The sequence below is a fragment of the Nipponia nippon genome, unplaced genomic scaffold, assembly GCF_047370975.1.
Source record: "Nipponia nippon isolate SJK-2023a ecotype South Korea unplaced genomic scaffold, ASM4737097v1 scaffold_12, whole genome shotgun sequence".
Lineage (NCBI taxonomy): Eukaryota > Metazoa > Chordata > Aves > Pelecaniformes > Threskiornithidae > Nipponia > Nipponia nippon.
Genome location: NW_028262313.1, coordinates 6,650,638 through 7,754,814, shown reverse-complemented (window position 1 = coordinate 7,754,814; position 1,104,177 = coordinate 6,650,638). Strand labels below are relative to the sequence as shown.

The window sequence follows — 1,104,177 nt, the reverse complement described above, 5'->3', positions numbered from 1 at the left end:
ACCAGCATTAACAAATTACATTCCCACCCGATTCCAGTCAATTCCAGTGACTTTGGTGAAGTTGCAAATGAGACTGTTGCTACATGAGAACTGAACGTATTGGGCAAAATCGGTGGCACGCAGTCATAAGGCCACCTGTGCTGCAGGAAACCCACTGAACTAAATTAATTCAACATACTATGAAAGACACCAGCGATCATGTCTGGACAATGACTGGCAGCAGCTCACTCATGAGAGCCCCTACACTGAAACCGCACAAGCATTTGTCTTGCTCTATTGCAGTGGGGAGTTTCTGTCTGAAAGTAAAGCAAAATGTTTCGTAGAGCAGGGTGCCTGTTGGCACAGATGCAAGCACGCTGCATGGAGCAGCTAGTCTTCGTTTGGATTTAAAGGACTCTCAGAAGTGACTTATCAAACTTGGCTTTAGGGAAGATGCATTTGCTTGGAACTTCTGACTGACGCCATCGGATCCTTCAGATAGCACCATCTGGGGGTGCATTACCTAGGAGTAAGCGAAGCCCTTCACACCCAGCAAGTCTAAGCCAAACATGTCTCCGGGAGGTGTTAGCCTGATCACAGCCCCAGAGCCACACCGACCTGGTTACCAGACCTGGATTCCCAGGAGCGTGTGGTAACGCCCAACTTTCCCCCCATCCAGGGGTGGTTGGACTTGAGATTGCAACATCACGCGTTGTCGCAACAGCCCATGCCATTTAACCCCCAAGTTCTATTGCTTGAATTTGCATGACGTGATTGACTACCAAAAAAAAAAAAAAAGCACTTTCCAGAAAGATTTTTTTTCCATTTTGCTTAAACATCTCTTAAAAGGAGCCAAATCCAACTTCTACGGTGGCCAGTCAAGAATGGGACTAGCCCTGTAGTCTACCTTTCAACAGGCCACGCATGGTCAGTCCAAGCCCCGGCCCACACTGATCCATGCTAGAGTACTTTGCAGAATTTGGGCTTTAGTGGCAAGTCACGCTCTGAAACTATTAAATAAATAGCAAGTAAAAAGTGATGTTGATTCTTCTCTCATTTTACATGCAATGTACATATTCCCAGTTATTATTCTACCACAACATGTAGCACTTCTCACAGCCAAAGCTCTTATTTTATAAACAATGTAAAGTAAGGAGACGGTTACTTTTATAAGGGATCATAACACTAAGAATGCTTATGTAATAAATTGTCCCGTCAAAATGGAAAAAAACAAACATAAAATGAGGGTCTGTTCTGATTTCCTTTCATGCAAGTACAGATCAGATCACTCATCTTTGGGTAGAAGCCCCTTTACCCATGAAATGCTCTACTAAAACAGATATATATTCCTCCTCTTTGAAATATGTATGATTCAGGATCCAAACTGAGTAAATGCCTCTTGTGTTTAAAACACAGCTGTAGTTTAATGTCAATAGATCTACTTTCTACATCTAGCTATGACAGAAAAGTCACTTTATTTACTCCTGTATGAATAAAATATACGTCCACAGCTCACAAAGTCCAGCGAAGTTATTTCATCCCACATGCACAAGTGGTAAAATGCTGCACCTTTGCGGGGGCACATCACCCCTCCATCGCTTCTCAGTGCCTGCCACTCGATTCCATTTGCCCACATCACCAGTGACGTAGGTGTTTAGTCCAACAGGAATGACGCACTTGCTAGGAGCCAGCCAGCAACATCTCCTGCTTTGTTAGCTCTCAACGGTGCCAATGACATCATTAGGGAAGGCTGCTGCATGTAATTCAAACTCTATGGAAACACAACACAGACCCAGGACTTCGACCCTTTCCCATACATTGCTGCAGTTGCTACAATGAACTTATTGTGTAATTTGGAAAAAGTTACCGCAATGCCACAGAAACATATCCCTGAGCAATGTGGAAAGCTTCTAATATTAAAGCAGTCAACCTCACCCTTCTGTGTTGGAAAAATACCTGTAAAGCAAAACTAATTTGGAGCCAGAATGGTATTAGCTTAACTAAGTAGGTTAGGGTGAACTTTGAACAAGGCAGTGTTGCCAGTATTGATATGTATGTGATCTTGGACTTGTCAGCTTTTCATTAGATTTCTGTAAAATATGGCTGACTACAAAACAGGTTAAGTAAAAAGTGGTTTTGATCCCACAAATGAAAAGTAAGAATGCTTAGAGAGAGAAGCTATGGTTTTTTTTAACAACTATTCTGAGGCAGATAGAAGAAAGGCTGGAAAGAGACTTTTAGGTACCAAACAACCTTTTCCATTTAGGTTATTTATGTCAATCAATCCCTTCTTGCTGCCTTGTCATTTCTACATCATACAAAATTATATCAGTGAAATACTCCACACCTCAGCCATTTTCGTACCTGTTTCTTGTTTAGTGACTTTCTTGGTTTATAGATCAGTCTAAGAACTGACACTTAACAATCCTGTTTAGATAATCTGCTTCTAGATTTTTCTTCTTTTAACTGCCTCTAAAAATTAAACAGCTATTAAAATAGCTTATTTTTAAATCTCTCCTAACACAATAAGAATAATAATAGCATCTCACATTTTCCATAGTCAATAATCTGCCCCTCAAGTCAGGGGAAGCTGCTAAACTGGCTTAGCTCACTTCTGAGAAGCTGCATTTTAACACACAGATCATACAGCACTTCCATTTGAAGTGCTGCACTGCTGTGGACTTGACCAGCAGGTCACAACGTGCTTTGATTTGCAGTGCAGGCAAGGTGCTCACCTGCTTAATGTGGTTCAGAATAAGGAATGAGGTTTGGTAACAAAGCATTACCTCTCCTGGACCAAATAAAGTAGAACGACATGGACTGCATCGAATGAAAGAAAAAAAAAAAAAAGCTGCAGATGGCAGTGGGCATCTCTGATGTATTTCCATTCATTTACAAGAACACATGAAGTTCTGCTTCCTCACATGCAGAGAGAAGAGATGCATGAAGAGCTTCGCTAATTAAAGGCCCCTTTCAATACCTCTCCTTGGGCTTAGACACATCCCACTAAGGAAGAGTAATTTGAATTGTAGCTTCCCACTCTAAGCCTTTTGTTTCTCAGCTTGAACTGTTATTCTTCCCTAGTCATTCACCTTCATCCAGCCATGCCCCTTCATCCATCCGGCTGGAAATACCTGAGCAACCTTTTTGTTCTGGGCAGATGCATGGTTTTCTGTTGCAAGTTCAGAAATTACAGTTTATTTCACCTGCCTACTTCCATAAAAGATATTAAAAAACATTTTCAATGAAAAACAGAGGTTTCAGTCAACCTCTGCACCAAGAACTAACCCAGACTGTAACAACAATAGCCTGTAACAAATATTGATGCTTTGGGTGCAATACTTCCTGACAACATAGAAGAGACAGAATGCAACAACTACAGCAAGAAAGAAATCAAGGTCAGAATCCTAAACAGATGCTCAGATTTCCCCAATATGAGAGGTTCCACATCATCATTACTAACATTTTGGTGATGGCTGATAAGAGAAGTTTGTCAAATCTTATAACCAGGATAAATCTCTAACAAAAACATAGGTAGGCTAACACGCACTAAAGGAAAAGACAGAGAGAGATGTTTGCCTTATTTAGTAGGCTGCTAATCACATCTCTCATTACCATTATACCTTCAGATGTATCACCTTCCAGTAGCAGTTCTAAAAGGACAAAGTATCTTCACAGGCTAATATCTTTCCTGTATTGATCTCAAAAGCACTTAACAGAGCAGGTGGCACTAACTCGGGAATTACAGCTTTTCTAAGCTGAGAACTTCTACTGTAATACTTCAAAACAAATTGCATTTAATATTTTAGACTACAGCACTTAAAAAGACATAATGTAATACTACTTAGGGGGGCCCTCCCTACCCAAACTTTCTCACATGAAAAGGGCTAGTGTTTAGTGTTTTCAGTATGGTTCATCTGTCCTCACTATTCTAAGACTTTCCTTCTAAGTATGGTAGTTGAAATGAGTATTGGCTCCTCAGTTATATCTGAATTTTAGAATTTATTCTTTGGGTCTATTTAAGGAGATGTGTACACAAGATTCTTGTAATAGAAGCGTTGCCAGAGTTGTGCTAGAGCAGAAGTGCGTAGCTTTGGAAATTTTGGAGCCTTTTTCCCTCATTTAAACTGACTCATTCCCTCCTGTCCACAAATCCACTTAATTACAAGTAGATTCCCAGCTGGATGATAACGTAACAGATTCTCTTTTAGCCCAAGTCTTTAGAGCTCACTGTTACAGCAAAAGGAACCTCTGTAATCTACAGCACGGTGCACACCAAGTTGCTGTTTGTCTCTCTAATCTCTTCTGTAAAATCATCAGATTCTACATCTGGCTGGGATGAAGATCAACCTCTAGCCAGGCAGCAGTTGTTCTAAGCAGCAGAGTTAAAATGCCAAACTGCAATGCTCTTTTTGGACACGTTCACCTATCTTCCCGCATGGCCCCACTGCAGGACTGAATTCACCACGTAACCTACCTTTCCCCATCGTCGTCACCAGTTCTCAGGGGCTTCTTGTAACAAGGCAAAGTATTTTTTCCATACTTTATAGCTCCAAACACTCCATCAAATCACAAACAGAAATACACCTTTCAGACCTCTCTGCATTAACGGAATAACGCATAATTCTCTGCATTAATAAAAGCCTCCACTCTCCTTGCTGTCACAGCACACATATAAATGCGTACTGAAATCTGCTTTCTGCAACACCGAGAACCCTCCTGCGCTCCTCGGGGATGGCACTAGCACCCTCTGCTGTCACACAGCAGCACCAAAGCCAGCTGAAACCCCCGTCGCTGTACTGCGGGCAGGGAATGTCAGGGACAGCTTTCTAGACCCTCCACTAAAGATCCTGAGCCGTAAACCCTCACAATGACATTCTGCAATGAACTCTGCACTTCAAGACAGCTTATTTTCAGAGACAGTGACGTGTCTAGAAATAACCACCCAAAATGAGCTTATTATATTAGTTACTTGCACTGATAGAACACCTAAAAACTACACTAGGATGACAGGAAATCAAAGCCATGCTAACAGAGCTATCAACTTCTATAAATGCATCAATAAATCACTGATTTTTCAATGTTTGTCTTAAAACCCCACCCTCTAAACCCTTGTGATTAAATGAGACTCAGTTTTGATTCCTTCTCTACATGCTTTTTGTTCTCTTGGTTGCAGAGAGAAACTTGAAAACATTTCAGACATCCAGAAGGCAAGGAAATTTCAAATGTAACATCACGTGATTCTCATGTGGTTTTCTTCTTTTTGAAAGCAACCCCAAAGTATCTTACAGCAGCTGGCTAGCAATACCAAAACACATTCAAACAAGGCTTCCTGCGACCACAAGTGCTAGCCTTCAAGCCAACCCGGTACTGAAGGAACAATAACTCCAGAACAAAAGGAGAGCCATCAAGTCTCTGGTGATGTTTTACACTTTTAAATAGCCAGATTTAGAAAAGTTCATTAGTCAGATCAGCTGTGTTGATCAGTCCTAGGCCACACAAAATCATCTCAAAACAAGATCTATGCAGTGTATCAATACAGAGAGTCTATATTGACCAAAGACCTCTTTTTATTTTTTCCTTAATGAATGAGGGCCATCTATCATTCTTCTTTTCCCAGGAACTATATCATCATCACTGGCAACAGCATTTAATCATAAACCAAATACGGGAATGGAATACAAAAGGCTTTCCTTCAAGACAAGGATTACAAAAACATATATACATACCAAACATAAAAGACAGAAACAATATTAAGATCAAAAGCAAACACAGGGAGAGAGAGACTATAGTATCATTTGCAGTACTTTGGGTGAAAGATCACAATCCACACTAATAAAAAGAGAAGAGAGTTTGCTGTATACAGAAATGCACTTATTTTACACAGGCTCAGTAAGCTTGTGATGGGATGGCAGCTGTACAAAACTTTGGGAATCAAAGCTGGGTATGTTCATTTACATTACACTCAAAAGTTTCAGAGAAATACAAACATTACAGTTCTTGTAAAAGAAGATATGCTTCCTAAAATAGAGAAAAACAAGTAGTAAAATAGGTGTAGATTACCAAGCCAATGTGAAACTCTTACTCTTTCTCATGTTAGTACAAAATAAACAGTATCTATAGCTTCAGTGAGCCTACTTGGGTGAGTAAGTTTTCACCTATATAAAAAAAAAAATCACAGTCTAGCTCCTAATTAATACTGTTTTCAAATTGCAAGAGCTACATATTAAATTCAGGCCAAGACTGGAAGATTAAAGTCTTGCTTGAGCTGATCTGAAACCAAATTTTTTGTTTTGCAGTTAATCCTATCAGTAGATAATATTTTCCTTAAAAATACCTACCAACTTTCCAGCTAAAAACTGTCCATCTGCCAAGTCAGCCTTCAAATTTTGCACTGACTGTAAACAAAAACTACATAAATCTGCAATGCTGCAAAAACTGAAAAGGACCGGTGAGTGCCACTTAAGCCACTAACATCATTTTACAAAGCTGCTTTTTCAAATGATTGCTTCCTTCAAAGTCAATAGCAAAACTTCTGTCAACTTAAGTGACTGCAAGGCCAGGCCCTGAGAGAATAATCCTTTCCCAGCTGCACATTCTTAGACTGATGTTGAGTTACTGGTTAAAGACTGATGAGGCAAGGAGAAAAGGAGATGCCCCTTTTATCACTAATATTAAATACACCTGACTAAATACACATCCACATGAACATGGAAAGTAGAGGGGCATTTGTTGAAAACACGATGCCGCTTTCTAGGTAGCAAATAGTTCCCATTCCCAACACACTGTTTAAGAGAGACCACTGGCTGAGGAATCTCACAAAAAATAAATCGCTATTTGCATAATTAAAGAAAGGACCTTTTTTAGGACCTTTTTTTTTTTTTTTTAGAATGTTCAAATTATCCCAGATTTCCAAAGATGTAACCAAAAGCAGAGTATATGCTAGAGTGTGGTGGTTTTCTAGTGCATGGGAGAGAACAGAAGGTGTGTGGCTCTGGGCCATTCCAGCAGGCATCAATGAGCAAAGCACAAGACCCACAGCATTGTGACTTCAAACCACCCAAAAGCCAGAATTACTCCAACTCACAGTGCTGTTTAGATCCTATAGCTATCACAAACCAGATCCATTAACAATCGGAAGCAAAGTCAGACTGCTCATCCCAGAGCATTAGAGAAAGAAGCGTGATGACATCAATGCCCATGAGTCATGATGTATCAGTGCCCAGCATTATATCTATTTTATAGCATACATTAGTTTCTTAGCCAAAGCCACATTGCACAAAATACTGTATGGTCTGCAGAAACTTGAAAAACATATTTTGCAAGGAAAATGTTTCAAAAGCCTGAAGCATGTCTTCTTAGAACATCACTGTCAAGTGTGTAAGGATATAACAAATTGATCAAGTTTTCCTAGTATTTGGTAGTAGGAAATGCTCAGCTTCCTAATACTTCAAATTCAGCCTACGATGGCGTTTCTTCATTATGTATTTACATACAACAGTCTGATCAAAAGTTTTAAGGCTCTTATTTCTCAAAAAAATGGTCACAGTAAAGGAGTGATTAAATGGAGTTAACGCAGCTATTGGCAATACAAAGAAGGATGCGCTTGTCATTTGCTATTGTACAATCTGGGGCATTTCACTCCATGCTTTGGCTTTCTTCTTGGCCAGGGATAGCCACGGTGGTTCAGCAGGGCTGCATGGTGTCATTGGCAGGTTAGAGGAGTGTCTTACTTCCTTTTCAACAGCAGGAATCACAGATGCTTCCTCAGCAATAGGTCCAACTTTACCTGCCAACAACAAGATATCCATCACTTATCAGAAGGCTAGAGTTAAAAACTCAGTTTCTGCTAATGATATTTCCTTCTCTCTAAAGCAATTGTTTTACAGCCCAGGATGTTTGTGACTCAAAAATAAGTCAGAAGAATAACTGGGTATTGCTAGCGCTATCTGGTCCAGCTACACCAATAGCGAGGACTAGTTATTGCAATGGAAAAATTGATACTAGGCTGCAGTGAATAATCTGACCATAAAAGAATTTTCTCCTCGGTCCCAAGAGCGCGTGTCTAAGCCCTGATCAATGAAGAAGTTCTTCAAAATTCTTCAAGCATGTGGAGACTATAGCCTCAGGTATTTTTATAATTCATATTCTTGGCTAACTCATTTCTTAATCTTTTCAAACTCTTTATTTCCATGACAGTGCACAGCAAGGAGTTCCACAGGCTTATTCTGCTCTGTGAGCGCAAGAAAATCTAGGAAAAGACTCCTGAGTATGCAGGAAAATGGAAACAAAATATCTGCAGGGCAAGGATCACCCCAGGCTTGCTGTGGGGTTAAAAGTAACTGGTGTATGTTTTTCAACACTGAGAATTCTTATAAGATTTTTTTTCAGTATTCGCTGCCAGCACAAATATTGCTCCAGCAATATTATTAAATACTAGGTAGGGATCAAACCAGTGCTTTATGTTCTTAGACCTGTAAGCCAAGAAGGTGGGATTCTGGTGGGGCTAGCTGTTCCTCTTCATGCAGCCTAACACAAGCCTGTCATCCTCACAAAGGATGGAGGAATACAGATAACACTCCTTGTATGGCTTTAAGTTACTATTTAGAAAAGGCCTCCTCCATCCATCCTGTTTGAACATTTTCAACATTAATGTCTTCAGACCGACAGCCTGGAATGGGCTGAATGCAGCTCTGAACAGATGCAGGTCACACTTTTCGAGACATGGTTCACAAGTCTTTCAATATTGTGCTCCCTCCATCCATTTCAACCCAGGCAGTACTTCATTTCTGTGTGTAAGTCAAACTGAGAAAAGTGAAACTTTTTCTCATACTTGATTGGTCTGTGCATGGCATGTGGCAGGCACGATGAGGCTGCTGTGCTCCAGCACAAGGACAGAGACCACACGGGGACTTAAGCAATGTTAAGTACAAGAAGCTTGATCTTGCTTGCACTGAAATCAATGGAAAATGTCCATCAGCTCCATCAGTCACACTCCTGAGCAAAGCCAAAGAAGTTCCCTATCTCCACTCAGGAGGTCTCTGGTCTTTTAAAAATCCTGGCTCATTGGTCGTTCTTGCAGGAGGCAAGCTATGCTTAGGAATACTGGAGGAAGTATACTATCTATTAAAAACAGGCTGCAGCTCTACATACACTGCAAATTTTTCAGAAGTATCTAAGGCGATGTAGGAATTTAAGTGTTAGCGACATTTTGATTTTGGAAATGAATTTTCACATTTTGGGAGACTTCTTTCTTTGTAATAAGCAAAAGCGAGTCTAAAGCCCTTTGCATGCTCTCAACAGCACAAGGTAAAACAAAACCCAAAACCAGTGGCTCATGCCTATTTGAGGGACAAACCTCACCATGCTTTGGGTGAAGTGGGAGAGAGAAGAGGCAAGCTAACTGTTGGTCAACAGCCAGCTGAACATGAGCCGGCAGTGTGCCCAGGTGGCCAAGAGGGCCAATGGCATCCTGGCTTGTAACAGGAATAGTGTGGCCAGCAGGACCAGGGAGGTGATCGTCCCCCTGTACTCGGCACTGGTGAGGCCGCACCTTGAATCCTGTCTTCGGTGTTGGGCCCCACACTACAAGAAGGACATTGAGGTGCTGGAGCGTGTCCAGAGAAGGGCAACAAAGCTGGTGAAGGGTCTGGAGCACAAGGCTTATGAGGAGCGGCTGAGGGAGCTGGGGTTGTTTAGCCTGGAGAAGAGGAGGCTGAGGGGAGACCTTATCGCTCTCTACAACTACCTGAAAGGAGATTGTAGTGAGGTGGGGGTCGGTCTCGTCTCCCCAGTAACAAGTGATAGGACGAGAGGAAATGGCCTCAAGTTGCACCAGGAGAGGTTTAGAATGGATATTAGAAAAAATTCCTTCACCGAAAGGTTAGTCAGGCACTGGCACAGGCTGCCCAGGGAAGTGGTTGAGTCCCCATCCCTGGAGGTATTTAAAAGATGGGTAGATGTGGTGCTCAGGGACATGGTTTAGTGGTGGACTTGGCAGTGCTGGTTTAACAGTTGGACTCAACGATCTTAAAGGTCTTTTCCAACCTAAACAATTCTAAGATTCTATCATTCTAAGTAATCTTCCCTTGGTTATGACGTGGGCTGCTACGCAGCAGTAACAAAACAGTCACACTCAGTAAAGCAAGGATCTGATTTCTTGGAATTCTCTTCCAACTTAGCTGACCTTGAGCTGTCCTGGCTCTTGCTGTTGTGCGCAGGATGTATGCATTGCACAGAAAACCTCAACCATCCATCAAGAAAACTGCTAGCAGTTAACATAAGCCAAAAAGCATGATCCAAATTAATAACTCCTCTGGATATTAAACCTACATCCTTTCCACCACCAGCAACTTCAACTAGACAAATTGCTGGCTGTGCTAATGGGAACCAAATCAGAGGAGAGGAGAGTTTACATTTGGTATTCCCAATTTCCTACTCATGTGCTGACAGTGCTGAACATTTCCTAACAATAGAGCATGGTTTTCTGAGCAGTAGAGGAGTAGTGTTTTCCTTAAACATCAACACTGGTCAGAGCTCTTTGTGATATTCAAGGAGTGGAAGACTAGAATATGCCTATAAATGCTATCCCTGGAGAGGAGGAAACAGGCATTGGGTGTCAGGAAACTAGGTCAATCCTTGGGAAGAGGTGATGTGGAAAAACTTGTAATTCTGCTGCAAGGACCACAAGTGGTGTAAATTCTAGTAAACGAGTAGCAGAGTACTTTGTGGAGTTCTGAATTTCGACTGAAGCCTGCTGGGCTTCCAAGGTTTAGATGATTCAACACACAGAAATCCAGTCTGTGCCAGCCTTTCAAAGGAAAACCTTCTAATCTGAGCAAAAATCTTGGCCTGTTTACATTTCATCTCTCACTTTGCACCTAAAACCATAAGATAAAGCTGGCCTGTAACAGAATCCTTTTTAAAAACTATTGGATTTTCATCACACACACAGAGGCTGGCAACTGACGTCAGAGCCTCTGTGTTGCTGCGCATCCTCAGCTGGTCTGCTACCTGTAGTAAGGGAGAAAGCCTATTTTGTAGGACCTGTAGATTCAAAAACAAGTAACAGCTCTATAAACAACTACTACAGGGAGCATGCACAGAGGTACCCCCTAATACCTCTAATACAACAATTCTGGATGCTGGTGGATTATAAGGGGAAAGTGGACAGGGGCATGTGCTTTCTCTAGACAGTATCTCTTATTGACAGTGTCAGCAACAGGAACCTGGAACAGAAAAGCCACTGCTCTGATACAGTGGGGCATTTCTTATCTTTTTAGGCAGTGTCTGAAATCAATACCCTTCAGCTAGCACAAGATGCTTTTACAGCTGAAGAAGTGGCTTATCTATATCTAGCTGGAGCATGTCTCTGAGGTTTGGCACCACGCTGACTAAACAGGGAGGGATAAGCTGCAGCCCAGCAGTAGCCTTGGAAGAGGTAGGTGAGTCACGATGTCTGAGTCACGCTCTTACCCTGCGTCTTTCTTATAAAGAATCACAGCTAACAGGGCAGGAGAGGGGCCATCGAGCCTCTGTGTCCACCTGAGGGTGGAACTGACTCTACCTAAATTATTCTTGATGCATGTTTATCTGTTAAACACATCCAGCAATGGAAACTGCACAGACTGTAAGCAACCTATGCTATTCCGCACTTCACCACCCTTACTGTTAGAAAGTATTTCCTAATGTCTAAGCTAAACCTCCCCTGGTGCATTTTAAGCTGATATGGGGCATAAAGACTAGTCTTGTCCTCTGCAGCAAATTAAGTTGTCTTCTCTAGACTAAACAACTCTGCTCCCATCAGTATTTCCTGGCTCACTGGAGGTCTAGAAGACCTGACCTTTTTTGCTGCTCTCTTCTGGACACTCTCCAACTTCAACTACTGTTCTTCAGTACTGACCTTTGCCAGTAATAAATCACCGTATTGTTTACATGCCATTCCATGAACTGGCAGTGAAGATAAAAGTTCCTCACTTGCTTTCTCTGCTGAGTGAGCAATCCAACATGTTGACTTATATGCAAACTACAGTCTGAACAGGCCTTATATAAAGTGGGCTGATTATCAAAAAGGTAGCTATCTATCTCCCCCATTACCTGCCACCTACACCACTTACTGGTGTAAACTGCAGCCACTATGTAAAGATGTAAAGAAAAAGGATACCTGCTGCAGCAGACACACTGGTCTTCATTTGCGTTTTCTTGTCCTGAGAGCTCAAGCTTGAAGGCATATTATTCTTCAGTATGTTCTCATTAGCACGGATCCCTTGCTACAAAAGGAGGAGAGAAGAAAAGAATGCTACTAAGAAACCCGCTAGCCACTGGCACTCATAAAGCTTGCCCTGGCAACATCTCTAAACCTGACTGTGGAAATGCAACAAAGGCCAGACAAGGATGGTTGGAGATATCCTGTGGGAGGGAGGGAGAAGGCAAGAAGGAAGCTGCTACAAATACAGGGTTACTTCACATGCAGGAAAGTTATCCTCTCTCTCTTACGGATGGGGAATTGAAGAACTTGCACAACCTGCACAAGAAACTTGTGCAAGAGTCAGTGGAAAAGCCAAACTTTCAGTACACAGTCTCCAGAGCAGAGCAGTGAATGAGGTCTGTAGGTCACTAACAGTGAGGAAGCCAGTGCAACTCAAAGCAGCTCTTGGGCTACATAAATACATTCTGGGAAACAGGCAAGCTGTGAAAACGTTCAGGTTTGACTAGTGCAAAGGAACATATAGGAGGATCCAGCTCTGAAACTAATCACTGTGACAGTATAGTCACACGTGTTTGCTCACTTGCATCAGTTGTCTGTCTCAATACATTTTAGAGGCCAGTCCTGAAAATCTCTCTTTGAGTAGTGCTCACAACACGCCTCCCATGAAGATGATATTGAACAGTTTGCAAAAGTACTCAGGCAATCTGGTGAAGGATTCACACCCATGCAACATTATTTGGTACTCTACCTCCTCTTGATTCACTTTGGTCAAAGCTTTGTCTTCAGCTTTATGTTCTTTGGCAAGAGGGTGGTCCTGGAAACCCTTTTGTTTTAGTTTTGCCATGGAGATCCAAGCTGGTTCAGAGGAAGCAGTTTCCAAATGTCGAGAGGAGACTTTTTCTATGAAAGAAGCATGTTTGAAGTAAAGAAGGGATTTAGGTCAAGTCAGTCTAAACCTAGTGTTTTGTGTTTTAAATCCTTCAGCATCTGTAATACCCTTTGAACGCTGCGGAGATAAAATTACCTTCCGTGATTATTTTGTCCTTGGCAATAGCTCTTTTTCTGTTTATTCTGGAGTTTTTGACCTGACTCTGCTTCCGTTTAAGTCAATGGCAGAACTCCCACTAAGATCATTGTGAACCGGATTTTGCCTTTGAAACAACATCCTTACATTGCAGATTAAATGAGTATGATAACCATTATTTTTTCATGTCGGCAGTAAAACACTGACTGCCTTTTCACTTTTAAAATACTTTAAATGAAGTGATTGTAGAAAACAATAGAAAAAATAATCACACCTAATGCAACTCCTAGTTAACGTTTGAGCTGCTGCAGTCTGGAAAATTAGCTACAAATCAGCAGCAAGTTTTAAAAAGCCATATTAAAACTCCCAACTATATGCACACATAGGTCGTACCAGAAATGTTTCAGAGGCCCTTAAGCTATTACTCTCTTGTTATTCCTGCTGGAACACACCCTTCATTAAGATAAGCCAAGAATTCTCTTGACTCGCCAAATCATCAAGCCCATTAAATTACAGTGCTGATGAACTCAAAGCTGAATTTGGTCCTCATCAAGAGGATTTTTATCTTTTGTTTGCCACTCTGCCAAGGTTCTTACACGACCACTGTTTTCTGCAATGTTTGGATAAAAATACAGCATAAATACCTGAAAGTTTGTGACCATTTTGCTTCTTTGCCACTTCTTCTGATCTTGTCTTGGGAGGATTTTTGTCTTCTAGGAGATCTGTTTTTTTAACAAACGATTTTGTGCTGACAGGAAGGCCTGGAGGTGGCTTTCCAGTGCCCACCGATTTCTGATCCTCCTTGACTGAAGCAGAAGAAGCAGTGGGAACAGCTGAGGGGATCAGCTTTGGAGACTCAGCATGGCTTTCATTCTGGTATTTTAGTAAAGAAGATGTTCTCCTTAGTCTGATCCCAAATGGGTTTTCAACATTTTGTGCTTCATGGTCAGCCCACTCCATAGAAGAATACAAATGCAAATCACTGTCCTTACAATCTCCATCAAATCTATCCGAGTTGGTTTTTGCTGATTCCTGGATGACTGCATCAAAACGTGTGTGTTCTTTTGTCATTCCTTCAAATAATTCTGGTCTTATAGGGGACGTTGGGGAACTTCTGGTATAGGAATCTTCCTTTGAATTTGAACCCCCTGAGAGAGATCTTTGCCATGCGGGTGCAATGGTAAATCTGACTGGTTTAGCAGAAGCAGTCTTCAGTGGACTTTTCACATTTTCCTCTGAAGATCGACTGTCTTCTACTGTTTTTCTGTGAGAAGCTGTACTGCTTATCTGGTGCTCCTTACTGTCATCATCAGATGAGATATTACTCTTCAAGCCAGCCAAACTTGAAGAGGCAAGACATCCAATGGAAGGTTTTTCAGAAATGTGTGATTTGTTGGCCTGTTGACTGCCTTGGATACCCTTTGAAACACAAACAGTTTCTGCTTTAAAACATACTTCCAATTTACTGGGAGTTAGCATGCAACCTCCTTCCGAGACAGATGCAGCAGTGTCTGGGTTTTTTTCTGCATTGCCTTTGGACGACTGAAATTCCATTATTTCACAAGTTTCTTTGTCATTTCTTGTTACTGAACTGTTTTCAGGCTTCAAAACAGCCACTCTCTTGATGTCAGAAGACGACTCTGAATCGGCTACCGCAACCTGTGAAGTGCTTGGTGCAGTATGAGAGACAGCATGGTTGGAATGATTCGCAATAGTACCCAAGCAGGCTTCTACTTTGCCAATAAACAGTGGATCCCCCTTTCCCTGGTCTTTGATGTTTGGGTCCACAGAATTTACTGAGGACCTTTGTGCAACATCTGCCAATATATCTGTGCCCTCTGTTTCCACACCACTGCTAAATAAATCAGCTGCTAGTATGTCTGGAAACAGAACAGCTTCTCCTTCAGTTTGCTGCAATTTTGGAAGTGCAGATACTTCAGTATTGGTATTTTGCTGATGTAATTTCAATTCATCAACAGACTCATCTGAACAGTACGGCACTTTTGCACTGTGGTGTTCCTCCAGGTTCACTGGAGAAGGCTCAGGTCTCAGAAGGGGTGCAGCTGCTTTATAGCGATGGTCCATGTCTGGAAGGCATGCATCCTCTTGCAGCAAAGCACAAGAGTCTTCTGCCACAAGTGTGGAATCACGAGAGTCATGGGCAGCATCAGTGGGACTTTTTACACCTGGCATCTCCTTAGAATCGCTTCCCTTTGCACAATGTCCCACCTGGGCTGATAATCCTACATCAAACATACAAGAAGAGTGTGCACTTCAAGGTTACAATTCAAGCACCATCTGTATCAGTCATTCATTCCAGATAGTGCAGTCATTTAGCATGAGCTCCCCATGTCTGGCCACCATTGTCTGATAAATAAGGCTGTTAAAAGCACACTTCGAAATAGGCTGTCCAAGTGAGGAGACTAATAAAGTTTTTAGTTTGAACATACCTAATCCTGGGAATGACTGAAAGTTGTTGTTGTCTACTTAAGGTGTACCAAATCAGTTGCTGTTTCTTTTCTGTGCATACCCCTAGTTGCAAGACTACTAGCCAGATTTCCCTAGACATTTCTTCATGTGTATGCCCAGAAAGGCTGTCTAGAATGATCTGGTGGATTTTCTGTGTTTAAGCAGAACATCTCAGCATCAGGTAGCTCTGCCTCCTGCAGCTCCAGCAGGGCTGCTGAACATCTGGATAGCTTAGATGTGTCTGTACACACAGTAACTGATGTGTGACAGCATCAGGTCCCGAGTCTGCCCTGACAACAAAGTGCCAACACTCCCACTACACTGTAGCATTACCATCAGCCAGTGCACTTGTAATGCAATACTAAAGAGAAAAGTCTTTGGTGCCATTTTGGAGAAATTTAATTTGTTTTTACAATTTACAATTACAATTGTATTACCACTGGCAATTAGCTATTATTGAAATTATAAGGGAGGAGGTGGCAAAGGAAGATCTAGTAAACACAAGCCAATTGAAGTCACCTTACACACATAACAGATATAATGCTGAGATTAAGGTTTTTCTGAGTTTCAAGGAACTCGGATCCCCAGTGAATGAGATCTAGCCAACTGTGTAGCACAGGTACTTCTGAACATGGTACTTTCACTTCATGTATTTTTTTAATGCTGCCCTCAAAGTTCACCATTTCAGCACCACTGTGTTGAGCGGAGTACATGACTTTTTCCATCATAATACTTTAGCAGCCAGGATTGGTTTTATGATATAAAACCAAAAAATGCCTAGTTTGAAAGGACTTACAATTCAAATAGGTCCTGTCAGCCTTATGCAGAAGAGTTCAAGCACCCGAAGTAGCAATACGTAAGTCTGCATTACCTTCACAATTACTTTTATGCTGGTCACTCTCAAGTAATTCTGTTGAATTTTCCTTCTTTTCTGGAGTTGCAGGAAGACATGCTTCATTTTCCAGCTGCTCCACCTAATGAGGTGCAGTAAGATCTTTTAATTAAAGAATAATGCACAAAAATTCTATTTTATACACATGCATGTTTATGAATACTCAAAACATAGACACAAAACCCCCATCCTGTAATTTACCAACACTGTGGGTAATGTACTATTCCAATTAAGAACCTACAAATCATTCATGTTTAAAATGCCAAAGGCATCCCATTCATCTCTCTTGAACCTGAAACATTCCGGGATTGACATATTCTGAGTGAACACGTATGTTTTTAAGACATCACCAAAGCTACTTGGTGGCATAGAACAGACCAAGCCAGAGAGATTATCATCACTTCTGGTATCTCTGACTGACACTCCACAATTAGCTTTTCTCCTTCAGCACTGTCGTTGTACCAGCTGCGGCACAAAGAATATCCAGCAAAGATGCTGTAGGGCCCAAGTTGCCAAGAAAACCTCATCCTGTATTGCACTCATCCTGAATTTCTCCCCCTTCCCTTTCTCACGGCAGGGCACTTCTAACTCCAGGACAGATTTTCATGCATGATTCTCTGATGGAGAGGGGAACACGCAGCACAGAAGCATTATTCCTTATTTCTGCCGCACTCTGGCTCAACAGCCTTTTCTATCTGGTGAACTTCATCTTCACAATGTGTTTCCTAGAAGCCAGGATGAGAAGCATCTCATCCTAATTTCCCACATGCAGAGCCACGTTCCTTCCTGAAGTCCTTCAGTCTTTCCTTTGACATACAAAGAATTAAGTTAAAGTTAATGTGAAATTGTAGAAATAGACTTAGGCTTCTTTAAAACTGAAAACTAGCTTTTCAAACAAGAGGAATGTTTTTACAAATGAAGTGTAACCCGCAACTTTTTTGGCTAAATAGTGAAAAACTAAAGTTGCACTTTTCTTTGGCTCCCAAGATATTGAAGTTTTCTGACTATTTTTTGTTGGGTTGGTTGGTGGAAAATAGGTGGTTTCCCCTCTTCCAATGGAAGAACAAAAAAAGTAAAGGAATGTGGATAGGAAAGAAAAAAATGGAAAAAAATATTTAAAATAATAATTTAAAATTCATATCCATTTCCTTCTGCGCAGTGATTCCTTTCCAGAAAACACTTACCTGAGGGGTTTGCTGATTCTTGTTGGTAAAGCCTTTCTGTTTCCGGGGGTTTATGGCAATCCTGTGCCTGGCTGCTGAGGTGTCCAGGCAGCCGAGGGGACTGGCAGGGATGGTGAAGTCAACGGGAAGGAAGCTGCTGCCTCGTGAGCCAGGGGCCCCCAGAGCAGCAGAGGATGAAGGACTGGTGGGCCTGGAGGAAGCTCCAGAAGGTATCTGTACAACACAAACACGTCACTGTACATCTTGCTTGGCTTCCCCACATCTCTGAAACAATTCCTTTGCTAGCTCGTTCCATTTCAGAAGCCTGAAATGGCTGTATTTTTGCACATAAATCCTGACTTTAGAATGTGTGCCTAATGTCATCTCTGCATAGAGATTACTCAATTCTGTGTGTTCAGCTGTATGTTACACAAAAGTGAGAAATACCTGTCTCTCCCTCTCCCACAGTAAGAGCCTCTGCTGTCCCCTTCCCAGTTCTTATTTGAAAAACCATTTGCAATATATGTATGCACCAGCAGGAGACACTGGTGCAGTTTTTATAGCTGCCTTTTCATCCCAAGAATGTGACACATTGCAGGAATACATTATTAAAAAGCCATGAAAGTAGCATGGATACTTGCTCCTTGTTATCTCTATTTCTAAGAAAGTTACCATAGCCACTTTGCTCTTTTAATATCCACTCTCCCCGAAAAACCAAATGCTTCTCTCCAACAAGTATCCCAGAACCATCTTCCAGACAGTGATGTGGATCTCACCCTCACAGTAATGCTGCTCTGGGGAACTAAACAGCAGTAACCTTAGATTATGATATCAAAAAAAAGGGTTTACAGAAGTGTTTGTAGAGAAACCCCCAAACATGCAGTTTGACTGGTTTTGTTACCGTTTTGAAATGTAGACCAGCCTTTCTGGAACTTTTGCAAAATTTCATAGACATGCCAAACAAACTTCATTCAGTATAATGTACCTGCTATTTTGGCTTTGGCCATAAAGCTAGGTGAAACACTAACTGTGTTTGGCATTCAGATTTTAGTTTTGTTTAAGCTTATTATATAACACAGCATTTAAAACATGTATGCTGATGAAGTTTTAAAGGTAATGAGAGCATCTTCCCATCTGATCCTACAAAAATTGTCTAGGTACATTGCTTTGTGTTTAAGGTAGCTAAAATTAATTTCCTTATTCTCCATTAATTTTTTTTTAGTTCCTAGATCTGAAATAAACCACAACAGAATGTATTATGACAGATACAGACTCTTCTCATGAAAAATTTACACATTGTGAAAGAGAGGAAGAACAACACAGCTAGTAAATAAGCGAATTGTTGCTATAAGTCTACAAGAGTAATGATAAACCTGTTAAGGATCACTAGAACTTACAAAAATAGTACTCATTTCTACATACAAGTTCAATTGCCTTTCAATTATAAAATTACAGTTGTGCTTATTTAATATAAAAACAACTGAAGCTAGCATCTGAGCTACTGCTGTACATAAATGGCAAATTCCCTACTCTACTGAGGATTCAGGATATGTTTTTCTCTGAGCGCTGACTGACAGTTGGTATCTTCTCTCAAAGACAGGGGAGCAGACACAGGATTTCCACACCAGTGTTTAAGCGTAAGATAAATTTGGTGTTTGTTGGTTATTGCACAGTTACAGGGGCCTGCACAAGGAAAATGCTGCAGCTAGAAGGCCAATTTCCTAAAGAGTGTTTGTGCCAAAGCACTGTCCTCAGCCCCACAAGCTGAGACCCTGTTTTGCTTTTAATCAGTCCGGGGTGAAGATGCCAACAAGGAAGCTAGGTTTCCGTAAAGGCTATCTGGCAAAGGCAGGGTAACGCTGGTTAATGTCTCTGTGAAGTCACTTGCTGCTCACTCTGAGCGATAGCCTCACATTTAGCTTTAGTCAGAAAGTGGGTATTTATAGATGTAGAAAGCGCTGAGAAGTTACATGGGTGACACATGAGGGTTTCACACAGAGGTGACAGCAGCATGAAGCTCTTGGAAAATCCAGTGAAGCAGCACAGGGCAAAGAAATGAAGTAACTATCATCTGCAGCAAGATCGATACAATAGTAAAATGTAAACCACTATGCTGTGCGTAACTTCAGACTGCTTAGGATCAAATCCTCTTCTTCCTTACTAAATATACAGTTGTTAAATGGTATAACTGGTGTAGATTTCTTGGTGCTTTTCACAATTTTCCTCATCTTTCGGATAAGATTATTCAGTTTAACAACTTGTGTTCTGCTAGCTCAAATCCTGGTATTACATAAATAGTTTCAAAAGCTACTGAAAAAATTATGATTATTTAGGAAATGTTCTTTTATTTTAGATAATCATATTGGCAAGATTTCTGCTAAGCCAAACTGCTGACTAAGAAAAATATTTGGGTAAAGGAACATACACAGTACTGTAGAAAATCTAGCCAGCTTCCTAGTGAGTTGAGGAGAAAAAGGAAGAGCCTTTAAGCGGGGAATTCTGTGCAATATAGACGAGAGAAAAAAATTTCTCCTGTCTCTGTCTGTCTTTCTCACAGGAGATGAGGTTGTAAGACTGAAAGAGCTCAAAGACTTCAGAACTGGATAGAAAAGGGCTTCTTGCATTGTAAGGAAAAAACAGTATGCAGGCTTACAAAATGGAGCATTTTAGTCAAAACAGAAAACAGGAGATGAGTTAATAAAATGTACATTGAAGTAATGATAAAATATATACAAGAAGTTATTAAACATAGTGATAATCCAAGTTACCGAGATCACTTGGGCCTCTAGAGTTGTGTGACTAGTCAACTACTACGAGGGGGAGACATTGCTTTATCTTTCTATCCCTAAAGCAAAAGATCTAGGAATGACTGAGCAGGAGAGTGTCTGATCTCAACCACGGACAGGAAAGTTGAGCTGATCTTGCCCAAAGGTTGCTCTCTCCCTTTGAGAAGGCTGGCCAAAGAGAGAGCGAAAGGCAAAGCTTCCTTAGCAGCGGGGCTGGCACTAACTGTTTGACCCTCAAGATGTTGCCCTGGCTGCTTAAGGCCCTCTTCATCAGGAACGAATCTTCTAGGTACCCTGTTACCTCCCCTTTACTTGTGGTCTATTCTCAGTTTCACAAAGGGTTAGACTGTGTTCTCTCTGGTGAGCTTCTCTAACAGGGATTCTGCATGGAGGACTGCAAAGCTTGGGCTAAAATGGCCCGTACCTGTTCTGGAGCCATAAGTATTCCCCTTCTCAGCTAAATGGCAGATTACCCCTCACTCCAAGAAGGACATCAAGGTGCTGGAGCATGTCCAAAGAAGGGCAATGAAGCTGGTGAAGGGTCTGGAGCACAAGTCTGGTGAGGAGCGGCTGAGGGAGCTGGGGTTGTTTAGTCTGGAGAAGAGGAGGCTGAGGGGAGACCTTATTGCTCTCTACAACTACCTGAAAGGAGGCTGTAGTGAGGTGGGGGTCGGTCTCTTCTCCCAAGTAACAAGCGATAGGACGAGAGGAAACGGCCTCAAGCTGCGCCAGGGGAGGTTTACATTGGATATTAGGAAAAACTTCTTCACTGAAAGGGTAGTCAGGCACTGGAACAGGATGCCCAGGGAAGTAGCTGAGTCTCCATCCCTGGAGGTATTTAAAAGAAGGGCAGACGTGGTGCTCGAGGACATGGTTTAGTGGTGGACTTGGCAGTGCTAGGTTAACGGTTGGACTCGATGATCTTAAGGGTCTTTTCCAACCTTAATGATTCTATGGTTCTATGATTACATTGCTTATACAATTGCAAGGGCTATCCCACGAATCAAATCAGCCCTGTGGGAGTGGTGGCTGCCTTTGTCACTGGCATTTGAAGACCCCATTGGCATCACTGTGGTCTGACTGGTCTTTCAGACGTTATATTAATGCTGGAGAAAGGCAATATAAGCAAACCTTGCAGGTCTGCCTTGAAAGCATGAGATGGGCAGGAACTCAACTCGGCTTCAAGCAGCAGGGACAGTCAAGGTGAAGGTCCCCTAGGCTCCTCTCCAAAAATATGACCTCTGTAAATTGTTCAGAGCTGGTCAAGGAACAGACTGTGTTGGTCTGACAGCAGAACCTGCTGTTGCTGATGGTCACTTATGATCCAAAGAAAACTGCAAATGAACACAGACCTTTTCCTGTGGAATACCTGGCATCAGAAAGGGCTGATCCTGCAATTATTTCCTGTGATAAGAGAGATGCAGGGCACTGCTCACAAGCCACTGCTGATGGGCAGGTGTTATTAAGCTATTACTGCTGTTGTGTGTTGGGACTCTGGGACATGGAAGTAGAATTGAAGTGCTTTGCCTTGTCCAATTTTCTGTTGTGTAACTTTACAGATTCATACTGTGTCACAGAGCTGACTATGCTGTTCACACAAACCACTTAGCAGTAGATTTCTGCCTCTCTCTATTTGGTTCTTATTCAAAACTCTGTAAGAGGTACATTTTCAGTATCATTTGCATCACTCTGGACTGTTCACAAATTGTTTGCTACGATACATTGTACCCAGAATAGATTAAAAAAAAAGATTAAAAAAAAGAGATTATTTTACTGGCTCCATACAGGCACCACACATGCTGTCTCAGGAAAATTTATTAGGAGGAAAAGTAGCTATTTACCTGTTCATCTTCACTGTCTGTCCCACCTAAACTCAAAGAGCTATGACGCTGGACAGGGTTGGAAGACTGTGGGATAAAATAAGGAAAAGGGTAAGTCAAGGGAAGTATCACATTGAATTATCTGGGACTGGACATCCAGTGCTAATTATGAGAAAACACAAGAGGAAAGATAAAGGAAGGGTCACTGAGTCCCTGCCTCATGAAGTAGGTTTCATTTGTTCATTGGGGATCAAACATAAGGTAGGGGAGCTTTCTCCTGCTATGAGATATGCCATGAAGGTTGACCACATGAGGCAATACATTTTATAAAGTTATTTTGGCTTCTTGTTTTAAGATCTTCAAATTTACAAATGCTCACATGCTCACTCAAGTCCAAAATCATGCATCTGCTGTGAGAAGGCAATTCCTAAGAAAGAAGATAACCCAAACCCCCTCCGAGTCCCATCAGGACCTGTTCTCAGACTCAGGATTGTCACTTTCCCGTCAATTCAACTAATATTGCCCTGGTTTTGAACTATTTCATTCCAAAACCAGTAATTATTTAAGAATCTCTTGCAGTCCTCATTATTTTTGTTTTCCTCACTAGCTTTGAAACACCCCAAAACTCTTCCCCTTTCACAAGTGCAGGAAACTGCCAATCTCTCCAGCTCTTTGAAGCTGGAAGACATGGGAAGTTTGTTTGTGCAGTGTGAGTACATCCGCTTGTTCTCGGACTGGAAGTGGAACAGTCACAGTAACACAACACTCACCCGTGAATAATTCGCTTTTCATGCTCTCTGCCATACAGACCTGCCAGGAGAGACTGCCTTGCCCAAAGGCACGGAGAGTTGTCCTATCAACTGAATTTCTCTCCTCTTTCCCTAATGATACAGGTCACAACTGCCCCAGCACTGGTCTACATAAAAGCATAGAAAATTGTACTCAAAAGGGGTATCTGTAAGGCCATGTCCTAGGTATCCCTCACAGTGACAAGTCCACAATCTACCTAGGTAATTTGTTCTAGTTCTGATTGATCTGTACCATCAGATTCTACCACAAGCAAGCAAAAAGGTCCTCCCCTTCTCCAAGCAGATTTTATCTTTTCTGTACAGGTGGTCACTAAAGTGACGTAACAATTTTACCTTGCTTGGTGAATCTGTCAGAACTTCATGAAGGGTTGAAATTTCAGGAGGGCTTCTAGGTAAACCATCATCTTCAGAAACAGCACCTGCATCTTCCAGTTTCTTTCCAGTTATAACAAGAGGAGGCGATCCAAGTCTGATGTTCTGCTGCAACTGAAGCTGCAGTTGAAAAGAAATTTAGAATATAGACTTTCAATGGCATTATTTATAGGGGAAATTTTGGACACTTTTATCCCAGTTGCTCCCATTAGGCATGCAGAATCTCTTAGTTAACAGAAATACTCGAAGAAACAGACGATTTACAGAAAATAGCCATTAATAAAATTTTATTTAGTCACATTCATCAAGGACTCATCATTAGAACTGGCTTCGGTACAAAATTAAAATCAGCTTTGTTCAGTAAGTTACCAAAGACAGAAATTTCACCATTCCAGAAAATTTACAGCAGTTTAACTCACTAGAAATTTAAAACTTTAAAAATTCTAGATTTAAGTAATCTTTAAATAATTACATGTATCCGGATGTCCCAAATAGTCACACAAAATATTGTCAGTCAGCAGTTCCCAACCCCAAGTTTATGTGGTCAGCTTTCCTTCACAAAGCCCTTCCAAATATTGGGAGTTTGTTACCACCCTCTCCCGCACAAGTAGCTGAGTCCCACTTTTTATACAAAGACAATTTAATTCAATTTCTGGTCCACCCTAATGAATTGCTTGTTAATTTTCCCCAGCATCACATCCTGGTCCTGTCTACAGCAAGAAAGATAACAGCAGTCAGGAACAACTTTGTTTGTAAAGGAGTATGGGGATTCTTTTCCAAGTTTGCACAAAAGAATGCTCTGGTAGGCCCTGACCCTAGAAAAATAAAACAAAGTCTGCAACCTCACAAGCAGCCAGATGTTCCCTCAAACTAAAAAAGCTCAGATCTCAGGAAACACCATTACTAAAATTCTGGGCTTAAGTCTGTCAGCTATGTCAAAGCTGGAATAGAAACAAGGTCTGAACAGAAACTTTGTCCTTCAACTAAAAACGTCTCAACTGAGTATTCCCAAGATAAATATGCAGACCTGTTTTTTCTGTTTCTTTGCTTATTAAACCAGATTGGGAAATTCTAGGCCTAATTCTGTGCTCTTCTGCAAGCTGTGCATTCATTTATATCTCTGTAAAGTAGATCCAAATAGCTGCCATTCTTATTCAGCAAGATTCACTTGGAATGTAATTCCTATAGATCTAACAGCCACACAGGACAGCGCAATGTCACCCTTGAATTCACCAGTCCCCCAGTTCAAACAGCTTTCTTGCCCTTTTACCCACAACAATCAAAGAAGTATCGCCAATACGATTTGCAAAAGCAGGACTGATGACAAACTGCACAAAGATTGCAATACATGGGCAAAACAAGACATACAACATACCTGTGCACTTCATGGGAAGGAAAACACAGAAAGTCAATTTTGCTTTTGCCTCTTTTCACAACTTCCCGTCTTTGATTTATTAAATTTATTACATGCAGACAGCAAAGTGTTGTGGGGGAAACTCTGAATTTACAGTCTGTCTTCTACTGGTAGAAGTTAATTTACATTGCTAAGAAAATAACAGCTTTTATTAGTGCTTGGCTTTTATTCTGCTAAGAGTCAAGCTCACAGAAAAAGGCTGTCTTTTATGGCTATAAAAATGGTGCTGGCAGTATTACATTACCATGCAGGATGATGGATGGATGAAGAGAGGGCACAGTGGACTGGAGATAGCACGAAAAGAGCTTTTTTTCCCCAACAAAGTTCTGTCATGTGTAAACATGATTTCTCCTGCTACTCCTATTCTTATACAAAAGATACCCTGAATTGAAGCTTAGTCTATTTTGCAGTCTTTTGGAGGAACAAGTCCCTTTGTGCATCTTTTATTACTTAAGATGTGATGCAATTGTGTTTTGCAACATGAAGCTCACACTGAGCAAAGGAAGAATTTCAATGGCCTTTGGCTGCCTTATCAACAGTTTGTTTTCAGTCTCTGGAAAAATCTTAAACGTTTATCTCAGTGCTCTGAGCTGGGCAGTTATTTAAATGCAATTAATATAACCAAGAGTTGATAAGGGAGCTGTCAAGGAGGGTTCAGTATGTGCCTTGGAAGAAGGAAATGACCTAGCAGAATACAGTATCCTTTGCTGGCGGAGATAGGAAAAATAATGACATAAATAAAACTGTCACTAAGAGTGCCCTGACATATCCATCATCCCACACACTTACACAGCTGCTGGTGCTAGCATGTACAGTGAAAACATCACAGTCAGAATTGCCAAAAAGAATAACATATAAATAATATATAAAGAATAACAGTGTAAGGGACACACTACAGTAAAAATAAATGGCCTTAACCCAAAAGCAGTAGCTATGAAGTAAAGAACGGAAATCCCATTGGAAGAGGACACGCTCATTAAGGAAAGTTTCCAAGAGTCCATGAACTGGATTCATGTCAGTCGTACACTATGAGACCTGGGCAAGGCTGAAAGTACCAGGACTGCTGAAAGATGCAGCTTCCAAGACGCAGAACAGATCCAAAAGTAGTAAATCTGGCTTTGGACACTTTAGTCAACAAAGTCTTAAGGCACACAGCAGAGGAATCAAGCAACAGAGTTTCCTAGGAGACAGCTAATACAAAGCAGCACCATGAATGAGGGGAAGATGTTCTCACCTGCAAAGTTTTCACTCTTCCAGGCATATTTTCCTGGGACAACATGTCACCTGCCACATTTCCTGCTGCAGACTCAAAAATGAAGACACTGTCATGGGACAAGGCTTTGCTTCCCATGCTTCCTTTGGGCCTAGGAAGGAAGGAAGAGTGGTCAATGCACTGGGTACAGCCCTCCAACACTTCCCTGCACTACTTCACCAGGGCAGAGGGATCATAAAGAGGCCAGGGTGGGATGCATCTCACTTAACTTCAGATTTCTCCATGTTAGCTGTCTAAGGTAGTCACTGCTAGCTCCTTTTATACTCAGAAGGGAGGGAGAAACACTTTTTAGGATGCTGATCGAATGCAGGTGTCCCTTTTTAGATGTACTCAGCATCTGCATTGAACACACAGGGCAGTCTCTGGACTAGAGAGGGAGTCCAGGGTGATTAGGTCAGATGCTGAGATTTAGTTGGATGCATGCCACCCTGAGAGACGTCTACAGCGCAGAGAGGGGTGACAGGAGTCCCCTGCCCTCCTTTGGTGGGAATGTGCCTAGCATGAGACATTCAGGCTACAACCTTTGCAGCCTGGCGCGTGTCATACCTGCCAAAGATTGTGGATTATTTTTCCCCTTCTTACAAATGCTGGCAGAAAATGTAATTCCACTACATAACAAACTTGATTCAAATCCTGTCAGGTCCAGCAATAAAAACAGTTCTGTTCACCTGTATCATGAACATTGCCAGATCCCAAGCATATTAAAAAATGTAGATGGGACAAGTGTCCATGGCAACAGTTACAAATCACAGCCAAGTTAAAGTACCCAGGTAAGATATCCCTGCTCTGCTTCTGTGCTCACTGGGTGTTCAGCTGTTAACTGAGTTGTAATCGACTGAGATTGATTGGGGTTGGGCTATTAGGTTGTGCAGGGTGAATTTTGCACTTGGGTGGCACAACAAGGAAGGCTCCAAATCTTTTATTCACCAAGTTCCACCAGCATAGGCAGGCACTGTATGTACATTACTTTGTCCAAAAGCCCACAGGGATGGCCTCTACCAGGATTTCATTCTAGCACTTAACTGGAAAACAACAGAGAATACTCTCGTGCTGTTGGCTGCCAGCCTTGTAACCCACAAGTTACAAGGATTCCTTGGCTCAGCTGCCATGTAGGCAATGCTCATTGCCTCTGAAAGTTTGACTCTGGGTAACGGGGGAAGATTAGGAACAGAACCCTGACAAGAAAAATCCAGTAAGTCTAACACTCTTCTGCAAGAAAATAAAATAGAAGACGTCTCTGCTATTTGCCTAACCCCAGATTCCCTCTTTATTTAGAAGAAAGCCCTGAAAGACTGTGAACTTTCATAAAGTAAATACACCACACAAAAAATCTCAAACAAGTGACTCTCCTCCTGCCTCTCCCTTCTTTACATCTCTGGAGACAGCATCTCCTTTGTCTGCTTGACTAACCCTCCTGTTGCCCCAAAGGTGTAGTCAATCAGTATACAGTTACGGCGAGTCTCACAGTAGGGCAAAATAATTTTGCTCTATGTTTATGTTGTGTCGAAGACAATCTGAGCTCTTTCTCTCACAGCACAGTTCAGAGTTCATGCTTCCTCCCATTATATGTAATAGATAATGTCTGTGCTAGCTTATAGGACAGCAGTTCTACACACAAGTAAAGCACTTGCCTTATTTCATCATTAGAGTGAATGAAGCCATTCCATCTTTTTGTGTGTTTGATTTTAGAGTCCTTTTCAGCATGAAAGACACTCTATATGGGCAAGACATAATTTTACTGCCTTCAGAACGAGTGTCATGCAACTTTTACTGACTGTAATGTATATTCATTATTAGTTGGCATATTTTATTTACTGCAAAGAATGCACATGCATTAGGATGCATTAACCTTTTTAATGGGGGATCTCCTCACTTCCGTTACTTGGAATTCTTTAGCAATAAGAGCTGAGGTTTTCTTGTTCTTGAGACTGCCAGTACAAGATGTTTCTTTCTTTCTCTCTCTGCATATGTATCATATGTGTTTCCAAGAGAATTACGGTATTTTTTTCTGGCAGTCACAAAAAGAACATTGGATTAAATATAGAATTAACTGCAGCTTTAGTACAGATGAGTCTCTTATGTGCAAATATACATTCATGTGTAATTCCAGGCAGTGTATTTATATTTGCGCTGAAGCTAAAGATGCACTGTTAGCTAAACCCCCAGATGTTTTAGCCACTGTATCTCCACAGTGATTTCCCTATACAAATGCTCAATTCATTCATGTGTAGCAACGCTTGAGCTGCCATGACTGAGGAAATGATGGGACTCTACAGCCAGCAATAAAGCTGCTCCTAAACTCATCGTGGCCTGTGCTATCTTCTACTTCTTATTGCTGCAACCCCTCTCCTTTTATTAGTGTTTGAGGTAGGGGGAAGAAAGGTGACACAATTCCTTCAGGCAGCCACTCTCTCAAAAGCAACTGCAGCCTGCCAAAGGAGTGAGTGTTCATTACAAAGACCAGGACAATTTTACATATTGTCCCAGCAGTTTTTCCTGCTCAAAGCTTTTTAACTGGAGCAAGACTATTTGGGACCCGATTTTCCTCTATGTAAGGTCTTTTATCGTTTTGATGATACAGACAGGAAGTCGTCCACGGCACATGCTTTAACTTTGCCGTCAAGATTTTTCCATTTCCATTCAAAACTCATGTCTCTCGGAAGGTAAAGAGGCAGTGGCATATAATGCTCCCCTCCCCTTCACAGATGCCCAATCCCATTGCTTCCCGACAGCCCCTTGACATCTGGGCACATCCCCTTGGCTGTTATAAGAAGCATCTGGCACATCAGGGGGGTTTGGTCTCTGGTTAGTATTCAGAAAAGTTAAATTTTAAAAAGATTACATGGTTAAAAAAAAAAAAAAGAAGGAAAAAAAAGAAAACCAGTGCTTCTGCCTCAAGAACAAACAAACAGCACCATTGTTCTAGGATTGGTTTTGATACTCTGCATGCCAGAAATTGCAAAGCTCAGGGCCCTGCTATAAACCCTTCACAAGCTGTATTTCCACTGGCTTTCAGGATCAGGTTTTCCGAAGGATTATGTTGTTCAGTCTCTCTAGGTACTTACAAAGTGTGCTTATGCCATGCACTGTCTGGACATGATAGGGTTTTCAGGTAGCACAAACATATCTAATTTTTTTGGATAGTCCATCTAATCCTATCTCTAAAGGAAAAAACAGAAGGATTTTACTCACTTCCTGATCTCTGATCTTGCAAAACAGTTCATGATCACTGGAGGATAGCACTGAGGTAAAGAGCAATTGGACTTGAAGTACTTGGTTATGGGCAAGAGAAAGAGTTCGCACCCATACTGCCTCTGGAGCAGACAGCTGATTTTAAGACAGATCCCTCCTATGTGCTGATGGGGTAAGCTGAGTCACTCTAATTCCCCTTACCCCAGGGGGACTGGTGGTGTGGTCACTTACTCTGTTGCTGCTATGCTAACAAACAAAATAAAGAGATTGTTGTTTCATTCCCAGATCATTTCCATGATGCAGTTGCATAAACACAACAGAGAGAGCGGGGAAAGGTGGGGCAAGAAGGAACAAGCACCCATGAGAAAGTAACATCTATAAGCTGTTCCACCAGGAGAAATGTAGTGTCCAGCTCCACCAAATGCCTTATTTGATGATACAAAGCATTTGGCAGCAATGCCGATTTCAGCATGTCCCACTCCAGTCACCTATTCACACCCTCTGACAGTGTCACACCCCTCCAACGTCCCCTCCAACAAAACACTGCAAACCATAGGATGTGGCCGGTGTTTTGTCACACTTCGTCAATCTGCAGCTCCACAACCCGAGGCCTAGGGTAATCCAAAGAGAGGCCTGGCTGAGTAGCTAACAGGGGAGTGCAAGGATGATGGGGAGTTGGAAAAGAGCCAAATTATAGGTTGCCAGATTGTGAGAGACATAGCCACATTCAGTGGGTTGTCGCACCTGAGATTCAGTCAGAGACAAGCAATGGAAGTGCTGTGTAGCTTGATGGTCTAAGGTTATCAGTGAAGCAGTGTTAGCAGTGCAAGCTAATAGCTTGTATTACACTAACTGAAAAAAGGACAAGTTTTTGAACTAACATCATTCAGGGATCTGAGAATTGCTCCGGACACACCTTAAGGACTCACAAACCACACTCACATGCACAGCCCTTCAAGGGTAGCCGACACAAAACTAGAGGCCTCCAGTTGTTATCTATACCTAAATGGCTACATAAGAAAGTTAAGCAGCAATCTCATAGTGATAATACACCAAAAATACTTCTTTCCCTTTACCCCAGGCATGACGGAGGGCACCATTTATGCTAAAAACCAGCAACTCAACCTCACGTGTATTCTCCCTACTAGCACTACTCAATCATCATCCTCTTGTAAAGTTGCTGCTGATCAGACCTTCCAGGACAGATTTCAAACACTAAAACCAATCAAAACAATACGGGCTATCTGCAGTTTTAGACTGAGGTTGGATCACCCCTGCCCCTGGCTGCCCTCCCCCTCCTCTCCAGGCTGGCTTTTGAAGACTAGCAAAGAAAGAGGAAATTCCTGTAATTCCTTCATGAGCATTAGGGCTTGTTTTGCACAAACTTGGACAGAGGTTGCTCCTAAGGGGCCAACTCATGCTTTCATCCTCCTGCTGTGAGAGGTCCGCTTTTATTTATTTATTTTCCTTCCCCACCAGCTTACCCAGCCTCCTTCGGTGAATGAAGTGCAGTAGTGTCGAGCACAGAGATGCTGACATCGCTGCTGGACTGGCTAGGTTTTAAATTACTCTCCCCCCTGGGAGGTGGAGGCTCTTTCCTTTTCTTCTTGGCAAAGAAGTTCTTGAAAGTCTGAAATTTGGATTTTTTCTTTCCTGCAACATGAGAAAAATGAAAATTTATGGAAGTTGGAGGTGTTGCTTAGCTTGGAGAATGTTATCTCTTAAATTCTGGAAGAAGCCTCAAAGCTAGAACAGCCCATTCAGTTTTAGTCAGCTCCTCTGTAAATAATTCAGTGCTGGACTCCAGTGAAAGGTGAAGCTGCAGTTCTTACATTTGCTGCCTATAAAGCAGCACTGGCATTAAGCTGACAATAGTGGTGCCTACTTAGGTTCCAGTTTATGAAAAATACACCTTATATAGAGAATGTATCTACCTACAACTGAACAGTGGTCATGCCAATCGTACTTGATATATTTTCAATAAAAACATTGATGTTAATGTCTAACTCTTATTGTTCTTTACTTAGCTCAGTTTAGTTCTGCTTTCTCTTTACTCAGTGCTGTAAGGAGACAACACCTGAAGGATATTCAACATTTGGCAAAAAGACTGAAACTGGCAAAAGAATTTATAAACTCTAAAACCAAAATATCTGTTTCCACATTAAACCACTGCCCCAAAATAAAATCAACAACTCCTCCAAGGACAATGGAGAAAACTTAAATTAAGACACTGCCCTGCAGGACATGAAACCCCCAAACATAGCAGCCCTAAGAACACAATTAGAAAACTGTTAATCTGATTTCAGATTTTACATTGTCCAAATGAAAAGAAATACAAAAAGAACACAATAAACCATACAAAACACCACTGACTTCTCTCATTTTTAATAACTTAAGATACTTTAACATTCTTATTTATATTTTCTTTCAGCACACAAGTGCTGCATTTTGTCATTCACCCTTACACTGAGGGATCAGTTTGGAGTGGTTTGGACCAAACTATTGTACTAAGACCCCTGTGATTGACTTAAATACATATGCAGAGCAATAACATCACTGCATATCTGAGCCAAATTCATTGTTCAATTAATACTTTACAGCAGTTGGCATAATAAATGCCCACAGCTGGAGGATTCCTTCATAAGCAAGGCATTATTTCCACACAGCTATTGTCTTCCCCCAGCAATGATTTAGTCGGCAATGCTCTGTCTCAACGTGTGCCCTGTACGTGTAGGGATCTCTGCCAATGGGCCTTATCTGGGCTGAAACTGTGCCACCGCACATCTGCATCAGACAGTAACCACTTTGAGAAATAAACAATGATACTGAGATCTACTCACCCTGTCTCCTCCCTGCTCTCAAGACCAGTGCCAGCACCATGCATCAGGACATACAAGGATGCTGCTACACTGTCTGGCATGGTCGGACGGAACGGCTACCTCTCTGCAGAGCAGTAGCAGCCAGGGAAGACCTGCACATTGCTTTTCAAGTGACTTGGCCTGTCACTGAGACCAAATTATTGTTCAAAACATGTAGAGCAAAACTATATACGGAGTCCCACTCATCTGAATAATAATGGGATGTGGCGCTCCTATGGAGGATTTATCAGCGGAAGACCTTTCTATCTTCCACTGCTGCTTATCAGGCAGTAAGTGAATGAGATAGTCACAGAAAACATACAGGTTATATTGCCTGACCCAGAGCACAATGCTGACCGGAAAGGTTTTCGATTTGTTAAGACTCTCACGGGGCTCAATGAGTTTCATGCTGCACCCATAGCAAGAACTGGTAAGAGAAGACAGGTCACACAGCAACCACAAGACCATAGTGCCTCCCAAATAAAACAAGCGTGTTGGGTGTCCTTTAGAGAGTCTTTAGAAAGGCCTCCCTACCACTACTGCCATTCATATCAGCAACTAGACAACATATATGGCATTCTCCCAGGAAACTTGTCAAAGCTGAGTTGGTTTCTTTTAGATGAGCAAAACAAAAGATTAAAAAGTTTCATGAAAGCAGTGCCCCAAAATTACCAATTCAGCAATGTCTGCTAACACAGTCCAATGACTCAAAGAACAAAATGGCAGACTTTGCTATATGCAGAGAGCTCTGAAACTTAAAGGCAGCCTAAATGAAAAACAAGGACACTGTCATGTACACTGGTCAGCAGACAGTGGTATGGACAGAAAGCAAGTTTGATTCTAGTGCAAGTATTACTGATAAGCTTAAGTAGATGCTGGTATTTCCAGAGAACCAGGGGAATGTTTAAAATAAACAAAAAAAAAAACCCACAACACAATTACAACAAAAAAAGAAGTGCTCCTAAGGACACTTAAAAGAAACAGACATAAGCCCTACCACAAAGGATAACATTGCCAAGGTACTACTCCAAAGACTTGTCTAGATCAGAAGCAGTGTTAACTTTAGAATGGAGCCCATGGAAAGGATTTGCAAACACTGCCAATGAGTAAACCTCAGCTGGCACGGGACAACACTTGGGTATCATTGTGCAACGGAGAGTCCTCTGATGCAGGCACATCACTTACTTCGGTGCCTTCTCTAGCCTCTAATTTATCACTGATGTGCAGGGCACACCCCTCCAGCAATAATTCCTCTTCAGCCGCACTCTGCACAGCTGCATGCCTTCAGCTGTTTCAGATGAATGAGCAAACTTTCCCTGCAGTTCCAGAAGATGGGCACTTGCCATATTATTACACAAAATAAGATAAAATCACTACTAGACACTTAGTGCTGCACGCAGATGAAAACTGTGGGACTGCTCTATGTGAGAGCGTTTGGCAATAAAGACGCGGTTCAGAAAGACTGTGTTCATATTCGTTTCCTGCTGCGAACAGTTGCGCGCTGGTTTCCCACACCGTTAAAAGGATGCCACATTTAATTTAAAGGTGCCTACATTTCAGTGCACTGTGAAGTAGCCCCCACCATATCACTAAATTGGTAGAGTGCTCTATGATACTTGAACTAATAATATACAAGAGGATCTTATTACTTAAAATGGAAAAAATTCATTGCATAATGGAAGTCCAGTCAAAGCAAGAAGAGAAAATCCAAGCTCAGACAACTATGTCTATTTCCCCTTCACCCACTGATGAATAATGACTCATGATTTTTTAATTCCCACAGTTAACAATCTTCAATTTTATGGCATTAAAAATAAAAGATTAAATTTAAAGGCTACTGCCCTAAAAAGCAAAAGCCTTCCCAAAAATAAGTTGCTTATACTAACTATGATTTAGCCCACTATAACAGAAAAGGAGCAGGAGTAAGCATTTTGCTTTCTCTGTAAAGTTTATTCTCTATTTTTTACTGTTTGCGTACTGCCTGTTTCACTGTTTCTCCTGTGCACAGAGAGAATTAATGCATGTCTTTCTGCTCTTTGCATGGTTCTTCCCTGTAACAAGATAGAAGAGAAAAAGATGCTTTTTCCAGTGCCAAATTGAGACTGTAAAAAGCATAGGGAACATCTGATTTGGGAGCTCAATTATCATATTTAAATTAAACAGTTAATTTTGGGATCTTCTATGCTCTCTGACTTCCTAAGGTGCATTCGGGACACATTTTCCATTTTTTCCTCAAATCCAAGGACTGGATACTTTCACCAATAAAAACACATGATAAAAAAAACCCACAGACAAGATTCTCAGAAAATACCATGATTCTGGCTTCATTAAAAATACCTGATATTGCGAGAAAGGCAATTAAATCATGGAATTCAGTAAGGCTAACATTGGGTGCTGACAGTTTTTGGACAGTGACCTGGTTACTGCCATCAAGAATGAGCAGCATGCACTGGAAGCCCTCTACTAGTAGTCAGACAATAAGGTAAACCTCAATAAATTAATCTACTTGACTAGACTGTTTAAGCTGGGAATTTTAGCCTCCTGGAGCCTTTACATCACAAGCCTATTAAAGCTACGAAGAGGAAGAGGTGAGGCAATCCTACGTTACATGGGAAGTACACGAAAGATCCTAAAATGGCCTTACCCAGGTCCAGTTAAGTGCCTCTTGAATACTTCAGCAATAGCACAGCAGCCTTTCACTTTTTAAAATTTTGGTTCAGTTAGAGACAGAAATATTCCTGGTGGGTTTAGAGCCAAGACTTAAGACAGCAAGCCATCTCCTGCCTTCCCTGTCACCCGGGTCAGATTTTGATCCATTTTCTGAATATTCTAGTGAACCCGAGCACAAAATTTGCATGCATGGGTTTCACACAAGTTCACCAGTGTGCCATGGATAGCACTGGACTATGTGATAAACTAGATTATAAATTTAAGAAACCAGCCACTGCTGAGCATCCATCATTACACTTTCTTCACCCCTATCTACCTGCTATGTAGAGTTCAACTAACAGTCACTTTGCCATTTGCTTCTCTCTTCTACCAATATTTTGATGGTGGCAAATGTATTTCTAAAGGATAAAGCAAGACGACCTCTGAAACACAAACATTTAAGACGATTGCGAGACATTAGCCAAAGAAAAGAAAAAAAATCAAGTGATATGACAGCCACTTCTCCTGAAATGCCTCAGCCATGATGCTATTCTGCATATTCACCTATCTCCTCAAGAATAGCCTGAACACTGGCAAAGGCGATTTCCTTTAATTAAGACAACTCTTTGGCATAAGTAAGGTACTTTCCTTTCTTGCCTATTATTCCATTTCCTCAGGGCTGTTTGCATCAGCCCATGCCACTAGATTAAAGAAAAACCAACAAATGGTTGTCTGTGGCCAGAAGCAGAGAATGAGGCTGTAGTGGGGGTACTGATACAGCTCCCACAGACAGAGGCTGGCTAACAGGCTCAGCTCCCAGCTCTGTAGGATCCATTAAAGCAGGCACAGCAATCAAGCTCTAATGACCCGTTTTTGAAAATCCAAGCCAGAACTGGAAAAGAATATCCTCCATTAGGTTACGACCCTCGAGTACTGCACATTAAAAGATCCTTCCCGTAATACTGCCAGCTGACAAAACCACACAGTATTTTTTTTATGCTACAAAAACCAAAATAACACTGCAAAACAAGTCACTACAGACACCCCAACTTGAAGAAAATAAATCTTGACTTCCAAATCAGCTATACATTCAGCAAACAACTGCTTACCTGTGCACTCTTCAACCGTCTCTCCTGTTTCAGGTGACTGTGTGACCTCTGTTGGCCCCGTAGCCATGATATAGTCACTGAAATAGAGATGAAAGCATCAGTTAATTTTAGTCCACCTTCCCAGCAGAATATGGTGCCACCCAGCATGAAGAAAGAACATGGCTGGATCCTTTCTGAAACTGCATAACCCAAATGCTTATCACAAACATGGCTTGCACACTTTTTTGCACTTCAACCACGGAACTTTTCCTTGTTTTTTCCGTAACACTTATTTCTCCAGCCAAAACTAACAAACCAATCTAATTTCTTGCCAGTACCTCTTTCTTCTTAGGAAACCAGGATCAAAGTTTGCATTAATGAAAGATGTCATTAAACTTGCTCAGCAAAGATTGTAATGCTTCCCAGTCTCAGAATAATGAACCTTTATGATTGCTTTTTGCTAGAGAGCGACAGCTCCATACTACTGTAAAAAACACCTTAAGTAAGTGCTCTGCTGCCGAGGGTTCATGTATTACAGTGTCCTCACAGCAGGCACCAGGCTAATCTGTCAGCGTTATTAAAATTAGTTAAGCATCAGCACTGAAGCATCATCCTAGGCTATGCTACATTTGTGGAAGCCAATAGATCAAATTTATTTTGGATCCAGTGCAATCAGCTTTTAGCCACAAGCTTTGAAACCTTATCGCAAGCAGGGCTATTGATCAACCAAATTAGCTGATGGCATCATCTTCCTCCCTGATGAAAACAAAAGTTCAGCCTAGTTTTAAGATCATTCAACGTTAACTGGCTCCACTTTGTATTTTCCAAGACTCCTAAATGGGTGTCTGTCAGAGACAAAGGAATTAAGCAGCAGACCACAAGAGTTACAGTACAAATGTCAAGCAACAATGGAAATGTGACAGTTTAGCAGGGCAGCTCATAAATACTGTCCTTTGTTATGGAAGACATCTAGGTGATACATTTACATACTTAGCAGTTCCAATATGCTGTGTCAGGACTTAAAGAGTAAGAAATCTTTACAAACAAATGAAAATACCCAGAAGTAAATCCTGCTCCCTTTTCTGCATAGACCTCATCTAATAATTTTCCACCTCAAAGTGGTTTAACAATACTGCCAAGTGAAGTATCTCAACAGCAAGCAAGATTATGATTCTGTACTGATTTGGCCAATCAGTAAACTATTCTATTCCTTCTGTATCACTGACACATTCTGTAATCTGTCACGCCCAAAAGCACTGGGACTTTCCTATGAGCCCACATCCTCAAATAACCTTAAAAGATAAAGTGCACAAAATGGGGCAATGGGACTGTCAAAAAAAAAAAAAAAAAAAAAAAAAAAAAAAAGGAGCAGACCACGGAGGTGAAATAGGCAGGGCTCCCGCGAAAAAACAGACCGCGGCACAAGGTTTCCCTGTACTGGCCACACAGATATGCAAACTGCCATGCTGCTGAACTGTAGGTAGAAATGGAGGAGACAGACTGCGGTTTTCTTCTGTTTTATAACAGATCATCTGTGAGCAGTGAACACAGGAGCACGTTAACATGCTGTAGTTGCAAACAATCTCATCTCAACTTGCCAAAAACCAATGAAAAAGTTATTGCAGCGACCAGGACTGATTATACCTTTTGTAAATAAGATGCACTGAGGATGTTTTTGAAACAATTGTTAGACAATATTGAGAAGCAACAAAAAAATAAGACTTTTAAAATTTTCCCTTTTGGATGATCATAACCATTCAACCCTTTTTTCCCCATGTCTCAATTATCCATTAAAATGTCTGCATTTCCTGCATATTTTGATTAAAGTGGTCATCAGCAGACTTTCTCATAGACTCTTTCTCTGTATTAAAAAGAAATCCTGTTCCAATTTTCCCCCTCAACTTTATACACCATGCATGTTGATTATGTTAGATTTTTCTTGAGGGAAAGGGAAATACATTTGAAATAAAACATCAAGAAAGCACTCAACAAATTTACAAGGACAAACTGGCAAGTCCCCAGACTTGAGCTTATTTTCACAGACTGTGAATGGGCCTGACATTTGGCTCATTTAGACTTCTAACTTCTGCTTTGCCCACCTCAATAAAATCAAAGCAAGAGAAAATGCTGCTTTCAGATCCAGCTTTGTTTTCACCAGCTCTACATTTATTTAAATTACTCAGTCATCTCAGCTGCTCACTCAGAATCCTTCCAGCCTTTGGAGATATTTTGACTGCTGTGTTTATTACAACTGCAAGCATTTATTTCCAATTGGTATATCTTTTATACAAGTAGAACTATAATTGCAAAGCAGTTCAGCTCCGAGGCAGTCTCTTCACAGTCTAATCAGCCTCTGCATTAATTCAATTTTATAGCTGAGTTCTCTGGGGCATATGGAGGTCAAGTGTCAATTGCAAGGGCGCATCGGTTGTTTGCAAATGTGCCCCATTTAGGACCTAATGGTTTGGTGCCTTTGTATACATCATCACAGTATCATCTTTTTCCAGTGAACTGAACAGTGACTTGAGGTGAGGGAAACCATCACAGATTTTTCCAAGCTTTAAGTTAGCAAGTATTTAAATGACAAGAAAAAAAAATATATTTACAGCAATGTGTAAGTTCCACCATCAAAGCTTGGTGACATACCCGAAGGAAAGTCAGCAATCAGACGACACTTAGACTTCAAATTCTGGTGGCAGCGAGTTGTACTTTACAGAGAACAGCTAGCAAATGTTTTGAGCAACAAACCCTAGCCTGGAGATCAATGTAATGGAAAAAATGAGGACAAAACCCCATCAATACAAATACATGTGAGCGCACAGGCATTAACTGGTCGAACGTTCAGACATTCACCACTTCCAGGCCTTAACGACAGCTGACAGACGCAGTGCCAGCATGTATCAATACCGTGTACGTTCAGTTCAATCAGCTGTACTAACCATGTGCACCCTGTGAGCTTTCCCAGAGCATTACGCCATTAGAGACAAAGTTTTAAACAAATACTGTATGTGTATCGATTTTTAGCGATAAAAATACCAGGTTAAATAAATGGCCTTCTGAAGCAGTATTTCTGTTACTCTTCAGGCTAGGAGATGCTAGAGGATAGCTGGGAGAAGGAGCTCACAGAGGGACGGAGACTGTCTCCTCAGTGGGGGAGCAGTCAAGGCAGAGCAGCAGCAGATTGATAGCTATGGCTGGCCAAGGTAGTAGAGTTGTCAAGTCCCAGCTACTGTTTGCTTTCCACTAGAAGTGGAAGAGTGGGCACATTTCCCCAGCCTACAACTTTCTGATCATGTTCTTAATCCTCTCTCAAACAGCATTTGCAATCCCTGCATACTCACAGGCCTCCTGCTGCAGAGGTACGGCACAAACAAGATGCTGAGTCTCTGCTAGACACCTTAAAAGCCAGGCCTGGCCCTGCCCTGTGAGCCCACTGCAGCAATTCTTGTGTAAGGCCATGGAAAAGACTGAAAACTTACTGGGAGCAGCAGGAATTACTACATGGTGTTCACCTCTCCTTGCACAGGACGATGGGCTGGATTATTACACCTATGAATTAATGAATTACTTGCAAACAGTGAAGTGGCTTCCTATACAGATGCAATCACAGCAATAAACCTGACATTACTAGACCCTATTTGCATTGCCAGGGTGTATTTTAAAGCAATAAAACTCCTACAAAGTTGCAGGGCTTGCTTTACTTTCAAAGCAAGCAATGGGACCTAGTTAGCAATCATCACTACCCTTACCTGGTTTGATGACTGAGATCTAGGCTCCCTGCTATCCCATACAAAACTTCCATTAATAACCTTACTGTGCTGCATTCATTTGGAGCATTTCAACTCATTAAAGGAACTAATGAGTCTTAAGAGAAAAAAGAAATCTCCAGGAACAGGAAAAAAATCCTTGTCTCCCTTTTACAAACCGGGGAAACTGGACAGATATTTGGAGTGCTCTACGGGAGGGCAGTGATAGGGCAAAAGAAGTCCCAGGGCTGTATTCTGACCATTCCCTTTTCCCAGCTAAGTACATTACTGAATATGTACATCATGGGGTGGTGGGGTGGTGGAATGCTACAAGAAGAAAAGACAATTCCCTCTCACTGCTTGGTTTGTGTATTTAAGGACTCCTGGGAAGTTAACATTGTACAGGACTCAAGTTTTCTGCATTTAACAAAGGCCCAAGACAAACAGAAATGCTTTCTGCTCAGCCTCAGAAAAGGGACACAGCCTCCTTGCTGTCTCTCCGGCGGAGCAGAAGACATGGACACTGCACAGCAAGCAAGCTCCTACCCCACCTTTAGTGTTTCTTCAGCTTCAGCCCCATGTTTCTGTATAAGCATTCCAGAAGGCCTTATGACAGAGAGATCAAAGGAGATGCTGAACCCTGAACAGCCTCTTTCCTAACAAATAAATGCTCGAGGAAATAAAGACTCAAGAATACGAGGCACTGCATTCAGTTAGCATATTCATAGCCTATAGAAGACAGACAATGGCAAGCAGCCAAGAGAAAGAGGTGAAATTTTTGCCTGGAGCTTTTAAAGACCAATTTCCTTCAGGCTACAAAAATTATTTGAAATTGAGCTTATGCTGCAGATTTCAGGACACATGCTTTGCACAGCAAGATGGATCAGCGCAGGGAAACGCATGCCTCTCGTCTGGTCCTCTAGGCCACCACCCTGCAGCCAGCCTCCCCCCAGAACAAACATCAAGCTACTGCAGGACCTCAGAGAAAGCCCCTCTATTTCTCCTGAGCACCAAGTTTCAAAAAAACACAGAAAGCGGGATGCTTTAGTATTCAGATTACATTCTGCAGCAAAAGGTGACTGACAGGTTAAGTTTTTACTGTGTCTTATTAAAGCACATTAGAGGACTTTGTTCTGACAAAATGTGGCTGATTGCTTTCCTCTCTGGGAGCCCTACAAGCTAGCTATCAATGAACTAGTTAATCCAATGACAGTAAACGAAGTAAAGTTTACCCTCTGCAATTCCACAGAACAGGATTTTCAGAGTCAATCATAAAGCAACAGCAGAGCCAGCAAGATTTCTATTCAATTTTCACATCCCTTGAGCATATCAGAAACTCAACAAACAAAGCTCCCTTTGCTCTCCATGCAACGAGCTGAGCAAACTGCGCTTCAAGGTCCACGTTCAGGGAACGTGCTGAATAGCGTGGGATCCCACAAACAACTTTGCTGAAACAGGGTACAACCCAAAATGACAGCAGGAACTGGGATCTGACCTTGCACAGATGATCCCATTGTACTCTTCTAGAGTGTAGTGTTTCTAGGATGAAATTCCCAGGTTTATTTGCCAGCCCCTAGCTGGTACGTCCCTTGCCAGCTCATGACTGCTTTAGGCAGGCATAAGAGAATAGCACAAACAGCAGTTTACATTAGCGCCCTCACGACTGCCTCCACTGATAACAGTGAGGGAAGGAGTTTACAAAGTTAATGAATTAACTCTTGTAATTTTCATGGAAGAAAGGAGAGTTCAAGAAAGTGTAAGGTCCTTTTCCAAGGATCACAAATAATACAGCAATAGTAGCCAACAGAAAGTCTGGATAAGCAACTGGATAATATTTAATATCAATAAAATACTCTCCCCCAGGATCAAGTAGGGGGTCAGTATTCCCCATAGCAACAGACAACATTCAGCTCCTACCCTTGACAAGATATCCAGAGCAAACAACCATTCACGTAGAGATCTAGTCACAGCTTTCACATTTTACATTCAGACAACATCCCCTCACCACCCTCTGTCCCCACACCTTGGCTTCTCCACGAAGGCTTCCCAGAAGACAGGTCCCAATGTGCTGAACTCTTTTTACCTACAGTCTGCTCTGAGAAGCCTCTGTCTGACAGTGATTCTGAAGGATTTCTGCTATTCAGCAGTGCCTGAGGCATTATGTGCTGCCCTCCTAGTGAGTGTATGTGTAACACTAATGGAAAGCAGCTGGTGGGCTGAAGCCGACTTAAAAAAAAGTAACAGGAGGAAATGCCTTTCATACAGTCACACAGGCTCAGTCTGTAATTGTGTGAGAAGCCAGAAGGATAAGAAGGGGGAAGGGCAAATGAGACAAAAACATTCATAAGCTACTACAGAAAACAGTGGAAATGCACTCTGTTACCAGTCCAGGAACTGAGAGAGTACGTGCCTCGGTCCCCCGCGTCCTGCCCCATCTCCACAGACTCACACCCTCTCAGCAGTCACGCCATTCGCTAAATCATTGCAGAACGGTCTCCCTGCACATGGGGACACGACCGCAGCATACCTACACAGACCTGTGTTACCTTAAACCTGAGGCAGGTACCAGTAGCAGAGCAGCTGTTAGTTTGTACTCCGCTCTTGAGGCCAAACTGAGGTCCAAGCTACCGTAGCTTTGCAGCACTTGGCACCCACGCCAGATAGATTAACCTATTTTGGACATGCCTCTTCAGGCTGCCCTCGTACACCTAATTACCCTGCAATGCTTATTAGCATGACCTTGTGTAGTTGCTGTCAGTGCGAGGATCTCCACTGCAAATTTGTCTGTTCAGACAATAGAGCAAATATCTGTTTGCCAAAAGCCAAGTAAAATGTTTCTGAATAGCCCATCCCTGATAATAATTTATCACATAGTTTTTCCAGTGCATTTTCTGGTCTGCAGCAATCAGGAGAAATATGACAGAACTTTGCTCCAGTCAAGACTGGCGCTAACATAGTCATGATCTAAGCACACGCAAGAGCTCAGCCAGTATTTTGGGCCCAGACTGCCTCCATTTTAAAGGAATGTACATTAAATGACCCGGTTGAATTGCTCCATTTGGCATTAGCATAGGAATAAGTCAGTGCTTTTCCCATGTAGTAATTCTTTTTCTTTACACGACCACACTGGGGAAATTTCAGGAAACAGCTGGAATGAGGATCTTCTTCCACTCTTCCTAAAAAGAAGTAAAAGAAGCAGCAGAGTCATCCAGCAACCGTGCTAAGGAGCTAGTACATTGCCAGCAGCAGGAGACACTCTCAGATCTACTTGACATGGATACATTTGGAGTAGTTGGGAAGGAGGGGGAGCGTGCATTTAAAAATCAACAAGGATGTAACCAAAGGCTGCCTTTGCCGGTTAGGGAGCTACACCCAGTAAGCATTACTGCCTTTGGAAACACTTTCAAGAGCAAAGCAACAGGAAATGTCAAGCCACTATCACTAAATAGCAGACATGCCCCATGCTAGCAGAGCCAAGATGTCAGGGAGTCAAGTAGGGGAACAAAAGTAAAGCTTACGGTCTCTGCCTCTTCATGTGGCAAATTCAACAAATATGCGCGATCTTCCATCCCAGACCTGGGTGGTGGGCATATTTGGCCACTGTTTTCTAGCTTGTGTGCATGCTTTTTACCCCCTCTCCAAACTCCTAATTAATTTTGTTCCACCTGTGGCCTCCCAGCATAAAGTTAGATGGCTGATATCTGACTTGCGGTGTGCAGAGCCCTGGGAGCCCACGGGCTGCTTCATGGGCATCAGCAAAAGGTAGCTAAGGAAAGGAATTTATCGTCAGCTGGCTTCAACAAGCTCTACAGGGGCTTGAAAAACTGCATGTCTGAGAAAACTCCATGGAAATTGCCAATATCTGCAAACTGCAAAGGTGACAATTATTAGTTTAGACAGTAAAATCTTTGAGACAGAGCTCATCTTTTAAACATATCCTAGCAGACGGAGACTACTGGGCTGGGACTTGGGAGAATTGCCTGATTTTCCTGGCTCTGTCACTGGATAACAGGGCGAATTACTGGATTGCTGACAGCAGCTGCGTTATTTATCACTCAGCCTTGAGTTTGTTTACCTGTGGAATGGAGCTGGTCACACTGAACGCCTGGAAAGCTTAACCAGCCCTGTGGAGGAGCTAAGCACTGCCTCCACTAAGGGAGACCAGCATGCTGGAATCAGGCCATTTGACACTGCTATCAAGTGCTACCACTACACAAAAGATAACAAAACCCATGCAATTTCGCAAGAGTAGCCCGCATATCTGCCATGCCCTTGTATTTGAGTCTCACACTGATTTGCAAGATCTTATTCTCACAACATGTGAAGAATCATTACATCCTGGGCCTGAAAGGAAGAGTCTGGAGACATTTTTACCAAATTAAGCTGTCTAATATTGCAGGGGAAATGAGGCTGAAACAATAGCAAACTGAACGCCAGAACTGAAACATGGGACTTTAGGCTAAAGCTTTCCTTTTTTTAAGGTTTTTCCAAAACAGTCACTTATCCCTCAATTTGTGGGTTAAAGAGCAGCTTAAGCATGGGAAAAAATAAAAATAATCTTCAGACAGATGAAACTTCCCAGGACATATTTCTTCCAAGAGGAGATAATATAGATATTTAATGCCCAAGAATTCAAAGCGCACCAAAAAAAAGGAGAGGCTAACAGAAATTTCCAGGGTGAACTGTATTACAAATTTTCACTCTGAAGATCAAACTGTCATAAAAACAGTCTGCCATCTTTTGGCTATAAGCGAGCAAATAAAATGCAGGCTTTGTGGTCTCAGAGGCTGCCTTTGGCAGGAAGCTCAGGAGATCTCTCTTCATGTGAAGTCCCAAAATCTAGATAGGGCAACATCTACTGCCTGTACACACACAAAAATAAAAACAAGGCCGGCTCCCTCCTATGTTGAAACATACTGTGTCTGGCTGGCTAAACCCCCTGAGTTCCAACTGCCCGTGGGTATTTCTGGAATTCAGACCCCGTTTTGGCTGCTGACCAAGGAAGGCCTGGGGCGCTTGCAGAAGGAGCTCTTCTGGAGCTGTGTGGGGAGTTTGAGGGCCTCCTTTCTTTTGCTCTAAAGGAAACCTCCTGCTGTCCCTGCTCTTCTCTCTTGGCTGCTCTCTCTGGAGCCCCAAGGTAGGCAGCTTCTGCAGTACACTTGGTCTCAAAGCACATGGAGAACTGTTAGAGCCAAGGGAGATCATGCATGTGCTCAAAGCAGTCCCTGAGCCATTTCTGTCCCAAGGGCATCTCCTGACTTTTCTCTTTAGCATGAGCAACCACTAAAAAGGGATCCTACTTCTCCAGGATTCCAGACACAAATACCTCTCTAAAATAGGGTCATCTAAAATAAGATTATCTAAGCTAATCTTGTTTTGCACCAATGGAATATCAAGCTATATTCAACTGTGTTTTGAAGAAGGTGGTATGGTAGTATCAGGGAGCAGAGAGGGTACATGACAGTAGAAAAACCCAGGAGGGTGACACCAAGGACAACAAAGACTGCAAGATTGGGTACTGACAAGTAGGCAAGGGGAGGGAATCAGAAGGGGACAGGCATTCTGTAAGGTCTTCACAGGCCAAGGCTGCAAGAAAGGAAGCAATAAGACAATTTGCATTTTTTGAAGGAAAGCAATGAAATTTCAGCTTCTGGAACATTCTTTTCACTAAACGGAGATGATGGAAAGCAGTTTGACTGCTCGAGTGAACCAGCAAACAATTCCTCTGCACCTCTGTCAGATCTGTATTTTCCCTTGTACACAGACAGCTTGATGATTAACATGATGCCTGCATCATAATTCTGAGCTAGAGGATTCAAATACATCCCATTTGCATCCGAACTACTGTGTGGATCAGAACTCGCTGTTAGATGAGTGATACTTACAAGCCCTGGCAAAAGCACACAGTTACATATTTCTGAGAATGAATAAGCATAAATGAATTCATCATGAATAAAAGTCAAACATTTAGTTCACTAATTAGCACCAGATCCTTGAAACTCGGAGGCCAAAAGAAACAACCACCACAAAAATCTGAAGCTGGAATGCCGCCTTAGCTCCGGCTGGATGGTTAAAAAGCAAAATCAGGCAGCTTTGTCTGCACAGCCAAGTTACCCTGCTCTGACTGAGAGCGCTACAATCCCCTCCAACAGTCACAAAGACACCAGCATGCTACAGCATGGTGACACGATACAACAGAGCACAGCATACCTTGGTGCCTGTACACCTATATGAACGCAGCAGCACACACCGGTATAACGATACAGTTAAAAAAATGAATAATGATGCGCGTGGCCCAGGTCTCAGCTTTTTCATGTACATCGTGTTGGAAATGTTGAGCTATTAGCACAACCCTGACTGTTAATGCAGTGATGAACAGTGACAGCTCAGCATCTGCAAGCAAAATCAGACAGGATATTAACTGACTTTTTTTGTTGTTTTAACAGTGACTCCCACAATAGAGCCTTGGAGGGCCACTGCTATCTTGATACAAATAATTATTAATAATATAACAACAAGATGAAAAAAAATTTAAAAAGCCTGCAGTTAGTATTTTCTGTATTCAAAATACTGCTTAAAAGTCCTTGATCCATAATAGTTTTACCAGCCTTGAAACTCCAACAGATTTAATGCAGGACTATAAGCTTGGATCATGTTAGAGGAGAACACCTTGTGCTCAACTGTGTTCTTACAGCAGCAACCCTTAGGAGACATCTAGGTGCGGGGAAATCAACCTTGGAATTACCTTGGAGTTTTTTTCCTGTTTCCCCACAGACACTTATCTCAGATTTTCCCAAGTTTGGCTGGTAATCAGCTCTAGCTGCCCTACCCCGGCTCAGGCAGGTTATCTACTGGAAGTACAGCTTGGAACTACTACATTTTTGTCACACATATCTATAGCCAGATTTCAGCTTCTAAAGCCAATTGTAGGCTTTCACATCACAGCTATTAAACTTTCTAGACCTCTGTACAAGGAGGAAATGACAAATTAATCTCTCCAGTTGGCTGTAAGGGTACAAAGCTGGACACTTTGAGCAGCAGAAGTTTCTGTGTAAGAAGAGAACACAAGGCAAAATTATGACAAGATGTTTTCATGGCTCAGTCTGGCAAAATAATGTAGAGAAAAAAAGTGACAGCCAAATGGTGCAGAAGAGTGAGAATCACATTCAGCAGATTGTCCCAAACCAAGAAGCTTCTGCTCCAGTGCAAGAGAAGTAGGACAGGCAGCGTTAAAGGTGCACATCTGTCAAACACTCAGCACCTTGATGATAGGGAAAGGGCTGTTTTACTGAAACCAAACAAACGGGCATGCCTGCTTGGAATTCCTCTGCCTATAGCCAGCAAACGCACTGCATCACTGTGGCTGCTAAAACAAACACCATCCAGAGAGAAGCACGAACAGAACGACAACTGGGAGATGTGGCGTGACTCACTGGTGTATTAAGCCAGAACTGAACTTCTTGCACAGAGATGAGTCAAATGGAATAAATCAACAAAGAGAAATAGTTGATCTTTTTGTTAATAATACAGCATCATTGTACTAATTGTGCTCAACTGCCTGCAGTGCCATGGCTCTGCCACATCCTGACTGCTTTTGTTCACCCTCTCTACTATTACTGAGTGAGAAAACAGGACTTAAGCCCACACACATTTAATACCAGGCCTAGCATTGAACGATCCCTGTGGGCTGAAGACAAAATGCTCACAAATGTCCAAATACTCTGTATAATTGCCATGTACAAGAACACGCTCATAGGTTGTGCATTGAAAGATTCCTCTAAGAGACTTGCGATGCCCAGGGAGTCCTTTCACCTCAGCTCACCCTCTCTGACTTGGCCCCAGATGGGAGAGCTCTCCACTTCCCACAAAAGCACATCCCTTCTCCTCTTCAATGCTTTGCCTCTTGCACCCTCCGTAAGCCGTTTCTTGAAACCCGGTATTGTCACCCCTGTGCGGATCCAGGGATTGCCTCTGCACTGGTGAACTTGCTTTGCTGGGCAGGAACCACCTTTCATCCTCAGATGTTTTCATCTCAAAAAAAACACTGAAAAACTGCCGTTGTTGGGAAATACTGTGTTAAAGTGGTATACAATAGACAGGTAAACAACGTATTTCAGGATATCAAAGTGTTCATGAGAAGCATTTCACCTCACCAGAATTCATCGGCCCCACAGACAGACCCCCCCAGACCACCACGGGACCGTGGCACTAGCTCTGCCACAGCTCCCAGGCAGCACGCACCGACTCCAAAGCCGCGCGGCCTCCTGCCAGCCCCACTGAGCCTACGGACCGCTGCTGAGCTGAGCCCAGCCCAGGTATGCTGGGGGATGCCACGGGCAGGGATAGCCAGGGAACTCGGTGTCTCACTTTAAACAGCCTGTGAGTCCTGGAGAGATGCTCCATGTCTAAAATTGTGCCAAAGAGCAAAGCGTTGTGTACTGTGGACAGTCAGTAAACACAGCTACTTAGACCCCACGGCAATTATGTGCCTCCAAAAAGTGAGAGAGGCCACAGGAGGCGAATGAGCTGCTGACAGAGAAAAGCCAACAGTTTTAAACTGCCCCATTCCCCACAGTGCCAAGTTGCTACTTCAGTAGCAGTTGGTGGAGCTTTAAAGCACTTCCAATTCACTTGCTAGTGTCCAAGCTAAAACAGCAGCTGCTTGCTGTGGATGGGGAACCAAAGGCCCTAAGGACCCCACATCGATATAAAAGCTGTAAAAAGCATATTACGCACCAAGGATGAAGGGACTTCTGGCACTCCTTCCACTGTGCCCTATGAGCCTCTCCAACAAGAGGGCTTGGGGTGAGGGTGCAAGAAGCAGTGAACAGACATCTCAGCTTAGTTGGTTATCTATCAGGTGGACAGCACTATACCATCATGCAATAACCCCAGTAAACACCAAAATCTCTTCCTGACATCCATCTGAACAGGCAACAACGCAAGCTACAGCACCACAGCAACAGCACCTAATCCAGAAAACACGTTATTCAACTTCATGGCCATAACATCATTTTATATTTCCAATAATTTTCATCTCAAACAATCTAAAAATATACTGAAAGTTATACTGATGCATCCTTTGATCAACTTGCTTTACCCAAATGCTGAACTTGTTTGCAGAATAAGAGCACATATCAGCATTTTTTGACAATTTTAGACTGAAAGAAAAGAATACAATATCCCATTGGAAGTGCAGAGCTTGGCATAGCAGAAGACATTCAAACTGAAACATGTCCGTAATTCTGGGATTGCTTGTGAGAGGCACCATGAAATCCTGAGTGACCACATTAAGTACAGACCAGTTAAATACATTTCCTTATAGTCTGTTATAGAAACCAGTTCTGAGCTGGCATGCAAAGCCTTCAGCCAAATATTTTATATAGCTTCTAACACACTATATTTGTCTTTGGAAATTGGCAGTTTGCGTTGACCATCGGTGAACCTTACTATTCAAGCAACCACATTTTCAGCTCATAACTATGTATTTGACTAGTACCAAAACCTGAGACACATATGAAAAGATTTGTACACAGGCTTTAGAAACTTCATCATATCTGTCCAGATCTAATATTTTTTTCTGACACCGTAATAGGACCAAGCACAATGAAACTTTGCAACAAGGATGATGAGCTACAAACTTATTGGAAGAACAATTTAAGATTATTCAGGTTGCAGATGCTGGTTAAAGAGAAATATGAAAGCAATTTGCAACTTTTATTTCAGTGGATTGGGGCTATGACGATGAATTACCTGCATTAGGCTTTGGGCTTTTTTTTTTTAATGTGACATCTCATAAAAGAACAAAACAAAGCACAGGGACAGGACTCTATGCAGAAAGATCAGATTCGGCCATATATTTCCGCAGTGTACCAAGAGCCTTTGCTTCCCCTTGAAAAATGTGGGGGAGTAAACATGACAGCAGCACAGGAGAGCACTACCCAAAGCAGCTTTTGAAACAACTCAGCTGCTTTAGCTGGACCCAGCAGCTCAGAGCCCTGGGTGGACCCCTTTCCCACTGTCAGTGGCAGGTTTTCTGCTGCTTTTCCTAAATCCCTACCGGTACCCAAGCCAACTGTTTAAAACACAAAAGTAATTTCATTCCAAAATAGCTTTCATTCAGAAAGCAAACTAACTGCTTCAGGTCAAATGACCACATGGGGATTTGGGGAAGCTGTTCCAATAACCCATTTGTCCAGAAAGACAAAACGCTTCATGTCAAACTCCAAACAAATGTAATCCAAAATTAACCTCAGGCTAAAAACTTCACTGTTACTGCAATTGGTGTCTTAGACTCATTTTAACTGCCAATAATCACAGCCAAAGCATCATATAAAATTTGTAAAGACTGAAAAGTATTAGTAGTTGCACTTATCTACTTGGGAGCACATCACAGGGCTGAAATAACAGGTTGAGGAACATAATCTGTATATATGTCAAGTGTAGAGACCTAACTGAAGAGTAGCAAGAAAGAAGAATTTGTTGACAAAAAAAAACCACTCTGTTCCTCATAAATCAGGTGGAGATCCACCAGGAAAGAAGAGGTTGTATGCCACATGAAAGAAGCTTCACCTGCCCAGCCTTTATAGCCTCTCTCAGACTTCCAAGTTTGTTTTAACCGCATTAGATGCTGGAGGATTTGGGGGAAAAACAACTTAGCATAAATCAAATAATGTAAACTGATTTTTTTTTGTCAATTCAAGTGCCAATCCTCCTATCTTCATCAGGACTCACTCTTAGCCCTTTTGCTAGTTCTGATCGCATCCTCCCCCTTTGTCCAAGGCAGACTTACTTGCCAAATATTAATTCTCTCTCATAGACACTGTTACAAATTGCAAAGAAGGAAAAGAGTCAACATGGGATGGAAATGCTAACTGAAATCCAATAGGAATTGTTGCCTTTGAAAATGCACATTTCCACCAGAGTAATGTGAGACAAACTGATGGTATGAGGGATACAACCTTTAGGAGAGGGAGAAGGAGAATTGCCAGCTTCGCTTTTGAATTATTTTTTTCCCCTCTGCTAACTAGGACTTACCCACACATTTAATTATCAGCATTCACATCTTAAGCCTTCAAGATACAACTTTGCTTGCCTTTCACTGTGCATTTTCACTTTCTGGAATCCCATACTGTATGCAAGAATAGAGCCCTCTACAGTCTGCTGATGCAAAACATTATCGAAAACCACTCAGTTTTTGCAGCAGAAAATTTTGTTCCATTCCTTAGCAGAGAGAATGTCAAAGGAAAAACAGAATGTATCTTCATGGTGGTTTAAAGCACAAATATTAACATGCATTGTCCCATTCTCTTCTCCCTTTACAGTCTGCTCCAACAGAATATGTCAGTGAAGCAATAAAAAATATTTATTTTAAATACAACCAAATTTCTCAACAGGGAGTGATTACAGAAACAAACCTCAGGTTGCTTATACAAAACCTGAGCACATCAAGTTCTCAAAGAGCATTTACTGCCAGATTTCTAGCTGAACATTTTTTAAAAGCCAGTGTGCATTTCTGTATTTTTCATTTTTATGTGTTAATATATAAATAATATAGCTAATCAACAAGGAAGACATTATTTTTCCTCTTGCTATAATTAGACAGGAAAAGGTTCTTAATTCCTTTTTCAATATTTCATGTTTATACCTCTGAAGGAAAAAAACATGACCAATTTTCACCAATTTAGTATTTCAGCCAGGATTGATTGTTTGCATTTTGTACTCAGAATGGTACTTCAGTCTCAAGGCATGAGCATTTTGTTCAGTGCTGCTGCTGAAATACAACAAAGACAGAATTTCAAAGTACTCACTAGACTCAGCTCACTTTGGAAAGGTGGAGGGGAGGGCTCACCATGGCACTTACTTTTTACTTTTCAGGCAACCGTAGAATCCAGCCATGGTCCTTCCCGGGAGGCGTGTGTGCATTTAATTCATCCTCATGTGTGGATGCCAGCACAAAGATTCTGCAGCCTCGAATCCTACTTACCAAATGCCCACACACGCATGCAAGGAAGCCAGCATGCCGATGCGATTACTAGCCAGATAAAGTTCCTGATCTGAGGCCCTCAGACTCTGCTGAACTGGGTCCAAGGAGGGCTGTGCCTGTTCCATAAATGGTTATGAATTGTTAACTCCCCCTTTTCCTGCCTCCTTCCAGCTCTTGGTAAGCACAGCATCCTAAGTGTAAAATACCATATGGCATTTGATTCTGTCTCCCTGTGGGACTAATGAGAGGCTTGGTTGTAATTAGGATGTGAAGAAGCCCTGAGGAGATTAATTGTTATTGTTAGTTTTTAGACAGAGAAAGGCTACAGAAAATACTTGAAACATCTTTGAAATAACCACTAAAAACTGTAGTCATTCCCCAGCACATAAGGGGTGCACGGGACCTTCCAGAACAGGCATTATCCCTTCTCACTGTAAATCACAATCTATTCCAACAAGCTATTCTGCACATTAAGAGAAGAAAAACACATCCCTGCAATATTGCAAGGTCAGGCAAAAAGCTCTGGAATTTAAAGTAGCCAGCACACTCGTATGAGAAAAATACTGCCTGGTGATGCCCTCTGACAGTACACTTAGAGTTGTTACCCTACCACAACTAAGGAGGCCCTCGCTGGGTGTGGAAGGAGGAAAATGGCTATGGTTTAATGCTGGGGAACATAAACCTCAAGCAGCTTCGTTCATATGGGTGACCCAAGCCCTGGGGACAACATAGCTGCACACGTTTCTGACATTACATTGCATTAAATTCATATGGAAATGAATCTGCATCATGGCTGTTAATGACCTCTGTTGAGGTAAAAGCAGAGAGGTGAGGCAAGACATTGCTTCTGCTGCCCGCACACAACTAGGGAGTATCAGCAGCCTGTAACAGTGTTAGCCTGTTCCTGCAGTCGCATGTCTTGGTGAGAATCTCAGCTCTTGATTAAAAAAAAAGCATGCATATTTAAATGTAGTAAGTTCATAACTCTCATAATTGCAAAGGAAAGATTTACACTCATTCCTAAAAGATCAGAAGAAAACCACATTTACTTGTATTTCTCAGCTAGTACATAACATTTGAATAATTTGGGTCTGGCAAGCCAGTAAGAGGGAGTATTATATGAGTATTCCTGTATGAGTTCCTCTTAAAGGCATTGAGCAGCAAGACCCGATCTAAGGTGGAGAAGTTCTTCTGGAATACTAGGAAAAAAATATTTTATTTTAACACCTTTCCCATAAGAGAGATATGAAGTTTGAGAAATGCACCTCTGGTGAGGAGTCCCATAACTGACTCAGCTACAGCAGTTTCATAACGGTGCAGAACTTTGAAATCTATGAACGGACAACTCCACTTCTCTATTTTCTATAAAGCCCCCTACACAAAGGAAAGCCATGACACAAATAATAAATGACAGCAAGTGCAAGGGCCTTCACAAACAGGAATCAAATCGTATTTTAGTCTAGTTTTGCACTTAGCAGGGAAGAGAAAGCCTCTACAAGCAGCCAACTTCAATGCCATCCACAGAAGAACTTCAAATCAAACCTGACCTCAGGCAGATACACTTTCTCTCTCTTGGGAAAAGACAAAGCAGCAGAAATACAGTAACACTAGCTGAAGTTTTACCCAAATGAGTTTCACCGTCCTGAATTACTGCATTTGTCATGATGACTTCATGCTGAACTCCCAATCCTAACAGAAAAAGGCTAGCTAGAGAGCATTAGTCTCCACCCATCGGAGAAAGCCCACAGAAAAAAAAAAGTCAAAATCAAGGCTCCGGTTATTGGGTAACAACCACCAAGAAGGAATTCCTGGAGATTACTGGAGAAACCTTCTGACTGGATTAATGTACAAAACCTTGGACGTAGGACTGCGTCTGAAATCTGCCTGGCATTTAGTTCAGAAAATGCTGCCAACGGAAACATTTATAGAAAGAAATGAAGGAGACCTCATGAGAAATTCGCATTTGTATTTAAAAGCAAGAAAGATCAAATGGCCTTCCAGCAGGAAGGTCCAATCCCCAAAGCCAGTGGGAGGGTGTAATCCTGATGGCTTTGGAAGAATTTCATCACTTCAACTTGTGTAGAATATGGCCCACAAGCTTCAAAAGAACAGATATTTTGCTAACATGAAGCAGATTCCCTGTCTCCTAACCTCCTCAGATGGTTTGCCTTCAGAATATGTTTCCTTTCATTATTCTTTTTTCTTTCATGTATTTTTGTCTTGAAGTTACTTATGTGAACATGCAAATCTTCACCTGCTGGGTTCCATATAGGTCAAGCATAGTCCTGTTCCCAGGAACTGAGAGTTTAGCAACACACATTGAACCATCTAGAACCCCCCTTACTTTCCAAGAAGCACAGACTAGTAAACAGTCATTAAAAATAATTACCCCACCTCAGGATTTAGTCCCTTTTGATTCTTTATCTTCATATCAGTCTCCAAGCCACTTCATGGTAGCATTGAAGCTGGGTAAAAAACTGGCTGGATGGCCAGGCCCAAAGAGTGGTGGTGAATGGTGTTAAATCCAGCTGGCAGCTGGTCACAAGTGGTGTTCCCCAGGGCTCAGTACTGGGGCCAGTTCTGTTCAATATCTTTATCAAGGATCTGGACGAGGGGATCGAGTGCATCCTCAGTGAGTTTGCAGACAACACCAAGTTGGGTGGGAGTGTTGATCTGCTGGAGGGTAGGAAGGCCCTGCAGAGGGACCTGGACAGGCTGGATCGATGGGCCGAGGCCAAGTGCACGAGGTTCAACAAGGCTCAGTGCCGCGTCCTGCACTTGGGTCACAACAACCCCATGCAATGCTACAGGCTGGGGGAGGAGTGGCTGGAGAGCTGCCTGGTGGAAAAGGACCTGGGGGTGCTGGTCAACAGCTGGCTGAATACAAGCCGGCAGTGTGCTCAGGTGGCCAAGAAGGCCAACAGCATCCTGGCTTGTAACAGGAATAGTGTGGCCAGCAGGACCAGGGAGGTGATCGTCCCCCTGTACTCGGCACTGGTGAGGCCGCACCTCGAATCCCGTGTTCAGTGTTGGGCCCCTCACTACAAGGACATTGAAGTGCTGGAGCGTGTCCAGAGAAGGGCAACAAAGCTGGTGAAGGGTTTGGGGCAAAAGTCTTACGAGGAGCAGCTGAGGGAACTGGGGTGGTTTAGCCTGGAGAAGAGGAGGCTGAGGGGAAACCTTATCACTCTCTACAACTACCTGAAAGGAGGTTGTAATGAGGTGGGGGTCGGTCTCCTCCCAATAAGTGATAGGACAAGAGGAAATGGCCTCAAGTTGTGCCAGGGGAGGTTTAGATGGGATATTAGGAAAAATTTCTTCACTGAAAGGGTTGTCAAGCATTGAAACAGGCTGCCCAGGGAAGTGGTTGTGTCCCCATCCCTGGAGATATTTAAAAGATATATAAAAGAGATATATAAAAGATATTTAAAAGATGTGGTGCTTAGGGACATGGTTTAGTGGTGGACATGGCAGTGCTGGGTTAATGGTTGGACCTGATGATCTTAAAGGTCTTTTCCAACCTAAACGATTCTGTGATTCTATGATTCTATTTATTTTTCACTGCTCTGCCTCTTTATCACTAGCACAACTCCAAATGGCTACAGTGATCCAATGGCACTGAGCTTTTTGGGTACAGATCTGAAATCTTAGACGCTGATAAACATCATGGCTCTACGTCCGCAGGTAAATCAGTGCCAGTAAGCAGTTATGTACTGTACTGTACCCCAGGTCTGGCAGCCAGTTGCTGCACTGACATTAGCTCTTCACTTGTCAAGCGCTAAAGCGCATGGGCTGCTCTACTGCCAGTTGATTAATTAAAGCTGTTTTCAGCTTGGAAAGTAGATGAACACCAAATAACCACGGAATACAGACTTTGGCAAAGTAAAGATGGTTCTTTAAAGAGAGGGAAGACAGCAAGTTTGAACACCTGGAAGTTGAATCAGATCTGGATTTCCTCTAAAGTTTGTGGCTTGGCTTGATTGAAGTAGCCCAGTCTGGGCCCACTTTCATTTGAAAATTATGGCCTTCCCCATTGACTTCTTCAAGCTCACTGTCACTGCTTTCCCTCAACAGCCCAACATTGCACCACCCCCCTGTGATCACTGCACATCCAAATCCGCCTCGCTTCATCTTCCGAGTCTGCAGGCAGGACAAGCAGTCCAGGTGGCAAGGTGGCAAGCTGCCCTCCTGCACTGGTACCGGCAGCAACAAAGAGGTAGCAGCAGAGCTCCTGGCGCTTGGTAAACTCCCCAAGAAGTTTCTTAATGTCTCCAAAGGGAATGAGGGAGGCAAGTCTGAGCATGGCCCAGCAACCCAATCATTGAGAAATGCTTGCACCAAAATACAGCTCCTAAAATCAGTGAGTTATTTGTTTCACAGGCACTTTCACCTGTGTCACTACAAAAAAGGCCTCTTCAGCGTAAGTAACCAACAGCAATCAGTAATCCAATGGGAGAAACTCAATGTGAGCTAAAAAACTGGCACGTTTCCACAGTCACTTCCTACACATATACATGTACACAGGGTACATGCAGCAGAGGTGTTAGGAGCTACACACACAACCGGCAATTCAAAATATGTTCCGTGTCCGACAGATCTACTGCTTTTCTTGCAGCCTCTCGCAACTAGATCTCTAAGGGCTAACCGTGTCCACGGTGAACAATTCGCACTTCGGAAAACGTCCATTCAAAGCTGGCTTGCCTGCAATCAGGACACATACACAGTGCAAAGCAGCAGGGATGGACCAGATGTCACACAGTTAGGAAATCCCATGATTCACAAACTGTGTTTAAACATGGATGCTTGATTTTATATTTATTTCATTTATTTTCAGAAAGGAACAAAAGTTTCATGGGAATTTTTCACCGAACAAATGTAGGGGTAGGAGTAGAAATCCTACAGCAAACTGATAGACCGCAGCATTTCAGATTTCCTGTATCTCTTTGTGTCTCTGAACTGACTTCTTGTTGACAAGGCAGACTTTGGTCTCTCAGTTTTAGCCTCTACCAAAATCCAGTCTAATTCTCTCTCTCCTAGTCACTGTAACAAAGCCACATTTTGACTGCATTCCCCTGGTAAGTTTTGCTGTTGCAAAAACCACAGCGTCTATCGGGTGAGAATGCACTGAAGGAGGTTTGCAGCTCCCCCTATCACCATTGCGATGGGGTGAGCTGTCATATACTGATCTATATGCACTTGGATTTTATATAACGAAGATTCTGTGTATTTCTTACATGCATGTTGCATTTGTACCTAGCAACATTTTGCACTTTTCAGTTATTTTGCCTCTCTCCACCTTTCCCAGTTACTGTCACCCTGAGCACCACGTGCCCTCCTGCATCCCGTAACGCCGCTGAAGCTATGCAGCTGCACAGACCCTCCCCCCCTTTCGGGGCTGCATACCCTCAAACAACTGACATTTTCCATTCATTTGTTTAACTTTGAAAAAGCAACCCTGTCAGCGTCTGGACATCAAATGAGGTATTTGGGGCAAATCCAGCAGAATCCAAGTCTAGCTTCCAGTTCTCATGTATCTACCATTGAGCAATGAAGCCTAGGTTAATCGAGAACTTTCAGACTAGATTTTATGCTGCACTTGATCTTGCCCATGTATTTACAAACATGTGCTGTTCCAGCTGAATTGCATGTAAAGCACTCCTTCCATTAGAACCGGGAATAAACCCTGCACAGAAATCTAACCATAACATTGCAAGTCAGACTTCCCATACCACAATTCTCTCTGCATTTGGCATGTGGATTGTTTACCTGTGTGCTAACATAAATGTGTCTCTCAGGAAACGCTTTCCTGAAGCAGAAATGGATTCAGCTTTCTTACAAGTGAGATTCCCAAGCTGGCAAATGGGCCTGGCTTGGAAATTCTCAGCGAAAACCCTTCAATACTAAAGAAACAACTAAACATGCATCACTGTTAAAAGCTGCAGTATCAGAGCTTTAAACAAACAGGGTTGGAATCAAACACAGTACTCTGCAGAAAACAAAGAAGTGGAGATAAGAGGATTTTTGCCTTGCAGAGTTTATACATCCATCTGTGATTAATATTAGGAGTAAAATGAGGGTGAAAGCCTCTCTCTGAAACTGAAAGTAGAGTGTGTAGTCAGGGCCCTCTAACTATGCACCGTATCAGCTTTTTATTCATGCATATAAGCCTGAAGAATTTGCCACGATACTTGCTCTGGAGTCTAATTACTGTATGTTGCTCTAATTAAGTCTATTTTTACACTTTCTGTACAATGTGTGGGATTTGGGGGATTTTTGTTGTTGTTATTCCCTGTTAGAGGACTTCCTGCAAGCTCCTTCAATAAAAAGAGTATTTCAAAGAAAGCAGCAATACATATAATCTCTTTGATTCCAGTGTTTGGTAATTCTGAGTCTGAATTGTTTCTTGCAGTTTACCACAAACACACTGTCTTCACCTCTGAGGAAGGAGCGAAGATAAACTTCGGGATGGGGTATCCAGTGCATTACCGAATTCTAAAATTTTTCGACCAAAAAGATACTGGTATGCTAAATCTGTCCTTTGTGTCCCCACAGTCAGACGTGAACTCTTCCTGGATTATCTGGAGATGAAGGTCAGGCCATGTGCCATTCAAAAGGTAATTTCCCCTAGATTTGCAACCGGATCACAGATGTAACCTCAGACTTCAGTGTCAGAAAATATCAATTGCCAAACAAAAAATACAGATAAAGAGATAGAATTGTTTGTTCGACATTTTACAAATCTACAAGGATTGATTTGCATATAAATGTCATTTATTTACAGAGAAAGTAACAGCATCCCTGTATACACAGACAATATAGCCAGGATGAGCTGCCTCTCACACATCTGCTTTTTTCATCCAAGATCATAAATCTAAAATCTAAGATTTTAATGAGTCTGAATGAAAAGCAGATTATTTTTGACACAGTGGAAGAGCTTGGTATTTCCTGTGAAAATACTAGCACGGTCAATATTTTATACACTGGGAAACTGTGGTTCTTTTGTCTAAGGAGGGGTAGTGCAGAAGCTGAACAGAAGAGCTCTATTTCTACACATTCTGACTTAAGAAAATACCATGTTAAAAAAAATTACGTTCCAACAACACAACTTTTCCTTCTCAGTGTCCAGGCAGGCACCAATACACAAGACCATCTGGAAAGAAATGTGAGACCACAGTATGTAGCTACAGGCACATGGACCAGTGCCTAGTCTAGATGTCAAACATCAGAGGTAGTTACTGAGTCTAAACAAATATCCTGAGACGATGTGAATAACGAATTGAGATTTCTACACGCCATTCTTCCCAAATTCCCCTCTAGGGATAGATCCAGTCAATGTCCTTGCAACACTCTCGCCAAGCTCCCCTGGAGACAGATCAGATCGACATTGCCACTAATGCTTGTGCTGTGAATAGCAATCATGTTTAATGACTTCCCATGTATATTAGTTTTGCACTAATGTAGGCCCACGTCTTCCACAGAATTACTCCTGATTTGTTTGTACAGGTATAAGCAAGAGGAGAACCAGGGACTCGCACATCTGGAATAATATTCCTAAAACCATCAACATCCTGAATTTCAACTGCAACTGAAATAAAAATTCAAAAGCGAAGGTCATCTCTGATAGCATCTCACTGGCTGTCGGCTGAAGTAATAATACAGGAAATCACAGAAGTGCAGTTCTGGGGAAAGGCTGTCTGACTCCAGTGCCTGCAAACACAAGGCTAAAGATAAAGTGACCATTAACCTTCAGAGAAGGGCAGTGAGGTCCCAGAATGTCCTGCCTGCAGGCTTTATTGCTCCAAGGGGAAATGAACAGAAAAATAAAAGTCAAAACTGCATGCTCTTGACATTTAACTCAAATTAGTAGGCAATGGTAACATCTCGCTTTCTTCGTTAGCTTTCCTCTGTATAAAGGCACAAATACAGTACCTGGTTCATTCCACAAACTGCAAAGTAGGAAGTATTGAGTAATAATACATCTACTCCTACCACTTCACATCTGCAAGATTAATCACAAGCACCAGACCTGTGTCCCTCTGCACAGAATATAATATTACTCCATACTGCAAATACAGCTGGGAGACCTGAGGCAGAGTAATTCAGTGACTATTCCAAAAAACATAAACGGCAACTGAACCCGAAGTTCCTGGCGCCTGGAACTGTGTTTGAGAGTCTTTCCCCATCCTCCCTCGCTCAATAAGGACAACCAGAAAGACCCTGCAAGAATAGGCACCCTATAAATATCCAAGATAACTTTAAGTTCACTAGCCAGCCTTCAGCCGTGGGAACTCTTACAGGATCGCTGGCATCAAAACGCTGAGTTAAATTAGAAATCGATGACTGCACTACATGATTTGATCCAGCCTGTCCAGACTTTTAAAATCGTCACATAATAAAAAATACCTCATACTGAGCCAATTTCACCAGAACAGACCCATAGCACAGCAGAGTCCTTACACAACAGCCCAACGCATTACTCAGATTCAAGTTCTGGGAATCTTAAAATATCCCAGTGTGTTCCTAATTGTCTCTTAAATGCACTGGAGCCGTTCCCATCATAATGGGAAGGGAAGATATCTAATAAATATCCAGAGGCAGGAAATAAGCTAACTGCAGAAGAATTTTACCTAAAATTGTTGAATAAACTACTGTTCTGTGTCACTAAGTCACACAATCACACGGTTAAACTGTATCTCTGCTTGGTCGTTCCCATTTCAAACAGTGCAACCACAGAGCTGAGCATACATGTGAGTAACGCACTGAGCTGACGGGTCTATCTATTATCCCAGGATCAGCACTATCTGAAAAAGCTACAGTTAAGAGTCATGGCAAACTTACGTCCATTCCTTTAGTATCTTTCTGCTTTACCATGGGGATTAGGGGATACCCACAGCTTTCCTAGGATAAATGCCACTCTCAGCCTCACTACTCCTGCCCCTGTTGCTAGCCTTTAAATGGAACATGAGATCCACTGGTATTGGCTTCAGGTGTTGAATCCTTGCTACTAGGCGGTTCCTTCCATCTAGGTGGTTCCTTCCATCTAGGTAGTTTCCATACAGTGAAATACCAGCCGACGCTGCAGGTCCGAACAGGAAGAGGAGCAGTTGTCACCATGTGCCGTGTCACCTATCCCTTCTACAGGTTTTATCAGCACCTACACAAGAACACAAACTCAGACCCTCTCATGAAACAGCTCCTTTGGATATAACATAGAGGCTAATATAGCTGACACTGTCTGGCATGGTACTAATTGAGTCCTCAAGGGACTCTATATATTGCCTGGAGATAAGCTAGTGTGAAGTCTAAAGATTAGCTATGCTTGTTCTGCACTCAGAGAGGTCATGAAAATACCAAGCAAGCCCTCCATCTACAGAGGACTACTTATATGTAATGTGTATAAGACTAGACAGTATTTAAAAGCAACTAAAGGTTGATGAGCTGAGTTACAAGGTGGATTTGCACCACTTTCTTGATTACACAATACCTATACTGTAGTATTTTCTCACTGTGGATGAGATTTAATATTTCACAAAGGCAACTGTAACCAAGTACAAACACTAAATGCTAATAAGAGTTCTGGATTTTTTTCCTAGATTGTGCAGAGTTTTCTCACCATGAATTCATATGTAATTGCTAAATATAATGGGATGTTAGTAAAAAACATCCAAAGGAAATGCCATTGAATGTTGCAGGATAACCACTGGTTATCAGTAAAAATGGTATTAGTGATGATATGATCAAGTTTTTATTTTCATCAAAATCAGTTACAAAAACAGCAAATACGTTATCTCTGCAGAGTCCTATTCACGCTACAAATGTAACACCCCTTCCACCAACATGAAAAGCTGTTCAAAATCTGAAATATTTTTCCTTTGGAGGAACGAGGGGACATGATTGTGCTGATGTTGTGTAATGCACAGTAGAATAAAATTTAAGTCACGCCCTATGACTGTTTTTATCCCTCTTGTAACTGCAGAATGGAAAGCAGCAGCAATGGCCATAGTTTGAGGGCCAGTAGAGCAGAAGAAATGTGACCACCAGAATCAGAGCATGTAAATTGTTTGTATTCCTTTTTTTCCTCTAATCCAATCAACAAAAGTTGTGATGGTATTGTTTATAATATAGTTTCTTCAGACTCATCACAATAACAATGGCTGGTTTGCTCCTTTTTTTCCTCTTTCCTCTATTTAACATGATTTTATACTGCTTCACATTAAAAAGATAATATAAAACCTTTTGCATGGCCTAGAAGCTTGACAAACCAACTAAAGCAAGAACTTCTAAGATAAATGATAGTCTTTCCTTGACTCAGATTTCTTGCTTTAAGCTGATTTATTGTAAGAACCTTAACATTTTAATGTATTTTCTCATGTAGTAAGAGATCAATTTTAATTATTGCGGAACTTACAGCTTTAGGAGTTTAACTCTCATTAAATCCACTCTTCAGTCACCACAGTAGCAACAAAGAGATAATGTATGAAAGATAGATCCAAAAAAAAGAAAATAAGCATTAAAAAAATAAATGCTTAAAGAAGTACTTGCCAGTAGTTAACAACAGGTGTATAAACAGTCTAATGGTCCTCTGCTCACTGTATTGCTCTTGAACTCTTAAGAGCACACAAACACATTGCATTGTGGTTTTGAAATTCACTCTGATGTGGAATAGCTGCATGCTACGTCTCTTTCAAAAGACCAAAATCTTTAAAAATTTAAAGCTTTATGCATCTGTAAATAAGGTCTGACTTAATATACCTGCAAAGAAAGAATGAAGGATTCTGGAAAGAACTTTCATTAGTATTGTACACAAGGCAATTCTGAAATGGCATCTCCAGCTGCGTTTACTCTCCTAATGCACAGGAGGTTTTCTATGCCCCGTTCTCTGTAACACTGTGTTCACGTCTCCCTTTTTTTAAAATGAGATTTGAAGAGTCAATTATATAAATCCACAAGCTCCCTATGAGGTGTTAAATCATTGCTGGCAGACTCAAATATAACATATAGGTTGAAAAAGCAACAAAATCAAGCAAGCACTGTTCATACAGACTCCTCACTTTTCGCATGTTCCTGGGTAATTATACTGTGGGTCTACAGTTTAAATTTATAGAGAAACTCTTGGACCATTTCTCAAATGTCAAGTAAACCACACAGCCTACCTCCCCTGCTTTCTTTCCCTCACCCTTTCACTTCCTCCTACTAAGATAATTAAATGTACCATATAAAAAAAACAGAGGGTAAGTTCAGGAGAACTCAGAAATCCTGATGCTGCTTCGAAGGAAAATAGAATGAGAGAATGCATCTTCTCTAAACCTTGCCCCTCCTGTCATTACCAGTGTTTAGGAATATATGAGTAGTTTCTTGAACCATAGGGATACAATTTATCCTGACATTGCAAGGAAGAGCCTTAGACCCCTGTTATCTGGCTGCAGTCGAATGCAGCAAGTTAGCAACAGGCCTGGGAAAAGACGCTGGTTTGCCAGATACCATGATCCAGGGTGAGACAAATGTCCCCAGATCGCATGGTAAGGGCTGCAGCTCCAACTCTCCTAAGCTAAGCATCTTTAAAAAAAGGAAAAAAAGGGAAAAAAAAAAAAAAGTCTTGGCACTCGAAAGAGCAAAGACTGGCAAAGAACCAGCCAAATTACAGCAGCATTAACCCCTTACGTGTTGGCAGGTATCCTTCCCACTTAACCTAGTGGAAAACAAAAATGGTCTTGTAAACTGGGAGAAAGGAAAGGACACACTTGACTGCAAGCTACTGTAACATTTTCTGGCAAATTATGGCAATAATATTTAACAGACTTCTATGAATGATGGCAGCCTCTTCTTACTAGTAAATATCAATTAAATTTAAGAAATGCATGTTCAGCAGAAAGAAGAAAGGGCTGGAACAGAAGATGAAAAGCCAAAGAATGGCAGTGAAAGCAGGAGAGGCTGTATAACTCCTTGACATACCGTTTTGCTGAGGTTAGCTCTAGAGAGGGCGTCAAAGTTGTAAGCAAAATAAGTATGTGAACTAACCTCCATTTTCCCCCGCAGGCTTTTAAGCAGCAATTTAAAAAGATGCTGTGAAACAAGATCCTCATTACTTCCTAAAACTACAGTTTTAAGAGCTTAGAGCAGTGCAGCCACCCCAAATTCAGCATTCCTGAGTCAGCAAAACTATATGGTGGCTTAAACAAGAGGGTATATTGGAAATAGTATTTGGTACTCTCTTCGTTTTCAGTTTCTGAATCATTAAAGGTCCTGCTTTCAGGCTTTGTGGCTGAGTGTGTATTTTGGCAGTTTTGCCTGGTTTTGGTTGGTCAGAAGAACGTTCAGAGTCTTGCACGATCGCTTGGCTGTGCGAGCTGTGACCTGACGAGATCTCATGAGATTTATGGGGGGAGCTGCAATCGTCAGCAGGAGTGAGGGAGGAATAGTAGTTAAACCAATCCTTGTTAATAGCATCAGCTGCAAATCTCAGTGTCTGTTGCTCGCCAAAGAGCTGGTTTCAAGTTCTAACCTGTAGCACTCCTTCCGTTGCACATATAGGCTGTCAACCAAAGATACGGAGATAAACCTCTCCAGATGGAGAGAAATCTATTTAGCTTTATGCTTAAACTACACAACAGATTGACCTTAAACAGACAGAAGAATTGGGATAGAAACTCACCTGAGGGAACGATGAGGGGACAGGACTGCATTTCCACTAAAACCAATGTCAAGTAACAAAATCTCATGCAATGTGTTTGAATTCATTTAGAAGAAACTGATGAAATTCAAATGGCATCTATGCTTGTGGCATTGGCATTGCTTTTGAAAGCTATTTTAAACTTTAAGAGGATGTATATGTATCTGTGTACGCATGATTCAACATGATGCTGGTGGCATTCCAATAAAGTCAAGCCACCGATTCTTGAGCTTGGGCCATATCCAGAGCTCATTAAAATCAATGACAGTCTTTCCACCGAGTTCAGCTCTGCCTATCATAGCCTAGGCTTGCAGTCGGATGTACAACAGGCACCACAGTCACGCTGCTTTGTCCCGTTTGACTTACTGCACAGCTTGATCTTTATGTTACGTAACTGAAGATATTGAGACCAACCACACCACGTACACCGTCCACAGCAGAAACATAAGGATTACTGAAAATCCTCAGGAAACAAAAAATAAAATAAAACTAACTCCCCAGTTTGCTAAACCAATGTGTACTTTCTTTTCGTTTCTATAGAGAGAGCATTCATATAAATAAATAAGAATGAATCTCTAACACACTTCAACAGTATCAGATACAGTAAGCATTCTGGTCAAAGTTGTAGTGGATTTTAGCAGAGATTAAGCAGTAACGGTTAAAGGTGTGTTTGCTGGTATTAAACATATGAGACCCTCTCCCACATACACAAAGCATTGTTCACTGAGTGCTCGTTTTCACAGCTGTTCAAAATTGAGTAACGGCTTAGCCCTTCTCTTAATGCTTATGCATGATCCCAGTATTTGCACTTGCAGCTAGTGCTTTCTTGTGAAATATTCTACGTAACCATTGGACTCTAAATAAATGTATTTAGAATCTAAATAAATGAGCCTGTATTAAGCAGGTCTTTGGACCAAGTACAATTTCTCATTTCTTCTTTGACTGTCATACATCTTCTTCTGGTAAAAGAAAACATAGTTGTGCATTTGTCTGCAGCAAATTCTCTGACTGGTAAATTAAGACACATTTCAAGTGAAGACAAATATTAACTTTGAAACAGAAGACAATGCCAGTAAAACTTCTTAAGTTGTAAAACTTAACTTTTCCTGGTTTTAAGTCTGCGCTTACTGGCTCCCGGGAAGACTAAAAAGTCGTCTAAAAGGGGATCTACTTCCCAAATGTCTGAATACAGCCAAAAACCTGTGCTGTGGGTTCCAAAGGACAAAGAGTTTTGAGTCATCAAATCTGCACTGGGCATATCTCCATCTTTGTGGTCACAGGAATCTGTGAATTTAATTTTCAGAAAACTTCCATCAAATCTTTGACAGAAACACAAGCAAACAGCTTAAGTGGAAAAGTCTTCCAACTCACAATGATCTAAAAAAACGGAGGAGTTTACTTTTGGTTCATGTAACATCCAAGTCACTTGGTTTTGCATAGTAGAAAAAGCATTTACATCCATACATAATCGCACAAATCCATATATATACTAAACTTGAGTCAGTCATAAAGTCCAAGGTAAGAAGTGCTTTGCGCTTTCTTATACTACGGTGAGCAAGAACCAAGCCAACTTTGAATTTTGCAGATATGGACCCAAATTCTCTGTTGGGCTGGATAGTTCTGGAATCCTTGCAAACCTCACACCTCACCTGTGCAATAGGGCTGCATTTTTTTATGATTATGTAGGAGCTCAGTCTGGAGAAGTGTAACTGTGTTGATCTTGTGATAAGTTATCTACTGACATTCTTTAGAAACAGATTTCACAGCAATTTCACTAAGTCAATGTAACTTTTCGGGTGCAAAATTCTTCAGGATTTGGCCTGAAGCACTAACAATGTACTGCTCTGTACATTATATAGCTAGAAGTCCAAACTATAAACAACCAATTAACCAAACAGTGCAAAATGCAATTCCATGCCCATGAAATCACTGGATTAATTTTTCATTGTATTTGTTTTATAACAGCAAGACAAATATATATGTGCATTTCTCATAATGTATCTGCAAAGGTACTGGAGTCCTAATTACCATTTATTATATTGCGTGAGAGAAAAAGAAATAGAAAACTCATGTTCATTAAGCTGTTAATAAAAGAGAATTCCACCAAACTTAACTTGCCTTTCTGTTTTAAAGGTTCCTAACAGTATACTTCAAGTTACCTGTAACCTCCTTCAGTTTCCACCAAATATCAGCAGGACGACACAAAGTGTAAAAGATCTACAGTGAGCATAATCCCAAGCAGTTCAGAATATGTGTACAGGCTACCTGTTTCCAGTTCTCCAGTCTGCTGGAGAACCAGGTCTGAAATTAATAAACGCCCATCCAAATCTGCCTCGGACAAGCTCCGATGACTGTGTGGGTCTAGGCAGAGGAACCCACTCACAGAGAGATCTCTAGGATGTGGTGCAAGGACACGGCACAATGACTGGAAGGGGAAAAGGGCATTTCGAATGACATTTCCAAGAAAGCAGTTGGACTAGACTACGGAAAAGACTGGAGGTGGTTCGCTGGGGTTCTTGGATACCCTGTGCTCATACTCTACCTGCAGTTTATTACCTTGATGAAAGCACTTGCCCTTACATGAGCCACTCCTACTTGCACAAGGATAGTTACCAGGAAATTCATCAAAGTCGTTACGTGATTAAGGCTTTACTCCTGTATACAGTTGTTTGTAACATCAAGCTCTTAAACTATGGAACATATCAGCAAAATAATCATGAAAGAAATGACACAGTGGGTGTCTCTTCATTCTACTACAGGTTACGGATCCGATCTGCTCCCTTTACAAGACTTCACTACTTCTCTCACATCACCACTGCAAACTCGCTCTGAGATCACGTGGATTCTCCCAGTCCCCAACACCAGTGTCAAGACTTTGCATCTGGGAAACAGCCAACAATTCCACTAACGATGCGAGAGACAAAATAAAGTCCAGCTCGTATTAATAACCGTGACTACTCCAGCTAACTAACACAGGTTGAAAAAATTGTTTTAGGGCATAAAATGTAGAGACCTGACACCGAAAGACTGCAAGTCTGCAAGCCAGGGATGCCAGCTTAGCCCGACAGACCCTACACTCGCAGGAGGAGCAAGGGGACGCGAGCCAGCCGTGGGCGAACAGCGCGTCTGAACAAAGGGCGCACCACAGAAAGCCCACGCCGCTCGCGTACGCCGCGAAACACCCGGCAGCGTTACCCCGCCGCTGCCAAGCGCTGGGGCTTTCGCCTCTGCAGCGCCCGACCCGAGGAGCTCTCACCGGCACGGCCCCGCTGCGCCGCTGCCGAGGGGCAGGGAGGGCGGGAGCCCTCGCCCTGCCGGGGCAGCGGAGCCGCGGCCGTGCCCCCTCCCGGTTACCGCCTCCCCTCCCCGTCCCCCGCCGCTACTCACCGGCCGCCGCCCGAGCGCCTCGCGCCGCTCCGCACCCGCCGCCCCGGGGCGGCCCTGCCGCGCGCCCCGCCCGCCGCCACCGCCCAGCGGCACCCAGCGCGCGCCCCGGGCAGCGCCCGCCGGGCCCCGGGGCGCCTGCAACCGGTAGCAGGCCCCACCTCCCACGGCCCGAGCGGGCGGCGGCGGCGGGGGGGGCCCGGTCCCTGCTGGGAGCGGAGCGGCACATGCGGCCCGAAGGGGCGGGGAGCGGCGGCCGCGCTTCCCCTCCCCAGGCCGGGTCAGCCCGCTGGGTCCTCCGGCACCGCCGCTGCCCCTCAGACCGGGCCGCTCGCCCGGGGAAACCGCGTTAGATAAAATGGAGGGGGTTGGTACTGCAGCAGCTTTGGCTCGCTCTTCTGCCGTCACGGCGAGGGAAGGCTGTGCTACCCCCAAGGCTTCCCGGCCTTCCCCGCTGGTTTGGGGTCCGTGGACCCTTACAGACCCAGACCTGGGGGACCTGTAGCAATTCCACTGTGCGAGGCAAGCCCACGGCGTGGAGGGAGCGGGCAGTTCTGCGCCCCAGCTCCTGACACACCACCGCTTGGGAAAACGTCAGGCTCGATGGCCTGAGACCTCTGCATTCAGCACACTGCCTAGAGGATCTGGGGCACGGTGCAAGGCACCCTAGCACACATAATCTGCAGAACATCTCTCGGGCTGTGGGATGACTTCGAGGGTCTGAAAGATTTTCCCGTTGAGGACGCTGCATAACTACAACAGCTGGAAAGGCATCGGGCTGGGCAGTTACTGAAGCGCTTCCTTAACATGAGGAAAACTGGATTCCACTGGATCACTGCCTAGCAGTCTAACTCGGTGTCAAACCAAGCACGAGTGAACTATCTCCAACTGTTTAATAAAACCAAAAAAAAAACAAAGATAAAAGGAACCATTTGTGGAACAGACACAAATTTGGCTTGCACCTGGCAGTGTATCTAATCTAACTAGACACCTAGATGATTTTGGAAAAAAAGTGACATTCCTTCCACGTGTCTGTCTTCCTGCTGCTGCTTTCTTCTTTTTACTCAGTCACCCCCATCTTGTCTGTGCTGCTTTGGATCTGACCACCTAACTAAAGCAGATGAAAGAAAGGCAGCAAAAGCACCCTTTGCCATCAGCTAGGGGTGTTCGAAGCAGATTTCAGCTAAACTCAAACTGAGATGAGAATCCATGCATTGCATTTGTTGCATTTCTGCAACTAAAATGTTGCAAGGTTACACCTAGGAAACTCTACCATTCTAGTTTATTGATACCTCCCTTCTTCTAACCTTTGAATCTATTAACGTTGAAGTTGGTTGTCAGTTCACATCGAAACAGACTGATCTGCTGTGTAGCAGCACTCGCACTCCATCACGGTGGCAGAGAAATAACGGGCCCTACTTCAGGGATAGTGACACAGGTGAAGACAGCTCATGCGTTCCAAAATGCAGAGTGAATATCTGCAGTGTAAGTAAAACTTGGTCCTTGCGAAGAACCCATGCACACGCAATGGATACCATTTCCCTATCCGACACTAACAGAGCAGAGAGAACGTCTCCTACTCCCTCTAACAGTGCTGCTGATTTGACTCAATCTGTGAATGCACCAAATTTCCTTCACGTCATCCAGTTACCTTTGATACATAAAACCCTCCTGGCTCATCAGACCTGTAAGCAAACCCAGGGAGTTATTTTCAGGAAGTCTGTGATTTTATTTACTCTTTCCGTGTCAATCAGTATGCTTTCTAGGGACACTGAGACGGTTCCATTGCAAGAATCACATGCAGACTTATGTTCTCTTTTTCCCTTGCCTCTTCCAGAAGTATCTACAGCTTGTCCAGGTTGGTTTTGACATCTGCTGCCTTTCAAAAAAGGAGCCTATACTGAGAATTCACACACAGATTTTCATCTATAGTTAAAAGACACAACATCTCCAAAACTTCCTAGCGTAGCTGCTGTACATACTGACCAAGAAAGCATAGTCCTGGCAGCCTAAAAGACAAGCAAGCAAAGGGAATGGTGAGGCTGGGGCAGGGAAGATTTCAGTTGCAAGCTCACGTCAGCATGTTTCTGAGGAAAGCAATTCTCCAGCACGAGCAGTCTCTGCCTTTCCAAACCCCCTCTCTGACACATTTTCGAAAACTTGGTAAAAATTCCCATCTGGAGCTGCTTTATGCTGCAGATGTTTACACATATATCTCCAGGAATGACGGGATCTTGATAGCCTTCAGCACAGTGTCATCTCCACATCGCAAAGTTCTTTCTTCTAGCACTTAGCTGGATGAAGAACACAGCTAGAAAGTCAGAAGATGCAACTGAAAAATAAACAGAAATGTGACAGAGATGGAAATAAAAACTAAAAAAAAAAAGGAAGTCCAGCAGAAAGATGGTCTGTGCTTTTGATCTGAGGACTAGACATACTTCAGGGCATTCCTAGGTCAGGTGCCTGCTCTGCGCCTGGAACAGACCCACTCTAACAACAGCTTAATAACATGTCTGCTGCCAGCGTTAGGAGTACGCTTGACCTACTGGACCTCTGCAGTTTAGGGAGGGGTTCTGTTTTCTTGGCGTAAGTAGGCACGAATCAGTAAAAGAGTGAGATTACAGCTCCTCATCATCCCTTTCTTTTTCCTTGTTAGTAACTTAATTTATTACTGGGGGGAAGGAGGGAGAAGTAATACCCGTATTACACCAGCTGTGAGAAACAGGCAGGTATGATGGAGCTTGCCTATGTAAATTTATTGGAAGGTCTCACATAATATGTTGTCTCTCTCTAGAGGGCTTGAATTCCTTGTGTCCCTGTAAGGCACATTTAATCTTGCTTTTTAATTTCTTTACTTAGTTTCCTGAGAAGTCTACAGATTCCAAGAGGCCACTGGACCACAAGGCAAAAACTTCCCTCTATGGCTGCTACTCCATGTTACAAGCTGTTTGCAATGCAATCCTATGGCACTTCACCGAAGTCTCTCAGATTCTCAGGTGGGACTTAAATCAGACTTTAGGCTGGACAGTAAAGATCTAACTTGCCAGTGGTTTTATTTGTCACCAGTTCTCAGAAAGCTCAGAGACTAAGATACCTCATCTCTACGTCAGAAACCCTGGGTCCTTGCAGGTCAAATGAAAGCCAGCAGTAGTTCCAGGTGACCAGCAGCTCTGGGAATCTGCTCACAAGTAATGCAAATTAGGCAGCAGTATCTTTGCAAACTCCTGAAAACTTTCTTGCAGTCATAGTTTGAATTAAAATTGTCCGTTAGGTAAGTTAGGGAAAACAATTCCTGTGGAGGGCTTCCAAAGGAACAATGAGAGAATGTGAGGACCAAAACCAGCTTGGCAACAACGGTCCCCGTGTACTCGGCCAAGGTAAAGCGTATTATGGGGAACCTAGGCAAAACACACTTTGTTTAGAAGCATTAAATATGCTCTAAAAGATTCAATAAATCTACCAGACAAGTTCCAAAGTGGAAATAGAGCAGTAATAAAAATGCTGAGGTGTAGTAGAGCTAATTTTGCTTCATCTCTTACAGAGTTATGCTGGTTATCAAAAAAACGAGTAGGAATATTTTAAAACTGTTTGAACTACTCTGATTTGCAAGGATATGAAAGTTAGCTGAATTCCAATTGTTTTCTTCAATTAATAAGAAGAGAGCATTGTAATAGAATTGCTTTATCAACCCATCTCATAGATGCTGTTAACAGAACGGTTTCAAGGAGGAAGCTATTGTTGTCTATAGAATGGAGAGGAAAACCTGTGTGGGAGCAGAGCTAATGTCTGCGGTATTTAACTGGAGTTGGGGCCAACTCCATTCTGACTAGAACCTCAGTTCCATTTAAAGGAATTGCCAAGTAAGCTTGCTAGTCAGAAATGTATAGCAAAGGGTTAATGACTTTACATAATTCTGACTGATGTATCATAATCTTATTTATGCCCATTTATTTCTAAATAGCTGTTCTTATTTTTTTCTTAGGTAAGATGCATTCTGAGGCATACGAATATTTTTTGATATGCTGCAAGGTAAAAAAAAAAGAGCTTGAAGTTGGGCAACTGTAACTTGCAGTACCAGTGCTCGTGTGGCAGATAACTTGAGATTCTATCAATCTTGGCAATGTTTCCTGGCCCGTCTTTATCTAAGAATGAACTGTTCTTGGATGGTTTCTCCAGGATGGCAGGCATAAACAGAGCTTCTTTTTCCCTCCCTCCGGTGTCTGGTTCATGGTCAAATTCAGGGTTGGGGCTGTTTTGGAGTCTGGGTTTTTTCCTCTCTTGAACAAAATGTATTGTAAAAAACAAAAGAAAAATCTCCCTCCAAATTTCTGTTTTTTCTACATCTATTCCTCTAACATGCAATATCAACACGATGAAGTGTAATAGTGTCATGTCCACGCTGAGCAGAATTAACTGCCATCTAGGTAATACAGCTCCTAGTTTGAATAATTCTAAAGTTTCGGAGATTTATCTAGTATCCTAAGTAGGGTCAAAACCCAGACCTTACCAAATACAAATCGCGGTCATCAGGTCAATGAAACAATGAGTTTTTCAACTTGCACAGCAGGCAGAAGCAAAAGTCAGTGTATACCATGAAAGGACAGATCAAGGTCCAAGTGCTGATCAGCGAAACAAGGAGCTTCCCAAATCAGACAGCAGATGGAACCAAACACCCTACCTTCCAAGGGGCAACATGTTTAAATACCTTCATCCCCAGTGGCCCACGGAGTTAAAATTTTCCTAACACTGAGATTTAGAAAGTAAATTAAATGCACTGCTTTCAATTTTATTTAACTAAATGTTCAGTAAAAGCAGCCTTCATCCACTGAAGCAGTGATATGCATCACCTGCCAAGCTACAATGCAGGATCAAGGTTGCACAATTACTCACTTGTGTTGAGGGAACGATGATATTCTGACTGGGCATTGGTTTGTGTTCGTTTTGAAGGATGGCGAGGACACAATTTGCAGAGACAACTACTCAGACCCAAAACATCGCTTCTGCTTTCTCACACCTGATACCGAGGAGCAGGCGACACCAGTGGTACGTAGCTGTGTTCAGGACTCCAGTTGCTCCATGTGAACACCCTATCGAGTAGATACACCAAGCTAGTGCTTCCTTCATCCCAAGTTTTACTTCACCAAAATTTCCATTGAAAAGAAGCCTGAATAAAGAAGTCCATGCCTGGACACTTTTCTTTTTCGTGTTATAACAGTATCTTGCGGTTGCTGTTTCTGTGTTTTTTGGGGGCCAGGGGGTATTAACGGAATGGGAAAAGCCCGTAAGTCTGGTAATTTCTTCCCTTTTCTTCTCCTTTGAGTTTGGCACGATCGGAGTAAGGACTCCGAAAAGATACCGCCCCGTCAGGGAAGCGAAGATGCGGCCTCGGACAGGAGGAGCGAGGGCAGGGAAGGGCCGGCTGGCTCCCAGCAGGCCAGCGCGGCACCTCTGGCGCGGGTCTAAGGCAACGGCGAGGTTATTTTTGCCAAAATTTCTGTGAAACCGTGTGCCAACGGAGCCGCCGCTGCAGCGGCCTGACCTGACCTGCTGCCGCCTCGGCGGGGAATGGCGGCCGGCAGAGCCGTCCTCGCCTCAGCTGCGCGGCGTCCCTCGCCGGGCCGCGGGCTCTCCGTGCGGCGCTCGCCATCGCCTGGCTCACACCACCACCTACCGTCGCAGGCGGGTTAGGAGCCGGCCGCCGCCAAACTCCCTCAGTGAGGGCGGCAGCCGCGCCTCAGCTTCCCGCCCTCAGCCCCGCCCGCCCCTCCCTTCCTCCCGCCCGCCGGCCGCGTCCCGCCCCTCCGCGCGCCGAGGCGGGCCGGCTGCTGCTCCGCCTCCTCCTCCTCCTCCTCCTGCTCCCCGCCGCCGCCGCCGCGGCGCGCCTCAGAGCCCGCCGTGCTGGAGAGCAGCCCGGCCCGATGGCCCGCGGGGAAGCGGCGGTGGCCGGCGAGGAGGCGGCGGCGGCGGCCGAGGAGGGCGGCCTGCTGCTGGAGATCGTGAGCTCCCCGCTCAACCTGAGCCTGCTGGGCCTCTGCCTCTTCCTGCTCTACCAGATCCTGCGGGGCGAGCGGCCCGCGGCGCCGGCGGGCGAGGCGGACCCGCCGCCGCTGCCCAAGATGAAGCGCCGCGATTTCACGCTGGCGGAGCTGCGGCCCTACGACGGGGTGCGCGACCCCCGCATCCTCATGGCCATCAACGGCAAAGTCTTCGACGTGACCCGCGGCAGGAAGTTCTACGGGCCCGGTGAGGGCCGGGGCGGGCGGCGGGGCGGGCCCAGACCGGGAACCCGCGGCTCTTTGTGCCCGCGATCCGGCCGGGGCCGCTGGCCGGAGGGATCACGGGGGCCTCGGTGGCTCGGCCGCCGCTCGGGCAGGGCGGCCCGCACCGCCCTCCGCGGCCCCCGCTCGGGCGCCGGGCGGGGCGGGCGCGGTGCTGGCGGGGGGATCGGTTCCCTGTGGCGCGGGGATCGGCCTGCTCGGCGTTAGCGCCTAACCCGCCTCCCGGCCTGCGGGATGAACGCCCGGCCGAGCTGCCCGCGCCCTCTCGCCCCTGCTCACGTTCCGGAGATTTGGAAAGGATTCGGCTTAGAGCCGGGCAGGGTGCGCGCAGCTCAGCCTGTGAGAAGATGGCACAACCAGCCGCGCTGGGACACCGGCCTCCCCGCTGTTGCCTGGGCTCCAGAGTGGGCCTCGATGTTGTAAAAACTCCGGCTTTGGCAGCCTACGTTGGTTTGCTGTTCTCTTTATTTTCCCAGGGCAGGTTACACATACCCCAAGGCCCGTAAGGGGTTGTGCCGCTGCTGGGTTGGGCGGCTTCGTTGGCTGCGGGTGCCTTTGCCTGATGCCGGGCAGCAGAAGCGAAGTGTCCTCTCAGTGTTTACATTCCATTGCCAACTTTTAGTGGACATCACTCTATTGCATAATATTTATACTAAATACTTAGAAATTTAGATTAAACCAGCTACTATCAAGAGCGTAGGTGGTTCAGACGTCCAAAGACTGAATAAGCTATGCAGAGGCTTGTAGAGCAGCTAGTGATGAGGTGGTTGGGAGTATGTGCACCCCGGTGTAAGAGTTTAATCACCTCCACTAGGCCATGAGGTTTTATTTTTAACTGAGGCCTCCTGTTAAAAAACTTCACTGAGGCTTGCTAATTTGTACCAGGGTCCGTCTGGCATAACTACTCTTGAGCTGTCCAGACAGCTGGTAGCTGCAGTAGGGAGCTGCCAGTGCTCCTCAGAGACAAGGAGAATGGTGCAGGAGACACCACATCTTTGGAAGCATGATGAGATGATTACTTTTGGTCCAAACGTAGACTGTTGCTGAATGATGCTGGGCTGTAACTGTGCATTCTGCAGCAGTCAAGGGGATAACATACAGCTGAGTTCAGTGTGCAGTTTTGTATTTGTACAAACAAAAACCCATTTGACTTAAAGACCGTGCTTTGGATACTGCCTTCCTTGACAACAGCAAAAGCTGCCTGTTGTATCTAATTTGGTAATTGCTGAATGGTTCATCACAGTGTCTAGCTAGTTTGGTTTTCATTTTAATGGAAAAGTAAGATTCTTTTGATGAATTTAGGAAAAAGCTCACTCCAGGAGGTGTGGAAGATGGCATACTTTCTACAGTAACCAGAGTTCACATCTAACTTTAAGCTCCCTTAAGAAGAACTTTCAATGTCTAGTTGCAACATGTGATATCTCCATTTTCAGCTTGTCATGTAAGCAAGTTAATCATTAAGTTAGAAGTTTAGCAAGAGTCTGTCTTGATAAGATGTCTCTGATCTACTGTGAGTTGCATGTTTTGATCATTTGAGTTCATTTTGCATTTTGAAAGTTTGAATAGATGTTTCTTCCAAGCTGGTAATTTCTAGTATCTCCACCACATATTCCGTCAAGTCATCCTTTCAGCTCTTTACGTCAGGAGCATCTCTTAGAAAACTTCCATTTCACCTCAGACTTACAAATCCTTCCTCTGTTCCTCTTTCTGAGGATGTGCTTCCCAGTTTGTATGCTTATTCTTACCCTGTTTGTATGTTCCCTCCACCGTTTTGTGGTTCATTGTCCTGATGTTTGAGCAAATTCAGTATCTCTTCCCATGCTTTTGTTGCTTGTCCTCTTCCTCTGTTTTCCCTTATTACCAAGTAGAATAAAACTTAAAAACATTTCAGAAGTTTGAGGCACCTCTGACCCACAGGTCAGGGTAGGAACTCATCATCTGTTTCAGTCTGGGGACTCTGATCCATGAAGATCATACAGCATCCATTACGTCTGTGATAATGCTGCTTATGTTTTTATTTTAAAGACGGGCCGTATGGGATTTTTGCTGGAAGAGATGCATCCCGAGGTCTTGCCACTTTCTGCCTGGATAAGGAGGCTCTGAAGGATGACTATGATGACCTCTCTGATCTCAACGCTACGCAGCAAGAGTCCTTGAGGGACTGGGAGTCACAATTCACTTGTAAGCAATCTTAAACCTATTTACAAAGAAGTGGCTAACTAACTAGTGTGTAATAAGGGAAGCAATGGTTAAAAGGCTGTTACCAGCCAGAAGCATCAGTCTGGAAACTTACTTTGAGTTAATACCTGAGTTAATGAAGTATTACTAGAATTACTGTTACTCAAAAGAATTAAGAGAAATGTCAGGTTTTCTTTCTGTGTTCTCCCTCCCTCTGATCCTTACACAACAGTAGGAGAGATGGAAGCACTCTGTTATAGGATAAGATCTACAAGACCACCCAAAAAGTTGACAGATAAGAGCATGTTTTTGATACAGTTAAGACCCCATCTATAGAGGCAATTAGATTTTAATGTTCTGAAAAATGAAGCTTATGTCCCATTCAGCTTCTCAGAAATAAGAGTAACGTGAATTATTACTTCTTGGGTTTTTTGAGCTTTGAAGACTGTTTAAACTAGGCCTTTTCCCCTTGGAGCTCCTGATATAACTTTTTTTTACTCTAAATAAGTTATTCTGTGTGGCTTTATCAGATTCATGAACAAGTGTATCCAGCTGACTTTCTCCCCCAGAAGGTGATCAGGAATGGGCAAATTGCCACCTCTGTGCTTGCAAAGCAGCCTGGTCATTACTGTGCCAGTGATGGCCAGAGTGGCAGAGGAAAAAAGGCAATTTGCACGCTTGAGATGTTTGTTCTAAAATTAACAGGAGGAAGTCACTTTCATAGTTGCCTTGTTTTTCTATGCTTAGTATTAAAAGTTTAAAAAAGGCAATTCCAACTGTTTTGTGTCATGTGCCTCAACTTGCTGCTCAAAAAGGAGAATGTCAAACCACAGTTTTATAGAAATTGCTGTCTTGACCTTGTACCAGGGCATGCCCACTGGTATGATTTTTTTTCTCCTACTGTGTATCTTGTTGATGAAAAATAATTCCTCCATATCCCATGATGCCTTTTAGGCAAGTGAACACCAAAGAGAGTATTTCTACTCAGATAAGACAAAAATAAATGTATCAGTTGTTTGTCTTGATGTTTATATATATATATATATATATATATATATATATATATATAATGGAAATTGCATATACAAAGAAGTAGTATAGTGGAAATCAAATGGGTTCTGTTTTTAAATCTACTGTTCGATATTAAAGATTTACTATCACTAGCTGGAATGGAGCTTTCCTCCACATAATGTCATTAGAACGTCTCAGTCCTGACCTGATGTGCCCCTACTATTTTGGCGCTCTTCCTGTCTTAATCAAGGCTGTTAATCATGCCACACTGAATGGCTGTTTTATTGTGCTAACAAGTATGTCACAGAAACCAGAACTATGCTAACAAATATCTGACCTAAACTAGTGTTTAAATCTACCTTTTCAAGAGTTGGGCATCAGGACTGACGGTGAACTGCACTCTTTTTATTATTATGTTTCTAGTGAATTTGGCAATTAGTTGCTTTAAATTCTTATTAATTATAACAACAATGCTAGTCCAAAATACCTGTAGTCAGAGGCATCTTTTGCTTTGTTGAAGTTGACAGATGGGCAACATAGCATAGCTTTCAGTTCTTACATGTGTACAGTCGTGGCGTTTTTACATGTTCAAAAAGAGATACAAAATAAGACAGAGGCTTAGCTGCATAATCGGACAACAGATTAGTCTTTATCTTTGGGAGAAAGGATCTCTCTTCTGTCCTATTGGATATTTTCAACATATATTAAAAAAAATAAAACCCCTTGAACGCTGTGTACATGTGTGCACGTATGTATGTGCATGCGTGTATAATGCATAACGTAAACGTTCTAACAATGCCATTGGTTGAAAAACTAACTTTGACATTGGCAAGAAAAATAATCTAATCCAGGATTCTGTTTCTTTAGCTGGATGAGTCCCTCGGTTTACATGTGTCTTTACATTCACTCATCTTTTGGCTTAGGCAATAGAAGAGTTATAGTTACATTCACTTTGCATGTTTCTTACACTTCCTACAACATTAATAGTAGTTCAGGTAGTTGATTTCGGCTTTTCTCCTTCCCCCCAGTATTTGGAATAAGTTGCTTAGAGCTGCTTTGTTATAATATAGGCATTTTGTTAATTCAGGAAACAGACATAGGAGTTAAAAAAGGTACATCTTCAGGGCAGAATAATGACTTGGATTCTTTTTTTTTTTCCCCAGTTAAGTATCACTATGTTGGTAAGCTGCTGAAGGAAGGGGAGGAACCCACTGTATACTCTGATGAAGAAGAAAAAGGTGCCCAGGATGCAAAGAAAGACTAGAGAGTGCAGTGAGGAACCATCTATTTTTGAATCATCAAGGATCATTTGTAACATTCTGCTTCTGTTTTACAAGTTGCAACAGCAGCAATGCTTACAAAAGGTCCAAAGTTACAGTGAACTGTCTCTTTTCGAAGGTTTCCTTTTCAAATTCAGTGGTAAACTACTAAAGGTTTAAGACCCGTCTTCCTTTAAACCTGCGTAATCTGAACTGTGCACGAAAAATGTCTGTGCTAAAGTAAATTTTGGCAATAAAGGACTACTACTGTTTTTCTTCTGTCACCATTTAGTGCAGAGTAGGTTGAAATCCAGTTTTTCATTAACAGCCTAGCACTGTGGACACAAGCACAAGAGTAACTTCGCATATGCAACACAAATTCCACTAAATCTTGTTTTGTGTTAGCTTCTGCAGGATCTGGGCCTTGGGCTGTAATTCCTTTAGAGAAGGGACTATATTTTATTTGTCCATGAAGCATCATACTCATTTGTGGTGCAATGTAATTCAGTAGCATGTAAGGTAATTTGGCTTTTAAGGAGTTACGTAGTGGCTTACAGATGAAACACTAACTGCTTTAAAAAAAGGTAAGAATTTTGGGGAGGTTAAATCACTTTTAGATACTTACAAAATTAATAAGGACTGATGAATACTTGATGTATTCAGTCATGCATAATTATGCACGGATTAATATTCTTTGTTTACTTTTAAAGCACATCTGAAGCATTACAAAGGTTTAGATATTGAGTGTAACTAGGCATCCCTAAAAACCAGGTACACCATGAAGTGTGACTCGACCGGACTACTGTTCATTCACTTTTCCTCTTAGTAAAACTCTTCTGTGAATTTTAATGAAATGATATTAAACGGGGAAGATCGGCTGCTCTTGATTCCTAGGCCTAAAACAGACTTGCTCGTATGGCACGATTAACAAATGCTCTTGGTACACGCAGCTTTAACTAGCAGAAAAGTGTTAGTGGTCAATGATGTAACTTAGACAAGTTTCCTATACAAAAGAAAATAACGTGGTCTAAGCCGTTTCTGTGTTGAGGCCTTTGTTGCTTTGGAACGTTGCCATTAAAAGAAACGGCACAATCTCATGCGTAACCAGCAACGCTATACCTGGGGGACCTGAACTTTGAATTGCTTTTTACTTGTGTGCTCTCTTAGCTCCCATCTATGCTTAATTACTAGTTTTGTTCTGACTGTGTAATGTAGTCTCCTGCCAGAGGGGGCTGGGTAAACGGATTTGACCAAGGAAAAATGCGAATGCGCTCCTTCGTCATCCAAAATACTTCTGCAAAACTTCCTCAGAAATTCCAAGGAGAGAACGAATGATTTGCTGATCACTCGTAAACGTGTTTCTTGTCCAGGTGATTCTGCTTGGGTGCCTCCCTGGTACAGTTCCCTGTATTTAGTTTCTCTGGTTTGGCTGTTCAGCCGGCTTGTTTCAATTTGGCAACAGGACCAAAATGATGAACCGAGTCCTGAGTGGGCAGGCGTAAACAAGGCGAAATTGTTTGGAAGTAGAGTGCATTGCACAACAGCAGCTTTCATAAACAAAGTGACACGACACGTTAAAGTGCCTGAGCCCATCAGTGGCGAGAGCAAATGGCTTTCCCTCAGTCCTAACACCTTCATGGCATTTTCTTCTGGTGGCACTGGGCCTTCAAATGAAGAGTGCGGTTGTTTCAGCCAGACAGCTTGCGTAAAGTGGTACCGTGTGAACTACCTAATGAAGGTCTAGAGACAAATGTACATCTTGTCATGACCTTTGTGTTGCTATTTTATTTTTAGAGACATTTATACTCTTTGCAAACTACTACTAATGGTTTACCTCAAATCGGAAATGTGCTTTTATTTGTTTAAGGCAGAAAATAAAATACTCTTGCATAACAGTGGTGTTTGTTTTTATTTACTGCAGCTAAATGTGACATTTAATCCTCCCCCAATGTTTCAAGTCTTATATTGCCTTTCTCCAATATCTTGCATTATCCAACGCATAGATTGAGTACATGTTCTAGCTGAATGCCTGTAAATGCGGTTCTGTATTATAACTTCAACAGAATATTAAATAGAGAACACGTTCATGTTGTGTAATACGCTTTGCTGTTGCAAAAACAGAGTTAGGCATAAAAAGGCCCAGGTAATTGTTAACACGGAGCAAAAGCTGGAGCTTTGGAAGCCGGTCATGTAGCGGAACAAGGCGAGGCTGTAACCCGCCCTTCAGTGGACCCAACCATCTGACTCTTAGTTAGTCCACAACATATCCTGAGGAACTGAGCACTATTTTAAGTATTAATCTGTATGTTACAAAATGATGCATCACAAAGAATAATGATAATAAATAAAAACTACTCAGAAAACTGGCAGTAACACAAGGTAAAGCTGAATGTTAAGCATCCATGCCTCTCGGGAGGGAAGTACTACACTGTGGTAAGGCCACTACTTTTTCAGAGAAAACAAGGGAATTTATTGTGAAAGGGGAAGAAGTGAATCACAAAAGCAGCGGTTTCATGACGCAGCAGGCACAGATTTTATTTTCTTCTAAAGTGCTGGGGAAAATGGACTGGTTTTAGCTTCTTTTTTTACTTTGTTCATTGCAACCTGATCCCTTCCTTCACCAGCAACTGGCTGCAGTGACCAAGCCAAAAGAACCATGCCACGTAGCTTAACAGACTGTGCATCGACCGAGTAGGACACGGTGACCAACTAAGAGCAGAGAGGGACAGCAGTCTCCCTCATCTGAAGCATCCAAACACCCGTGACCGGTGTGTGCCACGAAGGCGTACGCAAGGAGCTCTGGGACAAATCAAAACAATCAAGTAGCATCTCATTTCCAACTAGTTCTGGCATGCTGTCAGCTGCTTTCTAAAATCCAGATATTCTTTTATCTGGACTCTACCTGCCCTTAATCATCTTTATTAGCTCTTACTTGTGCTGTTTCAGTTAAACAAAAAAAGTTCAGTAATGAATGCCTATGTCGTGAGTTATGTAAAGGGTTTTACAAAAGGTGAGGCAATTTCTGCACGCTGTCCGGAATCTTTGGATTAAGAAGAAAGGGCTTTATATCATAATTGCTGTATTCTATTTCAAGCAGATGGACTGATGTAATAACAGGCATCGTGTATTCCTGCTTTAAGAACCGCCTGTAGGACTTTTAACTTCAGCATTCAGCATGAGGTACAACCAACTGGCCACGTGTGTCTGACAACAAGCTTAGTTCAGAGCGCTCCCCTGAGAAGACTCCTGGTCTCACCAGCTCTATTAGGAGGCATTTTCATTAGTTCCGTACGACAAGTCAGACTTTTATTGCAAATCTTGCAATCTCAGGGCCCTACTTCATGCGTGTCAGAGTAAACAGTGTTTCCATAAAAAAAAAAAAACAAGCCAGCCCTTGAAACACCAGCGGCGTACAACAGCACACGCCAGGCTCAAACAGAACAGTGTGAAATTATGCCAGCAATATTATACATTTCCATTGCTGAACTATATAAATGCTGCTTTTAATGCATCTTTTCACCTATTAAATGTTCTAATTGTCTAAACGTTCTGTAACTTTCATACTTGAGATGCAACATCTATTCCTGTAACTATTGAAATTTAATCTACAAAGCTGTGTATTTAAAAAGTTTTAAAGCAAGCTGTTATATGTATCTTTAAATTAGCCTTCAGGATAATAAACAAAATTATACTGAACAGTCCAGCATATGAAAGGATGGGGCTCACATTAAGTGTGTCGATAGGAAAAGTAAATAATTAACACCTGAAAACAGGTTCTAAATAATGCCACCTGTAAACAAATAGGAAACCCAAAAGTTCTGTTTCAGTATGCAGATTACAACGGTGTCTCACATTTTGAAGTGCACACATATTTTATTTACGAACAATGTTTTACACTGAATGAGGACTTGGAGATAGAGGATTTGCTTTATCAATTTCAATCAGTATCAGGGAATGCAAGAAACGATTACAGAACCGGTGAATTTATTTGTTACTGAATATTGTGACAATATGTTGATAAGACACTGGAAATTTACACCAAAGGAAATCTTTAGCTCCTGCTCCCCCAGACTAACAAAAAGAAATACTTCCTCACCCGTCATTGAAAGGCCTGTCTCATGGGAAACGGGGACTTACGCACACAGAACTGTCTATAGATTGACAGAGTTTTGTCATCTTTAATCTGCAAATTTGCATAGAGAAAAAACAGCCTTGGTATGTCCTATCAGTGCAACTGAAACATTTTACACAGTCAACAAATACAACAGTTGATCCTCATTATAACTGTATAAAATACTAAAAGAGGCTTAAGAGGGGCATAAATGTTCTCCAAAATAGTCAGAAAATATTTACGTCAAGAAAATAAGTTTTTAGATAAAAGTAATAGATGAACAGTACTTTGAGTAGCAACCATTTGTCATTCATGACCCTGAAAAGGCACTCAACATCTGAACAGAGAAGACTGATAAAACCTGGCTTAGAAGCCTGCAGGAATCGCCAGTGTTGAACACTGGGAGAAAGCCTATCTACCATGAACAATTACAATTTTTTTATTACTATTTATTAGAACATTAGTTACAAACATGGGTAAGATTCTATGTAATGAAGGCAACATCATCACATTAACTTAGTATATTGACATGTAATAAATAAAGCGTACTAAAATGAAAGCTGAAATAATCAGTGTATTGAACTTAGAACTGGTCCTCTATATCTTGCTAAGGGACTTTGTCCAAAAGCAATTGTGGCTGTCTTCTAAATATAGCCAGCTGAATAAATATGGATATAACTCAAGCTCCTATACTGTGTTTTCACATTTTTACCTACATGCAGCACAAATCTGACAAAACTTGACAATTCCTCTGGAAATTATTTGTATGCAAACTCATACTAAATAGCTACCTCACTGCACGTGCCTTCAAAAGGGCACATTTTGAAATCTTGTGAACAAATTTTCAGCCTGCCTGTATATGGGGACTGTCAGCACGCTGACAAGCAATGCCCTTTCACTATCTAACATTCAGAGCTTTGCTAAAACAATCATTTGGATTCCTGGAAGCACTACATCTACCACAAGTTCAGTGAAATCCGTCCTCCCAAAGACCAGCAAGTTTTCAGAAACACCTCTAGACTTCTAAATAGAAAACAAGCATTTTTCCAGTGTGGGTTTTACAGAAGACAGGATTTTTTTCATATTTGGAAATCTATTACTTCCCACAATTGAGTATAAATGTCACCCACACCTTCCAGTCCCATCATTTTAACAATCTGATTGAGCAGGCACTTCATATGCTTGCTCTAGGATTTACATAGCTGTGTTTTTTCCAATGACTCGTTATTACTAAATACTGTAACTTTGATATTTACATAGTTCCCTACATTTAATCAGAATATAACACTCTGAGATCTCAATCTGTAATCTTTCAAATTCTTAGCAACTGGTCCACGAAAGTTTGTCTGGCCCTGGGAAAAGTTTTGGTCCTCTGTTATGCAAAAGGCAAACACAGCTTCTGGTTTTGCGGCTCACTACACCAGTTACATATTCTAACCGAAAGAATTACCTAAGCAAAAAAACCCCAGTGCTTCATATACCATTTAAGAGTCAAAGGGCTTTCTTCTCCCATTTCTATATAAAAAGAGCTATTACATAGTAGCTGTTTAGCATCCTCTTCTGGGCTCTGCTCCACAGAAAGTATCTGAGCAGGGGTTTGTCTGAATTAACTCAAGAGGAAATAGAGGGCATCCTCTGACATCTGCATCCATCTCTCTTCTCAACATTAATTTCCTCTCATCTCCTGTAGATAAGTATATGAAAAAGTTACTTGAAATGCGCTTGCTGGGGGGCAAGGAGGGAAAGGGTATGGGGAGGTAGCCGTAAGGTATCTGCCAACGAACGGAAAGCATAGTAAATTGTGAAAGGGCTGTGAGTAACAATAGCCAGAAACGGAGCAATCCTGTACGGAGATCAGATGACTACCTATATGTAAATTCACTAACTTCAGACAGTATTTCCCACCCAGATGTACGTGTCGAGTTGCCTAACAACGTTTTAGTTGTCTAAAGCATGTTGTTAGCATGCATGTTGTTATTCACAGAATAACCACCTATCTGCTAATGCCCATGACAGATAGTTTGCTATCCAATTAAGTAGGCAAACACTACTCTTCAACTGCAGCTGTGTGTAGTGTTTCTGAGCTAAACTGAACAAACCTTTAACTGCAGAGAAGTCGCATTATTTTTTACGCCACGTTTATACTCTTTAAAACTCTTTTTTAAAAACACTTACCGTTCATCGCCTTAAGAACTGTGGCAACTAACCTCACCTGCCAGAGACCTGTCAAATTCAGTCACCTTAGTTCTGGTGTCCCTCTTCCTCACCTGTCCGCTGGAGGGTCTCCTGAAGTGGCGAGCCATCATGAGGGGTAACATCTGATCCTGCCGTGGAGGTGTGAAGTGTCTTGAATTTCACTTTGTTGTGGAACATTTTCTTACATTTTCTTTGTATCTTTCTGAGCGACTCCAGCTGCATGCAACTGTCCGTCTCTGAAAAGCCACATTCATCAGATAAAAGATTAGAAGAAAGCTTTTTGCGCTTTTTCTTCATTTTGCAAGCATTTGTCTCCTCTTCCCCGGATCGTCTCTCACTTTTCTGTCCTTCATGTCTTAATTTACTACTGGACCTCTTACACGACTTTTTAAGCCTATGTTCACACTGCCTTGCCAAGCCCTCATGGACAGAATTAGAACAGAAGCTACATTTGCTGCTTTCCTTCTCTTGACCTTCCAGAGTTACATTTTTAAGGTAAACCAGTAATTTTTTTTCCCCAGCTCTTGCAGGCAAGCACCCTTTATTACAATTGCTGTAAATTTCTTCACACCTTCTTTCTGTTCCCTTCGCTGGGATGCTACGTGCCTCTCTAAAGTACTCGGAATCACTGATCTCTTCCAACAAATCCTTTAATCTGCAAGCAGATCTACATGTCTTGTATGGTACAGTACCTTCACTGCTACCACCTTCTTGTTTGAATTCCTTATCATGAGTAACAGCAGTGCAATCCAAAGAATGATTCAGTCCAGCATGTGGTAAGGTAGCAACAGTCAGTGAGTCATTCCTCTGCACTTGCAACTTTTTTGCAAACCTATCCCCACAGGCCTTGTTGTCTAACGCTCTGTCTGTTGACTTGAGTTCCCCAACAGTGATCACCAGTCCGTAATTGTCATCGCTACTACAGTTTCTCTGGTTGAGGTTTTGTAGAGGGCTCACTTCTCTGAAGTGCTGACCATGGTTGTTACTCAAGCTGATGCCAAGAACACTGTCATCATCAGATACCACCCTCTTCCACCAGCACTTGTTCACAGTGGGTTTTGGCTCTAAGCAAACACGCGCGTAGCGTGGTGTCTGATAGTAGTTTAGTAAATAATGGATGAATTCATCAGTCTCATAAACCTTTTGCTTTTTGCAACCATCTTCATCAGACGCTGTCCACGTGTGAACTATGTTCGATGTCGGGTAGCCCCTTCCATTGAGAGACTGGACGACCCTGCAGTCTTGCGTAACAGTAATCAGTAGAGACCCACGGCCAAAGGAGCTGCTTGCTTCTCTGCCAGGCAGTCCGTCAGAACTCCGGGCTGTCGAGGGATCGTTTAAAATCGTCCTGACTACATGACAAGTCGATGCATGGAAGTTACTCACATCTCCTTCCTCACTACATAAGCCGCTACCTTTTTGAGTTAACGGGCACTTAAACTCTTCCTTATGTTTCACCTCTTTGTGCGCGTGATAACGGGAGTTAATCAGTTCCTGATGTATGCCTTTTAATGCTGTTTCAGAAACGGAATTGTCCTTCCTTACACCCAATGAAGGATCCACTTTTTGACTTGCCAACTGTGCAAAATCCTTCAAATAAGAAAATCAGGAAAATGATTATGTACATTTATTGAGCACTATAAAGAGTGCTAAACTGCAAACTCATAAGCAAGCAGCCCCACAGTCAGAAGAATTTACAGGTGAGAGGTAAGTTTGGCTTAGTTCAGAGCTCGATCGTACAATCTCACTATTCCTAAGTTAGAACTACAGCTATTTCATCATCTCAGAAAGCTGCATTCTCAATTAAATAAGAAAGTGGTCCTTTCAGCCAATTCATCTATCTCACTGCAACTGCATAAGAAAATATTTATTCTTTGTTTGATCACAGCATCACAGCTAGTATTGCATGCAACAGTAAAATTACTACACTTTTGTAGATCGAACAGTTTATTTAGAATAAATTGCTTTGTTATACATTGTTTTAAATGGGTCCAAATACAACGAATCTAAAGCTTTCCAAGTGGTGAAACCAAGAAAATAGAAGTTTACTTAACACATCACCTTCATAACTCTCAGAAGGCCAGTGTCAGTTGTTATTAGGCCCTAAAAGTCAGGCAGAATGGCAAGGGTAGCCTCTGACTTCAACTCTTAGTAAATTATAGTCCTTTAGAAATCTTTAACATTAGGGACTGGGGAAAACATACACTTGCTAAAAGCTGCAAGCAAATTTTTACTTAGCTAATAGTGAAGACAAAGCCATGTTAGCACTCCTGAGAAATGAAAACCCTTGTTTTCATTTAAAACTTTTTTTAGCCCAAAGCACTAAAATAAACCTCCAAACATTAATCTGTGTGCAAAACATTCAAATTTTTATCACTCCTCTGCTGACTTTCTCAAGAGCTTAGCTGTATCAAACTGAAATAAAACTGATAGCTTAGTGTTGGCCACAGAAGAGAGGCTATTAGAAATGCAACGGGCACAATCCGTGTCAATTTAGTTCTGTCACTTGCAGACCTGAGACCAAAATGAGCAGAGATAGCATCATCTGCATGCCCGCCCCAAAACTCCTTGTTTGCACCGCTGGATCAAGTCTGACAGAGCTGATACAGCAGTTCCAGCCCTATTCTTACTCTGTAGTGACAAGGCCTTGAACAAGCATCTAAGGCAAAGTTTCTGGGTGGAAATGCACTATCTTTGCTCTCAGGGCAAGACTGAGAGCAGACTGTCATGAGACTTAGACCTCAGGCCTTCTCAGTGTTCAGTCAGTCCCAAGGCATTCTTCTGAATAGCATCAAGACATCAAATGTCTAGTGAATTATTCAAGCTCTAATAAATACCCTTCAAAATTTAAAATATGTTTTAAAATAGTCTTACTTTCACACGGTTTAACAGCACTGTAAGCAGTCTGACAGACTCCACTCTTCTCTGAGCTAGCAGGGATTTCCTTTCTTCCCATTCAGGCATATTCTCTGGCCACTGCTGTTCTTCAGGTGGTACCTTCTGCTGCTTTTGGGGATGTTTCTCATCTCCATCTATCTGCCTCTCTTCTCTCCTCTCGAGCTTAGCTTTCTTTTTTCTCTCTTGAACTTCTTTTCATCACCACGTCTTTTTCTAGGCAATTATCAATATGGGACAATTTAGATGACACTTGTTTTACATTTTGACTCCTGGGGAATTGGATGCGAGTCTTTGAAGTGCTAATAACAAGCAACCAGTTGCCAAGAATCCACACGTGCCTAACAAAAATCCTGTTTGTTAGAATAACATGTTTAAAAAAACATGGTACATAGATGACATGCATCCAACTGATGCATACATTTAGAAAGTTCTTTGTCTCTTCAAATGTTTTTTGTTCTAGGGTTTTCTTTCTAAGCACTGCCAAGACAGCAGATTCACATCATTGTCTCCAAGGACACAACTAGAGACGGATCATTTGGATCTAATTCTTCAGTTACCAAATCTCCCCTACAGATTAGCATGAGGGTCCCATTTAAGAGCTATTACAAGACTATTTCTGCTGTTCTAAAAATTAAAGTTGAAGCTGTGTGCTGGTTTTGGCTGGGGTACAGTTAACTTTCTTCACAGTAGCTGGTATGGGGCTGTGTTTTGGATTTGTGCTGGAAACAGCATTGATAACACAGGGATGGTTTCGTTACTGCTGAGCAGTGCTGACACAGAGTCAAGGCCTTTTCTGCTTCTCACCCCACCCCACCAGCGAGGAGGCTGGGGGGCACAAGGAGCTGGGAGGGGACACGGCTGGGACAGCTGACCCCAACTGACCAAAGGGATGTCCCACACCGTATGGCGTCATGCTCAGCATATAGAGCTGGGGGAAGAAGGAGGAAGGGGGGGATGTTCGGAGTGATGGCGTTTGTCTCCCCAAGTAACCGTTACACGTGATGGAGCCCTGCTTTCCTGGGGATGGCTGAACACCTGCCTGCCGATGGGAAGGAGTGAATGAATACCTTGCTTTGCTTTGCTTATGTGTGCGGCTTTTGCTTTACCTATTGAACTGTCTTTATCTCAACCCACGAGTGTTCTCACTTTTACCCTTACAACGAAGTGTTCACAAAAATAAGTGTTTAAAAAAATTTTTTTAAAGTATTTGAATATGAAGGTATTAACGATGGAAGCATAGCAATGTTTCCAGAGTCGCATTAGAGTTGCTATGCTCCGCAACTGGGAGGCACCTAGAAATGTACATCACATTAATTTTACTCCAAGGCATAAAGACATTAACTTGTGATGTTGCAGCACAGAGCAATGCAAAAAGCCCACATGCAGAATCTTAAGCCATCAAGCCTCAGAGCAATTTGAGAGCAATAGCTCTGATTTCACTCCAGGCCCACAGAATAATCCACTCTGAAAGGGACCTCAGGATGTCTCTAGTCCAACCTTTCTCATAACCCAGACCCCTCCATCTGATGCCTTACACAGAGAATTATCATGATGCTTTTCTTTCCAACAGTAACACATAAATTAAAAACTACATGGTATTGCTTCAAGTTCTCTGACTCCTCTTTCCTCAAAGCCTGGATTTTTACCGTAGTCACTGGTATGAGATAGCGTAACAAATCTCAAGAAAATGGGACATTCTCTAAAAATACACTCTCACCTTTCAACCCCCTGTCTTTTTTTCCCCCTTTTTCGAACGTGCTCCTGTTCTTGCAGCTTTAGTCTTTCCAGGCTTCTCTTTCTTATGGCTCCTCCACTAAAATGTCTGGTTGTATCAAAAGTCACCTGTCACAGAAGAAGCAGAATCAGACTTAGCAGTCCAGTTTGACGTGTATTTATACGAACGCAGACACCTTGCTGAGCAAATGAGAGACCCCACGTGACTACCAAATACTACTACACTGGTGAGAATGCCTCTCTCTACCCTGGCATATTAGAACATCTCTTCTGAAGTTCTCGCTGGGTTGTCAGTCAAGCTCAAACACCCCACTCCCAAGTGACTCGCCCTGCTGCGACATCAGGGGCTCACAATCTGACATCATACCTTTGGCCAAACCCGTTCCTGGCATGCTCTTCTGGGGACTCAAAGTTCAGTATGTTCAGCAGAGCATGCCTAGCTGCAGGATTCGTGAACTAGAGTTCAGCCACTCTCAGAGCAACACCTTTTGGATCAAATGCTTGCTTGCTTAAAAATTGATGAATGTTGTTAATGTGTGCTGCATTTAATCAGCTCCAAATGCCCAGATGTGAGCACATGAAAAGAAAACACTCAAGCAAATTGCATCATGCTCTATCTACACTGAAAAAATAAGTAATATGAAGCGTTATTTCCAGCACAGAGGTATATTTTAGGGTCACAGTTTAGAAATCACCTGCTGGGAAAAAATATCAAAACAGGGTACACCCTAGTAAGTACTTATGGAGATAAGCTATTAGGCTGCTGAAATTACGCTTACAGATTGCAAGTTTTCTTTTATAACGCCACACTAAGCATAGCACTTAAATGGATTCATCCCTCAACATACTTAAGTAAAAGAGTACAGAGGAGAGAAAGGGCACCCTTTACTAGCCAAGAATGACCTCAATTAGAGCAGCTGCTGCACCTACTTCATGCTTAACAATATGAAACCAAGTATTTTTCAAAGAGTCTCACCCGCTCCTGAGATCATCTCCCAGTTTCGGTGCCAACCACACTGAAAATATTTACAACTTTTACTTTACTCACACTAATTTTTCAGGAAATCAAAACAGTAAAATGCCATTGTTTGATTAAAGGACTTAAGTTCAGATACATGAACTTCATGTATCACTATCTCTATACTCAGTACAAACAGGATAATCATAAGTTTGTTTTTTTTCCCCCCTCACATGCTTAAGTGTCCAAAAAGTTTACAGAGAGGCTTCCATTGGTTAGCAAGGACTTCTCAGGCCTAACTTCAAGGAAGAAAGAACAGAAGCTGGCAAACCACCATCTGTGCCAGTTTCTTCCACAAAATCTCAGCAGCTAGTAACAAATAAAGTTTCGTATATTTTAATGCTGTCCATATGCTTTATTTTTCTTTTTAGCCACCATTTTAACATAAATACAGACTAAACCAAAGAGGGGAGGGAGAAGATACATATACACAGAGAACTGCCACATACACAGAGAGTGCCACATAAAAGCTTCCACTGAAGCAACATGAAAAAAGTCTGTAAGATGGTTGTCACAGGTTAAAAACTATACTGCCATTACTTGAGGAATGCCTGTTTGCCTTCAATCTAGGAATCTATAGGGGAAGACAAGTGCAGCGCAAGAAGCTGTCTGGTCAAAAGGGTGAGTATAATTTATTCAGAATGATGAAGAAATACATAGGTACTGAAGGAAAAGCTAGTCTAATTAAAAAAAAAAAAACAACCAACAAAAAACCCAGAAATCTCTGGAAGCAGCAGCTACAGCACAGACTGCAGCACTGAATCGCTTCTGTTAAGGAACTGCTGCCAAATGCACTCAGAATTAACCACAACTTTGTCAGGCAAGGCTGAATATCTCAGGATTAACCTCTGAATATGGCCGTGTATATCTAAAGACACACCTTCAGTATCTCATACAAGCAAAGCAGATACACCCAAAGTACTTACTACAAAACTGAAAAAGCGAGTAGTCTCTATAATCCTTTCTGCCTACAATGCATCAAGCTTCCTAAAGCTTCGAGCTTCCTAAAGCTATGATGTTAGTATCAACTACTTTTTCCATCACGCTAAGATTTGAGGTGCAGCGGGTTAAAACATCCAGGACACTGCTGTTGAAATCTGTAGAAACATGAAAGTCAAGCCTGAAGAAGAGCTGGTGTACCCAAAAGCTTGTTTCATTTTGCAAGTACATCTTCTATTAAACCAACTGATATTATCCTGCCCTTGCATATCTTTCTTCACTTATACCCTTACACCATCATGGCTGCAACCATATTCCTAGTCTTCCAATAAATCACCTAAATGTAAGCTCTGTGAAGAGATTTTTGGGCTGAGCAAGCTATAGTGGTTTACCAGCGCAGACCATTACCCTTGCTCCTCCCCGCTCTTCTTTGTAGCCAGGAGCTCTTCAAGCATCAGAAATGCATTTCTCATCACATAACTGTGTACAAAACACAGAATTATTTACTGGCTGATCCACTGGCTTGCTGCTCAGCAGCATGGCCTTTTGGAATCAACCTTGCCATACCAATAAGCTGATACCTTAACTTTAGGTTTTAACTGTTCCAACTGACAAATCACAAGGAATCTGACATTCAATCTCTTTACCAAATTATTTCCTGTTAGGCGTTCTGCCACGGTTATAACATCAGGAACACATCTGCCCTTGCACTAGTGTTTACTATCATAACTGCAGGCTGAACTGTCCTTTGCTACCTGCATGCCTTTCTTCTGTGATCACATGTTCCGATAACCCTGATAGATACTCAAAATAATAATAAAAAAAGACATTATTTAAATGTATAGAAAGGAACCAAGATACTGACCTGGGACTCTGTGATCAATTCCCAGCTCTACTGAGGAATTCCTGTGAAACCCAGTAACTTCCTATGTCTCAGGGGCCTAAAATAATACAGTATTTTAGAACAAATTCAAGCTGATCAGGACCACAACAGGCCGTCAGATCACTTACTCTGGCCTGTGCTAACTGTATTTGGCTGAAGCATCTCTTCCAGGAAGGCACCTGGCTCTGGTCTGAAAACACGATGATACGAAATCCTGCCACTTCCCACGGGCAGTTTGTTCCATTCCTTACTCATTCACCGTTTGAAATGGAAATCACTTCCAGATATTGATTTTTCTTAAGCCTTCCTCTACTAGATTCACATCCTTTTAGCGTCTAGGTGGTTTTGTAGGGTTTTTTGTTTTGTTTTTCTCTTACATGCTATAACCCAGGTGCCTCTCAGTCATCTTTCTTATATAAAATACATAGCTTGAGCTCTTTGAGAGCTCTCTCACAGTCCCTCATTGTGAGGTACTTTCTCCAGCCCCCGAGTAATTTTCATTGCAATATTTTAACACTCTCCAATGAAAAACATATGAATCCCAAACCCACACACAGTATTAATTTGGTCAGTGCCATACATAGTGAATTAACTCCTTTAAGCCTACTTTCTATCCCCGCTTAAACATACTCCCCACAACACTGCAGTGGAAACCCAAGCTGTTAGCAATGTACTACAAAAACCCTTTCATAGCCTTAAAGAAAACCACGAGGATAAGTCAGTAACTCTGAAATGATTTTTCTGAATAGCTGCACAATCCTTTTTACAGTGACTAAATTATCTTAGAACACCCCAAAACGTGTCACCCAACTTCATACTTTAAAAACAAAATTAGACTTTAGGGAAATATTAACAGCCTGGCAATCTCTAACCTGCAACACCCATACAGTCCATATGAGCAAAATGCAAGGAGTGAGAATAATTTGATCCAAAGGTGCCCCTCACATTTGCTCACAGCACCGCTAGCTCAAACAGCTCTTACCATCCCCAGTTTCCCAGCTGGTCACTCATGCCAGGCCCTGGGCCATCACAACTGTTTTTGAGACCATACCATCAACCGGGTCAGGAAAGAGATCTAGCTTGGAGGAAAAAAAAAAAAAGAATAATCGTATTTTGCCAGGTTACTTCTCAGACAGTTGGTTTCCCTGCCCTTATGCACAGCGCGGCCCCCGAGCAGTTCCACCAGCAGAGCCGACGGGGAGCTCGAGGCGGAGGAACTACCTGAATTCCGCAGAGGTGGGCATGCAAAAGCACCTACGAGCAAACGGCAATGGGGCAAGCCTATGCATTGACCCATAGAAGCAAAGAGTTTGTCACCCAGGGAAAAGCGTTTACTGGAGTCACTTGGAGAAGCATAAACAAGAGGTTTAAACAGCTTTTCAATGGACGGGACTAGTTTATTCAGCTTGCTCTGCGCAAAATTAACTGAAGAGCAGGGATGATCCGAAGTGCTGCTCCTCACGCAAATATGGCAATAAGAGGGGTGCTTTGAAGCCAACGCTGCCGGCGTCGCTGCTTCACGCTGCGCGTTCCGAGGTGGGGATAAAGAAAACGGCAAGCCAACCCCGTCCCCATGGGCGCAGCTGCCGTGAGGCCGCGGTCCCCTGCTCAGCGGGAAGGTGCCCGAGCTCCAGCGGCATCAGCAGGCACCGCCAGCCGCGTCACGGCACCGCCGGCCAAAAGGAGCCCGGCAGCCAGGGCCCAGCCGCCGCCAGCCCGGCGCCCACCCCCCGAGCGGCGGCTTCAGCGGGAACCGGGGGACGGAGGCAGCGGCGGGGCCCGACCCGCTCTCCCGCCCCGGATCAGGGAACCCACCCCCCCGGGCCCAGCGACCCGCGGCGCCCGCCGCCCAGCCCGGCTGAGGGGGCGAGGGGCTGACGCTCCTCCGGCCGAGCCCGCCGCCGCCGCACCGCAGCTGCCGGGAACCGCTCCACCCCCCGGTGCCCCGGCGGGCGCGGGCCAGGCCCGGCCGGCACGGAGGGGAGCGGCAGCCCTCCGGCCGCGGCCCCTTCCCCACACGGGCAGCGCCGCGGCCGCTCCCCGGCGCCGGAGCCCCCTGCGCCCTCCGCCAGCGGGGCGCCCGGCAGCCGCGGCTGCTTCCCCCGAAGGAGCGGGGCACCGAGCCCAGCCGCCCGCCCCGCCCCGGGAGCGCCTCCCGCAGCGGCGGACGCCCTCCGCCGGCAGCGCCCCGCTCCCACAGCGGGCCGCCTCCCCTTACCCCTCGGGCCGCCGCTGCAGCCGCCGGCCGCCCACGCTTCCGGGCGCCCTTCCCGCCGCCACCCGGGGCGGAGCGCGGCGCAGGCCGGGCAGCAGCGGGGGGACCCGCCTCTGGGGCGCGGCCCGGCACCGCCCGCTGCTCCCGGAGCCGGGCTGGCGGCGGCGGCCGGGCCCAGGTGCCCGCCTCGACCCCCGGCCGGGGGGCGCCGCAGCCACGGGGGCCATTTTGTGGCGGCCAGACCCCGGGGGAAGGGCGGCCCGCGGTGGCGCGGCTGTGAGGGGTTGGGGGATTTCAGGCGTGGGTTTGAGGAGCGATTCGCAGAGCGGGGCGTGGCGGAGCCTCGGGAGGTGCCCGCGGCTTCCCGCCCTGCGGAGCGGCCTCAGCTGTAGCTTGGGGATTCTCTCAGCTCTCTCGTCCCACACAGACTTGTGTGGGGAAACCCAGGTGTTGGCGAAAGATGTCTGATAGGGGAGGGACTGGGATGGGACCCCAAACCTGGAGAGGGTCGTCTAGATCCCCTTCTGAGGGGTCTGGTCTTGGGCAAACTAGGAAAAGCTGGGCACAAGGCGACGTTAGAAGCAGCCCGACACCCTTTTAAGGACCATGTGGAAGGAAAACGTGCTGTCAGCTCATCTGAGGAGTCCTGTGTATGCAACTATTTCGAAGCATGGAGACAGTACTACTTCAGGCGCTATGCTGAAGCTTCACAAGCGAGCAGACCTGCAGGAGGGGAAGAACTGAATTGATGGAGTTCTTGGAGCCATCTCTCAACCAGAACTGATTCAAAAAGTTCTCACCTTTGCACTTTCAGAAGAGGTCCATCCCCAGGACACGGTGTCTGTTATCGGTGCAGTAGCTGGAGGCAGCAAGCAGGGGAGGGACACTGCTTGGAAATTTGTAAGGGACAATTGGGAGGAACTTTATAATCGATACCAAGGTGGATTCTTAATATCTTGACAACTACACCAAATGGGTGAGCTGACACGAGCAGGACGCAGGAACAACCACAAAACCACGCGTGAAATGCAAAGAGTAAATTTATTTTTGTTACTTGCGGACTGGGGGATCCCCGACGCAGCAGCCGGGCAGAGGCACACAAGCGGGAACGCGGGCACCGCAGGGCTCAGTCCTTCCGTTATTTTCCCACAGTAGACACACTTTCAGTATCTCATATAAGCAAAGCGGATACATCCAAAGTACTTATAACAAAACTGGAAAAGTGAGTAGTCTCTAGAATCCTTTCTGCCCACCGTGCATGCAGATCGGAGCCCCAGGAGGTGCTGGCGGCTGTCCGGGCCGCGGCTTCCCGCCCGGTGGTGCCTGACTGCTGCTGGGTGTCTTCAGCCTGTGGTCATCGTGTATGTGCATTATATTAAAAAAAAGAGTTACTTCCTCAGCAGTTGCCTTGCTTAGGCGGTGTGAAGGCCTAGTTACAGGGGTGTGTTGCAATACTATGTTTTTCTTTGTCCTGTAACAAAGGTAGCTCACCCAGCACCGCTTCATCTGAGCGATATGTGTGTGAGGATTAATAGCAGCTTTCCTCTGTTTTTAGCTTGTATGTGTTTAACCAGTGGAAACACGGGGCCTGTGTCTCTTAGTACCGTACGGCAGTCAGATCCCCGCAGCGGAGCAGCTCCCACAGGTGTCAGCACCCTGCCAGCACGCTGTTGAAGGTACTGTCCACACTTTCCAGCACTTCGTTCTTCTTACTTTAAGGTCCCCACAGGAATTCAATTTAGGGCAGTCATTCACTCAAATACTCCCTCAGTTTTCAGTGGATTTTTGTCTCTTTTGGTCTTTCAAATACAACTGTAAAACATGGTACATTTTATAGCCTTTTCTCCCCCTTCTTAAGAACAGACACAATATTTCTTCCCTTGTGGTAGTACGGTTGTAACTGCAATGGTTGATGACCATAGGACATGCAGAAGGCTAGGGCTGCAGGCAGAGGTGTGCACGTCTTTTCTCACATGGTCTAATTGCTATGTATGCAACTGCAACCTGAGAACAACTCTTACGAGTATATTTAGTGTGGGAGTCTATTTCTGTTACAACTTTGTGTGCCAAAAAGCGTGTCTGCGTTTTCTCACTATACAGGTTGATACAATAACGATACCTTTACCTACAAATGTTTCTTGGGTCTCGTTGCCTTCTCCACAGTTGGTTCTCCTCGCGTTAGGAAGGTTTTCTAGGAGTCTATTATATGCTGACATTTGTTTGCATTTTTCTTTATCTTAAAAGATAAAATGGCGTTTTGATGGTACAAAAGGTTAAATATCAAAGATACTGTCTCTAAGTTACGTGATTTTTTTCCTTTCTACGTATATTTTTCCAAACCCAAACAGGCAAACTGAAATTTGAGATCAGTATGCAGCTGCAGGGTCATTATATTCATCTACTCCATACCTGCTGCTTTTCCAAAGATGCAATAAGTTGAGAAACTTCAATGTTTTAACTCATAAATAAAAAGTTTAATGTAGCCATACAAAGCTATTTCTTTCAAGATCTGAGAGTGGGGTACAGAAATAAGAGATAAGAAGATATACACCTACTAATTTAGGAGACAAGGCTGTTAATATTTTGGTTTTCCTGTTGTGAGAGGGATTATACAAAAAGTACATTTCCATTTTCTAATTTCATTGGCAATTATTTTGTAACAATGAAATGACAAACAATGAATAGAGTTTAAATTTTCTTTTATATTGAGCTCTATTAAACTCTGCCACAAATATCTATAATTTTCTTATCACCAGCGCAGTGGTTTTGAGGCTTTTGATTTCATTTTCTTAGGCTTGTGACTGGCATAAGAATTCTGTCTTCCTTTTTAAGCAGAACGCATTCCAACCCAACATTGTCACATCTTAGCACCTCTGCTACCAGAGATACTGACTCACACAAATAAGTAACAAATTCATACTATGCCTCCTGATTGCAGAAAAAACCCCAGTTTCTTACCTGTAACTAAGCAAATTATATGTAAATATAATCTATTTTATATTCAGGGAGCGAACTACTGGAAACTGTGGTCCTTTGCAATTGCAGAATATCCTGCCTACCAGGATCGCGCACGTTGCTGGAGCAGTATGGTGGGTTACTCTGTGCATAAACAGTAAGTTGTATTTCCTCTGGCAAAGGAGACGGGGAAAACTGGTGTTAAGGAAATCACTCCAGCAACAGTCTCATGTTGAGAAGAAGTGCCATGTCATATTAATTAAAAGTACCATATCCAAAACTGATAAAAGGATGATTCACTTTTACACAGTGAATAATAAAACTATGGAAATCATTGCTACAAAAAATAGGGGAGACTGAGCAGCTTGCTTCAGAAGTGGATTTGATGTTTCTAGAGGCAACAAGAAAATATGGAGTTGTTTTGCAGGTATGATTTTAAACCAGTATTAGCTGTCTTGTTTTATGCAAAAGACAAAATGTCTGAGACATTAGAAAGAGATCTTGAGTGGCATAATTTTCCCCCTTCTGCCTCTTGCAGAATAGTTACACTTTTCTCTGCAACCTGCAGTTTTCTAGGCTTTATCCCGTCTGTTACCTACCTAGATTGTGCAGACCCCAGATTTGCTCTACTTTTACAAAAACTTACTTCTTAAAACTGGACAGCAAGGAAAGGTGAAACCCTGCCTGCACAAGTCGTGTGATGTCTTTGAAAATCAGTTTAGGCAAAACTGGTGCAAAGGACTGTGTAGAGACAGCTCTTTTTTTTTTTTTCCTGGGTTTATTCTCATTTAGCTAAAGTAGATTTGAAGTAAATCAACTTTAATGCAGCAGAGCGTTCGCACAGAGATTGCAACATCCTAACCTACTACATTTCAAATGGGTTTGATTTATAGCCTGGCAACCAGTGCATGTAGACAAGCTTTCTCTGGGAGCGTCACGAATAGGCTAGGGAGGGAGATGGTTGGAAGAAGCTTCGGGAATGAAGCGTGTTTAAGTACGTGCAAGTAAGAATCTTGGCTATGGTGCTGGTTATGGCTTGGTAACGTCATTCCAGGAACTACGTCTGGATGTTACATACTGCTCAAGTAATTTAAAAGCGAAGATAACTTTCCATGTTGAGACTATATATCTCCCTACCTTTAGGTTGTACAGTCTATAGGAAAAATCAAACCTCCGTCTTGTATTTAATTTTGAAATAGAACACCGAGACCTCTTCCAAGAGACAGTAGGAAACTTGCATAGTTTTGTTTCATAAATAACAATGATACAACCTTGCTTGTTGCAGATGGCTGTCATTGCAGGTTTGACTCATGAAGCTAATTTGTGGACTGCTGAAACGTTCTTTCCCTAGATACTGATGTGATCAGTTACTGAGTGAGAAGCAGCTCACCTACACAACCACTTTCTAGCCAGAGACAACTGAATGATGGCTTGCATCGTTTGACGTTATCATAGGCAAATCTGCTAATTTTCACTATCGGTCATATGGCCAACCCAGCTGCTTGCTGGAGTGGCTTCTTCTCCCGCCACCAATGAAGGAATGGACCGAGAGCATGCTGTGCTCTAGGAGTCTCCAGCAGATGTCCTGGAAAGCTGCGGTAACTGAACACCTCAGAGCAGCGCTGAATTTAGAGCTTTTCTAACTTGTATGTGGGGATGGCACGGGCAGAAAAGTGGGTTCTTTGACAGCTTTGTTCATTCTCCCTCCCTGATCTCAGAAGTTTCCCGTGAGACTTTAAACATGTTCTTGTTAGGTACTGACGTGCCCGAGGAAGACAGTGTCAGGGTAGAATGGAATTTAGGAAATGACAGCAAGCTCCAACACTACCTTTACTGATAAAACCAGTGTGTGACAGATTTCAGTGTTGTGCCTGATTCTGACGTCAGCCACAGCTGTATTATCCTGAAGCAACTTATCGAGAGTGACCAAACTACTTGCAGAGTTAAAAAAAACCAAAACAACCACCAAAACCAATCCAGAACTTGATGTTTTCACTGCAAGGGTGTCTGAGGCAAATTTCAAAGATGGCATGATTTTTTAAAAGGTGTGTAGTAATACCGGATGATGTCAGTGTAGGAATGATTAAAGCATGAACTAGTAGCTACTTTAAAGACAGTGTACGTTGTTCTTTTTTAACTACAACTGTGCAAGACAAAGTATAAAGAAATACACAGCAGTCTTCTAGGAAAGAAAAGCTATGTTCAGAATAGTTCTTACAAAGGACTCGACTGCATAAAATGTATGTTCAATGAAATTCAGTCTCCAACTGTAAAAAAAATGTATTTTTGTATGAATAACGAAAGAAAATCAGTTCCCTCAGAGGATTCACTTGCTCTGGTTGTTTTTGCAGTGATAGCTTGTGAGATACAGGAAACTAAGTAGGACATAAACAATATGAACTTGATTGGGCTGGCAGAAATGGTGAAAAGAAGGTGCAATTTAAAGTATTCATTTTTAGTAATCTTAGATCCTGCTAGTGACATCCATTTTTTAATTTTTTTTTTTTTTAAATGACTGGTTTTGTTTTGGTGGGTCCCTTTACACAGGAGAAAAAATAATAACAGAGAAACTCACACCAACCACCATCTTCATAGAATCATAGAATACCAGGTTGGAAGGGACCTCAAGGATCATCTGGTCCAACCTTTCTCGGCAAAAGCACGGTCTAGACGAGATGGCCCAGCACCCTCTCCAGCCAAATCTTAAAGGTGTCCAATGTTGGGGAATCCACCACATCCCTGGGGAGATTATTCCAATGGCCGATGGTTCTCATTGTGAAAAATTTTCTTCTTTTGTCCAATCGGAATCTCCCCAGGAGTAACTTGTACCCATTACCCCTCTTTTCCATGTGACTCCTTGTAAAAAGGGAGTCTCCATCTTCTTTGTAGCCACCCTTTCCCTTCACTGGAACGTGGTGATCAGGTCTCCCCTAAGCCTTCTTTTCTCAAGGCTGAACAAACCCAGTTCCCTCAGCCTTTCCTCATACGGCAGGCGTCCTGGTCCTTTGCTCGTCTTTGTGGCCCTTCTCTGGGCCTTCTCCAGCCTGGCCGCATCTTTTTTTGCATAGCAGGGACCAAAACTGAACACCATATTCCAGGTGTGGCCTGACAAGCGCTGAGTAGAGTGGGATAATGACTTCTTTGTCTCTGCTGGTGATGCCCTTGTTGATGCAACCCAGCCTCCTCTTGCCTTGCCGCAGCAGCACGCTGTTTGCTCATATTGAGCTTGCTCTCCACCAGGACCCCCAGGTCCCTTTCCACAGAGCTGTTCCCCAGCCGGGTAGATCCCAGCCTGTGGACTATGTTTTCCCAGGTGCAAGACCTTACATTTGTCTTTGTCGAACTTTGTTGAAATTCTCCATGGATTAGATTGTGCTGTGGAAGGCTGAGGTCATCTGCTGATTCATTTTATCAGCCAGAACAAGTACGTAAAAACTCGACCAAAAATGAGTAATGGAAATGGGAAGACTGAATGGAAAAAAACCGTACTCAGGAAGAATCTTAAGCTGAGGTTTGCTGGGTGCAGACGAGCAAGAAAGGCAAACCCCTAGAAGAAATATCACCCTTTTGTGGTTAGCAGTCTTCCATTTCCAAGCGGTATTAATGTAGAGCAAGTTTATACCCATTTATTCTTCTTTCGAATTTTTCCTTTAAATAGTTGAGTTTTTTCTCCTGCTTGGTGATTAAACACCAAGGAAATACAACACCATAAATAGTTGAGTTCCTGGCAACTAGAGAGATGTCTTTTAGCCCTCTCATTGATTTGGGAATACTCTGTTGGATGATCAGCAGAGCATTCTTGCCAAAGGTGGGCTAAGGGGCTTCTTCTTACACTGTTTAGTTGGATGCACTGTAAAAAGGTACTGAATGTAGACTTAAGTAAGGTTTCAATTTGGGTTTTTTCTTTGGTTTTGTTGTTTAAACGTTTTGTTTGTTTTTTTTTTAATTAGCAGAAATGGAGCAGACATCCTGTTTTTGAGCAAATCACTGAATGCACCTGGGTCGCTGTTGAGAGGGCCTTTTTTTTTAATGCTACGTAGAATCACAGAGCGGTTTGGGTTGGAAGGGGACCTTAAAGATCATCTGGTTCCAGCCCCCCCACCACGGGCAGGGACACCTTCCACCAGACCAGGTTGCTCGCAGCCCCATCCAGCCTGGCCTTGAACACTTCCAGGGAGGGGGCATCCACAGCTTCCCTGGGCGACCTCTTCCAGTGCCTCACCACCCTCATAATAGCAAACGTAAATGCATATAAACATACAAACATAACTGCAAATAATGTCATGCAACGCGAATTTAAATGCAGGCAGGGGCAGGGAGCACTCTGCGTTCCCTGCCGTTCCGGCTGCCTCTCCGCAGACCCGTCGAGGCTCGCCGGCCTGCGGAGTCTGCAGGGGCACCGATGGCTGCAGGCCTCCCGGGTGCAAACCAGCCGGGCGCACGCAACGCGGAGCGCGGGCTGCCCCTCGCGGGGGCGTCGTGCGCCGAGGAGGCGCTGCCGGGCGGCCCCGGGCCCCGCCTGCCCGCCCCGCCCCGCCCCGCCCCGCCTGGAGGCAGCGCAGCCGGGGCGGGAGCGGGGCCGCCGGGGCGGGGCGGGGCGGGGCCGCCGGGGCGGGGCAGGGCGGGGCCCGCCTCGCAGCGCCCTCCGGCGGCCGAGGCCGTGGCGGTGCCGCCCCCCGCGTTGGCCGCGCCCCGCCGGGCCGGGCCGAGGGGCGCCGCCGCCGAGCCGAGCCGGGCCGGGCCGGGCCGGGCCGGGCCGGGCCGGGCCGGGCCGGGCCGCTGCGCTCCGCCGGTCGGGGCCATGGCCACCTGGCGGCGGGACGGCCGGGTGACCGCCCTGCAGCGGCTGGGCTGCGCCGGGCTGGCGGGCGCGCTGAGCCTCAGCCTGACGGCGCCGCTGGAGCTGCTGACGGTGCTGGCGCAGGTGGGCACCTGGCACTGCCGGCGGGGGCTGCGCGGCGCCGGGCGGAGCCTGTGCCGGGCCGAGGGGCTGCGGGCCCTCTGGAAGGGGAACCTCACCGCCTGCCTGCGCCTCTTCCCCTACAGCGCGCTGCAGCTCGCCGCCTCCCGCCGGTAAGCACCGGCCCCGGCCCCGGCCCCGGGCGGGACAGGGCTCCGCGGGGGGGGCCGCGCTGCCGCTCCCGCCGTTCGCGTCTGGTACAACAGAGGAGGGGATGGAGAGGGGAGAGCTTACTCCGTGGGGGCACTTCAGTGTCTCTGGCTAGCTGGTTGGGTCTCCCCTCGCCCCAGAGGCGCGTACGCTGGCCGGTAACTTCATTTATTTAGTTCATTCAGCGCGTAGCGACTCTTAGGGCCTGGTGGCGTGCCAGCAACTGCTTGTAAACTCACAGGCGTTCTTCAAATGATGGAGGTTGGTAGTCTGTTAAATCACTTCTGCTCAGCCAGATTCCTTTAGAAATGAAGTTACAGTGCTACCTACAAATGTCACTGTGACATCTGTTCTTTGCAACCCATTTATTTTATTCATTTATATGCTTTCCAGTATTTATATTGTCTCTATCAAAATAACAAAATCATGATTCAAATCTTTTACCCTATTAGGCAGCGGTCGTTATGCAAATTTGATCAGTTTTGAAGTCGATACGTGACATTATGTGTTTTAAGATCTTGTTTTCGATAATACACAGGCATTAAATTAAGGTAAACACTGGACGAACTGCAGCAGGATCAACGTGGAGCCGTGCTGGCTGGACTCTGCGCACCCACACTCCTTCCTAGGGTTCCCTTTTGCTGCCAGTATCTTTGAAAGGAGTGCCTGACTGTTGGCACGCACCAGCATGTTTTGCCTCTTTGAGGGTTGGGTTTCTTCTTCTTTTTTTTTTTTTTTTTTTTATTAAGGTCAGCAGTGTGCATGCTATGCGCTTGACATTTCCGCCAGCTGGGCGATGGAAGATGGGTTATTCCCGTTCGTGGGCCGTGCTGGGTGGGGAGAAGCATGGGCTCAGCCCGCGCTGGCCAATCCGGCCCGCTGCGGCTCTCGCCCGGGCTGACGCTGCACAGCCCGCTGGGGTTCGTCATTCGTCTGGCTGAGCAAGAGTCATCCTCCCGGCTCTGCCTGCGCCTCGCAGCAAACGATAGATGGAATCGGGCCGCTTTGTTGTGTCCTTCCGCTCGTAATGCACGCGGTGGTCAAACAAGGGGAGGGGTAGTGGCAGCGGGAAAGCAGAAACAGCGATCTAAATGTAATTTAGAGTTCCCAGAAGAGTCAATGTGTTACACCAGTATAAACCAGTTGATTCTGAGCAAAATAACTTCATTATTTGTTCAGCTTGAAGCGATGCGTTCCCTTTGCGAGGCTATAGTTTGTCTCTAGTTTGCACAGAGTGTTCTTTTGAATTACAAGTGAAAGTGGGCTACCAGGAAAGTAAATAAAAGCTGCCTACACATATTTGTTGATACATTATTTGAGGATTTTTTAATGTATTTTCTAGTGAAAGAACAGTGTATATAAAAGCAAGAAACACAAAAAGGGAAGTGTTACATGGTAACTTAAGTAAATAGTAATGCCAATTGCAGCAGGACCTGGGCTGAGCAGAGCCAGCAGCCCCAGGGCCGGCGGTGCAGGGGGAGCTGGCTGGGGAAGGGGGGTTAGCTGCCTCTGCACTCCCTCTGCGGTTACTGTGCACAGACTCCGTCTTTCCGTGGCAGTTTTAAATGTTATCTGGGTGGTGCCTAAAGACACCCCACCACCCTCCCCACGCATTCGTGCACGCACAGGAAAATCAGGCTGTGTTGCTTTAGGGACTGTGCAAGACACGTAGGAAACAAGGTTTATGCCCTTTCTCTTCTGCTTGGCTAGTCCTTCTGCTCTGGGCTCTCTCCAGGGCACGAGACAAGTAGATGCAGGGATCTGTCATGCGGCGGAAAATGCACGCTCATGTGAAAAAAACATCAGCTGACCAAGCAGTGACTTGTAAATCTTTGAAAATTATTTTTGTTCTGGACTCCTTTGTAGGGGTGCCCTGCGTACGTAGAAAAGTCCTTCTGTGCATCACAAGTGCGTGAGTTGTAGGTTAGCCTTTAAAACCCTGTGCTTCGATTTCAAAATTTCAGTTTTAGACTTAACCTCCTGAGCATAATAGTGGCTGGACATAAGCCTTCTCTAGAGGAGTATCCCTGTGGACCTTTCTGTCCCAGCACAAGCAACAGAGGAAGGTTCGGTTGTTCTCAGAAGGCCTGTGATGATGTTATCTACGCATTTCTTCTTACATGATAACTTTGACTGCGCGGTTGGACCCACGTCTCTAAGCGATGACTGATGATCAGAGAATTTCTTGCAGACATGTTTTAAGTCATGCTAATTTTCATCCTGTAGATGGAAATATAAATGAGGATTCTGTGGTCAAAAATTACTTTAAAAGTCTCTTGCAAAGCAAACAAGTAAATCATTTGAACTATTAGTCTGCGTATCTTTGAAGATTTTTTCATTGTTGAATTGGTGCTCTGGACCTCCAGCACGGTACTGCAAGTCAAGCTATGTGAGCTTAGTCTGTGCTGGGAACTGTGGTACAGGTAGAGCTATGCAAGCTGCCTCTAAAAAAAGCTCTTTCAGGTACTGGAAGTATTTTAGCTCAGTAACACTAAAATCAAAGCAAACTGCATTTGCAGAATTATATATTCCAGTCCCTGACTTAGTTGTTAACTGTAACTTTTGCATTCCTACACTTCTGTGCAGCATGGATTTACCCAAAATCTCTTTGGGCTCTTAGGCGTGTTTTTTGGACTCTGCTCATGTTTGCCTGTTCACATGTTGTGTTTCACAGAGGTTCTGATGCTTGTGTGGTGTTATATGTAGTAAGGTCTTGGGTGAAATACATGTTAAAGTTTCAACTCCTGCTGCTGAAGGAGCCCGTAGGCAGAAGAACAATTACATCGAGAATAATCTGCCTTAATTTTTCATGTGTTTTGTTCATACTGCCATAAATAGTACCTCTTCTATGTGTTTACTCTAGACTTGTTATACTTTTCACGGATGAGTTGGGTCATATTTCCCACTGGAGAGCCATCATGGCAGGAAGCCTGGCCGGCATGGTTGCGACCATCGTGACTTACCCCACTGACGTAATTAAAACACGGCTCATTGTGCAGAACCGACTGGAACCATCTTACGAAGGAATTCTCCATGCTTTTTACAAAATTTATCATCAAGAAGGACTCCTTGCACTCTACCGTGGCGTTTCACCAGCTATATTAGGTAAAATAATAATGGGAGAAAATCACCTCATTGCACATTGTTTATTGCAGCTATGTACTGTGTTTGTTTGCTCACTTGATTTCAAAAGCAAATAATAATGTTCTGTAGAAGGTATGTAGATTTACAGGGCACAACAATACTGATTACCTCTGCTGCAGTTTTATTGCTTCAAGTTATGACCGAGTGTGTAGCATTTTATGTATGGTTAAGAGTTCAACAAAATACTCTTTTCCTTCTTTTATAGATGATCTAGTTGTGCTTGGATGCAACATTTCCACGGTTTAACTCTTTTAAAAAAAAAAAAAAAATATATATACACACAGTGCTCCTAATTCCTATCTAGGCATGAGAGTGTCTCTGTAGCTGTTCAGTGAAACCAGTATGGGCAGTAATGTATAACCAGTGTGAAAAGTGAAGATTAGTGATATTCTCTCTTTACATGAAATGACTTTTTAATTACTTATTTACTCTCCATACCTTTTTAAAATGCCATTTAACTTTGAGTCCGCTTTTTTCACAATATGACATTATAAAAAATGCATCATAATAATAATGTGTAATCCCACTATAAAATTGATAAGAGCATGAAACAAGCAACAGAGGACAAAAGTATCCCCCATCAGCTTGACTGAAGAGGCAACTCTGTTTACCTGTACAACTGCTAGGGTTGGGTTGGACTGGAGAAAGAGCTTGTCACAAAAGAGAGAACCTGGAGAAAGAGCTGACCTGTCATGAGACTGAAGCAGTTAATAATTCTGACAACATGCACATTTGAATATGTAAATATATGCCCCTATCAGCACATCTAGATGCTACAATATGGGTGTTTGGTGGTAAGCCAGTGACTAAAAAGTAAAGTTCTTAAAAATATTGATCTGGTTTGAGCAATGCGAGGTGTAAACTGGCAGCGGCTCATCCCATCTTTCTAGGTTATGTGATGAGCAGCTCTGTTTTCTCAGTGTACAGTGTGTTGATATATACTTGTCTGGTTTGCTTTCTAGGTGCTATCCCATTTTCTGCGGGCTCATTCTTTGTTTACATCAATCTGGACAAAATCTGGCGAGAACCCATGGTTCATTTCACTCCTCTTCAGAACTTCATAAATGGCTGTGTAGCAGCTGGTGTGGCACAGACACTTTCTTTCCCCTTCGAGACTGTTAAGAGGAAGATGCAGGTACAGAGCATTTGTGTTACGAGTACTTTGTTAGAGGTGCTTGTTGCAGGAGCTTGGGACAAGACTAGCCAGATGATCATGAGTGCCACTTTATTTCTCTTACCAGTAGGCTACAGAGGCCTTGTTTGAGGTTGGTTGTTTTTTGGGGTGGGTTTTTTTTGGTTTTTGTTTTGTTGTGTTTTTTTAAGTCTGAAAACTATTGTTACAAGTGTGTTGTTACACTTTTAAAGTGGGTTTGAGTATTATTATGGGATATATGTATACTCTTAGACTCTGTGTCTTTAGCTTTATTTCTTTTCTTTTTCATAGCAATTCCAACAAATTCTCGCAGTTCAGAATTGGCAAACCTTCTGTCAAATACAGGCATTCAGTCCCCTTGGTGGTAGGCAGGATGAATGAGATCTACGTCATTTTTCGGAGCCTGTCTGTCTGCCATTTATGCCTGACCTGTGTACTAGCAACCACAAGAAACTTGCGCAGCAGGTATTAAGTCTGAAGGGTCAGAACTATCCTCATGAATATTTCTGACTCCTCTGGTTAACAAGCGACTTCCCAGTTGCTGCTGCTGCTGCTTTCCTGGAGCATCAGCAACACGAGAGTTACTATATCAAGTTACTATATCATTTTATATTATCGTGCTGATCCTTTCTCCTGAAAGTTTAGTAATAATGATTAAAAAAAAAACCAGCCACAAAACAAAACCACCACCACCCCACAGCTTCCATCTCACTGACATAGTTCATTTGATGATGTTGACTTTTCATTAGAACTTCATCAGCAGAGTGACAATGAATAGCTGTCATCATCTGGTGGCTCTCTGGCTGGGACATATGATTTTGTTCTTTCAGCCTGGTTCATGGGACTGCAGATTTATGGCAAGTTTTTGTCATCTTATGAAAAAAGCAGTCATTTGGTGTGGCAGCATTATATAGGTCCCAGTCCCCCTCATCAAGTGGTAGCCTGATTGGTAAGTCACAAGCTAGCAAAAGGTCAGTGAAACTGTGAATTCCCCTCTCCTGCTCCCCAGGTTCCCTTTTTCAGACAGGGCTGAGATCCAGTGGCACAGAAGCCTTCGTTGCCCTCTCTCCGTCTCGTAACAGAGGACCTCAGCAGAAGTAATGTCTTTTATTAGACCAGCTCACGTAGGTGATGTGTCCAGAAGTCAAGCTTTAAGCTGAGCCCTTTCATCAGGTATCTCAAAATGTCTCAGGTGAGAAGGAGATTCTGAGCATGAAAACTTGATCACTTTTTCCAGCTGTATCAGTGGGTCTAAGAAAAGCAATTACTCCTTACAAGTCCTCTTTTTCTTTATATCCTTAGGCTCACAGCTATACTGTTGCCCTAAAGAAAAAAGAAATTTACTGTGCTGTTTCCCTTTTAATATTTCTTTCGATATGTCAGTTACTTGAACATTCAGTTTTCGTAATCAGTTCAAAAGTAACTTTTAGTGGTAACTGGTGTGATGTTAAGTTCTGTGTCAAGCTTTGTCTTGACAGGCAAGTAGAGAAGTGGAACAGGCTCACCTTTCATTTTCCTGCCACTAGGCTGTACTCTTTCACCAAAGGAATGCTTAAAACATCTGATTGGCTCTTCTAGAAATAAGAAGGGAACTGGATTTATTGCCTAAATATGTAGGAAGTGGATATGCTAAAAATACTTTGGACGGAAAAAAGGGTCAACAACAGAGAGGTGTGTTTTTTCCTTATAGATGCATCGCAACAACTGAATAGTGATTTTCCAACCTTAGAGAAACACCTCCTGTTCAGAGAGAAGGCAAAGGTGTTTCAGAAGAAGTAGCTGCCTAGATGTGAAAACCTGTAATTTGTTTGGTACTGGAAATGGCATAAGTCACGGAGACTTGTCCAGAAAAGAGACCTGTTGAAAATTACATCCAAGCTGATACTAAGAGCTCACTGGAACTCATGTAAGGCCATCCAAGAAGTTTGTTTTTCACAGTTAGCACCAGGGTATGGTCCAGCTTTGCAGGGATCAACTCTGCTTTGTGCATACTTGCTGGCCTGTTCAGTTTGCAGGGTGGTGGTCAGAAGAGAGAAATGTCTAGGACAGCACCAGAAAAGGTATCATGCAAAGGGACCTAGAAACGGGTAGAATAAAGATAGGGCAAAAAAAGAGCTTCAAGACATTTCAGTGTTCTGTAGAAAACAGGGGAGCAGATACTCCTGATCCCAGTTCTTCTCAGACATCATATTCTGATCAGCCTCCAGGCAGTGATTCACCTTTCTAGCTGACAGAAAGAGGGGTGGACCAAAGCCTTCAGCTACCCCCGAGCCTGGTGTGAGTGCTCTGCAGTGCATGTAGGGGAATGCTGGCTTTGTTTTGAAGCAATGAACGCTGGTTTTGTGTACCAAGAGGAACCCAGCACATTGTGGAGGTCAGTATCAGATTCCTCTTCCTTCCCTTCTGTCCCACTGATCTGACAGATGAAGGTAGTATATTGCCAGAGAAGACTTTTCCGGTGAACCTGTTGGTGATGGGGAACCAGGGAGTTGTAAGGCAGTCTCAGGAGCTTCAAAAACTGGGAAACTAGGACACAAGGCTGCCTTCTCTGATTCTGGGATGGAATACCAGCCTGAGACCAGAACATCCAGTTCAGATCTTTACCTGGTATGCTAGGCGGTCTTGGAAGAGTTAGCTCCATCCATCTCCTCATCTAGACAATGCTTGTATTGTTTGCACAGACCAGAAAATGAATTCTGGTATGGGTGGAAGGATAAGGTGTTATTTTTAATCTTGGTTGTAATAATTTTCTTTCATCCTGTCTCATTTTACATAACTGAGTCCTACACTTCTGACGTTGGCAGTTTCCGTCACTGATGTGTGTGGGAGTAGGAGCTGGCTGTCAGCGAACAATTCTTCCTCTGTATTTTGGTGATGATTTATGATGTCAGATTTGCTCTGTAACCATGGCTTCTTCTCCCTCTGCTATTAGAATTATCTTTATCGCGTTTACTTTTTTTTTTTACAAAGATGCTGTTTTTGCTAAATATACTTGAATGTTTTTCTTAAAAGAAATGTTAATTAACATGAGTGAGTCTTACTGAATATGTGAGTCCTCTATGTTGTGCTTATCCTAATTTTATTCCTTTGTCTTCCTTTTTTCACTTTGCTCCTGATTGGCATGTTAGAGAATTAAGAGGTACTGTATGCATGTTTTGGCATGGAAATATGGCTTTTGTTGTGCATCTGTAGAAGGGGATTAGTGAAGGAGAGGGTTATTCAAAGGGATGTTCTATATCAACTGCTTTCCTGACTCACTCTTATGCTATGTCAGTTGCTGAACAAAAACTTACGAATCTTTATATCCTTCTGACCATTATTCTTGGCTTTCCTTCCTTACCTCACAATACCATGTTCTGTGTTAAATCCAGTATCTAAGCGATATTCAAGTACTGACTTTTACCTTGCAGACTTGCATACAAGAAGACTTTTTTTCTCTTTTTAATTTTTTTTCTTACCTTAAGCAGGGAAATACCTGCCTCTGAATGAGTCTGGGTCTAAGGGAAGCACTGGTAATATGTTTCCACTTCCCCACATCATCTTTTTGCCTGCGATGACCTTCATAAGCGCATATTGGACTGAGCTCTGGCATTTCAGTAAGAGAAGATGAATTTAGAGCTGTTATATGCCGTACAGAAGATTATTATTAGAATGACACCGATCCCAGGCTATATGTAGAACACATATCTACAAACACGCAAATGGTCGGTGCAAACCTAATACCCAAGTTTGGCGCTTCCCTCTGTGCACATGACCCTCAGAGGTAGGCTCAGATACCCCTGGCTGGCATTGCTCAGCCTTCACTCCAAATTGACCTTGACTTTGCTAGTATTGTTGGGCAAAATGCACAAAGATGGCCCTAAAGTTTCACAGATACTCCCATCGACTGCGCAGTTACTCCTCACCCGCTTACATGAACAAACTTTGCATGGTTTGCAGAAGCTCAGTCCTGTCCCCATATTTTGGTGGTATAATTTGTTTTAATTTCTGTGACTAAAACTTGTCTGAAACTCTCCTTCGCCAGTAAATGCTACTCAGGTATAGTTTTACTGTCAAACCCTTGTAATATAGAATAAGCCTGCTTTTAGTATACTGCGGGATTTGGCATATTTTTGATTTTGACTGTACAGCATCCTCAAGTTGTGAAGACGTCTCTCCAGGGAAAGCATTGTTCAGCAGTGATCTTTCTGTTTTAAAATCTGAGCTTTGAATTCCCTCCACTGCCACAAACAAACGGGCTCACTGTTCTTCGTTAGCGTAGACTGTTGCCATGCATCACCCAAGAAGTGGCCTCTTTTCAGTGACAAAAGTGAATCAGTTAGGCCTCGGCTGCCTATAAATCTGCAGTGTGATTTTTATTTTTATTTTTTTCCCCGGGGTGGGGGGATGTTTGGTTCTTTGGAACACAAGATGCTCTGCAGGTGTGAAATCTGTTGTAAACTATGTAAATGTAACCTGGAGAAAACTAAGCAGTCATTCCCTTTGTGAGGTAGCCTGTTTAAAGTAAATGCAATCTTGTGCCCTGTTGGCACGTTTCTAGTCTGAAGTCAGCTAAAGGAGATACTGAAGTCTCTCTTTAAAAGTAGTACTGTTATTTAAGTATTTATTTAAAAATAGTCCCCTAACTATGTTCTTTGCATAGGAAAAGTCAGTCTAGCAAGAAACCAGTGGCTGGGTTATAAACGAAGCTTTGAAAAATGGTACATGCTCATTAGAAAAGCACCTTCTCCTTGCTGAAATGAGGAAACGGTGCTCCTGCGTTGCTTAAACATGAGCAACTCGCAAAGAGTGCTCTGTCGTTGGAGATGGTCACTGGTGCTGGCGTGGCAGCCTCTGAAAGCTCTCAAGCTGTGGTCTCCCTGCTGTTTGTGAGATCTGTTTTCTTGTCAGCTGGGAATATGAAAGTCATTGGAGTCATGACCCGGTTTAAAAATAAGAAATCCTTTTTGGGTTATGTGGTTCACACGACATCTCAAAAGCATACGTGCTCTGAGACTTCGTGCAGGGAGACTCTTTAATAGTGAATGGCATGGGAGCCTGAGCCTTGAAAGTTTTCAGAGATGGAGCCATTTGATCACACAGAGTGGCAAATTCCATAGTGTGGAAGCAAATAAAGAGCAGCATTACTACTTTTAGTCTGATTTCCTGTGGAAGTAAGGTTTATATGTTTGCTAGCTGTCTGTCCTTGCTCCCAATAACTTTTGATCCTGCGGTCTAACTTCAACTAAACTTGACAAAGGAGCGGAGGTTTGAGAGGTATTAACTTTGTTCAAGTTTTGTGAAAACAAGTGCACAGATAGAGACGAAACTCCAAAAATATTTCACCAGAGGGGGAGGCTGCAGTGTGAATTCTTGCTTTTTTTCTCTCCATGAGCTCACGCTCCCCTTCTCCTTGCTGCTGGGGTTCAGGCATCAGCCAGGACCCCATGCCCTGGGTGGTACTTGAACTTGGGACCAGCCTGGCTCCTCTGGTTATTAGCAAATAGGTAATAGGCTTCAGATTCTGGTTTTGGTAAAATCCCTTCCTTCCTTCTCCTTTTTCCTATGTCTAAATGCTTTCAGCTACCAGCATTTTTTTTATTGTTTCGTTGATGTTGCTATAAAGATATTTTATACCGCTTTCTCTGAGGCTGTTACAGAATAGTGCCATACTGCTTTGGGAAGTACTTGGTCCAGTAAATGGTTGAGACAATGCCTGAAAAAAGCTACCGAGCGTAACATGGGCTTTGCCTTCTGTAACAGCCTAGATCAGCTTTCATGCATCTGAAGAAACCTCAGAAGCATTTCTCTTAGATCCCCAGACTTCCACAGGAGAGAATCATGAAAACTGTCTGCCTGTAAAGTTGAAACACTGAACAGTGCCAGTGGAAAAAGTGGATAAGAGGGAAAAGTCATAAATCAGGAATCAGAAGCAGGACTGGGCTGATCTAAGAGTCAGGTCTGCCTTGTGACAGCTCGTGCTATGTCTAGTGATCTTTAACCCTGTTCATCCAAGGAGCTGTGGTGTGGTAAGTATGTAATACTTGCTCTGAGGTGGATTACAGCAGTAGCTTAGCACTGCAGCACAGTGGTCTGCCGAAGAAAAGCAAGAAAACGCACAGTACCCATTTGAAATGCAGGAGGCCTGAGGGAGAGCAGAATGCAATTCTCTCTGAATGATTTTCCCAGACGCTGGAATGGCCGCCACGCTCCCCATCCTAGATTTGGTAGTGCCAGCTGAGCATGGCCGCCGGCCTCTTACAGCTCTGTGATCAGTGTGGTATGAGCGAGAGCTCTCAAATCTGCTTTGGGGCAAACCAGGTGGGTTAACTCAGCCCACCTTTTTAAGCTCACCCAGCTGACGGGGCCTGACACGGGTTAGGGTACGCTGCTGTGCGCACACAACTATTAAGGCCATAATTTTCAGCGGGGAGACAGTCATGTCTCCAGAGTGACAGCTGTCACTGTTACCCCTAACATGAGTACTTTTGCATCAGTTACACAGGAGAGCCTTGTATCCATTTGTCTGTGCTTAGAATGTCATGCCTGTGACATGTAAGGTGATCAATTATGCAAAATACTCTGTAAACAGGAGCTAAAACTTTATGGACACTTTCTTCTTTTATATCTGATTGATTTTGATTTGGTATAATTGCTTACCTCATTCGCATAAGGCCAGTGGAAATATGTCCTCTGTAAAGCCCCAATCCTGTAAAACATTAATTTTCTCCTCAGTTCCTACACAGCAGGAGATGCAGGAACTCGTGTTGCTGTTCACTGTGTGAAGCGTGGGACCAAGCTAGTCTGCCTAAGGGTTTGCACCATTAAATAAACTAGTGCTAATGTACATGAAAATGGTGCACCCATTTGTAAGGATGGAGCTGAACCATCATGAGGTATGCGGAAAACACCCAGAGGTGTCCATGCAAGGGGTTTGCATTGCCTTGAGAAAAAAAGACCTCTATATTCCATATCAAAGATTTCTTCATCCCGCAGGTGTTAAAAGCAGGGAAAGCTTAGGTTCCATAGCAAAGGGGAGATTCTGCTACAAACCATGATGCCTCAGGTTACAACGCAGCCCTGGCGATAATGTATTTAAAGCTAGGAGTCAAACTTTTGAGCAAGCAATAAACTGTTTTGCTCATTTGGTGCCATTGATCTCAGAAAGGCGAGATGATTTGGCCCCAGTTCAGGTTACAGAGGAAAGGACGACATGTTCCTAGAGTGCAGGGAGCTGGAGGTCAGCTGCTCTGCTGAGCTGCTCTGGAACCCATTGCCTCCTGATAGCTTGTCATCGTTTACCTTCCTACGTGCCTGAATACCTTTGGTGGACGTTAGCCAGGGACAAGTCAGCATTACCAAACCACTGACACAGAAAAGGCAATGACTGCCGAGTAAGGCTGTCCTCCAGGAGAAAGGTTTGATTAGCCCAAGAGAATGCATGCTTTTTTCCCCAGTATTAATACTTATTTACATTTTAATTCTTTCTTATTTGAGTGGAGTGAAATACTCTTTCAAGCATTCAGCCTTGCCTTGAGTGAAATTTCTGTTGACTGTAGTGGCATTAGCTTGAATGAAAAATGCAATCTTTGTCCTTCAGTTTCCTTTGAAATACAGTTACACTTGCCTGTTGCATGTGTCCTTATTAACCCAGACTGCAAAGACTTCTTATTTTAGCTTCCAGATTAAGAGCGTGAACTCTTGAGCTGTGTTGTAAAGTGCCTTCCTGTGCTTTTTTTTTTTTAATTGATCAGAAGTGTAGGACACCTGAATCTGTTGAAAATACATAAATAACAAGCAATTTTACTGTATCTACCATCAGGATAGCATACCACCTATGGCAGCTATTCAGTGTTAGTTGATCTTTCATACTCTGTGCCAACAGCACTGCATACTCAAATAAATAGCAAGTCTTTGTACCGACAAACTTTATGAACAGGGAAGGGGGGAAAAAAAGTACATGAATTGAGAGGGAAGTATTTCCAAATGTCTCTGATACATGTAAATTCAGATAGGTGCAACCCAAAATGTCCTAAAGTGCAAGCAGTAATTTTATATGTGCGCAGTTCTGGGCACAGGCTCAAGCGGCCTAGCCACCGCGCCTGCCATGTCCTGACCCGGTGGTCTCTGCTTGGTCCCTGTGTGGCTGCTGCGAGCCTTGGAAAGATTCAGGTGATCGATCTTTTGATGGGCACGGTTCCTACCGCCGCTGCGGTGAACATCACACTGGGGCTGGGGGAGGTCATTGAAGGGGAAACCTTTATAAGGGTCTGTGAAATTGGTTCCCGAAATGGGACTGTGTTGTTCGGGCAGTCACCTCGTGATGCAGGCAATGGGAGAGATGGTAGCTGAAGAGCCTTCAGGTAACTTTAACAATTAACTTTAACAATTGACTTGAGTTTTGTCATGACACTTCAACCTTATTTCAATATTTTGTTTATATAAAAAAACGTGAGTGCAGGTAGTTTGGGTTTTGTGTTTTTTTATACGTGTCTCTCTGTCTTGGGTTTAGATTGTTGAAATGAACAGAGTGCTAACTTTGGGGACGTATCACAGTGACTTAGTAGGCTTGGTGGCCTCTGGCTACTAAAAGACTGTGTCTCTGAGAGAGCAGATGGAGCCAATTCTGCATTTGATGTGCTTTAATCGTTTAGAGAACCCGTCACTCATCAGAGGTAAAAAGATCAGCAACTTAGCCCTGCTACTACTGTGACTAACAGCTTGGCACTCTGTTGTCGGCGCAGTGAGCTGTACTGTCTCTCCAGCCTTCTGCGGCAGCCGTCACGGGGGGAAGGAAGTCTTTGAAAATGTTCATAACAAACAGGTTTCCATGCAGCAGCCCGTCGTGTCAAGGGCTGTCAAACGAAAGGAATTCGAGCTGCTTTGAGGCGCATGGCGTGAAGCGTCTGTCATAAACCTGATCTTTCTGGTATGAGATTAGCTGTTTGATTTGTATGTCATAGTAGATTTCTGCAAAAAAAGGTAGAGAAACTAGTTTGGTCTGTTTGGTTACTTCCATTTTCTGGCTCTGGTGCCATAGGGCAGTTGCGGTGTTGTAGATGTGCTTAGATGACCCAGAATCACCCAAAACCCACAGCTATTTTTTTTCATAAAGAACAGTGCCAAATGAAACACTTCCCTAATTTTTTTCTTTTATTAATACATTTTAACTTTGTTTAGCTGTGTTCAAAAACACTGAAGTTTTAACTACACACTGATATAGTTTTTAGTTTTCCTTTTGCAGTAGGTGATTCTGAGATTCTGTGGACAATTATTTAAATACTGTGTCTAGGGTGCTAGAAACATACTGCTCCTGTAAAGCAGAAAGACTGGCAAAGCATACTTCACCCCACAGACTGAAATCTTGAAAATGGCTGTAAACGTGGTGAATGTTACTATAAATAATCTTTCAGTAAATCTCCTAGGAGGTCAATGTCTGGGGGCAAATTAGAAATCTGGGGGTTTGACTTACCTGTTCCTTTTTAACTGTCTTCTGGGTGTGTTTACTGTGTGCGGAATCTTATCGAAACCTGCAGTGTGCTTGTCTCCTGTCCTGGTGTTGTAGGCAGGAGTACTGTAATCAAAACCTGTTGATATGTGCCTTTGCAACGTATACAGTAACGAAGGGGATTAAACTCATGCAGTTAATTCTGGCAGGTCATGCCCTGCCTACCGCAAAGGGACTTAAAAAGGAAGGGAATCGCATGTTAACAGCATTCCTGCTTTCTTGAAGTGTTTTAGAAAGCTGTCCCACTTCACTGCTTGGCTGCCTATAACTTCCTTTACCAAAAAAGCTCGTGGAAACTGGCTGACAGTCCAGAAGGCAGAACAGCGTTTTAAGTCCAGCTCTCCTATGACTGCTGTTGTGTTTTTAAGGATACTTACATCATTTGGGTGATCTTCTAAGCATCCCTGGTGCTAATATCACCATTCTTAGTGGAACTGGTCCCTAAAGTCTCAGTTGCAGCACTCAGCATCTTCTACAGTACAGTCATGAGAGTCTTTGTGCAGGAGTTTCTCAAATACTGTGGATATGGTGGATAAAAAACAATAGCTAAATCCACAAATAAGGAAGAGAGAAATAACTTTTCAAGGCTTGAAAAGTTATTTCTCTCTTCCTTATTTGTGGATTTAGCTATTGTTTTTTAAACCCTTGCACCCCTTAAGTAACAGAGGCAAGCAGACAGCTGAGCTTCCTTGTAGGAAGTGAACATTAGTGAACATGTGGATGACACTGGGCTACCAGACTGGCTCTGTTACCTTGAACTACCTGCAAAGGCAGGGCTGGAAATACGGTAAAATCACAGCAGTCTGCTGCCTCTCCAAGCCCTAAACCAGGAGGCTGTGGGAGCTTGCACCACCGTTAGGAATTGTGGAAACAGCTGTAGCCCCGTGGAGTTAGCAAGGCCAAAGTAGACACAAAGGGGACGAGCAATTAGAACTGTTGAAATACTTTCTCCTGCACAAATGTGATCCCTCTCTTACAAATCAGGTACACTGTTGGAAGGTTCCAAGAGAAGCAAATACTTCTGTTCTCTCCTCCTTAACGTGTAAAAGATGGTGGATTAAATCCTCAGCCCTACTCTCGTCTGGGGTAAAAGAGCCAGGACATGATAAAGGGGATCCAGAAGATAACAAATCAGGATGTGGTGGAAGCCTGTTGCCTTCTTTCTCAGTGCAGACAGCTGCTTTCCCAAACTCACCTCCCCAAGCCCTGTCCAAAGGAAACTGTATGGTTTTACCTGTTACCTGCCATCAGAAGTATTTCACATGCATTTCGATCGTGCACAAAAAAGTGAGAAAAAAAATCATGATATATGATTTTTTTGTAGATAAAGAAGACTATGCAGTTCGTGTGCGGAGTGATTAGGGTTTTTTTGTTAGCTTCTAAATTTTAGCAGTAGACTTGCCAGTAATGCAAAGGGATGCAACAGCATTAAAACTATTTGATTAGCAACTTCTCTTATAATACCTGGAGCATGAGTTTTGATCTGTTTCCATTTCCAGCATCTAAGTTGCCAAGTATTTGAAATGCTATAGCTGAGGCATCTAGAAAATGTCATCACCACTTGTCGGTTTATGAGAGGCTTGTCATAGGCTTAGCAGCTCTGAGAAGCTGTAGGTTAGTCTGGCCAAGGAGGGAAAAAATGCTACACCACATGGTGTTTCAAATCAATGAGGGGATAATGCTATCCATATTCACCCATCAATTCACTGTACAAGTCCCGTTTTTATCAGACTTCTGCCCTGTGGTGATCAGCTTGCACACGCAAGTCATCAACCTGTGTCCTGGCATCCCCCCACGCTCCTGACCGAGAAGTATCTCTTGCCATGTGTTTGAGTGAACCCCTGATTTGCCGATGCACGATAAACCCACGGCTGCATGTGCACAGATGGATGAGGATGGGATTATTCAAGGTCAGGTTATCCTGTCTGTGCTAACGCAGTAGGAGATTAATGAAGGAAGGATTTTGCTGTTAAAAATGACTCACTACACTTCCTCCATGTGAACAGACACTGTCTGTACTGCAGTTGGAAATGTAGCTGCAGTCCAGCAGGATGCTCCCAAGCAACTTTAACCAGGCTGGATCAACTGACCATATAGCAGAGATAGGGGAGCGCCAACTGCTCGCCTACAGCCCTTGGTGAGCTTGTACAGCCTGGGCTGAAATCTCCGTTCTTCCGTTTCTGCTGTGCCGTTGCTGCTCAACCTGTAGTACAGTTCGCCCTTCTCGTTGCAGTGTGGACACAGCCTCTGCAGCCAGACTGAAGTTGGCGCGCTCTTCTTTTTGATCGGAATTACGGGACGGCAGTGTGTGATCTGAGGCCAGCCCCAAGCCTCCCTCTCATAGGTGCTCCACTGCCGGTGATGTGAAATACCTCTCCCCAGCCCCGTGCAGCTGGCAGGCGTGGGGCTGATGTGTTATGTGGCTCTGGTTCGGATGGTTTGTTTTCACAAGGGTGGGATTTATTTCTAGTGGTGACAAGGCACAAGAGGAAGTGCTGTGTGAAATTACTGCTCATTCTCTTTCTTACCTATCAGAGAGTGAATTGCCCCCCTTTTTAGTTTGTATTTCAAGGCAAAATAGCTGATTCTTTTGGGTTGATGGAAGAATCCAGATCAGTCTGTTGAAACCTGGCATTAAGTGTTCCTTATATACTAGAATGGAGAAAACAATTATCTTTAATTACTTTGGTTTTTCCTTTGCTTGTTCTAAATCTCCCTGGGTGTCTCTTGAGCAGGCACAGAGCCCTTGGCTTCCCCACTATGGAGCAGTGGATGTCCATTTCACTGGCATGGCTGACTGTTTCCGGCAAACTGTGAAGAGCAAAGGTGTGCTCGGTCTTTGGAGTGGACTCACACCCAGTCTGCTCAAGGTGAGGTTTTGCTTTCATCCCAATCAAAGACTATCTTGAAGTAATCAAGACATGCTTTTGGACATCTGGCATTACAAAGCTTATGACATGCCTCCATACTTATTAGCAGCTTATAGATTGTTGACAGAGTCCATGACAGAAGAGGTATCGCCTCAGGCAGGTTATAAACCAGCTTTGGAACTTGGTTTGGTCATATTTCCTCAAATGTAAGCTTGGCTTCTAGATGTCACTACTTTCAAGTTCGTTTGAATGTCCTTAGAGAAGGGAGTGCTGCTAACACACAAGCCAGGGTACGGATGGAGGAGTGCAAGTGATCCACTTATGCCAGCTAAACAAGTTCTACTTCTCAGCTGAGCTCCAGTAATTTGACATGTTGTACCAAGCTGTAAAGAAAACTGCGCTTGTGTAAGCCACTTCCCCAGAAGTCAAAAGGAGTACTTTCGACCAGCTATTTAATGCATGCGTATCAGTTACTACAGCCCTGGCTGAGCTGAAAGCATGAAATAAAACACAGTAGCTTAAACAGAAGGTAATTTAGTTTACATAAATACATTTTATAGTGCTGCGGTGAGGATTACCTACATGGAGTACTACAGGTCAGCTAATGAGTGGTAATTGAGTGACAATGTGATTAATTGCGATGGCCTGCCTGTGCCTGGCCCTACCTTGGCTGGCGTAAAGCCACATGGCACCAGCGCCACTGATTCTGCATGGGGCAAGAGAAGAAAATTGTTCAGTTGCTCTGCTGTATGTAGAATAAAACCTACATTTCCTACTGGGATTTGCTGCGGTTGCTCAGGATTTGCTTAGGTATTTGACGAGTTGTGATAATCTATAGGCTAGCACAGACCTTGTTCCTCACAATATTGTTACAATTAGTTATGTACCAATAATAAACTCCTACTTCTGGCATGCTGCAGGTGCCAGCCTAGTTTGAGGTGAGACTCTGATTTTGTACAAATGAGCACAGCTCTAGTAGCAGATCAGATCAGATTTGAAGTCCTAGAAGTTTCCTTTTTGAAAACATCTAAGCTAGGAATGCTGCTAGTGAGTTTAATACTGCTTTTTTATTTTATTTTGCCTTTTTTTTTATTTTATCAGATTGTCCCGTACTTCGGTGTTATGTTTTGCACCTTTGAATTCTGCAAGCGAGTCTGTCTGTACAGAAATGGTTATATTGAATCTCCTTTAAATTACAAGCTAACTCCTGGCGTGGACCAGAGTTTACAGCCACAAGAACTGAGAGAATTAAAGCTCCTCCGCAGGGAAAATTTTGAATCGAGGAAATCAGCTCTTGAAAACTGACATCAGAGTGTCCATTGCAGATATACACACTACATTGCTTGAGGAACTTTGCAGGAAAGGCATGCTGAACTACAGGTACCATGCTGAACTACAGGTACCAGCATCTCAGCGGATTGCATGGTTTTAGTACTGAGACACCAGTGCCAGGAATGAATGAATCTTGTATCTCATTTGCTGAATGGATATAAACAATATGAATAGCAAGCATATACTGAAGAGGAGAGATGCAACTATTGCAACTTGAAATTACATTATTCTAGGTGCTTTTCAATACCGAATAGCCATTTTGAGATAAAACCACTTGCGGAAAGGCAAGAGAACTGAGATAAGCATATAAATTGTATCTTCAAAAATATTAAGAAAATTCAAATGGATTTGTTTAAAGTAATCTGAGATACTGAGTCAGCCAAAAATTATAAACAGACTAGAATACATACAACATGCAAGAATGTCTACTGAAATCTTTTTTTTTTTCAGTGATACTGTGTGGACGTGACATTCTGCGGATGCAGAACGAGTCTCAGTTCAGTCACACTCCAAAATCCACTCTTCAGTTTTTGAGACTTACTTGAGAATAATAATTTTGTATGAGTCTTTGGCGTAAAGATGAAAATATGCTGCTGCAACTGTGCTTTTGCTAAGAGAGCATTGTAATGTGCAAAATGAACTGTAATACACTGGAATGACAATCTTGCCAACTTAAGTGCATACTAGAAAATCTTCCCCCCTTTCTCCTGTGTTGTTACTGCATGTACGTGAATTATTTCAGGCTTTGAAAAATAGTTATCCTGAAGTTCTCTAACTGAAATACTTCCTGAAAAATGCAGTTCTTAAATGTGTTAGATATTTCAGAGCCACTAGCCTTGTCATGTTGTTTTGGTATTCTTAAAACTCTATTTTTCTATTAAACTACTTTTTAGTTCCTGTGCACAGACCCAGGCCTACTGTGCTGCTCAGAACTTGCCAGCAGAATAGCACTGTGCACACAACCTGTGATTTTTCCACTTTAACTGCTGTGATCCAGGAGCCACAGATAGTTTCTGTAGATAGGAACCTTTCTGCAAGACCACTAGGTTCTTGCCAGTGCCAGTGCAACGGATAGAACTCTGACCAGTCTAGGGAGCTTTTGGACAATAAAAGATCATCTTGGTATTATACCTGAGGACCTGCGATATTGCTCTGGTTCCTTTGTAGAAGTACAGCCATGGAACAGCCCCATCCTAGTGCCTTCTGATAGAAAACCTCAAACCCCGTGTCCGCGTGGGAAGGCGGCTCTGCCCGCTGCAGCTTGTCCCACCGGCCTCGGGCTGGGGCAATGCGTGAATCACAGCAGCTCGGCAAGGCGTGTGCGCACCAGCTACGCTCCTGCCCTCGCCGCAGCAGCCTGGGCTTGGCACAGGATTTGCCTGCTGGTTTACACAGCTTTTTGTGTGTGTTTTTTGTACCGTTTATGTCCCTGCTGGGTGGAAATAAGTAAATCTCAGAAACTGCTTGGTTAGGCCAGGTCACAGCGGGATGAGGCAATGGCAGATCGATGGAGGAACAGTTTTTGCAGAGAGATTTGCAGAAAGATTTGGGATAATCGTAAGGCCTGCCTTGCACCTAGAACTCAACATTGACATGTCCTACAGCTGAGGTCTTGCAGTATCTCTCTTAATGGGCTGGTTCAGTTTTGCTGCAGTGGTGCTTCATACTGGTTTTCTTCTCAGAGAAGAAATGCAAGCATTGACAGCCAAAATTAAGATGGTAGAGAGCAGATCTGGTGGCTCGTGCATCACACTGATGCTGTAAGTGCTTTTGGCTCTCTAATCAACCTCCCTAGTGAACATGTTTCTCTGTGCCTCAGTTTCCCTATCTGCACAGTGCAGGTAATAATACTGAGACTTATTTGAGATGCATGAATAAGGAGCTGTGACTTGTGAGCGCGCTGGGGAGGAACGGATTTCTAACGAGTGCCCTTACCTTGTCCAGCATACCTGTATGTTTTTTACTAATGTTGTATTTCTAAATAGATTTTAAAGATTGAGTGGTGGATGCATATGAATGTGTCATCAGCTCTTCAAACCTGGTAAGAGTCAAGTGAGACAAAAAGTTACCTCTAACTTGTTTGCGATATGCTAATAACGGCTTTGTATTGTAAGGTACTCCTACGACCTATAAATCACTTACTAACCTTTTATCAACCAAGCCTCTACTTTGCGTAATCACATCTATGCATGAGAAATCCCCCAGAAGGTTAACACTAAAATATTGAAGACAGCACTGTGGTTTCAACAAAATATTGAAATATTCAGTATTTCAACAAAATATTGAAGAAGCAAAGTGCTTCAGCGGTGGATCACTAATGTATAAAATGGTGCATGGTCGTGAAGAACCAGTTAATAGCAAGGCTAAATCGCAGAGACAACTCTTAGGTAGGTGAACTGTAACTCAGGTGACGTTGGATGGGGCCACGCAGTGGAGGTGGTGGGTGGTACGTGGTGGGCCGTAGGTCTGTCCGAGCATCTCGTCGCAGCTGAGCCCAGCGGTGTGACTGGTGTAGGGACTCTGTAGGGTACCTGGGGCTCTGTGACTCCCGGGGCATCACGTAGGGGGGTAGTAATGTCTCTGAGCGGGGGTCCTAGCTGGGGTTCGGTGAGATGGGGTGGTCAGGCTGGATCCTAAACAGGCTCTGAGCCTCCCCCCGCCCCGCCCCATTCCTGCCTAAACCCCAGCCGTGCTCTGCCCTGCTGCCGTCCGTATTGCCTTCATGATGGCACCCGGCCGGGGCAGGGGGCAGCCCCGACCCTGTTCCCGCCGGCGCGGCGGGATGCTGGCGGGGTGCCCCCCATCCCGGGGATGCTGGCCGGACGCCGGGGATGCTGGCCGGACGCCGGGGATGCGGCGGTGTGTGCCCCCCGGGGGATGCCGGGCTGCGTGTGCCCCCCGGGGCCGCCGGTGGCCCGGGGCCGCCGGCCATGTGCCCCCCGCCGGCCGCCGCGGCGGCCCCGTCCCCCTGCGGCGGCCCCGTCCCCCTGCGGCGGCCACGCCCCCTCCCCCCGCAGCCAATGGGCGAGCGGGACGCGGCGGCGCGGCGCGCCCCCGCCCGCGTGCCCGCCCCGCCCCTATATAAGGCGGCCATTTCAGCCGCCCGCCCCGCCGCCCGCAGCGCCGCCTCCCGCCGCGCCTCGCCCGGCCGCGCCTCGCCTCCTGTCGCCTTCCCTCGCCTCGCCCGCCGCCGCCTCCCGCCATGACCGATGCGGCCGTGTCCTTCGTCAAGGATTTCCTCGCCGGCGGGGTGGCGGCCGCCATCTCCAAGACGGCGGTCGCCCCCATCGAGAGGGTCAAGCTGCTGCTGCAGGTGAGCGCCGGGGGCCGGGGCCGCCCCAAGGTCGCCGCAAGGAGATGGGGGGGGGGAGCGGCGGGCCCGGGGGGTCGCGGCGCTGACGGCGGCGTCTCGGCCCCCGCAGGTGCAGCACGCCAGCAAGCAGATCGCCGCCGACAAGCAGTACAAGGGCATCATCGACTGCGTGGTGCGCATCCCCCGCGAGCAGGGCGTCCTCTCCTTCTGGCGCGGCAACCTGGCCAATGTGATCCGCTACTTCCCCACCCAGGCCCTCAACTTCGCCTTCAAGGATAAGTACAAGCAGATCTTCCTGGGCGGCGTGGACAAGCGAACCCAGTTCTGGCGGTACTTCGCCGGTAACCTGGCGTCCGGGGGTGCCGCCGGCGCTACCTCCCTCTGCTTCGTCTACCCCCTTGACTTTGCCCGAACCCGCCTGGCAGCGGACGTGGGTAAAGCCGGGGCTGACCGGGAGTTCAGCGGGCTCGGTGACTGCCTGGTCAAAATCTTCCGGTCGGATGGCCTCAGGGGCCTGTACCAGGGCTTCAACGTCTCTGTCCAGGGCATCATCATCTACAGAGCCGCCTACTTTGGCATCTACGACACCGCGAAGGGTAGGTTGACCAAAATGGCGCTCAAAGGGAGATGCTGGGCCGCGGCAGGCCTGTAGTGCGTTTCGGCAGATGCTGGTGGCTCACCGGCCCTTCTCATCAAAACCTCTCTCCCGCAGGCATGCTTCCGGACCCAAAGAACACCCACATCGTTGTCAGCTGGATGATCGCTCAGACCGTCACTGCTGTCGCTGGTTTGACCTCCTACCCTTTTGATACGGTTCGTCGTCGCATGATGATGCAGTCTGGACGTAAAGGAAGTAAGTTTCTACCTCCTTGCGTGGGAAGTGTCGGGCATCCCTGAATCAACAGTTGGTGGTGGAGCTGAGGTGAAGGCAGAGTGGCTTGGCTTTCACCAAGCTGTGTAGATATCCTCACCTCTTGTAAGCAGCAGGGCGCGAGAGGGGCTGCAGGAGTGGATGTCAGGCGGAGGGCACAGACGGGTCACTCTCCGCAGCATGCCTGTAAGGTGGCATGCACAAATCGGGTATCTGTCAGCAGGGAGGAACAGCAGAACTTGCCCAAGGATGTTGCAAAGTAGTGTCTCTGGGCCAAGAAGAGATATCCCTGGTAGCAGGCACGGCCTGGCTGACTGTGCAATAGCTTTTGGGTCTGGAAGTGTTGGTGTCAAAGCAAACAGTAGCTGCCTTCTGCTCCAACCGGTCCTTCCAGTGCCTCCTAAGGGTAATGCTGCAGCAGCAGCAGCGTATCTCCTGGGCGGTCTTGTCCTCTGATGCACTAATACTGGAGAAAGTTAGTCAAGAAATGGGATGCGCTTGAGATTATGAAGCTGGGAGATACATTAGGCCATTTCGGGCCTGGATGTCGGGGGTCACATGCATCTGATTCCTAACGCTGTCTGTCTCCCACAGCTGACATAATGTACACCGGCACTATTGACTGCTGGCGGAAGATTGCTCGGGACGAGGGCTCCAAGGCATTTTTCAAAGGTGCATGGTCGAATGTACTCCGAGGAATGGGCGGTGCTTTTGTCTTAGTCCTGTATGATGAAATCAAGAAGTACACATAAGTTGTTTCCTGTTGTGAACTGGCATGTTGTTATATGTAGTCTATGACCGCTCATGGACTTGTTTGAAAACCGTCTAGTTACTCCACAGTGACGGCTGATGTTTATACAAGTTGGCATGGGGCAGGGGCGACTGCCTGCCCTGCCTTTATCAAGTCATTCCCCCTGATGGGACTTACCATGGTTTCTATTTCAGTCACTCCTGCTTAAAGAGTACAAAGAAATAAAAATCTGAAACCAGCTTTCCTCATCTCATGTTTGTTCTTGCAGCAGCTGGAGCATGAGGGGGGTGGGGTCTCTGCAGCGATTGTAGAGAAGGAGGAAGATGAACCCTCTCTGTCCTGCACGCCTTGCTACCTGCCAACTACCTGGGGCCTCCAGCAGGTAAACACAGTGCAGGCAGCCGAGGAAGCTGTGCAGCATTTCCTCCCCAGTGGAGGCCAGTGGTGTGGGCTGGAATGGGGACTGGAGCTCTGAAGGACTCCTGGCTCTGGCCTGTCTGCTTCCCGGAGCTGGCGAAATCTGGTTTTGAATGTGCCAAGTGCCTAAACCTTCTGCACAGCAGAGCCCTCCCCGGGAGGGAGGCTGGAGAGGTGTCTAAGGGGTATTTGCTGCTGTCCGGAGGAGCAGAGCTGGCATCATGTACTCTGGCTTAGAAACTGAGCTGCCTACTCAGGCATGTTAAAACCCAGCCAGAAAACGTAAGTGCAGTAATTGCTGCTCTTCTGTGGAGCCCCTGGCTGGCCTTGCCCTCGCATGAGGAGGTGTGCTGTGGGGATGTGGTAGCCAAGCAGAGACAGCTCCTGCGCTGGGCCTGTGCTTGCCAGGCAGGGAGCTGCATCCCCTGGCTCATCCCTTACCCTTGGAAGTTAAGCTTGTCCCAGCCCCAAATTCTGGGGCAAGGGGGAAATTCCTTTATGCTGCCAGGGCAATTTAGGGAAAACGCTGCAAGACTGGGCAATGCGTGTGGCTTGGCCTTTACCCAGACATCTCTGTGGGTCCGTGAGCCGCCCCAGTGAAGCTGCCTGGTTTCTGCCTAGGGAGCTGGGGCAATGAGTGGATGCTCTCCTGGTACTCTGCCCTTCAGATCAGCGAGTCTTTCCTCACTGCCCCCATGCCTTTGGTCCTTTCTGGCTGCCCAGGCCTGCTCAAAACAGTTGATCTCAATCACTGAAACCAATCTCAACCACTGTCCGAGGCAGATAAGCAAGCCCTTGCGTTGCAAAGGGTGGTAGTTGTTTTTATTGCTGAAATCTAAGTGGGGTAGCTGGGCATGAGAGCGCAGCACCGTCTGGCCACAGACGGCGTCGGCATGCTTGGGTCCCTGCAAGTGGGTGTGTGCATTCATGACGGGAGATGGTCTCATGCCATGCTGCTGAGCCAAGAGCCTTTGCTGGTGCTTTTCAGCTGCCCCTGGGCTCCTGCGGTGTGAGATCCCCCACTGCCTGCCATGGAAATGAAGTGGGCTGAAAGTTTCCCTGTGAGACACGCAGCGATGCCACAAGTGGTGGGCAGCATACTGGGGGCAGCCCACGGCAGCCTGGCAGGGGGCTGTGTCCCGGGTCAGCCTTACCAGGGAGCCCTGTCCTGCTGCACAAATGCAAGCTAACTAATTAAGGGCTCTCGGCTCTTACTGCCTCCTGCCACTAAGCTCTCCTGGATTTCAAGGGCTGTTGTGAAATGCTGTTGGTTGCTGAGCGTGGGGCATCCTTTCCTCTCCTTTCCTCCGCAGGGTATGCGTGGCTGGGCCTTTACACAGGGAGGTAAGTAAGTGCATCATTTCTTCTTCTGCATGGTGGTGGGTGAGCGAGGCGCTGTGCCGGGCTGTAAAGGAGCTGAGCTGGGGGACCCATAACTCCTTAGACCTACCGCATTTTGCACTGGGCTTGGGGTGCAGCTCTGGCGCCGAGTGAAATGGGTTGTAGCTACCCCCACTAGTTACTGCCTTTGGAACTCAGGAAACAAGCATGTTTCACGGCTTTTTTTAGCTTTGGTGGATGGGAGACACAGGGCAGAGCCCACAATGGATTTTCCCTGCGCTCCGCCACCAAGGAGCACAGGCCAGCAGCCCCCTCTGACCCGGGGACCCCTGGGGATTTAACCTCTCCCTCCTGGCAGCTCCCCTGGGAGCAGCTTTATCTGGGGAAGCAGGTTGGGGGGTTCAGCTGCTGGTTTTGCCTGCCACAGGAGCACGTTACAGAGCGATTGAGTGCTTTGTTCTTGCGGGGAAACTGAGGCACGGGAAAGGGACTGGAGCAAGGCAGCGAGCTGAGTGCAGTCCCTCCAACACAAGCGTTTTGTCCACTAGGCTGTGCTGCCCCAAGCACGGCAGGGACAGGGGTGGATTTTCCTTTTAAACACGATTCTCTTGTGAGGAGTACCGAACATCTTGTACGTCATGATTTCCACCACGGGAGCTGTGCCCAGCCCAGCGTATCGGCCCCTTTGCTGGCGGGGAAGGGTGGGCAAGCGCCTGTAATGCCGCTTTCATCTCGGCCTCTTGCCTGGCGGCCGTAAATCCCAGGCTTAGGAGCTGTTGACGCAGCACGGCTGCGCACGGGATCATATGAAACACTTGTCAGTGGCTGGGGCAGGTGGCGAGTGGTGCTGGATGTTTGGAATGGCTCGGTGCGTGCCAGCCCCACCGGGCTGGGCTGGCCGTGGTGCCAGGGGGGCTGCAAGATGGGGCTGCCCTTTCCCCCCGCCAGCTCTGCGGGGCTGGGACCTCGCCAGCTGGGCTGGAGGCTGAGGGGACCACCCTTCGGCTGGAGGTTTGGGTACCGGGCAAGGCGAGGCAGGGGCAGCCGCCCTCTTCCTACGGGGATTTGGGAGGCGCTAATGGCAGCAGAGAGGGTAGCAGGGCTCTGGGGCTCACTCCGGGCGGCAGGAGGGAGGTGTGATGGCTGAGCTTCCCTGCTCTCTCCTCTGCTGGAGATGGATGCAGGGCCAGTCAGTGAGCAGGGAGGACAGCAGTGTCCCCCAGCCACCATCTCACCCCACATCCAGGCTGAGCGGTGGAGACTGCAGGGCAGCATCATGGCACATTAAAATCCAGCCAGAGAATATAAGTGCAGGTAATTGCTGCTCTTCTGTAGAGCCCCAGGCTTGCTCTGCCTACATGAGGCCACATTCCTACCTCGTGTTTCCACCTTCACATCTCTGCCTTCAAAGTGCCGCTGAAGCCTGTCCTCCTCCAAGCCATGCCCAGTGCTTGGCGCAGCTCGGTGTAGGGTCTGAGCGTGGCAAAGCCAAGCCCCAGGGCCAAGACACCTCAGCTGGAGGAGGAGAAGCAGAAACTGTTTGTGTTGCATGGAGTTAACATGTTCCCAAGGAAATAAGGGCTCATCTGAAAGCTTTCTCCAGCGCGCACACTGCACCTCTTGCTGCAGGGGCTGGTGCCTTGATCTCGCCAGGCCTTGCAATGGCGAGCGTCCCACCTCAAGGACCTGACTCGCAAAAGGCCAGCACAGCGCCAGCTCTACCCTCCTGCCATCCCCTTCAGCAGTCGCTGGGCTGCCCAGGCTGTGTCTCTGGGCTCTGGATGGAGCCAGGAGTCCCTCTGCTCCCGTATCCTTGTCACCACGGGCCAGGCATGGCCCCAGTGTCCTCCCTGTGCTGCCTGCACTGCTCCGGCAGTGGCTGGCGCAGAGGGGCAGGGGAAAATGTGATGTTGTGGGTAGCACAGGGTAAAATCAGCTGTTCCCAGTGGGGTGAGTGTGTTGAAACCACCTGTGGGACTGATCCTGCTGCTGCCCAGCCACACGAGGTGTCCCTGTCAGCTGCCCAAAGCACATGGGTTGGGCTGCGAGGCAGGACCTAAAGCCAGCGTGCCTGCAGGGACACAGCCCCGTTTCTGCACACCCTGGCACTGTACTGAGCTGCTGGGGAGGGGGGACGGTTTCGGGCACTCTGAGCCCTCAGGAGCTGCCAAGACCCACACCAAGACCCACAGCATCAGGGAGGTTCTGGGGGGTGTTGTCCCACCGGGGGTTTGCTGGTTGTTGCTGTCTGATCCTCCTGGAGTTGACAGGAGTTACAGCCCCGGCTGCAGGGATGGGGCAGCGTTTCTCTGGCTGACAAGCCAGATTGGCCACTTGTGCCTTGAAATCCACCCAAAAAACCCCAGCATTCTGTGGCCAGCTAGGTTCATACGATCTCCCCAGCAGAGAGCTACAAGGCTTCCTCCCCCAGCCCTCAGAGCCCAGCTTTGCAGCCTTTTAAACAACCCCATAATTTTTATCTTTTTAAATGCCTGGATGTGGCAGTGCCCCATGGACCTCTGGGGCTCTTGAGGATAACACCAGCAAAAGCTGAGTCTAGTTTGATTTAGGCTGATCAGTCAGTGCTGTTCCCAAGCTGATCGCATTGTCATACACCAAAAAAAATCTAGCGTGCATTTATTAATATTCATTGCAATCGTCTAGGGAGTCAGAGCGAGCCATCTGTGTGCCAGTCTAGCGGGTGAAATAGCAGAAACACAGAGCACAGCCCAAGGAGAGCTGTTATAGCTGACCAGAAATATTTGCCTTCAGGTTTCGAGGCTGAGCTCTGCACGTGGCCCAGCCACCTGGTCACTGCCGGGCACCACAGTGCCATCGCCCCACAGGGATGCCTGTGGAACTGGGGAGCTGAGGGTGTCCCAGCTGGGGCTCGGCGCCGCCGCGTCCCACAGGCAGACCCTCCCTGTGGGGCGGTGGGCGCAGTGCCCCACAGCGCATCCCAGGGTGTGAGGCACCAGCCATGGGCGCAAAGCAAGGGAACCGTCGGCGCTTGCTCCCTTGAAGGCAGCTTTCTGCCCTGTGGGAACATCTTCCTTGTGCCATGTGCAGGGTTACGGGGCCGGGACAGCAAAGCCGGGCAGCTCCGCAGGGCTCCCCAAAACACCCTGCAACCCTGCCCTGGGAGACAGCCCTTACCAGGCTCCCAGGGCCCGGCTCCCTCTGAGCTATTAACCTGCCCGGAGCCCAGGCGGATAAATGCCAATAAAGCTGTATACCAGCTTCTGAACAAGCCTTGGTGTTATCCAGCACCCCGGAGCCGCTGCGATGGCACCAGCTGTGTGCAGGGAAGCAGGCGGGGAGGACCCCGCATTGCTCCCCAGGTACAGCTGCAATTAACGCCGACGAGGCTGCATGCACCATTCCTGCTGCTCTTCAGGGTTTACAAACTGCGTGGGTTTTTTTTACAGGTTACGAGGAACAAGGCAGCATTGCTACACGCGGAGCTATTCTAACATGGTAATTCAGACTAGATTCTTGCGAAGGCGCTTGGAAACTGGACTGGACTAAGCCATGAAACACACTAAGGTAAGTCTGGCCATGTGTGGCATTATTTTTGGAATAGATGCCCTCCTCCACTTTTATTTCACACGCTACTTTGCTTTGCCATACCTCTGCACGCGGACAAGCTCTTATGTACAATATAGTGCTCAGTTAAATAAACAAATCTATCACCTACCTATATTTAGATTTATAAAAACTAATGTTAGCTTTTATGGTAAGAGAAAATCTGACTTTTCTTTGGTCTGAACACTGCTGCAGATTACCCAGTTGCTACCATGGTGTGGGAAACCCTGCAGAATGGCTAGTTTTATCTATTATAATAGGACATTTAATCAAGCATTTGAACTAGGTGCCCCTGCTTCCTATTGCTATGGTCAGCTAACATCTTTTAATTCATTTAGATCTAGAAATTAAAAACCCAACTTGATTTAAATTGTTGTGAACTAGATCTAGTTAGGGTAAGAAATACACGCTTAATAATGTATTGGATCAGATTCTCTGTGTTGGAGTTGTTTCAGCCCTTAACTGCATAACTAGAGCCTATTAAAAGTGTCTTAGGGACTTCTAGCGTGACAAACTACATGCTCCTCTTTCTGACTGGGTCCGTGAGCAAGTCCTGAGCCGAACTAGGCAGATCTCTGATGACAAGAATGAAAAACACTGACTGAACGCGGGCTGCTCTTCTAAAAGCCAGAAAGGAGGAGTGCTTGTGCTGTGAACACTGCCTCAAGGCTGGAGGTACACAGCTGAGGAATCTGATGGCAGTTGGTAGCTGCTACTTTGGACAACTTGTGCTGAGCTGTGCCCTCCCCAAATTTCCTTTGTGCCTCTCCAAACCGTGAAGATGGTCCTAGGCCCACCTGGAAGCCCCTTCACAGCCCCCCGTCAGCTGAAGCCCTGCGTTTTGTCGCTCCCGACCTTAACCCTAACTGTAAATCACGCTATCCCTGAGCTGGCTTTTGTTCTGGGTGGCACTTGAAGCAGGAGCGTACTTCATCCTTTATGACAACTGGGGACTAAGAAGTCTGCATCCCAGCAGACCTCACACGGTTCAAAACCTATTTTCAAATTTCAAAGTCACTTCCTAATTTTTGTCGAGACCAGCCGGCGGTTATGCAGGGCTTGGGTGGCTCCCAGAGGAACCCTGAGGCCCTCGCCTGGCTGGACGGTGCTACCACACCTGGAAAAGGGGTTGGTGTAACAGTCGTACCCACTCATCCCTCCTGCCCTTCCCAAGCATTCCACACCACCTTATAATTCCTTAACGGAAGAGCCTCTGGACATAGGCTTCTGGAAACAGGCCTTCCATTAGCAGATGATCAGCAGGGAGCAAGACCAGCGCGGCTTGAGTTAACCCGCACACGCGCTCGCCCAGCCTGGCATTAAATTGGCACGCGACCGATGCATCCCAGCCTGCCCGCTCTGGAGCAGAGTTCGCTCCATCCCTTACTCCTCATGTTCCCAAAGAAAGGAAGGATGCATCCTTAGGCTAAGCAGACCTGAGTTTTCCCAGTCAGGGTTATAAAGCCAGATGGAAAAATCGTTATTGATTACAAGTTTTCCGTAATAATTGTGGGAGATGAAGCACCTTGTTCATTGCTCGCGTTATTTTACGATACGTGGTAGAGTAAGAACCCGCTAGGAAAAGTATCGTAGTTCAACTCCGTAACATGGTATTTAATCCCAAGTAGAGCAACAAAGACGTGGGCTATAGAGCACTGTTAGTACAGCACGCGAGAGACACAAAATGTTATTTCCCAAACAAGGTACTTTACACACCAATTCTTGATGTTGTCTTTATCCAAGTCCTTAGTGGTCAGTGCATTCAAAACAATTTTTCCTTCTCCTTCACATTTTACAACCCCAAATACTGATACTGTTTTGCAGAATGGGTTAGTTCAGATGTGCAGTTTAAATTCAATTATTCTACTTTCAGTGATCACCAACCCTATCAGTAGCTTCCAACTCTATATTTGTAGTCATCGGTGGTACAATACGCAAGCATTTTTTGTTTTCAGTAGTTTAAAACAGGGTTGGATTTCATGTTCTTGTATGGAGCAGTATCTGTTGGGACAGTGTTACTCTGTACAACCGTGGCTTTCCGATGTTCAACAGGAGCTGAGACTCAGCGCTGCAGCCGAGCCTGTGCCGGCTGCCGTTGACAGCCTGCCCGCTGGTCAGGGTGAGCAGCAGCACGATCCCCAAGCCTCGCATCTGAGTTGTTCCAGACTGTCGGAATGGCGTGTCTGCCAGGCTGCTGCACGTTTTAGACACATTTAAAATAACAAAATGAACAACAGGCAGAGAGCTTACTTTTGCAACGATTTCTTTGCTGTACAGGTGACCTATATTGTTCTAATACATTTATGGAAATCTTACACGTTTGAAAACTACCAAAATAAAAAGACAGGTATCTAAAGGTGCACCGAACTCAGGAAGGCACCTGGCGAAGACTTCCCCAAAGCAAATATTCTGGCTGGAACAGCTTGCTCATAACACTAGGTCTGTAGAGAACTGCAGTTTCAGCAAAGTCTCCAGTGCTGGTGGAGTTTTAAGTTGGTACCAGAGTATCACTTATGACAGAGACATATTCATCCTCCAAGATGGTTGCAGCACGTTGCCCTTGAACGTTGTCTGGTATTTCTGCTTTGTTGACAGATCTGCAACAGCTCCTGGCAGCTTTCTCCTGTCTCCGAATACCCAGCAGATGTGCAGCATTTCATTTGAACTGGTTATCAATCAGGGTTCCTTTCATCTTGGCTTTCTTGGCTTCCAGCTCAGCCTGATTAAGAAAATTAAGACAATGAAACAATGTCTGGACACGTTTCCCTTCAGTGCTCCAATGAGTTTTAGTCTTCTTGTCTGAACACTGCGAGCTTTTCCCACCAGGAGCAAGAGTAGCTCAAGTTCTTTGCTGACTCCCTCCTCCCCTGAGGTACAAAACGAGGACCGCCTTTAAAATTATAAAAAGCCCAAGACTAACTGCACAGGAGACAATTTCATACTTTCTGTCCTCAGTGGAAGCTGCACATTGCCCCTCCTCCTATCTGCTACTCTCCTGTCACAGCAGGTAAGATCAGCTGTGATGTTCTGGCCATTAATTCTTCAAGTGAACCCTTGTGGTAGCAGCTGAGCTGGCAGGTCCTCCACAAGGGCCTTAGCTTGCCCTGATGCCTCATGGCAAAGATGTCCTCTGCCAAGCAGGCTTGAGAGCACAGCATTAGGGGTGCTCTGGTTGGCAAAGCCATGGCCCGGTTTCCCCTTCCCTTGTTCCTTGTCCAACAGCGCACGGAAAGTCTCCCTGCAAAAGCTCTGCTGGCTGCTCTTCAGTTAGCTCTATAGGTAATTGCATAAGACTTTTACGTTCAGGAGGACTAGAAGAACACCTCTACAAAACCTGTAAAGGAAAAGTCATCCTCACAAAGCTACAAGTTACCTGTGACTGTACCAAGACCTCTCTATACTTGTAGTCTGATCCGCAAGATAGCTTTTGTGTACAAAGCCAACGGATCTCAGGGATTTGCGTTCAACGCCGAAGAAAACACTCACCAACTCCTGCAGCCTTCTTTTGCTCATGCCTTTGCGTTCCAGCTGTTTCTCAATCACTTTTGCATTCTGTGCATAGGAGTCTGCGATCTCCCTCTGAAACACATAGAACGTCACTTTGCAACAGCAACCCCCAAAGTAACAACACCTCATCCAAACGGGGAGACGATCGCTGGCTCTGAGCAGCGTCGGAGACAGCTGCTCAGTTCAGATGTGACTGCCACTAAGGGCAGACGAAACTCACTGCTTCAATCTCCTCCTCCTCTTCATCAATCGTAGAGACGGTGACAGAACTGAACTTGCCCATGTCTTTGGTCCGTTTGGTCATCATCACCTGGGTGAGAAGCAGAGTATTTTGTTAAACCTTGGCAACAGCTGTGCCACTAGGGATCACTTCCCCCTCCAAAGCTTTTAAGGCTTTTCATGCAAGTCATTAAGATTACCTGAACTCCGTGGGTGGCAAAGGAGAATTATTCCCAGTCATTTCTGGGCTTAGAGCTGTCATGATCAGAAGCAAACTCACTGACACATAATAGGTGAGCCAGATTTTGAGAATCACGGTGCAGACTACCAATCTGACCTACTTACAAGTGGAAACTTTCTGATAACTGAGCCTAAACATCAGGCACAGTCTAGATTTCCAAGTTTATTTTGTGTTCCTTTAGTGCTAGGAGTCCAAGCTGCAGTGACCTCTGTAAAGGAACACTTAAGGCAGACAGGGAGAAGACACCAAACTGAGTTACTGTTTAGAGGTCCTTTTCTTTCTTTTTTCTCCCCTCTGCCGCCGTCATGAAGTGATTTTACTCACCACACCTTTTTGAAAAGCAGAAATAGCTTTTTTACTTCTCTAAAGCCGATTACCTTTTTGGGAGGTTCTTGTTTCTGCGTATAGATGTTTGTTTTCCCAAAACCCTGGCCAAATTTCACCACGGCACCGTCGACAATGAACGTCACGGGGGCGTTTTTCTGCTGGTGTTGATAGAAGAGCAGCAGTCCGCACCTGGAAGCGGAAACGCGACGTAGCGGTGAGGACACCCGGAGCCTGGATTCCTACGGTTACCTCACAAAACGATTCCAAAAGTCGCTGAAGGGCCGCCGCGGTCACCCACTTGCCACACTTCTTCCTGAACTGCCGCTCTATGCCTTCTGGTCTGGGGGAGAGAGGGAGAGCTTGAGGGGAGCGCGCAGGCAGCGGGCACCGCTGCGGGGCTGACGGGCCCCCGCCGGGTGAGGCGGCGAGGCCCGGCCCGGGCCGCCCGCTCCCGGCGGGACGGGGCGGGCAGAGGCCGGGGCCCGGCCGCGTCCCACCTGCGGAGGAAAACGCTCTCCTCCTCCTCCGCGTTGCAGAACTTGTGGGCGTGCTTGGCGGCGTCCATCACCCGGGCTCGGTCCCGCGGCCGCATCGGGAGTTTCTCCAGCTGGCAGTCTGCGGGGCAGCGGCGGGGAGAGGCTGGCGGCGGGGCCGGGCCGGGCACCCGCCTCCCGCCGCCGCCCGGGCCCTCCGCGCCGCCGGGCCCGCGGCCCGTCCGCCCGCCCCTGCCCGCGGCTCACCCAGCACCAGCACCATCTGCCCGCACAGGCAGTAGTAGACGTGAAGCGGCTTCTCCCCATCGTCGTACTCCTCGCGGTCACGGGTGTCGGAGCAGACGACGGAGCGGGACACCACCTTCGGCATGGCGGCGGCGGGGCGCGGCCTCCTCCCCGCCGGCCCGGCCCCTCAGCAGCGCGGCCCCGCCCGCCGAGGTTCCTCAAGGAGCGGCCTCCATTTCCCCTCTCTCCGCTGGTTTTTTGGCCCGTTCTCCAGAGGCGATCGTTTCTCCTGAAGGGGGGAGCGGGGGCTGTTGGTGGGCACGGAGGGGCCACAGGCACCCCGCTCCCGAGCCCGGGCTAGCGCAGCGCGGTGGCGCGTGAAACGCAAATGACGACGGCCACGTTTAGGCCTGACGTCATTTCTCTTAACGAACAAGCTAGGCTGGACTGGGCACGGAGCTGCTCCCGAGCGTGGGGAACCGGGAACCGGTTACGCCGTTCCCCTTCCCAGGCGTTTTCAGGCGGCTCCGTCCAACTCTGGCCGTGCCTCCATCGCTCGCTAGCGAACGCGGATTGATTTCTTGCCATCAGGGATTTCTTGCGTCCCTAAAGGCAAAGCACTGAACAAAGTCTCTTCCTGACAAGCACCAAGAGCTCTCCCGTTTCTTACCGCGTAGGCTGGGTACGGGCAGGAAAGGTCAAGAACAGGAGATTTTCAGTGCGGCCGTGAAAGCGATGTTTTTATTATTTTCTTTCAGCTTCTGCGGGTCTTCCTCCCGCGTCTTTTTCCGAAGCCACCTCCCCACGTGGCTATGTGACATGAAGCTGCAAGCGAGGACAAGCCAGAAACACAGGGCCTGTCCAGGCTGCTCTAGACAACAGCAGAGAGGAATTCTTTACTCCCAAAGGCAAATTAAAAAAAGGTAGAAAAGATAAAGAAAAGATAGAAAAGAGGTTATTTTCCCTTGGAAAAAGCTCTCTGCGGAAGCAGAAAATGAAGGGTAGCAGGTTGTGCTGGTTCTGGCTGGGGTAGAGCTGGTTTTCTCCACAGTAGCTGGTACGGGGCTGTGTTTTGGATTTGTGCTGGAAGCGGTGTTGGTAACAGGGATGGTTTCGTTACTGCTGAGCAGTGCTGACACAGAGTCGAGGCCTTTTCGGGGGGCAGGCGACAGCCGGGACAGCTGACCCCAGGGATATCCCACACCGTATGATGTCATGCTCAGCAATATAAAGCTGGGGACATTCAGAGCGATGACGTTTGTCTTCCCAAGTAACCGTTACGCGTGATGGAGCCCTGCTTTCCTGGGGATGGCTGAACACCTGCCTGCCCATGGGAAGGAGGGAACGAATTCCTTGGTTTGCTTTGCTTGCGTGCGCGGCTTTTGCTTTCCCTATTAACCTGTCTTTACCTCAACCCACGAGTTTCTCGCTTTTACCCTTCCGGTTCTCCCCCCCGTCCCACCGGGAGCAGCGAGCGAGCCGCTGGGTTAAACCACGACACGGGCGAAGGGACAAGAAGCCTCCTGCCGGTACCGCGCGGCTCCCGGGCCGCGGCTCCCCGGGCCCGGCCCCGGCGCCGCCATTTCCGCGCCTGGGGGCGTGTCCACCCCGCCCCGCCCTCCCCGTGACGTCACACGCCACCCCCGCCGGCCGCAGCCGTTGGTACGGCCCCCTGCCGCAGGCACCGCCTCTCACCCCCGCGCCGCGGTGGTAGAGGCTGGGCCGGGGGCTCAGCGGCATCCGGCTCCGCCCCCCCCCCCGCGGCAGTTGGTACGTCCCGGGACCGCCCGGCGGCAGCGCAGGAGTCGGTGCGGCCCAGGGCCTCCCCCCGCGCCCGCCTCAGTGGTAGAGGCCGCGATCGCTCCTGTTCGTCAGCGCCGCCGTTGCCTCAGTTGGAGCCCGCTGCCGCCGCCGCCGTCCCTGGAGCCCCCTGCTCCCTCTGGCAGTGTATGAGTGATCTATAACCCGAGCCCGCCATGTCCACTCCGGCCCGTAGGCGCCTCATGCGGGACTTCAAGAGGTACCGAGGCCGCCGGCTGAGGGGAAAGGGGAGGGCGGGCGGGAGGAGGGCGAAGGGCCCGGCTCTACCGGGGGAGGAGGGGGGCAGCACAACATGGCGGCGGGGTAGGGCGCGCTCCGCTGATTGCGTACCGCCGGTCGGCGCTGCCTGCCTGCGGGTTACGCTGTTTGCGCAGCGGCGTGTAGCTACCTGCCTGGGTTACGCTGTTTGCGCAGGGACGGCCGCTGGCCCCGGCGGGGGGGGGGGGGGGCGGCGGGGCCGGCGCCTCAGCCCTCTCAGCCCTCCCTGTGCCCCGCAGGCTGCAGGAGGATCCCCCGGCCGGGGTGAGCGGGGCCCCCTCCGAGAACAACATCATGGTGTGGAACGCCGTCATCTTCGGGTGAGTCGGGCGGCGGCGGGGGGCCGGGGGCGGCAGGCCGCGGGGGCCGGTACCGCTCTGCCTCGGGGGGCGGCTGACCGCCTGCCCGCGGGGTAACGCTGTGCTCTGCTTTTCCCTCCTCTAGGCCCGAGGGGACCCCTTTCGAGGACGGTAAGTGCGGCTACGTGCGGGCCTGGTGTTTGGCTTTCTGGGGGTAAACTGCTGCAGGTTGACACGGCCTTGGTGTGTCACCGCCGTGGACTTTGCAACAGGTGTGGGCCTGGGGATGGAGAAGGGGCATGGGCGCACGTTCACTTGACCACGCGTCCCTGTGCTGCATCCAGGGCTTATGTAAATATATATATATATTTTTTTTTTATTCTACTCCAAGAAAGTGTTGTAGATTTAGATTGCTAGGTTGATTTACAGAAACATACAAATTAACTTGTAGGGGCTAGCTTGTAATTGCTAAATCTGACTATCCTAAGCCTAATTTAACGTACCATTTTAAGGAACTCCAGGCTTTTCTGTTGAACGCTGGATCACGTTTTTAGGGACACTCATATTTGGAGAACTGTCGAAAACCTGGTATAGAACCATTGTAATTTGTTTTGAGTACTGGTTTTTCTGATGCTGGAAGTGTTTTGCGAGTAGGTCCCAACGTGAGTCAGCTGAAGCAGGGAATGGGCTGAATGTTTGAGGAAGTTCAGAACGGATCTTTTGTTTTCTTTTCTTGGCATCTACTTCACTCTGCTACAATCGGTACCATTCAGGGTTAAAGATTTGAAAGACTTTTTAACTTTAAAAGCTGACTAAATAGGTCCTTATATATTTGTGTCCTGGTAGCTTCTGTCTGGTCTTATTGTCTTTTATAGCTTTGCTGTATGAATACTTCAGCATCTTTGTGAAAACTTGTTAGACATGAAATAGTGTCTAACTGAAATCAGTGATGTTTTTTTTTTTTAAGATACTTTCAGTGCAGGCTATAATTAATCCTAGATCTCCATGACTCATGACAAAAGCATAGGAAGAATTCCTTAACTCTTATGTTGTTCTTGGCTAACTCCTTTGTCTCTGTTTATCCTTGGAGGTAGCACCTGTGGGCTTGCCTGTAAATTGCAGATTTTTTTTTTCTGTGAAGATTTTGAAGATTTTAAATATTTCAGGCCTAAGAAAACTCCAAAGACTCCAGTTACTTTTTTTAACGTAGTCGATCAGTTAGGAAACTTGCTATAGTAGCAAGAAGTAGCTTCAGAAGTCTGGTGTTTCGAACTTCAGTATTCTATAACATCGCATAATAGAGCAGGTAGACTAAATGTATTCTGTTATCTCATCTTGTAAACTTTAAAGAAGGGCTCCCTTAAACTTCTGTGAGGGTTGCTAGAGCTGCTTAGGTTCTTGGTGCGCCGCCACTAATAGTGTGATTCACTGTTTGGAGCAGAAAGCCGTCTCCTTGTAGTGCATTAAAATGCAGGTTGTTTCCATGTTCAGGCTCTTCCAGCTCAGTGTGGGGTTAACAGATGCTATAAGGGCTTTTTTCCATATATTTCCATGTAGTTGCAGAAGGTTGGAGACTGCTTTTGAGAGCCCTGACATACTGATTTTGTCTGTGCTTTCCACTGTGGCAGCATTGTGCCTTTATCTCGAATACTTAGGACATGTTGCACTCGCAGCAGTTCGAAGCTCAAACAGATGCTTGAGTCTGCTACTGCTGTCTTTCTGCTTTGGTTGATGTAATAATCTCGGTGTGTGATGGATTGCTCTTTTCATAGCAAAGTGTGTGTTTTCACAGTATGCGCTCAGGAAAATAGATATGTCTTGTGTTGCAGGATAAGCTTATCTCCTTTTCTCTGGGACATATCTTACATTGTGCTAGATAACAAAATACTAAGTGGTGCCTAGAGATACGGGTGCATTGGTGCCTCAGCTGTGCTTTTGCATTAAGTGAGTCGAGTAGCACAGCTCAGATAATGGTAGCACAGTTCAGATGCAGTTTAGGTTAATGTAGGTACAATTAAGGGATTTTTTTATTTAACAGTATTGAGCTGTTAGTTTGGGCTTGTTTTGTAACTGTGCAGGCCCTTGTGAGTCAAAGGTACACTGGAGCTCTGTAATCTTTCTTGTGAAGCCTTTGCAGGCCGGTGTTTTTCGGAAGTAGCTTTGTATTTTCGTTTTTAGGCCCTGTCACTTCCTGGTGACACTGTAAGACTTCAGATACCTCAGCTCTTCTGAAAGTAGCCTGTGAATTTTTTTTTTATTGTTGTTGAACTAGAGTTGTAATAATTTCAACATCGTGAGAATTACTGTTCTTTATCCTCATTCTGGTGAGGTCCTTCTCCAGTCTCAGCTTCTGAGGTTTCTTAGCTTTGTCTGAACTGGAAACCTGAAGTTCAAACACGTTTGTTTACTTGCTGTGCAGCATAATGCAGCTAACAACCCTGCCTCCCCTCCGCCCCCAGACTTCAGAGGGTGTTTTCACAACTCGGTGCGCAGGCTGACTCGGCCTCGGAGCAACTACTAATTTAGATCAGCAGCATAACTTCCATCCACTGGTTTAAGAGGATTCGATTGCAGGTGTCTGCAGGAGGACCCCAGGGATATTTATCCTGCCCTTCACCATATTTCTAAGACTCTATATGTGTGTGGCATCTAAAGTGGTAGTGCTGTCACAGTGATGGAAACCCGGGCTCTCCCAGGCCTTCAGACCTGTTTCTCTGAAACTAGATGATGATATTGTGGTTAGTGCAGGATTCCTGGCTTGGAGAGAGTTAAGGAACACAGCTATTGGAGTATCCTGTCTTGCTGTTATAGCGCAGGAGGCTTGAACAGAGAAAGCAAGGCATTTGCCTTCTGTATGGTTAGTCCCTTGCTTACGGAATATGGATTCTGCGTCCTTGTGTAGGAGAGGCAGAGATTGTCCTTGCTTTATGGGCAGTGGAATAGAGGGGGCTGCTCTTGCTCCTTGCAGTGAGGCGGGCCCGGCAGGGACATGGGTGCTGCTCTGGCAGGGGTTACTCGGACCAGTACGGGGTCATGGAGAAGCCTCTGTGTTAGCCGTCTGAGAGTCCCGCATCCCGAGGCAGGAGAAACAGATCAATAAGGTGAGTAAGTACAAGAGAGAAAAGAGAACGTTCTAAGATCAGTGATGATCCTAATATCAATAATGACAGTGAATATGATAATTTATGTTTTAAAATTGGCTGTCTAGGGCAAGTTGCAAGGAATACCAGTTGAAAGCTTTGAAATTAGTGACAGAAGAGACTGGACGCTGAAGGCCTCATTCCCAGCTGTGTGTTTCGTGATGCCTGTTTCACTTGTGTGGGCTTTTAGTGTGAGTGACCCTCGGACTTTGGTTCATCGAATCTCTGGATTTGTCCTTTAATAAAGCTCAGCAACGAGGTGTTGGGTACTGTGGAGCTCTTTCAAAGAGCCACTGCCACTCCGGGTCTTGACTTGGAAATGGAGTAGGTAGATAACTCCAGCTGGAAGCTGTCTAACTACTCACTCAGATTTGTGTTAAAGCAATGCTGTCCTGTCCCTGGTGGGACAGATAGCCTCCCCTTCTTTCAGTAGTTTTAAATGGATTCTAAGACCGACCTGCCCTTGTTACTGTATTTTGGCCATCTTATCTGTCCCCTCTGCTCCCACTTCAGTCAGTGTTCTAGAATAGCATTCATTTTCTCAAGTGTGCTTGTTGAACTTTACTGTTTGATGGTTTGTGCTGAGTTTCCAACCTACTGCTTGCTTAGTCACTCTTCCACAGAAGAAAGTGCCTGCTTCCTACCTCATAAGGAGACTACTGAGAATCAGAACTGGGGCAGGGAGAGCTGGGAATCTCTTTAGGATTTAGAATCAAATCTCTAAGCATTTGATTCTAAGGGGCCAATATTGCTTTGGACTGTCACCGTATAGGGAAGGAAATGTAGTCCTGAGCTGATGTTTGCAGCTGGTAGAAGTTGTTTGTAACTTTCTAGTGCTGGCTTTCAGGCTGATCTCAGATCTGGCTCTGTGCCTCTGGATTAGCTGGAGCAAAGCTTGAAAGCCCCACTGCAGACTTCCGTGAATTTGAACAATCTTAACTGTACTGCTCTTGTTCTTTGTTTTACAGTAAGATAGCATGCTGTTGGCTCTCTGCTCTTAGGCTGCTAATAAAAAACAAACATGTGAAAACTTATTTTTAGGATGTTGAGACTTCCCAGTGCTGTACAGAAAGCTCTGAAGCATCTGTACTCTGTCTTCGTATGCAAACTGGAACGTTAAAGCAATGACCTTCATTTCTTGCAACTCAATGTTATAGTTTATCTATCTCCTTATAAAGGAAGTAGTCCCTGGGAAATACTGCAGGTTCTTGCTGATCTGAAAAAAAGGAAAATGGGTTGAAAAATCTGTTTTCTGGCTACCAGTTGTTGGCAGATGTTTGCCAGCCAAACGAAGGAATACATTAATTATATTAGTGCTGGAAAGCTCCCTCACAGTAGGAAGCAAGGATGAGCTTTATATCTGAGCTCCTGAGATTTAATTTGGGCACTGAGTGTTGGGGGAGAACATGTCATTGATATGTAAGAATGCCTTTTCAAAAAAGGTAGTGTGTCTGCCCTGGCAGCTTGTAACAGCTCTTACTGCAAGGTGCGTTCCTTTTACAGGAGAGCTATATATTTGTATGAAGGTGCTTCAGATATTTCTCCCTGGGCATACCCGGGAACTTCATAAACTGCCTCCCGGATTGGTTGGTCTGAGGTGATAGCATGGTAAAGAGAAGCTTGCATGTTTTGAAGTGGAGTATGTCGAGCTCCTTAGTTACTGATCTGAATCACTAGCAGTGCTTTGTCCCTTGGACCCGTATTTATGCAGCTTAGTTGACAGACTTATTCTCAGATTGTCATAGCCTAAGGAGAAGGGCTGAAATAACTTATGTTGGTGCAGGCTGTTAAAACGATTGGATTGGGACTTAGCTACACAGTTTTCTGTTTCTGCTTAATCAGCCTTTCTCAAAGGAAGACTAGTTAGTGTGAAGTAAATGAACAGATTTTTATTTTGAAGTGAAGTGTCTGATTTGGATGCTGCTTTCAGTACTACTTTTCTGCAGTAAGACCTGATTACCTTACAGTTGTTGATAAAAATGTATTTTCTTGAAATTTAAACAGGAAATAAATAAGAAGGTCCTTGTCATGATAGCATATTCCAGCCTCTAGGACTTAAATCATGGGCTGTTACACAGATGGTTATACACCCACTTGTGTTGTTTTTACAGTGCGGCGGGATTAGGCTTTGTGGAAGAAAACCTCAAGGGCAGATTTATTTCCTTACACAAACCTTTTGACTGGGGTGGTGGTTTTGGCAATAAAAGTAAGTCACAGGAGATACTCTCATACCAGTACTGTCTGGGACTTCAGAGTTAATTATTAACTCCAAAGAGAGTAGAAGAATTGTCATAGGACCGAGCAATCCGTATTCCCTATCCGACATGCATGTCTGAGTACAATAGTATCGGTTTGTGCTTGTGGAGGGATGCTACTTATTCATCCCTTGTGTAAATTCATTCTGAATAAAGGTTACTTATCTCTTTCTCAACTCCAGGAACTTTCAAACTTACAATAGAATTCACAGAAGAATATCCAAATAAACCACCTACTGTTAGATTTGTCTCTAAAATGTTTCATCCAAATGGTAAGTACTTACACAATGTTTCTTCGTGTTTTTTTTTTTCTTTTTTTTAGTTATAGCTTGCTATAGTGCTGTAGAAAAAGGTCTGTTTATTATAAGAGTTTCCACTATCTAATAAGCTAGCAAGATTCCAGTGCGAATATGAATATGTGAGCAGTGCTCAGGCTTGAAATGAAAGGGGCAATAAAAGGTGCCTCTTGCCTTTCAGGTGTTACAGCACAGTTTTGATGAGATGCTCTTCTCTCTCAACTGCCTGTTGTTAAACCTTAAAGAAGAATATTTTGTACTTAAATAGCAGTGCCTTGGACTTTTCTCTAATGTATTGCATACATAGCATAATGGCACTGCTGAATGCAGTTGTCCCTCTTTGCTTTTCTTCCCCAAAATGCCTGTAAGAATGCTATACCTTGAAATGTAGTGCTAGTTTCTATAGCCAGTGATAGTAAGGTCATTTCATTCCTCCCCTTCCTTGGTAATTAAAGGTTGGAGATGTATTCCTTGCTTCCAAACAAATATTAGCTTTGTGAAGAAATACTGGAAACTTTCAAATGTAGCAAGTAAGCGTGTGTGGGTAAAGTGCATCGAGGGGAGGTTGTTCTAAAGCAGCTGTGAGAAAGGTGACTAGACACTGACTGTTGTAGCTACTTTCTGGGGAAACCTTATATGGAAGCAGCCTTTTGCTTGTGTTCTTTATTTGGTTCACTTGTGGGTAGCTTAAATTTTTTTGCCTTAAAATCTGTTCATGGTTTTCCGTAGTGATAGTTGCAATGTCACAGAGAAGCTTGATGTTGAAGAATAAGCAGGGGCTGAGTTTAAATACATCAGGCAGCTGTCGGTGACAAGCTTCACCTCTTCCCACCTACAGGCTTGTTTGCTGGATTTAAGTCTGTCAGACAGTATTGACTTTTGTAGTGTTTGTCAGTACGTAGGTTTTCGGGATCAGGCAACGCTAGGAAAAAACTGAGTAGCTGCACAACTTCTGTTTTAAGCCATTCTTCTTGAACCTTTTCTAGTCTATGCAGATGGTAGTATATGTCTGGATATTCTTCAGAATCGTTGGAGTCCCACTTACGATGTCTCCTCCATCTTAACATCCATACAGGTAAAAAGAACTCTGCATGAAAAGGCAGAATGAAATTAGGATGCTTTGACAAAAACAACTCAGGCAACCCTTTTTTCCCCCCCCCTCCTGAGAGCCAGTGTAGCAGCTATGCCTTGGTATTTGCTGAAGTGTGAACACCTCCCAGCCGTAAATTGACCAGGCAGTGACAGCAGGTGGTGGCTGAAGGGACCCATCCAGCAGTGGCACTCCTTGGCTATCAGTTAAACAGCCACCTGCACTGCTATGAGTAAAACTGATAGCAAAAGCTTCCAATAACTTACAACCGGAATAACGCAGTGCACCTCACCTGTATCTAGATGAACTCCTGCACTCCTATTAGTATGAGTAGCTCAAGGAATATGTTGGAAAACTATGCGTACTTTCAAGTGCCTAAGAATCTTTTTCTCTTTGCACAGTCTCTATTGGATGAGCCAAATCCTAACAGTCCAGCAAACAGCCAGGCAGCTCAGCTATACCAAGAGAATAAGCGGGAATATGAAAAACGGGTTTCTGCAATAGTAGAACAGAGCTGGCGTGACTGTTGACCCAGGATGATGCAAATGAACACTCTGTTGATGAGGAAAATAAACAAAGTGTCTCAGTCATCTTTTTCCTCCTAGCATTTACTTTGAAAGCAGAATAGCTGTTGTGCTGTTGCCACCCTCCCTTGCTGAAGCTTCTTCTCCTTGGACATCAGAAAGCACCCACTTTGAAGTCAAATGTTCTGTACTTGGGTTACTTGCAAAAGAGTTACTGATGCTGAATTCATTTTCTGTGGTCCCTCTCCAGTCTTAGGGCAGTATTGTGCATTTCTGTAGTGTACACTAAGCTTTTAATTGTAATTGTGTTATACACAGTGATGCTTATGTGTAGCTTGATAAAAGGGATGTTTATATACATACACATTTTTTAACTGATATTAACTAAAGTGCTGATCTGTCCAGGCTGGTCATTTACCTCTACTATTGGTTTAGACCCCACTGCATTTGTAAGTACTGAGTGAAGAAATAACCTCGTTTCCCTTTTGTATTGGTTTATCAAATCCCTTACTCATGGGGGAAAAAACCAACTCGTCAACTGATTCCAATTCAAATATTTAGTAAGACCGTGGAATGCTAGTTACTTCAGCACTTCACACGCAAGATTTATGTACAGATATACATAAATCACTACAGTTGTGGTACTTTGATCTTTGCTGAGGGTGAGAAACAACCCCCCCCCCTTTTTTTTTTTATTTTATTTTAAAGGACATGCCTACAGAGACTGCTTCAGTAGGTTTCTATAGTCCTGTCACTGAGGCATTACTGGACAAACCCAGGTAGAGCTGTGGTACTCTGAGCGAAAGACCTTCCACATTAAGGAAGAGGTAAAACCTGAAGTGCTCCAGCGGTGGAATTACTCTCCTTCAGTGTCTTTCTCCTGCCCCTTATCTTTAGCTGAGAAAGATAAGTTCTTTGGGATCCAACTTTGCCTTGTGGAAAGTTTGAATAAAGTACGGGGCAGGCACTTGAATCTCTGCAGTTTCTGTGCTTTGTAGAGTACTGTGTGGTTTGTGTGAGCTGCCGCCGCACGCTCGAGTTTGTTTCCCTTCAGTTTTATGAAAATATTTTTTTCAACTCTGGAGAAACATTTGTAAGTCCAGACTCACTTTTTTTGGTAAGGCTGAGTTTCTACATTTGGATACAGTACCTTAAGCAGCAGTGTGGGATGAAACCTACAGTTGTGTTGTCCACTGTTCCAGTGTCTTTTGTGTGCACATTGGTCTATTAGTTGAGAAGTTTAACTTTGCACAAGTAACCCATGTAAGAAACTGTACATTTTTCAAAAGTTGTAAATAAAGTGTAACCTTAGTGCTTATTGTATAAATAGGCAAGAGGTGTACAACTGTGGTTCTTTTAACTGGGATGCAAGGATTCTGGTGCGGGATCAAGCTCCAGGTAGACGCTTGCAGCAGGACTGTGAAACACTTCCGAACCTTTGGGGGGGTAGGTGCTGTGCCAGTTGTGGCACAGGGGTAATTAATAAATCTGTCCTTCCAGCCAGGAGGAGGTGTGAGGGGTGAAGGAGGGGAAACAGGCCAGGATCAATGGGAGAAACAGACACAAGTGTTGACAAAAACGGAGCCTAGGACCCTGAGTGAGTTACACAACTTAATGAATTGTTATTTTCCTCCTGTCTTCTGAGGGAGAGAACAGGATTTTAAATGACACGTAACAAAAGCTGGTACTGCTGCTGAGCTCTACAATTAAGATAGCAGCTGCCACGCTCTTTCAAAAAATTAAATGGGGTTTATACCTGCTGTGACAACAGCTCATGGCCCAAACAGGCCTTTTGTCTGACACGGAACAGCCTTCTACCATTGAAGTCCTGCTGAAGTGACACTGGCTTGTTTTCCTAAAGGACAGTGTCTTACTGTTAGAGACCAGTGGGGAAAAGAAAAAAAACAACCTAAAAAACCTCTGCCCGACCCCCTGCACTGACAGGGACGACTGATGCCAACCAGGAGCGTCCGAACCACTGCCCTGCACCAGCTGTAGCGATTTCTGCAAGCAGAACCCTTTCTGAATGGTCCGTGTCAGTCTAATGTCACAGAAGCTCTTCTATCAGTCCCACCCTGTTTCTATTTGTCTTGCTAGTCACTAAAAAAAAAAAAAGATGGAGTGGACTCTTAAGGCAGCCAGAAACAAGAGCTGCACAGAGATTAAAAAAAATAAATAAAAAATTACTCTCACCATCACACCCTCTGGGGTCAGGCCTTCAGCCACTCACCCACGCAGCAAAGGGGGGTGGCCGAGGGTCACAGCCCTGCCCAAGGCAGCGCCCTGCATGGACTCAGGCGAGACAGCCGCCCCTGCTGAGGTACCATCATGTTTAACCCCCAAAAGAGGGGTTTTTCACCCCAAATACCGCAGCGGTGCTCTTGCTGCCTTTATTGCCATCACCAAGCTTTGAAGACCTGCCGCATCGCCAAGTTATGGCGGGGGAGCCGCGCTCCGGCTTGCAGGAATATCATCTCCCTAGAAAGTACCAGGCTTCTTCCACTCCTACATCACCATCTGCTCGAGCCCAGCGTTCCTGAGAGCAGAATTCAGAAGCAGAGAGAGGGAATAACGCACACAAAAAAAAAAACCCCAAACAACAAAACCAACGTACTTTCAGAATTAACTGCCAGATTATTTTTGTACAAAGACAGCAGCAGCACATTTGTATTTCCGCAGTCCGAGCCGCCAGAAGCTGTCCTGCAGCCATCCAGCAGAGGAGGGAATGCTCGCGCTCGTCTTACCTGCCAGGGCAGCCTCTTCCCTGTCACGCTGCGGGGATGAAAACGCCTCTACCGGCACATCAGCGGGGTGTTCCGCTCCATCAGCAGAGGTCGGTCACCCTCTCCTCAGCGCTGAGAGTATTTAAAAAGAAAACAGAACAGGAGGCGGGAAAAAAGCTAGAGGATGATGTAAAGAGATGGTGAGGCAAATATAGGCAGCAGAAAAACAAAAGCGATAGCTGAGACACAAAGCAACAGGAGGACAGACAAGAAAATATTTCGTTAGGACTGGCTTTGTGCTAAAGAATCACCAGCGGGCCCTACTGGTGACAGAAAAACCCCAGCACCTCCAGGCACGTCTCACTCGTGGCTCTTCCGAGGTCAGTTCCTAACCTCCGTGTTTCCCAAGCACGAAGCCAGCGCTCTGCCGAGGCTCACAAAGCACGCGGTAATGGCACAGGCGGTGGTCGGGGCCTGCTTCCCCGGCAAGGAGAGGAGCGCTCCGGCCCCGGCAGCGCACACCCGTCCTGGAGCGACGCCACACTCACACCACACCGCAGCGCGACACCGGAACATTTACCTGTCACTCACCGTGACACACACAAGCACAGGTAACAGTAACGGAGCAGAGATATCATTAGGCACAGCTTTGATTTTGCTCAGGATTAAAGAGCTTAAAGTAAAAAAAAAAAAAAAAAAGTTATATAACAGCCCCCACAAGCTCCACGAGCATCTTGGAGCGTGGGCTCTGCGCTCACCTCCAGTTTTTATCTTTCACACTTCACCATGGTATTTGCACGTCAGGCAGCGCTCCGAGGTAAAAAATGCGCTGGAATTACCTCAGTCCGATACGCTGCCGATTAAGGTGCAGGCAGTCATTCTCGGTACGGGAGACTCAAGGTAGAAATCTATGAGTAAAACTGTACTCCTAAACTGGTTAAGAACATCTCCCTGCACACATACACAGCAGAGACAAGCCCTCGCTACATATATTTCTCAAGAATAAATGCAGTTTTCACACTTTTTTTTTTTATACAAAGTGTGACAAATCCTGTTTTTTTCCAGAAATAAAACTTTATTTTTATTGTCATTAATACCAACTTTACATACAGGTTTATTCCCCCAGACTGCATTTCCTTTGCTTTTTATTTTTTATTTTTTTTTTTAAAAAAAAAAGGCATTTTTTTTCCTTCCTTGGTCAAGAAGAATAAGGGAACTATAATTTTAAATGATGTCAAATTCCTTCTCGTTGGACATGTGGTTTTGCTATTACAAAACTATTAAAATGTGAAGGAACAAGTAATATCAAAGACACATACAGTAACAGCACTACTGCTTTTGGGCTGTGCTAATATACTTGAACAGAACTTGGTCAGTTCTAAACGTCTAACAACATCTTAGAAATTATATTAACGAAGTAGAAGACTTTTAACGTTAATATAACCCACAACAAGAAAAATGCAGCATCTTTCTTTAATCGAATACCTAGGAAGCTCAGTCTCTGGTAAAACGGGACGCCTAACCTCAGTTTGCCTGAGGCATAATAAGCTCGTAATGCCCAACCTGGCCTTCTTGCTTCAGCTGGTCTAGCAGATCCTCCTTGCGCCGCTTCCTGCTTACCACCAGGTACCTGTTGTGCCCCTGCCCGTGAGATTTACTTTTAAGACCATATTTTTGGGCGATCTGATGTATCTGCTTGCGCTCATCCATGGTCAGTTCTCTAGAGAAAGTCAAGTCAATGTGACTTTCGGAGCGTGCATAGTTTCGAATGATCTCTTCAATATCTCTTTTAGCGATTTTGTTCACCCTTTCTACGTCAAGCCCGAGTCCTTCCCTTTTAAACTGCTCCTTCACTGAAATAGGCTCTCTAATTCCTTCACCGTCTTTCCCTAGGCCGCCGCCCGTCCAGCCCATCTTTCTTAAAATTTGATTCCCGATGTTGTCTTCTTTGATCTTCTGTTTGAAAGCCTCTTCTGCTGATCGACCCCGAATCTCATTTCTGGAGATGACGTCTTCGACGGTGCCTTTCTTCAGGTTATTAACAACAGTTGGCTGAGTCTTTTTGAGGATTTTCACGGCTTCCTCTGCTGCCTCATGCTTGACAGATTTCTTCACTCCAACTGCTTCTGCGATGAATTCATCTTCAAGCAGCACCTTGCATTTCCATCGCATGCCAGTCATCCTTTCAAAGACATACTCCACCGTCATCTTGTTGAACTGGGCGGTGTCATTCAGCGTACACACCGGATTACTGGAGTTCTCATAAACCACGAGGTCCTTCAGGTCCTTCTTCCTTCCGGACCCCCGCGACGAGCAGCCCACTTTCTGAACCTGGGTCACTTTGATGGCCGCTATATTTGACTGCATCTTCTGCAGAATTTTCAATGCCTCCTCAGCCGCCGCGTGCTTGCTGGTCTTTTTAGTGCCAAATCCCTCGGCTAGGCAGTGATCTTGCAGATACACTTGACAACGCCACGAGCGGTTGGGCATTAATTCGTATTTATATTCAACAGACATTTTGTTATATGAGGCAGAATTGTTAAGTATTCCTATTGCGTCGCTGGCGTTCTCTGTGAGGACGAAACTAGTCCAGTGTTTGTTGGTATTAGTGGAACCTTTCGCGGACTCAGTACCAGGCTGCATCGGGACACAGTCCCTGTTGGCAACTACAAACTCCTCATGAGGTTTGAGAGCAGGAGGGAAATCTGGGCGACTGACGCCCGCCTCGCACACCACCAAGTCCTCGTGATACGTGTGCTTGAACTTCCGCTGAACAACCCTAACTTCCACAGACTTCTTCAGCAGCTTGACTGCCAGCTCCGCGGCTCGATCCCTGGATCCGTTTTTGCTGCCGGCATAACCGGTGGTCAGGTAGACGTTCTGACATCGCACTTCACAGGCGAAGCCATCTGTTAGGAGCTTCTTGCTCTTGGGGAGGTCAGCAGGGGCGATTTCTTTCAGAGGAACATAAATATATTCAGGATTTGTCTTGCATGCCTGAATTGAACGTGTCAAAAGATACGTATAGTTAATTTTATCAGTCCCAGTGTTTGCATCTGGGTTAGCAAGATTTTTCCAGACAGCTGCTGACAGTTTCTCGATAAAACTCTGCTTCAGCATTATAGCTGACGGAGGGAAAGTCTCTGATGCGGACTGGACAGTCGAAGGAGAAACGGGAACCTGCAACATGCTGCTTGTGGTAGAGTCCATACTATTCACAGCCGCCTTGGCTGCTGCTGCCTGGCCTGCAAAGCCAAACCCAGCCGAGTTGGAGAGCTGGGGATCCACCTCCCGTGCACTCGCAAAAGAATTTGCGCAGTTTTCGGCTGGCTGCGCTATGCTGTTTGTATTCGCCTCCTGGTTCACCTCCTGCATTTGGTTATCCAGAGAATCTTCCTTCTTGCCGTCCTTCTCAGCACTGGTGACAAAGTGTATGGGTTCAAAACGTGGTCGCACCCGGAACCTGGGGACCATCTTTTTGGGCGGCTCAGGAATCTCTTCCAGTTCTGGACCTACAGAGCAGAAGAAAACGACAAGATTACCAATGTGTGCTATGACAGGGAGACAATGTTTTCACAGAGTGATCTCCGGGAGGAGCCTGCAGGCTCCGAACACAGGATTCCCACTTCTTAGCCACAAACCAAAAGGTTTCCTTCTGAAGATATTCACAATTGATCAAATACGACCATTCATTCTTGCGCGGGTCACTACAGTGGTATTTCCAGCTGCACAACTACCACACAAAAACCTCTACGTATTTAGTTACGTGGGTTTTAGGTCTGAATCACTTGCTCTGCCCCTCAACATTGCCCACTGAACCCATCCAGTCATTGCTGAAGTTAATCCATTCAAAGCTACTAAAACAAGTAACAACGATGGCCAGTAAGACAGAACACCGGAGCGGGACCGGAGCCTCAGCTCTGACTGCCGCAGGGTTGCAGGATGATCTCAGATAAACTACTTCATCTTCAGGTCTTCTTATTTGCTGGAGGAACACAGTGATACTGAGCCCTCCTTTCCAAAACACCCAGCGCCGTTGATGACAGTGCAAACAGAAGCATATTTTCTGTAAATATAACTACCCTCGGCTGAAGGACACCAAACATGGAGAAATCTGCCCGAGCCTCAGGCGACAGCTGCAGTGGCTGGGGGAGCCCCATTACACGTTACTGGTAGACCTCTGGTTTCTTAACCAGAAGAAGTACAAATGAGGCAGAATGTCCTGATATGCACAGCTACTGCAGAAAAATGAGAATCAAACAGCTGATAAGCAAATACGTCACATCTAAAAGGTGGTTATACAAGACTTCTCCTGTGAAAGATTTAGCCCCCACACGCTGAAGTGGTACATGTGTGTAATTTCATCAGAGAAGCAAAAGACCGCCTTGGAACGGGCTGCCTAATCTGATGCCAGTGTGTGCAACCGTAATATAGGTCAGGCAACACATCTGTCTAGACGTCGCACTACCATAGCGTATTTATCATAGCCTAGTTCATTGCAGATGAAAAAACCCACTCTGCATACAGCATAAACAGGCCTTCATATTTAAAGCAGGTGACAAAGCTCTTACACATGCGTGAAATCCTTCGGTCGTCAGTTTTGATGAATTATGGCACGGTTTACGTTTCTTGCTCAGTTTGGTATTTTGATGATTGCGCTGCAGCAGCATCTAAAGGCTCTCACCAGCAGAGCAGCTCAGCTCCCTATGCTGTCTGTGTAATGTGCAATAGAGAACCCTTCCCTTCAGAGCTGCTGCCTGAGAGACAAACGAAACATGGGAGAAAAGCTGCCTTTTTCTCAGTTTCGCAGCTGGCCCATGGAAGCACAGAAAGATCGCTGGGTGGCAAAGTAAGGGAAGAAACTCTGGCAGAGCCAGGGATTATATCCAAGCCTAGAGGACTCCTGCACTGTCTGACCATTTACTGACAGACGCTGCCTCAGAAAGCAAGGGCTGCCTGCTCCCATCCACAGCCTGCACACGTGAACAATTCCCCTGTCCCTCCCTCTGGGAGAGGGCAGGGAGCTCTGAAGGTGCTGGGGAGGAGCCAGCGGATGGTGCCATTGAACTGCCAGCCCTCTCTGCCTGCTGCATTTCCTCCACTGGAAACGCTACAGCTGGAACATCGATCCCCGAGACCATGCGACTGGGCTGACACATGCAGGACACTTCCAGGCCCAGCAGGGAGGGGGAAAAAAAAATAAAAATTAAAAACCCACCACCCCGCAATGCTCCAGGCAGGCTGCAACTCACAATCAATAAGCTGAACTCCACACGTCCATGCACACGTACAAACCCTTCTCAGGCTGGAACATCACCCCTCACCACAGGGAAGAAGGGCAGACAGATACTTAATTACATAGATTCGATTCCCTAACACTGCCACCAGGGAAAATCACTTACCTGGTAATTTCAATGAAAAATGGTATTTTCTTAAGCAAAAAGAGAACTCTGCATGAATTACGTACGCCCCACAACACGGCAGCAGAGGGGAAACGGCTGCAGTCTAGCGGAGTACATCACGGTCACTTCTCTTCAGTTTGCCGTGCTGGCTCTCTCGGAGGTGGCCCCGTGGCACGTTGCTCTCCCCACGTTCCCACTAATGCCCACCAAACACCGACAGGGAGGGGTGTCTCCTTTGACACACAGGCAGATATACTCACTGTCAGATGGAGAGCGGTATCTTTTTAGCTTCCTGCTAGGGACCAACTCGTACGTCCTCATTTCTCCGATATCGATGCCTTCAGCCATCTTGAGAACCTTCTCCATGACCTGCAAGCCGTATCTGCGTGGATTCAACAGCAAACCACTTTAGAGCTGGTCCCACAGGGGCAACACACACACATGCACACGCAAGCTTTTATGATGCAAAACAAGAACTAAAGCTGCCTGAGACACAGTGCCTGGTGCGAGGGAGATGCTCCCCCTGATTCTGCTGGAGCATTTAACATGGGACCTGGCCACCGGCCTCGTGCCGTAGCTAGTTCAGTGCTGGCAGACCCAAGTGAACCCATTTGTGAATAACAAACTGTGCAGCCACCAAACTGATGGTGTTTTAAACTTAAATTTAAATACATTATCTGTCAAAATGTAACATTCGGCAGAGCCACTAGGAACGCTAAGGAACACAGGGGTGTGAAGGAGTCTCCGTGGGTATCGCGGCTTCAGTGAACTAAGCACAGGAGCGACTGGCTGGCACTGAAGTCTTGTCTGGGTCAGCAGCCACAGACCGTACGTCACCAATACCGACATCGCGGATGTCAGATGACAAAGCACTGCTCAGCCTTTATCGACCGCTCTTTAAAAAGCCATACTAGTTTCTAGCTTGGTAGCTGTAACTGATACATTTCAAGTCCCTGAGCCACGACAGAGGTGAGGTGGCTGTAACCAGCTCTGTGCAAAGCCTGGCCCTGCTGCAGCACGCTCGCAGTTCCACACAGGCAGGACGCACACTGTACAACCCCGTCCCCCTTGGCCTTACATTCCCGACCATCTAAGTTTTCCATTGCTCTGGGGATCTGTCACGTGCTTTCAAGCCATTTGCACGGCTGAAGCTGAACAAGAGAAAAACCCAAACCTTTCTAACCAAGGAGAACCTACAAACATGGCCTGAAACTAGCCTCTGACAGCTTCGCACTGTGGTCCAGAAAAGAAAAAAGGCAATCTCGCACCCGTTCCATGGTATGCTCGCCTTCAAAAGACAAAAAGCATCAGGTCACTGCCCACGGACAGGGAGCCCAAAACTCCCAACAGCAAGTGCCGCAACAACTTGCACCAGCTTTTAAATACTACTGTTCCAAGGGCTCTGGAAATCTACTCACTCTCCACTCAAGAAATGCCCTTACTTAGAGGGCCAGGTAGAAATTACCATTTCAATTACTGGGCGAGAACTCTGAACACACAGCGCTGCGGTCCCTGCTGCACCTGCAGGTACCCAGCACAGCTCAGCCCCCGGCAGAGAGGCAGTGGAACCGTGCACGGGAGGAAAACGCCAAGAGGGATCAAAGGGAGGTGGGCAGTGGTGATACCCCCATTCTCCCGCAGCCAGAAGGGAGAGGGGTGGGAATCTCTGTTCCTCCATCTGGCTTGCAGGGAGAAGAGTACACTGCCTGTGACCACAGAATCGTTTAGGTTGGAAAAGACCTTTAAGATCATCAAGTCCAATCATTAACCCAGCACTGCCAAGTCCACCACTAAACCATGTCCCTAAGCACCACATCTACCCATCTTTTGAATACCTCCAGGGATGGGGACTCAACCACTTCCCTGGGCAGCCTGTGCCAGTGCCTGACTAACCTTTCAGTGAAGAAGTTTTTCCTAATATCCAATCTAAACCTCCCCTGGCACAACTTGAGGCCGTTTCCTCTTGTCCTATCGCTTGTTACTTGGGAGAAGAGACCAACCCCCACCTCGCTACAACCTCCTTTCAGGCAGTTGTAGAGAGCGATAAGGTCTCCCCTCAGCCTCCTCTTCTCCAGGCTAAACAACCCCAGTTCCCTCAGCCGCTCCTCATCAGCCTTGTGCTCCAGACCCTTCACCAGCTTCGTTGCCCTTCTCTGGACACGCTCCAGCACTTCAATGTCCTTGTAGTGAGGGGCCCAACACTGAACACAGGATTCGAGGTGCGGCCTCACCAGTGCCGAGTACAGGGGGACGATCACCTCCCTGGTCCTGCTGGCCACACTATTCCTGTTACAAGCCAGGATGCTGTTGGCCTTCTTGGCCACCTGAGCACACTGCCGGCTCATGTTCAGTCAGCTGTTGACCAGCAACCCCAGGTCCTTTTCCACCAGGCAGCTCTCCAGCCACTCCTCCCCCAGCCTGTAGCGTTGCATGGGGTTGTTGTGACCCAAGTGCAGGACCCAGCACTGAGCCTTGTTGAACCTCATACACTTGGCCCCGGCCCATCGATCCAGCCTGTCCAGGTCCCTCTGCAGGGCCTTCCTACCCTCCAGCAGATCAACACTCCCACCCAACTTGGTGTTGTCTGCAAACTCACTGAGGGTGCACTCGATCCCCTCGTCCAGATCCTTGATAAAGATACTGAACAGAACTGGCCCCAGTACTGAGCCCTGGGGAACACCACTTGTGACCAGCTGCCAGCTGGATGGGAACATGAAGGACGATGCCCTTTAGATGTGACACGAGTGGGTCACTCTTCTTCACAAAGAATGGAGATATTTTGGGGCTCAGATTTCTGCCTGGGGGAAGATCAACCAGTCGCAACGTGTGTTTGTCTAACCTGGCCTTAGAAATCTCAACTTGTAGAGACTGCACGTGGAGGCAGAGGAATCCCATGCCTCCGATGCCTAACTAAAGTCTCCCTGGTGTGACTTAAATATGTTACCTCTTATCCTGATCCCAGTAGCTCTGGAGCACAATGCTTTCCTCCCTCCTCCCAGTTTGCAGCCACCTTTAACATATCTGAGAACACATGCATCTTCTGTCATCCATCCCTAAACTAAACGAATCCCGTTACTTAACTCCCTCCTCACAGACCAAGGTTTCTAAGCCTTCTGGACACTCTCCAGATCATCCCCCACCAGAACACTCCCTCAGGTGTCATCAGCAAAGGCTCTGATTTGTATTCACTCTGAGAAACAGATTGCCTTCAGCTAGCAAGTGATCAACGTTAAAAAAACCAAATCCCCCCCCCCAAAAAAAAACCAAAAGCAATGAACAAGCTTAAGAGAAAACAACAAAAATCCCCCAAACTTTGAAGTTATTCACTTGATACAGCAACAACAGCTCTTCCCGAGCAGCAAAAGGCAGTTCCAGAGAAAGCTGTGGGTCCCCTCCTTTCCCCAGACAACTCTAAGTAAAGCTGCCAATGGCTCTTCAACAGCGCAGCGTGTTGACCGTGCCTGTGCGGCGTGTTCACGCTCGTGCACAACACGAGCGTTGGGGAAACATCCTCACTGATCATGGCTCTGCACCACATCAGGCCTAAACCTATTGCTCACGTCTCCCCTGAGAGCTGCAGGTAGAGATGTTCATCAGGGAAAGCATGTGCGCTTACAGGCTTAAATTGCATAATTTTTTTAGGATTTTGGATCTTGCCACATAGTTCTTCACTTCTGTTATCAGCACCCTATAACGATATTATTGCATCGATTCCCAAAAGCACTATCACAAAGCAGGCCCTCCGTTAAGACAGCCCACAAACACATAACACGAGCTAATGGACCAAAGAGACTATGTCTTAAAAACATACGTTCAATTTTAACATACTACTCGAGCTTTAGAATTTGAAGCTGTTTTAAAACTCTGCTCAATTTTGGTGCTTGCAGAGCAGAACTGTTTAGTACTTGGACCAGAAAGAAATAAGAAAACACGCAGATCTACATTTAAAGATGTCAACTTGGCTCTGTACAAATGACACAAAATATTCCCCAACAAGGATAGCAACGTTAATAAAAGTCAAACTATATGCCCTTCAGCCTCTGCCACTGCACAATTTGCTGAAGCAAAGCAAATCGTTAAGCAGTTGCTTCTGTCTTTAAAGCCTTATGTCCAGTTAAAAATAATCACAACGTCGAAAGTGTCAGTCGGGAGGTGGGTGACGTTTCTGCAGATCTCCACAACCTCGCTAGTTACCGTACCGTAACAGCAACCCTGATGAAGGGAAACCTCGTCCATTCACCGGGCCTATTTCTCTCGGAAAAACGGAGCTTTAAGGGGGTGGGATAGGCAGCTTCATGCTCAGAGGGGTACTTTCTCCTCACTTAAATTACAAAGCACAATACCACATGCTTAACGACTCCTCCGGGGCGGGACATCAAGAACGACTTTCAAAACACGTACGCGCTTTTTCAGCAGCTCGCTCCCCTCCGCGTACAAACACGGGCACATCCGAGCGCGGGAAGCCGTCCGGGAGCCGGGGCTCCCTGCACCGGCCCCTTCCACCCCAGCTCTCCCGGGGTTACCGGTTCAAAGGCAGCTGCGGCCCAGATTCGGCCGAGCAGCAGCGGCCGCGGCGGGAGCCCCGGGGAGCGGCCGGAGGGAGCCGAGGCTCCTTCTCCCCGCCCGGCGGCGGCTTCAAACTTCCACCCCGGCTCCCGGCAGCCAGACCGGGCCGGCTCCGCGCTGCCTCGGCCGCCCCGAGGCCTCGGCAGGGCCCTCCCGAGGCCGGCTGACACGGCGGGACACCCAGGCCTGGCGGCGGGGCCCGCCACGGCCACCCCGGGCGGCCGCCTCAGGGCCCGGGCCCTCCCCGCAGCCCCGGGCCCGCCTCAAGCCCCCCCCCCCCCCGGTGCCGGGATGCCCCGGCGGGCCTCACCTGCAGCCCATGAAGACGTGGTTGGTCCAGAGGACGGAGAGCGAGAGGAGCTGGTCGATGGCGGCGCCGGGGTAGCCGTGGAGGTGGCGGAGGATGAAGCGGCGGCGCAGCCCCCATTGCCGCTCGGTCTCGTTGTACTGCCGCCACTGCTCCAGCACCGACTCGGGCACCGGCTCCGGCTCCGGCTCCGGCGGCGGCATGGCGGGCAGATCCTCCCTCGCCGAGGGGCCGTCCCCGCCGGTGGGCGCCGAGCCGGCGGGCACAGGCGCGCACACGGCGGCGGAAGCGGCCCGGGCGTGCCGGGGGGGAGCAGGCCCCACGTGCGGAGCAGGCCGCGGCTCGCTGCGGGCCGCCGGGGAGCGCCGGTACGGTACGGTACCGCAGGGTACGGCCCGGCCCCGGCCCCGGCCGCGCCGGTGTGGCGGGAGCTCGCCCCTCCCCTCCCCCCCCCCCCCCGCGCCGGTCTCTCCCGTCGCTCGCGCGGAACGGCCCGGCCGGCGCCGCGTCACGTGGCCGTCTCGTCACGAACACGCGAGACGCCGCGAGAAAGCGCCGCCACCGCCGGCCCGCCGCCTTTGCTCCCCAGCGCCCCCTGGCGGCCGCGGCGGCCGAGGCCCCCGGGAAGCCGCGGCGGGGCGGGGGGCACGGACGGGCACCGGGCTGCAGGCGCCCCGTCGGGGCGGCCGAGCCCCGCCTGCCCTCAGCCGGCGCCCCCCGCGCCCGCGGGACCGGCCCCGGGCGCGCCCCCGCGGCTCCTCCCCGGCGGGCGCCACGTTGGAGGAGCCGAGGCCTTTCCCCCCTCACCGAGGGCCCGGGGTCTCCCCGCGGGGCTCGCCCCAGGCCCAGCCTCCCCCGGCCGCTTGCTGAAAACAGGCAGCCTGAGGCTCGGTGCGGAGCCTCGTTGGCGGGCGGGCGGCCCTCGCCCCGGCCGGCGGAGCGGCGCCCGGAGGGGGAGACCGGCCGGCCGGCGGGGAGGCGGCTGCCCGGGGCGAGGACGGCCGCCCTCGGCGCTGCACACCCGGCCCCAGCGCCTCGGTTTCCCCTTCTCGGTGACCCCCGACGCTCTCCTGCCCCAGCAGCCCAGCGCCTGGCCGCCCTGAGCGGGCCTGGCCCTGTGCAGGTTCCTCAGCCCGGCCACGCCAGCGGCAAACACGACAGCAGACACGCAGGCTTTCGTATTTTTTATTTAAAATTTACATTAAAGTTAGAAAGGTATCAGGCTAAACAGCGCTGCTTCTCCAGCGTTCGTCGTGTAAATATACAACTCGGTGCAGTTCTGGCGCACTTCCATTTGTAAAAAGGAAACAAAAGCAGGAGCGGGGAAGAGAAGATGGCGGCTCGGCAAAGCAAAGCACGCGGCCAGCTCGGCAAAGCACGCGGCCAGCGGGCCGGGCAGGACGGGGGGCGAGGAGCCCCTGCGAGGGCTGGCCCCAGGCTCCGGCACGCTCTCAGGACGCTGCACCCTACTCGCGGGGGGCTGGATGGATCGCTCTCGTTACTGTACCAGCCGTCAGCATCGCCTCTCCCTCCCGACGCTGCTAACTTTTTTCTAACTTTAAAGAACAAGAGGAGGTTTAGTTAGGGAAAAAATAAAGTACCACTCGACCCACCAGCCGATGGAGCTTGTTTAATAAGGTGGTGAGACACAGGAAGACACCAATGAAAACACACAGTTCTTCTTACTTTATTTCTTTGTTAAAATTAAATATTTCGTGGCTGCCGACAGAGCAAATTGCACCATGTTTATATTTCCTTGGACTCCGAATGCACAGTTTCCAAAACCAATCAAACAACAGCATATTGAAAATATTCCTTAGGCTTCACACCTCATGGAAGCCCGTGACATTTATATTATTAAAGACAAAATTAGAAAAAAAAATACGCCCATAACAATGTTTGAAAATGTATTCGCTACATCGTTAGTCCGAACATCACATTTCTGTTGCTCTTCAAAATTCCAGGTAAACAATCAGTTCCCCCGTATTACCCTGTCTTGTCACACAAATTACAAGACGCTTCAATTTTAGATACCATGCAAGTCAGTAAAAGAGCTTCTTTCCAAGACACTAACACCGAAGATTTGCTCCCCCCTCCCCGGACATAAGACCCTTAAACTCTTCTAGAAGTGGCAGTCTTCTCCCTCAGACCCAGTGCAGCTGGCGAAGACAGATTAAAAAAAGCTACAGAGAGAGAAAAGGGGAAAAAAAAGAGAAAAAAACAGAAGATTAGCAAAAAAGAGAAAGACATTCAAAAAGCAGGAAAGAGATGCAACATGAAAACAGCTGACAGAGAGAGGGAACCTCCTTGGGGTACCTCAAGTACTTCAAGGGAATCACACAAGTAAAAACCTTTTTTCTTTGAAGTTTTTAAAAAGACTTTACGTGACTTTAAATAACATTCTAATAAGGCAAATGGGCAAGAACAGCCAGCGACCTGCAGTATGGTAAAAAAAAAGCCACATCAAATGGTTCTTTTAGCAGATAATCTAGAAATCATTGACAGACTGATAGTGACTGGCTTCGGGAGCAGGCCGACATTCAACAGTAAAGGAAGAAGTAAATACTCAACTTATTTTAACTTGTTTAAAAAAAAAAATAAAACCACAAAACAGTCAAAGACTTTTATGGGAAATAAAATTGTATTTATGGTGAAACAGAATACCTGAGAAAATGCATTGCAATCAAGAGTTTTATCTGCCTTGATTGCTGGAAACGGAGGCCAGACCATCGTTTGATCTGCGTTACTGCATGACACCTGCTGCTGCTGCGAGCAGCTAGCCAGACTAACACGTTGTGTGCAGAAACCGTTCGTGAGGCTTCAGCATCATCCAGACTGCCCTTCGAGTAAAATTCTCAGCAGCGGCTTGTGCTAAAACCAGCATTACCTATCACGGCTAGGTCTGAGGTGTGCTTATCTTCCAAAAACCCAGGATTTGCAGGGTTTTTGTTGAAACTGTTTGGCAGCACGCATCCTGATCTTTCAGCAGGGTCAGGACGTGCGGATTCACCCACACACAGAGAACTTAGCCTGCGCACAGTGCGACTGAAGGATCAGGGTCACGACAAGCAAGTCTGAAATGGAAGTGAGGATTACATGCTAGTCTTCAGGTAGCATGAATTAGCAAAAGAAAAAATAAAAGCAAATAAAAAAAAGACAGATGATGTCATGAAAATGACACCAAGTGTAAAGAGAAAAGAGGTTTTTATCTCTCTCAACTATGCGATAATTAAACTGAGGTGGTGGTGTCATTTTAACGTCACCAATAAATACATTTAAACTGCGTTGTTATTTTGCCAGCAAAAATAACTCACAAAACTTATTTCCACATCCCTTATTTATCTGGGTGGAGAGGGACCAGGAGAAAGGAGCATCCATTAATTGTAGGGAAAAAAAAATTGCAGGATTTAAAGTTGCAGCATCCAAAACCTTGTTAGGACTAATGTTACATTGTTTAATAAAAGCAGTAACCACCAGTACATAGTAAAGACAGAATCACAATGAGGATGTAGGAGAGAGCAAGGGTAACACCATGGAAAGGTCACAGCTGAAATGCTGTCACGTTTTATTAGACCCTCCGATTTACAAGTAAATGAAGGTCCATTCCAGCCCATTGTATTCAGGGGTAATTACTCAGTACAGAGCCATGGGTTACTGTAAAAGAAGGGCAAAGAAAACAAAAAACAAAAGTAGTAAATGTTAACCAGAATTCACTGTCTGATGAAGTCTTTATTTAAAAACAAAACTCATCCAGAAATACACAGAGAAGACACCTGCAGGCAAACCACAGTTGCACTTGGCCAGAGTGAACTCCTGGCCCCAGTGAGCAAAACGCGCTCCTCTTTAGTGCAAATCTTGCAGTAAAACAAGGCTTTTGCTGCATAGAAAATAGGAGAAGCAATCTGCCAGCATCTGTACACTTCTACAGATGCCAAATAAAAAAAATAAAGGTAATACTTTTTGCATTAAAACCAGAAATTGTTGGAATCACTGAGAAGAAAGTCAAAGAAACATCATCGTCTTTCTTCACAAACACTGATATGTGCAGCAAGGTGACCAGCCTTCCCTGAGATTGGATCCAGGATGTGCATCCAGGCCAGCACACTGAGAGGGAGACAAGGCAAGAGATCCTTCCTGACCCCTGCAGCATTCAGAGAACACTTAGTTGCAAACCATGGATCCAAGTTTGAGAATCCCCCAAGCCTGGGGACGAGAGGTTTGGACTCGGGCCCACGCCTGTGAGGATGTCAAGTTTTGCAAAAAGTCCTTTAAAATTATTTGAGGCACACACGGCAGCACGGGGGGGTAATGAGGGGTTAGATACAGCAAATTAAAAAGGGGAGAGGGCAGCCGGTCTCTTGAGACAGCACGTCCCACCCCACGGCAGCATCGGGTTGCATTCACAGCGGTCCCACGATGGGGACTAATGCGCACCACCAAGCAGCCGCGCTCTCTTACCATGCAGCCCTCGCACAAAATGGAGGGAGAGACTAAAAGCCGAGCAACTGAGAAGAGGGGCCGCTAGCCCTACGAGCGCTCGGCAGCCTGCTACTGCCCAAAGGGGAAGAGGGATCAGCAATGAGCATCTCTTGCCAGTTCCACGTAGGCTATTGCCGAGTTCTTCACGAGAACAACCATAACCCGGAACAGCCAAGGGTGCGGACTCTTGCTTAGAACAAAATGGTGAGCGCAGGAAGGGAGCAATGAGTAAAGGTGAGCAAACAGGCACAATGGCATAGCTGCGTGTTAACCGAATGTGGGGGCATTCGCTTCTGGTGTGAAGGGAAAGGTTCTACAGGAAACCCGAACTGAAAATGAAAGAAAAAGGCAGATTAATGGTTTTATGGATTAATGACAAAAACCAAAATAAGAATATAAATGTTTCCTAACACACCACAAAAAAGAAACGTTGCTAAGTGTTAATATGGTTTAATTTGATTACAAAACATGCTTTATGCGGACACACACATGCATACACGCACACACACTCAGCAGTGGGATGAATCGAATTTATTTTCTAAAACAATCCTTTCACAGTTTTGCAAGCTACAGGACTCATCAACTGTGACTTGTTTGTATCCTTCCAAAACAGTGGAGCCCTGCAACACTTTATGGATCAATATGGAGAGTATTTTTCTGAATTCTGAAAAAATACCATATATACATATTTAATTTAGCAAGGACAAATGCCCATTGAAAAAGGCACTGTCTGCATTTGTATAGTGGGAACAAAGAACTTCATTTGATTCAAAGCCAGCACACAACAGCGTACAGTTATGAGGACTGCCAAAAGCAATCCAAAACCAACAAAAATCAGTAATGTTCACTCTAACTGCACTTTAGCCGTGCTTTCGTACTCAGCACCAGAATAAACACTGTTATTCTTTCAGCTTATTTTTCCACATTCGCAGCCTGATAAGCAGAGAATTGTTCTTTTCATTGTTTTACAGTTACCGTTGGCAGCAGAGACATTCATTCAACCGGACAGCTCAAGACAACTGCAAGCTCCAGTTCGAGTCAGTGCAAGACCCTTCTGAAGCTCTTCTGTTAAGTGGAACGTCCCATTGAAATTAAATTCAAATGCCTCTCACTGACAGCGTAATGTTTACTTGCTTTTCCATTTCCCTTGGTGGAGCTAAGAGGGAAGGAATCCTGGAACCAGCTTTTCCCCTATTTAAGGGCAGACCGTACGTTAGTTTGGACTGTATCCTGGAGAGCATGTAAATCCTAGCTTTGTCTGCAGGGAAGGGTGGACTCGAGGCTGAGTTTTTAGGGTGTTTTATAGTTAAGTGCTGCTGTTCCAACAGGTCCCTTCTCCGAGAGACCTGCGCGCCCCAGCCTGGGGTGCTGTCACCCTCGCCTTGGATAATAAGTATTGCTGCTCTGTCAAGAAGCAAGACATTCCTGTGGGAGCTTTCTTTCTCCTCTCACCAGAGAATCAACAGCAAACTAAAAAGGCTCAATTAAACACACTCAACCTAGCTATAAGTAGACCACTGTCATTAGCAGTTTAATAACCCTAATGAGGATGCTGCTCTCCTCCAGGCAGGTAGATTTCTTACGCATCTTTGTTTGAATGAGCCTTCATTTTACAACAGATTCTGGCACTTCGCGCCGCAGACACTTGCTTATGGCCAGGTTTGTTAACCCTTTCAGGCAACCTTATCTGTTCCACGAGCCTGCCTATGGCTACGTGGCCACCTTACATCCCTGCTCACATGAAGGCAGACACTGGACAGAGTCACAGCAACTGGAGCAGAGCAGACTCACAGCATAACACCGACAGGGCTCTGCTCCGGTGGGAACTCTCCACGCCTTGGCAAAACTCCTCGGAAACTCGGATGCTGGCCTTATTCAGGGGCAAAGTGCTCTTGGCAGGCTTTCTGGACACATCTTCAATACAGTCCTCTTTTACCACTAGCCTTACCCAAACCATGGACACACTTGGCCTGGCTCCCAGGAGTGTGGGTCTCTGTCTGTCTGCTACAGCTGAACATCCAGTCCATGGGTGACCCATTTGACTGTTAAAAATGTCATAAAGTCTCTCAGTCTATCTTCCGAACCTTCATTATCTGCTACATGTTCAGTCCATCATTTCTTGTGGTTTTGGACAATCAACTATAATCAGTCAGTAAGTGAATACTGGTTTGGTTACTCGGCAGTAGCTTCTTTAATGTCCCCTCATACACACATACACACGCACTCATACACACACAGAGTTTGGTGATTCTCTGGTGCTTTGGGACAAAGGAAAGCTCTAGGTTTGGCAGAATTTACCGTCTGTTAGTATGTGAAGGGGGGGAGGGGGATAGAAAACTAGTCTTGCATCTACCTTCACCTGCACTGTAACCCCAAGTTAACAGTACAACTGGGAGGGGTGGGAGGGCAGGAGGAGAAAGGGAAAAGACATTTTCATGGCTAGCTGGGTTCTATCATCAGCACCACATCTCCATAGCAATTGTTGCCATAGTATCAACATGGCCCACATGATTAAAGAATATAATTTATTTCTAAGGGAGATGGAATAAAGAAAATGTAGCCAGAGAAGTGCTGGGAAGATTTAAAAATGAAGGGGACCTAATCCTTTTTTTTCTACGTTTCATGTCCTAATACTGAGTCTCCCTGCATTTTACTTTGCAGGATCTTTAAAGACAAACTTCATTGGATGCTTTTTCTACAACTGCCTATGTAGAGAGAGACTGGTAGAGCATGTAAGGGTGGCAGCAGAGGAAAATAGAGATAACACTTATAGGCTTCTGGACTTGCACAGGGTCTGCTTTTTTAGGAACTGTAACCGATCCCACTGTGAGGTCTATATTAGTTAATGACGCTTACCAGGACAATGTGCCTCATGCACCATGCAGCCAAACAGCAGCTAACTGTAAAACAGCATACATGTAAGAGCTAATAATGATGATAATGATGTAACAACAACAACAAAAAAGAAATCAAGTCATGATTAGTGCAAATTATAGAGCTTGGGTTTAGAAGAGTCACCTGTGAAAGAAAAAGGCTAGTGTACTGCCAGCCACTACTAAACAAGACACAATCAAGCTACAGCTTGTGAAATTCATGGATTGTTAGAGATATTTATGATCTAAATACTGTAATGAATTATTAAGAACAATTGGAGAAGTTACAGAGTAAAGAAAACAGCACCATTTCCAACACATCTATTTTCCTGGAGGAGAGAGAGGTCTCCTAATATCTTCCCGAGCCTTACTCAAGCACTGACCTATCGCTTTCATGGAGTTTTCTGCGCCTTTCTGTGTCCTTAACTGACAAGGATGGTACCAATGCTTTTCCATATGAATGTGTCTGGTGTCAAGGAGCTCTTCTGCAATCAGAACTGCTTCTAGGAACACGAGTGTGACTTGGGCCACAGCAACTAATTGCTCATACTACAGGGCATGTCGTCTCCCTTTTCTGCATTCCTGACCCTGACTGATCTCGGGGCTGAAGTCTGCAGTCCTCAGCGTGCAGATGTCTGAGGGCTCTAAGCATGAAAAAACTCAGTTGTGTATTCCTCACACAGTCCAGGCTGGGGAGAGAAGTCTGTCCCCAGTCAGTCTCAGGCTCCTCAGTATGAAAAGATATTAACACCCCCTGAAGGTAACTCAAAAGAGCAAATCAAAATACGCAGTGGAAAAAGAAACGGACAAGCGAGAAAAGGGCAGGAGCACTAATTGCTCATCGCAAAAGAATGTTGACACTGAAGCAGCTCCAGCTCAAAACTAAAAAGACTAAACCACGATCTGGTTCTGGTTATTGGGATTTTCCTCTCCTGTCTCATTTGATTCCAAGCTTAACAGTCAAGGGCTATTTCCCCTGACAAACAGTCCTGTCAGCTTTTTGTTCATGTTAACAGCACTTCTCCATGTACTTAAGACTGCATAGCACAGGCAAGACTTACTCTGGATTTGCCCCAGGGATGTGCAGAGAGGGGATTATGGCAGGGGTATAGAAACCAGACCCTTCTTTATCTGCATACCACTCTTTGTGCACACGCTAAGGTGGCACAGCACTCTGTTTTGGGAAACGTACCACAGTGAGAAGAAAAGCAACCGCTCATTGCTAGGTGAACCGGGAGGACAGTTTCAGCTGTACAGCTGGTTGCTCTTGAGCAACTGCAGAGCATTAGAAGCCTGGCACGGGCACCGCAGACGGCCCAGATCACAGGACCCTGACAAGGGGCTGAATCCTGTCTCACCAGTCCCTGGCATGGGGAACCCCTGCTAAAGCCATGCAGTATCTGTCACTGTTTCTGTCAGTCATTTAGGGCTGGAGAGAGTACTAGCACTAACAAGGAGCAATGACCTGTCCCTTCATTTTGCAGCCTTACATTTTGCAGATTCCAGAATTCAAGACTATTAGTCTCCCTGAATAATTTCCACAACCTAAACAAGTAAAACCCTGAGACAGGACAAGCTCCTCTCTGGGGGCAGCAGGACATCCCTGCTACCCACACCCTAGCCTTGGCAGGCAATATTGTTCCACTTCATTACAGGCACTGACACACCAAGGGAGGAGCAGGGAATCTTGGGGAATAAAACCAAGTTCGTCCTCTCCCATGCTGTCAGGAAGCAACGAGGGAGGTTAGCACTGCTCCCTGCTCTTCAGCATGACAGCTAAAGGTAAAATGCTTCCAGCAACTGCTCAGCCTTACTAGGGATTGAATCTGGCTGCAAACCTTCCCCTGATAAGGACTGGCTAGGTTGGGAGAGAGATATGAACGCTCAGAAAAACGGTAAAGGAGAACCATTACCAAACGCAAATACCACTGGGTATTGGCAACTTACTTTTTTCTTTCCTTATCTCTTTTAAGAGTTTGCGATCCTCCAGCCTGCTGAGCCTGAGATTGGAGCAATTCAGCTGCTGTCTTCCTTTGTTTAAATGCATTTACTTCATCATCCAGAGACTTCTTCTTATCCTCTAGCTTCTTTTTTTCATCCTGATGTAACTTCTTCAGGCGATCAAACTTTTCATGCAGCTAGAGGGAAAGGAGAGAGGTGAGCAGGACCCAGACTACCAGATATTATGTTCACAGGAAAAGAGGAAGATGGAAGGATCCCATGAGATCTGAGCCTGCAAGTCTCCATTGGTCTCTACATCACTTCTAGCTCCCTGAGCTGACACTGCGTAGGCAAAGGGCAGGGAACAGTCTCCTTCCGCAACAGCTTACAAACCAGGCAGTGTTCTAGTGATGCACCATTGCACAGACTAACAACAGAGGACTGGGAGAGTATAATCGTAAAAAAATTTTAATCCATATCTGGTGTCTCTGCCTTATTCCTCTTTAGAGGTCAGTAAATTAATGGACTTTTCACAACGCTAAGGAAGTTGTATGGGTATATTTTTGATATAACAAGCTTGCATCAGCGGCTGTTTCTCTCCTTGAATTTTGCCACACTGCAACTCTCCATCAGAATCAAGACTATGGCACTTTCATGGTGCAGTTGAGTTGTACACTACAAGCACTGTGATCTAGTTCTGTCCTACAGGATGAACACCTTAATGTCCCCATGACCCCCAGTTAAACTTTAGACTTCTTGATAAGAAAGTCCTAAACCACACTCTGCAGAAAGTGCTTTGGCAGCAGCAACCTACTTGAGAGTGGATCTATCACTCACAACCATGAAGAGACAAGTACTGCAGTCTTCACCTCTTTTTCAGCCTCCTTCAGCTCCGCTTCTTTTTCCTTGACCCTCTGGACAAACATCTGCCTCATCGCCTCTTCCTTTTTCTGCAGTTCCCCCAGAAACTCATTTCTTTTGGCTTCGTAAGTTTCTTGTAAGCTAAAAAGAAAGCAAAGTCCAGTGATACCACTTGGGACAAACTCTGCTTCCCCTGAGCCTCTGAACTCAGGCCCTCGCCATGAATATTGCTTGCTCACAGCACATTTGCCACTCACCCACCCATGTGTGCCCAAGGTCATCGTTATCCAACCATTTCTGGGATCTGTAAGCTGTTGCACTTTTCTGTATGTTGAATATTGGGCAACTCAAAGACACCAGCTGGCAACAAACACTAGTTCAGAGGGACACTGCTGTATCTCTGCAGCACAAATATTTCTACTCCTATACTTGCAGTTTCACAGTCAATCCTGCACGTGCTCTCTGTGTTTTCACCTCCTCTCACTCAGCCAACACCTTTGCTGAAGTCTGGATTTATCTGACCTGGCAGGTTTTCTTGCTGCATTGGTTCTTTACGTGCTCTCTCAAGGACACACACATACACACACGCACGCAGCGCATCCAACAATGCCTCTCTCGAGCTCTCCTGTCTCCTCCAGGGATCCCACCTGAAGGGTTTGCTGTCTGGATCGGTGTCCTTGAAACCCATCTCTTCCAGTTTACATCTCCGGTACAGCTCATAGTGGCGCGTGTGGGTCTGTTCGCGAAGGTCTTCCATGTTCACACGGATCAGCATCTCCCGCAGCTTCACAAAGTCGCAGTGAGCTTCATTCTCCACTGAAAGAAGATACAATAAGGAGTAAAATGGGGGCAGTAACAAAGGTCTCTTCCCACATTCCCCACCTGTCTACTCCTCCAACAGGTTTAACAGCCCTTCTGAGCAGAGAAAACTGTCACTATAGGCCTGATACACAGATTTAACAAAGGATAATCCTCAGAGACATACTGAAGTCCAGCAGGCCCTTGCTCCTCTTATGAGAGCCCACTGCCTCCTGGCAGAAGTGTCACCATTCACACCATGAAAATCCCGGGGCTCAACTCACCCTGTACTGTGCCCCAGGGGTACTGACGAGCCTTCATCATTTTGTTTCCTATTTTCAGCTCCTCCGTGCTCCCGATCACTGCAAATGGCAAGTGGCCCTGGAACACATTTAATGATACCCACGTTAGTCCCTCTCAGCTCTGTCTGACTTGCCAGCACACAGAGATTAGCACAGCCACTGAGCAAGACAGTCGTTATGCACACGCTAATCTCAGGGAGTCTAGTCACTGGCCACTAGCCCAAGACAGGGGGGAGAAGGGAGGGTCCTTTTTGGAAACCTTGTTAATGCTACCACTCTATATCCTCTACCTGGCTGATCCTCCCAGCCACAGGGTCTCAGGTGAGATGAGCCAGTGCAAGACTAGCATCATAATGACAGCTCGAACAACGTGCTGCGCGGCTCTGACTGCGGTGCTGTCCCAGGGACTTGCCGTGGCTGAGGAGAACATCTGCACAAGCACAGAAGCAATAAAAGAGGTCTTGGAGCCTTCTTGATTTTATTCCCCCACCACTCCCTCAGCTCACACCGGAGCACAAGACAACAAAACGTTATGATGTTGATACACAGCCACTGCTAGGTGGCTGCACAGCTAGACGACAAAGGAGGCCAAATCCAGGGATCACATCCGTGAGGAGGGATCCTGGGGACAGCAGAGCTGTGCCGCTAGCTCAACTGTGCCTTGGTACGCTCTTCAAGCCAAGACACACACTCCACAGAGTACAGTTGTTACAAGTACCTGAAGGTTGACTAAGAACAAGATGGATTTGCTTGTCTAAAACTCAGAAACAAATAATCGTCACTTCTTAGTAAAGAAGATACTTTTTGCCTTCTGCAGAGACACAAAGAGAATCACCCAGTGCAAGCTCAGCAGAGCTGGAACAGAAACACTCCCGACATCTCTAGGCTCAGAAGACCTCACCTTATACTTTCCTCATTCCCCAAACTCAGGCAGCCAAGCGAGCCCCCCAGACACTGCCATCGCACTTTGCTGCATTTATCTGTTGTGCAATACGTGAGATCCCTCCCCACCTCCACTTGCTCCTGGGAACTACACTGCATTCTGCCAAGCTGCAAAGAAGTCAAGTGCAAGGTTTCAGCACTTAAAAATAAAGTTGCCAGCTCCCTGCACCCACCCCTTCTGCTGAGTTTTGTGCAGTGACATTTGTTAGCTAGAGCTTTTAAAGGGCGCTGAGTTCTGGGCAATTAAAAGGGCCCCAGGAAGCCAATTATATGGAAGATCAGTGACTCTGGACTGATCTCAAGAGCAGGTAGTGAAGTTTTAATTCCACAGGTTATCTGAAAACTTGGACAAGTTCATGACAGCTGGTACAAGCAAAAGTTTTCAGAGATGATGTTTTCTGCTTTCAGAGTGTGGCTCATACAGTCAAACTGCAAATACAGCAGAACTGCCTGCAAGCACTCACAAAGATGGGCTCTTCGGCTTTTATTCCTCGGCCTCCCAGCTCTCACATGGGACAAACGCAGAGTAAGTGGGGCTGGTGGTCAGTCTGATGGGGCCGTCCTGGGCCACGCAGAGGCTCCCTGCCTCCTGGGTCACTCTCCATGACGAGTTACCTTTGCAATCGCATTGACGCGCCAGCGCCTGGAGGGACACAGGCCAGCACGGAGCTGTGCCTGCTCTGTGCAGGGTAAGTTCCCTGCAGGAGAGGCCAAGCAGCAGAAAAAGGAAAGTGGTCTCCCAGGTTGAAGGAATCTGATTTTCAGCAGGAGGCTGTCTAATCGCAAAGGGCAGGGGATACAAAACACTGGAGGGGAAGGAAATAAAGCTGTCTCAACAGCCTCCATACCGCAACATGTGGGAAACTCTCCTAGCCGGCTTTCAAGGGAATAATTTGCCGCCTCATTTCTACAAGCTGTAGTTTTTCCTGCCTTCAAGACAGACCACACACAAGCAGCAGTGCTATCCACAAACACTTCTGCACATGGGGTCAAGAAGAATTGTCAGTGGCCCCTGTGGAGCAGGTCTCCGCCTCTCCACTGGCTCCAAACAGGCCTTGCATGTCCCACGGCGTCCCGCTGTGCAGCCACTCTCAGGCAGTCTGGTGGGGGAGAGGGCAAGCAGGGACCCCAGGGCTAAGCAAGGGCCACACGCCACCTTTGGCTGCTCTGGGAGGAACTGGAGACATCACACCACGGGGACATGCTGGCTACTGCCAGGCACTGGGTGGGCTCTTCACCTACTGCAGGTTGGGCTCCATACCACGGGACATGCTGGAACCGGTCTGTACCTGTGTCCAACTGCTGGAAACTCTGAAATGCCCCAGGTACTAAACCCCACAAAGGCTACACCCTCCTCTGCAGGCCTGCACAGTGCTATTTCCAGAGGAAAAGCCATCACAGTTCTGTGACGCCTGAGGTTTCAGGCCAGCCGCTCCCCCTCCAGGACACAGGATCAGGTGAATGTTTGCTAGTGGCAATGTGCTCCCCACTGGTGACACTCTCCTCCACAGTCCACCGGAGCTGCCCGCTTCTCTTCCCATCTTGCCACTTCTGGGTGAGAGCTTCCAGACCTCCCTGTTGGCTTCTTCAGACTCTCCATGAGGAGCATCCCATGGTCGGCTTCTCCTACAGCTGTAAATGCTTTTTGTTTGCTTCATATTCAGATCTCTGGGAGAGTGAAGTAAGGGGATTTCCAAGGGACAAAGGAAGCGAGGGGAGCAAGAAGAGCAACCTGATATAGTGGCAGAAACACCATGCTATGGCCACACAGGCACGGCCTGAACCTCGGCCGTCCATGGGCCCAGTTACCCTCAACAGCAGAGTCGCTTCCTCCGCTGGTACCAACTGTTTGGCTGCTGTCTTTGCCAGGGAGAAAGTGCTGGTGATTTCCTTCTTCCACCAGCAAGGAAGTTCCAGCTCCCACCACGTGGGACAGCTCATGTAGCTACATGTGGTTTCATTTAACTAGCAGGTGCAGGGAGAATATTTTCTTCCGTAATTAGACTAATTCATTCAAAATGGAAAAGCCAATAGGGAGTTGAAAGGAGAGCTTGTTTTTCTTATTTGATTTAAGAATAAAATCCAGATGAGAAGAGACCTAAGGAATTTTGGACAGTGTTTTCTCCAAACTTGTAAATGTACGCTTGGTGAGATTCTCAAAAAGATCAAATCGATTTCAAAGAAAATCAGGCATCTTGTTCTGAAGATTTGTTTAATCTGATTACTTTCTAAATACTTCACTTGATACCTTTGTTCATGGTTAAATACTTTTGTTTCTGATCATGACAGCACAGATTTTAAATTCTTCAGTTAATCAACTCCTGCCAGATCAGGCAATATTTTCTCTGTTTAGTAAGCCAATTTGGAATGCAAAATACTCTGGAAAAAAACTTCCTAATGCATCCAGCACAAGGGGATATAATAAAGTAAAATGCATATGAAATAGTGAGTTTACATATTTTAAAGCCTAATTTTACTGCTCATGCAAAAGACAACTAATGCAGGTTATAAGCAAAACATTAAGTAATCAAAAGACTAGTCTCAATTTTCAAATTTTCAATCCTCTCAAAAAAAAAGTAACTGATCCAGAGAAGTTGCTGGTCAGCAAGAAGCACTACTAAAGCATGAAGACTGCATTTACAACCTTTCAAAGATGTAGATCTGTAACAGGCAAAGACAATGAAGCTTTCTGTAGAGAAGTACAAAAACAAAGCTTAAGGCAACTGATTTAAATCAAAGGTTCCCATTCCTCAATTTTCAACGTGACTAAAATTGACAACTTAAGTCACAAACCTAAATCAACCCATCCTGGCTCTTTTACTGGTCTCAGTCCCTCCACAAGCTCATCTCCTGACCTGAAGCATAAGCAGATTGGTCTTATGTTGCTAATAAAATCAGTCTTTGGATACAAGTTTTCCAGGTCTGCAAAACTGCCTTGATCAGATTCAGATTCTGGCCTGCTTAGCCCCCATAAACCTGGTAATTATGATTTATATCAATTTAATGGAGGATTTGAAGAGTTGACCTCTCTGTGCAGCGACTGACATAACCCAGAACATCTATGACCCAAGACAGCAATTCCCTCCCAGGAGACATGTAAATGGCTGAAAGGAAAGACGAGCAGAGGTTTACCTCCGCCCTCAGAAGGGCCAAGGGGAGAGGACTTCTCCCTTTGCCATCACACCTCTGGTTCCATGAGGATGGAGTGATGTTACATCTTCGTTTCCAGGAGTAACAGTAGTCCTGCACAGTGAGAGCGCTAAGCACTGAGAAAGATGCCATCACAAAACTACTCTGACCAGGAAACCACCACTGATAGCTCTACGGTAGGACAAACTTCATGTTTCTTTCAGGCCTCTCCACAACACTCTGCAACTATTAATACTAGATCAAGAGATGACACAAAAACACATCAGCTAGACCTGCACTTCATCAACAGCAGTTAAGCAAGCAACTTCCCCTACTTGCTTTCCTGTAAAAAGCCTTCTGGAAAATGGGAGCATGGTCAGGATGTGTTGCCAGAGGGGCCGAGGGACAGCTTGCTCCGTCTTCAGGGAGCCACAGACAGACACCCACGATGCCGGGAACACCAGAGCCAGAACGAGCACCTGCAGGCACCTCGAGACATCCTTGGCCCGATTTGTGTACTGTTTTTCACATGTTGCTGGTTAAGCTGTGTAACTCCTTGCCACAGGATCCTGGAAGTGCACTGGTAGCGGGGCATCAGGTGATGCGTGGGACAGAAATCTAGAGAAACCCTTGAGCTGAATGTGGTTAGAGGCTAGGGAAGTATTTGGAGGAAGTGAAGCACTGTACACATTCCCTCTCTTATATACTCCAAAAGTGACCAAAAGCAGACGTTTAGGGAAAAGAAGGGCCACTGGGCTGGATGGGCCTCTGCTCCCACCCTTGTGTTTTATTTCTCACATCAGCACTTTGATGTAGCTCAAGGGAAGCCGTTGCTCTAACCAGCCTCATTGCATCCCTGTGTGCATCTGTTTTGGCCAACAGCACCAGAGCCAAAAGGCCAAATCAGACCAAGGACCCAGCTAAGTAACGTGATCAATAATAAAACAGCAACTCTGCAGACAGGAGTCCCAGAGCCGGCCAGAAGAAGGGGCTCTGCTGCAAGGACAGCCACAGGGAAGAGGAGACACCCATGGAGGCAGGGCTTCGCAGGAAACACCAGCCCAGGAGAGCAAAACTGTTCGGTGCGAAAAATGCAGGGCGAGGAGCAGAGAGGTGCGTGTCTGCAGACAGCCTGCCCCTCACACCAGACGGATAATACCCATCTGATTAATTCATAACCCAGGACTGTCCTGCCCTGCACAGCCAGGCCTCACCATCTGTCCCATTTCCTACATGTCCCTCAACAGATATGCATTAGGACAAGAAAGGGGTTAAAAGACCATCTGTTTTCTGACTAAAAAAGTCCACCAGAGAGGCAGTAGCCTACCACAAGGCTCTGCTAGCCTAGAATGACACTACAAGGATGGGATCCCTGTGAAATCCTCTGATTTTGAGACACAAAATAGAAGGGAAAGTGGATTTAAGAAACACCCCAATAAGGGCCACCAACGCCTACAGTGACAGTGCTGTTCTGGGAGAGGAGGAAGCGCTGAGTCACTTACATTCATTGTCCCATTTATCTCCGCCACTGATTCATCATCTGTTGGGAACTGGTAGATCTGAACCCCGTTACTGACCAGTTCACTTGTGATTTTAATTTTAAATTTGGTCAGCTCACTCTTGGAAATGGCATCAGATTTGGCAATGATGGGAATGATGTTCACCTAGAAAGGAACAGAGCGGTAAGAAGTCCTCAGCTTTGCTCCAGGGAGTTTTTCCAAGTCTGCAATACAACTTACAAAAACTTAGAAGCGCTCAATAAATCTACAGGATTTATCTGCCAACCCCGTCACCTCCACTAGCATAAGGGCTATTCAAGGTGGGGAGATGTGCCCTGGAAAAGCAGCAGCCTTCCCGCCATGTGCACGGTGAACCTGCCCAGTAAGAGTTAAACGCGCCTACCTTGCTGTCAAGCTTCTTCATTGTTACCAAGTCCAGGGATTTCAGCGAGTGGCCTGTCGGAGCAATGAAGTACAAGCAAGCGTGGATCCGGGTGTCATGGTAATTGTGCAAGACCCTTTTTATCTTCAGTTCTTCTTGCAAGTAGGCTTCAAACTGAGCATCAATGAACTCAACGATGGGCTTATAGCTTTGGTGAAAGGAAAAAAAAAAAACGGTTATATATCTCGCAGTCAGAGAGGTAAACAGACAGTGCTCCTTTACTTGCCTTTAAGAAACAAGCTGCTTGTTAGGTTTCCCTTCCCAAAACCAATTCTCTCAATCTCCCTTCCTCCCCACCCGTAAGAAATTTAGAAGTTGCACTACTGACAAGGAGATGTGGTCCTACATCAGACTCTAGCAGCCTGTTTGACAAAACACAGCACTGGAGATTCAGCAGAGGACAGAAGACACACCATACTCTCCAGGGAAAGTGGACTCTCATACTTTGAAACGTGAGGGTGAGAGACTTTTAAAAGGAAGGATAACGTAGACTCATTTGCAGCAGTGTGTAACCCTTGCTTGCATTAAGGGAGCGAACAGCTTGCTGCTCGCACAGCCCCGAGTCCTGCAGGTGGAAGACACATCTCCGTTCAGCACTGCCTTTGCCCAGTGCTCTGGGGCAGGAAATCCCTGCAACTCCCTTGCAAGGCCATTTGAAATACAGAGCCTGTCAGACTCGCAATGTAAAGGACATCAGTGCATCTTAAACAAAACTAAAACGAAAATCTAACAGCAAATCCCATCTGCAATGTCTCTCTGAAGATGCACCTTGGAGACAGTCTGGTGGAATCGCACACCCCTTAACCGCCACGCTCCAGCCACGCTGGGATGTGAGCTGCCAGAGATACTTCCCCAGGGTATCTCACTGCACATTTATCGTGATTCCTTTGGCAACATGGAAGAGCCCTGCCAGAAGTGGCTGTTAAGCCAAGCGGTCACTAGACCATGCTAGTGGTTTGGTCAGCAGCTTGCGGTCAGCACAGCACAAGGCAACAAGCACAGATGCCCTGGAGCTCTTTGCTCTCCCCATCAGACGAATTTGGGCAGAAGGCTGCCAGCAGGGCAGATATTGCTCTGACAGCATGAAAAAAGCTGCTTTGATAGCTGGAGCAGTGCTGACACCCCACAGCCTCTGTCATCTCTTCTACCTGTCCCATCCCAAAGAAATTACAAGGACAGCCCAGAAGAAGGAAGGAGGAAAACCAACTAGGGCACAGGGAGAGACCCTGCGTGAGAAAACCAGGTCACGAGACAGCCTCTCTCCCCCTTCACTCACCTGTCCTCTTTGTTGATCTGATCCCCAAAGCCCACTGTGCTCACAATAGTCAGTTTGAGGTTGACGTTGCTCTCCTGCAGGTCGTAGGTATTGGATTTCAGCTGGACCCCGGGCTGTGAGTGAGATGCTGGATCACCTTCAAACTTGGTGTTGAAAAGTGTGTCCATGAGGGTGGACTTACCAAGGCCAGTTTCCCCTAGTGGAGAAAAAGAGAGCTGAAATGTTCTCTTGAATATTAATATGGCTTGGCCTTTCAGCTTCCAAATGTTAACAGGGATGAAATTGTAGCAGATAAAAGCAGATCTCATGCTCCAAAGGGATCGTCTGGCAAGCAGAAAGCCATGTACAATGGGAGGTCTGTATTCCGGGCAAATTACATTTCACGGTCTAATGGCCATTAATATCGTTAGAAAATAGAGATGAAAAGAAAGAGGTGAAAAGGCAATGGGGAAAGCATCATTCAGATCCTGCATAAACCCACAACTACACTACAGAAGATGCTGTTTTCATTAAAAGGTAGGAGGGGGAATAGGGCCCATTGCCATTTCCAAAAAAAAGATGCCCCAGATCAATATGCCTCTAATAAGCAGCCACTGAAATAGCCTCCCTCTGTGCAGAAACACTGAGAGTTGGTTCCAGTCCTACAGCAAGTTGTGCAGTTGGTTTCTTGTACCCACAACAGACTGAGCTGGGAGATCAGCCTTCTAGACTGGGAGGGGACATTTTCTGTAATATCTGGTTTCCGTACCTTAGGGGCTACAGAAGCTATACAAGACTCCAAAATCTGCTTCCAAAAGTTCTGCAGCATTGAACTGCTATTTGGATTCCATCTATCAACTGGGAACTATTTCCTCATCTGGAAGGAAGAGACAAATCCCAGAGGCCAGTCTTAAATTTGTTTTAGATACATCCCAGGAAGAACAAAACAAATCCTCTGTGCACTCATTCCACAGGGCAGCCTCCCTTACCACGCCCTGACAACGGAGCCAGCTTTCTGAGCTCAAAAGGATCTGACTTTGTGCTAAACCCACAAGCAGCCTGGTTTTCTGCCCTGCGAGGGCTGTTGTGTTTTGGGGAAACAGCGATTTCTGAGCTGCGCAGCTGGCTTTTGCTGAAGCATCAGGAGCTGGCCGAACCCCAGCCGCTGCGAAGGCTGCTCCTCCAGCCTGCTGCGGGACCACAGGGAGACCGTGTCTGACTGAAGCAGCCTTTCCCTGCCTCCCCAAGCCCTCAGCTCCCAACCAAGACAATTTCATCATTTTCCTACTTGCTCAGAAGAAAAGAGCTTATTTTTGTAGGCTTAGAGCTCTGCAACAGATCCAAACTTGCATGAAATGCCCAATTCAACAAGGGGAAACTCCTCCCCATCCTCCCCCGTCCAAATCTCTGAGCCTCACCCCTGCAAGCAGGCAAATTCCTCTCTCTTGGCCCCAGAAGGGACTTCTCTCACTCACGGCTGAAGTACATGACAGGCAGAGCAGGGCAAACATCCACTGCTCTGGGAACTGAGCAGGCTCTGATTGCCAGGATCATATATCAAGTATCTTTCCAGAGGCAGCAAGATTCATTAACGTTTGAAAGTCAATGTACACCTTGAGCTGCAGAGCTGCCTGGGAGCCAGCTAAGAGCTTGTGCTCCATCACCGATTGATGCCAGCTACAGCCAGAACAGCCACAAATCCAGGTGCTCTTCGCACCAATCTCGTTTGCCATCTGAAGGCAAGAGGGAGTCAGCACTGGGAGCTGGTGTTGCTGCAATCCCTTGTGCTACATTAATGCATCAGCCTTATCTACAACACATCAGCCGTATCTACAACACCACTGACCAGCAGGCACCAGCAGGAGGAAGGGAGGGGGACCAGCAAAGCACAAGGTTATCTCTGTCGCTGGAGGAACGAGCTGGACCATCCAGAAGACTCATGGCTGACCACAGCAAGCCTTTCATTGACCTGGAATCTCGTAGTCTGGGCTTTTTGGGTACCATTTGCCACAAATGAGGAGGAGGTGCACAAAGCAGAGCAGGCCAGAGCATCGCCACAGCTTGGATGGGGATTTTAAGAGTTAACAGCAGACAGCCTGCATGACCTGCCAGGCCTTTCTCAGGGATTCCAGGAAAACAGCAGCGTAAAAAAAGACAAAAATCTAAACAGCCTGAGAAGGCTGCAGCACTTCCAGAGCCCCTGCCAAGGGACGGGCGGGACAGAGCAGGGAGTTGGCTACTTGCTTGCGAATGCCAGGATCCCTGATGGGGCGTCTCAGGACAGGGAAGCTCGTCAGCCCCGGGGTGCCGGAGCATCGCCCACACACCAGGCTGCAAACCCGCTCCCGTGCTGCCGTCCCACACTCTCCTTCCCACAGCCTGGCAGGCCCCGGAGCAGGGTCGGATCCAGCAACCCATGCCCCAAGCCTCCAGGGCTGCTGGACAGGGTGACAGGGGAGCAGCAGCGGCAACCAAGGCAGGGAGCTGCTCTCTGCAGCGGATACACAAGGTTGCGTGTAAATCGCGCAGGCTTCCGGGCAGACAAAACCCCCTGTAAGCGACTTTTCATTTCTGCCTCCCACCTTCCACTGAAAAGTGTTCACATGAGGCCAAGACTATTGTTTAAATGCATCCTGAACCTGCTAATCATTGCCTACTTTAAATCAATCTAATGTGTTGTTTCCAGCAGGAGTGACTCTAACTGCCAGAGGGGCCAGGAGAAGCGTATAAGAGATGCAGGCAAATTTTTAAGACAGACCATGCTTTTATACTCCATCTCATGCGAGCTACACAGGGCCAGCAAAGGCAACTTTGAATTCACACACCAAGGTTTTCCTTTTGGAAGGGGAAGATCCGAACTGGTAAGGCATTTTTCCATAGGTGGGAGCTGCCCATCCAAAAACCTACAACTTTTGTGTTTAAAACACAAAACACCGAGCCACTAACACGGCATCTCAAACGTGAAGCCTGCACACCAGAAATGACATTCAGCCAGCAGATACACCCATCCCCACACGGTGTAACCCCACTGACACGGCACGGCGTTAAAGCCTGCCAGGGAAAAGGAGGATGGAGAAGAGAGGAACGACTGTCTCAGCTAAAAGAAACACAATATGTTAACACTGATGGAGTGACACGAGATGGTAAAAGATTGAAGATGTTAATAAAGTGCTTCACTGTGTTAAATATGACCAGAGCTACGGAGCAGTGCTACTCTGAAGGGCAAAATGACAGAAGGGAGGATTTCTGAACCTCCTAGGAGCTTCTGCCTTGCACAGAGGCAACTTTCTGCTGGCTGGAAGATGTAAGTGGTGCCAACCGCTTCTTATAAGGACAGGAGTCCAGATGGAACAGATGGTCTGATGAAAAGGACAAGTAGTCTGTGCTCATTCCAGCCGACAGCGCTGGAATCTTCTCCAAAAAGCAGAAACGATGAATGGGGATTAAAGGGAGGCAGAATTACCGTGGAAAAAGCAGCGGTGTATGCAAACCGAGTGAGAGGCGTCCTTGGCAGGGAGATTATTTCCTGATGTCAGGCTTATAGGCACACATGTGATTTGATCTCCAAAACTGTACTTAAGGATTACGCAACTCGGCAATGGTCTGCTCTCCCAAAGCAGGGCTGACGAAGCACTGTGGGGAGGACAGGGCAGGGAGGGTGACCTTTATTGTCAGAGTTCTGCACCAGGAAGCTCTGACAGCTACTGAAAAGCTGTCACATTGTACCTTTCATCATGGGATGGATTTTTGCCATTAAGCCTGACAATTTTCAGAGATGTGGAAAAAAAAATAAATGGCAAGAGACACCATACCAGTCAGGCTCTGGACACGCAGCAACACTACACCAGTGCCCAGAAGGCACCATCCATTCTTAACACCCAGCACCATCCATTCTTAACACCCGACAGCCTGCCAGGCTAGAGACACTGTGCCGGGCTCCCCGCACCTCCTCTCAGTCTCCTGAGACATGCTCCCTGCTCCAACTGCAGGTGTATGCGGTGTCTTTGGTGCTCGATGGAAATGGTTCATCAAATCCCTCATTGACAGAGCAGTGGCACCACTTGCAAAAACACAGCTGGGACAAGGGCCACTCTCCTCCCTTCAGTTACTCCATGGAGATCCTCTGCTCTGGGACCAGACTGTGCTCCCTGGGCAGGACGTCGCTCACACTCTGGGGCTCTCCAGCTGGTGACCAGGCGGAGCCCATCCCAAAAGACAGCAAGCACCAGCACTGCAAGGAGCGAGCGATCCTGCCATCAGTAGTGCAAAGCGACACGTCACGCTGTGCAGGCAAGCACCAGCACCAGCTATCCTGGGTGAGATGGAGACAAGGTGCAGTGAGAGGTGGAGGTGAGGTGCTACCATACTTGCCTCTGACACTGGCCAGCAGCTAAGGTGGAGGAACAGAAGAAGCTGCGCCCACAGCAAATGCTCCTTCCTTTGGGAAGCTCCCAGCTTCCCAAACCAAAACGGGTATCTTTGCACTGAATACACCTTCATGGCTTCTTCCTTCCACAGAAATTTTGGCACCCTAAGCACCCCGCAGCAGTAAGCTGAATTATACACCACAAAAGCTGTACTTCCTTTTTTGTGCCTGGCGATTTAATTTGCTTTTCCCTAGTACATGTTAAGTGAAACAACAAACAGCTTCTTGCTGGCCCCCTTCTCCATTCCACTCAGGATTTAAGAGGCCCCCGTCATATCATCCTCAACTGACTCTGTGGGAGGACAGAGGAGCCCTTGGAGTATTTCCCTCTTCAAAGACATGGAGCAGCTTTCATGAGAGTGCCCTTTCACGAGAGAGTAACACCTGTCCTTCACGAGATTAACAACCGTGGCTCCAGACATCAAATAATTCAATCTTAAAGAAAATGTATACGCATGCACAGCCCTTTCATGTGAAGAAATGGGAGCTAATCCAATGTAGCAGGTTTGTTGAGACAAGCCCTGAGGCCGCTCAGCCTGATAAGGCCATCTCTCACGGAGAGAGGAAAAAAATAGTTCTTTTTATCCGACAGTCGTGCAGCAACGCTGCACAATTCACCCATTGCAAGGCAAAGGCTGGGCTGCAGGGGCAAGAGGAGCAACACGGGCTCACAAAAGATACTGAAGCGCCTCAGAGGACTACCCAGCTCCCGGCCGCCGCCGGCCGCCCCGGGGGACTGGCGGTGAGGGGGTAGGAGAGGGCTGAGGAGACTGATAGCTTTTCGGTTGGAGAAACCCTGTTCTCTGCTCAGCTGGTTGCACCAGTGACCACAAAACCAACCATTGGGCAACTTCCAGGCGGTACAGCTCATCACCCCACGGAAAGCTGCCCACTGGAGAGCAGACGGCAGCTCTGCACGAGGAAACCTGTGCACATCCCTCCCTTCCCCAGCCAGTGAGAGCCCCTGCGTGCCAAGGGACTCGCTCATTTGGAGCAAGAGACCTCAAGCAGTTGTGGTACAGCCCCTGGGAAAAGAGAAGGTATTTCTGCCCCAAAATAGCCATTTCCCATTGCACTGAACAGGCTGCTTGGAACAAATCCCCTGCAAATCCTGGGAGAGAGGAAGGGGGAAACTCCTGCTTATACTGGCACACTAGTCTAATGCAACTATAATCCACCCTGGCCAAAACTGAGAAAATTTGCATTAAAAAATGTCAGCCTATTCTTCCTCTTTCTTTCCCCCATCTCACTGAGAAATACAGTCAGCACAGAAGGTCTCAGCCATTAAATACCTCTCCAGCCTTTGCACTGAACTAAGAGGCAACTAACGTTTTATCTCAGAAGCTTTAGTGAGAAAATGGTTGTGCTGAGGAATAAAACAGCAGAGAAACCATCCCCAACCCCCAACTTCTTAGGAGAGGTTTGCTCATTTACTCTATCTTTGGCTCTAGTCTCAAAGGGGAGACAGCTTTCAGCAGGAGAAGAGCTAAAAATTGCTCCACTCTGGATGTGCTGCTGAGAGTCATTTCTGAAGCTTTCCTTGGCTCCTCCACCGGGAGCTGGAGGAATCGGTGGCTCAGATCCAGTATGGCGCAGACCAAAATTGTCATTGGATTTTTCCTCCAACAGATGCCACACATAGCTGAAAAACGGGGGGCAATGAAGTGCCTTTCTATCGTGCCTAGTGGCCTATGGGATCAGTTCACCTGTTTGTTGTTTTGTTGGCTCCAATCCTCATTTGCTCCCTGTTCTTTCAATTTTTCACCCTAAACTCCTGCTGTACAAGTGAGACCCAACAGAATAAATGACAGGGGGACTCTGGGACTTTTTGTTTTCTTTCTCCTGGATGTTTACGAGTTCACCTTTGTTATCACAAGTTAACAGAGGCACCAGACAACTCTTAAAAGACATTTTAAAGCCTGACCTCCTCAACTCAAGATTTGCAGATCCTTTTCTAATGAAGCTTATTAAATTTTTCTACAAAGTTTCTTTATTTCAAGATTGACCATGTCTGTGTTATTACTATTCATAGCAGACTGACATTAATAACTAATGTACATTGATCTTGGCGAGTCCTTGTTATTCAGATCAACAAGCAATTAATGCATTCCATTTCTGTCCTGCAAAGAGGAAAGCAGAGGCGTTCAACTCCTCTCCACACACCAAAGTAAATGTATAACCACAGAAGGCATCCACTGCTGCACCTATAACTTGCAGAAAAAAACACAGCAGCTCGATAAATGCAAAAGGAAATACTATAAAACTTCAGTCTTTGGGACAAGAGTTTCACTAGGTCATATCACATTCACGTACTGTGGAAATCACCTAGCGACTCAGCCTGACAGTGACCTCCACTTGTCAGCAAAGTTTATCATCTCACAGGAATGCCATTGTCAGGGAAAGTTTTCTTCTCAGCTCCATTTAACAGGGCGCTGCTCCCCTTTCCTCACTCTCCTCCTCTTGTCTCAGACTTAACCCTGTCCTGGGCAAACACCAGGTCCATTCCATGAGTGGGTCTCTCACAGGAGAGGACAGACGACCTTTGTGTGGGTGCAGAGCTGACCACCAGCTGAGCCCCCAGGAGGTATCCACAGCTGCAGCTCTCCCCTCTGCCATGCCAGGCACTGCTGGGAGCATCTGCAGACAGGGCTTACTCTGAGCAGCCATGGCCACACAATAACCTCCTGCTCCCAAAGGCAGGGCACCGGCATCAGCAAACCAAACGAACTGTCCTATCAGACATTAATCATTAATTCCCTATTATTAATTTCCTTATCCACCTTACCACACTACCGTACCAAAGCCATACAAGATATTACTTCTGTTACCTGGGAGCGCCTCTGAGGAGGGACCATTTGGGATCCTAACCCTGGGGAAGACCTGTGAGACGGGCAGACAGTGCAAGACAGACACCAAGTCCTACTACAGCGCCAGGCCCCAGCTGAGATCCATACCACATGGCAGCCTGAATAATGGTCTGACCAGCTAAGGTTTGGCCAGATGCTATTTTAATCCAAGTATGCACAGAAGGGCAGAGGAAAAAAATAGCTTTTAGTGATTTAAGAGGATCATGACTGGTATTTTGTTAAAATAATAATTATAATAATAATTCAATACCTAACCAAACAAGACCACAGAACAAAGTTCTCTGGCATGAGTATATATTTTCTTTTAAAAACATTAAATTGAAACATACTAGGAAAATAAAGATCATAATAAAAGCCTGGGATTTTAGGCATTTTATTTCTGTGGTTCACTGCTTGGTAGACAGCCATACTGCATAACCTCAGCAGGGATTTCCCAGGGCACCAGTAAATCGTGTTACTGAAAATAGACAGAACAGTGGGGGAAATTTAAATCAAAGCTACCTTGTTAACTCTGTCACCTACAAGCTACATCCAGCTGCAGAGAAGCCCTTTTCAGCAAGAGAACTTCCCAAAATGGAAATACTCACCCACACACAGGATGTTGAAACAAAACCCATGATTAACTGACTTATTAACCAGCTGGTCAGGCAAACTGTCAAATCCTACGTGTCCGGAAAGCGGGACAGTGCGACAGCCTTCACCCTGAAATCCAATGAAATAATAGTTGCGTCATTTTCAAGCAAAATACACTTATTTGTATAAATCCTTAAGACCTCCCAAGTAGAATCAACTGCACAGACTGAGCAGAGATTTGCACGTATACTGTAAGTCGTATATCATACATTGTGTCAGCGTGCTTCCCTCTTCTCCAAAACAAATCCAGACGGCACAAACAGAACATTTCATTTGCCACACATTAGAAGGTAGCCCTGTCAGAAAAATATTCAACTGTGCAAAGCACATACCCAAACACAGCTGCTGAAATAAAGAGGCGGCAAAACATTTGTTTCTTGAGTAATTAGGTAGACATTCAAGTATCACCTTATACTGAAAACAAAAAGAATGCCCTGTGCAAAGGAATGTATTAATGATGCCTCCTCCTATAAGCCTATTACAATTCACATTAAGTGAATGAATGAAACTCACATGTAATTCACATTCACAGCTGCAATTACAGAAACTAGCTAGAAATAATTAGGAAAACTGTACCTACATCTAGTAATTGAACAACCCAAACACGCTGCCTCTGCAAAGCTCAAGTGCTGTAGCACAGAAACAGCAGAGAATACAGCCTTTGAGCTATCAAACACAGCAGTATCTTCCATGTTGTTGCAAAGATGAAAATCTCAGCCTGCAAGCAGGAGTCTGTCCAAATCTATAAAATGGCCATTAGCACCAGAAAATCAGGAATCATTGAAGGAAGCTGCAAGGAAGATGCTCGCATGGGCAAGTGGCCAGACCATGCAAGGTAGCAGATCTTCTCCAGCTCTGAGTGTTGCTACCCAACCTTCGGAGCCTATCTTTCAAAGGTAGGAATGCAACAGGAAAAAAAAGCTGAGAAAAGCTGTCCAGGACTGAGCTGCTCGTAACCACACAGCCTGGTCAGAAGGGAGCCTGCACGGGGGTTTGGGAGCGGAGGTACCCAAACCTGCCTGCTGGGGGGCATGGGCCGCTCCTCCCCGGCCACCCAAACGGCTTCATGAGAAGCTGCTCCCACACCCTGCTCTCTCCTGTGCCCGACACCACTAACCCAGTCTCCCCGGCCAGGTGTCCTCTGTCTGCCCTGCGAAGCAGAAGGGCCAAGCTCCAGCTGCTGCTCATGCTGTGCTGCGCACCCAGCACGGTCGCTTGGTTCTGGAGGGGGGTGCAGAAATTTTAACCTGGCCACGGCACACATGCCTATGTACGCCAAGGCACTCCGGGTTCCAAACCTGCACAGCAGACAGTAATAAACTGCACACAGAGGCTCAACCTCAGAAACGGCATCATGCAAAATGGAGAGTCAGTGCTAACACTGTGTATTTGTGTGTACTGGAAAGTTCCCCTCCTGCAGCCCCCCAGAAAGGTATTTCCCTCTCTGGAGCAAAGGCTTTTCTTAAGAATGTATTTTAGTGTCAAATACAGAAAATTCCCCTCTGGCCTTTCAGGGACATCATCAGTTTGCAAGAAATACTACAGCCAAAAGGCAACAGTTTATAGGGTGTAATTTCTAACTTATTCTTTCCGAATCATGCTTCCACATACCTTGAGAGACTGTTTATAGGGGCAGGCACACTGGTTTTCCCTCTTCTGTTAACGGTACTGGTATTTTAGGCTAGGAAAACATCCCCAAGGACTGCATTTACCACAGTAGCCTGTCAGAGTATGGTTACTTGCCTTGTTAATGTTTTGCTGGTGTGGGTTTTTTTTCCCAAATGTGAGGTTCCAAATACACTTCAGCCATTAACCATATTTACCACCCTGTGATGTGTAAATATGTTTCCCCTTAGCCATATTTTGTGTATTAGTCTGACTCTTCCTGCCAAGATGTTCACCAAATATGGTGCTTTATTAATGCCGGAGCACCTTGCCTCCAAACGACATGTTCATCAGGAAGGCACTGGAGTTCCCCAGCAGATTCTGTTTTTGCCTTCTGAGGATGCAGCTCCAAGGCCCAATAATTCTCAAACAACTAAAGCAGAAGAAAGGGAGACCGTCAGGCACGCAGATTTTGTGACGACACACCTAAACTCTCCTCAACTGCTTTCACCAAAACAAAAACCCAGCGCTGGGTATCTCATGGCAGTGTTTGATCTGCAGCAAGAGAGCACCATGGCCCCGGTGATGAACAGATGGGTGGACAGAGTCCGCAAAGGCGCGAGAGAGAACCACAGGCAGACTCCTCCTGGGGATGGAGAAATATCAAGTGTATTTTTAATACTCAGCCTGAAAACTGCACCGTTGGAAGACTGTTTGAACACTACTCTCCCCAGGAAGCGTGGGAGGGAGTGTAGGCTCTCATTAAGAACAAATTTTCTCCTCATCCCTAAATATAAGTGTGATCCAGATGGAACAAAATAAACGGTAGAAGTTAAGCCACTCTCAGCTGAGAGGAGGCATTTACTGTCGCACAGAATTCAGCCTGCAAGCCGTTTCCTGTAGCCTCTTTTTCTAGTCACCTGTGGTTTTATAATGCAGTTAAACCACACTTCACAGCTGCTACAGGCCAGGAAACAAGTCCTGCAAAATCTGACTTCCAGTCACAGCAGCTGAGCCTTCATCTTAAGTACACAGCCATGAGGTACATTGTGCTACTCTGGCTAAAATTCCAAAGCCTGCTTGGCCAAGGCATCGAGACGTGGTGGAAAAAAAAAAAAAACCAAACAGAAATAATGTTTTAAGGTCAGACTTGTTTTGACACACATCAGAAAGTTGTCAGCAATTACCGTATCTGCGGAGAGAAAAGAAACATTTTCTATCTGATCCACCAAGAAACAGTGCAAGTCACCAGTCTTCACACACCAAGTGGTGTCTCTGTATCCAGAATGCTGCTATATATAAACAGCATCATCATAAACAACATATGAACACAGCCATTAGTCATCCTGCCTGTACATTAAATGTACATTTAGATTACCTTGTTCAAAACTGAGGGAGAATATGTGAAGCTTATAACTTTTTGCTGAAAAAGCGTTCAAGAGCTATCTTCAGTTATTTATCTTCAAAAACAATCTTTCAGGTCAAATTTAAAACATATAAAGAGGTACCAACAAGGTAAGCACGGTTTAACTATTGTCCGTGTGAAGGCTTTTTCCACGAGCATCAGCATGCACTGGATGGCCAAGAGTCCTTCCGTACTCTCTATTTTAAAGTTAGCATCTTCTTGGAACCAAGACAAAGACAGGATCTCTGGGAAGCCAGTGTGAACACTGGCACCACACCAAGATACCAGATGCCTTTTTTTTCCCCATATACACAGAGTGACCCCCCTGGGATAGAATGGGCTGTTGTTGCTCAGGAGGAAGCAAAGTGTGTTTGCCACAAACAAGACTGAAAGAACAAAAAGAGCAACACGCTCTCTTGCTGCATTACCAGGCAGGGCTATTGCAGAGTGAAAGTAAGGAGTAGCCGCTTGGAGAGGTTATTCCGCCCCCCCCCCCTTTGGAGGATTTACAGACCTTTTGTTAGGGCTTCTCCATGCCACAGAAACCACCGCTACCAGCTCTAATTCTTACAGAGAACTATCAGTTATCTATGGAAAATACAACATTATAATAAACGACCCCAAGCCTGAAAGCACTGCACATTAAATATTAGTTTACATAAAACGGGCAAGATTTAGACTCCAGGTGTTTGAATCACTCCAGGGTCCTCGGAATGAAAAAAACAATTAGAGGAAAATCTTGCTGAATGTGCATCTCTGCCTTGATCTCCTTTACACGACAAGTAGGTACAGGGCTGTCAGCTCCCGACGTCCTTGGAGCCCCAACGGGCTGTTACTGCTTTGTGAAGATACAGCAGAGCATCCTCCCCGAGACACGCAATGGTGCTGCTCATTGCAAATGTCAACGCTCCATATTCAGGATGATTTCTGGTGGCCTGAACTAAAGGAACAATGAAAAAGGACACGATGGCAAAGGAAAAGCCTGCACTTGGCGATATTCAGGCAGAGCATGGCAAATAAAGAATGCTACAGCTCTGAACCCAAGGGACTCAGTGTCCAAACAAGGCCCGCACAACAAGAAAACGCTACCAAAGACTGCAGTACAATCCTTCTTCTGCATCTAATTGAAAAGAGTGTTTCTGTTTAGGACACTGACAGCTGATATTTAGTACTTCAGACACAATTTCCCACCTCTCCCCAGACGAGAATCACTTCAAATGCTGAGGCCTCGGAGACTCCCTTCGGAGGATTTCCAAACGGCTGGAACAAACACAACAGCACCATCCCTCAATGAAAACAAATCAAGCAACGCTCACAGAGCTCCACTACCGCTGCTGATGCTCACAGCAGCCACCCCCCTGCCCCTCTGCCACCCGGTAATGCTGAGACCCAGGGAGGGTTAACCCCTATACCTGAGATAACTCCTGCACAAGAAGTCAAGTGTCAAATCGCAAAGCAAGGCAGAACCTGAATTCAGGTTTCTGCACCACAGTTCTTCTCATCATCTTTAAGCCAGAACATCATCAGATCCCTTCTCATGACCTCGGCATTATGGCATCCATCTCCCCAGACTGCGTTTGGTTCTGATTAAACAGCAAATTTAGAGCAGCACTTGTACCAATTACTTCTTACTTGTACAAGTGTGTAATTCTCTTATGCAATGAGAGAACTATCCAGCAGACAGTATAAACATCCTCCATGAGATAAATGCAAAGCAGGAATGTAAAGCGTAGATAAAGACTTTGTATTTCTTTTCCTTGCTCGGCTGATAACAAATCATCAGGATGCATATAAAAGAAAAACAACAGAGAAGTGGGAGAGAAATAGTTCTGAATCAACCACCACGGAAAGCAAGAAACATCTCGCCAAAGCTCCTGACCATGGACCACCCTCTTCAGGCGCATTGCATCATTCAGCCATTCAACATTCACAAACGGTCAAGTGCTTCCGAAATCTCAAATTCTGACAGTTCTTAAGATTGCATTTCTTTATGCCCTTGCCAAAGGGCTGCAGAAACGCCACACTGTTTGGATACGTTCCCAGAAGAAGTCTCCTCCAGCAATCAAAAAAAAAATACAGATCTATATCAGCAGTCTTAATGATTTTTCTGACCTGTACTACAGAGGTTGACAGTTAGACAGTGCCTGGTAAGCCAGTCCTCGGCACCCGTCCTCCACCCACGGGGAGCAGGGCGGACACATCCCCTGTGGGTCTCGGCATTTAAAACCTGCCCCCTCCACGCCGGCAGAGGACAGGACAGGGGCCTCAGCTTTGCGGTGATGGGGCCGCCCTGCCTGCCCGGGGGGGAGGGGGTTTCACCGACCATCTCCACAATAAACACAGGTTTAGATCAAGGGTTTGCTGGGACAGAGGCAGGGTGGTGACCCCGACTCCCCCACGTACCCAGCCCCAGCTCTCACGTGTTCAACCTTGTCAGCACACATGGAGCAGTCCTCTGCATCACCAGGACGTTACGGCTGACTGCTCCATGAACCACGGCCACGACCGGATGCCCAAGACCTGGGCAAAGACATTTTCGATTTGCAGCACACTAATTTCATGTCCGTCTCACAGCTAGCTTTCCCTTTTGCCTCCAAAGAGAGGCTGTGCTGTATCACAATTCATTCCAGGCCACTAGCAGATGTCTGAAACTCCTGTACGTTAACTTAGGAAATCCTAACGCTCAATTTCTTTAAAAGACAGGGGAGCAAATGAGTCACTTTACATACCTTGGCAGTCACGTACAAGGCAATGGGTATGTCCAGGAGGAAATAACATCACAAACTGGCAAGGAATGGCTACATCTACCCGTTCAACAAGATCACATCCATGCTAAAACCTACTGCTTTGAAGACGAAACGGCAAGCGCTCATCTCAAGTATTATTTCTGTACTAACACACAGGCACGAAAGTTGGAAACCCATCAAATGACAGACAAAACGCTTCCGCATGCAAACGCGTTACAGATGCCTCCTTAGCATTTCTCTAACAAACGCAGAGGTGGCTCAACTCCCTCGGCTCCTCTTCTGGATAATTCTCCGCAAGCACACAGAGAGCTTTGCGCCGTGCTAGGGAGGCGGGCGAGCGGCGGTGGCGGCCGGTGTGCCCGCAGGCAGCCGGGGCCGATGCCGCGGGGGAACCCTCGGGGACAGAGCGCAGCGGGGATGCGGTGCCCGTGTCGGGCTCCTCCACGGCAGACGGTGCCGGACTGACGACCTTCCCTGCGTCGTGCAGTGTGACGGTTTCTTTGGGAGGGGAACAGCATCCCCGGAGAGACGAGGATGCCAAGGAGCGCTTCACCCATCACCGCACCCTGGCCTGGCGAGGGGCCCCCAGCCCAGGGTAAGGGTGCAGGATGAGGCCTCCCCAGCACGGCAGTCCGGCCAGCCCCGGGCCGCGCGGCGGGGCCTGGGGACGGAGGGGTCGGCAGGGCAGGACCCCCGGGCCCACCCCGCCGCGGGCAGCCCAAGGTCGCCGGGCCGGGCTGCCGCCCCGCCACCAGCGGGGGGGACCCCAAAGCTCCCCTCCCCCAGGTAACCCCGGCTCCCCTCAGAGCGGCCCCCACACCCCCATCCTCCGGGAGGCCGCCGCCGCCCCGGGGCCGACGGGAGGCCCCAGGCCGGTGCGCTCGCAGCCCGCGCCCCGCCCGGCGCACCCTGACCCGCTCCGCCCCGGCCCGACCCGCCCCGGCCCGCCGCCCCGGCCATGCCCGGCGCTCCCGCCCGCCGCCCCGTCTATGCCCGGCCCGCCCGAGGCCGGCGGCGGCGGCTCCCGGCGCCCGCTCCCACCTGCCGCGCCACCTCGGCCGCCGCCATCGCTGCGAGCCCGCCACAGGGCCCGCCCCGGCCGGGCGGGAGGCTCCGGGCGCGCCCACCGCCACGCCGTGCGGGGGGGGGCACTCGCCGCGCCCCCGGCCCCGGCCGCGCCCCGAGCCCCGTCGCCCCCGCCTCGCTCCGCCGCTCCCTCGCCCGTCCCGGTCCCGCCGGTCCCGCCGCCGGTCCCGCTCCGGGAGGCGCGGAGCTGCCAGTCCGTCCCCCCCCGCGGCCGCCCGCGATGGTGCAGCCCGGGCTGCGGGCGGGGCCGCGGCCACGGTGTGGCGGGCACGGCGCGCTGAGGGGCCCCCGGGCGGTGGCGACCGGCGCCCGGGCGCGGGAGCCCCTGAACAGCGGCTCCGCAGCCCCCAGACCCCTTGCCAGGCCCGGGGGGCCGCTGCCTGCACCCCGGCCCTGCCCGCCACCGCGGCCCCTGCCCGCTCCCAGCCCGGCGATGGGCTCCCCCGCACCGACTCCCCGGGCGGGCCCGGGGGGACCCAGCCCGGCTGCCCCGCGGCCCCTCCGCTAGGGCGGGCCGCTCCCCTGGCCGGGGCCAGGGCAGAGCCGTGCAGCACTGGGGCTGGGCCGGGGTTTGTGGTTTGGGTCTAAGGGCCCGAGGTCTCCCAGCCTCAGTAAATCACTTGCTATTTAAAATAAGATGTCTGTGCGCTTTGCGCGTTTTCCCCGGGGTCCGTCGGGACGGTTGGCGCTCGCCTAGGAACCGGATTGATGGCGGCTGTGCCGATTTCCCTCCCAGTGGCAGTGCAGCCCCTTCCCCGGCGCCTCTGGGCCCTGGGTGCCGGGGCTGGGTGAGCCCGTCCGCTGCTCCGAGGGGGCAGCTGGTGCCACGCGGGGGGCCCTTCACTTGCTGCCAGCACAAGCATCAAACAGGCTGAGAGAGAGGAAACTCAGTCCTTACCCAGAGCAAACAACTCTCCCAGCCCCTGGGACCCCCCCCAAGGTTGGCACCCCGGTTTTAGCCTGGTCAGAGCTTGCCAGTGCGACCAGTCCCTAACGCAGGCACGACCAGGGTGGCCCTAAACGGGTGCTTTGCTTTGCACCGTCGGTGCCCTCATTCCCCCAAAGCAGCACTTCGCTTCCTGCCTTGTTCTCCCCAGCTGCCACCCAACGAGTGCTTTACACCGCTCCCCAGGATCCCACGGCTGTGTGGGTCAAGCTCTCTTATCGCTCTCTACAACTACCCGAAAGGAGGTTGTAGCGAGGTGGGGGTCGGTCTCTTCTCCCAAGTAACAAGCCATAGGACGAGAGGAAACGGCCTCAAGCTGCGCCAGGGGAGGTTTACGTTGGATATTAGGAAAAACTTCTTCACCGAAAGGGTGGTCAGGCACTGGAACAGGCTGCCCAGGACAGTGGTTGACTCCCTATCCCTGGAAGTATTTAAAAGACGGGTAGATGTGGTACTTGAGGACATGGTTTAGTGGTGGACTTGGCAGTGATAGGTTAATGGTTGGACTCGATGATCTTAAAGGTCTTTTCCAACCTTAACGATTCTGTGATTCTATGATTCTCTCTGCCTCCCTGAGCCTGCAGAAGCCACCAACAGCCAGTGACAAAACCAGGCAGCGCCAGAAGGGGAGCAAGGGGACAATTATGTTTTCACCACCAGACAATTATGTTTTCACCACCAGGGATGATGCTGGCTCCCCACACATCCCAGAAAAACTGGTCCAAGTGGTTGGAGAAAGGCAAAGCTCCCTTGAGGGCTGATGACCAGCCTGGGGCAGGTCGGAGCAGGGATAAAGCTTAGGGAAGGCAAAGAAAAAGGGTTGAAGGGGCTGGCGTGGCTCTGAGCTGCCTGGCCAGCCGCAAAACCACCCAGTGACAGTTCAGCCATGCTGTGGGTGTCTGAGGAGTCACGGATAAGAAAGGCCTTGGGAGAAAGAGGATTGGGGGCTTTCAGGGCAGAGGAATTTGTCCTGATTCCTAACAAAATTAGGGTACAAACTGCTGGTGGCTGCAGCTGCCAACAACGCTGGGCATGGGGCCTTGCTGGAAAGTGAAACAGCAAGAGAGGAAGGCCAAAATGCTGCCGGGCTGAAACATTGGGTGGCAAGGGACCCAAAACACTGCCCCGGGCTGGGACTCCGTTACAGCACAGAGACCCACCAGCCACCGGGAAAGCGGCCCCTTAGGGCAATAACCTTGGCCCTCCTGGGCACAGCACCAAGGAGAAGCACTGCAATGGTGGGGGGCAACTGGGGGGGGCTGTAAGGCAGGGGCCTTAGCCAGGCACCTGGCGCCTGGGGTGCCGCTGGGGCCAGAGGTCCCCAGGACCAGCGTTATGTGTTTACGCACACCGACCACCGTAACAGGGTCCGACCCTAGGGTCCCACTGAGAATGCCAAGTCCGAGTGAAGGTTTCCCATTACTTCTTTGGTTACAGCTCGAGCTGGGTGCCTCTGGAGAGGGACCCCTACCCCAGTTCACGTACATATATATATTATACCCGTACCACCCGTCACCGATCCCCAAGTCTAGTCATTTAATTCTGGTCGGTGGTCTCTTGATTTCTTACTGGTTTTCACTGTTGCTGGGCTGGCCTTCTGAAGCGACTTCATTCTCCTGGAATTGTCTCCTTGGTCCTTATCTTCTTCGTTCCTCTCGTATCTGCTGAATTCAGTGAGTTCTTTGTTAGCAGCATTAGTTTTATCAGAACTTTACGTTCAGTCAGCTCTTGCGGCCTAAAGCTTCAAGTACTTTAGCTGCTAATGCTAGGCCGCTAACGCTAAACGAGACTATTCAGAGAGGATAAAGTGAATCACATTTCTTCTGTCACACCGGCATTGGGCTGCACAGGACCCCGCGCCTCCGCCTGCCCCACGGCCCCTGCCCGCCTGCTCGCTCTCCCTCCGTGCCTCCGCAGGCAAGCAGGACCCAGGGGGGCGGACGGCCCATGGCCACGGCCGTGCCCAGCACTGGCGGCAGCCACAGACGCAGCGTGACCAAAGGTCGCCTGCACCGCCCCGGCAGCGCGGCAGTGCCGCGGATCCGCCGCCATGCCCGCTGTGCCCTCCCGCCGTGCAGAGTCGGTTCCTCCTTTGCCTAACGCCGGGGCAGGAAGTGTGGGGTGAGAGCTGGGGAGCGCGAGCGGCGAGCTGTGCCCTGCTGGGGAGCGGGCTGCCGGCCGGCCCCGCGGGACGCACCGCCATGGCCCGGCGGGAGCAGGAACGGGAGCGGGAGCAGGGCTCGGCGGAGCAGAGGGTAGCTGGCATCGCCCGGATGTTCGCCCGCCGGGAAGCCACCCAGTCCCAAGCAGGGAGCCTAGCCCGCAGCTCCCATCTCTGGCCGGCCGCCATGGGGAGCAGGGAGCGCTTCCATCCGCTGCAGAAGATGGACACCAGCAGGAGCATCAGCCGGGGCAGCCAGGGCCCGGGGAGCTGGGGTAGGACTTCAGGCAGGCTGTCCATCAGCCCCGGCAGTACCCGGAGGAAGGAGCTGAAGGAAATCCTCCTGCAGAGCAATAGCCCTGGCAGTACCGCACGGTTTGCCGCTGCTCAGAAGACATCCAACAGTAGCCGCCTTCTTGCAGGGCCGCACCAAGAGCAGAAGCCCGAGCAGAGCCTTGAGGTGCTGTCCCTTGCCCTGGATCCCCTGGAGCACGAGTGGCTGCTGACGGTGGCCCAGGGCGACGCAGACAACATCGTCAGGCTGCTGGACCTGGATCCCAGCCTGCTGACCAGGAAAGACTTTGTGACGGGCTTCACCGCTCTCCACTGGCTTGCCAAGCATGGCCACCATGAGAACTTCATCCAGGTCATCTCCCACGCCCAGAAGAAGGGCTATCCCGTCGATGTGAACATCCCCACGTCCAGCGGTGGGCTCACCCCCTTGCACCTGGCCGCCCTGCAGGGACACGAGCTGCTCATCAAAGTGCTGGTGGGAGCTTACGGGGCGGACACCAGCCGCAGGGACCACAACGGGCGCAAGGCTTGGCAGTACCTGAAGGCAGACACCTCCAGGGAGCTAAAGGAGCTGGCGGGGGCCTTGGAGGAGGATTTGGTCCAGCTGCGCTCTCACAACACCAACAACAACTGTAAGTCATCCAGAGAGGCCAGGGCAGGGCGGGATTGCGTGGACTCCAGGGCTGAGGGGAAAGCCCAGCGCTCCTGGAGCCTGTCGACCCTCCGGGACTTTGTCAGACAGACTTTTGCTTTCTTCCAAGAGCGCTGAAGCTCCCCTGGCCCATTCACCTGCAAACCCGTGCTGAGTAGCAGCCGGAAGAGCCTGCAGGAAGCTGGGAACTTGGCAAGGGCCAGTGCTTGAAATCCCGACCCAGCGAGGATTACCCTGCACGGGGGCTCTGCGGCCACCCTGGGTCTTGCGTGGTCTTTTGGGGCTGTGCTGGTGTGAGCGTGTGTGGGGCAACCACGTCCATCGGGAGCACTGCCTGGGGACAGCCCTTCCAAAAAACCTGCCTGTCTCTGGAGGGGGTTTTGCCCCCTGCCCCTGCTGGTGGAGACTCCTTGCCACAGCCCAGCCAAGCCCCACGGCGGGGGCTCACGTGCCGGCCCTGCTGTGGGGAGCTGCTTCTCTGACACCCCGCGTGCCCATGGGGGGATGCGGACCCACCATGGGAGGTGGTGTCCCGTGCTGGGGGCCGGGGGTGGGTGTTTGGGCTGCCCGTCCCGGGCTGCCGGCAGACTTCGCGTGTGACTGTAGGTGGGTCCCGCAGCAACTCGGTGACTTGGTTCTCCCACCTGTAAAATGAGGCCATTGGCACTCTCCTGGCTCCCAGCAACGCTGTGAGGTTGGACTGGTCATGGTGCCTCGGGTGCCTGGATGGAGACACTGGCAGAATATAATTAAATATTTCACAACCATACTCTGAGATGCCAGAGGCCTGGGACTGGGCTGACGGTGGAGAAGCAGCTATGCCTTCACAAACAACGCCCCTCCAAACACTTTTTTATGTACGCTTCTCTGCCAGCAGGGAGAGTGGGTACAGACAAGCAGACCATGCCACCGAGCTGCAAACGCTTTCCAGCTCCCTGTGAGATCCCCGGATCTCTGCCACGTGCGCCTCCTCTGGGTTGCTGTTTGTTTATGACAGACAGAGCTGTTTCTCAGTAAAGTAAGAGCTGGAGTGCCTGGTTTGCCAGAGGCCGGGTCCAGAGAAGTCTTTCAAAGTGCAAGACAAGTGCCCCCAGCAGCCCTTCCCTGGGGACCCCTGTCCAGGGGAGCCTGAGACGCTCAGCCCCACTGGGGACAGGGGCCAGAGCAGAGGAGGCAGGAGGGATGCCCAGTGGAGTGGCATGCAGTGGCTCCCGTGGGGACCAGAGTCCAGGAGCAGCTCTGGAAAGATGATTCATTGCCCAAAACCATGGGAAAAGTATGAAGGCTGTGAGATTATCTTTGTTGCTACTGAGGTCATGCTCAAAAATGAAACGGAACACCCCTACAGCAGCATAACCCCACGTGTATGTACCGGTAACTGCATTAAAAGCACAAAGCCTCTGCTGGCCTGTTTGTGTTTTGTTCACCAAACGGAGCTCTGCCCAGCTGATTTCAACTTCCTTTTCACATTCTCGAAGGCCAGGACTGCTTCAAAATATCTTCAGAAAAACAACTGCCCCTTCCTCTTTTTCATCAGCACGAGACCATTTCCATCCCCTTAAATAGCAGTCCCATTTGAGAAGTGACACTCAGACAGCAACCGGGGAGTTTCTGTTCCCCATCGCGGACCGGCAGCCCTTGCGGAGACACCTCGCTTCGGAGGGGAGTCGCGATTCCTTTCCAGCTGCCTTTCCGTGGGTCTGCAGAGGTGACCGAGGGACTCGAGATGATCTCTGGCCTGGCTGCATGGGTGAATCTGCACCTTGATGCAGAAAGATACATGGGTTCCCTTGGGGGAACTTGAGCCTGTGGGTTTCACAGACCCTGAGCAAACCCTGTTTATACTCAGATTGTGCTCCGAAATGCTGCTCGGACACCGGAATAACCCAGTCTGCAGCGGACGATACATGGAAGAACAGTGTCCAGATGAGCGCATAGCGATCCAGTGACTGGATCGTGTCCAGTCCAGGTGACTGGCTGGACCCATAGATGTGTCTGTACATCTTTTTAATCATTGAGGTCAGTAGCGGAGACATATGAAACATACTGGGAATGGATTTAATGCCTGATCTACACCGTTTTTGTAATGCTTTAACTGTAATAGATTAAAGACTCTGGCAACATAGCTCCTTCCAGAACTTCTCTGGCCACATCCATGCCACGGGACAGCAGGCTGGCTTCTAACGAGGCTGGTCACACCAGCACAAACTCCTTGAAACGCGCTGATGTCAAAACACCTGCGATCTTTAGTTCTGGTAACCAAAGTGTGTTGATAAGACAGGTGGCTGTATGTCTGATGAAATATTTTTAGTCCTCCGTCACCCTTTCGCAGCAGCGTGCTGTTGGGGAGAGGGTGTGGGACTGCTCTTACATCCTCCTCTGAGTAAGGCACAGAGTAAACAGTGGAATTAGTGAGAATTTCCTTGAAGGAGCTGTTTCCTTGGCATTTGTACCTGCAGCTTAGTCACCAGGAAACCTGGATTTCCATGTTCCATTTGAAAGTAAAATTTAACTGGCAAATGCTACACTTAAATATGACAAAGTGATTTTTAGTACTTGCCTCCCCTTGACAGCTAACCAAAACCCCCTAAAGGCAGCTTTTTCCACCCATCTTTTGGTCGTGGGTTTGAAGCTGTATTCTGCTCTGAGGCAAATTAGGCAGGCACTCCAGAAGCAGCAAGACCAGAGCCCTGCTTCTCTGGGTGGTGTTACGACATGCTCATCAATGCCACCCCCTGCCCTGCCTGCCCTGCAAGGGTTCCTCTCCACAGAGCAAAAAAAGGATCTTCCTCAAACGGCAGTGCCCTTTCTGCTGCTGTACGCTGCGTTTGCCCCAACCACCACGCCGCTTCAGTGAACCCCCCGCTGTCCTGCGCCGGTCATTTTCATACCGACAGAGGGACAGGGGGTTTGGAAATACAGACACGTTTAAATAATATTCCTCAAGTATACAATCACCTCTAACTTTGCTTCTCACTCAGAAAACAAAAGTATATCCACCAAAATTAATGGACTAGAATATCCAAGTTATTTAGATTTTTTCTTTAAAGCTTCTGTTGATGTCTCGGTTACCGTGTGTTAGCCCAGTTCTGCAGAGATCCCTGATCCCCCCCCGCAGTTCTCGCAGGGAAAGATAGGGCAAAGAGAGCTGCCACGGGAAAAACAGAAATCAATCAAACCCAGAGGTGTTTGTACTGGTTAAGGTTCTGCAGAAGATTGATTTTAACCCCATTTTAATTTGTACCATATTTACTTTGTGCTATCCCTTAAGGTCCAATTGGAAAAGCAGATTCAGTCAAATGGAGAAAAATGTATTAATACAAGGGGTTATTTTCCAAAGCAGTTCCTTGGTAGAAGCTGCTTCCATCTAATAAAAATAGCACAGTAATGATAGTAATAGGGAGACTATCTAATAAATAGTAATAAATAGTTCAACCTATTGCTCAGGAAAGCTTTCCCACAAATGCCATGGAGGAAACTGTCTCTTTCCATTTCCTCAGTCCATAAAATTACTTTTTCCCTCCTCAGCCAGGTCCTCACAGACACAATTAAAGAGGAACTGTGCGAGCAGCTCTGCCTGCCAGCAGTGGTGACGGGGAGAGGCAAGGGGCGGTTCGCAGGGCCTCAAGGCTGATCTTTGATCCTCAGCAGTGCTGTTATTTCCTAAACACTTGCTTCAAAGAGAAGAGCACAGAAGAGATTTAAAAAACAGTGGGGCAAAAGCGTTTGCAGCACATGGGCCTCTGTTGAAACATCTCTGGCAATGCTGTTTGCTGCTTCGCTGTTGCAGTGACTTACTGCTTCCCCCGATAACGAAGTAGACTCCTACCAGACAGGAAAAGAAGGTAGAAGATACCTCTGAAGTGTCCCGAAGCTGGTAAAAATCCAGCCTTGCTCTCCTGTGCTCACAGAAACCTCCAGCACACCTTAGGAGGGAGACACTGTCACGAGCTTTGAGCAAGGCATGTGTTTGTTATGCATTTACACGTGCTTGGCATATGCTGCTGCCCAGCATTATTTGCTACGAATTGTAACGCAAAGGAGATAAATCTATTTACCTTCAACGTGAAAAGCAGCAACAGAGAAGGTGTGGCAGCCTGAAGCTTCCTCAGGAAGCTGCCACCCAGGAGTCGAGCCACTGCAGCAGGCTGAACCCAGAAAACAGCAGCAGAGCACTTCGCAGCCCTCAGCGTCAGGATGGGCTTTGCCGCAGCCGAGAACAGGCGCGCACCTTCGGTTACTTGCTGCTGACCAGAGCATCTCTCCCAGGTCGGCACTGCAGAAGGGAGCAGCAGCCACGCCGGGCTTACTGCTGACCCACAGCCGCCGCCTCCACATCCCTGCGGTAAATAGGTGGTGTTTCGCAGGCCCCAGCAGAGAATGCCGGTGTCGGGGAGCTGGAGCGCTGGCTACTCTGAGCAGTTTAATCCCTTCTTTCCCCTCTCCCCTTTTTTAAATAGCTAACTCTGAGCAACATCTTGTCTTACTACCCTTCTGCGGAGAATGTTTTAAATTAAGCTGCTCCTGTGGCTGGCATCAAGACCAACTTGATCAAGCCAACAGACAGCTCCAAACAAAACTCAGAAGGTTATGACACATTCTAGGGAACACGCAGGCATTATGTACTAGTCTATAGTATTGCATGTTGTAGGAGGTAAATCTATCCACTGCCCTTGCTGTATTCTTCCCTTTCCTCCTCCTTCCCTACCTCCCAAGTGAAACTTTCCTTCACCTGATTCTTCCGCTGCACCCACTCCCCAGCCAGGATCTTAACCCCAGGCTCCGAGGGCTGCCCTGCCCCACCTCCCACCCGGGAGCAGCGCCCAGCGCTGCAGGCGCAGGGGCCAGACACAAGCCGGGTACCGAGCTGCCGTCCTTGGCTGGCCGCAGGCGCGAGGCTCCCGCGGAGCCACCTGCAGCCTCGCCGGTACGCTGCTCAGGCGCGGGACAGGTCATCCTGGTATTCAAGTATTGATTACTCTCAGCTCCATGTTCTCACTCCTTGGGCAAGTATTTGTATAGTACTTCTGGGCATGTAACATTTCAGCATTTTGCCATCATTCGCACTGTTCAACACTTGCAGTTCAGCCATGCTCTGCCATTAATAAAAAAAAAGGTTATCTGAGCGACCAGCAGGCCTGCTTTACTACATGGTCTACCCTGGATGTTCAGAAGGGTCACGTGGGAGGTGATGGTGGAGACGAGGATCTGCAGCTGCGACAGAAGCCAGCCATAGGGAACACACCTGCACCCAATGTGTAAGCATAATGCAAGAGAGGGCGGTAACTGGAGGTGGACTTGGTTTAGCAAAAGGTTTTGTTAGCGCGCATCGCCCTCACCTACCGCAGCACACCTCGCACGGGAAGCGACCTTACCCAGAGGAGCATTTTCAGTGTGCTTTGCTTTCCAGCCCCATAAAATGCATCCAGCGGCTATGCAGACACAGCTTTAGCAAATTCTGACAATGCTGCTTACTTTTCATAGTAACATTCTATACATCTACCAGAAATGCAATCCAGAGTCTTCCCCGGGGTTAAGTAGTAGGACGCTGACACTCCAAACAGTTACTGTAGCCACAGTGGTCTATGGACCATAAAGTGAAGTCTGCCTTTTTCTAACCTGCCTCTAAAAGACTTTTTTAAAAACTATTTCAGTTTGTCTAATAAAAGATTTTCTTCAAATTAACTCCTCTAAAATCAGTTCTGATTTTTACCCCTTTTCTTTAAAAAACTGGTACGCTTTGCTCTCAAAGGTGTACAGTAAGTGCAAAGGAAGACACAGCCTACCCTACCTGAGAAGAGCTGGCAAGGTTTCCCACACTAAGTGAGATTATATTCGCAGTAATGTTAGTTTTTATTCTCTGTTACTATCCCACCACATATATATGAAATAATTTCAACCAAGTCATTCAGGTCCATATTTATTAGTAAGCCTGTACACTGTCAATACTCATGATGACGCCTGAAAGAAAGAACACTAATAGAACACAGCCTTCGTGTTTCAGATGCAAATTATTTCAAGATTTTCCCAGTTAACATCAATATCCCAGACTAGCTCACAAAAAGACCCAAAACATTGGGGACGGCAGTCCAACACGACAGAAGGAATCACTTGGTCGCCGAAGAGCGTACAGGGTCTATCAATCTGACGCAGAAAGACAAGTGTTTAATTAGAGTTCCCAGGAGACAGTCTCTCTTACAAGCCCAGTTTGGTCCTTCTCCAGTGTCTCCTTTTGGAGTTGTACCTAAGACAAAAGCAGTGTCAGTTAGCAAAGTGCACACACACATTTGAGGATCCAGGCGGACTGAAACCACCTTGAATTAGCTCAACAGTAAAGGACCAACATCTTTCTTGTGTGCTACAGTGGCAAGCTGCCAACAATAACCAGCTGTGTACTTACTTTTTAAAATTCCCACCTCTGTTTACTTTCTTCATTCACTAACCAACTAGCACTTTACTGCAACAGAATTTAAACCTCAAAGAGAGAGCCTGCAGAGAGATGCATCAGCACTGGCGTGTGAATATCCTACCTCCTCTTTCGGAGACAAGACCTGTGATCTTGTATTGATGGTCCAACGATAACAAAAACTACCTCTTACAGGTAGTTCATAGTCTAACACAAAAAGTTACCATTTTCATTCAAAGTATGAAAGCAGAGCAGCGTATGGAAAAGGTCCTCTTCCAGGACAGCATATTCATTTATGAGTATGTACTTGTACATGTTAAAAACAAATGGTTTCACCACTGTAGAGGTGAAACCAAAGACAGCGTTAACAGAGTTAATCTCAGCAGGAAAATGGCAGTACTCCCACAGAATGAAGCACTGTAATTGCAGCCTGCTTTAGCACATAGCTTGGATAAAACTGATGACCGAGGTACTGAAGCGCCACAAGACAAAAACTCATGATTTTGCCCCATGATGAAGTATTCCAAAGTATGGCAATATAGCTAAACCAGAACGCCGCTGTAAGTCGGTATCTGGAAGACAAGAGTAGTCTCGGGCACACAACACTGTTTTTTCCTAGAAAGAAACAAGCTAGGAGAAGTAACAGGAGCAGAACCTGGCCATTCTGTGCCATTTCGCTGCCTGAGGCAGCTGCTGCTACTGTCACTCTCCTCACTACTTAAGACAAAAAAAAACGATCTGGGAGAAAGAATCCTGTTCCCTTAAAAAGTCTAGACAAGGGAGTACGTGGCATAAAAAGCTAGCTGCACAGCGCAAGTGACCGAACTAGACTGGTTGAAGCTTTTAAACCAGAGGGCCCAGATATGCACCAGTTTCTGCATGCCTCACATTTACCTAGTATTCTACAGTACTCTCTTACTGCATTTTGCTAAATACAACGCTTGAAAACAAACACTATAGGCAAACAAAAAGGAACTGTTGCAAATGAATTCTGCAGTCATGCGCCAAGGATCTTACACTATCAATTTTATCTCCCATAGACCCAACAAGCCATTTGCTCCTTACGCACAATCTTCTGTGTCTCAGAACACCCATGCTCAGTAAGGTACTGTTCCTTGAAACGCAGGAACTCGGAGGGACAGCTATGAGAGAGGGCAAAGGTGTTGGGAAGGGGAATGTCGGAAGCACAGGGCTTACCAGGGTACAAATTCTAGAATAAATTATCCACACGCTTGCAGTTTCAACGTGCCATGACTGAGCACCTGTGGATACCTGCAGAGCACCGGAGCAATGTGAACTGCTACAGGAGGAAATGGCACGGAAGCCCCACACGGCCTCAGGAGAACACAGCGGGCTGACAGCGGAGTTGTGTGTCTGCACTAGCATACTTGTATGGTATTCACAGCCACAAAACTGCACTTTTGCTTGCATAAACGCTTTTACACAACCAGCTTCTGACTTCAGTCCGTACGACACAGGCAGCCCGGTGTACAGCCTCTGCGGCTGTAGGCTGCAGATCCTCAGAAAGCAACGGCCGATCTTATTACCTGATCTTATTGCCCGTTTTCATGCGAATCCATTGCGGGATAGGCCGGTTCTGCTTCTGCTTCTTCGCAAGGAAGCGTTTGATCTTGAACGTCTTGTGAGACGACTGGAAGAGAGAGCAGCCGTTAGTCCCGCACGGCAGCCCCGCACAGCCCCCGGCGGAGGGCAGCTCCGCCGGGCCCCGGCCGGCCCCACCGCAGGAGCTCAGCCGCGCCAGCGAGGGCGGGAAGCCCCGCAAAGCGAGGCACCGGCACCGCGCCCGCGGTGAGGCGGCCGGTGGGCCGCAAGGCCTCGGCGAGGCGGGGACGGCAAAGTTGCACCCGGGGCCCTCCCGCCCCGCCTCCCTGCCTGCCGGGACTCCCAAGCCAGCCCGCGGCGGCGAGAGGGCTCGGGGTATCGCGGCACGGCGGCGGATGGCGGCCGATGGTCTCACCATGGCGCGGAGCTGCCGGGCGTCCCGGCGATGGCGGCGGCGGAAGAGGCGGAAGGGAGGGGCGGGAAGCGGCGAGAGAGGGACGGGGAGAGGGCGCGAGCTCCGCGGGCACAGCGCCCCCTGGCGGCCCGGGGGACCCGCCCCGGCGCAGGCGCGGCTCAGTGAGGGACGGCGGCGGCACGAGTTTCTGCGAGTTTATTGGGTTTAGTACAAAATAGCTATGGCTAAAATTCGCTAGCTTAGGAGGAGCTGCTACTGGTGAAGTCTCTTTCTGGGCTGTAAAACAATACTTCAAGTTATGAGGGAAGATGAAGCAGTACCGAGAGGGCAGGAGTTAGGAAACATTTCACTCTAAAGAAGGGAGAACGCTGGAAAAGAACAGGATGCTCAAACCAGCCACATTTGATTAAAAATAAGCATTTCGATGTAGGTAGACTTTACATGAGAATTTGTCAAGGATTATTCCAATATTAAGCCAGCTTATTCATACACTCCAACTTAGTTACTTTATCCAGAGAACGACTGAAGAGGAAGGTCTCTCCCTCCCTAGCGCCATTCCTGCAATGCCGGATCTTCTCCTCCTCGCGTGCCAGAGGGCTCCTGTTCACTGCTGCCTCAACAACCCCAGCCTGCGTACCTGTCTTGGTGCTAGACTGACACAATTTCACTATCGCTGCCTCGGGCAGGGGCACCACACAGCACAGCAACACCTGCGTTGACTCCGGGCAACTTCACGCCTTGCTCTGCGTAAGCGCATCACACGCTGGCTCCGATCGCTTTACAGTAAAGCTCTGGCTTTCGATGCAGGTGTCATCTCCTCCTGTCCGCATGACTCATTTATCATCGTACTTAAGGCCATAAAGTCTTTCTACTTTGCAAAGATTCTCTTCTCGGTTGTAGTTAGACGCTGGGAAAATAAATTCAAATAACTGAAAATACAATGAGAACACATTTCAAATTCTGAATCTACAACTGAGGTTCTTTAACCAGAAACATCCAACAGCACAATGCCCCCTTTTCTTCCTTTGTTCCTTCTTCGCTTCGAAGGCACTTCTGGATTGCGTAGTACATGCTCTTTGGCTGCACAGACAGTCAGAACACATAAGGCTTGCACGCTAGTCACTCCTCTTCCTTCGCATTACTGGGCTCACTCTCTTGTTTCTTATCCGCTCCCTGATCTGTGGGCTTTGCAGCACTGTCTTCATACTGACACAATCTGCTTCGGCTTCGGGCTCCTGGCTGGTACAGCTGCATTGCTGGACGATCCTGAAATAAATCAAAACTATTTAGACTCTTTCATAGCCCCATGCTATCGTGGTTATTATGGCATCAGTGATACTAGAAATGGCTCAAATTCAAATTTTTCAGGGTGTTCTGAGTTAAATTATTCCACCATGGTGGCAACGTGAATTCAACTGTCTCAAATCGAGGTTGTCTCTGTTGTAAGGCAACATCCCTGTTCAAGTCACAAAGAACACTGCACATAGTTGAAGTTATCTGTAAAGAGCTTCCTCTTGAGACGAGTTCGGCTCACTCTCCCTCAGAACAGAGGCCAACTTCAAAGCTTCCTCAAAACCTTGAGTTTCATTTGTACCCGATAATGCCTTAAGTGACATGGAAAACTTGCATACTGGTGCTGCAAAACCAGATTTGCAGAGTATACAAAACTAAACTCAGGACTTTATTTCTTGAGTCTACAGGAGATCTTCTGTCACACTCTGCATGTAGCAGTCTTGTCCCTGTTTTGGAGGAACCTGTTCAATCCCTCTCCCACTTTGAGATGTATTTTCAGGCACGTACAGCATCAGCAGAGATACAGGTAGATCACTGATGCTCTACCGACACCTTAAAGGTACAGCCTATGGCATAAATCAGCAAATGAAAAGCGTCTTTACAATTTAGCCCGTGGTATCTTGGCTTAATTGCTATACAGTGACAAGAAATATCACAAGCAGTTTAGCAAAGTTTAGTGGACAAACGGGCAAGCTTCCTAGCAACGGCAGAGTTTGTTACCAGAACAGGGAGAAGTTTCAACAGAGAAACCACACGGTTCTTTCCTTAAAGTGCTTTTATCCTAAACCCCACAAACTTGTCCTATGAATCAACACATGAATTTAAAGAAATCCAGCACCTTGTTTCTGATACGATCCCTCTTAATTGTATCCTCTTTTTTATCGTCTTTGGTTACTTTCTCAGATTTGTCCGTGCTGCTGGTAAAGTCCATAAGATCACTTTTCTTTCCCTTTTCTCTGAGTAAGTCTCTCTCCTTTTTCACCTCTTCCTCTTTTCTTCTAAAAACCTTCTCTTTCTCAAAGCGCTCTTTCTGCCTCCGACGCTCCTCTTCTTGGCGTCTCAGTTTCTCCCTCTGTGCTCTCTCATATTCTCTGTCTCTTTCAAAATCTCTATCTCGGTCCCTGTAGTCCTTTACACACTCATCTTCTGATCTGTATGAAAACAAAACTGAAAATTAAGCTCACAAGATTCATCAAACAGAGCTGGGAGATCAATGTAATACTGGTGTAAATTTGCAACACGAAGAAGACAGACTGGCAGGTTCTAGGGAGCTTTCGGGAAGCTGTAATAACCTGAGTCACGCATGATAACCAGAGATGACACTGGCTGCTCGCGTTTCCTAGCCTGCTACTCACAGAGCTGGCTGAGTCTCCTCTGGCTTTGGAAAACACCTAAATTTCTCTCTCTCATCTCTATTTCTCACATGGCAGAACTGAACCTTGCCCAGACCACGGAGCTGTCGAGAATGACACTTTCCACTTTGACCTTTTACAAGACTTAAAGGGATCAGTAACCGGAGTACACATCTCCTCTTGCCATGGTTATAATTCTCTCATTGCAAGGACAGCGCTCACAGCCTGTTGCAGGTCACCTACACCTGGGCTTCTTTTGCGGAGTTCCTACAGTGAGTTGCAAAAATATTAAAATTTGTCCGCTAGTGAAGAATTGTCAGGTAATTCACACGGCTTTCTGTAATCACGGGGATGTGCGCTGCCACAGAGGACACATCCCATGCCTTGTACCAGAAAAATAACTTGAAAGGAACTTCAAAACATGGTCATGGCAGAGCTGCCTAAGCCTCAGTACGATCAGGAAACAAGGTATATATACATATATATATATTTATAGCAAGTACTAGAATACTTTTTTGCCTTCTCTTCTTTTGTCTCCCCATCAGATCGTTTGGCAGATGCACTACTCGCATTTTTTTCCTCCCTCAGAGTCTCTTTTTCCAGTTTCTTGGATTTTTCTTTTTTCTCCAAGTCTTTTTCATCTTTTTCAGGCTTCTTAAGTAGCTACAAAGAAAACAGAAGTCTCAACTAAAAAGCTCACTCTAGTACATATTGTCTGGCACAACACCGAAATTGCATCAAAGTAACCATAGTCCAGTAATAAACAAACATTAAAGTAGTGTTACTGCAAATCGTAGTATTTCTAAAAGCTGGAGTGTATGAGTAAGCATAATCCACACAGCAGACTAGGATTTTTCTCCTAAAACAGGCCATTTTAGAAAGCTTAAAAATAGTCTCCATTCCATAGTGAATTCACGATTCTGTTCACCACAGCATGTACAACAGTCACATGACAAAAGCTTGAAATATTACTAGGAAGCATTACAGTATGTAAACCTTTACAACGCCTAATATTACAAAAAAGTGGTAATTTACTAACATCAAACTCATGTGATTCTTCACACAATACTCAAAACACATTTTGAGAGACTGATATACAAATAATAGGGGAAAGGGAGTGTAACAGTTTATAATAAAGAACTGTTCTAGACCTTAATCTTTGGTTCTTCTTTTGATCTGTCTCTTTCTTTTTCTGGGCATCTGTCTACTTTCTTCAGTTTTTCTGCTTCTTTTCTCTTCCTTCTCTCCTCCTCTTTCCATTTTCTTCTTTCTTCTTCTCTTTGTCTTTTTCTTTCCAATTCTCTCCTCCTCCTCTCCTCTCTTTTTTCTTCTCTCAGTCTCTGCGTGTGTACAAGCAAAGAGAAATAGTGTAACTCCACACTAGAAAACACCCCTGTAAGCCCAACCAGATACGCTGCCACAAAGTAATAAAGTATTTCATCACCAAATAACTCGCCTCAAACCCCCCATTATAAAAGGGGAAAAAACAAAAGTCCTGCCATCTCTGTTGTTCTGTTGTGAACCTGAACATGTTACAGCAGCATTTCATTTTTTTTCCTCTCTCATAAGCCTTGATTTGTATTGTTTTTTAAAAAAAACCCAACCAACCAAACACACACAACACTAGCCTCAGCCTTTATCATTCTAATTTTAATTCAATCTGCCCCATCTGTGATTTTCCTCCATTGCTAAAGGCTAAAATGAGATTATGTGCTAGGGGAAAGATCATCTACAAGGACCTCAGCCATAACTGCATTACAAATGAAAGCATTAAAATGGAATCTGGTTTAGCAGTGCCACGGAGATGTTCAGCTCTGACCAGAATGCACATAAAGCACCACCATTCCTACGAAGGCCAGCATTCTAGTAGTTTAAAACATGTGAACCAGATGTTAACAAGGAAATTGGGTCAAAAGTTTCTTCTTCAAAAGAAAGGGCAGAAACATATCAATATACATATTGCAATATACACACCCATGCTTTAAATAAGCAAGTTGCAGTTGTAAGCAACAGAAGATTCTGGAGATAAGTCTTACCTGTTTATTTTTCAAGAAGTTCAATAAAGGAGTAGTCTTTTTAGCTACAGAATATATAAAAACAAACATAAACAATTTGCCTTATCCAATACTGCAATACCTACAACAAAACCCTATATGAAATGAAGAAGCTTTATGCATGGATTATCCAGCCTATCTCCTCTCACATACAGCAATACAGCAGTGAAACAAGTATCCCAATCCTATCCCTGAACAGTGGCAACTATTAGGATTCTATAAGCTTCTTCAGGACACTAATACGATATCCATTACACCTATCTGTAAAAGGATATTCAGTCTGCATTAGGCTTTTCCCAGATTCTCTCACTTTGAAAGAAACACCTGTAACATGCTTAAAAAGAGAGTCTTCTGGCCATGTTTGTGGTATTTTACCCAACTACAATATCTCTTAACTTGTGCCTGCACGGAACATCACTGCTCACAGCATTTTGCATTACACGTCACTGAATCTTGCTGAAACGCAGCCACTCTGCAGCCTGGTCTGGCTAACAAACATCTGACCAGCAGCTTAAAACAGGAAGGAAGGTTACCATATAAAACTTAAACCTAGACAAGAATTTAGAGCGTGGGAGCAAAATAAAATACACTGAATAACACTAGCCTAAAGGTGTAACAAATACCAAGCACACAAAAGAATTCAGTCTCCTCAAGGTTGAGAAATCACAGCTTCAAATTACACCATATACATTTCTTTCTTCTCTAGGAAAATGTAACTATAGTACATAGACTTCCATACCTATTAGCTCTTTGTTTCTTGCCTCTATTTCCTCCAACAAAGTTTCAGGAGTGGAGGTTAGTTTTTCATCATCTGCACTGTAACTTTCCAAAAACTTCTTGTACTCTGGATCTACAGGGAAAAAAAAAAAAAAAAAAAAAAAAAAAGATATATACTGTAGCATGAAAAGAACTTGCATTGCGCACTGCTGGAAGTCTGGGTTAGATTTGCATAAGTTGCATTGTTTATATGTCACCTTTTCATAAGCTGGCAGCTCTCAAATGAGCTGCTGCATTATGTTTTTCTAGGACAATCACATTTAATAGATTTGCAGCTGACAAAGCAGTGCTAATAAGCTTCACATATAATTACGCAAACATTCTATTGATAAACTCCAGTGTCACAGTAAAAACATTATATTCAAATTACTGGTAGGACTTTCAAGTCTACACATGCAAAACAAACTAGCTAGCTGTTTTACCATCTTCGATAGTTCCAGTTTTGGCATCCTTTTTCTTACTCTTCTTTTTTGCAGCTTTCTGGAAAGGTGCAAACTCAACTATGGCAGCATATTCCTGACCTGTTAAGACAAGAGGGAAAAATACATTAAAATAGAGACGTAACACATAAAATAGAGTATATTGTCCATGTCTAAAGCAGGAGGATAAGCCTCACAAGAAACATGCAATACTAGAAGAGACTACTTGGATAGCATTAAAAAATGCTTGTATTTTGAAAGCCATTTAATAAAAAAAAAAAAAAAACCACATTAGGGACGGCAGAATTCATGAACTAAACACTCTCACTATGTTAACAAGACAGTAAATTCACAGACTCACAACAAGAAGGAAATGCTAGATTTAAGGCTGCTCATAACTTGTCAGTTCAGCCACCTCAGCTACACCACACCACATAATATCCTCATCCTACAGACTATGCATTCATTGTGCAAGCAGAAGAGAGTATTTTAAGTTAATGCAACTGAGGCAAACCTCAATTTTTGGCAAAATACAATAGAAGGTAACATATTACAGGCAGGCTTCGAAGTTTTATCTTCTGACAAGAATGCTACGCTTATGGCTGCATAAATCCAAGAGCTCTTGGGTATGGCAAATACAGTACGCTGCTACACTGCAAGCCAGCTTATTTAAAAGATCTAGGTGCTATTAGAACCTTGTCATGCAACCCTCCTAAACAAGGAAGAATCTTGTAGACAGAGCTTTGTGTCACACAAAACACCTGGCTGGATGAAATGTAAAACATGCATACTTGAAACAAAGTTCAATGTGAAATCCTTGGCCTACCGAAGCTGACAGGAAGACTCTTGTTAAAGCTTTTGCTAAATATGTAAATTTAAAGGTCTATCAATGAGAGACTAGTAACTTTTAGCAGTACCCAATGTAAGCATTCTGAAAAGTGAAATTTAAAAACATGAGATGTACTGAATACCTAACATGTATTTAGAAAAAAGATAAGCCGTGACTAAATACTTGGATGCTTAACCAATGAATTAAACAAAGGATTTGTTTCCTACAGATTAACGTCTCCAGAGAGCAGTCACTTCCACAACTTTGACTGCAAGGAACAAGCTGTTCCTTTGACTGAATCAAGATGACTCACTCAGTTGCAAACTGGAACAAGTAAGAATCTGAATTAAAAACTGACCAAAAAATAAGCCATGCTGTTAGAAGTGTACAGAACAGGTGAGGGGAGTAGCAGAGGGTGGCACCATTGACCTCAGCTTCATTTAGTTTGGACAGCGACACCACTGACTCACTTTCACTTTTCAGACTTCATACTCAGGTATGACAACGCAAGCATTAACCTCAGTAACACGGCAACTGGGTTTAAGTTGATGCCACTACTGCCTTGATGCACACCTAACTGGGTTTTACACATAAAATACAAAATAGAAATGTATAAAATCAGTTTAGATTAGTTTCCACAAAGCACAAGACGTTTTCTTTATTCTTTGAAACAGCACGGTACTCACTTAAGGCACTAAAAACAAACCAACCCAAAGGGGCACGTTAGGCTGCTTGCACCCCTGCCTCTGAAGTTGAGCTAGCACACCGCGCACACGCGGGGGAAGGCGTCGACACCCAGCCGAGCGCCCTGCACTTGCCTTTATGATCGACAAAAACATAGCCGTCAAAGCGATCCCTGAAGAGGACTATGTCTTCCTGGTTCTTAAAGTTGATATAGGCCCTCGAGAACATGTACGGGTAGAGGCTGCGGGGAGACAAGAGCGAGAGGGCAGGGCTGACCGGGCGGCGGGGCCTCTGGGGGCCCGGCCGGCGGCGGTGGCGGCTCCCGGGAGCCACCCGGGCGGGGCGGGCGGCCCTACCTGGAGTCGTTGGCGAAGAACTCGAAGTAGTCGTGCTCGGGCAGGGGCTGGAGGTGCTCCTCCAGCTGCTCCTTCGTCAGGCTGGGCGGCAGCCGGCGGATCACCACCTGCGGCACGGCGGTCAGGGCGGTTAGTCACTCCTTGCCGCCGCCGCCGCCCCCCCCCCCCCGGGGCGGCCCCGGCCCTCCCCGCCGCGGCCGGCCCGTTACCGCGGGCAGGGGAGGGCCCGCGCCCAGCGGCGCGCAGGCCCCACCTTGCTGAGCGTCTCCTTCTTGTCCTTGGGCCGCTCCAGGCGGTCGAGCTCGGCGCCGCCGGCCCTGCCATCCGTGCCGGCGGCGGTCCCGGCGGCGGCGGTCCCCAGCAGGGCCCCCGGCGCGGCCGCGGGCCCCCGCCGCTCCTTGGGCCTGGCGTTTTCCTTGTCCTCCTTCATCCCGGGCCGCGGGACAGCGCCGCGCGCCCCCGCCCGCCCATTGGCCGCCGCGCCTCTCGCGCGACTGCGCCTTAAAGGGCCACGAACCGCGCCCTCGGCCGAGGCCTCCCCGCCCCGGCCCCGCCGGACTACGGCTCCCGGCAGGCCCCCGCTCTGCCGGACTACGGCTCCCGGCAGGCCCCCGGGGGGCGCCGGTCGCTCCCGCCCCCCTTCCGGGCCTGCCTCGGCAGTGACGGCGGGGCGCGGGGCAGGCCGGGAGTGCCCGCGGGGAGCCCGGGTCGGCGGAGCGCGGTACCGGCGAGATGTGGTACGAGATCCTGCCCGGCATGGCCATCATGGGCATCTGCCTCAGCATCCCCGGCCTCTCCACCGTCTACATGCACCGCTGGTGCAACGGCGGCAAGGTCAGCGCGGGGCGGGGACACCGGGCCGCCCCCCCCCCCCCCCCCCCCAACGGCGGCGGCCCGGGATGCCGGGGCTCCGCTTCCCCTCAGCTCTCTCCTTCCCCTGGGGTCCCTTCCCTCCCGGTACCGCCCTTCCCCTGGGATCCCTTCCCTCCCGGGGCCCCCCCTTTCCTCCCGGGACCGCCGTTCCTCCGGGATTCCTTCCTTCCCGGGACCCCCCCTTCCCTCTGAGACCCCTCCTTCCCCCGGGGTCCCTTCCTTCCCGAGGCCTCCCTTCCCTCCCGGGACCCCCCTTCCCATGGGAACCGTTCTCTCCCGGGACCCCTTCCGTCTGAGACCCCCCTCCTTCACTCCCGGGACCCCCCTTTCCCCGGGATTCCTTCCCCCGGGGCCCCCCTTCCTCCGGGATCCCCTCTTCCCTCTGAGATTCCCTCTTCCCTCCCGGGACCCCCTCCTTCCCCCGGGATCCCTTCCCTCCCGGGACCCCCCCCTTCCCCCGGGATCCCTTCCCTCCCGGAACCCCCCCTTCCCCCGGGATCCCTTCCCTCCCGGGACCCCCTCCTTCCCCCGGGATCCCTTCCCTCCCGGAACCCCCCCTTCCCCCGGGATCCCTTCCCTCCCGGGACCCCCCTTCCCCCGGGGGCCGTGACAGGCAGCCCGGTGCCTGCCCGCAGGAGAAGAGGATCGCCCGCTACCCCTACCAGTGGACCCTGATGGAAAGAGACCGGCGGGTGTCGGGCGTCAACAAGTACTACATCTCCAAGGCAGGTGCTGGGGGCGCCGGGCCGGTACCGCCGGGAGGGCTGCGGTGGGCACTGGTCGCTCCTGGGGCTGGCAGAGCTCGCTCTCTGCCTGCGGCTGGCCTTCCTGTGGGGCTGGGCATTTTAATTTTTTTTTTTTTTTAATTAAACTTTGCATCTTGCAAGTTAGCGATGAGAATGGTGCAGATACAGCTGTTGCTTTTTCTTTTTCAGGGTCTGGAGAACATAGACTAAGGTGGCAGCACGTTGAAGCATCCACGTATCTATATAAAATGATTTAGCTCTTTAATAAAGATAGACATGTATTCAACCCGTGTATCTGTGTTGCTGTGGTGGGTTGACCCTGGCTGGATACCAGGTGCCCACCAAAACCGCTCTATCACTGCCCTCCTCAGCTGGACAGGGGAGAGAAAATACAACGAAAGGCTCGTGGGTTGAGATAAGGACAGGGGGATCACTCAGCAGTTACCATCATGGGCAAAACAGACTCATCTTGGGGAAATTAGTTTAATTTATTACCAATCAAATCAGAGTAGGATAATGAGAAAATAAAAACTAGATCTTAAGCCACCTTCCCCCCACCCCTGCCTTCTTCCCGGGCTCAACTTCACTCCCGATTTCTCTACCTCCTCCCTTCCAGCAGCACAGGGGGACAAGGAGTGGGGGTTGCAGTTGAGAGGAAGAAAAGGAATGCCAAGAGAACTACCACACAATTACCCTTACGGATGCATCTGTAGCGATAAGTACTAGCAAAATGCAGAAAGGCAGCAGGACTGATGCTATTCTTGCACGCACTTCTGCTGACCTGGCGTTCCCTGCAGCAACCCCGCTGGCTGTGCAGCACTCTGCCTGAATAGCCGGTGTCACCTCCTGCAGCTTGCGATCCTTCCCTCCGGGCGCAGTAACATTCAGCAGTTTTAACTTACAATACAGCCAAAACCTGCTTCTGCTACGTCCTAAATCCGCTACAAACAACGACTCTTACTTGTCTGCTTGTTGACATATGGCAAATGGGAGAGTGAAACGCTGCTCTTGTGTCGTTATCGTTAACACCGATTCACCGTGAGGCACGGGGCGGGGAACAGCCACAAATAACCACAGAGTGGACAAGGTGCAGAGCCACGTAAGTCAGAGAAATTCAGAGAAAGTTACGCTTGCTCAGCTGGACAGAGCCTACCGCAAGAGCTGCCACACCAGCAGCAAAACACCCTTTTACTGCTCCGTAGCCAGCGAGAGCCGAGGATGCCCAGCAGCGCTAGAAGTTGTTTTCTGCTGACTTCAACCAAGTCTCTCTGCTTTGTGCGAGTGTCTCTGTAATATAATTCCCCCTATTTGCTTGTAGCCATATTGAGAAAGTAATAATATTGCAGAAAAAGAAAATACACTGGCGTAAACAGAATTCTTCTGGATTTACATCAGCATGAATAGCAGCAAGTTCAGACACAGAAATTTGCATCTGAATTCCTCTGGCCATTAGTTGGCTTGGGATGAAGCATTTCTGAGAGTCTATCAGTGGTCCTGAAGCCCAACTTGTAGCCTGTGTCACCGAGCAGGGACAGATACGCCTGACACTTCTCTGTGGCACTCTGTGTCCATGCTCGTGCTTCCTAGATGTGGTCAGCCTCAGGTTTGGCTCCTGTCTCAGTTTTCTGAAGGGCTGAAAAGAGCTTGGTAATCAATGAAATACCAGCCTAAAGCACTTTCCACCAGCTAGTCAGCTACAGCGCTGGCTGGAGAGACAGAACTGGCAAGTTGGCCAAACGTGGATTCAATATTATTCTTACCATTTACCCTCTTTTTATTCCATCCTCCAGGCCAGAACGGTGTCAGTTTAAGAGAAAAGTGGCTTAAGGACATCATTGAAAATAAAATAATGCTTGCGGAAAGAGTTACTTTCTAATGAACAGCTCCAATTCACCATCACCGACGCTCTGTTGGTATTTTATGGAGAATCAAATAAACACAGTGAAGAAAGAATGGCTCTTCCTTATTAGCATTTCTAGTTTGTGAATACATAAAAAGCATTAAATCTGTGCAAAATCAATTGCGGCCTGACCTGGCAGCTGGCTTTCCGTGACGGCCCCTTGCAGGACAGAACCAGGTGCCAGAGTGTAAAGGGGGAGGCAGCTGGCCTGGACTTGCTGTTTGCGAACACCAGCTCTGCAGAATTCCAGGGCAAATGGTATAGGACTTTTATTTTCTTTATACAAATGTACAAGAGATCTCTGCTGCCAAAACCACAACACAGAGATTTCGGGGAACAAAAAAACCCTCCAGAAAACACTTTGTTTTTAAAAGCACTTGAGAAAAAGGCGGCGAAGGGGGGTATGTTTGGAAACATGCAGTTGAATCGGAGATAACCAGCACAGAAGCACTACCCGGAGTAGGCCTCCGAGTACAGAGTTTAAAGAAAGCCATTTTAATATTGCTGAAACGGACCAAATTAAAATACCACAGGAGTTAAAATAAGGTTTTAATCTAGAACACTTCCATAGACAAAAAAAAATTTCAAATAAATTGAAAGATATATCCTTGTTACCACCTGTGTACATCCAGGGGTTCCAACCACTGCACCCCACTGCGCCGATACCTATGTATAACATAGGAGAAAGAAGCAAGCAACTTTGTTCTTCGCCACGGGCTTCGGTGGATTGAAGATCAGATCCCCCTACTACCATTACTGTTACTTTACACCCCAATTGCGATCTGCTTGCTTTAAAGTAACTGAAGCTAGTCTGTATTAAATTACAAACTCATTTCTATTTACAAGTCTAGTTTGAACCACAAACCAAACTCAACTGTTTTGAGAAAAAAAAATAAAAATCTAAAAGACTTATGAAAGAATACCTAAGTGGACAGTCCTAGATCTTAAAGAGGAACTTAGGAGTTCCTTCATTTTTGCTACTGTCACTAGTAGCTTGCTTCTGATGGCCAGTCTACTCTCATTAATCAAAATAAATGGAAAATCGCATTTATCAGCATCAGGTAAGAAATCCCTCCCACGGAATCCTCCTGCTTGTCCGATGCAAAGCGAGCACAGAACATTGCCACCTCTAATCCCCCCTGCCTGTTCCTGCCTTCCCTGCCTTGTAGCCTTTCACTTTACAGGGATTCTTTGTAGACGGTGAACAAATCATCCCAGAAAATCTGACAAAAGTAACTCTGTTTCCTTGATACAAGTAATCCACACCTGAGGCTTGGCCCTGCTGGGTGAAAGGCACTGCAGCACCTGCAGCTTTTTTCAAATCATGCCTGGAACAGGTTAGCTGCTGCTTGGTAGAGTCTACGGTGTACGGTTCAAATAGCAAACTATTTTTCTTCTTTGCCCTTAGTCTTTCTGTAGACCATCTCTCGAAAGCTCGCAAGGATCTTATTCTCTCGTTTCCTCCTCTCCTCCTGGTTGAAGGACGCCAGAGCTCTCTTCTCATCTGCGCTGTAAATCTGGTTCTCTTTACGCAGACGCACAGCTTCCATTCGGCGATGTCTGCAGGGGAGAACATTGTGTACATCAGCACGGGCAGAGGGATGTAATGCCCCGTCACGGCTTCCATCTAGCAACTGGCCTGAATGTTTTGAGGGGCTTATAAATAAAGACACCTACACTAGAGAATCCAAACTGCACACAAACCTTCCCAGGAAAGAGCGTGGCAGAGATAGAAACTGACTTCTGGGGGTGTCTGCTCTCAGGCAGTCAGCCGGAAGCCCCACCTACCCCCAGGGTGTCAGCGGGTGGCTCACCAGAATTTAAGTGAAATTTCTGTTGGACTCATAGAGGAAAAAAAAGTGCAGCCAACCTCTCACACTTCGATTTGTCTCCTGCTGAAGAGCCAGCACATCACCACTGCTGTCCAAACACACCAGCTTTGGGCCACCTGACACAAGTATCTCCTCATTTGAGATACAAGATAATTAGAAGTATATTACCTGGAAGGAATTTTTGCTCTTGAGGAGAAAGCGTCCTTAAAAAACTCACCATCTATCCATAGCAATAGGGAGTTTAGCATAGATTATTTCAAGCACACAGAGCACCTTCTCTTCCGTGCTTTCAACTAGAGCTTGGAAGCGGTCTTCCAACCAGCCAACAGAGGAAGCAGCTCTTGAAAGTGTCACTGAACCATAACCATCATCAAAACCATACCTGCTGCCACTCATGACATAACCAGAGCTCTCAAACGATGCGATCTCTTCACTGGTCAAGCCGATTTCACCTCTCCGGGGTATACGTTTTCCTGCTTTTACGTACTCTGCCATTGCTGCACCTTCACCGGGCAAGAGGGCATGTCCGTAGCTTAAAAAAAATAAATTAAAAAGTGGTGATTTCAATCAGTCTCAAACAGAGAGAGCCTGAGGTAAACATCCAGCTTCCCTGTTCACAACGTGCTACCGCTGCATTTTTAAGCACTTTCTTCTTCTTTCCCACATATTGGCCTGTTTCTTCCTTATGGCTAACACCAGCAACATCATCTTAAATTAGCAGTTGAATCCATTCTGATTAAACAGTAATGAAAACACTGTAAAGTCACAATACTGCAGAGCATTAGAATAAAGGCATTTTACAATTGATTTTCTAGGAATCAAGGCTAAAAAGCATGAACCAGACTTTTCTACCTCAATTCAGGCCAGGGTAAAGGCTAGCACCACTACCACTTCTGCCTGTGAGTTTCTGGCACAGCATTTCTCCCCAGTGCGTGCCATATTGTTATAACAATATTGTTATAACTTTTGAACAGTAACCTTCAGGCTTGATTTACTTGATTTGATCAAAGTACCGTTAAAGCTGGCTACTCACTTCAAAGGCCTGTCATCCTGAGACGCATGAGTTTTGGGAGCTTCTGGTCCAATCAGGCTATCAGCTTCTGTATTTTCTGCAACAATCAAGTAACGAGGAAGATTAATATTGTGTCCATTGTTCTTTCGTATCAGAACAGTTACGCAGGTCACCCACACCTAACAAAGAATTCACGAAAATGACACCAAGAACTTTCAATCCAAGTTTAAAGTCAGGTGAACCTACTTGATCTCTCAATCCAGAGATCTTCCCCTTGAAATGTTTCATCATCAGAATCTTCACTACTTGAATCACTGGATTCCTTCCTGCTCTTCTTATTTTTCTTTTTCTTATACTTCTTCCTGTGAGTCAAAGACAGGCACGCTATTTACCAAAATTTAAGATGAAAGAAAGTGCTTGGACTCATACTCAAGTCATTAGTTTCTCAAGGCAACTTCCACCTATGGGTAGACTGGCTGTCTGCATAAAGATTGTTGTTGTTTCATAAAAAACACCTTACAGCAAAACAAAGACGATACATACACGGTTACGCCTTTCACATAGTGTTAGAAAGCGGCTCCCTACGTTTGCAGCGAGTCCTCTACACTGCATGGTTCTGTAGATTTAAAGAAAATCCATCAAATTAAGGTTATTCGACAGCATTGATAGCCCTAATTACGAGAGCCTTCCTCACGACCTGCTAAGAAAGTGGTGCTGCCCTCTAGTCAAAAGCAGGTAGAATTACACACAACAACCTGGAAACTTACTTTCTGTTCTTCTTTTTCTTCTTCTTGCTTTTCTTTTTATCTTCACCTGAAAAAAGGAAAGTATATATATTATCAGAAAGAGATGATTAGCTATAACTAAGTAGTTTACTGCACTGTGAATAACTAACTGCCTCCACCAGAACACCTTAGTACACAGCTTCTCAGACGTGACTTGTTTAGGTACCAAACACCACTGAGGAAGCACGAGTAGAAAGCTACCTGCAGCGCTGTTCGCTACGAGAACGTATCGAACTGATCTGGCATGAGACGCCCAGTGGATACTTAATTCAGAAATCCCACTTCCTGAGGCCAGACTGCAAGCACTCAATGAAAAGGCACTGCAAACCCAGCAAGACAGTGAAAGGAAAGAATATCGGAGCGATGCTGCAGCTCTGTCATTTCAGAACACTGCAAATGTGCAACAAAAGCCAGCAGCACCGCTTTGCGCTCAGAGGAGCAGGAGAGCTCTCGCACCACGCACATTAGCCAAACCCTCTTTTCTTACCACTGGAGTCCTGCTCAGACTCCGACTCACTGTCGCTGTCCTCAGAATGTTTTCTGCGTTTTCTTTTAGATGCCTTCCGCTTTTTCTTCTTTCTTTTCTTCTTCTTTTTCTTTTTTTCCTCTAGAATGTTTTTAAAAGATAACATTAGAAAACAGACAACGATCATCTAGCTCCAAATGTATTCCCCGACCTTCCCAAAGCAATGCTCTCCTTTGAACTGGAGCGCACCGCACGCACTTCCACCTGGCAAAGTCAGTGAACCTCTTGCACGCAACAACAGCGGATTCTAGACTTCGGTAGCTTCCCATTTTCAAAACAAGCTGTGTAAGCAAAGCAAAATACCTTCTGAACTGGAATCTGAAGAACTACTCTTGGACTTCGCCTCTTCGTCTTCTACCGGTGTATGCTCATCGGAGCTGAATGCAAATAGAAGTTTGCTATTTAAAATCTATTTTGTAGAATTCAAGATCAAAGGCACACAGATGACCAAACACAGGCTTACAGATTTTGAGTCAATACCTGCAGTAAACTATTAAACAGCTAATTTGCAGCACGGGAACTGCTTTCAGAACCACAACACAAAGGTCACCTGAGCTACAACAAATCGTATCTTGCATAATCGGTATGTTGGAATTATTTGGGGGGGAAAAACAGAAAGAGTAAAGTAATAATCTTGTTGTATTCATTCAGAAATGAACAGGCACAACATGAATTGTGGCAAAGAGACTAGCATAGGGATAAGACATTTTTGTAAATTAAACGGACGTATCATCATGATCGTAGAAAATGGAAGGAAAGAAGAAGGAATATGCCTTACTCGGGGTCGGGAACCTTTGGTGACAGTCCCCAGACTTCAGGTGCCCCCAGTTCTCCAATTCTCTCTCTCTCATTGAGTCTCCTGTAACGGAAAACACCTTCAGTGAAGCCCGGTGTGCTACACCCAGCACGTAAACATTTCACCTCTGACATCTGTCACCATCGCCGGCAGCAGCGACAGTAAGGAGAAGAAACACGCAGCGGCCTGGGGGGCGGGAAGCGGACCTCGGTGTACGGCGGGGGACGGCCGGCGGCCGGCACCCCTCCAGCCGAGCCCCATCCCGCCCCGCCGGCCCCACGCCGCGCCCGCCGCACGGAGAGGCCGAAGGGGCTGAAGGCAGCGGGCAGCGCCGGCAGGCGGGGAGGGGGCCGTGCCGACACAGGCCCAGCCGGGCCCTCCCCGGGAACGGCAGCCCGGCCCCCCGCCCGGCCCTCCCCGGTTCCTCCGGGCGGAGGGGAGGAACCGGCCCAAGGCCCCGCGGCGAGCCCCGGGCAGGGGCGGCCCGGGGCGGGCACTCGCCTCTGCCGCAGGATCTCCTCCTTCTCCTTCTCGTAGTACTCGGGCCAGGCCTTGCCGTGGTGGTGCCCGTGGTGCGCGGCGGAGCGCGGCCCGCCGGGGGTGCGTTCGCGGGAGCGGGACCAGCTGCGGCTCCGCCGGTGGCTCGGACGCTTCAGGCCGTTGCGATCGCGGGAGCGGGAGCGCGACCTGCGGCCGCGGCGCTCGGGGCTGGCGGCCGACGGGCTGCGGGACCGGGACGCCGGCGCCATAGCGGCGGGGCGGCGCACGCGTCACTTCCGGGCGGCGCGCGGCTTCCGGCGCCCTCCCGCCCGGGCGGTGGCGGCGGCGGGGCGGAAGCGGGGCAGCCCCGCCCGCGGGGCGCAGCGCCCCACCCGCCCGTGCGGCAACACGGCGCCGCGGCGGCGTTCCCGGCGGCGGCGGTTCCCTTTGTGCGGCCGGGCGGCCCCGCGGCGGCCCCCGCGGCAGCATGGACCTGCGGGCAGCAGCGGTGCCAGGTAAGGCGGCGCGGAGGGCGGCGGCGGCGGCGCGGGGGGGGCCGCGCCCCGGGGGCGGGGGGCAGCGGCGGGCGGCGGCGCAGGCCCGTCCTCGCCCCGCTGGCACCGGCGGGGAGCCGGGCGCGGGGCCGCGGCCGGGAGCTGTCCAGGGCGGCCCGGGAGCACCACCGCCCGGCGGACAGCTCACGGCCGGGCCCGGCCCCCCGCCGCGGGGGAAGCGGGGAGTCTCCGGTACTCGTCCTCCCCCGGGGCCCGCGGGGCTCCCCCTTCCCGGCGTCCGCGGCCGGTGCGAAGCAGGGCAGCTCCCGGCCCGGCCTGCCGCGGCTCTGGCCGCCGGTCCCGGGGGCAGCACGTAAGGAGCAGCCGAAACGGCAGCGATCCGGGGAGAAAAAGGCACGGATCGCCCGTTACCGGGAGGCGCTCGCTCTCCTCCTGCCAGCGGCCTCCCCCTCGGGGCGCCAGGTCCGAGCACCTCGCAGCGCTGCTTCCTTAAGAGAAACCCCGGGTTTCTGCTCTGCCCCGGGACGTGCGGTGGAGCGCTGCTGGGCCCCGGCGGCAACGGGGCGTTTCGGGCGCTGCTCCGTCCCGGCAGGCCCGTGCTGGTTTATGCTGTCTAGAAAAGACGTCCGAGTGTGTCAGTCTCTTTATCACACATGAGCAACTATTTCAGTTCCCAAACCTCTCCTAAGCAGCATAAAAAAGAGAAATCTGTGAGAAGGAGGAAGCCTGTTTAAATTGTGTATTATCTTGGGCGCGTGTAACCACAGGCAGAACGGGGACGGAAAAGATGTTACCGGAGGTTTGCCTGTGTGTGTGGTGGTACCGTGCCCTGCGTCTGTCCAAGGACAGCCCGGCATCTCCCTGCTGTGGGGCTTTGTGAGTGTTTTGAACATCAGGGACTACTGCTTGCCTAATTAAAGTAGATAAGGCGTCTTTTAAAAGGCTGTTGTTTTGATCGGCGGTAGGGTCATTTGAATGAGACAGCTGGAAGCCTGCAGTGGCTGTATTTTTGCCAGCTGAATCCGTACTGCGTGAATTAAGGCTCAGTGACTTTGTCTCTCCGAGCTTCCAGTCTCAGGAAGAAGCTGAAGCCTGGGGTGATCCCGAGACTTAGCAGCCCGTACCCCCGCTCTCCTCACAGGCTGCCCCAGTTCGTTTACCCCTGTGGTGTGTGAAGCCAGATGTCCCCGCCAAGCCGTCCAGGCCACCATGTGTTCCTAGCACTGGTTACGTGAGGCCACATCACCAACCCATGAGAGAGATGGAAGCTGCTGGGCCAGACACCTAACGTAGGGACCCACCCGTGCGGCAAGTAAATGTACCCCTGAGGCCTCCACGAGGGCACGTGGCCCTCCCTGGCTTCTCCCCCGGGGTCCCCCACAGCCAGGGCTCGGGGCCAGCCCCGCAAAGGCGATGGAAGACCCTGAAATGTGGCCGGCAGCGGCGTGCTGTGCGCTGGAGCCTGGGTTTAGCGTGTGCGGATGCGGGTGGCCATGGGTGTGGTAGCCAGCCAGGGGGGTTCAGAGGCACCGAGCACTGCACTGCTCGGCACAGCTGGCCACCAGCCTTCGGCGGCGCTGAGGAAGCTCTCGTGATGAGGCCACTCGTGTCTGCACCCGAGGGTCTGTCTTGGTAAAAGGGTGACTAAAACATCCACCTCTCAGGAGCGCTCTGCACCTCTGTTACTTGAAGTCATTTGAAGCATTTTTATACACAGGTTATACAATGCACATATCTACAGTACGTAACAGCATCTACAACAACTACCAATGTCAATAAAAAGTACCACTGGACTTTAAATTCAGTTATATGAGGCTTAATATAATGGGATTGACAGGAAAAATACTTTCTGAGAATTCCTCGAAGCACGAACGGTCGAAATTAGTATTTTAGAGTCCTTCAGAAGAAGTGTGTCACGGATAGAGTGAGAGTGCGCTTCACTTGTAAGAGAGAAGCAAAAATATACTTTATTGATGTAAAACAGTGAGTTAACCAAGTTCAACGGTAAATGCGGCAGTGGTTTAACAAGGTTCGACGGCAAGGCACACTTGATTACTTACTGCAGAGGGGACAGGGTCAGACAACTGTCAGGGAGCCCCTCCCAGTGAGGGCTGAGGTTCAGAGAGGACCCCCTTGCGTTCTCAACTCCGGAACCCCCAGTCACGACCCCCACTGGTGGTTATGGCCTACGGGGAGGGGGTGGAGAGCACACTGCCATACTCCACTCGGTGACTCCAGTCAGTTCGTCTTCTGTCCTAGTTTTGGCTGGGATAGAGTTAATTTTCTTCCTGGCAGCGGGTATAGTGCTGCGTTTTGGATTTAGGATTAGAATAATGTTGATAAGACGCTGATGGTTTACTTGTTGCTAGGTAGTGCTTACACCAGTCAAGGACTTTTCAGCTTCCCACGCTCTGCCTGGTGCAGAAGAAGCTGGGAGGGGACACAGCCAGGACAGTGACCCAGGCTGGCCACAGGGCTATTCCATACCGTATGGCGTCATGCCCAGTATGGAAACTGGGGGGAGCGATCACTGCTTGGGGACAGACTGGGCATCAGTCAGTGGGTGGTGAGCAATTGCATCGTGCATCACTTGTTTTGAATATTCTTTTGTCATTGTTATTTTTTTTCTTCCTCTGCTGTCCCATTAAACTGTCTTTATCTCAACCCACAGGTTTTACTTTTTTTTTTTCCCCACTGGTGGCAGGGAGGGTGAGCGAGCAGCTGTGCGGTGCTTAGTTGCTGACTGGGGCTAAACCATGACACCTTCACAGAGTGATGGTACAGTCACCTCTTGCCTCTGTGCCATAAGTAACGTATTGATAGTTTGTGCGCTTATAGATCTATGGTAAGTAGACAGTGAAGCACTGCTATATGTTATGCATTAATTTGTATGTTTTGGGTGGTTGAAGTTGGGTTATTTGTTTTATCATGTACCAAACCTTTACATACAATAGAATTATAAGCAATAGACGTATTAAAGTTAGTAAAATCACAACTGGGTGAAGTATAAGATTAAACACTCACGTTGCTGCTGGTGACCATCCAAGAAGAGTTTCCCACCAATGGTGTTCTCCATCCTTCTTCACTCTTTCCAAGACACGGTGTCTCTCTTCTGTATCTTCTGTATGAATGGTGATTAGAGCTTTGTGTCTGTTGTTTCGAACACATTCTAGCAGTTGACACAGGTCATCGTGCTGTAGTAGTTTCTTCACCAATGTAAGATTCATTCTGATGGGGGCACACAATAAATCTTGACTCAATGTATAAGTAGATTGTAACAATTGATAAGACATAACAGGACCTGAATAACTAATGTCACATCCCACAACTTTAGCAAACTCAAATATTTGATTGCTTGCTTGTATCTACAGTAATGTCACCTAGAAATATAAAATCACACATCCTTTTCCAATTTATACAAGTACAGTTTCAGGGGCTTCATCGGGATGTATTTCAAAATGACAAACATTTTGTTCAGTGTCAAGACAAATGTCTTGGGCTTTGATGGTGTTACTCTCACAAATAAATCCCTGTTGTTCCCGTACAACGCACGCGTTAACGTCAACAGTTTGCCATTTGTTTCCGTTTCGTTGGGCCCGCACTCTGTTTTCTAATGGATAGAGTATAGTTCCATTGTGATTTAATCCCAACGCAACGCTTGGCTATATGCGGTGCGTACCGAAGCATTGCGTATTGTTAAGACAAAAGCTGTGGCCTTATTGTGGATGGGGTCCTAAGTGAAACCGACTAAATACCAGCAGGATTGGAATTTGGTTTCAAATTTGGTTGCATTATCCCAAATTACCTTTCGAATTTCAGCAGGTAAGGTGCTCTCTTCACCTTCTCTTATAATTGCTGCTACCATAGGTTGCATCCACAATTGAGCTTGGATACAACTAAGAGCTAGAGAAACGTTATTTTCAGCTGCACCAAGTGCATCCACAAGCAATTGCTGATCCCTTTCATTAATTCTTTCCCGCTGAGGCAGTATATCAGATAAGAGCCATTGGTTAGTTCCCAGTGCTAACAGAGAAGACCGCGATGGGCGTAAGCAGCATTGTTAGTGTTTGAGGTAGTAACATGAACACAGGATTTCTGTTTGTCATCCTGCGGGGTGCTGTAAGAGAAAATAGACTCGTTTCGGTAGGGAGAGCCCGAACAGGCTAGCCTGTTAAAAAGAAGGAAAAGTCCATCATGCACTAATTCTGTGTTCTGCACCACTGCTATCAGTAGTTTCCCAGACAAGTGGGCCACGAGGTTTAACTGAAGTCATAGGCAAAGGACCGATGGATGGTAAATTGACCATCACAGGCTGTCCTGGCTGTAACATTGTCTGATACTCTCTTTTCCTAGTAAGTGTAGCACTAAACTCTGTATTTACAAAGAATGCTTGGCTTACAGGGCTTCCAGTAGGCCCGTATCAATTATTTAATTGATGGAGTACTTTGGGAAGTCACGCATCCCATTGAGCCCCATGTGGTTTGAAATTCCTTTTCAATAAGCCATTAGCTCTCTCTACCATCCCATTTGATTGAGGTGGGTGTGGAATACTCATTTAATTCCCTCTCCTTTTGCCCAATCTTGCACTTCCTTATGCGAAAAATGTGAGCCATTATCACTTTGGGTATCATCAGGAGTAGGTAGATTTGAGAACCAAAACGATAGCCCTCGCACTGTATTTCGCCCATCGGCTTTCTAACACTTAGTCGCCCTAAACAAGCCAGGGACTACTTCCACTCCTGTGAGGATGTATCGATATTCCGTCAAGGATTTGAATGGTCCGATATAATCAATTAGCCATGTAGACCATAAAGTTTTCCCTTTGTTGATATGCAGAGGTGGTGCTTTAGCAGGATGATCCGCTGGTAATTTCAATCTACACTGGGGACGTTCTGTAAGAATAGTTTCACATGTTTTTCTGTCTGTAGGCCAGCCTTTACTCTGTGCAGCAAAGTGCTTCTTTACCTGTGTGGCCTAGGTTTTGATGTAACCATTCTCCCAATCAATACCATGCTGGATTTAAGGTGATTTTCCTAATTTTAGCTAGCTCATCTACCTTTCGATTCCACTTTGTGGCCGGTTGATTATCCTTAGCATGAGCTTTTACCCATCCCATCTGGAAAGGTGTTTTCCTGGCTGTATCTAGCAATAATTGCCAATCTTTGTTTCTCCAAACTGGGGATCTATTTACTTCCCAATTCAAGGTTTCCCACTGACAGAATCACTGTGTGGCACCAGCCCACACAGCATAAGAGTCTACATATATAATTTTTGCTCCATTTTGTGCTGCCAAAACAACTCCTTTTATTTCTCCTACTTGTGCACTGCCTTCACCTTCCTCTGTTACTTGTTTGCCGGTGATAATATCCGATGCAACGGCCTTATATTGCCATTAACCGTTTACCCTTTTTGCTGAAGCATGCGTAAACCACATGTTTTCTGTTGGTGTACCCTCAGTGAGGGGCGGTGCATCCAGAATGGCGAAGGTTTAAAAGGTTGTTGTAATGCTAAAGGGTCTGTGTTTATGGGCATCTGCAATTTGGAAACCTGAGTGTGTCCTTCAGTTAATTGCGTATTTTCTGCAACTCCTGTTAGGCAAGCATACTATTTTCTGATAGTGGGGTTTTGTGCAATTCCTTCTGGAGGAGGAGTCCCCTTTAGGATTGCTTCGAGTAAATTAAATGCTCCTCTAGTTCGCATAGGTTGTCCCCGATGTATTTTCTCAACTTGTTTAACTGCTTGGACTAAAGATAAAAGTCTCTTTTCCCAGAGTATCGTTGTTCTGTTTCTTTAAATGCAGTAGAGCCAAACAATAAAGGTCTTTTTGGTCCATCGGGGCCAGTTTGGAACAGGTTACGCTAAGTAGCGTGTTGGACGAAACCCCATCTGGCTATAATAGGGTTGCGGGGGTGTACTGGTCCCAGTGACTGATAGCTTTTTAATTCCTCAGTTAAGAGTTTTGCCTGCTTGTTTATGTTCTCATTTCCACTCCCAGGGTTTGCCTTTCCATGAGTATAATGGGCGGGAAATGATAGAAAATCCAGGTACATGCTTCCTCCAGTATCCTAAAGTTCCCATTAATTGTTGTAGCTCCTTCCTTGATTGGCACATTTGCAGCTCTTCGATTTTTCGTAAGCTATCTGGAGCAATCACTGCACTGCCTGCTATCCACCGAGCGCCTAAAAATTTTACTTCTTTACTTGGTCCCTAACGTTTTCCGGGTGGAATCTCAATTTCTGCTTTATTTAGGGCTTGCCATACTGCTGCTGCCGCTTCCCCCACCTTCTCAGGGGAAGTTCCTCCAATCAGAATATCATCTATGTACTGGTACAGTTTCACATCTTGGGAGAGTGAGACCGCCTGTAAAAGTTCAGCAAGTGCGGCATGACCAGTCGTGGGTGAATGTTTACACCCCTGTGGGAGTCTGTTAAAGGTATATTGTATTACCTCCCAAATGACGGCAAACTTCTCTTTACCCTCCTGCTTTAAGGGAACCACAGAGAACGTATCTTTTACACCTAACGCTGCCACCCATGGGTGTGCAGCTGCTTTGCAAAGTAGCTGTTAAGTTTGCAGTGTTCGGCACAGCAGCTGTTAGCTGGGCTCTATCGGCATTCGGGGGGGCCGATAATCGCCTGTTAAATGCCACCTCCCCTCTGGTTTCCAACCTGGCCAAACAAGATGAGTTACACGGGGAGTGGGTTCTGGGGATAATTCATTTCATTTTCTGGAGATGATGTCGTTTCTCCAAATCACCTATGACGTCAGAAATCCCATTTCGTGCCACAGCAGAAACCGGATATTGTGGCACGTTAGTGATTTTTGACACACGCTGCCATTCGGCAGCCGCCAGCTTCTTCCGTTTAGGACGCCGAAACCTAAAATATTTTCATGATAATCTTTAATTGCAAAGCGAGTAGTCGCCATGCGCTTCTCGCCCGGGAGCCATGAATTGGCCTCGCCAGTTCGGCAGCGACACTCGCTCCTCCGTTCACACCGGCACTCTTAACTCTTTGCCGCCTGGATCCCACGCCCAATTTACCAGCATCTTGTGTTAGCACTGAAATTTGTGCTCCCACATCTATTAAAAACTTCACCAATTGTTCCTGAGGACTGACTGCAATTAAAACGTATGGGCCATCATCACTGATAAGCCTCCACTTTCTCGACAGGCAGGCCCCATTGCATTCTGGATACTCCTCCTTTTTTGACTTCATGCCCTGCAATTCCTCTGTACGGGGAGGCAGGGGTTGTCTCCCTTTCTGGGGCCTAGCACAGGAGGAGCTGAAATAGGCTCCTTCTTTTCACCCTTATCTCGTTTCTGGAATGCTTCAATCAGACTCAAGATAACGCCAGCAGGCTGACCTTGAGCTAAGGACTAATGCATTCCTCATGTGCAGCTCTTCAACAGCTTCCCAGTTACGCCAATTGTCACCAGCCTGTTCTTCTGAGAAGCTGGGGCTCAGATTCACTCCATGCCTCCGTAAATAATCAGTGATGCTACCTGCCATCCTGCCGACTACGCCGATTTGTCACCCATAGAGTGAGAGTGCACTTCACTCGTAAGAGAGAAGCAAAAATATATTTTACTGATATAAAACAGTGAGTTAGCAAAGTTCAATGGTAAATACAGCAGTGGTTAAACATGGTTCGATGGCAAGGTACACTTAATTATTTACTGCATAGAGGACAGGGTCAGACAAAATGGTCAGAGAGCCCCTCCCAGTGAGGGCTGAGGTTCAGAGAGGACCCCCTGGCTTTCCAAAATCCTTCCCTTAGAGGAGTCTAGGTGCGGCTGGACCCAAACTTAGTCCTGGATTTGGTCAACAGTTTATGTCTAAAGGATTATACGTGCGCAGTCAATCCTTTATATCACTTAGCTAAAATTACAAAGTTTAGCACACTGTTAGTCACTTACCGAGGATCTGTTGCGGCAAGGAATCCCTCAGCCTCGAGGAGCAGCCTTGAGAGGTGTCCCTGCTCAAGGGGAGATCCCGGTGTGCAGCCCGCTGCTGTGCAGGAGAGCTCAGCGGGCCCCGGGCTGCCCGCTATTCATGCAGTAACATACAGGCATACTTGCATGCCAGCAAGATGCTTGGGTCACTGCTCCAGACAGTCCCTGGTGACTGTTTCCATCCATCCCCCAAAGCCCAGCACAAGCTGGCTGCAGCCATCACGATTCCCACTGGTGGTCCTGGCTTACGCAAGGGGGAGCACACCGCCACACAGGGGTGTTTTATTTGGAATTCCACAGTGGAATAATATTTCTGTCCCTAAAAGTAGTCTTAGCTAGGATAACTGTTGAATTTTGATTTTACTGAAGGCCCTAAGGGAAATTCACTGTCCTGTTTATCAAATTTAATTTATTGTAATGTAAAACACATTTTTTCATGACAGAGAACGCTTCTTTGTCTCTCAGATTTGTCAGGTCTTTAAAAGAATTTTCTGTTCCCACAAACTGTATTTTTAAAAAAGAAGAGAGCTCTTAAAATGGCTTAACTGAAAACTTGTTACTGAATTGCATATTTTTTTTGTCTTCTCACAAAAGCCTACACATCACTTCTTTACATTTGTAGTTCGTATTTTCAGAGCCTCCATCCCAGAGTTTTTTTGGATCACTTCTATGCATCAAAATAAAAGTTGCTGTTGTGTCTCTTACCTATTTTTTCAGTTCCAAGAACACCACATTTACTTTTATGTTCTGGATATTTCTTGTCAATGTCTTAGATAAAATGGTTCTTTTAATTTGTCACTATATAAGTTTTCATGTGAGTCAAATCACCGAACACTTTCTAGTCTTATCTAAAAATAAAAGAGGAGGAAAAAAAACCCCAAAACTAAAAGAGGTGCATGCTAGACAAAAAAATATTCACATTGGAATTCTGCATTCAGGTGCAGGAGGACTGAGTGGCAGCTTCAGTAAATTTTTTTAAGCTGGTCAGAGCATTAGCTCTGCCCTGACCATAGCAAGGTGAGTGGGATTCAGATTTCATATCTGATATAAGAAGTTGCCATAGAGAGAAGCATCTGCAAAAAGGTAAAAGTCAAGGAGATGGTGCAACTCTCGCAGCTCAACCAGCATCTTTTAAATTAGCCAGTAGTTCTGTGCCTAAGGGTAAGCAGTTCAAACCTGACTTTTGAGAACTCATGATGCTTCAGGAGCAGGGCTCCTTCCAAATCAGTGCTCAGCTTTATCTGTAAATTTTCCTGTTAGTTATTTAGAAATGAGATAGGCAATGAAGAGAAGAAAACTGCTTAAAGCTCAAGGATGAAAGGCTAAAAAATGGTTTAATTTGGACCATCAGGCATTTCTGGAGGAGAAAAAAAGAGCACTGGATTATACGTTAAAAATGAAAATGATTACAGTGTAATTTTCATTTAATATAACCTCCTATGTAAAAATGATTAAGAACGTATATAAAAGGAGAAAAATTAATTGAAGGGTTATCTGAGGAAGAAAAGCCTACCTTTTCCCTTGATTATTCTTTTCTATTATTCTTCTTCACTCAACTCTCTGGAAAAAGCTATAAATAAACAGAAACCAGCTTTGTAACATTTCAGATCTGAAGGCTCGCTTCAAAAAGCCACTTCTGCTACTGGCTGTACAAATGCAGGGAGCACGGCAGGTGATTTTCTTGCTAGCAGGGCTCATAAAGCTGGGCAGGACCATTTCGTTGCTGATACATGCAGTGAGGGATTGCAGTCGTTTGTGCCAGTGACCGTGGTCTGTTAATATTTTTGGTCAAACTTGATAGAGGGACATTTGTTCTTGGCAAAGTTTTTGAATCTTAAGAAAAATAAAAAACCCCCGTGGTTCCAGTCCACAAAATCCACAGAAAAAAAAAAAAAAAAAAGGAACAGATCAGTAACTGAAGATGGAAAATATCTTTTGTGATCTTGGTGCTCTTTGAGCGTTCATGAACAGTGACAGTTTCCAAGAGACCGCATTGTGGCTATGTCACTTTGATGACCACATGTCGAATGTGCCAAGAGCTGCATTTTTGTCAAACCACTTACATCTGTACAGCTCCTCGCGGAGCCTAACACGTGCCACTGTGGTGCCAAGAATACAAAATGAACGATCCTGCAGTGCGAGCGTGGGTGTTCAGGTTTAGGTTACAGGAGATTTCCTCGCTGTTGGGCGGAGGTGCCAGCTGCGTCAGCGGTTGGCAGAGCCGTGCCAGCCCGGTCTCTGCCCCTGGGAAGGAAGCGAGCCGCCGTGGGAAATAACCTGCTGCCATCACGTCTCCACAGCCTCATCCAACACGGTCAGGCATACGGCAGGCGTCGGGGGGTTACTGCCGGCTCCGCCTGGGGCAAGGAGAGCAGGATAGTTGGGAGCCAGGCAGGGATTGCCAAGGCGGAAGCGATGCCCGTGTGCTCGGCCTTCGGCTGCCCAAGGCCTCCGGTGGAGCAGGGCCGGGGACTGCCAAGGTGCCGAGCTCCCTCCCGGCAGCGGCCGGCACACGGGGCCTTGGCGCCTGTAACCGGCCTTGCGTGTACCTGAAGGCGCCGACACGAACGGGCGGGGGGTCGGGGACCCAGGCGGCGTCCGGGGGCTCCTGGGAGCCGCCAGCCACCTCAGCCCGCTACGCCGCTACCGCGGCCGAGGGGCTGCCGGCGCCACGGGGGAGGGCTGAGCGGGAGGCCGGGCCGGGGGAGCCGACGGCAGGCAGGAGCACGGCCCCGCCCGAGGCCCCCGCCTGAGGCGGCTGAAGGACCGCCCGCCCCGCCCCGCCCCGCCTCGCCGCCGGCCGACCGCGAGCGCGCCCGAAGGTTCCCGAGGCCGCTCGGGTCGGGGAGCCGAAGGGTGACGAGCGCGCTCGGGCGGAGCACGGCGGCCCGCAGGGGAGGGCAGCGCGGCGCAGCGCCCCCTGGCGGTCGCGCAGCGGGGGCGGTGCCCGAGCCCGAGAAGCGGCGGCGGCGGCGGCCGCCGGTGCCCGTTGTGCGGCGGAGGGCAGCGGGTGTTGGCGGCCGGAGCGCAGGTAACGCGGGCCCTCGCCTTCCTCCGCCGCGCCGCGGGCTGCCTTCCCCCTCCCGCCGCCGGCGGGGGCCGGCCCCGCTCGCCTCGCCTTGAGCAGGAAGCGGCGGCGGCGGGCACGGCCTGGCCTTGCGGAGGCGGCGGAGGGGGCCGCCCGTCATCTCCGGCTGCTGCCGGGCCGCTCCCCGGGGCCCGCCGCCTGTCAGCGCCGCCGCTCCGTCCTCGCCGAGGCGGGGCCGCCCGGCCGCTGTTGCTCCGCCCGGGGAGCCCGCGGCAGGGCCCGGCTGCCGCCCGCGAAACATCTCCCGCGACGGTGCCCTCCCCGCCGCGGCGGCGGCGGCGGCGTCGGCGTCGGCGTCGTCCCTGGCTCGAAACGCTCGTTTTCATGGTAAACTTCACCGGGGGGAAGCCGAGCGGTGGCCGCGGAGCAGAGCGAGGCGCGGTGCAGCCGCGGCTGGCGGCCCGCGGGCCGGGCGGGGGGTCCCGGCCTCCTCATCCCGTCCCGCCCTGCCCGCAGAGTGGGGGCTTGCAGCCTCTCCCTCGCCGCTCTTACATTTCCATGTTGTTCTCTTTTTCTTTTTTTTGCATCTCGTTGCGGGGTATCGAATCGGAAGTGCCGATCGATGGATTCGTTTGGCTTTACAGATATTGTTTGTTACCGTGCTGCCTCGGTGCCTGGGTTTCAAACACAAAGCAACCTTGCAAATATATGAGGTGAGGGGGAAAAAAAGTTTCTTTTTCCGGGCAAGAAAGTGAAGTATCAATAGCATTTTCATTAACCTCAGTTGACTGGTAATACACGGATGGACAGGTTTTGTTTTCGCCCATAAACAACCTGGATGTTACCGGGCTTTCTCATAACAATTCATGGAATATTTTCACAATTAAAAGAAATCTTTTGAGGGACCCAAATCGTACATCTTCTTGGTTTTCAAATTTACCTTATTTGCTGTTGAATCAGATAAGCAGTTGTTTCTCTGTCCCTCACCCTGTAAGAATAGAGGGTATATTCAGAATTACACAGCCCTTGTGTAGAAGGTGAGGGGACAAATAACAATAGGAAACAAATCTGCAAGACTGCTATAGCATATAAGCTTATGAATAGTATCTCAGATTTGTTTTTACAAAAGAAGGAATAAACAGTAAACGTGGGAACGTTGTCATGCAGTTAAAACCATAACTCTGTATTTTTACTAATTCGATGCATTTCACTTTCTCTTTGTAGGAATGGAGGGGAAAAAAGTGATTTCTGCAACAGACACGCAGTATTCTAGTGTGCTCCTTCAGTCTTTGAATGAACAGCGTGGCCACGGACTTTTTTGTGATGTTACTGTCATTGTAGAGGATCGGAAATTTCGAGCTCACAGAAACATCCTTTCAGCCTCAAGCACATATTTTCACCAGCTTTTCTCAGTGGCTGGGCAAGTGGTTGAACTGAGCTTTGTAAGAGCAGAAATTTTTGCAGAAATTCTTAACTATATTTATAGTTCCAAAATAATCAGCGTTCGATCTGATTTACTTGATGAACTGATTAAATCAGGGCAACAGCTAGGTGTTAAATTCATAGCTGATCTGGGCATACCTCCGTCTGAAGGAAAAAACATGCCAAGCAAGGTCAAAGACGGTGCTTCAGAAACTTCAGCTTCTACTCCAGGTCAAAAGGATGCTGAAACGCAAGTACCTGTAATAAGGCCGGAGAGTCAAGAGGTGATGGATGGGATGCCAGTTATAACACAGTCGTTCTCCTTACACGGCATAGAATATGAGACTACAAAAATTACAGTGAGTGATTCAGATGATGATGATGATGTAATTTTTTGCTCTGAGATTGTTCCTCCGAAAGAATGTACTAAAGATACAAATGCTGCAACCCAGAACCAGCCTTGCCCAAGTCCAGCTGGAGTTTCTGACCAAAAATCGTGTGGCAGCAGTGGCTCTCCCCATTTGACGAGCACCACAGCAGCTCAGAAACTCGCGTCCTCTGCCAGTCAGCTAAGCCCAAACAAAACACAATCAAGTGCCGAATCACTTGTCTCTGCAACACCGCAACATTTGACTCCTAATATCATTGTGTTAAATAAGCCTCTACTTAACTCGTCGCTCAGCGCCAGCTCCTCGCATCAAACACACGTGACCCCTAGAATTAATTTACTTGAGGAGAACCAGCAGCCATCTAATAATGGCGCCTTAACTGAAGTGGAAGCAACTGCTGTTGATGATGAAGAGGTTGTTGAAGATGATGTCGATATCATTAGCTCTTCTAGTCCTGGTTCAGTCAGCGGTAGCTCTTTGGTTCAGCAACCTTCTATACCCAAGGCAGCAACCACTGAAGGATCAGGTGTACAGAAAAAACAGGTTGTAACATTTTCACAAGAGCCATCTGCTAAACCCGGAGAATTTAAAATAAAAATCTCAGATGTCCTTACTGGAAACAACAAGGAATTTGGTTCAGGTATAGCATCAAAGCATGTGGCAGAAGGGCAGAAAATCATAACATTAGATACAGCAACTGAAATAGAAGGCCTGTCCACAGGCTGCAAGGTTTATGCAAATATCGGTGAGGATACATATGACATAGTCATTCCTGTAAAGGGTGATTCTGAGGAAGGCGAAGCCAAGCTTGACGAAACACCTAGAACATCTGGTGATGATTCTCCGAACAGGAAGCGCATGAAAGTAAAGCACGATGACCATTACGAGCTCATAGTGGATGGAAGAGTCTACTACATTTGCATTGTGTGTAAGAGATCGTACGCATGTCTGACGAGTTTACGGAGACATTTTAACGTTCATTCCTGGAAGAAGAAGTATCCGTGTCGATATTGTGACAAAGTTTTTCCTCTTGCAGAATACCGTACGAAGCATGAAATTCACCACACCGGTGAGCGAAGGTACCAGTGCTTGACGTGTGGCAAATCTTTCATCAACTACCAAATTACCATCTCCCACATAAGATCAGTTCACAGCCAAGACCCTTCTGGAGATACCAAGCTTTATCGGTTGCATCCTTGCAGGTCTTTGCAGATCAGACAGTATGCATACATTACTGATCACTCAAGCAGTATACCAGTAATAAACGAGGGTGGAATTGTTTATCGTGTTGGCACAGGGAAGGATGGCACTGAAGGAACAACATCTAACCCTCCAGCCAAACAAATTACCTGGGATGACATTTTCATTCCGCAGGGAAATGAAGCAATTTTTAAACAAAATCCATCAGAGGGAAGTACTGAATTTGAGTTTGTAATACCGGAATCTTACTGAAATGCATTAAATGCTGGAAGAAGGATTCGGTGCAGAAATATTGCAGCTGTTTTAAATGAATTGTTAAAATTGCTGTAAAATCAAAGTGAAAACAAGTTAACTTGTTCTACCAAGTCATCAAATGGTAGCACCTAGGTGGATCATTAGTAGCTGCAAGTGATTTGTGCAAGCGATTCATCTGAAAGTTTACTTGGATAGAGAATAAGACATTTCCAAGGAGCTGGCAGTGTTTTCTGGTATATTAGTTTTGATCAAAATGTGGGGATTTGTAGCTTGAAAAGGTACAATTTCTTCTGAAGAGCTAGAAATCTTTCTTCTAAAGGAATTGAGGTATTTCCTGTACCCATACTTACTATGTAAACCCTTTCTTTCATGTTAGCACTTTAATGCTGAATTGTGTTTAGACATTAACCAAGAAAACAGTAAGATTTTTCATCGTAGTCTCTTGAATATGGAACCATTTAAAAAAAAAAAAAATCCCACAACTCATATTTATTTTTGTGAACAATGCATTACTGGAGAGGTTCAAAATAACTGATCCAGTACTTTGGAGTAGTGTATTTTTGAACTAGCATCTTAGTTCTGTTTTTATAAGCACTATGAATCGTCTGTCTTCATGCAAATAGTCTTGCCAACAAGAGACACTCAGTTAGGGCTAACTTGAACAAACTTTATTTATACTTGGCAGTATGGTGAGCAGAGTATTCAGTGTCTGGACCATTATGTTTTACTCTTTTTGCAATGGGGGGGGGGGGAGGGCGTGGAACAAACCAAAACCCACAAAGCTCAATAGTGAAGAAGCTTAGAACACTTAGGAAGGAGATAATTTTGCCTTTTCAAGGCTTGAGGAATAACGTTTGGATTTCTTACTACTGGAAAAGATGGCAGTAGTTAGTTTGGAATAAAGTGCTGTTCCTTCTTTTGCTCTTCAAGAAGGGCTTCAGTCTGATATTTTTAAAAAAGTAATACTTATGATAAAGGGAACATTTTTTTTTTTTTAGCTGAAGGCTTTGAAATTTATGTCTCAAAACTATGAAATAATTGAAGTGCTGTATTGGTTTAGCACTGAGACTGCTGAGAATCTCATATGCCTCTGGCTAGATCTTTAAGTGAAACGGGGATTTGGATCCCCCCCCCATTTATAGGGTGTGGAAGCATGAGGACTAAACCAACAATCAAAAAATATCCTCCATCCACCATAATCCAAAGTATCATTTCTCTGCAGTTGCCTAGTTTTCATCTGTTTTCAGTTATGGGTTTATTGTATTGTCCTTTTTTGATCCTTGCAATTGGTACATGTTTTGGCACTTAGAAGAGAAATTAGATGTCCAACTGGAACAGGAAACAGTAGATCTGAGAAAAACAAACAGCTGTTTACTGGAGTCATAGTTTAGCATTTCAGATTTAGTGACTTGTTGAATTTTTGTAAATGGTAATATGAAAACTGCTCAAGTTCTAGAGATGACTGAGAAAGATTGTTGTGCATAGTACTACTTAGTTATCGTAACCTTTCATTGCTTAAATTACAGTTAAAGTTGTTTTTTTTTTCTTTTTCACGTTTTAAGTAAGCATCTTGATCCCATGACCTTCAAGGTTAAGGTTTTAGACATATAGTACTCTAGACAGAAAGCCATTTAAATGGTAAATGGTTCAAATACAACTTGAGCTATAAAAAAGGGTACCAGGAATCTATATAAGTAACGATGGGAGAAAGAGGAGGATTTGTTTACCTTATGCACATAATGCTCAGCACTTGTTTTGTAGGCCAAGAAGACGATATACATGGTTATTTTCAAATCATATTGCAGACCCCTTTGAATATAATGGGGTATGCTTTCAAATGTTACAGGTTGGATGTTATCTGAGATGGCATTTCAGCAGTCAAACATAATCCTCACAAGACATAGGTATGGATTGCCTGTATTAGCGCAGGTAGCTCTGCTGTAGCTGGCTGCGTGCTATATTGAGACTTCCTGAACTTTTTGGCAAGAAAAAGACAATGTTATTTTTGTTATTGACGTGACACATTTGGAATTAAGCATACATTGCAAAGTGTACATTCACTAATAATTAAACATAATGGCTATCAATATTTGCTGCTGATATATTTAAAACCTTAAATTAAACTGTGCCTATTAAAGGTCTCTTTATGGAGGAAAACTGGAAAACTAGGGCTTTGTAACTATTTTTGCTAGAAGACTCGTGCTTGCATGTGTCTCAGGGTCTTCAGTTTTCCTTGGAAGTGATTTTTGATATCCAAAGTCCAGAGGTCATGTAAAGCATTTTTTAATTTCACTTCCAGTATTTATTGGTTTGGAAACATGTTAAATCCATTGTTTTAAAACTTTTTATGGGGCCATGAGCTTTTATATTTAGATTTCTGGCTATTGCACTTATATTTGTTTTTTGTTTGTTTTTGTAAACACTTAGCTTCCAGTTTAACTTAATGAAAAACCTTATGTAAATATTAAGAAATTGGCTTTAGGGTCATGGAAGAAAAAGATTGAATCTGAAAAAGCATTTATATAAAAATGGAAAAATTTCAATAGAATATGGTAGCAAACCTCACAGTCACTTATGCGTATAAAAACATTAACGGATCTGCTGCAAAATATGATAATGGTGGGTGCATCCTCACTGTATGGTTTCTTTGGGGATTCATACCATAGCATTCCAGTATGTGAATTAAACCAATATTGACAATTGACTGCTTATTTATTTTGTACTGTTAAGGCATGCAGCTTATAAAAAGATGCAGAAGCTGACGACTATATACATTGGGGTTCTACAGCTATTGCCTAGGAACTGTTCTGTGTGAAACATTTATCGTTTTTGCCAGATCTGTAATGTATATAGTTGTACAGTCTTTCCTTAACATACTTTTTAAAGTTGTGTTCTACTTTTCATTAACCAATACTTGATATTAGTTCTTAGAGCTTTCTATGGCAAAAATAAAAAAATTTAATTCTGACGATGGGTGTAGCATGTTTCTTTTTAATGACAACTCAGCTTCTACAGTCTAACGTGTTAGATTACCAACAGTTTGTAGCTTCCTTTTCCAGGTCTTTGGGAACCTCCTGGGTGGGGGGGAGGTGTTGTTATTTGGGGCTTAGGTTTTTTCTGTGGTTTTTTGTTTGTTTGTTTTTTGGTTGAGCACTTTCCAAGAAAACAAATTAGCTGAAAAACTCCACTGTGTATTGTGAGCTGAATGTTGTGATACCTGCTTACACTCAGAATAGGCAGAGCTGCTGTGGAACAGCCTGTCCAGCTACTCCTGTCATTGCAAATGAGCTAGAAATCAAGAAAAGCACACATAGTGACCATTGCAATGCATTCCAGCTAACTCGGGGATAGGGCTCCTCTTCTTAACAGGTTGCTGACTAGTTATGATTTGGAGGAGTTAGATTGTTGGCGAACTGTGGCCACCATGGAGAAAATTAGTTACTTTATGTAGACTTCTTGTTACAGGTAAGGAATGCGATTTAGTAAGTAACATATCAAATCGCCTTTTAGATGCATTTATCTCCTTGGCATAGGGCTTCCACCTACTGCTGCTAACATCAAAGAGCAGCTGACATCACCAAGACAGAATTAAGCCCAAAGTAATGTAAGCATGAAAGTAAGTAAAGGAGACACTGACACTGCACTGGCTGGACTCTTCGCCTCTGTGTTAAGCAAAAAAAATCAGCAGTAATGACTTTACAGTGATTGCGGTCAGGGCACCCTCTTACGTGGGTAGGAGTACAGAATTACGAAGTGTGGGGGCATCTGGTGCTTTTAAAAACGGAACTTAAAGTTGCCTCTGGCTAATCGTGGTAGAAACTCCAGTTTCCAATATAGCAAATACAGGTTTGTTTTTTTTTTAATGCATGATGCTATTATACTGGAATTATACTAACATTAAAGATGGTTGTGAAACAGGAAAGTCGCTAAAATGTAAAATGCAATTTATAAATGTTTACAAAAGTCACACAATTTTATTTAACTTTGGTAAAGTAATAAAAGGGTACACATGAGTCACAATCTTGACATTCTCATAAGAAATGATGGGTACAGTGCAGAATGTTGCATTTACATTAAATGCTTAGTTTTACTCAAGCAGAAGGAAACAGGTAATTCAACAGAAAATCCCACTGGTAATTTTTTAAAAATGGACTTGTCCTTTTATAGTGAATTTAAAGCAGCAATGCAATTTTTGCTTAAATATTCCTTAGGAAAAAAATGAGAATTTGGATAGTTTCCTAAGTTTAGTATTTGTCAACTCAAAACCAATGACACACTCAGTTCCTAGGTGTTTCTCTGCCACTAAGTGTTGTTCCCCTCATGAGTTTCTTAGTCCCGTCCTGTAGGGTCCCCTAGTCCTTCTAGCCCTATTTAGTTGACAGGCACAAATGGTAGAGTATGTTTGTCAGAAGTGGGACAGGACTGTTAGCTTTTAGTTCAAAGACAGAAAAATAAAATGTTTTCTGATATTAAGTTAATGTGCCCTTCTGATTCTAGTTTTGTGGGGAGTTTTATCAGGAGAAGTGCTGTTTATTTTGAAATAACCCATGATCTCTTTATTAAGATTTAATTCAGGAAAATGTAATATAAAATGGATGATGCCCTAGTATATAAATTTATATTTCCACTACGCAAATTTATAGGAGCTGCACTTCAACAATCTGTAGTAAAACAAAATGTCACCAGGATATGTTCTGCATACACTACTGCTTTAAATCCCATGAACTGCGTTCCTTTCTCCAGCCATTTATTTTTCTTTGTTACTGGAGAAAAGTTACACTTGCTTCTGGATAACCAGTGTCATCCTCTAGCTTATTAATATACTGATTAGTATTTGACAGTGGAAATGATAAGGTTAACACACAGCCTAGCCTAAAGGCTTTGCAAATGCATAGGATTAAAAACAGCATTATAAAGTGTGGGTATACTTTGAAAAGTGAGATCAGAGACTCCAGTGTTTGTTTTCCATGTTGACAGTATTTTTTTTTTTTTTTTAGATTAAAAGTAGAGAGATGCTACAGTTTAAAATCCAGCTGGATTTTTTTCCCCTCTAGCACGCATTCCACTTTTAGATTCTGAAAGCCAGATTTAGCTTTTAGCTACCTTTTTATCTGCATCAGTTGAAAGTAAAGGTAGACAATTGAGGATTAGGGTCAACAATCTGATGCCAAAGAAATTAAATCTTTAGGAAATAAGGAGTAAAATGTCAATACCTTATTTTTATCCCTGAAGTAAGCAGTTGAGACGCTCAGGTTGAGCAGCTCAGATCTGAATGCTGTCATCTGAAATCACTTCTGGAGCAGAACCACACTTTACAGGACAGTGTGTCACGTAACAAAGCTGACCTCCTTTTGGTATGCAGGATGCATGCAAAATCTGTTGGAATCTAGATCAATCAGCACAGTCATCAGCTGAAGATTAAATGAAAGTCACAACAATAATTGCAAATTCCTATCAGTTTCATCCTATATTACAGGGTGTTGAATTGTATCCATGTGAGACTTACATCTTGGAGAACTAGTAGTGGATATTCCTTATGTGCAGCCCATAATACAGCTACTAAAACAGTGCTTATTCAGGGTGCTGATTCAGTCCATTAAAAAAGTTAAAAGTACAAGCTTAAAAAAAAAAAATAAATCACAACCAAATAGAAGGGGGGAAAAAAAAAATGTTTTCACTGCACTGTTTCAGTGACTTGTGGACAGTTCCCGATGCTCTTCATAGGAATACAAGAAAGATTTAGGCAGTGCAACCACCCAAACTGTGTGAGTTCAGCATTACTTACACAGAGAGAGACAACTCCATTTCACCTTCTATCTTAAGAAGCTTCCTGAAATAAAAATGGCTTGCCTATTAAAGCTTTTCCTCTCAAAAAAGCAATATTCCAATTGTTTTGCTAGACATACATGAAAATATCCTATGACGCTTTCTCTTTTCATTAGTGTTAAAGTTTGAGACGCTGTCACGGTTCCCCCCAAGATTTTTCCAGTGCATAGGCTGTAACCAACAAGTGATGTGAGCTAGCTTCTGTGGCCCCAAAAAATCCCAGCAACTGGAGCCCCAAGGCCAAACAAAACAAGCATCAAGTTGAGCTGTCTGCAAGCACCCACACCTTAAACAGGCTGATACTCTCCGGCAACTATCGATCTTGGCTACCCTTACTTCAGCTTGGCATAAGATGGAGTAAGGTAGACCAGAATCTATCATCTGTGTTGTATCGCTTTATTAAAAACCAAGGACTACATGAACCTTGCGGTAAAACAAGGAGGCTGGAATTTAGGCCACCCGCTAGTCCCCGACACTGCCAAACATCAGCAGTATGTCCCCTTCCTCGTACTCCATTGTTAGGCCTCTGCAATAAGTCTCGCAAGAAAGACCAGTCCAATCAAATATTTGTGTTTGCAATTATCTTCTGTATCTATCCTCCCGCTCCCTCCCACAGTAAAATATAAATACAAAATGTTCACAAATATTTCAATGGTAAATATTTTTTTCTTCCTTCCCACGTTCTTTACGGTGTGTAAGGTGGTGGCTTTTCAAAAGGTGGAAAATACGGTGGCGAGTAACGAGGCGGTGCATTAGAGGACCACATATAGCTGGGAGATGGCGACACTGACTGGGGGTCATCGGAGAGGCCAGAAGGAGTGGAGGCTGGAAACACGCTGGAATGCTGCAGGGAGACAGCAAGAAGGCTGTAATGTAAACACTTCTTAATGTAAAGGATCCTGGCAAAGCGATACTTCATTACCACGCAGTGCAAAATTAACATTTCAAGGCTCACTTCTGCAAAACGTATGTACATACAAATAAGTATTCAAATAACTTGTTCCATTCAAGGTAAGCACAGCCTGTAAGTAACAGTTTTGCATAATGAGACAACTCAGACCTAAAACTGAAGAAGGCATTAAAAAAAAAAGTTCTTTCTCATCACTTCTGTGTACCTGCTGCATTTCACAGAGGCTGGACAAGTGAAAACTGATGAATCTCTCTCAAATCTTGGGTTTCACACATCAGCCAGTAGCAACAACGAACAGGCTGCAGATAATTTCTTCTTTCACCACTTTTTCTCTTCATCACAAATAAAAAAAACCCAGAAATTAATGGTAACAAAATAATTTAACCCTTCAGTAAGTAAAAAGCTTGAAAAGGTGGCGAAACAAAATTTGTGCATGCCTGAAGATTAATTTCTGCTCTTCAAAATACCTTCGTTATCAAAAATACTTGAGGTCTAACGCCTCGTCATGGAGCGCTGGCGCTGTCAGAGACCTGCGCACAGGCTGCGTTCTGTCCAGAAACAGGCGCTCAGGCAGCACGCACCCCTTCACCACCCTGCAAATCCCGAATGTGCCCGGCTTAAGGTCCCAGCAGAGACAGAACCGCGAGGAGGATTTGCACTGTGCTGCAAGAGACCCGTGCCAGGGGCAGCGAGGCCGAGCTGTACGCAGCGGTGGCCATGGACAAGGTCGGAGGTGACCTTGTGATTTTACCTTGGTGGGATGACAGACTCTGCAGTAATAGCAGGTTGTTTTCAAACAGCATCTTTTTTGTGTCACTCCCCTAACACCAACCTGTGACGGTTTATTAAGCGGATGCATAGACCGTGAAAGCCCAGCCTGCTCACCAAGGACCTCACAGAAAGCCATACAAACCGTTCCCGTTTCAAACAACACAACAGCTCTTCCATCACGCCCCAGTTCACCTAAAGCCCAATGGGTGGGAGCCCCCGGACCGCAGACATTTGGCAGGGCACTGCCGCGGTGACACGGCACCGGCGCTCGTTAGCAAACGCAGCCCTGGGTTTTCACCATTACAAAGCGCCTGCGCCCGGCTGCCTCAGCCGCAGCCACGAGTCCTGGAGGAGAGCTGCCGTGGCTGCAGGCAGGCCTGGCTCGTGCCGACTGCAGGCAGCAGCCTGGCTTTGTTAATGAAGCTGACGGCTGGGAAGATGGCACTAACGCCTCTTTCAACAGGGGGTGAAAGGCAGAGAAGGCCACCGCTCGCCTATGTTCTCTCATCAGAGCCAAACATGGCTCAGGGCCTGCAGAAGTCAAAACGCTGCAGGATTGAGACTTTCTGACCCGATTGCCCCCAGCCAAGCACAGAGTGAGGAGCGGACACCAGCACTACTCCCACCAGGGTCCTTTCCCCCTGCCCGGTTCCAATCATGGCCCACTGCAAAGGCCTTCCTCACCACGACCAGCTGGCTGGAGCGTCATTAGCTACGGCACAAGTCGTGGCTGCTCCAACACCCATCGGCTTGTGCTCCTCCAAAAACCAGAGAGCTGGGTCTGCCGTTTTAGAGTTGTGTGCGAAAGCCAGCCTCTTGCAGGGGCACAGGCTTCCTTCGAAATTCTGGAACATTGGGTTTTTTTCATGTGAAAGATGTGTGGGATGAGTGGGAAGCACTGACTTGGCCAACTCTTGCACCAGAGGGAGCACAGCCTTCGAAAGGGATTTGAGAGGCAAGGCTGGGCTTGCTCTGTGTGCTGTAGGATAGCAGGGGAGATGGTGTCAGGATGGAACAGACACTGCTTGGGTCAGAGCAGGGCTCGAGAGAGTCTCCTCAGCTAATGCTTTCATGCAGGCCCTCAGGTTCCCTGGAAGATAAACAAGGCTCAGACTTGGAATTGCATTTGAAAGAGAGACTTGGGTATTTAAAATTTATATTACCTCAATATATGCCCAGCTTTTGTGCCGGCTCCTAAGCCAACACCTGTGCTCACAACAGTGAGACACAGAGGGACTTTAATCTGTCCAGCTGAGATATAAGCACTAGCAGAGCCCCAGCAGTACTTCTAGTTGAAAAGCAGGGCAAATCCACCTGTGCTGAGCTCTCTGCTGGTAGTGTGGCTGCAGTACAGACAAACCCCGAGTTAAACAGCGCTTGGTACCAGCCGAGTGGCTGCAAAGAGGACTTCGCAGCAGAGCTTGGTTTGGTATGCGCCGAGGTTGGCATTTTTGTAACTGTAAAAAGTTATACAACCATAGTGACTGTCCCGCGTTGCATTAATCTCAAAAATGAGTCACAAATCTGTATAAATATGTCCTAGAAATACTGATGTAAGTGTTCAAATATTTCTAGGAAGCCTGACAACAGTGTTGTCTAGTGGCACTAGCAGTAAAACCAGAAAGGTTTAGATTCATGTTACATCTAATGCATGGCTCTGATGGGGGAGATGGTGGCTATCACAGAGCACACCTCTTAGTTGATGTCCAAGACTTTGAGCTCTTGTTAATAAAAAAAGTCTCCAGCCCTGATGGTGGCAAAGGAAACGTATGATGTGTTAAGTTAACATCATCACTGCGGTAACATCCACCTGACAGAAGAGCTGAGGAGGAAATGTCCTCGTCTGCTTCAACAAGTGAAAGCTGATGTTGGCAGCAAGGTTCACATGAAATCACTGTTTCCAACAGCACAGCTCCATAACTCAGAAGAGGAAGGGATGCATTACAGCAGAGGTAATGTTGGCAGGGACCGTTCTTAGACCAGTGGAAGCATGTGGGGAAAAAAGCACAACAGAAGAGCTTTTCAGTCAGTATGTGTCTTCAGGAGCTCAAATAGCTTGTTTCCAAAAGCTCATCTGTTTCTCTCGGATGTAGCAGTTGGCCTAATAAAAACTAGCACCTGAACACCTCACTGTGCCTCTATCCTCAGAGCACTGCAGGTGCCAGAGGCAGTGCCTACTTTTAATGTGGCCTCTACCAGGGAACGACAGGGGAGGCAGGCAGCAGGTTCTGTTGCCTTCTCTTCAAGAACAGCTTTCAGGAAAACACTGCCTTAGTAAGAGAGAGCACTGCCAAGGACCAATGCCTGGTCAGAAAGATGTGGTATTCTCTGCCAGAACAGGAAAATTAAACTGTGTGAATGAAGGGAAGACAGCCCTCCAGGGTCCCACGGACCGGCTGGATTTAACCTTGCCACTAAACAAGAAAACATCCTGTAACGTTCCTTACCTGAAAGTCGTATGCAGAGTAGGGAGGCAGGTGAGGAGTGCTGTGGTAGTAGGTGTTGTAAGATGTCACTTGTGGCCTTGAGTAGTAGGACACCGAAGGGTGTGCGTTTTCAACCGTGCAGTTCAGAGTAGGGAGGGAAGGAGTCTGTTAAAACAAAAAGGAGAGAATCTCAGGCTGCTAACCAAGTCACAGAAAGCTGACAGCTGAATGAAAGCAGAAATTATTTAAAGGAGCACTGTGTGTCTTTAGAGCTCAACTCTGCCGAATTAGCAACTGGCAATCCGGTTCCCTCTTAGGCAGCCTGTGAGTCCCGAGGTCATTTCATTCCTCAGCCACCTATTGTTTCCTCTCAGATTCCACAGAACAAGCTGGCAACAGCCCAGTGCACACCAGCACTCAAACAAAACAACCGTTCAGATTGCATCTTCACAAGTAGGAGGAAGAATCCATTAATTTTGATTACTCCGTTATTCAGTGCATTTTGAGATCAGCATATTTCAACTCCTCTTGTACTGCTGTTCACAGACACTTGGATGCATCTTTTTTTGCAGAGGTTTACAGGCTGTCTGGTATGGATCGAATCTCAAAAAGCCATGATGCACAGCTGGGAATGTGTCTCCTGTTTTGTTTGGGAAGATCTTGGTGAGCCTGAAAAGAGCGTAAGGAAGTTCAGAGTTCTGAAATAAGGCACCCTTAGTGCAGGGCCCAAGATTTGTTTGTAAGAAAAACGTATTGCCAGGACAACAAATGGTCTTTTCTGAGTGCCTCATTTTGTATCACTCTGAATGAGTCACAAGAGACTGAAAAAAACCCCAAATTTATCTGTTGAATGTTCAGTTCTCCCCATTGGTTTGTCCTCTGCGGAACAAAACTGTATGGAAGGTAACAGGCAGCCTGGTCAAGCTGAGGGTATTTCAAAGCTCACATTGTCAGAACAGCATTTTTTTCATTATCTGAAGTTTGCAGTCTCTCAGCTAGTTTTGGTCCTCAGTTCCCCCTCTCAGATTCTGCACCATGAAGAAACTAGATGGAGAGTTTCAGCCTAACAGAGCTGCTTAAACAGTCTGTAAAGCTCAGAACTCTACTGCTGCTATAAAATCAACAATTCATGAGCAACCACCACACATTTCCTTGTAGAAGGTCAATGCTATGAAAAGGAAGATCATTTTTTAAGAAAGAGCTTATTTTTATTCATCCTGGTATTGCCAACACCTCCGAGAAGGTTCCTTTTGAAAATACAATCTCCCAATCCTGTTCATCTTTTCTATTTGCGTTCAGTGGTGACACCAGATCAGAAAGGTGAATCATTTCCACTTTCTCCTTACAGTTATTTCATGCTCTTCTTTCCAGCCTGATTGCAGTGATGCATAGATCATTTGCATTGGAATACCAATAGCTGTTTTCATGATTATCTTTAAAAGGCAATTTGCCCGATTTGTTTCATTTAATGCACAGAGAAATTGGTACCAACTTACCATGTCTTTAAAGCCTCCAAGTATCGCTGCTGTAATGATCCCTAGGAATAGCCCCACTATGTTCAGAATCGTCGCCGACCAAAGCAAGTGGTAAAGGTGGATGATGTCCTGGCAGCTGCTGACATCAATGTATTCATAGTAGCCTCCAGAAATCTCTACTCTGCTAGATTAGAAAAAAAAACCCAACAATAATGATTAAAAAATGCACCACACATCATAAAACCTAAGCACTTCTGCTAGACAGTAAAGTGCATTCTGCAATTTAATGATAGCCTGGACCTAACTACCAAGGGAGTGGGGATAAAGCCTGCGAGATCCTGTGCTTGTGGCATCTGAGATCTCCCTGCAGGACAACGGCAGAAGACAGCTTGATCTCTTGCGAAACAAACAAGTTCTGCAAGTCCTGCAAATACCCAAATAACCTTGAGTCTGAATCTTATTTCTATCATCTGAAATCTCCACAGAGATCCTGGAGGCTTCCCAAGGATAAACCGGTCTTGGAATTACACAGGGAAATCAGTCCGTGCCCCGAGGAGTGGCAGCTGCCCCTCAGGGCAGCACTGGCTGCTCCTCACAGCCCCAAGAGCAGCTGGGTGGGACGGCACAGGACAGCACAGCTGGCCTCCTGGCACCGCAGGGCTCGGCCACGAAGCACGTCCACCTCAGCTGCTCTGCTCCAGCTGCCTGCCCTTTGCAGCCCTACAGCGGCATGGGCTGGCAGGACTCCTGGGACCCTGGCAGAGAGAGGTCTTTCTGCTCACATTTTTAAGCTTTTCCACATGCAGAAAAGAGACGGAGAAAACGCGGTCGAATCCACTTAGGTCATTATTTTGGAAAGGGAAGAGCGGCTCCTGCAACATATGGGCTGGAGTCTCGCAGGCAGGATTCTTCAGTAATGACTTCTCTCTGACTGCCGCCTGGGGGAACAGGCTGGCCTTCGGCATAGCTTACCAGATGTAGTGGGCTACAGCAAATTCCCCTTAAGAAAACATATTTACTGGGAACAAACGATACTAAGGGCTTATGAATGACTTACCTCCTAGCTCACATATGGGGTTAGGCTCAAACTGCACAAGGGCTTTGAGGAAACGGGGAAGAACAGGCTCATATTTAAGGCCAAGAAGCAGGAGATCCAGGCTCAGCACCCCAGCAGACTCTGCAAGGCCTGCAGGAACCTGCCCCCTTTCACAAGAGCCACCCTCCTTCCCCTCATTACTCAATTTCAGTTTCTTCTTTTCCTTTTTTTCCATATCCTGTTGCAGCGGGCCACTGCAGAAAACATTGCAACAAGGAGACAGAGATTCCAAGCAGAATTGAGGCAGAGCGTAACCACAGGTTGTAAAAACCTGTATGTTAGCCTGCACGACCTCTGCATAACCTGAGCGCATACCATGACTGCCTTTAACGCTACAACCTGTATGTACTGTTTGCAAGAGCTCGTTCCTATGGAGATGTGTGAGAGTGTAAAGCTCTCAGCGAACCTTGGTGTACCACTGAGAACATTCAGCACTGTACAGATAAGTACAGCATGTACTTATCAATGGGAAGGGGCTCATCCGATGCTGCCACAGTCAGGGCTCCCAGTATCAGGAGGGATGCAAGATTGCTGTCATTTTTTTTATCATTTCCATCCTTTACATGATACGTGAGCTAACCAGCCTTGAGTGTCCGTGCCTTTCTTACTGAGATCCCAAAAGAACCAGCACCTCCCTCAGTGCAGAACACCTGTGTGGCACTAAGCAAGATTGAGATGGTAATGACTGATATCTCATATCAGAGAGGGGAAAATGGGTCAGAAGCAGGACCCTGAACCAGCCTGACTGGAGAAAAAACCAACCAAACAAACCAACCAACCAAACCATAAAAGTTACAAGTTTTTCTGTTCCAATCACTTCTCTGTGTATCGCTCTCTTCAGCTAGTAAAAAGGGATCGTGTTCTGTAAACTGTCAAAGGAAAGTGTGAGCTTCACCCTTCCGCAATGGCTTCCACAGAAACAAGGTCCTACAGAGACCAGGGATTCCCCTTCCCAGCATGCCGAACCACCCTCTCCCAGCAACAGCTTTTGATCTTCCTCCGCCACAGCCAATGATTTAAGTGGGGGCCAGCCCAACTAAGTACTGTGAGAAACGCTAAGCCTGAAACAGCCCCAGGCAAGAGCCAGCACTAAAAAAAAAAAAAAAAAAAAAAAAATCAATGTATTAATTGCTTGCTGACACACATTAGACACTCCAAATGATATAAGCAGCACATGCTGTAAATGAAGTTGGCTTAGGCACAGTAGCCAGATGTAATGATGGTGTGATCACTATGCAGTGGTGCTCGATTGGTAACCACCCTTCTGACTCATCTTTGCACAGAGCTGGTACACCTTCCAACCTCTTGTGATCATGAAAGATATTCAGCAGGCAGAGAGGATACTGATTTATGAAAACGCAGGTGGCACCAGCCTGTGAACTCTCCTCCCTGTTAGCAGGGTGGGGAATGAAACGGTGAGAAGGCAAGGAAGAAGAGTGTCCCAGTTTTTACATCTTCAATCTTCTAAAACAAAATAAAACCCAGCGAATAAGCAGTGCCAACAGAGAAGGAAGGTGTTAGGACAAGGGACACTCAATAGGGGAAAAACTGGGGAAGGCACCAAGCATGGAAGTAATGGAAACTCCCGCCCTGTTCATTTTTCCAGCCAGGCTGGCCCGGAGCATCCTCACCCGTAACTGGGATGGCTTTGGTGTATTTCATACACCCCTTTACTTGGTTACCTTTTGCCTGGGAGCCCCTGTGGCTAGCAACCACAGCTTAAGATCCCTTCCCACAACAGCTGTCATTAACCGATACTTTGCTCCTGCCCTATCCTGGCCCTTCAGATACCTGCAAACCAGCATGACCACTGCTCGCCCTTCCCACGGCCAGGAATGGTATTTTTAGCTTACTCACTTTCCACAGTTGTACAGGTCACAGCAGAAGCAGGTGTTGGTTTTTATTTTCGGCGTGCAGGGCGCACGGCGCTGTGGGTGACAGATTGCCTGTGTGAATCCAGAAAAAATACATAAAGCACGTAAGGACATAATCACCAAACAGTTTCTGCTGCTATTTGGCCTGCTCTACATGTACGTTTTGCGCTGATCTCCAGATTAGCCCCAGGCAGATTTTTCTTTCCTTATCTTGCAGCACAGCTTGTACAAAGTATGCAGTTATACTGGAATAAAGACGCACTAGACTAGAGCAGACCAGCGTTTCCTTCCACCATGGGGAAGTCATAGATAAGCACGAGCCTGCATAGGAAGAGGGTTGTGCAACTCTTGCAAGCAGCCAAGACCTTGCTGAACTAACACTCCTCACCACACAGCAACTTAGAGCAAAGAGTTGTCAATAGGATGATACAAACTGAGAGCAAGATTCCCATATTGGTGAATAACCGACTAAAGCAATTAATTGTCTGCCTGTGGGTAGTAACACCCAAGCTCACATGGACAGTCTTTGGGCTGAAAAGATAATGGACCCCACCAATGCCACTGGATAGTACTTACTTTGCACCTCAAGCAGGCTTTTTAATTTGGAATATAGTGGTTATTCAAAACTACTCGGGAACTTGTGAGGAAATCTCAGAGAGACTCTCAGTGCACAGCAAAGGCAGCTGAAGATGTCCACACACACTATCAGTATGTGGCAGGAACATCCATCCCCAACGGGCTTCTCTTTGGAGAAGACAACAGACAGCAGAGGTGCAGAGGCTGGTATATGTCGCTCGTATCCACCGAAACTACTGCTGTCTGAACTCTTAACCCACCACCCTGCTCTTGTAACAAATGCGCAGCTGAAGTTCTAGAGAAACTGCTGTCTTTTCCTCTCCCTCATCCCCTCCTCTCCACCTGCTCCTTCACTAACGTGGCAGTACCAAGCATGGAGGAATTCACTCCCTGAGTCCTCCCGGCACCCCGCTCCCACCCCAGGCCCAGCCTCCCACCCCCTCCTCGCTTCGCAGACCTCCAGTACACCGGAGCAGCAGCCTGGCAGCAGGTTCCTCCACCTGCACCATGAAGCCTGCCCCTTCACGGAGACAGCACAGTCGAACCCGCTCTTACCTCCGGTGGGGTCATACTCTTGGAGTAGTACTGACATCGTCCCGCGTACAGCGGCCTCAGGTCCTGCCGACGAAAAAGCACCAGGCTTAGCGTTGCAGCGAAATCAAAATCAGCTAGCTGCTCCGGGGAAAGGCGCCAGGCTTTAGAGAGACCTGCTCTCGCATCACCACCTCAATACAGTGGCTGTTCTGCAACATCCCCACCCACGGCAGCCCCCCACCTCAGCCCCCCTGAGCCCCAGGTGATGTTTAACCCCGGTCCTTGGAGGTTTGTATTTCTTGCAGGTAGCACGGGAGGAGCAGGCTCTTAAGCCAGGCTCCTTTGGGTGAGGGCGGCCACCCTGAACTGAATGATTCATTCCTCATCCCCCCAGACACATTGCACGGCTGCCTGATGTGTTTCCCAGGGTTCTTCATGCTGAATCATAACAATTTCTTATTAAATTGTTGGCAAATTTGTCTTTCTGGGCTCTTGAGTGACTTGTGGGAAAGCTCTGGAGGACTTCCAATGGCTCAGCCTGCAAACAACCTGCATTAACATCTCACTTCGGGGCAGCCTGGTCCCCAGGGCAAAACTCAGGGAAAGCAACGCTGGATGTGTATCCATTCCAGTGAGCCCTTCCCAGGAGCAGCTGGACTCGCTCTCTGGGCCTCGGATCCAAAGCTCGGGGTGGCAGGGCAGCGGCAGCAGCAGGCAATAGGGGGAACGCTATGTGCTAGCATGGCAGGAGCACGTCTCCAGCAAGATGACATTCTTGGACGGTTAGGGGGTGAAGCGAGGCCAAAAGCATGTCCGTTCATCAAGAGGCAGAAACCAGAGCTCTCGGCATCCCAACATTCTCAGCTCTGGCTGCCTCAGACACGCAGACATCCCCACGGCCGGCTGGGAGGAGGTGCCAGCTCACGCCATCACCCAGCCTGTGAGGTCGGCACCTAAAAATCACAGAGCACAGCTGTGGGGCTCCGACACACACGGCCAGGATCAGCAGTCGAAGGAGCTTCACCTTTTTATCAAAGCTAATGCTTCACATGCCCTCGCAAGGGGGCCAGAGATAGCCAAGACTCGCCGGCTGCATCCAGACAGAGACCTATCACGCAGCTGAGCGGAGCTGCCCTTTGCTCTGTCAGCAAATCCTGCCGTCCAGCCATCTTCCTCCCCTTGGAACGCTCAGGGGCAGGAAAGGGAAGCCGGCTTTACAAGGAGAACAACAACCCAGCTGACATGGGGAGTTTCCACTTCATGGACAATTCTGACATTCTGAAATCCCTGTCCATTCTGACCACAAATAAACCCCAAATCTGCCTTTTCAATCCCATTTTGCCAAAAGTTTCAAAAAAAGTCGTCAAACTGCGGAGTTGCAGGACAAAAACCTGTTTGCAGTTAAAAATTTCAATTAAAAAATTGAAATGGAATTCTATTTTTTCATTTCTATACTAATATCTGAAGCTTTTGCACATCCCACTGTACTAGAGTTTGGTCATGACAGCAGTAGCTCGTATTTTTTTAAGTCATTGACTGGAAACTGAGAACCTGCTGCAAGTGCTTCCTGTTGCTACTGTTAGCGCTTTAATGAGCTTCGGATCAAATTGCTTCATTCTACTACAACATCCAGTGGTTCAAACAGCATTAAGAACTACCTCTGCTAATATTTAAAATACAATAGATGTCACTGCTCATATATTGTCCCTCGGCAATAGCTGTAATTCACATCACACCTTATAGTTTTGAGACTCGGTAAACGCATGAAGCATACACAAAAAAACTAAAGCAAAGTTTTGAGATCTTAATGCTTGCTGCTCATTTCAAAATAGTTTTGCAAAACTGATACATTTTTCTAAAGTTTATGATTTAAAACAGCATTCACCACATGACATGTATTTACAGGGTTTGATGCGGCCTGATACAGGATTATGGACACCATCACTTGCTTTCCTAGAGTAAAAGCATTGCAGGACCTCTGTTTTCCTGGAAGCACTTACTATGTGTCTGGCAGCAAAAACACCGTCTACTATGGCACAGCAGAACGCAGCAATGACGCCAAAGCTGATGAAGACGATCGATGCAACCAGCTGAGAAAGGAAAACAAAGCAAAGTATCATCTGCCTCTCCACAACCAAGCGTTTTGTGCCCTCTCCACAAGGATACGTAAGCCACAGTCAATAAGCCCTCAAGCAATCAATGACCCAAACGTTTGCCCGGGCTGCACAGACTGGTCTCATTGAAGGCAATGGGATGCACGTCTCAAAGGAGAGCGTCTGCTCCTGCAAGGCGGCAGGAGTAGCAGCGTTGTGCCAGACTGGTTCTCTGGGGACTTGATACTGTAATGCAAGTTTTTCCATGACTCCAAAGTGCTAAACTTAGGCTGAGGATACACCTCCTCTTCTGGCTGCTGCTGTCCTTAACTCTTCCCGGGAGAGAAAGGAGGAGATTTCTTCTCTCCCCACCCTGGAGTGCTGTGGGGAGCTGCTCCTGTGAACACCTCCCTGTAAGGACACAGGAGACTGCTGTATGCAAACCTCTCTGGTGGGGCTGTGCCTTCAGGAAACAACACTTTCACGTGGGCATAAGCACAAAGCCACGAGACCCGAAGGCAGGTGACCAGCCTACGCCACGGGTGTTGTACACCCTCGCAGCAGCCTGGCTGCTCGGTGCCAGGTTGCGGCAAGCACAGCCCACGGGGCCTTCCCCTGGCTGCGGGGAGCTGCAAGGAGAGAGGTCTCCACCTTTGGCTCAAGGAGGGAAGTCAGACAGGTCTGATCCTCTCCCACTGGCCCCACCCTGCCCATTCTTAAAATTAGGGTGAAAGCATTCAGAAGTTAAACCAGCAATACTCAAACCCCAGCCCAGGTATGAGAAATAAAGACTCTACTCCCACTACGCCACTTTAACCACCACCTCTGCCAAAGTGCCAGTGCTCAGCTGCGGGAACCGCGCATGAGTGCCGACACAACCCCTCCTCGCTCCCGAGCAGCAGCTCAGCCGCTGCCAGCGGGCTCCAGACCAACTCATCACACACAGAGCTCCCAATACCGATCCCAATCCCCCTTGCCAATGCACATCGGGGATATCGACAGGGCTGTGGAAGGAGGGCAAGCACAGCATTCAAGCAGACAGGTTCACAAAGACGTAGCTTGGGGAACAGCAGTATTTCCATTTAAAGAACTGAAAGCTTTAGTGGGTTTTTCCCTGATGGTTTTCCACTCCAGCGATCACAGCCTTTAAGTGTCGGTTGCTGGCGGCTATTAAAAATTGCTTCTCCACAAGTACCAAGGTGACTCTGGTCATCAGGAGCTTTGAGCAATAGTAAAATTCACTAATACCACAAATAGAAAAATAACAGTTAGCTTGGCCAGCACTGACAGATATCCTGGGTCTCCTGGCACGAGGATGTTTGTTTTAAAGCTCCAGGTGCTAAGTTGGCTCGAAAACCTTGGTTCCTGCCACTGCACAAGGATCCAGTTCTCAGAAAGACAAGCCAAATCCCTTGACAAACACAAGCCAGAAGGATCCCATATGCATTTTTAAAGTATCTTGGGATTTTTATGTTAATCACACTATTTTTACCTGAACCTCCCTCAGTGAAAACAGACCTTCCTCCAGCAACATCCACGTGCAGACCAGGTCAGCTTGAGCAATGAGTGGAGGTGCAGGAGGGCTCACGTGGGACAGCCGAAATGGCCCCTGTACCATTGCTTACTTCAGTTCATTTCAAAATGAGAGAAAATGAAATCGTTTTCTAGATGAGGCAAGTATTCAAGGCGTACACTGTCCCACCGCAAATAGAAACTGCAGCAGCAGAGAGAGCAGGCTGTGAGATTAACCCAATGACCATACAAACCAGTCATGGTCACTAGTAACAAGCTGTTACTGGAATATTAGATGCTGTGCCACAAAGTACTTGCAGATGGCAGCAGGTGACAAGTTTTCCAGAATCAGGTCCCAGGCTGGGACCTTGTTTCTGTCAGCTGCAAACAGCAGCATTTCCTCCCCACTCAGACCCTCACCATCGCCACATCTGGACCACACCTCGCCCCAGCCATTACAGCAGCCACACTGTGTCACTGCCACCACCAGTGAAACCACACAAGGGGAGAAAGCACAGCTTCTTACAGTCTAGGTGGAAGAAATGGCTTTTTTGGCTTTGGTTATTCTGTAGCAAGTTTAGTTTTTCTCTGGACTGTCCTTTCTTTCACACATACACGAAAGAGGATGTTCTCCCTAATATCATGACCCTTGGAGATGGGAAGCAAGCCAAACACTAAATATATACAAATTAGGGTATTTATCGGTCACCCCTGCTTGCAGATAGGAGCTGCTAATGTGGTTACTTAAAATAATACAAGGTTAATAATGATACTTTCATAACAGCCCTAATAGGATATAAGGATCTGATGTTAGAAATGGGTTTGCTCGCTTTATGTACAGTTTTCTCTCCCTCAGCTGGAGAAAGAAAAGCCTGAAAACCAACCACTGAGAATTTATGATAAAGAAAATCAAACAGCAAATAAAACCATACAAATTCATTTTAACAATCCCACGGTTTTCAACTAATCTCATGAGCTGCCAGCAAGATTTTTGATTTGGGGTTGACAATACTGTTACTGTCGCACCCAGAAGTCCCTCTCAAGAGCCGTGTGATATCAGTGATTGGTCTTTGCTCGTTTAACTCCTGCCAAAGACAGCCACAATAAGCAGCATTCGGACAAGAAAATACAAACTGGGTTCGGATAGTGCAGGAACCATAAAGCAGGTGTGCTCTGGGCTGAGGTTCCCTTTAGGCCATGGCCTGGCGACACATGGGCTGTGAAGCTGTTGGTTATTACTCTTCCATGGCATGGATGACTGTCACAAAGCCACATGAAACGCTGACTCCTCACTTGGAAACTGCTGAGCGGGCAGCTCGGGTGTATGTCAGAGCCGCCCGCGGTGCTGGCAGGCAGGCAGCGCTGGCAGGCAGGCAGCGCTGGCAGGCAGGCGGGCAGCACCGCTGGCCCTCCCTGGGGGGACGAAAGCTCTCCCTTACTTTGACAAGCGGGAAGTGCAGGTGCACAGCGTGAAAGCCAAGACGCTCGGGTGGGAAAAATGAGAGAGGTCTATTCCTGTCGGCAGCCTGGAGAGAAGCGAGGAGTGCTGCTTCAGGTTAGCTCTCCCCATCAGCCACACTGGCTTGCGTGACTCCTCATGCTCCCCAGCCAGCTTATGGGCAGAAACACACACAAGAAGACAGCAGCAGAAGTTGCTTTTAGCTCTTCCTGCCATCACTGAGGAGCACCTGTGTAACAAGCAACACCAAAACTGCCTTTTAGCAAACTAGGACACTGAGGAAGTTCGCAGAAGATTAAAAAAAAAATAAAATCCTGCACTGCCAGTGGTATTATGGAAACATGGAATGGCCAAAGTTGCTACTGTAAAGTGCTCCTGGGCAAGGAGGAGATGTGACTAAAGCACAGGGACAATAAGTGACAGCTACTGCATGTCTTCTCTGCGGTTAGAGCAGAGACACACTAGCTGCCAACCGAGGCAGCAGTGACGCAATCCCTCCAAAGCTGGGTCATGAGTGCTTTTTAGGACACAAAACGATAGAGAGATGAAAAAAATAAACACGGGCTACCCAGGGCTCTTCAGAATAAACAAACAAGTCATGTCAGAGCCATGCTGTCACTCACGGGCACTCCTGTGAAAAACGCAGGACTGGCATAACATGGTATTGCTCAACCAAACCCTGACATGCTGCTAATGCATGATGAGCAAGAGGCTTGGAAACCCTGCTAGGACAGAAGGAACAGGACATGTTGCTCTTGCAGAGCCAGGGTGAGAACAGTAAAAAATATCCATTGGGAAACCCATCTCCCCTGCGCCCTGTCTGAGTGTGTGAAAGGCAGTTGTCCTCTCCTACAGGGTCTGCCTCACCCTCTCTCCCCTGCTCTGCAGGGAGCACGCCATTTGCAAAGCAAAGGGCAAGGCAGCCAAGCCCAGCCTCTGGATTAGGACAACCAGGAATTTCTCCCAACTCCCTCTGCAACTTGGCAAACGTGCCTTAGCCTTGGTCAGCAGCACACCCTGCTAATCTGATCCCTGAGCCCCCCTGCAGAGGCAGCTCCATCCCTGCAAAAGCAGGCAGCAGCGCTGGGCCAGCCGGGCAGGCTGCAGGTACAGCACGATCCCCCCTGGGCCCTGTGCAACCTCATACGAGGAAGGCTGGAGGGACCACGCTGCCAGAGCATGGGGCAACCTCCAGGGAGGGGGATTTGCAGCCGCTCTCCTGGGAGAGGCAAGTGGAGGCAGGAGGCAGGCATGCCCACAGGGTGCTCCAGGAGCTGGACTGTACCTCCCCACATGCTACCTCTAGCCAGCCACATGTGGCAAGCAGAGAAAACAGGCTAGGAAAGACTGAGCCCGACAGCGTGCCGGGACCACATCAGGTACCAACTTCTTTTGATCTCTCTCTAAATTCTAAATTCTCCCATAAGACTTCCCCCCACCCTAAGCCGTGTTACTGACACCTCCAAGCACTACAGCCCCTACCTTCAGGCACAGGCAGGAAGATGAGGGGTTTGTGAAACAGTGCCTGCAAGACATGTTTAGGGGCCATCAGAGACCCAGCCAAGTCCACACAAGTCTCCTGTGCGTGCCAAAGAGGGCAAATCTGGGCCAGGTCTGTCCCCACTGCACAGCGAGACCCCCTCCCACCCAGCACAAGCTCAGTTGTGATCGTATCAGCAGCACTGGACTCATCTGGTTTGTGCCATCTGCATGTTCACTGCCCACCTGCTCTCTTCTGAACGTTGCTCCCACGGGATGGGACACCAGAGACCTGCCTAGACAACGGCTGCCCAGCCCCAGCACGCAAAAGCCTCCTTGCAGCGCGAGGAGGGAGCCAGAGAGCGCTGTGGTCTGCACGTCTGATCCAGCCAGCGCCTTCTGTGCTTCTCAGGTCCCCAGCTGCTGCTTTACAGCATGCAAAGTTTCTTGGTTTTCCTTCCTACTCGAAGAGGTGTTTGGAAACAAGGACCAGCAACACGCATGTTAATCAGCAACACTGGAGAAGTTGGTTGCTCTTCAATTAGACCAGTCTTCATGCTTTTCGTCATGTCGATATCTCGAGTGACTTATTCTCTAGACATATCTAGCGCAGGGAGCTCTGAGCGCTTCTGTCCTCAGGAAGGACCTTCTGCTGGGCCCTCTAAGGGCTTTTACCTCCCGTCTCCAGGCTGGCTGTTACACCACCTGCTTGATCTTCTCTATCTTTTGCTTAGAATAGAAAGTGGCCAAAAGCAAGTTTTGCAGACCCCCCAAGCCTCTAAGAATTTATTTTAAAAGATTTAAAACAAATGTATTATGTTTATGTTATTTACCATATTATGCATCACATACTGTGACAGCTCAACAGAAAAAGCGCCGGGCATGAGTCTGTGAAGCACTGACCATCCTGAAAAGTCCAAATGCTCAATTTTCAAGCCCTTTAAAAAAATCCCACTGAGTTCAATGAGACTGTGTATAGTCACTTTGTGCTTCCTTCAGCATTTTTTTTTTTTTAATTTAAAAATATCAGGGTTAACAGCCTTGTTCTCCTGGGCTGCCAGAAACCATCTCTAGTTCTCAAGAGGTATGCAACACTACCCTGGAAGAGTTAGGAAAACCAATACTACTCTTTACATACAAAATTTGAGTTACTGCCATTTTTTTAAAAAAAGTTTTTATAATGAACTTACCATTTGCCTTTTGTTTTCTATCAAGTTTGATCCAATTATTCCAAGAAACGACCCAAAACCAAGCTGAAAAACAACATATTGTTAGCATTTAGATCAAGACGACATCCAACGTATCTCACATACAGACAGAACACAATTAAATCCAAAAGCAGCAAAAGAGCATACTGCGGATGCGTGAGCACTCTTCCTTCGATAAGGAATCAGTGGAGTCTCTCACTAGTAGGAACTACCAAGCGTATCCTGTATATGACACTAAAAGCGTGCGTAGAAACCAAAAGGATGAGTTCTGAATTGCATCCCCTCCCCAGTGATGCTGAGAAATGGCTGGTGGATGAGGATATGCATTGCTGTCTTGGAACAACCCTACAAACACTCAGGAGCCTCCAGATGCAAACCTAGCAGGACCACATCGCTAGCATCTGCAGAACCAGGCTTCTGTAACCTCACCAAGGGTGTGAACAATCACCTAAGCTTTCAACTCAGAGAGTTTCTTGATGTGAAGTATGAAGGGAGAATTATACTTGGGAAGATTTAGCAGTTTTCTGCCGCCTTCTACTCCTCCCTCATTTCCAGGGGTGAGGATGCATCAACCAGGGTCTTCTACCAGAAGAACTCAAGCCAGCCCAGCCAAGAGAACCAGCTACTCCAGCAAAAGCATCTTTTCTTGCTGCCATAACTGACAACACCGTTCTTATTTCAGCTCAGTGAAGTCAGCCAGGAGTGCAATTTCCCACCTCCTGTCTCCATAGCTTTAAGCCATTTAGCTACACTCAATAGAGTTTCTAGGACACAGCACACCTCCGCCAGGCCAGAAACAGGGACTTCAACCAGGAACCACGGACTGGGGGGTGAGATGCAGAAATACTTCTGTGTCACACCGAGAAAGGTCTTTGATCGGTGTAGAGCATATACAACTCCACTTCTATGGGTCGGCAAAATGCGAAATGCCGGAAAAGTCCTACAGTTGGACTGGTCATATTAAGCCAGTACAAATCCAGTCAATAGACTAGGGGGGCAGTGAAGGTCTGGCTGAGAATGCCAAATAACCGGCCAGCTCCTCAGGAAGCAGCATAAGGCACGAGACATGCTGCAGTGATTCAAGAATGAGTCAACTAACCTGGAATCGATATTTTAAGATCCAGGAATAGAAAACAAAGGTCTAATATATCCGATAGGAACAAGTAGAGGCACGTGCAGAGATTAGCAGACACAAACGTAATGAAAAGTTGGGCTTAAATCTTCCCCTGCTTAAGCCCAGTAACATTTGGTGCAGTGCCACGGGCAGCAAGGGCTGCTGGCTCAAACGGCAGGGATTAAAGCAGAGCAGCCGATCAGGCTGCTGCTTCCCGGCTGCCTGCCTTGCACTCCGAGTTCTCGGAGACCGTTGTCCCCACATCAGGGACTAACTACCATGGTGGGAAGCACAGCAACAAAGCCAGGTGCTGCTTAACACCAGGGCAGCAGGCAGGGCAGAGAGCCAGGGGTGCTACTGAACTGCCCCAAACTGATCTGCCAGCGCTTCTGGGCTCATTGTTTTGCTCAGCTTGGGCAAGCAACAACCCCCAGCTTCCCCAAGTAACAGGAGTTTTATAGCTCAACTCCAAGCCCAAAACCTGGGAGATCCAGGCATTAACAGTGACATAGGTCCAGGCATTATTTTCAGTCTGGTGATATTTTGCAGCAAGGAAGTTGTGAGGCAACACACGCCTAAGGCAAACGCTCAAGAAAAACATTTTGTGCCCTTTGAGCTTGATCCAACACGTTGAAGAGAAATGTCCACATGGTGTTTCAGAGCAGCCTCAAACCAAAAGGTGAAATACTTAAGCTAATTTAAGATAATTCAAAAAGAAGAAATTCGAGCAAGTCTGTACATCCAACAGGTGAAGACCAAATAAATCAGTGGATTCTCATTAATTATTGGGAATTCTCATTGCACTAATGGGAAAACCACTCATTCTACAGATGGGACAAAGAGATCTTAGTAATTTGCATCAATTGCATCACTTATTTGCTGGTGGATATGATCCCCTGGCATCTCTGTCTGAAAGTAGGACAGGACACAAAATTAATGTGATTTTCCAGAGTAAAGTCCCAAGCCAACGTGCTTGACAAGGAACCATTACAGAAGAGGTTTGCCAGTCAAAGCCTAAGAAAGGTCAGCCATTTACACAGATGCTAGAAGCTGGTATGACTTGGAGATCACACACATATCTCACAGAGCCTCACTTCCATAAGGGTACTTGCCCTCTGCACCTGATCGTTACTCTTGCCTGCTGAGCATCACTGTTACACTCTGGGCTTCCCAGGCCCAGGTCAGTCACCCCGCCACGGGTGAGGATATTTCCCACAGCGGCACAGCCAGGGTGTTCACAGATGTAGCTGCGAAGGTGTCAGTGGTCATGGAGGAGGGTGAAGGCAGCCTGGCTACAGGACATGTCATTGCACCCTCTGCTTCAGCTCCTCCAGTTGTGTCAATGAGGAACGGCACTGTCGGGGGGAAAAAAGCCCCAAAACCCCCAAAAAACCCAACCAAACAGAATCCCACTGATGCATATAAGGTCTCCAGTGTCCCGTTCTGTCCTTCCTTGCGAGCCTGGGAAGATAATCCCTCGCATCAGACAGCCACTGTGCATGTCTCCTTGCACAAGAGGTATTTGCACAAGACACACAAGTTAAAGGAGGAAAGAATGGTGCATTAGGCATGGCAGCGATGAGATATCTGATGTCCCATGAGATGGGGACGTCCATGGATCTGGTCCACACACAGAGAAGTCACCCAGCACGCGAAGAGACTGCTGGCTCTATCTCTTCCTTACCAATGCAGGGTTCTCAGGGTATGACTAATGGTGGTGCACAGAAACTCCTGATGGAGATGCACGCAGGTCTAACATTCGTGTGAAGTTCTGGATGACAAAACCTGCAAGGAGCTGCTTCTTCGGGGCTGTGGAAGCCACCTGCTCGGAGACAACTCACCGAGTACTCATGCACCACAGCAAGCCCTTTTTCCACAGTAAAGGGAGAAATCCCAGCTTGTTACGAAACATCGGCTATTTTAAGCACCTGCTGAAGCATCCAGCAGCACACCGAAATGTTTTTCTGTGCAGGGAGACAGGCGAGGTCATCACACATTTCCCCAGAGCAGATTAATGAACTGAGAGGAGGAATTTGGTGACAAACACAAACTGTAAGGGTGCCTCTGAATAAAATAACTCGGCGCCCTTCCCAAGTCCAGGAATTCATTAATTCCTTGAGTAGACTGAATCTTCCAAAAGCATAAGCGATGCTGACGTTCCCAGAGCATAAATAGCACGGGAGATGTCAAGGGGACATAAACAGGCTCTACCCATCTGCATCAGTCTGCAGGACCTGCTCCGAAGCACGAGGTTCAACTCAGGCTGACAGAACGTAGGCTAAGTGTGGAGAGTTTGAAGCCAGCCTGCCACCTTTCTCAACACCCTCCTTCTGTAGCTCTCTTTAAAAAAGATCAGGGCTAAATGCAGGAGTCACAAGCCAGAAAACCAATCCTAAACCAAAGAGGCCCAACACAGTCTGTAACAGTTCCACACTAATGGCTGTAAAGGGGCTTTCTTCAGTCATAGAAGAGCTTGTCCACAGAGAAATATAAACCTCCCTGAGATCAGCAATGTGTGGCAAATAAATCAAACTGCAACAAGGCAAGAATAAGTCTTCACCTGGTTATCCGGACTGGCTTTAAGCCTCCAACTTCGAGGCTCCAAACGTAAATGCACAGCGCTCCACAGCTGTTACACCAGGAGCCTCTAGCTGGGGGGCTGCAGCTACACTCAACCTGCTAAGACACCTAATTTGGCTGCAGCTCAGTCCTTTTTGTGCTTCTTTTTGAGCACGTCTCAGACACACACAGGAACAGAGCAGGACTTGCTTTCCAGCTTGTGTTGGACCTCTGCTCATGCTGGGAGGGGCATGATGTACTCGCCCCTTATGCTTCTGCAGGAGGTTACACATCTACTGGCAAGAAGGCTGGGCACCAGTGGTCTTCTCTAAATTAAGCCATTTGAACCTATAAGATTGTCCTTTCCCATTTTCATCTGTTGACAAGAAAAATGAAAAAATGGATGTGCTAGCTGCTTTGATGTGCATGCTCCCCTGGCAAGCTGCCACAGCTATTGCTGACGTGCTTCTCCTCATTCGGGGACTCCAAATCGTTAAACACTTCTGCAGGTGAACTTCATGACCATGAGTTCACGTGAACAGTATTTCAAGACCTGGTCTCTCTACTGTTCTTGGCACCTATGCTCCTTCTTTGCCTTACTTCTGCCCGGGGTTAATGTGATGTATGCAAACAAAGAAGTTCTAGGGTTGCTTTGACTGACATGAGACCTATTTATCTGTCTCACCGTTAGCTCAAAAGCATGTTATTACCTAAGCTCAGAGGAAGCTGTCACTTGGATGGGATTTTTGCATGGGAATGAGCAGCAGGTGCAAAATAATAATAAAACAAATAAATCAAATGGCAATGAAGTAGCTGAGCATAATATTCAGGACAAGATCACCCTTTATAACATTTGCAGCATTACAAGGGACTTTGTAGGCAATAATTTTTCTAGACCTACCTAGGAGTTCTATACTTACAATAACCCCTGGGTAATAACCTCCAACAGTCACATTTTGGGTTCTTGTTGTAGCAGCTAGGCCCACCGTTAGAATTAATACTGACACAATGAGGAGAGTCACAGTTACGTAGAGGGAATTTCTTTTTCTTCTATTGAACGACCCTAAAAACACACATACACAACAGAATATGCTGATTCCACCTGGGGACAGTCACGGTACCACAAATTTCTCCTCCCACCGCCAACCGCATTGTGGTGAATTTTCTCTCTTCTACCTTGAGAATATTTTTGGGTTTGGCTGTCACTTTTCACCTTCACTAACATGCTTTATCAAGCGTTACTAGGGCACCTGAATTCACATTTACTTATCTTATCATTGCCCTGACGTAGATGAAGAGAGCCTTAAGAACTGTAACTTTGCAAAGCTCATTTGGATACATCGGAGCCTCCCAGCCCCTCTGGCCTGGGGCAATTGAGCTAATAAGAAACATTACCATCAGGCATTTATATATTTTCTCATCTGTCTACTTACATCAAGCTAAATAACCACACTGTATGTCACTTGTTTTGAGGGGCGAAATCTTGGCTGTAATCATATCATAAGGCATCCACAATTTTCCATGTAAATGAGACATCACCAGTAACAGCCACTTCTCCTCCTGTAGTATCATCCTCTGCTTTCAGCAAGGACCAGGTATTTTTAGATGCTTGAATAATGAATTTGTGGATTAGTAAAACTCATCTACAGCTGCCTGATTATGTTTTTTTTTTCTTTTATATATTTATAGATCTCCCAAATGAGCACAAATATAAAATAGTGATTCCATCAGCCAAAAGGAAAGCTGGCTGCGACGTTAGGCTCAGCAACATCCTTAGGCGTGTTTGTTCAGCGTGTGCTCTGCCATCTTTACATCACTTTGTGGAACAATCCTTTTGATTATATTTCATACATTATGTAGACATAACCCAGCACCCGCGAGAGCGGCTGGTAGGATAACGGACCGTAACGGACCGTAACGGTCCCTTCCCGCGCTCCCTGGGGGCTGCTGGGGCCACCCCGAATCCCATCGCCGCAGCCTGGGGCTCTCCAATGCACCCTGGGTGCAGGCAAAGGTATTTCCCACCCCAGAGGCTCCCAAGTGACGGGCACGCTACCAGCACTTCTCAGAGTGTTTCAGAGAAGGGCAGGGACGTGTCCCAAGAGCAAGGACCTGCTTCCACCATCGTTGAGCATATTCCCTAAAGCAAACCATGCTGGGAACCCCCATCTGAAGTGTTCAGGGGCTCCCTGACAGCCTGTACGTGGCGAGATAAAACACCCGCAGAAAGGCCGGGAGGGAAGACTTGGCCAAGCCAAGCACAACCTCCTTGTCCAAATTCTCCAGAGGAGCACACCAGGCCTTGTTGGGCAACTTTCTGTCTTGAAGATGTACGCCCCAGGTGCCCACAGGCCCATCTTTAGGGTCTGCGCATATTTGCAGCACAACTAAAGAGATCTTTTCACCCTAACAGCTATACCCCTGCAGCCATATGGCTGCCGTGGGCACGGGGCTGGATCATTTCACCCACACCAGCCAGATGAGCTTGAAGTCACAGACAAGTCCTAAACTTGGGGCCTAAAAGCCCAACACAAGGAGATGAAAGGCAAGAGAGGTTTATAAACAAAAGCAACATCCTTTTTGACTGACCAGTGTCTCTGGAAGGAAAGCTCTCCACCCACAAACCTTCTGCTCATGTCCCAGAGCACAGCCATGACCACACCACTGGGACATCACCGGGTCTAAGAGCAAGGAGCCTGACAACTAGTTAGTCCTTAGCTAGAATAGCTAGACACTTACTAATTTCAAACAAAATAAAATTAAGTAACTGCTAGAGAACCCTAAGACCCAGGCTGGATCTTTTATCAGTGATCCTTAGTTCTTCATGCCATTTTTTACAGGATGGAGATAAAGGTACACAACTGTTTGCTGCAGGTTGCATTTGGGGTTAATCTTTTTATTCTCCTAAATCTGCCAAATAAGTTAATAATATAAAATCTAGACTTCTAAAGCATTCAAAATTCATCAAGATATTAGGCCATTCTGTATGTGTTGCCTCCCAAATGCTATAGTTTGTGCCACACTTCAGTTCCAATGTAATTATTTAAATGCAAGTGTCACATAAATGTATTAAAATTCCAAAGTACTGGGACCAAAGGTTTAGCTGAACAAAACTTCAGAAAGTGGAGAAAAAAATTGTTACTTCTTACATAGACTAGTTTGGAAAAGAGAGAAAGAATGAACCTGTCTTGCTTACACGTATGGTAGATTACCAAACTTCTGATTACTGCTACAGTTCAGCTGGCAAATGAGCAGAAGATACGTAAAACCAGCCATATGTTCCTTACACAGCTTAAACTCTACGTTTAGGCTGTGTGGGTGTGCAGATGTTTGCGTGCCACGCAAAACCACCCTGCGGAGCACGTCTGAGCGAGCGTCGTGGGTGCACGAGCAGGGCATTTACACACACAAACCGGTATTTCTGTGTTTTCATCAGAGATGCTTCAAGGAATTACAATGAAAACACCTGCAAAATGTGCTATTTCCCTCAAAACCGGAGTATTTTGTAATAGCATTTCTGCAGGAAAACACTCTAAAAGAAGCAGCTTGAAACACTGTTTATGGATTCTGAACTTGTTTCAGAACCACCATGTTTTCCACTCTTCTATTTCTACATCGTTTCCCAGCTCACAACTGGCACACACCAGCATGCAATACAGAACTGAAGCAAAAGGTTTCCAACTGGAAAATCTCTGAAAGCTTTTCAATATTCTTCATAGGATTAAAAAAAAAACAACAACAAAAAAAACCAAACAAAAACAACACAACAAACTCCCTCAAACCACAAAATGCTTTTATTCCAAGTCCTGACAAAACCAACCATAAACCTTTAACTTGATATTGGAGAGAGATGCGAATTGAAGAGCTAATGTGATCACCTCCACTTCAGCTCTGTACTGGGACACTAATTCCATTTTTTCTTTCTCTGAAAACACGTTTTGTTACGTGTATATCGATAAAGTGGTTTTGTACTTCTGTAAGGATGCCTGCAGCTGCTTCAGCATCCATAGACTCAGTATCTCCACCGATAGCTGCTGAAGGGCTGCCCTGGCCAAATCCTCTCTCTCAACATTAATTTTTGCTGAAAGTATTCCCCATTAGATCGTTTTCCTCTTTGCTACTGAGCTTGGTACAGCTTTACATACAGAAGTGGAGCTACGACAGCTTTGCTAGCTCTGCTTTCCAGAGACAGAAATAGCCTTTTATCTGCGATTTATCCAAATTAGATACCTCAAAACTTGCAGCGTTTACCTCAACGTGAGTACACAAGGTGGTCTGAAACACTGTGCTTAACTCTGTGAGGAAGATGTGAAGAAATTTATGCTATCTACAGTCTGGCTATTTCTTTTGCTAAAACGGTACTCAGAATGCGGACAGGCTTCAGAAAGATCATTTTTATTTTAAGGCTCAGAAACATCCTCTTATTATAGTTGCCATATGTAAGCCCACTCTAAAAACAAGGTTGTAGCAGGTTTTTCCAGATGACTTTAAAAGTTTGCAATAATACTTATCTTCGTACTGCCCCTGGTTTACTTTTTTCCCGATTATCAGGAGAAAATAGACAAGATGGCACAGAAACAGCACCGACTTCTCCATCTTGTTCTTTGCGGGGGGAGAAGCCACAAGCCAAGAACAAGCGCAAAGTAGTCCAGGGAAGCCAGCTTTAACTTTTACCCTAGGAGAAGCGGGGGCAAACGGCACCCAGCCCTCCTCCTTCCCAGCCCTTCTCCTTTTGCTCCGCTCCTCTGCTAGAACAGCCCCGGTGTGCGAGCCGTGACCCCCGCCGCGCTCTCGTTAAGGGCCCCGCCGGCGGGAGGGGGTCTGCGGGCGGCTCACCGGCTTGGATGGCTGGGGAAATTGCAATTAGCAGCCGGCGCGGAGCGCTGCAGGGGTTCTCTGACCTAACCGGGAGGGGAGGGAGCGTTGCGGGGGGGCGCGCTCCGGCCCGAAGGACGGGGGCTGCCCCCGCCCGGGCAGCGACCCGCCCCGGGGGGGCTCTGCCGCAGCCCCGCACCGGGCCCCGCGGGCGGGCGGACCGGGCCCCGCGGGCGGGCGGGCGGGCCGGGCCCTGCGGCCGGCACGGCGGCGGGGCGGGCGGGGGCGGGCGGGTCCGGCCCGGCCCTGGCGGCGGCGGGGTCCCACCGCCCAAAATGGCCGCGCGCCCCCGGCCCCCGCGCACCGCCCCGCATCCTCGCGGTCCGGCCGGGCCTCCCTCCCCCCGCTCCCCGCGGCACTTACCCACGGAGTCGGGCAGCGCCACGCCGCCCGGGCGCTGCTGAGTCAGGGACTGCCGCATGCTGCTGCCGCCGCCGCCGGCCCCCGCTCCCCGCCGCAGCCCGCCGGGCCACGGCGGCGGACAGAGCCCCGGCAGCGGCTCCGCCGCGCCTGCGCGCTGGGGCGGGAGCGGCGGCAGCTGCGGGGCCCGATCGCGCCGCACCGCGCCGCCCGCTGCCCCCGCCGGGGCCGGGGCCGGGGGCGGGTCCGCGGCGGCGCCTCCGGGCCTCAGCGGGAGGGGCTCGGGGCCGGGGCCGTGCCTTCCGAAATGGCTGCGTGCCCCCGGGCGTGCGGGGGTCTGGTACCGTGCCGCTGGGAACCAGCGGAGCGGCCGTGCCCTACGAGGGTTTTTGGGGAAGGATGGGATCCTGCCCCAGCTCCAGGGGGTTCCCGGCCGTGGACCCCCCGCACTCAGCAGCCGCCCGGCCGGAGGGGCTCAGCACCACCCTGGTGTTGGGTCTCCTCTGCCTCCTCCCCATCTTTCCCCCAGCCCCGTTGCACCCCAGCAGCTCCCACCCCACCTCCAGCCCGTTCTGTCCCTTGCCAAACGTCTCCTCTGTCCCCGCATCTCCCTCCTCCCTGCAGTGGTGCTGGTGGCACTCCCGGGTAGCCACCCGGCCACGGCCACTGGCCCATTTTTTTACTTCTCGGGGCTCCGAGATCTCTGCTCCAGTGGCGATGCCTGTTGCTGCCTGCGCCCCGTCCCACAGAGGCAGCACTCCCAGGAGACCCTGCAAGCTCCCTGCGTCTCCAGCCAAGGAGCCGGGGCAGGCCCTCAACCTCTGTTTTCCATATCGCGTCTGTAAAATGGGGATAAAAGCATCTTCCCAGCAGGCTTCATAATTGCTTGTAAATCACTTTAATGCCCTGGGCTGAGAGGTGCTAAGTGCAAATCATGTAATTATTTCAAGCCAAAGCATATTTCATCAAGTTAAAAGAAACTAATCCTATTTCTGCTTCAAAAAACCCCACACTTTTGTTGGATAAGAGCCTAATTACCAGCTTCTCCCAGGAGAAAAGAGAAAGAGTACACTGACAGCGGTGCAAGAGGCAAGTTACAAATGCCCAGATCAATTAATGGCAAAGAATGCATCACCTCCAGAGAAAACAGCGGTTATTTACCTCGGATGAACTAGATGAGCCCTGTGCTCACTGCCTGTGCCCCACCGGGCAGTGGGGCCGACACCGGCCCCCTCCTGCTCAGTCACCTCCACTCCGTGCCAGTGATGGAGGGGACGGGTCTCGGCTCCCTCCTCCGCTCCGTGCCAGGGCCGGGCTGTGCGGCAGCACAGCCGCTGTGATGGGGTGCCTGTGCCCCCAGGGAGCTGCTGGTTCTCCACAATTGCCCAGGCCAGGTTAAATCCCTGCGCCCCATCCCAGCTTCCGAGCTTCGGGCAGGCAACTCTTGGGCCCCGAGGCCCCAGCGCGGCCAGGGAGAGCCAGCTGTGAGCGTGGCTGCCCGCGCGCCCTCCTGCCGGCCTGGCTGCGGGCAGGCACCGGTGCCGAGCCAGCCCTGCCTGCGTACCTGGCAGCAGGCATGCGGCAGCCCCGGCCAACTCAGTGCAGACCAGGGCAGCTGCCAGACCTCTTTCTTTCCCGCTGTGCCCACTTATTAGCACAGCCGGTGAGTGGCTTTCGGCCATGCTCAGGAGAGGAAAGGGAGAAATGGTGCTTTCCCTGCTTGGATGGCATGATGCAGTCCTGCGGGACCCCAGAACGGACGTCCCTGTACCTCTGGGCAAAGCCCCAGCCTGGGGCAAGGCAGCCTTTCCCCACCATGGAACGGGGCCTGGCTCTGCCATGAAGGGAAGAGTCACCTGCCCCACTGGAAATGTGCTGAGGGAACGAGCTGGTGGATGATGCCGAGCTCCTGCTGGGACAGACAGTGTAAAACAAGCCCCACTGTTCCTCGGGAGCTGCATAGGGCATAGCCAGGGACAGACAGCCTTCGCACGCTGCCATCACACCACTGGAGTTGTTCCAGGTGCTGCCACATGTGCAGCAGCAGGCAGGGTTTAGCTGAGGCTGTCCTGACACCAGTGCCCCGTCCCCCCGCTGTCCCCCAGCACTCCCACCATGCCGGCCCCTCGCAGCAGCGGGACTCCAGCACGCTGCCCCCTCGCCTCTAATGCACCGTCTTGTACCCGTAATTCACTGATGGGGGAAAATCTGATACTCCCTGGCCCCGGTCTGCAGGGTGTCACAGCAAGGTGCCCCTCTGGATTTGTCTCGGTGGCTGTGGCCAGCTCTTACAGCTGAGTCGGGGAAGCCGATGCTGTGTGCTCCTAGCTGCTGTCTCAATTCGAAGGGATAAATATAGACCTGCCCCTCGCACTACCCCTTCATTGCAAAAGAAATTTTGCAAGCATTAAACACAGCCCTGCCATGACTGACAAGCACATATTGACGGACACATGTAGCCATCAAAAGCCCTAGTGATTTGCTAATGTTTATTAACAGCTACACGGTCGCCCCAGGGCGGAGAGCCCGGCTTCCCCATGTAGGGCGCTGGCTGGCATTGATGGGGGCTTGGGCGCGGGGCAGGATGCTGCGAGGGTGCTGCAAAGGGCACCAGATGCCAGGGGGCTGAGGACGGGATCCTGTTGCGTTGAGCTCACCCCTGTTAGGAAAGCAAGTTATTTTTTGATCCACTCCCGAACGCTGAAGTCCTGTGGGGTAGGGAGGGAAAGCAGCGTGGCTCCCCGCAGACAGGCACAGGTCTTGGTGCAGCCGCGCTCACTCAGCCTTTTTGGGGGGTGCCGGGGGGCTGAGGAGCTGCGCTGGGGAGGGGGCTGTGCCTGTGGGTCCCCGAGAGCCGGGGCGACGTGGCGCCCATGATGGGACTGGTGCTGCTGGGCTCAGCCCCGGGCTCCTGCAGTGCTAACGCTCACGTTTCTCTGCGTTTCCCACCCAGGGATGGATGGGAACGCCAGCGCCGGGGGCACGGAGGGCCAGCACAGGAGCCCCCACCAGAAGGCGGTGAGTCTTTTGGGGGCTGCTGGCCACCCTCTGAGAAGCGAGGCGGGGGCTGCTGCTAAGGACCTGCTTCATGGCTGATAAATATAGCTACTTTGCTTTAGGAAATGCTGCTTCGTCCTTTAGGCAAAGCATAAGCACTTTGCACTGAGAGGGGAAGGGGCAGCAGGGGCTCTGGCTGGTGGTCCTGGGCAGCGAGGGGGGCTAGGAGGGACGGGTCTGGGCAAGGGCCACCTTCTGCACACCTGGCTTTCAGCAGGAGGAACCCGCTGTTGAGAGCTGACCTGATCCAGGGTGTGGATGGGGAAAGCCCCCGGCCTCTCTCAAGGGCACCCACGACCATCAGCACAGTGTGATCCCACCAGGAATGAACCCCAGCTTTGCTTCGCCACCCAGAGTCACCCCAGCTGCCACTGTGGGCAGCAGCCTGGGGCTGTCCAGTGCCCCGACAGGTCCCACCATTGCTGTGCCCCCTCCCTGCCCTGGCACTCTCCTACTCCAGCTCCTGCTGCTCCTCCTGCCCCTTGTCCAGGTGCAAGGGACTGCTCTGAGACCATCTCTGGTCCTGGGCTGCAAAGATAAAACACCTGGGAGGTGTTGCAATCCAGACCTAACCTAACTCCCTAGCTCAGGGACCTGCAGCAGGGACCTGGCAGTGGGGTCATCCCGTCCTGTCCGGCTGCCCCCAGCCTTCCTGCACTGCCGTGGAGCCCCTGTGGCCTCTCCCAGCTGGCAGAATGGGATCCTTCACCGAGTGCAGGATACACAGCACGGAGTCAGGAGAGCCAGAAACTTTTCCCTCCTTGCAAAAGGCTTCTGCAGGGCAGAAGTGGAGTTCCCCGGGTGAGAGCCCATGGGGGGCCATCCCTGTGTCCCCTCGCAGCTCTAAGCATCCATCAGTAGCAGCTTCTGGGTGAGGGCTCTGCATACAGCCCACGCGCTGCCCTCATTGCCTCTGAGCTGCAGCTGGTATGAAATCCAAAGGGCTTTTCCCAAAGCAGCACTCAGCATCGGTGCAGAGTCCCTCCAAGCAGTCCCGCTACTCTGGCACTCTGAGAAAATGTTTCCAGAACAGCTGCCGGTAGCTCTTTTATTTAACAGGGAGGAGAGCGGGAGGAAGGAGAACTCCTCCTCCTCCTCTTCTTCCATCACTTGCTCCTCCGTGAGTGTCCTGGCAGCCGGCAGCCCCCATACCTCCTCTCCCATGTCCTTGCCGGCGACTCGTGCTGGGGCTGCTGCTTCCCTGCTCCGAAATCGTCTGGTTTCATCAGCCCTGCATGGTACAGGGCTGTGGCTGTGCAGGAGCTTGCTTAGGAAAGGCTCCAGCCCGGGGTGCGGGACCAGGGCCAAGCAATGCCTTCGCTGTACAGGCGGCCGTGGGCATTTTGCCGGCAGCAGCACTCTGACGCAGGCATGCCTCCAGAAGAGCCCCGCTGGGGCTTTAACCGGGTCCGATTGGGGCAATCAATGCAATGGTGATGGTTTACGGCTCCCTGGGTCTGGCCCAGGCTCTCCAAGGCATGAATTCGGTCTCTGGAGTCTGTACTCTCCCCTCATTCTCACTGTTTGCAGTGTGTCTGAGCAGAGTTTAATCCCCCCTGATTCAAAGGCATTTCCAAGCCGGACTTTCTGCCAAGCTGTCGGCCGCTTCCCAGCTCCGCCAGGGCGACCCACGGGGTGTGAATATCTTGCTTGTCGGCCCTGGCTCCAGCAGGTGCTCACAGCCAGCGGGTTTCCATGGCCCACAGCACAGACACGGGGTGATCATACCGGTGCAGCTGCTGCGGAGCCATGCTCTCAGTGGGCACAGCAGCCTCGGGGAGATGTGGCCGGGGTGGGCGATCGTGGCCCTGACCCATCCAGGAGCAGGTTTGCACTAAAGCACTGGGAGGCGATGATCCCATCCAGATCTCAGCATCACCCCTTCTCCCTGGCGGTACCTGGGCCAGCCCTGCCCCGAGCTCAAAGCGAGGTCTGCACCCTCTCCCACCTTGCTGCTTGCTTTTGGAGACGTAGAGCCTGCCCAGGTTCAAGGGGGGTTAGGGACGGCTGCCGTGTCTCGTCTCAAGTGACTCTTGGCCAGGTGCAGGTACAGAAAAATTGGTCTTCCCAAGCTCCAGACAAATGAGTTTTCACCACCAAGGCAAAAAGCAAACTCTTGCTGCCTGGGGAGATGCTTTTCCCTGAAACTTAGTGTAATTAAAAAATAACAATACAGGGATTTCTCCAAAGGCTAAACACTTGCTCACATGCCAAGAAAAACAAACTGGATGACCTCTTAAATAATGCCGCCTGCTGTCATCTGTGGTAACACAGAAAACATGCACTTGAGCTCAGAGACGTTGCAGAAGCGTGGGAACAGCCCCGACCCCCTCAGATCACAGATTTTCTTTGGTCATGTTCACGCAGGTGGAAAAAGATGAGTTTCTGTAAATGCCAGGACAAGGAGACAGTACCCGGTGTGACGGCAGTGACGTACGTGTCATGGAAAAATGGATGCTGGGATCTAAGTGATCTTAAGTCAGAACAGCCAAAACTGCGTCTCTTTAACTCAAGAGTGATGATGGGAAAATGGAAATTTGAAACATTTCCAGCTATTAAGTGCTTTTCCATTTATTTTTGGCCAATGAGATGTTCAGCTTGCGTGTGGGGGTTGTGTTCTGTAACTCTTCCAGGAAAATAAGCATGAGGAGAAGGTCCAGGATCCTGACAGAAGGGAGGACGAGACCAAGAGAGAGATGGGGAGCAAAACCTGGGCAGACCTGGCTGGGGAGATGAAGATGTTCCTGTGGAACCCGGAGGAGAGAACATGCCTGGGGAGAACGGCCAAGAGCTGGGGTAGGTCCTTGCTCAAGCCCCGCTTTCAGGGATCGTTGTCTTTTCTGCTTCATGACGGATGCACTTGCCTGCGAACGTCCTTGATACCTTGGACTGACACCCCCGTCCCACATTTTCAGGGTAGATGTTTCTAACCAGCGCAATAAAGAACTAGTGAGGAGGACAAGCAGAAAACCTTGGGAAAGTTACCTTTGGTCTGGATGTTAATGTTTACTGGAATGCGAAAGCAAAGATTTTGGGCTGCCCAGACCATGTACCGGGAAGAAATTAAGAGCCCAAGCAAGCACGGGGGCTGCAGGTGGCTCTGCTGCAGCCACGCACCCCTGCTGCCGCCAGCGACCCGGCTCCTGCCTGTATAAGCCAGGAGCCCATGGGGAGGTGGCTTTGGGGTCATCAGTGTTGGTGGGGGAAGAGCACCCGAGTCACGGGGCAGGCGTTTCGGGGAGGGTGCACACTGCAGGGCCGAGCAGCCCTCCTCGCCTGCGTGCACCCTGGCTCTGGGGCGGGAAGGGCTGGTCATCACCGTCACCCTGCAGCTTCACAGGACATGACATGGTACCCACAGCAAAGCCCACATGTGCTGTCGGGGCTGGTGGACTGGGATGTGCCAGTGAGGGTTTGGAGTGCTCTATTTTATCTGTATCCATATGGCCTTCAAAAATTATCGCTGAGCCTGGAGGTGCCCCGGGTGGTTAAGAGCAGCCCACAGCTGTGGGGCGAGCACTGCTGTAAGCTCAGTCCGAGACCAAGGTGCCACAGCACACGCGATGCTGTCCACTTTTGCAGCTCTGTTCTCCTGACAGCACATAGCTCCCGCAGCAGAGGGAAAATCCCCAGCCTTAGCCCAGCGTTATGTGCACATCCGCACCGGTGTAAGGCTGCGAATTATCGGGGGCTGCTGCTCAGCGTTTGCAGCCCTTGGCAGCTGGTACTGGCAGTGTGCTTGCAAGCCCCGCAGCCTGCCCGTGCCCCCACCAAGCGCTCTGGGTCTCCTGCAAAGCCTGTGGGGACAGCCAGGAGAAACAAAGGAAACTGTCCACGAGCACCAGAGGAGTCTGAAAACCTGCAAGCACGAGTCTGGGGCAGGCCTTGAAATCCACGTTTGCTCCCCCATGCCCTTTGCAGGCCACGGGCTGGATGGGAAGGCGCAGACTGGAGCGCAGGAGTGGTACAGGGGTGACAGTCCTTAGGGACGTGGGTTTGGGTTTCTGGAGGCTCAGCCAGGTGCTGAGAAAAGCGCTGTGAGAGGGCTTGCTCAGGCTGGTGTGCATGTGGCCCTGGCCTGCTACTGCTGGAAGTTATTTATTTACAGCCTCGGGGAGGGTGCAGTGTCCTTCTGTGCCCTGGGAGCATCGTGGTGTGCTGTGCAGCCCCGCTGCCCTATGGACACACATACCTGCGGCTGCACACGCGTGTGTGCTCACATGCGCATACAGGGGGGCAGGAAAGAGGCATTGAAGCTATTGTGAAAATCAAATTTTCTTTTAAAATGAGAGCATTTGGAGGTGAATGGAGCTGAACTTCCCTGCTCTCATCTCCTGGGTGAGGAGGATGGAGTTTGCCCAGCCAGGGGCTGCTTCCCCGCGCTGGCCCTGAAGGTGTTCCCCAGGGATGGGGGGGCTCAGGGGACTTGCGCGGCCAAAATGCAGGGAGCCGGCTGGCCACAGGGCCGGCACTGGAGGCCCCAGCCCCTGGGAAAGGCTGCACCCCCGGCTCTGCTGCTGACAACGCTTCCTGCTGCTTTGCAGGAAACCTGAGAACGGGAACGGCAGCAGCACCATGTCCCAACAAACATCGGCTCAGCACCCCAGTGGCAGCTCCAGCCCTGCCAGGCTGGTGCAGAGGCACCGTCCCAACATCCTTGTGGCAGGGCTAGACATTGTCCCTGCTGTGCCACCAGCAGCAGTGATGGTCCCATCCGCCCCATCTTGGCCCGCAGCAGGACACGGCCCCGCAGCGGTTCCCAGCACCGCGGCCCCGGCAGAAGCACGGCAGGAGCGCACATCTGCGTTCCCAGGGCTCTTTCCGAGCTGCCGGCATGTTTCTCCTGGGAAATGTTTGGGTTAAGGCTTCACTTTGCTTTCTGAGCTGCTGGGTTTTATTCATAGGCCATGGCCTCTTGAGACATCCTCAGCCATCAGCCTGGTCCAGAGGAAAAACAAACCCATTCCCTGGACGTCAGGGCTATGAAACAGCCAGCGGTGCCGCAGCCACCCAGCGATGCCGCTCGCTTCAGTCCCAGTGCTGGGGTCCCTCCCGCGCAGGCGACAGGAGTTGGGGCAGGGGCATCACCCCGCAGCCCCCGTCGGGAATTTGGACATGCTGAAGCCACTGGGTACCCTCGTGTGTTACCATGCCAAGACGGGGTGGGAAGGGCAAAAGCCAGGGTCGAGTCTGTCTGTCGGACAGAGCTGAGGCAGGTGGACACACGGACCTGGTCCTGACCCAGCTCTGTGAAGGGCCATGCAGCAAAAGGCATACAGAACCAAGCGGCAGCTGCCCCGGCCCCGGGGCTGGGCAGGGAGTGTGTCTGGCTGAGAGTCCTGCACCCAAAAATGCCAGGGTCTGTGTGCAGAGGAGGGCTGCAAGCTCCCACCTCCACAACGGACTCTGAGCTGCGGAGGACGCCATGCTGAGCACGGCTGTGCAGCCCTGCGGGACACAGCCCATGGGACGTGCTCTGGTTGCCTTAACAGCAACATCCCCTCCCTCTTTTGCAGGCTTGATCCTACTGTTTTACTTCATTTTCTACACATGCCTGGCGGGAATGTTTGCCTTTTGCATGTACGTGATGCTGCTCACGCTGAGCCCCTACACGCCCACGTACCGGGACCGTGTGTCTCCGCCAGGTACGTACCCCAGCCAGCCCGGCCTCGGCCGCCTCTGCTGGCACTTGCCCAGCAAAGCGCTACCGAAATGGCGCGGCAGGGACCTCGGGTAAAGCTCTGCTGGAGCTGTATGCTCCGATGGCCCACCAGCCCTCCATAACACGGGCTGTTATCACTTAACCTCAGGGCACTGACAGTGCTGCAGGTTCTCTGCAGAGGATCAGGCGTCTTAAATGGCCCCATGTGAAGCATTCATTCTAATTATACTAATTGTTATTCTAATTATGCTAACTATTATGCTATTATTTATTCTCAAGGTAAATGAGCACATTTGGGCATTTCATAGGTGATGCCCATTCATTTCAGTTGCTGCCCCTTTATACCTCATATCTTCAAAATAAAATGCAAATCAAGAGTAGCTTTTATGCATTATTATTTGGGGGAGTCCTGGCAAGATAATGTTCAAAAACTCCTTTCCCTATGACCGAAGCAGCATTTTCCCTGTGTTTTCGTGTCAGTGGGGAACACGAGGCCCCCTTGCCCTGCTCCCTGCCCGGAGCTGGCTGCGCGGCTGCGAGCATGGGGGACCCCTCAGCCTCTCCGTGCAACCCCAAGCCCATCTCTTCCCTGCAGCGCTGCTGAGGCCCTCCAGGTCTCCCATGTTTCCCGGGATATTTTGATGTGCATGGTGTTCTCTGGGTGTGAAATGGAGGTGAGGGATCAGCAGGTTGAGGAGAGAGTTTATTTGTGAGCTGGTGCTGCCGCTCTCGTGCCTGTGCCCAGCCCCAAGCCCAGTCGCGGTGCAGCCAGCCCCTGCAACACGCGCCCCAAGCCTGTGGCCAGTCCACCCATGTCTGCTCTAACAGGGTCCGTTTCCTTCTCCAGGAGTCATGATCAGACCGTACTTGAATGGGTTCACTATTGCCTTCAACGTCTCTCAGCCCAGCACGTGGCAACCCTACGTGGACAGCATGCACCACTTCCTAGCAGGTAAGCTCTCAGGCACCCCAGGAGTCATGCCCGCAAGTTGTTTGCATCCATGCGCACACGCACACAGTGCATGGGTGTCCTCCTGGGGTGCAGATCAGCTCTCAGCCTCTCACGACCCCCATCTAGAAAGGGAGGCTCATAAGGTGGTCACGGGAGCTTCTGTGGGAGGGAGCCTTGCCTTTCCAGGTGGGACTTTAACTCCCTTTGACGTGTGGATGTACTCTGAGAGCGTGGGTCTGTGCAGGTCTCAAGAAACGTTAACAAGTCTCTTCGTCCCCACCAGCTTATGACGACAAAGTTCAAGAGGAGAAAAATATCGAGTGTGTCTCAGGACAGTACTTCATCCAAGGAGGCAATGAAAGTGAGGAGAAGAAGGCCTGCCAGTTCAAGCGCTCACTGCTGCAGAACTGCTCTGGCATTCAGGACCCAACGTTTGGCTACTCTAAAGGCCAGCCCTGCATCCTGCTGAAGATGAACCGGGTACAGAGAAAGCCAGTCATCCTAATTGCTTCCTTCAGTGACCCCAGGGTGATAAAGACCATGCAGGGACTGAAACTCCTCCACTTCTCAGGCCCAGGGAAAAAGGGAACTAGAATCCCAAAACCTGCTGGCTCATACCCACTAGAAAACATGAAAAAGAGACACAACAAAACTTGCTCGATTTGATTTGCAGAGGCCTGAGTGCTTGGGGGGTCTTGTGCCAGGCCCCTGTGTGGGAGGAACTGAGCTTTAGGGCTACAGCTCAGACCCCACTCTCTTTATAATGGGAATTTTCATAGACTTGAGTTTATTTGAAATCTTCTCATCACATGGCGGCTCAATGCACGCTGCTGGGGAAATAACGGGGGGGTGGGGGGTGGTGTGAGCTGTGTGGGGAAGTGGCTGCATTGCTCCAGGGAGCCTGGGCTCTCGGGATGCTCTGCTCTGCCTCCGCTCTCAGGCACGGGCAAGCTGCACTGCACGGCGTGGCAGACCCCGCTTCTAGGGGCTCATAACTCCGGTCCTGAGCAACGTGACTGGCACGTAGAAGAGCTTAAGCCCTGGAGAAGGGAGGCAGCACACGCTTGGCACTGCATTTCATACAAGGATGGATGTCTTTTTTTTTTGCAGATCATAGGCTACCGCCCTGGTGCTGGGGTCCCCGTGAGCGTGGACTGCAAAGTGCAGGTACTGCTTTCATTCGTGCTCGGCAGTGTGGTGCGTAGAAGGCCAAATGCCTCCCTCTGATGGACCTCACCAATATCTGCCCTCATTTTAGCCCCAAACACTCACAGGATCCCGTGCTGCTGATGCCTCTGGGTGCAAGTGGGTGCTGGTCTGCTGAGGACAGAGGCTACCAGTCTCCTGCTTCCCACCCTGGCCCTCACCCTCTGAGTGCTGCCGGCTCCTGCCAGCCTCACTGGCAGCGCTCTGCTCAGCCCCTGAGGGCAGGCCCGCAGGGCTGGGTGCCGGGGTGCTAGCTAGAGCCTGGGGCTGGCGGGGAAAAGGCAGGAGCTGCTCACATCCATCCTCACCCGCTCCGCAGGACCCTCGGTCCTGGGGAGCACCCCGCAAGCCAACAGCAATAAGGTGAATGAAGAGGTCCCACCACCCCAGGTAGCAGCTGGATCATACCCTTAGGGAGCAATAAAGTGGTAGGCAAGCACAGGGATGGATCGACAGGCAGCAAATTCTGTAACCCTCGCTGGTGCCTTCATAGCAGAGTTATGCTCCGGCTCGCTGCAGCAGCAGCTGGCTCTCGCAGCAAACACGCTGCGTGCAGGCAGGCAGGTGCAGCTGAGCCCTGATGTGGATTTGCAAGAGATGTCTGTATTAAAGCTCCTTCACCTTACTCTGAAGGGACTGTATTTTGTGTCCCACGTGCTATGTGTGTACCTTTATTTTTTTTCCAATCACAGAAAGGCAATGAGAGCGATCTCGGATCAGTGGACTTCTACCCTGGAAACGGGACGTTTGATCTCATGTATTATCCCTACTACGGCAAGATCACTCACGTAAGGACGGACTCTGGCATCTTTGTTATGTCTCCTTCGGAAGGAGAGGGCAGGAGCTGCTGCACAGAGTACAGATGTGCTTGCTGGCTATTTTGGGCAGATGCAGGCAGGAGGGAGGCCGTGGGCACTGGGATTACAGTGCTCTATTTCTGTCTCCGGCAAACTGCGGGAAATCCTTGGGGACTCCGGTTCCCCCTTGCCAGCAATGGGAATGATTACATTTATCATCTGGAGGCTAAGACTGGCTTTGCTAACTCCCAGAGAAGGTCTCAACACCAGCATTTTCCCAGGGCGTTAGGGAAGTCAGGGGTTAGGTGACACAAGGGGAAAAGGATGGGGCTTCTGTCAAAGCTATGACAAAACCACTTCAGGCTGGGTGGCTCAAAACAGAGCACTCCAACACGGGTGGCTATTTCTGAACACGCTGGCCAGCACTGCTTTGATCTGGGCTGGGCTGTACAGCGTTAGGCGGTAACGCACCTCCACAACCAAAGCTGAAATGGAAGATGAGGCAGGCACTAGGCTGCTGCTGGCTGAGGATGAGTAACAGCCCCAGACGCCAGGTCTGCGTGTCCTTTGAGCACACAGACCTGGGGAACACCACGGATTTCTTATTACAAGCCAAAGGTTGGTTTTTAGAACAGCAGAAAATATTTGAGAGTCCCATCCCTGGTGTTACTTGTCCTGGCTAATCAACCCAGGAGGCACGGTGCAGTGCAAAGCTCCGATGTGACCCTGTCCCTCTGAGGCACAGGCACAGGAAGGCTCAGCTTCAGCATCCCAAGGGACTATGATGGACATCAGGCAAATGCACTCGGATGCCTTGGGAACTGTGAACCAATTACTAATGATTTTTACTGAACATGAAAGCACTGCTGGCTTTTCTGCTCCCCCAAAAATTACACCTAAATCTCCCTTCTTTTCAGGTCAACTATACGTCCCCACTGGTGGCTATGCACTTTACAGATGTGAAGAAGAATTATTTGGTCCCTATTCAGTGCAGTCTGAATGGGAAAGGTATCATCAACAACGTTAACAGCGACCGCTTCCTGGGCCGAATCATCTTCACGCTCAGCATCGGGAAGTAGCCACCGCAAACACTGGGCACTTAGGTTAAGTCAATCAGAGGCTTTTTCCTTTTTAAAGCAAAAAGCTAGCATTTTTTCTGCTAGGAAAAACAGGCACATGGAGATTTTTGTTAATTTATTTTTGTTCATAGTTAGGAAACAAATGAGATGCAATGGAGTGTGGAACCACATTTTTCATCATCTGATGCAAATCATTGTTAGTAAAAATTAAAAGTTATCTTCTGGGCAGAGAACCTGCAAAAGCATTTCAGTTTTGATTAAAAAAACCTCTGGTATCTGAACACTATTTTCATAAGGTCTTTTACAAGTGAGCCCTGTGGAATGCGTTTTTCCTGGCTTTAAATTTTAATCTTTACCATAGTTTTATGTGCATTTCTCAGGCAAAAACTATCAAGAGGGTAATTTATTAGCACTGTTCTTGTTAAAAAAATAAGCAGCAAAAATTCTGGACTATGCCTGCAATGACACAGTTAAAAAGGATCTTCAGCACCAGGAGCATCTTGACTGCAGCATTTTACACAGCTTGTTCAGCACACCCGAGCTGTTGGAGCAAAGGCCACGTAGAAAATCATTTGCCCTTGAACCTTTCCAACTGTTCCTTTCTGAAGTGGGAAGATTAATGTGTTTCTCCCTCCTCCTCCTCACTCCAGTACTTCTCTCTGCCCCGGGAACCCTCACCCAGTCCATCAGGCAGGGATGAGTGGAAGGAGCCCTCCCCTCCCCGTCATGGTTCGCGGGCTGACGGTGCCTCCTTCCCCTGTTCAGGCACAGAAGTGCCAGAGAAACGTGTTAGACCCCCCCCCCCCCCCAAATATTTCAGGCCTGTTCTTCCCTGTCCCAGGGAGGTCACAGCTACAGAAAACTGCAGGGAAACGCTTCGTCGTTTCATCACAAAGGGGTCAATGCTGGTCTTAGTGAAGTCATCAATTTATCATCCTCAAAGACCGACGAAGCACACTCGCCCTCGTCAGCGCGGCGTGCTGCCAACCTGAGCAACCCCTGCTGCGCAGGCAGCCTGGCCCTCCCGGGCCCCCGAGCGTCCAGCCTTCGCATTTGACAGAGATGAACTACGCTCTGCACGTTACCAGCTAGGAGAACACAGCAGGACAGGACACCTTAGGATAGTGTACTAGTTGGAAAGCACACTTACTAAAATTACTGACGGAACAAGAGCATTATGGTATGTTTGTCCTACATCCTAGTCCAGGTACTTCATCTGCCATCATTTCCTGATCTATATAAGTCTCTAAGAAGTAATTTTTTGTATTAAAAATAAAGCAACTACAGTAAAATTAACTCTATGGTACCATTCTTAAAACACTGGTGTAAGAGAGACAGTTTGTGACTTCAGCTCCCGGTGCTGGCCAGTTCGGGACTGTATTTCAAAGCAGCGTGTAATGTGATCCTTGAATTTTGAGCACTTGATTAACTTTCTAGGGCCAAAGAGTTCAGAAGTGCAGTACGATAAGACTCACTATACGCCAAGTATCACAACCAACCATCGGGCAAGAACTATTTATTAAGAACTGTTAAAAACCTGAACCAGAGGTAGTTTAGGAACTAATTTTGCTCAGATGTGGTTATTCATATGACACCGATCGAGCGAGGGCAACACAATGATTCTGCCTGCAGGACTTACCTGAAAGGGCACGTTCCGATCAACAGACACCAGCGTCTGCCGAGGAAGATGCTGCCGTGGCAGCGGCTCTTCCTTTGACATCAGAAATAAGTTAAACCCACAAATGCTTCCCCACCTGCGAATTGCTTTAAGTCTTTTAAAACATTTATATTTCTGTAGGATCCTGAAAGGAAACCAAACCCTTTGTGCTTCAGGCCATGAAATTAACAGCTCGCCAGCTAGCAACAGGACAAAACACTATTTATATCTATTCCCTACCTGCCTATTGGAAGGATTCATGAAGCAGCTGGTCCTTTAGCAGACGCTGACCCATGCTTTCATCCAATCAACAACAATCAACGAATTGGGATGTAAATGCGTGAACAGCTTAAAAGCAAAAGTTTCTGCTTCCCCACCAACATCCAGATGCAGGCATGCTGACAATCCCGTTGGAAAAGCTCTCAGAAATGGCATGCGTGTCTACTTACACTATAACAAAGTTTTATAAACACCGTAGTTAACTTTATTGTCCATACACATATTCTGCTTTCAGCATATTTGTACAGTCATTTCAAGATTTGGAGAATTGTATATACCACTCTTCATGCTACGCCAACCTTGAAGTGCTGGCTCAATTTTTGACTTCTATTGAAGCCCAAAATAATACTTTATATGTACATATAAAAATATATATATATATATGTGCATCTAGGAAATTGCCATATTTTACTAAAATAACCTAGCAGAAGTGATGCAAAATACTTTGATTTGCAATCCGAGCATGAAACCGTAGATGGAATCCATCTGCTGGCAGCAGAGAAGCAACACACTCTGACAAGCAGGTGTTACTCAGAAACTGCCGGTCTCCAAATAACTCGCCCTTTACCACTGCGGCAGGGAAATCAAGTATTGTGAGAGCAAAGGTACAGCACAAAAGACCAAGACAACCAAACCCAAAGCACACAGTCCAACTCAGCAGCGTCAAATCACATTCTTAAAAAAAGACAACTTGGTTCAAGAGCCCATTTGCGGTACAAAAATCAGTTTGGTCAGATTCAGGTAAAGCTTTTCTTTGGTCACAGCGAGGACAAGAATAATTGAACGTACAGGTATTTATCAAACATCAAAACTAACTCTTTAGAAATCTCCCTTCCCTGAATATATAGCTATTGAGAGTTACTTAAACATCAGCGTTGACTGTCTCCCCTGTGCATGTGAATTACTGAAGGTGCTTTTCCTACAACGTAGATACAGGCTCAATGCACAAAGAGATTAAATTTTGAAGTGGCTTTTGTAAACGCTTGCTGCAGAGGACAGAAACTTTGTGTGCCGTCAGTAGCTCTCTGCAGACGTGGCAGCTCTGCAGCTGTCCCACAGCTGGGAATCAGGGCTCACTAGCTGCAAAAGGCTTTTACCAAGATGGACCAAAGAGGCTGAAAGAGCAAGAGGCTTCTTTCATCCCATCAACATGAACCTGATGGGAATGAAGCAGAACACAACCACAAATGACTAGTTTCTATTTTGGTACAGTTTAGGTATGGAACATAGAATTGCAAAAGGTGTGGTGTTAATAACAAAGAGAGCATCTTCAAACAAGTCAGATACTCTTATTCCTTTGGAAGTCACTTTCTTTACTATATATATATATACATACATACATATATATATTAGTTTCTGCTTTATGATCAACATTTCTCATACTAGAAATTTTGTGCTCTTACACTATTCAAGATTTTTGAGAGAGCAATAATTAGGAGGTTAAAAGCAGATGAATCCTATCAAAACAGACTGTTTCTGTATCTTCACTTGCATTCCTAGATCACAGCTTTTCAGTGATCCCCTGGTAACCCATGAAAGCCATCTAAAGGAACTGCAGGAATCTCTGAACAATCTGTGTTCTTAGTCAGTCGTTGAGAGCTCTCAAAATACTCTCTTGAGCCTCACGCGGACCAGTGCTGAAACGCTGCGTATTTCTTTTATGTGCGCAGAATCAAAGCTGAGACAAAGTACAGCCAGTGAAATTCCAGCCTCCCGGCCTCATTTCACAATTGAGCTCAGAACAAAAAGGAAAACACAGTCAAACAAAACAGCACAGGACACATTTCCTTTAGCAGACTGTTGGCTTTCCTGAGTAGTTAAAGTTCTCCAGGACTGAGCCTTATCTTAGTGAATAAAGACATTAAAGACATCATGCCAGTGCAAAGCTATTTAACATACATTAGCCGTCAACTTCTCCATACTGATGTTGAACAAATTAATTTACTAGAAGAATCAGATGTTCTTCTCATATTATGTCAGTTTATTAGTGAGATCAGGTACTACCTTTACATTCAGAAGGAACAGGAAATTCAGACTGATTCACAAGAACAAGCTGCTAAGGAAAAAAGACAACAGCCATATGCCAAGTTCCCAAGAGAAGTCTGTTAAGAGCTTGGTATTCATTTTCCCACAGCATGTACAGTCCCTTTCGACATCGCATTCACACCTTTAATTACGGTTTTAGCTTTAGCATTATCTGAGATAAGCTGTACGCAACTAGAAATTTTCTTGTATAAAAAGATTAAACAACAGAAATGAAGTTTCACAGGTGTCTTCTTTACTCAAAATAATCATATTTCTCACGTGGACACGCATCAACCCTACTCAATTCTATGGTCCTCAGAACGCTCACTTTCTCCAAAATCACACAGTAGCTTTAAGTAATTCTGCAACTCATCTTCAGACTCATGGCACGTTATTCTGTCATGAAGCGGGCTTTTTAAAATTTTTTTTTAAATAAAGAAACTATGAATTCGTTTGTTTTTCTTCTTTTTAAAGGGGCAGATCAGGGAGTCTGGGAAAAGGAGAAGAGCAGGGAAGGTTGCAACAGAGACGGAATTAAGAGATTATACAGACTGATAGCCAGTACGACTTTTTCTTCTTCCAATGATATAAGATATAAAGACAAGAATGATAAGGAAGCCAAGCGCCATGCCCACTGCGATGGGAATAAGAAAGTTCAGGTCAGAATCAGCAAAGCATTCTTCGGCTGCAGAAAGAAGAAAAACAAAAAAGCAAGGGAGAATAAATTAGTAAAGGAAAACAAGCATTAGAAACCAAATAAAGCAAGGAGCAAACAGATGTTTTTGAGAACTTACACTGCATTACATACAATAACATACCTAAAGTAAAATCAGTATTAAGAATCAATAGAAAGATTGATTTCTTTAAACATATATACTACACGTCATTTGTTTCGGTAATATACTGCTTCCGATTTGAACATTTAATTTCATCTTCCTCTAGCGAGCAGTCCACTTAGACAGATTAGAAACGCGAGGACAAAACAGCAGTCTGAGCATGCATTGCTGATCACACCTCAGGGTTAACAAGCAACACAGCAACACCAAAAGACAGGCTGGTGTATTACTGCCTTGTCCAAGTGACTTCCCAAAGCCTCAAGTCACCAGCGCTTCTCTAGGTTCTAGACACGAAGAGAAATAACAGACGGCAAACCAAGTAACGAAGTAGAAACCTACTGAAAACTGCAAGAGACAGCCAGGACACACATGCTGAAAGCACTGAATGGAAAACACTGACAGACTCTTTGGGTGGGCAACTTTCTTTATTTTCAATCCAAATACAAGAACAGGGTTATCAGTTTAAGCTGAGAACTATGCAGACCGTACCGAAATCAACATAGGAGAAAAAAAAAAAAAAAAAAAAAAAAGAGACAGCTGTGATGCTACAGTGGTTTTTAATATACAGGTTGTAAAATACGTAACAAACTCCTTGCTGATACAAACACTCACGCAAGGATTAGCAAACAACAGTGGGAACTGATTTCAGACTCAGCGATACGCCTGAGAGACGGAGGCAGGGCTTGGCATTCTTCCCGTTCGTAAAGAGAGCAGAGCTCCACCTGCACGGTGCCAGGGTGAGATGGTTGGTAAGATACAATACCATGTCCGTGTACTGCTTCCAAAGTGTAAGGGTGCTCAACGTGCTTTTCATAAAGCAGAGCTCCTTTTAAAACTTCTTTGCTTGTGTTAATATTACAGCAAAGCGTCACACACACATGCAATGCTTTATCAAAAGTTCGCTGTTGTTTTAAGTGAATATTTAAACCATTTGAGCCCCTAACTGAATTAACCTTAGTTACGGGGTAAATTACTGTCTTGATTTAGCTCACTACAGTCCAGTACAGACTTGCCACTACCCTTTCACAAAAGGCTATCCAAAGCCTTTGGCTAAGAGGAAAGAAACCACCACATGGAGGTTCAGCACCTGAAAATACTGAACACTGACAATCTAAAAGCACCTACTGCCAAGTAGAGCAACACTTGGAAGGGAAAAAAAGAGGAAAGGAAATATGTACCTTATACAGCGAGCCATTTCAAAATGTTCTGGTATTTAAGCACCTTAAAAAGAGAACTGCATTTGATGTTTAGTCATCTTCGTTTACTGAAGATCAGCATACACAATTGAACTAGTACATGCTGGATAACGGGTCATTAGTACTAAACATGAATCAATTTGCTAAGGATGAAAAGTGCCCAGCAGGCAGCGACAGAATTTCCCCTTCTCTCTTCTTTAAAGGAAGGTGATCGCTGCAGTATGCATGACACTACAGCACTGTTACAAGGAATTCCCAGGATAAAAAGGATTTAAAGTTTCATACCAGGAATATTCCATCCTTTACCTCTCTCCAGTTTGCCACTATTGTTGGCACACCTCTCTCCGTGTATTGTTACTGTACAATCGTTAGAAGCAAGTTTCTTCAAATGCAGAACCTGGTAAACCATACACCACGGCAAGCAGACTCCACGTTCAGGCCAGGAGGAATAGCTTTTTCAACATACGTGGTCGAATGTGTCTCAATTCAAAATAATCAGAAATTTTGGCCCCCAAGATTTTTAGTCCCAGTATAAAATCTATCTTCCTTTTTAATTCCAATCATGAGATGCAACTGATAGCCCAAAATGTTGTGGTTTCATTGGCATATGCTACACAATAGAGAACGCTGTGGTAAATTTAAAAATAAAAAACAAAAGGCCTTCATTGGCTGGAAAAGCTTCTTTTGCGGACTACTAGCATGGCATCTTTAAGCTAAAATATCAGAAATCTCGGTATCTTAGAGCACAATTCTAATATTTAGTAAACTGTATATAAGGCACAGCCAATAGTAATCACAACAAACTGCAGTCTATGATAGATTATCCACATTAATATTCAACATCCACAAACACACACAAGTTAAATGCTGTTTCCACTGACTAGAACAAAACTATTTTTATTCACATAATGCCACTCCATGTCTTTAATATTCTGAAATTAAAAGTGTAGTATTTTGGAGGAACTGAAATTAATTCATCAGTTATGAACCAGAACATATCCTGCCTAAGTTGCTAGGTTCAAACAAACCATGACAACACATTCTGCATCATTTCTTAACCAGGTTTGTTTTTAGCAAACCCTGTTTGCCTGACTTGGCAAGCAAGCCATCTTTTGAGTTCAGATTTTTTTTTTTTTAAATAAAGTTAAGCTTTCCCATTTTAAAACTACTTGTATCCAGCATTACAGCATTTCTTGTAAACAACAAAGTAAGCCAGTAAGTACTAGGACAACTAATCCTCCCAAAGCTGCTCCTACTGTTATGGCTACAATGAAGTTGCCCAGCTCTGGGCTGGTCTTCAGCTAAATAGAACAAGGGAAAGTCTGAAAAAGAAATGCATTTAAATAGAAGTATTTAACACTATTATCTCCCTCTGATTATTTAAAACTGTTACACATCTCCCCAGAAGGATATCAGATGGTCATCCACAAACCCCACCTCCTCCCCCTCCCCAAAATACAATAGCAATAGTTCCCCTCCCCAAACATCGCAAGACTCGTAATTCCATGATATACTTTCTTGAAAAGCATGTATCTGCATATTACTGTAGATTTATCATTATTGTACACCACAAAGTCCAGTCTTCTGGTGTCTAAATATTCACTGCAAGTCTCCAGAAGAGACAGAATTACAGTAAAAATAATAATGCTCTGACAAAAAAAAAAAAGGCTTTACACTTATTACAGGACAGCAGTAACTCCTGCGCGTTCCAAGTTTTGTCACAGACTCTTGCAGACTGACTTGTACTGATAACTTGACAGCAATTTGATGCCTGCAGTCCCAGTGTAGTTTAAATTCACTTTGACCAATTTACATCCTTAGGAACCCCACTGTTAAGCTCTTTAACAAGAGCCTATTAAAATACTTGTGTTTTTCTTCACATTGAAAAAGCTTCAGCTGACTTCAACTTACGCTTCAGAAAAGTACTAATGTTATTTTGACTGTGTAGCAGATGAGAAGGTAGCTTTAACAATCATTATACAAGCAGCGCAGGCTAGAATGAAGAAGAAAGGGTATAGGATTAGACTGCACTTTTTCCTCTTGTCATATAACCATAGAATTCACAAGACAGGCTAGAAAGAGGTATGGTAACGGGAAGACTAGTGTCTCTCTTGATGCAGAAAAAAGTATACACTGGTACTGTTACCAGAAGAACTGGCAGCACAGACAGGATCAACACAGCTTCCACCTTAGAGGATGAAGCTACTAACCAATTCCCAGAAGGCTCCCTAATGCTTTCCCACTTTTGCTGAATGCAGAGGCCAACTTCATTTTCCAGGATGACTGCAAGAAGAAACTGAACTGTTCACAGCTGTACACCAATTTAAAGATGGCTAGCAAAATCAATCATAACGTCTTGTTTGGATGGAGTTACAATTGACAAAAAAGTTTACGAGCAAATTTCTAATGACGAACCAGACGTACAGTGTCTCAACTAGTTCCCAAGCTGTCTTCTGCTAGAGGATTGTACCCAAGCACACTTCAGAATGTGCTGCAAAACAAAGCGTTGAGACACAGACAACAAGGGACCTTCACCAGCTATGTAACAGAATCTCAGATATAGACTGATTGAAGTTGACCTTACTTATTTAGTTTATTTTCTTTAAAAAAAAGACAGTACAAGATGTCTGTTTTCAAATCAGTTAAAAAATGTGAACAAGTTTCCTTAAGAAATAGAACAATCTTTATTATTTAGAGCACATGTTGAACAGGTTGACAGTTCCCTATGAGTAATACATACAGGAAAACTAGTGGTTTTATAACAACAGGCAGTCAGGTGAAACTTAGATGTTTATTGAACCAGTTATCTGCACATCAGTCTAGGAGTACTTTAATCTCAGAGCCAATATACTTGCAAATGAAGATTAAGTTGCAGGTTTTTATCGTTGAATTTTGAGAGCAGTTTGCACTAATCTTCTGTATTGTCACATGGAAACCGCGCACAGTTCAAAAACTTGTGTGGTGAGATGAATACAGCTTGCTAACTACTCCTTAACCAAAATGCACATATAACTGGTGCCACTGAACATCAGTCACAAAACTGCTACAAATCTATATGAACTTCTGCATTTGAGGATATATTAATATGAAAGTCATTAGATCCACCTTTTTTTTTTTAATTAAAACGGAAAGTCTTGAAGCCTGTTTCAGGATTAAACTTATAGTAGTTCCCCACTTTCATTAAAATGAATTTCAGTAACTGATGCAAAATTCAAGCTGTAGACTACGAGCTAGAGTAAGCATTATCCACCCATACTTGCTTCCTTGGCTAGTGTCAAGAGTAAACTGTTTTTACAAAAAAATTACTGAAAGAAGTGTGTTTTATGATTTGTATACAAACATGCCACAGACAACTCTACAACCCTAGAAAACACTAATAAAACACTAAACCAGCTTTGATGCAGGCTGAACTCATTCTAAAGGGGGAGACGTTATGTTCATTAAATAACTAGTTTAGGCAGCTCATGTTATGACATATGCAAAAAAGCCACACTTATCTACAAGTCAAAAAGACTTTTTTTTTTTTTCCATGCAGTAAAAACTATGTATTACAGCACAAGGAGGCCAGAGAGAAGTTGTGCAGCAAGGGTTAGTCTCTACAGAGCTGCAGTTTAAGAACAGTCCAGTTGCACTGCATTTTTTAAGCTAGTTATTCTTTCCATACAGCAAGGAAAAACGGGTGTTGTGGGTCCATCTCAGACTTGTTTGGCTTTTGCATTCTTAACATTAATAAATGCTACAGAGCAAACAATCAAACACAAAGTACATTAAACATTCAGAATGCCAATGGCGAGAGAACCATTCAAGATGAAGATTTAAAGACAGCTCAAGCTGCAACAACAGATACTGGCTCATTAAATGAAAGCATCTTTAAACAATGGTCATTCAAAGCAACAAGACAGACCAGTTCTGTGCAGAGTATGATATAAAGTTAAGTGCACTTTAAAGTTCTGGAATATTTAGAAAGGTTATTCCCTTTAAACTGATGCCAGCAAAAAAGCTTGCATTAATTTAGCAGAACTCTGCCTCAGCTGAGTATTTCAGATGATTGCCAAGGTATAATAAGTGATGAAGAGTTCAGTGCCTAACAGTAATTTTTTTTTTTTTGAAAGCATTTGGAAATGGCACTGAAGTCTTCCTATATATCCACCATTTGGCAAGTATAGGTTACCCATTTTGTCTGTACAGCCAGGGTACAGGAATGATTCCTGAAACTACACCAAGGCAGGAGTAAACTACTCAAATTCCATCAAAGCCAAGTAATTTACTGCTGCCACTTCAAAAGATCACTTAATCACCAGCCTGAAGTTCAATTCTATGAAAAACAAAGTTGTTACTGGGCATCATACAATCCTTGTTAAATACTATACGAGTCAACATAGTGACTAACGCTGCCAGCTTAACCCACAATTATGACAACAACTAAGGAACGCAGAGGAGAGAAGCAAGTACAAGTTCTATGCTATTCTGGGAGTTGCCCAATGCACATCACTTTAGAATGTGTTCTTGTTTCAGGCTACAATTTGTAAAAAGCAGAAGTAAGTACTAAACACTTCAGGGTTTTTGCAAGATAAAATCCTTAGCCTAGCAATTCATCCAATATTTGACATCTTCAATACAGCTATGAAACCCACGTCGTCTTCTTAGAGCAGGAAAACTAAAAACGTAGTTCTGCTTCATCTGAGAAACATTCTCTTTGTTTCTCAACTCCAATTAGCTGTGGCTAGTAATTACTCCTAAGTTTTGGGTCTTTTTGGGACGTCAGAACTTGCACTTGCTTTGTTTAGAGTGAAATCAGAACAGGAATCACATTTAGATTCACAAAGTTTGATATCCCGCATAGCTTTTTCTTCTGCCAATTATGTAAGCAACCACTATAATGGCAATCAAGCCAGCAAGTGCAGCACCAACTACAATTGGGATTAGAATGCTGTCATCATCCAGCGAACACTCCTGGGCTGTAGATGAGAAAAAGGTTGCAACAAGGAATAAATAAAGACATAATACTTGCCAAGTGTGGTATAAAAATCTGTTTTCCTTAATATGAAGGTGTTCAAAAATCAAGTATTATTACATCTTTGAACTAAGAGAGAAAGAACTGCAGAGGTCTCATAGGTACATCTAGCATATATTAAGCATTATAATCACTTGGAACATTTGGTAAAACTATAGTAAGCTAACAGAAGTGCCCCGGTGTACAAGTTTTCACATGCACAAGATCTGTACTAGACAAAGGAGCAGCCATTCTTCTACTTTTAAGACATAACCAGGCTTATCTATTTCATGCTTAAGGCAAGTCTGGTGCTTTTACTCATTAAGAATGAAGTGACCTAGATTTGGTATCAAGAACCTATCAAGAACGGAGACATGTTATAGAGAGATGAAATAACTGCAACTAGGAGAAGGAAGCTAGCTGCAACTTGAACTACCGAGTGAAATGGGACCCTAACTCTTTAGAACGTGTCATGATAAATACTGTTTACCCTGCATTCATTTGGGGAGTTAACTTACCTCTGCCTAAAAAAAGAAGTTCAAAAATCTGCACCCAATCTACTTGTCTACTGATTAGTGTAGTCTAATAAGACTGTGCTGCAAGTATTATCATGAAGTACAAAGACCAGGTTACACTAAAGATTAAGAAAGAGGTCATTTAAGCCATTTCAGTTTTCCCCAGACAAGACCAGGATAATGCAGCAAACAAACGTTTTAGAATCCTTCTTTAGTTCTAGATATTCAAGACTGCTTCTGAAAGAAGCTCTGTCCGTTCATTTTTTCCCCCAGCACTCCTATTCCTTAGACTGACAGGTTAAAAGAAACAAAACACCTGACGGTATTACCAAAGTCCACTTCTGCTAAAGTTTTGTCCCATTTTCTTATATATTCGAGCTACAAAAAGCTGTATGTCAAGATGATGTCAGATAACTTCTAACCTACTCTGCAAGGCAATGCTTAAGTCCCTCTTCAGCATCTCTAGCTCCTTCAAGTCTTATGAAGGAGAACCAACATACCTAGCAGACATTTTTAAAGTGAGAACAAAGCTTTCCTTGAACTTGAGTGTCAGTCTCAGAACTCTTCATTCCACGTGTAAAGAAAAAAAAAAACAAAACAACAAAACAAGAGCTTCAAAAACGAAGTGCTTCTGCCCAATGCTGGTGCTTTTTAGCAAGTAAGAATTCTGCAAGCATTGCAAGAATGAACAAAAAAAGAACTCTTACCTGTAGAGAACTTATTTGCCTTCACAAGAAATGGCTGAATCCATAGATTAAAAGTATGCATTTGGAGATCTTCATTAATCTGAAGAGTCTGCTCTTTTCGGCACATATAAGAACTACCAAGGAAAGCATCCCACTCGCTGAAATTGTTGTTATCTGCATTTGAAATGACTAAACAAAGGGGGGAAAAAAATAAAGGAAATTTGCACTCCCACTTTAAATGCAAGAGAGTTGCTAATACAGTCCTAGGACTAAGGAGCTGAACCTAGAGGGACCAACTTTTCAACACTGACTACTGTGAAAAACAAGGTAGCCTGAAGTGCGACTGATCTGCTTAACCAAAAGCAGTCAGGCACTGAAGTTATTACAGTACTCAGCAGTAACCTATCCTCCATATAGACATGACATCAGGCTTTCCTTGTACCTCCACTCATCCCAGCATTGCAGAGTTGCGAGCGTTTTAGCTTTAGTGCCCTTTTAACTGCAGCAGCCGTGACAAGCAACTTTAAAAAACAAAACAAAGCATACTTTTGATTTGGAAAAAAGTATGCTTTAGGTTTTGAAGGACTGGTCTCTTTTCCCAGTGAGAGTTAAAGCAGAAGTGGTTGGAAGATACAGCAGCATCTTCAATCAAAGAAGACAACAGCTGGTTTAGGAAAAACAAAAAGCTTCAGAGTTGGTACAACTGTATTTCACACCTCAAATAATTATGTTACTGAAAACAGTTATAAAGAAGCCCTCTTAATTTATATACGTTTATCACAAAGTAAGAGACCCCATTAGCAGAAGTTTCAGGAAAAGACACTGATCGCATACTGCTGTTTAAAGTAACTCTTATAGCCATTTCTGCTTATTACTTTTGTTCCTACCACCTTAAAGACTTAAAGTAGGAAGTAACAGTAAGCATGAACAGCACTGGAAAAAAGTCAGAAGTATTTGATAAATACAGACATTGAATAAAAGCTTACACTTGCTTTAAGGCAGATACTACTTCTTACCAGAACCATTCAGCCGGTTGAGCAGTGTAACATTCACCTCTTTCAGATAAAATCTTTGTACGCTTGCACTGGTATTTTTCTGTTTAAGAAGCAAGAACCAACTGTCAGTGTGCAATTCTGCATTTTTAAGAACACACACTTTACAAACGCGAACACATTTACCGCGCTCTTTTCTACAACTTTAACCCAATTCTCCATTTGTCTTGAGGCAGTCAGCTAGCCAGTTCCACTTCCTATATGGGAACAGGCTACCACCAGCAAGTGACAGGAGGATTTTTACTATGAGTGATCATCATGCATGGAAACAGTTTAAAATAAAAGAAGTTACTCACGACAACAAATGTGAAACCAATCAATGTGCTATTTCCATCATTCAGTTTCAGAGTAGCTGTTGTGTTACCACATGCGCCATCTGCGGTAGTTGTCTTTGGATTAACGTTGATCAGAAGAGGCTGGAATACAGAGATACCATGTCACAGAGGTTCAGCTGCCATTAGAAATACATTGCTTCAGTCAGTAGTAGTCTTAGGCTAGAAGAGCTTGTCATGAACATGACAGCAGGAAGATTGAGCCTGGTTACTATCGAACCAAGGCTACTGCAGTTAAGTTTACACGCTGGTAATACTGAAGCAAACAAATTGCCCAGTGAAGTCTTATTTTGTTGACCCAACAAAAGAGGTTAGCTTTGGCTCCCTCTGTGGGGAAAGACAGTATCTGCAGGGACCAGCAGCCTTAAAAGCTAAGAAAGTTCCAGGCTTTTAATGACATTAGAGGTACTCCCAGTAACGAGTTATATTGAATCTACGTAAGGTTTTGAAGCTAGATATTATGTCACAAAACTATTCTGATGTCACAGAGGTGCTACGTACAATACTTAGAGGCAATTCTGGACAGCCAGCAGTGCACAAAGCAAATACCCTGCACTCTCATTTCATACCAAATAACTACAGCAACCTTTCTACTCTTCTAAAATAGAAGAGAAGCACCTTGTCTTGGGAAACATTCAGCTGCAGCCCCACAGTAGCCAGAAGACAAGTTTTATTTCCACTTTTAAGAGAATAGTTTCCTGTGTCTGGATTCTCCACAGGTTTGGGAGCAGTGGTTGGAGCAGGTGACAAGGTGGTGGTAGATGGAGTAGTTACATTGGCAATAGTAGGCGGAACAGTAGGTGCAGAAGTAGGTGTATCAGCACGACATCTAGACTCTGAAAAGAAATTTTAACCACCATTTCAGCGCTGAAATTTTATTAAAGTCTTATGCTTCAGAGGTCAGTTCAATACAGATACCAATTTCTCTGTTGAAATCTAGGCTCATGGGGAGTCTGCTCATCACCAAGTCAGAAGTCTCAAACTCAGCACTATGGCACGGTATTCCAAACAACTTACAGCTACTATTTGTTCTCAGAAATTCTGTAACGCCCACAGTTTGAAATCCATGTGGCATATGCAATACTACTTACCTCCGACATGGAAGCGAAACACACGGACAAAGACAGCTAAGTGATTATAAAAGTGTGATAGGTATTTGCTGTAGACAAAGTAAGCAACTCGATCAAGCTGAGTAGTTGAGCTATGAGATGAGACAACAGGCTCTGGACTATTTAAACGAAAAAGCAGAGGCTACCACTGAAAATGGAGGGCAGCCAGTTAAAAAACTTGAAGCTCAAATGTAGCAAGAGTAGTTCTGAAGTGATTATTTTTAATACTTGAATACACACTTTATTAGACTACCACCTTGGCATGGGAACAATCTACACTACTATATACTACTAAACCTGTTCGGCTCATCTATTTTCCAGGAACAAGGAAAGACGTACTGAAGGATGTTTACATGAATATTATTCAACACAGCGCATCTTAGAACTGGTGGATTTTTTATTATGGGACTTTGCTCCCTGCACTAAAGTACAACACAAAAACGCTCATTCACATACTGAAACGCTCACCTTTTTTACCGATTGTGCCATTCTGAACAAAAGCTTGCACAGTAACATTCCAGAAAATCTGTGTTACGTTTTCTGCTTCCAAAAAGTCAGTGTTATGACACACAAAGACGTTATTCAGTTGAACTGGACGCATAGTATCCTTTACAACAATAGTAACTGGTCCTACAAATAAGCACAAATATTTTAATGCCTTATGAACTACAACAACATTTATAGGTAGCATTAGGTTTTATATAATTCCATAAGACAAAGAATAAGAGAGAATTAATTAAGTTTAATGATCCTAACCTCTCTTCAATGTTTTACCTGTGCCCTGACCTGAAGAAATGCAGAGAAGTAACCAAGCTTCCAGAACAAGACAAGCCATTAGAAAGGTGAACCCTTTTACTTAAGATTTTATTTAAGGAAAAAAAATCCTATTAATAGTAGGTATTAGTACACAGAAAGCCTAACACTGTATTGCTTTGCTAGGCGGAAGGTCAAGCAGTGCACACTAAAATGAATCTTCCATATGCCTGTTGTCTACTAGCAGCACTTCGCTGATCAAGTCTGTTCAAACAGTTAACCTTCCCTTTCTGTTCCACTTAAAGGAATTATACATTCAGTGACACTAACTAGCCTGTATTTTTATCCAGCAGGCAGGTATGATGAACAATAGCTAGGCAGTATATGGCACAGAAGTCACCGGATACATTATTAGTCCTTCTAACTTTGAAAAAACCAACCAAGGTCAGGTACACGAGATGTGACACTTGTGGCCGAGACTGTTTTGTGAGTAGGATTCTGCACTGAACATTACCTTTTCTTTTTGCGTCAGGAAATACAGCAGTATCACTGGTGTTGTAGGTAAATGTGATGAAGTCCCCCCGGTAAGTTTCGTTGGTTTTTGTAAAGTTAATGCTCCAAGAGTGACCTTCTCCAAACTGCACTGCCAGAACTGCAGCTTGTGTGTCACTGCCACAGACACTTCCATTGTGTGTCACACTGGATGACAAATTCAAGGTTGCGTTTTTCTAGAAGAAAAGGGTAATTTTAAATGTTTTCACAGAGAGCAGTTCTTCCCCGTGACAAAGTTATAAACCTGCTGGAGTTAAATGAAGCCTTGCACAAGATTAGTGAGATTATTTTAGGTTATTCTACAAAATTATGAAGAAGGCTCCCTGACATCTGACCTAGAAAGGAGCCATATCAGATTCAAGTACAAAGGTAGAAATCTAACTTAGCTGTAAATCTTGACCGTGCTGAGCTGTGATTTACATTTACTATTTAGGCTAAGAACATGACTGCACTGATACACAAAAACCACCAAGTTTGACCAGTGTGCCATTTAAGTAAGTGTAATAGGGCACTTTCAGTTATTTGTATTATTGAGAACTTATGCTCTGTTTTAGAATGAGTATTTAGGAATACTCTTAACACCTGACTCAGTAAAAAAAAAAAAAAAAAACAAAAAACAACCAAGTAAAAACCAAACACCCTAGGAAAAAGAATGTACTTAAACTTTTACCCAGGACAAAATACAGTTCTCAGCAAAAGTTCCCTCCAAATACTTACATAATCACTACTGTTTGTTTCATATTTTATCAAGAATCTCATCATCCATTTTGCATACAGGCACGTAGCATTAGAATCATCCTTTACATCTACTTCCACTGCATAGGACTGGAAAAAACCTGTAAGATAGGATTATTACCTATTAAGACATTGCTTTTACTTCATTTTCTAGAACCACTTAAGAGGACAGCTCCTTACGAAGTAGTAAATTATTTCAGGACTGGATTCATTTTGCCAGACACTGAAGGAGTAGCTAGATTTCTAAGAAGTATTAAAACTAGGAAGCACGCCATGAAGTTATCAAAGCTAGACAAAAACTGAGAGCATTTTATAACCTATTTACCTGACAAAGACTAATAATCTAAACGAGCATTAGCCTTGTGGGGACAAGCTGAGCAAACTGAAGTGCATGAACACAGCACTTGAACAACATACTGCTTGTAGACCAGGGTTTTCCTATCACCTTATCGGTTTCATCGGTGGTTGACCTCTGAGAAATGAGATTGGGATGCCTTACGCTGTGTTTCCACAATTTCTGTCTCAAAAGAGACGGTTCTTAGATTCCCTTTAGATTTCCAGGGAACTTTTTGTCGTTGCTGGACTTTTCACCCTGTGAATCCCCGCAGACGCATCCCCCCACGGTCAGCGTGGCTTCGCCCTGCCGTGGCCGCTGACCCCCGGCTCTGAGCCGGCCGCTGGCGAGGCGGGCTGACAGGATCCACCCGCGCAGGCAGCCACGGGCCGGGAGCCTGCCCCAGCCGACGGGCCCCCAGGTCGAACACACGGGTTAGCCGCCCGGCTTCCACCCCGGCCTGGAAGGGCTCCGGCCGGGCCGGCGCCCCCCGCCGCCACCCCGGCGGCCCCAGCGACAGGGAGCCGCTAGGCCAGGGCGACGCGCCTCGGCCCCCCGCTCCCCTTCTGCGGGTAACAGCGCAGCGGGGAGGCAGCCCGGCACCGCCTCCGCTCCGGGGCCGAGTGCGGGGCCGCCCCGGGGAAGCCGCCGCCGGGCTGAGGAGGCCCCGGGCCTGCCAGGGCCGCGGCACCCCCCGCCGCTGCCCGACGCCGCGTCACGGGCGCGACGGGGCGGGGGGGAGCGGGACGCGCCCGCGGGGACACCTGCCCCCCCCCCCCCCGCCCCCCCCGCCGCCGGCAGGCCCGGCGCCCGCCCGCCGCCCCGCTCACCGGCGGTGCCGAGCAGCAGGAGGAAGAGGAGGCGGGAGGAGCAGCGCGGCTCCATGCTGGCGGCGGCGAGAGGCGGCGAGCGGGCGAGGCGAGCGGGCGCGATGCGAACCTCGCCACCGGTCATGTGAGGGGAGGGAGGGGCGGCGCCGCCCGCCCGCCGCCAATCGCCGCGCCGGGGCTCGATTCGATGGTTGGCGGACAGGACGCTCGCCGAGCGTCCTTTCGGGCGGGCGGTGCGGGTCCGCACCCTGCGCCTGCCCCGGCCTTGCGCGGCCGCGGTGGGCTCCTGCAGAAGGAGGCTACCAGCCCCTTTGGCCCTCGGCAGCTCTTGCTGTCTCCACTGGGGCCGCTGGAGGTGGAGAAGAGAAAGATGAGAGGAGATGCGCATTCAATGAAGCTTAATATAGAGGCTTTTACTGCAAAAAATAAAGAATTAAGATATTTTCCATGTTTTCAATAAATAAAAAGGGGGAGAAATGGGCTAAATTGACCTAAATATTTAAGTCGGTGGTGCAGTGCTGCACTGGGTGACCATGCAGGGCTGTGGGGGCTAGGCAGGCCTGCCTTGGGGAGAGGGCTCTGCTGTAGGGCCGGGGCACCCTGGGGTGGTCTGTGGGTGTCCCTGGGGGCTGACAGGGCTGGCATTGCTGCCCGTCCTCCAGGGATGCCACCCAGGGCCGACCAGGGATGGTGTCTGGCTCCCTGGGGGACTCTGCCTCCACCATGACTGGGCAGAAACTTTTCCAGTAATGGCCTCTGTAAAGCAGGGAGAGGGCTGGCAGCAGTGCCGAGGCTGGGACGCTTTGCTGTGTTTTTGCTGACGCCGAAATGCAAAACATGGGGCGGAAAGAAGTTGGGAGAAAGCAGCTGCCTGGTGCAAATGCGAGAGAAAAGAGCCAGCGGGGTGGAGGGGGGGAGAAGACAGGAGCAGACAAGAAACCTGGTGGATTTGAGACTGGAAGGAGGTATAAAATGTGATGGATGTTGGCTTGCAGCCTGGAGAGTATTGATCGGGGAAAAAAAAAAAAAAAAGGCTAGCTTGGCAAAGAAAGGGGAGATGGGGAAGAAGAGATTGAGGCTGGGAGACAGCAAGGAAAATGGCAGGCTGATGCTCAGCTGCCTGAGCAGGCAAGAGCTCTAGGCTCAGCGAGGAAGGGCCCTCTTGGAATAACGTATTCCTGGTTCTGATGCTGTGGGAGAACTGCAAATAGTATTTTGAATAATCAGGCACTAAGAGACATGCCCAGTCGTGGGGGAAGAAAATGAAAGCTCTTGAAGAAGACAATAAAACACATTGGCCTGATACAGTGAGACAGCGGGAGTATAGATGGTGTTGATAGGAAAGCTGTTATGAAGTCTTGAGGAAGTTGAAATAACGCAATTTGTGATTAAATGTCCGTTAAATACTCTCACTTGTATACTTGCAATACTGTACTTCTCCAGAGAGTATCACAAAAGCAAACCTGGCAAGTGAGGACCACCGCTGAAACCAGTGCATCGTACAAATGGGGGTTCCACACACACATGCTTGCGTGGTCAGACACGTTCACTGCTTCTTTGCATTTCTTTTTGTGCTTAATAACTGCACCTAGAGCTGACTTACCGTGCGTATCACATACTTGCACATGCATCTGTCTAAGCATCGTTCCATGTGAATATCAAAATTCATGTCATTTCAAAATACTTAGAATAATTTTTTATTTAGCCTTTGAGCTTAATGTACTGAAAACTTATCTGAAGAAATAAACTTTATGTTTAATAACTGAGCCAGCACTTGCTGTAGGCTGTGGGGGAGCGTCCGGTAACAGCAGCACTGACGAAACCACGAATTCTGAAAGCAGCAAGCCTTCTGTCTTTCTCAGCTCCACCGCAAAGAATGGCGCATTTCAGAGGCCAGGGAGAGTCCTGCTGCTGGGGCTTTTGCATTTCCTCAGGCTTCACCGTTTTAGTGCAAAGTCCTGTTTTTAAAAAGTGATCTCTTGGGGAGTTAGGAGCAATTACATGAAGAGGATTTCACTATTAGGAGAGAGACTTTGAATTAGGCTTTAATTAATTGGAGGAGGAGAAAATGGTTGTTATGTTCCAAGCAGTTTGTGTGGTGGAATGTCACCTTTTGTATCAGCTGGAACATTTATTTCAAGACATGTAGCTTTATGAATAAACATTGGTATGTTCAAACACCCCCTTGTTCTGAGTGAAGAATCCTGAATATTTTGACCTCTTGCTTGCACATAGGAAATAGACTGTAAAATGAGTAGATGTCTGCAGACATAAAAGGAAGACTGATTACCTTATTTCCTTTACGCCAATTTTGTGAAGCTTGACATGAAATCAAATGGTGGCTGTCATAACAAGCAAACCTCTGTTTGATCACACAGAATAAAAGTAGCAACTGGTGTGGGATTAAAAGAACAGTATAGTTTATATAATTTAGCATAGTGCAAAATACATTGTTTGGCACCAGAAATATCATCATTAATAGCAGAACACAGATTATTCTTTCTTTCTTTGCACCTGGTTGCTTTGCCCTCCCTGTATCTCCATCCCTGTATCTCCATCCCTGCATCTCCATCCCTGCCATATAACTGCCTTCCGTGGGCACTTTGGGATATTACATCGTTTTACTGTCATCTTAGCAGGCACACTTTTTATTCAGAGCCCTACTTCTTGCTTGCTGTATCAGTCAAGGTAAATGAGAGGACAGTTCCTCCCTCGGAGCTATGGAAAAACGAAGTATGGGCTAATCCTGCTTTCAGTTAAGTCAATGTGAAACTGGCTATAGGAGTAGCTTAATAGAAAGATGAAGTATGAATTCAGACCCTGTGAACTGGTGGTTTATTTTCATTACCACGGAATATCACAGAAGAGACTGATGTGTCTGTGGCGTGTGTATGTCAAGGCTGACCCTAGCGACAACGTGGGAAGCGACGAGGCAGCCCCGAAGGCTGCCCAAAGGGTTTCTGCCCTCGCGTGGAGTCCCTGGGGAGACCGAAGGATCAAATTCCACTTGCAGGGAGTTGGTACAGGCACCTCGCGTTCACCTACGGGATTAAGTTTGCCCAGCAAAGCCCACACGTTCCAGCCATCTGAATGTGTTAAAAGGTTGTTAAAAATGTGCTCTTGCATTAGCACAGGGATAGTCTCCTCTTGCCCAGCCAACTGACAGAAGCTTGGGTTTGGCACTATTCTCCCTAAAGAGAGAATTTTTGGGTAGTTCCCAAAGCCTGTCTCCTGTTTGTAGCTCTGGAGGGAGCAAAATGAAACTCTGGTCCTCTCTCATTTAACAAATCCTCCAGCTTTCCTTAGAAAAAAAAAATTAGTGGTTGGGATCAGATGTTGTCCGGTTCCTCTTGAATTCCATGGAAAGCTGCTATATTCAGTACTTGTAGGATTCAACCTCTAACAAATATCCACTGCATCTTATTTATCATGAGTAATTTTTTTGTTGATTGTGACAGTCTTAAAGAACGGTAAAATTTATGTGATAGTCAGACTTCAGTAACTGTCGTGGTTTCGGCTGGCATAGAGATAATTTTCTTCCTAGCAGCTGGTACAGTGCTGTGGTTTGGATTTAGGATGAGAACAATGTTGATAACCCACTGATGTTTTAGCTGTTGCTAAGCAGTGCTTACACTAAATCAAGGACTTTTCAGCTTCCCACGCTCTGCCAGGTGCACAAGAAGCTGGGAGGGGGCACAGCCAGGACAGCTGACCCAGACTGGCCACAGGGCTATTCCATACCACATCACGTTATGTATAGAAACTGGGGGCAGTTGGCCAGGGGGCAGTGACCGCTGCTCGGGGACGGGCTGGGCGCCAGTTGGCGGGTGGTGAGCAATTGCATCACTTGTTTTTCCTGGGTTTTGTTCCTCTTTTTTTTTATTGTTTTCCTTTTCACTATTATTTTTATTTTATTTTATTTTATTTCAATTATTAAACTGTTCTTATCTCAACCCACAAGTTTTCTCACTTTTGCCCTTCCGATTCTCTCCCCCATCCCACTGGGATGTGTGGGGCTTAGTTGCTGGCTGGGGTTAAACCATGACAGTAACAAAAGGTCAAACTCCTATGATCAGCTGTTTTCCTTTAATGATAGAAATGTGAATGACTGTTACCATGATGCAGAGAAAATGCCTTACCCTTTTGCTTACTAGAGAGAAATGATTTTGCATTTGACATGATTTTGGGAGCCACTGATGGATAGCAAGCTGATCCTGGTTTTCTAAGACATTGCTTATGTTTATTGCTGGATGTGAAAATGAAGACTGTAATGTTTCTGTACGGCATTAAATTTTTCTGCATGTTATACTTCGTCTGATGTCAGTAGTTTTAAGACAGTATTGACATGTACTGAGAACAAATATGCCAGACCTTATGATTTCTTTTTAGAGCTTTGGTTCATCAAGGAATATAAATTCATGCCTAATTTCAAATCTATAGGCTGTTCTCTGACTTGATTTACATCATATTCTTGATGTTCAGCATATGCTTAATCCTTTGCAAATCCTTTAGCAGTTTCAGCTGGTTAGTATATCTGTAATCAAACTTTTCTTAGCCCTGGGACTTGCAAAAATAGATGGACGTGCATGGATAGAAGCAAAGTGTCCGGTGTTTAATGAAGCACTGAGTAACTTAATGTTTCTGATCTGTGGTGGAGAAGAGTACAGCTTGTGATAAAAAGAAGAGATAATACCTAGAACATGCAGTAATCACTACTTTATTCTAATGTATTTCATTCTGTTAGATGTCTCTTTCAACAACAAGGCATTTTCTGTATTTTTTCCAGGGACAAGATTACAGCAGAACCAATTATTCCTTTCCAGGAGGCAGAGGAAAGATTTGGTACCATTTCATGTGGGAGGGATGGAAAGAGGAAGAGATTAATGCTGGCCAGAGAGGTCACAGATTCACTGGGCAGAGGGGAATGAACCACAGGGACCTTCTTGGGACTGTGCCAACAACTGTGGGAGTTACCGCTACTCACCAAAGTTTTCCTTCTCACGCTAGCCCCGGTTTGTAGCCTGGGGAATAAGGATTTGCTGGGATCCGGACGCCGTAATGAAGACCGTGCTTTGCCCAGCACAGCGTGACATCTGCAGTGCTTCAGCTGCGTGGGCTCACCTGCTCAGCGGCAGAAAAGGGGTGACTCCTGATAGCTCTGCTGTGCTAGCTCTGAAAAAATCACTTATTATCTAAAACGTGCGAAAGCTGTGGTTCACTATTGCTCCGAGCAGATGGCAGTGTTTCTGAGCTGTTGGGTTTCTGGAGGAGGTGGTGGTAGGAAACCAAACCATTAAATGCTGCTGCAGGAAAGTGCTGAGTCAAGACGGGGGCAATCGAGTGAAATGCCAAAAAAAGAAACCTTGGGGGGGAGGCGAAGAGATCAGAGAGCAGGTTGCAGCAGACAGCTGCAAAACTTCCTGCAAAAGCGCTCTGAAATCTCGTGTCCTGACACAGCTGGAAAAACACATTCCCAGCTTAGCAGGAAGAGGCGAAGGCAGAGGCGGCGGTATTTCGTCACGAGCCTCTTCTACAAACATAACTCAGATACAGGCGACTTGGTTCAATCCCACGCCGGCTGCCTGGGGAGGTGAGAGGAGGCAGGCGCTGGGCTTTGGCGTGGTGCTGGTAGAGCAGGTGCTCCTTCGCTGCCCCGCTGCAGGCATCCTCGGTGCTGCGGGATGCAGGGTGAGCTGGTGCCGTTGGTGCTGGGGTACCCTGTTGCGCTCCGAGGTGTTTCCAGCTGCGGCTGGATGGGACGTGTACTACAGCGCTCAGCAGCCGGGCTAAGGCGGCAGCAGATGAGATTTATGCATTTTGTGAGTCATGCCAAACTACTTCTAGATGTGGGTCTGTTTAACGTGAAAAAAACTTGTTTGACTGACAGCTCGACATATTCTTTGCACTTGTAACAGCAAAGTAGAAAAATGTCAATGCTCTCAATTTTGTGTTTTTATCGACATCCATCACTAACTTGCTGGAGATAGATCTTGTCAGCTTCAGAGCAGAAATTATTTTGTGAAAATGACTGGCTGTGCACATGAGGCACCTCCCACTTCCAAGTCTTATGAAAGATGTGTTGCCTGTAGCTTTTTCTGAGAAATTGAAAAGGAAGTTATGTCTAAAACATAGGGTTGGAAAGGCGACTCTGTATTATACAGTCATTTTCATATCTGGATGTTTTAACTGCAGGACATCAGTGCTACAGGATCCCTTGTGACCTAGAATAACATTACATCCCTTTTACAGAGAGCATCAGGGCAGATGATATATGTAATAATTATATATAATTCGCGTACGGTTTGCAGTTCTGACAGAGGTAGGAAATGAGGTCTGGCAAACCCTGAGCTAATGCCTGTTCACTGCATTGTCCTGAGCAACAAAACCCTTCCGGGGAATAATCTCTCTCCAGTTTGAGGTGGCGTGTCTGCTTTGTGCTTCTGCAGCCAGGATTTGAAGCAGCAGCTGCTGCTGTAGGAATAAAAAAGAAGAAACTGAAGGGATACACAGATGGTGCCAGTTCTGCAAGCAGCAGAATCGCAGCCCTTTGGTTGCAGAACCAGTTCTCCAGAGGAGTCAGCCTGACCTACTCCCTGGCCACAGCCTACAAGCAAGCTTTACCTGCACGGTGACAAGGTTCCAGCTCACCTCTGCAGAGGCTGTATTTTGTAATCTTCGTTCCCACCTCATGCCTGAAAGCTGTACCTCCTCCCCAGCACGCACCTGGCAGCGCTTGGTCTGCACAGTGTCTTGCCCAGCCTTTAGTGAAAATTAGCAGAGCAGCCTTGCGCTGAGCCTCACACTACCACCAACTGAAAGATTTTCTTGCTAGAGTTACGGGACTGCTTTTGAAAAAGGTACAGCAATATGCACTCGCAGCCCAGAAAGCCAACCGCATCCTGGGCTGCATCACAAGAAGCGTGGCCAGCAGCTCAAGAGAGGTGATTCTCCCCCTGTACTCTGCTCTTGTGAGACCCCACCTGGGGTACTGCATTCAGCCCTGGGGCCCCCAACATAAGAAGGACACGGACCTGTTGGAGTAGGTCCAGAGGAGGCCACGAAGATGATCAGTGGGCTGGAGCATCTCTGCTGTGAGGACAGTCTGAGAGAGCTGAGGTTGTTCAGCCTGGAGAAGAGGAGGCTTCAGGGAGACCTCATAGCAGCCTTCCAGTACCTGAAGGAGGCCTACAAGAAAGCTGGAGAGGGACTTTTTACAAGGGGTAATAGCTTTAAACTGAAAGAGGGTAGATTTAGATTAGATATAAGGAAGAAATTCTTCACCAGGAGGGTGGTGAGGCACTGGAACAGGTTGCCTAGAGAGGCTGTGGATGCCCCCTCCCTGGAAGTGTTCAAGGCCAGGCTGGATGGGGCTTTGAGCAACCTGGTCTGGTGGAAGGTGTCCCTGCCCATGGCAGGGGGGCTGGAACCAGATGATCTTTAAGGTCCCTTCCAACCCAAACCGCTCTGTGGTTCTATGATCCGTTTTTGACTGTGATAACAAATTGTTCTCAGATATAGTTCAAGCTTCAGAGACTATACAAGAGTAAAGCAGAACATGCATTGTGATAATTTCACATGAGGTTTTGTCTGGGAGGGAAAAAAAGCTACGTGTTAAGTGAACATCTTGCTAATAATCCAGCACTGATATTTCATGCTGTATTAAAACTACTTACCACTCCAAATGGTAAAAAGAAATCCATTCCCTATAATCTTAGATGCAATTTACTCGCACACTAGCCCCTCCCTATTTGCAAAGTCATAGTGACTAAGCTTTGCAAAGAAGCATTGCAGCCCTTGAGCCCTGCAATGGCCTGGGCATTATCAGAGTCCCACGCTTGGCCCTCCGTGTGCCTTAATTGCATAAAGCATCTAAATGTTGGATCTACTGGAACAGCAGTTACTGCAAGTTCCTTATTACTGAAAAAATCATTAGATGGAGCAGAACTTCTAGGCTTACACTTTTGTGAAAAGACAAAATTTTGTAGCAAAAGCAAGTTAAGATTACTTAGGCATTTTAAGACAGAAGTACCTAGTGACAGCCCTGTTTTCCTCCAGCTCTAAAACAGAGAGTTTTCGAGCTGACAAACAACTGATTGTTTTAAGGAGTAAGCTAAAGAACTATCACCAATGTTATAGAAGAATGTGTTTAACTGTATTCTTCTCTCTGAATAGTCTCGTTTAGTGTTAGCGGCCTAGCATTAGCAGCTAAAGTACCTGAAGCCTTAGGCCGCAAGAGCTGACCAAGCGTCAACTTTTGATAAAACTAACACTGCTAACAAAGAACTCACTGAATTCAGCAGATACGAGAGGAACGAAGAAGATAAGGACCAAGGAGACAATTCCAGGAGAATGAAGTCGCTTCAGAAGGCCAGCCCAGCAACAGTGAAAACCAGTAAGAAATCAAGAGACCACCGACCAGAATTAAATGACTAGACTTGGGGATCGGTGACGGGTGGTACGGGTATAATATATATATATGTACGTGAACTGGGGTAGGGGTCCCTCTCCAGAGGCACCCAGCTCGAGCTGTAACCAAAGAAGTAATTGGAAACCTTCACTCGGACTTGGCATTCTTAGTGGGACCCTAGGGTCGGACCCTGTTACGGTGGTCGGTGTGCGTAAATCCATAACAATCAATAAAAATTTAGTGTTTGCTGGATGTGAACTACTTTTCCTAAGCTTAAGAAAAGGTGTCTATCTACGGTGCTGCAATGTCTTACTGATTTTAGAAAATTAACTTTCAAAGTTACTTTTCTTCTTTCGTTTATATCCTAATGCTTATTTCCCATGAGCAGCAACAAGACAAGTTATAAGAGTCATTTTAAAGATGACCTTGTGTCAGGAAGGATTTAATTAACCAGAAGAAAAACCTGCTCTGTTGTAGGTTGATCAACATCCATTGCTCCTCTTCCCAGTTAACTCCATATTTCACAAGATACCCTCTGCACAAAGTCCAATGTCTCTCAAACCCTCAAGTAAGTTTTGAGGTGTTAATTTTCTAAATACACAGTATGTCCACAAGCCCTTGCCTCTTTAAGGAGGAGGGGGGGATATAAATCCAAAGCTACTGTCTGAAACTTGATTTGGCACCAGTTTATCTCAAAATCAGGAGAAAGTACAGTAACATATATCGCACTTCATACAGTAACAGAAATGAAAAGTATTTACTGCTCTCTGGTATTTTTGCCAGAGTAGAGATCTATCAATCTCCAATAATCCATCTGCTTCTGTAAGACTTTTATTTTTTTAAACAACAAAATTCTGTAGGATTGTGGAGAACATAGGAAGTAAGAAACATTCTCTTTAAGGAGAAATTGTTAGTGGAAAAACCACTCCACACATTTAGATGCCTCCAAGCTATAACAGAGAAAGAAGCACCTGAGCAGTGTTATTGGAAGACATTTGCCATACCTGTTTAAAACCACCACGCACTGGGAACGCTTTGGGATTACAGCAGCGCGGTGGCAGGTCAGCCTCCCTGCAGAGATCTGTTTGGAGGATCAGCGCTTGCTTTGCTACAGCCATCCCTGTTCCCAAACCACCCCTCCAGAGCTCGGAAAGTAAAATGAAACCACTCCGCCTCCCCTCTCCACCAAGTCCTCAAAGCACCCGCACCGGGAAAGGCCGGGCTGCAGATATTCCTGACAAATTCTGCTCAGATTTAGTCCAGAGGTTCCAAATGGCTGAAGAAACATTAAGAAACGGCCCAGTTGGCCATCATCAGTAACAAGCAAGCTCCCTCTCCAGCCCTGTCCTTTGTACTTTAGTAATTGTACCAGAGCCATTAAAAAAATTACTAACTGTACTGAGAGGTAAGGAATAATCGTACAGCAGGAGAGCAGCCTCCTCTACGAGCAACAAGCCACCACCTTTGGTATTTTTGTACCATTTCTGGCACTTCTACACATTCTAATCCTGATTCAGAGTTTGCGAGGATGCTTATTTCCTTCCCCTCCAATAACCTTGCAGAAGACTTATTTAAAAAAAATTCAGGAATGGAAGCCACTTAGAAAACTCAAGGGATTTTAATGACTGAATGAAGAAGGAACTACTTATTATATTTAAGTAGCAAACACGTATTTTGCTATCAAAGCACAAGCTAAAGAATTTGAAGAAGCCACAAACATTAGTAAGCCCAACATACAGAACTTTGAGTAAGAAGGCATTTTACACACAAGAGTTTATCAACACAAAACTGTTTAATATTTATTAAATGACACAAAATACCTAGATAACAGACTCACTCTCTGAAAGGACATGTATTTACATTATTTACCAACTTAAGAAAGACTCTCTGTACCCATATCAGACTTATGAAACATAAAAAAGGTTTTGCTGCTTTTTGCATCGAAGGATGCAACGGTGATACATGCCCTGTTTGCAAGTCTGCATAAACTGTTAACTTTTTGATGCAGTGAAAAAGCACAATTTTATATTCTGGTAGCCGAGTGAAGAGGCTTCTGAAAAGTAACAGGGTTAGTTTTTTTCCCCCACTCCAGACATACTCTGAAGAACTGTTATACAAAAAGTATATTACATTTTTGAATGCTGCTGTACTCTTACAATTTTAGTGTAACGTTTCAAATAAAATATTCTTCCTACTATATGAAATCACTAAAAAAGTGGTATTTGAACATTTCTTTAGATGCACTTTTCTTTTTTTAAAGAAAGCATTAGGGCAAATGATATGTCTAGGAAAAAAATGAAAGACTGACAAAAAAAAAAAGCAGAGACCAAAATATGAAGAACAGCTAAAGCAACTTAACAATTTGCTAGGGTTTGTTTTTTTTTTTTATTAACTATTTACTTTGGCACCTTTGTGTAAACTATAGAACAAAACGACGTTTACAACACATTTGCAATTACAGCATTTAAACAAAATGGTCACTTTTTAAACCAGCCAAGACAAAAAAATAGTCCATTTATGGGTATAAAGATTAAAAAACCTAAAATATATATTTCTAAGAATAAACTGCAATTTCTTATGAACAAGGTGCTATAAACTGCATGCAAGAGTCAAGATTAAAAATGTGTGGCCAAACAGACAAGCTGTGTTATAGCCAGATGAGTTGTGGTCCAAGCCCACTTTAATTTTTTTTCTTACAGAGATATATATGGCTCAATAGGCAGGCACATGATCCCAGCAAGAAGTTGCAGAGTTGTACGGCTGGACAATAAATCTTGGCTGCAGCTTTCTCATTAACCAGGAATGAGCAAGACCTTAGCAGAAGAGATGAACAAGTTCTTGGGGAAAACCCATGAAGATACAAGGCGCCTTCCACCCTCCCCTCTCTCACCCCCTCTCTCGGCCTAGCCAGGGTTCTCAAAGTCCATTCTTTGGGTTGCTTTAACTAGATTGCCACTTAGGGTCTGCCTCAGATCGTGGAAGTCCAATGAGATTTGAGGACATTTTCTATATAATATTTCTGCATTTAAGTTACTGAAATGGATGGGATAAAAATTAAATAAGCCTTCAGACCTTTCCAGTTAGTCTGACTGAATGCAACACACCTGTCTAACGAGGGAGGATTTTACCAGAACAGGTATTTCAAACATGTAGTGGTGTTAGATTTATATGCTACAACAGACTGAATGGAACCAGTTCCATACTGATACTTATCATCTCCTGTCTCCCAAAGAGTTAGGTTTTTATGCTCCTTCTCCAAAACACCTTTTTAAAAAGGAATCTTTTATTGGCTAAAGATACAAAACACATACAAGAAAAAGGAACATTGAATGCAAAATACAGAAGTTTTTTGGGGGGGCATTCTTTCCTCCCCAGTGGATCTCTATTTGAACTAATAATTAAAGATTTGCAGGAGCAGTCTTCAAGTTTCTTACCAGATAACTCTACTGTTAGTATTTTTCTTACAGAGGCAAGGGTGGTCCTGGATGTCTACCAGTGGTTATGCTGCAATAGTGTCAAAGGATAAGGCAGATTTTCTGCAGATCACAAAGAGCTGTATGACAGTTAGTAGAGGGTGACAGCAAATAATTTAGTAGAAGAAAAAAACATCTGCTTCATCTGTCAGCTGAGGACTGCATATAAAAGAGCCTGAGAGAAAACACAGCTGGAGAAAATACAGAATTAAACAGTAGATCAAAAAAGCAATAAAGGATGGGATGTGTCAGATACAAAATACACACACGTACACACACTCTCACTGTCTCGCACATGCACACCCCTGAATGTGGGATCACAGTGATAAGTTATAGATCATAGAGAGCCAAGTTACACACTGCCATTAAAAAAAAAAGTAACATCTTGCTTTCAAGAAATATCTGGTATTCCCCAGGACTATCAGTGCCTGAAAGAGGATGAGGTTTTTCATTGTGCTCTGCAACACAGCTGATGGTAGGTCTAAAGCCTGGCTGGGTAAGGAAGAACTGTTATGTGGAGGAGTTACCTTTTCTGCTGACACTTTGTTTACCATATATTCCTGGCACATGCTGCTATAGCAATAAAAAAATGCATTTTGTTGAAACAAAGCTCTACATTCAAGTGACTTATTCTCCCATGTCTTATAAAGATGCAAAGAATGCTCTCTGGTCATCTAAGAAAATATATTTTAGATGCCTTGTAGCAATACTTAACTTTCTATATGAGAGGTAGGCTTCTGGGTTCTAGGAGGCCTGCCACATCTAGGGCTGAGTTCTTAAAGCTTTAAGTTAAAGCAATCCAAAGCAGGGCAGTCTTAGAAGAGATGCCCTGTCTAAACCTTGAGGTTAGTTCAAGTTTAGAATGTTGCAAAGCAAAACAAGTATTAAAATCCATTTGTAATTTTTGTTCTTACAGCTTTACCACAAGAACAGTGTGGCTTTTCATAGATATCTGTAAATAGATTCTCTTGCTAGAGTATTGCTGCCAAGAGGTGAAGGCCTCCTACCCACGACTAGTAAAAACTGTCACTTTTTCCATTATGGCTGTTTTATGCTTATTACTCCCAAAGGTGAACACTAAGTCTTATAGGCAAGCCATATAAATCTAATCCGAACTTGTTTTGTTGTAGCAGTTATTTAAGAATGGTGTTTGTATATACAGTATACATGCCCACACTGCAAACTTTATACATCATTTTATATTGGTACCATTTTGTCTTAATTGCAACCAAGGATATTTTCCATTATATCAGCAATAAGCATAGCTTGGCTTATTCCCCATTTTCCCTCCCTCAAGGGAAAAATCCAAGTGTGGGCATCAACCAAACCAATGGTATGTTACTAACTGAAACGCATTCTGTACAGTAAATTAAAAGTTTGCATGCAGTTTAAGCATTTTAAAGGCTATTTTCTTATATTAATTAACCTTCTGTTTCCATTTAAAGGTGTGAAAGACATCTGTCATATATCAAGGGACTCCTCTTCAGACCCAGAGACAAATGGAATCACAAAGACCAGGTACTTTCTTTCAGCTTTCTGCACATCTTACTAAATAACATGCAAAGAGTTCAACAGCATTCTTCTTAAAATGTAAATAGTACTCTTTAAATGGGCATGTTAACCACTGAAAGAAGTCCACTCTACTATACTTTTCCATTACACTGCTTTCATTCAATCATCGGTAGTATAAAAAGTCAATTAACGGGATCAACAGGCTAGTTTATCCACTGGCAACTCTGTATGACACCAAGTGTGCAGAAAAACAAAGGCCAACATATGTTTATGCAATATAGTTGTACTGATTCGGGTTTTCTTTATCTCTTTCCATGTAGTCCCTGTCAATTAAGGATTCTATTCTCTTCTTAAGGTCAGCAGGCTGTAAAATAAAGCAGATGTCAGCATTATTACTTTGCAGTCAATGTTTCTCGGTTCTTTCTTTCTACTTAAGGCAAATATTCATACTGTTTAAGATGGCCGAGGAAACAGAAATCACAGTTAAAAAAAAAAATCCCTTAAAGCATCAAAGCTTCTAAAGTCTGCAATGTATAATTGACTGAAGAGAAAGTTACAAAATAGGCTTGTCACTTGCAGCTAAGCATAGACTTTTTACAGCAGGGAAAGATATTTGCTGCTGTTTAAACTGAACTCTAAAGAACTGCAATTCACATATTACGTACCAAAGCATTTCTATTTCTGACTTTTACCTGGTAAAAGATGGTACAAGTTTCATTTTATCTTGATGCAAGCGAGTTTTGCAACAGTTTGGGTGCCCTATGATTTTGCTGGGTGGACTTCATATGCCTCATAATAGAGAGTGAGGAAAAGCACTTAAATCATCTGTTATAACCCTGCAAAGCCCAACTGGAGTTTATGCAATACTTACAGGCCTGCCTGCAGGAACTTAACGTGGTAACAAAACAGAATAAGATGGCAGTACCTTTTATTTTACATTTCCATTGACAAAAACCACTGTATATTTGCATTCAAATAGATGCATCGCTGTCTATTTGAAAATCCATTTCCATTAGTACACAATAAGTAAGCTATTCATTTTATATTGCAACTATGGGCTTCTTTAGCTTTGAGACATTCACCAATATCTAATTTTTATTCCATGTATATATATATATATACACACACACATATACACACACATGTATTAACCAATATAATCTGTCTGGAAAAAACACTGTACATTTGTTGGTTACTAATTTATTAAAAACGATCAACCAAATTAAGGATCAAAACCAATTCTACATTACATATCTGAAAAATTTTCCCCTCATCCCCAAGAACGCATTGCCAGAACACTTAAATGCAAGAAGAACAGCGTACAAGGAGAGCCAGCTTCACAGTTACTGCTAACAGATGCTGGTTCTGAAAGCCTTTAGTAATAGCTTTTATTAACTTACTAAAAGCTTTAGGTAATATTCAGATAAATGAATGCAATTGGCACTTTAAAAATTCCTGAGAGTGAGTATTTGTCCTTCCCAATAGCAAAAAAATGGATGTTTTAGACAGAAGCACTCTGAGGACAGGCCAGGGAATATGAAAAGAAGTAATAAAATCTTAGAAGAAGAAAAATCAGTACTACACCTTTACTGGGAATTTAAGCTGGTTGTAGACCTCTGATACAAGCAGGTTATGACTCAGTGTCTTGCGCATCTTCATGATTCGTACAATTGCAGCGTCAATCTGGTATTGCCGGTCCTGGAATACTCTCTCTGTAGTGCTTGCCTGTTCCTCTACCTGAAGGATCCATTTAGAGAAGTTTTAAAAAGAACACTAGAAAACAATTCTTCTTTGTATCTCTAAGACAATTCTCAGTGTGAGACAGTAAAATGTCTGTTGTCAAATATCTGACATAAACCCTTTACAAATGTGAAGACCGATTATTAAAAAACACTTGTAAAAGTAATTAAAATCTTTGCACAGATTTTACACTGGATGGCTGTCAGGGAAAATTCACTGTGAACTTGCTTCTATGTTCACAAACCATTCAGTAAAACTTCAGGGAATGATCAAGGGCAAGAAGAATGTTCACTAATTGGAAGTTTTTTCCTAACCAACCTTATTTAGAGACATCTAGCACCACTAGTGTCTAAGTTAGTATGAAAGCACACATTTAAGTCTGCACTGTTAGGTATGTGCTATCATTCAAATTATACATGTAGCTTTTACAAAGATATCAGTACATACGTTACAACCAAGAGGAAAAAAGCTTGTAAATGGGCAGGCAACAAGATACTTAACCCAAGGATCTAGACCCCAGAGGATTAAAAAGAATATACCGTTTCTTTCATCTGAATTTGGTTGATCTTTATCCTGAAGAGCTTATGTCTGAAATCATCATTACATGTGAATTTATCACCATCTTCCACATCTTTGCCTTTGGGGCTTTTAGTCAGTACTCTGGCTTTGCCACAAGCCAGAGACTGAAGTGTCCTTCTCAGCTCTCCGTCCTCTAAAGCAGAAACAAGTTGTTTAGGTTTTTTTTAGTAAGAACACTCGGAAGTAGTCAGCTGTTTTCAATACCAACCTATCCCAGTGGCTTGCTTTATCTCCTCTAAACTGAATTCCTCTCCTTCATTAAACATGAGCAACACCAGTGTCTGGAACAAGGAGACCTGAAGTTCTTTTTTGCCCTGTCACAAGAGAAATTAACAGACATCACTAGGCTGGTTTTATTTTTTTGGGGGGGTGGGGGGGGAGGAGGAATAAGTCACTCTTGTATGTCAATTATTTCACTTGAAGGATGTAATTGTTATTTTATTCGTTTGGGAATATGAAAGAATAAAAAGTTACTGGTCACCTTGTGTTTGCTATGAAATGCAGAACAAACTAGAGGTCAGAAGGCTAGACTATTATATCCAGTGACAAAACTCACCCAAGATACGCATCAACTTACTCAAGACAAATCTCGAAGCACTGAGTGCTTAAAATTACAATTTGAAAGATCTTTAAGTCAAAGTGTAACACAAACATTAGTTTAAGAAACACAGTATTAAGAACTACAGGATCTTTGAAATAACCAAGTTTGATAATACTTGTTTTGCCATTAACGTTTTTCTGAAAAATAGAACTGGTAAGCATTCCTATTCCAAGAGACTTTTTCTTGAAATCTGTTTGTGCCTATGAAGAAATACTGAAGGGGAGTAAGTGGAAGCCCTTTAACAACAGTTGTGTTCTTCTACCATCCAAAACTTTTATTTCAGTAGTGAAAAGCTTACTGTAAAGATGCTTAGTGCTGTCAGATGAAGTAAGGTCATCTATGGAACACAGGCCCCCCCCCCCCCCCCCCGCGTATAAAAATTAGTGCCATTTTTAATATGGAACTAAACCCACTGGATATTTTCCCCAAGCAGTAACCAGCAACTTTTTTTTTCCACCGATACAGAAAACAGATGCATCTTCTTAGACCTCAATAGATCTATTTCAGAAACTACCAACTCCAGAAATAATAGCAAGAGGTTAAAAGTAATTGCAAAAACAGTGCTAAGTTTTCCATCACAGTACAAAAAAGCTTCCCGATATATCTCTAAGGTACAACCCAGACTTGGAATCAGCAAAGCAACAGGAATAAGAGGAACAATACACTCACCTCTTTAAATTCTGCTTTTAGTACACAGTGTCCTAGTGTTGACTGCCACTGAAGTTTCCTACCACTGTGTTTTCCTAAATAAAAGGTCTTGAAAATCTCCTGCAGTTTTACCATCTAAAAAGAAATGAAACCCAAAACAGTAAAACACAATTTCTACTTTAAAAACATCCTTCCCTCCTCCACAGTCAAATAAGCCTTAAATAAAGACTTAGAAAGATTAAAGGAACTGCAAGAAAAGAAAACAAACTTTATTTAAAAAAAACCCAAACACTTCTGCATTTCTTTCTAGAGATTATATGCATATTTAAAACCAAGTTGCAGTTGATCTCATGAAGCATTACTGATACTTGGTATGATACATCTATATTCATTACCTCCGGGGGCAAATGGACCTCCATAGGCACGTAGGTTGGCCAATAACCCATAGTCAGAATATTCACTGTTAGTTCAATGTTGCCAGGTACATTCTGATTTTGCATATACTGCAGAAAGAAACAAAGGAAACTGAAATAAAGCAATGTTTATTAAACACATTTCAGGTAGAACTGAAAAGTTAGTTAGAACAGGCATTATGAGAGCACAGAAAGATGACCTTATGATGTCTTTGCTGTATAAATGGCAAGTTACATACAAGAAAATTAGGATAAGAAAAAGCACTTTTCAGAAGTTCTAAAGGCACTTTCATACAGGAAGAAAATGGCAGAAGTGTTTTAGCAGGCTGATGTGAAGGTGTACCTAATTATGTGTGAATGGAGGAAAGAATGTTAAAATTAGCTTGTAATCAAAACATTACAGAAGCACCAGAACTAATGGGCAAAAATTTACAAGCCAGTCCATCAGAATATAGCAGTGTTAAAAATGTTTTAGAACTGGTGTTAAAATGTTTTATAAGTTTACAATTCTTCTTTTATTACTGTGTGTGTGTGTTTTTTTTTTTTTAAGCTGCTGCTTCTTTCAGGTTTTTTTGCTTTGTTGTTCAGGAAAAGCATTAATAAATCCAGTAAAATTTTCAAAAGCACAGACAGCACAGAATTAAGAAATAGATTCCAACTGATTTTCAGTAGAGACTGTTTTCCCAGTTGGGCTTTTGTCCACTCCTTTTGAAAGCAATCACCTACAAAGTCCTTTTCTCTGTAGTGAAAGAACATTACAGACAACTGGAATAATTCAAACGGAGTTCAACTCAATTACAATAGAAATGTTCACAACTGAAGACATCCTGCACCCTCTCATTAGGCTTTCTGAGAAAAACTCATTCAAAAAGCAAGTAAATGATGGAGCCAGGGCAGGCTTTCCCACCGTACCTGTTTAAATTGTATCATTATGTCTTTTGAAAGCTCCATATCTTTAAACATTCCTTCAAGTTTGCTGGTGAAAGCAGCTCCACATTCTATAAAAGAGGAAATGTAAATCTTAAAAATTAAGCTTGTTTATTTTCAACACCATAGAGTAGTTATTCTTAAGTATCAGAATGTACTTCGAAGCAAGACGACCTATTTCAGCATATGTTCTTACATAAAGACCTGGATTCTAATTAAGATACAGGATAAAGTTATAAACAAGAAGGGGGAGAATGTTTTAATGTGGCAGCTGTTTTGCAAGCCAGTTGTTTTTCCACGTGGACATGACTGTTCATCCTAGGACTCCACTGGCAACCTGTCACTCAGATGACAATTCTAATCTCTATCAGCTGCCTACCAAACTGTCTCTTGATGATAAAATAAGATCAAGTTCTAAATATCTTACTCTTACCACCCAAAGACTCCATCCTATGAAACAATGAAGACCAGACTAGAAGACTGCTAGCTGGCAGCTTCATGTTTCAGACCTTATATGGAGTGAATAACAAGCAGAAGTCATCCTCAAGTTCTCTGAGCACATCACTGATTTATTCAGCAGGGCACCTCAATTCTATCCTGCCAGCCAAGATACACCATGCACTTTAAGCTCCTGGTTTTTGGATATTGCTGCTATAATTACAAAACTAAAAGCAAATGAGTCTCTTCAAAACCCACCAGTCTTTCAAGACTTGCACACGGGGGTTTTGCCCTCAGGTAAAGGGGAAATACAAACAGCACTTCTGGGAAGGCATGTTAAACCAACTTATTTTTAAAAGAAAGCAAGCCAATAGATAGACAGACAGATATTTACCATGTTTGAGTTTGGAAAGCATAGATTTTTCAGCATCTACTGATGCACTCTTCCCAACTAATAGTCTCTTTGCTAGATCTTTTTTATAAAAGGCCTCAAAGACATCTTTTCCTGTAAGAGATGAGATTTGACAGTGATCACAAATCATTGTTTGTTTTAAACAAGCATTACCTACAAGAGGCCCAATTCAAAGCTCAGTAAAGCTAATAAGATCCTTCACATTAAGATTTCCACAGATTTTGAGTCAGGTTTTGTTGTTGGCATTTTAACATGCAAACTAGTTAAACAGCACTACACCAGCAAACTGCATCTACAGAGCACGCACACTTGAAAACGCAGACAGACTGCAAAAATTATTTCAAAGTACCTTTACGTTACTGATTAAACAACTGCATCTCGACAAAAAACCCGACACTTACCATATATGAATCTAAATATGATCATAATTTTATCCAGCATTTTTTCAAGTTCTTCATCAGTAGCTTCTTTGTTGCCTGCACGAAGCTTTGAATCTACATATTTAGCTAAAAGAACATTAAGGAATAAAAAGTTTAGCATATGCTTAGTATTACAATGAAACAACAATTTTAATTTTTTTTTTTTTAATCGAATATTGTGACGTTTTTGGAAACGTAAAGGATCCTGAAATTATCTTCAAATCAGTTTCATCACAGCTGGCTTGATATATTTTCAAAGAGGCTATGAAGTTATAAAAACATTATAGCCTAATCTCCTTTTCCAGATAAGCAATTACTGCATCTTAACTTTATTAGCATACATAATGTTAAAAAAAGATTTCTGCATATGTAAAAAATTCTGGTCCATATTATGAACTCAAAGTAAAAAGTCACTATTGCTTTAGATTGACATGGCTATAACAGAAGCAAAAAGATCAGAAGAAAAATATGTAAACCAGTTATTTACATGTGTTGACTATGCTGCTGAATTTCTCTAGCAGATTACTGTTTGTTTTAATTTCAAATGGTTTGGTAAGCACATTACAGTTAGTGAATTAATTTAAAAAAAGGGGGGTAGAAGGCATTACTCCACAAGCCTAACAGCACAACAGATTGCAAAGCAGGTATTATTCACTGTGTGGGGAAATGATTAAGGTATTCAGAAGTGCAGAGAGCCAGGCTTGTAATGCACAAATCTGTAAACAACATTCTTTGCAAACTAGAGAGGCTCTGTCCCCACATCACGAGAGGTACAGTGCATCCTCATCTCTCTTCACTTTTATATATTAAAATATAGATATCTATGTAGAGCCCCTAATAGCTCTGTGCACGTGTGTTGTTGGCACAGTTATGTAAGCTTTTGAAGTCAAATTATTAGTGGTATTCTCACATCTGGACACCAGTCAATTGCTGGAATGCCTAAGTTCTAATGTTGTTCACTTTTCTATAGCCTAGCCAGTGAACTGATGAACAGAGCTTGTTCTTAATTTTTAATGCTATACTACCAAATAATTCACTTGCATAGTAAGGCACAGTAGATCCCCAGTTTAACAACGTATTGTGCATAATAATGCCTTTTAACACACAGTTCCATCATATCCCATCTGTAAGCTGCATCAGCAACTCCCTCTTGTCCCCCACCCAAATTCTCACATGGGAAGAAACTGAAGAAAAAATACCTATGAGTTCAGCTGGCTTATTTGGTCTTTTGTTAATGAATGTTTCAAAGGCTTCTTTCATGGCATTTACAAACTTCTCATTCTTGAGAAAGCAAACATCAATAATATGGTCAACTTTGTCTTTAAAATCAAGTAGTTCTTGGACCATGGTTTTGTCTTTTTCTGGATTAATTACTATGGTGCTACCAAATGCCTGCAAAATAAAACATATCTTTCAATAAGCCTGAATAATGAATTTAAATGACAAGACTTCTAAAAGCCTAAGTTATCTTTGTAATGTCTTGTTTCTGGTATTCATATTAGTTCCACTAACACAATAGAATTAATAGCATTATGAACTGTTTACTATATAATAATTCCCAGACCTTGTATGTTGATTTAAAACCAGTCTATGAATAAGTGAACAGATTCAGAACTTTTGTCTGAAGAAATAAACTTAAGCATGACAAAATTAACGCACCCTTTTTAAACATCTATACCCTCCGGTTTTACACAAGTATAGCTCCCACTAAACTCAATTTTATTTAACAGTACTCCTATACCATTATGAAGCCTTCCTTCACAACAACCATACTTTCTATAACAAAATTTTCACTGAGTAATAAGATGAAACATGGTAAGTGATATTCAAGTGCTTTTTGAACTTCAATTGGTTGGTAACTTAAGTTATCACTCATTCTGACAAGAAGTTTTCGCAGGGGGAAGACAGAAACATTGTCATTACCACATGTCTATTGGAGAAATATAGCTGTCACCCGGAACTAACTATAAGCAAGATTATTATTATTAAAAGCCAAATTTATTTGGAGTTTAATAATTCAATGGAACGTTCAATATTTGCTTCAATAGGGCTAGAACAGTGACTGTACTTTTCCTAGTACAGTTTCAAAAGCTGCCCATTAAATATATGCTTATAAGCAAGTAGTCTTTACTTCTTAGAAAAATGCAATAGTTTATAGAGATGACTCAAATATCTGTGTATAAACCCCATCGATACAAGAGCGGTATCTGTTCCAGAGTTCTAGAAACAGTACCTTTATGTACTCAATCCAGTGTTGCAAGAGAACCTGTACTCCGCCTCTCACACGACTGAACAACTGATACAGAAGAGACAGGTCTTGAATTCGGTTTTCATCGAGAAGGTGGTTTAAACCTGCAAATGAGAGAATTTCAATAGAAATTAAAACCAGAGTAATCCAAAGAAAGCGCAGCATATTATTACAGTAAGGGACCTCTTCAAAGCCAGTATTTTTTATCAAGCAATTAGTGGTAGTGGGTTTTTTTTTTTAAGCCACCTAATTTAACACTGAAACACAGAATGGCTACCTAAACTGGCTCAAACCTTAAAAACCTTGTTATTGCAATGGCTATCTTAGGCTACATGTGCTTTACATAACATACTTATCACAACACCTTGCTTACTTCTGCTTTACTATTCCCTAAAGATTTGAAAAGTTTACACTTTGCTGATCTGCAGGAAAGGCTCCTTGGCAAGACAGAGCTCTGAGTCTCAATTCCAGCTGTAAAATAAATTTTACAGACGTTTGAAGGCAAGCAGCTTCAAGAAATATCTTCACCTTTCACTTTTTAACTTTTTGGCAGAGAAGGCCTGATGCTCCACAGCAAGGTTCTAAGAAAGTAGATGGGTAAATATTGCAAACTTGATACTCCTCTCAGCAGAGTTTGTTCCAGATGTGCAGGAAGATGCTCACATACCAGTTTCATCCAGAACCTGGCTAGTAAGGACTTGGTTACTTTCTTTTATTATTCAGCTCTTGCTGCACCCATATCTATTTCCAGACTATCCCTCAGAGCAACAGAGGGCCACTTGACACCACAGAGACTATTGCAGAACTGAGGCAATGTACTTCATTACTCAAATTGTACTAAATTTTTAAAACAAGCTGCTTTTTGTGAGCAGCGAGTAATCAGTATTTCCCCTTTCTGGTACAGCCATAATTTGAAGGCTACTCCTTTACCTCTGAGTCTTCAAAATGCTATTTAGTACACTGAACTCAAGAGTCCCCTATTCTAGTTTTCCTTTTGCTTTGGTGTGCATCTGAAGACAGCATTGCGTCTCCTTACCCCTGACAAGGAGAATGGTATTTGCCCTCTTGCAAAATGGTCAATGCTCTACCATGAACTGAGTAGCAAAGGGCGTTAAAGAATGAGGTAGCTTGTGTCCTCCCCCAGCACCTGAATCTGTCACTTTCTTTTTCAGCACAGGAATTGAAAGCCCCGAAGCAGTAATCAGAAACATTTCTATAAAGAAGAAAGTTTACCTTTCTGAAGAATGGCTGTTAAATGTTCACCTAGAAGTTGCTTTTCTACAGTAGCAATTAGTGGCTTCCTATAGAAAAAACGTTTAGAATTACTTTTCCTTTTTCCATTATTGACAGTTTTAAATCCTTTTTTTGAGATTATGTTAACTACACTTGCCATTGGGAGTGCTCTAATTATCCGTGGCCAAGGACCTAAAATGATTATACACATATTTATCCTTTTGCCTCCCCAGCAAGCAATCTTTTTTTCTGTTTGCTGACTGAGGATTTAATTCACACAATAAGCCTGTTGTACGTGACCTCTATGCAGCCAGACAATGATTCCATCAGTGAAGAAACTGGGCAAAAGTTTGTCAAACAATATACCTTCTCTTGCTTTGGGGGAGGAGAGACAAACCAAGGAGAAGAAAAAACACATCTCACAAGTTGAGAGGTATTAAAACAAAATAGGGAGTTGGCCACTAATAATGGTGTGGAAGAAGGAAGCCACTAAACAAGCTAAATGTTTTTAACAGCTGAAGGAGGAAGGAAATAAAAAAAATGTATGATGGTAGCAATAAAACACCTTCCCCTCAGAGAGATCCTCTGTACTTGCTCTTTAAGAAGTTGCTGCCACTTGCTTAAGAGTTTTGTTATATTAGTGACCTACATTTTCTCTCAGACATGACAGCTGTGGCTTTATGTTAGGAGAACATTTCTCCTGTTCTACCAGTCATGACCTCCACTTGATAGTATTTGAGGAAATCCTGCCTCTAAGTAGAAAGGACTGAAGAGTGACATTAGTCAATCATCTCCCAGACTCCATAAAGAATATGCAAGTATTTTAATGTAAATATTCAGAGCCTTTAGCTTAAGAATCTTCTATCCTGGGTCCTATCTTTTTTCAGATAGGACGACAGCTGATTAATTGCATTTCAGCAAGAAAGAGACATTTAGACTGGGGGTAGCAGCCTATTTTTCTCTGACCAAATGCCAACAACGTTTATGTCAAAATAACTAGTGGCTTAAAAGAAAAGGATATTAGCTGTGTGAGCCAAGACAGTGCTTCATTGTAAACAAAGAATTGTGGGAAGTAAGAAGCATTTGATGGTCAGTCAATAACTGAAATAAATTGTAGCTATTAGATAGCCCTCAACAGAAGAAGAGCCAAACAGCTAACAATACCAAGCAAAGAGAGATTGCACTTACTGCGTGCTCTGATCTAAATAAGTGATTATCCTGTCTGCTTCTTCTTCCAAGCGCTTGTTGACATGGTGAAGATATTCTGGAACCTGAAAATGCCAGAGTAGTTTTGTATGTTTTAAAAAAATCAAGAGGAAAAAAAAAAGACAATACTGGTCTGACAGCAGCAGCAGCTCCAGTTTTAAGCAGAAAACGTTAGCACTGTGACTGAAGGCAACTGCATGTGAATTTGCTTTTTCAGAGTACTATAAAACAAAGGCCACATTATTGCCTTGTACACTGGCTAAGGCAGCAGAATAGCTCCTGACAAATGCTTTGTCATCATTAGGTGTAACAAATACTGTTAAACATTCAAAATACCTCTCGTTCCTGCATAAGCCTCTGTCCCTCTGCTGCATACAGGCGGTTAGTCTCTTCCAAGAATCTATGCTCGAAAGAGTCTTGATAAATCTAGGGAAACAACACAATAGCAGTCCAGGGTAAAGCTTAGTGATCACTAAATAAGAATCTGAGCTGTTTATTGGTTTAAAGGTTAAACAAGTTCACTCACCTGCAAGTCAGAAAGCATGCTTAGAAGGCTTCGCAGTAAACTTCTATCAATAGCCTCACCATTTCTTTCCCTCTCAATCAGCAGAAGAATGCCATCAATAGTTTTGTTCTGAACCTTCTGATCACTGATTATATGAGTTCTAAACAATTCTAGCCCCATATCCCTGAAAAGAAAATAAAGACTGTTCAATAAACTGCGTAAGAATCAACCCCAAATATTCTCTATTAATAAAATTTGATCTAGATCAAAGAGAGGCCAATAAATACTAGCATTCTTTAAATTCCTCACTCCTCTGCCCCCAAATCGCTCAAGATGAACAAACACATAAACACTAAAATAAACCATGACAAACCATCAACAGTAAGCTGCAGATTTTAAAGACCAAAGCACATATTTTTTCCCAAATAACCACCTAACTTTTGCAGCATCTTTATTTTCCACTTGGTTGGCAGGATGATAGAAACTGAATGAACAGCAGCCTTCACGAGAAAAGGATAATGTCATCCTGTGTCCCAATTCCACGGTTAAGCTGTTGGACAGTATTCTTTTTTTGTCCATCACTTTCTAATCTCTGATTCTTAGGCAGAGCTTAGAAGAACTCAGTGATGTGAAAGACAAGGATCTCTGCTTTGGCCAGTTAAAACCTTCCACGAATTTGAAAACTGTGGGTCTAGACACTTTTAGGAAAAGCCAGGACCTCCATCCACCGCTCCTTCAAAGTAATTCAGGTAGTGCCGAAGGCACTGTAGGGCATTTGCAAATTATTAAAATATTGGGGGAGAGTGGGGGTGTTGAAGTCCAAAAGAGAATAACTTGCTTTTATTTTAGGTAACTCTTTCCTTCAAAAATACTTACAGAACTTTGAACACTATGCAATGTTAAAGCCAGTAACTGGGCAGCCCAAACCCTTGCGCTTCAGTTGTTGAGCAGGCCCTTTCCTTTTAGTGTGCAAACCAGAGTCTGAGATCGACTTAGCTGAAATTTGCTATCACAGCTATTCTAGAAGAATCCTGTAATTCATGGCAAGCAAATTAAAAGTGAAATCTCCCTTTGCAACAAGCATGTATGCATTCACCATCTAATTTACAGGTCACTACAAAGTTTGTGTTAAAACCCCTGAAAATCAGCAAGATGTATGTGATAATTTAAGTATACTCCCCAATAATTTTATTCTTTGTGCCCTTACCAAATAGACGGCAGCATTGAATTCTGAAGTACATAAGTTCGATCCAAGAACAAAAAGATGCTTCTAATCATAATCTGTTATGAGAAAGAATAAAAAAGCCACAATCATTTTACTCTTGAAATTGAAGAGCAACACAAATTCTGTTCAGCAACAAAAAAAAATCCCACTGACAGGTTTCAGGTAGTGCTTTCTTAGACAGTGTTGATTTGTTTAAAATATTCTGCCAATCTGAGTGAGATGATCAATGTGACATTTAGCATCTTTCTGTATAAAAGAATAGGGACTTTCATAATACGTATAAAAGAAGAAAGGTTTGCATAGAAACAACAGTTAGGAGTTGGGTGTGTTTGTGGGGGTGTGTGTGTGTCGAAGATCAGACCAATGTGTCAAGAGACACACTACAGACAAGTATTTTCAAGACTAGATTTCTAACAAACTAGATACAGCTGTATGTCACAAAGAAGCCTTATATAAATTTAAGACAATATTTCAGGAGCACAGTGCGTTTGTAAAGGAACAAAGTTAAGCAAAACACAGGCTGACTAGGCAACTGGTTTTCTTTAAAAAGATAAAAAACTTACCATTTGTCTGCAGTGATCTTGCCAACATTTGTCTATTTTCTTTAGAAAAAGGACACTATCCAATGAATCCATGAAGAAATCATTAAGAAAATTATGATTAATAGGTAGCGTTAGCAATGAAATGAACGAACATTACTATTTTTTTTTAAAGACACTTAACAGAGCACAACAAACTCGCCTACTCCCCAAAAGAACCAGTTAACTTCTTGCAACTTACTTATTTTTAAATGAGGATCCTTGTGTTAATAATGAGAAATCAAAATTATCTGAATGATTTTTTAAAAAAAGTATCTAAATACTTTTGAATGTTTTGTCCAATCTCCCATCCCTGGGGATCAGAACAAACATACATATCCCCACACCTCAAAAACAAATGATCCACAATACATGTAAGAGCCCACCACTACACAGCTACTTTAATTTCAGCTCATCTTAAGAGAGAACCTTACAAGAGAAATTTTTTCTTGAAATTTAACTTGTATTCAGTTTACTGCATAGTTCTGGTACTAATTAATATCCACTTAACAGGATCTTGATCTGATGCAACTCAAAACTTTTGAAAATAAAACATTTTGATCCTCTGAACCACTAACATTGTATGCTGCCAGACCACTAGCACTTTTCAAAAAGAAAACAAGAACTACTTGTTGGAAGACTTTTCTGTTTACCTGAGCACGGCAAGATCAGCACATCAAAAAGCCTGAAGTGATATAGCCAATAAAGCCTTTTTAAGCCTTGCTGTAAGTCTAATATGAGCTTTTGTAAGACGCCAAAGTGCTTCACAAATACCAATGAAACTTTCTCACAAACTTTTCAAATGGTTACAGACATAAAAGAACTGTAGTGTTCTCTGAGGTCCCACAAAAAAAAAAAAAAAAAAGACCCAATGATGCAAAAACTAGGAATTCAGATTACCACGGCCTACTGTCATGAACTAAAGAAATCCATCACCACACACTGGCAGGTAAAAACGTTTTGGCTTGTCAACAGCTAAAAAAAGGATATTCTCTGAATTGGTGAATTTGTGCTTTAATGTGGTCTTCACAGATCTGTCTCAATTGTTTGTACAAGTTTGCAGAAATCTTGTAGGAGCAGAGATTTTCAACAGCCTGAAGCAAAGAGAAACAGATACTAAGAAATCTGTTTATATTCTTATATGTGGTTTTACAACGAAAGGTGGCGGGGAACCCAAAACCAACCATGGAATTCTTCTGCTTCTCACTCAAAAATCTACCATCTCTTAATTGTAACATAGTTAATAGCTGCATGCAAAACACCAGCGAGAGACATGGCACTATAATGGTAGTAAGAGACAAAGGCAGGCCATGCCCTGAACTGCTTACGGTTTATTAATTTCAGTTGGAGTACCGGTATCTCATAAGGAACTGCAGGACTTGCATCTCTGAGAACAAGGATGTTAGTTTAATATGTTCCAGCAGCTTGCTGGGTTTCATACTTCAAAGCAGACACTTAAGGTCTAACTTTATTAACTGCTGCGCTCTGCAAGTCACACTGATATTAGTAGAAGAAGCAGTCCTTCCCTTGATTAAGCTTCCCTCATCCCCAAAAGTACATACATATACCTATTTTTTATATACATATCTCTCCATCCATCAACCCCTTGCCTGAATAGGCTTAGTTATAATCCTGAACAATTTTTAATAGTATGACTACATTCCAGATGTTTACAGTGACAAATCTCAGATTTCTAGATTATATCAAGTATTAGAAGAATTGCTGCTGTGCTTCACAGCAAGAAGCGAAAAGGCGGACATGTCTTGGAGACTGATCAAGCAAACAAGCATTCTTAAGTGCATAAGTGTAACTCAAGACTTTTCCAAAATTTATACCAATTGCCCAGATTTGGAAAGCAACCGAGCAACTTTAACTCTTTGTGGATTGGTGAAAAACACAATATGTGATTATTCTGTAAAACATCTGTAGAAGCTAGAGAGGAGAGGTATATGATTTTCAACTAATGCCTCTCGATTTTATTTATTTTTTTAACGGCAAATAATTCAGTTGTCAGTACAACCAACTCATAGGAAAAAAAGGACTGGAAGATCAAGTTTGTTCCCCAGCAACCGCAGGCAACCATGCACAGACTGCGTAGTTCAGAAGCATGCAGAGCAGATCTACTCCATTACACTGAAGTCCCCCAGAATATTTCCCAACCATCCAAATAGAAACCACCAGCAAACAGTAAACAGCCACCACTAAAAGTACAACAATCAAAATAGCTAAACAAGAAGTTCCTCAGTTTATCCTAGAATATCAATAGTAATCGTTCTCAGTATCAACAGTAAACAACTTCTAGAGCAAGTGCACTACAGCTAATACTGGCTCCAGGACATAGAGGAGTTAAAAAAACAAAACAAAACAACAACAAAACAAAACCACACCACAATAACTGAAAGCCCACAACAAAACCATCCCCCACAACAATAACAACAAAAGAAAACCAAACCTGCATAAGCTTACTGTCAGAAACAAACAGGTATAGCGAGTGAGTATGCCAATTAAGACTAACACAGGCCTGAATGAGGATTATTAGGAAAGCCAGAATTATCACGGAAGTGTACATATCTTAATATTTGGAAATAGCAACAAATTCAACTCTCAACCTTAACACTTAAGAAACCCCAAACAAATACAATGATGTGACACGAAAACATATAAAACAGTTCACTGTTCAGAGCAGGTTATGGACACTGCTCAACTCTATTCTGCTACCGCTATCCTGCTCCACAGGAAACAGCCGCTACTTTGACTTCAGAAGAAAACAGGATGGAAAACACTAAGCTTGAAGAGCCGGATTAGACCTTCAGCAAGTGCAATAAATGGGTTGTTTCTTTTCTCCCACTTACTTTGTAGAAGCCAACTGAGAGCTGGGAAGATGAATGTTTTAGATAGAACTTGCTAGTCACCTGCATAACCACAGTTAGTCTCGCTTCTACCTACCAGCCTAGGACACCAGCGGCCATTTTGCTGTACTTCTGGTCAGTTCATCCATCTCAACTACCAACATTTTCATAACTGCTATCAAAACAAGTACTATTTAACCACGCTGCTCCAAAATCCTTAAAAGAATCATCCTCTGCACTGTAGATGGACAAACGCATACCAGTATCTCTTAGTGAAATAAGTTAACGTGTATTATCATACACTTACTTTTATGTAGTGCTCATATAAAGCTGTGCTTTTGCATTTGTGTATCAGAAATTCCAAAGTGTTAAACACGTCTGCTAGTACTGAGTGTTTGAACATCAAGTGCAAAACTTCTTCATTGATAAAATCAAAACATTTCTCTGGATGTTAATTTGTGAATTCTGCCCAAGTGAACTTTCTAAGGACACGAATACAAAAACTTTTACCAAGATTTGCTCTGTGGAGCATAACACCACTACTGCAATATTATGCTTTGCAAATTTAATTACTGGTGTTACACAACAATAATTGTAACGTATCAAAAATTCCCCAAGAACTTTAGAGGCTCTAGTTCACAAAAATTATCTTGTTCTGAATTAGTAGAATAAAGCTTTCTGATCAGAGAATCTGTGCCCTGAAGATGGTCAGAACATCTGAAGGCAAAGCAGCATATATTCTGTGTTTTTTTTCTTTTTTCCTTTTTTTTAACTGCAGCATCCACACCTGGGTTTGTGTGCTGGGGAGAACTAGGAAAAAGAACTGAACACAACTCTGATGAGAGAAAAATCAGAACTTTCCAGAAATACTTAACTATGTGATTGATTTTAAAAAAAAAAATTAACTAGGGACCTGGTACCAAAGATCTAGATCTCTATTTTCTGGTACTAAACTAAGGAAAATTATTCTAATAAAGAAGCTTTCAATTCTGCAGCACTTCAGCTACTCAAAGGTATGTATAATTTCTCTTGCTGGGCAGGAACAAAGCAAGTACGAAGCTAGTGTCCCAGAAGGAAATAAAGCCTCAAAACGTTTGCTCAGTGGGATTTTCCAACACAGACAAGAGTTAAACCAAATAACTCCATTAAAAAAAGAAGTATCCTGTTTTGAGGTGTGCAGCAGAACTTTTGCAGACTCTTTTGCAATTCCCCTCTATGCTTGGATAATGGTGTCTGCCAAGGCATATTTGGCATCAGATCCATTTACCAAGCAGCTGTTCAGAAATGACATTAGTTTAGTTAGCACTTAAAAACACTAGTGATTCCTATTACTATTTTTAAATCAAGACATTTATTTTTAGATTTATGAAAAAAAAAGAAAAATCTCATACTTGATTGCACTCTATTTCATTGAAAAGTATCTAAAGTTATTACAATGTTAAAACTGAGATTTAAAAGAAAAAAAGCGTTATTTTTGGTTTTCTGAGCACAAGCAACATTAAATTAAGCCTGCGGTAAAAGTGAGCAGAAATTTAAGTGATAACTGTGAAGCAGAAGCGAGGCTTTCAATAGAACTTTGTATTTTTAAACAATTTTGGATATCCTTCAAGTATTTAATTAACAGTTACTTGCTCTGTTGTTCAGTCTAGAGTAAGTAATTTACAATACCAGCCAATACAGCAGATTGCAATTTATTAGTTTCACCAAGTTTTGCAACAGTAATAATACTGGTGTTACTTTATCAATACTATATATTATCCTGACAAACTGTTAAAAAAGCTATTTTTAAATTAATTGAACATTATAAAAGATTATATAATGAGCTTAAGAATGCACTGGACTGAGGAACTTGGCCCATGATGTTCTTGGTTCCACAAAGAACGGCAATTTATCCTTCCCTAAATCTGTCCCCAAACCTTGTGCAAACAGGATTTTTCGCTCTACTTTTCACAGAAATCAGTTATATCCAAGTGCAACTTTTATTGAAAAGGGGAGGGCAGGGGAAGAAGAGACACTAAAAACAGATGAAGAGAAGGCTATATACACACATAGGGACAAATCAAAGAACTAACCAGGTAATGAAGGCTTTAAAAGTAGAGCAAAAGGTGTAAGTGCTTAATACCTAGCTAAAGCAGTACTGTTGCTAGGCCGCTAAAACCACAAGTAGCACGATGTTAGTAGGGAAAATGTGAGGAGGGGGAGAAGTATCCCTAACGCATTCAGCTGAAAAAGCAGAAGCGGAGCGTATAAAAAAAGTTAGGAAATGCAGTTCAAGTCTGATCATTTCCTAAAACATTTAGGGCAAAACAATCAGAGCTGTTGCTGGGAATAAATTTTCATTCTCAGTTGTTAGAATAGACAGAATGCTGAATGATAAAAAATTACAATCAAACCAAAATAATACAATTCATGAAGAAAAATTGTATTCTACTTACTTTTAAGAAGTCAAATAAAAAGTTCCAGTTTTTAAATGATTTATGAACCTTAATCATGAACAGATACTGTCTTCAGAAAAAGGATTGTATTTTAATATAAATCATCTTTTTCTTACCTAAACACTACCGTTTTAGGATTTCACATTTCTCCTTTAGCAGCTATACACCATAAACCTCAAAACAGTAAAGGGAATACAGCTCCTTGCCTTATTTAATTCTTGTCAACTGTTACAAGGGAAACCATACCTTGGATTATGTTGTAGCAAGTAAAAAAATTTCTGAGTTCAATGTTAGGTCTTGTGAAATTTTTACTGATGATTTTAAAATTGGAGAAACTATTCAATGAAAAGTTTTTCAATGACAAAAAGCAGCTATCAAGCAAAATGTCATATTCTTACCACTGATTCAAAAGTGTTTTAAGCAAAAAAAAATCCAACGACAAAACAAAAAACCCTACCCCGTCGCTTTTACTTAAAGCACTTACCTGATAGAGCTCCTCTAAATTGTATTTAATTGAAGTACTGTTCTGGATAGCTTCTACAGCTTCTTTCAGTTTTTGCCAGGTTTCATCTGTGTAGTTTTCAGGCAATTTGGGTTTATCTTTAAAAGAAATTATACAGAGTTTGAGAAAGTATTTAGAAAAAGCAGAACATTTTGCCTTTTACAGAAATGAAAATGTAGCTTTGAAAGGAAAGAGGTATGGGCTGATGCTCTAGATTTTAATTTATACTTACATGAAAAGAAAGCATTAGTGTAAAAGCAGTATCTTATTTACATTCGAAATAGTAACGCATTGTAAAAATTCAGCATTGCTCTTCACATGCACATCACAGTATCTGTAGCCCAAACAGTATGTGTGATTTATAAAAATCACAATACTGCGTCTGAGCAGCTCAAGATGGGATAAAAAGCTAAAAACCAGCAAGGATGATCTACAACTTCATTACACTCTTTTTCACTACCAGGACAGCACAGCTAAAAGAAAGTGAACATAAAAGCCGAAAAAAATGGATCAAAAGATACAGAGTCGCGTATAGCTTATTCTTTTAATTTACTGCTCATTAATTCTACTTTGTATTAACAGTTGGAAAGAAACCCTCAAGAAACATGCATTGAAATACTGTAATTATAATACAGGCTTTATGGTCGCAAGGAAAACCTTCCTATTTTAAAGTAATCCATTTACATCTGTCTTGGGTTTGGCCAGTGGATATTTGTTAGAGTTAAACCCTCTTTTAATGTTCAAATAGCTCAAGCTTTGAAGATTTGACATTATTTTTTTCAGCCTCCTTTCTAGAGGTGTGCCTGCTATACAGCATCTTCAGCAGCACTAAAGCATTTACAACAGGCTAAAAGAGATTCCCCAAGTCACACCCTCAGAATACCAGGACTATTTTAAAATTCTGTGTATTCTCATAACTAGCCAAAATGACCATTTTTGTTCTAATAAGCAGGTTCCCAAATGGAGAAAGAAGGAGAAGAAAATTTAGGGAGGAAGTCACATGCACATTCATGCCACCAACAGGTGAAACTGGCCCAGAGTTTATCCTCTATTAAAATGGACTTTTACATACCTAAAGGTAAAAAACAAATTATGTTATTTTAAACGTATGATTTCTCTAGAAATAACAAACAGAGAGAAGTAATTTTTTTGTCCTCCCAAGCATTTCCCTACAATATTTCAACATGAACTGTATCGTAAGAATCTAGAGAGACAACTAACTACAAGTGAGACTTGCCTGTTTTCACTAGCAACTAATGAGTATGCTAGTCAGCAGTAAATACCAAGATTCTGGATTTTAGGAAGTTATTTAAGTTGTAAAGGATGTTATTGCTATCATGCTAAGATAAAGACAATAATCTCTAAGATTATTATTCAGTTTAGCATCTGAGAGTAAATAAAAAGCAAAGCTGGCAGATTCTTGAAACATCCTTTTTAGGCAAGTGATTCAAATACCAATTCATAAGCAATGATGATCACAGCACCATGCAATCCATGACATTTAACAAATATTTTAAACATGAAAAGTTGACTTCCCTTAAAGATAACAGCGTACAAGCAACAGAAAAGTAGCACTTCTTTCTCACTATCAGGCATCATAAGTATAAATTTTAAAATATTCAAATTAATTGATGATGACATGATGGGCGGAGGACATTTTTGAGAATTAGGAGGACCTTAAAGCAAAAAGTTACCCTGTGATCATGAATTGCTGTAAAACATCACTGTGGCTAAAATAATCCTAATCCTTACCTTCTGCGATATCTCTGTAGAATATTTCTATCAATTGCGTAGTTAGAAATTAATTTTAATGTTAGCAATATCTTTTACCCCCCCAACCCCAAACACACGGGGAAAAAGAAAAACAACCCAAGAAAGCAAGCTATCAAGACTATTTTAGAAGGTAGCAAAAGGCAGGAAATAAGAAAAGCCCACAATTTCCCCATCTTCATAGGGAAAAAAGTGACAGAATTTTAGCTAAGCTTTCTGCCCACATCTATTTGTATTTTTGTTTACTAGAAAATGAAGCAGCACCACAGCAGAAAAGTTTCATTTCTCTGCTTCAGTTGGTCTCTAGTAACAATACTCGAGAATCTCAAATACCTCTTTTGAGAGAATTTATAAAATAATGTAAGCTTGTAAAGTGAGAGTATGTTAAGACAGCGAAAAGACATTAAAGAGTTAAATAATAAAAACTACGTCAAGGATATCGCAAGAAAAACACTCAGCAAAAATCTGAACTACCTACTTTAAAGGCAAGTGGGGAAACCAGAAAGGAAATCCGTCATAATAGCCTGATAATCACCTTAGGTTCAACATTTAAAACTAAGCACAGGCAGATTAACCTATAAACAGACATGGACAGAGGCAAGACATACAGATTCAGGCCTAATTTAAAAAAAACACATTCTTTGCAAAGACTTATCATGAACTGGGCTAAAAAAATATACTAAGCCCTGAATCAGGATGACTAGGAAAGACATGTCAAACATTAAAGTTTGAAGAAAGGTGATTTACACACTTATATAGTAAAACCTTTTGTCTAACATACAAGTTAAAGCCTTCTCAACAGATAGAGCGGAAGGAGTCTGAAAAATAATCCCAAGCAGCGAAGTGTGGCTCAGGATGTGTACATGACTAGGCAAGTATGCATCAGAAAACATTATCCCCCCTTTACAGAAGTGTAGAAACGTTCACCACAGAAAAGCATTTCCTGTAAAACTTGCAGCTATTTGAAAGCCAACCAGTTTTCATGTTGAAAACAAAACACAAATTTGAGCGTCAGCTCCCCACAGGTTGTGACAAATTATGGCCTGTTACCTTTAAAGTTCTTGATCACTAGTTTCTTAGCAGAGCCAGGTTTACTGTTGGCGAAACTGGAAACAGTAGAGGAGGCAGCTTTGGTCAGGCCATTTGCATGGTGCCCCACAGCCACTGATGAAATTAAAAGGCTTTTGTTTTTGAGCTGTTGTTGGTGCTGCTGTTGAGAAGAGGCAGCAGGAGAGGAGGAGGAAGAAGACTCTTCAGCCATCTTCACATCGAGTCCAATAAAATCCACGGAGTCCTCAAAGCGCAGCTTCTTCTGGAGGTGATGGTTAGAGGAGGCGACCCCTGAGGAGGAGCACGAGGAGGTGGTGATGACGGAGGAAGATGATGAGGAGGTGTTTTTGGAAGGAGAAGAGGCGCAGGAAGAAATGGAATCAAATTCTTCTCTTTCAGAATTGCTGTTGCTGCTGTTATTTAACTTTCTCTTCTTGCAGGAGGAGCTGCTGCTGGTATTACCATCAGTGGCAGGTCTGACCTCCTGGGCTGCAGCTGGGGGGTTGGGGGAAGAGAAACCTGTGGGAAACATGAACACACAGAAGTGAACAGGCTGAGGGGCATCAAATCCTTGTGGTGTGACAAAGAGAGAGAGAGTTTGAGAGTCAGTCTCTGTTTGGTGTCTCTCGGGGGAGGGTCTTTCAACTCCTCTCTCTCATCAGTGGAGTCCTTCCGTATTCCCTCTCCTTCGCCTTCTTCTTTCTCGGAGGAATCACTTTATCTCCTCTCTTCCCCTTTTCTTTATTACTTTGCTTCTTCTCGTAGTTTGTCTTTCCTGCTTTTACTGCTTTCTCAGCGGGGCGCCTCCGTTCCTGCCTCTCGCCACCCACTAGCTTCTTTCAATTCTTCTCTCCAACACCAGTATCTCCCCACGGCGGCCCGCTCCCCCAGCTTTTCCTTCCGCTCCCCTCCTGCTCCGGCCGCCTCGTCTCCGCCGAGCAGCAGCGGGGAAGGCAGAGCGCGGCTCCCTCACGCCTCGGCTCCAGCCCCTCGCCCCACAGGCCTCCCGCTCCCTCGCCGCCGCCCGGCCCGCTCTCCCCCCGCGGCCCGCTCTCCTCGGGCTCCCGCCTCCCCCCTCTCTGCCTCCTGCTCGCTCTTCCTGGGGGGGGGACGGCCCGGCCCGGGGCTTGTTATTGTCAATACACGGCAGAGAGGGAGCCTAAAGATGGCGGCACATCCGGTCGCCGTGCATGCCGGGGCGCGGCCGCCCGGAAGCGCGGCCGGGCAGCCCGGGTAGGCGGCGGGCCCCACCTCCGGCCCGGCGGCCCTGCCCGCACGCCCTGCTCCCGCCGGCTCCCCCCGCTCCTTTCCGCTGCCCTCTGACCTACCGGAAGTGATCATCGTTGCCGGCCGCTCGTAACGGGCGCGCTCATTAACCCCTCTGGCGCGCCGGCGCAGGCCGCGTCGTGCGGCGAGGGGGCGTGGCCGCCGCGCTCCGCGTGGCGGGAGCGCCGAGGGGGCGGGTAGAGGGGCGGGGCTTGCCCCCCCGCCCCCCCGCCCGCGTCCCCCGTCCCCTCAGCCCGGCCGGCACCGGGCGGCCTCGGCGGCTGCCGCCCGCCCTCCCGCCGGTAGGAGCCCGCAGGGGCGGGTAAGAAGCCGAAGTCCGGCTTGTCGCTGGCCGCGGGGGCTTCTGGCTGAGGTAAATGTGGCACCACATTGGGCTTAATTAGACCCGGGGGCTCTGCTGAAGGGTCAAGATGAAGGCTTCGGCCTGTTCGCGTATTTTGGAAAGGATTTTTCTTAGCGTTTATTTATAAACAATCCTTTAGTGTCAACTTTTTCATAAAAAAAATTAATATATATGAATTCTAATATATGTGAATTTTGATATATATGAATTTTAATATACATGAATTTTAACATAGATGAATTTTAATATATACGGACTTGCATTGGGCTAAAGCCTAGGGTTGGGTTTTTTTGGTTTTTTTTTTTTTTTTTTAAACGTTTGGAAGCAAAACCAGCAATCACGGACCTGTAGTGGCTCTTTTTTGATGCTGGTGTATCCGTTACCAAAGGAAAAGTGAACTCTCCAAGAGCGTCGTTGGGATTCAATCACTGTTGAGAAATAGCTGGAGAAAACGTCACAAAGCAAGCGATGTGGTTTTGTTCCAGAAGAGATTTCTCCAAGGGCTTCAGCCGAGAGCTTACACCTGCCTTCCTGGCAGCAGAGCTCCTCAGGGGAAGGCTGTTGGCAGTTCTGTGTTTGATAGAAAAAGATAGGCTAACTTGTCTTGACAGAAACTGTGGTTCAGAGAGATACGAACGTAATTTTACTGAGGTTTTTCTGGAGCGTGTTTTCTGTCTGAGTAACTGCCAGACAGCTCCTGAGGCCTGAAACCTAATGCTAGTGATGTGTAGAAAAGTACTTTTTCCCGATTAAAGAAACCACAAAGCTTCAGTCTGTTTTTGACTGGCTTTAGAACAGGTTGTATAGTTCCCAAGTGATAATAAGTTACATTCTAAGTCAGATGTAACAGAAATAAACAGGTTTGCTAGGTAAATAAAACTTGTATGATTATGCTGTCATGTTTTCCTCTGTTCCCAGTAACTGTCATGTTCACTTAAGCCAAATTAAGTAAGAGGTGTAGAGATGTAAGAGATCTTGAATTTCTACAGATTCTTGATTTGTGAAAACAATTGGATTTGTAAAAGAGGAGACGTGAGTAAGTGTCGCTTTTCCTGCAGAAGCAGGAGGGTTATCCTGTCCGTGGAGTCATTCAGGTGGGGAACAGTCAGTGACCGTGTCCCATCAGAATAGGCACCTCCTGACCAGTCACGGTCTGGGGTTCGTGAGAGAGCGGGTGAAGGCAAGGTAAAGTATTAGGGACCCAGGAGGAAGCCAGGTGCAATGGATTTTGCCCTTTTCCCACTGAAACATATGGGGGGAGAGATTCTAAATCCTTTCTATTTAGCGCATGATCGTGAAGGGTGGTTTCTCTCGGAGTTGGAGGGGTTGTAAAGGCATTAATGGATGTGCTTCTTGCCTTGTCAGTCTTATCCGGGTACCATGCTTTTAAAATTCTGTTACTTAAAAGTGACACTGCAACCAGAGCAAAGGTCTCCAGCTTTTTGGTGGTGAGGCTGAACAATAATTATGAGAGCTGTATTACAGAATTCCAGCCTAGGTGCTCGGAGCCTTCTTCAAAAATCCTTTGTACAAGCAAATTTAGATTGGGCAAGCAGTTAGCTGGCCTTGAAGTCGTTGCAGCTACACCAACAAAGCATTTGGAAGAGAAGATGGAGATGTTGAGACCAGACTCGAGGTTAGCTCAGCCCTGAAGGGAGCCAGTGGTGCCAGTGCTTTAAGGTAGCAGAAGAATGATAAGATAATAGCAGATAAGAGCTTCCTGTTGACACAAAGCCATTTTTGAAAATTAGGAATGAATCTTGCTGTTTTAGGCTAGCATGAAACCAGTGGTTCGGATGGTTTCAGTGAGATGTGCCATATTTATCAGGGGTCATTAAGGGTAAAAGTTTAACTTATGTTTCATTTAAGTTCATTTCAGTTTAACTTATGGTAACATTCGAGGTGGGCGTATGATGAATTTTTCACTACAGTTTTTAAAACTGTGAGCACATCTGCAAGGATCGCTTACTTGGCAAAGTATTATTTAATAGAAGTTATTCTGAGGAGCACAAAAAAAATGTATGGAATAGTTTGTCAGTGTGATAACCTCCCGTTCTCACTTTCTAATCTGGGCATGAGCAATGTCGCTGTGTTTCAGTTAAAACTGAATTCTTGGTTATAGCTTAGTATTTTTAGTGATGCTACAAAGTAGGTGGAGGTGGTGTTCATGAGTTAAATGCCTGAATATTTATATAATGCCATAGTTCATTCCTATGCTTTTAAAAAGTTACTAGTGTGTTCCTGACTCTGTATTTCACTATTTGAATAAATGATACCACGTATAAAGGCTTGATTTCACTTTGTATGACTGATGTAACTCTTTAGGTTTTAATTAGTTGTTATAGTATCGAAGCTGATTAATTTGTTTTGTATGGAAAAAAGAACTTGGTAGTTAGCATAAATGATGACCTGGTCTTTTATGTCCTCTCCCTTCTCCCCTTTATGCCAGCGGTAACATTTCCATTACTCTAAAAAGAAATAAGGCAGTTGCCTGCATGTGTGCTTCTATAGCAGCTGCCTGCCTAAGGAACAGAAAGGTGCATGTCTGCTCTTCAAAGAGTTAAAAAGCAGCGTGGGAAGTTCACTCTATCTACGTTTTTCTATTAATATTCACGATTGCTGCAGCCATCGCCAAGCAAAACCTAATTTGATTCTAATAAACGCTCTGTAGCGTAACGGCCTTCACCAGCACCCATCTCTCTGTCTGGCGGTCGAGATCTTCGCTGGGAGCCAGGTTTCTTCTGCTCCTTCTCCACCTTGAAAGACGTGGCACCGTCACCTCCAACCGGTTCCCTGGCCGGCTCCAGCGTCCGCCGTTGGACAAGAAATGCACCTTTTTTCCAGCACCCTGTAGGCAGGATCTCGTGCCCTGTTCCGGAACGGGGGGGGGACCACAGCTTCTGCTTTGCTTTTTCGAAGGTGGCCGTGTTTTTTCCTGTTAAACACCTTTCGTGTTTAAATGACGTCAGTAGTTATGAGCAGCTTGGTTTTCTTTTGAAGGATTTATTTTAATGAAAAGCGGGAAAACGGCGCCGTGTCTGCAGGTATCGGGCCCCGAAGCTCGCGTGCCAGCCTCCTGAAGCCGCTCTTGCGCGAGGCGCAGCGCTTTGGCCAAAGATCTGAAAATGAGGGAAATTCTCGCCCCGCGCCTCGTCCGTACGCAGTTCTGAACGCGACGGGCAAAGCGTCCGTCCGCAATGCGACCCCTTTAAACCGCGGGGCTGATTTTTAAGAAATGATCGCTTTTAGAGCTGGCGTTTGCCCTTCCCGGCAGCGTCGTGCTCAGGAGCGGGAGGGGACGGCGGCCGAGTGCGCATGCGCCGCCCGCCGCGCCGCCCGCTGGGAATTGTAGTCCCCGCCCGCCCCGGTGACGCCAGGCGCGTTCCGTTGTTATGGAGCGGCGCGACAGGCCGTAAAGCGGGGCGGCGCTTCCGGCTGGCGCGGAGGGGTGGGCTGGGAGCCTCGTGTGAGGGAGCGCGGAGGCTGTGGGTGCCCGCGCCGCCGCTCGCCGGCCCCACGCCCGGCCCCAGGCACTCGCCCGACCGGCGCCCACCGTCCCCAGGATGTTCAAGAAGTGAGTGGGGCCGGACCCGCCGCCACCACCGGGCCGGGGCTCGGGGGCGGCGGGAGGGTGGGGGAAGGGGGGGTCGGGGCGGGTCCGGCGCCCCTCTCTGCCCTGGGGCTCGGCCCGGGCTCGGCGCTGCGCCCGCGGGACCGGCACGGCCAGGCCCTGCTCGGGGGCTGGGGCAGTGCGGGAGCGGCCGGCCCCGCTCTCCGCCGGCCCCCGCCGCCGCCTCGGCCTCCCCGGGGCGCAGGGCGCGCCCTCAGCCCTCAGCTTCGCCCTCGGGCGCACTGGCCTGGGCCGCTTGGGCACTTGCTTGTTAAAAGAAAGAAAACTGAAAAGTGAGCTGAGTCATTAACTTGTCTGGAGCTTGGGGTGGTACGAAGCGCAGTTCGTACGTCTGTCGTGAAGGTGAAGGACTTTTATAAATACAACTGAACAGGGCTGTAGGGGTTGGTGTCACCAGCAAAGTCTGCTCTGTGAGTTGAATGAAATAATGCTGTGTGCCAGGGTGTATCTGTGAGGCTAAAAACGTGTGTCATGGATGTATGTGAAGTTTAGGGATGAAGATAGCCTGCTAGTGGGAACTTCCCTGCTTTCCCCTGGCCCAGTGTTCCCAGGGGACAAATTTAAGCCTCATGAAATTCTAGATTTGGGAGTTGGACAGATGTGGTACTGCTAAGGTGTTACAGAGAATTTATAAACATTTCTGAAGAATGCTGCTGAGATATGGCAGCTCTGGGGCAGCAGATTGTGCATGTCTGAAATACTTTTGCTTGCTTGACAGATTTGATGAAAAGGAGAATGTATCAAACTGCATCCAGCTGAAGACTTCAGTTATTAAAGGTATTAAGAATCAGCTGATAGACCAGTTTCCTGTTATTGAACCATGGCTAAACCAAATTATGCCAAAGAAAGACCCAGTCAAAATAGTGAGATGGTAAGTTTCTTTTCTCTTATCCTTTGCTTCCAAGGTGATAGGGTTGCTTCCTTTATATGTTTATTTTGTATAGTAGATGAACCTAGTGTTTTAGAAAAGCATCTATCATTTCTTAATAGATAATAGTTCATGTTATGGTCAAACCAGAAAGTTTGCATGTGCTCATCATGCTTTTGAGGGCATGCTAGTAGGATGTTTGAGGAAAACAAAAATGCTGCCTAGTAGTGAATGTGCAACGTATTCAGGGACTCTCCAGGGATCGGCCTGTTGTTGAAGGGAAGCATTCAGCTTTATGGATATGGAAGCTCAAAGTTGTTTGGATAGCTTCCAGTAGCGGGTTTTTTTTTTACTATTTTTGGGCTTCCGTATATTGTCTGGATTATCTTCTTTTTTTTGAAATAGAGGGTAATATATTTTTGATGATTCCTTCTCCTTGTTCACTCTTTGTATTGCATTTAAAAAAACCCAAAGAAATGCAGTTTATGAACAGCTGGGTGTTTGTAGATTTTTTTTTTTCTTTCTTATTTTAAAAGGGAAGGAAGTGTGCAGGAGGCCAGTGTTGAAGAACAAGCCATTAAAAAAAGATAATATTTTTAGTTTTAAATTTTCTTGCTAATTGACTGTCTTAATTTTCAGATACCAAGATAGACCAGACTCTGTGAAGTGAAATATTTTATTTAAACTATAAAACGGTTAAGTAGCTATTGGAATAATTTTTTTTTTTTTTTTTTTAAATCTTGCAGTCATGAACATATAGAAATCCTCACTGTGAATGGGGAGTTGCTGTTCTTCAGACAAAGAGAAGGGATTTTTTACCCGACGCTAAGGTTGCTTCACAAATGTAAGTTTCCTGAGGATGGCAGTGGTGGAGAGAGAGGGGTGAGCGCATGATTCCACAGGACTTCTGTAGAACCGAATTAAAAAGAACTTACTACTTACATGCATATATATATTCCAGAATAGATCTTAAAGACATAGTATACCTTCTCAACTGTAATTTATTGCTCTGCTGTTTCAGTTGCCTATATGGATTGCTTCCCCTGTAATTATTGTAATGCTATATGTTAAGCAATCGAAACTTTGATTTCTAAGAATTAAATTGTGCAAAGCTGTGCAAAAAAGTCTTGAGAGAGGTTTCCCTAGGACAGAGATCTAAATTCCCTGTTGTTAGTTCCTATCTTTGTTCTTTCAAGTCTTCCTTTAAACCCTTTTTGCTTCCTTCCAAATGCTTGTAGGTTCTTACAAGAAAAATATTCTTTAATTATGAGTTTAATGATGTAACATATGCTTGTCTCCTGTAAGAATTTATAATGTATGCTTTTTACTTTTTACAATTTACTCTCTTGTGTTATTTTTCTTGCTGTTCTCACTGTTCTGCTTGATTGTGTTATGCTGATTTGGATGAGCATAGGTGTCCCTAAAAATGTTATTCAGTTGAATCTCAGTGTTTGAAATACTTCAAGAAGGTGCGTGCACTTGAAGGATGGCTTGGAGAGCTGATGGCCTTCATGAATTTTGTCCATCTCTGCCTTTTTTTGTCCTGTTAATGTTAAACTGTTTCTTTTTCATGTAAGAGGTTATACATGGAATTTGAGGGATTTAAGACCCCTTGTTTTTGAGACCTCTTAGTATGTGGGCACTTGCATGATTGTTTTTATTGGGGGAACTTGTTAAAATTGTTACTCAGTATATGGGTATATGAGTATGCAGGAGGCATAGGCCTAGTGTTGGATTATCCTTTGGTTCTCAGATAAAAGCTGTGGTCTGGGAGAACAGTACTTGTGTCCTTTCAGGACAGTACAGCCCAGCAGGAGCTCTGGTAATTGTTTCTCAAATTTCCTACCCTTGCAGCGCACTATATATCTAATCACCCTATCTAAACTGACTTGATAATGAGTTATTTATGTTGTCATCTTACTGTATTAATTGTAATGCTGTATCTTTCCACTCCTAGACCCATTTATTCTACCACATCAGCAGGTTGATAAAGGCGCCATTAAATTTGTACTAAGTGGAGCTAATATAATGTGCCCTGGCCTGACATCCCCTGGAGCAAAACTTTACCCTGCTGCCGTTGATACTGTTGTTGTATCCTTCTTTATGAATTGCTGCTTGCTGTGAGATGAGTTAAATTTCTGTTCTTGTGTTCTCAGCTGATCATAATCTGAATGACTTTGGATTTTAATGGTATTTCATGCAATAACTAGTAATCCGAAAAGAGCTGCAGAGATTCAGATGTTATTTGACAAGGTTAACATTGTTCTTAATTTTTTTTTTACTTACTGTAACATTCCCAACCAAGTAATTATTCCTGCTGTGCTGTTGGGTGGGGTGCTGTTCCATTAATCTAACTGATAAGTGGAGCTCCCCTTTTGTGATTTTATGCAGAACTGTAAAAACAGATGAGGTACAGTGTAATGTGTCCTCTGCCTCCTTAATCAATCTTTTATCTCCTTCAGTTATGGAAGAATTTGTTCCTGTTCCTAGGGAATTTGGAAAGATCTTTAGGATCAGCTTTGCTGTAGTCAGGACTTGCTCTATGTGCCTGATGAAATTAGCGTATGTAAAATGAGGAAAGTATGCTAATTCACTCCTGCTTATTATATTACTGAGAAAGGAACCCTGAGCAAATACAGCATTAATAATGCCAAGCTGTGCTGCTTTTGTTGTTAGTTAGATGCTGTAGGAAAAGATCAGCAGTTAGCATCATGTATTGCTAAGCTTTGGAAAGGACACGTCTGATTTCAGTACTTCTGGTTTTTTAGATTTCTCTCTCAATTCTTCCGTAGCTTGGAATCTAAAATGGCCCCACGAACACGTGCAGTTCTGTTCCAGAAAGGGCGAGACTATCATCTCTCAGTGTTAGGCACAAAGGAAGAAATGGAGTGTAGTGCTGGGAGATCTTTTTCTGTAGTTGCTGTTTGAAGTTCGTAAATACATGCTTTGTTCTACACACTGTGATTCAATTGTTAAACGCAGTGCATTGTTTTGCTTATCTTTAGGAGCTAGAGCTCTAGAATTACTAAAAGGGTGAAAGTTCAACACGGGATTTTGAAACTGTTTGGGAAGTTGTTTCCTCATATTGCTTTTGCTTTTCTGAAATAGTTTTAAAAAAATCTGTTTTCCTTAGCGGTAATTTGTAGGCAATAATGGCAGAGGGAAAACAACATGCATTATGTGTGGGAGTAATGAAGATGTCAGCTGAGGACATGTAAGTGTTTTAAAAATTGAAATATACCCTGTCCCATGTCATTATTCCTATGTTAGTTTGGAAAATAAGCACCACTGTCAAGGGTACTGCATCACTGTTGCAGCATATGTTGTTCAAGTACAGAATTTTTTAAGATTTCATTTTGTTGATTAATATTCAGGGAAAGAGGAGGAGGCAGGGAATATCTTCCCTACTTGTTTGCCAAATGGAATGAAAATAGTTCTTTTCATGTGACCATGGATTTTAAGATGCACATTAGTACTACCGCTGAATGTTACTGTTTCTTGCTCTCTGTTTATACTTTCTCAAAGATGTTGCTGAACAAAGAAATATTTGTATAGAGTACTTACTACCTGTGCTGGGCAAGAGATGTAATTTGGATTTGAGGGGGTTGAAAACGTTGAAGTGTTTTTTTTGTCTGCAGGGACAGCAGAGATTAAAGTCATGCTGGTACTTGGTTGATCAGCTGGGCTTTCCTCTGGCCTTCACTTTTTTTTCGCCTGGTACCCATATGCAGCATTCCTGCTTGATGTGCTTACTACCTTAGCTGAGCTGCTTCTGAAATGTAGAGGACTGTTCAGGAGATAAACATCAACTGAAAACTATTTGAGAGGGAAAAGAGACAAAAAATAGAAATGGATGTTAGTTGTTCTTAGCGTTCAGGTAGTGCTAAATTATAAGTAGCTAAACCACTTTGTCATTTTAAGTTCTATAACGTCTTGCAGCAGGATGTAAGATGCACCCAGCAGGTTTGGGCTGTGTTGGTTCCAGCCCTGTCTCGCACTTGCGTGGGTGAGGATGCTGATTTTGATGAAAAGAAGTCACTCCTTCTTGTGGGGATGATTCTCAGCAGGGTCATCGTCTGTACTGGGTCCCTCTGTGGTTCTAAATCGGAATGGTAGCACAAGGCAGAGAGGTGGGAATGTGTTACAGAGGACAGGAATAGAGTGGAACTGCAGCAACCTGGATTTGGACCTGCTGTAGCTGTTGAGGGATTATGTTCCTCAGGATTCTTTGTAGTGCCTTCAAAAGACTCCAAGAGCAGGTGGAAAGAATAGCTGCTTTTGTCCCAGTCCTACATCTGCAGTCATCTGCTGTGATAACTGCAAACCAAGGTTATCTGTATTCCTAATCCGAACTTTGAATTCAGCAGCCTTGCAGCTGAATGTCCCGTTCCTGTGAGAAGCAACATGAACTGAAGAGGAAAACAAAACGATACTGATCTGTGCAGCCCCCTTAGCATGCTTTTTTGTGTGATATTGTTTAAACCAGAAAATTGTGAAACTATGATTTCAGTCATTTGGTGTGATTATGATACGTGATATGTTAATGCAACATAGCAGTATTTTCCTTCCTGATTACTTTTGGACAAGTTGTATAAGTAATGGAACACTTAGTGTAAATACAGTAAATGATATTCTCCAGGGGAATGGAGCTTGTTCTCAGTCCTAGAATGATGAGATTTGTCTTGTTTATTGGGACAAAACTAGATGTTTCCATGGAATAATGTACTGGAAAAAAGATGAACACAAATCCAATGCAGACACACAACAATCATTTTTAAAGGATGATGTGACTCAAAGGATACAGAAGGATAGTAAGTCTGTAACATGTTGCGAGTCCCTGGCACATAAGTTTAGCAGTTATAATTCTTTATTAAGTGGGTAGATGTCCTGCAACTAGCAGCGAAGCAGCTCACCTGCATTTGATTGTGTCAGTGGTACACTTGGAACCAGAAGTTGTCACATTCCGCATTTCAGTCATGTTACACCACCTCCTGTGCTAGGAGGGGGAGAGTCACAAACAACCGCTGTCCTACTTTGGTAGAGAAATGCTAAAATTAAGAAAAGTAGCAGAAGTGTTGTCTGAAGAGCTCCCTCCCACGAAGAAGTAGTTAAAAAATATTGCAGAAGGTTGTTGACAAAACGTGGAAGGCAAATATTGTACTCTTATCATTGAGCAATGTGGGTACATGTAATAACAAATCTTGTTTCTTTTCCACCTGCTCTTAAAGATTATGACTGTGTGGATGATAGCTTCTCCCCTTCGGTTGACACATGTTGCATTGTCTACTTCAAATGTTGTATTTTGTACTGCTCTAATATTTAACCTAGCTAATACTCTGTACCTTTTTCCTCCTTCTACAGTGAGAAGGTCAACAAAGGGATTGGTATCGAAAATATCCACTATTTAAATGATGGCCTTTGGCACATGAAGACATACAAGTGAAACAAAAGGAACTGTGTTACTCCAAAGGAATGCACTTAGATTAAATGTGGACTGCTTTGTAATTCCTTGTTTTTAATGTGACTGAATGTACAAATTATTTTGTTCTGTGGCTATGCTAAATAAATCAAGTGAATGCGAAAGTACTGTTAGGCTACAATAGTTTTCTAGATTTCTTTTTATTACAGTTCTTTTGTTTTGTCTTAAACTCAAGTCTTCAGTGACTGAAGATATCTGATGGAAAGATCCTGCATGGACTGTGAGTAGACTATTTCAAACAAAAAGGAGGAAAAAGCCACGAAATGTTTACATTTTTATGCTCTTCTAAAAGAGTAATATAAAGCGTATGTGAAATATAATTAATACGGTTTATAAAACCTCTGAAACATTTCAGATTTTTTTCTTCTGATTAACATCTTGTTAGTCTACCTGTTTCTGGAATGTGGAGAAATCAGGTTTTTTGACATTTATTTTTTAACTTAATTTATTAACAGCATTAACTTCAGTATTTTACTTAAGGATTTTCTCTTTTTAATATGCATTTATCTGTATAGGATTTACGAACTTAAACTGGTATGTGGACTAGAAATTCCTTTGTGCTAGTTCATATCTGAAGAATATATATACATATATATATTCAAATTTCTACCTGCCAACACTGTTTGATATCGCTCTCCTTATAGTGGAGTTTATAGTAGTGATGGGCATACTCCAAATGGAGTGCGTGCCACCTTGGTGCCTGATGCTCTACTCCCCGTTTGCCGCCTTATTTTAGGAGCAGAAACAAAATCACTGTTTAACAAAGGCATGATAGCAAAAACACAGTTATCAGTGTAGCCAGGAGCAGCTTCTTCAGGTGGAACTTCAGAAGAGATCTCAGCTTGTGCACACTGCCACGTCTATGTACATCTGCAGAGCGGGTTAAAGAGCACTGTGTATTTGTCTGGATAATCTCACTCTGTTCAGCGACTGCATACCCAAAGCTATGCCTATGGAAAACAGCCTGTGCCATGGAATCATTTAATAAACTAAGGAAACTTCAAGGTCTACCACTCATAACTCTGTCTCTGGAAGCATTTATTAATATTTCAAGTCTCTGTTCTAACACTCGTATTTTATAATGGCAGAACGCAATTTTGTATGCAAGTGCCTTGTCTCGGTGCTGTTCTGCATGTTTGGTTTCCCCGCCCTAGGGCCTTTACAGAAGATAGTGGCAGAGGTGTTCTCCATCCGATTGTAAAGTCAAATTAAGACATGGGAGATGGAATGTGTTACCTAATACGTGCTACTTGTAAATAATTTTAGCAGAGAAATTTAAAAGATTGTACTTTTGAACAAAATGACAGGGTAAACCTGAAGCTGTTTATTAGTGTCGGAAGACAAAAATTAAGATGATCATTACAGCAGTGGTGCAGAAAAAAGTTTGGTCAAACCTCAGACCGTCCCTTCAGAATGCTAACGGACATTTTTATGCATCTTGAAGACGCTGCTATAAATGTACTAATTTCTTGTTAGTGCTATGGGGAATCAGTTTGTGCTTCAGTGGTTCTTCTTGGCATAAAATGAGCTGGTCTTGAGTTCTGTGGCTTGCTTTTTCCCCTTCCATCTTGCCTCCTGTTGTGTTAAGAGTACCTCTCAAATCTGTGATAAATGAGATTTATTCTGAATTGTTAACTCCCATTTTTTCCTCGACTTGCCCTATGAGTGCTGTTGTTGCAGTGGGGTCAGAACTGTCTTTAATATCAGAAACACTACTGAAATCAAAGTTTTACTTTCTTCCTCTGGCTTTGTCAGAGTATTCCCAACTGTGGCTCTAACCTTTTAAAAATGATTCTGTGAGAAGATACAAGTTAAATCATGCTTAAATTAATTTCTGTACCAGTTTAGCAAAACGTCGTCAAAAATACTAACTTAAGTTTTACCTAGGTTTTGGCAGCAATCAGGTCCATGTTTGTCTTGCTGTGTCAGCTGAGCTCTGACTGACACGGAGGAGGAGAACGTGCAAAAGGTGAGACAAGGTGCACCTTCCGAAACAGCTGAGCTGCGGTAGCTTGCTTGGGGGTCCGAGCGGTTGTCTTGCCATTCTTGTCAAAAACGAAGGGCCTGATGCTTAAAACAGATGTGGATATTCTCACAGCTCTGAAGCAGCTGTTTCACTTCCCCACCTGCCTCCTTGCAGCTCAGGATAGGATGAGATATTACAAATGGTCTGTTAAAGAAAGGTGAGAGAACATACTATCTTCTCAAGTCTTTTATGGATATTGTAGTACCAACAAGGCCTATGATAGTCCTAGATGTAGCAGATAGATGTAGTACCTTCCTTAAGTCTTGAAACGTCCAGGCCAGGTCAGTGAATTCTAAATGGAGTAAATAGTGAAGTGCTGTTTGTTCCCACTTGCTGTGACTGGAAGGGAGTGTGACCTGGTAACTGGTTTCAAGTGCACTCAATTGTAAAAAAAAACAAAAAAAAAACCAAAACAAACCCCCAAAAAACACCAACCAAACCAAAACCAAACACCACAACCCCCCACAACAACAAAACCAAAAATCACCCCCCCAACCCCAGTACTGGGGACTTCTGCATATTGCTTTGTTGTGCATGCAACCTGTTTTGCATAATATTCAAAGAAAGGTTGGGAGTGCAAGCATGTGTTGCTCTTCCTGTGTCTTGATGTTAAAAATACCTGTAAATGTATCTACACCACGTTTGTATTGACAGTTAACTGACTCCTTCCTTGTAAATACTATTAGCACCGCTAACAGGAACAAAAATAATACTGAACCTTTATTCTAATAAGCTTATCTATGAAGTGAAATTTTAAATGAGCAATTGGGCTGGTGCTAACAGGCTACCTGACCATGTTAATAGTTATTCAAACATAGTTATCTCTTTCCTTTGTCTGCTTAAAAACAGCAGTCCAAAGATCACTTAATATCACTCTGCTGCGACTTCCTAACAGATCTTGTCAGCTTGCTTCCTGCTAATTCCCTCCTGGGCTAGGAGGCTGCACGTAAAGCGATAGGTGCTGCGTGAACAGCACAGCTCAAGCTTTTGTGTGGTTAAGTGTAAAGGAAATAGCTTAAAGTTAGTCTTTGAGACTGAATCTGTAGTCAGTTTTATTGGTACATCTTAGAAAGATAGAAAGACATTCTAGAAATGCCTGGAAGAATTGAAAGAATCAGTGTCTTGCAAAAATATATTTGTAACAGTAGACTAAAGTTCATTTGAGTTTTCATTAATAAATATTTACATGTACAAACCCCCCATATAAACTTAATTTCCTTTTATCATAAACATTAACTTCTTTATCATTTCATTCCAGCACTGTCAAAAGCCAGAAGCATTTCTGTATAAAAGATGTAGAAAAAAAGTCCTCGTTCCACTTTTAAAATTAAGAGCTTTACCAAACCTCAATGTGCAAAAAAAATCGTACACCAGTACCACCAGATACAAAAATCAAATCTGTCAGTACAAACGCATGTCATGAAAAGAGCTGACTCCATGGTTCCGGGTCTTCTCTGAAGAGACATCAGTCGTTGTCTGAGCCTTCAGGCGGAAGGAAGACGAGTGCATCGTTGTACGTGTGGCCGTAGGGTCTCAGCCTGTAAACGCCGTACATCATCACGTGCATGTGGTTGGGGGCCAGTCCGCTGAACGTGATGGCCATGTCGGAGCAGCAGCCGTCCACCACCTCCTCAGGGTGAGTAGACATTGCTTCCTTAATCAGAGCACCGACCGATTTAGTGTTAAAGACGTCTTTTCCTTCTGAATCTTCCGCGTTTTCGGCAAACACTCCAGTGTACTTCAGGCAGAGTGCTAGCTGTTTATCCTCAGCAAGTTTCCAAATCATACCTCCCTGCTCCGGACACTTGTCAGAGTCTTCAAAAACACGGGCGAGTCGTCTTAGTGATTCAATGCTTAAGACGATTCCTCCCTCACCATCTACATACTCCAGGTCACCAGATTTCACAGTATGGCCTATATAAAAAGGCTGCGAGGGGTCTTTTTTCAGTAAGAAATACTTGAGATTTTCAATAATTGCAAACGTTGTTGGATATGCAAGGAAGAACCAGTTGAATTGATCTTTATAGCGTTCATACGTTATCTTGTACGCTTTTCTCATCATCACCCACATATCATTTGTGTTGAGGGCTACGGACTCAAACACTTTGACGTTTTCAGAGCTGTAGAATTCCACCTTGTCGCAGTGCTTGCTCCACGTCTCTTTCACCGCAGCCCAGTGCCCCAGATCTTTCGGTTTCACAAGGATGATACAATAAACGCGGATACTTTTACTAAGCTCCATCCGTTCGCCTTCCGACAGGTTTAAGACATCTTCTTTGTTGGGAGCCTGGATGTGATGGTGCTCGTGCTGATGTGCTTTAGTCCCGTGGCCCACCTTCGCGTGTCCCAGGAGTGTCACCAGCATGCAGAAGGCTCCTCCCAGCACCACGCCCTTGACGAAGGAGCTGCTTTCAGAAATCATTTTTCCTGGAAAGCAGACACTCTGTAAGAACTCGCAGGAAGAAGTTCACGGCTGCAGATTCCGCACGGTTTCAACGCCGCCTTCCATTTCTAAACCCGGCCGCCGTTCCCTCAACTCTGCGGCCCCGCAGCCTCCCCGCCCGCCCTCCCGCGGCACCGGAGCTCCCCGCCGCGCCCCGGGACCCTGCCCGCGACCCCCGCTAAGGCGGCCCGGGTCGCCGCCGCCAGTCCCCCCGAGCCTTACAACCGCTGAGGCCGGTGCCGCGACCCGGCGCACGGCAGGGCCCGCTCCCGCCTCCCCTTCCCGGGGGCGGCCGCGCTGACCGGGCCCGCCCGCCGCTTACCGGGGCCGCCAGCGCCAGGACACCGGCACCCGCGCCCCGCCCCGGAAGCGCCCCGCCCCTTCCTTTTCCCCGCCGGAAGCGGCGAGCGCGGCCCTTCTAGGCACCGCCCGCTCGTTGGTGCGGAGGCGCCTCCTGGCGGCGCGGGCGCCATCTGGCGGCGCACGCCCGGTGCCGGTGCCCTGCTCGCGCCTCACCTCACCTCGCCCCGTCACGGCGGCGGCGGCCGCTCACGGCGGGCGGGAATCCCCTCAGGGCCGGCGGGGCGGGAGGGCCCCCTCAGGGAGGCTGGCTTGCCCCTTCGCCTCTCGAGGGGCGGTTGCCCAGGCGGCCCGGCGGGGCAGCCCCGCCATCTTGCGGGGAAGCGGCCCGCGGGCAGCGCGGAGCCGGGGCGGGCGCCTCCGAGCCCGGGCTGTGGAGAAAAAGCGCGGGCCGCTGCGGTGGGGGTGCCGGTGCCCCGCTGCGCTGCAACGCCTGCGGAGGCCGGTTAGCGTCGTCTTCACTGTGTTCATCTGAATCTCTGTGAACGTGTCTGTGTGACCAGCGAGGAAAGCAGCTTAAGTTTCTAGCAGAAACGCGCTGCTTTTAAATTGGAAGGTGTAGGAATGGGGACAGGATGGCGAAAGAAAGGCAGAACCGGCCTTAAACCGTATCCAGGGTCAAATCTGCTGAGGCCAATTGGATATACTGCCCTCAACTTCCAAACCAATACAATACACTGTGTGGGAAGCATAGTACATTTCACTTGTTTTCCTTTCCCCTGGCATAGAGTGCAACACACACGCAAGATTAGTTAATATTTAAAGAGTAAAGCCAAAACATTTTTCTACTAACATAACTTTTTCTTTCCTCTAGCAATAATTATTCCTGAGCTCCAGATTGAAAGAAGTATGTCGGAATCACACATCATCTCTCAAGAGCTTAGAATTGACATCTGATTTGAAGGAGCATCACTAGACAGTAGTTTGCTCCCTTTTTCCACCAGTGTCCTGGAAAAAAAAAAAAAAGGTTTTACACGTTTTATCTCTTTATTAGCTGATTGTAGCGTACCCTTAGGTACACCCTTAGGCCAACATAGTGGTTAGGATAAAGTGCTGTATAGGTTTTCCCCATATTGTAAGGTATGCTCTGGTTGGCTGAACTTAGTGGATTTTATTTAAGTCAATTTATAGCTGAGCTGCTCTGGATTCTTTGGGATCTGGCTGGGTTCCCCAGATGCCTGTTATTCAGGTAAGTTGTTTTGTTTTTTTTTTTTTTAGGCTTGTGGCTGTACTGTCGACATCAAAGCTTAACGATGTTATCTTTGGCAAAAAGATCTGTAAGAACATCAATTGTTTGACTCTTCTGGGCCTGGGGAACCATTGCCTGTGGTTCAGGTAAAAATGTTACAAAATAATGATTTTGATTGGAGCTGTGTATGTCCAGAATGGCTCCTTTCAGTGGAACTAAACCCTAATTACACACTGTGATAGGAAAATATTGTCAGTTTGTATGTTCGGGTACTTCTGTTACCACACTAAGGGAACATCACTCATTCTGTCTTTTCCCACCTGCTGCTTTTAAGGTATAAATACGTGGACCCTCAGGTTGTTACCATGTACCAGAGATCGGAGGTCAGTTTAAAGTTTGTGTTACATATCTCCTATTTGCAGAATCAGTTGTGACTTTCAGGGCTTCAGCAGTTGCTTGATCATGTACTTTAGAGAGATTTGAATGAGTTGCGACTCACTGCTTCAGCTGATGCTTCAACAAATTGTTTTCCTGCTTGACTTCAGTGAGGTTCTTTCCAAGGCTCTGACAGAATGACTAATGTAGCTACAGATCTTGACTGTCACTTTAATATATTTTCAACGTGCCTTTTATCCAGCAGCAAATCAGTGAAGAGAAAGTTTAAGCAGCATGTAAAGCATGTTATAAACCTGAAGAGGCTCTTCTGGCTTCTGTGTTGCTTGAAATTGTTGCTTGGACTAAAAAGACTAAAACGGCACATAATGCATAAGATCTCACAACAGCCATTGTCAAGTAGTCTGGAGCTATATTAAAGCTCATTTAGACACACATGTACTCCTATAAGCTATCCATCTCAAATTACTACAAGAAACTGTTTTTAAGAACTGCAGGAGGTAAGTGTTTGAAGTCATTCCACCATGGGCTGGGAACCAGTCAGATCTCGTAAGCAAGGAAGGGCCAGCCTTGAGACGGAAGTTAAGTGAGGAAAGCCAAGGGAGATGCTGAGTCACGCGGTAGGAATGAACCAGAAGAGCTGGCTCCTCTAAGATCACCGCAAATGGCTGTGCATTAGTTTGGTATTAAAACACGTCGTCATGTATGCACACAGAATATTGGCTGGATTTCAGCTTTGAGTACTGACTTGCTGTCCACTGAGACGTTCTTTAGCTGCAGCTTCACCCCTTACTCGCTACTGACCATTTGTAGTATTTCTACCACACCCTCAAATGATAGCAGCTTTTGAAACCTACAGACTTGTGCCAGGATCTAAACTGCTGACAGAGCTGCAGAGCTCCACGGCTCGTTGCTTGTCTTGACAGACAGCTGATCCCCTGCCGTGCTCTGCTTGTCTTTCCTTGCTGGCTGCAGCTGCAGCTGCATTTGCCTTCTGATGCTCTTTCTTCCCTCCAAGGAAAGACATCAAACATGATGTTCTCATTGTGTGGTCTAAAGTGTCCGTGAGAGATTGGCTATTATCAAAACATATTTGATAGGAACTTTGCTCTAATTAATGCGAAATGTTTCAGCTGACACGTGAGTTGTCATCTTTTATAGTGTCTGCTTGATAATGATCACAAATGACTGTCCACTCTCTTGGAAACAGACTCATCTGTCTCTGTAAGCGTGCTGCACTCTCTAAGTGTGCAGCAGAGAGACTGAGCTAGAGCAGTGCAGTAACATTCAGAATGGTAACCGAAGCTTGAGGTGAGCTATTGCAGATGTTTCTGGGCAGTTAAAACACCAGTTATGCTCTTGGTCATATAGAAAGAACCCCTGATCAGAAGATATCGTTGAAATGATGAGAAATGCAAAGGCATACCTCTGAACTGGGACAGCTGACTTTGTCGTCACATCACCCATATATGCTGAAGCTACTGGAAATCACACAAGTTCTACTTGTCCATCTGACTGCATCAGAAGAAGGGGTCAAGTGTGGTTATGGTCTGAAAGGTACAAACTCTCATCTTGAGTAGCTGAACTCCCATCAAAGCCAACAGAGACAGTGCAGGAAAAGGGCTTTTATGAAGAGGCCAGCTATTACTGTTCTGTTACATGCCTAATACTTCCATTGTTTCATTCAGCCCATAAAGTGCATAATTGAACAAACGTGTCCGCTGAGGTCTTCAATCCTATTGTTGGAAAAGGTTTGGGAATTCCTGTTCTAAAGTCATAAAATAGTGAGGTGGAGATTCTAGTTCGCAGGTAGGTAAAGCCAGATTTCTTCATTCACGTCACAGGGTGCTGCTCAGCTCAGCATTTCTTTTGGAGGAGGATGGATTCTGGAGCCAAACTTTAGCCCGCTCTTCTGAAAATGTTGCCCTGCATTCTCTTCTTCACTTTAGTTTCACACACAAAATCTGGAATCTAGAAAGGCATGGACTTTTCATAGGTTGTGTGCATCTTGAGCAGGTATGCACAGCCACATGCGACACTAAGACCTTATCACAGGGGTAGGAACTGGACAAAGGAAGAAAGTTTTAAAGCCAACAAGAGAAACTATTATATTTTTAATACTAATTTAAAAACTCAGGTTGAAGTATTTACCCTGAAAAAGTTCTCTCCAGTTGTTGGACAAAATGCTGGAATTACAGGATGAAATTGTATAGCCCACATTATATAGGACATAGTGCATGATAAAATCTTTTAGCCTTGAAATCTCTTACATTGATTAACTATGTTAAACAATAGTTTTAAATCACTTTCCTCTTTCATCCATGAGCACTGTCAAGGAAGGGCTTGGCATTGCACTAGCCATTATTTAAATGTTGCCCTCAAGCACAGGAAGATACACTGAGAAGCAAAAGATGTGTGACTCCAAAAGAACTTACCAACTTTGGACTGCTTTATAATTTCTTCAGTTTTTAATATGTGTAGCTGAATGCAAAACCCATCTTATTCTCTGGGTATGCTAAATCAATCAAGTGAATGCTAATGTCCTGCTAGCTCCAGCAATTCAGCTGGAATTGAACTAGCAGAGACAATGCCCAGAACTGCGCTGACATCATTGTGAATGGCTCCGATGCACAAATACAACAGAAAGAAAATAGGAACTAGACATTTTAATGTCAAGTCTTAGAAGCACAGGAAAAAAGAATCATCATTGATCAAATAGAAACAGACAGGGAAAAAAAAGGGCAGAGATAGAGAAATCTTATTTTCCAAGCTCCCAAAGGAAAAAAAAAAGTGGAGATGAAAATAGAATTCTATCAGAAAGAATGGGCTCTTAATAGTCCTTTAAAATAAAATGCATGAAGCTGATGAAGTGATTTTGCTGCATCTTTAAGGAGCTTGCTTTTGTCAGTCTGAGGTTATTTGAAAAAGGGCCCCTGCAGAAAATTTTGGTCTCAAATTATGGTTTTCAGGCTCAGATTGCATAGGTAAGAAGCACCATTGCGAGCAGCAGTGACAAAGACAGCCCTGTGGCACACAGACAAGCCAGAAGGGGAACCTTGCTCTTCAGGTGCTGCCTTGACATGATTTACAGATAGTTTGTGGAGCCCGAGCACAGGACTAGGTTTGTGCTTTGGTTTACAGGAGTTCTGGTCCAGTGTCTGAGAAAATCTTCTTTAGATGTTGCCTCAGTTTGGTTACCTGCAACCTGGAGATACACAAAAGCTTCTGGCATGGTATTTATTGTGAAAGGTGTTATGGTGAGTAAATAGTTATTGTTACTAGATGGAAAGATCTGTGAAGTTCTATTGGCATTAGCCCACTGAGGGAAGAGGAAGAAGAGGAAGGATGGAAATAGCAGAGCATTTGACAAGCCTGAATGTCAGTAGCTTCCATGAAATGCTTTCTTGTACCAAATGTTGACATCCCTTCATTTCGCCAAGGAAATTGAGGTTTTGAAGTATCAGATTCTCCAAGCAGATATTTGCTTTCCTAGGCTGGTGTTGAAATGGGAGACTCCCGAGCTGTATGTGCACAGGCAAAACAAAAATGTCTGCTAGATATGTGTTTGCAACAAACTGGAATTAGTAACTATGTTAGAGCAGCAACTCGGAGCCCTGTTCTGCAACTGTAAATCTGTGATTTAGCAGAGAGGAGATGTACTATGAACATTATATGCCTGGTCCTGGGGTGGGGAAAGAACTGCTTCATCTTTACCTGCTAGCTGAGGACCCACGAAAGAGAGAGCTTGTTCTGTGTGGGAGGGGATGCTGTCACTCTGGCACTGATCCGATGTAGAAGCTTTATACTTTCTGGTGAAGCAGGGATGTGAGCAGTGCTAATAGCGTGCACATGTGAGCAGGGAGTAGCATAGACTGCAGGCAAAAGAGGAGAGCGCATAGGGTTTGAGATTGCTGCATTTGAGATCAGTCGATGTGTAAGATTTTAGCCTCTTTCAAATAGATGTTGACAGTGTTGTGTTGTCTCACAGGGGCTCAGCTTGGCCTGTCCTAGCATGCTGTCTGTTTTCTTTCAGTTTAGTTTGTAAATAGTGGGCTGTATTTACACTCCTGACTTGCAGAGCCTTCTGTTGCTGCAGCTACTGCGCTGCAGCCTTTAGCAGAGGCACTGCTGTTGACCACTAAACCACAGCACTCCTGCGCTTTGCCTTTTATTGGCCTTTGTGGATCCCTTTAACATATACAATAATGCAAAGGTGCCACTGCTCCTTAGCCCTATGGTAGTACCTACAGTGTGCCAGAGGCTTAATCATATGGGAGGGCACCTGGGGGATCCCTGACCCTACAACGCTCAGTGTTGCTCCTGGCTCCCTGCAGTGCTGGCATCGAGGATGGCAGCGGTGTGAAGCGAATGTTGGTTCTGTTCACACCAGCTGCGCCTCCCGGCAGTCCTTTGATGGCAGGGAGCAAGCCATTGTCACTGCTGCTTGGGGCAGCAGGTACAGATAAGATGTCACACTTCCTAATTCCCAAGGTAAAGAGGTCCCAGGCGGTAAATACAGTGGGGTCTGTTGAGGGACAAGGGAGGGGTTGCTACGTGCTGCATAGTCTTCTCTGTTCTCCCCTCGTTTCTACAGAGCTTCCGTGTACTTTATACTCTTTATGTGGGACTTTTTTTTTTTTTTTTTAATATGTGCAATATCTACATGCTCATAATTCTGAGCGTACACTCATAGTTTCAAACGTTGATACGCTGATAGATGGAGAATGGTGCCCTAGTTCCCACTCATATCTAATCATCTACCTTAAGGTAAGAATAAAGCAGTAGCTGATTATAACACCTTTTTTCATCAGGGCTTAATTTTGCTATCTCATTATTCTGAGGAATTTTTCTTGAGAAAAAAATTATACATGTTTGGGTCAGTTAGTACAAGAGGCTATGAAGCTGCTATGAAGGAATAGAAAAATGTCTTTAGGAGTGTGAATTGTCAGTGATGTACAGTATCTATTCACACTCTAAAAGATTGAATTAAAAGTGATAATTATGTGCTGTTTTTGCTGCTTAAGTGGTTTAATGCCATTATGACTGTGCTACTTAATGGAAAAGCTTAGAATCAGACTAACATGGGAATACTAAAAATTTTAATGGATTTCTGCTCAAGTCATTCTTCCTATTAGGAAACAAACCCACCAAAATATATAACTAGGTCTTTGGATTCAATTATTAATCCTCTCTCCTAATTTGAAGAGGAAAACTATCACTTAACAGCAGTTCTCTGAAATAGAATTTTAATGATACTAGTCATCTCATAGTTGAACATGATTTTTCCTGATCAGAACAAAGTTAGAAGATTCTCAGTGCTGAATCAGTTTTCATTATTAATCCTAAGCAGTTAAAAAATATACTGTCAACAGTGTGTCTTGAACATCTGTCAAAGAAGCTGTCAGAAATGTGTTCAATGGGTTCTTGTGCATTACCTGGCTTCTCTGCATGAGGAAAAGGCTTTGGAACTTGGTAATTGGAATGGGATTGTAGAAATAATGTACAGGAAGGGAACTACGCTTGACTAACCTGATCTCCTCCTATGACAAGGTGACCCGCTTAGTGGATGAGGGAAAGGCTGTGCATGTTGTATACCTAGACTTTAGTAAAGCCTTTGACACTGTTTCCCACAGCATTTTCCTGGAGAAACTGGCTGCTCATGGCTTGGATGCGCGTACTCTTCGCTGGGTAAAAAACTGGCTGGATGGCCAGGCCCAAAGAGTGGTGGTGAATGGAATTAAATCCAGTTGGCAGCTGGTCACAAGTGGTGTTCCCCAGGGCTCAGTACTGGGGCCAGTTCTGTTCAATATCTTTATCAAGGATCTGGACGAGGGGATCAAGCCCACCCTCACTAAGTTTGCAGACGACACCAAGTTGGGTGGAAGTGTTGATCTGCTGGAGGGTAGGAAGGCCCTGCAGAGGGACCTGGACAGGCTGGATCGATGGGCCGAGGCCAAGTGTATGAGGTTCAACAAGGCTCAGTGCCGCGTCCTGCACTTGGGTCACAACAACCCCAGGCAACGCTACAGGCTGGGGGAGGAGTGGCTGGAGAGCTGCCTGGTGGAAAAGGACCTGGGGGTGCTGGTCAACAGCTGGCTGAATATGAGCTGGCAGTGTGCCCAGGTGGCCAAGAAGGCCAACAGCATCCTGGCTTGTATCAGGAATAGTGTGGCCAGCAGGACCAGGGAGGTGATCGTGCCCCTGTACTCAGTGCTGGTGGGACCGCACCTGTGTTCAGTGTTGGGCCCCTCACTCCAAGAAGGACATTGAGGTGCTGGAGCGTGTCCAGAGAAGGGCAACGAAGCTGGTGAAGGGTCTGGAGCACAAGGCTGATGAGGAGTGGCTGAGGGAGCTGGGGTTGTTTAGCCTGGAGAAGAGGAGGCTGAGGGGAGACCTTATCACTCTCTACAACTACCTGAAAGGAGGTTGTAACGAGGTGGGGGTCGGTCTCTTCTCCCAAGTAACAAGTGACGGGATGAGAGGAAACAGCCTCAAGTTGCACCAGGGGAGGTTTAGGTTGGATATTAGGAAAAACTTCTTCACTGAAAGGGTTGTCAGGCCCTGGCACAGGCTGCCCAGGGAAGTGGTTGAGTCCCCATCCCTGGAGGTATTTAAAAGACAGGTAGACATGGTGCTTGGGGACATGGTTTAGTGGTGGACTTGGCAGTGCTGGGTTAATGGTTGGACTTGATGATCTTAAAGGTCTTTTCCAACCCAAACGATTCTGTGATTCTATGATTCTATACGCCATACACTTAGAAGGATTCTTATGGGCTGATCCTGACATTTTATAGCTCTAAAACAAATCTGATGGGCTTCATAATGTGATAATGTGATCCTGTCTCCCCAAGGAAATTTGCAGTAATTTAGGTGAAGTGCTTGTTTTGACCATGAAATGAGAAACGGAAGCAGGTAGAAGACTGAACAGTTATGGGTCATCCTTTTATAGGTTGGTGCTAAAGCAAATGGATTGAGGTATTGAGGTGGTGTAACTCGTGCTCCTTGAATGTATTCATGGCTTATAGGGAGGTGCTATTAGTTACAACTGCTATTGCAAATTCAAAATCAGAAATAATCCCTGGTAGAAGCTCTGCAAAACTTCTCTAGGAGGAATACAGATAAAGGTGGGAAGACCCCATTCAAAAAGCCCTTCTCTTTTCATGATTAGCCACATATTTCCAGCTTTTCATGCATCTGATTATTCCCTGGGATTTTTTACATCCCCTCTGAAGACTATACAAACTCAGGGGAGAATTTTCCTCTGTGATGTTAACTACCAAAGCTGCTTTGTTCCCAGTGTCTCATGGCAACTGTTTGTGCTTTTTGATTCCTATCCTAGAAAACTAAAGTTAGCAATTATTCTACAGAATGCGTGTTATTTGGGACAACAGTACTTTGCCAGGAGCAACTTCCTGACGCATCTGAAAATCAAGTCACCTCTTTAGGCCAGCAAGATGTCAGTCCCTTCTCACTGCTAAGTGTTTTGGTGCTTTATACAACATGAGTCAAGTTGATACTGACCAAGAGGCTTGTTTGGCCTGTTAGTAGTATTAAACTTCTGGGCATTCATGACAGAGTAGCCAGTGTTTCAGCTTGCCAATCTGTTTAGATTATTACATGTTTTTCCTTTTCCATGTATTTGTATTTTGTTTTGCCTCTTTCCATGCTTTAATGACAAATAAAAAAGTGTAATAGACTCATATTGTATGTTCTGAAGGTCTTTCTGATGGAAGTATTGGGACTTCTTTACAGTTGTACTCAGTTTTCCTGACTTACAGTAGGCCAACAGAGCGGAGTCTTACAACTATGAACAAATACTGTGAGGCTGACTTTCTTTCCCTTTGAAATTGAGAAATTGATACATGTTGGCAGAAATGCTCATAGGCAAACAAACGTCTTGAAAGACTGACTCTGAGGTTCACGGATGCTATTGGGATCAATGGGAATATTGCTGCTTCATTTTCTGCTATGATCCCAAACTGTCAGCAGTAGCTAGGCTAATTGTAGGAGTTTTCTTCCCTGGTGATTTTTCTGGTTGGAAGTCCATCAGGAATGATGATGATCAACATCATCATGATCATCATGATCAATATTAATATAGGTCTTCATACCACTCCCCCTCCTCAATTTGAAGTGAAACGGAAGTTGGAGTGCAGGATCAAGCCCTTAATTTGTTACTTACATCTGATTTGAAGCTTCATGTCCAAGGTCGAGCTAAAAGGGTAACAGAATAACTCAGGCCTGTGAACAACTCATCATGTTAGACAGAAAGCAATTTGGTCCAAGGCGCAGCATGTTGGAAGATTGCCACTTTCTTTCTCTTTCAGTACTGTTCTGCATTCTCAGTCCTGTAAACAGTCCCTTCATCCCTTTCTGTGGGTAACTGGGCTTCCTTCCTGAAACCTTCCCAAATTCAAACTGCATTTGGCAATAATTTTGTATTCGTGTTTGACAGAAAAGTTTTCAAAGGAGCTTCACAGACACTAATCAGGGTAAAAATGCAAATCTAAATCCTGTCTTATTCTAATGTTTCCTTTGGAAACCATTTAATTTCTTACAAGCACACTTTGGCAGATGATGTGGCCCTTATAGTAATAAATCACAGGAACGTAAGACACTACTTCACTGCAGCTGCAACATGGCTAGTTAGGATCCTATTCAAGAAAAAGGCTTAGGCAGTGTATTTTCTTTCCTATACTCTGCTGTACCATTTCTCCCCCTTATAGATCAAGTGAAAAGACTCTCAGAATGCTCTTATAATTGTCTCCTTGGAGTTATAATCTGCAAATGCTTTTTTTCTAAAAGATAAAAATACCCAAATCTTAATGGAGCCTTTTTAAATGGCACATCATTAACTCTCCAACCTCCTTCACGGTTTTGTAAATCTCTTTAATAAGGGTGAGAAGCAGCTTAGAGAGGTCTCTTTGATTAAAGGTTTGACCTGGAATTACTTTGAATTTGTATTATGGAGTCAGCAGGTTTACTGTGGTAGTCTTAACAGAGAATCTTTTGAAGTACTTTGCAGGTAGAGCTGTAAAGAGAGTAAGTGTTATATAAAACTTGCTAAAAACGCAGCAGAACCAGTTAAGCATCAGGGCGCTGTGTTGAAAAGCCACATCCATAGAGCACTGGGAACAAGATACCCTGCTAGTTTAAAGCCTGAATTTGCAAGTCTTGTGAGTGGGGTTATATGGCAGAATTTCAAGAAAAGGAGGCTGGATTCAGTGATCCATGAGGTCCCTTCAGCCCCACGCCCAGGGTTCCTGCAAGATTATAATCACTAAAAAATAACAGTTCTAAGAAATGACTCAAATCGACAAGAACAGGACAGTGAGTTTCATGGAACTTAATGTGCTCAGTGCTTCATCACCATGCAGGACTTGGCTCAAAGGAAGCGACCAAGGACACAAAAGCCTGTGAAGCCTTTTAACCCCACTAATTTTGAGTCTTATTGGGTACAAGTTTCTTAGAAGGTGATGTTCCCCTCAAGGTCACCTAACTTTCTGCTAACAGATTTGCTGTATTTGTCAGTGATGGCTCTATAATTCTGATTAATGGAAATGGTTCTCTGTAGGATGGGTGGCCTTGCTTCTCCCTGCTATAACTTTTTGTAGGATCTCTAAAGTTCGGCAAAACTTTCAGTATGGGGCTGTGAGTCTACACTGGATTTATTGTACAATATTTAATGGCTGACTTCAGGAGTATTTAGGAGCAGAACCATCCAACATCTACAGTACTCATGACATGCCAGAGTCTCAGAAAGGTCGGATTTTCTTTGGCAGTGTCCTTTTTCTTTAGTTTTTGCTTTCATGGTTGGACTTCTTGGCATGAATATACTGACAACATTCCTATAACTGCCAACTAAGGACAGGAAATCGCAGCTTACAGAAATCAGCATTGCAGTATAGGTAGCCTTTGCTTTGGAGAGTCTGTTTGCTAGGCCCATATATCAAATGTCAGCATGATGGAGCATACCTTGTATGTAGCCAAATTTGCAAGACCTGTAGCAGAGCCATAATGTTGACAATACCATTATGAGGTCAACAAGGGAGGTGAATCTTAATTTCCCTTGCTTGCCTGTTCTTCCTAGTTTTCATACTCTGCAGAAATGCAGACAGCGTATGTAGAGCAACAAGTGTGTGCACATTTGAGCTACCCATTCACTGCATGGTGACAGGTGATGCCAGCTGAACTTCTCACAAAAGCAACACCATCTCACTAGCAGTGATGGCATTTTTCAACCTTTCAGACAGGGTGTCAGGACTTTCCCTCCTACCTGCACCCAGCCCCTGCTGCTCTGCTTTTGCCAAGGTGTCAGGACACGTTCTTGGAGACATGCCTTGTGCTGGAGGTAGGCATGTGAAGCAGCCTGAGGGAGCACTGCTACTCCTATTGTCTCTCCCACCTACCCTAGGTACAGGACGTGCCATCCAAAGCAGCTCTTCCCCCTGACACACAGGGCAGCTCCACACTGGCAATTTGCTGGGCAGAGAGGGAAGCACTGCTGGTGGGGAAGGGGAAAAGATTAAGAAGACAGGAGTGTGTTTTTCCTCTCCCAACTGCTAGAACAGAAAGGCTGTTCAAAGAGGACCCAGATCTGGAGAAGGGAAGCAGGGAGGACCCCCAGAAGGAGTGGACAGAGCAGAGATGGTGAAAAATAGGACATGGAAGTGGCAGTGTAGAAGAAAGCTCTTTTAGCCTTAAAGAAAAGTGAAAGGTCTTTGCGTCTCCTGAAGGAAAGCGTTTTCAGTGGCTGTGGGTAGGGTTTTTTTGTCAGTTTTCAGGCAATGTTAAAAAAAGAGACTTCTGTTGCTCTGAAAATGTTCTTTCCCCCCTGCAATGATAGCATTAAAGACATTGCAAGTGAATTATTAGGCTCTTGTGTATGACACGTGTGCATCCTACCCCGGAACTTGGTGGCTGAACGTAGACAGATTTCTCTGCAAGACGTTCAATGGTTTTAATCCCTCCTGAGGTCGATGACAGAGGAGGCTTCAGCTCTTACCAGAAGCCCTTAGTGTTCTCTTAGAATAAGCCCTATTTCTACAGACTCTGGGGAAACTGAGTGCTGATCTGTTTAGTCTGATTAGGTGGCAGCAAGGCTGAAATACTGTTGAGGGAAGCATTGCTGCAGAGTTGCTTGAACAAGAAAAATATCTAAGGTGATCCCAGAAGTAGCTGGTATTCAAAGCACAGCTCAGGTGAGTACACCCCACACATCTGATGGGATGGGGTAGAGGACACGGTAGAGCACTAGCAGTGCTGCATTCAGAGAGCAGTGCCAGATGCAGTGTAGGCTTCCTGAATGCCTCAGAGTTTTTGGATATTTGAAGTTTTGTTACTGTTCCTTTTGAAGAAAGATGGTAGATATAAATTCCTTAAAGAGCAGTAGCATAATACCTGCCTCCGTATGTGGCCAAATAGAGGGGTTCAGCAGCAAGTTGAACAAAGCAAAGCATTTCACTGATTTTGCTGTAGTTCTGGGACGCGTTTCCTTTATGACTCCCCAGCAATCCGCATACATCCTCCTGGAGAGAGAGAAGTGATTATTCCTGCCTGTGACAGCCTAGCCTTTTTTGGAAATAATACTGCAGGATTTAACTCTACTCAAATGCTGGATGACAGGAGCCAGGACAAAACCTCAGTCTCTGTGCAGTGCTGATGTAATTGGTGGGATGCTCTGATGGTAATGAGATGAAAGGGCTCTGGGTCACTGTTGCCCTTTGTCTCAGTAGGGAATGCTGTCCTTCATCCTGGGTTTGATCCAGCACCAATGAATATGATGCAAAAACACCCACAAACTTTTCTATTGGAATATATATTTCTATAAAGAAAGATCAGATCCTTAGTATTTGTTGCTGAAGTATGTGATGCTACTTGTTCATTGTCTTCACAGACATCCGCAAGAGCAGAAGATGATCACATCTCATTAGGAAAAATTCAGTGTCTGGAGAAATGTATGTTCTCTGACTTCTGCTCCACAGCTCTAACATATTTCTTGTGTGGACCAGCTGAAGGCTGCTTGAGCCATCCTGCAGTCCCCAGCTGCCTGTGAGATCAGGCCTTTGTAAGAAGGAATACGTGGACCCATGGATGTGACTCTGCTGCAGGGCATTACGAGTGTGTGATGACGGACTGGGGCTAAGCATGTGCTGCCTTTCCCATGCAGCGCATAGGGGAGTTTGCTTGTACTAAGCTTTCTCTCGTTTTTGTTATGGAGTTTCAAAACAGTAGCAGAGTATCTAAATGGCTAGTGCTGAGGTAAGTCCAGCTGCTTTCCAGGTGAGGGGGTTATTCACCCTTTCCCTGTTTTAGGCACTTAATCTTTTGGTCCTGTGAATCACTACCTCTGTTAGAAACACCTCCCTCTTTCACCTTGTATTCTCCTGGGGGGAATACAAGCTCCTATCTTTGGATATTCTGTTGAAAACCAAAGCAGGCTCTGTGTGTGCCCCTTCGTGCACAGAAAGCTGGAATAGGAAAAATAAAAATATTTCCTTCTATTCCTTGGAACTCTGACATCTGTCTCCTATTCTCTGATTTTCATACTATGCCATTTCCTCATCTATTTTACTGGGTGCGTAGGAGCCTTTATTGCTTCCAGTATTTAGATAGAATGAAAACTATTGCTTAAATGAATAGCTCCTGAAATTGTTTCCTTGCTGGGAATCGTTAATATGCCATATGGATTCAACTCATGTATCTGAGCTAATATTGCACCCAGAATTGCTAAAACTATTTATTTTGAAGCCTTAACCCTTTATTGGATAGGAGAGGATGATTTTTTTCTTTTAGTAGCTGAGGTTTCAAATGTACGTATGCTGCAGTCATTCAAGATGTCACATTTGGGCATCTCCTTCTCCCAGGGTGTTATATATCTTATTCTCTCACCAAGGATCTCAGGATGTTTTGCAAAGTTATTCTCAATTCAGATGTGAGGAAAAGGAGGCTAAGAAATGTCAAAATGTCTCTTCCAGAGCTGAGAATAGAGCTGCTCTCTGACTTCCTAGGACAGCAGGCAAGCCTCTTCACTTCCCTGTGTGGTCCAGAAACTTGGTATTGCTCAGGAATACATCTTTCTGCAGCACTCGGGGGTCAGTAGGAAACTCAGCAGGAACTGGCCGGCATAGCCAGTTTTGGGAGAGTTGGAAAAGGCTGAAATGAAAATGTGGACTAAGGACAAGAGATGGCAGTTGATGGAGATTTAAAGGCAAGTGGCTGTAAGCAGTTGACAGTGCTCTCTCAGCCTACTGCAAATGCAGAATTAAGCTTTAATCACCTTCCTCAAGCCTTTCTGATGTTTACCTGCTACATTCAAGGAAATAGTCACTCTGGCTCAGCTGAAAAATGGTAGTTCATTAGGATATGGTAATTTGATGGCTTGTGATTGTCTTTCTCTGCTCTTAGTATCTGAGAAAGAAGAGTATTCTAAATTGTAAGGGAAATAATGCGTCCTGATTTACGGCACCAAAAAAAATCCCAGAGGAAGATTAATTCCAAGAAACAAAAGTATCTATTAACATAAATGACTGTTAGCTATAGTGAGCATTAAACTTAAACATATCTATTCTCTCCATGTGGCACCACAGTTTTTAGCGTAGAGGCTTGAGTGCTACATTAAGCTGAATGAGGAATAGTGGAAGCTTTATAGCTCAGCTAGGCATTGAAATGGTACCGGTTCAGAAAGCTTGACAGATGAGACAGGCTTGAGAAAAACAGGTGAATCAAAGCTGTAGTTAGAAAACCAACTCAGCCCCAATACACCCATTTCTCCTATGGTTTAGTAACGATACTTCTGTTGATTTACTTGCCTCACCTTGTCTCAGGAGATGAGATCTATAACAATGATAGAGAGCTCCCTTTTGAACTTACATGAACTCACTCAACAAGAGGATTAAAATTGGATTTCAGCTTAGTAGCTCTCATGTTGTCTAGCATCAGGAAGCGTGTTGCTAGCAGGATAGATATCTTGCCTGGTGTGGGCCTGTGTGTCCTTGAGTATTAATGCGCTACATAGATGCCTCCCATTTTTAGGGCAGGGTTGCTCAGACTGCAGCTTGAAGGCCTGTTGTGGCCGAGACTATCCCTCTGTGAGCTGTTCTCAGACCAAATGGGTTGTGCTGGTACCAGCCCGCTCCTGCTCTCTGCCTTCACTGTGTAACTCTGCCATCTCGGCCGTGGGAGGACAGTGCTGTGCATTTGCAGTCGCCGTTATGCGTGCTGGCAGGCAGCCACAGAATTTGTGCCTGCCTGCACTACTTCAGCTCTGCAGTAAGCCCAGCACGTTTTCCTCTGCTGAAGAAGCCACTCTTCGGCACTGGCAGAGCAAAGCACATTTGCTTAGGAGGTGTCAGGGCTGTGCGTATGTCCAGTCAGCCCAGCATGGTGGGAGGAGGCGTTGCTGTGGTCTCTGGCCCTTCTCAGGCTGAAACTGGGGAGCTGACCCAGCTAACCAAAGATGGGGTAGTTGTGTCCATGCTGCAAGGTGGAGCCATCTTGCAAGGGGACTTTGCGTGCTGAGCTCTGTTCCCTTCATTTACATTGCTTGGGCACGTTGTGCTCACGTTGGGTTGATGAGTACTCAGAGTCAGGTATGAGGGATTACTGCCCAGTTGCAGTACTATCAGTGGTGTTAAAAGAATGGGAAAAGCAACAAAAATACTTGAGATAAGCAGATGCAATAACGCAACACTAATCTAGGCAATGCCAAAAGAAGTGGTGACTTCCACAATTAGCCAGAGTCCAGTTTTAAGGGGGAGGGAGTCAAAATGTTTTGCAGATCTGTTTGGAAAAGGATGCTGGAGAAACAAGGATATGAAGGTGTCTGTACTAGGAAGTTAAGGCCTGATAGGAAAATCTGGAGCCTACTGCAGCTGTTTAACAGACAGCTGTTGGAGGAAAGCGAGAGCTGGGGACTGTTTCTGATCTGATGAAATAGATCCTTCCTTCAGGATTAACTTTGTGGAGGCAAGCGGGGCAGTGACTGCTTCCTCCTGTGGTTGCTACAAAATCTTCAGCTAGACGGTTACCTCAGTTGTCAATCCTGGACCAAATAAGAGGCCTGATTTTTACCTCAAGTGTCCTGTGTCTTCATATAAAATACATGTGAGAATAGCTATTAATGGTTGGACTTGATGATCTTAAAGGTCTTTTCCAACATAAATGATTCTATGATTCTATGATCTTGGAAGATAACTATTTCTAACAGCCTGTTCAGAAAGGAATAGATTTTTACTCTATCTGCCGAAGATCCTAGCTCCAGCCCTGCTTGTTTATTACTGGTGGAACACTGAATAAGAGTAAGTAAAAGCTCAGATCATTTGGTAGTTGAACTTCATCCTGGTAGGAAAAAAAACTAGATGAGGCTGCAGAAGAGATGCAGCAGAGGTAGCAGTGTTGCTATCGGAATGCATCTCAAAGCAGACTATATGTGTTCACCACAGCTGGCAGAACTTAAGGAACAGAAGTTCCTTGGCTTGAAGGTGGTCACTATAGTACTGACACATAGAAAAGTATGGTAGAAACCAGTCTGGCCAAACAGTATATTTGTGAGGCTATTCCATGTATCGTCCTTGAGAGCATTCATCCAAAGGCCGGCAGTTCTCTGCATTGGCTGTAGCTGATTCTTGAGAACTGTTTGTTTCTGATTCTCTCCACTGGAGGATAAAGTAGATATGTGGAAGAGTTGCTGCTGGATCTGCTCCTAGATAGACTTAGAAACTGAAGAAAAGGAAACTTTTCCTTAAATTGAGGTGGAAAGGCTAATATGGGAGATTGCTTGCTAAAGCTGAGTTGCTTGCCATCTGACAGAGTCGTCAGTAGACTGGCGTCTTGATTGCATTTGTTTTTAAGCAAATATCTTTCTGAAGAGGCAAAGTAAAATAACAGCCAACCGGCTTCACTTCAGTAAGAAGAATGTTGCTCTTTCCCAAGCTTGCAGCCAACACCATCTCTTGTTCTGAGCCAGCCCCAAGGGCTGGATTAGTACACTGTTACAAGCCTTTACAACATACAGGCAAAACAGACCCCAGAGGAGCTGAGTGTGTTTTGGGAGAGAAAGAGCTGTCTGAAAGCTTCATCCTTTGTTAACGTACAGGTTAGTCTACTGCCTGTCATATTTTAACTCCAGTTGCCCTTCAAGCACACATCTAAACTCTTGCCAGTAAGAGATCTTGTAAGCCATTTCATTCTGACTGCTTGATATCTGCTGTTGAAAGACTGGTGATAAAATCCCATGTATTAAATTACACTGGAAAACTAGCAGCATGATACAGAATAAACTGCAGTGTTGTATGCATATGGCTCTTGGCACAATATTAGTCTCGGTCTGTGAGGAGGATTCGCACAAAGTAAAATAAAAAATGCACAAGATTTCCCTATTCAAAGCATTTATTTTACCTCTGTCAGCTCTGCAGTGCTTTCTGAAAGACTCCAAACCAGATCTGTACATGGCACAGCTGAACAAAAGCAACTGGGGGGATATCTCTTGTTAAAGAAAACACTGGCTGTGTTAAGCCTTTACTTTAGTGCTCGACTGCAGAATAGATAAAAGGTTTGGGAGTGAAAAGAGAAATGATGTTTTCCCATTTGTCTGGTTTTTCCTGTAGGATCACTAGAGGCAGAAGTGCATGCCAGATCCACCCTTCAGTGTGGTGAGGCACAAATAGGTAAGTGCTAACTCCTAGTTAGTGCTTCTGTCCCTTCTGAAGGAGATGACTATACTGCTGTACTGCAGGGAGGGAAGAAGAACTCTTCCTGCTCTGAAGGACCAGCGCCTCCCATTTCCTAATCATGCAGTTAGAAAGAGCTAGTATTGGACTACAGTCTCTGAGCCTGGCCTCTTCTATATCTTGAAATGATGGCTTGGAAGTAGAAAGGACCAGGGCTGGTTTTCTTGATGTAAGACATTTCTCTTAACTCTAGAGGCTGAGTTGCAAGTTGCATGGATAGAGGGGCTGTGAGTGACAAAGGATGACTGTATTGGTGAGGCTGTACAGGAGTCTGGCAAGCAGCTCCTACAGCAATTAACCCAGGGCTCTGCTGGCTCCCACTGGTCTGGTTTGCTCTGGGTAAGTTGGAGTGGTGGTGGAAATTATCTCCACTCGCAAGACACAGTGGAACACAGTATCCTATTTTAAGAACAAAAGTCACATTTTTGTAAGTACAGCTAATGGACTGAATATTTGATGTAGAGCCCACACAGGTCACTCAGTGAAGCTGAAGTAACATCATGAGCCTTAGCTCTTACCAGCTTCCTGGTTCAATGGCAGCCCTGGAAATAAAAATCTGTCTTTTTGAGTTCTAGTGAGTGCCAGGCTGCATGCTGTGTGCTCTCGCAGCACCCCAGTACCAGAACAAGTGCTTTTTGGCAATGGGATGGGGTGTTAGGCAGTGAAAAGGATGGGTAGGAAACCACTCTTGGCCCTTGCTTCCTTTCTTCTTGCCAGATCAAACAAGTGACCCTGAGGCTTGGGAACACTGTACAGAAAATAGCAGGTGTGTATGTGTCAAGCCTAACTGTTCTAGGTGGAGTAGGGACTATCATGTTTGATTCAATTTTTTTCTTTCTTTCTTTCTTTCTTTCTTTCTTTTTTTCTCCTACAGGTGGGTCATTTTGTTCTGACTTCAGTTATATTCACATCTGTTTCTGAACAGAGATGTTTGTTTTTATAGCTGGGAGCTGAGGCTTTTTGTAGAAGATGAGTTATAAAGTGCTCTAATTAGGAGGGTGGAGAGCAGCTTGAAATGAAACCTACACCTTCCCAGTGAGAGTGACATTGTGCTTCTCAGCTATAGAGGCTGTATTGATTAATTCACGCTGCCTTGAAATGCTATTGTGCTAGTTACCTTAGCTCTAGCAAATGGTGTTTTTATAATGAAGCAGAAAGGGTTTGAAATAATGAGACACAGAAATAATCACTGTGGTGGAGCAATAGAAAACGCCATCTTCTTAAAAAATGTACAAAGCATCTTTTCCTGTGTGATTGGTCAGCGCAATGGTAGGGTAGCACATCACAGTGACTGCTCTGCTTTCTTCCGTCTGAGATGATGGGGAGAAGGCAATCTCTGAAATGAAAATGAGAACACAATGAGGGAGGGTACTTAAACTACTGCAGACTCCTTGATTGACGTGATGAGTAAACTTAGACAGTGAGCCGTATGTCAGAAAAGCATACAGATTATGCTCTGCTTGAAGAGGGGTGAGAAGGGAGCCCTCACTTGTGCTCCAAAAAACCCACCCCAAAACCAAGCCCAAAAAACCCTTCAGCCTATTTCTTGGCTATTTTGAAAGCAAGCGATCTAGCACACCTCTAGTTCTAACAGGCTGTTTTCTAAGATGAAGGAAACCAAAGCTCTTAATATTAGTAGAATAGTACCATGGGTATCTCTATATTGTGGCATATTCATTGTAGGAAGAAACCGGTGGGGAGAGGAGAAACAGGAAGGAAACTCTTGTCCTTGACAGTATTCTGGTTAACTATATAAAATAAGTTTGTGACTGAAAATATTTATTTGAACTGAATGCAAGAGAGGATCAAAACTATTGTATCACACTGTCGTGGTTTAACCCCAGCCAGCAACTATGCACCACACAGCCGCTCGCTCACTCCCCCCCGGTGGGATGGGGGAGAGAATTGGAAGAGTAAAAGTGAGAAAACTCGTGGGTTGAGATAAAGACAGTTTAATGGGTAAAGCAAAAGCCGCGTGCACAAGCAAAGCAAAGCAAGGAATTCATTCGCTCCTTCCCATGGGCAGGCAGGTGTTCAGCCATCCTCAGGAAAGCAGGGCTCCATCACGCCTAACGGTTACTTGGGAAGACAAACGCCATCACGCCCAATGTCCCCCTTCCTTCTTCTTCCCCCAGCTTATATACTGAGCATGACGTCACATGGTATGGAATAGCCCTTTGGCCAGTCTGGGTCAGCTGTCCTAGCTATGCTCCCTCCCAGCTTCTTATGCACCTGGCAGAGCACAAGAAGCTGAAAAGTCCTTGACTTAGTGTAAACTCTAGTCAGCAAGAACCAAAACATCAGTGTGTTATCAACATTATTCTCATCCTAAATCCAAAACACAGCACTCTACCAGCTACTAAGAAGAAAATTAACTCTGTCCCAGCTGAAACCAGGACACACACCCTGTGAATAAAGAGGGTGAAGGAAGGGTGTTTAGGTACAAAGGTTTCATTGCCTTTGAAACAGCATTTCCTATAGCAGCAGAAATTGTCAGGTGCTAGCCAGAATTCTTATTTGCTTTCATATAAAACAGACAAAAAAAAATCTCTACCACTTTAATGGTTCTCAATGTTTATGTATCATCCTCTATTTCATACCCATCAAGTACTTCTACAAGCTCTGAGTAACTTCAGCTGGCAAAACACCAAAAAGTAGTTAATAATATTTGCTCCTTAAAAATGGGATGGTCTCAAGCCCAGTTAATTTTGAATTGTAATGCTCAGAGCTGTTGCCATTTTACAATTCCAGTTGCAGACAAGGGTAGCTGGAGGAGCTTCTTGTAAGAGAGGCTACAACCAGATTAGGTTGGGTATGGTGCTGTGGTGACACAGGTACAGCCTTCAGCAGTGGAGGTAATGAGTTAAGAGCAGAGGTAGGAGACTTTGCCTCTGTCTGCACCTGCATTTTCCAGAAAGCCCTAAATGACTTGCCAGGAATAGAAACCAGGTCTGGTTGGTGGTAATGATCTTTCTGCTCTCTGCATGTATTTTTGAGATGAATACATGCTAAAACTAATCTAGTAGCCATAAAAATCAGTAAAAATTACCCTGCTTGAAATAAAAATGTCAGACCCACTTGTGATTATTTAAGAGGAAAAAGTCATCATGTGCTGCATTAGAGATGAGGCCTGTGTGGAAGAGATTTTTAGGAGACTCTCTGTATTCTCTGTCCGTGCAGCACTGATGGCTACTCCGGAGCACAGCTGTTTAAAATAATAGTTTGATGACTTCATTAAATTGTAAGTTTCTCCAATCCAAAGTATAGTCCAGAGAGAAGTTTTTTTTTAGTATACTCTTAAAAACTCAACGATCCATTCCTTCGTGGTGTATATCCTTGGCTGTGGGAACAAATGGTGCTGTAACTAGTCTGAGTCCCATCCTTGTTCAAAGAGGCAAAGTATTTCTCTAATGAAAAAGAAATTTGGGATTATTTGTCTAAACTTTTCTGTGTAACCTGAATTAGAGAACTGTGGATTTGGGTCCCAATGTAATATGGATGCAATTGCAAAAATCAATGCATAAAACAGAGCCCAGAAGAGAATTATATTTAACAGGAGACAGAAAATCAAACCAAATTCCAAACAAATTAGAAATTAAGACTGCAGCAGCTTGAGCCGAGTTTGCCTTATGGGGAAAGCTTATTAATGTAACCAAGGTGATTTTTTTTTGCCAGAACTCCCCATCAGTAGTATTTGCCCATGTCACGTCTCTGTTCTGTGACTTAATACAGCAATACGAGTAGCAGATCAACAATGGTAAAATGACAAGAGATAATTAAAGTTTTACTTTACAACATGTTGGAACTTTAAAGATATTGGAAGGTGCTGATACAAATTCCGAGCACCTGAGCTGCATCAATATCAGAACAGAAGCAATATAGCTTTTAGTTTAGAGAAATATCCTGTATTTCCCAGATCTAATAAAGTATATTGGATCCTTAATTTGTTTTAGAAAAAGATCCAAGTGCTTTGCATTTGTTTAGCCTAATCCAATCTTAACCATTGCTAATATGAAAGGGCTCTGTCTTGCATGTCACACAGAGAAAGATCTACCCAATACGTAGCTTTTGGAAGAGAATGGTCACTTGTGTTTATAATAGTAACGAAAACAAAGACCACCCTCTTTCATATAGGCTCATGTAGTTTATAAAGCACTGGAAGTCTTATTCACTAGCTAAAATATTTGTAGGAAGAGGAGGTTTGGGGGAGACCTTATTGCTGTCTGGAACTGCCTGATCGGAGAACATGGAGGAGACAGAACCAAACTCTTCTCATAGGTGCACAGCGATAGGACGAGAGGCAATGGATGCAAGCTGGAACATAGGAAATTCTGGTTAATTATAAGGACAATATTTTTTACTCCAATGGTGCCTAGAGAGGTTGTGGGATCTCTGTCTTTGGAGGCGTTCAAGCCTCAGCTGGACGGGTTCCTGAGCAACCTGCCCTGATTGACCCTGCTCTGAGCAGGACCTCAGGAGGAGCCTTCCAACTCAAATTATTCTGTGACAATATTATTTTTGAGACTGGAACTGTGCCTTCAACTCTTGAACTAATGTTTATTATCTCTAATTAGTAGTACTAATATAGATATAATCTCTTGACTGTCTGTAATGACTTGATGGCATTTGACTTGACAGTATGTATAGCAAAATCATTGGCACCTGGGTCAGTATATGTCAGGCTGTTTTTTCATGGAGTCTGGAAGTAAAGAAACAACCATGGGATTGTTTCTGTATTTCCCAGTGTCAACATAGTTGAAAATAATGGGAGTTAGAATGCTGACTTGTGGTGTTGAAAAATGATAATTGGAAAGAGAAACCTGTTCTAATTAAAAAAAAAAGAAAAGAAGGAAAAAAGAAACTAATTCAGGATATGGCAGCATGATATGCAGTTGTTTATGTGTCAATGCTATGGTAAGAGTAAGAGCAACTTCTGTGTTACAGATTGACAGTGGAATACATTTTACCCTGACTTTACATTGGATTCCAACACAGATCCAGGCGGTTCCCCAGTGCTTTCCTTCAGGTAGCCTGTGTTGTAATGGCAAGTGTTTTATGACCTGCTCTGTTCCTATGCCCAGTTCTGCCGCTCACCTTCCTGATCCTATACCACTTCTGGGTGCTAGCATCAATTACTGAGGAGCATGTGCTTTTTTATCTTTACTGACTGAGATTTTTTCTGTCTGAAGCAGGTGAAGGAGCTCGTACAAGGTCAGCTGGCTATTTACAGCTGCCCAGCAGTCCATTAAATGTCTGCTCTGGGTTCCTGAGGTCCATGGGTCCATTTGGATAGATAGTTTAGAATGTATTTAGCACACTTAAGTACCACTGTCCCTTTTCTCCCTTGAGTTACTGCAGCATTCTTTAAGCTTCCTCTTTGTTTAATTCGTCTTGCAAAAGAAAATGTTTAATGAGCCCCACTCATGATTTTCCAACTGTTTGTCTGGCTGCAAACTGTCATTTCCAAGAGGGTATATTGATGGTGCTGTTATCTCTTGATCATGTCGATTTTAATGCATGTATGTGCTGTTTCTGCCTTGTTCCCACATAATTACAAGCCTGTGTTTGGCAAATGAGGATATGTTTGCTTTCTTGATTAAGAAGGTTCTAAGAAATTTTTGCATGCTTGGTAGGACATAACTTATGAAAAGAGTTAGTTTAGAAGAGAAGCCCAGCAGTAAAGATTCTTAGCATTTCCCTAATACTTTCCTCTGCTGGGCAGAAAGCAGTTTGTGAATGCTAATGAAATCAGCTTTGCATTACCCTAGTGAAGTAGCTATGCATTATTCCTATGAGAAGATGGAGGCACAGCATGATTAAGTTACTTGTCTGGATTCCTATGGTTGCTGGGATTCCAGCATTTGCTCAGGTGTTGGCTTTCAGTGCTAGACCCAAGGGCCAAACTGGGATACAGTACAGGCTTGATAAAGTGGTTTTTTTTTTGTTTTTTTTGTTCTGGAAACTGCTATTTTGTGTCCTAAAAGCTAAACTCATGTTTAAACTAAAATGTCTCTACTCTTTATGGTTGGGAAGTTAATATTCAAAACATGAACTGCATGTAATCAATGCCTTATTCCTGCAGTCAGCCTGAAATAATAGAGAGAAATGGACTGCAGGCATTTCTCCCATGATGAGTTAGTTCAAAAGTTTGTCATGAAGACTCAGATGATGCCAATGAACTGTTTTTCCTCCAGTCAAATGAGACAAGAAAGGAGCAGGATGGATGCATTCATGTTCTAGAAGAGACTGTACACATTGCATCATCTCGCATCAGAGGGAATGGGTGTAGGGTTGTATGTGAATCCCCATTTCTTTCCATTCTGATCCCTGCCTGGGCCACAAAGGGAGGAGCTGTCCCTTAGAGCTGATCAACGGTGCCCCATCATTGAAATTCACCTGGTAGAGGCCCTCATTTAATGATATTTTTTTCTGCTGAGCCTTCCGATGTCCCTTCATAGCTCTGGCATTGTCAGGACTGCATGTTTCAGACTAGCATCTTCTACTGTGGCATTTAAAAGGAGCCAGCTTAGTATATTCTGTCTTATTGTATACTGCTGATGATTTTTTACTGAAGTTGTTTTAGTAGCTATTGTAGTTTACTTCTATAATATTATAATAATATTTGCCTGTATAGTCTTCAGAATTTTTAAGCTTCTCTGGAGGAACTGGGAAAGTTGGAAAGAGTTGGCTATGGAGGGCCCAAGCCCTTTCTTGATGTACTCAAACACTCCAATGTTTAAACTGAAATAAAGTCAGTGAATCTGGTCAGGCAGCTTTGTTGACACATGGGGAGGGGAATATGTATAAGGAACGGTTGGCTAGGTCCATGTTCAGTTCAGGAAAGCTGCTGAAATCGTCCACTGGGTGAAACGAAGCCACTCTCTTGGTGGTGCTGCAGCTGCTTTACCAGTGCTGAATCCCAGCCAGCTTCAGAGCTGATACTCCTTTATATGCCACCCTGCAGAGAATGGCGTAAATTAGAGCCTGTGCAAGGAGGCCAATAAACAGTTTAATGTAGTGATTGGTAAGTACTCCTGATTCCCATGATCCTTCCAGGATCTAATTCTCTAAGCACCTGTGTCAGTGAAATTACTATTAACCCTCAGTTCACTGGCAGTGTTGCTGTACCTAGTAACTTGGGGCTCTAGCAGCAGAGGTACTTGTGGTCTCATATTTTTGAGTGGACAGAAGCGATCAGTTGAATGAGAAGCTGGATTGTAATGCAAAACGGTCTGTTGTGTGCTAAGCCCAGTGTGAGAAATGAAAGCATACTTAAAAGAACCAGCAAGCAGCAACAGGAGTGTGTCTAATGCTGGGTGGCCTGCTGCGGGACGAGGAGAGACAGTAGATGGTCTCTTTCATCTGGTGCTGTTGTCCCCTGTGCTGGCAGCAGGGTCCCTGCAACCAAAATCTGAAACTGAGATCATTCCTGATGCTTTGGGAAGGATTTCTGTTTACCCAGACAAGGGAAAAGTGAACATCTTTTGTCGGAGTTAATAAAGTAGCTGTCTGAGATTGTGGAATGGAGCTGACTGCCTTGGTTATTGGGGTAGTGCTCTGCAGTTCCCTGTCTCAGGATGGGAGTGCAGGTAGTGATCAGAGCCTGTGGCCCACTGGCTGGCATGCCAACTTCACCCACCCTGGATCCTGGGTTTCCAGGTGGCTGCACGCTACTCCACTGCCCTTCCACCTCAGTAAGTCCAGTAGCTTTTGCACGAAACCACGCCTAGAGCAGTCTGTCAGCTACTGTTATTCTAAAAATGGTATTAACAGGCAAGCATGTGCTTGTGTGTGCGTGTGCGCTGGGAACTGAAGAGTAAACAGGCCAACACCAGCTTTTGTTTTAGGCTTTGGGGACATACAAGCCCCCACAAAACGTGCTTTTTGTGATGGATAAGCCATGAGATGCATTTGTATGGCAACTGTTAGGGTACATGGCAGAGACTGGCAACAGTACTATATTTTTTCCTTGAAAGGCAGCAAGCTCTGAGTTGCAGAAAAAGAGCTGGGAAACTTACGGATAATTTTCTATGGATGTGAGTTTGTGGCATAAGCCTCTCCTCCTGCTGCCTGGTCTGCTGACCTTAAAATATTAGGTCAGTGTCTGAAGCCTCGACTAATGAGGACATGTGCCCACGCAAGCATTTGACAGAAATTGGGTCATGTCAGTTTTCTCACCATTGTTAAAAAATATCTTAGTATTATTAGTGAAAATTGCTTTTTTTTTTTTTTTTTTTTTTTTTGGGGGTGGCAGAAGTGAGGAAAAGAGTACTTTGCTGTCTTAACAGCCTCACCCCTGGCAGAATCAGTTAAAATGGAAACTTATTGCAGCGTGAAGATCAGAGCAAAGACTCTGACAGAGTGCAGCTGGTTCAAATCAGCCTTGATTAATCCATCATCTATGATTGAAAATTGGTGGTGTAAAGTTGTCAAGGTCACTGCATATAGGACAAGGCTGATGGTGGTTATTCCTTGAGGGGCTGGGCTTTCACCCACATTTACACCAAGCCCTAAATGAATAATACTTAAAAAAGGAAGGGAGACAGTGGTCCCTAGCAAAGGCTTATTCCCTTTTTTCTGAATTTACTTGGGCTTAGATCCTCAAGAAGGCAGACATGGGACAAGCTACTACCTTTGGGACCTGCAAGTCCAAAGTTAGAATCCTTATAACTGTATTAACCCTGGAGGAGCCCATGCCTTCAGCTGTATTTCATTTTTGTTACTGAAGTGCCACAGGTGCCTTAAATTCTGCTGCTTGGCTCAGAGAGAGGTAAATCACATCTGTGCTGGGTGGCCCAGTCTTTATTTGGGGCTGTAGTCTCCCTGTGCTTCCGAAAGGAAGTCTCTGTGCTTGTCTTGGTTGTGACTACTGATTTAGTAGGTATTTGTTAGGGTGTGTGTAGGAAAGTAGGTTCTCTGTTGCTCTGTAGAAGGGGAAAGTGGTATTATGGGAGAACTAATGTTGTTTCCTTCCTTCCTTTATTTATGAAGGTTTGACCAATCTTCTGGGTGAGTGCTCTGACTGCTAGGCCATATGCCCTTTGGAGAGGCGAATAGCTGGCTGCTGAGAGAAGAAATAGTAAGTATGAGGTTTTCACTTTGGGATTTGGGGACATTGGGAGAGGGAGGAACTGGAATCCAAAGTTATATAAAATAACAATAAATTGGGGGAGGAGGGAAGGACTGCGATCCAGGTTGTTTTCCTCTGCTAGTATACCTTGGGTACTGTGCTCCTCTCTGGTCGGTGATTGTGTAACTATTCAACGTAGAGTAGATCTGCTGTAGTTTGTATGAGTGCAAGCATTGCTTTCTCTCCTTTATCCGAAATAGCCTGCTGCTAGAGCATCCTCCTTGGAGCAGTGCGCTTGAGTTCCTCTGGTAAGGAGGGACATGAAGCTGTAACTTTCTGTGTACTTGATATAAAACATATTGCAGGTAGCAACGACAGCTGGGGGAAAGGTATTGGTTAGCGCAAAGCAGGGGAAAAAAAATAAGCCGGGGGTGGTGGTTCAGAGACTTCTTTTTATTCAAAAAGTTCAGGAGACTTTTCAAGGTATGTGGGGAGGTGCATCTCTGCAGCTGAAAGAGAAAGCACTTTGGAGAAATGGTCCTTCTGTGCTCTCAGCACTTCCTGCTGACAACCTTAAGATGCTCCTATTGTGTTCTTGGGAATTCCCATTAATTACCACTGGAGTCAGGCTCATAACAATAGAGAGCCCTGAACACAACTGATAACTAATAAACCACAGAGGGAAGAACATGAGAGGGAGTGGTGGTGTTATTTTTCTTCTGGGCACCATACTGAGTAGTGACGCTGGTCCTAGTGTGTGTTACAACAATGGGGTTATGTTTCAGCTGAAGCCTTATAAAGGGCTCTGTGTTTAGTGAATGGGCCTTTGTGGTTCCCTTTCTGCAGTGCACCGCAGTGTTTGTGTGGTGCATAGGGACCCCGGGAGTGTAATTAGGATGCCACATGCTCCTTCACAAGGCAAAACAACACTAAAACATGGGGAGCTACAAAACTCTGCTGAGACGTTTTGTGGCTGCAGCTTTCATTTCTTTCAGAAACGCAGGACTGTAATTAGCTGAGCCCTATTTTTCTGATAACTGCTTAAACCTTAATATCTTGAAAAGCATGGTATTTTTCTATCAAAAAGGAAGGTTTATGGTCCATGTTTCCAAGGAGAAATGGTCCGTTACATAGAATAAGTTTCCTGAATGTTTTTCAAGTACTTATTTGCTTTAATAGAATCATTAGTACCACAATTACTTATAAAGAAAAATACCAACTAACCAGAAAAATGCTTTGCACGTCTTGGGCTGTTCATATATATAATGCTGCTACATACTTTATAAGCAAGGAGATCCTTCTGTATTTATTTTGAAAGCTGGTATCATGTTGATAAGCTGAAGGCTTCCTTAAAGCAAGGCTTTAGGACAGCCAGATCCTACTGAACTTGCAATTGCTATTTGCTGGCAGGGTTAACAACTTTTCAGATCTCAATAGAATACTGAATGGTTACAAAACTATGCTATCCAAATACAGCTGCAAATATATCACCTTCTACCTCTGCTCCACCCGCACATCATAAATAGCTAGGGGAGGAAAACATCTGCTGCTGAACAAGAAGATTCCTAAATGATAGACATCAATAATTTAACCAATTATAATTTATTTATTTCTTCATTACTCATTGCGCTATGGCTAAAATGAATGTTTTTGTGTTTTGCTCTTTGCTAGCAGCATTACCATAAGGAGAGGTTCCTTTTTTTTATTCCTGCAGATTCAGTGCATCTACAGGCACCAATTTATCACAGCAGAATGAACTAGTGTAGGCAAAGAATGGCAGGCTGAGAATTAGTCTGCTTACAAAAGCCATGGGCAGACAATCTCTAGAGTGCTCAGTACGCGGGGGAGAAATGTGCTTTTAGTTGATAAGTAATTACTCACACTGGCCATCAGAAGTTTTATAGTGTGTTATTTTTCTTTTTAATCTATAAAATAGCTGACCTAAGGTTTTTACCTAATTCTAAGGAGAACCTGTATAGTTTGCATAATTCACCTTGAAAGTGGCTACTGAGCTCAAAACGAGTCATGGTAACAATTGCCATCAAGGAGAGGCAACGTGGCTTGAGGAGGCTTCTGTAGTCATTGGACAGTCTGTTCATTGCAGCTTAGTGCTGAGTGAAATCTAATTTAGTTTGTGTCAGAAGCTAGATACTTTAACAAAAAAGAAACCTGAAGATAGGGTGGTATTCAGGATGTTCAAGTTTCCATAACTCATTGTAATAATATTGCATAGAGGGTATACAAAAGCACAGGCTCTGCTGTTGATATATTAACTAATGCTGTTGTAAAATAACTTTAGATTGGGAGGGACCTCTGGGGGTCATCTGTTCAGAGCTGCTCTGTCTGAAGCAGGGCTGGCTTGGATCAGAGTTTTGTCCAGTTAATTTTTAAATATCTCCAAGGATAAAGCTTCCCCACCCACCTGGCCCCTGTTCTGGTGTTTAATCAGTGCATGGTGGGGGGCAGGGGGAAAAAAGCAAATATCTAATCAGAATTTCAATTACTGGTCTCAATTTGGTGTTGTCTGCAAACTTACTGAGAATGTTGTTTAGGTCATTTCAAAAAGACTTTAAATAGCACTGACTGTAACATCTGTCTCTGAGGGATGTTACCAGTGGGACCAGTTGGACTTGGTGCCATTGATCACAAGATTGGGGTTTTTCACTTAAGCCAGTTATGCTGTGCTTATAGGATGAGGGTACTAGCTGATGACTTTGATTATACATTTCCATGTTGTGTGTAGCGTGCCTGGATGTACTTCCTCTCCTGTTGGCTAACATCCCCTAGTCCGTCCCCATTTAAAAAGGAAAAACAAATGAAGTATTGTGACTAGCGACCACCTTCGCAGAGCACCCACGAGAACATGCCTTTCTGTGCACTGCATGGCGTGTACTTCAGGAGCAGCAGATCCTCAGCATTTCCAGCTTTCATGGGTTTGGGAGTGAAGTGTCACTAGGCTGCTGCTTTGTTGTGTGTACGGCACCAGTGGATCGGGGTGAGCGTTGAACAGGCGTGAGGCAGGCAACGTGCCCAGAATATAAGCAGTAATGTCCACCGTAGTTCTTATTGTTTTGATTCATTGCCTTGACTGTCTCCTGCCCGAGTTCAGCTACCAATGACGGCCCTAGGGCCAGAGTTGGTTATAGAGCAGGGTTTGGGAGTAGTTTGTATTAGCAATAATGTACTTTAATTACAAATAAGCAGAGGTTATTTAGCTCCTGTTAATGTGAAGCATAACTTTGAATACCAGGTGCCCTACCCCAGTGGTGGGTAAACAAGTTAGATGTCAGGGAGCAGTGAGGGCAGACTGCTCTGCAAAGGCAGGTGAGCTGGGAACCAAGGGTGATGCTGAGCTGGGCAAAGCAGTGACCACCCCCGAGCTTACAGAGACCTCCTGAGCCAAGGGCGAGAGGCCCCAGCCAAGACCTCGCCTGTATCTTTCCTCCACTGTGCCTCTTCCTGGCAGCTGGATCCCAGGTTACCACTGTGCCAGGTTGGAGCAGGCCTCGAGCAGCCAAACCCTGTCAGGGAGAGGCTGCAGAGCATCTTGGTGTGCTTGGACCCTCACGTTACAGCAGGAGATGGGAATCTCTTTAATTTGTACATCTGATACCTTGTAGGTGCTACTGAAGATTTTATAGTGTGGAGTGTTTTCTTATAGTTGATAAAGGGAATTAGGACCTGAAATTTCGGATGTTTTATCTAGCAGCTCAATCAGCTGTGCGACTGGCTGTGCAAAACAGATCATAGGTTGTTAATGAAGATTCCTCTGAGATGCGTAAGACCTGAGGTATATTGACAGCAGACAGAAATGAAAGGAAAATTTGTGTATTTCAGCTACAGACTTGACAGAAGGTGAATTAGAGAGCAGTAAAGTCAGCCTGAGTGTGATGTCTAGACTATATTATATTGTGGGAACCTTATTTCCAGATTAATATAATGCAAAAGAACACAAATAGTATTTACAAATCAAGAGACTCAAATCCATAGCCTTGTCTCTCTGACTGAGAGCAGGACCATCTGTTTCTTGCTGGCATTTGCAAGTGTCAGCTTTTATTGCACTCCATCTTCCTTGCTGCTCAGAGAAAATCACTTGCTAATTAACAAGGAAAACCTCCCAGGACATAATAAATATCGAGACCTTCCTTTAAACCCTTTTGGCTTTACTGAGATCTGTCTAGTCTTCAGATGGCCAGCTCTTACCAAATGATGGTACATTTCATAAATAGCTGTCATGTCCCCTGTGATCTTGTCTACTCTGCTCAGGAGAATAGCAAGTTGCTTGGAAAACAGATGGCCTTAAGTCATGGCTCTGCTACTCTGCTGGCCAGATGGCAAGGCATGTCTTTTGCTTTTACTGCTTTCCCGCTATTTTTCTTGCCATGATATTTTCATACCGGTTAAAAATGCTGTGGGTTTGTTGCATCGCAAGTGGTTGCGTGGTCATGCTTTCAATTCCAACCGGCTTCTCTTTGTTCTATGCAATTACTGTTCACAAATTTAATGTGCTACTTATTTGCTCTTCCAGATGCTTCAGTAGAAATGCTATATAAAATGGAGACTAATGTTAATCCCTGTGGAAGCACACTTATAAATGCCTTTCTTGTTCAAAACACTGCTGCCCAGTGTTGCTCTCTGCTTATGATTTCCCGTTGGCTTTCAAACCATCTGACAGTGCTTCTGTCCAAACCAATTTGATTCAAACATTCTGGAGATTTTGTGAGGCACTGTAATGGATGTTTGATGAAAGTCGAGATATTGCATCTCCTGTGTTCCCTTCAGCTACTGTTTTTTGTAATTTGATCAAAGCAATCAGTCTTCCTTGGACCAATTTGTTTTATTGGCTATAGTGCCATTGCAAGGAACAGCACACAGTGTGGGTTTTTCATCCTGGATTGAAGCAGGAATGTTTCAGTGACGGTTACCAGGGTTGCTATCATTTCTGCCTAGACAGACAGGTGTTACTGTGCAGGTGATGAAAACATAAAAGACCCATAGATGACAGAAATGCAGCACTTCGCACTGCGCCAGGAGGAAAAGCCCTGTGTGGGTTCCGTTCCAAAGTCGCCATGCACATGCTAAGGTAGCGGTAACGATACTGTGGCTCAGCACGTGCCCTCAACCTGTGCTTTGCTGGGCTTACCCGTATAGGCTCTTTATGCCCGTTTCTCTTCTTTGGCCATTTCATACACCAGTCATTATTCATTTCATACGCCACTCAGATTCAAGCTCTAGGTGCCACAGTAACGCATATATTAAAGCACTTTTCGTAGGCAAAGGGGCCCTTCAGATTTGTTTGAAGGAGCTGCGCTTCTCCAGGACTGACAGGAATTGGCCTGGCTGAAAGCTAACAGCATAATGAACTAGTGACTAAAACTCAAGATGCAGCAACTTTGCAAAACCTAGTCATGGGAGGTTGTTCTTCTTTGTTGGATACAGTCAAAATTATAACAAACCGTGGCAAATACAAACTCTCTAGTGCTCCTGCTCCCTGCCAGCACAGTAATATGTGGCAGCCGGCTCTGTACTGCAACAATTGGCTCTGTTGCTGTCCGTGTAGCTTTGTATCTTCCCACCTAGCCTGTCAGCCATTTTGCAGAGAAACCTGTAGCTCTGAAAGTGTCCCTTAGACCTACTACACGTCCTTCGCTTCTGCGTGCTTCAGCATTAGCACAAGGGGGACAGAAAATGGGTTTATAGTTGGCTAAATGCTCAAAGCTAGGAAAAGCCTTCCTGTGTGGAAATGCTGCAAGAGGACAGCTTTCGGAGGTTATCTGCAGCTCCTGGACTGAGAAAGGGTGAGAGGAGAATTAGGTTGAGCCCAGCAGCGTTCCACTGTGCAGCTGGAGTGTGCAGGGTGCCTCCAGTGTCCAATTGGTGCCATGTGCCAGCGTGTTCCCTGCTTTCCTGGCAGTACTGCCATGCTGACCAAGCTTCCCTGAATGGCTCTTGCATTTGGAACTTTGTCTGAAAGTGCTTGCTGCTGCAGCTGTTCAATGTACTGCTTCGCAGACATGGCCAGGCTGGAGCTCTGTGCATGTGTCCAAAATGTTTCCTGCTGGGGCACAAAGCAAACTGCTTTTAGTGGTGTAATGCCCTGACTTGGTGGGGAATCACAGCACTGCTGAGGTGGTGTGCTAAAAGAATGTGTGTTTTTCTTTTTTCCCCTCAAAAGACAAGGATTCCTGCTTGTGCCTTGTGTGTGCTGCGTAACAACCTGTCTGTTGGCACTAGCAGTTTGCTGCAGGAGGACCTACATCACATGCAGAATTTGTGACTGCAGTTGAGGGGTGTATTGATTTTGTGTACTGTACTGCTCTTTGTCTCTTTGGGGGTCAGGATCATTACAGCTGTGCCGAGAGCTCCTGATTTCTCCCCTCTGTCCCTTAACTGGCTGAAACAACCTAATATGCACAGTTTTCTGGAAAATTGGGAAATAGCGTGGAAAAAAATAGCATGTGCTCAGAAGCGTGCCACCCAAATAAATGAAATGGGTAATGTTGCCCTGAGCAAATAGGATTTATAGCAATTTCAATATGTGGGTGTGGGAAAAAATACAGACAAGTGTAATAAAAGAAATATTGGTTGTTTTTTCAAGCAATCGCTGTGTAAAATATTGCCCTTGGGACAGAAAAGTTACCTTGATGCTGAAATAATGCACTCAGCCTCTGCCTGTCAGTGTTATATCAAAGCCTTAGTAAATTTTTCATTCCCCTAGGCATTATTTTACAGCTATTGTCCTCCATACCAAACTCCATTTATAAAACGTATTTATAGCTGGAGTGATCTTTGAGATTCTTTATAATGTATAAAAATGAGGAAGCTGCCACAAAATGGCTTTTGGTTTCCTCTGAGACTTGCAAAATAGATGTTAAAAGCAAATGATTTAAAACAGCGATTTTATTAAAAATGTATTATTGCCATTTGTAGCTTTCACAGCTATTCTCTAGAACTACCCTGGGCTTCCAAGGATGAAGTGTGAAGCTTTGAATCTGCAGCTTTGTTTTTAGTTTATTTTAAGCTTTGAGGCAACAAATCTGCTGGACTAAATTTATGCCAAATAAATGTGTGCCAGACTTATGCCAGTAGAGCTTCTGGTTCAGTCTGTCTCAATATATACATATTCAGCTTTTGTTTCATTTCAATGGGAGACAGTCAAGATGGAGAGAAACTAAGGACTACCTATGTTCAGATACTTAGTTATGCAGGTCAGTACTCAGGTGGATTTACAAATGTCTAAGGCGGTTATGTGTTTCCTTGTCATTGGCTTTGGGAGTGAGTGACCTGCCTGAAAGCTCTAGTAAATACCTAGGTACCATTTGGGAAAATCATCTGTGGGCCAAATGTATTTTTCCAAATCAGACAGAAGCTGGGATGGAGCAGGAATTCCCACCTAGATGTTCGTGTTCCAGCTGGTGCCTTCCTCTCTTTGGAGGGCAGGCTGTGCAGCTCTGCTTTGCTAATCTGGGGTCAGAATTTGCATATTGATCCAGGTCTCATTTAGCCTTTGATTTACTTCCAAATGATCAGCATGTACCAGGCTGTATTTCACTGGTCAGTCTGTTAGAGTGGTAAAAGTGATGGTGTTTAATGAAGACTGATTAAATAGGCCAGACAATTAAGATACATAATTCTAGCAATTAAGATACATAATTCAATATGAAGATAATGAATCTCTGGAAGAAGTAGACATCTACCCAATGTTATCGGTAAGAGGAGTGGTCAGCACTTGTGCCGCTAAGTTCCCAAAGCGGCAAGAGAAGACTAACTCTTAGCACAATACATCTCCATTTGAGGTATAGGATACTTGGCAAACGGGGAACATACTGGTAAGTAAAGACGGATAATAGTTTGAAAATGTTAAGATTTAAGTGTTGTTTTCTATGTACCTGTGCTGGTGCATATGCACGTATGAATTATTTCATGCAGGCAGAGCTCTTGAGCCAGAGATGAAACAGGCCTTTGTCGGTGGTAGAGAAAGGGTTTCCTTAATGCAGAAGAACTGCAAGGAATAACATTGTCTCCTGCCTTTGCTGGAAGCGTGTGGGGTTGGGGCTGGAAGCACTGCTGTCCTGCACACCTCTCCTTTGCACAGCAGCATGAAGAACAGCTGGGAGAGAGGTTCATCTTTGCAGGCTGCGGCAGAAAGGTTTTATGCAGTGTTTGGCTATATGTTGGTTTAGGTAGCTCATTTTTCCTTCCTCTCTAACTAGTGAAGAGCAAGATAAAATATAAGTGTAGGAAAGACTCTGACAGTTGAGTATAACCTATTGATTAAGTTGACATTTATGTCAGCGGTAGTGGAAAAAATTCAGCTCAAGTTTGAGGGTAATGTTTGTGCTGCAAACCCTGCTTTGTGAGCCTATTTAGTGAGAGAAAACACTTTTTTATCTCTTGAAAAACAAAGATGATCTTCACTGCTACATTATGGCATCAAGAAATTACATCATAAATTGCTATTTTTGTCATTAAAACTGTTGGGCATTTTTTTTTTTAAAACCTAAGCCTTCTTAAACAAAACAAAATGGAGACATTAAAGCAGATGGGATATACTTCAAGGTACCGACTAGATCACTGATTTTCCACCTCCTGTTTTTATTATTCTTCACTTCTGATAATAGCTTCTTTAGAGGAGGTTTTAAAAATGGATTGTCCACAATGTTCTTCAGTGTCAGATATAAATAAAGGAAAACTGCTGCATGTTATTTTGTTGAAAGCTTCTTGTAGAGCTATGTAATCAGGGCAATTATAACTTTGCCTGTAGTTTGTCTTGTGGGTTTGCTGTGCATACCAATTAAATCAGTCAAGAATTGAACATAATTGCCTGGCCTCCTTGTGCATCTGGAAACTTGCTCTGAGCGTAGTGGTTTCTAAGGCTGACTCCCCTGGATCCTACATTATTTATGATAGCAGTTTTTCTTATCTCTTCAAATCTATTTTGAGTGTGTGTTGCTTTTTTGCATTTTTCTGCATTTCTCACTTCTTCAGTGTATGGATCACAGTCAATGGTGAATGATGTGCCTCTGAAAAGCCCAGAGCTACTGCTCTTCTGTTAATGGAAGGAAGTGAGAAGAAAGAGGCAGTAGAAGCTGGCCAGAGGAGGGGGCAAAAAAGGGTGGCCCACCTGGAGAACCTGCAATGCTTAGGACTTCCTGGAAAAGCCAGTATTCCAGTAGAGTGAGACTGCTGGCATGGGTGCATGTACTTGGATGGGGAGGAATAAGACTTGGTATCTTCAGATAGTAGCTTACTCTGCTTTTCTCCCTCCAACCTGTTAACCATCCTAATTTTGAGAGTGCTTTCATAATCTTCTGGGTCTTGGCATAATGCCGTACATGGACTGTGTATCTTCCTTTGTGCATGTAAGATTGGTTCTCCTTCAGAAGCATTTTGTTTGCAAAAAAAGTGAATTTATTTTACATGCTCTCTTGGGAGCACAGTCTGCGTCATGCTCCACAGAATGGTAACCCTAATGTCCAAACAATTCACCTTAGGAATCTGTTGTTTCTCTTGTACCCTCAGGGTTTCCCATCTTGATGCTAGGGAATTGGCCACTGAGCTTCCAATCGGAAACTGACTCCTCAGGCTGCACCTCTCGGTAGGCTGTCCTTGTGCCACCTGCCTTGTGCTCCAACCATCCCCACGTGCACCTTGACAGATAGCACGCCAGCATGCGTAGGGAATAGGTGATGGCTTGGGATGGATGGACAGTCTGAGTAATGTAGTAAATTCAGTTTTGAAAGGGATGCTTGAGGCTCTTGATGATTATAAAATGTAATGACAAAAAAAAATGAGGGAAGACAACACTGCATTGTTAAGGGAACATTCACTCCTGAACTGAAAGCCTGAATTATTTAAAAAAACAAACAAACAAAAGAACAAACGATTGTGGGTTCTAAGGAGTTCCCTGTGTTCCTATCCTCTACTCCAGCACTGGGATTGTAGGAGTAATTAAGAAAATGAGGAGTGTCTCTGCATGTAAAATACTTGTTATGAATCAATTAATAATGATAAAGGACAAAGTGTTTCAAGAGTCCAATCTTGTGATATGGTAGCTAGTGAACACTGAAGTTGGCATTTATCAAGCTTATTGCTATGACTCTAAAAGCAGTGGAATTTCTGCATTTTTAATAGATAATTGATTTAGTTGATTTGACAGATTATAAACACAACTATATTTCTGCTAGGGGAGAGTGGGAATGAGTGTGTTGTTTGGTTATCTTATGAGATCTGTAAGTGGATTTCTAATGTCTTAATTCTCTTCTTATCTTTAGTTTTGTTTCCTGATTGTGGCAATTTGTTCAATGTATTATCCAAGGAAAAAACCTATTTATTAAACGTCTCAAAATGGTGAAGAGCAGTCTGTGGATTTTAGCATAGAACTTAATTGATATGTATTGTGGAATACAGGCATTTTGAATAACATAGTACAGTCTCTTTACTGCCAAGCATGGTTATACTGCTAAATTGAATATTAAATACTCAAAAATTGGTTACAGTATTGCATAGGTTTTGGATGATATGGCTACAGCTCATAACACACTTATGACCTGGTTATGGCCCAAAATCTAAGTAGAATCATAAAATGATGAATAACCTTAGAAGTATGTAATACTTTTGCAGTTCTTTAGTGTTCAGTAATGATCAGTAGGACTAGATAATATATTGAGAAAAATAACAAATATTAGTGGGTAGTAGGCCTTGAGGAGGAGTTAAGAGTCTTCGTGTTTCTGACTGACTTCTAATTTACAAACTGTAGCATTCAGGTGTCATTCAGTCTGAGTTTTTGATGTGGTCAGTCATCTGTATGGAAGAAAGGTGGGGTTTTTCTGTGTATATTGTCTGAGGAATCTCTTTATTGCCATTAGTAAATTAAAGAACATGGTCAAATGCAAGGGATGGAGACCTCATCTTTCAAATGAATGCTAAAACGAATGCCTGAGTCGTTACATATTCCAGGAACATTCAGTAAATTTAGGGATGCAAGTCTGTTTGCTCATAACAAATTTCAAAATCATACTTAAGAAAATAAACCCTGTAAAATATTATCACTGTATGATGTTTAATTGGATTTGATATATCTATACAGTAAAACTTTATTACTCTTGCATTACTATGAGAGGTGTTCTGAAAGGTTTTTATTTATATAAAATCCTAGTGTGAGGAGAAACCAGGGAAAATGCCAGTGAACTTTCTCAGCAGATGAGGAGAGACGAAAACCTCTGGTATACAGAGGGCAGCCAGCAAGGAGGAAATAGAACGTGGAAGGACAAAATGGGCTCTGAGGTGGTGAGGAAGGGTTGGTGACCTGATCCAAGGAAGCTGTTGCAATCCTGCCTGGCAGATTGCCTGTGTCCTGGCGTTAACCTCTTGTGCTTGTAGTCGATGGAAACTCTAAAAATTGATGCAGCCTCAAAGATGTCTTTTGACTATATGTAGCAGTCATGGTGATAATGGTAATAGGGACTATAATGGCCAAATGTGCCTGCCATTGTCTTTTAAATGCACATAAGAACCAGCAGATGAGTTCCCATTATCATGCCATCGGTTTACTGAAACTAAATGTTTGAGATAGGGAAGCTATTAATGATCCATGTGAAATATATGAGAAGAATAGGCTTTTTATGGCACTGTTAAAAAAATAATCAGTATTTTTTTATACTAGGCCAAGTTACGACTCCAATGTCAGCAAAATTTTGGAGATTACTGTTGCTTTTGGTGAGGTCAGCTCTAGCAGTTGTGCCTGTTGGGTGCAGCTGGTCAGAACTGGAGGGCTGTGCTGGGCAGCTCCACCAGCCAGCCCTGGGGCAGCTTCCCAGGGAGAGCGGGAAGGGCTTGGGAATCTTTAGAGCTTCAGTAATCTCAGTGTTTGTCTATTCTGGAGTTTTGGAAAAACAGCAGTAGATACGTTTGGGTTTAAAACAGTAAAAAAAGTATCCTACAGTATGCAGGCAAAGCTGGATTTTTTTTTTTTCATGGCTGTTGAGCTCCGTATTTAATAAATGCTATTAGAATAACAGTGGGATGTGAAATATCCTGTTGAGTCTTAATAGAAGTGTTATCCATCTGCTGGCAGATCATAGTGGTGTGTTAATAGGGTGGCTGGGATGGTTTTTGCCACATCTGTCAGAAGCTTGGCTACACAGTCATGGGTGATGTCAGCTTCTGGGATGATATCATGACCGCTGATTAGACCCTTGTGCTGGATTTATGTGCTTCTAAACTTAGGTGCAGGCAGAGGGTGTTTCTCAGATATCCTGAGCAAGACCCTACTTGGTAGCCCTTCTTAGGACTTGTTTTTGGGACCAAGTCTAATGTTTTTCCCCTGAAGTATTTACAGTGATAATAGCTTTCCTATGCATTGCATCCGTATGTGCTCTGACTGATGATGTAACTCCCCAAAAGCGTGCTAAAGGAAGCAATATGGAGAGACTAATACACCTGCTATATCAATCATTCTCTAACAAATTGTAGAAGATGCAGATATCTGGGTCAAATAATGAAAACTGCTGTATGTGTAGCAGAGGTGAATCTCTACAACTGTCTTATCCACGAGTAATTCGTGGTCTTTAAGTATCCCAGGGACCTTATTCTAGATCCCACCCTCCAGCTCAGTTTTTTTCCCTTTTTTTTTTTTTTTGTTGCTAAAATAGTTGTCTTTATTAACCAACATGCTATTTCCAAAATCTGTTTTTAACATCCTGTCACTTTCCCCACCCTTCTGCTTTCAGTAGCATTCTTCCGTTCAGATGACAGGATGGTTTTCTCTGGGATCCAGGTACCACCTCTTGAATTGCTGCAGTATTGGGGCTAGTCCAGTTAGCCTAGGTATCATTGCTCCTGTCCAGCTGAGGCACTAACCTTGTGAGCAAATAGCTTGTTTGGCATATGCTGAGGTACTTGGTAATACAAGTCTTGCAAATGAAATGGAATTAATTGTTAGCAGGATTTTTACCAGTAATGTTTCACCTCATTTGTATGATCTGTGAAAGGATGTCTGTTTCCTGCTCTTTTGGCTACTTTTTGAAGTGATATGGGACATGTCAATGGAGGTGCATACTGCTGGGCAGGTGAAAAACCCAGGGCCAGGAGGAAGCCTCGTTAGTGTTAAGAAATTAAGAAACAATAAACAGAGCTGGAAAACAATTGAGAGGGAAAATTTAGCTGCGATATAAATATACGACTTGAAGGACAAATGTACGGACAACTTTGGTCAAGCTACAAATGTCCCCACAAAAGATAAATTAATGCTCTGCCCCTGCTTCCCCCCAAATCCTGCCCCAACAGTCAAGTGAGAGTGGTGATGCCTGCAGGGCATCCTGAGGCAGCTTGAGAATTTCTCTTTTTCTAAATAGCAAGGCCTTCAAGATAACATAAGATAATATAAAAAAATAGTCCTTCACCTAGCATGATTTGCTGACTTTTAGAGATGATTAAAAAAATTATAATTTATGGAAATATTGGGAAAATTCAGTTTCTAAAATCTCCCACGATCTTGTGTTAATTTCTAATTGAAAACTGATATTTTTGAAAACACTCAATTTTTGGCAACTGTATTTGATTGAACAGCCAATTAAACTTGAGATGTAGTAAAATACAAGTATTTTCAGGCCTTTTGTCTTCCATAAACTACCTGAAAATGCTTTGCAATAAAAGTTGAAATGTCTCTTACTAGTAAGTTGGAAAACTGCCTTTTTGAGGGAGGATGGGGGGTAATGTCAAAATTCTTTTGCAAGATAAAACACTGCATCCTATCTCTTTTCCTTGTTTCCATTAATGGGAACAAGTGTTTTTGTGTGACTCTGTTGCAGAAAATGGGAAGGGATGTAATAACAGGCTTGAGATCACTAGTTGTGAGCAGATTCGAGCTCTATAATGGTCTCTTGAAACTTACTTTGTGTATACTTTTGCTGAAGAGCAATACAGCGTTGTATAATTACGACTATAGAAGTGTAAAACCTGCCACCCCCTGAATAAATTATAGTGATATATAAACACCCAGATACATGGTTTGTTTCTTTGAGTGATGATAGAGGTAGTCCAGGGATTTGCAGTTAAGAGTTTTCCTCCTCTCATCCTTTGATTGCACTCCCTATCTGCTGGCCTTAGCTGACAGTTTTTGTTTTCAAGGAGAAACCCTGAAAAATAGCTTTCTCTCTGACAAGATATGGTTTGGTATTAATACTGAAAAGAAACTTGCCTTGCAGCTAGTGTTCTAGTGAGCTGCATAACTTCTTTAATAAACTGAACCCAGCACAAATCTTTAAAGAACCAATATTCCAATACTTAAAATTTAAATAAATAAACAAAACAGATGGTTGGTTTTTATCCAAAGTACTCCATCACTGATAGTTTAAAAGCAGTCATCTGCTTTTCTTGCAAAGCAGAAGTCTTGCATAAAACCTTGTCAATGCTACCATAATTGGATTTTACAGGCAGCTATTTGCATCATTCTTCACTTGCACATGTAATCCAAAGGTATGCTTGGATCCCCCTGTTTGAGGGTGAGAGGACTGGGAGACTAAGGAACTGTAGCTTCTTGAGGACTTTGCAGAGATGACTTCTCCACTTAAGGGTTTCTTCCAGCGGAAGAGAATTTGTGCATGGAGACTGGGAAGTAAGGGGATCAAGGCTGGCAGTTAGGGTGAGAAACCATAATGTATTCCAAAGAAATTTTTAAGAGATGCCATTCTTAAATTTGGTTTCTCTTTGCTCTCTTCTTATCTTTCCAGTCTGTGATATTTTGGGTAAGACATGAGGAAAACTAGTTAATTATTTCGTGAGGCAAAGACTGGAAAGCAGACTAAAATTTGAGCTCTATTCTGCATTCCTGTTTTGAATTAATCCTGAAATATGGCACAAATGGCCTGGTCTGTCCCTTACTGATCTCGGAGGGCCTGGTGTGCCCAATCCTCAGCACAAAACATGGGAGCAACCGCAAAGCAAGGTTTAGGATTGCACCCCTGAACAACAGGAGCTGTGTAGTAAAGATCATGGAAATGTTACTCATGTACTTATGACAGAATGGGAGAATACACAGTTTTGTAGTTCGGTGGTTTTACAACCTTCTGCAGATCACTTCTTAACTCTGCTTGCTTTGTGAACCCAGGACGCTGCAGCCGTTTACCCGGGAGCCTTCCTGACATCCCTGCTAATCCACTGCTTACCATCCAAGGACTGCTGCCCCATCATCTAGCCCAGATGTTACAGTGACTGGTATACAGGGCAAAACCCTGTCCAGAGTACAGTGGATGCTAACTAAATTGCAATGCTGGGATATGTGGGTGGACAGGATATAATCATCTTGGGTGACAACTGGCAAGACCCTTGGTTATAAGAGCAAAAACGCAAAAACAATGAGTGGAAAATCACTTAACTTGCGAGATGGAGTTTTCAGACAAGGTGTTTATGAACCCAGATCTATCATCAGGTAATAAAAGTAAGATAACTGGATAAATGGTGGTGAACCCTGACAGAGGTTGCAAGTTTAAGCACTTCTGAGAAAGGGAAGAGCTGGCTCTAAACTGAAGCACCTAGATATTTTTGGTGCTGGTTGACCTGACTGTGACTTGCTCTACTAAGAATAGTGCAAATTGCCAAGAGAGCAATAGTTGTCCTGCATCTAATCGGTGATCGTAAGGGCAATGTGCAATAGCATCGTTATAGAGTAGCCTGGGATTACATGCATGAAAAGAGGCTGGTAAAAGAGGATTTCCTGACTGTTTTAGTTGGGAAAATCCAGTCCACCAACTGAGAGAAAATTAAGGCAATAAACCCCCCTCTGACTAGCAGGCAAAAGAAAAACAATAAAGCTGAGGGTCTGAGCGCTGCATTTTTAATAGAGCCTTCCCTAATGAGGCTAATATTACCTGAGAACAGATGAGTGCCCTCCAATTTGGCAGCAGTTAAGGGCTTAAGCTCTTCTAGAATCACAGAATTGTTTAGGTTAGAAAAGACCTTTAAGATCATCAAGTCCAACCCAGCACTGCCAAGTCCACCACTAAACCATGTCCCTAAGCACCACATCTACACGGCTTTTAAATACCTCCAGGGATGGGGACTCAACCACTTCCCTGGGCAGCCTGTGCCAGTGCCTGACTACCCTTTCACTGAAGAAATTTTTCCTAATATCCAATTTAAACCTCCCCTAGCACAACTTGAGGCCATTTCCTCTTGCCCTGTCACTTGTTACTTGGGAGAAGAGATCGACCCCCACCTCGCTACAACCTCCTTTCAGGTAGTTGTAGAGAGCGATAAGGTCTCCCCTCAGCCTCCTTTTCTCCAGGCTAAACAACCCCAGCTCCCTCAGCCGCTCCTCATCAGCCTTGTGCTCCAGACCCTTCACCAGCTTCGTTGCCCTTCTCTGGACATGCTCCAGCACCTCGATGTCTTACCTCCTCGTGATAAGAGGCCACTTGTAACAACAGCTTACTCTATTCTCTTCATCCATCCATGCATGCATTTTTCATCTCTCCTGGTCTTTGTGCTTATCTTACAATCTCTTTTGTGTTGTGTTTCCACATAAGAATTACAGCTTTGTCCTTTTCAGATAGGAAATACAGACTCTAATACGCGGGGTGATTTTTGTTCCCCTTCCCTGCTAGTAACTGTGGTTTTGTGAGTGTATCTCTCTGTATATGCAGGGATATCTGAACTGTTCCTCCCTGCTGCATGCGTTGAGATTTCTCTTCAGGGGAGCATTGAGAAGAGCATAGTAAAGTGAGCTCAGGTCACTCTGAAGGCTTAAAATTATTCTTGATGCAGCTGATCCCTTCAATGTGAGCTGCAATGTGATCCCTTCAATCAATCTTACAATGCATGGATGAAGAGATGGCTTGAGTGCGTGTAGACCATGGATGAGCAGCAGTACAGTGTCAGCTACTGGAGTTTAGCAGGCATGAATTTCTGAGGTGCATGATCCTTCCAGCAGCATGCTGGAGTGACAAGGTGAGGGCTGTGGGCACAGCAGCCAGTGGTCTGACAGTGAAGATACTGCACGGGCTGAATGCACAGAACCTGGGAGTAGCTGTTGCCCTAGACTTCTTTAGAGCTTTATTTTTCCTGGATATTTTAAAAACTTGAGAGCTGATTTTGTAGCAGGTAGAACAAAAGACATGCAGCTGGGAAGGATTTGTGCTGATCCAGGCATGGGGTCTCACCTGAGGAAAATTCAAGGCCAAACTAGTGTGAATAATCTAATTTAAATATGCATTCTGGCTGTAAATGTTATTCTCTTTTCTTTTTTAGCATGAAATGTTGTTAAACTTATACCTGTCATCCGGTTTTGTTTGTTGGCAGTATGTGGCTCAGGTACTATATAAGTTATCAAATTACCTTTTCTTCCTTTCAGTTGCAATTGCTGGTCTAATTAATAGTGTAATTAAAAACCCCGCTACCCATTGGGAGCAGTAGAAACTGGAAGGTGTTTCCTATTCTTGTCAGAGTGCCAGCACAGAGCAAACTTCAGTTGAAATTATGGATTTTCAAGTGGCATTGAAAAACCAAGCCATGGGCCTGGCTTTGAGTTCTGTGTTTATTTCCTGCCTCCTGATAGCAGGATTGTTCTTCTGCGTGCGTCTATCCTTTCATTGTTAATAACAAATAGTAGTTCTGGCAGGTCTGGTGTCACAGCATAATTCTTCATCTGCACAGCGAGTTTCGCACCAGTTAATTATGAATGGGACATGCCTACTGGAGCGCGAGTACGGGGCAATGCTTTCCAAAGGGTGCCGGTGACTGTTGGATCCTACTCCAGAGACAATCTTTTTCCCAAGACACGACTGTAGATGTCAGTGTTTAACTAGCGCAGTGTTACTGACTGCCCTGCTGCATTAATTTAAGTCAACGTTTGATTCTGGCTTTTCACTGCAATGGGAAAAACGTGCTTTCCAAACTGGGACTTGGTATCTGAAAAGAGCGGTCTCCTTCAATGAAATAGTGCTTGATTTAAAAGCCTTTTTTTCCTTATTCATAGCAAAATTCCCTCTGTGACCTTGTATCTTCCTGCAAAAAAAAAAAATAAATCTGAATTACAGACTTGCAAATACATGCTGTTGATTGGAAGCTCTGGTGTTTTTTGTTTGTGTGTTTTTTTCCCCCCCTTCTTCTTCGTGACAGGATACCATGCAGTATTGCCAAATGGTATTCATAAGAAGCATAGACTAGTTCAGCATGCTTTTCAGTATTTCCTGAGTTCGTAATAAGTATTTTTACTAAGGACTTTTATATCAATTAATACCTGTTTCTTAGTGAAACTGAAGCATAGTGAAGGCTCTCGTTGACCGCAGAAGACTATAACTGTAACACGTGGCAATTTTTGCACAATATATGCAGTTTTTTAGCATCTTTAATTGTATAATCTCAGTAAGTCCTGATTTTTAAGTCTGATTTGAAGGGCACTGAGCATTTTAATTAGACTCCTTTTTGCCAAACCTAAAATATCTTTTGAAGATGAAGGTGGGGTAAAACTATAAAATTTTGGAGCATCTGCTGCACTGTGGAGTTGAATTTTGTATTATGTGAAGGCTACTGGTTAAAACAAACATAACAAGTATATATTGTTTCCGAATTAGGTATGCTGCGTGTATTACAATATGAAGCACAGTTAATTTATACTCCTGTGTCTGACTTTCAGCATAACAGGCATTGCATATTATAACGGGCTGCCAGGCAACTGCATCCGTCACTACCCCGTGAAATCTTTCAGCTAATAGACGACATGTAAATAGGACTTGAACTCAACCATGCTCTGACTGTCCAGTGCCAGAAGTGAAGCCTGCAGCGTGCTTGTTGCTACATAGCCATTTTAGAGTGCTTCTTCAGCATTCTAGTTAAAATTTAAACAGCTGAATAATATCAATTCCAGTTGTAATCGAAAGAGATAAGGAATTCCAATAAAAAATTAAATGGAAGATTTCTTGTGAAAGAAATGAGATATAGTCGTCTTCTGGTTAAGAACCAGTAGAAATGTTATAGGTGGGACAGGTAGGGCAGTCCTTTAACCTGTCTTGGTATGTCTATGCTTGGGCGGGATGTGGGGGGGAAATGTGGTTGCAATTTTTGTGTCAAGGTTCTTAGCTGAGGAAAATTTGCCTGAATTTGGCCAGACTGTGCTCTCAAACACTGCAAAATTCCAGCTGGGACAGGACTCCGCCACCTGTGTCCTATCCAACATCCCCAGCTATTGCAGGATGGGGAATGCCGGCTGAGTCTTGCCTCCCCCGAGAACCTCACTTTGCTCTCCAGGGCCCTGTGCCTTGGGTGTGGAAGTGGCAGCTGCTGGCTTTGCGTTTGGGAGGACAGGAGTGATAGAGTGAAGAAAATGGGAAGGGAGAGCCTGCAGGAGACTGAGGGGTTGGAAATGGAGAGAATTAGGATGTATTGGTGAGAGCTGCTTCCAGTGGAGAGCATAGATGCTACTTAACAAGGACCTGAATTGATCTCTTCTGGAATATTGTGTACAGGTCTGATGACCCGTGTCCAAGGAAAATAAACTGGTGCAAAGAAAGCTTGCTAGTGTGATAAGGAAAATAGAGAGCTTACTTTATGAGAGGAGACTAGAAGAGGTTGGCTTGCTTGCTCAGCATTGTATAATGAAGGCCAAGAGGCCATATGTTTGCCTATAAATATATCAAGGAGATAAATATCAGGCAGGGAGCAGGCTCCAGCTGGAGGCCAGCTAAAGCTTAGTTCCTAGTCAAGGGTGTGGCTGGCATGAGGACAAGGGGGTATAAAACACCTATTCTTTTGCTGGCCATGAAAGTGAAGGCCCTGGTACCACTGCCCAGTGGGAGATGAACCACAGTGTTGAAGGTGGTGATCAGTCAGGCAAGGACTGATGAATGAAGGGTCCCATGATCCCTCAGAGCAAGCTTCAACAGAAGGGAGCAGACCAGCACTTTGGCTGGATTGGTTATGATGCACAAGGACCTTCCAGTCTCTGACAAATGGGAATCTTTTGACTTGATCCTGCACTTGTGTTTCTGTTAATATTTGTGGGCTTCAACACAGCTTGCCACAGGAAGGAGTGTTTGCCCATGTAGACGTCAGACTAAAGCTTGTCCAGAATCTTTTAACAGGAAGATTTTTCATTGTTTGCTTCATGGCAGCCTGCCATTTCTAAATAAATTTAAACTTGGTGGGTTTTCTGGAGTATGGGAAAGCTTTGGGGTAAAGCTGGAAATAACAACAGACCAGTTGTTAAGGCACTGATTTGGCATACTACAGGTTCAACTCTCGGTCAACCTGAACTGGACTTGAGAACTTTAACTTGGCATCTTGTATCTTTGGGTGGATGTGTTTAGTCCTAGTGGAGTCCTATTTTGTCCTCTCTCCTAATCAGTTACAAATTTTTTTTTTTTTTTTTTTTTTAGGAAATGTATGTGTAAACCTATATTGGAAATGGAGATGTCTTAACCAGGGTCTTTCAGGAAAGTGTGTTAGATGCAAGAACTGAGAACAGCGTGTGCTTTGGGAGCTGTGCAGCTGGATTTTCCGAGAGCTCAGGTGGCTATTGAAGGCTTTCAGGCTACCACATCTATCTCCGTTAATGTGAGGTGCAGAGAGGTGCAGACTGTTTCCATATCATGCAAAGCTGCATATGTTTACTTAGAGGAGAAGGCAGTTGTTGTTGGCTTTGCCAGTTTAGCTGGTCTCTGAGATCCTTTAAAGTAACTTCAAATGTCTCTGTACTAGTTGGACATAAAAAGCTGTATTTTGTAATTTATCAGCATGCTGTGGGAAACAGAAACTTTTGCTGCCATTTAGTTAACTTCAAAGATTAATTTCTGTTCTTTTTGCACTTTCTCATTCAAATGCATGCTAGGAAATGCCACTTACATCAGTAAAAGCCTGAGGCCTTATTAATGTAAAACTCATAATTAAATCTGCTAACAGAAGAGATTTGTCATCATTTATATACGTTTATGGAAATATTTAGCCATGAAAGAATAAACTTGTAGGGCTTAATCTTGCTGTCTAAATGTGGGCAGCTGAAGGATTTCTAAAGCAGATGCATGTCTTTCAAAATGGCCCATAGAAGACCCATGGGCTTTTAACGCTGTGCGGAGGCTGTTCTCTTTCCATGCCACTAATTGCCAATAATTTAACTGGAGTGGCTTCACCCTGCGAGAGGGCTCTCTGCACACAGATGCTAAGCTCTGCCTGCACCAAGATTCTGTCACTGGGAGCCCTTTTAAATTGAAAGCTGACTTAGAGCTTTGTACAGAGCAGCTCCCAGGGGAAATGCTTCACAGCAAAGAGAACAATAAAGAGAAAAGACTTCCCTCTGGGAAGATTTTCTGGATTATATCCAAGCTTTGGACCACTGTAGATCCTGTTCCCTATAGGGAAGCATGTGTCTGATTTTCCATGTGGGATTGAGATTTAATTTTAGCCTTACCTTGAGGGTCTTGTGTGCTTCAGCACCTTGTGGAATGATCTTCTTGCTTTGTAAAGACATGGCTGAGAGAACTGTATTGCTGGAATATATATCTTGATCCCAAAACACTAACTGCATCCTGTTTGTGTTGAAGAATTTGTTCTGCATTTGTGAATCATCGGTGAGAAATGGTTGTGATTCAGCACCTCCTACAATCAAACCTGGTCAGGTCTCCATTTGCACAATCCCCATGGCTGTCACTGAGCTGAAACAGGATCTCCTCTGCTGAGATCTGAGAGTTACTGTAGCCCAGGAGAAATTTGTTAGGAGTCAAAGCCTGTGCCTCCCAGGAGAGCTTGGAGGCTCAGGAACCCCATTAGCTCTGTACTTTTCTTGCCTCTTGCAAGAATTGGTATCTAAAGTTCAGGTAAGCTGCATATTTTGTAAGCATTTGCAGCAGGGAGAGCAAATGCTCTCTCTACATTAGCCTTTTAGCTTGGATTAACTGTGTTTTTGAAATTTATCTCCCAACTGTCCTCACTTAGAGTACCTTTTTTTCCGTCATGGGGCAGTCTTGGAGTATATAACCTGGATTTCTTTTGGATGAAACTGAACTGCAGAATACAAACAAAGATTGCATCTGATATGCTCCAGTTACCAATGGGCATGTTGGTCTGTGTGACCAACCAGATTTGGTCTGAAGGGGCATATCTCAGAAATGCGCCTAATGCAAATAGTGGATCTTTATCACCACCTGTTTTACTCTGTAGATCTGCTCCCACTGTGCTGTGCTACTTGTCAGAGTAGACATATAACCTGAGCCCTTCAGAGCTGATGGCAAAGAACCTCTTTGAGCCAGGCATTCATTCAGTGTCAAGAAGATAATCCTATGGAACAGATGAAGTTTTTCAGTAGACAGCTATTCTTTATAACTTCATGACTCCCAGTTAAGACTTGGATGTAACTTGGTATTACTGACATAAGTGATGTTGCTTCACTGCCTGTAATGCAAGGTGGGACTTTAATATTTCTTTAATTTGCCTAACTTCAAAAAACAAGCACTCCAACAAACCTAACCTGATTTTGGAGGAGTCCCAATAGAAACAGTACAAAAAGTTGTCTTGGGAAGCTAGACATTTTAACTGGTGAGACGCTCAGTGAAAGGCAGACACAGACATCTCTAATGAAATGGAAAAGCAATTATGCTGAAGCACTTGTAGAAGGGTGCTTCCCTTCTGCTGACGTACAGGTCTTCAGGTAGGATTGCCCTCCTCTTCAAGTTAGTGTCAAAATTCCTCTTGATTCCACTCAACAAGGCTCATGTATCTGTCAGCCTTTGTCTGACACAAGGCTGTGTTGCAGGGTAAACAAAACCTTTGCCCAGGTCTGCATGTGTTGCATACAGACTTGAATATTTTTTCCCCTAATGTACTGTCCACCTTTCCAAGTTTAGCTATTTTGTTTATTTTACTTTCTTATAGCAAAGCAGAATGTTCCTGGGGACAGCAGAAATTGGTGGCATACTGATTTGAGGCTTTGTGCTGCACTGTTAAATGAAATATTATCTCATGATCTGGCAGTGGGTATGGCAGGGGGAAATCTTGTGACTCACTGAATGTGTACGTGGCAAAGTCTGAATACGATTCCTATCAGTTTATGTGGGGCTTAGGGTTGTTCTGGGCAGAGTATAACCTTTAACTTGATTTAAATCATGTCAGATCCCTAGGGTCTGGGGAGAAGAGGTGGGATTGTGTAATTGCAGAGTATTAAAATCCTCAGGCAGGGTTAGTTCAGAATATGAAAACTCGATTACTTGTTCTGGCAATTACTGAGACATCGCAGGCTTTCATGCTGCACACCACACGGTTTAAGAGTCAGATTCTAAGTTTACAGCATGCTACAGCCTTAGTAATCCTAACTCGCATCCAGCAGACTCGTGAGAACAGCCCGATTTTCATTGACTGGAATAGTTTGCGTTAGCCTCTACCTGTAGTACTGAGATCTGAACCATAGAGGTTGCATAATGTGACACTTTTAGCAGAATGAACTCATGTGTTTAGACCAAGGCAATTCATTGCATGCTGTAGCTTATTCCCACACATTTGTGTATATGTTGGGTCAGCAGCGGGAGCTGTTGCAGAACGGTGGGCTATATGGGGTTCCATTGTTTGAAATATGTCAACTTTGAGGCCTCTCTGTGGAAGGCTTGGTTGCATGGGACTTTTCCAAGGTTTCTCAGTGTTTGAAGTAAGTATTCAGAACACCTAGAAACAACATGGCTAATCCTCAGGAGCTGTAAAGGATGGCAGTCGAATACTCGGAATGCAACGCTTCAGCTTACAGGGTACCACCCAAGTGGAAATTTTAAGATCTAGTTGCAGACCTTTCTTTAATATGAACACCCACGTGACCTTGGGCAATTTCTGCTTCTGTTTCTATTCCTGTCTTTCCTGTTTTCACTGTCAGCACAGGGTGCTTTTCTGGCGAGAATTGTCTGTTGTTTTGTGGGCTCTAGTAGAAGGAGAATTTGCTCGTGGTTCGCGCCTCTGGATGCTTCTGCAATGTAAGTGAAAATAAAAGCTTTCACAGAACAGCATAATTACTATCTTTCTAATACCCAGTTAATCATTTTACAGAACACTCAAGTCAAGCCTCTGAGCACCTGTCTGGGAAGCAGTGGGCACGTTACAATCTAGGAGAGTGAAAAAGGCTTAAAGGGATAACCTATGTACCGGCCATGGAGGGGAATAAGACATTTTTCTAAGAATTAAATCAAGGAAAACTGTAGTGGTCTTTTCAGCTTATTTCTTATGAAGAGCTCCACATGCTCTTGTGGCTATTTGCCCACTTAAAATCGGGGCTAAATTTGGCCCTCTCTGTTACATGGCAAAAGGTGACGGTTGGTCTGCAAGTGAGTTGCCTGATGTTAATTTCTAGGAGGGAGTTTTTAGTTTGACTGAGAGCTTTTCAGGGCCTCATAGCTTTGCTGCTGTATTCCCTGGAAGCAATGGGCTTGCTTCATAGGGGCACTGGGAAGCTTAATGATTGTCAGGTTCTCCTCCACAAAGGGTCCTTGGGCAAAAGGCCGTCTGAGTACAATACGTACCTTCAGAATGGCTTCAACCTTTTGCAGTTTGGATGGCAGCAGGTTGAATGAGAATCTCTGTGACTGACAGTAGTGGAGTGCCTGCAAGCAGTTCATTCTTGTTATACGCATTTTGAGTTTTCCAATCATCTGCTGGAGTATAACTAGTCCCGAAGGCAGGCGGAAGAGCCTCTGAACTTATCGTCCTCTTTTCTTTTAGTGTTCAGGTACTGTCTGTTGCAACAAGTATGCTCAAACGTCTCGTCACATATTGTGCCAGTGCTGCAGTGAAAGACTTCATCCTGAGTAGGTGACAGCTGCAGTGGCATGCAGGCTGGCTGTTTAAACCATCCTCTTCCAGGTACCTCTGCCCTCTGAGTGCCTCAATAGATGTTTGTTTTCAGGTTGTTTATCTGCAGTAAAGAAGTTGTGCCCTTGTTTGGGTTATCCTCACCCCGCAGATCTTGCTAATGGGAGAAGATCTTGCTTCTGGAATTATTCTCTCTGAATCCCAAGAACAATTTTCCCTTTCCAAGTGATAGGGACAGGGCTGAAATACAGCTTTAACCTGACTTATGTTGCTGGGTCAACTCCCTGGTAAGCAGGACAGTATGATGCTAAGCAGTGTTGACTTGACTTCACATAACATTTTTGTCTCCGTTAAGCCTGGACAGTACTCTTGAAATATTCACATACGATCTCCTCGGCTTTCTAAAGAACTGGAAAAATAACATTAAAAGTTAAGCTAGTGGATAACTTTAGAGATATGATCCTTCCACAAAAAGAACTGCTCATTACAGAAATAATGTGTTGATTTGACCCTATAGGCAAACTTAGCAATTTCATGTGGATTGCTCCTAGCTACCTTAGACTTTTTTTTCCTACATTGGACATCTATTTGATAAATATTATTAGACTTGCTTGCAGTAATCCTTAGGGGTATGTAGTCTTTCTTTCCATGAGATCGATAACGCTTTCCTACTAAAGTGCTTTTTTTGAAGGATAGTCATTCCAAATATGGTACGCCCAGTATAAAACCCTGTAACTGTTAATTAAAACAGATTTGAGGTTTGCACCTTCTGTTCTATAGTCATATTTGGAATTATAGAAAATGAGAAGTTCTGTACAGGAAAGCTTTTTGCTCAGACATTGCAAATGTCGTCTCACCAGCCACTGATACAAGATACCTCTTTCCCTCTATGCTTGTAGCTGGCAATAGATGTGGTATGTGTCAGAAATTATCAACATTCTAATGACTGCTGTGGTGATTGAGAACAAATGCTGATATAATCAGAGTGCAGGATGATGTGCATACAGAAAAGTCCAGTTTAGGCATGACTGAACTGGTCCCTACTTTGTTGTATGTCTTTTTTTTTTTTCCCCTCAAAATCTCTGATCATGTAAGCTAGTAATGTATATACATGAAAAAGATAACAGAAAATTGCTGCAAAAGATCCTTTCCCGACGACTTTGTTTGGAAAACTCTCTGTTAATCAAACTTGAAAAGCAGGTTTGCAGTGTTACTTCATGTGTCGTACTTGAAAGCAAACACATAGATTCCTACATTTTTAGTATCAGACTAAATGGAGGTACCTAGTTCCTGGTCCATATGCACATTTTCCTCAACTCGGGGTACTTGAAGTCCCTTAATTTCCAGTGGCTGATTTTCGGGGGCCCTAACAAAGTACAGTGACTGGCAGAAGAGCATGAGAAGTATGGTTTCTTGGAGGTTTGGCCTTGAGAGAGGCAGCGTGCCGTGGCACAGTCTGTAGCAAAAGCACTGTGAATAACTGGTGTTCTGGAGGCTGAACAGAAGTGTAGAATTGTTTCACACTGTCCCGAGTTGAGTAAGCTTTGTTCCATGCCGAAGTGAAAATCCTGAACTAATTTCCCTCTAATGGATTGCCCCTCAGTCTTCAGCTTTTTGAGAATTTGAGAGTTTAAATGTTTTGGCACATTTGTTCTTGCTAATAAAGTGGGGTTTGAGTCTAGGAGTTTACCATGAAGCTGCAGGAAAGAGAAATTAATTCACATAACTTTCTGATCCATCCCTAGTCCTTGGAAACAATCCCCAGACCTCCAGAAGGTCATGCCTGGCAGAGTCAGTCTGGTCACCTTTGCTTTCTGTCACTCTCTAATACTGAGAGTTAGAAACTCAGGCTCAGTAATTTTTTTTTAATTCAACTTTCCCTCTAAAAGAGGGTTATAAGTCTATTAAAAACACTGGGAGAATATTGTGTTACCACTTCACTGGTTGCATTTTTTTGTACAAGTACTTACTGTAAAATCTTCTCCTTTCAACAGTACTCTGCTCTTAACCTCAGCCTCTCTCTACTCTGGTTTTTAAAACAGGTCATCAGAGGGATCATGCTCCTGTATCTTTGCATTTTTTAGGGACCTGTAGTGTATTCTTCTGTGTCCAATTTGTGTGTTTCTCCATCACTGCAAGGAAGTAACTTCTAAGGTTAACTGCAAAGGCTATTGGTGAAATAAAATTTTGCATGGTAGAAAAGGAAGCGCCTTATCAAAAGGTACTGCAAGAATTGAGGTAGATACAGTGTGGAGTGCTTAACAGTGAAAGCACAGCTTGACAGGTAGAACGGTCCAGCAGGAAATATATTATGTAGGGCCTAACTCTTGTGAATTGCAGGTTTTCCTTTGTAACAGTAAAAGGAAATGGGGAATGTCCAGCATAGGTTAGGACTGAGCCCTGACTGTCAAAAATTAATTCTTTAAAGAAATTAAATAATCGGAAGACTTACAAGATCACACCTTTGTTTTTTCTCCCACTCATTTGAATTGATGATGGTTATTTGGTTTTGTGCAAAATAACTTCAGCAAGTTTTCAGAGGGTTCAATAACTGCTAGTTCTGCTTTCCATACACACGGTCACTAAATGCTTTTGTCTCTAAAATGTTTGCAATACCTGGATTTCTATGCACTGCTCATGTTAGTACTTTTTTCCTCTGCCTGTGCGCAGAGGAAGAGCTCATGCTGACCTGCTTGATTGTTTTCTGTGTCTTGTTAGCTGCAGCATGTGATAAGAGCAACACAAAGCTCTTGTTTCACTAATATACCCCTCTCTGGTATTGCTGGTCTTGTGGACAAATAGATTTTGGGACTGCACCCTATGGGCCATGGCCTATACACAGAGGAACAGGGTGTGAAGCTTGGCTGCTCCCTGCTGTTGTCAGATCACAGCTGGACACCCCCCAGCAGATGCTTTGTATTCACTTATGGAAGCAAAAGCAGCTGGAAAGTTGATTTTTTTGTTTCCTGTTTGGGGATTTTTCCAGCATAAGATTATTCCTGGGTGACATAAAGGCAGTGTAGCTGAATGCACACAGGCTCAGCTGGGAGCACTCCTGCTTGCTGGCCCTGGGCATGCAGAGACGAGAGTGGGGAGGGATGAGTGTGGCTGTAAGGCTGTTCTGCTGCGAGTCTAGGCTATCGGATAGCCCCTTGAAGGCCTCTGCAGGCAAAGCAACTTGGTCAGATGGTAAATCCTTTAGGCTATTACAATTTTGGCCTGATACGATTCTTCTTTGCTAAAACTGAACATAGCCTCTTTTTTTCTTTCCTACATGAGAAATTGGTTTGCACATACTTTTCTTGAGCATGGGAATTGTTGGCTTCTGTTGTTTGATCTAATAACTTTACTTGCTGAAGAGACGCCTGCCATGGTGCCTGTGGTATTTTTTCACGTAGCGAGTGAAGTAATATTGGGGGCTTGTGCGTGTGAGGGCTGTGCATCATAAAGGACTGCCATGGTGTTCAGCCCAGAGGTGTAGTCTAGGAGGAAAGAGCACCCCTGCTCGCCCTCTTCATCCTCCTTTGTATAAGAATTCACTCCTATAAAGAAAGCAAACTGCAGAGGACCTAGTTAAACCCGTCTTGCTGTTAGTAACACTTCATCTGGCTCCTGGTGACCACAAGGAAGGGTGATATACACATCCGTGTAGCTCCATAGCACCTCTTGGATGTCTGATGGCATGGACCCATGAGCGGGATGTATGGCTACATGGGGCAGCCCCTGGAATTGGGCATTTGTTCTTGTTGATAAAGTGGGGTTTGAGTCTAGGAGTTTACCATGAAGCTGCAGGAAAGAGAAATCATTAATTCACATAACTTTCTGATCCATCCCTAGTCCTTGGAAACAATCCTCAGACCTCAGAAGGTCATGCCTAGGGTCACCCTAACCCTAAACCTCTCACTTTCCAGCCTAGAAAGAGGCCAATGTAGTTTCTTTCCAGAAAAGCTGTTGGTCTGTGCATTTATTGTATGGCAATTGCCTCCAACCTTTTGCCTTGACATTGCCAATTGAGGGCAGCTTTGTTACTACTTAATATACCCCTGTCCTTTGTGGGTGTTAAAACAAACACACAAACAAAAGCCCTAATTTTGTGGAGATTATGTACTTCAACATCAGAGGAAGTTACTGGTCTCAGTTTCTTGTATTTATTTGATGGTAAGCTCTTTCTTTCCAACCATGGCTGTGTCGCAGAGGTGGAAGGGGTTTGCAGTGTGTTGCTTCCTCTGAGTGTCTGGCTGCGGTGGACAGTTCAGCCAGTCCTTCCCTCCCTGCCACTGTTCATGTGTCACAACAGCTACTCCGCTGCGAGACCTGCATGCGACTCCCTCCGTTTTGATCTGCATTCAGAGCCTTCTCCAAGGCAGTTATTTTGCCACTGAACAAAAAATAAAGATGTTTACTGGACTTACAGTTTGCCCAAAGCCACCTTTTACAGAACAATGTTATTAGTATGGTTTTAAATGGTAAAAGCAGGGTTTGTTCCTCTGGTGCGCTGACTTTGCCACCCGAATTTTGGGAAGCAAAGTCAGGGACAAAATATTGTCAGTTCTTCAAATACAACCACCTCAACAGAGTTTCTTTTCACAGATACTGTTCAAGACAGGTGAACAGTGCCTAGAAATCTTTTGGTTTGGAAATTACAACTATTACTGGGCTTTGGGAAATGTGGGCACCCAGAAGCCATGGGGGAGCCTGGTGTCTGTGAGCTACGCTGGAAGGGCTTCATTCTGCGCCTCTTGTTAAGCACCTGCAAGCCCGGTGCTAACTTCCCTTTCCAGCACCCAAGGACTGTGCATGCTTATTTTAGAGCAGAAATACAGCTTGCAATGAACTAGCTTTTTCATTGTCCTGTACCTCCCTAAACCTTTGTCCCGAAGCTCCTCTCTGTTGCAAACCTTACATGCTGAGAAGCCTGTCTGGGGATGACTTGTGTGTGCATAATAAAAAGGTTAAAAGGGGTAAACACTGTGAACTGTGGCTTCAGCCCTCTTTTGAGTTCTGGCCTTCAGGATGAAAGGCTGCCTCGTGAAACACCACCTCCTGACTTGTTCCAGCATCCGTCCTTGCACGTGGTTACTGTGCCCCATTGTGCAGTATTGAATTTCTTCACGGTGTCCAACGTATTTATCTGCTTGGTGCTCTGCGAGGGGCGGTGCTGCTGATCTCCCCAGGAGTGGGCCAGCGCTGCACAGAGGAACTCAGTCTTGCTCTGACTGATGCCAGCAGTCCTTAGCGAAATAAGGATTTAAATCTGGGGCTCCCAGTAGGTTAGTACCTGAACTGTGCATCTTTTCTTCCTTGCTGTGCCTCCAAATCCAGCTTTCACAGCACTGCAGGCGTTTAATTATTCCTTGGTCATTGCTGACCTCAGTAATTGTCTGGAAAACTTCTGAAAGAAAAAAGTATCTTTAAGCCATTTTAAAAAAGTGCTTTCATTGATTAGTCACTTCTCCAAGTCTCAGGGACTTCACTACCTCTTCCTTAACAGCCCATTGGGGGAGAAGGCAAGTTATGAATGCATTTTTGGGACTGTTTGAGCTTACAGTGTCCGTCAGGCCCTTGTGATGTACAGGAGGGTGCCAACATCCTGCTGTTGGGTGTTGGGATGGGGAATGTTGAAAATGCGTAGTTTTTAACATGAGACAGTGCTATTTCATGAAGGAAACATGGTATTGTAAGTATGTTTCTGAACTCTTCTTGACTCAGTGATAATGGAGAGTCATTTGCTCTAGGTTCAGAGACTCAGAGTAGTAGAACAGGTAAATGTCTTTTAGTGTAGACATATGTTCCTAAAACACATGTCTCCTGAGGGATGTTTTTATCTATAATAAATACTAAATAGTGTACTAGCTTAACAACATCTTAATATGCTGTTTTCTTGACCAAGCAAGCTCTTTGTCTTTTAAATTTCCTGACTGTAACAGTGGGGAAACTTTACATATATAAAAATATATATATATATTTTTGTTTTCTTTCTGAAAGGGTTTGTTGTGAGATAGTTGTGATATTAAAATTGGTAGGAAGCTTTTGATTGCGATTACAGTGTTGCTTTAATCTTTTTCTGGAGATGAATGGAGAAAAGCAACCTATTCCTTACAATATAGCCATGTTTCACTTAACGTGGTGGGATTTTTTGATGTCTGATTGCTGTGGATCGCTGATTTGTTGTATTGAGATCTCTTCTGAGGCTACAAATGAGGATGGCTGAGACTTCACTGTTGCAGGAGAGTGACTGAATCCCTACGGTAGCATTAATTACTGCCTGGAGCAACTCAAGAGAGGGCAGAGAGGACCTGGCATGTTACTGAATGTTCCTGTTGTAGCTCGATTTCTGTGGAACTAACAGAAGGAGAATATAGTCCTCTCTACATAACGTTTCATTGTTTACTCCTGATTAGGAAGGATCATGCTAAAATGACAGTTTATTTTCATATTTACTTTTCATTTTCTTGTTCTTGAATAGCTTTGGATTTCTGTCATGCCTTTTAGGGATTTTTAAATGTAAGCACTCGTGTCAAAGGAAAAGAATGTGTTATTGTTGTGTGCTGTTGTTTTCATATCAGGGAGATGTAATGCATTGCCAGAAATATTTCACAAATACACTGGAGTGGTCCTCTGCTCAGCAGTGGTGGTTTGTGCTATTTGTTCTTAGAGGAATTTCATCCTTAATTTCTCTTTTCTTCAGTAGTAGTTGAATATCAACTGTACTTGAATATCCTGAAGATCCAATGGAACAGAGATCCCCAAATAGCAATGTCATTATATATGCTGTTAAAAATAGCAGAGTCCTTGTTTAATGCCCACTAGCTGTACCAAATCATGAGAAGTCATCATGTTCACTGAGGTGCTGACAGGATGAAGGCTCAATTTTTATTCTGGAAGAACTATTTCTGGTAAAAAAAAAAAAAAAAGACATTTGAAATAGTTTGTGGGGAATAAATGCCATAGTCTCTGTTTAGGCCTAATCCATTTGACACGCATGGCATGTTCTAGGCTAATCAAAGGCTGTAGATATTTGTGCTGCTCTTCAGCTTGCTGCTGAAGTCTTTCTCCTTGTCATGCACTGAAGTGAACCTGCGACCTGCTCCAGGGTCCCTTCTTAGCACTTTTGGCAGACTAAAGAGGGTATGATATTATTCTCTGATTGCACCTGCATCCTTGCTGTAGGTAGTGTTTCATTTTGACAACTCATGACCTAGCGTGGGTTGGTTGTCACTGGGTCTGCTCACCGCGTGTGTTAGCGGAGCGGTTTGCCTGGTGGTTGCTCTATGTGGAGCCCCCTCGCACCCTCTCTGCTGTTCTCCATGACTATGTGCCAGTCAGGAGAGACTGCTTATGTATTCCCTCTCGGCCAAGGGGATAGAGGCTTTGCTTAGGTAGTACTCTGTCCTGCTTCAAACAGTTTTCTGTTCCCATACTTCTTCAGTAAATGTGCTGGGCAGCAATAGGAAGGTCTCGATCCTCCCCCCAGTTATTGATTTTTACACAAATGCACAAGTACTGATAACCTCTGTTTTGCATCCATAACCACAAGAGTTATTTCCAGGTACAGTTACGGGCTTGCTTTTGCCAAATTGTCATATATACAGTATAAATTTGAAACCTCTTGATGGAGGCATCTTTGATTAAATGTAAACTAGAACTTTAAATCTTGCAGACTTGTCATGTGGTTTAGGAAAGATTCTAGTTGGAGCTCCCGCCATGGACTGAATTCAGGCCTTGCAGTGAAGGAGTAGTCTGATGAATCCCAGTATATGTTTTCAAGGTAATCATAGAGTCATTTAGGTTGGAAAAGACCTTTTAAGATCATTGAGTCCAACAAAAAACCTAACGCTGCCAAGTCCACCACTAAACCATGTCCCTAAGCACCACATCTCCCTGTCTTTTAAATACCTCTAGGGATGGGGACTCAACCACTTCCCTGGGCAGCCTCTTCCAATGCTTGATAACCGTTTCGGGGTTAATGTGTCCAAGGAGATGAATTCTCTCATAAAACTAGCAATATGTGAAGCATTAAATATGTACATAACTCTTATTAACCACAAACAATTAAATCTGCAACTGAAATTACAATGTGCATAAAGCAACAGGCATTAAGGCATGAAGTACAGGATGAGCAACGCTGGCATGGCAATGACTGTGCTCTCAAAACAGGCCCCTCCACGGCGATGCACACTCCCTCGATATGACACAGATGACATTTTACACTTAGATTGCACTATACGTGTTCAGTGTTGTACAAACATTAGCTATAATTAATCCTCACAACACCCCTGGGGGGAAGATAAATATTATTACTTATTCCTGTGACAGCGCTGGCAACTATCACAGGTGGGCTACCACTGACTGGTTATTGTTGTAGTCTTTATGCAGAGATCCTCAGCAGTTGGCACTTTAATTTGTACCAGGATGTCATCAGAAGTGTACTCGGTATCCCCAGCTAGTCCTTGTTTTTGTGTACCTTTTTAATCACATGGCATCTTGAACATGGGTGGCCTTAGTACTGTGAATTACGCAATGTCCCTTTCCTGCTAATAGTTTCTGGGCTGATACAGTCTGCCCCTTGTGTTATCTCCCTGCAGCCCACCTTTCCCTTGCACTCCCAAAAGAGCATTAAACAGAAAACTAAAATATCTGTGTTGTATAGAGTCATGAAGAGCAGTGATGTCCAGGTTGAGGTGGTGTTCTGGGGATGTTTCTGTATGAATTTAACATTATTTCTATATACCATATAGGTTTTAAGATTTACTTTGATCACTAAATACCCATGCTGTTATAACTTCATACCAGGGTGCTTAATGAAACTGTAAGTGACCCAGAGAAACAATGGTCATCCACCCAGTGATGCATCTGACTTGCACTCAGCCTTTTGCGCTCCTGCATTCATAGGATCTCTTGCTGTAAGCAGCCAGTTGTCCTTTGCAGCATTTCTGTCCTGTCCATTCAGGGCACCTACACGATGTACGTCTTGTTATTATGGGGCAAGTTATTCTGAAGTTGTGTTGTCAACTCCTGCAGTTTAATTGTGAACCTGTTAAACTTTTAGTCTTACTGCCTATGGGTAAGAAACACAAAGGTATTGTATTTTTTTTAACTTGGTGCAGAAAATGTTTAAAACTGATTTGAAAAAAGTTGAAAATTCTTGAGAGGTTAAAAAAAGATGCCTCTACAAAGACTGAAATAAACATGGAATTTTCAGGATCTCTTTTTTTTTTTTTTTTTTTTTTTTTCTCTTCTTTAGAGGAGAGACACTTTGCCTGAGAGATTTTGTTTTGCTGGCACTGAACAAGAACAGAGCTCTTGGCATTGGGAAGCTCAGTATCTCCTGCCTGTTCCCAGCTTGGGAACGTGCCTGCTTTCTGCTGCAAAGAGGTGGGGATACATAACGCTCAGCCTTTACATAGGCTGTTGTTCCTTTTAGTCACATTTGCTGAGGACACTGAGATACCAGAAGAATATTAGCATGTATAATATAGTGGTCAAAATAATGTATTTGTTGTTTAAAGTTGGAAGAGGGGTATGTTTTATATCAAGTAATCCTGGAGACCCAAGTGGGAGTTCCTGGTGTTTAGCAGAGCCAGGATCAGATTTCAGAAAGAACTTGAACAGGTAAAGCTGTTTTAACAGTGGAGTAGTTCAACAGGGAAGTTCTTGTTGTGAAGACTTTTTTTTATTATAAGAGCTCCCTTATTCTCATTACGGTTCCTGCCCAGGTCTTAACACGTTGGGCCATATCCTTGTGTTGAATGATGTGCAACGCTCGCTTTCATTCCGATCTGCTCAAGGAAGAGTGATAACCTACAGATATGTATTATTGGGTGCTCTTTCTGTTGATAGGTTTTTTGTTTCAACTGCCCTTTTTCTAGGTCTCCTTGGTGGCTGTGGAGATCTTGCACTAAAGGGAAGGAAATGCTAACCAAGCTCTTAATCCAAAACAAAGTTATTTGGAAGAGCCTGTTTCTTTTATCAAATTGTGTAAATGAGAAAGAGGCCCAAAGGAAAAGAGTGTAGCTAGAAGCAGAAGAAAAACATCAGCCTGACTGTAGAAGAGGGGAAGTAACTAAAATATTTATTTCTACTAGGTTGGAGAACAACATATGTTAGGCAGGCTTGACTTTTTCCAAGCATAAACTTCACTGTGACATGCTCTGCTACACACAGCAACAAACACTCCCTAAAGCGGAACATCAGATGGAGCATTCACTGAGCACAGGGTAGCGGATGCAGGATGGTGTTTGTTTAAAAAGAGGCTGGCATTTGTCAGAAGCTGTGGCAAATATGCCACTATTTTTTATTTTCTACACAACCTGTGAGATATCAGACATGTTCTAATGAGATTCTGAAATACCAAGCTTATAAATATTGATAGGGGAAAGTTTGTTCTCATCCATGGAGAGAGATTGCATTTTGCAATTATACAGCTTCACTCATGTGAACTGTATTGCAATTTGTTCTTCTGTCTCCTTCACAGGAGAAACTGTTCAGAGTTACAGTTCCATCTCAGTTCTCAATCAATCCTCTTTTGCCACCTGTATTTCCTACTTGATAAGATATTTAAAATTGCCTGATGTTCAGAGGATGCCAAACAGGGAGCTTCCAAAGGCTTATGGGCAAAACTTATGAGGTGGCGGGGTTGTTTTCTGTTAGAAGAACGTGAAAGATAGTCACAATTTGTCATTTTAAAGAAAATGTATTTTTAACCGAAGCTTCTAAAAAATATATTGACCTGTTTTTTTTTTTTTTTTTACAAAAATTCTTTTATTTCAGGGTCTTATGGATAAGTTCTGTACAATATCCTCTGAGATGAGTCATGACAGATTCCAGATATTACATGTTACTGTGAAAAACTGGGCTGTAACCCTGTAGCATGCTATGGTTCTTGTATCAGTTGCAGTGAAAACATACGAGATTTTGCATCAGTCTTCAGTTGATCACAGTAAAACCCATCAGAAATTTTAAGGCTTTATTTAACTTCAGACTTAAAAGCAAAACAAAACAAAACCCCAAATCCCTCAAAACCCAAAGAAACCCACACAAAACTCGTATTTCCTGGTTAATAGCCCTGCTGGTGATATTTTATTAGGTGGGCTTAATTTTGAAGTCTGTGAATATCAAAATTGGACCGCCTTTCATTATGGAGATGTAAGTCTCTCTTCTTAAGTCTGACGGGTGCATTGATTTGCAGGCACTATGTGACTGCAGAGATTGCTTTTCATTCTTTCAGCCTTCACTGAGATATTTTCACTACTGCATCTAAACTAACATCTGCTGTGAATGATGGCTGACAGGTACACAGTCTCTTGTAAGCTGCATAAGCCGTATACATAATCTTATGCTGCTTGTTTAGTGTCTTTGAAGCTGAAGACAAAGCTTTTGAATCTGGTATGAAATAAAAGATATATCAAGCAAATGCATCCTGGGAAAAATGACTGACCTCAGCTGCTTACATATAACCCTAGACAGGGAAACTGAGCTTTGTGTTTTGAAACACATACAGTAAAACTGTATAATAGCAAAGTGGGTTGAAATACACCTCGCACCCAGAGGGATGTTTGTAGGGGCATGGAGGGCTGTTCAAGCTGGCTGCTGCTTGACTGTCTGTAGTACAGTCCCTGGGTTTTGATCTTGCAGAGCTGCTGGGCAGCAAGGTCTATGTGCTCCTGTGTTGCACCCTGAGCATTGCTCAGGACCCTGCTGCTCTTCTCTGCCTTTCTGCACTTGCTTGACTTGGTCTTTTTCTTCTCTACAGCATGGAAATCCTGTTGCTGTTTATCTGGGGGGCCCCTTTCAAGGGTCCTTGCTGTGGTCTAGTAGGCCAACACCATCATGAGGACTGGCTACCCTTTCAAGATAAAACAGAAAGGGGAGAATCCAGTGGCTTTTCAGAGGTACTGCATTCCTGTGCCAGCTGCAGGCTTCTCGCCTGGTATCCCACAGTTGGTTGTATTTTCAAATCTGTTGACCGTAATTTTCTATGATTATGACTCCAGTCTTTGTTCTCTAAATAGAAAATAGGGATAGGCCATGCAGTGAATCGATCAAAGCTGCTTTAATAGTACACTTTTTGTCAAATGTACATACCCACAGCAGAGCTGTATTCAAACTGAATGCTGTTAAGCTTTTATTGGTACCCAGTGAGAGCATGTAAATACATAAGATATTGAAGTAAAATTACATCCTGGAGTTCTTGCCCTCAGAATTATGCAGGCATTGATTTTCAGTATATATTGCAGTTCCTTCATGCAGAACCATAATGTATTTACTTACTATCTGGTAGAAGGGCTTGTGAAATTACCTGCTTCTGGGAGCATGAACCCATGTTAGAAAAGAGCCAAAAATCAAACACAAGCAAAAATCCAGATCTCTGAGTGCCTGAAGCCATACTGTCCTAGGCTGTGATTTGGCAAAAGAAGCAGGGTCGTGCCAGTTGAGCACTTGTATTTGAGCCCCTGTAGAAATAAGTACCTTATCGCAGAAAGGGGTGGCTCTTCAGGTGCCTCTTGTTCATTAGATGATAGCATTGAGACTAAACAACACATTCTTCCTGTTGCTCTGCCTGGAGACTTTTCTGTAGGTGAAGCGGGCAGCTTCATGTGGCTGCCAGGGGTGATTATCACAGCCATGTTGCAGGGGGGAAAAAAATCCTTGTGGAAGGAATGAGGCTGAGGAAGATGAGACTCACCTCGCCAACTTTGCAGAGCGTTATCTGCTGGGTCACTGAAATATGAGGTGAAGTTAAAGCAACACGAACTTAGAAATTGTTTTTATGACGTGCAAACTGTGGTGATAAATGTACTGATAAATGCACTGTGAGGGAGAAACCTGTGGTGGATGGGAGCTCCTCTGGGCTTTGTGCCAACCAAAAGTCATATGGCTGTGGCAGGTACCGTGCTGAAGCTGCGCTAACAAATTCTGGCAAGAGGCTGAACAAATGTTTTTTGGCAAGCATCTAGAGAACTCGGATTCAGCAATGCATGAATGTGACTGTATATGCTTTGGCCCTCTTGGACCTCTGCTGTATCAAGAGGACATCCCCTGGGTATTTTCCTGGGCTCTGGTTTATCAGTTTAGGATGAGCCTTCCCCTGGAATAGTTTTCCTACCACTGTGCAAGGCAGCGCAGGATGGTGGAACAGCTCTGTGGCAAGAGGTTTTGCCCACTTGTGGCTTATTAAACTGGCACAGTAGGTCTTGCAAGAATAATACTTTATCCTTTGTGTATAGTGAAATTGCTTCTCTGTGCAATTAAATGCAAATACCACATTCTTAATTTCTTTCTCTTTTTCTTAGTGTTGGCAATTGCGTGCTATGCGTGTGTCTGTCCCTTCTTCATTCCCTCTATCCCCAATACAGCTGCATTTTGCTGGTGGCTGCGGTGACCTGCTGGATATTTGCTTCAAGGGTGTGTTCCCTGCTTTGAACTGTCTTTCGTGGCAATAGTGGTTCTTTATGCAGACGACTTCAGTATCCGGCCCAAGACTTTTAAGAAGCCTTCAGATTCACTGAATGAAAGTGCTGTGAAGTGTAATTAGCTTGAATTCAGAGTAAACTTTACTCCCCTTGAAGTAAATGCGTGTAAAACTTTTAGCTTTTGATGGAGAAAAGACCATGATGTTCAGTCATGGATGTAAAACTCATCAATGTTTCAGGCCAGTGCTGTGGGTTGGCGGTGGTATAGATAAATACCAAATGTGAAGCTCTGCCCAGTGCAAAGCAGCAGCAGTGTGAAGCTGTCTGTACTTTATAAATCACTTGGTATAAAGAGAGCTTTTCCAACAGCAGGCTGTGATAAGACTGACTGCAGTCTTTGAATGTTCCCCTAATGCACTGCAGCATGTATGGAAAAGTTAAATGCTTTAGAATGTGTGAAATATTGGTAGAATACATGAAATGTTAGTAGAATATCTGTAAGCGAGTGTTTCCCCTTGATATTAAGGGGGAGTGACTAGGGCAGAATATGTACTAAAATGCATTATACTACCTCGTCAGTAAAGGCTGCAAACATGGATTTCTCATTGAAATGCGATGTTATGGTATGCCTCAAGGACACATGCAGATGTGTTCTGTAGGTACTTACCTGTGAAGATTTTTCACAAGTTGACGCATTAGCTACCTTGCATTTGTTCAAGGACAATTCATGTCTAGAAAGAGAGGAACTCGAACAGCCCCGGGCTGTGCTTTTATTATAATTCAAAATTAGAAGGACCACATTTTTCATAATTAGAGAGAAAAGCAGGAGCAGCTGACTGACTTTTTGTTATTAAAGAATAACTGAATATTCCTGGCAGATATGTGAACATGAACATGAATTATGCTTTGGAATTGTTAGTAATAAGGTAGTGAATCTTTCTTGTTAATGCAGGAGGTATTTCCCTAGAATTGTTTGCTTACTTCCAGTGCAGTTGCTGTATTCTAGTACAAGAAAAATTAACACTGCATATCACTGTTTTCTCCCCATGTTTTTGCAGCCAATTACAGCTCGCAAATTCATAAATTCTGATAGATTTTAGTAGAGTACAAGTGGAATAGGCAGATCATCTGCTTATTTTTGTTACTGTTATTACCACTGCAGCCCACGAAGACAAACACAAAGGAATGGAAAATCAATGTTACAATAACTCCTACTAAAATTGGGCAGCAAAGTTGTCGGACAGTAGGGAAGGAGAGGGAAAAATATTAGTAAATGCATTGAATGATTACCTAAGGAATGGTGTCCTTAGTGAGGTCTTTCCTACCTTTCTCTTTGGGAGGTAAAGCTGCCTGGTTTTGAATTTCAAGATTAAACTGCTACTGTTTGGTTTAAATAACAAAACAAGTTTGAAATCCCCTAGTGACTGGGCAGACCACACTTCAAAACTGTTTCCTGATACAGCTTCCTGGCATCATGTCTGTGCTGGATCCAAGAGCAGTTTAAACATTCTTGGATACCTAGCTCGGATCTAGAGTAATGGAGCCACAATGTGCTGGAAGAGAGCTGTGCTCCTGCTGCTGATGCTGCTGGATCTTCAGGGTGAAGGGAGGGTGTGCGCAGACAGAGTGGTTTTCCTAGTCCGTGCCATACAGTAAAGCTGTCAGGAGCAGTTTCGTTTGCTGATTCAGAGTTTATCAGTGACTTGTATTCACAAAACGCTGTTTTGTCTACCACACATCTGCCTGTTACTTCTTGCTGCCCAGAATCTGGGTCTGTCTCCTCCAGGGGTTTTCACCAAGAGCATTGCTTGGCCAAAGGTTGATTCTCCACCAGCCATTTCAAAATTGCATGGTGTGGCTTGAGTGGGACAAAGCATGTTTTACAGATGGATGACTTGGAGAGGACAGTCTTGCTGGCTAATACGGGGTGTTTCACTTGCTAACACAGTATCCATTAGGTATTTGTGCTCTTTGTCTGCTCTGATTTTGCAAAGTTCCATGTGGGGATTTTTTGGTTGCATCCCCTGAGAGGGTCTGACTTGCTGCTCTTCCTATAGGAGTATTCCTGCTATGGGAATAAGCCATCCATAAGCTATCAGATGGGAGCATCCATTGAGAACTCTTCTAATGTAGCACAAGCAGCACGTGTGTTCTCTGCTGTCTCAGGGTCAGTCTCATAATTGTGAGATTTGGTTTTATCCAGGAGAAGCTGTTGTAAAGCAGAATTAGATTTTTAGTATTTACATTCTTATTTTGGATTGTTTTTTAATTTCTTTTGAATGTCATCGCTCAGATAAGGACATCACTAAGATGCCATTGCTAAGCATAATAGATGACTTTTATCATCTCAATTCACTGCACACCACAGGCCAAAACATGTATTATAAGTACATTTTGAGTTCTTGTTTAACCCTGTTTATCAAGCAACAGTTTTGTAAATGCATAATACAGGTGAGAAGAAAATGTTACCATCATACTGACTGCTGGATACTTTATGGCAGTTAATTTTCACTCCTACTTTCTCTTTATTGATACTGAGGCTTTGATCAGATGTATTTTCTTATTGTGTTTAACCAATTACTTAGCATGTATTCAACTGTATTTAAAGCACATAATAACAATAACAAATGGGTCGTCATCACTTCGTGCTTAGGTAGGGGTAGTAAAAGCAAATTTCTAAGGCAAAACAGTTTTGTGAAAGAGGAACTTACATCTAATGGATTTGGGTGATACAAGAAAGGGTTAAAATATCCTTTCTCAAGAATGAAATGTACAAAAGAAGGCAAGATCACTTTAAGAGGAGCTTGTGGCCATGTTTGTTTGTGGGTTGCTGCTGTAACCAGTGCATATGATTGTATAATTTTGGTAGTGATGCATAGGTTTAACCAACTGCTGGCTGGGAAGAAGACGGCGCAACTAGGCTGGCATCAGGATGTTCTCAGCGAAAGCTGGCATAGCTGCTGACTGGAGCAACAGTTGACATTGGCTTTATGTTTATACTTAAGACGTGCTTTTTTTTGTCAATGCTGTTTGATTTGTATGGTGACTAGGATGTTGTCCAGGTCTGGCGCGGACGCACTTCATCCGTAAGCACTGGCAAGCTCTTGTGTGTGAAAAGGAGAGGAGGAAAGCTTGCCCTGTGTGTCAGGGTTGCTCTGCACATGGGCCCCATCAGTGGCATGGTCCTTGCCCTGGCTTGAGCAGCTGAGCACCATCGAGTGTACAAGCAGGTAGCAAGGGGTCCTGCTGTGATTTTTTTAGAATACTTCAGCAAGGGGCATAGCTCAGGTGGGGGACCTAGGAAGGGGTAGGACCATCGTTTGGGTAAAACCAAGTGGATAACAGCTCACTTCTGTGTCTGGAGCCTGAGGGTGGGAAGTGATGGGAGGAGGAGTAGCCTGCCAAAGCTGCAACATGGGGAGAGGTACTGGTGGGGATCCTGCTGTTCAGAGCAAGGGGCAGGCTACAGCTGCTAGAGCTTTGGTCCATTTGACAGCTTTCCTGATTTTCCTCAAATAGACAATATCAGAAGGGAAACTGAGTCGGGGCACTCTCCAAGGGAAACTAAGTTGGCCTGGTACAAACCTGAGGGGAGAGATTGTGTGGGTACTGCTGTCTCCTGTGCCTTCAAGTTATTGGAAGTATTAACATAGCTTTCCCTTTAGCATGTTGGGGAAAAAACAATCCCCTTAGCTGATTTTTTTTTTTCTCCCTCCCTCCCCTAACTAGCTGCTTTGAGTCTGTGTATTGCTCATCCTTCCATTAATTTTCACTGATAAGAGGAATAAAAAGGCTTGGTCTGGCCATGCTGTATATATGCAGGCTTGCTGCAGCACGCTCACCATCTTAAAGCTTCCTTGCAGTGCTGTTAACAAAAGTATTCCCTGGGTGTATCATTCCCTTGCATAAGCAGCTATTCCTTGCTTTGGTTTACCCATTAATATGGAGGCTTTCTTGTTGCTTTTTCTTCTGGAAGAAGAAAGCTATTTTCCTTTCATATTGCTAAAATCATGTCCTCCCTGTCTCTGCAGAGCTGTCTCCCACTCAAGTGGGAGATGACAATCCCTGCTACCTTGCTGGCATTTGATATAAATAGATTCTGAAAAGGTGAGGCAGGTTCAGCAGTTGGAGATAAGGACAGCAAAGGGAACTCAGCCAGGATGAAATGATGATGTTGCATGACTGAGAATTTCTTACTGAAGCAGTTATTGGCCGTGAAACGGGGAGAGTTGACAAGTATTGCGCGGCATCTCTTATAAAGGAGATTTCCTAGAGATCTTTGGGCAGATTTGACTCTGCTTTTCACTACCTGTTTAGGTAAAGAAAATTTTAAAATGGAGAAAGGGGAATAATCATGCTGATAGAATTTTTTTTTTTCCTGAATACTGTTGATGAACTGTTATATTAATTTCACTGGAAGGAAAAACAAGTAATTGGTTTGGGCAGGTTTACAGCTTTAATGCTATTTTCTGATGCTTGCGTTGTGTAATCTTAAATTATCATTTCAGTTTATATTAATATGTGCCAATTCTGTCTTGATTACTTTGATGCATTGAAACTATACCATCTATGAGCAGGTTGGAAGGATAAAATAGAGGGTGCACCTGGTCATTGCAGGAGACTAGTAATATGAGTGAACACATACGTGTTGCCTTTCATTTTGGATCCTTTGTGGAACGTAAATACTTCCACGCAGGTCTTATTTTCCATTTAGCACAGCAGTCTGTCTCTGACTGTGGCCAAAAGAGGATACCTAGGGAAAGAATACATGGAACAAAGCAAATATACTCCAGTGTTCTGCCTATTGCAAATACTGTCAGCAATCAGCAGTTTAAGATTTTTAACCTTCTGGGAACACAGAGATTCCTTAATATATCTCAAGGAACCTGGCAGATTAAATCATGCTTTGGTTCCCTGTAAAATGATTATGCTGGGGAGTGAGCCATGCAATTAGAAAATGGGCTCTGAGAAGGGATATTAGAAGTTGCAACGTTCTCAGTCAAAGCTGGGGGAAGCAGACTAGTGTTTTAGCAGGTGGGGATGACAGATAAACAATAGCCGAGATCTTTGAGAAAAGAAAAAACTTAGAAGCATCTGTTAAGGGATTGGGCGGCTCAGAGACTGGTAATAAATAATGTGCCATTTGCCTGTTCAGATTCAGTATAGACCTGCAAGAATGCTGTTTTCTTCTCTGCTCATGACTGTTATATAGCTGATAATGCTACTGGACTCAGTATCATGTATAGCTGTGCTGAATAGTCATTTGTTTTGTGTATGAATGAATTTTCTACTTTGTTAGAGTGATGGATTATACTCGGTACAGATGGGACTGGTGTTGGCCAGGGTCTCCCGTCATTAGCTCAGTGAGGAAATTCCCATTTATTTCAGGGGAAGCACGCTTATGCCAGTGCTGGAGGGCCTTTGAAAGCTGACTTTGGCCCATGGCCACCTGCAGGGCAAAGGTAGGCTTTTGTGCCAAGGCAGCAGCATGTTAAGTATTTGCACTGTTTGTTTGTGGGTGAGGCATGGGTGCAAAGATACAAACCCTCAATCCTTGTTAATGTTATTTTTCACCTATGACACTGGGATTTGGCACGTTTCTATCCTCCACAAATGTTACTGCAAGCACATGGTATTGCAGTCTGTGATGTTAGTTACCCCTTGCAGTGTGCACAGTATTAGTGACAGTAAGTTCTGTTGTTCTGATATATTAAAAAAACTGCAACGCTTTGTGGCATATAAAATAATGCTGCCCAGAAACTCTGTTCTGTCTTGAAAACAGCACTGTCTAAAATGAGCAGAGGAAGTGAATTGCTTGGGAACTTGCTAATGACAGCACTGTGTGGTCTTTATCCATCTTTTGCTCTGTGTAGCTACTCTGTACTAAATCTGTATAGCTAAACCAGCCAAGATCTGCAACAGAAGCTTCCCAGAACCCAGGAATATTCAGATAGGTAGTTCTTGGTTTAATGTCTTGACTTAGCTGTTTAATTGGTTAGAAATGAACTGTGAACTTCTGTACATCTTAATCCAGAGTTACCAGTATCTAGGAGTGTTGATTAGGGTCCCCTTTCCTGTTAGAACTGTGAAGTTAGAGTAATCAAGTATTTGGCTTCATGCATTTTGTCTTAGGGGGATGTGGTTAGACACTCTCCTCTGGCTGCAATCTCAGATGCTCGGAATGTTGAGATGGGAACTGTTTAATTGGCTTTTGCTACAAATCCCAAGCCCTTTCTTCCTGACGTTCACTAACTGAGATTCCATTTTATAAGTGTCTTTACTGGATGATGGATGTTTATGTTTGAGGTCTCACAGCTGAGACCAAGGCTGTACAATTTCTTCCCTAATTTAAACCTTCTCCAGATCGTGTCAGTCTGAGGAGTTCCTGGCTGAGACTTTGCTCTGTCAAATTGTCTTGTACAAGCATCTGAAAAAAAAAAATCAGTGGAGAGAAGGACAGAAAATGTAGTCAGATCTTCCTTTCTGCTCCCCTTCCCACTCTGCTGTTTTAAGAGAGGGATATGTGACCCAGCACTATCCACAGTTGTCTAGAAGAATGTGAATTCTTTCTCCTGTAGTCCATTCTACTTTCAGCCAAGGAACTTTTTTTGGGGGGGGTGGGGGGTGGATGGAGGGGACGGGCTCAGATGAACCTAAATGTGGTGGGTATTCTGAAGTGACAGCCATCTCATTTAGGTGGTAGGTTGACTGGTTCTTTATGAGCTAGTAGAAGTCTGTCAGTTTGTCAGTTCTCTTGATTTTGTTCCCAAATGTTTGGCTCATCTGGTATTTAAGTGGGCATGAGATCCTGAGTGATAGAGCCACTGAATTCTCACAACTTGGAGTTGACTCTGTTGAATGAAGAACTGCATTTCCTTCACCAGTGATAAAAGAATTGGTCTCCTGTGGGAGATCAGATATCTTTGCAGAGCTCAGTTTGGATTTTCCAGTATGTCAGGTGTTTATGCAGCAATACATAAGATAAAGAGGCGTCTCTATAGATTGCTTAACTTATTCTGTAAGTCACTTTTGGAGGAGGGAAGTACTTGGTGGAATATAGGACATACTGAGTTGGTAAAGAACCAAAAGCTCCTATCTCTCTTTCCCAGCTTTTTGCATTCCGGATACCTGAGCATGGGCTGAATAGATGAATCCCAGGGCTTATGACTCAACACCATCATATAAGCTCATAGAAGCGCATTCCAAAAATACATTGAAAAATAAAGCCGTTCAGCTGGTCTTTTCTAGCAGTAGAAAATGAGGCTTCCTGTGATATAGCACTAGTTATTGTGTAGTGATTTAGTAAGCATTTTAAGAATACATTTATTCAGGGCTAGAGTTACACATTTCTGTCCTGAGCAGCATCTTGTTTTGTTGAATCTAGGCACTGCTGACAGCGGGGTGGGGGGGTGGGGGGGGGTGGCACTTACAGACTGCTTGACTGATTCAGTGGTTTTATGTTAACAGTAAATATTTTTGCTTCAGCGTTCATAGGGAAGGTCCTATACGTGTATATTGCTAATTCTAGTAATAATTTTTATTAATTAGCTGGTCAGTGGTGATGTGTCTTTCCCAGTTTACTTGAGCTGGAGCCTTTTACAAGCTCCTCTTACTGTCATCCGTGAGACTCTTCTATCCCGGGCTGGTTGTCTGCCAGTTGCTGTGTTTCAGTGAATCACTCTGCTGAGGAGATTGCTCCACACCTCTGCTTCTTAGCAAATTGCCTTCTGAGCCCTCGCGCTGAAATGCAATTGGTTATGCTTCATTATCTCATTCAATAGAAATTCAGTCTCCTGAAGACTGCAATTAAGTTTCCTCTTTGTCTGAAAGACACAGAATTTAACTGCAATCTTGTTGGTCTTCTCTGAAGCAGGGGAAAGAGGAGAAAGCAGAAAAACACTGAACCAAACCAGAGACAACACGCTTTTACAGACTGTTTTTTATTTGGTAACTTTGCTTTCCTCTGTGTAGCTTGGATCTGGAAGCTGAGCGAGCCGTGGATGAGACAGGTTGCCCAACAGTGAGGGAGGCAGACCGGGCTGGCGGTTACAGCCCAGCCTGCAACCACGAGGCTTTGGTGACTTTAGGCCACTCAGTTATCTTTAAGGCCTGATGCTTTGGCTCACGTAATTCCTGCTGCTCATACCACCTGCAAACTCTGTATTTGTCAAGCAGATCCCTTGTATTTATCATGCTTTAAGTTTATTAGAGGGGCTATATAGGTATAATGCTTTCTGTTCAGTAAGGATAAAGATCTGGTCATATGCTACAAAAGTAGTTCAGGCAGTTGTAACTGGAGGTGTTTATTATTGCCCAAATGGAGGGTATATGGTTTATTGACAGTAAAAGGAATCCCTACTTTACTGACCAGAATCCTTTTCCTGTCTTAAGACAAGCTAAATACATGAGAGAGACTTCTAGCCTTAATTTCTGATGCTTGAACTCCTGCTGAAACAAGGGCTGTGACTAGTAGTGGAAGGAATGACTCAGTGGTAGGAATATTTGGTAATCCTTTCTTATGTAGACTGTGGAAGATAGAGCAAGAGATGCCTCAAGTTCTCTGCAAAACCAGTGCTGCTGTCCTGCAGAAGTCCAAAAATCTGGATCTGTAAGTTTTAGCTGCTCCCAGTCCCAACTGCTGTCCCTCCTAGTTCTTCTCTTTTTCAAGTCTGCCTCATTCTGCCTGCTGTCCCCAGGCTTGCTGAGTTATTCCATGCTACTGTTGTGAGCTCAGTGGATTTTTCAAAGTGATGGCTCTATTTTTTCTCTGCTCTTCATAGTCCTGCCAGACTGCCCTGAAGCAAAATGCATTTCAGGTATGAGCTCTCACCAGTCCCTCTAGGAATAAGTCACTGCTTCATTTCTCATCTGTAAAAGGGAAGCAATAGCTTCCCCTGTCTTGTGCGATATAGGAATAGAAAGTTCATTTGTAGATATGGGATGTTGGGACTCTATAGACACAAGGCTGTCCAGGTTTTTGGGAGAGCTGTAGATGTTTATCGTCCAAGGCATTTCCTTTCCCTACTGCTTTTTTTTTTTCTGTAGGATAGTCCTGTAAAAATCATTCATTAGTCTACTATTTTGGCAGAGGAAAACAACGCTGCTGCTGTTCAGAGAAGAAAACAGTATGAAGAACAGGCCCCCCCCCCACTTAAGCACCATGGCTATTAGCTTCTTTTGGATGAAGATGAATGGTAGCTTGTACTTCCCAGTTGTAGTAAGAATAAACATTTTTCCTAGACTGTTTTTTAAGTTCAGGGAATTCTACCAAGATGTAATATCATGTGGTGGCCTCACTTTTCTTAAACCACCTCCCCAAATCCCACCAAACAACAAACATCTCACTGGGGAGATGGCTGGGGAGAGAAGGTGAAGCTCCAGGAAGCTATGGTGTGCTTCCCTCCACATTCCCACCACCTTCATGTGGGCTCAGCTGTAACACCTCACTGCCCACTGATGCCACTTTCTTTGCTCTCTGATATCTCCTCTCCCCATCCCCTCTAAAGTGGGAGCTGTGCTGTGGAGCTCTGTCTGGCTCATGGCTCTGTAGACAGGTAAAGCTGGGCACAGCTGACTACCCAAGAAAAGCAAACTGAGTCATTGCTATCAGAGGTAAAATTCAGAAGCAAGGGACAGAAATACAGCTCGACCATGGAATGAAAGATGTGAGATGATTTCTAAAAGCTCCTAGGAAGCTGTGTTCGGTGGGGCCCACAGCTGAAGGAGTCATCTCACTGTGATGGTGACATCAGGCTGGTGGCTGGTCACCAGTGGCATTCCCCAGGGCTCAATTTTAGGGCCAGGGCTCTTTAGCATTTTTATAAATGATCTGGATGCAGGAATTGAATGTACATTGAGCAAGTTTGCCAACGATACTAAACTAGGAGGAGCTGTGGACTCCCTCAAGGGTCGAGAGGCCTTACAGAGAGATCTGGATAGGCTAGAGAGCTGGGCAATCACCAACTGTATGAAATTTAACAAGACCAAGTGCTGGATTCTTGACTTGGGATGGGGTAATCCTGGTTATACATACAAATTGAGGGATGAGAGGCTGGAGAGCAGCCCTGTGGAAAGAGATGTGAGTGTCTGGGTGGATGGCAAGTTGAATATGAGTCAATAGTGTGCCCTGGCAGCCAAAAGGGCAAACTGCATCCTGGGGTGCATCAAGCACAGCATAGCAAGCCCGTCAAGGGAGGTGATTGTCCCACTCGACTCTGCACTGGTGTGGCCCCACCTTGATTTCTGTGTGCAGTTTGGGTGCTTCACCATAAGAAGGACATCAAACTATTAGAGTGTGTCCAGAGGAGGGTGACCAAGATGGTGAAAGGCCTCAAGAGCAAGACTTCTGAGGAGCAGCTGAGGTCACTTGGCTTGTTCAGCTTGGAGAAGAGAAGGCTGAGGGGTGTCCTCATTGCAGTCTACAGCTTCCTCAAGGTGGGTAGCGGAGGGGGAGGTGCTGATCTCCTCTCTCTGGTGACCAGCGATAGGACACAAGGAAATGGAATGAAGCTGTGTCAGGGGAAGTTCAGATTGGACATTAGGAAAAGGTTCTTCACTGAGAGGGTGGCTGGTCTCTGGAACAGGTTCCCTAGGGAAGTGGTCACGGCACCAAGCCTGACGGAGTTCAAGGAGTGTCTGGATGATGCTCTTAGTCATATGATTTAGTTTTAGGTAATCCTGCAAGGAGCAGGGAGTTGGACTCTATGATCATTATGGGTCCCTTCCAACTTGAGATATTTCATGATTCTATGATTTCCTTGCTAGCAGTGTCCTTGCTGAAGTTCAGGTTTGTCTGAGTAGCAGTCAGGTAGTTTGTCCTCAGGATACTTAGATCGTGTTGGTTATTACTGTATATGACAGCAATGATATTACCTGACAGTTTTCATCACTGTTAAGTGGTTCCCTTTAGACTTTGCTTTTCTCAGCCTTTTGTAGCCACCTCAGGTTGTGACATACCTTTAGATCCCTGGGAAAAAAAAAAATCTCAGCTGTAATAATCCCTTGTCTCTTATGTGGCCAATTTCCACTGCCAGAAGCACTGTCTACCTGAAGATGGAATGTGGCCGATGTGAATTTCTCAATTCAGACATCTTCCCTAGTGAAACAGCAAAATTGCTTTTTTCCTTGCAAGGTTGCTTATGTATGTCAGCATTAAGTGGTATCTCCTGCTTTTCTTAGTTTGTCTGCTCCAGAAGTTCTCCCACTGTTCACTTTGTGTCTGTGTTGCTAGAGAAGCTAGGAAAGCCCTTCCACCAAACCTTGGAGCCCCAAGTGCACAGTGAGCCCCAGCCACCTATTGTTATCAGTCTGAAAGTCTTGGTCCTTTCTGCAGTCTCTCTTTATTACCTGACCCTTTCACAGATGAGGATCTGAATACAAAGAGAACTTCTGAAGTACTCAACTCCTTCATTTTAGCTGACTTGAAAGGTAGTTAGATGTCTGTGTCTAATGCAAGACTGTGTGCCGAGATGACTTGTTCAGTGCTTTGCAGAGATCTGTGGTGGGGCAGGGCATTAAGCAAGTCCTGACTGGTGCCTTTGCAGTGGATCATCCTCCTCTCTAAAAAGACTGTTCAGTCATGCAGGCTGTCTCTGGCCTTTGATGAACTGTTTTCTATATTGACTTTGCTTGTTCTTGCAGAGCCAATTTTTGACTGTCTGGTAATAAACTTTTGCTACTGCTTGCCTATGCCCTGGTTAAATTGCTGATGCCTCAGGCTTACAGAAGGGGGTTGGAAAGCTCTTTTATCTCATAAGATTATGCTATGCTGTAGAACAGACTGTTTTAGATACAGATAGCAGAGTGTAGACAGGTAGTCTTGCATGCAAAGCTCAACCATTTAACATCCACATTGTGGAGAGCCAGGTTAAAGGGAGTTCACTTTTAAGATGTGAGTGAAAACTTGGGACACTTTCTCACAGCATTTTCCTTGCTCTGCTGTTAGATTCCTCTGGATTTTTCTGTTGTTGACAGCATGCCCCTGGCTCTCATCACCTGCTTTCATTAACATGTCTTTATTTCTTTTTCTAGATTGCCAGTAAAGATTGCAAAAATACAGCCTGCTTTCTGGCAGATTTCTTGCCTTACCCTAGTGTGCTCTTCCTCAACAGATTGGGGCTTTATCTTGTGGTGCTATCTTTTTTTTTAATAATGTTACAGGCAACTGTCAGTAATCTTATGTCCCAGCTGTTCTTGGTTTTGAGAGTAAAATTTGAGAGACATTGTGCAGAAACCAAATATATTCCAGCTGCTTCTGTAATAATAAACAAGTACTTTTGTGACTAGCAGAACTAATGAAAACTCATTTCCTATGGCTTTGTGTCTCATGGTTGATTGGCTTTTTAACTAAATTATTCTAAAGCTACAGTAGCGAGGTAGAGCTTTATAAGACATCAGAGAATTCACAAAAAGTGGAGATGAGTTGGGGACAGAGAATATTTTTGGTAGTGTGAAGAGTTTTAACTGAGTTTATAACTAAGAGCGAGCTTTGGAGGATTTATAGCAGCATAAAAAAATGTGAATAAGAGGTGGAATTTCTCATGTCTAGTAACTGCAAAGTTTTTGAGAGATGTTTTTTTGTGCGATTAGGGCACTCAAAACAAGTTTTCCCATGAAGGTTTCTTGATGATTAACGAGTTCTCGGCTCACGCTGATGTGTTACCCTCTCTATTCACCATAACATCTTTATTCCTCTACTGGATTGTCTATCTTTCATGAAATTTGAGGGATTTAGTAACCTTGAAGACCTCTGTCCAAGTGGACTGCCATCAACCAATAGGTTTTACATGTGGTTGTAGGAGCGAGGCAGAAAGAGACACACCTGCACAAAGACTGTGCTTTTGCATAAAGCTCCAAACCAGCCTGACATAACTTAGAGGAAGATTATGTGGTCTTTGCAGTCAATGCAGAGCAATTCCAAAGCAGGCATTTCTTGGGGAATGTATGTCAGGGGACTCGAGATCAGAGTCTACCCTGACACCCAGCTCGTCTCAGGCTTTGCTGTTACTTTTCACCATGGCTGTTGTGCTCATCTTTCCAAGCTTCTGCTTAAGTGTCTTTATTCCTTGTACAGTCCTTTCATTTCAGCACTTCCACTCACAGTGTAACCACTCAGAGTTAAGGACATGGTTGTTGTGAAGTTGAAATGTAGTTGGAAAGGCAGTGAACTTTTGTCTAAACAAAGTGGAACTTTGTCCTGTGGACTGACAGTCTGTGTAAAACCTGCCACGTTGTCTTATGAGGAAGATCTTTGATTAGCTGAAATATTAGGGCATTAATTGAACACCGTTTATCCTCCATGACTAAAGTGAAGGCCACAAACTAGTGTTTAGTTGGCTTTTTTTACTAGCCCCTTTTCTACATACCTTTATTTCCTTCCTTTTCTACATACCTTTTCTTCCTTGGCTTCTCAGTGATACCTGTCAGAGGTTGCTTATGCAAAGAATTTGCTAGCTGAGCTGCTGTGAGTGATGAAAAGCATATTGGTTTTGGTGAAAGAGCAGCTAAGAAATAAAAAATAAAATCTGAAAGTACTGATGTAAAACATCTCTGAATCCTAGCTGCCCCAGGGAGTGAAATGCTCTGAAATCCCAGGGAGAGGTAAAGTGCAGCACAAAATGCATGAGTATGTCTTCCTTAGCGGCAGGCAAGCTAGTGACCAGTGATGCTGGCACTGTTTTTATTCCCTCTAGCAATTTGTGCTTTGTTGGTTTTTTTTTTTTCTGTTCATCACATGAAAAGCATTAGTATTGGCTTTGAGTCTCTTACCTCAGGACAGTGTGAAGTGTTGTACAAACATCTTGGAATGCCTGTCTAATATCTTCTGAAAGGATTGTGGGCTCCCTGGCACGCATGCTTTGGCAGTCTGGCACCATATTTATTCAAGATAAAGGAATTGTTTCATGCAGTGACCAGTGAAAACACTCTTTTTTTAGTTCCCCCCCCCCCGAATTGTCGTTGCTTTGTGCTTAGCCAGATGAGAACGGTACTTTTTTACACAGTTACAGATAATTACAGATGGATGTGATCTGTTTCCCATATTGAACCAAGCCACAGACAGTTTGAGGGAGACAGTAGATAGAGTGGTCTGTCTCTGTGGCATTTCTAACAGGATTCTGGCTGTTGTTTGAGGTTGTAACAGATAAAGTTCATCCCTGTATTTAAAAGTGACTGATGGACGCATCCTGTGATCTCTGTGGGCTTTAACTTTAACCTGAAAGTACATGGAGTTGCTCTTCCCTAAATACCTAGAACTGTGAAGAGATTTGGACATCAAAGTGCTGCCTTAGGCACTCAACTCCAGAATTTAGCGCTTTAAAATCCCTGCCCAGCTCCTGCCTAACTGTGGAGGTAGCAGTGTTTCCTTGGGTGAAGAAATTCCTTTGGCTCTTAGTGTCTGCTTTCCTACTGGCAGGGCCAGAATTACTGAGGTCTCGACAGTGCTGCATAGTTAGCAACCTAACTTGCACCTTAGTCTGTGGCAGCCCAGCCCAGCTTGTGTGTAAAGCTCAGGCTTTCCCCTACTTGCTAATACAGCGCCTTGTGTGGCAATGCTCACTCTGTCTCATTGTCCCAGTGAATATCTAATTATTGCATGCAAAGTGGGACAGCTTTAGCACCTCTGAGTGAGAGTGTGTTGTTGGCATCACCATCAGAGCTGCCCTGTGTCTGCACACAACTTATTTTTAAACGGTTATCTGGTGCCTTAGGTCACAGTAAGAAATCTGCTTTGGAACAAGAGGAACTCCCTCTTTAGAAAGTTAGTTATCTTATTCTTAACTCTCTCTTTTTTTCTTCTTCCTGGCAGCCTTCCAGCTCCTCTCCTACACTGCATCGCCTTGCACTTGACTTAGCCTGACTGTGTACCTGCGTAAACCCCAGTGCGCTGGTTTATTTTCAACAGTTGCCACCTGTCTGTACGAATGCTTCCAAAGGAGACCACCTCTGGTGGTTGCTTATAGTGAGTTCACGCTCACAGTTGGCTGTGATCCTCCCCTACTCTTGACTTCCATGGGGATTTCTTCAGATGTTCAGGATGTAATTACTCTGTAAGAGCTGCACTCCCAGCCTCTTTTAGGGGAAATCATTGCTATCGTGTGTGGTAAAGAGCATCCTTTACCTCCTGAGATACTTTGGAGAGACCCTTTCTTGCTTGTCATTAACGTCCACTTTCTTTTCTTACTCCTTTTCTTCCGAGTCTTATCTGTTTGGATTCCTCAGGTGTCCAAAAGATTGCATTCAATTGATGACAAAACAACACCTTGCTTTTTTGTAGGGAATTTCTGCTGCCTTTTCAGTCTTCAGAAATACCTGGACAATTTAATCACCTTCCTCACTTGTTAGCCAGGTCCCCGCAATATCGAAGTACTGCAGGTCCCTATGTAACCAGAAATCAAGTTGCTCAATAAAGGTAGAAAATTAATGATGGCAAACTAGTGGATGACAAAAGAGGAACTCTAGGAGTTTTAAGTTGACTCTTTCTTCTTGTCCAAAGTCTTCTGTTGTGTCTGGTGGACAACCACAGCAAGGACAAGCATCGTGGGATTGTTTTCTTATAATGTCCTGGGGTTTACTCAGATGATCACAGCACTGGGTGGCTGCAATCGCTTTAGAGGTGGGGACTAGACCCTAGCGTAACTATGTACGTATATGAATGCACTTCTGTTCAATGCGTTCCTTCTGTTCCACATACAGTAGTCAAGAGATCAGTGTGATACTTCCGTATGCTTAAGTATAAGAACATGATTAAGGTCAGTCTTAATGTTGAAGATCATGGATAGTCTCAAGTAAGGCTTGGCAAACCAGATGGTGTACTGCTCTCCTAGGTCGTATTGCTACTTCTTGGGAGCTCACATAGGTTTTTGAAAAGACTTCTTTGTCCTTTAGATAATTAGATTTTTAACTGAAACAAACAGTAGCTAATGTTGTGTGTTTTTTTTTTTTATGGTACCCTCTCAGATGATTGGTTTGTTCAGTCTTTATAGCAAAAGTAGCCTTGTGAAAGGTGCTTAGTCACCCTTTATAGTACTGAATCATGAATGATGAAGCTTTTGGCAAGCTGAGGGGGGCCACAATTGATACTGAGAAACTGTTGTTGTGGAATAGAACAGACATGTTAATTTTTGATTTATTTGTAACTTGGGGGGGGGAGGGAATAAATGTTTGCCAAAGGGAAAGAACAGAATCAATAGGGAAAGGCATTTACTTTTCAAGCCTAGTGAGAGGGTATTAAAACATGAGTTAAAAAAAAAAAGCTATAAAAATGTCTTAACAGTGTAATTTTAATCTTAAAGTTGCCAAAGCATACAAGTGGATTATAATAAGTTTTGCAATAATGGAGAAATGATTCATGACTTTGAGCGACTCTTTGATGAGAGCATGGAGAATGGGGTAAATACATTATACAGTGACAAGCCATTAGTTTTTCCTTTTTTTTTTCTTCCTTATGTTTTACCCCTATGGGATGTTTTTCTCCAAGCGGGAAAGATAGGTCAGTGTTAGGCAAAGAGATAGAAGTTCGTCAAAAGAATTAAAGCCTAGAGACAGGCAGAGAGAAAGGTTTCTGTGAGGTTGGGAGAGACCCAGCAGAGCAGAAGAAAAGAAAAAGATGAAATAAAGGAGCCTGTTCCACCGATGTGCATTGTATGAAAAGTATTCTGGGTGGCAAATTTATCAGTTTAATTTCCACACGCTAGAAGGTGGTCCAGAGTTAGATAAGTTTTCCCACATTCTTCAGAGCTCTAAGAATTCTCTTTTCATTCTTGGAACCACATCCCCTCAAGGAGAACAAGTGAAAAAAATCTCTTCTTAGAAGCTTTGCACCTTTTTCCAGATAGTCACCATGATATATGTGCCTTACAAAGGTCTGGGCATGCTGTTCTTTAATATCCCTGTGCCTGCTGCTTTGGATTAGCTTCCTTCCTTCAGCATTTTCCCTGCTTACTTGCAGGTTTAGTGCTTAAGAACCCCATTGCTGTTACTCCATTGATGCAATTACTTGTGAAAACTGTAATTTCCAAGTATTAAATTGATTTATCCCTGGGTTCTTGATCAGGCAATGGGAGCATCTAATTATGGAAAACAGACCACATCCATCCTCTTGGGATGGCTCTAAGAGACACAGCATGAAATCTTTTATTATTGGTTGTCTTGCAAGATTTTCAGCTGCTTTCAGCCTCCCTGTGCACAAAGTGTGGAAGCACTCTTGTGAGCTATGTGGATGTTTCACCTGTGTTTCCTGCTGAGAAGCAATAAGCAATAGTCCTGCTAGCAATAACAACACCTGGTCTGCAAGAAGGCAGCGTTAATGGTAGTCACCTCTCAAAGACCTGGTTAAAGCAGATGGACGTGATAGCCTTTCCTGCTTCAGCCTGAACGGATGAGGCCATTTCACCCTACATGTGATGGTGGAAATGGTAAGAATTTACTGTTTTAGGCCTGGGGGCATATGCAGCCAGGCTAATTAAATTAGACTGAGAGCACTGATGGCAGCAGCCTGGGGACTGTGAGTAAAGCTAACGATGAGGAAGCTCACAGCAGTGGGCACAGCCCTGGGGAGGACGTGGAGGTGGAGCTTTCCTGGGGCATGGGGCTTGTGGCGAAGACTGAGCGAGATGACTGAGCTAGGAAGGAGCTGGTTATTCTCATTCTCATTACTCTCTTCTTTGCTGTGTTCAGGCAAATGGGATTTTGTAGGTTCTTTCGGTGCCATTGCAATTAACAAAGAAACTTCTCACTCATGTATAATCCATTCCTGCACTGAAATGGAAGAAACTCATAAGACCCTGAGTGCTTACCTAAGTAATCACAGTTTCTTAGCTTTTTGCATCCTGAAAATGATTTTACAGTCTAGGGCTCTCAGTCTCATTTCAAACGCGATGCAAATCTCTGCATTGCGTGTAATGGATGGAAGGGAGATTCAGAAGAGAACGAGAAGCTCCTGGGAGATATTTCTTTACGTGGAGCCATGGATAAGAGGAGGAAGTAGAACAGCTTTTATTCCGCATAGAGACTGCAAATAGGATATCAGAAGTTTCTTCCTGAGCTCTAAGACCCACAGAGGTCTCTCTGGAGAGAAGTGCAGGCCTTTTTATAGTCTTTCCTTTATCTGTGCTCTTCTGCTGATTTTATCAGGCGCTTTGGAATGGAGATTCATATCTTGGATGAGTTTGCAAAGCACTGCTCGTGTGTCTGGTGCTGTCTAGGTAATACTAACTGTACGAGGCACTAGGAAACGAGCTTGTTTCTGTTCTAGCACTGAGAACCACTCAACAAGTTTTTGCCAGAAATCTGAAATGGCAGGAGTAAGATCCTGTAAGTGGTACAGTCTTCTCCTGTGAAACCAATGTTCCTGGGATAAAATGGAGCATTACATCATGCCTTTTTTTCCCCATATACTGTGATTTCCAAACATTGATGGATAATTGCCAAAACTGGGGAGCTAGTGAGTCCAGAAGATCCACAAAAACCATGTGGTGAAAGTGCAAATAGAAAAATCATGTATCGTAGCAATTTTATACAGTTCTAATGTTGATAGTCAGGAGACCTTTAACACAGAGACTAAAATAGCTTTTAACAATTTTAATCAACTTCATTTCTAAAGAATGCTCTAGCCATGAATAAGCCTTTGCTGAAGGATTGGAACTGTTCAGAAGGTTTTGTCATCCTTTAATTAGTCTTGATAATGAGGCCCCATTTTAGAGGAAAACTTAATTTAATGGTCTTGGTATTGAATGACCTTGATGTGGTTAAGACACTTGTCTATATGTGTGTGGGAAATGCAAATAATGGAGACTGTTTTGGCTCACAGCCTGTGAGCCTCAGTAAGGTACTGATGTTACTTTAAATTTGCTTGCTTTGCAGGTCAGATTGAAGGATGCCTGAGACAAGCAATAAATTTTTTTCCTGCCGTTGGGAGGTTGAACCTGCTCATTAATGCACCTCTCTTCCCCCCCCCCCGCCCCCAAATGCTTGAATTCACCCTCCCTTTGAATTTTCTTTGTGGTGCTAGAGGCTTCCAAGATTTTTTTTTTTCCTTAATAAATGCCAAATGAGGGCTATGACTCATCAGGGTCTGATAATTGAATCCAAACATGTAATTTATTTTAACTACAGTAGTTTTGAAATGTGCTGCACAAAATTTCTGTAACATGTTGTTCCTGAAAGCGAGATTGCACTTGAAATAGAGCAATTGTTAATGTTTGATGCCCTACTTCATTAGGCAAATGCTGAAATACATTGTATTTATAACTGTTATGTATTGGTATTTGTAATATATAGGTATGTTCTTGTTCACCTTAAGCTTTTTTTTTTGTGTGTTTTTTTCTCTTAGATTTAAGATCCCAATTGTAGTTTATTTTAGCATTTGTTCCATATTGCATCTCTGTTTTCAGTCTTAAACTAGCCCTTAAGTTTCTTATATGAATTGCTTTTTCAAACTTAATGGAGGCCTGGGCCAGAGCATACAACAGCAGTGACTGGAACAGGTTTGAATTGTAGAGAAAGCTCTTTATTGCATCCTGATAATAGCCTAATTTGTGAGAACAGAAGGCAAGCTGCTACTTTCCTGGGAGAGCAGCCTGAGAACATAGTACATGGGGCACTGGGAATACCAGGTTTCTATATCTAGTCTTGCTATTAGTTTGCTGGACGGTGCTCAAGTCACTTTATTCTCCTGGATCTGTTTCCTTATCCCTAAACAGAGGCTGATGCAGACTGCCATGTGGAGCTTGGTGATCTACTGATGGAAAGCTTTCTTCTATAAAAGCTGCTATTACTGTCTAAGTATTGTTAATTAGGTGTTGCATTGAAAGTGATAGTAAGGAAAATGTGAATGACCTCTTAAAACTGAGCAAAAATAGTGGCAATGTGGGTGCCTGTGTGGGAGAAAGATGGAAGGATGAGAAGTAGGAGGGAAACAGCTGGAACTATCCAGATCATACCTATGTTCTTCTATTTAAAGGGAGGATTATCGGTTGTGGCACAGCCCCAGTCATTACAGAGCTAGTGGGCCTTTGCTAATTGGTCCCAGCTAAGGACAGCCATGTGTCTGCCCGGTGTTCTGCTTTACTTGAAACTGGCTTTGTGCTTGTACTTTGTTGCACTGGAAAACCAGAGCAAGCAGCTGGGAGTCAGGGCTGAAAGTGCTACTTGAGATAACGTTGAGATGAGTATGAACTAACCCGTGTCTCGCTTTGCTTATTTACAAAATTGATATAATATCTGCTTGTGAGAACACCTTGTGCTTCAGCTTGTTGATCTACAGTAACGTTTCCATGCGTTTTGGTGGAGCTCAGTTCAGACCTAGAAGACCTGTAACTGTGCTTGGCTAGAGGGTGTTGCTGACTCCAAGCACTTCAGTGCTGAATAAGGATGGCTTCTGATCAATGGATTCTGTGATCACACATTATTTATTTTTGACCTCTCCTCAAAGCAAGCTTATGAGGCAGTATTAGCATTTGTGAAGAGTGAAATGGGCTTGGGGCAAGGCTTGGTGAGGCCTTGAACATCATCTGTGTTTTCAGTGTCTTCGAGTTTGAAACTGGGTTAGGGTTTAAACCGAAGTCAGCAGAGCGCTGAAGCATCCACCTGATGCACTGAGAACTTTCTATGTTACCTATTTGTGTTAGGCACGTGCTTTTGCTTTGTTTAGCCAGGGATCTACCACGTTTGTGCCAGAAGTGGCTCTGTCTTCTGGCCATAGCGTGAATCTCCTCTAAACTGTTGCTAAACTGCTGGTGGTGCCTTCTCTCAGTGTGTATCGGTGTGCAGGTGCACGTGTGTGGGGAATCGTGGGATGTGGCCATGTCTCAAGTGCCTCTAATAGCTGAGCCTTCACCATAATTCACTGCATTTCCAAGTGCATAATCATACATGTCACCCCAGAAGCTGGTGGGCAATGTAGTGTTACATTTTGCTTGTTAAGATTACTCTTATGTCCTGTTTCTTTAAACAGAAGGTACTTTTCAGCCCCACTGAAGCACGGCTGACATAGCTTTCAGCTGCTGGCACAGAGATGCTTAGCTACAGAACAGACAGATGTAGATGGGGAGCAGGGATGAAATTTGGGTTAAAAAAAAAAAATTAAAATTGTGTCCAGGTTGTACGTTTTTTTTTTTTTTTTATTTTTTTAAAAGCACATTAGCTTTGCTGCTCTGTGTGCTTCCTGGCTGTGGATGAATGCTGATTAAACTTCTGCCATTATGCGTTTGAGCAGCACCTGTGTTGATAGGCAGCAGAGGAATGTACAGTTACAAAGAATATAACATGGCATTTCACCATCTGTGAATCAGGACCCTTTCTTGTGCATTCATTCTTCCTGATCCTTCTTGATGGAGAAGAAAAGGGGGAGAAAAAGAGGAACTTATGTAATGATAAGCCAAACTAGACCATATGTTAGGCACTGCACATGTGCTGTGTGTCTGTTCTCACAGCATTTCTTATTGATGAACACTGTTACATGCTTAGACCACTGCCTTTGAACTTGTGCAGTGGAGTAACAACAATAAAATATTTTTAGTTAGTGCTATTTGAGTGCATCATATATTTGGTTCTGCTGCAGCATGTCTTGCTCATATTCTAAATATTGTAAAGTTAAAATGAATCCTTTTGTGTCCATAAATTATAGTGCTTAAAGATTCAAATTTTGGTCCCTGCATATCCATAGCTTTAGATTTATGAACTCATAAAACACTCACTATGTTTCTTTGTGATTTGTATCTGACTGTGTTTTTTTCAGATGTAATGCATAAATGGAGTACACTGTTCCTAAATGACATCAGCTCTCTGGAAACCTATAAAATCATTCTTGTGTTTAACTGACTTTACACTATCGCTGTGTAAAATGAGAATTTTATGAAGATGAATAGGAAACTTATAGATTACATAAGGCCTGCTTTGGAGCTGCGGTGCAAGCAGTTTACGACAGAAATGTAAATAGCTTGACGATCTTGAGCCTTCCAGTCTGCTCTTTGCTCTGTGGATTATCGTGGTGGTTCATTTACATTTACTTTGACAACAGTACCTGCCACTGATAAAGAGGTGGGAGTCTAGGTTTGAGGGAAACGTGAAGAACAACAACATTGTATTTATAAAAATTGTCCCTTGGGGGCAGAGCGTGGCTGCTGATGAGCAAAACCCAGTTTAGTTCTTGTAATCCATTACTGTTAATTTGTTGTTCTCTTTAGGAGCCTTCAGCTGGTCAAGTGAGAAATTATTTCTCTTGCCTGTGTATGGAGCCCTCTGAACTCCAAAATGTCAAAGGGAACAGTAAAAATGGAAGGGGAGGGGGGACCACCCCAACCTTGCTTTTGAAGTCTGCAGCTCAGCCTGGGCATTGGAAAGGCAGCTCTGGAGCTACCGCCTCCTGCCCATCTCAGTTAAGGAAAAATAATCTGTTAAAGTGAAACCATGACAAGATGTTCAGAATTTTTCTAAGCTCATTAGACAGCGAGGCGGAGGGAACGCCGATGAAGCTGATCATAGTGGAAGGCTCAGTCGCAGGTCAGGGAGCTCAGTCTGCAAGGAAGTAGGACAGTAAAGCTGGAGGAATGGATCATGTGGCATTGTAAATAGCCTGACCACAGTAACTGCTGCAGAGAAGGGAATTCAGAACACAGGAGATGGAAAAGAGAAACACAAGTCCTTAAAAAAATCAAGGAGAAACCCTTACTTGATGTATTGTTGGATGTCTGTACAAAGAACAAGGCCTGTCTTTAAAGGCGATGGCCTCCCTCAAAATAGCAAAACAAAATTCCTGTTCATGATACCAACGGTCTTCTCAAACAAATATCCTATTTGCATAGGAATTGATTACAGGCTGCATCCCTAGTGGTCTGGGACTTTGGGGACATAAGAGAAAAGGTAACTGTTTCCATATGGGTAACCATTCCCTTATGTCCATGTGCAATCCATTTGGATAAAGCTGATTGCTCTCTGTCTAACCCAGCTTGAGTTCATGCAGACAACTTTACAGTGTGATGATCCTGATGCTTCTTTTCGGATCTCTTTCCTTTTGCGTTTCCCTTCCAGCAACTTGTTCCTTAGAGCAGAGGACTGTAACCTTTTATGTTCTGTACTGTGTATCAACAGCTAAAATCTATGGAAGGGAGGTTTCATGCTGAGGAGAAGCGGAGAAACGGGTTATGTGGTCTGCAGTAAGAAACAAGCCATGCTGTGTGTGTGTTAGCCCTGATGTGTTTATGGGTGTTAGTTCCAGACTGTCAGTAGCGTAGCTAGTCCAGGTTAGCTGGGTTAGTAGCAAGGGTACTGCTGACTCTGACATGCAGTGGAAGATGGGAGTGGAGCACAACATGGCCACTAAAAGCTATAGGAGAATCAGCATAGCCATGATTTTGTTTAGAAAAGAAATGTTTGCCAACAACTGATTCTAGCGACTCGTTTTCTCTGTCTCTTCGGAGTGTCCTGTAAGAGGAACGCTTACCTTGAGCGCATGGATGCCAGGCACAACTGGCTTTGGCTGTAATGCTGTTATAACTTCACAAGGTTTTGGTGTTGTATCTGTAAAGTTTCTATTTCAGGAATTCTGACATATTTCAAAGTACTTAATGGAGGTGAGCTCAAAGCTTGCAGGATTTATTACCGTGTGCTTTCTGTATGCCTGGGAACAGCAGTACTTCCCTTTGGAAAGAGGTTCTGAAGCTTCTTTGACTGAGTGAGCCAGTGACAGATGGGGATAGAAGCAAGATGATCTCTATCACTTCTGGTATGTTTTAAACCATGGACTATATAATTGTTTGGGACCATCTGACTGAACATCTTCTGTTGGTCCATCTGGTCTCTCCCTGCCTCACGATGGACTGAGTGACACAGTTTTTGGATCAGCCCTTGCAGTAATCTTCTTGTGCTCTGACCATTTGCAAAGCTTCTCTTTTGGTTTTATTTTTTGTTAATTTGGCACAACATTCAGTATGCCTTTTCTACTCTGTAGTCTATAATCTGAATTTCCTCTGCTACAGTTTTAAGCCTGTTTGTTTTTCTGGGGTGATGACTAAACTGGTCATTATAGATTTTTCTTGTATTTAGTGATACAGTACCCATGACATGAGTACTGTTTTGTAGCTACATAACAATTAGAAAGTAAGAAGTCAGTCTCACATTTTATGAGAAAGGATGGAAATTCATAGGGTGGTTTTTTTCCCCCCTCTTAACCAAATGTTTTGTTATACAGAATTGAGTGATGTTTCTGCAAGCTAGGCTGCAGTTTTCTAGGTTTCTTCTCTATGTGTGAATTCCTCTTTAACTTCTTAAGTCTCAGAAAAGTTCTTGACTCATTTCCTTTACATCTTGCTCTACTGTAGGTGGGAGGTTTATGGTTAGGATGCGAAGTTCTCCGGATCAAGCAGTGGGAGGCTGATGCAGGTGAAACACTCTGCACGGTACGTGAATAGTCTTTCATGCTTAATTTATTGGAAAAGTGAAAACTGTGCAGGAGTGAAGTTCTCTCCTGCTATATTTGCAGTAGTACAGGACAGCAAAATCTCTGGCAGTTGTTACAGTGGAGGCCAATTGTATAGGTTAGGCAAATAAATACAAAAATTATTTCAGGCCTTCTCTCTAAACCCTAACATTTTATCCTAAGGAATTATATTGTTATGAGACCATTGTGAACATAAGTAAATACTAAAAATAATAATAATAAAAAAAACTTGCAGAAACTTGGAGCTAAGGCTGCTTATTCGTGAACTCTTCTCATTGACGTGTGGACATAACACACAGATTATAAATACAGGATGCAATACTGTTTCACAAATAACGTGGCTTTCTACTTTCAGATTTCTCTTTATTCTAGGTGCTAAGCCAAGTCTATGGAAGTAATTTATATCTGCAGTGTGTAGAACCTAGTATCAGTTAAACTGAACAAAGCAAGTATTTGCTGCCTTCTGTGAGGATAAAGCAAGCGTCTTTTGTTCTCAGCCAAATTAGCTTTATAGTTTAACTGCCTTCTCCCCTGGATTGTACCTTGTAAACTGCTGAAATGACTTGACAGGAAAAAAAAAATAAAAATGAGTGAGGCATTCAGTGAGGTCTCTTCTTGGTATAGCAGTTATAACTCTGACGATAGTCAGTAGCGCAGTCTTTAATCACCGAGTGTGCTCTGCTCGGAGCCTGGCTGTGAGAGGGGTGCGGCATCGAAACACAGGGACACAGTCTGTCACCATCGGCTGCTGCTTGCAGAGCTGTGCAGATGGTGTTTGCTTTCCCCATACCTTCCTCATCTCACAGGGCTGATCTGGAACTCGTAGAAGAGTTGGGTGACCTGAAAAGAGATGCCCTGTACCTCCTCAGATAGGCAATTCTGTATCTGAGCGAATAAAACAAAGGGGAAGTTTCTTTTTACTTCTGGCTGTCCATGGCAAGGCACAGCGAGGTTTCCCAATGCCCAGTCTCCTCTGTTTCTGTGGAGAGTTGCTCTTGGATAAGAGCACCTGAAGCTCCTGTTGGTGGTAGCCATTAGGTATGACAAAACTCTTACCAACCCCTCAGGTCTGGACCGGACAGTCACGTCCACTTGTGAAGACAAGTATTACTAAATGCCTGGGTCAGGATCTGAAAGGTTGAGGGAGAACTGGGGGAAGAATTATCCATTTTTATCCTGTTCTAACTTCCCTGTGGCCTCTGCTTATGGCTGATGTTAGGACACAGGGAGGATGAATATTTACCCTAATCCCATATGGCTGCTCTCGTGTTGCAATTTCAGGTGTAACTCTGGAAGTCTGAAACTTTGTCTGCTTCGGAAAGCCAGGCATCCAGTGTTTCTGAGGATGGCCTCCAGTATATGAGGCCAACAGATTTCATAACAACTGGGAGCCTGTTGGCTGTTTGGGGTCTGTGCTGCTAATGATCAGCCGCAGCCCTGAACTGCTTGCTCACAACAGACTTCTCTTCCACCTGGTTTCCTAGCCCTGAGCTGTACAGCTTCATCAGGCCCTCCTGGCCATTCGTCAGTGCACCTCGAATGGGAAGGAGCGGCAGCGTGTTGCTTTCCTGGGTAGGGCTGTCTCCTGGTTTTGGCTTTTCTGGAGCATTGGCAGGGGTTTCTCCTAGACATCAACTGTCTTGGGGTTAGCTGGGCTCTCCCTGCATCTTCCTCTGCCAGTCTCAGTGCGCCTGGACACCACAAACTCATGAAGCTGAAAAGGTCATGTGTGACGGACCACACTGATCCTGCAAGTTCTGACTGCCTGCAAGAGAGATGAGCTGTCCTTGTTACCGCAGAATATATCTTCTTCAAATAAAAAGAATAGGGGTGGGTTTTTGTGTGTGTGGTGTGGTTTTTTGTTTGTTTGTTTGTTTGTTTTTTTTCTTCTCCTCTCTCTCTGCAAAAGGGAGCAGGCAAAGGTCTCTCTCCTTTCCTCTCCCCAGGGAGTTGCTCTTTTTGTCTCCAACCTCCCCCCATCCCCAAAAGCTTTTGGCTGGTATTTTCCTTGAGAGGAAAACGTGCTTGTTCAAATAATCCTGCCTCTCTGGTGTGTTGCAGGCATCGAGGCTGCTGTCATAGGCTATTCTCCTCTGCAGTCCCAGCAGCACTAACAAGGGGCATGTGCTGTTTGATGCAGCATTTTATCCCTTCTGTCTGCCCTGCCCGGGGGGGCTGTTCATTGTATTGCAGTGCTGTTTTTACGTAAGATATTGCATCAGGCAGCACGAGGGATGTGGTGCTGAATTTAAACAGCTGGAGGTTGTGTTGTGTGCTTTTCAGGCAGACTGGAAATAGCCACTGGCTTTTTTCTCCTTTTCAGTATGATTCTGTCTGTCCTAAGTGTTATGGCCATCATATATTTCCAGCAGAGGCTGTTGAGTCAGTAGCCAGGTTTTTCAGTGTGGTATTGTACCTATAAGCCTATTGGAGATTTTTTTTGTTTTTGTTTTTTTTAATCATCACTACACTCCAATGTGTTTTTTAGCAGGACATATTTTACCCATTTGACATACTCAAACAATCTGTTCATGGTTGGTTTTGATTGTTTTGCTGAGTTTTGTGGAGAGCAAAGAAAAGAGAAAGTGTAAAGTTTCTGCCTTGGGCGCGCCACAGCTGCGGAAGGGTGTGTTTATTGGGTTATTCTCCTCAGCCCTCTGGAAGGAAGCGATGTTAGGGTTTGTCATGCTGGTACAGCAGCGTTTCACAGATGATTTCTGAGCTAACTTCCCTAGTGCTAGTCTCCGTTGCAGGAATCTTGGTGAATGACTGCCTTATGTATGTGCAGGCATTGTGTGCATCCTTTGTTTCTGGGGAAGTGAGGGATTGCTGAAGCTTTACACAGGTGGCTCTGCATGCAAGTCCGTGGAACCAGCTGTGTCCTAGCTCATCACTTTTTAATGACTACTTCAAACTTGTCTCAAAGCTGTTTGTTAGCATGACCTCTTGGCTGGCATTTATACATATTTCTCTCTTATCATGTCAAATTCTCCTTTTTTCATGGTAGGCTGCTCTTTTTCGTTTCATAGCATATATTTATTTTAAATTTTGTTTTTGCAATTGGTAGAGATGAAGGTATGCTTTAAAATGAAATGGATTGTGTTATCCTTATGCAGAAGGTTTGCTTTCATACAACACTTTTTTGTAGTCTATTTATAAGCAAAATCAACCTAGAGGGTAAAAAATGCGTATCTGGTAAGCTATCATTTGGAACAGCTGGTTGCCAGTGCTGCTAATATGAAAATGAGTAATTCTAAGGCAGACTTAGTACTTGAATATGGCAAGAGCTAGAAATTAATTGCCCTGAACTGCATGGTTACTGGTCTGCATCAGGTCACGTTTGCACACATTATTTCCTCTCTTGCAGCTGTATTGCTTTTACTTTCTGGACTGTGTGAGAAAGGTCTTGGCAGAAACTGAAGCTTAGAACTCATCTATCAACCAAGAATGTATTAAAACAGAGGTGGATGTAGCCTTTTCTGCATGTCTGTTTTGCTTGTGAAAAGTAAACATTGGGATTTAGGTAGGCAGCAGGAAAGTGCATGTCTTGGAAATGATGCAGTGTGGGCTCTGCAGTGAGTAGCTGGTTGAAGAGGAGCAGAGAGCAGCCCGCAACATGGGTAGCGAAGCCATTAGAAGTGAGAGAGATGCTCTGGAGTTTCACAAATTCCCAGTGCCCTTATCTCTTAAGACTGCTAGAAGCGCTTCCTAGCACACACGTACATGTCATCTTACTGGTTTTGGTCACAGATTGTTCCATGTGCATTAATGCTGTTTCTCCAAATTATTATTTCTCCTGTTGTAGTTGGTATCTGAGGACTTCTGTTCCAGGAGCAGTATTTGTAAAAGGGTAAATTATCTGAGATACAGATTACATGCATGAATGTATACAGTATATCTGAAGTCTGCAACGCATACATCTCTATCTAGGGCAAGAGATTCGAGGGAAGGATTTTGCCTCCAAGGCAGAAAACGATTCAAGCTCCCCAAGTGCACCAAGGGCCATTTTGCACCCTAATCTCTGTTGATATTTGTGGGGTGTCTTGTCCAAACAGGGTTGTTCCATTTATATCCATGATGGTCCTTCCATGCTTGTTCAAGTTATATGTAGGACAGACCACCCTGTTACGTGCGGCTGCGTCCAGGTGAGTCTGCATCCTGGCTGGACATGCGTATGGTCGGTGGTGCCTGGTTAAGAACAATACTCAGCTGAGACTTTTGGGGCTGTGTAAAAGAAACTGAGGCAAGCTGTACCTACATGGGATCTGGAAAATGGGCTGAAAGACACAATTTAATTTTTATCTCTAGTATTGAGCTTTCGGTGTTACTTTTTAATAAGAGAAAAACAGCCATCTGGGTTTCACGACCTCCTTGAAAGGAAACAAATAAAGCAAAACTCCCTGATACAATAATACAACTGTTTCACATACTGTAAAAGAGGAATATTGCTTCTACATGTGATTGACTCAGGTTTTGAGTATAGGGTAGGTTGTAAGGGTGTATATTTTCATAGTATGTCATCTCCTGAATCTCAGGACTCTATTTTAGCAGTACCTTCAGAGAAAGCAATTCAACATATCTGACTTCCTAAAATCTTGGAGGTTTTGGAAACTCTCTTCCTTTTAATATTGTCTCTCTGTAAACTAGCTATCTCTTGGCATTTTGTGAAGGATGTGAGCTCTTTATCAGTTTTTCCTCTAGATATTTTTACTAGCTTTTTCTCTGATACCTTTTTGATTAAGACTTCCTGGTAACAAGTTGACCATTCCTTCAAGATTTGCTACCACTGTGCTATGTTTGGGAGGTATCACACTCATGCTCACTTATGTTCAAATAAAACCGTAACGTATTTTTGTTAATACTTTTTCAAACAAACAAGGATGCTTTGGCCTGTAGATGCACTCTGTGTGTTCCTGCTGTGAAAGCATGCTGGCAGTATGTGCTTCCAGTTCTTCATTTATTTCATATGTGGCAAGAAAGCGAATACATCAGTGCTTACTTGTCAGTGTGTTTTTCTGAAATGGGTTCAGACAATGTCCCTCTTGTCTGAATTACCCTGTCGTACAGTTCTTCCATGTTAAGCTCTGATTTATTAGGGAAAGTATGTGAAACATGCTAATTTATCCATAACGACATGAAGAAAACAAATTAGTACCAGAAGCATTAATTTGACAACAACAAAGTGTCCACTTTGCATTGGGACTTCTGTTGACGAGATGAGAACTGCTATTGATGTGACATTACTGACTGGTTTAATAACTGGCTTAACTGTGTTTGCTGATGTTTGTTTCAGGATTACCATAACATAATTTTGAAATGGCACTTAAAACCAATGTTGAAAATAAGAAATAATTTATTGATGGGACCTTCCTAGTCCTCACTGTGACACCATATTCCTGCTGCTTATTCGACTTGTTTGTAATTATAGTGAGGAATTTTGTTCTTATTTTATCTTTTCTCTTTGGGGGGGGAAAAATACTTCTCATATTTGTGTTGTGTTCTGTTCTTATAAAGGGCTGCCTCTTACCTCTTTAACAACAGTATGGCAATGGAGCACTTTGAATTTTTTGGTATGCCTACCTAACTTCGGGTGGCCTACATAGCTTCTTTTGGTCAGGAAATGAGAGTCTAAAGATATATTGTCATTTTAATGATTAGGAATATGTAGCTGCTATGATATTTAATATTATATTTTAGTATCATAACTTAGTATTATATTTTAATACACAAAACAACAATCAGGAACAGCACTAGTATTCTTTTCACCTGGAGTGAAGTGAGGTGTCTGATAGCATAAAAAATAAATAAAACAGGAGAGGATGTACCTTCAATCACTGCTCTTTAACACTGAATTGGACTTCCTGGTGTTGCAAGTGTGGCCCTGTGCTTTGTACAGGGGTTCCAAAATTCCTGACGAGGCAGGCAGGGTTTTGATGAGCTTGGCCTGACTAGCATTTTGGTGCAATGGTGAAAAATAGGAGTTGACTAGAACTTAACTCAGCACTGCAAGCACAGCAAACAAAACCCACAAGCTTGTGTGCTGTTATTGAAATGGAAGTAGGATGGGCAGATGGTCTTTCTTATGTGAAACCAGGCTTAAGGAAGATGACAAAAATACCCGTTGCTACCTAGTTCTGTATTTTTTGGTAACCAAGAAAACTCGTGCCTCTACCCCTAGTCTGGTAGAGTTTTATTATGTTTTAGCTGCCACTGAAAGTTTGTGTCTCTGCTAGTGTGGTGTATTCCAAAGCAATTTTTTCCCCTTTAAATATGATTCAGTGACTTAGAGAAACTATTTTTGCAGCCTGCTTCCTATGTTGTTGGTAATGGAAAGTAAATGCACAGCAAATAGAACTTCATACTGGCAAGAGTCATGAGGAAAATAATTTTTTATACATTACGAGCAAGTTCTGTTCTATATAGTAACAAATTGTGGAATGGACTTCTATTCCCTCCCCATCTTAATCTGTCCTGGCTCTTATGGAACTGTAACTGAATTTCTAGCAATTTTTAAACTTGAGCCAATGGTTCAAGTTCTGCTGACTGCCCGGTGACACACGTCAGTGTCTTAAAGTAGTGAGTGAGAAGACCTGACAGAAAGATGAACTTAAATAATCTTATTAATGTAAAATGTTTCACTGCAGTTTATTTTCAGAGTGATCTCCTGTGTAAAGGAAGAGGTTCTCTTGCAGTTCTGCTGTAAAACTTGAGCTCAAGCTGGGGTGAAGCATTATGGCAAACGTTCTTCCGTCCCCAAACTGCTGATTTGATAAAGTGTAAAACTTCCACAAGAAAGTGACAGGTTTTTTTTTGGGAAAAAATGAAATAAGATTTGGATGCTGTTCTCAAATTGATGATGGAGTTTTGAAGTAAGATAGGTTTCTACCCTGCGTCAGCAGCAGGGCTGCCCTCAAATGGGCATCATGGCTGTGCTTCAGGACTCTGGGGGCCTGGGCTCAACCTCTGCAGCTGGAGCTGTTCTTTGTGTAAGTAAGTTAAAACTTTGTGGGAAGAACACTGAACCTTGTAGTCTGTCATGTACTGGCTATGTGTCATGACTTATCTTTGTATCTTGCCTGCAGTAAACACTTATTTATAAAAGTAGCGCAGATCTAAAGGAGTCTTGTCCCTGCCAGGTAGTGGTAACTAGGGATTGTATCGCTTGCTGGGTTGTGCGAGACCTACGTTCAAACCCCTGGCTTGAACCAGTCACAGCAGAAACTTAACCAAAGGTTTTCTGAGGTGTAAGGAGTGTCTGAGTCAAGTCTTGGCTTTATGCAGTTGCTAGTCTTTCCCTTCTTTAGAATTGAGCAATTTGAGCGACTAAACTGGGACCTCACTCTCTTCACTCTGGAAATTTCTTTTAAGTCCCTCCTCTTCCCCCCTTTCCCTCACTCACTGTGTGTGATTGCCCTGCTAATCAGTCTGACAGATACAGGCTGCCTAAATGACCTCCCCCTGCTCCCCCAGTCTCCAAATTGGCAGCAATGGCAGGGCCCTTTGCCAGCTGAGAGAGTTGCTGGGCACCTTCTGTTTTCCTGCAGTGCTGGATCAAACCCAGCATCCAGTGGCAGCAGACTCTGCCCGCTGAGCAGAGCAGCGCTGCGCACATGATCCCATCTTTTCCCAGCCTCGAGTCCGTAGCAGTCACTCAGGTGTGGTTATTTATCGTTTTGCTTCCACGTGCAGCAGTTGGCTTGTGTAGCTCTGGCGATTTAATCAGCACCTTTGGGATCTGGGCACTGTTGTTCCAGCCAAAGAAGTGCACTTACTTAAGCTGGCTGATTACTGGAGCTGGTGTGGGAAAAATGAACAAATCCCCCTGGCTTGAAATCTGCTTGGACAGAGAAATAACCATTCAACCTTATCATGTAGCAGCGCCATCCCACTACCCTATTTGCCTCTGAGTTGTTTTTAGCAACTGGAGACAAAGAACAGAGTAAAATAATAGTGGTATATTTAAATAGAGGCTGGATAAATTCTAGTGGGAATGAATAGTAGCAAATGTAAACAATCATATCTGTGGAGGTTAAGATAACTGAAGCCCAGTCTTATCAGGTAGCTTTTAAGATGATCTCTATAGGGGTTGCATGGGAACTTTCCACTAGTTGCATCATTTCGCATGTAGTAGGTGTATGATGGGGGATTTTTTTTTTTTTTCCTTTCTGATGCAGTTGTTACCTGGAGCTATCACGGGAAAAGTACAATGTGACTCTATTGACCTGCCATCCATACCCCAATACGGAAAAGCACATATTCCTTTGGGTGAGCTGATTTCTCCAAGCGAGGATGGGGAAGATGATCACTCACTCGTACCAGGCACAACAGAGGCAGGATGCACCATGTCCCTGCAGAAAATCTGACTTGAAAGAGATAACAATAGGGAATTGCATAGAAACCATTTAGCTCCAGTCCTTTTGGCCTGCAGCTGCAGCGAAAACAAGGCGATGACGTGATCTTGCTTTGTTAATACAGAATTTAGGAAAAGCTGCTCGCAAACTTTTCTGAACTTCTTTTCTTTGTGGGTGTTTTCGGGGGAGATGCCTGAAAAAAAAAAAACCCAAACCCTTAGTCTTCCTTTGTTTCTACAGTCTCCTCTGTTTCTGTTTGCACTACTGTTTTTATACTTGCTAAATACTAATTTAAAAGAAACATAATTAGATATTCATAGCTACTATAGCTAATTTTGGTGGAGATATCACAGTGGTAGTGACCTGTTGCTAAGGATAGGTCATGTCTCAGTCTTGCAGCTCTAGAGACAAGTGATGATTAATGGTAGGGCTCAACACAGAGAGGACATAAGGCTTAGAAGAGGTCAGTGACTTTTAGGATTGGTATCAAAGTTGTAGTTAAGACAAATATGTTACAGTGATCTTTGCACATCCCTGACTCCTGCTAAAATAAAAGAGGAAAAGGCAGATTTAAGCTGACTGAAAAATTTCACAAATTTGTGCCAATTTGTAGGTTGGGTTTTTTTTTCATTTTATTTTTTAGTCAATCTTGCTGTGTGAGTTCTGGGAAAAGAGGAAGTCTTTGTTTTTGCTGTATTCTAAAAACCAAGCCAAATCCTCAAACTTATTTATGTTTTAGTTAAATTTCTGTTTTAGTTAACAAACAAAACCAAACCCACCAAAAAATCCCCCCAACAAAACAAATTAACACCCCCCCCAAACCCCTAGATGTTCCCCCCCCTTAAAGCAAGATTAGTTTGTGACGGTTCCCCTTCCTCTTTTCAGTTTATGAAGAGGGTTAAAGTACGCTTTTAATGCTATGTTTGGGTATTCTTGTGAAGCTTCCTGCCACAGGTTTACCAGTCACTTAAAAAAAAAATTTAAATAATTGCAATTTAAGTATGTATTTATGGATAATAAAGGCTTCAAAGGTATTGATGTTTCATTATGTTCATCTAAAACCCCTTGGGACATACCTACTCACCATCAGCTGTCCTAGGAGAGCTGTGCACCCTTCCCAAGTCATTGGGGTATTCATCTGAAGCAGGCTGCCAGGCTGAATGAGTCTGATCTTTCCTGGTCACGTCTTGTCTTGTCTTGTTCTGAAGTTATACATTGTTTCTAAGAACTCTCTTTAGAGTGATTAAAAATTCTGTAAGATTTTGAAATTCCAGAGCAGTGGCCATAAGTTAGTGGGAGATGAGGTTGCCAAGCCAGGGGCCAGGAACTTGTCTTGAATGGTGCCAGTGGGTGACTGGCTAATGAGTAACTTAAACGCAGCAGTGTTGAATTGCCCTTAAGCATGTTGCTACAGCTCAGCCTGAGTAGCCCTATTGCAGGAGCTGTTTCTTGTATGACTCATAGTGGTTTTGTTAAATTAGGGTCAGAGTCTGTAGCACTGTGCTGGAAAGCTGTCCTAAAATTATAATTAAAATTCTAATCAATAGAATACCTGCTGGTTGGCCAGCATTAAGGTCACATCAGCATTCCTAAGGATGGTTAGGGAGTAGCCACAGTTGGAGAAATGAATGTCTTGCTATGAGCGTGCACGTGTATGGTGATGGTGCATGCCCTGGACTAACAAGGGTCTGTAGCAAAGCCAAGGGCATGTGTGCCCCAAGTGCAGGCAGTATGGCAGACCCTGCTTTTGGGGGGGACTCCAAGTGCTGAGCAGATGATGATGAGTATTGGTGGGCCAGAAAGGAAGGAGACCTTATTTATTGCTTCTGTTGGAGCCCAAGCTGTCTGCTGTGTCCTTCACTGTGCTGGGGCAGAGGTTTGGATGGGCTGTGGGGCTGAGTACCTCTGCTTCCCTCCCATCCCAGCAGTAGAAGAGTGGCATTAACTCTGCAATTACACTGGTGACAGCAATAAATTCTGAGCTGTTCTGTTCCAATAGGATTATAATGGCATATTATATCATTACAGTAGTGCTAATCTTTTCAAAGACATCTTCAATGGGAAATTAAATTAGAAGGAAGTTGTAGAAGTATGTAAACGGTCGTCCTCGTGGACTTCAATAATGCTTGCAGCATTAACAGGGCTGGAGGGTCTCGTCTGCACTGAAGACTTCCCTGCCATGTGGAAGCTGATGCCTATATCTTCACACCACTACAACCCATATGCAAAGTTTTCTTTAAATGCTTCTACAGGAGGTGGAGAAAATACAGGAAGAAAGCGATGTCTCAATGGCAGTGCAAAGGCAACTGGTTTAGGAAAAGGTGGAAAATCACCATTCCTAATGTCTTATGAGGTAGTTAATAATGGTTCAAATTACTTATTTTACTACAGGAAAAGTGAGAATAAAAGTGACTCGTGAAAATGTTATTTCTCAACTAGACTGTCCTTTTAACTGAGGTCTCTGCCTTGAAAAGAACTTGAAATAGTTTAGCTCTGCTGATCTCCAGTGTTGTCTTTCACTTTCTGGTGGAATATAATGCATTTCTATTTTTATTCATTTCTTGAGATAGGCAGCTTTTGTGTAAAGGGTGAGCTTGGATAAACACTCATTTTTTAAGTTGTCTGTGGAATCATCTTATATCCTGTTTGAGAGAGAAGACAATGCTATGGAAATGAAAAATGAGTTTGTGTAAAAAGTTATCTTTCCTCCAGGATACTACGGAAATAGTGTTTCACAGCAGGGTTTATTACTTTTCCCTAAGATATATAGACATGTGTTATCAGTTTAATGCAGCTATTGGACTTACAGAAGAATAACATCACTTCCGAAGTTGCAGATAATATTGAGTAGATCTTAGAGAGTCAAAGAACTTTGATGCCTGTGTTCAGCTCTGGCCTTTGTTGTTTGCGTCTCTTGGCTTCTCAAGAGCTTTTGTGTAATTATTTTAGTAATTCTAATTTTCTGTTCACAAAAGTATAACTAATACAGGCTATATCCTTTTAAATGTAATTTTCTCCCCAGTGAAATACCAGACTACTTAAATGCAAATGGCAAAAGGGAGAAGTAGGAATTACCTTGCTGGATATTTGAATGCATTGAGTGGGTATTACACAGGTACTTGTTTAGCACAGGAATCATGTTTCTTCTGTGAAGACACAGATAAATTTTCATTCAGTGAAGAAGTTTAAAATCTTAAAGATAAACTTGAAAAGTCTGCGGAAAAATAGTGCTTTGAAGATTTATAGAATTTAAAACTTTAGACTCATCTCTTCCCATGCCAGGATTACAATAAAAATAATTTCATTCTGCTTTCTTGAATGAAAAGGATAAAAGCTCAACCCCTTTTCCTTCCTTGTCCTTGATATTAGCATTGCCTCACTGTATTTAATGAAAGTCATCTTCCTGGGTGTAATTTCTGAGAGGGAGAATAATCTCTGGAAAGCCTAAGGAAAAAAAAAAAATGGAAGGAGACAAGATAATTACAGGGACTGCTACTATCTGATGATATGGAGGTGCACACATTCTCTGCTTGAAGTGAAAAATCTAGGCATAATCAAGAGCTCATGCATAAACTCCCACGCGCCCGGATGAAGTCAGAATCGAGCCTACCATTGCAAGTGGCAGTGATTATTTAGGATGGAAAGATATTCCTGCCAGTAGTGCTGGAAACCTCTCTGCTAAAAGTCATAAGGCCATCCTTTCCATTTTGATATGAATGCAGTGAATTGCAAATGTCAACTTCTAAAAACATCAGCGGTAAATTGAGCATCTCATTTGTTAGCTATGAGGAAGAATATTACCGTTTCAAAAATGCAAATTGATAAGCACGAAAGCGGTCTTTTGCATCTACCTTGAAATTGTTGATCTGTGGCTGCATGGCTGATGCCTTTGAGAAGTACAAATGATTAGAACAGTAACATTTGTCTAGATCGCTCTGTATTTAGTAATAAGAGTCTCATGGGTATTCAACCACTTGGCTGAGTGCAAATTGTGAATCCTAGAAATACAGTACACGAAACCAATCAAAATGCAGTGTCTATCTACTTTCTAACTGTAATGTAAATAATATTCCTGTGCCAGCTCAAGAAGAGTGCCTGAAGGTATTAGTAGTAAAAAATTAAATCATTGTCAGGTGTGCCTTGCAGGGCTTTCATACTGTGACTTACTACTCAGCACTAATAAGAGATAGGACAGCTATTAGTCCAAAATTGCTCATATGAAGTGAAACAGCAAAACCTCATTTTAAACCTTGACCTTTCTGGTGCTAATCACTGCTGCAGGGCAGAAGTTACCACTGCCCTTTGGAGTCTGATGGCTCGGTTGTCCTGCCTGTGTGAGCGCTGTGCTGAGACAGTACCTGTGAAGTGGTGCAGAGCTGTGATGGATGCCATTAAATAAAACTGCCTCAAAAATCGGTAATGGTTGTTATAATGATTTCAAGACACTTAATGGACAGATCACTCCTGTGCTCCCCTGGCCTCAGGCTGAGTGATGAAATGAAATTCAAGCTGCTTAGCTCAAAACAGTATATGCCTTATAGGAAAATAGTATAGAATTTAATAGATGCTTAACAATAGCTGATAGTTCTTACTGCCTGTAAGATTTTCGAGGTGTTTCTCTAAGTCCTACTGAACATTAGAAGATGTGCTCACAGGAGGCACTATGGAAAAGTCACTATGCTGACTGATTTGGTGAAAACGCCTTCACACCCTCATGCTTCCTGTTTTATGTATGTTCAAAGTGTCGGAGTGCATTTTTGCACTACTTGAAGGAAAGCACAAGACTGCAGAAGTCCCTGTGAGCTGGACTGAGGCCCTGCATTTCTGTAGTTGAGCAGAGGAACTCCTGGTGGAGCTGGCTCGGGTTTAAGGCAGACAGAAGGGTGCTTGCCCTTCTGTTTGTCTCGGCTTGGAGACCCCAAGTCAGAATATGTTTCCAATTATTTGGAGAAAACTCTAGAGAGAAATTTCTACTTTATTTTCCCTTAAGCTGTTTAGCCCCATGCTGTGCCTTTATCATGAAGATGTAAATGTATGCCTATGTTTTCCCAGATATTGTCTTCCATTCTAGACATAGAGGTTTATAAACTTTGGTGAGCTGGAAAAGAAGTTGCTCAAAGGGCTGGTGACAGTCAGTCTACTCTAAAACCACTCTTTGCCGCATCCCTGGTAGAGTACCTCCTATTGGAAAGAGTAACACGTTGCCTCTGCTGTTTTAATGGATTGTTGCAATTCTTTCTCCTCATAAAGATGTAAATCATAGGTAGGTGACTGTCAATCACAAATAGTTTGCAGGAAGAATATTGTGGATCCTTCAAAAAAAAAAAAAAAAATTGACAGCTGCAGACTATGTATATTTCTTCATTAATGAGTTAATTCCCAACAAGAACTTAATTTGCTCTTTGATCACTCCTAATTTTTCTTCCACCTCAGCATTAAAACGGCTTTTTCACCCATTTCTGATTCCATCCTTTTACATCTCTGGTGTGGAAAAATAACTAGCTTTTCTTGAAAGGAATGTGCACCTGTAGAGTTTACTGACAACTTGATTCCCAGAGAAGATGACAGAATCACAGAATGGTTTGGGTTGGAGGGGACCTTAAAGATCATCTGGTTCCAGGCCCCCTGCCATGGGCAGGGACACCTTCCACCAGACCAGGTTGCTCAAGGCCCCATCCAGCCTGGCCTTGAACACTTCCAGGGATGGGGCATCCACAGCCTCTCTAGGCAACCTGTTCCAGTGCCTCACCACCCTCCTGGTGAAGAATGTCTTCCTTGTATCTAATCTGAATCTACCCTCTTTCAGTTTAAAGCCATTACCCCTTGTCCTATCACTGTGTGCCCTTGTAAAAAGTCCTTCTCCAGCTTTCTTATAGGCCCCCTTCAGGTACTGGAAGGCTGCTATGAGGTCTCCCTGAAGCCTCCTCTTCTCCAGGCTGAACAACCTCAGCTCTCTCAGACTGTCCTCACAGCAGAGGTGCTCCAGCCCACTGATCATCTTCGTGGCCTCCTCTGGACTTGCTCTAACAGGTCTGTGTCCATCTTATGTTGGGGGCCCCAGAGCTGAACGCAGTACCCCAGGTGGGGTCTCATGAGAGTGGAGTAGAGGGGCAGAATCACCTCCCTCGAGCTGCTGGCCACGCTTCTTGTGATGCAGCCCAGGATACGGTTGGCTTTCTGGGCCGTGAGCACACATTGCCGGCTCATGTTGAGCTTCTCATCAACCAACATCCCCAGGTCCTTCTCCTCAGGGCTGCTTTCAATCTGTTCTCCACCCAGCCTGTATTTGTGCTTGGACCTTGCACTTGGCCTTGTTGAACTTCATGAGGTTTGCATGGGCCTACCTCTCCAGCCTGTCCAGGTCCCTATGGATGGCATCCCTTCCCTCCAGCATGTCAACCACACCACGCAGCTTGGTGTCGTCAGCAAACTTGCTGAGGGTGCACTCAATCTCACTGTCCATATCGCCAACAAAGATGTTAAACAGCGCTGGTCCCAATACTGACCCCTGAGGAACGCTGCTCATCACTGGATGTAAAAACATCCCTAGTTTCTTTGGAAGATGTAGTGGCTGTCATGGTGAAGTGTGCTAATTGGTATCTTTATGTTGACGCTGTGTCAACTCTGTTCCACCAAGGATTCAAAATGCAGTATTAACTTGGCTGGAACAGAAAGAACATGTTTTCCCCCAGCGAGCAGTGTTTGCAGGAAGCAGTGTGTGGTCTAAGCATGGGGTCTAAGTGTCCGGTGGGTTAGGAAAGTTTTTGAAGTTCAAGTTATAGTAATTCCATTGGTAGAAAAGGAAGGAAAATATTTTTGAAGTTTTGTATATTTATCTCTTCACTTTAAACACAAAGGTGCCTCCGATCTGTGCTTGGCTGTGAGAAAATGGATGGGTTAAAATTCTCCTGATTGTGCCCAAATTTTTGTGTAGGAATGTAATTGATGGATTGAATGTAGTGCTACATCTTAGGAGACTCGTTCATGCTTGTTGCAAAGGAGACCTGGACTGAGGCTGCTCATCTCCCAGCGCTGCTTCCCAAACTCAGCTGGGAATGCCTCTTGGTTACTGCTGATGTGGGCTGTGGTTAAACAGATGGTTTGATGGTAGGGATTCACTGAGCTATTTATTGCTTGTGGCAATGAGTGGCTATGTAGCAAAACTGCAAGTGTATAGTTGGAGGAAAAAACAAACGAATGGAGCTTTATGGCTAGCATGGTTGTTAGCAGTGTCCCCTTGAGTGAAGCCCATCCTTCCATTGCTTAGTGTAAACAGCTGGTGAGCGGCAGGGAGGACCCAGCAGTGCTGGGCGTGCAGCAGGTCTCCTTTGGTCCCCTGTGTCCCCGTGGCCCTGGTGGCTTCGGCATGGCTGGGGGGTGTGGTGCTGCACAGCGGCTGCTCTTTGCACTGGAGGCAGCCTGGGGTAACAGGGGATCCTGTGGCCTGGTTCTGTAGGGCGTTAGGATGCCTCTGGGTCCTTTTCTATAAATGCTGTTTAAAGGTTTTTACTTCAAACACGAGAAATGAGCAAGGAATTGCTGGGCTCTGTGTGTGAGAGGTACTTGTTGTACTGCTACTGTATTTCACGTATGTTTTGATAGTCCATTTTTCTCTAAATCTCAATGGTACTTATACTCTCTTGGCTTTGGTTTTATTTTCTACAAACTTGCATTTTATCTGGATAAGCACCAGTTCCATTATATGGTCTTCAATTGATTACGTTTTTTACTGGGGTGATACAGACAGAAGTTAACCATCAGCCAGTTATTTTTTCAGGTCATTGCCATTAGTATTGAACACCATGTGAAAAATCAGTGTATAAGAGAGGGCTGAAAGATAAGCATTAAACCACTTCAAGTGAAGAGAACACAATGTAGGTGGTACAGAAACGAGGAAAAAAAAAACAACACACACCTCCCCAAACCCAAAACACCCCAAAACCCCACCAAAAAACCCCCACAAAAAACTAATGAGGGAGGTGGAAAAAGTTAGCTTAGTTTATGAATAAAGAGCTAAAGAAAAATGTGGTATTCTCTTAAAATTGTATGCCTCAGTTCTTGTGTTTCCAACTAAGGCTGAGTGTCTGATTTCTCCAGTGGCTGGCAAAATCACGGGGCCAAAGCATCGTTGGTTTGGAGTGGCGGCCTGTTTGGATTGCGTTTTTATTTTTTTGAAGGTGTCCTTGGCCAGTTTGGTGGCATGAAAATGTTATATTTTCATGCTCAGCTAGAATACGCAGTGCGTACGGGCCAGCATGAAAGAAGGTGGGTGGCTTTTGTGGGAAGTGTGCAGGATAAGCAGTACAGAGAAGCTGTTGTATGAAGAAACAAATGCAATGTGCTATTCAAAGGCATTCAAAAACCAGAGTTGTAGCTCTAAAACTCAAGTAGAATAATTTGCAAAGCACTTTGGTGCCCTTCAGGCTCTTGCAAAGTTAAATACTTCCAGCAGTGCCTTGCTTTTGCCGTTTGCTAAGAAATCCTGGGATAAATAGCCAACTCATCTGCAGATCAGCAGGAAAACATGTATTGATTAGATGGGCTGGAGGCTGGACATAGCTGTCAGCAATCCAAAGATACACCACAAGTACTCAAGAAAATTTTGGCTGAATTAAAATTACTTTTGTGGGGTAATGTTCATGTGGCTTCAGAGTTGCTTAACTATCTAGCCAGTCCCTTAATATGATAATGAGCATTAACATCTGTTCTATCAGTGATTGTCATTGTTAAGCAATTAATTTCTGATTTTGTGAAGTTTCCTGTGGTGATAATGAACCTTGGGGTATGAAGAAATTTTTTAATGTGTGCTGTGTATCTTGTTCAGTAGCTTTCTTTCCTTTGTGCATCTAATTTTTTTGCCCTCTTAGGATTACATTTTTTGTATTTAGCTACCTTGCAGCAGAAAAGAAATGATTGAAGCTACAGGATAGCTGGGGAACACATGGGTTGCTGAATCCAGGCTGCTGCAGTTGCAGGCATCTATATAGCAGATGTTGAATTGAGACAATTTCACAGAAACATCCGTTCTTCCTGAGCCACTGCAAGTAGATCGTTAAATGGCTCCCATGTCTATTAAAAAAATGAAGTTGTTCACTACAAAGACCAAAAAGTCTCACACACTGTACGTCAAATGTTGCAGTGGGAGAGAGCAGGAGAAAGAAATCCCCAAGTCCCCCACAACCTGGATGTCCATGGAAAACCCCTGGTTTTCCTAAGTGATGCAGATTGTTGCCTTCCTCAGTATCAAAGCTGTAAATATGTCAGCTGCCTTTAGGTAATGGGACTGAAAATCCCACGAGGGAGATGAGCTATTTATGTAATGGGTTGAGAGGGTTTTAGTGCAGAGACTTCAGCTTAATATTTTGCAGCCTGTTTTATCCTTTTAACTCTACTGAGGTTACTGAAGTTGGAAGAGGGATGAGGTTGCCCATTTCTGTTGCCACGAAAACGATTTGATGCTTACAGAACTACCCAGAGTTTCCTCTCCTCCCTCCAAAGTCTCTCCTTTTATTAGTCCTCCCTGCTCTCCTCCTCCATAACTTCTCCTTCTCATGCTTTTCTTTTTCAGTTTCCAAATTGCTACATTCATCACTGTCGGCTTTCCCTTCTTTTGTAAACTCCTTCAACTTATCTTCTGCTTCAGATAAATGGTTTTAATTTAATATTTTAGATGCTTCTAGGTTTCTTCTGAGTTTTCTGTATGCACCATCTTTATCTTTTTTTTTTTTTTTCAGGTATAAATATTAGATTTGATTTTTATGTTGAGAGCCTTAAAGACTGTTTTTCACTCTGATATTTCATGTGCCAAATTTCATGCAGTCAGCAATGCTTAAAATGAGGAGCATCTTAAGGGAAGCAAATCTACAGAGGATTTTACTTTTCCTGCAGTAGTGGAAGAAACTTTTAGTTTGGGAAGAGGCAGAGAAAAGCATGAGTGGAGTATGGCTTCAAAGCAACATTTACCAAAGGTGGATTGAGCTATTTTTGGGTTTGGTTTCATGTACTCAGGTTGACTTTAATGAAATGCACAGATTTACATTATTGTCAGTCTGTTATTGCTAAACTTGCTCCCACGAAGATATCGGATCTCGAAAAAGCAAAGTCTTACGGGGATCTCGCGTGTGGGAGCTTAGACCACCCCAGCTTTTGCTCAGTGAGTTGGATGTCAGTGAGCCTGGTGGAAATTAGCCATCAGAGTCCTCTTCTGGGGCTTTTGCAAAATGGATGTCCATGGAAACTGGATATCATGGAAAACTGTATGCAATGTTATGGACTTTCTCAAAACTGGTTTGTGAGATGCTGGCAAAGCTGCTAAGAAAACAAAGATAAGGCTATATTAGACTGGATACACTATTTCAGGCTTTTGAGTTTTTTTGGAGGATGAACCACAGTTGTTTTCAGCTTCTGAAACTATCCCTTTTAATGTCCTTAGGAAAATTCAGTCAAGGTTTTGGTGCTAGAACTGAAGGTTTTTCAAACTCCCTGACACTGTGCAGGTTGCCATCTGCTGTGGCAGTATGCATACCTTGTTATTGTCTTGTGTGGTTTTTTTTTTTTTAATAGGTTTCTTTTGGCACTTTTTTGACATATTGACACTGCTCCAGAAGACAGCCTGACAAGGCTAATGTGGGTAAGGAATTCTTCTCGCAAGCTGCAGTGGGAGGTTTTGGAGACAGAAATCTGAGTTGTTTTATTTGAATGTTACAGGGAGGAAAAAAAAAAAAAGTCTTAGTTTTGAAATTTATCGCATGGGTTTGTCGTGTCTTTATTTTGGTCGTGTTGCAGTCCTCTCTTTTCCCATTGCCTCAGATTTAACCCTGTCACAACCTTCCTGGTACACATTTCTTACACAAACCTCTTGCTGGGCTTTCTTCCTACTCAACTGTTCCCTTGTCATCTCTGGGTCGGTCTCCTTTAAGGTGTCACAAATAAACCGAGTTCATCAACACTGTTCTCCTCTGGTCTGTACTTCTGCATCTCCATAAATTGCCCTTCAGCCATGCAGCCTGCAGTGAATCTGGCTGATAATTTTGAGCGTTTGCTCGTTTCTTCCCCTCTTGACTGTCACAAGAGGCTGACCAGAAGCTTTGTGTTACTTTTGTTTAACCATCCACACATCAGGGGAAAAGTGCTTTCAAATCTATAGTAATAATCTTGAGTTTATTAGCAACAGTCTTATTTCTGTATCAGCCCTTTTTGTACTGTCTGTAGACAGGCGTGTTTTTCTGTTTTCAGGATTTTCTATCTAAAACAGTGACTGAGGTGATAGAACTGACAAATTGAGAGTTTAAATAAAGAGGTTTAGGAGAAATCTGGATGTGGTTTAAAATGCCAGGGAGAAGGGAGCTGAAATGCTATTAGGAAGAATGCTTGGGAACATTGGGTAGAATACTTTAAAAAATACATGGCCTGTTGCTGGCAGACTAAAACAATATTATGTTTTTAGTGTTTTATCTGAAAGCTTATATATAATAAATGTCATTGATGTGAATTTGAAAATATCACTGGCTTTGTAGCAAAACTGTTGGAGTGTGATGTTTGTTTTTTTTATTCCCCCACTAAAAAAAAGTAATTTTTGGATACAGTTTTTTAATTGCTGTGTTTCCCTCGAAGGACCCACGCCGAAGCTCTAATTTACTGTCTTCATAACTGTGGACAGTGCAGGGAGTTTAGACTTTCACTACAATGGCCTTATTAAATATGGATGTACTCTTGCCACACAAGGGAAAACTAAATCAGACTGAATTTGTTGCACTTTACATAATTATGCATGGAGAATAATGTATAATTAATAAACTCATTGTAGATTCAGACTATGGGGTGCTATTACCACAGAAATCTAAAATGGTTTTTTAAGGTGAGTGCTTCCTGTGTCTTTTTGGAAAAAACCCTACAAATAGAGATGTCACCCTTATAAATGAAATCATGGGAATGATAAACTTCTACAGAAGCAGGAAATGGTTTTAAACTCAAGTGAACCCAGATGATCTTCCTTCCCTCCATTATTTTTTTTTAGTTCCAATTTTTGATGTTGTTTCCATGAAGTTGCATAGTTAAATGTAGATTAATATTGAATTAATACTTTATAGCTCAGTTTTTAATGTGCCAAACAAAAAGTACTCCTGGACTCTTTCCCAGTGTAATAAGGGAGGAAAAATATGCCTAAAGACTGATGAGGAAGACAGAGAATTTGTCAAAGCTTGTGAAATTTAACAGTAGATCTCACATTTATATGTAAAGGGAAAGGAATAAGACCGTACTGTTGATTTTTAATTTTAAATAGGCTTGGGTTTTCTATTTTTAATATTAATCTCTCCTCTCTCCCATGATTTTTTGTATTTTAGAGGCCTGAAATAATGAACTAAATCTTGCTCAAGCTAACATGCCGAAAATATGCAAAGGAAAATAGTGACACCGCAGCAGCTGTGCATCTTAGTTCTGCCTAGGCTGGTGGTTCTCCTCAGCCAGAGGAAAGCCTGTGAAAATCAGTGCTTAGGACCAAAAAGCCTGGCAGGTGGCTGGCATCACTTCCCCTCTTGGTTGACGCTTTTTTGGAGAAAACGAGTATCCCTACTGTAAGAAGCCAGAATCCATCTTTCCATGCTCAGTTTTTTTCCCCATGCTTTTCTATGTTCTGTTCCTCTTCTCCAGATGTTTCCCTTACCCTCTGGCATTTTGACAGGGGTCAGTGATAACCCAGCTTGGGATTCCTGCTGCAGGCTTTGGACACCAGCATCCTGGGAGCTGGTAACAAGGCTGGAGGATAGGGCTTCTCATCAGTGTTCACTGTACATCCAGGAAAGCAAAATCAAAATGTGTTTATCTTTTCTTGCCAGCAGGGGAATAGTTGATTGAATGCACCTTTTAATTACTAGGAATTTTAGCATCTTACGCTAAGATATAAAGCTGCTTAAATTAATTGCATTTAAAAATTGGAGGAGTGACAGACAGAACAGATGTAATTTCTTCTATTCAGGTGCTTCTTTGCTGTCATTATTCTGCTGCATTTCCTACATGCAGCTGTGAAGATGTGATCTGTTGAAACACCATGGTCTGAGAGAACTTTGTCATGTTTCTTCAGACTGAAGATGATCTTATTTATCCTTCCTCTTGCAACACCATAGCAACGAACTACATTTTCTTGTTTGGGAACCAATATGGGAATATATTGTGCCCAGCAATTGAATTTTGGAGAAGTCCTGAAAGGAGAAGGCTTGGGGGAATCCAGATGCCCTCTGTCACTGCACTTGCTTTATTAGCTATAGCTCCACACTAGAGCTACTGCAGATTTATACTGAAGACTGTAGGTGGAACAACGAGAAGAAAAACAATATAGACAGAAGCAGAATCCAAATGGCAAAGCAGCTAGTGGACTGTTTGGTGGTGGCATTTTTGTGGAGCTACGTTGGGGCAATTACTTAGGCATCGAGATGAATTTTTCCTTTGAACCAGAATTTACAAGATCTGTTAACAGGCATATGGTTTTTCTTGCTAGATGAAACTGGTGATATTACTTTTAGAGGGGAAAAATAGATTTCAATCATAAAGATATCTTGTCTTTCTTCACAGATTATGATAGAAAGGTGAAACCAAAATTGACCACTTTTTTTCCCTCCCTAGAGAGTCCTGATTGCCATGCAACACTGCTGCTGTCCTAGCTCAGCTCAATCTGTGCTGTCAGGGCATGAGGGTAATGAATAAAATGATCATTTTAAGTTTCCACATCAAGTGGGTTCAAAAGAAGTCAGTCAGACTAGAGAGCAGAAATGATTTTTTCACAGCTACAAACAGGGAAGAGATTCTGCTGAAACTCTGTTCAATCAACAGTGTTCACCAGCTCCTCTGCTAGTTTCAGCTGTACTGAATAGTGCTCTTATGTAAACTTTCCCTCCAAAATAACTTCATGTTAATGTCTGATAACCAGTGGCTGCCTGGTAAAAGCTAATAAATTCAAAGTGCAAATAGGATTTCCCTTCTGCTAAGACAGATGATAATACAAGGTTAGAACAGGAATGCACAGTAGCATTTTTCTCCCTTTCTTGATTTCTTTAGACCAAGGCTCAAAGCTTGCCTGTAGTTTAATTAAACTTCAGCTGCTGCATTTCAGTGTGGGAGAAAGTGAATGAAATTTCAAGGTCCTTGTGGGGCTGGACGGACCCAGTGTTGCCTCCTGCCTTAATAACTAAGAAGGAAAAAAATAAAGCCAGAAAGATGTAGGATTAATAGCATTTCTAAATACGTTCTTTTCTTATAGCAGGGTATATTAGGTTCATTCCTGTCCCCCAGGAACCTTCCCAAATCAGATACAATTTTAAGGATAAAAATTATCTCCCAGAATAGCACTCAGAAGAAAATTGTAAGGTAGGGGAGACTTCAGGGAATTAGTGTAATAATTCTTGTGGCTCTACTAAATAGGTAGACAGCCACTTTGTGTATTAGTTAAAGCTTCTGAGTAGTCTTCAATGTTGTAATATATTATTAAAGTACAAAACAATTACAGCTTTTACTTGTTGGCGCTTGCAAGTCTTTCACCCATTATTGCAGCCTGTGAGACCTTCAGCATCAAGTTAAAAAGACAAACCTCCCCCCCCCCCAAACAAATGAATATAAAAATATTCACATATCACTCAAAAGTAGGTGCGTTAGTTCCCAAATTATCATTTGTTTGTATCAGCATCTATTGTGATGGAGACTGCAATTGTTAAATCCAGTGTCAGAAACTCCAGGTATTCCACAGTACGCAGAATTCAAAAGCAAACGTGAATGTGAATCATCTTGCAAAATGACATCAAGTATTTTGGCTGAAGTTGGAGGAAAAAACTATTTTTAATTTGATTTGCCTCCCTGCACTATACCCTTTATGGCTAATGTATTTAAGGTGATGTTTTTCCCTTAGTTAACATTCCCAGCCCTGGTGTAGTCCAGACTGTTGCTGGATAGGTAATGGCCTATGTTATAGTGGTGTTATACCTGGTCCCTGCTCCTGGTCTCCAGCACAGGCTTCTCATGGATTTATCAGCAAGCACAGCAAAAGCTCTGGGCTGCTGCATCTACTACCAAGAGTACACTTTGGCCCTGATAAAATCACCTTGCATCTGATAAAACAACAGTGTGTGGCTAAATGGCAGGTAGTATGCAGCCCTGACATTTACACTGCAGGATGGAGGATTTTTTTTCTGCTCTCTAACCAGACACCAGACCACGTGTACTCTCTGAGGATCTGTTCAGGCACAGCCAATGAATAATTGGCCCTTCCTAAGCCAGCCAGATCATCAACTTGGAGGGAGTATCACTATGCTTATTTATTTTCCTTTCTTGCCTGGCTTGTTTTTTCCTGCCTCTTTATTCTGCAGGGTCTGTTGTAACACCAAGACTGACTGACCATCTCTGTGGGGTGACAAATGCTTTCTTCGTGCTTGCCAAGAGATGAACTTCAAGGCCAGTGCTGCAGATAGAAAACACTCTGATTTTTCATCTCCAGAACTGGAGGCCAGATCCTAAAAAAGACAAACTCGGGTTTCACCTTGTCCTACAGGTGCCAAAGTCTAACAGAGCAACCTACAAAATAGCACCTAATTGCTCAAGTGTTTTCAACTGTGCACATCTACAACAGCGAATGTATTGGCTAGGTGTCTCAGTGTCAGTAACTGGGGACTTCACTCTGGGTTATGCAAGCAAGGTACAACGGCCCGGGGCCTTGCCAGCATGCTGCGGTGTGTCTCTTGTCATCTGGCAGCGCGGTGCTCGGCACAGGGCACTGTGGCTGCAGTTGCATGGCAGCTCAGGCTTGGTAGTTGGGCATGCTGTCTTTCACTTGCTGGTTAAAGCACTTTCTTAAGAGCAGGGGTTCTGGGTGAAGAAGCTCTGTCCCCAGGCACTTGAACCTACATCTTGTGCCTTGCAGGGAGTGGGCAAGCTCTGCTCTTTTCTCGAGGCCACCCCATGGGTGCAGTGATCCCTGTGGTGTACGTGTGAGCGGAGCGTGCCAGCTCCGGGAAGGGCAGGCGAAGGCTGCAGCCCAGCAGGACGCTCACCTGCGAGGAGGAAGCCCTGCTTCCAGCGCCTGCTTCCCCAAGGCCATTCCCATAGCTTATTTAAAAACAGAACAGAACCTACCCCTGCCCCCAAGTTTGGCTATTGAAGGTGCTACACACAAGAAATCTCATGTTGTGTATCTGGCGTGCTTAATGAAAAATAATAAAATAGAAGGAATGATAAGTTTGAAATGAGATGTGAATGCTTGAGGGGAACAGCCCCTCTGCCTTTGTTGTCTTTTATAGGCCAGTGTTTTCTAAAGACAGCCTTGTTTTAAATCATTTGCTGTTACTAAATATCTTTATTTGTCTTTTTCTTTTCCCTTCAACCGAATATTAGATTTTGGAAAAACAGCCCTTCATATATAGAAGCTTTTTTGTGTGTAATAACTGATACAGGGAAGTCGTACAGAAGAGAAAGACGACAGGAAAAATATTATTTTTCTTGCCTTCACCCTGCAGACAAGATTTAACATACAAAGTAGTTGACTATGGATATACTGTTTCTCATCTCAATAGATTTTGCTAGCAATTTTTTTTCATTCTAATTCTTTTAACTTTATGCTTACCTGGCTTCTTGGGAGGCAAACATCTCACCTCTTTTCTTCCACTCTGTTTCCCCACGCTGGCATATGTTGGAAGTATGGCTATGAAATGAAAATACTGTTACACAACAGTGAATACTGCAATAGTTATATTAGGCTGTACTAACCAGCAGAAGATTTAGTATCTTCTCCACCCTTTAGGTCGATTAATTTATAAAATGAGAACATCTTGTACAAATATCAAGATAAGTTGAAATTTGAGACTTAAGATCAGTTGCATCCCACGTTTAATTAAGCACATATAATAAATTACAAATAGTGATTATGGAAGAAAGGAGGGGGAGGAGAGGAAGGCCACATATTGGGAAGAAAGTTTTCTGCAAGCTACTTAGAAGTAAATGAGCCCTTTCTTTAATTATCTGCACTAGTCTTTGAAATGAGAGTATCTGACTACAGCTGTTCTCAAAAACTAAATTAAAAACAGTGAAGAAAATCCCATTGTGTTCAGAAAGGGTTTGCCAAGATTTCTTCATGTTCTAAAATGGCAAAAACTGAAGTGAAATTTGGGTGGCAGAAATTTCCACGCTGGGCTCCCCCCTCTTACCTTTGAGAAGAGAGATGGGATTTTTAGGATGATGATGAACAAAACCCTGATATCTCTGACCTGATAAGTCAGTTACTGAATTCAGTGTACTAAAACATGAGAGAGGGGTTGTCATACTGAGAGATCGTGTCTGAATTTTCTGGTGTTTGAGTAGTAATAGCCTCTCTTGGGCTATTAACTGTCTGATAACATTTAATATAGTGGTGAAGTGCACAAGGTCATGAGTAGCATAGGAAGGGGGGAAAAAGACACTGAGAGGAAAGAAGATCACCTATTGTTGCCGCTTTTAATATAGTGTAAAATAATATGACACTGAGGCAGAGTGGCTCTTCTGGAAGTTCGCTCTTGCTTGGAAATGTAGGGTTTTTCCAGTTCCTGGTGATAACGGGACTTTGGAAATGCAGCATTCTCCCTTAAGGCAGTACTTAGCAGCATCTGACAGTGTTATACTGATCGATGGGGTAGTTTGAGAGATGTTTAATTCCCACAGAAATTTATTGCTGCTGGAGAATGATAGTGGGGACCTTGCACAGTAAAGAGGCTTATAAGAAATGGCTATTTATCTTGTACTGTGTTTGTAGCCTTTGTTAAACCCTTAGCCCAACTCTTAGACTGAAGATTGTCAGTGGAATTGTCAGTGGAAGATTGTCAGTATGTGGAATTTCTTAAGTCTACGCTTTGATCCATCAAATATTTTTTTCCCTGCTGTCATGTGTTGGATGAGTACAGTTAATGCCAGTAGATGCCGGTAAAAGGATATTAGGAGAGGAGGGAAAGATAGATGGTCTAGAGATTTTAAAGGCTACTACCAGTGTTAGATGCTTAACACCAATTACAAACTGAGAATCAAACATGCAAACAAGTTGGAAACTTGCTGTTGTTGAAACTTAAGGATCATATTCTAATAAGGAAACTTAAGGATCATGATTCTATGATATGTTGCTTAAGGATTATACGTTGCTGTATAGAATCGTTTTCTAGGTAGTTGCTGACCATGGATAGGATTGCTGGGATGGTGACTTGAGGCAAAACTGCAAGTTATAGAGGCCTTAGCAAGAAGGTTCCAGTACAATGGATGGAGAATTCTAAGGGGGGAAAAAAAAAAAAGAGGTGTTCTTCAGATGAGGGAAAAGCTGTGGAAGTGAGCTAGAAGAAATTGCCAAAAGGAGCGAGATGGACATGTACTTCTCCAAATCTCTACTGGAAAAAAGCTTGGTTGAGAGTTGAATGAGAGCTTTGAGAAGTCAGTGGACTTTGACAGTGGACATGGCTTCCTAAAGAAGCAGAGACAGGGTTAAATATCTTCATCACATGTACATTGAAATACTTCTCACCAGTGTGCATGCACATTTGTTTCTTTCTGTGATTTAGTAGTCCATAATTAGCAGGATAGAGCACCGGGACTCTGTCAGAGGAATGAACTGAGCAGAAATGCATTTTTTGAATGTGCAGGTAGTACTTACATCTGTTTGCACCTCTTGCTGAATCAAGTATCATTTTCAAAGGCAAAGTTGTGTCAGTGTATGAAAAATGATTTGGTTTTGCTTCAAATGGAGATAAATTAATAGAAACTACCCTAGAGTGAACTGAAACCTTGGATGTAAGCTAAAGAAGATCTAAAGGATTGCATATTAATCAAATTGTGACACTTTGTTCCTGACTACTTGTGCTGCTGTCACTTGTCTGCACGGAAAGTCAGTTTAAGGCCATTCTTAACGGAGTACGACTGCCTTTCCTAATCCTTGTTAGAATCAAAGCTGTCATCAATCCTCATCTGATTTTGGAGGTTAATATAAACTCTTTTTTTTCCTCCCTTCTTTACCTTGCTATACAACTGCGTGTGTAACACTTCTCACTATTTCAAACCTTTAATTTATTGTTGCAAAATGGAAAAATATTTTTCTAGCTTATGTTTTTCTGCCAGGTAACTCCCAACCTGCTTATGAAGATGCTGTCCTCTTAGTTTTCAGTCTCAGAGTCAGTTCAGTGGTGGTCTTTCTCAAATTAGCAAAGGCATCATTAAGCTCTACAAGAAGACAGTCTGTATGAGCGTAGCAAGAATTATCATCCCTGCCTGTAGCTAAGCTGAGCCTGTCCCCAAAGTTCTTTGAGACTGGTTTAGTTTTGCTGTTTTTCTTCTTTGTTCCTGTTTCTCATGCAATAGCTCAGCATACTGGTTTGGTTTTTTTTTTTTTTTTTTTCCTCCTGTGACAGGAGGCATAGGTGTTAAAATGCTTATTAACATAAGCTAAAGCTATGAATGTGAATACACCCACATTCAAACTGGAAGCTTGCCATCGGGGCCCGCCTCTGTGTAAAACCAGTCTCTGGTGCTGTTTTCAGACTATTTGGAAACATCAAGATAGCTTGCTCCCAGCGGATTTTGGATGCATTTTGGAGAGCTCTGTACAAGTTTTTTACTTTACCCGACTCTAATTTCTATAGCCGTCACTTCCTTGATCTTTAATGTAGATGTAACTGCATTAATATTGCTGTGTAGATGTTTCATTTGCTATGATGTGATACAGCATGCATAACACGGAGGTTCTGTCAGAACCGGTTGTTTACGTGGTTTTCATTTGATTAAATATGTAATGGTTTATTTGGCAAACTCACTATTTCACTTTATTCCTGGCAACTCCATTTCTATTTAATTTGCTGGGTTTGTGTTTTTTAGGAAAGGGCTGGAATAAAGAAAAATGGTGAATGATTACTGACAGTGCTGCCTTAAATGCAAAAAGAAATAAAGTGTGATAGAAAGGTGGTGCTGCTTAAAGATGCTGTGCTGGTGCTGGATGGAATATTTTAAGATTTGTTTTCATCTAACGTGAGTTAGGTTGAAGGCTGGATTCACGAGATAAAATGACATCGAGAGCTAGGTTGTGCTGTTCCTATGAGTCTTGCATGCAAATCATGATGTAGACTTCACCATATGAATGATAGCAAAGTTCTTGCAAATGCAAATTCTTTATAAGCAAAAGTTAGCTAAGATTTGCATTTAACTGGATGTCGGGAAGCAAGGTTTGCAGAAGATTAGCAGCAAGCGATGCAACTTCATAGTAAGGAGGAAACTAAATGTTGTTGTGTTAGAAGCTTATGTGCTCACTGAATTTATTTATAGGTCTCTTCTAATCATTCTTAATCTAATCACTGCAGAAAAAATTGTAACCAAAAACCAGGTAGAGAAGGAAGAGTGCTAAGAACTTAAAGGCTGTATGAGATGGTGGGGAGCCCGCATCTAGGGCGGTTAGTAAAGCAGGTGTAATGGTGAATAAAACAGGTGAGGGCCACTCTCTAGTGCTAAGATCAAGTGGCACAGAGCAGCACACATTCTCTCTTCCCTCTCCCTTGCCCAGTAGCATGGCTTCATCTATACTGGGTATTCAGAAGCGCATCCCCTGGCTGAGCTCAGCTTGGGGGAGGGGGGCTGAAGTGCACCAGGGAGGACGCCAGCAGTCATGGTGATGCTCAAGCCTGGTTAGTCACTGCTGTGAGCCTGGTGAAGTCATCTTGGTTCTCTGCCTCTAAATTCCCTGCAGTCAAATACTGCTGTCCCTTTTTTTTTTTTGTCCTGTGTATGCTTCTTTTGTATGGCCTGTGCATGGTTTTTCTTGTTTGGTTATCTGTGGTCTTTGTAAGCATAGCTTTCAGTTGATATACTTTTATGAAGTTGATTACTTTTTATGAAGGTAATCGCTGATGCAATTATAGGTATTGCTAAAGGCACATTGTGTTGGAAGAACCTGTCTCCATCTGTTTAATAACCTCAGTGTAAGGATGGGGTGGCTGACATTGGGCCTCCTGAAGTAGCCACTTTCTAGGCTGAACAAGCCTGGCTGCCTCAGCCTCTCCTCACAGGGCAAGGGCTGCAGAATCAGGTTATTTACAAATGATTTAGCACCGGGTTTTCTGTGGATGTTGTCTACTTGGACTTTAGTAAGGCCTTTGACACTGTCTCCCACAGCATTCTCCTGGAGAAGCTGGCTGCTCACGGCTTGGATGGGTGTACTCTGCGCTGGGTTAAAAACTGGCTGGATGGCCGAGCCCAGAGAGTGGTGGTAAATGGAGTCAAATCCAGTTGGCGGCTGGTCGTGAGTGGTGTTCCCCAGGGCTCAGTGTTGGGGCCGGCCCTGTTCACCATCTTCACTGATGATCTGGATGAGGGGATTGAGTGCACCCTCAGTGAGTTTGCAGATAACACCAAGTTGGGTGGAAGTGTTGATCTGCTGGAGGGTAGGAAGGCCCTGCAGAGGGACCTGGCCAGGCTGGATAGTTGGGCCGGGGCCAACTGTATGAGATTCAACAAGGCTCAGTGCCGGGTCCTGCACTTGGGTCACAACAACCCCACGCAACGCTACAGGCTAGGGGAGGAGTGGCTGGAGAGCTGCCTGGCGGAAAAGGACCTGGGGGTGTTGGTTGACAGCTGCCTGAACATGAGCCAGCAGTGTGCTCAGGTGGCCAAGAAGGCCAATGGCATCCTAGCCTGTATCAATAGTGTGGCCAGCAGGACTAGGGAGGTGATCGTCCCCCTGTACTCGGCACTGGTGAGGCTGCACCTCGAATCCTGTGTTCAGTGTTGGGCCCCTCACTCCAAGAAGGACATTGAGGTGCTGGAGCGTGTCCAGAGAAGGGCAACGAAGCTGGTGAAGGGTCTAGAGCACAAGTCTGATGAGGAGGGGCTGAGGGAGCTGGGGTTGTTTAGTCTGGAGAAAAGGAGGCTGAGGGGAGACCTTATCACTCTCTACAACTACCTGAAAGGAGGTTGTAGCGAGGTGGGGGTCGGTCTCTTCTCCCAAGTAACAAGCGATAGGACAAGAGGAATCGGCCTCAAGCTGTGCCAGGGGAAGTTTAGGTTAGATATTAGGAAAAACTTCTTCACTGAAAGGGTGGTCAAGCATTGGAACAGGCTGCCCAGGGAAGTGGTTGAGTCCCCATCCCTGGAGGTATTCAAAAGCCGTGTAGATGTGGTGCTTAGGGACATGGTTTAGTGGTGGACTTGGCAGTGCTGGGTTAATGGTTGGACTCGATGATCTTAAGGGTCTTTTCCAACCTTAACGAATCTATGATTCTATATTTTTCATATGCTGATTGCAATTGGAAGAAAATATGCAGGCTTTCTACCAAGACTGTTTAATGATAAGACTAACAAGCAGAATGGTGTTGCAGGACATTTGGGATTCATTAGTGTTCTGAACTTGTAGATGTATTACCTTTCTATCTGATGCTTGGTTTCCTAGTCATCCCTACCCCGCCCCCCCCCCCGCCCCCCCCCCATTTTATAGTAAAGTGCAGTATGGATAATGCAAAAAAATTCCCTGTCTATTCAGTTACAAAATCCAGTAACAAATGCCCTCATCAAAATAATCCCACTAGGAAAAAATCTGAATACAGGATTTCACTGAACGTTTTTGCTCACACTGCTAGATAAACCCCTGTGGTGAGATGGAGTTAAGGCTGACATGCTTGTAATCATTTAAGAGCAAAAAAAAAATCACAACAGGGGATATTAGTTATCCCCCAAACAAGTACTACATATCAGAAAATTAATAGTTTACTGTTAAAGGAAATCTAAATACTTCAAAATGTGGAAATACAATATTAGAGACCTATGTAACATTGATAGTAACAATGCTGCTTGGTAACAAGAATAATAATTAGTATTTATAGTATCAAATTAGATTTAAAAAAAAAAGACCACCTTTTGATATTCCCTCTCCTCTTCTCTACTTGGAATAAAGTGCTTGATTTAAGGAAAGTTGCTACATTCATAAGCAGTGAGCATATTTAGTTTTAAATCGTGTAGATATGTTTGAATTAGTGCTCGATGTGTGTGTTATGCATATTTGTACGGTTTTCTTTCATTTGCATATGATGGTTTTGTGCATTAAGCCTCAGAAACAATGTTGATGACTTATTGATGTGTAATATCAAAATCAGATGGATTAATGGGGGACTAAGTGGATCAGGCAATTGGTGCAGCTACATCAAAACATTTCATAGATGGATTTGCTAGTACTGAATGCTAAAAAGTCTTCCAGTGCTCAATTCCTCAGCCTATAAGCAACTTCTGATCCTTTAGCAGGCAATCACAATTGGCCTGAGAAGAATGGCTGGTCAGCAACAACACACCTACTGCTCAGTGCTCGGGTAGATCATTGCAACCTCACGCGTTCCACCAGGTTTCAGGAGGACAGACTTGATCAACTTTTCTTAAAGCACTGGCTAACTTTTCTGAGGAGAAGCCCGAATGCACCTGGGACTGTTTTGTCAATGCTGCCGTGGAAAATTTGCATTCTGAATACAAGAAAAAATAGTTTTTATGTATGTTAAGTTTTTGTGTTTAACTTTGCCTCCTCTGTCCGTCACTCCGTTTTGTGTGCTTGTTTATGAGCATAGAAAGGCGTAGGTGCTTTCTGTTAACGTTTGCAAAGGTTTCTTGTGTCATACAGCCCCTCAGGTGCATCCTGGACTGAGAGACTCTGAGGCCTCTTCCAGTCCTGCATAACTGTGTACTTAGAAATAACATGTATGATGTTTTAATTTAATTTTGATGATGTGGAAGGTTAGAAATCTCTGTTGTTCACTTGGGATATAAAAAGGCCAATACATGCTAAATTTCTTTAAATTAATTAAACTGGAGTAATTAAACTCAATTTAACTAATGGTTTTACTTGTACAGTCTCAAAGCAAGCAAGTACTATCCTCCCCAACGTGTGCACTATACTGCTGATACAAAAAAAAGTTCAGATCCCTGTTAAAATAGGGAGGAAAGAAGGTAATGGACAGTTTCCTTGGGTTGTGTGGTTTTTGTGTAGGGGATGAGAAATACCAGCGTATTTGTAATGTTTTTTTCACGACAAGAAGTTAATTTAGATCTAGAAAACCTATTTGCTTTCCCAGCACAGAGCTATGCTGCTGCACAATTCTGTGCCCCCCCCCATCCCCACCCCCCCACCAAATCCAACATGTGGTGATGAAAAATAAACACATTTTGTATCTTGGCAGTGATGTGAACTGCTTCAGTTTATTAAGTCCCCTGAGGCCTGTGTTTAAACAAAAGTGGACAGAAATGACAGGTGAGCATTTCCCTAAACTGAGAAATAATTGCCTAATTTGTGGCAGGGGAATGGTGACTACCTGACAATCACAATTTTGCAGAGAACGAGACTTTCTAATATTTATTATTTGCATTACTCGAGAGGACAGGAGAAAGAAATTACCCTCACCCCTTTTTTTCCCTCCTCCCATATGCTCAGTAGCCATTGGGAAGCTCTGCCGAACGCACCTCGAGGAGACGGCGCTGCTGCCTCCATCGCAAACTGCCACCGCACCGGAGGCTGTGCGTGGCCTAGGCACAGACCAGAAGAGAGCACCTAACCATTTCTGTCCTGTGTCTTGGCCTCTGCTTTGGTTTTTAAATTGTTGTCCGATACCGTTTTGCAGATGGAAGAGTAAATAGGAGCTTAAGTATGTTTCCTTAAGAAAAAGTTGGAGGAATCTTCTCTTTGCCCTAGCTATCGTTGAGGCAAGTGCAAAAGTTTGCACTTAAACCTATGGAGCTTCAGTGAGATGTAAGCACTTGTGATAAGCTTAGGAAGTCACCAGACTCATAACACTCATGTTTTGAGACTTGTGACAATACTGCAAAATCCTGTGTCAGACACCAAGAAAATCATAACATTGCCTTAGGTTTTAAGGGAATGCTAAAGTTTTTTAGTTTGTTTTCTAGTCTTGGACTGCTTAGTGGTTAACTCCTTTCTCTAAAGCCACAAAAGCTGAAAGGATTCTTAAAACAAACTCTGAAACTTGAGACTCTCTCAGGGTCTTGAGCTTGAAGAAAAACATCAGGGGCCACAAGTTAGCAGCACTGTACGACATGCAAGCATCTCATTGTGCAGCACCAAAACAATTAATTGTCTTTGGTCAGGGGATAATGTAACGTTATCTGAAATTCAGAGTGAGATCTAAGTGAAGCTAGACTGTCCAAACTCTAAAAATAATAAAAAAGAAACAACCTGCCCTCATTTTAGCTGTCAAAGGCAGCTTCTAGCTTCCCCACCCTTCAGTTTCTTGTAGGATACATTCCTCAACATTTCAATTACAGCATATATGTCAAGGAAAAACCTCTCAAGATAAACTAACTCATTTTAATATTTTCTATATTTAATATATGAATAGTTGTTACATAAAAGCAGCTAAGGGATACTCTGTTAATCTGTGACATGGGGAAAGAGACGACACTCGGTCCATTCCAGGAAGCAGAAAATTTTTAATTAAAAATGCCAGGCTAATTTGTTTCACTCTGAGCCATTGCTATTGTACTACTGGGCTGTTGCACAGTCTTGTCAGCTGTTTGTCCGAATATAAATAACTAATTTTCACACTTGTCTCTTCCTACAGTTTGTAAAAACGGTTGGTTACAACATCAAGTTAATTTCATATCTACTGAGCAGGTTTTAACACAAAAAGTTCTCAACAGAAAATTTTTTTATCTTTTATTAAAAAAATAAATGGACTTAGCGGCACACAGGAGTCCTGTTTTCAAGCATGCTGTAGTTATTTGTCAAGGAGCTTTAGTAACGCTCTCTTCTTAAGCTCACTTCTCCCAGCAGAGCCCCTCTTGCGCTGTCAGGGCTGCGTGGGAGGCCAACCCCCCAGGCTGCCAGTGCAGGTACGTCAGCAGCTGCAAATGGAGGGAAGGTTGCTGGCATTGGTGAGTTTCTCTCTGAAAATGCTCTCCCACTCTGGATTCTGATTGCTGTTGGAGATGAGAGGCGAGACCAAGGATGTAGGTCTTCGTGTATCAGCAAGTTTCTTCACATATTCAAGGAGAGCAGCATGGTGGTGTTAAGCTATTTTGCAAAACCTTGCTTTGAACACCTTTTCCACGGCTGAACAAATATATTGGGCGAGACCAAGGTGCTGTCTGGTATAGTATCCCGCCTTGACCTGTGCTTACAAGTGAATATTTACAACAGAGTACAACAGCGGAGGGAACAGGCATCCTGTCCTCTGTCAGGCTGCCAGCCTCCAGCAGTTTGTGGCTTGTGGAAACCCTAAGCTGGTGGATGAGGGGGGGTGTGTGTGTTATGTCAGATTTGTACCTAAGCTAAGGTACTTTTATGAGTCTGACTTCTGCAGCCCACTACACTTTTTTTTTTTTCCTGTGCAACACTTTTTCTGAGTGATAATTTCCAATACTTGAGAAATCTGCTAAGTTTTGATTAGGCTTTCTTCAAGCCTTTCTTGTACCTCCAAGGGAAGAAGAGTCCTGGGAGTGCTTTGCCCCTTGGTACTGTTTCAAGGGCAGGTTCAGCCTGCAGGTGGGTGGCAAACGGCCTCACGTGTGTGCAGCCCCCTGGCCTGGGCCGCTGCAAGTGCTGCAAAAGCCTTGTGTGGACATAGGGGCCTCTTCACTGCTGTCTTGGGCTTCTCTTGGAAATGTTCGGTCAGGCTGGCTGTCCTCTGTTCTTGCTTTCCCCATTGGGTTCAGGAAGAATATAGGACCGGGCACAGTGCGATCATCTGGTGACAGTAGAAAAACTTTACCGAGGTTTCTGTACGCCAGTGTTTCAGGAGCTTCTGGATTCGTTAATCAGCTGACCAAAACAGCAAGACGTCTCTTCAAGCATGCTGATTTCAGAAGGTTTTAAATTATTGCTATTTTGGGAGGTATAGCTGCTTTTTGTACTCATGTGACCAGTGAGAGACTGGTAATTGGACTCCCTTGTAAAGGTTTTCAGGCATGTTGCAAGGAAGAGCAGGTACTATTGTATCGGATGTCTGAAAATTTTCAGTAATGGGTTGAACTTTTCAAAGTTGAAAGAATTTTTATTTGGTGTGTGAGTACAATGACGGAAAAACCTTTAACAATAGTTTACGTAATCTCTTTCTTCCTCTGAAAAAAGTTGGGTTCACGTTTGTCCCAATTATATGTGGAATTAAGTGGATGTATGCCCTTGAAAAGCAGCAGCAATGTGATCCTTTCATTACTGGTTATAAAAATAGCTGGAAAAACCATCTGACTGGATACTAGCAGTGTCTGAATGTTATAAAATGCCTTGGAAAGGTATGGCTTGGCTCTCACCTTCTGGCAAATTGGCACCTATGTCAGTGTACTGTCAGGTAATACAAGCTGCCCATGGGAATCAGCTGAAAGTGGAAAAAACAAACACAAAGAAAAGTAATAGCCTTCATTATTCCTTTAGCTGTTATATGCAGGATCCTGGAGCTTCTTGGAAGGGAAGAAGTCCTCCTGCCATTAGAAGGAGCTGTGTTGGCCTTAGCTGAAAACAAGCAGTTTTCCACTGTACAAACTGGTGCTTTCATTTACAGCCCCGAGTTGCATTTCAGTCCTGTGCTCTCAGGAGAGCCGCTGGAATTGCAGGTGTGCAAGTTAATCAGGCAGTAATTGGCTAGCAGGAGAATAACAGGTTTTGTTGTGTATGGCTGATCTTAACTCACTTACAAGGCCTAAAGTAGAAGGCTGTTCACTGCTTCTGGTTTTGTTACTCTCTGTATTTGCAGGTTTTCTAATATCTGTAGGCATTGGTTGCATCTGAGAAGCCTGGTCATGAGAGAACTGAGCAGTCTGGTCCTTGTCCACAGTGTTTCTGGTGACAGTATCTAATTGGAAGGAAATAAGGGAGTTTAAAAGGAAAAAAAAAGGGGGGGGCACGATTTTTATTTATATTAAAACATTGATAATTTGGCTGCACAGGTTTTATTTATCTGACGTGAATGTCAAAAATGTGGTTTGCTGTAACATGGTAAAATTGCTATTCTTTTTAATATCCACTTTATTGTTATCCTTCTTGTGCTACAAGTTGCAGGCAAAATATTTTGGCCATCCTTTCTTCTGAAGTCTTTTTGTTTCTTTTTATTTTCATTCCAAACTACCATTCTTTTTATATTGCTGGGTTTTCAACTGCCTTGCATATTGTCTGTGTCTTCAAGAACCTTTCCAGTTTTCTAGTTACTCCTAGAATCTTAGTTTGATCCCTAAAATGGTTACTAATGATTTAGAATGAGGTCACACTTCAGAGGCTTGCGAAGGCCATCTTGAAAAGCATCCTCAAACAGCTTCTCTTTCAATATAGTAGCCCTGGAAAGAGATGGGGGCGAGGTAGACTGTCATCATCTTGTTGTTGGTTGCTGGGGCCATCTGTGTGGCCACAGACCTTTGAGGATATATTCTTGTGCAGGTCGTAGGCCTTGGCTTTTCCTGATTCAGAATAACGAAAGATATACTCTTAAGATCAATCATTGATTTACCATCCTGGATATGCTTTGTCTTGAAGAACCCACTGGTTTTAATGAAGTTGCTTTCATACATGAGTGTTTGCCCAAGAACTTTCTTAAAACAGACGTGTGGTATGTTTGGCAGAAATGAAAAAGCCTTATAGAGGAAGAAGTTAAAACGGTGAAAAACAAAATGAAACAAAAACCACCCCAAAACAACAATAAAAAAATAATCCACAAAACCCAACAACAACAAAAAAACCCCAACAAATCCTGCCTATCTCATGACACCAGCATGGTCATTCCTGTAGAGCTTGTGCTGTAGTTCCTCTGAGTCCTCTCAACCCTTGCCCAGTGCTCTGGACTCCTGGGTTCAGAGATCTGGCAGCTGTCCTGAAAGTGTCTCTTTACTAGGGCTAGCTTGAGCTCTTTTTCTCTGCCTGTCTGTGTTGTAAACTGATCCCTATAGAACTGAGCTAATGTATCCGTGCAGTAATAATGCAATACCCCTACGCTCTTGCACAGAGCTTTTCATGGGTAGAGCCCAAAGCTCATCTCGAGGGAGGTCAGATGTATTGGCTCAGCTTTATAGACACGATGCTGAAGTGAATGGACTAGCTCAAGGTCACCCAACAGGCCAGCAGCAGATGTAGGAGCAGAACCTGCACCTCCTACGCTGCCTCTGGGGTCTGTCTGTCACGTTGTACTCCCGCAACTTCTGTTTAACACAAATTACAAGCAGCTCCATAACTGTTGGTGTCTGGCTGGATCTTCAAGATCCTTTTTTGCTGCAAAGTCATGGATTGGCACTGCTAAAAGAGAGTAACAGCCACATTTGTATAACTGATTTTTGGAGGTGCATTGAAAAGCTGATGTTGCTGTCTGTAAAGTAGAAATATGTTAACTCAGAGGAATGGGATGAGATCCATAAGGGCATGAATCACGTTAACATCTGTGTCTAATGTTGTGTTACCTATGAGATCCCAGAAGAATTAATTCTAGTTGTAGCTATGGCTCATGTCATGATGGTGATGCTCAGTCTTAGTTTGCTGCAGGTCCCTCTCAAGGCACGAAGCCCTCTGTAAGGGGTGAAGCATGGTGCAGCCCAGGGCTGCTGCACTGTACTGGTGTGGTGCATGGACCTGTGGTGCAGGGAGCCTCTGGGCTCCAGGAGACGTGCCTTCGCTCGCATTTTCAGCCCCAGCATGTCACTGTTACAGCAGAGACGGGGTCAGGCCCTGGGAAGCCACACTGACGGTGGCTGCTGCAGCTCCTGCAGTGCGGATGGCTCTGCCTGCCCTTGCTGTGTGGCAGGGAACGTGGAGAGATAAAAGGGGAGGGCAGGGGCAGCAAGCATTGCTGTTGCCAATTCTCCTTTATTCTAGTGAAGCGAGATTACAGAGGTAGGTTAATCGAAAGGTATCAGGAAATCTCTCGTCCTGCAAGGAATTCAGGAAGGTTCTAATGACGACGGATAATCACGTGAAGTCATGTTGTTATAGCTTAACTACATGAGCTGAGGTGCCCCTATGCTTTTGTGAATTGTAAAGCTCTACAAAGGTTCTGCTTGCGATAAGTGTTTGCTTTCCTTATTTGTGTGTCTCCGTATTCTACTGTCGTACCCATCCCGTGAGCCCGACTGCCGCCCTCCCCGAGCTGTGCGCAGCAAGCGCTCTCTGTTGTTCCTCGGTACTGACAGAGTTATTCTTTCTGAGGAAGAAAAATGAAATGCGTGTTCACTGCATGAAGAATAAGCAAAGATACTAGTATTTAGTAAAATACATTTGCAATCCATCTCTGAAATAACCATTCAGAAATTATTGTGAATTTCAGATCATTTATAAGAACAGATGCTTTGTAGTGTGACTTCTCAGTGGCAGAGTATATAAAATTTCACAACCTGTTCTTATTTAGTTGTAACTCACATTTACTTCAAAGTTTCCTGGATATTGACTGAATCGCCTTTTTACTAATACAGTAACATCTCTTTATAAATCAGAAGGTTTATGGCCTTGACTCTCTTTATTTTCCATTCATCTAAACAACCTACAACTATTGCTAGATAAGTATCTGAATGTTCTTCCTGTCAAATATGTGCTATCACAAAATATTGTTCAACAGAACAGGTCTTCCAATGCCATTCAATTTTTGGTATAAATATATAACCCTAGGAAATACTACAGGCGTTCTTCTTCCTCCCTTACTCTTTCTCTCCCAACCTATATACTCCATTCAATTCACTTTTAAGCATGGATGGTAAATTACTGTAATGCAGAAATGCATTGTGAATTGGGGTGTGTTTATGCCGTTGGGAACCCAGTACCTGCAAAATGCTTTTGAGTCTGGCCCGGGGCAGTGACAATATGATGACTGTACTCAGTGGCTGAGATAGGAACATGGGCTATTTCTGTGGAAATCTTGAAGCTTTGGTTTATTCTGTCTATGGTAATGCCATGGTACACCCAGCCTGTCCTCAATACCAGCTGTATAGAAAAGTTAGTGGCTTGTTAGCACAGCACCACTTTTATTGATGTCCTTGGTGGACTAGACATCCAGGAGTTATATGCTGAGAGAAGTGCTTGTTCATTGATTTCATTAAAATGAAAAGAAATAATATCATGGAAACTTTTTGATTGTCTTAGCTTTTGCTAAAGCTTGTTATAAACCCTGAATTTTGGGTTTAATTTAACTTGACAGTATGCGTCTGAATTTTCCTCTTTCCATAGCTGTCAAAAGGCCCTTTATTTATTAGTGTCTACAATGTAGCTGTTTCTGCACTTTAGATTTAAAACATGATCTTTAAAAGTGGCAACCAATATAACATTGGGTGTCAGCAGCACATCCATCATGTCAGAGCGCTGTTTAGGGAGACAAAAACGATGAGATGTTATTCTAGCAATATTTACATGTCTCCTTTCTCATACTTCATTTCTATGAAATCTGTTGCTGTTCAGTGTCTGTGCAGAGCTCTGCTTCCTGCAGGTGGAAACAGGCGCTGCGTTCAGATTACATCGTAGTGCAGAGCATCGCAAGGACATTGCTTTTCTGCAAAAGGAAATTTTGAAGGTTTTGTCTTGACAAGAGTCATGTTTTTTTTGGGTATTAGAAAGTGTGAAAGCATTTAAAAGTCAAATGAAAGTCCTTAAACAACATGAAATCCTTTCCCAAATCTGTTTTCACTTAAATCTTTGACCAGGTTTTAATATTTCTCTGATGTATCTCATCAGTTTATTAAGGATTGCTGTAAATCTTTTTTTCTTCCCTGTGTAACACCTAAGCCCAGGGTAGGATTTCTCCCCTTTACTGTGAATGTGAACTTTTTATTCAGAGGAGCCATCGGACAAGTCATTCTTTCATTCTTCCAGTTGAAATCAATGTCTTATTGCCTTTTTCTGGCATATTTCCTTCTCTCAGGATCTGGGATAAAAAGAATGGTAATGTTTTTTTTCTGTCACAGATCTGTAGTTCTTGAAGGAAAGTTCCCTTGGAGATGGGTGAATTACAGGTAATGATTTTGTTTACTAGTCCTGTAATGCACCAATAGCTGCATTTACTGGAGCTCTCTTAAAAACTGATGGTTCTATATATATATATATATATATATATACATACACACACACACACACTTTTTTTTTTTTTTTTTCATCAAAGACCAAACCCAAATCCCATCAAAGTCAGTGGGGAAACTACTGACTTCTTCAGACTTGCATTAGGGCTATAGGCACTGCAAAATGCTTCAAGGAAGAGCTTACATCAAAACATTTCTTCAGAGCATCTTTAATGTTTTTTCTCTGTTAGCACAGAAACAGCATTATGGATATCCTCTTATTCCTTGGAAGGGCTTATTTCTCTAGATGGGAGCCGCACTCACAAACAAATGTGGCCCAGTTCAGTGTCACAGCACAACTCGTGCCCAGCAGAGGCCTTGGGTGGAAGCAAGGAGAGGTGATGATGGTGCAATGCTCTCTTTCTAGACACTTGTTGCATTTACAGTAAGCTGGACCCGAATGCTTGGATGCTAGGAAGGATTAAGTGGTTTCTGCGGCATCTGACTTTATTGCTCTGACTTTACTGTGAACAGAGCAGCCTGCATGATGCAGCTGCGAAGATTTGCAGGGACCTCCTGGTGCAAGCATCCATCTTCCCCTTTATTTGTAGGTATTTCCCTGCCTGGCACCAGCCCCTAAACTCTCAGGTCTGTGCCTTATGGCTCTCAGATGAATGTGTGAAGTTTAAGAAGCGCACCCTCTCATCTTTGGGTGTTGCGGATAATGTGGGAGCTGGTTCCTGAAAACTGGTTCCTGTACCTTGGTTTGATGGATCACCAGATGGCCTGGGATGCACTAACAAGTGGTAGGCTATAGAAAGATAACGTTGCTTGCAAAACCAAAATTCTTCTAGTGGAACAAAGGTTAAAAAAAGTGTAAAAATAATAAGGTGCATTATTAAATGTGCTAAACGTTGAAGGTCTCTCCTTTGCCCTCTCTGCATCTCATTTTCTAAGGGCAGTTAACAACTGTCTCTAGTTTAGAAGTGCTGGCATCCCCTGTGGTGTTCTATGGAGAAGGACGGCCCCGTTGGTAAAGGAGGTTTGGCAGAAATGAAAAGGTTAGGGACTGCCCTAATCACCTCTCTCCTTCCTCCTCTCTTTCTCTTTATCCACACCTTGTGCCTGTGACTGGGTGTAACACAGCTCTCTGGTATTGTCTGTCCTTACTCCCCTGCTCTTCAAAATTTCCCGATGGCTTTTAATTTGCATTTACATTCATTGAAACGTTCTTGGCTTTAGGCCTGTAGCTGTTCTATATGTCTTCCTGAATATTTAAAACAGAGTAGTTTGGCTTCACATATTGAATGCTAGGAGAAATATGGTGTAAATGCTGATAAAGATGTATAAAGTTTAGTTTGCTATGATGCACGCTCTACAAAAAACCTGATATGAGGATAGGGTTGCCAACATGCTTTGGCAAACCCTTTAGAGATAAGCTTCGCATTTAATGTCTGTGTGTGTTTTGTTAATGACCAGCTTCCAAAGAAGGGCAGAAGCATAAAGAAGGTCTTACAAGGATTTACGCTGGAAAATCTGGGATTCACAGCTGTACACAGAATAAATAACATGGGGAGAGGAAGAGGATGTCTAACTTCAACAAATATCCTTTAAGTGAATGAAAGCTGTTTGTATCATTCAATGGCAGATGAAGTACTCTTTCCAGAGATGAGGAAAAAGACCGTCATAAATATCTCGCCCTTTTTAAAAGGGAAATTACAACTGTCTTCTCGGTATTCTTTTTTTTTCTTCTTCTTGATAATAGCACCTATGGACCAGGGAAGCTAACTGGACATTAACTGTGTCTGTTCTTTCTTCGCTCTGCCGAAGTTTTAAATAGTTGAGACTGAAACTTCTTACTGTGTCACTACAAAAAGACAAGGTTGGTAGGGTACCAGGCCGTCCCTCTGCAGTTAACGGCAAATGAGAATGCCAGGTAACATTAAGGCTAGGGACTGTTTAATAATGACCTTTGTAGATCTCTGATGTTTCTTGTCCTTTCTGTGTTATTTTTGCCAAACTACAAGCTGTGCGGTAGGTAGCGGAACATGATGCCATGCATTTATACATACCTAATCTGTTTTTTTTTTTTTTTTTTTTTATAGGTGTTGAAGCTGTCTGGTTAGCAAGGGAAACTCAGGTTGATAACATTTTAAGCACTTGGCTTAACTTAAAACACTGGAATTAGGGCCATATATGTAACAAAAACTGAAAGACTATCTGTGTTTATCTTTGGGGATCCTAGCATCCTGATGACCTCTGGCAAAAAGAAAAATCCTGAGACAAACCTAGTGATCTGAATAGAAAAATGTCTCAAAGCCACCTCTTCTCTCTCTTTCAGTGCAAGGGAGAAAAATCTACTAAAAACTCTGGGTACTTGACAGAATATGAATGCTAAAATGTCAGTGTGTTAAGCTTGCTCTACTAACCAGCTTGTGTCATGTATAAATCTGGATTAATATATCCATGGAAACAATTGCACACTGTCACAACAGTAATATAGATGGCTTAGCAGTTTTGTTTGAATTTTTGGATTTGTGGGAAAATTAGACTATGCCATCGATGTTCTTCCAGTACTTCTGAACGCACCCTTTATCTAAAACTGGGTAGTTGCTGCTCTGAAACAGGATTTCTTTCCTATACATTTTTGCTCCTAAAGTACGTGCTTTGAAAGGATAGATTTTGAATGTTTGTATCTTGAAACAGTACGTAAGAACATATAATTTCTTTTTAAGTTACCTTTTTTATTCAGTTTTTATTCCAAATAGGTGTGCCTGGAATCCTCCTGATTCCAAGTTCCAGGTGGTTTCCTTAATTGCAGGTTTCTGCAATACAGAGATGGGACTTCAGCTTTAATTACCTTTCTAGTAGCACATAATGATTTTTGGTTGGCTAATCTCAGTCACTTCATCTGTCACGGAGTCTCACATTAGCATTTTGTCATTAGCATTTTGTTCTTTAAGAACAACTCGTCTTATGTGTCTGTATGTACCAGGGAAACATCATTTTTTTTGGTAGCTGATATTTGTCCAGCTGACTTTTGTGAGTACCTTGTAACTGTTGCCTTTTGGATCTGGCCCCGTATCTTGATGGATCTGGAGCTCCAGACTGTAGGAGGTGGCAGTAGAAACTCTGGTATACGTGGGCAGGTGGAAGAAGTGAGGGAGAACTTTAAGAATGAGCTTTTAAAGGTAAACTGCTTTCAAGGAGAATTTCATTAAAGCATTTATTTTTCTTAACACCAGTGGCTGGAAAACCATTTGTTTTGATCTGTGGGACCTTATTTAGATTAACGGTTACCCTAAAACCGTAATAACCATGATAAAAATATTTGTGATCATTCCTATCCTAAGAGTTTGGGAGTAATTGGATTTGTCTGGGCTGCTGTTAGTAAAGTGCTCACCTACAGACACCTGGGACCAGGAGCTCTTAATTGGGCCTCAGCTGGCGTGGTGGAGCCCTGCTTCCCTGTGGCTGCGGGAGCGGGAGGGAGCTGGCGTGTGCAGACAGATTAGCTGTCGCTGTTCCAGTTAATGATTTTCTCTTTCCAGCTATCTCCCTGCATTTGTAGTGCTGTAAAAGAACTGCACAGGAAAAAAAAAAAAGTGCAGTCGTGTTTTAGCAAGGGGAGAGCCTGGGTTTTTGAACATTTGATGTTTCTTCTCAATGTGCAAACATGCAGATTTGTAATATGGACCTCAAATACCACGTTTTGGCCCTAGGCAGCCTTTCTTGAGGTGAGTCGTAAATCACTAAAGGGAGATCATGATACAATTGCTGATGCAACCTGATAATATCAGTGTGAATGGAACTGCCAAAATATAATTAAACAAACTGCCTATATTCTCTGTCTTCCAGGCAGGATACAATTGTTCGTGTCCCAACCACACTTTATTTTCTTGGTGACAATTGTTTTAATATACTGTTTGAAAAACGTATGTGTTTATTCTCTCAGTGGTGATTTATGATGTGATAAGGAAATGCCAAATTTTTTTGCAATAAAACAGATCCTGTGCAGCGTGCTATATATGGTCAGCGTTTCATCCTCTGTCCCTAAATACCAGTGGACGGATTGAGAGAATTACTGTTGGCTGCCATTTACTACAGATGCATTTAATATAGGTGATGTGTGGCACTTCTTTGACTGATTCTGCTGTTGTGCCTAGAGCATGGGAAGGCAGAAAAGCTCATCACAGTTCTGCTCTGTGTTTTGCAAAGGCTCAGACTTCACACAGCCTGTGGACACGAGTGCTGGCTTTGCTGGGAAGGTGACGGGCTGTGCGCGTGCTGGGATCTTGGTGTGGACTTCACATAGCTCATCCCTTGGGCAGACATGAGGCAGAGATGGAAAATGTTCCCTTGCTGCTCCCTAGGCACATTAATGTAGGAAAGGCCTAATCCAGTAATCCAGAACTCATTACAGCTGGTGGGGAGGGGAGTACAGGTTTGGGGAGATTATACTGGTGCATTTCAGCGCTTGTCAGGTAAGTCTAGAAAGCATCAAGTGAAAATGGGTAATCTGAAACAGCAATCAAAAACTTTGCTGTATTGCCATCAGTATTATTCTTGTTTCCTATTTATACTTTTGAAGCTAATTTTTCTGAAGGAAGGTTTGTTCTGATTAACTAGTAGCCATTAGAATGTGGATTTTCAATGAAGTCAAGTCATTATCCAAAACTTGGTGCTTAGTTTGAGAATTTAATGATGTATCTACTATATCACATGAACAGATGCATAGATCTAATGTGTATTAGGTTGGCTCCTTAATTTTACAGTTGGCTTTGCTAAACAGGCCTGAAAAACTTATTTACTAGATTAATTTTGACTAAGTTTGATCTGGCTTTTGAATGGAAACTGGAATTAAACTTACGCAGAAAACTGGTGCTTTAACATTGAATGTACTGAATAATGAAGCAAAATGTAAGCAAAATTTATTTGCCATGAACGTGTCATCTAATGCTGATTTATTAAAGACAGTATTATCAGCACTTGGTGAATTGAACTGATGATTTCTGGTCAAAATACCTTTCTGTAGTTTTTACAGTCTCAAAGTTAGTTTTTATTAATATGTTACAGAAAGGAAAGAAATTTTTGGAATTTGCAAATCCTAGCTGCTCTTTTACTTCGAAAGAATTACATATTAAACTGAACTAGACTGCGGGGGAAAAAAGGTAAAGAGAATATATTCTTAGAGCCTGTTGGAGAGAGAGCTAAAATGTCAAGGCTTGGTTTATTATATACCAGACTCCAGCTCGGATGCTTGGACAGTGACTTTCTTACCTCATTTTTTTCATAAACTTTGTCAACAGCACATAGTACTTGAATAATACCATTTAATTTGTTAATTTGCTTTGCTTCAGTAGAAGCCCAGTAACTTCAGGCATTGATGAATATTTTCATAAGATATTGAAATTGCTATTTATAAAGAAAAATGCATATTTTAGATTTGAAGTATTTTAAATAAAACCTGCTTCCCTTATTAATTGTTGGGGTGGGGGTGAATCCCTTGAGTTGGTAAGTGCCAGTCATGAGATCACCAAATTCCAGTCATGACTTGCTCAGCTCCAGAGCATCAAGTTGCCCTGCTCTCCTAAACCAGGGCATTTAGGCATACAAAATTAAGCAGATGTCCAAGTGCTCTGCTGTGCAGCAGAACTGTCATTGCTTTTTGTGGGGGTGCTCTGGGAACAGCACTGGTTGGGCACAGGGCAGAGCAAGTGGCTGCCGAGAGCCGTTGGCAGCCCAGGGGACTGGGGTGGGGGGAAGGATCTAAAATCAGCCACCCAAAGGGATGGCGTAGGGGAGTTTGAGACAGGCTGTTCTTGGAGGTGCTCCACGGAAGGGCAAGAGGCAGCAGATGCTTGGGGTAGAGACCTCCTAAGGGCCATTTCAACCTGAATTAGTATTTCAACCTGGTTCTCCTTTCAGTGGTTTTGGATTAGGGCTCTACTGCTCCTGTCTGTGGGTTTGCAACCGGCTGATGGTGCTAGGCCCTGCTACCCTGTCACCTCAAACTTCTGTGGATTCAAATTCCCTATTTTTCAACCTTCCTATTGTGGTAACTTGTGTATTCTGTCTGCATGCTGCCAAGTACTACTGGAAGTATCGTTAATCCATAAGGATTTATTTAAAGCTATTCTCTCCGAGGCCTGGAGGAAATTTTCTCATCGTTTACCAAGCTGAATGTATAATAAGCACTTGTATCACTTACTGAATTCCTAGTGATATGCATTTCCCAATGGGTTGGCAAATATCGTTGCAAATCAGCTTCCTTTATGAATGGCTTTGTATTGACTGTCACTTCTAGTTTTGCTGGTTTTGTTTAAGAGCATTGCAGAGATAATGGCATTTGGCCCAGAGGAAAGATGCCTCAAAGAGTAATGGGGATTTCTTTAATGAGGATCATTATTATTTGTAATGCACTGACCTGGTCATGAATCAGGTTTCTATTGTGTCCTACAAAACCACAGGGCAAAAGCAGTCTTAATTTAAAGAACATCCAACTAAAGCATAGGTTAAATATCAACAGAGCTGCCTATCAAAAGAACAAAGCACACTAATAAAATAACTTTTAGGGAACAGGAAGGAAAACAATTGTTCATGATTTAATTAAAGAAGCAAAGAAATCAGCTGTTCTGGATTGGAGCCTGGTTGTGTGCTCTGATGTTTCTCTCTTGTACAGAATCCACATTTGACCTTTCAATAGAATACAGTATCTCATGGAAGAGAAAATGTCTCATTAAAAGTGAAAGTGATAGATAGCATCTATTAATCAATGGTATGGAAATTCTTTAGGCCTCAGAGTTGGTGTTTAGATGCATCTCTTGGGAATCAATATTGTTTCCAAGTAACTAAAACAAAATCAATAGGAGACATGGATTTCATTTTGGTTACAAATCATTAGTTTCCAGTGTTTCTGAACCTTAAACTGCAAACCAAATCTTTATAAAATTGCCTTTTAAAGGATAAACAGTATTCAGGAGGCCTTGACATGTTATGTCATTTGAGATACAGCACCTTGCAAGCATCTAATTCATTAAGAGCTGCTCCTGTGGTCTTGCAACACACTTGTTGCAAAGAGGCTGCAAGCAGGATTCTGGTTGAAAATACTCCATCGACACCTTAGGGGTCTGTAGTAGGAAGAAAACAATCTGAGATTTTTCCCTCACTCCTTCCTGTGTCTTCTCTTCCTTCTGCTCTTCTTTGGAGTGCGCTCTTGTAGAAAACGCCGATATAAAACACTGGGCTGTCAGCCTTGTTTCAGCCATCGTTCCCTTTTCCCTGGCACTCCCTTCTTGTATAAATCCCTCCCCAAAATGCTGCATCACATCTGGTACCCTAAAAACCACTGGCGTTACAAAAGTGTTATTACTGTTTTGCTTCTGCTGTGGCTTGGAAGAGAGAGTTTATTGTAGTTGTTTTCTTAGAAACAAGCAAAAAACCCCTTGAGCAATATGGATGTAAAAAGCCAAAGGAGTAACAAAAAAACTACTGGAGGTTTAGACTGGACAACAGTTAAAGCCTAAAGAAAACAAAGTAGTAACAGAGGGTGGGGAGAGCAGAGCATAAATTTCTCTTCAGGGAGCTAAGAAGCCAGTGAGTCATTCCTGCTCAGGGACAGAAACGAGAGCCGTTTGTCACACAAAAATAAGAAAGTGCATTTTGGGACACTGTCTATACTGCACTGCAGCATTACGCAGTCACTGTCCGATGTTGTTTCATTGAATTATTGTGCTGGAAAGTTGGCACCCCCGCTCCAATTGAGCGCCTGACCTATATTACTCAGGTGCTCAGGAAAGAATAGGCCTATTGTGAAAGTGTATCCTCATTAGCTGTAACCTGCAGAACATTCATCCTGCTTCCCATCACAGAAAGCCTAATCAGCGTCCTTGGCTTTCTTCCGTTAGATGATTCATACAGAGATGAAGGCATTGCTGTTTTATCTTGGCTAATGTGTTTTACAATGTGTGTCCCTCCCATTTATGAAGTGAGGTTTGTTGGAAGAAATATACTGGGGAAAAGAAAAATTAAAACTGGGTGACAGAACTTTTGGTCTTCTGTTACAGAAGGTGAAGCGTGCTTAACACAGACTTGAATTTTAAAGTGTAAAGGCATTTTCTTGGAAATTCCTACTGGTTTCATATTTGCACGCTGTTTTGTTCTTTGCTGTTTTCAAGATGTGAATCCTCCCTACTCCTTGGTAGTGCTTCCCAGTGAAGCTAAGTAGAAAAAAGAAAAAAAACCTGTGTCTAACTTCTAGCTGTTACTGTGCTGGTGTGATAAATGTACAATTAACACAAAACCAGATTTAATACTAAGAGTAACAGAGACTTGCAGCAGGAATGAAAATTCAACAAATCTGTTAAAAGCTATCAAGAGGAGGAGAGGCTGCTGGAAGAAAGAAGTAGAGCCAAAGAGGCTCAAATTGGAGTTGAGTGAATATAGCAATAAAGTATTTGCAAATGTTCTTGTGAATAAAACCTGCTGATTTGATTTGCTGATATTGCATCCCATTTTAATCGCTTATTCGCAAACATCTGGTTGAGCTAATTCTTATTCACAAGAACAAAACACAGCAGACAAAAGCACCATGGATACTTGTGGAGATTTCTGAGGTATTCCCACTAGAAGAGACTTAGACCTTTTGAAAAAGTTTTTTTTTTTTTTTTTTCTTAAATTTGCACAAAAGACTATCAAACAGTTACACATGTAATGAGGGAGCTCTTGAAAAGTAGAGCATTCATGAGTTAAAGGAAAGGAAGAGTTCTGACACATGGTGTGGGTCCTACAAACAAGGGAAAAAGTGACTCAGGTGTGACTGTCATGAAGTGACGTGAATTACATGTGGCTACCAGTTTATGAACAGAGATGGCCTGGGCATATTACTGCTTTCAGTTTAGCTAAAGATTAATCCAAAGTCTGTGAGAGTTAACCGTTTAATTGCAAACGCTGGGCACCAATGTATTACATAACCTTTTAATGTGGTATGGTTTGTAATACAATAAATCCAGCTTCTCTAAAGTTGCAGCTATTTGCAACCCTTTGAGAAGCACCACGGATGTGTGGTATGCAGCATCAGCTTACAGGGGCTTTGTCACTTCAGACGTATTCAAAGTGTTTTGGTGGTTTAACTGACAGTGATGGGCTTTGTGCAGGTTCAAGTTTTGTATCTCTCCACTGTCCCAATTTTATGCCAAATGAAATATTGTTTGCCCTTCCATAGCAGGCAGTGTATAGTAATGTCTATTACAGTGATATAATGGTATGTTTTCTCAACAAGTAACAGCTCTTTCTATACTCACAACAGTATACTTTTCTGGTCTTTGGCAGAAACACCAGGCTGTTATTTTAAATTTTGTCCTTTTTACGGATACACTGTGTGGTCTTTAAGATCCACCTGGGTCTCTGGAGACCCAGCTCAGAGGGAGAGGGTTTATTAGGTCAGCATCTTTTTCATCTTCTGTTACCATTTTTAAAATTTTCCCTGTGAGATGTCATCTGCCCGCTCTCCCCTGAGGCGTTGGAGCCCTGTGCCCCGCAGCGAGGGAAGAACACACCAGTCCTCAAGGAGCTACCTGGGGGGAAGGAGGATACAAGTCCTTGTCATCTCTGCTCCTTGTCCAGGATGGGATTTGAGCTTATGATGTGGGGCTTCTCTATTTGACACTTTCATTTCTGTCTTGTGTGGAAGTAGACAAAGAAAGGTCTAGAGTCCATATCCTCTTTTAAGGCTTGGGGTTTTTTTTCTTCATTTTTTCCTGGTGTGGCTTTGCCAGTTGGGGCTGTTGCTTTCACCCCATCTCTCAACGGCGTTGCTGTGTATGCGCACAGGAGCAATTATACAGAAGAAAGTCCTCTTCCTCGGATAGCTCAAAGAACTGCTTTATACCTATATTATCCAACTAGTTGCTGGCTGGGGTGGTTTGGTTTTTCTAGATCTCATAGCTAAGCACTGAGAACATAAACAAGGCCTTGGGCATCTCTCTGGGCTCCCTTTGCTTTTAGTCTCAGCTCTATGCTCACTTGTCCTGGCCTGTGGCTGCTGTAGGTTGCTGAGGTTTGTCACTGCCTTGGAGGCTTTGTTAGGCATGTGGCATTCCTGATAAATCAACACTAAGTGACTTTTACTCCCCAAAAACGTTAATACACCTAAAAGGAGTCTTTGGTGGATGTGCTTTGATGGGTTGGAGGCAGCATTTTCCAGGGCTGAATCTGTAGCCTTTGCTGCCCATCTCTCCTCCAGACGAATGCTTTTCCTGCCATTCCCACCTGCAGGGAGGTGGGCCTCTTCTCCCTGGCTGGATGTTTATCTTCTCCAAATCTCGTTCTAAGTTCCACTTTATTCCTGACTCCTGTGCCTGAACACCCTGTTCCTTCTGCAGAAATAAAAGTTGTGGCTATAGGTATCAAACTGCATAGTCTAAACTAAGGTTGCACCTCCAGCTTCCAGCCATTGTCCTTCTCTTGATTTATGCCTACTTTCATGTTCTCTGTCTTAATTCTTCCTTAAAATATTGAGGGAGATGGTAGATATATACGGGAAACGTTAAGTTGCACTTATTGAAAGTGAATATGCCAAGTCCAGGTCCTGCGAAGACTTTTGTAGGTGCTTAGCTATACATAGTGGGTGTCCTCACTGGCTACAGGGAGCAGAGTTGAATGCATGTGGGCAGGAGATTGCAGCAATCTTTGTAACACACCATTCAGGATCACCATTTGAGTGTTTACATTCATTGTAAAAAGATTTGCAAAAATCCAGTGGAGAAAAATATTATTCTCTTTCCCCCCTTAGATTGATACTATAATCAGTCACAGCAGTGAGGTTTTTTATTTGTTTATTCTTACAGGTTCCTTTGCCGAGGTCATACCTTTATTGTCAAATTGTTTATTCTTGCTATAGCTTCATGTTCCCGTATGCAGGTGTAGAAAAGAGGCCACCTTCAACCCACATTTTGTACCTGCTGAAATTTGATTTTGGAATGACCCCATTCTCTTGAAAGCTTGAAGATGGTACTGTGTAAGTTAATCTGTTCTCAAGGTCCAATCTAATCTACCAAGTGGGGATTGAAGGAACCTGTTATAAAAAGCTGATGATGAAGGCAAATGAGGTCACTGTAAATTTCACTGTGTACTTCAAACAAAGAGAAATGATTAAAACCCATTTATTTAATGTGTCTTCTTTGAGACCAAAGGGTACCAATTAGGTAGGACATGTTGCAAGTTAAGAGTTCTTTTTGCTGTCAATAACTGTCATACACGATACATTAGTTCTCTTACAGGCACTCTACTACAGGAATTTTATGCCTCCCATAAATTTAAGCATGAATTATTGTGAGAGAAATGCACAAGGGCTCCTACTAAATAATATGTGTTACAGTTAATACAATCATTTCTTTCATGACCTGCTGAAACTAATGACAAATAAATGGTAGGTCATCTTGTTGGGAGTAATACAAATATATTCTCAAATGGTTTTGGAGCCAGAGAGAGCGCAAGCATCATTAGCTTTGATCTAATGTCCAGCTCTATGTTGCCACTTGCTATATTAATCCTGAATTGATCTCAACTGGAAATTGGTTTACTTGAAAAATATTTTAGGGCATGCTTGTGTTACTCTGTTTAATCATATTTTCCTGATCAGGTAAATTTTACTATCTATTCTCATTGATTTCTGAAGTTGGAAATTGAAGGTGCCTACATGTGAGTGCAAATTTCAGCTGATGGGACTTTCCTAGCCTTCATCTTTATTCTTGCTTTCGTGAAAACTGTGAAAAGCTTTGATCAGAAGCTATTAGAAGCAAGTCGGTCAAATAAGAGGTAAAAAAAAACCCACAAAAACTTTTACCTTTGTTTGGGTTGCTTTTGTATAATTTTAGATTTAAAGAACATTTTCTTTTCCTTACTACTGTAGCAAGGATTGGAAAATATATGGATTTTCATATCCCACAGACTTTTATTGTGGGAGAAGTGACAGTGTCATGGAAATCCACAGAACTTTTTCCATTACTTGCATTTTTCTACTAAATGTGTTGAACCAAGAGGTCATTCTAAAAGCATTTATTTGTCAAAGAAAGGAATGATGAGGCAGACAAGTCAGCTTTTCAAGTCTATAGGAAGGAGAATTGGGCTTTAAGGAGCTGGCCAGTTGGAGAAATAGCAGAGGTTCAAGCAAACAGTTGTGTCTATGTCTGATGCAAAAATAGGTGTCTAGAAATGGTTTTATTAGGAAACGAGAAACTGTTTTTTCATTCCTACCGGTACTGAGCTAAAGACCTGTGTGAGGTATTGCTTGGTGTGTATTCCTGGATATCCAATATTGGTGTAGCGGGACTTTATTTGTCCCAAAGATTTTAGTGTCTGATACATGAACTGAAGCACTCAGTTAAGTGAGCTCAATTAATCTCTAGCAAGTTATTGTTGGTGCTGATCATAGTGTCCTAAAGTGCTATAGAATTTATCAGCTGCCCCAACTAAGCAGTGACGTTAGCAAAACTTAAATTTGATATTGTCCTACCTGTGTCCTAAGGGTCATCTGAACCAACTTTTTCATACGGGACTACGTAATTCAATGGGATCACTTAAGGAAAAAGAGCAAGAGTGGCTCTGTATCTTGACTGAGCAGAAGTAACCCATCTGGAGATGTTTACCCTGATTGACGTAGTAGATGTCTTCTGACAAGGAAGCCTCAATGTTGTATAATCTAGGGCTGGACTTGAGATTCTTAAAAGCCTCTTTTGCTCAAAAGTGATGGGGAAGATGGCAAATTTTCAAGAGTGGAAGAAAGCAGAAGAATGGCTCTGTAGGCATGGTTAGAAGTATATAGGCTCTCCTTGGAGTTAAATTGGCCTTAAGCGGGACACCCAGTTCTATCAGCACTAGTAGCTATTCAGTATTAGTTGTTAATAGTTATGGTATATGCTCTGTTTGCAAACATATGCTAAAGCTGGAGATGCCTAATGGTTCTGCTATTATTGCTTATGCTAGATGGATCTAGACAGCATCCTCCCAAATGTGATTTTGTTGCTGTGAGAGAGGAGGTAGGCACTTATGCTGTAGATTTTGCAGGATTATTGATTTCAAATGCAATGTCCACAGACTTTGATAAACTCCAAGAGTTTAGGAGGATTTCCTTTATTTGAAGTCTCTTGTCAGGTTTAATCAGTCTTGAAACAATTTTAAAGAATATTTCTTAGGCTATTCTTGAACCCAGGGAGTGGAAAAAAAGAATTAAGAAAAATCCTTAAACAAGCCCTAGATCCCTACGCTTTTACAGTCCATTTTTTTCCTTTATTGACAACAAATGTATAGAAGCTAGTCTTAAGCTACACCATCTCCCGTGGTGCCGTGGCTGCATTCCTAGGCTGGATGTGCACCTACAAGCAGAGATGCCTTAGGTGTTGTATACGTGGTGCTGTCACCACAGCAGCGACGGTAGCGTAGACGCTGCTCTCAATTTTGCGTTAGCAGCAGCTCTGCCCTGTGCAGCACCTTCATGCCAGGAATGGCTGACGCTTCCCCAGGCATTACTGAGGTGACACCTAATGCAAGGGAGGTGAGTAATGAGTTTGGCGAGGAAGGGGAAAGGTGGCCTGCCCCTTGGCAGGCAGCCCTTCTCTTGAGCTCTTCATGGAGATGGTGGGAGATGAGGAATAATGGGTATTCCTTTTATAGCTGAACAGAGATGTTAGTGGCCACAATGGCTTCAATTTTCATTTCTTCCTCTATCATATGTTTTAAGTAAATATGTCCTGGTAACTTGTTGGGGCTACCACTGAGTCTGCAGTACATGAACAGGAGTGAATGAGTCTTTGCTCCCAAAGCTTCCCTCCCCCAAGCTTTCATTTTGAAATGAAAGAGCAGGCAAGGATGGAAGGAGGAATTGAGATAAAGAACTGGCTCAAGACCATCTGGGAGATCAGTAATGATGGCAAAGCTTCTGTCACCTGAATCTCAGACCACTACTGTGTTTGCTGTTGAAAGTAGCCTCAGAAAGAGCCAATTTTGTTAGCAAGGCTTTTCCTGCACGTTAGTTATTTCTTCCCCTCTCCTGGCCTTTTGCAAGGTCTTTAGGAAGCAGTTAGGATAAATATTTCAAAATTCTTAGTATTTCTTCCTAGGTTTTCCTTTTTTACTGTTTTCTCTTTACTTTTATGGGGCTAGGCTCCTTTCAAAACATTGAGAGACTTCCCTGACCGACAGTCTTCATACTTCTCATGACTGAATTGTGTTACGTTAGCTGTTCCACACAGACATTGCAATGATCGATAGCATGAAAATAAGACATTGCTACAGTTCCCACTGAAGAAAGATTAACTGCCTCTATAGACTTCAAAGAACAGAAGGAGATGAATGGAGACAGGAAAATAGGCCAGTTTTCCCCCAAATGCATAGAATATACAAAGGACATCTCTTACGCCAAATTCCCTGTTGTATGTCTGAGAGAAAGGTTAGAAGTAGGTGTGTTGTGAGTGCATAAGTCTGTTTTCTGTGAACACTGATTTGGCCTCTTGCACTGAGTGGGTGTTTATGCTGATCTCAGGGGATGGTTCATGACAAACGGATGGATGCTTTTGGTGCTATAGCTCAATTGTGAGTGCCCTTGAGAGGTAGGGAGATTAACGAGTTGAATGCAACAATAATGTATCAGGATGGTATTTGTTCTTTGGAAAGACTGAGTTTAAAATGAGAGAATGCTTTGGGTGTAGGTGTGTCAAGACACTTGCAGGATGCAGAGGTGAGGGGGGATCAATGAGACCATAAAATTAGCGGTGGATGAAGGGGAGTTCCCAAGGTTTCCCTTGGGCACCGCTGCCATGAGCACTGTGCACCCACCTAGAGATCAGAGCTCCATACTCATTACTACTGACTCCTGCCATTTTGTGAGGCTGATAAATGGAAAATGGGAATTCTTTCACACCTTCAAGAAGTGTGGGCCTTGGTGACTGCTGAATGATGTACTGGATGCTACGGAGCTCTGTAAGGTAATCTGTGGGGCTGGGGGGTTACTGGGCCAAACTGCAGTGGAATTGAAGGTAGGCACTAAGACTGGCTATTTGATAAAAATGATTGAGAAATTCCTTTTGCAACGAGCTGTCAGGGCCCTAAGTACATAACAGGCTTTGCACGTCTTCTCCTTGCCTGGTGGTTTGGCTGCTCAAGGCCAGCTCTGACCCTCTGACTGCCTGGAAGAGCTGTGTGGAAAAGAGCTGGCAGAAGTCTCATCTGGAACTTTTTGGTTCAGGAGGTGTTTGTAAGCTCAAACAGCTTTCCTTTGGCTCTTGCCTGAGCTATGCTATAGGTATGCATGTGCCCTGTCAGGTACCTCGCTTGTCCTGACCTCGTCTTGCGACTTGACTTCTTGGCTTGACCTGCTGACCTGCCGCTGGTGATTGCTGTGGCTGCCATCATGGACCTGCTCGGCTCTTCTTGCTTGGCACTGTGGGACTGTGCCCCTGTTGAGAAGGTTGCTGCCCTATCTGGTGTGGTGTCACCCTCGGCTCCTGGCCCGCCTGCTGCTGGGAGGGGCAGCAATTTGGCTGCATCCAAGTCCTGGTGGGTTGCACTGTGTGAATTCAGGATCTGTGTCCACTGTGGACTTCTGTGAGCTACTGTTGAGTCCCATGTAGCTTGACTAAGAGAAGGAAGCAAAACACGAGCTTTGTGTCCAGTTTGCATGGCCCTGGAACATCTTGGGGTGCAAGATGTGATCCGCTGTCTTGTATCAGTTGGGGTCTCCTAGGAATTGCCTGCAGCAAAGGTTGGGAGACCTGCCTGTCCTGCACGGTAGCCTGAGTGCAAAGAGTGGCAAGGCAGTGGAGGAGCAGTAAGCATCTGTCTTGCAACTATATTAATCTGGTCTGTGTAGCATGTACCTGGGAAATGCTCTGGCTTTGTGTGAGGATGTCCTTTTCTAAGAATTGACCTTAACAATGATAATGCTGCCATTTGCTAAAATCTTGTATTTTTCGCTGCAAACCCTGAGTGTGTAAATACTGTTTTGTGTTTGATCTTGTTAATGACCTACAGAAGATTTGTTCTGTCTGCCCTTGCACTTCTCATTCTTCAGTGTATTGAAAGTCCTACATCTAATTACAGTCAAACAGCTGCTGGTTTTTTTTTCAGAAACATGCATGTTAGAGACATCAGCACTTAGAATTATTAAATGTAGCATGGTGTACTGTTTAGTGTGCATGTGAGCTTTTACTCTCTGCCTGATGCCTGTAACTAAGCAAACATGTATTGCCTGTCCTGCACCTTCCAAGAACGAGTGGGGAGCTCCCTTTTCCCCATGCTTTGGAAATAAAGTCCTGTCTTTGCGGGTTTTCTCTGACAGCAGCAGCACCAAAGCTGGATTTTGCAGTTACCTCACTATGTATTTTTCACCATAGGGTCTTTGTCTGCTGAGTGAAATGCACTACATTGGCAATAGCTGATCTGTAGGTTTGGTCCACATCACTGAATGCGTGCCCATGTGTGCTAGCAATGGTACGGGAAAGAGCATACTGGTATTCCTTATGGTACCTGACTTGACACTGTGTGTTGAGCTGACGTAGATGTATGGCTACTAGGACCCAATGTGCCTTTTGAGAGCTCACTTGGGTATCTCTGCATAGTGCTGAGATAACCTGACGTACCATACGCAGACAACCAAACGGTATCTAAACCCATGGGAAATTCCATACCTAGTTGGCAGCAGGGAGGATGGATGTTTCCATTTTATCTCCACTCAGACCAAAGGAAGGTAGAATCTTGTTGTAGGATAACGTGTCTGTGGGTGCATGTGTGCTCTACCTGGTAGGAGGACTGAAAAAGGAGCTGGATTTGGAAGACATAATGTGGGATAGGCAATGGAGTAGGGAAGGGTGCGGAGAGTGTGCGGACCTTGTAGCTCCACATATGAATTCCAGCTTCAATGGTTTCTAAGTATGTTTTTTGTGTAAAGCTCAGTTTATACGCCCAAGTGTGATTTATGGCTAAGTTTAGATCACACTAATTAGGGTAGAGTCCAAGGCGAGACAGTATTTCCCATTATTTATGAGCAAATATGCATTTTTCTATAGGATCCTAGTTGTTAAAAGACAAAATATTATCGGAGGACTATTTGGTATTTCCTACAGTATTTAAGCCTGACCTCTCAAATATAGCTGTGTTCAATCATAACCTGAAAAGCAGGAATGCTTGTGAGTTTTAAGATCAACCAAAGCAGTATTTGGAACTGAACAGCTGGCCGTCAATTCCACAGCATTAATTCTGTCACAAATCAAATATGTTGGAACAAAGGTCTTGTCACCAATTTTTTCTTGCCATGTAAAGAATGCAAATAATTCCATGTGATCATGCAGTTTCTTTACAGGAACTGTTTTAAACCAGAATCATTAGATGCAGTACTGTGTGTTAATGGCAATTAGTTTCCTACTACCACTAAGGGTTCATCATCTACCATTGACATTAATTATTCTGTTTTGGCTCATTGACTTGCAAAATTGATTCCTTTGTTACAAAATGCCATATTTGAAGAATGTGTTTGATGGAAACACAGATCTACTCGTCATCGTCATATCACTATTGAGAACTTGTCTTCTACCCCAGAATGATTCACTATGGAGAAGAATTGGAGAGAACTGGAATTTTTGCAAATGGCTTTCAAAAGAAATTAAAGTTGTTATATTTAGAGCATGTCTACTTGTCATTCATACTTAGCTATCTCACAGTAGAGGGCAGAAGTGAATTCTTTTCAATTTGCAATTTTCAGGCTTGTAAATTGAAAAATCCACATCTGCCCTTTCTAGCTTAAGAAGGATTGACAACAAAAGGTCACATTTTCAAGATGAATATGTTATGCATTACCCCTTATTGTATCATTATTTTCAGGTTTTATATTGGCCCACTACAATAGTTTTTTTGAGCACCTGATAATCATCAATGTAGTTATACTCACAACACCCTTGTGAAAGAGGGGGAAGTCTTATTATCTTTTGTTTATAACTAGAAAACTCATTTGCAACAAGTCTCTTGGACTTGTCTGTGATTGCATAAGAAGCCTGTGACAAAGTTGTCAAGTTACTACGGCAGCCGCTGGAGTTCGGGCTATGCCATTGTCGCGTCTTCTGCAAGGTGGGACTCCACTGCCGTTTGTAAGGATGAGGGGGCAGGTTTTACCTTCTCACTCCCTGTGTGCTTTCTGATTTATTGCTGTCAAATTTTTGCCATAGTAACATACATTCAAATGGTTTACAAGCTTTCTGGCTTAAGAGGCACTGACAAACCAGGGAAATGATCAGCAAAGACCAGCAGTCAATTGGTGCTTGACAACCAACAGGAGCAGGAATTCTAGAGGGTAGCAGGTAGAGAGAGTGCAAATATTTTTGTCTCTTATTTTTGTGGAAGTCATGAATTTGGGTTGCACAATGTTAACTTCAAAGCAAAGCAGCTGTCTAGACAAAAAAGCAAGCTTTTCACTTGTCTCACTTTTAACTGCTAGGGGTGGTGTCAGATGGTTTTTGGTGGACAACACTATCATAGCCTGCAATTAAAATCTTTCTGTTGGATTAATTTCTAGACAGTGACAATCTAAGAAACAAACCCATTTGGGAATACAGTTCCTACCAGGAAGGAAGAAGAATCTGAGATGTACGACTTAGCTAAGTGACAACGAAGGGTCTTAGACTGACATCATCAGACAACTATTTTAAGAGTATGAGCATCAAGCAGGAAATAATTTTTCAGGATGGAATGAGGCATAGAATTAGGAAACATAGGACTATAAAATGGTCTCTCAAAGTAGATGGGGGAGGCACATTAAAAACAAGAGCAGCAAAATTTTACTGAAAGTACTTTAAAAACGGACACATCTAACCTGGTGAATAGTGGTTTTGCCTCTAATAGTTGCAGTTCATGAGTGTCAGGGAGCTTTGGGTAGGGGTACCTCGGTGCTGGAATAGCTGTAGTAGAATAGGTGAATGGCTCAGGCATGCATTGTGCACTAAAAGCTGTGTAACAGAGTTTTACAAGATGGAGAAGATAACCTAGAAAAAGAGATACTCTGGAGCAGAGGAATGGATAGCAGGAAACAGGTTATGGCTAGAGGAAAAGGTTAGCAGGGAACATGGCTGTGCAGGCTTTTGAGAGATGGTCTAGGATGAAAAGTGTGAGTTGTGCTAAAGGGGCGGGATGGGGAGGGATGATGTTGCAGTGGGAAAAAGGCAGCGCCTGGAGGCATGCAGGGGAGTTGCAACAGAGGCAGTCTCGGGGCAAGTTTTGGTGCAGGTGCCTCCTTTCAATAGAAGCAAATGGGGCTTTTTGGAAAGGCTTGAGTCCATCAGCTGGGGAACATGGGGTGAGTGCAGGTTGGGGAGAAAACAAGAGGGATTACTTCCCAAGGCAGAGGAGGGGGTGGTACATGGTTGCAAAATCTCATACTGGGGCTGTGCCTAAACTGAGAGTTGAGGAACTCCATGCTTCAATTCTTTTTCATACCAGCAAATTATTTTTCACGTTTTGGGGGATTGAAAAATTTCCTTTTAACTGCAGTCTGCAATTTTCATTGGCTATTCAACATACGCTTCTTTTTTAGAAAAAATAGTGACATTTTCTATTGACGTGAGGTGATATTGTGAGTTTTATGTGGATTTGCATGAGCTGCTGTTTATTTTTGAAGTGTTTAAAGACTGCCTCTGTGCTTGTAAAGCTCCTAAACTACTTGCCTGTTGGTGAGGTACCATACATAGCATTCCCACTGGAAGAAAGTATGTGACTGGTGTAATTTGAGAGCCTGATTCTCTTCATATTCACCTCAGTTTTATACCAGGGCAACACCAGGGACTTGTCTGAGTGGGAGCAGACTCAGGCTCAATATCTCTTCAGTTTGTGATGGGAACTGTGTAACAGGATTAATAAATCATCTTCCTAGCTTTACAAAAAACCCCAAACCTGTTTGGATAATAAAACTTTTAGTAATGAAATAATCATAGATCAGTTGGATTGCCTGAGGGTAAAAACGTGTCCATTGCTCTGCTTAATATGTTTTGCTCTTTTGCTTAATCATCCATTCATGGTATTTCTCCTCTGCAGAAACACAACCCAACACTTCTGCTGACTGGACAGAGGGTCAGATCAATGCAGGGCAAATTCCTGTTAATGAGATTTTGATTCTTTGACATTTCCAATCAATGTTTACTTGAAACTCATGGAGGGAGTCTGATGTTAGCAATCCAGTTCTCAATTGTTTCTCAAGTAGGCAATCACAAATATTTGTCTCGTGATTTTTTTTTTTTTAATGGAGGTCATAAATTTGTGTTACTCAGTGTTAATTAGCTCCTTAATATGCCATGTCCTGCACTTCAGTGAAAGCTTGCTTTTGTTTGTGTCATTATTACCTTTCTAGAAAGAAAGTATCCGTTTATTCTGCTAGACAACCTCAATGTCTCTTAATTAGTAATTTTTCCCAATTTAATTCCTTGGCAGTGACTGAAAAAATGAACTAGTCTTGCATGTGTATGTAATGCAACCAGAATTTTTATTAAACATCAGAGGTGCGCAACCAGGGAACGTGTACACCAGTTATGCCACTATTTGTTATGTTTTGCCAAGACCTAATTTCTGGGGGATCGCAGTTTCCTCTTATTCACCTAACTTTTTACCAAAGCAGCCGCTCAGAGGCGAAGCCTCTTGTTTCCTGGGGGAATGAGGTAGCTACTCCGATGTTAAAACATTCCTTCTTGTCCTGTCTGGCTGTTCTTTGCCATCAACATGCAACTGGTCACCTGGGTCACTTGTGTCCAGATCCTGCTGTTTGTGTGTAGACTGGAGATCTTAAAAGAATTCGTCTCTTCGCCCCGCTCTGGCTTGTTTCTGTTTAAGAGGAGTAGTGAGAGAACGGACATCAGAATAGCCAGGAACAGGAACTTAAGTTAATTATGGCCTGTGTATGCCCAGTTAAATAATGTCCTAGCTCAGAGAGGGCTGGAATGCCACGAGGTGTTCAGCTAGGACATGTACAATACAGATTGTTGACAGATAGAGGTATTTGCTATTATACTGGAGACAGAGAATAACTCCTGTACTGGTGGCCACATTTTGAGACACCTCATTTCCTTCGAAAACTACTTATAGGTGCCTGTTCTCAGGAAAGCATCTTCTTTCAATCCAGCGTGTGTGAAGTTGTTTAGACTTACAATACCGTGTAGTATTAGCACCTGCCTAGAGGCTTAACTCTAAGCTTGAGTTTCAATCCTGGGAACTAAGAGTCTAAATGGTTAACACTGGAGTACCTGACTTGCAATGCCTATGTTCCGCATTAGATCTCATCCTGACAATCTCCAGCTGTGGGAACTAGGACTGCTGCTGCATCCTCCCTGTGAAACAGCTCATTTTGAGCCATTCATTATAGCTACTGCAATTGTTCTTTTGAGAAGGGTTTGTCACATCTGCCTGGCAGTGAAAGGCTCTGCTTAGAAGTTTTATTTTAAAATAAAGCGTAGCTCAAGGCCTGGTACAATAACTTTCAGTTAGTTAGAAATTTGCTGGAGGTCAGCATTTTCAGAACAGACAAACTAGCATTTGAAAATTTGGCCAGCTAGAGCTCTGCCAACAAAAGGTTGCTCAGAGATGCAAGGGGAAAATTGTTTCAGATGCTCCCTCTGTGGTCTGACACTGAATTTTCTTGACATTGGGGACCCTCTGCATAAAAGAGAAAAAGAGCCAAGTCCTAGGATTGGGCTGACCCTCCAGCCGAACACGAATGGGTCAGGCAGCCACAAAGCAACAGTCAGAATAGTCACATAAATTGTGATGAATCACAACTTCGTTTCTGGAGAGGAAAGAAAAAAATCCAAATCTACTGAAATTGAAACATAATAAAGTAAAATACCTCTAATCAAGGGTAATCATGTGCATTTGCCTTATATATCATGATGTATAGGATCTTAAAGGTACTTCCAATTTCTGTCCCTTTTATTTTTTGCAGTCTTGGAAAACTGATCCGCTGAACTTGGCTTTGAGAATAATGTAATGCAGCCAGCTTAGCTCTGCTCCCAGACAGAACCATGCTTTTTATTTAGATGAAAATATTCAATAAACTTTTTTTGTGCTGGCTTTGCTATCCTTCAGGATAAATAAGTTTCCAGTAAAATTAATAGCTAACCAAAAATGAAGAATACTTCTTTGAGATATTGGTGGAGGAAATGAGTCTCAGAGAATGCTGCAAATTGCTCTGGTAGTATCTTTTCAGAAATATAATACTGAGCTGCAACTGTAGTCAATTATCAGCTTTTCTCTACTATGCTTTGATCCTTACAGCAAATTTTTTTTTTCTTTTGCTAGTATGCAAACCCCCAAAAAAGAAATGTAACAAGATGCCTAAATTGCTGGCTGTCTTGTGTGCAATATCGATTGGGCTCATTGATGCTGCGTTATCTAAGACTAAATTGGCATCAATTTTTTTCCCTCTGAAGCCTGAAGATTTTGTGTTCTTTTTAATTGTTGGAGGAAGGTCAGCACAGCGTGTACCCTCTGGCTTTTAATCTTAGACGGAAATGTCCTAAATGAATAGAAAGCTGCATGTCAGCGAAATGAACTCTGGCTGAAAGCAATGTGTAGCCTTCTCATGTTTTGCCTTTGTGATGACATAAGCTTTGACCTTGGCCTGTATCTTTTTGAAAGAAGAGTAACATTTGTTCCCTTCAGCCTAATAGCAGCACTGAGGGTAGGAACTGCGCACTTCCATGAACAACAGCTCCTGACCTACTGCAATTTGTAGCACTGGTTCGAGAAAGAATTTTTTATTATTTTTTTTTTTATATTGAAGTGCTGTTCTGTATAATTTCTCAGTGTAAGGATCCTAGCTTCTGTCTTTATACAGTCAAAATGTAAGTAAAAGAGACATGTATGGTTAGGGTTTAACTTGGTAAATTAATTTCTTTGCCCATTTGACTGTTCCTGTAGCCAGTCTAGCAGATGGAGAGCTGAACTTATGGGCAGGACTGTTCCTACATCCTAAAGGGCTTTCTGAGCTTATCCTTCTCTTTTTTCCCAGCTGCGGCAGGCAGGAAACGACTCCTCTCTGATATCTCTGTCTTTGTCCCAAAAAGGGGGAGGAGGGGAATGGATGCTGTGGGGAGGCGAGTCCTGTTTATTTCTCCCTGAGTGCTCATTGAGGCCTCTGCTATGTCCTGCAACCCGGGTCTGAGAAATGGGAGGAAATGTGGATCAAAAAATATAACTGATAAGCAAGTGGCAGGATGGAGCTGTTGGTATAGACTGTGGTGGGCCTTCCTGCAAGAAGGGCATCCATCCCAGAGAGATCCATGTCTCTGTGCCAGGCAGTGAGTAATCCTGTGTTGGTGCACTGTAAGAGAAGATTAATTTTAGCATCTACTTTTGAAATTATTTCAGGGTACTTGCATCAAATTCTGTGGTTGAATACATAGGGACAGAAGTTTATTTTCCTTCCACCTGAGCTTATAAAAAATATGAAAAAAACCCTCAAGCCCATTTCCCTCAGGGCTTTGGCTTGTATTTCATTGTTGAGACAGGAGATTCATGAGTAAGAAGAATAGCTGCCCATCTGTTAGGGAGGCAAAAGAGGTGAAATATGTCTGGTCCTCTGATTTCCTTCACCCCCCCTAAGTTCTGCACACCCCGAGGAGAAACAAATTCAGTTTTCCTCTTGAAGCCCAATGAGGGCAATAAGAAGTGGAACAACCGAAAAACTTCTCAGCATATCAAAGAATAGTTGGCGGATAAAACAGGCCTGGGGGCATCGCTGTGACTTTGAACAAAGCTGGGAAGCGTTACTGGTCTCTTTTTGCAGAGGTCTGTGTAAACAGTTTCCAGTTGGGTGAATTTAGAGGTTTCCCCGGTCTCATCTGAGATTTCATTTCAGTTGTCCCCACTGGCTCAGGGACACTCTCAGGCAATTGCAGTTGGGAGATTTTTCATGTCTCCAATTTGACCATCTGCCTTTGACAATAAAACATGTGCAGCAGTTGATGAGATGTCGCAAGGAAACCCACAGAACACGCTGGGCAAACTGCTGTGAGCTCTTTGTGCCTCAGTTCTCCCCAAGCCTGCAGCCAAGAAAAGCTGTGGAGCAGATGTAAGCCCAAAAGTGTGGGGAGATTTTGTACGCAGAATAATTGAAAGCTAAATTCCAGTCTTCTGATGTGAACGAGCTGTGAGAAATATAAGGCACCTATACAGTGTTTGTGGAGTTTGTATCAAATCCACGTGTAAAATCTCTAAACAGAAAGACTAATGAAGACTTTATACAGAGTGCTGTTTTATCAGCAAGAAGATGTGGCAAAGCTTGTGGTTTCTGTATGTGGTTTAGCTCAGAATATCCAGGCTGGGTTTGGGACATCTCATCCATGGGTTTCTGGAGATGACTGTCATTGAGTAGTACTGCGTAAGTGCTTTACTGTGTATGTAGCATACTCTCTTGGTTGTTTAAAAAGATGGGTCAAAGAGAGTGGAAAGGGAATGTTTAGTTATTAGTTAAATGCCTTGATGGTTACTACGTGGCAAGAACTGATTTATCTTTAGAAAGATAACTTCTGAGAGTGCAACCAGGGAAGATCAGTTGATTTTTAGTTTTTAAATGAACCATGATTTGAATCGACACTGAAATCAGCAGCTTGAATTTCTGACTTAAATAATTTCACCTTGCTTTCCCCAAGCTACCTTCCTCATCCCCTCTCTTCTCAGATGTCCTTTTTCACCTTCAAGCTCACCGATCCCCTGGCCCGTGCCTGGGCATGAGCCCGGTGCTGCTGTGGGTGTCTCTCGCTGGGGCGTGGAGGCCAGAGGGATGCTGAGGGGCTGACAGGCCACAGAGGCTGGTGGGGAGGGTCACAGCCCCCCTCCCTCATGCCCGGCAATTGGGGCCACTCAGACGGTACGTCAGGGAGCCAGGCACAGTGGGTTCTGGCTAGAGACCAGGTTTGGGATAGCCTTGCTCCATCCTATCTGTCTTTGGTTGCAGGAGGTGCTGGTCCTGTTATGTTTGGGCTTTGTATGCTGCAGAGGCCAGAGCCTTCAGAGGAAAATAGCATGTACTGAAGGGGAGGTCAGTGGTGAGAAGCAGACGGTGTGTTTATGTCATAAATCCTGGTCCCTTCTCCCTTCGTTTATCTGGCACGGTCGTTTCCAGAGGGACCAGTAACTGTGAGAGGTACCTGCATGTGCCATTGCTGTGGCACTCCAAAGTTATGAAAAACTGAAGGGTGGCAGCAAGGTTTTGCTGCAGAGCTGTTCTTAAACAGTTATCGTGGGCATTCGTTTGCAGGGAAGGAGAATTTCAGGAAAAACAGAAAGAAAAAACATTCTAGTTCCTCAAGAAAGATGGAATGGCCTTATTTGTTTAGGGAGCAGAGATTTTTTTTCACAGCTGGGCCTCATTCATGCATAGCAAGAATTTCCTTTGGTTTATGCAGAGCTAATTTTGGAGGACACTTTTCTCTAGTGATTAGTAACATTTTGTTAATGTTTTGTTGTGCTACGTTAGAGCAAATGTAGTTATTTTCTGCTGGGCAAAGAACTAAAGAGCAGCATTTTTCAAATAACCCAGTTCAGTGGGATAAGGGAAAACTTGCAGAACTCTCTTACCATTAGCAGGAACCTCTGACTGAAGCTGCACACTGGGAGGTTTGCTGCTGCTTTACTCTTTCTTCTTGCAATTTCTTCTGTGCCAAGGCTAGCTGCCTCCAGCAGCAATAATGTGCTCCCTCTCTTCCTCCATCACTGAAGTGGGGATGGCCATGCCCATTTCCCTGAAAGATGAGGCAAAGCTCGGACCTGCCGGGCCAGCTCCTGCTCACCTGCTCTGTTCCCCATCCAACCTACCAGCCAGGTCTTGGTAAGAGCTCACCACGCTGGATCTTTGATCCACTTACTCGGCACACCTGACACCAGATGCTTGAATCTATTGCTTCACTGTGTTGAGGTTTGACATGCGGTATGGCCCTTCTCTTCCCTCTTTTTCTCTTTGAGACTGTGTTTAGGAGAGCTGGATTTATTTTACCCTTCCTGCATCTCTTTAAATGCTAAGGGCTCCACATAGAGTTATTAGTGTTCTCCTGTCCTGTAGGCTTTGGGAAGTGACATTTTTTAGCACATGGGAAGATCAGACCTTCAGAGAGACTGCTGTGATGTGTTATGTGAAACACTTTGATTTCTTTTCTTGCAGAGCACGTTATGGGTCATATCGCCCTGAACTGTTCTCCTTATACCCACCTGCTGTCTTGAGCTTGTTTCCTTACATTGAGAAAGTATCTGGGAAAGAATTGACTCAGAAAATAGTTCACAGTGATGCAATCCTGTAAGACTTTAAAAAAGTAGGCAAAAGATATATTTTAAGTAATATAGCTGTTCATTTTGGACACCTGAACCTGCACCTGTAGATGTTTTCTCACTGGTACGGGTAGATCTGTCCTTGCCACGCTTGTTTGCTCTATGCTTTTCTGAGCTCTCTGAGGAACCTTGGACACAGACGTTAGGATGTGCAGTAGTGATTTATTACATGGAATAAAGTAATGGAGAGCCAGCAAAGGTTGTTTATAAATTGGCTCTCTAAGTACTGTTGGACTGTTCTTGTATTTGTGCAGTGTATTTTCCAGTATTCATCTGCATGTTCAGCAATCGAAACTCAAGCTTACTTTTCAGTTCTTCATTGTGAGTTCATGGCCTGCTAAAAGAACCATTGGACCAGTGTTCTACCTGATCGTCTGCTTATGCAGTCATTGAGGAGAACTTTTAAATCATCTTTCTGCTCTGCATTGTAAAATCCAGTGTTACTCCAGGCAAGCATCTTATTTTAATACAGTATCTCAGATTTTCAGAACAAAACCCATATGTAGCTCTGTTCCTTTCAGTAGAGCCCTGTAATAAGACTGCTGGTGTTTCCCTGTACACATTAATTTTGCCTCAAAAGCCAATAAATATGTTTGATGCACACTTAATAATCTGAAGAAAAAGTGATTTTCTGCTGTGTTGTATTTCCTTTCATTAGATATTTCAAAGAGGTTGTACTGTTGGTACTGTTCCCAGATGCTTCATGAAAACAAATACTAATACCTAATTATTGCCTTACAAATACTTTATTCTGTGTGGCAGTAATATAAAATTGAGTAGTATTGATTAGACCAGAGGCTCGGTCCTGATCCGAGACGCATCTCCCTTTCCGATCCCAGTTGTGTTTTTTTAAGCACATATGTAATTGTTGTCGTTGTAATTTTGCGATAAAGACAAAAGAAGTAGAATCCTTGTTAAAAATGCATTCGTACCTATGACTTGGTCAAAACTTTGAGTTTCTAGAAGATGAAAGGTAGTGAATGAAATCATAAAGTCGCCTGGTGTCTTTCTCTATGTTGTCATGTGTCATCATAGTAGTTTGAGGACTGGTAATGGGTTAATTTCCTAATTAATATAAATTATTTCAAAGAGTGGGATTGTAATTAAACTGGAAACCATTCATGGGAATGAAACAGAGCACAAGCCAAAGAGTTCAGACACAGAAAACACTGTATATCAACACAAATCCAATAAAAAGTAAAATCAAACCAGCTGTGGCATTTTCCCAGTGACACATCCAGCAATGAGCTGACTTTTCTGAGGACCCGCAGTGCCCAGGCAGCCTCCAGCCATCGGATGCACGGTACTGAGTGTTCGAAGTATGCTGCTAGTGAGCCTTCTTCCTCTTTGCTGTTGCTGACTGAAGCCAAAATGTTGTACTATTTGATTTAAGAATAATTTATAATGATGTATTCTGGTTGATAGATTTATATATATAAATGCACAACAGCATTTTCCCATGAAAATCAGAACATGCATTTTACAGAGTATAGGACTCATTAAACCCAAGGAATTGTCAGTAAAGAAGTGGTGCTTCTCTCACAAAATACCAAAATGGGCTTTTGATGCACATGAATTCATATATAGGCTTGGCTGCTACCAGCTGAGCCTTATAAATGCAAATTATGAACTATTGCTTACTAATGCCAGCTAATGTACCATCTAGACATGTTTGGACACCAGAAATGTTCGCATTTTGCATTCTATTGTAAATCTGTTTCTTGACAACCTAGTAAAATACAAAATAATAGAGACATGAAATGTAGCTAATGTTCATTGGCAACATATTTCTGCATATGTTATTGTCACAACTGAATTAACTTATGTGAAAAATAAAAATACCAACCTTCAAGTGGATTTAAATTATTACTTGTCATAGAGTATGTGTGTTAAATAGTCTAATGGCACTTTCAGTAAAATCTGTACTATCCCATTCTCCAGTGGATTGGCTGCAATGCTAATTAACGAAGAGAAGAAAAAAGCCATAATATTGTCTGCTTGAAAGCTGGGCAAAGAAAAAAGGTAAAAGACTTTGAATTCACTAGTTGGAACTTTTTGGTTGCTTCTTTGAAAGATCATTGATAACCCATGTTGTTATCAATGAAGGGATTCTCTGAAAATGTTCAATAATCAATTCCTGTTTATCCTTTCATAAACCCACAAGTAATTAAAATTATTTCTTTTAATAAAAAAGAAAAAATGAGATGGTATAATACACCATTAAAAGAGGCTAGTAAGTGTTATAGCCCAATTATAAACTGCTCTTTTTATGATCAATAATAACGGTTCTTTTTATTCTTGAGACGTGGCTGTCATTACTTTGGCTGAAATGTGTGTTAGGATTATATGGCAGAAAGCTGGTTTGGTATTAAAATGCAATTTACTGTGAAAAAAATTGCTTGGTGAATTGAGGTGGCAAATTTTGTCCCTGGTGATTTCTGCTCTTTAGCTTGTCCATCTGATTTCTGTCCTGCGTATGCAGGGGATGGGTGAGGACCAGATGCAGGTCACCAGTGGGGGTCTGGGGACCTGCTGGGCTCTCCTCAGGGTCATGCTGGGTCTTAGGAGCTGCCATTTGAGTGCTATATTTTTGATTAGTAGTTGTCTGTGCTGTGGTAGTAGTTGGACACTGAGTTTTGTTGCTAAGGTCTTGGTTTTTCTAAGTGTCCGTTAGCAACCTGGGATCCTCCAAATGGCTGGTGCAAGCCGTCCCTAGCCCAGCTAACAACTGAGTTACACTGTCCTACAGTCTCTGGCATGCATTGCTCGTGCATTTTGCTCATACACTTGCAAACTGAGTAAATAGCCCAGAGATTTCAATGGAAGGTGCAAAACTTCTGTAGAGTTTCTCAGACTGGTTCAAGGCTTCTCAGCAGAGCAGGCAAAACCACGTTTTCCTGCCCTAGCCCGCGGGCTGGAAGCAGAAGTGGGACAGGGAACGATGGGATGCAGGGAGAGGTCAGAAAAATTGGGTCGCTGACTCACGCTCCCTGGGGTGGCCGGAGGGAGCCGGGAGGCTGCGACTGCTCTCCAGCCCTCGGAGCATCCTGCACTTGTCCACTTCATTTAGGCCAGGAGCTGCCCTTAATAAGCAGGTGGGAACAATCTGTCCCCCATTAAAGTTTCATCTCAATTGCTACTAGCTGCGGAGTGACTTAACCCAGGCAGCTTCTGGAAGGATGCTCATCTTTCCCCCTGCAGTTTTTTAGCACCAGTCATAGGACTGTTGTTATCTGGGTGTTTTTTGTATGTGTGTACCCAGTCTCTTTGCATTGTTCCCCTGTTCTCTGTTTGTTTTCCACCTTTTCAAGGTGAAGCATCTTTTCTTAATGGTACGTATTATCTTGCCGAGATGGAGACCATCCCGGGGAGGTTTGGGACACCAGATGCACGTGATGGCAAATCTCTGTGCTGCTGCAGGATGGTAGCGCTGCAGTGGTGGATACTGGCTGATATGTAGTGTTGCTACCCACAGCCAGGAAAAAGAGCATCCAAAAGGTGATAAAAATGTTCTGCTTTTCTCAAGTGGATTACCTGAAGATCTGAAAGTGATCCCTCTCTGTTAAGTTCCTGTTATATTAGCGATGTTATCTTCCCAGGGCTTGCCTTCAACTCTTAAGTCATATAACATAATTAAGGTGAAAATTTTTCTTTTCATAGCTCCCATCTCTGAGCATGTGAATACTTCAGCCCAGTTAAGGATGTTTCAGATATTTTTCTCATTCCAAATGGTGTTAGTAATGCACTTCAATGAGCAAAGTTTCCCAGTGTTGCTGCATAGGGATTTATGCAGGTTTGTGGTTTTTGTTTTTTTTTTTTTTTGTTTTTTTTTTTTTTTAGGATCCTCTTGTTGCTCTCCTGACTTTATATGAAATGGCTCACAAAGGAGACCAGGTGCAAAGTGTCCATAGACAGCACATGGAGTTTAGGCTCACAAATCCACAGGGAAATGTTCTGTTATCCCCTGTTAGCATAAGCAGTTTCACAGCTGATGTAAAGTAACACAAGGATTCAGATAATCAGATTCACAGATGCTGTTCCTAGAAAAACAAGTTGCAAAGGACTCTCGAAGATGCTAACCTTACACTGTATTTGCCTGTAATGTGATTTTGAAACTGGAGCAAAGAGAATAGCAGCGGGAGCTATTAAAATTCGGCTTTACAACTGGCAGGAAAGGTAGCGTGAGCTGACTTCCACAAGCGCTTGCTTCTACTGTCTTTTGTTCTTGTTCTTCTTAATGTTTTGCTTAATTAAAGAGCACAAATCTAACCAGAAAATATCTGTACAAGTACAGCATACTTCTCTTTCCTAGGTTTATCAGCAGTAATGTTAAGATGTAAGATTTTTCTTTCTATATTATCTTTTTGCAGGCAGCTGTTTTAGCTAATAAATATAATGAAGGCAGCTAGGCAGCTGTGTATTTCAGTTTTCAGATGGTGCTGGGCATGATTAGCATAGACTGCTAGGGAAGCAGGTGGTAAGGATTAAACATCATGCTCAGATCACTTTCAGGATCTTCTTCAGGGTCCTGTTTATTAATACAAACAACAAAACCCCCCTCATAAAGCAACACAAAATGAATTGTCTTTCCTCAACCAGCTCAGCTGCTGGCTGCCTCACTCGCTTGCCTGCCTGGGACTGACTTCAGGAGTCACCTTCCCCTGCTGACCCTGCAAGTGAGTCCCTTACAAAGTAGGAAAGACCTGGCTCCACACCTGGGTCAGGCTGGAAGAAGGGTCTCTGGGTTTTAAGAGGCACACCATGAGCATATACAATTAATATGATTATGTTGGTATGTAAATAATCTCTAATTATCTAGCTCTGTGGTTAAGAACTATTCAGAAGAAGTTATGGGGTTACTGTGTCTTCTTCCTGGACCAGGAAAGGCATTTCCAGCCATTTCATGGAAGGACAGTTCTGCTCCTAGCTTAGGCAGTAAACTGTGTCCCTGATGTAAGGCCATGCCAATGTCTCCTTGAATTTTCTTTTTCATGCTAAAGTTGGTTCTGTTGTAAATCTACCACTTTCTGTAGATGAATATCATTAATTTGGTCAGTGAATGTTATCATGACCATGTCCCTCTAACAAATATAACAATGTATAACTAGGCCTGTAGTAATTAATTAGTTGGGCTCTCTTACTAATTAATTACCTGAGGATATTTATAGTCTGTTCAGCAGGAGGAGAACTGGCATTATTATTTAAAAAAAAAAAAAGTGTTTGTAGAAATGTTCCCAGTGTAAAGTGTGTTACGGTAATGCTGCATTTCAAGAACAAATGTTAATACAATTTTTCTGTTGAAATAATTTAATTCTAGCCGTTCTGGTTCATAGAAGTAATGCATTTACTCCAAGCAAATATTCCAAAGTCTTCCGTAACGAAATTGTAGAAGTTAGAGGTGAAAACTGTGTGCTTATTCCTGCAGCCTAGTTCCTTTCCCTTGCGGGATTGATTCCTCTAGAATACATGCTGGTTTTTCTTACTGCAGAAGAGCTTTCCTCTGGGTATTGCACATCGTGCATTAAAATCTGGCACTACTGAAATCACAGCTTTTGATTTTATTGAGTGATGATTTCATATAGCAGATAATCAACTCTAATGTTAAGCACGGTAAGCAAAGAATTGGGAATTCTCCTTACTCTGGCTTAGAGATGCAGTGGGATGGGCAATCAGATCTTCCCACTGGAAATTCAGGCGGGCATGTAAGTGCAGAATTACAATGTTCTGTCTGTGTGTGTCCTGCTGCCCTAACACCCATGGCGATAAGTCGATCATCTGACCAGTAAGATCCGCTGTCGATATCAGTGATTAGGGGAAAAAAAAGTAATAATTGCTTAATATTCAACAGTCATATTTTCTAGATGAACAAAGCAATATAGTATTTCTCCAATTATTATTGCTGATGCCTATTGTAGCTGTACTTTCAGGTTTTGTCTTGTCAGCTTGACTTGGCTCTCCCAAAGATGGGGATGATGAGGAAGGTCTGAGCCCAACCCAAGGGGTGCCTTAATGAGTTACAGTGACACAAGCTAGCAGGGAAGTGGAAGGGGAGGGTACAAGAGGCTACGGAAGGGAAGAGAGAAATGGTGGGGCTGAAATAGTAATTAACTGTGTCCTTTAATCTAATAAAGGCCAAGCTACCAGAGAGGCTGGGGCAGGTGCTGGTCGAGTCCTTCCTGGGGAGCTGCCCTACGTGCAGCTGGGGAGCTCGTGGCGGGGGCTCAGGGAGGCCTGGAGCGAGGCAGCAGGATTACGAGTCAGCACCGCTGAAGTCTGTGGGTGCTTTGGACCTTGGTCTAACAAAGCTTGCGACAGCATTCTTGTGTTGCTTCTTCCTCAGTTGCTATGCAATCCCAAAAGAGTTTTTGCTTTGTTGTTTAAGTGTATAGTGCCGCAAACCCTGATTTTAATGAAATACTGCCTGCTGTCACTCCGTTAGCTCCCATATACAGACAGTGGCTCTGACCGTGGCCGTACAGTTAGTGGATCTTCACATGAGGTCATCCACATATTCTAAAGGTTAAAAGGAAATTTTTCTGGATCATTCAAGCATTTACATGTTGGTTTGAATGCATCTGCCTCGACAGCAGCAATTAGTATCATCTTTCTGAGAAACAGGAGTGATCTTATCAAATTTTGGGAGGAGGTTAATGCTAATGCAAGTTATTTGTATGGCTTCACATTGAAGAATTTCAATTTGCAGCATGAATAGTTCAATTTCTATTTAGGGTCCAATTGCAGAGGAAGTATAATTACAGTTAGGGGGTGTCACAGAACTGGTGAAGCATTAGGTTAGGAAAACACAGGAGATGTTTTGTGAAAACATTTTAGGGTTATGGCTTGCTAAATACAGAGGAGGCATAACTAAGTGAGAAACAACTTACTGCTCAGTTGGGGCATTTCACCTTTTAAAAGTATGAATGAATAAATAATGCTACTCTTGACTTTGTTGACGTGGTTTTTGAAATATCCACCTCTCTTAGAGCCAGCATATACGTGCTATTCTCTAGACTTCCAAAATAGAGTTAGCGGCACCTAAATCAGAATTTCTTTTAAATCTGTCATGTTTGAGCTATTTTTGTTAATGAGAAGATTATTCAGTACCATCTCAAAGCATACATAAATCTACTCAGTGGCAGAGCTTATAATTCATTTGAAGTGGATACAATTGATATTAATTTAATATGGACAAAATTTGAAGATGCTCATTTTTCTTCACCTTTCCTATTTGTTTTCTCTTGCACAGTATGAATACTTCATAGTGACCATGATCATCCCCTGGACACACCTGTTCAATCATACTTTCTCTTTTTTTTAATCCACTCATTTACAGCAATCTCTGCTTTTAGCAAAATATTGAGATGCAATCACACAAAGCTGTCGGATTGCTCAGTGTCTGAAGCAAGCTGCTGATTACTGTTGCCACTGTTAGCTGAATTACACTATTAAAGGCTTTTATGAAGTATTTGCATTGCTTGCTCATACAAATATCAAATCATGGCTACGCCGTGGCAAAAAAGGAAATAATGCTCATCTTGTGACACGTTTCCTCCAAGACAAGACAGCAACAATAATCTGTGGAAAACATTTATATACAGAACACATTTGACAGTGTCTTTTGGTTTGTTAATTGCTAAATTTTTTAAACAACAGCCCTCTCTATTGCATCCAGCTTGTCATACTGCTCTCAGCAATGAAGGCAGAGCTGATGGGGCTAAAACCATCAGCCATGGTTTCATGAGCCATGTGCCATGAGCACATACATGACTTCAAGCTCTGCCCTGACATGTTTAAGGATCTTCTTGAATCAGGGCCAATAAGAAAAACGAAGAAACTGAGCTGTATAGCTGTGAAGACAACAGATCAGCCAAGTGCCAAGTTTCTTGGAAGTAACTTGCCCAAGAAAGGCATCATGGCGCTATAACTGTGCATCTATTTAGTATCTGTTGGGTTCCAGATACTGCTGTTTCTCAGAGGTCAGGTGTTATTCTGTGGAGTCCCAGCACCAGCGGTCTGAGGTGGTCCAGGGTGTTTCCCCATCAGTCTTGGATGATCATCTCTCTCATTAATTTCTACAGCTTCTTCAGGACAGGGCTGGGGCCTGATCAGTGTCTGGGGGAAGAGTTACAGACAGAGAAATGTATTTGGCATTTGGTCCTGGTGTCGCCGTGGAGGTAATAGCCTACTGTAGTAGTAGCATGTGTTAGGTTAGAGGGTGGGCATATCGGTGTATCTGTGGTACAACCACACTGCACATTGCTGCTGTGCGGGAGGGAAGGGGGAAGAAATCAGAAAACAGATATGAAACAGGAAACAGTGAGAACTGGGGACTGTGTTATTGGAGCAAGTTGATCTGTGGGGTGATGAGCCTACCATTCTGAAATGCTTTTTAGCACTGGATAAAGTTGTGTGGAAGACAATGCATAGAGAGATGCTAGCCTTTGCAGATAATCCTTGTGTCATCAAGGTTAGTGCAAATGGTGTATGTGGCAAGAAGTGATTCAGCCCTGCATGAACGCTCAAGTAAACTCCTTGTACTACTCGCTTAAATACAGTCTTTAGAGAGGTGTCAAGTGAGGAACCAGTTCCAGAGAAATCACACAAAGCTGGGAGGCTTTCTACCTGAGGCAAAGGAAAAAGGGCCTTGGTTTAGCTTACAAAGCAAAGAAACCCTCGGGCTCCTTGCTCTCAGCTGTAGCTGGAAACATCATGTAAATGAAAAAAATTGCAAACGGCCAGGAAGCCTGTGCAGTGCTGAGGCACATCTGCTTGCTTCCTCTCTCGCTTTGGTATTGTTGTATTGTTTCTTCCATTCCTTTGTATCAGTTCTGCTACTAATACAAAAGAAAATATCCCATTGTTTTAACATGAGCCATTCACAACAAGCTTGATGACAAAGCCCCTCAGCAGGCAGGCACTCTGCAGAGCACAGAAATACATTGCTGCAGGTTCATCCACAGCAGCAGGGAAAGCCACAGCAGTACAGCCGAGGTGTTTAGAAGAGTTTCTGCATTTATGTGTCATTGCTCAGAGGAGTCTTTCCCAGCTGAGAGAATTTGCCCTGTGTTCAGTAAGTTTGATTCACTTGGGATAAACGGATGGGGGACGATGCTCAGTGCCTCTCAGGCACGTAACGTTGAGTGGCTTCCTGAGGTCTGCTCTGCTGCTGTGGCTGGCTCTGTATAGAGCACAGGTGCTGGGAAGAAAACTTTGACTGCTGAAGCTGCTGATTTTCCTGCCTTGGTTGTCTCTGCTCCTGTGCTTGTTTTGGTGCAGAAGGCTTTTTGTCCTCCTCTTCAATCCTCTGCCTCCCTGCTTTTCTTTCCTAGCTGTCTACGTTTCTAACAGGGCACCTCTTCTCTCCCATGAGAGGTGCTGGTGGTGGGGTGGGCAGCTGGCTCAGAGGAGGTGGCCTTGGCATGGGCTGTGCGAGCCGGGCTACGAGCCGACCTCAAAATAGCTGTATGTGGGAAAAGATGCCAGAGATGTGCTGGGACGGGCTTCCTAGCCCAGCTCACCCAGGGTGTCCCTCCTTACAGGTTGCTTAAGTATTCCCTGACTTTGTGCTCTTTGCACTGTCTGCGGGAGGGCAGGACAGAGCGCTGGCATGCCCGATCTGCCCCCGGATGCTGTGCCGGAGATGGGGACGGTCATTTTAGCGATGACAGAAACAATTTGGTTGGTGACCTTTTGCCTTGCTGGCTGTAAATTTGCGATCTTATCTGTGCCTGGGCATGGATTGCTCTTGTCTGGAGTGGCAACATGTATGAAGAGTAACTGCATAAAGCAGAGCTGTAAGAAATGGTACAAAACCATAATCCTTGAAGTGACCTGCTGTTGCCCCTTGGTATCTTTCTAAAAACTGTCTCTGTGTTACAGTAATACACTTGGGAGAAAATTGTCTGCCTTGTCTTCTGTGCTTTATTGCTTGTAAATGTCATTCTGAAATACTTACTGGTGCATTTCTATTATTTAATAGCCATTTAATAAGATGGGATAAAGATTTTACAGTTTGGCTTTTGCTTTCAATTTAACAGGCACAGTTTGGTGCGGTAATGGCTCTGGTAATCAGTTTTCAGTGCCGTGCGACTGGAAGTCTAGTGAGTGTGTCCGCTTTCGGCCAGCCATAATCTGAAGTTATAAACATTTCTTCCCCTGCACTTGAAGAAACTGCCTTTGTGTTTCTCACTTTAATTTGTGCCTGTTATAAATGCGGGACTGTCAAGGAACTCTGTTGTCAAAGAGAGCAAAACAGACGTCTACAGTAATTTCATACTCGATTCTTTTTGCAAGATTTTTGACATAATGATTTATCCTATACTTTAATACTACCTCTTTTCATTCTTACTACTTTGTATCTTTTGCCTGATAAATATTTATAATACAGTAGAAATAAATTCAAACTAGAGCCAAGTTATAACTTTTATGCTTTAATAAGAGCTGAAAATATGACAAAAAAATTTGACTGACCTGGAAGCAAATATCATGAGAATATGGAATAAAATAGTTGCATTCTCAGTGCAGGATATTCCTTGATGGATTTGTGTTTCCCTGTGAAATGTGTTGGAGCGCTGAGCTCACTTGAGGAAGGATCTGTGTGTTCCAGCCTGGAGCAAGAGAGACAGAACCGACGTCCTGGGTTCTGCTTTAGGATCTGCACAAAGCCACCACACCTGTGTTGTGTGTGTAGCTTAACCTCTCTGTCTCTGTTTCCTAACCTATCTCACCTATTTGGTGATAATCAAAGCTGAATGAAATGTTCTTACAAACAATTCTATAAAAATTGCATATACCTGAATTGGTCAAATATTGAGTAATTTCACTCCAGTTAGTCTATATCAGCCTATTTCTTTCTGCCAGTTTCAATTAATCTGTTGCTGAAATTGCTGACAGCATGTGAATGTCTCTGCTGCCTCCTGTCTTTCCACTTAGCACATGAGAGGGTGATGGGCTAAAGACTCGTCATCCCCTTCTGATGTGGTTTGGCAACAGATGGCAACAGGTCTTTGAGAACTGTTGTTGCTACTTCCAGCATCAACGTAATATTGCCGTGCCGTCTGGGAGGGGGACGTGACATGAACCTGAACTGGTTTCCGGCCTCAAACATTCTTTTATCAATTAGCAAAACCACTGATGGATTTGACACAGCCTTGGAAGTGTCTCTGTGTCCTCAGGATGCGATCTGCTGTGCATACTGATGATGATCTGCTCTGTGCAGAAAGCTAGGGCATATGTAAGCTGAATTTACAGTAGATTTTTTTTTTTCCTGTTGGGTATGCTGTCCTTTGTTTATTCTATAAAGGATAGAATAGAAAGCCTGATGCTTTCAGGAAGTACAATTATGCATGGTATATTAGGTAAACATTACAAGTAGAAGCCAATAATGCCAAAACTTCATCCAGGCAAGATTTCCCAAGGAGTATCTTCGGTTCAGTGCCATGTAAGTGCTGGTTGGTAACAAACTGATGTGCTGGGGAGTGCTGGTTTAATTAATGTGATTGGTATTTCCCAGTGTGACATGCAGCATCCATGCTGCTAAATGGAGCAAGAGCTAATGCTGGGGCTAGCCAGGGTTCCCAGGCCTGCTGGTGACTCACTTTCCCTGCCGCCCGTGTTTGCCATTCTTGCTCCAGTACCTGTCCTGAGCCTTAAGATGAATACATTATGTGTGATCTCATCGAAGGAGAGACCGGAGCAGTGCACAATGCTAGGCGGAGGGCTAGCAGCTGGGGTTACGTTCTCATAAGTAGGCAGGAGGGCTGAAAGGGCAAGGAGGAGTTGCCATGTTAAAATCAGAGGCTCAGGGAGTGTTGAGATGAGAGGCATACTGAAGCTTACCTAAATGCAAGTGCTCCAATACATCAGTATTTGCTTTGCACAACTCTGGCTTATGGGTCTCAGCCAGGTCCAAATGGTGAAAAACCCCCAGTGCATCAAGAGCGGTCATCCTGGCTGTGAAGGTGCTGGAAACAATCCCATCAGTGCCCAGGCTCACATTTTAACATAGGTTTAGATCCTTAGTTTCATTTTGGTGCCTTTTTTTTTCCCTCCTGTTTTTCTTTTTTTTTTTTTTTTTTTTTTCTTTCTCAAAAACAGCACCTGGGAGACAGCAATAGTTCTGGCCTTCATCATCCTAATCTTGAGGGCATGTTTGTGTTCACCAGTCGTAGAGTCATGTCTGGTCATACTTCTTATAGCTCTTAGATACCTCCAGCAGCCCCCGATAGGAAGTATGCTTTGCTATTTTGGCCATCTTCATTGTCCTGTTCACCATATGCTGGGACAGATTTATGAAGGATTACATCTGCATAATCACCAACCTGTTTTATGGCATCAGCTGTTCCAGTTGGCAGCACCAGGTGCTTTTCCCAGTGTTCCTGCTTTTTCCATTTTAGTTTTGATCACTGCCCACAAAACAAATGATCCTCTTATGGCTGCCTAAATGGCTGCCATTTTCTTATTTCCGTATGGCTCATCCCTCAGTGCTTCATACACTGCTCTGGTATTGCCTAGCCATCAAGCTTTGCTGCCTTTCGTCTTTCACAGGCACAGGGCTGTTTGCACTGTTTGGGGACATGGTTTGAGCAACTTCTGACAAGGCAAAGTGATCTCGGCATTGTGTCCTTCCCTGAGACCTCTGCACATGCTTCATCTTCACATAAATAATCCTTCAGTCCTATCAGTCCAAACATCTATCTTCTGCTTAGTGAAATGGGATGGGACTTGCCCAGGAGAAGCTGGAAAAGGTGGTTTTACTACTTAAATTAACATTTCTGTCTTCAGAAGAAAATAATGTGTTAACTTGACAACCTGTTGGCTGTCCCTTTCTAGAAAGAAACTTTTATTAATGTCACGGCGGTGTCCCTATTAGGGATTGCAATATTAGTCCTACTTGAATGTGTATCACAGACCTTGTTGTGTTTTGGGATTGTTTTTGTGTTTTTTCTTTGTTTAGAATAGCCATCTGGGACCTACTGTGTTATTTACCATAGAGATAATACACAGTGATACATTTTAAACTGTTTTTTCATGTGTTTTCTGGCAAATTGTGTCTGTTGCTGTGCTAGGTGTGAAATCATCTTAAGGGGGACAAGCGATATTGGCATTTGTGCAGGCTTGTTGATTCTAACTAACATTTGCATTAGATTAGAACAGTAAATGCTGTCTTCAGTGAGGAAACACTTTGCATTTCCTCAATGGTATTTTAAAATGGAGTATTGCTACTTTGAGTGAGTCAGCTGAAATTACAGAAAATGTTTCCTTTAAAATATCATCTGAATAGAAACAGCTGTCATATCACACAGAACCTGAAACAAAGCATAGCACAAAACTCGGTTGGCATGTAATAACCCTAGTATTAGAATCTATAATGTTTTAATTTCTTCCTTGGGATATCTTTTGTGCACTTGGAATAGTGCATTTGCATGTGAATGGAAAAAGCTAAATTATATTCCTAGGTTCATGCAAAGAAGCTAATTTCTAACACTATCAATAGAGGAACTTCTTCGGTTTTATTTCTAGCATCATTGTATCAGACTAAAACTCCTCTTATTGCCATCAGTGTGTTTGTCAGCTGAAGTTCTGAGATCATCTAAATATTTTATGAGGTTCAATGAACAGTGAAAATAATCTTGCTAAGACCTGTCTTGCTAGTGGATTAATCAGTACAATAGTTTCTCTTTCTTATAGGAAGTTATTGGTAGTCAACACTTAGTTTATGCTCGTCTTTGTATTTATTTTTGGAAACACCCTCTGCAGCTCCATTAATACCGGTTCACTTTAATTCCATGAAAATGCCCTGACAAATTTTTGAAAGATACATATATTTAGTTTCGTTTAGCAAACAGAAAAAACCCAAACAGAAATAGTATCCTATATTATGCCATAGCATCAAAATGGACCGATATGAAATATAATTTTTGAAAGGGCAATCAAAATGAAATCTTGAGTGTGTTTGAAATCAAAATGATCTGGAGGCAGGGCAAACTCAAGGCATTTTATTTATTGCAAAGAAGTTTCACGTAGAACGAAGATAAGAGCGACTGGGTAAACAAGTAGCTTTTAGATAGCAGATAAAACTGTAAAATGAAAGCAGTAGACTGATGGACAGAAAATATTATATGTCTATTCTCTGAGCTATATTATCCATTTCACAGAGTGAAGCATCAGACTGACTTTTTCACCTCTCCTGCTGGGTATGTAAAATGGCAGCTACTGTATTTAGTCAAATTGTCACTTTAGATTAAATATTTCTAGAAACTCGGCACAGAAACATAATCAACACACCGAAAGCCTTTCCTGAAAGGGGAGAGGAGGATAATGGTAAAAAATGAGTGGAATATTCAGAGCAACCCTTACTTTGTAATATTTAGGGCTGGCACAGAATGTAGATGAAGAGGATCATAATCTCCTGCTGCTCTTGCTGGAGATCTCACTTTGCTTAAAAGGAGGATGTCTCTGGGTCCTAAAAACTTGCTAATGGTGTGCTGCACTAAAGGCAATTTGCCTCTCATATTTTAAGTGGAGCTCTTTTCTTTCCTACCCTCTCCCCCAGTGTGGTGGGGATTTCCAAATTAAAAACTCAGGATGAAGCACAAGCTAAAGAAAGATGGTGGAGTGCAGATTAGCTGTTGTGTCTCGCTCATTACTGTGGGCTCATTGTCATTAAACAAGGTCAGAAAAACATGCTTTGAAGTCTGTATAGATGTTTTGGCACTAAAGCAATAGGGCTTTGCTGAGGTTTATTAAGTAGTCAGGGTGAGCCACATGCTTCTGAACTTAGTGTGCAAATTAGAGACCTCAGTTTGGGGTTAAAAGGATGAAGAAGGTGAAAAAAATATCTGAGAAATAATGTGGAAATGTATTAAGACTTTCCCTTGGTTTTGACTTACTCCATTGTACCTGTGTGTTGTAGAGACTACGATTATCAGGTAACCTGATATAGTGCATTGATTCAAGTTACAGTCAATGCTAAAAAAAAAAGATGAATCAAAGATACAGGGGAGGCCTTTCACTATTGACTGTCTTGTGTCTGACGGCCTAACTATCAGAGTTAATTCTGGAAATAGTTTCATTTCCTTTGCCATGTAGGTGTTCTTTTATTTAAATAAAGAAAGTAAGTAGTGTAGCAGGAATTGCATCAAGACCAGTAAAGGCTCCCCAAGTACTTTTTGTCTTAAGTCTCAGAAAGCTTTTGCACAAGATTTTATATTTTTATTTATATGTATACACACACACACATATATATATATAAAAACCATACTCATCTGTGCCTTTGCAGTAGCTCTAAGATGCCCTCTTTGTAACCAACTCTCTTGAAATAGAGGGAGAAATATACCCAGATGGAGAGGCATAACACAAGGATTGGGAGTGTGTTCTATACTGGAAAAGATTGAAATTAATGCTGTTCATATTAGTGTTAATGCTTTGGGGGGATCTTTCCAGATACAGGGATCCTCAGTCATCCAACAACTAGATGGAAAAGGGGGCCAAAAAACCCAGTGTACCATAATTTAACTCCACTGAGGGAAGGGAAATGAAAGTATAAGCACCAGCTCATTTGTCCTCAGTGTCCGATAGCACAGCTGTTTCTGAAAGACATGAAAATCACAGTATTGTATGCCTAGTAATAGTACGGCACAAAATGGAGCCTGGTTGTGGCATCTTTGAGTTCCCATCAAATTGCTAGCGTTACTTTAAAGCCCATTTTCATGACTGGGCTTTATTTTTAGCCGGTGGCTTGTTTGCCTTTCACTGTGTGAGAAACTCTGTCTTAAAATTAAGCGACGCCTTGGCTTGCTTTTTTCTCCTTGGTCAAGGATTTCAATACTTTTCATACTGAGTATTTTGGTATTTCTTAACCAATTAAAACTCCCCTTCTGCACTTTCACTCCACTACACAAACATTATAGATCTAGGAGACCTTAAAGCTTTTATATTACTTCCCTTACACTCTTCTTGAACTTGCCTCGAGGATTGATTCTTTTAAATATTCTTCCCAGTCCATGACCTCTCCTGACAGTACCAGCCCAAGGCACGTTGCTTGCTGCTGAGTTATAACACTCTAGACTCGAGCATGATTCCTGTGCTTTTGCTGCTGTGGCTGTCACTAAAGAAAGGGTACTTTGTGTCTGGTGTGCCAAAATGATGCATTTGAATCTGAAATTGGGGGTTTGCAGTAAGTGGAGAAACTTGCATCTCCTTTGGTTTAAATATTTATTTTAAATGTCTTTCAAAACCACAGAATAGTTAGCGGGTCAGAGCTGCAGAGCAATAACCATGTTTGTTGAATAAAGGATTGCTGTTTGATCAAAAACATTCATAACAATTAAAATCAAGATAACAGCTTTCATTTCTCAAACACCTTCTAGGCAGATGGATCCTCAAGCCCATGGCAAAACTATACAGTGTACAAAAGAACTGTTTTATCTTCACTGACTTTCTGTTGCCTCAGGGACATGATACAGCAGTTGTTTCAACTGAGTATGTGTTAAGCATTGCTATGCTGTAGGGAAGTTTTATGTGGAATTTTCCCAGGACATGTGCTGATGGTATTTTTTTCATTTGTGTGAAAGGCCCCAGTACTACAAGAAGCAGATTGATCTTGCCTCAACCCTCACTTGGGATGAGAGCATCCTGCTCCCCCTTCTTCTCATGGCATTGTCTCTTAGCTGGCAACACACTTGTATCCATCATTCTCCTTTCCTCATTCCCCTTCCAGTCTGGCATGTTGATATGTGCAGCTGCCAATCTATATGTGTAGAGACAATATATGATGGACAGAAGAATCATTTATATTGACTAACAAAAATGTTTTCAGTTCACAATGGCATTTTTCACTGATGTAATAGTTATCTACAACTAAGAAAACTTAAACTACAGAGAAACTGCGGTTTCTCAATGGGGGGGAAGGTTAGGTTCAGACAATTAGTTTATATTGCATTAAACAATATTTAAAGTAACCAAAGCAGTATTAGATCACTTGCACGAAGTTTTTAGCAGAAAAAATTAAAAATGTGTGCAATAAAGGAGAATTTGTGCTCAAGTGGCATTCACTAAAGGGATGGTACTGTCATCTACCATATCCCATTGTTGTACAAAAGATTGCATCCTTCATCAAAAATATGATCTTTCCATGGATATTGTGATTATGAATCAGATGTTTATTAAGGAGAAGATAGGAGCAAGTATATTAGCAGAGAGGAGTTTTCATATGCTTAGACAGATCAGGAATTAATAATGGCTGGTGGTTCAAGTTTGTGCTCAACAATTATGAAATAAAACGGACATATGGGGTCCATCTAGTACTTGTCAGAACCACAGTGGAAAACAGGACTAAATGCTAGTGGATCACCAGTTTACGTCTCAGGAAAGAGTGGCTTCAGGCAGTGCTGCAGAGTTATGCTAAATGGAGAAGTGAAACCAAATATAACCCACTTGTAGGTGACAAGAGAACTTCGTAGTTTAGAACCATGTACTTGAACACATGGTCTGTACGCAAGACAGTCATGGGCATTTGTGCATCCAAAAATTAATAAGGAGTCTATATTGAATAATATTATCCACCCTAAAATAATTCTATTTTCAATCAAAGCCAGCTGTCTCCTCACTTCTGAAAAGTTAAGAACACCTTACCTTGATAATTTTATTTCAGGTTTATTTTTCATTTCCATGTGTTCCAGATACTTATGTTCAAGGGCTTAAAGAACATGAGCTGGAAACTTCTGTACAAACTAAAAAATGATAGGCACTGTTAGTGCCCCTTCACTGACCTCAATAGTGATCATGTGGGCACATTTGCTGGTCAAGTAACAAGTGTTGTAATTCACGTACTTTGTGAATTAGTTCAGCTTTGATAAGCAGAAATCGCTAAATGGTCTCAAATTATGGGTAGAAGTTTCATGAAGCAAGAGCTTTTTCCCTAGAGATGAGACCAGTTAACAAGTTGTCTGGTCTTTTTAAAGAAAAAATGTGTAAAAACTGGTAGGCTGTAGAAGACTTTGCATTCACAAAATCAACTATCATCTAATTTTTACATCAGAGCCACAATGTGGTAAGCATATTTCAAAAACTATATCATGTCATACATACAGTAAATTTTGTAAAACATATTGTTTTATGCTTGCCATTACATTGATCTGTTACTTGCACATAAATCAGTCTTTTTATACTAAGGATTTCAAAGAACAGTCCTGACTTTCATATGTTGATACCATATAAATGGCTGGTTTACAGCTATAATTTTTGCTGCTTACATGGCTTCCGATAACATACAACTTCTTGCGTAGTCTCCAGTAGCAATGCAATAGGTTCTGTAGCTGTAACAACTTGCAGTTGTGTACGCTACTGATTCTCATTACTGCCTTTTTCTATAAGAGATTGTTGGACATAGCCAGAATTTTATGATTAGGTGCACATGTTTTTATAATGGATTCCATTACAGAGAACAATTTACCATGCTGCCATGCAAATCCTGTGGATTCAATCAGTGCTCTCCAGCACTGTTACCACCAGAACAGTTTATTAGAAATGGGGATGGGGACAGGCTGATTTTGGCACTTGCTAGAAATGAAATGGGGCACTGTCTTTAGTGAACTACCTGAACTTCTAATTTTCTTTGTCTTTCTCAGCTTTTCAGCTCATTTTTATTTCATTAACATGCTCCAGGACTCTGAAATTTTTTCAGTGCTTCATATATTGACCCCTTCCCTCCTGTCTTCTCTGACCCCTTTCTTCTACAGAGACTTTTACAGAGAGATGTGATTAGAGCATCTCAAAGCTAGATTTTTATGAACTGACAGTGATTTTTCCATTCTGTATCAAATTTGGAGCAGCTTGCACAACAATCTGCCCCAAAAGATATACTGGGCAATGTTTCTTACATAGAAGAAAGTAGAAGGCAAGGTGAAGGCATTGAGGGTTCAGTCCAGCAAACACCTTCTGTGTTTGTTGTACTTCAGGGGTAGCAACTCTGTAAGTCTTCAGTAAAATATTGGAAAGGAATATGCCTTTCTGTGAGTTCTATAAAACCCCACCATTACAAATGAAGAGTCATAGAGCTCTTCATTTAAATGGATAGTTGTCCAAGAAGAAATGAGCCCTAGGTAAAACAGTCCATTAATTTCATCAGCTTACCACAAATTCATGCTAGTCCTAATATGGCAGATGTAAAACTCAGTAATATGACTGTGGTTTTGCACAGTGGCTGCTTATGAGCTCCCGAGAGGCTGCCTGCACCACCTTAGCCATGCTGCAGAATCTCCCTGTGATGGTATTTTCACTCTGTTTCTGTTGGCATTAAATTTTTGAGACTTACTAAATTCAGCTGATGACATAGCTTATTCAGTTGTCTCGCCACCACATGTATTTATTGTTTCTTTTGTTTTCCTCCCTTTATATCTTTTCTGAGCCTTTTTGAATAATAAATGATTGCTCTAATTAGCTATTCAGCAAAGGTAAGAACTTCTTGAGCTCTACTGGCTACTGAAATTCTTTCCTTAATACATGTACTTTTAGGCTGAATGTGATTTATGTACCGTAGAATAGTTACTAAAAAACTCCTATTTCACAAGAGAGGAAATGTTCTTTTACTTCAATAGAAAACATTTTTCCTGTGTTTTGCAAAATGTAACTAATTTCTTTTACACTTTCATTGATTGGATTTTGCAATTCAAAACATCTTTTACCCGTACACTTGTATGTATTAAACTGAGACAATTTGTCTGAAATGAGATGCTTCACACTCAATTATATCTAAATTTCTCATGTACAACTCTTGATTTCAATCTCGGGTGTCTGTGCAGCTATTGAGGCTGAAACAATGTAGAAAGGAAACGCTGTTATTTTCAATTTGTAGCAATTATACTCAGAGTGAGGCAGATGCGGTGGTTTTGAGTTTCTGCACATGGAACAGGCAGGCAACTTGTGGAAAGGTTGGCTGATTTCTGTTACACCTGTGACTGTCTTCCTGAGTATGGAGTGCTGGACATAACGGCTGAAAACAAACTCCCTCTGAACAGAACAGTACTCTCGGATGCAGTTAAGTCCTGCCATGCTTAGGACAGCACTTAAGCATTACCAGAAGCAGGGCTTGAATCTGTGTGGGAAAGCTTTCTTGATTCAGGGCCATAAGCAGGTGCCTAAACTTTGCTCTGTTTTAATACGAGCATGTTGTATTATGTATATCTGTCCTTTGAGGCAGATTAGCAAGAAATTGAGAGCGTTAATGCAGCCTGGATGCACCTACTCCCAGTAAGTCTGATGTACCCAAGAAGAGTAAAACACCATACTCCGATTTAATTAATACAGAGTCTGGAATTAAGTGTCTACCACAATACTCCCTAGCATTGAATTAGTTGCACACTGGAGCTGAAATCCTCAGAACAGTGATGGGAAGTTGTAAGAGTATGTTCTTTGGCTGAATTGGAAGTTGTGCAGCCACTATTGGCATTATCGTTGTAATTGGTATTCCAGTAGGACCTGGAGGACTCGGTAAAGTTCTGGAGCCAATTATGTAGATTTTTCTTTTTCCCAAGATATGACAAAAATGTTATTTTGCCCAAATATTATTTAATGTATGATATCTGCAAGTGGCCTTGGAGCGGGGTGCAGAAACTACAGCCCTCTGTTGTTAGTGCTATAGGCCTGCAGAACTGTGCTCCAATGCTATTCTCTCTCACTGGCTCTGTGAAAATTTCTGGTCTACAAAGTAGAACAGCTTTGAGAGAAGGAACAGAAAGCAAATGTCATCATCATGGCCTCACAGTGGGAAGGTGTGCTTGCAAAATAAAAGTGATGGGGAGATTATTCAAAGCATAATACAAAGGTCACAATGACAAGACTGCCTGCCCAGTTCAGGACTTCTTTAGGTCCCAGCTTACAATTAAAGGTCCTTTCTGGGAGGAACATGTCTGAGTTGTTATCAGGAGATGATGGAATTGAACCCAGTTCACCATGTCTTGGGTGAGTGCTCTGGCTGCTGTGTTCCTGGGGAGAGGGGACAGGGAGGCTCTGACCCTCCCTACCTGCTTTTGTCATCCTGCACCTGGTCTCTGGGGGAGTTGATAAGAGCTCAGGCCATGCCTTTAGCAGAATGCTAGCCTCTATTTGACAGTCTAGTCAAATCCATGCTCTGGGAATAATTTGTGTCTGCTTTAAAGCAGAACTAGTCAAAAAGAGATTCCATAGCAAATTACTCCTTGCTCTGGGGGCTGTAGAGAGAGACAATGCTAGAGACATTACAGGGCATTGAGCTGCCTTGACCTCCACACTGTTTGGGAGTACCTGGGCTGAGGGCTAAGTCCCCTGAAAGGTCAAGGGCAGCCCTTTCTTCTATGCTGTGTTTCTTCAGACACCTGGAGTCTTGCCTGGCTGATTTTGCTGCAAGTCAGCTTAACTTTGTACCAAGAGATTCCTTGATTTATAATGCTTTATTTCTTTGTTCATGTGGCATCCTCTTCTATTATCCCTTCTCATGACTTCTTTGGCCAGGTGGTTTTTACTTTAGTTGCCACCCACACAGAACTCAAATTTGAAACAAAACCCCAGAAAACAGATTTGCCTATGATGAAAGACATCCAGGTGTCTGTTAAAACAGAGTCACCTAAGGCTGTCCCCTCTGTGGTGTTGATCTTGTCCCATTGCCCTTTTGAACTGTAGTTCAGAATGAGGGATGGCAAGGATGAGCTGTGCCATCAAAATGGAGTTTGCAGACTGACTCAGACTTTACGGAGAGTTTTTATGATGTACGCTGATTCCCAAGGCACAATCAATTTTTGTTAGTCTTTTGAGTGCTCATTTTGTAGGCAACTGTGACAATCTATGAATCATTTTGAGACTGCATTTCTTTTTGAGTATAAACATAAATGTAATACAGGCTGTTAAATTAAGCATTGCAGATTGTAAAGGTAGCTATGGGCCAGATTTAATTCATACATTTAGTGGCCAAAAAAAAAAAAAGTTTCAAAGAAGTAAAGTCCTGCTGATCAGGTAACGCTGAGTATAATTAAGCTGCATTCTGTTAAAGGATGCTGTCAGCAAAATAAAATGCCGGCTAAGGTGAAGAATATGAAGACTGCAATGCACTACTGACTTGAAAACCTGCCAGCTTACCTGCAGCTTGTTTGTTCCTCAATCATTCTGAAGTTAGATGAGTAAAGGAATTAGGCTTGGAAAGAAATACAAATACATTATTACCTTTCATTTTGGGACACTCAGGCTTGTATCTATTTGTAAAGCTAGAGCTTCAATTCCATGCAGTGTGAAAAGCGATTGTACTATCTAATCCTTGCAAAAGCAGAGAGGAGTCATGTTTTAAATTGCATTACAGAAATACTAATAGAGAATTTTCAGTTTCTTTAGTCATACCATTCAGAGGAAGGTAAGTGCCGACAATGTGCAGATTGAGTCTTTACGAATGGGCTGGTGTTCTGCAGAGTTTCTGGTCTGGACATTGCAGATTCTTCAGTATTCAACATGTCTTTTGGATTTAAAAAAAAAAAAAAGTAATAAAACTGCACAGTTGTATTGTCGCTAAGATGCTCCAGATTAGAAAAAAACCCAAACAAATGGAATTTCATCTCTGCTATCTAGATTTTGAAGTTATCAGAGGGTTTTCTACACTACAAGTTTGTTCTTGTCTCATTCTTAGAAATATAGACTTTTTGCATGCTGTGAATAGGAACCTGTTGGGTTGTGTGGGGAATTTGGAGCATGTTCAGAACCTTTAATTTTTCTTTTAATTTGTTTAAGGTGTTCTCTTCCAATAGTATTTCATTGCCATGAATAAGTTCGTGAACGTTGTGGGTGACCCTGCCTTGCACAAAGCAGACGTGAGATTTCATAGATGTAACGTGCAGATCCTCCTAACTCCAAAGCGCAACTTCTGCCACATGTTATTAGAGAAAAAAAAAAAAACAACAAAAAACCAACAAAAAACCCCAACCTAAAACACTGTAAATAGTTTAGGCTGATAATTTACTTGGAGTTTTCCTGGCAAAGGCTGAAGTAGAAGAACAGTTTACTCCGGAGTTGCATCTTATTCTTGGGTGTATTTATATGTATGCCCCTATCTGGGTCTTATTTGAAGGAAAGCTGAAGTCTATCAGAAGGCTATGAAAAGATATTCTGTTTAGGTGTATCTCTGGCAACACTCACAAAAATAACAGTTGTATAGGAACTAAGTATTTCATGTGTTTACTTCAAATTCCTACATTTTGGATGAATGTGTTTTTCTTAGTGAGGATTCGCTTTGGTGTCACACATGGAATGCAGAATAAAATATTACCGTATCCATCACAAAATAGAAAATTTTGCACTATTTTAAATCCATAAACCTTATGAATATTGGGAGACAATTTTTGCCTAGGAATTAAATCCCATTGATTCAGCTATAGCAAAGTGGGAAAAATACATTAAGAAGATTCCCGCTTATTTTATTAAGGAGAGGATGCTGGAGAGGTGTGAGGAGAAAGGGGAGAGGAGGCCGAGGGAGGCAGCAGGAGAGGAGAGAGGCTGAAAGAGCTGGCCTGGGCTGAGGAAAGGTTGCAGGGTGAGGAACGAGTCTAAATTTCATGTTGGGGGGCACACACTGGGAAGGCAGAAGAGTTGCTGAATAATAAATATTCTAAAATAGCTCAAATAGTACTGGAGACATATGTGGTGACAGGAAAAAAGAAAGCGTGAGGTAAGCATCTGTTTCCCTTGGAGGTGACTTTGAGTTTTTTCTAAAAGGCTTTTCCAGAAACTGCCAAAGCTGGTTGTTGTGACATGGGTCCCAGGCCCCAGCCTCAGTACCAGCTTATATAGTGCACTGAGCATCATATATTTGAATCATTAGAGACTCATATGTGCTTAAGTTCACGTGTGTGAGAATAGAAATGGAATGGACGCAAAGCATAAGGCCATGCCACGGCCTGTGTCTGGCACTGGAATCCATTTTGTGTCTGAAGATGGCCGCCGGCCCTGGGCACAGCCCTGTCAGCCCTGCTTCCTCTGGGAGCAGAGGCACTGCATATGTGATTCGCAGTGTTCAGTTACAAAAGTAAAACGTTCCTGCTGTATAAAAATTGAAAGCTACTGATCCTTATGTGAAGGTGTCTGTCAGACTGCTTTAAAAACAACATACTGCAAATTGGAATTTACCAAGTTAACTAAATGCCTTCAGGGAAGTTATGATGGGCTGTTAATAGAAAGGGCACTGTCAGGTAACTTAGGCAACTTTGAGCAAAAATGCTGCAAATGTGTTTCTTTTTTGTGTATCTTTGAGGGTGAGAGAGGACTGGCGTCTTGTTTCTGTTCCAGAGCGTTCCCTGCTGCTGAGGCCTGCTGGGGCTGCGCTGCTGTGGGGAGGTGCATTCCTTGTGTGAATATGAGGTTATCTACTATTTTATCGCAGCACTTGGGCTGGGGCTGACCTGGGGCTGCAGTTCCTTGTGCTGAGGTTTCTGCAGCCTCAAGCCGTGCTGGTCCCGATCCCGCTCCCTCCCCACAGCACTGGGGCATGCCTTCTCTGTTTTTCCCAGCTCTGCATCTCAGAACCCTGGCAGATGCTCTCTCCTGCCCGTGTTTAAGTCCATGTCTGATGCAGGCAGCACAGACGTTGGAGTCAGTAAGTCTGTCCTTCCCTCAGCAGCAACTGTTTGATGGTTATGAGTGTGACAACGCACATTCGCCCTCTTCACAGTTAGTCCTACTACAGGGTTTTAGCTGCAGAGATGACGGTGAATGTAATTTTTATTGTACGTATTGGGAACACAATTTTACTAGAAATACAACTGATACTTTGCAATATTTAGTGTTGGTTTTAACAGAGAGTTATGTGCAAGTTGAAATAAAAGCCATAGTTTATATGTCCCTATTTAACAGAAAATATGGACGGCTTGGCTTTTATTTTTGGACATATTCCTTTCACCAGCATCACACCTTATCTAACAAAGCAGGTTTTCTTACATTTTTATGAACTGAAGATTGCTGCTACTATCAGGAGAAGCTGAAATCTAAACCAGTGAAATCTTTTTGCTGTTATCATAAAATCCAAGGTGTCTGAATAAAAGAAACCTGCTGGCTTTTTGTCCATTGGTTTCAAAAGACCTTAGTTAAATGCAAACATTTAGGACCTTGAAACAGAGAGGTTTAATACCACCATTTTATTTTCCCAAGCATTAAAAAAAAAAAAAAGTGTTGGCCCAAGTTTTGCTAGGGACTAAAAGTTACCAGACATTAACAGCATATTTCAGGTTCTAATTTTCCTGTTTTCCTCATGATTAGTGTCACACTTTTTGTTCAATTCTCCAGAGTTTTGAAAGAGATCCCTGAGCAGTTTGGTACTTTCAAACTATTTCTTTAATATCTTATTGCTGTATATTGCTGATGCTTGATGATCTGCATATAGCTGCGTGGAAGAGTTTATTCCATGCATTTTATCAATACAATATATCCATGAATTCTTAATGTTCAAAATTTTTCTCATTTTCTCTTGTGAAATACCATTTTTATACCATATTTACAATGAAATAAAGAAATGCTGTTTAATTTTTTTTTTTTTTTTGTAATTTATGTGTTTCTATCTCTGCTGGTCGAGCTGGAAAGATGATCTTATTCCTCTTAAAACTTTAAGTATTCTCTCATTCTGCCTTCTTCTGTCCTTTATTATTCTATTGCAAGCCTGTAACTGAGTGTATAGACTATCTAAGATACAGACTGCCCTCACATAACCCACTTGACTGCTCAGCATAAATGAGATTTTTAATGGTCTGGTTACTTGTCATTAATTGGCTCAGACAGGCTTGAATTTTGTCACACATCTTGACCTTTATTGAACCAACAACTTTTACAAATATAAAGGTCAAGAAATTCTGGCTTTAGCACCTCTTTATAGAATTACTTTGATCACATATGCCAAAATCCAAACCTCTGGTCCCTAAAAGTGCTTCTATAAATACACATAATTATTCTAGTACCTGAGTGGAGCTGGAACATTAAAATATACTGTATATTATCAGTGCTTGAAGTAATTCCTGCTCCTCTGACACCAGTCTGCTTCAGTCTTTGAAGGGAAAAATCAGTCCACAAAACTTAAAAACACCCTATTTTAAGGTTTAGTACTGTCAAAAAAATCATGCTTCAGATCCTAATGTCCTTAGGCAGGCTTTTTTGAAGGCTGTTTATGGTGGTTACATCAGGAGTAGTTCAGGGTTGCAGAAAATGGAGGCAAGGAGCAGAGCCAGTGTTGCTGGGCACCACCACCGCACTGCCTAGCCAAGGCTTCCCTCTTCATCCACCTTCACGTGTCTTTTTGTCTGTTTGTAACCCAAGCATGATGTGATCTGAGTAATGCTTGGTTAACCTGTGTATTTGTTCTTTAAAGCACGGAATAAAGAGTTAGCAGCAGTAGTGGACTTTCTATATAGTAAAAACACTGTACAGACAGGCATAGACTTAGGTACCCCTCTATACAGAATAAACAATGCTGGCAGGGTCTTCATCTTATCCTATATAAAAAATGAACAGTTTTCATGGAGTTGCTGTGTCTGTAGAATTCAAGAGGAGAATAAAAGTTTATATACAGTCTGTAAATCAGTGTCTTATTTAAATATTGAATTTTATACATTCTGTATGAAAGCAGTAAAGTTTGGCCTGTGCTTCTGTGTTACTGAGACAACATTTAGTGCATTTGGGTTCAATAGAGGAAGAGAAACAACATTTTTATCCCAAGGAAGTTAAAAAAACCCCAACCAACCCCACTTATTTGTGGAGCAGCCCTTCTATTTGCAAGTGTGATTCATGGCCCGCTGGTGTTCTCTGTAACCTTTTCATGAATCCAGGGCACTGTTGTCTACCCATGTGTGCTGCTCTCCTAGTCCCATGGGTCTGTAGCTATTAATAGTCCTTATTTGCAGGCTTTCTTGAATTGTGCTTTTCTTTCCCTGTGGTTCATTTGTCCTAGGTGTTTATGAGTCTTGTAGCTTTGACTTTTGTGAGCTGTAATTGGGGCCAGACGCTCTCCTGTGTCAATATTCTCTAAAATCTGTGAGGGTAGGAAGAGTGCAATTTACAGTTGTGCTTGTAAATGGTAGAAGCAAATATACTAATGAATCTGACATATGGCCTTACGTGAGAAAATTCTCAGTGGCATTGCCCTTGATTTTAGCTGCAGTCCTTTAAAGCTGCTCAAGCTGCATGAATCTCTGGGTACGGTTCATGCCTGTAAATAAGTGAGGCATTTTATATATGCCATTTCAGATGTCTGTCTTTAATTTTATGAGTAAAAGTAAGTGATAATCGGTCCAGAGTAAGTGAGATATTGAAAGGTTACAAAATATTCAAGGTGTAAAACTAGAGAATGGCAGTAATTCACAACTCCTACCTTTATGGTAGGGCTTCTCTCATTGTGCTTGGGGTACAGTGGTCCTAGCAAAGGCTGAAGAACATTATGTGTCAGGTAACAGCAAGAATTGTAAAGGACAGAGAGACTTTGTTTTACAGGGACACGTGCAAACAATCTGCTTGGTTTTTATTAGGCATGTAAGTACCACATACCTCATAGGAAGACAATCAAAAGCTGAAACTTCCTGTGGTAGTGGTGCAAGATTGTAGATCAGCCCAATTTGCTTCAGAGTTTGGAAACCCCATGATACCAAATACAGATGTGCTAGCTGTCATAATTTGAAATAAAATGGATGAGATGTTTTCAAATACAGGTGCGCTATGTGTTCAGCTTAACAAGACTATTTATATTTCTTCATCAATGTGAGACATCTTATGCTCTTCTATGATGAACAAGATTTAACAAGTGAAGAGTCAGAGTTGTGAGCTAATCAACTTGAAGGGCTTCTCAACTTCACGTACTTCTACACATTGAAGGGCAGCACTAATGTGTCCAGAGAAGCTGTGAAACAAGCCTGAATTATTTACTATTTAATTTTAATTGTGGAGTGGCTAATTGCCCTGCGTTGCTATTTAGCGGTCTAAACAAGCCATCCAGTTTGGTTTATTTTTGTCATTGACAGAATCCTGCCAAGAGTCTTTCATTTTAGAGTAAAATCAAAGTGTTTGGAGACAACTGCCTTTGAGTGATGCTGTAATTCTTCATGTTGTTTCAGTCATTGATACTTTTACCTCTAGTATGTTTTCCACTCAATATATATTCCTTTAACAGCAGAAGACCCTCCAGAAATTAAGACATGCATACTTCTGCTTGTAACCTGGGTTTTTGGCACACAGAATTATTATACAACCACAAGCTTTACTGATTCTAATGATTATTAATTTTAGTGTTTCTCTTCCCCATCAGGTAATCTCTGTTAGTCTAGTGAAACAGCTACTATGTACTCAGTATCTTAACACACCTAATATAACTGAATTAAAACCTGACACAAGGTCCCTCATTCATTTTGAAGGTCAGCAGCCAGGCAGAAGAAAGGACAGGAATAGTCGATAGCTTAGACAGAGAAATGATAAATGTAGATATTTGTTTCTTCATTTAAAACCATCCTTTCGGATGATAAAGAGCTACCAGAAGGAACATTAAACGTATGTGCCAGCTGCCCTCATCTTCTTTCCCCTGTTCACTCTGGCAGGTCGTTGCCACGTGGAGCCTATTTAATAACAATTCTGAAATATGTATGGTGTGTTGTTACTTCTGTACCAGCCCAGCACATGAGAACAGCGTAGATGAGTACGCTCTAAAGTCCTTGATTTTAAGTTCTCCAGGCCAGAGGCTATAACTTCTTGTGTTTATATTTGTGATGCTCAACATAATGAGACCTTGATCTTAAGTGAAGAGCTAACCGAACACAGACAGTATGTTATCATTGATCTTAGAACGAATTTGGAAAATAGCATCTCACACCTTAGACATCTATCTTTGTATGATTTAAAACAGGATCTCAGTATGAAACAGTAGCTAGAAAGTAAAAAATAATTACTATTATGTTAAATCTCAGCTTTTTATTAGTGCCCAAACCAAGATCAGTAATGTTTCACTTCTCTTAAAGGAATTCTTACTGTGCGTAGCAAAAAGGTATTAAATTTTTCACACAATTTAGCGCATAGTCACCGTATCATAATTTTTATCATTTTAATACCTTTCCAGGTGTCTTAAAAGATTTTAATGCAGTAAACGCTTTCCTTTCACTTCTTCTAATCAATATTGACTTCACTATGACATCTTATTTCAAGATTAATGTTCCTATATTGCATAAGGTTGTAATTTTAATGAAATATCCAAAATAACCTGTAATTTCTTGTTTTAAGAAATCTGATAATTATTTTGCCCCATGGCAGATAATTTTGCTCCCATTATATTGAAAAATACATTATTATTTTCTTTTCTGATTGCTATTAAGATGGATATTTTTCAATGTATTAGAAGATCATTACTAACTCAAAATAGACTTATGAAACTGGTAATTTTTCTGTCAAAAACAAGCCACAGATGTAGCTGAAAGAGGTATACTAATGGAATGGCACTAATGCAATTTCACAAATAACTTAATGAAGCATGTAAAGCATATTTCTTCCATTAAGTACACATAGCATGGAGTCACATCTTGCTTACTGGGTGTGAAAAATATTTTTAATCAGCTTAAAGATGAAGAGATTGTTCAAGGTTATGCTACTGAAAGCCATAAAAAGGAAAAAATCAGCAAAGACTGGTAGGAAAAAGCAAAGCAACAGTATCTCTTTGGATATGTGTGTGTCTTAAGGCCCTTGAGCCCCAGGAAGGAACAGCCTGATGAAGGGAATGATTCTTCAACACTCAGGCAGGTGCTCCCAGTTCTGCTGCCTTATCCCAACATCTAGAACGAGGGAAGAAACAAAGTAGAGGTAATGTTTCAAATGGCACTAAGCACAAAACCACCAAGACAAGAGCCTACAATTAGTACACCTGTAAGGCTTTGCAGAACTCTAGACTCCTTTATTGCACCTATTGGGTGCAGTCCCAGCCACGAAGCCCCTGTGAGATTTTCCCCAACTCTTTAATGCTGGCAGGAATTCGTAGGCATTCCTCGAGAGTATTTACATCCATAAAGTTCATCATAAGTGTAATGCTTCTTGAGTGGAGCGAGGGGATGCACGCAGGCAGTTATCTTTTCTCTGCCCTTCCTTTGTCCTGTGCTTAGGTGACAGACTGTGCTCCGGAGCTGTGTGCTCACTCAAGTGGCAGTGATGTTACCTCTCCACTGCCGCGTGAAGTACATCCAGGCAGGTGACAAACACTGGGCTTTCCCTGCTGCTATCACTGCCTGCTCACGTCTCAGCAGAGAGATCTATCATTATTCAGATGAGTAGAGCACTGAATGATAACAGAGATGAAAACAAGGCAAAGGAAATGAAGAAGCAGTGCTATAAACCAGGGAGTCCCACCATGAATTTATTTAAGGTCGTTACGGCTTAACAAGAATGTGTTTAGTGGAGTTAAATACCAGACCCAGGACTATTCCCATAAGCCTTCCAAATCTTTCTTTTCCTAAAGGTCAGTGTGATGGAGCATGCAGTTGGCTTCTCATACTGAGAGCGTGTATTGCTGAAAATCTATACTCCCAATTACAATTTTTTCAGCCTCCAGAGTGAGCTCAGCCCGCCATGCCTGGTTATGTTAGCATCGTTTTCTAATGCCATTAACAATAAATGCACTGAAGGCCAATACAATGTTAATCTGCGCCCTTCAGAGTGACGCAGTTCTTTAACCCCTGTTTATTTTAAAAAAATTTGAAATACCTTTAATCTTTTATTTCAACATGGAATATTTTTGTTGAAGTATAAAAATAGTTGTCACTATTATGTGTGCTAGTAAATTAATCTGTGTATGTTCTTGTTTACAACGCCAAATACCAAGGAAGTAATGCCTGTAGTTTAACTATCTAATGCAGTACAGACTAGAGGAAAAATTTTATTTTAGTTATGATTTTACTTTTAAGGCCTAGAGTTGGCAAAGCATTTAAGAACAAACTTTATTCATCCAAGCATTTTAGCATATACTCATGTTCTTAGCTAATGACAACAGATAGTGTCATTGGATTTCTGTTTTAAGTTACTTGGCTGATGAGTACTTGAGCTCTTCTAGTCACCAGTAATTCATCAAAATAGGGAAGATCCCATTTTGAGTTGAACTAAACCCAAAAACATTCAATATTTTTCATGAATTTAAAAGTAAAATGTGGATACTGTCAAGTTGAAATGTTCCTTCTTGATTTTATCAAATATCAGTATAGCTTGATATTTGATAAAAGGAGTACATTGCAAAAGAAAACGTTGCATTTAAATTTTGAACATTTCAGATAAAATTTGTTTTAAATTAAAAATATTGGATTTGGATTAGAAAATGTTGAAGGGAAATGTTCAAATTTATTCTCAGTTGTAAATAATTTTTGCTAAGTTGCTTAACAAAGTTCAGCATGTCTTGATGTTGCTAAATCTGCACTAAATACTTAGCTGAAAGAATTTCACTTGGAAATAAAAACCACTGTAGCATCTTTCAAATTAAAAGAACTATAGTCTTGATTAGAATTGTAATAGGTAGCACTTTGAAGAGTTTACATCTTTGTCTCCATATGGAATGGAATTTATACAGTTAACCGTGGCCTTTCTTCTGTCCTGACTTTCTCCCTTTCTTATGGTGCTCAGAAATGAACTTGTAGGTTCACTAGCGTATTATAGTCATCAACCCAGTTCTAGCAGATTGAGTAAAATAGTTCATCGTGGTGTGCCTGTTTCACTACTGGATGTAACAACTGTCCTAAGAGCTGGCTGTTTCAATAAATGGCAGTCAGGGAAAAATGCTTTCTTCCATTATTCCAAATCCTCCAAATCCTTTTTTCCAGCTATGAAGGAAAAGGTCCTTTTATTCTTTCTTTCATAAAAGAACATTCCTTTTATGTGAAAAACTGCCATACTCATCTATAAATGTGAGAACCAGTAAAAGAGAAGAATTGCAGCAGTTCCTTTTGCTAAATGACCGTAAACCAGGGTGAAGGTTTCACTAATCTTGTTGATTTCTTACCTTCTAGTTCTCTTCAGTCATCCATACCAACACAACCAGTCTGGAATATATTGGATGGTAAAAAGTTTTTGGAGTTAGCAAAAGATTTTACTTTAAAAAAAAAATGTACTTGCCACGTTTTGGAACAACTAGCGTTCACGTTGTAGGATTATCTGGCATTTCATTGAAAATCTTTTGGAATATATACTCCTAATTACAGATTTATTGAAGAATACTGGGAAAATCATTCACTGGTTTGTCTAATAAAATCTCTGAGGGAGTTTGATTTATGACATCTGTATTCATGATCAATTTCTATGCATATGTTTTGTGTGCAGTACTGCTAAAGTCAATGGGAATTTGCAATGGAAACACCGTAGATTTACCCACCTAATTTTTGCCCCCAAGGCAGTCCATCAAGTGTAAAGTTTGGAAATCAGATCTGCATTCCAGTTCTCAGCTACAAGGTTAATTTTCCTCTGGCTGCTACCCGATACAAATCAGGAATTAATATCATTGATTTCAGCTGTTACACTCATATTAAGCCAGCTAAATGGAAGCTCACTTATTTAACATACTGCAGTGATGTAGAACAAACGGCAGTCAGTTGTAGCAGAAGGAGTTTTGCTGTTTCTAGTTTCTTTGCTATAGGGCAACCTGGGAAAGACAGATCCTTCGTTCCTTCTGGAATTTAAGTTTTGCCAGAGTTAAAAGCTAGTGTTTAGGGAGGAGGAAAGTGCAGTATGTGATCTGTCAGTATAAGCTTTTTAGTGGGGATTCTTTTCTTAAAGATAAAAGAATGACAGTCTAGAGAATATGTAGCAGGTATTGATCCTTTTGTTAAATATCAGAAAATGACACAGTAGTAAGGAAATGGGACTTCTTAAAAAGTCTGGCGTGCTCTGAAGGGAGAAGAGAGTTAAAAATGGTTAATGAAGTTCGAGGGGAAAAAAAAGATAAATCCACAGACTGTCAATAACAAGTAGTTGGCTTGCTCCACAGATTACCCATGAACAGTTTTTCTAATTATGGATAAACTCTGCAACTTCTTACTCTTGCAGAAAGCTACTGAAGCCAGAAGCAGGACAAATCATGATGTGTAGTTTATTACTCTTTCATGAATGCTTTCTTTCATGTTTAGCTTTCCAGCTTTCTGCTCCTGTTTTCCCTAATACGTCATAGGTACAAGTCAAATCAGTAAGATCTGAATTCTCAACAAGCATGACGTAGGCAGAAGATCAGCTGATACTTGTTCACCTGTCCGTAATGGTAATTAACCCATGTCTATCTTAAGGGGGTTTTCATAACTGCCCGTGGTCCTTGTGATGAATTCATAAACCCTATTTGAAAGGGGAAGAAAATCTAATTAGAGTATGAATGATATGAAATAAAAACCACCAATCAGTAAACAGAAGCTATTTTACATAAATTGGAGTCAAAGCGTCTTTACAGAAATTGAACGTTTCTCATGCTGAATTAAAGAGATCAAGAATGAAATTACTAGTAATTCATAAATGCTAACATAGGAACATGCCAATAAAGAAAATGTTACCGGGAATTTATAAAAAAATATTGTATTTGGTTTTAATAAAAGGGTAAATTATTACACAAAACCAAGCATGTGTACCTATGCAAGTAAATATGAATTACCAAATTTTTACACTAATTTTTTAAACTTTTTTGAATTTCACAATAGGCTATAGATGCTATATTATATAATAAATGCTTTTCAATATTACCCTTTATTTGTATTTTAAGTAATTGACCTACCTGGAGAGTACATATTCTTCACGCTTCTATTTTTCAATTAGTAAAAAGAAGAAACCCGGTCCACTTTCTGCATATTAACTATTTGTAATAGATGATGTTTGTTATGGAAGAGTTGCTTATGATCCTCTTTCTGCTGGGAATTTAGCAGGGTTGAGAGGAAATAGCATGTTTGTCAGGCAAAAATGTCATGCAAGTGCTGGCTTCCTGTAAATTATTTTGCACTCTTCATCTATGGTCTACAAATTAGACGTACCAGAAAGTTTTTTTCCTCTTACTACATTTATTATGTTTTAGTGATACTGTTGGCGCTGCTTTAACAGCCTTACCTGGCAGTGAAAGCACAGCTGAACTTAGGATGTGCTAAATTTTGTGCTGAATTCTTCTGTTGGTGCTCAGTTAAGTCAATGAGGTTGCACTGATGTAAACAAGGGCCCAAGGACTCCACAGTTTATTGCTATCTGCCATGGATGCTGCGAGGACAGACACATGAAGATAGGGTGCAACTTGGGAACTCTGGTGGCAAAAGCCATATAATTGCCAGTGCCAGTGTCCAGCAGCTGGGAATTACGGCCCTTTCTATTAAGTTATCAGCTGGGTCATATGCAAAACCAGACATTTATTGTTTTATCATCTGCAGATATTGGTGGTCTTTGATTATTGAAAGTGTATCCTACACTTTTTTCAGAGTAAGATTGCTTCAGCTGAAGAACTTTAAGGACGTGAGACTGAATCTAAGGATTTATTTACAAAAACGTAATGATGTTTGCCAATGACAGAACGTATGCTGTCAGAACCGTGCAGTAGAAGTTCTGTAGTGGAAATTAAATGTAAGAAGACTTTGCTGAAATAACTGCAGAAACTTGAAGGATTTGAGAGCGCTACACTCTAGGATTACCATTCCTTACAAAATGTTTTTGATTTTAGAGCAAGGAGTTTATGTTCACCTTTATGTTCTTTGGCATCTTTGGCACAGCTTTGATGGGAGAAAGATAGAAGAAAATGTCAGAAGCGAGTACAAACCTACTAGGAAATTCTTGTTCTGTGTAAAATATATAAAACTTGAGAGTAGAGATATGCACAAATTGGTTATGCTATTTAGTATTGATTTTATTGATCTAGATAATGCAGAAGCTTTATTTGAGATCAAAGCACATCTCTGCATTGTGTTATGCTGTATTGTCTGAACATTTAGCATTTTGAATTTGTTAGCTTGAGAGTGACATGGGGATTCAGCTAAGCCTTACTGAAGGCAGAGGGAAAGCTCGGGGGACGTGGAGCAGCCGCCATCCTGCCGAGAGCTGCATGAGAGGGGTGGCCCTGCCTGCCCTCGGAGCCTCACCCCCCTGTATGACTAGACACTAATTCTTTTTGTGGAAAAAGAAAAGGCAAGGTGCAGCTGGGTTAGATTTCTCCCCAAAGACAGCACACGCTCCTCTGACTAACAAGGTGCCTTGTAAACTGGTTGTCATGTTGTCATGGCAACTGGGAAGCCTCCCCAGTCCCACTGCTCAAGGATCCTGCTCAAAAAGTTCCCCAAAACAAAGCACGACAGCAGCCTGCAGAAAACCTGAAAAGGAGGCAGGTGGTGAGGAATTAATGTTTGAGGAAGGTGAATGAAAGAGGTGGCACCTTGGAGAATTCTTTATTTTGTACCTCTGTGTTTTGTCGGTGAGGCTTGAAAGACAGCTGGGTAACTCAGGCTAGCGGGGACAGGATTTAGAATGTACACAGCATCGGTTAGGGATTCACAGGCAGTCTTAACCTTGATTTACTCAACATGCAAGGAAACAGATCAATACAGCACCAGTTGTACTAGGAAAAAGAAGTTCTTGACATGCAGGAGGACCATATCTGAGGAAGGGTGTGTAACAGTGTAAGGACTTCCTTATGTTATGTGCTGTCCATCCGCCTCCTGTCCTGAGCCCTTTTGCCTTATGGTCTGACGAGGCAGAGCGAAACAGCAGCCTGCACTCCGCTCTGTGCTGCCGTGATCAGATTGCTCCTCTGGTGCAACTAGTTAATTTACAGGCTGCTAGGGTATGTCTGTTGCAGTGAAGGTTATTTCTCCCTCTGTATTAATCCCTTAAATGCCCTGGTTTCTCTGTGCCCTGCCTCTTCCTTACCTGCGTATGAAAGCTAGAGCTTGCCTCGGGAATGCGGGTTTTGGCGCTTGCTGTTGCTCAGGCTGTTGCTAAGTGATAATTTTTTTTTAGAAATTGAGACTCGTAGTTTGGGCATAATAGATGTCAACTTTCTTTAACTAGTTTTTAATCTATGGTATGGGTATTTGGCGGTTTGTGTTTAGTGAATTTCCTTAACAGCTTCATGGAGCTGGTGTTGCTTTCCCTGTGCTGTTCTTCATTTCTTCTGAAAAGTCAAGTGCTTTGTGGATTAAAGAAAACATGGTAAAAGCCTTTAATGCGTCTGTTCCCCAGTTACATCCTGAGTGCTCAGATGTAACTGATTTAACTTGCATGACCTTGGTATTACTCTGGTTGATATTCAGTCTGTAATTTCACACTTAATCTTTCAAAACATTCAAAAGAGGGAACCAATTTTGTTCAATTTTAACAACAAGTGTTGCATCTCATGTAGTCAAGGTCAGTCAGAACAGAGTAACTGAGCTGAATCCTAGGGTTAAATTCTCAGGGAAAATTGGACATAATCAATTACAATTAAAGAGCTTAGCAACACAATTGTAAAATTACTTTGGAGATAGGTGCAAAATCTCATTATTTGTTTATGGATATTAGGAGGCATTTTTCTCTAAAATGCTTATGATAGTTCTTGAAAAGAAAAAGTAAGAAATTTGAGAGCAATAAAAGGTTGTAGTCTTCTACTCAAAATGTAGTCTACCTGTGGTGCTCATGATTGCAGAGCTTTTTGTTGGATTTTAAAAATAAATTATTGAATTAAGAGGCAAAATGAATCATAGATGGCAAAGGGATAATAACCTTTGGAACTGCACAAAAGCATCGGAATTATGAGTTTATTATTAACTGATCACATACTTAAAGTAATAGATTTGTGGATTTGAAGGTCAACTGATACCCTACCGTTCACCTAGTCCAGCCTCACATATAACATGGCCTAGTAGGATCCTGCATCTTGCCAGCAGCTTGTGGTCAGCTAGAATGGTGTATTGTGGTTGAGTCCTGCACGACTTTCTGCTGGGCTGTGAAGGTTTGACAAATCTGTAGAACTGGATTGTGAAAGCAAACTGTGTTTGCTTACACTGGAGGTGGGAGGCACGTGTGTCTGGGTACACGTATGTGGCATACCTGAGGTTTCATTGAGATGCCACGGGTTCCCCAGAGCAGGGAAGACTGTGCTTTGGTATGAACCACAGGAAACCTACCAGGGACCCTGGCACTGAAATCCATTAATTGCTTCGTGACATCCTCACTGACGTCGCTACCTGAGCTAGCTATGTTAAAGCTGACCTGGCTATATCTACATACATTGTGGTGATACCTCAATCATAACTGGAAACGGACAGATATGTAAAAGTACCTTCAGAATAGCTATTCTGTAGTGAGACAAATGCATCTCCTGAGGTTTGCATTCACTGCAGTGTTTCTTTAGTAGCTTTCTGTAGCAGCCTACCTTCGTTGTGCTCACTGTTGTCTCTAATTTAGACCAGAAACAGCTGGGCTCTGAGGTTCACCTCATTGTGAGGAGCAGTCTGCTGTTCAGTGGAGGTCACCAGTTTGCTGGTGGGGTAGGGTTTAATCATGGGACCTAGAGATGGAGAGAGTCTGTCACGTCACTGAGTCCCTCCTTTTGTTTGTGTGGGTGGATTTCTCAGATACCCCTCTCCCGTGCTGGGTTAAGGGGCAGTAGTACATTAATTAAGGGAGTGAAAATCATGTACTGCACTACAAAGATTAGAAATATTGCTGGGATTTAAAAAATATGTAGACAAATCTGTAGAGAAATGTATTTGGCAAATAGAGTGTTAGGTACGTTGTAGACAAAAGTGGTGGTTGACTAAATTTAGCCTACGAACTCTTAGTACAATTACTTAGGGCCCAGTTTTGGTCACAGTTTTCATGTTATGTGCTATGATATTCAACAGGCAGTTGCGTACAGATATTATTTAATTCAGATATTATTTAAAGAGACCAAGTGTATCAGGTACTCCCGACATGGATGACTGGACCTCCAGAGATCCCATCCAACCAACATTTCTGTAACTCTGAGAGCACATTTTCTAATGTGCAGTTTGATGAACTGTTCAGCAGAGAGGGAAGTGAGTGGTATTAATTACTGTCTGAATTGATTAAATTGGATTGTATTAGATTTAGTGATCACACAGACAGTCATACGCATGTGAAGTTATGGTTCTGTAAGGGGACATTAACTCTTATGGAAAATATGACATCTTTCTTTTGGGTTTGTGTAGGATTAGATGTACCCTGAGCTGTATGAGCAACTGATATTTTGGCTTGCAAAATGTTTGAAATATAGAAAACGTTGTTAATAGAAAAAACCCACTAGAATTAAATGTAGGCTTAATTTTGACACACAATAAAAGAAATACTATCTTTTGGAACCATTAAAAATAATATTTTTACTTAAAAAAATAGAAAACTTCTGGTTTTAGACTGAAACAATTCAGTTAATTCAGCATGATTTGCAAATAGTTTTATTTGATTCAAGTTATAAATAGAGAGTATTTATTGACTACCAGAGGTTTTGAATTGGCCTCAATGTAACATATTGTTTTATTTAGAACTGAAAAGACAAAAATTAAAAAAACCCAAACCTTCAGTGTGTCTTTTTGATCTTTCACACAATGTATCACATACTTTTGGAACAATGGTAAATAGATTATAAAGATCTACAGTGAGAAATACAAACATTGTAAATGAAAATCTGGTATCTTAAACCCAAGTTGACACATATTTGATTTTAAAGTACAGAATGTTTTAAGTACTGCGTCCTGAAATGAGTATCAAGTACAGGAACTTAAAATCCTTTCTTCCTCTTTGTCTCTCAGCAGGCTCATAAAGGTGAAATAAAAAAGAGCAGATATACATCCTTCCTCTCAAAAATGTTGCTGCGTTCCTTGGCGCTGAACTAGTCTTCACATTACCAAAAACAGTAGGGAAAAATATGTCTTCTACTGAAGAGTAATGCAGCAAATACATCTGGTTGTATTTTTCTTTTTTTGAGTGCTCCTTACAAGCCTCATTATTACTTGCCCTGTGCGAGACTCCAAGCAGCTGTTAAAGCATTTTAAACCCCTGAAAGCAAAAATATTCTGAGTATAGGCCAAAATGTTCCCCTTATTTCACTCTCTGTGGCACTGTCTCAGGAAATATGGCCATCTACCAGGAGCTGACTGAAACACAATGAGGTGGAAAAACATGACCTTCAGAAGGATGATTTAGCATGTAGATTGTAGAATACATTTCTATTAGGTTGCTCCCAGCTTGGAACCATTGAGGATATTTGTAAAAGAGCTTCGTAAATATGGCATGTTGCCATGTACACAAGCTGCTGTCATTAGTAGTAAATCCTTGCTTTAATATTAAGGGTAGTCTCCTGACATTGACAAAGTAGAATTCTTGCATCACAGACCTTATTTAACCCTCATGTTGAGTGAGCTTTGCTATCCCTGTGTAGAAATCACGTTTGAACGATTGCTTTTTAAACACAAAGTGGCAGCTGATAACCAAAATTTTACCTCTAAGGCAAGCAGAGCCAAAATGAGCCCTTACTATATAATATGAAAGGCCTTGATTCAAAAAGTCTTTCTCCTTTATTTGCTGCGTGCCCCAAACTTGAGGGGATGCCTTCTCTAAATACTGGCAGGGTTCCTAGCCCCTTCGTGTGCTTCCTCGTTAATTTTTGCTCGTTCCATACGGTGTGTAAAGCTCCGAACATCTCTGTCCAGCCTCTATAGCTGCGTGTAGGCTAGGCCTAGCACCATGTGGTCCCAGAAACAACTTTTATGCCAGAAAGGCATTACTCAGATCTGGATGGTGTGTCACTTTGTTATTAATAGTATTATTGACTGTGATAAAAAGGTTGCATTCTGCCAAGACTCTGAAAAACCAAGAAAGAGTGGGCAGGTTGGATAAGGGGCAAGAAGTATTAGAAGCAAAACTCTATAGAGAGTTGATGTGGAGACTTTTTTACAATATTTGTATTAATTTATAATCCTTTTCTGTGGTGTTAGAAGCAAAATCAGTGCAATAGAGCTTGCTCAGGCATACCTAATTCACGTGAGTAATTGGGCCTATAAAAGTTATTTGGTCTGATTTCAACATGAGGCCGTATTTGTCACCCTTTTTTCCCTATCATTATGTGTGACCCCACCTTTTACAACCCTTATGCTTCCCCTAATGCTGTGTCTGCAGCTCTCTGGGCAGCCAGGAAAAGACACAGCGTGACTTCATGCCCAGCTGGGGAGATGCACGCTGCTGGTCAGAGCCTGCATGAAGACAGCACTGTACCCTGCTCTTCGCCTCTGTTGGTTGGACAAAGGAATTGTCCTGCATATGGCATGGCTTACTGTATTCAAGCATGCATGTTAACGCTGAAGGCAGCTCTTGGACCTTCTGGCATTCACTGAGTTTGGTGATACGATGTGTATGAAAGATGAGATTGGGCCCATCTTCCTCTTTTGATGGCATCTTTGGATAAGAGGCAGGTATGTGTGGTGTGCCTACATTAGTGGTTTTAGTTTGGATCAGGAGCATGTTTTGAAGTTAGTCTTCTGATGATCCATCTATACGTACTTTGGTTAGCATCAGAGAGCAGTCTCAAAGCACGTGAAGTGGATTCCTTCTGGATGAAACAAAACTAGAAGACATGCTCTGGGAGCGCAGCTGAAGTACTCCAAGTGCAAATGGGCTTTCAGTCCATGGGACCAGACTACAACTAGTCTGAAGTGGAAGAAACACCCTGGAACAGGCATGTCATGGATATCGGGACCTCAGCATCTTTTTGTTCTATAGATCTACTCTTATTCTATGCTGCTCGATAATGAATATATGCATAGCCTAATAGCCATAACTTTTAAAAAAGCAGTGATATTTGAGGAGGAAAGTATCAGATTTACAGCCCATTTTTCTCCTCTGAGCATTCTCTGGCCATGTGACATAGCTGTAGCTCCATGATTGCGCAGTCATCCCATCCAGACTATGACATGATTAAGCATCCAGACTATGACATGATTAAGCCCATTTGATATTGAAACATCATAAAGGCAGATGTGGTCTTTCAGGCTGACTTCCTCTACAGCACTGACCACAGGTTTGAATAAAACCTCCTCAAACTAGAGTAAGAGAATTGAGTGAACACTGTAATGTTTCTTTTCCAAGAGATAACACAATCTGTTCGTAACCATTCATAGAAAGACTGGGAGACACTGAAAAGAGTTGCTAGGACTTTCATAAGAATGAGTGACAGATGCTCGAGCAGCCTTATTTTGAGAGTGGTTATATGGAGGACTGAGTATGAAAGTTGCTGGGGTGGAACAAATTGGGTTAGGCAGAGGAGCTAAGATGAGAGAAGAGTCAATATTTAGAGTGGAGATGCAGACTGTTGTCCAGGATAAGCAGGATAAGAATGCTATCGATCTTAGGTATTTATAGAGCACCTATCACGTTAGTATATTATGTAATCAATACTTCCATTTTCAGGGGCACTCATGAGAAACATAACATTTTAGAAAATCTGCTGATGGAAGTGGAATAGGTCCTGGCACCGTTCTGTTCACTTGGGTACCTAAGGAGACTCTGAGAACCAGTGCTCAATTCTCCAGCCACTTTCTGAAGAGAGGAATGGCTAGCCATGTGTTTCAGATTTGACATTGACTTCAAGCTTGTAGCTTGTCCACAAATCGTATCACTTCAATACAAACTGCTGATTTCAAATGTGAAATTCAGGATGCAAATTAAAGATTTATGACTTTTCTGTCTGTCAGTTTTGATTCCATCGTGTGCTCATTAGTCATGCCCTACCATGCTGCCCTGTAACAGTTCTGATTGACGTTGACCACAGATATTATAAATGATCCCTTTTGATACATTAGTTAATTACAAAGCAAATCATCCTTCTGCTGGCAAATTCAAATCCATCTTAAAATTTCATGGAGAGGCAATTCATTATGAGGAAAGTTATTTATGAATTTACTAAAAAAATGGATCTGTTCTCATTAAAATAAGCTTAAAGGTACAAAATGATAAAATGTCAGTTGCCTGCTTAACTCTTTTGGTGCATGTTTCACTAATGAGCTGAGAGACTCTGAGGCGTCTCAGTTAGCACTTACAATTAAATTCAGCTAATGCAAAGCAAAAAGAGACTTGGAAAGGACTTGCTTTATAAGTGTAAAAAATTAAAGAAGAATGAACAGGCATAACATATATGCACAGACTTTCTTACTTAAAAGAACATTTAGATGCCGGTCAACTTTTGTCTTTGTCTTCCTATTAAAACATAGGAAGTTTTGCATGTAGTTGTGATTTACTCCAAGAAGAGGGTAGGATTCAAATTCAGGGTTTGCGCAAATACTGTCATTTAATCCAGGGAGACATGATAGAATTGGACGTGACCTTTGCAAAATTACTTTCCTCCTTTGATGAGTTTCTGCATCTCTAGGATAGGATTTTGCCAGTATGATCCAGTGCTTTCAGTCCCTGAGATGAGGTGTGCTATATGAAGGTAAAGGTATCAAATTTTCTTTCCCCAGATCTTCGTTCTTGACATATCAAGGGCTCACTTAAGAGCGTGCACTGACCACCGGTTGGTCACTGTACCCGCGCGTCCATCTATATGCTAAGGTTGAGGGATGTTACAAAGCCACCCCCTCACCATCACCAAGAAATTGTCCCTAAGAAGTGATTTGAAGAGGATGGAGAGTACACAGATCTGTAAATTTGGACAGAGAAATGTGTGAAGGTGGATTCAGGGCATCTTTTCAAGGAATGTGAAGTCAAGAAAATCATCAAACTTATCAAATTACATGGTAAATTTGTAGGATGTGGTCACCTCTTGGCTGAGAGGTGTAGCGTGTCTCTGCCATTTGACACAGATTGCTGTTCTGCCAATCAAACAGCAGTGGCTGTCACTCAGTGACCTCCTGCTTTAAATTTTCTTCGTTGTTGATTTTGCAGGATAGAAAAATGTAACTTTCTCTGACTGAATGTGCAATCACTCTTGCATTTGTTTTCACAGGTGTTTCTTTTACTACACACTGTAAGATCAGTAAAATGAAAAGGAAAAAGATGATGACAAGTGTTCTCGGGAATGTGTTTACCAAACGACTGAAGAGTAGTTATCATGGTATCCATGTAATAGGTTTTCTTCTGCCTTCTTCCTGGCTTCCAAAAATGTATATTTTTTTCATATCGAAATTACAGCTTGCAGAAGAACTTTCAGTGGAATAGATGATTGCTTGTTTCCTCTCAGTTGTTTCTGTGATATTGAAAGGTTACCGACTGGCAGCACTCTATGTGTATGCACTGCCTGGGCCCAAAGGTACCTCATTCTAAAAGGACCTGGCTCTCCAGCCCACAGGTCAGTGGTTATTTGTGGAGGTATCCAAACTGCTCGCTAACACTTAAGTCTCATCAGGCCTTGGAGACCTTTCTGTTGAGCCTCAGGAGCAGATTGCTGAAGGAAGCATGGATGCGACCCTCTTCCTTCACCTTGTTAGCGTTCCTAGCTAGGTGCCTGCTCTGTGTCATGTGGCAGGAAGAAGGCAACAGCCACCCCATCTGCATCATCAGGTCAGCCTGGTGTGCTGCTGCCCCTGCTTTACCTCTCCTAGGGAGAAATTCCAGCTGAGTTGGAACAGTGTTGACATCTTGTATACTTAGTGCATTTTTGAAGGGCTTGAATATCATCTAGTCTGGGATGGGTTAACAGCTTAAAAGAAAAATTGAGGAAAGCAAGTAAAAATGTTCACTATCTCCTGGGACATTTCTTTCATGATTATTTTAGAAGTGGTGATAAATGGAATTTCTTTCGCCATTTACTTTTCCTATCACTGATTTGTACCGCAGTTCTCGTGGATCTCCTTGTAAAGTAAACTTAGGCCAGATCTAGCGATATACTCCAATTTGAATCAGGAATTCTGTGTCAGCCCTTAGTAGACATCTGGGATAGCAATGGCAATTCTTGCAATTCCTATGCAATTGCAATAGCTTGCAATTCCTATGATACCTGGGGCAATGTATTCTTATGTATAAAGTATATTAAAAGTGAAGAAGGGCAAAATGATTAATTTAGAAGTATTGGCTAAATCAGTTTTAGGTGACAAAGTTGAACACATGATGACACAATATTTAATTTTTAATTGTATTTTGTTAAGCTTGCCCATTTTACTTGGCAATAAGTTCACCAAATATCCCTAATATATCCTAAATACTGTCTTCTGTTTTTTGAAAAATATTTTTCTCTTATGTTGCTTAAAAAGTAATGTATTCTCCCCCTGGCAGTCCTTTGGCATCTGTGTGGCAGTGACAATAAACAATCACCTTTAAATCCTGATGTTTTTTAGTTCAAATCAATGTCAACTCATCACAGACTGGATAGTCATCCCACTGAAGTTTAATAAAAACTAGGACAGCTGTATTGTACAGTTCTTTTATTTTGCACTAAAAGGGGATGTTTAAGTTAAAGAGAAAAAAGTATGGTTTAAAACCAAAGCTGCTGCACTTGTGGTTCCAGCAGCCACTGCTTTACCTGTGGAAAATCTCTATGATCTGTCAAACTTTCAAGTGTACAATGCAAGCTAGCATGAACCATCAGCAATTAAAAACTGGGCAGAGCCTTAAAATCTATTGCATGGGAATTTCCTGAGATGGATATGAAGAAGTTAGATTAAAAATGTAGGTCATCCCATCCATTTCCTGTCATTTAATTCTTTTAAAAATGCTTGCTGATGTCTCATGATCTGTGAATTTGCATGCACTTTCATTTTCCGTTGCAGTCAGGAAATTAATTATCTAGGAGATCCTTTCTAATCCTGCCTACCTCTGCTTCACAATTCGAAGGAGAAGTGTCCTCTGGAAACACCTGGAAGAGCTTTGAAAGTGCTTCAGAGTTCTTTTAAGACCTCTAATTGTACTTACTTTCCCCTGGGTAGCTGGAGAGAAGGAAGTATTAAGGGTGAAGGACCTTCCATTTTCTGTCTTGGCACCAACTGCAGCTTCTTTAGTTTTTCTTGTTTAGCTCCCCATGTAACACTTCACTATAATCAATTCCAGAAACTACAGATCATTGAATTTCTTTGACCGAGTGCTTATCTAACAACATGGGGCATAGCCTCCTAGCCAAGTAGCAGGATGAAATGGCTTGGTAGTGACAAAATGTTGCGATATATCTCATGAATTTCATTTTCTACTCCATTAAAGAATCTAAGATGGCTGCAAGGCCAAAGGCTGTTCCTACAATACTATTTAGACTTCATTGGTAATCAGTTTTGTCCCAACTCATTTTCTGCTACAGCATCTGAAAGTGTTAGGGCAAAATGGAATGTAGTTTCCCAAAATAGTTACTGCTGCTTAAGCAGGGTTTTGTGGAGGGAGATTGTTATAAACCTTTTCCCTCCTAGAGCTGTGACTCGGCCTAAAGAGGATTGCCATACTAGTGAGCTAGATGCTAAACGTATCTAACATGATGGTGTTCTATTGATTTCAGTAGCATGAGCTTCATTTACACCCTCTGATAATCCAACCTAGTGTATAATCTAAAGCTGGTTGAGAAAATTTCCTTCTCTTAATTTAGCAAAGCTTTAATGAGAATTTAAACTATAAACCCCACTTACAGTGAAAGCGTATTTCCCAAAAGTTCTTGTGGTGCTTTTGAAGCCCTTTTTGTGTATGAATGATCTGTGAAAGGGCTTTAAGCACTCGTGAACACTTTCATTAATTTGAAATTATTCAGTGAATGCCGTATGTAATTACAACTCAGTCTGTGAGTTGCTTATAAATTATCAGCTATGAAAGCTGTAGTGGGGATACAGTCTGTGTACTTTGCTGTTCGCATGTCACAATCAGTGATATGATAGTATTGCATCTCTCTCTCTTTCAGTGGCTCTTGAGCTTCCAAATAACTTGATCAATATGATTAGCCACAGGATACTTCTAAACTGGGGGGATCTGTGAGGGAATTTTAGATCCTTGCTCCAGGTGAGACCCAGCTGTGAATGCAGAGACTGTGCTCCCCACCTGCTGTGCCCGTGCATTTACACTAGAAGGAAGCCTGGGCCTGCTGAACAAGAGGAGATAGTGGGCTTTGGTAGCCAGTCTGGGTGATGAAGGAATCAGTCCCGTGGGATGGATGGCAGACAGCGGCTCTTCTCCCCACCCTGCTGCCCTTGAAAGAAAGAGAGAGAGAAAAAGAGATGAATGTCTGTCCAGCCAGCATCAGTATTAACTGGCCTAGTACCATGTTTTACACAAATATTGTGTGACATAAGTTCTCTAAATTATTTCAGTGGGTTTTATTCTATAAATGCAAATGCTTTACTGTCCTATGCACTTGAGTTGGAAAGAAGCTGCAAAAGAGTTCCCCTAAATTACACAAAGGACTGGCCTGGCTGAGGGACTGGCTGCTGCAGTTTTGACCTGTGATCAACAGGAGCTTTGTGGCAAGCTAATGACCCTTAAAAAGCACATTTGCAGTCCTGTATTTCCTTCCTTCTCCCAGATGGTGCCTTGCAGAAGAGGCTGTCGAACTCTTGGTCCCGCTGGGGCCCGTCTCAGCCTGATTCGGAAGTGTTGATGGGCCCTGAATTGGAACCACCCAGGCGGAGTACCCACCAACATGCTGTTTCTAAGCTCTTTTCTCCTCTTCAGCATTTCCTGATGAAACGCTGCATGTAACACATTCGTAATTACAGTACGTAGAACTGTTCCCTCAAGATGTAGGCTGCCACTTACATGATTCATCGAATTCATTTTCCCTCTCTCCCTTTCAAGACATCTTCCTATTCTCCCTTTGATGAATCTAGCTCTGAGCCTATTATTTATACAGGGCACATACTATCGCTGAACTGGTAGCACCCACGTGTATCTCCCTTGTTGCAGTAGTGCTTTCCTAATACTTAATGCTTGCTGTTAAGGTTAAATCAATCATTTTAGATATGATGAGGCAGGAAGACTGAACCTCGGTTTAATATATAAACCAGGATAGCTTCCTTTAGCTCCTTTCATTCACAGAGAGCATTAATTAATAGAAATGCAGAGAATTTTAGTGGGTTTGTTTGTTTGTCTGATATTTAGCAACAACATAAAAATAAATTTACCGTGCCCTTTGCTAAAAGTTGACTGGACATCTAGTTAGTTAATATGATGCCTTTTTATGTTTTCTATTATCATTTTAATTTCCTGGTCAGTGAATTTATAGCAAGTAACAAAAGGCAAAGTCCTCAGCTTGGAAAGTGATATTGTGGAATATAGTTTGAGTATAGTGGGCAAGATTAACAAACAGGGTGAGTGAAGAGGAAGGAGAAGGTATTTATGCTGGTAGGATTATGTGGTGATTTAGTTAGAGCATATTCTGGTAGTTGGCGTCACTATTTTAAAGCTCTGTTGTTTGACAGAGCTATAATATAATTGAAGTTATAGCGTGTGGTACATTTATGTTTATGCTCTGTGTTTAGAAGGAGAAGCATGCGTTTAGATGCTATAAAATGCAAAATTTGTTTCTTATTCCTTCCTCCTCTGCATAGTGAGAAAAATATAAACAAGATCATTTTGCAGTTTGGAATTATAGTGCTGAGAGGACAGTATCTGTGTCTTAAAAATTATTCGAACCTTAGCTCTATTTTTACCTCTAAAAATATTTTATAATTTTTATATTTGTTTAATTTGTACATTATGCTTGCCTCCAGAAAATAAACCTGTCAAAACCCAGAGGTTTCCAATTCTGGAAATAGCAGTTAACGTAGGATTTTAAAAAATTATATTAATAATATTATTCACTCAGACCAGTATCTGAGATTCCTTCTTGGAAACATTTTCGTACTTTACAGGGCTTACAAAAGATTATTTGCTATTCAAGGTTTCCAAAGAAAAAGGAAATTGGAAAAAATTGGACCTTTGAGTACAGCTTGCTAAAAGAAGTGATAAATGAGCTTTGCCTTCCTAAGCAAGGTCTCCTTTGTAACTTTGCTGATACTAGCTAGCTTTGGGGTTTCTCACATATTGCTAGTCCCAGCTACACCTGTGAGACCTGTCTTGGAGGTTCATCTGTTGTCTTCACGCAGCAGATACTGTAATGTTGCGGTGGCAGCATTTGAACCCAGGATTAGTTGTAGGTTAAGTTCTTTAGGGACCAGGAAAAACAGGGTACAAGCAGAGGTGTTTCTAAAAGACCATCAGTGCTGCACGTTGAGATATACTTTCTGGTGAGACTGCATGACTGCACTTGCTCATAAATCATCGCTACAGAGCGACTGTGGCTTTCTCTGCAGTCTTGAGCAGACATTGTTAACACCACACAAAGCACCTGAAACACTGTTCTTCCCAACACAGGGAGTGGGCAGTCACGCAGAGACCGTCACCTGGTAAGAGTTAAATGTTCTCTCTCAAACAATAAAAACTAGATGGTCTATAGTACAGATTAGTAAATTCTACAAGAGAGTCAATTGTCTTTGGAAAAGTAAAGATCTTTCTCTTACTGTTTCTCTGTGTATTTATAATTGTGAGCATTGATATTGCCACAAAGATACTACCGATTTATATCAAATCTTTCTGAAAGTTGGAAAACCAACACTGGAATCTTAAAATGGAGACAATATTGGAAACTTTCTCTTGTACATTGTTCATTTGTACTGACATTGATTTTGGGTGGCAAGCAATTCTAGCATAAAAAGAAGTAAAAGGCTATTAATATTTGCACAATCAAAATGAGCACGAGGCACTGATGATTCATAAGTGCTGCTGTAAATAGTCTTTATTGATGTTCCTGTTCTTGCCTTCATATGAGATGTTTCAGTTTCCTGGGAGCATTTAGGATTTGTGTCAGTTTTGTAAAGAGTAGGGAAAAGTTGTTTTTGCGGTGAACATCCCGAAAGTGTTATCTGGTTTCTTTTGGAAGTAACTAATGTTAAAACTGTTCCCCAAATACAGATAATCTATTCACAGCACTCATGAGCTAACGCTTGCTCTTAGCGTATCATGTCAAGAGCTATGAGCTGTGCTCTGTCTCACTGTGAGATGCTCTACCACCAGTCTACCCCCAAGCATTTTAGACCCAATTTTATCCTGCTGGATTCGTCCTACCCACTGGCTTTCTTAATGAGACTGGAGCAGAGCCCATTGCCTGAGGGAGCTGCCAGGTGCTCCTCTGACATGGCCAGTGTCCTTGAGCTGGAGGGGAAAGGGCCAGAACACATTGTACGTTCCTGGCACATGTGTGATGATCAGCTGCAATTTGACACTGAGATTTGACTGTATTACCTGAGCTGGAGAAATGCATAGATCAGGCTGTATGTAGGAGGAGCACTCTAGCTACAAAAACCCCTTAAAAACTGGCTACAGGTTCCTGCCCTAAAGAAGTGGAGGAACAAAATAGACCTGGAGATGCCAAGTAAGACAAAAAGTGGTAAGGATTCAGTTTCTGCCCTCAAATATGAGAACTGGTAATCCAGATAGATGCTCCTGGTTAGGAGCTATAGGTTACGCTGCTTTTATCCCAGATCTCTTATTAATTTTTCTTCTTTCAGAACAAAAATATAAGAGGTAAGAGTTTAAATGGCAAACAAAAATTAGCGAGCCTGAAAGTCCTACTTTCCAAATCTGGGAAGTCTAAGTGATATTGAAAGCACTTCAGATATAAAGTCTTTGAGTCAGAAGATTGATTTACATGAGAGTTAGATATGTAAATACCTTTGGAAATCTGGATTGAAGAAACTGTGACTTTTGGAGCTGGGATATAGTATCCCAAATTGCTTTGAGTTTTTTTGCAAATGTTACAATCAGTTCTGACATGCTAGAAAGATTTTCTGCCTGGGACTTGATTTTAAGATACTAATTAATTATCAAATATTGTAATAAATAACCATAACGATAAAATCATATTACTATTCAGGCTGGCCCTTGTGACCTCCAAAGTATGCCTGAACTTTTAAATACAGTTTTTTTTTTTCCAATAATACTCAAACTTTACTTAATGGTAATTTATTTCCCTGGACTGTTTCACTTTAACATCTCAGCTGATCGATTGTCAGTTCAAGCCTACACATTACACAGGCCTTTTTTTTCCAGTGAAACTGAAGCTGGAAGTCACGTCACAACTTAGTGTTCTCCAAGTAGGTGCTTTAAAAGATGGTCTCTGAGCAGGGGCTACCCATAAATCCCACAATTTATTACATTCATTAGTATCTAGATAAAGGTTATTAGGCAATCAATCAGGGCCATGTCTCATTACCCTTTAGTAGTTGGGATGTTTTCGAGGTTTTCATTGGGGAGTCAAGTTATTTTCTTTCCTGCTGCTGAGCAAAGAACTCCTCCAAGTGGATATTGTCTAAACTGGAGTATTGAAACATTAAGACCAGACCATGTGAAAAAAGGTGATGACTCAGGCAGTTTATTAGCCCTCCTCAAAAGAATATGAAGAAGGAGATGTTCTTTCCGGATGGAGAAGTGGCTGAGTCATTTAAAGGGCAGCTAATATGCAAGGAGATATGTGGGAGAGGACATGACACGGCAGACAGAGGTAGTAGCTAACAGTGCAGCTTTGGCTGTGAAGATAAACCGGAATGTGAAGGTTTCTGGTGTAGTCTTTTATCTTACTTTTAGCTGTGAGCTTGCAAAAGCAACATCAAGGTGCTGTCAGGCCATTTCTGCAGTAGACCATAGGAGAATGATTTCAGTTCGCATCAGCAGTCACAGGACTGGGGGGCAAATTCTCTGCTCAGTGGAGCTGCGTTCTTGTATGCAGGCAGGGAATTAGCCTCTGGATGCTAATCTGGTGCTCCAGCCCTTTTCATTCTTCAACCTGGGGCTGGAAATCTTATGTCAATTGCTTTTCTCAAAGCATTTCAGCTTTCAGTCCCTGTTTATCCAGACTCTTCAAGTACAGAGGCAAGAAAAATCACCAAGATTTAAAAAAAAAAAAAAAAAATTGAATTTATATAAATGTCAGCAGAGTTCTACTCCAGCTGTAGGAAAAAAAGTTTGAGAGGTTCCTATATATACTGAAACCAATTTACTCTGCTATCCCATATTATTAATGATACTTTTTTCAATATTAATGTTCAAGATAGGTGTTCATAACAGCTCTTTGCTATAAGTCAGCAACCACATTCATTTTGCCTCTGTATGTATGTATTGTGCATAGGGATGACTAATGACTGCATGAGCTGCGTGACATTTACAGCCTAAAATCTAAGTGTGTGTGAAACTAGACCACTAATGGGTTTAGGTCCTAGCTCAAATTTACTGAATTTTTGCCAAAGAACTCACTGAAACTCAGACTCTATTTTGTATTGGGCTTGGTTTCCTGAACAGTGATTTTAAAGTGCAAATAACAGTGATTTTAAAGTGCACATAACACATCCCTGTCCTATTAAAGCTTCTTTCAATTTTATGTTAGGATTTTGTAAGTGTAACTCTTGGTGTAAAACTGAGCTGTTTTCATTTTGTGTCTCAGTCTCTAAAGCTCTTCCCATGAGGTTGATGGTACTTGAGGAGGGGAAGGTTTCTTTTTCTTACTGCTCCACCCCGAGCCATGGAGTGGTGTCTGCTGTTGTCCTGCAGCGCTGGGAGCTGGAAAGAGCAGCTCCACTTCTGGTTTACAGTGATTCAGTCTTCATGGGGATTTATCAGGAGTTGTGAAGCTGGTCCAGGCAATGATGTTTTTATCATTTTTCCCTAGTGAAAGTTGTGCTTTCCTGTCAGACAATGCAAGCATGATAGGAGGGTAGTTGCCTAACACTCTTCAGGAGAGGTCTGGGGAGCAGGAAGGTCTGTGACTGATGGCTGTTGTATGATCCACTTTGAATAATGGAGGCACGAAGTTATAATCAGCACTAGGCAAAGCACTGCCATGTAATTGATCAGTGTGATTCTGAACAATGCAAAGATTGACTGAAACTACTGACTTTTATTTTTGATGATGAAATTAGTGAATTTTGATATAACTGCCACTTGAAGATAGTCATTCAAATTTTCACAGCTGATGGGATTATGCCAGAGAAGAATACCAAGATATGCTGTGATATAAAGGTTAGTAAGTGAGGACTCATATTTGTAACAAATCTTAGAGTAGATCATGATAATATGATTTTGAATTTCTTCCCAAAAATTGTTTCTGTTGAAATTTATTGATACATCTATTCCAGAGCAGAATCAGGAGAACCTGCTCTTTAGTATTCCTTTACGTCACCAAAGTAACTGGGAAATGAACTTCCATACACTATTTTCAACTGGGATGTGCTCAGTTTGCTGTTGTGTCAAAGGACCTGTTGTAAATTAAATTAGAAGTTGCTTGAATGCTTATCAAGTTCTTTGCTACATCGCTAGGAGAACAGTATGCCAAAATGACTGAAAGTTAATATGTTCTCTGACATCAGTCTAGTGATGTATAGCTCACAGAATGAATTTCCATTGTCAGTAAAACTTTAAAAACATTTACATATATCAAACTCACAGTTCTGAAACCCTGTAATGTCCTTTCAATATATGCCATGGATCCTAGAAGCAAAGTGACAGCTATATATCTATCTAGTGGATTGTTCATTATCAGCTGAAGACAGGAGTATAATATCATTGCGCATTTACTGCTGTGAATGCCAGTACAAAGAGAAATAAAGATGGAAAAATGGATAATACTGTTCAGAGATTCTAATTTTGCTTTGGTGACAACATCCAATATAAGATTTAAATGTTTTCAGAGATGCAGGAACCTCTTTTTGCAATTCCTTACTAGCTCAAAATTAGAGTGACCCCAGTAGGCTTTCATATATTTCTTAATTAGGTCAAACCAAGTAAATGCGTGGTACTTTGACATTACAAGGAAAAGCTATAAAAACATAGTCGGACTACACTTGTCTCAGAAATAAAATTCCCTAGACATCAATACTTAAAATACCTCGAAACTAACCAGAATTTTCTCCTGTAGGTCCAGCAATGCATCATTTTACCAGGATGCCTCCCCTCCAATCCCCCTGCAAGGCCACGCATTTGCATGGACCACACAACCTGACCACATCCTGGCAGGATCCTTCCTTGGGACCCCAGGACTGCGGCTACTCTGGGTGTGAGCCTTCTCTAGGACTTTCGGTTACTCTTGCTGCTGTCCAAGAGCAGTGGCTCATGTTAGCTCTCTCTAGAGCTGCTTTGAAAAGCAGCAAAAAAACAGGACCAGTGAAAGAAACAGCAGCCGGCATGAGTGTCTGAGGACTCTTTGGAAAGAAAGGTGACCTGTCGGGTCGTATGCACGATATATGCTTGTGTGTGTTGGCCACAGCATTGCTGTTGACCAACAGATAGCATCTATTTCATCTTCATTGAATCACAATTAGCAAAGCAGCGTGTTCAGCAGTCCAGGCTCAGTGCCCTCTTTATCTGCAATCCTGTATGACTAAGCCCTTAGGGGGAAGGAAAGCACTGAGCACATCCCTGGTGCTTTGTAACAATAATGCTGCTGTATCCCCTGGGAGAGCCCCACAGATTTGTGAAGGGCTTCTGAGACATTCCTCTCGATTGACTTCCACTCCGCCATCAATAACAGGAGCAGCTGGATAACGGGAACGGTCTCAGAAGTGATGAATCCACACATACACAAAGGAGAGGAGGACAGGCAGGCACTAATCCCATAGTCACAGCCCCCAAAGCCTGCTTGTAGCCTTTGCCAATATTCTTATCATTACTTTCTGTGCTGCGAGTCGGAAAGCCAAGAGCTACTCCTCCAGATACGGTGGTTGTCACATCTTGTGTGATTCATGCCTCCTACAAAGACTTTCAAGTGAAGCAGAAGATAGGAGCCCAAGTTTTACTTAAACAGTTTACTATTAAGTGTTTTAAAGGGAAAGAATAGCAAACTCCACTTCTTAATAATATGTTTCTGCTGCAATGGTGCAAGGTATCCATCTCATTCCTTTGGGGATAACTTTTTTAGTGGTGTGGGTGACTGACTGTGAATCTATGTTTAAACATGGAAGTTGATCCGGAACTATAGCTGCTGTATTGGTAGATGCAGTTCTTTGTGGCACACCACGGCTGTTGCACACTGGCTCTGGCATTCCAGGCTCTGGGATGCTCCTTATCTTTTGACTGTATTCTTTACGCTGGCCAAGGAGAGAGATGAGGTACAAGGGGCAATGCTCCAGCTCAGCAGCCCATCCTCCCCTTACCCCCACCCTGCTCACATAGCAGGAAGTTTTCTGTTGCTGTTAAGAAGGGATATTTGTGCTTGTCTCCAGCACAAGCATAGCTAAGGCTAAAGTATATGTTGCTGCTATTTAGACTGGTTGTCTTGCGGTTGCTTTATTTCAAGTTAAATTTCCTTTAGTGCTGTTCAGCATGTTCTGTGGTGACGAAGTCACTGTGTCTCATGTCACCAAGCATATTCAGTCATGGCACAGTCCTTGGAGCTTCGAATAAAGGGACAGAACTAAATTAAAGAGGAGTGTGGAGCTTTGCATGGGCTGGCACAGGACAGGACACCTAGAGGAGGTACATCTTTTGTGAAAGTAAGCAGTTTACTGCATGGAGGCTTCAGTTTTACAACTGCAGGTAAATGCAGGTGCATTTGTTCCTTGGGCACAAGCCTTATGGCACCTGTGAATTACGCAGAAAGATATTTAAGTGACATCAATGTCTTTTCTATTTCCCAGTTTACTAGCAAGAAATGGTGGAAAGGAGCTGGGAAAGGAAGAGTGGCTTTTCAAGAATGAGTTCCTAATTACAAAGCAGCAAAGTTTTCTCACTGATACCCTCAGACATTCATTGATGCTGATGATCAGACTTTGGGTGTAAGCATGTCGTGTTTGGGTCCTGGTATACATTTCATTGTTTCTGCTCATTTCTACTAGACCATCAATATTTTACAAGCCTTTTCCAAGGCTTGTAAACTGTACGTTAGTACTGTATCCTCATTGTATAAGGACTGATCTTTCCTATGTAACTTAGCTCATTACCTTTTACAGTTTCTCCAGTAAATATATTGTGCTTGTATTTAGAGGAATGTAATGTAAATCCTCACCAATAGTAAGTTCTTTTTGGAGGACAGCTGCATTTTTCATTGTACGTTTTTACATTTCAGTCTTTGATTATATTTCAACGTGCAGCAGTAACACAATAAGTTCTTGTGTTTGTCATTTGCAGCAGTGGCTGGCATCAGTGAACTTCAGTGAAGTAGGTTTTCATGTATTGCTTAATTGGGTCAAACCAAATAAATGCATGGTACTTGGGCATTACAAGGAAAAGCCATAAAAACAGAAATATAACGCAAGTACACCTTGGCATGTTTTTTCTCTTGCTCACTTAAAAGCCTTTGCGTGTAAGAATTGAGAATAAAAATATTTACATTCACAAAAATGAAAGTTGTTTGAGTAGAGCTAGTGCATAGCTAGCAGAGTGCATCCAACAGCACTGCAGGTGCAGGCAGCTGCTGCAGACTGTCATGAGGTGCTGAAGATTTGTCTTAGGCTGATGTCAGTTAATTGATAAATTCCACATATTCATTTTTTACTGCTGATGCTCTATCAAACCAATAAAATACATCTACAACAATGTCTTCAGCTGGAAGTCTGTTTCCATCCTGAGTGCACTGTTGGAATCAGAATGTATTTCCCTCTTTACTTTAGATAGATCTCTTATTATAAAATACTGTCAGAGAAGTAGAATTACCACCCACTGAAACCAACATAAGTCATGTGCAAGTGAGAATATAAATGGATTTAGAGCTGTAGATAAGAGCTTTACTCCATTTGCTACACTCAGGCATCATTGCTGGTCTTCAGGCTGGGATACAGCTATATCTTGGCAGAGCAGGTTACCTGGCGAATATCTCCTTTTAGCTGTGGACAGCAGGCAAACGTGTACATGCTTGTTGATCTAGTGAACCCTGATGTGTTACTAAGTCCTCAGGAGTGAACTGGTTTAAAGGTCCGATCCCTCCCTACAGAGAGACAGCCAAGACCCACAAATGGCAGCTGCCTTGAGAGCATTCATGAGCATTATATTATCTTTTATCATATTTTGCATGAATGTTGACTCTTTAGAGGAAAAGCCTTTTACTGCAGTACGCATATAGTAACTTCACCTTACGTTTTCTCCTCCGCTGCCAGCTGCAGTTCTGGCTTGTATGTTGTACTGCCTCCTGAAAGACGCTGCCTGCAACTATGAAGGGCCAAAGGAAGAAAGTATGTGAATGGCACAGCTCCAACGAGAAACTCGTGCTACAGCCTTAATCAGTCAGGGCTGTCTCCTGATTGTTCTGGACTCTCGGTTCAAGTCTCCAAATGTAGCTAAAAATACCCGTAGAAGTTATTAGTCTCCCAGCCCCAGCTACAGTGTTCCCAGACATTATACTACCTCTACTGTCAACTAGTGCAACGCTTGCTGTGAGGGATGACTGATCTCAGTTGTTGTCTTGAATTTATTTAGCATTTGGACATGGCGGTGGCCGTGTTTCACATCAGCTTTCTCACAATACCGTCATAATGTAGGAACAAAAAATTATCTTTCTCAGCGCATAATGAGGCAAGTGGAAGTATGTAGTTTATTTGCTCTCTGAAATTTTGGTGGTCCATTGGTTACCATGGTAATGGCAGTGTGACACTTAGAATTTGATACCGCACACAAGAAGAGGGTTCCTGCTTTGAGCAAGGACTAGACAGTACTGGTGCATGTGAGAGACTGTATGTGGGCAAGATTCTTAATAGGTTATCGTGCCTGGGGACTTAAAATTCACATTCATCTAGACATTTGTCATTCCTTTAGCTTGTTAAATGAAAAGATTCCACTTGGGTTGAAAAGTTTGTAGGATTTCTTTTAATTATTTTGTCAAGCTTCATAAATTAAGCTGTCTAAATGCACTGCAGATTTCTCTCCATCACTAATAGTTTTCTGCATGCTTCACATGGGAAGGATTGTTTGCATTTAGTTATTGTCCCACATATTTCTCCTTTAAGCAGAATTCTAGAGGATTTTTCCCCAATCTCTGTAGTATTACTGCTGCTGAAAATGTGAATCACGGTTTGAATCACTGTTCGAATCACTGTTCTTTGAGACCGTTGGAAATGTATGTATTTGGGTGATAAATTTGTTTTTCACACATGCAGCAAATATCATATGGAAGAAATTATTCTAAGGAACAGACGGCAGAGAGCTGCAGGATTCAAAGTAATTTTCCACTGAACAATAAGGATCGGTAGCTAACAGGGGTGGATCAAGCTGGAAATTTAAATATTAACCCTTCGATATTTCAGGGTGAAATTTGGACTTATGAATATCTGAATCAGACACCACTATCCCAAATGTAGATTTTGACTCTGGATGGGAAATAATAGAAGAACGGATCCAATTTACTGGTCTGGATGTCTTGTGATTAAATACTTGCAAAAAAAATTCAGACACTGATTTACCTTCTTTAGGAACAATCAAAATACACTTTCTCACAAGCATATTCAAGATTTCAAAATGCTCCTAGAGAACTTGTAACAGCTGTGTAGCATTGGGTCATTTTGCACAGCCATAATCCAGTTGTGTTATTGCAATAGGCCTCTCACGAGGGTTAAGTAGGTTGTTCAGGAAACTTAAGTACTCTGTATTGCCACGTAACTCTCACTTACAACTGTGATTCCTCTACCTTACACTTTTCCTTTAGTGCAGAATACAATGAAAGAGACTGTAGATCTGATATTCCTGGTTTGGGAAGCAGGAAGCATTCGGCAGCATCTCGGTGTGTGCTCTCACAGATGCTTTGCTGTACTGCACACTGCATTGTTTGTCTGGAACCTCAGATAACAGCCTGCAGTCATTCATTCTCTTTAGACCTTTGGAATTTCACTCAGCCACAGCCTCAGGTTCTGGCTGGAGAAACTGGAAGGCTTTCTTATATTTTTAAGGATTTTATTCATAATACGTCTGACATTTGAGCCTTGCATCTCACAGTCACCAGGATCCTTCTAATAGCAGAGCCTGAGGTCCTATTAGATGAAAAACCAACTGTGCTGCCATCTAAGCATGTGAAATGCCTGTTCACCATGAAGTATCTTAAAAATGACCACAGCATCCTGGCTAGGAGCAATTTCAGTAGCTCAACTGATTATGCAAAATCTCCGGTTGCTTGACAGTGCAACATCTTGTCTACTGAATAACACTGCCTAGTTTCATATTAACACACCAGGATCTATATTAACTCTTTATGATGCAGAAAGAATCAAATTCAAGGTATCGCTCAAGATATACATAGAACCTTTGGCAACTCAGCTGAGCCAACACCACCCAAAGTGCTAGGATTTTTTTTTTTTTATGACCATTAATCATTTGTTTATCCTTAATATTATATCCTAAATACATAAACACTTAATATATTCCTAATATACAAAGCAGTACTTGTATGGCTTTTTCCTTGTATTTTAATTCCATGTTTGTAGAAAAAGGAGGAAGAATAAAAATGGCATGTGGAATTTACTTGGAACTGCCTGGCTGGCTCTGGGGTCAGGCTCAAAAATTTAATATGCTCAAAATATCACCAAGATTTTTCATATGTTTAAGGCTGAATAACTGTTTCCCTCCCCAAATTGCTTTCTCTTTCAATCTCATTAAAAAAAAAAACCCAAACAACCTTTTCCATATCCACGCAAATGTCCTGTACATAGTGCATGTCAGGAGGCTGCATTTTCACATTTGGAGACTCTGAAATGATCTGTCTAGTAGTCTCAAAATATAGAGCCAAGCAATGGAATTTGTAGCCCCACATTTAAGAGTTTTAAAGGCCTTGGAAAATTGCATAGTCTAAAGACGAAATAGACTTTCCCCTTAAACATTGCAGGCCCTGCCCTTATTCAACACAATTATTTGTAAACATTCATCTTTTCTCTTTTCATATATGTCATGTCAGAGGCATCAAGAAAGTAGTCTTAATCTGTGCAGAATTTAGACAAACTAGGAAGATAATGAAAAAAAGGGTGAAAGATGGTATGAGAGAATTACTTGGTTTAATTGGGTCTTAAACTACCACAGGTCTATAGAGGAGGCAGAGGCCTCCCTGGGGAGGAGGAGAAGAGCGAAGAGCTGAGAAATGAAGCGAGTGGTTGACTGAGAGCTGAAAAAAGGAGAGAGGAGAAGAGAGAAGATGCCAGACTTAGAGAAACTGGGATGCTATTCCGGGTTTAGTGGGTGGAGTGAAAGAAGCCCAATGACAAGGAGCTGAAAAGCATTCATATAACATTTCTGCAGTGCGCATATCTCCCTTGCTCCCCGTTTCATCGACAGACACACATATATTATAAAACTGTGTGTGGGAGCACCACGTGGTGGTTTCCTATATCTTTTAAAAAATCCATATGAAACATTTCATGATTTACCACCTGTCAGCTTCTCTAGATTTTTTTGCCTTTACTTTTTCAGTTGTTGAAGACAAATGTTTTCTGTCATTTGTTGCTAGCTCTCTCTGCCCGCCTCCAGCCTTCTCCCAGCAGCTGCAGTAAATCGGCATGGCCCCGGGTAACGCTTCCTGGCTGCCAGTGACAGAAATCCCCCCGCCTGCCTACAGACCACGCTTGCTCTGCGCCATGCTCAGCAGTGGAATAGGGACAGGAGTGACAGAAAGCTTGGCTTTTTGGTGCTTGGGAGAACAAGAAGAAGAACGTGGGCATGAGAAAAAGGGAGGTAGGAAGTGTCTGCTGTTTCTCAGGCTTGAGAGACTTGAGGAATGCTTCAGTCTGCACAGAGAAAACTTTCCATGACACCTAGATAGAAAAGATCTCTCCTGAGCAGAATTCAGAACCTGTGCCGTAACTGGTTTCTATTCCCCCATCATATGTTAAACAGGATTGTAGAAAATGACAAACACATATGGTGAGACACAACAGCAAGAAATGGTCTTCTCTAGAGATGGTGAGAGAGAGGCTGAGTGTGGGAAATGGGGATTTCAAGGTGATAGGAATAGCATGAGAATCTGGATAGTTCAGATGGGCTCTTACACATAGCTGAGGACTGCTGCTTGCAAATTGTTTTCTTTATTTTGTACAGCAGTTTTCCCCTTTACAAGAAAAAAAGACAGTGTGTAAATCTGTCAGACTAGAAGATGCCATAATAAATCTAACACATGCGTGGCATATTTACAGCTTTATATGTGCTATTGTTGATGGATCTGGACAAACAGCATGCTAATTGCTGTTCTCCAGAGGGGTTAGGAGGAGAAGAATCATTAAAGAAAAGCTCCTCGGCATAATAAAAAATTGTGATTGTCTTCCAGCCTTCTTCTACGTGTCCATGGAGGATGGGGTGGGTTACCTAATTTAAAAAAATATCATGTATTTTATAGTACATTTCCTTAATATCATTACGTGAGAACTGTTTTCAAGAAGAAAAAGGATGAATAAGGCAGGTATCAGCCCTGATAAGGACAAGCAACACTGGAATTAAAATGCAAAATGGATTATGTTTATTTGGAATTTTCTGTCATTTAGTAGAGGTTCTGTAATTTGTTTATCTCTCCCTAAAATTGCCTATTGAATTTAATTAAGTGCACCATAGATTTATGAGTCAGGGCAATATGAAGAATTTTTTTTTTAAAGCAAGCTTATTTGTTCCTCAGATGAGTTTTCTCAAAGATGTTGTAATTATATGCCTGGATTACTGCTGGCACAGCAGAAAGTTCACTCAAACACAGCAATTGTAGATAGGCAAGGCACATGTCATGGGCTCAATGAAATCTGTCAACCCCCATGGTCACGCATCTACACCCATCTGCGTCAATTCCTTAAGAAATCATCACTGATGATGATGCATCTTTAAATTACTCATCATGGTTGTAACACTTTTAGATACGTACATGACGTATCTCAAGTCATGACATATCTCCTATAATCCTGGCATGTTTACTTTGCATGTTTGTCCAGACTCTTCTACAATTCTCTTTATCTTTTCTTTCAAGAAATATAAAAGAACATTTACTTGTCTAAATTTACACTAGTAAAAACGGCTAGCATATCCGAGGACTCAGTGAAATTTTGCCCATCAACAGCAGCAAAACCAACTGAGTCATTACATCTGCCACAATACTAAAGAGAGGAAAAAGTCCATTAGTAAAAATTAGTTTTTGACTGTTTCTCATTACAGCATTCCAGATAGGTGGTGCATTAATGTTAATGAGGTAGCTGATCACAGTTTGTCATTGATGGATCTATAATCATTAATCCATGAAACTTTAGATTATTTCTGTAAATCAAGAGATAATAAGGGAACTGAGTAGGTCTACTTCATGTGTCTGGCTCACTTGGGAGAGGAGCTGTCATTCCCATGAATAAAGGGAAGATTATTCATGTTCTGTGTGCCTAGATGTATTGTTCTCAAATATACTATATATACCTATAACTGAACGAGCAGATTCTGACCCAACTGCACCAGATTCAATGGAAAGCCCCTGGTTGAATCAAATGAAGTGAGAGGAAGCACAACCTTGCTTTTGGGGCTTCTCTGTTCCTCCAATGACTGTAACGTGTTGAAATAATTACTAATTGATGGGTTCTGAACCTTAGAGTACTGTGGCTGCAAATTACGTATAAAAAGATGATTCGCTATACCCATGATAAAGTTGTTCCTTTGAGTTTGTATTAAGAAAATGTTTAATAGGATGTTTTTAATACATATACTCAGGGATTAAAAAAACACATAAATAATGAAAAATCCTTTTTTATTGTAACAAATACAAAACTTTCAGTGAAATGATGAAATTCTGTTCGAAATTGAGCCCATAGCAGCATTCCCATTGCCTTCAAACAGGCTGGACTTTCAGCTGCAGTAAGTTATTTGCCAGCTACGAATATTAGGTTTTCAAACTGATGCCACACCATGTTGTGGGTTAGGGATCCATCTGAAGAGGTGCTCTGTTACTTTGGGCTTCAGTTTTGGCCGCTATTTGTATTAAAGCTGTGTGAAAATTTCATGACATCTATGAAATCTGAGCCTGCTTTATTTCAGTTCCGTAAAACAGTAGTAGTAATAGAAGGAATTTAAGACCTTTTGAGGAAGCCAAGGTTGTTTGGGATTTTGATCAGAAACCACGAAATACATAATGGCTTTGATCAAAATGTGACAAACTTGATGGTTTCATCTGAATTTCCTGTTCCAATCTGAGATTCATTAAAACTCTAAGTATAACTGAGAAAGGACAGCTGTCAGCTGATACTGAATGAAATTTTGCCTAAAATTTTTCAAGGCAATATATCTCCATCCAGTAAGTTACTGTTGCTACTATGGCTGCTTGCTAATAACAGTTCTTACTGTTGTTTTTCTTTCTTTTTAGTAACAAAAGTGGTGAGAAGATCAGGACTGACGTTTTGGAAAGGCATGAAAACTTGTGGGTATGATACAGGCATATGTGAGAGAAAGAAATGGGACATGGTAAGTAAATCAAGAACCAATATTTTCTATTCCTTCAAAGAAAAAGAGGAAATGCATATTGATCTTTAATTTAGGTCAGAGGATTAGTAATGAAATAAATGTTTGTAAGGAAGATGAGGAAATTCATAATTGCAACATATTAATCGTAAACTTTTAAAAATCAAGATTACAGTTTTCTCTGTCTTTGTGGTCTTGCTTGCTAAGGTACTGGTCACCTTCGTGAATTTCATATATTTTAAAAAATATAAAACCAATCATGCAAAGGTTATAAGCCTTCAGAGCTATGTTCTGGTGTATTAGCTATGGGAACTCCTGTCTCATACAGGAGAAATTTTTTTCAATGAACTGGTTTAAAAAGTATTAGATGCTTTCTGTGACTTATGTTTGCAACTTCACAGATTATAAAAGTAGAAGAGAGGACTGTGATGGTCCAGTCTGACCTCCTGTGTACCGTAGGTTACAGTATTAATTTCTGTTTGCAGTAGAACATGTCTTCTAGAAAATGGGGATGTAAAGATATTAAATATCCTTTGGTGAACTGCTCCCAAGCTTATCTAATCTCACCATGAAAAATGATTCTGGTCTGATATTGTCTATTTTCAACCTCTAGCCATTAGAACCCATTCTGTCTTTACCTGCCAGACTGAGGTGCCTCATTAATTGCATTATTACTGTAAACTTTACTGAAGAACAGAATGGTTTTATTTTTCTTTGAATCTATGTGACTAAAAGTTTCTTAATAGTGTTGGTAGCTGGGAAGTTGGCTGTCATCACATTCGTTGACTCGGGACTGGCCACCAGTACTGCAGGTGTTTTTTTAGACCTTAAGTAAGGTACCATAATGACCTACTTTAAACATACTTCTCAGATGGTAAAAAAAAGGATTTGAAGTTGGTATTCAATTTCTTTTCTATATCTGTCCATATCTGTATGTACATATGAGCTTTTCTACCCTAATATGGCATTTCTGTGTGGTCTTATCTTTTAGGCTGTGTGTAGAGACTGTCAGAAAAATAATTTCAAGCTTTAATTCTTTTATGACAATTGTTTGACAAATGAGTGTCTGAGTTTCAAGGGGAGGCTGCATGCTTGATGGGGATGAAGACAAAGACATTTGCACAGGCATATTACGTATGAGCCTCAATAAGTTTTTCTGTTCAGGTCCCTAAGTGTGAGATCCCTGGAAGTCCTAGTACAAGCTGGAGCTCTCCAGACCCTTGGTTCAAGTCTTCAGTGGGAAGTTTTAGGCTCAGGCTCCTGCAACGAAACAGGTCACATCAGTTCAGGGCAGCCAGGGCTGGGGCTGCCATGCAGGCCATGAACGAAGGAGACTAAAGTAATTAGTGCCCTCGGGGACTGAGAGACACTGAGTAACAGGGCTGTCCTTGAGTGTTTGAGCCATGAAACTTCAGCAGTTCAACTGTAATTTCAGTCACAGCTGTCAGAGTCCTAAGAAGCATATTGTGTGTCAGAATCAACATATGCTGGCATTTCCAAAATGAATTTCTTCTCTACCCTAAGATTTCCACTTTATGGGAATTCTGAAATATCAGAATTTCCTGTCTGTTGTTGTCTCTGCGTCCTGAAGAGTTTTGATCACCGTTGCTGCAGTTCTCTGCACCTTCTCTGGTTTTTGGTGCTTTCCAAGATGGGGAAATCAGATTTCATGTAGCAACACGCTCACTATGGAGTTATAAAATGCTGTAATGGTGTTTTCTCTTTCATTCTCTCTTCCTTTCTAATAATTCCTAATGCTTTATTTGCCTTTTTAAGTGCTGATGTTTTCATGGTACTATCTATTATAACTCTGAGATAGCTTTTCTGAAAGTTAATAGCTAATTTGGACTCAGTTACTGAATATGTATAGTTAAGGTTACTTTTCCATGTGTGTTACTTTACATTTATTTACACTGGGTTTTGTCTGTAAGTTTATCGACTAATCATTCTGTATCATGAAATTCCTATGCAAGTCTTTGCAGTTTGCTTGCCTTTTTACTATCCTGAATAATTTGTCACCAGTAGCAAATGTTGCTGTCCCTGCCACCCCTTTTCCAGATCACTTATGAAAATACTAAATAGCACAAGCCTCAAGGCAGAGGCTTCATTGAAGTCTTACTATTTATTCCTACTTTAGTTTCTTATCCTTTTAATCTGTTATTAATCTGTAAGAAGACATTCCCATGGCATTTTATGAACCTCTGGTTAAGAAATCCTGCTGAAAGCTTTTAGAGAATTCAAGTACAGCATATAAACTGTCTTGTCCGTGCTGTACAGAGAACCCTAACAAGTTTCAGTGGCATGACTTGCCTGTATAAGAACTATGTTGACTCTTTTTTATTACAACAGGTTTGTTCCTGTATCTGCTGTTTCTTTTGCTCATTATTCTATGATTTGGTTGGGTGCAGATATACTTGCTGTAATTCTCTAGATCCCCTAAAAACCCATTTTAAGAAACTGGGTACTTGTTTGCTCGTATCTACTATCTTCCACTCATCTGATGCAAATGATATTTTAAGCGATCAGTATAGCAGTTCAGGAGTTTTATATTTAAGATTTATGATGCTCCTCTGTGTCCTGTAATGTGTTACTATTCCTTTTACCAGTTTTTTCTTTTGATGCACCCTTCTAACACATCAGTTTAAGATAAATCCTCTTGTAGATCCGCAAAGGTTGTTGAGTCTAAGTGGATGCGCATATCCTAGCTACAGTAATTTATTAGCTTTCCTTGTACAGCATTATCCTCCTTGAATGTTCCCTTTGTACCTCTGTTGTCACTTGGTCCTGCAGAAAGACTGATAGCCTACATGCTTTGGCTATGCTTTAAGGATTTACTGTTAGTTTTAGTGTCGTCTTCAAGTTAGATCACAAGACCTTTTTTTTTCTTCTTCTTTTTTTCATTTTTGCATTTTTATATATAGCTTGCTAGATATTGTGTTCTTTCCTGTTTTCCTTCTTGGAGACATTTGCACTGTTTGAAACATGTCTTCTTGCTTTTGATAACCTCTGTTATCAAACCATGCTGGCCTTTTTGAGCTATTAAAGCTTTTTTTCATATGTTGTGTATTTTAGCTGATGTCATTATACAATATGCGACCTTCAAAATTATAAGTTTTTGGCTGCTGCTTGTTATATAGTTCTCTCTTTGAAACTAAGCACAGGTACAAAAGATTTTTCATTTCTCCTATGAGATGTTATACCTGACTACATTATGGGACTCTTCTGTAACGCCAGGCCTTTGAAAGCAATATTCTGAATAAGGTCACAGGCACCATTCAGTATGAAGTCAAGAGTTAGGTTTTTTTCTTTTGGTCCCTAACAAGTTTCTCCAAAAAGCAAATGTTTATGTTATCTAAGAATTTTGTCTCAGCATCACCTACATTGACACCTACCCAGTTTATGTAATTGTGGTTGAAATCTTCCATTATTGTTATGGTTTTTGTCCTTAAAAATGCTCTTCACAGTCATTGTCACCTTTCTGGTAAATCAGTAATATAAACGTAATACTGTCCTCCTATTACTGAGGACTAGAATTGCAATCCATAGTAATTCTGTTCCTTGTTGATATATTTTATTTATTATCAAATTTCATTCTGAACTTTCTTTAGTAAGCAGCATGTATATATTTATTCTGGTTGCTTGTTTTTAGGCTCAAATTTAGGACACTGTTAGAACTTTTATTTGATGCTTCCTACTTGCATTTTGTTGATTTTTGTCCTATGCTTTGCTGGAGACTACAGAGCTGTTCTAACTTTCCTCCAGGGAGAATTGTTATCCTGAACAGCGTGTTCTACTCTTATCAACTTTCTCTGCTTTTTTTGGCTCAGAAACATTCCCGTAGAAGCATTTTAAGTGCCAGCACCGAAATAAATTTCCTTGAGAGTTAATGCCATATTAATCTCTGGACATACTAGACAAACATCTGTCAGGAGTGATATAGAGGCATCTGAACCTGCTTTGAGGCAAGGAGATGGACTTTATGACCTCCAAGCATCCCTTCTAGCCCTATCATTTCTTTTAAATTGATAACCGGGTAAACAGATGCAACTTCTGTAATCTTAACAAAGTACCAGGTCCATATCTTTTTTTTTCTGTAGTTGGAGATTGGAGCTCCTCAGAGATAAAGGTAGTGGATATTCTATTGAAGTGTTGGAGAGATAGGGATTCTGATGTATGCTAACTTTTTATTACTATTAGGATTGAAGTAAAGAAAAGAAAGGTCTTTTCTTCTCCCCAAATTCCTTATAATATTGCCAGCCATAACTCCAGCAAAGCAGGTAATCAGTGTTTGCTTTTAAGAAATATAGTGGGTTTTTTTTTTTTAATTGGTGATGACAGTATGCTCCCAGTCCTTTAAAATATCCTGTCTTTAGTTAAATTACTTCCTATGACATGATGCAACTTGGCAGAATTCTTTCAACCATATTAGTATGGTCAACTGTCTTGGAAAACACAGAAGCAAAACCTCACATACTAAAACCAGCTGCAATGAAGAGCTGAAAAATAGATTTTTTCCTATCTATTTATTGGTAAAAATGTGCGCCACTGAACAGCACACCTCTAGTTATTGCAGTTGTTAGGTAACTATGCAGCCTAAGTTGAGTACTTACGAATCCTAATGCAATACCTTTTTGTTTAAACATACTGTCTGTGAAAACATTTTAGCTTTCACTGTGTATTCGTCTAAAATAGCACAAGGGGCAGTCATGCCATGCTTTATTCCACTTGCATTCAACACGATGCTTGCTAAGAATAGGTGCATATCATATTGTATAAAAAGTAGCATAATGGCATGTGACTGTATTTTCAATGAGGGAGGCAGTATGTGACTGTACTGTACAATGAGACTGCTGCCTCACACTTTGTTATGCAGTCCTGCTTTCATGAAATCAAAATCTGGATGACTCATCGTATCCACTCAAATATTGTCATAGTGTATCTTCATTGCACAAAACAGTATTTAAGACTTCCTAATCACATTACAAATAATCTTGGTAATTCCACATGGTGCTGATAGTGAGCAACAGACTTCAGGAAATATTTTCAAAATACTCATTATGTAAAGACATAGACACTATATATATATATCTGAGGTACACAAAATCCCTGCCCAGAAGCTGCAGAAGGATGTAGATGAAAGCACTGACGGTGTTATTGAATTGTTAAATAGGAAAATTAACACAATGAATTTGACTTTAAATATGTCTTATTACAGCCGATTTAACATTTTCCTTAGTAATGTCAAACTAGTTTCACTATTATAAGCTACTTTAGTGTCCCTGGTAAAACTTGAAAGTGCAAGTCACAAGGATATAGAGATAAGGTTATACGCTTTTGAATTTGAAATACAGAAAAGATTTAGGAGGTATGTTGGAGACGTTAATAAAAAATGGGGGAGTGGAAGAAAAATGGAAATAATAACAGAAACGCAATACTGAATGACTGAAAGAAATAATGATATAAAATCTAGTGTTTCAAAAATTAATGCACATGGGAAAAATAAACTGAACTACAGATACAAAACAGTAGACTCCAAATCCTCTATTACTGTTCAGGGAAGAAATCTTGGAGTCGTCGTGGACATCTCTCTAAAGAATTAGTCCATTTCTTAGCAATAAAATAGAATTTGAAGCATTATTAGTAAAGAAAATGAGAACAAAGCTGAGAACATTGTTACACCACCATATATTCCCTATTTGCCCACGTGTTGAATGTGCAGTTCTTGCTCTGCCCTTTCAGTGAGGATATACCCAGTGTTGGAAATGCATGGAGAAGGGTAACATGGATGGTCAAAGATGGTCAAAAGCACTACAAGGTTTCTCAGAGGGGAGGTACCAAATGGAGTGGGATTCATCCATCTAGAAAGGGAGATGGTTGAGGGAAAATATGATAGGTATCCATAAAATCACAAATAAGGTGAAAATGGCAGGTAGATAACAAACATTTATTGTTTCCCATAACAGAAAACTGAAAGTTCCTTAAGCTGTTAGGCAGAAGATTTAAACAAATGAAAAGGTGTGCTTTTTGTACATACTCAGTTGCAAAATTCATTATTACTGGAAGATTTTGAGTACAAAACTGTAAATAGGTGTAAAAAAGGATTAGGTAGCTTTACGTGCCATTGAATAACTCAGAATCCCCAGTGTTTATGGATCTAAACCAGAGATGATATGAGCTAGATGGAAAATCTCATGGCTGGGAATTCAAGACCTCTGGCCATTATGGTCATCTGTGTTCGTGTCCAGTAATGGACATGAACCATAACTGGTTCATGTTATGTCCATAACATGGACATTAACCATAACCGGTTATGAAACGGTTACACCATCTCTGGTCTTCTTTCCATTCCTACCACTAATGTGCCCCATTCTTCTGTTTTTGTCTTGGATTGTAAGCTATCTGGAGAAAAAAAAGAGCAAACCCAAAAGAACAAAATATCCTTTTGAGACTGTTGCCTGATTTTTGGCTGAAGCCTGAAGATGCCACTGTAGTAATATTACATTGGTTGATGCAAAGCACTGCGGAGGAAGCACAGCTTCCAGTGGATTTGCATGTAAGTTGAGCTAACCTCCATCTCCTCTCCTAGGTCTGCAGCCTCCCTGTCATACCCTCTGCTTGTCTGAGTGGGTCAGTGGCAGTGTGTCATGCGATGTGCCAGCCGCCTGCCTGGCTAGCCACGGGTATGCAGCAATATGCTGGGTCTTTCTCTTCTTTTAGCTATAGCTTTTGATGAAATATGCAGAAATTTGTATGTCTGAGACCTTTAGCCTTCTGTCAAATTGGCTGAAATTGTTCAACAGGTTCAAAATGTGCTTGAGGGAAAATAGCAAACTGACAGATGGCCAGGCAACACAACCACATATGCCTCATTTCTTGAAGAACCAGGCTAAAAATACATCATTATAATACACTTCAAGAAGGAAGGCAAAGAGTGACAGGAAAACAATAGGTTAGAAAGTCAAGAATTGACTATTTGATATACACCTCTGTCTCTGCATGGTCCTTCAACTTCAGCAGGAAGTGCCTCCTGTTTTTACATGTCTTTTGGAGCTGCACGTTTTCACTGAATTGGTTGATTCCATCCCTTAGCTCTGACGTATCGAATCTTTCTGTCTTGCTCTGATAGACTATACCACGTCGGGATTCATCACTAGCAAATGCCACAAGGGAATGGGTGAAACCAGAAGTTACTTACAGTATATAGCTATAAGTAACGTATAGTATATATTTTTATAGTATATAGCTATTAGCTTTAGTTTTAAGTAGTGGGTTAAAGGTCTCCTTGTAGAAAGGTAAAAAGTGAGGTGAGTTGTGTATCATTTAAATTCCCTTTTACAGAGCAGTTTTCTGTTAAATTAGTGTTCTTGAAAATGAAAGATTAATTGCAGTGGTTACAGCTGTGTAATGTTGGCTGGTGTTTTGCAAGCATGCCAACTTGTTCTGGATTTGACTTTTAAAAGGCTGCTTAGTGGAAATTCCTAGACCGTTTTAAAAAGAATTTCCTAACCATTCTCAAGGAGTGACTTTTGCTGTGCTAAGTGTTCTTTGAAATTAGTGGGAGTTTTCTATAACTGAGAATGTGCAGAGTCACTTCTGAATGTTCTAGAGATGGTACGTGGATAAATAGATTAAAATAATTTCACAGGGCTATTTTTCACTTTGAAATGGATTCCATGCCCACTCTGTGAAGCCAGCACATGAACACAGTGTGTCACATATTTTTCACTCTTCTGCTTCCCTCAATTCCCTGGTCATATCAAGACAGACAAAGTATTTTCTCGTCCTCTGCTTTTCTCTGTTACACAGTGGCTACAGCTGTCATCATATTTTAGTTGAAGGAGAGCAACAGTCTAAATGTTTGTTTGTTTTGCTGCATTGGTTTTATTTGCGAGACTCTGACTTTTTGTGAAAAGTTGTCTGCTTATATTGGAGGATTGTAACTGCCCTTGTGTGGGAAAAGAATACATATTTAAAATGGAACTCAGGAAGAATTCTGCTAACAAGAACAAAATTATCTTACACCCATTTAGAGATGTGGAATTAATATCCTTAGATTTTTAGTAGCAGCAGGTTAATTAAAACAGTCACCCCTCCTTTTTTAATCTTAGGAAACTGCTTCATCCCATGAGATAAAGTATTATGAAATGTGTTAACTACAGCACTTCAGGATGATAACATCCTGCACACAGTAGAAATAAGCAAGAGCTTTCTCAGTTCTCTGTCATTCACAGTATTAGCAAACAGATTAAGCAAAAGGAAAACTCTATGTCTGATGTTTTAATTATCCTATACTGTAAAAGTATATAATATGTAGATTTATTCCTAGTTTCTTTTAGTACATGAGCACTCTATAACCAAGGAAGCTGATTGCTAATTACTAATAAAGGGCTAATTGCATGAGAAGGGAATCCATTGTAAGGTATATACATGCCCAGTGTTTACACAAACACATAGAGAGTAATGTTGCTATGTCACAAGATATTACTGTAAAAATGAAGAAATGGGTTTTGCTGAGTTCCCTGAAGCAGACAAAATATTGTTCTCTGGCAAAGTCTGTCAATGGAGACTAGCAGATGCTACCTTGAAAGATGGAAGCAAGGTAGGTCTAATTAAACATTTGTGCATTAAAACTCAGTCATTGCATTTGACATTTAGTACAATCCATTTAAAAGTTGCAACATTTTTCTCTACTGTGTTAGGTTTTCTAAAGTTGCTTTAGTAAAAGATATTTGGAAGAAATTTAATAAACAATCATCTCCAGAGCGCTGGAAGATGCAATTGCAATCACTCTTCTTACCCCGGCTTGCCTTATAACTCATTGTGTTACGGTTAGTGCTACTCCACTGCCATAGCGGAGTCTGCCAGCACAATAACTTTAGTGTACTGATTTCATCAAACTGGTGTATTAGAGGCAGATCCTTCCTCATCCGTTCTTCCAAGTGAATCTGTCTGCCTGTTACCTTCCAGTTCTCCTGCCCACCTCCAAGAGCTGGCTCACTGGAGCTCTCACCCGTAATGCTGTAATCTGTTACTGTATGACTGCTTACATATTATATTTTAGATGTTGTGTTCTGATTGTGTTTAGATTTACATACAGGTGTTGTGTAATATTTTATATAGCTGATAGATTTTTAGATTTGTTCCCTTTATTATCTGAGTTTTCAAGGATTCTGTTAAAAACAAACTCGCAAATCCTTGACAATACTGATGGAATAAAAATGTCTTTGACTCTGCCAGACTAGTCTTCAGTGACAGCCTTCATCCTCTGGGGAGCTGTACCTTTAAGATGCCCAGATGAGTCAGTTATGTTTTGCCGATGCTCCCATTGCACCGTACTGCCCAGGTGGTTAGAGGGAGGCAGATTGCCATCTCAGTTGTCTTGTATCTTCATGTATGTTTGAGTATTGCGTCCTGCAATTTAATACACAGAATCTGATCCTGATCGCCATCCCATTGGCTTCTCACTAGTTCTCTGTGAAGAGGTCTCAACGAATTCAGGTTCTGATGTGAATCTAGTTAGGCTGCTGGTGCTGCCAGCCCCAAATTTAGAGAATAATGAATGATGTTCAGAAAAGGTTCATTCTTCTCTCAGGGCATTTTTCATGAGAAATGATCTTTCACCCATGAATCTTTTTCCCTTCCCAATACTGAATATGCAAAGTTTGGTGTCCAAGTAGATTTTCATTGTGGCTCTCAATGAATTGTTCAAATTCTTTAAGGCACTAATTTCAGGATGTTGGATAAGACATTTTTTAATGAATTAGGCAAGTGAACTTATTACACTACGAAAGTCTTGTAATAAAATATAAGTTTCTATTTTCAGAGTGGTTTCGGATGGGATTTGCAAGACGTTTGCATATATGGCATGGCTTTGCCTGTATATTGCAAGATAATTCACACAGTTTGAGATAATTTCTACCAGATCTTCTGCGGATCTATCAGACAGTACTGCTATTTATAAAACTACTGTGAAGTAAATTAGATGCTTATCACATTAATTGAAATATATTAAAGTGTATAATAGAAGGATAGGAAATCCAGTGTGTACCATATCATATACGTTAGTAATACTCTACTGCAAGACACTGAAAGAATAACAGTAGTTAAAGAGAATCAAAGGATCTCGATATGCTTTTTCTTCCTCTTGATATTTAATGAAAGCGACATTAATATCAAGCTTTATGCTGGTGCTATTTAACTTTTAACTTAGTGAGTTCATATTTCTGTATTAATTACACAGTTCAATTCAAGGGCAACTATTACGTACACTAATAACTTTGGCATCCACTTCACTTAGAGCTGAACATCAAAACATCTCGTATTGTAGGATTATATCCACTATCTACAGCCCTCTTTGATATCGTCAGCTTCTGAAAACAAAGTCTAGTCAGCTGAATTGACTCTTTTATTCCTCCCTGGGGGAACTCAACAAAAAAGAGAATTAGAGCTGTTAGCATTTAGCCTGTGAAACCTTCAATAAAATATTTTGAGTCCCTGAGAAATTCCAATCTGGCAAAAATGATTCAGACAGGGGGTTAATTGTCTAGAGGTGAAATTAATGTACTACTGTGTTGTGTTAGCAGCAGATAAGAATGCTACCATCAGGTGTGGAGTAGCTGTGGGTAATTGGGATAGTGCAGCAGGTCAGCAGATGCTGTAACAGATACTGATTTATCAATACTCAGAAGAGGAAATTAAAAATTCTGTTAAATTTGGGAGTTTAGGAAGTTTAAGGGTGTCACAGCTTATACACTGGATTGCAGTCACACACATTAGCAGCGCATTTCAGTCGTATATGCTGATTTCAGTGTGTACCCTACAATGGGTGAGCCTTGGCTGTTGACAAAAATCTTAAATGTGAATTTGACTGCTAGAATCCTACAGGGTGGTGGTTCAACAACCCAGACGTGACTCTGAAGATACTCAAAGAATAAAATTGTAAGGAACAGAGGGGCATAGTAATAAAATACAGTATTTTGAAATTGTCTTTTAGAATTATACAGGGTGAAAACAGACATATTTTAGATTAGCAATCAATGCACACTGAATTAATTCCCATTGCACTTTTTAGGCTCTGCCTAGAACTTTTATTACGTGGCCAACAAAGTATGTCCGAGCAAACAGAAAGTTGAAATGTGTTTGACTTATCTATGGAGGTTTTTTTTTAGGTATCTCTTTACCAATAAATAGATGCATGACACAAAATAAAGGAGAGTGTTTGCAAAGGGTTTTGTTAAGTTATGAGAGCATTACTGCTCTTGAACAATACCTAAATTTTTGGCTACCCTACAACCTAGGGCTGGAGCTTATCGATATTGCACCAGCTACCTCTGGGAGGCAGGAGACTGATGGCTTAGGGAGGGAGAAAAGAAGAGGTAGAAAAAACTTACGATGTCAACATTTTTGGTTTTGACAGGAAGCTGATTGTGGCTGAATTTGTTAAAGATTTGGAGAGGCATTGCATGAACAACAAGAATGACTATATTTTTGGTGTAGGTGAAATCAGAAATGAACATAAAGAGGTATATAATTCTGCTTTTGATTAATGCTAGCATATCATAGAAGCACATATCAATGGGCCAGGTAAAGTTACCTACGTGTCTCATTGTATTCATGGGTGTCTACCTTGTTCCATTTACTAGGCAGTGCTGTATTCTTCCATTGCTCGGTTTTTCTGACCATCAGGGAGAATGTTTGAAACACCTTCATCATCTTTTCTTCCTTTTGCTTCAGGCCGTTAGCATGGGTATTGCAGATACCAAGAAAAATAGCATATTCATAGACAGCAGTTTGTATCAACAGGCTTGAGGGGAAACAAGCTGCTGGAGGCAGAAAGCAAGCTCTAGTTGAGAATATTTTTCAAACAAGAAAGAATAGTACTTGCCTTTAATAGCTATTATGGAATAGCTGAACAGTTTTGCCAGAAAGGTCTCCAGAACCATGTGCTAACGCTCTTCTTTCACATCACTCACAAGTACCAGCTTTTCTGTACATTTCTTTCCTAAATAGGTACAGTGTGGAAGTGTGACTTACTGCTCTTAGTAGAGGGAGACTTGGAGAGTTTTTCTGAAGCTTAGAGTTCAGGCCCTGTGGGAATGTGGAGAAAACTCTGCTTTCTTAATAAAATATCACAAAAGAGTTGAAATCCAAATTTCTGAGAAAATGAGGACACAGGGAAAATACTGTGAAGCCACTAGAATGGCACAAATATAATAGGGGAGAGAGTTTACTCCAGAGCTTCTCATCTTCCCAACAAGTTCATTATAATAATACATTACTCAGTCTTGCTTTACTGGATAAATATAAAACACTAATTTATGTAAAATGGAAGACAGGGATTTTGCCCTTTCTAGTTTGTGTGATCATCCGTTTGGAATGACTGATTGTACTGATCTGCGCATTGCACAACATTGGGTTATTTATTTGTTTTATAATAACAATATATAAAAGAAAAAAATATTTTTCTGAATGACGTTTGCATAGCTCATTTCTTTTGGCCTCTTCAGAAGTCTCAGGCTCTTCTACCCAGGCATCACAGTTCTAACCTACAAATGTGATATACAAAATCTGGGTTCCTGAAAGAATATCCTCAGTTTCCTCTAGAGACCTAGCAACTGCAGAGCAAAGCATGCCCAATTTGTAAAATCTTCTGCTGTTTTGCAATCACATATCCTTTGGGAAAGCAGCGTTTGATAAGGATGTAGTTTCAAATTTGACTTTATATTCCCTTGGTTTTGGTGTTCCTGTCACACTCCTATTGTTAATTGACTGTAAGGAGAAATTTAATTTCCTCCCTCAACCTAGGGCTGTCTGTTTAGCTTCTCCGTATTTAGCAGAGGCCCGTTAATCCATGCTATTGACTCAGAAGTCCATTAGTATAGCAGCAATAAAGACAACTTTCTTTGGTTTTGGTCCCTACAGAATTCTGCTAACCTGTGTATGACTATTCATGTGGGAATCATAGACGTTGGCTCTCAGGGAGTTGAAACATGAGTGAAATTTCCCAGTATTAGGGGGATTCCCTTGGTTATAGGTTTGCCAACTTTTCCACACAGCTACTATGGTTGGTTAAATATATTAAGACAAAATTTTTTTTGTAGGTATATGTGTGTGTCGCTTCCAATGTAGCTCTCTCTTAAGGACTGGTCAGAATTCTGGTCTTCTGGGGACATTTAAAAAAAATAATAGACCTCAAGTCTAATATAGAAAACCCTGATCAATAGATCTCAATAGCTCCCAATTTTGTAAAGCAGTTACCCTACAGTTCCTTAGCAAAACCTCAGTTGCGATTTAAGACGTGTAGAATTAACATTTAAAGAAAATCTGTTGATGCGAATAAGAAACTTTTCACAAGTTTTTTTACTTCATTGCACCAGACATTTATTTGATGGGTGAATACAACATAATGATTGTAGTTTTGGGAAAGCTTGGGATTTTGGATAATATTGCAGAACTTTGCAGCGTCGCCTAGTAACCCACCCATGCTGCAGAATACCTGATGTCACGGTTTTCAACATTGCACTCAGATTGGGCTTGGTTTACAAGGCTAGAAATAGATGAAAATTGCTCAGAAGAGCTTTGTTTTGGCAAAGCAGCAATTCTCTCTCTAATAAAAACCAGAGCTTTGCAACTGCAAATTGTCTCTTCAATAAGGTCTTTAAACTTTTTCATACTGGGAAGTTTGTTTTAAAATGATGAAAAAGTAAATGAATCATCATAAAGTGACTCATATTAGAAGATTTTTACAAAGTGGTTGTCATGAGCAACTCGTCTGAATCATCTGTAACAATTTTTGTCAGGGAGGCAAGGTTGCCAGCTTTCCCTAAACAACGAGATGCAGAATAGCAGCAGCGCGATTAGAGATCTCTTAAAGTCATCAGAATAATCCGCCCTATGATTTTGCTGATTTCAGACTACTGAATGGTCTGACATTAGTTGCAGCCAAAAGACAATATTAAATGAAAAAGAAGTTTCTAAAGTGGAATGTTCAAGTTTTAGGTTATTCCTACATCCAGATGGGATCTTAATTTACAGTTTCTAATTACTCTGTCACATGATATTTTTCCACCTTGTGTGTTGCACAGTGAATGGAGAGTAGCTCATTTCTTCTGGCCTCCTTACATAGAAGGCAGCGATAGGATTCGTTTAATGCCAATCAATCAAACTGGAATTGGTTATGTGCTTTTTCTGAAGATTTCTGTGACTTTCCTGGGCAAAGTCCCATTTTGAAATGTGATTTAGACACTTTCTAACCTTCTTATTGAGAATTACTTAGGCCTTGCAGAGTGGAGCTATGCATAAATATGTCAAAGGCAAAAGCCGATATCCCTGATAAAGATGAATTGCTCTTACAAGACCACTGTGATATTCTGAGGCGTTGCCATCACTGGAGGGAGGGTGTAGTGTCAGTCCAATGGGGAATAGCCAAAGGCTGAGCCACTTTTGGTGGCATTTCCTCTCAAATTCAGCTTTAGGCCATTTCTGGGAAATTTCAGCTCAAATAATTACACAAAGTTGTAGTCAGCTGTAAACAGGATTGTGTAAGGGAAACACGGGTTCTGCTAGTGGCACTGCAACCCCAAAAGCTCCACCTTGGTGAAAACCACATGGAGCGCACTGCAGAGCCACTTGCCACGAGTGCCTGCTCGGTGTCTGCGGCAGACACGCAGCTTGCGGCAGCCGAATGCGGAGCCTCAGTCCCGGAGCCCACCCCCGAGTGTGTGCAGCCTGCGCACAAGCGGAAACGCACTTCTGGAGATGTGTTTTTGCCTGGATATTGTGGTTTGCTGTGCTCCATGATTCACAGTGTTACCTAACAAAGCTGCATGTTCTGTTTGGGATTCCTCCTCTCCTCATTTTCATATTAGTTTGCTAAAAAAAAAAAAAAGAAATAAAATAAAGGTCACAGTTTTCTCTTGCAAAACACCTAAAATGAATCTATTGAATGTTCCTTTTGGCACATGCCTTTAACCCCACATCGCTTTGAAAGCTGAGATGTACATCTGTTCCAGCATAATGACTTTCCACAATATATCAAAGAAAGTGTGACTTTCCACAATATATCAAAAGTATGTTAAGATAAACTTATTAAGATTTAAATTTTTCTTTGTTTGATCCTGACAGCTGGTCAGTTTTCATCTTCTTTCTCTAAATGATTCTTTTTTCCATATGCTTCCACTAGTTTTTCTTTTGCTCTAGGAATAAACCCAGCTCATAGATACTCGTAATCCTTTCCTTTTGCTAATAGATCCTTCTTTAATTTTCTGTTCTTTTTTTAGGTGTTGACATCTGAAGCTAATGTTCCTTTTCTCATCCCCTCTGTGGTTTTCCTTCCCCCTAAAACTGCCTTTACTTTTTATTTTTCCCCTTTTACCCCTGTAGATCGTTGCTGAGTCGTCCTCCTCCCTGTTCTCACCAGTGCTCTGGAGCAGGAGCTGCACAAAAAATTCAGTTTCAGTGGTGCTATTTCTGGACGCTGCCATCTGCCAGGTTTTGCTTCCATTTCAAACAAACTTTCGGTTCAGTTTCATCTTTCATTTGGAGGCACAGCTGCTCATGAATGCTTGGTAATCACTGGTGTGCAGCACACACCTGTAGCCAAATGTATAAAGGAAACAGAAAGAGCTATATATTCCCACCTTGTTAGCTATTAAACAGGTTAGGCAGGAAATGGGGACTTTGTTATCTTTGCTTGTGCAGATCTTTATTTTATAAACAATATTTTCTCAAAGGAGTAATAAAGAAGAGCAAACGCAGAAGAAGGATTACCAAGCTCCTCTTAGAGTGAATCTTTGCCAATAACAAGTTTATCAGGGCAGTGCATGTGCAGGGGGCTTGGCATAGTGCTAATTTGTCACTACCACGAAATTAACTATGCTCTATTTTGTTTTCTTTCCAATTTTACATTCTTGATTACATATTCATAAAACTGTCCTTCCTTCCACGCATAAATACAACTGCTTTGAAAATATGATTGTGTGTGTTTATCAAGCACCTAATTTGTTTTACTTGCCAGCTACTAATTACATAGGAAATATAAATGAATTGCAGGTCATATATTCCATTTGAAACACTAACAGAAAAACTTTCCAAATCACAAAATTGAATTTAAGTTGCAGCATGGGACACACAACATGCAGTACTGTCTCCAGCAGTACTAGTCAAAGACAACAAACATTTGAGCTGATAGCACATTTAAATTTGTCAAAACATACTGAGTGATGTGTTCGTTCTGTTTAAAGTGAATTGTTTTGGTAGCCTAGAGAGCTTTCTCTCTCTTTGGTTTCTACATAATCTGAGTCTATCACTGCTAAAACTTGTTTATAGTACAGCAGAGAAAATCAAATGCAAAACAGACTGAGAACACGCTAGGATTTGGTTTTATCCACCATGTCGTTCATTTTATGTCTCATCTATTTTCTGAAAGAGATATGTAAATTCTGTCTTGCTTCCGAGTTGGATTATTGTACCATCTCAATCCATTCAAAGTAATAAAATGAGATTTAATAGACTATGTTAGTTAATTGTTTAGGAAACATGGAGTTTTAATCACTGTGACAACCACAGATCTGGGAGTAGAGAGCAGAATGTCTTTTGCATATGTAACAACTCTTGCAGAAATTTGGTATTAGCCAGCAAATTACAACTTTCACACCAGTCTTAAAACCACTGCTTAGAATTTATATAGCAATGAACAAACATTAACTAATTAAGCTTAGTAACACATTTGTGGGGTAGGTCACTAAACAGAGATACAATCCTGGGTATGTGGAATTTCAGCAGTGGGAAACAAGAGCAGTGACTTTTAAAAAGGAAGCTGATGCTAACAGAGCATGTTATGAAGAAGCCGATTACCCAGCAGGAATAGAGTTGTAGTTTTTAACTGTATCACAACTCCACAGCAGACACAGGGCTGAACTCATGTTATGTGCTCATAAATAAGGTCTTCTGTAGGTTATTTCAAACATACGTGACTGGATTATCTAGACAGGTATTTGGGAGACATCAAAGCATTAGTTGTGGGATTTTCCCCTTAGTTTGCTGTAGCCTGATATTGATGTTCTTACTGGAAAAGTATATTTACTTCCCCTTTGCTATGAAAACTTAGGGAGTTAAGATTCCTGCCCCGTGGCACACGATTGGGTTTCCAACCCTTGGTTATTTTCATATTGTAAATACCAACCATGCAGCAGCACAGTCTTCAAAGATGAGAGGTGCACATGGCATTGACAGATGGGTACTATATGCTACCACTATACATAATATAGGTATGTTTGAGTTGGGAATTTTGTTGAGCCCTGGACTCGGATTAGAACTGGTGTGATAGCATCTGACCTCAAAGTAGGTTGAAAGACTTCTATTGGTTTCACTGTACTTCAGCTTAGATCCTGTAATAGTTTTTGCACAGTTTTCCTTCCTTCATATTAATTGTAATGTTGATGCTTCTGACTTGCTTATGCTTGTTCTGCTTTCCCTCTCTCTTTACTTCTCATGATTTTCATTTGTAGTTAGTTGCATTGGCTGTCATTGGAGGAAGAGCTGGTTGGGGAAAATCATGGTTTCTAATGATGTTTGCAGGTAGTTTAGGATATTTATTATTAATAAGCAGGAAGTGTTACTGAGCACAGAAAATCTGGAAGTAAACCTACTATCTAGAATCCAATGGTAGTGTGGTAGATCACAGTTCATTAGTAAAATATGTATTGCTTACATGGGCTTTTAGCACATTTTGCCTGGAAATCCAATAGAACAATTGGACTAATTAAAATGTAATAAGCTGTTATAAATAAGAACGAGATAAGCAGAAAGGTATTGACTTTCTCCAGTCATAGAATATTTAAACACAGAGAGTAGCAGTTGAAGTGTTTTTTGCAAATAGTATTCACTGAATATGTATAAAGCAGTTTCCATCTCTGACATTCCTTGTTTCCCTCCTTTTTTTCTGCTTGAGTCAAGAAAATACATCTCCAATTGTTAACCTTTCACACTGCAGCGGCTTTAGGGGAGTCATCTGAGATTTGGGGTAAGGACTACTGCACTTATTTAGCCATGCAAATGAAAGTAGATTTTGGTCCAGGTTGTCAAATGCTGCAGATGTCTCAGTGACCAGCTGCACTGTGTCTTTTCTTCCTTTTTTCATCTGGTGAAAGGAGAGGGTAAAAGATCATTCTAAGCTTGTTTGAGAAGCCAGTTTATGGACTGTATTTCCCAGTGGTTTGTGTTACACAAGATTATTTTAGTAACTATTTTGAGTGGTAGAAATGTCCTTGGTGCCATCAACTTAAATTTTGTCAAAACACAGTAACATGCTGAAAGTGCATAATTACAGCATTTCAGTGGCGGCGCTGATGGAATGCTCGTTCTCATGGCATTTCCAGTAAGGCTCACAGAGGTGCTGGGTCAAAAGATTTGTCTTTTTCCTATTATTTGTAAAGATGCATTTTATATGTGTGCATAAACCTTCAGTGCTCTGTATGGGCATCCTTATTTTGCAGTTTCAGAGCAGAAAGGACCTATGTCTATGTATCTTTTCCCCCACCCCTCCTGTTTTTTATGTGATGTTTTCCTTACATTTCACCAAAGTATGCTTGAATTGACCTTGGTGACTTGGTTAATTTGAGCATTTTGTTTTGCAGCTTGTGTACTGAAAGAAGAAATTAGAAGAGATTGAGTTGTCCCCAGAACACCAACTCTGTTAACTAGTAAGGACTTGATTAGGGGAAATTTGCTTAAATAATTCTAGCAACCAAAGCTGCAGAGTAGGCAAAAACTCCAAAGCAGCTACTGAGGTAAAATAATGAGGTAAAATTTTTATCTGCTGAGATTAAATATCTGACTTCAGATTTGCTGGGCATTTTAATCTTGAAACAGAAACATTGGTGCTTTTCAGCACCATGTTAGAGTGCTGAGTAACCTCATATGCAGTCTTTGCTCTAGCTTTAGACAATTTTTGAAATTTCAGGACTTGGAAAGAAAAAAATATCCCAAATCTGACCAATATCTTGTAGGGCCATAAGGGGGATGAAGAGAAATCGTTCCTCAACCTTTCAGGAGTCTGCATTGGCCTTGTGATATAATATTTAAATAGGTAAGATATCCTCATGCAAAGCTGCAAGTAATATGCAGAAACTGAAGTCAGTGCAGGGGCAGTGTCATTCCTCCAGGCTATTGAGGGTGAATCTTGTGCAGCACTTCAAATCATGTATGGTTTAAAGAACGTATTTTTAAAAGTGTTTCATCTCATTTTAAAGGCTTACGCTGGGAGAAGTCTATCACCTTCAATGAAAAACTGTTCCAGTGTTTAATTAGCCTCTGTGATGGTAAATGATTTCTTATTCCAGATTGAATTGACTTCAGCTCCCATCTGTTGGGTCTTGTTTTTCCTTTGTCAACAACTTTGAAAAGCTGCCACCACAGCTATCTCTCTCACCTGTATGTACAGTGACCAAGCTACAGCTGAAGTTTTTCTTGAGCTAAATATATTTAATGCCTTAAGCCTTGCATTGTAAGGCAAGTTTCCCAGCTAGTGAATCACATTTGTGGCTCTCCTTTAAACTGCTCATCACTTGTTCACATCTTCCTTGAATTAGACTGGAAGCAACAGCCTAATAACAGTTTCACCGATGTTGGGCTTAGAGGTGATACTGACTTTGTTCTTCAGTTGTCTTCTGTTTAAACATTCAGGGATGTATTAGTCCTTTCTGCCACTGCAGACTATTGGGAAATCATCTGGAGGCGATTACCTGTGACGGTCCCTAAGCTTTTCTCTGTGCCTCTGTTTTTGATTGAACACCATGACTTGTCTCCAAATGTATTACATGGCACAGTGCTGTATTAAAATGTATTTTACTTACAGCAGTTAACTGGCAGTAAATATCAGGTTTATACCACCTGTTAATCTATAAGATGTCTAGTCACTGTTGCCCTTTCTGCATTGCCCTTACCCTTTTAAATACACAAAATAAGCTGGCAGTCCTACCTCCCTTTAAAATTTTCCTCCTTTCTGAGACATGCTAAAAGTAGACCTCAGTGGTTCAGAGATCTTCAGCTCTCTGCTCAATACCTGGGCCTGTTAATTTGGAAACAGCAGTAGCTTGGGCTGGCTCCTTCGTGTCTTCAGGAAAATTCCTTTTTTTTTTTCTTTCATTCACAATATTATCCATCAAGTACAAACCAGAAACATCTGCTCAATTTTTCTACATTGATTGAAAAAAAAAGTCTTCTCCAAGTAATGGATTTTTCCCCTTATCTAGAATTCTCTTTTCCTTTTATGTTTTCAAGTTCTGTTGTACTGTATTTAACCTATTGGCCACTCATAGATCATTGCTTTAACTTCCAGTATCTATCGCTAATGTTTTAGAATTAGTATCATGTTAATAGCTAGTTTATTTTCCATTCACTTTACACATGGAAAGTCCAGATTTTATTGTTATTTTCCTATTTCCCTTTCACCAGGGTAGTACTTGTGATAATATAATTCTTTTGAATATGCCATTGGAATTCTAACTGTTTGACTAAAACAGCTTTTTAGATATTTTCACTAATTTTATGAATGTCAAGTACTAAAAGGATGAAATGTAGAAATAAAAAATTGAATCTGAATCTGAATTCCCTTAAAAGGTAAATTTTCATTGCTTTTCAATGGGATTTGGGAACCCATCTCTCCTTAGCCTCCCTGAAGATCATAGTCTAAATCTGGACAAATACTCTGTAACATATGGAGAATTTGCTTGCAAACTATTCATTTTATCCTTTTATTCCTCTGAAATACCATAGGGACACTTAAGATTTTATTCTGGATCTAGTGATATTAGCAATGTTTCAGCAGTAGTTCCCTTTTTACATATAGGGAAGGCATCCGAATATTCATTTTTTCCTGCAGCTAGGCGAAGTTCTGCACCAACTTTTCATTTCACCTTCAAATGGTCTCTCTTGTCCTTAAAAAAAAAAAACAACAAGCAAACAAAAAAAACCAACAAAACTTTGGGTAAAAAGAAGAAACTGAAATCTAAGGTAAATTCCAGGGAGCAGAAGCCTGAGTTTGCTGTGACCCTGCATCTACCCCTACATGTGTATTATGGTGATGCTCCAGTGTAGCTGCAAAAAAGAGCCCTTCTAAAATGAGGCAAAATGCAGCATTAGACCTTGGGGCAACTGTTACTTGCTCTTGATATTCCCAGAGCTTGCAGTTGCAATTACACAGGCAGCAGTGCTGTCCTTCAGCCACATCTGACTGAATAGGGATGTTAATATCAGCCTTACAGAAAGTGATCAGACAGCAAGCTTTTTGTAGCTTAATTAAAATACTTTTCTGTTATATCATATCCTTCCCCATCTTCTGTGTTGAAGCTTGTCTTGTTTGGTTAAGCAGATGCATAAATGACATAGGTGCCAGAGCATGTGTTACGGATAGTGAAGCCATCTCCCTTGTTGGCTGATCTTTTCTGCTTAGAAACACTGACCATACAATTTTAATGGTGATTTGGAGATGTAGAAGCTATGTCATGGATGGAAGAAAAATACAAATGAAGAGTTGAAAAGTAAAAGTTGCAACAGCGATGATTAGAAGAGAGAAGAGTTGTAGGGAGAAACAAGCATCTTAAGGAATAAGAAAAAAGGAGAGGTTTTTAAAATAAGTCAAAGAAAAAGATGGGCATCTGACTCTCGCCTAATAAATGTGCCCCTCAGGAGTCAGGCAATATAGCTGGTGGGATTACAGATGGAGCAGGCAGGAGATCCCGGCCTATTGGTTCTGTTTCTTTAGGTAGATGGCTCAAGTGTGCTGAGCCCTGGTGCTTCAGGGTGTTGTAGCTTTGTGTGATGCAGAATCTCTAAGCCCAGACCGGCTTGTTCTCAGATAACCAGTGCTTTCAGAAGGAGGCAGCTCTCCACGTTCTGTCTTCTGAAATAAATAAGTAAATACGTTTTTTTCATCTGGGTTTTGGTTTTAATCTAGGCAGTACTACTCATTGAGGAATTTATAAGACTTTAATATTAAAATGATTTCTGTTGAGTAGTGTGATCTTTGATGCTCATTGTAATTTCCGGAAAACTGCTTGGACAAAAATCTTTGGATGATTGATGCATTTATGAAAACATATCTCAAGCTGCAAAATGTTTAGATATAAGTGTCATGCCTGCAATATGAAAAAATAAATCTTATATAATTATTTTCTTGGTTAGAGTCAAGGTGAATATAGGCTAAGAACCTGATCTGCCAGAGATGTGTGTTTTGGAAGTAGCCCAGGACTGGGAGATTTTGCCAAAATGTTAATGAGTGGGACCTCAAGCCTCCAGGCTCTTTACAAATTTAAAGCAACTGCAGTTAAAGCTGCTGCAGGAGTCTGCACAGAAGGATCTTGCTATAGCACGCTGCGTTGTTCAGATTGTCTGTGTGGCTATAGTTGCAGAGGGCTGTGTTTCTTTACCGGTCCCTCTGATACTATTCACTGTGCTGCTGAAGCAGGCTCTGCTGCATCCCCAGACTGCTCCACACACTCATTAGCTGTCATTAGCGTTTGCTGCAAAACACTGCATTGACACCCACTTTGTACAAAGAATGTACTGTTCTAGGCACTGTGCCTCTGTACACATACATACAGCGAAACCTGTTCTTGCTGTGGAGACTGCATGGCCCAAGACCCGCTAGGGGCTTTGCCTCTGTGCAGAATCCTGCTGTTTGGAACGAGGCTCTGTGCAGGCTGCGTTTTCCAGCAGATTGCAGCTCATTGCAGGACAAGGCATGACAAAGAGCCTAAGCAGGATAAAGAGCCAGGAAAGGGAAAGGTACTTACGCTCCCAACTTCCCCTGAGAGGAACTGATGTGTTCACCACCCGCTGTCTCTGTGGCTGGTCTGCAACACACCTGTTTGACTGGCCATAGGCTGTCACACTCATAAATGGAGCCTTGATTTCCAAATACCTGATCCAATGCCTAAAGCATAGTCAGTGAGTTTTAAAACAAGATGACAGTGGACAGACAGCAGAGCAAAGGGAATGTCCAGCAGCAGCATAAACTGTAATTAGATAAGGATAATTCCTTCCTGAGCAGTGATCTTTCTTGAGGAAACTGTCCCTTAACCATTTGCACTAACACGATTATTGACACCACAAATCTAATAAGCACCAGAACAGAAACCTAAGAAGGCTTGCAGCCTGAATGCACAAACAAAACTCTTCAGTCTGTTTTCTGATGATGGAGTGAGAAGTAGTACACTAATGCATTATGTGATTTACCTGCTGCTAAGGTATAGCTTTTTTTTCTGTACCTACACTTGGTAACAAACCTCAGAACACCAGTCGTACAAATTCTCATTGCTTCTTTCAGAGAGAACAAGGCAAGATCTCGACAGACGTACAGCGTGGCTTTCCTCAAGAAATGAGCCTGAAAGATTCACCCCCAGTCCTCAGAGAGAGGTCTCAGGAAGCTAATGCTGTATGGGAAAGATTAGTCTAAGGGACTCCTACGTGTACTGTTAATTTTGTTGTGAACCTTATTTGAATATCAGGCACCAAAATGGAGAGAGAGCACAATGCGGCTTTCATTTTTGTACGCCTTTGAAATTAACAGTCAGGGATTTTGCTCAGAAAGAAAGCTTTTTGGTTTCTGAGCTGCAAAAACGGGATTCAGTCACCTTTTATTTTTCTTTCTGTTTGGCAGGTTTTCACCAGAAAGTCAATTGAACATTGGCTAAAAGAGATAAAGGAAGTATTTTACTTACTCAGAGGTTATTTCTCCTGCAGATATTGTCCTGCAACATTCAGGATTTGTTTGCTTAAATCTGTAATGAATTTAGTTAATCTGAGAATGAGGTGGAAAATTCCCATCAAAAAGCCTACAGCTGAGAAATGTATTAGATATGAGAGGGGTGAGAGTTGATGCTGTGTATAAGAAAAGGTTAATGTGAGAATATTGGGGTGGGGGGGAAGCTAAAGCAAATGCCATGAGAACAGGGGCGAAACTGCTATGGAAACAATAAGAAGATAATGGAAAAGTCAATTTTTCTCTAGTAATGGCCGCTACAGGACACCTAGCAGAGGAGGAAGACTTTAAGCGTACCTTATTCCATTCCTGTATTGCTAAGCAACACGCTCAGAGTTCAACTGTTTTGGCTCAGAATGGAAACAATGAAGAAAATGTGTGTGTTGTAGGGGAGAAGGTGGTAGGTGACACAGATCTCATTAACGTAAAGAAAGTGTATTACAAGCAGGCCCCATTTGCCAGATTTTCTGGTCTACAGTTATATGTGTTGGAACTGAGTTTGGGGAGAAATATAGACGTGAGAATCCTGAATTCTTTGTGCCTGGCTCTACATCCAAGTACAGGTTAGCACTGCTTTGGTCCCAACAACATGTCTCACCTGCAGGGCAGCCAGAGTCCGTAGGTCTCCCAGCCAAAAAAAGTTTCCTTTCTGGGTAATGGACCACCAGAGTGGCACAAAGGGGGGTAGGATGGGCAGAGGTTATGGCAGAGTGATCAACACATTGCAACTATTGTTTTTCCCTAGGCTACAAATGCATTTTTTTAAGGTGACCAGGATTTGCCAGGATCATTTTTAAACTTGAATTTTACTGGAGAGAGCTAAAGATTGGTTAAAGAGTGACACTAGTCTTGCTGTATGTGGAGGGAAGTGGCATCTGTTCTGGCCACCTTCTCTTGTAGGATGCGATCTGAAAAGCAACAGCTGGCGATTGATCCCTCTTCGGGGCAATGTTGCAGGCTGAGTGGAGGGCTCTGTGGGGCAGAGTCGCAATAGCTTCTTTACTTCCTTAGTTGCTGATTAAGCTTAAGAATACTTTTTTTTGGTCTTTTTTTTATAAGTTTTTTTTTTTTTTTTTTTAAGCTGGCAAGTCCTAAAGATTTGGTATTTGGATATGGTCCTGCATGATTTTCTAGTTTTTTGATAATGCCTGTGAAAAAGAGTATAAAACATAGATACAGCAGTTGCCATGGTGTATCCCTTCTGCCCAGTGTAAATGACTACATGTGCTGCAAGGAAGTGAAGGTACTGTTCAGGGACTGACTAGGTTTAGACACATCATGTTAGTTTTGTACTTGACCTTCTGTGGAAGAATTCTTCTGAGTTGTCCCTAATATTCTGGGCTGCTTAATATACTCTTATCTCCCCCATTACATAGAGCTGATCCTTCATTAGATCCCTTTGGAGTACTCAGTCCTCCAACAATCATTAATGACTTTTTATCAGTCAGCGTGAGCAAGAATGGGCTTAGCATAATGCCTAATTATAGCTGTAATTTTTTTTGTTGCAAAGTCAACCTCTCCTCCCTCAACCTTTAAAATCAACCTCTTTTGAGAAGCTTGGCCTTTAAAATGCTTTGAAGTTAAATTACGTAAAGAGATGAAATCTAGCAGAAGACGCTTTTCTGACACAAGCCATGACATTTTTATTTAAACTTCTGCATTCACTGCCAAAGATCCTGAATGCTTTGGTGACCCAACCACAGGTAATCAGAATCCTGTGTCATATTGCTTATATAATTGGATGCTCCCCCACTTCATGAATATCAACGATTAAGAGTGTTCAGTTAGAAATCAGAAGAAACCTGAAATTATGACAGCTTTTCCCACCAACCAGCTCACACAGAAGTGTGTAATCCACTTCTGACACTATGGAGACATGAAGCTTTACCAGGGTATAAGAGCTGCCAATTCCTTACTAACCCTAAACTAAGCTGATATTTTTCTCTCTATTGCTTCTAACTTGGTCCTTTGGGGAGCTTTAATCCCTCAAATTAGCTAAAATGGAATAATTTTATTTATTTGTTGCAGCTCCTCAATATACACAGAGCCCAAATTTGTCACTGGATACCAACTCAGCTGAAATCTCAGCATCTACTAGTTGCTCAGCTATAGGCATGATGCTGAGAGCTATTAGCGTTACCAGTAGCAGTTCACAGGGTAATACATAATGGAAAGGAGGTTTTCTGCCAGGACAGCGTGTACAGAGTGGTTTTATGGTAAAAAATATCTTGGCTTTGGCTTTAGGGGAGCTTTGTTTAATTTCTGAATTTGTCACAGACACATCCAATTGTAGTTATGTCTAATCTCTGTTCCCAGAACAAATGCGTTCCATAAATAATATAATTAGCTAATCTTGTAATAGTATAATACTTTCTGTGACCTTTAAAGTGGCTATGAATTTAAACTCACCTTTTCTTATTCTTTATTTTGATTTTGTAATGAGAGCAAGAAGATGCAGTACCTTTGCTAGTCCCTGGGAGTCACAATTTTAATACTTATTGCAGCTATAGAAGCATCATCTGCTGGATGTCAGGAAGGCAGTGTTGGCTGGGACCCTTCCTCTGAGAAATTCTTCTGAAAGAAAATGCTGCATCTGCGAAAAATATTGTTTCTGCAAAAGTAAGCATTTTTTCCTCCATCAAAAGCTTAAATTCTGCTAAATGTTGCAGATTTTCTGACAAGATTTTCAATTTTTAATTTTGGTTTGGTTTTGATCTGAAACTGATCTCTTTTCAACTCTACTATTGAATGGCTTCAAAACAAACCATCCGACTACGTTTCCTTAAGAGCGGCTTCATCTGAATGTAACTGATATTCAGTTACCTCACTCTTGTGCACAGATGCGGTTGAAAATTTTTCTATTTGACCATTTCTCCACTTAATCATGCATTTTGTGGAGCTATGCCAATTTCAGTAAACTGTTCTGATGTGAAAATTATAAACACTTACTTTTTATATTATATTACTATGCTTGTTTAAAAAAACCCAAACTATTGGGTATTTTTGTATTACCAAAACATTTTTCTTCCACAAGAAATTTTCAGCTTCTCAGTTTGAATAGGAATGTGAATATCTTCAGTGCTGAATTTTGGTACAGTGAGATTAAAATCCTGACAATTCTAATTAAAGTAAGTTAGAAAGCTAATGGCCTTATTGTAGAAAGACTGTAATGTAGAGAGATACTGCTCCCGTTTTAAGGAAGGTGAAATGAAATGCAGTATTTTCAGCGTTTTGGCTGCTGTGACCTGCAAAGCTTTGACTGTAGCCAAGAGTTAAACCCAGCAATCCTGAATGCACATTTACTTTGTTGCTGAAAGACTGTAATCCTTTTCTGAAGGCTTTAGCAGACTGTGGTAGAAGTTCCAACTCTCATTTCTTCTGTGGCCAATGGGCTGTCTGGGCAATGGGTCATAGTGTGAAAACACCGATAATCCTGGCTGCTTTGTATGACTGATAGAAGAAACCATGGTATTTGTGAAGTGCATTTGGTATCTTTTAGCAACAATACTGAGAAACCTACTTGTATAGTAATAAAACTTCCTGGCATGGATAATACAGTAAGTAAAGATGACTGTGCATTCCCAGGGACAAAGGCTCAATATCTGGATATTAAATGCCACAAATACTACTTTTCTGTGGAAAACACGGCTACAGCAACAGCCATTCAGTACAATCCATTGAAGTCCTGGGGCTACCTGAAATGCCAGATGGCTCTTCTTCCTTCTGAATTAAAAAAATTACATTGTAGAGTGTTTAAACATTTAAATTATCATATAGAAAGTTGTTTTCATATTTAAATTAAAACTGTTATACTTCAGATAATTTCGGTGATTTCATGTAAAAATTCTACTTCTGCTATCTGATAGTTGAATTTAAAATATTCAACTATATAACTTGAGCAAAAGGACCTGATTTGCAAAACTTTTTAGGCATTTAGATCCATAGAAATAACTGCATCACTGAAATCAATAGGAATGAGAACTTTGTCTTATTCATTTCGTAGTAGGCAGAAAATTGAGTCTATTGTCAATGGGCTTAAGTTTGCTAGACTCCAGGGTTCTTCAAGGTGATTGTCTTTTTTTAAAATTTTGGAAACAATTCTGTTAAATACAAAAAATACTACACTTAGTTCAGTGCCTTTAAGAGTAACTCCAGTACAGCCAAACCGACAATTTGTTATAAACATATATATATGTCCCCTCACCTTCCCTCAGCAGAAGTCTGAGCAGATGGATGAGGTTTGTGCTGTGCCCTGAAGGTGAACCAGCTTTGGGATGTGTTTCAGACTATGGTGCAAAGTGACTTGATTTAAGGGCCCTCCACTGAGATTGCTTGTCACCAATCCATATTCCCAGCTATAGGGATTTGCTGCTGTTGATCCTGCAAGTGGGGCTTATACAGGTAGGTCCAAGTGCTTACTTGGCTATTAATGATCTGCATTATATCCCCCCAATAGTGAAAAGCCGGTGTAGTCTTTGTGACCTTGTATCCCTGAAGGAGATGATTATTAATTTAGCAGTGAATCAAGCAGCAAACACTCTACCAAAGCAGAGTTTTTGGTGTCATGTATAGTGACCTTTAAAAAAGCTGTCAGTACAATTTTTTGCAATGCTTCCCAAGATACTGCTGCACATTTTCGGTTATAGGGGCTTTAATTCCTTAGGGTCAGATTTCGTGTTAAAGGAAGCAAACCATAGAAAACTTGTAACACAATTATTGAATTAGTGTGCAAAACATGCATCATATGCATAGTCTGGTTTTAGGTATGTCTATATGCAAGTATGATTATTTATATCACCTCCGAATGTCAATTTGAAGGGGTTGGCAGAGCTCAATGGGGCTCTATGAGCGTGGCCGGCACAGGGGTCTCAGTCCCACGACCAGACAGGTCTTGGCTGTCACCCAGGAGCTGTGTCAGGGCTGGGATGGCTGCTGGCTTTGTCCCACTGCAGATGCTGCATCGGGGCTGCTGGGTGCTGCCTGCTTCAAGGACCCCCGCTGTACCGAGACTTCTGGCCTGGCCTGCCAGTCACCGGGAATGGGATCAGTATGCATGTCTGAGTTTTCTCTGGGATTTCTGCACATATGTCACCTTCATTTGATCTGCTACTCTGGAGTAAAAAAAGATAACTTGTTTTTTAAAGAGTTATTTAATTTATTTCTGTTAAATAAAGAATTGGTTAGACCTAAAGGCAAAGCATGGGGAAATTTTCCCAGGAGAGAAGCCAGAAAGGTACATGGAGGTCTCCTTCAGTGCTGGATCTTTCCTAAGAATTTCTAGTGGAGATGTTGATTTCCTTCTTCATGTTAATGGCCTTTGTTCAGGTTTCTGGTGCTGGAAGCTATGGCAGAAATCCTTGATCCCATTTGGGACAACAGTAACTCATGGCAGAGGGCCCAATAAGGCTTTAAGTCACTGCCAGGACTCTCTCTGTTATCTAAACAGTTGTATAGTTTCGTCTCATTCAAGACGCAATGTCTAGGAAAGATTTTGCTAAATATTGCCAAGACAGGCAGTTTTATTTGTTTTACAGAAAGGGGACTGATGGAAGGGTTTTGGGAGGAGCTGAGCCAAGCCGTTAGGATTACAGTTTCTGGAAGGCTAAAGAGGAACAGAGAGGGTTCTTCTGTGCTGCAGGTTTTCCTATGATGTTAGGTCATTTCCAGCTAGCTGCCTTCAGAGTTGCTACTGCTAGTCTGACCTTTTGGGATTCTCAGTGGCACAGAAGATGACTTCTTCAAGAAAGAATAAATGAATTTGCCCATACACTTATGCTAAAAGCAAAGTGATTTGTATGTGATATCTCCTAAAGAGAGAAATACATGTGCAAAGCCCTCTCTCTCTGTAGAAAAATTGAGTCATGCGGGCTTATATGTTGAAATTTCTGAAGAGGATGGCTCTTTCAAATAAGGTTTGTAATACCTGACCTTATGCGTTATAGATCTGTTGGCTTCGAGGATGAAAGTTTCCTGGGGACAGTGTGCTGCCGGCATACATGTTACCATGCACGTTAAGGACTGCACGTCTCAAAGATTTTGGTAGGACAAGTGGTGCAGGCAGCGTAAGATGAGTTTTGTGGTTGTGTGCACTGGGTAATATCTACCCACAGATCTGCTTTTGGCTGCAGATGCCTGGCTAGCTGTCTGTCCAGGGGCCATAAGCTGGATGGACTTGTGTTTATGTTGTGTTTGGGAGGAAGCCTGTCAGAGGTACAATGCTCTATGGCCTCAATAACCTTTTACTTTTCAGATGAACAAGTGAGTTATTTCTGGCAGAACGTACGGGAATCTTTGATGTCTTGAACAGATACTATATCCCGTACATTTTTGTTTGGTGGTGGTGGAAATGCTTGTTGGGAGCAGCTTTGGCAAAGGAAACATGACATATTTCCCTGTATTGCAAATATACCATCTACTCACTGTGACAATGTAGTCAAAGTAGACTGCTGTACCTGCTCTTCCCTTGGAAAGCATAAATAAGTATTTAATTACTTTACCAAAAATAAGATCAGGCTTAGCTTCTGTGAATTACTGCTTAGGGCTGCCAGTTCCCTGTGATATATGTCCCATGATTCCTCCATGAACCTGGCCACATCCCCGAAGTACAGATACCTGCTGGCTGTGTGGAGTGCTGTCACCTGTGGGTCCTGCTGCCTTCTGCGGCAGTGCTCAGTGCAGGCCTTCCCTGGAGAGAGCAGTGGGACACACTTCAGAGTAGCTTTCTCCTGATGTGCAAAACACAGGGAAGGGAGAGTAACCAAGTCGGAGGAGCAGCTGGCATGTCCTGTTCTCTGTCGTAGAACAAAGAACAAGTAGGGAGCAGGCAGTGTCCAGCTTCTGCAAAGGCAAATGATGATGTTCTGCCTCTAAATTAGCCTGGTTTGCAAAGTACCACTGAATTCTTATAAAAATATCTGCATTTGACTGGAACAGCATGAACATCGTGGTGTATCACAGCTATTACCTCAAGCCTAGCTAGCAGCAATTTAGTGATGAAAGTAATGTAGATTAAATAAGATCTCATTTGTAAAATTTCATTTAAATATGTTCAAAAGAAATCCAGCGTCAATATGGTTTGTTGGGTTTTTTGTTGTTTTTTTTTTTTTTTAATGAAATTGGCAAGTCACATCTGTGTTTTGTTAGATGCCATGACTTTGCTATCAGACGGTGGCATTTGTCATGACAGCAAATGTCTTGGGTAGGGGAGTGGAGTAAATCTGTAGCAAAACTAAATGGCATATTTGTGTTTAAAATTGGAGGCTGCTATGAGTTTTTATGAACCACCTCAGGAGCAGCAGCTGCAGCTTCTTTGGGAGGATATTTGCTCTGATATGAAGGGGATGGGAAGTCGAGGAGAACAATGAGCTCATATTTGGCTAGGATTTACCAGGCTCTATTACAGGCAGTATGATGTATATTAAATAGACCCAACTTGCTGATATAATTTTGTCCCTCTAGTAATAGAAAGGAGGCCATTTAATGCCTGTATTTATGGTTATTGCTCCATCCTCCTACACCATGTGGAAGAAAAGCAGCACTGATAGTACATGTATGTATTAAGGATCTAATTTAAATTCTTCCACTGGTTGCAGTGGCATAGGCTTTTGGTGAAGCTGCTGTGGCTTGTCTTTGCTGCTTTTCATTATTGCACAAGTCTGAGACATTTACATGTGTTCTGGGCTAATTACAGCCAGAGCGGTACCGTTTCCTCGTAGGCTTATAAAGCCCATGAAAGGCCTGGTGAGGATGTCCCTGCAAAAAAAGGACCGTTTCTCAACAGCAGAAACGGAAATTCTGCTTCATCAATTTCTGCCCAGTCCTAACAGTAAAACAAGGCCTTGAGAATTTTAAAGCTTTCTGTTGTGAAAACCTGAAGTTGGGTAGCCTGTTTCTCTGGGAAGTGGTAGAGTCTGAGGCCCTTTAAATGCCACTGCATTGCCATTTTATTTATTATTCATTCAGTGAATGTATCAAATAGCTACAGGCATCCATCTGTCATTTTGAGGCCTGTCCCATCAATTTGAACACACAGCTGCACAAAGGGACGGGCTCTCAATATACTCACCTCTGTCCCTGGCCTCCTCAGCAGTCTGGAAAATAAAAATAAAGGCTGATGTATGAGTTACACACACAAGCAGCTATTTTGGTTCTTTCCTCTGCGTTGCGTGAGGATGTTTTACCCTCTTCTTTCTCTAAGGGAGGTAAGAAGCAACTGACAAGTGTCTCCCAGGGCATTCCATGAAATGAAGCTTTTGATGAATCCATATATGGTTTATAACCTTTGAACTCAAAGTGCTTTGCTGCCTGTGCCCCAGCCCCTTTGTGTGCGGTACCCAAGGGTTGCTGGCTTGGGCACACGATCTGACCTCAAGCAAGCCTAGACGCTGGCTCTGGCAGAGCTTCACAGCTGTCGTCAGATGTTGCATTCAGTTTCTGACTGTGGAAAGGAGTGAAGTGGCCAGACTTTTCTGGCGTTACTCAAAAGCTGCATCTTTTGTTTTCAAGTTAGTGAAAAATACCTTGACTTGTCTCTGTCTCACAATTGTTTAGTTAACCTGGGAGATTTCAATCCACTTGCACTTTTTTTCTCATGTTTTATCATAGCAATGCTTTTAGCTGAGTCTCTCAAGACTTTTTTGCATTTGAAATGAGCAGAGTTCAGGGGAGAAGCCTTTAGTGTCACATCTGTACAATCTCTTTAGGAAGCATTTTTGCTCAGGGCTCAAGATACACAAAGTTAAAGGTACAGTCCTTTCAGTCCATCTCTCTCCCTCCCTCCTGTTCATGCATGATGCAAGTGCGGACAAGAACTTCACTAAAATCTGCCAACAGTTAAAATCTTCCTTCAAGTTCTAAAATAATTCGTCCAGTTTTCAGTCTTGTTGAGCCTGTTCTAGGGCACTGGAGAAATGCATGAGCCGCAGACAAGAATACAATTTAATGTGCTTTTAAACTGCATATTCACAGTTAAAATTGACTTTGTGATTCTCCTTGCCTTTCTAATCTTTGCCTAAAGAAATAGGTTTGCAAACACATACAGTCTAACCAATATCTCTGTTTAAATCTATTCTAGGGAGAATCTTTTCCAGTTGCTTGGTCCTGCTACCCAGAATCACATCTCTTATAGAGTACCCTATTATTTATGACAACAAGCAGGATGATGATCAGCATAAAACCGTAAAACCAATACAAATGCCTCTTACCAAATGTATACTGAATGTATCCTGAGGCATTAAAGAAGTCAAGTGGATCAAGGAGTAGCTACTACTTTGCAGACATCTGGTAAAAGCATGGATTGATTCTGAATGTCCCCCAGCAATGAAGTAGTGCTATAGATAAAGAAATAACTAGTATTGTGAAAACATCTGCAATTTTTATGCTCACTGGGGAATATACACTACAAAAAAATGTTGCTCCCTCATTTGCAGTTACCTGGATTGCTTTTTAATTAGGGCTAGATGGTGCAAGTTGGATAATAGCAAAATTGTTTCAAATTGACACAGTTGTAAAAAATATTCAGCTAACTTTATTTATTATGAGAACCAGCGTGAAGTGTCTGAGACTGTACTTCCTGATGGCAGTCCACAGAGGGTCTCTAACTCATTTTCCCCTTCCTCATGCAGTTCTTTGCTTGGGGAACAGTCTGTTTCTGCAGCTTTAGGGATCCCTAGTGTGGCTGGGTCAGGCTGCATTAGCAGAAGCAAAGTTCCCGACTCTCCTGCTGTTCTCATCTTTAGAGGAAGATGAGGGAGAAGATTTTAGCAATACATGGATAGTACAGGATATGGAAATTTTTCAAAGAAATGGCTCTGCAGTGGTTGGAGCCCTGGCCTCAAACATCAAGAAACAGGGTGCCCATGGGGGAGTGCTTCCCTGTGCTCTTAACTCCTTTTCCCAAAATTCATCATTCTTCCTTAGGTGGCTCTTCTGTAAGCTCTGCATTGTGGCTTCTCCTAAACTTCATTGATCAGTGGAAGACAAGTTCTGCTGCTTCTCTTTGGTATGAAATACAAACGTAGAACAACTCAGTGCTGAGCGTGTCCTCACTGGGGGCTTGTGCACCTGGGGCTCGTTGGGCACGCTTGGGCCTGTGTGCACCTGGGGCTCGTTGCACCTGCTGAGGAACCAAGCTGGTTCAGCTGCTGAGGAGCTGGCTCCTGCCCACTCTGCCATTTCTGCTTTGTTCTCGGTGGTGAAGGGAGCATGGAGTCCATCGTTTTCTGTGGTAGCTTCAGTGGGCCTACTCAGCATGAAAGTATCTCCTGCTTTTTGTTGGAGGCTGTGCTGTGTCTTTGCAGAGGGTAAAGGAATCTGGAGGGAGCAGAAAAGTTAAGGTTTGTACTGCTGGATAGTGGGACCTTCTGTGAATAATAATGTATTTGTAAAAGATTTGAGATTTTCAGTGGGGAACTGCTTTTTTGTTTCAAATGGAAGTCAGCTTTCAGCTAATATAGATTTATCCACTTTGGGATACAAAATCCTGCTTTTTGCTCTGTGTTATTTTTCCTGAATGCCACAGGAGGCTTTATTTTTTCCTGACAGCTAGCTAAAGGGCACGTTTATTTGACAACTCCTTCATCAGTGAAAAAGTAGAAAAGACATTAATCTAAGGCTATATGCAGCATAGTAGTACCAAGGAGCAAAACTGAGTACTTCAGAAAACAATAGCAAAAGCTTCTTTCAGTGCTATGCGGTTAACTGGGAAATCAAACTTCTGTAAGTCAGTCCTAATGTATGATCTGTGTATGGAAAGAACTGCTTTTTCAGGAATAAATCTAGTGTAAGTGGTAGGGGATGGGGAGGGGTAGGAGGAGGGTGGAGAAACCCCAGAAGTGAAAGAAGCGTGAGAAGTCAGGGGTGTTCTTGGATCACACATGGTTGGCTCTCACTGCTTGGAGTAACAGCATTGTACATCCTGCCCCCAGGATGCAGCCTAATTAGCTCAGCCTGGATTTTTAAATTATTTATATTGTAGCATCATGTAGAGGCCTGGGTCAAGGTATTATGCACACACAATTCAAAGGCAGTCCTTGCACTGAAGGCCTTTGCAGGGAAGGGAAACTACATTAGTATTTCTTATGCATGCGGTTTGTTATTGGCCCTGTGGGACTCTTCAGGGTCTTGGTGGGACGTTGTATGAATGTACGGTAAGGTGTGTACCTTGAAGGGACAGCAGTCCTCAAGCGAACAAAATACAAATGTACCTGCTGTAGTTAAACAGGTGAACGGCCCCTGGAAGTCAGTAAGCCTATTTATATGTCTAAGTGTAGGCATGTACCTTACGCTACTATGAAACAGGAAAATAAGCAATGAGAAGGGAGGGGGAGAGAGCAGAGGATTGTGAACTTCTTGTGTACACTAGCTCAGGGCACAGCCCTAAGTATCAGGAATGACATCCTGGCTCCTCTGAGGGTTTTGTAGTTCTGCTATTGGCTTTAGTTGAGCCAAGGTTTCCCAAGTCTTTGTTGCCTTTTTATAGCTTTTTATTGTGATCCTGAGCAACTGAAAAAGTTTGGCCTTCTGCAGATAAATCCTTTTCAGGCATTGACTTTTCCTGACAATTTTAAATGTCAATCTGTTCTTAGCTGGTGGATTAGTGAGGCTTATTATAGACTATGTTAATTTAGTCTGTATATGTAGATATGCATTTATGAGTAGCATGGAAACATATGTTAACAGTTCTACATAATGACAGGTAAAACACTTGTCAATGTTTCAGCTGTCAATGAGAGGAGTCTGAAAGCTTGTCTGCAGATTCTTTCCTGGGCGGGCAGAGTGCTCCTGCTTTGCCGGGTGATCGAGAAAGACCTTTCCTTGTGGACAGAGGAAGGAAACTTAGGTAAATTGATGACACAGCCAGTGGGCATTCTGTGTGTAATGTTGACGAGTCCCACCTAAGATGAGACCAATCTAATCTGATTTCCATGAAAATGCAGTATTTGAGGTTTTATTAATTCTTGTCTGTACCCAAGCCTGACGTTACTTACTACAAGAAACTGCTATAGTGTTTAAAAAAAACCTTACAACACAACCCAGTCCCCAGACTTTAATTACATGGGATGCTAGAAATGAACCTTGAGAAAGAGAAATCTGTGCTAGTTGTGGGGAAAAAAAATGAGGCAAAGTGATTAATCCTTTAGTGGCATATTTTTTAAAAAATGGATTCCTTTGTCAGATTTATTTTTACACCAGGAAGAAACTGTGCCTTTTACAGATGATGAGCTTGTACTGTTCTTTGTTAAGACAGTATTTCTGGTATTCACAAGAAAGTGGACTAAACAGAAAATGTGAGTTAGTTTCTGCAAGTTAAAGTGGAACAATCCCTTTTAATACTTAATTAGATTAAGTGGAATCTTTACAATTTGGAATGCTTATTTGCAGTATGCATGAGGCAGAAACTGTATCTTAATTAATATTTCTATTTTTGCATTGTGTAGTTGTCTTATAAAGAAACTTGGGTACACATAAATATATATTCATTTTGGAAAATAAAAAGACAGGCAGGCACGTAAACTGGGTGCTGGGGCCTCTCTTGTTTGCACATTATTGGGAACAGTAAAGTTTCTCATTGTTAGGTGCGTGCAATAAGGAGGTGTGCATCTATTGCTGATGGAGGAGCCAGAGAAGAATCCAGATTTCACTCCTGTGACTTTGAGATAACAAGAGTGAAATGCAGAAATGTTTGCTTAACTTTGCATGGAGAGAACAAATCTGAGTAATGCAGCGCATGTGGGGTTTTTTTCATAGTCACATTGACAATGACATTCTTCCTTGCAGGCTGGGAATTAAAGGCAAAATATTCATACTTAGAGGCCCTGTTTTGTATGGGATAGGAAGCTGAAATCTGCACCGCTTTGTGTGCCACAGCACTAAGGAATGAGTCATTTTGGTGTAACACAAACAACTTATTCCAATAAGGCGCATTATTACCTTTTAAAGTCACTCCCTCTGCTCCACTTGAGATTCCAACATTGTTTTTCTTGCTGCTCTAGGGATTTGTGTTAGAGTTTTAAAGAAACAATCCACATAGTGACTTTAAAGAAGAAATCCAATAATGGTTGTTTTGTTTGCTTAGACCCCGCCCTGCACCTTGCACTAGTTATTAATAAAGTGAAGTTATTGATGCCAGTATCTTGTTTTCTTTATAGCCTGTTGTAAAAGTGTGGTCCTTGTGAATGGGGTGAGGGTGTTTGTTTTTAATAAAAGGCTTGGATTATTTCTGTAACTTCGGCTTCACATTAGGGTGGCATCTCTCTGTTAAACACCTATGGCTTGCCCTTACAAGATAGAAAGGTGTAATGGGGAAAAAACATCATGTTTAAAATACTGTAGGATCAAGTGTTTCTGTGGCCTCTGTGCTGGTGGCAGGGGAAGGCAGAGCCAAGTGTCCTCACAGAGGCAGTGAGTGACGCCGGTCCCCCAGGGTCGTGTGGGGCTCTGCACGTGACTGCTGTGCCTTGTACTTTTTTGTCAAGGACAGGTAGCAGAGGAGGCGAGACATGCAGTGTTGCTGTGCTTGGGTGGTATAGCAGCCATACCCAGCCGCCTCCGGAGGGGACGCCCTATGGCTCTGTTAGTGTGGTTGTGTGCCAGAGGTGGTGCTCTGCAAGTCAAAGAGGCAGAGGTAGCAATCTCAGATGCAGCAGTTGCTTAGCAGGGGTTTGGCTATTCAGATGTGCTCTTTCAAATATGATCATCAGAGCAGTGAGCAGCTCTGGAGTTCAGTGGTGCTGAGTGTTGCCCCCTCTTAAATGAGGTTTCTGTTGTGCGTTACCTTTGGTGTCAGGGGTGTGCTGATGACGGTATCCGGTTGTAGGTTCGGTCACTGTTGCCTTCACTGATATGGCCAGTGGCATCCTCCATCCCTACTGAGATTGAACGGATCTAACCTTATCGTGCTTAATTTATCTGATAGTATGCAGTTTGTTTTGATGTTTCTTTTCATGACAGTCGCTTCCCTTTCCAAAGAAACAGCGTTACTCTAGTGCTAATGATGTGTCCCTGTGTCTACATGGTACCAGTGGAGCAGCATGTTAAATGCCAACCTTTAGAAAACATATCTTTGTAGCCATCTAACCTTTGTATTCACCACCTAACAGTATACAAATGAACCTGGGGTTGTGTGATGCAACGTCATGAGATGCACCACAAAACACGTATAGTCTATGAAGTAAGTTGGTGAGCTGGAAAAATAGCAGCTGAATTTAAGCTGCCAAATTAGTTTAGCGAGGGGAGACTGTAAAGCATTTTTCATAGATTGAAATGAATTGCTGTAGGTTATGTTGCCCGTGACCTTCAGGTATTTTTGACAGTAAAGCATAACCTGTTCTCATGAGACGAAAATCCCCATCACAAAAGACACCTCTTACATTATTCAATCCTTTGATGTGTGTGGGTAAGTCGTTTTATTTGGAAAAGTTGGTATGATTTCAGCATGAGGATGCCCTCTGTTTTAATTCAGTCTCCCTGACCTAAGTTCAAACCCATCACACATTGTAGCAACTGCAAATAATTCCTTTGTAAAGATTGTCAGAAGTGAAATGAGGTTAAGTCAAAACCCCGCAGCTCTGCAGAACGCGTGACTAGCGCATGTGAAGGGGTGATTGGCAATTGCTGGCCGGAAGTGTCAGTTTTAAATCGTCCTTGGAAGAGTTGTCATCGTCAATCAAAGGTTCAGCTCAATGGCAAGGAAACTAGAGAAGTGCCTATGAGAGCTGATCTCAACTTGAAAATGCTTAACAAGAGGGTAAAAGTTCGAAAAGATAATTTAAGAAATACTAGAAATGTAACTTTCTCTCCACGCGAATGTTAACGGCTAATACTACAAGCTCCTTCCACACTATTTTTATCTTCTGACTTAGCCTTACTTGGTCAAATTTAAAAAATATTCAAGGACTGGGCATGTAGATGACAAGTAGGATTTTCAAAGCATAAGAAAGGCTAAACAACTAGGTCTGTCTAGCCACCAGTAGGACTTGGGTCTTCGACCTGAGTGGATTTTGTCAGAGGAAATTGGGTTCTTAGCTTGTACCTTTAAGATGCCAAAATACTTGTGAAGATAAGGGTCAGTCATCTCTGAGCCTGCAAAGTGTTCTTGTAAAAGCCTTTTTGGTTTTGGGTTCGTGGGTTTTTTGGATGAGATGCATTCAATGCTTTTTTTGGAATGTAGATTTTATTTTGAAGTAGAGTTCTGAAACTCGATGGGTTAAAATAAGGTGTCTTTACATTAAGAAACACAGAGTCAATATGGAGGAGTTGTGTGCTCCAAGTGGAGGTCTTAACTGGGACTTTGCATAGGTGGTGTTCTCAGACTCACAACTGACGAGTTTACATTAAACATAGCTTCTTCCTGGCTTTTAGACAAAGGTCAATATTTAAAGATCTAAATCCTGCCTGGATTAGGAAGGAGGGAAAGTGTGTCAGTGTACTTATATCACTATAGTTGCCCTGGTGCTGGCTTTCTGAAGTCACCACCTTTCTTGCCTTGTTTTTGCTAGAATTAATCTCCCACCTTATCTCCGGAAGAGCAGGAAAATACACCAGGCACAATGAGCTATCAGTGAGCTGAATTTCAGCAACCACTAACAGATGTGGCCAATGGAAAAAAAAAAAAAAAAAGTAGTCTTTTAGAAAACAAAACAACAAACAAACGTTTATAGAACTCAGTTTTATTAATGTAATAGCTGTGAAAACTTTACTTTTTAAAAGAAAGGGGAAACTAGGGGGTAGGAAATACTAAGATGGACTGTATCTCTTTCTCTCTGTTTTTGAATAATAATGCAGAGAAAACCCAGAAAATTCTTTACCATGCTTTTTCTGCATATGTGTAGAATAATTAGAAATGTCTCTTTGCGCAGTATATCTAGCTACTTTTACGAGCTTCTCTGCAGCGTATCTTTCAAAGTTAAATTTAACCTGACACCTTTCTCAGTGGCCATTAATTCAGTTTGTAAGAGAGTCTGGAAACCTTTGATATTGATATTGTGTTGCTGCAATTACTGCCTATGGTCCTGCGGCCATACTAAAATAAAAAGGCCTGCATACTTTGCTTTTAAGTCAATCCCTTAGAGGCTCAATCAGTTTGATTTCTGAAACCTGTGCTTGGCAGTGAAGCTGATTAAATTCTGCTGGTATCAAGGCTGTGCATACTGGGTTCAAAACCTAGGTGCAATGTCATGTTCTCATAGTGGAGGTTGTTATACCAAATTTTGATGTTTTAGAATCCAGGTTTAAAAAAAAAAAAAAAAAAAAGGGTATGAAAAGATATGTGTGGAGCTGGGCAGCAAATGAGCTCAAAAACAGTAGATCAAGACCTACGGGACACAGATGTCTTGGTCACGTTGAGTTACTTCTTTAAGCCTGTTTCTTGCAGTAGTAACACCAGGTTGCAGCTAGGAAAATGGTCCAAGCAGCAAGAGGACATCAAGTTGAGGCAGAGAGAGAGCACATTAGCAAATTAATGCCTACACTTTGATGCAAATTTCTGTTGGTTTTTGCAGTATAAGGAAATGCAGTAAATTGCCCTAGAACTAATTCCTTGTAATTAGAACCCAAAAAAAGTATTGCTGACTGCCCTGTAGGTTACCAATGCACAATGCTTAGAGTCTAACATTGCATCCAGTTTTCAAGCTGAATGATAGAAAAGTCTGCAGATCTTGCCCATTGATTCAACAAAAGTTTATAGGACTCTCATGGATCTTTCTGGCTTTGAGATCACCTGCATTAGCTTTTATATGACATTTTCGGCTTGTCTAAGATGCAACTGAAGAATTTATATCAGTGAAGAACGGATTCCTCCATTTCCAGTGCCACAGAATTGCATGCTCCACCTTCCCTTTACATCAGACTGTCTAGAAGTGTCCTAGATTACTGTTATTATTTTGGTTAGAAAAGCAACACTCCTTTTTACCCCCAATTGCTCTCATAAATTATACTAGGAAATGCCTGTCAAGTAATAGGAAGCAATGTATCCTTGGAAATGAAAGGGACGGAACTGTTAAAAATAATCCACTCCTCAGTAATTCTAGCATACTTCTCCAAGCCTTGCAGTCAGTGCATTGAGCCAGACAAGAATAAGAGCTGGGTAAACAGGAGAGAGGAATTTTACCACTTTGTTAGTTAAGGTAATGTTTGTTTAAAATGGTAAGTCCATAGTAATTTACCCTAACGGAATCTGTCTAAGAGAGAGAGAGATTCCTCTTCTCCTTAAGAGCCCTTTCTTATGAGAGATTTTAATGATTCTTGGTAATTCCTGAGTCCTGAGAAAAACTTAGTCTGGTGAGCGATCATGGAAATCGGTAAGCTTCATCTTTTTGAGGGATTGCTCAGATGCAGCAGTCCTACTTGCCTTAAAACAGACATACTGAACTAATGCCGAAAGATTTTCTTGAGTGAATCAAGAGCAGCTCTGAGAATGAAGAGCGCTGAGCTATCTTTCCCAAGTATTGGCTGGTGTAAATCCTTGCACTTGTGGCTGTATATATGGTTTCTGTTTTTCATTGACTTTCTAGCAGAAAACTTCTTGGCAGAAACATTTTTATCACTAAAGTGTCTTTTAAACATATATGAATGGCTATCTATAAAAAAAATGAATGGCATTCTTAAAGGTAATCACATACCTGAGGATATCTGGTTGTAAGCCTTTTATTGCTGTCAGTAGGAAAGACAAAATGCTTTCCTATTGTAAAAAAAATTAATCATTTGGTATTCAGTATGTGTGTGAATAGAATTAATTCATATCCTCATTCATTTCTGCACTCAGATAATTGAAGAAAACATGAATGGGATAGGCTGTTTAGAAAAGGTGGGGGAATTGCAAGTTATTGCTATAGATTAACTGTCCTGGGTGACAAAAATTGCGACTGTAGCTGTGCAGTACTGTAGAAGTAACTAAATCCCTTGCAATGGTTTTGCTGTCTAGGGCTGCCCTGATGAAAGGCTTTGCTTCTGTTTTTCTGCAGTGTAAAGGGTGGCCAGATTTATCCAGAACGCTTGTAATTTTTCAACTCTGAGCTCTGTTATGAAAATTGTCAGTCTCCATCTACGCCTATAATTTCTTCCTGTGAAATTAGTGAAACAGCCTCACTGACACTACAGTTGAGAATGTCTGAAATAGCTAGTGGGATCCTGAAACTCACGGGGGAAGGAATTGTCCTCCACTAGAGGAACTTTATTTAAGTAACTGTAGTTATTTGAATTCTTTTCTTCTTAGGATTCCGAGCAAATGCAACACTGTTCTTTTTGAGCGAAGGTGATGTAGATCCTAACTTAACAGCAGGTTAATGTGAAACAAACCTTAACCACATGACTGCACACAAGCGATGAGAGAGGCGCCCTTGATTTCCCTGAATTAATCTGAAAGATGGAATAAAAAAGTATGAGGCATTATTCTAAGCATGATAAAATGCATCAGTGAAATGATTTCATTATGGGAAAACAGATTTGCATTTCATGCTATTGCTTTACAGAAATGAAATGAAAAGGCAGTTCTTGTTTAGATATGTATTTACTTTCTAAACAAACTGGATCCCTTTCAGTCTCAGTCCTCTTGTAATTCTGTCTCTTACTGATGCAGGTTGACCTTTTGCTCCAAAATTTAAAATCAAAATGCAGCTCATCTCTGTGGACACAGATGTAGCCCAGAATGAATGACAAGGTACTTGGAAATAATAGCATAGTTTACATGCAATGGTACATAAGAGATATAAGGTCAAAGCAGCATCTAAATTCAGTTCTTGGTTCAGGGGAAGGCTGCACTTTTTCGTACATCTGACAAATACAGCATTGGGGGTTGATTTTTTGGGTTGCTTCATTTTGTTTTCATTCCCCAAAGTACAAAGATTTCGAAACAGCATAAATAACTACAGAGACAGCAAGCAAGTTTTACGTGGAACATAGTATGTCTGAGTTTCTAAGGGCAAGCAACAAGAAGCCATGTTCACAAAGTGCCGCATGAAGCTCTTTTGGTAGGTGTCTACAGTACATCTAAACCCCCCTAATCTCTTTTGATTCCATGTAATGACTCACGCTGATGTCAGGGCTAAACAGATACAAAAATGTTTTCAAGCCTGTGGGGGTATGGAAGGGTTTTAATGTCTCTTACTCATGTTTTTGACAACTCTGACAATTGCTTATACCTCTTTCATAACCTTGTTTGTTGGTTTGGGCACAGCGCTGCATGAACACTCTTGTTGATTAAGGACCACAACCACAGTCACTCAGCTTTAGGGATTTGGCTGATTTAATGTTTATGCACTCTTGAAATGTGAAGTATCATATTCCACTCTAAACCTGGAACTCCTATTCTTTGAATTCCATGCATCTCTGGATGTGTAAATGAAAAGATTGCTGCCCCTGAGCTGATTAGTGTCTTTCCATCTGTTTTCTTTTTCCTGTAAGAACACACTGAATATTTTCTGCATCAAACAGTTTCATTTTTATTAAAGCAGGAGTAAATAAATACTCTTTGCTAACATAAATCTGAATTTTGGGCTACTGCACCGCCTTGTATAAGTTGTACTTCGTGTGCCTTATATCCTTTCTACCGCTAGGGCTAGATAGTTTGGACAGATGAGCATTGTGGATGGCCGTAATTATTTCTCTTTGGTTTTGCTGCCATGGTGTGTTGGAGGAATGCGTAGGCTTGTGTCAGCAATGGCATAGCAGATAGTGAGCCAAGGAATATAACAGACCTGCAACAAACTACTGCTGAATGGATGTGGGAGGAACCTTTCATCCTGTGAAAAGTGTCTGAACTTGTTTTATTTTGTGGGGTGTTTTTTTCTATGTCCTTCCTCCCCCTAACCTGTTCCAGTAACAAATGTTAAAGCATTGTGGTGAGCGTATGAATTTTTGGGGAGATTTTTTTGTAAACACAATTTCTAGAGGTTGACTAGTTGTATTTAATGACTTCAAGCTGTAGGAGTTGGCTGTTGGACTCTGTGCAATTTATTTTGATGCTATTTTCCTCAGTGTTTAATGCTTATTACTGGGTTGACACATTGACCAGTCCAGCAAGAGAGCTGTGGTTCAGCAGTGTCCTCAGCTATTGCTGGGCTTCTTGTTCTGCTTTTTCTTTCATGCTTTTCCTGTGGGTCATTCAGACTAACTCTTCAAACTGAATGTAGGGGGATGTGCATCAAGTGCTTTGGATTAGCATAAAACCAATTAGGACAAGCTGAGGAGCCTGGTAAGTGAAGATCCAAGCCTTTGGTGATATGTGTGCTTCCCTCTGCTGTACTGCTGGCACTGGGCAATAGGAAATACATCCTAGTTCAAACACGTAAAATGGGTTCTGGAGATCAAATACCAACAGAAATGACAATGTCGAGGTGAATTATTTTTAACTGATAATTGATCTATCGGTTCTAAGCTACATGAGAAAAAAGCTTAGGAATTTCTTATAGTGGGCAGAATCAGGCCTATGCAAAGGATTACTAACTGGGGTCTTCTCCAGAAGCTATGCCACTTAATGGAAGTAGTTTACCTCTTGGCATGATGTTGAAGGAATCCTCAGCTGCACTGAATTAAGATGTTTTCACATCTGGTGGTGGAACAGAAAGGTGCTGGACCAATTGTATAAAAGCTTTTTAGGTATAGCCTTCATTAAAATTATACCTAATTATCACTTTTTTTTGTTTTCATTAAGCTATTTAGCTTTTGGCTTAAAAATAATTAAATCTGGATTACACTTCTAAACTCAGGAGGGGAAAAAAGTATGAGAAAAGATATTGCAAAAGCAAATGCTTACTTGTAAGCATTAAGTATTTCAGGTCCCCACCAGGACTGGAGACATGTTTTTAAGGCATTTTATGAGCTCTTAATAGAACAAAGTCCTTCCTGTGAAGATATACTTCTTTCCAATGATATCTTTGCTTTAAGTTTTACAGTGTTTTTTTGCTGTTTGCTGTATGGCTCAGAATTCTGTTTATAAACTTAATCCTTAAAACAAGACATTTGTAGAAGTACCACGTGAAAAATTTCACACTGAAATTGCCTCAGTATGTTTTGTTCAAGTTGATTACCAGTTGTGTTCTGGATGATCTGCTTAGAGCGAAGGTGTTTAGAACCATACTTTTTCAGAAGTACTATTTTGGGTTGTATAAAAATGCAGATTTTTGATTTGGTGTAACAATAGCATCTCACTTGTGGGGTATGGTAAAGCAATTCTTAGCACTCGGATAGCATTTAAGATCTAACCAAAGTAAAACCTTAGAATAATCCTTCTAAGCAATCCTGTGAGAATCACCTGTGTTTGCATTTTGCAGTAATGCAGAATGAGGATACCATGTGACTTGCCACAAGCTAGGCAGGGAGCAAGTGGTAAAGTAGGGATTAAAATTTGAAAGCTCCTAGCTATCAAGCCTGCACTCAACCCACTAGATATCACTGACTCTTCTAATCAAACCTCTGAAACTACAATATCTTACCATCTGTTGTGCAAATTTCCTTGGGGAACTTCAAGACACTCTCTCTTTTACATTTCAGGCTCTCTGAAAACTGTATTAAAAAAAAAAAGCTAGAAGTGAACCAAAAATGCATACATGTCATGCATTTATTCTTGTGGTGTGTTGGTTTGGGTGTTGGAATCGGCTCATTATTGAGGAAAACAAAAGGTGTCTCCTACAGAGCATTTCAAATTCTCATCTGTTAGGCAAAATGTTGTTTTATGATGAAAATAAAAGGGAAAAAACCCAGCTTAATTATTTCCATCCTCCAATTGCCTCTGTCGCACTCCTTTTGATTCAGTGACTTGCCAGAATTCACCCATTGGCACAACAGTTATTTTTAGACATGTTGCTAGATTTCAAGCAAAGCTCACTGGTGCGTACGAATTATTCATTTAAGCATTGATTTGAAAATAATAATAATAATATATATGTCTCTAACAGTGTGTCAGGAAAGCATTAGTCATTCTGGAAGCAGTAATTGTAAGCAACAGTTTATTGGAAGATCATTCAGGTTTGAATGACAACGGAAAGTGCAAGCCACAAATAAAGAAAAGCAGGAATTGAAGTGCCTGTTCTGCACTGGTATACAGAGGCTCCCTCAAAACACCAGCTTGCCCACAGCAGCAACAGCTTTGGAACTGTATGTTAGAAAGCGCTTGCTCCATCTCCACTGCTGCTTTACAGCACTGTTGTTTCAAAACCCGTCAGCACAGAGAAAACAGCTCAAGTACTGGGGTGAGGAGGAGGGCAATTTTCACCTGTCAGCTCATTACCAAGATACAGGTGATCTCACTTCTCCCCTGATCTGGAGCCTATCCTGCAAGCTGCTACTACTTAAAAGGAGATGCCGAGATGCTTTAACATCCTTCACTGTGCAGCATCAAATGATACGCATTTGATGTAACTCTTCATAGCTTCAGCACTGGCCAATGCTCTTGTGTGTTGTGATGCTCCTACACCTGTGCAATGGTGATGTATTCACGTTTTGCATAAAGTTCAGCAGCCACCTCTGGTCATAAGTAACTTAACTCTCCTGCACCTCACTTTCTTTAGGTCTCTCCTTACTCATCACATCAGCTGTAAGCTGCTTAGCTATCTAACACCTGACAAGATGTGATTTTTATCCCATCTCGTTTATCAGCACTCGTGTGTTCTGAAGATACTGGCTTTCCCTTGCTTCTTTTGAATTCTCCCTCATGCATGAAATATTCTCTTTAGTCTGCTTTGAAGTTGCTTCTCTCCTCCCTCCCTATGTAGAGGCTGCTGGCTTGGAGGAACTGTGCTGAGACCGTATCTGCTGACGGGTTGTGGGAAAGTCTGCGGGAGTGACTGCAGAGGGAGATCGGAGCTGGCGAGAAGCCATGTGTCACATGCAACGCGTGATACCTCTGACACCGTAGAGATCCCTGGCGATAAGCAGGTGATGCCCATTGCTTCTCTGATCTCTCCTCTTTAGTTGATGTGCTTTACTTAGGCTTATGATACATTTGCCTCGTAATATAAAATCTCCTGAGTGAGCAGTTTTGGGAGCACTGGAAGCTGTATGGCCTTATAATGTGTCACTACATGAAGCTAATACACCACGTTTCTCACTAGGGCAACACAGAGCAAAGATGTTTCCCAAAGACTGTAACTTGTCTTGGCTAGAAACCATGCTCTCAGTCTATACAGTATCTAGGACAAGAAGAACCTGGTCTGTGTTTGGAGCTCAAATGGCTTCTGCTTTACATGTGCGGATTACTACCTACACAAAGTACCTACAACTCTGCGTTGCAAGAATTTGTTAGCATTTTCCAACTCTGCAGTGGAAAACCTGCTCTGAATGTACTTGACACCTAAGTATCACCCAGTCTTTGGGGACTATCAGATACTGACTGCATATTGTTTGGACAATATGCTACATAGTAAACAAACTAAAAAAGTTATTGATATTCAATAGAATCCACAAGGCAGGGCAGATGGATTTTTAAAGGGGTTGGACGGTACATATGTGCGTCTGTTTCTGCTGTCAGTAGCTGTTTTATTTATGTCACTTATTGAGTGGCCTCTGATAAAATATCTACCGACTAGCATTCATCCAGGTTTTGTTTGGTTTTTTTTGTCTAGAGTGGTGTGTTTTTGTCAAAAGATGTAAACCAAAACACTTTCCTAGCCAACCAAAATAATTTGGAAGGCTGCCCTAATGACTCTGCTGGGACCTAGTCCCCTAAAGCAAGGCTCTTCCTCGCTATCCTGTATATTTCTCAAAAGAAAAAAAAAAAAGGGGGGGGGGGAAGGAAGGGGGAAATTCCTCTCTCTTAAAGATTAATGATCTGTAAATTCTGTGATAAAAGCTGTAATTTAAACAGGAGAAAAGATCAATTAAGAGATATGCTGGAACAGCTAAAAAGTGAGAGGGGCTTTCTGTGACGGGGATGGGATGCCAACAACTTGTGCCTTCCCCTCAAAAGAGAAGTCCTTGAGTTGTCATGCTGTTTGTGTGGCTGGTCTACAAATAGGCCGTGTCTCCAGACTCCCATCAGTTGTAGTATGGAGATGCTCTGATTTTTTTTTTTTTATATGTGTTTATTGGTTCTGACCGAGAACTGTAGCTCCCATCTGCCTCTTGTTGTTATTGTTTTCTTTGGGAAGACATTTTGGATATGAAATGGCTTGCTGGCAGATTGCAGCTGACTTGAGGGGTTAGTGTGTACAAAAAGAGGTGGTGTACTTTGTTCATTCCATTGCCTTATGTGAACGCCCATTGGGATGAGGTAGTTTTGCTGTAAATACTGGAATCTTGTATTCTGGGGGGGGGGGGGGGCAGGGTGAAAGGCAAGAAAGAAGAAGGAGCATGTTCTGCATGGGAGAGCATAGTGTACGCTTCCCTTTGGGGCGTTCTGTGTGTGCTCTACCTTTAGGAAATGATGCTGTCTCCTGACTAAAGGAAGGTGCCTTACAAGTGTGGTCCAGGTAAGAACAAAACAAAAGCAAACAAACACAAAAGGCAAATCATGCCTTGGACTCCTGCATAGTCCATGGTAGGATGAATAGTTGCTTTTGTTGTCTGGAGTTACCTGTATCTGAGGCCTGCCATCTTTCTCTCATTTTGGACTCTCAATCTTCAGTGAAACCAGGAGCTAAAGGGGTTGACTGAGTGTAGTAATTCCTGGTGTTTCTAGAACAAAATGCAGTGAATTTGGCTAGCCGAAAGTGATTTAGCTTCCCACTTCAAATTAATTAAATCCAATTTAGAATGGGATTTCAAAAACAAAGCTGAAGCCTTAATATTATTATGTAGGAGTTTGGGTTCCCATGGCTATATGGGCATGACAGTAATATTCGAGCCTATTTGAAATAGTGCAAATGCAACACAGAGCTAGAACAGCTCTGCCGTACTGAGTACCACTGCTGCCCAAGTTTTAGCCTGCAGGAACCTACAGGAATGCTGGTATAGGAAATATTTCATGTAAGTCACGTTACCAATGAAAGTACTTTCACTTATTCATATTTGAGACACGGCTTCGCACCAGTTCTGTTTCCTCAGACAGTAGTGACTTCACTGTCCTGTTAAAGGACTGTCAGTATTTCTCCTATTTTGTCAAGTTAGTCCTAATAGGATAGAGAGGAAATTTTCTTGTTTTTGTAGAGAGGCAAAGCAAAGGCTTCTGAGTTGAAATTTGTCTAAAATCGCATTGCGTAATTATGATAGAAGTGCTGTTTCACTTCATAGCTTTGTGTTGGAGATATTTCAACCAATCCACAGAAAGTATTTAAACAGGAAAATACTTTGCAGAAAAATTCTTTGAAAATCCTGTTAAATATGTTATTTGGCAACCGTTCTTATAATACCGAAAGACCTGGAGGGAACCAAATATACATAATGCATTGGGTTACTTGCATTTACTGAAAAATGCTGCCTAATACAGTTTTTATAGAAAGAATTCAAATGTAATGTTAAACTACATTAAAGAAACATCATTAAGGTTGCAAAATTAAGCAATCAAACATAAGGTTGTCAGTGCAACCCTGATTCAGGCCTCTCATGTGTATGCATTATGATACAGTCTTTAATTACATGATCATATGCTTTTTTTTTTTTTCTCCTGCCTCATTCAGTGAGCAGGATGAATAGCACTCACTAAATGAGCAGCTATTCATTATTATGTTTTCGCCATTGTTCAGTGTGTGGTCCCATGCTTTATTTATGGCACACTATTCAAACTCTGCTCTGAAAAGGAAATCTAAATCTCCTCGTGGGCTTTTTAATAGCAGTCACCACTGCAGTGTCTGAGAGCTTCACAAGCACTAATGATGACTTTATCTTCACAACAAGCCTGTGAGATGAAGCAGTGACAGCAACTCAGGGAAGCTGAAGCAAAAGAGATAAAGGTCAAAAGTCTTCTGCCAGCTTGGGGTGCTCAATTTAAGACCTTTAGCATCTGATTCTTTAGTGCCAATATTGCACTCTAACTGTTTAAGAGTAGTTTCTGTAAACTGAGTACCTATGTCTTCATCCTTGCCATTCTCTCGGTTTGATAGCATCGTTCAGTTGCCTTAGTTATGAGGCTGTCCTTTCCCTTCCTATTCTCTTGGGTCTAATTTAGCATGGACCTCTCCACTACTCTCTCGGATGATCTTCAGTGCTGGAACATGTGTGGTAGTTCTGTACAGCTGCCTATGTCATGGTTACGTGTAGGAAAAGATGGAGAACATTTGGTGAGGATGAGATTATGCAGTATTTTAAAGACTAAAATAGAGTGCTTTTGTTGAATGTGTTCCATTTATAGTTCTTCAAAACTCAGTCTGGCCAACTTGGATAGACTTTAGTGAAGATAATATAGGGAGTAGCTCTCCCTATTGTATGCCTATTGAATTCCAAATGTTTAGCATCTCTAGGACTTGGAAAAGAAACTTTAGCTGTTAAGAAGTTGATGGTGCGCTAGACAGTATTTAGCTTTTTTGCTCACCTTGTGATGTTTTCCTTTAAAAAGATTGGGTTAGATGGAGCTCCTGATAGAGAGGGGGAAATTACTCCTTTCCTAGATAGCTAGTGAGTTGCTTATCAAGAGAAGGTTCAAGAGACTGGAGGGCATAGGCAAGGGGCTGGAGAGTCCCAGCATCTCTCGCAGAGAGACTGATAATTCCAAGAAGATCTGCCAGCTCGGCTGTTGGGATCAGGGGAAAACCTTCCCAGGGACCAGGTGGGACTGGGCAGAGTTTGCTTCCACTCTGTCACTGAGTTACCTGCATTCACGCCCCGGCTGATATAGTTGTTTACTGTGTTGATGTGGTGGATGGGAGAGTGGAGTATACAACTCATTTCCATTATGTTTTCTGTAGTCTTTTTGAGTTTTTCTCTATTTAAGTGAAGTATTCCCACTTTTATTCTAATAAAAATTGACTTTGATCACTTTGGCAGACCTCGTAGCAGAGAAAAATATCTAGACAGATCTCAAAGCTCTGACTGAGGGTCACGGAAAAAAATCCACATGTGCTTTCTTTACTATGCTGTTAAGAACAGCTGAATTATTTTGGCTAAAGTTTGTATGTACTTCAAATCAGCTAGAGGTCAAGACCTGTTGTAAAAATATTCAGTATTGTGTACATTGGCTAACCTTAGGGGGAAAGAGAAAACGGGCTCTTACAATGGGAAGATAAGGAATCTTACTAATGCATAGAATTACCGACCTTAGCAATGCAAATGCCAGGTTTTCAGCTAGCGAAAATGGCAATGACTGTGTGGACTTCAAAGATAGCATGTTGATAGAGCAGCTGACAGTCATCCTAACATATTTACAAATAATGTTTGTTAAAGATATAACAGAGAAAAAAAATAGTTGCAATGCCATCTGTAAGGTCTCATTCTGGACACTATTGAAGTAATACAGCAGTTTGACAGGATTCTCTTGCATGTGTCAAGGATGTGAAAATATATAATATGTCACGTTCTGTCACAGTTGCTAACAAAAGTTGGCTATTTATGCACATTCTTTCTCATCAGTGTAAATACCCAGTTTGGCTTTACCAGTTTGCTCTTTTACTTTGCTGTGGGTTATTTGTGGGGGGAGGTTGGTGAGGGTTTGTTTTTTTTTTTAGTATTGCTGAGCGAAGTTGGTGTTAAGACATCTGTTTAGATTGTGCTATTGTAAAATACCATGTTCTGCATTTGTGCAGAAATCTCATTCACAGCGTTTCTTCATTGTCTGGAATCAAGTGCAAACCCAGGTAAGAAGACTTCATAATTCATGTTTTGGTGAAAAACAAAAGGTTCTTCGACTCTGTGTTGCTAAACTGAGTTAGCAATCCATTTCTGTGTAGGGCTGCATTGATGGCAATTTGGAGAAGGGTAGAGAGAGGTGAGAGAAACAGAAAGGGGAGGACTTCTATAGTGAGTTTGGTTTGTAGCTGAATTGATGTATTCTGAAGACATAGGAGTAGGCTGTCTACAAAAACTCTGCTGGTGTCTGGAAGCATAGTGGAGTTCATAATATTGTATCCTTGAAAGCAGGGACTCCTGTCTTGGTCGTCTCGTTCTATCCTGCGCAAAATAGCAACTATGATGAATTCTCATGGCTGTGGCATACAGATTTGCCCTCTCTGGAAAAGACTGACTCCTTGAATATATGAACAGACAGGCTGGCAAACATCAGCTATTCTCCCTATCATACACAAAGCTGAAGCTACTGTTGAGCTGCATTTATGGATCCTCCAGTGTCTCTTACCAAATTCTTCTGTTGCAGCGACTACCAATGAAGCCCAATGGGTGACAGAGTGAGTTGAACTGACGCAAGGACAGCCAGATTCTTCATTGGCTGGGCACTATGTATTTATTTTTGAAATTGTTTTCTATCTGGTTGAAGCAAGCTTTTCTAGTGGTAACAACCACCACACCGAATAACAGCGATTTAAATGCATTAAGATTAGCCAAACATTAGGGGTTGGATTTTCAAATAAAAAGGCTGATGTGGACTTTTTAATGTCATAGTTACACTGCTTAGGTAAAAATGCTCACAAAGCCCTTTAATGGTGGTGTGCTTTTTAAGAAATCAGCCTGATTTAAGCCTTGCAGCTTTTTTATACACGCTTTGTTAAATCCACTTGTAGTTAGCTAATGCAGCATAAGCAGATAGGCAAGGGTTTAGGTGGCCCTGTCCCACAGGTTTGTGTGTGTGTTTATGTCTTTGCAGTAGACCTGCTGGACCTCCTGTGCCTGTCCAGCTATGTGCTTTGAAAAATCCAGCAAGGAATCCCCTCTTCAAAGCCAATAATAGCCAAGCAACTTGGGCAGAGGTTTCCTTAAACTCCCCTTCTCCATCTGCTGACATACTGTACACAGTTTAACTTGCACGTTGCAGAAGCACCTGTTATAGCAGACAGTGAAAAGTCATTATCATCTGCCAGTTGTAGTGTGCTGTTCCATCCTGCATCCCGATCGCACATCCTAATGGGCTGTGTCGCAGTGGGCAGCGTGGTGGGCTGCTTGTCATGCTTTGCACAGGCAAAGCTGCTGCATCTTGCCAAGAATTACGGGGTTCACCGTATGATATTAGAAGCCTGTTACAACAAGCCTTGTGTGTGTTGCTGGCAGGAGAAGCCAATGAAGCTTTTTGTGGTAAAATAAATGACTGTCAAGGAATCTCATGTTTCAGAAAGCAGTTTAGGTGCTGTGTGATGCGTGCTCTGGCTACTTTGCTAAGTGCTTTTTGCTTTTACTTAGTACCTGTTTGGAGAATGGGAAAACAGGAGCAGGGCTTTGGGCTGTCTCCTCTCCATGTACCCACGCATTCAGAAGCAGAGCAATTCACTTGCTGCAGTGCTTGTCCAGTAGAGAAACTAGACAGTCCTCTTTACGCTGGCCTGCTCACTGACACAGCCAATTTTTCTGTTGGTAGCATCTGGCAGCAGGATGGTCAACTTTAAGTGTCTAATATCTTAGATGTGGGACACTTGTCATGGTATCTATCCATAGATTTTGAGGTGAGGCCCTTTTGGCCCAGTCATACTCTTTCCAGGCTTGTCCCATCATTCTCACAGCCAGGCATTTTCCAGTTTGCCTAACTTGTGTTTCTCCTTCAGGAACAAAAAATGTCTGACTGTGCCTTATCTGCTACTGAAGTCCCTCTGGAGTCTAAAGGCTATCTTTTTTTTTCACTGGGATGGGAGGATTTTGGTAGCGCTTTGTTTTTTAACACCCGTCTCTGAGGGATTCTCATCTAGCCACAAATGCAAAACACTTCTTGCCCCCCAGCTTAATTTTAGTTAGTGCTGGTATAATCAAGAAATTGGCAACAGGTAAGAAAGAGTCATCTTTGATAGAAGCAGCCTTCAAAGTTAGGTGGCTGGAAAAGAAAGAGTAGAGCAGAGCTGTTCCCCTCAAAATGTCACTGCCTGCCCCATGAACAATAAAATCAGAAACGTCTTTGAGTTGTGCAAGACTAACAGCAGCACTGGCAAAATTGACTGTGCTAGTAGCGGCAGCAGAGAAGCCTAGTGTACTGTGACTTGGTAGGAATTTGTCTCCTGAAATGCAACGAGATATTTTTTTAGTAGGTAACCAGAAATCCTTGACTTGACTGAAGAAGGGTTTCTCCCATGGTTCTGCAGCAGGACCTTTCTGCACCCTCATTTAGCAGTGGAGGTGGTGACAGGACTGGAACAGAGCTGAGATGTAGCGGTGCTGAGCAGCCTCCTCAAAACCTTCTCAGCAACTGCTCAATTTCTGGCTGTAGCCTCAGCCCTTCTGCTTATATCTTTTCTTTTGGGGTTCCCCAGAGTCTAAAAATGCATGCAAGTCAACTTCAAAAGGCAAAGAAGGGTGCAAAGTGTTTTAAGTGTGTGTATGTGTGGTGTTTCAGAACCATCTTCACAGATAAATTTATTTTTTATTCAGAAGGTGGCTCCAAATGGTCTCTGTCAAAGTGTTTTCTATCAAATGTCTGTTGGAGTTTTTTGAGATTTATGAAAAGAGCAGACTTCTGTAGGAACCATACTGGGACAGCTCTTCATAAGCCTTTTGAAATAACTTCTTTTATTAGCTTTTGAGTTTCTCCTGCTGGGATTATAATGGGTTAAACAATTTTAAAGCACTCTATTTTTTTTTTTTTTATGTAATTGAGAACCATTAATAGGTGATTAGTAAAAGAGGTTGCTGCTATGTTTTGCTCCAAACACTTGGGCAGCAAGATGAAGGAAAATGAGTTTCTTGCATCTTGCCTACTGGATGACTGGCACTTGGTCTGGGACAGCTGTCTGTGAGTTTGGAGTACAGCTGACTTCGTTTATGTGGGATAAACTTTGTTCACCTGCTGACTTCTATGGTGCAGGAACAAGATATAGAAGGAAACCGGTATAGCTGAGAGCTGGATGTTGGAGCAGTGTTATTCTGGCGAGAGGTGAAGGTGCACGGTTGTCAGGAGTACAGGAGAACCATGTCTGGTGTCTGCTACTTGTGAGTTGGGGCCATGGTTTCTGTAGCATCAAGTTTGGGGATTGGGGAGCTCCCTTTCAAGCTCTGCACTTCAGGTTCCCTCTTCATGGAAACCAGGTGTCCTGCAGGTGGAGTGGAGGAACTGAATGTGTAGGTTTTGCTATAAAATGGAGGTTAGACAAGATGTGGTGTTCTTCCAGACCTTGGCTGATCAAAACCACTTCCAGTCTCTTGAGTTACACATTGCTATAGACACCTGAAATGTGTCTCCTCCTCCTAGGGGAGGGAACCATAAAGCTCAGAAGTGGTTAGCATTGCTCAGTCTCTCCCTTACTGGAAGGGTGTGATATCTCAAGGAGGATTTTCTTTGTGCAATCTGCTCCTTACTGAACAGATAACATATATATTTTCTGTGATTTTATTCTGGGTCACTGCCTAGTGATTGTAAGGAAGGGTAATGCTGTCTCACTCAATGTTCTGCTTTTCTCTGTTGCAGTTATAACTTTTTGCTCATGGTAGTGACTGTATATCACTGTTTGTTTTTTTTTTTCAGTTAGATATTTAGTACTATTTTTTTTGTTGATTATTGTTGTTAAATCTGACAAGAATTTTATAAATGGAAGAACAGGGAAGCCAGACACTAACTCCATTCAGATGAACATGTAAATCCTCAACACAAATCCACATCATACTGTGTCTTAACAGTAGAATTATCTATCTGTACCAGTGGATAGAACGAGCTAATCCCCAGAGCCAAAGATCATAATTCTGAGCAACTCTTTCAAATTCTTGTATCAGGTATCACCTACTATCTATTTTTGGGGAAGAAGGTCTTGCTGTGCATAAATGTGACATCACTTCACCTTCGAAAATAATTAATGCTCACACACAGTGAGGCCAATAAATAAGCTGTATTCAATATAGGATTTGCTTTCAGAACTGCACAGTTCATTGCCGACTGTTGTTTGGTCATATATCTCTCCAGACCATATTGCCAACCTTTTTTTTTTTTTTTTTTTTTTCTCCCTCTATTAGTATAAACACATTATTATTACTTTCTCTGGAATCTTGAGGAAAGAAAAAAATATTCAAAGCAATTTCAGGTAATGGTGTTTCCCAAGGATAATCACACTTTGAAGACACTAAAGGAACTTGGCTACAGTTTCTGCTCTGTTAAATCTCGGAGGGATGATTAGCATGTGGTAAAAGTTCCCTTGTGAGTTGTTTTTTGTTCTTCATATACTGTTCTCTTATCTCCTTCTTTATGATAAAGCCCTGAACATCCTTTACCACTGCCCCTTCTCAGTATCAGCCTGCTCGGACAACCAGGGGACAGATACTGTTTTTATGTGCTTGCTGTTCCTGGTAAAGCACTGCTAGCCTGGCAAAACAGGATGATGGGCTGGTCTGGAAACTGAAAAAGCGAACACAGACTGATTGCCAAGGGAAAAGTGACAGGGGAGTCCTTGTGGAAAATATGGTGCTGCAGAAAGATGAAATGCCAGTATGCTTGTTCTCATCTGCTCTGTGTCATCCATCCAGTTGTGGAGCAGGGCAGGTGACAGCTTAGGTCCTGAGAAGGCTTAGGGCTGCTCAAATTTGGGATAGCAAGACCCTTCAGCCAGAGGCTGTTAATATAGTTTGAGCTCTAGCCAAGGTTTGTTCCAAATGAAGTCCCTGGTGTCCAGTTAAACTTACATTTTTACAGTAGCCCTAAGAGCTTGCTGAATCTGTCTACTGCAAGCACTTATCCACTTAAATTTTTACTTTGGAATGCGAGCGCTGAGGAAGGGGTTTCACCTCTGTCCTGTCCAGGTCTGAGCCTTGCAGAGTACTGTAATCTTTTGATGAAGAGAGAGACAAGAGGGAGAATAGGCACGCAGTGTCTGGTACTGCTTGAATATGTTAGACTGCACTAGGGCTTCTTTCATGTCCTGTGTCAGGTTGTGACCTAGCTCTAATGTGACATGGAAAAGCCTGAAGCTTTTTATGGGTTTATTACTAATGATTTTATGAATTCAGACCACAAACACAACCGATATTATGTTTGTATTGAGCTTAAATCTTATTTCCACTGAATGCTACATATTACCATGAAGCAGTTGATCATTTTTTTTTTGGGTGGGGTGGGGAAAGGGTCAACCACATGAAAAGTAAGGGGCAGTATCATATTTTGAGGGGCATTTTAGGGAAGTTTGATAGCTATTAGTATATCATAAATTTTTATCTCATGTACCTTTGTATGAAACTGTAATATATTTAAACTTATTTAAAGAGTCACTTAACAATCAGTCTGTTATCATATGGCTTTGTCTTTGATTTTTTAATCAATTGATAGAGTTCTGTGTAGGTACAACTGGAATGAACTATGATCAAAGTTCTTCCTTAAAGAATCAACACAGCAGAAGGTTATTCTATCTGCATACAAAGGAAAAGCTTTTCTTCCTGCACTTAAGGTAGACTAAAATAAATTCTATGTGTCTTAAGATTGAGAACTGGAATTTGGAGGTGGAGTGTGGGACCCTTTTCCAATGTAAGACTTCAGGAGTGCATTCATGGTTCTGCACAATAATCCTCGTGCAAATGATCCTTCTGTAATTGTTGCAAGCTGCAGCTTCTCAGGAGTGCTTACAATTTCTGAAAAGTCAACACTTCTTATTTTATTACAAGAAGGTCACTGTATGATATGAAAGAAAATAAAAGTAATCACTATAATATAATCACAGAAAAATTCTGTCCGTAGTCCCTCCTTTGCACTTCAAAAATAATTCCTATCACTCAGAAAACTTTGCTTTTTACTGTAGGATGCAGAAATAATAAGACAGTAGGATATAGAAATCAACATCCTTTGGGGGCATGCCTCAACTTTTTATGTATTCAAGGCTGATAAAATGAAATGTATTCTCTAATTGTGAAATTCTTTTTGTAGATGAGGAAAAGTGACTGAAAGTGTTTCTCGTCTTCTGCATTAGTGATTCATCTGTATCACAATTCATTATACCTTCAAGAATATGAACTGAGCAGTTTGAAGGAAATGTTTATACGGATTTTCTGTTTATTTGCAGTTAGAGGGTTGTCTCTGAAAGCTAATGTTGGAATTATCACTTGTAACTATGATATTTTCAAAAGTTTAAAGTATTTGATTTAGCTACACTTTGATATTTCAAGTATTTCTAAATTAGCTTTACTCTTGTCTGTCAGCCATCTAGCTGAAAATCATATCAGTGCTTCCAGAATTTGAAGTATTAGTAGCTATAGAGGGGGGGAAAAGTTTACTTCTCAGCCAAGTCTATAATTGTTTTCTCATTTAAAAGAGGAACTAATGTATTATTGGCAGTGCACAAAAATTTTGTCTTACTGTGATATATCATTTTTGTTCTCTTGGGGAGCAGGGGTCTATTTAATTTTCTGTCTCAGTTAGGTGATCTGTATGAATAACTGTGGATGATACTGTGATACACTCTGGCTGTTTCTGTAGCAACCACCTATGTTTTTTTGTCTGTATTTTCACATTTCTTTCCAAGAAATGTGTTTTTTTTTTTTTTTTTTGCAACAGTTTTGTTCTCAGAAACATTGCGTGAATTATTTTTATGTTCTTCATTTGCACACTGTCTTATATGTGACAGTCCTCCACGAACAACTGAGAAGTTGTATAAATTACTGAAAGTACTATGGCAGTTATAGCGATCTTTAGTGATCCTTATGCTTTCTGTAATGAGTGGAAAATTGATTTTTGTAATTAGTCTTCTTCCTTTTGAAGACGGTAGACTTATCTGATGAAATGTTACTTTTGCAGTCACTGTGATGATCATGATTTTTGCAGTGGTATAACTCAGCCAACTCCAAATATAAGTGAAACTTAAATTGAACTTTAAATTGTGATTGCTGTTTGCTTTGCATTGTTTATGTGCACTGGGATAATACTTCCCAGATATTTTAGTACTTGATAAATACACGCGTCATAACTTTTTTTCCAGTGGCAAAGGCTGAAGAATTCAGTATGAATTTCAGACTGTTGTCTGTATGCAGTGTGGGTTGTTTTTTTTTAAAAACAAAAGATCCTAGTTGCCTGAGTGTATGTATGTGTGTCAGTGGCTTGCTGTTGTTTCTGAAGTTGTAGTTTCATTTTATCAAGCCTTTTAAAATAGTTTCAGAAATTCCTCTCTGGATGATGGCGAATAATCAGAACATGTGCTTCCTTTCATCCCAGTTCTCTCTTGCTTTCAGATTCTTTATCCTCAAGCAACAGGCATGAGGATTTTCACAAGATAGCTGTGGTGTCTGGCTGCCAGACACCCACCCAGCTGCTCTCTCACTCCCCTGCCCTCAAGAGGATGGGGGACATAATAAGATGAAAATGCTCCTATGTTGAGACAAAGGGAGGGAGATCGCTTATCAATTACTGCCACGGGCGACACAGATTTGACTTGGGGCAAATTAATTTAATTTATTGCCAGTTAAAACTACAGTAGGATGGTAGAAACAAAGACAAAAAATATAGAGCACCTTCCCTCCGCAGTTCATCTCAGGCTCGACTTCACTCCTTCACTCCTGGCCCCTCTACCTCCCCTGGCCCTGAGCAGTGCAGGGCGTGGGAAGGGAGTTGTGGTCAGTCCATGACGGTTCCCCCCTGCCGCCTCTTCCTCCTCACACATTCCCCTGCTCCAGCGTGGGCCCTCCATGGCCGCAGTTCCTGTCAGGAAAGCCAGCTCCCCTGGGGGCTCTCCACGGCCGCAGGGGACTCTCTCTGCTCGGGCCTGGGGCGCCTCCTCCCTCCTCCTGCCCGGCCCTCGCTGTGCAGGGCTGTTTCTCACACTTCTCCCCTCACCCCTTGCTGACCAGCAGCATTTTCCACTTCCTTAAATACACTTTTCCCAAGGCGCTGCCAGCCTCCACTCACCGGCCACGTCCGGTGCGGGGCAGCCCCTCCGCTCTCCTCACAGAGGCCCCTGCAGCCCCACTGCCAGCGCTGGGGCACGGGCACCCAGGACAGTAGCTGATGCTCCATTGTCTTTTTTTCCTTTTTCCCCTTTCTTTTTCTTAACAAGGCTTCCCCACTGTTTTCCTCTGTGGCTCTGTCTTGGAGGATGTCCTTGGCTCTGAAGCAGTCAGCTTCTCTTTCCAGTGCTGTCCCCTGGCACCAGGGCCTCCTCCACACCTGTGACTGCAGGTCAGACCGCTGCACAGGGTGCTCTGAAGCCTGTCCCGACATTCTTCACTCACAGGCTGTGAAACTAGGAGGACGTTTGCAAAGATACTTAGGTACCTCCTTATATGCTGGGGATGATATGCAGCGTTTTAACGGGCTAAGTCTCTAACATGAAGCTTCACCCGCTGCTGTAATGACGAGGGTGCAATTCAGTGCAGGCTTTGGGCTATGTGAAAGAACAATACTGGCTTCCTTAAGTGGCTTCAAGTATTTTAGCATATTATAATTTTTGAGATGCTAATTGCTTTTAATATTATCTACCTATCTGTAAAACTTTGCTAAAAATTATGTGTGTATTTATAAAAATGGAGATACTCGGAAAATACAGATTGCAGCCTTCAGAGCTGTGGCACTTTCAGCTTCCCACAAAGGGCAGGTATATCATATGTTATGCTTCTGGGGATGCAGAGGCTTGCAGATTAAATGACAAAGCAAGTATGTAGCGAGGGTAGCTGCTATCCTTAATTAGACTTGATCTGCTTAGTACTTTCATGACAAAGTTAGGAGCTTTTTGGTATTCTCCTGTAATCTAACAAAGCATCAATATTTTCAGTGACAAATCGGTGTTGATTACCTGGTGAAGATTGATTACAGGCTTTAAATTTGCTGGACTGAAGCTTGTGTTAATGTCCCCCCTCTAATAATCATTCAATTTACTCAAATCTACTCTAATTTTAGGCCTACGATACCAATGCTTCCACTTCCTGGTGACAGTTAAATCCTCATTGATATTGGTTAAGGCATTTGGACAATGTGGTGCAACAAGCATGATGGATGGCTTTAATTTGATATTCTTAGACTATCTTTGATATTGCTCCTGCACCAGTGAAAACTTGCTACAGAATTAAATTAACACTGCATCTGCTTTTGTGTTTGTATTCCAATAGCCAGAAGGCGTGTAAGTCTGCATTAAAAAAACAAAAACAAAACCAAAAACAACCCCAAAAAACCAAACAAACTTCTTTCTAGTGTTGTACTGGGGGGGGGGTGGGGGCAGCAGATCTGAAACTCTCAATTAGAGTGACAATGCTAATAGCCGAGCTGTCAGTTTTTCTCTTACAGCTGCATCAGTTTTATCTTTTGCTAGGAGGCAAGAATATTATATCTCTACACATATATGTATTTATATTGCTGAAAGTGCAAACAGTTTTGAGGAAAATGTTTCCTTTTTGTACAGAGGGTCCTAAAATGTCCCATATTAAAAAAAAAAAAAGTGATGAAATAAAAGTGGGAGAAAATTATATACACATAATTAAATAGGTTTTACCTCATGTTGCTTTTGTCTTTCATACTAGCAGCTTGAACTTAATCAGTCCCAAACTCTGAATTCTTCTTAAACAATGTCTTTATTGGTCTGAAAGAATGCACTAACTTTTTTCACATGGCCACTCCTGTGAGCAAGGGCTGCATCCCTGTGTAAGCAAATGTGGCAGGATGTCTGCATCTGTTGGGGCTTTTTGGACCAGTCCAGGGGAGAGTTATGAAGTTCAAGGAGAAGTTCCAGTAGTTTATTTAAAAACACCTCTTGCTAAAGATGTTGGCTTGTAATTACAGCAATCTGGGACTGACTGTTCAGTGATGATTTCAGAACAGGCTTTCCTAGGAATTTTTCTGACAACATGCTGACTGGGATTGTGTTTTGGTATAGTCTGGTGTTACGCAGAGAGTGCAGGTGAAGGGCAGTGGATAACCAGCAGGTAACAGCAGGAAGCATTTTTCTTCCTTTTCTTCCTTTCTTCCCCCCCCCCCCTTGTGTCCTCTTCTGCTTTCTACACTAAGCTGCTTTTCTTTGTATGCTGTGGCAGCCTTACTCCATGAGGGTGCAGAGACTTTCTGAGGCAGGAGAGAAGCCATTTCTGGGTTCCTTCTTGCTGTGCTGATTGAACCATCAGTTGGCCAGCAAATCTATCCAACCTGTGTGTGGTCTTGATGGTGGACTGATCTCATCTGGCCCACTTGGTAAACTCTATGTCCTTATCAGAGGTCTCCTGAAAGGTGAAGTGCTTTAAGTAGTTGTTGGCAACATGGTGGTGTTTAATCTGCAAGCATTTATGCATTCCTTTTGTTATCCTTGGTAATTACTTAATCACCTCACCTACCCCCTTTGTTAATGTCTAAACCCTAAGATGCATAATATACAACAAACATGTTTTCTCTAGGATCTAATAGGAAGAATTTTCACATGAACATATCTTAATTAACCTCCCCATTTTTGTGAAATTTCAGTCAACTAGTAATTGCGAAGATGAAAAGGTTTGCCATGTTATACACAGAAATGAACAAATCTGTTTCCAACTTCTGATGTTGAAGCAGTTGAATTCTGTTTTTAAGTAAAGATTAGAGTAATGGTAGAGGTGCATATTTGGTGGATAAAGATGATGTTTGTTGCTCTGGAAGAAAAATCAAACTGAATAAAACCAATTACTACCTAATCCGAAGTCCGCTCAGATCAATGGGAGCCTTTCCGATGACTTGAATGGGCTTTGGATCAAGTCCTAGTGCGCAAATTATAAATCCTGTAGCTAGGTCATTTTATTCAAGAAATACACTGAGCTAGAGACAGTTCAATTTTCCACTAGCATATGCTCTTTTAAGATAGTTCCTCAAATAGTAACATACTGACTACCTAAGTCCACACTATTTTACTCTGCAAAGGCCATGGGATCTTGACAAACCTATCAGCACCTCCACCAATTCTGTTTGCTCGGTTTATATGGCTGGACTTCGGTCCGTTCAATAGCCTCAATAGATCCATATCAGTAGAGAAGCGAAAATGAGTTTTACACTATTGAGGTGAAGTAGTATTTACAAGATTCAATAAGATCTTTCCAAAGCTTAACCTTTCTTTTGGATGCTAAAATACATAGGGGTGAAAGTGTGTGCTGTCTGGGCTGCTTTTTTTGTTGCACACTTTGTCCGTTACAGCCAATGTATGTCTGTAGGTTTAGTTAAATGTGTTCCTGTATCCCATAAGAGTAATTCTTTTTTTCATATTCTAGATAAGCAAGTTATTGAAATACGCACTTGGCACTTCAGAGTGCATGTGGTCTCACACTGGCAACATTGCAGGGGTTAGACTTTCACTGGAGCTGTACAAAATCTTTTTTAAATTTCATTATATGTCTGAGAAGGTTGCTTGTAGGAGGAAATCACTGAATATTTGTTGAGGTATCTGCATTGGAGGAAGTTTAACTCGCCTCCTCCCGGCTCCTCTCTCCCCCCACCAGAGTGAAGCTATCCTAGCGCTAGGGCACAGAGAAAGCCTGTAAGTGGCTGTTTGGCATCTGTGAAAATTAAATCCCTCTGACTTGGACACCTAAGGATTTTGAAAGAAAATTGCAGAGACTTGGCATTCAAATGCTTTCACTGTTCTTGCTGGTTTTAATCACTATGAATCAAACAATCCTCATTCTAAACTTGAGATTCAAGTGCCTTGGTTTCAGGAAGGAAGCCATAAAAGAAATGTACATTTCATGGAAATATTCACAGCTGTAAGTTGACTATGTTTTGTTTGTTGTTGTTTTGTTTTTTGTTTTTTGTTTTTTTTTAAAGACAGGATGAGTCCAGATAGATTTAGACACTCAGCGTATCTTTTGGTACATGAATTCCAAAGAAGGAAAAAAAGAAGTAATTTTCTTAATAGTTTTGGGATTTGCACAGATGTTTTCCAAAGAAGTGTATGTGCTAGCATTTCCTCTTAAGTCTTAGAACAGAACAGCGTTAAACCCAGGATAACTTTCTGGCCATTAGGCATGGAGTCCTTTCAGTTATTTCTGCATATTTTTTTAGTTTCCTATTTTAGTTACATCTTTAAATTGACACCGTCTCCCCTAACCCCCCCATATTTTGGACACCTCAGAGAATACCCACCTCTACTTTACAGTCTGCATGGAGAAAAATCATACCTGCCCTTTGCGATGATCACGTCTGTGCTTCTACGTATTCACTGAGGATGTGCCTCTAGGTTTGTTTTTTTTGTGGTTTGTTTTTTTTTTTTTTTATTCATTAATGTTATCAATAGCACATCTCAGCAACTACCAATATATCAGCACAGCTTATATTAATATTCCTTCCCCTGCACTTTTTTTGATTGCTGAAAGTCTTATGGCTTTATTCCCTATGATGTTCTAAACAGGTAATGCTATATATTCTTCTACAGAATTATAGAATCATAGGAGTCTTATCAGAGGATGCTGTTATCATTGTATTCATAGAATACTAGGAATGTTGTGAACCTAGACTTGCGTTCCTTGGCCAATATAGATTTGGCCGTGTTGAATGTTGAAATACCACAAGAAGGAGGTGCTGAACAATTTCATGAAACAACAAAATTTCTCTCATTTGTGTTTGCAATTGCTGGTAGGATTTGGAGAAAATCTTGTAATATCCTGTCCGAGTGGTATTAACACAGGCGTTTCCTGTCATCAGTTAAAATCTGCAACACCTCTGCCTTGGAGAACAGGTGAATCAATTTTTTAAAAATGTTTTTTAATACTTGGTTCTCTCAAACAAGGTGTTAGTCTCTTGGGTCAGCAAGGAGCTAAACTTCAGCAGTATATCATCACTCTCCCATCAATCTTTGCATTAAATACTTGCACTGCACTTACCTATATGTACTATGATAGCAATCACAGTTAATAGGTGGAATAGTGCATTTATATTATGTGTGAACGTCGCAAGTGCTGGATGCTCTGGCACTGAACCAGCAGAGCATTTGAGCACCTGCTTAACTTCTGGAAAATGGGCTTGGTTTTTCTTTTAGTGAAATCAGCATTCATAGTGCGAGTTCAGAGCTGGTTTGAATTATCCCCGTAAAGCAGCAAGGAGGGTTTTTTTGCAAAGTTTAAAAGCTAAAATCAATGGGCAAGGCTACTCATATCTTTAATGCACACAGAGAGCCTTTATTTGTTAATGCTAAAGTTCTCAGCGCCTTGCATGACTGAACCTATTGTGAGGGTCAGAAAAAAGAGATCTGGAATGTCTGCTATTTATGATTTAAAATAAGTGATTGGGGTCGGGTACTCTGAATGGATTAATATGCTATTGCATGCTTTAGTTATACATTTATTAAAAGTGTTTTATGAACTTGAAATAATGCACTCATTCCTGGCATCAAATATGATTTGCCCTACTTAATCTGTTTTGCTTCTCTTCCTTTTCCCCTATCTATTTTCAGATTGACTTTGTCCAATTTTTTTTGTAACTATTTTTAGAGGTGAATGTCCTTTGTGGTGTATTTTTAATTATGCTGAGTTGCTGCATTATGTTAAAGTCTTATTAACAACTGACATGAACTGAGAATAGTTCATTGTACCGGGCAGTAGAGTGCAATAACTTATGACTTGTTAAAGTAACTTTGGCTTTTTGATTTCTCATTTTCTACTTCTGAGAGAGATTGGAATAAAAAAATTAGGACCTTTAAATCCCTTCTGTTACAACATCATAAATACTTTACTTATCTGAATTGCATAATTAGCATGGGGTGACAAAGGAGAGGGAGGGGAAAATTTCTAGTCCTTGTTCTAGTCCCTTTTCACTTTTGTTTTTTTGAGTCGGCTGCGCTTGGGAATCTGGATGGTTACCTAGTGGATACAAGGTGCCCTGTAGCAGATGCATCACTGAAACCTGTACCTATAGAAATGTACAGGAGACCTTAGTGGGTTGTCCCCAGCTGATTGCTGGGCAGGAGAGACGATAAAGATGACCTTTATGGGGAAACAGAGTGCTTCCCGTAAGCTGCTGGCTGACCTCGGTCTACGCGGGGACAGACTGGAAACAGGAGTCTCACTATTATGTCACTCCAGAATACTTCAAGTTTTCTAGCACAAATGTCAGTGAGAAAAAAAAGCTAGCCTCTGTTTCAGGACATCCAGGTTCACAACATTCCCTGTTCCAGGGATTTATGTCTATAAGAAAGCATCAAAGCTAACCCTCACTTTCATTCTGACAGTCTCCTAATGCGTTGTACTGTTTGGTTGTTACAATGTAAAAATGATGGCTAATGCATCTTCTCCTATGAACTTATGACCATTTACAGAAGTATTTGTACGGACTGGCTGTGGAGGTGCCCAGTCTCTACAGGGGTCTCGCGCTGCATCTGTCCCTCGCTTTAGACTCCCACCTTTCACAGCCTTTCTGCTGCTAGGAAGGGCTCGGAGGCGGTAGCACAGGGTAGACTTCACTGCAGTCAGTAAAGCTGCCTCTGGCAGAGGCTGAGGCTTGAATGTAGGTGACTCCTTAGAGGTGACAGTAGCAAATGATAATGGAATAAAGGTGCCATTGCTCAGTGAAATGCCAAAGAGAAGCACACCACATTCAAAGCTAACCATAATTAGCTAATGGCAATCATGTTGGCTAATTGTACTTGAGGAGTGAAACAAGAGTCTTGAAATAGCCTCCTTAGGGTCCCTCATGAACCACACTGGGAACCTGAGAGCAAACTTTGTTCTTGCAGTCATGAATTCAGGGAGCTGATTTCCCTGGCGAAGGAGAGTTATGGTGAAGCTGCCTAGGCAGAGTGAATCTCCTGCGGGTGGTGGTGCTAAGCCGAAATAAAGGCCTTGGAGATCTTTCTGTCAGTGCTGCATGGGGACTTTCCAGCCCAGCTGTTGCATGTGGAGTGCCGTGGTATGTGGTCTGGTGTCTCGGGCTGTACAGACCGCATTCCTATGGTTGTTGGCGTTACCCCTCAGCTTCCTTTCCTTTCCCAGAGATTTTGAAAATAACGTGTCTGAAGACAAGAATCAGGTGAAAAACCTTCTTTATCCCTTTTTTCTTTCTGTTCGCTTACTAGAGAGGCTGGTTTTATCTTGCTCTCTAGTTGTGCCATTAGCTTGTTCTAATCCCTTTCTGTTATCAAGCTGCCCTTCTGTGCACAGATTGTCCCCTTGATTAGTTTTCCACTCAAGAAGAATTAGAGGCATGTGTATGAAGGAAAACTGGGGGCTGTGAGAAGGGTTAAGGAATTGAGAAGTCTGTCTCCTTCTCATCAGTCCCAGAGTGATGGGGAGGAGGAATGCTCTGCTCACTGGACCTTTGCGGCAAACTTCACTGTTACTTTCACTAAGACAAAATGTAAAGATTTTTATAATCCTCTTATAAAAGTTTATCTACTACACCACATGCTTACTTGTGGTGTGGTGTGATAAGTGCCATGTGTGAGGAAGGCGTGTAGAATTTGGATTTGGAACCTGGAGGACTGTGCTGTGATATGAGGTTGGACAGGGTTTATTTGCATAAATGCTTCTTTTTTTTTTTTTTTTTATTGCCTTGTAGTTTGAGTGAAGAAATAAGATATTGATAGGTTGTGGCCTAGAGACTAAATATTGGATTAATACTCAGTGTAGTGGAAGTGTTTCAGTCGAACTACTTAGATATAATTTGCTGTTCTTATAAAAAAATGTCTAGTGTGATTAAATTGCATTTAGTGATGAAAAAAAGCTTAAACTGAGCTATCTACAAGTGTTTTTCATCTTTGTTTTAACACTTTAATCTTCCACTGTGTTTTAAAGATAGAATAAGTTGTATTTAATTTTCTTGGTGTAGTCTTAGCTTTGAACTTACTTGGGGTTGGACACATGAGAAGTTTCGGGGCACGTATAGTACCCTGTTTGGAGCTGGAAGCTGTTCCACATGTAGTTATTGCTTTGCCTGCAGGGACCTCAACAAGCTGCTTGGTCTGGGCCCCGATGTGCTTGAGTCCATGCTCTGGGGCATTAGCTGGTTGCCACACTGGGCTTGCAACTGAGTTGGATCTGTAAGTTTTGGGCAATGGTGTTCTGAGACACTCCAGTTTAAATCAGTGGCATTTGGCAGTTTTAAGCTGTTACAAACCTGGGAGTTGCGTGATAGAAGTCTGACTGCTTAAGTGATCCTGGAACTTCTCATTGGTTTTTGTAATGCAGCACTTTTGTAAAAATGGCCGGAATTGTCTAATCGGGCAAAGACTCCTCAGACTGTTGCAGTATTGGATAGAGGAATTGGTGAGGTTGTATTCCTGAACTTGCTCTCCAAGCATTGCTTAGAAAATAGTTGTTTAACAAGCCCCAGGAAAGCGACGCCTGGTGTGTGCTGTGTGCGTACGTGTGTGTTTGTAAAACTGTGTTCTCCGTTTTCCTGGCTTCTGAGGTTTCAGGGTGTGACTCTTCTCATCTTTAGTCTCTGTGGGATCTCTGAATTTAAGTACCACCTTACCAGCGATCATTGATCCTGCTGCTCTCACAGGACTTTGCCTTCAGCAGTAGTAATAAATGCTGCTGTTTTCTGAGAAAAGAACGCAAGCTCTGAAGTGACCTTTCCTGGGTCCTGTCTAAACCTAAGGTCTTTGCCCTTGAGAGCAATAATGCTGGGCTCTGCCACAGCATGCTTCTTAGAAAAATCATTCTTTGACCAGATCCCATCATAAATTGAGGTCAAGGACTGGAGTGAAATTCCTGATGCCAACCAGATGTCATGAGAGAGGTGGTGAAGAGTGCTTTCTCTTCCCTGGACCTTAGACCTTCATACTCTGCATGAAGCACAAGACCTGAGCATAGGCTAGCAACTTGCTGTCCTCTCTGTGTAATTTCCATAGAAACAAAATCCAAGTGTGGGGGCTGTCTAAGAGCTGTGATGTGCTCTACCAAATCTAGATCTGGCTTATAACACCAAATCAATAAAACAAGGTAAGCATATCAATGCGGCATGGTTTGTGTGTTATAATCCATTTTTTTGCCCTGAAAACGATAGGCAAATTTAGGCGTTGGTGCTTGTTTTACTGCAGACGCTCATACCTGAGAGTCAATCCGTTTGCTGAGCTGTCTGATAGAGTGATAGACCTTCATGCCTTTGGTGAGGGAGCTTGGTTAAGGTACTGATGTTCTCTTGCATTGATTCATGGATAGCTCTAGTGATTAAGCCTATTCACTCAGCTTCAGATAAGTCCGTGGTTTTTTTTTCCAGGTCAGTTCAGAACTAGGGTACAGATTAAACCTGTCAATTAGGTCCATATGGTTAAGCACGCTGGTTGGCCTCAGAAGCTTTGTTGGCTTACTTGGTCAATTTTCAGCACCATGAATGTAAAGCAGTTGGAGCCTGCTGGTGAATGTTTTTCTAATAAAATGCGCTTGTGCTATTTCAAGACACTTGGTTGAAAACTATACGAAGAGCTTTCTTTGCTACACTGGATTATTCTTTCCAAGTAACTCTTCCAAAGAGTATCACCACTTTGCAGATCTGGAATAAAACAGCTGAGCTGTCTGCTTTCAGTTCCACTGTAGAAATGTTTGCAAAAGATAGAGTTGGAGCAACTCAGTGCAATAACTGGCAAAGCCAAGTCCAGGAATGACCACTGTAGGGTTCTTTAACTGGCTTCTGCTACGTGCTGCTGCATGTGAATTATTCACTAGCTTACACTTATGAATAAAATACATGCCTCGGGAAATCCAGCTGGTATGTGCCCTTTTTATGCTATCTCCTGTCATTGTTCTTCTCCTCCCCCTGCCCCAGTGTTAAGTCTACATTCATGTTTTCTGCGTTTCCAGGCGAGGACAAGCTTTGTGATTTAGTCATAAGATTCCAGGGAATATCTGCTACACCCAAGCCCATTCAGAAAGAAATACAATGGTGCTTATTCAGCTTTTCAGTAATAACTGTGTTTTCTAAGTAGGTATTTTCTGCACTTGCTTGCTGCGTGTTACAGAGCACGCTTCACATAACCTGCCTGTGCTCTTTCACCGTAATGGTAGGTGCACTAGCAGGAGATGTGAACCTTTTGGGTTTTAATGCGTTGTAAACTTACTCCAATCCTCAATGCACAGTGTATTTTGGAAATCTTTTTGTAATCTGTTAAAATACTAGTAATTCTCTTAAAATGTTGTATGAAACATGATACTCACTTAAACGCTACTGCCCTCACCCAAAACCACAACCTCCCAAAGTTAAGCTAAGATAAAAAGCACACCCCCATACCTCTCGGGCTGGAGAAGCTAGCCCTGCCTTTCATATGTCCTTGACTTGAAATGCCTCTGGTCTGCCAGTGGACCTTTACTGACTAGAGATTGCCAAATTTGACTGAAATCTTTTGGTTACTTGTTTATGTTGTAAAGGATTAGAATTAGATCACAAAATTATTTTTTTTCCCACATTTAAAGGCCCTAATTGTTATAAAAGGGAAAAACCCAGTGCATTATCCTCTTCATGAAATCTGTCATACTGTTTTTCTTCCTCCCCAGCAAGAAATATGGCTGATTTATTTAATAAAACATTCAGCAGATTTTACATATCTCATTATCAGAAGACTCTAAACAGATGCTGGTTCAGTTATTGTGTCTGCTGCTGCATTCATTTGGCTCTGCAGGAGTCAGATATGAAGGAGCTGCAATAGCCTGAAAGCAAATGTAGCCCTTTGTTATGCTTTTGAGTCTTGGGTGATCCACGTTGCAGGGGTGGGCCTTGTAAGTGTACTGTAGCACTAATAATCATAATTACAATAAAGATACTAATGACCTAGTCAAAGGGTAATTCTGACAGATGTGCTCAAATTCAAGATTATATTAGAGGCTTTGTCATGTAATGTAATACCTGGCAGTATGTTTCTACACAGCCTTTCATCTCAAAAATTGCAACGTGCAGGGCAAAACTTAGGGCGTTGGGAGGAACTAATGACCTGGCAAGAGACTTCTCAAGGGTCTGTTTCCCAAAGGAATTACCAGGTCATCTGCTGGGTGACTGCTCTGGGATGGAGCAAAACAAAATTGGGGAAGAAAGCCCAAAGCAAATTTCAAAGAAACTTTTCCTCATCCTTTGCCCAGTTTGAATTTGGTTTTAGGCTTTTCATGTGATTTTTGTATTAAACATAATAAGGACTATAAATAATGGAATAATGGTGGAGAAGCAGCCTTTCATTACTAAGGGGTCCAATATCATTGCAAAATACCCTTCACATATTGTCTAACAGTAGAAAACAGCGTAATGGCAGGCTTTTCTGGTAGAAAAGAGAAACTTGAATGATCAGCAATATTTTTTTTTTCTTAAAATGGTTTCCTCTTCTTAGTATCCATAGAGAGAGCTTTTTCAATCAAATATTACCGACAGCAAAAACATTATCTAGTGTATAGACAGATGGCAGGACGATAATTGTTTAGAGGGACAGATGGTAGTTTCTTGTACCCACTTTCTAGTTTCTGTGTTTTTAAAGCTCAGCAGTTGCATTGTGCAGCATTCGTGGTGCCATAAAATACCAACCACTTTAAATAACTCTGAACCAGGCTTTTGAGTGATTTGTTTAAAAGGAGCCAGTCCTATTTAAAACATGATCAGCTGAGGATGCCTAGATATTTGACAAAGCAGATTGTAATTTAGAGAAATAGTGCCTAACTTGAAGCTTATATTCTCAGCAAATGCAGAGCCCTTCTGCCTCCTTTCTGCTGGAAATAAGAAGGCTGAAATGACAGAAGAGGAATATTCCCTTTTTAAAAAAAGAAAAAATATATCTAACAGCACTAAGGAGAGGGCACCATAGGGATGAAAATAATGTATGAGTTGGAGCGAGCTGCCACAGATACTGTTTGCAGAGACATGCCTGGAATTCCAAGTTGGTTTCTCCCACGGACTACAGTAAATGTGATTAGATCCACAACATAAAGAATCTTCTACTTAAATGGCTTACAATGAAAAAAAAAAAATTAGTTGCCCTGTGAATCTGAGGATTACATGAAACACCTTTATCCTTGTCTACAAGAACTAAGATATCTCTTCAGGAGTAATTTTGTGAAACACATGGGGATGCTTCAGGCTGAATGCTGCATGGTTTAACAAGCCTTTTGCTTGTTGAAATCTTCTGGTGCACCTCTTTTTTTCCCCCTTGCCCCCCTTTTTTCTGCACCTTATTCTTAGTAACCTGAACAAAAAGAAGGAAGAGATCCGTTCAACAGGATTGCTTTCCAAAGTTAGGTGGATGGGGGCAGCTTTCAGTATGACTGATGAAGCCCTCTTCTCACAGGAGATCAGGGGTTACATCATCAGATTATGTTTTCTGGTGGGCTTCTCTTAGCCTCAACACAATTCCACTTTATATAGTAAGTTGAAATATTTGCAGGCTTTCTGTGGTGGAGGCTTTCATTTGGAGGTGAACTGCATGGATTCTTGTCTTTGCTCTTGATACTGTTTGTATAAATATCATTTATCATATATGAAAGTTCCACTGAAATAGGTACATGTAACTGGGAGACTACAAAGTTATTAATACAGTAATTTTCAATATAGCAATAGCCATAGGCAAGGTGGCTGCATTCCCAGTAATGATCATGTGGCTTCAGGGGTGGTGCTCTGCTTGGGTGGGGAAAAAAATTAAGCACCTGCACTTTCAGTATTCAACCTTCAGGATGCTATGCTATAAGAAACTGTTCAGTCCAAGATAGTTATCTAAAATGTAAATAGATATAAGCAGCTGAAATTATAGTTTCAATGTTTTTTAAAAAAAACTTTTGTATATACATTCTTTTCAGCCACCTATTAAATAATTTTGTGGAGCATGCATGGTGAAAAATACAAATTTTAACATTTAGAGAAATGTATGAAAACTGAACTTTCAGCCAGAGAACACAGACCTCTCCAGTTCTGAGGCTAATGGCTGTCCAATCTGGGAAATGAAAAATAGGCCATGCAACACTAGGCGAGCCAGACAGCCCAGTTTATTTCTTTTTTTCTAAATCTTGCATAATCACAATGAACTGCTTGTGAGCAATCTGGAATCTCAGAATTATTTGAAAAAGATATTTTGCAAATAATTCCAAATAAGGAGCGTGTGTGAAAAATGCCAAGTGTTCTTGGACAATTTGTAAACAGGAGGCGGCTAAATTCATTAAGTAAATGATTCACTACATGTTAGCTGTTTTCCTTGAGCTTGGAGCCTGTTGGAGCTGAAAAACAGTTTTGTTGTTTTTATCAAACTTTTTTTGTCTTGTTTTCCATACTGTACTCATGTTGTTTGAGTCATAAGTGTCAAAATAAATGTGGAGGCAATAAGAGTGTTAAGAGACTTTCTTTAAAGTTAAGCCTCTTAAGGAACATCACTGTCTTCATGAACACACATGCACCGCCCTGCAACTGCTAAGAGGCTGAATTGTGTGGAATTTTCCCATTTAAAATCATATTATTCTGATCAACATGAATCTTTCACACTTGGGTGTTTGTATACATGATCAAACTAACTGAAGGTGGGGGCTTTTAATTTTTTCTTTTTTTCAAGGGGAATTGTTGAATTTAATATTTGATATTATGTTGCTATCAATTCTTGAGGGGGTCAGGCCTCCCCTTCCTCTGACTTCAGTGGGCAGAGAGCGGTGCCAGTGCTGAGCACCATCTCTAAGTGCCACTTTGCAGTCAGTAGGATGAGTCCGTGTCTGCTGCATGCATCAATGCAACTGGCAAGTTCAGTCTGAGAGTGCTTGGGCTGTCACGTAGCTGGGGCTCTCCAGTGGTCTTGTCCTTCATTTCCACTGCTCCAGTTAGCTTAATGCTTTTCCTTAACTGCTTCTGAACTCTTTCGTGATAGCAGATATATAGCCAGTGTCATCTGACAGATTTTTAGGCATCTCTGTTGTAAACATGTAAGTATTCATTTAATGCTTGAATTGCTTTACCATCCTCTGTGGCTGTATTTCTCATTCCTTTCTGAAATGATCTTTCTTCATCCTTGGCTGTGTCCCCTTCTATGCTTTGAGAAAAAGCTTCTTGATATCTAACACTGCCAGCTATACTTCTTCCAAATTTATTTCAGATTCTTTCCTGATTCATGTGTCTCTTTTGTGAACTCTTTCTTCTTGCTCTCTGTTGTCGATTCACTTTTTTGTATGGCATGTTTATTTCAAACTTGGTTGGAACTTGTAGGTCTTCATAAAAGCTTAAAAAGGTTTCTTGAAAAATTACAAATGGCTGCATAGGTCGGTTGTTCCCCTGGCCTAGGGAGGAGATCTGAGCTGAAAATACCTCACCCAACTCTGGTTTCTGGGAGGAAGGCTTCTTCCCCTGTATCTCCCCTGAATGGCAACAAAACCACCACCCACAAAAAAGGGATTTATTTGGCAGCTGGCATTTGTTTCCTTGCAGTGAAGTAGAGGAGCCGCGTAAGTCACAGCAGTTGCTTGGGGAAGGTGGCAGGCGTTACACTGGAGAGCCTTGGCTGTGGTGGGGTCGGTCACTGCTGCGTCCTGGCCGTGTCTGTCTGACCCGCCACAGCGTCATCCTGGTGCTGCAGGTGGGGTCTGGCCTATGGGGACCCGTCCTGATGACAGTGTTTGATGTGCTCTTTTCAGTGGCCTTGCTGTAACCCACCCAGAAGTAGAATTATTCTTGTTTGTAGGCAAAACAGGCAGTGTCTTGTAGCAGCAGAGTTGCGGAGGGGTTGTTGCGATGACTCTGGATCTTCATGAGGGGAAGTCATGAGACAAAAGAAGATAGTTATGAGGTTTGAAAACTTCTATGAATAGGAAAGCCTAATCCTTTGAAATCAATGATGAAACCCTACCCTTCACAGAGGCTGAAACTGAAAAACATGCATGATTATCTCCTTGTCCATAGGAATGGTACTATTTATCAGACTACTCAGAAATCCATTGAGCACATATAAAACTATTTCTAAATTAAAAAAAAAACCAAACATTCTACTCTTGCCCTACAAACTTCCTAATTCACATCCCTCTGCCTAAACCAGCCACCTATGAGAAAGTGATTTCTGTTAGCTTTCAAAAGTTATGCAAAGTGCACTTCAAAAATAAGGACAGTTGAGTGTCTGTTAGATTATCAGAAAATATTTGCTGCTTCATGAGCCTTTGATTCCCCCCACCCCTTTCCTACCATTAATCTATCCTACTTTGGAACAAATGTTTGCATTAATTGTGCCAACTTTTGAATTAGCAATAGATGAATCTCTAGTGGCTTAAAAATTTGCTTAAGTAAACAACCAGTGAATCACATGTTCCTCTAGGGTTTTTTGAAAGTAAACAACTATTTTTTTCCAGTATGAAATAAAACTTTTCTATTTTAAAGATAGACTCTCTGCATGAGGCTGGAGATAGACATAACTTCTCTAATGACAAGACATAATTTTTTAGAATTCTAAGAGGTAGATTTCTGGGCTTGAAGAAATCATACTTTTAATGACTTGGAGAAAGGCTGCCCTTTCTGCTAGTACTTTGCTTTACTTTGGGTTGTCTTGAGTTTGAAGGTGGAATCAGGCCAACTACAGCAGAGGAACTGGCATCTGGTAAACTGTTGTTGTCTCCTCAGCACGTTCAGTGTTGTGCTGTCCTCTGTGCTGCTGTAATGTGATGGCATGAATGATTAATCTTTCTTTCTAGCAGGGCACCTCAAAAACTAAAACCAAGTGTGGAGTATAGAATTGGATCGCTTCAGGAGATTTTCTAGGCCTTGTGTGAACTGAATCTTCTCTGTGTGCCAGGCTGTGTTGTTGTTTTTTGGTTTTTTGCCCCCCCTGCACTGTATTAGTCACATCGCTTGGCAGTGGAATATTTATTAACCAGACTATTTTCATCAATTATCTCTGTTTTTCACATGTGTCATAAAACCTAGTGGCTTTTCTGCAGCATGTTGCCATGAAACAAGTGACGTTCAGGTGAACGGAAACTATCCCGCTTCTTTTCCTAAACGAAAGACATTGGATCAAGGCTTGTACTGAAAGCCACAACAGTAAATGATTGCCAGTTACTTTGCTACAGGCAATACAATTTTGCTATTTCCAGTTCAAGTTAAAGTGAAGCTGTACTCTATTAGCTGTAAGGACAACCTTTCTTTGAATAATTATTTTTATGAAGAAATAGAAATGCTTTAGCATTGATGTCAAGGTGTTATATGGAACCAGTGACACATTCAATGTAAATGCAGTTCTGCATCTACATTTTTGTCATTCGCATGTATTTAATAATGAAAACAAAATGAAATATTATGAACAAAATGTAATGTCGCCTTTGCCCAGGAGACCTCAGGTTCCTAAGTCAAGGCATGTGTGTTGGTGAAGACCTCTTTAAAGGCAGAGATCTTGTTGCAAAGCAATAAATTACTCAAAGGCTTTATTTTTTAATTTTGTGCTTGGCTAACCATCTGACATTTTTAAAGCTTTTACATAACACCTTTTGGGGGGGTTCGTGACATTTAAGCCACTTGTGCTTTGCTGCTTATTAGCCATTATGTATTTATGTTCAACACAGGTCCTGGACATACGACCAGGTAGGAAGGCAAATTAGCTGAGTAGGTGAACTCCATTGATACAGACTTGAGAGCTGACACTTGCTCTTATGTCAGCTATTAAACGAGTGTGATAGGCCAGGGATGAAATGCTTAATAGTCTTGGTACAGGAGAGTTCAAGCAGCAAGCATTTAAAGTTTTTCTGGTAAACAGAAGCTGTAAGTAACCAAAAAAGCCTTATCATAAAGTGAACACTGCATTAACTTAACACCTAAATTAAATTGTGGGTAAAAATGAAAGTTTATAGCAGAAATTCACAAGATGATGACAACAAAATAATAAATCAGTGGGAGAGAAAGGAAACAGTTACACAAATTCCAAACTGCAGGTATAATAGCTAACACTCTGGGCACGGTGTTAAATATAGAGGAGGCTGATGGAGCAACAGTAGTCACTCAGAAGAGCATATTTTGTGCTAACCACTGTGATGGAGATTGTGAAAGGAGATCCTGAAGGATGGACAGAGCCATGGTGGGGCAATGCATCACTGCCAGGAGCCTCCAGCCTGGGGAGTGGGGAGCTGAGGAGGAGCTCCAGGGCTTGTCCCCGCATACAGCTGCTTCCAGAGGAGCCTGCCCAGTGGGTAGACCAAGGCAGCTGGAAGCAAGAAAGATTAGAATGAGACTAGAAAGCAAAGGGGAAAGAGAGCAGATGCTGTTTGGAGAATCAGGGAGAGGATTTTCTGGATCAGCTACGTGCTGGTAGGTGCCTTTTTTAGTGGATAGGCGCAGCAGGGTCTTGCACAGCTGGAGGTATCTGATAAACTGTTATTTCAGCACAATTTCCTCTGCAAATAGTCATGATTGAATGGGGAAGGGTCCATTCATTCTCCTTCCTCTGTAACAGATTCAATGAGCCATGATTTTTGAGTTATTCTTTCTTTACAGCTGGATGAAATTGCAGAAGGCTGAGATAAAATGGTATAGTATGAGCAGATGCAACTTTGTTCTCATTAGTTCTCACCTTTCTAAATGTTTTCCTTTGCAGCAACAGCAATGTGACATAAAAGTATTTGAGTTAGCTTAGCTGCTGGTAAAAGGTATCATTTCAGTATTGTTATTTTGCTACAGTCACTTTGAGTCAGAAAGTGTTGGCTATTAATGTTGTATGTCTTTGATGCTAATCCTCTGCTTCTGTTATGTGGTAAGGTATGGTACTGCTTGTACTATGAAACGGTGAGGAGTCGGGGCTCATTTTGTTCATTCCTGTAAACATATTCTGCTCTTGATGAAGATGCAAAAGCACTCTTTGCTCTCTGCAAGAAAAGAAGAAAGACTTTTAGAGACTTAATGTTTTGGAAATCATGAAGAGGCAGCCCCTGGGGGCTGAGAACCTCAGGCTTTATTGACTGAGACTGAAACTATGAGTATGTCTCTTCTGGTGTGTACTTTCTTTAGATAACCCTGATAATAGCCCAATGAGTAGGAGGTCGTCTAGCCTCATCAGTATAGTTAACTTCAAGTGTGAGCTGTATGTGGAGCTGCTATGGTAGGGCATGCAGCCCCCCTGTGAAGTGTGAACAGAGTGTGAAGCTTGGGCATTTCTCCTGGAAAGTTCATGCTCTTCTCACCACACCAGAGTTTCACAAGGGCCAGCAGCATCTCTGCTGCCTCTGCCCAGTCTGAAAAGCCAGGCTGGCTCTTCAGAGGCAGTCATGCCCCTTCAGTGCTTGCTTGGGCTGATCTGGCTTTGGATGTAGTTTAGTAGCTATTTTATTCCAGCCAACTTTTCCTGGCTAGGAATGGCAAGTGACAGTGAGTCACTGAACAATTTTTTTTTTTTTTTTTTTTTCCCCTGAATAATATACTCTTTCCAGTGATTAATCAGTTCTCTGCCTCTCATTCTGTGTTGGAATGTAACTTCAAGTGTCTCCTCTCTTGTTTAAGGGGAAGCAAACTCATCACATAAACAATACACAGTTCCGTTTGCTCGAGTGTATAACCATTAAAAGAAATACAACTAAGCTCTCGGAGACTATGGGCAGCAGAAAGTTAATCACTATTTCCTCATGCTTTGTGTATCTGTCTCTTCTGGTACTCATTAAAAAAGGACATCGGTCCCCTGCTAAGTACCACACCAGATGCTACTTATTGTGAATGAGAACTGAAGAAACCATCATGAAGGGAAAATTCACATCATTTAAGTGTGCAATGAAAGCCATTTTCAGTCATGTGGGGAAATGCTGTTTTAGAATTGCTATTAGTGAAGTTTCACAGGGATGCAGAATATGATGGTGACCTCCAAACGTGAATATGCTTGTTTTCCAGAAGGTAAGGAATTAATAGCTTAGGGCAGAATAATCTAATTCAAACTGGTGCTAAATGATGAGTCACTCCCTATCTTCTCTTTGCTTGAGAAGGTTAAGTTCCTTGCAGTGTTGTTAAATCATTTTGACCCAAGTGTTATATGAGTTTCAAGGAGATACTCCACTCGAAAACATCTTCTTAAAATTTGTTACCTTCTAATGTTGTGTCTTTGCTTTCACCTCTGACCATAACCAGTTTCTGACTGTTTGGATATATCCAGAGTTTGGGGAAAAAACATACTTCTGAAATGTTGTATATCTAAAGATCGGGTTAATATATAAATTTTAACTTAGGTACGCCTAAGGTGAATTTCCCTCTGAAGAAGCCTGTTTCTCCCTCTTGATTATAAAGATAGCCTAAGGTGACTAGCTTATACATAAACAACGAATTTCCATGTGCCTATTTTAGATTAGGTGAATCCTGTCCAAAGAGACTGACAGTTTGGCTGGAGCGTAGACTGAAGGTAGAATTTCCATGGAATAATCCAATGTTTTGATCACTTGACGTGCACAATTCCCCTAATATCACATTGAAAAAGAAACTAAGACTTATGCCTGTTTAAAATATATTTTACTGAAAGCACCATAGGTCTGTTTCAGTAAGGAGAAATACATCTTTTTTCCTGATGGGGCTCCTGTTCACTGGAGGGTCTGTGCGGTGCTCAGGGTGACGGCGCTTCTGTGGCTCTTGGGTCTGCGCGTTCATCGTGCACCTTTGCTGAACCCTGTAAAAAGAAGCCCTGTAGTGGCTGCATGGCCCATGATCCCTTTCTAAATCAAGGAAAGCTTTCTTAGCTGGTGCATTATTTTTTGTTTGCTTCAGGCATTCTGGTAATTCTGTAAGTATAAACTCAAGAAAAATCAGAGACCTATTTGTACTCTTGTTCAGGAAAATTTGCTGCGGAATAGTGCTCTAGCACATAAATGATGAGTAATAGCTTTATTACAAAGTGTTGGGGCTTTTTGTTCGTTTTTTAAAACATACAACGTATTTGTCCAACATTAAAAAGTCCCTGTGAAATATATAGGCACAGATAATATTGGATTTCTCAAGATAACTTGAGTGCTAGAAAGACTTGCTTATACCTAATGGAGCAATGTGGTTTGGAATAACACGCTCCTTTTCTGAGCCACTGGGAAAGAAGTGTGACAAAATGTTTGTAGATCTGAAGACATCTGCAACAAACAGTGGAGGAACACTGACTGTAATGCGTTTCTACCAGGCAGTATATATTTACCAGAATGCTATATAGTACATTTAAACCTAGAAGTTCTCTTTCTCCTTCCCCAGTGAGCCTGGGAAATAAATTCAGTTTAAGCAAACAAACATTTCCCTGCTGAGAAGTCTGTGCAGTGGCTGTCAGAAAGGACATTTTAATTTATTGGTTACCGAGAAGCTGGCTGGCCCTAGCACACCAACAAAGTGTTCTCTGCTGCAGTTGCTCACCATACAAAGTATACTCAAATCATCTTCAGTGCTGCTGGTAGCGTTTTTATAGTTCTGGCTTCTGAGAGCAGTCAGTGCTGAGTAGTCCCTGTTTTGCCTTTTTTTTTTCTTTGATGAAAGTGGAAAATTTCCCAGTCTATAAGTCTGTCTCTCTGATTTATAATTCTGAAGATAAGATTGACCAATGAAGCTACTGCAGAACTACATTTAGTTATGGAACGTGGCATACTCTTTCTCATTATTTCTGTAAGACAGGCAATGCTGATTAGATCTAAAATTTTGCCTGTGGATAAGGGGAGATCACACAGCTGTGTGCTAGATGATAGAGGCATGCGGAGCGCACACTTGGGCTGGCTGAGGAGGGGGGGCAATGGTACCCTGGGTAGAGGAGAGTCAGCAGCACTCTCTAAGATTTGCTCTACCATCTTCTTCCCTCTCATCCTTATCTGCTTCACTTCCGTTTCTCAGTAAATCCATTGATTTTTGATTGTGATTCCTTTGCCAAAAAGGGGAAAACTTACTGCAGTATTGGTAGTGCATTGGGATGCACTAGATGAAACTACTAGTTTCATGGATATTTTACTTCATCTCTCTTTAGAGCTGTAGGTTATGCTCCCTTTATGATATTAAAAGGTTAAGAGGAATACTAACACGATGTCAGTGTTGGAAAATCCTCTGGAGAGACATGATCCAATTAGTGCAGCCTCTCTAGTAACTGTTGCTTTAGAAAATAGCACTGCTTGGAAAATACTGTCCTTTGTAAAAGAAGGACGCTGAATGGTAGAAGAAGAGGTCCGCACAGATGTGCCTGTCTTTCTCTCTGCTGTCTGCCCCTTTATGTAGGATTGATTATTTATTGCTGATTTTATTGCTGGGTTTGGGCTGAAGACAGTAGTGGGTTTCTGCTTGGCTTTCCAAGAGGTATAAGGGGCAAGGGCACGTTGCTTGCAGGCAAAAAATGACTCCTGATCCTTTTCAGGGAAGTTCCCAGGATCTGCTGCTTTGTCTCAAATTCAGAACAAATGGGCTTGAGGTCTTTCAGTGTTTTTTGATGTTATGTTGTGACGTAGTCTCCACCTCTGGAGATTCAGAAGCTTCCAGACCTTACTTCTCTGGACTGTCAAGCTTTGCTCTGTCTATATGAGCCTTGCATGTTTTGGCCTTCGTCTCATATTCTGTTGCTATAGCACTGGCATACTGCACAGTTGGAGCATGGACCTGTGGTGGCTCCCCAGGCCCAGGAGAAGGGGCAGCATGAGGTGCTGTGCCTCTGGGACTCCTGTCCTGACACACAGGGGCATGAGCCTGTCTGTGGGACAAGTGCCCTCTGGCCCTTGGCTGCCAGCAGCAGCACTGAGGACACTTGGGAGGTTATTTTGTGTATATGCTTGCAGCGTGAAACCCTAGTCCGATGTCCTTTTGCTTGCTGTTGACAAGTGAGAAGGAGGTTAGCAAAGAAGGAGCAAACAATTGGTATTTAGTTGGCTTTTGTAATTTAACCCTTTCACTATTTGCATCGTTACCAAAAACAGGTAGAGCTTTTAGCACAGGCAGCTGTTTAACTTAGAAGCCAAACTGTTTTGCTCCCGTGTGGGAGCAGGCTTTCATTAACCAGGGTTTGTTCAAGAAACGTGGTGAAACGTGGCTAGCCACAGGCTGTGTAGCCTGCTCTGACCTGCTGCATTGCCCCTCCAGCTTAGTTGGCCTCTGGGTGTAACTAATGCAAGGTGTCCACACTGGGTGCAACAGAGTCCCAGAGTAGTTGGAGACACCAGGTCCAGCTAGTCTGAAGCTATTTGCTCCCTCCTAGGGCTCCTGCAGGCCACGCACTGCCTTTGTGGTGCAGGAGCTCAACTACACCTGGAGTCTCCTCTGCTTGGGAGTAGAAGATGCCCTGAGCTAAGCTGTGTGCAAATATCCTGGCTTTTGTAAGGCAAACTGCAGTCTGGGGGTTTTCCTGCATGGTGGTGTTTTTCTTCTGCATTTGGAGCAGGTGGGAAAGGTGGTGGCTTAAAAGATATCCCCTAGAAGGAAAAGGAAAGGGGGTCCTGGGGAGGGCCATGAGTGCAACAGCACTGGTGCATGTCTGTGAAATTGTGTGGGGTCAGTGAAATGAATGGTGTGACTTAACTTGCTCTTCTATTTCTTCTGTTCCTACTTTATGCTGTGCTTTTTCTGGTAAAGCTTAGTAATGCTCTTTCTATTAATGTATTTCCCTAAGCCCATGTTTGGATGTTGCCACTCCTGACATCAGCAGTTCCAAGAGCTTGTGTTCCTGCTAGCTGGAAGGCTGTTTAGTGCTGTGGTTTTTTTTTTTGTTTGTTTGTTTCTTTTTTTTTCTACTGCTGCATGATTCTGTTCCCCTTTATGTCAAGTAGTTATTACTGAGCTCTGCAAACTTCTCTCTTTGCACTAATATCTCAAGGACATGGAGACAGCTATCTCCCCCTGTCCATCCCCATGTCTGCCCTCCCCCCCCCCCCTTCTTTCTTGATACCATGGACGTAGCTCCATGATATGATTACCAAAGGGGGTCTGAGTAAGCCTGCCAACTGCCCCCCACCCTGCAACCAAATCAGAGCCCTCCTAACTCTTTTCTGTGAACACGCAAACTCTGTCATCGCTGTCATTAAGGGAGAAGATCTGCTGTTGTCCTATCACCAGTTATCTCCTCCTTATAGCTTTGCTTTCCTCTTGGGTATGCTATCACACAGATATCTTGTTTTCTTATGTTCTGTGTGATACATCCTCGGGGTTTTGAAAAGACCTGTACGTTCACCGACCTGTTTTTTATTACTATGTTTCTGTAACCATTTACCCTTTCTTCTGATGTTCTATTTTGCTCAACGATCTTTTTCCTCTCTGCTACGTGACCATCCTATTTTATGCTGTCTCATAGTTCAGATGTGAGATCTGATGAGCCTTTTCCCATCTCCTTATCTCCCTTGCCCCTTTTTATTTTCCCTGCAGACTTCTGCAGATTCACTTTGGTTAATCGTGCTCGTTTGGCAAGAGCTGCTGGCATAAGCTCTAGCACAGCTTCTTGAAGAATCTTACATCTTTCAGTTCTCTGGCTGCTTTGAGCTTTTAACTAATTTATCATCCTCATCTCGGAAGCATAAAGCTTGTCATGAAGAACAAAAATCCATGATTTCTTGAGATATGCATCTGTACACATCCTGTGGAGCAGGATTATGAAAAGCTTTTCTTGGTCTTCGCTAATGCTAAGCTAGTTTTTGAATGGAGCCTGATATTTATTGACTATCCAAATCCTAATGCTTACCTATTGTATGAGCTTGCTCAGCATCTCTGTCTCCACATACATTTCTGAATAACAGTTATAGTTGCTTTTTTTTTACAGAATTGTATAAACAAGTATTTTCCATTGGTTTTCATCATGCCACATTTTGCCAGCCTTCTTGTTTTGGTTTCTGAGTTTTTGATTGTTTGTTTTAAATAAATAAATGCAAAGAGTCTCTTTCCAGGGTGGAAACCTGGGAGGTGACGTCAGTCCTTCCAGGATTAAGCTTTTACATACTAACTTGGTTATGGAAGGAGAGGTATTGCCATCTTGCAAAGAGCAAGGTAAGATGTAGAGGATTTGCTTGTGCCTGGAAGGCTTTTTTAGGGAAGTATTTTAAAACAAACAAAATCCACGCTCGATATTTGCTTCCAACGTAAGCAGTACCATTTTTGTCGACTGCAGTGAGGACTAGGCCCACTCTCAGTGCTGTCAAAAATGCTGTAAATTAAATCTCTTAGAGAACAGCCTGCTATAATGAAAAAATAATTAATGTTGCATATTATTACATGCTGTATATAACTTTGGTCAAATTCACATTTAAAAATATGTTAGTAATTAGTTTCCAACTTTTTCACACAGAATACCATCAGGCTTTAAGTTTTTGTGAAATGCTGTTGTAACAGTAGAAATGTTTTACTTTGCAATGTTATTGAGAGGCTCAGAAGTTTCCTCTAGCAATAGCAACAGTGGAACATAGTCAGGTCCTCTGAATTACATCTGTGAGGTGGCTTTAACAGTTGGCTTGAATTTCCAAAAAAATTGTGAGACAGTTCCGGGACGGAGTCATCAGTGAGTCATTTAGTGTGCTTTGTTATGCTATAGTGCCTAAACTCTTTTTGTGTGTGCTATAGGATATCCAGCACTATCAGCTTTGAGTTCCTGTGGGCAGTAGTAAAATAGAAATAATTTTGTGACAGTATCCTTTGTGTTCATCTGTGTTCATGGTGAATATGAGGTTGATTAGTCTAAACCTTTCCATTGAATTGGAAGTTTTCTAATAGGTATAAATGCCGGTAGATTTGGGCCCTATTACAACTTGACTGTTTCCCACTTCCCTGGCAGGGTAGCATGTTCTTAGTTTTCTGTAAGTTTTTGGCCACTCGCATATGAGGAAAGTATTCAGAATACAAAGCTATTTAGAAAACCTTATTTAATCAACTGTGCTCAGCAAAAGTTTTCTGTGGTTTACTGAAAGGAGAATCAAATCATGTCTAGTTCAAATTTGGAAAATGGGCTGTTGGATAACAGGGAGCCTTTACCTGGCAAATATCCAAGCTGAGCACAATTTGAGTTACTGCCTAGCCAATCTTAATGTCTAAATGTTCGTCAGACATTAAGGAATATTTTAGAAATTAATCTCTCATGCTTGTCACTTAATACTGCTATCTTCCTAGACCTTCCTTTGCAAACAAGAGGTTTATCTCTGTTATAATAATATAGTGTAATTAAGCGGATGAGTTTATTAATTAGCATTATAAAACTTTTAAATTAAATGTAATGGTGAAGGGCCTCCCAAGGTCTAGCCATGCCAGAGATTGTTGTGTTTGCATACATCATTCTAAGTAGATAAGAGGATGTAAAAGATTAGTGTACCTGGTGACTCTCTATTTCATTGCTTTACAATCCTGTGATTTGAGTCATCAGCTTTATCTGCGTTAACAGGTGGATTTAATCCTGAATTTCACCCTTTAGCTCCGAGTTCTTGTAGATTTGGGAAGGCAGTGCTATATGGCCCAAATCCTTAGTCTTCATCGGACTGAATGTACGTTTTGGAACATTATGAAATTACATTTCAGAGCACTCCATGTGTGTCTGTGGTGCTGCAAGGAGCCTTCTGCTCTTCCTGTGTTTCGTTTCACTTCTAGTCTCTTTTTCCCTGGGCTCTATTTGCTGTTGGATGATTTCTGACTGACTGGGAGCGGGTGATGAAGCTCCGCTGGCTTGGTTCCTAATCTGTTAAAACAAGTTGCTTGCGCAAAGGGCCATCTGGACCGAACCCCACAGCTCCCCAACCTCTAGGCTACTGCTGTGCCCTACTCTTACATGGCCATGCAAGAACATGGGGCATCAAAGCACCTGCTCTTTAGGCTTGGCCTTAGGGCTGCCCTCAATCTAACTTACTCTACCTGTATAGATCCCATTTGGATATTTTCTCCCTTGAAGTGGCCTTAGCTTCACTGAGAAAATCCAATTTCTACACAGAGAAGTCGCATCAGGACAGCTGGGATCATTACTCCACATGTAGTTAACAAGCGGCCAGAATTTGTGTGAGGCCTTGAGGGACGAATTTGAAGTCTGATGAGCTCCTGGTGTGATGGGCCTGTGCTATGTCCTCCCTCTCCATCTCTCTCATTTCCTGCTTTGATTTAAATTTGATCAACAACTGTCCTGCAGGCACTTTTAACCTTCCATTGAATTGGAAGATTAGAAAAAAGGAGGGTATCTTGGGTTATCTGCCAGGATAGTCTAATCTGTGAGGAGAAAAGCTTAGACTCTCTCTTCCTGCTTCATTTGAAGAGTCATATTTTTTGTTAAATGTGACAACGGTTCCTAGAAGTAATAGTTATTCATATCTGGTTATTGAGGATGTTATGTTTACCTGTGCCAAGAAGGTCTTGTTCATATCTGGAAATGGCAGTGAAGAAGGACAGTACATGGCTTTAATAAGGAAAATGGTCTCAATTACTGCCTGGCAATCACAATACTAGACATTGTAGAGAAGTGTTGGCACAGCAAGGGTTCAGACCAGCAGTAGAGGCAAGGGTATATTTGTACCAGGCAGCAGAAGTTGGCATGCAGGCATCCAGATGAACGTAAACTCAGGCATAGCCCAGTGCCATCAAAGATACCAGCACAGGTCTACTCCCGTATTCACAGCTGATCTCTGTTATTTTTAGGGTGGTGGGGTGCTACCACACTATAAACCCTTCCTCTCCTTTGCCAGCTTTGTGTTTGAGAGCTTGTTGCGGTCCTAACAGTAGAGAGAAAGGAAAAGAAACACTAGTTGTGAAGAAGAGACCTTATATTGGTGTGGGTGAGGCTGCAGGTTGTGGAAGGATGGGAGCAGAACCACCATGTTCTCTGGCTTGAATCACTCTGCACCGCCTCTCACTGCCGTCACCCCTTAGACTCGCAGCTTTCCCTGGTGTTGCAAATTGTGGTTGGGCTGTTGCGGGGAGGTACTGGTGGAGGTCGTTGTACGGATCTCAGCAGTGAATGTTCCTGTAAGCAGCTGCTCGCTTCTCCCTAAAGTACATTGCCTACGCAGTAAGAGCAGCTTGCATCAAGAACAAGGCAAATATGCAGGTTTTTCCTTCAATAAGACAATGTAAAAAAAACATTCATAATGCTTGCTTGGAGGTGGTTTTAGTATGTTCTCCTCTTCTTGATGGGATTTCATTTTGCTAGTACTTTATGGCTGTGGAAAAAATACATTTTTGCCTGACCCATCAGTGCAGTAGCAATATGGAAAATGATTTAAAGTTCTAATGTATATTGGAAATCTAGCCATGCAGTGTGTGCTGCAGGAAAGAAATCCAGACAATTATTCATGGAAGCTGATCTAAACTTAAAGCCACCACTACTGATATTTTAAACTGGTGTTTCAGAAATAACGCAGTTAGTGAAATTCACATGTCCTGTGTCTTCAGGCATCTTGATTCGAACAACCGCTGTGAACAGTCGCTTTTTCTGTGGCTATCTCTGTTTGAGGTTTGCATTCCCACAGGGGATGGATCTATGCAGCACACCATAAGAAATAATTTCATGCACGACTGCAGTCTCTTGAAACTAATTTAACATCCTGTTTTGTTGCAGTACTTCTTTGTGGTAACAGGCACAGCTTACAGTCCACCTCGCATGCTGGCCACCTTCCTCCTTTTTTGTTTGCTGTTTTGTTTTGTTTTTAGTACTTAGCATTTAACTGTTTATATTAGCAGTGCTGCTAATTAACGAGGTCTAGTCTAAACAGGTAATCGTTCTCTTTTTCCAGGTGGTTAATGGGGGCTTCTATTAGTATCACCAAGGACTAGCCAGGAGTAAGTGTTTGTTTACACACATGAAGTTGTCCTCTAGGGTGCTCTAAAAGGAATGCAAAACGACATATTTTCCAGTATCTAACCAAAGCCTATTTTACATAGATTAGTTTTCAAATAATGCAAAGTAATTCAAAGGGTCAGTATCCTTGTGTTCTTAAAAATTTCTGGGGCACACTTAGTTTCTTTGTATTCTGTGAGTTAACTAAAAATATCACCAGAAGCTATATATGTCTATCTAAATTTAATCTTAATTGTTACGCCTGTATTAATTGGGTTGTTGCTAGCAACGTTTGCTGGGCCAAAAGGATGGGTTTTTTGGTTTTGTTTTGGTTTTTTTGGGTTTTTTGGTGTGTGTTTGGTTTTTTTTTCCCTTATCTCAAATATTTATATCTTGGCTCTTTTTGAGGTTTCACATGGGAATATTCAGAAGTCACTGCAGCTGGAGTCTGCTGACTTCTATTTAAAAGTGTGCTGCTAATCACTTTGGGGTGGATTAAAAGGAATGCGTAAGTGAGACTTCAGCAGTAGGTGCTTAACTCCAAAACTGAGTTGCTGAAAAACCTTGAGCTAATACTAACCTTGGAGGTACTTAGGGGGCCCTGAGTGTGGACCAAAGCACCCTTGTCCTCTGGCATAGAGCATGGGTCTTTCACCAGTGTGCAATAGCTGAAAGCTTGTTTTCAAGGAGCAGGTTTTCTAAAGGAAGTATTCATGAGCTGGACTCTCTGCATTAAAATACAATGGATTCTTCTACCTTTGGAAAAATCATGCCCTTAACTTTTTCATGAATGATTAAATGTGGATAATTCTGGTTCTCAGAAGCTTGGTATGGTGGTTACTGTAAGAAATTAGACCACTTAGCAAGCATTAGAAAATCATCTTGGAGCACCCTTCTGTAGCTTGGCAAAGGTAACTGGGATGTGGGACGCTGCGTAGGTGTCTCTGTGCGGCAGGCATGGCTCACTCTGGCTCGGTGGTGGGCAGGCTGGGGGTCTGGCTGTGCCCCTCTCGTCTCTGGGCTCCCGAGGTTGCCTTGTGCCCGTGGATGCTGGCTGGGCCAGCTTAAAACAACAGTCTTTCCTACAGACCAGAATTTACCATATGTTGATATTATCTGAGATGACGTATAATGCTGCAGAGTGGTAGAAGCTTGTGGGGGGGAGGGTTGTTTTGCTCAAAAACATTTAAAAGGCAACTGATCTACTTCATTTTGACTGAGGTCAATAATATGAGCTGGAAAACAGGGTGAGAAGAAAATATCTATTTGTTAATCTGTGTGTTAACAGTGTTTTTAAGTCTGTGTGGCCAGCTCCCATATTGAGTTAGTTTGTTCCTTTCATAAAACTTTAGCTGAGTCATGTGAGAAGACACGGAATACCATTGGAAAAGAGCTAGAGATTCATAAACAATTAGTGGATTTAAATAATTAGTGTAGTAATGCGGTGAAAACACTTCCCAGAAAGGAAACCATGTCTAAGATCCAAATAAAATAGGGAAAAAATATTTAATACATTCTGCACAATTCATGTGTGGCTCAGCTGTATTGTTAGTTTATGTTTCAGTATATGGAAAAATGCAAGGATGTAACGTGCTTAAGGAGTCAGCAAAGTGTTATCATCACTTCATCTTTGAGTGTAATGAGAAACATTTTCATACTCAAAGTAGCAGAGAGACCAGTTCACTAATTTTCTCCATCACTAGAGGGCTCAGATCACTTTCAGAACATTGTGCATCTGAGCCAACTTTGGTGTTTAAATAGTCCTTCGTCTTTGTGTAATGCATCTGTGTTTATGTACAGAGAGGGAGAGGCATGTTTCAGTCCTTCATGTGCTGAAGCATTACTACCTTTCTGACTTGCCTTTCTCTTGCTATTAGGAAGTTCTGTACAAGCAGCTAAGGACACATCTGTGTCCTTATGAATGCCCCATGGCATTTCTGTGTTCTTTTTTTTTTAATTTTCTATGATTTGTTTACATCTCTTGGATTTTGAGTTTGTTTTTTTTTTTTGAGGTGTGTCTTTGAAAATACATTTTAAAGCTAGTAGATGTGTAAGCAGATCAGAACATTTAAGTCTCTGTGGTGGTACCAAGTTTGTACACTTCAGTCAAAATTAGGAAGCATTAGGAAGCATTTCTTTACTAAGAGGGTGGTCAAACACTGGAACAGGCTTCCCAGAGAGGTGGTTGATTCCCCAAGCCTGTCAGTGTTTAAGAGGCATTTGGACAATGTCCTTAATACCATGCTTTAACTTTTGGTCAGCCCTGAATTGGTGAGGCAGTGGGACTAGGTGATTGTTGTAGGTCCCTTCCAACTGAAATAGTCTATTCTATTCTAAAATGTGAGATGCCAATCTGGCACATGGCAGTCTGATCTGTTAATGACTAGACAGGTTTCCAGAGCTCCTGATAAGATGGGAATTGTGGCATAGATGGAGAAACCTTTCATTTAACCCTCCTAAGATGCTCTTTTGGGGGGCTAGCACCTGTGCAGGTAAGGAACAGTACTGCAGTATTGCTGTCAAGGTTTTTTGCAGCAGTTTTTTATTGCACAAGTTGTTTTGGTTTTTTTTTTTTCTTTACTCATTCATTCATCAGAATGCATTTCCATCTTGTGGAGATGTTTTATTTGGTCTGTTCCTGGATGAATTTTGTCTCTGGAATATTTGCAAGGGGGAGAACTGACGATTACACCCTGGAGCAGGCTCATGGCTATCTCAAGGAATGTCAGAGGTCCGTGTTTCTTGTCTTAGTGGTGCATGCAGCCCAGCAGTGAGAAATTTAAGGAGTCCAAGAGGAAACATCTTCCTTACAGCTTTTTACAGCACGGTCATTGGAGTGTTGTGTTTAGAGACCTGTACTCAGAGAAGCAACATTGCCCCTGCACCTGCAGTGTGTGCCGGGGTTCTGAGAGGTTAAAGTGAGCTGCCAGCAGACCAAGGGGGAGAGGAAACTAGGAGTGGACTGAATCTAGCTCAGCTTCCATGAAGACTGCTAAAAATGCCTTATACTCGAAATGGGAACAGGAGTGAGCTCTCGGCAAAAGCGTCACAGATATGGCTCAAGTTCTTTCACTGAAGAGGTTCTCTCTCTTGGAGTCCTAGTGTGGGAAAAATAAAGAAAGGATGTTTGACACAAATTCCTTAGGCAGCTTCAGTATATGAATTCTTAGGTGGTGGCTACAATACTCATGAAGTAATGGATGCAGTTCAGCTCAGGAGAGCATGGGAGTCTGGGTGACAGCTCCAGACTTTATTCAGGCTTTGTTAAACTACAATGTTCAGAGTCTGCATGCAAGCTTTCCTTGTGGGAGTTTCTATTGAATGTGTAGGCTTTTACATAGCTCTTAAGTCTCTAGCTAAACAAATTCCTAAAGAAGCCTAAGATCTTGATGGTAGCATCACTTTCAAGCCTCCCGTGTTCTTAGGCATTGAATCTAAAAGAAATGGAATGAATCAGTCATTGTTATAAATATCTTTAGTGCTTCATATAATCTGAGTAAAAATTTCATGTGTCGTAAAGGATACCAAGCCATTTTGTTGTGTTGCTGAACTAAATCAGTAGTTTGGTTTTTAAGTTGTCTCATGTAAGTTCCTGGCTTATTTAATATCTGGAGTATTGTTGGACCCAAGCCAAAGTTCTTTTTATTTTTCATAATATTCAAATTGTCAAGAAAACATGTAGTATTTTGGTTAGATCTTGGAGGAAAATTAAGATGTGCTGTTAATCAGAAAGACACGCTTACTTTGTTAGGTGGGAAGTGGGCCAAAAGCTTGGTTCTACTCTGAAGTTCATCAAGGTAGGAAAAGTATTGCAAACTCAAAGTTGTATTCAGTCTCTGGCTAAATTTGGTATTTTTTCTCAGCACATAGCCCTGACCTGCACTTTGTTGAATGAGTATGAGGCTCCTCACAAAGGAGCAGCAAAGATCAGTCCTCCTTTCTTTTTCCTTCACTGAGCAGCTATCTGGAAAAGCATTGTCAACTTTTGTAAATGGGACCTTGATCTCATTCTTTGTTACACTCTTGGGAAAGCATCCATTACATTTGATGACCAAAATGCAAGCAGTGTTCTCTTATGTCAGTGATGAAGTTGGTCTGAATTTGTAATTCCCAGTGAGGACTGTTTCCAAGTTTGGAGTGACTGCCATCTGTAGCACTAGCAAGTGAAAAGAAAAAATCAACCAATTATTTATTTATCATTGCCCTTGCTTTGTCATGAGCATTCGAGTAGCTAAAGTGCAGCCCCTCTGAGCTTGCGTTTAGCTCCATGAGGTGCGCCAGTGAGTCTGTTGAAGAAGCTTGTTCTGACAGTGTGTCATCCCCCAAGTACATAGTGCATTCCCAGGTAAAATTGCAAAGGAGCGTCTGCCCTTGGACCAGGGTTTGAAGGTGCGTGTTTTGCAGTGTTGTGCTCTGCTTGCATTCTGTCTGTTGGAGAAATTGGGATGACCATTTCATTTCGTTGTACAAAAGAAGCAGATGGGTGTTATTTTTGTCCTGTACGCTGAACTCTGGAAAGCCCTATGAAGAACAACTTTCCTAGTAACAGCTAGCCAGTACCTTGCTGTGAATGAATTTAGAGTTATAACCTGTTTTTTTGGGAATATTACCCTACACTTCCAGACTTTGTAGTTGTTCTTGGTGCTTCCAAGAACATTTAGTGATGCCGTTTCACTAATCCATTTGCTCTGATAAGCTCAGTAAGTGGATTACAAGGTTTTTCTGTCACTGTAGACCTTGATAGCTTCACAAAATGTTTTTCATCTTGTTTTTGATATAGGAGAGCTGAACAAAAGTACGGATATCTGTATTTTCATCTAAGTCTAATGAAGAGAACTTTTTCTACTTTGCAGAGTCGGAGAAGCTGTGTCTTAAATTATTTTTCCATCACTCCATAGTTGTTAGATAGGGATGAGATGTCAGTGATTTTGTGGCTTCATCCCCCAGAACTGATGACTTCTGTTCTAGGCGAGGATGAGACACTCATTGTAGGAGGTTTTGTAGCCTGAACAGTTTTTAACTCTGTTATGATGCTTTTATGCTCTTTCAGATAAAACCACTGAAAGACATGTTTTGTTTGGCAATCTTAAAACTTGCCTTGTTTTCTGCAGAAATTATGATGGTTGTTTTTTCTGAAGTTGTGCTTTTTATTGAAGTGACAGTAAAGTGGGGAAGATTTTGTTGAATGATTTCATATTATGATGCACAGCAAATGGTACATTGAGACATTGGCTCATTTTGTCTACTGTTAAGACTAGACTTGAGATGTTAAGTAGTTGGGAATAGTCCTTCCTTGCACCCTCCTACTAGCTGTTATTCATAGCAGGAAGCAGCACTCAAAATCTTTTTTGAAAATTTGTTGTCACTCAGGTGTTGATTCACACTACTGCCTGTTCCATCAACAAGTTTCTGTTGGTATTTCTGTAATTCTTGTAAAGTTACTAGTATACCATCTATCTATAGTTGAGAGCCTTGGTTTGTATTTCTGAATATAATCACCCTGTGCTGATTTGAAGAAATTATGCCAAGTGTTCAGACAAGAGAGTCAAAGTTGGGCAAAGACTTCTGAATGCATATAAATTTCTTTTGTTGAACCAAAGAGCGGAGGAGTGGATCTCTGACTCAGCTCCCCTCTCTCTCTGCTGACAAACTGCGAGCTTGCAGCTGGGAAAGTGCTATGGGAGGAAAAAATGAAGGCTAAAGTCATCGTGTCTATGGAGTCATGCCAGAATCTGTGAGGGGAAAATCCACCCCAGCTAATGTCAAAGAATTACCAAAAAAAGTGAGAGGAGAAGAGGGATTGAGAAAAGATGACATTTCAAGAGTATCAGCATGGTCACGTATGATGGAAGTATTGGACAGGGCGGTGGGAACAGAGTGGTGTTTCTGAGACTTGAGTAAGATGAAGTCATTCATCTTGGTTAGAACAAATTCAGAGAAATGCCAAGTGAGGGATAGAAATAGTAAGCAAGAAGTATATTAGAGAAGAGTTGAAATGGAAGACCAAAGTGTAGTTGAAGGTCAGGCGCTTTAAAATGGGAATGACTGAATCATGCTTGTGTTCTAAGAGGAGAGACTAGAAAAGGCCAAAAACATGTGGAAGGAACTGCTGCAAGGAAAGAGTAAAGAAGGGTTAGAAAATAGAAGTTGCTGTGGGATCAGTAAGCACCATGAGCAGCCTCAGAAGTCAGGAGTCTGCACCTCTCTCAGCAGGGCTGAGGAGGCGGGAGTGAGGGGAAGAGAAGGGGCAAGCTAAGGCGTGGGATAACACATATGTTGTTCAACCCGTAGGTGTAGATACGAGATTCTGTGTCAGGAAATGGCACCACAGGTAACTCACCTGCATTGCTGCACTTATGCATGTCTTACATTCCCCTACCACAGTCCCCAATCTTTCCCCAAAACTGCACTGCTTTGTAACACTTCCTGTGTTATATTATGTTGTTTTAAAGTGACTTTTACCGATGTAATGGATTGTCTCTATAATTTTCCTTCTCTTGGCCCTATTTGACGAACAAACAAAACTCCAGTTCTGCTGTCATTTGATCAAGAAGAGAGAGGAGGGGAGATGTCTTGTGCTGGTGACATTTTTGTGCTCTGTAGACTTTGTCCTTTATAATGATGCATCAGAGCATCATGCCCCAGTCTGCTCTGGTGAGGCATATGCAAACGAGTGCCAGGAACAGGGCAGGATGTCATAGAACATAAGAAGAATGAAAATTATGCAATTTTTTGTTTTATATTTGATGGTGCTCTTGCCTGAAAAGTATGGGAAGTATTTGGGGTTTGAATAAGACCTTTCTCGTGCAGCAGTTGTCTGCTAGTGAAGCTGCTGCCTCCTTTTCCCTGCTGCCATTTCTTCTGCCTCTAGTGTTCATTGCTATGCTCCCACTTCAGCCTCTTTCTGCTGTTGACAGCAGATAGTGGCAGTGAGTTCCTGCTTCTGTTTCTACCTTCTTTTACTACATATTTTTTCTGTTTTCTACTAGAATGAATGAAGAAGGGGTTTTGGTCCAATTTGGCTTTGAGTTGCTTACTCTGTTGTACCTTGAGCTATCTGTAGCTTCTCAGCGTTTGCTCACAAATTCAGTTTGTGATTCTGTCGGTATTTGGATGTTACTTCCACTCAGATGAGAAGTATTTAGTGGCTTTGTGGACTCTTCTGCTTAGCTGCAGTACAGTCTAATTAAACGCCTTGCCTTCACTGAGAAGGCAACAACCACAGGCTGAAGGGCACAACATTGCAAATAACGGTGTGAGCAAGCTCTTCGTCTCTTCTCCTGCCCTAGAGGTGACTGAAAAATTTGTAAGAAAGTAACGCTTTGGTAGAAAGCTTTGACTTTTAGGTTAACAACATCTTTTTTTTTTCATACAGGAGCAGGAATTATATATTAAAAAAAATAAGATGGCAGCGTGTGGGTTCAGAAGCTCTGCTCAGAAGAGCTGTAGTTTGCACCTGCCTAACGCTCTCATTCTCTCATAGGCTGGGTTCTCTGTGGTATTTGATTCTTTGCCATGCACCACAAGGTACCCAGATAGGGAGTTGTATCAAGAAGTGTCTATCAGTAGGAAGTGGGAGCATCAGGCACTGAGAGGCATTTGTGAACTATCCGATTTTGTCTTTGATGTTGATGTATTTCAAATTTCATCCCAAGTATGGACCATTGTTTCTAGTTCCTGCTCTAACCAGGATGTAGTAGTGCCATATTCAACACAGACTTCTGTCCAGGTAGAATTGGAGTATTTTTGGTGATCATTGGCAATCTCACATAGTCACGGCAGTGTAGTTTGATCTTCTCCCAAAGATAAGTGCAAAGATGTCCCCTGTTCTTTTCTGACACGGGAAGAGTGAGTTTTTCTAATGAACCACTTGTACCGCTTTCTGGAGCACTTTTGTTTTCCTTAAACATCTAACATCCAAACTTATTTATTTATTTATTTATTTAGGTTGTGAGGTCCAGTGAAGCCTGGAGCTGTGTGTCTATGTGTTTCCCTGAAGGAGTTGCCAGTGAAATATATACAGCTGAGCTGACTGCAGCACTTCTTACTGGAGCATAGTTGTCAAGAGGATGAATGAATAGCATGGTAAGGATGCAGCATATCTTTAGTTTAAGGAAGAAAACAGCCCTCTGTTTGTGGCCATATAGAATTGAAAGTGTCAGCCACAGAGTACACCATGTTAATCCTTGGTTTCACAATTGCAGTACGTTCTGATTAGTATTGTTGTGGAAGAGGCTTCCAAAGCAAATCCCAGGGCACTTCTGTTATCTTAAAATGAAGGCCTTAGGAACCTAAGACTGAGCTGCTTACTCTGAGCTGTACTGTGTAAACTTGAGTGTGTCCTGCATGCTTGAAAAGGAATTAATTTGCATGACAAAAGAATATCTCTGTCTAAGTCTAACAAATATCTTTTTTCCAAGTTGCAGAATCCTCAGGTCAAACCATGCTTGACCCCATTTGTGCTCAAAAAATGCTTTTGAGCTAGTAAAGGCAGCAAAACAGTCTTCCAAACGGGCATACCTTGGTACCAAGTTTCGGCGTAGTTCAATTTAGCTAAACTGAATGTCCATTGTGATGCAGAATTGTGTGTGTGCTGCTATTTCATTTCAACTGAATAATGAATATATGCTGTTACTGATTACATTAATATGTAATTATTACCATGAGAGTCTAATCCTCTGAAACCATGGGTCGCTTGGTATATGTTCATTTAGCTATAAATGCTTTTAATTTTCCATTCGTATTTTATCATTTAATTGCTTTACTCTATTCAACATCACCCTTTTTTGATCTCCTGTTAATCATTATTTGGAATGAGAATTAGCCCTTAAGCAAACAGTGCCCCAAATCTATCTTGCTTCTTTGTCTGTAGTGATGACCTTGTGTTGGACAGACAAAAAAACAATTAGCTACTGCTTTAGATTTATAATAAGAGTTCTCTTAATTGTATTTGAAAATTGCAGTTGAAAAAAAAAATCTTAACATTTGTTCATATTGTAAATTAACAGATTATATTTTTGAAGGACCTCAGATTCTAGAAAGTCCTGATCTTCTGAAAGCCTAGTGGAAACCTTTCCTTAAAAAGAAAATAAATAAACTCCACGTCTCTCTCTAAAAGAGATCTGGGCACTTATAACTTCTACAGTCTTTGAAGGGAATCAAGTTTGTAAGCATCACTTTTGAAACGGGGACATGGTGCCCAAGGCAGTGATATATCTGGAAAATCTGACACCCAAAATCACGTGACAAAGAACAGTATCCTCCCTGGAGCTGTTTGATCTGACCTGTGGAACAGCAGCAGGAATAAAAAGACAGGGATCGGGGAGCTGTCTATGATACACTTGCGAAACCAGGGTAGCTCTGCAATTCCCTTCTCGCCTGTGTATTTGTTTTCATTCCAGAGCAGTCTTGTATGTGAGGGTGAGGAGATATCAGGGTTGTCCAGAATCCTTTGGAGAAGGCCAGCACATGCATCTGGGGATTGGGTTTGCAGATTGCACAGTTGTGATAACCCTCCATGCTGTTAAGACAGCAGCCATTGCTTGGTGCTCACATCAGAGAGGCAATCCTGTTCCTCTTAGTCAGGAGAATGGCATTTTCTTCACTGCACTGAACTGGATTTGTAAGCCCTTAATGTTTACATGTTTTGTCATAAAATTAATGGGCATCCACCCCCTTAAAAATCTCATTAAAGATTGTCTTTGGCAGGTTGCCTCCCAAAGTCTTGACAGCACTTTGGGTGCTGATGATCTGATCAGAGTGTCTTCTCATTCCCTCCTCCTTCTCCATCTGTTTGTATCCACCTCTTGTGTTACAAAAATAAACTGTTCGAGGTAGGAACTGGTTTCTCTGTTTTTGCTTGGTGCAATGCTGTCTAGTGCACAACTTCTCTGTGGTATGAGCTAGCCTCTGCTGGTTGCTGCTACACCATCTCCTCTATCCAAACAAGTTACTTGAACAGTAGGCTGCATGCTGCAGCATACAATAATGCAAATAACTGTCATACTTTCCTCTATGTAACCCGCATCTCAGACCATCCATTTATACTGATAACTCTGGCAACTTGCTTAAAATCAGGTCGAAGCAGAGGGATTGTTGAGGAGGTGAGCAAAGGGTATGGAAGATCAGAGCCTGTGGAACTTCTAGGGAAAAATGAGGTCTGATTCCTCCTCTTCAGTATAATCTGCACTGCTGCTGAATCATGAAGGGGGGAGTGATGGGAAGGTTGTGCACTATAAATATGAAAATGTAGCTGTATTTTAAGGTACTTCGTAAAATGCTGCTCTTTGTCCACTGATTTACCGTGATCTGAGATGATGAACAAAGGAAGGAAACTGGAGGCTCAAACAGCCTACAGTAGCAAATTCTTTACTTGCGTGCCTTTGAATGTGTTAAAGTTAGGATTCATTAAACAGTGCTGTAGGGGTTGCAGCCATAATTTAAAAATGCCTCCTTTAAACAAACAAGAAATAGTATAGCCAAATGCAAGTGAGATAAAATAGAAATCAGTGGTTCTTCAGCAGCCCTCTATTAAGGATTTGTCTGTAAGCAATTTTACAGCAGATTGCATAGTCATGTCTATTCAGTGGGCTTTTAGAAATTGGGGAGATTGTTGTTGTTTAGGAATATCAAAGAACTTTTGTACTTATATAGCTCTGGTGAACAATCATTAATAGTCTTAAAAATAACTGGGGACAGATAACACAATAAACTACCCCGGGATGTATTTCTGTCTTATCAGCCAGCAGTTATAAGCAAAAGGCAGAAATGGTGCTTCTAGCTAGTTTTGTTTAAAACAGCAGGAATGAAGAAAGAATTATCAGGATGTGAAACGCATTAAATCATGGCAAGAAAATTCCTTTCATCTTGATTATGGCTGCTGACTGTCAATAACTGAGATTAATGCTACAGGAAACAAAGCAGAAATGTTAAATATAATGACATTTAAAGAAGAGCAATAACCAGTTTATTAAAGGAAAGTGGTTTGAACTCTGTGACGTTGGCAAATGGAGTTTCAGAAGTATTTTAAGATACTTTTGCCTCATCTAAATCATCATAGGAGTAAATTAAAATATATCCTGTAAATGAAATCTGATCTTTCTTTGTATTATTTCCTCTAATGGATATGCACAATCCTAATTTTTGAAAGGAACTCAAATGTCATGATTGTGAGCCTGAAATTCTGTATCCCAAAAAATTGCCATTTCAACAACTTTCCTATCTGATGTGAATACACTGAAACAGAGGCTGCTTTAGCAGTGCATGTTCCATTAAGAATGAAATTGAGCTGGATTGTGGGTTTGGTTTTTTTTTTTAGCTTTCTTTTCTGTCCCATAGCTTTCTCCCTTTTCCAAATTTAACTGCAGCTCCTGACAATGCTCGGTGCTGCTGCTCACAGGGAAGTGCAGAGCCAGGCTGGCGAGAGCGGCTCTGTGCCCGCAGCCAGGGAAAGTGCGTAACAGTTTAGTTCAGCCACTGTTTCAGTTAGTGGTGTGAGGCTCAACTCCCCTCTTAGTGGGGGAGCTAGAAGGAATTTCACCTAGAAGAGCTTGGTTGGCAGAGGTGTTGATTAGAGGCTAGTGATGAGGGATATCTGTAGTTCAGGGTGCTCCAATATTTAAATGTATCCTATTTCATAAATTTCTGTGGAGCCCTAAGGATGTAAGGGCCCATCTGTGTAGAGAAGTGGCTGTAGAAGGACCTTTGGTCTAAGACTGCAATGCGCTTGTGAACTGGACACCTCTAATGATCTTATGGGGTACAGTGCCATTTACTGCTTGCCTACTCCTACCACCTTCCCCTTCTTGCTTGGATGTTGCATTTACTCCATTAATTCCTTGTCCATTAATGTTACCAGTTTCTGTCACTCAGCTGAAGACATATGTATTCTCTACCAGTCCAACTGTGTGTGTCAGTCTCTTTGATGTGTACCTGTTTCTTTTAATGAATTAATTCCAAGCCTAGATGATCCTTGTGATCATCTTGCCTGTCCTTCTGTATAACACAAATCATATGGCTTCCGTGAAATAATTCAGTGATAAGAGGCAGGCATTTCTCTTTAATGTTCATTTAATTGGGCACAGGGAATAGCCTTTTAGTCCATCGATATTTCGGAAGAAAGCCCATCCTAACCTATGATTAACTGAGAGCAATAAACACATTTCAGATTGGAAAGCTAAAACTAATAGATTCAAATAGGCTTTTGAAGTTGATTAGTAGAAGTAACTCATTTCTCTGGAAATTTCTGGTCTTTAGACACAAGTCTTAGAGGGACAGTTGGACTTTTTTTCCTGCCTAATGCATGAGCAGCTCCTATTAACATAAGCAGGACGTCTTTTGTGTAAAGCTCCTGTGTGGCTGTGGGGATGTCTGTCAGCAGTGCAGAGCTGTGCAGGGTACCTCAGCAGGCTCCGCGTCAGCCCCGCGCTCTCTTCCTGGCAGTTTTGGGCATCCTGCTAATCATGGGAGCTGTCTTCATGCTGTTTAGAGTGAGAAATGGGTTTTGCCACTACAGTACTTGTTGAGACTGACTTGCATCAAACGGTATGAAAGCTGTTTCCTCTTAAGGATTGTGTGAAATTTTGCTCATGTAAGAGACGAGAAGCAGAATGTGTTCAAATGTGAGTGGGGCCAAGGACTATTAATGCATAATGGAACGTGGCCCTTGAAGATACTCGTTTGGGAGCAGCTTTCGTGATGATTTAGTAATTACTCCTCTAACTGGAAAAAAAAAATCCGCAGGCATTTAACAGCAGCTGAAGAAACAGCAGCAACAGAGGGGATCAAAGAGAAATGACATGAAGGCTGATAGCAAACGGGGGTGGTAGGTGGGGAAGTACTATTGACCTTAAGTCTGAAGAATTTAGATTATGATTTCTCTTGAGCAGGCAATATACGTGCTATTTTGTTTAGCAGCTATCCTTTTTCTTTAGTGATAATGAATCTCTGCAACTGTAATAGAAATAATTAGCCACAGCAAAAGCTTCTGTGAAGAAATGGCTTCAGCCTAATACAGTATGGGAAAGAGTTTACGTGTCTCTGCTCTTCGAAGGCTCTGTGATCTGCTCTGTGGGACCAGAGGCTTAATAGTATTCAGGGACTTGGTGGGACTATATGCCCTTGCTTCAAGGCCCCTTTGTTAATTAAGAAACTAGAATTGTTTTGTGTCCTATGGTAGCCTAGGTCTAGCAATACTGCTTACAGCATGTGTGTCTGCTTGTTGATCTTCTCTACATAACTACGAGTTGAGAGGGGGAATGAACAGTGCTGGAGATTACTATGGCTTTTCGTGGAGGCAGGCTGTTTGTGGCCTTGCTGTTTGAATGGCTCGTGAGCATGGCTTAAACTAGAATCAGGTCCAGTTGCATGACCTGAGTGACTGCATTCTGTATTTTATAAAACTGGCACTCAGTAAACCTATGTAACATTCATTCTTCATAGAAAAAACCCGAGAGTGATGTAGGAAGCACCACATGACGTTGGCTCTGAAAGTCAATGCGATATCTCTGTAGCAGGTGGTAGATGATCTGAATTTTCCTGGTTCTGGTGCATAAGAAAGCAGGGACGATGCCATATAGTCAGAGTGGCGCTTTGATTTTTTTTCTGCATGGTAGAGCCACTGATTGGACACAGAAGTCAATGTAGGGTTGGGGTTTTTTTTGTTCTTTGGGTTTGGGTCCTTATTTTTTTGATAAGCCAGAATTTGATGTTTCACATGACATAGATGGGTCTTTGTTACTATTCAGAAGATTACTTTATCGATCCAGCATTTACAAATGCAAACATGAAGTTCACTGGCTTCTGCTAATCAGCATTCTGTGTATATCTGTCGTGGTTTAACCCCAGTCCGCAACTTCTGACTTTTTCACAATAATAGAATATGTTTCTAATACTATTTGTACTACTGTATTCATATTGACTTAAATGCTGATTCTTAACAATTTGAGTACGACAGCACGTGGATTTAGAGGAAGAAATGTTTCACTCAGCAGATTATCAAAAACTGAAAGGAGAAAGTAGTTTTCCAGATGACTTGATCCTGCTATGTATGTCACTAAAAAGAACAGAAAGCTCCTAAGCAAATGGATGCAAGGTTCTGGATGACATAGTCTAAATAAACTCTGTCCAGAGTGATGTTCTTTTGAGAATGAAGCCATCTATAATGAGCGAAAATACATCAAATGGGAGAATACTCTTAATAGGGATCTGAGATTCTTTTGATGGTGAGATGGTATTGTCTAAGCTGAGTGAAAACCAGCGGCTGAATTTGGCTTGCCCTGTCAGTAGGTACATTCTCTACAACTGCAGCGAGGGTAGGGATTTTAGGATAAATTGAACTGGGCTCCAGTCTATAGAAATGGGATTTCCAACTCCCGTGTGCTCTGAGGTATGGAGGCTGAAGCCCCAGGGCACTTGCCCGGCCTGATGCAATGCACACGTGTGTGTTGTGCTCACCCTCGCACTACACCTGACTTGTTCCATTTTGGGCAAGTAATTCCGATGTGCTGGTGGCAGGGGATGAGTGTGGAGGTGGAGAGAAGCTGAATAAAACTCATACAGAATATGCTAGTTAGGCATCCTGCTACTACACCAAATTTGGGCTTGTATAATATGACACTGGATAAAGAATTTAAGCTTATTGATGGAGGAGTAAGTTGGCAGAATATCCCAAACTGTGGCTGTCTGCAACTTTATTTTGAGAAGTCCTGTGTAGTATCTCTCTGTGCTTTATATTACAGCCATAAATTAAGATTTGCAATAATATTTCCTATGTTCTTTCAGGTGAAGGAATATTTTCTTAGCAGTGACAGTGAGAGAATACAGAACTGCTTCTCCTTGTTGTCTGAAATGCCACAGGAATGGTTTTCCCTGCTGCATTTCACTCCAAAGCAAAGTGGCTGCATCAGAAAGAGTTTCCTCAACCTGAATCTTAATGGTTTTATTTTTCTTGTCTATTGGCTTCTCAACTTCAGGTGTTTTGGCGTTTTTTTTTTTTAATGAAAGCAGAATAATAATGTTTAAAAATTGGGCTATTGTAGGTTTTAAAATATGAGAAAATAATATAGAATATAAGAATTATTCAAAATTCAGTTAAAAGTCAGTGTTATCTTCAAATTGGATACTTCTCTTTTGTTCTGGCGGAGATTTTGGGGGACTTTATCTGCTGTGTGCTCAGTGCTTGAAAGATTACTTTTCAGTAATCTGTGTTGAGAGATTAGTAGATGAATGCATAATTTTCCATAATCATAAGAGACAAGAGTTTTGAATGGCGGCCTCAGACTCTTCTGGGTCACTCACAGCTTAAATTAACTTCTGGTGGTTTGGTGGTTGGTTTTTTTAACTTTTCTTCAAAATGGTTAAGGACACCATGAGGCTAGCTAGCAGGAATTTTCTCTTATCTATTGAATCTCACTTACAAGGATTAATGAAGAGGAAATGGGAGCTTTTGTTGTAGGAACTGAGTGAATCTTATGGCCTTTATAGCAAACTATTTGTTGATTTAGTAGAAATTGTGTTTCGCTAGCAGGGTAATTCATCAGCACCAGACACCAGTAGTACTGTATGTGCTGAAATCAATTTTGTGTGAGGTTCAGAGCACACTAGAAATCTTATGCTTTAAAACAGCTTTCTGGGTATGACAGAGAAGAATCAAGTGATTACCCTAAACTGAAGTAAACGAACATGCTAAGACATGTCAAGCTTTATCAGTCAAAGCTATTTAACAAAACAACCTATGCATTTGGCCATTTTTATTCATGTTGGCAATAAATACTTCCATTTTCTGAAAAACAACTTGGGGAAATTTTTATCAGGTTGAGCTTCTCAAACAGTAAGGTGGTAGATGAAAAATGTCAGAACTGCTGTTAACTGGAATCAGTTTATATGCTGGTAAATGATGTATGAGTGCAATGGGCCATGATCGTCAGGACACTCAGCCCACCATAGGTTTTGCCTGGCTGGTGCTGAGTGATGGGAGGGTATCAGTCCTGTGCTCCTCTTCCTCCCGTGTTTCTGGGAAGCCTATGGAAAGGTGTCCGTGCAGTCACTGACTGCAGCCAGGTGACTGTCACTGGACATGACACAAAGGGGCATAAAATATGGACTGAGACATAAATGGCAGGGGGTTGATGAGGGTGGGAGAGTGTGAATATATCCAGTAGTGAAGAAAACTACCTGCAACTTTATCTCCTAAGAATGTTTGTGTACATGAAAGCTCTCGTTAAGCTTGGCAGGACTGTGGATGAGAAGGGGCTTATGGATGAGGGTATGACTAGCCTTAAAAAAAAAAAAAGGGGGGGGGTGCAGTTTCTGAAGTCTGGTTCCCACCCCCCCACCCCCCCGACCTTGCTGATATGTATGTTAGAGGAAAATTAAGAACTGCTAGTGAAAAAGAAATCAATTGCATGCTAAATTTGGCCTGCATATGCACATTTCCCCTGTTTTAGAACTGGTCAAGCTGAGCCATTCACAGAAAGAACTGCTTAAAGCTGAATGCCTAGGGCATAAAAATTACCCACAGTTGGAAGCTAATAATATCATGTAGTAAGGCAAAGTAATATTTGTGCTAAAAAGAAAAAGTATTGATTAAACTCTTTGAGACGTATTGTTGGATTCCTCATATTTAGGTTCTCGCTAAAGGTTTACTGAGACGCACAAGTTTTCTATTAACCACACAGTCATTCCTGGCTTGAGTTTCTGCAGACAGCTATTTTGCAACGTGTGTGCTTTGGAGATTATCAAAAACCTGATGTGATGCTCGTAGTAATATTAGAGAACGTTATTAGTACTGTCATTTCCAGGGCAAAAACGTGTCCAGCCTTACCCTGGAAAATTTGCTTGGAAAATGGCACACCTCTTTTTCTTCAAGCTTACCAGGAATATATGCTTAAAGGACCATTTATTTGTGCATGCATGTAGATTCCATGAAGTTTTAAACATGGGGTGCATATGTATCTTCATTCTAAAAGCTCTCCCCTGAGCTCCCATGAAAATTTGGCATTGCTGTAGCATGCTTTCTTCTCTTATATATTCATATTATATGTGTATTTCTGACAGGTCGATTGGTATCAGCTAAACCTGATTTTGCAAGTATTAATAATGAACTCACTTTGTTATAAATTATTATTTGCATCTTCCATGTAGGCCATCTGTTCTAATCTGTGCTCAAATCAGATGCATGGGGTATCTCTATAGTTAAATTGGAAGATAAGCTTGCAGTGCTTGCTTTACTTTAGTTAGATCCCCTAATAACGTTGAAGAAGTTGGCAGTGGCTCTGTACTAAATATCAAGTACGTTTCCAAACAGCTGGTTGGGGTACACAGAGTGCTAAAGCCATACAATGCTGATAGATTCACTGACTCGTCAGTTATAAGTAACTGTGTGCCATGTCCATGAAGTCCTGTCACTTGATAAGAAGGAAAACGTGAGTTGAGGCATCTAAACAAATGTAACTGGAAGCATCGTATCCTGGTGATGGTCTGTGACTTTTACCGAGGCGATTGGAAAGCACTGCATGAAGGCTGTGCTGGGCTGGCTGTTACCAGACTTCTGGGGTAACCTGTGAAACCGTACGCATAATTATGATTATTTAATTTTCAAAAAAGAAATTGTGTGTGTGTGTAACTAAGACTATTGCACATTATAAGATTTATTAGTCTATACTTCTTTAATAAAGATGAACACCCAACTTACATAGATACCCATAAGCATTGTACTGCTCTGACAACTCTAACTTAAGGGAGGGATGACTGCAGTCTTATAGTATTTCTGGTGATTAAAATGTGCTGATGAACAGAAACGATTTTTCTGTGTTAAATCTAGGATTTGTCTTCCATGCTTTCTTTTTCTCCTACAGGAGAAAAATTAACCCCGTCCTGTCCATCAGAGAGAGTTCATAAATTTGTATTCAGAAAGTATCTCCTGATTTATAGCTGCTTACAAAAGTCGACCTTTTTATAAGACACTCCACTAAACTGAGTCTTGATATTTTCTCTTTGTGGTCATACCTGTGGCATGCAATATATTGAAGGAGCACTGGGAAACCACAGGGTCGGCTTTAGCTGCAGCCCAGATGTTGTTGCTAGCTTTCGGTGCCGCTGCTTTCCCAGGAGAGAGGGCCTGCAGCCAGAAAAGTAACTGCATTGTCAGAAGCTGAAATGGAGAAGACCAAAATGAACCGAGGAGATGGAGAGGCTTGTTTATAGTATACCAGAGTTTATTGCTTATTTGTTGTCCAAATCTTTAAAGCTGGGCTAATGGAGAAGGGGAACTAATCCCACGGGTGTTGAATCTCTTCTGATAGTGAGAAACGCAAGCATAAAATTGCAGTAAAGCAGGACAGCCTCTGAAGAATTTTCCTAGGAGTAAGCTTTTTTCCCCCCCCTACTGTGCAAAACAACTAGAAAATTTCCATTATAACCGTGCTCTTCGCCCGAGTTAATAGCTTTGTATCAGGAACTGACTTGCCTGAGTAGCCTTCCTCAGAAGACAGAGAGAGAAACTTTAGTATACTTTCAACTTCACCTTTGACTTATGTTCCATAATTCTTGCTTTTTGTCATGTCAATAAGGAGATAAAGATGGAAATGTCATATGGAAAAAATGGAATAAGAGAGACACTACTGAATGTGGCCCAGGAAAGTTAAATTGATTTTTTTGTTTGTTTGTTTTTCCATTTGCTTACCAGCAATGGATTCCCTTCTAAATACCCCAGTTTTAGAGCATACCGAAATGACGTGACGATAGTATTCTTAATATCTTAATTATTCTTAATTCTTAATATCACATTTTACAAGTGTTGTTCTAGATCTCAACATTTCTTCCTCTGTGGTTCATTGTAAGGATTCCTGAAATCCCTTAACCTGGAGTCGGTAATCTCTCTCAAACACATTGCTTCTGTCTGCTATTAAAGGATTGAAGAGAATTAGTATCCAGGAAGAAGTTCTTAAGGGTTTGTTTTTCTGAGGTTCGTCCTTTGAAAATCTGACCTCATCCATCATTTGGGCATTGATAGTCAAAAGGAAAGTCTATAACCAGAGACTGAAAAGGGAAATAGGAAGAGAAACTGTTGACACTTCTTGTTTGTTTTTAAAACTGTATGTAGTCTGACCATATGCTTGTTTACTCTCTTCCCAACTTTGTTCCCTTTAAATGTTCTCCGTTTGTAAGAGAATTGGGTTATGTTGTGGATGCCAGAGGAGTAAGTGCAGGGTGTGGAGAACTGAAAGGGAAAGAAAGCTTTGAGCAGAGCTTGTGGGGTGGCTGGGCCGCTGCAGAGGCAGACTGTCTTGGTTTGACTTTACTTACTATGCTGCTCTTTTTTTCCTACAAAGCAACTGGCAGTAAATTCAAGAGCTAAGGAAGGTTCTAGTACCATACAAAAAATTTCTACCATTCTGAGAAGGGATCATAATCTGATCTGAATCCATTGTATGTTGAATGATAAATCTCATTCTTTATTACCTTATGGTGGCACCAGCCACAAATTTGAGCTACATTTGTAGACTGAATTAGGGTTCTGAAATGGCACCGAGAGCCGATTTGTTTTTCTCCCTGTGAACCAGTATCAGTAAAATCATAAAACAGATTGTTTGAAAGATGCTTCTGCATATTGAGACTTTCAGTCATTGATCTTCAGAATGTATCATACATATCTTTGTTTCAGAATTTCTTCCAAACTTTGGGTTTTTTAGATTTATTTAATTTATCGTCAGTGAGCTGTGCTCTTCCTAAACTGGCTCTATCTGCAGTCTGAAGTAAAAGCCTCACTCTCTTTTTCCCTTGAGCATTAAACCTCAATAAGTGTTAGACTATAATATTGGCAACCAGAATACAGAGGAACTCGCATTATCATCAGCTGTCATTCTGATCTGACAATACCGTATTATATTCTCAATAGATACTTTTGTGAGCAAACAATGAGTGGCATAAGTGACTGTGCTGGTCTGACATGGGGAATTTGACTTGTCAGTTAGAGAAGAATAAGGCAAAAATTGTATACATGGCCAAAATATTTAGCATAAAACTACTTGTGCTCCTCCTCCCTGCAGAAGGAAGAAGAAAGTTAAGAGGGAAGAGAGAGACATATATTTAACAGATGGAAAAGGCTGCCTGATTGTACTACCTCTGTCAGCACTGTCGTCTTCTGATGAATGAAGTGCCCTGCATTTGCTGCACAGCTGTGGATACTGAAGGAGAAACTGGAAATGCATGTTGTTCAATAGAAAAGCAAAGATTATTTGTATGAGCTCTTCACTTATCAGGTGACTCCAATATGTGCGGTGGCAGGGCTGCTGGGTAAATGATTGGGGTTACATTCTTCTGGAGTAGACCCTCTTATGGACTCTGACCTTCCTCGGCTCATTGCCTAGAAAGCAGTGTATTTCAGCAGAATAGAGCCTCATGAAATACACATTGCCAGTCACAAAGGAATTTGGCCTTATTTAATATAGTCTTAGCAGAAATATAGCCAATTTACTTGCAGGGCTCACTTCCTTTAGAGTGTCTTAGAAATGGTCTGGATTACATGACAATTTAGTGTACTTAAAAAAAAGTATTTTTCAATCAGCTTTAAATATAGAAAAAATTATTTTTAGTATGCAGTTATCACTAGTAGCATGACTGTAATTCTGTTCAGTAGAAAATCTCCAGAGATACAGTAATTTACCTGTTATATCACTTTATTATATCTTTCTTATAACTGACCTTTGCGAGCTGGTGTTAGTTACGTGGTACTTCAGCCTTGTTTACTGTGCCAGAATGTATTTTCCTAGTGTATAAAGTGATCTTTAAAGATCTGTATATCTACCGTAGTATAATGTTATGTGGAATAAGACCGTTCTTTTTCCATTGGAAGCTTGTATCAGTCTTGTGACCTTAAATGAAGTAGAATGTAGATAATAGCTGTAAACACAACTGTAGCATCAGTGAATTAAAATGCCTGCCTGTAACCTGTAAGGTTTACAGGTGCTTCAGAGAGATGCTTTAATTACAGGAGCGTTGTTTTGGAATGATCTTATATGTGATAGAATAGTGCTTGGAGGTGCAGCACAGATCAGAGCTTTTCTGGTGTAGTTGCAGTGCAGGCTCAGTAAAAATTTTAAAAGCCAAGAGAAACATGAGTGATGAAAAGGAACTAGGGAAAACTGGTTTACAAGTGGGGAAGTGGTGGCATCAGAGAAGTACTTTCTGAAGAACAGACTTTAAAGCACTACTTTTTTTCTTTCTCAGAAGAGGATTTTTAAGATGGCTCTGTATTTTATCATAACCAGCCAGTCTGGAATGAAAAACACCATTCCGTAATAGAAATTGCTTGTTTCTTACTCTGCAGTACACTCTGTCCAGAAATGTTCTTGGGGATGGTACTGCACATTCATGGATCATTAACTAAGCATTCAAGGTACTCTGACCTAACCCGCTTTCATAGGATTAAATTAAATAAAAATCACAAAATAACTAGCTTTACAGATCTTCTCACCTTGGTCATTTTGTACTTGTATTGGTGGAATTAGACACGACAGTAGACAAGTTGATTTCTTCAGGTAAGAGAAAATTTAACATCTTGTCAGCAAAATAACTACTTTTGAAAGCGAAGGAAGCCAGGAACACTATGGTGAAGGTGAATCACTTTAAGGGTGAGTTGTGTAATGCATTTAGAATTCAAGATCTATCCTGTGCAAAGAAAAATAACGCAGATAACTTCCATGGGACCTCTGTACCTGAAAAGCCTAGGTCAGAAAACAGAAACTAACAATGGTGATAGGGTATTAAGTTCATTAGAAATAGGCTCTTTGATTGAAGACCTACAGTCATGGTTGCATGCATCTTTGGGCATTTCTTATTGTCTATTTAGCCGAGACAAAGGAGGAGGGTGGGGGGAAGTGAATCTACTTCTAACATCTCCCTCCTTGTCTATACTTTACCTGTACCAGAGCACAGGAAAGCAGGGCTGACTGCCTCCCCCCTCTCTGACCATAACAAACAAAAAATCCCACACAGATTTTGTACTCAAGCCAATGTGTGCAAATCCTGGGGTTAGAGATATCACTAGGGCTTAGCAATACACGCTCAGTGAAACCCATTTCCAGGACAGAATCTCATCATCCCAGTAATAAGCATCCCTTGTAATAGGACATACAACCACAAGCTAGTTTACTGCTAGCTTAAGCACAAGCAAGGTGTTTATACTCTGAGAATTTCAGACTTGGGGGCAATTAGTATTCAGCATTACCAATGTAAATTGGTAAATATGCCAATGTTAAAGTGAAAATAAAGGCAGGCAGCAGGTAACATACCTCCAGCAGGTTTGAAAAGACCCTTTTGCACCACAGCATCTTTTGTAGCATTGTTCGTTGTTGCTGTCATCTGTGCCTTCAGAGCTGTTAGACTTAGCCTCAGCTTTTGAGATACCTTTTTTTGAAGACAAGTTCTCTGTTAATCAATGGTTTGATAGCACCTGTTTTGCACCACAGCTTAAAACTCTCAGAGAAAGGAAAGTGGTGCAGTGTTTGCCTGTGGAGCTGCAATGCTGACAGCAAGGCTGCAGCAGACCTGCAGCTGTGTGGTATCGTTACAGCAGCTTCCTCTGCTCACCATCCTGGTCTTTGCTAGTGAGACAGACTCCTTTTTCTTCCTCTACCCCCAAATAATATAAGCTTTCTGCCTGTATTTAAACAGATTGATGAATGGGGGCATTCCAGCTGTGTTGACTTGTCTTATTTTCATCCTTAAAGATTTTTTTTTTTTTCCTTACAAATTTCAGTAAGAACATGTGACCGGTTCCTCAGCTGACTTAACTCATCATCACTCCACTGACTTGTGCGGAGCTCTGCCAGCAGAAGGTAGCGAAGTGCATGGCTGGGTCAGCCGCTCTGCTGGGAAGGGAAGAGGGCAGGTGGCACAAAGACCCTGCCAGTGATCAGTTTGCAGGCTGTGTGGATGGTCTGTGATCACACCTACCTATTTTTGTATTAAAAAAAAATGGTATTAGGAGAAAGTCTTGATTCAAAATGAGGGAATTGTAATAACCTGGGAAAGCAAAAGTGTTCTGCCACTGCGTACGTCTCTGACTTGAATACCAACTGCCTCACACAGAACTGAACTGGCACTCATGCTTGCTTCTGCTGATGCCAAAGGGATGGGCTTCCCTGAATAGCCACCACAGCAGCTGGGAGGAAAGTGTTTTTAGTTTGGCCCTAGTTATCCTGACAACAGCTTTCATTTTTTTGGTCTTAATTCCTAGAGATACTCACTGCAGAAGATCTTTTCCTGGGAATCATGTACCTAAAATGTTTATTTTATCTCCGCTCTTAGAAACACTGCTTAGTAAGGTGGAGCGTTAATTCTAGATTTCAGGATGCGTGCAGAAAAATCTAAAAGCTTCAAAAAGTAGGAGTGGCGTTGCTTCTTTTCCTTTCACGTTAGTTCTGCAAACCTGTGCCTCCAGATCTTCAGTGTCTTGGGCTATTCTGATAAAATCCTTTAACAAACCAGCAGCTATTGGGCTTTGTAAGTAGCACCAGTTGTTGGAGAGGAAATTGGAGATTACCAATAGTTAAGATGGCATAGCTAAAACGTGAAAGTTTAGACACGCCCTCATCAATCTTGCTGTGATGGCTTCATGTGTTAGTCCAGCTCACGCTTCCCCAACTTTCTATGCCACCTCTTTGCCAGAAGTTCCCAAGCTACCTTGGAAGCGGTGAGGAAAAAAAACAAGTGCCCGCTCCTTGCTCCCAAGGAAACTGGGGTGTGTTGGCTTAAACCCATCACCCGAGGGGTGGCAGCTGAGCACTGGCTTTGCCCTGGGTGGGTAGAGCGCGTTGGTGTATCCCTCCCGGAATGTGCTGCGGGCTGGGGAGCGCTGGCAGCAGGCAGATGGCAGCGGGAGGCTGGCAGTGCTTTGAGCCACCACAGCTGTTCAGTAGGTGAATGTGTGTCACAGCCTGCTTTAAGAAGTTTGCATTTCTTTTAAAAAACGCTGCAGTAAAGAAATATGGTGTACTTGGTGTTGCTGGCTTCCCTTTTAATGGGAGTAGCTTTTGGTATCGTTTGCCATATGGAAAGTGTTTAGTCTGTTCTTAACCATAATTATTCTTTTATATAGTCTTGGCCTTTTAATCTCCTTCTGTCCTTGCCAGGTAATGTAAAGGACTTTTATTTATGGAAAGTTTTGTTTATAAAATTAATATTCTTGCAGAGAGTGCGTTTTTAAGGCCAAGAAATAAGGTTTTCAGGATGGTTGCGTTTTCTTACAATATTGTGTGTGCTGTGTTACCTTGAACAATTCATAGGCACTGTATAGTAGATTTCTTATTTAAAAATATGACCATTGCAAGTAATTTTTGTTTTTCTATAAAGAAAAGAAAACATTTTTATTGTGCTGAGACAGACTGACTGCTGAAATTTGTGCTTTCCTTTGTGCTTAGTTTTGAAACACCATTTAGTAGCTGTTATTTCTCTTTTGTTTTTGCTACATTTTTAAATAAATCTGAGAGACAGTAAAATTAGAGTTAATTTTCTTTGAGAAGAACCAGTGGTCCATGCTTTCTCATTGAGTTTGGAGGAGATTTATGCTAGTTTATCAGCTGGTGAATCTGAATCAATAATTCAATAGTCAGTTGTCAGTTTAGAAATCAAAATTTGTTGGTGATGTACTGAAACAATGTTACAGTTTTCTGTATTAATATACTTTACAGTTGTACAGCAATTTTCACTTAAGGGTCTCAAACCGTGTTAATAAAGTAGAAGAAGAAGTTCTACCTCCTTTTCTTGCAAATGGAAAAACTGAAAAATACAGTGATTAACTGCCAGGGTAGAGAACCTATATGTGTATTTGAACGTGCACAGGACCATTCCCGGCCCTGCAGCCATCTGGTATGTAGTGGCCTGTGTCCGTATTACTAAACTCACGCCTGCCAAAACAGGGAGCCGCGCTCAGACTGTTCCTCGCGAGTTAGCTTGAGGCAGGGACCATGCTTAAACGTTGCCTGGGAAATGGGGGGCAGAGGGGTGAGTGCCAGGATTTTAAAGTTTATAACACAACATTTGCCTGGCAGGGAATGTTATTATTGTTGCCCTTTTTTTCTGGGATCCCTGACCCCATGGGTTCCCCTGATAGATGCTGACATTTTGTTATCAATGGGAGTGACTGACTGACTTGAGCCCCCGCACTGTAGGGTTCTCGCACGGCCTTGGGCAGCGACTGTTGTGTGGGAACTCACTCATCTTACAGGGGCCGTAAAGTGCAGGGTAATGCTGTGGGAGAGAATGAGCTGGCTAAGGGAGCTGTGCTGGCTTGCCCCTCCTGAGGGTCTGGCCCAGGATCTATAATTGCAGGAGAATTCTCCTTTACAACGGAGCTGAACAACAACGTAGAGATAAATGGGAACCGTAATTGTAAGCCATTTCATAGGGGCCATATCAGAGCCCACAACAGACCAGGATTTCTATTAGAAAGGCATGATTTGTGACATTTCATAATGCTATTTTCATCTATTTTGAAAATGGTCAAAAATGGAATTTTCCTGTGGGGAACACACAAATTCATTTTATTAAGATAGAGTCTCTCTCTCTCTCCCCCCCCCCCCCCCCCGCCCCTTTTTTTAAGAGGGAGAGAGCACAAGCTTTACAGATCACAATAAATCATAGTGACTGGTGATAACTAAATATTTGTTAGGATGAAATTCTGTTATATTTGATTGGCCATTAATCATCTTTTCTGTGTGCTGTGGATATAGTTTCCATGTAAATTGTTCACCAGAAAATACATAGTTGTTGTTGAAAATTAAGTGACACTTTAGATGGTAATATATTCCCTTTGAAGTAATAAAGATGGATGAATCTTTTCATTATGACTACTGGGATCTGAATGAGAACTATTTTGAGAATTGACAAATAGCAGAGGTTAGGGCTGCAGTCAGTGATAACTTGCAATCTGTGTATTTTCACTGAAATTTTCAGTATATATGGCATGGGTCGATCCTGATCTTAGACAATGTTTGCTAAAGAATTCCTCCTGTTGCAAGTAACAGCAAAACAGCACTAACTGTAGTAGGAATAACTTGTGCTCATCCTCAGTTGTTTGGATATACTCAGAGTGAGATCTGACATTTTTGTAATTTTCTGTGAATTAAACCTGTCACGCTCCTACTGGACAATGACACTTGCTCAGTGAGCAAGCGAGGTGAGGCATAGGAGCCAGCAATGTTTTGCTTTGGAGACTAGATGGCCTTTATCATGCCTTTCCCCTGTCGCCGCCAGAACCTTAAAGGTTCCCTTTGCCTACTTGTGATGCTCAGGTTTAAATAACACCCGCTTTGTTAAATAGCTGTCTTGCTTCTAGGAACAAAAGGGAGTAAAATGAAGTACGTGCAACTTTGAGGTTGGCATCTCTTTATTTCAGGGAAATTTAGCAAGTTATGTTCTAGCATCACCTGAACATTTCTTAAAATGTACCACCCTCTACAGGGTTTTGTAAAATGCTAGTAAGGTTATGCATAACCCAGCGCCTTGCACTGCTAACACATCTGCTGTAGCAGGGCCCGTTACTGCTGCCTTCCCCAAAACTGTGCGGAATGGCAGGACTGGAAGAGCAGCACAGCTTGCATTACCCCCGGCACGTGTCTCTTCTTCCCCTTTTTTCTTCTTTGACACTAGTTTAGCCAGTAAAATCAACTCTTGCCATGTTTCAAGGCCCCAAACCCTTTTGGGTTGGTCTATCCTTTCCAGAGCCTTTCTAGAACAGTCCTCTCCTCTTTGAGAGGAAATAAAAGTTTTTTTCTTTTACTTTCCCCACTCTCTTTCTCCTCCCATCTCCTCCTTTCGTAGCTCGTATTTCTTTATTTTCATTAGTTTAAATACGTTACACAAATATACGTGCAACATGTTTGTGTACCATCATTTTATAAGTTGGTGTTAATTTGTGCAGCTTCGTTCTTCCTCATCCAGTTGCTTGATTGTGGTCCAGTTTTCCTTTCAAAGGAATTTATTTGGAAGCAGTTTCACTGGCATGATTATCCTACTGTTTCCTTACGTACCTTACCTATGTGAGCAGTAAACGGTTTCCTCATGACAGAGAGCTCTTAAGTTATATCAATAATGAGCTCTACGATGTGATAAACAAGAAAATGTTAATAAAAATCTTGGGAGAGGTGATCCGAATATATTTCTTCCTCTTCATTAAGTTAGTGCTGGTTCATCTTTGTGGGCAACATGTTGGGAATTGATGCTGGCTTCTGTTGTTCTGATAGAACATTTAATGCATTTATGGTGGGACTATCCTGGTCAGAGAGAGCAAGAACAAGTTGTCCCCGTCCCCAAAGCATGACCTTAAGCAATAAGTTTTGGCATCAGATGTAAGGAGGGAACTTCAGTTACAGTGTCTGCTCACGTGCAGGAGGAACCTACCTGGTATGATAGGAGTAGAGGAGGCTATTTGGGTGATTTAGCTACCCTGGCTGTGTGCTGAAAAATGCATTATGTGACTCTCTCTTGTCTCCAGATTTGATGGCATGTTTTTTACGGGTATTGTCATGATTGTCTGAACCCCAGCAGTTACAGTTCTGGTTTTGGTGTCCTTGTCAAAATAACTCCACTGTGTAGCTTGCTAAATACCCAGCTTTCTTAGAGGTAGCAGTTTTATGAATACAATATCTGTGCATGGCTGGTATCTGTTTTTCAGAGTGTGTGTAAGGCCCTGTGGCAACAAGTCTGGCCAGACATGTTGTGGTCATACAGTGATGGCATTCCAGTAGTTCTACCACAGCTATTTACTATTAACACAGGTGGAATTGTATTAGTGCAATTCAATTCTGACTTAAGTGTGCTGCGATATTAGTGCAAAACCACTTGTAGATAGATCTTGTTGCTTGGCGTTTTGAAAGCCATCTTTGCTTGCAACGTTGAAATGGATTTGCATTTTCCAGTTGCTGATAGGTATGTATGTTTTGTGAGTTTTCCCTCTCTCCCCTCGGGCCATTGGGTCAATACTGATTGCATGCTTTATTTCTATTACTTTTTTTCCCCCCCTCCACATCAAAGGGCTCTTCATAACTCTCATTTTGCAAATTACACTGGCTTGGTGCACTCCTTTGACCTTTTCAATATTCTCTAATTAGATTGGCTGCAATTCCTTGTTTCTTCCTGTTTACAGTCTTGCTAGCCTCTGGGAAAGGGATGGAATGCCCATTTGCTCAAAATATACAATACTGCAAAGGTCAAAGCAGCATAGTATAAAACTGTATTTTACTGAATGTATTAATGTTTTGAAGGGAGGCTGGGGGAACATGAGGCATTCTACTTGTAATTCCGCAGATCATGTATTGTCATGCAGATTTCCTGGATTTTCTTCAAAACACATCACCATAATGCATAAAAATTCTTAGCTTAATGTGCTGGTTTTGACTGGGCTAGAGTTAATTTTCTCCATAGTAGCTGGTATGGGGCTATGTTTTGGATTTGGGCTGGGAACAGCATTGATAACACAGGGATGGTTTTGTTACTGCTGAGCAGTGCTGACACAGAGTTAAGGCCTTTTCTGCCTCTCACCCCACCCCACCAGCGAGGAGGCTGGGGGGCACAAGAAGCTGGGAGGGGACGTGGCTGGGACAGCTGACCTCAGCTGACCACAGGGATATCCCACGCCGTATGGCATCATGCTCAGCACATAAAGCTGGGGGAAGAAGGAGAAAGGGGGGACGTTTGGAGTGATGGCGTTTGTCTCCCCAAGTAACCGTTACGCGTGATGGAGCCCTGCTTTCCTGAGGATGGCTGAACACCTGCCTGCCGATGGGAAGGAGTGAATGAATTCCTTGCTTTGCTTGCGTGCGCGGCTTTTGCTTTACCTATTGAACTGTCTTTATCTCAACCCACGAGTGTTCTCACTTTTACTCTTCTGATTCTCTCCCCCATCCCACCAGGGGGGAGTGAGTGAGCAGCTCTGCGGGGGCTTAGTTGCTGGCTGGGTTTAAACCACAACACGACACTTAGCTGTGGCATAACTTGGTATTGCAACATATTGTATTCTATAGGCCTCCATTAGAAAATTCTTCAAAAGTTTTGGGTGCCACAGTACCCAAACCCAGGGTTTTTTTGTTTGTTTGTTTGTTTTAAACTTTTATTTATAGACTTGCTTGGCTAAGTCTGAGGTATTAAAATGGTGCCAGTCACAATCGCATCATCATAATGAACTTAGAGCTGTACAATACGAGACAGGGTTTCTTTGTGCTTTGGGTTGTTTGTTTGTTTGTTTGTTTTGGGTTTTTTTGTTGGCTTTTTTTTTTTCATTTTGCTCTTGTGAAGTAGTAAGAAAATTCTGTGGACCATCTCTGGTTTCTAAATGTATGCCCTTGAGCTACCCTCTGGTTAGTTACGGTGGAGATAAGGTCTCGATATGTGTCACATTTGTTTTGAATGTTGTGTGTGAAGCCTCACTCATTTTCTGGTGGAAAGTTGTAAGTTCTGTTCCAAGTCGTTTTATTTGAAACCAGAATAGTACACAACCCTCTTTTCTCCATCTTTTTTAACCGCGATATTGAACAGTTATGTTGTTTATGTGAAGTTTCTTCAAAACTTCAAACATCAGTAAAATGAATCTCTCCTCACTTAAGGGGGAGGAAGTCTTGTCATCTGTTTTCAACAGGCCTGTACGCTATTTATGCTGTATATCATATAAGAAGGATACAAATGATGTATAGTCTTTATACTGCCTCCTCCACAGAGCTGAAGTTTTATGTGTGCTTGCTGAGGTGATCGTGCTGGAAATGAAGGCATGTAATGCTGTCTGGAGTGGAAACATTCAAGTTGGCTTGATGCCATTCTACCTATCAATAGAGATTGCCTGTTTTCATTCAAAACTGTTGAGGAATGCTGAGGTGGAGATTCTGTAGTACGTAAATAATATTTGATCAATAGTTAAATCTTAAATATGAAGCAGTCCTGCTTTGGGGACAGTGGGTGGTGTCTGAATGTGGTCTTTATATTGGTTCTCAAAGAATCTGTATTTCCTAGTGCTACTCTGGTCTTATAATAACAGATGAGATGCTTGCCATTTAGAATGGAGGAAAAAAAGCAGGAAACAATTTAATATTCATAAAATGGCCTCCAACCCATCCTTGATGCATATGGTGTTTTTATTTAATGTGTGAGAACTTAAATGCTATAGCACTGAACAGTACAGAAATTCTGAATGAGTAGTTCATCTGTACTTACGCTGAGATTCTAAAAGAATCAACGTGCACGTTTACCACTGTTTTGTAGCAGTGGTAGTTTGTCAAAGCATTTTTGTCCTAAAGCTTGATTTATGTGATAGTTGCACTTCCTTCTGTATTTCGTGTATTAATATAATTGCCTCTGGGTACATGGGTTTGTGGTGGACAATTGCACTCAATTAGAGTGTTGTTGATTAAAAGGTATGTATTGTGCCAGGGAGAGAAGGAACTCTTATAATTAAATTTTGTAAGCCGCAGTTGCGCAAGATTATACATTATGACTTTCTCCACGAGTGATACTGCTTTCTGTGGGAATACAGTCAGAAAGCAGCTTAGAAAGATTCTTGGGCTGTATTGTCCAAGTCTTCTGGATCATTTAAGGACAGTTTGGATTGGTTTCAGATTTGCCATATATTAAGCTTGTGCAAGCACTCAGTTGATCAGTAGTGTTCCATGTTTTTTAATCAACTTGAAGGGACTTGGAAGTCATGTTTAATACTTTAATAGTGCTGAACACAGCCAGCGTTGGTACAAACATTTAACTGCCTATGGAAGGTAGCTCAGCTATACAAGCCCCAGTTCCTATGTGGGGAACGGGAGACATCCAGTCCTCTGGCTTGCTCCAGGCCATTTACCTGCCCAGCGACAGAGACAGGACTTGAGGTCAGATCCTCTGAATCACCACCCTTCACCTTCCTTTTGCTGTCAATATGCCAGGAGAACATTTTTGTTGCAGAATTAAAATACAACTCCTTTCTTCACTGAAAGACAAATGAGGTAATGCTGCTGAATTGGTAGAGTGGGGACTTACGGCTGGGTCTTTCCCATTCCTCACGTCCGCCCTAACTTTTGGGCCATTGTCTGTTCTGGCTGTAGGGCATTTGAGTGTCCTTCCTTTTGAATAATTTTGAGTAGAAATCCTTACCTGAACTGGAGAAACCTTTCCCAGTACTATCACTGAATATGTGTGTTTTTCGGGGGGGGGGGGGGGGGGAAGTCTAGAAAAGCAATTGGGTTCTAGTAAATCAGTATTGTCTGCCAAAAGAAAATGTTTATTTGAAAATGGAGACCAACATCCTGTGCTGCTTTGAATAGACTAGTACTTATAAGTCTACACTTCTTTTGAGTTGAGAGCTTAATCTGTTACTTCCAGAGTTTAAATCATCGAAACTCTATTTGAAGTGTGTGTTCAGTTCTCTCTGTGGAGAAAAAAAAATAGTGTGTTCCAGGAGAGCTTTCAAATTAAGCTGATGTTATGCAGTCTTCTGGTGAACAGTACCGTTTCACCCCCAGAAACCATCTATGGTTCCCTTTTGATAATATATAGTTGAATCTAAATGGAGTTCTCTCTGACCACAATTGCATCCTTAATGTGTGTGCTCTCCGTGAACTCCCTGGTGATGTTTTTCGCTTGCACAACTGCTTTCAGAATGTGAATTTTAAGCATTTCTGAATTTTAAGCAGTATGGTACATTTTATAGCATTTTTGGATACTATTTGTCAGTTGGATTTTGCTAATTTATGGTAGGCTAAAGCATTGTCTCTCTTGAGCATATTAGCCCGTCTGTCCTGGGCAAGAAGATTTTAATTTCTAATCTATGTGAAATACAAAGTGTTTAGAAGGTAATCACCAGCTTCAGCAAGGGAGCAGTTATTTCTTCTTTTTTTCAGGCAAGAGCATAATAAAAATATTTTAAAGAGTTTTTTTTTGTGGCTAAAATTGAAACAATTACTTTTTCAGAAAGTCAATCTTTTTTCTTTTGGGGAGATTTTTCCCGATTTCTGCCTGTAGTTTGCCATGCAGATTCTATATATATCAGGCTGGGATTAATAAAAACCTCTGAACAAACAGGTTGCTTTTTTGGTGGTTTTTTTTTTGTTTTGGTTGGTTGTTTTGTTTGTTTGTTTTTAAATAAATATCAGGAAACATTTGAAATTACCTAGGTCATAAGAATTTATAACTTAATGGAGTTTCTTTTGGGGGTTTGAGGTCTGTATATAACCATCACTTCAGTTCTTCCTGGATGTATTCAGAATTTGTCAGTATTGAAGAGTTCTCGTTAATCTTATTCTTTGCCTGTTATGCAGTAAATCACACATTAAAATGCGTGTTAAGTGGATGCATATTCAATACTGTGGTTCCCTAATAGGCTAATCTCATTGCAGAAATCTCCATCAATACTGCTCTGCTACTGTAATACTGCAAGTCACATACTAATTAAAATTAAACTCATTGTATAACATTTGTACTTCAAAGGTTAAACAGACTTCTGTATACCATATTCTTTAAGTACTTCTTTTTCCAAAGTGTGAAATTAGAGCTTCTCCAGTTTCTAAGTCATTAATAAGTAGATTTCTGTAGGCAGTGTCACCTCTTTATTTGTCTTTCTCCTTCTAGGAAAGGCAGTCCTGGAAGATTACTGAGCAGGCTTGGCTGCAAGACAGAACATTAAGGTTTCTGTTGCAATTCTTAGAAGATTCTTCTTATATTTAAACATCATCCTTTAGAAAATAAAATGCAGTTCTGCAGTACTTGCTTCCTAACAAAGGTCCTAGATCCAATAGTATAGCTATTGCCTTGTTAGGGTATGGAGTGTCTTTGTCCTTAAAACAACATTAATCAAAATCTAAGTATAAAAACCTAATTTGTGTGTTTATCCCGTGATGTCGTATTCTGATTTGGGGGGGGAGGGTGGGCAGGCAGAGCACATGCATGTAGAAGGAAATGGGAATAAAAAAGGAAAAACAGACTTTTATACTCTGAGAAAATAAAGAGCCCAGGCAGAAGAACTTTGTGAGGAGCAAAGAAATTTAACATACCTCCAAGTATTTCAAGATAGTGTCAAATACCCACAGTTCAGTTAAAGACAGGTTTTCTAGCAGAAAAAAACATCAAAAGTACTGCAAATCATGCCTGTGAGTTGCAGGTGGTGGGTTTGGGGATAAAGCCTCCTTATCCTTTGATTATTCTGAACTTACAGTAATCCTCTCTTTGCAGTTCTCTAAATGTATAATTGATCAGAAGAAATAATACCTACCAGGTGCTGTGCTTATGGAGTTTTGCCTCATCACAAGAACCGATCAAAACAGCACTTGGGCATTGAGCAGTAGTATTTAGTTAGAGTAGTTAGATGGTCCTCGTGACCTTTCTGTACTGAATTTTGACTCCTGCATTTCACTGGGGAGCTCAAAAGCCACTGCAGCTTCTTTCTGGAAGAAGTAATAAATTAAAAAGCTTGAGGAATTTTAAGCGACGTTAATCTTCCTCCCAGTCTACTTCCTTCCTAGCTCCCTGCTTGAGGTACCACTCCTGGAAAAAATCAGCTGTATTTAAGATTTCCTCAGGATACATTTTACTCAATAGAGTAAATAGGAGGTATGAAAACCTGGTCCAACTAATAGTTTCTCTCACAGGGCTCCCAGTAATGGGTTTCATTTCAATGCTGTGAATTGCTACGTTAAACTTACCAGTTACATGGGCATTACACAGATTTTATTGAGAACATAAATTGCAGATGCTGAAGTTGCACGGGCTATGTTTAGATTCTTGGTGGTGAAGAAAGAAGATAGTTTATACTCACGCATCCTAAGGACGCTATAGAATGTTAGCATCTATATTCATCTGGCTGGCCAAAATAAGGTCAGCTGCATTAAGCTGTTGTGGTTTAACCCCGGCTGGCAACTAAGCCCCCTGGAGCCACTTGCTCACTCCCTGCTGGTGGGATGGGGGAGAGAATCAGAAGAGTAAAAGTGAGAACACTCATGGGTTGAGATAAAAACAGGTTAATAGGTAAAGCAAAAGCCGCGCACACAAGCAAAGCAAAACAAGGAATTCATTCACTCCTTCCCATGGGCAGGCAGGTGTTCAGCCATCCCCAGGAAAGCAGGGCTCCATCACGCGTAATGGTTACTTGGGGAGACAAACGCCATTACTCCGAACATCCCTCCTTTCCTTCTTCCCCCAGCTTTATGTGCTGAGCATGATGCCATATGGCGTGGGATATCCCTGTGGTCAGCTGGGGTCAGCTGTCCCAGCCACGTCCCCTCCCAGCTTCTTGTGCCCCCTCAGCCTCGTCGCTGGTGGGGTGAGAAGCAGAGAAGCCCCATATGAGCTAATATGGAAAAAATTAACTCTATCCCAGTCAAAACCACTTAGAAGGCATTTTTCAGATATGAAGGCAGTTTTTGTGGAGGTTTTTTGAAGCTGCAACAGCAACCCATTCAGCCTTAAACAGCTCAGGCATATGATACAGTTGAGATGTGACTGATCTTACATGTTATAAATCATGAATCAGATCTCGAAAATCAAAAGATTAAAAATATATGTACTTCCTTGCCTTGTTTCTTGAGCATGTCTTTATTTTTCTCTGCAGTGATAAAGGCTATGTTTTTTATTTTTTTAGAAAAAGATAAAACTCCCTTCAATGTCCTGTGTTACGAAAAATGCACATTATTGTAAAACTGTCCACAAGAATTGAGAACTTTGCATGCTTAATATGGTTATCTGGGAACATTGGCCAGAGGTAATTGTTTAGTATGTACTTGTACGTACTGAACATCAACGAGCCTCATCAGACCTATAGCTGTTCATACAGTACAAACATTCTCTCTGGGCTATTGCAACAGGCATGCAGACATTGTCATTACAGCATCCTGTACAGTATGGTCAAACTAACATACTGAATGAAACTATTTCTTATACATCTCTGCATAGCAACTGCCAGAATTTGACAGTTTATATTCTTTTTGAATATAGATAACTTTCCATGCCTTAAAGGCTTATCAGTTTTGCTACCTCCTGAACCACTGTTATGGTCTCAGAGAAGACCTTTGGGTAAATTTCTGACAATGTAACAACATTCCAGATTGAACTGCTTATCGTGATTCAAAACCTATAGGTCATTAAGTGATGGGGCATTACTGTTTTTTTCATAAGCACAACATTTAACTACTTCAAATAAAAGGGAAATAAAAGTTAAGTGTGCTGAATTACTTAAATGTAGTTGCAGTGGGCACACTCTAATTTATACAAAGAGTTAACACTGTAGCATGCATCAGCAAACCAGGCTTCTAAAATAAAAATATACACTTCCAAAATAATAACATTATCACAGGGATCTGATATAATTAGAAGTGGATGATGACGGAAAAAAATTCTGTCTTGGAAATTTTTTTTAAGAACTTCAAACTTCTCCCTTTCTATGTCTGGATGAATATGAGACTTTAAGAACAAAATAAAACAACCACTCATAGAAGAATGTGTCCTTCTGGACAATGCCTATGAATTGGTGTTTAAGGGCTTGCCAGGAATGTGGCTAATGCATTTTCATTTCTGCTTTAAATGAGAAACAGAAGATATTTGAGACAAAGTCTTTGTCTCAGGTGAAGACCTGTCTCTCCAAACTACCTGCTATTCCAGGTTAGCTTGAATGGTGAAAACTGTGTTCTGGAAATACTTTTCTGAAGAAGTGTCGCTACAACTAATACATTTGGACAAAAATTTAGGTTTTAAATATGGTTTGTCAAGAAAGCTTTGTTTAATTCTGGATCATATTAAAATGTAGCAGTGCTTTTGTCAGAAATTTTTCACTATATAAGGTATGATAACATAGAAATCTCCTTTTGAAGGGTGGTCAAGAAATAAATGCTTCTTTAGTTTTTACAGAAAATGAAAAATTTTACCTATGCGATCGTATTTATTATAATTTCTCTGGTGTTGAGAGCTCCATTCTGGGGCTCCTTTCCATGCATGCTGGGAAGATATAATCTTTGTACCAAAAGACCAAGATAGACAAGAGGTGAGAGTGATAAAAATAGTTATTCTAGAGACCAGTAATTTGCATGAGTTGATTCTACAAAATCAGTGAAGAATGTCACTGTTAAAGATTTATGTTCCTTGATCTTCTCATCAGTAATTCTTAAGTCCTGAATGCCTGATTATAAAAGTGGAATTTGAGTGGGGATCTGAAGAAAAATGAGTTTAACTACAAAAGATAGGAATTGCAACTTGTACTGCTTGCATATTTATATCTTTTAACATTCTTGTATCGAATTTTATTCAGACTACATTCCACAAATGTATACTTACAGGGTGTACTGGTATTTAATACAGGGTAATTCTAAAAAGACTGTGAATGCAGCATGTGGATGAAACTGAATCTGTAGACATTTCTGCATGTTCCAGTGCCGTATCCTCCTGAAATAAACGTCGCTCCTTGCGGTGGTTTGCTTCCACAAGCATGGCGAAGTTTGGAGGATTGGAGTGCAATAGAGGAGGCAAGAGCGGTAGGATTACGAAGCAAAGATTCAGGAATGGTGCTCTGTTGGGATCTTTGGTTGAGACTTGGATTTGGGATGTACTTACTATTTGACGTGTTGTTCCCAAAGGCAGCATCCATGTGAGGTGCTTGGAATGCAGTAGAATACCATGCTTCATAACGAGAGTTTTAAATTCCATATTAAGAGTGACCAAGGCTCGGAAAGAAGGGGTGACTTTTACAACAATAAAAGCAGTGGTTTTTTGTTTTTGTTTTGGTGGCTGTTTCTTTTTCTTTTTTTTTTTTTTTTTTTAAACTGTGAAGCAGAGAGTAAGGATACTTTCAAAACTTGGGGTTGTTTGGATTGGGAATTATGCAAATTTTGAAAATGGTGTAAAAGTAGTTTCATGTACAGTTTCTCAAAGGAAACTGCCATAGTAAATTAGGACCAAGGCTCTTACAGGCTTGTTTTGAAATTGGATGGGCAGATCGGACCTAAGAACCTGATGACAGGCAGGTAAGAATTGGGTGGGGAGGCCCAAGAAAGCTTCAGCCTCTTCCTTTTCCTCTGTTGCCAGTGGAGGGCAATTGCCCAGGATTTCCATTCTGTCATTTGATCTATGCACCTGCAAAATATATGAAATTTATAGTCTTTAGAAATAACCCATATATTTTGGTTGATCTCTGCTTTCAGCCTTCGGTATGTCTGATTTCAGTGAATTAGAGCTCCATTAAAGAAAATGAATCAAGCATGGAGTTTAAAATGGATACCCACCTGCTTAAAGTTAAGCTTCTGCTTTGCTGATATGGGGCTTGCTTTGTTTCTGTATCCACGTGGAAACGAAATGGATATACAGGAACTAAATTGGTTGAGAAACTGTTTTATGAATAGATGCATCTTCTTTGTGGGGGAAAAAAATCTGGATTATTTTTTTTCCCAGCAGTGTCATAGACAACTGTTTAATTAGGGATCCACCTACCAAAAGTGTCATCCAGATTCTATTTTTGCTTTATTTCTGTTCTCATTAATGCAATTTTATTTGAAAAGCTTACTTCCACAGATTTCCGTTAATTTTCTTTAGTAGGTTAATGGTAAAATGTATTTTACTTCATACAAGTGAAATTTCCTTGTACGTGTGTTAGTGAGTGGCAGTATCTCCTACCAGCTGGATTGTCATTAAATCCTGATTCTGTGTATTTCATAAGATTTGGGATTTAACAGACTGATGCAATCCACTTGTTCAAATGTAGTTTTCTACTATATTTGAACATAAAACTAATGGTGAAACTTAACCTTTCAAACAGAAAAGAGTTGGGAAGCTTGGGAGAAATTGATTCCTTGAGTAGGAGGGTAAAGACCTTTATTAGAAAACAGCAGTTTTGAGTTGAGAGAAATCCAGCTCAAACTGATTTCCTTTTCCTAGTAACATTTTTCAAATCAGGTTGGCAAGGTTTTTTAATTGATGACTGGCTGTCTCTTACCTTTACAGTGATGATCGCAAGTGTATTTACAAAAATTAGATAAAATATACTTAAACCTGTGCTAAAGCCACTGGCACCAATGACCAAAATATAAAGGTATCCATTGCGAATGTATAGATGGGGAAAGGCGGAAAGGCCAGGCCAGCAAAGCTCTTATTTTTTAAGGTATTATCTTAAACTTCCAAGGTAAATTCCTGTAATAGAGAAAAATCTTAAGTTATGCACAACAGCCCCTGGCACCACGCTCTGGCCTTGCGGGAGGCTTGGGAAGCGAGGTGCTGTTTTCGGGGAGCAGGCTGGCAGCGAGGCTGGCGCGCAGCGAGATCAAAACGGGCTGAAGTCTGGTTCCTGGCTGCTTCTCCTGGGGCACCTCGACTTGCTGTGAGGCGGTCTGACAGTGAAGGGTTTCAGTAGCGGTACTCCCTTTTTTGTCTTTCCTTGTGTCTCTGGAGCTGAGATAGCACTGCAACAATAACAGCTCTCGTCTGTTGTGTTAGCGACTAGAGCCACAGCACGTTCACCTTGCTTCAGGCCCTGTGGGAATGCTCCCTTTTGGTTCCCTTGGAAACACAGCATTTTGTTACTATGTGCTGATGAGTTGTGCCACGTAAAATTGTGTACCGAGTTAAAACAAGAGGGAAATATAATCCCTTACCAATATAATTTTAAATAAAAGCGATGAAAAGACCGTTCAGGCTTGCTGCCCAATTACTTCTTGTAACCATTTGGCTGCGGTGCCATGTCAGCTCCAATCCAAGTTTTTTGCTCAGCCTTGCAACAGAGCTGAAACAAATAGTCACTATGCGATAATACGTCATGCAAGTGTATAACCGCTACAGAGTACAGGGTAAATACACCGTAACTTTTGGTTTGTAGGGATATAGAGGTGAACAGTCAGAAAAAGTTTTAGTATAATTTTCTTTAAACTTAAAGATGTTGATAATTATCAGGAATTTTCTTCTGACACAAGACTGCAGCTCTTGAGATTGGGTGGGGTTTTTTTTGTGGGTTTTGGGGGGTTTTTTTTGTTTGTTTGTTTTTTGTGAATATTTGCTTCAGTGCTATTCTGGGTATAGCTAAGTACAGAGTTCCCAAATTACAGTATTTTGATGATTTAAGTTTAATAACTAAAACAATAGCAAACTTTCAGGAGTCAGCATAAGACAAGGCTACATAAAGGGGCAATGAAAATCGTGAGTGTTTAATGAATTTAACTGAAAAAGAAAGTAAAACACATCTTTTTCCCTAAATGAGACACACAGCTGGCCATTTTCTATAGGCACAGCTCTCCATGCAATGGTTCTGTATGTTGATCAAGGTCCATGCTATAGTTAAAATAACTTTTTAAAAGACTGGCTGCAGAGTTTTATGGCTGTGCTAGGCTGTAGCACCCTTTTTATTTTTTAGAAAGACAATTCCATTGAGTTTCAGCCTATAGACAAAAGATGTATGCATAATCTGAAAAAAACAAAGACATAGTAACCTTAGATGACTTGTAATGCAGCACAGTACATGTTCTGGTTTGGAAATGGTGAATTACCAGATGCAAGTATTCTGTAACAGAAGACTCTCAATCCTCAATAATACTGCTTCTAAGAGCTAATAAAATTTTTGTTAAATGTGTAAATATGTAATACACTTACCCTGATTTTCTGGAAAGGACTTTGCTGCATTCCTGAAAATAGACTTCCTAAGGGAAAGGGCTGATTCACATCAGTTCTTGTTAAAGTTGGAAGGTAAAATAACATGAAATAACATGTGTGGTGTTCAAATGGGTATGGTTTAATTACTAGAGTGATATGTATGTATTGAATCTGTCCTGCAGAATTGAAAGGATTTATTTGCATTCTGATGAATTACTTGTGAGAGAAAGTTTACAGGATCTGATCCTTGAATGTTAGTTTTGGAAGAAAACTAAAATATAGGACTTAGGTTCTTTTAAAATTTTTAAAATAATATTTTACCAACATTTGGGATACTCTCCCCAAATGGAGGGAAAGGTATAGACACGGTATAGCTTTATGTGGTATGAATAAATGTTTTTCTTAGCAGCTTTCAAGAACAGTCCAACATTAAAAAATAGACCTCTGTACGGATGGTATTTAGAAGACATTTATAAGAGTGTTTCAATGATATTTCCTCATTTCAATAAAATAGGCTGTTTGAAAAAATCCCGTTCTCTTTTTCCCTGTTGGAGAAAAAGGAAAATGTCCCCCAATCATTTAAAGTTATAACTTCTTGTTTATTTTCATGATAGATGGATTCTGTGATGTAAGAACATACCATGTACCATTATAATGGGTCCTGGTATATAAATGAGCTCTTTTCTTCCTTTTCTGACTTTAAGCAGCCTGGACTATGAAATCTATGGAGTAAGTCTTTGTGAGGTACTCTGACATATCCAGAAGCAGATAAATACCTAAATTTAGTTCTGCAGGTGTCGTTGTCAGGAAGAAAAGAACACTTCTAAACCAAAAAAGTCATAAGCACTTGCCTCTATTCACAGTGCATACGAAACACTTTTTCTGTTTGAGTTTTTTTCCAAATTCCTGTCTAGTGAGGAAGCAGGGGATAACAGTAATGAGGTTAAAAGAACCAAGACTGGCTTTGTGGAAGAAATATAAATAGATTCCAAATGTGAATAGCACAGGTGCAAAAGTCACTCTCTGGTCAATGTCTGTTACATCATTAAGAAAACAAACCTGTAGTAGTCTAGGACTTTGCTTTCCATCTTCAGTCATTGACCTTTTCTTTACCAACCAGAGTGGCTGAGTGAGATTTCCTGAGACATTCAGAAACTTATTTTGTAAACAAAATCTCCAATCAGCTTATGAGGCTTAAGAGGAGCAGTACACATTCATCACATTCCTCCTTTGTCTCTGCATCCTGGCAGAGGAATTTATGTTCGATGGTGTTGCATACAGCAGAACAGAGCAGAGCATTATGTTCGTGTTCAGTTATGTTGTCGTCTTTATGAGATCCAATATCTACAAAAACTTAAAACCAGTGGAAAGCAAAAGGAGAATCCTTGAAAAATTATCATCTGGTAACATATGTTGATTCTTCTATACGTGGTGGTTTTTTTTGTAACTGCCAATATCATGCCTATTTTATGTTTATATGCGCATTTTATCTTCAAGAAGGTTATAGTCAGTCAGTTTCTTTTATTTGTGATATGTGTAAAGCCAGCTGACTTCAATGCTTGTCAAATATGTGATGTAAAATACAATATGGCTGTTATTTAGATATAATTTCCTTACACATCTGAAAATCATCTGAAAATGAAGGACATTGGGGAAATGTTTTGCCTGATACAAAACAGGAAGGGGAAATTGGGGCAAGAATATTTGTCAAGATCTCCTTCAGTTGCTTTTTTAAATACCTGTTGGCAAGGGGAGGAAGAGCTTGGAGAGCTTTTGATGAATTGTGACATAGTTGGTCTCTAGTCCAACCTCCTGCTGAAAGCAGGGTCAGCCATAAGAGCAGACTGGGTTACTCAGGGCTTTATCCAGCTGGGCCTTGAAAAATGCCAAGGGTAGAGGTGGCACAGCCTCCCTGGGCCCTGTTCCACTTCTTGACTGTCCTCACAGAGGAAAAGTCTTTCCTTAAATCCTTTGTGAATTTCACCCTCCAATTTATTCCACTCTTGTTCTCCCCACCATGCCACCTCTGTGAAGAGTTAGACTCTGCCTGTTCTGTGTTGGCTTGAAGTGAACTAGGTCTATGGGTGCTTTATTTTGCTGAATGAGATCATAATTAAATTGGAGGAAAAGTTTCCTAAAGTATTACTTTCGATTTTAGAGGGAGGGAGGCTGGACCACAAAACCTCCAGGTGTCATTTGTAATGTGACTTATTTTATTGCATTATTAATTATTATTCCTGGAAAGGTGGATTCAAGGCAACAGAATGTCATTCTTCGATGCAACAGGATGTCATTCTTTGCAACATGAGCTTCATCGATAGCTGCAGTGAGCCAAAACCCCCTCTATATAAAATGTTCAAAATCTGAATGAAACAACTGTCTTTGATCAGCAACAGTGACTGAGTACAGGGAATTTTCAGGAAAAAGCAACCCTCTCTCTTTCCAAATCCCTTCCAATTAACTTTATAGCTTGAACTAAGTTTTCTCTTCCTCTCTCTGGAAACTGCTGCAAACTTCCATAATTTTCTGTGTACCTAGATCAACAGGGATATATTGTGTATGGGACAGGGGGTTACCAGTGTATGAAAGCACTGGCAGTGAATAATTTTAGGTCAGATCTAATTGAATCTCCTACTGAAACATTGTTAGTTTTGATTGAGGTTTCTTTGACCAAAAAACCTTGAAGCATTGCCAATAAGAAATGTATGATCTTCTACTGTGATTCTTTCTGTTGCAGTATTCTTCACAGGAAATCCCTTTTCCACTTGTTCAAAGATGTGGTGCTGTGCATACTTGTGCTGTAGTGAGTTTGGGAGACAGAAGGGGCATGTGCAGTAGGAAGGGGCTGCATGTGCATTTCAGGATGCAAATGAATGCCTTCAGTTCCGATTTTTCCTTATGACTGGTGTTAGCAGTTTAGATGCCTATTTATGGGTTGGGATCACCTTAGTCTGGCCTTTTAGCCTGTTCTGATGCATTTTTCAACAACTTCAGAGAGAGTAGCTATGCTGGCCTAGCACTTGCTGACAAAAGTCCCGTTGTCCAGTTGTATTTGGTCAAGAATTCCCAGCACTTCTCTCTTCCACAAAGGAAATGTGTTGTGTGTGCATTTAAGTAAGCTGCACAGATCGTAGCTTGTTTAAATCTAAGTATGTTTTATCAGCAGCTGAGAAGAGATTCAGCATTATTTTAAACACCTTGAGTAGATTCTAAGGCCATCTGAAAAAGATTGTACTCAGATCCTGTACCATCTTGGGGAAAGAGAGCTGGTTTTCCAGGAAATCCGGTTTTAAAAGGTTGCAAGTGCTTAAGTCCTTTCTAGCGTCCTGCTATTGTTTTCCCTCTGCCATATCATAAACGAAGTCCTGGGAAATGTAAGGCACTTTTTGCAGTGATACTGTCCTTTCTGGTCGGAGCTGCTTATGGAGGGATGGCTGAAGGAAGAGTGGACTGTGCTCTCTGCAGAGTCTGAGCAATGGTGGTAGAGCTTCATAGACAGTCAGCCTGAAAACAAGTTATGATGTAGTTCTAAGTGACTACTAGTAAACAGCAGCCTCATTTAATCAAGATTGTAAATGCCACAAGGTGATTTCATTTCCATGTTTGATTACAAAAGCTTAAATATGTCTCTAAACTTTTCAGAAGTAGGTGGTTGTCTGCAGTTCGTAATGACATATATAAAAATATGTTTTACTGAGTTGGAGGCATTTTAAGGCTTTGCCCAAGAAGAAAACCCAATGACTATTTACCATAATGATAGTATTTTTTATTTGAAAACATTGCCAGTCATTTTCTTGCCAGTCCTGAAATGCTTGTTGCAAGCAATGAAATCTTCATCTTGTGTTTTGTCAGCCTGCAGTATTTTGCAATGCAGCATGCTGTGGGCGATCATATAATTTGAAGTGTAAATTGTAAAAGAAAAATGCGTTAGCTTACCTGGGTTTCCTGCTGTTGTTGAAATAAGCAATAAAGCTGTGCATGACACAGTTAATTTGCATAGTAGAGGAATAGGAAATATCTAGATTTTATTTTATTCTGCTCACATTAACTTTAGTGACACAGCTTGGATTAACTTTAGTGAAAAGAGGCTGGATTCTTCATGGTCCATGATTTCTTAGCTTTCTACTTCTGAATAAATTTTTAGTATCAGAAAGAGCTTATATACTAGGCAAAATTAAATGCTTCATCTTGAGATGGTTGCTAGTGATAATGGAAGTGTGCAGGTTAAAAAGGACCCAATTCCTTTTCTTTCCCAACTCTGCTCTTCCCTCCCACCCAAGGCTCTTGCAGTTTACTGTTTCCCCGGTTGGAATTTCTCCATCACAAGAAAATACCGTCAGTAATCCAAAGTGTGATACAAACTGGTCTTACACACACAAGAAAGCTATTCCCTGCAGCAGAGCAGGAGGTGGGTACCGTAGAGGGTGGTGTTTTCTTGGGAGCCATTGCTGAAGGCTTTAAACCTGCGAGAGAAGGTGGAGAATTGTAAATACGTAATTGATGTCCACCTTGTTGCCTCCAGAGAAATGGAAAACTTAGGTCAAACAGGAGTAGTTTTAGCTCAGATGCCAGATGTTTGCAAGAGTAGGACCTTCATTTGTATGCTCCCTTTGCCTTCAGTGTGATTCACTGTAGCTTGTAAAGATCTTGGACAATGGTGTTAAATCACTGACTCCGGATGAAACCTTTGTTAGCTCTAGTGCTGGTCATCATGTACAATCCTCTCTAGAGACTGAAGAGGCTCCCAGGTTAGATGTCTGTGTGTAGGCTCTGTACTTTGAATCACAGTGTGAAAAGGGCCCACTATTTCTTACCTACAATAAAGCTGTCTGTGTTACCAAAGAATAGTTAAACAGAGAAGAGTGATAGAAGCGAAGAGTAAACGCTAATGTACCTTTAACATTAATAATTCACTGTATCATTCATAATTTAAAACTTAGAATTATTTTGCTTTATCTTGTATCACAAACCAGCTGAAAAGACAACTAAGAAAGCCTGATTATTCTCCATAGGCATTTACTTACATTGGTCTTCAGCTCAGTTTATTCAGCCTTTCAATTTTAATGCTTCATTTAGTTGCAATGCTTAAATTGAATGTAATAAATTATTGTCGTATTTTTGTATAGTTATATTTTGAAGTTAGCAAAAGGTATTATAGCTAATTCTTCTATCAGAAGCAATGCTCAACAGGCATTCCCTATCCCTGTTTGATATTCACGTTTTTATAGATCTATTCCATATACCCACTCTTTTCTTTTTGCAGGATGATTAAATAATATTCAATATGGAAGCTATAACATATTTTTGACAATCATCTCTTTCCTTCTCTGCATGTTTCCTATTACCGTTCCATTCATTTCAAAGTAGGGCAACTGGAAGTGTTTGGAGCATTCAAGATATGGTCACACTACAGACTTACGAAACTGCATCATGCTTCTGTTTTGCTTTTTACTTCTGGCCTAATAATTGCTAAAATTTGCTTCCTTTTTTAAGTTACTTTTGTGAACTGAGCTGATGTTTTCATAAAATGATCTTTTCTAACACTAAGGACTTGTTCCTAAGTGATGATAGCTTTATATGGAAAATTAGGTTACATGTGCGTAACTTTATATGAATCTAAAAGCTCCCTGTGAAGAACATCGCAGAGGCATACATACTTGTCTGTAATCAACATATTTTCTTGATGACTGGATATATATCCAAAGATATTTAACCGATGTCTACAGCAGAGAAGCGTCCTCTCTCATTCTCACAATCTCCCCTTGCCCCCTTCTTTCCACAATGATTTTATTGAGGAAAATCACAAAAACAAGAGTGTGGTTAATTACATTTTGTTTTTATGATACAAAGATTCTGTTTGCTTTGTTTAAGAATGCAGGATTCATCATTTTACTCATAACGGTAATTCAGCCATAGATGCTATTTTCATCATGGGGTAAAATTGTCAGTGTAAGTTGCATAGGCTTCCTATAGGATATAACGCTGCTTTGTTGGGGGGAAAAAATCTGCTGCTTTCCTCCCCTATCTTTCTTGTTTACTGTTCTCCACAGAGGTCTGTATCACATCTTTCAAATGCGGATCAAGTTTTTGAACTCTCCCCTCCTCTAAGTGTTTGGGTACTCAGATGTAGGTCAGGCACTACAAATAAACAAGATGCTGAATCTCTGCACTGGATCTGCAGCTCCCAATCACTTCTTCCTTCCCTCTGCACGGCTTGCTTTGAATTCACTGGTTTTCTAGATGTGGCTTACCCAGCCTCTGAAAAATAAGTGAAATACGAATCTCTTAAGGCTTTTTCTTTTGAGAATTCACCAATTTTAAAATGGCCATAAAATTGCCAAAGAATCTTTTTCTTCTAATGTACCATGACTAATGAACTGCAGTAGGTTTTCCTTATTATATCACTGCTATTTTTGCCTTTGAAATACAGAAACTTCAATCACTGTGATTATAGGTAACAAGACAGGCTGACACTTAAACTTTTGAAATGTGTGTTTTTATTATAACATCTATGAGTGCATTTAGAAATTGTCATTTTTGTTTTCATGACTCTCTAAGGTTTTAAAATTGTATTATATAGAAATAAAAATAACTCAGGCCAGAGTACATTCAGATGTGGACCTCTCTGGGGCTTTCAATTTACAACTTTGGCAATATCAATATTCTAGTAGGAGTAGAGGCATGAAAACAAAACCAAACCCCTATTGTTAGAAATCTGTTTAAGAACATATACTGTCTTCTGTATTGGGCATTTTTCAATGGCCAGTACCACTTCTTTCAGAGTCTAGCAATGATACACTGAATCTCACATGGGACATACATTGCTAATGGTGGGAGAAACTAATGCTTGCATGAGAATTCAGCTCATGTCCCACAAATGTGTTGCCAACACAAGAAGTGTGGAATTAGCCCTGAGAAATCAGCTCAAATCTGACATGCCGTAAAATTTAAAGGCTCTTAATATCACTTAACCACCCTCTTTGACCTTTTAAACAATGCGTTTCTTCTGTGCAGGAATGTAGGAATCACATAGTTTTTTGTAATATAGGAAGAGCATTCCCTGCAGTTTACCTGAGTACTGATAATGAGAACTTGATTTTCAGTCTGTGTTGCTCGTACTGTCGATTGTGAGGGAAGATGCATTTGATGGCAGCCAAGGGCTTCACCTTCAGTCTGAAATTTAAGGCATATTTGTCTCTCTCTCTAAAAGGTCTAACAAATCTTTTGTTTCATAAAGGATATCAGTCCTTGCTGCCTGCACAGCATTGCTTGATTTTTAGGCAGGGCATCTTATGGGGATGCAGTAGGACACAGCAGCCAAATGAACAGAAATTAAGTTTATATGAGAATTTTTGAATGTTCAAAGGCAGAGTCACTTTTTCAAGTGCTAAACGAGACATCAGCTTTTAATTCTGTTTTTCAAGGTCTTCAATCTACAGAGATGGCTGTTCTCATTAAAAATTTTCAAACCATTGAACATTACTGTCTGAAATCAACAAAATGCAGCATTCATGGGTAGCTTCAACATGATATGCTAAGTTTTAGTTTAAAAATGCCCTTCAGAAATAAAATGATGCTCTTACATAACATTATTTACTTTTTTAGTATTGAAAATAATTTTTTTCATTTAGTGATAGCAAAGTAGACATCTCTTTTGAGTACTTGGAAGAGAGACTCTGCTAGCTATGATAATCTTTTTATTAAAGCTTAATAATTCTTACCCCAGAAAATTATTTTTGGCTTTTTTGTTTTAGTGATTAAAAATACCTGGCATTTATATCTTGAAGGTCAGTCAACACCTCTGTGCACAGTGTGCGCACACACACACACATCCCCCCCTTGTAGCTGGAGACTTTTTCAAAAACACTTTGAGTGGTCTCTGAATAAAAAACTTCACATTTTCCCAAACCTTCCCAAATCTTTTGAAGAGTTTGAAAGCCCATCGAAGTACTGTACCCAGACTTATCCAAAAAGAAGAGACGATTATCCAAACTGCTGCACAAATAAGATTTTTCTTTCCTTCTTATATAATGCAAGTATAAAATGTGAATCTTTAAAAGGCCTATGTGTGACCCTGTTGTGGAAAAGGACAGTGATCATATCTATCTCTACTCTGGAACAGCCGGTGTTTGCACCCTTATTTCTAGGTATGAGAGATACCATCTCCTACTTTGTGGAGGCGTGGTTTGCTCTTTAAAGCCTCATCTGTTTTGGCTGGAGGAATCCTGAGAGTCCTTTGCATGGGGAAACTGCCAGTTTCTTTGTCAAGCAAAAGTGCATGCTGACATAACATCTAGTTCCTGCTTAAAAATGTCCTCTCCAGTACTGGCAGTCTTTGCAGTGATTTATGGTGAGGTTAATGTTCCATGTTTAGTTGGAGAATAGGAAAATGTGGTGGTAAGGTGATTCTCAGTTTGCTTTTCATTTCCTTCACTTTTTTCATTAGCTATAGCACTCATCTTTGATCAATCGCCGTCCGCCAGCCACTGTTCTCCAGACCAGACTATATTTAGTCATTGTCCTCTGTTGGGGCGTGGTTTTGGCGCTCTCCTGTGGTTAAGTTTCTTCTCAGAGATCCCAGGAACATCTGGAGTCCCAGTGCTGTTACTGTTCTTAGTCCACAAGCATGCAAGGTATTGAAGTGAGAAGATAGATAAGCTGCTAATTCCCCAAAATGTTTGCCGCTGGCCTATGCTAGGGGTATTAATCTCACTGACTTTGTCAGGCTATGCTAAGGAAGGCTGTTATGCATCTCAGCAGTCTAATCTTTTGCCGATTAAACTGGTGGGCTGGAGAAGCTGCCAGAGAATTTGAATAGTAACAAATGATAGCTGCAATTGCACAGCTGGCAAATGGGATGTCTACTAGTTCCCAGACTGCTGTAGGCTCTTAAGCAGAACAAATGACTAGTTGTGGGTTTTTTTTTTTCCTTTCATTTTCTCATTTGGGTAGATCTACATTGTCAACAAAGATGCCACTTCATGTAGGTATGGGCTGTCTGGCCTCTGTATTATAGAGTGGAGTTAGCGGCAACAGAACTAGGCGAAGGCTGGTCTGAAGATTTTCCTGGTGCCCAAGAGGAATTTCCACCTCTTGCTGTAATCCTTGTGGCCAGGATTATGCTGCTGCTGGTACTTGAGTTTCCTAGTTTAAAGCTAGGATGGGAATCTCTGAACGAACAGTACTTCTAGTTCTGGTTGTGGGTAGACACATACCAAAGTCACCTGAGAGGTTGCAACCATTTCCTTCTGCTTTTCATTGCTGCTGACCTTATTTTTGTTGCCTAAAGGTAGAGGTCTTGTGTGTTGTGAACTGTGTCTCAAAAATCCATCTGCAAACAGACACTAAAACAACAGGGCGACCCATTCAATTGGTAGAATTATTCTCTGTGAGCAGGTTACAGGGGTGCTCTGAGATATTCATTGGTAGAAATATAAGGGAACGGTAAAAAGATGTGTATTTCTTGAAACAAGTGCTTAGATACAGCCTCTTGCATGGCTACAGTTGCAGTTACCAGAAATGCTTACACTGATGTCTCCCTGCTCGGAGGAGAGTGTCTTCATAGTTTGGGATGTCCTTCACCCCTCAAATTGAGCTTGGCAAGACTGGGCTTCAGAATCAAGTGAAGAGTCCAGCTTTCTGAAATGGACCCGGAATATGTAGGGTGAGGTTTGTTCTGGAGCTGTCAGAAGGGATAAGGTTGTTTGGTCAGAGTTGTTGTTAGCTGGTAGTTTTATGTTTATTTGGCTATTCTGCTGCTTTTAGGGTTATGAGTTTTATTGTTGTATCAGGGCACCTAGAAGCTGAGATGATCTTCCATGGTATGTAAATGAAAATAACTAAATAACATATGTTTGGCTATGTTATTTGGAGATTCATAAATTGACATTTATTGGAAAGTATAGGAAAACTTGTTTTGTTACTTAGTGTTATTTTATTGCTTTTGACAATGACATGAGTTGTGTATCTGCAATAAATGTCTTTGGAGAAATGATAAATTATTATTATTATTGTTGTGCAGCAGCAGTATTAAAGTTTTCTTTTTCCTAGTATTTAAGTATGCAAAAGCCTCCCACACTTAGCCAACTGTGCTGCTTAGGTAAATTAAAGACTGACTAACATATATACGTCAAACTCTGCAGCAAGACAAAAGAAAATTTGCTAGCAGTCTTGCCTTGACATGGTTTACCTGCCAGAGAAAAATCCTTTCTAAGTTGCATCCCACACAGAGACTTACTTTTCTTGTTAGAATTCTGTATGTGTTGCAAGTAGAGCATTTGGTAATTTTGCACCAGGATTTCAGCTTTCTGTAGGTGTCAGACTGGTTTGTCATGGATTTTGTTTCTAACACTGGATGTATTTTGCAGGTTTTTACTTTCCATAAAAGCAACTCTCTCTTCCAGGCTGACACACACCCCGCTGAATAAACTCTACCAGTCATAGTTCTAGGTGGGACAGAGGGGGTTTTGACCTGAAAAAAATGAGTGAACCACAACCCACAATATCCAGTGCACTCAAATACAGAAAAGACTTGGATTGGATTCTGTGCTCTCATCAATAATTGCTTTTCCACGTTTCATTTCCAGTAGGAGAGATTGTGAGAGGCTACCCCTAAAACGTCTGCTAGCCTTGTGCCTAGTAGCCAACTAGAATATGTGAGGCAGAGCAAACTGGAACCGGAGAAGCCCTAGCTGGTAACATGGGGGAAGAGTTTATTCCTGCCCTCTTTGTGCCTAAACGATTGAAGCAGAGAAGGTTTTTGCAACTGACATTTTACTTGAATAAAAGTATTCTAGCAAAACATTTTAGTTTTAGTTGAATGATAGTTTTCTAATAGCAATATCATTTAATCCTCACTAACCTCTAGGCTTACACATTGCCAAGATGTTAAGCTTAGCCTGGCGTTGCTCATTGTAACATAAAACCACTTTCTGTTGAAGCGCAGGGCTTTTCAGACCACTTTGTTTAAACATTAGGGGTAGGCAAGCCTACTTTGTCGCATTTTGAACCCACTCTAATCTCTGAGAGTTTCAAGGACCTCTCAAAGTCCTCAGGACCAGGTGCTAACAGCAGAAAAACTGGTTCAGTGCCTCTTATGACGGCTGTATTTAAATCTTTGATGAAGGACACTATTTAAAAGAGCTGGAGAATTTCACAGAATACTCTGGGAACATTTGCTTTTCTTTTGATTCCTACAGACTACCATAAAACTGCTGAATTAGTGTTCTTCCGTACTCTTCTGCTATGTATGTTGAATGCAGATTCAAAATACAGCTGCTCAAACCAAGGAACGTTTCCTTTATGAAAAATTCTGTATCTTCAATTGTTTTTGGGGGTGGACGTCAAAACAAGCAACAATTGATTTTGATACTGCTGAAGACAATTTTGAAAAAAAATTTGGAAAAAATGAAGATTTAACTTGAATATTCAATTGCAGTAAATTTTGTATTTGTAAGAAAAGAAATACAAAGATGAGTGTGAAATAATAGTAGAAAACTGAAAGAATGAAAATTAAAAAGAACAAAGTAATTTATTTGTAGCGATTAATTTTTCAAATGAGACTTCTGAATTCTTCAAATTGGAAAAAAAATGTTTTGTAGGGTTATTTTTGTAATTAATATAAACTTACAGCTGCTTCAGATTTGTCAATAGTATATTTTGTAACATGAAAACTGAACCAATAACTTACAACTAGCAATAGATGCTACTGTGATAAGACACTCTTGAAGCAGCCCAAACTTGACCGACAGCAAAAATTATTCAAGTTTTCTGAAGTCTCAGAACTCCCCTGTTTTCCCGCAGACTACTTACTTATGAATATTTATACAGATCCATCTGAACTTTAGACCATTGCATACATATTACAGAAATTATTTCTGTAATCTCGCAGGTACGGTTAGAAAAGTAAACTGATAAGCACACACATGAACGCTATTCAGCATGAAGTTTTTGCTTTCAAAAAAAGGGGAAATTATTCAGCCTCTGTTGTCTTCATTTCTTATGTATATCATATTGATACATGTGATCTCACAAATTTAGACTTCTGAGAGTACTCTTATATGAGGACTATACTTAGGTGATTTGGTTATTTATGCTTTGAAAGTTGTCTTCACAGTGTATAGCTTATTTTTACCTAAATTGTTGCTCAAGGCTAATTATTTGTTTTACGGAAGTCTTGAGAAGTGGTAACACAGCCCGTTGCTCAGTGTACTTGGTGTGTGTGAATAGCAGCACCTGCTCTTGGGAAGTCTATATATAATTTGCAATTTCATTTTGCAATTTCATGTTGCCATTTGTGGAAAAATGTTCAATATTCATAACGGTCTTTCTACTTGACTCGCAGCCAGTCCTGGTCAAATAAAAAAGCACTTCACAAACACTTTTGCTGGTATTTCAAGTTCTGCTTTTGGTCATTGGAAATACTTAACGGAGTGCCAGCTGAGTCCTGAATTTTATGAAAAGCTCTTGCTGAAAGCAACTTTGTTAGAAATTTGTTGGGAGAGGACTATTCAATTTTTATTTTCTTTTTTAAATCTTTGGTAATTTTAATACATTATGACTCAGCAACCAGGCAACAGTTCAGTTAAAGCAGAATAACCCAGTACACAGCTGAAATGTGCTGGTTGAAAGGAGTCAAGGAATTTATGTCAAATGTTCTGAGCTGAAAGAAACGCTAGGATCAGCTCCCAAATGACTCGGGTACTCCAAATGTACCATAAAATAATGTCATGATGACAATTTCCACCAGCTGTATTTATTTAAAAGCAGGACAAAGATTATGCTTGGTTTCACCAGATGTCTGTCTTGCCCAGTATCCTGTTTCTGGCAGTAGCCAAAGTGAATGACTAGGAGAAAAACATTCAACAGAGCGAACGTATTGTGATAGCTCCCTGAATATTCTCTCAACCTCCAACAGTTTTCAGTGGAAGAATTTTCTAAGCAAGGGGTAGTGGCATTGTACTCAATAGCCCTAAAAGACTGCTCTTCCGTGAACTTGTCCCATTTTCCCTTGAGCCCAGGTGCTTTTTCAGCATCCTTATCTTCTGCAGTAAGGGCCTGCAGAATCAAAACACGTGTGAATATTGTGATTGGGTTTTGCTGCTGTTTTTCATCCAAAGTTCCTTAACTCTTTTTTTGATGGACAGTCAATATCTCCTGTACACCACTAATGATCTTACAGACTTCTTTCTCAGCTCTGTCATCTGCCCCTTCCACTCTGACAGGTTCAGCAGCTTTTCCTAACTTTGCTTGTCCTTGTTATGCTTTCCTGAACTGTTTCCAGATCTTCTATATAATTTCTGAAATGGTATTGGGGGAGCGAGAGGAGGCCAGAATTGCACACAATATTATATAATTATGTAATGTAATTTTTCATTTTAACCTTCAGACCCGATCTCTGAGTGGGCATGTTTAACTCAGCAGCCCTTATTCTGTGCATGAACTTTGGGCTCTTTTCCTGCATGTGTCTCGCTTAATTTTTCTGCGTTTCTTCACTTGCCATTTGCATTCCTAGTGGCCCTAATGTAGCTCTTCAGTCAGCCCTCATTTTCACTGCAAACTTAGAGACAAGCAAATAAGGTGTTTTCATCTTACTTTTTCATTTTTGAGACTGAGTCAAAGACCCTGTATACCACAGTGGAGCACATCCAGAAGACTGAGTTAGAGGATAATAACAGCCCTAACCCTGGATTCCATGCTTTTAGTGGTTTGTCAGATGCAGTCTTACATCCATATAACACTTACACTGGGCCTACTCTACAGCTTGTTTCTCTATGTGTCAGAAAAGGTTTCCCTGAATGCATTTATTTTTATGGGCACCTAGAAATGCATTTTCTTAAGTGCATCCTAAGCATGAACATCTGTGGAATAAACTTTTTTTTTATTGTGTACCTTTATATTGGCTAGACTTTTGAGAGATTTCTGCAGTTCTGTTATGCTGTCCTCCTGTAGCTTCTTTCTGCTCTGAATTAAGAGAGTAGCAAACTGTTGTGTTGTTTCCAGGCCAATGGGACTCTATGACCCACCTCTGCTTTAGAGATTTAAAGACATGTTCTTCAGCTCTGAGCACATTCTTTAAAGAAAAACCAAAATGCTAGTGTTTTATTAATGACATCCTCCTACTTTGCCTGGATAGGCTGGTCTTTTAAAGTACTGGATTAGCACTCGGCAGCTTATTTTCTGGAGACTGAACTCACTTCAGGTCTCTCAGAAACACTAATTTGTCAGTTATTTGGATTTAATTTCTGACTACTTGCATACTGGCTTTTCTGACTCAACTGAAAGTAGGAAGCACTGGTTGTCATACCTAACAGCTACATCTTGGGGAAAGTCTCCCACTGGAATTCTAGAACAAAGGATTTCTAGAACAGACAGCTATGCCCCAGGGTGACTGAGTGCTCATCTACTGCTAATCCTCCCCAGATTATAAATCAACATTCTGGATTTTTAGTCTAGAATAGAATCTTCTGTACTTTGCATCTAATTTAACTCTATTTGTGGCATTTCCATAACAGAATGTCAGGCTTTGTTTCCATGGTCTAATTAGAGTTATTGAAGACGAAAGCTTTTTCTGTGTCCAAGCTGGTACACGCAGGTACAATGACTGAGTATGTAAGCTTCACATGGAGTCGCGTGCAGACATCTGGAGACAAGGTCTTGAGTATGTGTATACACTAGACATTTTCTTTACCTCCTTCAACACTGTAGACACTGAATTTGCAGCTTTGTAACGCTTATAATGCTGAAAATTTGGGGTATGATTTGAGTAAGGTTGACTGTAAGATCATTGAAATAAAGATTCCAATGCTTAGAGAGGCAAAACAGAAACAGAATACAATTTCTAATATTCCTCTCTTCATGCATTTTGTTGGCTAAGGTCCCATTTTTGGGGAAAGCAGGCCCTTTCTTTTAGGAAGCATCTTCTGTCTTGTGGGCTGAGAGTTAGCAATTGGTCTTACGGCCCAGATAAAATCTGCCATTTAACATGCTCTGTGAAGACAACAAATCTTAGCCCTACCTTTCTACAATGATTACAGCTCCGGAAAGGCAGCTTTGTCCTTGAACAGATGCAGATGGCAGAAGTCAGCTCAGTTGCTCTGAGTTGGTTTCTTTTTCCAAGGTAAAAGTCACAAGCAATATCTAAATTCTTTCTATGTGAATTGCTGTGATCTTGATTAAAGTCTCAGCTTTGGAAAGGGAAGTCAGTAGGGAATACTGTTTCTCACAGCATTCTCCTGGAGAAACTGGCTGCTTGTGGCTTGGACGGACATGTGCTTCGCTGGGTAAAAAACTGGCTGGATGGCCAGGCCCAAAGAGTTGCGGTGAATGGAGTTAAATCCAGTTGGCAGCTGGTCTCAAGTGGTGTTCCCCAGGGCTCAGTACTGTGGCCAGTTCTGTTCAATATCTTTATCAAGGATCTGGACGACGGGATCAAGTGCACCCTCAGTGAGTTTGCAGACAACACCAAGTTGGGTGGGAGTGTTGATCTGCTGGAGGGTAGGAAGGCCCTGCAGAGGGACCTGGACAGGCTGGATCGATGGGCCGAGGCCAGTTGTATGAGGTTCAACAAGGCTCAGTGCCGGGTCCTGCACTTGGGTCACAACAACCCCATGCAACGCTACAGGCTTGGGGCAGAGTGGCTGGAGAGCTGCCTGGTGGAAAAGGACCTGGGGGTATTGGTCAACAGCTGGCTGAATATGAGCTGGCAGTGTGCCCAGGTGGCCAAGAAGGCCAATGGCATCCTGGCTTGTAACAGGAATAGTGTGGCCAGCAGGACTAGGGAGGTGATCATCTCCCTTGGCACTGGTGAGGCCGCACCTCGAATCCTGTGTTCAGTGTTGGGCCTCTCACTCCAAGAAGGACATGGAGGTGCTGGAGCGTGTCCAGAGAAGGGCAATGAAGCTGGTGAAGGGTCTGGAGCACAAGTCTGGTGAGGAGCAGCTGAGGGAGCTGGGGTTGTTTAGTCTGGAGAAAAGGAGGCTGAGGGGAGACCTTATTGCTCTCTACAACTACCTGAAAGGAGGCTGTAACGAGGTGGGGGTTGGTCTCTTCTCCCAAGTAACAAGTGACGGGATGAGAGGAAGCAGCCTGAAGTTGCACCAGGGGAGGTTTAGGTTGGATATTAGGAAAAATTCCTTCACTGAAAGGGTAGTCAGGCCCTGGCACAGGCTGCCCAGGGAAGTGGTTGAGTCCCCATCCCTGGAGGTATTTAAAAGCCGTGTAGGTGTGGTGCTTAGGGACATGGTTTAGTGGTGGACTTGGCAGTGCTGGGTTAATGGTTGGACTTGATGATCTTAAAGGTCTTTTTGAACCTAAATGATTCTATGAATACTCACATTTCAAAATAGTTCTGCTTCAGCCATTTCCCAGGTTTGTTAGAAAATGCTCAGTGCCTTGTCACTTGGCCCCCATTGCTTCCTAAGATGCTTACAACCAAGAATGTTTCACCACAAAGGACCAATTCTTCAATTAAGCATAGGTTAAGTAGTTCTCACATCCCCCTTGAATTTAGAATACTTCTTAGCAAGGCTTCTCTTGTATTGGGTGTATCAGCTCTGATGAGTTCTGGTTATATTAGGCAGCAGAAAGTGAGCTTGAAGGTCAGCCATGCCTTTGTTTCCAGAAGAGATATAGTTAAGCATGTTGTACATGTTGCCTCTAGTACTTTGTGTGGTATGTTGCTGACTTCCCCCACAAAATTTCAGTGTCTAGCCAGCTGTCCAGGCTCCCTGTGTACTCAGGGGTAAGTCATTGCATCTGTCTGGGGTGGCTGTCTCCATTGACTGGGGATGACCAGCTTAACTTTTAGTTCATTAGATTAGATTTGCATTGTCATTGACCAAAATTTTGGTACTTGTTCTGATGGCAGCAAAGGGAGAGAAACTATATTCCTCAGTTTGGCAGCAGTGCGTAAGAGTGATTCCTGGTTGGAACCTAACAACTATGGGTCAAAGTTTGTGGTTTTGTAGGGGTGCCTTTATTATTTTTATTTTTTCACTGATACAAATCACCCAACTGAGAAGAGTTAGGATAACTCATGGGACTCATGTCTGCAGACCCACGGCTGAGTTGCCAGTCAGTTTGCTTTGCATATATCTGTGATAAATGTTTGTCATGCTTAGGCAATCAAAAAATCAGAGTCCTGCAAATATGATTTTATACATGATCTGATTTATAAATGAGACTAATAATCTTCATGGATGGGCTTTAGTGTTTACTTTAAATGTCTAAAATGGAGTCTCTCCTGAAACAGAGCATTTGCTATACAGTTATGATTTTGGGAATGCTTTCGCTTCCTCTACTTAGAGTATTCTCTTGACCTGAAAGCTGAAACACAGAGGCTGATGAGTGCTTACCCACAAAGGAAAATTAGACAAAAGATGGCTGATGATCAGTTGCTTTGTTGTAGGTTTCCAGTAATTAAAGTTCTGACAAATGTTGTATAAGGTTATATTCAAGGATATTTCTTTCTTTCTTTGAGGGTTTGACAGACATTGCCCCTGTGAGGAGATATTTGTATTGGTCTCTTCCATTTATTCTGTTATATTTCAGCATTCTTTGAGCAATAGCTTACAGTATACATATTTATTTTACTTTTTCTTACTGTAGCTGACGCGAATATTGACTTAATCCAGCAATTTGTAAGATTTTAAGGCACAGAAATCCACTGAATCAATCGCTTTGTATGCATATCGCAGCTTCAAGCTTGTAAAAGTAAAATGTAAACTTCTAGAATCTGACTGATTCAAATCAATTTTAACACTGAGGAAAAAGTCAATTTTTCTTCTCTGGAAACAGTCTCACTACATTTGGAACTCTTCTACTTGAAACTAAAAATCAAAGAAAGGATCATCTTAAAATCCCATGCTAATACCCTGTGTATGAAATGAGTTTAGTTTGATCTAACATGATTTTGTAATAGTATTGCAATCAGATGCAGCATGGGGTTGGAACTGTATAACTTTCATACACATCAGTAGCTGCTTCAGTGGTTGCATTGCAGTTTCTTGTTGATTTTGGTGTGAAGGTGATTAGGCAATAGCAGCCTCAGGATTCCCCTGATAAAATAACTGCTAATGCCTATGGTCCTCCATTTTAAGAAAACAAACAAACCCCCCAAAAACCCACCCCAACCCCCCTGAAATTTAGCATATCTGCTGCAGTCATTGAATCTCACCACTGGACTGACTGCAGTTTTCACGGTGGGCTCAAACTATGGGGTTTTGAGTACAGCATGGAATAGAAAAGTTCAGATGTCCTTTGGGTCCAGCCTAGTGCTACAACAGTTGAGTAATCTCTGGCCTGTCCTTTGATGTTTTCATCAGGCACCAAATAGGCAATTTGATAGTAAAACTTAAATGCTTATAAAGCATTTTATAGTGGCATATGTCATGATTTATCAAAGCCATAGTTAAGCTATTTTTTTTGTGTGAAGCCGCAAAAAATTGTTAAAAAATAATTTGCTTTTTAGTCATTTGCTCGTATTCAGTGATGATGTGGAAATGCAGTAGTTAGGCTTTGGCCTGAAAACTTGTGCTGCTGTGTTCTTCCTTTGTTATTTATTTAATCCACTATTTTCTCTTGGTCCATTTGTGCGTTGGCAATAGTATCTTTCAGGTTTATTGGAAATGTTTTTTTCCTGTCTTGAAGCACAGAAATGCCTGCAGAAGATAATGCCTGACATCTCCTATCTCTTGGTGAAATTCTCAGTCTCGGCTAAATTATATTCTCTGCAGTAGAATGTAACCTCAGCACCCACAACCATTCAAAAACTAATCAAAAGGAGCTCCTGAAAACTAAAATCTTGGGTTTTGTTTGTGACAGATATGTTTATGTCTTGCCTATCATCTTTTTGCTTGACTATGCATCTCGGGTGAACACAGGTGCTACACCTGTCTTCCTGTTCTGTAGCAGAGACGTGTCGCTCCAGTAGAATTAACGCTAGCTCCATTGGACTCCATTAGTGACTACAAATCTGCTTTGCTGTATTCACTTAGAGGCTTATCTATTCAACAGTAACAATCACAAAACTTTAAAATGACAAGAGAAACACTTTTTATGGTTTTGAAGGGTTTGGTCCAGACAAAACCCTGTGGTTGCTTTCTTCTACCAAATTAATTTTTGTGTATGCTGTAGTGATATTGGCTACCACCATTTTAAACATAACAGTTTTGCAGATGAAGTATTTCTTAACATTCAGCTAATTCAGTGGACCTAGTTGAATGAAATACCTTAGCAATTAAATTGTCAGAGCTACAACTTTTTCCACAATGTAGAAACGACTGAAGGGGCATTTGGACAGTGATTTTGCTAATAAAACTGATTTAATTGTTGGAATCAATTTGTTGCGTTGCTTTGTCAAGAACACCCAAGTTTGGGCTGGTGACTCTATAATTTTATACAGTGTTATGGACAGTGGTGTTACTGTACAGAATCTAACAAGGTTTTTCCTGTGCCACTTGTGTGAGTAAGGTTTTAATGTTAGAAAAAGTGCTGCTTGTGTTTATTAGTAGTATTTTTAAGTTTGCATAGTGGCAGAACTGATTTGTGTGAATAGGAGGAGGTTTTGCTCTCTATACAGGTCTCTGTCAGTACAGCTCTGGAAGGAAAGGTGTCCCTAAGAATAGGCATTATTGATGGACCGAGGGTGCTGAAAGAACAGATTGTCGCATCTCTTTTTCTAGGGCTGATTTAAGTATGAATACAGAGTGTGCTACGGGTAGTCTGTTCAGACTCCATGTCATTGTTCTGCGAGAAGCTGCCCTTCATAGGTCCCAAATTCTGCTGCTTTCAGCACAGGCACGAGAAGGGTGTCAGATGGAGCAGCGGGGTTGGATAAAGCAGTGACAAGAAACACGGGACTGAACAATTGCCTGGGGAAATGATTCCAGAGCTCTTTGTGAACCAAGAAGAGTCAGAAGTTTGCGTATGACAGAATCAGGAGAACTGGGTTTAGACCACAAAACTTTTCCATAAAAATAAAAGAATGGAATATTTCTTTTCTTATTTTAGCAATTTTTGAAAATAAATCATCCCATTACAAAGGGAACAACTTTTTAAAAAAAAAATAATTGGTGTGGTAAAATATCTCCTTTTAAAAAAAAAATCGGTAAGTAAAACATTTGCCTTCTTTTATAGTGCATTATGTTTCTTTTCCTTGTCCAGACCATTGGCTTCTTTGTACTAAAAGATGCTAATTTCTGCAGCCTTTCAGAGCATTTACTAAAGCAAAATAATTAGTTTGCTTCTAAATGTCAAAGTTTTCTTGCACTTTCAGCATCTAGGTGACTTACTGACATTACAGCCCTGAGAGAGAATTATGCCTATGGGAAGACAATTGATAAAACAAAGGATATTTAAAAGAGCAAACTATGCATCCTCAAGGAAAAAAAAGAGTATTTGAAAAAAGGCCAGTGCATAAATTTAGGCAGTGCTTGCTTGCACTCATGCTACCTACTCAATTAGTTTGCTAGACAATTTCTATCATATGTTACTAAAAGAAATTTCCTCAGCAGTTCATGTATAACATCTGCTTGTTGCAAGAATCACCTGCATTTCTTTTCATAAGAATATTTGAACTTTGAGTCTAAGGGCAAATATTTTATTGGAAATGACAGAGGAAAAGAAAAATTGCCGAGTTTTTCCTTTGAAGCTGCATTATGATTTCATCTAAGGCTTTAGTTGTTCTGGCTTATTGTAGAAGTTTTTTGTTTTGGGAAGCAGATTTTAAGTGTTTTAATATAATTTAGAATTTCATGAATGAACAGAATTTAGAACATGTTCATGTTCATGAATGTGTTAGAATGTGTTATCAGATATCTGGAAAGGAGCCAACTTTTTCAGTGTATATGGTGCTTTTTGAAGAAAAACAGAACAACTCTAACATGAATAGTGTCAGACTTCCCTGTATCTTGCCTGTTTTCCTGCAAAAATCTCCAGTTCCTTTTATGAGGAATGACTTCTACCAGGCAGTAAAGATATTTCAGTCTTTGTGCCTCTCCAGATCAATCTCCATAGGTGATGCTGGGTGGGATGTTGAATTTTATAAGATAAACTCTTGTCCATGAAGAATGATACTGAAAACTACTACTTTGGTTCAGAGCAATGAAGAGTCATCAAGTTATCACTTTAGAAATATCTAACCTAAAGACAGTACCAATTCATTTCCTATGAGAAGGAAAAGCTTAACACAAAGTGTGAGAGTTTTGCATGTTATTGATCTTGTATCCCAAGACCCAATTGGTTGTATTCCATAAGGGGCCAAATTATTTGCAAGAATACTTTTACAGTCATGAACAAAGTTTCTGAGAAAGGTCATTCATAAATATTTAACTGACACTGCATTCTAGGGAAACAATATCTAAATGGCAGCAACAGTATCTTCAGGGCACATACTTGATACGCAGTAGCTGATAAACACATTACTCTGTAATTGCTATCTAGCAGTGAATAATTTGATTAAAGAATTATTTAATCAGGTGTTAGGGAGGTTGGGGATCATTTGCCCCAAACCCATTGCTTACCCATTGTTTCTGGTCTCAGTCAGTAGCCAGTCATGAGTTAGCCATCCTGCTTAGGCCTTTGTGTCGCAATGGTTTGGATTCATTTCAGACGTAAGCTCCAGCGGATGCGTTTCATACTGAAGAATGCCTATAAGGCACTAAGGGCATGGGAGACTTTTACCTCTGAGGCTATTTACTACCCGTTTAAATGCGTGCGGTGATTCTCAGCCTAGCAAAAAGTCATTCATGTATCTGAGGAATCTGACCACTATTTTATTTAAGAAAGCTGATGACTGTGTGTCCCTTGGAAAAGGGAGGCACGGAATGAGTTTAGGTGAGGAGAAGCTGAATCTCTCTGAGATGCTGTTAAACCTACAAAGGCAGCACCAAGGCAGAGTTGCTCTGGATGCCCTGAGGTTTGAAAGTTTGCCCAAGGAGGGCCTCTAGAGCTATTTTCTGTGGGAAACTCTCTTACAGGTGACTTAACTAAGGCAGAGGCCTGAGTAATCCTCTCTTGGGCATTTCCTTAGGCAGACATGGGGTCATTGAGAGCTGAAACCCATGCTGCTACCTTGCAGTTGCCAACTAGTTGCCAACATAGAGCTCCCTTCCCTGCTATGGGGTTGTTTCACTTTATCCTATGTGTCTTTTATAAATGTTTTTAACCGTGTTGTCTGATTTGGGTGGTTTATTTATGTTTCATTGTAAGTAGGCTCAAATAAAGAGTTCTTTAAAGAAGCTGAATAATGGGGTGTTCCTTACATAAGAAATAGAGGCATTAACCAGCCCCTATCAGTCGTCCTGCAGACCTCTGCCTACCCAGAAGGATAAGATGATGAACTTAGCTCTTTGGCAATAAGTATATGCAAAATTCTATCACCTCTAATTTTTGTTGTCACATTAACTTTTAGCTCCCCCGTGGTGTAGGTAGTTACCCAAAAGTGTGCTATGTAACAGCTCCTTAGCTGAGTGATTTTACCTTAGTGAACCTTTAGAAAAGTTCTGGGAAGAGGGCGTTGAATAGCAGTGCTGATATCCGACTCCCTGAAATCCTGCTCCAGCTAACGATTTCCTGCATTTGAGTTGCACTTTTTGGAGTGATGAGAGAAAGGGATGTTAGTTATATCCTTCCCTGTGAGGCTCTGCATATGACTCAGCAGAGCAAGGGAGAGCTGGGGAGCAGATTCGTACAGCAGAACTAGTATCTGCAGATGTTTAAATGTACCGTCCTGATTTAAGGTTTCTTCACGGGAGTTTTAAGGTCTAAAGTGTGCTAATAATAGGATAAAGTATGTATAAATGTAGTTTGTCATTTGTCAAATGTCTCTCTTTCTAGTTTCTTCATCTTTCAGTATTAATAAGATATCACAGTTACTGACCAAATATCTTTTGATTTTGGGCTATTTTTGGACACAGTTAAGCCATCTGGCAAAGAAGTAAAGGCTTAAAAAGCCTTCTTCCCAGAAGCAGCAGGATATATTGTTGAATAGAGTATATGCGATATATACTTTGGGATTTTAAAAAAGTTTGGATTTTGGGGTTTTTTTGGAAAGTGAATCTTCTGTTTGGGGAAAATGAGAAAGTGAGCAAGTCTTCACCACTTCCACATTAGTACATGCATTTTGAAGAAGAGCTATTTATTTTGCAAGTGAACAAGTTGGAACACCATCTTCAGTATGGAGTTTGCAGTGTTCTTGTAATTCGTCCTTTTCACGCAGAACAGACCTAGCTATAATTCCTTGGCTCTGTATCTCTATTTGAAAAGCATTTCTAAGGATGATACCATACATAGGTTCACAAAGCCTGATGGCAGCCTGATTAGAAACCAAGAACTTCCTAGGCTCTGTTCTGCCCTGGCTTATGCATAGTACCCAGTAGGGTGGCACCAGTGCATTGTTCGTGGCTCTTGGCAGCCTCTGTTTCTCTTTGCGCTTAATGGAAATGTTAATGTTTGCTGATGGTTCATAGTGAAACAAGCTGGAGAAAAGCAAGGCTCAGCTCTGGTACAGAAGCTTAAATAAGTCTGTAGTAAAGCTGGGGGGAGCACAGTAATACTGTCCCCAGTATTTCCTGAAGGCATGGCTGGGCTTTTATTTCTCAGAGGACAGGGATGTGGTCCCTAGTGTATTTGCCTTGCAGCCCCCTGCTCAATGCAGGGACTGGCTGGCTAATAGCTGCTTTCTGTGGGCCCTTGAGCCCCCAGGAAGATGACAGGGAGGTCAGCTCTGGTCTGGCCTTGCTGCGTAAGGGGGAGCTGATGTGGCAAGATAGGGAGATGATCCCAAACCTAGACAACTGCATGAGGCAGGATACTTGTTTGCCCTGGGCAAAACTGGGTATATTTAGAGCTGTGGTGCACCCAGAAGTAAGTACTTGATTTTTCACATTTCATTTCTCTGAGCATCACTGCGAATTCCTTCTCTTGATGCAGTATATCTGCGGGGGAGAGTTTTATTTCAGCGAAGCAGTAAATAAGACAAGGTAACTGCTGGGGATCTGCCCTTTTAGGGAAGAAGAGTCCGTTCATGTTTAAAACAAGGGCTATCCTCATACCTGCATGTAGAATAACCGTGGAGATAGAGATGGAGTAAAGCTGCAGTAGAAATGCTGGGTTTTTTTCTACTAAATAATGCCCCTAGGGGAAAGAGAGCATCCATATAAGAGAACCCAAATACTTTGGTAAGAATTCTGTTGTTGCAAAACTACTGAATATTGTCCTCAAAGCCCTGAAAACTTTGCTTTGTGTTGGTGCAGATGTAGGTCTGTTCTAGACTGGTTGATATTGGTTCAGATGGGGTTTTTTAGCTTACTGCATTCTGAATGAGATATGGGGAGCCCCCAGTTTAAGCAGGTTGCAGGTATCACCAAAGACCATATGATACAAAGTTTCCTTGAATCTGCTAAAAAATTCCCTGCCTATTTTAGGAAGAGAATTTAATAATGTGGCAGCATGTATTAGATTATTTAGATTTAAAGCATCTAATTACTAAAGTTAAGTCTTTAGAAATCATGACTACAAGTGTCAACAATCATTCTGAATATAAATATCTTGACTATTTAAACTTCTTTCATCTAAGACGATTTTATATTGTTTTTCTGACTATGCTACAGTTCAATGAGTCCTGCGAGCACTATCCCATACTGCTCTAATTGCATGACTTCTGCAGATACCATATCAGCCCATCAGTATTAATGCAGCAGAAAGCGAGTACCCTTGTGTCTCTACAAAGCCAATTTAAAATATTTCTAGAATATACTTTTGAATTACTTTTCCTTCATCTTATTTTAGATAACACTTTGATTTAAATAAAACTGCCTGTGGGGCATTGTAGATTGATCAAAAAGTGCTGTATTGTTCTATTAGTTTAAATTCTTGGTGCCACAATAAATCATTTTCTGCCTGCTTCATTTGCATTTTTCAAGTTCTTAATTTAGTTCCAGCATGGGATTGTCTCAACTGGAGGAGGCAGAGATGTGAGGTAAAGTGTGGAGGAGCAATGTTTATTGAAGAGGTACATATAACAGAAAGGATTTTGGCTGATATATGGAATAAGAAGCTTTTTAAGAATGTAGCAAAGGATTTCAATTTTCTACCAGTCTATATGAATTGACAGAAATGTAAAATGAGAGCTGGAGTCTGGGCAGGAAGGAAGATTACAGGACGCACAACGTGTCAGGTGCATGTTTATTAGTAAGAATTTGACCTGTAGTATTCAGATGAAAGCACCTATTCCTCTGTGCAAGTAACTTCAGATAAATGCTAATCTTTAGCCCATGCCCTTGAAAGAACTCACAGGGAAGCTTTCTTTCAAGGTTTTACTGCTCTTCATGTAGCTTTGGCTTTGAAATGGGGTAAAAAATTTTTCTTTGGTTGTAATTATACAAAGCAGTTGGCTGCTTTTCTTCAGTAAAACAGAACAATGCTGTTCTTTAAATAGGTGCATTTATTGAAGAGCTAATATATTAAGCAAGCTGAAGATTTACCTTTTTCTTCTGCCCTCTAATACATACGTATGACTTTACAACCCTATAATTATGGCTTCTGATTTTTGACATACAAATTGTTTGCAAGTGTTTTCATTTGTTCTTTTGGCTGAAATGTAGAACCCTGGGACATTGTCTTCTTATGTGTGTACAGCATGATTTGATTTCTGGGCGTCTTTACTCCTCTTCTGGCTTGTTGTTGTCTCTGTAAAATAAGTGAACAACTGAAAATTTTTCTCTAAGAAATGGATGAAAGGAAAGATTTCTTAACTTTGGCTTGTTTAATTTTTTCAGCACATTTTTTGGAAGACTTTTTTAAGCAAAATAATCCAGAGTTGTTCCTGGGAAGATGTTTTCTGGATGTAGGCCTCTAGCTTGTAATCAGTTATGCACAAATGTAACTTCATGAATCTGGGTCAACTTGCATGTAGTTGTCTGATTGGACTTGCAAATTGCTGCCAAAATCTTTAACCTAGAATACAAGGAAAGCACACACCAAAAGAAACCTGAGGACAGCCTAATATTTCTTCTTTATTGAACCCTCAAAAACGTTCAGTAGATGTCACGTGGCATAGTCTCCAGATGAAGCAATAGAAACCGGTATGAAGTTTGTGGAATCTACTTGGCAAACTGAGATTTAAACATGTATCATTCATTAGCAAGAAGCCAAAGGTCTGTCTTAATTGATGTTCCGGAAATAAAGATTTTAGTGGGTCTGGGAGGGGGAAGGCACTATTTACATATCAGAGTGCTCTGGCAATAGCATGTAGCTACTAGCTACCAAATTTCTACATTATGAACTATCAAAATTGTTCAGTTTTGATGAGAATGATGAGCCCAGCAGTCACTCCCAAGTTCATGATGGTGCAAGCCTTCAGAACACAAGCAGACAAAGGACTAATTTTAGCCGTGCAAGGACTGATATGTAGAAAGCAATTGTATCAATTATTGTTAGATTATTATACTAGGAAGACCTCTGTCCTTTTGCACGAATGGAAAAGAATTAATAATTTATAATATAATTTGGCAATGTATAGCTAGCAGCCTATAATTTCAAAAGCGCCTGCAGTCTTTGTGTGATGGCTCATAGGTTTTGGCTATCAAATGTGAGATTCCAGAGGTCTGAATTCTTTAAGGCACGTGAAACAACCATAATTAAGTTGCTGGTAGCTGTATTGCTTAGTTCTGCCGGAAAATATAAATTTATCTCTGATATTGAAATGTCCTAAAGTGGACATAATTCATTCATTCTACCATTTCCCACAAACATAATAGTTAAATTTTAGATATTTTCAATGCACAAACTACTGTGGAGCTGAGAAATGCAGAATCCATTTTAGAAAATGATGAGAAATGTGTATTTTGCTGCATGTCATAGGTCAATTTAGATGGTTTCAGTTCTTAGTTGAGACACATTGATTTTCATGCTTTTCCCATTAGTTAGAATGGCATATACGGGATACCAAATGTGAATAGTAGCTGAGGTTCATATATCACGGTCCCAATGCCAACAAAGACCTTTTAACTCTCAGAAATAATGGAAACACAATGTAATATAAAGGCCAATATTCAAATATCAGCTTAATTGAGAAGCACAAAAAAAGATCACTTTTTCTGTTATTTTTAATATTTCTTTATTGAAGATGTGCCTGGGTGCAATTGCTTTGATAGTTTGAGTAGCTTGGATCTGTTACAATTCTGTTGTCTGTAAATCATGTATTAGGCACAATAATTTTTTTTTACTGCTTTTTTTTTTTTTTCTTTCTTTCTTTCTCTGGGCCCTGCAAACAAACCAGCTTAGACTTACTCTGTTTTAAGGGTATTCTTCTGCAGCTGGTCACACAGATGGAAGTGGCATGCTGTTTGTCCAGTGAGTCTGAGGAGCTAATGCCTGTCTTGCGTTCTAGCTCAACCTATTTCAGCAAGAAATTCCTTCAGACTTTGTACAAGAAACAGAGCACAAGGTTGGGATATTTTAGATGAGCTCTCTGACAGAACCAGAAAAATCTAGGAAATACAATTTTTTTTAGACCAAGATATTACCTTGTGGACTAGTATAGATAAGAGGAACTGCTGGTTTTCAGCAGCTTCCTTTGTTAACATATATACTTTGGCTTTAAAAAAAAAAAAAGTGGAAAAAGGCAAGTATTTCAAGGCAAATGTAAAATTTTGTCAATAGATCCATTGAAATATAAGCTGTAGTCTGTTATTTACCAATTCTCTGTGTGTGTGTATGCATTTATATGTATATATGTATTAAAAATAGAGACATACATACATATGATTCTATATATGGTTCTACTTTTTAAAACTCTTTCTGATTGTCTCTCACTCATCTGTGTGCTTTTTGCATCTTGTTATTCAATGTTGTAACTCCACGAGGTGTGAGAACAAGCCATTTGAAAGATAAGCCATGACATGAATGTGCAATGGGCAGCAGGTGGTTCACTGCATCTTTTAGGGTGAGAATTCTTTTACTCTTGGCAAAATAAAGGCAGTAAAATCCTTGTATTTCCAAGAGAGCGCTGTTCTTACTACATCAGTTTCAAAGGACAGACAAAGAAATGAAGAGGCTGTTTGTAGGGATCAGAAGGAACAGACAGTGGCTCTTTACTAGAATTCGCTGCCTGCGCTGGTGTAAAAGAGCAGGTGGGCAGGTGCCGTGTGGGTGCTGTGATTTACAGGAACAAAGCAGTCATCCCTGGTGAAACAACATCGGAGATCTGCGAGCCTGGTCCCTGTTCTCTTGGTGTCTGTAGTTGTTAATAGCCCTTGGATCATGTACTCAGGTTTTTGGGTTTGCTTTTTTTTTTTGAAGGTAAGTTTTTTCTGAAGATGGTAGACTCTTGCTTATGTAAGTATGCTGTAGGGTCAGGATTAGGCGTAGGGGTAGTAAACTGAAAACTGTAAAGCCTGACTGCTGGCAGGAGTCTGCATTTTCATTAGGCTCTGGTTCCTTTCTGCTTCTATATGTGCAATTGTACCCTGAAAGGTTAGGGTTGCTTTAAGTCAGGTCATGGTTAGGAAAAGGAGGAGCTGCGGAATTTGGCTGCCTGTAAACACCTGCAAGTTTCAGAAAAGGATGCCAAAGGCCAGCATTGTTTGACATGATGATGCATTGAGTGGGGCCCTTTGCTGTGATAGGATTTGCCGTTATTCAGGGCTAGGGGTAGTGTTGGGAAAAGCAGAGACTGCTGAGGCTGATGGCCTGCAGGAGTCTGTTAATTCCAGAGCAAGAAGCTGTGGTTTGGCACTGTTAGATTCCCATCCTTCAGTTCTGACTGATGTGTACCAGTGGGGTCCTGAGCACTTGTATGGGCTGCTTTCAGCAACAGGGGTGTAGGTGTCAAGGTTGGGGACAATTCAGAGCGAGACTCCACCTTTGCCAACATCTGCAACAATTTGCCGTTTCCAGAAAGTGTGCTGATGTGGTGTAGCATGGAGTCTGATGTATTGCTCCTCTGTCTGCATAGCACACATTTTCTGCGCTCATGTATGATTTAAATGGGGTTTTGAAATACCATTATTCTGTATTGTAAAATTGCAAACTGAGTGTCTCAGTATTGCTGGAGTTCTCCGAGTTCAGAGAGAGTGGTTAATGACTGGCTTCTTTCTACTCTTGTTTTTACCTAGCTTATGTTCATTTCCTTGTTTACTTAGCTTATGGTTTGAATGTTGTAGGCTTTCATCTACAGCAATCTCATCTGGGCATCATCTTATTCTTGTCCATTTCTTTTTTTTCTTTTTTTTTTTTTTTTCGCTTTTGGATGTTTTTTTTAGCCACAGGGGTGGAAGGGTCACAGTTTTGGGACCTGCTGCTGACTTCATTCTTGCTAGAGATTGCAGGAGGAGAGGGTTAGCACATTAGACTCATGTTATTATGTATGTTGTTGCATTGCTGTGGCTATTAATCTTACATTTTGGGTTTGTTAGGTTTAGAGCTTGGAAAAGTACAGCACTTGTGGTCTGAACTTTTAGAGTGGGAAGATGAGGTCTGCTTTTAGCTTCTCATTCATCTGCAGTTTTCATGAAAAGGGAACAAACTTGGGAAATTTTTAACTTGCTTTGGGAGTAGAAGAAATGGTGAAATGCTCTGAGGGGGCTGTTTATTGTGAACTACACGCTCTAGAATAAAGTGGACTGAGAGGACATGAGCAATTCATAAGAAAAATTGATCTGTCCAGCCAGAGAAAATTGACACTAAAATTTAAAACTTAACCCAAACAAAATCCATCAATTTTTATTTACTTTTCCTCTGGAATTTCAGTGCTTGTGGAGACTAGAGAACACTGGAAATGGATTGATTGGGCGGTTCCATGTTGTACAGGGAGCTTTTTCTTATGATGTTCCCATCTGAAATGCGGTAATGTCTTTTAAGTATATAGACTAGCAGAAGTATAAGCCAGTGCTAAGAAAAACCAAACCGAGCCATAACTCCCCAGAAATATGGGTGTTTGTCCAGAAATGGCAAATTGATGCAGGCAGGTGTGCAACAACAAATCAATCCCAACATATAAATGCCCCTTAAGTAAATAGTAAAATACAGCATTTATGCTTTGGGGGGGGGGGGGGGGGGAAGGAGAAGATATATTTAACAAAGTGTAGCCTTTTTAAAATAGAAAAGGTATTTAAGCATTTCTTTGTAAAATTGTTATCAATTCTAAATATCTATTGGATAAAATAAAAGACTTAATTTACATGAAAATATGGCCTGGGAGACCCTGTCCAGAAATGTATAATTTTCTCTTTTAATAGAAAGAAGCCATTTATCTCTTTTCAGAAAACAGACTCCAATTATAGATTTAGTACATGTAACACTCAATATGCAGAAATGCGATCAGATCAAATGCCTACACACAGGTCACACCACTTCAGATTTACTTTGCAACAACAGCTTGCAATCTTTATGTAAATTCAAATGTGTCTCTCTATCTTGTTCTTCCAGTGTTTGGTGTAGCATGAAAAACTGCATACATCATCTTTTTTGAAGGGAGATGACTGATGCAATTTTAATAAAGGTTACTAACAGAGTGTTGTGAATCAGGTTCTATGAAATAGTAAGGGCTAGACGGCAAACAATTTTATCCTGCAACGCTGTGAAGTCTTCTGGTAGAGGAGGAAAACAGACCTGTGGAATGTGACCTCTCCTTTGTAGTGGTTCAGAAGGCATTAAAATGCTTCTGACTCAAAATTTGAAGATGCGTTTGTTCTCATTAATTTCAAGTATCAAGTGAAAGAAATTGCTTTAAAACATATCCGCCACATTTTGAAGGCCATGCTTGAAACCTGTAGCTTCCTTTTGGTCATGTCCCTCTGGCCTGGACATTGCACAGGGCTTGTGGGGGTGGGGTGCAGGGAAAAACGTGCTGGTCGGAATAGGGGCATTAAGCTTGCTTTGGAGGGGGGCAGAGGTGGCTGGTGAGAGAATTAAGGAAGGTCTGCCACGAAATCAGCTGGGGATATGTCCCAGTCCCCCAGTCAGATCAGATTAATGTAAAGGTTGGTATGTGAAGAGTGATGCCTTTGACCTTTTGACATTACAATACATAAATATATGAATTGCCATCTGGTGTATATGGCAAGACTCCACTGAGTTAGATGTACTCTAATTTTCAATTACTAGGAGAAGAGGAAAATGGTCCAACATGCCAATAGAAGCCAGGGAAAACATTGAAATGATGGAAAGAAACACTAACAATGGAACAGAAGGGAATTAAGAGAGAAGGGTGATGGACTGCAATGTTTCTTTCATTAATCTGATATGGTTTGGTGATGCTATAAAACTATTAATTTTACAGCTGCCAGAATGGTTGTGCTGTAATGAATGGGCTCAACCAAAGGTATTTATTCCACACTACAGGTGCAGTGCGGTGCGCAGTCCATGCACCATGTAGCTGAAGGTACAGTTGCCAGTGAAGCAAGAAGTCTTACTGTGAGACAAGGGAGGATGATCTGTGTGACTTGGGGAACAGGAAAAGAAATTTTTTTGAAATTTGTTTTCACTCTAGAAATTCTGCAGAAAGGAGAAAAAATATTAGTTGGTTTTTTTTTTAGCTCCTTGGGATTTAGAACAGCAACTCACAGGCCACATGTTTGAGAGGGTGACTTTATTGATACCGTGTATATATTCCAGAAAAAGCAAAATTACATTTCCTGTTTATATTGTGATCAATGTGATTTGTGTATCTTGTGGGCAGCACTTGTTCAGAACCTGCATTGACAAGGCTGTAAAACATTGCCCATTTCTAGCAGAAGGCTGAGAGCTGCTCAACTGAAAGCATGGTGCCACTGCGAAAGTTGTAGCAGGGTTTTGGCAAATGCCATTGCGCTCACTCTACAGTCGTTACCTGGCTGGTTAGTTTGTAACTATACCAAGTATCTTCACATTCAACTGCAATTATTTCTGTGACTGACACGGTGGTACCATAACCCTGATTAAAATGAGGTTCCAGGCTTACAGAGTAGCAGATAGACTTGTTTGCATCCTTTGAGGATACCGATCAATTTAGAGGGAGTTTGCATCCCATTATATAAATGCCATCGGTTGTGAAGGTGTAAATTGCAAAACAGTTTGATTCTTTTGAGAGATGTGTTTTTATCCAACTGTATAGATACCTGGGACAAATGTAGAGATCCTAATTACTATAATATCTTGTATATTCTCAGTCATTAGATTTATAATCTCCTATACTGTCTCATATTCTCTGTTTTTTAGTAGGCTTGTCAGAAGGCTTTGTATTTATTTTAATTGTAGTTATTTTCTCAATCCACTGTAAACCATATCTTGCTTGAAATGTGCTCCTCTCCAGCTTTGCCTCTGAATCATCAATTTATGTTTTCATTTTCATCTGGTTTTGACCATTTATGCAGTGCTTCGGGAATTCAGAACTGTAGCTGAGAAAAAAAACATACACTTGTAATGTAAGGGTAAAATAAATCAGTGTTGCTACTTCAGGCTTTTTTTTTTGTTCTTGCTTAAGTCTGATTCCTCTCCTCTGATGCTGCTGCTAGGAGTCGAAAGTGGCATAATCAATGAGAAATCAGGTCTCTGAAGCATGCAGGTGGGAATGTATCACAAACAATAGCTATCACTGAAGCAACTTGCTGTGTAGAGCTTCGCTGTTCAGATGTACCCAACAAAGAAAAAGAAAACCTGGTCTGTCGCTGTTAAGAGTTGACCCTTTCCTTGTTTGCAGATAATTCTAGCCAATGCAACGGTGACCAACTGTCCTGACACTTCTGGACTTGAAGCATCCTTTGCCAGCCCCTTCATTATCATCTCTGGGGCTGTCAAAAGGCCGAACACTATCTAAAGCGTTCACTACTTTTGTTTCCTCGTTCTCTCCCTTCCTTTTTACCTGCTTTTCCCTACATTGATTGCGGGTGAAGAGAAAGAAGCAACACGTTTGCTTCTGCAAACATCACTGCAGACTGGAGAGCAAATAGGAACCTCTTTAGGGAGCTAGCTGGTAAAACTTTCATGAGGAGCTATTTTGGTACAAGAGTGCTTCATAAATGAGGAATATCATTGTGCTCTTTATGCTACGGAAGCATTTGTGTATTCGTCTCCATTTCCCATTGCAAAGCTCTGTAATGTTCGCACTAATACCTGGTTCAGCGCTGGGCATAGCTGAGCTGTGAGAGAACCATCTTAAGCAGTCTCAGTGGCCGCATGAATTCTCAGCATAAGTGAACTGCTTACAGTGTAAATCGCAATCAGCTGCAAAAAACTTCTCTTTGGAAAGATAATAAAAATCAATAATGGGCCTGCTAATGTAGAAAGGACAGCAAGGGGCAGACATTTAATTTAGTTAAAAAGTAATCGGAAAGGAAAGAGCCAGACTAAATAACCTGTGTAATTAAAGAGTTTAAAGGAAGTTCCAACTGGAATGTGCAGCTTTTATGTGTGTGGGAAGTAGGGAAAATATATGTATATATACTGAGCTAAATTTAAAGTTTTTCTGGCAGTACCACTGCCTTCAGCAAAGATGCTTCTGCGTTTGACAGTGATGTGAATATTAAAGCACTTTAAAGATTGATATATTATATAGAAAAATCAATGACTCCCTTAAATGCTTTAAAGACTGAAAGGAAAAGAAAAGCTCACATAGAAAAAGAAGGCGGCAAAGAATGGGCGGTGAATGAGACATTTGCTGATAATTGATAGACAGAGGAAGAGGAAAAACTGGCAAACAGATTGTGACTTTCTCAAATGTCATTTTTCTTAAACATACTTCTCGTTCTTCTAAATAGCTCACTGTGAAGCAGTTTTGGACTCGCATGCACCCATGCTTGCAAATAGGAATGAGTAAGAGTCTAGCTCACATCCCCTCCCACGGTAGCCACACCACCAGTCTGGGTTGTTAGGAATCAGTGAAACTATTTACCAGTTTGCAGAGGTCTCTGGAAACACGGGTAGGACTTACCCTCCACTGCCCACTCTCTCGGTTGTACCTGCAAGTGGCTGCTGTGCAAGTACTGGACTTTGGGTTGCAAATTTCCAGTTTAGAAATGTTGGGTTGGACGGGCAGGGGCATTTTGCATTTTGACTAGCTGCCATTCATTTCCAATTCTTTGAATTAGATGTGTTAAATGGAAGTCATTCAGAACTCTGCAGAATTGTCTTGTTGTGGGCTAACCTGTGCCTCCCTTACCCGCAGTAAAGACTGGTTGCAGCAGGACTGTACAGAGGGCTCCCAACCTGCGCCTGAGCAGTCAGTGTTTTGTTTCCTGACAGAGTGAGCATTTTTGCTAGAATATTTCTGCAAGGGGGGAGCCTAGCAAAACCTTTCCCAAGGAAGGTCTTTTAATTTTTCTGTTCTTTCAGCTTTCATCCATTAGTACATGAACCGGATTTAAAAATTGTCACTCATACACAAAACAAAGACGAAGAAATCTTGAAGAAAGCACCAAGTTATAAAGTACGAAAACATCAGAATGCAAAATTTGGCTGCTGCTTCACACCAGCAGTGCTTTAGGAACGTGGTGGGAATGGGAGATTTCTCAGAAATATGACTATTTTAATGAACGTTTTGCAAGATTTTTCTAGTTCCTCCAAGGAGTAGAGTAATAGTTTTGTTAGAGTGTCTCACAGCAGTAGCACTTTATTAAAATATTGGTCTTATATTTCATAAACCAAAATCAAGACTGAGTGAAAGGTTCTGATCACCTCAGGACCATTCCCATGATCCCTTCTGGTCACTGATGAGCCAGATGGAATTTAGAAATTGTGACGGTTTGTCCCAGCCTGTCATATTTTGTGTCAGTTTCTCAGGTACTTCTTTTGAGCCATCTACAGTGTTTTCTCACTCAATCTGTTCTCGCTCAATCTTCGTGTTCTTCCTGCAATAATTACAAGCTGTTTATGACAAATTGCTGTGCAAAGTAACAATTTTTCTATGTTTACCACCACCAGTTAGCTCACTGGAATGACTGTTTGGTGTTTGCAGGGGAAAAAGAAAAGTTGAATGAGTGTAGACGATACAAAACCAGGCTTTGCAGTGACAGCAGATGCTACTGATGCCTTTCAGTTTTCCCTTATGACCCTGTCTCCCTCCATTGCCACGTGCTTTGTCCTTGCAGCCAGGGCACTTGCTTCCTCAGTGCGAGGATGCACAAGTCTCCTGATGGGGTGGACCAGCCACCAGCATCCCCCTCACCATGCTGATGCCTTTCTGCCTTAAAACTGGGGCTGTTCTTCTAGATGACTCCCACTGCATATTGCTTCTGAAACTGGTGTATGAACATCTCTCGCTTCCTGTTGTCTTTCTCCTCGGGAGTGGGCTTGCTTCTTGCCTTGAGATGCAACTGCTCAACAGTGCTCCTGTTCAGGTGCTCTCAACCACCCCTTTCCTCCCCAGGTTCCTCCAAATCGAGAACCCTGGCTTCAAGCCAGCGTGTCTCACTCCCAGTTGTCTGCGCCGTGCAGACATGCTGTTTCCCCACGATGAATGGCCTAGCTCATGTGAGGCTTGACACAGCAGCCTGGGTTACTGCCCCCCCACCCCCAGCACTGGGCTTTTACCCCGTCTCTCCTGTGGGTGCGTGGTCACTTTGCCTCGTGCCTAAGCACCTCTCTTGTCTCTAAGCACAAAGCTAGGAAAGCCTCTGGCTTCCTCCGGCTGCATCCACATCTGGGTGTTCAGCTCTGCCCCCATCACACTGGGCTGTCCTCCCCCAGGCAAGCTCCTCCTGCTCTGCTCTGCCCAGTCCCTCTCTGCCTGGGCTGCTGGCACTGAGTGTCCTTGATCAAACACCTCAGCTTTAAAATGGAGCTGTGCAAATAAGAGGGGAACTCTTAAAATGCTCTGGAGACCTGCTTTGGTAATTGCCTTCCCTTCTGCAACATGGTCTTCTACTCCAGGGCACAACATTAGGGCATGTATATGCAAATTACTTCCATCTAACTTTATATAGCAAATTTTAGAGCCATTTTGGAGCTTTAAATCCCCAGATTGAAGTTGTAATATTTAAATTTGAGCTAAGCTATGTCCTGTGATAGGCTCCTCTTTAATAAGCGTGTTACTGGGCTATTCTGGTTTCCTCACCAGTCTCTAGCTATGCTCACCAGGTGTGTGCTGCAAACCCAGCTGGGTGCGGCTTTGGGAGCTTCCTGGAATCAAACCTCCTTGGGTGCCTGGGAGTTACCTAATCCCAAGCTGGATTGTCCTACATCTTGCTTAGTCCACTTCTTATTTGATAGCGTACGAATAGCAATAAACAAGGTATGATTGCACAGTAATTACGAGTAGGCAGAGCAGTAAAGACCCTGCAGTGCCTCCTGGGCTCACTCAGTTGCAGCTCTCTGTTCAGTCCCGGCTGTTGCAGTCGTTGTGCTGTGCAGGGAGGACGTCTGATCAGAGATACTAAGGGAAGCAGAAAGCACCCACCTTTCTAGAGCCGGAGACCTTTACAGTAAAACATTTATGGAAGAGGCAGGCTGACGCCAGTCTGACTGGAAGAGAAGTGGGAAGAGGCAGTGGAAGGAGCCCAGCAGCTCCTTCTAATGCTAGGAGAGGAAAGAAGTAAAGACTGCAAAGCTCATGGAGCATGAGGATAAGTATAGGCAAGAATGAACACAAAACATATGTTTATGGTGCAGACTGGTGAGCTGGGGAATGGGCAGGTGTCAGACTGGAGCTGGGAGAAGGAATAGAATTAATTGAATTGGGGGGACTGGGAAAAGCCAGAAAACATGCAGCATTGGGTAATCAGTGAGAGCTGTTGCAGCAGGGACCGGAGTTGCTTTGCTCAGTGAATTGAAAAGAGCAGGGAGAAATGCAGTGAGGAAAGTCGGGGGGCGAGGTGGAGAGGGAAAGCACTGAACAGATGCATCTCTTTTCCATAGGAAAGGATGGTGTAGGTGGGGAATGAAGTTGCCTGAAAGCTGGCTTGGTGATTCTTGTGTTTTGTTGCCAGTCTTGTAATTTTAGAAAGAGCCAGGAGCTGGAGAAGAAATTTGACTTACAGAGTTCTTCTGGGTTTGGGTATTTCTTTTGTTGTTTGGTTTTAACACCAGGCTTGGTAATCCTTGTTGCAATTCTGCAAACTAGACCTATCATTAACTGTTTTTAAAAAGAGCTCCCCCAATTTCTGTCATTACTTTGGTAGATAACTAGTAGTTGCATTGTTAGTTCTAAAAGATACTCTCTAAAATGTGGATCTGTTATTAGCTGGCGTTCCAGTGTATGGATCTAAGCCACCAAGTAATTAAGTTTATATACATTTAAGGACTTAAAAGTGAGTTACAGCTTTATGCAGACAGCTGTCGTGACTGATATGACTCAGATATGGAAGAATAGTGGTATCAAAAATAGATTGGTTTTTGTACAAATAATATTTTGATATGGTTTAGGCTGATAGCTATTTTATAACAAAGTTAAAATAAATGCAGAGCTATCCAAATATGAATAGGATTCTTAATACTTACCCTCAGGCAGAGAGGAAGAAAGTTCATCTTTAGCAGTACTTTACTTATTGTGTATTTTTATTATATTATAAATTAAAATTATGTAAAAACACCTACAACTTTGGACTTTATTGCCTTTTTACGTACTGCACTAAATAAGCAGAATATTTTTACTAGAAATACCTTGTTTAAAAGGAACCTAAAGGTGAGAGTGGAAGCTGGATATCTTCATTTTAATAGTAGCGTCTCATTTTTACAGGAGATTTTGCTCCCTTTATACTCACAGTGAGCAATTAATTTCTCAGAGTCAATAGTCCTAGGATAATTCAGTGTGGGCAAAGAGGGCAGAAAATAATTCTTAGTATATCTTGGCAAAAGTTCTTTTTTTTTTTTTTTTAATCTTTATTTTTAAAGCAGTCATTTTTTAAAAACAATGGGAAATAATCCATATTGTGGGGGCTGCAGCATATTTATAAATGTAACTGCTTTTGTTACCAGGGAACCTGTCTGAGTCAGCTAAGCTTAGCATTTCAGCAGCTTGTTCTTTCCTCTCATTCCTGTTGTTCTCCATCTGATTTTAGGCACCTAATGACCTAATGTACTTTATCAAAACAGGAACAGTTTGTCACAGTTTTCTTTAAGTTTTGATGACTGTACTAAATCTCTGCATCTCAGATATACTTCAGGATGGCAAAAGGAGGCATACATTCTCTGCTTTACTAAAACGAGAATTACTGGTATTTCTACCTAGCAGCAGTATCTGGTTATGCATCAAGGGTATAGATCAAACGCCTTAGGAGTGTAGATGGAGCACACAGGACCTTTGCAGAACTTGGCAGATTTGGAATATCTCTAATTTTAGATAACACCTTCTTTATTGCATCCTATCGCCAGTCTAAACCAGAGATATCCCTCTGGGGTTTTTTTTTGGCTCAATTCAACATGACCTATAGTTCAGTGCTGATCATCTTCACCAGTCTTCTTTTCCAAAACACAAATATCCAGTATTTGAACAGAAAAATACTATCTGTTGCTTACCGTAATACACTCAATGTTAAATTTCTACTACTTTCCTTAGCAAACATGCTCCACATGTGTCTGTTCACCAGACTGCAGAGCCTGGCTGGGGGTCCATCAGTTTGGCTGCTCTCCATTCTGGATTTGGTCACTGGTTACATGAGAGGGCAATCCAGCCTCACTGGCAGAGGGAGTATGTCTTGAACTTGGAGGCCAATCTGTACTTTTGCACAGACATCTGTATCTCTGCTAACTAGCTCTGCTGTTGTTCTCTCATCTGTGGCTGCATCTATAGTGACTTTTGGCTTTAACCCTTGGTGACTCTGCATGAATCATAAGGGCTGCTCTTCACCATCCCTAGTGTATCTTGTTGCCCATATCAAAGCCCGGATCCTCAAGTGCACCTTCTCTAGGAATCAAGTTTTCATAGTAATATGGGACTATGGGAAAGAATGTGGGATAAAGTGCCTTACTCGAATGGCAAAAAAATGAGAAATGCAGAACAACGTTATAAGGAAAATTTTAGAACACTGTTTCCCTTAAGATTTTTATGTATTTCTCTCCCAGGTTTACATTACTGTCCTGAAATATACAATACCAGTCTTAGGATTCAGCTATTTTAATCTATCAGTTTAAATTATTTCAGTCATATGTGTAGAGTTTATTTAACTTTAATTTGAAGCTCCTCTCTAGCAGACTGAACCAGGTTTCTGCAATATGAAGAAGTCTGTCTGAGGGACATATTCTTCCACTGCAGAAACTTGCTAAGTCTTTTGGAATCAAGAGAGCTAGAGCTTGAAGCAAGAACATTATACCATTTTCTAGTACAAAACTTCTGAGGCAAGCTCACACGTTCTAATGGTTTGTTTTTTTTTTTTTTTTTTTTTTCAGAGCGGAATACTTCTCATATAACAGTCCATATGTAGCCTTTATCACATTTCAACTCTTCAAATAACCCTTATAATTTCCTGAAAGGCCAACATTGTGGGTTTTTTTTCTCCAGAGAAAGTAGCTGCATTAGGCTACAGTAACTTTATTTGCTCAAGTCAGGTATTTAAGAATCAACATGTGAATGAAATCCTTTCTTTTTTTTCTGTTTTACTATAATGTACTTTTAGATAAAAATTACATTTCTGATCAAACAATTGGTCTTCAAATCCTTATTCTAGGTAAGTCTTTGATAAATGTCTTATGGCAGAAGCGTCTTCTGTGTAAGATCAGATTTCTCTGGTTTTAAGAAACTACTGTAAATGTTTCAACACTGTGATTAGCACACTGGAAACATGCACAAGCAATCCTCAGCCATCCAGGGTTTAAGCATTTTTTTGTCATCTGCTTCTTAGCATTCTCATAATTTAGAAAATTGCAACTTGATAAATATGCTTAAAGTACAAGAGTAACTTCTAATAGATGGAAATCTTCACGCAGGGTAGATGTGTAAAAATCTTCTGGACGCCCTGGGGCGTGTTCCTATGTGTTTGAGATTGGTAGAATTGTTTCTCATGAAAATTATGAAACTCTTCTGATACTTGAAAATTTTCCAACACACCACTGAAGATCAAGTGATGACTCGTCTTCTCTAACTTTGCTTTATAGTGCATTAGACTATCAAAAGCAAGCAAATATTCATCCTCATTTGTTATTAATTTGAAAACAGAGCAGTGTCTCCAAAGATTAAAGGTACCGTATTTTCTGAAAATTCTCTCGTAGTGTCAAAGCTTACACCATATGATCTTAGTGTTTTCTTTATAGTTTTGAAACTTCTGTAGTATGTTTCATAAGCCACAGTGGCTTATTCACGTTTTAAGTGTGTAATAGCAGAAAACTTTTAGAAAATCTTGATAAGTTTCAGGCATCAGTGGCCACATAGAAAAATATACCATTTTCAATCACGTCCTTAACTGTTTTGAGTTGAAAGAGAAGCTAATTTACTGTTGGTGTCCACAGAAGCCTTTTAATCAAAGTTGTATCACTTTAGGGTGAATCTCAAAATACAACATTGTTTAATTTTCTTTTACAGTCAGGAGATGTATATGAATAACCATAGATATTTCTCTAATGGTCTCTGGTTGTTTCCATAGCAGCATCCTTCTAATTGTCTATATTTACATGTTTCTTAGAATAGTTTCAAGAGCTTTGTTTTTCGACACTGTTAGAATTACTTCCATTCCCCATTTTGGTTTTGGAAATGTTACAGGGAGGCACACAGTCGTTGTCTGTCACCAGGTATACAGACCCTGATCTGAAACAGTGAGAAAGCTTAGAAAACTAAACCGTCATCTGTTAATGTAGCTCATCACCTTCCACAGCTCAGAACTCCATTCCTTTTGAAGAATAACTTTTCCTGTTGTCTTTACCATACGCCTGCCAATTCTGCATTCTTCAGGCAGTGGCCTCTGTGTCAAATTGCAGGAAATGTCTGCATGGCTCTTTGAGGAAGGTCTTCCCTTTCGGATCTCTCCTAAAGCTTTCATCCAGGCTTTCTCCAAAACTTAAAGGAATCTATCTTATTTTCCTTTCAATTTTTTTTCTCTCTGACATCCTCCTACAGTCTCTTCAACTTAAGCTATGCAGTTAACCCAGCACAGTAAAGCTGCAAAGAGAATACAGTTTTCTTCAACAGCACTGGAAATCTGGAGGAGATTTTCAGAAAATTCTAGTAAGGCCTTTGCCTCACAGCTTTATAACGCTGTCAAAAAAAATTGTCCTGCTACCATGTTTCCAGGTCCTACGCTTTGCTTTGCAATACTGAGCTTTGTACCGTGGTGCCTATAACTGACAAGCCATTGCTATTGGCGTAGCCAGTAAAACCTTTCCAGAAGCTTTCTTCCTCTCATGTTGTTTCTTTACTGAGCTTGCAAGTACAAAAGCAGTGTTCTGGGCTAATTTCAGGTTTTGGAAGTCAAAACCCACTTCCTCAATTATTTTAGGTATGCAATTCAATGCAGTCTTTAACAACGCAACAAGAGAGGCTTTTTGAATTTATTACTTTTTGAACTTTTCAGTTGCTTTAAAAGGCTGGGTTACTTCAAGCTGAATTCTATACTGAAAATAACAAAGTTTCATTAATACTTGTACTGCTTTTTGTTGCTCTGCAAAGATTTGATTGACTGACTCAACTTGCAACAAAACAGAGGCTAGGTGGTCACCTGAAGGAGCAAATCAAATGAATGAGCGGAGTCCCTTCATCAGTTGATTGCCTAGGAGAGATGCAGAAGGGGAGGAGCTAGAAAATGTTTGTGTGTGGGGGGCTGCCCCAAGGCAGCCGAGAAATGGGTTCAGCTCAGGCCTGGATATTCAGGACGTTCTCTGGGCTGAGGCTGAATGTTTCTGGGGCCAGTATAAAGGACTTTTAATGGGGACGGTGGCAAAGGGATGTTTGCCCATTTCGCATTAGCTACTTCTTGCTCTAGTCCCACCGTTAGTATGTCTGGACCGAGTTGTCGGTCCTTCCTGAATTCACTTGTATGAATCTGGTTTCTGCAGAGTGCCCCTTGCCATAGTGCCAAGCACCACACAGTTTATCGGATGAAGCACTGTGTTAACTTTGCAGAGCACACACTGGTCAGAATTTCTGTAGTTACAACCAGCAGCGTATGTGTAGTACTTGCTAGGCGACCCCTAGAAAGATCTTGTCTGTGCTACCCAAGTTAAGCTACACTAAACCTGAAAGAAATGTTATTGACTTGGTGCTGTGCTGAAATGGCACAGATTGAAAAATGTTTCAGTACATTTGCTCCATATTTCATCTGGAAAACCGACATTGCAATTTTTAAAACCTTGAAAATTCACATCGGATGATATTAAAGTATTAAGATATTTCGTAAATTTAGGGCATGGAGATACAGGAAATAAGTTGTATGTGCTTTCAGTATGAATCTGAACACTGCTGTCAGTCATGGCAATTCTTTAATGTAGAAATTTAAGCTTATGAACAGTGTAACGTGCAGCAATAGCTTTGTTATTGGAAGATGATCTTCTGAAATTGGAGGTTAGCCTTCAAAATTACAGCTTCGCAAAATGCATTTTTCCACTATGTTCACTGTATTGCACCCCATTGGTATTGGCAGCTCATGTCAATGATCCCAGCAATTGTAACATTAAGTAGGGCATGAGGCACAGGAAGAGGTATTAAAAATGAAATAATAAATGCTGTTGCCTTCAAACTATGATTCCTTTACCAAAGGCTGGTGAGGAATGTGAGATTGCTGTAGTTCACAAACTCCAGAAGGCATTAGCACTTAGCAGGGTGAGGTCCAAACTAGTGGTAAAATTTTTCTACTGGTAAAAATTGATACCAAATATGGGAAAAATGAATATGAATTACTTGAACATCTTGGTGTGATTTATATGCAACTTGTCCATATGAGGTAAAAAGTGTTTGTTCTTTACCATATGTTATTGTGGTCCATATGCATCTCTGTAAAACATTATGTGTAATAATGCAACTAAGAACTCACCCGCCTTCCACTTGCCTTGTACTGCATTGAAGCTCGTTGTAAGCCTTCACCTTCTCATATGGGGAGGGAGACTTCTTAGTTACTGGAAATGGATTTAAACCCCCGGGTAAACCCAGCAAGAGAGAACTAATTTCAAAGGGTCAAGCATGTACGTACTTCCTGAACTAAGTGGATCGTACTACTGACAGAGGTGGTACTGTATGAAATTACCAGTTTGGGCTACTCTCTTCCTTTAATTTCTGTACATCCAAGCTTGGCTTTTAAAAGAGAAATTAATTAGTATAATTTTCCTACCACATATTAGCCATTTTCAGTTGACAGCAATGTCAGTGCAATTTATCTTCAGTACATGTTTCTTCATCAGAGTTGTTCTGATATTGATAGGTAAAATTAAGTTGTATCCAAACTCTTTTCAAACTGTTCTCTCATTTTCAAACCTGTACATGCAATTAATAGTCATTGCACCATAAGAAACCTTCAAAATTTAGCTTGTGAGTCATGGACCATGGCCATGCTTGGGAATGTTGAAAATTAAATAACTAAACATTTAATTTAGATTTAGTAATTGATACAGAAATGTTTAGGGATGTTAAACTGTATACTGCAGGAAGGAAAAGCTATTAACTGAAATAATGCAGTTAGTTTAGCAGAAATTAAGGACCTGAAAATGTGAATATTAATTGAAGTTCTGATTTCCAAATCTATGCTAAACTAATTAGGTTGCTATTTAAAAGCTTGAAATAATTCCACCAAATTATATAATTTAAGATTTGAAAATTTGTGGAATAAACATAGTTTTTAAAAAATAAACTTGCTATAATAAAATGTTGGTTTACTAATATGTAAGAGGGTGTACAGTAAAATTCCCTTCTGCACATTCCAAAGTACATTCTATTGATTACTCAAATCCAAAAATAGAGCTGACTGTATGTTGGGGCATGAACCCCAACTTCAGTAAGAAAATACCTGAGCCAAGGTTTGAATTTTTGAAGGAACCTGAGGTTTAAGATTCTTTATAATTTCAACTACTCTGCGCTATTTGTCTGAAAAGTAAAGACAGAGGAGAGAAATTTTCCTGTTTTGGGGATCGGTTGATAAAGTGAAATAAAGTGTTATGGAATGAATTTTTCAGATAGCATGATCTTAAGAGAAGGAAAGAAACAGCAAACAAGTGAAACATCTATCATCATGGACTATAGGAAAATGGAGAGACAAAAGGCTCAGTAGATGTTACCAGGTTGCTTCTGATTTTCCACCACCTTCACCGAGTGGAAAGTCAGGCCAGAGATCCATGGGAATGGCTGTGTGTGTGTGTGTGGGGGGGGAATAGTAAGGTCTTTTAAAGCCAGAAGACAAATTTAGAATGGGATCTTAACACAGATTTCAAGCCATGAAACATGTTTGTGGTTGCTGAGACTCATTCTGCTAACACATCTTGCCCTGGCTAATTGCTACTCACTGAAATAGTCTCTTTGTGCTCATGCAGGATGCATTTCATGGGCACAGAAATGAACAGCAAGCAACTTAGTATTTTACCTCCTGAGAAGAGAGAAGTATCATCTAGCTCGCACGTCTCACCAACTGTGCTTTACTCCAGATCTATCCCCCCTTTTTTTAACGGATCCAGCCTTGTAGTTCTGCAAAACCGTAACTAAATGAAACACAATTTCATTTAGCCATGAGTTGTTCATTCCGAGAAGTCCTGTTGGTTCCTTGATTTTGGAGCACACAGATATGCTGCTTTGCTGACCTTAGCCATATTTGGGCACTAAAAATCCTAATACTTGCCCTGAAATTAAAAAAAAAAAAAAAAAAGGGGGGGGGGGGGAGTGGGGGGGCAAAAACATACCCATAAAAAGGAATTTGCTTTTAGCCTGAAGTGTTGTTAAGCCAAGGGCTTCTTCAGTAGTTAGTGGAGGATCTGCACTGATTTATACAAGCTGAGTCTGCCCAGGTGTATTTGCTTTGAGAGGTGTGTCAGTTTTGGGGAGGTCTTACAACTATTAGTACTTAAAATTGAAATTAAGAAATTTTTTTATCTTATAGTTCTTGACCATTATTCTAACAATGGAGTGTTAAGAGCTGCAGATAAATCAGTAACTCCTATTCCTTGCAGTTGTTTGCATCTTGTAGAGTTACTGTCCTGCAGAAAACTATAAACGATTTTTAATTTCTAGAGATTTGGAAAAGCATAAAAAAATTACTTCTGCTTCTAGAATTTAGATGGATGGGCAGCATTCCAGCCCAACTACCAGTCAAATAATACATACTAACTGTTCCTGATGTTAATAGACCGGAGCTGGAGGAACTCCATTGATTTCAATGAAGTAGTTTAGCTAAAGATGACCTTTGGACATTAAAATAACAGAAAATGGCACAATAGATTTTTTTTTTTTTTTCCTTGCCTGCAGCCACTTTGTTACTGCAAGGTGGTTCATGCTACAGAACTGAGATCCAGACCCTCAATAGCTCGTTGCTCAGCGGTCTTTTGAATCTTGACTCTTAGTTCAAGCTGTTTAAAATATACTCTGTGGAGTCTAGTTCTCAGTTGAAGTTTGCATTTCAAACATTTGCAGAGTTTGCATGTATATCTTAATGTCTTTTAATAAATGATTATCAATGCCTTTATACATCATACACTAATGCCAACAAAGAGCAATTGTTAATATTCCTTAACTGTGCTCAGAAAACATGAAGGGGTGGCTTGCAGTTTGTGCATGGATATTTAAATGGAGTAGGAGCTCTGTATGAGTATCAAAGAGAGCTGGAGGGAAATAAAAGAATTTGGCCCTGGAAACAGCATCTTTTCTTTTGCTCTTCTGTTGTCACCATTAATAAGTGCACATATTATATGCAGATAGATTAAGAACAAGTGTAAAAATGTTAGTCCAGGACTCTCTGAATTTCTGCAGTTGCAGATCTTGAATTAACCTCTTCACTCCAGTGTATGTGTGCTTGGATATGTAAAGAGAAGAGAGGATTTGGTACGGATACGGGGTGAAGATAGTTGTGAATGGGTCTCCATATTTGGATCTTTTTATTCTTACGTAAAGTATTCAAGGTATGCCTTGATCTAGTTTTCACAGGAATGGAGGTTTTTCCCCAGTACAGGAGCAGTTCCAGACAAGGCACACATTTCTGGCTCTTATTCAAGGCTGGCAGAAATGGCAAAGCTCCTACCACCCAATCCTTTTGGTCCCCTCTTTTCTGAACAATCTGGGAATCTTAGCTAGCCCAAATAATAGTATTTCAATGATGCCCAGTGAAAGATTTTCACTGTGTCATTGGGCCATTCTTGCATGTGCTTCACCTTCTACCTGATTGATTCAGATAAAGCCACTGAGATCATTCACATGGGGTGGAGCCACACAACATCGTTGCAGCTCGGTCCTTACAGAGAAGCTGCTATATAGTAAAGAGAGACGTGAATTCATAGCTCTTCTCTAGCTCTTGATATGAATACCCTTAGCGTATACTAAGGTATAAAAGCACTGAAAGAACACTGATGAGAAGAGCTTGCTTATTTACATTTAGTTTAATTATATTTGTGCAAAGCAGTAACTGCAAGAATGTAAACGATGCTTTCTGAAAAGGTGGGTATAACACATTGTAGTGCTAGTTGATGCAAACAGTAAGCAATTTGAGAACATGTTAAGTAAAACACTTCTGGCCTAAAATATACTTGTTCTCCTGTTGGCAGGACTGGAAGCAGGTGTCTACATCTGATTTCATTTCCTAGCTGAGTTAGATGCTGGGCTAAAGATTAAGGTGAGAGTGCAAATTCTGGCAGTTATAGTATGCATACCTGAATGGAAACAGAGCAAGCATTTCTCTCTCTGTCAGAGGACGGAATGATGTTGTAGCTTGAACCTTTCTAAAGTGCAAAGAATATTTCCCGGAAAATGTCAAATACAGTTTTAAATTGTGTTTTGCATGCAGGAGGCAACATTTTCTCAGGGGATAAGAAAACACTGTTTCACTAAGCAGCTGGAAGTATCAGGAGCAGCAATATGCTGTATTTAATGGTGCATCTGCCTTAATGTAAAGAACCCCAATGTGCACATTTTATGCAGGATAAATCCTGTGCGGATTCATTGACCAGAACATGCTCTTTTTCTGTGAAGCAAAGGTTGTTTTAAGGCACTTTTAGTGCAGTGTTCCTCAAGGCTATGGCAAGCTATGTAGGTCTAGGACTGCTAATAGGAATGTGTTCCTGCATCACCCAAATACCCTTTTCCTTGAGCTAGTCTAGTTCCTACACACTGAGGGAATTCAAAGCAATTTTAAATCTCCTCTGTGCTAGCATAGCAGCCCAAAGGGGAGCTAATTAGGCTTTGAACATCTGCTGAAGTATAACTCCTACAGCTGTGTCTTACCAGCCTGTTGAGTTCTTGCTTCTTGCTAGTGGCCTGCTAGGTGCCCTCTCTGCTTGCCTGGCCAGGTGAATTTGCGAGTGCAGGGAACTATTCACAGCATGGGGTATGCAGCTCTCAGTTGTACACTGGCGTACTGCTTACTGCCTCGTTCTTCTGAGAAATGAGGATTTTCTCTTCCTGTTGTCCGTAGAAATGTGTATTCTTCCCATGGATACCCTAGGCCTCTAAAGTTGACATTTGCCATTTGAAATTTCCCATGGACTCTTTCTGAAGCAGTAATCTCCATACTCTATAGCTGCTGCATAGTAGATAACTTCCCAAGCTGTGAGGCTTGTAAGTCTTGTACTGGGAGGCAAAAACATACAGCTAATCCCCTCTTTTTCTAAGCAAGATAGACCTAGCTGTTAAGTCTTCTCTTGATGTATGGGGTAGTGATGGACATAAATCCCATTAGCATTAATAGGAGTTAAATGTGTAAATCCCTGCTATGCCAGTGGGAGCATTGATTTCTCAGTTTCTCCAGCCCTTCTGGTTCACTAAAATACTGAAGTTCCTCTTCAGGTTGCCTGCAGCTATACCATGCGTGTTTCTGTGATGTCCTTTCTTGTGATATGACCATCTTTGTGAATTATTCTGGCTTCATTTTGCAGACTTTTATATTCTCAGGCTTTCACATTGTTTGAATAAACTCAATTTAACTTTTGCTATCTACGTCCATTTACATATGTAGGCATCATTTGTGCAACTTTATGATTCCGTAATACAGTGAAGACACCCTCTATCTACTCAGAAATGGGTGGTCCCATTCTGTGCCAAATATATTTTGAGAGGGCCATCACTCAGTGGTGTCCCTGCTGTGTCTGCTATTCAGGGCTCTGTCATCTGGGCTTAACCCATGTCCCTTCCTTGCAGTAGTTCCTAATGTTTTCTGTTGTCCACCTGTATGTTTGGGGTTTTTTCCTCATGAGTCTGCTCACCAGCTTCCTTATCAACCTACCACATCATACTTCTAGGTTACTGATGTATCAGTGAATAAAACCTGTCCTTGGGGCTAGTGAGAGCTAGGTGAAATACCTGTTTTCCCTTCAGACTACATGAGGTATTAGCATTTTTTGCTCTGAAGACTGTTTTATTGTTGGTCTTGCCTGTAGAAATAGCCATATTTTTGGGTCTGTGACTGCCTAATTGCTAGTGACTGGTAGCAAGCTATGGGAGATGTGGTGCTCCACTCCAAAAGAAGGGCTCAATCATGTAAGAAGGAGCCATCCTTATTTATTTCCTCACTAGTCATCTTCATGTTATTCTACTTCATCACTGCTTATCTTTTCTATTTTCACTAAGAAAGAAGTCTTTTTTGGTCTATTACTGTCTTAATTGTCACCTAAATGTCTTAAGTTTCTTGATTCATAACGCCCAGCACATAATAAGCCAGGTTATACATTAAATATCAACAAAGATGCCACAACATAAAAACTTAATTATCCTTCCTCTTCTTGAATCAACCACCCGCTTCCAATGTATCTTGTTGCATGATAATTTAGATAGCCATCAGTAGCTAGGATGAGAAAAATATGCCACTGTAACGAATGGGGTTTTTTGAGTCACCTGAAGTTGGAAAGCATCACATAGAACTATCTTTGTTAACAGTGATTATTATTGCTATTTTAGGTGCTAAATAAGGTTTGTCAATCTCCTTCCAAGCAGTTCAGCATCTCAAATTGCTTGAATTCAAAGGATTTCACTTCTAGTCATGGACTATTTTGCATTCTTGTTTGCTTAAGGTCTGTGTTTGCAAAAGGAGCTGGCTGCCAATTTGCTAGCCATGGAAGTCTTAAAATCATGTTTGCACTGTGTGTCACAGCACTTTGGAAGGCTGAGCTATCTGAAAGTTACAATTTGACCTTTTTTTTTTTTTTTTTTTTTCCACAAAGAGTATGTCTAAGGCATTACGAGTTAAAATGCAGACTGATTAAAACTGTGGTACAGGAAGCCATGGCCAAAAAGTATTGTAAATAATAACTGTGGAGATGGGGAGGAAGAAATATTTTCAAAATTATTTTAAGTCAGTGAGGGCACAGTTACTACACAGATAGCCAGTGTCCCTGTGTAGTGTGGGCTTGGAAAATCTGGATCACACTATTAGCTAAATATGCAGAGCCTAAAAACACCAATGGAAATTTTCCACAGATGCATATTGGTCCTAAAAAGAACTTTCTGAACCAGGGGTCTGTTTCAATGAAAGGGCAGAGGACAACCTGGCTGTATTTAGTCTTGTAGCTTCTCTTGATAAAAGAAGGTACTGAGAAGAGAAAAGCAGGGAAAAATTAGTTTCAGCATTCAGATTTTTAGGTCAAGTATATTGCTGTTAATGGCCATTATGATATAAATGATATAGATGTCATTTAAATGGCCATTGCTGAGCTCACCAAGTCCTTCGGACAGTGGCAATAAAAAAAAAAAAATTTCACAATGATATAAAACCATTTTTAGTTTTCCTGATGTTTATTTTTTGGAAGAAGAGAAACTAAAGGTCTGTTTTCAGTCATTCTGCGATGCAGTCTCATTGTACAGGAAGGAAGAGCATTTATGGTGGTGTGTTATGATGATACAATTTCACATGCTGTAAAATGGTAGCTAGCCTGGACAGCCATCAAAGAAATGTGAAAAATCAAGCTCCCCTACTGATATGGTATGTCCAAAAGAAGACTTAAAAAAAAAAAAAAAAAAAAATCTTCAGAGTCACATTTTGCATATTTTTATCCCTTGTATCTCTGGTTTTCTGTTTTATTTACATTTTATACAATGACTCTTATTTTGCTTTCACCTTATCATAATGTTCTTAAATGCAGTTGCTTCATGGTTAGATGAAAAGCTGGAACAAATTTCCTATTGCTGTTTCTTGTCAATGTCTGTAGTTTGGAGTCAGCAAAACCTTCCTCATTCCAGCAGCATTGACTGATTCAATTTCCATGCATCTTTTTTCCATGTATGAACTGTATCGCCAATATGCAGGAGGTCAGCTCACTAAAGCAAAGAATATTAACAGTGAGTTTCAACTCTTTTTTGAATTTAGCATCTAAATGACAAAAATGCTGTTGATGCATTGCTTTATAGCCACATCAAATGTTTTTTCTCTGAATTACATCTAACCTGAAGGCTACTCTTCTCTGTTAGCAAGTATTAAACAATCAGTGATAGCTTGGTCTGCCCACCTCTCCTTCCCCAGTGAAAGTTCATATTAAAAGCATCCCTATTAGCATCTCCACATAAAAACTGACATGAGTATCTCAACAGCACTTTAACTAATTCTTGCTGATCACTGACTTTCATATCAAGTTTGTGAACAAGAGGCAACAAATTCAAATGGAACTTCTGTGCTATGCAAAAACCACTCATATTTGAAGAAGAGAAGGAAAATTCTCTGAACAGAAGCCATGAATTGTCAAAGAGTAGAGAGAGTGCTTAACACTTTATGTAAGCCTAGCAGCAGCCCTCTTCTTGAAATAAAAGGATTCAAAGCAGTGCAGTGCAGTTGAGATGCTGTGAGCAAGCTGCAATAGGGAGCTTTCAGTGGCATTCTACAGCTCTTTGTAAATCAATTAAAAGAAAAGTAGAAAGCAGTCTAATCTATCCCTTCTGAAATATCTTGAAATATTTTTGCCACATCTTTTCCCGACTGTTCTACAGAAAACTGGATATGAAGGTACCAAAGTAACAAAAACAAAAAACTGCCTACAAGTTTTCTCAGGGATATTTCAAAGAGCTAATCCTAATATCAGATCCAAAAGGCTCTGCTCTACAATTTTAATGTTTTGAAATGTAAATTGAGTCATTGAATCATTTAACTTTACTTCATCTGATTATTATTAATATTATAATAAGGGATTTCAGAAAATTGAGAATTAAATTTCTTTACACCTCGCTTTCAGAATAGCCGTGACTCTCAATAACTATGTGTTCACTTAATTATCAACAGTAAAAAGCGGACTTTCCTGCGCATAACAGACTTTCTTAATTTAACAGTTGTGAAATAATGGTAGCTATTGGATTGTTTTGCAATGAAAAAGTGGCTCATATATGTATTGCAAGTAGTTCACTTAAAGAGAAAACACTTGTATTGCCAGAATTCCTGTTATTTTGCCTTGTGTCTCTATAGATCTTTTTTTTATCTCTTCAGTCCTTTTCATTTACTTCTTTAGCAAAAATACATGTCCCAGTGGCTTAGAACATATTTCTTGTTCTTCACTTCCTACATTGTAGCTTCTGTCCTTTCATTTTATCATTTCATTTTTCTTCTATCTCGCATATTATTTTATACTGAAAAAGAACACATCTTTGTAATGAGTTATATCTTCTTTCACTAGCAACTAATATCACCCTTTGCTCACTCCAGCCTTCACATTTAAAGACAATGAATCCGCTTCGCTTTTGTTCTATAAATAGAGATGCTAAATCTTAATTATCCTTTCAAGTTGTTATGTCTGTATCTAGCAATGCATATGAATGTTACTGACCAGCATATATGTACTGTTGAATTTATTTTTAATCCCAGATTGCATCCTTCAGGATACAAGACAACATCTGAAATAATTAACTTGTATTTAGATGGACACATGTCAAACGCTATCTGACAGACCTGTATTATTGATCTGGGTTTGCTTCATTCCGGAATTTCTGAAATATAATACCGCGCTGGAGCTATACAAGTTTGTATTTTCCTTTTATGCCTATCCTGTTCAGGCTGGATTCCCAAAGATAACATGCAAGTGTCAGGCATGAAATTTTACAATCCTCCTGTATCCCTTTCTTCATGAATTTGTAGCATGCTATGAAAGCTGAGCTGCTTAAAAGGATTTTATATTTTAGCCAAGCTTTCGCCTCCTAAGTGTGTAAGCCTTTACAAATATGTCCTTAAATTTTTAGTTGAAACAGTTTATAATAAGAAAGTTAGCTACTTTCTTTCCCTCCATAGCAACATTACTACTTCCTTTAAAAAAAAAACAAATTCCTTTGAGAGGAATTTTTGAAAACAAAGTCTAGAAGAAATGGTGCTACCTCAAGATAAATAAATCAGCCTAAAGATACCTAAATCAGCCTAATGTTACACTAAAGGTTCTGATTTAACTCTAAACCAAGAGCAGCTAGTGTTTCAACAAAAGATCTTCCAGAATGCCTCTGTAGCAAAGAGGATATATACTCAAAAGATCCTCTGAAGTTTTGATTCATATGGCAAAGAGGAATGTTGGGTCAGGCAAACTCACCTGAATGCAGCATGGTGTCATCCTGGGTAGCCACATTATCTATATGTAGGCGTGCAGTTGATGTACCCTATTCAGAAGAGGGTTTTAGAGAACCAGTAGCTTATTTTATATCTTTATAGCCTGTGGAATTTGTGCAAACAGCTGCAGTCAAAACATGCCTATTTGACTAGTCAAGAAAATACATCAACGACATTTCTCTGAAGAATAAAGGGTGGCGTTGGGTTTTTTCCCCCCACATTTCAAGATGTTCTTATTGTTTCGGAAGTGGGCTAAGTCACGCCATGCCGTTGTACGTGTGTTGTAGAGTGCTCTCTGGGCCCTTTTGGGAACAATGTTTAATGTCCTTGACACTGCAAAGGCAGAGGTGTTGCACTGAGCCTGCGGAAAACTTTGGCTGGTGCTTAAGCTGCGTACGCACAATGGGCAGCCTGAGTCCCAGAGGTTTAAAATGTCATGCTTTGGTGAACTTCATTTGTATTGCGGTTTTTACTTGGACAGATTTAATGATATGTTATGCCTGTTAATATTAACTATAGATAAGAACTTTCCTGTAGAAATTCTGATCCTTCCTACTTAATCCTTCACCAACTTCTGACTTCAAAGCTTTTTTCGTGATTTCCTTCTCCTGGAAAAGAAGCACTTGCTACTTCATACTTCTCATTACCTCCAATAAAACATTGTTTTTTCAGGCTTCCCTGCAGTATTTTCCTTGCCAATGAGTACTGTACACCCACCTTTGCCTGAACTGGTGCTCTGTTTTTATCCTGCTGGCACCAGCTTCTGCAGAACTTGAGGACAGATGGTATATTTTATCTGGTGTTTTTGTGTGTTCTCAGAAACATTTATGGGACTCTGTCAAGTTAGCAAAATGGTGATTATTAATATTACATCATTTTTGCTTCCTCTCCAGCCAGAAGAATACTGCAAAAGCTGCTTTTCTTGTTTTGGTGGCATTGGAATCAGGGGATTACAGAAAAATCAAAATTATTTTTTTAAAAATTATTTAGGTTTTCACCTTTTTTTATAATTTCCTTTATTTCTTGGCTTTTGTTCCCGCTCCAGGCAGATTTCTCATTTTAATCGGATTGCTCTACCCATCGCAATTATGTTTTGTGTTTTGCATTGTGTCTCTTTACGGCATCTCATTCCAGGAGGGGAGAACTGGGAACCAGATTTCTGAAAATGAAAAAGCTGAACAATAAGCAGCTAATGTATTGGGCCCGGATGCTTCCTAAGAGCCCCAGGGAAACTGGCTGCTGCACAGGTCCAGCACAAGATGAATACATCATTTTATGTCCCAGGATAAAGTCCCCAGGAAAGCTTAAGTAATTCTTAGACTATGTATATCTTTTATCCTGTGACAGAAGGGATTATTTTTGCATAGGCTTCTTTTTCCTTGTGTGGAAGGAAGAAAAACTGCTTACTGCAGTCAGAACGCTATTCTGCTATTACATGGAAAACAAGCCATTTACTTTTTCTGGCATTAATACCTTTTCCTCTGAGGAACTGGCATTTTAGAGACAGCAGTCAACAGGGAAGCCATGCTGCCCTCCAGTTTGCTACCATTAACAAAATCAAGGGCAGAGATGGTTCAGAGCCTCTGGACAGGCAGCTCTTTACTCTTGGAGGCCAGATGAATTGTGAAAGCAAAGTCTAGCTTAGTCTCCACAGAGAGGGATGGCAAATTGTGTTCTTCCTGCAGAGTGTATGTTTAGGGATTCTTTTTTCCTTTTTCTATCAGGCTTTTTCCTTCCATCTATGACCTCAAGCTCCTTTGTCTCAAACCACCATTTGGCTACATACTGGCTCTCTTTCCTTCTAAGCACCTGCTTTGATCTCCCACAGTAGAGTGCCAGCAAATCTGACAAAGGCAGAGGTTTGCCTTTTCATCTGCTCACTAGATTGTTAGTCAAGAGCAGCAGAGAAACATTGTGCAACCTGTCAATGCAATTTAAAAAGCCATATTCTAAATTGCCACCGAGGGTTTGTTCACTGGAGCAGAAGTCCTCCAAGAACCAGCTCTCTGGGGCTGTTCCCCTATTTTACGTCAGAGCAAGGTACTGCTAAGGCTTCCCACACAAATGTTGCAGGGTATGAAATTAGCCTGCCGATCTTTGGAGAGCAGCTTAAAATAAAGCAGGTATTGCCAGCTTGATGAAGTTGCACTCCATTTAACTTATCATAAAAATATCAGTTTTCATATTTGACCATCTCTGTTTGTAGGGAGAAATGACTTACTGAGGGTCACCTCACGCTCTTGCAGTCCAGGCTCACAGAAGACCCCTCTCCGCATCTCCTGCCAAATCAAACAAGGCAGTGAGTCGGCCTCCCCTATATATTAATATTTTTTTAACACAACATCTGCCCCTCTTGGTTTTCAGTCTGTGATCAAAATTCCCTCAATTCTGAGTAAAAGCTGAGTAAGGACCTTGGGGTATAGCCTGTGGCTGCTTGGGGACTCTACTGGCATCAGGCGTGGAATGAGTTGCTCTGAGATTGGCTCGTTCCCTGGTATTTCCTCCTGTCAGAGCCACAGATGTGCTTCATTTCATTAGGTGTAGCTATGGGCAAACTGCCATCCAGCTCTGCTGCTGACTTTATCCCACTACTGCTGAAGGCCAAATAATCATAATCATTTCAAGTTGATAGCACAGTATATTTCCCCAGGGAATGCTGTTCAAATTAAATCAGTCATACCAACAGTGATTTTATAATTATATAAAGGGAGCCCTCTACTCCAGTTATTTTTTTTTTAAAAAAAATCGTGCATTCTATCAAATGGTTATTGCTCTTTCCAAAGTATTTTCTTCCCACAAATCTTGATACTCTTTGCCTTTTTTTATGTGAAAAAAATCGTTATTCTGATAATTAGCATGCTTAAGTGCAATCAATGTCAAAATAAAAACAAATGTAAATTTCAGAATTTATTTATGATGTAGGCATGAGCTACCATAAGGTGATTTTCTGTTGGTGATGGCAATAAAGTCAGAGCATCGACTAGCCTACTTTTGAAAGCACTGTGCATTTCTGAAGGCCAGATTAGTTATTCCAGTCGCGCTCAATGGAGAATGAAATTCTCTTGTGAAATAACCATTATTGATATCTATTGGTCAATCTCAAACTCTCCAGCTCCAAGTTCAGCAAGGAGTTCTGTCTTGAAGACCCTGAGTAATTTCCCGGTGTTACTTAGATGCTTGCGGTAGCGCATGTGCGTAAGCACTTGAGCAAAGCAGGCCCCATGTGTTCTGACATAGCAAGCTGGGTCATGAGTGAGCACAGCTGATCTCTTTGCAAGTGGGTTATTCCAGCATAATGCAGCTCCTGCCTTTTTGTATTAATGCTCCCATTTTCTACAGCAGAGCAATAACACGAGTAGCAAAAAAACCTTATTTCTCTTAGTGCAAGCAAACTGCTGAACACTTACGATGCTCTGAGTTAGATAAGGAGCGCCAGCTTCGGAGCAGGATGAGGCCTCCTCTTTAGGCTAGATCAAATTGATTGCAAAAGAACTAGAGCTAAAATTGTTCCACCTTTTTAGAATGGGATGATTTATATCTGCTTTATGAACAGGAGATAAAATGTTCTGCTTCTTACACTCTCCACAGAAATAAAACAGAACTAAAAATATATCCTAATGCAGACAAGTTTAAAATAGAGCTCAGAGCAGACAAGTGTTCATGAGCAAATGAGTTAATGATTTCTGACTGGTTGGGCATATACCGAAATATTAAACATAACCTTTCCTAAGTGTGTGTGGTTTTATTCCATTGCTAGGCAATAAGTAGCATCGAGTGGCAGGAATTGTGAAATCTTTCATTGTATGAGGTTGAATCATTTTTTGAGGCATGATTTCAGCAGCGTGCAGGTGAATTTTGTGAATACGTCCCTTCGTCACTCATTTTGCTGTGCTCTCGACTACTTAAATGTATGATACGGCAACTGATTCCTTTTAAGGTGGTCATAAAAGTTTTCCCAAGGCTATGATATATAAGAGAAGGGAACTTTGAACGGTCAAAATTTAGGTCTGAATCTGATTTTCAATCAGATGAGACTTCTGAATTTTATGTTTCTGTTAGTTTATCGCAAGTGTTCCCTTTCTTCTATCATGTTATCATCAGGGGCTAGTGAAAGCATCAAGTTCAGGAGATCTCTGGTGGGTAGGAAAACAATGAAATTTTTGTTCTGTGACTGTAGCTTTTGTTATGGTAGTTTGTTTTTGTCTGTCTTTAGAAAATAATTTAAATCTCAAATGAACACTTCTGCTGTCAGAGAGAGACAAAACTGATTTAAAGTTTTTAGCATGATAATAACCTGTTCTCAGTTTGGCAATTCCTGAGAAATAAAAGGCTGGGTTATATTATAATCAGTCACTGATTTACAGTATGTTTTGGGGGCCAAAGTTCTGCAACCAAAATTCCAGAATTAAGTGTTCCTGTCTGTTTCAGCTGATCTTCTGGCAAGCAATGCTTCAGCACAGTTCAGCTTTACTGGTCAGAAATGTACATCCTTTGCCTTTCACCAAAGGAGAAAAAGGTCTTTGCTTTTCCATCATTAATCCTCAAATCTTCTCAAAATGAAATAAAATTGCTACTACACTGAAGAGTCTAATTCCCAGCAATTGATTCCTCAAAGTGCACATCACTACTTCTCATCTATTAGTCTCCCTCCATCATAAACCATATTAATGTAGCATATTGATGTAATTAGTCTTTTAACACCTACAGAGACAAATGTAGCATGCTGTGCCTCATCAGTGTAATAAAGGTTACATGGAGAGCTGTATCAGAAGACAATGCGCATGCTGTGTATACGTGATCTTATATTCCACTTTGTGTGCTATATTTTGGCCCTTGAATTCACATCTGGCCACAGCCCATTGCTACACTTTAGCAGTCCTACATGGCTATAGGTGAGGGCAGTGCTTGACTCTCACGGGGAAGGTTCTATAATTTTCTTCTGAGTTTTGGATAACATATATGGTAGTGCAGCCTTGCTCCACAATAGGGTTGCTGAGGTGCTGCTGACTGGCAAATAATAACGTTGGGAGAAAAGCTGTTGCTCACCTAAGCCCGTTCTGTTGGCTTTTCCCCACGTGGCCATCCGTGCACCAGTGAGCCATAGCCAGCCTCGTGTGAGGAGTTATCTTACAGTTTAGCCTGTCATTACAAACATGCCTTGTTATTCACGAAATGTGTTAATTTATCATTCACTTATAGTGATTACAGTTTCCTCAGCTTAGTGATTTTCCTATGATCCAACTGACTGTGGCATCAGTTATTTGCTTTCTTCTTACAAAGCATTTAATATGCTTTCTACCAAATTTTGAGTATCAGTCTAGAAATATGGGTTTCACAGTGTTTCCTCTCTCCAGGACAATGCTTTAACCTAAGCATTGAGGCTAGGAGCCTTTGTTGTCATCAGAGAGAGATTGTTTCTTTTTTTGACCATGTCTGACCAACTTTTGATTGACCAAAACTTCCGAGTCACTAGAAAGAGTGACTTCACTCAGTTGTGATTCTGTTGCACTCCAGTCTTGCCTCAAAGAAAACCCCTTCCTTCCTTCTCCCCAGGGCATGCTACCAGCATTTGTTGTGGCTGCCTTTGTCCTTTACTAAACTAATTTATATTCCCTAACATAATTTCTTCCTCTTCATTCTCTTTTTAACTCCTAGTTGGCCTTCATCTACATAGTGAAATATTTTCTTTTCCTTTATTTTTACTTATTTTGTCTAATTTTTATCATATAAGTGATGGGAGCTAAAGAAGTCAAGCAATAGTGTTTCTACCAATTAAATTAGAACTAGAGTATCTACTGCTTAGGGCAACCTTTAACAGCTTGATAACGTGATAAACTGGAAACAGACAGACCAGTAAAACTTTCTTCTTTGCCTGAATTCTGTTTTCCGTATACATTAACTACGTCATTAATATCCTCTGTGCTGGCAGCAATGCTTAGCATAAATCCAAATTAAAGAATTCATGAGACAAAGACATAGTGACAAGCTTGGGCTGGAGTATGACCAACATCATATGGATTTATAGGAGCAAGAAATGCAGCTATGAATAAATACCTGTCGTGGTTTAACCCCAGCCAGCAACCAACCCCCACAGAGCCGCTCGCTCACTCCCCGCCGGTGGGATGGGGGAGAGAATTGGAAGAGTAAAAATGAGAAAACTCATGGGTTGAGATAAAGACAGTTCAATAGGTAAAGCAAAAGCTGCACACGTAAGCAAAGAAAGGAATTAATTCACTCCTTCCCACTGGCAGGCAGGTGTTCAGCTGTCCCCAGGAAAGCAGGGCTCCATCATGTGTAATGGTTACTTGGGAAGACAAAACACCGTAACTCCAAACGTCCCCCCCTTCCTTCTTCTTCCCCCAGCTCTATATGCTGAGCATGATGCCATACGGTGTGGGATATCCCTTGGGTCAGTTGGGGTCAGCTGTCCCAGCCGTGTCCCCTCCCAACTCCTTGTGCCCCCCTGCCCCCAGCCTCCTCGCTGGTGGGGTGGGGTGAGAAGCAGAAAAGGCCTTGACTCTGTGTCAGCACTGCTCAGCAGTAACAAAACGATCCCTGTGTTATCAATGCTGTTCCCAGCCCAAATCCAAAACATAGCCCCATACCAGCTACTGTAAAGAGAATTACCTCTATCCCAGCCAAAACCAGCTCAATACCCTTCAAGAAGATAACTGTATCCTTGCTCTAGTTCTGCTCTCTCCGCCTTGGCTTTGGGCACTGTTGCCTGAACTTTAATGCTGCTTTTTTAGATCAGCCTTTAGAGTCTAAAGTCTGTTCTCCAAATGACCACTTTTCCTTTTTTTTAAATGGGACTTTTATTACAATGTTGCTAATGATAATGCAGTTCGCAGAAGACTCAGAGGTAAGAATGCAGAGGCACACCAATCGTGTTCCCTCCGAGTGGCTAGAGACCAGGGCCCCGGGACATTTATTGTCAGATGATAAGAAAAAGTTATCAAGCGGGAATAATGCTTCAATGGTTCTCAAAATATTATAATTAAACAATAACTGCAATGTATGCTGGTTGTATGTTGTCACTTGTCGTAGCTGAACTGGTATGCGGTGAGGCAATGGCATTGCCAGAATATATCAGCAACTGTAGAAAACCTATGAAACAATGGGTAGATAGGTAATCAAACAGACTGACTGACTGGCATCTGCACTTGGAAGCTGATATATTTTGTTTGGGCTTCTTGCTCTAAGGAAGGGGCGTTCTGGTTTCGGTCAAGTCTTGGAGGTTATCTTCCCCCCGCCGTTAATGACAGGGAATCCTTTGCCATCTAAATAGTTCTTCTGCCTTGCAGAACTAGGATGCTGCACTGCAAGCCTCTTTGTTCCTAATCCTAAGGAATAAATGAACAACTAAAATATGTAATTGTCATGCACAAAATTATAGATGCAAAAGATATATTTGAAAACATTAGAATATTCAGTAGATATTAGAATATGCAGTAGATACATTGACATGAACAGTGTCAATGAAAACAAAAGCCCAGGAGGAAATTTGGCATTTTGACAAAATCTAAATTATTAAAATAGCATTCTAATGTTGACATTTTAATTTCTTCTATAGATGCATATGAAGTGAAGAGTTCAGTTTCAAACTCAGTATTTTGAAATTAAGAATGTCAACAGCTCAAAATGAAGCATTTTCACCAAAATTTGTATAACTGGTTTCAGTATTACTGACTTGTACTTTTGAACTTTTTTCATTACTTATGTTCATTCCATCTTGGACCCTTCAAAAATTAGCATCTTGACATTCCTTGCAGACTAGAAATTTTGTTGTCCAAAATCTTGCATACTGGATATTACATCTGGCACCTCCTGTGGTTCTAAAATCTGTCTGAATATACAGAGATATTATTTGTCTTTAGTGTCACATAATTTGGGATTTTCAATACTTAGGCTTTCTGAGGGACTGTTGGTCAGTTTTTGCTAGGCTTTTGGAGGCCGTTCTCTATAATAGCTGATTTTTTTTCTATCCAATATCTATTGCTTGAAGCTCCAGTGGAAAATAACCCTCTGTGTTCCTCAGCTACTGAACTGGGAAAGAATGAGCCAGGTTTCATTTGTATGTTTTGCCTCATTTTCCCTTAACCAGGCTTTTGTGCTTTTAAGAGGAGATGTATTCTTTATGGTGGGAACATAAAGGCGATATTTACTTGTTTCTGGGCTTGTGGATGGGACCGAAGCTGATGGTCTTTGTAGATTTCAAGAGAATTTGAAGAGTGAAGGGTTGTTTCAACATCTGTGAGAGCATCTGCAAGATTACACTTTAAATTCTCACATTTGACCTTCCAATATAACTTTGAAATGACAATAATGCAGTCTTTCTGCAAGTAGGAACAGTTGGTTCCTTAAATTAAAATGGCTAGTAATTGCAATTTTATTTTTTACTAGAAAGATAATTAATTTTTTTCAAGTAATTTGCAATAATGCCTGTGCATTCAGGTGTTGCTACTGTCAGAGACCGCTAAATATTTGAATGCTTTTCTCTTTCATGGGACAGCAACAGCTAAATCCCAAACCACAGTTTTTTGTTAGGAACATCTGGGTTCGAGTTATTTGCCAGTACGTAGGGAATAGACAGTAAACAATAAAGATTTCTCATTTACTTCCAGCCACTTGCTGGCCCAGCAGTTGGCAGTCCGGGCTGCTCTCAGCAGTGCTGCTGTTGGAGAAAAGCAGTGACCTGCTAAAGCACTAAGACTTGGTCCTACTATCACATCCTCAGAAAACTAGATTCTGTGAAACCCACGGGTTATTCCCGTGAGTAGGAAGGAGAGCAAATTTATGGGTAAATAACTTCACTTAGGAAAGTATTACTGTGTTGTTTGGAGTATTACCATTTAGTCAAACTCGCACCCTGGCTCTGCTGAAGCTGTTGAAGGTCTTTGGCTTATGGTGAAGTCAATAATAGGGGCTGTTCTTTGCAGCCATTGAAATCTTCACTATATTTTGGTGACAAATATGTTGTTTTTATCGTAGCACTATTCTTTATTTGAATGGGCAGAGTAACGAACATAATACAAACAGGGAGATATAGATATACATGTATATATATGGCTGAATTTAGCACTTTGTGTACTGATTGACTCATGTTGTACAGAGCAGTGACAGATGAATAAGGAGAGAGCTTCCTTGATTTTTCTTCCTCCCTTTTCTTTCCCATACTCTCTGAGCAAAGTAAACCAAACTTTAAACCGCAAACACTGTTTGTTTAGCTGGGTACTCTCTATCCTTGTTAAAAGAAACTCAATTGGTGCTGGGATGCACTGATGCAGGGATTTGTGCCATAAAGTCAGAAGACAGTAATCTTTACATGTAAAAGATACCCGTGCAGAAGGGCCAGCCGTGTGCTCCATATCTGGTTGGTGCAGTGGCACAGCACATGTTGTTTCAGTGCTGAACAATGCCTCAGTCATGGAGATATCACTTTATATAAAGATCATAGTACATTTTCACTATTAGTTATCCTAATATTTTAATCATAAAAGAACGTCTTCCTTTCTAGATCTCAAAATATTTGTGAAGTGCTGTAGATAAGTACTGGCAGACTAATTTGCAGAGTTTTGCATAGATACTGCTTTTATTTTATTTTATTTGTTCAGCTTCAGACATCAGTCTACAGCCTTATAATAAGAGTGATAAAAATGTATTAGGTATTTCATTTCATTATTTGGATGACTCAGTACCTGTACATCCAACTGATATGAATAGGAAGTGAAGTTGCACAGTTACACTGACAATAAGGCTGCTTAGGTGACCAAATGTCAATTTGGTTATGTGACATCCGGGGACATTTCACATATTTTGTTCTTGCATGTTGATGTCATGTCACTAACAACAATTATGATTCCTTTTTAAATCAGTAAAGCTACAATATTTTCAAGCATATGTATCCTTATGCCCCCTCCCACCCATATTTCACTTTTTTCCCTGTAATCTCAGTGTAAGCTTTCTGATTTTTCTTCTTATGTGCTCCCTAAAGGAGCTAGATGAGTCTCAGGACCAAACAGTTCTTGTTTAGTTTCTCTCTGGAGCCTGGACCAGATGGTACAAAAGAACACGCATCCTCGAGGAGTTGCATAAAAAGTCTGTGGAGGCCTGGTACACAGAGATGCTATACTGCCGGCAACATTTGCATAAATCTTCCTGCAGTTCGATTAAATAGTGTCTTTGGCTGGGAGGAAATACAACTTTGGGGATGCTTCTAGTTGGTCATTTCTTCAATTTGATTTTTAGAATATTCAGTGCAACATCTTTAAAGAGATCAGACAAATGTCCTTCTGGTGGGCCAACCAGGGCCAATCAAGAAATTAAACCTGATGAACCTCTTATCTTCTAGAAATAATGTTGTTCAACTCAATTTATGTAACTTCTTTTAATTCCAGAGAAAATTGATTTGTCCTTTATTGGAAATAAAAATAAGTCAGTTAGTGTTGAATCTGCTGTTTTAAGTTTATTAGAATTACAATACTTACAGGACTATTGAGGAAAGTTCTGCTAAATTGTAAGCACATGTTTTATGTGTTTAAATTAGCAAAGCCTTGCAACACCTGTCGGGAGACCCAGTCATTACTAATTTTAAACTTGTTCAAAATGATCTATGAAGTCAGCAGTTGAGTTAGAAATAGACCCCAAGAGTCCTGATTAACTAGACAATACTTAAGATAAATGAGCCACCTAAACACCTTCCTAGTTACCTGTGGCTTGTTTGATTAAGTAGCAGAACTATTCCTTAGAGAAGGGGTTGATTCTCCCATGATCTAAGAATAATGACCTCAATTGTAAAGTTTCACATCAAGTAACATTAGCTGTGTTTGAAAGGATGAGTAAAGAAGGCTAGAGAAAGGCCTAAAGAAGGGAGGTTTTGGAATATAAAGTCATATGGATTGGCCTTGGGAGAAAACTCTCAACTTTCCTCTTAGCAAGACTGCAGAAGACAGATGTCTTATTCTTATAATTGGGTAATTCTTTCATGAATCATCAGGTGCTCTTTGTCTGGTATTGTGTGATAGGTAGGTTAATTACAGACCTGTGTTAAAAAAGACTCAGATGTGTTACCTTTAATTTCATTGGGTTTCCTCACTAAGTAGAAAACACAGAGGTAGTGTTGTCTAGTATGCAGAGTATCTTTAAGGAATCTTTTCTAATTTCTCTTGAAAAACAGTCAAAGTATTTGGGGAGTTTCTTTAGATACAGAATGGAGATAAGGTTATGTGAGAATTCAGACAATTTTTCACAACCACAAGGAATCAAAACTTTTTTTTTTTTTTAATGAAAGATGAAATTCTGATGTAACCAGAATTTCTGGGACCTTAAAACTATTCTATGTATTTTTTGCCTTATTTTAGCTTTTAGCTCTGACACAGGAACAAGTGAAAACAAAATGTGTAGAAAATATCATGTAGAACCTCTGAACCCTCAGTTAAAGGTCTGTTTTTAGAGACTTCATTTGTTTTAGGATGGAGATAATCAGTCAAAGCAAATGCATTCATCTGGTCTGCAACCTACTTCTAGTTCTCATTTGCTCCTGCCAGACAGAGCTGCCTGTCATGCATCATTTCGGAGTATTTTTGAGATGCGAGAACTCTCCAAAAAAGATTTTTACTTTAGTTGCCACCCAAATGATTTCAGCCCATGTATGTGCAGGTAAAAGAGTACTGTGAATCACTTGCCTATTCAGCTCGTTTTCTGTTCTCATTTCCAGCAGTACTAACAATGATAACACAGCATTAGCGCTTTGTCCCAACTCTAAGTTTATCTACCCTTTACCAGGAATTACTATTGCTGTGTCTGTTAAAGCTTTCTCAGTTGTAAAAAGAAAATCAATATTCATTTGATGTCTGCAACTGGAACCTACACTAGATAGAAATGTAATGATTTTGCTGTTGTCAGCATAAGTCCAGAACTGAGCTGACAAACAGAAATTCAGAGGAATGGCAGAAAAAGCTCATTAGTATGCCTCCTGTTAACGCAAGGAAGAAGTGGGCATTTGAACATTATAAAAAATGTTTTTTGATCAGAAGCTTTGGTTCCACAGCTCTTGATTCAAGTGGATTAAAAAAAATAGGATTTATTTGTTAAAGATTTATTAAATGCAGCAGTTGTAAGGAGGGCCTTAAACACGCTGAATAATGCTTTTGAACATTTTTCTTTTCCTGTTTTCTTCATTAAAGTATTCCAAGTGAGTGAACATGAGAGTCTGTGCTGCTCTGCTTTTTTTACTTTTCTCTTCTTGCTTTTCTTCCTAAAGATAGACAGCCAGGGACTCCTTTCATTCCTATCTTTGATCAAGACTTGCTTTTCTTCTGAAAATACCAGAATTCTGGGCCCTCAAGTACAATTTTTTCAGGCTTTGTTGTCTTTCAAATACAAATATATTTCTGAGGAGTCCTATTTTCAAAAATGCTTAATACTCTTTGGAAGAAGGTTTTAGCTCATTTGTAAGCAGGGTTTGGTCTCTTTTCAGGTTGAAAAATTCAACTTCCCTATAAAATGCAAACAATATTTCTGTTTCTATTGTAAGCACTGAGTCATGGGAAATTAATTAATTGATAATAAGGAAACATCTAAAAATCATTAGACAGAAGTTATTATAAGCTGCATGGGAGATATTCACTGTAACTCCATTGTTAGCATCCAGAGCCAAACTACTGGTTCATTTTGTTACCAAAATTGGATTAAAAATGAGGTAGCAAAGATAAAAATATCATTAAAATAAATATACAATACTGAAAACAATAGTGACTTACAAGAGATGAAATCCTTCCTAGTAAAGCTATGCACTTGATCCTGGATCTGGTCCCGAGCTAGCGTAGCTCTTAGCTATGTATGAAATGGGAAGCAGGGGCATAGTCCTTAGAGGCTTACCTGGTGATCATCAAACCCCAAGGGGAACAGCGTTGTCCTGATTGTCAAAGCTAAACCCATGCTTGCGTGTGCCATGGAGCCGCCTGCTCCTGCTGCTTCACCAGCGCCTGTGAGGAGGGGGGAAGGCAGCACCCCTTGGGATGGTGGTGAAAGGACAGCTGGAAGAGTCCGAGCAGAGCCTCTACCAAAATGTCTGTTATGTTTCCCTAATTGTTTGATAAACGTAAAGGCGGGAAAAGCTGTTCATTCATCAGCGTAGTGGGTACCACCCAAAGAGTACGGGAAAGGAAGGATTAATTTAGGGACTTTCTAAAATCAGATCACACGAATTTAAAAGCAGAAAGGTAAGGGGGGGATAGTAGAAGTGAAATCACCTGTGCTGACTGTAGAAACAGTGACCAAACTGTAAATCAGAACCAGATGGCAACTTTGCTGAAGTTTGGTTTCAAACTATAGCTCTGATTTGCAAACTACAGGTCTCGTTGCAAAGACAAATTTTTACTTTTTGTCATTTTTAATTCTCCAGTTTTAATTTTGTTCAGATCAATGCTTAGAATATATTTAGAAAAAATGTTCTTACAGAGGTTTAAAAATATGAGGGTTCTTCAAACAAACTTCATGCAAAGTTGTCAGAAACCCACGGTACTGGTTAAATTGTCAGGTAACTTCATTTCCTGTGAGGAGGAAGTCATGTATAGGTTGTAGTCGTAAGATGATTCATGTATTTCTTGCTCATCTCCTAACTGCTTCCCTCCTACAGAAAATACAAGACGCAGTATCTCCTACAGATATCTGTGCAAGTCAGTCTCGCACACGTTTTCTTCCTGTAGACAGATAGGTGAATAATCCAGATATATACAGATTAAAATAGTTTGACAAGGAATAAAGTTCACAGTATTTTAATTGATCCAGTAAATCTCTTACATTTCTTCTCAGTTAAACCAAAGAACTCAAACAACATTCTTGAGATGATTTTATTCTCATTTTCAAAAATGGATAGCGTTGTGCCACATTTTGAGGATTAGTATATGTCAGTCTATTAAATGTAAGCAGAATGTCTTTCTCTTTCAAGGGAATGTAAGCGTTTTAAAAATACCAGAGAGTGCTGGATTGATTTACAATGATTAGAAATGCTATTCATATAGCCTGCTTTTTGGCAATGTACTGGTGTGGTGTCTGCTGTGTAAATACTGCATACTGAGCACAAAGGGTCCAGTTCTGCCAGCTGTTCTGTTCTGACAAGCCCATTAAGATAGATAAAAATTCTCATGCAGGATTAAGACTTCACTACACTACACTTAAATATTTTCTCATACTAAGAATTTAATGAGTAGACTATTTTTTTTAATGTATGGAAAAGAAGCGAGAACTAGAAAAAGAGATCTTTGTTCTTTTTATCATAGAAACACAGGTTTTCAGTGCATATGTCATTTAATAGCATGCCCATCAAAATATGAAGGATAACAATTTCGTAAAAACAAGCCCCCAAATAATATTTTAATATTCATTAATGGAATGCAATGACACTAATGTGCATTTATCCTATAAATTGGCCTGCACTGACATTGGAAATAGTCTAATATAATAACAAAAAGCTCTTCCAAAGGATAAAGTGATTCAGCTGACAAACTGGCAATTACTCCCACAGACTTTTTGAGTCTGTCTTTAAATAAAACATTTGTTAAAACATTCCGCTATGTGCCTTGTGTCACCTGCACCAAGATAAATGCTGCATTATATTCTATCAGTTACTTTTAATTAAAAATATTTCAAAGCATGTTGATGTAGCTGGAAATGCACAGGTTTTAGATGTTTGGCACAGTGAGATTTCCTTTTTGGTCATGACTAGCAAGAACTAACGAAATGGGTGCATTAGTTATTATATTAGTAATTTAATGGCTACACGTTTTTATTCATTCATAAGAAATCTACATTCTATTTATACTTCATAATGACCATTGATCATTACTACTATTATTACAGAGTCAAATAAAGCTAGATTGGATTGCCTTTACCTGCCCAGCTGTTTTCCGCCCTGTGCACTGGTTAGATATTTACAGCAGTTGAGTGGTAGATCTACAACGCTGTAATTCTTTGGTTGCTGTTTTCAGCACACAGGCTTCAGGATAACAAAGCATCGCGGCCAATGAATATTACCAGAAGACATTAATCCGGTTAGTTTAGCATAATTTATTAGGCAGCACACAAACTAATAATCTGTCCCTGTGTTAAATATTTTAGCACTGCAGAAGAGAGAGGTCACATTTTTAAAGCTGAAAGCACCTTGCAAAGCAGGGTTTGTTGAGAGAAGGCCATGTATTTAACTTAGCTAACTGTTATGGTTAGAAGTAAGGTTTGTACAAGGGTTCTTGGAATCATTGTCTCTGATGAAGAGACCTAAAGAATACCTTATGTACCTGAAAGCTTGTCTTTTTTTTTCCCCTCAGTTGTATCACCTGGGCTAGTAACAGTAATTACCTCTTCCTTTGAACCTTGCCTTGCTTGTATCTTAGACTGATATAGCTACAACAGTACTATTGCTAAACCCACATGTGCATCCAGGTTATATGTCAATGTCCCATTGATACGTAAGGTTTGTCAGAGTTTTGATAGCAAACACCCCATCATCTGCTAAAATCAATGGATTGCATGCTGCTAAATCCTTATCATGATTTAAAATCTGGGTGTGAATGCCTTGTTCACCAAGGATGTCCTGCTAGAAACTGGACAAAATTCTATCCGAATTTGAAAGCTGTTATAGTAAGAAAAATGCATCTTAGTCGCCATGCAAGAAATGGATATGAATTTCTAACCTCTCTAAGGAACGCTGGGCACAATCCTGTGAGCAACACTTGAAGTTGGTTGTGTATTTTGAATCTGAAGGCACAATGAGTGGGAAGTCATTATTAGGACCCAACAGTCTCTGCCATTTATTATTGTAACATGCACTGTTTTTCAGCATTTACGTGGTAAAGTTCCCACTGTATTCAGTTCTCATGTCTGCCTTTGTGTATGTAGAACTACATCAAAATCAAAGCTCTTTGCTTGTGCTCTTGCTAATAGCTTTATTTCTTGCTCACCTCAATTGCAAAATGGGGAGTCAGCTGAAAACCAGATCTCTCCGTGGTGGGGGTGGGAGGAGGGTGAAACGGAGAGTGCTGCCATAAGTGTCATCCTCACACCTACCTGCCAAAAAAAAACCCCCAAACCCATAATGAAAAGGTCACAATTACTGCTTTCTAGCTGCAACTTTCTCAATAGCCGTCAATGAGAGAGTCCCTTTTTTTGATTGCTTGATTACTCCCTCAACAAGGAACTGACATATTCAAGACTTGAGACAAAATGAAAACTGTAGCAAACCCCAGCAGATGGAATTGCTGAGGAAGCAGAAGCTAAACAGTTTTGAGTTTCCTCTAGCCCAGGAAACTATTTTCTCATTTTTAGAGGTCCAATATAAACTGAGAATGGAGTGGTTTTTACAGAGTTGTGGAAGCTTAAAAAAGAGCTGAATGATTAGAGAAACAAAGCTAGGGCTGCAGAGAAGTAATTCTCTCTGACATCTTCTGGATATATTTTTTTGGATAAAACCACATACTAGTACTCCACAAAGATGAGACAAGATGGTGACATTAAAGACTGTGCCTGTTCTCCTAGTGCTTTACAGAAGTTTTCAGATGTTTAAATTACCTGTTCAGAACTTTTGGATTTCAACTTTCTTCATGGTTATTAATTTATAAGCACTTTAGATCACCTATGTGGGGTAATTTAGTTTCTTTGAATTTTTAATGTCTTTTCAAGATTGATATTTATGATGTGTTTGTAACATTATATTTGAATGCCATTAAGCAGCGTGGTAACAAAATAATGTAATATTTCTGCTACGGCGTGTTCAATAATGTATACAATTGTTTCTCTGAGGAAGAAAGAAACCTTGGGTGTTCTTGAGAGGCTCTGAGCAACAGGCTGTACTGACAGAAGGGAATTTGGGATAGCAGGGTTCCCGGAAGGCCCTCAAGAGCAACTCCAGAATTTATTTGTAACAAGTTTACTATAAATTGTTAGTAATTGCTTCAGGATAGCATGGCTCTCATCCAAAAAAAAAAAAAAAAAATATATATATATTCCCAAGAATAGTACATAGAAACTCATGAGCAAAATTAATGAACTTGTGAGCTGAGATGGAAAAGTAAACCCAAACCTTCAAAGGTGATATGTATTGAAATAAGTCTTAAGAAAACACCTTGTTTATATACATAAAACTGTTCTTCCCTCCTACTTGCCTTCTTTCTATCTTTTTCTGCTGCTGACTTTAATGTCTACACGTACAATCTAATATGTATGGGGCTCTGTATAGGTAGTAATAAATAATAATATCTCCAACTGACGTTCCTAGAAATGACAGCTTCTGAAATACAGTCAGTCATCTGACATATAAATCTTCCTTCTGAATCTTAGCAAATTCTACTTCTCTTCTAGATTTGTCAGCTGCCTTTCGGATTCATGGTCTCTCTGGTTTGGTTGCTACGTCTTTGAAACAGCATGGGATAATCAAAGTTGTTCTTGTTGGATCCCATTAAAATCTTTTTAAGAAATCCCAGAGGCCTTTACAAGGCAATAGACTGCACATCCCCAGAGCTCGGTGCTCTTGGGTCTCACAATTCTTGCACGGGTTTCAGATAAGTGACTACGCAGTTCTCTCACCGGGGAACTGGTGCTAATCCAGATGAAAATTAGAGGATGCTTGCTTACAAGGTGGCCAAAGTTTAAAGAAAATATTATACAAATAATACTGACCCTTCCAACAATTTTTTCATAGAATTTTTTTTTTAAGCTGTTGAGACAGATTTGAGTGGTGGTTCATTTTATACAACCGGTTCTTAATTTAAAACATATTGTTCTAATAGCCCACCTAGGACACTGTCTTATCTAAAATACTAAAGAGATTATCAAGAAAAATAAAGTTGAAGTAGGTAAGTCCATCATGTGAATGTTTTGTCCATTTTTCTTTGTACAGGAATTCAGGATTGCTCAGCGGCACTAACGTGGGTTTCTGAGGCTCTGAGACTGGACAACCAACCACACAGGCAACTGGCATTTATGTGAGTATGCTGTTCTCTTGGTGCCAAACAAGAGATCCTCCAAGGTTTCCAGGCAATCGTTAAGAGTAAATAGAACAATCAGGCTAAATTAACATAGTTTATCAGTCAGATGACTTGGAATATTTTCATGAGACTTAGAGAGTACACTTGAATGATTTAGATAGTTTTCATTTCCTAGCAGGAACTAGATCTTCATTTATGGTAAGTCAGCATACTTGCATCTGCTGAGGCTCTTGTTCTACATCCCTAATGAATTCAACAGTTTGCAATTTGCTGGATAGATAGAGGTGCACACAAAAGTGAATGGTGTTCTGTGTTCATTTGCAACAGGGCAGATGTGCTCTAATATAAAGCAACCATTCGAAATGCTGCTATTTGATGGTATTGTTCGGATGAGGGTAAGGGTTTGGAAAATGAGCTCCTTTGGCATGGTGAGAAATGGTTTCCCAGGTCATGCTGTAGGCTGAAGTGTAGGTAACATAAAGATTCTTTCACCTTATTGATCTTAATCCTTGTTTTTTAAAAATATATCTATGCCATAGTGATACAAACAGTGGTGTTCTCCTGTGGTTCTTTATCTTTGGTTCCTTATTTTCAGTCCCTTATCTGAACATGCATTTGATTTTCCCCTCTGAAATGCCCAGTAATTTTAGAGCTGAAAGCAAATCCTTCCAACGAAAAAGTTTTAGCCCTGGTAAATCTGGAACCGGAGAGTAAAATACTAAGAAATGACAGCAAAAAATACATGAAGCTTTGGAATATTGGCCCTAAAGGCAAAATATACAAGAGAGTCAAAGATGCAAGGTGGAAGGACAACACTCAAGAAAACCTTTGTCACCTGCTGTGGCTCTTGGTGAATTTTGGAATTATTTTGTATACTTTTATTGCCAAAGGGACACAGGATCCATGTTTTGTTGCAGTTCTTTGGATAGACTGTTTTGATTCAGAGTTTTATTAATGTGATCTTGAATCATCTGGAAGGAACAAAAGGGCAGCCTGTTTACAGGCAAAGGGCTTGTGTAGCAATGGTCGTAGGGTGGCACCAGCATCATAGGGTGGACAGTGTGGGGACAAGTATGTAGACATTTTAAAGAAAATATCAGGCCACGTGAATTAAATTTGAAGGGGAAAGAACACCAAACCTGCAAATAACATATTCAAACAGTATGGGAGATAGCTTATTAAGACTTTTCTAGGAAAATCTCCTTCTGATAGAATGGAACAAGGGCAGAAAAGCCAGGATGTAGGCTCCCGAGCATTACTCTAAACCATGTGCTAGGAAAGATGGGATAGCTGTATGTGATTCTTACTGTTCTTAATGGACTGAGCAAGCATTAAATTAAGAAATCTGTGGGCTTGTAGCACATCACGCTGAAAGGTTATTTATGTATCCTGCAATAACCAGGTAAGAATGCAGTTACTCACAGATGTATTATAAACACATGCTAATTGCCATCAGCGGTCGTGTTCTGAAGATCATGCATTTTTTATGCATGGCAAGCTGCTAAAAAATCCTTACTACTTGTTTCTGCATCATAGCATCCTCATTGAAAAAGCACTAGCAGAAAGGTCTTCCAGTTTAGTATTTCCACGAAGACTTTGAAAGCTCCTGGTGAAGGTGCAAGAGGGATGTGACAGACATTGCATCAACATAAGGCTCGGAATACTTATCTGCTTCTGCTTCCCAGGGAAGCAGTCACTCAACTTCCTGTAAAGGCAAAAAGCATAAAGAGGCTGGGATCCGTTATCAGCCCTCTTGGGCAGAACTGCAATACAGAGTGCTCTGCTTAATATTGCTTATCGCTAATTTTGTGCATGATAACTGAAGCATGAACAATATCCGAGTGGGAAGCAAACTAGATCTATAGGTGCATAGTCAAGCCTATCAAAATATATTGCTGAGCTCCCACAGCCAAACAGTTCTGCAGAATATCAGCTGAAACAGGACGTTCCAGCTCACTGGGCCTCTACTCACCATATGCTTGTGCAGCCTCACCTGAAATAGCAAATAGCTACGCTCAAGGGTAGGGTGCATTAAAAATTAGGAAGGGATGCTGGAGTGAGCCTGCATGATATTGAAAATTGATGGGTTTTGTTACTTGCTATGTCTTACTGTGTTGTCAGGCAATGGCGATGAAGTGAGCCTTGCTGAAATCACTCACATGAGTGAGGAGCATATATTACTCTTAGAAATATATATATGCAAAGTCATGCTGTGGAGATTACCCTGAAGAAAATCCACTCTTGCCTGACTGTTCATTCTATAAGAGAAGTAAGAGACAGAACGATGGTGTTACTATATGGCTCGCCTATTTAAACCAGAAAGGTTCTCTCTTCTAAGCTTATCCTATGCAGAAGGAATCATCTGTGTATTTCGAGAGTGACCCAACTACAGGCAAACATTGTTTCTGAGAATATAGGATACGGGGGGGGTTTCATGACAATCCCTGCATCCTTCATGCTATAGATTACAAACTTTACGCTGGTGAAGAGTTTGAGGATGCTCTCTGGTTTTAATGCAGAACCTCAGGATCATCCTGAATTTTGTCTGTTTCTAATGGAAGGAAACACTGAGCAAAATATCAAAAGGAAAATATTAATGTCTTGTTTTACAGTAATGTGTCCAATACAAGATTTTTTTTACATAGTCACATTTAACTGCAAATTATTTTTCTGGGAATTAATGCACAAATGCTACAATTAAACTATTGTGAGGAAATACATGGAGTTTACATTTCCCTGATCTATTAATAGCAAAAAACCCATTTGCACTAAGACCACACTTAGAGGAAGTAACTGAAAAAGTTTAGCTAGATCAAGTTTCTATTAATGTATTATTTTTCCTATTTATAATGCCAAGGAATCTTCAAAAGGTTTCAAGGCTTGAGGACTGCAGTACAGACAAGCCCAGCAACACTTAAGGGTTTTAAAATTTCAAGTAGGACTTTTTCTTTCTTTAGTTTTAATTCAAACAAAAAAGCTTAAAGCAAAGAGAATATCACAGCGTGTTTACCTCACTTGCCTTTTTGCTGGGTCCTATTACTACAATTGCATCTGAGCGGATGGCCCCAGGCACCTCATCAAAGCCTTGGTGGGTAACTGGTGCCGCTTCCTAGTGAGGTTAGACCTGGGCTACTATTAGAGTGTTAAAAATTAAAAGGACAAAATGACAAGGCAAAGGGATGAGGGAAGCTGTCATTCTTTGGTGTCTGCTTCAGTCAGTGCACTGTAACATCCGAATGTCTTGCTGTGAGTTAAACATCATTTTGATACTGGCAGATAATCTCTACGAAAGATACTTCCCTGCTGGCCGGCGGCTTGGGAGTCCAGCTGTGGAGAGAGTCAGGGCAGGATTATCGTGGGCTCCCTGTGAAATCCGTTTAATAAATGTGGTTCCATATCTAATGTTGATTTGGATAAACGTGATCTTAGGCTGTTGAGACATGGTGTTAGATAATGCATTTTCCACCAAAAATGTTTTTCTCTGTTCATTCTAAAAATCAGGGTTCCTATGATTAATCTTGATCCTAATGACATATTTTTTTCTCTTTAAATGTGCCCTTCTGGTAACACTGAGGGCAATAATAAGTTGGAGCCAAGTGCAAGTCAAATAAATGGGCAATTGCTAAGGGAAAATATTAGGAAGTGCTATGAAATCATATGCCATTAACAGCGTTTTATTTTGACCATAAATGGCAATAATTATTCTTTCATGAATCTTTCAGAAGATCAGGACAGGTTATTGGGATAGGATGAGATAGGAAATTGTTCAATTTAACTGTACTTTCCTCACATTAGAAACTGTCAATGCTATTTTCGTTTTTAAAGCACAATTGGTCATTTCTGTCCAAATAATTAATTTGAGAAGTATGTGTATGCTCTTGTGATACCAATTACAACTTTATCTTTCTAATAAGTGTATGTATAAACCAGCACACGTGCATGAAAATAAACATATTTATTTTATGTTTTATGTTACAAGGGTAACTTGTGGTGCAAAAAAGTATCCAAAGTAAGTTTCTAACAGAGCCCTGTAGGCCATGGCACCAATTTCATGCTTGTTGAAAATCTTATGTTGCTTAAACCATCTTGATAACCAGAATAAAATGATGAATTTGTTCACATTAATTAAACATATTACCTAAATGATACATTATGAATGCTCTCATATCTTTACTGGTTTTAACTTCCCTGTTATAAAAGGCTTGCAGAACAAGAGATGTGTTGTGAAGGAGAAAGAATTAGAAAATACTTCAAAGATTTTAAATAAAACATTCCATATAGTTCATTTTTCCTTGGAGCAAAATTACAATGCACTTAAAAGAAAGTGAAATGTCAATCAAAATAACAAAACCAATATTACTAGTGACCCCTAAAGAACTCGCAAGCAGGCTGGTTAATCGTCTTTTTTTTTTCAATACACCTATCTGAACTTCAGCACAAAGTAATTAATTTCAGGTTCCAGTACAGAAATGCATCAAATATCATCTTTGGATGTGTGCCTTTTCAGAACATAGTAATTAGTCCTTTTTACACTGTGATTTTGTTAAAATGTGGCGGGTGGTAGAACAATGCTGACATTTAAAAGGTCTGGCCTTACATTCTCTGATAATCCGCTGGAGTTGTAGAAACTGCTTTTCTTAATTACCAGACAAAAGCAACATGTTTTCCAAGCTGCTTTGCTGTATAGATGTAAAAATAAGCCCTAGCTTATTTAACTGGTGTATTTTTAATCTCTGAGTAGTTTGGGTATTTTTCCCCTCCTGGAAAAGAGCTATCGCATCCCCTCTGCTGAGGCGACGGGCTGTGCTGGCAGGTACCTTGTCTGTTACAGCGGGACTGCACGCGTCCCGGGGCTCCGTCTTCCCTGAATTCAGCCTTTCCTCTGATGCTCACTTGGTCTCCTACCCTGCTTAACTGTTTGTGGGTTTCAGTCCACTCCTTCCAGGATTAGAATCTGCCAGAATTAACAGAGTTTGGAGACTTGGCCAACTCTCAGTCCTCCACCTTCTCTGACTCCACCTGTGCAAGTGCATGTGAAGTTTTCCACTGACATTTTCACTGAAAAAATGAGCGATTTAACATTTGAAGTGGAAAAATTTCTATAAAAAGGAAGGAAAGAGAATGTGTAATTTCCTTCTTTTGAGTAGCTCCATTCCTGAATGCTGAAGAATGTATGTTAACTGTGGAAACCTGTTCTGAGAGCACTTCAGCAAAATAGCAGGATTTAGACAACAGATAAGTTTGTTTTCCTATACAGTGTTTCTATAGGCAGTGTTTTTATTTCTCATATAATTTCCTGAAGGTGCTAAGCCTTCTGTTTCACAACTTCAATGAGTTCCTCTCTACCTCGAGTTAAGGGTGTTTTCTAGAAAGGAGAGGACTTCTGTGAGACTTTGGTTGATAAGGTTTTATCCATACAGGATGTGAAAATTGAACCATGTTAGATCGGATGGCACAGCCAGAGCTACATACGTTGGGCACATACAGGACATAGCTGAGCATGTTATCACTACTAAAATAAAAAAGCTGAAAGAGCAATCCATAAATGATATGAAATCTATGATGGCATTACGTGTATACAACTGTATATTAGGTTTATTGTTGAAGTATAAAGGTTACTTTAATTTTATGAGAGGTCTATACCTGCTAGATATATAGACAATGTCGAGAAATTCCTCATAAAATAGGTTTTGTTATGGCCTGAAGATGCAGCTTATCCCAGGTAAGTAGAATATTGCATTGATCTCTGCTGTAGATAATGAGACTGCCTGGGAGCAGCAGTCTTGTCACATGAAAAAAATTGCTGATCACGAGTCAAACATATGGGGGAGTTTCATGTTTATTTTGAACTGAACTGTAATAAAAAGGGCAAAACCCTGTGTTAGCAGGTACATAGGCAAGAGAAATCTGCTGGGGAGAGAGGAGGGAGTCTGGAAATAGTGGTTGGGGGCTGAATGGACATCACGATCAGGTATTAAGTGAGGAGGGGAAATGCCTGCTGCATTGATGACATCCCAAAGGTGCTGGCCTTTCTCTCCTCAGCGCATACCAAGATAGCAGAGGAGGATTTTTTGCTTCTGCCTCCCATCCTGCCGTGGTGCTGGTGCAGTGAGCGGGACGCGGTGCACAGCACCCTCGTGAGCCTGTCAGCTAAACAGGGAGGAGTGTGGTGAGCAGGTAGCGCTTCTCTGCGTTCCTGGCAAAGGATGCTTGTTGCTAGGAATGCTATTTAAACAGTATCTAGGGACTGAGTGAGTACACTTGTCTTATTGTGTTAGGTGAAGGGCTTTTACCAAAAATAAAGTATGTTGGCACATTACGAAATGGTAGCACTTAAAAGACGAGCAGGAGTTTTGTTCTAGAGAGCACATCATCAGGTACAAGTGCATGCACGTGGCATGCCCAAGTGGCTGCTTGGTTATTCAGGAGGAAGGTGGATGAGATGGAGTTACCGATAGCGAAGGAAGCCAATGCCCAGCCCTTATCTTTGCTGGGAGAGGCTGCAGCCCTTGGAGAGACCCAGGTCCTGCCTGGCAGGATGGTTGGCATGCACATTTCCAGCACCTGTGGTGCTGTATGCAGCTGGGGAGTAACTGGGGTGGGGGGGTGGCACTCGCCCTTTGCCTGGGAGCAGGCGGTGCTGGGGCAGACAGCGCCAATTACTAGAAATGAGTCGGGGCAGTCTGTGATTTCTTTTGTGTTTAAACACTGCAGTCCCCATAATACAAGATATCCTCAAAACTTGCTTCTTGCTTATTCCTTCTCTGTTCATTTTTCCTCTCAGTAAGCTGTTCCTCCCCTAGCGCTCTCCTCCGTGTAATTAAGGTGTAAGGCTTATCCTGTGCATGCTGCTTGCCTGGCTACGTGATACTGTTTCAGTGATTTGTCTTTAAAATATATTAGTACAAATAGATAAATGGTTTATATATAAGATCTTGGTCAACAGCAAAATGTAACATTTGATTTTTCCTTTAAAATTTCCAACTCCTGCATGTTCCCCACCCCACTGTTGTGGTACTTTCATCATCCACTGCATGTGTGCCAAAATATGGAGACTATTATGCAAATGTTTCATGTTAAAGTGAATGGATGACTTGTTGTGCTTATTTATATACACTTGTTTCACTAAATACTGTCTATGTATTGTAAGCTTCAGGGCAAACAGCCGGGCTGTGCTCCCACTGTGCGTGAAGAGTTCATGTTTGCAATAGCAATGTAAGCCCAAATTACAGGTGTACTCTGCACCCCGGCTCTGCTGTAACAAAGCACTCTGCGATACTGCTTCTGGTCAGGAAACCACACTGGTGGAAGAATGTACCAAAAAAGCCTTGGTTTGTTGAATTCCTGTGCTTTTTTGTTAGGCGTCTGAGGATGCTGGGCAAGAGAGAAATTCAGTCTGACCAAATATGGCCAGTTTTGATTGAGAGTGCAGCCTTAGGAATATATGGTTTTACATTACTGATCTGTGCTTTGGAATTAAAACTAGATGTGTGGAAATACAGCATTGTCAACATGTCAGCCGAGCTGACACCTTTCAGCTGGCAAAGAATACTGATTACCTTCTCCATAGCAGACAATTCTGTCTAATATCATTTCATTAAAACACATCTGAAATGAAAGTCTGTTTGGTTCTAATTTTAAAGGAATTTATTGGGTAGATCAGGCCAGAAATACAGAAAAAAAGTGAGAAAATCATAAAATAAAACATTTCATTTGAATATTAATGTGTTTCACAAACTAAAGCAAGTCTTGGAAGGGAATTCTTTCCTGGCGGGAGATGGTGTCTGTAATGCCAGCTTTTTGCGGGGTCAGGCAACACCTATCAGGTGTTACCTCTCCTGTATGTTTTTTACTTTTATGCTGTGTTCCTCTAAATGTGCTGTCTTTTTGATGCCACAGTGGATAGTAATAGTAGTAAAGATTTCCTGATAGTTTGAACGTTAGAGACCTGTGGTGTTATGCCAGCAGGCTTCGAACAGATCGTTCACGTGAGAATTTCCATTTAATTGGAAGGTTGATCACTTTGAAATGTTTGAACTGGAAACATAACTGTTGTCTTTTTTCAATCTTTTCATAACTGAAGCAGAGTAGCCAGCTGCCCTGACTCCTAGGGGCCTCTCCATTTTGCCCTCTAGGCCTACTCGCAGGACCCCGAATTACTGCCTGCAAGCCTCAAGGCGCCCACCCAGCTGTGTGGCAGCCGGAGGCCATGAATTGGAAGTTGTTATTCAGGTATGGTCTGTGTGCATGGGCTGTCCCCAGCAGTAGGCCTGTGAAGACCAGGTTTGCCAAAAGGCATCAAGTGAGCTGCCAGGAAATTGAGTTTCTGATGGAAATTCCCAGTCCTTTGGCAGAAGTTTGCTAAAGCTGAACTATTTCTATGAAACATCTGTTCTCAGTGAACTAGGGAAAATTTTTTCTTGCCTCCTTGAAATTTTCTGCACTGTCTTCCTGAAGTTCTGTATGTTTCTGGTACACAAGATGGAAGAAAGTCTGATGTTTGTGACAGCTGCCTTTAGACACCTACTTGTGTCATCTCATGAATCAAGGCATTTAAAACCATGTTTCATCTTTGGAGAGGGGAGTCTTTTTACCATTGCTTGAAATGCATCCTTTAATCGTCCTTTTCTGTGGGAACTTTGTCTAACTCTTCAGTCAGAGCTTGAGACGTTGGTCCTTAATACAACTTAATAGAAGCCGGCCAATTGTTTATTGGCTTCCTTGTCAGAGAGGTGATGGAGGTGGCATGTCCCACATTGCTCTCTCTAGTCTGACATCTCATATATTGTCTGTTATCAGAACAAAATGGGAAAGTAAGTCCTTTATAGATGCTTCTTTGGGAGCCTTCAGAAATAAGATTTCAACAGTGCTGAGATTTTTATGACAACATAATTAGAGCTTCCACCAGATTGTAAAAACTCAATTTGTTGAAAATTGTGTAAGATGATTTAGGGTCAAATCCCAGGCTTGTTATTCAGGCTTTCCTCTGCATTTCCATTGATCTCAATGGCATAACTCAAGTTCTCTATTTCTAGCAAAGTATCTCTGTGCTTCTTTACTTGTTGTTCCAATGAGCCGTCTTCCTTCTCACAAGCTGTATTTCAGAGACATATGTTGAAAAGATGTTACTGATGGAGTTAACAGAGCAAATAGGATCTTCTGTGCCTGTAATGCTGACTTTGACATTCACTTGATGCTACAAAGATATGAAGGTTAGCTCCAACTTTTATAATCTCTTGTAATGTACCCTTGTGTCAACGAAGCCACAGGTGTGACCGTAGAGATAAGATGATAATTTTGAATCTATTTTGTGCTCTCTCTTCTTTTTCTCACAGTTATGCTTTTAAAAGTTCAAATCTCTAGTAAATAGAACAGTAAATCTGTGTTTTCTTTCTACGTTCCTTCCTAAAATGGTGTCACTGTGTTGTTTCTCAGCAAGTCCTGATCAAATTGCCTGAATTTACAAAGACAAAGATGTGTTTTTCCACCTGCCAGTTTGATCTAACCTCATGCTTGCATCTGAAAGCCAGGCTGTATTCGATGTAATCTAGAGGACCACCTGTAGAGGCCCACCATCGCAATAACGGTACGGGATTCAGTTAACTGAATTGCTCTTTGGGGAGAATTATTAGTGTATACGCCAGAAGGAGGAGCAGGTTATTCTGCAGTCTTGTTTCTAGGTCAAAAAACATGGGTAGGCCCCAGCAATGTTCCCTGAATTATGTTATCTCTGAAATACTCCATAGAGGAGGTAGCATTAGAACTTCCTTTTCGCACATCCTAGATATCAGATAAGATTCTGAACTCGTGTGAGGAATGTATCATTGACTAAGAATTTTCTGGGATTTCTTAAAATAATTTTGTTAGCATCAGTAGTGTGTGGGGAGACATTTCACATGTTTACTACTGTATTCCAGTAATCCTTAGAGACACCAGGTGCCCCCAAGAGTTCCTTTGTGCTAGGTGCTGTACAAACATGGATGAAGCAGGATTTCCACATGACGGAGCTTATAGTCCTCCTAACATAAGGTAACCAAAGGGTAGAAGAAAGTAAATATGGCCCTTGTCACTCACGAAGACAACTGGAGGACAGCACTGGAACTGGGTTAAGGTCATATGGGTGACAGCAGAAGAATAAGAAATGACCTGTGATTTTCTTTATTGTAGTACAGAGGCCATGGCGCACAGCAGTCTTCCTGCTAAAAACTATTAGAGAAGTCTTAGCAGTGTCAGAGTTAATGCAGTGTTATTCTGGCCCTTCAGTGAAGGTATCACCTAGGTAGGTTTCCAGATTGACAGGTCTAGAACAAGCCACATCTTAGATATAGGCAGCTTCAATGCAAATTTCCTATGCTGCACATCTAGGAAGCTTTTCTAAGCTCCTGCTGTCTTTTCAGGGCTCCAGGGTGGGCAGCAATCCTGCTGTGCTTCGCTGCAAAGGAAAAGGTGGCTCACAGGAGTCTCAACATCCCGCTTTTTTCATATCTCACATAATACAGAACTCACAGACATATTTTTGAAAGAGGCAAGGAGACCATGATCACCACCTTCTAGAAGCGGCTGCAAAGCCATAATTCTATATACCAGATACTTTTCTTAGCACAGAGCTGTTTCATTACTTGGGAGTTCGCAGCTTTCCAGAACCTGACATTGTAGGGAACAGAGCATTGAGATGACAAATAGCTCGTAAGCTTTTAACAAGACAAGTAATCTTTTATATCAGAATTGCTGTAGTATCTACTCAGAATGTACCTTTCCAGTAAATCGCTCCTATCGCCCATTTTAAACAGAACTGAATTCAGCCCTCCTTCTCTAGGGGACTTCAGATCTAAATGCTGCAGCTTATTTAAAGCATTGAGGTTTGATCCTGTAGGATGCTGGACCCCCTCAAATCCCAGTGTAAAGTCATTGTCAACAGGCAGTGCTCAGTGTGTCCCACAACTTGGCGCCTGTCACACAACAGCGGTCTCAAACTGCTTTCTGCACTTTCCAACATGAACATAATCTCTTTGGTTTCCCCCTTCCTTTTCTGATGTTCCTGCTTCTCCAGGTTCCCTTTTAATGAAATCCCACCAAAAAGGGTGTAACACAGTGGCACTAGCATGACATTTGCAAGCCAAGACCTGCTTTTATGGCCTGCTGCTTTCCTCTGCCTCGCTCTCTTTGTGCTCTCCAAGGGGCAGGTGGCATCTCCTCGTCTGTGCCCGGGTGGTGTCCACCCCTGTGGGACCCTGTTCTCTGCTGACTCCCAGAAACTGCCAAATAAATCACTGTAATGCCAAATGCCAGGGCACATACTTCTAATGGTCAGCTGTAGGCAATCTTTGGTTGCTGAGATATTTTTCTGCAGAGGCAGCAGGCAGGTTAGGGGCATATTTCTCTATTTATACTTGAAGAACCATCCTGTTTGGGAGCTGTCAAATAAAATTTCAAATCCAAGTTTCTAATTCATTAGTTCTTAAATATTTTAGCATTTTCGGTACAGCAGACTGTATTGGCAAAGGAGAAAAGAAAGCCAGCTTGAGACATTTCTCAAGATATTTTGCCTTTTTTTTTTTAATACCTGTCTTTATTGTGGAGGTGTGGGGTGCAGGGAGAAATTCTCCAGCTCCATCTAAGTGATACAAGGTCACTTAGACTGACATTAAAATACACTCTCTCTTGCTACTGTGGGAGATGTAATCTATTCATTTAAATGGCCAGCAAGCAAGGGCCGCCTCAGTATTTCTGTCACTGCTGTTCTGTTCCAGTGCATGCCCCGAGGCATGGGTCACACTTCCAAGCAATGACAAAGATTTTAATGTTTTAGGCAGGACTAAATGATGAAAGCTTTAATAACTGTAAACCTCAGTAAATGTTTGAAGGAAAATAGTCACCAATTTCTCTCTTTGCGTGAGCAGATGAGAATGACATTGTAAATGACATAACTGGGCTACAGCAATCTTGATGTAATTCCCAACACAGTTGGAAGCTTTTCATGTGATTTTGGGCCTCTGGCTTTACCTGCCCTGTGCCTCTGCTCCTACTTTGAAATGGGATAATGATATTCCCTTTCTCTACCCTTTGACCACTGCAATTATAGGGTTGGAGGCCAGTGGCACGTTAAAGTGTTTCTACAGCACTTAACAGATCCTTGGTGTTGCATAAAATATCAAGCTACTTTAAAGCAGTAGTTTACATAGAAAATCAGGGAGCAAACCATCATATGCTTTCTGAATATCTGGTAGAAAATATGTGAAATTAATTTGAAATGTTGGGTTTTTTTCGAAGAAAAAAAAAAGTGTAGTTTCTAAACTTCATTTCCAATGATAAATGAGATTTTTATAGAATGTAATTTCTGTGAAGCAAGCGTTTGTTCTGTATGGGATTTTTTAAAAAAATCTGTTTATGGTAATAGATGTTGTGTTTTAATCCATGTCACAACCTCATAAAACACATCATCCGAATTTGCTCTATTAACTGAGTTTTTCTTTTCCATTTACATCGCAATCTTTTTCTTTAAGAAAACACTTTACATCATGTTGTCATGACAACAGAATATGCTCTTAGGTTAAATGCTGACATTTCTCCCAGTGTTCATAATGCACCCTCTGCTCACTCCTCCCTTCTTGGCCAGTTCTGAGGGTCTCCGCACATAAATGTAAATCTACAACAGGGAGATGGATTTGGGGGCCAGAAAAAGCTGACTGCCATATTTTTCTTTTTCTGTGTTTGTAAGTCTGTGTAAGTGGGTAATCATTTTAATGCTTGGGGATACTATTGTACCGACATCTGTAACATAATTCAAAGATGCACAGATACAAGGGCATTTTCTATATCATCAAAACACATCTAAATTGTCTCTCAACTAAATGTCTGTGCTGGAACTCACGTTCAAGCATTCTTGGGTCTGTTCCAAATGATGTTAGGAAAAAAAAAAGTAGCGTATGATGAACTTGAAAATATAGAAGACCTAGAACAGGCTGTAAAAATAAATAAATTCTATTTTGTCTTATTATCCTCTGTTCATAAAATTGAATACATGAATATGTGAGTCCCACAGTCCTCAGGGTATTCAGATGCAATCCATGTATTTCCTCCCTTCCCAAAGAGAACAGGTGATGTTGAATTCTAATGTAACAATTCCTAGAGAATTATTTTAGGTCCACAGTATGTGGAGGCCATAGAAAGTGAAACATGGAATCACCGTAAACAGTAACATTTATGAAAACGTCTGTTTCATGCAACTTCACTGAGTCACCCAGAAGAGTAAGACCTGAATATGACCCGTTAGTCCAAGATTACAGGCATTACTTCCCTATAATAATGAAAACAACCATACCAATTTGCCTCTACCTTGCTTTACTAAATAACATGGTAACTTTCATTTTGGGTAATCTCTTATCTTTGATAAAGGTACGTACATAGTTAAACAGAACACTTTAAAGCTTCTTAAACCTGTTTTGAAACTTGCATATTCTTCTGAATATCTGAAAAGTTGTTTGTAGGTAAAGTGAGTTCCTGGGATGGGCGTTGGAAACAGCTGGGAGAAAAGGGAAAAAATGGAAAGACTCACAGGATATGACTGGCGAGGCTACATATGCATAAGTGCTGATACTGGAAATATGCCTTATTTTTTCAAGCTCTGAGAATACAGATGAACTTTGTGGACTGGATATAGTTCTGCATGTGAGTTAGGCCGAGCAGATTGTCTCACATCTGCTTCCTGTAGGATTCTTTATCATCTTCTGAAACATCTGGTACCAGCAACTGTTAGGGTATTGGATGATAACATACTGTGAATATGGTCCACCTTGGCAACTCCTTGTTTCTCTGCAGAATATTGTAAATAGAAGAGTCTGACAGGGATGGCACAAGCATAAAATAATTGTTGTGGCTTGGGGGACAAGCTGAAGTAGCAAAGTAGAAGACTAACCAGTGGACTGATGCAATCCGTGGACAATATTCTCTGATTCAGCAGCATGTGAAGTGGGTAATTGGTATCAATCGTGTTGTTAGTTACAGAATACTTGTTTTTATATGCAGGACACAGACGAGGTTAGAACTTTCTTGCTAAACTTTATGGCCTGCTCAAACATTGAAGCATCACTTAAAATCTGTGAGCAGGAGATCTCAGAAAATAATAATAATAATAATAATAGTAGTAGTAATAATAATAGTAACAATGCATTTTATCTACTCTCTCATTTAGTCCTCCATAAAAATATAGCTATGGGAGAAAATGGAGGGATAACTCGGAACAAGACTTCAGCTACATGAAAAAATTTGGAGATCTGAAACTTATGCCCTAGTGCTGAATGAAATCCAGAGTATCTAATGAAAATGAGATCACTCGAGCAGCTTCATGGTGAGGGACTTGTGAGGCTGGCATTTGTGGATTCAGAGCTGTTATAATCAAATGCAGCATGTTCACTGCCTCCTCTGTTGTAGATGAGATTTGACCTCTAAGTTTGATTTGTATTAGCTAGTGATTATTCTCTACTTTTCACCAGAGAAAACTTCAGATTAAAATTTTATTAAACAGGATGTAGGTCTCTGAAAACTTTCAATCCCAACTAATTGGCTTTTTTGGATAGGAAAAGCTTAATTAAAGAATCCCCAACCAGCTGCAGTTATAAGCCCTTTTATTTCATTACATATGTGGGACTTTCTGCCTCTCTGCATAAAACTTTCCACGCCAATGCTGCATCAGAATGAAGACTGGTGTGTGTGTGTGCGCGTGTGTTTAAAAGTGAAGATAGATTAGCTAAACTAATGAGTGTAGATGAGCTTAATTAAAATTAATAGTGAATTTAGAAATGAGAAAATAATTATGGCATTGAGTAAAACAGCAAGATGAAGAAAGCAACTCTAGCAGATTATAAAGCTGCTGTGGGAAGCTGCCAGAAGACCACTTGCCTTTGGCTTGCTAAATGGAATAATCAAAGCAACCACCTAGTTCATCTCTGACGTCAAGCATAAAAGGGTTTGGCCACTTAAGAACTGATGTTAGTGGCAGTGAATGAAATCCCAGTGTATTACCGTCTCCTCTACCTTCTTGTTTATCCAGAAGGCAATGCAGTACTAGTGTAAGGGCACCTACCTTGCAGTGACTTCAGTTGACACTTTTATCTTAGGTCTGATTCTAATCCTAATGATCCAGTCATAGTAACCCTGACATAAAGTGTAAAACAGTAAGTTTTCTCCTTGAAATGCTTTCCACAATAAAACTAAAGGAACTGACAGGACGTCAGCTTGGGAAATATCCCAAGTGTTGCACCCTGATGGAAAGCTTTGGACTACTTGGTGTACTCAGATTTCCACCTCAGCTAGGACAGCAGTCAGACCTCCTGCATATTTTCAGTCTTTAACTGATAATATACCAACAGTATGTCAATAAAGAGTACTTTTCTAAAAGCAAGTTTTATATTCCTTTCTCTCCAATTCTGGTCATTAGTCTGGTTACGACAGGTCATTCCTTTGAAGCATGGTGAGCAGCAAGCATTTAGCTGAGGTGTTTGTGTCAAGAGTCAAGCTCTTAAAAGTCACTGTCAATCACCAAAAGGTGAGTCTTGCTCCTTCTGCTTCTCTCTCGTTACAACTGATGTCTTCAGGATCATAATTCTATCCCCATAGTTTGTTCCACCACAGTTTTCGTCAGTAAGGAAGTTTGTGCATATGACTGTGTGAAGCATTTAAAAAGCTTCCACTAAGGCAGTGTAAGAGAGCAGAGCTATTTCAGATTCTCTCTGAAGAGAGAATCTGGTTCAGAGAATCTTCCTTGATAATTTGTAAATGAAATCAAAATTCTTCAGAAAGCTGAGACATGCCAGGCTAACTGGGCTGTAAGGAGCCCTTGTATCCTACAGCTTGTGCACAGGCTGGGAATCTGTGAATTCACTGAAAACTTTGTTTATAATCTTCCTTCTCTAAACTCTGAGAAGGCTGAGGTTTTTCCTATCCATTGAAGTTCTTTAACAACAGGGCTGTAGCATTTCCTGAAAGGAAGAGGAATGAAAAGCTTTTAATTCTCTTATGTGCATTCCCAATCTGTTCAGCTGGAGGGGATTTATGTGGGCTGTTTCAGTGTCTCTCCATTTGTGATAGTTAAGAGTAACCTTAATGGTATTTCTAGTGGGCAAACTTGCTCTTGTGCTCACCTTCTCTGTCAGTCAGCTCATTTATTTTCATTTCCATCTTCTGAACGAAACCAAGGTCTGAATTAAGTAAGCCAATATATCTAACTAATGCCTTATTGGAATACGGTATGCGGTGGCTCCAGATCTTCTTTCTTTGCAGAAAATTATGTAGTAGCACGGTGTGGAGTGTGTCTGCCCCTTCCAGAAATCATATCTGGGGAGCTGGGACGGGTGATCTGACATGGCACTAAAGCTGAAAATTAAGCTACAAAAAAACAGAGTTCCTTTTGCATAGGGCTCACTGTAAGCGGTGGACCAGCCCCAGCTCGTTTAAAATGACCACTTCAGATAACATCTGACAAACAGCTATGTTTCACCAGAGACATCACAAAAGTCATTAATTTTATGCTATAGCCTTCTTCTCATTTTAATTTGATACTTAATTTCATTATCCAGCAGTTTAGATGGGCACTTTATTATATTTTTGTTAGTGGCTAGCTTGTAGGTACCTGGCTCAGTTTCAGCTTGTTTAAAGGGGCATTTGCAAACTCGATAAGATCTTCATGTGCAGACCACCACAAAGCTGGAGCTTATTTCAGTTCTTTTAAGATTTTACAGTAGCGTAAATTTCCTGATTACAACATTTATTCCTCATTGAAAGATGGCAATGATGATAATCTCCTGCTGGGCTGTAGCATTCTTAATCAGGTAATGTGGGAGTCACTCTGTAGATTAAAAAAACCCACATTTGCACATGTGTCAGTACTATGGCCAAGTGAATCGAATGAGGGGAGTGAAAAGAAAACCCTCAATTACTCCAGCCTCATTTAGAGAAGGGTGTATCAAAAGCTGAAATCAGAAGCACAGTTTTCTGTAGCGTTCTGCAGTGGCCAGATAATATCCTCTGTGCTAGCGGGAGACTGGCTGGGCTTCAGGAATGCAGCAGGGAAACCAGCTGTGGCTCCTGCAGACCTTCTACAGACCGGTGGACAAGGGCAGGGACACTGCAACAGGTCTTATGCTTCTGCAGTTATCAAAGGCTGAGAAAAAACCGGTCTAAGGCAATGGAGAACATTACTTCTGCAGCAGTGTTTAACAGCATATGAATCAACATCCAAACCAAACTCAAGCTCCAAAGTCTTTGAAGTTTGCCCATCGTAATTTTTAGTTGAGTTCCCCGCTACTTGGAAATAAAAGCCGATACTGACTAACAGAAAATTGCTGAAATTTAAATTGCTTGTACACCCACAGAAATGCAGTGGGTTTGGAGTTTGACTGATGCACAAAAGGAAAGAATTCACAGCAGTTTTTCATAAACATTTTAAATGCCTAAGTTAACGCATGGTTTGTGATAAGGACTGAATTTAATATTTTGTGACCCAGGCAAGACATGATAGGAAATTTTGCTTTTTGCTAAGAGGCACATATACCTAAGGGAGAGCATAAATAAGGACCTGGAGAGCAGATTAAAAGAACCTCAAGAAAGAAGCTTGGCATCTGAATCATGTCAGGGTTTTACAAAAAATGATACATTTTGTTGATCACAACACATTTGTAAAACTTGCTCTGAGCCTAAAAGAAAATGGAGACCAATGCAGAACGCACAAAAATATTTGTTACTAATCTGGGCTAATGAACAATTTGAAGATGCTAATTTTCCTTTCCATTTGCTTTGCTGCTGATTGATCTTTTTCTGTTAATTACAAGCAAAATTCTGAAATACCAGAATTATTCTGATTTCAGTTCATCGCATGCATTTTAAAAAGCTGAAATAGTGTTTGGGTTTTGTGTTTGTGCACGTGCTTCTAAACAAAATTTATTTAACTGAAAAGGGAATTTTGTCTTTCCAGAAATTAAAATACGTTGAGATTAGAAATCTTGAACCCATACCCCCCCTTCTCCTTCAAGTCCTATTTGAGCCTTTGAGTAAACATAAACTTTCTTTGAAATAACAGATGTGTATGATGCATGGTGAGCAAAACAGCAAAATAACATGATTGCTATTTAATCAAAGCATAAGGGTGTGAAGCTGCCTTCCCATTGTTAGCAAGTACTGCTGTGTGTCTTGTAAAATTGAGGACAGTTGCAACAACTGGTAGAGCTTTTGTGTATCAGATCCAGCAGTATCATTACATCAAATGTGATTCTATATTCCATCTATTGAAAATAAATATTTATGACCAAGACTAGACAAGAACCCAAATTATCTGTACTAGATCGTAATCATAAGTGAATTTGGTGCCGGAACTCTTTTGCCTTTGAAGCTAATGCTGCGTTAATGTGCTTCTCCCTATGGTGCACTGGGGAACAGACTTCCAGCAAGCGTGTGGTTTTCCTGCCAGGTTTCTTCTTATAAACCAAATCTTAACTTCTGCTAATGCAACATCTTTCACAGACCCATAAGTGAGTGAAAATTTAGACATTTCTTCCTAATGCTGTGACTTTCTAGTTAGGAAGGGCCTGGGAGGCCCATTTTATGGGTCTTGCTTTAGTAGCCTGTGCATAACTCCGATATACGGGCTGTCCTGCGTCCACAGCTTCTGTCTCAGTGCATCTTGGTCTCCCTATGAAGCTTCTGTTTGCAATACAGTTCTCAGAAAGTTATTGATCAGGTTGGAGTTATCATACTGTCCCATACAGCTCCTACTTTCTTACTTTTTGTCATTTTGAACTGGTTTCAGTCATCATAATAGTACTTTATGGGTATGGTATAGAAATCAGTGGTATTGTCCTGAAAATATTCACATCGTCATTAAGAACACCTGGTAGTTAAATGAGTGAAGTTGAACTGTTTTTCTGCTTCTTTTTGGCAATGACTTTTTTTAAAAGCACATGGAGTCCCTTTCCGTGAATGTCACTTGTGCAGAACAGGAATCTGGTGAGGTTATCTCTGGTTTTCTCACCGGTACTTTCCTGTGCTGTCCACTACTAAGCTTTAATTCTGTCTTGTGCAACTTTCTCCTAAAAAATATGGCTAGATCACGGATGTTCTCAGCTGATCGACTAGCTGACAAAACAAGTTGTTGGTAATGTGCTCCATCTGCTTTATGTTCTCCAGGATCCAGTAGCAGTTGGTAGCGAGACGACCAAGGCGGCAGTCCAGATTTGCATTGTGTCTAGTGTGTAGGCATTAAAGGAAAGAAACAGAGGAAGGAGTGTTAGATTTCCTCTCAGTCTCTGTACAAGCAAGTAGGGCACCTTAAAAGAACATTAGAAAGAATTTCACTTGTGCGTGACTGAAAATACATCAGAAAGACATTTTTCTAGATAATTGTTCAAGTAGTCCTTTACTGTATATCTCCAGTATTAAAAACTAAATAAATCTCATGCAGTTTAGCTCTTTAACAAAATTATCCCAACAGTGAATGAAAATGCATTTCAGTCATTCCTACAGCAATGTCTCTGTCTTTTACAGAGACACCAATGCATTTAAGTTACCTGAACTATGCTGGGTGTGAGCCTGGCTTTAGGGCAGACAGCGTAGGTGGGAATTGTAACTTGAACAAACTAACCTAGAAAAACCCCCAAATTTAGGAATATGTTAGATTTAGTTTCAGATCTTGTTTCTCTTCTGCAATTCATTACATTCATCCTTTCTCCATTTTGCAAACACAGTGTATGCTTTTCTGGAATTTGGTGGTCATGAAGCAGAGTTGCAAGGCCTGGAGACTGAAATCTTGATACTTGCAGGCATTGCATTTGCAGCAGCGGTAAAACAAACTTCCTTAAGTCCCAACTTTGTTGTGGTAAAAGCAGCGAGAAAACACTGCTTCCCCAATCAGGCCTTCTTTTCAGGCCTTCTGCTGGGCCTTCTAACTAGGGCATTTGCATGGTGGAGATATTTCCTAGCTAGATACTAACTCTTGAAAATGAACTGAAACTGTGAAGTCATTTTACATAAACTGTTATTAGGACAATCTTTGAATTGCCCCTAGCTTGGGCAAAATCTGAATTGATATCTCCTCCAAATGCAAAAGGCTCCATGTCTTATTGTCACTCCTATGAGTCATCCAGGTATTAAAATACTAAAAATCCAACTGTTTCCATAGTGACTGTGCTTATTTAATATTTTCCTTCTCCTGTCCTCTATCTGCCTTTAGAGTTGCTATTGCTATATCATTTATTTTCTTCCAGCAATTGCGCTATATGACTGATGGTTAAAATAGGAAACTCTAGAGACCGATTCTCCCCTCAGTATATGCCCATGGCTGCTTTAATGTTAATAGAAATCACATTTGTGGAGAAGCTTCATCAGTTTGTAATTTACCCCCTTCATGCTAGAAATCAGAATCTAGTTTATTAGCATTATAAGCATACCCTTCTGCTAACCTTAGCCCTGTCCAGTCCTCAGAGCTGCCTCAAAGCTTCACACTTTTCCTGGGGCTTGACTTTATTATCACAAAAACAGGTCCTAAGACAACATAAAATTAAAGTCATACTTTCTGTGGCTGTTTGTACAATTGCTACCCTGACAGGGCTCAGCTTGCGCACTGTCAGCTTTGCTGACCTGGGGTCTGGGGAGAAGCTCCCGGCTTAGCAAATCCTAATAACTTTTTGCAGAAGATTCACCCCTGCTTAGTAGGGTGCATTTGGGAAAGCACCACCGGTTTGACACAATTATTATGCAACTAATTTCCATAGCCTATCTTTGATAATGGGTTCAGTACACAATTCAAAGTACTGCCATTAGAACTGGTAAAAATCTTGATATTACACTACTTTAAATTGCTAAAAAGGGCAGCTCCCTTTGTTTGTTTGGAATAAAAGTCTCTTAAAAGGAGACTTAGAACAAGACCCAAGTCACTGTGTGATATCGACTGAGCTGAGCCATCGTTGGGCAGTGGCACCTTTCAGACTGGAGCCAAATGCTCGCTCGGAACTTTCCTCCCCTTTAGTACTGAAAAGAATTGATTTGCTCAAATTAGAGAATCTGGAGCCGAAGTTAACCATCAAACTAAAACCGAACAAATGAGAAAATTGCAAACTCTCTGAAATTAAAGCACAGTCCTTGGGGTCTTTGGTAAAAATAGTTTACTATTTTTAGGCTGTCCAGGACTTAAATTCAGCTTGAATTCTGTAGGAGAAATGTGCCACCTTCGAGGTACAGCTCAGACACAGTGAAAGAGGAGGCAAAAATCTACTCGTTTAAGCCCAGCAGAGACACAGGTGATCACAGAAAACAGGTCTGTCACATTGACCTCTTAGTCAAATCTAACCTTATAAGATCAGTTGAAACCAAAGATTCTCCCACCAGCTCTATTTGTGTCATACCCTTAGTAGTCTGCCCATAGTATTCTTTGCTAGTAAGTCCTGTGACTTTAATAGAGAGAAGGAAGGAGGGGTGAGAATCCCAGTCCAGGTACAAATTTTTAAGCATAAAAAACCCCGGCAAATAAAGGTTTTGACTAAGGCATCCTATCCGTAGCACAGCAGTACCAGAAGCTCCCGTTCTTTCCTCACGGCCTTTTGTTTGACAGATACATGTGTACTGCCCTTTGTGAATATACACTTCTCCCTCTCAATCTGTTCTATCCAGCCCTCTCTAGCCTACGTACCCACTTGTATGAGGCATGAATTGATATATTTTTAACTTTGCATCTGTGTGGGTGCATGTGACTGGCAGGCTGCCAGCCTCTGTTGTCTCTGAACTCTTGTCTTCAATCATTTTGGAAGTAAGCCTTGTAGGGAAACGCTAAGCAGGGATGAAAAAGGATTGCAGCCTACCTGCTATGTGTGGCAGTAACTAATCACTTAAAAGGAAAACGTAGAGATAAGGTTCAGTGCAGAATGGAATAGAGCAGAAAAATTCAATTTGTTCTTTTAAATCTCAATTGTGAAACCCTTCAAATAGATGTTATGTATTCAAAAGCTAAAAACTACAGCCAGGTTTTCTACATGGCCAGATGATACCCTGGCACCCCTCTTCTCTGGCTCCCTTTATATCTCCTAGAAAGATTGTGGAAACAAAGCAGCTAACCTGTCTGTGTTAGATGACAGCTCTACTAGGAGAGTGAGTTATGTTTAAGTCATGTTGTACTTTTTGGCATGGTTATTTAGCCCAGGTAGGGCAAATTATTACTTAATCCCCTCAACTTGCTTCCTACCTAATAAGGTGTTCTGTACCCCTTTGTGAAGCAGGATTGTGGTGTCCGGCGTGGGCATCAGCATTGTTTACAGAATATGGTGTGAGAACAGTCAATTCACAAGTCACTGAAAGATGTATCCTCTTCCCAGGAGAGTTTGTGATCTAATGGAGATGCGATATGAAACAAAGAGAAAATCCAGTGAAAGGTATTATGGTGTGATATCTACCATGTAGGTAGAAAGGAAAGGGTTCTCCTGTTGTTGAAGATATAAGTAAATTGAAATATACTCTAACATGAAGGGGATACTCAACACACATCTCTGCCTAGCAAACCTGTCTTCCTACATGAACACTTTATCGTAAGAGTTGCAAACACCACTTCCAGTAAACTTGCTGTAGTATCTGTGGCCTAGCTTAGAGAATACTAGAGCTTTCTCTCTTTATATATCTTTTAATGAGCTTTTAACCGTCATTGTTAATGTAGTTGCCTTAGAGTATAGCGAACGTGAATGGTGGAAGGTAGCTCAGACATTGCTGAGGCTGTAACTCAGATTCACTTCGTTGTCTTCAGTGATATCTCTTGTCCCCACTCCTGCATCTGGAATAACAGTAATGTTTCATACAACATGAATCTAAAAGCACTTAAGAGACAATAATGAGGTATTTCACCTGTTCAGCCATGCAGAAAGTCCAGTATACACAGAATGTCCACTTTTGTCCTAGTTGAAATAACAGCACAGAGGTGTTGGAAGGGTTAGTAGCATCTGTATGGTATTCTGAAGCTGTAATATGCTTATTTTTCATACCAGTGTATAATTTCTTTGTATTATTTCACTTCAGATGCTTAATTGTGTCCTATTTTTGTCTCAAACCTGTTTTGAATTATTCTATATGGATAAAAATTTTACAGCTCTTTTGTCTTTTTTTTTTCTGTGCTAAGCTTTCTATGCTGAGCATATTTCTATGCCATGCTCTAATGCCTTCCTTTATGTTCATAGTATCACAGAATGGTTTGGGTTGGAGGGGACCTTAAAGATCATCTGGTTCCAGCCCCCCTGCCATGGGCAGGGACACCTTCCACCAGACCAGGTTGCTCAAAGCCCCATCCAGCCTGGCCTTGAACACTTCCAGGGAGGGGGCATCCACAGCTTCTCTGGGCAACCTCTTCCAGTGCCTCACCACCCTCATAGTGAAGAATGTCTTCCTTGCATCTAATCTGAATCTACCCTCTTTCAGTTTAAAGCCATTACCCCTTGTCCTATCACTGTGTGCCCTTGTAAAAAGTCCCTCTCCAGCTTTCTTGTAGGCCTCCTTCAGGTACTAGAAGGCTGCTAGAAGGTCTCCCTGAAGCCTCCTCTTCTCCAGGCTGAACAACCTCAGCTCTCTCAGACTGTCCTCATAGGAGAGGTGCTCCAGCACTCTGATCATCTTTGTGGCCTCCTCTGGACTCGCTCCGACAGGTCTGTGTCCATCTTATGTTGGGGGCCCCAGAGCTGAACGCAGTACCCCAGGTGGGGTCTCATGAGAGTGGAGTAGAGGGGCAGAATCACCTCCCTCGAGCTGCTGGCCACGCTTCTTGTGATGCAGCCTAGGATACGGTTGGCTTTCTGGGCCGTGAGCGCACATTGCTGGCTCATGTTGAGCTTCTCATCAACCAACATCCCCAGGTCCTTCTCCTCAGGGCTGCTTTCAATCTGTTCTCCACCCAGCCTGTATTTGTGCCTGGGATTGCCCCGACCCATGTGCAGGACCTTGCACTTGGCCTTGTTGAACTTCATGAGGTTTGCACAGGCCCACTTCTCCAGCCTCTTCAGGTCCCTCTGGATGGCATCCCTTCCCTCCAGCAGGCCAACCACACCACACAGCTTGGTGTCGTCGGCAAACTTGCTGAGTGTGCACTCAATCTCACTGTCCATATCGCCAACAAAGATGTTAAACAGCGCTGGTCCCAATACTGACCCCTGAGGAACGCCGCTTGTCACTGGTCTCCACTTGGACATTGAGCCGTTGACCACAACTCTTTGAGTGCGACCATCCAGCCAATTCCTTATCCACTGAGTGGTCCATCTATCAGATCCATGTGTCTCCAATTTAGAGACAAGGATGTCGTGTGGGACAGTGTCAAATGCTTTGCTCAAGTCCAGGGCATTAGTTGTATTTGTCATAAAACAGAAGAGCATCTGATAGAAGTATTATAAAAGATAGAAGTTTCACTTTCTTTTAAACCATGGAAAAGCGTATTGAATGTAATGTTTGGTTTTGCAAATCTCATATCTCTTCAGTATGTGTCGCCCTATGCAATCAAGTCTCAGGTGCATTATGCTGTATTTAAAAATCAAGGACACTGTTTACCAGGATATAGCTTTGCTTACTTTTAATATTGGAGATGTTTTGTTTTATATCACTTAGTCAAATGTTTTTGCTGTTTAGCTCAGTTCTGCTTCTCTGTGTGATACAAGTAACAGAATATTATCAACCTGTGGAGGCTTTTGGGTGCTTCTTTAAAATAGTAAAACCAATCTTAATAATTAGACTGGGAAAACAATAGAGACTTTATTTTGCTAATTTACTGTAATAGAATGCCAATATAGAAGCCGAAAGCTGTTCTTCATGCTAAACTCTGCGTGTGGCCAGTAGACTGGCCCAGCAAGTCAGCTGAAATAATTTCATTGAATTTAGATTAGGCTCAGTGTTACTTGTCTCTCTTGAGACTGCAAGATTTAGTGTAATAGTGGTTTTTGTGCTGAATCATCAGTAGGTAGTGTCCAATTTATTACATTGGGAATGTGAAGTCTTTGAGCACAGATTATTTGTCCTCTCCAAACACCGCCTGTCTTAGCGCCGATAAGGAGTCAGTGCCTTGTTACAGTTCTTCTAAACATGCTCTAAAGATGGGAAAGTTTAAGGAAGGTGGAGAGGCTGGAAGGTAAGGCGGGTAAGGAGATGGGCTTTTTAATAACCTGTTGAAACTGGAGCAAGATGAATGCAGAATTTGATACTTTATATCATATATCCAAGTATATTATTTCATGCATATGGCCTTTTAATTTAGGTATGTAGAAGAATTGTGCAACAGGTAAAAGTGTCTGTGGGAAGTCTGAGGTGAGGGAAGTGACCTGTGCATCCACCACATTCACTCTTACTGAGAAGAGTTCTTGTACATCACTGGCCACCCTGATACCTTAGAGGCTTTTCCCCACCGTATGCTCTGTCCTGTCCTACGTCCTGGTGTTCTCACACAAAACATTATTTGTTGTGAGGGCTGCTGGCTATGAAAACTGTAATGTAGCAAAGCTGACTTTATGGGGAAAAATTAAAAAAATGGTGACCTGAGACAAGTTCCATTAAACTCATGGACCTTGAAAGACAAATAAAATAGATTAGTATAGTACAAAACAACATGACAAAACTTGAACATTGTTTCGGTTCATTGAGGTTTTATGTACTACTTGTTGAATTGGTTACTGGGACAACAGAAAGTAGATTGAAAAATATAGAGAAAATAAAGGGTCAAAGGGAGAGGCACTCAGCTTTGTCCTTGCGAAGTAGCAAGCAGCTAGTCCTAGTGCCATCTGTCACTTTTTGCTTCAGAAGCCCATGCCAGTATAGACGTTTGAGGCAAGTCTTTCTTGCCTTTCAAGAACTGCATTTCCCCTAAAAGGATGCTAAATCCCTGGTGGAAATGTAGATAGCAAATGATCATGGTAAGTTTGCCAGTGAGTTGTTTCCTTCATTGACAGAGTCTAGTTTCAGGAAATATTTAACAAAGAACAGATAAATCTAAGATAGATCATAAAAAGTCATTCCCTAGTATTTTTTCTACTTAGCCTAATTTAGACGTTCTTTAATCATCTGGTATCATAACACAGAAATGTGTTTAGCCTTACAAAAAAAAAAAATCTCTCAGAGATGAATCATTGAAATAATTGATCTATTTAAGTTCTGCTTGAGACACATTTCAAGGGCATAAGTTATTTCTACATGTCATTAAAAAGACTTGGCGCATTGCTACAATTAATTATTTGGGTAATATTAAAATGGGATGAGATTTTTGGCCTCTCAGCTCAATTGTATATGGGTTTTCTTAATGTATTGTTTAATTCTGTGAGGAGTTTGTAGCTGTATCTGTTATCTGATAGTTTGAAACTGAATCCTGAACTCCTGACTATGAATGTACCTGAATTGGGGAGATTATTTGGAACGGAATTTTTTGAGTTTTGAGTGGATAAAAAGGAAATTGAAAGAGCATAGAAAAGTACAAACCATATGGCTTACAAGTTAAAACACTTGTTTTTCATGGGTAGGTGGGGATTGCCGTACTCAGGAAGATGAGTAATTTTCAACCATAAATCATTTCTGAAAGTGGTCAGCACTATATCCTGTCTTGGAAGATACAGCAATAACACCTACCACATTTCACAAGTACATCTCGGGGCACCTTGTTGCAGAGATCAGTATTTTTACCTCTAGTTACAGATGGGAAAACACAGGACAGGGAGTTGAAGTGACATTTGGGACATCACCCAGCAGCCAAGAACCTGCACTTGACAGAGAATCCAGATCTTCTGAGACGTGTCAATGCTGGTAGGACACTCCACAAGGATTTCTAGCACATACTCACTGAATGATTTGCTGTAGGAGAAGTTTCTTCCTGGCCTGAAGCAGTTTGTGGCAGCAATCAGAGAGACAGCGCACTATTGATTTAACTTATACCTGTTCAGGCACATTTCTACTTGCTTTGGAGCCTGGCATCTCTAAATCAGGGAGCTGCATGTTACCGGTGTGTCTCCTTCAGTGTCTAAGTTCACCTTAGATGGAGGAGAGAACTGGGCCACATTTGTCTAATCTTTTTGTGAATACTAAGTGCTTGGTCTCAGTGACTTATTGCGGTACTGACTTGACAGGTTAATTATAAGTGATGTGGAAAAAAGTATTTATTAGCTTTAAACTTTATTACACTTCAGCTTCACTTTCTTGTTCCCTTATTCTTGTTTTAGTAAAAGGTAGACAGGAGCCCCACGTTTATCTTACTCTTTTCTTCTGTCATGTCCACTCTCCCTGAATTAAGTCCTGCACATTTTTATATTTCTCCTCTCTTACACAACAAAACATATTGAATTCTTGTGAGGGGAAGAAAAGACCTTGCTCTCATTAGACAGATGGCATTTGATAGGGCCAAGACTATGTTTCAACGTTGTCAATCTGCAACTGCAGAAATGCTCAAGTTCTCTGTCTTTCCATGATTATACCTCTGAGGCAAAGGCTGAGTAGGAAGCAGTTATGTCTGTAGAGAAAACAAATGACACTTTGTCCTATCATTCACAGCCTGTGAAATCTCTTTAGTCCAAACTGAGAACAGAATGCTATCCTGAGAGCAAGAAACCCAGTCAGACAACCATTTAAGAACACTTATAAACCAGCCACGTGTCTGCCCTTTCTCAGTTACGGTATTCAAATTATGTTTCCCTTTGCTAAAATGGTAGAATTGCTGTCCCTTCTAATTGCTTCACCGCAGAGACTGCCGAGCTGTGGCTGAGCAAAGCAGTGGCTGGGGACCAGGATCAACCTTGTATCCGTAAGCTGAATCCAACCCAGACTGCGCTGGGGAATGGGGGGAGAAGGTGGCCTTTTGTCACCAGCTGCGAGTGATTTGCCTGAAGAGCAGGCACGAAGCTCCAGCAGTGCTCAGGAAAGCAAGGTAACGGCTGCAGGGCTGGTGCTCTGAGTCAGGTATCAGATAGGCCTGACCTATTCTTTCTGGAGGACTTAATGGTCTTCATCTGCTTTGGCACTGGCATTTCCAACATTTTCTTCAGTGCTGCAGGGGGACCTACAACTCTTTTCACGTCCTAATGCACCCACGCTATTGCAGTCCAAATTTCTCCCTCTGTTTCTCTGCTGTCCGTATCTGAGCGGCATTTCTTCCACCAGTCATGGTGCATCAGGCCTTGTTGGTCCAGTCCTCGCCACTTAGTCCCTCTCAGGAATGGTTAGTACTTATATTTTCTCAAATGCATTCTGGATTCCACTTGCAATGAGCATTTACACTTACGGTATATGACATCCCCTTATTTCTCTATTCAGCAAGGAACACTAAGTCAGCTGGTGAAAGGCAATGCTGCGTGTTTCGTGCTGCTGTGGCAGAAGCTGTGTTTGTTACGATTCATTGAAGTACCAAAGAGCTGTCTTGGATTCTCCCGAGGCAGATAACCTGCTAGAGAATCAGTTGTAGTGTTCACAGGTGCAGCAGATGCATTATTGTAATTAACAGTGTCTCCTTAAAAAGTAATACATTTATCAGTACTAACAGAACTCATCCAGTGCTATATGATATTTTCTGTGTCACCCTCTGTGAAAGTGCACAGGTGTGGAATATTTAGGCTTAATAAAATTGCATCCTCTGGCATTAATAAGTACATTTCTTAGATCATATCACAGGTTAGATCAATATTCTTTTTAGCACAGAATTTCATAAACCCAGCACATACAAAGTAACACATTGAATCTGAATAACCTAGCTGTAGTCTCTCACAGGCAGACATGGCTGTTCTTTGACTTCTGCCATGAGGCCAAACCTGGGAGAAATTTTGCAAAAAGGAGGAAGAGAGAGAGGAGGATGGAAGGGGGCATTATTCAGAGTGCAAGGAAAAAGTGGGACAGGCACCTGTCGACTGAGTCTGCCAGGTTCTAGAGTTCACGTGATTGCTGCTAGCTGTGATGCAGGGTTGCACATCGCTTTGTCTTTCTGGGTACCACAGAACTGCAGACTAATTTTCCAGAAACTTGCAAGTTTCGTTTCATTTGAAATAGCCCTTAATCAGGAACAATGGGCTTCTGAAGAATAAAATAGTTTAGAAAATGTATTTTCCATTTACTCTTAGCCTTGTTTCCCAATCCTTGCTATTTGTCTGTGTTATATCAGAAAATGTTTTGTCTTCTTTCTAAAAATTACCAATTTTGACTATGCTGTTATGGTTTTATAAATTGTAATTATTTCATTGGTTATTTGTGCTGTATTATTCCTTGGTAAGGCGGGAAAGTTAAAAATGGGATGCTGCTTCTGGGACATGATGGTTTTGCCTCTATCTACTCTTGTTTCTGTAGTGAACTATTCCTCAAAGTCTTAATTCACAACCCTGTGTGTTTCATGAAATAACAAATCCCTGAATCTACTTGTACTTCCTACATTTCTGTGATGTCTCTTGTTGTCTCTGCAGAATCCTGTTCTTCTGCTGCAGGTAGAGAAAACCTTCCTTCCCAGTCGGAGAACAAAATAACAGCAATAAATACAGTGCAGATCCCATAGGTTCTTTTCTGTTAGGAGGAACAGGAAAATAAGGGCACAAACCCATTTTTCCCTTTTTACTTGTAGGTCACCTTTGGGGAAAAAAAAATATATATATTGGGTGCACGAAATGATAGGCTTGTCTAACATAAGACTCAGCAGCTGTCAAGATTAGCCTGAAGGCCTGGAGGATATTGCCTGACATATGGGTTTCCCGAAGCTCTAGCTGTACCTATTTCACTGTAGCAGCAACAATAAATAAAATGCTGATGGGAAGAGTAAGCACTAATGACTTGAGTTCTGAACTTCACTCCTTTATGGCCAAAACTCTACTTTCCATTTCCAGTAAACAGTCATCATTCAATGAACCTTCATGATGTTTTTCAGCTAAAACAAGTCTTTATTGTGTTTAAGTGTAACACGGGGGAAAAGCTGGAACATAAAAGGTCCCAACCAGGTGTGGCAAGATGTCCGAGCAAGGAGACCGGCACCGTTTTAAGGGCAGCGTTAACAGCAGTCAGTCCCACGGGGTTTGACTCCAGTGCACATGGCGCGTGTCCGCCTCCCAGAGCAGTGGGGGTTTGTGGGGATCTCTGCTTGCCTCTCTTGAACACGTGCAGTGCTGAGGTTAAAATCCTGACTCCTGCTCTAAGTTGGAGAGAAAGAAATTACCCATTTCAACAGGGCAACATTTCATTCAAATGTCTTATTAATTTAGTAGCTGCTGTTTCTTTCTGAGGACCCTTGATATGTGACAGGTGCATATCTGCTATTTATGGCAATGGTCATATATTTTGACACGAGCACACACTGGTAACTTGTAGTTAGCATCAGAGCGTGACGGGAGGGGAACTTTTTAGCCGTCATCTGTTATGGACTCAATGTAACGAGGGCAGTGGTGTGTGGAGAGGGGACAAGAAAAACGTTTTCTCTGGAGCCGTTTGTCTGAGAGGCCCAGCACTGGACTCACTCCCAAGAAAAGGGAGTTTTACCAAAAGTAAAATGCCACTGCCTCGATCCTCCCCTTCTTTCAGTTTCTCTGAGTGGTTTGAGGTTCTGGGGCTGGACGTTTACTTCTTTCTTTTTTTAGAGAAGTAATAAATACTGTGGGAGGGCTAAGGAAAACAAAAGCAAAGTGATGCATTTTATTTGGCGTTGAAGGAAATGGCTCTGATTGTCCAGGAAAAAACCTGGCTTTTTGTTTTCCTAGGAAAAAAAAAACCATTGTTTGCATACTCCAGGTTACCTTGAAGCCCTTCCTTTCTTGAACAGGCAGAGATGAAACTCCACTGAGGTGATCATGGTGTCTCAAAAGTTCAGTTTAGCTCCTACTCTCCATTTTTTTTTGTGCTTCTCTCCGAATTTCCCCTCTGGTCTGCTCCTGTGTTGCTCTCGTGCTGCCTCCTTCCCATTTGGCTTTTGAAGTAAATTTAGAGGGACAGTGAAGACATCAGTGAGGACAAATGCAGAGTGAGGGCACTGACTTAACTCATCTTAACGCACAGGCTCAGATCTCCATCATATTGAGTGATTTCTGAAGGACTGCAAAATCTGACACTGCATGTGCCCAGATAGCTCAATGTTAATGTGATATAAAAGAAAAATCTGCTTAGTGTTCACGTAGAAATTCACACTTGGCTTAAAAAAAAAAAAAAAGAAAAGAATCCTAATCAGAAATCCATCTCGATAGCTCAATTTCATTTCATCCAGCTTGAGAGAAGCAATTGTATCCTTTCCTTGTTTACAATGCAGTGGAAGGAAACCAATCACCCGCAATGATGTGAGCTGCAATTAACAGATCAATAGCAACTTCCCCTTAATAAAAGCCACAGTTCTGTGCTGGGCTGATATTTTATTCCTTTATTGCAATCAGCACAATGGATCTTTCTTTAATAGCTGCATGTATGTCTTGCTAGGTGCGTACTTATGTAGCAGTAATAGGTCTGAGTCAGACCTTCGAAACAGGCAGACGGACTTCCCGCAGCCGAGCTCACAGCACACCCTCACCTCCTCACAACAGTCGGTGTCTTTCTGCACCAGTGTGTAATTACTCACCACGTTCCACTTCAGTGCCGTATGTATATTCCTAATGATTTACTGTATGAATAAATAAGTAGAATAAATCTCCAATGACACAAAACGCAAAATGTACATTTTAATCAGTACAATATTTAGATAGCTACTTGGTGTATGTTTATGAGAAAGTTATTTATTTCTAATGACTGAGAGGTGCTCTAGTGGAACTAATTGTGATAGATTATTTTCTTGGCTCTGACAACTTATCTGATGAACTTAGCCTACATTTTTTCTTTGTAAATTGTCCAAAGCACTTGGACTTCTCTAAATATATATATTATTTGTAATTGTTTGCCAAATTGCTTTACCAATGGTTCTTGGTTTTTAGATCATTTGCAAGCTGTTTGCAGCTAGTACTTGCTCATGAATATGAGAGCTGTGTAATTTTATTTGAATTAGTCACATGGGTCTTGATGAGCAGGAATCCTGATGTGGTCTTCAGCCCTTATGAATTCAAATTTTACTTCCTGTGGCTACTTATTGATTCACTTGTGCTTCGTGGCTGCTTCCTTTTCCTGCCAGTATAATAACTAATATATTTATTTAAGGAAAGTGAACATAAAGTGGACATGAATATACAAAGCTTATTCTGGGCTTGGAGTTTCTTTAGTGTGAAAAAAAGATTGGGGTAATTAAAAATAAATGATAGGCAAATACTTATGCTTCAAGAATCCTTCACTCCCACTGAACTACACACACTGTAGATATGGGTTCCTCTCTAAATAAGAGGGCACTGTCCCTGGTGGTCTTCCAGTCGGAATTCTCATTGACTTCAACTGTCTGGAAAATGGCTGAAGGTTAAGTGTATAGATAAAAGGTCACCCGTAGCCACAAAGTAAGTCATAACTATTACGATTTTTCATTTAACAACTTGAGAAGCATTAAAGTAGTGAATTCTCTATTCTCCTTTCCTAGTAAATGCATTCTCGGCATGACAAGAGCATCAAGTAATAGTCAAATGTGTGAATATAACCCAGATAAGAAAAATAGCTGACACCTGGGCACTGGAAAATGAAAAGCTAACTTTTCCTGTAATGCAATTAATTCTTGAAACAGTTAAGGTTTAATTGAATGGGAAAGCATCACAAGATAACTTTATTCTTGTCATTGGGTCATTTTTACCTTTGTATGAGAGGTGCCGTGCTTGATAGAAACCAATTAGAACTGAATTTAATTTTGCAAATTATTCATTTAATCTTTAGTTCTCATTTATCAGTCTAGAAAATAAGGTAATTGAAATACATAGTGAGCATGAATCAAGTGAAATAAGTTGTAAGAACATCTGAAATAAGGTTAATAACTTTACATCTTCCGTGCCATCAGGAAGTACCTCCAAAGACATTGACAGCTGTCATTATTTGACATATATACATTTCAAAATCCTGTTTATTCAGCAATTAATTGAACCACAAACTTAGGTCTTTGTGCTGATTTTCAGACCTGTATGCCAGACGCTTTCCTTGCTTTTACAGAACATGTAAATGGTGGTGTGGCCATAATGGTCTGGGATGTAAGAGAAGTAATGACAGAAGTCTAGCTGGATGTCAGTGGATACCTGTTAGGAGTCTAGAACATTGTCAAGGCACAATGATGTAGCGTTGCATGATGCTGATGAAGTAAAACTGAAGTTAACATTAATGGGAGTTTGGAACAGTGTTTTTCAGGAGATTTCAAGGATCTCTTGAGGCCAGGCAAATACTCTTCAAAGGGGACTGGCGATGCTGCCCAACTCTTAGATGGGCCCTTGCATTAGTTCAAAAGATTCAGCAGAGAGGAATATACAAATAGTCAATGAACTGTGCAAAAATAGTAGTAGCCCTTTGACAGAACTGGTGAACTTCCCCCATTTTTTGCAGTGTTTTTCTTCATGTATTTTTTCTTTATTTTGTCTGCTTTGTAGGTTCTGTATATGTCATTGTGTTGCTCCTGAGGATAAATAAAGGTTCAGTCCCCCTGTGCTAGAGGTTGAAAGCACATGAACGCTGTCTCCTCTTGAGCATACACTGGGCACAGAACCCCACAGAATTGCATGGATGGTGGGTTGAGGAAAGGCATTTTCAGCTCTTTCAAGAGTGTTAAAAAAACTCAGATGAGCTGGAGAGCTGGGGCATCCTATGTCCCTCCCAGCGCAGTCTATATTAGAGCTGCCTCAATCCATGAAATGGGGTCTGAGAAGGCAATGCCAGGCCTTCAGCAGGCTCATGTCTCCCTGCACGCATGCCAGCATTTGAAACCTGTACTTCATAGGGGGTAGGGCACACTCAGCCCCGCTGGGGCAGGCCTGCGTGGGTGAGCTCTCCGGTTCCCATGTGCATTGACAGAGCTCAGAGTCTGGGGGGCAAAGGACCTGCACAAAGGCCACGATGGGCAGCATGTTTTCCAGACAGCAAACTCCAGATCGGTAGTGACTAAAGAACCTTCCTATGGCAGGAAATGTTGAGCCTGTGTCTAATGTGTGAGAATCCAGGGAATTCCCTCTTTCCAAACAATTAAACCAGATGACACTGTTAAAACTAGGTGCTAGTGCTCAGGAACGCTCAGCTGAGTTACGCCTGGCTCGAGTTCCCTCTGCTCTTCACTCTGCAAGGTCCATCCAGTTTTGTCAGTGAGAAACTCGAGCCCTTCTCCCTGCCTTTTCAATGGTTACAAAAAGCAGTGCTGTCCCCCTGGTCTTCCCAGTTGCTCCTCTCTAGTTCACAGCTAAGTGTTTGCACATTCCTCCCAATGGATAAGTAAGGCTGAAGCCAGCCCAGACAGGCAGGATTTTAATGGTCCATAGACTTCAGGCATGTCATATTCCTTCTGATTTCCCTATTGCATTGGTGTGATAGGTTGATATATCACAGGCAGATTTCTTCTTGGTACTCGCTGGAGCCCTCCAGCCTGGGTATTACCATCTCTAAACAGGAGCTAAGCTCCCACATGAATAGGGCATTGTGTCCTGCAGCACACAGCAGGTAAGCACAAGACTGGAGTTGGCATATTTATTTGTGAAGCTGTTTTTCCACTCAGGAATACCTTCTAAGAAACACCTTGCTACTTCTAGGAAGCCCCAACCAGTGTTAAATTATAGCTCTACTTAGATGGCAATGGCACCTGGTGGTTACTGGAAGCAGAGTTTATGCACTTCTTAATGTATCATGACACCACCAATATATTATCAGGGTGGGGTGGTAATACATCAGTAGCCAAACTTCCCTTTGAGCCAGGCAACAATAGGAGCTATGAGCTTGGTTGATTTTGTATGTCAGGCTGTGTACACCTTTTAAAATGCAAAGCTAGAACAGTTTTGGCATTCTGAAAAGCTGTGTTGGTTACAGCAAAGTAGCCCAAGTCCTTCAGCTTCTCTGAATTTTGAAATGAAACGTGTTGCTTTTGCATTTTATTATATGTGTATTTATTTCTCGTAGTGCTTTTTTTAATTTTGGTTTTATATGGTGGAATATCAGTATGTGTTTTCTGATAATTCAAATGTTTTCTGTAATACAAATCATGGACTCAAATCAACAAAGAAAACTCCTCTTTCCTCTTATTTGTATTCAGCTCATGTAGTTTTATCCTGGAATGGTAAAAATAGGTTTGAGAGATTCACATATAATGTTCATAAGATCTTAATGAACGTGTGAAGTGATTCCATCACAAATGTGTACTTAGAAGTTCTGCACAAGGTCAGCCTTTGTCAGTATTGATTGGGAACAGAATTAAAATGCCAGAAGTTGTCCAGTTTATCATCAAGCTGCTGAGACCATCTTCTCTCTGATATTTCAACAGAGGAGCCTCAGGCAATCACAGTAATTATTCAGAAAAGCAAATCTCAACTACTTTTAAATGCAAAATTCTCTGTCCTAGCCAAATGATTGTTAGCAAGGGATTACAGCATTATAGAAGATACTTTGCCCTTCCTTGTGCATGAATCAATCTTGTTTACATCTGGTCAAGCAGCAAAGACAAAAATTCAGTCAACAAATTCTAGAGATCAGGCTTCGATGCACAGCAGATGATGTCAATAAATATGAAATAATGCAAGTGTGTTCAATAATACCTAGTTTTTAGCTGAGATCCGAATATGAAGCATCTTGTAAGATAAATCAATACACTCCAAGAAGACCAGAGTGTATTCTGTGATAACCTTCAAGTTATTGTCTTTTCAATTAAAACAAAAAATTTGCTCACATGGAATAATCTACAACCTGGTAAGAGAGGTTTTTTTCTTTCAAAGGCATAGGTTTGAAAGCACATAGGCAAACGAGAGAGTTAAATATGGCACTTTCACTTCTTTCACAGTTAACTGAAGCAAATCTTCTTACATGTTATCAGAGTAGCCTAGATAAAAATAAGCAAGTAAATAAATATAGAATGTCAGGGCAAGGAAAAAACATGTCACCCATGGCCCGCTCCTGCTAGGAAACAAGGCAAAGAGGAATGAGCTACCTGGCAGCAAAGCAGTTCTGGAGGGCCAGGTTTAATGGCAAGCAATGGTTAGCAACTCTTAATCCTGTTCAGTTTTTAAAAGGAGGTCTTACCTGCCTATCTTCAAGGAAGGACTTAGGACAGGGATCTTACTAGAATTGAAGTACTACCACTCTAGTGAGGAACAGGCTATAGAGATTTAAGACACATGGCCTGTCCTCAGCTGAGGATTCCCTATTTGTCTACATTAGGTGACTCTTGTAGATCATATTCTGCCTAAAACAAGGTCTGGGCTCTGTGGCCACAGTGCACTGCACAGGAATGTTGTGCACTGCAGCACCTGAGTCCTCTATGCCAAGGACAGCCTGCTGTATAGTTTTCCCTGTCTAATGAGGCCAGATCTTCTACCTGATAGCACTCTACATCACTCAAGTGACTAGTTCATTTAGGTTTAAATGGCCCTTCTGCCTGAAGAGAAGTGTTGGCTGCTGTCTTCATCTGTTATGGCCATCTGCTCTACTCTTTTTTTCTTCTCAGCATGACTAAAGTAACTTACATACAAGAACAGATTGCGGGACAGGCATTAACCTCTTTAGAGACCATAAATGATCCCCAAGGAGTATAGAGTTTACTCTTTAACTCCAATTCCTCTTTCCTTGCAAGCACGCATGCTATCTTATGCCACTATTCCTGCATCTGAGTGTTTCAGGCATCTCAAAATAACTGTCTCTCTAATTTCCTCTTTGGGGCACGTTCCACCTTTAGTTTTTACAGACTTCCCATTGACGTCAATGAAAGCTGTGTGCAAATATGAAGGGCAACATATGTCCCAGAGTCAATACTTTGTTTTTTCTCATGTCTTTTCCCCCATAGCGGTAAATAATCTTGAATCAAATATGTGTCACTAAAAAATAATAACGTGCTAGCACTTTTTGAACTCTGCCATTGCCCTCACTGAATGAACTTAGACGTACACAAGACTGTCATCTCATGTACCTAACTACACGCACCCTTCCTTTAAACACAAGGTTGGTCAGTGTTAGTTGAATAGGATATTAATCTTGCTATCAATGATTCCTAAAAGCAGGTTTTGTATATAAAGATACAAGTGGAAATGTTTCTCTATTTAGTGGTATTTTAAAAATACAACATATGTTTCCATATTGATTTACTTCATATGTCTAGATCATAAGACAGTCATGTCAAAAGGATGTTACTTTTTAACAGTCCCCTCCTCTTTGATGAGTTTATGATACTAGCAACGCTTACCTTTGAAATGTTTCAATTATTAGATAAAAGCTACAAATTAATGGCCACACATTTCAAGTGCTTGAACCTTACTATACCTTGTCTTTCTCTATCACCCAGATTACAAAGAATTTAGGTCCAGTTATTAAAAAATCTCTACACTGATCATTTGACAGTTTTGATTTCCACTAACACAATATAGCTGACCAGAGCTTACGAGACTTTTGACTTTGGGAATATATTTCTGTAACCAAGCAACAATACTCAAAACCATGCAAAGGTTATTGTGGTGCTGATAAGAAGGTGGTACTTCACTGGAACTCAGATCATCACAATCACCTCATTTCCTATTAAGACCTAAAATCTTCCCCCAAACTTTCTGACAACACCAAAATATACCCAAATCTGCAGCTCCTTGGAGAAAGATGGTGACTTTGTGTTTAGTCACATTAATTTTGCTATAGAACAAAATAGTGTAAAGTATAATAATTTAACCAAAACTGAATCAAACTGTGATACCAACAGAGATACGACCTGAAGAAAAAAAAAAACAAGTAAGCATGAGAGAAAACAGGGCAATTCCTTTGAAACTTGCCCAGAAGTCCCACACAGCTATAAAGACTTCCTTGTCTGTATTGTCTTTGACTATTCTTGGGGGGGTGGGGGGGGAACCAACTCGGTTTATATTATGATTTGGAGATGGATCTGCAAGAAACAATATAGTTAGGAAATACTCTTTCCTAATCTGGTCACTCAGTGAGTAATCAAACAAACTGAAAGACAAAATGTTTTCTGTACTGCTTTATGGTCTGACTCACAACCCCTTCTCCCATTAAATGGTGCTTGCCTACATGAGTAAACCTATTGAATCCTTAACAGCCAACCCCAGTGAAATTCCCTGTGCTGCCCAGGATAAGTGAAGCGTGCTGAATAAGACCCACAGTTAACATTTTACCATCATTTTCACTTTACTATCTAAAGTCCTACTTTTGTCTCACAGGGGAAGCCTAATATTCTTCAGAATGAGACAAATATTTTGTCAGATGCCCACAAATCACCATCATACAGAAACAACCAGGGCTGCCTCTGTTTGCCTGTGAAGCGGCTTCCAGATTGAGTGCAGGTTAATAGCCCTATTCAAACCTGACAAGTTGTATCAATGTGTATCTGTTTTAATTGAGGATTTTTATGTTCTGCAGATTTTGTGCAGTTTGTTCAGGAATGTAATGCCTCTGCCACTGATAAAACCTAGAAAAATTTTTTTTCTTCCTTGAAAAGTACTCTTATAAGAAATTAATAAAATAGGAATGACAAAGGTGACTGACAGAAAGATGCTAACATGGGCTCAGGGAGCAAATAGTTCTGTTCGCAGCATCAAGACCAGCATGAATTTGTCCCTGCCTGAGCGTGCTGGTTTATTTTGATTAAAGCCCTCAACCTCTTTGTGTTGTTGCATCCCCAGTTGAACGATGAGGATAATAGTTCTCACTCTCACTTGCTGTAATGCAGTGGAACCTTAGCTGATCTCCCCAGACCACAGCTAGTAGAGTATCTAGAGCACAGGAGCACAAGTCCCCGAGCTGGTTTGGTGAGCGTTCAGGGGGTGTTTAGAACAGCTAGTGTTAAGCTTGGTTTGTAAAGAGTTTAGAAACCTCGTGATGAAATAGCTGACTGCGTCCCTCCTCCTCCCAAGGGCTCAGGGGCTTTGCAGCCAATGCAGGCAGCGCCAACACCTGCAGTTTCACAGATTAAGCCTCTACCTGGAGAGATTTGTCTTCTGTTCTTGCCCTTTCATGTGAGATTCCCCCACAACCTATGTGACTTGTGGGTGCTCTTTTCATTACTCCACCAGTGGCTGTACAGCTCATTTTGTTCCTAGCTGGAATACCTTAAATATTGTTTAAATAGTAATGGAGAAACAAAAGATTCTGCGTGATATAGTTGAAAAAGCACAGAGGAGAAAAAACATAGATCAGTAAAAAGGTCAGACTCTACCTGTCTCTCTCCTGGCTTCAGTACTGCAGCCCAGAGTACAAGGGTACTGATTCCTGGTAGCCACAAGGGAGAACAAAATGATCAGAGATCTCAGGTAATAAAAGCTTTTTTCACTGAATTCAGTGAATGAAAGAAGAGGCAGCCTGGCCTTGGGCCAAGCTAGCCCGGCAGCTAGCGCTGTGCTGAATTGTGAATCTTCTCCGGGACTGTGAGTAGAAACTCTCTGCCTCCCAGTCACGGTCTCAGTTCCACTGTCCTCCTCTGTTGTGCAGCAAACAGGAGTTACTGGGTTTTTTTTGTATGGCCCAAGCATCAGAGAAAGGAGGAAATTTAAAATGTCTGAGGTTCAGGTGAAGGTACCACCCAGGTTAGTAGCCTGGCATCAAAGTGAAGAGATTTTTTGTCAGAAATGTGTTAAAACTTTTATTCTAGGCATGGGATAATATATCCCTGTGAAGATCTCATCTTGGTCTCTGCTGTTAGCATATCAGTTTAATCCCTAAAGCATGAGATGTTTACATTTCTTGCAAGGTTTGCTTATATTAACTATTCTAATGCCAGATATTCTTGGCACCCCCATGTTGTGATTCAGCCCTGGATTCTGGTAAATTTGTGAAAATAAATTTACCTTCATCTCTACTGCATCTGGCAGTCCTAGCTCTTCTCTTAGCAGTGTTCAAGACTGTAGAGTTTGCACTGAAACCTGTGCTGACCTATTGGCATCTCTCACGGAATGGATTCTATGTGTAACTGCAGTTTCTACATTCACGGTTATTCCTGTGTTTTAAAATGCCGTATTACAGCCTTGTAAATAATGTAAGGGTTTTAGATGAAAATAGTTTTTCCATCAGCTGTACCTGATTAAATTAACGTTTGTTTATGTGCTTTTAAATACTTTTTCTATCCCAGTAATTTACAAATCAATACCTCTGGCATGCAATTTTGTTTAACAACATAGGCCAGCACTTAATTAGTGCCTCATAATCATGTGAAAATCCTGTTAACACAGTAACAGTGTATGTGTCCTGGATGGTTTGTTGCTCTGATCCTGGCCTGATGAAAAGAAAGCCATAATAAACATATTTTATAATTAATATACAAATGTAAAGAGATCAAGCCTGGAACCTATCTTCTAGATATAGCTTTTGTGGAAACAATAAATGATAGTTATGTAAGTTTTCTAGGCCATCAAAATACAGTCATCCCTAAGGATGTGCTAGAGTATGTATGTACAAGGTCAGGATTAAAATGTCCTCACTGAGTCTCTCTTTAGCTCTATTACGTGCAGCTGTGTCTTGAAAACACTTCAGGCCAGACACTGTATTTTTCCATTTGTTTTTGGAGAGCCTGTAGGAGCACTGCAAGCTAAACGATAACTACTCCAGATGATTCTCCTGCTTTTAGAGGAATCTCACGGGATTTTCCTACCATCTCATGACAATGATGTTGCCCTATTTATTCACTGATTTGGGGGGGATCTGCCTTTTGGAAATGGCTGACAGACCACCCAAGCCGAACTTTAAACAGCTTCATTATGTAAACTGCTTTATAGGAACTCCTAAAACTAGTGTCTTTTCCATACACACATAGTGCAGCAGAGCTGACAAAAAACAGTCCAGTATGTGTTGGCTTCAGTGTCATGCAACTTAGAGATCCTGTGATACACAGGCACCAAGTCATTTTTATGCAGGATCAAGTCCATTTTTATGGGTAGCTACTGAAGAAATCCTGGAAATAAGCAGAACAAGTCTAAAAGGAAACGTGTACTCATATTGCCTTAGAGAAAATTTCTGTTTCTTTGTCACTTTGGTATTCAGTTTTATTGCTGTAGATGATGCAACACCATCAAGCTACCCATGGTCTTAATACTGTAGTCCATACTCCTCCTCTATAGGTGTGCAGCTTTCCTGGAAACTCATCAACCTGTAGCATGAAGAAAATAATTTGCAGGCACAGAAGGTGCGTATCCTGCGACTGCATGGGAGGTGCACATCTGGGCTGGGCTGCAGCGAGACGGGGCGTATCTGCACGTTGGTTGGAGGTGCCCTAGAGTGCCTTTGCCCACACCCTCTGGGTCTTCTTTCAGCTGCGTTGTCATGGATGGGAAGAATCTGGACGCTGCTCTGGCAGACCCTATACAGTCAGATTTTCTAGAGCTATCTCTTAGAAAATCTGGTTAACAAGTAATCCAGCGTGGTCTACCAAACATCTCAAAGTTTGTAAAACAAGATTTAAATCTTCTAATTTAGGTGACACTACAGCCTACTGAGAGCCACCTGTAAGCCTCCTTGGTTTAGATAAATTTGGGGAAAAGATGAAGCAGTAGTTCCATTAAGCCATATACATATTCATGCAAGATTCGTTATTTGTATACTCATTATTTTTTCTGTCATAAGTATTTAAAAAGCAATACCTTTTGTATGCAAATTTCTGCTTAATAATACTTGCCAGCCTTCAAATTAATGAATTGCAAGCATAATTTTGCTCATGACTTTGAATCACAGAATGAATTAAGATTCAGTCACAAAGATGCAATTTATCTTCAGTTTTGCAGTAGATGATTCTTAGTGCCCCGTGCATCAGCATGTAAATGTTCAGGCTGGAGAGGCACAGGCTTGTACAAACAAATTAGTGAAAACTTAACCTACAGATAGCGCTTATTTTCTTGTGTTCTTATATGCTTTCAGTAACTGCCGAGTGCCCTGAGTATTTTCAACAGATGAGTGTGTATTGCATACTGCATTGACAGAGTATTGTGTTAACACTATGAGCAATAAGTAAAATTCCTCCTCCTCACGGATACATAAAGGTTATATAAAGATTTGTGTGACTTAGCTGTACCTACAAATATTGTCCAAATCATAACAAAATCTAAACCTTACACTTTCTAATACAATAAGCAAAATATGAAAGTTCATGACAGAATTCTCAGTAACTGTGGAAGGCTTTTCCTCAAATGTTGCTTTCTTCCATAGTCCTCTCTAGCCTAGCTGGCAGGTCATTTCCATAGAATTACGTAGAACCTGTTTCTTGTTGTCTAATTGCCAGTTAATGCATCCATCAAATAACCTTGGGGCTTGATGCTAATATAATTGAAGTCAGAGGTGTACGGGAGAGACTGGGCAAGGAATCCTTGATGTTGTAAGAGCAATGCATTTGTGCATGCCAGTCAGGTGTAGCAGCTCAGTGTTTTGGTTGAATGAGTGATCCCTCAACCGGGAGAAATGACGTTTAAAAATGTAATGAAGTAGATGCGTTATTACTGAAAGTTCCATGTTCCTAAATGAAACAATGCTAGTATCGACGGCAGTTCATTTCATACTTGAGGACAGGTTTCAGGCAGGTCATTATTTCAGTTTCATCAGCTTTAGTTACTGCTTGGTTGGTAAAGAGGAAAAAAAATTAATCAAGCTGCACTACAATTAATCTGTGATATGATATGGCATGAGCAGTTATTACTCATAGTGAAAAGCAATTTACCAATTCATCCAAAAATAGCATAGGAAAAATCTTATCTGTAAAAATGATAATCTTATGCATTATTTCCATTTATGCATTAGCTCACTACAGCTACTTCTTATTAACTCTGGGAACTGTTAAGCATTTCCCTAATGTGCATATCAGCAGGATTTTCCACCATTTGTGTTTCCAGTCGGTATAACGGCATTTCTGAGGAAATGGTTCTTCCTTGTGTCCCATTGCATTTTCTTGCTTTTTCAGTTTTAAACATCTGCTTCACAAACCTTTTTGAAATAATTCAGATCCTCTTATGGTTTTGGTATGTTTGGGGTTTTTTTCCAAAATACTTGTGTTTTCAGGAAAGGTGCTCAAATCAGAACCACGGAGACAAAGATTTCAGAATGTTTTTTCCTTAACCTGCAGAAGATTTAAGAATTTGGTCCCATTCTCATTTCTCAGAGCTACTTCCTAGGTGTAGGCAGTACCTGGTGATATTTTTCTACAAACAAGGGCTTTTATTGCACTGCTGTAGTGTTCTGGTCTTCCTGCCACACTAATAAGCTCCAGTAGTCTTCCTCTCCGTTGTTGTTTAAATAATCAATAGCAGCACCACTGAGTGTCCCTGGTAACAGACCAATGCCAAGGGTTTGAGGTTGATACCAAACTTGTACTTAATGGCAGGGCTGTGAGCAACTTATTTCCTATTATAGCTGTGAGTCTGAAGAAACATCATAGTAGAGAGTTTATCAGAAAAATGCTTTGCTTTTGCCCGTTTGCTGTTGTGCTTGGCACATAACTGTCATGGGCATGGTCTGGTTTCCACCCAGTTAGACTGTATTTGGTGTCAGCTAAGCCGTTTTGCTGCTCAGTCTTGTTCCAGAGCACTCTGTAGAGCATGTGAGATATGGCAAGATGGTACCCGAGTCCTCTGTGTTTCCTGGCACAGGCAAGATCTACGCATACCTTGTCACTCTAGTTGTTTGCCTTTTTTTCATTCATGCTAAGGTCAGAAAGATCTACTTAAGGTTAATGAGCCAATTGTCGTTGTAAAAGACGCCAGTCACAATGACTGTTTTCCTGCTTCTTATTATGTACATAAATTGATACTGAAGATGGAGAAGTATTGTAGTGTTGCAGTATTGTTCTGTACACAAGCAGACAAAAATTGCTTGCTGGAGATAATTACCCACTCATGTACAATTCAGAAAAACAAATGGCTCTTTCATTAAGTTTGTGATTCAGTACACACATTTTCTTGTGCTTGGCTCTTAAGCATAGCACATAGAAGATGTATTTTTAAGTTTGGAATCAAATTTAGAGTAAATTGTAGTAATGTGAATTCTGTTAAGTTCCCCAGGACTCGCTGATCTGTCCACTTAGTCATATACAGGTGAAAACTCGAGTCTCTTAATGTAGCATACATGCTGAGCACAGAAAGAAAATATAAGTTGTGGTAGGAAATAACCCTTTTAGATGATGTAGTTGTATAGTGAAATACTGGTTTTCTTCAGACTTTTTTTCTTGCCTGTAACCAGTAAATCTGCAATGAATTTTTTACTTAAGTTTCCAAATTACAACTTTATTGTTGCCTAGACTACAGAGGTGAAAGCTTTTCTGAAAATATTCTCTATTTTAGGTGGTAAGCCTCCCATCCACAGCTGAGGAGAGCATTTTCAGCAGAGTCCCCATCCTAACATCTCTATTTCCATGTTTAACCCCTACTGAAATACTTTCAGTTGCCTACAGAGTCTACAGTAGACTAAGTTGTTTGGTTTGTTGTTGTTGGTTTGTTTGTTTGGTTTTTTTCTTCTTCTGAACTGTTTCCTTTAGTAGACAACAGAACTGTCCTGCGGTCATCTTTGGACTGTCTTTTGTGTGATTCTGAACATCACTTTGGTTAAGTGCCTCTTTTCACTGATGCAACAGCATTGCTACTTCTCTGTGTGTACTTTTTTATTTATTTTGGCTTTGCCTCATGAGTTACCCCATCCGTGGTACCAGTTCTCCATCTCTTAGCTATAACATGGATCAGTGAACGGACTTAAGCTGGCCCATAGTCAAAGCAGCTGATTGATGATGAGATCCCTCAGCAAGCAGCAACTAATAATAAAAATGACCTTACGGGGTGATTTGAGTTAGTGCAGGCAACTATCTACCAGCTGAAAACAGGCAGGGAAAGGAGCATAATATATAAAAAAATTTGAAATGGAGAAGGTGGTAGTGGTGGTGCTATTGCCCCTGCTACCTGCAGCTCACCTTCTTTTGCACTTCAACTACTCATTGCAGGGAGAAAGAAACCCCATTGAAGCAGAGAGAATGAAAATGATCATCTGCTCAGATAAGTTAACCTTTGTTTATCATTTCCCTGTTCTCACATTTGGATTTTGACCCAAAATTTCTTTTCAGTTCACTTCTCCCTGGTTCCCAATTAATCCAAACCCATATTGCACTCACTTTCCAGTTTGTTGAAGACATGTTCTGACCAGTTTGGGGAAAATGTTGGGTATGTTAGAATTTTATTCCATAAGGATGATTCTGGGAACTGTCCATGCATATCCAAAATTGTTACTTTTCAGCATACCTTCTGAGCTCCTTCATTCGTTCTCCAACAATTTTTACCTTTTTATGATCACCTGATAAAGTTTTCAGTAGCATAGATATAGCTCTGCCATTTTGTAATGTCCTTGAGCCTGCTTTTGTCGTCATCTGCTTTGCCGTCTGCAATAATAGTTTGCTAAGTACAAAGCAGTTTTCACTTGCTTATAATAAAATGATGTAAATGTGATAAAAATAAGGAAACTGACACTAATGAGGGGGATTTTTACAGCATTGAGAAAGCTGGGATTGCCACTCGTGATTGATATGCGTAGAGTTTCACACCACACAGTTCTTTCTTCAATCACCATGCCAGTTATTATACTAAAATGTTAATGATACAGTCAGCGAGTCATATACAGTTGCTGATTTATCAAGTTAGCAGAGAAAATTCAGGTAATTAAAAAAGAAGACAGTTTTGGACAGTTAGTTTGTCACTGCCTGTTGAGAAAAAACAGTGAAACCACTCAGAGATGTGGAAATAGGTTAATTTTGTAATAGCTACAGATGTTCATTACAGTTCGTATCATGTGAATTTTGTTCAAACTCTGTTAGTATCACAGCCAAAAGATTGTTATAAGAATGTTATAAGAATTATTCTATTTTCTGTTCTTTTAATCTTTGTAGCAGTTATGAGTCATCACAGAATTTCAGTCTTCAGTATATTGCCAGTTTCACGATCACGTCAAAATGCATAACAAAAAGGGAAACTGTGCAAGTTAAATCCATTTTTGTGAAAATTTTAGAGAGAATAAATGATCTGCTTATGATAAATTGTGTTTCTAGGGCTCTTCCTGGTGGAGCATTTTCTGATCATAGCTATAAGGTAGATTGTCACAGAATTCCCAACAGAAGATGTGTGAAATATCATTAAGAGTTTATAATGTGTATAATAAGTCATATCATCCATTAAATGTGTGCTTGTTAAAGTATCATGATGGATAAATTATCACCTTATTCATAAATCACACATGCAGCTTCAATAATAATATTCGTTCTGTTTCTGGCCTGTAAGGGGCAAAATTACACAAATAATCAACAGTACCCAGTACTGTTGGGCACAGAGGACCTGCTGATGTGTGAAGAGTCCATATGAATCCCAGGTCAGCTATCCTGGAGGCATCAAACTACTCATTGGAAAAAAACTAGGTCAATCTCATTCCAGGTTGCTAGATTAATTCCTGATCTAGCTTGACTGAAGTGTGTGTGGTTACACGTTAGATAAAGTTGGCCCCAACAGGACAAATCACATCTGCTCACTAGTACAGTCATGCAGTTGGCAAGACAAGGTGTCCATTTCTCTACCAGAGCAATGATGATTTATTTTTACTCTTGCTAAATTGTGTTGACCTCAAAGTGGTGATGTTCAATATGTGTAATTGTATTTGTCTCTTGGAGGATGGGCTAATGGAAAACATTCCTATGATAAATACGTTCAGTCCAATTTGCCATTATCAGATGCTGTGGTGACTGTCAGCTTTGCAAAGGAAGCATAAAATGATGCCCACTCAGAGCAGCACGTGAATTCATTTTCCACAGGCTTAGGTGGTAACTCAGGATGCAAGGCAATGTGAGTTAGGATCAATATGCTCCTAGGGATGTGCATCTTAGTTGTTTCCCTTGTTTCTCTTGTTTTATATTTTGCATAGCACAGAATCTGTTATTTAACTTCATAAGTTGTAAGAAGACTCTATCAAGTTTAAAAGATCATGCAAATTTTTCAGTTCTATAATGAACTAATTTTGTCCTTAATTTTAAGCCTTAATTTAAAAGGAGGTTCTTAGAGATGTTTTAGCATTAACTTTCTTTTATTTTAAATGTGCCCTAAATGAGGCTTAGTCATTCTCATTCGAGAATCCTCTCTCTCTGAATTTGGGCATCATGAAAAATCACTTTTCTTGGGTGGCTTCTGCAAGCCACAGAAGCAAGAGTGAGAAATGGTGTGGAGGTTGGCTTAGGAAGCACAGTAGCATCTGGATCTGAACTTCTCTAATGTTAACTTTTCTTGAGGCTTGCGATCAGGAGCAAATCTGAATCTTTCCTTTGATATTCTCTTCAGTATCAATTCAACTGGGAAACTACTGAGCTCATTTCCTAGACATGTTAGAGCACTCAGAATTTCCCACGGCAGCATTCTTCGTTCTTGAGACTAGGAAATTTAGGCCAAGGAATTTTAGGAAATTTAGGCCAAGGAATTTCAGGAAATTTAGCCCCTACTTGAAAATCTTACCAGCTCATTCTGTACCACCTACAAATACTGCTTGCTATATTCTGTAGTTGAGGATCCCTGGTTTTGCCAGTGAAAGTTGTATTAATGTCAATATTTTTAAGAGGCTAGTTCAGTCCACATCGAGTGCTGTCTTCCTCTCAGTCATTATAGTGTGTGCTGTTTTGTCATTGAGAGCTTTCCTGTACCATTTCTCTGTTGCCCGTTGGTGACGCTTGCCCACTTTCTGTAATGACGCACTGAGGCCTTTAGGTGCAGTAGTATATTTTTTATACTATTTTTAAAATTCCTTTCTGTTATAGATGCTAACTGCTATCTGCGAAATATTTTTAATCTCCATGTTTAAAAGGTGAAAGCATATTGGGAATTGCAGAACAGTAATCCACAGGATTTTTTCAGAATTGCATTTACCCTGCTCATCAGTTCCATCACAAACACTTTCACACTTCTCCGAGTGGTTACAGCCTAAATTCAAGGCAAAAATCCACATTCCATCACCGCTAATAAGAACTGCCATCATTTTCTGGTAGTACCCAAAGACTCAGCTGAAGCTTGGAGCCTGATGTAGCCAGGCTTAGTACAGATATACAGGAAGACACAGACCTTACTTCATCATGCAGATTTTGCTACTGTTACTTGTACTGAAAAATTAGGAAATTGCCTGCAGAGGAGAGTATTTCACAGCACAAATTAAACTGTAAGAGGATCCTCTCTTCTGTCCTTTAAAATTTCATAAAAGGACACCCCAAGTGATACTGTATTGTACTATCAGGGCTGATTATTTCAGGGTAGTGTAAGCTAATGCATAAAGAGAACCGCAGCTTTCATGTTGTTAGTTTAAGTGTTAATGGATACCTTTATTTCATTTCCTTGATGATAGAAAGAAATCCAGTCTCATAAAAAATATAAGGCAAAATTTACTACCCATATTAACATGAATTTAAGTCCATTGCTAACAGCTACTGTGGAGTAGATAAAGAAAAGAGAAGATATTTTATTCAGTGCTGGCACAGCTTATCAACAGCATGTGTCTGCACTAGCAAGGGGAGCCTGCTGTACTCCATCAAAGGCTGGGACAGCCTATAAAAACATCCAAGAAACTGGGAGAAGCAGCGGACTCTGTTCCAGCTAAGAGAGACAGCGGCTGCGTGCCAGGATGTCGTACTTCCTGCGATAAGAAGTAACAATAGCGAGCATAAACTAAGGAGGTGGAATGGGAAGTGATGGAGAAAGAGTAACTGAACAACTTGGAGTCAGTAATTTACAAGTTGTTTAACTGTTTGGCATACCCCGGTGCCAGCAGGGCTGGATCCAACCTTGAATATCCCTTCCTGAAGATTGCCGTTGCTCTACTGTAGCTTTGCATGAGAAGGTGACAGACAAATAGTACTGGGACGCTGAGCCTGTATAAAAATGGACACAGAAAAGATACCTCATGCAGGACACTGCTAGGTTCAAGAACTGTTAATTGTTTCTGGATAGCCCTCTTTTCACTTGAGCCATGGACTGAGACCAAAGATTCATTTCACATAGGTCAGCTGAGAGCCAGCAGGTAGAGGTGACCTTCAGGTACTCTCAGTTTGGTTTGTCCCTGTGGGCTGGAACTGAACAGCCTCACATCGTGCCAGTTCTCTGACTCACACAGCTCTCTGTTGGCCTTTTTTTGTTTTGAAGACCTTGTGCTTTGATTCTGGAAGATCTCTGCAGCGGCGTCTGGGAAAAAAAAAAAATCAGCTTCAAGCCCAATTTATGGTTTTAGATATATGTATTCAGCAAAGTTCGGAAGGGGAGCAATTCTTCCCTAAAGTATCTGTACCTTCCAGCCAGCAATGAGGCCTCCAAGGAACAACTGAATTTTGAACAGTAGGCAGTGATGCTGAGAAAGAAACATAGTCACAAGATGTCACCGCATAGATTTACAGGTCCCCCACAAGGTTCACGCTCCGTGGGTACTCCAGAGCTTCTATTGAAAGTTGCCCTGCCTAACATAATCATGCCCACCTAGAAGCAAACAGGGCAAAGAGAAGCTGCCCTCTGTGGAGAGAAATCCCCTTTCCGGATGTGTTGGGATTTCTTCCTTCCTGAACTTGCCAAGAATGACATAATTAAAATAAATATTTCTCTCATTGTATGGAGGAAGCAAGAAGGCCTATTGCTCAAGACCCAGCTAGGGGCGTACTCATGCTAACTTCCATGGCCTCCTGCAAATTGCCATAGAGCTCAGTCTCACTCCCAAAGGATCTGTGTTCCCAAGTGTCAGCATTTGTTTCCAGAATCACTTTCATTTTGCCAGGTGACATTTCAGCTCCTTTAATTTCCTCCCGTTGTCTTCACAGCATTTTTATGGCTACCTACAGGTACATTCATCCAGGCATTACCTTTTCAGTACAGCCATCTATCAGCCTCATAGAGAATATTTTGACGTATTTGGCCTCCCACAGTTGTACAAAATTCCCTAGCAAATCCCCTACTCTTTTAGAAGAAGGTATAATTGCGCTATGTCTCCTTTTTTCTTTTCCAAAGGTGAGTGGGATTTACAGTAATACAAGTAGAGCATCAAAGGAAATAAAACCTATTTGTCAGTTTTTAGCTAGCAAAAGAGAAGCACCAGCCCACCTTGTCCATGTGGGTGTTCTTGGTCTGTTCCAACAAGGTGCATGCTTTAAAATAAGATTGGGACAATAAAGCTTGGGAATCATTTAGCTGAAATCACCAGCCTGCACACACTTGGCAAATTAGAGCTCTGGAAAATTTCAGGCTGACATTTAGGATGGAGTGATATTGTTTAAACTACATTTAACAGTAACTTTTCCATAGCCCTCGTCTCTTCATCTTGCTAGCACGAAGCCAATGGGCAATTCGCTTGGCAGTCTGCAATATGTCTGGCTGAGATGGTGCCAGTCTAAATCAATAATATACACCGCATATATACTATGGTGATTCAGTGGGCTGCATTGAGACACCTGATGGAAACAGAGGTGAGGCTGTTTAACCTTTTAAAACCATATCTGGAAGGTATTTTGTGGATGCCCCCTCCCTAGAAATGTTCAAGGCCAGGTTGGATGAGGCTTTGAGCAACCTGGTCTAGTGAAAGGTGTCCCTGCCCATGGCAGGGAGGTTGGAACCAGATGATCTTTAAGGTCCCTTCCTACCCAAATCGTTTTGTGATTCTATGATTTTGCAGTATTCTATGCTCAGTACTGGAAAACCACCTCAGCTGCCTGAGACCGACCACTGTGTTAACCCCGCGCTTAACAGAATGGTGCCGCACTGAAAACTGCATCGTTATGCTGTGCTTAGTATAAAGGTTGGCTAAGGCTCAGGAAGCAAATATTCAATCATTACTAGAAGTACAAATCATCTCTTCAGGTTTTCAGAGTAGATGTATTAAGCTGGCATGGGGTTGCAAAGCAGCCATAAATGCTAAGAACTTGTTTTCCATGATTCCACGGTACTTTGTGCAGTAGCAGCAATTTGTCCAGGTCTAAATAAATTTTGTTTCTTTCCCTGTTTTATGCTTATGTCCAAAATTTTTGTTCCAGTGACATATGTCACTTGGAAAGTGGTTGTATAAGTTTCCTTTTCTCATCTTGGCAATAGGTTTCAGTCCCCATCTTGACCTGTAGCTTCTATGGTTGAAAGGGACTCGCTTAATTTCCTAATACAAGGGTGCTTGTTTTTTGGGGGTTGTGTTGTATCTTGTACTGTGGGTTTGATTAAGGCACTTACTTCGCAAAATTACATAGTTCATTGTAAAATGTCTTCATAGACACCATGGAAATAAAGCTGGAAGGGACCTTTGGAGATTATTTATTCCAACCTCCTATTCAAAGCAGGGTTAATTGCAAAGTTAGATCAGGTTACTTAGGGCTTTGTCTATTCAAGTTTTGAAAATCTTTAAGGATGGAGATATATATGATAGGATGTCATGGTCTTCCTTCCTTCCTTCCTATTCCTGTAAAGACAGACAATCAAGGAATATACTCATTTAGGCAAAGCAAGCTGCAAGAACTGCTGATTCTTGCATACAGTTGGAGAAGGCTATGGAATCTCATTTCACCTGTGAAACAAAAATTTTCATTCAGTTGTTACAGATTTTATTTTTTTTAACAGATGGAACCTTTCTGTCTCATTTCTACCTCTTAAAGAAGCCAACCTCCATTTTCATGATTCACACCGAAGCATACCACCTTATAACAAGTGGCTATGTTAATCCTACTCCAGACCAACTAAGAATTGTGCACTTCCTACTATTTTACCCTAACTCTAACTCAGTTCTTTGGCTCCTGCATTTGTTATATCGGGCATTCATGCTCTAGGTTTCTAGGGCACTTAGATTTTCAGACAAGGAGAGCTTTAAGGAGGGTAATTTATTATGTGTTTGTACAATATCTAGCCAAGAGGACAGTGCCTTCCTTATAGATTGTAAACGTGACTGAAGAACAAATATTAAATAATAACAAAAATCCATTAGACTCTGAAAAAGCAACTAGGTAAAAAGTATTATTTCTTCAACTGTCCTGCTCACCTCTTTGTGTATTCAAGTTTTCAAGCACGTGGAGAAAGGTCTCTGTGGGAGATGTTTGTCTAACACTCCCAGTTAGCTATCTAAGGAAGGAAGGGACTGCTGTCTGGAGAGTCAGTTCTCTCTTCCTTGACTAGATATGTAGAAAGATGCTTAACGTGGAAACAAGTAATGTTGGTTGAGGTATACTGCAGTCAGAGTGGGAGCAAATGTGGGTGGGGATCAGTTTAGAAAGAATAGCTTTACCAATATGTGGAGAATATTAGTATTTAATTGCTTGCTTGTTTTGCAGTATCCTGCAGGCACGCACTGAAGCTGGAACTAGCCTAGAACTAGCCTGGCTGCTTTATGCAGCATTAGTTTTCACATAAGGATTCTGTGCCATGCAAGTGTGTTCATTTCTGTGGTGGGCAGAACCGAGAGATAGGGTGGGAGGTGAATACCACCTGGCACTTCATAGCACAGTTGTCACGGCAATGGCAAAACCTACTCAAAGGATGCTGTGGAATTAGCATCCTCCTCCCAGCCACAAACAGAATTTCCAAGAGCTGAAAGCAGCTCATAGCCTGAGTGTGAATGAATGTACTGCTGTGACATTTGGGCTGGTCGCATTCTCTATCATCTTACTCATGCAACAGCAGGGAACTTGGGCTATGTCTAAAAGTTGGGATCCTGGGCAGTCAAAGAGCCCTGGCAGCTGGGTGCACCACAAAATGCCCCTGCCATGGAGTCTAAACACAGCCTTACTGACTGAAGAAGGATTTAGTGATTTGTGTGAGGTTAGCAGGTAGGCTTGCTCTCTTATTAGATATTCACCACATGAATCTAACAGGGCAAATCACCTTCCAGGCTTCATAGCCGTCTTAGTTTGCCTTTAGAAAAAGGAGGCTTTTAGTCATCCAACAGAATCATTCTTGTGTCATATTCAAAGACACGCTTCAGTGGATTTCAGTGTTTAACCGTATGTCACGTGTAGCTTCGGTTCACCTCGTGAACAATATTGACTTGATTCCACTAAATGGAATGAATTGAAATCTCAGCTATTAATTGTGATGAGCTGAAGTTTATTTTTAGGAGCTTAGAGTACTTAATGTAGGAGAGCTCTGTTGTTCTAGCAACTGCATGTGTGTCTATCCTCAACAGTAAATCATTGTATTCGAACCTCTCCAAGTATCAATAATACATTTTATTTCCCGCTATCATAATATGCATAAAATAGTACTTATCTACTTTTGGAAATATCACTATATAATCCTTCATTCACTCTTTGTTATTAGTAGGCTGGCTTTCAGTGAATATCTGTAACTACAGGCATTTTTGCAGTTTAGAGAAAATGTCAGATAAATAAGGGCATAGCTCACACTCCACTAAACCTGTGGAAAGACTCCTATTGACATCAGTAGGAATTCTACAACAGTTTAAAGGTTTCATCCTCTTTCACCCCCTTTTTCGTTGTACTGTTATCTGTAATCTCCTCTATTAAATACAGTTTGCCATGTACATGATAATGATAATGAATCCCCAAATAAGGGTGAGAAGAATCTATTAATGGATAGAAACTAGTTGACGACAGAAGCCCATTATAGTTTCATAGGATTACGGTGGCATAAAAATCAGTACATACTCCCCAGAAAGGAGAATTTTGCAAGGAGATTTTCTTCCACTTCAAGCCAGAATACTGTATTCCTTAAAGATAGGAGAAATGTTAGGAAGCCTCCTGGGCATTGCCTCTTTAGGGGACTTTATCAGGAACAAGTTAAGTGAATTTGTTTCTTGAAAAGCATACTGGGTATTTTTTTTCCCTCTTTTATGCTTTCTTTAAAATTACACAGGGAAATACTCAGAGGATCTTTGGAACCTTTGTTCACATGATATATAAGAAAGCATCATACTAGGTATGAGCTGGAATGCGTGCCTGAAAATATATAATATTCACTTGAAAGCATAGTTCAATTTTAAGACATTTTCAGATAGATAAGAGCTGCCTCTTTCCTAGCAGTCTGTGCATAGCAAAAGTAGAAACCCTTCAACATTCTTAACTTTAGAAAGAGGAATCTGGTGCTTTTCTCTGATTATCTCCATCTTCTCTTATTTTATTTTTCTCTCTAGCCATCTGCAGCCCCACTGAGATCTTTGCCTTCCAATGCCTGGTAAATTCACACTTGAGGGAGAAGCATGTAGGCTGAGCACCAAAGCTGCAGTTGTGGTCTTTGCTATGCTTTCTCTAGCAACAAGTCACATTAAATAATGCTGTCCTGTCCCCTGTTCCATTCTGCTTCTTGCTTTTCCACCTCCTCTAGGTTACTGTCCCATCAGATGGGATGATTCATCTGTTCATAGGGCCTTGCCTGTAGGACTTAAAAATGAGGATTAAGAAGAAAATATTGCAGGATTTGGATTTTTTTTTCATAGTCTGGGTCAGGGATCTAGTTTATAGCTTGTTCCCTGAAAGCTAAAATAGTCCTGCTTAGAGCTTAACCCCACTAATAGTTGCACCAGCCCAGCAAAGGTGAGCAGCAGCGGCCAAGGGAGGCCGAACGCTTCCAGTGCTGGCCTTTGCTACCAGCAAAATCCCAGTGTGATACCATGATTAACAGCATGGGTCCAAAGACAATTAACAGCTGCGTAAGTCAGGTGTGACCTTGCGGTCTGCGAGCTGTCCCGCAGGACCCACTGAAGGGTACGTCCCATGCCACAGTAAATACAAATGGGTTTACCCCACTTCATTAGGAGGGATGTCACCCTGCAGTGCTTAGTCCCAGTTATGGGCAGATGTACCTTACCATGGGGTAACGCGCATGCTATAAATCAAGTTATGCTCTCCTGTTCATCTGCCATATCCTAAGTTCTGTTTAAATCAGTGTAAAACCTGATAAGGATCCAGCCATTCCTTTTTTAACTGAAATTATTTTTGTCTTTTAAATTAAGTTTTTCCGTGACCTATTTAAAATCCTCCACACGCTTTCTCCAGCTCTCCATACAGTACAGACTTATTTGCTACACACATTCTCCAGTGATTGAAAGTGCTGTGCTTTTCACTCCCAGTGCAGCCAAGTCAAGCTGATAAACAGGCTTTCCCTTCTCCTGCGTGTCAGTTTGCAGTGTGCCGAACGTACGTTTTCATTAACTTGACTTTAACAAAACTTTTCACAATCCCCCAGGGACAACCGCTCCCCGGTGTAACTGCTCAGAGCTCCACTGAAGTCAGACAACTTATGACAATTTCTACCAGCTGAGGTCCAGCCTGAGAACATTGGGTTGTGTCTGATGCCTTAATTCCTCATGAAGCTAGATTTATTCTAGACCCCTGACCTTTCAGTGGGCAGCTTTCTGCATGAGGAGGATTGCATTGTTTCACCAAATATAAGAGGATGAGACAATTTCTCAGCAGAAGTTTCTGCAACTATTTCTGCAGAAAGTTCTTTGAAAGTGGTTTTCATTGAGAGGGGAAAGGGAAAGACAACCTCATTGTTTTGAAATGTAATTTTCTTGCTGAATTATTTATTGCCTCTTCTGCTTCTGTTGCCTCAGGTGAAATGCCCTTAAAGCTGATCACATCAATGCTACTCTGTCTCTTCCTCTCACTTTTCTGTAGTACTATGTTTCCTTTTTTCTTACGTCTGTTACGAGAGCTACGGCATACCAGTTGCAGAGCCTCCAGCTTCACAAAGATGCCATGCTGGACAGCTTTGAGTTTTAGGAATGTGTCAAGGGTCTTTTCCTTCATTTCTGTCCTTTTGCAGCACAGAATACTCGCAAAGATGCCGTGGTCGTTTTTCCTTTTAGTTACATTACACGATCCTGATTATCGGATAAATTTATAATCTTATTACACCCCCCACCCCTATCTCTTTCAATTTGGTGGATGTCATGTTGTTTGACCCATGACTTATCAGTCTGCTTGCATATTATAATTAAAAGTCAAGCTCAGAAACCACGACTATACTTTATACTAAATATTTAACTCATGTCCTTGGCAAGAAGACAAAACCCTAACCATAGATTTAAAAATGGCCTTCAAAATCAGAAACCATTATCTACAAAAAAGGTTTATTCTCAGTTCAGCCAGCTATAATTACTGTACAATATCAAGCATCTGTCTATCCTATTTATATTGCCAAGATGAAATTATAACCATGGTTTTATTCTCTTTATTTTTATACTGACAACTAGCATAATCCACATTCTTTGCAAAAATAATCACCCTCAGCCATTTAATGGTATTAGCTTTCCATTTTCACTGAGGCTTCAAAATCTCTCTCCATATTAAATTTATTAACAATTCTCAAATAAAAGTATTTTTATGTATAATTATCTGTTATTCTTATTTTGTAAATGTAGCAGCAAGAGGAGTACTACTTGATTACCATCAGTAGCATTAACACTAGATTTATATACTGAAAAAGAAGGGAATAAAGCTCCTGGTAAGGAGTATCTTTACCAGGGTCCTACTGAACAGTGAAGGTTATAGTGCTTACCTCAGCCACTAACTAGAAACTATTCACTGCGTGCTGGCTCAGGCTCTAGAACTAAACATATATTCCTTATATGAATAATTCCATTGCCATCAGTGAGATAATTTATATAAAGAAAATTCACACATAGCTGTATGTTTTCAGGCTCTTACTGTGTAAAATCACGCAACTGTGTCTGTAAAAATGAGAGGAAATTCTAGTTTCTGGTCATGGATTAACTCTGTTGCTTTTTCCAAAATCTACAGTTCCACTCTTACCATTTTCTTTTGATGGGTTTGACCTTTGATCCAAGACTTACATCCATTTTCCTACGTCTTTAGTTTCTGAGGCTCAGCCTTGCCCCGCCTCTGTCCCCCAAGCCTAACTGGCAGCAAACCAGAAGTTAGCTCTTTGACATTATCTTCATTTTTTGGTGCTGTGAAAAGACACAAAAGCTGCCTGGAGTCTCCTGACCTGCCTTTCCCAGAAAAATCCTTTTCCCAATCTTGGTGAGCAGATATCCCATAGATTTTGTCATTTGTGAACAACCTTGCTGAGAGTGGATGGGGTCACCGTGAGCTGTTTCAGAATTAGGGATTTTTTTTTCACTCTGAGTGTGTAGAAAGACATACCACTCCCTGCCAGCATCAAAAAGAAATACCAGCAACTGTAGTATTTCTAATAAGTTGTTTCTTTTAATTTTTCCTTCAGTGTTGATCAGCTGCTTTTGGGGGGAGATATTAAAATCCAAACCATATCCATAGCTTACAGGTACAACAGCATCAGAGGAACTGGTGGGGAAGCTTATTGACTATTGGTATCAGGATTCTCCACGTGAGATCCAACCAAGCAGCTGTAACATATTCCTTTCTGAATACAAGTAGTCTCCGTGCATTTTCTGCTTCTGCCAATGGGCTCTTTGTGGCAGGATGGCAGACAGGATAAAATGTATAATATACCCAAAGAAACTAAATCACGCTGAGACCTACATAGATCTCCCTGGAGGACAAGGCTTAGAGACTTGGGGTTTCTTTCGTTGGCTTTTTCCTTTTGGTAATTGAAAGTAAGAAATCAGTATCCATGATTCAAAATACAAACAAGTAATTGAAAAATACAGTTTTAGAACCAGAACTAATTTTTGCTTTAATGCCTTATTATTTTTTTTTTTTTTTTAAATAACACAAATACATTGTTTCTGCTCCTCTGCTGACATTTATGGGAATCTTTTCAGCATAGAGTAGCTAATTTTAGACAGGAAAAAGACAAAGTGGATATGCAAAATTCAGGGTAAAAATCTTGAGAAATTGTTAACAGTGAGGTTGTTTATTCTCCTCGGTTACAGTAGTCTCAGTACTGGAGACTACTAATAGTAGCAGAGTTTTACTGTGTTTTTATTAAGTTACAGTCCTTTTAACCGTGCTAGCACAATAGTTTGAGTTAAAGTTAAGGAAACATTTGAAATATAAATATTACAATATGGAACAATGAAGAACTAAAGGTGAAATTCTTTGCTGATATGTACAGGTCTCTCAGATTTGGGAGGGGGAGAGAGGTTATTTTAGCAGCTCATTTTCTTTGGTTAATTTTAGGTTTTCACTCTTTTCGAGCATTAGAAGAGAGCAGATGGTATTGATATTTTGCCCACTTTTATCATCGCAAACTGTTCAGTTTGGAATGTATTTATGGTTAACAACCTCATTGTCATGGAAATGCGCAGACAGGAAACTTTAAATCAGCTCAGCCACGTATGTGCTTTTGTAAACCTCTGTTTTCCTTATTTAGTTATGAAATGAGCCTGTTTTTTTCATGAACATATATATTTTTAATATTTGATGTTTTAAGACAACCTGGGGAGCAAGCGTTGGCTATGTCAAATTAACTGTGGAGTACAAAATTAAACTTACTAATACAGGAGTATAGAGGCTTCAGTACTGCATTTATATGCAGTGGCAAAGGCAATGGAGTGGTCTCAGAAACTTCTGTTAGACCATAAAACATTTGCAAAGGTGTTTTTGGCTATTCCTCAGAACCATTAAATATTTATGTAGGGTCAGTGTCTCCCTTCACTAAACTGATCAAAGCAAGTGAGATCAATCATGACCTTTCCTCTGATCCGAAGCCCTTATCATATTGTGGAAAATTCCTAGAGATGTAAAACGAAGGAGACAAGGTCTGTGAGGCAGATAAAGAAGGCAAACAATAGTAGAGCATAAATTCAGAGAATGTGTTATTCACAGGGCCCAGTGCAGCTCTGTCTGGGGAGGACTTGCTTTTACCGCACAGGATATCCGTGGCAGCTCCTGCGCTGCCTCCTCTTCGGCACGAACCGAGTAGGTCCCTTGACAGGGAAACTCCTGTGTGCACAAGTGGCCAGAGAATGACTTAGGTCCTGCACCTACATGCAGTGGAGTAGAGCTGTAATTGCAGCCCGATCCAGCCCAAGGCTTGCCAACTCCCAGAGCTGCAGAGCTCTCACCGAGTGAATGAAACCAGAGTGTATGTGTAGGAACGAGTCTCCTGCTAAAGCCAGTGCAGAAGTAGCCCCCAGAGGAATGCAGAGATGCTATGGAGGCCAAAGTTTTCCTCATTTTTTCTGCTGTCTGCACAGTTATTCTTAGTGCTTCTCCTTTTAAAAAGAAGCAAACAAGCAAAAAACAAGTTGGTCTGAAGACAGGCCACGTTCATTCAGGACAATTATTCTGAACTTGTTGGGGATATGAGGGAGTCTGTTTTAATTTTCAACTTTTCCGTTTTTGAATCTCTGTATTAGTTCTGTCTCCTGAATGATGTTTGTGAATCATCAGCCTAAAAAATGCAGAGGAAAAAAATCATCCATAATAAATAGATTAGACAGCAGTGAGGAACTGGACGGTACTAATGCTGGGAGAGACCTGCTGGACAAGGCAAGCAGCAAATTAGATTTGCGTTTGTAATTGATATGGCAGCATGAAAGACAAATGCAATTTGGGGTAGGATATGGAAAGACATCATGTGACAGAGCAGGATGAAATGTAATATTGTATTTAATTCTGGGCACCAAATAACCAGGAAGGTCAGTTAGGAGTTAATTAGGATGCAGGGTGCTGGTTCTTAGAACCACATTCCCCTGGGGATTCTCTTAACTTTAATGCATTTAGCACCAAACACATTTTCTGCTTCTTCGGTTTTCTAGTCATCCCACAGATTTTGCTTCATTAGAGTCTTTTTCACAACTGAAATGTCCAGCGTGATTCTGTCTCTGGACTTCTTCCTGCATTTCAGTCTCCTCCTGGAAGAGCAGGTGGGTGGTGACCACCTCACTATCCTTTTAGGAGATTAGCCCTCTGTTTCTTCTTTGGGGGCCAAAGATGCATATTCCCAAGTCCTCTAAAGTTTTTCAGTCTTTTTCATAAGCATTTCCTGCGTTATTTGGATTGATGTAAAGGAAAGGAAGAAGAGGCCCAGAAGGGTCAGTAGCTTAAAAACGATGGTGCTGATTTTGTACAGTCTCTCTGTTATCACAATGCCAAAACCACAGTCTGAATAGCCCTAAACCTCAATTTTAGTTGAAATCAAAAAGTTAAAATACTTGCAAAAGGCTGCTTATGTTAACTGACAAACCTTTGTACTTCTATACCAGAAGGTAACTGTCACCTTGAAATTAGCAAGGAGACAGATAATTTGAAGGTACAGATTGAGTGATTTATGAGCTTCCCCTTTTCATTTCAGTGCTATTGCAATCTCACTTGAGATCACTGCTGTAATCTAGATGAATGTTACAAAGGTATTTGACAAAGCAGAATATGGGCTCTGTAATTATATTTTGCCAACACATCTTCAAGAAAGTGTTATTTTGATGAAACTTTTAACCAACCCTATGGCTGTGAAATTATAAAGTAGCCACTCAGGGCTCATCTGTAAATAAGCTGAATAATACAAGGTTCTCTTTGTTCTTTTATTTATTGTCTCATAATAAAATCTCTAGAACAAATATCAGTTTATCTTAATGAAATATGGTAATCTGGGGTAGTGCATGAAGTGTTAGAATACAGATGAAATGGGTGTACGTATCTATGACTCACAGCCCAGGCTTGCTTCAGTCTATTACCAAATGTACTAGCCTGATTATATACAAATACAGATTTTTAAAATTTCTGTATACCTAGTTTGGCTATCTAATTTTGCTTGATCCATTTTTGAAATGTATGCTCCTCTTATTGCAGCCAGAAATGCTAGTTTACTTTGTACTCGAGATCAGTTTTCTCTTCTATTGCTGTGTATCTACCTTGTAAGTTTAAGAAAATGTTTATTTAAAAAAATACTGCACTTAAAATTTCCTTTTGGACTCTTCAGATGGGATTTCAACAGGAGCTAGTAAAATTATTGGAAATCACTTGGGCATGAATTCATGTGCACACTAGTTGGTCTTCTTAAGATCCTCTCAAGTCTTAGCTGAAATTTCAGACATATTACTGAGTCTGTAGGTTTAGACAAATTCTCTCTCCTTTTCAGAATCTCCAATTACTGTGAATGAGCACCAGCATTGTAACATTGCGTAACCTCTGTGATTTTTACTGGCCTTTTTTAAAAGCTGAATACCTAAGGAAATAGAACATTTCCACAAAATGATCAAATATCCTCCTCAACGATAGAAAGTACTTTTGAAAAAGTACTTTTGAAAAATGATTTTGATCCAATGCTTCATTTTAGTATAGTTATAACTTCCTGGTATTTAGTAGTCTAACAAGGAGAGAATAAAGAGGTCAACAGCTGAACCTAGATCAGCTTCATGACAATGGAAATTTCTGCTCTTTTTTTCCTTCAATTAGAGGACACATTACCAGATCTGTGGAGTTTAATTCTTTCATTATTGCAGTTTAAGTGGGATTACGTGCTTTACATATCTGTGAAGTCATCTTATTTCTCATTTTAAAAGTTCTTTTATACCAACCCATCAATTGAGAAATTTCTCCTCCGTCCTGTGTTCTCTTTCTCTTTTCCAAATCTAACTACTTTCAGGTATAATTGGAAGACCTCTCCACCTTTCTGTTCCTCTGGAAGAAATTTAGAGTAGGAATAAATCTGTCAAAACTCCCATCAGATGAAATAATAATTTTGCTCATTTGCTTTTTGGTACCTGTGCTCAGAATATATAGAGCAGAGAGTGTTGCATAATATCTCCTCCTCTGAAGACAGGCAGTTGTAATTATATTAGCAATACTATTCCATTATAGTTAATCTCATGCATACAAATAAAAAATAATCTTAAGTAAATTTTGCATTAAAGTATTTTTTTTTAAAAAGAAGCATTAGAATACAACCTTCTAAATGAGTTTTTCTCAAATATAAATGTAAAGCGCTCGTGTTTGTATCGAGCCTTAGTCTTCCAAGACTGCATATCTGATGATCAGTTGACATTGGGAAAATACTGCAAGTGTTGTTGTTTTGAAATGGTTTTACAGTCATTGTTGGATTAAAATTGCAGAGTTTCCACAAAAAGGTGCTTTTGAAACATTTTTAAAACAGAGCAAGTATGGATGTGACAAAGTGAAAGACTCCCTGTGATCCCTGAGTTCTCCTTCCTTCTTCCCATGCGCGTTAAGCGGGGTGTAGGGTGGCTCTCTGGAGAGCCTGCGGTAGAGCAGCAAACAGGGCTTGTGAGAGGTTCACAGATGTCTTTTCCTCAAGAGGAGAGAGGGTGCCAGGCATCAGCTGGTGTGTACATTGAGACCATCTGGAATGTGATCAGGGCCCTGGTTTGATCCCCACATCCCTGCCACAAGGACGAAGAGGGAAGCTCGGTCACTATCAGCTTAAGGAAGCCTGTGACACGGGAGGAGCCGGGGTACAAACCGTTTCCTCCTCCCTTGCTCAAACAAGGAGCACAGACACCTCCCTGTGCCCCATGAAGTTCATCAGATTTGAGGGCAAACTCTCTAAACATGCAGATTTTCAAACACCTGGAGAAACAGCTGAAGAAGGAAAGAATTTTCAGCTTTCACTATAGCAGAGCTAACGCTGTCTTGTCATATGTGTAAGTCATAAGTACAAGTGCTGGTGCGTCAGGGAAATAATTTCCTTTCTACAGATTAACAAAAATGGGAACACCCCCGTCTGACTGGCATATTTGTCACGGGTGGAGATCAAACAACAGCTGCCTAAAGAGCTGGCAAATTTGACCAGGCAAGTGCAGAGACGATTGAGATCCCCTTTGGTTGTCTACAAGTGCCAGAGTGACTGCTGATGACCCACTATTGGTTCTGCTCAGGTGCCTTTCCCAAAGTTAATGCGAAGCGAGCGGATCAGGTGGTGTTGGCTCTGCGTCCCAGGAGGCCTGCGATCCAGGTGCAGGGCGCTGGGGCTGGCTGCAGCAGCGCAGCTCTTCCCCCGGCCCAAGGCTCCGGCAGGGCAGCTGCCAAGGCTGGGCATGCAAGGGGGACTCGCCAGCTGGTGCAACTCTGTTTATTAATGCCAAAAGGTGAACTGAAGCATGTGGTTCACTGCTTTCCACCCCTTTGCAAATACTGTTGGGCCAGTGCACAGTAACAGCACAGAGGAAAATTTGACGGTAACAACTAGTTATTCTCTTTTTTCAATGAAAACAGGAGGACGTATTATCCTGTTGTTGGCTAGGCAAACATTGTATATTTGTGTTAGGTAGAAAACATACTTGCAAACTAGAACAGATCTGTTTCACTCATCATGAGGGTGGCCTATGATGCCACTGTGGTTTTAAAATCAAATATTGCTTTACCTGCTATGTATCAAATTGTTGGCTAACACAGCTGATTACTTACCAAACAAATACAATGTCAAATGATTCCTCATGTAATGACTGTCTCTGTTTACACCATAAAGATTTTGCATAAAATTCACAGGAGAACTTATTGGCCTGGTTTATCAGTTTTTCCCTGATAAACAACGTTAGGAATATGAACAGCAAGGAAGCCTCAGAGTGCCTTTGCATTAGAGTGAAAGAGTATCAGCAAACTTTCACCTTGGATAGCTGAGCTGATATAAAAGCACCTATATCCCAGACATAAGGTTTTACACAATTGTGGGTATCCCGCATTAATTGACACTTTGTAAAGATACTTTTTCCTGTCGTAAACAAAGCATTAGAAATGACCATTACTGGTGTATGATATGTAGTAATTATCAAACCGTAACTTGATTTTCTTAAAAAATGACAGTTTCGCTGAAGTACAGAATTTGCCCTAAGTGCATGTGGTGAGGAGAACCTAGTGATGAACCAGGACACAGTTTTACTCAGCTTGCTGATTTCAGGAGAAGCCAGGACTCAAAATCAATGAAATCAATAGGAGCCCTTCCTTTGACTGCAATATTCTTCACTGTGGAACTTCAGTGATGTTTGAAGTATGTCTGTATTGCTGAGATGTATTTATTTTTATTTGCTGTGGACATTTACTAGACATGTGATCTCCTCGTTAGCCTAAATAAGCTTATAATGCTCCTCTGAAAGAAAGAAAGAAAGAAAGAAAGAAAGAAAGAAAGAAAGAAAGAAAGAAAGAAAGGAAAACGTAAGAAAGAAAGATCAAAGGCCAGGAAACTTGCAGCAGCACTGTTAAATGGGATAAGCAATAAAGCACACAATGATATGTAAAGAGTTAGGGTAAAAAAGTCATTGAACTTCTACCATTATAATGGAAATATTTTATTTGCAATTAGAGAGAAGACCTACTTATTTTGCTGTAATTCCAAACAGGTTAGTAATGAACCAAAACAAATCACAGCTATGCCAAACGGGCAATGTTCAATGGTATCACTGCAGAAAACAAACATTAGTGTAAGTGCATTATTACCCCTAATAGTTCTCCTGTAGTAATCAAACGATTATTTAGTAGAGCAAGCAAAGAAATAAAGCAACATGTTAGATCCAGAATGGCCAGAGAGGTCCCCCCAGTACGCAAACTGGAATGCAAAATACACCTATTCTAATGCTAATGCCAGTCATTTCAACAATATAAGGCATAAAGGAGTAGACCATTTTCAGTAAGATACCTCTCCTTCTGCCAGATCTTTATCTTCCCATTCACATATATCCAGCACAGTAAAACATGGGCTGTGAATCCTTAATTATAGGTACATAGAAGCACTGTTTTGAAGATGGTGCATTGTATTGATTTTCCCTCCTAGTTACCTCAATGTTTAATAATAATACTAAAAAGAAACACACAATAATTACATCTGCCATGATATTAAAAACATTTCACACTCTGCTCTGTTAGTCCCAGAATTTCTGTTCTTTTCTTCAGAATGACCCCAGCTCATTATGTGGGAGCCAGGGCAGGAGGTAGCTTTTGTTAAGCTTTTTATTTGAAACTATTCATTTTGATTTAAAAGTTTGCTTTATAACAGAAAATTCATTGGGATTTTTCTGTGTTCTGGGGCAGGTACAGGAGTCTGAAAAACAAGGGTCTTGCTGCAATACCACTATTTCATGTACTCGCTCTGTATGTACCAATGAAGTCAAACATAGTCAGTGAAAGAGGAAAATTAAAGTACCTGTAAGTTAGTCAAACAGAATCTGGAAATTAATCTGCTCAGCTGAACATCCCAAAGCCCAACCTGAGACAACGAAGCTATTGCATAGATCAATGTGGTTGTAAAGAAGCTGAAGAGCATTTTCTGCAGAGACTGCAGTTGGACTGATCAACACTTTACGAATGTCATGGCTGGTGGAATGTGTCCCTTGTCTTCCCCTTATTGTCCTCTTTTAGTGCTCTGAAATTCAGAAGCAATATGATCATAGGAAGGCGAAGAGTGCTCTGAACCTGATTCAGCAGCACTTGCTTCTTTGAGCAGTAAATAAAAGATAATCCCTCTGTTTGTACACGTGCACAAAAAAGATGTAAGCATCGCGGCCAAAACAGATGTAAACTGCACCCCTCCCCAGAGACAGCCGAGTTCTAATGTGCTACCTAGTTAATAAGGTCATAGACTACAAGGCTAAGAGAAACCTCGGTGCTATTATTATCTAGCTGTGTTAAACATTTGTGAACTTATTCTTGTTTGAACTGGAGTTCTAAGAAAAACATCTACTTTTGATTTTCAAATTACCATTGATAGAATTCTTCACAACCTTGATTAAATTGTTGCAAGATCTAATAACTCCTGCTGTTAAAACTGTGAATCCTATTTTTAGCCTGAATGTATCTGGTATCCATATCACTGAGCCTTTGTTAAAGCTTTGTTTGCAGACTGAAGAAACCATTATCAGAGTTACGTTCTCCACATCAGTCCTTATATACAGTTGTCCTCTTTCCCCTTCATCTTCTCATTGGTAAACTAGGCAAACTACGTTCCTGGTGCCTATACATTCTCCAGTCTTCTAAGCATTCTGCATCTCTCCAGACAATTTAGCAAAAGCCTTTTGAATTGTAATTTTCCAGTACAGGTCTCACCAGTATCAAATAGAGAAATATTTCCTCCTAATCAGTACTTCCCTATTTATATATTCAAAGATCTCATTAATCCATGTGGCCTCAGCCTCACACTGTGATGGTTGTCTACGAGGATCAGCCAGCTTTTTGACAGTCAGTGCTTCCATGTTGGTCTTGTAAATATGGCTTGACTATATACGTAGGACTTGTCTTCTGTTTATCTTATATTTTTTGTGTATCTTTGGACATCCTAGGATGTGACCTAACGCACTCAGATTATTAATCTATTTACACTATATATCAGCAATTTATTTCCACCTCACTTTTAATCATCATTACAGTATGTTAATTTTTTATTAGGTTTTAACCGTCCAAAGATGTGGTCCTAGTCCCTGATGATCCTCACTGAAGGTACTTGCTACAGAGTCACAGTTTTCAGAGTTAAGAATTAAGGGACAAGCCTTATAACAAAATTGATTTAAAGCATGCAACTTTTACTTGATATTTTCTTAATCGAGAAGTAGGATTGTATGTATTGTAGAGATACTGTGGCCCAAAGAATGTTTTTTCTGCTCAGTTTCTCACAAGTTTTTGTCCTTGTTTTCTAAAGCCAGCGTAAGGAAGTGCGTATTTGTGTCCTGTGCTGCACCCTCTGACTACTAGTTCCAGCTGTGTGGAAAAAAAAGTGCCTCTGAATATAATTGCTTGCTTTCTGCTAGCGTGAAATTATAAGAAAATCGAGGAAGGTGTATTTGTAAGGTCACCACTGGTCATTAGTGCCTACTGAGTCCTGGATCTCAAGTATTTGGGCTAAAGGAATAACCTCACTACTTGCTCTGTTACTGTCACTCTTGATCAGCTGTCACAGAAGGGAGAAGAGAAACCACAAGGAAAATGCCCTGATATTCACAGAAAGTTTCATTATCTATATTAAATATATCATGTTAAATCTATCTTAAAACGCTAGCAGTGTCAGCTTGTATCAGACACAGTATCTCTCAGCTGGTTCTCCTGTTTCAGGAAGAACCTCAGACCACCTGTGCTCTATAGAAAAGTCCTTCAGCACCTCTAATTGCTGAACTCTGAAATCAGGGCTGAATGCATATTTTCAACTGTACTTAAAACTTTTTAGTGTATAATATTAAAGTGATCTATGCTTTGTGATTTTTTTTTTTCATTTCAAGAAACAATTTGTGATGTGTAGTGATCACCTGTGTCAGTGTGCAGCTCATTGATCCACTGTGTAACAAAGACTGAAAAAAAGATTTTGTCTTTATTTTAGTTACTGGAGTTTAGCCCTTTGACTGTAATCCATAATAGCTCTCTTGACACATCATCTATTCTTCCCTTTAATGTTAACTTGCTTCCAAGCTATTCTCCTGTAAAGGTTGCTTGTTGGCAACTCCCTTTCATGTAGACTTTTAAACTTGTGGCTGAAAGTCATTCCTATGCAAATAGCTGATTTCAAGGGTTCAGGTCTTTGCTAATTTTTCATTAGCACTGTGCAAATGTCGTAACACTGTTGTGGATAATCTGCTGAGGAGCTCATTGGCTATGGGCCAACAAATTGAGAAATGGAACTTCTCTGGTGTATTTATCAATTTTAAATGTTTTCTGACCATAAATGTTCTTGTCTGTCAACTTTTTCTGATGTCAGTTGCTAGAATTGAAGGTCAGCTGGGACAAGAACATAGTGTAGAATCAGGGAGTCAAGGTAGGATATAAAAGATGGGGTTTCCCCATTGCACCGGTCCTTCACAGAGTCCTGTTAAGTCTCTTTGGCTGCTTGGTTGGCTTTACAAGCCCCACTTGGCACAAAACAGTTAAATAACCTTTGTGTTCAACAGAGATCTATATTTTGGGGGGTGGGAGCGGGCTTTTTTATGGCAGCGTGTGATTTAGGGATTATTAAGGCAACAGTGGCAGAGACTCTTAAATCATAGCAGAGCTTTGTGTTAAATTACATAGCGCTGAGTTCTGTGCTTCTGGGTAGTTTTTCTTAATTGTGATTGTTAAAATGTACTTTAGAGTTACACGGCTTGCACAGTGATTTATGGGTATGGATCTTGCTTCTGCTCATAAATAAGAAACCTTGCATTCTCCCTACAGCTGCCTGGCCCACTAAATACCTGTAAAGGTGTACCGTCCCAGTGAGTCATTTAGCTCATGCCCTGAAGGCCGTTACCAGATGTTCTCTCAGTCTGTCTGTTTTAGGGGTTTTGTCTGATCTCTTGCCCTAGTATCACTCTAATTATCCACTAAATTAAATCTATATGAAGAGGTCCCTAGCACTTTCTTTCTGGTCAGTCTTTTAGGTGCTCTGCCTCAGGCCAAACCCTAACTGCAGTCAACGAAGTCTGTAGCCCATTGGATTTGAACCTTGTCTTCTGCCTCGTTTTTTTGCATGCTCCTGTGGCTCCATTCAAAGTTCGCCTTCTCCTTGTAGTTATCAAAAGAACTAAAACTAGAGGGCAGCCTTTGTAAATTTGGCATATTAGGCCTCATAAACCTCAATCTTAGAGACTTTTCTCCAGTTCAAATGAAAACCAAACACTATTCTCATTTGCTTTGGCAAACTAGGAACAGGTTACAAGAGGAGCTATTTCATATTTCTGTCCAAAATTTCTATCCAGATTTCTAGTTCAGAATTCAGCTTCAAGGTTTTGGTTTCCTGCAGAATTTATTCCTTTAGTATGTTACTGCCATTAAAGTCTTCAGTGTTTTTTTTCACTGTGTGGAATGAATCTTGCCTGCCCTGTGATTGTTCTTAAACACTCAGAACTCCAACAGAAGTTTGATAGTAATATTTTAACAAAAATATGTGCCCACTAGGACATTTGGTGGAACCACTATATGTGTTTTTAATTAAATATTCTACAGATGCAGATCTTATAAGCAACATTTGCCTAGTAAGAGTTATATTTTTACCAGTACAGGACAAGAATTACATGTCTAGTTGTCCTCTGTTTCTCAGTTGTTAAACAAATTAAGCAAAGAAGCTGCTGCTTCCTGTTACTCTGGTTTGTTTGCTTGTTTGTTTTAGAACATGTCTTGTCTCTGAGGTGTTTACACGCTATAGTGTTTTACCGCTCCTGATCATGCATGCACACATTCATAATAGACCACTGTGAAGGGCTGTTGTTCCCAGTTTACATTTGGAGAGCTGAGGCCCAGGAAGAAAAAAGACAACTTGATGTTGCAGACCAATGCAGAGATACGGGAGCTAGCTCCCAGGAAATTGCTAGATCTGCATGGCACAGTACAGCAGCGCAGGTGCAGGCGCAGGTAGGAGGACTGAACTGCTACATGTTTCAGAGCCAGCTGGTTCAGCAGTGGCTCTAGGATTTCTGCAGGACATTGCATCACCCAGTATAGGCTGACTGTGATTCTCTAGGGTTACACAGAAACAAATCCATGTCTCCTGAGATAACAGTAATCACAAGACCACCCTTCCTCCTGTTACTCATCTCCTGGGTGTGCAGATCTCTCTGCAGAACAGGAGGACTGAGAATTTCAGCCTAAATGTTCTGAAAGCTTCACAAGCTCATAGCTGGCAGGGAAATAGAGATAGCCGATGCTATACAATACATCAGAGACAAGCAGAAGAAAAGATATCAGTTACCCAACATGCTTGTAACCATTAGACTATACTGTTTCAAAAATATATGATTGTTATTGTTTTTGTGTCTATTTATAGTTTTTAAACCAGCTTCTCTTAGCTGCAGAATATGTAAATTATTGACTCTTATTTTCAAAGATCCATATTCTTCAGTTCTGGTAAATGTCTTGAAATATTTCACTTAAATGAAAACTTGCATATAAATATTCAATGAGTTCTGCTGACCAGAATAGATGTGCTCATTTATCCTTCAGGCAGACATTTCAGAGAGTCAGGAACAGTTATGCTTACTTGGGGTTTGGTCCAGAAAGGACGTGTCTCTGTCGGTGTCAAGCTTTCCCGTTGCTCTGAGGCCCAGTATCCCCCCAGCCCACCTAATGTTGATGCAAAATATTCTATATGAATCCTGTTATATAAACTCATCTTTTTTCATCCCATTCACTATGCTGAAGAGATGACTCCCTCCTTTCAATTCCCTCTCATGTTTCTGAACTTGGTTTCATGTCTCCCTTCCACAGTCTCTGTTTTTTAACTCTTTGCTCACAGGCCTTTTTTTCTAGGCTTGTTTAGCATCTCTTCTCTGAGAGGACCAGCCAAGGTCTGTAGGGAAGCTACTGCCAAGAATCCAGGACCAGAATTCTTAATTTCCTTCTCACTGTATATCGGGCTATTCCTGGGACACTAAACAAACCGTTTATACCACATCACGGTGGCTGTAATAATACTTAATAATGTCAGTATTGAATGATTTATATTATCAATGAACACTGAAATTTGCTGGGATCATGAATGTGGAAGTACAAAATATTATTTGATAAAGGATTCAGCACAGCTGTAGCTAACAAGAACTGGAGACTTGGGAAGCTCATTTACCTTGTTTTTATAGGAAGAGACCTGGGAATCTGAAAAAGAACTGTTAATAGCATATGTAATGCCAGGAAAAGATAGAGTAAAAAGGGGCCAAGTCAGTTGTATCTCTGACCAAATGTGAAAAACAGCAGTGGATGGTAGATCTTTACAGAATACGACATAAAATGAAATAAACCAAGTTACAGTCATTTCTGTATTCAGCTCCTATAGCTGCAGTCATGGTTTAGCTCCAACATTTTTCCTGGATATCTCCATAAATACTGTTATCCTAGCTAAAATTTGTTTTAATCAGGATTAGTTCCATTACTAATGTGATTTCTGACCTCTGTATTCTATCTCATTTCATACAGCACAGCACTTTCAAACATATCAACACTTAGGCTGGCAAAATTACCCCCAAGATGATCAGGTTTTGCACATAGTTTTCCTGAGTATGAACTATAACAGAGTAAATATCTTCCATGTTGTTGGAAAGACCTTACATATTTGTGATCAATTCAGCTTTTACAAGAGTGCATTAAATTCAGTATTTGCACAGTTAGCCTGAAATTGCTTAACTGTAATGAGCAATGAATATCAATTAAGTGATTACTAATGAAAACCTAACCTAACCTAAGCACAATTAATTTCTGTTGAAATCTGACCTGTCAAAATGTAAGTAAATTGACTTGGTTCTGTTTTAATTGAAAGATTTTTTTTAATTTAAATATTTTAACAAGCCATGTCAATTTTATAAAACAGGGTGTCCAAGTGCAAAAGCTTCCTCTTTCATTTGTAGATGCATACATCTTGGAAAGTTAATACACCTTATGTAATGCGAAATTTCTGCAAAGTGATTTAGAAGCATAGGGAACTGTTTGCACCCAAAGGCCCTATCTTAAAAGACGTGAACACATTGATCATAATATCCCAGGCATCCTCTGTAAGTCAAAAGGCCTGATCCTTCAAGTTTCTAAAGATTTATGTCATCTGATCTCCTTTCCAAGATCCCTTTAAGGGAGGGGAGCCCTTCACCTAGGGAATTACAAAGACCCCTGCCAAGAGAGAAGGCCAAGAACAGAGGTCCATCAGATTCGGTGCCTATGGGACTGAGATATTAGTGCTATAAATCCCTCACAAGACATGAGGAGGATTGGAGCTGCTCTTCCTGCTGCTTAGCCTGATCTGCCTGCATGGTCCTCTAGAGTTCAAAATATGTGAAATACGTGACACGGAATAGGTTTGTTCATTTATCTCAACTGCCAGTGAATGAATTGTATTTCAGTAGGGCTGTTGTACCACGATATCCGAGAAGACTTGGGGCTATTTCTTAGATCAGAACTGAATTTTAAAATGTACTTGCCACACCAAGCTCAGCAAAAAAGTTTGCCCTGGAAAGTTTCATTTCCTATCAAGCCATTATAAGACAAGCAAAGGAAACGAGGCATTATGGGAGTTACCAATCACTTCTTGTCTCTTATATCTGGTAATTCACCACTTCCAGCATTGCAGCTGAATATGGAAGACCTGATTCAAATCCCTTGAAAGGGGCTTGGTCCCACAGTCTGGATGAATATCCTAATCTCCCAGGTCTGAAGTCTCTCTTGTTTAACTCTTCCAGGTCAGTGAGTAGTGGACAGAGCTGCTCCTCCAGAGGCGAGGATGAGGATGCTGCTCTGCCCCAGCAAACACAGCACCGTTTAGGACAGATTAGGCCATCCTCCGGGCTCCCAGATCCCCAGTGCCTTGTGCTAACCACTGGGCCATTGACTGACTACTAGCTAGTTGTAAATCTACCATTTTCATCTTCTTCCAACTTAGGATGATTTGTTGCATGCAAACTAAATTTGTGAATTTTGATCATCAGCAGTGGCCAGCATTTCAAGAATGAACAGCAATTCAGTGGTACCTGTTTCAGCATGTTCATTCATTTTATGCTTGAATTTAACTGATCACTTCACTTTGAAAGGAGCTCTGAAAATCAATACAATAAACAAATACCAGTATTAAGCTCTATACTTGTTTGTTATGAAATCCATTGTTTTAAATGAAAATTTCAATACGCACACATACTACAAAGTAGGATCATTGTAAATTTTAACCCAACATTCACATACTCCAGGGTACACCCATAAAATTTGTAGAGGTTATTAGATGGTTTTTCTTGTAGGTTTCTTTATTATTGATTTACAAGGAGTCAGCCAGAAGGCTTGCTAACATCAAGCTTTTTTTTTTTTTTTACAGTGAGGAAAGCCAGTCAGGACTCTTAAGTCTTCAGACACTGGTAATATGCATAATTTTATGTGCAGCTTTTTAATAATACAGCTAAAGGATATTCAAATATGCCGATTCCATTTACAGAGTTGAAATCTGCTTCAATAATTCTTGTGAGATAAGAAGAGATAAACTATATGTATTCATTTGCATCAAAAGCCCATTGACAGCCAGCTTTTAAGAATAGCTCTGGTGCATTCTTTGTCCTAAAGTACAAGTTGAAATTTTTATTTTCTAATAGAAAAACAACATACAAGTGAAAATGGGCTATTATATAATGGATACTTCTCATACCAGGCAGCTTGCACTGGTGTCTAGCTAGACGTCTATCATACATCCTCTTCAAGAGCCTAGAGAAAATCTTTTCACCGCCAGTCATTATCTATGTAGTCCTTCTCCCACATCTATCAGCCAGTTTGGAAGTAACAGTCAATGCTATATACTGGGGATTATAACCTATACATTTAAAATAAGCAATTCAACTGAGTTTTCCTCATGAGATTGGTCCCAAGAAATAGCTGAGGTGCAATTAATACTGAGGTGGGCTACCACAATATAGTGAGATGGTCCTTCAAAAATCTTTGACTCCTTCAAGATGATCCCCTCAAAAGTACAGACTTGTAAACCAGAGATGGTATATAAATTTTAAGAAACTGCAGCAAGGATATCTGGCACAAAATGGCCTGCAAACAACTCTCTGATACCCAAGTTAATCGACATCTACTGCTAGCATTCAAAAGGCTTTTAGCAGCAAAAAGAATAGTGTATCGGTCCTTTTCTTAGCAGCTTGACGTTGTTCTGGAACACTAAGGGTGTTTTTGCTATAGGAAAATTATTTGGCCTACACATTACAGAGGAAAATTTGAAATGCCTTAACTTTGCTGGTCTAGAGATTAACAGTGAATGCGTAAGAGACTTTTAGCCAATTTCCTTGAAGAGTGTCAATGTGCCACTATTTTCATGAGTAACGACGCCAGCTTTGCAAGCTAGTTGTAACAGCACTTGTATCACTAGCCTGTTCAACACGGTCCTGGGATGTCAGTACAGCAGTAACTCAGAGAGACGAGGGACAGCTACCAAATCTTCAGTGCCATTCCTGTGGGCGATGACTGTGAGTCCAGGGTCTCCGCTCAGTTGAAGATCAAAGGACAGGCAGTGCTTGCTTAGTTTGTCAGCTCTGATACAACCACAGGAAACATGCATGTGTTATCTAAGACAGACAAATCTCTCTGGGCAATAAGAAGGCTTGATTTAGTCTTGCGCTTTTTTCTTATTACAAGCAAAGGAGAGTGTTCTTCATTAACTCTGATCTGTTGGTTTTGAAAGCAAAAAATCTTCCTACTGTTATAAAACTGCTGGAGGCTGCCTGTACGTATTCACGCCAGAGGATTAACAGAGGCCAGGCCACCTATCATTGCTGAGTTTTTATTCCACATTACTTTAGTTTCTTTAGATCTTGCAATGGTACAGTTTGCTTAAAATAGGTAGCCAGTCATAGAATCCCTAATGTCATTCGTATTTATCATCCAAACACACAGCTGGGCATTCACTGTGTGCTACAAATGGCTCTGGCTGTGCTCTTTGGGGAAGGATCCTGAAAGGGACATTTGCTAAATATTTCCCTGTTAAAGTAAAAGAAACTGGGATGGGGCAAAAAAGATTTCAATGCCTTTGTAGGTACTGTCATTTTCATTCTTAAAAAAAAGGCATACCAAGGACAAGTGTGACTGGAAAATTTAAGGGGAAGCTATGAAGTTTAGCAGATTCTGGCTAGGTTTACTGCTGAAGCCGCATAAAATATTTAAAAGTACTGTAAGAGGCCTAGAGTAAAGTACCTCTAATAGTGCTGTTTAAATCTGAGTTTATGGAGAATTAACACCTGGCAAAACTGTTAAAAAAAAAAAAGGAGGATTAATAACTTCTGGGTCTTGACAAATGGCAAATAGAAACGTAAGACATTTCCTTGACCTAGTTCGGATTGAAACCTTTAATTCCCATCCCATTAAAGCTAGGCAGTAGAACAACGGGAGCACTGAGAACAAAGATCTAAGTAAAAACTGACAGTGAGTTACCTGGGCTTGATCCTGTAGTTAATATAAAATGAGGACGATGTTCAAATTAGTGCTTCAGCTTGTGGTATTCAGCTTGAGACAAAAGCGAGCATATAAGAGAGTATTTGCTGAAGCTCCTGACTGGCTGAGATTCACAGCGAATTATTTGATTAACTAACTTCCTTTCTCATAGCAAGGATCTTGACTTTAAAGCCTTCAAAACTCAAGTACGCTCTGAATAATGAGAGAACCCCGACACACGTTGCTGTAGCAGCTAAAATTGCTGTTGTTTTTTGTGTGCCATCACTACAAGTTACCACTTCCTTAGAAAAATACAGAGGAAGCATCTGCCAGTGCCTAGTGTCTTAGATTAACCTTAACACAAATGGAAATGGACCAAGCTGGCCAGATCGGAGCTGGAGCCATTGAAATGTGTGTCATCAGCTGACTACTATGAGGGTATTATCTGTCAGCAAAATACCACAAGTGGACTGCTGGGAAAAATACTTTCTTAAACTGATTCAAAAAAATTATCCAGAGCTCATGTCGTTGCCTGTTTTTAATACTTAATATTTGCCCCAGGTTACCTAACCCTAAATATTTGATTATCACGTTAGCATCTCAGTCTGTAGAAAGCAGCAATCTTCCCCAGACTCCATCAAACAAAAAAGCTTCTGGGAAAACTCCTTGATGGATCAGCATGTGGTTTTTCTTTTCGCTCTTCTGCCTCCCTGTATTGGCAATACACACAAGATCCTTCAAGTGATTTCACAGAGGGATAGTATTCACATAGATATGCCTGCTACTCTATATATATGGACGTCCTATTATATGCACATTTTAAAGGAATATTGCCTGCAGGTGTTACCCAAGAATTGAAAATGCACCAATTTGGGCTATATTTAAGCAATAATGACTGATGGAGAGGCTGTTTCTTTTCAGCTAAGCGTGCCAAGACTTACTTATCTGACAATTAACTGTTGGGAAAGTCCTCCCTGTCAGTCATCACTGCTTAAATAAGTATTAGATGGGGGGAGGGAGAAGGCTTGTCATTAATCACTAGGAAATGTCAGACAGCTGCTGTTTTGCTGTTTTGGAACACGCAAGTATTAAGAAAAACCACCAAGAGTTACCTTTTAAGGTATTATAATTATATGTTGGCCTGCAAGTTGTCTTACATATGGCTCATTTATATATAGCATTTAGAGATCAGCGTAATAACTGATAAGCAAATAGGATGATACCAAATTTGTAATTTTCAATATAGCCAGTGCTGCACTTGGTTACTTTCAGTATGCTTTCAAGTGAAAAAACAACAGCATTTGCTAGGGACCGGCATGCATCAACTTTCAGAGACTGGAAAGAACTAAAGTCATCAGCCACAGGTACAGGCAGTAAGGAGCCTCTTCTGAGCAAGGAGCAGGATGCTCATGTGGTATTTCTGTCTGGGATTGTGCTTCATTGCAATGTATAAGTATAATAAATAAATAAGAAATATAGTAGTAATTATAAATGACTAACAAAATAAATATAGATTTCATATTTATATAAATATCTGCATCTTTCTTAAATGTTTTTAAATATAAAAATAAATTAAAATTATATAGGTGGATGTCACATATAAATATGACAAAACACAATAAACAAATAAATATAACCTACCACATAAACAAAACATGACAAAATATCTTATATTTCCACATAGGCAAAGGAAGCTCAATTCATGGTTGTCTGGTGGTCCTTTAGCTCCAGGTTGCACAGAAACAGTTTCTGCCTGGCACATGTTAGAGAATTGCATGCAGGTTCTAATGCTTTCACATTAGGAACCAATAGTCACGCAAAGGCTTTTTTCCGTCTTACCGAGAGGGTGATTCATGCCACTTTCCCTTTTCTAGCAGCAATATTCAGTACCAAGAACCTTCAGAGCGATATATTCCAGGATGAACAATCAGCTAGCGTAGTTTACCATGGATGTTATAAATATTACTAGTTTTACATGCTGGTGCACATATGGACTGAAATCCTAACCTCATTGAAATGGGTGGGAGCTTTGCCAGTCACTACACTGTGATCAAGATTTCACGCACTGTATCTTAAAATGTAAAATATCACCATCTGTGATGGATGCAGAACCCCGCCTATCTGCTGTACCTTTGGCGGGTATTCTATATAACAATGTTAAGATCATTTTTACATAACTTATTTTCTTGAAGCCGTGTAATTTCAATGGAGTTATGTGTATTGATGATACCCAGATGAGAGTAGCTGCTTCAAGATATATTACCAAATATATCTAGTTTAAATCCTAAGATTTCAGAACAAGAGATCTAATAAGGCTTATCAGAGAATATAATAGCATAGCAGGCTGCCTTGGGGCAAGTAAGAACTAATGAAGCCACAGTATTGATATTTTAGCCCAGACACAAAGCAGACTTCATAATTTGATGCAGACGTATTCCCCTCTGCAACAGGGCTGACGAGCTTGCCTATTACACAGCATTTGTACATAGCATATTACACAGCTCCCTCCTGAGAAAGTCAGCCGGGTTGTGTGCACACTGTGTAACACCCACCGACGAGATGGTACCCTGGCGGGAAGAACCGCCCCAGCAAGGAGACAGGAACGGGAGAATATTTAGTAGAAAGACCGCCCATGTCAGGTAAAGGAGAAGATGGGATCAGTGATTCAGAACTTTGTTTTTCAATGCTAAAGACTGATCCTAAGTCAAGTAGAACAAAAGAGTACATTTGTTTATGGTACACATGAATTGGAAGGCGTGCTTTTTTTTCTGGTGACGACAAATTGTAATGTAGGGTTAACAGGAAGCGAGAGAAAGGGGCTTTTTCATTGGGAAGGTTCATATATTAGTCAATATTTGTTGCAAGTGTGTGCTTTTTTTAATAACTTTAGATCTTCTCAGACTTCTGTATATTAACGTTACAATTTATTACAGAAATGCTTCACCCTAATTTTAGGACTGTCTTAGATTAGGATTCAGCCAGCTGAATCCAGCTATCAGCTCTGTCCTATCACCTACTCTCTTGGTGGTTTTGGACAAGTCCGATTTTCGGTCTCAGCTTTTCACCTGTAAAATGGGAATAGCAGTGATTATACCTTTGCTTGTCTCAGCTCTTCCTATCTCTCGCATATGCACAGACTTCTGACTTTTTTTAAAACCTGATATATATTATAAACAGTAAGATATGAGCCTTGGTATCTTCTTTGGGGAAGCATTTGTTTTCTTTCTGGATGTACTGTAGATCCGTTTTCCTAGATCTCATATGACCATACTGCTATTATATAAGCATTAAGTAATGACGTTGATAATTGTATAGAGTCAGTGTGCAAATGAGTCTTTAATAAAGATGTCCAAAAAAGGAAAGTTGTTTTCTGAGGGAAAGTTAAAGATGAAACAAATACAATAAGCCAGGCTTATGTTTCAGCACTGCAGAAAAATCAGTGTCTAAAATGAACTTATGTATGTGTCTATAAGTTATTAATTTCTCTGGTGTCTCGTTTAGCTGTTTATCACCTGGCCTTGAAAACTTCTAGTTATTTTCAATTTTATTAGGTTCTAATTTGAACTAGGACTTAATTTGAAATTATATCAGCTGTTTCTCCATGCCACAGTTGTACAGTCTTGGTTTTTCTCATTTAAAAACTCCTGTTTTTTCTACTGTGTTAGGAGTACGTTATGGATGGTTGTTCTGGATTGTCCAAAAGAAGTAAAGAAAAGGATGTGCTGCAGTTATTTGTACACTTCTGATGTTAGAGCTCTTCACTAGAAGGAAATTGAAATGGCTGGTTCAAAGCAGAATGGTTAAATGAAAAGATGTGTTCGGTTTCAGTTATCCTGAAGATATAATCACATCATTTATCATTGTATCAATGCTATAAGCATTGTTAAAGTAAGAGGTACCAGCGAAAGCACCGCTGTAGGTTTTTTGGTTACTTTTTTATTGGCTTTGTTACAAAAGCCTTTCAGGTACTAAGAGTATTTCTGGTTGGGATTTTTTTGTCATTTACAAAAGCCCTTCAGAGACTAAGAGTAATTTTGGTTGGTTTTTATCAGGCAAGTGCTTAGAACTCAGTTTAGGAAGGAGCTGGTTTGTTCTAAAGCTGAGCAAGACCAAAGTCCTGCTGGCGGTCACCAGAAAGCACTCTGATGGACCTGCAGCCTCCGTGGGTGGAAGGCGCAGAGCCACACCGGGCAGCTCGGCTGGAGCTCAGGAGCGTACTTGCTTCATTGCTAGTGCTGCTGTCTCACGCTCCAGCTTCCTTTGGTGACATTCTCTGTTACCTCCACTTCTGCACCTGATGGCCCATAACATGAAAGTGCTGCTTCCTTCATGGGTTCAGCAAGGGAGTAAATTCGAGAGGCAGCCATCAGCCCAACTCTAGTCCACAATGCAGTACCTCTAACAGCAGAAGACTGTATGTATATATTTTGCCTGTTATTATTTCTGAAGCAGCTTCAAATTGCCTGAGAATGTCACAATAAGCAAATGAAAGACAAATGAACTCAATTAAAGATAAAGGGGGAAGGAGGAGCTGGATTTTCAAAACTGCTCATATGATTTAGAGCCATAACTCCTGTCATAACTCCTAATTCACTGGGAATTGACTGTCTAAATCTTTCAAGCTCTTGTGAAACTACCACCCAATAATTTTTCCCTGGGCAGATATCACTAGCTCTTGCTTTTCCCCAATGAGATAAATGTATCATAAATAACATTCAGCAAAATAACTCCATAATACGCACTTTTTATACAGTTTTTATACACTTTCACAAGGGTAAAATACTGTCTGTATAAAAAGTTAAAATGGCTTAGTTCTGCCATGGATTAATACATATTTAAACTGTAAAATATTGATTCCTTGCCAAATCTCATCTGGGGTAGCGCTTTCCAAGTTTGTCTTCTATTTCACTTTGGTTTAAAGGATCAAAGAAGTTCCATTACCCAATAAACCAAATAAATCAGGGAGACTAAAATCTCAGATAAGTGTATCTAAAGGATAAAAAAAAAATTGTATTATGTTAGAGGTAGGTAAATACTGTAAAAATGCATTCACCTCACTGAAATGAAATCCACGCCCCACCTCTGTGGCCTACAAAGTTTATTTTTCAGCGCACATGAACAAGAGGCTTCTTTAGTTCCAAGCCAAGATGAATTTCATTGAATGTTCCGAGAAGTGTCAGCACTCGTGTTTGTGCAGCCCACAGGGTGTATGTGAGCCCTCTCCCCTCTTGTGGTGCCCAGCTGCGCCCAGTAGTGCTATACTTCAGGCAAGGCTGCAGCATGGTATGCAGTTCTCAATCAGACCCACTCCCTTTGCGGGTTGTATGGAATATATAGTATTAGATACTTCTGTTGGAAGATTTTTTTCCTGTTCTTTGGTTTGACAACTTTAAATTATTGAGTGTAAAAAAAAAAAAAAACCAACAACAAAAAAACCCAACCAAAATCAAACTGTAGAGAATATATGCTCCAGGCTGATGAGGTTTTGGGACCTTCCCACTTATACAGTACAGATGTGTCTCAGAGAAGCATAAGAGGAGAGGAAAATGAGTTAGTTTGCTAATGTAAACATATCTGTGGCCATTTCATTGAGAAACACTACTAATTCCATGCTTTGGAGAGGCTATTTAGCATGGGGTTCATCTCACTTGACTTTATCCATCCGGAAACTAGATGTCCAGTCTAAACTCAACTAGGCTTCCATACGGCCAAGAGGTATCAAAAAGTTATTCATTCCATCTTTTTTGGACTCTTAGTTTAGGGGAATATGGATTGCCTTCTGGTGGTACCTGTCTCCTGGCAAGGTACAGAGCAGAGCATCAGATAATTTAGCTTTGACTAATGCCAATCTTTTAGATGTTTAACACTAGGTGAGGTGAATTCTAGCTTTAAAATTTGCCCTGGGAGATGGCCTAAAGGCTGGGAATTGCTTCCTATCATTCTCACTGTTTCACACATTCCATGGGGACTACTTGTGATATTAAAGTCTCCACAGAATCCATGTCTGTAGCTCCTCCATACTACTTAGACAGTTCCTTCACCTTCTCCAGACACCACCTGTGCCTGTCCCATCCGGGCAGCCCTGGCTCTGAGCTGGACTTTCCCACAGTTGTTTTCTGTGCTCACAAGAGCTGCCATGTGCAGAACACAGAATGGTTCAGAAGAAGCAGACAAGCTAAACACACATTTGACAAGGTGCATTGATGATCGTGGCCTTCCTGGTCCCTTCAGATGTGTTGGTCACACCAGATCACATCGTATCCAATTTCATTCATTATCTTTATGAAGAGCAATTCTCCTCACAAGCTAGGGAGGAAGGAGAAGACTCAAAAACTTTTTGAATAGTCTGACGCTATCTGGTCTAACATTCTGCATACACATGTTGAAGAGTTTCCATATCCTAGACAACCTGGAGACTAGCATATAGTGTAGCACCTTAGGAAAGGCAATTGGAATAAAGTATATTCTTAAAGATGTACCTAATCTTGCTTTGAAGGCTCCAGAGACAGTGAGTCTACCACCTGTTCCAGTATTTAATTACCCCTGTAATAAGAGAGGGGAGCGGAGGGTTGGTGTCCTAGTCCCATGGCTTCCCTTCCCTTTCTTAAGTGATTTTAGCATTTCTGTATCTTTTCTCAAATGTAGATGCCAGGCTCTAATACTGTTCTTGCCATTGCTGTCAAGAAGGACAAGATAGTTTGATAATCCCTTCTCCTTTTATTCATCCAAGGATCATATTAGATGGTACTGCTACAGAACTGCAATGAGAGCTCATTTGAGGTAGCTCAAGAGCTTCTCTGCATCAGGTGGACCGAGATGAAGTTCCTAATCCTTACACATCACTTTCATCCATGTTCTGGATAGATTGCTGCATATTTGTATAAAATTAAAACTATTGTGTTGGCTTGTGACCATTTATCAGGTGACTCAGACCGCACTGTAACAGCAGCCTCTCCTTACTGCCAATTTTTGTGTTAATAAAAATACCAGCGTTTGTTGGAACACAAACCAGTCCTTGAGTGTTACCAGTAGAAGCAGGAAAGTTTATATCCCCTCAGTAACAACTATATTCTGTGATCATAGAATCATTAAGGTTGGAAAAGACCCCTAAGATGGTCGAGTCGAACCATTAACCTATCACTGCCAAGTCCACCACTAAACCATGTCCTTTTGTGATCTGTCAGTGGGCCAGTAATCCATCTAAGCTGTCCTGTTTTATGTTGCTGTTATAAGCATTTTAAAATCAAAATTTGACGCGGTACTAAGTCAAATGCCTTGAAGAATTCGGTACCCCACCTCAGGAGAGTTGCCGTTATCAACCAGGTACACACGGCTGCCAAAATAACAAGATCTGCCTTCTAGGAATGCTGACTGGCATTCATTATGTTTTCAGGTTTGGATGCTTTGCTGACACAGTCCTGAATTAACTGTTCGTTATTTCATCCAGTATTGATATCAGACTAACCAATCTATTATTCTCTACATCATCCTTCTAATATATTGGGATCATGTTGGCAATCACCAGCTGTTTGATATTTTCTCAGATTGCCAAAGTGCGTTAAAATTAATATTACTGGTTGAAAGAGAGCTCATTCACTTTAAGACTCCTGGGGTGGAACTATCTGTTGGTCTGAAAACATTTCGGGTTTGGAGATCTAACAGATGTGGTTTCACATTTTGGTTTGTTTCATTTGATAAACTTTTCTGAATGTTTCTGCTTTTTAAGCATATTGTGTGAGGTATTGCTGTCTTACTTGATACTAGAGGATGTATTTTGAGTCCTTCCTTAAGAAATCCTGTAATCCTGCACATTGTTTGCCTTTCTCATTGGAGTAATTCCATTTAAGTGAAATGGGAGCATAAATATTAGAAGCATTTGATCAAGACTTCAGGTTGCATTTCCAGAACAAATAGTACCCAGTTAGAAAAGTTGGATGTGGTTTATCTGTGAGCTATCTCCAAATTATAGATGCATATACACAGGGCTTTGATCTGATATCATACTGATGCAGATGGGTTATACTATTCATTTTAGTATCTGATCTTCCTTAGATCTGAATATATTTGAGCAAGGCCAAGTTTTAATTTGTACCAACAACAAAGACCTTACTGGCTCTCTGTTCTTACCTGCTCCGCAAGGAAAATAATATATGAGTGTGTATATAAATATATATATATGTACTTCAGAAACTAAAGCAACGAAGAAGAGAGGGAGACAGAAGCATTGGAAAAAATAAATTATGGAATTCTGGGGATGATCAGAAATTTTAGAAAAACAAATGGAAAATTAATCAAAATTCAATCCCAAATCAGGACACAGTTGCAGAATAAATAGCCGAACGACTCTGGCCATAAGGCAAAGCAGGTGTTTTGAGGAAGCAGGAATGTTCTCAGAATGGATGTGGATTTCTTGTGTGTCATCCTTATTGCTCCTCAGCCTTAGCACAAGGTGATATTTTAAGGAAGGAAGAAGAGAGATCAGAAATAAGAGCATTCCAGCTTGAACATAACAGTTGCCAAATGATATTGTAAGATTTACCTATGTACGATAACAAACCAAACAGGTCCACTCAATCATGAGAAAAGAATATTAGAAAGGTTGATATATTGTTGTTATTACAAAATACAGAGTGAAAATATATCTGAAAGTAATTTTTTCCCATTTCATTATAGTTTACAATATGCACACTCAATACTGGCCATTAGCTCTGTAAACTATGATATAATGGCTTCCTACCTAAGCCTAAGCAGTGCCATTATAAGCAATTTTAGCATATTTTATTGGGTCAGTGAAAGTTTTATTCTCCGAAAGATTGTAAGAGAATGAATTGCTTTATGAAAAATACAGCATAGTACCATGTGCAGTTTGGAGGGCTAATCCACAACCAGTGAGATTCCCTGGCTTTAATAAATCCCCTGAGCTCAGAAGCCAAGTGCTTCTCTGCGTGTGGGTGGCTCTCTTGTATGCAGCAGCCAGGCAATGCCATCCCTGGTAACACTCTCAGACCTGTTGCTGAAGTTCGTGGTCTCTAGGAGTCTTAGGACAGACAGGTTCTTCTGCAGTTGAGTATTTTTCAAGCAGGTTAGCTTGGTAGCTACTGCTAGGTAAACTGCTATTCGCTGGCAGGTATTTCCCCATCTGGTACCTCCATGGGAGGAAGGAGGAAAGCAAGTACTAAGGAGAGCTTAAGTCCTTTCCATTAGAAGACTCAAGATGTGGGGGTTTTTAATCTTCCTAGGTGTAAATCCTACATTACAAGGAGAAGGGAGATGAGGGTGTTAATGGCAGATTGAGGGGCTGTGGTGTGAGTGTGCTGCTCTGAAATCTGTGCAAGGCTTCTCTGAGCATGGGATCTCGTGGTGTAGCAAACCTGGAGGTACAGCACAGTGCTGGGTCTTCTCTACGGCATGCTATGCTGCTTGGAGTGGAAACAGGCTGGGGCGAGACTGCTGTGTGAGCCCATGACGCAGTAGCCAGGTATGTAAGCTGATGTGTCTCAGGATGTTCTAAATGACAGGCTTGATTGTTGCAACCCATATACAATGATTTTCAGTATAGAGGCCCTAAACACTTTCCAGAGGAAGCAGAGATTTGTGTGAGATGAAGTTAAGCCTTTTTTTTTTTTTTCCCCTTACTTATCTTTCTTGGATCCCTTATAGACCACTACCCTCTGGGGCTCACAAACCGTAGGCTGAAAACCACTGCTGTAAACACGCACACAAATCAAGCAGTGGCACTAATGTTGTTTGTAGCCTGTCGTTCACTTCACATTTGTTTTGTCTCTCTGGACTGCAAGCTTTTCAGGGCAGGAACTGCCATTTTCTGTGTATAATGCTCAACACAGCAAGGACTCGATTTCAGGTGACAATACTGGAAGCCCAACAATGAATATCAATAATGAATTGATTGTCAGCTAGTGTCAGGAAGGAGAGGCCTGGTTACAATGAGGCAGAGAGGGAGGTGAAAGAAGCTTTCCCTCCCACTACTGACTCAGTCATTTACTTATTTTTGCAACTATTTTATTGGTGCAGTAGGACAAAGATGTTGGGTGTAATGGGCATCTCTTCCTATAGCTATTGTACTTGCAAAAAAGTGCAGTATAAAATGTTGCAACCATGCCTGCTGTCTTACATGTGGCTGTCTAAATACTGACACAAATATTGTACCCATGCTGTTCATTCCAGAAATCTGACATTTCTCAAGATGAGGCCAAATGTGTTTACAGATAGATTTCTGAGTTTGTTCAAGCTGAAAGGTACTTCTCATCTTTTGAAATGTCAGACTGATGCTCCAAGAAAAATGAGTACAAGAGATAGGGCCACTGTTGCACAGCTCCATTTTTAAATGAGCAATATCTGATTGAAGATGCCGCATTCATACAGCTCAGTGTTTTGCTGTGATATATTGCCTGCACTGGCAGAGTGTAGTTACTTGAGCCCACTGATTATTTGCTTCAGTTGAATGCCCACAGCAGTCCCAAAATTCTAGTATCCTTTACAACCCTTGTATCCGTTTCAACATGTGTAATATCACCTGAGGGGCTGTACTTTTTAAATGAGCGATTTAATAAGCTAGGGGGCACAGGTTTGCTATACAGCTGCTCTGTAGATAGGTAAAGAGAGGCACAAGGAGAGCACAACGTAGCTAGAGTCTCACTGTGAATCTGCAGTGAGCATGCTACCTGTGCATTGCGAGAGCAGATTGGGAAGAGCAGTACTGAGAATGTCAGAAAAATTATGATATAATGTCTCCTGCTTCAACTCCCAGTACCTATAGCTTTCATACAACTTCTCTGTATCTCCTCTAGAGTTCTCTATAAAATCCATCTGTAACATCTAAGCCCTCATATCACACTGTTCATGTACCTTCCTGCTGGCTGGAGATGTTCTTAAACAGAAAGCATCTGTTTAGAGTATGGAATGCCATTTTATTTTCATCCTAGATGAACTCAATAATGAGTTTTGACTATTTGCCTCAAAATTGCTTGGATACGGAGAATGCACCACACCAGAAAATCAAACAGAAGAGCGGGGCATTAAAAATGGTTAATAAATCATTTGACTGATACAAAACCCCATTTTGGTTCCTCTGGTAGTACTGGAATCATGTTAAGAGCTTGCTGCAAGATAGTAATGTGGATTTGCTGTTGCTGTTGAAGCCTCGATTGAGTCTCTGTGCCAGAGTACAAATTACCTAGTCTACACTTAGCAGTGGAACCGCTTTGACCCAGCTCTCTGCTAAAGCAAGAAGACTTTTGTTTAGTTTAATATTATTCAGTACAAAATTGAAGGTTGGATTACCTGTAACAGCTGCAAAATTTAAGTGTGGCAAAAGCACTGTGATAAAGGATTGGGTCACCTAGCTTCCATTAAAAGAAATAAAAAGTGAAGCAGCTTGGAAAATCTGCCTGTAATTTTTTTATGTTTATCTTTTAGGTTTCCCTTTCCCTTAGTGAAGGTGTCTGTTGTCAGCACATCACTTATTACAAACCTCAGTGCTTGACATAAGCTGTTTTATTTTCACTTGTCTCTTCAGACAATTTCATCATAGTCTCTCTCCTTTTTTTCCCATATGGCACCCTTCTGTGAGAACAATATCGACATTAGGTGTTTTCTGCTTGTACGGAGAAGAGAGGTATAATGATACTTAAATGAGAAGAGGAGGCTCCGGGGAGACCTTCTAGCAGCCTTCCAGTACCTGAAGGAGGCCTACAAGAAAGCTGGAGAGGGACTTTTTACAAGGGCACACAGTGATAGGACAAGGGGTAATGGCTTTAAACTGAAAGAGGGTAGATTCAGATTAGATACAAGGAAGACATTCTTCACTATGAGGGTGGTGAGGCACTGGAAGAGGTTGCCCAGAGAAGCTGTGGATGCCCCCTCCCTGGAAGTGTTCAAGGCCAGGCTGGATGGGGCCTTGAGCAACCTGGTCTGGTGGAAGGTGTCCCTGCCCATGGGAGGGGGGTTGGAACCAGATGATCTTTAAGGTCCCCTCCAACCCAAACCATTCTGTGATACTATGATTCTGTGACTTTTAAATAAAGCTAGTACTGCTGCTTCAGACAAGGCAAGGGTATGTGGCATTTGTTTTAAAGAATCTATTCTATGGCGAAGTTTATCAGATAAGATTTGTATAAACAGGCTGTAAATAATATCTAGCTGTAAATAATAACAGTCCCTAACTAGCACTTAATTTATAGAGAGCACTGTATGAAAAAATTACAAGATCAGGCCAAAGCAAGGAGAGTAAGGTCCATAAGAAATCTCTGGACATCCCCAGTAGGCATGGGAGAAGAAACCCACCTTGCAGTCACTGCTGTGGTGGTACATCTCTACAAAGACCTGAATTCTTCCAGCATCTTCTACATACCTGACTTCAAATGTCTTCCTTCTGGAGGCACTCATGAAACTTGCTGGAAAGTTCAGCTTTGCGTAACGTGCTGGTTTAAACAGATGCTAGAGCTAGTGAAAACGTTGTTCCCTTCTCTACCTTGATTTTGGAAAGCCATACACAGAGGGAAGCTGAAGGCTGTTACAGAGTCAGGAGGTGCTGCCTCTTAGTCCAACAATTTTCTGTCCAAAGGAGAAAACGATGTTCTCTGTAATGAAGAGCTAAGACAACAGTGTGGTGCTCAGTACTTCCCATGAGGCTCCGGAAGCTGGTATGGGACCTATCACAAACCTAGGCAGGAACATCCAGGCCTTCCTGCCTCCTTCTAGTTAATACACCCAGGTGTTTAACTGGTTCAGATGATGTTTATTAATGCATGCTTGTGGTCTCATGTTGAAATTGTTGTAAAAATTACTAAATATAAAAAAAAGATTTGAATTAAGGACAGTGTAGGAGGAAAGGGATTAAACTGCAGAGTACTCAATGCAGTACCGATGCCTAGTAATATTTTTCTAGTGCATTTTTTGTTAATAGAAACTATGGTAGTTTCATGTAAGATGGAATAAATTTACTAAATACGTGAAATCTGATATCGGCTAGGATTTGGATACACGCTCCCCTACACACAACCTCCCAGAGGACCCGTGTCTCACATTTATGAAGCTGTGTGTGGTAGACTAAGACTATATTTGCTGCTGCAGCAAACAAACATTTACACCTAATGGTGACACGTGTATCCTCTTTATGCCATAAACAATTGATTTTCAAGCAAAGATAAGAGAATTATATATTATGTATTCCATCTGTAAAACTAATTAACTCCTTTGATTTAGCTGAGAAAGGTGATGTTTTCTGAAGCTCAGCTTTACTGAAAATTGACCTTTCCATCTACAAACATACCATTTAATTTACAAGAGAAACAAAACCTTCGGAATTGTATTTACTCAGTAACTTTAATAAAGGTCAACCCTTTTCAGAAACAATTGTAAATGTGGCATTTAGCCTTTCATATTTTGGAAAGTGTTACTTGAATCTCTACATCCAAATAGAACATTGCCTTTGAATTAAAAACAACTAAATAAATAAGAACAAAGAAATTTTATGAAAGTGTCTAGATCTAAGGTGTTGTAATTAACCCTTAGCTTTTATACTTCCCTAGGACTATTTTCTTGGGTCTCCTGTGACTAAGGTCAGCTAATGTTTAATACCTGTAGTATATATACTAAGAATGAATATAATGTGTTTTAAAAGGTCCACCAAGTTCAGCAGGAAATAGAACAGGCTTTTTCTCTGACCTTTAGGAAGGAGACCTGGCAAATTCATTGAAGAAAAGCTTATTCATCCGAGATATGGAGGCCCCAGTCCAGCAAAGCACTTTAGTATATGATTGACTTTAAGTGTGAGTAGCCCCACTGCAGCCAATGGGTCTACTCCTGTGCTTGAAGGCGAGCAGCACTAGTTATTTATTATATGTATTGTAGTTGAGCCCTGGGATGTCAAGCTGGAGCACAGCCCTGCTGTGTAATGAACTAAAAAAAAATAATGGACTATTCTAAAAAGATGACAATTTCAGTGTTGTGGGTTTTGGTTTGTTGTTTTCTTTTTTTTTTTTATTAAGACCTTTCTGAGATCAAAGAATCGTAACTGCTCTGGCCTGCAGGTATGTAAAGTGGCATCCTGACAGAACTTCCATGTTCCTTCTGTCTCTCATGCTCACCTGTATAGCTGGAAGGACTGAGTTTTTTAATCTGCCAGTTCTCAAATAGAAACTACAACAAATGAAAGCAATTTGGATGACAACCCCTTAAAGTTTGTACAATCAAAGAGGAAACCAAATGAGAGAGCTGAGACAAGCAGGGATTTAAACCTGTTCTTTTCACTCCTGGTTTCTCTCTGGAAGTGCATTCTTTCTTAAGAGCAGACAGTGCTAAAGATGGTGCTCAGGTAGAAAGATTTCTGCCATCTCATGCGATGCTGTAATAGGAAAAAGGGTTGGAAGTCTGCAGTGGACCTGAAACAGTTGTTCTAAAGCTTGGACCTTCTGAAGAAAAGCCAGTCTCTTACAAGGTATTTGTGATGCTTTTCAGTGTGTGGATCCTACAAGCAACTGTGTAACCCTTCCAACAGCTTCAGTGAAGAAAGGATTTACATAAATCCAATAAAAAAGCTCAAATTCGTCATCATATGATAACATTTCAAACTAGCATGTGGAAAATTCTGCCTAATAGAATTAACCAGAGAATTGGATGGCTTAGGACATTTCAGTCAGATTAATACTAATCTTACAACAATTTCCAGTGTGAGGGAACTTTTTCTACAGAATAAACATACTGGAGTCAGTTAAAAAATGTTGTAACTGTTGACTTCAATGCTGTTACACCTGGGATGTATTAAAATTGTTTTCCCAAGAGCCCTTTTCTACAGTTTTTAACCAATATTAAGTCCCATTGCTGTTAAGAGCCTAAAATAATTGTGAATGAATCCCAAATTATTGTTCCTTTGATCTTCAGAGTTGCATGCTAGTCCTATGTTTTCTGGACTGAATGCTGTAGGCTAAAATTTAAGTTTGGGAGCTGCTGGAGCAAGAAATTGTTTTGCAGAGGCAGCATAAAAAATCCTCTAAAACAAACTCAGTGTACAACCTATAACAAGGCTAAGCCATAAATATCTTGCTAGATGCAGAAACTGTTCTGGACTGCTGCAGTTCCTTGTGGGTTCAGTGACAGGTTCAAAAAGCTTCTTGCCTGTAAAAAGTTTGACCAAAGATGAACCAGCTTCCAGCACCATTCATTCAAGACTGTCATCATAGTCTTCAACCTTGCCATCAGCATCTGACCTAAGCTTCTACATGCCTGAATCTCATGAAACATCTCAGTTAAGAATCAGTCTCAACCACGCAAGTGCAGTGCACTATCTTGTGTGAATGATAGCGAGAAAACTCTTTACCCCACTACACCAAGCAACCCTGAGGAATGAACCGTGTGAGCTTGCTCAGAAAAGCAGAACGGAACCCGCTTCAAAGGACTCAGAAAATAAAGCAGCTAAAATTAACATAAGTAAAAATTTTATTATGTGCTGACATAATAAAACGAAACACATCTAGATTGGACTGGGGGGGGGGGGTTTGTAGCAGCTTTTCACAGGGAGACCAATTCCATTTTGTTATCAAGCATAAGCACCTTCACCAAGCTGTCAGCCAGCTGCTTGGATCTTGGAGACATACTGTCAGAGTAGGTGGACAATCCAGAGCCAGGACAGATGAAAAAGAGCAACTCCTGTTTCCTGGTGCATGATGCCTTATCTGAGAAAGGAAAGCATACTCATCTTTCCCTTTGCTCCTGAAGAGCAAAAGCAGCTTGTTGGTGTTCTTGCAGCAAAGTGAAGCTTCGATCACATGCATTTTGTGCCATATATTTTATGTTCTTATTTGAGGTTACATTAGTGAGATTCAGTTGGCTCCTAAATGTGGTTCCTAAAATGTTTGCGAGCCTTCACCGACTACAGCAGACAGTCTCACCAGATTACTATTAACTGTGTTAATTATGGTAGGATCTCCAGGACCAACTAGAAATAAGGTCCTCCTTTGCTAGCCTCTTGAAAACAGAGAGATAGATACGTGAGTAGACAAGACAAATTGGAACAAAGTAAAGGCACAACGCACAAAGTGAACAATGTCATTGCAAAACCAGACAGGTTATAAGTGTTGTTTTGTTTGGCTTTGGCCTGGGGGAAGGGGACAGGCTATGAAAAAAGGAAAGAAGGCACCACATAAAACTAAGTATTAAACAATCACTGACTGACCAAAGGTCCTTTACTTCAGCTGCTCTATACTTGCTTTATTTAGCTGAAGTTTCCAGAGAACTCTCTCCCACAGTTTTTGACAAAAGCTACATACAAAGAAGGGGTATTTGCTGCATCTTATCCAGTTCTAACTCTGTATAGTTTTGCACACAGAGGATTTTGAAGTCTTGGTTTGAATTCAAATTTTGCAACTCTTAATATATTAAGAGAGTACCAATTGTATTTTCTCAGTACTACTAGAAACTGTCATCACTTAAGCTGTGAAAAGTGTTTGATTCTGTATGAATTAATGGCTACAATAAGGAAAAGGGCTAGTTGAAGTACTTGACAGACTTTTCCCTGTAGTAGAGACCAGTAACGTTTTGGCTATATGAATTGTTTATCTCAGTACCAAAAGAGCCTAAATTCTGTCTCATTGTGAAATGGTTCTAAAAATATGGGTTGATGATACAGGTTCAGTTACTCTTTCCCACACTCACAGCAATGCATGCTTCACCTCCATAAACTGACTGTATTCTTTCAAATTTTCAGAGTCCTTTGCAGTGTTGTCACTAAAAATGCAATCTCACTCAGCACAGTAATAAATCTCAAAGCTAGCTAGGAACTCTTTGTAATGTATTTTAAGTGACGCTTCTGTCTTGTCATGTGTCATTTGGACAGTAATAAAATGGCAATGGTTGGCACGAAGCTAGAAGGATCAGACTGCATGTATTGGATCAGGCAACATGTACAGCTTCGTTACAGAATAAAACTTTTAGCTAGGAAAAAAAATCTTCTTTTGTGGAAACTATAATGATAATAATAAGGTGGACAAATCAGTTTGTTCCAGTCAAGTTCTAAAAGTTCTTTAATATATCCTTTCCCTTTTCCAGAACAAATTCTCTTCTACGCTCAAAAGGTGAAATCATGATGTTTGAAAGCCTCATTGCTTTGGAGATGAAGTACGGTGTAGTTTAAACATCAGAGGGAAATAGCAAAAAACATGTGAATGTGGAATGTGGGTTAAAAAAAGTAAATACTAAGTCAATATGTTCAGTTGTCTAAAAGAAACACTAATAAATGCATTGATACTTTCTGACTTTAACTTTGAAAACAAATATTTATAGTTTTCACTGCTAATGATTAAGATTTAGTGGAACTTACTATGTTAAGGTAACATACTTAGTAATAAGCACTGCCTTGAACCAAGTAGTAAAAGCAATCTGAGAGTGAATACTAAAAAGGTTCTTTTACTAATGAAGGAATCTCCTTAACACAAAATTCCACGAGACAAATACATCCACTGTCAAGCACCAGCTGTGCTAGAGTTTCATGTTTATCTTATAGAGACCGTGGGTACTAAAAATCTGCCATTCACCCTTTCAGACTGGGCATAAATATTTCAGTACACAGAATTCTGAACATACTTCGTTCGTTTTCTGAAAGAAAGGTAAGAAAAATTCTCTGTGTGTTTGTGTGAATACGCTCAAATATTGCAACAGTATTTGTTATTTGTAATGGTATTTGTGAATGGGATTTGTCTTTGAAAACTTACTCATAAGGAACTGCAGATATTGCACTTGCAAATGTAACGCTGCTGGCTGCAGTTCCAGCATTCTAGCAGCATGCCAAGGGGCTGATTGGGAAGCGTTTGGCGCACAGCATTATCTAGCTCTGTTCACACTCCCTCATATTCTCCTCCTTCCTTCTCTTCCTCCCTGGTTGACACAATTTTCCACTAGCAGTTTAGAAACTGAAGAGAAAAAACAAGAAGTTCCCATGTATTCCTTAACTATTCAGAAGTCCCACTGATCACAGTGGGAAGTTTGCATATGAAAGGATGACAAGGTTGGGTTGTAACCAAAATCCATATTTGAAAAATGGCAAAAGCTTATGCTCCTAAGCTTTAGAGATGATTAGAATGCAGCAATCCCATGTTTCTATTCAGTTGCTATTCTAATCCAGGCAGCTGGACAGCATAAAGATATATAAAATAGACCAAAAGTTTCCTATTAAAACCGCAATCTTGCTTAACAGGTATTTCTTTCTTCTTTTCATACCAGTTCAGGAGAAATAAGCAGTAAAGAGAGCATCCTACCTAAGAAAAGCATGCAAAGGGCAAGAAAAAAAGAAGCTAATCATTGCTATCTTGGTGATGTCATATTTCAGTGCCCCGGTATTTTGTATCCCATTTGTGGCTTCTAAGCTGCTTCAAGCTCTTTGCTAACATTTGATTAAGACATCACATGGTGTCTTGAAGGTGATATCGCAGCTGCCCCCAGGCAATTTGAAACAAAAAATAGAGGTGTGAGTGCACCCACACACATATGGACTGTATTGACTTACACAGAACCAGTCTTCTGCGACCGGTGACAGATAGCCAACGAGTCTGGGTCTTCGGCTGTACTCTGGCAAACACTGTTCTGACTGTAGATTTTGCTGACTTGTTTGGAGCAGTGTATTAACTCTCACATAAACCGCCTGCGTACATTTCTCTATTTTAAATGCGGTTCATTCTTTCATGGTTTTGTGAGCCTCTGTTTGATGACAAAGTAGCTCTTCGCTTGTCAAAGGCTGAATGCCACTTCTGTACAGCGCTGGAGCTTTTTGTGCCTAGCTATCAGTGCATGCCAGTGTTCAACAGCAAAGTGATGAATTCATAAAATGTACTAGCTGCTCAGCATTAAAAATTCTGCACCACTAGGATGTGATAATTGTACTGACTTTTGAGAAAATGTTTTGGGGTTTGGTATTACAAAAGGTCTTTGTGTCTGGGAGTTGATGCTCTAACCCCTACTCGTATGAGGAGACTTCTGCAGCGTACCCCCCTCTCTAAATAGTGTGCTGCTGCTGTGCTCAGCTTTTGTCTGGAAGTGCTAGTGAAGGCTTCCTTTCCCTTTTTACACATGCTGGTGACAGAATAAATTTTCTTTCCCCCAGGACTGTTTTTGGTAACTAAGATATCACAAGGATTTGAGGAAATAAGCATTCTCACGGGAAGTATTCACAAAGCTGATTTAAAAGAGCTGACATGTGTGCAAATCATCCAGATATGGATCAGAAACAATGGTACGTGACTGAGGTGACCAGCAACACTTACAAAACCTAGAGAGCCGATACTTCATTCATTCAATATGTAAGGAAGAGGAATAGTGCTATTGCCTTTAATTCCTCTGGAGGGTTTTTCACATGAATATGTATATGCAGGCCCTGCTGTTCTGTTTATAGATTAAGTTTTGGAAAACTGAAAGACTTTTTTATTAATGCTGAAGCTAGAAGGGGAAAACGCAGCCATTGACTATATGTCGTTACAAAGTATGTATTTTATTACATGCAGTCATTAACTTGCTTACATCTCTGAATATAGTGGTAAACAGTTGCTCTTAGCAAAGTTTCTCACATTTATGTGACCATGTCATTTAAGAGATGGGCTCCTGGAGGCAGATGAAGGAATGTCAGAGAAATGAGAAGAGCTACTCTGAGTATACAGTAGTCAAAATTCTCTAATCTAGACCTGCTTACATATAGGCTTCTGCATCTATATTTCACCACAAAGTAACCAGGCTTCTCAGAGTTATAGAGCTTCTGCTGCTTTCGCTGATTTATATTGTTTTCAGGTACCTAAATTAGAGACTTGATTTCAGAAGGTATTATTCACAGTTTAAATGTAACGCAAAATGCAGCTACTCAGTGCAGTTATTCTGTCTGCTTTTAAACCGTGTTCAGATGTAGAGTCAGTTGCCTAACTGGAATTTGTTTTTCACCTCTCTATTTCAGTTTCTTTCTATCAGTCAGTCAGTCATCCCTGGTTCTGCAAACACAAAACTGCTAAGCCTTTTTTTAAAGAACGTGTATCACATAATGTGTTCTTTGAGGGTTTGAGTCTGTGCCCATTGAGGTCAATGACAAAGCTTCTATTGACTTCAGTGATACAGAATCAGGCCCTGAGGCTCGAAGAATTGGTGCATTGTTAATCCCTTGGTGCTAGCAGGCAAAAGGGGCTTGTAAATGCATATCCCACTGCCAATAAACGGATGCCAAGCAGTTAGCATTTCTTGCACCCAAAGCATATGCACTTCAAATCCATATAGGTTTTTAGAAATCTAAATGAAGTACAGTCCCTCCCTAGGCTCCCAGAGCTAACTTTTCCACCTTCTGATTAAAGCATCATTAATTAGCAACCCAAATTTTGCCAAATTAATCAGACGAAACACAATTCCAGCATATTTATATATGGAACAGAGGTATAGTCTGCTTGTTTTATTATCTCCTCTGTCATCGATCACACACAGTACATTTTACTGAGTAAAGTTTTGAAATGATTAACTGCCCTGGTCCCCCCTAGTACTTCGCACATTTGATCGATTTCTAGTCATTTCATTCAGCCCTGACCTTGCTGTGTTACAGTCTTTCTATAGCTCCAAATCCAGTTATCCTGCGCTTAGTGTCTGAATTTATAGCTGAACAACCAAAATATTTAAATATTAAGTAACCTTTGCTTGTGTCTATATTCTTTTTGACTTCCTATCAGTACTCTGCATACGAACTGTAGGGCCAGATCCTGAGGTCTGTAATCCTTTCTTCAGCAGAAAACTCTACTGAAGATGGAAGTGCACTCCCAAAATTTGCAAGGTTATTTCGCTCAATCTCCTTTTTTTAGAAAACAGCCTATTTAGAGAATGCCTATCAATGTCTTTGAAACACTGTAAAACATTAGGCAAGGGGTGTGAGGGTTGGGGAGAGTGTAGACAGTCTTCTAATAATCTGAATTCAGAGGTAGGGAACATTATCGTGTTTGTGTGAAACTGCTTTCCTTTCCATGCTGCTCCTGGAATAACAGAGCTGCTTTTGTGATCAAACCACCTTTCATCTCCAAATCATTTTTTGGGCTAGAGTACAAATCATGTACTCTACTGAACAGAAGGAAAAGCCACAGAGCTGAAACACATGCTAACCCCTACCTGAGCAGTTTTGCCCAGAGAAGGGCATCTGTTTATTGCACATTCTCACCCAGCAGTCCTGCTCACGTTTTTAAGAATCAGTTATGCCGGCTTTCGTGCCAAAAATAGGCTTTCACTGCTCTCTTGCTTCTGTTTTTCAGAAAGAGCCAACACAGCTTGCACGTGCAAGCTAGATTCTTATGAGCAGCTTCCACAGGACTGAAAGTTTCCGAAGTTTCAGTGTGTTACACTTGAGAAACCCCACTGACGACAGGCTTCAGGCTGCAAGGACATCACTGGGGGCGCAAGGAGAAGGCAGCGGCATCATACAGGACCCGCTGAAGGCCTTGGGTAGCCTTTAAGGACTGGACGGTACTTGGTTGTGAGATTGGGAAGGGAGAGAATATGACTTGACTCTCAGGGCCCCAAATGAGTTTGCAAAACTGAGAGCTTGAAAGCGCATTTTTAATCTTAAAAGGAATATGTTTGATACAAGTAATCAAGATATACATAGGACTCCACAATGCCGTTTCTACAAAGCTGCTGTGAAGTATTTAATTTCTGGGTCAGTTGGAAGCATTCGACCTTCTGAATCAGAAATATATTTCCTGTTATGGGGAATATATACATATACTGCATGTTTTTAAGATGTGACAACCATGGCCTAATCAAAATAAAATTAGAATAGTATTTCCTCCTTCTTTTTGCATTCATGATCTAATGACTTGGAGTCCAGTCTGATGTCCACGGATGTCAGTGAGGGTTTCTTATTCACTGTGCATGGGACCAAAACTTTATCTCAAGGTTACATCTTGGTATTTCTAGGCTTAATGGTCTGATGACCTTGAGGCAGTCTGTGAACTTTAAAAAATGCTGTTGCTACTAAGAGCTGCCTTTCAGTTTCCCTTTGGCTTGAGTAGCCTAAGTGGTCTTGTATGTTCCAAAACCTCACTAACTCAGCAAAAGCCTTTTGATGAACACCAACTAAATTGTGAGAGGAGATCTTCCCTGATGAACCAATTTTGGAAATTTTAGTTATGTTTTGTCATCAAAAATGAACGTTGCTGACGGATGTGAGAAGTGCTGTCAGCTGATCTTTGCGTTTTTAGCTTACAGCTATAGTTCTGAGAAAATTATTTTCATGTATCTATTTTAGAAGATCACTATCAGCTTATTTGAAATGTAGCATAATCAAGGCATGCGTGAGTGTGAAGTTATGGGGGCTCTTCTATTTGACCAAATGACTCTTTGTAAATATGAGAACTACAGGAATAATCTCTTACAAAAAAGCTGGTACGTATATTGCATACTGAAAGTACGCAGAAATTAGTTGACTTTCAGTTCATTATTGTGCAAAGTATGGAAAATGCATTCACTGAGAACAAGTAAAACAGCTGGATTCTGGTCTCATTTTAAATACAAATCTCAGCACTTATGAAGTTCCCAATGTCATCTCCAATGTGAAATAGCTGGTTTAGCTTCAGCAAAGCTCACACTGCAGTCGAGGAGGCTGTGGCCTGAGCTAAAACAGCAGAATATAGCTGGAGTACATGACCATACTCACATAGTTCTGTGCCTGTGTGAAGACATGCACATCATGGCCTGACATTTACTTGGGTTTGACAGTAGGTCTGCAGGGGTATTTCTCAGGCTGCTAGTTGTCACTGACTTGAGTTTCTTTATATATTGACTCATGGAGTGCTCTAGAACAATATCTGCCTTTTCTGAATTAGTTTTATCCTCTGAATTACAGTGTCATCCCCAAGCCTCTTTTTCCTAGTCAGGCAGGGTCCTCTCCCCAAGAACTGTACGTAAACTGACCTGTTAAAGCAACATCACTGGGCTGGTAATTATCATTTATCTGTACACAGATTTGCTGTTGACTGCTGACTGAACAGGAGCTGAGAGGGCTCCTGGCACTCTGAGCCATATTTTACAGCTAGCCGTTGTATTTACAACAATGCAGCCCACTGAGGTGACATCTTTCAGCATTCTTCTGCAAAGAGAGACAGAGCGTGTGGAATGAAGGGTCAAATGCTGAGTAGAGGTATATAAACTGGCAGGTAGCTTCTAGCAAGAGCCATGTGGGAGACAGATGATTCAGAAGCTACAGGGTCCAGGAGATGCAAATCTTGAAAACCTGTGGTCATTATGGTCCAATTCATACAGAATTAGAATAATGCCCTATCTCCTTGCTTACCACAGATATTTGATTTGCTTTTCATGCTCTCACTGCATTAGTAAGTCCATAAAAGAGATGTTTATCCTCCAAACTGAATCCATAATTGGATCAGATGTATATAGCAAACACATGACTTCCTGTGTGCCTTAAAGCCAAACTCCTCACTGAAAACTTTATGCGTGCTGCTATTCTTAGAAGTTGAATTGAGCTCTAATGGCAAAGCCAGGTTCAAAGTTGATGTATATCTAGGCATAAGGGACTGTGTGATGCTGGGTGGAATGGGGTGGCCCTTATGCTATGAATAAGCTTGCAGTGAAAACATACCCTTTGGTGCTGCTGTCACTGGATTTCACCTTTGACAGCAGAATGTTTCCCTAGAGAATAACAGAAACAAGTGTTTTCCAAAAGATTTCCAGCATGTCACTTTTCATATATACTTAATACTTCAAACCCTTATAACAGCACTCCAGAAATTTACAGCACCAAGGAGCCCTATTTAGCAACGCCTTTCCATTAATCTGCTTTTTTTTTTTTTCTTCAACAGCATAATTATGTTAGAAATAAAGAAAGCAACTGTGTATTCATGGTCCAATTTAATAGGCCTCAACACTTTGCTAAACCACTGCAGTGGATCAGTTGGAGTTAATTATACAAGATTACATTGCAAATAACAACAGTACATCAAAGTAACGTGTATGGTCTGCCTTGCAACACAAAAGCAAGAAATTTCGAAGTTAAGTCTAAAATTATGTGTTTGCATTTTCCTCCTTAACTCACTACACTTAAAGTATTACAGCCCCAAAGAAACCTTGTGTAAGACTGGCTACTTCTTAGCTAACCCTTCTGACAACTGTGTACAGCTGATTAACAAGAAGGTGTTAAGGACAATTCTGAATTGTCTTGCTTTTAGAGATTTAATTAACGGGTTAATCACCGTGAAAGTAATTGTGGAGTTGGATGCTGCTCAGAGTCAATATCCTAACCTAGGTACAGGAAGCAGAGCTACAGTTTCTGAAAAAGAGTGATTTTTATGTAAATAGGTTTCAAGGTAGAACTATATGGTGACCCCTCTGCCACCTTCCCCCTCTCTGCCACCTCCTTCTTCAAAAAAAAAAAATCCATGCTCTTTTATTTTATACTTTCTGATATATGAAGAACAAATAGCTTATGAGATATTTTAAATAAAAAAATTCTAGTCCTGCCTTTCCTGTTGTTTCCTAGCCTCCCTTGCACCTCAAGACTATGGATACGTAGGAAGAAAATAGGCTATTAGCTTTATTCAAAGACCATTGAAGTCAATAGAATGATGCTTAATGCATGTAATGGTTTTTAGATTAAGCTGTAGGCTACTGCATCACAAGTACCAAGGAAATAGCATCTGACTCACGGAAAGGAAGGATTTTACTTGATTTACATTTATTGTTTTGCATTTGTGAAGATACACAAATTATTATCCGAGATTGAGTGTCCAGTTATGGTTTGATGTTTTAAACAGTTCTCTGCAGTACCAGAGGGGCCTCTGGCAGAAAGGGGAACAATCACATTTGATATCCCTAATATTTAGAAAGCAATATAAAAGATAAAATAATAATTTAAAAGTAAAAAAATTTTTCAAGATTTCTTTACATAATTTGAAGCAAGAAAAATCACAGTCCTTTTTTCAGTTAATTTTGCACTCTTGAAACATGATTCTTCAGCTAAGCTAAGCAGTAAAAATAAATTTTAAATTCAAGATTATAGAATCATTTTTAAATGAAAGGAAATTTCTGCCTAAACTTTAGTCTTAAGGGATGCTCAGAAGGATTGTGGGGTCTACTACCTAGTTCCTAAATGATACACATGGAAGGGTGAAAAGAGTGAAATCAAATATATGGATCATTCACTGGTGTGCAGGTCTTCATCAGAATCTTTGTGCCATGCAAAATATGATAACTGCATTTACGTTGCAGAAAAGTCAAACAGAGTCCATTTATCCTACTCCACAGTAGGATTTATTTCATTGATCTAAGGTGCTTTACACTGGATGAGGATTTGGTCCAGTATATTTTGAAAAGCAACACTAAGAACTGTGGGACTATGAACACCAGGTGCCTCTTCCTTGACTTTGTCAGAGTCAGTTACACTGTGAAGTCTGCTTTCAAACTTAGTGAAAGTAACGGTTGTATATACAACACAGAGCTTCGTCATCAGAAGTAGGATGCTCTAGGAAAATCATGGGCTAGACAAAGTTCCCAAAAATCGATTTTCAGTGATAGCAGTGATCTTACCTTCATGCTAGTGCTTGCATATTTAGTTATTATTGAGTGCTAATGAGCACACAACAGAACTCAAACCAGGATTCTATCAGTTTACACATTCAAGAGCAGTTTCAAGATAAGCTGATACTAAAACAACATTTAACAGATGATAATAAAGAAATATCTCCTTTCCTGCAAATCAGGACTCCTTGAGACTCATGGGCTACTTCTGAAGAGTCTGTGAAAAGTAATTAAGAAGAGTAAATCTGTTGTCAGTTGACTTCAGTTTGCTATATAAGGACCACTGCAGATCTACTGGAAAATGCTTTAGGCTCTTCAAATTGATATAAGGTGAGAATTGCTATTACAAAACCCTTCTGCAATTGTTTTTCACTTCTGATGCCTTCTGTTGTGCTAAAAGAGCAATCAAATAGTCAGTCAGTTTTATACTGTAATTGTCAAGATCTAGCACAATTGCTACAAGGCGTGACTTACAAAGCCAAACAACTTTTAATTAGGAATGGAAGTTTAATAAAGCATGAGAACACGTCTGTTAACATTGGCTATATTGTTAATATCGGGTCTTTTCAAATAAGTCACTGGGTTTCTGAAGGATTTGCTTGTCTCCTGAACACTGCAGATTATCAGAACCACATTGTGTTATTCACATCAATGCAAGTGTACAACTGTAGTCATCTTTGTACTCTCGGTTAATCCCACTGAAATCAATAAAACAAATCATGTTAGGTGAAATTCATCTCTGTGCAGATGGACAATGCAAGTCCTTCACAATACGACAAAATATGATTTAAAGCCTATGTATTAGATCTTTTAGTGTACAGGGATCAAAATCTTCAGCCTGTGGGTTAGACTGCGATGTTGCAACAGGATATCTCTGTCTTCCTATGATTTTTCTCTATTGCCTTCTCAGATTCTGGACTGTTCTGTAAGTTCCCTGTACTGACAGTTTGCTAGCATCCTTGGTGTTTTTCTTCCATTTATTGTCTTGTTAGACCTTGAGATGCTGTTGGAATTGGATGTTAGGTTAGGCAGGTCTCTAAGTGAGAGGGAAAAAATGGTCTTAAAGTACCAGAGCTGCTCATTCTTACTATGTATGCTATATGCACCTCTTTCTTCTAAGGAAATGCTTTCTTTTCATGGAAGTTTTATAGGGAAATCTTTTCACATTCAAGGTGACATTTCTTGGGTAGTGACAGAGCAAGGGAGAGACCAACCCTCCACAGACAATATATTCCCCAGGACTAAGGGAGACACAGCTTAAAGTTCCTTTTCTGTCTAATTTCCTTCCCGTCTTAACTAATACCTTATTTATATGAATTGCATGAACTCTAATAAAAGGAAGTGAGTTGATTCCATACCCTAGTGCTGCAAAGGCTCACTCCAGAAGTAAAACAGGTTCTTTGAAATTAGCAGAGAACTGAATGTCAGTTTTCCGCATAACTCTTAAAACTTTCTAACTACCAGACTGCTGGCTTAGGGGAGGGTAGGAATCCCTCTCTGATCAAGTGGAACAGAACAAATCTGAAATCCTTAAAACGTCAATGAAAAATGTAAATTCTTTTTGTATAAACATCCATTTCTAAGAATCTATGTGCTGTTCTCCAAAGACATTTTCATTAAAAGACACCACTGCAGGTCTGAACAGAGATGAGGTGAGTTATGGTAATATACAAACACACACTGGGAGGAAAATAGACTTTTGATTGGCAAACAATCATCTGAAGTGATTATTCACTACTTAGGGCTAAAAGAGATTGTCTTTAAGAAGAATATATTTCAGTAATTATATACAGAAATTAAATATTCAGCGGTCAGATCTTGCATAGTTGAAGTGGGTAGGAACGGGATGTGAGTCCCAAGATTGCCTGTAAACTGTATTCATAGGTATAAAAAAAAAAAAAAAAAGAGAGAGGATTCACTTTACTAACAGTATATAGGGGATACCATTACTTTTTTATTTGATTTACTGTTTCCTTAAGTAATAAATATAGATGAGCACAGCAAAAGTACGGGTTTAAATAAGAATTGCAGGGCTGTGTTATGCCAGCAGTGCCTAGTGTACAGTTAATCAGAGAGCAGAAGGTAATATAAATTGTTTCTGACATTATGGGACTATAATAACACTACATTTCCACTAGCCCCATAGCTCTTGGAAGAATTAGAAGTATGCGTCCTGAAGATACCACAAACCCAAGAAAAATGAAGACATTTGTACATGCTGCTGTTCCCACATTTGTGTCTTACTTGTGCAATTGTAACATATATAGGTTATTACTGTAACAGTCTGTGTTCAGTTCTGATAAAAGTTGCTGCATGAATTTGCTTCTGCCACCTAAAGTTGAATTAGACTCCAGCAACGGAGTAATGACTTTTATTTATCAACAACTTTCCTCTTTGACCCTGTTCCTATACAAATCTTGATCATCCTTCCATGTACTAGAACATATTCCTATGTGCCAGACCATACTGTTCTGCCAGGATGTACTGGGTAAAACCCTAGCTCCGATGACAGGGGTAATAAACCTACCATACATGTCTGTGGTTCCGGGATTTCACCTGTTAACAGTTCTTAGAAAAAATGAACAACAACAAATCAATGGTTCAGGTAGTCTCCTATCCTGTTTCTAGTGCTGACCAGTACAAAAACTTTCAGAGAACGCCAGACATACTGTAAACTCTCATCATGCATAAGAAGAATAGGTCTTTCTTGAGGCATCCAGGAGCTACTTTTTACCGTGAATTCTGAATATCAATCCCAACAGCTTTTTACTAGTTATTCTAATGCATTTACTCTGCTAATTCACATAAAGTTTGAAACTTTTAAAAACAATTATTTTTGCCAAGAATACTGTGTAGAAGACAGCTTTATAGATTAGCTATAAACTGCGTAGCAGAATATTTCTGTTAAACTGTCTCTCGTCTGCTGCCTTTTAATTTCATTTTATGTCTCTGTTATTGCATGGTGATGAAAGGTAAACAGGAGAGCTTCAATAGTTTGTTCTATGCCCACTCATAATATAACCACATCTTACCTAGATGTCCTTTTGACCTGTTTTCCAAAATGTATGAAGCTGTAATGTCTGTATTCTTTTTCCCTCTTCTGATACTGTAGTTTCCCCTTGACTCCTTCTATCTGTAGTTTCATCTTCTCCCTGAAGCCCTTTTCCTCTTTGCTTCTGTCTCTCCCCACTATCACTCTATCTGTTAACTGTCTATTGTAGAATTAGAATTAATCAGTTTAGCTAATCAAAATGTGGACGTTAACAAAGTTCTTTTAATTGTATCTTCTTGATTTTATGGAGAAATAACCAGTTTAAAACAAAACAAGAAAAAGTCTGTAAGACACAATTGGTAATACATTTATTGGCAATTATAACCTGATTTGGTTGGTACTGGGAGAAGCACAATGATTTCTAGAAACTTGTTGCCTGAGCTTCTCTCTTGCAATTATAGGAATGACAAAGGTGATAAAGTCAGCTTAGTGCAGTTAGGGTGAAGCTTGAGCCACAGAATCCTGGTGCAGATTTTGTCATGACTTTATGCTAATGCTATGGGTTTAGCCTAGTAACATGAGAAAGCTCAGTGAGAACGCTGTGTCCCAAATTCCATAGCATTTTTCTAATCCACTATTAGACATTACAATGAGAACACATTAGCTAATTATAAATCATTACCTCCTCCTGCTCAGGTAGACAGTACTCAGAATCCTCTAGTGTCCCAGAACACTATAAATCATCTAAACATGAAGCTCTGATTATCCTGCAAAATCTTGGTTGTATTTAGTTAGGGAAGGTTTGGGAAAGCATCTGGTATGACCTTGGTTACCATGGAACTTATTAACTCGAGTCACTGAGCATCCCTAGCAAAGTATATAAACCATATACATGGCATTAATATCCACATAGATATATCCTGCCATTTTGTCCTAGGACACACTGGGTTTGCTGTAAGAAATGTAAACTGGGATGGGGTCTCTTTGGGTTTCTCCAAAATCTGTATGGGGCAGCTGCTGTACCATTTGTACCTGCAAATAGTACCATGAGACTAATTGCCTAAGCAAAAAGCAAAATGCGTATTGAAAATGCTAATAATAATAATAACAACATGTATATTAGGGGCTCCAGGAGGAAAAACGTGGGTGATAATGCATATTTATTTGTCTCTTAGCATAGATATGTTCTGGATTATAACAAGACTCTCCATTTTGAGATGAGGCTGTGAAGCACCGTTTTATTTGAGATGAGGTACCCACCCTACCGGCTGTGTATGAAAATGAGATTCTGACACATGCCACCTTCATTCATGGCTATTTTATCTCTTCTCTTGTTCTAACATCTATAATGTTAAACATAATTTCTTTCATAATTTTTTCAGTACATCATCAGCTGTCAGTGTGGCAGGTGGCCGTCAGCCTGGAATACACAGCTGCGGGGATGGAGAGAAGAACTTTGTGAGAGCAAGTGAACAGGAAGAAAGTAGGGCCACTAGGAAGGACACAAAACAGAGGACAGCGGGACTTTGTGGAGAATGTCTTAGAAATGGGCTGGAGGTGGGTAGAATGGGGAACGATTAGTAGTTTGCAACCAGAAAGAGAAATTATTTGCCTATAGGAACACGCTTTTCACAACTATGTTGAATGTCTAAACTTCATGTACCTGTCTGTAGCTTTCAGCTCTGCTATGCTTACCAAAGGACATTTGAGAGAAGAGTGCTCTACAGTGAAGCTGGGCTGTTGCTCATGATCTTAATTCTGGGTCTGGAACTTCCTGCCTAGGTAAGCTGGGCCAGTTGCTTTCCTTGATTTTTAAGTTGTTACATCTGTAAGAGAAGAATACAATCGTGCTTCATGGGGACGTTTACAAGAATTCATAGGTAATATTTGTAGAGTGCTTTGAGCTTGAGGAGTGCTATCGATATACAGATGGACTTTATACCCCACCTAGCCATACGGATAACCATTTCTTTAAATAGAGAGATCAAGTGGCAAGTGCCATCTCAATCTAAACAGGGAACATTACCAGCCACACCCCCAGCCTGATCCCTACCGCTGCCTGAACTGGAATAGACTCCATCTTCTGGGCATGATTCTCATAAAAGAACACACAACATGTAGCAACCAATGCCTGCACCTAGGAGTAAGCAGGAGTCGCATATATGCTGCTAAAGGCACATGTTACACTGCTGCGTCATGAATGTGATGCCCTGTTCTTCACCTGTGCCTTTGGCTTCCTTCCAGAGTAGTGGTTTGAATCTCGGATGTTATTCATTAGCATATGCAGTAATCTGCCACCATCTTACATCTCGAGTACTTACACGAAACTACAGCCAGTGGCACTAGTTGATTTTGCACATGCAAAGCCAACTGCTTTTGGTATTATCCCTAACTCAACTGAACATAGACCCAAAAAACACTAGAGTCTGAGATTAAGAAAAGAAAGGCAGAGGAGGACCAAGGGAAAGTGACCTGCTGAGATCAGAGGAAAAGGAAACATTAAGTGGGGAACAATCTTCCCTGGGCCTATGAGATGGACTAGGTGACCTAATATCTCTTTTCTGTCTCCATTTTATACAGTTTTGTGAGCCTCAAAGCAGCAAAAAGAGAAAAGAGGTGCAGGATCCATCTAGTGAGGTGCCAAGCAGACGGGTGCAAGATCAGCCCCTCAGAGAGCCAAGCTTCAAGCAGAAGCACAGCAGCTCCCTATGGATGTGCAGGCCGGGGCGGATCAAGATCGGTGCCCAGCCGAGAGGTGGGTAGCAGAGAGGTACCCGGGGTGCTGAGCACCCACCGCCTGCTCCCCAGCGGCCAGGCCATGCTTTGTGCTCTGTGCTGGGGCAGCACAGCATCTGACAGAGATGTTCCCTGTCTTTTTCCCGCATATAGGATGAAACAGGGAGAGTCTGTTGGATTTCCTTCCTTTAGAGGAGGTTGGAAAGGACCTAATATTCCCTCGTGTGGGATAAACTCGTCTTTCCTCACTTCAGGGCTCTGTGGGCGGCTGAACGCGGGAGCCTCCCCCCTCAGGCGTTAGCACTGGAGGAGGGACGGGGAGAACTCGGCGCAGGGCAGGCAGCCTCTCCGGGAAAGCGCATCGTGCCCTGGCGCTCCTGCCGCCTGCCCTCTGGCCCTTGCCAGCCCCCGCTCCGGCAGCCGCCCCGCTCCCGCCTCCCCTCTCCCCTCAGGCGGGGCCGCGGGCGCCGCGCGGGCCCTCGCCCCCGGCCGCCCCCGCACCTCGGGCGCCGTCCTCCGCCCGCCGAGGGGCAGGCCCGGCGGCGCCCGGCCGCCCCGGCCCTCACGGGGCCCCTCGCCCCCGGCCCCGAGGCGCCTCTGCCGCCGTTCAGCCGCCGGCCCCGAGGCGCCTGCACGGCCCGCCTGCCCCGGCCCTGCCCTGCCGGCGGGCGCGGGCAGGACCCCGGCCGCATCCCCCTCGCTCCTCTGCCGGCTCCGGCTCGGCTCCCCGCCCCTCCTCCGCCCGCAGACAGGCGCAGGCACCGCACTCACACACACGCCGAGGCGATGCAGCTTTAAAGGGGCCAGCTGCAGCCCGGGGGCCGGCCCACGTGAGGCCGGTGAGCTCCCTCCGACCGCAGCCCCGAGCGCTGCCGCCGCGGCCGGGAGACGCCAGCGCCGAGGCTGGGCGGGCGGGCCGAGGCGAGCGGCGGGCGGCTGCCGGCTGCCGGCCCGCCTCACGCCAAGTTTGATCGATAACCCCCTCCCGGCCCGGGCGGAGCAGCCTCGCCGGCTCCGCTACCCACCATCTTTGGGGGAAGTCCCTGCGCTGGGGGGGGGCTGCTGGAGACGGGGGGAGAAAGGCAACCTCGCAGCCAATGAGCCCTCCCAGGCTGGGGTGAAGACAAGAGGAGAGGGATTTGGGGAAGGAGGAAAACAGAAAAAAAAAAAAAAAGAAGAAGGGAAGAAAGGAGGGGGACCATCCTCCCCACTACCTCCGCCAGCGTCGCCACCACCATTGACACTACTCCGAGTCTCCAGTTGCGCCCATGCCTGTGCCGCCAGTTTGGTTTTAGGGGCTGAACCGCAGGGGCTGAAGAAAATGGGGCAGAGCGCGCCCCGGACCCTCCTGCTGCTGCTGGCGGGGCTGCTGGGGGAGGCTCTGGCAGGGTTCCCCAACACCATCAGTATAGGTAAGCGCCCGCCGCGGCACCGCGACCCGCTCCTTCCCCCCGCCAGCCGAGGGGAAGGTGTGCGGCGGGGGAGCGGGGGGCGGCGGGGGGCCAGCCCGGGCGCCGCCGGGTAGGGGCTCGGGCGGCCCCGGCAGCTCTCGGCGCCAGCCCCGCTCCGGCTCCTTCCCGTTCTGGCGAGCGAGAGGCAGGCACGGTGCCTGGGCTGCGCTGGCGGGCGGCCGCAGCCGCGCCGGGCTCTCCGTTCACCTCAGGAGCGGCGGGAGGGTCTGGTCCGCGCTCATGCGGAATCGCGCCCTGAAGCAGCGCATCCCGCGTAGCAAATAATGTGAGAGGGTAACGGCGTGAATCCGTACCGACGTGCCCTGAACCTGGGGCCGAATGAGCCGTGAGGCTGAGGGCTTGCGAGTGAAACTTGGTTTTTTTTTTTCCCCTGCTTTTCCCTTGGAGCAGCGCTCAGCTGTGCGTGCTCTCCACCAGACCGTTTAAAACCGCACGTTTGCCACGCCGCACGCCACCCGTGTCCTTAGCAAATAACTACAGAGCCGTTATTTGGGTAGTCTGGAGGTAATTTGGGAGCCACGGTTCCCCAAGTTAGACTTTTAAATCTGTATGTGGGCATGCCTGTATAAGTGGCCTGGTTTTCAAGGTGCACCTGCAGCTCCCAGTGACTCCCGATCGCTCAGGGGGCACCTGGATGTGATGTGTGGCTTTAAAAGCCTAACTTTGGACTTGGAGTATGTATTTCATGTACGCGCTCTGTCAGAATTATGTGCTCAGGCTCAGCCTGCTCCTGTTCCTTCCTTCCTGAGATGTGCAGTATGCAAATGTAACTTACTGCCACTGTTTCTCCTCAAAATTCATTCTGAAATGCCTTTTCCCTGTGGTTTTTTTTCCATCCTAGGTGGACTTTTCATGAGGAACACTGTTCAGGAGCACAGTGCATTTCGATTCGCTGTGCAGTTATACAACACAAACCAAAATACCACAGAAAAGCCCTTCCATTTGAACTATCATGTAGATCACTTGGACTCTTCCAACAGTTTTTCAGTGACAAATGCTTGTAAGTAAATAGATGTTTGGTTTTTTTATTAAATATTTATTTGTTATCTTTCCTTACATTCAATTTCTCCCTGGTAGCCTAGAGTTCTTGTTCATACAATATAGTGCAACAAATGTGTGTACTGACATGACGTTTAGTAGATTTGCAGCATTATATGGTTGAATAATACCTTAGGGAAAGTTCTCTCACCACTTCTTTTCACCCCTTTAGTTTTGTTTGCCAGAAAAACAACCGTGTTATTTATATAGCAGTGCTGTGTAGCTGTTATCAGTGAATTGCCGCTGAAGTAACATCCCTTTTCTGTTGAGGCTACAACCTAGCCGTGTGAAACAGCATAATTTGCAAATAATACCATGTAGGAATAACACAGGAACAGCTGATTACGAGTGACCTTGAGGGGACAAAGCTAGAGGGGCTTACTTGCCTCCTCTGCCCTGAAATACTGGGTTGTTTTCTTACAGTGAAAGTCCTGTTAAAAGCTGAGGAGACTGTAAACTGACAAATACCGTTAGAGCTGAGGGGAGAGAAAATGGAATCAGAGCGCTTAGCGTTATGAGAAATAGCTCTGCACAAGCAGTGGTTACGTATAATTTGAGCCTTTATTAACAGAAGAAGCAAAATAGAACTTTGAGTAGTGTTAATGTGGTGTTAAAATGCGAAATCTCTTTCTGAAAGACTGGTGCGTGTTCTGCATTTAAAAAAGCATTCCTTTACCAGTAGTAGTTCCTGAATGTTTGTTTTACTGATGTGTCCAAATTCAGTTTTATACAGTTTTTATTGTAAACCTTTGAAAATGAATGGAGTCTTCTTGCAAGGCAGTTGCGTGCACTTTGCAGTATACAGAAATATGTCTGTACATGATCTAAAGGACCTCTGAATGCAATGTGCTAACTTGGTGTTATGAACAGGATTCCTGTTCATATACTCCCAGTATAAAATGCTCAAAGAGGAAGGATTGTACTAAAATAATGAAGTACTGGGGTACAGAAAACTAGTATCTCTTGCTTTAAAACAATTTAATGTTTTGAGTATCTTATTTCTTTAATTTTTTGTTTGCTGGGGATAGGATAGTTCTTATATTCCTGTCCCACACTGTATAATCAGAAGGCTGGACAAGTAGATATTTTATTCTTCTAGCATTTCAGGAATTTTCTAAGTTGATGGTTAGAAAATATACAATAAGGAAATATTTGGACAAATTTGGGATTAATATTCTAACGTATCCCCCATGTGACTGCTTCTTGCTAGTGCAGCGTTACACTTTTTAAAGGGCTTTGAATTAGGACCTTTAAAACTTTTGGGGGGGGGTAATTATATAATATCCAATAAAAATATTTGGTAAAGTGGAAAAAATGGTAAATAAAAGCATGTCTGTACTTTGCATCTTATTTTACTAATCCTATCCAGCCTCAACAGCTCTTACAACAAACATCAGACTATTAGTCCTTAATCAGTGTAATCCCTTCAAGAGGCTGTATCTCAAACATACTTTCCTAAATATCAATTATATAGATTTAAACTAAATACATTAAACTGCTTGGGTGATTAATTATTAATTGTCTTTTAAAAGTTCTACCGGCACTTCTTTACTGATCCCACCAACACAAGTGAACCACGTGCTTGTTCAGAGACAGTCAATGTATTATTTAGTCAGGGTGCTTCTCATCTTCTGACAATTAATGATTTTTGCCATTGGTTAGTGAAAGCTGTGGCGATTTTAGTAAAATGAGATGGTTTTCTGTAGTATAGGGCTGCGTGTTCCAACACGCATATTACCAGTGTAGTAAAATTGGGAAAACTTAAATCTCTGGAGAAACCACAGACCAGAGAATACCAACCTACAGTAACCTATTTAAAAATAGAAGATGTGAAAAAAGAAACAGAAGAAAGAAAATGAAAAGGTGACCTTGTCCATAGCTATGTCAACCATCTTGTAATACTGTTGGTAGGAAAAGAATATGGTGAGTCCAAGTCACCAGTCATATAGGTCTCAGTAGCTCAAAATAAAAATAAATAAAAAAAAAAAGAACAACAGTTGCTCTTTTTGGATCTGCAAGCAATTATCTTTGAAAGTCAGATGCTCATACATATCGATGCATTAAGATTAACTTATAGCTTCTCACACTACCTGGCTAACATGTAAAACATGCTGGCCTAAGTACCCTTAATCGCATCCTCACTTCCCAGTGGAGTGGCAGATAATTTCATGGTGCTGCCGTATCCATGAAGGAATTCTTTCCACAACATTTTTACTTCTCTTGGAGATAAGCATAAATTGTATCCAGTGCTGTCACACAGCCGTTTGATCAATATTTGCAATTGGCAGGGATCCATAGGAGAGAAACCTGCAGTGACTCTGACTGCCTTCACTGGAGAGGGAGACTGTGACTGTCTTTGTGGTGGGATAGGTAAAGGAACTGAAGGGAAATTGAAGAAAGTAGCATGTGTAGCTTCAGCCTAGTGCCTGTACTAGTCAGTATCCATGAAATAATACTTTTCATTCTCCTTTGCTTTGATTTATATGATAGTGGCTGTAGTAAGTGTTCATGTGTGCAGAAATTGATGGGGGCTCTGCTCAGGAAAGACTTATGTTCTTAGTGTACAGCTGCACATCCCACTTGGTGCAATCTGGTGCATTCCAGTGGCAGGAGAAAAAAATCTCTTCTGAAGTATCCTCATGAGCCAGAGATAAAAAGCCCACCTCTGGTAGGGCTGATTTGGCAATATCCCAACATAGGAACAAACTTGTTTAGAAGCAAAAGAAAATTCCTGCCCTAAGCCCCTCCCTCTCATTCCTTTTTCAGTTAAATGATGCATAATCTGATTCACGTACATGTATTTCCTGCTTCACTGCTAGCACCGAGCCCCGCTCTGTATAGTTAATTTACACGCACGCATACAGTATTCATCCACTCTGTATTTATCTGCCTGCCTATTTATTTAGCTGTATGATATCTTAACAGAGAGCAAGTGCAAACACAGGTGAAAATTCCAGTGTATTTAAAGGTGAATTGAAGTTTATCAGTTGGCTCGGGGGGGGGGGGATTTATTTCATCTTTTAAAATATGCAGCTTTTTGCCATCAGAAAAAGCAGAAAGGAAGAAAGTTAACTTGACCTGTGAATGAATAAAATCAAGTAAAACATGGACATTATATTTTCTTCAAAAATGCTCAAATAGGGAGTGAGCTGACTTTTTCAGAATAATATGAATATAACAACTCAAATGTATAAATTCATCACTGAAGTGTCTTTCATGCTTTTCTTATAATCTCCGATGAAGGATGTTAGTATTACTGTTGAATTATGCGTACAGTTCTGTAGATCATATTCCCTAGAAATAACCCGCGTATGTCTCTCTGCTCTGCACTTGTAGTGCACTATACTAACACTGCTCTAGCCTCTGCAGTGTCAGCTCATTAGCACACAGATCTCATATTCCCTCTCTGCACTGTCATTGCAAAAAATTGCTGTGGTACACCTTTACAGCCAACAAATGTGCACTTGCGTTACGTACAATTTTCAAGAAATATTTAGAAAAGTAAGCTCAACCTTATACGTAGTCCCCATGGAATTTCTCAAAAGAAGCATTAGTTTTCGTTAAAATCTGTTGATCGTGTAATGATAGTGGTGGGATGTGTATGGGTGAAAAGGGGCTGTGATTGCAGAATCTAATTAATCTACAGGCAGATTCCCTCTCTCAGCTAAACCTAACCTATCAGCTGCAAATTCTTGTCCTGTTAATTTTTCTGAGTCATTTCTCATATATCTTCTGAACCCAGGAGGCTTTTTATATTTTACCAGATGTTGACATGTAGTGTTTTTTCCACAGGCACTTGTTCTTTAAGAGACCAAAAAAAGAGGGAAGATACAATGACATGCTTACCTTAAGTTGCTAAAATCCTGTAAGTGATTGTATGGACACTTTGTTGCTGGGGTCTGATTTCAGACTTTCTTAGAAAATTTTTCTTTAGTGTCCTTGAGTTCTTGTGTTTAATCTTTAAAATTCAACTTGGAAGGTTTTAATGGAAAAAGTGCCTATTCGTTGTTACAACATTGCAGAAAATGATACCACAGGGTTAGTAGTAGACAATTTTTCCAGTTTAAATGTATTACTCCCTTTCCTAAAGCACAGGTGCGCATATATGTATATGCTCACATGCATACTCACTCACACACGTGCACACATGCACACACACACTTTTTCCTTAGGTGCTGCTCAGCATTTCTTTTTGCCAGTGGGCAGATAATTTGCTTCCCTTCCATCTGTGTACTCTTTGGCCAGCTGGCAAAAGACACTGATGCTGAAAGTGGTCAGCTTCCTTCTGCCAAAAGCATAAGCATGTCTCACTGAAAGTCTTGCCAAGTTTGGGCCGTGTACTGGTGGTTTTGCATGAGAGACCACAGGGTAGGTGCCTCAGTCTCCCGATAAGGAATGCACTGTGGTTTCTCGCGGCATTCTGTGGTAAAACACCTGGAAATGTGCTTTCTACACAACTGTTCATTACAGATCCCTGAAAATACCTTTTACGCTGTAGAACGTGCTCGAGTATTGTATGTTACTGCTGTGTGACAAAGAAAATCAGCTGGCTTTAGTTTCGGGGTCAAAGCTTTTGCAATATTAGGGTAGGTCGAAAGGTGAAGGGAGTGTTCCAACTAAAGTTTGTTTCCACTTTGTGGCAGAGCAGATGATTTGTCATTAAGCTGAATGGGATCTCAGTGTTAGCAGAAGGAACCATGCTGCTTTCAAGTATGTTTTTTATTTCTTAAATTAATTTTAAAATAAGCTGACTCTCTCCTCCTTCGCTACATACATAGTGTTTACACACTGTTTAGATGTTAGGGTTCCATTTAACTCAGGCTGTAGAGATGAAAAAAAAATCTCATATGAATGGACGCTTCCTTGAGAAACTCTGAATTCACCAAATGAATGAAGAGTAAAGCGCAATGAAGAGCGCCATTTACTTGTTCAGTTTCGGCAAGATTTTGTGCAGATGCAGAGATGAAATTGTTCCCTTTTCCTACGTAGCACTGGGCCTGGAGGACCCACGAGACTATTGGCATGGGTTGGAGACCTACTGATTAACTACACATTCCAATAAAATGTGTAACAGCTGTAGTTTATCTCTAGGAGGAAATGGAGATGCCATGATGGGAAACAAGCATGTGACAGTAGCTTTTAACAACAACAAAACCCCACAGTTTGGTTGAAGGCTGACCCGGGAGCTTGTCCAAAAGCCACAGAAAACAGTGGGTTTCTTTCCTCTGGGGTCACTGTGTTCAGTGTCTGGGAGGCAGTCCTACTGCAAGTGTAGGACTGTTACGCAAGAAGGTGTGAAATGAGGGAGCTGATGTATCTTTAATGATTCTTCATTGTCACAATCCAGCAATTTAACATTTTTCCATTTAAAGTATGTATTTTGTCATTACCGATTTCGGAATGCTAATTTTGGTTTAGTTAGGCATCCTTAAAATGCTTTAGGGTATGTTATTTTTAAAGCAGCAACAGTTTCATCGTTCAGCTTCAGACCAAGCCAAACCATGTAATTGAAAACTCATGTTCATTTATTGTGAGAAAGATGCTTATGTTGAATTCATATTGGGCATTTAAGTTACAGCCTGAGATCGGTGCTTTCTGTGCTGCTGTGAAGTATAGATCACTGGAAGGCCATGGCCCCCTTTCTAAGGGAGCTCATAAGGCAGCCTAAAAACTCTGTACCTGTTGTCGTGAGGTTTGCTGTGCAGGGGCTTGTACCTCCACTGGAACAATGTGGCGATCTAAAAATAGAAATATAAAAATGATTGATCTAGATCAAACCAGTTTCTGTGAAACTCTGTGATGATCGCAGCAGTGAAGCAATTTCCAGATTTCAGCCATGGGGATTCTTTTTCTTCTAAATGTGTATGTGTTACGTTTCCCATCAGAGGCAGAGGCGTGCTTCCCTCCATTATATCACCTGCTTTATATTATTGTTGATCTTCAGAATATCAGATGCCCTAGAAACCTCAAACTTCAAATCATCGTGGAGTTTTTCATGTGCAGTCATCTTACGAAGACTCCCAAGTAGACACTCGTGTTCAGCTCTTTGTAGTCATTGCAGTGCGGACACTAATAACTGTCACACAGCTTCACAGTATGTACTCTGGCCTGACTGTACTGGGGAGTTTGGAGATATTTCTGTTGCACCAGAAACGTAGAGTTAATTTGTCAGCGTGTAGCTATATGTGAAACATTCAAAGGCAACGCGTGCCTTTTAGTTGATCTCACCAAGATGTAATTATTAGGGGTAAAACTTATCATACATACAGAGGGTAACAGAGAAACTGGTGATAAGGTTTCTGTGTGAAGAGGAAGAGTGAATGTAGAAAGGAGTTATGTCAATGAATCCACCTAGCAGTCATTCCTGTATATCCTCCTTGTGGTGTCTGAGGCACTGGGTCTGTTTTATCATCTTAACTGCTTCTAAAATAGCGAGTGGCAACGTGCAGCCCTCACACATACACTGCACAGGAGGCACGGAAGCCCTTGTGCATGAGGCTCAACCTACAGGGACACTGCGCTGTGAATAACTTGCCCAGGCACTTGTAAAAAGGGTGAATTGCTCTCCTAGAATTGGATAATAGCCCAGGTGAGCGCTCTTATGATGGAGTGGAGCGACCTATCTGGTCACTTATATGTAATTATTTTGCTAGACTCTTTGGAAATTTCAGATAGGCTGAAAGTTTTTTGTTTGTGTTTTGTTTTGTGGTTTTTTTAAGCACAATTTACAACAGGTTCACTTTCAGACCACTTGTAAGTTAGGTGATTGCATTTGGATGCTTGATCCTGCCCTTGTGTTGGGCTTGTATTTGTTGGAGTTTATTCAAATATGATGTTTGAAATTCTGATCAAGAATTTAAAAAAAAAGCGGGGCTGCATGGTGACTTCACTGTCTTGAGTCCTTTTTAATACAAGAACTGTCTTTGAGATGATATGCAGATATCTGGGAAAGGTATATAGTCCATGCATACTTACTTCATTCCATGTATATTTCATTATTTTCACGCCTCTTTCTCCTGGACTGATGTGTGTAATGGTGGTTGCTGATTTCACCATCAGTAGTTTTGTCATATGCAAATATCAAGCATTTGGGCCCAGCCCGTGAGGTAAAGGGACTGAACTTGGGAAACTGTGGATTCTGATGGCTCTTAGCGTGATTTGGTGTAAGTCAATTTGTACTTTTGGTAGCAGAGTTTTGCTCTCTCTTATACAAGGGTAATACAATTTGCCTGTATCAGACAGGTATTGCAGGGCTGTTTGCAGTGAAAAACTTGGAGAGCTTTGGCTGACAGTGCCTTTTTCATTTTGTTGATCACTTCTTCTGCTTCTCTTCCTAAAAAAAAAAAAAAACAAAAGAAAAAAAAAAAAACCAAAACAACAAACCAAAAAAACCCCAAAATCAATAAGCAAAAAAAAACCAAAACACCAAAACCCAGCCTACTCTTCATGCTTCTGAAAAATAAATTGAAATTAGCACTTACTAATTTGCTGTCCTTGCCAGAAGAGGACATACATTCCCACTGATGGACCTAGGAGAACGTGTTGCATCTGTACAGCAAGCCAATCTATCACTTGACAAAGGAGAAATTTTCACCTCTTTACCTGAAATAAGCAAAGCTGTTGGAAAGAAAGCAAGTTTAATATTGGAAAGTTTTTTGTCTCCTGCACACCATGGATCTTTATTGTAAGTATGGTCCACACTTCTACAGCACAGCATGTGCCCAATTCTTGCCTACCTGACCCACACTCAGGCTGCTTATTTGAGCGGTGGGAGAAAGAACCGTCTTTACTAGAAGCAGTGTTGCCTGTTGATTTCTCCCAGTGAGGTCTACAGAACTTGCTGCAATCAGTATCTCACAGCTGCCAGCTTTTCCGAGAGATGTGCGGCAGTGCGTTTCAGGCATTGGTGCCTTCCATGGTTTCTTTGATTTCCTTTTCAGAGATCTTAGTCCAAGATAGGTGCTGCAGCCCAGTTAGTGAACATGGATCAGCGTGGGTCTTGTGAATCACAGGGTTGCTGCATCATGACACGTGTCTTGATTGGTCTTTGTACCCTGCTGTGTATGCTAAATTCCTTAAAACATTTTGGTGGTGGTTGTTGTTGTTGTCATTGTGTTTTCCTTCTGAGGGGGAGATGCAGGGGGAGAGATGGCTTGGGGAGAAATAGTAATTGCTAAGCTTTTTCGAGTGATGAACTTTTCATAGCCTCTCTACGGCAGAACGTGGTAAGATGTTGGTTTTTACTGATTACAGGGGTTTTGTCTTCTTAGGCTTTACCACTTGTGTCACCAAGTTTGGATTCTAATGAAGTCTGATAGTCAGAAAACTCAAGTTCATGTGCATTCTTTTTTCCCAGCAGTTAGATGAGAGCTAATTAGTGTCCATTGATTTACAAAAGACTGACCCAGGGTCTAACCCTGCATTGAATCGAAACTGTTAGGGGGATTCTAAATTGTCTAGCAAGTTTAATGTACTCAACCATCTTTCTCCAAAGTGTTTGTGCAGTGGTCGGGTGGCATCTCCAGAGTGGCTTCACTACTATCGTGGAGCATGTTAAAAAGAGTTGGACCTCAGGAAATGCTGAATGAGTGAGCAGTCAGCATAATATCTGCTATCCTACTTTGAATTTCCTTTTTAAAACATTGCTTTTTGTGCCTATTTACTTAAGACTTCTTGATGAATATAAAATAATACTAAAGAGAAAAAAATGTACATGGTTGTCCTATGCCAGCTAATCCTATTTCTTTCCTATTTCAGCCATGTCAGCAGAGTGATTTTCCTGACTAATGGTAGTTTTCATATATTTATATTGAATGCCTCGGCCAGCTCAGACCAAGTTTCTCCATAGAACCATTATCTCACTGCTGTTCTGTGCATCCCAGAAACCGATTGTATATCCCAGAACATCATGCTGCATGACTTCAAAAACACATACAATTGAAAGTGATGGGAGCTGTGTGACTTGCTAATCTTTCATTTGAGATGTAGTTCCAAAAAGGTTTTAAAGATTAGATTGGGATCAACCAGAAAATTAGAGAATTAAAAATAAAAGCTCTTTAAATAGTTTCAGACTTCAAAAAATTGACTCGGTTTCAGTTGAAGCCAAATGTTTTGTTTTGGAAATGATGATTTCTGGGGTTTGTACATTTTTTTTTTTTTTTTTCTTGACTGAAACAATTTGGTGAAGCCTGTCCGAGCTAGCAAGATGTTTCTGCAGACATGAATCTGCCTTTTGCAATGTAAAAGCACCTGTTCTGTCCAATTTTTGTAATGACATATAGATGACAAATGTGAAAAAAAAATTGTGTGTGTGTTTTGGAAGAAGCTGTCTGCATTTTTCAGGGTATATAGTTCAAGCTGCTTGTGATGGATTTTATGGATAGACAATTTTTGTCCATTAAAGTATGTATAGCATGTCTTTCCACACCATCTACAGGCAACTTTATTACCTGGAGAGGCAGTGAGATAAGCCCAAAATTGATCAAAATGAGACCAGTTACCCCTCCTGAAGTTTTCTGCTACTCTGGTTTGGTACTCTAGGTGCAGAAGTTGCCTTGTTTAAAGCATGAATCAGTATAGCTTTACTACATGCAGAGCATAGTAAATGTAGCAATGGTTTCTACAACCACAATGTCCTGTTTCAAAGATGTACATTCATATGCATCAGATGTGCTTTACTGCCAGTTGTTTTGTGCTACGTAACACAAAAAGAAATTGCAAGGAGTGATACGTAGTTATGTGTATCTGCATGACCACGGGGACCTAAATGTTTTAGTGCTTCATTGTTCTACCCTAACAGAAAGGAAAAAAAACCTCTTTGTATCCTGTTAGATAAATACGGTCAGTCAAGATACATAATGAAGTCTTCCTCTGATCTGATTTACACCAGGGTAAATTTGGAGTAGCTCTGCAGGAGTTTGAAGGAGTGAAGCCAGTAAAGGATAAAAACAGAGTGGTCCCTCATGGGGCATTCCTGGCTTTAAGCCTCTGGATAAGTGTGGGATGTGTGTCCAGGACAGCCAATGGATTCTTCCAGGGAGACGCGGGGCATCTTAATCAGTAGTGTACCTCTCCTCCAGGACTACCCAGGTTGTTTAGGCTCTCGACTTCAACAACTAACTGAATACCCCCTTGTGTAGCATCGCACATATTTCCTCTTGGAACTTTGGGAAATTTAACAAAACGTTCACGTTCAGCAGTAATAAGTGTCCCTTTATAAATGATGCTGGGTATCTCAGAAGTATTTGTAATAGACTGTGTAGAGCAGAATCTGCCAAGGAAAGATTTTGTTTTTGAATTGAAACAAAATAGTGTAAATCAAATAGTCTCCAGTAGAAAGTGCTGACCTTGCTTTTAGCAGGAGTCACTTATACAATCTCTACTTTCAGATTTTCCTTTTTTCTTTTTTCCCTTTCCCCCATATATGTATTTTTGTAGCTGTGAACATTTCACTACTTTTCTCTCTCTGCATCAGTTTATGGATTTTGCAGGTCTTGTCACACAGCCTCTATTCATACATTAAAAACCATAGACTCTTCTATGAAATTTAACTCATTGTGTCTCTTACCTGCTTGTGTGATAGTCCTGATTGAAAAACATGACACCTTCTTCTGACTCTCTCTAGAGGTAATTCAAGAATAGATCTCTGGCAAAACAGGGTCTTTTGGCTGAAGCATAAAGCTAACATTTGAACCTATTTTCATCTGTAAAAACACCCTGTTATTTTTCATGAATAGTGAACCTATTGTGGGTAGTGATGCTGCTAACTCCTGCATCCTGGTCAGGTTCCAGCTTGGATCATTATCAACATAAATCAGTTATTCTCCTGGAAGCTTTATTCAGATAAATTATCTGCACTTCCTGTCTTAAATTCTTATTGTGTTGTTCTGCAGTGCTAGCCCCTGTTTCACATAAGATGCATTTGAGATTTGAGTTGAGGCAATCGCTGCGTACGCTGGAGTATACAATTTGATATTAAAGTATATTTTCTTGCATGCTTTTCTGAAAAGATTTTATGCTTCCTTGGTAATGTCTGGAGATTCCCTGTGTTAATAAGAATTGTTTTGTTAATTGATTCCAGGATCTGCTGCTCTGGAATAGTCTGCCTTAATCAGGATCTTCACATGAATTTAAAAATGGCATCTTTTTGGACAAAATTGCAAGCAGGATTAATATGATTCCTCCTTTCTACTATGTGGTCTCTAAAAATGCTTATATCAGCCCCGTGTATTTCTTGTGTGTGCTGGGTTAGATTCAATCTGTTGCAACATTCTCTGTAAGGGGATTAAAATCTTGTTGGAAATAACTTAATCAAAATCGATTATTAATTGTGTTTTCAAGAAGCCTGGGTGAAGCTATGTGTGACACATGAATCTATCATTTCAGTTTCTCAGAAATTCGGCTGAGTAATTCAGTGTGTGTGGAGTACACTTGCAAAAAGTATTGGAAAGCTCCAAAGACGGGAGACCTCCTTCTGCAAAATGGGCGTGGGAAGGGCAATAGCAGTTTAAGATTCTCCCCTGCTATCCTGCCTGCCTCATTCCTGGATGAAAGGTGCTACAGAAGTGTAAAGCATTAAGATCAAACCTCCTGGATAATCAGGACTGTGACTTTGTTCTGCATGACAGAGAAGGGCCTGCAGTTCAGACGCTGCTGCCTGCCTTCTCCGCTGAGCCTGCCAGCAAAAGGGTCAATTAGTGCCAACTGCAGGAGTGCAGCTCCCTTACAAAGGCCTGCGTCCATTTAGAACTGTTCATTTAAGCTCTCATTATGGACTTTAGGTTAATAGCAGTGTACGCTGCTACCTAATAATTTACCTGAAACTGAGAGACTTTATTTTACCAGTTTAGCCATCCTCCCACCCAGTTTGTTTGGGGTGTTTTTTGTGACTGAGTCCAACTTTAAATCTCTGAGAGAAGTGTGTCTTGTTGTGCTGTGGTGATTACAGTTCAAGTGTGTAGAGATTTATTGCCAATATAGAATAAAAAATAGTAACTTTAAGATATTGATGATCAAAGCAATGAAGGTCTGCAGCTTGATAAATTCCCCCATTCTTAAAAGCTGGCTTTTCTCTACGAATGTCCTGCAGCCAATTTTACTTTAACAATCTAATCAAGGCTTTCGTTTTAAAACAGCCGCTGACTTTCTGTTTGCAAAGGCAACTTCCATGGTACAGCCTGTCTCATTTCTCAGAGGTGTAGAGGCACCAACTGGGTTGTGAGCTTCCCCTGTTTGTCCACTGAAAGTGAGTGTTCTCTTTCTGAAGAAGTTGGTGCCATTAATCTTTTTGCTGTCAGCCATTATGCTAGAAAGATCCCACTGAAGTGCTTTCTTGGTGTGGCTGGGTGTGCTGATTGTCCTTCATATTATCCTAGTAATAAGCTTGTAAATTGGATAATGCGACAACTTGAAGATCATTTTAATTGCCAGGATATAAATTTTCTGAGCAACAGGCTTTAAGACTGAAAAGTGATTGTTTGTGGTTATAGATGGAACAACGTGACTTTTTAAACTTGGTCCAGCAGCAGTTTGGTTACCTGGATGTATGCACATAGGCTGTTGCCGCCTACTCAGTGGTCTGTTCAGAGAGCTTGGGCATTTCTGCAGAGCTCATCTGATGGAGCTTCTTTGGAGCATTACACTTTCTGTGGAGGAGCTGAGGTGATGGCTTTGGCTCCCATTCATGGTATCCGCAAGAAAGAAATTGCTGCAGTCCAGTGGTGTATTGAGCGCTCTGCAGTGATGTCTCATGGCAGCACAAATCCTGCCTGGAAGCAGATCAATGCTAGCCTCTAGGTCCTTGGGAGAACTGATCATTCCTCTGTTTTCCCTAGAGCACACACCAGGCATCTTGTGATTTCTAACCAGTGGAATAGGGTAGAAAACCTAATAATTCCTAATGGTTAGGAGATTTTCCTGCAGGAACAGGAGATATGTTCAGAGCCTCAGGGCTGGTGACCCACCGATCTGCAGGCTTGCAGGCTGGGCAGCAGTGGTGTTGCTGTGCTAGCCCACAGCCCAGCAAGGCTGCCAGGGAGAGACAGTCACTTCAACCACAGCAATTGGATCTTTTTTCACTTCAGGGCTTTGGAAGTTTTCTTTGGGATCTGTACTTCGCAAAGATGTGTTTTTTCTCTTTAGTCATCTGTCTTTATTCCTTTTCCTCTGTTCTCTGTTCTTGCCTTGCTTTGATAGATAGGAGCAGATAGACCATAATTTAAAAAAAAAGAGCTATTTCACTTCCCAGAGACAGCAAACAGGCCTGTGAATGGCGCCTTCTGTTCCCCGTCTGCCTGGCTTCACCTCGCACCCATCAGCCTCAGCGTTAGTCTCATTCACATTGAGCTGTTAGGTTTGTTTCGCTGTCAAAAACTCTTTTGAGAGTGGGCAAGTTTCACACTGAAGTAATGAAAAATCCCAAACTTGCTCGCGTTTCGTCAGAAGTGACATTAGTTATTTCCAGGTGTATTGGGTTTGTGTGGCAAGGTTGTGGTAGCAGGGGGACTACGGGGGTGACTTCTGTGAGAAGCTGCTAGAAGCCTCCCCTATGTCTGACAGAGCCAATCCCATCAGCGACAGTGGTATCGCCTCTGGGATAACGTATTTAAGAAGGGGAGGAAAAAAAAGCCTGCACAATTGTAGCCGGAAAGGGAAGTGAGAATAGGTGAGAGGAACAGCCCTGCAGACCCCAAGGTCAGTGAAGAAGGAGGGGGAGGAGGTGCTCCAGGTGCTGGAGCAGAGATTCCCCTGCAGCCCCTGGTGAAGACCGTGGTGAGGCAGGCTGTGCCCCTGCAGCCCAGGGAGGTTAGCGGTGGAGCAGAGCTCCACCTGCAGCCTGTGGAGGACCCCACGCCAGAGAAGGGGGATGCCTGAAGGAGGCTGTGACGCCATAGGAAGCCCGTGTTGGAGCAGGGACCTGGCAGGACCTGTGGGTGGACCCGTGGAGAGAGAGGAGCCCAGGCTGGAGCAGGTTTGCTGGCAGGACTTGTGACCCCATGGGGGACCCATGCTGGAGCAGTCTGCTCCTGAAGGACTGCACCCATGGAAGGGACCCACGCTGGAGCAGTTCGTGAAGAACTGTAGCCTGTGGGAAGGACTCACATTGGAGAAGTTCATGGAGGACTGTCTCCTGCTGGAGCAGGGGAAGAGTGTGAGGAGTCCTCCCCCTGAGGAGGAAGGAGTGGCAGAGACAGTGTGTGATGAACTGACCGCAAACCCTATTCCCCGTCCCCCTGGGCCGCTGGTGGGGAGGAGGTAGAGAAATCGGGAGTGAAGTTGAGCCCGGTCAGAAGGGAGGGGTGGGGGGAAGGTGTTTTTAAGATCTAGTTTTTATTTTCTCATTACCTTACTCTGATTTGATTGGTAATAAATTAAACTAATTTCCTTAAGTCAAGTCTGTTTTGCCCATGACGGTAATGGATGAATGATCTCTCCCTGTCCTTATCTCGACCCACGAGCTTTTTGTTGTATTTTCTCTCCCCTGTCCAGCTGAGGAGGGCCGTGATAGAGTGGCTTTGGTGGGCACCTGGTGTCCAGCCAGGGTCAACCCACCACACCAGGGTAGGTTTACTCAGATCACTGGAATTTCCAGGTTGACTTTTGAAATGGTTACAAATCCCTGAGATCGTGTGAGTTCCCTGCATAGCTGGAACTGCTGTAACACTGGAGAGATCCTGGTGCTTTCGGTGGAGGCTGTATGTAAATGCAGTCACTGGGTGAATGAAAAACCAACAGTATAATTCTTCAGCATTTCTTTAGTTTCTTGAAGCCAGCCATGCCTTTTGCACTGATACGAGACTTCTGCAGCTCCCAATGATGAACCCCCTAAAACAAATGACTGAGATTAGTATTATTTATAGATAACCACAGAGATCATTCATTCCTCTCAAGCTGTTTATTTTTGGGCAGCCCAGTGAAACTGATGAAATTGCCAGTTGTCTGAAATGCTACTGCCAGTTGTTTGAATGAACGGTATTGATTATAGTTACAGGACTATTCATCTCATACTGGCACGCATACAATACATGTATTATAAAAATGTTGTCTCTGTTGACAGCTGGGTTATGAAATGATACACTGAATTATATGTCCTGATAGGCAGTGTATACATAGACTTTTTTTAATCCTAATTCAAAAGTATTAAAAGTTACTTGAAGGATTATGGAATGGAGTATCAGAATCTGAATGTAGGACCTTCAGTTAGAAACAACCAGTTAACAAATTTATGTTGAAATGAGCTGACACAATGAAACCCCAATAGGTGCTAACAGGTCTAAACAATCTTCTGCTGTGGAGGTGGAGAAAATATTATTTTATTAAACGAGTAAAGGATTTCTTAGAAGATGCAGATACAAAAGAGACCATTTAAATCTACTCTATTACTGCAGTTTTGTTTTAAAATCAAAGAAAACCTTAAGGCAAGCCCTGTTTGCAGTGCATACAGTAGTAGTCTTCTGGCTTCATAACTAATACCTTCATCTTTCTGATTTTTTTATTAAAAAAAATGCAGTGATGCAGTAATCATGTTTGTCTACACTTACCCTCTAAAAGTTTTCCATCCCTCATTCTGTCTCTTAGTTAATGGTGTGTATCCCAGTTGCCTGGGTTGCTCCATCATGTTGCCTTTTGCTGTGGGATTCACTGGAGCTTTGCAGATGGCCCTTTGGCTGCAGCTTCTGTCCCTTCGCTGGAACAAGCTTTTGTTCTAACTCAAAATGGGTTAGAACAAACCCTGAAAGTTCAAATAAAAGCCCCTCTCGCGTTTTAGAGGATGTGATGTTTCATTGATGCATTGCTGTACATTTGAAAGATTGATATTTTGAAAAACTATGATTGCTAGGTAAAGATTGGATGGATTTTTAAGTACTGTGCTTGAAAATTTCCATTGTCTTGCTTTGTAGTCATGGGTGATCAAAAATAAAGTGCTCAGAGCATTATTTTTTTTTTTAAGTTTTATTAATGTGTGCTTGATTATATCTGAAATAACACCATTGTCTCCAGTAGCTGCCCTGAGAGCAGGCTTTCCCCATATTTACCTGAACTAATTGGTACATTGAACATAACTTCAACAGTACGCGGTGGTGACAGATGTAACTGTAGAATGTTTGGGTGTGTTTTAACATATATTTGCAATTGTAGCAAATTTATTAAATAACTGCATTTAAGGTTTCATAAAATATGTAAGTCCAGATCACAGCTGAAGTAGATTTACTTAGCATGCCTGATGTAAGTGGATTGAAATAGATTTATATCGCCATGATTCTTAAAATGGTATTTAACAGTTCTTTTTGGCAGTATAGTGGATAGAAATCTTTAGAAATTTGTGTGTTGTTCAGTTGCCAAAGGATCATATTCTTCTTCAGCTTGCCTAACCTATGATAGCTTTCAAATGGAATATTTTTTTATCATAATTTCAATTTTCCACGGCATAAACTATGAATTTCCGGAATAGGAGAATAATTTTTTTCTTGTTCTTTCTTCCTTTTTCTTCATAGTCTGAGATTTTTCTTTACCAATAAGTAATGCATTTGTAACCATGAAAAAGCTTCATTTGAGCATCTCTTGTCATTGGTTTTTCAGATCCTAGCAAGCCACTTTGTATCTGTCTGCTTCCTTCTGCTCAACACTTCTGCTTTCTTTTCTGTTGTATCAGTCTCTGCAATGAAGCTGTTGTAATACAACCACATGAATTGATGGTGGTTTATTTTGAAATTCTTTCTCTCAAAATATAATCTCCCGTTATGAGATGGGATATTTACATCCTCATCCTCTATAAAAGTGGATGAGTTAGCAGAATAAATATCCTACACGTTTATGGGAGAATAGACACCCCCACCCCCATGCTGTCAGTGTGGAGAGAGAGGGGTTCTGTTGATAACTTGTGCGAGGCAGTGGCTAACAAGATCCAGTAGCAAGGATAAAACACTAGCTACCGCACTTGGCAAAATTAAGGGGTCTCTGCAGCTGTGAATGGCTCTGCTTAATTGTTACCGAAGCCTCCCCTGCTGAAATGATGCATGAGAGCAGCACAAGCTGAACAGTTGTGATGGCTGAACTTGCTCCTGCTGCTCATGAACCAGATATACTGTAAATGCAAACAGTAGGTGCTCCCCTTATCTCTAATTAAAGCATGGATGCAAGTTTGACTCTTCAGCTGCAGTATCAAGTTACTTGAGAGTTGCAAAGCAGGTATTTTTGCTTGATACGTATTCTCAATACCTTTGCTTTTCTGGCTTTCTCGGCAGAAAGGACAGCTTGAGGGTGAAAAAAATGTACAGTGGTGAATCTTTCTCTCTCTCTCTCTCTCTCTCTCTTTTTTTTTTTTTTTTTACATTATGGAAGACTGTGATATTTTCTGCTGTTCACTTCAGAGTAAAGAAGAAAACTTCCTGGGAATCCTAAGGAAAGGTGGCCTTCCCTAAGGGGTATTTTCTCATTCTTCTGTGGAGCTGCAATATGACTGAGTCTGTCCTGCTTGTCTTTTAAAGATACAAGATCAATTATGATAATAAGGATTACATGTGATGGTAATCTGGATTCTTAAGAAAACAATGGCAGAGGAGGAAGTAGGGAAGGGCAGTATTGTCATTTGAGAGGATGCTTGTATATGGCTAGTAGCTAAAAGTCTTTATGTATGATATTCTTCAATATTCTGTGCACTTCTCCATAAAGACATTGCAGTTCTCCATAAAGACATTAACAGCTTGTTGGGGAACAGATGTTGAAATTGGACACTCTAATGTCCAAACTTGCCTTTCAACAGTCTGCTCAGCTGTATAAAATGCTGAGTGGATATTCTAATTCAGGTCCCTACTTTGTTCTTCATTAGTAGCAATATCCATTGCAAGAGCCAGTGTGCTGGTGTGTAGTCTCCACCCTGATCTTCCATTAGATGTCAGTCAGATCTCTGCTTCTGGATGTTTTTTTGTCTTTCGAGAGAGAGAACATGAGGGCTTGCTTAGCTTAAATAACTGGTTATTTTTCAGATCTAGTTAATCGCAAGCCCAAGTTCTTCACCTGGACAATCTTTCCAGGGTCATCTATTCAAGTAGCTTTTTCTAATCTTAGGCAACAATTTAACTTTTTAAACACAGAAACCCTGATTATGCTCTTTTAGAGGAAGAACCCTTACCTTCTAAATCATGTTTCCTCTCGTGGTTGATTTTCCTTATTTTAAAAAGTCTTGATTTATATTTTTTTTTTCTTTTGGATCAAACTTATCTTTATTCTCTTCCACTGCAATTGTGTCATGGGTTAAATGCACATCTCCTGTTTGCACAGACACATCTGCTTATATCAAGGACAAAAATTTTGAAATTATACATACAGCAACATCATTGTGTAATATTACTGTAATCAGTAATGTTTCTTAATAAGCTATAAAAAAATATGATTGCTTGATTTCTAAGAAGAGTCTCACAAAGGTGAGTTAAGTTTTACGGGGTGAGATGAGTTTCTCACTTGCTCCCCCTGGTCTCCCAAACCTGATATTCAGAAATATATCTTTTAGGAGAAGAATTTAATTATCTTGCATTTCCCACATCGTTGGCTCTAATTAACTGACTGTGCTTTGGATTCTCTCCCTCATTTGGGAAGTCTGAACAGACTCTGTAGATATGGTGGTTTTAGAAAGAGACTTCAGAATGCGGTTTGTCAGAAGACTACCGCTCTGTACAGCATGATTAGTTTCACTTATTGGCTTGACCCAGCGCATTTATTCTGTTTAGCTGAAGTAATGAAAATCCTAGATACTGTACTTATTTACATTTGTTTGAACTGTCCTTTTGGTAAAAGAAAATATTTTTATTGTGGTAGTTTGATGGTTTCTCTTTATCCTCTAGTAATATACTCCATGCTATGTTTTTCTTCAAGGTTAATTGTGTGATAGCAGGACATTTTTTATTTGAGAATAGTTTTGGGGGCTGGGAGGGAGGAAGGAGAGGACCAAAAGTGAAGGGAAGCCACAGTTTAGAAAAGGATCCAGAGCCAAGAGAGTTAAATTGCGCTTCTTTCTAAGATGTGAAATTGCTTGGAAGTACTCCTTTGTAGGGCACACCCGTGGTGTGTTTGCTGGTGCTGTTTTGAAAGATTTTCAATTACTGTACCATGGGTAGATTTTATGGAAGGGAAGTTTTCTTTCTGAAGAACAGAAATTAAATCATACTTGCTTCTTTTGGAACTAATGTGTAGTGTGTATCCATATATTCACAGATGCTGAATTATCCTGCTTCTGTCAATCTCTCTCTCTGTTCCTGTAGTCCCTCAACAAAATAAGAGGGCAGATTCAGAGTATTTTGATTCCTCCAGAGTAAAGAGGAGGCTCCTATCAGCTGGCCACCATCTGAATCCATGTAAAACCCGAGAATTTTGATGGGATGAAAGATTTTTATCAAACATAGATTAAAACAGAATAAAATCCCAAAGATTCTGTGCTTAAAGAGACACTGTGAATTTATGGATTATATATACTCCGTGTAAAACCATCTTTCCTGCTGTCCTTACTCATAGCACCAACATGACTGTCATTGGAATAAACCAGAGGGAAAAAACATTTCTTCTTTTTTTCTCATTTATTTTTGCAAATAGCAGCAATTTCTGACTTGTTGAAGGATCACATCCCTGTGCTAGTTAGTCCCATCACTTTCTGTCTTCATTTTTTATACAGTAACAAGAAAAAGAGAAAAACTGTATGTAAAAAGTATGCTGTTAAATCTGTAAAAAATTTTGAAAGGGCTGGGCTGAGTGCAGGGCCTGAAACTGCCTTGAAAATGGTCTTTAAAAACTGACTTTGTATCCAGCTGAGGGTGGAACAAATACATTGAAGAGGATGAGAAAAAGAAGCTGGGATAACACAAATTTACTACTTGAACAAAGAAAAAGGAACTGTTCCAATACAGTAACTCAAATCCTGGCAGCTTTCCTTAATAGGATGGCTTCAATAGGATTTAATTTAGGACTAGTTACACTAAGCTATGGAAAAATGGAGAGCCTGGAAGGGGTGATTTTGTTTGTTTTTAAATTATTTTGATGGTTACAAAATAATCTGGGAATTTTCACTTCATGGAGTTCATCATTTGGTTGGCTTGGTATGGTTTCTGTAGGTCTCAAGACTTCTTGAAATATTGGACTGATAGTGCTTAACTGAAGCTAGTGACAGCCTAACTGTGTTTGCATTTCTGGCATGTTTTTGCAGACTTTTCTTGGTTTAGTGGAAAACTGTAAAGGTCAGTAGCTTGCTACATGTCCGTACGGTAACTTCAGGGTTCGCAACTGTTCTCCTAACCAGAAAGGGTGTTACAAGTGTATTAGTCTAATGAGAAAGATTAGAAACAAGTCAGAATATTTTTAAATGTTTCACATTTACTTACTGCAGATTCAACAGTGAGTTTAGCCCCAGAGGCAAAGAATGGCATAATAGAGGGACCTGAATGCCTGTTTTTCTTTTATAGGTGATCTCTGTAGAACAGGAGGTAAGAAATATTGTCTGGGCTTCTTTGGGAAGCTTGGAAGAGCTGATGAATTCATCAGTCCTTTTTATGCAGCTCTACTGGAGGATTTAAATCTTCATGTCTTCAATTTATTAAATTATTATGAGAAAGTCATTCTATTGTTATCAAATTCATTTTTCTTACACAAGTTTCTATGCTATTTTTGTTATAGAAAGGTATTGTCTTACTGATAACATTGCCAGTGGGAAGGAGGGCTCAGACTGGCTCATGTAAATGGAAAATATATGGAGAAAATCAGAGTACAAAGAAGTCTTCTGTGCCGATTACTGACATTTCTTGGAAAATGAGGTCTCTTATGCTGTCTATTATAGTCTGGAGAGACACTTCACTTAGTCCATTAATCTATCTGAAAAGCTTTACTACCTGAGTTCACCAAATAAATCTATTCCAAGGCCTACAAAACTTTCAAGTCCAAAAATAATCTGTTGACAGGCCGCTTTGAAAAGTTTGACACTGTCAGGAAGTCTGTTTGAAAATCAGGCTAGGAAAATACAGTAACAATAGCCTAGCATTAGCTCCATATTATGTATTAGTTTAAACAAATACAAAGACACATTATCATAGTCCTTTTTGTTGTCCGCTATTTTGATAGACAGTGTAGAATTACATAAGAGAGAGAGAGATAGATAGATAGATAGATAGATAGATAGATGTGTGTGTGTGAGTGGGGGAGGAGAGAGAGATTTCCTGGTTTGGAACCTAAGTTTGTCATGAACTGCTTTTTGCTGAATGACATGAATGCTTCTCTTGATGACTATTACACTGGTTTTAACAAAAGAAAAATATTTATTTTTAAATTTAAACTTAAATTGGCACTGACATTTGCAAGTTAAAATTCAGAGTCGTTAATCTATAAAACCTGGGAGATATTGTGAATTAATTTATAAGAAATTAGTGAAGCAGAAATTTAATATGTTTATATTTTGTAGGATATAGGTACAGTTAATTTTAAGTGAGGCATTATTTACAGTCTCTAACTGGAGTCACATATCAGTATTCTGTTGTGCATAGCAAGCTGATTTTTTTTTTAAAGCTTATTTGAAGGGGAGCTGAAAAATTAATCAAGTTCATTGAGTTCATGAAACAGTTCCTCCCATGGTTACATCTGTGCCTGCTGTGAATAAGGGCTTCCCTACCTACAGAGCCTGGTTGTGTCATCCAGAACTTGCAGTGTTTCTCTCTAGTTTGTTGTCTCTCGGTAAGACCCTTCCTGTCCTTAGCACGGTTTTGTTCAGTGGTTGACCTCCCAGAGCAGGCAGTGCTGCAAACAAAGAATAACCAGCAACAAGGACAGGCCTTCAGTGTGCCAATGGTCTTCTGGAAAGAGCTCATCCTACAGCTTACTGCAGAGCTACAGCAACGGTACAGCCGTGTGAGAACTTTCCTTAAGACAGGAATTTACTGCCAGCTAGCATCCAAACTGCTCCAGTTAAGCTGTTTGGTGCTGGTAGATTGGCTATAGAGACTACTGCCATAGAGATAATGCACTGCCATTTTAAGGCTGTTTCCCCCAGCTTTGTACTGGTCTGGGTATTGCACAGTTGTGTTTGAGACACTGGTGAGGCTCATCTGCTTGTTCCTTGGCTGTGCCACACCCCCTAAATGGGCTAGTTCCCTATGGCATGGCAAGGACTGACTGAGAGCTGTGGAAGGTTCACTGAAGTGACTTACTGAGGGAAAGATCCACAGTGCATTTCGCTTTAGAAATTCATACTTATTTTCTGCCTTAAGGATTAGATTTTTTGTTCTCAAAACCAGAAAAGACTTGGATAGTGTTGCAGTTGCTTTCTTGTTTTGGAGTTCCCCCTGCCTCAGTTTTCCTCTCCCTCCTAAGTTCACACTGTTTTTGCAGGATGCTTGGAATTTGTTGGTGTATACAAGCAACGTGTTAGCAGATTTAGTGATTCTTGTCAAAAGCCAGAGAGGAGAACTTTTTAGATACTTCAAATAAATGCTACTATTACAGAGAGAAATTTGGATTAAGGATGCTAATGCATCTCTGAGGATGGAGCGTGTCTGTGAACCAAGAGGCCAAGGAATGAGTTGGAATGTAGGCCTGATGTAGATGATTAAAAAGTTGAAAAAGTATTTATTTCAATAGCAACAAAGTTGCTTAAATATGTATTTTATTTGCATGCAAAGAAGCATTACATAAAAACAGGCCTATGTTTGAAATACAGTACAAATTATTAAATCCAATCATGTACCAGAAGCTCATAATGTGAAAATAATAAGTAGTTTGTAGTGAGTGGACTGCTTAACTGTACATATGAAACAACAAAAATTCGTGGCATCACTGATATTAACCTTTGTGAGTATTTGATGTGCAGCACACAGAGTCTCACCTGTCCAATTGCACTTTTTCGATCAAAAGAACTGCCAGCGACTTCAGATGTTGTTTGCAGTAAAGATTAAAAAAAGGGGACAATGAAGATGCTTTTGCACATAAAACTTCTCTTCCTTGAGTCACTTTAGACTTTTCAAGGGGCACCAAGAATTTCGGCTTAGGAGCCTCTTGGATAGGAGTATGTGGATGCAGAGCATGGATTGTAACCCACTGATGATAAGCTGTGGTGTGAACAATGCGTGTAGCATGGTAACTTTGGTAAATGTCAGAATATTTTCAGAGGAAAGCTAATGTTTGTTAACCATGTTTCCAATGTGGAGGAGCTGTAATGGAGATAATGTAATCCAAAATTTCTTAAAAATATCTGTGGTTCTGCATTCATTTGTATTTATGCTGATGAGACCACAAACATGATGAGTTCACAGCAATATTCTCTGGCCTGGATGGTGGTTGTGAATAACTCATAGCAGTGGAAGTTATGTGAGTCTTCTCATTTTCTGTTAACTTTACTGGCAAGTTTGAGAGAGAGGGGAGAAAGGGCTGTTCTGTGAAGTCATCGATTTGCAGGTGTTTCCCTGCTAGGAGAGATTGCAGGTGTTTTCCTGCTAGGAGAGGTTTTAGTAGGTGTTAGTAGAGAAGAGACTAGGGAAGCATGGAAGTGCCATGGTGTAAATCAGAATAAATCACCTGAACACCCCTAGTACAGCCAGATTGTAATGCATCAGTGAAGGAGGACCTCCTACCAGAGTGAGCCTCTTGGCAATGTGACCCTCAGCTCTCATTCAGTGTCTTGTGCACATGCTTCAGTCCGTGTCTGTTCATCAAAGCACCTAAGCGTGTGCTTAAATTTGTGCACGCGGCTTTGGGATCTAGGACATTTAGTAAAGCCTTGCTGGTGTCAGCGAAGCAATTCTGGGCATGTAGAATAAGGCTGACCAAGCTGTGGTTCTTCAGGTGCGTGCAGTTCTAGAGAAGTTAAAGTGCTGCCCCACACTGCTACTGTCTCACAACACACTAGGTTTCTGACGAGGACTTCTACGACCTCTTGAGTAGAAGCAAAGGGCTGCTAGTCTGGCTTTGATACGAGTCATTTAGCTCTTCTCTGTCAAGAGAAGATAGGAAGAGTCCTACTTCTCTGTCACCATCACACGTACCCCTGTAGGCCACAGTCTCATGCTGTTGCTGATCGTTAATGAGATTGTTCTCTGCTGATGAATGTAGCAGGGTCTCATGGAGCACAGAAAAGCAATGGAGTTGCACCAGGCTAACATTTCACTATACAGCTGGCTGAGAGCAGATTTTGAACCAGTATTTAAAGCTACAACAATCTGTCCAAACCCTCTGAGATTAACAAATAATTTCAAACTAGGCCTGTCTCACTTGGCCACCCCCTCCTCCGCTGAAAGGGCAGCAGTCAGTTAAGAATTAACATGTAGCAATGTGACTTTTCTTTCACGATCAGGCTTTTGCTGTACCATTTCCATCCATTTTGGCTTCCACATTATTCAGCTGTGCACCAGACAACTCTTTTGTTATGTGCCAATTAACCCAGCTTGATAAATAGTGATTATGCATAATTTATACAGAATAATATTCTTGTTGTTCCCTGTAAATAAGGCACTGGCTTAGCTGAGGGTACTGGTCTGTGAATTACTGTCTGGTAGCAGCCTCTCTGGACTGTAAGGCAGATAGAAATGATACCAAGAATAAAACTAGATGAGGGGGTGGTTTTGTTTTTGTGAGGGGAGGTGGGATTTTGGTTTTGCAGTTCTGTAGTTTGCTCTTTCAATGTACTGAATAGGCCTCTCAGTTCTAGTCCAGCTCTCACTGAAGTCCATGGGAGCTTTTCCAGTGACGTCGGTGGGTACTTGATTGGACCCCTAAGGAGCATCTTCAAATGATTTCCCTGGCTGCGGAAGCCAGGTTTTCACAGCCATTCTGTTTCCTCTTCTGTATTAATGAATTTGAAGTCTCTCAGACTGATAAGCTGACAGCAGTGGGACACGAGGAGTGGGTGAGAATTGCATAGCCCCATGAACCTTGAGTAAACAGGGGGAGGGGATATGGAAATGTGAAATCCAGTCGATTGGTCTGAGATGTACTCACAGTGACAGCACTTGCTGGAATACTATTGCAGAGCCTCCAGGAAAGTGTTGGGGACTGTTGCTTTGGGTAAACTGGGCTGTCTATCAGCCAGCACCATGCTCTGCATACATAAAGCCAACTGGAAACTCTCCGGAGCTGGAGACTGCTTGCACAGCTGCTGTTTTGGCGATCACATCCCCTTTCTCCTTGGACAACCTTAATCCTGGCCTTTACCTCGTGGTGAATTTTACCCAGTTCAGTGATTCCAGGTGTGTTTGCCATTTTGCCTCTTCTATCTCATCCTCTGTAATATATCCCCACAGGCCTATAAATGGCACCACCTCAGCAGACTCAGCTCATCTTTCATCACACTGCCAAAGCTTTGTTTTGATTTATTGCCTTTCACCACAGTGGCCCAGAATGAAGTCAACTTCTGAAATCACTTAGGGAAGGATCTGCTGAACAAGCATACATTTAATAATATGCCTCTGCCTTTTTACTTCCTCCATACTGGGATGTTCCAATGAAATAAGAAATCCCTTCAGTGTATTGGAGTGCTGGAGATAGCTGCTGCTGAGGCGCAGCATTGCCTTTAACTGCTGCGCTGCGATTCAGCCCTACGTTCTGCCTCACATCCTCAATTGTGAAATGCTGCGGTTCTCTGATGGGTGTGACTTATTTTTTCTTCATACCACAAAACGCGTGCTTTTCTCTGTTGTTTAAAGTATTGACAAAATAGGTGAGAGAGATCATCTCTGAAGATGATAATGATAGCTACTTGGATACTCCCTGGTCTACCACATCTTGTCAAATTCACATTAAAAACACTTTTTTGAGCATGTCTTTTTGTTCCAAGGCAGAGTGCTTAATGTCTTGTGGAACTCTTATTACTTTGAATAAAATTATAGAAACATTCATGATTTTATGTTGAACTATTAAAGGTTACTATGTGTTTATTAGAATATGCATATTAGTAGACTATATTGGCTGCCTGTAAGTAAATGGCTTTTAAACTTCTTTGTGTTTTACAACTGAATGACTTTTGAAAGAATAGGGCTTTTCATATTTTTCTTCTGACCAACATTTTTAGAAAAATTGCTTCAGAAAATAAGAGATATAGTTACAATCCAAAGTGATCACAGCATGCTGGCATAACATGCTCTAGATTAAAATGAAAAGCATTTCATAGAATCATAGAATACCAGGTTGGAAGGGACCTCAGGGATCATCTGGTCCAACCTTTCTAGCACAGTCTAGACGAGATGGCCCAGCACTGTGTCCAGCTGAGTCTTAAACATGTTCAGCGTAGCGGAGTCAGCCACTTCCCTGGAGAGATTATTCCGATGATTGACTGTTCTCATTGTGAAAAATTTACCTCTCGTGTCCAATCGGAATCTCCCTGGGAGTAACTTGTACCCGTTACCCCTTGTCCTCACCCTGTGACTCCTTGTAAAAAGGGAGTCTCCGTCTTCTTTGTAGCTCCCCTTTAAGTACTGGTACATGGTGATGAGATCACCTCTGAGCCTCCTTTTCTCAAGGCTGAACAAGCCTAGCTCTCTTAGCCTGTCCTCATACAGCAGGCTTCCCAGACCCTTGATCATCTTGGTGGCCCTTCTCTGGACGCCCTCCAGCCTGTCCACATCGTTTTTGTATAACAGGGACCAGAACAGTACACAGTATTCGAGGTGTGGCCTGACAAGCACCGAGTAGATAGAGATAATGACTTCTTTATCTCTGCTGGTGATGCCCTTTTTGCTGCAACTCAGTGTCCTATTGGCCTTCTTGGCTGCAGCAGAACGCTGTTCGCTCATATTGAGCTTCCTGTCCACCAGGACCCCCAGGTGCCTTTACAGGGAGCTGCTCTCTAGCCAGGTGGATCCCATTTCAAATGGTGCAACAGGTGGAAACGAGTTATTCAACTCAAGTGTGCGTTACATGTTTGTGTTGCATGCACAGTGTCCGTGTTTCTGCAGGGATTAGTCATGAAGCGGGAGTGGGAGTCTCAGACGTGAAGAGTACAAATGATTGTTGTTTGCTGTCAATATATTTAGACTCTCCTGGGGAAAACTTTGCCAGGTCCTCTGGCTCCCTCACACAGGTGTTAGCTCTTCTTCCACCCTTCAGGAAGAAAGGAGTGTGTGGTTATGTGTATAGGATAGACTAAGCCTTTTCTCAGAGGGCAAAAGCTCAGAGAACTGGTTTACATCCACACGTTAAGTCTCTAACACTCCCTAAACTTGAGGCCAGTGCCTGAACTCTTAAGCGATCTCTCTGGGATCATGGAGCTGCCCATCAGGAGCAGAGTGTTGGCATTGCCCATACTGCTGTTGTTGGCAAGGCATTGATTATCCTGGAGAAACTGAGCAGGAACATCTCTTCATCAAAGCACAAAAGGCAGGTACCGATGCCTTTCCATTTCTCTCCAGCAGTGAGTTTAACTGTCTATGAAAAGAAGCCTCTTGCTGCTCCTCCTATGAGTATCTTCTTTGGTGTCAGGAGCAGCATAGGCAGTAAGCAGAAGAGCTCACAAATAACACAAATCCACAGCATTGAAATCTGAGTTCTGCAACAGTGTTACAAAGTCTTCTTCCTAAGAGCTTTTTGTTTTAAACTGTGTGGTATGTATTTGATGTCTTCCCTTTAAAACTAAAAGGAATTCTCCCCTGTGAGCAGCTCGTCGGGGTGATAGGATCAGGATGGAAAGTGGTCTGTTAACGGTAGAAGAGTGTGGATTGCCAAGATGGGTTTAAAAATAGAAAACTTGGCTATAATTTGTGGTGCCTGATTTGAGAGCTTGAACTCCATCTTGTAAAGACACAAGCAAGATAATGTAGTATTCTGATCAGCACATACTTAACTATAGTCCTCAAATGCCTAACATCTTTTAAATAATTCTCAAAAAACATCAGTTGATTTATATGGCACATACATATCTCCTCTCACCTTTCATCCATTTTAAGCTTTAAACCCCTGTTTTGCTTCCCTCAGACTCCAATAGATTGTGCTTCATATTGAGCCAGGAGAGTCTGATTCATAGCCTTTCAAAAGGAACGTTCTCATAGAACTCCGAATCCATGGTGTTTTAAAAAATCAGTATGTAATAGTGATCCCAGTTAAACAAAATCTTTTAATAATTTGGACCTACTGATAAGGGGCCAACACTTTTCCTGGAAACTGTGTGGATTGACTCCTGGGTTTCTTCTACCATCAGAAATGAGTTGTAAATAGAGTTGGGGTTTTTTTTTGTTGTTGTTTTTTTTGTTGGTTTTTTTTTTTAATGACAAGAAAAACGTACATTATAGTTTGGTAGGCGTGAAGGACAAGATACTCATTTTGGGCTTGATTTTCATCAAGGGTCTACAAAATTAATTTTTTTTTTTAGCTTTGTGTCCAGTAACCTGAAAACAGAGGTAGCTCTGACTCTACATAATCTTAGGTTTGGAAGCAGCTTGGGAACTGAACAATACGGGAGTAGGTAATAGCAGTGCAAGTAGCATAGCCTGTTCCAAGCCACTCAGGCCACCTGCAGTACGTTCTCTGATGAAGAGATGAAGAACGCCTTTCAGAAAGCTGAGCACAGCTTTCTTATGACAATCAGGGTGGTGTTTGGTCAGTTTGGTGCTCAAGGATGTCCTTGTTATTGACATTTTAAATGTATTAGCTAGTTTTTTAAAATACCAAAGCTTTTATTTGCATATACATCAAATTGGCAGTTTGGGGGCAGAGAGGTTTTGGTCCAGGTTTACTTTTATCTGAGTAAAGTTACACTAATGGACAAAGTACGTCAGACCTGAATGAGCTTCAGCTACTTTTCTCTGAGTGCTTTCTGAAACTGCGCCTTTCGTCAGCCTTTCTGTCTAAAAGGATCTGGCTTCGGATAATGCACTTCTTTCTCGCTAGCAGTCGTTGCAGGCCTCGACAGGCACCTATTGGCATCATGGTGTGCATGAGACTTCGTGCTGCTGGTGTTCCTGCTAGCACTGTTACAGCCTAAGTGGCCTGTTTTTATTGTTGCAAGCTGGCATTTTTCACATGCTCATAAAATGCATACAAACGTTTCAGTGTGAAGAGAAGATCCAGCATGCAGCAAATTCATGTACATTGTTAGGGTTTTATTTGACTGCAGTAGTATATATAAAGGCCAAAATGTGTAAAGTTTAATGAGTCGAGTCATGTACGTCATAAATAACTTGGCATACTGATGGAAACCAAGGTTGTGGTAATGTATTTGTACAGCACCCAGCACCCAGGAGCTGTAATTGTGATCAGGGTTCTACAGCCATCCTGAAGAGCGGGCAAGAAATAAAGACCCATTTAATAACGCGTAATGGAGTTGTGACAGGGTGACAAAAGTCATCTTGAACGGGATCTTGACCAGAGGGTGTTTGGGGATGCTTGGATCTGGACATTTGTTTTGGATTGCTTTCTAGTAAATGGTTTGTAAAACATGAATGGATTAATCCTTATGCCTTTCATTTGCAATTTAATAATACCCCTCTCCCACTGCCTGAATGTACTGTTTTTATTTTATTGGCTCGTCTAAAAAGAAGTGCAAACTGAAGGAAGTGTATATGTTTGAAGAAGGCACTAGATAGAACGAAGGAAGCTGAGTAGTTCTTTATAAAAAGAACTAGATAAAACACACTGCAGTCGTATCGCTGAGAAAACTGTTGCCATAAATGAAGTAACAAGAGTAAATCATAATTTTGTTCTGCACTCTGCTGTGAGGTTTTGGGTTGTGTGGTTTTGTTTTTTTTGTTTGGGGCGGATTTTTTTATGTTTATAAGGGCACATCCTTTGTTAGGTAAGATGAGAAGTGATGTTATAGCCAATATTGCAGGAGGATTTGTATCCAATTCCAAGTTGTAACTTCCTTAATTCCCTCCCACCCCAAGAATATTCACTATTACTATTTCAGAAATGGATGTTTTCACAAATGCTTGTTTTCTCAGCTGAATGTTGAACAACTCAGTAGAATATTTGCTTTTTGACAGAATTCAGTGTCTTGACAATTTAAATGTAAAAGCTCGTTTTATTGGCCATAGGTAAATGCAGTTCACTTAATTTTTAATACAATGAGTTTGTCTTTAAAGGAAGCTTTCAAGTCTGATTGCCTGGAGCCCCCTGAAAGCTCATTCTGCATTTGGGGGCACTGCTGCACTGAACTCCTCAGGGCTCAAGGTAGAGTGACTGTGCCCTTTCATTCAATGTATTACAACGAAAGGGGAAAGAAAGCAGTAGAGGCATTGTCGGTCTCTCTAAGAGCCTGTATGCTTACTGTATGAAGTGACATTAGTGATAACCCTTGTATTATTACAGCAAGGAAGTCATAGGATGGAGCCTTAGATAGAAAATAGCAACTGCTCTGAGATACGCTGCGTATTATTCCGTTATAAAGTAGTCCCATTAGTCTGTTGGCAGAGGCTGGCAGTGAGAATTGTCTGGAATCCAAGACAACTGGCAGAGGAAAGTGGAGGGAATAAAATTATTTCACAGCTGAGGGAAACACAGAACACAAAACCAAGGAACTGGTACGAGTAACGCGCAATAATGTCAGTTGTGATTGTGCTCCTACAGTGCCTTTCGTTCAAAGAGCTGTATAATTATCAATAAAGCAGGCCTTATGGTGCCCCTTTGACATAGGTTAATTTTGTCAGACCTATTTTATAAGAAATTCATATGAACAAGGGGGAAATTACTTGCCCATACAAACAGTAATGAAGAAGGAATAGTGTCTGAGGTATTGTAACCCCCAACCCCTGACTCCAAAACCATCAGGCTGTTACACCCCTGGGCAGAAGTGCACTGTGTGCCACGCTTGACTTTTACAAGTCAGTCATTAATGTTATCATCTAGTGGAAATGGTGTATTAAGATCCATCCATTAACATATTTCTTTTGTTGGCTTTGCACATCGTTTCTTTAAACAAGCAAAATCCAAAGCTACTTGTAAATGTTCCTGGTAACGCTTCAGTAGTTGTTTATAGCAAGAACTGGAAGTAAAAAAAAAAAAGGAAAAAAAAAAAGGTGTCAGAGAAGTTTTGACTTTAGCTTCCAGGCAATAGACAGTAGAAATGTCAGAGCCTATACAACCTTGCTGTGTCAGGAATACTCACAGTCACTAAAAGGCAGAAGAACTAAATACCATTAGAAAGCAAAAAATAAATTTTAAAAAGAAACAAAACATCTAATAAATTGTGTGAAATGAGGCATCTTTTGAGATTCTGGCCTGGAGCCTTCCTGAGGTCTGAATGGAAAAAAAATCACATCTGGTTAATCTTAGCAAGTTTCTGTGGTGGGGCTGATTTGACTGGAGGGAGGATGGAACTGCTAGTAAAACAGAAGGCTGGGACTCATTGAGTTATACTGACGTTTAGGATGGCTCAGCTGCTATTCAGTGCAGAAACAAAGATTTTTATTTATTTGGGTTTGGGTTGGGTTTTTTGGTTGCCTTTTTTTTTTTTTAATGCAAATTCTGGTGACCACTGTGATCACTCGGGCTCTGAGCATTTTCCTTCCTTGGCAGGAAACACTCCAGTCTCTCATGACCTGAAAGTTCCTTATCTTCTCTTGACATGCTTGAGAATTCACAGGCTTCTGTCATACCATCCCTTCTTCTCCTGAAACTGATGGCATGTGGCAGCTAACTTCCTCTGAGAACAAGCCCAGAGTTAAGTCTCCGTTCATAAATACTCACCTTGCACCTAATGCCAAAATAACGGCTTATTATGATCACCTGTTAGATAACTGCTGCTCAGGACCTCTGTCCCTTGCTTCTGGAGCTTGCAACTTTTTCAGTTCAGGTTGTAAAGCAACTTGGTTATGGGCTGTCCTTGGAAATGGTTGCACATCCACAGGATTAATAACTATAATTAAGAGCAGTTTCATGAAGGCGTAGCTCAGCAAAAAAAAATTGCTTTTTTTTTTTTTGAGGAACGAGGTTGCATGAGGATTTGTCCAAATCACTTCTTTGACAGCCAAAGTGTGTGTCTGACCATCTGCATTTTTCAAGTAGGGAAAAACAAACATAAATCAACTGTGATTAATTAAGGAAAAATACCAAAATTTTTACTCAAACATGAGGATTGTTCTGATTGTCAATAGAAAATAGTTTGTAGAAAGAGCTTAAAGCTAAGGTTTAGTTAGCCTTTTTTAAATTTTGCTTATGGCTCAGTGATGTTAGAATAATAATTTAATTCAATGGAATGTGATTACATGTTTGGTTTTTGGAAAACAAGTAACAATATGGCTATGGGGTCGTGGATGTTCAGTAGGTTCATCTGATCACACAGGAGATTAGGTCACAAACTAAACAGAAGACCTAATGCTACAAAATTGTAACAAAATTGTGAGTTCAAAAATGTAAATGAACATTGAGGACCAAGATAATTGGCCTTTTAGCTTCTCCTTACAAAAACAAAGGTTTGTTTGCCTTTTAAATGGGCCAGTAAAATTGAATTGGCACCCTACAGTGCATGCAGAATAGATAGTCAAGAAGAATAAGCTATAAGAAATGAGCAGAGGAGCTTAAGAGGTGAAGATTTCTCAAAACTAATAGACGACAGATAGTCTGTAGAAGTGTTAAATCTTGAAGATCTGCAGTGACTACAAACCTGAATCAGGGGAAATAAGACTGGGCAGGGGGGTGTACTTGTTAGAAGATATTGTTGGTGATCCTCCAGAATTTTTAGGAAAAAAAGTTGCAAATATCTGAAAGGCCAAATCAGAAGCTCTCACCTGTGCTGGGATGCTCCAGGCAAGCAGCAGCTCCGTGTTGGCTATTAGGTCTTGTTTGGAGAAGGTCCTGCTTATGGTCAGGCTGTTCACAGACTCTGATTTTTTTTCTTAGGTTACTCACAAATTGAGAATGGGCTCTTTGCATAAATGAGCACAGTCTGCTATGAAAATAGACTCACCTTAATTCAGTGTTTTAAAATAGTCATGCAAAACAGAATTTTGTCCAAAGGACAAAGACCTTGAACCATTTTTAAACTGTTGACCACAGTGCCTAGGTGCCATATCTCTAAGACCAAGAGAGATTCCTTATACCCAATAAGAAATAACAGGTGAACCCCCGATCATTTGAAATACTCTGGGTTTTTAGGGCCAGGAGACATTTGAGAATACGTTTTGTTTGCATTGCAAGAAGGGACGTTTCCTAGAATACTTGCTCTTCTCTGCTTTCTCTGCAGTACAGAATCTACATTAAAAACTAGTAAACTAGGCCATTAATAAATATGTAAAAGCAGCCTGATCTGTGAGGTACTGACTCAGTGTGTGTGAGGACACCCAGCTCTGCTAGCCCCACTTTGGTGATTATTCCCACGGAATTAGAGGGCTTACACGCCATGGGAATGATTTGGAGACCGCCAGGCTTTCTAATGTAGTCTTTATTTTTCCCTTTTTTTCACCTGTAAGTTAGTGCCTTGTATTTGTTACTTCAGCAGATAATTTTTACGGTAGCTTTTCTACTTTATATCCTGCTGGTATATAGTTTAACAAAACGCCTTTTGAAACAGGGTATTTAATTCCTCAGTCATGCCTCTGGGAATAAATTCTTGCTGTATTGTAACTTCTTTTATATCTTATCTTTACTGCGGTTGAGAACTTCTGCAAACTTTTCTTTCAGAAATCACTACTTCTTATTCCCTCTCTGTGCCTCATGTGCGTCTCTTTTCTGTCTACACCAGCTGTTATTTGCTGCCGGTATCCACAACCGGTCGTGTCCTGGTACAGTGGCTTAAACACTTAAAGAAATTCCTTAATAGCATTTCTATTTTTGCATCTGGATCTCCAGGAAGAAAATCGAATTTTCACACCTGACTACCTATTTGAGGTGTTATCCATGATGCTGTCTCAATGAGCTGATACTGTGTAGAATCCTTTTTAAAATTACTTTAACAGGCTTTAGTGATTCTGAATGGTAGCATTTATGGTAGGAAATGTTTCATGATGGTACTTTCGGAAGTAAGAATGCTGTATATTTCTGTGCAGAAGTCATGTCCTCTTTACCGCTAATTACTTGCCCTTGCTTTTTGCAAAGTTAAATATGCAGCATTTTGGCAAAAGTGGCTAATGGGGCTAGTTGAAAACTGTTCAGTCCAGTTCTTGACAAGTGAAATTGTTCATGTTGAATGAACATTTTTCTGGGAAACTTATCTTCATTACAAATGGAACTTGCTCATCTCAGTCCAGAAATGTTTTGAGTTAGAAGTGCTGCTATGCTGCAGTGTTTTTCAGTTGTACAATTTTTATTATGGACCAGAGCCCCAGCATCTCACATATCGGGCTCCCTCGCTCTCTCTGATGCAGTCTCCCTCCATGGAAAGATCCCAGGGTCACAAGAAGTTTGCTCTGTTCCTACACAGTTGAACAACAAAGAAACTCTTTTCCCTGCAACTCCCATGAAGTTGACCATGTTTATAAATAGAAATCCTTTTATTTTTGTCCAAAATGGTCATTGTTCAATCTCTATAAGGTATGGGAAGTGAAGTGTTTCCCCAGTTAAGTATGTGTGAAACAGAACACCTTTGACTGCATTTTGATTATTTTCTGGTACTAGATGAGTTCCTCAGGACACCAGAATGGTTAATGACTAAAAGCTTCCAGTTTAAGGGATATCAACTTTCGTCCCGTGAAGCAACAATATGTGTTGATCATATGTGTTGTCATTAATGAGCCAAACACTTTCTAAATTGCTTCTGAAAGATTTTAACACTCGGTTCAGAAGCCACCATAATTTCTCACTGAAAAAGACCACACCCAGATTTCATACAGAGATTTCAGAGTTGTGGACTATAAAGGAATAAACCATCCACATTTCTTTGTATCAGATCTGAATCAAAGTGGGAACCAGGGAAAACTACATCTTAACATTTTGACTTTCAGGCAGACCTGACGTTTGTTACATAGCTGCTAACAGCTGTCAAGGTTCTGCTCAAGGGAGGGAAGGTATTTTGCAGACAAGCAATGTAATCCCATGTTTGTTTTTAAAGAATATGGAGAGATTAGTGGATTATAACAATATGGCAGGACAAATCGCAATTAAAAATGTGCTCAGGCCAGTTTAATTGTGACAAAGTTGGTACAACTCACAGCTACACTGAAGTTAGTATATATTATCACATAAATTCATTCCATCTGCTCCATCATACAGAATAATTTCAGGATTGCTTAGAAGGCTTGCTTCAAATATACTTTGAAATTTTGTTTGCGTTTGTTATATATCAGATTTTAACACCCCTGTCTGTCTTTGTTAGTCTGTTCACAGTTTTCCAGAGGAGTTTATGCTATCTTTGGATTCTATGATCAGATGTCAATGAACACACTGACATCATTTTGTGGAGCCCTTCACACGTCCTTCGTCACACCCAGCTTCCCAACAGATGCAGATGTGCAGTTTGTCATCCAGATGCGGCCAGCATTAAAAGGAGCCATCTTGAGTCTCTTGACTCATTATAAGTGGGAAAAGTTTGTGTACCTCTATGACACAGAACGGGGTAAGCACCATCATTTTAAGTGATTTTTCTATTTCATAACTTGCTATACATATTACCAGAATCAGTATGTGCAGCCCATCCCAAAGTTCTTCTGGGTGCAGGTAGCACATTCTGGTGGTCCTAGAAAACAAGTTTATTCTGAAGAAACTAAAATGAATGGATAAATGAAAAGAAGACATCTTCATATTACTGATCATTTGTAAAGAGATTGTCTGGAGGATAGCGTTAGCAGTGTAAGCATTCAATTTGGAATACCTGGTTTCCATGGAACCGCAGATTCAACACTTGCCAGCGTTTTTGAGTCCTTGCAAAATAAATAAAGTCGGCACTATGAAGTAGGCTGTTAAGCAAGACCTTCCACTGTGCGTGACACTGCAAATCCCACACCACTTTACATAAATGTGCATTTCTCCTGTCACTGGACAGAGACACTCCATGCTAAGATACACTCTGGAGATGTCTAGGCATCAATAATGGTCTAAGAATATAATGTATACAACGCTTTAGGGGTCTGCTGGAGAGAAGATGGTCCAGATATGTCACATGGATATACAGCGATGAATTTAGGTACATGACAAGAATGACCAGAGATACGCTTTACTAAATGAAAACATATTAAAACCAGTGTTTCCACGCATATGCCGATTGTTAACTATTAAGAAGCACCAAAGGTAGCAAATCTAGTTTCACTAGAACTGGTCTAGATGATATGACTATCAGACTAACTGAGATAGTAATGGAAGTCATGAGGGAAGACTTGCGGACTCAGACTTGCATTTTTCTACAATTCTTGGTGTGTACAATCTTTAGGTAGACACAGTCTAATCATGAGCTTATTATGATGACTAATCCCTTTGGAACAGTTTAGGTTGTGTCTAGGCTTCATTTTGCCTTGCTCATACTAAGATTTTAATCACAGGTTAAAACACAGCTCTTGCTGGCAAAATTAGCCCCAGGAATCTGACTTTACCTCCGTTGCCTTCTGCCCCTTGTCTTGGCTTCCCATTCACATCCTACTTACAACCTCACAATTACTAATAAAAATCATGTCGTGAACCTACTGTGGCTCGCATGCACGTTATGCTAGCCGTATGTTATGTCAGACATTCAGACTAAGAGTGAGAAATCTGAATTATATGACAACATAGGTGACTGTAGGATTCTAAAATGTAGCTCAGGGTTAGAAGATAAAGGACAGCTGTGTCTTTAGGATGGAAGATGCATCAGTGCATATAGGTAGCTTGATGATGGGCTTTGAGTTGTTTGGGATAAACTTCCAGCATCTTATCTGTCCTTCCTATACATATATCCTTGTTTCTGTTGTTTGATAACATATTTGCCATCTGCTAAAAGAGGAACAAAAAGGAACAGCTGGTTACCTTCAGTTACTGCTGGTTTAGTTAGGTTAAAACAAACTTGGTAGCAGTCTTATCAGAGTTATAATTGCAATATTCTTCCAGCATTAAAATAAATAAAGAAGATTCATATAGGAGGGAGAGGCAGGGCAATTAGGTACTGAGAAATAGACATGAGATTCCTTTGTTTGATGAGCAGCAATTGTGGATGACAGCACCTGAAACATTTGGCAATTCCAGTAGTCTGCCTAATTTCTTGTGATAGGCCTTCAAATACAAAAACACACCCCAGGAGGTTGAACAATAATAATGGTGAATGGCTCCTTGTGTCGGGTAGTGAATAGGCTGTGCATGTTCCTGTACTGAGATACCACTGGAAATGAAAACACTAGAGCTGTCACGATTTTTAATAATTCCTATCTTAGATACTTAACTGCTTTGGGGCACAAACACTGTAAAGAGAAGGTGTTAAGCAGTTTACTGTCAGTTCCTGAAATAAACTATCATTTAAATACTGCTTTTCTATGAAGACTATTATCTCACTGGTTTGTTTTGAGAATTTGAGAAATTGCAAAACATTAGACTACTCTTTCTTACCTTGAATATTAGTTATGGACTAAATTGTTCTTACAAGTACTTTTACAGTGTTCTGCTGAAGCAAAACACTGCCATGTATTAAACATTGCATTTACTGTTAATAAATACCACAGCATGTTACTGATGCCGTACAAAACCTTCTTGTGGTTTTATACTGCTTGTTGAACTATTTCAGTTTAAGCTTAGGAGAATGGAGAATCAGCTTTATAAAATTGTTTTCCTTAAGCAGTGGCTCCTTTGCCATCAAGTCATATAATCATGTGGTTTCCCCCTTGGTGACATTAGGCACAATACTGTGACGTTTGGCTCCTGCAATGAAACTTTTAATCCAGTGAGTGTGTACGTTGTGTATTTGTAAGTACATTATTTTCTGTTGCTGGACTTATTCTCTTAGTACCAGCAAAAAAAAAAATAAATTATGCTTTACAGAGAGTAATGATGCATTAGGAAATGGCTGCTAAGGGAAGAAAGGACATTAAGCAGTGTATAGAAGAAATAGTCATATGCTCATTCCATGCCACATGCTTTTAGTTCATGTGAAAGGGAAAGGCAGGGTTGATTTCTGTTTGTATTAACTCCCATCAGTACGTTGACACTGTTGGTTGCTGTGATGCGTGCAAAATATCTGATTAATTATATGGTGCTAACTGCCTCAGTAGGCTTCTCTGCAGTAGAACTAAGACTAATTAAGATTATGTCAGGATGAAATGAGATGGGGTTACATACAGAAAGCTATTAAGAATTTGGGTAGCACTTGTCGGGAAAGTCACCTTTTGCATCTCATGCTGAGGATTATGTTTCATCAAAAACCTCAGGTTTATTTTGAGTCTTCAGGTCTGTTTCTCCCCTTGCTTTACTGTAAATCAGATGTTATTCCACTGAAGTCAGTGGACCGGAGTAACACTAGTGTGAATGTGTAGACAGGTAGGCTTGTGGTTTTCATAGTCATCTTAATGTTCTGTGAAAGTGTGAAGTACTTCTCGTTTAATTATAAAAATGGTATGGTAGATTGTAATACTGAAGCTTTTGTTTATATGAATTTCCATAATGTTTCTTAAGTAATGTTTCAGTTTATTTTTGCCTGAGAAGCACTGTTTTGTACAGATAGTTCACTTTCCCTCTGTCAGTACAACACAGGCATTTTGTCCTAAGTTACTTTGATTTGTCATACCTACTGTGCACAAAGACATTGATTTCTGTCATGCAGATCATTTAAACAAAATCACACCAAGTAATTTCTGTGATGTACATCAAGTGTTCTTCCTCTTTCTTCAGATCATAGGAGTCATCACAGGACAGGAAAGTGACTGACTTTGTGTAATGCCTACCTACACGATGGGAGCTCAGTCTAGACAGGGGTACATATAGATCACAGTCTTTATGGCATTGTAACCAAATACGTCTCTAAATCTGAAATTCTTCTGGTTTTCGTTTAGTCTGTCAGTAGGTATCTAACAATACCTAAAATAAAGAAAAAAAAAAAGGCATCTTTGATAAATACGGTTATTCTTGGCTAATATTTTTTTTTAATTGGTTAACACTGGCTAGATGAAGGCTGAGGCACGGAGGTGTTCATCTAAAGGCCCAGGTTATGTGGCTAAGAAGAGTTGAAAATATCTGCTTTAAAAGCAATTACATCTTTAATCCTTACTGTCACAGAAACACAAAAATTTGACCTGAACATAACAGATGGGTAAGGATGCAGAAGGCCTGAAAATACAGTTTCAGAAAATATGACTTGTCCTGTTCCTCTTAAATATAAAACCTTCTGGTACCCTGTTACATAAAGAAATGCCAAATAAAGAGCCAAAAAAAAAAAAAAACCAACCTGTACAACTGTAAGCTTCTCGATGCTTATACATAAGGCATCGAATTGCCTTAAATTGGGTTCAGTACAAGGCAATGAGGTCTGATTCACTGCTTCTGCTGAAGACAAAGAATAACTCTTCTGTTTAGTTCTGCTTTTACAAAATGAGGTTAGTTATCTATTGCTATCAAAGGACAAGACACTTCTGTACTGCTTTCCCTGGAGAATGAGAGATTGGAGCTGATAAAAGAAGCGGTATGTAGAACCAGGCTCATTATATCTTCCACAAAATTAAATTGATGGATTTTTTTTTTTTTGATGAAATAAGAGTTGCACTGAAAATTACTGATATGTAGAACATAACATTTTTTGCAAAACATCTGAGGTAAGATTAATTTTTGTGGAATCTAAAAGGACTCTGCTTTAGTACCTGGTGGATTCTTAGGGATTTTGGAATGTCGGCTTCTGGCGGACTGAGTCTCTGCTGAAAACAGCAATGAAAAATGTAATCCAACACAGAATGACTGACTCCTGTTTATAAGCACCTTCCAGTAGCAGAGAGGTGCAAAAGAGCTCCTCCTTCCACATAGCTCATTTGTTAAACTCTGTGTTGTCTTTCTGCATGTCAGGAACTTATCTTCATTTATAAAGATCATTCTTTGATAAAGGGGAAAAATGAAACTGGTGGTAGCAGCTACAGCGGCATTAGTAAACCCTGAATTCAGCACCTGCCAAACAGTCAAATGTCAAAAGAATCAATAGCTGAGCTGTTCATTAACATGTTTATTCTTCAGAGCAGGGGAGTTATTCCACTAGCTGAAGAACTGGTCTGAATCCATTGCATGAAGGAAAAAGGATTTAAGGCTGGCTCACCATTTTCTCAGAATTAAACATGGGCTTGTTCCATTTTAAAATTATAATTCTTTTTTGCTAGTATGCTTATATATATGCTTGGTGAAGAATAATGGAACATACAGAGCATGTTTGGAAGCTTATAAAGCACCAAAGGTGACAAAATGGGGACGAGTTACTGCAAACCTTGATTCTTCTGAGTTTTTTGGCTCTTTTGCAGGAGTGTTTTGGACAGCAGCCCAGGATCATGGGGTGACATGTAGACGATATCAATTGCTAGCATTTAGGTAGCCATGTAGATGAGCTGTCTCATTCTCCTTTCCCACTTCTTTATATACTGGGGAATGCACAGCAGGAAATATAATCTTGGCAAGACCTCCCGAGCTGAGACTCGGCCTCCATACCGCGGGAACAGGCGTCACAGGCCTGTACATTTGAAGCATCATGTGCCCCAGGAACTGCCATTCAGAAATTTTCTTCTAAGTCGTGATCTCGGCAAAAGGCAACTTACAGCATGGCACAAAATGTTGCATCTTTTGCATGGCTTTGCTTGAAAGAATGTAATGTAGGTTCAGGTTTTCAAGCTCTGGTACAATAGAGAACACCCACAGTGTAAAGACCCTTATGGTAGAAAATCCATTATTTAGATTTAAAGAACAATCATACTTCATATAGTTACGCGCAATAAGAAAATCATCTGTTTCTTTCACTATCAGCCTTTTGGGAATGAGTGATTTTTACCATCTTATAATGCCTAGAATTTGTATTTATATAGAATGGAAAGTCATAGATACTGCTTAGCAATGTTTGTATGAAATATAAGTAATTTACCCTGACAAAGAGGCAAATCTTGACATTCTTATTTAGGGCGCATTGCTTCGTTGCTTTCAGCAGTATAATGTATGAACTAAGGTGCTATTCAGGAAACATGCCAGAACCTTAACTGAAATATTCCAGGATTGCTTTACTGTTTGACTTTACTGCCTAAATGTGTTCGGGAATAATCTGAGCCTGAACAGTTAAATCTAGCTTTTGATAATCACTCTACATTTATTTCCTCTGAAATCTCTAACGTCTCATACAGACCGCTTTTATCTTGGTCTCTGTGGTACACAGATACAGAAGAAAGCCCTTTTGCTGATCGTTCCCCAAACAAACATTTGAGACCCTGTGTGGGAGAATGGATGTTGGCCGGTTTTTGGGTGGACTGAGAGCCTTAAGCATTTTTCTCCTGATCTTTCCCATTTGCTGCTGTTTGTTCAGCTTACCCTCGGTAATCACTTAAACCGTTTTTCTAGCTTATGAACAAGGGGAGTGAATCAACTTTGAGAGTCATCCAGCATGAGATGTATCATACTGGCAAGACTAAGATGCGGCTGAAGACCAACAGCATAGAGTTCATGGTAGTATTCTGTACTGCAGCTTTGTGCCTCTTCTGTGTATACACAATGGGTTCAGGTTGGTGTTGAGACGCCCAGGCAAAATGCCTGAGCATCCCTTGAAGCTGTTGGAACACGCACTACTGTCAGCAGTATTTTCCAACAACAAGTGGAGGGAGTGCACATGTGCAACAAATTTGTGTCTTGTTTCATGGAGCCCCTGAGAATAAAGAATTGTGTCAGCCCATTCATGAAGAAAAGCAGGAACACCAGAGCAAGAGCATGGTGTGACAGAGACCTGATACTGCTTGTGTGGTGATGATGTGATATCATCCATTCTTCTATCCACACATAATGGTGTTGTGATAGGGTATTACGGTAGCCTCACTCACACTGAGTGTGAATCCGGTTGTGGCTGAGAGAGCATCACAATCTGACCTTGTTTTGTGTGAAATCAGCTTGTAAAACTGAGTCAGAATGTTCAGGGTACACAGTATGAACGGGAACATCCTGGATAAATAATTTCTGGAAGCCTAAAGCAGTATGTGTGCTACCCTCGTGGTCCTAACGAAAGCAACTGGAACTCTCAGGAACATGAGCTGAGGCCGCGACTATCTTATGTAGTAAACAGGAGAACTAGCAGCATTGCTACTCACCCGTGCCTTAGAGATGAAGTCTGCAAATGATTGTATTGATAAACTGACTGGTATAAATGCATGCATATAAATATCTACCTTTTCATAAATATGCATGTTTTATCAACTTTTGGTTGATAATATTTAATTTTTTTATTGTATGCGGAAGTAATTTAAGAGGCAGAAGCTTTTGTTCTCAGTTGATTTTATGTGTGCCATCAGCAAGGCTTAAATGATCAGAATCTCACTTTCCCAGATTTCTTGAAACAAAGCTAAAGTTCAAGACAGTTTCCGAGTGCAGGTGGAGGGGGAAGGGCTGAAAAGATACATGAGAGGGGTTGTTGGCCCTTTTACTCTGAAACAAGGGCAAGGACTTGACACAAAGCCAAGCCTTAGAGGTGATGGAAAGGCTTCGCTTGGAACCAGAGGACTCGAGGTGGAATTTGTTGATGTCAAAGACGGGACTTTTTAGACTAGAAAGGAAGGCTGTGGAAAAGGATACCTATATGCAAAGGACTGTGAGTAAATTTTCATCGAACCTATTTATATAACCCATCCCACCTGACAGATCTAGGAGTTTACTTGCAGTTACTTTGAGTTTATTATTTTGCATCTGTATATGTACATTGCAAACTGTAAGTCTTTGGTGTCTTTGGCATCTAGATGCTCAGAGCAAGGCAGGCTAGCTTCACCTGGGGAGTTGTGCTGATTCTGTTCATGGAAGTGAATTGTCTTGCTGACTTAGAGTCTGCGTAAGGGGGCTGGTACTTTGAGTGGGACTGAAGAAAGCAGCACTATTTAGTAATGGAATCAAGATGAAGCAATTTTCAGGTATGTATCAAAAAGAGAGATAGAATCACAGAATAGTTTGGGTTGGAAAAGACCTTTAAGATCATCAAGTCCAACCGTTAACCTAGCACTGTGAAGTCCACCACTAAACCATGTCCCTAAGCACCACATCTACACGGCTTTTAAATACCTCCAGGGATGGGGACTCAGCCACTTCCCTGGGCAGCCTGTGCCAGTGCCTGACTACCCTTTCACTGAAGACATTTTTCCTAATATACAATCTAAACTTCTCCTGGTGCAACTTGAGGCTGTTTCCTCTCATCCTGTCACTTGTTACTTGGGAGAAGAGACTGATCCCCACCTTGCTACAGCCTCCTTTCAGGTAGTTGTAGAGAGCGATAAGGTCTCCCCTCAGCCTCCTCTTCTCCAGGCTAAACAACCCCAGCTCCCTCAGCTGCTCCTCACCAGACTTGTGCTCCAGACCCTTCACCAGCTTCGCTGCCCTTCTCTGGACACGCTCCAGCACCTCCGTGTCCTTCTTGTAGTGAGGGACCCAACACTGAACACAGGATTCGAGGTGCGGCCTCACCAGTGCCAAGGGGAATGATCACTTCCCTGGTCCTGCTGGCCACACTATTCCTGATGCAAGCCAGGATGCTGTTGGCCTTCTTGGCCACCTGGGCACACTGCTAGCTCATGTTCCTGTGTAACGTTGCATTAGTATGTAAACTTCATTATGTATTTCAGTGGAGTAGCATGTTCTGGTTATCGCATGTTTTCCAAAGGAAGAACATTCTGACATCCTGTACCTTAACGCACTTAAGATGGCAGTATTTATTATGTTAGTATTCTTACAAGTTTGCAAATTTTATCACCCTTCACTGGATCTTGACTGTATGTTGATTCTTCCTGTGCATCTCTGTCCACCTAGAAATAGTTCATTCTTAACCTGAGTGACAGCTGTTATTGGTGGCCCATGGTATTTTGTGGAACAATGGTTGTTTCTTATTCACAATGAGGGAAAAAATTCCCTACGTATGCTACGAGAGACCTCACGCTTCTGTGAGCATGATGCGATAGTGAGAAGATCTTCAGCCCAGGCAAATGAACCATTCACCAGGTGAAGAAGTTCTGTGGAATGAGCACAGGTGGTTGTGTCTTAATGGAATGACTATAATAGTTGCAAGTGGTAAAAAATGCCAAACGCAAAGGAGATTTCTCCAATACTTGATGAATATATGAGTAAAATGGAGTATCTCAATAATTTAGTAAATCAAAGCTTCTCCTTTGATAGAGTGGCCTCAGATACACCAAAGCAGGTTCTCAGCTAAGCAATAACATGTTCTTTTCTCACTACCAAAAGAGAAGCTTCATATGCAGTTTGAATTTCTTTTGATACAGGACTATATAGCATGCTGGGTGACTGGTGTGTAAGAATTTAGCTTTGTTAAAGGCTTTGTGCTTTTGAAGTGATTTTCATTTGATGGTCTCGACCAACAATGAATGAAAATCAACAATATCTGTATGGGGCATGCGAGGGTTTTCAGTCCTGTTTTTCAGATGGAAGATTCGATGTATTTATCAGCAAGTTAACAACCTGATCTTCTTCTACTTACGTATATGGAAATAGCTTTGTTGAGTTGAAAGCACAGTGAGCTTTGACTTAAGAGATGTGCAGAATGTCATACTGGAAGTCAATGGCCATGGTCACTAATGAAAAACAGTTTCTCATATTTCTACACAAGAATTCCCCTTCTCGCCTAGAAAAAAAACAAGCCTTTGAAGAAACTCATAATGGATTAGTAAGAAGCTTTACATTTAAGGTAGTTAATTAAATGGTGTTTGCCATGGAGTTTATGTGAAGGAATCCATTGGTTATAGCTTCGATACCTTCCTTCATCTATGACACTTGGCCCTTTTAGATGTAGTTTCTTCTTTCAGGCTTCAGAGAATTTACCAAACTAGTTTGACCACATGCCTTTTTCTTCCCTGAAAATATCAGCTGTCTCAGTAAGCATAAAGATGACTCAAATGCTTTGTAGAAGAAAAATAAATGTGAATGCATTTGTGACAAACCCACTCAGCTGGCAGGTAGAATGACCTCATATTGTATTTAGGTTAAGGAGTTTTTAAAGGATTTTTCTCTTACGGAGATAGATTTTTCTCTGGTTTCTCATGAGACATTTAAAATCACACCTTTTTTTTTTTTTAAAAAAAAAACAACTTCCTTGCAATTCACAGTAGGACAGCACTGTGAGCGTGCATTTCAGAAGGTATGTAAGATAGTGTACTGCTGTAGTACAGTGGAATGAAAAATACCTCCATATAGTGGTTAAGTATTAATCTCTACAGAAAAAAAATTGAAAAGTTCCTGACATGAATTTTATACTCAGTAACAAGCAATTATTCATTTCTTCAGCTCTATATGCATAGCTTTTCCTGACCACCTCTTTTGCTTTGATTCATGATACAAAGAATCGTTGGGAGAGAAAGGCGACCTAAGGTTTTATTCCTCCTGATCCTGAGCTCATCGTGTTTGCAGCCTGTTGCTTTGCACTTAAAAGTATTTCTGACTTACCTTGGTTGTCAAGCAGCCCAAAGAAACAAATCACCAGTCAGTGATTTGCACAGCATAGGAGCATTTAGTCAGGGACCCTCTTCAGTTTGTTAAAGTGATTAAGCACAGACTTGTCATCTCTTACAACAGCAAAGTCTCCCCTTTATTGCTGAAGTGTTTCTCCTTCAGTTTCTAGGGCCAGGTTCCTCAGGCACCGCTCTGTGGAGCGGGTGTGCCATGGAGTCTGGATTTGCACGTGAAGTACATCTGTGCTCCCTCCAGGTGAATGGGATGGAGCCTAAGTACGGTGAGATGCTTTTGCCAAGGTAGTAGTAGTTTAGTGAGCGGTGTGGGCTAATGCATTATATCTGAAACTGAAGAATTTCATAAGCCAGAACTGTGACTACTGGAAACACAACTCCAGTTCTGCTCTCTGCCCCAGCACAGTGATCTGTGCTAGAGCTGTGAATGCTTCGTAAGCTATGAGCATCGCAGTTCCATGCTGACGTGATAAAACAGCATCAGTCTGGAAAGATTAACGGATTCCAAGCAGTGGTTGTTAAGGTTTCTTAAGCAGTCCTGAGGTGTTGTTTGCTTTGGGGATATTTTTGTCAATCCTGATAATAATAATATGCAGTGAATGGCCAGGGCTGTGCACATACCAGATATAAGAGGACTACTGTTACTTGCATAAAGTGCTAATACCTTTATAGCATTTCTTCTGTTGCTTAGGAAGTTAAGAGTTATTTCTCCACTCTCTATTCATGTTCAGGAGAGCAATAACTCATTTTTGATAACTCAGATTTTGATAATCTGCCCAACTGTACTTGAGAATGGGTTTATAAAGGAGTGTGGCCACTCCGTTCACTGCATTGAACCATACTACCCAAGGCCAAAGACAGATCGAAATTGCTTTGTTCAGTTGTGGTGGTTTTTTAATCAGCACTTATGTGTTGTGAGCATTTAACTCAGGCTCCTTTCCCCTTTGTAAATTAAAAGCCAGTTCTGGTTCTTCTAGTTAGCCTAATGAAATGGCCGCTGATCACTGAAAAGCCTTTTCGCTCCTTTTGTGTTCTCCTTGTGGCATGGTGTACAAAGCAGTCTCAAAGACAATGGCTCCGAGCTGTTCTTCAGCTGTCTAGGTCTCAGAGTCATAGTTAAGAAGACTTTTCCAAAGAAGAAAATGCATGACAGTGGTCATTAAAGATTTTCTCAGGGTACTTTAGAATATTTTAAACACTTTGAAGCCCTCAGCTAAATATGGCAAATAATGCAGACACTTTCAGGTGTCTTTTTTAGCAAGGTGTTTTATGCTGATCACTCTAAGGGCATAATATTGTCATTTTTGTAGCAAAGGCTATATATGGCCTTGTAAATTTATACTGCGATCCCCTTGGTGATATAAAAATAGTGATGTAGTCCCAGAATTAACATGGGAAAGCATTTGTTAAAACTCTTGGGTGCCTTTAATTCAGTATGAGTGGTGTAGTTAATACCCAAGTATGGGTGGTTCTAATGGGTGAATACATCAAATAAACTAAAATGTTGGATAAAGTTATGGTATAAACACTGTATTTCCTCTATTGGATGTAATTTTCAGTTGCCATTATGTCCTGCTGAGCCATCTAAATATATGAAAGACTCCATAATTGTCACTCATCTTTATGAAATGTCAAAGTCATATACTACATCGACCTCCATCTATGTGCATTAATTCATGAAGAATTTAATTTGATGAGTTTAAGTCAGAACTGCAGTATAAAATCCTTTCAGTGCAGTTTAATTATTTTGCCAGCATTATATACACATAACACCATCGTGGTCTAGACTGGATTGTGCCATGATCTGCTCCTAAGACTAAAGATACTGTAAATGTGTTTCTAGATCAAAGAGTGCTATTTGCGGCAATCTTATTTCTTACTGGCTTTTTGCCCCCTGCTTAAAAAAGGGGAAATTATGATTTTAGGAGCAAATATTAGTCTTCAGTTTGTGTAGTTTAGCACATCTTTTATTAGTAAGATAAGGCTTTATTCTTTGGGGGGGGGGGGGAGAAGGACAAAAAGAGGGAAATGAAAAATAAAGAAGCCAGTCTTCTGACATTGTTTGGCTGGGCAAGATCAAACCTTTCAGCTGACTACACTGGTGTCAGTAATTGCTCTGTAGATAGAATTGCCTGTTGCTTAGTAGTACTAGCATTATTGATCAGTTGTTTTCATCCATGAACTGACAATGATAACCTCAAATTAGATCAAGTTTTTATTAAAGAAATAAAATCAAATTATGCCTGACTGTAGACAAATAATAATGAGTTATATGACCACATAATTATTGCAATAACGTTTTTGCAGAGATTTCTTGAAAATAAAACCCCAAACCCTCCAGTTTGTTTTTTCTGCCAGTTGTTATGCAGTTCTCTGCCTCCCTCACCTACCCGCGTAATGGGCAAGCCTAAGTATTTTTAATGGCATTGTAACGGTTGCCACAAAGAGGTGGAGAGATGGGGGCGGGAGATCTGCGCTTCTCTTTGAAAGGGGAGGTATATGAGGGGGTGAATACAAAGATGCATAAGTTATTGCAGCCTCAAGGCAGCAGTAATTTATGCACTGACAGTTTGAGTTTCATGCTATGCTATTTTAAAAAAGCCTTATGAAGTAACTGCCTCTGTTACATTAGTGTATGTGTTGGTTTTAGAGACATTCCACATCATGGAGACAGTTTGAACACAAACATTTGAAACACATTCATCACAGTGTGGCAGTTGTCCTGTTTCAGTAAGAAAAAAGCCTAGTAATGTAAAAAGGGTAGTTATTTCCCACATTTTAACATGAATTTGGGTGCCCTGAAGGATTTTTCAGGGTTGTTTCATTGCTTATCTGTCTGGTTTTAGATAATGTTAATGAAAGTGAAAATTGTGGCTTTAGATGATGCATGTATATTGTATTAGTGTAGTTATTATGGTAGTTGTCCTCTCTGGAACCATTTAGGTACCCTTCTCAAAGAAAGCAACAAAATGGATGTGAATGGCGTACATTTGAATAATGACCATTTTGGTTTGCATGTTGTCCTTATGCTACAGATCAGAGAAAAGTCTAGCTGCACACGTCGTCCGTAACATATAAGACCAAACAATGCTTCCCTTCTGACATGAACCATATAATAATATTTATGCATTAAAGCACCATTTCCTTACAGGGAAGTATTGGGCTTGGCTGTTTGATTATGAATTCCCATATATATAGTAGTAATTTCCATTAGTTTAACAATTATTGTGAAACTACACATCTGGAAGCATAAATAAAAACAGTAGCTTCAAAAGTTTGAACTGTATAGAATTACACCGAGTTTTCATTAATAATATATATGAAGCCAAACAAATTAAGTGCAAGCAGCTGTAGGCCATTACAGTTTAGATTTAATTTAAGTAATCTCTGGATTGACCTTCTTCAAAAACTGGCCACAGTAGGCAATATAAACACATCATCGTCTGTCTTACAGTGAATTTGAGATGCCAGCTGCATCCTCATAACACTTTATTGGGTCTCCTATGAAAATTACGGCTAAAAAGATAATGGAAGCAATGATGTTATTTGTTCTTAAGTTTTAAGTGCTATTCATTTTGCATAGATATGGTCTTGGTTTATGGGATATTCATTTGCATTTTTCTGCAGATAGTGTTTTTGTGACTTTAGTGACCTCCCTCTGACTATAAAGCTGGATTTTGTCAAAATGTTTTTAACATTAAAACTTTTACTGCAGGGAATTCAGGCTGCTACTGAATGTAACCAAGTCGGTTCGGTTGTGTAAAAATCAGAATATGCCTCAGAGCATAGCAAAAGCCATTCATTGCATTTCTTTGAAGTGAAGCAATGCAGATTTGCACAGGTGAAGTTTTCACCTTATGTGTTTAAAAATAATTTCTTGACAGGTTGAAAATGAAACAACAAAATTGTAACACAGGGATAAAAACTTGTACAAAACCATTATTGTGAAAGAAGATGAAAAGTTCTCCCATATTTTGATATTCAAATGTGTTCTTTTTTCCAAATCCCAGATAGGTAATTTCTAGGACTTCACATGAATAATGGATGCTATTTAAAATGTTTGCTTAAGAACAATGAGTTCATTGTATCAATAATGAGAAGTTTTATTGTTGGCCACTTTGTAATATTTTGATTGTCATGTTTTATACAACTCTTGAGGGCAGATGGTAGAAATCCACTTAATTGCTGTATTTAACCTACAGTCGTTACTGAAGGTGAGGAGGGAATACATTTTTGCTTTCTGTTTCTACAGCACCTACCACAATGGGAGTTCTTGAGAACTACATTAAACAAATAATTGCTGATTATTGCACTAGCATGAAGGGAAATGGAGAGGCTTCAGTGGACGTTTTGCTAGAAACTTGAGAATTAGCTTCAGTTTTATTACTTGAGGTATATTTATATGAGTTACAGTATGAAAAATAGCAGCCTCAATTGTCATACAGACACCAGAGTCTAGAAGCAATAAAAACGGAAATCACTGTGTCACAAGGGAAACTAGTTTTCCATAAACTAATAAAAATGATCTTCTAATGATTCCTGTGTGGTCCTTCAGAGATTTTTTGGGACATATTTGTTAAGGAAAAGCTGAAAGCTGTTGTATTTCCCCAGTTATAGTCTTTTTTTAATGACTGTCCTTTACAGAATATTCTTTGGTGCGGTGCCTTCTTCTCAAGTTACTATTCACGGTATTTTCTCATTTCCTTTCCAGGGCTTTCTACTTTATTCTGTGATAATATAGCACTAGGTTCGTCAACATAAGTAACAAATGTATTTTTCCTCTCCTGCTTGACAGAATTAAAGCTTAGAAAGAAAATTTTGTTCAAGTTAAAGTCAAGTGGAACCTGAGGAGTGGGAAATGTTGAGTGAAACAGAAATTACAACAGTCATTTTGCACCAAGCTGAAAAATGTTAGTATATCTGCAAAAAATCTGGTCCCTGATATTTCAAGACTAACGTTTAGTTTAATCTTTGTTCAGATTTTGAAAGGAAAAGACATTAGCTTTCATTTTGAAAAATATTTTCCTTCATTTTTTTCAGTGAGAGTTATAAATTCAGCTTGCCCTAAATTAACTTGTAGCTGTGGTCCCCTCCTCTCCTAAAGCCCAATTCTTCCAGTAAATGTAATGTTAATTGAAAAAAATTCACCAGCTCTATTACTGAATTGATGGAGCTGGAATTGCTAACGGGACACTTCCCTAAACAGTAAGTGAAGTTATATGCCCATATGTGACTCATGCAGGGCATCAAAGAACATTTTTAATTCATTTGAGAGCGGCCAATGGCCAGACTTTACAGAAGAAGACCAGCCAGCAATAAACACGCTGCTTTTTGCCAAAAAGAAATGTATCAGGACATTATTTTTGCGATCTCCGCATCTCAGTTAAATATTATATCGTATTGTTCTGTGCAAGGAGATAATTTTACTGAGACTAGAATTATTTGCATACCTTCCTTCAATTGTTACCATTCACACTTTGTTTTATTTTATTAATAACTATTTAAAAAATAATAAATCACAGTTAAGGCACTGTAAACATAAGTACATTCCTGTGTTAAATTTGGTCAAAAGCAAACCGGATATTTAGCGATGATTTTTAAATCATTAAATTACGGAATTGTTGCCCTTCTGCACTGTATAAAATTATTTGTCATTCATTGATCACTTATAGATATTTATAAACATTTCCTAAATAAAAAGCATTAAGTTATCATTAATGCATTTTGCTAAGACAAATATAACAGGTTTTGGTTAAAATTGTTCAGGTGCAGAGCAAACTTTTTCATGTTTGTTTTACTTTCTGCTCAGTGTAGTCTTGTCCCCGTGACTTTTGCATACTGTTGTATGGTGTTGATCATGCATTATCTTTGTAGTCTTCTGAAACGTTGTTCACTTAAGCAACAAGTTAGTGAAGTGAATAATAACATATTATTTTATTATTTTATTGATGTAAATGAGATACTTTCCCTTTGCCCCAGGTGTTAGTTTGTATTTACATTAGGAATGATGATCCAAAACAGATGTCTGAACCATGCCTATTGTAAGGAGCTATTTAAGAGCTAAGGCTATTGAGAGTAGGTTCCACCTGGACGCAAGAACCATCAGACAAGAATCAGTCAGGTTTGCTTGCTGTCATATTTCTTGCATGGTACTTTCCAGACAGCCAGCCTAATCTCTGTTATTTTTGTCTCATCTCATATGGAAGATGAATAGTGCTGTGGCACCACAGGAGTCAAATGAAGCCGTGGTACATAGTTGCATCTTCTAGTGGTGAGAGTATTTTTTTGCAGATGGAGTAGATGAACGTAGACAAAATCTAATGTTGAGATTGTCTTATCTCTTAGCCCCGATGGCATATATCATTCATTCTCACACTAGTCCTTACAAATACCACGATAAAAATCCCATTAAAGCTGATGAGAGCTATTCCTTTGTCCTGTTCAGTTTTCAAAGAAAAAAATCCCAAGCAACAGGATAAAGGCTCCAAAATCTATTAAGCTAAGTAACAAAAAATTACCCTGCCAGGAAAACAAGCTTTTTTGTACTCCTTGTGGAGGACAGAGAAGTTGGTGTTTCTTCCATCAGCTGTGGCCCTGATCATAAAGGACCACTGCATACTACTGTATTCTAGCAACCAGCTCTGCCACAGTGTTACAAGGAGAAGTGGCCCCTTCCAGACCTCTGGTCTTTGTAGGTGAAGTCAAATTGCAAGGTTATCCCAACTTTTTTCTTCTGCAGTTAACAGAAACGTGTAGTTTAAAAGGCAAGCCTTTATACATTGGGGTCTTGTTTTCTAATGGTGCCTGAAAGTGACTTTATGCACGAACTGTGCTTGTTTCACTAATTGGATTGTTGCTTTCAGCTGCTATGAGTTGCTTTGACAATACCCAGTGGAGCCTCTACCTTCTGTGGGCAAGGGTACAATCATGAGGCATCAGTTTCACTGCAACAGGAGCTCTGTTAAAACCATCACATTTGCTGACCATTCAATAAAGGTCATTCTCTTTGTGACAGAACAAGCCAGCCAGAAAAGAATTACACGGCTTCTGGCCAAAAACAAAGAGCAAGGGCACCACAGCAGTATTTTGTCTTTAAGATCTCTCCCTTTTTTTCCTTGGGATTCTTTCCAAAGAAATGAAGTGTATTATCCATCTGACTTTTGGGAGAAAGAATCTTTGAAATAGCCTTTTAGCAATGCATCACTGAGGTCAGTATGTGTATGGTCAGATACAGGTGTTGCAGTTTTATTTGCCATGCAGTGTAGAGGGATGCAGTCTGTATATCCAGAAAAGTAAGGAAAAGCTGGCTTCCACCACATTCCACCTGAGTGTGGAACAACTGCTGTAACGCAGTCTGAGTGCTGCCACAAGGCTTCATCTCCCACCTTGCTTTGTGCTAATAATGGTATTCTGGAATACTTGGGAGAAAAGGCACAATTTTGGTCTTCAGATGCCAAGAAGAAAATTTAAGTCATTCTTTGAAAGAGAACTGCTGGTGCACTGAGTATTGCAAGGCAATCCCGTGGCACCAGAGTGTTAAAGGTGGATCCAGTGTGTGTTTGAAGATCATGCTCAATATTGTTGCCCTGAGAAACTATGTGAAGGATACAGGAATTGGAGCTTCAGTAAGGAGTGAAACCTTTCTCACATTGTCAATAATGAATGTTTATTTAAGAGAAAAATCAAGCAAGAAAATACGAATGTCTGATAGCAAGGAAGAGCTTTCCTGTGCCACACCAGATGTTCAGCTCACTCTTTGCAGGGAATGGAAAGGAGCTAATCTAGAACACACACACAGAGTTAATTTAGCTCTCTTCCTGTTTCTCTCCCAAGGTGTTAGAGTTGCAGGGTGTAAGAGGGAGAATAAAATATTCCTATATGTGGAAAATGAGGTGGTGGTGTTATGTGGAAGGCTGAGGAACTGCAAAGTCAAGTTGTTTCTCCTCTCCAGAGTCCTGAGTACAGAGGACATTTGGGAGCGTGCTTAAGTTAGGCTGAAGGTCTGATGGGGTTTATCCTAGAGTACCTGAACCACTAGTGCAACATGCAATCAGTGGAGGTATAGATGAGACGTGCTTAACTGCATGGTAGTAGGGCCATGGCCTCAACCCTGTGTCTTTCAGCATGCTTTTATTTTTAATCCTCCCTCAGTTCCACATCATCCAAAGTGACAGAGGTGAATCACAATGGGGGAAGTAAATGAGTAGAAGCTATGAATTGTAGCAGGGGAGACAACAGTGCTACTTCTGAAAGACAGGAATGAAGACACCAAGACTTTCATTACAGGCGGAGAGAAAAGGCCTATCCAAAGAATGAGGACAGAGATGCACAGTGTAGACCTTTTAAAACAGGGACAAAACTTCTGCTGCATTTTAAAAAAAAAAAAAAAAAAAAAAAAAAAAGGAATCAGTGAAGTTATGGGATGTGCTCCAAACAGTGAGCAAGAAAATCTGACATTGAGAACTAAGATCTCAGTGAGAGCTGTTAAGTGTAGCAGTACAGTTAGAATGAGATTCTTGACCTCTTGATACGCTATGGTATATAGCACAGTCATAGTAATCCAGTGTTTAAAGAATAAGCTTTTTAAATGTTTGGGTTTTTTTGCAGAAACAACAATAGTAGAAGTTCTTGCTGTAAAAAGAAAGATGTTGGCTTGATATTTCACTGCAGGGGGAGGGTTCATTAGTATTGAGTACAGTCAGAGGGGACCAGCTCCCTGGAGTAAGCACAGGCATTATATTTTGAGCCTAGAACATCTGTACATTAATAATTAGTAAGGTTAGATGGAAATTTTTTATTGAAGTCAACTCCACTTGCTCACAGGCGCGACCGACCTGGTTTTCCCTTGCTTTTCATACCTGCACAGAGATAATTACAGTGGCAGAAAGTGTTAAAATAAAGAAATCTTATTTAGTTTACCTGGGGGGAAAATATAAGACTAAACAAGAAATGCCACCCTGCTGAAGGAGGGCGAGCAGTGGTGGAATGAGATCCTTTTGTTTTAAAGCATTGATCTGCACAGAACACTTACGACTTGTCCACTCTGGATACCAGGGACCTCCCTTCTGTGAAATCTTTCTCTGCCTGAATGACTACAGTAGCGGTAAACTGAGTGACCAGAACTACCAGTGCTTGTGCTTCTAGCTGTGTGTACTGTTCGCTGTATATTTTCTCCTTCAGATCCGATAATACTAAACTTTTTGCATGTTTTATCATTGTAGTTTCCTAACCACGCAATCAGATTTGTAAGGCTTTGGAGTCATGGAAGAGTAGTCATGCATCAGTATAGTATCAAAACAAATGGACTAGAAGAGTTCTTTTGTTTTACTGAATATTGGATTGAATATTCAAATAGCATATAAACATTTTAAATAATAGTAAACACTTGGCAGCATAATTGGGTGCAAAGCCCAACATAATTGGAGTATTGAGGCTGACTGGTCCCAAGGACGTGTGTGTTACAGCTTCCTAATTTTACAAAACAACTCTGAGAAAACTTTAAGAACAATTTAGTTTGAAACTATGAAAACAGGGAGTTTGCAGTTTACGTCCAACCCCTTCCTTTTGTAATAGATACTCTACCACTCTGCAGCCTTGGAGGGGAATTTTCTATCTCCCTTTTCTTCTTCAAGCTAGTAATTGATAGTCTGTCTCAGATATGTGTACATCCCGTTTAGTCAGGAGGTCTTTATCTGTGCACTTGTTGAACGTGTTGCAATGAAGTAACTAATTAACAGTGTATTCTGTAGAGAATCCTGTGCCACTTTTTAAGCAGGCCACAGAGTATATATTCTGAGAAGCACATATCCTATTTTCATAAGTGATTTCCAAAGGCACACAGGACAGGTCTTTCAGAGGTATTTAGGGTTTCAACATACACATAGTCACATTGTGAAAAGCACCTCAGTGAGATCTATGCCTGGCTGCCATTTAAGTCCATGGAGTGCAGGTACCCCACCTGCTGAGATTCTTCAGCATCTGCATCTTAATTGCCTCTGAAAAGCTACTCCTGCCATCCTACCCAAGTCACTTTTGAAAATGAAAGACAGATACCTGTGAAAATTCTACCTATCCTGCACTGTGAAGTGAGCCCGTTTCGGAGAGGATCATAGGCAAAAGTATTAGTTGTTTCAAATACTCGGCTTATTACCATTTCTGGATCATTTAACAGAATCTTTACCATTTAGCATGTGCACATGCAAGAACAAGATTTTATTTTTAGTGTTTGTTGATAATATAAAACTAAGAAACATAGTTTTACGTGATTTTTCAGTGATTTCGCTGTATAGTCATGGATATATATGGGTATATAGTCCAGCAGCAGTTAACAAAGATCTAGTGGCTGTTAGTTCTTGAAGGATGTGTAACCTTTCCTTGATACTGTTCCATGTTCATGGTGATCCAGCAGCGTACACTTCCATTGTACTGATTTTGGGACAAATTTTTAGGGTATATGCCTGTCTATCAGCAGGTCCTTTATGTGCAGGACCAGATTTTGCCCAAGGTGGGCAAGTATGGTAAGGCTGAGCCTCTGCTGAAATTGCCTTTGAAGTCATATAGGCTACTCCCTGAGTCCGGTTTCTCTGTGAAGCCCGTCATACTGGTATTTCTAAACCATCAGTTATCAGAGCAGTAAATTAGACAAACTCTCCTCATGCCTAGGTAGTGTTACCTTTTTTTTTTTTTTTTTTTTTTTTGATAGATCAAAATTGCGTTATGCCTTCCTGTGCAAATTCCATTTGTCGAGCTTAAAAATTAATGGGATGGCACCATGGGGGGAAACAAAAAAATCCAATCCATGGGAAAAATGTCCTGGAAGGGAGAGTGCTGTAGAAAAGTCTGGATCTGAAGCCCAGCCCATGTTGATGTGTGGAGCCAACTCCAAGAACTCTCTCCCTCTCTTTCCTTCCCCAACTGAGCACATCAGAACCTGGAGAGATCAAGCCAGAGCTAAACTTTTGAATCACATGCCTGTCTCTATTTAGCGAATATTTATGGTGAAATGTTTGCACATTTCTATATAATCCAGCCTAATATTTCATCTGAGCTGCCTTCCTGAGCTAAATCAGGAATAGCATATTCAGTAACTGACCACAGATGCTTTAATCTGGGGGTTTTTTTTCCCATCTAAGGTTACTGGCTCCAACCCCTGTATTTAGAAGTTGCAAAATACAAAGCAGCAGCCAAAAAGTCTTCTGTGTTTTAGCAGAGAAGGGATAGCTAATGCTAAAATTCTTAATTATTTTTGATACACTGGAAGAGACCTCTAATATTCAATTAGGATTATAAGGCTGAATAATAAAAGCAAGGCATTCTTTCCCGTTTAGTCTCTTTCTTCAATAATAGGTAAAGATCCAGGAATTTCCTGCCTGGCAATGGGTAGTCTCTACTCTGTAGGTTACGTGAGCCTGTTGTGTGTCGCCACCCTGTAGAATAAACCAGATCTTTTTGATACAGTGAACATAATGCTGCAAGAAATAATGGTGCTAGGTCACTGATACAGCGCACTGAACCAGTACAGCCCCATTCTGCCACCTCATCTGTGTGAAATGTTTAGAAAGGTAACTTCTTACCCCCAAGCTTTATGCTGGGTGAGGTGTTGTCTGCTGAAGTCATGCTAATTCTCTGCTAACTGTAAATTGTCGTCCTGTGGCCTCACTACAGGCAGAATCAGTATAAAGCAGGTTAGATGATATATTCTGTGCTCTGGTCAATGCGGTAGAGCTACACTTGTATGTTCAAGCCCAATTCAGACCAAATCTGTATAGCCAAGTAGTCTAGTATACAGACCTGTTTTGAATTAATGTGAGGCCTTGTAATTAATGTTTGTCATCATTGTTATGAAGAGAAATGCTTGTACTGAAAAAATATAGGTAATAGTGCTATAAAAAAGCTCCTTGTTAGTAGTCATTGGCAAAAAAAAGGCAGCAATAGCCAACTGAGTGACTAAAAAGAAACACACATGCGGGCTGTGAGTATGGATCCATAAATTATCATTTATATTATCATAAAAACTCATTTAAATTTCAGCATATTTTTAAAATCAGTACTCACCCTTTGATTGCTATATTTTTTTTAGTGTTCAGAATAAATAAAAGGAAATTAACTTACGGGTTGAGACATGAGACACGTTCCAGCTGCAAGGGCAATTAAAATGCTGGATACCAAAGGGTGAGATGTTGATGAAGAGAGACTTTGAAAGGCTGATAGCATCTGTTAATGAAAATTCTCAGAGGCAAAAGATTTGTTTGCTCAGGTAGTTTGAGAAACAGAAAGTGTAGATAAAGGTTAGGGAGAGAAATAAGTATTTTTCTAACATGATTGACTGAAGGTCAGATAGAAAGAATAATTTTACTATGTTTGAGGACAATTCACCTAGCATAATTTTTTTGCAAGACATTTATCTGAGGTGAATCCAGAGGATTTTTTTGTGATGAATATGTATTTCAGTTCATAGTCTGATTACCATAATCTCCTGTGATTGTTTCTTCAAAGGAATAGTATTTATCATTTTTTAGACTCAGCAGTCCCAGACGTGTTTTTAAGAGAAGGCAGTCAGCAAACTCCTGCACACTCATGCTAAAAAACCTGTACATATCATGGCAAAGAATTAACTTGTGTTATCAATAATTTTAAGTTTGCAGCATACATTGAAATTCCATTTTTAGCTCTTTAGAGGAATGCAGCGATAGCAAATTTTACCTATTTTCAGGATCCTCTGCTGTTGATAAATGGATAAGTTTCCTTTTCCAGAACATCTATTGCCTATAACAGAATAAATACACTAATATTCTCTTTTGGCTAAAAAAGTTATTTAAGCTTAAAAAAAGAATTCATTTTTATTTCCTTTCTCAGATGATAATTCCACACAATACTTTCCTTTTTAACTCTATTGGTAATTGTATCATGATTGTGCAGCTTTACCTGGAATAATAAATAACACTTTCCTTCAGTATCCCAGTTCACTGGAGGCTAGGTAGTTATTCAATTTACTCTAGCAAATAAGATACAAGGAAAATGTATTCTGAGATACCATACTGATGTTTTTACTATATAATTTCAGTGGCTAGCGTGTTTGTAGGCAGTATAGGAATCTTTAAAAGTATATGTTCAACCACGTTACAGCTTGAAATAAAAATAAATCTAGATGTGAATCAGGAGAACCTGAATTTGAAGATTGGCTCTGTTACTAATTTTCTTTATGGGATAGGCCAAATCATTTTTTTATTCTATTTCAAATTTATTATTTGCCTATTTCATATGGGAACGTTGACAATAAATCTGTTAATTTGCAGTGCTTTGAGCATTATTTAGCATTGTTGTTAACATTATTAATATTTTTGTAAGAATTTTCTGAAAGCTGAATGATGCAAAAACATCTCCTATGAAGTGCACTGCTTTGTGTTAAGCGTAGACCACTCTGTGGGAGATACAGGCCCATGTGTGGGGTACTTCGGAAACACTGAAGCTGGGCTAAAATGTGTCATTAAGGCAAAGATACATCAGGGGTTTTGCAGGCTCATTGAAGAGAGGAAGGAAATCCATACAGCCGTATCAACGCCAGTGGGAAGGCCAGCAGTAGCATTGTATACAGGAGCAGAGCTTTTGTTTCTGAAATGAAGACAGTGTTCATTGCACCACCTCGCTCAGACCAGCCACAGCCAAGCCTTGAGAAAGGCAGTGCAACAGCTTGGCTCATCGCTGAGAAGCAGCACACTGTTGCATTATTTATCGGGTGGCTTTTCATTTTCTGTTTTTCTCCAAGTTATACGATAGGCCAAATGTATCTCCTCAACGTCAATATTGTCACCAAAAGATGAGTTAAATTCTCCACGTCTTGCAACATCTGCGCATGCTCTGATTTTGGTTTTTGTAAGCTTTCCCTTTGAGAACTGGCTTCACATGGAACGTGCTACAGTTGTTTTGCAGACAAGTTAGGTTTTCTTTTCCAGCCTGGTAATTGCTAACTCTGTGATTCCTAATTAGAATCTTTTTGCTGAGATAAATATGTAAACACAATTAGATATGTATTTTTAACGTGCAGTAATTAGCCTCATCAGTTGAGTGCTAGTCAACACATTGGGATTTTTGTTCTCTTTTAGTTTTTCAATTGCAGGTAAAGGTTGTTAATGATACCTACATGATGATGCCTTACACAACTTCATTCTTTAATGTATTTTCTTCCATTGATTTTCACACATGTTGCAAACAGAAAAATTACACAGCATCTCTCACTCAACTAGAAAGAGAACCTAAGAAACTGTCATCCAAATGTGCCTGAAGTTAAGGACAGACTAAGGCCAAAGCATCTCACTTAGGCCTGACTGGGGTCAACTTTATGGCATCTGACATCAAGAGGATTATGGCTGAGGTGTTTTCTGTCCATGGTGGCTAGATCTGGTTTCTTCAGTAACCAATGGACAGGAGTAATGAAAAAACCCAGTTCTGGTGTTCTGAAGGAAGTGGTTGGTAATAGCTGTGTGTCTTGATTTCTTCTTCTTTACCCCCAAAAAATCCTATTCTGATTATATAATTCATTTTCAGCTGAAGGCCGGCCTGTTGCAAGCAACAGGGCTTAGTGTGGACTCATTCTAGCTTGCTCCATGGCAGTAAGTGAGGCTGCGAAACAGTGCGGTCACAGGATAGAAGTGCTCAAAGGTGAACAGAAGGGAAAGAAGCCGCTACAGAAGGCTGCATCTAGGCAAGGCTATGATACTGTACTAAGGTTATGGTGTTAGCTTCCCGATACTAGTAGGGTGCAGGACTGTACTCAGCGGATGGTTTATTTTGAATTTGCTGATGTCACTTAGAGCGTGTCCTTGCTGGAGAATTCAGGGCACTCGGGGAAATTGGTGTTGGGCAGAAGTATCATTGGAATTGAACTCCCCAGATTTGCATCACACTGTATGTGTGACAGTACTGTGCTTACTGCATAGTTTTAGGTTTTCAGCTCTGCTGGACGGAGACAAAGCCCCGGACTCAGTGCAGAGCTTGAAGGATGAAATCTGTCTGTACTTCAGCAGTTTAATTATTTTTTTTATTCAGATCTCCTAAAGCTTGGAGGTTAGTTATTTTTAATGCTATTGTAGTTTTACCATTTTTCCATTTGCATGTAAAAAAAGTTTTCCTTTTGGGACGGCTCTCCACTACCCCTAGGCCCACGTCTCCCAGATCTCAGCATCCTCTGGTGACAGAACGCCCTCCCCGCTACCTCTGTCAGCTTTCCGATAGCATCAGTATCAAGAGTTCTTAGTAATAAGTACACAGAGGATACCCTACAGCCCATGCCCACTGGACAACACAATGCTCTTCACCTTCTGTCACTTCTCAAAATACATTATTCCTTTCTCTGATTTTCTGTGCTAGTTCTTCTGCCTTCTCTGCACAGTTGTTTACCTGTTACATTTTCCTCAAGCAGAACATACTCTGGTTTTAAAGTGTTCCCATCTCATCTGTTTTCTTACCCATCTGCAACCAGAAACTGTAATCGCTCAATTATTATTCCCTTGGAAATACTTAAATAAAGATTTGCATAGCAAGGCTAAAACTAGAGCACAGCTCTTTTGATAAACTTTGAATGATGTTGTTTTATTGAGGTATACCTATCTGTCCTACACCAGAAGACTTGCCCACATCATTGTGAAAGTCATATGAATAAGTCCCCTTACGGAAGTGACAGTGTTGCTTACGGCATCTTTATGTCTGCCCTTGGTTATTGTACTCTTTGATCCCTTACTACATTATTCTCATTTTACACTGGCACAGCTTCATTCAAAAACACTGGAGTTGCACTGACCTAAAACTTGAGTAAAACGAGGGGTGAGTGAGATGCACAGTTGTTATGAAAGAACAGATCAAGGTGAAATGCATTCAGAAAGAACCATTTAAAAAAAAAAAAAAAAAAAAAGTCCTTTACTTGCATTCGGCAGATCTGAATTCCTTCCCTGCATGTTTAGCTGTATCCCATCCTGAGCAAATGCGGACCAGATGGTTCGTGTAAATTCTCCTTTAGAGCCAGGCAAGTTCACATTTACTCAACCAAGCTGACATATCTATTTGTGTAGATTTCTCTGTTTATGGATGGCAGGTTGCAATAATGTAATATATGTACAGGGGAAACTAGAGGTTTACTGAATAGAAAAAGCAGAAGAAAAAAATCTTAGAGTGTGTTTGCTACTTGGTCTAGAAGGTTGTCTGCTACCAGAATAGTGGAGTGTAACACTTTGCGTGCTGGTTACCAGATAGAAGTGATCAGGTCAAAAACAGACGGAATGCAGTTATTCTACTTTTATTTAATAATTTGAACTTGCATGTGTTAGACTGAAAGAGCACTCCAGTGTGCTAGTCATTTGCTGCGTCTCTTACTGGTGACTAATTTAGTAGCTTGTTCCTTGCTTCTTCCCCTACTATAAAATTGTTAAGCAGACATAGGTTATGCAAAGCATACTTGCCTCACTGACGTGTTTGGATTTTGAATGATGGGGGGTGTTTTGGGTTGGCTAGTTGTTTTTTACTCACGCCTAACATGTTGATCTGTTTGCTTTTAAATTAACGCTAGGCTCAGTGCCAAACACAAAATATACAAGTATATCTCAACTTACAGACCTCTGGTATGCTTGAAATGTAAGCTGGTGTCATAGAATTTGTGTTTGTCTTGGGGAAGCACTTGTCTTGATGGCCTCCTTTTTGGTGAGTTCATTGTGCCCTTGTCAAACACAGCTCCACACGTAAATCCCTGAAGTTCACTCATAGGCCAGAAGCTTAGTTCTTCGTATCGTGTCCCAGATACATAGTTCACAACACGAGTATTCAGATCAGAGCTGATGTTCATTCAGCTGGCACAAGCATGCTGCGTGCCAGGAAAATACACCCTTCAGAGATCTTTGGTACTCAGCAAGGCAAAAGAAAGAGGGACGGCAAGCAAATGCTCTTTCATTTCTAATAGGAGGCAAAGGTCTGAGATCTTGCCAGGAACATTCAGGAAAAGAATGATTTACATAAGTGGTAATGTTTTCTCAGTAAGTACTTGGTGCCAACTGCGAGGGCTCACATGATGCTACAGGAGTTCCAGTGTGGTCATTTACTCATGACACATTAATGACTGCTGTTTTAATGAGACTACGTTCAGTGATGTAGTACATAGAATTTCATACGGCTGAGCAAACTGCTCAGATGAATTTTGCTTACGTGCATGTGGGATAAGTTTCATGAGCTTTCATAGATGCAAGAGAGTGAAATGTCCTCTTTGCCTGTGTTAGTAGGGTCAGTTGAGAGATGCTTGTGTCAAATGGATGATCTGAGAGACTGAGATACAGGCCTTGCTTCCCTGGCAGAAGTATGAAGATACTGCCTGAATTTGCGCCTTAGTCCAGCTGCAGGGAGGACTGGGTTGTTTAAAGTACAGAGATAGCATTGCGACAAATAACATTTTCCCTGCTTTGAGGGAAATTTATATTGAATATTTTCCCTCTTTGCAAGCTTCAGTCAGCAAAACTCAAAAGTTGCTTCAGTTCACTGAGAGGTAAGCTGGGCACTTGTTTTGGTTTAGTTTTATTACTATATCTACCTCCAGCCCAGTTATTTTCCAGACTGTTTAGATGAGCTTAGCTCTTTTAAATCATCAGTATTTTAAGAATAAGCCAGACAATGACACAACTGAATATTAAGGCCAGGATTGTCTAAGTTTTTAGTGGGTGCAGATCAGATTGACTGGTGAGATTGCATTCAACCCCTCCCCAGTACATGGCTAAAAGGGACCAAAACCTAATACGGGTCTGTTACATGACCTGGCAAGTATGGACATCACCATTGTGTGACCAGACATATTTGTAAATCAGTAATGCCAATGTGTTAATAACGTAGTGCAGTGAAGGAATGTGGTGCCATCAGCCGAGCTAGCTTCAGAAGCAGTGCTTCCAGAAAAATGCATGCCTTCCATCCTCCTGCTTTTTCACATCCAAGGTGTGACTAAGAAAAAAGAGGTTGAATGATCAGATTGGGATCTGAATGAATTTTTCCCGTTGTCTGTATTTGTGTTAATGACTATAGAATGAACAACCTCTGAATTTTAGTAATGGTGTTATGAACCTGTTTCAAGATTATATTATTGCTGTCATCTTCTAGGAGGGTGTGCGTTTTTCTTGTCTTACCTACTATTTTTTTGGCTTTATCGATTGAAGTAGTATAAACTGGCAACAGTATTAATGAAAGCCTTTCCTGCATGGCTTCTTCACAGAGCTGTGGTGAATTATCAGTCCTTTAGTCATTCTGGGTAGATCTGATGCAGACCATAGAAAAACTACAAAATAGAGATAGTTGCCATGGCTGGCTGGTTTCCTTCAGGGTGAATGAGATGAGAGGCGCCCGTGAGAGTTCAGCACCTCCGGGGTGCTCAGGAGCAAGCACCTCTTGTGAAGCATTCGCACGGCGGAGGGTAGGGAATGGCAAAGCTCGGTGTACAGGTCTGGTCACTGACGTGCACAGAACAGGCAAATTAAGTTCCCCATTCGTTACCCAGGCAGCACCCCCAAAATGTCACAGCTTGTGTTGTTATGCTAAGGAGAAAGAAAAGTTCACATTTGAAGATAAAATGGTCCTTTTATTTAAACAATGGCACTGCTTATGTAACAGCTCTCTTAATGGTAAAGTGCAGCTGGAGCCTGGAACATGTTGTTTACAGAACTATCACGTAATGGGTAACAAGGTAAAATGTAGTAAATGGCGCTGAAGGCAATAGGCATGGAGAGAGAGCAGAGGTTGGGACAATCAGTGCGTGTTTGCAAAGATGCGAGTGTGTTGCCTTCCTGAAAGCAGGAGGGGTGAACCGTGCTTTTGTAAAGCAAGGGGAATGGGCTTTGTAAAGGTCGTCAGAAGACTGGCCTAATGAGCCGTCGCAGGAAAGGCAAATGGTACTTCTCAAAGCCAGGACAGGAGAGGGAGAGGGCCCAAGAGAGGCGAGCTGGCACAGCGCAGACGGTGACCATGGGGAGGATTTCAAGAACTGGCAAGGGTAGAGGGGACTGTGACTGTGAAGACTTGGTGTGACAAGGAGAAACAGGAGGTAGAGAAGACAGAAATGATGAAGCTCTGGAACTTTTTCACACTAAGATTACTGTAATTGTATTTTCATGCATAGGAGAAAGGCTGCTGAGTAACCTTGCTCTTCTCTTTCTTGAAATGGTAACCACTGACTAATACACACGCATGCAAAGACACACACACTGACACCCACACAAACATGCAATTGCACAAAATTAGGAAAATTGCCCAGATTTCTTCTGAGATACTCAAGGATTGACAAAGCGAGCTCTGATTCAAACAGTGCTAACTGAAACCGGGTGCATGGCAGTCAACCAATGGCATCTGCTCTCCAGTGTGTTCATTTTCACTTCTTTCCTTGAGACAATTCGTAAGTTTTGTATGTGTTATTAGCAAAATATAGAGCTACAGATTTTTTTACTGTCATTTTTTTATAATATGTTGAACCATTTTGTTCAATTTGGAGTGAAAAAAATAGACTTATGGACTTTTTCTGTTGTTTACGGCAAGCTCATGGTTCATACTTAGACATTATATGAATGATGAAACAAAGTTGTAAATATTCATTACTTAGTGGAATCATATTTTTTTAAAAGCACATCTTTGTACACAAAGCATTTGTAAATCCCCATTAGTGTATTTATGTTCCCACATCAAAATTCCTCATTTGCAGCCAACCAAATATCTTAGGCTTAGATCTTCCTCCTACTTGTAATGGAATGACAATGCTGTCACAGACTTCACAGCCATTTTTGTAAAATATGATGTTAAGGAAGACTGAGTTCATTGTACTATACATCTGTAAATGCCTCCCTTTCAATAGTCTCAGGGGAAAGAAGATGCCAGAAAGAATTCCCAACCAGCATACGTATTAATTGTCACCACCTTTCATGGGATAGTAAAGCGCATTCATACAAAGGCAAGTATGAAGGATCAAGGAGGCTGCACAGGGAAAGTGAGGACATTTGAGTGAGACTTAAGGAAGTCACGTGGTAAATTGTAATAATCTAACTGCAATCTAGAAAATCACACTTCCCTTGTTTGTGTCTGTAATGAGGTAATGACGCAGCTCCTCTGGCTTCAGACAGCCGCTACAGATTTACAGCAGGCTACAGAAGATCAGACTGCAGCACAAGTTCTTTGTTATCGGTATACCCCTACAATGATGTCCGAGTTCAGAATAGCTATTGGTATAATTCGAAGCAGTGAACGTATTGTTCCTCTGTACCTCAAACTCCTTTCAGTTTCAGAAGCATAGGGGACTGGTTATCACAGAGCACAGTTAATTGATTGTTGATCCTATATGTTTATGTTTTTGTGTGTGTGAAGACATTCTGAGCTGCTCAGATCTGGCTGTGGATAAGAAATCCACAGCATGACTAAATGATTGGACTGAAACTTTTGCAAATAAATTACCTGGACAGAAACACAGCTCACATGGATGCTTCTGTACAAAGTAACTCCACTGGAAACCACTGTGTGTGCTTGAAGCGGATGACCTCTGTCTTTGATTGGCATCTGCCCAGATTTGAAACAATTAGAACTATGCAAAAATTTTAATTTCCTGAATCAAAACAGGTAATTCACCAAATTCCCAGCTATGTACTGTAATAAAGGGATGCAAATCTATGTCTGATGATGCTGACATAGCATGACTTGAAGGAGATTACCGTTCCCAGTTCCACCATCTTTCACTTAGGGACTTGACTTGAGTTCTGTCTGCCACCGAGGCACGGCTGCTCACAAGAAATGAAATGCTGTTTGCTTGTATAATTTGCCACTGTGCAGTCTTTGGTCATTCTGTGCTGCTTCTCTCCTCTGTTGAGGCTGCTAAATGAGTTGGTATTACCTTAATGAAAGCATTGAAAGTGTGGTTAATGCTGCTAGACTCCATATTTAAAAACATTTTTTGAAATCAAAGTGAGTATCAGTAAAATACTCTCCTGTGGTTCGTGTCTCCAATCACCAGTACAATGACTTAATTGGCATTCTTGTGCAGTGCTTGGATCTTTGCCAGTTAATGACCCAGTGCTGCAGTCTGCACAGGCAAATTACCCCTTCTGTCCCGCTCTTCAAGCTGATGGACTTTTGCCCAAGTAATGGCTGCAGGCTCCTATTCTCAGCTGGCACGGACCCCAGCACGACCATAAACATCCCTGAGAGGATCATAATATGATATATTGGACAGATTCTGATACGCCTCACAGTAATATACCGCCAAGCAATTCCGCTGAAGTCAGTGACTTTGGCAGTGGCATAGCTGAAAGAAGAAACTGGTCCCTACACTGTTGCTTTCCCAAGTAATGAAGCACTTGCAGCCTATTAGCTAGTCTCTGTCCCTTTAGATGATGCAAGTTTTTGTGAACCTTTTTTCAAACATTCAAAATAGTTTTTATTTTTCTTCTGTTTTTAAATGGTTGCATTGTCTCTTCCCCCTACAGGATTTTCCATTCTTCAGGCGATTATGGAAGCAGCAGTACAGAACAACTGGCAAGTGACAGCCAGATCTGTAGGAAGCATAAAGGATGTTCAGGAATTCAGAAGAATTATAGAGGAGATGGACAGGCGGCAAGAAAAAAGATACTTAATTGACTGTGAAGTAGACAGAATCAACACCATTTTGGAACAGGTATATGCTTTTCAGAAATTGTGATCTCTCTGACAGATGTCATTAATGTTTCCAGAAGTGTCTATTTCTAGAAATTAATTAAATATCCATTGAGATGTGAGTCCCAACAACTGGCTGGTACCTAGTAAAATTAAAATGCCTCAGTGATGCTCATAGTTGGTGGCAGCACTTACATGTAACCTACCAGGAAATGTCTCTGTGATATTTTTTCCCAAATGTTAATAATGAATTATTTTTAACTAGGTTAAGAACCTAAAACGTCAGCTGCCAGAGTAATGTTATTGGCATCAGGGCTACTTGTAGGGATTGCAAGACAGGTGCAGTTTGTTAAGTGGAACATGAAACAGGAAATAAAAAGCCAGTGAAGTAGTTTTGAATCATCTTAAAGAATTCCCACATGGAAATATTGCTAATGAAAAATTCAGCTGGTAGTCCAAACAGCTCATTAGCACTTTTTGGTATATGAAGCCCTTCCCTCTGCACACCCAGTGCTGTTGACAGGCTTAGATTGTGGGTGGTAGAGTCTAAACACCGTGATTGGGGAAGATGCACTTTTGGGTGACTGTTTTGCTATTGCATGGCCTTCCCCGTGTTTGCTTTGCCCGAGAGGAATGGCCATACCCTCTGGCCATCCCACGGTGCTACCCAGAATGCGTGTGCTGCTGGGTGTGCTGTGCAATGTGCTTGAAGAGGTGTAGTAACAGATACACATCGCAGGGAGCAGAAGCAGAACAGTTCCCTGCTGCCTGGGCTCACAGCAAAGCTGGTATTGGTATGGAACCAAATCCACGCTGCTTGTTTATTCGTAGGCATGTGGGAATTCACTTACATTAAGACTGAAAAACCCTCTGATTATTGCCACTTCATAAATTTAACTGTGGGTTTATAGTATGGAATAGTAACACAAAAGTAACGTTCAAATTTCATGAAGTATTAGCATATCTCTTAGAAATGTTGTATTGTAAACTATTGGCAAACTGACCTCACTGTCGTAAACCCTGGGAAATGCAAAAGCTATATTCACTGAGTTCCTTCTGAAAATGTTCAGTTGCTGTCAAGCCTTGAGGTGTATCACGAGGGCCAGTCTGCGGGGTCTGAATCACTGTAGTCATGGCCAGTCTCATCGCTGCTGGTTACAGGGGGCAACAGGAAGGAAAGAGGAGCTCAAGAGAACATAGCACAAGCCGATGCTGGTCTGTAACTCTGACAGCTGGTATGGTTGTGATACTAATACACAGCATTGCATTTTACACTGTATTTTTAATCAATATGGTGAATGCTCTCTTTAGGGAAATTCATACAGCAACGTGTAAGAAACTTTTTTTCCCCCTTCCATTTGCTCCTGTTCTTGCCAAAGATGCGAAACACCATACCCACAGCCCACTCCTCTTAAAACGGTGCAGGATAGCACTCTTGAGCCAAGCTTGAATAGCTCTTTGGGCCCACTCTCAGCTGGGGAACAGGCCTTTTGCTTGATCTTTCTGACTCCATTTACATTTTGTTCTCTCTTTTTCTTATATTGCACAAGTGAGAGAAAAAAAATAATCGAACTATTCAAGTGCCTAAAATGAAAGCTATATACCAAGCAAGCCATATAGCAAAAAAAGGGCAAACTCTTTCCGTCTACAAGCATTCTAAAGTCAAACCTAGTGAAGTTGTAATTTTATTAAATGTTTGATCAGCTTTCTATCAATGTGATTAGCATCTGTTTAACTAAAGATTTGCTACTGGGGCCTCCAGGTTTCCCCAAACTCTACAGTACACTGTACGGTACTCACACTTTTGCATAATTAGAGCCTTTCTGTTGTTATTATTGTATTGTATGTAGCCCATCTCTGTACTGTGAAATGACTCTCTCTCTGTATGATGCCCGCTGGCCATCCTTTGAACTTTATTTACACAAAATTGTGACATTTCCATGAAATCTTTATCCTACATTATCTCAACTGTTTCTAAAAGATCTTAAAATTGTCTTGCAGTTGGATTTTAGGACCGTATCAGCCAGTTTTAGCCAAACAGTTGAATACTATCGGTCCATTGTTTTGCAACCAAATTCTGCAGACATTTTCACACATAAATACTATGTCATATATGTCGCCCTGTTGATGTACTATGACTATTTCTACTTAATTTCATTGAAGATACCCATGAGCAAAATTATTTGAAATTGCAGCATCAAAAATGGATTTAGAACTTTTTGTTTAGGAAACCAAGCTAGATAGTAAAGCAAACTAAACATAACATAGTCCAGTTAGTTATGCAGCACTTTTTTATGAGTATTGTCCCATTTATTTTACTAGGACCATTCACTTGACAAAGAATTGCCCAAGCAGATCCCAGGCTGATGCCTCTGATGCTAAAAATGTCTTCTGGCAACAATTTCCAGAGGGTTTTTTTTTCTGATACTGAAAAGCAATGACTTAAGTTTCTGCAGGGAGAGTCAGTAATGGTGGACCCCACGTTGATAAGCCTGAAGGCAGCATGCCAGTGTTCGAGGGACGGTGTGCTAGCGAGGTCCCTCAGTCTGCTGTCTCAGTGGAGGTAGGGGATGGAGATCCATGCAGCAGCAAAGACACAAGGGTTATTGATGTGTTAGAAACCACGGCGCCTGAGAATGGTCATATAGGAATTAGGGCTTCCTCCCTCAGAAGGTGGCAGGATCAGTAGCCCAACTGAAGTACCTCTACACCAATGCACGCAGCACGGGCAACAAACAGGAGGAGCTGGAAGCCACCGTGCAGCAGGAAAACTATGATATAGTTGCCATCACAGAAACATGGTGGGATGACTCGCACAACTGCAGTGCTGCAATGGATGGCTATAAACTCTTCAGAAGGGATAGGCAAGGAAGGAGAGGCGGTGAGGTAGCCCTGTACCTAAGGGAGTGTTTTGATTGTATAGAGCTTAACAAGGGTGACGATAGGGTTGAGTGTTTATGGGTGAAAATCAGGGGGAAGGCCAACAAGGCAGATGTCATGGTGGGAGTCTGTTATAGACCACCCAACCAGGATGAAGAGGCAGATGAAATATTCTGTAAGCAGCTGGGAGAAGTCTCATGCTTGCTAGCCCTTGCTCTTGTGGGGGACTCCAGCTTACCAGATGTCTGCTGGCAATACAATACAGCAGAGAGGAAACAGCCCAGGAGGTTCCTGAAGTGTGTGGAAGATAACTGCCTGACACAGCTGGTGAGGGAGCCAACTGGGGAAGGTGCCCCACTGGACCTGTTGTTTGTGACCAGAGAAGAATATGTGGGTGATGTGATGGTTGGAGGCCATCTTGGGCATAGCAATTGGGAAATGGTAGAGTTTTCAATTCTTGGAGAAGTAAGGAGGAGGGTCAGCAGAACTGCTACCTTGGGCTTACAGAGGGCAGACTTTGGCCTGTTTAGGAGCCTGGTTGCCAGAGTCCCCTGGGAGGCAGTCCTGAAAGGCAAAGGAGTCAAGGAAGGCTGGACATTCTTCAAGAAGGAAATCTTAAAGGTGCAGGAGCAGGCTGTCCCCATGTGCCAAAAGACGAGCAGGCGGGGAAGAAGGCTGGCCTGGCTGAACAGAGAGCTGGCAGGCACTCAGGAAAAAAAGGAGAGTTGATGACCTTTGGAAGAAGGGGCAGGCAACTCAGGAGGACTACAAGGACGTCGTGAAGTTCTGCAGGGAGAAAATGAGAAGGGCCAAAGCCCAACTAGAACTTAATCTGGCTACTGCTGTAAAAGGCAATTAAAAATATTTCTATAAATACATTAGCAACAAAAGGAAGACTAAGGAGAATCTCCATCCTTTATTGGATGCGAGGGGAAACATAGTGACAAAGGATGAGGAAAAGGCTGACGTACTTAATGCCTTCTTTGCCTCAGTCTTTAATAGTCAGACCGGTTGTTCTCGGAGTACCCAGCCCCCTGAGCTGGAAGACAGGGACGTGGAGCAGGATGAAGCCCCCATAATCCAAGGGGAAATGGTTAGCGACCTGCTACACCACTTAGACACACACAAGTGTATGGGGCCAGGTGGGATCCACCCAAGGGTACTGAGGGAACTGGCAGAGGTGTTCACCAAGCCACTTCCCATCATCTATCGGCAGTCCTGGCCAACCGGGGAGGTCCCACTTGACTGGAGGTTAGAAAATGTGATGCCCATCTATAAGAAGGGCGGGAAGGAGGATCTGGGGAACTACAGTCCTGTCAGCCTGACCTTGGTGTCAGGGAAGGTTGTGGAGCCATCTTGAGTGCCATCACGTGGCATGTACAGGACAACCAGGGGATCAGGCCCAGTCAGCATGGGTTTACGAAAGGCAGGTCCTGCTTGACTAACCTGATCTCCTCTATGACAAGGTGATCCGCTTAGTGGATGAGGGAAAGGCTGTGCATGTTTTCTACCTGGACTTTAGTAAAGCCTTTGACACTGTTTTCCACAGCATTTTCCTGGAGAAACTGGCTGCTCATGGCTTGGATGGGCGTAGTCTTTGCTTGGTAAAAAACTGGCCGGATGGCCGGGCCCAAAGAGTGGTGGTGAATGGAGTTAAATCCAGCTGGCAGCTGGTCACAAGTGGTGTTCCCCAGGGCTCAGTACTGGGGCCAGTTCTGTTCAATATCTTTATCAAGGATCTGGACGACGGGATCAAGTGCACCCTCAGTGAGTTTGCAGATGACACCAAGTTGGGTGGGAGTGTTGATCTGCTGGAGGGTAGGAAGGCCCTGCAGAGGGACCTGGACAGGCTGGATCGATGGGCCAAGGCCAAGTGTATGAGGTTCAACAAGGCTCAGTGCTGGGTCCTGCACTTGGGTCACAACAACTCCATACAACGCTACAGGCTGGGGAAAGAGTGGCTGGAGAGCTGCCTGGTGGAAAAGGACCTGGGGGTGTTGGTTGACAGCTGGCTGAACATGAGCTGGCAGTGTGCCCAGGTGGCCAAGAAGGCCAATAGCATCCTGGCTTGTATCAGAAATAGTGTGGCCAGCAGGACCAGGGAGGTGATCGTGCCCCTGTACTCAGCACTGGTGGGGCCGCACCTCGAATCCTGTGTTCAGTGTTGGGCCCCTCACTCCAAGAAGGACATTGAGGTGCTGGAGCGTGTCCAGAGAAGGGCAGCGAAGCTGGTGAAGGGTCTGGAGCACAAGGCTGATGAGGAGGGGCTGAGGGAGCTGGGGTTGTTTAGCCTGGAGAAGAGGAGGCTGAGGGGAGACCTTATCGCTCTCTACAACTACCTGAAAGGAGGCTGTAGCGAGGTGGGGATCAGTCTCTTCTCCCAAGTAGCAAGTGACAGGATGAGAGGAAACAGCCTCAAGTTGCAGCAGGGGAAGATTAGATTGGATATTAGGAAAAATGTCTTCAGTGAAAGGGTAGTCAGGCACTGGCACAGGCTGCCCAGGGAAGTGGCTGAGTCCCCATCCCTGGAGGTATTTAAAAGCCGTGTAGATGTGGTGCTTAGGGACATGGTTTAGTGGTGGACTTGGCAGTGCTGGGTTAACGGTTGGACTTGATGGTCTTAGAGGTCTTTTCCAACCTAAACAATTCTATTCTATGATTCTGCTCTATGATAGCTGAACAATTACTGGTTTTAGGCTTTTCCTTCCATCTCCTCAGCTTACCTTGTTATCTTCTCATAAAGTACTTTAAAAAGTCTCACAAGTATGTATGGTACTTAAATCCGTCCAGCCAGTTTGCTCAAGGGAGTGGTGAGTTGTGTTCTTTTTAGCCAACTGTGTTTGCTGATAGCATACCATTAAGGGGAAAGATAACTCTGGATTTGCACATTTCAAATCTAGCATTTTATCGCAGTTTAGAAAGTCAAATCAGTGCTTTCTGTGGAGTCTAGAAAGTCTGCTCAGCTAAGAGGCAGTAACATCTGAGCACGTTAACAGCATGCTGACTGCACAACTGCAGGTGGCTTTGAAGAGCTCTTTCCCAGGGAGAGCAAAGGGAAGCCAAGACTCTTTACCTGTTATGGCAGAGTACTGATGGACAAACTCTGTCCCACAGAGGGTTGGCATAGGCTGCCTCAGCCCAGTTGTGTTTCCATCCCTTTCCCTTTTTTGGCCTCCTCAGGAGCACATTTTCAAAGGTCAACTCTCCCATCACCTTCCGGGAGTGATGCCTCCCTCCAGAGAGGGGGTTTACTGTGGTTACTGTGGAGATGCGTGGCACTTGTCATTTCATTTTTTCAGGGACAACAGCAGCATTTGCCAGTGACCCTGGATTTCAGAAGCTTAAAGAGGACTTATTAAGGAACAAAAGTCATAGCAGAAATAAACAGACTGTAAACCACTAAACAGTCTACACACGTGCTGAGTTTGCTATCAGACTTTTGGGCTCTTGGCCAGGCCATTCAGCAAGCTTGTCAGTTCTCTGCTCCAGAAACCGCATATCATGGCTGTGTGTTAGTGCTTGGATTAAATAAGAGTGACCTCTTCTCCTGTATCAGGCCGGTCAGTGTGTGCAGTTCTCTTCCTTTGATGCTTTTTTCAACCGGTTCAAACCAGGGTATTCCTCTCTTCCAAAAGTGTAGGCTTATCTAAAGGCAATTACGCATCTGATGATTTTCTTCAGAGACTTCAGGTCCTGCTGGAATATTCTGTGCCTTCCTCCAGCGACATACAGACATGTGAGTCAGTGACCTTGAGTATTCCATATGCCTTTAGCATCTGGCACATCTGTATGTCCCTATGTTTCCAAGATCTGAAACCTGTCATATGAAGTATTTCTCTTCTGAGGGCTGGCTGGTACACAGGAAAGGATCTCTCCTAGCTCTCTCCCCCTGGTATGTAAATGTAAGGTAGGGGAAAGAGGAGTCCTCAGCTCCTACTCTGCCTGGGTAACCTGTTTTGTGCCAGGTTTCACTTTGCAGCACATCTGGTTTCATTCCCCTTCCAGAGAATCTTGTGATGGGCCCCATATTGTGTCCTTGAGGTGGATACCCTGCCCAAATCACCCCTGGCCGTCTCTTCAGCTGCAGAGTAGAGGGGAAGCAGAGAGATTAATAGTCATTCTGTAAGTTACCATCTGTTTGTTCACTTGCCCTGTAGTTCTATAACCATTGAGCATGTGGATCCATATCCCTCCTTGCACAACAAAACTATATCCAATTTAATCATCTAGTGGCCTCTCAAGCATACAGATAGCAACACTTGTGTCATGCAAAATTCATAAGCTCCCCACACTTCTTGTCCCTTGATGCTAAAATATTCCAGTATTCCTTCACAGATATAAAATTTTGTTCTCATAAACAGAACATTTTCTTCTGAGAACTAACAGTAAGCTTTAGCCTGTTCAACCGTGTATTTAGAGACACGTTTTTGAGTTAAGAAATATGTTTTTCTCATTCCCAAGATAACAAGCTGTATTTCAGACTAGAGTGGCTTTATGTCCGTTTAGAAGAAAATCTCCTGAGGGAAAATAAGGAGGAAGAAACTCCATTCAGGATCAAAATGGTGAAACTTTACAAAAGACCTGTTTATTCCAGAGACTGCATGCTTTTATCAAAAGGACACTATCTCCAAACATAGTCATAAAGGTTAGGCTCCAAGGCAACGTCTGTATTGAGTGGAGGCATCTCACAAAGCAGAAGCAATATTATAGTAGAGAATGCAATCCCCAAAATTTTACAATGACAGTCAAACTGTCAAAGACGACTTGAAGTAAAGCGTCCGTAGGATTAAGAAGGGTAATCTGATGGATTGCACTCTGTCCAGTGCAAGCACTGACTACGACTTGACCTTTGCGTCTGAAATTTTCAGATTAGGAAGATGGTCTGCAGCTTTTCAGTACAGCCACAGCTGCATCCCTCTGCAATGCTGTTCAGATCTCAGAGGAGTGTGCTCACTGCACAACAGCTTTCACATTTAGGGTGTCATAAGTACAAAACTGCAGTATTTGGTTGACCAATAGTCATTAAAAACAACAACAATAAGGAAAAATGTAAGTGAAAAAATCAGCGCTGCTTTCACATAAGCTTCTTGGTTTACGTGTTACATTATAAACAGTCTGGTGTGGGTTTGCTTGTGTTCTCTGTAGCAATTAAAAATACCATAACTGCCTATAAACACAGTGGGATGCTTGAAGGAGGAGCAGAGCTGTGGGTAGCTTCAGCTTCTGCTTTGCCTGTGCACCCCAGTGATGCCGTGTCCTCCGAAGGTACTGCACTCCGTGGAGCACAGCCTCCAGAGCAGTGTGGCCCTGCCGCGGTCTCCAGGGCTCAGTGCCATGGCCGTGTCACAGCCCGATTTCCGTAGGGAGCTGTGCGGAGCAGAGGAGGGGATCAGCTGAGGCTCCGAGAGAGTATCAGTGTTGTGTAACGTCACTCAGAAACCGGTACAGTTCATTCCTATGTTTCCAATGAACTAGAAACTCAAAATTTAGGACATTTCTTCATTAGGTGCCCATGTGTATTGTTGAAACCAGGATCTAAAGCAGAGTGAAAGGTCACTTCTTTCCCTTCACAACCAGGGGAAGAAATGGGAATTACTTAGGTAAGTCACCCTCAGGACCGTAGCTAGTGGAAGGTAAGTAAAAAATGGGCATATGTCAAAAGCAACAGCTGTATCTGCCTTAAAGGGCCTGCTCCTATCAGCTGTAAAACTGATAAAGGGCCAGAGGTGGATTGCTAAAGCAGAGAGAAGTAACATCTTGGGTTAATCTGCCCCACATATAGCACATTTCACACATACCTGAGGAGAGAATTTCTAGCTTGTAAATAGTAATGTCTCTCCAAAGCTGTCATCCAGACTTCATAAAGCAAGGCAGGTTCCAAATGACAGGAATTTAACAGAGTATTAGTCATCCTGCAGAATGACTGAGGTAATGGCACACAAAGCTTAAAAGTGTTCAAAAGACATTAAAGCACAGTTTTAAATGTATCTGATCAGTAATAATAATAATTAATACAAAATGTCTCACCATAAACGTGCAAGCTGCTGTATGTAGAAGACCGCTGCCAAGCAACTCTGGTTTCTTATGCCAGAGGCATATGAACCTGAAGTCACCATTAGAGTTTTTATTTTTCTGTGGTAGTAGCAATTACTCATTTTATGTTTTATGATAATTTATGGGATATAAATGCACACACCAATGCACACACATGCATCTGCTTTTGATATTTTGCATATTTTTACCACAACGTTTGTAGTATGCCTTTGTGCAGTTACAGGCAACCTCTGCATTGCCATTAAAAGTACAGAGAACCAAAGTCTTTTCTCAGTTACGCTGCTGCAAGTATAGAGCCAACCATTATCCTGAACATTATCCTGGAGACAATATTTAAATTGTTACCATTGTGCTCGTAGAGAGATTGTATTTGCTTTGAACTTCAGTTAATAGATAGCTGTAAAAGCACAATTTGCCGCATAGTTCGCCTTTCTTTGCGGCTTTTCAGTGCACAGGATTTGTGCATGCGTGTTTGCCCTTAGAAAGCCCTCTGAGGGTCGTGCTCATTATTTAGCCTGTGTCCACGTCGTATGAGCTGCTTCTGCAGCTGGCACTAATTGTTACCCTTGTTGACAGCCTCAGTAGAAAAGTTGAGCCTGAAGGCCATTTGTGATAGCCTCTCACTCCTGCATTTGATGTACTTTGGAAGCAAATGTACACACTGATGCTTCTCACGCCATACCTGGACTGTGGGGAGAGGATTTGGTCTTTCGCTAGCTGTACTGGTATTTTTCAAAAACAACATTCACAAGAAGTCTTTTGAAGATACAGAGTATTTGAGGGAAAGGGAGAGCTGGCTAGAATTTGCTCAACATGTGATCTCCTGAGTTTTTTGTCCCACTGTATTTGTCCGTCTCCCCATCCCTAATAGCTCTGGGAATCTTTGTCATCTCTTCTAAGCCCCTGGCTGATTTTAAAATCCCTCACTCACACATCTCTCCCAGGTTTTAAAAATCAGTGTCGTATAGAAGTTGCTTTGTTACAGTCCTAGCATTTAATGTGGTTCTTTCTTCTCCATATAAAGGATAAACCCTTTCATCTTAGCAGACATTACCTTAATTTCTGCATCTGTCTCTCAAATAGTTTAATGCTTGAAACTCTGCTTCTAACCAAAGGCTTTCCTTAATTAGTTTCCAAGGCAACCATCTTGGCGACAATTCAGATGAACCAACTGCAGGGAGAGGAAGGAAACACACTATCAAAATGAATAGTAATAGCACAATACCACTGTGCAAACAGGCGTTGTACATCACCAGAGACAGCGTGATAGTTCTGGTGTTTCATAAGTTCATTTACAAGGGAAGACGTCCTAACTCAGTAAAAGAAAAGCCGCACAAGAGCGTATGTCTTTTTTCACAGCTGACTAAGCCAGGATTAATGGCTTCGGTGAGATATGAATCACGTATCTGGGGGAGGAAGAGAACCACTGGTGCTTTTCTGGGCCCCTCCTGCTCCAAGATGGTCCCAAGTTCATTTCGTAGCGCAGTTACACTACAGTTCACATAGCAAGATTTTCAGAGTGGAGACCACCCCACTGGGCTTTTTTAGCCCAGATGCTGATGGTGCAGTGTATAAGACACTAGCAGCTGATAGCTACAGCCTTGCAGGGGGAAGTCCCTAAATATGAGGTCCCTAGGTGTGATCCAGAGCTATGGTGCATTTGCTCTGGGCTACAGATGGGTTTGGATCAGGCCATAATACGGCAAAGTACCATCCCAGTGCGAATCACTTGCTGCTTGTTATTACACATTTGTACGTGATTCCTGTCTCTTATCCCACCTTCATACCAGTGCAATTCCACTGGCCTCTGTGGAGCAGATTAAAGCTACCAGGGCAGCCTGGGCTAAATTTATAAAGAATCAGGACCTATAAGTCATCAACTAAACCTCAAATACAAACTCATCCCACAGTATTCAACCAGTAAGATGGAAAACAGCATAACAATTTTAGAGGAAGTTAATGTTCCCAGGCTTAAAAAAAGCTCATGTCACTAAATCAAATTTATTTGTGTCACACCATGGGCGTGCATGTGTAGGTATAATGGCATATGTACTACTGGAAGCTCGTTCTTCCAAAACGTGTAATGAATAAAATTATCAGCAATATGCATAGACCCTTAAAAATACCCTGAGTATCTTCCATCCTGGGAGAATGCATGTAAAGAAACAGAAAAGAAAAATATCGCTGTAACTTTATTACCTCATATGAGTAAAACGTCCTCCCCTGCTGCATAGACTAAGTCTAGTAAAAATAAATTAACTCTTCATAATCTCTTTCAGTTCATGGTTTATGCACCAAGTTATACGGGGAATATTGCAGAGTGCTGTTTATAGTGAAGCAGAGTAAACCTTTCAAACTCCTTCAAAGCACTGAAAAGAGCAAATTGAATGTAATTCTAGTCACAGTAAAATTCCATTTATAATAAAAAATATAAGAAAAAGTAACCTTTGCACTGATTTTTTTTTTCTTAATTTCATAGGGCATTTAAAAAGGAAAGGAAATGCTCAAAAGGAAAAAAAAAAAGAAAGGCTACTATTCAGTATTTTTCGATCTGCTTGAAGGCAGTGGTCTGCAGTAGAAAACCCCTTCCAAAAGATTCTCATGTGAGCATTGGGACTGAATTACTGCGACACTTCTGGGTTATATCCAAATAATAGTTTGAAGTGAATCCTGACATGCTGTAATGGTTTATATAAGCAGAATTCTGTTTCCAAGGACTCTCGTTCAATTCCAGGGAATAATACTGGGATTTTACTCTGACATGCTGACGGGAGGTGTGGAGAAAATGAGGAATTTATGGATTTTTAAAGTGAAAACTATATGCCTCAGTTTACCTAATTTCTTCCTCTCTTCTCCCAACAGATATACATCCTTTTATATTTTGAGCAGCTAAGACTGAAGGAATTTCATTTACCCTGTGGGATATGAGAAGAAGAAATGAGCATTGTTTATGTTTGTCTGTGATGGCAAGAGTGTACTCTTAAGAATGTTCAACATGCAGTTTCACAGTATTGAAAGCCAAAAGGGACAGTTAGATATTATCTCCTGTGTCACAGGGTTTAGGGACATGATGCAAAGGTCCCTAAAGAACTGCTTGTTAATGATGTGGATATGCCTTCAAACTGTATGACAGTGCTGAAGCATTTGTGATTCCTGCAGAAGGTTTGGAAAACTAAGAATAAATGTAAGATTTCTATTAGTGACTTTAGATGGTGTGAAACTTAGCGAAGGATGCTAGTCTGGAAGTCAGTTTTGACAGAGCTGACTTTGATATACCTGGCGTGGACTTGTAGGTCTACAATGAGAGCATCCGCAACTGCTGAGAAGCAAGGAGGTAGTGTAAGTAAAGAGAACGTATGTGAAGTTGGAAATGAGAATGTTATTGTGATGGGACCATGTTACATGGGATAGGCGCTGGTTGCATTGTAGAGTGAAAGAAATTTAACCATGGATGTTGCTAGAGAAAGGCAATCAACTCTAGCAGTACAGCCAGATGCACGTTTCTGAGCTAAGAAGAATTGACTAAGAAATACTGGTGTCTTTTGAAAAAGTGTTTGTGTGTAAGTGAAAAGCATATGATGGTTACTGAGCTTACCCATCTGAGCAGTTAACATAAATTCCTGTCCTTTTGGGGTCTCTAGAGTATTGGAGCAGAGATAGCAGCAGTACCTTTTCACTCTCAGGTTAGCAAAACCTCATATCTCTTTTCAGAGGTGGTGAACTGAGGCTTAAGCAGCAGATGTATTTCCACAGGGCCTTGACTGATGAACAAGAGTGGCCCTTGATGAGGTGAGATGCAAGATAGATGAATATTTCAGAATTTATCAGAGGCAGTAGGAAGACAGAATACAGTGAGGATCTTGGTGTACCTTTCCTATCACCTAATATGAATTTCAGTTTCCTTGGACTCTTTGGAAGATCCATGTAGAGAAACAGAAGTTGCAGAGTCCCAAATACACTACCGAATCAGTTGTCTTCAAAAAAGTTATTCAAGCTTTCATGACAACAGTGATTTGAAAAGCTTCAAACTCAAGTAATTTTTGAACATCATGCCAAAAATTTATGTCAGGTCAGAGAACATAGCCCAAATCCCTTGATGTCGTGGTTGCTGACCTTCTGGTAGTGTCTGACCTGAGAAAGGTTATAGCCAAGAAAGAGGGTGGAAGACAGAATGCTGAACCAGCAGATCTAGAAGATGAAGCCAATGGGGAGAGTACCATAGCATGGTTTGTCAGTGTTGAACTAAAGCAATTCTGGCACTCAACACAGAAAGCTTATTGTGATTTGAAATTTCCTGTACACATTTGTTTTTCAGTTGTTTTCTGTGAGATCTGAAGCCTCTGTGTGAAATTTCAGGTGAGTTTTGAACTTAAGATTTCACAGAGGCTTGAGAAAGTACTGGAACCTCTGTGAAATTACCTTGGATGTAAAATCACTCCATTATGAATATTTTCCAAGGGAGAATATTTCTCAAAGAATATATTAGAACTGCGTTGACAATTAAAATATGATCTCCTTCCTAAAATGACCTATGTGTGGAAATCACTGCTGCAGAGTAACATATTTAATTAAGTCCTTTACTTCCCATAAATACAGCTGCAAAACTTCCTCCGGAACACAACTGTTTTTTTACTTTATTCATCTCACTCAAGAAGCTGAAGAATTCACTAATTAAAAATTTCTACGACACATCTCTGCAAGGAAGCTCTCTGGGAACAAGTATCTTCTCTTGAGAATATCTTGGCAAAATAAGGGGCAAAGGTCTCAGCAATTTTGAGTATCCCTTTCATATGCTACAAAGAATTTCTGTTGTGATTGTAACAACCCCCCCACATCTGATCTTGTTTTTAGTGAAATAGCTTCAAGTGACGAAGAGTTTTGATTGATTTTGACATGAAGGTCTTTGTATTGAAGGACATGACTTGTGAAGAGAGATGCAGTCCTGAGAGATATAACACTGTTCTCATCTGTCTAAACAAAGAAGAGATTTTGATATAAAGAAAAGTTTATTTAATGAATTTTATTTGGCTTAAAGAGTAAATAATTGTGATTATGAATGTCAGTTACCAGGGATCATAAAACTCTTCATCTCATTGTCCTCCAGGGTCTGATGTTTTGCAGTAGAATATGTTCTTTAACAATAACTGTGCCAACAGATTAGTTAATCTGACAATATTGCCAAGTCACACCAAGGAAAATGAATTTAGGAAAATTGTTTCGGGGCACAGAAAATTCACGGAAAACTTTGTCATCAAGCTGAAAGAAATTAGGAGAAAGTATCGTGCCCTCAGAACCCATGTTGCAGTTTGTAATTTTTTTCCTGAGTAGTTTCTAATGTAACCTTTTCTGCACAAATTGAATGCATATTCCACTACACAATCTTCAGTCAGCAAATGTCAGATTAGTTATGCGAAAAGAAAGTTTAGCCATATGGAGGGAGAACGAAGTACAATACAGCTTTCAGATGTTGCATTTAATTACCCTCCAAGGACTAACATGCACGACCATCATCTATCTGGAGATGGCCTAAAAGTAAAATTTCACTCTTGATGTGACTATCATCAAAGAGAGAGAAAGGTACAAGAAGGGGGCCAGAGAGGGAAAAGCTTTAATAAAATGCTTCAGAGGCATCTCAGTTGCCTGCTTCCACCATGAGCATTTTTGCCCGCTTCTTCTAGGAGATTCCTGTTCTGTAGGAGATTATCTCCCATGACAGATACACTGCGGAAGAGCTGAAAGCTGTTTGAAGAATGTTTTATAAGCCCAAACAAATGATCTTGATACTATGCTATAGAGGAAAGTAGGATTTTGGTTATGAGGTGTAGTCACAAATGTATAAGGTGGCATTTGCATGGAAGTAAAATTCTTAGGTCTATGTACTGCACAAAAATACAAAATCCAGCAATTGGGACTGTGTATGGATCTGTGACATTCCCTAAAGGACATGAAGCCTCTGAAATGGTGGATGAATTAATCTCAACTATGTATGCAGTTATTTTTATCTGCAACAAATAATACGTGTGTGGAATCTTCATCTTAATATTTAATACATTCTTCATTTAATATTTAGCTCAAATTTAATATAGTACTCATTCTTAATATAAATGAAATCATTGTTTACTGCATATTTTACAGCATCACAATCCCTGGTGGCCAGATTCCCATCCCATTAATACTAAGTGAAGAAATAAATCGCCTTCCCTGGGTTTGCGCTACAGTTACGATCATGAAGTTTTGACCCTTTATATGAGGGAAGCTGCTTCTACCAAACGTGGAAATGGCTTTATTTCCGTGGAATTAAAGGCAGGACAAGTATCACTTGTTTGACTGTGACAGACCACCACTAGCTGTGACGTATCTTTTGCCACCACAGGATTGCGGTTCCTTTGGAACCTCGTGTTGGTGCTGGTGTTGGTGGTGTGATAGAGACAAAATCATGACACAAAAACAGCTATTTTTTATAAATTTACTGAGGGAAGATTGAGCCTTATCTAGTGTTTATAATCCTCAAAGGGAACTCGCTCTTTCTGCAGGAGCATGTGTGTAAATTGGAAAACAGGGGAGTGGGCTCTGCAAACTTAGAGTAAAATGGATCTACTGCGGTTACAAGGGACGTTACTTTTACTGTGGCATTTGGTTAAATGAGGAAAATCCTGTTCACATTTCAGGAGAGCTTTTGTTTTCTGTTCTCCTCCTATTTATCCTACTCCTATCTGGAAAATTTACATGACAAGGGGTGACCTGTGCAAAGTAAACATAGTGAGGAATGATTATGTATGGCTGTCAAATGCTATTGCACCTTTGCTCACATGATAACGCTGCAGAAGGTGTCTACATTGCTGTTAACAGTGCGCCGACCCCAGAGAGCTGAAGCGCAGTGGCTGCAAGCCCCATGGGCAGCTCCCCCGCTGCAGCAAGGGCCTGCAGGAGCGGGAGGGAGGCCAGGGAGAGGACTCAGTTTTCCAGCTGAACGGCTTCTTCAGTTTCACCTTTTCTTGAGCGGTAGAAGCAGAGCTGAGATGCAGTACATTGCAGATGCCACTCAAGATAAGCTAAACATCCTTGCTAACATACTGACAAGAACTTTTTGGGCTTTGACTTCAGCTTTTATTGAACTAATTGGATTGTCACCCTGATACTCTATTGCTCTCCTTTCTTAAGTGTGTCCTGAAGACCAAATTAGCCCGTGCCACTGGTCCAATAGGGTGCTGCATCACAGGGCACAACTTTTCAATCATTCAATCCAATATCAGGTAGGAGCTGCTCAGATCTGAGATAAGCTTTAAGTAACTCCATCCTCAGAACAGAAATGCTATCAATAGGGACAGAAACTAGAAAACACCTGACCTGATACCCAGGAGAGAAAACAGCGTGCTCCACAACAATTTAGGCTTGCCAGAGAGTCGTTGCTGTGCTTGACATCAGTGCTGTTCCCACGAAGTGCAGTCAACACTGATAGCTGTCCTGATGATGCTGTTGAAATTTTTTTCGGCTTGAGTCCATTTATCTATTTTGCTTGTTTGCTGCTGAAAAGAAAGAATCATGCCATCACTTCTGGCGTTTGCACACTGCTTTGAAGGCCAAGGTGTCATAATGTGTTTCTTCAGCAAGGTATAAAGGCATGTTCCTGCTCAACTGGAGGTAGCTACGGTCTCCTGTCCTCAGAAACTTACATGTATACTTAAATGCTTAAAGTTAAATGTGGGCTTTTTGCAGAAGTGGGGAACCCACATTAATGCATGAATAACCTCAACAAAGACAACAATCCTTTTTTACTCTGAGCTTATAGGAAATCTCATTTTTCTTGCTGTCTTTTTAAAACCTAGGAAAGAGTTCTAGAGTTAAACTGCCTCATTGTTCCCAGATATGGTCGAAATGGAAAGACACATTACAGCAGGTCAGATCTCTGCCTCTCTTTCCATTTAAGTGGCATATTTCTGCCACTTGTCAGGTATGAAAAGCACAGTAAAAATCTTTAGACCTTCTTTGTGGCAATACTGCCTGTCAGGATCAGTATTTTATGTTATGGAAAGATCTAATGGACTCATAAAATATCAGAGGTTTGAGCTGTAGATGAGGTAGTCTGTACTTTCGTGATCTAATTTTTTTCTTTCTTTTTTCATTTGTAAATAAAGGATGATAAATAACTTTGATTAAACAGACTAAACTGACCAGATAGCAATGGATTCAAATGAAGGGAAGATGAGCTCAAAACAGGTATTAATTGGACATGGTAGTTTTCTTTTCTCTGCTGCCAAAATCGTGATAGCTACTTCTCTAGGTAAAAGAGCAAGCATATCCTCTTAGCTTGTATTTTTCAAGTACTCTTCAAAATCAAAGCCCATAGAGGCAGTAAGGTGGATTTAAAAGTGACTGAACTGCTGGGCTTAGAGGGTTGTGATCAGCAACACAAAGGCCAGCTGGAGGGTGGTTACTATTTGGAGTACCCTAAGAGTACTGGGGCTAATACTGTTTAACCTCTCCATTAATGATCTGAAGGTTATGGGACGGAGTGCACTCTCAGCAAGTTTGCAGATGATACCAAATTAGGAGGAGTGTTTGCTACACCAGATGGTTGTGCTGCAACACTTTGACAGGCTGGTGAAGTGGACAGAGAGGAGCCTCATGAAGTTCAACAAAGGGAAATGCAAAGCCCTACACCTGGGGAAGAGTAACCCCATGCACCAGTACAGACTAGGCAGAGGCTTCCTGGCTGGAAAGCAGCTCTGCAGGATCTCGGGGTCCTGGCAGACAAGTTGAGCAGAAGCCAGCACTGCAGTCTCGCAGCAAAGAAAGCCAACAGCATCTTGGGCTGCACAGGATTAGCATGGTCAGCAGGTCAGTAGAGGTGATCTTTCCCTTTTACTCAGCACTGGTGAGGCTGCATCTGAAGTGCCGCGTACAGTTCTGGGCTCATTAGTTCAGGAAAGACATGGACATCCTGGAGCAGGTCCAGTGAAGGGCCCCTATGATGATTAAGGGACTGGAGCATCTGATGTACAAGGAAAGGCTGGGAGAACTTGGGTTGCGTAGCCCCGAGAGAAGGAAGCTCAGGAGGCGTGTTAATAATACCTGCAAATACCTGATGGGAAGGAATGAAGAAGATGGAGCCAGACTGTTCTTGGAGAGTCTCACTGAGTTTCAGAGTCTCAGCAGTGCCCAGTGACAAGCGGCAAGGGCACAAACTGAAATGCAGGAAATTCTGTTTAAACATAAGAAAAATCATTTTTACTGTGAGGGTGGTCAGACGCTGAAACAGGCTGCCCAAAGAGCTTGTGGAGTCTCTGTCTTTGGGAATATTCAAACCCTGACTGGACATGGTCCTGAGCAGCCTGCTCTAGCTTTGAGCTAGGAGGTTGGAATAGACAATCTCTAGAGGCCCCTGCCAACCTCACCTGTTCTGTGATTTCCTCCATCCATAAAAGAAAAATTATCTTTCCCTTTTATGAGTCAGAGACAAACCATTGATATTTTTAAAAGACAAAATATGACTGCTCGGTCCCACCTACCAAACTTGCACTATTGTTTTATCACTTGATTTCTTTTGAGCCTGCAGAGTCTTGTCTTCCGTTAACCCATTCTTTTCTTGCCTCTGGTCTGTTACAGCTGTTCACCTACACACTCTGTTCTTACCATTCTAGTTCCTCGTCAAGTCCTTGGAGAAATATTCCAGCGAAACCCCTGGATCTGTCTTCATCATACTGTTTAAAATGGTTTCCCTGCTTTGGCTTTCATTTAAGAGTTCACCAATCTCCTCATAATGTTCCCTTCACCCTTAACTCCAACATTCAGTTTTGATGGCCAAAAAACCCAGATCCATGTTCTAGACCAGGAACTAGCTGTGGTTGTACTTTGAGCAGGGAGTAAGTCAAAAGGTAATGGAGTAATTGTGAAGTTAGTATTAAAGTTATTTTGCTTCCTCTTCACTATCTTTCCTCTGAGGTGTTGTGTAGCCTTTGAACTACACCATGAGAGAATCATCATTATTGCTTTAGAAATATCATGATGCTCCATACCAATTTAATATTAGCCGGTTAATTTCTGTAATGGTATCTTCCAAAACTGTAAGAAAAATGTGAAAGCTGAGGCAAAAAAATTGTAGTTGCCTATTTATTATCATGGTGACCGATGCAGTGGAAACCAAGTTGTCTTTATGCTTTCATTCAAAAAATAACTTCCCCAGGCAAATGAAAAACTAAAATTGGCAATGCTGACTTAATTTCTCAAATCTGGCGTATAGGTCTGTACTTCCAGTAAGCCTGGTGCTGGCCAGCAGATTTGACTTTTATTTTAAAAGCAGATACATTTTAATTATGTTCCCTCTACGTTTTCTCTTAATTAATTGGAAATATCTGAAGAGTTAATTAAAAATACAAACTTTATTTGATTCTGTATCAAACCTGACATTATGATCTTTTTATCTACAAGGCAAGAATTATGCGGGATCAGAAGTCTGAATTATTCATGATAGTTTCCAGCCATTTTTTTCCCTCCTCCTTTGTTCAGTATAAAATCTTATAAGCTTTTCTTTCAGTCAAGGTGAAAGCAATATTAAGTCTCGGAAGTGAAACTTAGCAAAGACATGTAGCTCTGTGAAATCCTTGTCCTGTAATCCTGGCTTGCTATTCACCACCATTATTCAATATCCCACTTTCTATATAAGCTTCACAATACATAAGCAGTTGATGAGATTTATTTGTCACACTCCTGTTTTCCTTCTTCATAAAAAAGCTTTATCTATCCCTTCGCTCCCCTAGGAGTAACACTGATGCCTGTGATTGATTGTTTCTGCTGGGCTCGCTAATCCAGAGCTCCATTCAAGATACTGGACAGTTGGGAGAGGGTGGAAAGTGAGGGAGGAGGAGAGTTGTGGTTGTTAAGATTTAGGACAGCATGTGTAGTGAGTTTCAAAAACATTGTTAAGATCCAGTTAAATAATTATGAACTAACATGGTTGATTGTGTGAGTGGAAATACTGGCAGGTCACTTCTGAAAGATGCTTTATGAGTTAAAGCTTGACTGTAGTACGTTGGACTTCTCTAAGGGACTGAACAGAATTATTTCTGGTCATTTTGGAGACATGACAACAGATGAGATGGAAGTTGAGTCTGATCTATGCTAATGAGTCCTATGTTTCCTGTTTTCAGTGTTGCTCCTGATGCCTGTAGCAGCTCCCTGTATATTACAGCCTCTGGCTTCATGTGGTATTTTTCTCTTAAATAAACACACTTCTGGATAGAAATGTTAAAGCTTTCTTATTTGTTATTAAGGTTAAAATGACAGAGCATTGTTGTTGTTAAATAAGTTCTTTGTCTCTGACCTTTTAAAAGTAAATTGCTGCCTTTAAAGTGAAATTAAAACATGCAGAGAATTCAGTATGCAAATCGCATGCACACCAGATGATCTGAAGGAAGCTTGCACATTTCCATAGAAAACAAATGTGAGTGTAGGAAAGCAGATACTTTCTACCAGCAGAGTGTACATACAGTTCTCAAGAGGACCTGAACAGCAATTTATTTTCAGACTGCTGGAAGTATGCAAATTCCTACAGAATTAAATGTGAATTTAAAAGAAATGGCATCTGTTAAGGACAAGACAACCCAAAGAGGCAATTGGGAACTTAATAATTTAATCAAGAACTTGAACAGGCTCAGCAGTATATCTAAAGTCAATGACTCAAATGTCATCTGTTTTCAGCAAAGACGTAAGTGGTCGTGTTGAAAAGATGTCTTTTAGAGTATGGCATTTGGAACGTTTGTCTGTGACCATGGAGAAGTACGTTAGTATGGCATGTATGGATTTTCATATGGTCCTCCATCAAGAAGCATCATCTGTTCACTTGAGCTGCTCGTAGGGTATAGTCAGTGATACACCTGTGATGTATCACCAGCGTTATGGTTGCTATTTCTAACTTTTATTCGTTTAACCCAGCAAGTCTGGGTAAGTGTGATTCTGTCCTGACACACACGTAACCACCACAATTATTAATTAAGTTCTTACTGCTGGATATTGTTCCACCTGATGGCCGTGGGACTGGATGGATGTTGCTGAGATTATAATCTGAAGGCAATGGAATTGTGCTAAATGCAGTGGCATAATCTTCTACAAGGGGTATTGCTGGTGTGCCGGCAGCCAGCTGCATAGGCATGGGAACTGTGTTTTTTCCTCCTTTCTGCAAAAGCACAGTATTACTGGAGTGGGGACGAGCACGCAGGATGGCAGAATTCAGGCTTGCCAGACAGCGCTGCCTCCACTCCTCCCCGTTTCCCCTACAGAATCCAGCTGCACAGTTCATCCTGCTGCTTTTTTGTCTCTTAGCAATTCCATTGAATGACTCCATTTGTACAGAGAGATGCCTAAGCAGGGTCAGGGAGGGCAGGAGATGTTGGTTTAGTGGAATGTGCAGCATCACATTTAGTGTAAATTTTGGCTAAAGATGTAAGGTCGGATGTGTCCATTTAGATGCACTGGAAGCGACAAGTTTTCAGGCCTTTTGAAAGCTGTCAAAAGGCAATAAAGGTCACTGGTTATAACTTCAGGAATTTAACTTTTAGCATTCATATATGACAAGGCTTGGCCAGGATTCTCATGGCAGGAAACCCCCTGTATGACCTGGCGCCTGCTGAGCCCCGCTGTGCTGGTACAGTTTAATAGAGTCATAGAATAACAGAATCGTTAAGGTTGGAAAAGACCCTTAAGATCATCGAGTCCAACCGTTAATAGACACAGTGAGTGGCTGGGCTGTGTCACCCGCCTTTCATACGCTCCACAAACAAGGAACAAAGTAAACAGATAGAGTGTTACATCATTTCAGAGCAGAAATACTTGAACTGATAACTAAAATTAACTGGGTCAGCAGGGAAGACGCTGATCACAAGGGTGAGATTGCCAGGTAAGGACATCTCTGCAAGCGGAGTCTTCTCAGCCTTGTGAGTTACTCTTCTTTGTATTCTGCATGTGTGTTTTAAAAACACAAATGACGGCATCGTGTCTGTAAGGCCACAGGTCTGTAATACTCGTGCTGCCCATGGACTGGGCATAGAGGATTACCAAAATGTTCATTCTCTGGTGTTCTCCACTAGTTAAGAGTCATCCTCTTACAACTGAATAATATGTAATTTTTTTCTTCACACAGGTTGTAATCCTCGGCAAACATTCTAGAGGCTATCACTACATGTTAGCTAACCTGGTAAGAACTTTTCGTCATTACAAGCATAGCTAAAGTTTAGAGGGTAATAGATTCTGTTCAGGTTGTGGCAACTTTAATCAGCAAAAGAGGACATGGACGGATGAGTTCTTGGATTTTGAGAAATTACTTCAGTAAATACTAGAATTGGTATGTTATAGTCATTTGTACTCAATTATGGTCTTTCGTCTAAGCAGCTCATATCCTCTACTAATTTTAAAATAATAATTTAATTATATGTTTTCCGCTAGTTTTTATCCCATAAATAAGATACTTGATAACCGTAATCTTCTTTGGAACATATTTGAAATTTAAACACTCCAGGAAAAATACTTGTAGCATATTTGTATATAAAACAAGTGATAAAAAGCTACATATTCGAACAATTCCATCAAGTAAACCAGCCGGGCTCCTTAGCTGTTCTTTTGTATTTCAGAGTGTAGCGTGGTGCCTGTGTATGTGCTGACATACCAGGACAAGACGGTACATTTTTATCTGTATCAGGGCTTCTTCTGGATTCTAGAATTGACTTTCAGGGATGCTTATGATGCCTTTGAAACACCATCTGCTAGAGTGCCTTAGAAAAAGTGTTATATTGTAATCAATCCTGCAGCAAGACAAATTTTTGGGTTCTGTGTCTACTGTGAGTAGAAAAATGTTTTTCCAAAACTCACACTTTCAAGTTAGCAAACCCACTTAGTAGAAGATTCTCTGTATCCATGTTTTGGTGTGATTAAAGCAGAAAAGACAAATTTTAAAATACCCTTACTTAGTATAAGTACTGTATGACTTCAAGATGTGTCATTTTGCATTATAAGAACCAGTCATGATCTCACTGATTAGCGTGTGCACAGAAATACAGGGGGTCTTATTCTGGGTTACTTTTTAGCATGTGTAACCATTGACATTCAGAGAAACATGACTGCAATCAAGTCATACTAATCAAAAAGACACCAATTTACTTCCTCAAGTATAAATAACAACAGTGGGAGAGAATCATACCGTTCTGTCTGCAAGTGAAATGTTAAGTAATGCTGTGATGGAGAACTGCCTAGCAAGGAGACGTGTGCTTTGCCTCCACAGAACAATATGGGTGTTAAGTGGTTTTCTGCTCCCAGTGCTGAACCTTCGTGCGCACTTTGCTGTACAAATGGGATTGAGGTCTTTGACCACTTCTCACCATGATGAGGAGAAAAGGGGAAACAGTACTTCAAGTTTCCCCACTGTTTTCTTTCTGGCCAGTGAATATTACATACTGCATGGCCACAACACAGCAGGGCAGTTCTCTATTGCAAAGGTCTGAACAAGAAGACATTTTAAATTCTATTCTATGCTGCTATCACAATCCCAGTTGTGATAGTAATTGTCTCCTTGGTAGAATATTTTCAGCTAACAAGAGGAAAATTAATCAGTTTCTTTTGTGCTACGTTTATAGCAGGTAAAACTGAGCCAAAGAAAAGGAACTTTGGATGGCAATGATTCTTGTTTTCTACATGTGTCCTCCCAGGGCTTCACAGACATTGTTCTGGAGAGAGTAATGCATGGAGGTGCCAACGTTACTGGATTCCAGATTGTTAATAATGAAAACCCAATGGTTCAACAGTTTCTACAACGCTGGGTGAGGCTCGATGAAAGAGAATTTCCTGAAGCCAAAAATTCACCATTAAAGGTACGTATTTTACCCTGTCAGTGATGGAGACTATGTGAGTTGCTTTTAACAATTATTTGGATTTTTTTTTAACCCCAGATGTGTGCATGTGTATGATACAGGTCCCTGATTAGAGTATGTTGCAACATTCACTGCCCTTCCAGAAGAGAGAAAGAGGCAGGGGCTTTTAGTTGGACACAAGTGCCCACCACAGTGGGAGTTCCTCAGAGGCAAAGGCCTGGTCTTGCAAATCTTGTCATTGTGCAGTGGATGTAAAAACTTTTAACTTGAACTTCTTGAGCTGGTCTTGGGGTAAGGGTGGGGGCTAGTTAGGTTAGTTTTTAGATGCAAACTGTGGGTTACTAGTCATTTTTAATGCTAATAGAGAATTTAATGCACAAAATAAAGTAGCTCTAGTTTCACTGAGGAGCCACTGCCACCTCCTAGTCACTGCTGACAGTTGCCCTTGTAATCTAACCATGTATTTTGCACCACTGTCCTTCACTTAACCACTCTGGATATTATATCTGCAACCAATAAAATTTTCCGAATTTTTTTAAATGAAAGTCCCAGGTTCACCAAAACTGTCATGGACTGAGTGAACTAAAGGCTACTGTTACTAGGAGACTCGCAACCTGTTAATATCTCCCCCAGATTTTTTTCTGCCTCAGCATCTCTATAGCAGAGAGGGATGCTATCCACTGTCCAGTCAAGGAGTGCATCAAGGATACTCTGTCCAGTGACTGAAGTAATCAAATCTTCTAGGACCACTGCATATTATTAATATTCCTATTACATTCCTTCTTTCTCTTCCTCTTTTGGTGAGGCCTGTTCTTTTTAATCACTACACATAGGTGAATAAAACCTGGGACTGGTGGTGGATGAGAGGACCTTAAATTCTGTCACTCCCGGGAGTCCAGTCCTCCACATCATGTATACTAACTGTCTCGGGGAAGCCAAACCCATCTAAGAACCACAGCCATGATGAGAGGGTTCACATCTTTCCTGCTTGATTTGGAGGGACACGTGCAAATTGATGAACAGATTTGGAATTCAAAATTACTCCGATAAACTGGAGTAATGTCTTGATATTAGTAAGACAAAATTCAGGGAAGCATAAAATACTAGCCAGAAAGGAAAAATTCAGTCCAGTCCAATGCATGGGGGGATAGCAGGGTAGGCAGTAGCGCTGTGTGGGACTACAGACAGAATAGGAACCAGTTATGCAGTTCTGCTGCCAGAAGGCCAGTGCCATTTGGAAGCATCCTTTTCCATCCCTGGGATCACGTGATTTCTATGGGGAAGAAAAATTATCTTAATCCCACGCCATCCCACAGCCTTGCTGACATTTCAGAGCGAGCAAAGAAAGGCAAACGGAGGCCCACAAAACTCGGATTAGTGTATTGTTCCCTATTGATTAGGACCTAGGCCTGCTTTCTAAAGCTTCCTAGCAGTGATGCAGAAGTGAAGATAAGTATCATACTAATCTCAAAAGCTCTGAAATATATAAAGTTAACCTGGGAAGATTTTATTCCACTTGAAAGCAATTTACCTGGAGGGAAAAATTATTCTCCATCCTTAAAAAATAATCTTAAGTATATGGTACAAACATAAAGATGACATTACTTCTCCACAAATGTACCGCTCATTATAGAAATGTGCACAGTATTTGTCAGTCAGACAAAAAGCATACTTAAAAATTGATGTACAATATTTTTGATTAGGAAATAAAATTGCCTAGAGATTAAAGCCCTGATGTTTAATTTATTCTGTATTTTATCAGCCTTTCCCTTCTCTCTCTCTTTTTTCTCTTTGCATGCTCATGCATTTATAAGTAGAATTCAAATAAAGTAGAAAATTAGATAGCTCTCTTGGCATGACTTGGAAGGAGCTGCATTAAGGTTACTGACAATTGATGCAGTCTGCTGAAAAAATTATCGGTGTGTAAGTTTTACGTAATGCTAGATTGGACAGCTATTACAAGTTTTTTTAATACAAGAACAAATACCTTAAAATTACTATCTGGTTCTATATTGTTGTGTGGAATGTCACGTATAACCTTTGTTAACTTATTAAAAGAGGAGAATGTGATCATTGCAAAGCATCAGAGGAAGAGGTAAAGGTGGGCAGGATCAAAAGAGCACCTGTACCTAGATACAGTCAGTGCAGGAACCATCCCACAAACGCCCAGTTAGAGTTTATAAACTGCTGTCGTTTAAAACTCAGTAAGAATGGCTGCTGTATAAGTTTCTTCACAATCCTACCTTTGCACTCTTTTCAATCAGATATGATTCTCTTGATCTGCACATGCAGACACGCCTCGTTCTGTGCAGATTTCCTAAGGCTTTATATCAAACTGAAGAGCTTGCAGTAAGATAATACACATTTTTAAGAAATACAGACCACCAATTGTGCTATCCTGCCCTACAGGATAGAATTAACTACTTCTGGATTTAATAAGTTTTATCCACAGAGAGAGTAGCTGAATGTGCAGTTGAAACTTGGATTTCCACCTCTCTAATTCACACATGGGCAGCATGTCTTCTGGTACTAACTCCAGCGTAAGGTTCATCGGGAGCCAGGAGCTCTATGGTATCATACAGACAGCCAAAAGAAGGGCAGGTGCACCAGTACATGCAGATACCCCTTACATTCTTTTTTTCTTCTCTTCGTTCTCTTACAAACACTGTGGAAATACGAAGGGTCAGTTACAAGGGGTTTGAAATCTGGTCTCACACGCTGAGCATATTCAGTTGCTCCCAGGATGTACATGTTGACATGGTCTTCTGTGCACAGACCCTTAAATTATAGGTGTGCTGTAATGCCGGTGAAAACCAATGATGTCGTATGCAAAGCCTCGGCCACTCTAGGAGGGAAGAACTTTCAGACAAACACATAAATGTGGAAAAAATGTGAAGAAAACACCTCCGTGACATTTCTTAGGTGATACTAAATTTATAGCATTGGAGGATGTCACCAGATACATATGACAAGTAATGGATGAAGTTGTCAGCAACATGAACAAGTAGTTAAGGAGTCTGGGGGTTTTGTTGAAGAGTTGCTGCTACACAAAGCTTATCACCCTCCTCAGATTTACCGTGGAGTCAGAGAAGGCAGATGGGCAGTTACCAAGGAGATGTAATGCCTAAAGTGTATTTTGTGATTACTTGCTTGTATAGCTGTCTTCTAAGAAAAGTAATCTGATCTATTCCTTGCCACAGATGCTACCTAATCAGGATTGTGGTCCAAACAGAAATGATTTATGTTAACTTTAATTCAAAACTGTCTGTCTTGGCAATCTTGTTAAAAAGGAAAAGAATACTCCAAGCGAAAACCAAATATGAGCTCTTCTTTGCTATTGGTAGCAGTATGGGCCAGCATGGAATTGCAGACTTTTGTAGGGACCTGATCTGGATGAGCAAACTTCCAGTTAAATTTAAACTTTATGCAACTATAAACTGGTTTTGTTATTTTGCTGCTATACACTACACAAAATGAAAATATTTTTAATTTGTTAATTGAAATACATGGAATCGTTAAACTACATAAAGCACCTGTGGCAAGACAGAGCAAGCAAAAGGGCTTGCAAGCATGATTCTTCTGAAGAGTATCTTAACAAAGAGAAGGACTAGGCCTGATAAACCTGGGCCAATTCTAAGATTTCACTTTGTCACCATGTTTTATTTGCATCCATTTTAGTATACGTCTGCACTGACCCATGATGCAGTGCTAGTCATAGCAGAGGCTTTCCGTTACCTCCGAAGACAGCGTGTGGATGTCTCCAGGAGAGGCAGTGCTGGAGACTGCCTGGCTAACCCTGCAGTACCATGGAGCCAAGGAATTGATATAGAAAGAGCGCTGAAAATGGTAAGGGCAAACATATGAGTTAATGAATGCATATATTCCACAACAGCAGCCATTCTGCTGGGACTGAACTTGCCACCTGTTCCACGTACACAGAGTTTCTGTACTCGCACAAACAGCTGCAGCTCCTCAGGAAAAAAAAAAAAGAGAGAAAGAAAAAGTAAACTTAATGACAAACTCCAAAGGATGGCTAAAATACATTAAATAGAGGCGTAACAAATTAGCTCTCAAAACTTTGGCCAAAATCCCATCACTCTGGCACCAGTGCAGCAGCTGCCTGATTGTCTACACCAGAGCACCTCCAGTCGTACTCCTCTGTAAAACCCAAGCTTCCCATGAGAGTGAGCATGAGCCATTTTGCAAACAAATGTGTCTTGGGGGGGTATAAAGCCAGGCTGAGGCTGCAAATGTGACGAACAGAACTAGACTAGGTCCTCAGCATGTGTATTGTAAATCTTAGAGGGATACATGTATTTATGAACTTAAACACATGTATGCAATTTTGATAATTTGCCAGTAAAAAGTCAGCTCACATTGGTTTAAAGCAGTGGAAAAAATGTTGTTGGTCATAGCAATACTGCTAGATTTTGGCACCAGCCTGAACCTTGACACAGTTTAGTCTTGAACCAGTTCTGATTCCTGGCATAACTTTGCACTCGGCCTGATTACCTTCTGCATTGCCTATTTTTTCTCCCTAACACTGGTTATTGCATGGGATCCTACCTCACTTATGTCTCTAATTTTGTTGATTTTTAACTCTTTTTAGACTGCTATGTGTGTTAAAACAAGGGACAACAGGAAAAACTGGATAACATTTTTGTAGATATGAGACAAGAATATGGTCTGCTTTTGATCTGGCTCAAATAACTCTAAAACAAACTCGTTAGAATCGATTATATTAATGCAGGTGTAGAACTGGAGTGAGTGAGATCAGAATTAAGCCCGTGTTAGGTATAAACAAATCCTAGATCAGCCTTCATACACTTAGCTTAATTACTGCTTTTTCTTGATTACCAAATTGGAAGGATTGTATCAGAAGGTTATAATGAGTTATAGAAGGTTATAATCAGATTATATCACTCTTAAAGAGTGAGAGAGAGGGTTCAATCTCACATTGCCAGAGCTCTTTTCATGCCATTATGTCACTTCCTAACAAATGCCCTAACTGCACATTCAGTAATGTAGCATTACACACTTTTGAAGAGAAGTTAATTAAATTCAACCTTCACAATAGTTAAAGAATTTGTACTGTCCGTTTGAACTTAATTACAAGCAAAATGTGAAACTCCTCCAAATGAGATACGAGGTATTCGTGTCAACAAAGAAAACCAACACTGCTACAGGACACTCCCTTACTCACAGAATTTAATTTAAAAACGTAATTCATAAGATATACAAAGCCAAATTCATGATTGGCAAAAAATGCAGAAGGTTGACTTTCAGCTGGTTGTCTTGTATTGTTTTAGCTATTCAAAGTCCTCTAAGTAAGGTTTATATACACCTCCAACAAGCGCTACCCAAGATCATCCCACGCTGCCTTCCAGACCCCATCCTGTCTATCACACTCTCTCCCTCTACTCAGACAATGATCTTGAATCTTTGCTTCAGGAAAAAAAACTTTGATTTAACAATGTTTCCTCTCCACTCTGTAGCAACAACTCAGATAAGAATTTTTTTTTTCAAGACATCCTTGAAATATCCTGTGCTACCAGAAGGTTCTGTGCCACACTATAGTCATCCGGCTGGCAAAAGGGAAATAGGCATTACCTGAGTCTGCCTCCCTACAGCCTTGAAAACTGTGCATGTCTGTATTTCTAAAGCTGATTCTAAGACATCAGATCAGTGGCAGACAGATTACCTAAACAGATCTGGGCAGTTATAAATAGTCACTCCATTTCTGATGGCCTCCGCACACTGCTACCAGAAGCGTTCTGAGTCCTGGTGAGTCTGCCTGCCTCGGTGCCGCCAGATTTTGAAAAGTGCGGAGTTTTCCCACCAAGGATAGAAACAAATTAAATTTGAAGTCAAAAGGTGTCAAGTGCACAATGCTCATGTGTCAATACGCATCCGGATGAAACTGGCCTAACGAGCTCTGCTGAGACATACAGTCACTGCTGTGCTAAGGTAGCCAGACAGCTTCCAGCAAGTGCCAAAAGCAGGCACAGCAGCTCACGTCTGGCTGCACGTTATATGTCAACTACCCTACAAATACATTTGCTCAGTCCATAGTTGATAAGACCTCTTAGGGGCAAATTTGGCTTTCAAAGTCCCATTCACCTCTCTAGCTTTCTGGAGACAGGAATAAGTCACATGTTCTTCCAGACCCCTGAAATGATATAAACTATTTTAAGAAAGGTTTAAATCCACTTACTGATAAAAAAAAAATCACACTCCTTATATATCAGTCTGAATTTGGCTCACTGGATGATTGGGGGTCCAAGGAATTTTGGCTGGTTAATGTAGCCTTGTCCACCATAACAAGTTTGATTGCGCCATCTGTAAGCCATAAATAGCAGATCAGTCACCAGCCCTGAACAGTTTCCCTTTGACTAGTCTTCCATCACCTCCTTCTGTAACATCTATTGCATTTTGCTAAATATTAAAGCTAATTTACCCCTACTGAAATTTCAGACTGTTACCCCTTCTGCCTGAGCTGACAGCTTGTCAGTGTTGATAAGTGATAAATGGAAATATCTCGCCCTTTCATACAGGGAAATAAGAAAGATTTTTTCTTTGAAACAAAGTACTTTATACTTCCCTTTAAGATGATTCATGTGAGTAGGTAATGATAATGACTTACCGTCTATACACCCATCCATCCAGATGGAGACCAAAACTCCATAAGCAGTGGAGACAATTGTCTGTGCTCATTCAGAGAAGACATTCATTCCTTTCTCCTACACTGGGACTGATCTTAAAATAAACCACTTCCCGGAATGAGCAATGATATGGGATTCTGTTCCATATCGCAAATCACTCTATACCATATTGTGAGGGGTTTAATGGCACTGAATGTGCCTCACTGATACTCCATGCTGTATCAGTGAACCCAGCGTGACTAAGCATGGCAGAATCAGTCTTTCTTATATTTAACATACGTGTAGGGCTAATTTCACTTCTACTTAAATGCAGCTCACTCTGCGGTAGTGAGTCACCAGCTGAGTACTAACTAACAAAGAATATGTACAGCTGAAACTGAGAGAATTGGGATTGGTTTTGTTACAAAGAATATAACTGGCTCTGTCAAAAGCGCTACAAGTCTCTTATATAGATAAAAATTGTGCTAGAGCTAGTGGGTCCCCGAAAAATGTAACGGAGGGAAAAATAAAGTGAATCTTTTATTAAAATGCTTTTTCTGTTTATTCCCTTAAGGTGCAAGTTCAAGGAATGACAGGGAACATCCAGTTCGACACCTATGGGCGGAGAACAAATTACACAATTGATGTGTATGAAATGAAAGCCGCTGGATCGCGGAAGGTGAGTTTCAAGATATGCATCCAGATTTCACATCTCCACAAATATTTATTCCAACAAACTAATGAAACTCAACAATACCACACAGGTGCTGTAATAACAGGGCCCTGAGGAAACCGCACCTTCTTGCTGTCTTCCGTATCCCAGAAACCTTGTTCTGTTCTGTTCCTGGACCAAACCGCTCACGCTGCTTAATATCTTCATTGGTTTCCATGTCAACTTCAGACCCCACTTTTTTCCTTAAAACCCTTCTGGAGCTTTTCCACTGCCAAGCATAATACCTGCATCATGGTCCTGTGCTCAGCCCTCTCATCTTTCCCTTCTTCTCCATAACAGGCCTTGGAGCCGTAGTGAAGCTGCAGCCAGTGTATTTTAGAAACCTTCCGAAATTAACAGAAAATGTTTGGTTTTAATTAGGATTTGCTACTCATTCTCTTGTCTCCTAAATAAAGTATAGACCCTAAGTGGGATAGTTGCCTAGGTCCCTGTTATAAAAGAAATTTAGGGCAGATTTTCAAAAATAATTAGGTAGACAGGGTCTCAGGAGTATCGAGAGAAGAGTCTGTGTGGCTGAGGCATGTTAATCCCCCTGATTTCATGTGGCGATAGGTACTTAACCTGTTTAGTCACTGTTGAGACTCCTTAAACTCTTCTGCACGTATTTGATAACAAAATACCTCTGGACATGGCCCAGCCATGCAGCTAGGTTTACAGCGCAGACAGAAGTGTTACTTGTGTGTTGTGCAGAGATACAAAAACTAGTGTAATAGCATAGCAGTGTAGCCACAGCACCATGAAGGTCAGCACAAGCCAGTTGACAAATAGTCACCTCGTGCTCACAGAGGGGTTTGTATCCCGTACTGAAGATAACGCTGCTGTGCCTGCATTGCTAACGATCTCTGTGCATCTACTCTAAAGCTAGCTCAGGCATGTCTGCAGGGACTGTATTCACTGTCTGAACTGCAGCAGAATACGGATAAAAACTTCAAAATCAAAGACTTTTACTCAGAGTGCTGTGCAGTTTCTTTTCTTGTCTATAGTATATTCTTATGCTGTGGATACATGGGAATTTATTCCACAGGCACCATGACGATGTGAATTTAGATAGGGAGAATTTAATATGTATTTTCACTTAGATTTGGCTTGTATTATGCACGTGAGCTTGAGAACATTGTTTCTTTAAGGAAATTAAATTAAAGCTAATGTAGTCCTTTAGTGGCAAAAATGTTGCATGAATAAGTGTTACAAAGCCGTATGTTTTGACAGTTTCTGTTCATGCACCAGAGTCCTTGTAACTGCATGTAATGAGGTAACTATCTCCATTTTTATAGGCTGGTTATTGGAACGAATACGAAAGATTTGTGCCAGCATTAGATCAGCTGCCCTCTAATGACACTTCATCTGTGGAGAACAGAACTATAGTAGTCACTACCATCTTGGTAAGTTTTATGTTCTTAGTGTGTTTGTGTTTAGGAAGCAAGACACATGGCTCCTGAGGTGTGTTAGACACCTTGCCAGGAGGCAAATGTTGAATACTGTGTGGCTTCAAGTGGCTGAAAAGTTCAGCATCTTCCAGAGAGGTACTGAGGGCTTGACCCTGCAAACTTCTATGTGTATCAATAAGTTTACTCGCAGGAGGAGCTCACTGAGCTCAACATTGCGCTTTGCTGCTTCTCAGACACTTGAACTCAATCAAACGCCTCACATAAGTGAAGTTATTGTGCATGTGTAAATGTGTGTAAATGACTGCAGGATCTGGCCTTCCTGCTGCAGGGTCAAATCTTGCACCCCTCACTCAGGTACAGCTCCTGTAAACTCAAGCCCTGTGGACTGAGTAAGGGTGGCACAATGAAGCCTGTAGAGAACTGGAACTGCTCTAGCACTGGGTGAAAAGCGACCTATACCCATGCAATTCCGAAGGGGTAAAGCTCTTCCTCTGTCAGCCCCGATGCCTCTAGCAGATGTGCTCTGTACAGTATTGTTTGTGACTTTTATGCCTGTTACAATTCTACTAAGCATGAGCCAATTTTATGCTATTTCCTGAAGCATTGTATTTTATACTCCTATGGATTTAGCAAGATATAATCAGCATTTCAGCTAGAATTTTCCAAGAAGGCTAAGGGAATTTAGTGACAAAAATTGCTGCTGAGGATTTTAGCCTAGCTTCCCTTAGGCTGCTTTGAAAATATCTCCATCGGAGCCCTATTCTAGGCCACTGGGGCTTTAGGAAATTATTTTGATGGTACAGGTGTTGGGTATGTCAGTTCTCGAAACACTAAAACCTGAATTATTACTACAGTGATGCTATTTGACTGTCTAATCAGGCCTAATCCTGCAAACAAAAGTGTAACTTTTTTAAAGTGGAATAGTCCTGTTGTCTTCAATGGGCCCATACTAGGATTAAAATCAATAGTATGTGTGGCTGTAGGATCAGCCAAGGATTTTTAAACTGCAAAAGTTTGTCTTTCTTATTTCTGTACCAAAGCAGGAAATACTGTAAATACTTGCCAGTAATATAAAGGATAATAGCAGCTCTCATTTTGTATGTTTTAAAGCTGTATTTTACATTCTTTTGATCTTTACTTTTGTTTCAAAGGAATCACCATATGTAATGTATAAGAAAAACCATGAACAACTAGAAGGGAATGAGAGATATGAAGGATATTGTGTAGACTTAGCTTCTGAAATAGCAAAACATGTTGGAATAAAATACAAACTGTCAATTGTTGGAGATGGGAAATATGGAGCTAGGGACCCTGAGACTAAGATATGGAATGGCATGGTGGGTGAACTGGTCTATGGGGTAAGTTTCTCTTAACCTTCATTTTAATGTTCTTTATAAAAAGTTATGCTCAAAGATAATAAACTGCAAAATAAAGATCATCTATTTGAATACCACCTGTAAAATTCTAGATATTTCTTTGTAGTGCCATTTTTATAGTCTACTTTTCTAATCGTTTCATTGCAGGAAAGTGTCACTTTTTTACTGCTGTTCTCCAAATCAGAGTCCACAAAATGCTGAGAAGTGGCATTGGGCAAATTTCAAATTCTTGTCTACAGCAGAATTTCTAGTTTGCCCTTTATATGCTGCTTTTGCATTTGCCATGTCTCCTTTTTCTCTATCGGTCTTGTAAGTGCTGGGGGGGTGCCCCTCCCGTTAAAGGTCTGATCCTGTGGTGCTGGCCCTCACTGGATCACTGATGTCAGTTGGTGTTTGACCAGAGGCTAAAGACTCAGTTAGCCCCATGGTTGATTTTCAGGGTAAGAAGCAATGCAGGTGTGAAATCACCCACATCTTTTTCCTTTTTAAATCCTGGGTTTGGTTTAAAAATCAACTGTCAGACAAAAAAAAAAAAAAAAGTCTAATTCATTGCATTCCTCTTTATATTTCTATATTGGGTGTACATTGCTTTGTTTAGTAAGAACAAAAACAGTCCGGAATTGCCATTTTAGAAACTTCTTTGAAAATGAGAATTTTGGAATACAGATAAACCAGATGGAAGGGGGAGAAAATTGGCTTTGCAGAAAAGACTTTACAAGCTGATATTTCATCTTTGCTTTTTTTTCCCCAAATGCTAATGAGATGATTTGTGATTCCGCCCCAATCTTCTTTACAGTTTATTTTTAACAAGCTTTCCTCTATTAAAAATATCCGAGCAGAAGCGAATATTTCCATTGCCTCCTTTTGTTCCGTGGCTGAGTGTAATTTCTAAAAGTCACCTCAAAATTTCCTTGGGATAACATATCATCATTCTTGCAAAATGTTCGGTGAGATAATTCTTTTCAAATGAATCAGTCTTAAAGTAATTGCTAGATTTGCAAAAGTTTTCTTATTCTGGAGCAGTCAGTCCTGATGCCTTATTATATACTTGGTAGCCTATTCAGCTTCAAAATATTTTATATAAGTAACAATGTTTTTGTAGTATTGTATTAAGGGGAGGGAGGGAAATTTACTGATTAGAGAAAGTACATGGGTCTGGGCCCCTGGGTTATATCCTCGCTGCCCTGTTGCATTGAGATTTGACATTATGCAAATCTTCTGAGCTCCTCATGCCTCAGTTACGCGATTTGGGAAACTGGTGTTACCTCTCTTACAGAATACAAGTACATCAAGAAGCTCTGTAGCAAAGGTTTAGTTTAGTTCCAAGCATAATTACATTGCAGTGGAAACCTAAACACTCAGTTTCCCTGTGTGTGGTTCAAGAAATATCAAGAATATTAGCTGCAATTGGGTCTTTTTGATATATTTGCCATTGACAAGCAACGTAACAGTTTATTCACTTAAAATAATCATACCATATGCAAAAGGCATGACAAAAGAGAACCTGAAATTACTGCTAACAGCCAGGGCGCAGGGACCTTCTGCACCAGAGGAGGAGAGATTAGCCTGTGCAACTGGTGGACTATGGGTGTTAAGGAGCCCTGAGTTAAGGGCTCACAAATGTGAGCCATTTTCCTCTTTCAACCCAGCCTTTTCTTGGATAAAGGGCCACAAAAATTATCAGAGGGCTGGAACACCTCTCCTATGAGGGAGAGGCTGAGAGAGTTGGGGTTGTTCAGCCTGGAGAAGAGAAGGCTCTGGGGAGACCTTATTGTGGCCTTTCAATACTTAAAGGGGGCTTATAAGAAAGATGGGGACAGACTTTTTAGTAGGGCCTGTTGCAATAGGACAAGGGGTAATGGTTTTAAACTAAAGGAGGGTAGATTCAGGCTAGATCTGAGGAAGAAATTTTTTACGATGAGGGTGATGGCATAGGTTGCCCAGAGAGGTGGTAGATGCCTCATCCCTGGCAACATTCAAGGTCAGGTTGGACGGGGCTCTGAGCAACCTGATCTAGTTGAAGATGTCCCTGCTCATGGCAGGGGGGTTGGACTAGATGAGCTTTAAAGGTCCCTTCCAACCCAAACCATTCTACGATTCTGTGATAAACGGGTTGGCTGCAGCTGCCTTCTGCACAACCCCTTGGGATGAGCCTAGCTCAGAGAGCTCTGCCTCCTTAGCATCAAACTGAGCCGTAGCCACTTCCCCTTGACCCGATCATACTTGTGACCTTTCCACACCAGCAAAAACCAGCCTCGCAGGTGCTGTAGACCATACCTTAAAACAACCCCAAACCTGCCCCGCCATTGTCATTTTCCCCTGCAAAAAGGTCTGTTCCTTTGTATTCTAAAGCAGAGTTTTCATCTGTGTTTTCGCATTAATGAAAAATTGAGGAATGTTTCCCTCCCTGACCCCGAACAGCTCTTCTTCTCACGCTGCGAGCTCAGCTACTGAAGCCTCTTCACTGCAGTGCTCAATTATTCAAAGGTCAGATGTGTCCCTTGAGGTTTGACTGTAGACCCAGGTTAATGCTTACAGCCCAGCACTGCTGAGCTAGCTCCCTGTCCTGCCGAGCTGACCTACAGTGCTGGCAAGCTGTGCAGAAATCCAGCTGGCTTTCTGTAAGCAGGGAAGCAGCCCCTGAACTCTGAGTACAAACCTCACCAGCCCTCCGGACCCTTTCCCAGCCCTGTTTGCAAATACCACGAAATAGCCTTGGCTTCTTTCTCCATCTGTTGAGAGGGGTCTGTGTACCACACTCACAAGGATGTGCACAAAGCCCTTTGAAGATGAAAAGTGCTCTAGAAGTGCTAATTATTTGGAGCAAGCACCTCATTTACGTGCTGACTTTCCTTTATCTCTCAGGGGCTTAAAACTCTATTAGGGAACTGAAACTGTACGTTTCCCCTAATGCCCCTGTGAGCCTTGTCTGCAAAATGACTGTCATATTTGACTCCTCTGGATTCCATTTTGGGAAGACAAGAGGGAGATTAGATTTTAAATGCCTTTATTAGCATGTATGGAAGACAGGCATGGGGGGATAAAAGGGCCTGATTGGTTTTGGTACCAGTTATCCAGCAGCTGAACTGAGCTGTGGCAGAAAACACAATCTTTTAGATTGCATTTGTCTCAAGAGATAAACAGTGACTAGTCATTTGTCAAATACAGCATATTCCTGACCCAACAGGCTTCTCACCACCACCTGGCACTGCTGGAAAGTCTTACCAGGCTTTTTGAATACTGTGCCCTTTTTTGCATAGCCCCATGCATACAACTCTTTTCTAAAATTGCTCTTAGTACAGTCATAGGAAGTGAATGGCTTGTCATTTTAATGCCAAAACCCTAATTAACTGTAATTAATGTTTAGTGTGTGCCAGTTCGTTGTTACTGTCGCTCTTGCTTCCTGTGGGACGCAGCATAAAGTCAGGAGAGAAAAGTGCAGCCAGGTCCTTGTGGCCTCCAGACCGCAGGGCTCGGAATGGGGAGGAGGAGGGAGGGAGGGGGCTCAGTGCGCACTGAGCTGTACCCAAAGCAACAGCGGTGCTGGGTCACAGCGCTGCGGGTCCTGAGGCTGACGGGCACAGCGTAAGACTAGCCGGAGGCCTGCATTAACTAGGCTAACTGGAACAGTCCCGAGAGTTACACATTACCTGGGGATAGACACACTAAAATCCTTCCCATTAGAAATTCTCCCTCCCCTGTCTCATACCACATCAGAGCTGGTTGGAGGGCATAAACGTCTGCTGTGCTGTAGGGCCCCCCAAAGTCAAGGACAATCTCAGCTGGCCCTCTGGGACCTTTCCTTGTGGCTTTGCAACAGGCCGTACACATGAACCTGATTGCAGAGAAGGGCTCGCTCTTTGGCAGCATGGGGATGGCAGCCCTGGAGGCAGGGGGTTCTGGCCGAGCCGATATTCCCAAACTCCTTTGCTTCGGACAGGAGAACCCAGAAGTCTTGTTAGAGAAGAGCTAACAGGGGCTTGTGTTTTGTTAGCGATTTTCAAATGTTGGCGGTAGTAGTAGTAGTAATAATAGTAATAATAATTAATAATGATAACAATAACATTTGACATAAAAATGAAATTTATTTGATTTTTCATAAACTCAAAAACGTCAGTTCAGGTTGAAGAAAACCTTAATTTTGCTCTTTCACTCTGATGGTGTCAAAATAAGACGACTCTTCCTACCAGAAAAAAAACCCACCAATTCAAGCACTATTATTTTTTAAACTAAGAGAAATTTCTAAAATGTAGTGGAAACTTTTGACAGAATAAAAATAGCAAATAGGTAAGGCTTTTTTCCTGGACATTTTAGAAGAGGGAAGTAGCTAAATCATTCTCAGTCTGCGAGACTGAATCACTATTGAAATCTAACCAGCAAAGCAAACCAGCAAGGCAAGTGCTGTCCTCCAGTGATGCACCCGCTAAGGACGTGGCCCCGGCTGGGGCTGATGAGCAGCAGCACCTCCCGTTGCAGACACCCCACCAGGGCAGTGCTCAGGGCTTTGTACCCACCAGCTGCTCAGCACTAGACAATCGTCTTTTCTCTTCTGTAGGGTAAGCCTCTTTCTGTAGGCTTTTATTTCGTCTTTCCCTTTTAAAGCAGGCTGCTGTTCTTCCTTCACTGTTCAGCCAGGGAAAAGCCTTCCCTCTCTGGGCCTGATGCTTTTCACATCGCTGAGGCTAATTGACAGTAGGTTTAACACAGATCTTAATTGTAACTACAAATGCTTTGGGAGTGGAAGGCGCAGCCAGACCTTACAGCCTTTAAAGCTCTCCTCAGGTTAAAAAAGATCTTTATAAAAACCTTTCAGTATGTAAAATAGCGTAAAGGAACGAAGCAGGGATGTGAAGGACAGTCAGTCCCCCAAATGGAGGCAGCCTCCGCAGTCTGTCAGAGTGGGACCACCTACACATCTCCCTGCCTTTAACAGACTAATCAGCTGCCTTTAACGTGGCGCTGGCCTCTCTGGCTCTCCCAGCAGCAGAAGAAAGACTACAGATGTCATATACAGCCTTTGAATCATAGTGGAGGGGAAGACTAATTCAATTCCTAATTCTCCTCCAAATGTTCTATGTGCTCTTAGTCTGTGGCAGAGCCTGACTGAGCCATGAGCGGGAGAAGCTTGCCCTTCGCCCCTCGCCCCTGGTTTCTGCAGGAGGGAAGCCCAGGTACAAGTGCCCAAAGGCAACCGTGAGGTGCCACTGCCCCACGGCTCAGACGGACCCTCCTCCTCTACACGCACGGACAGATGCCTGGTCCCTGCTCAGCAGCTGCTGAGCCGTGGTGGCACCGCACCGCGCCACGGGACAGGACCGCAGCCTTGGCACAGAGCCACCCTGACATGGTCCCAGACTTCAGCTGACCTGCGTCGGAGCACAGACAGAGGAAGCACACATATATCCGCAGCTCAAAAAGCAGGTGTACCCTTGATTTCTCCCTCTGCCTGCAGTAGTAGTGCCTCAGAAGGAACTGTGGGCATCCACATAAAGCACGCATGGACCTAACATTGACAAACTACAGCAGACAAGGCCAACTGCAGGCCAACCTTAATACCTTTTTACACTGCTCAGCTAATAGACATTAAGACTTCAGTGCAGCATTATTGCTAGTCAGATGTCAGCTGTTGTTTTTAAAGAAGTGTGAGCTAATGTGTTAAAAACACATTGGCCCCATGACCTGGCCTCTCAACACACCCTGATATCCTTTGGTACACTGGACTCTCTTTACAAGGTTGCTTTTACCAGCAGATACCACAGGTGATGTGTTGCTCTCTCTGACACCCTTTTCTGATATCTGGAAACCTCAGACAGCACTGAGAAATCCTAAAATGTGATCAGAGTCAGTCATCGTTCCAGCGCAGTCTCTTCCGACGCCGCTGTATTACCTGCATTCAGCACTGCTGGGGTGCCTGGAGGTTTGGCTCCTGGTGGAAATCGGGCACTGTCCCTCTGCTCCGGTCTGCCCATAGTCTGAGCGCTGGCTGGCTTTCCGTCACACACAGGCCTTGCAGAGTGACTCTAGCCCAGACCCACTTCTTGAAAAGCGACAACTAGCAAAGAAATTGTTCAGTTCTGCAAGCATGAATGACCAGAAGCACGTACAGGCAGAGCAGAGCTGCTATCTCTTGCTGTCTCTAGTGGATGGCTTTGAAGTTAGGAAGACTCATCTTTAGGTCTGTAAGCAGAAGAATTCAATCCCTCCTTTTGGATTACAGACGTGGAACACCTTATCATTTTTCTTTGTCCATGTAGAGGGATATTTCCATTTGCTATTTTTTCTCCCTCCCCTTAAGAGTCTTGAGGTTTGCAGCCCCCTGGGGTCAGCTTTGAACAGAGTGGGTAGCGCCTCTGTGCTGCATGTCCTCTCTAAATCCGTCCCTCCCACACTAGTAGGCAAAGACAGAACAAGCCTCAGAGGAATCCATGACATTTCTCGCCCGGCTCAAATGCAGTGAAGATGATGTTTGAAATGCCATTAGTCATGAGTGATTAGCAAAGCTTAGTTGTTGAGGTTCTTAAACCCCCTTCCAGTTCTGCAGAGGGAAGGGCATGTTTGTGGTTGTGGTTGTGTTCTTTGTAATCGAGCTCAATTTTTATGGGTTCTGCTTATCTGCGGCCATAACAGAGAGGGAAATTCACAACTGTGCTGCAATTATTAATGATCCTTTAGGGTGCTTAGAGCTCTCCATAAGCTCTCCATTTCAAATACTATATCTCTAAATAAATAAGCAAAGACCGGTCTGGTTTTTAACCTCTCTAGTGCAACTAATATTCAGGGAAGTGGTGGGGAGCCAGGCTCGGGTGCTGGATTGTAGCTGCTCCACTCTGGGTGCCTTGGTTGTTGATGGTTTCCTGAGACCCTGTGTCTGAACCCATGCTTGTTCCCTCTGCAGAAAACAATTGCTGCCATATTCATTTAAGGCATGAGGGTGTTTGTTGGTGTTTCCAATATATTGAACGCCTATCAAAAATGGTAGGAAAGCGGGAAGACAGAAATGTATCAGAAAAGCAAATACTTGTATCCCTTGTAATATTAAAATGCAATTTTAAATCATTTACAAAGAAATCCGTACTGTATGATATGAATGAGGACATGGTAACAATCAGGCCTTTAAAAACTGATTTGTCTGTGCTTTAGCACAGCATCAGCTTCATCCTCCCAAAGACCCCACAGGAACATCCCGCATGAACTCAGCTGCTCATGAAGGAGATGCAGACTTTATTGCACACTGCATCAGCACTTAGGAGGAGCTCCACCGTGCCTACTTTGGCAATTAAAATAATACTTTGGGAGAATTAAATTTCTCCGAGTCCAGGAAAACGCTAGAGAAACTAAATGCTCTTAGAGCTGAACCAGCCTTTTCCTACTTTGACAAGCTGTTCCAAGGCGGGCTGTCCATGTGCAGAAGTGCCAGGCAGTAAGGCACCTGCCTCCTGCCTAAGCTTCACTTCGCGTGGAATCATTGCTGTGTCTGCAGGGGTCCTGATCCATTAAGCTTGCTCTAATAAGGATTAATTTGTAAGTACCTCATTAGTTCAACATGAAATGCAGTAGCCATGGTCAAAATGCTTAGTCTTGCAGCCAGCCGTGGACTCTGACTACATTTAAAACTGATATTCGGTGTGCATCTCATACTTAGTGACTGCAGACATCTCATATTTAACAGTAGCTCAACAAGCAGCAGCTACAAGACAAATATATGTTTTGTGGAAATTAATCAGTGAACAAGTTCCAGCATCATCCGGTCCCTTCACCACACTCTGCCCGTGTCCCCCCAAGTTTCTCTGTTACGTAGGTGATTAACACGTTCATCTGCAAAGCCAGTAAGCACCCAGGCATCCAAAGGCAGACGGCATTTTCAGTTTTTATATTCAAACCACGTTAAGCTAGATTTTTGCAGTAAGTGACCACAAATCAGGTGAGGATTTTCTCCTCCAGGAAAGCAGTCACTCAAGGGGAAGGGCAACGTCCTAGTACGCATGAATGTCTAAAGGGGCTGAGAGAGGGTACACCAAGGGCCATGATTTCCGAACGGCTTCCTTACGCGCACAGGCATGGTTTATCTGATTATTCCAAGCAGTGAACTTGAACTTGTACACGTACCTTGTAGTTGCACATGCCAGTACAAACTGTTGAGAGCTATTCCTGAGCAGCTGGAGAAAATCTAGAGGTCGTGTGTGCAGACGAGTACTTCGCGGAGGGAGGCTTGCTGTGGGAAGGGCCGTAGAGGGTCTGTCCTCCGTCTGACAAGTCTGCCATTAGCCGCAGTCTTAAAACCCCGAGAAAGCGCCTGGGGCATGGCTGCACATTGCCACGGAGGCACCAGCTGGCACAGAGTGTGTGATACTGAGATTAACCTTATGAGAAGCCTTCGCCATTTCTGCTTATTAAACTTCAAAAAAAAAAACCAAAACCAAACAACTATCTAGGAGGAGGAACAGATCAGATATTAATGAAAGTCACGTACATCACCATCAGATTTACATAAAGGCATATTCAATTATTTTATGGCACAGATTTTAATCACTTCTTATTAACATTTCCTATTAACTTTTATTCCAACTTCTACTTAATCAGAAGTTAATCTACCACCAGAAAGAGGTACATACTTACTAGTGGGAAACAAAAATCTGATTTAAAAGGTGCACAGTAATTTAGGTACTGGTAAGTTAAACATTCCCTAAGAATCATTTTTTCCTTCTGAAATTCTTAATTACCAACAAAAGGCCATCTTTAAAAGTATCAATAACGTGAATAGTTACAGTGTTTAAAATAGAAGATTACAAAAGAGTGTATGTAGGTATGCAGACTCTCATAACAATAATTTTTAAATGAAAAGCAGTTGTTTTTTTTTAACATTCTAGTCCCCTCCGTTGCAAATGCTGGCACCTGCTTAAGTACTTGGCTGAATCAAGGCTAGGTTATCTAAACAGCATGACTTGAATCTTTCTGGCATAGAAATACAGATACAATTAAATATGTTGAAAATCTATTCTGGAATGTCATTTTTAATCAGGTAACTTGAGTAATTTTTTTTTACTTCACATTCTTACCTTCCCGTGGAATGCAGCAAAGATGTATTGATTGAAGGGAAGGGTATTGGTTCAGGATATACCAACACGCTGGTGAATGACAGATGCAATGAGATGAGGTGGTGCTTCCAGATGACACAGCCCCAGAGCACAGTCTGTGTTACAGATCTGTAGAGCTAAGTTCTGTAAAATAGGATGGCATACATTATACTAAAAAATACTACTTTGCATTCTTCTCAGATAACCCAGGCTGTTTACTTCTCAGGGACTCACAAATCTGTATTATTGTTCTTCGGTGACCACAGAAAGGGTGGGCTGTCTGGTTCCTATCACCCCACAATTTTACCATCTTCTGTCCCTTATCGCAATGGGGTTTCAAAGGAGGATATGAGTGATAGCACCCAAATGCAGCTGAAATTCAGTGACTGATTACTTAGGTTCCTTTTAAAGATCCTGGACTAACTAATCAGTAAAGCAAGAGAACTTGCTGAAAGAATGGAAAAGGGAAAATTAAAATATAACAAACACGTAATTTGCCCAAAGTTTTCAGGACAGATGGGTGGATACAGACCATTAGTAGAAAATGACATCGTTTTAGTTGCCATCTCACTGTCCAGTTTGCGTAGTGCTTATTCATCCATTTTAACTTAATAGAAACGAAATACATGTTGGTACATATCTGCCTCTGCCGTGAGGCCCTTGCGCAGATTTGATTGTAATTTTCTTGTTAATAATTTTCTATCAGTATCACGTAGTCCTGAACTTCAGTGACTGCAAAATAGGCTGCAAAGAAAATGTTTCCTACTCACTCTTGTAATTTACCATCTGATTCATTAGTCTGAGACTCTAGATTGTGATTATGTTGCAACTGTTTTGTAACTAACTTGGGTTTGTTTTCCCTTTTCAGAGAGCAGATATAGCTGTTGCCCCCCTCACCATAACACTGGTGCGAGAAGAAGTCATAGACTTTTCCAAACCCTTTATGAGCCTGGGCATCTCCATCATGATCAAGAAGCCCCAGAAATCTAAACCGGGCGTATTCTCTTTCCTGGATCCTTTGGCTTACGAAATTTGGATGTGTATAGTCTTTGCTTACATTGGCGTCAGCGTAGTTCTTTTCCTAGTCAGCAGATTCAGCCCTTACGAATGGCACTTGGAAGACAGCAGTGAAGAACCACGTGACCCTCAGAATCCTCCCGACCCTCCAAATGAGTTTGGAATATTTAACAGCCTTTGGTTTTCCCTGGGTGCCTTTATGCAGCAAGGATGCGATATTTCTCCAAGGTTTGTTCCGTATCACTCCATCACCTTTTTGCATTTTATGGTCATTTTCTGATGCCATGGTGCATATATGTTACTTTTTCAAATTTCTTTTTAATTCAAAATTTTTTATTTTGACATTCCATTCAATGCTAGGCATCAGCATCAAGCCACCACGCTTGCTAACATTCACCTCCAGAGCGAGTGGCATTGCCTTATAATGCCATTTATGCATTTCTGCCAAACTTATATACACCATGTTGAGGCTGTAAAATGCATAGGGTTTTCTGTTTTCAGCAATGCTTGGAGGGCTACCGTGTTTTTGCTGCATATCTCATTTTACGGTCATCTCCTTGGTGCATATAACATACTCTGCTTTGCAAAATAATAATTGTTTATTTAAAAAAGTCACATGCAACAGCACTTTAAAACACCTCCACTCCCATCATGGCTTCTGCTAGTCTTTTTACTTTCCTTTGTGCCTAATTTCTCTAGTTTTGTTCTTCTTGAACCATCCTCTCATCTATTACTAATTTGCTTACCACCATCTTTCATATCTTCAGGTCTCCATATGTGCCCCTCTAACAGTTATTGCATACTACCCCGTATGTGTATCGTTATTTCAATCCAGTCTAATCTGTTGTCCCTGTGTTCATAGTCAATATGGTCTAATAAGCATTGCCGGTTTCCACAAAGATTTTTCTTATTCATGAAGACAGTCTTTCTGAATAAGGCTGTAGTAAAACATGTTTGATATTAGTTCCAATTTAACAGAGAGCACTGGTATTAACTACTGTAGAATTACATTTCTTTTTTAAAGAAGCATTTTGAAAACCACCTGAGAATAGTGAAGTTCTCTCTAATTGAACAGTGCATACCACAAATGGTTTTTGAACAATATATATAATGTTTCTACATTTACACTGGTAAAATACTTCGGTGATGTGCCTGTGATAAGCAGTAAAATTATCTAGTTTCTTAGTGATGGAGCAGTAGTTTTATTTTGTATGACAATACTTCAATAACCAGTTTACAGCTATTGTAATCATTAAAAATACCTTCTTAGTACAAACAGGATGCAGTTTTTCCTGTTAACAAGGTTGCTAATTAAAGCAAGAGAGACAGATCTTTTCTAACTAAGCACTTATATTCAAAATACACCTTGTTGATCTCCATATTTGTGTACCTTTTTCAGTACCTGAATCATTGAAAAGTTGCCTGATTTTCCCCGTCCATAGAGTGGCAGGGATCTTGAGTAGCCTCACTGACGCAAGTGACAAAACTCCTATGAAGTTGCACGGAAAGGATCATGATTTTACCTGTTATAATGCAATAATGGTCCTTGAAGTTCACAGTCATTGCACATTCAAATCTAATGATTGCAGCGAAATCCAGGACTTTCAGAGATACTGGCGTATGCCTGTTGGTATTTGATGCAAGTCATGCATATGTTCTAAAAGTCTTCATAGCAGCAATTAGATTTCATCTTTATTGAGAGATGCATATATATCCTACGTAAAACGCACACACATTTTTGCCTGGACATGACCATGCGTTAGTGTTCGCAGAGTTATCGGTGTTGGAGTGTGCTGCCTCCCTGTACAGTTATGGCTGTTAGCCTTCTCCTCCTGTTTATACACTGTGTTTCTGCTTTATTCCTAAGTTCTGTACTGAAACTTTGCCTCTCTACTTGCTGTTAAAGGTGATAAGTAGTGATAACATTTAAATTGCTGTTGACCATGTGTGTGCCCAATATAAAGGACCGGGAAATAAGCACTGGGACATCACATGGAAAGCTGCAGGCATTGCACTGTTTCCGCTAGGTCTGTTTATTGACAGTTAAATAGAAGTGCATAGGATTTTTGTTAAGCTCTCATGTGACTCTTTGACATGTTCAGCCATTTACTTTATATAACGAGTGGAACATATTCTGGGTTTTTTTCAATACTACCATGATAAGTGCCTTGGAAATACCTAAAAAAAAAAAGAGACAGCAGTAAATCTATTTATTTTATCTGTCCATCAGAAGCTATTAGCTCAGTATTAATACATGGCCCTCGTTTGAAGACATTGTCCGGTTATTTTGTTATCTTTCATGATAACAGATTCCAGGCAGTTACAGGCATTGTTACTGAAAAAAAGAGAAATTTAATACCTTGGTTTAAATTCCAGAAACACCGTTCCTTTGACCAATATGTTGATTTAAGTTGATTAAATGTCAAATTTCTTTTCCGTAGAAGGGACTATTCCCAAGTATTCCATTCTTAATCCGTATCTTTGTAAGGTTACGCCATTCACAGTACATTGACTATATGAATGTTTCATACTATTTTATTGCCATTAAAAGGGGCTTCATTCTTCCATTGTGAGTTTTGTCTGAATAAATTTCTTATATGAGAGCATACAGCACTTGTAGAGAGATGCCGACAAGCAGTCTGGAGAGATCACTTTTGTACTTGCTGATAAAGGCTCTTTCAGCTGCCTTTGTGTGGAACAGCTGTGACATCTAATGACTAGTTAGATCTATCCTCGGTGAGTATGCTGTGTGGATATTCCAGAGGATATATCCCTATACTCTCCTCTCTGTATTTAATAGGAGTCGTCTAAACGGAATCAGATAGCAGCCAAAGGATGGGGGTTAGCGCATCCCTTGATGGAATCAACATTTGTTCCAGCAGTTTTGTTCTGCTATCAAAGGCTGCTGTGTTTTCTGCATAGTGAGCTAAAGCATTGAAAATTCACTTTTGATGGATCAAAAGTAGATTATTAAACTCGCTTTAATGTAAGATGCGTACAGCAAATGGAATCAGGAGAAAACAGTCAAATTTGTAACACTGTTCTGAGCGAAAGTATCTTTGAAATCTCTGTGAGAGCATGTATTTTCATTTTGCTCTTTATTCATGTGGAACAAAGAGGCTAGATTAATTAATTGCTGATGGAAAAAGACAGGGTGTTCATTAAAAATTATCTCATGAGGTTGGTCATTTAAGAGGGTGCATTTCTAGATCCCTGTTTTCACAGCAGAAGACTCAAGAGACTCCTATTAAAGGCCATGGGAATGACTTTGTGGGACTTTCAAAATAGCAAGGAGAGCTGTTTAACTAGATATTTCTGAAACTCCCACTGCCAGTTCCTATGATGGAAGCATCTCAAGTCAGCGCTTTAGATGCTGTTATGTATTGTGTTCTGTCTTGGTGGCTGCGGTGAGGGCGGCCTGGCTGCGTGAGGCTGGCAGGAGAGGCAGGGGGCTGGCCGGGCCTGCGAGCCAGGGACCCAGCTCGCAGCTTGGTGGGTACCGGGTGAGGTGTGCTCGGAATATGGAGGGGTTCTAGACCAGTTGTTGTTCAGGGTTATTTGTCAATATAACAGCCATCTTGTATCGATCAGAAGAGCCCAATTAAAAATTGAGTAGTGTGAGCAGCTTATTATTTCTGTGTACTATAGGAAATCAAATCTGTTCTCTGGCCAGGAGTAGGAACAAAATTCGAGCTATTTTCATTAAAAAATGAGGTTTTGATTGAATGTATTATTCTTCTGGAAACTGAATGTGAATTTGAATATTTATTTTGTTTTTCTCTTGTTACTAATTTGCTCTCATTTGACTCCATGCTTCCTTTTAAATTTCCTCTCAAGGTATGCACTCTTCCTGTTTACTTCCTTTTGAAACCACCGTCTGACCTTGTTTTGATAATTGAGTTACAATTCTGTTATTCCGGGTCGTTGTTACTCCTCTCATTTGTTAACACTCTAATTCACTTTAAAATAATGTCGTGCAAAGTATGTATTTATTGAGGTAATTTGGAAAACGACATGCGGGGATAAAGCATTAGTTGTTTGGTTTTAAATTACAACAGTGCACACTTGGATAGGTACGTCTTCATCAGAAAAAGTGGTGCTGGTATTAAAAGCTGTGATTGATTTTTCTATAATTATTATCTGAGTAATGGACAAACATTTCTGTGGTTCACAGTACAAACCATACAAGTATTCTCTTATTACCAGCCCAGTGTTTATGTACTAACTCTTTTTCTCCTGCATCCCTCTACACCAGCCCCTGCAGTGGGTATAAGGAGTCTTCATATCAGCAGATGGACTGGGGGACACTGGGGTCCTTTGGACAAGGAGGCTGCCAGGCCATGCTCGTCCGTGTTCTTGTTCTTCAGCTCTCTCTGTCTGTCTGTCTGTCCTTCAGAGTCAGCTTTGTGGTTTGGTTTGTTTTTCTTTTGCCCCATCCTGTGCTACCACCAATCACAGCTATCTCAGCCCAGACTGCTTCATAGTAGCAGCTGTTTAATCTTCCTTTTCATGCTCATTGGAAAACTCGGGGAGAAATGACTCTGTAGTGACATCCAGTTTTCTTCCAAGTGACCTCAACTCTTCCGAGAACAGCTCTAGTCCTCATCTAGCAAGACCCCTCTCTTGCGTGTAGGACCCTCAGGGAAGTGCCGTCTTTGTCAAGGGATCCAGCCATGCCCACCTTCCCCTGCCTCTCACCTGTTCTCCATTTTTCGTCCTGTATCTGTCTGACTTGGTTCATGCAGGTTGCAAGATGTCTGGGGCAAGATATTTTTACCTTTCTCTGTGTGTAATATGCTGTATGAGCATGCAGCTGAACACAGACTTTTTATTGTTACAGCAGTGTGAGCTTGAGGTTTCACTGGTTTGGAAAATGCTTGTCTTCTGCACATCTTCATCCCAGCAACCCATCTGTCCTGCTAACAGAAGGGGCAGCTACCAGTGCAAGTGAGACATTTCCTATGGGAAACTACAGGGAGAATGAACACATACTATTTTGTTCCCAATAGTTCCATTGAATTTAGTTAAACACCCTGGCAAGTCTTTTTTTTCATCTTCCTATTTCAAGACCTACTGTAAAGCAAGAGGGCCACGGGAACCTGGAAACCCCCGATAAAGCTAGTCTTGCTGCATGCAGGTGGATGTTTCATCTGCTGTACCTGCTAGCCAGACTTCTGCTCAGTCTGGCTCTGAAACTGCCCACCTCGCTGCAGGGAGGAGGAATCCAACTCCGGGTCTTCTCTGAAGGTGGAAAGCATGTAGTGAAAGAATGAACAAAAGGGAGATGAACTGCACCTGACGTAGCCATCTAAAAGCAATAGGCTGTGTTTTAGTTAGGCATCTCGGTTCCCTCCAAAGTCATGAGACAGATGGGCACCTTCAGACTTATCCCACACTACAGCAAGTGAGATAAATCTCTTTCTGACGGTGTCTGTCTCTTCTTCTCTCTGCTGGCTCCAAAGGGAGCCTTAACGCAACAAGTTCAGCAGGCGCTGCTTTGTAGTTGGCTAAGATTATGTCAGCCCGTGTAAGAGGCTGTTCGGTGTGTAGGGTATCGAGTTTTATAAAGCAGCTAAAGCCAAGACCCTAACTGGTAAGGGAGCTGGCCAGGAGGGACTTTAGCCATCTGTAAAATCCCCAGATACTCACTTGACACCTACAAAGAATGTAGAGCGAGGTAGAGAGATTCCTTGACTTACTACATTATTCTGGATTTGTATTTCTGCAACTTACCTTTGCAGCTACTCAGTAGCCTTCTGTAAGCGAGCACAGCTGCAGCACAGCCCAGGTTGAAATTTGGTAGCCTTTTATCCTCTTGGGAGGCCCTCAAGAACAGCCGGGAAGCTGCCTCCGCTTGCCGGTGATCTGGCGGATGTGTGCCTGCCCTGAGGAAGCACACGCAGGCCAGAGCGATGGCGATGTCTCTCAGAGTTCACACCTCGAAAGTCACTGCTTCCTGATGGACAAAGAGGTGATACTTCACCTCTCAAGCTTCCCTAAGCTTTGTAACCACCTGAACTGCCTTGCACATTGGTCCTGACTTGATGCAGCAGTCCCTGGAGTGCTAACTGGGCTGGCAGGTGGTGCATGCTGTCATCCATGGGAACCAGCCTGCATCTGCCCTCTCCGTGGGAGCTGCTGCTTCAGTTTCTTGGGCAGAGGAGAGTGGAGAACAGCCAGGCTCCACCTCTTAGTTTGTTTCTCCACATTCCTCTAACCTATTCCAGATTGCTCTCTCTGTTTTTATTGTGTTGGCATTTTTTTTTCTTTGGTGTGTTCTTTAATGTTGGATGGATATTTTTTTTTTCTTTCTTTTCTCTTAATAATTTAATGGGATTTTTTTAATGGCTCAGGCAATCCCAGGCTCTGGCCAAGACTAGGCAGTTTACCAGCTACCCCCCCGTGTGGGTGGGGTGGGGGCACGTCAAGAGACTTTTGCTTTTTTCCTGTCTCCATCTGTTGGTAGGACAACTTGTACCCACTGTCTGGGGATGGCACTGAGGGTCTTGAAGGAAACAAATAAACAGGTAAGAGTTTTCTTGCTTTCTGTTTCTTCCTTTCACACAAACTGAGGACTACAGCACCCAGGTTCCACAGATTTAATCTATCTGGGACTGATTCTTCCTCCACTGGTATCAGTAGAGTTAAGGGAATACATATGAAATGGCTTTGTCTCAGCTCCTGAAATAATTCCTTATCAACATGCTCTGTTTGAAGAATAAGCACTGTACATGGCGGTGAAATTCTCCACCCAGCTGAGCAGTGTGGCACTTGCATCTTTCAGCCCCAAATAAATATTTTGAGCCTGATGTTCAATTGCTTTAAAGCATCAAGAGCTCTTACTGACAGGATCTAGACCTCCTGACCACTAGGCATTTTGTAATTATATGTTTACAAATCAGCTTTTTTTTAGTCCTTATGGTATCCTTTTAAAAAACAAAAACCACAACAAAACCAGGACACAATTAAATTTTTTTATGCTTCCTTCTCTGTTGCTCTGGTGGTTATAAAGGAGGAATACGCTTGGCTTGGAACAGTGCAACATGCAAATTTTAGTTAACGTAAAACAAACCAGCCTCTCTCCTCACTTCAATATGCAGATTCAGTCTGTAATTCCTGCTAGGTTGTGATGCAAGAAGGATACCGGATCATTTTTGTTTTATTCCTTTGCATGTTTACTCGGATTCCTTTTTGCAGTTTCCTACATCTTACACTTTGAGAGTCAATGCAATTACATTCGCGTCCTCCAAGCTGGGCAGCCCCCAAAGAGACACGATGCTGGCATGTCACAGCAGGCAAATCCAGCCTCCGGGAAAGGCTGGGCAAGCAGAGAAGACAGAAGTCTTCTGGCAAAAGACTTCTCTAGCAAAGGGTCTGTGGAAGTCAGGAGAGCTTGTTCCTCTCTAAGCCTCCAGTGAGGTTGGCTCAGATGAATTATTTCTTAATTGACTGTCCTTGTTTTCACTGAAAGACTGGAGAGAGTTTAACTGGGTAAGACCAGGTGCATGCTGAGTTTGCTCTCCTGAGGAAGGCTATCAGGAGCTGGCTCACAGTCCGCCTGCACACAGATACCTGGAGGATCTGAACAAAAGGGTTGTGCATGTGAATTTCTCCTCAATAAAAAAAAAAAAAACAAGGAATGTCTTCAAAGCAATTTGATGATGTGTGTTTTTCCATAGATCTCTCTCAGGGCGAATTGTCGGAGGAGTCTGGTGGTTCTTCACTCTCATCATTATCTCTTCCTACACTGCTAATCTTGCTGCCTTCCTTACGGTGGAAAGGATGGTTTCTCCCATAGAGAGCGCAGAGGACCTGGCTAAACAAACCGAAATAGCCTATGGCACTTTGGATTCAGGCTCAACCAAAGAATTCTTTAGAGTAAGTCTGTTAAATCTCCATTAGAGCTTTTCTAAACTGTAAGTGCCTAATATACGGTTTTCAGTCTTTTGTTTCTACCCAACTGTAATAGCTATTCTGATGGAAGCTGCTTTGTGCAATCGGGACAGGCCTAAGTGCAGATTTTAATATCAAAACACATTTTGTCAAAAATGAGTGGTTTTGCTCAACCTGAAACATCTCAAGATGGAAAACTGGACCTCTGCTATCATGGGAAGGTTTTTTTCAACACCAGTTTCAGAACCTCAGTCTGATGAGCAATAATGCAGTCGTTAGCACAATATTTAGCAAAGAAAACTCTTGGAGGAGTGATGCTCTTGACCTACTTGCTCTGTTTGCCCAGCTGGCAGCCATTAATGCCATCCGACATCAGTGTTCACTTGCCAGAATGAGAACGGGGATGGGAGGCAAGTGTTGCTGTTCGTTTCTATATGGTGCCTTGATTGCTGCTGTTGTTGTTGCTATGTTTTCATTGCTCGCCAGCGTCTGGCTGTGGCTGTATCAGTCAGGGGTGGAACATCTGTACCCCAGAACACTGACGTGTATTCACCTTGGTTAGGGAAATGCTGGGTTTGCAATATTTGGGGGTAGGAGGGAGTATACACTTTTATTTAAGATCATCCTTTCCTTCTCCACTTGCCAAGCCACAAGCTGAACTGCAGAGAGTTTGGTGAGGGTCATTAAAAACTCTAAATACGACCTCAGACCACTTTTATGTATCTAAAAGTGTTGCGACCTGAAAAGCTCTTATTTCTGGCCTTTCCAAGGGCGAACTGAAATGCTCAGCCTTTTCAGGGAGCTCTTGGTTCTCTCTCAGCAGTGCCAATCAGATGCCATTCAAACCCACATTTTTTTGTATAGAAAAGTGGTCAGTGCTGCAGGACTAATTATTGCCTGTCAGGCATACTGACCAGGTGCAAGTGTGAGGGAGGAGGGAGCCAAAAAGCCTTGCTGCTGTAGGCCGATTAAATACTGATGGCTCCTTGAATTTGCTTAAAATTTCAATACGTGACCACACACACCCACTTACGTGTATGTATAAATCTGATGTAAAGCTGGAAGTGAATGCAAAGGTATTTTATGAAGCTTTTGTACTCTGCCTTAGTTATATGTAATGTCTTTATGTAAAAATAGATACTCAATAGTCTTAATTAATTGTGGTGGCAGGTACGTCACAACGGCTTCTGTTTTTATTAAAATCCTGTAAGATAAGCACTGACCTTGTGAGGGTGACCTAAGTGTGTAAAAATTTGTATTCTGTGTAATTATCAGCCTGAGGCAGCATTATCTGCAGAGCAAAAAATGAGTTGAGTGGACCTGTCAGAAGTGGTAGCACAACTGGATTAGAAATACTGGTGCTGTTTACAGTCACTATGCTGTACTTAGGGGGAAAAAATCTTCTGAATATCTTGTTACTGTTAATACAGAAAGAGGGATTGTACGGGGGTGTTTCTTCATTTCCTTAATAGTTTGACATAGCAAGGAAATCCCTTCTCACCGAGAGATCAAAGGAATGAGTATTTCGTGTGAAAGGATACAAAGTCTAGTAAATGTATGAATACTTTGTTGTGCTGTTAATAGTCTTGAGATGAGCTGTGACTCTCTCCTGGTGCTGGAGAAAGTGGGGCTGTAAATGAGGATGATCTGTCAGGAGCCGCCTGCTCCATCAGGCAGGGAGAGGAGTCGGATGGGGAAGGAGGAGAGCAGAGCCCCAGTGGTAGTGGAGCGGGGCGTAACGCCTGCTCTGGTGATCCGGGTGGGCCAAGTGGGAAGGAGAATGGGCCCTAAGAGGTGCTTCTCTCTCCTCGGCATTCTCAAGGCACACAACATAATTTCAGTTGTATTAACTTTTGCAGAGTAATTAATTTGAATGGAGTGATGCAGCCATGAAACTGTTGTAATTAGAGTCGTCTTCAGTTGATTTGAGAAGGGCAAAAGCTTTGCCTTAGATTAAATGCATATGTTCACATAAATACTTCATTGTACAGTCTTTATTAGCTACTTAATAAGATGGTAATGATGGCTGAAACTTGAAATAACTCTTAGAGGACACTTGGTTCCTGAGCGCCTGCTGCGCAGACTATGCCTGCTCTGTGGTTTGGGATACTTTTCTCCCTGTAAGTGCTTTTCTCACTACTACTAGAGCATCAGTGGGAGTGATAGTGGTCTGAGTCAGAAAAAGCCATGAGTTCTCTGGGGTACAATGTGATGCTTATTCCCTCTGTGAGGGAAATCTCCTCCTCCACCCATTCCCCACCAGCATTTAACCAATTCAAGCAACAGTTGGCTGAGTGGGTCAGGATCATCTATCCAGTAAGAAAGGAAGCTTCTAACTGAGGGGATGGCTACATGAGCAAGTTAGTGCAATCCTATGTACACACACTCTGCTGTGGCATGTGAGAGGTAGCTAAATCTTCCCTAGAGATGGGAGAAGTGACCTGGCTGTGAGCAGGAGGTCAGCACATGTGTAGAGGCACCCAGAACAGTAACTTGGCTTTGTAGCTGGGCCATGACTTCACACAGAAGGCACAGGACAGAGTCTTTCCAAGATCCCATAAAGAAGCTTATATAGGTATATCTCTTCCTAGAGCTGCAAAGCTAAAATGTTTCTCAAAGATGTTAGTCAGATGTTGATCTTAGTGGCTGCTGTTGGCCAGTGAAAGGTGCCAGACTGACAACAGCAAGGGAAAATTGCCTCCGAATGCATCATAGAGGGACGACACGTCAGTGAGCTTCAGATACCCACCGTCTTGTCTGCGTGTGCTAGAAGGAGCTCCTTTAGAGCCTTCAGTCCATGGCTCCTTTCTGCCCACCCCATTTTCAACCAGGGTCACTTCTGAAGGTTTCTTTTACAGTGTGGATACCTGTCTGGTAGGAACTGGAACGAAACCAGCACCTCATTTCAGATGAACAGATGGTAATGACTTTCAGCCACTTCAGACCTGGGCAGACTCCAGCTAGTGACCTATTTTATGGTGTTGGCTGTTTCCCTAAACATCGCAGTGTCTCCCAGATAGACGCTATCCCAGCTATGTAGATTAAAGCTAGATACACTATTGCTGCTTCAAGCGTGCACAACGACTGCTGTTGGCGTGACATGCTCTCACAGTTATAACAAGAGAGCCTATTTTTTATAACAGTTTCACAGGAGGCACTGTTCACACTTGTCACTTGGTGACTCTTTGCATCAGGGCATTTGTCCCCCCAGTATATCTAAGAGCCAAATGAACCTTCCTGCATTTTCATGGTTGTTGCTTGTTTCTGCTCAGAAACATTTTACATTTTGCACTAATTAGCTCATAAAGGCATTTAAATGGCAATCAATAGATTACATCAATTCCTTTTTGGCTTTCAAAGGGCATTCATCCATATTGGAAAGGAAAAGAAAGAACCTCTCCTTAGATATTTATTAACATACAGTCTCAGATTAAGGACTCCAAAATACCTCTTTCTCTTTCTTGAAAACCAGCAAAGGCCTGTACTAGAAAGCAATTTCAAATCACTAAGCTACTACTTTTAAGGGTGTATCTGTTAGAATTAACATCTTCTAAAACATTCAATTAAAGCTTCAGCATATCTGAGCAGCTCATCAAATCAATATAACACCATTTAATCCAAATTCAGCACTGATCCTAAGTATAATACCACAGTCTAATAGGTTTCAGACCTCCAATATGCATATATTCAAAAGGCATGACCTTTACAACCAATTAGTAATTCTTATGTAAGCTTGGCTGTATTTGAACTTCAGTGGAAGCAGAACGTGTTTCTAGACTGTCGTGGTTTAATCCCAGTCGGCAGCTAAGCACCACACAGCTGCTCGCTCCCCCTCCCAGTGGGATGGGGGAGAGAATCAGAAAAAAAAAGTAAAACCCACAGGTTGAGATAAAGAGAGTTTAATAGGACAGCAGAGGAGGGGAAAAAATAATAATGATAAAAGAATATACGAAACAAGTGATGCACAATGCAATTGCTCACCACCCGCTGACCGATGCCCAGCCCGTCCCCCAGCATCAGTCGCTGTCCCCCGGCCAACTCCCCCCAGTTTATATACTGGGCATGACGTGATGTGGTATGGAATAGCCCTGTGGCCAGTCTGGGTCAGCTGTCCTGGCTGTGCCCCCTCCCAGCTTCTTGTGCACCTGGCAGAGCGTGGGAAGCTGAAAAGTCCTTGATTTAGTGTAAGCACTGCTTAGCAACAGCTAAAACATCAGTGGGTTATCAACATTGTTCTCATCCTAAATCCAAACCACAGCACTGTACCAGCTTCTAGGAAGAAAATTATCTCTATCCCAGCCGAAACCAGGACATAGACATTTAGAAATATAAATTACTCTTGAATTTCTGGTGGTTTCTTCTAATTGACAGCAGATGTGTTAAGAGACTTCTGTAAAATAACTTGCAAGTATGTGTTTGATCATTGGCAAACACAGCTGACCTGCTAGTACACTTTACTGAAAGCCTGAAATTTCAGAAGGAGTCCTCAAAATTGATCTGATGTGACGACTTCATAGGTTGAAATATTGAGGCAGGTAACATTTAGCAAGATCTTGCATTAGGTCGTTCTCCCTTTTGTGGGAAATTGAAGGTGGCTCATATCACACCATTACTGATGTAGTTAATCACTGTTAACTAAAACTGAAGACAAAGGAGGCCTCAAAGGACTGATATTTTATTGTGGAACTTTGTATTTTTCTCAGCAATGGTTTCAAGGATGTCCCTGACAAAACGACTCTACTATCCAATGGCTCCCCCGTGCCTCAGATTAAATGACTTGCTGCTCTGAAGTCAGTTCCTCATTTTTTCTCCTGGAAGTGGCACTAGTGGCCGGGCCTGTTAGCAGTTTCAGTAGGAAGGCCAAAGATCCTTTGGACATGATGGTTCCTGCTCTTACAGTTGGTTACTCCTACCTGGCACTGATGTTCATGAGTATGGCGTAGAGAGTTTGACACTGACATTGCTTCTGCTGTCGATAAGGACTTCAGCATCAGTGCCTGGAGGAGTCAAATTCAAGCACAGCTTAGATACTTCAGATACTATTTTTAGGAATTTTTTGCAACATGGTACAAAATTCACAGCTAAGGCTAAAGTCTCCGTTACTTCAGGACACATGGGAGCGATATCTGACTTGAGGACACCGAGGAGTCTGCACGTGCTTTCCTTGTGCCTCCTGTGTAAAGGCTTCACTTCTCATTGCACTTGGATAGCCTGCCCAGACACTTCAATAATATTTTGCTCTTAATTAATGTTTTGCAATACTTTTATGCCTTTGTGGGCACATTTAGCACTTGAAATTTCTCTTCATCAGTTTTCCAAAAAGTGGTTCTTTCCAAACCAGGTTCAGATGTGAGGCCTTTCTGGACTTCATATATACATGAAATATGCTATAAAGCTACAATTTTTAGGACATGGAAAGCCAGGGTAAGGATGGCCCCTAAGGTGGTACCCTTTTTTCTCCCTTCTTGGTTTCATCAAGTCTGAATAGTTCAGTAAGAGCAGATAGAAAAGCACGAGATGCCCTGGCAAGAGGCTTTGCATTTCTGTCTGCAGCTCTGGTTGCCCATGCTGAGGAAGGGTGCTTTGACATGGAAACACATACCAGAAAAAGCATGTAAATATGGTAAGGGGACTGGTGAGGTCTCTCTTGAAACGAACTTTAAGTACAACTTGTTTAGCTGATAAAACTAAAGCCAATACAGAAAATGATCTGTTCACAAGAAAAGAAAAAAACACTAGACAGATGAGCACCAAAGCAGAAAATAAACATTTATCTGAAAAAACAGTGAAAGAACAAATGAACAAATTGACCCCAAATTCCTTAGAAATTAAAAAAACATTCCTTAAACCCATCAAAAGGATTTTGAAATACCTTCCACTAAAAGCACTTGGGGTAACTAAAACCTCCACTCCTGTTCAGGCAGGGCTTTATCAGGGGCCGTACGAGGTGGGGCTGCAGTGGCACCCGTGACACCGGCGGGTCCCTCCCAGCTCCAAAGAGCTGAATCCCACCCCAGCCGGCAGCGTGCAGAGAGGGCTCCCTGTGACGGTCCCTCCCGGGCCCTCGGTAAGGGCAGGCTGTGGCAGCTGAGGCTGGTCCCGCGGCAGGCAGCCAGGCAGGAGCATGGCACCATCCCAGACCCATTAGGGAGAGAGGGAGAAATAATGACCGTAATGCGTTCTGAAGCACTAGCATATTACACCCGGTTATAAGATAAAGAGCTCATTGCTTTCCTCTGATGATAAGGTTGTATGAAGACAAGAGGTAAGGGAAATAAATTCTACCAGCAAGCGGTTTAGGTAAGGAAAAGCCTTGAATTATGAACCAATAGCTGCTGTGCGGTTTTTATGCATTCTGTGCAATCAAACGATATTGAGATCATCATTAGAGCCTATTAAAAACACCATAGTGAACTCTGTGCACGCAGCGCTAAGGATTTCATCTGTAGTTAAACTCTTTTGATTTTTAATTTCAAAATTTATTTTGCTAGTGAAGATGAAGGACTTGTTTCTAGCACAGCATTCATACAAATGCTTTGCTTTTGCCTTTGGATAAAACTATGATTAGCAGTTTTAAGCTTTCTGTGTTCTTGGCATCGGGCAAAACAACACAGTCATCATAGCAAATGCCTGACAAAAATATTGAAGTGCGATTGTATTTATGGACTTTAAAGAAGAGAACATCACAGAAAAGTCATAGCTTCAAATACCAGCTGTATAGATTTTTGATAGGGAACGTGGCAGCAACTAATCAGAAAAATTACTGTGGTTTAATTGTTTTTCAACACAGTGTGAAAAACTTTTTCACCCATATATCCTCTCTCCCTTCCCTGTATGATACAGGTGGGTGTGTGCACAAATGTTAAAAGGTGAATGTATGTGCGCAGAGAGATCACAGCCCCTCCATTGCATGAATGATAGATGGTCTACTTGTGTGGGGGGGTTCTCTTAATCTGTTGAACCTCCTTTCTGCTACGTGACTAACGGGCAGTGTTAAAGACAGCAGGAAATCAAATGTGACATAATTACAAAAGAAATGGTTTCCCATGAAGCGATCTAATGTCTTTAAGCCTATGCATTGGAGAGGAAAATGTACCCTTATGGGAACTAAAATTAATGGCTCACCCACCATCCACGCCTTGGAAAGGAAATGTTTGGATGGAACCGGGGTTAAGGTGGCTGAACCGTTTTACTCGTTTTAGCAGACAAGCCAGGATTCAACAAAGCTTTCAGTCAACACTTAATAACAAATATTTGAATAAATCTCTCCTTTATCTTCAATAACAGATGGCATTTGTCTATCCGCTCTACTTGTGTTTGTGGTTTAGGCTTTCCAGCTCACCTGTGTCTCGGTACTGCTCAGAAGCCGATCTCTATACGAACAGGCTTGCCGGCGGCACTGTAGAGGTGACCGGTTCCCTTGGGTCAGGCAGCGTGTGTGGGTGCAGCCCGTGGTGAAGCCCGGCACAGCAGCTAGCAGTGGGTTAACGACGTAACTGTGTCTGCACCACGAAGCAGAGAGCGCCTCGGGGCAAAATCACTTGCTGTTTGAATGCTCTACTTTTTGGAGAGCAGCTCTATGATAATGATAATGACATTGCTCAAGACAGCGAGGACCCTGGTTTTTCAAGTCTCTCCTACTTTATGTAATGCTGCTGTGTCACATTAATACATGCTTCTTAGGGGTTCATTTAAAATACATGGGTGCTGATAAATTACTCACAGCGCTGCTACTGTTACTTTTGCATAATTAGAAAATGCATGAAGGTTTAGAAACTCTAATGATGTGAATATGAAACATCCCCTCTTGCAGTCCACTGGGATTTCTCCATCATTGCCTATATATTGGCCTATTCTGTCTGGAGCTGAAAACTCATTAGACCTGACAGTGTTCAGATCGTGTGCTGGAAGTGCCGTTCTCTGTTAATTTATTACGGGCCAAATCCAGAGCAGGGCTGGTGTGCTGCTCAGTTGCCCAGACAAGACTACTCTGCTAAATATGTCACTGCTGGAAAGATGCCCCTTAGCCTGAAAGCTGACGTAATCCCTCCCTCCGGCTGGCTCCATTGCGTGCTGCCTCCTGCTCCCCAGGCAGACGGACAGACAGACACGCTTGCAGAGCACAGCCGTGCCCATCCTCAGCAGTGCCACCCAGCCCATCGGCTCCCCGCGCAGCCTCGCAGTGCGCTTCCTCAGGGCGAGTGCTCGCCCAGCGCTGGCTCTGGCCACAAATCACAAGAGGATTTACAAAGACAGCTTGTCTCTTGGTAAAGGCTTTCATTTTAATTTCCCAATCAGTATTGCAACGGGGAGGAATGGATGGCAGCAATAAAGCGAGGAGATGAATATAGGCGTAGTCTGAAGTTCAGTATTGTGCCAGGAAAGGACGTCTTAAAATCTTGATTTACATTCTGCTGCTCAGACTGTTACTGACTTGTCAGCGAGGTCTAGGTACAGCCAGAGCGACTCTTCGCTTGTCTGTTTGTATGAGCGGAGCTCACACCAGAAAAGATGTCTGTTAAAGCAGCTACAGCACATTACCTGCCTGCTGCCAAAGCTCATGTTTTCAAAATGACCATGATACACAGGAAGAAAGCCTCAAAACTCCTACAATATTGTATTATTTTTATAGGATAAAGTTTCTTTTTTAATCAGGCCCCTGTATATGTCAGGTGTGGAAAAACTGTGGTGTTGCTGAAGCCTGGAGGGTGTTTTGCAGGCTGCTTCCCCAGCTGCCTGTGCGTGCAGCGCTGCCGCTGACCCTCCTTCCCCACCGCCGCCTCCTCCACGAGCTCCCTGCTGCGCTCCCATCCCTGCTCCGGACAGGGGGGAAATACTGAGGGCTCTCTCCAAAAGAGAGTAACTGTCCTCACAGCCCCCATACAGGGGTTGTCTCGATCTTGATATAGGGGATCCTAGAGGAAAGCGGGCAGCCCCGGGGTTTGAGGGCCTGATCCTTCAGCTCTCTGGGCTTCATTTGCCCCAAATGGGAAAGGAAAATACTATTTCTAAAGCAGAAGTTATAAGGTCATCAATTTGAACAACCAACCAACATGGCAATGTCTCCCATCACAAACTTGGCTGTGAAATATTATTATTTCACCCTTCTTATTATTTCACCAGTTCACCCTTTCTTTTACATTTATGCATATGTTATCAAAGATTTGTGTATTCCTACAAATACACAAACTAGTTTACATATGCATGCTTGAACCTTGCCTATCTGTGGCATCCCACAAATTGGTAAATTGTGGGTAAGAGTTTGGTAGATTTGGGGGTTGGCCTCGCTAAAAGAGAAACGTCCTGTGCATGCTCATGGCATCTGACCTACTTTCTTCTGCCGAGAATGTAATAGAAACAAGAGATTCATGTAATGATGGGATTGATTTTTCTGTCCATATAGGTAAGTAAATTGCTGGCATCACAAGTTATCTGTGGCTAAAAGCTGTGACATTGATCTATTAGACTTTGCCCTATGACCTTCAGTAAATGACATCTCTGCTTTCATGTCCGCACTTGGGAAGGGTGACTAATGGTGCCCTCTGGCCTTCGTGAGACCTATTTTTTCCTTCTCAGTAAAGAGCTTGGAAATCTCAGGCAGAGGGACCTTGCTAATAATATTTATCATGTTCTTATTATTAATGTGGCATCGTTAAGCCAGCCTCCGTGTGCTCCAGAGCTGGCACTGGGCTGAGGGCTCCAGCCACTGTCCCTCGCTCCTCCCAGAGGCAGCTGTGGCAGGGGTGACTCAACGTCAGGCTTGCGGGGGAGCGGAGGGGCATGAAATCAAAGCCTTATCCAAAAGACCAAGTCACCGGTAGCCACTCCGTTGCAGTTTGCCATAATGAAAGTCCAAGAAAGCAACTGCATAACCGATGGATCTCAAAGTGATTCTCACGCCAGGCAATAGCGGTGGTACCAAGGCAGTCTTCTGGCATTTTTACATTCCTGTTTAGTAACTTGCTTTTTAATGGTTCATAAGCTACTAGATTCATTAGCTGCTGTAGAAGAGCTAATTGCACACATGGAAGAAAAGCAATGAGTGATGATAATGAAGCTAAGGTTCACACTTAACTACCTAAGTTCATATCAGTGAGGCGTGCATCTATATAAAGGCAGCATGTATTATTCAGATGGAATACCTGCACTGTTTTTAGTACGGACCTTTGTGTTTTGTATCAGCAACATCTGTCTGACTTAGGGCTATAAATTTCCCTTGTTAAAGAGCTATAAAGTGGTCGTAGGACTGGTGTAGCAGAGGAATGTGTTAGCTCTGCTGCTTTAGGTCCTTTACCGATGTCTCTGCCTACCTTTGTGTGCGTGCCATGGTCAGGATGCTCCGTCCGCTTTGCACTTGTCTCGCTCCCATTTGCTGCGCTTCCCTGTTGGATTTACTGCATTTCAATGTATGCTGGCCTACTCCAAAGTATATTAAAGTTTACGTAGCCTGGACCCAGCCCTGAGACCAGGCAGCTGTAACTGGCTTCCTTCTGGGTTTTCTCCCTCTCCAGTATGCCCATTCCATTTCTTACGCTGATACTGCCCAGCATGAAACGTTCTCCTGTTCTTCCTCATGGCCCAGCTCCTGGATGACTGGGGGGACCTTTCCTTTTTCTCTCCTCCCTCTTTTTTTTTAAGCTTGTTTATCACTCTCTCAGTTTTGAAGACAGAGGTAAAAAAGTTTATCCTCAGTATATTAAACATATAGAGTAAAAAAGGCAGAATATATAAATTAATTTTAAAAGTAAAATTGATTTGGGTGAATTTGGCTTATGACTGGGTGATCAACAATAATCACCTATAAGATAACATTTTGAGCTTCACTGCTGGGAAATAATTTCCTGGTGCCTGTCATAAGAAACAAAGGACCATTTTGATCATTTTAATAAAACATCCCAACCGCGTGCATGAGGCGGACATTGTGAAAAAGACCCGCAGGTCGCAGAGGAGGTGGCAGAGGACAAAACGCTGTAAAATGGGCAAAGGGCAGCCCTGTAACATACTTTAACTGTAGAGGAAAGATGCTGTTTCTTTCAAATATAATAGCTTCACCGCTACTCAGTAGTGGAAGGAGGTGATGCAATGTCACTTTTAGCAGAAGCATGAGACAGATGTCTGCAGAGGGAGAAAGGTAATTCGGTCAATGGGAGAAGGCTTCAGTCACAAAGATATTTTAGAGCTAAATTTAACCAATGTCAGGGAATCGTCCAAGATGTGCTGGGTTTTCCAGTGTGTCTCTAGGTGGTTTGGGATGTGCAAAACTGAAGCCAAGGCATCTGGTCCCGCTCAGCTGGAGCCAGGTTTGCAGGTGCTGGGTTTTTGTTATTGAATGGATTGAAGAAATAACTGCAACTGAGAGGTAAACCTGCCTCCTTTCTGCTGTGTGCAACGCGTGCCCGGCCCATTTGATGCTATGGCACACTGTGGGTTTGTTTGATTTTTCACTTCAGTACTGGAGCCAACCACACATCAAAACTAGGAGAATTAGAATGAAAGACAGTGTTAAAATTGTGAACTGATTGAATTGGCACCTTCTTCTAAAATGAACGCATTGCTACCCAGAAGCGATGTGTATTTAGGTACGGGTTAGTAACAGGCCAAGTGAAGTGACTCCTCAGCACGAGAAAGGGAGCTGCCTACCCCCTTGCACGGTGTGTGTGGCTCATACTCCTGCATAAACATCTCCAAATAAAGAAAAAAGCCAGCACTATTGACAAAGCAAAGTCCAGCTCTATTTATATCTGCAGTAAGGCTGCGATAATGAAAAGACGCTTTAATGTGTCCCAGGGCCTAGATGAAACACTGAAAATGTTGCTTTTAAGAAAAAAATGATAATATCCCCTTGAAATCCTGGGGAAATGTGTGTGACAGACTTCTTGAGAGCAATATCAAAGAAACGAAATAGGAGTTGCAGAGCATAGGGAGTTACTGCAGTTATGGGCTTTGAATTGGTTTAAATCTTTGCTTTTAAGCTTTTTTCCTAAATATCTCTTTAAAAGTAACACTTTAATGAGAGGGAAAATGGTTTACTGCCGCTGAACTCTAGCAGCAGTGCAGATCTGTCAGACCTTACCTTATTTTGGAGTGTAAATCCTTTCTCTACAGTCGCTCCTGCTGCCTGGCCCCTCTCGCAGGTGTCAGACTCCTGGGGGGGCACGCAGGCACTGGCGGGGGCCGGGAGGAGCGGTGTGAACGTCTGCAGAGGAGGACAGACGGGTGAAAATGTTCTTTCAGCACAAGATTTGCAGCTTTATAGTTAGAAAGGAAAGGAATTTTCCTTTCCATAAAGTCTTTTAGGGGCTTCTGGGTTTTTTTTTTTTTGAGGCAACTGGAAACTTGGAAAAAGGAAAATATTTAGTCAAAATACTGTCTTTCATTTCATCTCATTGCATCTTTGACCAGCTTTAGTCAACTGGTTGTCTCATGTCGTTGAGCAGGTGTAAAATACGGCTCCAGGGGCAGAAAATGCCCTCGAGCACTTCTGAGTGGGTTTGCAGGTTCCACAGCTCCGCTGGTGGCACTGTCCCTTTCTCTAAGAAGCCTCATCACAAATCATTATTTTGGCCTCGTTTATGAGTTCAGGGGAAGGGCTGCAAAGAGCAGCACTCACCGAACAGGATGCAGTGGCCAGAGCCCATCACCTCCCTGGTCCCCGCTCCCAGGACATCCCCAGGTCCTCACCCAGGCTCCCCCAGCCAGGCTCTGGCCACTTTGAGACCAACACGTGCCTGATGCATTTTATTTTAACCTTTCCCAGTCAATACCTGCTGTGTTCATTTCTAGCTTGCCTTTGTATCTACTTCTACTAGATCAGACTGCTATACTCATTTAGTTAATTTGATGATAACAAGATATTACGAAAATCCCACTTGGCAGAAGCAGAGGTGGGCAGTGATCATATAGAAATGTACTGATTTTTATTAACCACGTCATCCAAAAGAGTTAAATGAAGGGAGCAAACTATAAAGCTTAGGCTATTTGTTAAAGTTGAAAAGAGATCCGGTTTTGAGTAGTGGAATTTGGTTTTTTGAAGCATGAATGATGATATTCACCCTTTGCCCTTGGAGCAGGGAACGTGCTTGCTTTGGACCATTTGCAGCCCTGAGCGTGCTGTTGGCACGCATTAGATAACTGTTATTATTAACAATGCACAGATGTATTGGCAGTTGCTTTTAGGTAGTCAGGCCAGTTGGAAAGAGTATGAAAGAACTTATTAAAGACAGATATTCTGGTGTGAGTTAGAAGATGAAAAGGAAAAGAAATTCTGGTTTATCTGTGTAATTAAAGGCACACTCTCCAGAGGAAAACAAGCAAAAGCATACATAGTGCATGCCCAATTTTTGAAGGTTAACCACTTTAGCTTGCTGAGAGATAGAAAGACAAAGAGTAAAGCTATATTTTTACCTTCCTTTTGTCCCTTAGGTGCCCATTTGCAAATATAAATGGGCAGGTGCGTGTGTATTATTTATGTTAAAAGAAGATGAAGGTTGTAAGGACAAGCACCTTGAAACTGGGACACGCCAGAATTGCCATTGCTTGGGCAGTCTCTGTGTTGGCCAGCCAGGCTGGTTCTGTTACCTTTCTGCGGGAGGGAGCTGCGCAAGAAGAGCAGGCAGGTCGGCCGTGGGCAGTGCCGTGCCTTGGGCCGTGGCGTGCTCTGCCCGCGCTGCCTGCTCTGCCCACGCTGCCTGCTCTGCCAGCTCTGCCGCTTGCGCAGGTGCACACGGCTGCCACGTGGGCTCTGCTGCCCGCAGGCACAACGATGGTGGCAGCCGCTGACAGCCACCACCTCCCAGCACCTCTGGTAGCCCCGGGGTCCCCATGGCCCCTCCAGCGGGCACCTGGGAGCAGTGGTGTGCCCTGGGCGGCTCCTGGCAGGGAAGGAGGTGTGAAAATGCCCACGTGCATCAAGGGGGTTGTTGGAAAAGCGGGAGACCAGAGTCGGTGTGCTCGGAGAGGGCACCTCAGGCAATCAGTGATAAAGCAGCTAGCAGCATGTTTTAGCTGCTGGCCCGTGGGTGTCTGACTGAGAGCCCCAGTGAGACATCTCTCCTTGGGCAGGACCCACGGTCCCGCTGCTGGCTGGGGCTCAGAGCTGCCCCTGTCCAAACCCAACTGCCCGAGGCTGGCAGAGGCAGCGAGGCAGTGCCATGCGGGGCCAGTGCAGGGCAGCGAGCACACGGTCCCCGCCAGAAGCTGGGCTGCCACGCTTCCCCCGCGTGGCTTCAGAGCCACTGTCCTCATCTCAGTTTATTCAGTGTTTGCTGTTGCAGGGGGAAGCCAGGCAAATCCCCGGATTCCTCCTTTTACCCGCGTAAGGACCATTTCAGGCCCATTTATATCCCCTTTCCTCCCACCGCTTCTTCACTCCTGATGCTGGACGAACGAAGCTGTACAGCCCGTCTTTAGCCAAGAACTGCTCTCAGTTGAAATCCCTCTTGCTCGTTTTTTGCATCCCACCACCCAGCCAGCTCCTAATGAAGCTGTGCTGTATTGTTGTCTCTCTGATTTCCTATTGTCGATTGGGCTGATTTTAATTGGTTTGCATTTTCAGTTGTTTTTCAGCTCATCAGGAAGGATAACTAAAATAAAATCTTGCCCTCCGTGCTCCTCTCCATCCGTCGTAGCGACACTAGCTGAGCATGTTAATCTGAAGAATGGTGAAGGCAGGGCTTAATCCCTGTGAAATGTTTGGAGGCTGGTTGTTAAGCATTACATTATTCAAAACACATTAAATTGTCCTGAATGAGGAGGAAACATGTCTCGATCATCAAGCTGATGGACATTAACAGTATTCTGCCACAAGTTTGTTAAATTTGAACTAGATTTACCTACTGCCTGCCTCATTCCCATTCTGCAACGAAAGCTGTGGACAGGAAACTGGCAAGGAGTAGGAGGCATAAATTCGAGATACCCACAGCTTGGACCGAAAGCCTTATATAAATCCTTTTGATTTCTAGACTTTAGAGAAATATGGTTGGCATTACTGCCTTCTGTCGACCAAGCAGGAAAGTTTAACTGGTAGTCCTGGATACGAATGCTTAAGAGTCTGGAGGTGGCTTTAAGATCTGAGGGTGGTTTAAATGTTACTGGTGGGGAAGAGGGGGAAGGGGAAGTAACACATTTCTCAACATTTCCAGGTTTACAAAACCTGTATGCTGAGCTAGAGGCTGTTAGAATTGGCTCAGTCTCAAAATGAGGAAAAGAGGAAAAAATATTTATATACATGACATGCAAGCAGTTAACCAGCAATTTTTTCAGCTTATTGCTAATATTTGTGTTTGCTATCTTTTAGGAAAATGTGAAACTGAATTTTGAAAGTTTGACTATTGATTCATAAAGGATTTTGTAATTACTATTTGTATCCCATGTATGAGCATCACTATTAGAAGCCACTAGAGCTGTCCTGCTCTCCTGTTTCATAGACCTGTCATCGCCGCTGTGAAAAGCGGGCTCCTGCCTTCCCTGCTCCATACTGGGAACTTGTAATAAGCAAGTGTCGGTGTTCCCTAGCTGCAAGTTAGCACAAAAACCAATGCTGAGGATTTGTGCAAAGAAGAGAGGCTTCTTTTGCATCTGTTGGCCGTGATGGATGAGCTAGGATTTAGCATCCTCCCGCTGGTTCAGTAGCAGAGCTGCATGCAGGTGGATAAACCCACCGCAGAGCAGGAACCGAGGCGCTGGGACAGGCACGCGCCATTTCTCATTCTGACTGCCAGGCTGCCAATTACATGGCAATTAGTAGAATAAATGTCTGAGATATGTTTCCCCCTCCCCAATCATTTTATGGTTTGGTCATTGTTCAGGGGGCAATGTGTCTCTCTCCGAGCTACCTTGACTTTTTTGTTAGCCTTAATCAGTTACAGGGTGTTAATACCTCTAAGCCAACTAAGCCCAAGGAGCTCAGTCCTGTGCCCTTGCCAACATGGCTCTTCATTTCCCTCCTTTCGTCTCTCCCAGAGGTCAAAAATAGCCGTCTACGAGAAAATGTGGTCGTACATGAAGTCGGCCGAGCCCTCGGTGTTCACCAAAACGACGGCGGACGGGGTGGCAAGGGTGCGGAAGTCGAAGGGGAAGTTTGCCTTCCTGCTGGAGTCGACGATGAACGAGTACATCGAGCAGCGCAAGCCCTGCGACACCATGAAAGTTGGCGGCAACCTGGATTCCAAGGGCTATGGTGTAGCAACCCCCAAAGGCTCAGCATTAAGGTGGGTGGAATAATATAACAATATCCATGTTGTTATAGTATTCCACCTACCCTGATGTATTGTGTTGTCATTTTCTTTCTTGTGGATTTTGAGGTAACTTTAAAGTTTAAAATCTTCAATATTCCATGGAGTTAAATAAGACGGTAAATTATGGTTTCGTTTATTTAATGCATCCATTTTTTTAGTGTTCTCTTCGTGTTGTCCTTTCTGATTGTTTGTTGCTGTTTTAATTTTACAGTTCAATGGCTTTTTCAATTTAAATGGTAAAAGCCGAGTTAACCTGCCATATGTGACGAATGTTAACTGCATGATGTGGTGTTCTTGTTACTTTTTTTCTCAAAGACGATTTCCCCATCCCGCACACTTCAGTTTTGAGCAAATGTTATCCTCCATGCCACCTTCCAATATTTAACCCTGTATTTGCTGTACAGACATTTTGATAGCTCCACGTTCTGTGAAATTTTAGCCAATTTGTCCTCTTGTGCTCCTTTTTTTATACGTTACGATTTCCTAAGCATTTGTGCATTTTTTCTTACAAGTTATGTTTTATCGTTTCAAGAAATGCTGTTAACCTGGCAGTATTAAAACTGAATGAGCAAGGCCTCTTGGACAAATTGAAAAACAAATGGTGGTACGACAAAGGAGAGTGCGGCAGCGGGGGAGGTGACTCCAAGGTCAGCCTCAATGTCACCACAATCGGGTACCTTAGCAAAGAGTAATCGGCAAGGCTGTTATTTCACTTCTCAAGGAAAAAAAAACAAAAACAAAACCAAAAAAGAACGCAGATTAAAACGATTTGAATAATTGTGGTGGGGAAAAAAATGCCATTCGCTTGCCCAGTAGCTCTTTCAAAGAAACGGTCTTATTTAATATTGTCAGCAGGCTTGGTCAAGCTTGGAAACCTTATTTAACTAACAGATAGAAAGTCCAGTATTGGTGGGACCTAGGCAGAGCAAATCAGTACTTGTAACTGTACAAGAAATCAGTGATCACATCTGGCTGCCGTACTAACCCCTGAGGACAAGGCTTCGGTCCTTCTCCATGATTTAGCTGTGATGCAGAGTGGGTTTTGAGAGGCTTTTTTTGCCAGGATCAGCTGTGCCAGCACAGACCTGCAGGTGAGAGGGCTCCCTTCTCTTTTGCTCTTTTGGGGAGGGGTCAAGCAAACCAGTATGAGCACATGTTGCTTTACTGGCCTCAGCTGGAGCCCCTGGGAGGAAGCCTGGTCTCTGGAGAAGAGCTGCCTGGGTAGGTCTGGAGCTCAGGGAAGGAAAGGGTGGCTGCTCATCTAATTGCAGCATGGGGTCAAGAGATAAGAGTTAAGCAAGGATCATAGCAAAGACACAATGTTACACACAGGTGGTAGCCACCCGTTAATGGTAAAACAATAGCAATAAGGGTAATGTGTAAGGAGCTAGAGCTTGCAATAGGTGAAGCTGAAATGAGATGTGTTGCTTGCAACAGGGAAGTGTATTGATGCACTAAACTGGAAATGAATCTTAAGGAAAGAGGTTTTGGTAGTTTTGCCTAGAATATTCAAAAGTCACCTTTTGTACACCACTGACCAGTCTTCTGCACACACCTGTGCAGGAGCACTGTGTCTGTGTTTGCTGTGCTTTTTATACAGATGTGGATTAAAGTCCTAGCTCCAGTGACAGCAGTGGCAAAGCTGTCACTGCCTTCTGCTGAGCTGAGGCTTCCCCCAGTCTTTCAGGCAGCCTGTACCGCAGCGAGACTCTCAAAGGTGCTTTAATGAGCTTGTGCATTGCAAAAGTTAACTAGTGTGCTTTCATATTGCCAACCTCACCCTGTAAAACCGGCAATTTGTGCAGTCTTTAACCTGGTGAGAAGCTGTAGCTAGAGTAGGCTGGGTACTATTGGTCACCTTGGGTACAGGAATTGCCAAGAAAATTAATTTAAAATGCAGTGTTATACTGAAAAGTACTGAGATTAATTTTCATAGTGACACTCTCCTACAGCTACTATAACCAGTTCCTTAGGGAACAGTAACTCCTAATCTCTCTTACAAAAATGCTTCAGCTTTCGTCCAAAATCAATAATAACAGTATTTTCAGTAAACTCCAGTTTCGGACAATTACGGCAAATTACTTCTGCATTCTATTAATGAGTTGCTTACAGTTGGCTACGTAGGAAATTGCTTAGCTGCTCACCTCTGGTGTTAGCGAAAGCCACTGTGTAATAATAAAAGAAGGAAAAGCTCTCGAATTCAGGTTTGTTCAATAACCGGAGGTCTGCAGTGCTCAGCAGCAGCCTGGAGATGAGTGCAAGCTTTTTTATGCTTTTTAGCTCTACTGCTCATCCTTCACGCAACATTTTTATGTAACATTATACTTGCCAGTATATTAAATGTTTAATATTCTCCTGGGATCCAGCACTGCATTGTCTAATGCTGCCTCCATGAAAAAAACCTCTTTGTACAAACCAGCTTCAATGAACTTCATTGCTTTGAGTTCATTGAATTAAACCCAGCCAACGAATGCTTACAGCCCGAAGGAAACTAAAAAGCATTTTAGAAATGGTCATAATTAGGGCAGGGTCATCCTTCTATTTTTGCTTGTGTTGAAAGACCTTTTACAAAGAGCGATCCCATCCGTTAGCAAGCCCTTGGCCCTGCTGAGTGAATGTTAGGGGAGTGGAGTCAGGTGTGCTGTGATACCAGGGACAGGTATCCAGCGAAGAGGGAAGGGGAGCAAACACGATGACGTGTGTTTTGCTGTTTTAATCCGTAAATCACAAAGCGCTGTCTTTCTGCAGTTTGTCATAACATGCTGTGATGAAGGACTACTTGTTTGTTTGAGCTACAGACGTTGGCTCTCGGGGGCACGGCTTAGCCTGCAGAAGTCCCCAGGGAGGAGAACGTCGGTCAGAGAAGACCTCCCACAGAAGACTAAGCTAGGGGAGGCGGGGAAGGGGTTAGTTGTTGTTTCTAGAGATGTTGTAAATCAAAGGGCTTTTTTGTTACAAAGTGGTAGCATTTTGTAGGCACTGAATGCTGCAGGCTGCGATGCCGCAGTGTTGCAGCAGACAGGCAGATGCCTTCCCGGCAGCGCACACCCCTGTCATCGGCCACCAACGCCGAGCTCAGGCTGTGCCCCAGCCCCGTGGGAGCCCCGCTGCCCTCTCGGGGAAGGCGGGCACCGGTGCTGCTGTCCTGGTGCCATGGCCCTGACAGTCTCGCTGGCCTCTCTCCTCCTCTCCATCCTCCCACCAGCAGCCTGAGTTGCCCTCATCATCTATCCCATCTCTGCGGTTAATTGTTTATATGAACACAACTTCATTTATATAGCATTTCAGAGGAGTCGCTTCAAAACTGTTCTTTTTTCCCCTTTTCCCCTAAAGGCGGTGGTAGCTGGGGGGAATCGGAGAGGATGGGGTGGTGAAGGTGCCGCAGGTGGAGATGCAGACCTCGCGCCCCGTCACACAGGGCGGCACGGGGACCATTACTCACTCGGGGCAGCTCTCTCTACCGGTGAAGCTGACAGACCACCTCTCTTAGCTTCGCCAGTAAAGACCCAGGCTTGGGAAATTGCTGCCCCGAGTTTGTAAACAGCCACTTTCTACCTACTGCCAACGAGTTGTGTGTAGCTGTGAGTCCTTGCAGACTGATAGTGCCATTTTCTTAAGCTGAATTCCTCTGTGCAATCTGATATTCTAGCTTGCGCTGAAAGCCAGAGGTAAGTATGCAGCCTGTTTGCTCGTGCCAGTGCCCATCGTTGTGCCGCAAAGGACCCAGTCACCCAGAAAATGCCCTCCCGTGCTCATCCTCCCTGCGGTTTAGCATGCAGCTTGCCTGCGCTTGGAGACGAATGATACCGAGTTGTGAGTTCACCTCTTGTTACCGTACCTTCATCGCCACTGGAAAATTAAACAGTGACTTCAAATTACACAAAGATTTTGAGTCTTACAGCGGGAAAAAGAAAAGGTATTCAAGTGACTTTCTGCAAGTTTTTTAACCTGTTTGGTTACAGACTGTAAGGTTAGTCCTCTGAGCATCCCATGCCCCTGGGGTCCACTTGTAATTTAAGACTAAAGAGGTTGTGCTGTTTTAATGAGATTTTTTTTAAAGGTCTCAGCTGACATATGTCTCATTTTCAGTGCTACCAGTATACACCAGCGCTGGTGCAGAGCAGAGGGTGCCAGTCTGCCCTGCAGTATCTTGGCTGTCAGTACTGCCCTGGCAAAGGCAGGTACCCATTTTGGTAGCGGTCCTTATTTAAGAAGTCCGAAGGGGAACGTGCTCCATCCATATGTAATTTGTCTGTGATGCACGTCAATACGTGTGGGCTGACTTGGCTGGTGCAGGCATTTTGGTACATGCATCAAAATTTGTTCACTTAGCTCTGCTAAATGAGCGTGAATTTAGTTTCATCTGTTGGATTTGTGGCAAAATTATACCGTCTTCAGATTCCCTTATACATGTGAGCTGAGTTCTCAATCATGAGAGAATGCAAAACAGCAGTTATAAAAAAACCATATTCCAGGAAATATGTTACAGTGTATTACAAGTTTGGAAACTAATTATTTTATTTATTATACAATCCTATAATCTCAGAGCTGAGTGATGGCTGAATAGGAATTTAACAAGAAATAGACAAAAGGGGATGCAGACGGTGGTAGCAGGCTGAGTGACTTAAGTGAAACTAATTATTCAGTTGCATAGGAACAATTTTCTGCTAAGATAAATTTCTATAGTTTCGCTGTTGATACATTTCTTGTATTCTGATACCTTCACGGTAACATTTAATGACAACCAACACAGAAGGAGATTGTCTGAATGCAGCATCTCGCCAACTTCACACGCCAAGATTCCTTGCTAATTATTTGACTTAATTTCTTTAATGTATTCTTTTTTAGGCTGATATCTCTTTTGGAGTACATCTGTGAAGTGACATGCGGTGTAATACTACATTTTTCAGTTGTTTCTTTTTAATCGTAGGATTACTTTTCCGGCGTGCTAGTTGAGTTCTGCCCTCAGAGCCATGCTCCGTAAAGCATCACATTCCCAAGCCCTTCCAAACTGTGAGTGTGGCCATTAGCAGATGGGATTTGTTCCCCCATTTCTCTGTGCTATTTTGCTTTGATACATTTTCAGCACAGCCGTTAGCATTTGCGGCATAATTTTTTTTAAGTGGCATATTTTTAGAAGAAATCTGTTATGCATTATTTTAGATGATACCTGACATCTAAAGAGCACCATTGCCAAACGTGTTGTGCTTTAAAAAGAGCATTTGGGGAAATGGCTATCTTAAAAAGATGCAGCACAATTTATTTGAGCAATTTGCTTGAAATTATGCTCATCAGCATGAATTTACTTGCCACCCATTCTAGTCCTGGGTTATGAGCTGGAAAAAGATAAAATGGCTGGTCAGAGCCAGTGATAGTAGCACAGAGCTAATTCATGCTCAGAGCTAGGAAAGTAATATGAAATTATTGTATTGTGCAAATTAGTGACAAAGCAAAATAATACTTTAAAAGGAAGACATCAGAATATTTGTTTAATTGACAGCTATTACTTCATAGCATATTAGGAAATAATACTGGGTATGTTTTGTGCCAATAATGAAGTCTTAATGCTCTAGCAGTTCATCGGAGCATCTCGCTTAGAGCATTGCCAAGAAGGGCAGAGAGCCTGCTCTAGTTTGCAGAAATGTCTGTGCCGTCATGCAGATCGTTTGAGGGTATTTTCCTGGGAATGTAACTAGCAGACTCAGAACGAGAATTTGGGACGAGCAGGTTGCCCAGGCTGGGACGGAGCTGGTGGAGTCAGGGCTGGCATCTAAGAACTGGGAACCATTTTGTTTTGCCTGTATAACCTTCAGCATGGTGGGGACTAGCTTTGCTGCCTTGACAAAGCCAGACCTGAGCGTGCAAGGAAACGTGCTTGGGCAGCGTTAACTACAGCCGAGCCGGGCCTCGTGCAGTGACACGACGTCCTGCCTTTATGGCCACAAGAAATCTTAGAGGAAGACTTGTGACTCATGCACTCATTTCGATAATACCTGTGGTGCTTAACAGTTAATTTCCATAAATTGCTTGCATGAGTCATTTATCCTGCATTGTAAGCATCAGTATGGGAAAAGCCGAAGCAGAGCTCCTTGGGACTGGAAGAGGAAAAAGGAAAACCAGGAGCTCAAAGTGGGCTCCCAGCAGCAGGAGCAGGGCCCCTCCTTTGAACGCCTCCCTGGGGGTCTGGGCTTGGCTGTTTCCTCTTTAATGGTAACTGCTGTCACTTTACATACGAAGGGAAAAGTAAATGCCTTTCTTCTTCTTCTTCAAAGTAATTCTAATGTTTCAGCATTGAGCTCAGGTGGATGCAGGCACTTGTGCTGCTCTGGCGGATTGCTCTGCGCTCCCTGGCACTGTAATCATGGGTCGGACACCTCTAGCTTTCTACACACGACGTAGCTGTTCTGTGAATATCTTGTGTAGCCTTTGGACTAAGCAGCACCTACCTGCAGCCCACTGAGGAGCCCAAGGGCAGGAGTCACAGAAGAAGCCGTCCCAAGAGGAAAATAAATCATAGAAGACGGGGGGAAAAATGGATGTTTCTAGAGGCAAAAGAAAGAGAAGGTGAGGGGATAGCCTGCACACAAGGTAAGTTGAGTCTCTTGCTCATATCCGTCCAGGTTAGAAAGGATCCAGGCAGCGACAGGAAAGATCCACTTTGCTGTTTCAGATGTTGTAGGTTTGAGTGTGACATTAAGCATCTGCCCTCCCTTATTCTGCCTCCCTGTTGGGTTCTTCCTCCCACCCCCTCGCCACATCTCTACCTCAAGTCTCAGGCACTGCTGTAAATGAGCTCCAATGACTTGTTATGGCTTGCATTTCCTAATCCAATAGGCATGTATTATTGCATTAGCACTTGGCTATTATTGGCTACACTATTAAATCATGATCCTGTTAGTACAGAGTTTAATTTGTTTGAGTTACATTTATGAAACGTATAAATATACTTTCCTAGAAACGGTTGCTGCTGCCAAACACAGGCTGCAAACCCTCTGCAAAGAGTGGAGGAACTTGCAGTCTCAGCCGGTAACACATCTGACTCCGTGCAGGGGTATTCAGAGTGTGTGTAGGTGTTACAATGGCATCGTGCATCTGTGTGTGTCTTCCACGTTGCAGCAAATACAGCATCAGTTAAAACAGCTGAATTTAAAATGCATACCTAGTTACTGCAAGGCAAAACCCCACAGATTCTACAAGGATATGGTGGTTGCTTCAGCCTTCCTCTAAGAAAGAAAGGCAAGAAACCTTGAACTGACCAAAAGAGCACTATTTATGGAAAAACACAGTAATGAAGACTAGAAAAAAGTTCTGTTATGGAGAACTACTGCAGCTACTAAATACTCAGCAGTAACTAAAAAAACCCGTCCCCTGATAGATCATTTGCATAGCGTTCAAATGGCCATTGCAGAACCTGTGTTGAGCACCTTTTGCAAAGCCTCTCGTTTACAGGCATTTGCCATCCGAGCAGAACTGCCAGCCAGTGTGCCTGTGCAGGGGTCACTAGTGCCCTTGGAACAGAAGGAATCCTCGCGGGCTGACACACCGTGTCAGTACGGCAGGAGAAGCCACCGCCTGTCCCCATCTCCCACAGCTGCTGGCTCTGTTGCTGGCAATATCACAGCATAAACAAATTTTAAAAACTACTTTGTGTGCTGCTTCATAGATAAGATTTTTGTCATGTCATGACACCAGTCAGCACCAAAAGGCACAGAAGAGGCAAAATATACATTGACCTCCTGAAGGAGGGTCCCAGCCCAGCTGTCGGTGATGGCCGTGGCTGAGCCCATGGCCAGCGCTGGCAGCTGGGGAGCTGCAGTCCCGGGGCGCTGCTCACCGGCACCCGGGGCACATCTTGAGCAACGGGAACCGCTTCTGGCTCTGTTCCTATTGAGGAAAAACAACATTCCTCTTCTTCCTATTGAGGAAAAACAACGTCCTTCTGCCGGGGGATTTATTGCTGTGCCTGATGCCTCCGAGCACTATCCCAGCCATCAACATGCAGCGTATTTCTTCGGTGGCTGGGGGATATATGGGCCTTGAGGCGCCAAGTTTTAATCTTCTAATTTTGAAAGCTCTTTGTCTTTTCAAACTAGATGGCTTTCACTTTTATCCCTTCCTCTGCCCACCCATAAAGCATTTCAATCCCTCAAATGTTAAATCTTGTAGACGTGCAACTGCTGGTAACACAGGGCAGGGAAAAAATGGTGCAGGTATGAAATGGTAGCAAAGAGCAGGTGAGCGTTCATTTCTTAAAGAAGAAATGCCTGGTGCTTTTTCTGTGAATATTAAATGTCCAGTGTGAAATACAGAAGATCACTTTTTAAGACAGAAGGTAACAAATAGGAATTGTGAATGACCGTATTTTTTTATGCTCATATTTTCAGGGCTCTGTTCACTCCTGCTTGAAGTACCAGGTAACTCGAGTCTTGGAACAGACATAGTGGGTTTTAATAACGAGCCCGTTTCCATCCAAAATCTTCCCCTCCCTCACATGTGGATGCGTAGCAAAACATGAAGTTGTGGCATGGAGACATTGCTAAATTGGTAAATTATGACAGGCAGATAGATCTGATCTCGGAAAGAGCAGAGCACTTGGACAATGCATTCACCCGCAGGTTTTCTATCTAGTCTGAAGTTATTTCAGTAACAAGATCTGACAAAAAGTCCATTCAATAGTTACAGATCAGGCTGGGATTTATAGAGCTTGGGGGAATAAAGTGCCTTATTTGATTTAGATGGGTCTTTAACCTCAAGCAATGCCCTCTAGAGAATAATGCTGGATTTGGTATCTCTTCCTGGATTGTTTCTATCTTTATATTTTAATGATACCAAGATGGTTGTTAGTGAGATTTTTATGGTATCCTGTCAAATTAAGCAGAGTGCCTGGGCTTGATTTCTGCATTTGTCAGTGCCCTGTGCTGCCATGCGCTCGCGCGGGCCAGCTCGGGAATGTGTGGCTTTGCGGGGTTTCTCTGGAATGCTGGATGTGTGGGGATGAAATCTCGGCACAAAGTAATGGTGCAGCCGTTCGGCGTCGTTCTCCCTGTCCCCTTCAGATATTTACCTCTCAGAGCATGGTAAAGGTGACACTTCCCACATGTCTGCAACAAGCTTCAGACTCTGCTTCCCCTGAAGTTAGTGGAGATTTGCCAGTGATACCAACAGGAACAATTAATTCAGTGTTTCAGTAGTTTTACCCTAGAGGATTTTAGGAAACATTTTGAATTAAGAACATGATTGTTTCTTTGCGTCTTAGTCCACTTGCCTTCCCTCTGACACTATGAGGTGGATTTTAGAAACCCAAACATTGGATGTCTAAACTCTTGGCGGTTACAACGTCGTCGGTTGGTTGGGTTGTGCTGACGCCAGCAATCCCACGGATGCTGCAGCCAGCAAGGACAGCTTTGGTCATAAGAAACAGGAGAAAAATGCCTGCTGCAGAAGTGAGTGTGCTCTAAATATGTCAGATTCCTAAATTAAAGGGATTAGGTAAAAATAACAGGGATTAAAAATAAAACAAGTCAAAAAACACTTTACAGTGTACTAACCAAGACCTGGTACCACCATGGACTTTTGCCTCCTTCACGTCACTGGGATTTGGACGGGCGGGTGAAGAGCCCTTTGCAGGGGATGCAGCTCTTGGTCTGACTGCACGGCTCAGCAAGGGTCGCAGGCTGACTCGGAGGGAGGACGTCACGCTTCATTAATCTTGCAATCGTCAGAGGGCCGCATTTGCCAGAAACCTCCTGTGGCTTTTTGTTGCTCTGATCCCACAAATCAGCAATAAACCTGGCCTAGCCAGATATGAGACCAGATTTACAGCTGTTCTGCGCCTCTGCGGTGTGACACAGCTGGAGCCCAGGGGTGCCTTGGCGCTGCGATTTTGCCTCCCCTGATGTACCCAAACGGCCAGTGCCAGGGTACGTGAAAACACAAACAGCTTTGCTGTAAATGCCGCATCCCTCATGATGTGTGCCTGCATTTCCACAGTGCTTCTCCAACCAGAGTTACTTGGCATCTGATGGTGTACTGGTGGGAAAAAAATGAAAAAGAGCATGTTAGTGGCCACACAGGATTTCACATTGTGGCAGATGCGGTATTAAGCACATCAGGAACTCGCGTCGTTGGCCTTCTAGCCAGACCTGTTTGCAATGGACGGGGCTCCTGTTGCCACGTTTACCATACGTTTGGAGCCAGCATCCATCTGCCTTGTGAGGGGGATCCCCATTGCCACTGGCCTTCAGTTTCTCAGCTTCGTCACTGAGAGAGCTCTCTGTCCCTGGGCGAGATGGCGCACCTCCCTCCCCAGTGCCGCTGGGGATGCAGACGTCCTGCACTGCAGAAGCCACCGAGCCCTCCTGTGTGGGGACAGCTCGTAAGAGCAGTGGAGCTGCGGTGGTCGGAGCTCTTCCCCAGCGGTTGGCGTCCTCCTCAGGCAGCCGGGCAGCCGGGCATCCCGCCCCAGGCATGAGTGGAGAAAGAACATTTTCAAGACCAGAGAGAAGCTCTAGCTGTTGATGTTATTCTGGTCTTCCTTCAAGCTCATGGGTGATTTCTTCACTCTCTGTCCCCAAAAAAGCTACATTTGGACTGTCAAGATGCTGCAAGCAACAGTGCTGAGAAAATACCCTGTGCACCAAATATTCTACGGAACATCAGAAACTGGCTGATGATGGGTGGAGGAACACCTGCAGTTTGTGGCCTGTAAAACCCAGGTGGCCCAAGGTGGCAGGTCAGCCCTCGGGCAGCCCCATTGCCTGGGAGATTCAGTGCAACCCATGCCCTGCCCACCCCGTCCTGCGTGACTCCGAGGAAGCCTTTTAATTAGTGCTCTGAAGAGCCTTTACTTGTTGCACCTTTTCTTTGCAGCTCCCTTTTCTGAAAGATTGCGTCTAAAAATTCTAAATTAATTCTCAGCAATGGTTCATCTGGTTTGAGGGAACAGTGTGCTGTCTGCCACGTTCATTTGCTCTCCTTGGCAATGATGATTTTTGGGTATAACATTTATATTACATCCATTAGAGCATAGAATGGGATGTGAATTATCCAACACTGTTCCAATCACCACTTAAATCTTTATTGATTGCAAGTAATAAACATAACTACGGTGTTGCCGAGACTTTATGCCACTCAAACACCGGTTACACACAGCCGACGAAAGTCTATGGATTATCGAGTGAGATTTTCGAGTCCCAAAGTGACTTTTGCTCCTAAATCTCACCTGTAGTCGTCACCGGCTCTTCTCTGTATCGCCTGCTGTGACTTGTGAGGAGCAACCCAAACACTGGGCTACAGAGCCACTAGCAACAGTACATCCCATCGCTCGTTCCTTGAAAATGGCCCTTTCCTGGCAAGATTGGGATGTTCTTTTCCTAAATTAACAGCACTTTTCCAAGAAGCTGCTCAGACTCTTCTGCACAGTCCGAGTTCGTTCAGGGAAGGGTCCTCTTTGCAGCACTGGCACGTAAACACGATGGCCAGTAACTGGAATCAGATTGCCAAAAGAGCAACCTGGCAGCTTTTGCAGTTGTATGCGGGACTTAGGCCTGCTGGGTCTCTTTCTTAAGCCGGTAGAAGCTAGAGTGATGGCACTAGGTAAAAATATCTGTTTTCAGGTTATCTACTTTATGTAGGTGCAGGTGAAATCATGAAAATGAACCTAAAAGGTCATTAATCAAATTAAAAACCTGTCATGATTTATAATTTGAGAGGGGCAGAATTTCTACCTTCTCACATTTGGGACTGATAAAGAACTGTTTCTTTGATGATTAATTTACTTTTCTTCTACTTCAAATTTGTTCTGGCCAGAAAGAAAGTTCATAATGCCACCAGTTTTCTCAACGGAGATAAAAATTACTGCAACTAACCTGAAAGCGGTGCTGTGGTGAGAGGAGGTGGGGCAAGAAGTCCCTCAGACAGGGTGAGGGTGTCTCAAAGAGAAGTAAGAAGAGAGAGCAGATGGGTTCTGCATCATCGTGTTCCCTTTTCCATATGAATGGTGTGGATGGATAATAGATAATAATGAAATAGAAACATAATAGATGCTCTACGAAGAGCATATAGCAGCTCTTTCTTCCGAGGGATGATCTCATGCATCAGCGTGGGGAACATACTCAGCCTGGAAGCAATGCTTGTTTTTATGCAAGATCATGACAAAGGAGTGCTGTAGCGGTTCCTGAATTTGGAGGGTGAGGTGGCCAGGATTTTTAAACTGAACCTGAAGCTTTGGGGACCTAGTTCAGAGGTGAGATTTTAATGAGTCAGTGCACATCGTTTTTCAAAAATCAGTTTGTCAGCATCGTCCTGTCACCTGGGGCCACCCAGGGGGTGCAGCAGGACTTTTGGGGCTGGTGTCCCGAGCCAAGAGGGGCTGAAACGCAGCAGGGAGCAGGCCGCAGGGCCACAAGGCAAAGGGAAGAGGAGGTCCCCTTTGAGATGGTGCCACATTACATTTGGAAAAAAGACTGGCACCACTTTTTTTCTAGCAGTATCTGATGGCTGAAGAGGGGAAGGTAATGCTGCCAGCACCCAAGCGGGGTCTTCTAACAGGGGAGCAGAGAAAACAAACTGCTGAAACACCAGTAAAACCCATCTCTGTCCCACGTGCAAAATCATATTTGCAGCAGACTCTGATAGTGAAGCCTGTGAGAATAGATGGGCACCAATCTTCTTAACACTATGCCTCTCTTAAATAAGTCAACCATAGCAAATGGCTTAATTTGCCGTTGGGGGCAATACTATTCAGTATGAGGCACCTGGTAGTGTTTCTCTAGACTTAATTCTTGCCGTCATTTGTAGATGTCAGCAGAAAAAGTCTTAGCGGGGTTTGGTAAAGCTGCCCAACAGATCCAGCCTCATGTGGTTAAGCCTGGATCAGCCAAACCTGCTACATCTGGATGAAAAGCACAGGCAAGCAAACAAAAAAATCTTTCTGTTACGGTGAGAAAGAAAAACACTGCAAGTTTCTGCCCAGGAATACCATCTTATGACATCTGAAACACTGACATCCCGCTCCTAATTGCCTCAGCTTGTTTTCTTGGGCGTACAGAGCACAACAAGAGAGCACAAGCTCTCAAACCTCTGAACATTTTACTTTGATAAAGGCAACCAAACTACTAGAGAGCTGGGCTGGAAACCACACGGGGGGAGATGAAAAAGAATCCTGTCATAAATTAAAGGCAGAGGAAAAACAGCTGAAGCCAGCTGGGAAAGGGCCGAGGACCTCATAGGATCTCTTGTACAGCCCAACAACAGCAACCTAATTAAAAAATAAGCTGGAAAGCACAAAATCATCCCAGGAAAAAGATAAGGAAATTGAAGACTTTTGAGAGAGAGACCCAGAAACTGAGCAAATGATCCTCTGAGCCATTTTCGGGGTGGCATAGCTGGCTGGGGGGGCAGGTGGGCGGCTGGGACACAGCCTTCCCGTGGGACCCGGGCAAGTCATTTGGTCTCTCTGTTCCTCGGCCTCTAAGGGAATTAAAAAAAATCCCCCCCTCAAACAAACAGGGCCGGGGCAAGCTATGAAAAATCCTCTTCTTACAGCCAATGCCCCTCGCTCCCGGAAGAGCCCTACGCTTCCTTCTGTAATAGCAAACAAAACACTTTGCAACTTGGTAGCCTTCGACCTGCCGGCGTGGGCAGGGTGCTGGCGCTGCCCGAGGGCCTTTTTTGGGACAGGCTGAGTTGCAAGCCGAGGCGTGGTACGGAGGATTCGCATTCAGTGTGCACTGCTGAGCGCTCGGCGAGAGAAATACCACGATCCAGACGTGCCCTTCTGCACCTCCATCAGGATCTCGGCCAAAGCCATGCCTGACTCTGACTATTAAATTGAACAAGGCTAGACAGCTACTCAGAGATGAGCACTCGGGAAATGTACCAGCAGCCAGGCTCACTTTTCAATGTATTTACTTAACTTGGGAATTTGGGAGCTGAGGAGTCCGTCCCGCACCAGCTCACATTGCGGGTGAAGCGCTGGACCGGGGCTGCAGAGGCGTCACGCCTGCTCCCACCATCGGGTCGCTCAGATCCTGCTGCGCGGGGGAGCAGCTCGCGCATTAAGAGGTCTCGGGATTAATTTCCTGGAAGCAGACAAAATTGTTCCTTAGGACTTTGATCAAACAAGCTGCATTTCATGCTTCATCTGTGAAGCACAAATTAGTGCCTTTTCTAGCACATTGAGAGGGCTTCTTCGCTCAGGTACACGCTGTTCATCCTGGTGCCCTGGCCAGCAAAATAGCGGAGCCGAGGGAGGCTGGGAGCTCGCTCAGGCAAACGTCCAGGTCGCCTGCGTGCTGGGGAGATGGGACGGGCTAAGGCAGGGGAGCTTCATGTCAGACTTTCCTCCCCCAGTCCCTCCTTACACAACCTGCCCATCTCATACCAGCTGCCCGCAGTCAGCCCCCGTGCCAGGCAGGATGGGTGACAGCCCCCAGCACAGGATCACCCCGGCATGGTGACGGCTCCGCCGGCAAAGGGTCGGTGGGTCTGAAGCATGCAGCGGCTCCTCGGCGCTTGTGTGCCCGTCCTGCTCTGCTCCTCGTGCCAGGACAGACGGACTGAGCAAATCACCTCTTTCCTACCCGGGCTGAGGTATTGCAGTACCTCACCTGACAAATAGGTCCATGACAAACTGTAGTCAAAACCCCAGTTTAGGCAAATTCCCATCTGTTTAGTTAAGATAATTTTGGTTTACTACTTTTTTTTTTTTTGGCAGTTACGTGTGTGCAATTAACTGCAATCTTGGCTTAAAAAAAAAATAAAGCACCCTAATTAGCATGTTAAGCCTCCTCATTTCCCAATACTGTATGATGTTGTGAAAGCTAATCTATAATGTATTGGATGTTATGCAAATTCTCTGTACTCCATATGGGGTTTATAAAGGCATGCAAATTAAAAATAGTGTTTGGAATAGGACTGGGGGGAGGGGAAAATTTGCACAATAAAATATGCAGATAGGAGAAAAGGTGTTTATAACCTTCTCCCTATTATTTGTGTATTCTCAGCTGCACAATGCTTTTCAAAGCGGAGAGATGTATTGCATAAAATCTCTCCAAGTTGGACAGTTTTTAAATGAAATTTAAAATGAGAGCACTGTTCTCTAAGCAATAATCCTCACCACTCTTTCTGCTGGGGCTTGTAATGGGTAGGTAAAGGCACTCAGCTTTCACTGACTTGCATTGCAATCATGCACAGCGTCTTGTCGCGTATTTGCCCAAGTGTCACCGAGGGCCTTGTCACAAGACAGCTGCCCAGGAGGGTCCACGGGGGTGGCTTGGCCAGGGCCTGGCCGGTCCCCATCGGCATCAGCCAGCAGGGCAGGTACATTACCTGCGGCACCCAGGGCGTTTGCAGTGTCTGTGGAGCGTGCTTTGATCCCGTTGATATTTTATAGCCCTGCGTATAGGTGGATGCAAAGGTAGCTGCAATACAGCTGGTGTTTTACGATGCTGCCGGCTCCTGGTGCAGGGGCTCCGTGCCTGCTGCCAGAGCCGAGCCAGCAAACGCGTTCGGTCTCGTGCGGCTTGTCACCGCCGCCCGTCGGCTGTGTCCGGCTGAGTGCATACAGCCTTCCCTGATTGATACTTAATTAGATTACAGCTGCTGCTTAAAAATAGCCATTTTACAAAAATAAAATCTTGGCTGGTGTCAAACCGAGCCCTGTGCAGACCAGGAGGAGTGGTGCTGCCTCTGCCTGGCCAGCCGGGAAGCTCTGCCAGCGCAGGCAGTGCCGGCATCGCTGCCGCTGGGACCAGGGACCAGCGGTTCTCCCCACCTTGATGCCTTTTCCCTGCTTTTGCCCTCCCTGCTGGCCTCAGTAATGCCATGCTGGATCACGTTGGTGCAGCCCTTGGGGCATTCAGCTCAGGAGCTCTTGAACATGCTCATTTTTCTCATTGTACCCCACGACCTGCCTGGGCTCGGCCGAGCGCAGCCTGTCCCCCTCTGTGGGCTGCCACCCTCCAGGGTGGCTCTCATGCCCACTCTCCTCCTGAAGGGCACGTAGCACCTCCAAGGGCAGCACTTTCCATCGTCAGCTGCCGACAGGTCTCACCGCCATCTCAGAGGCAGCTTCTTGGCAGATGAGGGAACGGGGCTTTTCTTCACCAGTTGCTGCTTCCAGTATCTACCTGCTCCAGGCATGGCAGGGCTCAGCCGCTCCAGCTGCCCGAGAGCTGTGAGCCCTCCCAGCCTGGGGACATTTCCCTAAATGCCGCCATGTAATTAAGGTGCTTTGTATAGGTTGTGCTGCTCTTTCTCTTGAGTCTCTTCCGCTCTACAGTCACGCACTTTGGGCAGGAGTGGGAGAGAGGCAGGGAGCAGCGAGAGCGAGCAGTGAGGCTGGCACCGGGGCAGACGTGGGCTGAGCTCCTGCGTCTCCTCCGCTGACCGCAGGCATGGGTGGCCCCACAGCGGGGCATGTTGCACGGCAGCTGTGTGTGTGTCTGCCTGGTGTTACCCCACACAAAGTAGCACAGCATCGTCGAGGATACAGACTAAGGACCCGTCCCTTTCCTCCCTGCCGGCTGCCCTGCATGGCCATGGAGCAGAGATCAAAGCTGTTCGAGCAGGAGCAGGAACTGAAGATGTCCCTAACACAGGGAGGCTGTCTCATGAAAATGGGCAGGAAAAACCCCAAGACATCACACGAGGAGGAAATGGAAATTACAAAACCCAACTGAGAGCTCCTCAGGCATTGCTTTCCCACAGGGAAGGGACGAGCGAGCTCAGGTCCCCTGGGCTTGCAGGCTCTTGGCAGCATCACAGTCAGCAGCTCCCTTCATCCTGCCAGAATTTCCCACCCTGGGCACTTTCAGCCAGCGTTTCCGTGTTCACTCATTTGTTTCATAAAGGTCTGCATTTGCTTATTTTCTGCTGCAGTTCCCTGGAGCAGTGGAGTTCAGGATGCAGCAGCTCCAGGGGAGAGCAGCCACCCGCGTGGTGCCTCCGAACGTGGCCCCTGCAGCGGCAACTGCAGGAGCTGGAGAACGCACCGCCGGCAGGGAAACAGCCGTGATGGCTGGCAAAACCTCCCTCCATGACACCCGCCCTGGGGTTTTTTGCTTTGCAGACGTGCGCGCACACAGCCCCGCCGGGTGCGGGGGGCTGCCCGGGGGCTTGGAGCCACAGGCGCTGTTTTACCGTAAGAAGCCACAGTTGCTCGTTGGTGGGGCTTGCTGTCTGTTAGTGCAATACGAGGGGTCCTGCTAGATCAAACCCACCATAATCCATAAAGCTACTGTGAGTGCCTGTGATTGCAACAAACTGGGAAATTGGACTTGCTTTGTTTCTGCTGCCTTCATTTAACAGTGAGTGCCGATTACTCAAAGCGATATGGGCAGGACCTGGTAATATAGCGTTGCTCTAGCATTAACTTAAGGGGATGATCCAGTTGCCTGCAGTGTAAATACTTTGTGGCCAGGAACCCTGCTTTATCGCTTTGTATAGTTTTAAAGTAGTTTAAAGATTGAATAACATAAAATAACATAATATAATGTTATTTATGTTATTTCCCACGTGAAGAACTCCTGTAAACCTTGCAGTATTGAAACTCAGTGAACAAGGCATCTTAGACAAGCTGAAAAACAAATGGTGGTACGATAAGGGTGAATGTGGAGCCAAGGACTCCGGAAGTAAGGTCAGTCGCTGAAGGTCTTTTCGTACTGATTAGCAATCACATTTTGACCCACTGTTTGTTTATACAAAGAATGACTTTCAAAAGTTGATATTTACATTTTGAAGGTTGAAAGAAAAGAATAGAAAAAATAATTAAGTCTCTGAACGTGACAGCATTTTTCTTTTATGCAGTAACAGGCTGTAGTTGTAAGTATGTTTTACTATTTAGTATTTTGCTAGAAAAACATGGAAAGAGAAGCCCCCAAAGCCTCCCAAGCTGGTATCTTCATTTAAATGAAGAGTCAATCTGTATTATCCAGGCTAGCATCTTTTCTTATTTTTTAGTTTTATTGAAAAAACACATTTTTGTTTCAAAATTGTGACTTAGATTCTCTACATGTCAGTTTGGGAAACAGTCACATGCTTGCTAAGGGTGGACGATTTCAGGACAGACCCATGATAAGGAAAAAACACCCTTCCTGCCCTACTTCCCAATTCCATTTGAAATTGGTTTGATTAAAAAAAAAAAATCTAGAACTGCTATTGGTAACTCATTACATAAATATTGTATATTCCTTTTTATTCTGCTTTGAACCATTCTGCTGCTGTACTGCCCTGTCCCATCCCAGCCCTGCTGCAAGGCCGGCCAGCCTCCAGCAGCTCCGGGGGCAGGACCGCTGTAGCCCCAGTGGGGATCCCACCCCTGAGGCGGCAGGAGGATCAGCCCCGTAACTGCACGCTTAAATTGCAGGAAATATTTATTGACACTGTTCAGTTAAAAGAAAACACAGAGGATTTTTTTTTTTCATGCTTCTAGAGGCATTGAGGAGAAAAACACTGTAGCAGTGCTGGGCTTGTTGGAGTAAAGGACATTTTCAAAGGCATCAAGGGGAGGAGAAATCCAGCTCCAGCTGAAATCAGTCGCAGTTGAGTGCCTAACTCCCCTGGTGCCTTTGGAAGTGCTCTCTATAATCATTCAAACAGAAAACTATAATTTTGGAAGCACCCTCTCAGTGTCAGAGGACAATTTCAAGTTCCATCGAAGCCAATAATAAAAATTCATTGGTTTCAGCTGGACTGGAAGTTGCTTAGGGCACAACCCTGTAGCTGTTGTATGAGATAAGATTTGGGATCATGGGACATCTGCATGCCCAGGAGCTGCAGAAGGAAACTGCAGCTGAAGAGAGGTGTAAATGAGTAGTATCTTTAGTTCAAATGGCAGGCTGTTTGCTGCAACTGCATCTATCCAAACTGCCTGTGAAACGCAGAGACACCTACAAGGTAGATCAGGTTTTATTCTGACTGTATGAAAGTTTTGCTGTCCCTGGAGATACTCATAAACCGAGCTCCGTCAGCAAGTGTCTTCCCTGGGCACAGCCCCTTGCTGCAGGTTGCTCTGGCATCTGCCCATCCAGCTGGGCTGGCATGGGCCAGCGTGGGCCGGCATGGGGCGGCGTGGGGCAGCAGCCCAGCCGGGGCCCTGCCTGCCAGCATCAATTCCTGCACGCAGCCAGCCGGCCCGCGCAGCAGCAGCAAAAGGGTTGCAGCTCTGTTTAATCTGGTTACAGAATCCTGGTTTTAAAAATGCAAGCCTTCTCCCCCATCTGACATGTATTGAAGGAAGGTAAACCCTGGCCAGCATTTTTTTGTGTTACAATGACCAACCGGTTATTCAGTAACTCGCTCTCCCTCGGTCACCGAAGGTGCTAGTTTAGCTCAGGGCTCTGCTGCTTGACCTTAAAGTAACTGACCATCTTCCTAGGGTGTTTTGTTTTTCCTAACCACTGAAAAAAAAGGTAGATAAGTTTAGCAGCATCTCAATAATTTTATCTGCATTCACCAAAACCAAGTGTGTAGTGGTTTGGTTTTTTCTTTTTCTAGTTTTATAATGGCCTTCTGTAAAACCTGCTGTTTTATGCAGCCACTGCTTTCCCCGTCAGAGCTTTCCCAAGGTGCCTTTGCCACCAGAGATGCTCGGCCGTAGACAGGTTTGCTCTGGGACGCCGAAGGCCTGGGGAAGTCAGCGGCCAAAAAAAATCTCATCGCCTTGGAGTCGGCCAGGGTTTCACCCGCCAAAGGGTGGGAGACAGAGCAGTCACTGCTGCGCAGCCCCGGGCTGCCGGGGACGGGGGGGACAGCACTGATCTGCCAGCGGGACACTAAATGCCATGAGTGTAGTTACTCCAGCTAGGACTAAGTGCAAAGTAGCCTGTTGTCTGTCTGTCTGTCTGCTCCTCACAGCAAAACTAATGGTGTGGCTCGTTTCTCTTAGGACAAGACGAGCGCTCTGAGCCTGAGCAATGTTGCCGGGGTTTTCTATATCCTTGTGGGAGGCCTCGGGCTGGCCATGATGGTGGCATTGATCGAGTTCTGCTACAAGTCTCGGGCCGAGTCCAAGCGAATGAAACTCACCAAGAACACGCAGAACTTCAAACCTGCGCCCGCCACCAACACCCAGAATTACGCTACGTACAGAGAAGGCTACAACGTGTACGGCACAGAAAGTGTGAAAATCTAGGGGTACGGCTACGGGCCGGGAACTAAAACCCTCTGGGGTTTCTTACTTGCCTTTTTTTTTAAGCTGTGTGTGCTATTTTGTTGTGTGCATCAGCGGACTGCTGCGAAAGGGCTTTGGAAACATCGTCTGGTGGCAGTCTCGGAGTAACAGTGATTTAAATTTCTTCCCTGAACAGAAGTAAGCTTGGTACCATCCTGTATTACAAGCAGTGATAGCTGGCTTCATGCTGAAGTGAGGAACTCCTCTCTCCAGCATTGTGCTGGTTCAGTACATGTAAAAGTATTTTGTTAATTGCTTTAAAAATTCCTGTAATCAGAATTTGAATCTCTCTTGCTAGTGACCTCTTCCCCTTTATTTTTTAAGCTGTAATCAGGTCAGGTAAGTGCTTTTAGGAAGTCTCAAAAAAATCTACAAGAGAACAAAAAAGTCTACACCAGAAATCACGATTTCTAAAGTACGAAAAGTAGAGTTGAATTGCTGAGAAACGACTCTGGAGAAGCCTGGTTAGCCCATCGCCCACAGGCCGTGCCTCTCCCCGGGCTGAGCTTCCCTGCCCCTCGCTGCCGGGCAGTCATGAAATCTTTCTGGTTTTATTATAGATCCTCGCCCTGACAGCACGCAAGAGGAGAAGCAGCAGAGAATGTGGCTACTTCACGGATTCGGACCACCTGAGCCAGTCGTACTCTCTCCGAGGTGTCAGGCATGACACGCGTTGATGATGGTGCAATGTACTTTTAATAGGAAAAACTGGTATTTTTTCCTTCAGTGCCTTATGGAAGACTCTGAGACTCACAACAATGCAAACCATCACCGAAATATTCTTGCTTTGCTTGAAAGAAGAAAAAGAGAAAGTAAAAGTAAAAGAAAAAGAAGAAAGGAAAAGAAAAGAAAGGAAAAAAGAAAAGAAAAAAGAAAAGGAAAAGAAGGAAAGGAAAAGAAAAAAGAAAAAGAGAAAAAGAGAAGAGAAAAAGAAAGGGAAAGGACTGGTAACAAGATATTAGTATGTGAAAAAAAAATTCTTGTAAAAAAATCAGTGCAACAAAAGCCATTCTTTGATACCACTGCACAGTAAATGAACTTGTGTCCTGAAAGCAAACCACAGCCGGTTTCATCAGCCACCCCGACCGTATCAAATTATGAAACTCCTCCTGACACCAAGCCTCAGAAATCTGCTGCGTGCGAACCCGGACTGGCCTGTCACTGCTTGTATGAGCTGATGTCAAGATGTTTCAGTATTTACTTACCAGTGGTGTGTTTTGGTTTTTTTTTTTTCTAAGCCACTTTAAACTCCTCTCCAGCTAATTTGAGCAATTCTGTATAGCAGTAAAAGGTGAAACACCTGAAGAAAAAAAAATCTGTGCATTAAAACCAGTTAAGGTCAATGACTGTGAATCTGTACATCCAAAAGAAAGTAATTTGTGGAACTGCATGTCTTGCTTCCAGATCAGTAAATTAATTTCTTGACAAGGTAGCTAAAGTGTGGGCAGAAAATATTGCATTCCTTTTTTTTTTTCCTATCATCAGGCATACCTACAGGTGCTTTATTAAAATGACATTGGGTGGCTTTTAAAAAAAAAAAAAAAGAGAAGCTACTTGCTGTTTAGGTTCAGACCATATATCTCTTTTCTTGCTGTGCATTTGCGTTTTAATTCACTGTTTAATATCAAGCAATGAAGCAAGAGAAGCGCAGGTTAGTTTTTCCCAGGCCTGCTTCCGCTTCACCCCAGTTCTCCCACAACTAGCGTTGTGCTCAGCTAATGCTTCTCGGTAACGGGCGTTTTAAAACCGAAGTAAGGAAAGAGTAACTCAAATTAGAGCTGCAGTTCCAGAGTAATATTAAGCGATCTAACACAACTCCTGCTAGTACTGTTATATTATATCAGCTCCTGCCAACTCCTGTTCCATGGCTGCTGGTGAGAGGATGCTCCTGTCCGTGCCCTCTCTGGAAGGACGCCGCGCTCCAGCCGACCTTGCTACAGGTAGGGGCTCACTATTACTCACATCCAGCGTCTCAGCAGCAGCAGCGTTTCAGCCTTGAACCTTTGCCTGGAAACTACTTAACTTCATCTTTAAAAATAAAAAAAAAAAAAGCAAAAGACAAAAAAAAAAAACTTTAAACATATTGTCAATCACATGGGAAATGCTCAATGGAATATCTGCATACTAATTACCTCTAATCGACAATATGTATTTTCTGTAGTTTACTATAGAGTTTTATTTCATCAGTAACATACAATGAAAACAAAACTCATTTAAACCAGTCTGACCCTTAGGCGTTTAGTTTGCTGATGATAGATTTGAACTTTTAATAGGATTTAAAAAAAAAAAAGAAAAAGATTATACGGGAAAGTCTTGTTAAAAATAAGTATTTTCAACAAAATGTAATATAAAATCATTTTAAAAGCTCATAGGAGAATAATTTATTGTTCAAGTTTTTAACAAGCTATTGACAAAAAACTGTTGTTTTGTTTTCATTTTCTTTTCATGAAACTGTGGTTTTTTTTCAACTTCTGAACGCGATCACGTCCCCAGCAAGGGCGAGCTAAAGCTGTGCGGTTATGAGTTGTATTTAAAACAAACATTTTTCTTAAAAGCTGTATAAAAGATGTATGTTTATCAAATCAATTTTTAAGAGTGAAGGCTTCACACCAGTGAAGGGAGTTTGGTAAATGGTTCGATATTTTTTAAACTTGCATGTAAAGCTAAAACAAACCGTGTCAAGTGCTTACCAATTCCGGCTACCAACTTCAAGCTATCGAAGTTCGGCAGTAGTCTCACGATGATTCGTTTCGATATCTTTTTTCATTTGTTTTGCTTTGGGGGATTTTGGGGTTTTTTTCCTTTTTCTTTTCTTTTTTTTTTTCCTTCTCTTTTTTTTTTTTTTTTTTTTTGTAATTTAAGTTCCTATTTTTGGTCGTTGAAACTGCACTTCAGTAAGCAGAAAAAAATTGCCAAGCAAACTAATGGCTGTAAAAGCATAAACTGCATGTGTGGGCATCAATTACTGAGCCTCATTTTAATGAGGTGTTGTACAAAGAGTTTTAATACATTTTGTAAATAAAACTGTAAAGAAAAAAAAAAAATAAAGAGCCCACTGATCTTTTCACTGGAGGCGAGCGAGTCCCTGCCTGCTGATGTCCCTCTGGCCAGGCCAGCCTGTCTCTCTCGGGGATGCCCCACAGGTATTTAGTTTGGGGGCAGGCGGTGCCACCGATGCTTCGCCCACAACGCTGAACCGAGGACCTGCTGGGAATTTCTGGGTTGGTACCCTGCAAGCAAACTGATTTTTTTTTCCCTTGATGAACAAAGCTGGTTGATTTTGGCCGGGTCGGAAGGGCATCCTGCGGGGAGCAGTGGGAAGGGGCAGGGGAGAGCCCCAGGCCGCAGCCGGGGCAGGAGGTGCTGCCGAGCCCCCGGGGTGGGCAGCAGCAGGGGTAAATAAATTCCTCAAATGTTGACCATACAGATTTCTTTTTCTGCAGTTCCCACATTTTCAGCAATGCTTTAAAAAAAAACAAAAACAAAAAAAACCTACACCCAACATTGCAGCTAATCCCAACTCTAATTTATTGAGCTCACCTCAGCCACAGTTTGTTTTTTTCCAAGTCACCACAAACTATGAACCATAGGACGTAATCCTGGTGTTAAACAGCTGGTGTGCACCCAAATGACACCCAGCAGGAGCAGCCTCTCCGCAGGTACCCCTGGCCCAACCAGCCTGGTGGTCCCCCTCAGAAACCAGCTCCTTCCAGGGGCCACCACGGGTGATGCTCCCCTGTGAGCGCCCAGCGCCGGCGGGAGGCTGAGCTGGAGCAGCGCAAGACTTCACTGGGATGGCTGGGGTGTGAAGATCATCTCCTGAAAAAGAAAAATCCAACAGTGAAGGCCCTAGGCAGGTAGTGCCGCTGCAGAGCGGGCGAGCGTGGGACCTGAGTGACCGGGTTGGTACCTGCTGGCCAAAGCGCACCCTGAAACCCAACCAGACAAGCTGTGGGGAGGGCCCCGCAGCGGTGCCAGGGAAAACGTGTGTGGGGTGCCCGGCGGTGGGTCCTGGTCACGGGGCTGCCGAGCCCGGCCCCGCTCCCTGCGGAGCTGCTGCAGTCGCTGGTGCTTGTTGTACATGAGCGCAGTGGTGGGGCATGGGTTGAGCCCACCTGCATGCCTTCAGCAACAGGAAAATAAACTCAGGAACAAGCAAGGGCTAAGTAAGAGCAATTATTTGACCCCAAAGCATCCCACAAGGCTGAAGGTTTCAGGTAGTTTTGGGGGTGAGAAGGGCACTGTGCTCGGCACTGCCAGGCTCTGCCCATGGGGCCAGCCCTTCCCACGCGGGCGGCAGGGACTCGTGCCTCCCTCACCATGGCCTTGGGGAGCCCCTGCTGAAATGAGCCTATTTATATGTAAAGCGCCCACACAATGAATGCAGGGAGGCATGGAAAAAAATGTTGTTCTGTCCTTTAGCCTTCATGTCATGCTCAACATCCAGGCCAACATGGGCGGGTTGCATTTTCCTAGAGAGCGGTCTTGACCCACTCCCCTCTGCCTGACGGCCACACGCAGCCCCGCACCGGCCATGGGGGTGAGCGATGCTCCCTTCCCCAGGTACCTACCAAAATGTGCTGCTGCAAGCAGGGCTTAATTTGCCTGCTGAGCCCCAGAGCCGAGCTGGGAGGGTGTGAGCGACACGGCAATGCCAGGCTGATGGCCAACCCTGGCCCTGCGTGAGCAGCTGGTGCGGTGCTGCCCCACCAGGGTCACACCAAGCACCAGATCCTAGCAAAAGGGGTGTTAAGTTTTGCTGACAAATATGCACCAGGCCGAACAAGGCAATCGGGGCTGGGGTGAAGTGGCATGGGACAGGGGTGGGGTGGGGGACAGGCCCACGCAGGGCCATGGCCATGAGGATGAAGTGCAGGAGGGGGTCAGGCCATCCTGGGCCAGGCGGGGGCCGGCGGGGCCCCGGAGCCTCCCTGGGCCACAGGGAGGGTGTGCGTTAGGCCAAAACCTGGACTTTGCACCATACGCTGCAGCGGAGGCAGCAGGGCTCGTGCAACAGCCCTGGCCCACTGTGCCCTAACACGCCCCAAAGTGACTTTGCCTCCAGGTGTTTGCGGGGAAATACTATAAGGAAATATTCAGAGTAATTCATCCAGTTTCCAGAGCCATCAGTGCGTGCAAAAGGACCTCAACAGTGTTCAAAATCAGACCTAAAACACCCAAACCCATAGCAGCTCCTCCTCACAGCAAAAAGCACATCTAACAACAAAATAAAATGAATAATAACAAGCTGTAACACAACCACCACTGTAGTATTATGGCATAGTGTTCCTTCCAAGGTTTTGTGCAAAGCACTGCAACATTTTTTTTTTAAACAATTATAATTTATGGTTATTAAAATAATAATAAGTCATGGTTATTAAAATTAAATTACAGAATTTCTTTGGTGCTCATATTCATCATCTCAGTCTGGAAAATTGACTCTATTTTGCAGGCAGCAATACATAAACAAGCTCTGGATAATGATAGCTCTATTCAGTTAAACTAAAGGATTTAAGTACGGAGATAATATTTTCATGGATATTATAAATTTCAAAGTAATATTAACTCAGAACATAATACATCTAAAGTTGGTATCAGGGAGGAGAGTGCCCGCAGCAGCAGCAGCGCCCGCACCCCGGCACACCGCTGAGCTGGGCTGGGTGCCCCCGTGGCACCGGGGCTGCAGGAGAGGCCCAGGCCGATGTTGCCCCATGGGCTACCACCAGCGGGGTCAGGGCAGCTGCCGCCGCAGCTCACCTGGCCCAGGAGCCCCAGGCTGGAGCCCCACCACCGTGGTGGGACCCCCCCTCCTGTGTCATGCACTACAGGGAGGCAGGTTTGGCTAAAATCTGCCCCCCCCCCCACCCCCCCCAGCACCCCAGTCCTACTCTGGAGCTGCGCTCAGGCTTTCTTTTCTTTATTTCATCAGTTGTCAACAGATGAATTACCGAGACTGGTTTGTAACATGGCAGCATCCCTATAACAGCATCAACAAAAGGGCTTTCCAGCTTCACCGCGGGCACAGGCATTGGCAGCAGCCGCCCCACGAGGCGAGGAGCAGCCAGACACCATGCTGGTACCCTGAGCAGAGCTGGAGGAAAGGAGCCGCCTTGCCCACCTTACAGCCAGCGTAACAGCAAACCTCGACCCCTTCCCAGCTACCAGGCTGTCCACATGCAGCTGCTGTTTAGTGTAGCTGATAAAGCTTGCTGGAAGCACCTGCATCACTGATTTTGCTGGCCATGGCATGGGCAGACTGATGTGCTGGGTGGCAGCGGTGCCTCCATGGGCTGACATGAAGGCTAATGAAACCTTCATGCACGTACCAAGTATTTATTTATTTCAGTTTCTAACATTGAAGTGCTAGCCCTAAATTATTTATGATGACTCTGGCATTTTAGGATGACAGGACATCTTACAGCAGAGCAAGAGGCCAAGATCCCGCTCTGCAGCAGCTAGCAATCAGAAGAGCAGGAGGGGCCGGAGGAGCAGGGACGGCACCAGGCGAAGTGATGGAGCACAGGGCAGGGAGAGCAGAGGCTTTCCAGCAGCGCATCATTTCCAGCTGGTGAAGAGGCTGTTGCCATCTCCCAGTGAGCGGGCAGGACTGACACCTAAAGGTGAACGCAGAGCCAATTTGTAGCAGATGAGGCTTGAAACCAGGATGAACAGTGGCACCTGGCCTGCCCCGACCGACAGTTACAGGGGAGTCTCCCAGCAGCTATTTTTTTGTTGCAGTTTCAGGTCTTTCTGTCTTTGGTCTAGTTTTAAGTGATGTGAAAGAAACGGTGAGGAGCTGAAGACAGAAAACCAGCTAAACCCAAAGGGAGGTGGCTCTGAGGAAGGGCTGGGAGACGTGGCGGGGATTACAGCTCTGTCCGCGTCTGTGGGGCCGAGTACAGGGGCTGAGCTGGGGACTGGTCCACAAAGGGTTAACAGGGGTCCATGAAACATGGCCTTGATGGCAAGGAGAGGGTAAGGCACACAAAGCCTATAAAAAAATGCACAACACAAACCACAGCCATGATGCTGGTAATGACTGGTGCTTTAGATAATGTTTAGCATATAAATAAAGTAATTGACCAATTAATGAGCACATGGCAGATGCTTGATATGCTGTAACAAGTAGGGAAATGTATGATATGACACAAGAAATGGATTAAAGGAATATAAAAGCAGAGCTGCAGCCTGTGTGGGAGAGCAGGAGCAGTGCCTGCGCCCCGGCCCGGGCCAGCAAGCTGCTCGTGATGGATTTCGGGTCAAGGCCACAAGTGCGGGGGGACAGGACAAGGGGTTTGGTCCCCGCTGCAGAGACAGAGCAGGGCACAGCGAGGGAAAGGGGCTAACGCCAGAAAGCCATGGGCCCGGGGAGGGGGTGTCTGGGACTGGCCAGCTACACCCGTGGCTCCATTGCCCTGGTTAAAAATCCACCCTTCAGGCCATGAAGAGCCCAGCAGCGCGTTTGCGTTTAGCCACGAGACCGCAAGTGCAACGAGCACGTGGAGATGAGTTTTAATGGTCTCCATCTACTTAAAGCACAAGAAAACCCACTTCGGAGCTCAGCAGCTTTAGCTGCAGGCCGCGGGCCTCTGCACGCTGCTGTTGTTCGGAGCAACACTGACATGCAGCGGCCGGTCAGGGCGGGAAGCTCCGCTTCCCTGCACCCGTCCCTTAGGTGCACCCATCCCAAACCCAGTCAGCAGCAGGCAGAACCCCGGGCCGCTGCGCCTGTCCTGCGAGGAGCCGAGGGTTCTCCCCAGCTGGCCCAGCTGCCCCCCAGCTGGAGCCCAGCACACGTCTCCCGCTGGAAGAGCCCCGAGCCCAGCAGGATCCCATAGGAAAGGCAGGTCCCAGCCAGCCCACCCGCTTCTAGCTCAACAGCACCCTGGTTTTGCACCCATCTAAGCCCATCTCCATTTGACCAACTCTTTCCCACCCATGCTGCCATGACAGCGTTCAGTGCAGGGCTGGCATTTTCTGAGAGGGAGAGGTGTTTGCTGCGTGCTCGGGGAGCAGATTTTAATATCATTCGAAGCTTTTCAACAAATATTTGATTTGAATTCCAAATATGGGCTGAGCAGGCTGATTACCAAAAACCTACAAAATTAATGTAAGAGCCACAGTTTGATCTGAGGCAAATAAACATAAATGGTATTTATTTAATATTCCCCTGCCCTTTAAACAAGGGAATTTTGCCATATTCAGGCAAAATAGCTTATTATAAAATAGCTGAAGCTGTGACCTATCACAGATGCTGCAGATTACACAGAGCGATTAGAATATCACATCAGACAGGCCACACCAGAAACAGAGCTTAATTAATGGGTGCTGTGTACTGGGTTTCCCCCGGGGCTGTGGGTCAGGACCCCGGCAGGGCGCACTGCCAGCACTGCCCTCCCGCCCGCCAGTCCGGCCCTGTCTGTTCTTCCCCACAGCCCTCTCAAATTCAGTCGATGGGGTCTATGAGCGTGCCAGTGGCCCTCACAGCCATGCAACCTGGCCAGCTCTGGAAACACAGCCCACTTCTTTCCATGCTTTCCCCAGCCGTCTGGGACTCACTGACACACACACACACCCCCCCCCATTTCCACTCAAGGTCTCTGGCCTTCCCCCCGCCATGAGCTGTACTCTATATACATCTCCCATCGCCAAACACCCCGAAACCCCGACTGATGTCTCCATACATGTGGCTGAGTCCCCTGCAGAGACCCACACAGAGAAGAAGGACCAGCTTTCTTTTGGAAAGTTGTTTTGGGGGCGAAAACCCTCCCATAGGCACGAATGTGGCAAGAGCCTGTTGCTATGGCCCCTCTCAGGAAATCAGGACGTTGCAGAGCACGTCTGAGTTATCCCAGCTACACTACGTGCTTTCACAAAGTTTAGTGATTTCCTCCTGACTGCTGCAGGTCGCTGCTGGTGTGTCTCTGCACGGGCCACACCAGCAACAGGGGCAGCGTAAGCATCCCGCAACCCTGCTCCTCTCCCACCGCTGCTCACGGGCCCGTGCAAGCACCGCGCTGCTTCTGCCATGTCAGCGGGCATCGTAGGCAAGGGACGAACTCTCCTGGCAGGGCAGGTACCGGTTCCTCAAAGCTGAATTTTAAATGATTGTTTCAACTCACCTTTAAGTGTCTGGGCTGACAGATAATCTCCTCTTTTGTTTGGAGATTACGCTATAGTCAGAGACCCCAGGGTGAGCTTTTTCTTTGCCCAGCTTAACCCCATCTCAGTCCCGCACCCCGGCAGCTCCCTGGGGAGGGCGGCTGCTGCAGCCCCAGCGGGCTGCCCTGCGCATGGCCAGCCAGCCAAAGCCTCATCTCATTCGCACTCCGGGACATCCCAAGGACTGGAGTGACTTTGATGGAAGTATTTCACTTTAGACTGCCCTAATGAGTTAATTAAAAGCGCCTGAGTATTTAGCTTGGTTACCCTCCTTTTTAATAATTCTCCCTCACCTCTAATTAGCCACGTAACTCTTACCTGATTCCCTTCCCAATTTGTCTGTGTCTTTTCTTGCACTGCAGGACAAGGGTTTGTAATCTTCTTCGATTCATTCAGAAATAACCTCTAATTAATAAGAACAAAGCTAATCAGAAGAGTTTTGCTGATCAAGTCTATAAGCACTACAATTTCTTAATAGTACGTTCAAGTACAGCTGCCAAGATGACACCCCTCTGTCCCAAATCCCAGATTACTGAAGACACAAACTGACCTTCACAGAGTACCAGGGACGCTCAACTTTTGGTTCAAGTTCCCTTTTTCTGGATTATATTTAAAAAAAAACCCAAACCCAAACCAACAACAAACCAAAACCCCACAATATTTAAAAGACAAGTAAGCCCCTGTGTTTAGTAGTATTATTAATTGATACAAAACAGTTAGTTTTTTATCATTACAGACAGCAAATATTCTATTAGCCATAGGCTTGCTTTTGTTAATGTTGAATCCATACAAAAAAAATCTATTTCTAAACACTCCTGGGAATAAAACAAATTAATTTGCTTTGTGGACAGTACCTATAGGCCAAGATCATCTTCTGCAATTAAAAAGCTGTCAAGTGACCACTCCTTACAAGGAGCTGTAAGCATTTTAAGCAGGCAGTGCTCCATCTCCTCTCCGTCCCGTCATCTACTCTGGTGTCAGCGGTATCACGCGCTCAGGCGCAGCCATAGCGCAGATCCCACCTCCTCTGGAAACACCCAGGCTCGGCGCGTCAGGTGCAGACAAGGGCACGTTAAACTTTTTTTAAACAGAGAAACATAAATCCTCAAAGGAGAAAACATTGCTATATTGCAGTTATTTAAAAGGTCTTTATGTTGCCAGCATGACCTTTTCCCCATTGTTCGTCACATATTTTGTGACCCATCGGTTGTTTTAACTGCCAATTAAAACAACTAATTCATGATGAAGTTTTGTGAGGCTCAGTACTGTTAAACACACTATCAGTTTAGCACAGAATGTACCTCACACATTTTACTATTTTTTAAAATAGTCATTATAGGCAAATTCTAAACAAACACCGATCAAGCTCCACAGAACCACTGACTCTCGAGCCAAACCATGCTGCCTGCTGCAGCGTGATCTGATGATGATGTACAGACAGACTCCTGTCTGTCCCCAAAGATAGTTCCTCGACAAAGGAATGACCCTCAGAAACTCGAGCCCAGAAAGCCAACTGCATCCTGGGCTGCATCACAAGAAGCATGGCCAGCAGCTCGAGGGAGGTGATTCTGCCCCTCTCATGAGACCCCACCTGGGGTACTGCGTTCAGCTCTGGGGCCCCCATCATAAGAAGGACACAGACCTGTTGGAGCAGGTCCAGAGGAGGCCACAAAGATGATCAGGGGGCTGGAGCATCTCTGCTGTGAGGACAGTCTGAGAGAGCTGGGGTTGTTCAGCCTGGAGAAGAGGAGGCTCCAGGGAGACCTCATAGCAGCCTTCCAGTACCTGAAGGGGGCCTACTGTAGAAGCTGGAGAGGGACTTTTTACAAGGGCACGTAGTGATAGGACAGGGAGTAATGGCTTTAAACTGAAAGAGGGTAGATTTAGATTAGATACAAGGAAGACATTCTTCACTATGAGGGTGGTGAGGCACTGGAAGAGGTTGCCCAGAGAAGCTGTGGATGCCCCATCCCTGGAAGTGTCCAAGGCCAGGCTGGATGGGGCTTTGAGCAACCTGGTCTGGTGGAAGGTGTCCCTGCCCATGGCAGGGGGGCTGGAACCAGATGATCTTTAAGGTCCCTTCCAACCCAAACTGTTCTGTGATGCTACGATAGATGATTGTTTTGGACAAGGGGAAGAGCAGGACAGGAAAAAGCAACACAGCTGTGACACTCCATATAGAGCAAACCAGTGTTGTTTAAACACGGCATACAGCAATTAACTTGCCATTTAGAAGAGGATTTAAGTTTATGTCACCCTTATTTCTTTCTGTGCTTTTATTTTAAAAGTTCACATAAACAGGATATTGAACTTTTCAGTCTATTAAGCATGTTTCTCAGAGCAATCATTAAAAATCAGTTTGCTCTGACAGAGTTGTATTTTATACACTTCCCCGCAAGCAAACCCCATTTCCCAAGCCTGATCAATAAGGACCTATCTCCTCGTGTAAACTTAAGTTGATTTGTATCAAGTTCACTAATAAGCAGCCACGAACCTCCTTCTGGGAAGACAGGGCCAACAGAAAGCATTTCTGGGAATCATTGCTGCTGCAACCGTGGTGCTTAGCAGAGGGAAGCAGAATTAAGGCAACAGAGACCAACGTGGTGCGCCGATGGTACCAATACAAACCACAGCGGTCCAACAGGCAGAACAAATTTTCTGCTTGTCAATCTGAAAGCGTAATCTTGAAAAACATGATCATCCTTTCCTGTTAGAGATTGTGAAAAAATGAGAACACGCTCCTTTACGTAATAACTTCAATAGTACAGGGACTGGAATACATTACAGTCCCGGGAGAAGTTGTACCTATAAGAAGTCTCAGTCTTTGTTATCAAGATCACCAATTTACAGCACTTAAATCTTTTAAGCTACTTAGATCCCACACCTCCTCCAAGAAACTGGGCCTTAACTTGCATGACTTCATCTTTTAAAATAATTACGCAAGTTAAAGGGACTGTGATTACCTTTGTATTTGCTGTGCCTTTTAAAAACAGAGGAAAACGTCAGTCCAGCCTTCGGGCAGCAGCTGTGACAGCTCTCACCACTTCTGCTCACGACCTTCTGAAGCTGCACGAGGACCAAGGCTGAAAGGTTTTACAGTTCTGCAAGCATTTCAGTCTCAATATTGTGAAACGCCTCCCACTGGCATCGGATCCTCTCCTCCACACCCCAGCACAGGATTATTGCATTGATTTTGAAAAGAAAGCAGATCCTAGCAAATGGATGAGGCGCAGTATTTGAATTTAAAAAGAAGACAGAAGATGCAGTAAACACAAAGGCTGAAGAGGAACTACAATTCAAGTGATTTGATATGTAAATGGCACCAAAAGGGGAAGTTTTCTCTCCCCCTCCAGGTCACCACTTCTCCATCATACCTGCTGACTGCAGAGGCAGAGAGGACATCGCTGGGGCTCACAGAAAGCTGGCTGTCTCGCAGGGCTCCAGGCGACCAAAGGAGCAAACGCACTGGAAGTTTCAATCAGTCCTGCAGTCCCTGGGGCGAGAACTGGCTGTAGAGGAAGAGCACGAGAGATGCACCATCTCCAAAACTTAGCAGGAATCTAGCTGTAACAGCAGCTCCTGCTTTTGGGTGAATATATAGTCATTGGGTATTTAAACTGCTGTACCCAGCCCAAAAAAGCTCAACTGCCAGTTATACCTTTTTAGTCACTAAATAGCAAACAAAGACTCTAGACAAGACATTGGAATCTCCCCTTCTCCAAAGGACACAAACAGGTATTCTTTCACAACCCACATTTTCTAAACAAACTAGCAGTCACTTTTACTGAAGGAAATCCACACCTTTGGGGGGGAAACGGGTGGAAATGAGTCATGGATGTGACCTAAAGACTTCCAGACCTGAAGATTTCTTACCCAGGTGAACATCTGAGATGGCAGCTTCACCAAAGTGACCTGCCATGCTACGTCAGAAGCCAGGTAAGAGTCCCTTTTTTGTCAGGTATTAAACTAAACTGGTTAAACTAAACTAAGGCATTTTCAAGACACTCTTAAGTCAGTCTAATTTGACTAAATTAGGGAATGGGGAGGAAAAAGTGCCAGAGATTTTAATGAGCTTTGGATGACAGACAAATGCCTCAAAAGAAAGATGTGAACTCGAGTGAACGCGGGAAGGCAAACCCTGAGCTTCTCAAAAACATCGGGGAAGTGTAACGCATCCCTCACTTCGCCAGAGGCACCGCACCACGTAACCAAACCTTTGCACCTGATCGGCAAGCGGGTACAGAGGGCTCATAAGCGAAGATGGCAAACACCCTCCCGCAATTCCAACTACTGAAAATTTTCAGAACAATACATAAAGCAATAAAGCGACCACACACAGAATGATTTACGACCCATTGAGAAAACTATTGTTTATTTAGAAAAAAGGTTACACTGGTAGAATTCAGCAGATAAAAAAATTCTTTTTTTTTTTTTTTTAAAAATGTCATTGTGAAACTTTTCAGACTAAAGTTCAGCAATACAAAGCTCCTGTAGCTGTAATTGAAACTTAATTTATTTCAGTTTTGAAGAGAGCATTTCCAATCAATCTAAAAACAACATGACAAACAAAAGGTGTGGTAAGGGACAACTGAGCACAGGTTTAGGTAGGGATGGAAGGGACAGGGTTCATTCCTTGTTTCTTTAAACAAGTCAACGTTGTACACATAATATACAAATAATCCCTAAGCATTGCATGAAAACAGTGCTCCCACTTGACTTTTTTTTTTAGTCACCGATATTAAAAACAGGCCAAGTAATAAATAAAAACTGAGTTTAAATGAGGTAAATCCAAAAAGGTTCAATAACTGTTTATTTGTGGTTTTCGAACATCTAAAAGAATGCATTTCAGATCGAAAGAATTACTAAACTCAGGCAGTATTTTCGACAACCTAAAGTGGAACTCTGTACACATGAAACCTCATTTGCACTATGGCAACTGTTGTTTGCAGCACATTGTGCTAAAATATGGAATAGGTAACACTTTCAGCCAGGTACTGAAAATAAATGTGTAAGAAACTAAGCAACAAGTTAAAATACAGTAATGTACAACTCAACAATTAAATCCTCAGCATGGGGAAATAAAGCAGAGAACTGAATAATTTAAGGAGATGCAGATGGGTCCTCTTCATTCACAAATTTCTGTGCAATCTATACTCTGGAAAATACATTTCTGGTCACAGCTGGATATCTTCCCATTTCAATCTCACCTGCAACAAAGGCATACATAATTGGAATTAGACATTGTTCAAATGAATACCGATCTCACCACTTAGCATTTTATTCCATTCGCAATTCAAAGAATGAGGGGGGAAATAAAACTATTTTCATCAGTCATTCACTCCCTAACTCTAGTTTAATCCACCGCAAGAACTATATTAATGTGAGCACTGCATTGTAAGTAGTGAAACACTGATTTGAAAATACAAATAAGAAACAAGCAGTCACTTGTGAAGGTGAAAACTCTTTTAGAAGTACAGCCCCCTCCAAACATTACTATCTCTAAATTAGGCAAGAAATAAATGCAGTCAATCAGATGTCGTACATTAGGAAGAATGTTATAAAAGATTTAAAAACCAGGAGCACAGGTTTAGATTCCACAACCGTGTTGCTATAAAAAGGCATTTTTTCATACTTGACTACGCAAACGATGGGGTGTTGCCAGTATTCTAGGCCAGATGCTCCAGTTTAGCCCACGACATAGCTGGATGTGAATTTTACTGTGCAACTGACATTTACCTAAGCACTTGTTGCTTAAATCACGATGTAGTCATAACAACAGTTGTGCTTTTTTAATTGATGACAATCCTCACTTTATATTGAATTGCTGGTCAAGATAAAACTTCACATTTTATTATTAAAGAAGCTGCAAGTCCTCAGTAGTGAACTTAATCTACCAAGATTGCCTTCCCCCCCCAACCCAAAGTAACATTTAAAGAAATGGGGGGAAAAAAATGGGGTCCATCCACAGTGATCAGACAATGGCTATGAAGGACAAAGAGTCAAAAAAATTCCATTATATTCTTTCCAAAGAGTGCTCATAATTTTCAGTTTGGAAGCTATTCACAGAAGCATCTTCTATTACTTCAAGAAGATAAAACAAAAAGAAATAGTACTAAGAAGCAATAACCTGAACTCCTATCCTTTTTCTACCAACGCCCTCCAAAGAGCTCATGGTATCAGCATGAGCTTTGTTACCCAAAACCCCTCCACACATTTGCCATCAGCTTCAGTGGCTGAACGAGCAACGTCACCAAATGAAACTCTTGAGACCCTTTTTCCAATAATCCCCCCTTTGCTCTTTGAAGCCACCATCCACATGTGGAGACTTTTTTCAGAAGACATTCCCAGATTATCAGAAGATTTCAGAATTCAAATTTTGTTTTTTGTTTGTTTTGTTGGACTTTCATCAAAATACTACTCTGCAAGTGTTCTACAAGCCATCCTATAATCCTCAGGCCTCCTGCAAAAGGATTCCCAACAGCAAAGCATTTACACCTTTCAGATTTGGTCTCTGTTGTTTTAGTTAGACAGAGGCGAATGGAAGAACTTGGGACTATGTCATGGTCTTTCTCCAACACCAAAAGCAAGTACAGCCACTACAAGGAGCAATGTTAATTTGAGAGTCCACAGCCAATAAATCTCTCCAGGCGGTTTTGCCATATATCATCATCCTAAGTATTCTCAAACATGATACCCATATAATTGAATTCAAAAACAATGAGGTTGGAAGGGACTTCTGAAGACTGTCCAGTCCAACACCCTTGCTCAAAAAGCAGAATTAACTAGAGCAGGTTGCCCAGGGCTGTGGCCCACCACGTTAGGTTTTGAATACCCTAAGGATGGCAGCTCCACCACCTCTCTGGGCAAACTGTTGTAGTTTTTGACCATCCCTCATGATAAAAAGTTGTTCCCCCCCATCACTTTAAATTGAATTCACAACAAATTGTGTTGGTGAAAAGTAGCATCGCTTTCTAGACCAGCCAAGACAGTCCTGAAAACAAGACGAATTTTCAGCCTCATCAATCCTTCTTCAAAATCTGAGACAAAGAAGGACTTGTGCATTTAAAAATGTTGTCATCCCCCTCTCTGTAACAGTATTTTATCAGGTTTGCCTGATAAAAAGGAAAACTCTGCCTGCCTTATGTTGTTCAATAGTCAGAACAATATTACTCTATGAAAGCAAATAATCTCAAACCGTGAAAAAATGTGACTGAATAAAAAAGTTGCTTCTACTTCATTCCTGCTCGTGTTCACTTTGAGTGCTCACAGAATCTACAAAGTTTTCACAGAAACAATTCATCAGTTCTAAATAGAGAACATAAGAATTATAAAGCACTTGGACAATTTGTGAACAGAAAGAGAAGCCGTATTCTTTGAATACTATCAGTTATTTTCATGTTTACCCAACATATACACACTTTTTAAAATGTAAAATTGTCCACTGCTTTAGGTAGAAAGATTGGTAGCAGTGTGTGACTCAAGCTGGGTAGGTCAGGTGAACTAATTTTAAGTTCACTGGGGCACTTTCCTTCCCAAATAACTGAAAATGAAACATTTCGAGACTCTTAAAATGGCTAGATGCAAAGAGGAGAAAAAACCCCACCCTCGTACCCCTAAAACTAAATTTAAGTCTCCACATATTTGCATAGGTCTGAAAAAAAAATCAGAACACTGACAGCTTCAAAGAACAATTTATTTTTCTAAAAAAATTTTTTTTTTTCCCCCCAAAATAGTCTAAGCATGTATACAATCTCTATGCTGATGATGGGGAAAGTTTTCTTCCCTGGGATAGAATTAAAACAAAAAAACCCCAAACCAACAAAAGCCAAACAAGTAAAAAACCAACCACCCCCAAAACAACCAAAAAAGAAAAAACCCACCCTGGGTAATTTTAGCCCTTTCACACTCAGGCTATTTTGTTTGATATATCCTTTACCAGTCAAAAGGAGCCACAGGAGATACCAAGTCAAACAGAGTAAATCACAAAAATTTTTACCTTGACTGGAACAATCTTCATTATCTGTGCTTGTCTGAAGATTTATGAGTAGATTCAACGTTAAGGAAAAAAATACATTTTACCACATAAAATAAAAGGAAGCTCATTTTCTGTATTTTTCTGAAAAGCTAATGTGTAAAAGGATATTGTTTCTTTTCTTCTTTCCCTCCAGTACTGTCTCGTTTTTCTTTCTTTTCTGTTTTTTCTTTATCATGTCTTGATTCCTGCAAAAAATACACATATGGGAAATAGTTTATTATAGTAGACATTGTACAGTCTGATTAGAAGGATTATACGTATTTAAAATTGTAACTGGCCACAGCTAAAAGAAATCATCCGTCAGAATGACAGTAATCAGCTTCTATGGTTTTTGAGATGACTCTAACTTTGTCTTACAGTTCTATAATAACCACTAAAGAGTTACAACAACTGGGAACTATTGTTTGGTGTTTTACAAATAAGACTACAACATACTTCTCCGTTTTCACAAAAAAAAAAAAAAGGGGCGCTGTGCTGACACATGCACTTGAAAATGTGAATACAAGCAGACTAGTTTACATGTAAATTAACCCTGCTTTCACATATTCGCTCACCAAACTGGTCTGCAAATATACTTCAGGTTTTGAAATATCTAGAATAATTTCTGAATTTTCCTGGCTACTGCCAAAATGAACTATTCCTCCAGTTTATCCTGCTGGGAGTGACTGCTGAAATATTTAGAGCCACAAGATACCACAATTTTCGTAAGCGTTTTCCTAGACATTCACAGTGCATCTTTTTAATTTAGGCCATAAAACAGCAATAAAATTTAGGAAAAAGGAATCAGCTTGTTCTGTCAACAAGAACAAAACAATCAAATCAACAAAATGAGAATAGTTTATTTTACCTTTTTGCTACCAGAGGAGCTCTTCTCCATCTTCTCTGCCTTAATTGAATCACCTTTCTCTTTTCCTGAAGATTTTGATTTGTTCTTCTCCTTTTCCTTTTCATTTAAGCGAGGGGAATCAGAAGGACTTTCACTTTTACTATGTTTTGAAGAACCAGCTAAAAACACAACAGAAAGTTGTAACTCACAACAAGTAAAAGCCTAATACACACATATAAAATTAAATACGTACTTGTCCCATTTTCCTCTTTGCGTCGTTTAGTTGAATCCTGTGGTACCTCTCGGTCACTGTTTGAATGATCCTGGCACCAAATACAATTATGCAGATGTTAGCAGATTAAAACATACTCCTGAAGTAGCACCTGCTTACAATGTTACTTTGGAGAACTAATTTTTGAATACTTAAAGTGTAACTGAGTTATCACATCTTGTGTAAAGTTTCTTGAGATCGGTTTTGAAGGGAAAAAGTTTTGAATACATTACTGTAAACCGACCTTTGAAAAAGTAACAGAACAAAAGAAAAACAACCCTGATACGGATCGCTTCTGCTTGGATAGGCTGTACAACCAATTACTACTGCAAGGACTTTGAACAGAAAGCTTTCCAAGTATATACCAACTCTAAACTAGTTCATAAAAATTTCACCAACCCTTTTTCGATCTTTCCTGTCCTTTTCATCTTTCTTCTCTCTCTCTCTGGATCTTTCCCTTGACTTGTCCAAATCTTTCTTGTCCACTTCTCTCTCCTTACTCTTGGACAGTGTTGGAGTAGTGTGGTTAATGTAGTGCTGTTAAATTAAGGCAATATCACCAAATATTAATATGTATTCCTAGATGTATAAATAAAAAGTCTTACTCTAACACAACAGGTCTAGCTCAAAGAGCAAAATTAAACATTAATACTTTACTAGCAAAAAAAAACAACCCCAAAACATGATTGAAGACACTTACAAACTTGTCACCTATAATTTAACCTATAGCTTTGTTTTCTCAACACTGGAAATTCAAGAACACTTCCTCTTAACTGAAACACTTACATTAAATACACACAACATTGTTTGCCAGTATTGTTTGATATATCAAAACAAATCAGACAGCAGTACTGTTGAAACAGCATACGCAGACTCCTGGACTGACTTAACACGTGCAATCTTGCCTGGAATGAATGAATGGAATCAGCTGCTTAAACAGGTTCTAATTAATTTTTAAAGAATAATCTTAATCCACAATGTATTTATGCCAATACTTTGAATAATGTGTTTTTTCATCTAAAGTAATACAAAACTCCACCTTAAGCCTAAACTTGAGATGATAAAAGCAGCCGAACACAGATAAGAACTGGTTTTGCCCTGTACTGTGTTCTAGATTGTTATTCCACTCTCTCTTCTAACCAATTTTGATAAGCTCTGTAAAACATACTAGTTTCACAAAGCTGAATATTCTCAGTATTAACTGGGGTCGCATGGGAGGAAAATAGAAAATAAGTCACAGTAATGTCAAGTATAACACTTGACAAAGTTTAAATGCTACTGTGTGTATATATATATATATATATATATAAAAGGTAGTGCATGTATTATATAAATACTGATGCATTACAGTAACTAATTCTGTCTTTTTAAATACAATTATATTGTTAGATCTTTCTAAGAAATATTTTTTGTAAGATACCAATAAAAGCACATTATAAATTAAAAACACTTTTCCTTGGTGTTTTATGTATTTAAGTTACAGCAACAGACAGATTTACATCAGTATACTTTAATATTTCCCCAGTTCCATAAGCTATCAATTTTATATATTGGGGAAAAAAAAAAATATCTTTTATTTACAATGTTCTCTGTATTTCTTTTTAGAGAGGCATCTTACCTAAAAGGACACCAAAGAAAGCGGTAAGTGGAACATTAATTTAGAACAATCTAGAAATCACTTGAACCAAACCAAATATTGTTTCAAATAATTTTCTTCTTTTTATTAAATTAATCCTGTCCTTCTCCACTTCCAGTAAATGTTTAACTTACTGAAACTTGATGCTACTGGTCCTATGTTAAAAGTCACACTGACAACGCTAGGTATCTTTTATTATTTAACTGGAATTTTATTATTCTCCTACCTGAGACTGAACCTTCAATATTCTTTCAATAGATGTTTTTCTTTCTGCTCTTTTCCCTCACTCCTCTTTTCTTGTTCCATTTCCTACATTGCCATTCCACAAGTAAATTTATCCTTGCTCACTTTTTTGCTGTGAACTTTTAACAGTGGCATGCAAATATGCTTTTTCTATGCAGCCCCATTCAGTTGTCTCCCAGAGGTGCTGGCCATGTGAGAAAGCAAACACATAGCTCTGCTTTCTCCTGTTCCACTTCTTAAGTTCACATGGTTGCTCATGACAAATTCCACTGCTCTTCTACCATTCCAATGAGGAGTTTTGGAAAACTAAATCCACCCCCTTTTACAAGAAAAAGCTGGATTTAGCTCATCAGGCTTTATCAACTTGCTTCTAGAAATGCTGCTAACTGAAACCACACCAAATTTTGGGCACTGTTGTATTTTGTGTAACTTGGGCAAAGGCCAAAGCAAGAACAAACACAAACCTAACTCAAGTCTGGCACCATTTATTTTATAACCTGCAATGTAAACCAATGTTTTGATTGCCCCAGAAACTGGGCAAAGTCAGGAACAAAGAAAGCCTGTAAGCATACATAATAGCACTAGACTCCTACTAACTTTCAGTGGAAGCTGAACTCATAAATCTTACAGGCTTCTGAATATCCTATCCTTTCCCCGAACGAGAACATGGCAGTGAAGAAGAGCATTTAACTTCTCTTACACCATGTATAGGCAACATTGTCAAGAAGTGCCTTACATCTGTTAGAATGGCACTGAAGAGTGAAAGTTAGTTCATTAAGTGAGATAGTATAGAAACCAGCGTTTAGAAGAGGAAGGAAAGGGTTGGACAGCCCCCTTCCCCCGAGCACTTAACAAACAATAAATCCATGAAAAAGTCACATAACTGCAATACACTTCCAGCTAAGTCTATACAAACGCATGATAGTTAATTGTAAAATTTAACTTTTCAAATTGACCAGAAAAATAAAGCTGTTCGTTGATCATTTAATTACAAATAGCTTCACTGTCTGCTTGATTACCACATCAATGTGTTAATAAGTAAAATAAATAGTTTTAAATAAAAATTTTGCTTAACTAATGAAAACTTCGGTGAAGTTTCAATTAACCAGTTGAACCTTGACTAATACAGTAAGGGAGGGAAAAGCAAGATTAGACAGACTACCTTATACCACACTTCAGATAGATGTGAGCTCAAGACAAATATTATAGTTTTCTAATTTCAAAAAATTTAAATATATAAGATATCATTACAATGCTTTATAAATAATTTTTGAAAGTATATTGATTCAATCTATAGACACTCTAATGTCATCAACTGTAAGAATCAAAGGATGCTTCCTATATACAGTCTCCCTGTAAGTAGGTATGTTTGGTACTGGAAAGATTCAATTAAAAAAACCCATCAGCAAGTGTCCGTTATAAAATCAGAGCTATTTTGAATTAAAACATAGAAAGTGTTCTGAACACTTTATTACACAAAGAGAGCTACAAGTAAAACAGCAGTGTAAATATAGAATAGGAAGTGATAATCCATGATGCATTTTTAAATTAAGTGAATACAAGTAATCCTAGATAAACTGAATACAAGTAATCCTAGATAAACCCATAAGTTATCCAGGAAGTCCAAAGGGTCAGCATTTTCCCAGTGATAAACATTTGTGCTACTTAGTTACACATTGATACTGACTGTGTAATCAAAAATTTTAATAGCAACTTTGGAAGATTTGATCCATTTCCTATTAGCCACATACCCTAATATATTAGCAAGTTTACAGTATTTGTGACTGTTACTATGCAAGTGGCCAAATTTAAAAAAAGCAACAGAATAGTTGCAGAATCTGTCCAAAACAGAATATTCCAAAATGTCATTTAACTCATATCCCACTCTACACAGCGCTCGTCAGGCCACACCTGGAATACGGTGTTCAGTTTTGGTCCACGCTATGCAAAAAAAGATGCGGCCAGGCTGGAGAGGGCCCAGAGAAGGGCCACAAAGACGAGCAAAGGACCAGGACGCCTGCCGTATGAGGAAAGGCTGAGGGAACTGGGTTTGTTCAGCCTTGTGGAAAGAAGGCTTAGGGGAGACCTGATCACCACGTTCCAGTGAAGGGAAAGGGTGGCTACAAAGAAGATGGAGACTCCCTTTTTACAAGGAGTCACATGGAAAAGAGGGGTAATGGGTACAAGTTACTCCTGGGGAGATTCCGATTGGACAAAAGAAGAAAATTTTTCACAACGAGAACCATTGGCCATTGGAATAATCTCCCCAGGGATGTGGCGGATTCCCCAACATTGGACACTTTTAAGATTTGGCTGGACAGGGTGCTGGGCCATCTTGTCTAGACCGTGCTTTTCTCGAGAAAGGCTGGATCTTGTGGTCCCTTCCAACCTGGTATTCTATGATTCTATGAACTCTTAGAAGCATTCTTTAGCATACATTCTCATAAAATACTGAATCTGAAGTGCGTTTACAGGAAGAAAATGCACAAACGTGATTATTTAGGAGGTTGTCTGTGATGTTTAGAAATATAGTACGATAGCACTAAAACATGAATACAACAGTAGTAAGGGGAGAGAGTACTGATATTCCAGAGATATGTCTCAAATATTTTCAGTTTTAAATAACTACTGGTTTTTAATTGGTATCAAAGAACTATTCTAAGATCTATTTTTAACTATTCTATTACCTCTTCAGCCAAATAAATGGCTTAATCATAAGGACATTTCTATTAATTTACAAGTCTCGGAGAGGACCAGAAAAGATACTGACACACAAAATCTCTTAAAAATATTGACAGAATGGTAAATTCAGGGGATTTTCATTATGTTGCTTCCACATAACTATCCCTCACTCCTGTACAGAGGTTCTATATAGCAGACTGAAAGAATCCCTCTGTTACTATACTAGTATTTACAGGAATGGAATTTGAATTTGCTGATGGGGTTTGCCACAAGACCAAAAGTTAAGTTCTCTCTGCCACAAAACATGAAAGTAAACTTTGGTGGTGTCTAAAAGATTCAAACCTTTGCTGAAGAGTCCTTGAGTTCGTTGAGGTTGTCCTGTAGAAAATGAATGGAGATGACACGTAAGCTGGAATAGTTTTCAGAAACCAGAGGAACTTTGGGAAGCATAGCCATACCCTTGAAACAAAAAACAGCTACTCCTTCTGGAATAAATCTTATGTTAATACTGCACACTGAATAAAGCTAGGAACTGAAATATTTTTTAAAAAGAAAGAAGGGGGGGGGGGGGGGGAAGAGACAGTCATATCTATTCTCTAGACCCAATTATTAAGTAAACTACAAAATGTGTTTATATCTAATTCTTCATAAAACAGTGAAAAAACACTCTCCCGCCAAGACAAAATATATAGAAAAAATAGTCTTAGCTCTAAATACAGCTGAACCACAGGTGAAACAGGTTTAAAGTGTTTTTAAACCTGTGTCTTCTCCACTTTCAGTTAAATGTGGTAGAAGTCACTCTAGAATGACTTTACATTGCCATTTACAAAAACAGGCATGAAAAACTTTGTCATTTTGAGTAGTTATCACTGTCACCTGCTTCCTCAAAACTAGTAACAGCTATTTGAGTTCTCTAAAATTAGCCTAATTCTTTCAAGTAAATCTTACAGAGAAAAAGATGTACTCTTTGAAAAACCAGGAAAAAAGAAAAGTTTGTTCTAAAGTTGGTAAGATGGAAAAAGCTTGTTCTAAAGTTGGTAAGATGGTGAAGTTTAAAGGCCCACATAATCCATCACAGTGCTCTTGATGAAGTATTAGTAACTTACAGTTTTAAACGTTCAACGTACTGCAAATTCAAAGATTCCATGAACATAGATGGTTTAGAAATAAAATAAATATGGAGCAAGGAATGGCTACCCTGAGTCTTCAAGTAGGCTACGCCCATGGTTTTGTGCTGCGCTTGAATGCTTGGGGTTTCTCTTTGCTGGGTAGTAGGCTTGGTTGCCACATCTGGTTTTATCGTAACGCAGGGCTCAACATGGTGGGAACCCATTGGAAATAAACAAACCTCGAAGGGAAGGTACAACAGAAGCTGCATGCGCACTGAATATACACAACTACAGGAGAACTGATCACCAAGGAGACTTTAAAATGGAACTCCTTTCAAGACTCCTCCTTAGAAGGCACATATCGGTATGATGCTCATCAAGAAGCCTGATGAATTCAGAGGTATCGTACATCCCGTATCATCCAGGAATCTTCAGTGCTATAGATTCTTCAATAGAAGTGCAGAAAAATATGCTCCACTCTGCTGGAAAGACTCATTTGCTTGTAGCTACCATTGCACTCCAAAAAAACTGACTGCTTAAAACAATGAGGCACTTCTGTGTAAAAATTCTCTTGCCATTTCCAAACACTATTTACAAAATTTGTGCTAGGTCCTTGAAGCATTATTTTGGTTAATTAAAAATATTTTTATAGAAAAAAAAAGACAGTCCGCCAATAAAGAAAAGGAATGCATTTTCTAATGCAACATAAAACCTCCAGTGGTTCCAGTGTATACTTGGCACAAAACTTGAAGGAAGTCGAACATTGGCATCCCAAACTTGTGAGCCTAACATGGGTGCTGCCTTCCTCAGGCTATACTAACCTTTACTGTTGAGGAATGTGATGGAGAAGAATGTGTATCAACTTTGCGGCGTTTTTGTTCTGAGGAAAGAAAAGAACAATAGCATTATTACAACACATTTAAAAGAGGATAATCTAATCCTATGGCTTTCTGAAGTACCAAAATAATTTAAGCTAGAATCTTAAGTTTTACCACTATGTAAATCTTGTTTTCTTAAGCTATCTAGAGTTACCAGCATGCCTTGACCCTTATGAAAGTTTGCAGGAAAAGTGTAATGTGAACAAACTGCTACAGAATTATGCTCATTTCAAAATTCCATTTTATGTAAGTCTGTATCTGAATTTCAGAGTTGTTATGAAGACCCTGAAAAGGTGAACCCAATGAAAAGCATTACAACCCCCTGTTATTTGGTTTGCCTTAAGCAGTGCAAGTATAAAACTCAACATCAGCCTCAGATTATAAGAACTTAAAATATCAACATTAAGGATTTGTTAACCCTTAATGGAAGAAGTAACTGATAAAGCTTACAGTGTCCTTATTAAGGACACAAAGGCCTACATCTTCCACATCCCGCATTTTCTTTCAATTCAAAGGTTATGATGAAACCCTCAGAGTACACTCTTGAGGTTTTTGCATTATATTTTTGCAAAACTTGCAAGGCCACAGCTATACAGTTATATATTTTAATAAAAGACCATTTAGACTTCTACTAAAAAAAGATAGGCTTTATGAAAATGAGCACTCACTGAAGACATGTGAAGTTCACACATTCAACACAGTTCGCCTTTTGGAGATATCCTATCTACTTTACGCGCTAACTGTATTTACAAGCCAGTGCCAAAATGCTAGCTATTATGTAGCAATTCTTTCTCATCATCTCTAGCATTTTTTGACACTCGGTGATTTTCCAGTGACACATTCTATTTTTCTAGACAAGAACAGAAATTAAGTATGCAAACTTACCCCTTTCAGATTCTGATGTTTCTGATCGGGGAACAGGTGACTTCAAGGACCCAGCTACTGGCATCTTTTCTCCTCCTTTAACATTTTCCTTGGATTTCATTTCCTTCGCTACATCTCTTTCTCTGGATGGCTCCTTTTCTCTCTCCTTTTCTGCAGTTGACTTTGACTCAATGATGGTAACAACCGTCTTCGATTTCTCTTCTTTTGAAGCTTTTTCTTCTTTCTTGACTTTTTCCTTCTCTTTGTCAGATTTTGGCGTTTTCTCCTTGATCTCTCTTGCTTTATCATCTTTGTTTGCCCTTTCTTCCTTTGGTTTATCTTTCCCATCCTTCCCAAGTGCCTTCATCTCTGGAGTGGCAGCTGGAGTCTTGTCTTTTTTTTCTTTATCTTTTTCCTTCCCACTTTTTTCTTTATCATCTTTCTCTTTAATAATTTTGCTGCATCAAAAATAAAAAGGCCAATTAGCAGGCATAAAAAACCAGCTCTAGTTTTATCACAAAAGTTTCATTTCTGATGGTTTGATAGAACCTCCTGAAGCAGTCACTGCCAGATTTCAGATGTGCTGTCTCTTTAGCAGGACAGCAACAAGCAAATATTCTCATCTGTTTTATCTTTATTTAGCTAAAATGGAATGCATTTAACACAGCAGAGTCAGATCGGTACAGCTGTATATTTTGGAAGAAATAATCTCATTTATTAAACTTTGAAGAAATTGAAACAATTTATATGGAACCTTAAAGTAAAACAGAAAAGACAGGTCAGTTTCAAGTATAATTCTATGGTTTGGAAGGAAGTAAATAGGAGAATGTCAAAGAGTAGTTTTTCCTCACCTATTAGAAGCACTGTTTCCATTGCTTGTTGTCACCTTCGGTGTAGCATTGACAGCTTTATTAATAACTTTCACCACACCCTGAGACTTCTCCTTTAGTTTATCTGTTTAAAAAAGAGAACAGCTTTATTTCAACAAGTTAATATACATCCTACTGGTTAAAATAAAACAAGTACCTAAGCATATTCCTGTAAGATCACGTGTAGCTAACAGTTAAAAGCAGTAATTAAATGCAGAACACTCTCTCCCAAAACCAACTAATAATAAAGAACACACACTGACCCTATTTAGCATTGCATTCAGATTTTCTCTTTTCAGTTTAATAAGACAAAATTTGAGAAAGTAGCCTGTAATGTCAGAAAAATTCTACTGAAAAATAAATAAGTAATAATCATAGGTTTGTTTACCAGTCTCCTCAGTAGTGCCTTCTTCCAGTCTAACTGTATTTATTGTGAGAGATGTAGGCATCCCAGCACCACCTGGCCCATTTTGTACTGTTGCAGCTACAGCATTCCTGGCAGGTGGGTCTTTGTGGTGGAATTCATTTTCAGGTATCATGAAAGGCTTCCTACTTTTCAACTGCCCAGAATAGCTGCAAGTCGCACAGATTGTTAAATATGCACAAACATAAAGCAAAACATGGGTTGAATTTTAAATGAGGATCTAATCTAACAGTTCATCTGTTATTTATTTCACAGCTTTTCCCAACTGATAGGCAGTTTCTTCCCCCTTTATCGATGAGCTCAAAAGAAAAGAAAGAAAACAAAACAACAACCAAACAAAAAAAAAAATCACCAGACACAGACGCAGCCGTGCCTCCACACCCTCTTCACCACCACACGTACACACACCTGCCAAACACACAGAAGAAACAGCCTACTGACAAAACTTAAAACTGTTAGGGCAACCTGAATTGCCCCTCAAGCATACGTGGATGATTCTGCATTCATCACAGAAAGATGTAAAACATGACTAAGCATTTTAGTTCAGCATTTTAGAATCATATAAACGTCCAAAATCTAAGTGGTCTTGCATCAATAGCCCTTGGCTTTCTTCGTTTTACTCTCCCTCCTATCTACTTGCTGCTACACTATTTCTCTAAAATTAAGCTATGCTCTTTTGAGTGGAAATCTTTACTATTTTAAGTGTTTTACTAGAGTCTTGTAAAGGAAATTAGTGATCATCCAGCACAAAATGAAAGTTTTCATTCACACTGCCAGCCCTGAGATGCAGGATAGCGAAATCTTCTGTGATAAGGTAAAAATCAAATGTTAGGACTGTAACAGTTCCGAGTCTTTAGAAGCCTTTCATGATCCACTTTTAACCACTTTCTTAAAGTAAGGTGTTGTTACCCCATAGCCAATGCATATAGATCAGGTCTCTTCTCTTTCTCTTCCTGACATATCTTATGTACTCTTCTTTCCAAGGCTTGGCCCAGGTTCAGCACTTTTGGATACCATGGAAGGATTTTGGTCAGCACGATCAGGATATTTCTGATATGTGTATATTCACCTGTTTCAAGGCAGTGCACAGAAGCCTAGAACACAAATTAAATCTAATGAAGTTTTTTTTTTTTTATTAAAGCTTCCAAAAACCTAAGTTTTTCAGCATCTTTATTTACCTTAGTTAACTTGTAGTGCCATTTGTGTACTACATGTCTAAAATTCTCATAGTCCAATTGATCAGCTTTATTTCCACCATCAAATCCAGTTGCCCGTAATATAGTTAGGAAGCCTGGATAGTTGCCACATTCCTACATGCGCATAAAAGAAAAAATAAAAAAGAAAAAAATATTTTTTGGGAAGCATGAAAACAATAATTCTACAAAGTTAATAACTGAAGCACTTCTTCACTGATTCTGCTAAAGACTAAGGTATGATCACACTTTACAAGACTTACACACATACTTGTTTTTAAAAGCTTATTTATGTTGAAATCTTAGTTGTGGGTGAGAGAAAGGTTTATTCGTAACTTAACTAGCTTTTGCAAGGAGTATTATGAGAGTTTCTCTGTGCTCCCTAAATTATCTTTAAGACAAACTAAGAGAAAGTCAGAAATATAAGATTTTTTTTAGCCACTATATTTTTTGACACTATACAAAATTACTTCTATTAAAACTACATGAATTACAGAAACTCAACTCTAAGATTATGCCATCAGAAAAATTCAATCACATGGTGTTTTTAAATCTAACGAACAATTTCACTAAATCCATTTTTATTGGGCCGAATTACACAAGTGGCCATTATATATTCTCATGAGCAAAATCGTTTTAATAACTTCACATACCTTTTCATATATGACTCTGTCACTGTGCCATCTAGTCACAGTCTCCAGCATACAGCATAAAAACCTGCCATATCTACTAGCTTCATTTTCAGTGCAACTTGCAACTGTATATATAATATCAGAGAAAACCTGTGAACAGCAGTAATAGAAAGTTACAATTACTTTATTGAATTACAAAAGGTACAAGAACCAACAAGAATTTCACATTTCTCTCATCTAAAGCACCGTTAAGCTTGTTTCTAAATATAAAGGAGATCTCTTATAAAATATTCTTTTTATTTTTTTTCCAAGACTTTATTACCCAACTGCTGGTCCTTCAAACTTAGCCCAGAATCTCTGTACTGCATATAGCTGCTGCTGCCACACAGTTTTTCATAGCTAAAGCGTGTCTTCATTGGCATATAACTGTTTTGTTTTCAAATTAATAATTTATTTGAGCAGGTAGAAGTAAACACCTAGCCAAGCTGATGCAAAAGGATTTTTTTCTCCTGGACTGCACATGTTCATCAGATAGGGCTCACGCAGTTGCCTACTTTTGTCACCGAGAACATGGACTGAATATTTGAATAAGAATGCTCTTTTGGACCCATGAAATCAAAGCAGATACCTACACTTCTAATGCCTCATTTCAAAGGAAACCAGACAATCTTAAATGAACATTCATATGAAAACAATCTTCACCATAATTTTTTACAATACAACCCCATACACATCCTTTTAATCAAAACTCATAGTCAAATCTGACATAACTGTACAGATGATGCACTAACTGAGTAATTTGACTTCTTATAGCAGTAAGTGCCAGAATGGTTCTGACACCCCAGAACAGCACAGTCAGCTGGTACTGTTGGAGCTGAACGCATCCTGCAAGATTCTTCCATCTACATTCTCCACCTTTTTCCTCCACAGGAGAAAGAGAATGGCTGTATGAACAGTGAGAACAGCCTGAACAAATGCCTCCTGCAACTGCCCCGTTCAACTCAGAAAGTCAGGCTGCTACTGCTATCAAAAGCACTCCCCATGTCACTGTGGGACTCCCTTCTCATGTCTCAACAGTGATACTAATTAGTCCACTCTCTGCAGTACCATTCGCCAGGGTCAGAACGGTCCTAAGGATGCTGCTTTGGCGGGGCGGGGGGAAGTATAAGAAAGTTGATACTACAGCAGTAGGGCACACAGCTAAAATGGGAGGGTTAGATGAGGCCGCAGAAATGCGGACCACTGGAAAGTTGCAAAACCTGAATGCAACTCCTATGACTGCTAATGACTTTGCTCTGAAACTCTAGTCTCATTAGGATAAACCAAAAACAAAATTTCTTGAAAATAAACCCCTGAAGCTCTAGGAAAACTTGGTTTGTAGAATCTGAAGTACGAAACAGAACTTTTGATTGTCACAGATTTTAGAATTAAACATAAGTAATGAATTTGTTTACCTCTTTTGGGAGACAGGGGGGATACTAGTTTTGCATGCTCATAATAGTAGTTAAGTATATACACACAGACAGTTCTAGCTACTTACTCTGTCATAGCAGAGAAGCGTGGAGAAGTTGGGAGTTTTCTGCTGATGCACCAGTTCTACAAAGTGAGCGCAATAAACTGCATCGATTGCCGAAAAAATGCATCGAGGAAATATACATAACTGCAAAAATTTTGTGATAGTCTCATTTTTGGTAGACTCTTCAAAAACAAAGAAGTTGAGAGAAAGAAGGAAGAAAGAAAGAAAGAAAGTTAATGGGTTGACACTCAACTACTCTTTTCCCAAGAAGTTCAGTATCACACATCCATATTCTTGAGCTTGTACATTAGGCCGCTTGTATTCCAGATATATCTTTGGCACTGCTCAGAAAAATTCAAAATAAGCTTAACTGTTTGGGGCGGGGGGGGGGGGGTGGGGCGGGTAAGGAGGGTGGTTGTAGCAAATCTTTATTTCTTATTCGGAAAATTCTTCTATTACACAGTAGGGAAAAAAACAGGCTCAGAAACAACTTTGGTAAACCTCTCCAACTGCTTGAATTCTGCACATTAGCAAAAGGAACACCATCTGCTATTTCTCTAGAACACCTGTTTTCTTCTTTCTAGATGGGGTTGACTTTCAGCTCGGTTTCCTTAGAAATGGAAGAACATGCTGTCTATATACAATCCCTTAACAATCATTTTTCCCATCAACCAAACAATTATAGGAATTTAAATAGAGGAACAGTCTTCAGTAAACCACCATCCCAATACAGACACATTTTGTGAAAGTTTCATTCTACCACTCAGTAAGAGACTGCATTGTATGCTCAACAGTTACCTGCCCCATTTGACCAACCACTGGTTGGTCAACACAACAGCCAAACACATATCCAAACTGGTCCCATGGCAGCTCTTGCCCAGTTAACAAGGAGCATAAAAACAAGCTGGGAGGGATGTACAGTACAAAAGGAAGGTAGGAAGAAAATAAACATATGGATGAAAGCACAGAACTGAAGACTGCAAATGGATGCCTTCAGAGGAAGAGCAGTCGTGATCTTCATGAGGGCAACTGGTGTTTTTGCACTGGGATTCTTGCACAGGCTGAAGGGCACAAGTCATAAGACCCAGAATTTACTTGCTTCGATTCTGTGATGCTCATGGAATAAAGCTTGTTCAAGAAAGGACAATCAGCTTTTACTTAACTAAAAACTTTATGTTGATTTTATTTTAGTATCTACCCCATAAAGATTGTAACAAGCCTTTGACAGGAAAAAAAAAAAAAACAAACAAACCAAACCAAAACCAAAAAAAAAACCACACAAGAGAATCACAGCTCATCAAGTGTTTAAGTTTTACTTCAAAAGTGAAAAGTAAAGCAAGTAAGCAGCCAGTCAGAACAGCTAGTTTCTGATTGTTAAAGCTATCAGTCTACTTATTCTGCCAAAAATTAACCTACTCTTAATGATATAACCACTCTATCAAAAGTATCTACACAAGAAGCCAGTCCTTTTTAAAAAAAAATTAAACACTAATTAAAAATAATAATAAAAAATACTACTACAGTGGATGTGCTGTTCAATTTCCTCATATAGCACAATTATAGATAATTTTTTTTCGATAGGGAAACTGCTGAAAAATTAAGTTTGTCTCTGGATGCAATGTTGGGCAACTTCTTGCAGCTGAAGCCTAAGCACTCAAGAGCCAACAATAAGCTATTCCCCATACCCCACAAATGCCTGTATTATTGAGTACATGTTTATATACAGAGCATATCTACACAATTTTCTACGTGCTTTTGGGGGCTTCCTTAAGCAGACAAATTTATCAGTCAGCTCTAGACCAAGCTTCAGTCAGGTAGTAATTTTTCAACCAGTAATTTAATGTAGCTAATTCGCTGTGCGTACCAGTACATTAAATATTTATAGGGAATAACCTTTCTTGATTTAACTGTCAATGTTTCTTCATTAAATCAGTTGGGTGTATCTTACATGAGTCGGACAATAAAACGCTTTTCCACTGGATTATGCTAGGCTTCTTGGGACAGACGAACAACTACTTCCAGTTACAAACTGAAAGTTCTTCCAGAGAAGAAAACTGACCAGAGAAAAACATTTCAGATTAACCATACTAATAGAGTTCACAATCAACATGAAACATTACAGAGGCTTTGTCAGCGAAAAAAGTTTGTTCTGCCTCCTGCATATCTGCCACATGAAACATTCGCATGCTGTTTCATTCCGTGGTGCTGTTAGGCTGGCACAATACTTATCTTGTCATTGGAACAGGGTTTATGTTACCAGCCAAATACTGGCACATTGCTCCTAATCACAGGACTCAAACAAAGTAAGTTAACTCAAACCACTCATTGAGAGTTTACATGCCTATTTCTTGCAACGTAGCAATTATCCTAACTTACCAGCATTCTAACTGCAGTAAATAAGCACAAACCATCTTGCAATTACAACTTTCCACTGAACTGGTCAATCTCTTATTTATTTTCTAAATTAGTGCAGTATTTAAAAGGTCTTGACATTGCAAGAAACAAACAAAACATCTCGCTGAAAACCAACTATTTGGCATTTGCAGCAAAGACAACATTACATTCTAATTAAAAGTTTACCTTGCTAACAGACCTCAACATATAAAGAGATCAAATTTTAAAATCAACATTAGGAGTATTAATGCAAGATGAACTTTTAGTTCTGGGGACATTGATGACTACAAAAATATCCAGAGTGTTTCCCCTACACACACTTACTTGCCAGAAGCCAGTTATCCTTCTCTAGTTTCAGTCTCTGTAGAACCCTCTGCACATGCTCCAACTGCTTCTTCTCCTCTTCAAGGAGCTTGTCCTGAAGAGCTGTGCAACGTTCTTTTTCTTTTTTCTTTTTATTTGGAGGCTATAAAATGTCAATGCAACTCACTTAGTATTATACTAACACTTGCTATAGACAGAGCAATTAAATTCCTGATAATGCTAAAGAATACTTGAAAAGCTTTCTATTTCACTAAATCATGTTCTGCTCTAGTAATCAAATGATTTTATGAACCCTCACTGACTAAAGTTAAGACAAAAGTGAACAGCTAAACCACAGATACAGGTGTCAAAGATTGCTTTCTGAAACACAGATTTTCTAGTAATTTTCACTTAGTGAAGTCACTGGTACTTTTAACACGGGAATTATAAGGAAGAGTCAATATGTATGTGACAAATAAGAATGGATGAATCAGGTGACAAAACCTCCCAGATCTAAACGACCTTAATATAAGATTTCACCAAAAAAAAAGTCTTTCAAGGTGAGAAAGTTTAAAATGGAATATAAAATTACATAAACGTACCATTTCCTGATTGTCATCTATGGCTTTCATCTGGACTTTAAGTTTATTGACTTCTCTGTCATAGCTACTATGTGGGACTGCAAGGTCATACATTGTCAAAGACCAGAACGTAGCATAAAACTGAGGACTGATGTCATCCCAAACCTTGGGAAGGTGCAGAGAAATCACAGCATCATGAACAGGAGCCATAACCAGCTCACATGATGTAATGTATTTGTGAACTTTGTGCTGCTGTTTATTTCCCTTCTCAGCTTTTTTTAGTTCATCATACTTTGACTGTGGATAAAAAAAAAATTAAAAATGAGAAATTTGTAATCTTTGTACACAAACAATACAGTTTAAGTTTTACAATATAATTTAATTTTTCTCATAAACCTTTCTATATAACAAACATTTACACACATGAAATGTCATTAATGTACATAAAGCACTGAAGAACATCGTACAGAACTTTTAGTATGCATCCATATTGGATGGATTTATTTTTCTTCACTGATGCTGCTACCTGTTGTTATAGTAACACATTATATTACACTAAGTAAAAATTGCTCTTGATATTTAACATTTTAGATGCAGACACAAATTTATTTCCGACACTTGCTGAGATACCACACCTTTTGGCAGCTGCAACATTTTCCTCCACGGCAAAAATCCATATAAAACATCTACAGAAGAACTTACACATTTGGGGGAATAGAGAGGGAGAGAACTCTTACTGATCACCCAAATCATCAGAAGAGATGACTTCATTAGCTACAACTTCTGTCAGTTGTGTGAAAGCTGACACATGGGCCATATCTTATATGAAGATAAAGGATAACCTGTTCTAGCCCACAGCTTCTCTTTCTACCTCTACTCAGAAAGCTTCTACAAGTCTGTCTTAGCAAACTTGAACTTCAGCAGGAGCCTAACACATGTTGATAACGTGTAATATAGCAGTACTAACAGCAGACAAACAGAAGAGTTCTACTTACTGAAATATGGTGTGCATACATGGGTCTTGAGAGGAAAAACGCAGCATCGTGAGGTGTGTGAAACTCATTACAGAGAACGTCAATAGAAGGCACTCGCTTAATGTAATCCTCTGTGCTTAGATTGGATGCTAAAAACCCACCAAATTGTACCAGGGTGTCATGGCACTACACGTGAAAGATACAAAAAGTTAGCAAACAATATTATTTTGTTCAAAAGTGAAGTTAGGGAGAGCTTGAAAGCTTTTTTTCTTCTTAAAAAAGTTAACACCACATAGTACAGCAAGAATTTTTTCATGGGGGAAGAGATGCTAAATTTTCCGTGCCACATAATTCTGTCACTCAATGCTGACTCAACTCTATCTGCACAACTGGAAAAAAAAAAAAAAAAAAAAAAAAAAAAAAAAAAAAAAAAAGCAGCCCTACAAAAGCATTGTGTAAGAGCATTCTGTTCTACCAGAATGAAATGAAACTAGTTCCTACTGCCTAAAGCAGCAAAAGAATTCAGGCTGCTTCTTTAAGGAAAAAAAAAAAAAAGTTGCTTTAACAAAGTAAGATCAGAAAAACATAATAACCGATTTAAGAAATAAGAACTTAACTTTTTATGACAAAGGATGTTTTAATCTTTCACTCAGAAGTCACCTGTCAATATAATATATATTTAATACGCCCATATATTTTAATGAGATCACTGCAGCTAATTTTGAAAATTCTTATATATTCTTATTTATGTGCTGAATTCTTATGCATTGTGCTAATACACTAGAAGTTACCAAAGAAAAGGAGAGGTTTTTATAAATGCAAGTGTTTCTACTTGCCTGATCATACAGTTTTCCCACCAGCTTCAGATGTTTTTCCCCTCCCTCTTGAAAGATCACACCATTTCTCTGTTGAGCCATAAGCAGGCACAGTGGAAGGGCAAGATCATGGTCCAATAATGCGTCTTTCAGTCTCTGAGAAGATTTTTTTGTATTCCTGATTTGGCCAAAGTATCCACCCTGCATAGTGCAGAAAAAGTTACCCGAGTTTGGAAATAGTGCATCACAAATGGAAACCATGTGTACTTCCGACTGCAGAAATACTGATGAATTAACATCAATACAGTTTCCTGTCCATCAATAAAGCTCTCTCACTGGATCCTGTACTGCAACATATGTACAGAAGAATTGGAAACTAATAGTCTTGCATGCTATTAGTTAGTCTTTTACACAGTAAACGAAGAATGACAATTCAGCTCAGGCATCATGACACCATATTTTAGACCTAGGTCCACTGTGATCTGCTTGGTCTCTTCTCTGTTCAATACAGGAATTTCAGATTTTAGTTCTGATTATAGCTATTCAACTCCCTAGAGAGTTGAGTCTAGGTCAGACTCAACTAGGTCTCTGACGCCAAGGTTGCAACAGTTTTAGCTGTTAAAATGGTTTAAGATGTTACTCCACTCAACAGGGAGCTGCTACCCCCAGAGCAGGGCTAAAACAGCAGGACTGCGCAACGTACAAGCTCACTGGCTGCTATAATTTGCAGGTCTGTCATGTAACACTGGATAATGAAGGCTGCTTTCATTAATATGAGATGCAGTAATACCTTTATCAGCTATGCTGCCAGAGTTCATGAATCAGAGTCTTTAGAACCACCATTAATAAGCAATAGCTATTATTAAATTTTATCATTAACATACCTCAGCTTTTAGTTGTTCTCCACCAGTCATAGCTTCCAATTGTTCCATTGTCATTTCTTCCGTAATTTCTATCCCTGCCATTTTCTGTACTACCTCTTTTAAAATAAGCAAATCAAAGCTGCACAGAAAACAGAAAAGTGGAGTAAAAATAAGAAAATTTGTTTAAGAAATGGAAGCTATGACATTCAATACACAGTACAAAGCAACACTATGATGCACAATAAAACAAATAACATTTTAATTCCTTTTTGAAGGAGAAAATAGTATGCTGAGTGCACAAGGATTTCTTTATTGCAAGTAAAAAGTTAGTACTTCAAAGCAATGCAGGCATTCAACAGCTGGATTTCAGAACCCCTTCAGAAGAATTCCATTGTTTTTGAAAATAATAGTGAGTGTGGGGCTATTATGATTAATTTGTTGATACTTAAAAGTTAAAGTTTATCACTCCCTTTTGTTGTTTTACATGCTTCATACTGTATCTATACAATTATTTCATGAACATGGAATATTTTAAGTTTTAGCAAGAATTTTTAGAATAGTACACAGCCTTAGAAATTTCCTGGCAAAATTAGTCTGGAGAGGTTATTTGGAACATGGAAAACATTTTTTACTGAAACCACAGAATATACAAAACACTCCAATGATCACCCCATCCAGAGACTAGGCTTTACTTCCTGCTCTGAATCCTATAAGGGCAATGACTTTTTCTCAACAGAAGTACAGCAAATTGTATCATGATCATTCAAATCAGCAATATTTTCCAGGAGTCATTTGTGTGACCTACTCATAAGAAGTGTTGACCCATACCCTCCAAACCAAAGTTTTATATTTAAGGAATTCATATTGTTTATATTTTTGTTTGCTGTTCCAACCATAAATATGTTTTCTGTCTAGGAACTCTGCAATACCAGCATATACTCCAATTCAAATACTTGAATACTTCAGTCCTATGGAATTGGTCATAGTGGTAAATCCATTTTATTTCTATGATCCCAAATACTGAACATTAAAAATAATTTGATTTTTTTTTTTTTAAATACTTACAGTCTTAATACTTAATTCTCGGGAAAGACAAGAAATATTACTTACCCTTCCTCTGTAGCTCAATGTAATTGTACCATCATCAGAATACAAAACAAATTGGGGACAGGGGAGCACATGAGACTGAGTGTCTACATTGCAGGGAAGGGAAAAAACTGGATTTCTCAACATAAATACCCTAAAATAACATGCTGTGTTATCTCCATTGGTAAGCTGTCTTTCAGTAAGCATATGGGGATTCATAATAGAAAAAAGCTGATACTCACCTATGTGATAAAAATAACACATTAAAATTAAATAAATAAATGAAACAATAACACTAAGTGATGACAACGGAAGAGCAAAAGGAAGATTCAGATTGCAAACCTTGTTTAGAAAAATGTTTTGAGTTATGATTAACATTGACATATCAATCAGCAATTCAACTGCCATTAAATAAATCGGACAAAGTATTTAAAATGCTATTAGAATGTTAAGAGCCATCCCTGCAGAGAAGACATTATGAGAAAGAAAAAGCTAAAACGGTAACAGTCATACCCTTTTATATATCATGGATACTTATTTTTTAAATAATGTACAATAATTTCTATGACGATATTACAGACCAGCAGGGTTTTTTTCCTGTCTGGTTAGCTGTTAAGAAAACTGTATTAAAATAAGTTACAGATGAAGAATCAGTACTTCAAAAATAACATGTCACAGCTATACAATTAGAGGAAAATTAATGTACTAAAGAGGATATTCTTCTTTCTGCTGTTTACATTTCTCAGCTTTCCTGGTATTATGAATGGTTTTACCACTACTAGAGCAACTACTACATCGAGCGCCCATGTACCAGCAAAGACCCAAACAATACATTATAAAAATCGAGTTTATAAAGATCAGTTGTTCAAAACTTGCCTTTTCCCAGCTTTCAGTTGGTTGGCTACATATTGAAGTAGACCAGCAAGTTCAATTGGGTATTTTCGGAAAACTGCACCACAAAAGCTAGCCAGACCTAAAGCAAGGAGAAACAGCTGTGACTGCACCTCATGAGATACTAGTCATTAAATAAGTAGTGTACATGTGCAATGTTAGCAATATATGTATTTTTGTAATACAAAGAAAAAAACATTTTCCTATTGACTAAACTTGCCAGCTCTCTGTTTTGTTTAAAAAATTAGCTGGTAGATCCCAGTGAAATATTGATCATAATGATCAACAGATCATAGGCAGATCATAGGAAGGTGAAGTATTTTAAACATTAATGTAAAAAATAAAACAAGAATACTAACTCTGCAGCCAGCTCGAGATTGTAGTGTCATCATGCTTCATTCTCTCCTTCTCAGGGTTTGCCAGAGCTTCAATGATACAGTCTTTAGTGGAGTTAAAGAGAATATTTTTCCTCAATTTGTAAAAACAAAAGTTACACAGACCTGTTTTTCCAGCTCCACAATTTGTAACATATGAACATGGTATGCAAGTATAGCAAGCATGATATAAGGGATCCACTAACATAGTTATGGTGTAACAGAATAAAATCGTAAAAGAAACGGTAACTTAAAAAGCAGTATTTACCTCACTATTTACAGGATCACTATGCCTTCAAGAACAGAGTGAAAGTAGTAAAATCCCTTAAAAATAAAGTGTAATTTTCATAGTGTGAAAGAACAAATAGAGAGGGTTCTGTAACCCTCTGTAAAAGAGTGCAAAGGTATTTGCAAACTTCACTAAAATTTCCTGCAAAAAGCAGCAAGAATAGAAAACAACAGAAGATAATATTTACTCACAGACAGCAGATTTAATCTGGCTACAACTGCAACTTTATCAGTAACTAGACATATTGATTTACATGAAAGGATACATGCCAAGACATCATAGTTCAGCGAAGTGAGGTATTTCAGTGAATCAACAACTGGAGTTATTAAGTTATCGTATTTTTGTATTTGTGATAAAATCTGAAATTTACAGAAGACATTCAGCTGAACAGGAACAGTATTCCTTATCTTTCATATAATGAATCAAAACCATTTAACAATGCTTGTCTTTAAAAACTACACAAAACATCCTTTGAAATTAATTTTGCAGAAGGTCCTGAACCACTTTCAAAGTAATAGATAATCTCATTAATTTATCTAGTACCTTAGAGATATCAGTGAAACATGTCTCTAACATGTAAAAACAATTCTGTATAATTACTTTTCTTTTCAATTATCAGAAAATAAAATCATGAAAACATTTCTCACATTTTTTTCCTAAGATTTCTTAAGAATCCTAAACCTTAGCAGTAAGAGTTTCCGTTGCTACTTATAATAACAAAAGACTTAAAAAATGAACCTAGGTCATGAAAGAATACAAGTAAACTGTATTAATCAAATTTTAGAATGTTCTCTTTGGAAATCTCAAATTAAATCCTTTACTCCTATAAATCAGTGGATGTAATTTCCTGTGCAGTTGTGGTTATTCAAGAGCTATTGTCATATTTAATATCTCAGACCTGTGCACTACTAGCAAATTACCACATTTTAAAATTTGCATCAAAAGTAAAAAAAAAAAAAAAACTGAAATTAGAACTGTCCTCTCACCAAGACAGCAGGTCGCTTCCTATACTTTAATATCTATTGTTAGCATGAAATAGTATTCAAATACATGCAACTACTTACATAATCAAATAAAATTGTAGGATTGCTGTGGCTGAGCTTCCCAATTTGTCTTCCAGAGGGTTTCACATTTTCCTTAGTTAAACGTCTGTAAAAGAGAATGTATTTTATTGCAATAGGCAAGCTAAAAGAATACTATAACAATAGATTAGTTCCAGTGAAGAAACACCTTTATTAGTGGCAGAGATTAAATTCTCACTAGCAGATGCGTTTTTAAGAAATCTAAGCACAGAAATATTACTCCTCTGGGAATCTGAAATTTATAATCCTATAACATGCAGACAGTACAAACAAACCAGTTGCCCCTGTATTACTACGGACTGTATTCTAGTTTCAACTTGGAGCACTTTGCATTCTGAAGTTGTCAGTGGGACCTGTACCACATACAAAAATAGCATGTGATGCTGTTAAGTTCTCCTGCAAATTTAATTTAGCCACAGATCGGTCATTTTGCATTTGTTGCATTCTGTTCATTGAATAACAATATTAATTCCATGGTGTTACCCTGCCACAGCATTCCCTACTGAAGATACGAGCTTAACATGAAACCTGAAGTTGATACACAAAAGTAAGTTGTACGTGTAGCAATCTCAACAACTGGCAGCACTGTGGCTCATCTGCACAACTGAAATCCACTGTACAAGCGAAGGGATGTAAAGTTTCACGGTCTATGCTAGCTATGCAGCAAGTCAGAAGAGAATCAAACTCATTGTTTCTAGCTTCCACAGCTGCAAGTCCAAAGTCTTTTACACAGTAACAATTATTCTGTCTTACCTATGTAGAAAGGTTCTAATTATCCACATTATAAAATATATAGCATTTGCTTTTGGCAACAACAAATGGAGAACCCAAATCCCTGACAATGATGTCAGAGACATTAAATGTGAGGTAAATCTGAAATTGTCGTGAGCCCACTTGAATATGAGAACGAATCATTCCATTCAATTCAACTTACTGCCCTACTTTCAAACCTACAGAACAGAAACTGTGACAAGATTTTTGAGAATCTTCAGATTAAAAAGAGTCTCCATACCTAAAGAAAATATGTTGCACTCTGACATTTGCATAAGCAAAGCAATTCATCAAACAATAGCATACCCATGGAAAAGGTTTTAAATAATTTAATGGGACATTTTTCACAAATGAAATACCCTTGTTGGTGACAAATTTGTCTGTATCCTTACTTATTTGACAGTTTTTAATCACAGTACATTAAATACTTCATGAACAAGGATTATCAGTGAAATTACTGAATCATTAGAAAGGGAATTTATTTGTCAAGATTTTTTTTTTAGTTGGTGACATGGAATACATTGTATCACAGTTGATAATTATTTATGGAATTAGACAACTTACTTCATGATATATTTGGCTCGGTCTATGGTTTGAGCTTTAACTTTCACTAGAAGTGGGTGACTATTGTATGTTTCATTCTTCCATTGCCCATAAAGACGGTACCTTGAAAGATGATAAATGAAAGCTATTTTTAGTACTGACAATTCAAGAGACCACTTCCAGAGAATGGACAAAAAACCTATTCTACTCACCGGTACTGGTATGGAAAAGTTTTGAACATTCCCCATAATTCTTCAGACATGCATGCATTGCAGTCCATCAAAGAAAGAGATGGAAGTAAGACTTGATCGGTAATACTCAACAAACAGCTAAACAGTATCTCCTGCGATAAAGACAAAAGACTCGAGGTAAGTATCAAGTAAGTACATCAGAAGCAGTGCTATGCATGCTATGCACAAATTGCACATCTTAGTAGACTGATAAAGAAAAAATTAAAAAGGACTTAGAAATATCTCCCGTCATAAATCTTATTAGATTATTTACGGACCATAGATACTGTCAATATTTTATTTGCCTATACAAGATATTTGAGCAAAGCTGCTGAGGTTTTCAGCAAGTTGTACTCGTATTTTCAAATGAAATAAATAATTTAAAAGCGGATATACTGTGGACTTGCACGAAGTGCAACAGGAGAAAATAGATTTTGGCAACTGCTTTCAATGTATTAAGGTATTCCTTGCCACTACTTCCATTTTCAGAATTCCAGATTAAAACTTGAAGGCATTATACATGTTCCCAAGGCACAGTATCAATTTCCATGTTTTCAATATCCTGCCTTCAACCTTTCTTAAACACTGCTCTTTGCCATAGAGCTATGTTAGAATAACCATAGCAGGAAAAAAAAAAAAACACCACCAACCCCCCTTCTCCCTCTCCCCCAAAAAAAGCCAAACCAGAAGATTAATTTTCTCTGCAATGATTCAGGAAGTCAGGAAATCAAGAAAAGTGAGAAACAGGAGTAATAAGTAGTAATGAAAGTAATAAGGAAAACTGTGCAAACTTCGTATTGAAAACTTGTTGTTGATTTAAAAAAAAAAAAAAACAAAAACCAAAAAACCAACAACTTGCTTTTATAAGTTAGATCTCAACTGGACACTTGGGCTTCATTGTGACCAATCTTGATAATTCAATAAATTAGAAATAAATAATTCAATAAATTAGAAAATTTAGAAAGAAATAAATTGGCCAATAAAGAAAAATTAGCCATTGTACTATTAAACACCTTCCCTACTTCTAATTTATCTTTTTCTCTATGCTTTTCCCCAGTAAATTCTTTAAGATACAAGGTGCCACCATGAAAAGTGTATTTATAGAATAAATAGCTGGAGGTACTCCAGCTGATTCTCTGAGCAAATAAGAAGTAGAATGCACTGGACTAAGAATAAGATTAGGTTTGAGGAATGCAGGAGAGAAAGAAAAAAAAAAAGGACAGGAATAAAAAAAACCCAGCACGTGACTGGCTCAAACTGGCCTATAAAAATCAAGGCAAGTTAAAGCACAAAACTCTACAGAGGAAGAAGAGTAGTACAGTTATTAAGCATTTGCTCTCAACTACATCTCGCATAAAAACACCTTACTCCAAAATAAACTCACCATTTTCTCTTTATCTTCTTGTTTGCTTCCATCAGACTGAAACTATAACAAAGACAATAGTGTTAATTGCAGCATAATTAACTATAACAGTTACAGTTGCAGAACAAGGCTACCTCAGCAAAAGCATAAACCTGAAGGGCCACATGTCTAGTAAATGTTTAATTTTCCAGATCTGTCAGCATTAAAACATTTCTGAACAGAAATCCAAATGCACAGATGAAATGCATTGCTTACATATATAGGGCGTTTGTAAACTTTTGTTCAAAAGGAGGCAATAACTAAAATATCACGGAAAATTACTATTATATATGAAATACTGAATTTTCTTACTGGAGAGAGAAAAAAATTGCCCTAGGCATTCACCTTCTACCTAAGAAAACCCCAGAACTTCCAACCCAATTATCAACAGCCTTATTTTCCCCATCTTTCTCTCACAATAACACCCTCTTAAGCTTTTAGTCTTCATTATTAAATTACTTTCTTTTCTCTCTTTTTGTTCAACTCACCATGAAAAGCATATTAAGCTATCACATCAGTAAGTGCACAATTATTTTAAAGGTACACTTGAGCACGAAAGCTGCAGTGCAATGTTAGTAGTCTAACATTTAAACTACTTGTATGGGTTAACTTACAGTCAAAATCACCTCCAGTTATAAGTATTTCTACTGTGTGTTAAATGTAGTTTCATAACTAGAACATGCTGATGGCAACAGTGCATTAAAAATAACTTTCCCTATGTTACCTTAACCACTCTGTCAATGACGAATTTCTTCACAGTTCCCACCTAGAGCAAATAGCTAAAATGTTGCTCATTCTTGTCAGAAACACATTAAACTATTATATTCATATCTTTACAGTAAAACTGCACGAGAGATTCCTATAACCAAGTAATCTCCATTCTACTGTATGCATCCACAGAAACACGGGCTTTCTCACAAACCTCCAGTACTTGAACTTAATTACAAAGTATTCCTAATCGTTTGCTGACAGCAGTAAAATTAATTACTCCCCTGAAATTATAATTTCCAAATTAACTGCATTGTCAGTGCAACATAGTGTATCACTCAAATATCAATATTCTCACAGGCCAGCAAGAAATAAGCATGCTATAAAGCAAGAGTATTAACCATTGGGAAATCCTATCATTCTGGATAAGAAGACGCTGAGAAATGATACATCCTCCAAAGACATGGATGTAGGGGAAGATGAAAATGCTTGATTACCATCATTTTATTACAAAGACTACTTGGAACCCAAACTTAGTGTAGCTTCTGTCACCCTATCATTGCATCTTGGAACCTCGTGAGAGCAAACTCTCTTGTCAAAATCTGTTAAGCATTATCTGTGTTCTTAGCTCTACATCATCAAGTACAGCTGGACATGAAAGCTTCCCCTCAGGTGGTACATAAATTTTGAACATTCCAATATTTGTTAGTTGTAGTTGGAATAAAAAATACTTTTAAGAAAAAAAAGTTATAAAACTGAAAATCTCCCCTCTAGTACCATTTACATCAACGACCCTCTCCAACTTTCAGTTGTAAAGTAAAATAAAAAGCTAGGTAACAAAAATAGTGATTTTTAAGTTTGGGGGTGGTGGTGTTTGTTTTCAATAATAATAATTTAAAAAATTATTTCAAAAACTATTAATTCCAAAGTTTCTCTGAGCTGCTATTTAAAAAAAAAAAAAAAAAATTTAAAACCCTCTATTGTTGACCTGAAAATAGAACAAAAACTGCTAGTCAAATAGCAAAGTGCCAGAAAAGTAGCAAAAGAAATCGCTAGCCTCAGTCTGAGCTACTGAGTACATTACAAGGGAGTTCAGAATATAAATTCGACTTGCAGCCTTTTAAAACAGGTTGTACTACCAATCTTTCAATCTATATGTGGTAAAAATACAGTGAAAAGACAATAACAACTCTCAAGAGGCCATTTTATTTCTAAAGCTGGCAACTTGAAGCTTTATAGGGTGTTTTAGATCTGCACACTGAACTCATCCTTAATGGCATCGAGAGATTTGTGACTGACCCAAGTTCAAGAATAGCAGCATTTTAATTGGCAGAACAGGGGGACACCCCACTAATTAAAAGATGCAACATCCCCTACTTCCCAAGTAACTTAACGGGTGGAACAGAAAGTACTATTTTAAGTACGAACGTGTATTAGATTATTATTCCCCATCGTCTACACTGTTACTCTAATAATGTAAAAGCTTCCATGCAATTAGTATCATAAATCCTTTTTTTTTTTTTCTTTAAATATCCATACACAGGTCATGTTTTAAAAGATGAAGACCATAATGAGATATTAGTTATCACTAAATATTCTGGGTTATACACCTAAAGTGCCTTAAGTTGTTCATAAAAATGTTTGTTACGTTTATTGATCATAAAAACAATCAACAATTAAAATAAGATTCTCCAAAGTTGTCCTTAGTCAAAGGAATTTTTTACATTTCAGTATTTGAATATATACACAATTAGTAAGACTCGAGTATTTTTTGACATCAGTGGAATTCGTATTCTTCAAGTTTTGACAAGCTGTTCTGTCATACCAACCTCTTTCATAAATGCTTTCCCAAGGCGCACCACTTTTGCAAATAAAATGGGATCATGGGAGAGATGAGGACCAAGGTAACAAAGCATGTTGAACACCTCCTTCCTCAAGTCCTCGAAGCTGTCTGCTTGTTTTGGTGCTCTCTTGTTTGGCAAAGAAGAAATTGGTGACCCTTTAGCTCCTTTAGGTACACCAACTCTGAAAAATAAGATGTGCAGCATTTCACATGAAACAGAAGTGAAAATTTTAGAAATCTATCAGTACAGTTAGGCTTATTAGTGAATTCATGATTATAAATAAATAGTAGTTTTCCCCTGTGTAGCAACAGAATTCTACTTTTCACTTTACCTGCGGTACAGAGGTTCAATTGTCACGTGCACAAGCTGGCAAAGAGCAACTGCAATAGGCTTGTGTGAAGTAGCATAAAACGGAGGCATCTGATCCATAATACTTTGTGCATGCTGCCAATCGCCAATTTTTAATAAAGCTTCCAATAAACCAAGCTTTTGATTATCAGGAGGCTGCAAGATAACAAACAATGAAAAAGTGTATTCATAAAGTCGTCTTAATATTTCTCCTTAAGCAGTAAGCAGCTGTAATCCACAGCTAGAGGAAAAAAACAACTAGTATTTCAACTATATAATAAAAAAATATTTAAAATAAAATTCAGCTAGACATTTATATAATAAGTACACTTCAAAAGCAATAATAAACCCATCCATGTAGAATCTCACATCTGGATCAAAGAAAAAAGTTTAAAATAAAGTTCAAAACAGAAGTTTATAAAGTTGTCTGACATATGCTTGATCATATACGTTTCAAAATGTCACAAGCTATTGCAGCTTATTTCTTCACATGACATTTTAAGAACAATGCAAGCTTTTAAGAATCCTTTGCATGGTGTGCTGTTCTGGATTTAAAAGCATTAATTTCTCTTGCAAAATCAGATTATTAAAAAAACCAGAACAAACCCAAAACAAACAAAAAAAAAAACCCAAATCGCACACAACACCAAACCAAACCCAGAACCTTTACCAGTCTCTTAGTTTTCCTGTATCATAAGCTTCACATTAGCATCTACTCTAGGAGAGTCTAGTTTTAAGTGCAAGTCTATCGGAAGTTTTCCAAATATCCCATTTCGCAATATAGGCAATAAGAGAAATAGGAGTTTACAATTAAGATCATGCCTTGAAGCATTTTTACATGGGCATGGTATTGACATATTTTGTTGCTATAAATTGGTTTTCCCTGGTCCCCAAGGTAAAAGTCCATTAGGAAACAACTAACAGTAAGGGACAGTGACTGCAAACTAGCTGTACGTAACTACAAGCCTAAGATGATGTTTACAATGAGGGAGGGAAGATTACAGGTCTAGGACAAAACATTTAAGCATTTTAAGTCAAAAAACTAGTTTTATTTAAATCATGCAAACAGACAAGACAGACTGACAAGAACAAAAATTAATTACAAAACAGACACTTCTGTGGTTCTACAGTTTGCATGGATTTTTTTAGTATTTTTTTCCTTTTAAAACTTCTTTAAAACACTGGCAACCTTTTTTTCATAGTTTTGAAAATAGAAAACAGTCTAGTACATAGCAACATGGAGAGGAAAGTTTCAGAACAAAACAAAATGTGCAGATCCATTCTATATTCATGTTGAACTTATGTAGTAATGAAATTTTAGCCTTTCCTTCGGGCGGGGGAATATCTGCACATCAGAAAAAGATGAGCCTCTGAAAGATTAAAAACATACATGTGCAACTAGAAATGCACACACTTATGTTATTTTACCATGTAACTACTTCAAGTTCCTTTGATGCCAAGGACTGTCTTTTTAAGTCGATATATACTATGTTAACAAAAGGGTACACTGACCCTTTACTGAAGTCTTTGAAAACTTTACTTGTGCAGCACATGCAGGAAGGTTGAAATCCATGTTCAAAACAACAGACTTCTTAAATTAGAAGTCATATTATTACAAAAAAATCATAAACCAGCTATTTAATTGGTATGAACATACCAGTTAAAGTTCAATACTAAACACCAAATTTTTGGTGATTTGGGTTTTTTGGGCGATTACTAACTATGTTAGAATCCGTGTTTCTACACACACAGTCTATCTAGGCTTTATGTGTTAGTATGCTAATATTTCATTTCCAAAGCAGTCACTGCTCACACACGCATGCTGCTTGACTGGGTCTCTTTAGGTAAGCAGGCTCTTCTGAAACATGGTCTCTAAAAGCAAAAGCATGCATGGCACAGAGAAGAGTCAGTCTGGAATTGCTATCAAACCTAGTCATACTGTTGAATTCTGTGATCTCTCAAGTATCTCCATATTATTCAGTTACGTCAAATGCATCTTAAAAGGCAAAAGCAGATAATGCATTTGCCGATACTAAATTATTCCTGTTAGAGTCATGAGACAATAATAAATTTTAACCACACAAAATAAGCACTTTGTGGATTTAACAGAGAAGTCGGTAATTGTTAAACACCATTTTCCTTATCCAGGCATTTATTCCATGGTACTGTATCAAAAATTATACATTGAAACTGCAGACTGGATACAAAGTACTCAAATTTAGACTGTCAACAGCTTTCACATGTAGTTACTAATTGCTATGAATTGCACAGCTAATCACATACAAAAATACTAACACAGAAACAAGCTTTTCAAGAAACAGCATGAGTTGCTTAAGTGTGCAGAGTCACAGAAATTGTTCTTGTTAAGTACAGCTCTCCGCTGTCCCTTCACACAGGCTCAGGCTTTGTTATTTGTCATTGTAATCCTTCAGAAAAATGTTGCAGTTTCTGCTAGAGCTTAAAATTCCCTAGTTCTTAATTCTAAAGCTTAGCCATAAAAACTGTCTTAATTCTTCTGACATTACTTGCAATATATACACTCCCCATGTCCCATCAAGAGTTTAGTTTTCCATCAGAACGTGGCGACTTGGACGCTTCAGGGAATACCAGGCAGCCTCATCTGACTGCAGAGAAGGTGGACCAAAGCAGTGTGGTACAATCAAAGGGGATATGGAAGCAATGAGTGGGAGGGAGGTCAGAAACCTAAAGCTAGTGAAAGGAATCAGTTTAAGCTGCAGATGTGGCTGCAGTTGAGAGCCAGAGAGCAGTGACTGCATCAGCTGCCTGAGGGAAGAAAATGAAATCAGATTTTTTCAAGCTAGGGAAGAAAAATGGAAGGAGGAAGGAAGGTCAGAGATGTACAGCATCAAGGTGGGGTAGAACAAATAGAAAAAGCAGACGAAACAGATTGATATAATGAATCCAGGAAGATACAGAAAAATTAGGAACAGAAACTGTCAAGACTGATGGACCCCTCTCCAGTACACCACTTATAAAATGCAAATATCAAGCTTTTATTTTACTTTTTCTGTTTTAAATACTGTTTGAGCAGTACTCAGACACTCAAATGAAGATGACAACAGAAAGGCTAAGAGATTAAATAATTTTGTTTCTGAAGTAAGGCTTGGACACACTGAAACAAATTAGACCTAGGGCAACATGAACAATACATGATGTAATAGCACCTTAAATAAGGAGTATACATTTACACATACAAAGATACAGATCTAATGGAAAGCGCAGCGGACAGTTACCATTAAAAATGTTCAGTTAAAACCTTTTTATACAATGCAGGATAATTATACCAGCATTCGTAAGTCTGGCAATTCTTTACATCCCAATTGTTCATTCAGAGAAATAAGGAATAAACTCTTACTGAAGTCCTTATTTTTACGAAATCAACTAGGATTATACTATCACGGATCCTAGAAAACAGAGTTGTTAAAGACTGTGAAGTATATGAATGCTGGGACATACTTAGCGGAGCTGATACAACAAAAAGGGAGGAAAGAAATTTATTAGCCATTGAACCAAGAACATTAAACCTAGAGAAATCCAGAACAAACCCCAAACCATGCATTTTTGCACATTCAATATACCAGAAGTGCAATCGGAGGATAGACACAAGCCTTCCAAGAAGTACGTACTGTCTATATTTCAAATAAATATAAAAATGTTTTCCTAACAATCATTATGTTTAAAATAATTTTTCTTTGAAAGGAAACTATTCAGACACACACACACACCTTCTCAGTTTTTTCCTCCTCTTTTTCTTTTTCCTTCTCCTTTTCCTCAGTCTTTTCAGAGGATAAGACGACCATTGTAAGTTTTCTGACAATTTGCTTAGCTTCCACTATCTCTCGCTTGTGCTCCTCAATAATGGCATTATCCCCCGGAAGAAGCTAAAAAAAAAAAAAAAAAAAAAAAAACAGAACAAACATTATATCTGAAAATTAAAGTGACCTACTGCTACTTTTGATCACTTGAGCTCGAAGTAGAAGTTTGTCCTTCCTTGTTACTAATCAGATAAACTGGCTCCCTGAAAGATTCTTCTCCTTCCATCATCCCAACAAGGAAGTTTACTATTAACGGACTATTTTGAAATCAAGGACTTATGAGAAATAATATTGTTCTACTTCCTCACAACCATTCGTTGTACAAGCTCCCCTTCCCCTCTCCAATCTACCATTCAGCTGTAGCTATGTGGTGACAATTACGCACGTACTTGATCATAACATTTACAAAATTGAGTGCCTTAAAACAAAGTGAATATTCAAAAGCATAAATTCTCACTTACTTTTCTAAAGGAAAAAAAAAATCATCACCAAGGAAAACTAGGTAACCTACTTAGACACACATTTTCATTGCACTTTATTTTAAAGGAATACCATTTAAAGCTTACCAAATTTCCTATTTATCAGCAGTGTGTGCTAAACACATGCAACATCTGTTCCTTAAAAACCATACATTAAGAGATACCTAGTATGATAATACCTCAGCATAGTCTTGTACTTGAGAACGATCAAGGTGAGGAATATAACCTTACACTCGAAAATTAATAGGTCAAGTTGTGAGACAGAAGAAAAGCTCTTTTTCTGACAAAGCCAAACTTCAATTTGATTCCTAAAATCAGGCTCCAACTTTAACTGCAAATAAGTAATCAAAACTTACTGTAGAGTCATGACCTCTTTGATACAGTAATCTTATCTTCTATCATTTTTAACAAGGGAAGAATTTTTACTGTTTTTTCTCCTCCCAAACTGACAGCAGAAGATGACCAAACATCACCTTCTTCAGAGAAAAGATAGTAGAATTTCTCGATTTCATAGAAATTAGGGGAAGAAAGAATCCCACTTGGAAAGATACAAGGTTTAAAGACCTACACTTCTCTCATTTGAAAACACAGGTAACCTACTAAGATTAACCAGGAAATACCTAGTGCGGAATTTCAAGGGGTAAATCCTATCTTCAGGATGCATTACATATTATATATGGCTGTGCGTATATATACGCAAATAGAAAACAGTTCTTACAGGCTTGGAAGGGGAAGGGAGGGCAGAGGTGGGGAGAACAGTCTTGATATGAATAATAATCCTGACAGCTGCTCTTGTATAGGAGCCGCACAATCTAGACCACGTAAGACTCAACACCTACAAGCTAATCGTTTTCTCGAAACTCCCATAGCAAGTTAAATTAAGCCTGAACTGAAAAGAGGAAAAAATGCCATCCCAAACATGCAAAGACAGACAGAGAGACTGGCAGAGAGATTCTGGAATGAAAGTAGATTAAAAATGAGACTGAGAATCAACATTACGAAGGTGAACAGTATAAACAAACGTAGGGACCATTCTATCTGTGAGTCTGTCAGAAAACAGGCCCATACCTCTACAGGTCTGAATTGAGATTGCACAGGCCACCGTAATTCCGAGTCTGATCATTTGTTCTGTAAGCTTACAAACATTTCTTAAGAAACTAGCATTACTGCCACGCATTCCTCCCTCCACACCGATTATCTGAGACATGCACTCTTACTCTTGCTCCACCCGACACATTTTTAGCCAAAATACTCCTATGAAGCCAGAGACAGTTACCGACAAGTCAGATTGTGACTAATGCTATTAACTGCCACACAAATTAATGGCAAGACCATTCCAAAATTTCCATAGATGTAACCAGAGCTCATTTCCCTGATTTCAGTGGAAGAGTTAAGAGTCTTAAAGTATCTATGGATATTCTGAAATTAAAAATTCATTATAATGTAAAATTATTTTGATGACTGTAACGTTCTGTTTACCGTCTGCCAAACTGTTATGTTGGTTGGTTGATAAGACTGTCAGGCTGGAGAGGATAAGTCTCTCTGAATAACTCTGAACATGTCACTCCATTTTTGTCTTTTGACCTAACAAATGGTCAGAATTCTTGTCATTGGAATGAGAGGCCTATTCAGGAATATATGAGAGTTTAAAAAAAAAATCCTACTATTAAACTAAACAAAGAACGTTCGGAACTGATTGTCCCACCACTTCTTTCAAAAATCGATCTTGTAAAGCAAAACACTCAAAGGGTCTAGTTCTTAAGGAAGGTTACTCAGGCATTTACCTCCTATCTCCGAATCAGGCAGGAGGTAAACAATCTGGAGGATGCTACGCAAATAATTCAAAGAAAGTGTATCAGCATTCATATTTCAGTGTGTGTTTATCTGAATATGCGGCATTAGAAAGTACTGGAAATTTTAAGAGACGTTAAACGTGCTCATATACAGGTATTACACAGTGTATCCTGAATTTGAAGCTTTAGGAATAGGGTAAAATATCTGGCTTTCTTTTTGAAATTTAGTTTTGGCACTTGACAGAGTAGCGCTGTCACTTACATGAACATAAAGATCTTCCAGATCTATGAGATTATGTTGCAGTAGGACAGCAGCAACTCTGTATAAGGAGGAAGGTGTCTCACCACTTGGATCCTAAAAAAGAAAAGATTGCAAATTTAAGAAAAAAGCAATCAGACCACTGCAGAAGGTCATGAAACAGAAAAGAAACTACTCAAAATTCAGATGAAACATATTAGCCTACAGTTCTCCTTGTTATTTAACTGCTATTACTCCAAAGCCACTAGACTTAACTGCAATATACAATCAGAATTTTCAGAAACAAAACCACTCAACTATCTACACACCTTATGGTGCTTGTATGCAATTCCTAACCATGAATTTTTAAAAAACTTGAATATTTTATCAAATCTCAACCATGACTCCCTCTTCTGTTTATAGGGTACAATCTCTTTGTTGATGCCAGTCCTTATATAACTATACAAGTTCAAATGGAAGGTATCAGGATTGTTTTCAGCTGTCTCGGAGAACGCTAAGCATTCTCCTCTAGAATACATTAGAGACTTCCATTTCAAAACATGAAATTATTGCTTTTAACACCGGAATTTTACAACTTAGAAATTAATTTTTACGTTAAAAAAATCTGCAGCAGAAATCGGTCATCAATGACTGCAGTTCAACACTGAGTACAACCAACCACGAAAAACAAAAATTAAGAATGGAAATACATTACCTGATAAAATTTGAATTTGAACCCAAGGATATGGCATAGAGTCTGAGGTTCACACATGTACATGTAAGACTCTATCAGTGGTACAAAGAAGTCGTCATACTCAGGCCTGCACTCATAGACTTCTAGGATAATATCCAAAACTCTGTTAGGATCAAGGTTAAAACATCCTAGTGGAGATGAGAAGAAGAGAGTAGAAAAGCTTAACGTTGCTATTTTTCATCTTCATTCTGTTACTAAACCACAAATGCATTAGTTTTTAAAGTTAATTCTTTTCAGTTAAAATTGAGCCTGGATTTATCTACAGCAAAATAATCTGGATCATCTGTAAATACATCATTCATTTTGACTTATGTTGAATATTGAACTAGGCAAAGATACTAAACAGGACTTTCAATTCCGATTACTGAAAAAATTAGAAATTACCATCTTAAGCCAAACATTTAATAAGTAAAAACCCAACCTCACTAATACCAGTGTCAGCAAAAGGCACGGGCTGCTTCCTCTCCCCTTGTGCTGGCACACATATTCATGCAGTCACACAAATCAGCCAGCTAGAAATTATTTTACGCCCCAAAAATTGTTCCGGTTTGAGCTAGACCCTAGACTAGCTACCTAGTTGAAGAATCCACATCTAGACTATTTTCTTCATTGTGCCATGAGAAGTTTTATCCAGGCACATCCACTATGCAGATATATAATTGCATCAGTCTTTCCTTCCCAAAAGCCATTTCCACTACACCAGGACCTACTGCAGGTCAGTACTTTAAAAGAATTGACAATTTATATGAAGTCTATTTACAATTCCTAAAATTCCAGAAGACAGAAAAATGTTTTGTTATGAAATTCCTCAAACTGAGTGTGTATTTTTTAATGTAATAACTATCAAAAACATCATCTTCTCTAGCTCTCTTCCAAAAGAAGTAGTAGTATTACAGGGATTTGACAGTCTCAGGCAAAATTCTGTGATAGATGAAAAATTATCTTTTATAAAATAGCAGCATAGCCTTCTGACCATTACTGCACTGGCACTGGTACAAACATCAATATATTGTATAAAACTCTTTATCCATAAAGGAAATGTAAAAAACATGGGGAATTACAGATATTTCCTGTTTTTAATGTATTTTGTATTTCGCACTTTGATCATGACACTCTAGCCAAGACTCAAGTTAGAAATATGGACAAATCACAAACAGAACTAGATAAAGGAATAACATTTACCGCTTCCCATTTCTCTTCATTAAGGAATAACTTGTTCAACTTCTTTAAGACTAAAAGATTAATACACTGAACTGAGTACCTTAAAATAGCAAAAAGCATTACTTTGTTACGCTCCAATCTGCCTGCTAGGAGATGACAAGCGCATCCTCAAAAAACACTGCTGAAATGAATCAAAATGACAGCATGCATATTTGAGGCTGTACTGTAAATTCAGTATCTAAATTAAGTTTAACTACACCACACTCCCAAAATTAATTTTGTCACAGAAACAGGAACTTCCAAATGTCATAGTTCTATCCAAGGTGATCTACCAATACTTGTTACTATTGCACTAGATGCCTGCATGACATATTATTTGATTCACAGATGATCTCAAACAGTAGTCTAAAGTCACTCTCTGTAGTCATAAGAGCATATAGGAAAACCAGTGCCCATTTTCCTTCAACAAATTTCTTACCTATTAAAGATTTAATATTTTCAAGGATTAAATCACTAGTGATATTTCCAGATAAGTCTTGCCCCAGTTCTGCAATGAGCTTTGCATAACCTTCATTCTCTTCTCTTAACAAATTAAACTTCTGTTGCTTATAACTGCAAATAAACAGAAATTAAACACTATTGTGTAACACACGTCCACAGTGAAGCTTATTTATGCTCTTATCAATATTAAATTTGTTATACAAAATGCTAATTTTGAACACATTTTTAAGAACTTGTCATTTACTTGAGCTATTGCAAAAATCATAGAATGCAGTACAATGAATACCTGCAAGGCAGTGAGCATTCTCCAAACAAATTTAGCTCTTCTTTTCTTTCAAATGAAGACCATTTAAAAGCAAGATTATGCTTATACTTAACAGTAAAGCTTGTTCTTACACACTGTGCTGGAGAACTGCTCTGTAACAGTCCGTGCTTAAGGACCTATTCTAGTTTCAAGTCATGTTCTTTGAGACTGAGACTGAAACATTGGATGCAGAGACAAAAACCAAACATACACCACAAAAATACATCCTGTATTGCAAAAACTAATGTAACTACATTTGCTTATTTATGAAAACAAATGCCTATGCGTAACTGATGCAACAGCAATAATTAATTTACTTACACTTTGTAAGCTCACATTTGTCACAAACACAATTAAACATTAAGTATTTAATCTGCACATATGGAATCACTGTTGCAAAACCCACAGCAATAGGTGACATTAAAAAAGATTTTACATTTCTCAAGAGTTTGAAAACTAAGAGCGCTAACGAGGTTCTTTTGCCAATGACAAGTTAAAGTGCAACAAAACACGTTTCCTAAAGAAAACTGAGTATTTTATTAAAAGAAACATTACACATTGTTAGAAAACATTGTTACCAGACTAATTACCATTGCCCCTCCCCACCCACTCCCCAAACAACCCTTGCCCCAAAACTTACAATAGTTTTGTCTTTATTTTAACAGATTTCTGATTGAACTGTTGAGACTGCTTGATAAGTCCTAATGACTCCAGTGTCTCTGGATCTAAACGCTCCTTTAGGACAGTGTCAGATACAAGATACTAAAAAACACGGAAAAACATCAAATTTGTCAATTACAAAGACCTAGAAACCATCTGATTATTACTTCAGGCTACACATGCATTCTGACTACAAAAAAAAGTTGAAATATCATGATATACCATGATACTAAATTCATTCTCCTTCAAACATAGAAGTGGACAAACCTGAGAAACTATTTAACTGAAATTGGAATTTTACAGTGGTAGATTTTATATACAAAAGCACCTTGAAGAAACAAGCCCTAGAGCCTAATTGCTGCTTACAAAGTATACATCGCATAGCATCTAGGAATATTATTACCAAGAACTGCGTATTTACAAAGCTTATACCCATTCTCTCTCATATTCTGGGAGAAAAAGCCTTATTTTCATATGCTGAATTTTCCTACAAATCAAGCTTATTCCATGCATTTAGGAATGCCACTTCTAAAGACAGAGGAGGTTGCACAAAGGAGAAGTCCAACTCAAAACATACTTCAGAAGCAAAATTTCTATTGAACTGACAGGGGGAAAAATTGAAGTTCTCTGAAAACTCTTTAAAGAATTCAAGGGATGACTATACTACGTTACTGTACCATAATGCTTTAAAGATGCTTTTTTAAATTATTTGGAAATTTGTTAAAACATTCTAATAGTCTTTTCCTCAAAAACAAAAAAAGAACCAAACAAAAAAACCCCTCTCTGATTTTTCTTGTCAGATTTTGGCATATACTCTTACCAAAAGACTTTCTAAGTGCAACTTACCAAACAGGCTAATACCAGTTGGGTAAAATGATCCCTCTTGCTTTTTTCTTCTAAACAGCTTGTTTCAATATCTAGTATAAAAGAGGATGGGAAAAAATGATAAAAGGAAACTATTACTTTTGAAATTTATGAGTTTCTTTTCATAACTATTCCGACAAATGCTAATGATAACACAAGGTAAAGCAGCTTGTTTATAACATGCTAGCTTCTTGCCACTTTCCACCTACTCATCCACCTTGAGATCCACATAATATTTTGATGACAATTTTCACACATCCACAAATTTCATGAAAAGGTAAACCAGAAACCAGGGGAATGCCATAATAATTTTTCTTGCCCTTGTCTCTGTTGCAATATGGCAAGCATTAAGAATCAATAATAAGCAACAAAGTAGAGAAATACGAATCGCTGAGAAGAACTGCGTGATTGTAGCTTTAATGTCATGTTCTAGTCTCTTTCCCTGCATCTTCGGAGTAACTACCATTTACTGCCTGATCTCCAGTCTTTTACTAGCTATGATTCTGTATTTCCACTCTTTTCTTTTGCGTTGTCAACTATTGAACGCAGTTCGTAAATTTACTCCTATGGGAAGACAGGCTGTAAACAATGGCCAAGGAAGCACACTGTCTAAAGTAGTTAAAAAAAAGCACATCATTACAGGAAGCGAGGAGCTGCAAAAGGAATGGAAGACTCAATAAAAGAATACAAGGCAGACCTTACAAAAAACAAGCAAACAAACAAACAAAAAAACACAAAAAACCCCACACCCATACCCACAGGAAAACTAGACCCATAGAGGAAACATCAACAACAGGAATCTGAGAAAGAAGCCCCGAGGCAGACTGAAAACCAATGATGTAGCAGGGCGGCAGTGGAGGCAGCCTTGCCAGATCAGTCTGGACCCTAGCAGCCAAGCCTCTCAGCCAAAAAAGAATCTGCAGAAAAAAATTAGTCCAGGGAATGTGGATGAGTGGATAAAGTGGATAAATGAAAATTCTCATATACTGAAACACATTAACTATAGGATGATGACATTAGAAAAAAAAATCCTGATAGCAGCAAATACTGGTTAGAGAGAAAAAGCATTAGAGGAAACTCATTAAAAACAAGCAAGTAATTGTCAAATGTCCTTTGTTCCAGAGTTTGAAAGCTAGCTCCTTAGCCATACTATTTCTCTACTACTAGCGGAGGCATGGCATTTGGCTACATGCTAATTTGAAGGGAGGAGGCAAAAAAACCAGGAAAAGGCAGACAGATGAACTACTTGAATAACTGAAACTAGTGTAAGAAGTAATTAATGAAGTTTTCTAACCCAGCTTAAAAAACAAAAGGATATCAGTGTAATACTGCATTATAAAAACTAATTATTACAAAAACATGATACATAGAATGAAACATGATGAATAAAAACACAGTCAAAATTCATCATTTAGATGTTTCAGAACCAAGGCTGCATATGGAAACTTAATTAGGTGCCTCTGCACAGGCAGACACAGCAGAGAAGATGCCACACTCCTTCAGTATACAGAACCAACCAGGATCTGTCATGAAGAGACTGTCAAAGAATTTGCTGAAATTTGTTGAAAAAAACATAGTGACATAGAACAAGATAGAAACTGCAAGCAGTTAAAACTATGATCTGGAAAATTATACAGGATTAAAATTCTAAAAACACAAGAAACAGCTTTGGATCAAAATTACAACATAAAAATCCAGAAGTTATTACCAGAATAAGAAGTACGCATCTTTAAAGCCTGCTCAGTTGGCAGATACTAACTTGGCAAATGATGTCATTTGCCTTTAGCTTTCTGGACAATTAGTACAAGCTCCATTTCACTATGAGTGACTGTACAGAGAAAAACATTTACAGAACACACTCTGAGAACAGAGGATCTACCCACCAGTAAGTCAACTTTTATTTAAAATACTTATAAGAATGATAACAACACTAAGTCACTGATTCCATTAGGTAACATCCAACATTCTCACAAGCTAGATCCTTTAACTATTCTTGGAAGATCAATTTCCACTGCCTTTAATAGATAAACTTCTGGAAACTGTAACAGAACAAAGCAGAACAAAAAGGACATTAACAACTGAGATACAGATACACTGGGGAAGAATCAACACGTATTTTGTAAAGAGAAGTCATGCTTTACAGATTTAAGGAAATTTCCTGAAGAAGTTAACAAGCAAACGCACAAAGCATGTATTTCTCCAAATCCATCACAATGCTGAAAGGAAGGGAACCCAACTTGCCTAATATGCAGAATACATCAGCTAGGATGGAAGGCATGTCTTCCCGAAATTCCTAAAAAGGAAGAAGATTACACTCAGTGAATACAGAAACTCCAATGTGTACACTGAGAAAATTCTTATTCCATTACATAAAACAACACTTCATCAAGTTCAGATTAATTAATAATGCAGATTACTAATGATATTAATAGTTAACATTTTGATTAATTAATAATGAAGAGGCTCAATTATTGACTAATATCTAACGTAAGTGCTGTATGAATCATTCATACGTCATGAAATAATGTAACATTTTAATGTAATTTAAAAGAGTGTCTAGTGGCCAGGGACAAAACCCATTTCTCTAGCACAATGGAACTCCCTGTCTGAAGAGCAGCACCAGCCTGTACAGTAAACTATACTTTCTCAGGCACCAATCAAATTACCATTTCCTACAGTAACTAAAGATGAAACATAATCACGTGCTACCCCAACAGCAAGGTGCACTTCAGCCTTGACTTCTCTCAAACCCAACGCAGAAATTTAAAAACCTAAAAAGGTTATCCTAGCATAGATTACTGCAAAAGGTCTTTTTTCTTAATGTCCTATACATGTCAAAACAGCAATCTAAGAACTTACAAAGAGTAAGAAATCATTTTTAGAAGATTTTTTTTTTTTCCCCAGGTTTTGGGTGGTTAGTTGGGTGGTTTGTTTTTTTTTTTTTTAGGAACACCAAGATAATTTAGTAACCTTAGAAGTTTAGAGGAAAATACTCTTTTCCCTACTTATCTCTATTTATTCAAAACATTTCAAGAAAAACCTTTTTCAAACAAAAAGTAAATCTAATGCATCACTTTAAAGACAGTCATGGGACTTGGACATCTCAATAGTAAAATGGCAGACACGCACATTGTTACACTGTAAGAAAGATGTAAATTATAAAAACCAGTAGGTGGCATTGCAGACACGCTGCATAAGCATGTGAAATCTAGTTTTAGCATTTACTAAAAACTTCAGTCTTCACGCGCCCTTAAAAAATGATTTAATTTTTAATTTATACTAAAATATATCTATTCTTCACCACAAAAAGTAGGGGGGGAGGGGGAAACAAAACCCAGACAGACTAGATATATTTCAAGTGCACACAAATGAAGAAAAAAGACTTGACAAGAACAACTTTTTAGACACGGGAAAACAAGTCTGTTGAATATTATCCTGCTTGATTTTCATTCAGGCTTTTATAACCAACTAAAAATTTGATAAGTATGCAATCATTACAAATATATACTTACTATGACATCACCAAGAACATTAGAGGCTTGATCATGCTTCAAGTTTCCTCTAACAACATGGTATGCAAGCTCATACAAAGCCTGTTGGATATCTGTGGAAAGAAAACAGATGATTAAGGAACATATTAGGTAATCCTTGACCTAACTTCTAAAACAGTGTTTACAGTAATGCTGTACACTTCAGACACCCTGCAAGTAAAGGGGATATCCTTCTCTTACCAGTGAGGGGGATTACTTCACTACTGCCGATACATCAAATTTGAGCATCAATATCTAAGACTTCACACAAGCAGATAGTAAGAGATGATCCCCTTTCCCCAGAGAGTTTATGGAATAACAGTAAAATGGGATGAAAAACTACAGTACTGCACATAGTAACTTGAGTCTTGGCAGTTGGTTTAACAAAGACACCTTTAACTTAGAATTCACATAAACATCATATTATACATATATATATATACATAAATATAATACATAGAAAACTTTCTAGTACTTTTTCTTAATCATATCTTATCGTGGAAATGCTTTCAGAAATCATTTCTCCAGGAGAAAGTAAAATTTAATTGGAGAAAAAATGCTTAACACTAAACAGAAGTACTGCATTTGAGAAAAATCTTGCAACGTTAAACATGGTGGTTGCAAAAACTGCTATGGTAAACTCGTAAAGAATTGTTCTTAAATAATACACCATAATGTTGCTGTGCTTTTTAGTGTATGAAAAATACTCTCTACTTTGAAGGCCAATTCAAGAGGACAGTTTGGTGCAGTACACAATAATAATTTACGATGAACCCAAACCAGCCATAAGCATAGGCTCAGACATGCCTCTGCAAGTGGCTCCCCACACTGAGAATTTCTTACACAGGTGCACTGATAAATCTGACCTGCCTCCATAAGGCTGTGGTATATTGGACTTCAGTAAATGTCTTTCTGGAACTAAAAGGCAGAAATGCAAGTGCCAGTGCAGTTTTCAGAACAGGATCCAGGTCACGTGGACTCAAATTCTTAGCAGTCAGCATCTCTGTACCTCACTCCAGATTATCTGTATTTTCACATTTTTTTCCCATCATCACAACTATTTCTACTGTCTATTAATGCCTCCAATATAGCTACTGCATGTATCTATCTAGTCATTCTCACAATAAATTCTTCTTACTTAATAATATTACTTATAATTTACATTGAAGTGTTTTGGTTTATCTTTTCTGCTATTACAATTGCCCATTATGACTATTTTAGCAAGAACCAAAAACATCATCTAAACAGCATAGCACATTTGTGGCCTTAGTAATATGGAAGCTTTACTTCCAACAGTTCTGCAAAGCAAACAAAAAATAAATTTTTCTTTAAACACCAAAGATTTCTTAAAGTGAGAATTTTATACTTAAAGACAGTAGCGTTTTCCACTAACAAAGGAGAACGTCTGTAAGTCAGGTACTGTTGTAAAAATTACTTTCTGCAGTGTACAATCACACTTGCATACATTAGTGTTTATATATTTTAGAATAAAATCTAACTGTATGTTGAGTTTGCAAAATGGAATTCCATCTTCTACAGGACAGACCAAATACTGGATTACCCCACCACCATTTACTACTGTCTAAGAAAGCTGTCACCTGGACATCTGAAGACAAACTTAGTTACGGATGCTTGTATTGCCTCACTATTTGTAGTATTTTCCTTTAGCACATATTAACGGTCACCATGTATGAATGTTCCAAGCAGATACATGCATGATCAACTGTTTCCAGGCTTTTTTTAGTTAGTTAAAACCAACCAAAACACCCACACAACTTACCTCTGAAACCCATATTATCATGGCTTTTGTTCTCACTGAGAGTGCGACATAGTTGCACACTGAAATAAAGAAAAATATTAAAAAAATGAAAAAACATAAAAATAGTTAGATATTAGCATACACACACAAATGTTCTGAGACTTTTTGTTGTTGTTGTTCTGGCTAAAAAAACTTTAAATTTGGGCAGTTTAAATGGCTGACATTTTAATTTTCATAGAGTAAACACTAATTCACAGAAGTTACACAGCAAAGAAATACAAGACTCCCAATAGATCTCATACATATATATACGTAATATATATACATAATATACATACACCCAAGTAATATACATACTCCCAAGTAACAAGTGATAGGACGAGAGGAAATGGCCTCAAGTTGTGCCAGGGGAGGTTTAGATTGGATATTAGGAAAAACTTCTTCACTGAAAGGGCTGTCAGGCACTGGAAGAGGCTGCCCAGGGAAGTGGTTGAGTCCCCATCCCTGGAGCTGTTTAAAAGACGGGTAGACGTGGTGCTTAGGGACATGGTTTAGTGGTGGACTTGGCAGCACCAGGTTAATGGTTGGACTTGATGATCTTAAAGGTCTCTTCCAACCTAAATGATTATAAATATCATATACTTTAAAAAAATATTCTTCCTAACATTACACATGCTTATACACAGAAAAATGAGAACACTAGGCAATTTTATTATGTGAAAGGAAGCATGGAAGTGGTAGCATTAACCTACTGTTGTTAACCAATGAGGAAATGCTTCTCATAGAAATACCATGACTATGATCACTTTCACACTCTGGCCTGTAAAAAATTTTTAACATTAAATTATGTGCATGATTTCCGGATGCAATGTTTTATCAATGGTAAGACAGAATTTGACCTATTCTAGTCACTAAGAGAACCCACTATAGGATGCAAAGACCTGTCATGTTACGTTGTCTTTAGTCACTCCTGAGGCTCCCTCAACCAAATTTAGCCATACGTAAAAAATACACTAAATACTGTACAGACTGTTCCACAAAATAATAGTTCTGTGTGTTACAAAATAAATGCTTAAAGAGCATGCTTCTCCACTACACTGACAGCTTAGAAATGGACATGCTTCCAAGCGACAAGGATTTTCCCTCTCCTCTACCACTACTGTCATCCCAGCTAAGGCTTCAAAAGCAGTTTCACATTTAAAAGTAACTGTATTTTAAAAAAGGTAGTGATTTACCTATAAAAGACACTAATGAATATCTTAAGAACTTCCTTCACACTTGCAAGTTTTCAACCAAAAGTTTCACATATCCAAAAGTCTTTCACGTACAGAAACTGAAGACAGCATCAGAGCTCCATCGTATTCCTACACAAGATGGCAAGACTACAATTTCCTGGGGGAGCGATTTTTAAGCATGTTCTCAAATAAGGCAGGTATGTACAATTATTAGAGGCTTATCATGAAAAATAAACAGTAAAAAAAAAAAGGATTCTGTAACAACCTGTTACTCTTTCTATTTGTATTCTATACAGATTATTACCCCTCTAGCAGGATTAAACAGCTGTTCCAGCAATCAAAAGATTATCATTAGCAAATACAAAGAATATGCACTCTTTAAAGACAACTGGAAAACGGGCAGTTTCACATATAATGTAATCGGAAGAAACATGCAAACTCAGCAAAAATCAACGGTATAGCTAAGATGTTCTAAATGCTATGGAAGAGAATGCAACATATCTGGAAATAACCAGAACAGAAACAGCAAAGCAGGGAAACAGGTAGTTTATTTTATTTTTCATGAATGGTAAGTGCACTTCTTCTTTTAAAGAAGCAATAGATTTTTTTTTCCCCAGGTGTCCCAAAAGAGTATATCAATTTGATCTAAGTCAGATTTTCTTAAATTTTAATTACTACTCCTCCACAAAGAAGTTACCCTATAAGCACTCATTTCTAAGCTCTGTATACAAACAACAGTAAAGTGAAACATCTTAATCAAAAAAATTATCTACTGAGATGCACACTTTGACCTCTATGTCATAAAGTGATATCATCAACCAGGTTACATGAGCAACAACCCTCTCTGCTTGGACTGAAGAGTTCACTTAAGCACATCTTAATACAAAATAAAGAGTTTCAACCTCTTCCAATTCCCTTTTCTGCAATACCAAAATAGTACTATCAGCTTCACATTACTTCAAGACAGAGATCTGTTTGATCAATGTAACAAGAAACCCTATTTAAGATCAGTCTGTAAAACAACTTGCTTTATATTTGTCATTAAAACCCTCTGAATTATTAAACTGGAGAAAAAAAAAAAGTAAAATTTTCTTTTTGTGAAAGACTACCTAGGAAAATTTTGGTAGTAGAAAAGATGATGTTGGTATTACTCTGTGGATCTAAATAAATAATTGTGCTTATATTCTTTCATACAAATACTCTATCTCCAAAGGAGGATGACTCTTTCTGAAGGTGCTGTCAGGCAGTCCAGCTGAGCTGATTTAATGGCTTGTTGCTGCAGAAATGGACACATTCGCCAATACTTCTCCCCTTCTTGGCCGCACAGTTCTAGTCCTCATGTCAGTTAAATCAGTTAAATAAACTGACAAACCTGGCTGAAAACCGGTCAAAAAACAAGTCTTCTGCCACCTTGGCAAGTTGAAACAGCTTACCAGGAGGTCAGCTAAGCGCCAGAGTAGAGAGCCCTGGTGAATGAAGACAAGGCAGAAGCCCTCCCTTCCAGCACCAACAAGCTGTGAGATTAATTCATCTAGTCTCAACTGAGTGCATCATAAATTAAAATCAAAATACTTGTGTGTTCACAAGAATAAAAACATCAATATTAGTATGATTAATCAACTCAGAAAAAAGCCACAAGACTTTTCCACTTAAGCAATGCCCAGGACAATGGAAATTTACCAGGGCCACTTTTCAGCTCAACAGACCCAAGCTGTCTGTTGTCTGTCAAGAGTTAGTCTGAAACTTTTATACTCTAATCTTCATTGCAGCAAGCTTAGCACGGAGAACCTCCCTCCTCTACTAAAACCAACATCCCTTCATCCAAAGATAAAACTGTTTAATACATGTAAAATACAATTAAAAACCAGGATAACCTAGAAAGTAAAAATAATAATTAAAAAAAAAAATCACAGAATTGCTTCTGAAAAACAAAGTTTCAAAATTAAATTTGTTTTGGACTGAGATGGGATAGATGTGCTTAAACAACAAATTCTGAAGCAGCGTTGAGCACCTACAAACAAGTTTGTATGGCAGAGCCAGCAACTGAACCTAAGCCTCCCAATTCATACACAATGTCCTATATCCCCAATTATACTCCCACACATAATATATGGCAGTAATTATCACAAAGTGCATGTGCCTCAAACATTTAAGTATATGCATAATTTAACTGATGTGGGTAGTTCTCTAGTTGAGATAAAGTACAATCAATTGCATCTTGCAGTCAGGATGGCAAAACTACAACTGAACTCTCTTTTCCTGACTCTCAGCCCTTTAACTCAACACTGTGACATTCCTCGTGCGGGTAAAGTAACAAACATGCTGGGAGTGCTTGAAAGAGCGAGTCTCAAAATTTCACGTTCACAGAATGTTAAGCTTCTTTAGTTTATCTTGAGGCTTAACATATTGCATAAACTGCCAGCCAAGTACATTATTAAAGCCCTACTTCCCCACAGAAGGGTCCTCGATGTGTTTAATCTATCACAAAAAAAGGTAACATATCAGTCTAATATTAAGTGCTTGCCATTGTATGTGTATTATAGATGTCCATACGGGCTACAGTTATAGACCAGCATCTTACAGTGGAAGACACTATACAAACAATATAATTTCACCGCAAATGACAGTATAAGTACACACAAACAGGTCTACAAGGAATCTAGGCTGATCAGCATAATAAGCAGTCACACAGATTCCAATTCAGTTGCTACAGAATATCTGGCAGTAGCAAAACAAATGCACATAATTTAGTAAGCTGTATTTAGACAGAGAAGGGTCTGAACAAAATAGAAAATGACAGATAAGATGACCACATCCTGACCAATTTATAGTTTTGGCAGCTAAGAACACTTGAAGCTACCACATGATGTACATTTATGCACTTGTATTAGATAGTATAACACATCAGTAGCTGGATTAATTAAATTCAAAGCACATACTCAAAGTTTTGAACAAGGTCTCTGAACAATTTCTAGGAAGTGAATGGTCACCACTACCTAAGCTCTATGATGCTGCCTTACTAACTAACATTATGACACTCTAGGACACATACAAAATGTCTACCTTCTGGTTTCTGGATATTACTGTTATATCATGACAAACTGATCACATCAGCAAAAATAAACTTCATTAGTTTTCCAAAGCAAAAGATCAGTTAGTTTAAAACTGATTTCCTTACTGGCTTTCTTTAAAACATCCCTATATTTTGTTTTTCTTTATAAAACAATCCAACTTTTTCTTTTTTTTCCCCGCCCCCCATAACAGCATCTCCCACAGACTACAGCAATATTACAAATCCTGTATGTTTTCAAGCATAGGCAGACCACCACCATACCACTCAGGATCACATAAGAAAACATACAGCAATCATCTTAAGCATCCATTATTAGTAACCATAGAAGTTGAAATGCCAAATAAAATAAATCATTTACTTCTCTCAATACAGTTTCATATTCCCCCAAAACATAAAATTCTGTTTTTATTTAGGTAACAAGTAACTGCCAAAATACTACCTTGGGCTGATCTAGTCAGATCATGTAAGCCATTTCATGCTCCAGCAAATATTTTTTTTCTTCCAAGACCTAATCTTTTCTTTCTGCTAATTATGAGGGGTTTTTTTTCCTGTAATCCTCACTTTTTAACAAAGTTGGTATTTGTCTCCCTTTGAATAAGCCCACTGCTTTGTTTAAAAACAAAACAAACCCCTCCATACAAGAGTGAATGTACTCTGACTTCATGCATGCGCTTTATTAGACCAGGCTTCCATAGAGTAAAAAACAAAACAAAACAACAAAAAACCCAAGAAAACCCACTTCTAAAATTTTTGCAAATCCTGTATTTGCTAGAATCATCAGTTTTGTCCTTTTATCTTTCCCCTCCCCACTTTTCTAACTTGTTTCTCAATATAATGTATTGTCTTAACTTTGAACCACAAACCCTAAGACTGGAATTGTGGCCTAGCCTTAGGCCTAGACCCAATTTATATTTTTGGGCGTATTTGTATGAGATAAATAATTCAATAAAAATTAGAAGTATCATTATATTTACTCTCCTTTTACTTTAAATAATGTTTAAAAATATTTTGTATGTTTCATTTTGGAAAGAGAGCATCATAATTTTATTTTCCTCCAGTAAAACAAGAGATAGGAAGTTCTGGAGAAAGAAATGCCAAGTTACACACTGAAGATTCACCCAAAAGAGTTAGTTTCCTAAAAAGTTATCTAGATATTGGGTACAGATACATTCTTTTGCTTCTAGAAAGTAGGTTCAGACATATTACACGTGCTTATAAAGCTCTCACTGCAAAAAGTGACAACTGTTATCCAGACTCAATCAAATTTCTTTTAAAATGCACGGCCTCTTTTGCAAACTACTCTTTAAATCATGCCTGGAACTGCATTTAAGCAGTATTTCAAATGAAGTGTAAACGCCAAAATACAGGAATTTCCTATCATTTTGTTTTATTGGTCCCACAGCAGATTAACACTTTCTTCCCATTATGGTTAAGAAGTACTGCTCTAGGAGGAAGGGAGAATCATAAAAGGTTTTATCATGGTCAAAAGCTAACCTAACTTGCCTCTTACACAGTTAAAAGTTCTGAGAATTCAATGCAAACAATGCAGTTGCCATTATATTATCAACTATGAAAATTCTGTCCTCATAAGTCATTTTTGCTTGAAGTAGTCACATAATAACCATTACAGAAAAGCTAGCAAGTGCATCTACATGTATATAATGCTTTGTATAACAAGGCAATCTGTTTTATTATAGTCATTTGTGCATTTTTGAAAGGCATCAGTATACATTTATAAATTTTATTCTTTGTTATTCATACAGAAGTTTCTAAACACTGAAGTTCAATAAAAAGGTCTCTGTGCTTATTGCATAAATATCGCAACGCTGGATGCAAATTCAGCTACTGCCATGCAATCTTACGCAGGAGATTAAAAAACCTCAGCATTATTTGGGGGCTCCTGGACACTTTTATTATTGTTGGAAATTCAGGTACAGAAGATATTTTCATTGGTCTTGCATCATTCACATCAAAACATGTTAAACTTACATGCTAACGCGATAATGTTCTAGCACAATTCAAAGCCAAAAATGACATGGCTATAAAAAGGGGCCCCTTCACTACAAAAGGGAGGGTCTGGGGAGAACCGCATTTTGTGCAGGGAGCCTCTGTGTCTTCTGTTCTCTACCCCACTACTTTTTTCTTCATGCACAGGGAACATCATTATCATAGCTGCACAACCTTTTAAAAATAGATGAACAAAAGTAAATAATGAAAAGAGTGAATATCAAGAAGCGTTTCTCAAAGTGATCCCCCAAATACCCATATTTGAAACTACTGGGTTTTTTAGTTACAACAAAAAACAGAAGTGCATGGAAGAATTAAAATAAAGGCACTTAAAAACATAGTTAGGACACAGGACACCCTTATCCAAGCTAATATAGTAACGTTAAATGGACAAACTGGTGAATAACCCCCTGAACAGAAGTACTCCTGAAACACAGCAAGCAGAATAGTTTGTGAACCTGCCAAGTTAAGATTGCTTAAAACAGATACACAGAAGGCCCTGAAAGGGAAAGCTCCTAGCACACCTGGATTGATTTGGGAAGCTGCAACCAGACCCCTCAGCGCACAAAGGTTCCCTTGTAGGATGAACAGGAATGACTACCTGATCCTACCTTGCCTGCATCAAAGAATGCAGCGCGAGTCACCTCGGAATAGGTACAAAGGTGGGATCGGGGGCTGAGACCTCTGCCAGAAAGGTCAAGATCGTGGAGCCAGAGAAGCAAGAACGCTTTGGACTCCATATTACCCCGGGGGGGCGGCTGAAGAGGAGCCCGACACCCGATAAACCTGACCCAGAGGCAGGAAGGGGGCGCTCGGGACGCGGGCAACGGGCGCCAGCAGAGCTAGGCCCAGCTGCCGGGGACGAGTTTCGGCGGAGGTCGTTAGCAACCGACAAAGGAGGCCGAGCTGGACAGGAAGGCGGCCCGGGCCCCCTGCCCGACCAGCTTTTCGTCCCTAAGCCCCAGCAGCAAGGACGCAGCCCCGAGCGACGTCCTCCCCGCCCGCTCCCACCTCTTCGCCGCCCCCCCCCAGCCTCCTTCGGCCGCCGAGGCCCAGGCCCCCTCTCCCTCCCGCAGGCCGGCGGCCTGCAGCGCCCCATCGCCTTCCCGCCTCAAGACCCCGCACTCACAACTCGTTCTTGCCCCCTTTCTCCCAGTTCTTTATCCACTCGGCAGGGAGCAGCGCCGCCATCTTCCCCGTGTGGCGCCGAGAGCCCGGATGGTGGAGCAACGGGCCCGGGTCAGAGGGGACGCAACGGCCCGCGAGGAACGACGGGACGCGGGCGCGCCGTACCCTGGGAGACGGCGCGCGCCGCTCCATCGCGCCTGCGCGTTAGGGGTAGGGGGGCGAGAGCTCCGCCCCCAGCGCCGCCGGCCCCGCCGCCGCCCGCGTAATGGCCGCCGGGCCTGAGCGCCGCCGCCGCGGCCTCGGCCCTCGCCAGGCCCTGCCCTTGCCCCCCTCACGGCCGGGCTGCCGGCAGGGCCCCGCAGGCCACCCCGAGTCACGCCCCAAGGGGGGTCAGCCCAGCCTGCGGTGGAAATTCCTGTGGGTTGGGGGAACCTCCTCGCAACTTGTAATGCCGTGGCCTCGGCATGCAGCTTCACCAAACTCATACAAGTCCTGCAAGCAAGGATTTTTACAAATATAAAAACATAACTCAGGAAACACACCGAGACCGCTCGAGCATGTTAGATGTCTTTAATGTGTATGCAACACGAAACATCCTTCCTGAATTATATTTCAATCCATTAGAAGAACGTTGACGGTTAAGAACAGTTGAGAACTGTCCTGTTACTTTTCAAATCTTGAGCTCACAATTCAGATTCCAGCATCACCGTTTGAAAACATAAAAGTTTTTCTTCCTTTAAAAATGAAGATTCTGTAATGGGAATAAAGCTCTGCTCTTCCCTGAAACCCTGTGGTGCTTTGCACCTCCATTCCCCCAAAATGGCTGCAAAACCCTCAGCCGTGCGTAACTCTGGGGCTGAAGAGGCTCCATTTAACGGTGAGAGTTAACGGAGCGCAAGCAGACAGCACGCGCGTGTCCTCTGTTACCCACCGCCTCTCTAACAAAGCAAAGCTGAAAACACGTAAATTCTTCTCGGACGTTACCTTTCGCGTCAGCGATTCGCAGTGGCCCAAAGCAAGGCAGCGCGTAAGCGGCGCGTAGCTTCGTGTGGACGCGTGAGCAACCGCCGCGCAAACTGCAGAGCCAACGTTAGGCTAACCGACCAACAGAGAGCTAACACGCCGAACTAGAATTTAAAGAAGAGAGAAATAAAGAAGATGGTATGATTTTCAGAACACCGTGCACCTGGAGCTCATGTGGCCCTCAACTAGTCCTTCAGGGTACTTTGTTATTCGAGTTCTGCATATTTGGAAAGCATTAAGCAAAACGGTGCGTGGTGGGGGGTGCACACACGTGTTCAGTTTTTCTAAATATCTGCAAGTGTGAAAAATACAGCCCTAGTCATTCAAAATACAGAGCCCTCGGTCCACGATGTTGAACTACCTCAGCATCCCTTGTGAACCATGTTGGAAGATGAAAAGGTTTTATCTTTCAAAATAAAAAGCACATTTTCTTCATCTTTTGTCACAGCGTTTTTAGCAATAAATATCAAATTAGTTTTTCAATTGCGATTTAGGTAATATTTTGAAAATTAAAACATTTTTCATTACGCCCTGACAAGTTAGTATTCTTTTAATAATTATGTTATTTCTTAAATTCATTAAGTTAGTACATTTAGTAAATTCAGTAAATTCTTCTAATAAAAATTGTAAAAAAAAGGTTGTATGTAAAAATTATTATGAAAAATATAAACTGTCTCTAATTATATGTTAACCTTTCTTGGACATTTTTAACACGGTCACACTAATGTAACATCTCTGTGAGGTAATTTTTTATTAAATAAGATACAGTATTGAACCCTCAACCTGCAAGTACACATTTCTTTAATTGATTATATTGCATTATTTATTCTGTTACGGCCTCCAATAGAAATTCAGGGTACCGGTGATACATTGTACTATGTTTGAAACTTGATCTTTTTGCAGACAGTACATCCTCTTGATTATGGACATGAAAACTTATGACAAACAACTATATGGATGTCTTCTTCTGATTGTCATCCCTAATACATGTGCCCATTTTATTACATGTTATTTATCTCCATAAGTCTCTCCAAGCTGTTCTTCATTTCCTTCAGTTTTTAATTAGGATATATACATTAAGAAATACTTTATTTGGTCAGGCAGCACATATTTTTAGTCTTCCCAGAAATTCCTCTTGCCTGTCAAGAACTCTTTATTTCATTTGCCTTCTCAGTCTTATACATGCTTCCCCCTCTATTGAAGTGTAAATCATTTCACAAATGTGATGGAACTGAAGAAAATTGAGAATTTGAAATTTTAATTTTTTTTTAAAAAAGATGAGGCCTAAGTGCACTTGTGCCTGTTCCAGTGCTAGCACCGCTGTGGTTTCTCTGCTGCATGTATTCTCCACGTTTAACAGAAACATACAGCTTGCAAGCACTTTGTGTAAAAGTGTTGTTCTACTTTGAAAATAGCCCTGATCAGAAAGTCTGCAGAATTTCAGCAAATCCATATAACTGCTGAGAGAGGAAATAGTGCTGTTTTAATTATTATTCACAGCCAGTCCCTGTGCGAGCTGTATAGTATACAGAATGCTGTTGTTCTTGATCTGTATGTACAACACCTACTACAAAGGGACCCATTACAGCCCCTAAACTCTGCAGTAACACAAGTAATAAAGGAGACAGATTCTCTGCTTTCAGTACTTAGATTTTAAATTAGACACAAACTACATTTCAGGCATGTAGTATGCAGTGTGATAAAAGATAAGTCCAGTTTAAAAGTGCTTAATGTATTTATGATGGGTTATTTTTAGAAGTTTCATGAGATAAATATATTTAAATCAGACACGTGAATGCTAATTGGCACAGAATTGCAAGCCTAAGGAATAACATGAGAAGGTGTTACAAGAGAGTGCAATAGGTGTATTTAGAAGATAAGCCTAAGAGATGCATAAACAGAAAACAAGAACCTAGCAGAAGGTATTAGGAACAAGGATTTATGTAGGTGCAGAGCTGTGCAAGGTCTGCGTGTGAACGTGTGAAATTTTGCCTTCATGATGAGGATGAAAAGACAGTTGTGGAAAATCAGTGAAGAATAAAGCCATCAAGACATTGCAGGAGCAAAAGGGTAGATCCCAAGTTTATTCAAGGAAACTAAACCACTTCTCTCGTGAAGTATATTGGTAACAGACTGGAACAGGCTGAAGATAAAGGGAGCTATTACGTGCAATGTAGAAATATATGTGACAGAAACAATTCGAAAATCTAATTGAGCGTAGCCTAATAATAAATAATAGCTGTCAAATCGATGAGAAGCATGTGCTTTTGCTTGCGATGCTTCTTGCTAGAAGATAATCACTTCAATATAAAGGGCATTGCTTATGAGTTCTAAGTGTAGGAAAAGTCATTTCAGGTCAATATAGCAACTTTGTGTTTCTTTTCATTGTAACACAGGGATGTTTGTATCTTCATATGCTAATGCAAACAACGTGACAGCAGTGTCATAACTATAAATTGCAAAACTCCAACATCTCTTTTACTTGGATTTTGTAATTCAACAATGGAACAACCTAACAGAGACAAATTATTGTAAACTGAAGTATGGGCTTACATAATTTAATGTGGTTTTAAAGTGGACAAGTTACTCAGCTGTAGAAAAGAGACAAATGTTCAGTGTTGCACCTTCTTGCAAAATACTGACTGCTTCTGCAAACGCTTAGATCCCTCGACCATCATTGATAGTAATTTCACTAAAAATACTGTCTTCCTTCTTTCTTGGCCAGAGCTGTGAACTTCTTTTTAAGGATCCTGTACGTTTGGGGTTTTTTTTAATGCTGACTTCATACTGTGCCAATACAGTGCAGTGCCAATTTTTACTGTTTCAAATTCTGTGGATTTTTGTAGCAAATGCCTGTGGTCTGGGTCTGTGACAGCAGCAGAGTGCCATGTAGCCCTCATAAAGAAGTAGTATTCTATAACGTTCACATTTTAGTTAGCAACCGCAATAATTAATGACACGAGAGCAGATTTTCGAAGGTGTTAAAGATACAGTTGGGACCATAAAAAGATTTTGCAAAAGTAGGGCAGAAGCCTGGCTCCCGTGGCTTTCAGTGGGTCTCCCAGAACTACCCAGTGTCAGTACGTTTATCGCGCAGGCACTCAGCTGCAACATTAAACCTACAAATATATTTGGATATCTGACTCTTAGAATATACACACTTAAAGTATCATTAAAGTGTGATACAGCTTTTAAAGGATGAGAGTTTTAAGTGGTTTCGTGGTTTCTAAAGCTTCACAAAGTGAATGTCACTGAAAGGAATTTTAGAAAACCTGTCAGTGGTGTAGATCCACCATTCAACAGTGACTCAGTAAAAGTATTTTGTTATTGTAAGGGTTGGGCTATTAATTAAACAGCTTATTAAATACTTAAATAATTATGGACTAATTAGACCTGGGATTAAAGTACAGTCAATTATGGTCAAACAATTTTACCAAGTCAGCATTACTTCATTTTCTATATTGTCTACACATTTCATTTATACTGACTAAACGGTATAGCGAAATTGTGGTGAATGGTACAACTTTTACAGTAAATGAAATGCATTAGCTGTGGGTGCTGATATACTGCAATTTTTTTCTGTGGTAGATACTTTGTAAGTTATTTACAATCCATTTAGAGCCTATTCTTGTGAATATTTGTGCTGGTGAGTAATTTTACCTGCCAAGACTTGCACAGACTAGACATTAATAAAATTTTCCTCTTATGTAAAGGTTTGCAAAATCATGTCCTAATATATTACATTTTTTTCATATGTAAATATATTGATTTGTAACT

The 1,104,177-nt window shown here is 42.2% G+C and overlaps 23 protein-coding genes, 6 long non-coding RNA genes and 1 other non-coding gene across 73 annotated transcripts; 13 read left to right on the top strand and 17 right to left on the bottom strand.

Annotated features, from left to right (window-relative positions):
- Window positions 1-5,531: 5,531 nt before the first annotated feature.
- Window positions 5,532-51,797, bottom strand: KIAA1210 (KIAA1210 ortholog). Of its 4 annotated transcripts, none has more exons than XM_087748628.1 (12): window positions 51,606-51,797; window positions 36,018-36,094; window positions 30,886-31,054; window positions 26,171-26,300; window positions 23,484-23,642; window positions 22,363-22,428; window positions 17,757-17,969; window positions 16,552-16,654; window positions 13,856-15,454; window positions 12,936-13,087; window positions 12,143-12,248; window positions 5,532-7,768 (listed from the first exon to the last, which is right to left on the bottom strand). In XM_087748628.1, the coding sequence occupies exons 1-12, from the start codon at window positions 51,665-51,667 to the stop codon at window positions 7,596-7,598; spliced, it is 3,009 nt and encodes a 1,002-aa protein (XP_087604754.1). In that variant the 5' UTR covers window positions 51,668-51,797; the 3' UTR covers window positions 5,532-7,595. The 4 variants fall into 4 exon arrangements, with proteins under 4 accessions (XP_087604754.1, XP_087604755.1, XP_087604758.1 ...); XM_087748629.1 differs by lacking the exon at window positions 51,606-51,797 and adding an exon at window positions 41,766-41,903; XM_087748632.1 differs by lacking the exons at window positions 26,171-26,300; window positions 30,886-31,054 and having other exon boundaries at window positions 51,606-51,745.
- A 21,815-nt stretch (window positions 51,798-73,612) lies between these two features.
- On the top strand, window positions 73,613-80,403 carry PGRMC1 (progesterone receptor membrane component 1). Its single transcript, XM_087748627.1, has 3 exons — window positions 73,613-74,025; window positions 76,086-76,241; window positions 78,413-80,403. Exons 1-3 carry the CDS (start codon window positions 73,701-73,703, stop codon window positions 78,511-78,513), a joined length of 582 nt encoding a protein of 193 aa, XP_087604753.1. The 5' UTR covers window positions 73,613-73,700; the 3' UTR covers window positions 78,514-80,403.
- Window positions 80,404-80,515: 112 nt separating this feature from the next.
- LOC104019082 (A-kinase anchor protein 17B-like) lies at window positions 80,516-94,604 on the bottom strand. 4 transcript variants are annotated; one of them, XM_087748626.1, is made up of 8 exons: window positions 94,506-94,599; window positions 93,270-93,362; window positions 92,270-92,345; window positions 89,431-89,555; window positions 87,690-87,926; window positions 85,508-86,405; window positions 84,887-85,051; window positions 80,516-84,303 (listed from the first exon to the last, which is right to left on the bottom strand). In XM_087748626.1, the coding sequence occupies exons 5-8, from the start codon at window positions 87,777-87,779 to the stop codon at window positions 84,167-84,169; spliced, it is 1,290 nt and encodes a 429-aa protein (XP_087604752.1). In that variant the 5' UTR covers window positions 87,780-87,926; window positions 89,431-89,555; window positions 92,270-92,345; window positions 93,270-93,362; window positions 94,506-94,599; the 3' UTR covers window positions 80,516-84,166. The 4 variants fall into 4 exon arrangements, with proteins under 4 accessions (XP_087604752.1, XP_087604749.1, XP_087604750.1 ...); XM_087748623.1 differs by having other exon boundaries at window positions 84,887-86,405; XM_087748624.1 differs by having other exon boundaries at window positions 84,887-86,405; window positions 93,270-93,366; window positions 94,506-94,529.
- Window positions 94,605-102,219: 7,615 nt separating this feature from the next.
- On the top strand, window positions 102,220-121,460 carry SLC25A43 (solute carrier family 25 member 43). 2 transcript variants are annotated; one of them, XM_009472306.2, is made up of 5 exons: window positions 102,220-102,530; window positions 105,431-105,672; window positions 106,674-106,846; window positions 119,087-119,221; window positions 120,323-121,460. In XM_009472306.2, exons 1-5 carry the CDS (start codon window positions 102,259-102,261, stop codon window positions 120,524-120,526), a joined length of 1,026 nt encoding a protein of 341 aa, XP_009470581.2. In that variant the 5' UTR covers window positions 102,220-102,258; the 3' UTR covers window positions 120,527-121,460. The 2 variants fall into 2 exon arrangements, with proteins under 2 accessions (XP_009470581.2, XP_087605288.1); XM_087749162.1 differs by having other exon boundaries at window positions 119,084-119,221.
- Window positions 121,461-123,651: 2,191 nt separating this feature from the next.
- On the top strand, window positions 123,652-125,728 carry SLC25A5 (solute carrier family 25 member 5). The gene is made up of 4 exons (XM_087748122.1): window positions 123,652-123,866; window positions 123,976-124,462; window positions 124,579-124,719; window positions 125,332-125,728. The coding sequence occupies exons 1-4, from the start codon at window positions 123,756-123,758 to the stop codon at window positions 125,487-125,489; spliced, it is 897 nt and encodes a 298-aa protein (XP_087604248.1). The 5' UTR covers window positions 123,652-123,755; the 3' UTR covers window positions 125,490-125,728.
- Window positions 125,729-132,424: 6,696 nt separating this feature from the next.
- Window positions 132,425-137,396, bottom strand: STEEP1 (STING1 ER exit protein 1). The gene is made up of 8 exons (XM_087748619.1): window positions 136,515-137,396; window positions 135,866-136,133; window positions 135,623-135,740; window positions 135,424-135,465; window positions 135,176-135,314; window positions 134,559-134,648; window positions 134,318-134,410; window positions 132,425-133,550 (listed from the first exon to the last, which is right to left on the bottom strand). The coding sequence occupies exons 2-8, from the start codon at window positions 135,987-135,989 to the stop codon at window positions 133,488-133,490; spliced, it is 669 nt and encodes a 222-aa protein (XP_087604745.1). The 5' UTR covers window positions 135,990-136,133; window positions 136,515-137,396; the 3' UTR covers window positions 132,425-133,487.
- A 188-nt stretch (window positions 137,397-137,584) lies between these two features.
- UBE2A (ubiquitin conjugating enzyme E2 A) lies at window positions 137,585-146,500 on the top strand. 2 transcript variants are annotated; one of them, XM_087748622.1, is made up of 6 exons: window positions 137,585-137,864; window positions 138,163-138,243; window positions 138,368-138,393; window positions 143,800-143,889; window positions 144,900-144,988; window positions 146,236-146,500. In XM_087748622.1, exons 1-6 carry the CDS (start codon window positions 137,821-137,823, stop codon window positions 146,308-146,310), a joined length of 405 nt encoding a protein of 134 aa, XP_087604748.1. In that variant the 5' UTR covers window positions 137,585-137,820; the 3' UTR covers window positions 146,311-146,500. The 2 variants fall into 2 exon arrangements, with proteins under 2 accessions (XP_087604748.1, XP_087604746.1); XM_087748620.1 differs by having other exon boundaries at window positions 145,405-146,500.
- Window positions 146,501-149,304: 2,804 nt separating this feature from the next.
- On the bottom strand, window positions 149,305-158,992 carry NKRF (NFKB repressing factor). Its single transcript, XM_087748618.1, has 3 exons — window positions 158,529-158,992; window positions 153,913-154,034; window positions 149,305-151,762 (listed from the first exon to the last, which is right to left on the bottom strand). The coding sequence occupies exons 1-3, from the start codon at window positions 158,726-158,728 to the stop codon at window positions 149,775-149,777; spliced, it is 2,310 nt and encodes a 769-aa protein (XP_087604744.1). The 5' UTR covers window positions 158,729-158,992; the 3' UTR covers window positions 149,305-149,774.
- A 704-nt stretch (window positions 158,993-159,696) lies between these two features.
- Window positions 159,697-191,839, bottom strand: SEPTIN6 (septin 6). 7 transcript variants are annotated; one of them, XM_087748613.1, is made up of 11 exons: window positions 191,771-191,839; window positions 184,927-185,041; window positions 177,068-177,263; window positions 175,753-175,939; window positions 175,353-175,514; window positions 169,762-169,858; window positions 169,327-169,495; window positions 168,688-168,820; window positions 167,825-168,015; window positions 165,861-165,904; window positions 159,697-160,081 (listed from the first exon to the last, which is right to left on the bottom strand). In XM_087748613.1, the coding sequence occupies exons 1-10, from the start codon at window positions 191,795-191,797 to the stop codon at window positions 165,901-165,903; spliced, it is 1,281 nt and encodes a 426-aa protein (XP_087604739.1). In that variant the 5' UTR covers window positions 191,798-191,839; the 3' UTR covers window positions 159,697-160,081; window positions 165,861-165,900. The 7 variants fall into 7 exon arrangements, with proteins under 7 accessions (XP_087604739.1, XP_087604734.1, XP_087604736.1 ...); XM_087748611.1 differs by lacking the exon at window positions 159,697-160,081 and adding an exon at window positions 162,235-163,333; XM_087748608.1 differs by lacking the exon at window positions 165,861-165,904 and having other exon boundaries at window positions 159,697-162,179.
- Window positions 191,840-194,065: 2,226 nt separating this feature from the next.
- Window positions 194,066-201,481, top strand: SOWAHD (sosondowah ankyrin repeat domain family member D). Of its 3 annotated transcripts, none has more exons than XM_087748616.1 (2): window positions 194,066-195,848; window positions 196,746-201,481. In XM_087748616.1, exons 1-2 carry the CDS (start codon window positions 194,963-194,965, stop codon window positions 196,883-196,885), a joined length of 1,026 nt encoding a protein of 341 aa, XP_087604742.1. In that variant the 5' UTR covers window positions 194,066-194,962; the 3' UTR covers window positions 196,886-201,481. The 3 variants fall into 3 exon arrangements, with proteins under 3 accessions (XP_087604742.1, XP_087604741.1, XP_087604743.1); XM_087748615.1 differs by having other exon boundaries at window positions 194,067-195,848; window positions 196,743-201,481; XM_087748617.1 differs by having other exon boundaries at window positions 194,069-196,882.
- Window positions 201,482-201,772: 291 nt separating this feature from the next.
- Window positions 201,773-204,395, bottom strand: RPL39 (ribosomal protein L39). The gene is made up of 3 exons (XM_087748606.1): window positions 204,253-204,395; window positions 203,822-203,925; window positions 201,773-202,112 (listed from the first exon to the last, which is right to left on the bottom strand). Exons 1-3 carry the CDS (start codon window positions 204,253-204,255, stop codon window positions 202,064-202,066), a joined length of 156 nt encoding a protein of 51 aa, XP_087604732.1. The 5' UTR covers window positions 204,256-204,395; the 3' UTR covers window positions 201,773-202,063.
- On the bottom strand, window positions 202,580-202,711 carry LOC148056670 (small nucleolar RNA SNORA69). Its single transcript, XR_015702818.1, has one exon. It is a non-coding gene; the product is annotated as a small nucleolar RNA SNORA69 (small nucleolar RNA).
- A 36-nt stretch (window positions 204,396-204,431) lies between the features above and the next one.
- Window positions 204,432-212,596, bottom strand: UPF3B (UPF3B regulator of nonsense mediated mRNA decay). Its single transcript, XM_087748600.1, has 10 exons — window positions 212,270-212,596; window positions 212,017-212,123; window positions 211,795-211,901; window positions 210,151-210,249; window positions 209,691-209,801; window positions 208,934-208,977; window positions 208,049-208,237; window positions 207,409-207,560; window positions 206,384-206,696; window positions 204,432-205,518 (listed from the first exon to the last, which is right to left on the bottom strand). The coding sequence occupies exons 1-10, from the start codon at window positions 212,444-212,446 to the stop codon at window positions 205,372-205,374; spliced, it is 1,446 nt and encodes a 481-aa protein (XP_087604726.1). The 5' UTR covers window positions 212,447-212,596; the 3' UTR covers window positions 204,432-205,371.
- A 20-nt stretch (window positions 212,597-212,616) lies between these two features.
- NDUFA1 (NADH:ubiquinone oxidoreductase subunit A1) lies at window positions 212,617-213,921 on the top strand. Its single transcript, XM_087748605.1, has 3 exons — window positions 212,617-212,850; window positions 213,525-213,614; window positions 213,825-213,921. Exons 1-3 carry the CDS (start codon window positions 212,749-212,751, stop codon window positions 213,843-213,845), a joined length of 213 nt encoding a protein of 70 aa, XP_087604731.1. The 5' UTR covers window positions 212,617-212,748; the 3' UTR covers window positions 213,846-213,921.
- Window positions 213,922-215,785: 1,864 nt separating this feature from the next.
- NKAP (NFKB activating protein) lies at window positions 215,786-221,325 on the bottom strand. Its single transcript, XM_087748601.1, has 9 exons — window positions 220,988-221,325; window positions 220,469-220,549; window positions 219,994-220,067; window positions 219,652-219,771; window positions 219,147-219,192; window positions 218,626-218,741; window positions 218,401-218,476; window positions 217,750-217,899; window positions 215,786-217,095 (listed from the first exon to the last, which is right to left on the bottom strand). The coding sequence occupies exons 1-9, from the start codon at window positions 221,233-221,235 to the stop codon at window positions 216,921-216,923; spliced, it is 1,086 nt and encodes a 361-aa protein (XP_087604727.1). The 5' UTR covers window positions 221,236-221,325; the 3' UTR covers window positions 215,786-216,920.
- On the top strand, window positions 221,303-238,697 carry ZBTB33 (zinc finger and BTB domain containing 33). Of its 6 annotated transcripts, none has more exons than XM_087748596.1 (3): window positions 232,383-232,466; window positions 233,077-233,176; window positions 233,688-238,697. In XM_087748596.1, exon 3 carries the CDS (start codon window positions 233,690-233,692, stop codon window positions 235,724-235,726), a length of 2,037 nt encoding a protein of 678 aa, XP_087604722.1. In that variant the 5' UTR covers window positions 232,383-232,466; window positions 233,077-233,176; window positions 233,688-233,689; the 3' UTR covers window positions 235,727-238,697. The 6 variants fall into 6 exon arrangements, with proteins under 6 accessions (XP_087604719.1, XP_087604725.1, XP_087604722.1 ...); XM_087748597.1 differs by having other exon boundaries at window positions 232,448-232,850; window positions 233,108-233,176; XM_087748595.1 differs by having other exon boundaries at window positions 232,448-232,850.
- Window positions 221,557-232,202, bottom strand: LOC148056669 (uncharacterized). 2 transcript variants are annotated; one of them, XR_015702596.1, is made up of 3 exons: window positions 230,949-232,202; window positions 225,287-230,792; window positions 221,557-224,709 (listed from the first exon to the last, which is right to left on the bottom strand). It is a non-coding gene; the product is annotated as an uncharacterized LOC148056669 (long non-coding RNA). The 2 variants fall into 2 exon arrangements; XR_015702597.1 differs by having other exon boundaries at window positions 221,559-224,709; window positions 225,287-231,792; window positions 231,985-232,202.
- An 875-nt stretch (window positions 238,698-239,572) lies between the features above and the next one.
- TMEM255A (transmembrane protein 255A) lies at window positions 239,573-268,045 on the bottom strand. Of its 2 annotated transcripts, none has more exons than XM_087748603.1 (9): window positions 267,880-268,045; window positions 263,562-263,704; window positions 258,951-259,013; window positions 253,218-253,307; window positions 251,239-251,301; window positions 250,091-250,179; window positions 247,159-247,318; window positions 245,684-245,827; window positions 239,573-242,399 (listed from the first exon to the last, which is right to left on the bottom strand). In XM_087748603.1, the coding sequence occupies exons 1-9, from the start codon at window positions 267,935-267,937 to the stop codon at window positions 242,241-242,243; spliced, it is 969 nt and encodes a 322-aa protein (XP_087604729.1). In that variant the 5' UTR covers window positions 267,938-268,045; the 3' UTR covers window positions 239,573-242,240. The 2 variants fall into 2 exon arrangements, with proteins under 2 accessions (XP_087604729.1, XP_087604728.1); XM_087748602.1 differs by having other exon boundaries at window positions 247,159-247,321; window positions 267,880-268,044.
- Window positions 268,046-273,353: 5,308 nt separating this feature from the next.
- On the top strand, window positions 273,354-280,862 carry ATP1B4 (ATPase Na+/K+ transporting family member beta 4). Its single transcript, XM_087748149.1, has 8 exons — window positions 273,354-273,366; window positions 273,567-273,729; window positions 276,450-276,578; window positions 277,443-277,547; window positions 277,831-278,027; window positions 278,658-278,714; window positions 279,446-279,541; window positions 280,468-280,862. Exons 2-8 carry the CDS (start codon window positions 273,630-273,632, stop codon window positions 280,627-280,629), a joined length of 846 nt encoding a protein of 281 aa, XP_087604275.1. The 5' UTR covers window positions 273,354-273,366; window positions 273,567-273,629; the 3' UTR covers window positions 280,630-280,862.
- A 3,656-nt stretch (window positions 280,863-284,518) lies between these two features.
- Window positions 284,519-298,655, bottom strand: LAMP2 (lysosome associated membrane protein 2). Of its 3 annotated transcripts, none has more exons than XM_087748590.1 (9): window positions 298,514-298,655; window positions 297,332-297,450; window positions 296,577-296,790; window positions 295,778-295,939; window positions 294,819-295,036; window positions 294,165-294,284; window positions 293,833-293,911; window positions 292,838-293,005; window positions 284,519-285,275 (listed from the first exon to the last, which is right to left on the bottom strand). In XM_087748590.1, the coding sequence occupies exons 1-9, from the start codon at window positions 298,635-298,637 to the stop codon at window positions 285,133-285,135; spliced, it is 1,347 nt and encodes a 448-aa protein (XP_087604716.1). In that variant the 5' UTR covers window positions 298,638-298,655; the 3' UTR covers window positions 284,519-285,132. The 3 variants fall into 3 exon arrangements, with proteins under 3 accessions (XP_087604716.1, XP_087604718.1, XP_087604717.1); XM_087748592.1 differs by lacking the exon at window positions 298,514-298,655 and adding an exon at window positions 297,795-298,376; XM_087748591.1 differs by lacking the exon at window positions 284,519-285,275 and adding an exon at window positions 289,191-291,580.
- Window positions 298,656-303,011: 4,356 nt separating this feature from the next.
- Window positions 303,012-311,911, top strand: LOC148056668 (uncharacterized). The gene is made up of 3 exons (XR_015702595.1): window positions 303,012-306,905; window positions 307,398-307,488; window positions 311,839-311,911. It is a non-coding gene; the product is annotated as an uncharacterized LOC148056668 (long non-coding RNA).
- On the bottom strand, window positions 309,959-335,173 carry CUL4B (cullin 4B). Of its 4 annotated transcripts, none has more exons than XM_087748581.1 (21): window positions 335,012-335,173; window positions 333,684-334,202; window positions 330,846-330,961; window positions 326,068-326,171; window positions 325,063-325,132; window positions 324,482-324,555; window positions 323,296-323,458; window positions 323,106-323,195; window positions 322,752-322,834; window positions 321,564-321,631; window positions 320,316-320,434; window positions 319,282-319,474; window positions 318,065-318,169; window positions 317,646-317,756; window positions 316,799-316,884; window positions 315,869-315,976; window positions 315,495-315,608; window positions 314,433-314,538; window positions 314,185-314,357; window positions 313,490-313,642; window positions 309,959-312,269 (listed from the first exon to the last, which is right to left on the bottom strand). In XM_087748581.1, the coding sequence occupies exons 1-21, from the start codon at window positions 335,022-335,024 to the stop codon at window positions 312,174-312,176; spliced, it is 2,664 nt and encodes an 887-aa protein (XP_087604707.1). In that variant the 5' UTR covers window positions 335,025-335,173; the 3' UTR covers window positions 309,959-312,173. The 4 variants fall into 4 exon arrangements, with proteins under 4 accessions (XP_087604707.1, XP_087604709.1, XP_087604708.1 ...); XM_087748583.1 differs by lacking the exon at window positions 335,012-335,173 and adding an exon at window positions 334,935-334,951; XM_087748582.1 differs by lacking the exons at window positions 325,063-325,132; window positions 326,068-326,171; window positions 335,012-335,173 and having other exon boundaries at window positions 333,684-334,925.
- Window positions 335,174-338,711: 3,538 nt separating this feature from the next.
- MCTS1 (MCTS1 re-initiation and release factor) lies at window positions 338,712-345,398 on the top strand. 2 transcript variants are annotated; one of them, XM_087748588.1, is made up of 6 exons: window positions 338,712-338,887; window positions 339,663-339,815; window positions 340,559-340,656; window positions 341,770-341,903; window positions 342,959-343,026; window positions 345,174-345,398. In XM_087748588.1, the coding sequence occupies exons 1-6, from the start codon at window positions 338,877-338,879 to the stop codon at window positions 345,253-345,255; spliced, it is 546 nt and encodes a 181-aa protein (XP_087604714.1). In that variant the 5' UTR covers window positions 338,712-338,876; the 3' UTR covers window positions 345,256-345,398. The 2 variants fall into 2 exon arrangements, with proteins under 2 accessions (XP_087604714.1, XP_087604715.1); XM_087748589.1 differs by lacking the exon at window positions 345,174-345,398 and having other exon boundaries at window positions 341,770-341,932; window positions 342,946-342,973.
- Window positions 345,399-348,344: 2,946 nt separating this feature from the next.
- Window positions 348,345-350,131, bottom strand: C1GALT1C1 (C1GALT1 specific chaperone 1). 2 transcript variants are annotated; one of them, XM_087748585.1, is made up of 2 exons: window positions 350,083-350,131; window positions 348,345-349,744 (listed from the first exon to the last, which is right to left on the bottom strand). In XM_087748585.1, exon 2 carries the CDS (start codon window positions 349,737-349,739, stop codon window positions 348,783-348,785), a length of 957 nt encoding a protein of 318 aa, XP_087604711.1. In that variant the 5' UTR covers window positions 349,740-349,744; window positions 350,083-350,131; the 3' UTR covers window positions 348,345-348,782. The 2 variants fall into 2 exon arrangements, with proteins under 2 accessions (XP_087604711.1, XP_087604713.1); XM_087748587.1 differs by having other exon boundaries at window positions 349,983-350,099.
- Window positions 350,132-377,239: 27,108 nt separating this feature from the next.
- LOC148056666 (uncharacterized) lies at window positions 377,240-864,970 on the top strand. Of its 3 annotated transcripts, XR_015702593.1 has the most exons (7): window positions 377,240-377,309; window positions 377,424-377,511; window positions 568,996-569,093; window positions 664,200-664,337; window positions 766,254-766,338; window positions 862,288-862,498; window positions 864,853-864,970. It is a non-coding gene; the product is annotated as an uncharacterized LOC148056666 (long non-coding RNA). The 3 variants fall into 3 exon arrangements; XR_015702592.1 differs by lacking the exon at window positions 864,853-864,970 and having other exon boundaries at window positions 862,288-863,105; XR_015702594.1 differs by lacking the exons at window positions 568,996-569,093; window positions 664,200-664,337; window positions 766,254-766,338; window positions 862,288-862,498; window positions 864,853-864,970 and adding an exon at window positions 559,633-561,524.
- LOC148056667 (uncharacterized) lies at window positions 672,630-679,021 on the bottom strand. Its single transcript, XR_015702590.1, has 4 exons — window positions 678,545-679,021; window positions 677,728-677,921; window positions 674,259-674,403; window positions 672,630-673,810 (listed from the first exon to the last, which is right to left on the bottom strand). It is a non-coding gene; the product is annotated as an uncharacterized LOC148056667 (long non-coding RNA).
- Window positions 864,971-866,754: 1,784 nt separating the features above from the next.
- LOC148056665 (uncharacterized) lies at window positions 866,755-872,306 on the top strand. The gene is made up of 4 exons (XR_015702591.1): window positions 866,755-866,896; window positions 870,941-871,115; window positions 871,232-871,340; window positions 872,139-872,306. It is a non-coding gene; the product is annotated as an uncharacterized LOC148056665 (long non-coding RNA).
- An 830-nt stretch (window positions 872,307-873,136) lies between these two features.
- Window positions 873,137-1,033,289, top strand: GRIA3 (glutamate ionotropic receptor AMPA type subunit 3). Of its 6 annotated transcripts, none has more exons than XM_087748578.1 (16): window positions 873,137-873,706; window positions 874,608-874,766; window positions 910,002-910,241; window positions 941,733-941,920; window positions 963,968-964,021; window positions 965,526-965,687; window positions 969,366-969,533; window positions 972,903-973,007; window positions 974,336-974,443; window positions 975,601-975,807; window positions 985,768-986,144; window positions 993,596-993,794; window positions 1,009,770-1,010,017; window positions 1,027,568-1,027,682; window positions 1,029,933-1,030,180; window positions 1,030,778-1,033,289. In XM_087748578.1, exons 1-15 carry the CDS (start codon window positions 873,616-873,618, stop codon window positions 1,030,176-1,030,178), a joined length of 2,667 nt encoding a protein of 888 aa, XP_087604704.1. In that variant the 5' UTR covers window positions 873,137-873,615; the 3' UTR covers window positions 1,030,179-1,030,180; window positions 1,030,778-1,033,289. The 6 variants fall into 6 exon arrangements, 3 of the variants coding, with proteins under 3 accessions (XP_087604704.1, XP_087604703.1, XP_087604702.1); XM_087748577.1 differs by lacking the exon at window positions 1,027,568-1,027,682 and adding an exon at window positions 1,010,577-1,010,691; XR_015702587.1 differs by lacking the exon at window positions 1,030,778-1,033,289 and adding an exon at window positions 1,010,577-1,010,691 and having other exon boundaries at window positions 873,479-873,706; window positions 1,029,933-1,030,072.
- A 474-nt stretch (window positions 1,033,290-1,033,763) lies between these two features.
- LOC148056664 (uncharacterized) lies at window positions 1,033,764-1,043,309 on the bottom strand. Of its 3 annotated transcripts, XR_015702585.1 has the most exons (6): window positions 1,042,754-1,043,309; window positions 1,042,343-1,042,590; window positions 1,041,874-1,042,086; window positions 1,040,234-1,040,456; window positions 1,039,698-1,039,784; window positions 1,036,573-1,036,831 (listed from the first exon to the last, which is right to left on the bottom strand). It is a non-coding gene; the product is annotated as an uncharacterized LOC148056664 (long non-coding RNA). The 3 variants fall into 3 exon arrangements; XR_015702584.1 differs by lacking the exon at window positions 1,036,573-1,036,831 and adding an exon at window positions 1,033,764-1,034,036 and having other exon boundaries at window positions 1,042,343-1,043,309; XR_015702583.1 differs by having other exon boundaries at window positions 1,042,343-1,043,309.
- A 565-nt stretch (window positions 1,043,310-1,043,874) lies between these two features.
- Window positions 1,043,875-1,099,569, bottom strand: THOC2 (THO complex subunit 2). Of its 5 annotated transcripts, XM_087748573.1 has the most exons (40): window positions 1,099,379-1,099,569; window positions 1,091,956-1,092,014; window positions 1,090,158-1,090,249; window positions 1,088,887-1,088,938; window positions 1,086,628-1,086,698; window positions 1,085,762-1,085,883; window positions 1,084,795-1,084,928; window positions 1,083,117-1,083,283; window positions 1,082,426-1,082,518; window positions 1,079,802-1,079,957; window positions 1,076,039-1,076,211; window positions 1,075,693-1,075,888; window positions 1,073,880-1,073,921; window positions 1,073,138-1,073,179; window positions 1,071,736-1,071,866; window positions 1,071,545-1,071,646; window positions 1,070,192-1,070,276; window positions 1,069,393-1,069,486; window positions 1,068,824-1,068,904; window positions 1,068,450-1,068,546; window positions 1,066,509-1,066,626; window positions 1,065,646-1,065,825; window positions 1,064,831-1,064,995; window positions 1,063,857-1,064,132; window positions 1,063,276-1,063,417; window positions 1,060,582-1,060,739; window positions 1,059,063-1,059,191; window positions 1,058,395-1,058,526; window positions 1,058,126-1,058,310; window positions 1,057,181-1,057,365; window positions 1,056,775-1,056,877; window positions 1,055,945-1,056,381; window positions 1,055,003-1,055,061; window positions 1,053,415-1,053,450; window positions 1,048,911-1,049,048; window positions 1,048,494-1,048,563; window positions 1,048,262-1,048,419; window positions 1,047,523-1,047,599; window positions 1,047,376-1,047,423; window positions 1,043,875-1,044,586 (listed from the first exon to the last, which is right to left on the bottom strand). In XM_087748573.1, the coding sequence occupies exons 1-39, from the start codon at window positions 1,099,567-1,099,569 to the stop codon at window positions 1,047,396-1,047,398; spliced, it is 4,956 nt and encodes a 1,651-aa protein (XP_087604699.1). In that variant the 3' UTR covers window positions 1,043,875-1,044,586; window positions 1,047,376-1,047,395. The 5 variants fall into 5 exon arrangements, 3 of the variants coding, with proteins under 3 accessions (XP_087604699.1, XP_087604700.1, XP_009475536.2); XM_087748574.1 differs by lacking the exon at window positions 1,053,415-1,053,450; XM_009477261.2 differs by lacking the exon at window positions 1,073,880-1,073,921 and having other exon boundaries at window positions 1,099,379-1,099,554.
- Between the last annotated feature and the right edge of the window lie 4,608 nt (window positions 1,099,570-1,104,177).

Bases quoted from the DNA above. Each gene is read 5' to 3' on its own strand.
- UBE2A (XM_087748620.1), top strand. From the start codon at position 137,821: ATGTCCACTCCGGCCCGTAGGCGCCTCATGCGGGACTTCAAGAG. The intron at 137,865-138,162 runs GTACCGAGGCCG...TGTGCCCCGCAG, and splicing joins CTCATGCGGGACTTCAAGAG to GCTGCAGGAGGATCCCCCGG. The intron at 143,890-144,899 runs GTAAGTACTTAC...AACCTTTTCTAG, and splicing joins TAAAATGTTTCATCCAAATG to TCTATGCAGATGGTAGTATA.
- SEPTIN6 (XM_087748607.1), bottom strand. From the start codon at position 191,797: ATGGCGGCGGCCGAGGTGGCGCGGCAG. The intron at 185,042-191,770 runs GTGGGAGCGGGC...ATTGGATTTCAG, and splicing joins CGGCCGAGGTGGCGCGGCAG to GGTGAAGGCTGTCGCACTGT. The intron at 162,667-167,824 runs GTAAGTTGCCAA...TGAATGCTGCAG, and splicing joins AGAGATAAGGAAAGAAAAAA to GGGTCAGGAAGGATCTCTTG.
- SOWAHD (XM_087748615.1), top strand. From the start codon at position 194,963: ATGGCCCGGCGGGAGCAGGAACGGGAGCGGGAGCAGGGCTCGGCGGAG. The intron at 195,849-196,742 runs GTAAGTCATCCA...CTTCTCTGCCAG, and splicing joins TCACAACACCAACAACAACT to CAGGGAGAGTGGGTACAGAC.
- ATP1B4 (XM_087748149.1), top strand. From the start codon at position 273,630: ATGGGGAGCAAAACCTGGGCAGACCTGGCTGGGGAGATGAAGATGTTC. The intron at 276,579-277,442 runs GTACGTACCCCA...TTCCTTCTCCAG, and splicing joins GGACCGTGTGTCTCCGCCAG to GAGTCATGATCAGACCGTAC. The intron at 278,028-278,657 runs GTACAGAGAAAG...TTTTTTTTGCAG, and splicing joins TCCTGCTGAAGATGAACCGG to ATCATAGGCTACCGCCCTGG.
- NKAP (XM_087748601.1), bottom strand. From the start codon at position 221,235: ATGGCGCCGGCGTCCCGGTCCCGCAGCCCGTCGGCCGCCAGCCCCGAG. The intron at 219,193-219,651 runs GTAAGAAAAGAG...TCCTTTTTTCAG, and splicing joins GTCTGAGCAGGACTCCAGTG to GTGAAGATAAAAAGAAAAGC. The intron at 218,477-218,625 runs GTAGGTTCACCT...TGATTGTTGCAG, and splicing joins TCTCTGGATTGAGAGATCAA to AAAATACAGAAGCTGATAGC.
- UPF3B (XM_087748600.1), bottom strand. From the start codon at position 212,446: ATGAAGGAGGACAAGGAAAACGCCAGGCCCAAGGAGCGGCGGGGGCCC. The intron at 207,561-208,048 runs GTCTAGAACAGT...TTTTCTTTGTAG, and splicing joins AAGAAGAACCAAAGATTAAG to CTACTTAAGAAGCCTGAAAA. The intron at 205,519-206,383 runs GTGCTGGATTTC...GATTTATTTCAG, and splicing joins GGGATCGTATCAGAAACAAG to GATCGTCCAGCAATGCAGCT.
- C1GALT1C1 (XM_087748585.1), bottom strand. From the start codon at position 349,739: ATGATTTCTGAAAGCAGCTCCTTCGTCAAGGGCGTGGTGCTGGGAGGA.
- MCTS1 (XM_087748588.1), top strand. The intron at 339,816-340,558 runs GTAAGTTTCTTT...TAAATCTTGCAG, and splicing joins CCAGTCAAAATAGTGAGATG to TCATGAACATATAGAAATCC. The intron at 341,904-342,958 runs GTATCCTTCTTT...GGTAATTTGTAG, and splicing joins CTGCCGTTGATACTGTTGTT to GCAATAATGGCAGAGGGAAA.
- CUL4B (XM_087748581.1), bottom strand. The intron at 320,435-321,563 runs GTAAACTTTCTT...TCTCATTTGCAG, and splicing joins AACAGCCATTCTTCAGAAAG to GTTTAAACCACCTTCTCGAT. The intron at 312,270-313,489 runs GTGTAGTACTGA...TTTATTTTACAG, and splicing joins AGCTTAAATTCCCAGTAAAG to CCTGCTGACCTTAAGAAGAG.
- NKRF (XM_087748618.1), bottom strand. From the start codon at position 158,728: ATGCCGCCGCCGGAGCCGGAGCCGGAGCCGGTGCCCGAGTCGGTGCTG. The intron at 154,035-158,528 runs GTGAGGCCCGCC...GAATCCACGCAG, and splicing joins CACGTCTTCATGGGCTGCAG to ATACGGCTTGCAGGTCATGG. The intron at 151,763-153,912 runs GTGAGTATATCT...TCTGCTCTGTAG, and splicing joins ATACCGCTCTCCATCTGACA to GTCCAGAACTGGAAGAGATT.
- ZBTB33 (XM_087748593.1), top strand. From the start codon at position 221,454: ATGGACCTGCGGGCAGCAGCGGTGCCAG. The intron at 221,482-233,687 runs GTAAGGCGGCGC...TTCTCTTTGTAG, and splicing joins GCGGGCAGCAGCGGTGCCAG to GAATGGAGGGGAAAAAAGTG.
- PGRMC1 (XM_087748627.1), top strand. From the start codon at position 73,701: ATGGCCCGCGGGGAAGCGGCGGTGGCCGGCGAGGAGGCGGCGGCGGCG. The intron at 74,026-76,085 runs GTGAGGGCCGGG...TTTATTTTAAAG, and splicing joins CAGGAAGTTCTACGGGCCCG to ACGGGCCGTATGGGATTTTT. The intron at 76,242-78,412 runs GTAAGCAATCTT...TTTTTTCCCCAG, and splicing joins CTGGGAGTCACAATTCACTT to TTAAGTATCACTATGTTGGT.
- THOC2 (XM_087748573.1), bottom strand. From the start codon at position 1,099,569: ATGGAGCGGCGCGCGCCGTCTCCCAGGGTACGGCGCGCCCGCGTCCCG. The intron at 1,083,284-1,084,794 runs GTAAGAAATTTG...CATCTCCACTAG, and splicing joins AAATATTAAATCTTTAATAG to GATGTTTTAACCTTGATCCT. The intron at 1,071,867-1,073,137 runs GTGAGTTTATTT...TCTTTATCGCAG, and splicing joins AAGAAGATAAAGAGAAAATG to GAGATACTGTTTAGCTGTTT.
- LAMP2 (XM_087748590.1), bottom strand. From the start codon at position 298,637: ATGACCGGTGGCGAGGTTCGCATCGCGCCCGCTCGCCTCGCCCGCTCG. The intron at 295,037-295,777 runs GTGAGCGTTTCA...ATTTCTTTTCAG, and splicing joins TGGCACAATCGGTAAAAAAG to AGTCTAGATGTCGTGCTGAT. The intron at 285,276-292,837 runs GTAAGAGTTCTT...TTCTTTCTGCAG, and splicing joins GGCAAATAAGTTCTCTACAG to CCGAAGAATGCTTTGCTGAT.
- SLC25A5 (XM_087748122.1), top strand. From the start codon at position 123,756: ATGACCGATGCGGCCGTGTCCTTCGTCAAGGATTTCCTCGCCGGCGGG. The intron at 123,867-123,975 runs GTGAGCGCCGGG...CGGCCCCCGCAG, and splicing joins GGGTCAAGCTGCTGCTGCAG to GTGCAGCACGCCAGCAAGCA. The intron at 124,720-125,331 runs GTAAGTTTCTAC...TGTCTCCCACAG, and splicing joins GCAGTCTGGACGTAAAGGAA to CTGACATAATGTACACCGGC.
- GRIA3 (XM_087748578.1), top strand. From the start codon at position 873,616: ATGGGGCAGAGCGCGCCCCGGACCCTCCTGCTGCTGCTGGCGGGGCTG. The intron at 964,022-965,525 runs GTAAGAACTTTT...GTGTCCTCCCAG, and splicing joins ACTACATGTTAGCTAACCTG to GGCTTCACAGACATTGTTCT. The intron at 1,010,018-1,027,567 runs GTGGGTGGAATA...TCCCACGTGAAG, and splicing joins CCCAAAGGCTCAGCATTAAG to AACTCCTGTAAACCTTGCAG.
- LOC104019082 (XM_087748625.1), bottom strand. From the start codon at position 87,779: ATGCCTGAATGGGAAGAAAGGAAATCCCTGCTAGCTCAGAGAAGAGTG. The intron at 86,406-87,689 runs GTAAGACTATTT...TCTTATTTGAAG, and splicing joins TGCTGTTAAACCGTGTGAAA to GATTTTGCACAGTTGGCAAG. The intron at 84,304-84,886 runs GTGAGGAAGAGG...ACTTATCTACAG, and splicing joins GGAGACCCTCCAGCGGACAG to GAGATGAGAGGAAATTAATG.
- NDUFA1 (XM_087748605.1), top strand. From the start codon at position 212,749: ATGTGGTACGAGATCCTGCCCGGCATGGCCATCATGGGCATCTGCCTC. The intron at 212,851-213,524 runs GTCAGCGCGGGG...GCCTGCCCGCAG, and splicing joins GCTGGTGCAACGGCGGCAAG to GAGAAGAGGATCGCCCGCTA. The intron at 213,615-213,824 runs GCAGGTGCTGGG...TTTCTTTTTCAG, and splicing joins ACAAGTACTACATCTCCAAG to GGTCTGGAGAACATAGACTA.
- KIAA1210 (XM_087748628.1), bottom strand. From the start codon at position 51,667: ATGCACACACGCCTCCCGGGAAGGACCATGGCTGGATTCTACGGTTGC. The intron at 17,970-22,362 runs GTAAATAGCTAC...TGTGTTGTACAG, and splicing joins CAGACAGTGAAGATGAACAG to ATACCTTCTGGAGCTTCCTC. The intron at 7,769-12,142 runs GTATCCTTTTTC...TGTTGTTGGCAG, and splicing joins CAGTGTGTCTGCTGCAGCAG to GTAAAGTTGGACCTATTGCT.
- STEEP1 (XM_087748619.1), bottom strand. From the start codon at position 135,989: ATGCCGAAGGTGGTGTCCCGCTCCGTCGTCTGCTCCGACACCCGTGAC. The intron at 135,466-135,622 runs GTGGGACGCGGC...TCTCTCCCCCAG, and splicing joins GAGAGCGTTTTCCTCCGCAG to ACCAGAAGGCATAGAGCGGC. The intron at 134,411-134,558 runs GTGAGTTTCGTC...TATGTGTTTCAG, and splicing joins AGGAGGAGGAGATTGAAGCA to AGGGAGATCGCAGACTCCTA.
- SLC25A43 (XM_087749162.1), top strand. From the start codon at position 102,259: ATGGCCACCTGGCGGCGGGACGGCCGGGTGACCGCCCTGCAGCGGCTG. The intron at 105,673-106,673 runs GTAAAATAATAA...TTTGCTTTCTAG, and splicing joins CGTTTCACCAGCTATATTAG to GTGCTATCCCATTTTCTGCG. The intron at 106,847-119,083 runs GTACAGAGCATT...GTGTCTCTTGAG, and splicing joins CTGTTAAGAGGAAGATGCAG to CAGGCACAGAGCCCTTGGCT.
- RPL39 (XM_087748606.1), bottom strand. The intron at 202,113-203,821 runs GTAATAAGATCG...CTTTTGTCTTAG, and splicing joins AAAACGGGCAATAAGATCAG to GTACAACTCCAAAAGGAGAC.
- TMEM255A (XM_087748602.1), bottom strand. From the start codon at position 267,937: ATGCGGCAGTCCCTGACTCAGCAGCGCCCGGGCGGCGTGGCGCTGCCC. The intron at 263,705-267,879 runs GTAAGTGCCGCG...GTGTGTTTTTAG, and splicing joins GGCGCTGCCCGACTCCGTGG to GGTCGTTCAATAGAAGAAAA. The intron at 253,308-258,950 runs GTAAGTTCATTA...TTCCTTTCTCAG, and splicing joins TAGAAAACAAAAGGCAAATG to CTGGTTGCATCGATCGTCTT.